Raw genomic sequence first — 1,153,433 nt, 5'->3', positions numbered from 1 at the left:
CTTGAGTTAATGTCCATCCTAAAGGCATTGGTGTCTTCCATATGCATATAATGAGCTACAGCCATGCACTGCATTATTGTAATTACTGTGCACTGCATCACACCGCTGAATGTGAAACAGATTCATTATAATACAACATTACAGGCTGATTCATAAATACAGTGCAGTTTGACTGATGCTTCATTGTTGGCAGTCTTGAAACATGTTGCTTGTGTAAATTCACTGCTGCTGCTCTTGTGTATTCCTAGGAAAATATACAGCATTTGTCTATGGGTGTGGGTCTTGCAAAAGTAACCAAAAATATGATCTGTATATGACTGTCCTTTCTTCTGTGCAATTATCTAAGATGTTCCTATCCTACTGGGTATATCTAAGGGAAGAAAAAAAATACCAAGATGTAACACTCTTCATGAAATATAATTGTGCTCCTATTACAGTTATTTAAGGTATGGTGGAAAGAATTAATATTCTCACTGCATCCTTCAGAAGAACAATGCTGAAGTTATTTTTCATCCAATATGTATGTCACTTAACAGTCTGCTAAAATGAAAATTTGAATTTCTGGCTGGCTTACTCTCTTTTAAATTAGTCCTGCTACTGATTCATATGATTAACAACCTCAGTGAAGACTTTGGTAACACACTGAAACAAGCATGCTTTAACATGCTTAGTTATAAATAATCAACATGTCCACTTCCTTTCTTGTATGGAGCCCCTGTTTGAGGTGAATGGTGATGTGTCACAGAATGAAGTGTCATGGATTTGAACATAAGGGAAGGTGTGGAAAGCACAAAACATGTTTTATCTGGCAAAGATGGGTTAATAAAATGAAGATGCAGAGCTCTGAAATACACAGAGGAATGGATAATGGTTGGGTTAAATATGTGGATGAGTGGGCTGGGAGAAGTGGTCAGAATTTCCACTCTTTCTTGATGAAATAACAGTAAGACTAACATCACTGAAATGGTGAGATGTGAGAAGTTTAAAGCAGCACATACAGATTATGTCAATGGCTTGATTTTGAAGCAAAAGGAAACAAAAAGCCCCTTGTAAATAAGGGAACTCATAATATCCAGGTGAGCTACTTCAGCCAGCTGTTTCCTTCTTTTACATGTTTTGGTAGGCAAAAGTTATATAGAACTATGGGTATGTTGTGGTGAAGGTCTCACAGAAAGTTAAAATGAGAGCTTGAACATCCTGGCATTGTCTTTTACTTGCTGGGGATAATTTTTCTGGTCCTTGCAAAGTGCTGGATGTTACTGTCCGTGTGCCAAAATGGGAAATGGGGATGAGTGTGAATCCAGAGCAGCAGTGCTGCTGAACGAGTGCCCTGTCCTATTACTCCAAAACTGAAAGGCAGCAGGAATGTTCCCTTCCAGGTGGTGTGACCAGTGATCCTACACTAACTCTGCTGCAGTGGAAGAGGCAAGGAAGGGCAATCTGATCTCAGTTCATGTGAGATGTTTTAGGCTACAGGGCACTTGTGGCTGCTTGACCGGCAGAGTGGGCAGGGGGTGCTCGGTGGTGGGGTTGGAAGTCAGTGGAAGTCACCTCTGGGCATCCAGAGCTGCCACAGACATGGAGAGACATCTGTGCCATGCAGCATTTGCACTTGGAGCTTGGGGCCCAGAGGAGCTGCTGGTGAAATGTGGCAAAGCAGTGAGTGGCTGAGGCTGAGATGCTGTTTATAAGCCATTTTAAAATAAATGTCTTCTACTCATAGGAGATTTTAATACTCTGGCTATAAACTATGAGACACTGAGTATAACAATAACAAATAAATTACAATATAGGAGTAAAGAATCCTATCCCCACGGTAAAAACTTGCCTTCTGAATTTGAATGGGTTGCATCTTTGTTTCTATGTTATGATAAAGACACCAGCTGGAGTGCAGAAAAAGAAGTAATGTACAATTCAAACTAACAAAAAAATATGACAGCATCTGTAATTAGCAACCAAATAAGATACAAGGACAGAGGATAAACTGAATGGGGAGTACAAGGTCAATATAGATGTCCTCAGAAGTCTAATGATATCTGTCTGACTGAGCTTTGGTCATTGGAGTACTGCTGACCTAAAGGCAAAACACAGATTTACAAAATACAGTTATGACTAAATAAAATCTAGTATCAAAACAAAATTTAGCTGCAGATTTTTTGGCAGAATTGCACTATGATTGCCTTAGGGAGAAAAAAGCTCTCATGTTTTCTCCTGTTGCTTGTTCATCACATGGAGTGGATGCACAAATACCCCAGTTAAATACATGGAGTAGAGAAAGCCCACAATTCTGAAAACAAGTATGTTTGTTGCAAGGTTTCCTTCAAACTGCACCCTTGTCCTGCAACAGTGCCTGTTAGAATCAGGACTGTAGGTTTATATCATGTATTAAAGCATAGTAGATCTTGTACCAGATGACAATCTTTAACATTTTTACGTCTGTGGTCCTTTTTGTAAAGACTTTATTACAACTATTTTTCCTTATTTGACTTGAAATGTCCTCAGACTGAAAGTCATTGTTCACTGAATGTGACAGTGGTAGTACATTTTTAAAATATACATAATCGTTTACATGTAATTTGGGAAATGAAAAATGCTTACCTGTTTTGATTAGCACTATTTTGAAGAAATCAATGAGAAGAAATAGCATAGGAGGAGCCTTGCTATAATAGATGTTCCTGAAACAGAGTAGGAAGGCATCAAAAATCAATACAGTTATGTGGTACTTGACAATCAGCTTTACAGACAGAAAAAAAAAAATTGATCAGATGTTTGAAATAGCTGCATAAAATCCAAAGAATTTCATACCATCTAATGATAAGGAAAGCACCAGAAACAAGTGCAGCTAAACTAATCTTCTTGGCTTGGAATTTTATGCAAAGAAAAATAAAAAATAAACCAACCTAATATAAAAACTAAGTTGGTTCATAAATGACATTTTAATGTTGCAATCTCACGAAGGTTAATTACTTAGGACAAGTACAAGCATATAATTTTAAATTGTGGTGATTTTAGTTACAGCAAAAGGTATGTAGAACTGAAATTACAAGAATTAAGTTCCTAATGTAGACAGTTGTACTTGAATGCTGTAAAGTTGTTTCAAAGCACTGGACAGCTTCTTTGGTCAAGCAGAAGGAGAAAACAAGGAAATAAGAAAATGCTGAGAAGTGAAATACTTCTTTGATTCAAGGTGCATTGCTGAGGAAGAAATCTTTTTCAATGGAGTGGTTTTCTGATAAAGAGCAAAACCCAAGGTGGTTGTGGTAAATGACTAAGTTGTGAATGAAAAGATTTAAAATGTTTTATTTCAGAGTTTTGATGCAATTTGTAATTAATAGGCTACCATACTAGGGAAAACAGAGTCTCTTGGGAAAAAGTACTGGGAGTAATTTTCTTGTAGAGTTGATCGTAATATTTGGAGCTGAGATGTAAGCAGTAATTTGGTTACAACAATGCTTCATAAAAGCTTATTAAAGTACCTGCATGTTTCTTAAGTCATACCATGGTAATAAAGGTTTATCTATCAGAATTGTCTTCTATGTAGGATAAAAATTGAAAGCACAGGAAAATAGAACAGTATATTTTTAGCTTTATGAGGAGGTTTTACCCTCACAGAAGGATGCAAAACTCCTTCCAACCATAGGCCAGATGTGAGTTCTCCAGACTAAACATCTCTCTAAGAAAATGCTGTAGAATATTCAGATAAATATTCCATTACAATTTGGCTAGAGTGTAGAACTGAATCTAATTGTAAAAGACCTCCAGACAGGTTTTAATGGAAGTAATTCACTTTCAAGAAAATTAAACAACAGCATTGGAAATAAATTATGTAAATAGTAATAATCCTTAGCATATATTGGTTTACATTTTTGGCTCATACTACTTCATTGTTCTCTTTCTAAAAAATATCTCATCTGACAGTCACCTGCTAAATTCAATTTAAAAATTCATCTGAAAATTATCTATTTAACTGAATAATCTTTTGATCAGGTTTTTTACCTCAGTAACAGGTTCTTAGCAATTTAGGCATATTGTAATGTAATCAAAAGTTATTGCCCTATTAACTCCAGTGAATGTAAGATCATGCTCTGCTTCTGCAAGATGAAAAAATATATATTCTGACAATTGTTTTATTAATATGTTATTATTTTTAAGTCTTTCTTTTGTGGGAGAGAATTCTAGTTCTTTTAACAGCAGCTTCTGCTTTCATTCCTGTTTCCATGGAGACAAACATTAGCACAGTGAAAAATTTTTAAAAGTGATTATTTTAAAACATTGAAGACTGGAGATTTCATTTAGCAAATTTGGAACCCACTCATAAAAAGCACAGAACTTAGATATAGAATAGAAATAAAAGGTTTTTATGTGACAGCTTAGCATGTGGGTTTTATTTGCCTTTGTTTCTTAATTCCATGATTGAAAAGAAGGATAATTTTGTTATTCATCAGTTTGTGCTTGATGAGGGGGAGTAGTATTTATTGGACTGCTTTGTACAGTGGTGTGTTGAAAGCCAGTTTGGTTTGCATACTTTGAATATGGAAGAAGAAAACAAATATGTTGTTGCTGTCTTACTGTGACATTGGCCATCTTGGCTGACTTATCAATGAACATGGAAAAAAAAAAAAAAAAGACTGTAGCTGTAAAAGCCAGATACTGTGTCCAGTTTAAACAGAATAGCCCTTCAAAAACTTAGTCTTTCATCTTTGGAATAAATAGTCTGCCAGGGTGAGATTCACTAAATTCAGACATAATCACTTCTTCCTGTCCTGCCTTGAATTCATAGAGTTGATTACACCTTAGTCAAGGAAAAGTAGAGTATGGAAGCCATGAGCTTGAAGAATTGTTTTCTGTTTGTTGTCTCTGCTTTCACTGGCATTTATAGTGTGTAAAAATGAGATGCATTGTTTTTCACTTATTCTGAAATTCAAAAGATGAAAACTGAGGTAATCCATTTAAATTAGGGAGGCTCTTGCAAAATAAATTTTAAACCACTAGGAGATTGTCAAAAGAAAGCATTCTCTGGGCTTCTTGAGCTGCCTCAAGTTCCTGTAATTGAATGTTTCTGAAAATTTTCCCCTCAAAACCTCAATAAAATATAGTTCAGTAGTAAAGATTTATTTTGAGACAATTTCTGTATGAAGCCCTTTAATATGTTGGGGGTTTGTAAACTCTTTGTTCCTGTGAAAGTAACCAGAAATGGTAGTTTCCAACAGATGTAGTTTACACTCTTAAGTTGGGTTTAGTTTTTTCTAATTTTTATTAGTAATCTCTGTGATGACTATATCTTTGGTCAATACAAAATTGAAGAAAGTCTGTAGGATCTCTTTCCCCCCTAGCAACTCAGAGAAAAAAATTAATTAAAATTATTAACAGATCCTTTCTTAACAAGACTGAACTCTATATTTTCCACAAAAATTTATTAAACTTTTTCATGAGCAGGAAATTGATAATTCCATATCTCTAATGCTGGAATTTAAGTTTATCACAAACAGAAGGCAGTGAAGGAAAACCTCAGAAACCCCTTCCAGCCAAGGCTTCTCTGAGTCTGTAATTTGGGAAGCACTTCTGTGGATGAAAGAAGGGAAAAAATGCACAGTCTCTGAAGCTGCATCTTTCTTTCAAGTTTATTTTCTGTTTTCCAATTTATGTGCAGTTAATCTAAGAAACTTTAGCTACTAAACCTGGTAATTTATCTTTTTAAGTGGGTAATGATTGCTTTCAGGTTTTCCAAATGAAATTGACTTTTCCAAGTGGTGATACTTTTTTTAATTCTAAAAATAAGGTTAACGCAGTAAATAATTCTCCAATTAAAGTAATATTTAATTTTAGGCCTAACAAAATATTTCTGATTGATCTGATCACTTTAATTTAGGCATCAAACTGAAGAGTCCCTTATTCACATAACTCGATTTTGCGTAATTAAATTGAATCTCTGATAGATCTCCTTCAGGAGTAAACTCAGAGTTTCATTTATTCTGAATAAATTGCATCTCAAAGTAATCTTATTTCTGATTAGTCAGTTATCTGCAATCTGACAGTGATTTTTTTTTTTCTTCTTCTATTTTTTTTAGAGCTATATCTGAATTGTAGTGACTTGTCAGTGTAGCCATATGTTAATTTAGGCTTTTTCAGTGGAGTGATTTCCCTCATTCAGAGCTTTCCCTTTGCCCACTGTAACATTACTGCTGTTTCTGGACTTTTCCACACAAAAAAGTCCTTCTCTTTCTCCAGTGATCATCTACTGTGCTGTAGTAAGAGTGGTACATACTTTCAGGTTACCTATTGATAAATTTTGCTGTGAAAAACTTGTCCTACTACCAGCTCAGCTGTTTGTTTTTTATAAATATTCTGTTGATCACATAGTTACCAGATGTTTATATAAGAAAATGATCGGGAAAATGAAGAAAAATTGCTTGCTTTATGTCATTGATGGTAATAATAGAATAATAAGGTAGAAGAATGCATAGAAATTCAAATAAGGCTTCCAGTGAAAGAAACTGGTAGAGAAAGGATATCATAGAATTAATGTGAAGAAGAGTGAACATTTCTGCTCAGAAAATATGAAACCTGAGGCTAAAAGACTCTTTCTTAGGACCTTTGAGTGTCAGAGACATCATGTCTTCACATCCCTGTCTTCTCATAGATGTTGGAGCAGACTGGAGCAAAACAGTCTCAGGCAGATCTTAAACTAAGGAATATACTTGCTTTTCTGATTTATGTATGCAATCATGAAAAAAAAAAAAATCCAAGATGAGAGGAGCTACAAAATCATTTTATGATGGCTTACAGCCTAGACACTTGAATTTTAGTTACCTTGGGTGGCATTAAGCACTTAATTATGGAGACTGCATTTGCCTTTTGATTAATGGTTGTAATGGATAGTGCTTTTCTCTCATGTACTTAAGTGAAAAACTGTTGTATTCATTGTTTTGGTCAGTGGTTCTGTCTTCAGAGGATTAATGAAATTTGGGAGTGCTAAAGATGGTTTCTTAAATTACTGGAAGGCTTAATAGGCAAGTCAGTGTTCACAAGTTTCCATTAGCATCCATTAAATGCAGTGAAGAAATTCTGTGGAACTACTCTTCCTGCCACACTGCTGATTGTTGCATATGTGACCAGACATAATCATGAATATGTTTTGCTTGGCATTGATACAGATGTGTATAGGCTGAATAATGAACTATTGCATTTGTTATTCTTCTGATGCAACTAGTGAGCCATTTAACAGTTTTCTGTATTGTATTTAAATTCATTACATAGGTTAAAAAAAGCTGCCTTGAATCAACATGGCATGACTTTTTATCCCAGATTTCCTTTCTGAGATTTTTCAAGTATTATTATTATTATCAGAATCTCTTTTGCATTTTGTCAGTAGGGAAAAAAACAAACTGACAGACATTTTGCTTCAGGTGGTTGAAAAGAGTTAAATGTTGGAGTAAAAATATTCAGCATTTCTCTGTGCCATGCAAGCAGGGATGTGAATGCACCCTTCACTGTTCTCTCCCTCACAGACAAGAGACAGTTTGCATCTTTCTAGAGAGAATTTACACAAATAATCCACTGTTGTTTTCCTATAAGCACCATAGATTTTATATGCTTCATGGACCATTAGTAATTTGCTTTTAATGTGATGAAGGAAGACATTGCTAATGCTTGAATTATCTATGGGTATTTATCAAGTTCATCAGTAGGAACTATAAATACAATTAATGTGGTATGGTTTGCTAAAAATGAATATTTGGCAACATACAGTTTTAAGCAGCATTATATATAATACTTTTTAATATCACCTCAATTTATTCCTTGTCCAGCTATTTTTCTAAGAAATATAGAAAAATAAGAAGATTTTTTTTTCCTTTTCATCCACTCGTATCTGCTGCTTTGCTTTTGTAGAAAAGTCAGTTCATTACTGTCATTTGGTCATACTGCTGAAGTTCAAACATACAGGAAAAGAATGAGAGGCTTTTATATGCTTTGTTAGAGTCATCCATTGTTGGGAAATAAATATCTGCTGAATGTTTTCTGGAAGCTATTTCAAGCATTTGTTATAAGAAAATACAATAAAAGGCATATAGAAAACCCTGGTAACAATAATGTTTAGATCTCTTCTCTTCAAAATGCTAATAATTGCCTCCATTTGGTTGTTAAAATAGCATATTATATGAACTTTGCTTCTTTCAGAACTTTTTTAAAAAATAAGTAATGTTGTTGACATTTCCCTGTGTATCTGATCTTTGGGGTTTTAAAAGACCAAAGAAAAGAGATGAAAAAGTGTACATAATAAAAATGAACTCTACCATAGATAATAAAGATTCTGGAGGCTTTATTACTTACTTCAAAATTACATGTTTTGGCAGTGAATAATCTTATCTTCTGTACTAGCAGTATAGCTGAAGAAACCCACTGGTAAATCCCAAGTGGAAAGAATTGTTCAGTTTCTCTTGTGGGGTCTATTTTACTTATACTTTTATCACAGTGTTCTGTCAGTTCTCTGGGAATGCCTCTAGACCTAGACTAGCACACCAGAAAGTAGAAATGCTCCATGACTTGTGTTCCCTCTTTCCCCTCTCTAGAAAAAAAGATGCAGTATTCCATGTTTTTATAGGTAAAAATGGATAGAAGGGTTAAAAGAGACTATTATTTGTTAGGATAGTGAAGATATGCATAAAGTTGGCCTCATGCTAGCATTTACTATTTTACTCATCATATTATCATCTTTATCCCTGGGTTGCTTATATTTAGTTTTTATGTGTAGGCTCAAACATTGAAATTTAGGGATCAGGCACTTAAGCTAACTGAAGCATGACTCCAAACAAGCAAAATGCCATCCTGCACACAAACAGAGGTGTTTAGGAGACAAGCATAGGTGTGATTCACTGGCTAGACACAGAAACAGTCCAGAGGCACAATTCATGTCCTGGTCTCCCAGGAAGACTGAGGCTGGATCAGCCTGCAGTAGTCATGAGTTTATGTACAGAACAACCCCTGCTGTTCCAGTGTCATCCTGTGTCCCTGCCTCTTCTGGGCTGTCCTTTCAGCACAACCAGTTCTTGCTGACTCTATTTTATCTCCTATGCATCAGAAATAGTTCCTGATGTGAAAAGCTTTATTATTCTATTTATACATAGTGGTTGTTTTCAAGAGGAAATAAAAATCTCTGAAGGTTGAGAAGAGAGGCAATACTACTGTGGTGTCAGCTTGGTCTCTCCTTGTCACTAGCTACAGTTTTGTAATCCTCACTTCCTTACAGTTTGTGTCTGAATTTCCACCCTGAGCTACTGTTTTTATAGATAAAACTTTGACAGAGATCATCAATGTTTTGTGATTTTTCCTCACTGGGGCTTGGAGAAAGCTTTTGAAGTTCAAATTCATTTGGGTTTTGACTATCTTGGCCATGTGCAGTATATCTGATACCTGTCAGTTTTGCCTACTCACTTGAATGAATTATAATCAGTATAATGCAGGGTTAAGGAATCCTCCCATGAAGAACACAGAGGCTGAGGCCAAACAGGCTCAAACAGGCTCTTCTTTATTTATTTATTTATTTATTTATTATTTTTGGCTGGCATCCTGGGCTTCTCTTGATAAGGCAGAGCTCCCAGTTGATGAGCTTGCATAGATATCTCGTCACCTCACCTTTTTTGGCAGCCCTCAGCTATGGCATGTGTAGTGGTGTCTGCACGTGGATGATGATCTTGCCTACCAGTTTATGACTGTAACTTATTTTTGCTTGCAGTCTAATTGCTATTTTAACTTCATTGACTATGTGAACCTTTTCTCACACAATGGCACAGGAGCATATACTGGATTCAGAGATTTCTGTTCTGTTCTTGTTCCATGGCTGGGCAATTTTAAAAAATGACATTTATTTGGACCATACAAAGGATGGTAAAACTGGACTGCTGTCACCTAGCAGTAAAACCCCTGTAGTTTGTCTTTCAGGAGCAGTGATTGTTTGTAAGTCAAAAATTTTATCTAGCCTTATGAGACAAGCTGAGTCACTTCTCTAAGCTGTGTTAATTAAAACAGAGCAACTGCTACTGTAGGTTGGGAGCAGTATGGCTGTCCTTTAGCATCACATGATAGACAGTGCATAAATCTCCCCCTTTCTTCTTTTTGTCTTCTTTCTTCTCATGTGGCAGGAGTTAATGATAGAGGTGCCATAACTGTATAGCAGTCATATGTTTATTTTTTTTCTAGTGGCTTGACCTCAGGCATCCTGTGCGAGTAGGGCACTGAGATGTGGGAGGAGGGATGCTCCCCTGGAGGGCTGTGTATTCCACTTCTCACCTTCTTCATACAAGATTTTTTTTCTTTTTCCCTAACGTGCCTTTCAGCCAGAGATGTGGTTGTACATGCTTAACTTCAGGGATGTGAGTAGGAGAAAGTGAGACTGTTCCTATGTAGGAATAAATGTTTCTGTGTTCTTGAAGCAGGGCTGGACATGTTTCCACCCCATGGCTGATTTTGTGTTCTCTTGCCTCAGCACTATCCCCACAGCAAGAGGATCAGGGCATTTAGGTGGATTTCCTGTGGTGAAGTGAAGGAGTTTTATTAATTTATAAAACATTTACAAAACCTTGGAAGATCTCACATGTAGCTGTGAAACTTGCCAGCAAATTGCAGATCCAAATGTTCTGTAAGGAGCAACAGAGCTGTTGAATACTGAAAGCTTTGAGGATGCAATAATTTCATTTAGTCCAGGTCAAGTATGAGCATGGGTCTCAAGATTTGAAAAATTATTTCCCTACTTGATTTTTTGAAGTAAAATATGACTTTGGATACAAAGACAATATCTTTTATTATTTACTGAATAATATTATGTTTATGGTACTATAAATACTTCAGATATTTTAAATGAATTCTCAAATACAGCCACAGACTAAAATGGGAGTCACATCTGGACATTTTACACTTCACTTTTACTTCAGTGCTAAAATTTAAATGCAATTTGTGCAATAAGTCATCTAGAATAAAACAATAATGTGGAAAATACCCTACAGTATTAATTTGTCTGCAAATTAATTTGAAGGAAAATTACTGAGTCTGAGTACTTCTGTGTGCCAAACGTGTGTTTCATGGCCCTAAGCTCAGGATGCCTCACTCCAGATTCACCATTTACTTTTACACTGAGCCATTAAGTGCAAAAGTAACCACTGCAGGAAGATGTTTTTTTTCATAATGGGTTTATAATGACATGGAACAAACATTCCCTAAAAATAGCTAACTAAATAATTACAGGATGAGATGTTATATTGTTGCAGTTTTTCAGGTGTAGTGTTTGACCAGTTGCCCTGTTTCTGAATTAGGTGGAAAATAAAGCTAGACTAATATGAAGTAGTTCTTCATATTGCTTATTTAGTAACTGTTTGAAGACTGATTTGAAATTTTTTCCCTTTGAAAAACAACAGGCAGAAGGCAATTTAAATACTGTAATTTATCTTTGATGGATGATGTATTTAAAGTAGCTGAAAGCAAATAATTTGAGCATGTAGCAATTAACATTCTGATCCCACTAAGGGAGCTGCATGTGCTGACCCTCACCATCCAAATGTGGCTCTTAGCAGGTATGAGGTCTAGTGCTAATTTCAGCTGCAAAGGGAAGTCATTGTATAATTTGAAATGAGTTGCCAAATGAATCCACAAAGGTGTTTCTAGCCCATCAAGATTGAGGTGGCCAAGTCTTGTGCTGCAAAAAATATCCAAAGCCTTTGGGAAGGCATGAATGGACTCATGACTCAGTGACATGTCAAGCTCTGTCCTTCCTTAGTCTAAATAATCTGAACTGAGTATTATCTAAACCATGATTTTTGGAAATACTTCTCATTGTTGGTGTGAAATCCCACCACAGGTATCTTTTGTTTTCCCTATTCTGTTTTTATTAATGCTTGGTGGAGAAACATCAGTGTCAGCAGAGGTACTCTGCTGATTCCTTAAATGATTTCCTTGAGGACACTGCAGCTGCAGCACAAGTCTGTGGTGCAGAATGGCCTTCTGGCTCTGGAATCAGCCACTGGCAAGGAAACAATGCAGGTCCTCTCAGGTAAAGAGAACACTTCACAATCACTGTGAAGTAAAACACAAAATGCATGATGCAGTTTTACACTCCCAGTTTCCCACTGAAATCACTGATAAGAATGCAAATCTGTAAAACCAGACAGAGTTGTTACAATCCTGTTTCCAACATATACTTCACAAAGGCTTCAGGTTGTTTCACGTGATAAAATTTTGTATGCTGGTTTCACCTTGAGATCCTGACATTAAAAGTATTAAATACTTATTTGTGCTTGAAGCAAACATCAGGAACTTTTTTCAAACTTAGCTTAAATTTTCCTTATTTATTTTTGTCAGGTAGGCTTGGAGATTTTAATTTTGCTTTGAATTTTGTCTGTTAGTTTTAAATTTAATTATAAACTATAAATTTCTCAGTGAGAAAATTTAAGTGCTTGTCTTTGGTGCTTTATCTGGACAGTGGAATGCTGATTCACTGATACCATTAATTTGGTCCATTATCATCCATTTAGTTCTACCAACGTTTTAAGTTTTGTGGGGTGGATTTTTTTTTTTTGCTTTTCTTTGCCCAGTTAAATTTTTTCCTTGGTTGTTTTCGTTTGTGGGAGTAATTTTGAAATGCTTAAGGTTTATAAATACACATTTCACAGGTTTGAAGTTACCTACCTTCTTAAGACCAGAAGCTCATAATAGGCAGTATGATTAGACATTGTTATGTTCTCATAATTTGGGATAGCTTATGATTTTAATTAAATTTTGATGTATAGGATTGCTATTAATATGTATTTTATATAATGACTGGGCAAAGACCCTTCTCTACCCAGATCAGTGAATTACTAAATTGGAGGAGAAATGCAGGTGTTGTTGTCCTTCTGATTTAGTTGAAGAGCTTCACCAAATCCTACTCAAAGTAGGGTTGTAAAGAATTCCTTTGAAGTATGAAGAGTAACACATTTTAAATAATGCAACAGATATAGTTATATTTGATGCTTAACATCTTCAATATATGTTACTAGGTTGTGCCTAGCCCTAGGTCAGGCCAAAATGTGAGACCATTTGTAGGACCTTCCTGGAAAATCTGTTGATATAAAAAATAAATTTACTATTTCCCACTCCCTTTTAAATCACTCTATATAGTCAGATGCCATTAAGCATACATTAACCTGTCATTTTTTAACAAGATGATAAGGCAGAAAAAACATGAAAGACCATCTTTCATATCCTTGGTGCAGATCTGTGTGAGATAAGAGCCCACATGCAATTTTTTGTGTTAGCAGTAGTGGTGTCACATCACATAAAATGAAATGTTACCCTGAGTGTTCCAATTAAACTAATTCTGTAAAGTCAGCTTAAGCCTTTGGTGGAAGAAATATTTCTGTTTGTTAGTGGAGCTTAAATAATTGACCTGAGGACTCAGTGTTTTTAGTTTTCTTGGTAATCCATCATAACTTTCAAGCCAGAGACATCATATTATCATGAAAGTTCTGCTTCTTGCAGTGACTTATTTCAAGACAAACTTTTTGTTGTACACAGCAATGTATTAAAGAATGCAGAATGATAATATACATAAAAATCAATAGATTCGTTTATTGCACTCTAAATTACACTACATAAATATTTTTGAAATATTGATTCACCTATAATTTTTAACCTTTTTAACCCTATCAGTACCTTTATTACCACTATTATTATTGGAAAATGGAGCTTTGCTTGGAGGACTGCATTCTGAAATTGAGACACCAGGCAAATATCAAAACCTTAAGCAATTATTTATGCTCAGCTGCTTCTGTTTGGACTTGTCTGGATGGGTGTTAATTCCTGTGTGCAGATCTATTCTGGCTCATTGAGACCAGCATTAGCTATTTGCCAACTGACTTCAAGTCATCTGGTTAATTCCAACAGTTGCAGGCTGGAAATTATCTGAGTATTCATATCTTTATACCAAACAAAGAACTACTACAAAATACTTTACTTCCTTTCTTAAGTTTTTTTTTATATGTCTGAGTATAAGGCAAATACAGCAAAATCAGAAATAGTTTGTCTGCTGAGTCACCTCCCAACTTCCACTTACCTTCCTCTTTCAGGTCTTATCCTCAGTTTCAGGGATGCACTGTTTCTCACCTAAAAAAACAAAAATCAAGAAAGGGAGTATATGCATATTTATACAAACATAACAGACCTCATAAACACAGTATTACTTTGACCATTCATTTGTTGTCTTCCATTTGCTTTGGTTTGTTGTTTTTAATTTTATTTTATTTATTTGTGATTTAAACCAGAAACTCCTGAAGGTTCAAGTTCTATGAAACACTGTAAAATATCTAGGCTGTACCACTGTGTTAAATCCATAATGGTTTAGGTTCTATCTATTTATGATAAATAACCAAGTATCTCACAGCATTCCCTTTGAATGAAGCACATATAGAGTTGCATTTCTCATGAGGTGGTCCTGGAATAATTTGCTTGTTTAGAAATATATTGTTTGCATTCTTTCTTGTAAGAGCAATAATACGAGAAGAATATAGGCTAAAAGGAGGGGGAAAATGTGCAAGTGGCATATTTTATTGTTTTTTTAAAGCTGCCTCCTAAGAAATAGGAGTGGCACTGTTCCACAGTGTCTGTGGAACATCATTATATGGGATATATGAACTTTAATGCAAGAAAATTGTGGGTTCAAATATAATACAGTCATTAGGTTGTATTCAGATAACATTGCTTAAGTGCTCAAAGGCTTCAAAGTCAATGCCAATCATTGGATCCTGGAGTGAACCTACTTGATAAACTGCTGTGTTCTTCATCTGTACAAAGCAATAGAGATTGCTGGCACTATTGATTTTAATGCTGGAAAACAGAAGGATGATCTCTCAGGGGAGCTTGCCCTTTTAAATAGCAATGTGAGCTTAAAATTACACCTTTATTTAATATTAGTTCTTGAATGGAAGCTTCAGAAGAGAAGTAGCATTTATTCACTGTTTGAATCAAGGTACTGTGTCATGGGTGGCATCATATTCAACAGCAGTTTTGTAAGTTCATGAAAGGCTCTACAGACACAGCATATTTCAAATCAAAACCAACAGCTATGAGTTTTAGACATGCATCCATGTGTTTATGTGAGTGGAACACTGATATTTCTGAGGCAGAGAAGTTCTGGTAGCAAGAGGGTGCAGAAAAAATGGTGTGTAAGGAGAAAAAAAAAGACAAGAAAATAATGTTTCAATCACTATGGAGACAAGAAGCAAATAATTACTTTATAATTGTGTGTTACTATATATAATTGAGATTCTTCTAGGGGAAAATTAAATAAGAATATCTGGGAAATACTTACACCAGTAATTGATTAAAAGAGTCAACAAATCATGCACATAATATTTTACACACAGACAGCAGTCATGATGAAACTATTCCTGAGGCATTGGTTCTCTCTGAAGATATTTTTGATGGTGAGCTTAGTAAGGGTAATGAACTGCTTGAATTATAGAAGATATGTTTCTGGGAAGATTTCTTTGAACACTGATCATTTTCTGGTGCTAGATGTACCTTTTAGTGACTTTTGGTATAGGTGCCACAGTAGGATAGTAAAGTGACATTCAGGATGTACAGCCACCAACATCTGTTGCAGCAAATTCCTGTGTGTTATTCAGGTAGTTCTTTAAAAGTGTGACCTTTTTCACTGTAAGTGAAGGTATCACTTCCAGAAACAGCAGTACTTAAGATTGTGTGTTTATTTGCATAAGAGTACCTAATTTGCAGGTTTTAGATTGAGCTGTAGGGTGGTAAAAAAGTAAATGGCACCTGAAGTTTCGTGTATTTTCACCACCACCAAATTTTATTTAATACACCTGTGGGTTAAATATGGATTTTAATTTCTATTTTCTTGTAGCTTTTATTAGTGCTCAGTGGTGAATGCAGCAAGTGCTCTTAATTGGAAAAGGATATTTTGTTCTAGGCTGATCAGGATAACGTGATTTGTACTTCTCTCCTTTCACAGAGGAATTCCTGTGAAGGATTAAGCATCTCTACTGAGTTGTTAAGCCTGAAGAGTTCAGGATATTCCTTACCCCTCAGTATTAATCCAATTAGTCTATCCATGGAGAGACAGATGAATAGCTGTGTGCCCTGCTCCTGCTGTGCTGTAGGATGCAGTTCTGCAGCTGTATGTAGTCATATGTGTGTGTCTATAAAGCATCCCTAATATTTTTCCTCTGTTTCATGGTTTTCCTAACCTCATTACGAAAATTTGCCATCTTACAGACTAGAATTGAGGAGAGAGTTATTCCCAGACAGCCTGTAGCCTCGTCATTTGATTGCATCTGGTGAATAAAGCCAACCACATGAGGAGGATGAGGGATAAGGTATTGTGGGAGCCAGTGGCTGAGTCAGTTCGTGTGCAGAAATAATACAACTCAACAACTTGTTCAACTGAGAATTAAAGTGTTAAGGTAACATGCACAGTGCCTGAACGTGGAGCAGGAATAGAGGGGGAGCAAATGGCACAGTCAGGGCCCAGAGCTGAGCTGGATCACTTTGAGGCTCTGTCTTTGTGCAGTGCAGGATTGTGTCTGACTCACAAAGGACCCAGTCCAGCCCTGTGCAATTATAAAGCTATGATAATTTTGTAGTCTCTAACTTTCAGAGTGTTGTAGCCTTAAGAAGCTTTTCATTATATTCCAGCAAATTTAGTATAAGTGGTGGTAGTCTTAAGAGGTGAAAAACGTTTGACTATAAAAACAAAATACAAAATTAGGGGATGAGATACTGCATTGTAATGAACAATTAGAAACAAACTTCTCAGCTGTCTTTTAAGTTAATTCCAACTGTAGTACCTTTTCAAAAGAAAGATGCTGCAATATTTTTATAAAAACTTACAGGTCTCTTGACTTTTTTCATTGATTAGAGAGTGCTAGGACCAGGTTTCTCAGAGGCAGCACAAGAAAACAGAAGTTAATGTTTGCTGAGGTCAATCCTGAGAGGCATGAAGACAGAAAAAGGCCAGGGAGGTGAGCTGCCTGATGCTAAGAGAGGAAAATTTTGCCTTCTGTTGTTTGTCATGCAGTTAATTAATCCCTAGGAATAATTTCATGATATTTGGTCCAACTCTCCATAAATCCATTAATTGATTTGTTTAAAATAAGAGCATGGGCATGGAAGTACCTGGTAGTATATTTCCATTAAAAAAAAAGAAACTCCCCATATCAAATTCTGAATATGAATAAGAAATAAATACTAATATGCAGTATGTATTTCAATTTTACAACCTGAATATTCAAGCCTTGCAGAAATATTAGCAGCTTAACTTTTAACTTCCCTGTAACTTGAAAACACTTAATGTAAAGATTCAATTTCAAAACCATGTAATAGCTTCATAATAAATGCAAAAAGTAATGTGATAAAATAATGATTATATTTGCAAACCAATATTTTTCATTGACAGCATTTCTTTGATTTGTTAAAAAATCCATTATTTTCTGGGTGGGTATAATAAATTTCTTATAAAATATTGAAAATAATAATTAATTCCTGTAATAAATTGTCATCAAACTTTCTGATAGAAGTGGTTGTTGTAATGAGTTTTACATCTTGAACTATAAATAATCCTTCCATACAGGATGAAAAAAGCTCACAAAGATAACCTTTTGGATTGAATAGCCTTAAAAGAAGCTTATAGATATATATTCTTATTCAAAGAAGTCAGGAGTGCAAAAGCATTCTGTGCAAGATCTGTGTATTTCTTCATATCTTGGCTGCTTTTTCTGAGGGACTAAGTGACCTTTTTTTATTTGCATCCCTGTAGTTCTATCACACTCCTTTTTATTTATTTATTTTTGTTCCTATTTTTTTTGCAAATAATTATAGGCTTTCTAAAAGCCATCAGCTGATGTAATCTAAGCTGCACCCACAACATCCAAATTATTGAATAGCATTGTGTTTCCACGCTTGCCCGGCGTGCGCATTGGCTGCCAGCACACTGCGCCTCTCTGAGAGGCAGATCACCCAGTCAGCCCCTGCCTGTGGTCAGAAAATGTTACACTATAGATTGCAGATAATCAAACTCATCATTGGTGTCTCTTAATGTCAGCACACTGCAATTCCAGGTCTAGAACAGCACAATGGGAGAGCATAAAGCAGATGTTACTGCACTCGATGCTACATTGGCCAAATTCGAATGAACCCACTGCTGAAAACTTCAACAGATCTGTATTTTGACAGACACACAATGGAGTGTGTTTTCCAAGTATGTGACTGTTCAACAGGGCTCTTAATTTCCCCCCATCACTTTTAAAAACCAGCTGTGGTAACCACAGGACAGAGAAGAGGGCTGGTCATAGTTGTGCTGTTCCCACCCATATTATTAGTGTGTGACCAATTTGTTATGGGTTTACCAAAAAAACCTAACCTGTCTCTGGTGTAGTTCCCTTAGATGCAGAAGTGAGTATTTTTGTTTTCTCATATCTCTGGTGCCACACAGCAATTTGATATTTTGAATACACTTGAGGAAAGGAAAATATTAGTAATTGCATTTCTGAGCTTTTACTATGTAAGTGAAATACAAAGGCAGGTAGAGACAGTAACCCCAGAAGCTTATTATTTGGAGGCTTCTTCTCACACAACTTGTAAAATCTAACAATTATTTCAGATTGCAACACTTCCATCCTTTACTAGCACTGGAAGATACTTGAAAAATTACAGTTTGGACTTTAAATATTAAGACATTTAAATACTGTTCAAGTATGTTTAACATTTAGTTTTGGTTCTAGAAGTTTCCCATTATTTTGCTAATCAAATTTGGCCTTTATAAGTATTTGAGACCTAATGAAAACCTCCTTATGTATAAATAATATTTCCTTAGTACAATTCACTTTTCAGTATTTTGAATAGGAGAGGCAGCAGTATATGTAAGTTTGGATAAAAGAGAAAAAACCGCAAATAGATCAATGGTTTGCTTAAAATGTAAACTACCAGTGCAGAGTGTTTGGGGCAGCTTGCAGAGACACACAAAGTTTACCTGCCAGTTGTCTTGGTGAGTCATTGCTCTTACTGTGCAGGCATTCAGAGTGGCTTGATTTGCTGAAACCTGATTTCATTTCACTGATGCACCAGTGATCAAGTACTCCTTAAGTCCCTTTGATCCACCTGATTGCTTCTTTCTATCCTGCCAGCTCCTTTACAGTATTATGAGGCATTACCACTGAAGAGGAGAAGATTTTTTAGATGTTCTGTAGGTCATAATGTAGTGAAGCCATGACTTTACTCACAAATATTTTGTATATACTACATTTCTGTGTCTCAGAGAGGAAAGGGAAAGCTTATCCACCAAGCTATTGGCTGTCCCATGATGGTCCAGATATTTTCTCAGTCCCTAAGAGAAATTATTTTCTGAGGAGTAAACTATACCCCAAGTATATTTAAAAGGGATGCACTACCACATCAACTCTAAGGTGCTGGGCTGAGCCATGCTCCTTGACCTCCTGCTGAAATGTAAAGTCATGTTGTGGCCACAAAGCATCGAACCAACCCACAGAAATTCATGATGCTTTAGATACATTGTCCATCTTTGTATTCAGTTAATTTTCTGTGCTGCTTCTTATGCCACTTTTTTTAATACAGGGCCAGTGAAGACAATCTCTTTTATCATCAACTTTACAAGACATTCAGAAGAACCATGAGAGAAATATTTTGTTGGCCAGGGTTGCTTTCAGTGTAGTTAGCATTCTACAGAAAAGCACAGATTAAAGCATGTGGCACAGCCTTGTAGTGTGATGTCTGAAATCAGACTCATGGTCTCACCCATTTTTTGTACTGAGCATTGCTTACTTGTATTGCCAGCATTCTCTATGGTTAATGCATGAGCCAATTCACAGATCTTTCTTCTTTTATTACTTTTTCTGTGCTAGGAATAATGTGCCCACACATCCTTAGTGCTTTGCACTGTTATGTTGCTCTTGATCCTAGGCAAGAAAAACAGGCTGAAATCACAATTAAATATTAATAGCTTAGAATACTGAGGGTATGAAAATTGCCCATTACTTTTATCTTGGAAAATAGTGATGTTTATTCATTAGTCACAACTTTATGAATCAGTTGTTTAGTGAAACATTAATCTTTTTTTTTTTTCTTCTATTTGCAAGAGTAATTGTTTGACTTTTGCTTCTGGTGAAATTTTCTTTGTGTGTATTACATGCTAACATGGCTCTAAAACAGCTTCTCACTGAAATTATTCTTGGCCTAATTTGCTGCCTTCTTAGAGGAGAAGTTTTGCAGCAGGGTTGAAATGGTTTTTGTGGCTGTGGATTACAGAACCAAATATCCACACACTGTAAGAAAAGGCTCCAACTACAGCTGCTTTCTTTGGATTTTTCCTTAAATACTGATACTCTTGATAGGTCAGTGGTGCTCATACTTGCACTGGCTCTCAGGTGCCATGAGAGATATTTGTGTCTCTCTGCAAAAGAGGGGCATGAGGAGAAGCATATTTTATCCTTCTACCTACAGAAAACTTTAAATATCTGTCTAGTCCTGCTGTTTCCATAGGAAATTTAGAACTTATTGATCTTATGAGTTCTTATAAGTAAGCAGAAATGCCTGGGGCTATCTGATTTACAATATAACTAACAGTGACAGGCAAAACAAACAAACAAAAAAAAAAGAAACAAACAAACAAAAAAAAAAAAAAAAAAAAAAAAAAAACAAAAAAAAACAAAAAAAATCACCAAAAAAACCTGTAATATAAAAATTACCTCATAACCATGCAATGAGAGTAGATATTTTTTGGCCACAAGTGAAAAGCCGTTTCAAAAGAGAAACTCTGCTTGGGTTAGAAAAACTGGAAAAATGCTCAAAAATAATTATTCCTTCTCATCAAATGTGTATTTGTCATGACAGAATTGTCATTTCAGATGGTTGGAATGCTTCTCATATGGATTTTTGCTTGATATAAATGCATAATTTTATTTTTCTCACCAGGAGATAGAAAGATTATTGTTTGATGTTTAATTGGGTGTATATAAAAAACTTGTTTTAAAGATGGCATGGGTTTAAAAAAAAAAAAAAAGAAAATGTATGTGAAAGATGCTAACTAAAGATCCTACCATAATGTTCTCTCAGTTATAGCAGTTCATCTTTTATTCATTTGTCACCCTTGGCACTCGATTACATCAAATTCTCACTGGAAATACAAAGAGTAGATTCCCACTCACTTTCTTTTTTTGCTGGCTTTATTGTGGATGTGCTTGAAGAGAGAAACGTGTACAAGTTGGTCTGAAGATGGTGAACTCCAGAACTCTCCAGACCTGTTCTGCAATTTAGTCACATTATGCCAAGTGAAGTGATCCATCTTCTGTGTTTGGAGCAGTGTTCCTCTGTGTTTTTGTCTTGTTAGAACACTCAGGAAATTAAAAACAAATCCAGTAATTGTCTTGTTCTCATACAGATCTTACAAGTTTCAGATTGAATTGTAGACTTAGAGCTTGAATACATTAGGAGGAGCTTTAATAGATGGAACAATGTTATGGATTTGGACAGTTGGTTTTCCTGGGTGACACTCTGCCTGCTTGGACAAAGGGATCAGCTGTATGCAGGGTTGCTGTGGCTTCTGTAATGTGAGATCCTGCTGGGGCTGTACATCTGTCATGGTTTTAAAATAACACTGCTGAGCATGTACAGTATATTCTGTGTGTGCCACAGCTCATAAAAATGACAGCGTCATCGAGGATGGAAATGACATTTAGTTTCAACTCTTGGACATTGCCAATTTCTGAAACTTTCATGCTGAAAACTCTTCTGCCTAGCCATGAGGCTGAACAGAAGAATTAGCAAGATGGTATAAATCACAGTATACATATTGCCATAATTCTTGGATGATTTTCAGTAGGAAAACTAGAAGTAAAAACTGAAGTATCTTTCAGAGTGTTTGCACATGCATTTTTGCAAGTATGTGCCACCTCTTATTGAGGAAGTGAGATCCTAATTAGCCTTCAAAAGACTTTGCAAGCCCAGATAACCTTTTTTGAAGCTCAGACATGGAAGATAAAGTCTAAGAATGTGTATATGCATATATCTCAGTAAAATAAAAAAAGATGCCCAATGTGACTTTCTAGGTCAGTGAAATAACTGAGCTAATAGCAGGCCATGCTATTGTACGTAAGACCATGCAGTTTGACATATTTAATTTACTGTCGTTCTGACCTCTGAGGAGGAGAACATGGGGTGTGTGCATGTAAATTGAAATGTCATAGCAATTATGGAATTATTTAAAATATATACGCATGGCACTTTCATCTTGCAATTGAATAATTGTATTTAGTCTTACGCTGTTTTATGATCTTCTAGAAGATATCTGCAAAAATAATTTTTCACCTTTGCCAGTAAATCACTCTAGCTTTTCTTTCTGATATTGTCACTCTTTTTTTAAATACAGTTACAGAACTCTGTAAGTTATGCATAACAATCCTTATTCTAAATTATTAATGCAAGATCAATGACCAATACAATATCAAAAAGTCCTGACAAATTTTCATAACTTACAAGTCATAAGTAGGATTTTAATCTATAGCGGATATGAATGTCTGGGAAGGGGAAAGCTTTCCAGAAGAAATTACATAAATTAAGCTAAATGTTCCAAGCAAGATTGTTTTTATCTTTTTTTTTTTTTTTTTTTTTGTCTGCTTGGTACCCTCAGAGAGAAACATGAGACACATTTTATTTTTAGGCAATATCTTTTTATTTACATCCACTCAACTCATTAGCACTGAAAAATCAAAAAAAAATCAAAACTTGTACTAGAGTTGATGAAATAATTGCTGCAAGCTGCATGTTTAAACACATTGTACAGGTTAAATGTACAAAATTCACCTATTGGGAACCCTCGTGCCCCCAGTTTATCATTCATTCCCAATTAGGATTTTTCTGTAGAGCAAACAAACAAAAAACCCCTGAAGGACCAATTCTTCAAGGTGTTGAGTGTATGGAGAAGATGACTGTCCCTTGCTTGTACTGAAGTCATCTCTCACAAGTTCACACTTTGTTTGTTCAGGCTAATGTGCTGGAGTATCCTGTACCCACTATCATCATTGAGGAGTTTTGATAATTTTCCACTCTCCTCATTCTCACCACCACCATTTTATTTTTTAAAATGTGTTTCCATGACATGAGACCATTTTCCTATGGCACGGAGTTGGTTTATTTTTATATATTTACACATGGTCAGCTAATGGTCTATGAGCTCTGATGAACTTTTGGAGTCTATTAGAAAAGTTCAGGTTTCTCATAAGTAGATCTGCAGTAGGTCCACTCCAGTGTGGAAGCTGGAAGAGCTCTGCTGCCCTCCAGCATCCCCTTTCCCTCCTGAATAACTTAGATAAGACACAAATATATTAAGTTTATTACTGCTGCTGTAGCTTAGGGTATTGGGGGAATACCCATCTTTAAGGATTTTCCAGGTTTTTATTGCTGAAAATTGTAAAGTATTTGCTTTAATTAATACTGATGAATGCTTAGCCACACTAAAATTCTGAGCTTCTGCAGGAAATTGCGTTCAAATCCCTTTCTGTAAGGAGGTTTGGCATATGCTGTGCTCCATACGGAATCATAATGACAATTTTCTTAGCCCTCTTTTCTTCAGTCTTATTTTTGATGGTATAACTTCTTTTTCTTTTCTTCTAAATTATAACAGTAACAGTTTGTGATGGGCCAGTGATAGATATGATTCTACATGCCTGTCCTCTGGGTTGGTGGAACATAAAATATTAGATACCATTTTGCAATTATGCTGCTGTCAAGTTTAGGTTTTATATGGTGAGAAGTGATGCAATATTTCAATTGAAAAGTATGTAGTACTGCTAAGTGGGTGCAGGGGATAATTCTGATGAAATGAAATCCCTATAAAAGTCTGTTTAATTCATCCTCATGAATAGCTGCAGCCACGTACCAATGAATTTGGGGAGCAGCCTTGATGTTTCAAGAGGAAATGAAAGAAGTTTCTTCTTTGCCCAGAAAAACCCCAGAGTGACATTGATAAAGCAGTTAAGCAAACTAAGTTTCAGATATGGTTTTAGCACATCAATGTCAGAATACTCTGTAGGTCCCAACAGGGCCTTTCAGAAGATGTGAGATCCAGGCACTGGCCAAAATAGTGTGTAGAGGACAATATTTGTATTCTTCTCTTGCCATTTATTGACAATGCCTGGCACCCAACTCTTGTTTTGCACGAGAGTTGGTTTGCTGCTGTGTTTTGCCAAGGACAAGACCATGCATAACTGAAGATTATAATGAATATCAACAACCCAAAGTGCTCCTACTTCTATGGAGAGGAAAAAAAAAAAAAAAAAAAAAAAAGAAGAAAAATTTAAAAAAAAGCACAAATTCAAGTAGGAAGTCAGTGAGTTTGGAAAGGAGGAATCTTTTTCTAGTCAGTAGAATGACTGGAAATAAATGTGTTGATTAATTAAAATCAGTATATCTACTTACAGAGTGAGGTACTTGAGCATGATTTATGTGAGGAGTTATTGCTCTGGACTCTTTGATCCTTTGCTTTGAGAATTAAATGTAAAAGTCTCATTCTCAGTTTCAAGGTTGAATACAAATGCTTGTGAGCTGGGCCCTGTTAAATTGTGTCCTGTCACTCTCAAGAATTCAAAACTTCCATCGAGGACAAACTCACAAATCCCTTCCTTAACCTCCAGTTTCTTTGCTGTTGCTACATGTGGAGTTAACCCCCATGAAAATTGTCTAAAGTGAGGTTTTTTCAGTCTTCCTATAAATATCTCTCTCTCTCTCTGTCTCTTACAGTGCTGTATTAAAATTTGTTGATGAAGGATTAAATGTGCAGTACTTGCATGCTGGTTAACCATCACAGGAATAATTAATTGTAACTATTCCCTTTCATGCCAAAATACTTATTAGGCATGCTCCACTGAAGAGATAATATAAAATGTTTTACCAAATGTTAGATATTTACTTAGGGCTGTGTCTTCGTGTTGGAGTTTTGTCATAAAGTGTCAGGAAATCTATTTTAGTATCAAATTTTGTATCAAGGAAGTATTTAAAAACATTCCTTTTACAAAAATTCTTATGGAAAGTTTCCAAGCAGTTATTGAATGTTTCCAGACAGAAAGATTTTTCTTCCCCAGTAAAGAGGCAAAGATAGGACAATTGTGAACCCTTCAAATAAAGACATATCCAGAATTGTAATACTGATGATATTAATGAAGGGAATTGCATGGAAAAATACAGAAAAGAACAAATTTTCTTTCTAAAATAGGAAAAAAAATTTTGAAGAAACCAGATTTTCTGCTTTCTGTTGAGAATAGTTCACAGAGTGAGACAGTAGTAACAAGGATTCTGAATAAAGTCCATAGGAAAACCCATGGGCATCAATACAATGGAAGGGAAAAAAACATTCAGAGGAATAGAGTTTACCCAGAAGAAGTTAATGACATAAATCACCACTTCTTGCACTGAATGAGCTGAAAGGAGGTCACAATAAAACAACAACAACAACAACAACCAATCAAACAACCACAACCTAAAAACCAACCCTCAGAGAAACCAGTCACATACTGTTTATGGTCCCTGTTGGCCAGTTGCATGCTGCAGCTGGAATCGATCCTGCTACTGGATAGCTCTGCCCTGATCCTCTGGGTATTGGGGGCTTTGGTTGTTTTTGGTTTGGTTGGTTGGTTGATTTGGTTTGTTTTTATTATTGTTGTAAGGGGTTTTCTACCTTAGAATTTTGTACCTTTTCATATCAGTGTTTGCTTTTGAATTTTAGAGCTGCTAACTCTGCCCACATCAGCAGTGAAAACAGGTGTCTCAAGACTGTGTAGGACTGTGGGGAAAGAGGAAAAATGCCTTCCAGGTCTTCTTCTGGACTACAACATGTAGTGATAGGTGGCACAACATCCCTTGGAGTGAACTTCAACAGCAGACAAAACCCCCTCTAAAGTACTGATGTATCTATATGGGAAGATGAGATAAATCTCCATGCAAAGGATGGAGGAGTAGGGGAGTTAGTGGGAATTTCTCTATATTATACCCCAGTCTAATATTTTAATTGAATTGAATTAAAATGTAAGGAGGAAACAAAAGCCTAGGAATGGGATGAGTATTTGAATGATGGTGGGTTTGCATGTGGAATTCCAGGAACGAAGCTCAGTGGTTGAGGTAGCTGAGTGAGCTGTGGCAGAGCTTTGGGTGGCTTCATCAGGACCACTTGCATTCAGCATTTTGAATTTGAACCTTGATTATGGTAGTCTTTTGCATTTAGGATTATTTTTATTCAAGGTGTTCAATCGCCTCGGTTATCAGTCCTCAGCAGATTTTTTGACAATAATTTTTAGTTTCAGTTAAAGGCAACTGATTAAACATTTGTTTTGGGTCTTCCTTCAGATCTTAGTGGTATCCAATTAGTAGTAGATGATATTTAACCTCTATCAGTTAACCATGGCTTTGCTGACCTATGATCAAACTTTTAGCAAAGTCTCTATTTGAAACTACTGAAAAGTTTCCCAGTTTTAATGAAAATATTAGGAAGAGGTGTGGATAACACGGTGACTTTGCTGCCTGCATCAGTGGATTCAACTGCTGTTTCATCCTGGTGCCTTGAACTTCGTATGTTATTAAAATGGCTTTCACTGCTTTGATTTATATGTGACTTTAGAACATAACTTTTTGCGTTTTAGTTCTGTGGTTTATTTTTAGATGTATTTTCTCTGTAATTGAAAGCTGTGATGGTGCACTAAGGAGAATGGTAGCATAAAAGAATCAGCCTGCCATGATTTCAACATTTCACTTTCAACCATCAGTTGGCTCCATTATATGCAGCAATTTTGCTTTGAAACATGGGATTTCAGTCTATAATCTAAGTATTGCTGATTTATAAGGTAATTAAAATTAATTTAAGTATAGTATTAATGATTTTCCAGATAAATCAACTGAGTAACAGAAAAAAAATCATGCTATTTTTCATCATTATATAGTTGCTTTAGTTGTATTTGATTTCTGAGTTTTATTCATTTGCCATGGTTTTCAAATTACACTAGTCAAATATATAAACCAAAAACCTTAAGAGCACTTAATCTGAAGTTTCCAAGAAAACAAAAAGAATGCATATGGTGAATGCAAACTCAGTTCTTAGTTAATAGAATTGTTTATAATTAATTAATTAATTGTTCTTTTGCTTGTCATCTTAGAAGACATCTTAGGTTTTGTATTTATTTCCAAATTGTCATGGTTAGGTAGTATTTAGAAAATGTACATGATCTCTGTACACACAAAATGTATAATGTATACAATGTGTTTAGTGTACACATACAATAATGTATATGATCAGAGGACTTACAGGTAGCATTGGTAAAAAAAGAAGTGCCAATTTAATAAATTTTCACTTTTTGTACATCTACTAGCAAATTCTTATTAAATATAGGTACCATTTTCCTGTAATAAATCAATATTGTCAGAATGAGAGATTATTGAAAAGACTGTTTCAGCAATCCAAGTAGTACTAGCATCTTTCATTTCTCATGAACCTGTATCCGAATTGAAAAAAGCCCATAATATTAGCCCAGTTCTTATAGCTGTATTTCTTATTCCCGATGGTGAATCCAGAAATGCAGTCCCTCAGCTCCTTCCATACTGAGCACTGTCTGAAAAGTCTTTAAGTCTGCAACCCTTTCCTTCTCCCACAGGTAGTAATCTGGCTATTTACTGTTACCAAAAGAAAACCCCCAAACAATGCAATGAGCAGCAACAGCACATTCCTCTATAATAATTTCTTTTGTTATCTCTTTCTGTGAATGGCTTTCAGCAGTCATTACATCTTCTAATAGAATCTGTTCCATTAATGGACCAACATATGAGAAAATTTGTAATTCCAATTTTAGTGTAACAAGGTAATTAAAATACTAGATATCAATGACAGGTGAGTCTAAGGTTATCTGTAGTTTTATTTTTCTGGTCATGTATCACTTGAAAGGCTAAATAGAGGAGTTGTGTGCAGTCTTGCTGCTGCCTAATGTTGCCTTGCTTTGCTGCCAGCAGAAGTTAAAGATGTTCCACCCCTTTGCTGCCATCCATCCACACTCCCTCAAACCACAGCACATCCCTTCCCTTGAGTTACATGATGGCCTTGTTCAGGAGGGGGGAGCCTAAGCACATCAGTGAAGAAACAAACAGCAGGAACCTACTGAGTGGTGTTTCAGCACCTAAAAAAATTGTGGGGAACTGAATTCACAAACAGTCAAATAATGCCTGGTCTGGGCTTTCTGAAAGCAGATGGATCACACCATGTTGTTTAGCTCCCCTTGGGTACCCTGTACTTCTGTATTTGTTTCTTCTCGTGGATATATAAAAAACAGAAGATACAGTTACAAGGTGAGGTTTTAGTGGAGGTGGTTGTTATATATTTTATATGTGTATTTTATAACCTTCTTTATGATCATCTAGCCCTCTTTGAAATATATCAAGATAAATTTTAAATGCTTCTTTTGTTAATTTAACCAAATTGTGAAGACGTTTAACCTCACTCCATGTGTTCATAACCTAGTGTAAAATGGAAGGCTAAGGTGCTCAACAAGAAAAACCCAGTTGCACTCTGGTGACAGTGGTGGGACTTGTTTCCAGTCTGTAATACTCAAATAATGGAGAAAATGTTGCACTCAGAGAGGACCAGTCTTTCTTGAGTGCAGCTACAAGCAGAAAGTAAGCAAAAATCAAAGTGATGAGTTTTAGAGATCGGAATTTAGTTGAAGGGGTTACTTCAGTATGTCCATGGAGTTTTCTAGTTAATTCATTTTTATGATGTGTTTGAATATCATTCTCATTCCTGCTCTCTTTTTTTTTCTTTCTTTTACCTTCCCTCCATCCATTGTCACGCATTGCATTCTTGATTACAGTCAGTGTAATCGTTACCACCGTGTGAAGGCAGTTTCCTGCGTCACCAGGTACAGTGTCACACCTCAAAAAACCTTTGTGTGTTCTCAAACCTGTTCAGTGTTGTGCATAGAAAATTTCTCCTATGTTAGCCTCTTTTGTTCCTCTCTTCCTTTCCCACTCTATAGGAAATAACATTGCTGCAGAAAAGTGATTTTTAAAATTAATGTCTTTTGAAAAAAATGTCTTGATTTTTTGGATCAAAGAGGCACTACCTTTTTAAGGGCTAAAAAGCAGTACTCTACAGGATTTTGGTTGTCCACAGCTTATGGCCTGCAACCTGTAATCTTTTGAATGGATTAATATCTTCTGTGAAGCTCCATTTTTGTAAAATCCCTGAGCTGCATTGTTCAGTTTTGTTTTATTCGGGTTGTAACTGGTTTATGTTAAAAACAAAACCTGATACTCAGCTGTAGTTTTCATTTCTGTAATGGTAAACACAGACGGATAAATTAGTGCTTTTGTTAATCCTTATTGTTCTAGTTTTATAGCTAAACTTTCATGCTTCAATGTTTATGTGGCCTTTAGAAACATGTTATTTGCAGAGTGCTACATGGCTAGCTGATTTTTTTTGCGAAAGTAGTAAGATCCTGAAGGTGCTCATTTAAATGCAAATTTTTATAACTTTTAATGATGTTTCTGAACATCACTGGCTTGTAGCTTGATTACTTTAGCTCTTGGCAGAAGAAAATTTCATTAAAAAGCTGTTGCAAGAAACTGTTTTTAGCCATAGTGGAAAACCATGTCTTACGACCTGTTTTTCAGGGATTAAAATTAATGTAATCATTGTGAGTTCATGAGCTTATGCACATTTATTATACCTAGACATGTGGAACATGAATCATGTCTTTCTAAGCATTCTTCTTGCAAGAAATAAAAAGGAATAAGTGTTCTTTCTAAATGCAGATTGCCAAATCCAAAGCTGGTAAAAATGAATGTGAACCAATTGCTTCTGATGGTGGCACATCTCATATACCAGTTCTAATGCCAGGCCTTTCATTTTAATACTTATTTTGGATCAACTTGTAGTCCTTATGGCTCTCTGAACTGGAATGTATCTAGAGGTATTACTTTTTCTGAATGAGGAAAAAAAAATTTTGAAAATTACACAGTATCTTTCTAGGCTTTTTAGTTATATCTCAGCTTTTTCATTCTGATATGCAGTGTCTCTGCAACCACTTCAACAGCATAATCATTTTGTCATGTAAATATATTCAACTTACTGTATCAGTTCCTCTTTTGGCAAGACACTAGTTGTTTCATCTGTCCCTACAACTTCAGACTAAAATGGTCATAAATTAGGTAAATGGTTATAAATTCGGAAAAGGAAAGGGGCAAGTACTTCTTTTTAAAGTAATAATCTGAAATAGCTGGATTTAGGTGTACAACCTTTTATTGAGTGAGAGCAGCACTTAGAGCTGCTAAGATCCATCTCAGTACCTCATTCACAAGCTAGAGGTGTTCAGGATGTTTATTGGCATAAATGGGATGCAGTTCTAAACAGCTGCAAGCTGCAGCTTTGTAGCATGCAAACTGCAGGGTGCATTGCTGCAAGGTCAAATCTAACTGAACTATTGTTGCTCCCTAGTTGTGTTCTAGTATTGCATAATTACATTGCTTTAATGGATTTTCCTTACTTGTTGGTAAGGCAAAATATGTGGGATGTAAAATTATCTATTAATTGGCTCAATTAAGCCAATGGATAAGGATCATGGTTCAGTTGCAATCATGTGAGGTAATGGCTTTGTTATGGTACCTGCTGTAGAATTACTATTTGCAAAAGCACAAATTTAACTTAAAATAATTAAAAATTGATTTTTTTTTTTTTTTTAATAGTGAGCTTCCTAGAGCTGGAAATGTAGAGATAACTAGAGATATATGAGATGGATGGATGAATTGTTGTATAACTGAGTCTAATCCCACTGATGGGCTCAGCAATTTTGCAGCATTTTTGGACTCAGATTAGTAGAGACAATTCCACATTATAAACACTACTTTTGGGTCACAGAGATACACAGTTTGCCTGTCAGGCTTAAAATAATACTTAAATCTGTTTGCATGTTTAAGTATTCCACTTTTACTAAGGTTTTGCTATCTCAAGATCACTTCTGATGTTCAGACACATCTTTTGGCATTTAAGGACCATATAATTCCAGCAGCTCTTTTCTTAAATTTTTTTGAAATAACCTTAATCAGGTGGTCAAAGTTCAGTAAACTGTAGTCATTGAAAACCATTTTTAAAGTGAATGTCTATGATAAGGGAGGAGAAAAAGACCTGAAAAAAATACACAAATCTGTATTTTTCTCTGGGAACAGTCTGAGAACAAACAGGAAAGCCTCATTTGCACTGCTCATACCAGTGCTAATAAAATCTACCAAATAATTCTGCCTATTTTCTGCAGTGTATGTTGCTGGTAAGAAAGTAGGGCAATTCACACAAAAGTGTTATTATAGTGTATGGATCATGAATTTACAGTACATTGAGAAAAAGAAAAGATGTATTTAGCTACTGCTATTTAAATTGCAGTCCTGGTAATCTAAGCCTTCTGTGATTACATTGTTTGTATTATATTATTAATCACAAATATCCCTTAAATGATTGCACAGGTTGGACTAGCACTTTTTAGATATAATCAGTACTAAATGAAGCTAAACAAGGAGTACTACTTGTATCTGGCCTGTGCCATTGAACTTTCTGTTTTTTCTGTATTTTCACTTCTAAATTTTTTTATTTTTTCTTTTTTTTTTGGCTCATCTTGACAGTTTGAACTACCTCGATGGGCTTGTATGTCTATGGCTATTCGGCATTTAAATACTTTATATTTTTTATAATTTTTAATTTAGTTTCTAAGACATATAATAAATGTAATATGGAACAGCCATGTAATTAGTGCTGTGCTTTTACATTAGGCAATGAATAATTGATATTTCAGGTTATATCCAGGTACTGTTCTGATATGAAATTGTGAGATTTCAAAGTATTCTTTCACCCAGATTATTAAAAATCTGCTGGAGGATTTTCTTCTGAGTCTGTTTTGGTTTTATGCAAAACATATTAAATGCTGAAAAAAACTTCAAGCCCCCAAGGACTCAAGTTAAAGGAAATCTCTGTAGTTCCACTGATGAAGCAGCTGAAATTCTACACTGTTATAATTGCGTGGAAAAGCAAGAAATCAAATCTATGTGTAATTTTATTTTATAAAGAAAATACTATTACCGTTTCTCTGAAAATGTGCTTGCGGGTATATTTGAAATGCACTGGGAATATGAATGCTTGATGGAATTAAGTGCAGACAATGAATCATGGTGATCAGATATTCTCTATTAACAAATATTATCTTTTTTTAAAAAAACCTAATTTTTGTAGCTCAAAACATTAGTCGCTTTTGTTTCAGATTTTGATGAAACAATTCACTTTTGGCACACAGCTGTAATGGACAAATGCCAGAGGATGGAAGCAAAGGGCAGCGTGTTTCAGTAAATCTAAATAGATTAATGATATTCAAACTCAATTTAAATGTCATTCTTGTTTTCAAGTCTAGCCAGACTCCTTTAGAGATGTAAGTTGGTGGTTTTTTTCAGCACAGTCTGGGAAGATGAGTGTGTCCCAGTTTACTTCTGTCCTGTGCTGCTGCAGTTAGGTCAGCTGAACTTTAAACAGCTTTTGACTCTCCTGCTGTTTTTCAGTGCTAATTTTGAGCAGTTTATTAAGTGAGGGTAAATTTCTCATGGCTCAATGTATTCCTGTGAGCTTTTGATAATTGGAATAATCACTTTATTTCCACTTCCACTCATCTGAGCTAGTTAAGTAGAGAGTACAGTAGGCTGAGGCAATGAATGATTTCTTCTTTCCAGCCCTATGTCGGTCATGCAATATAACTGCAAATCAGAGCTAGACAGCGTGCCAATTACTACTTCCAAAATGTGTCTCTCCTACAGAAGTTATTTATGCACACTGCTAATTAGCCACTGAGATTTTTGTTCACTGGAGGAGAACGGATCCACATGCATGGCACAGCAGGAAGCCTTAAAGCATGGGCAAGGATATCTGTGTCCAATGCCCCAGGCCTCCTGCTTCTCAGCAGGGCATTCTGACTTGCAGTAATAATTTGCATCTGAAGATAAAATACTGCCACAGGTGTTCGTGATTTGTAATTTCAGACCTTACCTGAAGAAGGGCACGAGGGAGTTTAGGCAGGATCAATATGAATAAAAGTCTATTCCAGGAAAATGTACTGCCTTCTCCCGTTTTCATCACTCAGAATTTTCTCATAGTGCTGAGGAGCCTTTGAAACTGGGGCTTTCCAATGTAGTAATTCACTCTTACTTTTGTGTCTTTTGTTTCATTTCTTAAACATAATTTATTTATTTTTTGTTTCAGATGCTTCAGCCAGGAAAAATATGCTTCTGCTATCTTGTCTAACCAAGCCTTCTCATTTTCACCACTTACACATTAACACCCCATATAGAAATAATGTAATGGAGACAGTGGTATAGCACTTGTTTCAAATAAATAGCAAATTGGTGAGAAATGGATGAGAGATGTAACAGTGCAATGCAGTCAACCATAATTGGGGGAAATTGCAGAAGGCTAACTGAGGAATAAGATAGAGAAAGCATGATGGAGAATTGTAATAAAGCTGAACTCATAGGATGCAAGTAAATTGAAAGCGTGAGGAGCGAAAGGAACATTGTCATTAAATCAGTTATAGGTAATTTAATGAGTATTTTAGGTACAATCAGGATTTCAACATGTTATTGAACTTTCCCCTTCCAGTTCTTCTCTCCTTGTTTACAGGTAGCTCTGATGGTAGCCTCACCTTAGATGTGGTTTCTTGTTCTAGTCAGTTGCTGTTCTTTGTGATGTCAGTTTAAGAGTAATGTCTGCTGAGTGCCCTCACTTCAGAGGTCCTCAATTATGCTCTATACCACTTGTGTTCTTCCTGGGCCCATAAATCTCCCCTTCTGCAGTGGCACAGCATCATTAGGATGAGCAGTGAGTATTCTGCTCTCCATGATCCTCTGACACTGTGGAGGCCTCCTAGAAGGAGCTTAGAGGTAAATGGCTGACCATGGAGCTGAGGAGGGGATGAAAACAGTATTGTTTCAAAAATTGCCCCCTAAGTGCCTTCCTTCCCCTTCTGCTCCTGTTTTGCACCACGAGTGAGAGGCTTCTGCCTTTCTCTCTGATGTCTGATAGGGCCTCTCTGCCAGGGAGGATACCATGCCCTGGGGTGCCCTAAAAGGTGCAAATGTTACAGTCTTGAGTCGGCAGCATAAAAGATAATATGTGTATTTATATACTAATTTAAGAATCTCCAGCTTTATGGAAACTTCATAGCATGTTTAAGGGACAATGATTTATTAGCCACTATCAGGAAAATCTCTATAAGCAGGAAGGAAAAATTGAAGAAGTTGTCAAGTAGATGAGGCAATAGAGGAGTGAAAGAAAACACTCAATCTCACAAGTGCATATTTTATTCCAAATGTAGGAGGCACAAAAATTATAGTCAGGATAAATTAAAGCATTCACATAACAGAGTGAAACTCAGAATGTAATCTAAACTTGTGATAATAGTATCATCTATGATAATACTGTACTTTCAGGTTGTTTTTATATATTTCCAGTGTCGAATGAACAAAACCAATAAATTCACATTTTTTATTCCTAGAATAAGGAGAAGTATGGCATTTGAATAGCTCTACAAGTTAGCTTTGAAAAGCCTACAGTTGAATATCTAATTGTTGGCAGTAATGTTCCTCTGCATTCTCTGACCAATGTGGGAAATTTTAAATATGAGTTATTATCTGTATAAAACCTTTCAGGAGAAGATGTAAGTAAAAGTAAATGATAGCCACTCATGTATCATTGGCCATAGTAGAAAGTGGCAGCCAGAAGCTTATTCATTTTTAACTTAAAAAAATGCTGTCACTCTGTCAAACGTATCAAAGCAATGCTTTCTGGATCATTTTTCATATCTGTTTTACATTTCACAGAAACAGCACAGATTGAATGGGTTAACTTTTAAAAAAATTCAAGTTTATTTTTAATCAATAGCGAATTACAGTTTACTGAGCAGCTGTGCCATAAATTTTAACAGCACAGCTCAGGTAGAGAGAGATTTTGACACTCTTGAAGACAGGAATGAGCAGTCAAGGGACAGACAGATGGGAAACTCGTTTAAGCAGCTTCATTGTCAGTCACAAAACCACTGTGATTTTACATCTTCTGAGGGGAGAAGAAGCAGCATTCCTTTTGTATGTTTATACCAACTAAGAATAAGATGGACAGGACCATGGAGGTATGTGATTTAGGTCTAAATGGGAGTTCAGCCAAGGTGCCAAGATGAAAGTATGCTAAATAAGATGGAAAAAAGAGTGTCATGACAGCACTGCTGGTGCCAGTGCTAGCACCCCATGCATATCTGTCTTGCTGAGCTTGGTGGTGAAGACCAGTTGTGGGTTTGTTTCCTCTTATCACAGTTGTAATGCAGTATTTGGGGAGGAGCAGAAAAGAGGGCCAAACATAATGGTATAAAAGATTAATGGAACTGCATTTTTTTTGGTAAAAGCTGCTGATTTACAGGACTGTCAGCAGTCGAGAATGCAATGGTAATGGCTAGCTGTTTCAAATAGTCAAAAGTTTTTTAGGCTGTTCAGTCAGCCAAGTTCTTAAGAAAATCTAAGCTCTTAAAAGAGCAGTAAAAATACTATTTTTATGTGAAGCGAAATATGCTGAGATACAAGCAAAAATGTAAAGTGCAGTAACTACAACAAGCTATTTATTAGAAAAATGGTTAAGAATCACTTTTGCTGTGAAGGAAATGCATTATACACAGAATGGTGCTGAAGCTGTACTCTTCTCAGATTAGGTTTACACTTTCAGATTAAAAAAAATGAGTTGAAAATGTGTTGGGAAATGTGAAACTTTCCTTGGGAGTTTAATGGCTTATTTGCATAAGCTACAAAATAATCAAACAAACCTGAGGCTGGCTTTTATAGTACACACCAAGGAAATCATATAGTCTATTCTTGTGTTATTTTAACAAAAAATTTAATTGACCTCACAGTGTGGTGGTGTAAAATGTGTGTGATATAGTTAGGTAATGAGATAGGCTGTTTAACAAGACATTAAGAAATAAATAACAGATGTGGCAATAAACAGAATCAGTGTAAAACAGGTGAAGAAGTGCCTTTAATGACTGTTGCACTACAGCATGTCATTTTACACTTAAATTAATGATGCAGTTTATGAAAAATGCTAAGATGCTAGTAGAACCCTTATCAATTGTATTGCTAACTTAAATTTTTATTAAAGCATGTGTGGGTAATAAAATATTTTATTATTAAAGTCTGGTTTTTGTTTTCTTGGTGGCGGTTTAGATTCTCAGAGCTTGATGGCACACTAATCCTCTATGAATTCTGTTCCAAATGAACTTGTGCTTTCCTGTGTTGTTTACATAGCTCATGAAGTCAGAGATAATCTAAAGCTGAAGGCAAAGATTTCATAACATAGTTCCAAAATCAATCCATTGGAAACAACCATCTAGGTTTTTCCCTATTTTTAGTTAAAGAGACATTCCTCATACCTGCTCTCACTTTTGGCTCTTTCTGCTTGCTTCTTTCCTCTTTAAATCACCTGTAGGGAAGAGTCAATTGTGCACAGTTCAAACTTGTTTTTCCCATTTTCTCTATTGTAAAAGGGGTGAAGGTCATGCATGATTGCAAAAGAGCTCAGAAGGGTTTCTCACCCTCACAAGAAAAAGTAGTTTTGTAAATAATTGTATACTCTTTGCTGTGTTTCTGCATGCTTTCAGTATGAAGTGTGCTCTGAGCACACACACTAGATTTTCTACCCCTTCACTACTGAGTTGCAGTGAATTCTTTTTTTCTTGTCTTGAGCTAACATTTATGTGTTCACAAAACTGCCGTACCTCTTGATGCAATTTTCAGCTTAAATAGCAAGTAAGGTCTGGGAGTAAAAATAAATTGATAAATTATTTCCAGAAGCAAGAGACAAAACTACTTGCTACAGAAATACCTGGGGAAGTTTCAACCAGATTTGAAATAATGCTAATGCCAAAATGTCCAACTAAAATCTTACTGTAGAATATAGTGTACAAGTTAAGTACCTGTTCAAAATTAGTCTTGATGGTAACACTGTGAAGACCTAAGAGAATAATTCTGTAGCCATATAAAGTTGTTTATAGGTCTATAATTAAACAGTAATCAGTCAGTGCTTGACATTTTAGCACTTCAGCCGGCTGCAATGCAGAAATACCAACTTCAACTACAAATCCCTCATTAAACTTCCAGTAAAACAGGATTACTGACTGCAATGACTGTCAACATGCATTTTATTTTATATAGTAATCAGAGAAATTATTGTAGTTCATTCTATAAATATGCATATTTTCTCTATCCATTTTTTAAAAGTTTTTAGCTGTGGCAAGTGAAGTAGGATGAGGTCATTGAACGTTTTCCTTAGAAACTGCACAGTTCTGTGCCAGCTTAAATCTTTAGCTTCAATTATAAAGAAAAATTAAGATGTGCTGTGGAGTGAAACTACAATGGTGAAAGATTAATTAGCTAATATTTGTGAAGCTCCAAAGATAAATAGGCTATGCAGTGTGTGTGTGTGTTAAGTACTACTGTAACAGGGCTGCTAAATGCACGGTTGAGAGTTAGTTGGAAGGATGAATTTTTTCCCAATTCTCTCACTTGTTCTCAAATCTTTCATATTGTGAGGACTTGTAGGCGCTCATGGTAATCTCACTGGCACTGGTGGATCGATACTACTCAATTAGTTCAGCCCACACTTCTTTCACAGTCTATTAGTGCCTCTACATGTCTCATCACACTAAATCCTTTGGGAGGAACTGAATGATGAATCATTTCTCATTTGCAGATCCTTTCTATGGAAGACAATTTAGCAAATTGGTTGTTTGGGGGGCAGCAGTGGCCAGTGAAGAAAAAATTCCTTTTGTAAAGTGAATGATGGCTGGACCTAAATGTTCCTGCCAAGCAGAACCCAAACTGTGGACTTCTTGGTAGAAGAGCTGCAACAGTGTGTGCAGACCTCTTGGTATACAAATCAGAAACGTGGCAGTCACATCAAATGAAGTGCCAGTCTCACTCTTTGGCTAAATTATCTTGACAGGTCATTTTAGTCTGGAAGGGTTTACGTGAGTTCAGGCAGAGTCTGGCTTCAAGTGTCATAAAGCAGGCATAAAGACATTTATTTTATTCAGATATAAGTTAAAAGTTGCCTCTTTTGCTACCATTGGATAATCTGTACAAGCAAGGTTTGATTTAATAATAATATTAACAGTGGTAATAGTACTGATAATAATAACTGGGTGTAGGATCTGTCCTCCCACCTAAGGAATAGTAGTCTGAGCCACTACTGAAAGAAGCTGTAAAAGGAACATGCATTTCTCAGTATTAACCCAGTGATAGTTTCTTTTCTTAAAACCACTGACACTGTATTTTCAGTATTTTAATGTAATTTGTCATTAAATTTGACATGTTGTTCACAACTTTTTAATGAGTCTTTCCCATAAATCTGAAGAATATGTTCTCTGAATTTTTCACTTAATTACATCTAAGTAGCAATCTATTTTGACAGTGATAACATCATTTTTTCATACTGACTTCACTAGTGTATCTTGTAGCCATTTACTGAACCATTCAACACTGACCTGGTAGGCACATTTGTAGCCTTAATTTTATTGTCTTCAAGCTTCTATATTTACTTTGTATTTCAGCATCATCTCTTTCCTGCTTAGCAGTATTCTCTTTCTCATCTGTTACACAAGCTGGGAAGGTTGGTTGATTTTCTGCTCCGTGCAGGAGTAGGAAAAAATTGATAGTGCTTCTTGGTTTTGCTTATCCCAATGACAGTGTCACACTACCTGGTGAAACCAGAGGAACTGGAAAACAGCTGGGCAGAGGTGCCTGTGTGGAGAACACCCTGGTTCTGACCCTGCCTTGCTCCTTTCCAGGGAAACCAGCAGAGACTTCTATGAGAAACCAGCAGAGCTTTGCTGCAGTTGTGTTTCCTCACCACAATTGTAGTGAATATTGAAAACTAGGACGCTTGTGAATATTTTAGTTACTTTTCTGTAGACGTCAGAAGGAAGTTCCAGGTTGCTGCATGATAAATAATAGAGACTGTGATTTATTTGCTATTTATACACTCTGCATTTGTCAGAAGTAATAGTGCAAGTGAAAATTCCTGTGTCACCAAAAAATTTTCCTTACCTCATCACAGTTAAGCTGGAGCTGCAGCATGGCTTTTTGCTCAAGAAGGGTTTGCAGAATTTTAGTCTCTAGTTCACTTAACCTCTGTAGAGCTGTGCAGAGCTGTCACACTTAAAAATGCAGGAGATAAGGTATCAAGCTCCTTTTGTGAAACAGCTTGGAAAGTTGTGTTCTAGTTCTGCTGTAAGACCTGGAAGTGCCTTCAAATGCAATGTAAATAAATATTCTTTTTTAAGAACTCTGGTTCTGTTGTACTGTAAAAAAAAAAAAAAAAAAAAAAAAAAAAAAAGGAATAATTTATCTGCTCTTTAATTTTTAGTGAGAGGATATGTTCATCTTTTCTGCTGGCAGAAAGACAATGGAGTAGTTAAAGGATCAATGTTCAGTCAGGAAAATTCTGTGTTTGTCACTACATACAGGGAGTGGACTTCTTTTCTGCTGGAAGAAAGCCTCTGTCTTCCTGGAGCAGTGTCATTTAACTTAAACAAGCTCCTGAAACTCCTACATTTTAAATATGCTCTATACAATCCATCTGTAAGTGGCCATAACAGGCGAATTTGGGTGTGATTACAGATTTTATAATTTTAAAACACAGTGTGTTGATTTACTGCACATCTATTCCTTTTGCTGGAACCCTGAAGAAGTTGTCTTTTTCAAACTCAGAAATACTAAGAGAAGTTACCTGATTTTTTTTTTTTTCTAAATAAGTTAAATTAATTCCAAATCACCATTTCTGTAGATTCCAGTTGCATATTGGTAAATATAGTATTTGCTATTCCTTCTTGAATTTAATAATAATTTCACTGTTCATTAATAAGATTGTTTCTTTTTCCCTTCTTGATATTCCCAAGCTTTTGCAACTACTCTGAGGGAGCAGTGCATGGCCACAGAGTAGACCAGCGAGTTCTCTAATCTACAGGATTCAGTGTTTCATTAATATCTGTAGATTTTTATTGTTGAGAGATGCAATGTTGTAAGAATGTGGTTGGAGTTGGCTTTTTTTAATCTGCTTTTTTTTTTTATTTACTAATTTCTGTAATTTAGAACAAATTTTCTCATTAACAACTTTATTGATCATTGGGTACTTGGATTCTCTAAGAATGAAAATCTTGGCATTTTTTTGCCTAAGTTTGTATCGTGCCACTTAGGTTAGGCAATTTTCTGATAGGAAGTAATGGCCATTACAGCAATCATGCTTCATCTTGGGACTGGATCTGAACTTACCAAAGTTTTTACTTACTTTTCCCTCATTTAAGTTCTTGCTCTAAAGATATTTTGCTGCTGCTTATTGGTCTGCAGTCTGTGATAGAACAGGCAACTTACAATAGCCAGGAACATCTTTGTCACATCTTTGCAACACTCCTCGGGTATACATTTGTTAGTGTTGTCACAGTTACTACATGCTGCTGTTCCTTCTGGATTAAATGAAGTTGTATCTTATATTGATCTAAATCTACAGTGCATGTACTGCCATTCTGCAAAGTGATGACTTTGTAAAGTGTTTTTTTAATGCAGTTACTTAAACTACTCCTTTATTTCCCAGCAGAATTAAAAGTGCATTTAGATTTACCACCTTACCTGTTTGTGCAGCCCAGGGCTCACCACACAGCAATGATGAGGGGCTGGAGTTGAAACAGGGTCCCTGAGAGGTAACAAGGCTTGTGTGACATTCAGGGAGGTGTTTGAGCACACCAGTGGCACCCACTGGGCAGGGATGTGGCAGATGAGAAGGGGCCACCAAAGCCTTGCTCATATCCCTGAGAAGGGTGGCTGGCCTTGTCTTCACCCCTTACCATTAGCCCAAGAGAACATTGTTTTCTCCACATCAAACATTCTCTTTATTTCTAATGTAATTCAGCTGCTGTTGAATTTCCACCTAATTCACACTTGCTGTATTCCCTTTGTCCCTTAGTCTGCATGACATTATACCATAAATGCTTCAGCCTCTGTTAAATCTTAATGAGAAGAAAACTGGCTTGAATTAACCAGGTCTGGCTGTATCAATATTTTAGCAACGTAATTTAAGACTATATGTAAAATGTGGCTTGTAATTCAGAGCATTATCTACTGTTGTATAATGAGGGGAGGGAAAAAAAGATAACATTTTAATGCCTTTTAAGGCTTTTTGAAATTAAGTTCTCCCTTGGTTGTGCTTGCAATCAAAAGGATTTTTGTGTTTTTATTTTATTTCTTTTTCATCTCCAAGCATTATAGAAAAGCCCTCCAGACTAGTGGAATTAAACTAGGATAAAATAGTGGGTTATTGCTGAAATTAAGGACCAAATTGTCATGCTTCCTCTAGAAGGAACTGTCTGTTAAGGCTCCCCTGTTCCCTGAGATTTACATTTAATGGTGGAGCTGCTTCTGTTTCTTTCTTATTGGCAAGTTTTTGTAGCTTAGTAAGAGTGATGTAATCACTTCAGTCTCATTCCTGAGAGGCTTGTGGCTAAGCTGTTTCAAACCATAGTTTTTATCTCCCCTCAACCCTCTGCTCAGGGATTGTGATGAAAAACCCCCAACCCAGCTATCACAAATGAATTTGTGTTTATGTTTGCTGCCAAGTATAATCTATGTTTTAAATAAATTCTGTACCACAAGTATAATACTTGCCTGACAACAAGTGTGACATATTTAAGAGTACCTGTAGATTTTCAAATATTTACTTGCCTAAAGGTAGTTTGGAAAATACTTTTTCACTCTGATGTAACCTCTCCAAAATTTTCCCTAGTGTTATTGAAAAATATTTTTGACAAAAATGCCAAAGGGCACATCTGCACCCAGCCATTGTAATCTGATATCTACCAAGTCTAGGGTTGATTGAGCCATTTTGGCAAAATCTGATGAACTAGCAAAGAGGGAAAACAAAGTCTCTCCATTTTCTTATCAGAAAATGTCAGCTACCCACACTGTCCAGAGCATACTACTTAAGTTTACACATTACCCAGAACAAAAGTAACGAATTCAAATGTTGAAAAAAAAAATTAATTCCTTTCTCTATTGTTTTAATCCAGTTATTTCCCAATATTAAACAAGTTTTTAGAAGACAACTGTTCCACCCCTGTTAACTCTAAGTTGGCTTCTGAAATTACACATAAACCAGTGTGTCCCATTAGTAGCATGCCCGAGTTTCCAAGCCATGGACAAGGAAACTGTTGCTGCTTATGACAATTGTGACATTATGTCACCTTCTCTTGGCTTTCACTCTCCTGACTGAGTTAGGATGCCTTTGACCATTTGAGTCTTTGTCAAAGCAAAGTAGTCCTGGCAAAGCAGAAGTTTTACTCTCAAAAAAATAAAAGTCTCTTTTTCAAACTGGGCCTAGGCAGTTCTGAGGTGTCTACAGCACTGGTTTTTGAGAATCTGTAAGGTTCCCATTTGGCACTTGGCAGGGAACAGGGCCAAGTGTGTGAAAAGCTTTTTGAAAGGCCAATTTCCTCACTGACCTTCACGGGTATAACTGATACAATGGAGTAAGTCAAGTGAAACCTGCTGACAAACTTTGCAGATTTTCACACTCAGGTTTCTATTTCCATGCAACCACAAGCAAAAAAAAAAAAAAAATGTATTTCACAGGTGCAATTATCACAAGCATAATCTACAATCCTATTAAGAATGAGAGTCATCATTCTTTTTGCATGCAGTTCGAAAAAAAAATACAAATCACTACTGCTTTGAAAAACCTCTAAGTATGATTTGCATCAGCTGTTTACAAAGGAGGGGTGTGATCTGAGCTCAGCAAGAAAGACCCAGTTCTGTCTGTGAGCATTTTCCTCCAGAGTAAATAAAAAGAATTTATGTGAATAGATTTTTCAGGAGATCTGTAGAACTTTGTCTCTTTTTGTCTCTTTGGAAGTGCTTTGTTTTCATGCAGTAAGTGTGAGTCAGTAAACAGTCATACACATTGACATAAAAAGTATGAAATTCTGGTTTCTGGTGCCAGAGACTCAGTCATTCATTTGCCATCTTTAGTTCACAATATATTGTTTCTCCTGATTTATTTCATTCTTAAATTCCAACTTAAAACATCACAGAGTTTGTCTGAATACATAAGATCTATGAGCCAGAATCACTACTTTTCCAAAGTACAGTAAGGGCTTGCAAAATCTCTTTTTGGGCCAGTTCTGTTTTCTCACTTCCATGTTCATTAGTAAAGACCAATGTGCACTCTTTCTTAACTAGTAACGTGCCAAGTAAGCAAAACTATAAAAAATGTTATCTTTTAATGAGTTCCAGGACCAAAATGATTCCACATTATCGTGCTGCAGTTGAAATTACTATTTTAGGAGTTAATGTTGTTTTGTGGTCTACCAAATGTAGCTGCAGTATTTTCCTTTATGATTTTAACTCCCTTGAGTTTCTAAACACCCACTGCTTGTTTATTGACCTATTAATTCTGTAGAACCATTGTTACTTTATTAAATTGCCAAAAAGTTCTGTTCCATGAGTATTAACAGTATTACTAATTAATATCTTTTTATTAAATGAAAATCTACTGCTTTGCCAGTTAGTATATTAGAAAAATTTATAATAAAATTGACCATCTGCTAGTTATGTTCTATGATATTGGCTGGCTCTATCAACAGAGGTAAATACTGCCTTGAATTGAAAAGGCTGTTGTTCATAGTATTATTAAATTGTTGTTGTTCATGCTCTCTGTACAGCCCCACAGCTTCTTTTATAACTTCTATTAAGAAAGTAAGATCAATTACTTGCTCTTATTTTTATTAAGAGAATGTGAATCTATGAATCCTATATGCCGATTGCTTTAGTATCTTGGCTCTCCAGTAGTTTAATTAATAAACATACATTTTCTCATTTTGTTGGAGCAAGTTTATTGGTATAATGCAATCATGTTTTACTGGTGAAGGAAACTCTCCAAATCTTCCATTTGATTAATTTCTTATCGTGAAAATGAAGTGTATTTCTTAAAAAGGTTATTCCGACATGAATTGAATATAGCTGCTTTTTCCCTGTTAATACATTTCCACAGAATTGTTTGCCTTCATTTTTTCAATTAGCCCTTTGGAATATTGCCGCTAGGAACTTTTTTACATGTTTAAAATGAGATGATCACATTTTCTATTTCCTATTTTATGTGAATCAATTCCATTCTGTTCACAGACACACTGAAATGTAGCCCAGAATTGTAGATATGTAGTTGAGTTATCTTTACACCAAAATATCTTTTCTGCAAGTAGCTTTTAAGTTGTGATAAAAGAAGCTTTAGAATATTATTTAGAAATACTGCATTTTGTCCTTTGGATGATACATCCTATTTCCCCAGGTTAGATTAACTCCTTCATCACAGAGCTAAAACAAAAGTGGGCCTAAAATGTCTCAGCTTGTATAGGTAAACTATGAACACATTTTCTAGTCTAAATATATATTAAATTACATTAAATCATAATTCATATTATTGTTATTCATCTGTATGTCATTTTCTCTCTCTGATTTCCAATCCATTTGGTGTTTGGGCACCTAAAGAACTCTAATTTTTTTTTCAGACCCCTAAAGGGGTGTTTGCTTTTGTTACTCATTTCTAGGAACACCTGTGCACTGTTGAATTTAATTGGGCTACAGCTGGTGCCACTGATGTGTGGAGGAGCAGAGCTTTGCAGCCCTACTGGAAATCTTGACATTGTGTGTCATTGTCTGGTTCCTAAGCTATTACTGTGCTCAGGAAGTTAGAAGGTGTTCTGATTTTTAGGGAATTGCATTCTCTGTGGCCTGGTGCAGCTGGTTTAGGAAGACCAATGCAGTGAACAGTGAGTGTGTTGCACACTAGGGCAGAACAAGTCTGCTGGACACTCACAGAAGACTTGTGCTGTTTGCATAAGTTGGGTGGTCATCTTACATTTTTAAAGTGCTGAGTTCTGTTTTAAAAACGAGAGAGAAGCTACACATTTTAGGGATTTAAAAGTGTGATGTAAAGCAAGCTACCTATCTCCTGTCCCAAGGAGATTCTAGAATTCTGGTACAGTGAAAGAAAGGAGGAAATAAGATTGAACTATGTGTCAAATACTCTGATCAGAAATAAGAGGAATGTGAAAAACAATTTTTTATGGTCAGTTTTTTTTATCTATGGAATATATTATCTTTAGAAATTGTAATAAAACAAGTAATATTGAACCTAAATACTAAGAATTCCTCTGCTGAAAGGCTGAATAAAATCATGAAGTAAGGAAATCAGGGTTATCATGCCCTGCGTAGGAGAGATGACCTAGTGTTCATTATCTCACACACCTTATTTCCATAGGTCAGGTGGCTGTTTTACACAGGCAGGAGCACATCACTGCTTGAAGAAGTTGCAGACAGAGCTTGACTAATAATCGAGTTCATCAACTTTTGTGGTTATGTTCAAATCAGTTCAAAGCACACAGTACCCCCATGTGCCCCCTCGCAGAGAAGAGACAGAGGGGACATGTGACAGGGCAGTGTCTGGCTACTGGCTCTGGTCTACTGAAGAGCAAAAGCTTGGCTTGTACAGCTGAAACAATTTCAGCATAAAATTCCTGTGGTGGCCTTGAATTGCCACAGACTTAGCCATTGGCACTTTTTGAGGACGTGCTGCCAAAGGACCAGCTGCTTCCTGTAGGAGACCTGCCATCTGGAGCTTAGAGAGTGATCCCTTTGATAGACATCTCTGGCAGTGGCTGGTTTGCCACATGCAATTTTTCCTCTTTTTCTTTTTTTTTTTCTTTCTCCCCTGAAGTTTTGGAGGATTTCATACAGTAAACTTTGTGGAGAGATGTTAAAAGATTTCTCTTCTCTCTGGGTTGACAGTGGGGAAAGTTAACTGAATAATTGGTTTGGATTCAGCCTTAAATAACTGCAGTTGAAAGTTAGAAAATGTGGCAGGGGACTGAGGGTCATGTCAGAGTAGCAGCCAGAAAGTGAGTGGATTTTGGTACAAGGGGGGGTGAAATGATTGTGTTCCTGTCAGGAATCTCTTAAGTAGCATTTTGTTTGGTATGTGGTTAAAGATTTAAGAGAAAGAGCTTGAAACATGATGAAATCCTCTGTTGAGCTGGAACTGCTGAAGAAAGCAATGAAGGAGGGAGTGATTTAGAGAAGTTTTGTGTCAAGTTGAATAGATGGATTTCCAGTTACACGTGGAGAAATATAGAATAACAATAACAAAGGATAAAGGACATAAATGGGAACATGCACTCGCTAGCCAGAAGTTAATAAATATTGTACAGGATGTCAGTCTGGAGACAGGACTAGGTGGAATTGTGAAATCCCTGTGATAGAGAGCAAAAAGTAATGAAGCTGCATTCTCCTTGTGGGGTCTTACTGCTGACTCAAAAGGTGTAAAGGTAAAACATGTAAAAACAAATCTGAAACAGATTTTGGATCCATTTCTTCCTAGCAGAGTAAACCTATGCTTGATAGATTTTAACCTTTGACCTTTTCCTACAGTTTAGTTCCAGTTCAGTTTGTTCTAGAAGTGTTCCTGAGGCAAATCAAGGTCCACATGGTGAGCACGAGCTGTGTGCTGTGGTGGTAGGTCGTTCACACCCTTCTGCAAAAGCAGAAGTGATCCCTGGGAGTTTCTGCTCCAGTTCTCTTAGTTGTTATAATAAACATTCTTAAGACAATACAATCCTGAAGCATCTTCTTGAGCAGCAGGCAAATGTGCAGGGAGAGCTGGTCTTTTTAAAAGCAGCTCTGGGTTTACTAGCAGGAGGGCACCACCATTCCAGTGGGTGCAATGGTAGATCAACTGTTTGTGAATATTTTGCCTCTGATTTGCTTTATGACTTTTCTTTACACCTTTGTACCTCTATCATCTTGGCTGCCAAAGTGGAAGTTATTCAGATACTAATGATCCTTGCCATGACTTACTCAAGTACTACAATAGCAGGACCCTCCACCTTATTGAGATGTCTGTCTACTACTCATATTTACAGAATCATTCAGCTGTTTGTTTTCACAGCACTATCGAGGAGTTCACAGAACTTGTGCCAAAGGCGTAACATAGAATTAAATTAAAAGCTTTGTTTTATTTTTATTTCCTTTCATACATAGCTCTCATTCTTCGTAGTACAGCAAAATAATAAATAGTTGCTGCAGATAATTAAAACTGAAAGTGCAATTTAATTATTCCACTTTCTGGAAACACTATTTGTTTTGTGCGGGCTTCAAGACGAGATAATTTCTTTTACATAAGGTTATATTATTAGGAAATAAGAGAAGAATTCATCACAATCTAGTTTTACTCTTTGAAAGCTTCAAACTCCAAATTCTTTTTTTTTTTTTTTATTGTGGTACGTGGGCCTGGCATCGGTGAAGCACACATAGATGTTTACAAATGATAACTCATTAAGGAAATTATTTCTGTCACATGAGGGAAGCTGTGCCATGCTGGCATGCAGGTGGTGGTTTTGGAAATGTTTTTTATGAAGTTACGCAATAGTTTTACTGCCATGTCAAATGCCACCATTATTCTTTCTGCTGTGATTGCTGCAGCTATGAGGGATTACCAACACGTGCTGCCCACCCTCTGTGGAAGGATTAGTACAGCCACAGCAGGAGCAGTGAATAGAAATGTGTGTCTGGACAGCTGTGCCAGTTCTGTACTCCCAACACTGAGCTGCATTCTCTGGGCCTGGGACATGCTTTTGTTCCTGCTGCAGGTGCATGGGTTTGGACAGCAGCAGCAAGCAGGGCCAGTGTACATGAGCATCAGTGTGGACAACAGGGAAGAAAATTCCCATGACTTTCTGTCCTGCTTTTGTTAACAGCAGCAGTTCTTAACTCATTTATATATGACATCCTTGAAGGATCACAAGGAAAAGCCAAGGTAGAAATCTGTGTGCTCCCTTCTGGGGAGCTGGTGGAGCAAATTTGGGAGCTATGAATGTGTGATTGCCCAGAGTCTTTAACCCTGCCCTGGGCATTATTTCGTGGCTGCAGGCAGAGGTGGGAGGCTGGGTTGCCATAATTTTGCCTATTTCCTTCTTTGTTCTCTGTTTCATAAGCAGCAGGTAGGAGCCTTGGAAACTCTATTATGAAGCAAATGACAATCAAAATTAGAAGAAAAAGGATAAGATTTTATCTCACTGAGGTACAAAATTATAATAAATTTTACAAATCTTTTTTCTCTTTTTTTTTCCCAAATGATACTGCAAATATTCTCCTTTGGAAGATTCAGCAGTGTTCTGTTAGGATTAGGCATGCAGCAGATTAAATTTTAAAAAAAGTCAAAGCATTGGAAGCATGAACCCTGAAAGCTAGTTGAGAATGAGAAATGTTAATGTTACTGGGTTTATCATAAATACCAAATGGTAAAACTGCAACATAAATACCTTTGGTCAAAAGTTAATTCAATCTGAAAACAATATTGTGTCTTTTTGTGCAATATCACCTTTCCTTTTGCATTGTTACAAGGTTTTGCAGCCATCTGTCTTTATCAACAGAGTGTTTCAGATTTATCAATTGATTGAATGGCTCTCCCCATAGAATGGACCTGGCTACAGATGTGAACATACAGAAAAAAATATTATTTTAACATTTAAATACCTGAAAAACAAGAAAACAATAATTTTTTTAGCTCAAAGATTTTTTTGGCTGAAAGTACTTGTTTGGGAATCTTATCAGAGAAGTGGAGTTAGGTATGGAAGCTGGAAGCTAAAAGTAACAATTTGCTTGTGTTATAGTATCTGTTATATATGTAGTTTTTTAGATGTTGTTCACACATTTTCATTTCCTATACTAAGTTTAGACTAATAACAGCTGGCTTATGCCAACACTGTAATTCCTTGATGAGAAAGACTTCCTTCTATCAGTTTTTTTCCCCTGAAGTTGGTACAGTAGGTATAGAGTTGGAGATGTTATTCTAAATAAAAGTACTTTTAAAAAGTAGATCATGCTATGTACCTCCTGCAAATAACTTGATATTCTTATTTCCCCTCCAGATTACTAATAAGAACAAGATTCAGTGGTTGAATTCTGGAAGGACAAGTTTTGTAACATCCATTTTCTTTTATGTGTACAGTTCACACCTACTGTTGCAAAACAGGCATTATTCACTCTAAGTGTTATTTGTTGATGCTTAAAGGTTCAATGAATAATTCAGCCCCCTTACCTTTCTTGCTTTGCTGCACACCTATTGAGCTCCCAGAGCAGAGTTGTATCAATAAATTCTGACTTACTTTACAGCTCCAATTTCATGCCTGGCCTTTCCTAAGATACATACAATCAAAAATGGACAATGAAAGAAAGAAAGGAAATATCTGTACAAATAGTTTTATAGAATCTCATGTGCATGCAATAAGCCATTCCTCCTGAATCGAAATGGATTGTTAAAATGAGTTTTCAATCCTTTGATCAGACAAACATTGTTGTGTTACAACTCTGTCCACTAGTGTGAGGGGAGAGTTTAGAAATACAATGAAGTTTCAGAACACTGTGGGTGCAGACTTTAAAGGCCACAAGCCCATCAGTGTGTATGTGCATAAGTAAAGGATATGATATGGTGGGAAATGGAACCACTGAATCCTGCATTTAGGAAGCTAGGATGAATACTATGTATTTGTTCAGTGAAGTAACATCTGGACTCTTCTGAAAATTAAAATCTGTTGGCATTTAAATTAGAATTTCTGCTTTGCTCAGTCATCAACTTGTGAGACAAATATCTTAGAGTTTGAATTGTTTAGGGGAAGAAGAGAATGTCCCTTTCAAAAGGGCTGAATGTCTGTGAAAAATAAATGGTAACAATAATTGAAGAGAGAAGATGATATAAAGTACTCAAAGTATAATTTAAAGTCATATTTTTCTCTGTGATGAAGCAAAGGGATTTGATTCTCTTAAAGAAACAAAACCTCTGGCTACAGATGAGTTGTCCATAATGTCTGCAGATTTCTGAGAAGTTCTGTTTTTTCTCAGTGGCATTAGAAGATCTTGGCTGCTAAATTACTTGCTAGACCTCAAGGCATATTTAAATATAATTTTGTTTCTCCTCTTTTGTATGAAAAAAGATATTGTTGACAAAAGTTGCTTGGAAAAATCCTTTCTGAAGAACATTTATAATTTAAACACTAGCGGTGCAGCTTCTCCCAGTATGCCCCAAGGGACAAGTCTTTAGGAATTTCCTAAATGGAAAGACTCACGCAGGGTAAGATAAAGTGAGAAGCTCATTTATTTATTGTATTTTTTCACAAAGTTTGCATGTGATCATTTGGGAGTAAAGGGTATTTAATATTTCTGAAAGGATGGAATGCTTTGGTTTGCCAGTTGTTATTTTCAGTAAGATCTTCATTTGACAGCAGTCTCTACTGGCTATTACAATGGATAATTGAATTGTTATTTAGATTTTGAGAAAACAGGGCTGCATGAAAAATAGATGATTCTATCAGGTATCACGTAAACACTTAAAAAAGTTTCAATTGTTGCTCAGATACTTCAGGCTAAAAATGAGAACAGCTGTACTCTCATCTTGTATCTTTTTCCCCAGACTCTTAGTATCATTGTCTAAATATTATCTATTATTAAACTTGCTTGCTACTTGTCTTAGTACTCATTTGTGGATGGCAATGGTGAGATATTAGTCCTCTAGAGCTCTTCAAAGGGGAAAAATATTCCAGATAATGTTCCAACATTTTTTTAAGTCTTCTCATTTTCTGGGTATACCTAGCACATACTGTCAGGTTGGCATATTAGTATTCTTTTTTTCAAAGAGTATTTTAGCAAAAAGTGACCATACATCACTCACATTACCTAATTATATTCTGCTGTTCTTATCTCATCAAGCATGCAAGTTGTTGGGACAGCAGTTCCAAGTTATAGCAGATGGAAGTCACTATTTTTAAAACTATAAATAGTTAATTTCCTGTCATTCTTTATTCCTCCAGAGGCAGAGGGAAAAAAAAAAAAAAAAAGAAAGCCAGTTGATAGAGTAATAAAAAGACATTTGCAGGGTTTTTTTACTACTGGCTTTGTGCGATTGATCTTTTTATGTTTTGTTGTTTAATGACAGCAGTGAAAGCATAATGCAATTTCTGCTACAAGAGTTCTTTAAAATTATTATCTTCCAAATAATACTATCTTTTTGGAGAATGACATTATCACAGTGATCACCTGGCCTCTCACATGTGTCGTGTTACTGACCTTAGTGCCCAGCCTGGGAAACACGTGCCTGCAATGAAAAATGCAAACACATGGATGTGGCAAGTCAAAGTGATTCACTGCAATGAGTGCATGAATTCCATTTGTGCTCAGGCCTGTAACCTTCTCTGAGGTTTTCTTCTCTCTAAAACTTTGTGTACATGTCTTAAGTGTAGCTTTCAGCAGAGTTTCACTCCTGCTGACTGCAAATCACTACTGTGGGGAGATGTGGCATCCCTACAGCAGTGAGCACACATCCACAGATTACCAAATGTATTGTTGCATCCTCTGCACTGGCATTCAAAGATCACACACAGGTGAAGTAGCCAGGAAGCCTGTGGCATGATCACTGTTGAAGCAAGAATTGCTCTTCATATATTTTCAATTGTTTTTCATATGCAAACAAACCTTGATTGTATTACTTTCTTCCTAATTTAAAAAATCTGAAATTGTTTCTCAGCTATAGGAAGAAGGCAGTAACCAGTACATACCATTTTTTTTTGTAACACTTAGAATTATTACAGTTACTTTTCCATAGCTTTTTAGAATTTGTTGGCTATCTTAGTTACAGGAAGGGTTGTCTCTAGCCTGAACAAGTGGTCATTCAGATATTCTGTTTTTCAAATAATTTTCATGCAAAAGTAGTTGAAAGGATTGTGTTTAGACTTAGTCAAAGAGTTCAAGTTTTCATCTTCACTGCCTGCTCTGGGATGCAGGATATCTGACCCTGCTCCTGCTGGACCAGGTTCTTGTACCTGTACCTTGTACAGGATATGAAGGATTTCACTTCACACCAGTCAGGAGTGCAGATTTGATCCCTGATGTGTGTGTGAGTTTCCTGATAACATCTGCCTATAACAAGCTGGGATTTGCACACTCCTACAGATTTTTCTGTGTCTTTCCTTCTAGAAAGACTTGTTTAATATAAAGCAAGGCACAAATAAATGGTCTAATGGCAGAGTCCCACTTGGCTCCTCTACTCTGAGAAAAAGATTTCTTGGTAATTTATCAGACTTACATTCTCCATCCCACTCACAAGCTGCTCGCTTGTTGCAGTAACTCATTGAAGAAGCCCAAAATTTATTGAATCTGTTTCCTGTGTAAACTGTGCAAGTCAAAGACAATGTCCCAAGTTAAAAAAATTCTGATGGGTACTCACAAATTTGTGGCAGATTCAGTAAGAAGAGCTTTGCTATCTCAGTTGATGCCTTAACTTAACTAAGTACAGTAAAATCTGTGGCCAACTACTGCAGAAAGTTGGGGTGAAGAAAACCTATCATGATATGTTGAACTCTACATGTAAGAGAACCTCAGCATATAAAATCAGAAAATAATTTTTTTCTTGGTTTCTCACAACTACCAATTTTAATTTAAGTGATTAAAGCACTTGTGATATTTAGCTCCTTGGGTTAACAATGAATGGAGTAATTTAGGCTGCTCTGAAGGGCAAATTTTAAAGGTTAGCATCTTCTGCATGCTGTTTTGATGAAAGATTTGATGAAGATACAGTATTCAAAGAAATGAATATTTATTAATTAGGAACATTCATTGGCAGGTGTAATGGGATTTTTTAAAAAAATCAGGGAGAATTTTTTTCTTTACAGTTTGTTACAATTAGTACTGAATTTGATGATGAATAATTGAGGTCAGATTTCCAAATTTCAGCATTGACCTAAATCAGCTCCTACTGAGTCTACTAGGAATTCTACCAATGTTTTGAGACAGAGGTGGCTCTTCTCAATTTACACACCCTTCTCAAGGGGGGTGTGTAAATGAATGAACTGAATGATCTTTATTAGTTTTTTTTGTAGTCACTGAAGATCATTTAAGCCATTGAAAAATACTCGGAATATAATTTTAAAGAGATGAAAGACAATTAAATTCCAGTTAGAAAGAAGTGTGCATTCTTAGCAGCATCCTAGGATAAATCCTCCCATGCTAACAGCTTTAAAGCAGTAAGAATTGATTGTTTGCAGCTGCATTAATTGTCAGAGATCATCACTATGATGGAAGCATTTAACTTAAAAATACAGGTAATACTGTAAAAGTAACTGTTGGAGATATTAAAGCCAACTTACCTGAGGCAAATATTCATATGTTTCATTGTCTGCCCTCTGAGTTACACAGTATGACCTAATTTCCTTCTACAAAAATTATACGCATATTCAGAATAATTAATATTCCCTGTTGAGACCTCTACTAGAAGAAATAAAATTGTTTCTTTATTTCCCCCTCATGCCTAGCCTGATCTCTAACTGCAAATAGCAGTTGACTCAACTTTTGTTTTTCCATGTGATAGTGATTTGCAATGCTATCAACTCTTGAGGGTAAGTTGTTCTAACAGGTCACTGAAGTTCATTAGAAAAAATCTTTTGTGTCTTCTGACACTCACTGTTTCAGTTTTCTGGCAGTTTTTGAAGAATACCATGGAAGTTTGGTATAGTTGCTATTCATTTCATTGAGATTAAGATGTGTTGATCACATCTTTGAAAATCTAGCCTTTAGAAAGGATATACAAAAGCAATTAACTGACCTGGAAGCAGTACTTCTCTTATAATTCATGGACAACAGAATACAAGAATATGAAGGGGGAAAAAAAGATAAGCATTTAGACATGTGAGTGACTTTGAAAATCTCTCTATATTTAGGATCAAAGATTACACTGATCTGATAGTTCTTCTGGATTTCTTCTCCTTTCTTTGAATTGCTTTGGACCGTTCAAGCAAATCCTGGGGATTTTTACTGCTTCTTGTTGCTTGTGAATGTACACTAGTTAACATGGAATGGAATGAGTAATTCTTCATGAAGTTGAATACTTTTAATATCTTTATTTACAGTTCAAATTATCTTTCTTGAAAATAATCCTAATAAATTCAGTAGAAATCAATCTGAAAAATAGTCTGTAACTAACTCCAATAAAAATTTCAGATTTGAGTTTGATAAAGGACTATAGCAGCTTTACACATTGTAGAAGCATTCAAAAGCTGTTCAACCCAAGGAGTCAAAATAAGAAATGGCATTTGATTGCCTAGTTCTCCACAGTTCCCCAGATAAGGATGTTATTTTAAAAAATATATATTTATTTTTCTTTCTGTTTTGTATGAAAAGAAGGATGCCTGCCTTCCTTTGATTTCAGATGATGTATGATGATTCTACATTGTGATTTCCAAAAAGATTCCCATTGTGTGTGCATCAAACCTGGCAGTCTCCTCTTGGGTTGAGCAGGCTTTTCCATTCTCATGCCACATTTGCTGACCTCTCAAGCTGCTGGGTTGTTTTTGAAGCACAGAAATAGGTGGAAAATGCAGCAGCAGTCACTATTTAAAAGAAAGGGTATTTGGGTGTTGGGTGTGTTTATGCATTCTTCTGGAGCATCTCTAGTTGAAAGTTTGTGAATGTGAAGCTGCAGCTGGAGTGTTGAACTGCAAATCTAAACATGGCTGAGCAGAAAATATCTCCATGTTTGTGACACAGCAGAAAATTGTTCCACCTCATTTAAAAAAAACCGAGTTGACAATTGAAAGCACATAATGTTTTCAGAAGAAACCCCTTATTTCAATCTTTTAAGAAAAAACTCAAAATACTTTTCTTTTAAAAAGATAAGCCTAAGTTTTCCTTTTAAAAAAGCTTCCAAAATATTCGTCTTCATTTTTATGTATCCATTCCCATTGACAGTGCCTTAAGATACTCACTTAATATTGTCTTTTTTCCCCTTCTTTAAAGGCAGAGTAATGAGATTTAATTGCATCAAGTATTGTGAAGAATCAGAAAACAGCTGAAAGGAAGGATCTTAAAATGTAGTAATAGTATAGCTCAGTTTTAAATGTCTTCTTGAAGTGAAAAGCTCAAGTTTCAAAATGACATTAATTATTTGTTGTTTTTTTTTTCTGAAGGCATAGACTCAGCTAAATCATGTACCAAAAAAAGCAGTGTAGGAATGGTACGGAGATTAAAAAAAATAATTCAAATCATAAGGCACATGAGCAGAGTGAATGCATGGAGGGGGAAATTAATGAATGCCTTCCAGTGGCACAGCCTGAAACTGTGTCATGACATTGGGCTGTATTAATATAAATGGTATGACAAGATGATTCTAGCAGTTGCAGTTCTGCTAATTGTTTGTGTTCATGGCTTAATGATGCTCGAAGGAAATGGTGCATTTCTCAGTGAAATACATCTCACTGACACTTAAGCCAGCATTGTGTTCAGCCCTGAACCCACTGGCTGTGAGCTGTATGCAGCTTCTTTGCAAGTGTCTGCAGCAATGGTAACCTTTGAGATTCCCTGAGGGAAAGAAGGTGTTATTCTCTTGATTTAAAATGTATTATAACTGTTCACATGCTAAGCAACCTGTGCATTAGAGAGATTGCTGTAGGCTTGCAGGAAAGCCTGCATCTCCTACATGGTAATATTTCCAAGTGCCTTTCTGAGTATACCTGTGCATTTTGCCCTCCTTGCAGGACTTCTTGTCTGGCTGAGATTGACTTAATGAGAAGAAAAAAGCCTTAAAAATGAAATTTGCTAATATACATAAGGCAGCAGCACACACATAATTACCTTAGGTGGGAACATAGGACAGAAAAATTGGTATATCTGTAATTGAGCATAGTGCCATGGTAAAAGGCTGGTGATACCCACAAAGTCCTAACCCCAGACACAGGACAGGTGCAGCTGTGTCTGGCAGTCTCAAAACCTGTTGGGAAAGGCTCGAGGCAGAACCTTTAACTTGCCCCTAGGTGACAGAGCAGCAATGCTGCTGATGGCCCAGACCAAGAGATGAACAGCACTTCTTTCCCTCCATTTGTTTCTGGGGTGGGGGTTTTTTTGGTAGATTTTTAAGTTGGAGGTGGCATTTATTGTGGGTGTGTGCTGACAGACTTTTGAAATATTTTCCCATTAATACCCATGAAAAGAGAACTAAGGAACAGTTTCTTAAAATTTGAAATTCTCACTGAGTCACATGAAAAATTTCAGGACAGGGATTGTGGCTGATACTGGCTCACCTTGTCTTGCTTAGAATTTTTATGTGTGGTTTTGACAGTCGTTTTGAAGGGTGAGAAATGGCTCCATATTTGCATTTTTAACATTCATTATGGAGAAGCTAGAAGCCTGTGGTTTTCAATTGCCTTTCTAACAGTGGTCAGATGATGAAGACAATCTGTTTAACAAACTGGCATATAAGATAGCTCTCTCCGTATGTCACACATTTGCCATTCCATCTGCTGGGTAATAAAGCCAGAAAAAATCCAGCCTGACCAGCCCCTTAGGTGATCTTCTTATTGTCTTCCAGAAAACACCAGGAAAAGTGACAAACTCATTTCAACTTAAAGATATTTTGTTTTATTTAGTGCTTCCTGTTGTTCTTGGTACTAAATAATGTAGTAAACACATAGTAAGTATAAATCACGTATTTGAAGTAAGTGGTATTTTTTGACCTTAAGGAAGGAAATATGGAAGTTTGTGAAATTATGGTGCTCCTCACCAATGATTTATTATAGGAGCATTAAGCTAGTGCTTTTTAATTTTTTAGGTCAGTAAGTGCTAGTGAAGAGTCAGAGTCAGTTTTGGAGGAGGATCTCCATGGTAGGTCAAATCATAAGCAGGAATAGGGCCAGACAAGGGGATGGTTGTCTGTGTGACAAAGAGAAATTAAGCAAAACACCAGTTTACCAAACCACATTTTTAATATGCACTTTGAATGTAATGGAAAATAGAAAAAATTATCAAGTTGGAACCAGGTGTTTTAGCTATAGTCCAGCTACAAATCTGGACAAGCACAGCAATTAAGGGAAAGTTCAGTTTATTGCATTATTAGGAAGTAAATCCTGACAGAATGCACTACAAAAACTCTGAGGGAAAGTATTTTAGTTAGGCAGAAGTCTGCCAGAAAACACCTTAATTTTTGAGAATTATTTGGGAAGTTAGAGGTGATAGTAGCAGAAGTTGAAGATTTATTGGATGTTGGACTATAAGGTTTCTCAGGTCAAAGATGTGATCACAAGCTGCAAAATCGTTATTCACATCCTTAATGGTCTTCTCTAACATTTCAGTTTTGTGATTAGAAGGGGATGTACAAACACAACAGATTTGCTTTGAACTTTTTCCATTAGCTCTTGAAGAAGTCTTCAAGTAGTGTGCACAAAGTTGTGCATCATTACAGTCTATGTGATGCAGCCAAAGCTCTTACCTGAAGTGACATGCAGGCAGGTACTGAGAAGTCCTTGGTGGATGCATTGTCCTTTGAAGAGACATCTGTGTGTGGCATTGCTACCATGCCCTGATCTAATGTCAGAAACCCAGGTACATGCTGGGGAAGTTCATTTTTCTGCTTGGTGTAGCTTCTCTTTCTAAAGGCACTGAATGGGACAGCCACTTATTCTCAGTTCATGGCTCCATGAAAGGATGCTGTTTCCATAGCCCAGTTTTTAATTTTGTTTTAATATGATAATACATACATTATTCTTCAGCCAAAATTTATCCTTTGACAGGCACAGTTGTGCAGCATATGTTAGCCACTCAAATCTTAGTGCCATGAAGACCACATAAGAGCTTCAAGAAAAAAAAGGCACTGCCAGAAAGTGGAGGATTGCAATTTCCTTCTGTGGAAGCAAAGGAACTTTCCGTGCCTGCATCCCTACACTGATACCAGGGAGCTGAACTTCAGTTTCTATTTTCACTTTTTATCAGTGCTTGCAGAAATCTTCAAGTAGTAAGAGCTTCTCTTCTGTCTCTGGCTTAACTACCTAAAACCTAACTCTTATGAAGCACTGGAGAGAATAGAGAGATGACTTCTATTTTTTCCAGAAGAGCAGGTGTTGCTGAAACAGATTGTAAATATGGATGGATACTGCTGTGATGAGAGCTTTATGAAAGTACGTATGGCACAATGAAGGGCTACTCCTGCAGGAAAGACTGGAATATGTTGTTTGTACCTGGTAAAAAGAAGAGAGCTCAGCTTGTGATTACCCTTTGTTGTTTTGGGTTTGTGTTTTTTTTGTTTTTTTGTTTTTTTTTTTTGTTAACAGAGCATAAAACTACATGACAGGCTGTTCTGGGAGTGAATATTATCTGTTGATGGTATTATACAAGTATTATGTTATCAGTGATTATATTATCTTGAGTACTACCCCAGAGGAGAGAATTTTCATTCTCTCTCTGCAGATCCCTAAGTGACTGAAGTCTTTTAAAGAAGCATACATTAGCACTTTTAAAGTCCTCATTAAAAATAAATAAATATCAGATACTTTGAAGATCATTTTAAGGTTTTTGGAGTAAGAAACTACGAACTGAAGAGTCTACTGTGTGTCACAATTCAAGTTCCATTTAAGCTGTAGAAACAAGTTTGAAAAATAATATTTTAATTTGAGGTCGAAATTTGTATGAGAGAGATTGGAAAGTTGAAAGTTAAATATGACATTGTTCACTACTTTACAAAATAGATTGTGTTTTTTTTAACTTAGCTGTATTTTTTCTTACTCTCAAGGTTTACTTGAAATCTCATATTTCTGTATATGTTTTTGTGTGTGTAATTGTTGTTTTGTCCAATACCTCTCTGTAGTGATCTGTCTTTTCGTGTTGTAAAAGCATGTCCCTGCAGTTACAGAAATTGTTCCAATGCCTTGTCAGTTGCCTTTGTAGCCTAATGTGAACTCTTTTTGCTTCCTCTGGGAGAAAACCTGGATTGAATTTTTGCCTTGACTGAAGAATTTGAAATCTGGGTTTCCATCTCCTATCCTAGGCATAGAGTTATATATTAAGAGGTGACTTTCAGGCTTTCCTGTTGATTCTTCTCTGTTTCAAACATGTTATGGGCTTTCTTGTAGTGGAGGAATTAAAAGAGGGTATATAGGTGGCTGTGAACATTTGGGAAGGTAATGCCTATATTTTAGTCCCTATTTCAGTACATTTTCAAGCTTTTCATGAAATATGAACAAGAAAAGAGATGGATCTTATCTCAGAATGTTGTGTAGCCCTGTGTTTATGACCTTCTCTCAGATAAGGAACTTCACATTCATTCTTTCTAACATAAAGATTTAAATCTTTTTTTGTCTTGAGCTGGAGATATTTGATACTCTGCACTATTCTCTGAACAAATGCTTTGTGCTGAACAAAAGGAAGTGTGTGAAAGTTACCTTCTCCTAAAGGGATATGCAGAGTTGTTTTATTTGGTTTTTATTTTAAGCCACCTTTTTCCCTTTCTGCAAGATTGAAGGATGAGTATTGTCTCTGATAGGGACCCTCATGACTGCAATTTCTCAGATAAAGAAGGTTACCATAAAAGTACATACTTTATAGAGTGTTCAACGTTTTCTGTGGTGTGTATGTCTCTTTTCACAAGTGTGTGGCTAAATTTGTTGTGTGTTTTGAAATTCTAATGGAGAATGGGAGAAGTTAAAGAGTTCCTAACATAAGTTGAACTAGGTAGAAAAAGTGAAATCAAAGTGAAGGGTGGGTGACAAGGTTTTGACAGATCCTGTGGTACAATCTGTGGTAATAAATATTTGAAGCATTTCCTTTCAGAAGTTCTTTGATTTATTAGAGAATGTTTCATTTTCTGAAACCTTAGTATTTCTTTTGCTTATTAGTTATTTGATATTTGTGCAGTGTTTTTTTCATAGCTAGTGCAAAACAAATTATTCCACTATATTGGATCTTCTACTTCCTGGAAGAAAGGAGCTTGGCTTTGTGCATTGAACCATCCATACATAATGTACTTGTGTATATTTGTAGTGCTCTGCTGCAAGTTCAAATGCCTAAAGCTGCATACAGGAATAGATTATATGTAATATATTGCGTATCATAATATAATAAAATATATGCATAAGTACCTTTATGCCAGAAAATGTATTTTTAGCTATTGGAGAGATTCTTTTGTCATTTCCATCTCTTCACCAGTGGCTCAAAATTGATCCTAGCATTTATGCAAATACCATATTCTGTAGTTTCTCTGCCATCATAACTTGTGACCTTAGGCTTTAATCTTCATTTGCAGTCCTTGCATACTTAGTGTTCACATTATTCATGTCTACCATCATTGCAAAGTCATCCAAATTGTATTTATGGAATTTATATGTGCCATGATTTACTGACAGTTTTATACTGGAAATTAATCAGAGCATCGAGAGATAAGTTTGTTACTTGCCACTTTCTTCTCATCTCTCTGCCCCATTATAATTAATCAGCTTTTTTTTCTTCTTTTTATAGCAGGCTGACATAACTTTAATGATGTTTCTTCTGTGCAAGCTTTAATTATATTTTATAATCTATGCTACATTATACTTTCTCCTTCCTTGTGCTAACAGGGTGATAATCTGTAAAATGATGCTTGTCTTCAGGCTTGTGCAGACAAGGAGTGATGAACAATATAGACACAAGCTGTTTTTCTCTTAAAAGGAATGTCAGCCATCAATGTAGTTTTACTTGCTCTCAAGCTGATGATATTCTTGATGAAATTGAATTCTTCTTTTCAAATAACATGGCCAGAAGTGAAAAGGAAATAGTATAAAAAGGCTTATTATATTTAATTATTGCAACTATGCCAGCTGAAGTAGAAGACACTAGAGTGTTCCTGATTTGCTTGTCATGCTGCATGTTTTCAGTAGTAGGATTTTAGCACTCATGTTGCTCTGAACTTCAAATGTTTTCCAGGATGATGACATGAGAAGACACCTCCTTGATTCAGTGTTAAAATGGATTCACAAAAGCCAGTGATGTAGGTTCACTGCTGAACATAGTAGGTGTAGATTTATAGCTTAATTCTAGACAGCTTGAGTGTACTTAGTCAAAGCTCACAGGTATAAATGACATTTTTATACAACTGTAAGACTAGATTTTGCTAAATCAATGGTCTCACCATCAGTGGAGTCCTCACAAGAATTTGAGGTTAATACCCTTTCTCAATCTCACCTGGTTTTGGAAAGCAAGATTTTGGTGCCAATGTGCAGCAGCACCAATACTTAATAATCTGTGGTGGCTGGAGTAGGTTGGATACTGTGATTTACAAGTCAGTAAAATCTCTGTTATCTAATGCCCAGCTGAACAGTCCAGGTGCAGAATGCCTATTATTTGCTAAATGAGGAGTGGACTGCACTTAAGGAAGGGTCAGCTGCTTTTGACCTTCTAAAGGAATACAGGTCAAACAGAAATCCTACTCAAATGTAGCTTCTTAATGTAAAAGTGCAGCTAGGATTTCATTTCTTTTTAGAAAATAGGCACTTTGTGAGCATTGCATCGAAGTTCTGCAGTGTCTTTTGCCTAGAGGGATATGCAGAAATGTGTCAAATCAGGCCACTTCTACCTATTTATCTATTTAAAATCAGCACGTTTGTGTTCATTGGGGTTATGAGAGCAAAAATGTGTCAAGCTTCACATACAGGTTTTAAAATAAAGGTGGAGCAGTAATCCAGAGAAATGTAGTTTAACTTTTTATTCATAAATGCAGAAGTGTATTTTTACATTTACAATTCTGCACTGAGATTTCAGTAAGGTAATCTCATTACATAGCCTGACATTTAAAATTCTTGTTTTACTTAGGCTGACATAAATGAGGAGAAACAACAGTGGTTGGCTCTGTATCACAAAAAGCAGATACAGTGTTCTGATAAATGTCTAGGCCTCCGTTTTTTAATGAGTGATGAAGATAAGAAGGGGTTTTGTCATTGCTATATCTATTTTTTAACTTGCTTTCTCTCATCTCACATATGAGTGATCTTCAGTTCACCTTTTGTTATTGTTGTCTTTTCTATACTTTTTACCTATATTCCACCCATTTATGTGACCATTTGCATTCTTTGCAAGGAAGAAATGGTGTCTCCTATATGCCTGGAATATCAAATGCAGAAAACTTTACTTTCCATTCCAACCTTGATGAATAAGATTAAATTTTCTGCAGAATAAAACTTTTGCCTATTTTAATATAGAGAAAAAATGTTGAAATTTTATGAGTTTTCATGTTTTTAACAAAAAATATTTAGAAAATGTCTTTTCACATTTGTATTATACTGAAATCAATATAGTGTCCTATGTTAGTACCCTTTTTTGATAGCTGTAAAGATACCTGAATGATAATTTAATTATCAGATGTCAGGGCAACATCACTTCATTTACTATTTTATCTGAGGATTTAGACTGTCCTTAAAGTTAATCTTACTTTCCTACAGCAATCAGCAAGAGTTAGTTGCAAACAGGTTAGTCAGTCTTTTCCTTAAACTCTTCACAGAACATTAAAGAATGATGAGTGAAAATCACAGACCTTATGAAACTGATGTTTTCTTTCGTTTTGTTTTTTTTTTCCTATGATTGCTTTATGTGTTTTTTTTTTCTTCCGTCCATAAGACACTGAAAATTTTCCTGTGCTTGAAATGAAGTTGAATTACAGTGTGATTTAAAACCTGTGGACAAGATTAAAAAGTAGACTGGAGAGTCTCAATAGCCCTTGGCTGTGCATGTCTGTGAGATATGAACACAGCTTTAATTGCTGTGTTTGTAGCAGTGATATGGATCAGTGGGATGGGAGCAGCTCAATTTGGGATTCAGGAAGAGTGGCTGGGCAACCACTGATACTCATTCCAATTAAAGGTACATTGAATGTTTTAAAGCAAGCTACACTTAGCACAGTGTTTCAGTTGACCATTCCATTGGAAGGACCACACTCTGTAATACTTTAGTCAACTGGAAATAATTAGCAGAGTGTGAAAGTTGGAGGGGTGGGGGTGTGTGTGGTTCTTTGCTGGTTAATAACTGGCAGAAATAAGATAATCTCATTTGTGGCACCTTTTAGGTTTTCTTTTGAAGAGGGCTTTGAGGACTTCCATTGTTTCTCCATAACTCACTTTGTCATGGATGCAGTGACACATTTCACTCTTAAGAGAGAAGTAGCAATATTTTTATTGATGTAAAACAGTGTTTAAACATGTTTTGATAGTAAAATGTGGCTGTGGTTTAACAAGATTAGATACCTTCATGGAGGATAGTCACACAAAACGTCCAGGGAGACCTTCCTGTTGAGTCATAGGGTTTAGAAAAGAGCCCCTGGCATTGTTATATCTTTTCTGGGAAGATTCTAGGTGTGTCTGGATCCTCATTTGGTCAGTGATTTATGTCTAAAGGATTATATGTACACAGCCAATCCTTCATCTCACTTAACTGAGATTTCAGTCTCAGCAAATTTATTCCCAATTCACTTACCAAGTACCTGGCACAAATAAGGATTCTTTCAGCCTCAAGGATCATCCTGGAGGGGTGTCTCTGCTCCAAGGGAGATCCTCCTGTGCAGCCCACTGGCATGCAGGAGAGTCCAGCAGGCTGGGGGCTGCCCACTGTTGATGGAGTGAGATTCTTGAATTGTAATTGCATACCAGTTGTACTTTGGCTGGTGCATGGTCAACCAGCTTCAGCTGTTGAGAAAGGTTTAGAGCCCTCAGCTTAAGCCAGGTGTGACCTGACTGCCACAGGCTCTTGCTAAGCAGGGTAGGGGAACACATGGCCACACTCTTCTCTTACAGTAGTTATAATTTTCACTTTAGTGAAAATACTTTATTGTGAGATCTATCACCTGCATATTAGGATAGGTAAGAGACTTTCAGTTCAACTCTTAACCATGTCTTGTTGATGAAGATACTTCACCCCCATCCTGAAAGTATTTCCTGTATTCTGTTGTGCTTGGAAAATATTCATGGCCCTGGATACTCATACAGAAAGAATAAAAACCCAAGCCCAAGACTAAACTTTGTGGTCCAGGTAAGTTACCTTTTATCTTCCTCCATTTTTAATCATTAATTCTTGCTAAGACCTATTCCTTTTTTTGCAAGTGGGCTTTAATTCATTTCAGTACTTCTTTCTCCTGTGGCAGTCTGACACAAGCAATCAAACCTTACTGCAGGCATGAATCTTACACTGCAGGACAGTTTCTCAGACAAATTCATATCCAGACATATTCAGACAAATCATATCCATTACTTCACAATTTTGCTTCCCAGTTCAGTAGAGTGCTTGTAGGATCTCAGGCATGTCTGACAGGTGCAATCCTTGCAATCCTCTTTTCATGGATGTAGGCTGGCTGGCCCTTTGCTGCATATAATTTTTCTCTCCTATTAATGTAAGCTCAGAGCTGAAGGCAGAACCATTTCTTCATCTTGTTGGCTTTTTACCTATGGGGATATCTGCACATACTGGCTATCTCCTGAAGTTTGTTCAGGATGGTGTGTATGACAAATCCACTTGCCAAAGGTTTACCTCTTTCCCTCAATGATTCCTTGGCCTATGACCTAATTGTTTCAGTGCATCTTTCAGGTCTTAGCTACCATCACAATGAACTCTCTAATTGATTCCAGGATATTAAATATTTAGTCCATGCCTAAAGTCATGCCCCATTATCAAGTGTTCTTTTACCTTGTGGTAATCAAAATAGCACTTCTCATCAGAAAGATATCTCTCTCAGGGGATCACCTTCAGCTTTCACTGTTTAAAAAATTGGCAGAGACTTCAATCTCTCTGCAATTTGATGTCATCTGTCACCACAATGTCACTCTTGTCCCTTAATGATCCTACTGCCTCTTCATCATGATGCTCATATCCTGGATTTTTAAAGACTTGCTTGCAATTCATCTTTATTTTCTATGCTATTTTTATTTCATTATGCTTTTATATCTGTTTATCCATGCTGCGATTCTAATTTAATTATTGTTTGTGTGTCTTTCACTCAGTCTCCTTCACTAATAATTGTATATTCCAAGGTATTTTCTCAGTCCTTTTGTCAATCTGCCTTTCCAGGCAAATGTCACAGAGCTCTGGCATTGCAGCAATGTATTATTTACTTTCTAACTGCTATTGTCAGTGTCAATATTATCTTGTATGTTCAGTTAATCTTTCTCAATTCCACTCTTTTCATTTATTCTTACTTGTGTGCCTCAATCTGTTTGCTTCCACATGGTTTTAGCTGTACCCAGCCTTGACAGTATATGTCTTCTTCCTGTCCTAACTACTACTTTAATAAAATTTGTGTTGCTGAGATTCCTCTCTGCCTTATACACACTGTCATTTTCATTCTCTTGCATTGAAATGTGAGGTACATGTTGAATTTAGCCACTTTCCAGCTATTCCAGCTATTCTGCCCACTGGTCTTATTACTTCAAATAGATGCAGTCTAGTCTCTATATCTCTGGTTAATTCAAATTTTACACTGCTGTCATTTCAACCTTTTAAAATGTTTTTTTTTTTCTTTTTTTGTCATTTTACAGGCCAGTTGTTCTTTATTCTTAGAGCAGGGCCAACAACTTATCCCCATAACTAACTCACCATCTGAAGCTTTTGCAGCCACCATTCATACTAGTTATTTCCTGTCCACATTTCTCTCCTCCTTGATAAATTAGACTCTGTCTTTTTCTTTGTTGTCAGCAATGTAGCATATATCCATATTCTCATTTTCTGGAGTATAATACTGAACATCGTCCAGACAGTTTTTGTCATCATAAAGAGAAGACCTTGCAGTTTTTCGTTGGGAAGTCAACAGGGATAGGATTTCAAGTACCAGCTGTTCATAAGAAGACCTAGACTAATGGTGATGAGTGGAATGTGTGGAAACACAGATCACCTTGCACTCTATGGTGTAGTAGAGTAACCCTCAAGCCATTGTCCAACAGCTTATTTTCACATAGAAAATATAATGTAAAGCAGAGTCACCCACTGAGATGTTTCCATCTGTGATACTCATTTAGGACACCTTCTAGGCACCTCAGTGTTGGCATTTCATTGAACCTTCAGCTGTTCCTAGTGTGTCCCCTCCCAGCTCCTTGTGCATCCCCAGGCCACTCACTGTCAGGAGCAGAAAAGTCCTTGATGCTGCTCAACAAGAGTTAAAACATCACTCAGGGTCTTATCAGCATTGCTTGGGTCACAAAGCCAGAGCCCAGCACAATACAAGCCACTGTGAAGAAGTTAAACTCTGTCCTAGCCAAAACCAGTAGAACTGGGGTAAATATTTGCAGTGCTTTAATAAGGTCCTGGCTCCAGAGCTGTGGCCCAACCAGTGTGTGCAAGTTGCATGCTGTAGTCTCCAAAGGGACAATAGAAATAAAAAAGTCAAATTGAGCACATAGATTTCTAAAGCTCAGAGACAAGCATCTTCTGTAGCAAAGCTGTAGCATCTGATGCTTCCATTAAAGAATAAATATAACTATATACTGTCAAGTTGGAAATGAACTTTTGATTGATTTACTTAAAAAGCATAATTTTAAGTAGAATTGACACTTGATATTTACTGCGTATTAACACTTCTAAGTATGGTTGCACCAGCAGGCATAATGTGAAGCCCTATGAGGAAAATTTGTGCTTGACAAGACTCAGAATGGGTTTATTGCTAGTAAGGCTGTACTTCATAAATGTTTCATGCTGACCCAAGGATATGCTTGTGTACAAACAGAATGAGAACACTTCTGTCTAAATAGGTTTCCTTGTGATTTTATAATAGCCTTTTCTTTTGTATAACCCAGACAGGAGGTTTAAAGAACCAAATGTGCCATGTTTTGTGTTTGGTTTTTTTATGTTCTATTTTAATAATTATGTTTACACGTTTGCTACATTCTGTCTATCCCTCTGCAACCACACACAGTACCTTGTGCTGTATTTACCTGTGTTCATTTCCCTGCTGTTAGTGCTTTGGATGATGTTTGTGTTCAGCACCATCAGAGAGCTAATCAGGGTCTGCCCTGAGTTTGGTGGCAGCAAGGCTCTAAGTGGTGTAACTCTTGGAAACAGTGCTTGAATTTATTTCTAGAGTCAGAAATGGTTTATCATGTTTCCAGTTTAGTGTATCTGCAATGCAGTGTCACCCCTACTCTCTTCTTATTTTCACCTCTCTCTTCAAGTTGCAATTGCTATTCTTTTCTGAGAAGCTAAGTGTGATGTTTTAGTATAGTTGTTTGATTTACAGAACTCAGCACATGGATATTCTTAATTCATTTTTAAAAAAAATTGAAAATTAGTCCACTTTCCATCCAGTTGGTGGGACACTAATCTTGGGGATAGGAATGAAAACAGTGACTGGTTTAATTGTAATGATTCTTAATTTTTTGTATCAAAATTATTCTCTGAGTTGCTAAAATGCACCTCTCTAATTGTTTGCCTATTCTGCCCTTCCATGGAAGTGCTATGGAAGTGGTACACAGGCTCCTACAAGTTTTTTTCCATTTTGTTGCAGGGAACATGGACTAAAATAAACTCAGCACTGACGCATGCAACTACTTTTTGCATGAGCAGCATTAAATCTATCCATTGGATAGATTAATCTGAGTCTGAATCAATCTGCCCAACCTCAACATAGCTTTTTTTCCTGAGGATATTAGACTAGTGAGAAAAAGCCAGAAAAGTTGTGCTTTAATGATTTACACTAGCAGTGCATTGAAGACAAACCTTTTTTGAGAGAGAGAGAGAGGCAATTCTAAGCTTTGTGGTGTGGTAGCATGAGAAGTAAATGTCATCTTCTCTCTGTACAGTGAAGGTAGTGCTGAATATGTAAGTAAAATGTTCAGCAAAGAAGCAAAACACATTGAAATTCAATATATGTTTAAGATGAAGTGTTATTGCATGTGGGCCATTGCACAGCATGCCTTTGAGAGATTGCTGAGAGTAAAGAAGGATACTGCCTAAATGACAGGTCAGAAGAATTGTCAGGTTGCAGCAACTCATCATTTAGAATAAATGAATTTGGCATGTATATTTTATATAGCTTTAAAGCAATAGCAGAAGGAAATTATGTTCCATATACAAGATTTCCCAGTCAGCTTAAATAGCCCTGCCTTTGTTATAGGCATAATAAATTTGCTGAATTGCAATTAATTTAACTTTCCACAGAAGGAAATTGTTCATCTGAGCTATTCTCTGTACTTAACACTTACCTGCCTCATTTTTTATAAAAGAAAAACCTGACTTGGTGGGAATTTACTTGCAGCTCAAAGGCAAAATTGAACGTTTCTTTATGTCTCACATCTGTTTTGGTAAAATAAAACCTTAAGGAAGCTCTTATTGAGAAAATAAGTTTTTTTTTTTTAATGCTTTAACCAATATTGGTAGGAATAAACATAAGTAAGTGTGTATGTGTGTCAGATAACATCTGGAATAAAAATGGTTAAGAATCACATTCCAATGCCTCTGATTAAGGGTAGTAGCGGTATCATTAGTTCCACAAATCATACAAGATTAGGTAAATCACCTGAAGTTATTTTTCTATTTTGCTTCATCATACAAATTGCTTAACATTTTATAGATTATTCATTTAGAGAAAGCTACCTGCAAGAAACCTCATTTTTAAGAAAACCTGGCAGCTCAGAGTTAATTTTACACACACTTTGCATCAGCATTATTAAAATAGACTAGCTTTGTGCATGTGAGTCTATTACTATTCTGACTGGATTTAATATGCATTTATTACATTTTTGCAAGTCTCTTGCAAGAAACAAAATTATGATATTCAAGCACTGATTCTTGTTTATCAGCAGCTTCATTTTCTAATTGTCCCTGTGGCAGTATTGGACTGGAGACAATGAATAGGATATTTTTTCTCATTTGACAAGCCTAACACTAAAAAAAGGTATTATATATAATTGTTTCAAAAATTGCTGTGTCTTCATGTGTACAACTTAAACAATTTTTTCCATAATTAATGGCTAAAGCTTACTTGTGACCAATAAGACTGCAGAAAAATAATTTTAAAATAGCTTTTGTTTTCCATGTGTGGGAACAATCTTTGCACATCAAAATATACAAAGCATTCAATTATATTAAAAATAAAGAAAGAAATTATTGCTAATTTGATGAATTACTTAATGGATTGTTGACAGTTCTTTTTCCTCTGCAATCCCTACTGAAAACATGATAAAATATTTCTGAGTCTTAGATTATAAAGAAACTCTTTTCCTTATTATCTCTAATTTTGTAAAATTTTAATTCAAGTTTACCTTTGAAAGCATGTCAGATATACGTCATCAAACCAACATAAAGGCAATTACTATTTACACTTGCAGGTAATTAGAGAAATCACATTTTTTAGCAGCAAGAATCTTTAAAAGTCTTTGGCATGTTATCAGCATTAAGAGAAATTGCATTCAACTGGCATGAATACAGAAGCAAGTACAGAAATAGCTGTATATAGCTAAAAAAAGACTATGGCTTCAGACAGGTGTTGGTGCAAATGTGTTTTTCTCAGCCTTGTAAGTATCTGTGTAGAAAATCTTTCCTTTCTATCCTCTGCAGCACTGCTTATCTTGCAGCAACTTTTCACCTTTCTGGGCACCACTGGAGAGGCTGAGAGCTTTCATGAAAGTTGATTGAGGTCTTTTCCTCAATGTAAAGTGTCTTTAGACAAGATGCAAAATCCTCTTTTCCTGAATCAGCATTGTATAAATCGTTTCTTCTCTACCCCTCCCCAGGGGTAGAAAAGTATTGGTCAACTCCGGTACAGAAGTGTTTGTCTTATGAGCTTTATGAAAAAAAAAATGGCTTGCATGCATAGGAGGACTTTCCTAATGCACTGAAACACAGAATTATGGCAGTTCATCCAACTGGATTCTCCCTTGCTTCCCCAGAGAACAAAAATCTGTAGTCAGTTACTGTAATAATCATTATTCCCATAAGCATTCCCCAAGAAATTACCCATATGCTGACTTTCCACTGGCAGGTAGGTAATATTTTTCCTGAGTGTTTGGGGAAATAAAAGAACAGGCAGAGTTAAATGGTGGGGATGTCTCATAGGGGCTGGCATGCACTATGATGGGATGTGAGGTCACTTACCAAGGATTCTTACATTCTTTTCAAAGGAGAAGAAAGCTCACAAATTTCAAGCACTTTGGTTTAATAGTAGAAATTCTGGGATAGATAGCAGGGTGTTTTTTAATTACATTCTGTCTTTCACAAAACAATGCAGAAGTATTTATTTTTTCTTGGGGGCTTTTCTTTTCCTGGTGTATCTCTTTTTCACTGGTACTAGAGATGCTGTGTTTCTCTTAGTTGGAGTTTAAATGTAAGCAACATGATTGGTTTGGGGTTTTGTATCAAATTTGTATCCCTGAAATACAGTAGGTGTGCTCTGGCTTGGTAAGGAGGAATAATATCTTGTAAGGTTGGAGGGAAGATGAGTGAAAGCTAATCTGCTAGCCACTGACAAAAGTGATGGAAGCAATGTCCTGAATCCACGTGAAGTTAGGTGAAGAAAAGTGGAGGTGCCTGTGAGAAAAGTCTAGGCTTGCATCTTGGTGGAGCAGGCTGATGTGATGGATACATTCAGAGATCTTCTGGCAAGTTTCCTGCCTTGCTCAGGTAATCGCATCAAGCCTAAGAGAGCATCTCCATGTTAGAAAATAACATTTTTTACTAAAGGATAGGAAGCATTTAGATTGATCCTGGGAGTAATTTATTTTTTATCTCTAATTTCATAATGGCTTCCATTCGTGCCCTGTACCAAACTTGGAGAATAATGAACACAGAGGAAAAATGGAACACTTGTCAATCATTGCCATAAATCCAACCCTCAGTCCCTGGGCTGAATCCTGCAAATCTTTATTCCAGACAGGGTTCAGCAGGTGAGGTACTGCAGTGTCAAACACACCACCAAACACTCAGCATGTGTTTGTGGCAGACAGAGCCTCCCCAGTACATCCAGCACAAACCTGCCAAGAGCAGCAGCAGCTCAGGGTGGCAGGAGCCTCCCATGGACCTGCTGCCACTTCTCAGAAAATGGACACTGAGGGAAGCCTCAAAAAGGAGACAACTGAGGGAGTGTTAAAATACACCAGGAACCTCCTACAAGCCTACAAGGTGATATGGATAAAGAGTATTTTAAAAGAGAAGGAACTTTTGTGGAGGGAGTCGTCACTATGGTGGAGATTGAAAGAATACAGAAGCTCCTGGAAAGTTGCTCAGCTCCTTGGTGGAGACAAGGCCAAGATTTGAGAGCATGCACACAAAAGCAACATTTATTTTCACTTCTGAGGAAGGAAATTCTTGGAGATAGGATTATTTTAAACAGTCTGCTTATCATGAAAGCAGTTCAAACAGTCAGCAGTAATGGTAATTATTGTGCCATGGTTTAATACTGAGTAATAAAAGACTGGCATATTTTATAAACATCTTCACACAAATACTTTTTCAGGATTTACAGTAAAGACTATATGTATGCAGGAATTCTGCTTGTTAATTTATTCACTTCGCTAATTTTCATAATATTTTGACAACTTTTGTCTTTAACAAGTTGTATATTTTTAACCTAAGGGTTTCTCACAATCTATCCTGAGGCAGATTGTTAAATTTGACTTATTGTTGGGCTATGTTGTCACAGGTTTTCAAAGATACAGTGAAATATCTGCTAAAGGATTGACTGTGAACAAAAAAATCCTCTCCCCATCTTCCCAGTCCCTTGGAAGTTAAATGCTTATTCCAGACCTGCTGGCAATGTGTTCTGGAGAGAACACTACTAAGTCCATATAAGCATCAAATACTGGCCCTATGAAGAGGTAAATGGATGCCAAATTCTTGATGGAAAGTTTCTCATGTCTGTAGCTGCACAGCTTTTGAGGGTAACCTGATCCACAGGTGTGTGAAGAATGTGAGGCTGGGGTGTCCCAGGATTCTGCAATACAAAAAGACATGGGGATCCAGGTTTATGAAGATGTAAACACACTAATATTCCCAAACATTCTACAGGCCACTACAAAATTACCACTAGAGACGCAAATACAAGTACTAAAACTCGTTACAGAATTCCAACTAGTGAAAAAAGTATTTATAAACCTTTACCTGTGTGCACCTATAAATGTATTATGTGAAGTGTTACTACTGTGATATTCAGCAAACCACTCCCAGCAGTGGGGCAAATCAGTGGCAGAAAAGTCTCACTCAAAAGCTGACCCATGTCATGGAGTCCAGAGTCAGTCTGGTGTCCCTAGCCAGGGTCCCAGGCTGCCCAGGAGATCTTGTGCATAGAAATTCATTTTGGGTGCACAGCAGTTCACTTTCTATCACTTTTGGTGTGACTGCATGTCAGACATCATTTCCCAGGGTTACTGTTGCTGCTTTGTGTTTTCCTGAAAGGTCAGCTCCTTATCACAGTTTCTTTGTCCTGTAGCCTTCAAGGTTTTTTGTCCTACACCCATCAGGTTTTCTTTCTTTGTCCTGCACCCATCAAGATCTCTGCCTTACACCTATCAAGTTTTCTTTGTCCTGCAGCTGCTCCCTATCAGGGTTTCAGCAGAGCTTATCAGGGATGTCTCAGGGCTCCTGCTAAGGAGATGTCCTTTGTCACTTTGTTTACCAGTCTTTGTGGCAGCTCAAGATATTATACTTTGAGATAGGAGTAAAATTTGCAGTTCAAAAATGAAACATAGCTGCTGCTTTTAGGGAAATATTTCATTTAGCTAAAATATTTACTTTTAATGTTAATTGCTGGTCTTTCTGACCTGCAAATTTGCTTGTAGTAAGAAAACCTACCCTAGGCCTTCTGAAGCACCTGCTCCCCCAGAGTCCTGTGTACTTGAGAAAGGTGCTAATTGAATATCCACAAAACATGTCCACATGTACAGGACCATCTCTAAACTAATTAATATTTTGGTTGCAATACTTCATATTTTTCCTTTTTTTTTCCTCTTCTTGGCTTTCTTTTTTTATTTAAATTAATTCATCACCCTTTATTTGGAAGCATAATTATTCAACATTTGAGCTCCCATATAAAGTCTTTTCTGCAAGAGTTCATAGAAGCACTTCAGAATGAATGGTGCTGAGTAATACTGGCTTGAGGTGGGCATGGAAAGGGGACTTGCTCCCTTTAGCACTGATCTCAGTCATCTCAGACTACCAGAACAGTGACTCATTTGCTGTATCATTGGTGAAAAGGCACATCTGTGAAAACGAGATTCAACATCCTTTTGTTCCCCCAACCATTCCCATCTCAACTTCTGGTACTTCAGCTTCAGAAAGTCTTATTGAGTCACCCTGCACTTTGTAGAGCATTCAGCTGGCAAGGTCACACAGCAAGCAGCAATGTGATGAAGAATCTGATTCTCTTTTATGTTCAGCTTCTTTCTCTGCTCTCTAAACAGGAATGACACATCTACCCTTTTCAGGATACTTTAACTTCTTCAAACATTTTTGACTAGCTGGGTATGGGTTATTGTAAAATAATGTCATTGGATGATACTTTACTTATATATATTCTTATACCTTCTTAGTCTCTGTGCTGTGGTGGATTTTATTTTTATTTTATTGAAGTGCTATTAAAATGGGTTGGATTGTCTAGAGATAAATTTTGAGGTCTTAATCTAGTGTCTGATGTTGTCACTGAATGCTGTAAAGAATTAAATTTTAAAAGGCTGCAAATACTTCCAGAACTCCTCTGTTTTGATTCTAGTTGCTTTTCACAAAGTAGTTGCAAGATTGTATCTTTTTTGTCTTTTTGGGTTGTTTTTTTTTTTTTTTTGTTTTGTGGGTTTGTTTTGGTTTTTTGTTGTTTTTTTTTTTTTTTTTTGCCATAAAATAATATGTCTGGCACTGCATCTGTGAATTTTATTTTGCATAGTTATAGACACACCACTTGTCATTTATATGTCTCAATCTATTAGACAGAGGAAGGGAAGGGAAGGGAAGGGAAGGGAAGGGAAGGGAAGGGAAGGGAAGGGAAGGGAAGGGAAGGGAAGGGAAGGGAAGGGAAGGGAAGGGTCTCATTCAGAGTCATTTTGCTTGGTAGGAGGATGTAAAGTAGGTAGAAAACATCAAGTTTACAAGAATTAATGGTGGATCTTCCAATCATTAGAATAGTAGTCCACTTCACTCAAAGAACAGTACAATTCTCAGAAAGCAAAATTCTCTGTATATTGATTATGAAATGTGGAATACTAAAAACTGCTGAAAAATTGTGCAGATGCAGGTGGAGGTGAGAAGGGACTTTAGGGGAAGCAAAGTATAACAAAAATAGGGGAAAGTTTTTTGCATTTTCACAGATGTGTAAAAGCAGAGATAAAAAAGTCATTTAGTGTTTCTCTCATGCTTGTGTGTTTGCATCATCTTTCATGTTTTGTATAAAAAGGGGAGTAGAGCTTAATAGGTTGGGGTTTTGCTGATGTACAGACTGAAGTTTTGAGAAACAGAATATGTTCTATTATTTGTCAAGATAAAAGAGTCTTAGGGGAAAAAAGTTATCAGCGTTCATTTTTTTATTAGATTAAAGGAAACTTGTGTGTTGGAAATCTAAAGTGAGATGACTTCCAAAAGGCTGAAGTGAGGTGGCAGGACACAGTGCACACAGGAATGGAATATTTCCTCCATTTTTTGCAAAACCTGGATTATATGTTGAAAGCTATTTGCAGTTTTGACTATTCAGTGCTCACTCAGATACATCCTAATGGTTCACCTTTGACAGGGGAAGCATGTGTAACTTTACTGGTTTTGTTCTAGCAAGAAAGAACATCTGCTGTCATTTCCTAAGTGCAAAATTGATCAAAATTGCATTATAAAATTTTACAGCATTTTGGAAATGGAGGAGCTGCTAAAGTGGATAGCTACAATGTTTCTGAGAGGTATTAAATATGAAGCAGGTTTAATATCCTGACTTATATTTAGATTTATCTTACTCTGCTGAAGTTAATAGTGATACAGAAACAAGAGTTGATGGTGTCAAAGAGAAAACTACTGTATCTTTTTCTAATGGAGGTCTTGATCTGCCTCCACAGGAGGCAAGACATGGAGTCTTCCATGAATTCATAACTGACATCCCATTGCATATACAGAGATCTCATTCTAGTTAGGATTGTTGCTGTGAGCAGACACAAAATACTTTTTTTTTTCTATTTGAACTCCAGGACTGGATAGAAGCTGACAAAAATTGATGTGTTTTCATTAGCAAGCACAGGTATGCACTGACTGAGAGGACCATGGAGTCAGGCTGCTGGAACTGCTCGTGAGGAACAATGTCTAATGGTGAGGGAGAGGACAAGTAGCAGGAAGGTTCAGTCAGCCAAAGCTTGAGTGCCTTCACCCAGATGGAGCAAGGGGAAGATTTGATTAAATCTCCTCCTGCATATGCACTCATTAATCAAGTGCTTTGAAAGTACAGGTAAGAAGTGCATTATGTAGTAGACTGGAAACAACAGGGAGTTGGGATTAATTTGTTCTGTTTATAGATGATCTAGAGATTTGCAGGCTACTCTGAGCTGGATTCTCCTTCTGTCTGCATTTCTCTAATGATGAGTAACAATATTTACCCAATTATTAAAAACATGGCAAAATTTGCTCTCTGATTCTTTTTGCCAGATTTTGACTTGACTTTAAAACTCAGATTGCAGCCTACTATGCCTTATTGACTATGAAAAAAATGAAACTTAAGGAGACCATTTGCAAATACGAAACTAAACAGTCTTTAGGTAGAAATAATTGTAGTTGGCTTGCATATTTCTTTGTCTGTTTCAAGGGTACTTGTCAAAGATATGAAGATAAGCAGTTGCAAAAATATACAAGAACTTTCAGTTTTCACTGGGTACACAGAAGGATTTTGAAGGAAAGACTAGTTAGTGGAAACTGTTCTGGACACAGGAATAAAAAGGGACTGCAGAAAGGGATGGGGTGTTCAGGTTGACAGCTCAGCTGTGTCCTGGGGTGCATCAAACACCAGCAGGTCAAACGAGGAGATTTCATCCTGCTGCACTCAGTGGCCTCACCCCGAGCAGTGTGTGCAACTCTGGGACCCACAATTTAAGAAGTGAAGGGCTTAAATGTGTCTGGAGGAGGGCAGGTGAGCTGGTGACAGGGCTGGGAGCCCTGTGAGGAGTGGCTGAGCACTCTGGGTTGTGTAGTGTGAGGAGAAGGGGCTGAGGGGAGACCTCATTGTTCTCCCCAGCTTCCTGAGGAGAGTTCCTGGAGAGGGAGATGCTGACCTCTTCCCCCAGAGCCCCATTCCCCTCTGCTCTATTCCATTCCAATGATACTGCAGCATTAGGAGGGTCTCTTCCTTGACAACCAAGATAACCAACATGTGCATGTTAAATAGCAGAATCAGCTACAAATCTCTTGCTCATAAATATAATATTAGCAGCACAATGTTTTCCTTGATACAATGTAGACATGAGTGTACTTTTATAAGGACAAGAAACAACAGTTCACATTAGCATCATTTTCCTTCAGTCTGCAGGTGGCTCAGCTTCACAGGGAAGGCTAAAAGAACCAGTTAATGCAGTTCAGGTAGAGAATTTTTTTTATATATTCCAGTTTTATAGAAATGGGGGAGGAGAATAGGAAATGATAGCAACCCAATAATCGGTTTATCAGCTCTACTTTCCTCACTAAATGTCACTGTCATCAGAAGACATTGTTCCGGAATACTTCAAAGGACAAAAGGATGATTTGACAAGCTCAGAAAAGCTATGGATTGTGGAGGAAATGGGAGAATATTAGAAGGAGTCAATTTACATACCTCAATCATGACAGGTTTATAGTTTAAATATTTCTGCATAGTAAGTAATAAATGTGTCCCTTTTTTGTTTGCTTCTTTGTTACAAAATGGTAGGGAAAAGTGAAACTGTATTTTCAAGAAGTCATGGGCAACTCTAACAAATGAGGAAGGAGAAAATATAATGCACTAAGCAGGATGGTGTACTGTGCTGTGCTGCTCTACAGTGACTCTTTAGCAGTGCAGTAACAAGATGTATCTTTGCCTTTTATTTGGTGTTTTGGAAACAGTTTTATTTGCCACAATGGTTGCCAAGAGTGAAACCATTCAATCCCAATATATATAGAAATTAATACATTAGATCTTATTTCACTGCAAATACACATTCTGCCTTTTCCCAAATGTCATTCACTGAGGAGTATTTATATTCTTCTACTGTTCTAATATTCCTTTATTTATTTATTAATATTTATTTATGTGTCTCCTCTTTAAATAATGATGAGGGTTCTGTTTAAGAAGGAGACAAGGGAGACTGGCAAGAGTTTTGTAGTACATAAATATGTGAACTGTAGTCCAGGTGGTGGTGGGAATACTGAACAAAATGTTAGATATGGCATTTCAGGTGTGATTATGAGGTTTTCAATTGCAGAGAAAAGTTTTCAGTTTCCCTGTCTGTTTTAAACAGGTGGCTTGCCTACCTGCTGGAGCTGAGGCTCCTAGACTGTGGAAAGGTAAAAGCATCACCAGGGAAGTAGCTTTTGCTCCAAAACTCCTGTGTCTCACTGCAAGAGCACTAGAATAATGGAATTTGCTATGTCATTTGGAGCTATTCTGCTCTAAAATGTTGTGGCATAAATGAATGCTAAAGTTGAAACAAGTCACAGCTGTATTCAAAAGAGCACACCAGACAGTTTTTAATTAAACTTCATTAGAAATAACTCTTTGAACAAGAGACCCTATTGTTTTTTGCAGACTTACACTGTCTTTGCGCTGAAAATTATTAGGCTATTAATGGGGCTTGTTTTCTTACAGTTAGTTGTTTTCCTTTGAGATTTCTTTCACTTTGTAGCAGCATTTAAAAAACTCCACCTTGACTTCTCATAGCTCCTTTCCAGTAATGCATTGGAGAGTTTTGCTTGCTAGCAACAGCAGCTTTTAAAAATGCCAGAGGGAGACTGTGGTACCAAGGGCATAATAATGGTACAGCTACTGCAATCATTAGATACCAAAATTGCTACAGGATATTCTTCTCTGGTGAATAGGACAGGAAAATGCTCCTATTAAATGTACATGCAGACCAATAAATATACAGGGAATGGTAAAAGCCATAGGTGCACTGTTCTGGCATGGTAAGTAAGTGGTTTATTATACAAGTAAATGTTAACAAAGAGTGTGAGTCCTTTTGATCCATGCCTGTTTTTCAGCTGACTTGTCTGGTGTGGAATTCAGTTAATTTATACAAGCAACTTGAAGAATTAGCAATACAAAGGACAGGATATTTCAGGGGTTTTTTCCTGTATTACAGAGGAATCAAAGGATTTTGCCTTCTTTATGAGCTGTCACTGACAGAAGTTTAATTTAGGAAGAGCTGAACTGTATTGTAGGGCAATAACAGTGGCTTAGCACAGGGATAACTCCTAGGCAAGCTGTAGGTTTTCTCTATCCATTTCTGCCTTTTATTTCCCTCTGTCAATTAGAAGCAATAACAGGAGTTCCCAATTTCAAAATGAGATTTAGGAAGAAAATACATTTTTATTGTGTTTTCCGTGAAGAAAAAAATCCCCAAAAGTTTGCAGTTCATCCATTCTTATACTACTGTAATACTGAGCACATAAGTAGTCTGGCTGAGGTCAATAGCATTTGCTAAAATGCTTCAGTTTCAGACTGTTGTTTAAGTGCTTTTCTAGATAAGAACAAGTCATTACTAAATTGCATCACATTATATCCATCAAACAAACAGTAAATCTTCATAGTTTTTGTGCCATGGGACCCTTATTGACCAGTAAAAAGCAATAAGAAGTTGATAACTGCCATAGTTTTGTATACCTTTAGGAGCTAAAGATGGGGTGGCATTAATATTCAAACTTCATTTTGATTTGCCTTTACTTGGGAGGTTCCTCCTTTGCAGTACTAAGAACTTGTGGACAAATATGTGTATACATGTTTAATTTAAATAATAAGTCATGTATCAGGAAGGAACTAGTTAAACAAATGTGTTTTTAGAAGAATGGAACCAAAAGAGGCTACAAGAATTATGCTACTTTCTCAGCAAATGGTCCAACTTAATACAAAAGTTCTGTAAGAAGTAGAACTTAACAAAATGTCAATGAGCAAGTTTAGCAAATGTTCAGTTCATGAAGTTAGATCAAATTCAATGAATACAATAAGGCCAAGGAGAAAAGCCATCATGGTATGCAAATAAGATTATTCTACTTGATGTTTTATTTTAAAATTAAGTGGGAGGCAACTTTTTTTTTTTTTTATTTAAACAAAAACAATCCCTAAATTTGCCATTTTTTCCTGTCTCTTACTGCCTTCTGCACATAAGAAATAAATGGCTTAGGACAGATCTAATGAATGTGTTGTAAAGACAGTAATAAATCAGAAATTAAAGGGAAACACAAAGCTTTTTTTTTCAGGGATTCAGAAATATTCTCTGAAGCTGATTATCTTACAGTTAAATCTCAAGTACTGAAAACTGGAATAAAATTATGTCACACTTTTAACTCCATCCTGCTCTGCCTGTCCCCCTTCTCTTTGTAAAAATCTGTCATGCTGCAGTAGGCTGAGCCACAGAACTTGCACAGTGTGTATGTGGTGTGCCTGTGAAACATACCTTGTCCTACTGCTCAGTATTTTGGCCTTTTGTTGCTGCTGTTGTCCTCCTCTTGTTTTTTGGGTTTTTTTTTTTTTTTTTTGGTTGGTTGGTTTGGTTTGGTTTGGTTTTTTTGGGTGGGTTTTGGCTTTTTTCAAGTTTTTTTCCCTTTTTTTAATCCCAGCTAAGGAGGTGGATTCTGTTAATAAGTGTTGTGAGCTTCTTTATTAAGTAGGGTGCAGATGTGTTTTTTTCCTCTGCTTTCTAAATGCTGCTTTGAGTTCCAGAATTGGATAATCATAGAACCATTTATAAAACTACTTAGACAAACTGGTGTCTATATTTAGTTACTTAATGACCTGTTTATTTCTTACAAGAAAATGGATCCCTTTTCCACGTTTTCAGTGTTAATTACCTTTGAGAAGATAATTATTTAGCAGATGCCTAAGATAATTGTAGACATGAACATTTCAGTTACGTATATGGATATCTCCATAAAATCTGTGGAATTCATTAGCTTTATTCTATCTTGTTATAAATTTTGTTTATTTGCACACCTTGCAGATTTAGAGTTGCTGCCAGCAGCTTGCCAGCTCTTTCACCTTGCTTGTAATGTTTTTGTTCCAAATGGTGAAAGACTCCATTTAGTCTTCCCATTAGGCAGATGGTTTATTATGTCATGTTATTTTTCTCCAGAAATAGTCTGTTGATTCTGTAGCATTTTGAGGTTAGCAGATGCTATCACACCTACTGTACGTCCAACTAAGTTGTCTGCTTTTTCTCTCCCTCACCTGTCTGCAGTAATCTTTGTCCAACAACACGTCCCTAGCACAGCATTTTCTACATGGCACTCAGAAGCTGCAGTGACCTGGCATTTTGAAATCATCTGTGTGTTTTCCTTTTTCTGTATCAACTCTGTTTTTGCTAACTTCTAACAGGAAAGGTACACCAGTCAAGGTGGCAAGCAGATAGTGGTTTGACTTGAAATTTTTCCTCTGCACCAAAGGCTCCCATCTTTCTAGGCAATATCAGTCTTCATTTTTCCCAAGCTACTTTTGGGTGTTTCTAGTGCTCCAGAAATGTCTTCCTCCTAATTTGCAGAATAAATCAGATTTGAAAATCAAGCACATTGTTTGACCACCAGCTCAGGGGATGTTTACTTCCAATTGCCAATCTCAAGGTACAGTACTCCTGGTCTTGTTTTTCTAATCATTTTACCTCTGTTATTTGGAAGCAAGTCTGAGCTTGTTGGAAGAACCAGTTAGGAGAATCTGTTAGAGGATACCAATTCTCTGAGAACACTGCTAACAAGAGATTTTCCTTTTTTTTTTTTTTTTTTTTATTTTAAGTCCTTTTTCCTCTAGATTATTCAATCACCTCTTCAGGCATTTGCTTAATTCCCTGGCTGATGCATTTCTGCCCACATATATAAAGCTGCATAGAATGAAAATAGCATGTAAATTTAATCCTCTATTATAACGAAACAAGGTAAAGGAAAGCAGTGGTTTATGCAATTATATTTACATAGACGAAGTAACAGGCAAATTTTCATCCTGTTAGTTTTGAGAGAGGCTGGACCTGGACAGGAGTCACTGCAAGGCAGCAATTGATTATTGCTCTTGATCTCATGGCTAATCAAGCTGCCAAGGCAGCGTGTTAAGCCTTTGTTGCAGTCCACTGCTTTTCTTCTGAAAACCCATTCCCCAGCAGTCATGTCCCTGCAACAAAATACTGCCTTTGAAGTGATGCATCCAGCTGCTGTCTTTTGACACAACCTGTTTGCAGGGCTATACTAGGTTTGAGTTGAAGTTTGGAGCTCAGTTTTTGAGTTCAGATGAGGATTTAATTGTAAAACCTCTAACACAGAATGCAGTTTTCACTAAAAATCTCTTATTAACTCAATCTCATCTCTAATCCCTGTTGCACTGCAAATTTGAAGTTACCACTGAAAAAAAGTATGAGGGGTTTTTTTCCTTGCATTCATTTCCTACATTTTAGCATCTGTTTAATAACTCATTTACCTAATTTTCTTCTGGGGTCTCCTCTGAGTCACAGAGTCCCTTTAAAACAAGCAACATCTGGTAATCATGCAGATTAGCTTTACAGGAGGCTCAGCATCTGTTGATGTGTGCCCCAAGTTTATTAATTTTAAAGGACAGTCCAAGAAAAAGCCTATCTGTGGATTTCTAAGCAGCATTTTGCAACAGCTCTGGACATTTGCCAGAGTATGTTAAGGACAAAATGCAGCTTTTGCTGTGTGAAGAACACAGTATCTGTACTGTACAATTCAATCTACCATGCAGTGTGTCTGGTGATAACTTGATGTCACACTGATCTTCACAGAGAAACTCTCTATTCTAGACTCTGTACAAAGGGCTTGAAGGATAATGGATTGAACTGTGCTCTCTGCATAGTTGCAGCTTCTGGAACACAATGTAGATGCAATCCTTTTCTTATAGTACAAAAGATTTTAATCTAAAATCACATCTAGTTCCTGAACAGCTTATCTGCACCAATGCATTATTCCTAGTACTTGATTCTATCTAGGTAGTTCCAGGGCAATGATGTGATTTTCAGTTTTCCCCCAGAATGAACTTTTATGGTTGTAAAAGCTCAGCTCTGTGTCTTGAAGCTGTGATTGTCTTGTCTCCCTCTTGTTCCTGTTTGCCATTCATGCACTTTTTCCTGATTGGCAACACAAGATCACCTTCTCCTGGCTAAGGTCCATGATGATGTCCCCAAGTGTTTCTTGTGAGTTCTCCTTGTCTTACCCTCCATGAGTGCTGTCTTAGCAGTACTCACACACTTTCCTACATGATACATCCACTATACAAATGCCAATCTAAAACACCTGCTAGTTTTTCACTCTCCTGACCAATCCCTTACTTTCTGCATCTCATCTTAATTATGTTCCTGTTGCTTTTAATTTGCACTAATCACACACAATATATGAAATCACATCCTCACTTGTGTCTTCCTGTTTTTCCACCCTTCTGAAAAGGAGTTCAAATAAAACTATCTTGTCTCCTACTTTGGCTTTTGTGATGTATATATAAGGGGAGATTCTACTATTATAGTTTTTACAAGATGGTTATCCAAATATGCATTATGTATGGAGGAGGTTAAAGTGAAAACACCTTGTTTAAGTTTCAAGGGAAAAAAAAAAAATCCACCAATAGCTTTAGCATCAAACAGCCTGTGAGTGTTGTGCTGGAGCTTGCAGTGAGGCAGAGCCCTGGTCATGGCAGCATCACTGGAGCTGCTTGGTGGTCAGAGGTCATTGATCTCAGTGCCAGAAGCCTCTTGCTGCTGAGTGTTCCTATGAAAATGCCTACGGAAAGGATTTTTACCAAAGGTTTCTAGCACAGGAAGCTGAGATTTATCTGTAGATATGAGGGACTCTTGTGCAGTCTGCCTGGTAGAACTCTAGGATTTTTAAAGTCAAAATGTTCTTTATAAGAATAAACAGGAAGAAGTCTAGCACTTTTCTCAGCAAGTACTGTAAAATCATACAATGATTATTTCCAGATCTTTTCAGTGATATTTCCAGTGATAATTACTGTGAATGCATACACAATGAGGTCCATTCTATGTGTAGATACATATATACATGCACACATGCATACAATATCAAATAACATTTTGAACAGCATTATTTGTGTTCCCATGTGTAGGACTCCTGCAGTTTGTCAGCTTGTTCTCATGCTTGCATCTGAAATGTGGTGTTTCAATGCCACCCTACTGGGATAATTCCCTATTTGCAGTACTTAACATCAAAGATTATATTCCTTTTTCAGTTGGCACTCTTTTTTGGGGTTGTTGAGTAATAATAATAAATAAACAAATGAACACAGAATAGTGGGAGGAGAGAAAGTGCTGGTTCTTGCTGGAACAAAAAACTTGTCTGAGAATTGTTAATGATCTTACTCTCAGGAGTACAGAAATTTTCACAACATTTGAAGAACTGATGTAACTTTAGTAGCTTGACTATGTCATTGTCAATGTTCATCCCCTGAAATGTATCAGATCATAGGTGACATCCCCATCTGCAGAGCCTTTTTGTGTGATGAATCTTCTCCTTTGTGTCTTTGTCAGCTGCTAGTACAGTTGTCTGCCTCCCTGTATATTACAGGAGTGCACACACATTTCTCTGTGAGAAATCCATCTTAGAATATTAAAACAAAACCAAAACAGAAAAGAGAAAAATAAGGAGGAAACCTTCATTTATATAGTGCAGTACAAATCACCGTGTCAGTGACTGACCTGCTTGTCAATAGTATTAGGCAGGATATTAAAGGAAAAACAATTTAATACAAATCAAGAAAAGTACAGCAACATTTAGAGTAATAGATCCAGTGAGTGAAACTAATTCATATGTAGCTTGGTGGTCTGTATGGAGAGTATTAATGGAAGGTATTAATGGCTTCTCTCATCATGTTTCTCATGTGAGTTGTTAAGGTGGCATATTTAGTTGTAGCTGTACAGATGGCTGGGTATGAAACATGAGGTAGCAATTAAAGGGGTTTTCCATAGATATGAAATGAAGAAGTATTGCTAGAGACTTATGTTTCAATTGTCAAACAAGTGTGGCTTTCTATTTTTTTTCACCTCTTTCTGCTGGTTGGTATGTATTTTTGTGGGGTCGCATGTCCTGCATTTTCCCCATGTAACTGAAAGGAAATCCTAGTGCAGAAAACTTTGCTGCAGGGGATTCCTAATTAAAGTCTGCATTACAAGATTAATTACTAAGTTGAGACAAAATTCTATCTGCTTGTAGGGAATCAGTTTTCTTCAGAATTTGCCTTGGATATCACTATCTTTAATTCTTCTTGGAGGCCACTTCCTTATTTCATTAAAGCGAAGGAAAAAATTCTGTGGATGTGAGTCCTAGCATTTGAGCATATGGTGGTCAACAGGTTAATATAGGACAAGACTGATCATAGATTTTTCTTCAAAATACAAGTGTCTATTAGTCCATACATTGGATCCATAGTGCTCATTTCTGGCTAGTAAAAAGGGCCTTGACTGAAGACCCTCAGATGTGACAGGTAGGATACACGGATAAACTCCTTCCTCATAATGTCTACATTGTCAGAAGCCAGGCAGTATCAATACCTATGCTTTTGGAAACCTGATAAAATTTATGAATTTTTAAAAATTTCTGTAAGTTTTTGTCTTCAAATTGTAAGCAATATTGGCAAAAAATTGTGGCTCAGATAGATTCACCTCTGTGCAAATTCAAGGGAGCGTCATGAAATCACTGGAGCTTTATGAGGCTATTTCTTGTGACACTTTCACAAGGATTGGGAAATGAAAATAAAGATTTCATCAGAAAGTACCTCTAGTCCAGCGATTGCTCTTGAAATTGGCATCAAACAGTTAAATGCTCTTTATTTTGAAATATGAAATGTTTTAATTGCTTTGGTCTGTTTTATATCTGATGCCTAAGCATATACAATCTAGTTTGCTTTCTGATGCATTTGTAATTGATCCAAGTTATGAAATAAATCTGTTATTCAGGTTTTATGTTTTAAAGAGAGAAGTAGCTAGTCCTTGTTGATATTCTTAAGCAAACAGTTTTGGGGAAGAAAAGTACAGAAGGATAATGGCTTCCTCTTACATCACTTCCAAAGACAAGAAAGTTTAGTTGTTACTATTACCTGTAGGTTACCAAATGAAAAAGAATTGTTGGTGGTGGGGACATGTAGTGGCAGCATCTTCTTCTTAAGATAAAATGTTTAAAGTGCAAACTTTGTGGCTATTCTGGGAAGTAAGAGAGAAAGTCTTTATCAGACAAGCTTTCAGTCAAAAAATGGCAGTTCAAATGCTGGATACTCCCAGCAACAAAAATACATATTTACTACATTAATTCCTACCATGATATGGGAGGAGTCATTAAAGCTACATGGAGATCCACTGAGAGTTTTCATGAAAAAAATTAGAAGTAATGAGTATGACTTAAGCACCAATGGACTTTCCTAGGGATGTAGGTCAAATGGTTTCTCAAAGTCTTGCCATTTCTCTTTCCTCTGCTGTCTTTTGATCATATTATTAATGTATACTACCCACCATGAAGTGGAATTTATATTATTTACATTGGATCTGTTCCTATATCTAGTCAGAGAACAGTGAATGCAAGGAGAAATTATACTGAAAGTTCAGAACTGATCATTTTGATACAACCTTACTACTAAACAGAGTGCATTTGGAAAGCATGAAGTGCTCCATGTGCATTAATACAAATTTTTCATACAAGTCATTAATGATAAATGATTATTTTCTATAGGCAAAACCCCAGTCTGCCATGTTTATTTCATTTTCCCCTTAAAAGTTAGAATTTGAAAGTGTTCATCCTGCCCAGTCCAACTTGGTACATTCCAGCCTAGTCAAAAATAAACTCAAGGTAATCTCCAAAAATAAACATTACATCTCTCCAATAAAAATTGTGTACTTGTATTCAAGACATTGATTTGAATTTGGGATGTTAAAACTGCAAGTAAAATATATGACATGAGTATTTCTGATTCTACTGGATGTGAAAAATTTCCATCACACTGACCTTACAGGTTATTGTTTTTAGTGCACAAAGCATTTTTTGCTCAGCAGCTTTATGTTATATAGGAAAGAGCTGTTTCTTTCAGATTTTCTTATCTGTATCATTATTGCTGTGTTGTTATGATGTGTTATCACTTGAGCAGCTCTTTCACCAGATTCTGAATTTGTACCTTGCTGTCACCCTGCAGAAAACCCTGTGAGTTTTTTATCTTTGTACTCACAACAAGTGTTTGAGATTTTACAGCTCTCTGCCATTGGAACTTTTTCACGTGGTTGAGAGTCAGAGCAGCATGGAGCAGAAAAAACACATCTGTGCAAGTTGTTGCAATCAGCCTTTGCAGAATACAGGTTTTCAGTTTTCTCTTTTGGGAGGATAATGTGGTGTTTCAGATGAAAAGCTGAAGAATTTTGGATAGGATAGATGCTCCTCTCTTTCACCCTTCTAAAAATTTGAATCAGCAGATTTATCCATAGATCTAAAAATAATTTGTCAACCTGTTTAGTCACTGCTTTCTCTTGTGGTAGTATGAACTCTTGTAATGCACATTCTGCAATGCAAATGTCATCAGCTGTATTTCTAAATAACATATTTCATGGTTTCTTATTAATGAGCTTTTTTTTGTGTATCAATATATAAATGCTGGTACTACATGGTAATGTAATACTATTTTCTCTGCTAGAATTTTGGTTTATAAATGCAGTTGCCACTGTTCTTGATATATTATGCCTTTTCCAGGGTAATTTCTTATATAAGTCTATGATTATATTTTTCTAAAAGGAAGAAAGGAAAAAGAAAAAAAAAAAACAACTTACTTCCCAATGTCCCTGTGACTGTTCTTGAATGCTAGACTTAGGGGTTTTTTTTCTCTAGAAATAGTGAAGAAAAATCTATGTGCAGTTAAATTTTTTTAGGAAATACTGCAGCACACACATTGACAATTGAATGGGATTAGTCAATTCAGTATTAGCAGAAATGGAGAGAAAATTCTGAGAAACACTGAAAAAGCTTTTCCAGGTGCCCCATCTCCCTTTGTGGCATTTAAAAAGCAGAATTCTAACAGTGTTTAAAGCAAGATTAAGTAACACCTCTGGCACTAAGCTGAAGTAACCCCAGGTCTTGTTCCCAGGCATTCCATCCTGCAGTGACAGTCCTGCCCAGGGTGTCTGAGTGTCACCTCGAGCTCTGGTGTGAGTTTGAGCCTTTCTTTGAGCTGACTTTCCTCCTGGTGTGGCTGACCCAGCTTTGCCCACGAGAGCTGTTTGCCATGCAAAGGCAGAGTCCCTCTTGCTCTCTCTGTGTGTGCACAGCTGAGCAGAGCTGGTGTGAAGTTCACTGACATGGACACATGGGTCCCCAGCACAGCACAGCAAAGCAAACCCTGTTGAAAAGAAAGGTGGGGAAACCATAAATGCTTACTAATTGTGGCAAATGAAATGTCATCTGAAATAAAATCAGTCTTGCTGTTCTTAACCCATCAATTTAAAAGCTGTTCCAGTGAGATTACTTACTGCTATAAACATGCACCAGAGTTTTTCTGGTTTAAAAACAGTTTCCCTTGGAGTTCAGGGAACAGGAAAGGAGGAAAGAAAAATAAAACAGATAAAAATCAGATCTTGTTGAACACAGTATATAGAGAGAAATGAGGAAAATCTCAAGCTGGAGCCTAGTGTTCTGTTTGCACAAGATAAAACCTTTCTGAATATGTGGTCTCGTTGAATTAAATAACGCTCATTGAAACAGGAAAGAAGTTAAAAATTCCTATAAAAAGGATTTTTTTTCTTAAGGAAGAACAGTTATAATGAAAGAGTTATTGATCAGTGAATGATGTCAAACCATAAAAGCCCATTCAGATGATGGTGCTGAAAAAAAATAAAATCAGTGAAGACAGCTTTGAATATAATAATTTAGAATTTATTTAGGACCATGAATAATAAGTCACATTAGTAGTAACTCATGTCTGTGTTGTTATGGGTCACTAAAACTGTCTTATCTTTTTATGTATTTATCTTCAGTAAGAAATGTGTGTTAATATGCCACATATGCAAGTGATAAAAATTTCAAATTTGAAAAGGGAAGGTTCGACTTTTCTTGAATAGACATTTATGATAGAACAGATGGATTTGATTCATTATTCCATGAATCTTTAAAAAGGTTTTAGACTTCAGACCAATCATGAGGCATAGCTGGCATCTAGTCATAGTTCTGTGAGGTGAACAAAATGTGAAAATAAATTTCTCAGGTTTTTCCTTATCTTTCTACCATGTGCACTTTTTATTTTTGGTCTTATTGGTGTTCTTGGTTTACAGGAGAAGGGGAGGTATATGAAGTTAGACTTTTATGGCATAGACTGTAGAAAACCACATTTCTTCTAAAAGAGATCTAGAGTGGTTACACAAATCAGCTTAGAGGAATTTTTCAGCTGCAGAAATTCCTGGTATCAGTGAGCTAACCCAGCCAGGACAATGCAGATAGGGGCTGTGCCCTACTGCTTCAATCCACCATGCTGTGCTGCTTTTGTACTGCAGGGGCTGCAAGCACTACAGGTTTGCTTATCAACACTTGCTAAGTCCTTTGTGGCTTTCCTCCACCAACCTCCAGTGGAACAGGTGCCAGAAAAAACTGAGAAAAAAAGTCCATAGTTAAGGAATCATATGTTAAACCAGAAATAAATAAGTAAACAAAAGCAGAAAATGATGGCAAAGCTTTCACTGATGCACTATTCAAGCATACAAGGGGTAGGATTGGTGTTCATCTCCTTCAAGGAAAGGATTGCACGCTATGCAGTTAGAACTGGAGATCTTCAATTATGCAAATCAGGATTCCTCACATGAGGAAAACTCACATTTTCCAGACTGGTGAGAAGACAAAGTCTTACCACTAAAATTAAAACCCAGTGAAACTCAAGTCTCTCCTCCTCTTTCTACCATTTCCTACTTGCTATAACATCCTCCCTTCCCCCTTTGATTCTTTTTTTCTTTCAATGTTCAATATAAATAATACTTCCCCTCTGACTTCCAAAGGAGTATTCTCCATATTATGCAGATCAAGAAAAAGCAAGTGCAGAGCTCTAGATGCACATTAGATAGTTCTTTCTAAAAATAGGTGGTCTCTATGGCAATATTTCACAGTGCCCTTGAAGGTGAAAATTCAGTTTTGCTAAGCAGAAGTCTTTCAGCAAAAATGACAGATCACACTTCTATAAGGAGATTGCTATTGTCAAAGCTGTATATTCAAAAAGTCAGAAGTATTTTTTAAAAAATGAGGAACTAGACAAACTCTTCCTCTAGAAACTGTTGCATGTTACTGTTTCATTACTTTGATATTATTTTTGTCTCCTTTTGTTCAGCTCTACAAAATTTCATAGTTTGATTTTCTCAATTTATGACCAAGATCTTTATGAACTGTCTAATTTATTATAGAAATTAAACACTCAACTCTCCTTATCACTCCAAGAATTGATTGCATTTGTAGAATATGCCTGAATATTGACTATAATTGACTAATACTGCTCTGTAGTACAGCCTTCATTAAAGTTTGGCAGGCTAACTTCATTCCTATAGCTATAAGGTAATTTAAAATAGTGGATGTATATATGGAAAAACAGGACCCCTGCTTTCAGCAAATGACATTGCAAGGATAAGGTAAAACATTTGTTCTGCTCAATTCTTAAATTGTGGTAATTGCTAAGATTAGTATTGTGGAATTTTAGATTACACTTCCGTCCTCCTGGAGTTTTGTAGCCAGTACTTTAGTGTTTGTGTGCATTAAACACCCAAGGAACAGATCCATGGACATAGACAGGTCCATGCACGTGGATTCTGTTGTGGGTCTCATACAGAGATTTCATACCACTTACCAACTTTATCCTCTAGTGTTTGTCATTAGAAGACACTAAGAGCACTGTGAAATAAAAAGGAACTGGAGATGGCAATAAAGAAAACCATCAAGTTTAGTCATGTACTGATTTTCAGTGTGCAGCACATGTCTACATACATGTGTAGAACACACATGTAAAGTTATAATGTTAGTGATTCTTAGGTGCTTTCCTAATAGCAAACATGGAGTTAGAAGCTTTGAGAAAGCCCTGAGAGTCACACAGAGGATTTTCAGTGTCATGTCACATCACTACCCAGTGTTGCAGACCCTCATAATGTCACAAGTCATCTGTATTTGCATATGGTCCTGCTGTACTGAATTAATTTAGCAAAAATGCCTTAAGAATCTGTCTAGTCTAGTAAGAATCTGTCATTATTTAATAAAACTTCTGGGGGATGTGCAGTTGGATTGAATGTGAAGCCCTATAGAATCATATAAAAGGTAATATAAAAACACAAATGTGACAAACTAATGTGAATTACTTTCATTACATTTATGTTAATTTTAGTATTATTTTCCCTGAGCATTAGATGATTTGATGTTGTGATGGGACTTACCATGATAATGTTAGAACCTGCAATGATCATTTGCAGTGCTGGCTCCTGTCATTCTTTATCTTCAAAGCAGAATGGAAAATAACGTATAATATGACTATACTTAGCAAGTTGTTTGGTTGGTTTTTTTTAGAGGATCAGAAAATCCCTCTTGGAATATGAAGCTGCCAGAGCAACATGAGAATTACGTTATCTGTTACTGAGAAAACCATTGCTTGATTTTCCTGGTCTAGGCTAAAAAAGAGAGACTTTCTAATGAATTTTACTTGTGTTCCCTTTCCCATGTCGCATGTTTGAAACATGTTCAGAACATTAGTATTGACAGAATGCATTGTAGATATTTGTTTAAAAAAAACACATCAGAGGGTAGTGAGAGGGAAATTTACTTTTTGTATGTATATTGCATCTCTTCCCTGAAGCATTTCATATCCCAAGAGCATTTTCTTCTCCATTATGAATCATTTTCATATCCACTGAACACTGAAACTGCTTTTCAGATTAATAATAAAAAGTACATTTTTAAGGACACAAATCTGGAAAACAAAAGCTTGTGCAGAGTACTTACATTGCTGCAAGACTTTATTTTTCTGTAACTATGAGAAGAAACCCCACCAAGTCAGGAATAGAAGGCTTATAAAAAGCTTATTTGTTCTTTTGTTGTTCACACTGATAAAGCATCCGAGAGGTTTGAAATGCTGCTATCCTAAAAGATATTCATTTGTTGAGGTGCTAAAATACACTTCAGGTTGTACTGAATGGCTCTGGTAATAAATCTGAAGGTAATACACATCAGTGAAACATAGTTTGAAAATATCTCTAAAGGAATTGCTTCATGCTAATAGTTTGCTACCTTCTTTAATTTCAAGGAGAATATGAGCCAGTTTCTTCTCTGAATGTTTTTATTGTGTCCAAGTAAAAGAAACACAATTTAGAGACACACCAAAAATTACCTCTCATTATTCATTAGTAGTTGATCAGCTTTCATATTTTTGTGTACCATGTAAACAGCAAAGCTATGCTAAACAGATTAATCAATGGCTTCATTAACAGAAATGGAAATAAAAAAGTTCTGTTGAATCTTAATTCTTAATGTACACATTAGGTGCCTCTCTCCCTCCCTCCTTCCCTCCCTTTCTTCCTTTTCCCATTCCTCCCTTCTGCCCTTCCTCTTTTCCCTTCCTCAAGGTTATTGAAGTTTGTGTCATATATATATGTATATATATATATATATATATATATATACACACAAACCACGTATATGTGGTTTCCCCCTCATCCTCCCTCTGCCCAGCATTTTCTGCCCTTTCTCAAACACCCTTTGCCCAAGGCACTGCCATTCTGTCTGAGCTCAGCTGTGCCCTGTGATGTGTTGGTTGGAGCTTCACTGCCTTCTCCTTTGCTTCCCCCCAGGGAAGTTTCACTTTATTATTCATCTGAAAATAAAGTTAGGGCAAGCCCTGCATGCAGGGGTCCAACAAGCCCTTTACACTTAACAGTGGTGTAGTTTTTCTTAGAATGAAATTTGTTGCTGAGTGAAAAGCATAAAACCTGGGTGTTGCTGAGTCATAGACAAATGTTCCCTAATTAAATTCCAGAATGCAGTGTAATCTTTACTACTTCTTTGCCAGTAATGCATTATTATAAGACTGAAGATGGAGAATAGTGTGCATTGTGTAAAGTGACCATTTTATTACACAGCATAAGATAACTGGGGCTTCTGTTTCTTGTGAATTGTTCTGAACAAGGTCATTACAGAATATTTATTAGTCATAAGAATTACAATGTTTTTCCTTACTATTTGACTGTGCAAAATTAAGAAAACAGCCAAATAAATTCCCATAGGTTATAATCTGTCTTGTTTTCTTGAAAATTCAGAGGTTGTGTTTCAATCTTTCTGCTGGCAAATTTGAACCACACTGTTAAAGTGGAAATTTGGATGTTGCTTTTCACAGAGCTCTGTGAGCTCCAAGCTGTCAGTTTTAAGTGAGTTTGGATCCAGATCTGATTTTGGCACCCACAAGATGATAGGTTTGCAGCTTTACTGTTTAAAATAGAGCAAAATTGTATACAAACTCTGTCATTAGAATCCATGTAGTTTCATTTTGAGGACTGTTAACTGTGCTACTCTACAATAGCCTTATCAACAGAATGAGACACTTTGTGTACTTGCTGAGAAAGAAATGGGTTGGAAATATTCTATGGTGGCTTCAGAAAATAATCTTAAATTATTATCTGCAATTCAAGGTATAGTATAGTGCTACCTAAATTAGTATTTCGTAAAGCAGTTTAATGACATTTTAATTTTATTTCAAAAAGTAAGATATCATATGGTTTTGCAGTTTGTCATAGGAGTGCCACCACATTTATTAGTCTGCATTTTTCCTTTGTCCAGTTTTTTTGTTACTATTACCATTATTTTGTAGTCTGAGCAGTTTCAGAGTAAAATTTCTTACATTAAATCACTTGACAGTTTTAATGGTAATAAATTTTGTGTCTTCAAGAGGGAAAAGGGTGAATTTTGATTCTTGTCTGTAAGACAGCGTGTTGAACAGAGAGAACTGGTCATAAATCACAGCAGTCCAAACAACTCCCCATCCCCATGTAATGTGGGTGACAAAGAATGTCAGTGGCTAAGATGGCATTATTCAGATAGTGCATGATTGCAGTCCTAGGACAAGCAGCTCTTTTAGCTTTAAAAGAACCTCTGAGCTGGGCAGGTGTCCCTTCCTTGAGAGCGCAGACAAGAGTTTTAGCATCTGAAATATCTGGACATATCTAATTTTAAAGACATAATGATATCCCAACTCCCCCTTCATTGCATCCTAAAGATTTAATGCTCTTTATGAAACTGTTTGTCCATGGTGAACTGACTGCCATGTGTAGTAAAACCAGAGAAATGTGCCAGTTTTCAGTGAACTGACAATGCCAAATTTATGTTTAGAATACAGTATATGATTTTCTTCTAAGCTATATACAGTCTTTCCCAGTTCATTTTCCTGTGATAAAGAAGGAAAAAACAAAGACCATAGAATTACAGCAACCCACTGATGTTCTCACCCAAAGACCAGTGAAATAAAATTAACTTTTGGCCATTTGTTTCAGTGAGGACTGAATTAGCTTGAATCTGAGGAAGCAGCTTCAGGAATAAAGTTAAGAAAAATTAAATAACTTTCCATTAAAAATAATTAGCTTCCTTTTCTTTTTTCTTTGTCAAAATAACAGGGACAAAATAATATAGAATACCTTCTTTGCTGAAATACTCTATAACATTGTCTTCAGACTGAATTTAAATATTACATCATTTTGTTGTGACTTTTCAGAAAACTAAATGCCATGCTCTATCTTTCAAACAAGGTCAGACTTGACTGAAATTGTAAAAGGTCCTATATGTTTCCTCCAGATGTTTTTTAAGGATTAGTACAAAAATTTAAGGAAGCTTAAACCTCAATCATTAGGCAAATCTTTTGAGGTTTTTCTCCTTTTCTGTAATTATTTTTAGTGGGGATTTTACTGAAATTCAACCTGCATGATAATGGTACATTTTGGCCAAACTACTGGAGTTAATTTGAGAGGAGGAGTGATGTTTTGGTTATTTCCATTTAAGCACTCAGTCTTACTTAGAATATATTACTCAATATCAGAGTAGCATTATGAACTCCTCTTTCAAAATGTATAATATATTAACATAGTATTAGGCAGTTTTCTTTCCAGCAGAGTCCTAATGTGCTACCCCTGCACACTAAAGCATTCAGAAGTAAATTCTAATTATTAGAGCACTAATTTGGAGCTCTCTAAAGGTAGTGGGTTAATTTGTAAATTCTTTGGTAAGAAACCACTGAGTTATATCATTTAAGGGCTGAACTGAAGCCCTTAAGAATTTTATATAAGTGCACCTGGGAATATAAATTAGATTCTTTCTGCATAAAGTTAATATACATGATTTAGTTAGGAATCCTGGGGAGGAAGGTCAGAAGTTACCCTTTTCAGACAGGAAAGCAATCCTGAATGAGTGAGGTGACAGTAAAAGTAGCATTGAAGTTATATGAATCATTAATGGAAAGGCAGCTGGAAGAAATCAAGAAACTTAAAAACAAATAAATGAATAAATAATTTTTAAAAGATGAGTATATAGAAGATCAGAAATTTGAGATAGGATTAAAGATGTTTTCAACAAATATGTTCAGACCACTGAGGAAGGTATACTCTGACTTCAGAGAGCTTTAATTTAAATCTCCACCAAAGTTTTTGGAAAACTCAGCCTAAACTTGGGGCATTAAAATAAAATAAATCTGTTGGATTGTTTTGAAAACACTGTGTGCAATGAATGGAAGGATATATGCATGGAATACATGTACTTTATTCAATTGTTCTTGGCCTCAGGAAACCTTTCAACTAACTTTGTGCAGAGTTCAGAGATTTAATGTAAAAATGAGGAGCAAAGGATTCTTGTATTGCAGCAGTATCTCTATTGCAGTGTCTGAGCTTCCATTATAATGGAAAAAGTGTGAGGTAAAAGTGGATTTCTCATTTGCATCCTTGCTCTAAAATCTCAAAAACTAGGATTGTGTCCTTAATGGTCTTAAAAATATACGTAAAAACATCCTTAAAATATCCTATGATAGCAATATCTGCCTCTAAAATCAGATCATGCACATTTCACATGTACATAACCAAGAAGAAAAGCAATTTCTTCCTTCTCAGTTATCTGGTGTGCTATCTGTAAAGCCAGGGACAATAAGTTATCACTTGATACTCCTGGGGGGATACTAGCTCTCATATTTCCAGTTACTAAGAAGATGTCAGAAGGGGTGAAAAAAACCAAATAACCAGCCTAAAGAGCCTTTAAGTGTATTCCTTAAAGCCCCAAACCTTCAGCAGGAGTCCTGCTAGTGTGTGCTCACATCCACTGAGCGAGTGCTCTTTGTAAGCAGCTGGCACAAATGCATACAAAAGACTTAAATCATAGCAAAGTTCTATTTTCAGCATCAAAATGTTCTAGAGACCTTACAAGGGCTCTGTATAAAACAGTTTCACCTGAAAGTCACAGCTACCATTTGTCTTCTGAACAGCTTTTTATCACCATTTGCAGTCATTTGTCTAAATTCAGGATCTCCTCCCAGAAATCTGTAAAGAAAATAAAGTTTTAATTATGAAAAAGGTTTTTTCTGGGTCATTATATCACTTGGTTATGAGCAGTGTGGATAAGCAAAAACTCTTATTACCTCCACTCTCATTATAGAAATATCACAGTAATTCAAAGTTGCAAAATTTTTGGAAACACCTTCTTCAATATATATAACAGGACATAGAAGTGATGCTGATTTATTTATTCTATATTGAATTCTGTGTCTGAGAATAGCAGTAATGGTGATAAATAATAATCTGATAAGGAGTCTGTCACATTTTAAAAATAAGTGATTGCCTGCCAGACCAGAACAGATGGACTTTGGGTGTTGCAGGATAAGAGTGCATTGAGAATTTCATTATCTCTTCTGTAAGAGCAAACTACAAATCCTTTATTTGCCCTGTGTAAAAGCAGGTGCCTTTTACAAGCAATGAAGGTGTAAGATCCATGTTCTTCTGGACTGGAATCCAGAATGCCTGAGTCAGTCTCAGGGTTGAAAGATACTTGTGTAAAATTAGAAAATCGTCCTCTCTTTGTCATGTGCCCATTAGCAGATATTTCATCCTTTTCTCATTTGATTGTAATCAGAATAATTGTATTAATAGTTGTGATCACATAGTGGAGGACTGTATTTGTATGAGTGGACACATTAAAATGAGGGAAGTATAAATGAAAAAGAATTATTTAAGCTGAACTTCTGAAAGATTAAACACTCAAGTACTTTATACCTGGCATCATCCTTCAGCTGACATTACCCTAATACAAACAGTAATGTTTTGTTCATCCTCCTATGACCAGTAAGCTTTCACAGCACCTTTTACTGTATCATTTTATCTCCCCAATTTAATAACCAATTTTGTCTTTACAGCTTCTTTTTAAAACCTGGAAAATACAAATACATTGCAGTTTTGCAGATAGTTCTTTAAAAAGTCATCCTACAGAACAACATATTATGTTTGGTTTTAAACAAATCTGATCTCAGTGGAAATCAATTGACAGCTAGTGCTTTAGAATGATGTAGAGCACATGCAAATCCCATGTAAATGTGTTTATTCCAATACAATTTTTATTAATACTTTCCATTCTAGAAAGAATAGTGAAGGGCTCTGTGTATATTTTAGGTTTTGATTTGGATTTTGTCATCATTTTCTTGAAGATATGACATTTGCTATGATGATGGCTTTCATTTAATGGCCTAATAGGAACTAAGATAGTTGGACATTTATGACTTTTTCCTACTGAAGCAGTGAATATGAAGTTGCTTAACAGCAAAGTCAAGTTACATGGTACTCTTGGGAAATTCCAGAGTTGGTGACTCCTACTGATGTCACATAGAGAAAAGTTCAGGCATTTTTAGTAGAGTGTGCTGGTAAGAGGTGAATCCTGGTTCTTTCAATTTATCAGGGGTAGACAAGGAAATAAGGTATGAGAATGAAATAATTTAGAGAAAGTTCAACCAATACTTGTATGCCCAGACAAACCAGAAGTAGGAACAAGTCTCAGGGAGAAATGTGGCAGATCCAGTAGCCATGGAGGCTGGATGGAGGTGGCAGTAGCATAGGACTAGGAGTAGGAAGGTTGTAGTTATAAACAGAGAAAACTCTGGCACTGCAGAGGGCTGGATCCTTTATAATGCCCTACAGGAGTCTTGTTCCCTTCAGGGGCAAATGCATCACAATACAAGAGAGGCAGAAGTGCTCTGCATCTGGCAGCAGAGCACAGGCAGGGGAGGAGATGGATCTCCACCAAAATTTCTTGCATAACCTGCTTTCACTTTCCAAATCATTGCCCTCTCATTAAAAAAAAAAAAAAAAAAAAAAAATCTTGGTCTCCCTCTTTCTCTTCAGCTGATTGTTCTGGCAGCTTTTCTTGTGTAACTAAAAAGCATTTGATCAGTGAACTGTTTTGTTTGAAAAATAACTTTCCACATAGAGAGCTGTTTGAAGGATGCAGTTTTCATCTACGCCAGCTTCCCTATTTAATTCACTGCACAACCACTCAAACCCTGAGAGTGGCACAAGGGAATTAGCAGGGATGGCTGCAGAAAGTTAAACAGTGAAGATGGCAATGGTACAAAACTTAATACAGTGGGGTAAGTTTTGCACACAGAGGGTTCTGCCCCATTGGCTAGCATAGCAGTGACTGTTTTAGTTGCTATAATTTTAAAAGGTGTGGCTCCCAAGAGGAATATCCTGTAGAGTACCCAAGTCCCCAGGGTAGAAGTTTAAATAATGCTGTGTTATCACTTTTTATGTTCTTTTTTCTCTTCTGCCAGAGTTGGGATTGAATGCACAAGAGACAGAATTTTGTGTTTGGACTCAGATGTTTATTAATTCTTATGTATGTTACAGTGAGTGCTACAGCACTTCTAGCTAACAAGCTGCAAATGAAGAAATGGCAGTGTATCTCTCTTTACAAGGTCTTTTAAAGCTAAACAGTCCAATGAAAAACTAACACTGAACTTATTTTTACTTTTGTCCTAATGACCAAACACCTGTGACCCACAATGCTGCATTTTCTATCAAATTTTAAAAATACCACTTATACCCATGACGAAGAAGATGAGGAAAGAAAGAAAACTCTGTCCTAAAACCTTCATCTTTCCCTTTATAAATTGCTATATTCTTAAACCCCAAATTCTAAATTCTTCATCTCGTGTTATTACACACTTGCATTCAAACTCCACACCAGTGATTCTAGTTCTAGCATTCAATCTCCAAGGCCTCAAGTCAAAGCTGTGTTATCTGGGGATCAGTGCCTGGCAGCACAAAAAGTTCAAAACTCTCAGTTTCCAGGGTTCCAGCACTGTGTGGATGCTATTCCCTCCTGGAGGTGATTCCCTGCTTGGTAGGGACATCCTGTGACAGCCTTTGAGCACAAAGCAGCAAGGACCATGGTTAAACACAGCAGGTACAGCCTGACAGAGGCACAGCTGCTGAGCAGGGGCATTGCTGAAACAGGCTTTGAATGCACTGCATCTGTCAGAGTTCACATGCTAAGCTTTGCCCAGGTAGGGACAATATGGGCTTTTTTTAATACCACACCCCTATAAATTATTCCATTCTCATACCTTGTTCCCTTGTCTTCCCCTGGTAATTTGTAAGAACCAGGATTCACCTCTGATTAGCATCCTCTACTAAGAATGCCCAGTTAAAGACTTTGCTGACACAGTACAAATGGGAAGCTGTATGTATTTTTCTTTTATGAGTCTTTTTCAGATCAAGCATTTTGCATGCTAAAAAGCTGTTGTTACTTTCTACCAGTAATAGCCATAAATGTTAAGAATAAAGTGAAAATAGCTTAGCAAATTACCATATATTTCTTTCCCAAGAGAATGAAATAACATATAATAGGTATTTCTATGGTATTGTAGACTAGTTAGATTTACTGTGCTTTTTATTTCACATCTACACTGGCTAGATATATATACATAAAATATAATATTTCATATCTGCAATGGTCAAATTCAGCCAGTACATCATTTCAGCATTTCTTGCAACATTATAGAAAATATTACTTGTGGAATGTGACCTGACCTGTTCTTACACTTCTTGTGGGTAAGAAATTCATCATTTTTTTTTCACTAGGGTAAAGGATTTTTTCCTTTTTGCATTTCGATATCTATGCAAGCTTTTTCCTTCTCTACATTTATGAGATTTGTTCTGGGCAACATTGTTTGAACACTATTTAATATTAAAAGCTCCAAGAAGGAAGTAAAATATTTTTATTAAGCAGAAACTTAAATAACAGTCTATAATATTTTTATGTGTAAATATCTACTAAACATGGAGAAATTTGTACTATAGATATAATTTTTATTTTTTTCTTCATGTTAACATGCAGGTCTGCTTGATCTTATTTTAAGATTATATTGTGACATTTAAATTTTATTATTATAAATCTTAGTGACTGTTACCAGGTTAAGGGGGGAAAAAAAGGAAAAAGGAAATATTATATGTCCTTATTAGAGCTTTCAGGAGGGTGTGTTTTAATATTACTGAAAAATTATGGTTAGTCATTTTGGTTATAGGTTCTCATAAGTTTGTTGTTGAACTTACAGCATAAATTTAGATATACCCATTATGATTTCAAAGCAACAGTGCTCTTACCTTGAAATCAAAAATTTGTTGGATGCAGACAATTTTTCAAATAAATAATTTCTGAAGCGAAGGGAGTACCTATTTGGTGTGGAGAAACAGGGAGAACCTGTTTCTGCTATTTAGAAGCAGTTTCATTTTTGCATTGGCGTGGGATGTATTTTTCTTCACCTATAAAGATTTGTATTCACTGCACCTTCATCATTGCTCTTCAGGTACTAACAGGAGAGAGCTTTTCTTTCTCCACAGCAGCTGCTTTGCTTATTTTTCTACACATGCTTTCTGAATTTAAAAGGAAGCAGTCTGAGAAGTTAAGATACCCATTTCAGTTCAAACCCAGCTTGCAAAGGAGGCAGTCTGAGGGTATTTTTGCAACCCAATTTATTCCATATATCACTGCATCTCATGAAAAGATTTCAAGTTTCTGTGTGTTTCCCACATTTCAAGAGAGGGGAATGAAAGGGATTCATGGTGTCATGTCCCTGGTCAAGCTTGCAGAGAGAGCATGACTCCAGCTTTGATAGTCTGCTCCTCTTCTGCCAGGGTTGATCAAATGCTTTGGAGCACAGGGCAGGAGCAGCTCTCTGCACTGCAGCCTGACACTCGGGCACATCCAACATTTTCTGTTGTCATATTGTCACTGTGACTGTTGGACAGATTGATTTTTGGCATGGAAGCAACTGCAAGCTCTAAGTTCTTCTTCCTTGTAGCTGTGCCTCTAGAAAATTGAGGAAATGGAAGAAGATGACAAGGAAGAGAAAGATGAAACAGGGGTGCTATTTGAACCTGAGTTTTCCCAAACAGGAATGTTCTGTACATTATAAGGGATAACTGATAGGGGTGGCTGGGCTGTGTTGCAACTTTGGGATAATCAGGCTTGGTGTAGAGTTTCTGCATTTTGTTTCCTTCCCTGGCACTATGCAGGCAGATGTCAGCATGGGAGTTTGCTGACAAGTGTGTAATTATTCCTACATGGAAAGGCAGGAGTCAGCTGTTGGAGGTGAGCTGTTGAGACTGTAGCAGGTACCAGTTACTGGGTGTTGCTTGCCAAACTTCCTGAGGTTACTTGTGGCTCTCCATACAATTACTCAGCCACTTGGAGGGAAATATAATCTTGGGACTATCCTGACAGCCATAAATTAGATACATGTTAGGACAAATAGGCTGAGTTGGGTTCCAGTGTGCTCCAGTGCCTCAAAACTTGATTCATCATATTTACTTCTGGTTGATAGGAAAAGGTTTGCAAATTGCAATTTTCAAAATTTCTCCTTGAGATTCCTAATAAGACAAGGATGCATTTTCAGCACACCTAAAATAGTATAGTAGCATAGTCATCAGCATATCTGTTTTTGCTCCAGGACACCCTGCTTGATCAACCTCTCTTTCCATAGCTGAGGAAGGATTTTACTTTGGGACCAGAGCAAAGAACTGCCAAACTAGTGCCTAAGAATCTCCCAGATCACAACAGAGATTGTGTTGAAGAGACAAAATGTAGATGACATGCACTAGCTGAATGTCTGGAGGCAGCAGGGTGGGAGTGTGCCCTGAATTAGAGAGTATTCCCTGTTTCCTGCAAGGATTACAAAAGTGGGGGAGTAATTTGCCAGTGGCTGAGAGGCAGAAATCCAGAGGTGAAATAGGCAGCTTATAAGACATCCCCTCCCAAATAATGATCACTATGAGCAGTAAACTCATAGTAAGCTCAACAGAGCCTCCTTCAGGTTGGAATATTCTGAGAGTTGTTTGTGTGTGCTTTATATGATTTTAGGGATTGGTGGATGTCAGTCAAATGTGAGACTATCTTTTATCAATCCTCAAGGTGTGTGTGAGTGTGTACACTCACAATGTCCTCCTCCATGAATTTCAAACATTGCTCATCTTTTACCTCTCAGAGTACAATTAATTGGAGTGTCAGGGATGTTGCCTTGGACAGCTTTGCTGTCTATATATGAAGTTTTCTTATCCAGCTAGCAGCACAGTTTTGGCTATATTGGCTAAATTTTTAGCCAGTTTAAGTGTTGTTGGTACCTCTCAACCAGAAGGCAGGTTCATTGCCTGTGGATTGCATTAAATGGATCCTTTGTAGGTCAGCAGCCTTTTAAAATGTGCTGGATTGTCTGGTGAGGGAAAACACTGAGAATATGTACAACAGTAATAACACTGTGAAATTGAGGAATTCAGCTTCAAAGGGATTTCAGTTTGCAGCAGAAAATCTGATGGTCAGGTCAGAGATCTCTCCTCTAGAGAGTGCCTAGAGAGCTATTTGTTGTTTGAATGGTTTGACTGCAAACCATGCAGGTCGTGCCACTTAAGCTGGTGAAAGGAGTCACCCCTTGGAAAAGTTTGTGTTCCTTACCAGATTTAGCTGTAAACTCTTCTGGTCTTATTTAGGACCAAGCACTTCTTCAGAGCTTCAGCCCTGGTGACAGTGGTGAGCAAATAGTCTGTGGGTTTTTTCAAGTGAGAAACTGACATTATGGGCTGTAAAGAAAAGAAAGTATAAACTTTTAGAGAGGAAGAGTAACAAGCAGTAGGTGTCTTCCTATGTGCTTTAATACGAAAATCTGAAGGTATAATATGAAATATAATCTTGTGAACTTTCCCTAGGCTAGGCATAGAAATAGAGAAGCAGAAACCAATATTCCAGGTTTTTGTCAAATTTTTTGATGTTGGTTCTCCTAGAATGAGAGGCAAAAAAAGAAAATTTCAGTGGATGTTTGGTTTTGTTTTCTTTTGTTCAGTTTTCCTTGCTAAGTCTGTGTTTTACAGTTTTGTGGAAGGAAATAAGGAGTTTTTATGCTGAATATTTTGAAATAACTACCTTTTTTTTTTTTCACCCCTCATATTTCCAGGAAATTAAGATAGAAAGGAAACTTACTTTTCTAAGTAATATGATCTTGATACTGGGTTTTTTTAAGTTTTGGGTTCTTTCTCATTTGAAGTCTGTACTGAGTTCCTCATGGTCATGCATCCTGTATAAGCATTTATGTAAGAGAATAGGGTCTTCAAATCATACTTCTGGCTACTTAAATGACCACAACTTTTTCCAGGCTGGCTTAGCCCCAAATCCAACCAGCACTGTCTCCAAGAATTTCATATTCCTATGTCTTAGACACTAGTTGCCTGTGCTCTGTAGGGACACCATCTCCTAGCAGCAATTTTGTCAGCAGCAATATGCCCACTTTGTCTTGTTCAAATACTGATTTGGATTTGTCACCAGCATATAGCAACATTTCTAGTAAGGACCTGGATAGCACTGTTCCAAAAATATTTTAGTGGATTAAGAAGAAATAAAATGCATTCTCCATAACTTCTAGTCTTCTAAATTATGCTGTAATTCCACCCCCTCTCCTGGATTACCTGATTTCACCAAGAGAAATCTATGGGTCCCACTGCAGAGAAGGGCAAACAAGATGATTATAATGGCATTTTCTGGTCTTAAAATATATGAAATACATTAAATAGTTTTACCTTGTTAGAGTTCATTTTCCTGGACATTGAGTAATGTGTCTCATAATGAATGCTGTCCTGCACTAGCTGGGTTAAAGAGACCTGAACTGAATGGATCCTTGGAGAGGTACAGTAAAAATGCTATGAAGTATTTTTCTTCTTTTGTGTAAGCTGCTAGCATAGGCAGAAAGAGGTTATTTCATGCACTTATCTGATGGGTTATTTTATCTATGTGAAACTTTGTTTGTCTGAAATTACACAGTAAGGGAAATTTTTTATCACCACCAATTATTGACAATTTAGAAATGTTAAGGAGATAAGGTTTTGGATATTTTTAGAACTCAATGGATTGATGACAGCCAGCATGGCTTTGCTAAGGGCAAGTTGTACCTGATAAATCTGCTGACCTTCTATGACAGGGTTGCAGGTGGTTTAGGTAAGAGCAAGTGACATAATCTACCTGGGCTTCTGCAAAGCATCTCACTGTCCCACATGACATCCTTGTCTCTGAACTGGAGAGACATGGATGTGATGGATGGACTCCCCAGTGGATAAGGAGTTGGCTGGGTGGTGACACTCAGAGTTGTGGCCAATGGCTCAGTGTCCAGGTGGAGCTCAGTGACAAGTGGGGACCTCAGGGGTCAGGGCTGGGACCAGCCCTGTTTAACATCACTGTTGGTGACAGGGACAGTGGGATTGGGAGCATCCTCAGCAGTTTGGTGATGACACCAAGCTGTGTGGTGTGGCTGCCATGCTGGAGGGGAGGGGTGGCATCCAGAGGGACCTGGACAGGCTGGAAATGGAGCCCATGGGAGCCTCAGGAAGGGCAATGAGGCCAAGAGCAAATTGCTGCCTGTGGGTCAGGACAATCCCAAGCACAAACACAGGCTGGGCAGAGAATGGACAGAGAGCAGCCCTGCCCAGCAGGACTTGGGGGTGCTGGGGGATGAGGGGCTGGACATGAGCTGGCAATGGACACTCCCAGCCTCGAGAGCCAAAGGTGTCCTGGGCTGCATCCAGAGCAGGGTGGGCAGCAGGGCAGGGAGGGGACTCTGCCCCTCTGCTCTGCTCAGACCCACCTGCAGGGCTGCAGCAGCTCTGGGGGCCCAGCACAGGAAGGATGGGTCTCTCTTGAAGCATGTCCAGAGAAGGGACACAAAGATGATCAGAGGGCTGGAGCACCTCTCCTATGAAGACAGGCTGAGAGAGCTGGGACTGTTCAGCCTGGATTAAGGAGCACTCTGGGGACACCTTACAGCTCATTGCAATACTTAAAGGGGGCTCAGAAAAAAGAGGAAGAGTGACCTTTTACACAGACAGATAGTGATAGGGCAAGAGGGAATGGTTTTAAACTAAAAGAGGAGAGATTTAGACTAGATATTGGGAAGAAATTCATTACTCAGAGGGTAGTGACACACTGGAACAGATGGCCCAGAGAAGCTGTGGCTGTCCCATCCTGGAAGTGTTGAGGACCAGGCTGGATAGGGCTTTGAGCAGCCTGGTCTATTGGAAACTGTCTCTGGCAGTGGCAGGGGGGTTGGAACAGGGTCCCTTCCAACACAAATCATTCTATGGTTCTGTGATTGCATCATTCAACTGCAAACACTGTTTTGTTAAAGCAACTTCTCTTTCATGTAAATCAGTTGTGTGGAATCCTTATGGAGGTCACATTTCCTTTAAACTACTTATACCTCTTGTCTAGGAATCCCTTTCCTCTCTCTGACAAGATTTTCTCTATGTAAATATATTTAATGCTGACAGATGGAGATTAAAGAGCAGAATTTATGTGAACCAATTCCATACCAACAAGGCAAAAACATTCTTGGTTTAACAGGAAAAGAGGGAAAAAAAGAAAAGGCAGAGATATTCCCTATTCCAAGAGAATCCTATTTGTTCTTTTGCTATTTCTAAGATTGCCAATGCCTTAAAAAAACTAGGCATGGAAAGATTCACTTGGCATAAGCTTATAACCATCATAGTTAGTAAGATCTTTGAAGAAAATCTTTTAAGGTAAATTTTTCTATGATGAATGAAGTCTGATTCGCTGTTTATTGTCCTATGGTACAAGGTTCATGCAGGTTTTTTTTTTCCTGACTGAATCCTACAGCAGGATATATTTCTGGAATTGTAATGCTTCATCCTCTTGTAGAAAACTATTTTTTCATCTTGTTCAATACACTAAACCAAACAAGTTAAGGCTGGGATTGATTATAGTTATGTTATAACTTTTTTGGTCCAGCCACAAGAAAAGGCTCAATTACAAAAATTTACTCTGGGGATAAAAAAAAAAAGTCTGGCTACTCTGTGGTAATTCATTCCTAAAACAGGTGCCCTCATATATAGATATTAAAATAAAAAGTGTATTTTCCCCTTTCTATTCAAGACTATCTTGGTCTCAGTAATCTCATCATAAAAATGAAAAGTCAACTCAATTTAAAGACAATTAGGATTCCTTTCCTTTTCATCAGGATAAAATTTGCCCTTTTTATTAGTCTGCTGATTTCTCCTTTGCAGACTGTATACTGACCTGAGGGACAGCGTCACTGATTAATATGACAGTAGCTGATCATCATTTGCCAATGTGTGCAATTTCCCCTGCTGTAGTTATAAGATCAGCCCTTATGGCCTTCAACAGTAAGGATGCTAATTTATGGAACTCATTTATGAAAATTTAATAGAAGGATTTTTTATTGTTGTTAAATAATGTAATGAAAACAGATGAGTGTTGGCTACAATCCGTCTGGGATCTGTTCTTTTATGAAAAATCAAGCAGTGCTCATTTCAGAAGGCAGGCATTCATAAGAAGTCTGATTTGTGGCATTCACTAATTGAAAGCTAGACAGTGAAGTCCTGAATGCAAAGATAAATATATATGATTATTATTTTCACAGAAGCTAAGATACAAAAAATATACAGAGACACAATTTGAGACCCTATAATATTTCCAGCTATTATAGGGCAAAAAAAAAGCAAATGTCTCACATGCCAAAGTATTGAGATTCTTATCCTAAACATAACATCTGTAAATATAGTATCTATAGTTTTACTTTCTTTTCCTAGAAGTATTTTTCAGATATAGAGCAATATAGGATATAAGCAACTATACAATGCTTATTAAAATCTTCCTGAGACTACCTCTTCTAAAGCTTCTGTCTCCTGGCATATTGTCTAAGGGAATACATCATCATATGAATTTCATTTTTTATATGAGATTTCTAATACTCTGGGAAATCATGCTTGGTGATACTAAATTAAGAAAACATGTAAGTATATAAGTGGAAACTTAGCAAAGACTAAGTGTGTATGTATTAGTAATTGTCAAAGGTACTTGCCACCTACAAGTCAGTTTTAATTCAGATCATCTACAGGTACAGGTATCAGGTTTTGGTGACCACATGTCAGGCCTGAGGCTAGAAATGGACTTCACAGCTTTCAGACAGCTGGTCATCAATAAAATAGGAAAGGCACAAGGCAGAGATCCTTGAACAATTTATTATGTCTACATGGCACATCAAGTCCTGTACAGAAATACTGGCTTGGCAAAGCCAGAGCTCCCTGTCAGCATAGCAATAAATGTCAGCTGAGCATCACACACTTTCAGAGGGGCTAATTAGCACCTGTGCAGTTTTCCTGCTTGGAATTCCAGAGTAAACTCCCCTAATGTTTCCTCAGGACCTTTGTGTTACTTTACTGCCCACATTGCACAAACTGTGGTCTTTTGAAGTTACCCTTGTGTTCCCCTGGATCCACTTCTCCTTTCCTATCAGTTCATTTCCAGTCTCCTGGAATGCAGCCTGAGAGTTCCAAGGGCAAGTTTGACTTGGGCATCTTATTATAGACTCTGCTGCCTGTAACCAAAGGTGGAGCCTGTGTGTAAAAAGGGCTTGATTAAGAGATTTTCCTCGTTGTTGGGTGCAAAATAGCTGTGTCTGCCCAAAGAACCTGTGGGGGTACAAGATCAGGAAAGATACTCAAGGCTTCTGTAGAAGGAGAGGTTAGGAGAATGGCTGGAGATAGGGGAGGTAGTATTTGCTGAAGAAAGAATATTTCTGAGATTAGGGATTTAACAGATCTTTTAAACGTGTTTAAAAGTCCATTTCATCTTTCTTACCATTTTTCTACTCCAGCTACAACAAAATAAAAGTTCATTATCTTTTCTGTTTTGACTTTCTGATCTTGGGGAAGATTTAGGTGCAGACTGAGAAACATAAGATTCATTACTTCACCTAGAAAGTCCTATTGTTTGGTAGTTCTGTCATTGAAGAATCCACACTATTTAGTGACTTTCATTTTTGTAATTATTTTTGGAGTTACTTAAAAATTTAAACCATGGTGTATAGCAAGGTGTACTCAGTATCCTCTAAATGAACTTTGTAGTTTTTTTGAAGAATGTGATTAACCGTTCCAATTGTTTTATCTGGAAGGTGTGGCAAACAACTGTAAAATTCAGAATCTTCTCCTTAGCTTCACTAATGAAAAAAATTTTCCACTTAACCCTTGAAATGCAGTATTGAGAATGCAGAGCAGCAATTACTGTTACTAGAAGTTAATGGGAAAATCTTTGCTGTTTTCTTTCTGCTTTAAAACAGCACTACATCTTTTACACCTTGTTGTCTTAACTGTGTATTATTACTCAGATAAATAAAATTTGTCAAGGATAATTCCATGTTGTGAGAAGATGAAGATCTTTTTTAAGGACTCAGTCTGTTAGTTATCAGATTGTATCATCACTACCATAAAATTCTTTTAGGACATTAACTCACCACTACAGTTAGCTTTTATTTAATTTGCCTGTTTGTTGTTGTTTAAATGGCCTTATGGCAAAGAGGCAGCATTTTACTATCTCATAATTTTTGCTTTCAGTAAGGAAATGGAAGTGTCTGAAAGACAGGAAGAAAAATGTGATTTATGTTGACTGCATCCATTTTATGAAGGATGACAGTAGAGCTGAAAACTTGATCAGCAGCTGGGTCTTACCCATAACCTGTTGATACAAGTCCATGCCTTATTTTGCCACACTGGACTTTATTTCTTTCATTTGTCCTGTGTTGCCAGAAGGCAGCATCAGATGTTCAATAGATGCAGGTCTGGATTGTAAAAGCTGCTCTCAGTTCAGGTGCTACTGAAATCAATAAGAGTGAGTGATTTTTAAGAGACTTGAATGAAGAACAATTACCTTCTGCAGCTAAATTATATTTTGTATTGGATCATCTCTAGGCTGAAAGCTGGTAAGCACAAAAGTGAGGAGGTGTAGAAATTAAGAAGCTGACATAGTGACAGATGTGGCACATCAAAGCACTGAGTTAACCTGTGTTTTGGTAAATTAGATCTGCACTTATATAAACTGTCAGAACTGCAAAAGGCATCTAAAGGTGTATAAATTCAAAAGCATCATGAAGGGCTTCATCCTTTCCATCCTTAAAAGAAATACAGAGCTATAGCACCTTGTTTTGTGTCTGGACTCCTTTATGTTGCTTTATATTTTATGAGTTCTGGGCTAGGCTGCAAGTGGAGACAGTTGTGCAGAGGGTGCTGCAATCCAGCTGGGACCTGACAAGGCCCAAGGGAGCCATGCTGGGCCATGTAGTAAATATTACATTGCAGAACACATTTTACATTCCTTGTGTATCAGCAAACACAAAATAATTAAGCAGTAGAAAACACCATGGAAGTCTTCAGGTTCCTGTCAGAATAATTGCTCTCTATAGTGTGCTTCCATTAACACCTCTGAAAGTGTAAAATCCCTTGGGGTGTAAAAAAAATCTTGAACTACACCATTGTTTGTCAGGGTGCAGCAGGTACAGTGATGAGAGTGTGTTTTGTTTGGTTTTATTAGAATTTATTTAGAATGATGTATTTAAGAAAGTTGCTGTACTTGCAAGAATTACATCATAGGCGTCTAAGACTCCCAGACATCTTAGAAATCTGCACCCTTTTTGGGGTGTTTTTGTAATTCACGTATTTTCCTGTCATTTTTTATTAGTACTTTATCACCAGACAGTCTGAAACAATATTTATTTTCAAATGTCCTGCAGCAGTGTTGTCTTGTTGTTAACTCTTGTCATATTTCACTCATTGGCTTTGAAAATGGAAAGTGATGAATGGCTGCAGTGCTTTGTTTATAACATTTTGTTCTGAAGTTTTCTATAAAAGTAATACATTTTCATTACTTAACACTGGGTCATTGAAAGGGTTTTTCCTTAATATAAGAAAAAGTCATTAGACTCACAATCACAAAAATGAACCCTCAAAAATTATGGAAAGAATATTTTAACAATATTAGGTTCCCATTTTGGTTCAATATTAATTTATTTAGTGCTGGTGTGGAATAATGAAATCTAAAGTATTTTGAACTTTCTCACACTTACCTACCTTAAAATAGAAGTGATCATGGTACAAACTGACTAAAATTTTACAGCCAGTCAGATTTTAATAATTTTTTTTTTTCCTTTTAGAGAAATAGACTCAAACATGAAGGCATGCATGTCTTGTGAGTGTGTTTAATATGATCAGGAAATTCAAATCCAGATGTTTGCTTAAAGGTTAAGACATATTTGAAACAACAAAGGAGGACTCTTCTCTCTCCTGCATATATTTAAAATGGGCTACTTTTGAAAGAAATTTCAGAACCCCATTTGCATCCTAATTGCAGCCCATTTCCTGAGTCCACAGTTAGGCAGACTATAGAGTGGCATTGGGGATTTCTGGGGCAGAGAAATTGTTGGTTCTAGCTGAGCTACTGAAAAATAAAAGGGAAAAAGATGAATGGATTTTTTGCTTCAGCAGTCACCAGCTGGCAGATCGGCTCCTTGGAGCTGGGCCAAGCAGCAGTTTACAGCAGCCCTGCAGCTGCTCTGGGCTGGGCTGGAGCACCATGGCACAGGGCCACCTTCAGCTTTGGACAAGGCTCAGCCTTGGAATTGGCCAGCAGATGCACTGGGATTGAGCTCTGCCCGCTCGTGTCTAATGCTCCAAGAATGCCGCTGGTACCTGACAGTCCAGCCCTGGAAAACTGTGCTGATCACTCGCAGGAAGATAAGGAGAAATAGCTTAAAAATAAATGTTTAACTTTGTCCAAAGTCCATATGGTTTGGGAGATTTTTGGTGTGGCAAGTGTGGCTTTTACTTTTATGTATCTCATTCTGGGACGTTTTTCTTCATTTGACCAGTTCGTGAGGATCCTGAATAACTCGAAAATGGACCAGCAAGAAAATTTAGTTGCACTGCATTCTTTTCTTTCAAACTAAATTACCTGAATTCAGCAAAAGAAAAATTAATTAATTTCAATACTGTGTACTGCAATTTTTATAAAAATGCTAGAATCATAAAAAAAAAAAAAAATAACTTGCATGAAAATCAAAGCACCACTGGACTTTTAATTGACAATATTTTGGAGGGAGAATAATGTTATTGAGATGAGGAAAGAGGAGAAGATTTCTTGTTGATTTTGACTCCCATCTAATAACTGTTCTCTCTTTTCCTGATTAGAAGCTGTTCTTCAGTAATTTATCACAGATAACAACAGTGGTATTAGGTTTTGGCAGTGTTTCATTAAATTCTCTGCTCGTTTGATGTGTAACTATGCATCTGATAGAATGAGTCTGTCTTTCCTTGTTAACCATCTTATTGTCTTATTGCCAGGGACAGGGCCAAACTAATCTCTTAAAATTCTGATGGCGTGTTCTGAATTACTAGTGGTGTTTCAATGTAGGTAGATTAGCTCTTGATTTGTCACCACCTGGTGTTTGTTTAATTATTCAGTAGGAGGGAGATTTAAGCAAGTTACAGTTTCACAAAACCCTAACCACATATATATTAAATATTTATTGATATATACACACATGTTTCTCCCCCCATCAGCCAGCAACCAGAAGCCAATATTTCATAGACCTAAAAACCAGAACTTATTTTCTAAGGTGAAAATATTTCATGTGAAATACAACCTTGATAAGGCAGAGGAAAGAAATCCCAGTGCTAGACAATCATAACAGCGTTCCTCAAATTAAAAAGCAATAGGTGACGATAATCAGCTGAATATAGATAAAATTTTGTATTAAAAAATCATGAAACTATTGTGGACAACTAGATGAGCATGAATGAACAATTTCATGCTGTTGCCAAATAAAATTACTAACCTCCTACCAGAGTAATTAATAAGAAGCAGGTAAGGAAGTCCTTAATAGGATTAATGGTATTTGTTCTGCTTCATAATGGTGTGGGATTACCTTCAGTACTGTCCTCCTGAGCCTTCTACCTCAAGAAAAAAATAGTGGAATTACTGAAGGGGATCTGTAGAGAAGCCAAGTGTGAATGACTCAGAGTCTAACAGATGAATATGAGACAAGATCAATGTGGTATTTTTTTATTCTAGAGCAGAGAGGATTAAGGGGTTGCTTGACATCATTCTTTGCAGACATAAACAGGTATTCAAGATCAAACACAAATTCTTTCTTTATTTTAAAGAGACAGAAGAAATAATCTTGAAGCCAGAAAGATACAGTTCATACATTAGGAAGACCTTTTCTAAAAGTAAAAGTAACATAATAAAAATCTTAGAGGAGAAGACTTACAGAAGGTCTTTAACAGAGGGTTAAGGACCATAAATATCCAGAGGGATAAGCTGGAGTTAACCAGAAACTCAGGATAGACTGGAGGTCCCACCATGAAGTTCCTCTAAGTTTCTATCTCAATCCTTAGATTTTCAGTGATATAGGGTGACATATGGTAACTCCAGAAACATTCCCTTACAATAAATGCATGGATTTTGACAGGACATTAAATTTGACTCTAGTCCCAGTAGGAAGATCATATTTACTGGCATAGACAAAAATAATTAATGGATGGATGGATGGATGGATAGATAGATAGATAGATAGATAGATAGATAGATAGATAGATAGATAGATAGATAGATAGATAGATAGATGGATGAAAAGTGTTTGAACTTACAGACAGGTCTTCCCAAGAATGATACCCTAGGAATTAAATGGAATTTCATTTCCACATCTATGTGCTGTAGGTGTAAAAACTGAAGTAATGTTTTCCAGAAGTGTTCTACTCCCATTTATGAATGTGTGTGCAACCAGCAATGAATAAAGTAGGGGAAAATGGTGTTCCAGTTCTAGCAATTTTTTTAAAAGAATCATCTCTGAAGCCTAAAATGCACTGCAATCCTTATACCCAAACCTTCATATGACTCTGCATGGAATCATGACCATTAACCTGCACTAAAAAAAGCATTTGAACTATGAATACTGACAATATCATTCTTCTGTTCTGCTTAAAATAGAAATGCATGTGAAGTGATATAATTCATTCTGAAACAATATATCTCAGTTTTCTGTGGAATCATAGAAACACCCTGAAATATTTTTAGCTGAATATTGTTGTAAGGCTTGGTAGTATTTTTTATGCTCTCAGCTTTGTTCTGCAACATCAGAGCCCATATGTCAATGTAAATGTCAAGAAACTGCTCCAGTGTCCTTTCAGAGTTCTGTTGCAGAAAACCTGTAAGGAGCCAAATTGCACTTTTGTTTCCAAATTGAACAATTGTTTCCAGTTTAAGCACTCCCTGGGAAAGGGTTTCATCTTCTCCTCCCCAGTCAGGTGTTCTAGGGACAGTACGGAGTCTCACACCAGGTACACGCTGAAAGTCTGCAGTGATCTGATGTGCCATGCACAGATAAATTAACATCATTTCAACAAAATCAGATGCATGCATGCATGCTTGCACAGCATCAGAAGTTGGTAACATGCTGAAATCCTTTTTACATTGTATTTTTTTCCAGACAGCTGAAATAAAATCTGTGCTCTATTCTAGCATGTGTTTGACTTGTAAATACACAACAAAACAACTGGATTCAAGGGACAGTGAAAATTGAGCATGTTTTGAGCTTAACCGAGGCATGAAGTTATTTACAAAATATGTTCTTTATATTTTGTAAGGATTTGAGAATATTAAGTGATGAACTCTATGCGATCACAATTTCTCTTTGTTTCATTATGTGAAATACTTTTGAAAATCTGCTTACAATTCATGGGAACATTTTATCCATTTATTATATTCTGAAAAAAAAAATAAAAATCCTCCTTTGATTTAAACTGATTTTTTAAGGAAAATGCCCAAACTGTTTACCTGCGGCAAGCACTTTTCAATTTTAGTGCTTTTCAATCCAAATCCATTTCGATTAAATGTGAATGAAGTTTTGGAAGTTTTGCCATCAACTGGAGTCATCTTTCGGTGCAATTTGCCAGACCCGTGTGCTGCTCATGTGTAGTGAGGAGTGGTTTATGTACTCCACACCGTCTCTCTGCTGCCTTCCGTCACTAACGCGTTTCGCTTTGTCTTGTCTTCTTTCCCCAGACTACATATCCACTCAGAACGGCGAGTCAAAACCTCAGCACAAGGGACAGAAAGTCAGCGCATACTCCCACCGAGGACCCTTTTAGCCCCGCGGCGGGCAGCCAGGCGAGCAGCGTGTGTGCGAGCAGCCCGCTGGCGGAGCCGGGGCCGGCAGCAGCCGCGCAGCCCCGCCGGGCCGCGCCCCCAGCGCTGCTGCCGCCAACGGGCGCCCGCGGCGCGGCGGCTCCGGGCCCCGGCCCTGGCGGCTGCCCCGTGTTCCCAGCAGCCGCCAAGGACCCGGCTCTGCCCCGGGTCAGGCTGGGCCAGCCCCCCAGGGGACCCATCTCCTTACACATGTACAGCAGGAAAAACGTCTTCCTCCACCACAGCTTACACACGGCGGAGCTGCAGACCTTGGGTCAAGACGGCTGACCAGGGGCTTGTTTTCTTGCCGTGGAAGGAGAGTTGATTAAAGAAGGGTGTAAGCTCACCCAGAGCTGTCTTCAGTTCTCAGCTGCTGCTACTTTCGTGCGGAAAAAAAAAAAAAAAATAAAAATCTAACATTGTCTGTAGGTTCCATGTTTTCCCACCTTGGATTGAGATTGTTAAATAACTGGGCTTATTTATCATACAGAAGAATTCACCAGAAGTTTAATAAATGGGATAATTTGGCTGGCACTGCTAGTCCAATATTGGCTAAATATATTTTTTCCCCTCTCTAAGTCACTATTATTTCCTGAAGTTCTAGAAGTTGATCTTAAGTAAAACCTGTATGTTTAATAATATTACTGTCAAGTAGTTGTGAGGAATTAATAGATAAGTAATTAGTAAACCCTCTTGAATTTCATAGCGGTTAGGGAAATAAGGAGTCAGAAATCTTTAAGGACCCTCTTTTTACACTTTTTGTAATACAGTGAAATTTGGTCACTTACAGAGTGCTACCACTTCCTGCTGTATGTGTTTCATGAGTGCCTCATGCCACAAGTGGAGGAAGGAATTGATTTTCCTCTAACAGGCTCATAGAGAGTTGCCAGGTATTTGAGTCAGTAAATTGGGTCCCAAACTGAGAATATCAGCTTGTTTCCACAACCATCCCTTCCCTCTTCACACTTCTATTTAACTACATTTTTTGAGTGTTTCTGTTCTATGAGGGCATGTCAAGTTCTGGTGATCTTTGTGCTTTACAGGCACTGTAGCACTCATCATGCAATGTGACATTCTGCTGTGTAATTCTTCCTATAATTTGATTTCACTTCCCAAACCAAAAATGTGTGAAAGACTAAGAGAAATCATCTTATTACCCAGGCTGAACAACCTGCATCAGTCATAATTTCTATGGGCTGTGTCATCTGCACTTAAGGACTTGTTAGTTTACACCAGCTCAGTGGGTTTGTTAGTCTTGACGTGTTACAGACAAGTGAGATTAATTTATTACCTGGTCTCATGGGAGTATGAAGTCATCTGACCATGCCACAGAACTTGGAGACCTGTCAGTAGTGAAAGATCTGGTTTTCCCCTCTCAGAGGCTTGGAAACCTCTCAGTCCAGTTACTCCAAACATGTGATTTATGTGAAACATGACAGTTTGCAACCTCTCTGATGCTGGGTAATCTGTTTGAGTTCTAATGGCACATGCAGCTAGCAGTTTAAAAATAATTTGGCACATTTAAGATCTGAGACAAGTCAGCTGTCTCTTTAACCAGTGATTAATAAGGAAAGACAAGGGTGCAGCACATTCTCACACACAGAAACAAGGCATTGTGACTTAACAGATAGCATATAATGAGAAATAAAATTTCTGTAGCCACTAAAAATCTGCAACATTTGAAAGTCACATAGAGTATATGAAATGAAGACAAAATTTTACCTAATGTTAAATATATCTGCTTCACTACTTAATATTTGGACTTGATTAGACTAAGAAAAACAACAGACTATGAGTTTTGGCAGCTATTCTGTAAAGTAATTTCAGCAGCCTGAAATTTCAGGCTTCTCTTTATTGAGGATTTTATTTTGATAAGAGCAGATTTTATTACATTGTCTGATGTTGAGGAGAGCAGGTTTTGTCTAAATATTCTGTAGTGATAATTTTGGGTATCCAGAGATGGATACATGAGAACCAAGACAAACACTTGCCAAAATTCTTCATGTTCATGTGTGCATTGCTACTGCCAAAGCAGAATGTGCAAAAACTACAAACACACCTTTACCAAATTAACTATGGGTATTCAAGACTCCCAGTCCTGCATTGAAAATCATAATTTAAAGTCTGCCAAACAAGTTTAAAGTAGTAATAAGATAATTTCACTACTCAGAATCACTTTTTCTTCTTAGCAATATCTTAAAGTTATGGTAGATTGAAAGGACAATTAATTCTTGCTAACAATTAATTTCAGTATTGCTCATCTCAAGAGCTGATGTATGCAGTTCAATTTCAGATCTGTAAATAAATTAAACATACACTGTAATCAAGGAAATTTTTTTCAGGATACAAATGTACTGTACTAAATAAACAAAACAAAAACAAAAAAAAACCCACACTCACAAAAAAACAAAAACAAAAACAAAATAAACAAACCAATACCCTCTTCAGTTTTAGATTATTTACTGTATCTATAGGTTTTTTTTTTCCTGGAAAAATAGACTTTTGGATTACACTTTATTAAAAAAAAAAAAATCCATCTATAAACTTCAAAAATAGCATTTTAAATGCTACTATTTTCTTGGAGAATCTTTTATAGAGCTGAAACTTTAAAAAACTGGACAAAAACAGTTCCTTGAAAGTGAGGGATATTTTTAAAATGTCATCTTGAAGCTGTTTTGTATCCGTATTTTCAGCATTGTTATGTTATTTGTAATACTAAGTGTAAATCTCACCCAGAGAAGGGTATTAGCCACATGTTAATGTACAGTACAGCAGTAACTGTAAAAGAGGTCTTTTCTTTGATCCTCTTGTGTATATAGGAGATCATAAAGCAACAGCATGTGGACATTCTTGCAGTGAATTGATTCCTTTGTACTAAAAATCTCTAGTTTTTTAAGAGTTCCATGTACAAAATGATTTATACATTTCTCCAAGGCTGTACATATCCAAAGACATAACACCAGGGGGAAAAGGAATTTCTTTTTTTTTTTTTTTTTCCTCATGCATGTACCTTTCTTCCCTTCTTATTTTTCCTCTTTCTGTACAACAAAGCATAACTGCAAATTTTCTGCTTAAAATTCCTTGTTAGTTCCATGTCTTTCAGTCTGATAGAGGGCATTTTAAGGAGGAGGAAATCCCTAAAGAAAAGTTGTTTCCATTTGAAGCAGTGTCTGTCCCACATTTTTAAAGCAATCACTTGGCAAAGGAAACCTTAGATCTGTGCCCTAAATACTTTTTTTAATAATTTTACAGAGCCACACCTGAAATGTGCTTATCATCATCTCTAGACTTACCTTGACTAGGACATGTTCAAAAGATACAATATCATGCTAGGGCCAGCCCTGGTCATAAGCTGTTGAGATGGAAGGAGAATATTTGTCCAATACTGTTTTTATGTTTGGCTTTCAGAGCAGTGGAAAGGGGTTTTGTGTACCTTGTGCATGTGGATGAAGCTCAAGCTGTGTGCTTGTGCATATTGGAAAAAGAAACTTTGCTACAAAGCTGTATTTAGGCTATTTAGCAGTATATAAAAGCATCTAGCAACAGAAATGTTTGCCACCTTTCCAGACAGGCCAGCCCTCTGTATGTAAAATGAAACAGCCAGAACAGATTCCTTCACTTCAATCCAGACTCCTACTGAGTTTTATTCCACACATCTCCACATAAATGTTGGACAGCCTTTCCTTTTCTGGAAATTTTGAAAGGGTGTACTCAAATGATGTTTAGATAAGCATTTCAAAGCTTACCAAAATATTCATGTTTGTCCTACAGGTTTATTCCAGTCGTTACAGGTTCATTGCCAATAAAAGTTGGTGTTCTGCTCTTTCCAAAAAGCCAGTTTGAAAGTAATGATTTCTGCCTGTGCTGATTCACTTTATACTGTACAGTAATACACAGTACACTCTTCAGACTAATAAAACCAAGGTGTTTACAAATCAGTACTGTACTTTAAATGCCCTAAGAAATGTGCCATATCTCTGCTGGTTTGATGAGTGTGACATTGATTTTGATTAGGTTATACTGAGTTAAAGCACTTGATGATTGGGATTGTGGCCCTTAATCCAGCTAGTCTCATCTTATTCTCAGGAGATCTGTAAATCTGGAAATCTTTCCTGGTTCACAAAAAAGACAAGAAAATACTTAATCTAACAAAAACATCAGATCATGATCTGTGGTGAATGCACTTTTATTTCCCCCTTCAAAAGCAAAAAAAAAAAAAGCCCCTGCAAACCCCTTTGTACATCTACACAGTTCACAAGTGAAATACAGTAACATCTATCAAAATGCAAAATCTTGAAATAAACATCTGGAGAAAAAATTGCAGGGGAGTCTTCTCACAGATCTTTGTAAAGTTGGTAAGTTTGTAAAGATGTTGGTAACTTCTGTATCTGAGTGCAGTAATGAAATATGTTCCATGGCTTCTACCCCTCTCCCTCTCATGATTTTTTTCAGGGGGAGAATTTGCTGTTTGAAGCTTGTTCTATAGAAAGCAGGCAGTACAGTGTGAGAAAGTACATTGAAATTATCTCTGGAGGTCTTCTCCCAGCTGGGGGAAACACACAGCATCCTTTCCAGGATGTATCTTAGTGTTCTCCAGCCAGCAAGAAGTTAACAGAGGTTCCTCAGGAGAACAGCCTCAAATCATGCAGACCACAACTGTCTTTAAATGTCTTTAACATGTCCCATTAAGGCACTTCTAAAATAATATGGAAACTTCAACAGCTGCAGAATACACCTTGGTGGGTTGTTGGGGTTTGTGGTTTTGTTTGAGATAAAAGTGCCATGAGCTAGTTTTAACCTTATAAACTCTGTAACTTGCTTACTCACTGGTGATCTACCCAGGATGTGAGGGTTTATCCACTGTAATGGATATGGTAGCAACTCCTCTCAGTATAAAGACATTGGATCTTTTCCCTGAGGAGTTAGAGATTTGCAATGTATTTTCAGTCTAGGAGAACTATCTGGATTTAATTATTTTCTTCTTCAAGGAGCTTCAGTTGTTGCAAAGTCAGTGGAAAAGAAATTTACGTATTAAAGAAGTATTTTGGAAAGATTTTGTGGTTAATTTTATTTTAAAATACACTTTAAATTCATCTCCTTGTAAAAACAAGGAAAAAAAAAGGAAAAAAAAAACTTTTATCAGCATATATTTTCCATAAATCTGTGATTCTCACTAGCCACAGCTGTCACTTGTATTCTGTACACCTGTGAAATATTCTTGGATTTGCTGGTTTTGTTGCCTTCATTATCTGGAAATCATTACCTCTAGTTCTGGGAGGGTTTTGCCATCAGTCCAGTACTTGAAGCACACAGGCTGTTGAGGATTTCTGCAGAAGTAATCCTGGTACTCTGAAAGCAGTGTAGCAAGAAACTTACCTGGAGGTCTCTGAGTTTTTCCTGGGGATGGAAAACCTATTCTGAGTGATCTTAACTATGAAGGATTTGTGAAAATCTTTTGGATGTGGCAAATATAAGATCTACATCCATGTAGAGGTTATGAAACAGAAAATACTCCACTGAGAAGATTTTTCTAGTGGGCTAATAGTATCTCCCTATATTCTGTATCATGACCCTTCCTGTCTCTCTGGATTTCAGGAACTTTTCCCTTAGGTATGGAGTTGGGATGACTCTGTAGACAGGTTGCACCACAGAGTTATTTCTGCTATGAGAAGGCTCCACTGGATTTTTTTTTTTTTTTAATTTAAAATATCATTAAAATGTTTTAACATTTTCCCCCAGACCTGTTATGCTGCTGGGGTAGTAGAAAGCAGTGCATTCACAGAAAATGTCCCTTTCCCATCTGTGTAGGCTGCTGCTGAGTTGAGGTCACAGCTGATTTACATCTACCCAAAAACTGTCAAACTTACTTTAGCTCCTACATAGAAAAATACATTGCCAGGTTTGACCCTGCTTTTGTCACATTGAAAAGGCCCTAATAATGTAGTTTAAAAAAACATGTGGTTATCAATAATAGTAGTAGAATTCTAGTTTATTTTGAGTTTTCCATTATGCAATGCACTTTATATAATGGTTTAATATGAATTACACAGGGACTTTTATTATTTTCTAACTTAAGATTGATTTCAACAGGGTTCAGAATTCTCTACTTAAATTTAAGCATGTAAGCAATCCCATAAACAGTCAAATCCCTCTTCTTTAAATGCTAACACACAATTAAATAATATTTTTTCTGACATAAACAATTTCTGTCATGTTTATTGTTTGAAAGGTATAATGTATAAAAGTATTTTTTATTATATCTAAATATAACTACTTTTCAAACACTCCACTAAAGGTAAGAAATGGCCTTCATACTAAAGTCACTTGTCCAGCTATACCACTAGACTTTGTTTGCCAAATCATTAATTTCTTTTTTAAACAAAATGTATTTGTTTTCCACAGTTAAGGGTGTGAAAAAAAGAAAATGTTTTAGTACATGCTCTACAGAGTGTGTGGAGAGATGATCAATATCTCAAGGAGAATATAAGAATCAAAGTCCCTAATCAGTGATGCATCTGATGTTTTTTAAGCAAGAGGATCAACAGGATATAAAAATCTATGTAAGAGGAGAACAGATGTTTTGTTGCTCAGAAAAGTCTAATGGAAGGGTGACAGATAAATAGTAATTTTTCTCTTCCAGGGCTGGTGGTGCAGAGCCATTTGCTGTGAAATAACACTGAAGCAATATATTTATAAAGTAAATCTATTGGAATAACAAGAAATGAGATTAAATGGTCACATAACACCTCAAAGTATGGTTAAGGGTTCTTTCATAATTTGATCAAAACAGCATCTGTGTGAATTTACATCTTTTTATTACCAGGGTATTATCTTTATCTGAAGGATAAGTGTCAGCAGAACAGTGCAATTTGCATTGTAACATAAAAACAATTCAGACAAAAAGAATAAATGAAAATACTCTGTCTCTAAAGCCCTGCACTTTGTACAGCCTTCTCTAACTGCCTGAAGTAGTTTCATGTAATTTTATTTCGTGCAGCTGTGGTAATGCCCTTATGTTGGGCAACGAGGAGAAAACTTGGAAGAGAATCATGACCCTGACCCTACAGCAAGAGCTGCCCTCGGGTAACAGGGTCACAGGATCCTTTCCAATAAAGGATCAGGGATCCTGTGAAAAGGCCTTTATACAACCATCCCCACAAACAGCTTGGCCTGTGTGAATTTCAAACTGGTTAGGGGAAAACTATAATTTTAATTTTTTAAAAAAAGTATTTTTGAAAATATGTTCTTTAGTACTGCTGAGGGCCATTAGAGAGCTTTGGGCATTTTTTTCTATAAACAAAAGTGTTCTGTTTCATTTATTAAAATAGGGCATTTTGTCTGATCATTTCCTCATTGTGAATTTGTCTGTGAGTATCCTGCTGTCCAGGATGATATTTTTAAAAACTACTGGTCACTATAAAAATTTAATAAGACAGTGAATTTTTTATTCTGTGCTGCTAAACACCCATTTACTTTTAATAACAGTACATGGCAAGGCTATTTGTTATATACTATTGAATTTTTTTTTTAAATATAATTGGCAATACTATAGAGATTACTTGAATTAGAGACTATAAAGAGCAACACAGATGAGAAAAGGGGGAAAATATTAACTTGAAGGTAAGGAATGTGTAATGCACCTTTGAAGAATGTGGAAGAGTAAACTTCTGTGGGAGACAAAATAAAACTTTTCCACTGAACACACTTCAATCAGTCCAGGATCACTTTGCTGATTTAGATGGTAACCTAGATTTAAATGGAAAGAAATGAGAATATTTTTGCTAAGAGATAACGCACTTAAAAATCAGCTGGGAGCAAAATTTGCAATAGTGAAGGTGTTTGCTTCATGGTATGGTCTGAAAAGGAAGCTGTAAAATGTATCTGACTTCTGATTACACAAGATTTGTTAGTGATTTTAGTGGTTTTACTCTACAAAGCCATTAATTGGTTAAACTCATTTAACAGGCAATTACTTTGTAATAATTAAGAATTGCCAAGGCATAACTCAAATCTTTGACTTACCAAACTTTGACTACCAAACATCCTCTGTTGGTTTTTTTTCTGTTCTTTTTTAAATTCTTTTGAGTTTTGTAACTTCTGTGCAATAAGAATGTGATTGTTTCAAATTTAGTCATTTTGCACTGACTGAAAACAGATAATGTAGCCTTTAGATGAGAACACTGTTATCTCTGATGAGTATCAAGCAGCATTCTGGGTTTTTTTAAAAAATCAGATTATTGGGTAAATAATTTCTGTGGAATACCCTGAAGAGTTATGTCAGTTTGTAAAACAGTACTGTGGGATTCTGTTGGTATTATTGAATGGTCATTTGTTTGTTTCTGGCATTATTTTTCCTTCTATGTTTTGTGGAAAGAAATATTATTTTTTAATATTTGTACAGACTTTTAACTTTAAATCTATTGTAGAGGTCCACATTCATATATTTCCATATTTGAAATTAACAAAAAGGGCTCTTACAGGTTTTTTTTCTTTTCATGCTACTGAAATTTTATTTGTTAATAAAAATCCTCTGTTCTAAGATGTGCCTGTGTTGGTTTTGTCTTTGAAATAGTTCATATTTCTTTGACATTTCTTCACACTTTTGCTGGTAAATATATATTGCAGTTTAATAAACACTAATTCTTTTATGGCTTAATGCTATTAGCAATCTGTCACAATCAAGAGATGTATCATTTTTTCTTGAAGTTCTTTAATCCCTTAATAAGAACTCTAGATTGAAGATATTTGATACTGTGGTAATAATAAAGTACAAACACCTGTGCAGAACATTTTCTAAAATCTTTAGTTTATATACAAAAAATCTGTTGTAGAAAAAAAACAAAACTCCAAAACATTCTATTTTGGTATTTTGCAAATTCCTTATTACACTATTTCCTGAGTGTCCAAATAATGTTGCTTACAACATTTCTCAATTCCCTACTCCACTTCTCAGTGGTTCTTAGTCTGAAAATAGCAATTTCCATAAATAAAATCAGGCATTACTTTTGTTTTTCTTCTCTTTAGCATCTTGTTCCACTATATTCTTATGCTTTTATAGTGTTGCGCATGTCAGGTTTCAACTAAGGATTTTATACAGCACTTCTCCACTCTGTTTCATTTTCCTTATAGTATATTTAAATTATATGTCTTCACCTTCAAAGGCCAAAATCATTAATATTACTTTGCTTCAAATATAGCAGAAATAAGCAAACTTTCACATTTGTAAGGCTATAAAGTATTTGTCATCACTAACAGTAGTATATAAATAAACTAAGCATGAATACCAAATTGATTGCTCATGGTTTCATAACTGAGTTCCATTTCAGCTTTTCCCTGCATGTAAATAATTCTTATGGAATCAGACCAAGAGTTCTATTTGTTTGGAGGGGTTTTGATTATTGGTTTGGGTTGTGGGTTGTTGTTTTGGTTTTTTCATCACTACCAGTGCACCATTTTCAGTGCCTGCTTTGAAATTCCAATTCCTCATCTAGAAATGGCTGTAGCTCATTTCACAGTACTTAGATGCCTACTACTCTCAGTAATACTATTTCAAATATATGTCCCACTCTAAGCTGTTTCTTCCTGTTGCTATCTACTCTTGAATAGCTGCTCCATTTCAGTTTATAGGAATTCTTTGGAGTGTTTGGCTCCCTGGCAGGAATATGAAGCTAAATAGGTTATTTGACTTCATATATAATCTTCTAAGGAAAAAATAAAGCTGAAATAGAGGAAAAGTTTTTAATCTGATATTTTTCATTGAATTGAAATTACTGTATTATCAGCCTTCTACTAAATGAAGCTAAAGAAACATCAAACTAGTTGCAAGTGCTGGAAAGAAGAAGATCCTTTGAAATGAGCACAGGTTATGCAAAGTGCTTGGGAGCTAAGGAGGCTCTCCCACATAACATCACTTCTATGAAATTTGGGTGTGTCCAAAATAATGGCCAGCTTAGTCTTTGTGTTGTGATGGTCTTTCAAGTACCTGAGAATTTTTTCATAGTTATATTATATGGATTTTTTTACTTCCTGGTAGACCATTTTCTTCTCTTATGAAACAACAGATTATGAATTTATTCCCTCTCACAAAAATACCTTCTGATTACAGAGAGTGAAACAATATTTATCATGCAGCAAAGTAATTCCTCAATTAGCTCACATGTATTATAATTCATGTTTTATGTTGTGATAACCCTAATATGAATATTGTTGCTTTAGAAAAACTGCATATAAGAGAGTGAGCTAAGCCTTAAACATAGTTTCAGACTGAAAAATACCAATATGTAAGTAAAGGAAATTGGTCTGATTTTTCAAGTGTTGGAAGCACACTAATAATCAGCATAGCTCAATTTCTCTTCTTTTGATGACAAACATGAAATACTTTTTCTCAGCATTAAATGTCATTCAGAAAAAAGTATTGCATTTAGTGACTAAGTGCAAGTTAAAGTGTTTGTAAACATAATTACACCTCCATGCAGCACTGATGTTGTGCAGAGCAGTGTCAGAGGAATCAGCATCTACCCTTAGGCTGCTGCATACCAGCCCTGCTTGCAGCACTGGCCAGATGCAAATAGTGCTCCAAATTATATCAGTTATTTTAATCCATTCCTCCTTCCACCCTTCACTTTTTTTTCCTTTTCTCCAATTTCCCTTTATTACAAATTTCTATCTGTGCTCCTAACTGTGGTGATCCCTTTAAGACACTGGGGACATTAGGAACTGAGTTTCACCTGTGCTTGATTTAATTACCAGGCCTCAAAAGGTAAGGGTGGAAAAAGGCAATTATTGCCATCATTAGTAGCAGGTGTTTAGGGTGGGTGGAAAAGGTAGAGGAAGTGTATTTTGGGGTAGGGTGGTGTAAAGGCCTATGAGCATCATTGTTTGATTTATGTGGATTTTTTTATTCTTTGCTTAGCTGGTTTTAAGACTGTACTACTTTAGACTCTACTTGATTCAAGTACAAATTCAGGACTTGTCTATACAAAGGAAGCTGCAAGTAACCAGCTGAAGAAGTGCTTTGGTAAGTCCATGCATTCCAATGTTTCAGTGTTCTGAAGTTTTTAAGTGGAGATGGTTGTGCTGTGGAGTCCAGTATTTTTGCACCATTAAATAATATTGGGTTTTGTTTAACCCCCTAGTTTGTTATGCTTATGGGCCTATTAGTTGTCCTAGTCTATCATTACTATTATGTTTCTTCTTCTATTAAATTGATTTTCATTCTGAAACATGAATGGTGCCTACTGAAGTCAATGTGATATCTCTGTTACTTAATATAGCTCAGTGGAGAGAGCTCTGACTACAAATTAAGATTGTGTGAATCTGTGTTCCTAATTCTGCTAGGTGTGTGTGATAACTTGGTGTGTAATTGTAGGGTAGTTATTTCTTCTGTGTTACTGCTTTTTGGTTTTGGCCTTTTTTCAGACTAATGGCTTAAGGCCCATCAGTTTTGATCTTTAAGACCTGAGTATGAAAAACATGCAGATTTGTGGTCTCTTCTAACCCATGGACATGCACACACACACAAAACCTAATGTAAAATGTTATAGGTGAACCTACTGTTAGCTAACCCTTCTTGAAGCTCTTTTGCTTTCTTGCTGCAGAGGCACAATTCTTCCCATGTCTATTTGATTCTAAATAAAGGTTTGTAAGATAAGAAGATGAGAAGAAAAATACTGTGATAGGATCTTGGAGTAGGAGGAAAGGGAGTGAAAGGTAGCTCTTATGAGCAAATAGGAAAGCATTGACTCCAACAGAGGAACCTCACTGTGGGGTTTTCTGTGCACTCCATTAACAATAAGAGGAGCTAAGGCACCTCAGTGTCTCAGCTGCACCAAGACTTGAAAGAGTATGAACTGGAGAAGCATCAGATAAAGCACATACAAAGTAGGAAATTTTATTAGTTTCTATGGTAACACACCACTACATAAAGCTAAAGAAGTAGTCCACAAATACAGCATTAATTCAGCCATGTGAACAGTGTCACTGTTTGTCTGATGTGTAAAGGCATAAGAAAACTGCAATATGTAGTGGAAGCAATCTAGCTGTTAAATTAAGAGCCTGAGTCTTGGAGCCATAGCACTGCAATATATTACTGTGATAAAGCAATTTGTATGGACTGGGAGGTGGCACTGCTAGATATTGACCCACATCATTTCTCAAAAGGCTTATACCCTGTAACAGGATTAATGAAAGCAGAATGAAAATCTTCTTTTGCTGTGAAAGGAAGGTCTTTAACTTGTAACTGGTGGAAAAGCTGCTAGAATGGAAGAGGCAGTGCATCATGCAGAGTAACTGGGGCCTTTTTAAAGGTTTTCACACTTCCAAATTAAGTTCAATGGCACTTTAGCAGCTCTGATATTGCTCTCAGGTTCCTGAACTGAAAGGCAGACTCCAAGGAAAAAAAAAAATCAGAACTAAAATCTGGAGTATCTGTTTGCAACAATCTAAAAAACCCTAAAACCCTCCCAGGTTATGTCTTGGTAAAGAACTTCTAGTAGTTTCAGAGGACAGTGCTGCCTCAGTGACCAGGTGTCTCTTGACACTGACATTAAGGCTGAGTTCTCTGCTCAGAGAATACTTGCCCTTCTGCTTTCTGCTAGTGATACAGGTATTTTTATATATTAACTTAGTTGCCTTCAATTGCTGATATCCTACCTCTATTTCTTAGCTGTTTAATATAATAGTCATCTCAAAAGCTTGGTATCTTATTTCAGTGACAGTTTTGTTGAATTGCCCCACTATTTCATGGAATCCCAACTCTTTTTTTTTTTTTTTTTTTTTTTTTTCCTGTCCCACTTGGATTGTTTGTTTGCTTGTACCAAGCTAACAGCTCTGCCCATGGATCTATACAGGATAAAGGGGTGAAAAAGTAAAAGTAGAAATCAAGACTCGAGCTCCTTCAGAGCAACAGCTAGAAACTGGATGTGGTATACTAGGACATTTAAATTAACAATGGACAGCTTGAAGCAAATGACTGTTATACTCTATTTCAAAACGGATTATAAGTTAATTAGAAGTTCTTTTATAAATTTAACATTCTTGTCCTACCCTTTCAAATGTAATTAACCTTCTAATTGTACTAGAATGTGGAAATTTAAATCTGATAGTAATAAGAATTTATATAAAGGAAATCTCAGTTCCAGCAACCTGCTGACATTTTTTTTTCCTTTAGAAATTCTGTGGGGGGTATTCTAGTGACTATTATTTCTCTTTTGGTTGGAAGACTAGGAACAACTCAGAGAATGAGTATGTGTGTTGGAGTAATGTTTTCTTAGGTCTCTTCTGTGATATCCTCCCTTGTGAAGTTCTACTGACACCTGATGGGATGCACTTTTGCCAAAGGGAGAAAAAGATTTTGCTACAGAAGCTTGCAGGGTTCTTTAACCTTATTTGAAAGGGGGAAAGAGACACAACCAGGCTTGTCAGTGATAAGCTATGGGATGGCTTATCAAAACTCTGGGAGCTGAGCGCTAGTGAGATCCAAAAATCTGCTGCATGAGGTCTTGGCATAGTTATGTGATTAATAACTGGGGGATCATCTCTCCTGTCAGCAGCCTTTGCTGTGAAGGGTGCTTGGAAAAAACACCTGTGACTCATGTGTGAGACAGGCACTAAAGACTTGAGAAAATGCAGATGTTTGCAGTGTGTGGCTCAGAAGCAGGTAAAAAATAGTGACTTCAGGACACTGATGTGGGAAAGAAAAAAGCACCTTAACAAGTATCCTTTTCCCCCTGAATCCTGCATTTTGGTGTGCTGGTATAGCTTGATATTGGTAGAGCTGGTAAGGTACATGCTGAAAGGAAGCTGTTGGCTCTGGCAGTTCTTAGGGATGTGGAGGGAGTTCTTGGCTTCTCTGTGCCACCCTGGGAGCAGTGGCATTCACTGGTCTGTTCACTTCCCTACTTTTTTACATGCTGGTGTTTGTTGGCAAGAGCTAACACATTTTTGTTGGTTTTTTTTAAGGGATTAATCTATTCCTAACATCGAGTTATAATCTACTGGAAAATATGTGCCACAGTAGTGGCTGATGTCATGGTTCAGCTAATCCAGTGCTCAATAGGAAATCAAAAATTGAAGAACTTCAGATTCTACCCCCATCAGCTTTTGGATGGTTTGTACTAAAATGGCCTTCTTGTGCTGGCTTGGGGATGGATGGCTTCAATTAACTACTAAATGTCTTTCACTTGAGGAGGAGCTCTGTATCTTGGTAGTTCTGAGAAAATTCTCTCCTGTGTTAATTATTTTGTACTTTGCAAATGAAATCCTTTGAGGGACTGTTTGCAGAGCCTGTTCTCCAGAAGTTACATGACTGAGGGTCCTTGTCATGTAATCTTTCTTCCATCTCAGAAAATCCACCCAGGGCTGGACATAAGTTGCCTTCTACAGTAGCTAGCTTAAAAAATCAGCAAAGAACTTGAACAGTGGAGGCTGGCCACCAGGAGACCCAAGAAATGCCTTTTTCTTACCAATGCAAGCTGAATCTTATTTTCTTTATCTGTAATTTGGAGCTGAATTGTGTATGGGGACACAACTAGCTGGCCCTTAATGCTAATTGCCCAGTTTCTAAGAAAAGTAATTGCAGTGTTTTAGCTAGGCTACTTCAGGACAAACCTATTATTTCCTTCACTCATATTTCAACTATGCACTGATGTGGTTCTTAAGCTGTTCTAAGAGGTTGCCTCCATACAAACTGGAGGACTTCTTTAAACTAGACACAAAACTATCTCAGGTTTAAAACTGCCCTCCCTGCTTTATTTAAGGGTCTCTTTTAGATACATGTCACTCTAGTCTAACTTAAGTAGTTGCTGTGGAAGTGCTGCTGAACAAATAGATGTCAAACCCACAGGAACATATAGGGAGCATGTGCCCTGACCCACAAGGAATGCATGCTCTGACTTTGGTGCTGTGGGATCACATAATGTGAAATTCTGCCTTCTGAAAGAGCTGCAAGCTTGTTCCACAGCAGCATGGGCTTGTGGCCTCTGGGTCACATCATATTATTTGGACCTGCCATATGGGACTCTAATTTATCCAGGTGGTTTTAGCCTTCTGTCTTCTGACATAATGAAAGATCATTGCAGACTCTGCAGCTGCCAAACCCCACTTGTAAATGTGTCATAGCTTCACAGACACAAAGCCTTTGGCCCATAAGAGATCACACTCCCTTTATGCTGCATCACAGAAACTGAGATGTGCTCCTCAGGGCAAAACCTGCTGGTGGTGAATAGATCATGGTGTGAGTTTACATATGTATAATCAAACTGTGGCACACAGGAAAGCAGGAGCTGCAGCAGCTTCCTGCTTGGAAAGAATATCATGAAGGGTACCAAGTACTTATTTTGTTTTCTGTTGTCATTACAGTCAGCTAAGAAAGTAAATTATTTAAGGTGTCTTTAATCATAAAAATATACATAGAAATTGTTCTAGGTATTTAAAATATTTATCAACGTAAAAATGGTGCTTATAGTTGTTTGTGATCTGTAATACTTGAAACTCTCTGGCACCCTGATAAGGGCAGGGAGAGATGGCATTTGTTTCTCTCCTATGTAGGTAAAGAAAACTGTACATACAATTCTCTATATACGTAGCAAAGGAACTAGTGTCTTTAACTTGGGAAAGCAAGAGGGTTTTTTGTTGTTTTCCTTTAAAAGGAAAAAAAAAAAGTAAGTCCTTTCTTAAGCTCAGTAAGTCTTTCAAACATATCCCTTGTATTTTCATAGTGTAGAATTAAAATAATCAATATGCAAGATAATGTGAGTGAGTCTATTAATTCCTAATCTTCTGGGGAAGGAATGTGATGTGTGCAGAGAAATCTGAAAGAGTATGTTTGGAAACAATGCTCTGTGGTCACAGAAATGCTTTATCAGCTCCTTTTGTCACTCACTGAGTCAGCTCCCCCATTATCAGTGGTATGGGATGGTGTGGGCAGCCTGAGACTCTCTGAGCAGTTTCTGGTGTATCAGACAAGCAGTGGACCTCAGCAATCCCTGGACAAGCTGCCCTGAGGGTTCCAATTACAGCCATTCTTTCAGGGGCTGTGCTGCTCAGCTCTAAATGTGTCTGCCAGTCCTTCAGGATGCATCTGTGCTTGGATTCATTTTGGCTGTGGAATTGTGCTGCTTTTGGTGCTAATAGCAAATAGTGGGCTCATCCTTCAGAGCAAGTACCTGGTGTTCACTTCTGTAATCTCTGAAGATACCTGGGGCTTTTCACATTTCTGTGGGGCCCCACATTTCTCTTCTTAGAAAAAGTGTAGTTTCCCTGATAAATTAGTATCATTGAAGTGGATTCCATAGTCTTTAGGCTGTGTGTATTGCTCCTCTAGTATGCTGCTCTTGCACTAGGGAAGCTGGTTGCTTTTTCTGGGTAGTCTAGGGACCTTTCTTCAGTGTGACAGCAGACTTAAGAATTTAGCACTGTATTATTGCATTATGTTGAGGACTAACGTGGTGAGGTCCTATTGTTAAGTAAATTATTAGGGTTTTTTTAAAGCAGCTGAGAATTTGACTTTGAAAATCCTGTATGACACCCAGCAACAGTATCCTTTTACAGTACAATATGTTATTTGAGGCACCATAGCCCAGTAAAACTGCTAATACTCACGTCTAAGAATGAAATTTGTTTAATAATATGACCATGCTTTACTAAACTAGGGAGGAAAAAAGAAAGCTTGATTTCAATAAGTAAACAAGTTATTCACATCTTAAAACAAGCACTCATAACACTTTTAGTCAAAATTACTATGGGTTTATGCTTATTTTTGACTAAATACAAACTCCAGCACAAAGATGTTGCAGTGGTGCTTTTTCTCATTTCTTTCTCATCAGCCTCCTTCCCGGGTTTTGGCTAGATTTTTAGGCTCATCCAGAAAAGAGGCTGGATAAGCTAAATTACAGCATGGAATGGGGGAAATGGTGAAGTTTATTTTAAGGACACCAGATTTGGAGCCAGGTATTGATCTGCATGAGTTTTTCTACTCCCATAATTCACATCAACTGGCAGGATAGAGCAAAACACAACTTGTGCTCCAGATGCCTCAACCAGTCATCCCAAAGCCTTGAGGTTGCTCTTAATTGGTCTTATTGTTCTTGTTGGGGGGACCAATCACTCAGTTATCAGTGTTATTGTACAAGATGATCAATATCTAGTGACAGAGTTTGGCTTGTGATTTCCAAATATTAGGCTGGAGCAATTCTTGATCCTGCACTGTCAGTTTTAATCTTTGATGGTGGGAAAAACTTTTGAAAGTTTGTCCCTAATGGAAGTAATGGTCACTGCGTAAAAATAAAAGCAGGTTGCTATATTGGGAGGTGAAAAATACAGAGTTGTACTTGCCCTTGTCTCTTACACTTTGCTGTTTGGAATTGCAAGGATGTTGCTTGCCAATAATCTGGCTGACAGTCACCTTTTGAAGGTTATTGCTTCCCAATAGCCAGCAGAAAGCCCAATCAGGAAGGAGAAATATATAAGCTTTCTTCTTAATTTGCAAGAACATCTGCCAAATTTCCCATTTTAGAAAAGAAAATTTAGGAAAGGAGTGGATGGGAACAAGGACTAAGTAGTAGGCATCAAAATATCAGGCAAGGTTTTGAGGGAGGAAAAGGGATGGATACTTTGAGATGCTGAGAAGATAAGGTATCTTTGACCCTTCATTAGCCTATCAGTGATGTTGACAAGTGCTTTGTCCGTGTCAGGAGCTTTCATTATAATGTTTTTCCTTTCATCTTTCTAGGTACTGATAAATACCATTAAAATACTTTCTGCTCTGTGCCACTGTGTATGTGATTATGGTGACGGCATGTCAGCTTGTGTGACAGGCCAAGGAGTAATAGATTGCTGAAAATGATATGTATTACTGCAGAAAAAGTAACCTTTTCAGTGTGGAAAGCATAGCACAAGACCCTGTTACCTCTTCCAAGCTGCCTGTTTTGGGTTAGGGTAATATGTGTTCTAATGTGTACTAAACATTCTTGGTTACCTACTCCATGCAAGGGCCATGTGGAATGAGCTATTCCTGCTCCAATCACAGTGAGACAGAAGTGCATCCTTCTGTCTCAGGGAACAAAACTGCATTATGCAGGGAAAAGTCTTTTGAATGCATCCAAAGTGATGCATCTGAGCACATCACAGTTTGGATACTGAGCTGTACAGTGCTGCAAGCTTAGTTTGGGCTAACCTCTACAATACTTGGAGACTTCTTTTTTTCCCTAATTTGATATTTGAACCAGTTCATAGAAAATTTTTGTAACTTTCCCACTCAATATAATGTCTGAAACTTTGAAGTATATGTATTGGTGATGTAGGCAAGGTCATTGACTTGATCCTTCTAAAATTATTTTTGTTGTGGGTAAAAAGTACAATTTAGTTCTGCTCAGGTTAATGAGAGCTTGTGTCTGATTTGAGTGACCAAAACTGTGAAAGCCAGTTTTAATACTCAGGCTTGCATTTTGTGCATTTAAGAAAATCTTCACCTGTTATTTAATATGTTTTTTTTTTTATTTCTGACTCGGTTTTGTCCTGTTTTTCTTTGTTGTTAGAAATTGAAGAAGGAAAAGCAATGTGTTTTCAGAAAAAAAATTCTCAGATCAAAAGTTTATTTTTGTCAGTGAGACAACCCCGGAAAAGAGATTTCCATGATGGAGGGCTCAGAAATTTTTGGTGGCACTTTAAATCACAAAAATAGTTGAAAAACACATGGCCATTCAGTTAGCTAAGTGTTAACTTTTCTTGGGAGGAAATAAAGTTATTTGAGCCTATGGAGGCTTTAAATATTATATAGAGCTTCTTCAACAGTGGTCCCAATAATAACTTATGGCCTTTACCCATTAATAAGCATGCCATGGCCAAAGTGCTCTGTAAGAAGGATCTCTATTAAAAAATATATATTTGTTTTTATTTTGCAAGGTTAATTGAGGTACTGATTGTATTTAGGAGTTTATTTTCTTTACTTGGCTCTTCCAAGTACCACTGCTTGATTCTGATACACATTTTGATTAATTAAATAAGGTCTATTGTTTCTGTATCTGGCAAGAAGCAAGAACATCATATCTTTTATCTTCTGCACACATGATAGTTTTGCAAACCAAGAAAATAGTGAAGAACAGTAGCTTATAAATCCTGACTGACTTGTTTTAGGATGAAAGAAAAAATTGCTTTTTAGTTAATTTTCCAAGACCATTCTGGGGATTAAGTTTCTCACAGCTGATTGCGCTTAAGCAGTTCTAGGAGGATAAATTGAAATTCTATTTTCTCCTGTTTGTTCCCAGATCAAATAAACACCCCTATTTTAAGTCAGCAGATCTTGCTTACAGATTTCCCAGCAAGCTCAATGCGTGCAGAGGGTAGGACTGATTTGCAGAAACACAGCTGAATGCTGGACACTTCATTGTTTATACATGACCAGTTGTCTTATTTCACTGGACACATGACATGAGCCTTTCCCCTTGTGCAGACTTGTTGAAAATGAATTCATTTTGATGAAACTTTTGTTTCTAACCTCAGGTGAGAAAGAGAGGAGTTCAGGCAAAATGGAGGAAAACAAACAGTGGAATTGGAGAGGCACATTTTGATGTCTTTGGCAGTTTTTAGTAAAAGTAACTGCCAAAGCTGTTCCATGAGATTGTGATATGTGGGAGAGGGTTGGGCCAATTAAAAGATGCACAAAACCTAGTATGGATTACAAAGAAGCCTGAACTCTGAACATGTAGTTCAGAGATGATGATAGTCTAAAAAAACTACTAATTTGTCAAGGTTGCAATGAGGCAGTAGGGCAGCCACACATATAATAATAATTTAAAATAACTTAATTATTTAGGTCAAACCTACCAAGAGCATAAATGCAGTACCATACCAAGCAGTTTAAATAGATCCCCGTATCTCATATCCAGGAAGAACAGATGTCTGACTTAGAGTAATTCAACTCCAAACAAGCTTAGCACCTCTTGGCAACCAGTTTGTGCATCCCTTATAGCAATTATTTTTGTTTGTGGGGTGGATATTTTTACTGGTACACTCTCTGACAACAAGTCTTAGGAGCTAAAGTATACTTTTAAACATGGTCTAAGAATTTAGTCCTGTCTAAAAAGTATATAAATTGTAATATATATGTGAAGTACTAAACATTGATTCTCCTGTGATGAAGGCAAGCTGTTAATGGAGGCATAGGAAACTTAAAATAGACAAGAAAACTCCTGGAGATCTTAATGGTATGGATGTAAATAACATATTTCCTGAAATGTGCTCAGATCAGCTCAGAAAAAGGTACTCAACTATGCACTCAGATCTCAATAGTGTGGAGTTTTTAAATTAAAGTAATAGGTGTATTTTCAAAGAAAGCTTCATATCGGGAAGGAGTTTGAGAGGTAACAGTATCTTCAGTAGGATAGTTAAAACGAGTGCATGATTGATGAAGGAACTTAAGGTCATTATTAAGTTTTTTTTACTGTGAAAAAGCCCCCACTGTGAGGACCCAAATGGCAACATGCAATCTTGCCATCTGGGAAATAGGAAGTACTCCAGCAGTGCCATGGCACCACAAAGGGATCTGGAGAACAAACTGCTTTCTGATTAACTTCCATGCCTCCAGGGCTTAGCTTATTTTGTCTCTGGTGAGGCCAAGGACTCAGAGACAGCTCCTGGAAGAGGCTGTCCCCGACTTCAGCCACGACTGCACTTCACACACTGCTGAAATGCTTGTCTTTAACAGGCTGCTTCAGGAAGAGCACTGTTTCAGGGACAGCCAGGAGGTATTCCACAGGCACAGTGTTAGCCCCTAAGCAAGGTGATATTTGAAGTGCATCCTGTTATGGGTTTTTGTACGAGTAGAGAGAGAGGATATTGCATTGTTTGTAATGAGATGTTAAATATAAACCAATTTTCAATGCCAGAAGCTACTGTTCACTTAGAGAAGTGTGCTGCATGCAGAAGCCAAGGGTAAAACTCTAATTATGTATGACATGGCTTCAGTTATCCACAATATACTCTAAGGATTAGAATGCCAAGGTTGGGGCTACAAATCTGTGACCCCAAACGTTTAAATATTTTTCCTGACTTTAACCTGCAAAGCAATGACAGAAAACCTCAGCATTAGGGGTCCACCAAAAACATTGGTAGTGCTTTTCTGCTACTGTACTAACAAAAATAATGCTATTTAGTTTGTCATTGTAAACTGTATTTTGCCACCAATTTGAGTCTCGGGGGAAAGAGAGAGGAAGAAACATCTTCACTGCATTAGAAAGTCCTGTAAATTAGTTAAATGAACAATAACTGTAAATTACTCACAAATATTCTATTCATGTTCAGATATGAACAGCTTTTTTTCAGAGGGTCTATAAACATTAAACCTGTTAATGTCTAACTTGTCTTTTGAACAAAAAGATGAATATTTGAAGTACCTAATATTTTTATATTTCAATGAAGGAATTTGCTACTGGTTGCAGGAGATGAATACTCCACTCATCTTCCTATTGCCATTTCAGAAAGTATTTTGTGAGGATTTCATTAGTGCCACTTCCATGGCTCTTTCTTATATTCTGGTGGTAAGACATGGAGAAAGTAGTAACAGCAGTATGTGATATTGTCACCACACCTGAATTCACATTGATGAGCCCATTACTCCCCATATATTAAAGCAGAGCTAATTTAGGAAGAGGATCTTCCAGTCTGAGCTTGGAAGATTTCTTGGTTTACGTAAATTAAAATTCATGGAAATGTCTCTGAGCAAGTTTGACTTCTTATGCAGTGCTGCATCAAGTTTATTCCAAACTTGTGCTCCTGAAGGCCTGTTTGCAATGGGTTTGCTTTTGTGTATGTATTCCATGCAGAGGCCAAAGCAGGGAAGTTTTTGGTGAACCCTGAGTTCACTGAAAGAACTGACACACTTAACTTCTGTGTATGTATTATTACTAAGGGACTAATTATGGTATGAATGCTATTTGAGAAGGACTGGTTTTAGCAAGCTCAGATTTTGCAACGTTAATTCATGCAGATTTCGCATTCTCCTAACATGAAATTAAACTTATGCTTTTCCTCTAAAATAACTTTTGTCTATAAACAGAATGCAGGCAGCTCTATGGGAAAAGAGAACTGGGCAATTTTGTATCACCTCAAGGAGACAAGGATTTTGTCCTTATTTTCCTCTAAAACATCATATTCACCAGTACAATTCAACCACAGGGGAAGCCCTCACCACAAAGTCTCTGGATGGTCTAAGAATACCAACAATAATTTGGTTTCTGCCTTGTCATACAAGAATGAGCCTACATTGAGCAGTGATTGTTGGTGACTGTTGCTTTGCCAAGCACTTGAGCTCCTTTTGCAGATCTCAGGAACTGGGAGGTGCTTACCCTGGTGGAAATGGGTTATAAGGCTGTTAAACTGGGTAACCAAAGCTGGGAGGCTTTAGCAGCATGTTTGTGCTTCATTGGCCATGTAAACCTTACTGGTGTTCTCAGTGTATATTTGAGCAAATGACAAAAGGCAGAATGCATATGTTCTACCAGAATCTCTTGAGTCATTTTGTCCTTGTAGAAAGAAGTTTCACTACAGAGGCAAGGAACTTGATTGGAAAACTTTTTATGAAATGTCTCTACTTGCTATTTTTACTCTATATCATAGTGTGAGTTTTTAATCTCCCATCTTTCCGGCACTCACTTAGGATAATTTATTATTTCAGTGAAGTTTACATAATGAACAGCATAATCCCACTTGCATGTTAGTATCAAGTATGTTTATTAGTGTTTAGATTTACAGTAAGTTCAGTAGATGGAGTTGCTTCACTCTTTATTGAGCTGTTATCTCAGAGTGACTTATCTATCACCTGGGAGGTAGAAGGGGGAAATTGTTGATTAGGCAGCCAAGTATGAGAGCTAGTCTAACACAAACAGAATTGTCTACCTTGGAGTATGAAAACATCAGTTTCAAATTGTCAGGTTTTTAAGGATTCTTGTGAGGTAAAGGTACAAACCATTTTCCGATTAAGAGGAAGGATGATCTTTAAGTCAATTTTTAGCCCCCAGAGATGCTCAGAAGTGTAGAAAAGCAATGAAATAGGTTGTGATAGGTGATGATTTTCTTAATGGAAGCAACCAAACAATAGGCTCCCATTATGAGAAAGATGGACATTGAGATACTTTCTTGGTGTTACCAACAGCAGGCCAGCTGGCTTAAGGTTGAGAATGAATCTTCAGATTTATCCTGAGATATGTTTGAGATCACTGAGCCAAACTCAGCACTGTACAAAGGGATGATATAAGTTCTGGCATATATAAAAATATAACAGAGTGTAGTAGGTCATCCTGATTGGAAAAATATAACACGTGAAGGTACCAGAGGTTCCATAAAGCTTCCAAGAGACAGTCTGAAGTAATTATAAAAAGTGGTAGAATCATATGGATCAAGGTGAAGATGAGTGAAATCTGACAGTTTGAATCAACAACTTTGGATTCAGATTTTAGTCCAGAATCCTTGTTTTGTACATTCATCTCCCTTCAAACCCACTTTGGATCCCCCCCTCAGTATTTATCAGAAATATAAGCTCCAATTCCTATGCCACAGCAAGAAACATATACTTTAGGTTTTCAGTATTTTTCTTTATTATGGTTTATGCTTGAAGGAGAACCAACATTTATCAGTCTAATCATCTTATTATTCATCCTTATTTTCACTGTGTTTTCTTCCATTAGTGGTGGTTTATCCTTGGTAGAGATCAGCCATTGATGCAAAAGGGGGCAATCAGTTCACTCTCTTTTAGTTTGTTGATGGATTATAGGACAAGACTCATTAAAACCAAAGGAGAAGCTATGATCCTGGTTTGTTTTTTTTTTTTTCATGTGGACTGTAGATGCCCTTGTATCTCACTATTTGAGATGATTTTTTATTCATTGTCATGCTTTGACTTGTCATAAAAGGAAGCATTATCTTTTTAAGGAATAATATGCAAGTATTGCTGTCTTATTTTGCTGTTTTTCATTTTCTTGCCCTGTAGAAACACAAATGATGCCTTAAGTTTTAGCTTTCATCTTTTCCAGAGTCTGTACTGCATTAGGATATAACTCTGAATTTCATATAAAGTCTCAGCAAGTTCTATTCAGAGTTTCATTAGACAAAACAGTCCTTTTCCAGCCTGAGAACCAAGGGCATCATTGCAGCTTGGGGTCAAAAACTGTAACCAATGGCAAATGGAAGAGAGGAGTCTAGGAGGATAGGATTTCATAACCTGAGGCTGTAATTGGACAGTTAACCCCAATATGTAAATGGACCAAAATTTAAAAGTTTTGATAGCTTATAAAAGTGTGTAAACTCATGACCTGGGATCCATCTTGGGTCCAGCCTTGGCCAGACTCTTGTACTGCCCAAGGTGTATCCTTTTAAAGCCTTTTAATAAATACCAACTTTATTCCTTTAACACTGTCTAGCCTTTGTTCTAGGCAGACATTTCTATGGGAAATAGAAAAGGTATAAAACTCTCAGAAAGCAGTGTGAAAGCAAATCTCAGGATGGAGAAATGCAAGAATGCTGAAGATGCAAGGACAAGAAACAATAGGGCTGTGAGCTGTCTAGAGACAGACCTCAAGAAAATATGCTAAGCAAGATAGCAGAAATATGTAAGCTTAATAATGAAGCTTTATCCATTGTTTTAAGCTATTGCAAGCAAGCATTGTTCAAAGCAAGATGTATACACATCTTTATTAGTTGGCCTAAGCAAATGCTTGTCAGTTTTTAATATTATGCCATTGACTAAAAAGTTGTTAAAAGACTTTGTAATAGAGAACTTCATCTGCTGCTGTAAGTGGCTGAAGCTGTTTCCATCTCCCTTGCTTGGCTCTGAGAAATGAAATTGATAAGTGGGATGGAATAAAGACTTTGAGACAGCTGCTTCTGCATTCCTGTCCCATTGTTTGTGTACATATATCTATGTAAATATAAGAGGAAAGAAAAATCCCAGGAAAACCCAACAGGTAGCCTTTTTAGGTGTCAATTTTTGGCTGAGACAGACATCTGGAAAACCCCTGGACCAGAGGACTGTCCTTTGCTTATCTGTCCAATTAGTTGTCCTGGTTTTTTGGACAGGCAATGGCAGATGTTGTAAGTTTTTCCTCCGTTTCTTTTCAAACTTAAGAGTTTTTGTTATTGCATGTGGCTCAGCAAGTGTTAACAAAAGAATATAAAAATTCTGAACTCTGACACTGATTCTGTAGTCTTCTTGTGAATTGATTATCTGTCAATGATGGCTTCTTCCCTTCTGGTGTGCTCTCCCTGAGGATGGCTGCTCCTTTTTCCCTCAGGTTGCAGTCACCTGGGGAATGAGCTGCAATACCAAGGTTCCTGTTGCTCAGTCCTTCCACCAATGATAATTACCATGGGACACTGCATCCCCTGCTCCTACACAAAGCTGGCTTAGCTCATCCTTCACCACCAAACTACTGTTTGCGAAATCAGGACTTCTCCAGTCATTCACCACACTAAATACAAAATGTGCCCCTGTTTCTGTGAGCCACCTTCTGACCACCTTCTCTTCTCGGTGTTTTTTATCCCTCCTCTGTCTCTCACATTCTGCCTGTCCTTGCTGTCCTTCCCACTCTGATCAAACTTTGCCAAAATTTATGTTGGTTTTTTTATTTGCTACTCTGTTGTTACTTTGAATGTTTAAGTGTCCGAAGATAAACCTGCAAAGATAATGCAATAAATGAGAGGGGTAGGGGTATAAGTAAAAACTATCTAAAAAACAATGACTAGGCAAGGCTAAGTCCCTTAGAATATGTAATCTGTTAGAAAAACAATGTAGAGAGTTTATACTTTTTCAGATTACTAAATGGAATATGGTACAAAATTAGTAGAAATCTCATTTCTTGGAGCTGAAAATTATCTGTGGACTTCTATTCATTTTCTGCGAAAAACATGCAATTTTCTTTAATATAACATCTAAGCTTCTTCCAGTTCGTTATATTTCACTTTAAAATCCTCAACCCTACATTCACTTTCAATTATCATCTCTTTCTGTGCAATGTTACTCAATTCAACAGACTTTCCAAATTAGTATAAATTTTAAGCTAACAGTGGCAATAACGTATGCATGGTGGTTTTTTTTTCACACTTAGGAAGTGTCGTCTCCATTTGGTACTACACATCAACTCCAGGCACCCCAAGATAGAAAAGGGAATTTCTTTTCCACCCATTAATATCCTTCTGTATGATTTCCCCAGTGCTTAGATTCTATCTCCAAAATATACAGTTGAAAACTAAAATGCATTCCCCAGATTATTTCTTCATCATCATCTGCTTTCTAACCCTATTATGAATGAGTATGTGAAGAATGTTTTGTTTAAACTGATCATTTAATTTCTCTGTAAATTATTTCAAATGTAGTTAAAGTACACTACTTCCTACTAATACAAAGATGACCACTTTGGAAGGACTGATAATTTTGGCAGTTTTTTCTTACCTCTGGAATAGAAAAACTAGATTAATGTGCCCAAGGAAGTAAATGCTCACAGAATTGTGGAAGGAAGAATGACTTCAAGGTACAGGGTGCATCATTGGGGAAAAAAACCACTTTTAGTCAAAATGGGTAAAATTAATTGATTCCTCAGATTAAAAAATACACTTGAAGAAATGGTGAAGTTTTAGAAGAATTTCAAATGGGAAAGGACACTTGAGAAACTTGGAGAGCTAGCTTCAGGAAAGTGAACCAAAATAACACATTAGAGCTGAAACAAAACAAGTAGGAGGAGAATTATTTCTGTAGAAACTTTAGGTGACCAAAATAATCCTCTGTTAAGTTTTCAGGGGACTTTTTTTTTATTTCCCAAACTGAAAATACATTCCGAACTGTATACACACATTTACTATTTTGAATTTTAAAATTTCTGAAGTGGATTAATCTTGAGAAGGACAATAAGGGGCAGTAAGTGAACTATTCTATTTTATCAGTGTTCTTTTTGCTCTTTTAAATTTGTTATTAGAAAAATATTTTCCAAAAGAAAAACTTTCCAAAGTTTCTAATTGGGAAAACATTTGCAGAACCTGACAGTAGTTAAGAGGAAATTTCAGAACAGAGTGGTATCATACACAATAGTGGCTTTGTGAAACTTCATATTCAAGATGTTGGGGGAAATTAGAGCAATTGACTAAAAGTACAGACCCAGTGAGTCGGCTGACATTTATTAGCACAGCCCGTGTGTGACAGAAAAGTAGGTAAATATCTTTTAAGTCCTTTATTTCAGAGAAAGCAAAAGGTTACAAATTTCACTGTAACAGGGGCTTTGTCATTTGAAGTAACTCATCCATTAGTTATGCCACAGTGGATGTGACAGTGGTTATGGTGATGCTTTTAACTCATTCACACCCCAGTTGCTGTGTGGCTCACAAGCTTTGGTCTCTCAAGCTGTTTGAGGATCTGATTCCTACAGAGCAGCAGAATAAAAGTGTGGTATCACACTACGCACTCTCTCAGTGGCTGAAATGTAGTAAAATTTTCCAACATTAAATGCATCATTAAGAATTTTTTGCGCATCTCTCTGTGGTGTTCTGGAAAAGGTTATTTCCAGTAACTTGCAATTTTGGAAGCAATACAAGAAAGTTGATTTGTCATGGTGCACTAGGTGTGTAAAGCATTGGGATTATTTGTTCGTGGGTGTGTCAGCAGTGTGAGCATCCTCACATGGAAAGCTCAGTTCCCCTGTTTGCATCTGCAGCACTGTATGAGGACACATTTTAAATTAGTTCATGAACAATCCTACACTGGCACTTAAAGTGTAAGCACCCAGTTTCTGAGGCTGAGATTTCAGGAAGTATTTGCTTCTTACCTCTGCTGTTCTTGGCTAACAGAACTGTTTAGAATAGAGCAATCTCCTGAAGATGAGTGATCTGGATTTCTTCATTAAGCATCTGAAGCATTCCTCATGTTGTGAGGATAATGGAGGTAATGGATCATTCTAATTTCTTATATCTTGCCTAATTCAGTGTATTCTCTGTATTTAAGCAGTGTTTACAGCATTCCTTGTTCTTGCAGTAGATTAGTTTTGACCATTCAGAACATTGCAAAAACATTGCTGGTTGGTTCTTTTTGTAAAAAACTTATCTTCTTTTAATAACCTTAAAATTTGCATAATGCTAAGGGTTTTTTTGGCATATAAATGTTTTTTGGGGTGACTTTCTCAATATTTGTTTCACATCTTCACTAACAAGACAGAATTCATTACATAAAGGTGTGAATTTCTAAGGGGTAAAAAGAACAGGTGATGTGACATGAAAACTCACTGTGTCTGCTGATTTTTTTTTTTATTTTTTAAATTTATTTGTACCACTACATAGACAAAGACATACTGAAGAAACTATAACATGCAAATAATTGAACTTCATTAAAAAATGACCTGAGTGAAGGGGAAAAGAAAATACATCTCAGTAGACACTTGATAATCAAGTTCAATCACGCAATGTTTTAAATGTAAATATTTGAAAATGAATATTTATTACTGTGTATTTTGCCAACTAGTATGGAACAGTTCAAATTAACAGTACAGTTTGCTTAACTAGAAGTAATTTGAAATAATTATAAACATGCTCAATTACTTCTAGAAATATCAATTATTTGCTAGGAAGCATAAGAGAATGTGTTCAAATAACAACTGAATCTTCACAAATAGGAGACATGGAAATACAAAGAAATAAACTCAGTCATTTTAGTGAGAATAGAGGAATTCCAGGACATGTGTGGTTGTAGATACTTCTGTAATAATGAATTTTTATGTGAATAATGCACAACAACCTCGTCTCAAATATGCACATAATTGAAAATGGCTACACGCCACTTAAATAATGACATCTCCAAATTGTGCATATAAATCCCACTCAAATCCTTCAAAAACTTGTGGATGTTTTAGAAAGCATGCTGACCTGTTTCAAAAGCAAGGAGACTTAATTGAATTGGGTATTTCATTACTTTTTGACACTCGCTCATGAGATTATGGGCCCTTCACCAAAAAGTGAAATATGGAAGTTTGATGTAAGAGGAGTAAGTGCTAAGTGAAAGTGAGCTGTGGGAGAAGGAAACTACATGTTGCAGGTTATATGGACACAACTAGACTAAAATAAAACTGAGTTTTTTCCCATAGTTTGGAAATGAGAAGTTGAGGAATCAAAGAATTTCTCTCTTTTAGGAGTAGAACTCTTTCTGGCCCCTTAAACTAAAAATTTCTTTTCATCTGTTATGCACTTGCACTTTAGTTGCACAGACAACTACTGTAACTAGTGCAGCCAATACTTTTATTTTCTTCTACATCTCTTCTATAAGTCTTGAAAGCTTTTATTTCTCTTTATTTCATTGCATTGGAGATGCAATGGCTTTTCTGTTTCTGCTCTGTGTTCTGGAAAAAGACTTAATGGCTAAAAGGGTGGCTAAAGAGTGTCCTTGAGGATCACCCAGGGGCCTACTGGCACTTTATTGCTGGTGGAGATGCACAAGAAGAAAGCTATGCAGTTTACAGGGCAATGCATTAATGGTACCCATTCCAACTAACAAATCATGACAGAAAACAAAATCTAACACCTACTATAGTATTTCAGAAGCTGTGTCCTAGGAATGAAACCAAGATGATGTAAAAAAATTAAAATTGCTCTTTCCTTGACACAAGGCTACTTTATGTGATGCTTCTGTGGATAAAGCCATCTTGATTCCTATACCTATTCCATAAAAAAAAAAAAAAAATAAAAATAAAAGGCTCATAAACAGTGTTTTTCAATGATCGATTTGACATTTGCAGCCTCATATTGAATGTTAATTGATTCTGCTTTAACATCCTGTTGTTGATTTGAGACAGTTTCATTACAATTATTGGGACTATAACACTCAAGTGTGTGTTGAGATGGATTTACTCTGTCAATTACTTTTCTGTGCAGAATGCAGCACATAAAGTGTCTTACAGTGTTACAAGTGCTTTATTGTATCATGTGATTTGTATAAAAAACAGCAAGTCAATTTAAATGAACTGTAAAAAAAGGTTATTCCAATAAATTCAGTACATATTTCGATGAATAATGCATTGCTGAAGGTGTTTATAGATATAGAACATCAGCTAATTTTACCCACTGTCACTTATTTATATAGTAGTGTTTGCTTTTCACAAAAGAGCAGAAAGCCCACCAGTTGTCTCCTGTGAATGTGTTCAGGCAGAGGAAGATCCAGCTGCTAGATTCAGTCTGAATCAAACAAGTTAAATTCTTGCAGCTGTCATGTGTAAGTCTGCATTTTAAATCAGTATGCTCATATTTTATTTGCATAGTCTTTTCTAATTAGTAAATATTATGCCTTTTCTGAGGTGATTAAATTGGATTATATATCCCTTCACTGACATGGATGTAACATTAATGTTAATCTGCTGATTTCTACTGTTCTAAGCCTTTTTAAAAATCTAAAATAAGGTTTAGAATACAAAAGTTGAGCTCTTTTCCATCTTAACAAAATGACACAAACTATCCAGGTAGACTTTAACTGCAGGGAAACCTAAAAATGAAAAATCCACAGTGCCTTGGGAGGAAGAGGTGGAGCCCTACTGTGCAACTGGTCCATTGTATATTTTACCAGTTAGGAGGACAAGAGACAGGAGCTTAGTGCAAAATGGAGAGAGTTTGAATGAAACAGTCCTGCCTGACAAATAAGGGTCTAATCACCTGAAGTATTCCTTGCAAAAAAATACACTTCACAGGACATACTTCAGTTTTCCAGCTGTGGAGATCTGTGTCCAAGCTGGCAAACAGATTTTGGCTGTATATGAGTAGATAGCTTTTAGCTTCTGTGGTCAAGTACAGCAGGGACAAGCTGTCTGGTCTTTAAAGTAAGATAAGAACAAAAGACAAGGCATTTTCTAATTTTTTAAATGCTAAAAACCAAAACCAGACTGAAAAATCTGTGTGTCTATTGCAGTTTACCCTCACTACTGCTAGAGCCATTGACAGCAGCACTTGTATTCTCCTTCCTAAGGTCACTTTTAGAAAAATGCTGACTGAATTTATCCAGTGCTGCAGTCTGTGTTCTTCTGGCCTTGAATACTTGTAGTCCCAATATGCTTTGCAATTTACTGCTCCTAGACAGCATTTCCCTCCCACTATTCCCAGTACAGAATGCACTCAGGTAGCTCCTTTGTGCCTTCTGCCAGGAGGGATGAAACCACTATTCAGGAAATGTTGTTTTCTCTGAATGTTTTTGCTCTGTTGTGCTGCCTCTGAAAAAAGGATGCCATTTTTGAACACTGAGCATAAAATCAGTATTGTTTTTTTTCTCAGGTTTCACAAACAAAACTAATCCCCAAAGAGTTAATGATTGCTTCCTTTTCTTTAACTCTTGTGGCAGATTACCATGTCAAGTGTTGATTAGTAGCCTGGTGAATGTCAAATCCATGTTTTAGCACAGCAGATGCATGTTGCTGGTTGGAATGTAACTCTGAAAATAATAGCATTTTTATTTACCAAATATTCAATAAATTAGTTTGGTTTTTTAATTGTTTGTTCACTTAACACAGCAAGTAGAGTAGCTGATTGAAATTTGACTTGAAAGATGCTTTGGTGGTGAGTTCTGGGTGACGGGCTTATATAGTTGAACTATAAGACATCAAATTCTATTAAGACTATTAATGCCTAGCACCTTTAATAAAGTGACTTTTCAGTACTTTTATTCAATTGAAATTTTCCATTAAATGCCTCGAGAATGAGATCTGAATTCCATGTATGATGAGCAATTACACAAATATGTAAAATATTTTGGCTGTGTAAGTGCAGTTTTGAACTCGTCAAGAAACATCAACTGTCTATTCAAGGTAATATTTATCAATATTGAGCTAAATATATTTAATACATATTTCCATTGAGAAGAACTTTGTAGAAGTCCTGAGGTTCAAGAGCAAAAAATGTTGCAAAACTTAGAATTTACAGAATAATGTTGTTGGTATACAGTGAGATAAAAACTACAAGGTCATGACTTATCTAAAAGTATATAAATTACTTGCAAAATCATTAAAATATTCCAAATTAGATAAGAAGATATAGGTTCATATATTTCATGGTTTATCTGATTTGATTTCTGTAGTTTCCATTTTCAGTTCTAATAATACCATATTCTGTTCTAAAATTTTTAATTTTTGAGTAAGTCCATTTCATTTTTTGTAATGAGCATATATGTTTCCTGTTTTTTCTCTTAACTTTCATTTACCTATTGTTTACACTATTTTCTTCCATCTTGAATGGAAATATTTCTTATACACTTATTTGCAATCACCATCTTCATTATTAATCCTGGAAATAGCATTCCTAATGGGCTCATTATTTTTTTTGTCACTTGAAATCAAGTTCATTATCTGATGAGATGCAATTCTCTTCATATGCATTTTAAGATCCTTGATTTTCTTTCTTTACAACTTTTGTAGACAATTCTTCCTCATGATCAATAAAGAAGAAAATTTATGACTAGATTAAGGTTCTCTTTATTCCTTGTGTACTCTTTCTCTGTTACTTGTCTATATATGCTTGTGGAAAAAAATTTCTCTAGCACTTTTCAATTTATTTTTAATTTAGAATTTTAATGGCTTATGCTCTTTTTGTTGAGCTGGCTATCTCACTTTAAAGATTTTTGAGATCAACAAGAAAGGTTTTACCAAAAATATTTTACACTGAGCACTCCCTCTTATCTCAAACACACACCCATAGGTAATTCACCCATTTTTAAGGTACATTTAGAAGTGTCTTCTATAAAATCTAAATATTTACCTCTTTTCTATTGGTGTAGTTCTATTGACTTGGAGCAAATTGTGTCAGGTAATCTGATCAGGCTTTTTGAGTCCATGTGCACTTTTAGTACTTATAAACAGATCAATTACAGGTGTTTCAAAAGAATAATAATTTCAAATTTATGATCTGATCCTCGCTCAGTGTGACAATACAACTGTGGATGGAGATGCATATGTGTGCCCTTATACACTAAAGAAAACCACCCAAATATGTCTGTCGTCTTCTGGAGAAAATGTTCTAGTTTCTTCTGGACCAAGTCAGAGAACTGACTTCTTAACGTTTGGATTTTAAATATGCATCATCAAATCAAAGGTTTGGTTTAGTGTAAGTTGACTGCTAAGTTAGATATAAACCCAGACAATTTCACTAATATGGTATTAGCTAAGCTCCCCCCAACCCTTGTGAATTCTTTCCATACAAGCTTGCAAACTTTTAAAGTGTGACATTGTAATGCTGGATAGAAATGTGTTATTTTAAGTATTTCAAATTTTTAGTATGATTTAATCACTAAGGAAATACTCTAGAGTCCATAATGTATTGAATGTAGTCAAATAAAATAACTTTTTATTGCAAAGAATTATTGGCAAAGTGAGCCTCTATGCTAGTAGAACTTGAGATATATAAAGACATTCTGTCAGCCTAACATAAATATAATTTCATTAATTGACTAGCATCATATATTTGTAGAATATCTGTCTGGAAAATAGTTCTAGATGATTTGCATAAAATGAGATTTATCTTAAACCCTCATTAATCAATCATTCTCATAAAAGTATATGCTTGGATTTGAATATTTGCAAGGAGCAGTCAAATGGTGTTCTCTGAAATGCTTTGATTTTACTTAAGACGCAACATTTTGCTTCTAACTTGCTTAATTTAAAAAAAAACAAAACATTTTGCAGAAACCTGTGATGATTTGTCAATCAATCCAAATCCTGAAATGTGACAGAACAGATACTTTTCTGCTCTGATAGCATGTAATAATCATTAAGAGTTCAGGAGAAGACTGGTTTAACTTATTTTAATGTGTTAACATGGCAGTTAAAAGAAGAAATTTGAGAAACAAATGCCATAAAAGGAAAAAATAAATTGTTGGATATAAAGTAGCATCTAAAATCCATGTATTAAGCACCTTTTCAGAGATGATTTTTTTTCAACAATTGTCTCATCCTTTTTTTTTCCTTTCCACTGAAGACTAAGACTGTGCTAAGAGCCTTCAATGGGTCACTATCAGCAACTGGCTCTAAAACACTGGAAATTTTCAATGAGGTTATTGCAAGGAGACCTATAAGGATGCTAAGTTAAATGAGAGGGAATTAAAGGCAGTTTTAAGAATGTAAATTGATTTTTTTTTTTTTTTCCCAACTCCTTCCCCACTTTAACTAAAATAATTACAAATGCTTTGTGAGTTTTAAGGACAGAAGTAAACACAGGACAAGTTACTCCAGTTCCATCTTTCTATTTGCTTATTGGCAACTTCTTCCTCTGTTAGCAGCTAACATTAACAAGGGACATCAGGTCTGGGTTTTTGCCCATTTTATGGACAGAACTTTTCCTTCCTACTAAAGAAAAGATTTCCCTCCCCACCACCCCCCCCCCCCAAACTCTGTTGGAAAGGAATTAGTGGTCCTTGGTAGGTTTTTTTTTTTTTTCTTTTTGGCTTGTTTTGGTTCGGTGTTTTGTGGTGGGTGGGTTTTGTGCATTTTAGTTTTGTGGTTTTGGCTTTTCTTTGCTCAGTAAATGTTGGCAAGGCTGGGTAATCCTCATGAGTTGGTTATCAATCTGTGGTCTTCAAGCAAATGCCAGGCCATGTTAAAGATGTAAAGACCAAACACTTTAACCTGTGTGAGGACTTTAATGTCAGGAACCATAGAACACCAACAATGCAAGAGATCAGCAACAGGAATGAGTAATGAGGCTCTTACCTGTTTTATTTCTAGATTTAGATCTTGTTAAGTCATGGCCTCTCTATTGTCATCACTAATCACAAAATGTCAGCTTTTTTTCCCTCCCATATGTAATTTTTTTTGCATTTTTCTATGTTAACTTTAGTTTGTTGAATTTCATTTACTCTCTGTATATGCAGTCTGGTTCAAATAAGAATTTATCCAGTTACATGGCTTAAGTTCAGATCAAGATGATGTGACATACTCTTGGAAGGTGATTGATTGCTTCCCTTTCACTTCCTGCTGTCTGTGCAATGAAAAAATTTTGCTTACAGAACAAATTCCTCAACAGAGCTCGTTCTGACACCAGGAGTATACCTACAATAAATCTAAACTGACCTATTCTACGTTTAGTAAAAATCACGTACATATAAATTTTTTATGCAGATTTCACCATCACTACCATTGTTGATTCTATAATATAGCTTCTGGTTTATCCCTAATGCCACATTTATCTTAGATTCCAACCAGAGTGTTTTTACTTCTCCTTATTACTTTCTTAAGTTATTCAGGAAATAGTCAAGTATTATCCCTAATCCGGTTGTTTTTATTAGCTCACACTTATTTCTTTCAGCTGAGGTTATAGGATTCAAGGCTTGCCTTATCATAATATTGTGGATATGCATGCTTATACACATGCTTACTCTTAAAACTTGGAGAGGATGACAAATCTTTTGTTACTATCTCCATTCATGCAGAATAAAAAGTAATGTGGACCACTGAAGTCAGTGCCACTTGATAACTTCCTTCCTACTGTTTGTACTTGTTAGAGTTGTTGTTTGAATGGGTTTTGGGGGCTTTTTTCCCCAAGTTGAGGAAGTAGATGTGTGTATATATATATATATAAATCTCATATCATCTGGAGGTGTAAACTATCCACTGACTTCAGTAATACCATCCAAGTTTGTATGCATGTACCATGAGAGATTTAAAAAGTAGGGAAGGGTGTAAAGCAATTCAAGACTTTGTGCTAAATTGCTAAATGGCCTTTTTCAGAATAATCTTAGAGGCACAAAGACTGAGAAGAAAACATAGAAGAAATTTGTATCAGTAAAACTATACAAAAATAGCCTATGCAAAGTATTGCACTCAGTTGATAATATACACACATTTTATGGCCCAGAGTTCCATAACTTTGAATAGCATATAGCTTCATACAGTAAGATGTTTCTGTCTTCAAAAATAACAGTGTTTTAAGTTCACAAATATATCATCTTAACAAGAGAAATTAATTAGAATACAGGTGAAAAATACAGACAAATAACCATCATGGGATCTGGAATTTCCAAAGAAAACTGCAATGATTCCTTATAGATATATTGGAGATTGTGATTGAACAAATAAAGTTTATGTTCTTAATGATTCAAAATATAAATATATTTCAAACCATGACACAGCTCTAATGCATATGAGTAGTTAAAATATAATCTAAAACTAAAGATCACAATGGAGGAAAAAAGTATTCTAATACAAAAATGGTTTTGTAAATCATTGTTAGCACCCCTCTCAAAATCAGATTTTTTCAGTTCAAGGCGAAATTCCTATAACTTAACTGCATGTTTTTCTATTCACATCAGATCCCACATGGCGAATTTTGGAATTGCACTTTCTAGTTTACCTTCATAAGTGGCAAAATAGGACTTTCCAAAAATCACAATAGAAAAGGCAACATGCTGCTTATCCTTGGGTGAGTCAAACAGCTGGATGGCACTTGGGCATTTGAATCCTCCCTGTATTAAAATGTTTGAACAAGGGGATGAGTAATTGATTAGATACCTGTATTTTGCCAAAAGACATGTGCAGAAAAGAACCTTTTTTTTCCCCAGTCTACAAAAGGTATCTCAGAAACATTTAGAAGCCTGATAAATGATATTTTTTTAAAAGCCTTTTATTTATGGCTGAATTCAGATATTACTATTGATAGACTATTGTACTGTGCAACATGAAATATAAGTAATTTTAGGCTATTTATGTCAGTATATAATAGCCCAGTCAGCTCATGTTGCAGTGTAATAAAAAAGCCACCTAGATATTTGCATGGAATTTATTTTAATAAATATATTATTGAGTAACACATATTTTACCTTATTAGTCTCATGGTGAGCTGAAACTATATTGGCAGCACAATTTAGCATTTATAATATGCAGCTTTCTGAAATTAATCGCTTTTATCTGTATATTCTTAAACATCTTTGGTCAGGGTGGGGGTGTGGATACCATTCATAACTCTGAAATACTGTGTTGTGTTCTCCTATTCAATCATGGTGTACATGGCATGCCTTTTAAACAATTACCTCCTGATCTTAGAGACAGAAGGAGACTGTACCATCCAAATAAGGTTCTCTTATAGCTGTTATTCCAGAACACAGAGTTGGAGTTTTGACTGGTGTGAGGGTTTTGAAATCAAAACCAGTGAGAGACTCCAAGTCAGAAGTACAATTTAATAGGAGAAAAAATGGAGAAATAAAATGCATGCAATAGTACAGAAGAAAAAAGGCTGACAGAGTCAGAATGCAACCTGACACCCTGCTGGTGGTAGCAGTCCAGATGAAGTGGTCCTGTTGACATAGTGATCCTGTAGAAAGGTCTGGTAGCTCTTGTCCTCTGGAAACCAGTGGGTAAAGGCAGCTTTGGTGCTCTAAAACTCAGATTTTATCTAGGTAGGAAAGGCTTAGCTCCTCCCCCTAGGTGGAGCATCTCACAGTGGGATGATATAATTTTATCAGTCACACTCAACGGCCCATTAACAGAAGATATGGTCCCTGGAGGGAGGGTGGGTCTTGGGAAAGATAAAGAGCATTGCCCCATCTGGTTTTAACAGATGGCCCGTTAGCAGAGGATATCTCCCACAGAGACAAGAATCACTGCCCCACCTGCTTTCAGCAGATGGTGATATACCTTTGGGCATTTCTTTACATTGTAACCTAGGACAACTGTGCACGTGTATAAATACCTGATGCTGAAATTCCTGTGGCTTAGTGAGCTGTTTGCTGTGCTGTCGCTGCCCAGGCCAGCCCAGCTTCCAAATGGAGCTTTTCTCACAGCAAAAGAGGCCCTGGCAGGGGTGTCCTTGCCATCTAGAGGGGTGTGAAGTTGTTGACCTCAGGTGTCCACCCACAGGACTCCCTCTGGGGTGCTGACAAGGTGTCCACTGGCACTTGGGAGAAAAGTACCAGTCATGTAATTCCTAGGAGGCATGGCAAAGGAAATGACTGCACTTCAATTTTATGATACAGGTTTGATTCACAACAAATTGACAAAGCTCAGGAGAATTCTTTTTGCATGACTGGTACTGGTTTTCCCTCATTTCTCTTCCTCTTATGCAGCACCAGGGAACTATATGGGTTATATAATTACAGCAAGTGGGCTGGTACCTCCTTAGTAGCTTCTGTCTTGTTTCAGAAGCCTACCACAGCAGTGACAGGCAGGATGGCTTTGTTTGCTTTCTGTCTACCAGAAATACTTGCTCCAGCATGTCCAAATGGTCTCTTCATAAAATCCGTGCTCAAGAGCAAAAACAGACCAAGTTATTTGTGACTCTGCAGAAGCTGCTGAGCATGGTCATACTGCTGTAGCAGCACTCCTGGCTTCACAAAACAAAACTGTTGCCAGAAACATTCAAAAGTAAGCACTAATTTACTGCTAACAGGAAATAAATAAATGTTGGCATGCAAGACTGTTGTTGGATTTTAAGATCTTGATTGAAATTTCCAGGCTTAGCACTAGTAAGAGATCTGTGCCCATTAAATACCAACACTTTTTGGTCCTGTCTTCTCTGAATAAAAATGATGCATGAGGTGGCAACAGTGCTCTGTAGCTGAGGTGGGGTGGGGGAAGCAATAATATTCTGGTGCAAAAATCAGAAGTGAACTGAAATTACAAGTGTCTAGTGTGGGGGACTTGACTTTTTTCCTGTTCAACAAGCAGCTGTCTATCCAGAAAACAGTCTGCTTCTCCTTAAGTTACAGTATTACTAGTGAATTTACTGGCATGAAAACAAAGAAAGAAAAGCCAAAGCAAAGTACAGTCACCCTAGTGTAAATTTGAGTTTGTAATGAGGTGGGTGACAGATCTTTGCCACGGTGTTGATCAAATTGTTTACTTTGTAATTAATCTATGTATCAGAATTCAAACTGTCTCCATAAATTTATTATGAAACTTTAACCCACAAATGCAGTTTTTCCTAGTGAAGTGCTTTACTGTTAGATAGTGTGTAACGTGTCTGCAAGCACTTCTCCCTGCTATTCAGATCTTCACATAAGATCAGCTATATTCAATTGTATTGTCAGATTTTGGCATGAAATATAGGGGATTTTTAACAAGTCCCCTAAATTTTTCCCTTGAGACCTAAAAGGACCAAAGTCTTTTGACATAAAAGGAAAACAAAAAAAGTTCCTGGATTTAGCTATCTGGGCATTCCAAATCTGCAATTAAGTTTTGATCACTGGGCTAGAGGCTGAAGTAGTTGTGAGAAGCCTTAGTTCTTTTGAAGTGTCACAGACCTAACAGTTGGCATGGTAGACAGCCTATATTCAAAATCTGGGAGGCATCTGACAGCACGTCACATAAACTATAGCTGCAAAACTGTGAATAAATAATACTCATATATTTTAAAATGCCTTCATGTAAAGCAAGTTGATACTGTTCTGAGGTTGTGAATAAGACGGATATTTGGAAATAATCAATACAATAAAACAGTGTTTAAACACAGTATTGCTGCTTCTGTCAAAAAAAGGCAGATCAAGAAGTGCAGATATGGCCACTATATAGATAACTTGTATCAAACTCTTTCAAGTAGCTTTTTTGACCCATATTTTGCCTTGATATGGCTAGCAATAGATCAAGACCTGTGACTTCAACTCTTTTTTTTTTTTTTTTTTTTCTTCCCTGAACTTTTTTCCCCTCTTAGAAGGTTTGAAGTCAATGCCATCTTTCTAGACTCATTTTATTACTTCTGGTATTAAAAGTTATTCACAATTATCTGTATTGCAGATCTCTGAATGTGCTCCGTATAATTTGCCTATCACTTTCCTTGGAAGTACAACAAAAAAAAAAATAGCTGAAGAAAACTTGTCTTAAAGAGAATCTCTTCAAGGTTGATTATTGGTCAGTCAGTAAAAACAAAAATATAATTTACATTGTATGGATTGGGAGAATTCACCAAATCTCCGGCAGAAGGAGCAAGACCTCGGGGAGGTAGAAGATATGGTGTGGAGTCCAGGATGAGAACAAGTTTGAAAATGATAGTGAAGCTTTGGCATCAGCACCTGCTCTTGTGCTCCTGGTTTATGCAAACCCTTTCAATTTATACATGAATGAAAAGGAGTGGAGTGGCAACACAGAAATGAGGAGCTCACCAGGAGCTCCATTCCCCCTGCCTGCACCTGGATCCAGTTGCAGCAGAAGCACCAGCCCATATTAAATCTATAGCAGTGGCCACCACCAGATTAGGAAGAAGCCACCCCCTAATTTGGGGACACCCTGCAACAGTTCTTGTCCCACATGAGGTGTAAGTGCTGTTGGAACAGTGTGCAGCACAAACATCAGGCAACCTGTGAGAGTCAGACTGAGGGAAGAATTCAGGAGTGTGATGCTATTTGTGACAAAATCAACATTTCAACTGTTGATATCACCACTCAGGAGGGGAAAAAGTTAAGAGGAGACAAAAGTTAGTGTGTTCCCTTTGACATTGTTAAAAAGCCTAAAAGGAATTACATACAGACAACTGCAATACAGCTGCGTTATTGATAATTCTTTGATCAGTGATCAATTTTTATAGCATAGTATTTCTTGTTATCCAATATTTGATGGTGCACAATCTGAAAAAGCCCCACCCTCAGTTATTCCTCTTTCTTTTTTTTTTTTTCCTGTGCTGAACTTGTTCTCTGTTAGGTTTTTCTTCAAATCTTGCTTTCTCCATGGGAGTTCTGTATTGGTGAGTTCTAGTGTTTTAAGTCAGATAATAAATGTATGATTAACACCAGAAGAATATAATTTAGAATTAGAGTAGGACCAGGGAGCTTAGCAGCAGGACTATTATTTTTTTCAGTAGATTGAGGAGGGAATTAAATTCTTAAATGTTGTGTTGCTCTCTTTCATTCTATTTCTATTGTGTTGCATGGGTTTTTTTTCCATTCAGGCTCCCAGTTAGTGAAATGTGCTAGCTTGGGCCTCAAGGGAAAAGGAAATGAGGGAAAAGAACAATTTAAATTCCTCTGTCCCCACCTTAGTATTTCTGACTGCAGAGGAAAAAAAATCTGCCTGTAACCTGTGGTCTAAGGTCACATTTAGGCCCTTCACCCCTTTTAAAAGCAAGGTCTGTTCCATCTTCCTTTGCATCTCTCTCCAAATACACATGAAAGCTCAAAATGGAGAACAAATTATATGCTTCCTAGGAAATACTGCAATAGGAATATATTTGATTCTACAGCCCAAATAACTAAGGAAAAATAGTTGCCTGAATAAGAAATGCAACAATTGTAGAACTGGGAGGTTTGAACAATCATTAGAAAGATTTTTGGATGGATGTAACAAATTCTAAGTGGAAAATTAATTGTCTCTGCTTATTACAGCATCTTTCTATAATTCATGAAAGGTATATGGAGTGTGATATCCAGAAGTAGTCCTGGTTTGTGTGTGTGAATCTGGAGAGAAATGCACACATGACTTGAGCAATTTGAATTATTAGGCTAGCTTTTAGGCTGAGAAATGTAGCAGATGCTTACTCTTCATGGCTCAAACACTGAACTGAGTGGCTGGTACATGGATAAGTGGAGTACACTTGGATAAACTAACAGCAGAACATTAAGGCTCTCTATTTCCCTCTTCAGTGGAAGGAAAGTGCTGCTCTATTTTGTAATGTAAATAGGCTTGAAATATCTTGTCTTGTTTTCATCAGTGCCAATACTCTCAAATGTTGTTTTGCAATATTCAGTACTATCAAGAACACATAATTTTTTAATCACAACAATTAGAGTAGTCCTTTTGATGTCGACATTGTAATTTATTTTCCTGAAATATTATCTAATTCATTTTTTAATTCCAAGATGACATTTTAACATGGATCTCAAAATATGTGGTTTATTCAAAATATTCTCCATGTGCTGTTGCCACATTTGTCATCGGTGTTAAGTGGATTTAAAATAACCTGCAGACACAAATTTCTGTTTTTCTATCTTCACCTGCATTTTGCATGTAGATAGAATAAATCCAGGAACTGCAAATATAATGACATTAGTGGCAGACTGTGATTTGGTCTTCCCTCTCAGGTTGTATTGCTCTTAAATGCTTCCTTTCACATCAGCATGCTCCTTTTTAGAGGAATGCATTCTACCATTCTCAATACTCATTCTGCCACTGAAGGGCAAACAAAGATTTTTGTATCACTCTAGGACAAACATTAAACAAAACTTGGCTTTCTTTACTTCAGTCTACCTTTTTAAAAAGCAGTACTTCTATCAATGTTGAGAGGGCTGAAGGAAACTGAATGCAGGTGCCAGTAGGGAGAGCTCTTTAAAGACCACTGTTTCTAGGGTTGGCTCATTTCAGAACCACAGGGACAACAAAAGGACAAATGCAGGTGTGTGGTCTTTGACTGTAACTATCTTCAGACAGAGATGATAGATGAAAGTGTTGCACAACATTTCAGCACCCGAAGTCCTCAAGTATCCTCAAAAATCTAAATATAAAATCAGATTGTTGATTTCAATTATCTTATTGACTTACCTCAGACTAGGCTTTGAAGTGTGCATTGAGAATTGTAGAAGGTGTATTTTCCACTAGCTCTCAGGAGCAAACCTTAAAGATGAAAATGGGTTCATGTTTACTTACACATATGGTGAAAAGGGAAGCAACAAGCTCACTCTTTATGTGAAAATATCTTTGTTACTTTATTTGCATTTTACCCTTGTAAATGCATATTTCTTGTAATAAAGATATCTCCCTGTGCCTTGAAAATAGTGATCATTCATTAAAGTTGGCTCAATGTTATTCTATCACTTTCTAGAACTGACAAACTGCCGGAATATTTTCCTGCTTTTCTCCATTCCCCCAGCTGGGATTTGTTATATGTTGGTTATAAAGGAAAACAGGAAAGTTTCTAGTATTTCTCCATCTGGATATTTAAATTAACCAGCCTGAGCTGGGAACAATGATACTTTAGCTTTTGAGGGTTAGGAAGAAATGAAATTCCAACTTTACATCTGGTGACAGGAATCTGGGATCCTATTCATCCTATTTGTCCTCAGGAAGAGAGCAGTCCAACATGACAGTTTGCAAGGAGACTAATAAATGGCATGGGAATGCAGCCCCAGGCAGGAATGGATGGGTAGGAGCTCATCTGCCATGCCTTTCCCTTTGCTGCCCTCGTTAGTGAGCAGCTTTGTTTTCCATGGCTCTTCTGGGAAGAGCATGGAATTATCAATAATTCTTTAATGTAATTCCCTAAGAAATCAGGGTGTGGAGGGACAGAGCTGCTCAAGCTGCTCAAATTTTCAAGATTTAATTCCTACCTGCATTTAAACCACAATCCTTTACATTCATCAATTCCTTTATATAATTCTTTAAGCTGTGGATCTTTTGATCTATTTATTCTAAAATTTCTGATAGCTCTCTTTTTAAAAGGAAATGTGCTGTTGCCTGAGGTTTTTGAAAAATAAGTGCTTTCCTGAAAGCTGCACCCCAAACACATTTTTCCTAATTCCTGTAGAAATGAGGACATAATAGATTAAATCCTGTTCTTCATCAAGGTTGACTCGGACTGTGATGTTAGAAGCAAAAGCCACGTTTTTTCCCCAGTTCTCAAGTCACTGTATGTACATGCACATTTGGGTACTTGTATATATAAATATTTATCTTTATGAACACCTCTCTGTGTACTGTATTTCCATGGCCTTTCAGCTGGAAAAGTTTGATTCCTGACAAAATATGTGAAAAGATTAATTACTTGCTTTCCAAAGATTACTGTAGTTTGACCTTGCCCTATCAGTTCTTAGGCAGATTTGACTTCAATGCTCAGAAAATACATGTCCCCTGCCAAGACCATATTCTAAAACATAACTGACAGCTGCTTTCTTTCCAAATCTTGCCTGTGAAAGAACCTTTGAGAAAAAAACAAACAAATTTAAACCTAAAATGCAAGAGAAATTTACTTGTCTTGGCAGAAACTTGGAGATTATTAATAAACTGTAAAGTGAAGAGATTGACTGTACATGACAGGGACAGCAGGAATAGTGATTTCTCTTGAAGAGTATTACTAACAAAGTGGGATGTTAGTTTGAAAAGTTTCTTTTAATTTTTTATGTACAAGATGTTAATGACTATTATCTCAGCTGATGTTGAAGTTCTGGTGCTTCTGCAATGAGCCTTTCTTCTGGGAGAAACAAGCTAGTTTGATTTGTTTGGTGTGTCTAGTTGGCTCTGAATGTCAATATTTCAAAGGGGTTTTGTGGTCATATGGTATAGCTAAAAGCTACTTAATTTTTTTTTCTTTGTTTTTTGTATGTGTGGTTTCAGATTTTTGTTTTAATTTCGTTCAGGGAAGATTTTTTGTTGTTCATTGGCTCAAAGCCCCTATACCATCCTAAAGAAGTCTAAGGGCAAGTCTCCGGACCAACCTCCCAATGTTTGTCTTGTGAAAAAGAGTAAATGGCCTGAAATTGCCTTTTCCACTTCCAACATCCTCACACTTACATAAGAGGAATTAAGTTTTTTACTTATGTGGGCACTTGAATTTCCTCCAATGTGTTCCCCATCCAGAGCCAGGAACTACTATGTAGATAAGGGTGAGAAAAATCCTCAGAGGAGTTGGGGAAAATAACTTTGTGGCATCACTGAGTATAACTACAGAAACATGACCTTGTTTATTCTCACCCTTCTTTCTTTCTCCTGATTTTGAAAGAAATGTGGGGGTTTTTTACCCAATAATTAAATTATTTCTCTTTATCTGATACTTCATAATTAAACTGATCTTAAAAATGATATCAAAGCCATGTCTGTTCTTCTTGGAGGTAGTTTAGCACCAGCTGTGTTGCTTCTAGGTCTGAGAAGCAGTGTGGGTGCAGGGGGAGTGATTCCAGGTCATGAGTTGATATTTTCTCCATAGGCATATGATGGAAATATATCCAGAGTATGATGTGAATATAATAGCTGAATAAGTGGAGTTTAAAAATTAGTGCCTTTTGCAGCACATATGGTTGTGTAGGGCCTATTTTGAAAGCAGGAGTACAGTAACTAAAATGCTCGTCTCTCCCAGTGACTAAGTGTGCATTTGTCAGTAGAATATGCTGTTTGAAAATAGGATTGAATTTACTACTTTTATAGTTGCTTTATGAGAATAGTATCTAGGGCTCAACTAACAAACTTTAGAATCAAAGAAGTTTGATAGAAACACTGTTCTCTCAATGTTTGGATTACCTCTCTACCAGCACTGGGAAGCAAGAGTCTGTGTATTTTAAAATGCATCTTATATTTCAAGCCCATTAAGACTTCAGATAAAAACATCCCAAATTTCAACCCTAAATATTTTCAGTTTCAGCCTGACTCTTTTAATGCTGTCATACTTTTTTTCATCTCAATTTTCCACAAGCACATGGAAGACTGCTTCTCTTCATGCCTAAAAGAGCTTCAGCTTTGATAGGATTGGGTAGTTTGGTTGATGCTTAAAAAGAGTTGCTATCCAGAAAAAGGTTATTTTCTCCCCTTGCCACTTTCTGCCTCATGGATCTTGACACAGTAGTCATTGCTAGAGGATACAGGCCATTTAAGAGGGAAAAAAAGGATATCTGCTTTCTGTGCTCACACAGTGTACGTGACTGTGAGCTGATCAATTTGTCTTTATTCTCTACCTGAGGTAATTCTCATGCCCCTGTTGGGTAAATTGTACTGATTTTTGTCTAAGATGTTTTCCATAATTTCTTTAATATTGAGAGAAAAGGCAAAAACTATGAGTAGATATAAGGGAGATTAAGGTATCATAATCTTCTGAACATCACTGGGCAGGAGAATCCTATCTTTCATTTACTACTCCAAAGTTAATTCAGAAATTTTGCTCAAAATGTCACTTAACTTTAAACTCCTCTTGCATGAATTTGAGTTCATTTCTCTATTTTCCTCTAGTAGTAAGCTCTTAATCACAAAACACATTATGTGAGCTCTTCTTTCACACAGCCAAGATGAAAAAAAGATTCATTATTATCACCACTTCCACCTTTATCTCCCCCCAACCCTGCACTCCTTAATGAACCTTTAGACCCACTATGGAACTTATGGTCTTGCTCTCTTTTATAATTATGACTTATGGATTTTCTCTTGATGCTTTTATCAGTGTTGCTGGCAAATTTGTGATTTGTATCTTTTAGTCCAGCTTGACATTAATGAGTAGCTCCAGAGAAAAAAATCCATTTACCTTGTGCTGAAGCAGCCTACCAATCTCAGGAAGAAATCCTCTGAGCAAGCAGACCTTTTTTCCTCTTCTTTGTCTACACATATTCAAGTAAAGAGTGGTTCTTTCATTTCTTTGCAAGCACCAAATAGTATCACCACCAGAGCAGTGTGTGTAGGACTGTGGGGTTCAGGGTTTGGGTTTTCATTTGGCAGGCTTGTTGATTTTATTTGTTGTGGTTTGTTGTTGGTTGATTTTATAAGACCAAGACCAAGTCAGCAGGACTTGGATGGCTGTTCTAGAGGCTTTTGTAGTCCTACATCTTCCAAAAAGAAGCTGTAGCTGAGTGAGGATCAATCAAAGTCCAGGGGATTAGGGAACACAGTGGGTCTGGCAGCAGGTGAAGCTGGGGCTGGGTGGGCACTCAGTCTTGGCTGCACATCAAATGCCATCCCCAGCCTGAAGTGAGAGTGAGTCATGTCTCCCCAGGCTATGCCTACTGGGAAAGGAAACCCCTTACACTCTTACTTTATGTCTAAGGGGAAAGGGCAGTTTGCATGTTCTGTGTGAAAAGCAGCATTTCTCCAAATACAGGAATTTTACCCGTGCTGGGTTCTGCTAATAGTGAGATCCAACCCAGAGAGACTTGCTTGGGTTGAGAAGAGTCAGCAGTATAACTGTAGGCTGTGACAAGGTAATTAGCTATTTATTTTTTTTATTTTTTTTTTAAGGAGAAGTGGTCCATCTGACAGGAAGTGTAAGAGAGCAGCAGGATTTGAAGGTGATTCAGGTTTAATGGAAGATCTGAGCTGAGGCATTTTGATAGTGAGATAAGCTGTTTTACAGCTTGTGCAGCTTGAGTAGGTGTCTGTGGAAATTTGGAAATCTGTGGAATTGGTTGTAAATTAGCTTCTTTGCTTCTCAGCTGTCCCTAGCACACCAAATTTGATTCCACACATCTTTTAAAAGCTATCATTAGGCAGGAGAGTTCCTTGCATTTCAGCCCCTGGTCCTCTTGTCACAAAGGCAGCCCCTGCAGCCCATGCTTCCCATCCCAAGAAGCAACATTGCCACATGCAGGAAATTCAGTGATTTTTGGTTTTCCTTGGTGCCTGATTACCTGATAATGGCCTTTTCTTGCAGTACCCATCACTAAGGGTGTGAATAAGAAGGGCAGATCAGAAGCAGTGCTTAACTAGCAGATACTGCTAGAAATTCAAGAGATCCTTGGAGAAAGCTTCAGGGTGGTGGTAGGCTGATGACCACAATCCATTTTACTTATAGGAATGTGCTAAAATTTAAGCATTTACATTTTGGAGGAATCTACTTTAGATAGCAGTAATACTGATGTTCCCACAGCAGCAATTGTCATTCTCCTAAAAAGAGGAGCTAAACCAAAGATGAGCTGGAGAGAAAACATATTCAAATATTGTCATCTTTCTGCACATCTATACTAAGATGAGTTAAAGTACTAGAAGGAAAATTAACAATAATAAGTTGAGCCTGGCAAAGCTGAAATGAGAGAGCAGAGCAGTATCAGATGTTTCTTTAGTCCTTGTTTCTTTACTGAGTCTCAGGGAAAGCAGGATATTAGTTATTTTAATGGTGTGCGGATGTGGGGCAGGAAAAGTAACATCTTGGTCCAGTAAATTTTAGGCATCACCTTTCACCTGAAAGGGTGTAAATACAAGATGTTTTTCCCTATGAATAATGAGGCTTGTTCATGCCATTACTTGTTTGTTTCAGTGTTGACAATAGTATTTAACAGTTGCTGTATCTGTTTAATGTTTTTATTCATGTTTGGATGGTAAACAGATTCACAAGCCAATCTTATGGATTAGTTAATTTCTAAACAACCTTGATGAACTCTCTTTAGAATTCCACTTAACAGTACCATAATTACTCCTGTGAGCATATACAACACCTGACAGGCTGCTGAGGCTCTGATATATGCCAAGGACACAGGAAGAACTAAAAGGTTTTATTCTTCTTGAAGTATTCCTATGCAGTTTTCCAATGAGGCAATTTCTGAGCAGGGAAAAAAATTATAATGGCAGCCATGGTTTACTGCTGTAAAGAGGGAATATGGCACATAGCTTAAAGGAGTGCAAGGACTCTGTCTCTTGAATAGAAAAGTGAAGGAGATATAACACTTGCCTTGCTGTCTTACTATTCTGTGGCAAAACTCTCCAGTTTTCTTATCTGGAAGATATAGACAGCAACACTTCCCTTTTTTAGTGATATTTTGAGAGCTGCAGATAAACAACCTGGATACAGACTCTTTGGTTGGTAATATTTCCTATCAGCCTGTTCTTGTTTTGCTTGAGCTCTTGTTCACAACACATGAAAAATAAGATTCCAATTCATCACCACAAACCCATCTGAAAGGACAATTCATAATCACTTGGGACTTCTCTGTGCCAGCTGCTCTCCTTCAGGAGTTTGAGCACTGTTCATAGAGGGTCATCATCCAGAGTGGAAGTCAATGTTTTTGCTGGTGCTAGAACTTGTGATTGTTGTTCCATGTGGTCTTAATGATCTTGAGTCAAGCACTGACTTAAAATATGTTTAAAACATGTTATGTTTTTCAGACAACTGGACACTTTTAAAATCATATTAACCAATTCTACTTGAACCTGTACAGTTGAGATCATCTCAATGTCTTAATAGGGAGGCTGCTTTAACCTTTCATTTTCAATTTTATGCAGACAAACATAAGAAACTACCAAAATAACCCTGTAAAAACTGCATAACAAGTTTTATCTCTTGTAATCAATAGCTATTCACACATCTAGAGGAATAACCATAGAAAAGTTCCAAGGAGCCAGTTATACACCTACCCACCCACCCACCCCATCTCCCTCCATGCCCCAGGTTTAACTCAATCAACTACTAGGTTTTTGGCTTAGGGGATCTAATTTGCTTTTGCACTAATGCTAATTCAGGAAGCAGCAGTTCTGTGAGGAGGTCTTAGTGTAAATGGCAGTCAGATTTGACAAGAGCCAGCACTTGAGTTTAGTCTTGTTTTTGGTAGCAGAAGTGTAAAGCATACCTATGAAACCAAATGTGCTTTATTACCTTGAGTCCACTTTAGGACATTTCATCACTTCCTAAAGCAGTTACATGGGGATTGGCTACTGTCAGTATGGTAAGGTTTTTAAGGAAAAAAGATTTCCTAAATACAAATTTAGGAAAACACAGAATTATTGCGTCTCCTACTACATGTCTTAAAAATATTAATTAAAACCAGCTATATTGTCACAAAATAGATTAAACCAAGACATCCACCTATACTGAGAGCATATTTGCAAAGCAAAAGCAAACAATAAATGATGAAAGTGAAACATCTGCAGTCAGTTTAAAAATGACCAGAAAATTATTAGCAGTTTCTACAACAGTTACAAAAACTTTTCACTTAGAAATTTCTTACTTTGAATATAATTTTTAATGGAATGGATTTGAATACAAAACATAATGCATTTGAATATAAACCATAATGCATTAGGTTTATAATTCTTTTGGCTTTGCATTTTCATTTGCTTATAAAAGTGTCTGGAAAGGGAAAACAAGGATGCAGGGGAATTATTGTCTGGAGAGGAAAGAGAATCACAAAGCAAAGCATCACTTGCAGTCCTCACTGTGAGAAGAAAGGTAGGAGGGAGTTATTGAAATAATTCTGGCTAGCTCATACTCTTATAATGCAACCCATAAACCATGCCCTTATGCACATACTTTGCCATTAAAGAAGTGTTAAGAAAATGTCAATATTCCTTTCCCTAATATGAAAAATAGCTAGAATTGAAAGTGCACCTGTAGCTTGAATTATAACATTTTATCTGGATTCACTTCTACCTTTGCAATTGGAATGCAACCCTATGAAGAATCTTGATTTATACAGAAATTCTTCTTGTCCTCATATTAATGAATAAATTTTTTGTCAACTATGGAAAATTGGGTCTCCATCTTGCAAAAAACATGCAAACACTTGAGTTTCAAATGTTATTCTGACATGCAGATCCAATTCTGTAATATACCCTTAATTGGTAGTATCTCAGTGGACAGTTATGGTCCACTTCAACAGCTTTCCCAAAATGGTAGGAGGTAATTTTTCTTCTAAGTATGAAAAGACCGAGTTACATAAAATACTCCACTATACAATGATGCAGAATAAAAATTAGATTTAGTCTATTTTATCTTTACTTGATCTTTGCTTCTTTAAATTTTAAGTTGGCAACTTCATTATTAATAGACAAGCTCAGAGGTTCACAACTAATTAATGCTAGGTTAAACACCATTTAAAATATGATATTCTCATTGCTGATTTTGAGATTGCTGAGCAGGACAGAAACTCTTAGACAAAGCACTTGAGTGAAAAAAATTCTCCCCCTTGCCATGCTCATGTTTGTGCTATATAGAGATCAGAAGTGGGATATTTTTTGATTCCCACATGCATGTGTCATTCTGCCCTGAGTTCCACATTAAGCAGCTCAATCAGCTGACTGGAAGAGTGGCAGGGTATTATTGAACTGCCACTTTTTAAAAAATATATTTTCCCCTTGGATTTTTTCATAGGGGTTGCAAAAGATGTAGTCTTGACACCCAGACATTGCACATCCTGATTTCAAGCCTGCACTTCAAAGCACAGAAGCTTTCCAGCATAGTGTAAAGCACTGTATTTTTGTCCCATAAAAGTAGGCTGAACTATTTTAAATGAAACTTAAATAAAAAGAAATCAGCCTGAGGTAGACATGCAACATAGGAAATTTCAGTTTGAGCAGCTTAAATTTGTCTGTTGTTTCTTGGCTAATTTAGGCTGCAAAGGATGCAATCTGTGTATGGAAAATTAATTTAGGGGGAAACACAGACTTTTTATAAACTCTCTATGTTTTTACATGTAATGAATTTAGTGTACTGAAATGCAGTTCTTACCATGGGGAGTTTCTGGCAGTATTAGTTAGGGCTAATGTCTTTCTAGGTGCATCAGATACTGATCAGACCAAGTGTAATCCCTGTTCATATTTGAACATAATTTCAGACTTTCATTTTTTTCATGATTGCCTCTGCTTATGTAAGGGCATAATTTTCTTAATTTTTTCCAGTACGAAAAGGTTTTATTCACTATCAATGGTACAGTATTCACAATAACAGCTGAATTATGTGAATTATTAGAAAGATATATTAATTTCTTATGGTATGCTAAAATGAGCAAAACTATTATCAAAACTTCAGCCTGTTTCTTTATACCACAAAATTTATAAAATCTAATTGAAAAAGAACCACGTAAGTGCTTATGCCAAAGTAACAGAAAGAGATTTAGAGTTAAGTATTCTTCATCAGACACCTAAATGAAGTACTGAACATTATCATACTGTACTTGTTTAAACAAGCCTCTAGTTCCTACAACAACTTTAATTAACTTTTTGTTGTATACAGGTAACATTTCTGAACTACTTGTACTTGTCATTGTTGTGTCTTCATATGGTCAGGAAAGGCAATATTGAAGATTACTGATGATCAGTGTGAAATGGAGGACAAAACTGAGGGACCACAACTAATGTTGTCTATGCAATTATCACCATATAAAATCATAAAATCATTAAGGTTGCTATTGGCCCTCTTGGCCACCTGGACACACTGACAGCTCATGTTCAGCTGGCTGTCAACCAACATTGGTAGCTCCTGAACTCACATGAACCAGTGATAATCTCCCTTTTTTCCTCCCATTACTTTTATTTACATGGTATTAGATTTAATCAAAGTATTGTATAGTATGAACTAGACAGTTTTTAGAAATATTAGGGATCTATGGAAATATTGACTAAAATTATCTCAAGGAAACATTAAGCAAAGAAGCAGTTACAATCCTTACCCTAATGTGCTTGTTTTCCCAGAGCTGGTTCTAGTTTCATAAAAGACACTTTGATTTTTCTTGTTTCTTGACAATTTCAGCTTGATACCTAGTTAAAAGTAAAGAAGGTCATTAAATAAATCTCCAGACTTCAGTTCTAAAGAAAGCTTAAAACTTTGAACCTTGAAAACTCTTTAAAGCATAGCTACATGGATACAATTGTACCTGTATGCTGATATAGGAATATATCAAGATATGTTATGAAAATTGTGTGTTAATGCTTCTTATAATATTTGAAAGTTTATGGAACCTCCGACTGATTAACAACCATTGGATTTTGCATAGTGTGTAGAAAAGGAGAAGTTAAAATGGGGACTAATATTCTCTTCAGGTCCTACTTCTCTGGTAATAGGCAATTCTGTTTTCACTGGCTTGCTCATCATTTACTTCCTACACCTTAACTGTTCAATTTGATTTAATTGATGTTCTTTTAAAGACTCTCTTAAATATCATTCTGTGCACCAGGTTTCTGAAAACATCTTAAAAGAAAAGCAATCTTCAGTATGCAAGTCTCTGACTGCCTTTTTCACTTGGTCTTCTGTGCCTTTCCGTGAATCTTGCTGTTGGCCCTTCTTAATAATTGCACCTTTTTAAACATAATTTTAAGACACCTAGAAGGACAAATATTAAAAACATGCCAGTTCCTGACTAGATTTAGGGGAGCTGGGCCTCACTGCAATATGTAATATTCTTAGTAGGCCTTGCTTATAATGTTTTGTTGGGAATCAGAGGAAAATAGTTTTCAAGATCTCTTCTTATCCTCATTAAAAGTTCATTTTGCAGCAATTCTCTGAATTTTCAGTAGTCTAGTTGATGGGATAGGAGTATTACAGAGTTAACCAGTACTCAGGACTTTTGGTTTATTAGTGTCCCTGAGATCACAAAGGGATAATGTGCCCTGCTGAAGTGCTTTTTCTAATGAAAAAGGGAGCAGGAGCACATTGAGGGTGGAAAAATCCACTAGAACCCTTTTCCCCCTGTTTGTTGTCAAAACAAGAGGAAACTCTTTGGGCAGGTGGCTTTTTCCTGTAGGTACTTCTGAGGAAGCAGTACTTTTATCTGATCCTCACAATGAGGCAAGCTGCAGTTATTGCAACGTAAATTGCTTTGGAAAGCTGCTAACTTTAACAGCTTATTTTTAGAGATAACACAAGATGTTTCCTGTTCATTAAACTGTGAAAGAGTTACTAAAGTTAATAGTTGTAGTTACCTCTGCTGAAGTCATTATGTAAATTTGGTGACAGGGATGCAATTTACTGATTATGACAAACTGATATTGTCCTAGGATATGTTAAAAAACTGTTCTTACTGTAAAAAAACTGCACTAAATTTGTAAGAAGCAATTTCCCATTGCCTACTGCAATAACAATACTTGCAAATTGGTTTTATTGTAATGTAACTGTATGTGTTATTTAAAGAGGTAAATAGCTACTGGTAAGGTAAGGAAAATCTAAGGTGCAAAGCCAAGCAAAATGTAATTGGCATGAGGTTTAGAGATTAAGGGTTTCTGTTATAAATAATAGAGCTAATGCAACAATATTAAGTTTTGTTCTCTTGCTATTAGCCTGAAGATAGATAAAGATCAGGGTATTAGTATATTCTTACAATATCTGGCTTTGGGCCTTGAAAGATTATTCTTCAGATGACATCAACTGGAGCAAAAGCTGAGCCCTCATCAGCAGGGGCTGTGCAGGAATGAAATAAATCAGGAGTCCATTCAGCACTGTTGTGAATCTCCTAAATCAGGAGAGGAATTCAGTCCTTAAAGAACTCATGCTTTGGTAACACCTAAATGGTGCTTTGATTCTGTTCATGTCCTTTTCTGTCCTTGTCCACAAACACTTCAAGCCTACCTGGCCACCAGCTGTCCAGCTTTATAATGTGTTTAACATCACTCCATGCACACTCCTGCCTCTTGGCTTGGACAGTGTGGAGTGACTCTAACTCCGTGATAGTGGGATGGGGCTGTGGAAAACTGGGGAGAGAGGCTTCTCAGTGGGACTGCCTGGTGGAAAGTTTATTTGTCAGCAGCTGGGATTTCAGTCTGCACTCAAGATCAGAGCATCTGCCCTGCAGCCAGCCTGTACCCTGACAGTGTGTGCAGCAGGCTCGTTGCTGGCTTTACTGTGGTGATGGGGAGGTGAACCAGATTTATGTCTCAATGTCTTTTTTTAGGTGCCATGCTTATGTCTGAATTTTAGAAGTAGGAACCATGTTCCCTCCCTCCCTCCCTTTGAATTTCCTTGTTTTCCAGCTAAGTCTGAATGTGTGCTACTGTTGCAGGCACCTACTTTTCCTCTTTGATCCTTTTATATTTGCTCCATTAAAGTTATCTTTAGATTTGTTTGTTTGTCTCTGACTCAGACATCAGTCAGCAGTGTTGCCTTTGATGGCTGGATCAGTGTGACATTTGTGAAAATACAGTAATTTTTCCACAGGGAGGCACCAGTCTTCTGGTTTGGTTTCCTAAATTATGTGGCCTCTCTGCAGGGCAATGTTTTAGAGGACCTGCAGCGATCTCTGGCTGCTGCACTGGTTTCTGGGCTTAAGAAAAAACAGAACTCACGTTTTGGAAGCTCTGGACTTGTTGGAAAGAGGCATGAAAATTTCATAAGTGATTTTTTTTTTTCTTCCTCCTCTGATATTCTTCAATGTTGAAGTCCTACTATGTTAGCTGTTAAGATGTAGGTACTTGGGACAAATATTTTTTGGAGATAGCATTCACTTGGAACAGCTATCCACTGACTTCCAGCCAAGGAGTCACTGAAAACTGAACAAATAATTTTAATACTTTTATTCAAAATGGAGAGGAACCTTGACTGCTTCCTATTGTGCATGTATGCCAGCTTGCATAGATAAAACCTGTAGATGTATCAAAGAGATATATTAGGGCTGGAAACAAAATAAGTAAAAAGCATTTCCTAGTTGGTCTTTAAAAATTTAGTTGTATCTCAGCAACAGTCTTTTGTTCATGCTTCACTGAGAGAGCAAGTGCTGTATGTAATAAACTTACCTACTTAAAATCATAATGAGAGCATAAAAATGATTGTTCTATCATGGTGCAACAATATTTAATTGCACTGCTCACTTTTTAAAAAATCATCTGCATTTTTCTGGTATGCAGATAAGTATTTCAAACAGTCAAAAAAGTCTTCAACATATTCTGCTATTTTAGCTTGTTCTTCATAGTCCAGGAAGAAAAAGTGGGGGGTGGGGGGAGTAGATGGAGGGACACAATCAGTTTTGGAGAATAAAATGGTATCTTCTTGCTGGGTTTCAGGAACAGATAATTTCTCATTTACAAATCTACGCTTCAGGCATAATTCAATAAAATATATAAAGCTTTTGTGGCCTTGTGAGACTTAGTAGTGCAGGAACTGGATATATTTTTATTGAACCCATCTTTTAGAAAATTACTGAGTAACAGCCATGAGCTTCTGTTTCCTCTTCAGAGCAGTGTTGCAGTTTTATTATAGTAACATCCAATTGCAATGCTCTGTTTAAGGCTGTTGAGCCTAAATTTGCTCTATTCCCCCTATTCAGATGCTTTGTTACTAAGTCAAACTGAAGTCTGACATTAGTGGTAAAAAGGGATTTTTAAAAGACCTCTGAGCATGAGCAAATGTTGATGTATTATGAAAAGGACAGATTATCCATCTTTCTTCTCTCTTTTCTAATTTTAACATTGTAATTCATCTATCAATTTATATACACCTGGGGTTTGTATCTTTGCACATTCATCTATGTCATTTATTCTATTACCAATCATTAAGGTATTACCTTAAATTTTCTTGATCTTCTTGAGTAAATTTGATGTTTAGGATTGTGGGGTTTTGTTTTGTTGTTTTGCTTTATTGTTTGTTTTTTTTTTTTCTGTTTTTTTTGGTTTGTTTTTTTTTTTTTTTTTTTTTTTGTTCTTGGTGTGGGTTGGTATTTTGGGGGGGTTTTTTTGTTGTTTTGTTTGGGTTTTTGGCTATCCTTGCTCAATTGCCAGTGAATGGGCAGTAAGATGTATTGTGGCACAGGAGATGAATAAGACCAGAAATTTCAAGGTTTCTGAAGACCATTGCTTAGGGATCTGATGGAATTGCAGGCAACAGGACTGCAGTTTCTTCTGCTGTCATTTCTTTTTAGAGATGGAAAATGTTTGCTCCTGGAAATTCCTGGTGCTAATTAAAATCCTTAAAATTATTATTTTTTTTAAATCAGGTATATTCTGAAGAGCATATCTAAAGTGTGCTGTTTGGCAGTTTTGTTTTTTGGGGGTGGTTGGTTTTTTTCCCCTCTGTAAAATACTCTTATTTTTTTCATTATGATACATAGAAAGTTTGCCACATGTTATGAAAAATCTGCAAAGCACTTTTAGAAAAGACCAGTATTCCTTTGGGTATATTTCTATACTGGGGGAAAAAAAGGCATAGTAAGAACATTTGTAACAAGACCATTTATAAGAAAATTATACTCCTGGAATGTATTTGCAAAGAAAAAAAAATCCAAATATATTTTTTTCTAAGTTTAGCATTAGCACACAGGAATTTATGACCAGAAGTTGAGAAAGAACCACAAGACAAGGATGTGCTGTACTATTGTGGTTTTAACACGTTATTTTGTTGTTGTTGTTGTTTTTTGGTTTTTGTTTTTTTTTTAATATTTTCTAATTTAAAAGCATTCTGGTTTTTGAATCATGGCAAATTCTTTTTCTTAAGACACACCCTGTACCAATGTCAGTCCTAGAAATTTATTTTAAAATTACTCATTCTTCAAGTATTACTTTGTTAATTTTTTACACATTTAGTGGACAAGTAAGTAATTTAAAGGCAAGACATTAAACTATTGGTACTTCAAGGTTTATTAAAAGGCAACATTCCTAGTACTATTTCTCAAAATCTCCACACATTGAATGGTGCCTTTGATACCTCAGTGCAAGCTGACATTTTGATGGTACATGTTAAGTCTCCTTCTCAGGTCTCTTTCTGGGAAGAACACTAAGATCCAAGAAATATAGTCTGCCAGTGAAAATTAATGGTTATATAAAGATATCTCACAAAGCTATGAAGAAAACCTGTCATATACTTGGCTAGTCTAATGGCAGAGCTATTAGAAAATAACTGGTCTAAATCACGTACATTGGCCACTTAGGCTGTCCAGAGGCATTCTTGTATACAAAGGAATTCCAAATGAATGGGGCTCTGATCTCTCTGCTGGAAACAAAATCCTTGAACCAGTTCTCTTGTCCAGCTGGAGAGGAATTTGTAATTTGCCCACATAAGTAGGCACACATGTTGATTTTGGAAATCTGCCTCCAATTAGCAGGTGTTTAATATTCCAAGTGTATTTGCTCAGGTATCTACAGGAAAACTTCCACTGTTATTCTCTATGAAAAGAAATTCTTATCCATAGGTTAGTAATGGAAAGTGAACTGAATTATAAACAGATGCTGGAAAGGAAGTCTTGAAAGTATGGCTTGTGAAGATTGTAAAAAACATTTCTTATGTCATGTGACTGAGGAAGATGAGTTTATTTAGACTTGAGGAGGCTCAGGGGGGACTTCATCATTCTCTACAATTCTTTAAAGGGAGCCTTTAATGATGTGGGGATTGGTCTTTTCTGGGCACTGACAGGAGCAGAGGAATTCTCTTGAAGCTGAGATGGGAGATTCAGATTAGGTATTAGAAAACCTTTTCACTGCTAGTGTAGTCAGGCATTGGAATATGGAATATGCTGCCCAGGGAGGTGGTAGAGTCATCATCCCTGCAGGTGTTTCAAAGGCATCTGGCTCTGGCAGATGATTTAGTGGTTTAGGGGTTACAGTGGTAGTGCTGGGTGGATGGTTGAACTGGGTAGTCTTGTAGTTCTCTTCCAACCTTGATGATACTATGACTTTGATTCTATTCCCCACTCTTCCAAACTAAAAAAAAATTGTGCCTCCTCCTAGGACAAAGGAAACCACAGCAAACTATGGAGCTGGTCCCTGGTGACATAATGTGAGAGCTACTCTGATCTAGGCAGACCACTGGTGGAGCAAAAAGAGAGAACAGGGAGGCTGTCTATTACATAGACTGAGCTTTTGCTATCCTGCCTCTCCCCAAGGCAGCATAGTGTGTTATATCAAAGGTATTTTAAATTTACAGTGTTAGATACTAGATTTGTAGTGCCAGGTAATCTAGTGGGGCATTGGTATGTGTGCTCTTCATCCACATTCCAGCAGAGGAATAATGCAAACTGTGTTAAGGAATATAATTTAAGCTCTATGAACCATGCTTCAGTAGCTAAAACAGGCTATACAGTTGCTGAAAATTGGGGAAAAAAAAAAGGATAAATCCAACCAGCAGAAATGCAGCTTAATATTTACTGAATCATAGCATATTACACTATTACATCATAAATCTCCACCACCGTGCAAAATACTTTGGAGAAGAGGAAAGAACATAACCTTAAAGTTACATAATTTAAAGGACCAAATCAGTGATTGCTAATCACTTCATTTGCATTAGTACTTTGGTGGAAAATAGTTATAATCCATCCTTTGCATATACTAATTATTTTAAATAACCTTACTCATGAGAAACAGCTCAGGACTTTCAAATAAATTAGCTATGGATTTGGTGCCCATGACTTGTTTCATGGTGTCATGTTTGAGTCTTCAGTGGCTCATTTAGTTGTTTTTCTAGGTTCTACCTGATAATACAGGTTAAACACCAAGATTAGTTTTAATTATGAGTGTTCCACACCATTTCATACACTTACTAGGCACAAGGTAATTGTGGGCAAAAATTAAGGAAGAGAGGAGATTATTGCAAAACAGCAAAGTTAGCAGTATGCCAGATAAACCTGGGAATAGGTATTTGCTCATATTTCTGTGTTATAAATGAAAGATGCCTTCTGCACCCACAGTTGATCCAATCTCCTTTTGCTGACATAAGAGCCTCCACATCACACCTGAGAATCATTCAATGTTAATTGTGTCAGTTGAGATTTGTTAAAAATTTGATTTTTTTGTGAAAAGTAGGTAAAACATTATAGGTGACTTGCCACCATCAGGCAGAGGTTTCAACAGAAAAAGCTTCATTCATCTGTTTTCATTCCCAAATCTCCTCAAGTAACTATTTGTAAGCTATTCTTTAAGTGAAAGTCAACTGTGTGTGAAATCCTCTATAATATTGACAGCTATGACTTAGAGCTGAATAAGTAAGTGTAGTATTGTGCATCTTCTCCATTTGCTAACGTGGCAGAGATCTTCTGCAACATCCAAAGAGGTCATTATCATGCAAACAGTCTTCTGCTCATCTTGAAGCAGATGGATCCTGTCTCATTTAAATGGCCTCGCTTTCTGCAAATGACAGAACCCTCATGTTTCCACATGTTGGATTGCTCCCGAAGGAGGAAGGCAAACAGATTCTGCTGCTGCTGATGCTGGCACTGCTTCTGTTCCCTTTTGCATGGAACATAATAGCAGATATGCTGTGCTTGGAAGCATCAGGACCCGTCCCCCACACCCCTCTTTAAAAAGGAAGTGGTGTTTAGAAGAGAGTAACAAGTTTCAAATAATAACAATGAACTTAGAAAGTTGAAAATGCTGGTTTTCCTTTATTAATGCAAGGATGTGTTGTTAGGGAAATAGAAAATGTTCTAGCACAATATTGTTATCAGGAATTTGTGTCATTTCTGCACATGGGATAAGACACAATCTGTAGACAGAGGATTTATGTAAGGAGGTAAGCCAGGAGTTTTTAAGAACAGGTCATGCAAACAACTACTTGGAGTGTCCTCAGTATGCACTTCATCTTGCCTCAAAGAAAGAAGATGAACTAGGTAATCCCATTGGATGCCTTTGAACTCAGCACATCTTTGATTTTCACATCGATAGGTACTTCCCAGGAAACAGCTCCTTGTTTGAAAGACTAGTTTAATAAAACACAAAGGAAGGTGTTACCTCCTAAATCATAGATATATCTGAAAGATGGGCTGCCTCACAGGAAAAGAGTTTTGGAAGGTCTCCAGTTCTTGTGCCCATCACACTAGTGCTCTGCTAATTTGGACAAGCTGTTTTTAGTGTTATTTTTTCCTGAGTGCTGTGTGAACAGAAATCCTGTTGCAATCTCAGTCACATGAGTGGTTGCTGCATCAAAAAGAACAGTCTATTTCATTATAGGTATCAGGTGACAATGTCTTTTGGGATAGTCATAAAAATTATCTTCTGAAAATCAGTGACAGTCTTCTTTGGTGTACAAGTATTCTGTTTTGTTTAGGAAAGTTGTATTTTCATGAAAGCCAGTCGGGAATTGATTTTAATAGTGCTGGGAACTTATTTTTTATTTGCTTTCGATCTTCTGAAATGAATGGAGCCCTAACTCAGAGTTTTCTTGTCCCTCATGTTGTAGGTCTGTGATGTACTCATACAAGTTTGAGACAGAACATAGTTTTGAATCTGATACCATTTTTCAAGGCAAGAATGAAAAGAAGTCTCTAGTTTATGAATCTCTAGGAAGATACCACTTTTAAATTATGTCTTTTGGTCATAATTTCATTAACTTTTCAGTAACTCCACAGGCTTAATTAAAGCCAGGATTTCTGGTCTTTATTCCACTATAACCTAATGAAGTCAGAATTATCAGATAGTTAGCTTCAGCCTTTGTTTCAGAAAAGTAGTGCAATTGAGCTGGGAAATTTCCAGACCCTCTATCATCCTTGAGTTTGAGTTGACTCATTTGGTGTGAACCTTGCAGATTTTGGGATGATAATGGATATTCTTTTAATTAACTATATTGAGGAACTGAGATCTTCACCCAAAGCTCCTTTTTGTTTTCTTGATTTTTTTTGTTTGGTTTGGGTTTTTTGTGCTTTTTGGTTTGATCTTGTTTGGGTTGTTTTTGTTTTTGGTTTGTTTTAATTACTTTCCATTCCTGGTGCAGTTTGGTGGATGCTAGGTTCATTACACATAAATTGGTCTTGAAAAGTATTGCTACACTTCTAATTGGAACAGCTGATGTACCCTAATATGAAGAAAATGTCCCAGGAGATTTTGCCTCTGTCCAAGCTCTGCTCAAAAGAAAAACAGCTTAAATATTATTTAAGCCACCTGTATCTTTCCTACATTTCAGGCCTTTTGTAAGCAGCCTGTAAGAAATGATTTCAGCAAACAGGGATTAGAGTCTCCCAGCTGCTTGCATCAGTATGCAAGAGGAATGATAATGCAAGAGAGGATGCAAAGGCCACTGTAATTAGAATATTCAGGTGTAATCTTTGTTAGTCTTCTAAGCCAGGTTTATTGATGTTTACAGAGAGGAAATTAAGGCTATGTAAAGGATGATACAGTCAGCAATGGAAGAGGTCATGTGAGGTGATGAAAATAAGTTGTGGTACCAGGATTTCTCAAAGCTTATCAATGGTCAAGCTTAGCAATGAAACCTGAATTTCTTTATCTGCTTCGTGCTTGCTGTTTTCAGCATCCTTTGTGGCCAATCCTTTGGAAACAAATAAGAATAAGAGAAGAGTCTCTTGCTGCAAAGGCAGTTATATTAATAGTTAAAAGATATCCCAGCAAATAGAATAAAGTAGGTTCCATTTCCACATGCTTTGTAAAGGCAATGCATGTCCTGGTAGATCACATCATCCTATTCTCAAACTAAAATTCTCCATGTTGTGTTATCTTGTCTATGTCTGAAATAATTATATCTTGGAATTATGATTTGTGTTGTGATATCCTATTCTTTCCCCTAATTTTTGTAGTTATAAAATTCTTAAGAAATAGTTTTATCACTGAGCTGAGACCCCCAAAGGCATAATCAGGGCTGTGACAGGAGATAATAAAGCCAAAGGCTCAAGCCTGTATTTATTTTTATTTTCTCAAATACAGTGCTACTCCAGAATATGCAAGATTTAAACTGGTATGACCAAGGTGAGAGGCTGAATGTAATCTGCATGTTGGTTTCTCCTTATGCATCTCACCATCTGCTTGCAGTTGTTCAATTTTCCCCCTCACACTTGGTACTCTGCCTCTGATTGGCACTTAAGGATTTACTCCCATCTTCCTTCATTAGTGTGTTGGGGGCTGCAACTGCAGGGTTAAGCATGGTGTGTGGCTCACTGGGAGCTGTGATCAGTGGGAGGGTGGGCACCCCAGATGTCAGGGCACCCCTGAGGATGTCAGGACACACAGAACAGCCTGTGCACACTGTCACTGCAGTCCCTTCTCCTGGCTGCACGGCTGGTCCTGGCTGTGGGTTTGTCTCGCCTTGGCATGGTAGGTGCCCTTGGAAGGGGATTTTTTTTTTTTTATTCTAACTTGAGTGTTGCCATGAAAACTGTGAATTTTGAAGGGATTGTTACACCTTTTTTTTCCCCATACGTATTTCATACACTGTTTGTACCCAAATGCTACTAGAGCAATTATGATAATGCTTTCTTTTTTTGGGTGTCAATGGCTTGTCAATGCTTTATCTGAGGCAGATGATATCCTCACACTGTACCTTCTTTATAGTGACAGACTGCAACATCAAAAGCTTTCTTCCCTCTCCTTGGCCATTTTCTATATTCCTAGACTTTGTCAGTTGTAGCTTTTTAGAAAGTTTGAACTGATTTTGTTTGAGCTTATTTTTAAAGTGTTTTGCTTATGCTTTAGATTTGCCAGAAGCAAGTTGCCAACTTGGAAACTTTGTGGCAAAATGGTCAGAATTCTACTTTACCTTCCACCTGCTTTGTGACCCACTAAGGATTTTATCCTTGTTGTTATACTCTGTGGCTGGTCTCAGTTTGTATTTCAGTAAGGCTCTGCTGGCACCTTAAGCCTGAGTCATAGGTGGAATCCCTGACTTCCCTGTGTTCTCTGGGGCTCTGTTTGAGTCATACAGCCAAGACTTTGTTCCACTAGTAACACAGCTTTAGCAACAGAGAGCATTGCTGCCCTGGAAATGGCAGCAGCCTTTTCTCCTCAAAGGAATTGGCTTTGCCCTTGGTTGCCTCATAGTAATAGCAAAGTTGTGTAAAAGTATTTGGTTTGGCAGAAGGTGTGTTTGGTTTTTTTTGTTTGTTTTAAGTTAACAAGTCTTTTGTCAGTTTCTGAAATTCATTTTCCAGCAGAAAAAAAAAAATTCAAGCTAACACAGAAGTGTCATCCTTTTCTTCTGAATAAGAAGAAAATAGATCTAAAAATAGATGTATACTAATAGATACAGTTTAAAAGTCTTTTTGGTTTTATAGCATGTAAGCAAACTAACAGGCAGATGAGCTTAGTTTTCTCAAATAAATTGTCATTAATGTTTCAGAGGGATTCATGAATAAATTATTCCTAATTAACATCACATTTGTGTTTATTAAGCATGTTACTTAATATTAAACATCAGAACTAAGTAATTTTAAATAACCATCTGTTTTCATACATTAAATCACAGTATTATTTCTGTAACTAATGCTATTCTGTTAGTCTCCCAGGCAAGATAATAAAGCACAAAAATGAATATTACTAAGCAAAGAAAAACAAAATGCTAAAGATTATCAGGGAAATAGGTAATTAATGAGCATTGCAAGGGATGTCCAGCCTTTCAAAGGGTGAACAAGCAAAAATTTAAGAATATATAATTTAAGAATACACAAATATTGAGGTAAGCATGTCCCTGTTGGTAGATAACCTCCCATGTCTGTTATGCCAAATATTTCCTACATGGGTTTTTAATGATATATAAATAACATTCATTTCCTGGACAGGTTGTAAATTATCCTGAATATAGAATCACAGAATCATTTAAGTTGGAAAAGACTTCTTTGAGATGGAGTCCAACCATTAACCCAGCTCTGCCAAGTCCACTACACCATATCCTGGAGTGCCACATCCACATGTCTTTTAAATATCTCCAAGGATTGTGGTCACTCCTAAGCTTGACTGTTTTAATCATATTTATCTTGTGTGCTTTCTTTCCTGTTGTTATGCAGTTTAATTTGATTCATTTGTAAAGTTTTTGAATGGGCTAGGTTATAGTCAGGATTCTCTTTACTCAAAATATCTATGGACAGTCTCTGGAACCAGACAAGTCCATTGGCACTGGAAGACTACCTTGAGAAGATCTCATTCCCTACATACCCTTTCTTCATTTCACTTCTCAATGTAATCAATATTAAGCAGCATGTCAAGGAAACTCTTAATGTATGTAAGTAATCACTGGAATTTTTTTTGTTTGTGTTTTGTTTTGTTTGTTTGGTTTGGTGGTGGTGTTGTTTTGGGCTTGTTTTAAAGATGAAAAACACCTTTACATCTTAGGTGTAATCTCGTTGATGTTAATGTGGACAAGGAAGTTCAGTAGCATTGCTAGAGCTGTATTGAAGGCACACACCTCACTTGTGAAAATATACATTGCAAAAAGTTCCAAAGTACTTAAGATTTTTGAAAAGGAACACACAACTGCCTTTTGACATCATTGCTGTGAACTCATTCTGTGGGAGGAGAGCAATTTCTCACTGGACTTCAGCAAAGAGAATTTTACCTTTTCTGAGCAAAAGGAGGAGGTACTTTAGCCAGAAAAGAGCAAGTTTAGACTTGGAAACTGGCATATTAATTAGCTCAATGGATTGTAACAGTGAAATCCCAGCTTGTAACACCTTAAAGACTTGTAACTTCTTTTAAAAGAAGTCTGTTATTCAACTACATCCTCAGGCTGGGAAAGTAATTGGATTTCTCTCCATCCCCTATTGATAAACCCATAAGATAACCAGGTAAAGCTGAAAAGACCTGTCAGCTCATATGGTTCATCTCTCTGCACATTCAATGCTCCCCTTTCTGCCTGCATTTTTAGCACTTTGCAAAGGCCAGGATTCACTGTCTCACTGAGCTCTGTTGAATAAATATTGTGGAATCTAAAGCATATAATCAGTTGTGTGGCTACAGTGCATAGTGTCAAGGGCTTGACTCCCATCTATCTCTGGTTTAACAATGAGCCCCCTCTTTGAGCTGTTTTTTTAAAATCAATCTTCATGCAGGGAGAGCCAGATCAATGCAAATGCACCATTTTTTAAAATAAGATCAAACTATATAATTCAATAATGTTGCTATATTTCTTCATTCCAAAAGTTGGTTTGAACATAGGCAAGTACTTCATAGTATGCTTAGGTGCTTAACTCTTCTCTTTACCTCTTGTATTTTGTTTGCTGGGGGTTTTTTAGGGTTTTTTTTAGGTTTTTTTTTTTTGTTTTTGTTTGGTTTTTTTTTTGGTTTTTTTTGGGTTTTTTTGAGGATGATGGATTTAAAGAAAAAATCAGTTGCAACTTTATTGATTATATACTAGAGGGATCCTGTGAGAATTAACAGCTCATTTTTACATTTTAGTCAGGTTTCAGGACACATTTTTCCTCATTATTCTGAGTAGCCAAAGTCAGCAAGCATTGTCATTGTTGCCATCATTATCATTATTATTTCACAGTAAAGATCACATTGAATAGCATAATAAAAGGTCAACTACTTCATTTCCTCTACAGTTATGCTCCAAGTGCTTCCATAATTTTCCTTCAAAACAAAGTGGGTGTTAGTTTGAAACCTCCATGCTCTGCAGGTCATTCTGTATAAACATTAATCTCTGTTTCAGAGAATGCTATTTATGTCTTGATGCTTTTACATTAAGTTTAAATAAATTAACATTGTAAAATGCTTTTGCATTTCCTATATCTGCAATAAAAAGTTCTGGTAGGAGATGATCCACACGAATACACAGATGGTTAGAGAAATTGGCTTCATGAAAACAAAGTCATGGATTCTCCCCTTCTTTGATACTGAGTAGAAAACAAGTTGAAGGTGTGGGATTTGTTTTAAATGTAAATGTACTTTCTGAGTAATCTGAGACTTAAACATGAGGTGAAATGAAATTATTCTAGCAGAGCTCTTTGGAAAAATCAGATTCTCAAAGAGCCAAAAGGGTCCAGCAGGACTAGGAGTGAAAAAAAATTGAATACTGCCAATCTGTCAGTCTCAAAATCAGCTTGAGACAGTTTGAGAGACCCAAGCAGCCTTTCTGCATTTAGATTTGATTTAGCAGGGCAGCCAGCAAGGCAGGGAGCTCTCCTTGCTTTGGCCACTCAGGGCCACTCCAGGATCTTGCTGACAACCAGCACACCTGTGAGACATTTATTGCAGACCAAGACTTGCCTGGGATGTGGCCCTGGAAGTTTGATTGCAGTTGATTGATTTTGCTGTTCTGCACACATTGCTGCTCTTCAGTCTGCTGCAACCTCCCTTTTCCTCCTTGCTTCTTAATGTCAACAACAAAACCACTAAATAAAACTTAATAATATGTGTTTTGATCAAAATCAAGAGAGTCTCTCACACAATCTGAAATGCTGTGAATAGTACAGCCAGTTTGGGGATACTGCTATCCTTGACACTTAAATAGTGCTCTTTCTTTGAAGATGGAGTATTTAAAAGACCAATACAAGAATTAAAATGCAGGAAAACTTTTAATTTCTATTTACCTTTTTCCCCTCCGCAGGCTGTCTCTAGTAGGTTTGTAAAGGTCATATAGCTCATTTCACAGCAGGGTGAAGGAAGGGGAGTCATTATGTTGAAGGCATTTGGACTAGTATAGCACACAAAAGGAAATGAAGATGAATAGGATATTTGTGGTGGGTGGTGGATGTCAAAGATTGCTCTGGTAATACCTTAGTGTTATTTTGCTGAAAGCTTCAGTTAAATTTAGACAACAACAGGCCAAGCTATAAGGAAATATTAAACCAAAGAGGTCCAGAATATGATATTTGTGTTGGTTATGTAAAAGATGATGGGGTTCAATTACAGAGTTGATGCTGTAGCTGACATTATTTTTTTATTTAGTAGTTTATAAATATCTTCATAAACTTCTCAGAGTTTCCAAATGGCAGAAACACCATGTAAGTTTGTGATAAATGCAGAACGGGTTTCAACACAAGCCAAGGTCAGGACATTTCTATTTCACTTTTAGAGAATATTCAGCATAACCATCTTGCAGTGATGAGCCTTGGTGAGAGAACTGAGGCTTTCTCAAATAACATTTGTCCAATTTTTGGAAGCAAAATATTCCAGAAGACTTGCATTGTACTGTGGCTAGACAACAAGTTCTAATTTCAAGCTGTTTTGCTTTTAATAATTCAAATTCAGGGAATTTGGTGTAGTAGGAGTAAGGTATTATGTAATGGAGTTTCTCTCTTCATTTTTCCTTCACCAGTCCAGTTATTTGTTAGAAAAGTGATTTGTGATACATCCCTAAAAAAAAAATTGAAATCTTCAGCTAGAGCAGATTTTTAAACCTTGGAGTCCTTTTATAAGTCCCAGACTCTAAAAAGGTTAAAAACAAACCAAACCAAACAAAAACAAAGCCAGAACTTTATATGTTCTTTTGCTGGTATAGATTGATACACAAAAAACTTCTTTCCCTTTTCTGTAATCCTTAAATTACACTGATATGCACACAGGTTTAAAGCTTAGAATACAGTTTCCAAATGGTACTATTTCTTACACAGGGGCAAGACCCTCAGAGATGTTAAAAAATAGTTTGAGTTACACACAAATGCGTCTAAGGATCTGTGTCAAGGTGCCTTGAAACACTGAGACCAAAACACCATCTGGTTCTATCAAAACCTAATGTGCTAGACAAGTCAAGCAGTTCTGAAAAATCAGGCCACTTAGTGCTCTATATGTAACATGCTGAGCAACTCCTGCCCTTCAGGATCAAGCTGCTTTTAGAAAACTTAAGTTTGAAATGTTGGACATAATTAATTTTCTGCTACAATTAGTTTGAGGCCAAACAATAGAATGCAGCCTCAGATCCTGGTTTTACCTGGATGCTAAGGACATCCCTGCTTTGAAATGTAATATGCCTGAAGAAAGAGAGAGTCCCACACTCTTTGTTCCTTATGAGAATTTAAATATTTAATGTGTGAGAATGTAGAATTACATTTTAAATCTATATACTGAGTGTGGCTATCTAAGCCATTCTTATTACATATTTCTTTGCTAAATTTGTTCTTCAGAAATCCTTTTGATGATTTATTTCCCATGTCAACAGCCATTACAGGGAACATTACTGAAACATTTCATGTTATTGTTAATTTTTCATTAGGCTTTATTATTTAAAATTGGTACACTGTTGCTAAACTTCCCCCCACACTTTTTTAATCAAAGTTCCTAAGGTATTAAAACCACATGGTGTAATTTCTGCTGAGTTGTTTGTCAGTGTTTTGTTTACATTTCTCCTTATCCAAGGTCATAAATAATGAAAGTTTCTCTCAGTAGGCCTTTGCAGCCTAGTCTTGAAATCCCTGAGGTCTGTGGTGAGATCCTAAACCTGATACCACCCAGCCTGTTCCTGTTGAAAGGTTTTATTTTATACCATGAGCATCTTCAGCATCATTGTCTGTGCCTCTCAGTGGGCCACAGGACTTATGTTCGCACACCCTCTAGAACAAAGCCAGAGGGAAATGGAAACACTGCTCTGCTGGCAGTCACCTGTCCTTTCATCACACACATCACTCTTCTGAGTTACCTTAATTCTTGTTCCTCTTTGTCCTGCCTACAAAAAAAGACATTTCTTGATAAGAAACCAAACACAAATATGGTGATTTTCAGCTATGCTTAATGCTTTTTTGTAGAGCTTGCAACACAGCCACTGTGGATACTCATGGCTTTGGCACTTTACCTGCTTGCCAGAAATAGCTGTTTGCCACCTCTTTGCTGGGGCCCCAGAAACTGTTCAAACCATAATTGATTGAAACACTTCTAAAAGCTGGGAAAAGTAGGAGAGAAAAAAGAAGGAACTCTTCAGCCCCCACAGCACTACCTCTGGGGTCTGCCAGGTGTGTACACAGGACATAGATATTTGCTATTAGGAGCATTTCCTTGCTGTTAGTTAAGGGTTCCTAATGCATACAGCTAAAAAGACATGTTCCCTTTTTCTGGAAAAAAAAGTTGTGTGAGCTGCTTAGCACCTGCTACAACTGCACTCATCCCTATCATGTTCAGCCAGGCTTGAATAGCTGCACTGATCAATTATTGTAATTTCCTGCTGTTCAGGAAGAGTGTTAACTCCAGCTAGCCCAGGTTCAGATTCAGGGGAGCTAGCAACGAGGAACATCCATAATGGTCATCAATAGTATTGCCACTAATTTGTGTACTAAACAGTAAAATGTTTCAAGTTCTTTTGGCATCTGAAACTGATATCATCATATTTACCAACAGGATAAAAAAAAAATAATAAAAACTACCACCCTCTTTTATGGCAATTTTTTCCATCACACTGCCATACTTGTTGAAGTACCTCACCTTATGTATTTGTGTCATCCCCTCAAGATGCCCACAAAAATAAAAAAACACAGAAGAAGAAACTCCTCTCAAATTAAAAATCTGTTTCTAAAATGTGTCTTTTGGAGAAACTTAGTTTTCACCAGAAAGTTTACAGTAGCTTAACAGGGTAGGGCTTGTGGTCTATCTTTTCTTCTCAGCCTTAAGAATTTTTTTTCCCTCATGCTTTCACTAATTCAGCTGCAGTCTCATGCCATTGGGGAGCACTACAAAGATGTGAGGACTGTACTGGGGTCCAGCATTCATTATGCTTGGTACAACTGAACTCATCACCATTAATTAATACTACTAGTGCAATAACCCAGTCCAATCTTCACAGGTCAAACAAACAGCACTCAGCAACATCAGGGCAGCTCTGTATCAGGTGGTGGTGGTGATCACTTCTTCTGGGGCCAGGATGCATACTGGACCTGGGGAAAAAAAAAAAAATAAAAGAGCAAAATATGTTATATGTGATAAGAGAATCACCCCTTTTGCTTCAGTACTGGCTGTAAAAATAACTCCTTTGCAAACACTGAGATGCTTGAAAAATGCACTGATTATTAGAGCGTGATTTATAATTACCACATAGCTGAGTGAAACGTGTTTCAGATTCCAGCAGCAGAGAGAAAATCTAACACAGGGGGGGAAAAAATAAGCCAAAAAGAAATAAGGAATGCAGGTTAGGCAGATGGGTGAATAAACTCCCAGCCACCTCTGGCACAGCACAGCTATACAGGAGCACTGTGGCTGTTGCTGTGCACGGATCCCAAGTGGTGTGTTGAAAGTGAAACACAGATGAAAAGGAGTGTGGGGTGGATGGAGAAGAAAAGCAGAGACAAATACCAAAGAACTTAGCTTGGAGGGACAGGAGGGCTTGACTAGAATTTTTTTTCTAGCTGTCTTGTTTACTGAATGTAAATGCCTGAAGTTGTTCAAAGGAACTTCCCTCCTTTTCAAAGGATTTTAATGTATCTCACACGGTGCTTAAAAAAACACCTTTGAATACAGTTTGTTTTCTCTGTGTGTTTTAGGAATGATTGATGCTGCTTACAGGACTTCATTAACCTCCCTGTTTCTGTTTGTGTTTTGTTCAGTTTTATTATAAATGTTTGGACTTTAAGTAACTTGCTCCAGGTTATTTTGAAATGTTGCTCCCTGCCAATGGCACCTTCATTCTATTGCCTCCAAGCAGGTTCATTAAAATCTCTGTGGAGTAGCATGCATTTTATTTGGCATTAACTCTAGCACAGTTCCTGAAACAGCAGTTTCTGATTGATCTTGAAAAGTACTTTGGTTTTGGCTTTCCTGCAAACCCCTCTGGTGCACCTTGTACCTTCTAACAGTGTTCACCACAGACAGCTTTTCAAACAGTTTAAACCCTTGGAAAGCTATTGCCACTTTAAGCTTTAGTAAGATTGCTATTTTTTTCCCCATTTTTTTTTCCCTTTAAAATCTGAGGATAGAATGGTATAAAACTCTAGCAAGCAGTTATTTTTTCCTCTGCTAGTCACATCCTTTTACCACATCTTTCTCATTCTTATAGTTGTAATGCTTCTTTTTCCTGCAAATTAACATGGTTTGCACTTATTTTCCTTTAAGCTATACCAGTTTTCAGAACTTTTTAAAATCTTGTGTTAATGTCCAACATCTGATTTGTTATAAAAATCAATGGAAAAATATCAGTTTACTCTTTTTGGGTGAAGTACATTTGCAATTACTTTCTCACCCACTCCTCCCCAGACACTGGAAATTTGTTAAAACAACTGCAAGTAAAATCTCTAAATCATTAGTATCTTCTTGTATTTTCGGGGAAATGAGTGTTCATATTTCTATCTGGCATAAGTAAGTCTTAAATTATAGCTATTTTCCAGCAATGAGATGCTTCATCTCTTTTATGGCTTTCTCTCAAGTATGTGAAGTACTGCTTGGTTCTGTATTCTTTCTACTGATGAATTCAAAGTTATTCAGAAAACTCAATTACTGCTTTGGTAATGTCTTCTCCAACGGATATGGCATTATTGGAGAACTGCTTCTTTATTTTGGCCAGTCTCATTCTTATAATTAATTGCAGCTATATCTAAAATCTTTATTCCGGGCTAGGACTAAATTGTACCAGATTTGTAGAAGTATTTAGAAAACATGGAATTTCTGCATGAATGACTCCTGATCTAAAATCAAGCAGAGGGCAGCAAAGAAATATTTGCAGAGTCAGGAAAACAAAGACAATATTGACTGGTTTGGAAGAAAGACATCTCAGTACAATGAAGCTTACAGAGCTTCAACCTTTTAGGATCTTAAAGTCTATAAAAGCAGCCTTAAAGTGTTTTTGAAGGAGTGTAAGAGGGTAAAAAAGTTTTTTAAAAGGATCTGTGGTTTAGTCTGATCCTCTTTCTCCTACAGTAGGGTAAGTAGTGACTGAAACCTTCAGAGAGAGAAAAATGTTCATGTAAACACAGAGGTACACTCTACCAGAATGTCAGTCTGAAACTACAAGGACTTTCCACCTGAATGTGTGTTTGCCTCTACATGGAAGGCCACTGAAAGTTAGACTTCATTGCTGGCTGCATATGTTTAATATACTATGGTTTTTATTTGTTAGGGAATCCACCCTGTCTGCCTCTGTTTTCCACCTAGTAGATGTCCACTTCAAAGAACCCAGATGAAAATATTTTTGTTTGGTCTTCTCACAGTGATTTCCACAGACAAATGGAAGTTATTGGGAAATAATTTCTGCTGCCCAGGATTTTTCTATGTTCAGTTACAGTGCAGGACTTTTAATATAAGATAGCCTCAAACCAACCCTTATAATAACATTACCCTCTTTTTTTTTTTTTTTTTTTTTTCCTTTGAAGTCACACTAAAACATTCACCATGTTTTTGAGTAGGAGTATGGTATAATATCAGTTTTAAAAAATGTTTGATGTTGCCTTTGCAGTGCCTCCTGTTCTGCCACTTTGGAATGGCACTCAGCTTTCAGCAACAAGGGAATTAATTCTCATCTCTCAATGCCAATGTCCATGTATAAATTTTTCAGACTGCCATGTGTTAGTGCTCTATTTTGCTTCAGAGTTCTGCATCCTGTAAGTTTTTAGGCTGTGAAACTCAGTACTAATGCTCTCAAATGACCATCTCACTGCTGTGAGATTCTGTGTTTTCTGTTTCCTTTGCATCTTTCCACTTGACTTGGCTATTTCTGAGCCTCTTTCTCTGAGTATGGATGTGGGATTATACAGAGAAGCATTATGAGCCCCAAACACCCTCAATGAGGTCACTAAGGATCCTGCAGATTGCCATGCAGGCTGTTCCAAGACTGGCTCAGCTCAGCCCCTCATCCCTATGGCTATAAAGCAGTTATGTACTTCAATTTCACCAGGGCTCTGATAGCATTAAGGATTATTGATATTCCCTGAAACCATGTCCTCACTTAAGGCCTTTTTCAGCCTCCTGTCCTTCTCCTTCTTGCCTTATAGCCCTTCCCTTTGAGATTTCCCCACATGCTCAGCTTCCCTATCATCTGCACACTGGCTGATGTTCCCTGGGGCTGCACAGCCCCCCAGTGAAGCCACCCCTGTCCCTGCAGAGCACATGTGTGAGCACACTGGCACAGTTTAGGTGTGCTCCTGCACATGGAAGAAAACTTGCTTTATCTGACTTTTCTGATGATGGCTGTTTCAACATTGGATCGCTCTTACTCTGCTTCCACATTTCTTTACTTTTCTGTGATGTTGCTTTTGACTAAAAAGAAGCTTTTGTAAGTTCTGAAAGAGCAGAAATATTCCAACACAAAGGAAGCTAAGATAACATAATGAATCCTTTCAAAAATCTTATTTGTGTGGTTAAACAATGAATGTTCAAAGGCTGTCCATATCAGTGCTATATAATGTCATTTATGTTTGTTATTTTTTACCCTTTTATAACAGAAACTTAGAGCTTTACCTACTGTATATCTACACATAAATGCACACATAAGGCATAATAATGTAAGCACATATTGTAATATTTAAAAAACTCATACATCTATCAAATGCTGAAAATTCAACCAAGATATGCTTGCAGCTCACAGAAAAAGGAGTTTCTATTCCAACTCTCTTTACAGACTGTTTAGAATGTAATAGAATTATAAATGAAGAAACATCTTTTTAAATCAATAACTTGATTTAAAGTAGACTAGCAATTGCAGCAGAAAACATGGAATAAATTCTTATTCCTCCAATTGCTTGAGTTGCTTCTAATGATAAAAAGACAAACAATGCACATTCACAGAATCATCTTATTTAAAGAGAAGAGTTTTACATATTCAGGCACAACATGCAGAATTAGGAAAGTGCAATAAAGGTAAAAAAAAGTTAAGAAATGTATAAATATATTTTTTTTTTTTTTTTTTGGGGTTTTTTTGTTGGGTTTTTTTTTTTTTTTTTTTTTTTTGTTTCGTGGTGCAGAATGTTCTCCTTTCTGAAAAAGAGCCTTATTCAGATGCCTTTACTGTGATACAGTAAAGAACTGTTCTCCATCCCACTTCAGGGACTACAAGTGGTGACAATTCATTTTCTAGATGAGCAGAGCAATGGAAGGAAACTGGAAGAAAGATGAAACCCCTCCAGGTTTGGTCTTGGTTATAACAGTCTCACCTGGAAAAGTATCTGATAAACACAAAAGAAGGCAAAATAACACAATCCTTTCAAATGTATTTCGTGGGTTGTGATATGCACCTAGCTCTATAATATTCACTTTTGAGCAGATGTTCCAAAAAAACCCACTGCTGCTTCTGAATGTCAGCATGTTTATCCATTCTAGCATATATGTGAAGTATGAAAACAGAGCTGAAGATAGTTATGGATTTTTATAGCACACTATGATTTTTTGGCAGCAATAAGACCATTTGCACATACTATTGAAATTAGAAAATCAAATTCTAAATCTCTGATGTCTATTTAAATACAGTTAGCACATAAGTAAACAGCTGTGCTTATAATAAGATCCAGAATTTAATAATAATAATAATAAAATAATCTAATTTGAAGTTCATCCTTCCCAAGTGTTCCTCTGAGATGAATTCTCATGGCTCCCAGCAAAGGAAGTGGGACACAGAGGTTCTCATCTTCACGAATCAGGCCCTATGAGAACAATATGTTTGTTCTTTAGCATTTTTCAGTAATATTTAATACCCAGAAAATGCAGATTCCCAGCTGTTACACATCATCTCACAGCAATAACACACTGGGATAGTTAAACCTCACAGGTTTTTTTTGTGTAAGTGATATTCAATATAGTTGAAAGTTGTCAGTAAATAAATATTTCAGCGTTTGGCTTAACTTGTTTATTGGTATATCTTCTTGGGAACTTAGTAATCAATATTTCAGAAAATTAAGCTAGCAAAAGTGATTGGAAAAGAGTTTCCTATGTTTGTGCAAGTAACTATGCATGGCCTACTCTGCTCTGGTTGAGCTGTAATAGGAAATTAGGAGGCAGCCCCACCTTGGGAACAAGCTGAGGGAGCTGCCTGAAGCTGCTGTGATACAATCCCCCATGGCCTTGCCCGAGCTGAGCAAGGCTGAACTGTGATGAACCCTTGCCTTGCCACCCCTGATTTTCTCCTTTATTTTTCCTGTTTGTGTAATCCGGGATGAGTGCACGTGTGTGTTTAGGGTTTGCTGTTTGTTTTTTTAAATAGTTCCATCCTGAGTGAACATAAAGTGGGTAAAAAGCCTATTCCAGCTGGCACGAACCAGTAGAGTTTCCTTTTTTATTTTTTTCCCCTCTCCACACCTGCCAAAGGGACAAACCCCCCAGAGCAGTTACAGATGCATTGCCTGTCCCCATAAAAGCCAGGAGCTCCTACCAGGACAGCTGCTGGGTGCAGAGAGAGGTGCCTGCCAGCCAGGCTTTCCTCAGGCAGCACTCACGGCTGCAGCCAGGCTGAACCAAGCACTCCACCCTGCAGGCTCAGAGGATGCTCTTTGGGCAGCACCTTTCCAAGTGATGTTATTGTACAGTATTTAGAGAGAGAGTCAGAATCCCATGAAGGTTGGCACTCCATCTGGACCAGGAAAAGTGGATTGCTTAGCAACTAGCACATACTGTTCTTCTCAATTATTTCTTTTTTTTTTTTTTTAAGTGTATCTCCAGACAAGTCTGTCTGGATTTTTTTAACCCATTTAAAATGCAAACAAACAAATGAGAAAGACTCCAAAACTTGGAGAAGCCTTGTAACAGAATGCATTTTAATTCTGATGGGCTGATGCCCAAAATCAAGATTACATTACCCTCATGCACTACCATATAAAAAGATGGACTTTTCTACAAAGTCCCACTACCATGTATATCTGAATACTGGCTCTCCTTGTTGACTGGATGTGATTTTATATCTCCTAAAATAGGTGATATATTTGACTCAGACGCTTCTTTCACTTTCTATATAAAATAAGTATTTTCCTTTTATTTGGATTTCTAATATCTACAGTAGTTGAACTTAGGAAACATAAAGGATGCATGTACACAAAGGTAAATAAACATATATCCATGTATATTTCTGCAAAGCTGTTTATGTGTCCCCATTTATTTGAGAACAGCATATCACTTTGAAAATATTTATTCAGTTCCTTCTCTTGTTGGCTGATCAAGAACCAGCATATATAGCTCATAAGGTGAAGATTCAACTGTTAAAACTGTAAGTTAGATAGGAAAACCTACTTTATGACTCCTGAGCTTGATACAGATCTTTTGCCCCTTGACAACAGTTATTTGGCACAGCTGGCTTGTAGGAATCAGTTGGCTCTTGTACTGTGAATAGAGCTTTATTTTTTTTGTTAGGAAAGCTATTATGGGGAGATAAATTGGTGTAAAATCATAATAGTATAAAAAAATTCCAGAAGCTGTAGGTTATTTTCAAGGAGTTTATAAATCCTGTTTATTATATAGTGGAAATGTTCACACATCATTGGAAGCATTTTTCACTTCCCTTGATGAAGTATAGGGTTAGGATATGTTGTGCATGAGGCATCTGCCTCATACTTTGCAATCTTCTGGAAAAACCCTCATACTTGAGCCTTTACGAACATGTTTATCTTTAACAGACATTTCATCATATCTGATTAATATTTGAACTACACTCACTGGAAGTGAACCTGACTTTTCCCTCAGAGTTTGCAGAGAACCAACAGGAATTAAGGGTCTGACTTGATCAGTTCTGGTATTCATTATAAAGAAGATAAAATCATTATGATGTGAGCCCTTTCCACTTCCCCTTCCTTTTTCCCTTCCCCTCTTGGCATTGTCATCTTTTTTTTTTTTTTTTAACATGCAAGACAGTTACCCCAGCACAGACATAAAATTAGTTTTGCTCAATGGATTTCTTGTCATGCATGTGCAAAAAGCTTAATTTGCCTCCAATTTAAATTTTTGTTTTCCTCTGGTGACTCATTTTGCTGCATCTGTGTTTATTCTATAACCTGTGGATAAGGCATGTTTTCCTAGCTGGGAGCTGGCTGGGCTTTTGCTGATGTCTGCCATGTGTTGGTTTAGTCTTGCATGCAATTCTCTCTTGATTTCTCTAAAGCTCTCACAGTCAGCATTTTCCCAAGGTGCTACACACAGGTCTTCTGGGAAACCCTTCAGCTAAAGTTCATCTTCAGGCTTATGTAAGACATCACAGATTCTTTGTCCTTTGTAACAAAGTTTATTTATCTGCTGTAAATATTCATACTTCACTAGTCTATGATAGATGATTTATTATTCACCTCTTGCTTTATAGATTCTGTTTTGATCTCAGTGATTTGATCTGCTTGGGTTTTCCTGCATTTTGCACTTACTCCTTGGTACCATTTAGTTCTGTATCTTTTCAAAGAGCTGCAGCTTGCTTTATGGATGGCAGGAAGAGACTTACACACCAGAAAGGCTAATGACAAGGAAGAGGTCAAGTAACTGTTTTCCAAGATAATCTTCTAGTCAATAGTGGGAGTTTGGGAGCTGCTTTTTATCTATGAGAGACTAAACTTCATTCTCCAATGAAGTACTTCATCAAGTACTCCTGTGGGTATATGTTTGCCTCCTTCTTACAGTATAAATCTTGTCTATACATTTAATCTGTTCTTATTACTGTAGAAATGGCCACATAGGTGCTTGAGAATATTTTAGGCTTTCTGTGGTATCCTCTCAGGCCCTCCCTAAGTACCCCATTGTCTAAGTGCCTGATCTTTTCTGAGGTGGAGCCCTTTTAGAAACTAATGAGAGCTTTACCCAAGCAAAGACTAAAATACACCCTTTGTCTTGCAGTGACTTATATCAAGTTGCAAATAACTATGTGAGGCTTCATCTTGTTGATGTCTAGATCCGTGGCTTCACTGTTAAGTTGCTTTTGGGTGGTGATCAGCAGGGTGTTAACCTGTGTTATGTTAGGAAGTGTTGTATTTTGGGCATTTAAGATAAAACAGTTCTTGTATAAAGTACCAAATGACTTGTGAGATGTAAAATTCTTTAACTTTTAATATTTGCTTAGGACCAGTTAGTATGTTTCTCTCCTCTAGGAATACTGCAATGGCAGGATTATCCTCAAAATTATTTTGATATAGTTCATTAAAATGAGTAGGATTTAAAAAAGAAAAATTCTACCTTTCTTTTATGCAGCAGTTTGTGTGATTCAGAATTTTTTTCCTACTCAGCAGGACATCACACAATCTTACAAACTTAATGTCATGGTAGACTGCTTTACTTACCTCTTCTTACTTAGCACTTGCTACTTTATTAGAGGCTGCTTGTGGCTCTGTCTCTTCCTTTGTCACTGAGGTGCTTCAGCATGAAGTGTTTGTGTGCGTAAATAGCAACTCACTCCATGCTGTTATAACTCAATGGGATGATAGGGATGATGGATTGCTTGCTGAAATGAAATACCAGCTTTATTTATAACCTCCCCTCAAAAGGTTCTGATTAAGATACTTCAGTACAAATCCATTTCTTCAGAGCCTTTACATTCCTCCATTTAAAACTGCCTTGATAATGCTGTGTGCAATAAGAAGTTGTGTCAGTGCTGATGCAAATCTTTGGTTTAAAGGACTGTGTGTATGCATGGACTCCTTAAGCAGGCACGGATCACATAAGTTTTTGGAACAAGAGGAATACTGTATTCTTCACTGCAGTGTGCATATGAAATGTTATTTGGGGCTCCAAAGCACCTCTGGCTGTCCATGGCTGCAGCAGAGTGACTGTGGCTGCAATGCAGCCAGACAGTCCCTGTGGGTTTATCAATGTATCATCCCTTTCCCATGACAACGTGCACAGATCCCATTTCTGCTCTGCATTTGCTACCTCTAACAACTGAATGAGTTCTTAAATGATAGTGACTACTTTAAAATGCCTGCTGTTTAAAATGCCTCCCACCAAATTGCTTGTCTGTCACTGTAAAAAATAGCAGTTACTTCAGCTACTACCAAACCCTTTCTTTCCACATACAAAGACTGCTTCTCTCCCAGGCTGCACATTCCTCTACAGTGCACAGACCCAGGCAGGCAGGCTAGTTCAAAAAATGAAAGGAAAAAGGCAATTCTGGTTATTCTTTTCTTTCACATTTTCAATTCAGACTTTCTCATAGGCTTTTGGGATGGAAACAAACAAGATTAAGTGGATTCTACTGCACACAGCATCAAGTCTGAGTATTGCTGATAGGGATATATTCTAAAAAAGGAATCAGCTACCACTGGGTAAGAGAGAACATTGTGGCTGAAGTTTACTCTTACCAACTGATTCTACTGGTGAGAAACTTTTGTGTTGAAAGCAGGCATAGGATCTAAAAGAGATTTACCATTAAACTAATTTCATTTGGTAATAAAATCTTGAGGACGTTGTTCAACTTTGCAATGTGGTAGGACATCATTTGTTGGGCAGTCTAAGCAACTGGTATCAAACCTAATTAAATTTTCTGGGTCTTTCTGTAGCTCTTTTTGCTGTCAGTGCTATTAGTGATCAGTTGTTCTCAAAGACCTCACCAAGTGAATGATCAGAAAAGACCACATGTGAACCCTGAGTCTGTTCCTGAAAGTGGTAGAGAGTTGGAGTAAAATGCAAACTATTCATATGCTTGGCATCTAAATCCAGGTTCTGTTTCCTGCCAAAGATATAGCTACAGCTGTTGGCTTAGCTTGGTAAATCTAAAGATAAGGCAGGTCAAGAATAAAGTATCAGTGACAAACAGTTATCACAAGATAATTTGCACTACAAAGGTCTCAATATTTTTGCATTTCTATGGCAAGAGTATGAGAGCTATTCTGATTAATTATATTTTATAATATATTCCTTTAAAGGCACTTTCCAGTAGATGAAAAAGGATTGGGTCAGATTTGGTTTATACACTGTATTCTCCCTATTAAAGTAAGGAGACTTGAGGAGTACAAAAATCCCCAAACCCTAGTGAAGCCCTAGTGAATTCTCATATTTCTATCTACAGGTCATATCCTGGGGTTGTCATAATCTGTAATACAAAGCCTTTCAGATTTGTACAGCTTGGCCACAGCAGGAAGTTCATAGCCTGAAAGGCAAGAATATTCCCAGTGAGAACTGTGCAGCTGTGCAGTGAAACTCTCTAGAGTTTATAGAGATGCACTTGTGTGTTGCCACATTTAAACTCTCATATTTTGCTACTGTTCCTGGAATAAATGAATGATTTTGCAGAGACTGTGCATAAGGAGATTATCCTTTACTTGAGGGGTAAACAAGCTAGGTTTCTATATAACAGAGTCCCCAAAGAATGCCCCAAGAAATGCTGCTGGCATGAAAACTCTTGCCTATACAGAGGTGATAGTCTCTTGCCTATACAGAGATGTGAAGACACTACAAATGTTTGGAAACTGAGAAAATCTGATACCTACAATGTGAGATGGCACCTAGCACAAGAAACTGTGAACTTTTAGATCTGAAGGCAATGAACTATAATTATATGAAAAAGTGCCTTTTTTCCAGCATGAGAAATATTAGGTGCAGTTTTGAAAACACCACAAATTTAGAAAGCAGTTAATTATCAGTAACTATTTTGAGCATAGGTTTGTTCAACACAGTGAAAATTGTTCTGTTTTAAACAGCCTGAGCAACCTATATAAGTTACAAGGCAATAGTGAAAAATTTCTAGTCTTTAAGTTTCACAGAAATCATGAACTGTTGCATCAGGTGGCTCTAAGTAGCTTTGCAGCAGCTGAAATTCACTTAAACCTTGATTTTGGGATCAACACGCCACAACTCCACCCATGCCTCCCCTTAAATTTAAAATATTGCTCTATGGCTGCAAAAGTCCTGGTAATGAAGATAAGATGCAAAACATTGGTAATAAAAAATCTCTATAATTTCTAGGCAGGGAAAATAGCAAGTTTTGGTAAATAAGAATTGACTGAGCACCTTTCTAAGGTTGTGAGCTAAACTCTAGGGTTGTAAATTTGAATCTGCAGATTAATGCCCACACCCTGTTTCAGAATGGGGCAAACTCAGGTGTTGTGTAGCATGTCTTTGAAGCCCTCAGATAGTTATGTGGTGGGAGCTGCTCCAGAAACTGCAGGACTTTTATAGAGCCTTGCTATAAAATAATCAAGGTCAGAGTTGGGTAAAGTTGAGCTGAATGCTGATCAGACTGCTGATAACTGCTCAAAGGAAGCATAAGCAGCAGTGGGAAGGGGATGGAGAATGAGAGGGAATATCAGGCCTCTTTTCACCTCTATTTTCTATGCCTTTTGACTGTAAGCAGCCTTCACATTATTGGATGAATTTCATTCATTTTAACTTTCTTCTTAGGAGGTCAAAACTTTTTTTCCACTCCCAATGAAAAGCCTTTCAAGGATCTCATAACTAGATGCTGAATAATCAGGTCATAGGCATTTGTGTGTATGCCTAGAAAACAAATCATGATGTTGAGGTGACTACTGGAAAGGTTGATATTTGGCAGGATTGGGGTAGTTTTGAGCTGTTTGTCTCTACCTGCTTAACTTCAAAAGGTTAGGCTGAGTTAATTTTGGCTTTTTGCAGTGCTGCTGAGGATACAACCGTGGTCCCCACTGAGGTATTATACTGCTGAAAAGATTAGACTTCATAGTCTGTCTGTACTTGTCAGCAACTGATACCTTTAAAGAATTTCTTTGGAAGATGCTGTTTGTGTTGTTTTGACATAATGTCAATTTTATATAGATATTTATATGTTTTTTGCAATGCATCAACACACCTGAAACCAGCCTCAATAAAGTAGGAAGAAAGCTTTTGACATTCCTTTATAACTCTGAGATAAATTGGGATATCAGGAGTCTATGATAGCTGTAGATGAAACTTTGTTTTTGATGGCCCCAAGTTAGAATTATCTCCATGTACTATCAGTAACACTTGAAATTTAGAGAAATTAGACAGTGTTAGACACAATGCAATTTTTCTATCTCACCTTCAGGAAAAAAAATAGAGTAAAAAGAAAATATTGTAAAACTTGCAGTTGCATTTAGGATTTATAGCAAGCAGGTGACGATATAACAATTTAATGGCAACTGTATGGATTATGGGATAAGTAGGAGCATATGGTCCTGGCTGAAACCTATGGACACATCTCTGTCATCAGGAATTATTAGTATTAATTTTCTGGTTTATTTCTGTCTGTTTTATGAGTAAACAAATATAGTACCTTTGAACAGGACATGCTATTTGCTTTCAGACACAATGTCGCTTTCTTGGTTTTGTTCATTTGATTTAAGAGAAGTTTGCAGAAAAACATTAGTATGCTGGTCCCAAGAGAAGAATTTGGTACTAAATATCTGCTGAGGCATTTTCAGTCAATCTGCAGTAATTTGCGAGCTAGAGACAGAATAGAGGTTTGCAAAGAAACTGAGGACCCAATAGTAACTCAAGGAGCTGCTGGCAGTAGCTTTATTTCCTGATAAGGTACATCTGTCTTCCTTCTCTATCTTTCTACCCTAACTTGGCCTCTCTCTTCTTATGAATAAAATGAAGGCTAATGGTCCCTGATAAAAGAAGCTAAAGGCTTATCAGAAGTAGCTGCATGCATTTAAGATAGTATCCTTACTGTACAGTAACTCTTAGAAACCTTTAGCTGTTGCAGCTTTTTCCAAAGGTGCAGATTTGTTTGTGGTGGCTCTGGCCATTCTGGTTGTGCATGCTTTTACTTTGGAAAGAATGAATTAGCTGAAAATGTGTTATAATTTACTTTTGCTGTAGCAATATCCTGTTCTCAAAATTTTCAAACAGCATTTGAGCAAGAAAAGGGTAATTATTAGCAATAGGGTTGATGTGGTATTTGGATGGTGCAAAATGAGTTGTTTTCTTACCTTTTAACCATTTTTCCATTTTAAAAAGAGCAATTTTAAAAAGCTGGTAAATTTTATTTATTAATTTATCCATATATAGTATGATGGGGAAATTCAAAGGAAAATGGCTTCCAGGTTATGTCCTGTCATGCAGTAGAGATAGGTGATGTAGATTAGCAAGACCAGTACTCTTTTTTTTTAATTTGTCCCCCCCTTTTTTTTTTTTTCAAATTGAAGTAACTAAGTGTATATAGCTAATAACATGAAATAATGCTCTCTTGGTATTTCCTGGTATGATGAACTGATCTATTTTAATTAGCAGTTGCTAATTCAGCTGGGATGAAACTTTAGCTCAGGCAAATCTAAATCAAGCAGTGCCTGTGATGATGATGGCCCCTGGCCTGCCTAAACTACTTCTCTCTCTGCTGCTGCATGTAGACATACTGTGACAATATCAAGTTGAGGGAATTGCTTGCAATGGATGGTTGAGGAGCCATGAATTGTTTTATATCCAGAGCTCTGTATCTTCTAAAATCAGATCGTTTAGTATGTGGTGAAAGAAATACTTGAGTGGGTCTGTATTCCAGAATACCTATTATTATGAATTGAAACTTAAATCAAGGCAATGTGAGGGACTAATACCTTCCAGAAGCCTGAAGGCATAAGACAAAATAAAAAAAAAAAAAGAGCTTTTCTACTCGGTTCATTATAACACCGTGGGAGATCAGTATCAGGGAAGTTTAAAATAGAGTATAATAGAAGCATTACACGAAGTTCCAGAGAAGAAAATAATTTCCACTGCCCTCTGCTGACTGCAGGCAGTGCAGTGCTGCGGCTCAGCTCAGCTGTGTGTGGCTGAGCTTTGCTCAGAGCCCTGCACTGAGCTGTAGGTGCGAGCCAGGGCGTGAATGGAGCCGGGAGTGAGTCACACTTGGAGGACAACGTTGGGCTGCAGGTGCTGCTATAATATCTAAAAGCTTTTCTTTATGCTCACCTGCAATGAGCCATGATATATTGGCAGATGTGAAAAGCTTTTTCAAATCCGTTTTGACTGTCAGGTTACACAGGCTACTTAATTTCAGTGTGCTGTCCTTGCCCCTCCAATGCTTGAAAATGAGTGAATTTTGGGCTCATAGAGAAGGATGAAACCCTGAACTCTGAACTATTTTGGGGCACACAATGTCAGCTTTATCTCAGTTATTGAAGAAAATATGAGAACTAAATAAAAGCAAAAACCCCAAAACTAAGAAAAAAAAATACATAGAGGAAAGGCTTGCCCTGTCTTTCCCAGAAGGGTACAAAAATACTTCAGAGGGCAAAGAGGGTTTTAGTATTGCAGCAACTTCAAGCATTCTTTTAACCCCTGATGCTTTTGAGGTCAAAACAGTCTTTGGAGGTTAGCTTAGGATAAACAGTCTGCAACTTTCCTTTACGGTCAATGTTATCATTAAAAAGGCATAAGACACCATGTGAGAGGAGCACAGCTCCAGCTTGCTTATTGCACTGTGGATTACTTGGGAGTCTCTATTGACCCATCTAAAGGTTAAATCATTTCCCTCTAACTGTTTGTAGACTGGATCTAGCACCAGGTTAGGACAGTGCTAGTGAAGCAGAAGGTTGAGGCTGGCTCAAGTACTACAAATGAGAGCAAGAAAATAGAGTAATTTTGAGAATTATAAGAATTATGCCCCTGTATAATATTTCTAAGAATTGATTATAACCTTTCTAATGTTATTCTAGTATATTTTTCCTTCAACTTCTGCAATATTTCTGTGCTTCAGTATTCCAATATTCTCTCAGTTTCTGTAAGTCTTGATGCTCTGACTTAACCTGGAAATGTCAATGTACTAATTTCCTGTATTAGTTTCTCTGAAGCAATTTCTTTGGATGTTCTATGCAGGCATTGATGTGGCCAAGCATCAGATACCTTCTACATTGTCTAAACATGAAGGAAGGCAGCACTTCAAAGCTAGGCTACTATTACAGGGCAAGAAATTACTCTGGGTCAGTGGATGTATTTCAGTAAATACCACTTGGTTAGATCAGGTCCCAGAGGGAGATTAAAAAGAGCAAGACAATTCCCAGGTAAGTCTTTTATCTCTTCCTGGGCTCTGTGCAATGTGGCTGAATGTTACTTTGTAGGCTTAAGGTAGCTCTAGTGAAACTACTTGTATGAATAATGCGTGGGTATGGTCAGGTCTGAAGATCCTAAGGGTGTGTAAGATATGCTTATGCACCATGAAGAAAGCAAAATGTGAGGCAGATCCTCAATTTTCTAAGTATTTTTGTCAAGCTACTGTAATTTGTGGTTATGCTTCCATTCAGAGTTCTTCCAGGCCAGTTTCCTCTTTCATGTTCAGTATCACAAGTGGTCTTCAGGATTTCTTGGGTGCTGCTGCAGTGCAACCTGTCCTGTTGGCAGCCAGAGCTGCCTCTGAATCCTGTGTCTTCCTCTCCTGTAGATTTGCAGTGCTCTTGGCACTCTAGCATGAACACGTGGGACCTGCTGCAAGAAAGGATGTGCCCCTGATCTGCTGGTTTCAGATGCCTGTGCTTCTGAGAAGGGGTTTGGAAGGCTGTGTGCTGCACAGTGTGAATGCTCCTGAGGCTCAGGACATGGATGGGTAATGCAGGTGCCCTGCTTGTCACACCTGTGGTGTCCAGTATGTTCAGTTTGCTGGCTGAAGGCATAGTTCTGTATGAAATGGTTGTCTGGCCTCTGCATCCTTAAATCAGGTCAGTGATCACAGTTAAATGTAGCTTGGAGGAAGGCAGCATATGAAAGTCTGTCTTTTTCTTTAGTAAGAAACTTGATAGCAAGAGCTGTGCCAACATTAAAACCTGTACAGTTCTGAATGCTTCCATAGATGGAGCACTTGCAAAATCCCAGTTATCACTAGTTACAAAAGTGACCTGGCAAAGGAAGGTAAACCCTAAGGATGCACTTGACCTATCCCAGGAGGTGACAAGGATCACTGTGGTTTTCTTGTGTGTTGAAAAACCTTTCCATCAGTTCCAGCATGTTGCATAATGAGATGAATCAACTGTTGCTCTTTCTTGCAAGAAAAGCCCTTTAGAGGAAGGTGCATGGGATTTTACCAAATTTAACTTTGGCTACTGCTTGTCTCTTGTACTCCTCTGATGCACAATTTTTTCAGAAATCTTATGATTGTAGAATGAGCCCCAAACCATAAGCTGTGATTGCCTATATATTACTGGTTGCTCCTTTGTTTTATTCTGACATCTCTAATTCCTGGAATTTGAACTTTGCAGTACCTTTCAGGATCAATGAGTACAGAGCTGCATTTTCAGGCTGTTGTATCATTTGGCAATTAGACACTTACAGTGATAGTAAGGGGGGAATTTTATCCTGCAAGCAGACTTGGTGATTGCCATTGGCTTCTTTGATAAAAAAGATAGCCCAGATATATCTGTCTATTGACTGAGTTAATTAGCTATAAACTGACTTAGAAGTAGACAGTTGATAGTTATTTATTAAATGAGCACAGTTAATTTAGAAGTTATTCATCTTGCAAACAAACTGCCAGCTCTGTAAACAGCTATGGGTACAATTATGATTACATCTTTCTAGCATTCATTTGATCACTGGAAGTAGAGCTAATTTAAACCTTCTTCACAACACATTTGCAAGGTGTAATTGATTAGTACTTGGTGACAGTTCTGTCAGGCAGGTATAGAAATAGCATGCAGATAATTCAATCTATCCCAACCCTGTAGGACAGGGAGGAGTAAAATATATCATCTTTTATTTGACCTGAAGTCAGATCATGTGAGACTGTCTGCTTCTGAAGAGAGTAGAAAGTTATCATTTTCACATTGTCATTTTTCTGAAGAGGACTGCAAATTAACAGCTCAAAGGAGAATTCCTTTCCTAGTAGATTGCTGTAGAGTTTATAAAGCTGTATTCTTAATCATATTTGAACTATTAGTTTGGATTTGGACTAAGTACATGCTCTTCATTGAGAATTAACATATCTTACTTCTGATATCTGTAGCAGAGCTATCAAGAGAAGGAGGTTCTCAACCAGGTATGCGAAGTAGAAGATAATGTTGACATGGATGATTATGATTAGGGCTATTGCTAATTCAGTACTTCAATACTGCAATGCAGTATCTAAATAACAACACTGTCACTTATTTCAATAGATTTTGCTTTAATTAGGGTGTGGTGACTCCTGTTGAGGAGGTGCTTCCTGTTGAAACATGAGCTTCTGTGAGACCCTCCTGTTTAAATTTCTCAGACAAGTCTAGATGTGATTATGATCACTACGTCTCAGATTTGATCAACAGTCCATGTCTAAAGAGTCAAATAAAAGAAGGCTTGGCTAGAAATGTGCAAATTGACACTTTGGCCTTGCAGAATACACAATTACAAAGCAACATAGCACCTAAGTAGCTTCTTTAGGGTTTTCTCTCCTTATTTGATAGGGCTTGAGTGATTTTACTTGCCCTTCCAAAAGTGAGTTTCCCCCACTTTCAGACAGGTAAGCCCTGTAGGCTTCTTGCTGGGGCAGGGATCCATCCAGAAATTGCTTGCAACCTTTGAAGGCTGTTTTCTTTCTTTCAATTACATTTTTATTCTGACTTGTAAATGTAGGGTGCTTGCATGCCCTGAGTCCCTAGGTATAGTTAGAGGCTCACTTGCTTATTCAGGATAAGGGGAGCTGCAGTTGATAGTAGAAAGAACCAGTTTCTTGCTTTTATAACTTGACAGCTATTTTGGGAGCTTGCTGTCCTTTTCTATATTTACTTAGGTTGCTACTTGCTGCCAAAGCTGTTTGTTTTCTGGTTCGTCTTTATTATCCATGTCTTTACTATACTCTACTTGCAGATATTTGGTATGCAGAAAGGCAGGGGCGTGTATTGAAACAAAAACCTATGGGCAAATTGCTGATTTAGAGCCCTTTCTTGGCAGTCAGAAAAGATATTGAGGGATAATCATGTCACAGATTTGGAAATAATGCTTTAACAGTTATTAAGAAATATATAACAGCATCCTGCTCTTTCTGGCTCTTGAAGATAAATTGAGCTTGCTCTCCAGTTTCCTGAATTGAGAGTACTAGAAACTCACCTTTAACATAAGGAAACCACTCTTGGCATTAGTAGAACCAGCACCTGTTTGAGAAGAAAAAACTGATCAGGTCCTTGTGAGCAGCTGTGTGCCTTGGCTCCTGGGAGGATTTGGGGCTGGCACAGGTCAAATTTAGCCACAGTGTTAGACCAACTCAGGATTTGGTGGCCAGGAGGAAGGAAAGCAGCCCACAGAAATTGTTAGCACAGCATTTTACATGGCCTGGTTTGAAGTCCTTGCCCCATTCTGTAGAGATTTTTGATGTTCCACATACATAATGTGGGAAACATTGGAGTTTGATTTCATCTTGAGAGGTCAAACTGCTAAAAGCTCAGACATTCTGTATCTAATCTCTCCTAATGCAAGGCCCTTTATATGACAGTCTAAATAAACCAGAGCAGCTACTCAGCAGATGCTATTCATTTTGTAAATCAGTTAACAACCCTCAGCACTGTCAGGAAAATTAAAGCCAGATCTGTTGCATCCAACCCTGTTCTGACCTATCATATCATATCACCTGGCTTTTCCTCCCTTGTGGGTAAATAATGATAATCTAGTGCTGTCCCTAGTGCAGGACTATAATGAAGGTCTTCTGTAGGCAAGTTATCTATTGTTTAGAGCCCCACCAATACACTGGGGTGCATCTGGAGTCCCAGTGAGAGGGGTGTGATGTTTATCAGAACACTAATTAGTCAGTACTGTTTGTGTGGGAAGAATGCAGTATTACAAAGAGCAGATATCCTTATTTTTATCCTGGTGTGCTGTTAAAACTATAAGTGATAAATTTGAAGTGTGGTGTCTAATACATGTGTATTTTCTACACAAGGCTTTTGTTTTGATCGACTCCTCCTGCTATAAAATTCAGAAGTGTTTAAACAGAATGATTCCTCCATGGAAATCAGCTCTACTTTGTCATCACATGAAAAGATTAAAGGTTTTTTTTTCCTCTCTATTCAGTAGCAAAGTTATAGAGATGCACAGATATTTCCTAAGGTCTTCAGGAAGTCAGGGATGTCCATGCTGAAAAATAACTGCTTCAATCACGTCTCACAGTCCTCCTTTTGGCTAGGATTTTTGGAGAGACTTTTTGGGTGAAGCTAGCATTGCCTTATATACAGGAGCCTTGGGAATGCAAGGCAAAGAGTTTTGTGTAGGGTAGTTACCTCCATAATTCCCTTAAACAAACAAACAAATCTACGTTTTGGTTTGTTTTTAGTGGAGCCTGCAGGTAAATGTGGATTCCCAGCATTATCTGCAGCTTATTCGTGTCAGACTGCTGTGTACCAGTGCATGAGGTAGATTCTGTCACTCATTTTGGTGTGCGGCAAAATGACACATCTGAATTGTTTGTATGAATTCTTTATATGATGTAATTTAGAATAAAAATGAGCCCTTTTCATTGTATGTAGAAGAAGCATGTTAGCAAAAGCCATTTTCCTGTGTGAAAACTCACACTTGATTCTGTTGCATTAAAAAAAGATCCACAGACTAACTGCTGACTGTGTTTTTCAGACTTATGTGAATTTTTGAGGGCTGTTTGCATTTTTTTCCTGCCATAATGAAGACAGACTTCAATAGGTACATTGCTGTCAGAAAGTATATGCTGTGGCTAGGTAAGTAACTTTTTCAGGCATTGCCTTTAGGGGAAGAAAAAAATCAAAATTTCTTAAAGGTCACTTTGTAAACCAATAGTTTGTGTCAAATAATTCTGCAGTTCTGGACACTCTCTAGTGGTCACCTATAATTGAACATAGCAAGAAAAATGTCATATCTTGTCTTTTTGTCACTTGTTCTTTATCTTTCTGGTGTTAACTTCAGAACTCTCCCAACCACCCACTGGTTTTTGCATTGCAGTAGTTCTGTTTCAGTGTATCTTGTTAAAATATGTTGCAAATGACCCTATAGGTATGTTTTTCTCCACAGCAGAGAAGTTTATAAAAAGTTATATTTTGCCCCAATAAGAATCTTAGAATAGTGTTAAATTTCTATCTTATAACATTTTTTTTAAAAGGAATGATATGTGAAACTTCATTCTGACAAATGTTCTCTCTGCTGTTGGTCCATGGCATAAGTGCAGTGCCAAATTGGCTGTGTATTTGTGGTCATTTCCCTACTTTATATTGTGATTATAATTGTAAAGGAAGTGTTTGGTTTATTTCAATCAGAGTTTGAGGTGCATGATTCTGTATCCCAGCAAAACACAGTTGAACTGCAGAGACATCTTTGCTTGTAGCTGCACTTAGGGTGTGAAATTTTGTTTGAGTATTCATCTTAAATGATGATTACCACAAGTCTGTATTTTTACTGCTAGTGATCATCTAGTCTGTCTGGACTCCCTTTTCCATGGGGCTTTAATATATTAAGTGCTTAGCTTTGGTTTTATTAACAGGCTGTCTTTAGCATATGTATGAGGAAATTCACAAGAAGTGGTTGAAGCAAAAGCTTTCAGTAAAGTTTTGGGGTGATATTAAATTACCTGTAGAAATTAATTTTTTGGGAATTCTGATGAAACACTTGCTAAACAGCACATCCACTCTTGCCTGAAACTTATTAAATTTTACAGGCACAGGATTTTCAATTACTACATTTCTACTACTACAGCATCCTAGGAAATAAAAATATGTATGGACTTATACTCTTGTAGCATGCAGTTATAATATATCCCATGTCAAAACACAAGACAAGATGTCTAAACATCTAAATGCTGTTGTTGGATATGTGCACATATGGTGTCCAGCACTGACCATCTCTCTGCAGCTGGGCTGAAGTTGCTGGCTGCATTACTAGTTGGACACACCAGTAAAGAAAATTAGTGTGCATGGTACCTGCTTTAGGAAAATAATTGCTTTTGGCTATGCTGACAGTAGGTAGCCAGTGAGACTTACTAATAATGTTTTCAGCCCTTATCTCCAAACTGGGAGCTAGTGCCATCTTGCCTTCAGCCTCTCAAGTGCTCATTCAATCACCCTCATCTGACTGCTTAGCATATAACTGTATTTTGTGCTCAGCCTGACTATGTGCAAGTGCAGCTTCATCATCTGCAGCAGCAGCAAATAAGTGGGATCCTTGAAAGAATGATAGGCAAATGAATCTCTCTGACAGTACATCAATTAACTTAGTAATGTATTACAATTGCCATCAGTGAAGAATACAAGCTGGAGCAACCTTGAGCATATCAGAGCTCTGCAGGATCCTGGCCTTGCCAGTGAAGCACAGCTAAAGTGTGAAAACAGCCAAATAATGCTTGCAGAATTAAGAAGCAACATTTTTGAGTTTTACTGGTGGGTTCAGTACAGCACAACTGCACCTTCTCCTTTTGCAAGCAGAGTTGGAGAACACCTTCCACCACAGCTTGCTCCCTATACTGGCAATTAATGGGAAAAGAGTTTGTGGAACACCACTGCAATTGTGTGGCACCAGCAAACTGGTACTGGAGTTGTTGGATCCATGCTGGTTAATTAGGGCTCTGCAGACTTCCAAAGCAGCCTGGTAGAACACCACAGCTTCAGTTTGCTGCTTCTAGCCTTTGCTTTAGCCAGAGAAACTAGGAGCAAGTAGGCTGGGCACAGGTGGGACTCAGTGTTCTCTTCCAGGTAACAAGCGATAGCACAGAGAGGAGAGGGACTCGAGAGGAGATTTAGACTGGATATTTAGGAAAAATTTCTTTACAGAATTGATCATCAGACACTGGAGCAGGCTGCACAAGGAAGGGGTGGAATCACTGTCCCTGAAAGTGTTCTAAATATGTGTAGATGTGGTATGTAGAGACATGGATTGGTGATGGACTTGGCAGTGCTGGGTTAATGGTTGGGCTTGATCCTAAAGGTCTTTTCCAACCTAAATTATTCCATGAAGTGTGTTAAGCCCTGTAGGCATTATTCCAGAGGCATAACTGGTCAGTCAAGGTCTGCAAAGAAAATATTGCAAGCAGAAATATGTTTCTTTTTATCTCTGTTCCCCAGAATGTGCACAGAGCAAGCACCTCAAATTTTTGCCACTGTGCACGTCGTACCTGGCATGGTACTTGCATTTGGAGCACTTAGTTGCAACTTCATAGTGAGAAGAACATCCATGAAGGCCTAGTTTAGTTTACTCCTAGCCCAAGATGATTTGTTAAAGTCTTCTCTGAGAAAGGCCCTCATACCAGGGATATTTCTTTGGATTGCTAGCTGCTCTGGAGGGAAGGTGATCCTTTAAAGCTGATGAAATAAATTCTAAGCTCTTAAAAGAAATCCTTGATGGATTTACTGATTAAAAAGCTTATTGTCCTGTGTCATCTTCAAAAAAATGTATCAAAAGTCTAGTATTTGAATATATGAAGATGCAGGAATACTAATTCTGTGTGTTAACTTTTTCTCCACATTCCTGTGTGTGTCTCAAAGGTAGAACAGCTTTTGCAAGAAGGAGAAAAAGAGGACATGACTGAGTAGTGACTGTCTGGATCATAATACAAACTTAAAGGGGGCAGGATTAAGATGGAACTTATTGTGCTGCTCAATTTTATAATTTAATGTACTTGTGTTACAGCTGCCATGGCTTCAATTTCTTTTGGAAAGATGATAGTAAAGATTATCACTTTCTTCAGCTCCTAAAATAGAAATTGATACATTTTGCATGGTGGCATTTTCAGTTTTTCTCTTTGTCTTCATTTTCTGAATGCAGCGAGAATAAGCAACATGAGAGAATTATTTAATGTTTTTCTTTTTACCTTTTAAAATAATTTTTTTAGAAATGTGGCTTTTCTAGATTTATAAATGTTATAATATTCATTGGTAAAGGGAAAATATACTTTTTTTAGCTCTGTTTCTTCAGAGTGACAAGGCACATCTGGTTTGTAAAAGTTTGTTTATTGTTCAATTACCTGCATAAAACTAGAGGATTTAAAATTTTTCCACCATAATTATCATCTTTGGCTTGCTGATAGTTTCAAATATAAAGAACTTGATATATGGCTATCCTATTTTAAAAACAGTAGTCTGCAGGCACAAATATAATTTCCTAAATAATTATTAAGTCTTGGTTGTTTTCTGTTTTGGCACAGGCAATCAGGCAACAATGGGATATTTCATTATGCCCTTATCAAAGAATGTGCTATGTAATGTGACTGTCAGTGATTTTTTTTCAATTAGGGTGTGCCAGTTTCCAGTTATAACTCTCTTCCTAGCTAATAATATTTCTTCAGTCTCATTAAGGTATGTTATGCAAGTATCAATTGAGAGCTGTCATTTAGTTCTTCTGCAAGTAATAAAAGCAAAGAACTGAGGAAGGAGACCAAGCTCGTTTGACAGTTCAAGCTTTCATAAACACTTCTAGCAGAGCTTGGAAAATGAAGGATACAGTTTAAACTTCATTCAGCCTCCTACACTGCTGTCCTTATTCCTGTTTCGCCTCTGGTGGTAACTTTACATCCAGGCTTACAGGACACAATTTTTCTTTGCTTTTTAAGGATTCATTCTTCTTGTAGGAAACAAGTATCTGTAATTGCTCAGCAATAAACGTTCAAAATATATTTTTACAACTCTGTGGAAATACAACAGTTTTGTGCATGGTGAATTGCTGCTATCTATCTAACAGACCTATAAGGAACGCTACTGCCATTCTATTATATTAATACTCCTAATAATAGTTACACTATATAACATTAATCTCTTTTATTTTTTTTTATTTGGAATTCATTGAAAATCATATTCTGATGTTCTTTCTGCTGTTGGGTAGTAATTTTCTCAGCAAATACCAACTCAGGCTACTGACAAAGTGAAGTGTTGTTCAACATGATTAAAGGATATTGGAATTACCCTAAATTGTTAACCTTCCACAAATACTATCGTATTTGAAGTTCTTGTTTTCTGGAAAAGGGAGGGAATTGATCTCTTAAATTGAGTTAGAAATATAGCATTAATAAATTGAGATTTATACACTGAACCACCTCCAATGCAATTTTTTGGTACAGGTTATAAGGCATAAGAGACTTTTTCTCTCTGTATTTCAACAGAAATTCAGTAGTCTAATAGATGTGCGAGGGATTTAAATTAGTTCAAACTTACACTTCTGTGATTTACATGTTCACATATAGCAATCAAGGCGCAGCCTTTTTCCCTGAGTTACTGCACTAAAATATTTGCAGTAACACCATAGGTTCATGGCTTTATGGTTGAATTGTCAAGTAGAATATGTTTTTGTCTATCCTTATTGGGATGCTTAGCTGGAACATCCACAATGGCAATGATGGTTTGGGCTCCACCCCCTCCACCCCCAATCCTTTATAGTTCAGGCTGTGCCTAATTGAATTCACATTTATATTTAGGTTGAGTAGAAATGAGGGGTTGTATCTGTATGCAAAATATGGGCTGACAGCAATCTCTGCCCTGGGTGCCTCTAGATGTCAGTGATTTGGTGGTGAAGGTGATTACCTGCTATTAGTCACAACAATGGGCTTCTGGGCATAACAGCATCAAACTAGGCAAAAACCTACAATACCATAGAATCAGCAATGGCAGGACCTAGGAGGGAGAAGATTTGCTGCTGAAGTTAAAAGGCAGCTCTTATACCTCTCCTCCTTTAAGCTTAAGGGAATGAAAAAGAAAGCAACAGTGGGTGGAACAGTGAACCACAGACAGTTTCAGACAGTCTGTTCAGACTATGAGGAAAAATATCTTGAGGCAAAATACTAGGCTTTGTGCCACAGGTTAGGCAAAAATTTATGGACATGGTTTAGCTGTGCAGGGCAGTGTGTTGCTTTCACCACCACAACTACAGCAGCTGATAAAGTTGCCTTCTCCAGAAGTGAAGGCACTTTTGAGAAAATTTAGAGTTATTCACTTCCCTGAAATGCCTGTTTGCTCAGGAAAAGTTGCCTGATACTAAATGGACTTTTACTCTCTGGCACATTCATTAAGCCATTGAATGTTCGTTGTGATTGTGGAGCAGGGCCATCCCTTATATCACGTAAACAAGCTGTATCTACTGTAACGAGAAAAGGATGTTGTGGCTGTAGCTAATATTAGGCACAGCATTGCAATCCTACACTAATAGAATGCCTAATGATAATAATGATAATAATATCTTATGTCTTGTTCCATGTGTTGTGTTTAGATTCAGCTGGAGGCAGTGACATGTTGGAGCTGAGGAAAACACCAGAAAAAAATAGATCACAATCTTAAAACTTGCAAATACATTCTGAAAAAAGATTAGGGAGGCAAAAATCTAAAGGAGGATGGCAATCCATAGAAGGTCATGCTCTGAAGGATGAGGCAAGTGAGGCTGTCCAGTCTATCTGGTAAAGGTCAAATGACTGGCTGACCAAGAACATTCTTTTTGCTCTTATGCACATACTGAGTGCTGGTACCTAAAAGCAATGGTTTTCATTCAGCACACTTGTATGAAAAGATCTCAGACAAAATTGGGGTTTTATGGTTGGTCTTTTGGGTGATTTTACAGTATCTGAGTCAATTTACTTCATAAGTGTCACAGAACCTGAGTTGCGCACACACCTATAGGACACAGTTGTTTACAGAAAATCCATTTCAGCTCATACGGTGTGGTAGAAGATGAATAGAGGCTTCCTGACACTCAAATTAAGGGAACAAAATGGAAATTGAGCATGAAAAGTGCTTAACAGTGCAGCAAAATATAGGATTGCTAAAGAAAATAAATCTATTTTGTTACAAAATTCTAGCTTAGAATTGTAAGGTTTAAAAATGGTCACAGCTCTCTAATTATATTGTATTGTCCCTAATGCATGAATGAAAATGGAAAGAATGAGCATAATGCTTTGATCTGAAACAGTTGGTTTAAAGCAGTGTTCAGATGAATGAAAGCAACCACAATACATAGTTACTCTTTGTCATAATTTTAATTCATTATTTATATAGTCCATTATAAATTTATATAATCTACAGAGGATATTAGGGTGACTTCTTTATCAGTTGGCAATAAAAACACAGTGCATAAACAGTACACAGGTTTTTGGAGGAGGAATTAGATGAGTGGGCATTTTTGGATCTTGAATAATTTTGCTCTGTTGAGGGCTATTGAATTTTGATTGTTTCAAGCCAAAACACTGATTTTTTTTTAATGTTTTTTTTTTTTTGTCCCTGAATTTTTGAATCAAAAATTTTGTCCCCAGCTTTCAATGGAATTCATTCATTGATACTTAACCTAGATACATAATAGTAAATCTTAAAGTAAGAATTCTTCACATCTTATTGAAAAAAATTATAAAGTTAAGCGGATCAGAGTAAAATGAAATGAAAATTGGAGATTAGGTATGTAGCACTTGATCTGCAACTATTTGTGTTATCTGTATTTATTTTTCTATTCTATCCTATTGTGCTATTTTTCTGGACACACTCACAGTGATATAAATCTTTGTGGCTATTTCTCAAAAATGACAAACCCTTTCACGTTCAGGTCAAAACATTGATTTTCTTTGCATGTGTGTATAATTGTTTTTATCCAACAGTAGGTTTGGAAATGTTTTCCAAGATGCTATTTTATTATTGAGGGCTGCACATTACCAGCATATGGAGAAATCTTTTTTTACTCTTCCTAAATAGAAGATGCAGACTGAACTCCAGGGGAGGAAAAGCTCAAAATCTCAAGAGATTAGTGGAAAAATATCTTCTTATTCCCATGTGAACAGATAGGGGGAAAAAAATAAAAGATAGAGAAAATAGAATCACAAAGGAAAAGCTAAGATTAATGACTCTAACAGCCAAGTCCACCCCAAAGCCATGTGAGTTACATGCAACATCTACACATCTTATTAATACCTCCAGGGATGGTGACTCCACCATTTCCTTGGGCAGCCTGTGGAAGAGGTTGCTTGCAAACCCCTTTGGTAATGAGATTCTTCCTAATGCCTAATCTAAACCTCATCTGGCATAACTTGAGGCCATTTCTTTCCAAGTATCCCCTGATACTTGGGAGAAGTGACCCCACCTGGCCACAGCCTCCTTTCAGGCAGATGTAGAGAGTGATAAGGTCACCCCTGTGCATCTTCTTCAGACTAAACAAGCCCAGTTCCCTCATATGGAACTCCTGATATGACATGTGCTCAGCCCCTTCACTAGCTCACCTGTCCTTTTTGGGCACTCAAAAACATGGCACTAACCAAAATGAAGAGCAAATTCCCCTCAGATCTCCATTGTTAGAAAACTAATGGAGAGAAGTGCTTAGGTGAGTCCTGCAATGCAGAGAGATTTAAGGATAAGGAGGGGGATAATGATTGCAATAAAAGTTAAGATCCCAGAGCACAATGAAAAGGTTCAGTGTCAGATACGCTGTCTGCTAGTAAATTATTATTCTGTTTCTTTGCTGTGATGTAAAGGAACGATCACAAAGATTGATTAAAATCCAAGCCAGTTTTATCAGTTCTGGGAACACAAGTAAAAAGATTTCTTTTTGAACAGATACTGTTGACTTGCTTGACTTGGACCGATTATGTCAAGTAAAACTGTGTTATACCACGTGTGTTTCATCCCAGTTTTTTCTGTGACCTAGAAATACTTTGCTCACAAGGAACTTTGACTTTGAAGAATAGAACTTATAATATGAGAAGAGGAAGTGCAATGTAGAGCAAGTCACAGATCCATTGAGACTGAAACCTCGCTAACTGTGAGAAGAGAAAAAGTACTTTGATACTCATATGAAGCCTTGTAATTGAAACATTGGCTCACTTGAGTTCCTGCTTCTATAAATTGCAGTGCACAATATGAAGTGACAATTTCCTCACAAGAAATAGGCAAGACCTTGGCCCTTTAACAAGAGGCATTCAAAATAATGAAGTGGTTTTCTATGCATTACCTTCAAAAATATTTGCATTTTAAGATGTACCAGTTAATAAATCCAAAATATCTTAATTTGGTGTTCTAAGTATAAGAAACCAACTTATGTCAGTCTGATGACTTAATTAAAAATTATAAATTATGTATGCCATGTTTGTTTTAATAACTGACCAAAAGAGAATTATCAAGGCTGCAAAAATAATAGCTTGAACAGATTAGTTATTTATTTTTTTCAGAAGAGCTGCACAAGGTTTTAAAAGCTTGATGTGCAAATGCCTTGGCAGGATTTTGCCCATCTCTGAAAATGAGCTTGAATCCTGCACTGTAAATGTTCCATAGCTGTCCTTGCAGGCACATCATCCTTCTCCTTGAGCAACCTTAATCATAACTTGTTATGATAGTATACAACATTCCTCCATGCTATATTATAGGAAATTACCAAATGAAGCCTTCACTAACTGGGACTTGCTACTCCACTTTGTAGTGCTCTTTCTTCAGTAAATGGAGTCCTCTCTCCCCCTTCACCCTGTTCACAAAGGACATTTGTAAACATTACAGAATGGAAAACAATAAGAAACCATAGAAAAATGTATGTGTCAATGGCTGTTCAAATAATTAAATCACTGGAAGAAATACACTTTGCTAATTGATCTAATAGAGGTTTTATCCTAGTGGTTCTCATGCAATAGGAACCTTGCAGCCTAGACAAATTACAAAATTATTAAGCTCATGCAAGTGTTGTGAAAGTAAGGCTGAGGTCTGTGGTAACCTGATCTGCTGTAGCAGAAATAGGAGGGCCTTTCCAATGAAGCAGGCAATTATTTATGAGATGGGTACCCACCATCAGAGATATCTGTTATTTTCATTACTAATTTAAGTAACTTGATTTCTGAACTGTCAGGTTTTTGTTCTTTCAAAGTATTCATTTTTTTTTCATCAATATCATCTCCAGCTACTGAATGCAAAAGAATTTACATTGTTGTAACTTCAGGCAGTGTGGGTTATAAAAACACTCCTTTTGGCCTTCAGTGCTGAACATTGAGCCATATCCTGCAGAACACCCAATACTACTATTTGTACTTCAGCAGCATGTCAACATCTCATTGATGAGCTTGAGACTGCCCCTCTAAGATAATAATTTATAAGGTGGAGGAGGAAGCAGCATTGTCCTTGTTCTCAGACTGCTCTCAGGTATTTAGGTGCTCTTGGACAAAGCTGCAGCTTGAACACCTTGGGTGGAGGCAGCCACAGCAGTGTCACTCCCAGCAGCTGGAGCCAAGCAGTAAGTTCAGGGAAGCTTGTAAAGTCTGGCCAATGTAATTCGAAATAGGAATGAAACTAAGTGTTAGTCCAGCTAGTTAATTTCTGACTTTAGAGGCATGCCCTGGGATCCTAAAACTGATCTTCTCCACCTGACTGCTCTGAAGCATTTAATAATGCTGCAAAGGTAAATGGGATTTTCAATGGTCTGCTTTTTTATCCTCAGGCAACAGACAGAATGTGATAGTTTAAGGATCAGCTGGAATGCCATTGTATCTTCACTGCTCAGTTGGTGAAACTTGAGTTCTTCTGTCTTCTAAATTAAATAATATAAAAATGACTGGAACATATACTTTATTCATGATATCCTAAGGACTCATTCTGTTTCTCATATTTTCTTCTTGCCTTCTGTGTTTTTCTCAATGGTTATGTAAGAGTTGTATTAAAGCTAATTTGCCTCATTGATAGAACAGTTAACAACAAAAAAGTTTTCCATCCCTTATATAAATGAGTTTTCTCTTTTTTAAATCTAATCTTTGTATCTATTATGAGCTGCTTTCACAATATGTACTTTTGTTCAAATCTCAAAACCATGGGCTTCCAAATGACTGCATTAGTAATCTAGTCTAAATTGAATCCATGTGTGTTGTTAAAGCCCCATGATACAGAAAAACTGCCAAGAACCTGCAAATAATTTCATTTTATTAATGTAATATTGCAGAAGTAGTCCAATGACTGAGATGGGAAAAATAATTTCAAACCAGAAAATATTGGATTCAAAAAACTTTTCTGTTTTTCTGCAGTGTTCACTTGGAACTTGTTCTCTCTGCCAAATGTGACTTTGGTAATATGCTATATTAAAATGTTACTTCTACCAGACTCCAAAATACAAGAAGGGAATGGTTAAAAAATTTCTTGCATTTCAAGCACCAATTTCTCACATAGAAGACTTGGCTGCCTTGCTGATGTTGCAAATAAAGAAAGCAAATCATGTCTGTCTAGCACCTATGGTTTTATAAAAATTGAACTGATTTTTTTCTTTAGTGTTAGTTTATGATTTTCACAGACCACTTGATTACCATGCAAAGGGCTACAGAAAAACTGATCATCACTGATTTTACCTGAGTTTGCTGCAATGTGACATTGAGAGACAGCTGCTGCTGCTGGTAGAAATTCTTGCTTTCTAATGCTCTGCCCCCAAATCAGGAACACTTCTTTTTGTTTTGTAAGAAGTATTTGTCTGAATGGAAAAGTATTTATTCTGTACAAACTTGATTATAAATCATCTTCATGGAAAAGGAGGAGGAAAATTGAACTACTTTTGCATTCTGAGGTAGAAAATAGAATATAAATATGTCAGTTCACATGCTTTTTCTATCTGGTTATTCACTTTTTCTCCCATAACAGATATTTAATTCTATTTGAAGTGCCTTTGTTGTACTTTTCCTTCATGATAGCAGGAATGTGAGTCAATAAACAGAGACTAATAAAGACATAGTATTCATTAGAGAGATTACAACATTGGAGCATATTTCTCTGAGCTGAAATCAAGTATGCCAGTAGTATAAATGCATTTCTACCAGGATAAACTGCTATCCAAGGTCACAGTTTCAAAGAAAATTATTAGTTCATAATTAGACAGTTGATATTTGGAGGTTTTAGTTGTTCAGTGGTTAAACCTTTGCCTCCTGTTTGTTAAAATGCTCAGGGTGTGTTTATCAGCAAGAGATAGATTGCTAGAAAGATTGTTTCACTTGAAGTGGTAAATTTCCAAGTGTTCAGCAGAAGAGCTTGTTTTTAAATATCTGGACTTCTGCACCTTAGAATTTGCTGAAAGAATGAACCCCACAATAGCCACTGACCTGCCAGCAGCTGTATGTGAGGCTTTTACTGCATGGTCGTGATCTGAGCACATAATGTGACCTTTCCACAGTGGAGTATATGGGATTTCTAAGTGGATGATATTGTCTCTCTGCTTGCAGCACTTTACAGTGCTTCAGTTTCATTTAGTTTACTGTGTTCAGTATCATGGGAACTGTGGATAGTTACAGCAGCTTCTTAGGCTTATCCAGAAGAGATATCTGAAAAGTGGTGGAATTAGGAGACCCAAGGAGGCAATTAGACCTTTCTGTAGAAAATAATTGTAATTTATGGTGCAAAGTAAAGAAAAATGTTTTTTTTCTTCACTTTAAATTTACAGAGTGTGTTTTTATTAATCTTCCTTCAAAGGTGTTTAAAAAGCATGTGCCTGTGAGCGAAGAAAAAAAAAAAAAGGTCTAGCTGCACTTTGAATGGATTCAGAGAGAAAATTAGTCTTAATTGGAGTTTGGAACTATTAATACAGGACTGTGTCTTTTCCTGTTTGGTGGGGATGTTTTTTGGGGTTTTGTTTTTTTTTTTTTTTTTTTGTTTTGTTTTGTTTTTGTTTTTGTTGCTTTATTTTTCTTCCCCTTCATTTCCTAGGAAACAAGCCCAGAACTCAGGCAGACTTAACTTAAAAGTAAAACATAAAGTGCCTGATATGGTATAGAATGTGACATTTTAGTTAATGCAAACTAAATAAAATCTTTTTTCACTGCTCAGATGTGTCGATTGAATTTAAAGGAGAGATCAAACCTACGGACATCTTAGACTTTGATTTGAATAGTATCTTAGTAACTGTTTGCACACTTTTACTCTCAATTTTAATCACATAAGGACAGGACTAATGGATTCATGTCAAGACCAATTATTAAGTGCTTGGTTTGTATAACTAGATATTCCTAGAAGGTGAAACTTGCTGTGTGAGTTAATACTGAAGGCAAAGCAAAACTATATTCTGGTACCATGCAACAGTGTTCTTTTGCTCCTGGGCAGAACTGAAGGTGAAACTTGCACTTTTTTTGGCATTGATGTAAGTGGCATTTCACTTTGAGGGCCTGATCCAGCTTCAGTAATCGATTGATTGTAGCTGAGTGAAAACTCTTGGTCAGGCACAAGAAGCATGACACTGATTATGTAGATGATTATGATTAGATTTGTTGCTAATACACTGCCTAAACATTGCCAGTGCAGCACATAACATTATCAGGTCTAAAGGGCTATGATATAAGGCAGGTCTGGCTGGAAATATAGAGGTTTACAGCCTTTGGCCTGGCAGAATGCACAACTGCAAAGCAACAAATCACCTATGGAGCCACGTTAGCATTTTATTTCTGTAAGTGACCGGATCTTTGTGCTTTTCCTCACTTATCCAGAAGAGAGTGTTCCCTGTCTTCAGGGTGGACCTAGCCTGAAGGCAGCCCTGCCAGAGGGAGGGATGCACAGAGAAGCTGCCTGCAGCCTCAGGAGAAGAGTTTGCCCCACTGGTCCAGTTTCAACAGCATTTTACATCATTTTGCAGGCTGAAGTGCACCAAAGCCACTTGAAATCCCCCCAGCTCCCCATCTCTGGAGTGCATTAATTATGTGAGCACCCAGACAGTTCTCCTGCAAATCCCACCTATCTTTTGTCTTAGTTGAAGTCACATTGACATGAACTCCACTGAGAGCAGGAGCTGTGCCAGAGTGGTGTTCCTTGACAACTGTGGGAGTTGGATAGATGTACTCTTTCAGCAGCATACTGTGAAAACCTGTCAGACCATCATATTCCCAGATAAATGGCTTCTCAGAAATTTCAGGAATGCAATTAAAATTTACTAAGCATTTGTAAAACTTGGTTCAAGAAAGTGTGTTTCATTTGCAGATCAAAGTTGAGACAAGATTTAGTGTGGAGGGCAAATGCAAAGGTAGGCCAAGACACTTATGAGCAAAATTCAGATTAAAAGACTGGAAGTCACTGGTTTAGCTTAAGGACAATGGAAGGTAACATAATGAAAAGGTTGCACTGGGACAGAGAGGACATTTATCTCTCCTGTCTCGTCTCTGATAGTGTCTGGGGGGAAAATGCAAATACTTGAGAGAGAGTATAAGGCTGTTGAGGCAAGTGCATAGTAATACTTCATTACTTTCTCAGCCTCAAACCATTTATAATTTGGAAAGTTTCTGGGCTAAAAGAGCTTTCTGTGTAGTTTTTTTAACCCTCAATGTATTTCTTTGATGAAGGTACCCAGGCTGTTCTTGAACTTACACTAACTTGCAGCATCCTGGATGGCCAGTGGCCAAGAATTCTGCAGCTTTATTACAAGCTTTGAGATAAACCAACCACTTTCAGGTTTTTCAGAAGTTTTCACATAGTATTTTTAATTTGGAACAACTTAGCTCTTGTACCAGAAGAAGTGGTGATCACTGTAGCCATTTTCTCTCCATATCATTGTTTTAGGAGTTAGTTGCTGCAAATCCTTCTCTTTATCCAGACTAATAAGTCTGTACCTATTCATTAATAGAATTCAGGTTGGAAGAATTTCAGGAGGCCTTCAAGTCTAACATCACTCTTTTGTATAAAATCCATCCAGTTTTGCCAAGGCCTGTGGAATCAGAGGATCCTACTGCACAGTCCTTGAGATACCAATTTGCTATGAGTTTATAATACATTATAATGAAATTTCTTATTTGAATTGTTTTGTTTTTTGAGGGGATTTTGTTTGTTTGTTTTGGGTTTTTTTCTAGACATGTATACCTCTGCATTTTTTTTTAAATAACCTCTTTAAATTGCAGGACGCGTAAGAAGATATTTTATATATGATAAAATTGGGTTTGTGAAAAGAAGTCGTGTGTAAACTTTTTTCAGCTAAAGTACTGCTACTTGTTGAAAATCTGAATGTGGAAAATATGATATATTTCAATTGAGAGCTCAATTATATAAATGGAGTATCACAATAAAAGCTCTGTCTTTCCACTATTAATATTCATAATAATGACATAAGATTAAGAGGCCAGACCTTATTCTTAACATTATATTAAAGATAGAAACTGATGGAGGAAACATATCACAAAAACACTCTTTCTTGGTTGCTAGAAGAAAGGGTAAAACTGCAGTATTTTGTAATGAAGAGCACAGCATTTGTCTGAACTGTGGAATTCATTATTCACCCAAGATTCTTCTTGTATGTATTGTGAACAGCAAACCTTATAATCAGAGTTTATAAAATCTGTAGTTGCATCCTAGGAAGGTGTGACATCCATCTCTAATGCAGACCTGTTGTGGTGGAATAGTGGCAACCCTGCAATTCATTTGTGCATTGATGATGCAATTCATCAGCTTTCACAGGTATGCAACTTTTGATTCAAGTAGTGGCAAAAAGATGGCCCAGGCACAGAGAAGGACCCAATTCTTAATGCTATCAAAGAGAATAAACTAAACAAAGACACATTCTTCATCAAAGAATATGCAGAGCTGAGGCAGTAGATCACACAGACTGTCATATCAGACTAAACATCCCCCTTGCTAAGGGCAAGCAAAGCTTTCATGTCAGGTGAGGTGTGACAGCAGAGAGCACAAAGCCCATTACACTTTCATCCTTTCACACCACTCCTTCAAAAAGAAAAAAATAGCCTTTTCAGAATGTAGAACAGTTTCTGAATAGTCTTCATGTTGGTCATTGCTGGGTATTGCTGAATGCTGTCCAACTTTGTGCATCACATTTGGGTTTATCTTTAATATCATACACGTATCCCTCTGAATACTAATGTGGTAGCATTGGTGGCAGTGCTTAGATGTGACTCCTCAGGTGCTGATCATCAGCAAAATAAGGAAAGGAGACCTGTCTACTGCTTCAGCTGTAATGGTGAAACCTTAGCTTAATTATTGTTTCTAACTTTCCATCATACTTCATGGCATTTTTGGCCAAGGGAATGAAGTCTAAAAAAATTTCACTGACAAAATGTTAGGAAGATTAGGACATTTTAAGATTTGAAGAATTCTTGAAGACAATGGATTCTAGGATGCAAAGAAAGCAGAGGAGGTGAGGTGATAATTTTCAGGCAGATTTGAATTAGCTGAGGTGACAGAATGAATTAAGTATTTTCCATATTCTCCTATGCATCAAGCTGATTGGCATATAACAAAGATGGGCTGTCATATGCTGGGAGAAGTCTTGAAGCAGCTGGAAGGAAGGCTTCATGAATCTATATCACTAGAGGTTTTAAAAGGAGATTGCAGAAACAGTGTAGAAGTATTGCAGAAACAATATAGCTGCTGCTGCCTTTCAGTCATGATGAGATGCAGTCTGCTGCACTGCACAAGCTGATGTTGGTATTTAATGGAAAAACAACCTGAAGATAATGTGAAAATGAGCCATAGAAGAAGATTGACAGTCGAGAAAATGTACTAATGGGCTACTTTAATCTAACAGAAGCATCATAACAAGAACTAATGACTGGAAGCAGAAGATGCATAAACTCAAATTAAAAATAAGACACAGATTTTTATGCTGAGAGTGATTAACCTTTGGGAAAAAAAAAACTGCCAAGGGGAACTGTGAATTGTGTGTTTCCTGAAGATTTGAAATTAATACCAAATGTTCTTTCTGACAGTTAGGCTCCAGTTAGGCTTAGTAACAGTCCACAAATAGCCTAATATTTTTTTTCTTTGGAAGTGGAATTGATAAGTTTTTTTTTGTTTGGGATTTTGGTTTGTTTTCGTTTGTTTTCAACATAGTCAAGTTTTACTTCTTCCAACTTGCTACAACCAGTGCATCACATGCTGACCTTCCTTTTGGATTCCAAACATCAGAGCCTGTTTTAAAAAGAGTGTAACCAATGTGTGGTTCAGAGTTTGAATGTGGGTCGAAATGAGATCATAAATTTATTTGTTATTTTGTTTACTACAGTAAAATCTTTGTTATTTGTATGCTACAGGAAAAAATGGGCAAAAATTTTATTGGTGAGACACTGGAAATTGGGTTAGATGTGGCCTTAAAGACTATGAATATATTAATTCATATACAGCTAGTACTAGCAGATGGTAATGGTGGGCATATTCTGTTTAGGAATTTGTGCCTTGCTTGACTTGATGCTATTATTAATCAATTTCTTAAATAACATATAAGTAATGAAATATGTCTTTTTATTCTTCTATGATATTTTGATTTTTGTATTTAAAATCCACCTGTAAATTGTACTATAAATTTTATGTGCAATGTCATTATCCACTATTTATTCCAACCTTCTGTGCAACATTAAATGCAGTGCTCTAACCCTGACTATAGCATACAGAGCACTGCAATCAGCCTTGATGGGATCATACACTCACATTACTAGGCTCCTGTAAACCATTTGACTATCATTAAGTCTGCAGTCAAAAATAACAAAGGTCTTTCAGTTGCTTCATGTCCTCTTTTATACAAAGGAATACAGCAGTATTTTTCAAATATAAAAGTTTAGCAGAAGAAAGAAACCAAAAAGATTAGGGGGCGAAAAAAAAATCCTTTCCTTATTTGACATTTTGTTATTAGGGGAACTCAGCCACAAATAATTAGCATAGGATTCTTTGCTTTTTTAGACCGTTTATTTACTCCCTACTTAATATTGGTATATACAGTAGTGTTTAACAGCACAACCAAAGCTTGTTTTGAATACAATAAAAGCTACTCCTGGCTCTGGAGTTATATAGTTTAAGTGTCAGCTTGTAATACCCTTGCTCATTTTGTAAAGATATATACTTTGCAAATAGTCATTTTGAATAAAGCAATGTACTACTCAGAAGGAAGAAAGGATGCAAAATGTGGCCCTAAGGATAAGATTCATCTCCCTTAAATTAGCTATTCAAAGTGCAGTTAAACATTTCCTTCTTGATCCCTTTTAATATTGATTCAGCTGTCTGGCCCAGGCAGACACTTCCCCTGTATATATAATGTACTGTACTTTGAGCAGTCAGGAGCTTGACTTGGCAGTGAACTTCCAGGCTCTTAAACTCCTGCTATGTTTCTTAGAGCTCAGTTGTCCACTTTTTGCTTTACCTGTCCCATCTTCCTTTTATAGAGCCATAGAATCATGGAAGTCAGAAAAGGAATTTAAGTCCAACACTTAATCCAGCACTGTCAAGCCCACCACTAAACCATGTCCCTAAGTGTCACATCCATCTGTCTTTTAAATACCTCCAGGGATGGTGACTGTACTATTCCCCTGGGCAGCCTGTTCCTTTCTGGCTCTTTCAGACATTTGAAGTATTCTATTCCCAATAATATCATATGGAATGAGGGCTGGGGAGAAGGAGAGTTGCAGGGAAGATGGGCTGACCAAGCTGAACTCCATGTGCTTCCATTTCCTGGTGTGATGCTTCAGGATCATATGGATGCAACACCTGATTTCTGTCCTTCCTACCCCATCATTTCTGACTTGGTACCTGAAGTAGAGGTAGCTTGCAACCTGGTGCAGAATAGAGGTCTGAGGGAGCAGGACAGATATTTTGGAAAATTACAGAGTTTGAAACTGGGATGCCGTCACTGAGAAATGGTGTGAGCTTAAGTAAAAGCCCTTTGTTATGGGATGGTGTGTGGGGAAGGAGGAAAGGGAAACATGCCAGAGAAAACTGTTCCACTAGGACTCGTGCTTCTCTGTCCTTTATCAGTAAACTTCAGAGGAAGAAGGTGAGCTCTAGAAACCATGTCAGAAACCTTCAGCAGCATTACAAAACAAAAAGCGTGCTTTGTTGTCCCCCCAAAACTGGGAGAAATCCCAGATTTATGTAGTTGTACAAGTATCTAATAGTTCAGATCACTTTCGATCAGATGGGCTAAGCATGAGCATGACCATTGCTTCTGCTTCCACCTCTGTGTGAGCCAATTGTTTTATCTTGAATAAGTGTCTTTGCTTGCTCTCACTGCTGCATAACACAAAGACCACAATATTGAGCTAATTAGCTTCTGAATTTTGCTGCATGGATGTAACAAAATTGCAGGCTGTACTCAGGAACTAAATAATGTAGAGGGTGAGTTAATCAGCACTTCTTACTAACACCCATCTACTTGTGAAGTGCTCAGGCATTACGTCAACTACTGTATGTTTGGATTCATTATGCTGGAGTGGGCCCACATCTCTCTCAAAGATAGATTATACAATGCTTAGGCTACTCTCTGTCTCAGACCTTGGCTAGCAATCTGGGGTTGTTATAAATCTGGGATTGTTATAAATCTCTGCTGTAATTTCTATTATACCAGACTGGGAATTGAGTTTTTCTCCTGCGTGCTTATGGTAATGGATTTCAGGTTACCAAAATTACCACTTATTGTATCCACCAAATGCAAGCCACTAACTGACAAAATTACCAATTACTCTAATGCAGGTAATTGTTTTCCTTCAGGTTTTAAGTCTTTTTTTTTTATGGGATTCTTAATTCCTCTAGATGTTGTTTGTATCCATCTAGCCAGCAAAACAAATAGATCTGTTAGTGTTTCCTCACTTTTAATGACTTTTTAAATAGGTGTTTCTTATTCATCTTGAGCTCTCATGTGTTTTCTGAGAAAGTTTAAATGGAGTTTTCTACCTTGTAATAAATGTACCTGTAGAATAAGTATCTGTTATCTAAAGGGTTTTCTTTCAACTGAGTATTTATGCAGAAGAACTTATGAGGGAAAAAACACAATGGAGGGTAGGGGAATGGAAATAATGTCATTTGTACATATAACAACATTAAGCAATATGCTGATATAATTTAATGCTTTTTGTTTTTTTCTGTTTCTGCAACTGCATTCCTGCAGAAATGCTATTCTATGACTCACAGATAAGTTGTTTTTTTGTTTTTGTTTTTTTTTGGGGGGGGATGGTGCTGGTGAAGAACATAGTCACAAATCTCTCCCTCACAGCTATGTGCTTGTGGACAATTACTTGGAGAACCTAATCCTTGATTTCTTATCCATGGCATAAAATTTTGGGATACATGTGTGCCTTTCCAATGATACTGGTGCTTTTATTTGAACCATTTATTTGGAGAGGAGAACCAGCTCTATTTATCAGTGAAGGAGAGAAGCTACTTCTTCTGTTCTTTGGTTTCCATGCCTGTTGAGACATCTCCAAAGGATAGATGTTCAGGAAGATGGTAGAGAGACCAAACTTTAGTTCTGCAAGCAGTGACAGGAAACTCTCTCACAGTGACTTAAAATTTGCAAAAGGTTTCTTTTAGAACTTGTCATTTGGACAACAATATCGTAGAATCACAAAATTGTTTAGGCTGGAAAACACCTTTAAGGTCATCAGGTCCAACATCAACCTAACAATGCCAAGCCCACCACTAAGCCACATCTACACATCTTTTAAATTTCTCCAGGAATGGTGACTCTACCACTGCTCTAGGCAGCCTGTTCCAATGCCTAACCACCCTCTTGGTGAAGAATTTTTTCCTGATATTCAGTCTAAACTTTATGTGGTGCAACCTAAAGCCATTTCCTGTTGACCTATCAAATCATCTTGTCCTATCCCACTTCTCTGTTTAAACTGGTATTTTAGCAGTACAGGCTTGACATCTGCCCTGTGTAACTTGCAAGATGAAGTTCTCCAAAGAAAACGCCACCAATATTGATATAAAGCTGATGGGGAGAAGCAGTGCTTTCTGGAGATCCACAAGGCAAGCTCTTAAATATGTTTGTCAGGACTGTAATGAAGGCCCATTATGTATTGTTTCTCAAGAGCTAAAAGCAAACCTTTTCTATATCGAATCAAATATTGTTTTCCCCTGAGTGCAATGCTCTGCCTTATCTGTATATGTCAGGTGACAGATTTTATCTGCTTGTGCTATCCTTAAGGAATGTATAGACTAGTTGGTTTTTCTTGCAAAATCTGATAAAAAGCTTGTCTCTTCCTTTTCCATAGAATTTTAATTAAATATACTGTTCCCTGCTTGTGATAGGGTTTACCAGGGGATAGCTGCTTTTGTTCCCTTGTGCAACATGGACAAATAACCTATTGGAGTAAGAGACGCTTAAAGGATTGTAGGACACTTAAATGATCTGCAGGATTCCTTATCCATTTATTAATTTAATGTGACCTTTCTATTTAGGTGCATAGGTAAAAATATTTTTAAATATGAAATGCTGCTGGTGTAGTACACTGGGTATTTTTTCTTAAGTTTAAATCCTACTTAATAAAAAGTTCACTAACATTTAGACATAATATCTATGTTCTGATCATAGCAAGTATAAAGATGAAAACAAATCTCTTCCAATTTCCAATACTTAATGGAAGTAAGCTCTCATCATTTTAAGGTTCCATTCTGTTTCTGATATTTCTTTTAGAAGGAATACTATTTCATATTATACTATATGTTTCCTTCTGTTTCCATCTTTTTCCAGCATACTCTAAACCCACAATTACATGAATCTATGCTTGCATTTTACATTTCATTTCATGGTTACAAACCTTGCCTGGATACAGTTCTTTACTAAGACAAGGTAGCAGAATCTTTAGTCAAATGTCCAGGGTTAAATTTTTGCTGTTGATTTGAATTTCTGTCACCTGCCTTCTTCCTCCTACACTATTTTATATAGTTCCATAAAATGTTTAGCAGTTGCTAGAAAAGTTGTTTCAGGAAAAAAAAGAAAGGTCACTCAAATAAAGACAACAAATTACCAAATGCGGCTAGAAAAGGCTCAACCATCTAAAAGGTCAGATTAAATAAGACACATTGTGGGGTAATTTACCCCCCAGCTGCTGAGCTTTTATGAAAGTTGATGAAAGCACAGAGGTGAAGGAGTTGTGTTTGTGGAAACAGTTTCTGAAGCAAAAATTGATGAAGATTGATGTGTCTTCTGTAAAGTGCCCTTCAAAGATACCTATCCACTTAGAAGGTGAATATCTCTGTGCCACGATCATGGAGCATTTTTTCAGCTCTCACGTCTCATAAAGCAAACACCCTCAAGATAGAATTATAAAGGGACAAAGATGGAAGGAACTCTAAGAACTGGCTCAGACTTTGGTGCATCTGCCCTTGAATTTTGTGTGATGCCTCTGAGTGTTGACAGATTGAACACTGTATTACGTGCTGCACATTGGCAACTGATAATGTGTTTTTATTAACTGCTGCAGCTTTTTTTCAGATTCTCCTTTGAGAAAAGTAACGTAATGCTGTCATTTGTAGTGTATGCCAGTGAATGCTTTAGGAAGGTCATGTTGTCAAAGAGCTGCTGTGTGCCTGCAGCAAATTATCTGTTTTAAGTCCATCTTTTTGCTTTTGAGTGAAAGGTTCAATGTTATGTGTTCACAGCAGCTCAGTTTTAGATATAATACAGATCGGTTTTATAACTTTGGGGCTGCTTCAAAAACCAGTAGGTATTCCACAGGCATTGAAAAGAGATTATATTTATGGGAATACACGTGTAAGATGCAATCTTTGATATGTTGATGACAGAGAATTGAAGGAAGGAAGAGGAGATAACAATGGTGTTTTTGTCTGAGAATCTGGGAAAATTGGGAAAAAGCTTTGTGAAAGTTGCTAGAGTTTTTTAAAGGAATTTTCTATTTCCCCCATTTTTCTTAAAGGTTTTTGTAGAATGACTGGAAGTGTTCACGAGGAATTGCAGGTTACAGTAGGATAGTCACATCCCCTATCTCAGTTGTCAATTAGTTACTACTAAGGAGTGTCTTCTGTTGCCATTGATGCTTTTGTGTCCACAGCAACTGTGGTTCACACTTCGTGGTTCACACACACATTGACAGTTATTCATCACTGTTATTCAACTTCCACCTGGAGAGTTCTGCTTCAGACCAAGTGTAGATCACTGGTAATCCTGAAACTGCACTGAAAAGGCATTGTTCTACAAGCAAAATTTTATATATATTTTTTTTAATTTACAGACCTTTAAAAGATATTGAATTTCCCTCTTTCAGAGGCTGCTTGGATCAATAGCAGAGTTAATAAGGAACTGAGACTGCTGCCCCCTTGGTTTGAAGAGCAGGGAGCCTGGGCACGTGCTCCCTGATGGAGATCTTGCAGCTCTCTCCTTGGTACAAAAAATTAACCTGCAGGATACAAGAAAAAGCCTCTTTTCTCTGATTTTAAGAATTATTTGAAACAGAAAATATTATTCCACGTTGTGAAGCTTGTGTCTCACAAGCATCTAAATTTTGAGGGGTTATTTGTCATATTTTGGGTAGAGTGCTCAATTGCCTTTTATTCTTCACTAGTCTTACTGTATAGCAAGTACAGCAAAAACACTGAGAGTTTAGCTCCACACCTTTTCATGTGTTATGTTAACATTAAATAAGAAATGTAGTTATTTACTTGGATAGCACTGTTATTTTGAGCACTTTTAGCAGTTTTTACCATCTGTATTTTTAAAATAGGCAGTTAATTTGAAATAATCTGGTAAAGGTGTCTGTTTATTCCACTGTTCTGTCCCATATTCTTGGGGGTTCCATTTGCTCTATCAGCTTTGATATTTAATCTTTGTCAAACTTGTTTTTTGGGCATAACAAATGGGAGTTATCTGTTTAGTTGGGTGCAACTACCAACTCAGAGTTAAACCAGGCTTGTTGTTATAAAAGGAAAGAATCTTCCAGCTGAATCACAATATAACTATTATTACAGTATATGCTTTCTTTGACATGGTCAAGCATTCTACTTTTGAAAATAAATTGGTGCAGAATTCTACAGTGCCTAGAAAATTCACCAGTGCTGGGGTCCTGTTCTTAATCATGCTAATTAAAAACCTTAGTGTACATTTTTATGGCGTTGGTACTTCTCATTTAGGTTCTTCCATCCATGCTACTCAGAGTGCTCCTTTTAAAACAGATGAGATGAGAGGGATACCGATATGTTCATAAATATACTGTATACAGCATGCTTTTGAATGTGGGGGAAAAACCCTTATGTTTCAGGGGCACTCTCCTGGATTTTCATCACACTAGTGTGGTACACATACTCATTCTTTTTTTCTCATGAATTTGGACTAAATTTCAAACATTAATAGAATTCTCAGGCTTGATTACTCTTGGATCAACATTTTTGCTTTAGAATTTACGTTTTTAACTATAGAGTATACTTTGTTAAATTGTACTTGGTGGCAATCTTGGAAAAGATTTTCTGTGCTTTTCATCCTTCTTCATAAAGCACAAACAATACCCAATGTATTGTTGGTGACCATGTAGAAGAGACATAGATGTAGGAGACCATGAAGTGCTATGTAAGTATTTGAAGTGACAGCTACAATAGTTTCTTTGGATACAGGATTTCTTTACAATTCCTCAAAAAGATGGTTTTGTTCCTCTAGTGCTACACTAACACTTCACTACAGTAGTATTCCAGTGGTACTTACTTTATTCCTTTATTACAGTGGTACTTAAGTGTATTTCTTGTTCAATCTAGTAGGATATGGATCAGTGAATCATTACAGCAGTTTTAGAAGGTAAGAGACTGCACTCTTGTACAAATCTAAGCTCCTATACTTTGACAAAACTAAGTAAAGCAGAGAGGTTCTTTTTAATGCTTGTATATAAAGAGTAAAAATCACTAAGACAAATCTGCTGCTAAAGATGTGCTTGTGCTAGGGGATAAAACTTTCTAAATAAAGTGCAACTTACTGAGACTGACTGTCTACTGAGGGGTATTCTTGAGCTATTCACCACTTCTAAAAATAGAAGGAAAGAAGCACTTTTCATTTAAATTCTCTAGTCATAGGAGATTTTCAGAGCCACCTTTGGAGTCTAATTGCTTACAACTTATTTTTTCAGTTTGAGTTGGATTCGTTACTCCCTATCACTGCATCTCAATGTAAATGAGCTGTGTGCAATTATACCTTCCTGGTGACAAAAGCCAATTCTGTACCTGGCAGCATGTAAAAATTCAGAATGAAGAATTGTCTAAATGGTAAACAGCATGAGTTTCTGACATTTCTACTGAGCCATGCTAAATGAACTTCTGTGTTTTACATGCAGTAATTAGTTGATTATGCAGATAAGACAAGGTAAAAGATGCAGTAAGTATGTTTTTTTTAGGGTATTTTTAGTCTTTGCTAAAATAATACTTTTATTTGGTATGCTATTTTTTGGTGTTTTGTTTTTAGGGCATTTTTTTCACTGAAACACATGCAGTGCTACACAATGTTTAGAGCATGTTATGCTGTGTTATACTTGGTCCAACCCAAATCCAACTCAGTTTCCAGAACCTATGGCTTCTATTTTAAAGTAAAATCAGACACAAACATGCACAAGCCAGCTATTAGATTCTCTTGACATGACCTACCACGTTTTCAACAAACCCACACTGTTTATTGCTTTTAGCATATTTACTCCCACATGTTCACTTGCTGCTTTCTTCACTCTTATTACTTCTAGTGCTTGTTACTCTTGATAAAACATGGTTGTGTGTCCTGCTTGCATGTTTCAATTAGCAGATCTTCCTTTTGCCAGTACTTCATTATTCCTCCTCTTCCCTGATTTCCTGAAAAACACTTTTATGCCAGTGGGACTTCTTCAGGTTGGTTTTTAAGAGGCAGCAGTGGGCTCCCACCTGAAGACAAAATTCAGGGAGTCTGCATAAAATCACTGAGTTTTATCAGTAAATGACACAGTTGTCATGCAGATTGGTATGAGCATGCTGCAGTGGGCTCTGGATGAAGGGTTAAGATGGAATGAGAGAAGGAAGGAAAGAAAGGTCACGAGCCCTGCTTTCAGTGTTGGTCCAGCCAATGGGATGTCCAGAGTTCCAGAGTATGCATCCAGCCTTGGTTGGGGTACCTTTTTATAGACAAGTTTCTCACTTCTTATGCAAATTAATTCTGTGCAGAATGTTCTATCAGACCTTTCTAGAAGTGGGTCAGAGGGCTTTGGGGGTCTTGGGTGGTCTTGACTTTCCCCTACAGTCCGTGCCCTCTTGTAAGCCTCATTCCTGCTCTTGTGTTGTCCTGTATTGTGCTTATCCCCAGGAATGAGACCAAGGATGCTTGGCCTGGAAAAGTGGTGCCCTGCTCCCACATGGCTCCCTGCTGCAGCCACACCTTGTTCTTTCTTGTGGATTGTTTCTACCAGCAATTCTTGTCTGTTTATTGCCAACAGTCCTTGGTTGGCTGCACAGCCACCTGGCTATCGTGTTTGAGACATGCACACTAGCCCCTTGTCCTCTGGGATTCTACAAGGAGGCAGTGCTCAGAGGTGAAAAATGGAACAGGCTTACTGGAAGCCTGAGCAGGGTGGGAAAAATGAGCTGAAGATATGACAACACAATAGCAATGAAGTGCATTTTGAGTCACAAGATGCAATCAGGCTTTAGTTCTTACATTGCAAGCCACTTGCTCATTTTGCCCTCTTGCAATTGCTTAACACTCATCTAATTATTTATTTATTTTATTTTTAGTTTGAAACATGCCAACTTACAGCAAGGCATCCCAGTTTCTTTCTGAAAACTCAAACATTCCACTTTTCCTTGGTGCTGTACAGGAGTTTTTGCTTTCAAACTAAAACCCCCTGTATCTGATTCACAGCTTCACCCTGCTCAAGTCTGGAAACCACCAGGCACAATAATTCTGGCTCAGCACATTACCTCCAATTCAACCTCTAGTACAGCTAAAATAGTCAATTTGTATGATTTTAAATTTGGAACAGGTATTGAGCTATGAGCAGCACTGGACTCAATTTTTAGCTAGAATATGAGAAATGGCAAAGGCAGAAAAATTATTTTTGAATGCTTGAATCACTTCCAAATATTTTGTTTCCTGGCCCCTTGCTCTTCACTAATTTTAGTGAGAATGTTTCGCCTGTGAGGCTACTTCTAAAAGGTGAAAATTACATCTGTGGGTAGAATACCACCAATGGTTAAGGATAAACTGTCTCTGCTCCTGTGCAGAGGTAAAGAAGTGTAAGGAGTAGGCACTTAGCTTATTCCAGACACCTCTGTGACTCCAGTCAAATTGTAGAAAGCCTCTTCTAATTTTCCAGCTGCCTGACTGAGAGCAAATAGGTTGAAGGGGGAATGGAAAGCAGAAGAAAATATCACTGCAGTCCCTGCTCACAGCAGGAGGTAGGCAGGTCTTTCCATGGATGAGAAGAAATTACTTCAGTTCTGTCCCTCTTGGGCACACATGGAGGTAGAGGAGCTGAGGAGTTGTAATTTTTCTCTGTTCATGGGACAGTTGGCATTAAAGCAGCAGTACCAGCCTCTTTATATGGATTTGGGTAATCTTCTCACAATACAGAACTAGTGTGTGATTAAAATGATACATCTGATAGGTTAGGAAATACTCTTGGAGAGCAAGGAATAAATGAATAAATTACCAGTTCTTGGTGATTAATTGGGTAGAATTTTTGCAGAATTATTTTGTTTGTGTATTTCAAAATAACAAATGACTGCATATTATGGTCTTTTTATAGCCCATTTAGATGCATAATATATATTAACTTCCTCAAATAGAATAAAAAAAATCAAAGCAACAATTAGCTCCAGTGCTTGTAAAATGTTAGTTTCTGTAATTTTAAGACACTTGTTCTCATCAAAATACATTTTGAGAGGGAAAACATCAAATATAGATTAGAGATATGCTTTGTAGTAAAAGATCTGTAGAGATGAATGAACACAATGGATGTATTTGGAAAAAAAACATTGACCATTTGGAAACAATAATAGGAAAAATGGTATTGCTAGATAAGAACAGCATGTGGTACTGCTCTAGCCAAAGTGCAAAAGAATATTTTTTGTGGCCTTTGGTGCAGTGTATAATAAATGCATGCTGTTCTCATGTATCAGAAAGTAAAAGAGAAGATATTTATGCCAAGTCCTAATGTTAAAAAGTTTTAGGATTCATTGCTGCTGACACATGTAATTTTTATTTTTTTGAGGCTCTTCTCCTTTTATTATACCAGTCAAGCTAATACTCCTGTTTCTTGTTTATTCCCTTTGTTTCTCTGTACTAATCATTGAAACAAGAGCCTGCTTGTGATAATGGGCTTGTATGTGGATCGGTGGTGTCACCATGAAAGGGTGACATTGAAGTTAAAAGAAGCCACTAACGAGGGTCTCAAGGGAAGTGGAGCTAATTAGTCAAGTTAAAAAGGGATAATTCATTGCAGCCTTTGTCTTAGAAACACATTTCAAAGTTTCATTTCCATTTCAAAGTTGGAGACTGTAACTTGCAGTTATCGTGATGCATTTAGCTGGAGAAATAACAATCTGCTTCTTTCTGACTGGCAGCTGAACAAGATTCCTAATGGTAGTCCCAGGTCATCACCCTTTAAAAAAACCTAGAAGACCACATTTCTTCTGGGAGGGCTGATCCTTCCCAGTTATTTTGAACATGTTTTCCCTCTTTTCTTATTTTTTTTTTTTTCCTATTTTAGTTAAATTTCTGCACAGGATTGTGTGCAGTAGCTCAGTTGTGTCCATATTCCAAAGAATATAGAAGGTATGGAAGCAATTAAAATCTCACATGGAAGCTCAAAAGTTTCTAGCTGTCTTTGAGATGGTGAGAGTTGTGCAACTGGTATAACTGAGGTTTTGTTTTATGTCCCTCTAATCAGAACTGAAGTTTTTTAATAGTTTCACTTAGGGTAGTTAACTCTGTATCATCTCTTTTGAGAGAAGCCATTCTAGGATATAAGGAAAATAATGAAGTATTGCTTCCCTATTTCTAAACAAAATCAAGTATTTTAAACTTTTCCAGCAGTTATATCTGTGAAACAATGTAACTTTTAATGAGCAGTAGTTTATAATCTGTCAAGTGAATGCTTCAGCGATCATACATTTAATTGGAATGTACCAAAATAATCTTATTTCCAGAAGAAAATAAGGCTAATCTGATGCTGTTGTCTTGAGCTAAAAAATATATGGTTTGGGAAAATATCTAGCTGGCAGGAAATGATCAGGTTAACATTCCATACATCATGTTAACTTTGCCTCTTGCATGTGTATGTCAGGTTGCAAACAATTTCTCAATTCATGTCTATAGATCCACAGAGCAATTTCTGATACAGACACTCATCTTCAAATGTGGCAACACACAGTTTGCATATTGTTTGTGGTATAAAAGCTCTGTGAGGCATTTCTATTCAACAAGCTGGAAGTTAATTATAACAATGTAAAATAAACTTCTGACATATGATACCTGAGTCTGAAGTTGAGCTGGCTTTGTAATTCGAAAGGTATTTGGGAATACATGTATTTCAAGAGATGAAAAGAACAGTTCTACTAATGATTATTGACTAAATTTGAATATATATTCTAGCCAGTAGTTTTCTTACCATATTTTACTGTCCATAAGGATTTCCTGGAGAATTACAAGGAAACATGTAAAGCAGAAAATAATCAAAATAAATGTTGAGATATTATGGAGGAAGCTTAGCCATGTACCTTAAGTAGTACTGACTTAAGTAACTACTTACTTACTGACTGAGAAGAAAAGTAAAAATAAGACTCCTCCATTTGCAAGTATATAGAATAAAATAATTTCTCAAGAAAGGAAGAATTTAAAAATACAGTAAATGAAGTAACTTAATATGGAATATAATTTAATACCTCTAACCGGCACAAAAATAATTTTTTTGCATGAAATTATAATATTAATAAATAATATAATTAAAATATTACTGTATGAGTAGACATGACCCTTGTGTTTAAGGACCTGATTCTAGAAATAGATGAGAAAATCTAGAAACCACAGTTCTCACTGAACTGCACATATTGTAGCCTGAAAAAAACAGTGATTTGAGATTATCTGATGCAATTCTAATTCTATGTAAGGTGATCTGGAAAAAATGCTCTAAAGGAAGCTAATCCTGCAGAAGGAAAAATGTAGTGCACTTTCTCTGACAGACAGGTACTCAGTAAGTTGAAAAGGGCATAGATGGAAAAGCAGATTCTGATTTGGTGGGTAGAATTATTTCCTAAGCAAGGCTGCAACTTCAGTAACAATGCAGGGCTTTCATATACAGAATTTTCTAGAGAACATGAATAATCTTTTAGATGTTCAGAGCTTTGTAATGTCTTCCTAGTCGCTCTGTGACATATGGAAATAAACACAGAACTATTGTTTATTCAGATAGTAGGCCAGTATGCTCAACAACTAACCACCTCCATTTCTTAATACTGTTTCTAAAAATATATTGAGTGAAATAAATAGTTGGGAATGGTTTTGTTTGTGAAACACTTAAATTGATAACATCTGACAACAACCAGGCCACCCAATTCAACATTAACAAATTTCCCTGTGTGACATGAGAGTTGCTGTCCTCCCCTTTTGCACTAATTCCATTTCCTTTGTGTGGAGAAGAATATTATGAAGACACAATGTTAGCATGGGCTTTCTTCAGTTTAAGCTTTTAAGCATTTACATTGATGGGAGACAGGGGATTCTTGACCTTTTGAAGTCATTTTGCTTTGGCCATTACTCATTTGCAAGCTCATTTGAAAAGCACCTCAGAATCATCCTTAAGGCAAGAACTCCACTTATGTAATTATTTTACTATACACAGGGAAAAAAAGAAATCTCTAGTTAGTAGTAGATTCTGATGTGTATTTTCCCCTCGTTCCAGTGGAATCTTAATTATGCAATTATGTCAGTCAGTCTTTTATGTCAGCAGACAGTCTTTTTCTCAAAAGACTATTTATTCTATTATGTAAGTCTGTGAAGTAATCTTTGCTCCATTATGACCAGCAAAACCCTGTGGCATTGTGACTTCATTTTGTTTAATTCCCTTGTGAGAAAATTCCCTCTACAGAAGTCCTGCAGAGAGCTTTTCTCACTATCTATGTAGAATACTGGAGTCACCGGTGCAAGAACAAATCTGTGTGGTGTGTTTTGTCCTAATTTCTCCTTTCTCTGTGGATGTTTGTGTGCGTGGTGTTTATTTCTTGAGTATTTTGGTTTTGCTTTTAAAAGAGTGAAAGGCAGCATATAACATGGTGTATCATTGAGTGGGTAGCTAGTAATCTCTTTTAAATTATGTCAGTTCTGTGTCTAAAATGCTTTTCAAAAAAGGTGTTTGAACAGAAGCTTTCTGTAAGGTTGTGGTCTAGCCCCAGCTGGCAACCAAGTCAGTGTGCAACTGCTCACTCACTCCCACCCTCCTGGTGGGGAGGAAAATACGGAGGCACAAAAAAAAAAAAAAAAAAGTAAAACTCAGGGGTTGAGATAACAACAGTTAATTAGTGGAAACAAAATAAAATATGCTAATAACACTAATGATAATTTTAGTGAGAAGCAGAGACAAGAGAAGCAAGCAATGCCCAATCCAAATCTTGCTCTCTGCTCACTCATACCCAGTCCAACTGTTCCAGCCAACTCACCCTGGTTTATACACTGGTTATGGTGTTCTATGGCATGGAATATCCCTTTGACCAGTTTGGATCAATTGTCCTGGAATGCTCCCTCACAGCTCCCTTGTGTACCTGCTCACTGCCAGAGCATACAAAACAAAAAAAATCGTTATTTAGGGTAAATAGTACTGAGCAATAACTAAAACATCACTGTGTTACCAATAAATATTTTCATGCTAAATCCAAAATCCAGTGCTGTATAAGAAACCTAGGAGGAAAATTAATTCTTAATTATAAAAATAATTTATATATTAAAATTAATTATTAATTAAGGCAGTCAAAACTGCCTGGGAGGGGTGCAGGGGTGTGTTTGTGAAAAGGTGGTCTTTAAGGTTCCTTTCAACCCAAGTCATTCTATGAAAATTAGGGCATGTAGTTACAAGGAAGATTCTTATGTCCTTGCTTGTGAAAGTCAGAGGGCTCAGATTTTCCCAAGAACATGCAGTATTTGATCTGCCAGAATCAACAATGTCATTAGTCCAGTTAACAGGGCAGAAAACAGGAAAAGTAGTTGTTAGTAAACATTATTTTCTAGAAAAAATATTGATAGAAAAATCTCTTAAATCTGAAAGTATTAAAAGTATTTGCACTAAAAATATTACTAAGTTTCTTTCATCACTTAAAAAAAGGATGAGCCACATGGAGACTTGCTAAGGAAATTTCGAAAACTGCAGAGAAATGCCTTCCTTTTCTTTTTTCTGCCCTTTAAGTTCTGGGTCATTCAGACCTATCAGCTTAAGCCAAAACCTGTAATTAACCAGGCCATCATCAGAGTTTGAGTGGACTTGAGTGGAGCTGTTTTAAGACAGGGTTGTATGTCATGCATAATACCCAATTTTCCTACACAGTGAAGATAAATCCAGATATTCCACTGTTTCAAGAAGCATAGCAGATGTTGGTTTCTTCTTTTTGTTAATGGTCTGCAAACTAAAAATGGAATCCCTGTTCCTCATGGGGATGGTTACAGGTAGGGACCACACTCCTTATGTTTAGAGATCACCTTACTTTCACATTGACCTGTATCTCTTCTCATATGTAAAGCAGAGCATAAGATTGCTTTTAACTTCAATGTGAGTAAAGAAAAATGTGTATTTCTTTGAAAGAGAAATGCTGCATCTCTATGGTCTGTTGTTCCAGTTCAGTAGAATGTTTAATCTAATAATACTGATAAAATGAGGGATGTGTTTCTTCAGAAAAGACAGTTTAGAGACTGCCTTCTCCTGTTCACTCATCTAAAACCTAAGTAACTCTTATAATCTAGAGAAACAGTAAGCTATGAGCCTAGTTTTGAGAGCCAGACTGGGGCAAATTATCTTCAGAGGTCCTTTCCAACCTAAACTATTCTAATTAGTCACCAAACAGACAAAGCAAACAACAGTGTAAGTATAGTCTTCATACTGAAGTCCAGCAGCATATTATCAGACATCTTTTTTTGGCTTTTTTTCCCATCTATTCTAAGTTGAACTCTAATAAATGTTTATTGGATTCTCATCTTAAATTTCTTCAGGTTTAGACCTATTTAGACTTGTAGCAGATCACACAAATAACCAGACTCCTCATAAATTGTTTTTTCACAGTAGCTGAAAATTACCTTTTCCAGAAGCATAAAGAATTTTCCTGCAATATTTGTAGCTGCACAAGTCTGGGTGTTGCATCTTGAGAGAGAAACCTTTCCTCTCTTTTGATTGTTGGATGGGAATATGAGTTGCATTTTTGGTTATTCTGTTGGAAGTCATTGTCTTATCCTTTCTCTCCACTTTATTCAAAATTTCAGATTTTTGAGTACTTCGTTTGGGCTTTTTATGGCAAGTGTTGTTAGCTGAGCTGAGTTCAGACCATCCTACACAGGATTTAGGTGGAGCATGTTCAGCAGTAGGAATGGCTGATCCAGTATTTTGGGGTTACCAGAATATAGACATGTTAATTGGATTCAAGTATTGCTATTTGAAATTTATGAAACTTTTCTTCGGGTATAGAGCAAATTTTTGATCGCTTACGTCACCTGTTTGAGCTCCAGTTTGGAAACTCATCTTGTGTGACTATATTCTTCTCCTATTAATTGAAATTTTGTGAAAGCTTTAGACTGGGTCAGTACCTTCCAGCAAAGTATGAGAGAGCTGTGTCTTGACTGAACTTTCTTCCTGGCTATCAAAAGCTGTTGAAGGCAGGGTATGCAGAATGCTGCAGTTCATTCCTCATCCCAAAATTACATGAAAAAATGTAATGGATCAAAATAACAGTGAGAATGTCTTGCTGGAGTCTCACAGTGCTTGCAGCACGGAGGGAACTCAACACATGCAGTGCAGAAGAGGTGTGTGAGAAGCAGGTTGGCTGTGTGCATAGGAATGTCATGCTGAGTGACATTCCTTTGTATGAAGATCTGCTACATCTTTGTATTTGAAGGAGAAAAGGGTTGGAAGATTTTTAAATCTAATAACGATCTTGAATATTAGAAAAATTGTTTACTGCTATTACCTGATTAAGATTATTATGGTGTTAAGGGCGTCAGGAAGGTGTTTGCCTACATTGTTTTTCTCATGGCTGTTCAGTGGTTCTAGGGACATGGATATGGTGCCCCAGCTGAAGTCTGCTGGGCAGGTCTGGAGAGTGCTTACAGAGACACAAGACTTACCTGTTAAAAAAGAAATTTATTTTTTGTGGTTGTCTAGTGCTGTGCAGAAAAACTTAGTGCATGTGAAAACTGGAAGTGCAGTTGTGCCAGGAACATAACTGTAATGTAACCAACATCAGGTTTGTAGCCTGAAGTCCACAAGGGTGGGATATTGTATCTATCATGCAATCTGTGGGAAGGAGACAAGGATGCATATCCTAGACTACATTTTTGCCATTGAGTTACTGCTGGATGCTCCTGAGGATAGAGAAGAGACAGGAGGAAAAACTGAAACAAGAATGGGAGTTCAAAGGGGACACAAGAAGTGTTGTAAACTTTATTCAATTGTTTATGATCACAAAGTTTTGGAGTTAGACTTTTCTGCAAATAATGACTGCTTTCATAGAACCATAGAGTACTTTGGGCCAGAAGGGACCTTCCAAGGTCATGTAGTCCAAGCCCCCTGTAATGACCTGGGACATCAACTCTATCAGGTTGTTCAGAGCCCCCATACTTTGTAGCTTCCAAGGGAAAACTTTGGTGTGCAGACAATCACACAACTTGGCAAATTCCTGCTCACAGAAGTAGCCAAACTGAGTATGTTTCACAGACTCCTCAGAAATTCACCTTAGCAGCTATGCAGCCTCCCTCGTGCTCTGGGAATTGAGGGCTACCAAGGTCATTTTCCCCAAATATTTTTGGTGGCACAGTGCACACCCTGGGACAAAGAGAGCAGTGGAAAGATGAAAGCTCACTGCTGTATGGATTACTTTCAGGATAGTACACTGGTCTCTACTTGCATGTCCATGTACTTTTCATGTTTCTCAAACTGAGTATGTTCATTCCTTCCTCTCCAGAGGAGAGGAAGAAAGATGATATTCAGCCCCCTCCATTCAGTGGTTTATATATGTGGCTGAAAAGTAAAATATTAAAATCTTTCATGAGTTACAAGGTGATGAATACCAAGTAGGATCCTACTCCTTGGATGGCTATGGAGTCATTCATTAGGTGAACAGCTTTTGAATTTAAAGAGTGCTTTTTCTATGGTGCTATCAAATGTTATCATGAAAATGACTAGAATTCCCTGACAGATCCCTTCTTTTGATTTTATAACTCTATAAAAGTTGAACCACCCCAGAGATGTGCTTTTCAGCTTCAGGACAAATGTCATTGCTCTAATTGCAGGGATCCTGTTTTGTATAAACACTAATACATTTATCAAGGCAGGGGTTTTGGTCTCTGGCCTTGACATGTCCATCGAATGCATCAAATGCAAATAATAACTAATAATACTGAAAGAAGCATCTGCTTAAAATTTTTCAGGGTCACAATGTTTTTCTGAGATACATGCACAAGAAAACAAAAGGTCTTGATTTGAGAACACTAAGGAGTCCTTTTAGCAAAGTCTACCCTAAGTGTTAGACAATGTCTCTCTTGATGCAGCTCAGTCCATGGGATTTTTTGGTACAGCTGAAGAAAAACAGAATAATGTCAAGAAGTGATTTAGGATTAGTAGCAGATCTTGTAAGACTGACATAAAATCAATCATGAGAGCCACCAAGAAATTGAAGTCATGTGCTTTCCTGTGGTTTTAAAATTCAGTGTTGATGAATGGTGCATACCTTATGGTAAGAGGCTCCTCCAGCTTTGGAGTAAAGCATTGTATTCACTGTCAGTTGCTAGACCATATTTTGAAGCATGGAACTTACCTGCAAGAATAAAAGGTAGTTTACAGGAGGATTTTTTTAATGGTCCAGTGATTTAGGAGCACAAATCCAGTGGAAATGCTTCTCTCTGTTACTAATGCAAAGTGATATATATGAAAATACCAGTAGCTTTCACAATGAGTAGAACCCAGGCCTTTTTTCTCATATTTTCCCACTATTCTGATATTAAGCAGAATCTGTTACTGAAATGCATGGAGCATTTCTTCACAAACCACAAAAATAAATAAAAGCCTTTGAACCTGGTGACCTATCATTTTGTTGTTGAAAGATAAAACTGCTGGATGAACTGGTGTCATCTTTTGAATACTGTAAATAAAATCCTACAGGCATTTAAATGTTAAATTTATACAGTGAGATCTTCTCAGGAGATGGGAAAGATATCAGAAGTCTTTCTTTTTAAATCATCACTCCAGGTAATATGGGCTAGTTGTAGACTTCTTTTGTAGAATTCTGTGTTCATTATATTCCACCTGTTTTTGTTTTTGTTTTTTTATTCTCCCTGTTTAATGTATACTTGTTTGTAACATAAAATCTGTCTTGCAGCGCTGCAAGCAGATCTAAGATTTAACAGCCAGACTGACTTCTTTCTTTTTCATGTATTGTCTGTAGTCAGAGAAAGCCTGCAGGCTGTCGCTTCCCCCAACTTTTCCTGAGCAACTCAAATCTTTTTGGATTATTCCCCTGAGCTGTGTATCCAAAGCCATTTTAGACTAATAGGTGTGTACCTGTGTAACTGAGTGAATGACCTGAAGCCAGAGAGGGTTTTGCAGATGTACCTGTGGGTCTGCAGTCCCTCTTTGAACTGTGTTAGTATGTTTCATAGGAGAAGCTGATAAAAAGGAGCATCTGATCACAGGAAGTTCACAGTGCCAACATTTTTATAGAGAATAAATATTTTATAGAGAAGTCAGTGGAAAAACCCTGCCCATGGAATTCCCAGTGTTGTTTACACCAAGGTGTTTTCACAAGAACTGCACATAAGATCAGACTCTTTTGCTGTTCCTGTGACAAAGAGATTGTCAAGATCTGAAATTTTCTAATTTCCATGCAAATGTAAATTTTCCATAAATTAAAAGTGGAAGTGAAACCAAGAATATTTAAAGATTATTTTCCTACACCTTTTATGTCCTAGCATTTACAGAAAAGCCTTACTAGATAGTCTGTTGATGGAAGCATTAACCAAATAGTTTAACACAGCACCAATAGATCTAAGTGTTTATGCCTCACAGGAGCGGGGATCTTACTGTCCTCTGTTTGTATAGAGCTAAGTAGTAGGCTGAAATACTACTTTGTAACACAAAGTAAATATACCAGAAATCTGAGGTTCAAGGTACTGAGATCCATCTGTTTACAAATGCAAACTTTAGCCCTTTAATGTGAGTTGCAGAACTGATTGTACTGCCTAAAGCTGGTTGTGCAGCTAATCCTTGTGGCAGGGGCAGTCTTTCAATGGGCTCTTCCTGTATACCCTGCTCTAAACTGGGAAAATTGCAACAAATTTTTGGAACACTCATTTTTACGAATCTGGTGAGGTTAGTTTATGTGCCAGTTTCTTGCCTTTTCCCTGGAGTGTTTTATCGTTTCATAGGAATAGTGGTTTTGCCTGGCGATTTGCCGTTGTTGTTTCTGATGTGAAATAAATGCAGAGTGCTGAAGACACCTTGAAAATATTTGGTCATTTTCTAACTTAGTTTGAATTTGTACTACTAGGTGAATGTTGTGTCATTTCCAAAACCATAAAGCATGGCTGACCATTCCTTAAAAAGTGATATATTCCTGGATATATACCTTTGTAATGGTCACTGTCCACACTGAAAGTTCAACATTATAGAAATATATACAGTGTGAGGAAGAAGAAAAACTATTCATATTTCAGAGAAAAATAATTTGGAGGTGCTGATAGATGAGAGGCTGGATGTGACCCAGCAGAGGAGGGAGGGGATTCTGCCCCTCTGCTCTGCTCTGCTCAGACCCACCTGCAGGGCTGCAGCAGCTCTGGGGCCCAGCACAGGAAGGACACGGACCTGATGGATGGGGTCCAGAGGAAGGACACCAAGATGATTAGGGGGATGGAGAATCTCTCATTTAAAGAAAGACTGGGAGGAATCAGATTGTTTAGATTGGAGAAAAATGGGTTTCAGGATAACCTATTTTGTACAAAGGAAGCCTACAAGAAAGATGGAGAGAGACTTTCTACAGGTCCATGTAGTGACAAGGAAAGGGAGAATGGCTTCAAACTGAGAGTAGTTTTAGAATGGATAATAGGAAAAAAAAATTCCTTACAGCAGTGCTGGTGAGGCACTGTAGCAGGTTGCCCAGAACAGTTGTGGATGACCCATCCCTGGAAGCATTCAAGGCCAGGCTGGATGGGTTTTGAGCAGCCTGGTCTAGTGCAAAGTGTCCCTGCCCATGGCAATGGGGTGGAACTGGATGATCTTTAAGATCCCTTCCAACCCAAACCATTGTATGGTTCTGTGATTCCATGATCAGTGCAAGTGAAATCCAGATTCCTTTGATGTGAGCTCACTGCTGCAATAATAGTACCACGATATATATATTTGTCTTCATTGAGTCAAGCTCATGTTAACTGAGTTCAGAATCAGTAGGTTTAACTGATCTTTCCCAGAATTCTCCAGTGAATTTTAAAATGGCCAAGACAAAATATATTTTTGTAATGCATCTTCAAATAGACTTTTTAAAGCCTTAGATGTAACATAATAATTTGGATGTTGAAATTCAATTTTGCACATTTAGTCCATGAGTACATTTTAGCCTTGGTAATATTCAAACATGCCAAATCTAGCATTGTCCTCCAATTCTCAAAAAAGAAAAGAAGCTTTTTTTTTTTCCACTTGAAGAATACTGGGGGACAATTTAAAAATTAACACAGATACACAAGAAGAAGAACCAATAGGGGACATCTGAGGACTAGAAAAAAATAAACTGAAAGGAATGAAGAAGTACTAAGTTGGTGAAGCTATCTGAGTTCTTGTGAAAGCTGTTTAGCTTCAGACAAAAGCCTAAGATGAGCTTGGGTGCTATGTATAGGAAGGAAAACTGCTTGGGCAGGCTTGGGATATGTTAGACAAGTACTACCTTTTAAAAGCAAAAGTCTGCTCTGCTTCCCTAGCAAGAGACCCACAACCCAGAGGACATCATGAACCTACAATAAATGACTCTATGTTAACACTTTTGGTTATTTAGCTCTGTTAAAAAAATCAGGCATTTTCTAAACTCTGTAGGGGCAGTTAAGGAAGAAATTTCTTTGCTGGTGAATCTGTTTTAAATGTTGACTGACTGTGGCAACTTAAGGTGCATTAATAAGACATGGAAATAATATCTGGAAAGAGCACAAAATTTAGACATACACCTTTCTGAGACTAAGTGAATGCCAGAGGAGGAGGAGTAAGCTTTCAACATGTGTCTGTATTAGAAAATGGAAGGCAAAACCACATGATTCAATTACTAAAGAAATTTTATGCACTCAAGGAACATCACAAATTGACAGCTTTGAGTGAGATGAATACATCAGCTGAAAGAAATTCAGATGTCTGAAAGAGAACAAATGATGTGGAAACAGTCTGATGTATCTAGATGAGTTGTTAAAATATCAGCAGAGTATTACATTAGCAGAATATGAATCCTTATAATTGTCAGTGTTCCAAACCTACTTATCAGTATTCTTGGTAATCAAAGTAGTATTGCTAGTCTAAAGGATGAACCTCAATAATATCTAAAAATTAATCTATTAGACCCTATTGAGCAGATCTAAATTTTGATGAGGGATAATCAATGCATACCTATCATCGTTAAATTTGTAAGGAAATAATAAATTGATGCATAGTTATCTCTTTGTTTTCATCAAATAGTTTGTTCATTTTCTCAGCTATCTCTTTAAAGTGGTTTCAAAGATTTGCACACCTATGATTCATCCATGCTCTTGATGTTAATTTGCTCTTGACTAGAGTATATTTCTGTTTTAGCCAAAATTATAAGCACTGAAGAAAGTAAAAGATCTACTCAGCAAATTTTAGTTCAATGAGAGGAAAAGCCTTCTGGACTAAGAGAGAGAGAGACTAGAAGCAGAAGTCATACTAAATGTTGTTTGATTGATATTATACATTTATTTCAGCATGATAATTAACTTCCATGATATGAAAGAGCAGCTGAGAGAAGATATTTCTTTTAGAGAAATTAAATACTTCAGGGGGTGTCCCATCACCTTTCAGTATAGACAATGCTCTTTTCGAGGACAAAGAGATAAAGTTCTCTTTTTTAACTACTACATTTCTATTTTTGGTTAGTGAAAATAGTTAATAGGTGTTCTAAGGAATAATTTAAGTCTAGTTTTTCTAGGAATTAATGAAAGCTTAAAGTAAAATTTTTAGTCTCGCCTTGCATGGCAGACCACATTAATGTTTCATCCAGCCAAAACAAAGGAGACTTCAAAGCAAATGTGATTGATGAAACATGAATGCACATGTATATTTATATAGAGATGTATTATATGTATCCTTGTGTTGAAATTTTAAAAATTTTATTTTAAGAAGTGTTGAGATTTAAAGTGTTTAAAAGTCAAAATTTGCTTATTGACTCATGACAAATTAAAGCTCCCATGCTAGCTGAGATTTTTCTATGCTTTGTCTTTATTTTTATTGACTTTTTATTTTGGGGAGTATGTAAGATGCAATAAAACTAATATTTGCATGGTTTTTAAAGTAAAGAGAGTTATTAAAATGTTGAGAGGAAGGATTTCATTGTTGGTGCAACAGGCTGTAGCTTTGCCCTCCTGTCTTTTTAGTAACATCTTTAGGGCAAAATGATATGAGCATATATTTGAATTTTTGCAGCTTGCTTTGAGAAGTCCTGATAAAATCTCAAAATGATTGCATCATTCTAGGAACTTGCAGGTTTTCTCCTATAAAGAAAATGGGTTTTGCTAGTCAGTGAAATATTTTGCCATATGAATATTAAAGGCATCAAACATAGAGAATTTTAAGAAGAATTGAAAGCTACATCAGTGTACACAGAACTGACCTGGTAAATTCAAAATCAGGAGCAAATTATGTTTGTATTATATACTGTAGAGGAAAGCAGTGCAGGTAAAGTTACTTTAATATCAGAAGTGTTGTAAGGTTCAGTGCTAGTGCTCTAAACTGAAATAGTTTTGTACTTTGGGAGCAGTTTTTCTCTTTAGGGAAACCTCAAATCCACTCTGAAATATGCAGTACCAATATACATACAAATTTAAGCACCAAGTCCATATAAATAATGACTTTGAGGTAAATACATGTAGATACCTGCTTATCAACTGTAGGCACTTTCTTCCCTCCTTTTTAACTCTGTACCACAAGTGAGTTATGAAACATGACACACTTGGAAAGGAAATAATCTGTACATATGGTAATATATTTGAAGTTTTCTAATTGCACAGGGAACACCCAACCAAGTAACTTACCTTGTCCTTTACATCTCTGTACTGTCTATTTTTTGCTGTTGTGATAAAAAAAAAGATGACACTGTTATAAATTGCAAGGAAACTTATTTTGCAAAGTCTGTTTTCAGATATAGTATGTGAAACTCTGAGACAGGGTGGACTAGAGATATCCATTAGAAATCCTTAAGCAGTGTGTTTGCCAGAAAACTGGTGAGTTGGAGGTCTCCTGTCTGATTGTTTGATATCAAAAATGTTGCTAACCAGATGAGATGTTTTGGAAGCTTGCTTCCCTCCCTTATTTGAGGCCAAGTTGCATATTTTGGAAATGTGTGTGGAGGTTCAGTTGCTTGAGGATGCTTATGCAGAATATTATTTTGGTTAAAACTCAAGCATCCAAAAATTTCTCGAGAGCTGTTATGCATCATTAACACTTAGTTTTTATTAATAGTTTTCAACTTTTTTTTTTTTTTTTTTAATAGCACATTATTAACTCTGCCAATGGCTCCATTTGCAGGTTTTTCTCTCTAAAGATTTTTCAGACTGATTTTGTGAAGAAGTGGAAATTGTACAAACAGCCAAGAGCAGTGGGGAGTGTTACTTGTTGCTAAATACTGACCCTGTTTCTCCGTCTCCCTGGCAATTTCCCACACATAAAGCGTTCTTGTCCCTCCTCTAGATGTACTAAAAGGAGCTGAAACAAAGGTTAGTCACTTTGATATTAGGTTGGAGTTCAGGAAGAAGTCTCTGTGTTATAGACTGGCTTTCCTTTTAATGGTTACAACCTGCTGGGAATGCATCAAGTCAGGGATAGGCTCTTCTACCTGTACTGACTTTTACTGCAAACTCCTATAAAAACCAACTGAAAATACCATTGGTGCTTTCATCTATACTCTTTCATTTTTACTTTTTTAATGTCTTGTTTTGTTTGGGTTTTTTAAACAAAGAATGGTGCACATCTTTGTCTTTTACCTTATGTTTGTCAGCACTTTTAAAACTGAAGTTGAAAACACAGAATAGTTTCAGTGCCCCTGGTGTACTCTGCTGTGGCAACTTCAGTCTAACATCTTAAAAAAAATCATGGGGTTCTTTATAATATACATGGATCAAGAGTGTAATATAAGCAATCTATTTCACAGATGTTTTAAAAATTTTTATATTATCTCTTCCAGTAATTAGTCTTAAATCTTACCAAGTGTATTCTCAAATACCAAAAAAAAAAAAAAAAAAAAAAAAAAAAAAAAAAGAAATCTAAGAAATCTTACTAAAGCTGGTCCTTTTATGGACAGGACCATTCACAACAAAAGTAGAAAATTCAAATTAAATCATATGTGAGAATGGCCTAAGCACAGTCTGTCTCCCTTTAGCTAGAGCATTATTTATAGAAAGTGGGACAGCTCTGTCAGGAGAAGCTCAGGTGCATTGTTTAAATTGCTGCACCAAGGAGTTCTGAGCTCCTGGTGCTGCATTTTCACCCTCACTGTGTTGGGCTCTAGTCCTGAGAGTATGAGAGCCTCTGCCCTGCCAGGGATTGGGTTATCTGGGGAAGGCAAATGTTTCTGTTCTGGCCAGGTCCCCACACAGAGAACCACGGTCTGAGAGCTCTGAGCAACATTCAGCCAAACCTTATTTATAGCACAGTAATTCAGGGGCTCATCTGGTGTACAGAGATTCAGGTTCCAGCCACTGTGCTGCTTACAGCTTATATGTGATGATAACAGCAGCATATCATGAAATGTTTCTGTTTTTGAGGGGTTTTGTTTGTTTGTTTTTTTCAATATAAACTGAATTGATGACAAACCTCCAACCTGCTATTCAAATGTGCACCAGTTTTGGGTGAGCTCCTTTCTGTTTTTTTGTACACCACAGAAAACTAACATGGGATTCAAAATTCCCATCCTTCTATTAGTTTAGGTCTATTCCCCATAGGGTTTATAGAAGTTCCCTCCTGCTTTGGCTTTTATCCATGGCTTTGTGTTGTTTTATACATGGATTTGGATTACAAAAGTAATTCAGAGGAATGACATGTTGTGAAGTGTTCTCCATGTCCCCCTTAATAAAAAATGTTAGAATGTTATCATATTGCTGCATAGGAAACTGGTTTTGCTTTCTCTGGGTGCTTTTATGATAAGTTCTTAGAGACTTCTTTTTCTTTCTTTCTTTAAAGGTGACTTTCCAACAAATAGGAGAGATCATTCCCTTATTTCTGCTCCCCTGAGTAGAACCAGAAATTTAGTTCTCACTTCCTTCTACTGGAAGTCTGATTTTTTTATATAAAAATAATTCTCATTTTATACCTAGCTTGATAGAAGACAGAGCTAATTAGTCTGTGCTTAATTCATTACTTGGTTTGTTTTAACTCAGTTTAGCCTGTCAAAGTTCACCTTTTGTGACACTGGTAACACATTTAATGACTATATTTAAGCTCAAGTCCAAACTTGATACATTCTTGCAAAATAATTTTCACTTACAAAGTTCTGAGTTCTGCTTGTAATGAGACTACTTCTGCTTCGTATAGTGCCTGGTAGTTTCACCCAAATTTGGGGGTAGAAGAATCTCTTTGACAAGGTGTTTATTAAAGTTGCTTATGCTCTGTCATCTACTGAAGTACTTTTTTTTTTTTTTTTTTCCTCCACTTAACTTGGACATTGAAAAAGGAGACATGGCAGTTTCTATGGATTATTGATTTTTCTATTCATTTTTTTTAAAGAACAGAGGTAAAAAATGCCATAGGGAACTGATAGACAAATCATATTCCCTTAAATTCCAGTCCTTTAAACTTGTATTTGTGTGTTCAGCTTTCCGTATAGGGGAAAAGTCTGTGATTTGATTGAAACTCTCTGAAGCAGAGAGTTGAGCAGATGTGTTTAGCCTCAATTTAGTTGAGACTTTAGCTGATTTGAAAGGGAGTTGGGTAACCAAGTTGTGATGCTAACACAAATTTCTGGATACACCCAGAGTTTTAAACCCCTATGGTGATTTACTGCTTTTCACTTTGTGCCAAGATTCACCTGTCAAAAATGTTTTAAATGAGATTTAATGCAATTATTGTTTCCTCCTCACTGGGTTCTTCCTCTCTCAGTGTGGAATTTGCACAAGTGACAGTTTAGAGTCTGAGACTGCAGCCCATCAATTAACTTGGACAGATCAAGGGCCACAATCTTGTTAGCAGGCCACTGTCACCCATCCTTCACTCCTTACACAATCCCACTCCACTTCCCTGCAATTGAGGAGCAATTTATATTAAAGGGCCAGAACTTCATGGATTTGCATAAATGTCTCACCAAGTCTATATATATATGTTAAAGAGAATAAAAGTGGGGAAAAGCACAGAATTTACAGCAGATGTTTAGTGAAGTGGAGCTTTCTGAACCAGAATAACTTTTTGATACCCAAGAGAAATATGCAATCAGGGCAGATATCCAGGCTAAATGGTTTGCAGCTTTCCAAGTACGCAGCTCACGTGTCAGGACAAGTCCATTCAGTCTTGTGCATGTAAGGAGGGCCATAAAACATGCAGTTGCTTATCTACAAGAACAATTTATATGCATTTGCACAGTTACTCTAGTTACTCACAGTTACTGGGAGGATTGTCTAACAAGGCACATAGAAAGGCAAAAGGTGATTTTTATAAGGTGCATAACGTGCTCAGCTTTTTCTTTCAGACCTAGCTTGGCATTTGAATTATTTTTAATTTTTTATGTTACAGTGCAACATAGGCAAGCATTCTGTTAATTGAACACCCCCCCTTTTTCCATAGCCAAATGGCAAATGGATGTTACTGAATGTTACAGAGCCATTCACTACTGGCAATCTATTATTTTCTGTAGAATAAAATGAGGCTTTGTAGAGGAACCTCTGGGGCAGAAGTGTGGTTATACTCTTAGTTCCTGGAAGGAAGAAAGTTTTAATTACAAATAACTCTTAAAAGACCCAAATTATTGTTCCTGGTTAACATTTCAAAATAGACCACAGACTGGAAAGGTAAAGGACAGTGGAATGGAGCACTTTATCATCCCCAGTGGTGAATTTGTTTCCAATCTTTCACCAAACTGGTAGGAGCTCAGAAACATCCTGCAATTCATTAATCACTTAAATGAATATTGGTCATCTGCCTATTTTTTGTGATTTAAGCTGATGAAAAAGAGGCAGAAGAGTAAACATTAAAGAGGAAAAGAGAAAAGACATTAGAGAACATGGAGAACAGTAATAGTTGTAAAGCCTGTTGTATAAATAGAAGTTGTAGAATTTTTGTCTGTGTAATGGGGATGATGCATGAACATTCACTCTCTAGAATCATCCAAAACACATTTTGCATTCATGCTAATAGGAATTGTTTCAATTTATCAGCATGACTTCACTAACATGAACAAAATGTTTAACCTAGTCAAAACAGAATATGCAGTTTTTGCTTTTCAAAATACACTTGTTAGTAATTCTAAGCAAATGAAGTAGGCATCCATGAAAAGTAGGTCGTAATAGGAAGGTAATTTTACTTCATGTTTCCTTTTTTTTCCATATATTGTAGGGTTTTATTGGAATTGTATGTTTTCAAAAGCCTCTTTGAAATTAAGGCTTTCTGACTGCCTTTCACTGAAATAGTAGCACTTCAGAGCTCTACAGCCTTTCCAGTCCTGTTGGGATGGTTATACAGAGTAAATATTATGTGAAAAGTACTTGCAGAAGCCAGCCCAACTGAGAAAAATAGGTTGTTTATTTTAAATTTAGGTACTGTACAGACAAAGTTGAATTATCTTAAAAATCACCACAAATAATTCATCATGTTATTTAGGTACTTGTTCCCTTGCCATGTCATCAGATCTAATGGTTCTTTCTTAATTTATGACAGAAATTCTGTGGAATAAGGTAAATGTCAACTATAATGATGCTGTTTGTTATGATGAAAACACAGAGAGAAGGAAATTATGTTTAATGCATCAAAGAAAGAAATTTCAAATAGGTTATTTCAGTTACCTTGATTTAATATGTCTTTTGGGGAGAAGGGAAGGAAGGAAAAGTGAGGAATTAATACCAAAAGTAACAGTGTGATAACATACATCATAAAGAACAGTTAGAGACTCTTAGATATGGAAACACATTTCTTTCATCTATGAGGGGATAATTCTTTCAGAGACAAATAGACATAATAATATCCAATATGTGATGACACCAATTGGTGTCTTTTGGCCTGGAGAATTTTTTGACTCTTCACATAAGAGCAGTGGTTTATACAGTTCTCAAATTTATCAGCCCTTTTTTTCTACCTGGGTCTTCATTTTGTTCAGTGCTTTGTTTGTTGGAAAAACCCATAATTGTACTGGAGATTACAACTGCACCAATAATTATACTGGAGAGTATATCTTAGGCAAGACATGAGATTTATTTTGTACTAACAATTTTCTTTGTTTAAAAGTCAGCAGACAGGAAACACTGCACACCACAGTCCAGTTCTTACAAGAACTTATCAAATGTTTCTGGAATCCTGGTACTAAAAACATGTCTAAGTTTACAGGTAAAAGTAATTTTTGTTGTGTTGATGATGCTTCTTGAAAGAGACCAGAGAGTGGATAGTTTTGGTGAGGACTTTTCTGTACTACAACATGGGAAATTCAAATCCTGCTTCAGATTTTATTGCACAGGAGCTTGGGAATACATTTACCTTTTTTGGTTCTCTTCCCAGCTCTAGTTTTTCTTGTATAATCAGAATGTACTGTATTGTGGTGAGAAATATTTTGCTATGCTTTTTTTGCTGTATCTGCCACAATGAAATCTTAGACTTGCTAGTATTCTTAATATAACAGTAACAACACTAAAGATTATTACTAAAATAAAGATGCAGTAGAGAAATATGTAGAGCTTTGCAGGTGTCAACCTAACTACAGTCTTAAATAATCAGCAATGTCTGCACCATTTTCCTTTCACAAATAATTGAGTCCTATTCTTGTTAAAACACCAGATTTGACAGGCTTCCTGCTACCTTTTCCAAACAGGTAAAGGAATCTAGTGCACCAGGTTTTCCCCTGCTGCATCCACAGGCTCTCAGAGCAACAGTAATTCTATTTTCCAATGCTTCGCTTTTCTGATTATCTCTTCCACCACTTGCAGTAGGGAAGACTGAGCTGATTCTGGCCTTGCACTATACAAAGCAAACAGCATGAGGCATTTCTGGTTCAGTGATGACTTCCAACTGGCCTTTCTTTTACTGTCACAGCTGAAACTGCCTCCTCTCTTCTCAGCAGCAGTGAAGGCATGGAAAGAGACCAGTTAAAATGGTTTGCTCTTGGTTGGCTCTTTCACTCCACGTAGTGCCCAGAATAGTCTGAGTCCTTCAGCCTGTGTGACACTAAAAGGCTAAATGAAGAGCTACTTGGATCTGAACTGTGACTTCACTGTGCTCTGCCACCGCTCTGCTGTCTGTCAGCAAAGCTTTGCTGAAGATTTCTCTCTGCAGTAATATGCCACGTTCTCAAACACAGTGTCCCAACTTCCCTGACTTCTCCAGGGACTGGTGTATTTTCCTTGGTGCCACTCTACCATGGTGGCTCCTAATCTGTGCCTAGAACGAGCCTGAAGTCATCAATAGCTGTTGGGAGAGGAGCTAGGAGTAAAATGCACAGGCATGGAACAGAAAACACACCCACATCCTTGGACAATTGCTAGGAGTGCTGTCTCTGCACTCTCATTGCTGGGCACACCCTACACAAGTTCTCAGATGTGTCCAAGCACTTGCTGAAAGTCACTCCACTCCTGCTGCCAATAGAGGATCCACAGGTACAAACTGTTCCTCTGTCTGCAGCTGTCAGCATATTCCCTGCTTCTCTTGCTTCCCCTGCAGGCTTTCTCCTCCATTTGTGACTTGCTTTTCACCCAGCATAAATGTGAGGTGTCTTTGCCAGAGAGTGCCTTACATGTCTTTCCCCCTTCCACACCTCTTGAAGGGAAAGAAAAGAAGAGGCAAAGGGATGATAGCAACAAAGGTCATGACTGTAGAGAATAATAGGAGGAGGAATATTAGAAGGACCAGAATGCCAGCAAGAAAGAAAAGTGAAACTGTATATTTACCATGTAGAGGTACAGTAAAGCATCTTTGGGAGGAACCAGGAAAGACCTGGAGAACAACTGTGCCAAGTGCTGAATAACAGGGAGTTTGAGTGAGAGTCTGAGAGGCTGAGGAGGACAGCTAGCTGGGCATTTAAAGACACAGGAAGGATTTTGCTTTAGAAGAATTTGGCTTAACACTCACTGGGCAGAAGCAGCAAGAGAAGGGAGAATTTATTCTCTAGTTTTCTTTTAACATAGGTAAGATTGAAAAGATGTCATATATCCATGTATCTGAGAGCATCACATTTGCTCTGGTACCAATGAAATTAATAACTTGATACCACTTCTGTTTCATTTTCTCAAGTTTGGGCTTTTTTTCTTTTCAGACCATGCCCAATAGCCTTATGACTCCTAGGCCCTGTGTCCCACTCTCTCCAGCAGCCTAATAGCTCCTTAGCACATCACAGGATGGTTCAGGCAACACAAGAGATCTGTAACATGAATTTAAATGGAGACAAAATAAATCTACCTCAACAGCAGTCCTTGCCAAATCATTTGATAACATTGGTTGGTCTAAGGGTTCACTTTACTTCATAACCACTTCCTCACTTATGTAGTGAGGCTAAAGGATAAAACACAAGCTCTCAATTAAATCACATTGTAGTTTTTGAAAAAGCAGGAAACTTTGAAATCCTTGCTATGTATTGCATTGATACTCTTTTTTTCCCCCCTCAACTTCCCAGCCTAGCAGAATAACTCTTGAATCCAGTTTTGTGATGCATTCTTTTGTGATAAGATATTCAAGGCCACATCATGCACTGTCTGTTGAAATGCAGTAAATATTTAATGTTCTATTTATTTCTATAATGGCCAAATGAAATTACTTTCTATCTGTTTACCTATCTGCATGTGCACGTGCACACACACATTCTTGCAGATATACACATGTTCATGTATTTAAACTATGCAGAAACTGAGTGAAGGAAATTGGAAAAAGTTTAGTTTTAGAAAAAGTTTTAGTTTTTAAAAATGGATATATTTAGTCCTCAAACTATTGCATTAAGTAAAGGCAAGATTATCCCTTTTATTCAGGAGGGATGACAGAGGCCCAAGAGTACATGCTTCACTCCAAGTGTGACAGGACAGATGGAGTCAATGTCTGGGCCACTACTTAGAATTGGAATGGTCCTATTAACCTGGACCTCTTTCATAATACACAGAACAACCTAAAAGTTGGCAGTAGGCAAAAGCTTTAATTTAAAGGTTATTTGGCGGTCACTGAAGCAAGTCTATTTCCTAATGGACAGATGTCCACTTAACTAAAGCCCTCCCAGATGACTTCTTGTTTGAAGCTATGCCAGGTAAAGCAAAGACTGAGTGGATGTGTCAACTCCAGTAACCCCTTGGAGTGAGCAGAGCTCCCTGACAGTCTGGGCACCAGCTCAGTGGCACAGCAACATTTGCTTGTGGCACATGGTCTCTTGGTAGGTTTCTCAGACAGCTGCCTTATACCAGCACTTTTAGAATGCAGGTATTTTACAAAAATACAGCACTGCAAGGTGAGGGATATTTGCCAGTTTGCATTTTTTAAATGGGAGGAAACTGTGTTATTTAAGTTGAATTATTATTGTCAAATGGAACATGTTGCCCCACATAAACATGTTGTTTTACAGTCATGAACTATTTATCTGTCCAGCCTTGAGTACAGCAAGTTTTAAATTTAAATTTAGGTAGACCTTCTCAGAGCCTACATCATAATAATTACAAAGAGAGAATTAATAACTTTTGCCTCATGTAAATTTGCATATGATCTGGGAATGGTGTACTTATGGGAAGAACCTGTACCCATTGAAATGGGAGGCTGCTACAGAAAGCTGCTTGTCCTGATCTTGTCCTGATCTTGAGTCTGCTTGTTATCTTTCTTGAGTTGTAGCACTCCAGATGTTACAGGGTTCTGCATTTAATCTATAATGTTGCTATTTGCTGACAAATCTGAATGTCCAATATAATCTGAAGAGAAATAAAAGGCCATCAAAAAACGTGGAGACTGGCAGAATTACTCTTAATTTTCTCATCAGGAGTATTCATTCAAAAAAATGACCCACAAAGACTTCAAGGAAGAAGCAGAAAATACAGTGTAAATGACAACAAATTATATTAAAATTCAACAAACAGAAGCCAATCTTAGCAAAAGTATGTGGGTCTTTTTCAGGCCTTTCTCCCATGCTTAGATGGCATTAATAACAGTTTGGACGTGACTGTTGTGTATTTGTGATTAATGATTGTCCCCTGCCACAGATGTCTGTTCTTTATAATCTCACCTCTTACTGCAATAATATTGGGCTATTTAATGAAAGACAGTGGAATCAATAAGAAGTAAGCAAAATAAATGTTATTTCTCATGGCCAGTTGACACTCCTGGAATTCACAGAAGGTCATGAAGTTTAATGCTGCTGGGTTGGGTTTTTTTCCTCTTTTATTTATTTTATTTTTAGGTTAACTCTGTGCCTGTTAAGATTCATACTATGCAAGCTAAGGTGAAAATGTTAACTGACAGGGGATAATGGCTTAGTAGGGTCAGGAAGGAATTTCTCCTTTTCCCTTTCCTGCTGTGAACAGTGTAGAACAGTCAGATGGGTGCATGCTGGTTGGTTTGTTCTTTTTCCACTGAATTAATAACTTATGGGCCTTAATGGAAAAAGGTGTTGGAGCAAATGGGATGGTGGACTAACCCACGGTATAACTTGATTTCATTTCATTAAACATTTTTTAAAAGTTTAGGCAATACACTTGAACAGAAAATATTCAATTTTAATGCACAAAGAGGTGTTCCATGTTCATGTGTGAGAAAAGTAATACTTCCTATGGAATTTAGGACTGTAACTGTAAGGCTCAGCTGTTCTGTTTATCTCCCAAAACTGAAAGTTGTGTTTGTCTTATCACTATCTGAATTTCTTCAAATACCTGAAGGATCTCCTGGACTTAAAACTCAACAAATGAAAATATGACCTCTACATGGTCAGAACTGCTTGTATGGCCAAAGAGATAGGAAAGGGGCATTATGTTATCAAAATTAAGGCTTTAAATGACTGAAAAGCAGGTGAACCTTTTTGTTTTAGCTCTGTCTCCTCTGTAGACAGCAGCTCAGGTCCCAGGCTGACTTGGATGAGGTAGCAGTGTGTTATATACGGGTGAGAGGCAATAAACTTTAGATAGACACATTTTCCCCCCACTGCCTCTGTTTTACAAGAACATCCTCTCTTTGCTGGTCCTCCAGGGGCTGCATTAATGTGCAGCACTGTAATAGCTGATCAGTGGAAACAAGGTGCATCTACCATTAACCACACTGGAGCCAGGCTCCTGGAAAGAAGAGAACCTCTCCCTGTGGCTAGAAACCATGGCTGGCTGCTGGCACTTCTCCCATGGAGGTCACTGTGGGGCTGGAGGGATGCTGATGGAACTGAGGGTGTTTGGGAGGGAAGCTGTAGTGAAGGAAGAGAGGCATGGCTGAAACCTGTGGAATTTCAGCTTCCACAGTGCTGAGAATGGTGCTTATGGCTTTTTAGGGGCCTAGATGTGCCCATTATTTTTCAGCATATTTTCACAGTACTGGTAACTCCTCAGTTCTGAAATCTTTCTTTCCCCTATCTTTAACTATTGGCAAATGTTTTGTATCTGAATAGAAAAGACAACTGTTCTTTTTCAATATTTTTATGATACCTTGAACTAACCACATAGAATAAAATTATTTTCACTCTGTTGAAATGGGTAACATCAGTTTTTGTTTTTAATGAGTATTAAAGGGAATGAAAGTGAAAATTACTTTATCTCTGTGATGGATGTATATCAAGTCAACAATGTGTTCATTATTTGAAGTAATTTTATCTGAATTTATTTTTTAAATTTACTACAGTCTCTTTCAAATTGTCATGGGGAGTTCTTTACCACTGGAATTATTATTCCAAACTCCACACAAAATTCTTTTTTATTTGTAAGAGGGTATTTGTGAGATACAAACTCTTGTATGCTATCTGTCATATGTGTCTACAGACTTGTGCAAAAAAATTCTCTTTAGTGTGGCCAGTTTAGGGCACTAGATGCTTCAAAGAGTCAGTAAGTCAGTATCTGGTTCCTAGATAAGGCCTCTAAATTCTTAGTAATATCTAAAATGAGAATTAAAAAGTTATAATTTTCCAAAGGGTTCCATTACATTTCCTATTCTGCCTACTGTGCATTGTACATTATTAAAGAGTACTGCTCTGACATGCCCCCCAAAGAAGTGAATTAACATTTCTTGTGAACTCTGTTCTTTTGTGAAGAAGTAATAATGACTCAAGCAGCTCCAAAAGTTTCTCAGATGAATCAGAATTTATTACTTGTAAAATTAATGCCCATTACATTCAATGATACTGTGCATAAATTTTCATTTGTAGAAAAAAAACCCACTCCCTTTTACTGTTTGCCCTTATTGGTAACATATCTGTGACTTGTACAGAAGATTGGGACAAATGCAGCACTGAGTGACATAATTTGTGAGAGTTTAGCTTCACATTGCTCATCTATTGTTCTCTTAGCATACCTTTTCTTTTGTCTCTAAAGCAATTCTACTTGTGATTTGTTTCAGCTCTTAGAAAAAAGAGAGTCTATTCTAGCCTCTGAAAAGATGAGCCCTGACTTGTGCTTTGGATTAGGCTTGAAGCATTTTGAGTGCTACCATTTGTAGAGAAGTTCTCAACTCCCAAGGTGAGAAGAACTTGAAGCAAAGTCAAAATTGCTGCTGGAGCTTTTTTTCTTGGTGGTGTTGATTATTTTTGTTTGATTTGGTTGTTTTTGGGGTTTTTTGTTTTGTTTTTTGGCTTTTTTTTTTTCTTTTTTTTTTTTTGTAGAATGAATTATCTTGCCACTGGTACGAGTAGGGTATGATGAACTTAGAAGTGTTATAACTAAGAAGATGCCTTCAAAAGAGGTTTTTTTTTTTTTTTTTTTCTGAAGGAAATGGGTTGATCAACCTCTCATTTGTTGACTATCTGGATTTATCAATGGCTCATGTGAATTTAGGATATAACTTCCATGCTTTGAGCAATTCTTTGATTTCTGCTTCCTGTCTCTAGCGGGACTAGAAAAGTCAAAGTCAGAAGAAAGTGTATTAAGACATAAAGTGGGGATTTAGACTATTTTATAGGAACATACTTAACCTCTCTGTACAATTCTGTGTCTGTGTAATGGGGATAATGTATTTAACTACAGCAGGAGAAGTCTGAGGATTAATCGGTTAATGAATTCATAGAACCCTGAGCATGAAAAGTGTGCTCTAAATGTTTCCCATAGAAATTTCTCCATTACCTAAAGAGAGAGGAAGAAAAAAGCTAATTCATTGCTTTAAACAGCTGTGCAAATTCCATCAAGAACACAGATAATTAAAGTAATATTAATAGATTTTTAGGTCTTCATTTTCCCCTAGAGACCAGGTGTCCCTGATTTTTTTTTTTCTTTTTCCACTTCGAGTAACGTCCCTGACTCAGTTGTCAAAGACTGAGAAGTAGAAGTGCCCGTCTAGCTTTGAACTTGATGCCCACAGTGGAGTTACAAGGTTAAATAAAATGGGGTGGGTTGGGTTCTTTTTATTTTAAACTGAGCATAACACTTCAAAAGGATTTTCTCTCCCCCCTCCCCCAATGTATTTTTAGGCTGTATGCACTCTTGTCTATGTCTGTTCCTTAGTCCCAGTTGAAGATTTCAGGGGAGACGAGGGCTCTATATTGTTTCTCCCTTGTATTGCAGATAGGGGGAGGAGGTGGTTATTAGAGAGAAGCGCTCTCGCTCGCTCGCTCTCTCTGTTTCTCCCTCTCTGGCTGATAGCACTTATCTCTCGCTCTCTCTCCTTCTCCTAGGTGATCCATTTCTAGGCAACGTGCTGACTGGTGCTGGAGCTGCCAGCTCTCTCTGCATCCCACCAGCAAAGCAAGCTCCAAAAGCAACCTGCAGACCATCATCATCTGCTTTCCTCTGCCTCGCTCCGGGTACTCCTCCTCTCGCTCCTGCCCTGTCCAACCACCACCTTGCGCGACAGAGACAGCACGCTGGGCTCCATTGGCAGATTTTTTTTTTTTTCCCTCCAGTTGTGGGAAGCGATTTTTCTAAGCGAAGGGTGGGGGGAAATCTCTGCATTACTATCTGCATTACCTTGAAGTTCACTTTGTTTTTTGGCCTCCGGGGGGGCTTTTCCTGCAGGAATCTGGCTGCCGGGAGCGGGATCGCCTGCTCCCTCGGTCGCCCGCTCCTCCCACCTCGCTGAAGGCGAGCTATTTGCTGCGGGCTCCTGGGGCTGCTCCGGCCGAGAGGGTTTGTGCGTGTCTGCTGGCGTGTGCGTGTCTGCTCGTGTGTGCGTGTGCGTGTCCGTGTGTGCGAGCGTGCTGTGGCTTGGAAGTTGCCGTGCAGCAGCGGGACCGAGCGGATCCCTGGACCCGGCGGAAGGATGGGGACTGTCTGACCAGCAGAGGCGTCTGCTGCCCGCGGCGGCGCCCGGGCTGGATGGATTTGCTGCCGGCGCTCCCAGCGATTCTGGTGCTGCCCAGGAGCCCCGCGAAGTGACGCGGGCTTTGGCCAAGGAGAGAAGCGCTCGGAGCCCCGCGCTCGCTCCCTGCCCAGCCGCGGCTCTGCGCCAGCCATCGGGATTTGCACGCTCCTCCGGCTGCACCTCAAACTCTTGGGCTTCCTGCGCTGCGCTGTCCGCCGCGGCAGCGCCGTTCGGCGAAGAGCTCTGTTCTTACAAAGCCTGGACCTCCGGAGGAGATGGAAGTTTTCTCCCTCATCCTGGTCGTGTCCGTCTGTTGGACTCGAACCTGGAAAGCGGCGATTGCAGATTCAATCATTCATATCGGTAAGGGGGTGCTGCGCCTGCTGGTGCTGCTGGACACTTTTCTGGCTCTCCTTTGCAACCTTCCCTCTCTTGGAAGGCTTTTCCCCCTCCCCCCGCAGCCCCCACTCTCTTTTATCGCTTGCTCGCTTGCTTTTTTTGGTTGTTTAGTCCGCTCTTATAATTGCTTTCCACCAGGACCTCAGGCGTCCTCTTTTTTCCCCTGCCGCGCTGTGTAAAGGTTTCTTGGCGGCGGGGTTTGTGCGTGCTTTAGACCTTGAGGTTTGGATGAGGCTGAGGATGGGGGGCCCAGGGCTGGGGCACTTCCCCGCTCCCAGAGCTCCAGCCTGCTTTCCGCCTGCCCCGGCTCGCCCTCGGCCGGGGGACACCCCGCGCCTGCCCGCGTTCCTCGCCCCACGGCGACAGCCACGCAGAACCCCCACCCCCCCACACTTTTCCTTCCTTCACACCCGCACCCCTCCTTCCTCTCCCGCCGCGGAACAGGTGGTTTGGCAACGTGAGCGCTTCCCGAGCCGCGGGGGCGGGGGGCTCCGGCCGCGCCGTCCGGCACCCCGCTGCCCTTCCCGGCCGCGGCTCCCGGCAAGGGCAGCGGCCTCACCCCGCCCCGGGGGCAGCTCGGGTGATGCCGGTGCCCGCCGCCCCTGGCTCCCCGTTATCCCGAGCCATCTCCGTTCGGCACGGCAGCCCTGCCTCTCGGCGGCGCATCCCTGGGAATGCCGAGCGGCGCTCGGTTCCCTGCGCCGGCCGGGGATGCGCGGGGAGGGAGGGAGGGGAGCGGAGATGGGCAGAGGAGGAGAGCAGGGCGCTTCCCCCGCGGCCGCTCGCCCATCTGCAGGCACCGCACGCAGGCGGAGCGGGGGCGGGCGGCCGGCGCCGTGCTGCCCCGGGGAAGGTGCATTTCGGGCCACGGTCCCGCCGGGATCTGGGGATGTTCCTGGGGCGGTGCCGGCCCCGGCTGCGGGGCAGCTGCCGCTCTCCCCGGGGTTGGCTTTGTAAATATGTCTGCCGGTGCTTGTCGCGGGGAGCCGTAGCGGGTTTCTGTGGAAGGGGAAGCGGGAAGAGCGTTTGGGAAGCGCGGCCGTCAGGAGCTTTCCTGCGGGACCGATATTGGGGCGGCGGTGCGCCAGCCCTTCGTGAGCTGTGCCCTGAAGCCACCGCTCCCCTTAGGTACCGCAACTTTATAGGGGTCAGTCCTCTAGCTGTGTGCGACTGGAGCAGCAGATATTGTACAGGGGAGGTAGCGCTCTATGCCCTCCTTTTAAAGGGAGAAGGACTTTTAAAATTCTACCCAGTTGCAGAGTGTTAAAGCGACACTAGGAGACAGTTACGTCTTAGGGTTTCTTTCTTAAGAGCTTGTAGCAAACGATTACAGCCTAGGATTTGGGGGGAAATTTTGACTGTAGCATATGAGGAGTTTCTTTGCAATCCGCTGCCGCCCATCCTCCTGGCTCAAGCAGCGCTGCTGGGCAAGCTGTGTGCCTTTGCACTACCATCAGGGGAGATGATAGCTTTTCTGTTTTCTGCCCTCATGTTAATGAAAATCTGTTTGGTTTACTAGTTTTGTATGATAGATGCAACTTATTTTAACTCTTTTTTTATTTTTTTTTTAAATAATACTGTTAGTGATTAGATACGTCAACACAGTAAATCCTCGTTGAAACAAAAAAAACCCCAAAAACCCAACCAAACCCAAACTGGCAGAACCAAAGCAGTTGCTTCTCTTACAATTTGTCTCGAGAGAAAATTAGTACAGTTGACAAGGGGATTAGCTCTTTTTAAAGACTGGTTTATGCTGGCATGAAAATGGCAAACTATATGACTGTTACACACAACTTTAAATCTACTGAAATGAATACTCTGAAAATAAATTACCTGTAGTCACAATTGTTTTAACAGTAAATGACTACACAGCTAAATATTCCAACTTGTACAGCTCACAGATGAAAATTTGGTCCCAAGTAACACCACTGTATGTTGTAAACTGATCTTCTGACCCCCCTTTGCTTTCTTCCACTTGTGTTAAATAAATTTATGTATAAAATATTTAGACATAAGTAATAAACTGTATTTATTTGAGTGAGCAAAACAGTAGCAGGGTACTCTACGAAGAAATTGACTACAGAGGAAGTCAAAAGCCAAAGCCAAAAAGCTGAATTAACTACTCAAGACCTACAAAGCCAAAGAAAAAAACCAAAATGCTCAGTTCAGGGGAAGAGAAATACTATCAGAGGTAGTATTGATGCCTTAGGCAACAGACAGAATAAATGCATCACCTTTTTTTCGTTCTGCTGTGCTAAGATACTTAAGTAGGAAATATTTTCCCATGTCTGAGAGGGGCAGATGGTCGTAAGAAATAACATGTTACCTGTGCATATCCTTTTCCTAATAGTATGTACTTTTTTCAAGATAATGCACAGACTCCCTTGCTTGCCTACATTTCATTTTATGTTTCCTGTAAAAGGATGCTTTCTGTCTCAAAAGCATTTTATCAGTCATCTCTTAGACAATGCCAAAAAAATGTTACATTTTAGTGAGTAGACATTAACGACTTGGTGATGTCAGTGGGAGGGATACAATGACTGGTGTCTATCTGTGATAATGCCTTTTCATATTCCTGTCTTCTGTGTACAGATTCTGCTTTTGATCTCTAGAGAAGGTCTGTGTATATGTAAATGTGCACATTTAAAAAGAAAGGTTTTTCTGTATCATATTTTAAACATCGGTAGAGCTGCTTATAGTCTGTACACTTCTTCTGCCCTGCTATTATAAATAGGAACTGGCAGTTCAGAAAGACTACATTAAGCACTCTTGTGAAAATGGTGAAATGAATCGACTCCACTATAATTTTCCTTACCCTTATACAAAAAAGAAAGGGGCAGGGTTACCATGTCAAAACTGTGCAATCCTGTATTATGCTGCTTCTCTCAGCCCATGCATTGATTGAGTAATTTCATCAGTCCCACATTACTTGATTGCTTAGAAGTTTCCTAATGATCTGTATGCTGTAGGAAGAATCTGAAAGTCATGAGTGGAATGGTAATGATTCTGTGTTTTATGAGGCTATTCAAAAAGTCGCTCTGATTTATGTAGCTCGAAAGCTCCCAAGTCTTTGAGATTAGCCACGCTGCCTGATATTTCCTTCATACATCAGTCGTCCCACACTCCTCACTCCCCAAACAGGAGTTTAGAGAAGTTTTAATTAAGTAGGGATTAGATGGCATTCCTTGTCAGCTGCACAATTTGCGTATGCTTTGTATCTTCTACTGCTGATAGCCTCATGCTTTTATATTTTCTACTTTGTGCTCATTATTTTCCCTTGATACATACATTGTAGTACATCTCTACATGCTTATGAATTTCCTGTTGTGTCTATAGAAACATATAGGCAGATATATGCGTATTAGGTGCTGCAAAATCACCCAGGGCAGCAGGCACAGAGTTTTCTGGTACAAAAGTTTTGCTGAAAATAAAGTTTACAGTATTTTTGAAGGCTGATAAATCTAGTTAAGCCTCCCTGATTACCTCAAGTTGGTTTTTATGTTTATCAGTAACTTCAGTTATACAAAGTCAGCTGTGTACTGCCCTTGGCTTTTTTATTTTTAATGGAAATTTCATAAATATATATGAGATACAGTTATGTATTATATATGCTTCTACATATAATTATATAGCTGTTCTTAATATATTTATAGATATAATTTTTTCTTCCTGAGGGAGAAAATCAGTTCTGCCCTTACCTCAGCTTTTAGACTTTGTAGGCCAGGACTGCAGCATTCCTTGTGTTGGATAAGTTCCCAGCATTGCTGGGTCCTGAGTTTTGGCTCACACTTTTAAGCTCTTCTGTACCATGGTTAATAATATCAAGGCAATTCCAACATGGGGTCTATTGCTTGTTTCTTCTCTTGATATCGGTGGTGACTAAAATGTAACTTTTTTTTCTGTAAAGGAAAGGGATTCTTGTTGCTTGGTGGTATGCCTGTCCACATTTCTTCTTGTAAGTTGATGTGCTACAGTGCAGCTTGGGTTGTGTTGTGAATTTGTAATAGCAATTTAATTTGCTGTGCTATTGGTGAAGCCTCATTAGGAGGTATGTAGTGTATGCCACTAACTGTTCATTACAGTACTCTCACATACATTTTTAAAGTACAGGACAAGCAAGCAAAGCAGATTTATTAAAAACAAATAAACCTGTGTGCCTGTAGTAGGGGAGCACTCAGGTCCCTGTTGTCCCTGCTCTGGGATGTGAGAAGGTTACTTGCTTATTTTAAACACAGCTTCAAGTGTGGAGCTGGACCCCAGTGTGCTGGGCTGAGCAGCCAGGAGGCTTTATTAGTGACTGTGTTCTACTTAAATGCTCAGCCTGTGTGACAAACTCTCTGCTCCTGTGTGTTATTTCTGAAACACTCCCAGGTGCTTAGGTTTGGGGCAGTGCTTCAGTCCCTGTACGTGTAGCTAAAGAGGGACAACTTTGCATGGCATAGATTAGGGCTTGCCATCATCCAAAGGCATGTTTGCCATTAGGTGTCACTGCTTTCTGGAGGGTTTCTTAGTCATCATCAGGGCCTGATCTAGAGTCTGCCATGATCCAGGTGAGTTGCTTAGTTGACTTCAGAAGGTTTTAAACTGAGCCTGTGGATTGCTGACCTCAGCAGGCAGCTCCTTTTCATGTTCCTAAATAACTCTTAGTGTTATGCCAGGTTCTTTGTCCTTGATAAAGGCAGAGTAAAAAAAAAATCAACCATCCGTTTGCAAGTGGTGCCCTAACAAATGTCTGACATGGCAATCACTGCTGCTGCTCTGTGCTTTCATATGACTACTTATGGATGCACTGAGCCTTCATTCTCACAATGCCATCTTTGAAAAAACACACTGGAGAAAAATCTTTCAAGACTGTGACTACATAAACCTACTCACTAAGGTTCATTTAACTTAATGAACAAAGGCATTAAGTATGGTTCTCTTCCACTCCCTGGCCCTGTAAAGCAAGTGGTATTGGCAAGAGATGACTTGTGTAAGCCATTAGGTTACTCCCTAGATATAGACTTGAACTTACATCATTTTCTTCCATTTGATATATAGCTATCTATAATCTGCCATGACAGCCTGGTTTTGGCTGAAATTTATTGGAGGCTTTTGAGTTGACGTTTGTATTTTCACTTTGTTGCTGCTACTCCACTGCTTGATTTTTTTTCAGCACAGTAGAAAAATGGTTTTAAAAACAGTTTATGTGAAAGAGTGGTTCTATTTGGCTATCGGTTTCTGATAAATTTTCTTAATTACCTGGGTTATATAGGAGAACATGGTAACACTTTTTCCATCTGCACACTCTCCAGATATTATTTTGTTTATATCTTCAGTGTTTATAAACTTACTAGGCACAGATAATTACCATTGATGTTTGGACTTGCAAGTGACCAATCAGAAAAGGAAATAGTATTCCAGTATTTTGTCAATTATAAGAAAATTACCAAACTTTGAAAAAGTGTTTTGTACATATGTTATGATTCATGATGGTATGTGCCAAACATTGATTTCAGGTGATACATTAGAAATGAAGAAACTTCAGATACCTTTCTGCATCTGCAAATTCAGTTGTCCCTTTTTTTCCTTTTTTTTCAGTTAGATTTGAATTCCAGAAGAAGTCAGTTATTATCTAAGCTGGTGAAATTTTGAAGAAAACCTTGGTTTTAGATTCAGGCATGGCTTGTGTGTCAGAGCTTGGACAGCTCCACAGCTGTGCACCCTATAGACCTTACAGTCCAGCTCAAGGCTCTGCTCATGCTCACACCCATCTAGGAGAGCCCCAGATGCAGTTTGTGCTACCCTAGAGATGCCAAGAGACAAGTGTGACTGTCACAGCCCAAGAGTAAAGCACAACAGGCAGGTTGCTGGCACCCTGACAGTGGCTGGGAGCTGCTCATGACAGCTCATGTTTTTTTGAGCTGTTTTGTACCCCAGGCTTGTGCTGGCTCCCTACAGGGCTTCCTGCACACTGATGCACTTCCTCTTCCTCTGGGGTGCTATTTTATCTTCCTGCACCATGTATTATGTCCATGAGGAAGTAGGTGCTGTCCTGTCACTTGCAGCAGGTACCAAAATGAGCTATTGTCAGAATTGGCCTTTGTCAGAGCATTGTTGGCCGTGGCGTCCTCGCTCATCTGGGCTAGCAGAGTGATGGAAAAGGTGAATACTGAAGGGGTGCAGGGTGACAGGGGGCATGGAATATGTGCTCAATGAGTTTGGTGGAGTGCTATTTATCCATCCTCAACACCAGCTAGGGAAGGTCTGGGCAAAGCCTTCTGGGCACAGCTTTTAGCTGCTTGTGCATTTGAAAAAGCAGGTGGAGAAGAGGAAGTGGTGCTGTCACCCACTACAGAGGCAGAATATAATTGTGTATTCTTGTCATAGTAATTTAAACATCTAGACTGAAATGGAAGCATTTAGAGGTGGAGTGAGTGAGGAAAAGTTGTCTTTCTTGCTGCATCTTTCTGAATTTCCCAGGAGCACCATTAGGGCAGTTTCCTCTGCTATTCTTCTATACAAGTGTCAGGCTTTGGTTTCTGGTTATTGTTGGCCAAGCAGTTGTGAGAGCTGATGGAGTAAGGGAAAGATTCTCCTGTGTCTGCAACCACTACAATTAATAAAGGCTTGTGTGACTTGGAGAATCATAAGTGATCTCTCTAACAGGCAGGACACAGGCTGAAATTGAAGGTTAGTAAATTAAATGTGCTGGTGGTTGGATGATAGTTCTGAAACCTGGCAAGGGAGCACATCTGATGTTGTGCACTGCTGCAATATTGTAAGATTCAGAATTTATGTCCTAGTTTCAGTGATAATACACTTAATTCAGAAAAGGAGGTATTTTGTGTTCTGTATTGTACTGCAGAGCGCACTTCAGGTGGAGAGACTTCTTCCTGCTTTGGTCTGGAACTCACCACAAAAGCTCAAGGAAAAGGTATTCTGAGAGCTGTAAGTGCTGCATTAAATTAAAAAAAAAAAAAAAAAAAGAGAAGCCCTCATAAAAAGTGATACTTAACGAGAAAGGATAATACAGTAACTACAGCATCTCTGTGTAGCATTAAAGTTATGGTGGAAGAAATGGTACAGAGACAATTACTCTAGTTTTAGTCAACTGTAAACTGTTGTATTCGTAAGAGCAGGGTTAGATTTAAAGTAGATTTCCATTATTCCAACATTAGTTGTGGAATGGTGAGGGGTGGGGTAGAAAAGAAAAGATGAAAGGGAAAAAGTTTCTTGTAAGTTGTGCTGGATTTATCTGACAAGCTCTATACTCAAGAGGAAATTGAAAAAGAAAATGAGTAAAAATACAAGGAGGGGAAGAAAATAAGGTATCAAAGGCAAAAGCCAGTAGTTCGGTCTGTTTCTATTTCTTAGGGAGCTGTATAATTTTTCTGTAAATGCTATGCTCAGTGGAAAAGTCCTGAACCAGAAAGGGGAAAAATCTGAGGATACAGAATTTAAATGAGGAATTATATGTATATTTTAATGTATTAGATAACATTCTGTGCTGAAATGCTAATTATTCCTAATTGTTATGTTTGCTTTACCCATGAATAAAATATCACATGTCTAATAAAATATGCCGTGAAAATAACTATAAAATTCCTCTTGGAGCCTTTCATACAGATTTAAAGGATTTAATACCTTGTTTTTTCATTGCTTTTTAAAACATTAACTTTCTGTAATCAGTTGGTTTGCTAAGGCCAATATCCAGTGAACCTAACAATAATTGCTTGTTTTGCAGAATAATTTTTTGTTAGTCCAACCATATCTTTCTCAGAGGCTTAAATCGAGTTGGTGATTTCATTATAATAATTCACTTGTGATAAATCACAATCAAACAGCACCACTCCAGTGCTGTGGAAAGGAGCTCTGGAGAGAGCAGAGGATGGCAGCACAGCAGACCTGAATGCCAGGCCTGGATGTCCTGTGCCTCATTTTAATGTACACTGATATATAAATTTTGCAAACCTATTTTTAATTAGATAAGTTAAACTTTGCAAAGGGCAGGCTACTATGCCTTGGGATGCCAGCTCCAGACCTGTGTTTGGGACCCAAACCCGATGATAGGCTTGCTTTGGTTTTAAACCATGCAGGAACTCATCTCAGTCAAACTGTGGCTCCTGAGCCTTTGGGATGTTTTTTTCAAGATGCCAGTTGTATTTTTCAGGTGCCAAGACACTTCTGCAGAGTTATCTCACTGATTACAATCACTATTAAACTTGTCTGGCTGGGCTGAAAGTAGACAGTGGGAATATCTCCAGACTAAACATTGTTAAGCAAGGATGTTTCTTTTTGTTTATCCTGTTCCTTCTTACGATCTTTATAGTGTTCAACTTAAACATTTGAGAAACGTTTTAAAATCATTTCATGTACTAGAGGGAAGGAGACAGTAGAAAAGAAACAGTTCTTGCTCAGTGAAGCCACTGTAGAGTAGTGGCAGTGTGTGGCCAGTGTGTGTTGTGTGTTAAATGCAAGAGAAAGTGGCAGCTATTTTAGGTCATACTGAAATACATTAAAATCTCCTTTTCACTGTTTCTATTAGCTTCTTTCTTTCTCAAATTCCAGGTTCATGGCAAGAAGCTGTGGTGGACGCTGTGTTCTGTGCACTTAAATATCTGTTTTAATGTCCAGAAGTAAAAAGTTAAACACACTATGATACAAATATTATTTGGATAAAACTGTTTTTTCTCGGGAAATTTATCTGGAATTCCACTTATCTGGCTTCTTTTGAGACACATTCAAAAAGTTGGTTATGTTTCTTAAAGGTAATCTGCCTTCATCTTTCCTCTCTGTGAATAAAAAGGCTGAAGCAGTATTGAGGTATATCCACTGATGTGTTTGCTATAAATATCTTCACAATTTACAATTCTGGAGCTATTCCAGCTCTATGCAACAGGTTGATAGCAAGCAGGGGGGTATGTATTAATGTATGCATAGACAATGTATAAATACACACTTTTTCAGTAATCAGAAGGACTGCTCTTATTGAAAATGTTTGACTGGATTATTTTTTTAATTTTTTTTTTTTTTTTTTTTTTTTTTTTTTTAAATTTGGGATGGCATTTGTTTCCACCCTAAGTAACAGCATGAAGATTTGGGAGGCTTTTTGCTTGCAGGCAGGAAGCCATAACGTGAAATGGCACCCCACTGTGCTGGAAGCTGTACAAATATGAAACAAAAAGTTGGCTGTCAGGAGATCTGAAGCTGAAAGTGCAGGAGAGGGCTTGGATCTCTGTGACTCAGTTTGTGCACCTGGAGTCTCATGTGTGTTTGGAGAGGCAGATTCTCTCATTCATGTTTGTCAATGATCACCTGGGGTGAAAGCAGGTGGAAATGTCTGCAGGGGTGTCCTGTCAGGGTTGGTGCTGCATGCCTGAAACCAAAAGTTCCTGATCTGGGGCTGTGAGTTGGAAGAACTGACAAGAACTGAAGGGCAGCAATGTGTTTATAATTATTACCTACAGTGTGTTACTGCCAGTAACATTGATTGAATTGGCCAAATAGAAGCAATCATCAGCTGCCACCATGTTACCCTCTGGGTTTACCTAGTACAGGAATTAATGCACAATTATGCACATGCCCACTCTCACTCTCTGTCTCACTTCAGCAAATACTTCATGGTACAGTTTTGAAAGACTAGATAGGAAGAAAACAAACTTTTTTTTTTTTTTTTGGAAAGTGGAACAAATTATGTTTCAAAATTCCCTACTTTGTTTAAAAGAGATATAGTCAGTGATTCTGAAAGTATCTGCAGCCTCCTTTGGTAGTCTTGTGAAGATTCTGTATTGCTGTGAATATATTATTGAAACAATTCAGAGAAATTATTTTCCAGGTCCTCAAGGTAGCTCACCTGTTCTGGAATTGAAATGCGTTCTGGAGATACATGAGAAATGCTCATTTACTTGAAAAAGTTCTCCCATTTTTGACAGCATTGCAAAGAGCATAGGGTGTATGTTAAATAAAAATGGCTGAAGGCAACAGGCAGGGGAAAAATGTGTTCTCTGCCACAGAGCTGCTCTGGGAGCAGGCTGTGGGGAATGCTCTGGTGATGTGGGAGCTTTGGAAAGGGATTGAGGGATGTGTTTAGCAGTGGCTGGGTGATGGAGGGGTGCAGGAAACATCTAGAGGCTTTAGCATGAATGATGGGCAGTGCAAGATAGCTTCAGGGAACAGCAGGAAATATTATGTGGTTTGGAGACTGGGCTTTATATTTGGGACAGGCCTTGTAGGGGAGGTGTATATCTAAGCATATGAGAAAAGTTAGGAAATCCAGAGGAGCAAGGGTCTGTAATGACACAAACTGAAAAGCTCACTAACACAATGCAGATGGTGCTTTGAGTACAATATAGCTTGAAGATAATATTAAATTTTAAAGAAACTAAATTACAGATTAGAAAATGGGATTGTTTCTCCCTGTCTAGCCTCTGTAGTTTACCATAAAGCATTTGATTTGTTGGTAATTTTAGTTTTTTTGTGGGGTTTTTTCAGCCAATAGTTGTACCTGGTTATTTGGCAGAAAAGTGAGATCCATTTTACCTTTGTATTGTTTAATACTGTTGTACACAGATGCAAGCAATGAGTAATGAAGTGTCATGTTCCCTTCCTCTTCTCCCATAACTGTGAGTATATTCTATGTTCCTGTGCCTTGGCACTACCTTAGCATTTTATTTCATAGGCTGGTCTGTACCATGCCTCCTTTTAAACTCAGCTTCTGTGGCTGCTGAGTAGGAGGAAGGGATGCACACAGCCACAGCTTCTGCTCCATTGACTTTTGACCTAATTTAGGAAGGAAGGAAAGGGTAAATAATGCAGCCTGCTTCTGGATGCAAAGCCTGCCATGACTTTCATGGAATGAGGGGGTGAGTGCTAGCTTTCTCCTCATCTCAAAAAACTGCATGGCTTGCTATAAAATTGCACCTTTCTTCAGTGAAGCTCCAGAGTGGTGAGTAGATCTCTTTTCACACTTATCTCGTGGCATATGTCCTCATTTGGTCTGGTTTTCTGTCAGCATCAGCCTTGTCCAACCCCCATTCAAGGCACCAAAGGCACAGCCTGTGGCTTGTGTTTCCTACAAATAATACATTAGGAACTGGGATAATAGTTTTTTAGAATATTTTTCTGTTTGAGGCCAATGATCTCTAATAACAGGGAATGATGTATGGAAAGATGAGGTAAATACTTCCTCTGGGGAAAGTAGATAATGATGGCATTTGGAAACTGCTATTGCTGAAAATCATCTTCTCAGGATTTAGTCATATTAAAAAAAAAAAAAAAAAAAAAAAAAAAAAAAAAAAAAAAAAAAAGCTCAATAAAGTACTGTGAGGTTGGAAGTTTTTTTAGCATTTTTTAAAGGGATGGTTTTTCCCCCATTTTTTGTAAGACTGCCAAATGTCCCTGAGGCTAGAATTAATTGGCTCTTTGTGTTGTGTCAAGTAAGGAGTATGAGTGTTTTCAGAAAATACTAGGTTTACAGAGAGAGCATGAAAGGGAGAGGGGGGCTAACTTTCTATAAACAAGGTCCTTGCATCATTTTGGGCCATTAACTTGGAGTAACAAATAAATATTGAAATTACTGGTGTTGGAGCTTTGGAAGCTGTTGGAAACATCCCTGGTGCCCTCATCCCTTCATTGTGACTAATCCTCTCTTCAGAGCAAGCATGTGCTGACTTCCTTTGCTCTCACCTCCAGGCATCTACAATAAATAAACAAATGTCTGCTCCTCAGAAATAACCAACATTTGGGTTTTTTGAAAAAAGTTGAGGAGTAGAGGCCATGGAGTTGTATTTTGTTGTTGGCATAGCTTTGGTATTACAACAGGAGTTTCTTGTGGTTCATTTCACAAATTCCCCCTGACCATTTTGGATTTGAAAGTATTTTATCATTTTTAATGCTGCTATTTCAAAGGCCACTTCTTAAAAAGGATGGAAACCAGTGGATGGCAGCAGTTGTAGATGTAAGCTTAGAAATGGCTCTTTTATGGAGGAGTTTGAGAAGTGAGTCTTGGAGCCGTTGCATTAAAATTCCAAAGTCTTAACTTAAATGAAATAATGCTCTGACAAAGTGCTACTACCATCTGCTAGTGAGAATTAGTAATATTTTAAAACCTCTATAATTGCCAGGAAGAGCAGAGGACTCATGGTGTGAAGACAAGTCTAACTCTAAATTAGTGTTTTAGTTCAGGAAGTCGCAAACTCTTTGTGGGGACCACTAAGTACTAGAGATTTTGTGTCACACTCTCAGCTCACTTAAGGGAGTAAATATTTGTGGTGTATGAACTAGAATGGTGCCTCTTTCTAACTGTTTCCAGCTTGGTCCCCAGTTTTGAAGCAGAATCCTTTAAATTTACAATGACTTCTAATTCACATCACAGCAAAAATTCAGTAGTAACTACAAATGCAGTTTGCACGGTAAAATAGCGAAGGAGTGTGCTCCCCATGGACATGAAAAAAGCTCAATTCCTTATAATGTAACTTTTATGGACTGGGAGGTAATTCTTTGTTCAATGTTCCTGTGGGGTTGTGAACACCACCTGAACACTCAGCCTGTTTTGCAATGTGAATGTTGGTCTGCACTGGAGAGTGTGAGCTGTGGCTGAAAATGTTCATGTACCACAACATCTCCATCCCTGGACTTCCCTCAGCTGACTATGCAGAAGTAATTCATCTTGTAGTAAGAAGAGGGTCTGACCCTCAGTTTTGAACCTATTCAGCCAGTGTAACTTACTGGTGGTATCTGTTAGGAAGTGCTTTTTGTATCAGTAATAAAGCCACTTTGCTCATGTTAGCAAACAGCAAAATCTTGCACAGTATTTAAAGAAGGGAGAACGAGAAGAATCTAGTCATGACAGACTACACAACTACCTAACTAGCTGTTAGATAGTCTTGTTTAGGGAGGATTTTGGAGATCCATATTAAAAGATGCATTTTATAAACCTTCCATTTGAGAAAATAATGAACAATGTTGACAAGTAGAAGCTTTTTTTCATCTTTCTCTCCCCCCTCCTAAAAATGATTTACTAAGTTTTGTTTATTCAGAGTCTTGTGTGGACTATAACTAATATTCTTAGTTTGCTCTGCACATAAATTGATCATCTCTCATATGCTTGTAGCTGAAATAATCTTCATCAGCATTTCCTGCTGAGGTCTGGGTACTGTGTGTATATCCATAGGCCAGCTGGTACAATGGCCATGTGGTCCATTTGGCTAAGACAGGCTAAGTCAAATTCTCCTCAGTTATAAACCAGTTCTACCTGCATTATAGTTTTGTATTATCTTTTCCCATGCTAGAAGTACAACTGATACTATTTTGTGTTTAAGGAGTCAAGCTTTTCACTCGTTATTTTGCGTGTAAAGATCTTCACCTCTTCCAAAATGCTCCTCAGAAACCCACACTTCTTTCCTTGTTTTTCATGTAGACAGCCTGATTACCCATAAGTCACCTGTTTGAGACAAGTAGCTTTATATCCAGGATGAAGGAAAGATTTCTTGGCTGTCTTTACTCATTTCAAGCAACTGTGTTGTCTTGTACTATCAGTGAGCAGTATTGTGGTTTATCTGATGTGAGAGGGAGTGCAGAGAGGCACCTTCTATTGTGTTAGCAAACATCTGTGTGAGGCTGAGGGAACAGAGACTGTTTGAACTGTGGGAATGAGGTCTGACCATAACAGTATTCTTGTCATGGTTTTTGCTTAGACAGGTTTTTGTTTCCTTTCATATCTCGTGCATACAGAGAAATAAAACCAGATGGATTTTTCACACATTTACAGTGAATAGTGGGCTGATGGAATAGAATTGGCCAATCCAACAGTTGTCTGTCGATAAAGTGGCCCTTGAAGGGATCTCTGGTTTTCATGACTGGGCGCTGAGTAATCTTTGCTGGGTCTGTCCCATGGTGACCTGCATGAGAATGAAGCCAGATGCATTCCCACATCATTTTCACTGCTTGTCTCCTTGTATGTAAATGTTTATCTTGCCTCTTGAAACTGTTTCAATACTGACATTCAAAGCACATATGAGCAGGAACTAAACTTTATTAAGAAGCAGCTCATGATAGGGCTAAGGAGGCCAATCTCTAACTCATAAATCCATTGTTTTGGAAAGGACTCAAAGCAATTTCTAGCAGCTATCTTTTTACTGATCCCTCTCATTCCCAGCATTTGACAAAGAATGAGATTGATTTCACCAGGAGTGAGAGAAGGAAGCACTTATTCTAGCACCAGAGAGTGAGGGGCAAGGTAGAGGTGATTAGTGATTTGTTGCAGGTCTTAATGAATTCTTGCTTCCATGATTGAGTGTAAAAATGGTAGAGTGCTGTGCAAGGCACGTGTTTGTTGTCTTTTTCTTCCTTTAGAATAATTGGAATTTTCTTAAAACTGTGCAGAGAGGTGTTTTGTGAGATATAAAATAAAAATTTAGAAGTGCTCATAGTCCTTACTGTAAATCCTTCTTTGTAATCTAGCTTTATTTATAAATAAACAAGTGCGTTTTAAAAAGTGTGATTGGCAAAAGGCAGCCTAGCCTGGCTAAAAGTGTTGTGGGTCTAAATGACACAAAGCTGAGAGTGAGTTCTCACAGGAATATCCTGATGCAGTTTGCTGGGGAGTAACTCATGGCAGCTAAACCAGCTAATTTCTGGACAGGTGTGTAAGGTTCTCCTCCTTTCCTTACCTTCTCACCAATACAGCTTGGATGGGCTCCTGGCCATCCCTGACTATCCTGTTGTATGTATACAGCATCCCATCCCATCCCATCCAATCCCTCCTTCCACTTGCTTTGCTGCCACAGAAACCATTTCCAGGGGGTGGTTAAGGATTTACCTGCATGCCAGCAGTTTCTTGTGCTTGTGAAATGCCAAGAGGTGAAGCCAAGAAAGGAGAGTTCTCTGCCACTTGGCAGGTACTTCTCTTCACCATATCTTGGGCTGTTCCCTCCAGACTGAATTTGACACCAGCAAGGACATTTATCTTCACAGTACCTACGTTGCAAAAACCTGTATTTATGGAGATCTGTACCTTTGAGATGAGTGTGTTTGTGTACTGTTGTGCAAGCATATTTTTGTTGAAATATGGCATAATGATAGGGAGGAACTGGAGGAGTTCCTGAGGCAGCAGCTTTAAGGCAAGAGTTGTCTGAAATTTGTAGCTAAATGGAAAATTGTGTTCCCTGGTACTGCTCATCCTATAGCATAGCTAAGTACACATGTTGTGGTGAGAGTACCTGAGATAATGGACTAGTTTATTGTGCTGTCTGTAAAAAGTGCATAGTAAAAAGCAGTTCATGGTGAAGGTTTTGTAATCTTGCTGTCTTGTTTCCCATCAGCTTAATTTCCTTGGTCTCATGCCCAAGGACAATGCTCTTGTATCTATGTTACCAGAAAGGCAAAGGAAAGCTTCAAAAATAGTTTTAGCTTGAAACTATATGGGAAATAGTTCTGCTTCTGTTACTTCTTTTTTTCCCATCTGTGCTGACAGATTATATTTATTAGCACAACACAATATTTAGAGCCAAAATACGTACTAAAATCCTATTTAAATTGCTTATTTATGAGTCTGCTCCTCATGAAATAGTAGTTCTTGCTGGTTACATGATATAAATGGCACTGGTTTGAGGGTCCTAGAGCTGACTTGGCTGGTCACAGTACCTGACTTACTTATACTTGATCATGTTCATTGTATAGTCTGTATTGAGTTGTATTTATATGCAATGAAAAGTGAAGAGCAGGTAGAGGAGCTCAGGGATTTTCTCCTAACTAATAATCATAAATTGTGAAGCCAAGAAATTTTTGCAGTGACACAACAAAGAATTTTTGATGCATTTGTTTTTATGTCATGCAAAACAATATTTTTGCAGACTGCTGGTGCTGCTGACTGACTGCAGCCTTGAAATATTCGCATACTTTAGATTTTTCCTATTCTATAAAGATCTGAAAAAAAGTGTCATTGTCCCACTTCACCATCTGAACACAGTGTGCATTTGAACATGTTGCTGGGTTCAAATGGAGCTTTAATGCTGTATTAATTGTTTTCTTGGTAATAACTCCTACTGGAACAGTCATCAAGATAGAGACTGGTGTTGCTGGCCATGTCCCTTTTCTCATCTCTGACTGGAATGTGGTGAAGGGCTAAATTGATTTTCAAATTAGTCTCTTATGCCCCTTTTTTCAAGCAGGGCAGGTAATTCACAGCTGATGTTATTTTCATCATGCCCAAGGGCTGTGATAGTGCAGGCACTAATGCAGTCTGAGAGACCTGAGTGTGTGCAGATAGAAACTTTTTTGGGGATATAAGATGGGAGAAATAAAAGGAAATATTTCCCATATCACACGTTAGGAAAAGCTGCTAGAGCCATTTAAAAGGAAACAAAATGGGCTATAACTATCTTGTTACAGATGATTCTTTGAGATGAAAACATCATGCCCTCTGTTGTAGAACTTTTGGAGAAAAGCCTGTCCACCACTGGGGCTGAAATCTGTTTTCTGCCTTTTCAGACTCTGTCTCTCATGACTTCTGAAATCAGAATGAATCATTCCATGGACTTTATTGCACTTTGGATCACATCTTCTGTATTTATGTAATTCCTTCTTGTTCTTTTATCCTTTCCTTCTCTCTCCCATCAACTATTTCCTTGCCTTTTTATGCAAAGGCATTAGTAGCTGCCAGTACTCATAAGCAGCCTTTCAGTAATGCGTGTGGAGTGTTCATGCATGTGTGAATTGAGGGAGGCTGACTAGGGAAATCTTCACATTCAGATTTAAACATAGGTGGGAATCCCACTGACACATTATTCCTATTACTCTTAGAATCTTTTGGATTGCTTTAAGTGTTTTTGTCTGAAGAGGCAAAGCCTTATTTAGAAGCAAGTTAATTTTTAGTGTTTCTGAAACATCGATTGCTGTCAGTTACTAAAGACAGAATAAGATGAACTACACTGAACATACACTGTATGCCCTCCATTCCATGCTTTATTCTTATTATAGCTAACAGGAAAGGAGACAAAAAGTAGTGTTTTACTTAAAAATTAGAATTTGTGAAAATTTGATTGAGTTTTGGACTCTTTCCTGGTCTGGAGGAGCATGCATAGTGATTGATGCATATGAACTATCAAAGTGGGATCATCAGGGCTCCTCATGAGCTACTGCTGCACTCTGTGCAGTTATTGCCTTGGCTTGTTGAAGCTCTTTTCCACGGGGAGAATGATATCCCCTTGCTGAACACCTTTTGCCTTGTGTGCTGTGTTTGCACTCTTCAGGTAGAGCTGTGCCCTGTGCTGCATTGTATCTGCATGGCCAATGACACTGATACCATTTCAGCTGAGAGCTTTGAAGTTTCCTGTACAACTGTTGGTTGTAAAAACGCATTTTTTGCATCAATGACTAGAACAAGCTATTCTATTTTAGGAAGGCAAAATTTGGATGCAAGCAATGAGCTTGTTCTGTGATATGCTTCCAAGATGATTGTGAGTGATGGAGCTGGAGTGTTTGCTCAGTTTTACTGGAGGGTGGAAAGTGCTGATGTGGATTGCTGCTGTTACAGGCACAAACTAGGGCTTTGGGTGTAAGTTAAAAATATATATGTGCATTTTTGAAAGCAGTGTAGCTCTAGCTGTAAAGGTACTTATGACAGTGTTTCAAATGGCACTGTAAATTCATCTCTCCACGAATAGGAAACAAATGGTTTCTTTTTTTCACATATTCTTATTTGCTGTTGCTGGTAAACATGTTATCTGGAAGAATTGCTCCGTTTTGCATTTGCTGCACTACTTTTGATTAGAATCCAAAATATCCAGTTTGAAACCCTAAACCTGAAAGTTGTACATGATTTCCTGAATTACAAGAGGATTGTGTATTTGTTTGATTTTTCCTCTGACATACAATACTGCAACATTGTAAATCCACCAAAGTGCAGACCAACTAAAACAATGTCGTTTATTCTACAAGGCAAAGCAAGTGTTTGGGCAGAGAAGTACACATCTGTTTTTGAACTAATATCTATTCTTCAAGTGGGCTTTAAAAGCTTCTTTAATTTCACACTTTTTTTTCTTCTTACCAAGGTCTTGGAACCCAAAAGTATTTTTGAGAACAACTTCCCCATTGGAAATATTAATCAAAGATGCTGCAGTAGTTAACAGAATAGCTTGCTACAAGTATTGTGGGGTTTTGAAAGGGGTACTTTGAAATTTAGAACCTTTTGAAAGGTACTAAATTAATGTGCAGTCTGTGAAATGTGTACAGCAGGTGAAATAGTCCTAGTGATCAGCTGGTTTTCTCATCCAATGCTCAAAGTGGACATAGGTATCAAAAAAGGGGGTGAGCCATGTTTCCTGAGCAGAGGTGAAAATATTATGCATTTTTCCGCTGAGCAGTCTGCATCCAAGATGGGTGTTTTCTCAGCTTACTTGTGTACCTTACTTGTGTACCAGCTCTTGGTCAGCCTCACCTTTTCTGTGATTCAGAAAACATCCACTGCTATGTTCTGAAGGATGCCCTGCATTTTGGTGTGAAGTTCCTATAATTTAGGATTCATCCTCCTCATCTGGCTGTCCTACTGTGCATGTGTATTTCCAGTTGTATCTCTCAAGGGCAGCAATCTTCCCTTAACTCTCTTTTCCTATTGGATCTGTATTTGCCTTCTACAGGTGGCTGAGGGGTATAAGCATATCATATATTCCTTTATTTTTTCACTGAAGTTGGCAGGTTTGCAACGTTGAATACTTCAAATATTTAAAGGGATTAAGTCTGAATAAGCTCTGAAAAGTTCATGCATTTCACAGCTTGTTTTAAAGTCATTCAGAGTCTTCATCTGCAAGGCTTTTTAAAATAATGAATATTTTTATGAATTTCATTTCAAGCCAAGCTGAGTAAAAGCAGGATTTTTTTTAAAGTTACCCAGCAATTGTCAGAAGTGTTATGAATTCACATTTTAGGAAATTTTGTATTGTTTATTATGCTGCCTGGATTAGTCAAATCCTATTTAAAATATGAATAGGAAGAAATGCTCACTCACAGTAGAACTTCAGCTTTAGGAATGTTATCTGAGCAAGCAAGGTCAGATTAGTCGTGCACTTTAGCTGTAAGAATAATGCTGTGGTTAAAGCACTTGGGAGACTCCTGTGTTTTTTTGCCATTTCCACTAATTCTGGCATGACAAGTCATTCATCTTGTTTCATTGTGTGAACAACAGTGAGCATTTCTGGCTCTGTCACTGTCTTCAGAATATTATTTTGCAATTATTGGGATTTATAAGGGAACATTGAAAAGCTGGGGCATCCTGAGCAGATAAGCAGAATCCGGAGCTTCAAAACAAACAAACAAAAGCTCATGCCTTAAGCTTTTCCATGTCACTCTGAGGCACACTCAGAATGTTCTGCTCCCTTGAAATGATAAGATCTGTAATATATAACTAAGGTGGTATTGCCAGATCTTGACAAGGCGATGACAGCATATATATAAAATGTTTTAGTGTGGCAGTGGGAATTCTTCCTAGACTGTTCATACACATATTTACTTACACAGCCACATGCAACTACATACTTTTACTATTTTGTTCCCCCAACAATACTCAGAGAGACAAGTTGCTTCCACCATTACTGAAAATGGACTATGGCTTCTATTTCAACACATGATTGAAAATAATTATTTGAAGAATATCATGGTTATAGAGCCATGACTGATCAACAAGATAATATAAAAAATTAGGGAAGTTAAATGTCAAATATAAAAAAACCTCAAATCCCAAAACTTAATATTTCCTTTTAATCCAAGACAAAGAAATTACATTGGTGGAAATTGATTATTTTTATAGCTTAATAAAAACTTACTTTTAAGATTTTAAATTTATTTTTTTTTATGCTATGGTGTTTACTAAGGATGCCTCAAATCAGCCTGACAGTTGAGTACATTGATTATATGGATATCTGCTATCTAAAGTGGTAATATTGAGGCTGCTGTTATTGTAGAAGGTAAGCTAATTCCTTTTGGTTACTAACATTTATTTTTCCTGCATACCAATTATTTTTCCTTCTGTTCCAGTATGCATATATAGCTCTTCTATGAGTAATTCTGTGTGTTTGTATAATCCTACAGTGTTTTCTGAATAGATTAAGGAATTAATTTGCCTTCTAATTTTCCTCTTCCTTATTCATCATTTGTAACTATGCAGAACAGTAATTAAGACAAGAGGGAAGAAGTACAGTGCATTGATTGTTCTTTAAATCCATAACTGCCTATTAAAAGGGACATTCAGCTATTAGCTCTGTTTATTAGTTAAACAGAGTTTATTTTTAGCAGGGGCATGTTGGTACACATATATGATATTAGCAGTTTGGTGGTAATGTCAGTAGGTAATTTGACCTTCTGTGTCAGTATTATTGCTTTTGTGTACCCTACTGACTTTAGAATGCTTTGCTGATATTCTGGAACTAGACCTAAGCAATATCTGTAGGTAGCAAGTAATTTGGTTTCTGAACCACACCAGTTCTCAAAACTTCCCACAAGCCACTGTCAACCTTGCCCATTGGCCTCGCTCTAAATGGGGGAAAGGTGTGTTTTTTGCAATGTAAAAGTACATTCCCTGAGTTTTGAAGAGGAAGCAAAGGAGTTGTCACAGCATATATATTTTAGCATTTCAAGCTACTCTGGGGTTACATTGTGAGTTGTTAGGTGAGCTGGTCAGAGTTGTGCTGGAGGAAGATAAATTTTAGCCATTAGCACATTAGCAATGAGAAAAAGAGAAAGAATCACAATTCTATTAACAGGGCAGATGGGCCAGTCAAAGTAACTGGAAACTCATTAGGTGCTGTATTTCCATCAACATGTACATCTGTAGCAATTGAAAAACACTTAAGGAGTTGGAGACTTCAGATTATGATGCAGACACTTGTCTTCAGTAGGACATTTGTTTTTGTGCTAGCTGTTGTGCTTTGAAACATCTCTTAAAATGCTGCAGAGAACCACTCTGCAGTTTTCCTAATCCCCCACACCACTGTGCAGCTATCTGATGTCTGTGAAAGGCAAAAGAATTTAAGGATATGAAAAACAGAAAAGAGAAATTCAATTTGCAGAATTGTTTTCTTGATCTGTATGTTTTACCATACATGAGATTGATGTGGGAAATGAATGATGATTACAAGTAATATATTTATTCATTGTGTATTGTCAAAATATGAATATAATTGCATTCTAGTACTTATCTGCAGCAGTGTTTGCTGCTTGTGATAGTTTCTGGTTTGCTTGCAGTCAGATGTGAGCAAAATAGACTTTCACAGCATCTAATTCAGACTCCGTGCTCCCTCGACTTCCAACTGCTGGTTTGAAAAACTTCTGCCCTAAGTAATTTGTGCCTTTTTGTTTTCTATCAGGAAAACTTTTTTTACTGTCTGGCGAGTGATGGCCTTCAAAAGATTTTTCTGAAGCAGAAACAAAGAAAAGCCATAAGGGCTCTGGTTGTTCTCTCCCTCCCATGTACAGCCCCCTGCAAAACACCACATTCTTTTTAATCACAGGTGCCAGGGTACTGCTGCCTTTTCACTCTCCTGTGATGTTTTCCAAGGAGAATTCTTGCTGTTACAGTAAATCGTAGCTACGGACAGAAGGAGCAAGTTATCTCAATGTGTTCTTAAGCTAAAGAAAGTCTGTGGTTTCTTCAGAATCATTTCTTGGCTCTGTTAGTTCCTTTGAGGTAACTTGCTAGAAAATCAGTGAAATTTGAACTTTTTGAAAATCAAGTTAAACTCCTCATGCATATTTCATGAATGCTTCTGTAAAGAAGTGTCTTCAGTGTACACAGCAGGTGCCAAATTACAAACTCTTTCTTTTCCTATGTACACATACCAATGCAGTGAGTCATTACCAGATTAGTCACCAAATGGTTACAGCTTTAAGATGAAGACACCTGTCTTGGCTGCTCCTCAGAGCTCACTGTCCCATTAGCCTCCAAGTATCTGATAAACTTGGAGGTGTTTCCTATCATGTTATTTCCAGTTGAAACTCTTAACTGCTCTTAATTTTGTGCCAGAAGTTGTGGTGGTACCACTGGCAGATAGGGAAGGAATATGTGTTCATTCAACTTGGATGACCAGCTAGACGAGTCCCTCAGTGTAGCAGAGACAGAAGTAAAGACACATCTAGTGAATTTAAGTGGCAAGAAGTCACTTGAAACACAAATAATAATATCAACTTTCTTGTTAAAAAATAACAGTAACTTAAGCATTCTCTTTTTTAACCCAAGAAATTCAGGGGAACCACACAGGAAAGGTCTCAGCTGAATTTACTTGGTGGTGATGAACATTCTTTGTTATGTTAGTCTTTTTCCACTGGTGTCTTATTGATTGAGCTGATATTGATCTAATGGCCCAGGAAGTAAGTAAAAAGGTTGGGTCTGATCCTTATGCTAAAAAACCTAAAAAATTATTTCATTATTCACATAAAAATGTGTGTTAATTAAAAGAGAATGAATTTATATTTTCAGTTATCGAAAGTTTTGGAGTTTTTGTTTCTGTTGAGCTGAAATTTTAACTGCAAATACATATTGTACATATATCAGTCTTTGAATGAAAAGTAATACACCTCCATCCTGGGGAAGACAAAAAAATCTAGATTCCACTTCCTCAAGACTCTCCTAACAGTACCTTTGTGCCATTTCTGCTGTTCTTTATAAATATCTCCTACCTACACAAACAGACAAACAAAAGCCACTGCAGCATAAGAAATATGCAGATCATTCTGTATTTGTTTTTAGACACTAAGTTTTATCAGAAGGTCTCAGAAAGACTGTGGATTGTCTCTTCTTAACAGTCCCTTTCTGTGTAATTTTTGTCAGTTTAAGAAATATGATCTCTCTTGTCTCTCAACTTAATGTTCAGCTGTATTGATTTTGAAGGAGACTGGGGCATGCATACCTATGCAGAACACTTCTCAGAGAACTTCAAAGATTTTCAATTTGCTGACATGCAAATTGAATTTAATGTGATTACAAATTTAAACACAAAACCAAATTAAATACCTTTTCTAAAATTATGCATAAGTTTAGATTTTTGAAAGTGCTTTGTATGCATCACATTACTTTTGTCTTTAAACTGCAGACTAGTTTGAGGGGAATTGCAAATGTCATGGATTGATGAACTGGTTGAGAAGAAAGCAAACAGATTCTGCTGAATTAAACAGGAAATTAAATTTACTATGTATAAAAAGCATAGAGTGTATGAGGGCCATTGATTTTTTTCAGTCAGCAAGGCTGTGATTTGCTTTGTTTCTGTACAGTGCTGTTTGTTTCCTGGTGGGAAATACACCCCATCTGAGAGGAGGAAAAGCAGAATGCAGCTGTTTATCATTTTGTGCCACGTTTGCTGGTGTAAAGTGAAAACTAAATAATCCCAGCAAGCTAAAATTCTTGGCAAAGCAAAGCGTTAGGTGTGGGGAAATGGTATGGAACAAGACAGACAACTTTAAATTGCTTTTTGAGAATTTGGCTGGTCAAGGTTTGTGTAAGAACTTCTTGCATGTCAGAAGTGATAAACCAGAGTCTGTGAATTTCAGTAAGAGTAAATGAAGCTTCAGTGGTCACATTTGCTATTGCCACAGTGGTTGCTTAGCCCACAAACATGACCACTTCCCAAAGCATGATCCCACAGTGTGTGTGGAACTATCTCCCAGAGCCTTGGAAGTGCCTGAACTGTACCCTGCCACTTAAAAAGCCTGCTGGACCTCATCAGTGCTGATTAGTGTCAGAAGGACAAGGCTCCAGTGCTTCCAGCTGCTGTACACCACTTGGAAGGATTTGTGACTTGGATTCCTGAGTTCTTCAGTGAAAGAACCACATCTTGTACACACGCTCACTTTGGATTAACAATTATCTGCAATCAGCAAGGAAGAACTGTATAAGTACTGAGGAGTAACAAATACTTGCCCCTCTGGTCTTGATCACAGCCCTGTCAAAGCTGCAGAAAGAAGGAGGAGTTCCCAGCAGCAGGAGGTGACCCTGCCTGTTTGGGTAATGGGAGCCCCTCTGGCACAGCCACCAGCAGCCTCTTCCCAGCCTGAAGGGTTGGCAAACAAGCTCTCATTTATAGCTGGATTCTCAGCAGGCAGCCCAGGTCACACCATGAGCTGGTGTTCTTTGTCTCATGAGTGGCAGTTTCTTACAGGATTCTGTGTTTCAGCTTGTCCTGTCAAGCAGAGGATCTTTCAGGGTTGCTGACTTTGGGCAGTTTTCAAGGCCAGAGGTGCATGCTCAAGCTTTCACGGGATTCAAAACCAGGGATGAATGCAGTGTGGCACTTGTACAATTTTGCAGCGGTTTTTTATTCTATTGCATGTATTTCTCCATGTGACAATTTGCAACAAGTGTGATTAAAGCTTAAATATTTTGCTGAGCATCTTTTCTCTTTATAAAGGACTTTTTTGTTCCTGCTGGAACACCATAGTAAATTGCTACTTAGAATTCTCTGTGTAAACGAAGAGCTGGTGGAGGGCTAATTACAGGTAATCACTTGATAGCTAAGGAAATCAAACACTATTATAAAATTTATTTGATACTGCTTAAAACAAGGCTTTCTATAGATTAGGAAGCATAAAGCATATAACTTTCCTGCATGACATATTGATTTATATCAAACCAGACTAATGCATATTGATTCATATAATCAACTCTGTCGGTGTGTGACAGTCCTTTCACTAGCATCTCCTGGTTTGGTAGGATTTTCTTGTAATAACAAATGGTCCACAATAAATCCACTTTAGCTGGTCTCCAAAGCCTAGCAGCAGTGCCCCAGGACTTTGCTATAGGGCAGCTGGCAAAACACAGGGTAATGATGTTATCCTGAGTCGTGTTTTGTCCTCTGAGTGGGTGAGGGACTCTTGAGACAGGCACACAGCTGCAGATATTTCTAGTACTAGTACCAATATATTTGAACTTCAAAATTGGGAGCCATATGGGCTTGTGCAGAAATGATATCAGTTACACATTATGAGAGTCAGAATCTTATGCTTTCTAGTGAGTACTCCTGCAGCATCTGCTTAAAAACATATCATACAGCTTTATTTTAGAGCTCTAAATTTTGCTTTAATTAGAAGTGACTTGCATGTCAGTGGGCAATAAAATGAATAAAGTTGTCTTTAGTAAAAGTGTTTGTAGGAACAAAGCACAGTCTCTAGCTTCATCTTAATGAGAAATTTCTCTTATAAACCTTATAGGTGCAAAATGTTGTTATATTAAATCTAATTTGTTTATGTGGCTGTCATCCATATGGCAAATTTCCCTCCTTTTGAATGCTGCACCTTTGACCTTTATGTTTGAGTTTTAAAGATGCACAAATTAACAGAAGCCTTAACTTCCAATCCCCTTTTGTTTCTTGCTTGATGATTCATTCTATAATGAAAACAAACTTCTTTTTCCTTCCTCTTCTACAATCACTGAGTTGAGTGAACACTGCACAGATTAAATCAGCATGCCCTGTTTGGATTTGACCCTCTTCTAGACAAACTGCCTGCATGGCTTTTGCAACACATATCAGAGAGCTGGTGTGTCTCTTTTGTTTCATTAACAATTTTACAGAGTAATTTCTTAATGAGATCAGGGACTGGGTAATTCATAATCCTACTCCTGAGGAGGTTACAGTTTTCTGCATTATTAGAGTAAGTATTTGCTGCTAAACCACTAAAATCTGTTTAATAGATGAGCTCATGGGGGAAGAAAGTTTCCCAACCCTATGGAAGAATATATTCAAAACATATTGATTCAAAGGACAGTGATTGTGGGCAGGAACCTGGGCATAGGATACAATCTAAACACCCTTTCTTGAAGGAGGAGACCTAGTTGAGTTCATTGGTCTGAACTGAAACCAGAGAGGCTGCTACCTTGAGAACTGTGTTGTCTAATGCCTCCAAAGCTTTATAACCTTTATAATTTTTCTAATCCTTATTTCCCTTCTTTTTTTAACTGTGAATGGCACACGTACTAGCACTAAATGTGGCACCTCAAGCCATCAGCAGCTGTCAGGGGGGTTTCCCTGGCTGTTTGCACAACTTCAGAGACTGGCATGCACAATTCAGCCTGAGCAGAAATGGTGATACCTGGGGGTATGTTACAAGGCCTCTTTCTCCAGGCTGAACAGCTCCAACTCTCAGCCTTTCTTCATAGGAGAGGTCATAAAGAATTACTCTAGGAAATGAGAGGGCTCACCATTATCTTGAATTTTCTATAAGCACTGGATTTACAGTAGCAATGTACATACAGTACATATGAAGTTGGGTTTGTTCTGGTTTGTAACCCAGACAGATCAGTTCTCCTCATGTGTTTTTGGGATGTTTCAAGGGTTTCCTTTGGCTCTGACTGAAATTAATCATTGAGTATAACGTAGAATGGGAGCAGAACTGGATTATATACATTTCCATATTTGATTCTAAATTCTGTTTAGATAGTTGTTACCACTGGCTTTATCATTCTTAGTTATGCATTCCAAATAAGAATAATATATTCACATTCTATAAAATAGAAATACTAGTTTCTTTCACCACTTGTCTTTGTCGAAGTCTCTTCAAGTTGCTTATATTGTTTAGTGGAAATGGGAGAATTTTTGCATCTCTTTTTGAAAAGTTAATTTCTGCTTGCTTGTTTGAGGTAAATCTAGGTAGAAGTTAATCTATGAATGAAATGTTTTTCTGAATCACAGAGCCGTTTTATAGCACATTGAGGGTAACCCAGACAGGAGGTTTTAGGTATTGTTTTTATATGGAATATATCTGATAAATTACCCTTGTAGTGCTACAAATCTGGACAGTCTACATAGTGCTATCAAACAAGCAAACATTCGTAGGTACTGGAATTAGCAATCTTGTAGCACTGGGACATCTCTTGTGTCACTTGGGGCACACTGTTGCTACCTAACTGATAAAGACAACTTGATAAGGAAGATAACTTGAAATTCTAAAGCCTCTACAGTCTGAGTGCAGGATGATAGCTGGATGTAGGCAGTTGCATCTGGACAGATACTGAGGGACTGGATCAGTCAGCTTTGTGGCAGTCAGTAGAAACATTGCTCTAAGAAGGGAGAGAAGAAGAAGGTCCCTGCTTCTCTCAGCACAAAAAAAAACCCCAAAATCCAAACTGAGATTAGTTGCTTGTCTCACTTGCATTATTGGTAATAAAGAATGAGTAGGAAAGTAGGAAAGATGATATCAAAACACAGTCTTCTAATCTTTCAGAGAAAATGGGACTATGTGTTTGCCTCCAAGACACCTTGTGACCCTTATAATCAGTGGTTGTAAATATCAATTAAGCATCACTGATGTGGACATTGCTTTTTTCCTCTCTTGTCTGGATTGTCAAAGGAATGCAGTGTGCATTGTCAGTGCTGCAATGTGCTCTGAACAGCCACTGGTGTGAACAGAGCTGTTTGCATGTGGAGGACTGGACACTTGAACTTTGAAGGAGGTTGTTTTTCCAACAACTTCTCCATTAAAACTCTCAAAAGTTATTTTAAACCTTACTTTAATGCTGTTTCTCAAATGAAACTGAAGCAGTTTCATAGTGGTGCTGTGCCCCTGACTTAATTGCTGTGGAAGGTTATTGTGCTCTTTGGATCTACTCAGATATGTCCAACCTCCCAAATCCTCTCCCAAGTGTGTGTACACATGTGTGTGTGTGTTTGCTTTTTTTCTCAAGTTAAGTTTTCCTGGATGTCAGCATCAAATAATAAAGAAAGAGATTATTTTGACAGAAGCTCGGGGAGGCTGTGACTGGAAGGGGCACGTCCTTCACAGTCAAATCATGGAAAATGTACCTTCAAACTATGTTCTCCTGCAGGCAGGTCAAGAAGAGTACAGTGCTTTACAAGCCAGTGTGACAAATGAATGAAACAGTGAGAAAGAAGGAATTTAGGAAATAGAGGTTGTATGACTATTCAGATGTGATGTTTTTTAGATCTGATTTTACTATTTTAGTTTCTAAACAATGCCAGTAGAAATCTGGGAAGTAAATACTGTTAAGAGTCTTGAGGGGCTTTTTATTTTAATTTGATAAACTTGTGTTGGATGGAATACCTGATTTTAAGCAATTCTTTAAGCTTCGATGAGTCTGTTAGCTTAATGCATCTTTCTGACAAAAAAAAAAAAAATAGGATGTTAATACTGCAGTCTGTGTCAATAACCCTCCTTTCAGTAATGCTGCTTGAGTTCAAATGAAACACCATCAAGGCAAATGGAGGGCAAATTTAACCTGCCATCCATGATGACTTTGTGTAGAAAGATTGAAGGAGCAAGCATGGGAACTACAAGGAGTGGAGTAGCATATTTTTTTCATGCTTTTTGGTTTGACAGTCCCTGCAGAGTCTGTCAATAAGTAGTACTGAAGCATTCATTTGAATAGTTTGTCCTACTTGACCAAATTTGACTGCAAGTCCAAACAAATCAAAAAGCAGGTACAGTAGGATTTTGGAGCACGATTGCTTCTGTGCAGCAAGCTGAAGCACCTTTTCCTGATTTAATGCCAGTGATGTTTCCACAGGTACCTGGTTCTCTGCAGTGCCAGAATTTCTGGTATTTGTCGAGGCCAAATCTCCCCAGCCTTGGACAGTTCCTTGAGGCTGATGAACATTTCAGACCTTGTCCCATGGAGGGCCTGTAGTCTGTAAAGTTGACTCCCCAAACTGAATTCTCCTTCCCAGTGGCATTGGGTATGATATTGACTTCTCTGTATTATCAGCTGGTAACCTCATGCCAATCTACAAGGCAGGGTGAGAATGTTACTGGCTTTGAAAGAGTTCAGAAGTTTAAAGAGGAACAAAGCTGTACTCATACCTGTTTTAAAAGTTTGGACTGTGTTGCCTACTCAGTTCAGTGGATTTCTCAGGTGGGAATTCATGTTAGTTTAGGCATGCTCCTGCTGATCTATATTATGCATGTTCTGGTGCTATGGAATGAAATTTTTCTTGCCACCAATAAATTTCTGTGCTGTTTGGACTTGTAATCTGCAAGAAAGGTCTGAATTCCTTTTTAATTTTTTCTTTCCTTTTTTTTTTTATTTTTTATTTAAAAGTTCAGACCTTGATGTATTGTGGAACTGATTGACTGTGTAACTTTGAGATACCAGTTTTGTTTCTGTACTTTAGTTTCATCCAGCTGTTATCTATAGCTTTATCCTTCATGTGCCTTTTTGAGTAAAGGTCATTGTTGCATATTTGAACTGAAAGTAGTACAATTGGCTGACAAGGCATTGGCACAAAGATGCTATTCAAGTAACACTTGAGTAACTATGAAAAGAATAAAATTTTAATATTTTGGAAATTTTGATACTTAATTAAAGCATTAAAGTTGAAAAAAAAAACAATGGAGAAGCTATCTCTCATATGAATTCACTGCTTTGTCTCCACTTGGAGGAATAAAAAAGCGTTTTGGTCACATCTCTGAAATATCCAGCAAATTAAATAAAATCAAATCATAAAGATTTGTGTCATCAGTATCTAAATCTAAGTATTAAACAAAACCACTTTCTGTTTTAGAATAAATTAGTGTCTCAGGCTGCCTTTGTGGGCAGTGAAACAAAAATTTAAGTCATCAATCTGTTTCTTCCTCTTAGCTATTAGCTATAGTTTTCTTCCTTCTGGTTGTCTTCCTCCCCACAGGCTGCTGCTGCAGGTGCAATTGGGTGATGATTTCTGTGGGAAATGTTATAGCACTGCTCTGCTTCTTTTCAGAGGAAACAAAAGGCTCTGCTTAGTTTCAAATGTTTAACTCTGATCCTATCATAGCAGTGTCCTCAACTGCTGCAGCGAGTTTGACATCTAAAAGAAAATATTACCAACTTCAAAGCAATCTATAACAAAGTCCTTTCAGTCAGGGCTGATATAAGAGGTAGACTGACACCAGAGGGTTCTGGCTTGAACACTGAAGGAACAGGAATTACCTAATTGAAAGTATTGTATGAGGAAGAGAGAAGGTTCTTTAGCCTTCTTGCTGATTTATTTTATCCAACTAAAACTTTCTGGTAGGTGTCTGGGTAAACTGAACAGGATGACTAGACCTGTGCTGGAGTTGTTTACTTGGGCTTGTCCTGCCACTGACTCTAAAGGAAAATCCTAATGGTTAATTTTTGGCATCTATGCCAATGAAACATGTTCTGTGGAATACTTGGAAGAGGCAGGATCTGCCTTAAAAAGCATCTCTGCTAGGAGAGATGGCCTGCCTGCTAAGGAGGGCTTAATTTAGGACCATGGTCCTGAGCAGCCAGTTCTAAGTGGTCCTGCTCCAGCAGAGGGTTGTCTTCCAGCCTCACAACTTCATGACATTAATTAGCCTTTATATTCAAGTTGCTTCTATAAAAAATGAGCAACTTTTAAAAAACATATTTCCATTCCACAAAAGATGTAGAACAGTCTGAACACCAGGGTTGAAAAGTGGTGGGGGTGGTGTTTCTCTGGACTGCTACAGGCTTTCTAAACTTTCTAAAATTTCTAAATTTTTCAAATTTGGTCTGGCAGGTTTTGAGAGGTGTTGAGTTTTGGGTTGTTTTTTTGTGTATATATTGCTTTTATCTCTCTCTCTCTCTCTCTCTCTCTCTCTCTCCCTCTCTCTCCCTCTTTCCTTTTTTTTCCCCTCTTTTGCATGTACTTCATAATGCTTCAGTACTAGAAAGAAGCTCCAAGGAAATTAAATTAACAACCTTAGGAAACTACTTTTGTTTTAGCAAAGATCTGTCCATGTACATGAGAACCAAGTTTCTCAGGAGGCATTTAAAGAAGTGTGTCAAACCTCTGTATTTTGCTGAAGTCAAAATTTGAGAGAAATGAAAACATGAAAAGATGGTATAGAGACTTGAATAGACTGTTTTAGTGTGGGAGAAAAAAGCAAATAGGAGAAGTGAATAGTGTAGGCAAGCAGGGAAGCATAGTGAATAAATTTAATCTCCACTATACAATGGAGGGGTCAGATCAGAGCCACATCATCAGAAGGAAGGTGGTACCTGTCAGTGCAGGAGTTTGTGTGGAGGCAAATGGTTGCACACAAAATAATTGTGTTTTCTTCTTGATGAGCGAAGTTAACAGGAGCTTTCTAAAGGCATCATGGAAGCATCTGGCTTTTAAAATTTCTTCTAAACCCTGTCTGCATAACCATGAACCTCTGTTCCTTCAAGCAGTAGATCTGCCTTTCCTGAAGGAGCAGGAAGATTTGAACCTCAATCTGTCAAATGCAGATAGGCCCATTAGTCATTTATTTTCTGTGGTGACTCACTAGGTGACCGAGTCTTACCTTTTCATGCTCATCTTGCACAACAAATTAAAACTGAGTCTGCTACCCAGAAGCAAAATGAGACTGAAAGCTACTGACAGGCTTTCTTTTCAATTAAGCCTTGAGGTCTGTCAGCTGACTTCAGTCCTGGCTTTCAGAAGGCAGATTTGAAGATGCAAATCTGGAATGTTTCTTCTTCAATAGCTGTACACCAGAGCTGTAGTAAGCTTTCATGTTGAAAAAATTGAATTTTTTGGCGTACCTGTTGAAACACTCTGTAGCTTTGCCATAGGAATGTGTGAATTACTGTGCACCACACTTCACCCACTGATGACACTCTTAATTAGAATAGCCACAGCACTGGGATTTCTCTAAGGGCAACCTAATGATACAGAGATGCAATGACTGCTGCTTGATCAGGGTAGAATTAGGCTATGTTCTGCTCAGTGGCACAGCAGCTCCCTGGTGCTCTGTTACTGAATGTTGTTTAACCAGGTGATAAATAAGTGTGAAATTCCAAATCCTGATCCCTTTTAATGCAGCAGATTAAAATGGAAAGCAAACACATTGTGGTAAATCCTGTTTTTGAAATTCAGTTTCAGGTTTTATCTTGCTTTTCCATCAGGGTCTCCTTCCTGTACTAGGAGTGAAAAAATATTAATTAATTTATTTATGCTGTTCAGTCATGTTCCTTACATGATTTGAGGGATGACATTAGAACTTTTCAAGCATTCCTTCCTTGCTTGATTGAACTTTGAATTTCTTGTGGCAAGTTAACCAAGTCTTTGGGGATGTGGCTAACCATAGCATAAGAGAATGTATTTTGTGTTTCAGCTGTTCTTTCCAACTCTCAACAGATGAGTTAAAACTGCAGATCAGACACAAATAACTTGATATTGCTGTTTAAATCTAGTAAATATATTTAATACAGTAGTCCTTTTCTCACTCCCGTCCATTCTTATCACTAAACTAAACAAGTAAAAAATCCCAACCATATAGAATGAGGCTTAAGTCTCAAAAATTAGAACATTCATGGTGTATGTGTGTCAGAGCTGACAGGGAACTGGTGTACAGGGGTATTGCTCACAGCTCCCAGGGTTACTGGTCTCTCTGCTTAGCTGTGTGTACATTTAAAACATGCATTGCTAGATGATGATTGTGATAGACACCAAGATTACTGTATATTTTATTAAATGAAATTTGAAGGTTCTGAAGTAATATTGATGTTAATTTGGGTCCTGGTCCTGATCAGGAGCCACTGGACACTGCTGCAATGCAAGCAGGATTGTTGCTGGGGAGAACCAGGAAGCATTGAAAAATGGAATTTTAAAAAGCTTTCATCTGGAGTTTATTACTTGTGTTATTTCAACTTTCTCACACATCCAGAGTGAAAATTGCTGCATAGAACATTTCTGTGATAGTCTTCAGCTTTGTTGTACATTAAGAAAAAACCTCAAATCATTATGTGTGGATGTAATGACTGCTTTGTTAGGGAATAACACACTTTTTAAAGTATTAAAATCTTTTATCCAATAGAATGAAATTTTGCCTCCTAGAAGTAGTAGGAAGACACTGTTGGGTTTTGCCCCAAAGCAGATGCTGCATAAGCCTTAAGGAAAATTGCATTTATTCAGATGATCACAGGAGTTCAAGTTGTTTTCTAAGGTGACTTTGATGTGTAAGAAAAAAATTCCAGTGCTTTACAAACAGCACGTCTTACTGCTTTTACAGGAATATTTGATGTAAGCAGTCCTGTCAAACAGATAAAAAATTATCCAATAATGTAAAAACTAATAGGCCTTGACTGTAACTTGAAAAAATGCTGATCCTGATAAGGATCTAAATCGTTCATGATTCAGTTGAATCAGCAGTGAATGATTTTGTGCATCTTTGTCTCCATGCCAAATCAAAGGGATGAATTTTGAAAGTGAAGAAATTGGATTTACATCTGACTTACATTCCAACTTACTTTGTATTTGAGCAGTCAGATGGAGATTTCTCCTAAGCTGATACATGTTTGGGTTGCTCAACTCAGGACATTCTGCTTTTTGGGAACACTAAACCTCTGCCTTCTTGATTTGGGCAGAATTATTTCCTTCCATCTGGCTTTAAGCTAACTTTAATATTTGACTTAGTTCTTAAGCCAGGTAAGTTTTTATTTACTGACAGACTGTCATGAAATAGTAATTGTACCAATATTTGAGTACTAATACGGTGAGATGACTGTAATACCAAAAGAAAATAAATTTAGCACTGAAGAAGGTAAAAATTTTTCTGCCCTAAGTCCAGAAACTTCAGTGGGCTACCTCAGGAAGAGTGGATATAATACTGGCCTTGACAGTTAGCCAAACTGACAACAGTGGAAAGAGGAAAGAGGAATCAAGTAGTATTAAGCAGAATAAATCCTCTCTAACACTGTTAAAACTATCACTTCATTGTTTCACAGAGCCATAATCTTTATTTACTTCATTCCTTTTAGTGTGTATTAGGTTGTAACAGGCCAATGAACACTAAAGTTTTTCAGGATATTTGCAAATCTGAGGGAAGCATTTTGTATTGCTACTTTAAGTGGAGCTAATGGTGTAACTGAGGCCATGTTGGTGGAAGTCATTCCCAAACCTCCTATGGACTTTAAATGTGATGTGTGTGACCCACACTAGTAAGTCTGCAAGACAGGACCTGCCCTTTAGGTGTAGCTTGTATGTAGAGGTCATACCACTTACTCATCAGTGAGAGTGGAATATGTAGATAACATCCACATGTATAACTCCAACCATGGATACAGCTTCAAAAGTCAGGCATTCTCTGTGCTCAGCAAATTTTCTCCTAGTGTACCTATGTTAATAATCTGTATTATTTTTATTATTTTGCTTTATATGTCTTCTACCTCACAGTGCATTAGACAGACCAAATGGATTTCCTCTGTGAGCAGCTTTGATACTTTGATTTTACCTTGATGTCACATGTGTGTCTCTATATCTTTTTTACTCCACTCCATTTAAAATCTTTTGAAGTCATAGTTACTCTTGAGCTTCACCATGGCATTCACTGCTGTAGTATCTGAGCATTACCCAAATAGTAATGAATGTATTCTCACACAGTGACTTCTGTTGCCTTCTCTCACTGCTGCAAGTGTTTAGCACTTCTGCAAGTCAGACCTCAGGGTCTCCAGGCAGGCGACCAGAAAATGAGAGCATGCAGTTGTTGACTGTGTGTGAAAGCTCACTGTGTTTTTTTCTCAGATGGGATTCATAGGTGATTGCTGACAGCAGAGTGTTGGCAAGACTGGGGATTTTTGGTTGCATTCCAGGCTTTGGTGTAGAATATACTTAATTTACTCCAAATTATCCTTTCCTTGTTCCAGGCTCTTTACTTACTAAGACCTTGTTTTGACTTCTTGAGCTTCTTGCCAGCAAGGTTCTCCCTCCCTCCTACATTGTATGATTTTTGGTCTTTTTCTTCTTTTTTCCCCCCTCCTTTTCTTGTTCTCTTCTTGCTGTTCTCTGTGTCCAAATCTGGACATTGTCTCCCTCCTATTCTTCTGCCTCATTACACCACCACCCCAGTTCCTCAACAGTCCTAGGTTTAGTTCAGAACTTCATTGTTTCTCTTGATATAAATTTTACTTCTTTCTTGTAGCTCCCCCTTCTCAGATTTCATGCAAAGCAAATATAGATTTCTGCTGTCCAGATTTTCTATGTTGCTTTATATTCTAACATTCATATTCCTGTTCATCCCAGCCCCCATATGAATTGTTATATCATTCCTGCTAACTCTGCTTCTATTGAAGGCCAAGTTTCCTTGCAGAGCCATTCTGGATGCCTTTCTCAAGTATCTTTACCATTTCCCTTCAACTTCCTGCTGCCATTTTATTTGTTTAGTCTCTTTTACCCACCTATGAGTGGCACTCATTTTGCCCTTTGCTGTTTCCCCTTATTCTCTCACACCCCTCCTGATGTCTTACTTTCCTCCCTTTTGTCTTCTTGTCATGGAGGCTCCTTTGCTTGTGCTCTTGTCCTCATCCAATAAATCTGGGAAAGATACTGGAGCAATGAGCTGTCTGCCCTCTGCTCCAGTTCATGGGCTGATCTGCCTAAAGCTGACCAGTACTGAATCTTCAGGAATAGTTTTGGTCAATCTTGGACTTGAGCTCAACAGTACAGTCTAGATGGTGAATTCAGATCAGAAGAGACTTTGAGAATCAGAGGTGAGGGTACCTTAGAACTTCTCGTGCCACAGGTCTGTGAAGGTGACTGTGGCACATCATTGAAATGAACCCTGGCATACTGGGACTGGCATACTGGAATGGCAACATGAGGAATGCTGTCTCTTCTTCAACACTAGTTTAATTACCTTTGTTTAAGGAAGACAAATTAGACCTAGACAGATACTAGAGGGGAAAAAAAAGTGTTCAGGTGGTTATAACAGTGATAATAATTTATAATTGTCATATTTGAATACCTTTATATGAGTGAAAAATTGACACTATTACCTACAGATTCCCCTCTGTCCCCTCCCTTTTATTTTTTTTCCCAGCAGCTAAAGGCAAATGAGACATATTTGAAGCAGGTAATCAACTTTTAGATGAATGCTCTTATGTCACAGCACTTCAACTTGGCATGCCATTGTTTTGTGTATAGGCAGCCACCTGGTTTCTGTGTGCACAGGGAGTTTTGCATTTGAGCTTACCCACAAAATTAGGTTCTCAGTATTTCAGTTGATATAAACTAGTATAAAGAAACATGAAAAGTTCTTTATTCCTTTTCTGTTGAATAGTCACAGCAATTTTATACTAGCTACTGGGAGAGGTAGAATTATTTTAAATATACATTCCATACTGAGAGAATTTTAGGGAAATAGTTTTAATTTTTTAATGATGTTAGAGAGTATAAAGAAAAGTGGAAAACTAGGACTGGAATGGGCCTCGAGGAAATATTCTTGCCCCAAGTAATTTTATGTGTATCATTCCAAGCAGATATCTGTCTTGCCTGTTCTAATTACAGGCTTTCCACATCCTCGCCAGGCAATTTGTCACAGTCTGTTACTCTTTTCCCTGTTTGAAAGTTTCCATTATGTTTAATATGCATTGTTCTTGCTGTGAGTGGAACCCATTAATGAACACAGAAAACAGACTATTCCCATCTTCTTTGTTAGCAGCCTTTTATGTACCTGTGCATTACCATCCTGCATCTCCTCTGGCTTATCTTAGCCTGTCTTTAATGCTGCTGCACATTATTTTGCTGATCGCTGAGATCTCAAATGAGAGAATTTTATTCCTAAGCAGTCTTTGTTGGGATGTATCTGAAATTCTGAAGAGGCAGATCTTATCTCCAGGCAGACAGATGGGTAGATTTAAAGGGCTGGAAAAACTCCTCCTCCTTGTTTACCTGGAAGAAATTTTTTTTACTATATTTCTTTGAGATCCCTGTGAACTATTTTCACACCCAACTCGTTGTCCCTAGTAGACTTTTCCACTATGTGGAAACATCTCATCTGTGTAGACATCTCACACTCTTCTAGAGCCTCCACACTGAGGATCACCATAGGCTTGTCAACGTTTATTCCATGAGCTTATTACATTAATCTGATTATATGATCAGGTGTCTTTGGATTTGTTCTTTTGTTGAGGTTTTGGTTTTTTGGTTTTTTTTGGTTTTGTTTTAAGATTCTATACATGACCACCTCTGCTATGGGAGCGAAGCGAATTTGCACAGATTGTTATTTTTTTGATGCAAGGTACATGGAAAAAATGACAATTGAATAGGAACTGAAGTAGATTAGAAAAGTTCTCTGTAGAGAACCAATATTTGCTGAATATGCACAGAGTCACAAACATTTAATCTTTTCTGCTTGATCTTTTCTGGCATCCCCACTTGATATATGTGGTATCTTACTTGAGGAGTGGTTGTAGCATTAATCATATCACTGGAAATTTCAGAGATATAAAGTGGGTTCTAAGATATTGTTTCCTTATTAGCCAGGTAAATTAATTGGCTCCTGGACAGTTTTACCTTTAATTGCTTCCCCTCTTTTCTTTGTGTAATATGGAACCACCTTGTTTTACAGGACAGTTATGAAGCTAGATTAATTACGTTTGTTTAAAAGAGGAGCACAGTAAGATAAAAGAATAAGAGAACTATTGAAGGCCCATGAGGAAAGTGATAATTCTGTATTCAGCACAGAGTTTGGATCGTGTCCAGTAAATACACTGTGGGATTACAGTCTGGGTGGTGAATGTGGAAACAAGAGAGGAATAATGATTAATTGAGTACTCACCATGCCCTGCTTTGAACAGAAGAGTTGTCCTGTGGAAATACAGAATTTGAATGTAAATAGAGAATATGCCATATGCATTCAAGGATGTCAGTGAGCGTTTGTTTAGACAAGCTTATTTCTGGAATCTTCTAACATCTGAGGTATTGAATTTGCAAATACTGTATTCTTTAAGAGTTTTAGGGGTGTGGCTGTAAACTTCATGATACCTGGATTTTATAGGAAGCCTAGCTTTATTTAGTCTATTGCTATAGAAAGCATACTCTGAATTTTCTGTAAGGAGAATAAGTACTGGGATAATAATGAGGTAATGAAAGGATGGTCGTGCATGTGAAGAAATAGTGCTCTGTAATAAATGAAATGCATGTCTATAACAGATAAACAAATTAACTATGTCAGGCAGTAACTAAGAACCCCTATTGAATTTCTAGGCCTAAATTTAGTGTAAGTAATAAGACTGTAAGTGCTTGATCAATGAATGTGGCATACCATGATAGGTCAGAGACACTTGTCAAAATACACAAAAGAAATTTGTTATTTCAGCTCACCACGATTGCACGTCCCATGTCAATTGGGTAATAGCTGTCAAGTCAAACTAAACTTTTATACACCATAAATGACTTTCCAGTGAGGAAGCTAATTGCAGAATCAATGGAGGGGCAGTTTATTGATGCAGTGTTATTCCAAAGTACATTCTGTTACCATGTGCTTAAATTCAGCATGCTGTCAGGAACAACAGAAGGCAGAAGAACCACTACAGAAATACTTAATTCCACAAATGGGGGGTTTCACAAAATGAGGATGCTTGTTAAAATGAAGCTGATAGAGGTGGCTAAAAAAATCTTCTTAAAAGATGACATGGATATTGTTTCAATCCACAGTATTGGAAGCCAAAAAATAATATTGCATTAAAGCAATTGTAGGAAGATCAAGTTTGAAAACCATCACTGTTAGATACTGAGGCTAGGGAAATTATCAAATATACAAATGTTCTTCACAAAATTGAATCCCCATTCAAATCTCGAAAGTAAAATAAAAAAATGAATGTAGAATCTGCTAGGTTAAATGTAAAGAACTGTAAAGCAGAGTGAACACAATAGAGGATGAACTTCTAAAGACTTTTCTCAGTGTGGGATGTCTGCCAGGTAGTCCATAAGGCCTGTGGAATATCACAGTATAAGATGAAGCAGAGCATTCATGTACAAATAAGATTTGTTGCACTAACAATGCAAATTCAAAATAAACTGGGAAGATTCCCACATGGTGATTTTTTTGCCCCCAGAAGTTAATTAGAGGATGTAACTCAATAGAAGAGATAGCAGAGCAAACGGACAAAATAAACAGTAAATATTGGTTAAAAATATCTGAACCCAGTGGCATTTGCACAGGAGGCCTAGAGGACCATCAAGGGTGAACTACTTAAATTGATTTGTATTTATTCTGTTGCCTAACACTTGGTTGAAGAGTTGGAGAAAGATTAACGTAATGCCAAGCTAGAGAATGGCTTCTTGAGAGTGTCTAGGGAGCTACTAACCACTGAGTCTGCATTCACCAAACTGATAGAAACTGTGACAAAGAATAGTTACTGGATAGATAAATCATCTGATATCTTGGGGAGGAAGACTCAACATGACTTATTTAGTTGTTCCTCACAGTTAGGATTCACTTGGGTGGGTAGATAGTCCTGTCAGTAGAGTCTGCTTTCAAAAAATATTTGAAAAGAATTCTTGTCAAAAAAACTATAAGAAAAACTAGCCATGAGATTTTGAGAGGCGCTCAATGTGTAGAAGTATCTGTAAAATAAAATAAATGAAAAAAAAATCCACATCAAAACACAAAGCAATAGGGTCAGCGTTAGAGTTGAGTCATGGGATTTTGCATTGGGATCTGAATTTTCTGGAAGAAGGGATTTATAGTGGTTTGTTTAATAATGAAATTCTTGTGAGATTGCCAAGTTAGGCAAGATGAAGAAGGAACAACTTCGAAGTGCAGCAAAAAAGCAGATGATGAAATTCAGTCTAAGTAAATGTGAAGAAGTACAAATGAAAGTAGAAAGAAAATCCCAACTGCAATCATACAATGATGATGAACTTATTAATGACTACTTTTTAAGAATGAGATGCAAGGGCTGCAATGGGTATTTGTAGGCCATTAGAATTTATTGGGAAAAGAGTGGAAAAACCCTAGAAACATTTTTTATGGCTTTATATGTATTCACAATATGTCCATGTATTGAAGTCTATCTTGGATGGATATATTAATATTTGCAAAGTTAAGAAAAAGAAGAATGATAAAGTTTATTAGAAAATTACTTTTCTTAAGTAGCAATTGAATAATCAAGGAGTCTTCAGATTAGAAAAAAAGATATGACTAAAGGGTATGTTACAGAATCGAGAAATCATCGTTAGTTTGAGGGAGGAGGAACAGAGAATTATTATTTATAGCTTCTTTCTGTACAAGAACAATGGCACATCAGGGGATGTTAGCAGAAAACAGTCTCACAACGAGCAAGAGAAGATGTTCCTCAGAAGACACAGTGACAATAAGCAAAACTGTGCCATTGGGTATTAGGAATGCCGAGTGTTTTTTCTGGATCTAAAAAAAAACAAGTGCAAGAAGGCAGAGAAAGAGATTTCAGAAGACTGTTAAACATAAATATATTACCACTGATTGAGAAGGCTCCTGAGCAGCAAATCCCTGGATGTAAGGAGCTTTAGAATGATGGCAGAAGAATGGAAAAGGAGAGACAACGCATAGCTTCAGGTGTTGAGGAACAGGAAGGTGTGAACACACTATATGAGAAAAAGGGTGAAGACAGAGAGGAAGAGGAGTGAGCAGAGCTGGTAAAAACTGCAGGTGGCTGGAAGATCAAAAAGGGGAATTTGACACCAATGCTGAACAGCACTCATGTCATTCAGGAAAGGAGTGACAAAAAACCCACAAGTGAATGACAAAAGAAGACTGCTGAAAGTTGAGATATTTTGTGTGCACAGGTGTATTTATCTTTTGGATTGAGTGTTAGCCTGTTGATTGGAAATGTTAGATTGAATATTTTTTGAGTACAGGGATTGTATTTGCCATATGTTTGTATGCTATTCCGCTCATAGAAATTAATATAAGAAAGTTTGAGAATCAGAGCTATATTGAGATGTAAATTCAAGGAAAATTAAAGTCTCTTTAGTCCATAAATATTTTCTTACATATATGATAATAAAATAAGAATTATCAGCTAGGATACTAGATTTGCAGAGCCTATACTAAAATTTAATTCCTGGTCTTGTCACAGACCTCTCTAAAGTCAGTAGGGTATATAGTATTTTGGTTTTATGTTGTTTTTTTCTCTTACTCATTTGTTCTTTCTGTTGTCAGACCAAAGTCGGTTTAGCTTGTTAGCATTGTGAGGGTTAACTGAAACATCAAAATTTTCCAGGTATCCAATCAAAAGGAAATAGAAATGTATGTCTATGTTCTTTGCTGCTGCATGCTCAGAAAAAAAACCAACCAAACAAAAAACAACAAAACAAAAAAACAAAAAAAAACCCCAAATCCCCCCCAAAACAAACAACTAACTCCTCAGAGCATGAAATGATATTTTAATCTTTCCAAAGGGTTCATTACAGAGAGGCTCAGGAAGGGCCATCAAGGCAAGTGACTATGTTTTACAGTAGGGTGAGATATAAAATTAAGGCAAATAAACACAGTGCTTTCAAAGGAATGATAAGAATAATCTCAAAGACATGGCTAATAAAAGAAATAGGGAAAAGAGCATTCTGCTTACTAAATAACTTTTCATCCAAAGCACTGGTTAATCCTTAATAGAGTTATTTCCAATGTTTAGTCAATTCACACATGCAAAATACTTCACAATTATGTATTGCATAGTAATCAGCAATTATCCAGTAAAATATCAGTCCCATGAATGCTGCTAATTCACGTTGATTGCTTTCCAACATATGCTTGTGAAAGACAAAGATCTTGTGGGGTAGTTTTTCTAGATTTATTTGTCACTTTTAGATTTAAAAGAGAATTACCTTCCCTTTCAAAGCTGATTCCTTTGATTACCAGTATGCATCGTTTCATTTCCAGCCTAATACTCTATGCAGAATGCATTGCATATAACTCTTGAGTAGTTTTGTTATTTATTTATCCTGCTGCAGTGGGACCTGGTTCAGAATGAAAATCCTGTATTATCTGTTGGACAGGTATTAGAGACAAAGTGTGAAACCACGAAGCCACAAGGTTTGCATGATGATTGGTGGGTTTTTTTCCTTATTGCAATTAGCTTAGTCTAAATCTTACTAATTGGATTACGTGTGAAAATGCAAGTCACCCTGGGATCTCAAAATTTGAATGAGGAATAACCATTTTGCAATAGTTTTTCACACTAAAGGGAGTTCTGTCAGAGGCTCAGGTCTTAGCTGTCATTCAAATGGATTGTGATAGTGATTTCAGGTCAAGTTAACAATGTTGCCTAGTAGTTGGTAGTTATGTCTATGTAAGTGCCTGAAGCTATTCCAGGACATGGGAAAGTTCAGAATTTGCTTTGAGATAGGTAAAAACCATCTCTGTCTTCTTTTTTCACTGGTTGTCAGCTCCTTGTTTCATAGGCATGTGATAAGGAGGTAATCTGCTCATTTTTTAGGAATAAGATCAAGAGAATATTCCTGTTGACTTTAAGGTGTCTTAGAAGTTGTCAATGAAAGCTAGTGCTGTGTCACTTGGTTTGCAGGTAGGTAATTTGTGTCATACAGAACCTTTCACAAGATCATTGGGGGACTCTTACTTCCTCAGATAGACCTTCATAATAGTTCCAGCTTTTAGGTCTGGTTTTGTGCCCAAACAGGATGAGTTATTTGATTAGACTTGGGTGTACTTACAGAGAGCTTATGTCTTGCCTGACTGGGTTTTCTTACATTACATTTTTAAATGCATTCTGATTCAAAGCAGAATGCTGTTTCTCTACAGATGGAGCCTTTTCTGTCTGTCATGTTTATTTGTAGTTTTCCCATTTTCTGTGTAACTCTACCTCTCATTGTGTTTGGGGGTTTTTCAACAGGCTTGCAGTGTTACTTTTGTTATCATTCATTTCTAGAAACCTTTTTATTTATAGTTCTATGAAATGATCAAAGTATTTAACTGCATGAGTTTTATCTGTCTGGCATAGTCTGTCCGTCTAGGAGACTTATCAGTGGTGAAAGAACATTGCCTGTCTGAGAGCAGTTATCAGTGATAATGGAACTTCTGCAGAAAAGAAAGGAAAAGTATATTTTACAATGTGCTGTAGAGATATTCAGGAGGATGTTTGTATTTGTGATTCCGTGGTCTGATGCAATTTTTATTGAAATAGTGACTTCATATGGATAGTGGTTGATTTCAGTCATAAAGGATTTGTCAGGAAATAGCAAACTGAGATGCATTTTAGTTGGAATTGTAAGATTTCTCAGAGACTGATCTGCCATTTCTGGTACGTGCTGAAATGCCATTTAAATCACTCTGAGTCTTGGATGCAGGAAGAATAATTTGGTAGCTTCCTCCAAGTTAGACTTTATCTCTTTTATTTTAAGCAATTTGTTGTAGCGAACTGTCAGTGGGAAAAGGTAGAGGCACGTTTTACATCCCCACACCTGTTTGAAGAATGAGCACCATCTGCCCAGCATTGCTGAGAATTGACTAATCCAGTGTTTTATTGCTCTGAATCATTGAGAGGAAATTCTACCAGACGTGCTCACAGGCTGCCATCTTCATTCCATGAATACTAACAAAATATTAAAAAGTGCTGATACAGGAAAATGGAGTAATTTATAGGCCTCTGGATTAATAGTTTCACTTAAGAAGTAATGAGAAAAAATAGTTATCCACATTTCCTAATGCCTTTTGTATCTAACTATACAGGGTTCCTTCCCCTCACCCCAGGCCCCACTGATCTGAAATGCATTTAGTTTGTCAGGAGGAAGCTCAATGGGCTCAACAAATCACAAATTCTGGGAGGGCAATATAATTTTACAGAATAGTTTGAAGTGATGTTACTGTTGAACAGATCTTACTGTTACCAGGTAAGATGAATATTTAATTTGAGCCCTTTAGGTGTGTGTTGAGTGACCTCAAGGCAGTCTTTGTTACTGCATGCAATGAGAAAAATGCCCTTCAAGACCCATTAAGACAAGTGGTAACCATGTAAATGGTATTGTATGAAATAACAAAAGCACTGGAGGCATTCTTTTATACTGTCCAAAATTCTACTATTAGATAAGGAACTTTTAACCAGGAGGGACATGATGAGAGCCTGGAGTGATATTTATGTAGATCTGTATTTTACAAAGGTATATGTTGGTGAGCCTTTTCCTTCTCTTCAGGTCCTATGATTCTTTTTCTTTCAGCTGTAAGTGACACAGAAGTGTCACATCAATTGATATATCTTTCTTCAAGCACAGCTGATAGGTAGAAGGTTCCACTTTAATTTCAGTCCATTTGATTTCTTTTCCATTTCCTAAACACAAATATGCACACAAACGTACACATTAAAGTGAGGTTTGTGCATGCACATTCTGGGGTCAAGTGACATCTTCATAAAAGCTTCTGTGAAAATGTTCTTAAACAAAATATAAGTTCCTAGACTTACCTGCCTTTTATACATGTCAGACGTTAGACTAATAATAGATTTAGGTATCCTTATTTACATAAGGACAGGCAGAGTTTCAACAGTGAAAAAAGGGTATTTTTATATGAGAATATTAAAGGATGACAAGTAACAAGAAGCACTTCACTGTTACTTCCAGTGGCTGTCTCAAATTATTTGGAGATCGATAGATATCAGGCTAAAAAAAGACTAACAAAACCTAATTGCATTGTCTTCATAGTGAAACTTTCAGCTGTGCATTGAATAATAAAAGCATTTTTGCTGCATTTTATTTATCACCCCTTCTAAAGGAAGTCCCGAAACTGAAAAATTCATTGATGTTTTCTATAATGAGACGTGGTTTCAATAAAAATTTGTTTTTGCTTGATATAATTACCATTTGCATGTAGTAATTGAAATAAATTTGCTTATGTAAATCAGAATACTTCTTAGCATATGAGCTACTTTTAATAGCCATGTAATTTTATGAAGTTCTTTATTCCTTTAAACCAGATCTTATTTTTCAATTTGCATATGCCTAACATGCAAATTACTTGTGTTCTCTATATCTTACTAATGTTTTACTTAGTTTTAATTGCTAAACTTCTTTTCACGCACTTTGAATAGGAGAGTCACACTGCCTTTCACACTGCTGGAAAGCATGATTTTATTTTATGTGCCTCTATATGAGAAAGAGACTCCCATTGAGCCATGATTTGAAAAGCAGATTAAATAGCAAATGCCAGAGTGCTGCTCTTCTTTCCTTCAAGTGGAGTCCATGCTGTAGTCCATGTATCTTCTCACCCTGGTGGCTCTTCAGATTGCACAAAGGAAGATCTCTCAAATAAATGAGTTGCTTCTTCACTTTCAGTGTCTTCCAAGGCCACGTGGCTGTGTGCATGGCAGGGCAGTAAAACTGATGGAGACAGTTTCTTGTTGCTTTGTTTTCTTTTTGCTCATGAGTGTCTAATGTTACCAGGATGGTCACCTAGCACAGTTGTTTGTCCATGGAGTTTGTTGCTTATTGGTGGTGTAAAACAAGAAACTGGGAGAAGACCTTTGCAAAGAGGAACTTTGAATATTTCATCATTACCAGTCCCTTGTTATTATTGCTTTCTTTCTCAATTCCATTTTTTATGGTCTTGTTTGATGTTTTTGGCAGTTCTGTTAATTAAGCAGAAGTTATCCCTGATTAATGTACTGTAAGCTGCTTCTGAAGTGCTATAAATAATGTGGTGATTAATTGCTATATCCCAACGCAGTCATCCCTTCTCATATTTCACAGATGGATTGTTTTGGTGAAATGATGTCCCATTCTCATACATATTAGAGACATTGATTGCAGCAAAGCTTATCACTCAGTTTTTCTGTTTTCTTCCAAGTAATTTATGTCTTTTGATCACTAGGACAATCAGTATGGAGAAGCTATTTTGAAATTACAAATGTAATATGCTTGTGGATTCTGTACAAGACCATGCAATCCAATTGAAAGGAGTAGCAGAATATCTGAGTTCTGGAATGTTCAACTTCTTTCAGCTCTAAAAAGAAAATTTAGTAATCATACACAAAGAAAGTACTCTCCTTGGAGGATAAAGAAAAAATTTTGACATTAGTTGGCAAAATGACTGAGTTTTTTCATGATTTTTTCTTGCAAGTAAGACAAAAAATATACAGACAAAAATGTGATTTTTGTTAAAAAGTTGGTAATATCCAATTTGTGTCAGAGCAAAGGCTGTGTGTAGTGAACCAAAAATCTTATATGAACATTTCTGAATAAATCAACTCATTTGAGATTTTGATTTTAAACTTACTAACTGAAAGGAAACTAGTAGTGCTAAAATCAGCAAAGCTTTTTAGAATATGTTCCTTTCAGAAAATTCCCTGTACTGTAGCAGCAGAACTACTCTTCTTGCTTTTCAGATATACTTAACTATCTGACTTCTATTAACCTTGACAGAGAGCCAAGTGCCTCTTCTCACATCTGTGAATAGAGTATTTTAAATTGTGTGTGCATACATGCATGCATGCAAAAGAAATCTGTGGGAAAGGGGTGACACTTGGCACTATGGGCAAAGCCCTGGCTTGAAATCAAAGATCTAATGGGACAGTTGGATGTTTTCATTCAGGAACCAAATGAGAGTAACAGGGAGGGAGAGTTTGATGGTCACAGCTGTGTAGTGGCCATGGAGACCTGCCTGTCTGCTCCAAAGGCCACTGGATCACACTCTGGCTGTGCTTCAAGCACTACAGCAGTGAAACAATGTGGTCCAGCAACTTTGGACTGTTAGTGTGTGAGAAAAGGGGTTTGACCAGATAGGATCTCAACAAAGGGCAAGTCTATGGGTTACTACAGAGGAGGATGTAGGGGTGACTGCTGTTTGCAGGAAAGTTGTTGTCTCAAATGCTTTGAATATCACCTTGCAATTGATCTTATTTTAAACTTCTCAGATAGGACTGGGTCATGAGCAGCTTGTAGTTACATAATAAAATCAAACTTGCATTCTGATCCCACACAATAAATCTTTGCTTACAAATAATTTAAGATTATTGTATTAGTTTATTGTATAAACATTAGGATTATCCCATCATTTTAGAGAAGACATTTTTGGACACACTTAATCACCTAACCTCAATTTCCTCCTCAGTTTTTCTAGAAACCCAGACAATAAATCTAAGCACCATCACTGTTAAGAGCTTTGCTTATTCAGCAAGAAATAATATCATCCTGGTCCAGACTGGGCTGCTTTGTTTCTGCATGGCCTTAATGAAGACAGTGGGTTTATTTGCAGATATGAAAAAATAGCTGGCAGTCTGGGCCCACTGCCTTTAAGCATCATGTTTAGCAAATATAGTTTATTTTAGCCCATTAATAAAGATGTCTTGATTGCAACATAAAGCCAGTATTGATCTTTTTCTCTTTCTCTCAAAAAAACCCAAACAACAAAAAAATATCAGACCTAACCTCCAACACCCCCCCCCCCCCCCCTTCATGAAATAGAAACATTCTAAAAGATTATGATCTCTCAGTTTGGAGACTGTCTTCACAGTCCAAATTTCTACCATAATTCTCCCTTTCAGTAAGGGAACAAACAGATATTTCTGTGATCTAAGTAATTCAAAGAGTAGAGGAAAATGGACTGCTGGCATGTCCTTTTTTGTAAGTGTTGATGTTTATTTCTTTACCATATTTATTTTGTGTTTGCATTGATGTGAAAAATGCATTGCTTTGAAATTGAGAATTTACATCTTCCTGCATTTGCAAGCATAAAACTCAGGGAAATGAGGGAATTCTCAGTTTAATGACTTGTAGATAATTTTAGGAGCTGTGGTGTTTGAAACACCCACAATTTTTGTTGATACTCCAAACTGATCTATTCTCATCTTAGTCTAATTATGCCAACATGCTTTTTGTTAGACTGAAGGATAGATAAACTGATTCCTATTCAAGTCAGCATGAGCTGGAAAAGATCCCAGCCCTGCAAAGACTCACATGTTATGCTTATGTTGAAATATGTAAGAAGCTCAAGTATTTAGAGATATCTGCACATGTGTAGAAAGTAATGCTCATACATAAGTCTTTATGTGGGAAATGAGGACAAAGATGTTTTGGATGGTGTTTGTGTGCTGAACTCAACTTTTCACTTCTTTTTTGTAGATTTGAGAAAGTGTTAGTACTTTTCCAAACGTTCTTCCTCCCATTTGAACAGACTTTAAAACAGATACAGTAAATGCGTGATTGTATTGAGGAAGAGTGTAAGAATAAAATATTCCATCAAGTATTTCCTGAATTGATACCAGCAATGCACAGCTCTTTGTGCATTTTAAGTTTGCCCTACATTTGAAAGTACTCTCATGCAATATTTATTGTACATGTTTATAGTGGACTAAAGTATTTCTGTTGGTAACATGCAAACAGATAATCCTGATAGTGATGTGAAGAAAATACTTAAGGAAAAACATGCTTATTATAGAATATTTATTTATATGCTTTTGTAAGCCTCAGGAATATCTTCCCATGCTTTTTACGTGCACCATTTAGATAAATAATTTATGAAAACATCTAATAGAGCATACACTCAAACTGCAGACACAGCTGCTAATAAGAAGGGCAGCATATTAGCAAACAGGCATTGTACTCAACCAACAAATCTTCCCATCTTCACAGATGCCCTGCTCTTTCTGATGGGAATTAAAAATCAGCTTAATAGGAGTTAAACATTACTGGTACTTTCATCTGTTGCTGTTGAATATTTCTCTAATTAGTGCTTTCCTTGTGACCACAGGACAAAATGCTGTGGCTTTGACAGCCTATATGTGAGAATATAGAGAAAAATCCTAAGTCTTGAGTGCTTCCCTTCTCCCTGAGAGAGATCTTTTGTCAGATATATAGAAGTGAGCCTTAGAAATTTCAGTCTAAAACTACTTCAGTCATTTTGCAAGCCCTTTGCCTCACAAATAATGTCATATGCTACCAATGGTTTGAGAGAACTGAAATGTGAAAAACTTACTATATCTTTTGGCTGAGGACAAAAGCTGTGAGAGGCATTGCTAAAGTAAGAGTATGAAGTGTCACATTTAGTGGGTAGGGAGATAACTGATTAACTATGAAGAATGTCTCAGTGATTTGTGAGACTGTATCAAGGAGAACAGGGCATGTGAGGACTTGTAGTCCATTATATATAATTTCTGTACTGAAATGTCCAAAAAGAAGTTATGTGAATGCAGCTGATAGCTGCTAACTGAAATAACATAGGCAAGGCTAAATGTCTGAGTAGAGAAAAATATTTCAGAGTGCAATTCCGGTAATCCTTGAAGAAAAAATGTTGGCCCATGATGTGAGTACCATTATGAAATGCACAAAATTGCACTGCTGCAGGAGGCAGGCTGTGCATAGAAACAAATTGTCTTGTGGAGAGTTACACCTTGGCAAGAGGTATTGTTTCACTGCATCTATAGTGGATGTTATGGGGTAATAAAAAATGTGATATTTTGAGGATGTCCTCTTGGAGTTGCCAGTTGAACTCTGTCTCAAGAGATGTCTGTCTACAAGAAATAGAAAAAACATATTGTATTTCAATTTTTTTCTTTGTTGTTTTACTTTTGTTTTTGTTTTGTGGTGTTTTTTTGGGGTTTTTTTGCGGGGGGGATTTTGGTGCGGGGTTATTTTTTTTATTTTTTTTTTTTTGCTGGTAATTCAGCTAGTATTTAGTGGTCTTATCTTTGCTACTCTATGTTGATGTGTAGCTTATAATTTTCCTTGCGAGATCAGGGTTAAATGACTCCTGTTGAAGGGTCTGAGATCCCTTCATGCCCTTACTGGCATAATTATATGGAAAAATTGTCTTCTGCCATCTTGGAAAGCCAGAATGCAAGTCTCTAAATTTTTTTATTAACTGTTAGAAAGATCTAGTGGTTTTAGGGGAACTGGGGTAGGATATTTCAAACCATAACATACTTTCCTAAAAGTTTGGGTGCACCAAATATTTGTTTCCCAAGTGTCCTAATTTTTGGTCTCAAATGCAGTGGATATGCTGTCAAATTTTAATTTATTTTTTCTCTTAAGTAGTCATGTAGGAAGCGTAGTAACATCACCTTTCTGAAATGTAGAATTCAAGGTCAAAATAATTTTAAAGTATAGTGTGGAAGTCAAGTTTTATTGAAACAGCTTTTATAAAGATGACATCTTTTATGGTGTCCTTTTTAAACTGAAAGAATGTAAATTACGTATTTCTGAAGGAATAAAAGTTATGACCAAACTGCATTTCTTGGAATAGGAACAAATGAATTCTCTGTCAGATGGGAATTTATATTTTGCAGTACACTATCAGAGAGTTTTGAAACTTGATAATCAGTTTCAAGTAAAATTAAAACTTACTTTCATACAGTGTTTTTTACCTACCAGGCAGGTTGGTAGAGCCTATAGGAAAACCAAAATCCAGTGACAATTGCTAAGACATGTAGTATCATTTTGTGGTGATGCAAGAAATTTATTTTTCACAGTCCTCAAGGAAAAGACATAAAACTGAAAATGAGTGCTTTTAAATATCTGGTTAAAATACTTAAATTCTGTACATTCTTTTTACTTTTTAGCTCTATTCCCAAACTTTCCCTGCTATCTCTAAGAAGTGAAGAATTGAATCCTAGTCATCTAACTTTAAGTTTTGAATATATAGCTTGAACCATTGATCTGTTCTTTTGAAGTTATGTGGGATCATGTGTTTAAAATTAAAATTTAAAATCTGTTTATGTCCGTTGTAACAAAATGATCTCCATTTGCAAGAACACTAAAGTCTTCTGACTTTTCATGTATGTCTGTTACATAATCAGAGCAAAATTTACCACAGCTGCAGATGGTGGGATAGGCAATATTTTCAAATTTACATAGGAAATCTGTCATATTACATTCATTTTTTGTATATGCAGTCATCACATGGGGCAGAATATGAGGAGAAAAAGTTATCAGCATTTCTCCTGACTTGAGTATTGCAGTCAATGAGAATTTTCCTTTCTGTACCTGCAGCACACAGTGTCCCTGTTCTCTCTGGGGTGGGTTGGATGCTGCTCAGGTGCCCACCCAGGAGTGCCTCACTCCCTTTGCTCACCAGAGTACAGGAAGACAACAAGGTGAGAAAGCTCCTGGGTCAAGAAACTGGGAGGTTGCTTACCTGTCGTGTTATGAGCAGAACAGACATGACCTGGAGAAAAATTACTGCAATGTTCTGCCAGTAAGAAGCAGAGTAGGACAGTAAGAAACAAAATCCAACCCAACTTCTCCTTTCCTCTGCCTCTCCCTGCTTATTCCTTGGCTCAAGTTTACTCCTTCATCCCCAGCTTTTCTTATCAACTCCTTCAGATGGGGCCAGGGATTGGGGAGCAGGAGTTGGAGTCAGTGCAAAATAGCTCCTATCCTCTGCTCCTTCCCCCTCCCACTTTTTCCCTGCTGCACTGTGGGTTCTTAGTGGGCTGCAGTTCTTTAGGATAAACCTCTATTAGCATGGGTATGTGCCCAGGTGCCTGGAGCCCTTCCACCTTCTCCTCCTCCACTGACCGTGGTGTTCACAGGGATGTTTCTCACACATTTCACTTTTCACTGTTCTCTAGCAACTGCTCCACAGGTTGGTTTTTTTTCTGTCTTTATTAAATGCACTTTCCCCAAGGCACCACTACTTTTGCAGAAGAGCCTAGCTGTGTCTGGGTGGGTTGGTTGGTGCCATCTGGAAGTGTGTTGAGTTGTTCATGGGTCTGGGTCTTCAAAGAGACAAGAGCAGTTGTTGGTTGCTATAAAGTTGTTTATTGCAGAAATACATCAGTCTTGAAGGCAAAGAGTTCAGAGTATTAAAGTTCATGTTAAAAGCTTTCTGGCATAGAGTCCCAAGCAGCAGCAGCAACAGCAGGTCCTTGTTATTTTTTCTTCTTTTTCTCTTTCTCTTTTTATTTTTCTTTTTCTTCTTTTTCTTCTTTTTCCTCTTTTTCTTATTTTTCTTCTTTTTTCTTCTTTGTTTTCTTTTCATTTTCTTCTTCTTCCTCTTCTTCCTCCATTTTCTTCCATTTTCTTCTTCTCTTCTCTCTCACCCCAATACAGGGGATTTTATTCATAAATCATCCAGTGAGCTAAAAACACTATTCTAAAATATTCTTTTTACACCTATCAGAACTTAATTCTAAAGTATGAAAGTAGTGCCAGTTCTTACACATAATTTACACTTATGGTTCTATCTATTCATGCAAATGCTTCTGTCTGTTTCATCTAGAAATGCAAGCAATGTTCTGCTATGTTTTCCTTATTATGAACTTTAAACTAGGTTTAGGGCTTTTTACTCTCTTAAGGCACTTAAAATATATTCCTACATATGCAACACTAAAACTCACACTTCTACTTCATATCTGTGTGGCTTAATATATTTTATTTTCTCTAAAGGATTTAATTAAATTCCTGCATTCTTTTCCCTGTCTGAAGGACTCAGAGAGGTTTCTATTTTATACACTCCAACAGAAGTGGCTGTGTCCAAACTGGGAATACCCTCACAGAGCCCACCTGGGCCTTGAACCATGGACAGCTCCTTCTGCCAGGAATTTATTGTCCTTTGAAGGTTCTCTTAGGGACTTCTTTGTGAAATGCTCCTCTTTGCTAAGGATTCATGTACAGTGGAAAACAAAACAAAATCTTTTAGAGCATGATTGCACAGCAGTGAAAGTGCTTCCCTCATTTTTGGAAGGGAAAGAATAGAATTAGATTCTGCCTCTTGGATGTCACTGGCTTATCAGAATAATGAAGCTACAGCACAGAGGAGACATCACCAGTGAATTGATCAAAGCAGTGATAATCATGCATGAAGGTTTGAGGTAACTATTAAGATTTCCATGTTCAATAAATTAGATAATTAATGAAACTCTACTTTTATTTCAGGGTGATTAAAAAAATGGTGAAGTTGTCCTCCAACCCTTCTTGCCTGCTCAGTGCTTTGCCTAGGAGGTCAGATATTATGTTAGTGTTTATTGAAAGAACAAAACCCAACAGGGCCACTATGACAAGAACTGCTTTATGGCCAGCAGATTAACAGCTGTAGGTGGATGTTGTCAATAGAACACAAATTCTGAAACTAAATTTCTAAATGCCAAAGACTATGCTGGTACTGGGAAAAAACCCAAAACAACCAACTTTATATTTTGCCAACTTGATCTAGAATTATTAATGCAACAAAATTGTTATTACTTTAAGCCACCTAACTCCCAAGTAACCAGCAGCAAGTGAATTTTTAATTGTTATCTTTAGAAATTGACCTTTTCCCTTCCACTGAAAGCACTGGTAGTGCTGACTAAAAACCATTAAGATTCAATATTTTACCTTCAATAACTGCAGTTATCAAACTAATATTATTTCTAGTATCCCTGAGTTATGGCCTGCTATTTTCTCTTCAGATAGCTCTTAAGATGGATTTGTTATGAGAGATAGCAGGACTCTCTCCCCAGCTTTGAAAATCTGGACTTGGAATTGACAGAAGTTTCTGTAGGCAGAGCACAACAAGGTACAGGTCAGGATATTGCTTGAAATCCCAGTCTTAGGTGGGAGGGGCTGAAGGGTGACAGAAACCAAGATGATACTTTTGAGCAGATGCACAGGGGACAATGGAAAAGCACCTGCAAAAATGTGTTTGCAATCCAAAATGCATGTAAAGTTGTTAACACTCCTGTCACCATCAGAGGCCTCAAGCACATTTAGTCCTAGAGACAAAATGCTTCTGTTTTTATCCTGAAATTCATGATTCTTTCATTTTGTGTCTGATGGCAAAAAACAGGAACTGAACCTCAACCACATTAATTTGTTTGTGATATTGTGAAGTAAGTTAATACCTCCATTTTTATACTGTGATATTAGAAAAATAAGCAATATTACTCTGGAAAATAGCCCTAATATAGCAAACCAGCCTATTGATCTTTATTCTCTTGAAAGAATATAAAGCAGGATATAAACAACATAAATTTTATATACATAATTTTATGCATATCTTCTATATTAATCTTTATGCTGACCAGAACTCATCTGCATTGCATGTGTAAACTTGCAATACATTAAATGTACTTTTCTACTTCTATTTGCAAACATTAGTAGTGGAGGTAACACTTTTGAGAGAATAGTATCTGAAGAAGTATGGTTGTTGTCACTGGCATTTCTTTTCCTTCATTAACAGAAAATATAGGTTAGTAGAAAAAAAATTCAGAACAATTAAAATAGTTTGTAAAAGTTAAAGGATAAATTACTAAAAGTTTTTTCAGAAATTTCCATGTTGTGAGGCTGTTTTGATAGTTAAGACTATTCAGAATGTTGGAGGCTATGGCTTTCTACCCTCTTTTTTTTTTTTTTTTTTTTTTTTTTTTTTTTTTTTTTTTTTTTTTTTTTTTTTTGTTACTGGATGCTCTTCCCCACAATGTGAAGACAAAAATAGGTGAAACACAACATAGCAGTTTTTGAATTTTTAATGTTTTTGGTCTGGTGAGGAAGGTGTTTAGCCAGGTTTTCTAATACTTGTGACACTGCTGCCAGGTAGAGTAGACTGATAAATACAGGGTTTACTTAAACAATCAAGGCTGTGGGATGTCTTTGGCTACACTATCTTTTGTATCAACAAAACTATCCAAAAAATGAGTATTTCTCAAGGACACTGTTTCTTTATCTGAATTGAGCTGCAGTTTATGATTTCCATCACTTAGACACACCCACTCAATATATTTAATATCCATGATGCTGTGTAGGGTTGCCCAACTTCAATGAAGTGTTGTGTGGTTTTAATAGAGAAATGCTTCTCTGTGCCTTCTCTCACTGAGCTATTTGTAAATGTTTTGTTGATGAACCTTTTTACAAGGTACTGTTAGCATAATGAGGTCAATATTGTACATTAGTGGTAGTACATTCTTTGAAATTAATTATTTTAACCTAGTAGAGGTGAAAAAAGTAGTTTTAGAGAAAGGTTTGGTTTTTTTGCCTGAACCAAGACAACATTGCACTGTAAGTTTAATCATGCTCTACAATATCTAAAAACCAATTTGAGAGGCAAAGTTGCCTCAGATATTATTACAATATAATTCAATTCAGGAAGCTGATCATCTGGTTAGAAAAAAGTGTTATGACTTGAGAAGGACAGAATGTACTTAAGATGTTGAAATAAATAAGCTGTTTCTTGCATTTTCTTGCTAGTTTTATACAGAAAGTAACAGAATGATATCTGTGATGATCATGTATTAATAATGAAGATTAAACAGATGTTCTGCAAAATGGATTTCATGCGAAATGTTAATTTTTTTTAAGGAAAGAAAACAGGGTTAGGTCCTCATAGAAATGATTATAACTCCATGGAGAACAGTAATATAGATGCTGAAAAATAATTTTGTATCCATGAAGGTAGTTTGGGCATACAGCAGAATAGGAATTAGGTGATCGAAATATAACGTTATTAAATACAACTGAATTCATTTTTACATGATGAAATTGTGAAGGATTTAGTAATATGCTTTTATTCTTTCATGTGCAGTTGTCTTTACTTTTAATTAATTTGTTTTGTCATGGGTGGAAAGAAGAACCAGGCAAGGTACATCCAAAGTCAAGGCTATTTGTAATTTCAAAGTAATTGTTGAACACTTAATATCAGCTTGTTTTCTCTTACTTTTTCCCTTTTAGAATTTGCCAGACTCTACAATTCAGATGTCTCCAGTTCACATGGTTTGACCCTTAAATATTGTGCTGACAAATCCTTTTCTTTCTGGTACTAAAGACAGCTTGGAAGTCTTTGGTTTGGCCCTCATTAATGAAAGGATGAATTTGTTAATGGTACATTTAGACTGAAAATTTGTATTTCCACCTCTCTTAAGTGCCTTTTGTTCTTAGATCTGGAAATGGTTTAATCTGCATAGTTTAACATCATTGCCACTGTACTGTCCTGTAGCTGTATCAACTCCCATTTATTAGTTGTTGGAAACAGATGCAATTCCTGTAATAAATGAATAAAGGAAGCCCTACAGCTCCTTCTAGCCTATCTAAGTATAATAATTTTGGCTGAAATACAAGATAAATTAGTGCTGACTGAATTTCATTATGCCTGTAGAAGACCCAGTCTGCAAGGGCAGAATGACTGTGCAGGGGAGCCATAGTATCACCACTGTGCCTGGCTTTATGGGGATATTTTATGAATGGTGTATAAAGCTGCAAGAATACTTATATTAATGGAGTTGGGCATGACCTAAAATAAACTTCAATTAATTGTATTAGATGGGAAAATGCAAATTTTGGTAAAAGTACCCCAGTGAGTCAAAGCACTGCTTAATTGTTTGCATGATGGAATTCTACAGAGGCAGTCTCACTCTGCAACTGTATGATATGCATGTAATATATAACATTTACCTGCTTAGAGTACTAGGAAGATTGCTTCCATTCTATAATGAATGAAAAATACTGCTTTTCATGAGAAAATGTGATAGGTTTTGTGCTCGTGAAGAGAAATGGTATCATTTCTATACCAATTATTTCATACAGTTTATAAACTTACAGCCTTTAAACATAGTCATTTAATCATGCTGTATTACAGCAGAGGATTTTGAATGTAACCTTAAACCTGGGGGCTGGGGAGCACATAATGCATGCACTGGAGTGCATTCCTCTCTGCTCTTTTCACACAGCCTTGAATTTAGGAGTGGGATGACATTATGGCATTATGCTCTGGCTAATTGCAAACATCCTAGGAGCAGTAGCAAAACAGCAGATCACTGTGGTTTTATTATGAAGTGCAGTATGATTTAAAACATCATTTAAGTAAAGATGCTTCAGATTCTGTGTGTTGTTGCTGAAGTCCAGGTACACAGGGAGGTTGCCTTCAGTACAGGCACAGACTTGGAAGTGGAGGAGAGCTGAAGTAGTGGGTGGAGTGTGTCTGACAGAAGGAGAGAGAAGTCAACAGATATAACAATGAAAAAAACAAACAAGAAACCTCTTCAGATATATCAGTGGTTAACAGTTTTAAATATAGGTTTAACTAGATGCACTTGAGACCTTCTGTATGGCTTTGGCAAAATTCTCAGGCTAAACCAGTGGAATCACATGCCCACACTGCCACCCACCAGGTTTATTATTAGCTTGCTTCTCTGTCACCTTCTCTGTACCTTGGCTAGTATGCATTAAATTTTCCCCTGTTACACTGTAGATTTCTTCAAACCTTGCAACTCTATATCACGTTCTAGTGTTGTGTGTTTTTTACATGTGTTTTTGATAAATAGGATTTAACAAATGTTTCAGTTCCTGTCTGTGCAAACCCCTCACTTGTTATGAAACATGCATGGTAAGTTACTCCACTTCCCCTAGGTGCATTCCCTTTAGATTGAGATCCATATATTCATGATTGCTTTTTGTGATCTCGTCACAATTGTTTGGTTCCCCGGTGGTTGCAGGATTAGAGAGTAAATTTAAATGCCACTTCAAATAAGCAGTTGTTTATCATCCCATTAGTTGCCTTTTTTTTTTTTCTTCTTTTGAAGAACAAAAGCCCTTCTGTGTAAACAGAACATTAGAATCTTGGTGGAAGAATGACTTGAATTTTGGTGGACTGAATAATTTGAAGTGTATAGACCAGCAATAAGGCATTTATAGTTTATGCCAGGAGAGTCCTCTCAGAGGAATCTGTCTAGGCAAAGGTGTATTTTAATTTGTAAGTAGCTGCAAACATTTTTACAGCAGCTGTCTCTTTGTAACTTTTATCTGCTGGTAGTATTGTCTCCTTGAAGCACCAGAATAGTACTGATCTTATAGGCTATATAACATGCTGGGGTAAGGAAGATGATTTGTGTGTATCAAATTCTGTGGTCACTCAGACAAGATCATAATTTCAGTTTTCTTATTGTGGTTCTTCTTCCTCAAAATAAACCTACACATTAGCTCAAACGAAAGAGATTTTCATTCATAACCATTCCTCAAGTGCACAGAGGAAATATATTCTAGGTGATGATTCATGTTTCCAAGGCAAGGCTGCTCTCTACCAGCTGTGCATTAAAAGGCAGCTGTGGCCAGTTGTGCTGCTTGTGACCCTTGTGTTACAAATCATGAGCTGCCTCTAGTGAGCTGCACTCTCCTATCTGTAGTGATTTCCCCCTTCCAGGGCTGCCTGAGCCCTGGCTGCCCATCCATAGAGGAGCTGTTGTGAGCATTCTGTCCCACTCTGTACAATTAACAGGCAGTGTTAAACCCTTTGGCTCCTTAACAGAGAATGCCTATGTCTCCACTCCCTTAGCAAAGGCACTGCTAAATAAACCACACAGGCTTCATCTTCAAAATGTTATGAATTGCCCCGTATCACGAGTAACTGCACTGTGCATCCAAACAGGCCTCGAGTTCTTTGGGAGTACTGTAATTGGATTAGCAAAATTCAGGCTTGATTAATTAATCATTGTAATCAGGTTACCGAACAATTCATGATGATTTTGATAACTCAGCTCTGAGGGAATGATTAATGGCTTCTTAGGAAGGATTAAAGAACAGCTGACCCTGCTTTGGGCAGGAGATTGGATCAGGTGACCTGCTGAGATCCCTTTGAACTCAAATTATTCAGTGATTTTATGAAAATTTGTTAGTAGAGCAGATCTTCACATGACATGGTTGAGAAGACTTCCATCATAAACAATAAGCCCAGGTCATTTCACACTTATCCTGAATTTTTTATGCTGGTAATGACTTTTTAAATTTTTTTAAACTAGCAAATTTAAATTGTCATACTGCTAAAAATGCCTTTCACTTGGGATCTTAAATTATGCTATAAATATTAGTTGTTTCTCAGGATTCTTTGGAATATTGTATAGTACCATAGACTACAGTTATGGAATAATCAGTTGCACAGCTCAGAAGATAATTCAGGAGTCCTAAACTTATGGCTCCAGCCCCAATCAGTTAACTGCACTCCCTCAAAACCACCCATCACACTGATTTTCTGTGCATCAGGATATGCATGTTGCTCACCACATTTTGTGCAAATAAACATCTTTATTCAAAATTAGATGTATATTCATGCAACAATAAAAAGAACAAAAAAAACCCCAAGGACTTTACAGAGCAACTACTCCAAATGTGAAAATTACATAACTTTGTCACACACTGTGACATTCAGTATAGTACTTCCTGACATGCAACATTGGCATACATGAAAGCTCTGGGAAAAAATATGCAGAAGAGCAGTGACATACTCCTTACATTCTGCTTATATACCTTATGTTCTGCTTGTGCTAGTTTTGTATTTTCTGTCTCAAAATTGTCATTGCAGGTCTAAAAAATATTTTGATGCTTTGATGACACAATGTGTCACAAGAACAGCATAAGGAAGAAGATTCAAAGGCAAAGGAAGAAGAATTATTCTTTGTTTTCCCTTTGTATTTATCAGCATCTTTGCCTTGTTCTGTCTGCCAGCAAGTTATAGGTAGAACAGAGTCAAGGTGAAATGAAGTTTTTGTGAGGCCAGCTGTCATCCAAAACCAGGATCATCTTCTGTAAATTACTGTGAGATTTAGATGACCTATTGTAATACCTTGTTAGGAGCAGCTGGGTGATCCAGATGGCTTTTATGTTACCTTCTAACAGCTCACAGGTTAACCTTAATTTTTGACCCTTTGAGTCTGAAAATGCTGGTTTACTGTCTGGGAAATGCAGTAGGGATTTCCTAGTCTGGCACTTTCAGCTGTTACTTTCATCTTTGACTGAATCCACACTATGGCTGACTCTCAGACCAGATGCAGTTGCCTTTGTCCTCATCTGCTCTAGAGCACAGTGAAAACTGTGGAGTTTGTCCCCATATCCTCTGCACATCCCTTTATCATAATGTTTATTCTCACATATCTTTGAGTGGGTTTGTTTGGTTTTGTACAAGCAAAGTCTGTGCGGCAGTCCAATAAATTTTCGGTGTTGAAGCAAGAGAGCAAGGGCAGGTGTTACGTGCTGTTAAGGTCTGGTCATTAAAATTATTAGAGAGATGTCTCTGCCCAAATTAAGGTGCAAATATGACCATATGCTGATGTTAAAAGTATGGATTTTTATTTAACATCCGATGTGAGGGAGAGGTAGAAAGAAATAGGAAAAGAGAGGAAAGAGAGTGACAGAGAGATAAAGTAGAACAAATATCACCACTCTGGATCCTGATGGCATTCTGTGGGTTCTCTTCTTCTGATCTTCTCAGTGCTGAGGGCCCCATTCTTATCCCAGTGCTGGTTGCAGTCTGGACCCAGTGGAGGAAGCTGAGAAAACACAGAGCCCAGTGGCTTTCATCTTCACTCAGGTTCAGATGGGAATGCCCAGGTAGCTCCCCGGGGCAGGGAGTTTTACACTGGATGGTGTAAATTTGTCATCTCCTGCTGTGGAAGGGCCCCAGTCTCATCAGGTAAACTCTCTGATGGCAGGAGTGTGGCTGCCAGATTGGCTCCTGGGTGCTCAAGCAGGAAAGTTTCCTTCATACCAGGCATTTGGAAGGGTTCAAATGAGGTGGAATCTTTCTCATCCTGCATGTGGGAAATGAGTGTCTGGAGCAAAACTGCCTGAGAGCAAGGGGGTTGACTTATTTGTAAAAATAGTTTATGAGTGTGAGTAATCAGGCAACCAGGACTCAGGAGAATTCAGGTTTTCAGTCATGATTTAAAATCTGAGCTTCATAATAGACTGAAACCCCAATGAGATTCCCAAGCTCAGCTAAATGTGTCTTGAAAACTTAAATGGGCAAATGTGTAGGAGAGAAATAGATGGTCTTTTCTACTCAGTGTGAAAAAGTCTAAAAAAGTCAGACTCTTTTCTGAAGATGTTAGAGAAGACAAAGTAATAGGACATTTTCTTATTTGCATTTGCCAATACAGCACATTGTAGAGTAGGAGAAAAAATAGGGAATAGGAAGAAGAACTGACAGTACATTTTTCTCCCCATATAAAGCCTGAAGAATACTTTTCTGTCACACCTTATTATATGAAAAGTTAAACATGACCCTTTTTTCCTGATTTGTCCTTAAAAAAACCACACTGCAAACAATGAGATTAGCTTCTATTAAGGGAAACTTAGATTTTAGTACCTTACTTAAAACACTGTTTAAATCTCTTTTTGCTGTGTAAAAGAAAATCCAGTGTCACTAGAAACATTGCCTTGTGTTTTTCTCACTGCATCTCTAAAAATACTGCTGCTTTAATCAATCCTATTTTACTAACTTCTTTATAGCAGATTTCTGGGTCTTGCAGCTTAGAAATATTTGAGGAGAAAAGCCATTTAAAAATAGTGAAAAGAATGCATTTGAATGTCTTCCTCACCTCTTGCTTATTAAAGCTAAAAGCCATGAAAGAATATGTGGCATACTTAAAAGATTTTTTTTCACTATTCTTTTCTATTTTGTCTGGTTTTTAGTAGTTAGTAAAGACTATTTAGTGGTAATAGAAAATGGTCTTATCTTAATGAAATATACTCTATTTCAACAATAGTTACACATATTTTCCTGTAATAACATTTCTCTTAGTCCTGAATATTGTTTCATATATCATATTTGCTGTTATTTAAGTCTTAGAAAGTTAAGTTCTACATTTATTTTATGATGAAAATGCTGATATAAATCTAGATGCTTTTTAGTCTGTGAAGGGATGGGAAAGAAGGAGCAGAAATGTGGAAAATATAATTTATATTGTACATAGAAGCATACATTTTTAAAGTGTTTATTTTCCCTTCCTAGGATATTAATTATGTTCCATTGAGAACACTTGTCAACTTACAGCTCTTTAAGTTTTGCAGTCAAGTAATTAACAAGAGACTTGGGTACTGTCATCTATGTTAACAGTTTTCTGATGGATGTTACTTGGTGTAAAATTACCTTGTGCCATTCCTAGCTGCTTTGCTGCTGCAGGGATTTTCCCACCTTGCAATCAAAGACAGGAGCACTGCTTGCTCCTGGAGCAGCAGAACAGTGTTTGTGACAACGTGGACATTTTTCATAGCTGGTAAAATCTCAGCAGCTGAGATTTCTCTTCCCTGAGGGATGGCAGGTGGAAGAGAGGGCTCTCTGAGGGTACCTGACTTATTTCAGAGCCTCTTCAGACAGCATGAGCTCGTTCACAAAGTGGGTACAGCTGCCTGAAGGGGAGGTGATGGAAACTCCTGGTCTAATGGCTCACAGCAGGTGTGTAGTAAGGAGGAGGAGCCTTTGGGATAAGGTTCAGGGGGTTGTGGTGATTCCTCTATGAGGATTCAGTTTCTGCTGGTGTAGAAGGGAGGAAGGTGAATTGTGGATGCTTCTCTGACTCAGCTCACCTCTGGGAGCATTGTCACAACTTATGGTAAGTGAGTTTTATGCCCTGGTGTTATTTATTTTGTTGTCTGAGGGCTGTTGTTCAGTGAGGGCTGCAGATGGAGGCAAGTCTTGGGGACAAAAAGAAAATGTGTATCTGTAAGCTTTGGATCAGTATGTAACTCCCTTTTTCTCCCAAGTAAAAGACTTTATGCTACCCACATTGGGTATTCATAAGTAAAAATGGAAGCTATCACTACCAAAACTGCTGGCTGTTATGTTAGCATGTATCAAGCAGATGCTTGACACTGTTGTACGGGTTTAGGGGAGTTATTTGGGTTGGAGTCCAAAGTGTTTCTTGAAATGAATTATTGATATGCAGCTTACTGACCTCTTTGCTGTGAACTTAGTTCTTAGATTTAACAGAGTTTCCTCCCTGGTTGTAGTATTATTTATGAAGGCAGAATAAGTCCCATTGGGACAGGGGCTGTTGATTTATGCCAAGGCCATGTAAAGCACTCCAGCCATTGCTCTGTAATCTGTGTGACTAAAATACTGTGTCAATGGAATCTGAATGCTTTAGTAAATGGCACAAGTGATGTTTAAGGAGAAAGGAGGTGCTTTTACAAAAGATATATTTGCTCTTGGCAATTTGAAAGGCTATTTAAGGCAAGCTCTTCTGGTTTTTCCTGCTATTCCTTCCCTTGCCTTCTCTGCCTCTGCCAGAAATATTGTTTAAATGCCAAATTTGCCATTTGTGCCCATCCTCTGACGTATAATTTGCCTCGGAGTATAATTAAACTCAATACCTAGATTACAGCTGAATTAAGTTCTTGCCCAAGGTTCTTTGTGTCAGTCTGGCTTTTTGTCTTTTTCTAAAGGGACCTCTTCTGTTTAGATCTAGGCATTCCGACTGAGCCCACAAACTTTGACTGCGTTTTTGTTTTTCCATACATTTTCTTAAGATGAGAATGATTTTTTTCATTACTCTTTATATAAACTATACTTATCTAAATTAGCTAGTTTGGTACTGTTTTCAATCCCAACTTAGTTGTTTTATCCAGACTTGGTCTTATAACTTGCATAGGCAAGTAGGGCAATGCTAGGAACAATCTCTGGAGTTCCAACTAGTGCCCTTTTGGTTTAGCTTTTCTGGTTTATTATGTGGTGATGAACACCTAGTCTACTAGGTGATACTTTTAAATAATGTGTGAAAATGCTGCCTTTATTTCTACAGGGTATTTGTAAAGGCAAGTACCAAATACCTGTTCCCAGAGCTGTTCAGTCAGAATAATGTCTCAGCTTAATGAGATGTTTTGGTTACAAGAATTGTTGACCTAAAACTCAATTCTGTTTTGCTGCAACCTGTCCTCAGAAAACTCTGCTCAAAACTCCTCCTGCATCTGTAGTTTTATATGTGAAATTTGCAAAATGAAGAAATTTGCCAGCAGAGTTCCAGTTGGATTAAGAGCATAGTTAAACTAAATTAATGTGCAGTGAGGTTGATTTTACTTGATGATACCTTGAATGTAAGATCGCCTATATTCTGAGAATGAAAAACCCTTTTTTAACTGGGACTTTCAAATGCCATTTTCAGAACTAAATTGTAAGTTTTGTCTATATTTGCTTCAGTCCCTTGGGTTTTTTTTTTGTTACCATATTATTGTCTTTTTTCTTTTCACTGCTCTGTACAGAAGAAAGTTACAATTTCATGTCTATCAGGTTTTTATTAGAATGATCTTTCTGTTTAGTCAATGCAATTATGCTTTTGGTAAAGATGCTGAGCTTTTGAATGCCTTTTGATAAAGCTTATGGAAACCAGTTTGCTTCATTATTTACCCAGCAGAAGATGAGGAAATAAATATCATGGTAAGGAAAACAAAATACCCAGCCAAAAAGAGACAATGGCTCTCACAGTCACTGCAAGAGATCTTTGATCTTTGGGGAAGATTTACTCTGAGTAGAGCCCTAACTTAGAAAATAAGTGGTCCTAACTAATATATAACCAAGGTCACTCTTCTAAAGTGAGACTTTTTTTCTCATTTTCACCTCTTTTTGCATCTAATTCAGCAGTGTTTAAGCAACTAGGTAATTGTAACTTCACAAACAGCTCAATTGATTTTTAATCTAAGCCTTAAACTGTAGGGCTCTGAGCTTGGCCTTTTATTCCTTTTGAGGAAAGGAACATTGGTTTGGGGGCAGCAAAAGAATTATATTTCTCTTCTAAGGAATTTAGAGCATTTATGTTTATTCCAGGAGAATATGATAAGAATTACATTTTCTTTGAGGGGAGAGTTGTTACCAGAGATTTATTTTTGGTGTTAGAAATGGTAACATATTATGGAAGTGATAAGAAACAATGATTGTTAATATACATTTACTTTATTCCTTTTCACCAACCAAACTCAATACTATTGTGACATCTTTTAGCTACTGCACTTCAATCTCCTTTTAATGCAGGATTTATGCCAGGTAAATGCCATCTTTTGATTTCTTATGGGAATAGTGTTCAGCAGGTGTCTGAAAGGATGTGTTTGAGTTTTAGGTTTCTTTGGAGGTAGTTTTGTATGTTTATTTTGGTGGGGTTTTTTTTCCCCTTTTCCCCTGTGGGATGATTCCTTGAAAAATCAGACTTCCAGGAGAGCAGGAATAAGGAGTGTATCTGAAGCCAATCAGGATATTACATTATGTAAATCAGTATATTTGTGTACTGGTGAAGGAGTATGTTTTGTGTTTTGCTGCTGGCAAGCCAGTGTCAGGACAAGGCATCCAGTTATACTTGTGTGAACTATACTGTTTTGGTGGTAAATTACTGGCTGCATATAGAATCTTTGTTTATTGTTTTTGGAATTAATGTATTTGTATATAACTAACCTTAAAGCACTGGAAAAAAAAGTCCATGCCACATTATTTGGTGTATTTCAGGCAAATGAGATGTCATGTCAGAGATAACTGAAGTTTGAGAACAACCTTAGTGTTTCTGCACTTAAATAATGAGGGTTGTGTTATCTTCCTGCAGAACATCCACATGTGTGCTCTAGGCAATTCTTGAATATAGTGTTGACTTCTGTAATATAGCAAGCAACTCTAGAAAAAAACTGCTTTAGCAGTTGGAGCTAAATTTTCAGGTGAAAAATGGTTTTAGATAAAATGAACATTTCAAAAATTTCTTCCTGTCTTGTCATTCCTGTGATCCTTCCTGCGCCCCATAAGAAAGAAGTGGCACAGTTTGGGGTGATATAGCTGCATGTAAATGAGTTGTTTTTCTTCAGATTGTGTGTTTTATTGGCCTTTGAAGTAGGACATGTATTGGTCTGTTATACTGTTCATTTCCAACCTATATAGCATGTGAGAGTTAGCAGGTTGTTTAACCTACTGCTTGTATTTGCTGGTGATTCAGACATTTCTGTTCTTCATACAACATTAATGATGCTTTTTGTGAAATTGCCTCTCCAAACTAAATAATGCTAGAGAAATGAACAAGTTTCTTCTCCTGATTTGATGATAGCATAGTCAAATACATTAGTCTTCAAATGAGTTGTTCAGACATTTGAAAGACAGCTTTGTTAGCAGTACAAGGGTTATATAAATTATCACACAGGATTTTCTTGCTGTTCCATTTAAAGAGCTTCTCTAGATCTCTTTGGGTTTATGACTTAGAATTGCAGAATCACTCAGGTTTGGAGAGATCTCAGGAGGAATTTAGTCCAGGGTCCTGCTCAAAGCAGAGCCAGCATTAAGTTAAGACCATTGCTGTCTGGAACTGTAAAATCTCTGAGGATGGAGATTCCACAATTTCTCTGGATTCTGAAGCTTTGTTATCCTCATGGTGAACCCTTCCCTGCCCACTCCCCTTAATCCAGTTGCAACCACCTATTTATGGCAGGGTGGGTGTCTCTCAACCTTCCACTCTGCACCACCATGAATAACCTGGCTCTGTTTTCTCAACATCCTCTCTGGGTGCTCTCTCCCTGGAGCTGCCTTTTCTTCAAGGCTGAACAAATCCTATTTTCTCAAATCCTGTTTTCTCCAGCCCCTGACCATCCTGGCTTCTTTCCAATGGTATCGCTTGAGTTTCCTGCAGTTTTTCTTGTTACAGCCCACTATGTTATCAGCCTTCATTTATTCCAGATTCCTATGCTGGCTCACCTTTAGCCAAACATCCACAAGGACCCTTCTGTCCTTGTCTGCAGAGCTCCTAACCAAGTGCTCTAGGCCTTGTGGTACTGGTGGAAAGAGTCACTCCATGCAGGACCTGATTTGTCCTTGTTGAATGCTGTGAGGTTCTTTGTGCTATATTTGTCTATATTGCAAGAGTGCAGTGCTTAATTGATTTTTGCTTTGTGGTACAGTGCAACCCTTTTTCACAGTAGAAAAACCCCATAGTGAGATGGACTAGGAGAAGTCTTAAGTTGTTAGGCAATTCCTTCTGTCTGCTTGGGACAGGATTACAGTGCTGTTTTATGTTGGTGCTGAGACATACCACATGTATATTTTCTTTAAATTTCCTACAGTATTATGCATCAACTATAGAAGTGTTTATATTGTTTTACAGTATTATCTATGAGGAGAGAAGAAAATGTCTTAGTTAAGACATTCACTTGCAAATTAAACGACTTGTACTTTGTCAGAGTTTCCTTTATCTATCTCTAACAAAGATTCTGCGTATAGTCCTCATTTTTATTTCTTCTTTCTTCCCATCAAGCTGTCAGGGCATGCCATTTGTCCTGCCACCTCTAGTGAACAAATAGTAGAGCTATGGCATCTTCTTGCTTCAAAATTTACCAGAGTATAGAGCCTGGATTCCAGATTTAATGTTTATTAAATTGGCTTGAAAATTGAGGTGTAAGTTAACACAGAAAAATAAGTAATGGTATTGACTGAGATGAAAGAACACACCTTTATGCAAGTCAAGGCTATAATGAGAGAGAGAAAAGCAACAGAAAAATTAGAAAAGTTTCTCTTTCTAGTTGGCACTGTGGGACACCATTAAACATTTGTGATATGCAATAGTTACTGGCAATAAAAGCTTCACTTTTTGTAGAGCCTGCTCTTAGGTCATTCATGGTGAGTGCCATTTTAAATCAGGTTCTACACATTACTGTTTTACTCAAATTTCCCCTTGATCTCAGTAACCATTAGCATAACCAATTTTTGTTCCATTTCAAAGTGGTTTTTAATAACAATTTTGATGACTGTCTCTTGAGGTGCTATATTTTGTTCACACAAACATGTGTCCAGATTCCTTGCACACTTGGAAATCTTATTGCTACTTTGGTTAACCTCTCTTTGCCTTCTGTTCCTTCTGTCTTTGTTAGAGACAGTACAAACATGGAACAAGGTACTTGTGATGGATTCTCTCCTGTTGTTACACTTTGTCACTGATTACCTTGCAAATCATGGCCCGTGAGTCTTGTTTAGTCACTTTTTAGTGGTGGCAGAGGTTATAACAATATCCATTCAGGAATGGGTCAGTTTATGCAGAGCTTGATCCAAGCATTAGGCTCCCTTCAGCTCCAGGGACCTGTTCAGCTTAGGGTTCCTCTGTGGCACAGGAGGAGGATGTTTTGAAAGGAAGATCCATCTGCATGTTTGCTGCCATTCAAAATGACCAGAGGGGAAGGAAAAGGGGGAGTAAGTGAAGAAAACTGAAACGAGTGGATGTTTTTTAGACAGCAGGGTCGAAGTGCTCCATATTAGTGGTCATATCATCTTTCAGGAATCAACACTTGCAGAATTGCTCACTGCTAACATGTAGGGCTCTCTGAAATTGGAAGAGAGTCAGTCAGAAAATGAGCACAGCTCTTTTTGAAAGAGAAAATCCTACATGTAATGGCTGTAGTGTTTGGTTTTCTTACTGTATCCTGATTTCTGATTATTTGTTCCTGCATGATCTCAAGTGATTTGGGTTTTTTATAACTTTATAGGGTATTTTTAAACCCAGTCAGGTGGGGAAGAAGTGCTTTCAAAGGAACTCATAAAGGATTATGGTTTGAATCAATTTTGAGGTCAGGAGTTAATTCAGAAGCCTTAGAAAAATCTCACAATTGCCACTACCTACCTGTGAGCCAGTATCTCTAAACTGACTTTGGTTTACTGGGCAGCCTTTTTCTGAGAGGTATAAAGTGTTGAGGAAGTGAGGAGGCTGTGTGGTTCACTCTCCCAACATTACATTGATTCAGCAGTATTTCCCTATTTACACAGTGGCCAATTTCAGTTCATTATCCATAACAAGCTTGTGTTTATGCTCTTCCTAGTTTAGATATTTTTGTACGTATTGGCATCTATAAATTAAAAGCTCTATTTTTGACAGATTGGAAAATGCATGTGATTTCTCAGCACTTTTGTCCTCTGCTCCTCCTCCTCTGACTCTGCAAAATTATTTTTTTAAATTTTCAAGCAAGTAGTCCTGTTTTTTTTTGGTTTTTTTTTTTTTTGTTGAAGAGAGAAACAAGTAGCAATATGCATTACAGTAATAAACCAAATATAGTCACTCTCATTATGTGGGGACTTGGGAAGGAAGAAGTGTTGTATCTCTCTTCCATTCCAGGTGGGAATTCCAGTTCTGGGAGGATAAATCTAAAAATGCCAATGCTTGATAGACTCTTTTCTACATTGCATGATTCCCCACCCCCTGTATTCCAGGGATGGTCCCTCTTATAGGTTTATAGGACATTTAAATTACTGTGTATACCCTTGTATGCATGTTGTATTTAATTAACCTTATGCTTTGAAGCAATTTCTGGCTCCTAGAAAAATCAGCTGTTTTCTGAGACAAAATGGCTGAACAGTATCACTGTTGAGAGTAAAAAAACCCAAGAGCAGCCAAATGACTCAAAGCCAAATTTGCCTTTTAAAGTCCAACAAAGTACTTTGTGTCAAAGGTAAAACCAGCTGATGCAGTCTTCTGTTAGCACTCACTGCTTCTCTTTAGGTGGAAATAGGAGTGATTGATGAGCATAATGTATTTCCCTACTGAGAAATGGGTAGCATCTTAATTCTGCTAACATCAGGACCTTAAAATGGGATTTAGTATTTTTGGTATGTGTGGAAATATAGGGGAATTTTACAAGGTGTATCCTAAGAAAATGAAGAGTATGCAAAAATGGATAAGTGAAAAATCAAGCAGGGCTTGCAGACTATTTATCCTGTAGACTTTGATTTTGTTAAATAACTTTTCTAAGGTCTAGTCCAGATATATTGAAATATGGGGCTGTTAAGAACAGCATCTCAAGTCCCTAAGTTTTTTTGTTTATTTCAAAATATCACACACAGAGTCATGGTTGGGTTTTGAAGGTGCCTCTGGAGGTGACCCAGTCCAGCCTTCTGCTGAGAGCAGGACCAGCTGGAGCTGATTGATTCATGTCCTGTTGTGCTTTGGGCATCACCAAAGAGACTTCACTACTTCTCTGGGCAACTGTCCCCAGAGATTTCAACCACCCTCACAGTGAGTGTTTTCTCCTGTTGAAATGAGGGGTTTTATATTTCAATTTATGCACATTGCTTGTGGCCCTTTTTTCTGAGCAGAGGGGAAGGCTCTTAACCCTCTTGACCTTGTGGAAATGTTGTCTATAATGCAACCTAGAGCTCTTTGCTTCAAGGACACAATGATGCCTTGTGTTCATCCTCTCACCCACCAGGACTCCCAGGTCTTTCTCCTAGAGTTCTTATGCACTTCATACCCTCTTGCACATCAGTCCTGCACAGCCACATGTCTGTGAGACAGGCAGAGAGCAGCATTGTGGTGGAGGCCCAGATCCAGACAGGAACTGGGGGTACTCATCCTGCAGGATGTGCTTGACAATTAGCATGATTGGGTCCTTAGGGAAGGTCTGGCTTACCAAACAAAAATGTCTCAATGGGCTACTGGGAGCAGTTGCTGCCTGATTTTTGGATATTATATGCTGTTCTAATTTATTTTTGAAAATGTTACTTTATTGCATAATCTCTTTCAATACTGCATGTAACTTGTATACATGTTTCTAAATTCTGCCTACAAAATATCTATAAGTTTCATACTAACAAGAGGCTGTGTATGTACTCGAAGCTGAGCATTTTACAGGAAGTGCAGTACAATCAAGCATCAGTAAGGGTTTGGGGCAGTTACTACTTTATAGAATGCAATTATTTTCCGGATTAGATCTTGGAATGACAAATTAGTCTAAAAATTTGTTCTGCACTTTTTGGATTTCCTCAAATGATTTAGCAGCTCATAGTAAAGTTACCTTTAACTAAATTTAATGTGAAGTTAGAATATTTTTACTCAATCACAGTAAGTTCTTTTTTAAGTCTAGTTGAATTTTGCTCTGGGTTACTGGAGCACTTCATGTTGTAAGGCATCAGGGAGTGACTGTGCAAGGTCTGTGACTGTTCCTGCTCTTGCCCCTCCAGTGTTAGGCTCTGTGAGGAGTGAGGACACACCATTTGCTCAAAGGCTTTGTCTTAAGCTGTACCTTATTTAAAATTTGTATGTATTTTAACTTTGAATCCCAGAGAGAGCACATTCAATGTCTGAGTTAATTTTAGTAAAAGGCAAGGAATCTCCTTTCCTGCAATGCTTATAAATAAGCTTTCCTTCATCTTTGACTGGATTAGTGTTATTTCTGAGACCAGTTTTGGCATTTAGCTGGGGTTTGATATGGAGTTGGGTCATCTCACCTTCATTGCTTTAGGACAGCATCTTAATACATATGTGATTGTGACAGTGATTGTAACTGCTGAAGCTGAAAATTTTGGGGAATTGGGCAATCAGATTAAATATTCTGCACTGAAATTTTGATAAAGCTTCACATGCTATGCTGTTCTCTCATTGTAGCTGGCAGAAGAAAGAAAGGAAAACAATTGTGTTCTTATTCACACAACAATAATTGAAATTCCGGCATATGGTGTAAGAAAGGTGACATCTTGCTGAAAGTTCAGGTTTACTTACCTCTGTAAATGAAAATACTGGCATAAAAATCAATTGTAAAACCAGAACTTCATCAATAGTTCTAGCCAAAAAAAAAAAAAAAAAAACCACAGATAAAAGGTTACTTCTGACATGATATTTTACAAGATTGTATTCTGACTGTGGGTGGTATATTTTGTGTTTTGGTAAATTACATTTCCATTAATATAGTATAGAAAACACTGAAAGAACATAACATTATCTTGATCATAAATCAAGAGAAGAGTATGATTAAATGCAAGTGTTTAAAAATGGCCATGAAGCTATTTATTTTTAGACTATTTAATGGTTTTATATTCGACTTACTATTAGATTGTATTACTGTAATGGTAAATATGAAGTGGTTGGAGGATATTATCTGTTTGCATAAATCTGCAGCTTCATTACAGGAAGAAAATGGGTGTATTTTTAATACAGGGCTATTGCTTTCTAGGAGTAACATTTTTTAAAATTTTTTTTTTCAAAAGCACCTGCTATTCTTTGTGTATTTCCATTTAAGCTTTATTAGTTATATGACTGTATCTGCATATCTCAGGCACTAAGATTGTGCAGCTTGATGAATTTTTCCATTTCCACTTTACTACATGTTTATGGTGCTATTGTCAACCCCCATTATGCTAGTCTGACAAACCACTCTTCCTTCTAAAGAGCCAGTCTATAGCTTTAACTTGGGCCATAAATATATCCACAGCTGTGCAGATTTTAGTTTAAACCTTCATAAAGCACAATCACAGCTGCAGGATGAGGTAAGAGTTGAAACATATACATGGGAGTTAGGGGGATGAAAAGGACCTTGGTGAGACTGAAAAGAACTACTAATGGGTTGAAAATAAGATATTCAATGTTTTAGCTGTTTGTTTCTTTTATTCCTTTAATTGATGTCTTAGAGACATGGTGACAATCTAGTAAATCAAAGCTTTTGTGTGGGAAGCAGTTTTTCTCCTTACATGTAATTTTATGATTTTGTAGCTCTATGTTAAGTGGGTTTAACAGACTGTAAAGTCTGAAGATAAGAAGATATGTGGGTAAATTAGACAAAAGTACAAGATGAAGGTGGTTACAAATGGGCTGATGATCATCATTGTGAAAATAAAGGGAAGTGACCTGTGACTTGGACAGTTAAATGGCAAACATAATGCAACACTATTCTCAATATCACCTGTTCATTTTTTTTTCTTGGGTACATTTTTATGCCTTTTGGCTTGCTGTATTAGCTACAGAATATACTTCAAAGATCTGCTTGTATAGGTCATAACAGATTGAAAGTGACGAATGAGACAGATGGAGAATGAAAGGTTGAGGTGAAAATAAAGCAATAAATGTAGATCTTGATTCAGCATCATGTTGATACAGGGTTTATTTAGAAAGTAAACAAGACCTAAAATTTATTGCAGGTGAATAATTTTTTGTAGTAAATGTTACTTATCAAATGGTCTTTAAATTTTTTCAGTAGCTGTTGGGGGTGTTTTTTGAATAATTCAATAAATCATGAAGTGATGATTTTAAACCTGATGGCCAAAATAAAAGCGAAACCTGTAATAATTTGAGGAGAATCTTTTCCATATTTGTTTGAATTTATTTCATCTAATAATGTGAACAATAAAACCTATGAAGCATCAGTCATGCCTGTATTACTATAGCACAAAGAGATGTGAAGTTCTGCATGTTCAGTTTTAGCAGATTGCTGTAATGTATCATTAGACAGTAATAGTCAGCTTTCAAAATGCTGCTGGTGTGTTCTTGCTGACTAACAGGCTAACAGTGTGTGTAATGATTCATGTGGGAAAGGATAAACCTACATTTTAATATGCAAGAAGTTCTAATTTAAAAGAGCTTGCACAAGTTGTCAAAACCCCCACAATGAAGAGTTAACAGTTCCTACTCATCTGCAATGAAGTCTATTCTAAAGACTTCATTAAAGAAGGAAGCTACAGATGGCAAATTATGGTAACTGTGAAATAAGTTTCCTCAGGGGCACTTGGAAACCTTGTAGTTTTGGGTTTTTTTCTGTGAAAGTGATGGTCAGTGTCAAGAAAATGTAATTTAATTTTTTTCCAATTCTCTGATTTCCTAGGCTTGTTTTTGGAATTTTTTTTGGGGAGTATGGGCTATTGTTGTTTGGTGGGGTTTTTTCATGACTGCTATGTCCAATAAAATTGGATCCTTTCCTTGATAAGATTATTATTTTGTACAGCTGTTAATGTTTCAACAGAAAAAGATTTTCCCAGTGATTTACTGAAGCTTCTCAGATCTAGAGAAAAAGGGTTGTATATTAAAGCCCTATAATTTTATTAGATAAGTTTAGCCACTTATTCCTTCTGGAATTGTAGCATTTTATTTCCCAACTACTTTCTGAGTCTGGAATTTTGCCTGTACAGAATTTGTGGTGTGCTAAATTAGAAGTACTGCTTCCTAATGTAGTACTAAGGCAACAGGAATAGGGTGTTCAGTTAAATCTCTGAGGACTTTATTGAGACCTTAATTTATGAATCACACTCTCTCTGCATCTAGTGCCAAAAGGCTTTTGAGATCATTTGCTGCTGGTTTAACATGAAAGGGATCTCTGGCTGGCAGATCTGCTGCTCTGGAACAGGTTTTGCTGCTGTGGAGTGGCTGTCAGGGTGTACAACAGCCAGCTGGAAGAACTCTTGGGATTTGTGTAGGGCTCCTGCTGTGGATGCCTCTGGGACTTAGGTGCAGCACTCCCTATTCATAGTTTAGAATATTTGACTGATCTGTTATTCATATTGCTTCTCTAATTTACTGGATTCTTTCCTCTTTGAGCCCTTTTGAGGGCATTATGCTGCACACAGAGTATTTGAGAAGGGTGGACAAGAGATCTGACTGGTCCTCCTGTGTGTGTCTAGAGTACCTTTTCTGTTGCAGCACTTGAAGGCAACAGGACCATCTTTTTGTGATCATCCTAAATATTTCTCTTGGAGGAAAAGTAATTTTCAAATGAGATATTATCTCAAAATGTTGTAGTTCATACTGTTGTTTTGTTTTTTTTTTCTCCTTTGTAGTTATCATTTGATCCTGAAGGATTTCCTGATGTAGATTAGAAAAGAGTAACTTTTGGATTGTGTTTGTAACTTGGATGTAGCAGGAGTCTGAACATAAGTGGGCAAGCAAAGATTGAGAATATCAATGCATAGAAATTCTTATATCCTACAGGGCATGAGGATTCAGTGACAAATATAGATAGCCCAAAGTCAACAGGGCTTCATCAAAAACTTCAACAAGTCTTATAAAAGGCTAAACTCAGCATTTCATAAGTGATGAAGAGATGTTTTAAATCTCTTTATCTTGTGTTGAAGTTGTGAGGTATTTACTCTGATATTAGTAGAGACAGGCAACTGGTAGGTATGTGGAGTGTTATAATAAGCTAAAAAAAAACCAAAGAAAAATTACACTCAGATTATATTTATATAGACAATTTTATAATGCTGAAGAAATGAAAAATCTGAAAGGAGTGAAATTATATAATACAAATCCACATAAGTGAAACTGACAATTTAGAAATTGTCTTCAATATGAATTTTCCCTTAATTTAATACTTATTTGAAAGTTTGTTGCCATGGTTTTTGTTGTCACAGTTTTCAACAGAAACAAGCAAAATTTTTGGGAAACTAGAAGCTATTACATACTTGGAATGTTACATGGAGTACTGTAATATTAATTGTAATGGAAAGATTAATCTAGATATTGCTGTGGATTCCTTGCATCTACAATCCATTATTGTCTTCAGAAGTCTTAAATTTTGCAAAATCTCTATATATTTCAGTTATAATTCATTAAGTAGTAGGCATTTCATTTCAGTTTTTCTCTGTAAATATATTAATTTTCTATAGCTTTTTCTTAAATCACTTCAGGTTTCTCACTGCCTGAAAACTTAGTGGATTTTAAAGCCAGCTGGCAAATTATTGAGAGAAGGATCCTTGTAGCTTTTTTAGGTGGCCTGTCAGAAGAAAGGGCCAAACATCATGTGGCACTGGATCTTTGTGCAATTCCTAGAGCAGAGACTAAGATTCAGTTTAGTTCACTAATACTAGTTCATTTTGCACAATTGGGGTTGTGGTATAATCTTGCCAAAGAAAAATTCTGAAATCTGAATGAGACTGAAGTCTGAGTTGTGGCAATGCTTCCCTAAGAGTTGCTTTAGGTAATGTCTTGCATGTGTCAGTATTTCAGAGAAGTTTTATAAAGCCAACAGGGAAAAATTCCTTTTATTTGCATGTAGAGGATAAAATTATACATTATTTTGATATCTTAGAAGCTCTTTGCTTTTCAAACAAAGCACACAATGCTGCTTATTCATGTAGAAAGCTTTCCATGTTTGCTTTATATATCAACACAATGTTCCTGTTTTGAAGAAATGTCTTTATAGATGTTAGTGCAGAATGCACAATGCATGCAGTACATAGGTGTATGTTAAAAGAAAATACCATTCAAGGGGCTGCAGTGAGTTGTGTGTGGTGCAAAGTGTCATTAACAAGACTTCTATTTATTCATTCTCATTATCATTTTGCAGATTTCTATTTGGCAAGTAAGCTATCCTGGTAGTTCTGTCATGAAAGCAACATAGGATAATTTGGGGTTTAATGGCTCAGAGGAATGACCTTGCTGCTTTCCATTGTTGTGTTTTTAATAGGAACTTTGATACAATAACATCAGTGATGGATATGCTTTCCTAGAAGGTGTTCTTTGCTAGAGAATCCCTTAGGCATTGAGTAACCCTGAAGTCCTCCTTACAGTCTCTTCAACCATCTGTCCCTGGAGCTTAAAAACAGCTTGAGATGCTGTTGTTAACCCCATGGTGGGAATTTGTCATTGTTCATTATTTGGATTTTTTTGGAGCGGGGCAAGGTTCTTTTGGCCTTTTCTTTGGTAATATTTTTTGAAAAAAAAACCAAACCAAACTCTCATTAGGAATAGACAATGTTCTGTGATTGATTGTGGTTGATTACTGCTTTCCCTGTTTTGCCTGTAGAAAATTCAAGAAGGATTCACTGTTTAGTCTGTCAGCTCACCAGTTATTTCATAGGGCACACTTCAGTATTACTGATGTTTATTTGGAACTACCCTTTTTTTGGTATGTTAAGTGAGTCTGGGAAGAGTAGCTTGTAATGATTTTCAGGTTATTGTTTAAGTATTGGGGTGGAATGCAGCAAGTGTAAGTTATTTGAAAGTTTTTGTGGATAGTTTTGTAAAGGTGGGCTGAGTTGCAAATGACAATTGAGTCTTAACATTTTCTCTTTTACATTAAGTATTTTTGGTAGTTATTGAATTTAAGAAATCATTTTGGCTATATCTAGCTGTCCTAGTTAAAATATTTTTTTTTCTTCCCTTCAGGCTAAATGGCATTGAATAGAGACCTTGTGAATGTTTTGAATATATCATAAAATTTCTCTCCTGTTTAGCCAACAGTCTAATCTGTCTTGCTTTTAGTGCATCACCTTTGGGTTGGGACATTGGAAGTTTTTTCTGGTGATGACTCATCCCAGAATTCCATTTGAAAACCTCCAAGGAATCTCATTCTTTTGCTCTTGGGATGTTTGAACTCTTAAAACTGTGAAAAAACCCAAATCTATAAAGAAAGCTGATGAAATGAAGCAGAAGGGAGCAATAGAGGGCTCTTTCCACCTGTTCTGTGTGTAGGCTGAGACTGGGGTTCAACATGTCTCCAATTTACTTGTCTTTTCTGCTGCTTCTGTTCTGCCACCTCATTATTTTGTGGTTGGGAGTTACCAATTAGTGCATCCTGTATGGGGTCAAGGATGTTCTCTTCCAGTAGTGCAAAAAGAAAATTGGATTGTTGAGACAAAGTTATGATCCTAGCTAAAATACATGTCCTTTTTACACTATGAAAATCCAGCTTGCAAGTCCATTAGAATAGTTCCTTCCCTCTGTCACAAAACACAAGTGTGTATTAAAATAGTTTAAATGCTTAAGAAACTTAAATGCATCATACTTTAAATAAACACAGTAAGCTTCTGCTGTTCCTATTAGAAGAATCAGCATTCAAGATATTTTCCAAATAATTTAAAGGAATTTGAGATACCTTCAAGTTAGGGCTTTCAGGAATGTATTTACTGTCTCTTTTTTGTGTTTTTTTTAAATAGTCTTTTTTTCCCTCCAGTTAGTCTTGATCTGAACCTGTGCTCTCTTCACCTGCTAGGCTGCTTTTTCTCTCCAGTGCAGGCCCTTGTTTTGTTTTGAAGTCTGCAGGGTGATGCTGCTATTCTGATCTTTGGCACTGTTTGGCTGTGGCAATGGCAGGAGAAACTTTCCATGCTGTTTTCATAGCAGGCACTTGGCACCTAGAACTAAATTACACTTTTAAACAGATTTGTTTCTTTTCGGAGATAATTCAAATATAAAACTGTGGATCTAGTTTTGTCAATTTTTGGTAGAATAAAGAAATAAAATTGAGTTTGGAGGCTGTATTTAGAGAAAAAGAAAAGAATTTCTTCTGATAAAACCCTTCATTTTATAATGCCAGTACATGTAGAATATCCAGTCTAAAATGAAATAAAAGTTTTCTAATAAAAAATTTGATTGTAAGTATACAGGGACAGCAGTTTTACTTAGTGAAATATAACATCAGTAGACAAAACCCTCAAATATTTCAAAGTAGGTTTTAATAGGAAATCTTTTACTCAGAATCAAAACAAAGCACTGAAATGTTGGGATATTTTATGGAAAGCAGTTTTCTATCACAGCTGTTGCTGGATTCTTGCTTCAGCCTTTCCACTGATGGTTAGGAATAAGAGTTCATCCTCTAATAAATAGGAGGGACCAGAGGGTCACTGTGGTTATTGGCCTACCCCAGTTTGAGATGTTTTGCTAGTTATTTTATGATAACACTGATGACTTTTCTGGATGCATACATGACTGCAAAACCAGCACACGCCCTCTCCAGATGTGTGGTCTGAATAGCTCCTTTTTAATTTAGAAGTTCTTATATAACCCATCAGATCTCTCCATTCATGTTTCTCTCAAATAGAAGTTGATGTGTGAATAAAAACCTTGGCTTCCATTAATCTCCATATTAAAAAAAAAAAAAAAAAGCACATAGCACTCAGCTCTGTAGCTTAAAGAAATGAAACACCATCAAAAAAAGTAGAATTGTATTACTGAAAACTGAAAATATGGCAGCACCATCCAACTTCTAGTAGGCTGACACCTGTTCATTCACATATATACTATCACAACTCTTGAAGAATTCTGCTTCTCTTAGAAAATCTGTAGGTACAGAGTGTTTTAACAGCCTAGAATGTGTGGTTATATATATATTCCAATATACTTTTTGGTGACTTTTTATTAGCATGACCTGTTTACTTGCTCTTCTCCTACTTGGCATCCAGTGAAAATGGGATGATTCATTCCTTTAAAAAAAAAAAAAAGAAAAATGCATTTATTTCCATTCTGTGTAGAGCATCAGTGCTATAAAGCTATGTTCATTTCATGTAAGGTGAAGATATCAAAGAAATTCCTGCCCCAGTATATGGAACTTATTCTGCATTAGCAGAGTACTTTTTGGTCCAATGCCAAATCAGATTTTAAGTAACATCTCAAGGGTAACACTTCATTAAAATAGAAGGATTAAACCATCAAAAGTTCTTCCAAATTATGTAAGCCTCTATGGCACTTGAGTTAACTGGATGAAATTCATGTTAGAGGCTAGTTTTCTGTCCTTCATCCTGTAGGTATATTAAAATCAGAGTCATATTATGGAAACAGTAGGGCTGTATCTTATTCCTGTATCTCAGAAAGGATAAATACAACATGAAAATTACTCTTCTTGGCTTTAACCTTCATTTATTCAAGGCTTTGAAGTTGTGTTTGGTCAGTGGGTTGGAACAAATTGGCAGAGCAGTCAAGATTACTGTCAATGTATTTGTAGAAAGAGGAAAAATCAAGGCCTTAAAATTTTGATGTTAGGGTTTGTTTGGTTTGGTTTTTCTTAATAAAAAAATTAACAAGATGTGATTGTTGCTTACTTACTGCTTGCTATTCTGGGCTATGTTGAGACATCAGCATTATGGCATGAAAAATTTAAAAAAAAGTTAAACTAACTGGCATGTCACTGCTGTGGTTATTAGCAACATCATGATGGAGGATTTCTTATTTTACCAATGGGCTTGTCAGTCTCATTAGGGGAAGTATAGGTTTGTATTTTCTTTCTTGTGAAAGTCACATCAATGCTATGTGTGCATGAGGAAGTATTTTTGGGGTTTTGAAATACAGTTCTGAATGTGAAACTAGAAAGGTGTAGAAGTTTTTGCTTCTTCCTTTTTGGTAATAAACTCCTTGATTTACTTATTTATAAAAAGGTTTGATTTTCAACTAGTTCATGCAAAAAAGTACTTAATCACTTTTTTTTTTTTTTTGTCTGTAAAACTTTGGGTTATACAAATGTGGACAAAAACTGATGACCACCCAAGGTATTGTCTATACAAATGCTTTTGAAGGTGCTGCTAAAAAACTCACTTCAAAGCATTGAAAAAGCAGCTGGTGAAAGCCTGTGTGAAAATTTGGTCTACTAGAGGTTTCGAATGGTGATGTTTGCTTCATCACAAAATAAGGTAACATTAAGGGTGATGCTGTGAACAGACAGCATGTCCTTGTGGTCTGCCTGCTGATTTTGGCAAAAATGCCAGGAGAAGTGCAATACCACATTTTCCTGCATTGAGAGGCTACTTCTTACTCTGCTTTATTACTGATGCAGCCACTGGAAGCTGGAGAAGAGACTTCTCCACATTTGAGTTCCTAGTACCTGAGATAGCTTGGAATGCCTACCATGCCTAATGTCATGGTACACACATCACATTATTAGAGTATTTTAGCAGTTTTGTGCATGCATTTTTCCAGGTGTGTACCCAGGGATACTGGCTTGTGTGTGCAGTCTTTCATTTGTGGATATCTCAGATATTTATACTTGCAGCATGAGTGCAAGACTGTTCAAGTGTTGCACATTATCTACATTTGAAAAAGGGCTGAAGTGCCTAGGAGTGATATAATTATCAGTGCTGAAGAAATATTCTAGAAGATATTTATATAAAGAGAGGCAGTAAGGTTCAGTAACATTATTAAATATCTGTCAGACTTTTGGGGTTTATGGCATCTCAATAGAACTGAAAGTGTGTGGGTAAAGAGAAAGCATGTTTTTCTGGGTTATTTCTATCTATATGTACAAAAGAACTGGTATTTATGAACCATCTCTTTTAATATGTGGACTATAATAAAATGTGGTTTTAAAAAGACTAATCTTATAAAAAGCTCTGTCTTTAAGCTGTTGACTGCTTCATTTATATGTGGGCAGAGAGAATTCCTCTTTCTTTAGCTGAAAGTAATTCAGGACCCTTGTGGTGATGAGGGTTTGTTTTGGGAGTATTTTTGGTGTGAAGTTTTTGCTTAGGTCAGAAAAACCTGGATAAATATATTAGTTGGGATGGCTTCTAAAATTATCTTTGTTTAACCTTGCAGGAGAGCATTTTGCTTTTGCATACAAACTGTTTTCTTTTTCTTCTGTCTGCAACTCTTTCCTCTTTTGTAATCCAAAATGGAGCACCACTAAAACTGTGATGACTGACAATGGCTCTTCAATGGAGGATGCAATTGTGTTTTGGTTTAAATTGGAATTTAAATACCAACTTTTAAAGACACTCTGCTATTTCTATATATTATTTTTTTATTTAAAAAGTATCTCAGATTATACATGTAACCAGCAAAATAATGAACTGTCATCTCTGTAAAATTAAGATTGAATAAACCCAGCTGCCTTGCAAAAGAAGGGTTTTTGAGAAAGTGGTGTAGCAAGGGGTCTTTTCCTGCTGAAAAGATGAACAATGTAATAAAGATCCAGGTAGAACATAAAAAGATAAGCTGCCAAGATCTGAAATAAAAAGGTGATAATTTTAATGGCGTTTGGACATAACTTCAAGTTTGAAAAATGTGCTAATAGCTTGCAGATGTGTGGAGATTATAGAGACTTAAAAAGTAGGATGAGCTGGTATAAAATCAAAGGATAAGATCCTTGTAAAATGCAAAGTGAGCTACTATGCTTAAGGAATATGAAATTACCATTGTTGTCTTTGTAAATTAAAAGATGCAGCCCTATAATAAGTGTCATTTGCAAAAGAAATATCTGTGTGTATTAGATTAGAGGTTGATTGGGGAAGCCGTGACTTTACTGTGTTAAGGGAAAAGCAGATTCATGGAGACATTTTTTTTTTTTTTTTTTTTTTTTTTTTCTGCTTAAGGTGACCAGGTCTTGTCAATTGTATTGTCTGTTTTCCTCAAGGAAATAGTAACAGGGCTACTTAGAGAAAAAGAAGTATGTGAAATATTTTAGATAAAAAAACAAAACAAGATGTGTAAAAGGCTAAGATATTGATAACTGCTTTTAAAGATGGATAACAAGAAATGCTGTCTTTGACTAAGGATGAAACCAGGAGATAGGAAATATTTTGGGGCAATATTAGATCTTATATTTTCTTCTGGAATTTTGATTTTTGTTGAATCTCAAGAGATCTGAAAGTGACCTGTGGAATATTTGTATGGAGAGGTCACCTTACACTTCATCCTCACCCTCAAATTTGCTTTCTCCTATGTTATTCTTTTTGTGGAAGATACTTAGTCTAAACTCACCTAGGAAGAATTCACACATGGGTAATTCATGTGTGCATGCACCTGCATGTATTGTCTGGTGAGATATTGATTGTCAGTGCATGGGGGTTGTGTGTGTAGGTGTTTCTTGGGGTTTTGTTGGTTTTTGTTTTTGTTTTGTTTTTGTTTTTTGGTTTTTTTTTTTTTTTTATTTCTTTTTTTAACTCAGTCCAAGGGAGACTTAACACCTCCATTTGAAATATGGAAGCTCCAGTATAAAAATGCAACCACTTTTAAAATCTCTTTATAGCTCTATGGGATCACAGAAAATGATATGCCAAAAAGACTTTCAAATTCATGCAGTGAATTCATGCATGCTACAATACCAGAGCTCTGTTAGGTCATCTCTGTTCAAATATTCTCTTTCCATTTTAGGGTCAGCTGTTGTCACCTTGCTTCTAACACTGCTTGTGATGCCATTAGTTTTTCACTAAAACTGTATCCCACTATATAGGGGCTGGAATTGTGCAAAGGGGTGCCTGGTCATGCATTTGGGATCACTGTGCCTGAGGTTTGCATCAGATGGATTGACAGCAAATCCTCAGACTGCAGTTAGGAAAGTGGACTTGGCAAACAAGCTCATGTGGTGCTTTATGCCAGATGAGTTTCCTGAGGTAACAATGAGCTGCTTATTGAGTAAAAGCTATCCAGCAAAAAAAAATCATTTCATGTTTCTGGTATATTTTTTTTATATTGCACATTAAATCCTAAACCACATTGTCATGCCATCTGTCAGAACTCTTTGTGATATTGGGCTGAAAGAATAAGCTTTTTCAGTAGATAAGGGAAATTCAGTTTTTCCAGGCAGGAAATATAGTTGAATTTAAGTTGTAAAATGACTGGAAACTTTTGCTCCTAGTACTAAAATTCTGGGCTATACACACTGTAGTTTTCACTGTTTCCCTCTGTTATAGTTCTGAGAGAAGGCAACTGAACTTCTGGGGTGTCTGAAACAGACTTAAGAATATAATGATGCTCTTTTATTGCAAAGGATGCCGTTAAGTGTGGTACTTTTTAAATGGTTAAAAATGCTTTCTTCTGGAACATGAGACTTTTCCTATTTCCTCAGATGACTTATTTCCAGTACTGTAACAAGAATGAATGGCCTCAGCATCAGTGCAACCATACAAGGAGAGATTGTGTGGTTGTTTTTGATGTATATTTTAAAGAAAAACCAAAGCCTGGTTGCATTTTCAGAGAATTTTTTGGTGAGGAAAAATTGTTGTTGAAAGCAGATCTCTCTGATAATATTCCAATTAAGAATAGCAGGTGTGTTAAGTCCAATTTCTCCATGCGTTAGTGAAGTCACCTCTGATCATTAATGAAATCATTGGTTAAATCCTCTGCAGTGAGGAAAGGCTGGGAGAATTGGGTGTGTTCTGAGGAAAGGAAAGGCTCTGGGAAGGCATCCCAGCATGAAGGGGGTCTATAAGAAAGATGGGGACAAACATTTCAGCAGGGCCTGTTGTGATGGAACAAATGGTAATGGTTTTAAACAGGGAGTCAGTTTAGGCTGGATATAAGAAAAGTTTATTGTAGTGAGGGTAGTAAAACACTGGAGCAGGTTGCTCAAAGAGGAGGTGGATGCCTTGTGCCTGAGAACAGTCAAGGTCAGGGTGGACAGGACTCTGAGCAGCCTGATCTAGGAGAAGATTTCCCTGTTCTTTGCAGGGTGACTGGATTAGTTGGCCTTTAAAGGTGTCATCCCATCAAAACTCTTCTATGATTTTATGAAATCAAACCAAGGGGAGATTCTTTGCTAATATCAGTCAGCATTTTCCAGGAAGTCTTTATCTTTACATACACAAACAATCTCTTACAGACTTTTGCTCTGCAGAATTGTTAGATTTCTTAGAGTCTGAGTAGCTGTTAGAACTCTACACAGTCTCCTGCATTTCCTCCCATAAGAGGGTATTTCTTCTGTTTTAAGGCAGGTGAAAATTACCCTTCTGTTATGATACATAATATTAGGCTTTTGGTTCTCTGAACTGTTTCAGTCCTTATTTGTGCTGGATATCTTTCCTGGTATTCTGCTTGGGTTATGTGACAGTGCCAGTGTAACATCAGTTAAGGAATTGGAAATATTTACAGTAATAGGGAGCAGCATCTCCCCTGCATGTTCTTTCATTCATTCCCTGTCTTGAATTCTACTCTAGTTGTAAAGGGTGCATGATGTTAACACACAAATGGGTTGCTCCATCTGCACCATGTACACTTGAGTGTGACAAAAAACAATGAGTCACTCACAGAAATGTGTAATTGTCCCACATAGGTGGCAGTGCACAGTTATGCTTGCCTGCTTCCCTCCCGTTAAATGCTGAATTTCCTGGGGAAAAGAAAAAGGTATTTTGTTAATTTGATGGCTATACTTACAAACTGTTGTCAGATTATATGGAGCTGTTTGCAGGGAAGGATTAGGGTATTTTGCTTATGGTTTGTCAGGTACTTAAAAGAATGATGGTCATGTGCAGTCAAGTGTGTAAAGGATTCACACTGGCAACAAAAGCAGCAAAACAGAGAATGAGGAGTTATATGTTTGTTCTTTTTATGTAACATTAATTTTGGCAGTGAACATCTTCTCAGTATTCCCTGCAGCTGTGGTGCTCTGAGGAGTAAATAAAAGCAGCATGAGAAAAAAATTGTCTTCTTCCTTTCCACCTGCCTATTCCTATTCTGCGTGTTTGTTTTGTTGCAGAAATAAAGATTTTTTTTTTTTTTTTTTTTTTTTTTTCAGAAGAGTGTAAAGGAGACTGAAATGGATTGGGATTTTAAACTTTTCAGCTCTCTGCTGCATCCTTGTTTGGTTATCCTGTGTTGTGAATCTGGTTTGTGGCAGGAAGTGTTATAGCTTATGCTAGTAGAGCTCACCCTTGATAATAACTTGGTCTTAAGGACACTGAAAAAGAAATGTTAAGTCAGAATTTTCATTCCCAAACCCCCCCCATCTCCCCCCCCCCTCCCCCCAGCTATTTCTCTGGGAAAGGCCAAGTGAAAGAAAATCAGTGGGATTGGAGTGAGTTGCAGCCTGTTGGGAGAACGTCTAATAACAGATACATCTGTTTTGAGGTGGTTTACACTCCTCACATTCCTCTTCCTTTTTTTTTTTTATTGTTCACCTCTTTATCACATGGACCATATGCATTCAACTCTCTACTGGGGAAATCCCCCCAAAAATAAGAAAAAAATATTCCAAATGCACTTTACATGGTGCTAGTCAAGTGCTGCATTATGACAGTAAAGTTTGTAAAAATGACAAATAATTATAAGAAACCAAATTTTGCATTTAGGAGAAAAGATAACTAAGGATAAGTGAGAGTATTTTTGTTCAGTTTTTTTATTCTAAATTGGTTGCAATTATTTCTTTGAGTTATAGACTATCATTTCTGAGTCCTGCAGACTATAATTTTTAGTGTCCTGCTGCATGAGGTTTCTGATATTTTTAAAAATTATTCTCTATGTACTATGGAACACCTAAAACCACTAAGCTTATATAAAAAGAGATGAATTCCAATACTGTCTTTCTGCTCCTGAATTTGATCTTACTCTACTATTTTGTAGAACTTTTAGGAGGAGTTAAATTGTTTTGCAATTTTTTTTTCCCATTGTGGATGGATCTGGACACATTTATTGCCAAAGTGAAAATGTTGAATGTAGCTATTTAATCTGTGGCTTTGCAACTACTGTCTCCTCTTGGATATCTTTCATCAAAACACAAAGATCTCAAAGCAATTTTCAAGCCAGTGCAATTCCTACAAGACTCTCAACTGTTATCAACAGGCAGGGCCCAAATTGGTTCAAGAGCTTGCTAGAAGTTTATCCCCTGATATTAATAATACAGACAGGCATGTTTCCTAGGCTTATTTTTATGCTGCTGGACTCTAGCAATACAAACCATGAAGCATAAATGGCACATGGAAGTTCTGGGAAGAAGCCTAGGTTTGTTTGGTTTTTTTTGACCTTGTACTTGATGCAAAAGGTAAGGAACTGAAAGGGCAGACCTTTGCCATTTTAGATTAATGTTTCTTTCATTTGATGGAAGTGTTGCTGGTGCCATAATCCCTGTATCATTCATTGATATTGGTATGTTTAGCTACTTGTGAATGCTGGACAGCACTAATGGAAGTGTGTTCCTGTGAAAGCTGAGATCTAGGAAAAGAAAGTATGGAAACCCTTTGTAGGGAAGAACCTAGAAGCAGTTTGGTCTTTGAGAGGTGGCTAACGAACTGTAGAGGTTCAGAAAGGGCTCAGGGGCTGATTTTTCTCCTGTAGGATGAATCCTACAGGATTTCATGTGAGAAATTAGGGTTTTTAAAGCTCTAAATAGATAGACTGTATATTCAGAGTTATCTAGAATCTTAGAATGCTATCAATATACCTTTGGAGTAAAACTGACAGTGTAATAATTGCACCTTATAATGGTAATTCCAAGTAGGAAGCTTGGAATTTCCTTTACATGTTGCCCACGTGGGAGAGGAAGATTGCAGAAAATTAACTCTACCCCAGACCAAAACAGCATAGCTGCAAATGTGGCTCAGCCAGGAGAGTTCTGACAGCCAGCTGAAAGAGCAACTTGTGTATTTTAAGCCTAAGGAAACTTAAATCTCAGTCTTTCTGTGGATGATCTGGAAGAGCAACAGCAGCAAAACAGCTTGGTATCTTGGCAATGGGAGAACTTGACACATGAGATAAAAAGCTCCTACTGTAGGAAGAACAGTTAAATGTTCTTAGACATCAATATTGTACTTGACTCAATGCTTTAAGGTTTGTTTTTTTTTTTTTAGTGGTAATTGATTGTGTCATTTGCATGTGGGAGTCAATAATTCTCTCACAACCGGAGGGAGGAGAAAGCTGGTTTACCTCAAATTGTAAGAGATTTATGACAAGTGTATTCAAAGGTATGGTTTAGTTACATTATTGAAACCATTTCATAGAAGATGTTTTTAAGCCAGCTGTAAATACTCTATTGTGAGCGACCTACTAAAAGTGAGTGAAAATCATTGAGTTTTCAATCCTCAAGCCAGTCCTACAGTTGTGGTGGGATTTCAAATAGTTTTCTGAGTCTGTAGTTATGCCTTGGCTCTCATGCCTTGATTTCTCTACTCAAATTTCTGTGGTGGAATTGAAATATTTATTTCTGATAGCTGTCTTCTAAAGTTGGCATGTCTTTGACCAGAGTTGCCTCTCTGATGTTAAAGTGGCCAGGAGAGGCAAGAAGGCAGTCAAGTGATTTGAGGACTGACTGCCCAGGTGCTTTTTAGTAAGAAGAAATTGTAGCTTTGTGCCACAGCTGAGCAAGCACCAATACTGGAGAAGTGCTAAATCTTATCAAACATTTTAATGGTTTCCAGACCAGAAGCTGTGAAAGCAATCTTCTAAGGTAATGAAGAATGCTTTCTACTAGATACTCGACATAATTTTCTTCTTATCAGCCTTCCATTGTGGGAAGTGTCAGCCTTTCTCAGTGTTGCATTTAGCCTTGTCAAGCCCACACTCGTAAAACTGGAAAAGTTAGGGTGATCAATATTTTTATTAATCTTTTTCAACCATAGAATCTCAAGATTGAGTTAAGTTTAGGTATCCAGCACAATAATGGCTCCCAAAACTTTCTCTGAAGCCTAATCTCAGCAGAGAGAAGTCCAATCAGCCCTGTCATCCTTGGTAGTTTATTTTCAGTAATGGAAGTCCTGTCAGTTTGAGGCAATCCACAGTAGATGAGCTAAAGGCACTTCCTGCCTATAGAAACTGGAAAGAAGTGACCAAGTGGTTTGTGCACATGAAGTGAATATTTGCTAATTCTACCCAGGGGATGTTGAGATGGCTTTGCTGCATTGCACATGCCTAGTTTTTCTTTAGTGGCTTTTAGTGTACTTGCTAACCTAATTCTCCAAATCTCAAGGAAAAAAAAAAAATAACAGGAAGAAAAACAGCCCTCACAAATTTTAAAGTAGATATTTCGGTGCAGTGCTTGTAGCTGTCACCAAAGCTTTTACACTTAGGCTAATTTGGTTTTTTATTATTGCTGTGAGTTTTTCTGTACATTTTTTCATGACATGAAATGTAAGAGTTTCACATTACCTAGATGTCATTAGTTTGCATTGGTGATGTTCAAGTACATTGCCAAGAACAGTTTATTTTCTCCTTATTTTGTAGAAAAGAAAAGTTACATGGTAAATTGGTGGCAGATATTTCCTTGAATAAGCACTGGAGATCTGTTGACATATCAAATGTAACTGAGTCTGCTATTACATATACAACATAGGTACACTTACTTCACAGCCTCTTTGTAGTAGTGTGGTGACAGATAAAAGGACAATACCCTGGAATATATTTATTGCACTTGCTGCAGTGTAGATGTGCAGCTCTTTACATGCTTCAGACTCCTAATTTCAGTGACCTCAGGACTCATTCTAGACATCTGCCTGAATCTAAATCTGGGGGAAGGTGTTTGCTTTGGTTTTCTTGGTGGTTCTGCTCTTGGGGTGACTTTCTTTACTGTGTAAAAACCTTTTATATTATGTGACAGGAACACAATGGGTTAATTGTCAAAGGAATTGGTGTGACTTAATTATTAAAATTTATTCCTAGAAAAATGAGAATAAATCAAAGAGAGGACTTAATACATTACCATATTTAATTTTAATTCTTGTTTTGGTTTCTAAGCACGTTTTCTGCTTTGTGGCTGAAAGACAGTGGTTGTGTATGAACATGTGCACCTTTTTGTATGTGTCTGTATAAATCAGATAAATGTAAATATAAATTGAAATCTTTTTATTGCTTGATACATGCCTTTAGGCAAATCTTGCTACCTAAGGGTAGGTAAAAATGTAATCTGAATAGGTGATTTGTGCTACTCACAAGAGCTCAGAAGTGCTAAGTACAAGTGCTATGTAGGATACTAGTTTAGAAAATAAGTGGTTCCTTTACAGATAATAGATTTGATTCTTATCTTCCACTTAAGTGAGATAAAATTGTGCTTTATTTCTTTTATTGCATACTGGCATCCAGGCTGTAAAGTGCAGGGAAGAACAGTGAGACAGGTAGTATCTATTTCAAATACAGCTATAGATAGTTAGCTCATTCAGTTGATTCAAAGGAGGGTTGAAAGGCATTATTTCCCATTAATATTATAGAAAGTAGCAGTATAGCTAGCATCAAAAATTTAGGCACATTTGATATATGTACGTGGGAGGCTTTTCTGAACAGTCTCATAAAACACCATGTCATTGCTATTCCTCTTGCAATATTTGGATTCTCCTTTGAATGTGCAGATCATTAGTAAACTGTGAAGCAATCAAGTAATCAGAGCCCAATTAAATGGCTCATTCCATTCCTGGGCTCTGAGAGGATAGTGGATGTGTGAAAGTCTGGCTGTTAAATAGAGCCTGAACTGCATAGTGAGTGAAATCTCTATGAAGAATACAAGGTAGTGAAATAGAGAGATATCAGCTGACCATGAAAAAAAACAAGTACAAGTTCATTTAAGTTCATTTTTTTTTTTTTATGCAAATGTAATCACAAAACAAAGTCTGTAGTTTTAATAGTAGATTTAGGACTTTCTATTGTGTGTTAAGAGACCAAAAGAGTAGTTAAATTTAGAAATATAGTCATCCATAGTTGATAAGCCTGTCTTCTGCCTTGTACTTTTATTATTAGAGCTGTGTCCTATATGTCCTCCTGTGACTTCTAGACCTTTCCAGTCTACATCTGAATATGTATTTGAGTATTAATCTGTGTGCCCATTAAAAATCACGTTGAGAATGCTATGCCTCATGGCAAAAAGAAGAGATGCTGAAAGAACTTAGCATTAACTCAGGTCTTTGGGTCAAGACTGAATTTTGTACTGTGATTAGGAAGCAGTTTTTCCAAGAATGACAGGCCTGAGATGGAGATGGATTGCTTTTCATTTAGGAGAGCAGAAGTGTAGTGCAGTTAGGGTTCCTGAGACCAAGAGATAATTCAAGCACAAAAGATGGAAATATATCTGCCTGATAGTTCTGTAGGTAAAAATACGACATCAGGGCTAAAAATGAAGTAATCACCTCAAAGACTTGACTAAAAATATGAATTCTGGAGGTTAGACGTTGTCCGATAGCAGGCAAGAAAGTTATTATTTTATCCATGATCAACTCTCTATTGGAAGGGTTAGGTTGAAATAGATCATCTTTGAAATTTTCCCAGAACAACTTTTCTGGCATGATGGACAGCTCTTTAAAGCTATTTAATTTTTTATTCCAAAAAAGGGACTAACAATGGTAGTCATCAGCTTATTTTCATTGATTGTATTAAATTTTATATTTCTCTCTAAAGGATTAAAAAGAAATCTGTCAAACATTAACAACTCCACCTAATTTTCCAAGAAACCAGCCTAATCTCCCCTACAATTTTAATTATTAAACCCCTACAAAGTTATGTGAAGAGCTAGAAAGTCAGAAGCCAAAAATGACTTTAGCATGTACTTGGCTTAGCAGGAGGGTGTGAAGATGGTCAGAGGTGAGACACGTGCCAGACAGTTTTAGCAGCTTCTCAGTAGTTTTGTCTAACACTGGGCATCCTTTTAGCACCAATCTGCTTTTTGCCTAGGTAATTTTGAACATTTGCCCGAGTACTGAAGAGCTTTAGAATATGATTCATGTCTTGTATCAATGGCTGGGGTTTTTCCCTTTGTTTTTTCAGTCATTTTGTTTTTTCTTGTTTAAAGCACATTTTTTAAAATTCTTTTGAGGATAGTACCAGAAATCATATATAGCTTTTTAATCCCAACTCTTGCATTTATTGAATTTCCTCTAAATTTCTTTAACATCCTAAGTAGCCACTAAGTGCAATTACTTATCCTGAGGACTCTGTGACCTTCCTGATGTGACTCCTTGTGTTTCTAACTAGTGACCTTGGTGTTGTGACTATTCCTGAAGCTGTATCTTTGACATGATAGTGAATTTCTAATCAGATAATTTTTATTCATGCACAAGTGCTGTCTCACAGTATGCATAAAACCCAATAATAGCAGCAGGGGAGAATTATTGTTGCACTGAAGAAGAAAATCCGTGATATGAATTTGGCTCCTAGGTGTTCAGTGGTGCTTGCATGGACATCCTGCTCATTTTAAAGAGGTAGTAAGAGGCAGTAGGATTCAGAATGGAGGTTGCTAATTAAAAAAAACTGTCTGTAGATCAAGCAATGAAACTATGCAACCATGTCTTAGTATTTCTTGTAGTGTGGACCTATGGTCAGATTTTTCCTAAAATGTTGGTCTGTAAAATAGAAATGATGTAACATAGAGCCAAAAGTGGTAATGACTTCTTAGAGTCAAAAACTCCTATTACAGGATCCTACATGGAATTACTGCTCAGCTTTTTAAAATATTTGTCTCTGGAATGTTTGAGATCCATATGATAATAGTGTAGTGCTCATCTGTTTGAGAACCTGGAAAGTAAAATTAGTAGATAGTTTTTTGTTTTTTTTTTTAAGTTAATGACTGATGAAAATAGATGAATCTAAATTAAATGTGAAAAATCTGTTTTGATCTGAGTTTGTTTTCTAAGCATTTCATAAGTTCTTCTAAATCTACCTATTGAGTAATTTCTAACCAAATGGGAGAGTGTTGGGCCACAGTTTTTCACAATCACCTGAAAATAAGTAGGCTTTAGACTGGGATGAAATATGGCTTTGTAGCTGGCTACAATATTTTATGCCTGAGTTGGTTAATCTCTGTACCTCCTCCCTACAAATTTCTGTAGTGTATATTAAAAAAAAAAAACAAAAAACAAACAAATCTCTCCCTTTTTCACTCCTGGGCACAACCAGCCTCACCTGTGGGAAAGCTAATCTGGAACTGGGCAATGGATTCAGTCAGAACTCAGATTAAGAAAAGCTCAGTGGATGGGTAATATGGGGTGTGTAGGTACCAGTGGAAGATCAGAGGGGACATTAAGGCACCCATTTCCTGAGAGGGGTGGCAGGGTAACCTGGGCTGTTGTGTGGCTTTGAAGACAGAAAAGGAGATTATAGGAGAGTCTGGTTGGTAAAGAGATTGCAGCAATTCTTTTGATTAAAAGAGAAGCTGGAGAATACTCTCCCCACAACTTTTTCATATAGTTAAATAGGATTTATATTATTCATCAATGATGGTGTTACAGTTAAGCCACAAGGGTGTTTTCTGTAGTTCTTTTCTCATCATTAGTAATTAGAATGCTATTTGCCTGTCAATATAAATCATCTCCTCACTAATTAGCACTCTGGTGTGATTTGTTAACTGAAGCTAAAGAAATAGAACTGTGTGTGACTCATCCCTGAATGCAGCTCTGCTCAGAAAGCGGGCCTGCATCAGAGTTTAATCTGATGGCAGAAGAAACAGGTTAGTTCAGAGAGAAAATGGCTTTAGTGGCTAAGATTCCAAGTGTTCAGCCTCATCTAATGGAAATCAGAGGCAAAGTTCTATGGATTTTGATTGTGTAATCTTTTGAAATTTAGTGGAGTACTTAGAAATCTTAACTTAGATAATATTAGGAATTTTTTCTTTTACTGATAACTGAGTGTGTAGTAATGAGGTTCCAGTAGGAGTATCTGCTTTGTGTGCATTATGTGAATATACACATTCATGGGATTCCAGAGGCATCAGGAAGAGGACTGGTCTGTTTGTCTTCTGGTTTGAACCTTCCCTGAGGTACAGAAACTTCAGCATATATTTTAAATTCAGTTTACAGCAACCCTATGCTGCTTCTTCTGTTCTTCTTTCCCTGCTTAGAGTTTTTCAGAATAAACTGTCTTCTTCAGAGGTGACTTCTCTGAGAGTTGAGCTGCACATTATTTATCTAGTTGCATATGCTGTGTTGTATGTTACTCTGTTCTCTGGTGGAAGGGCTGAGAGCTCACACTTGGTAATGAACCCTTGAAGACAGCAGGGGGAATAACAGCAGAGATAAACAAATGTCAAAAAATTGTCCTGAAACTATAAATTTTTCAGCTTCTTAATTGTTGAGATCTTAGTCTCTTACCCTTGGGGAGCAAGTGCTTTCACTTGTTATCCAATTGTCACAAAATGTTCTGGCTGCTGGTGTGCCTGAGTGTGCAGCAAAGCCTGTGAGGCTCAGGTGCCAGACTAAAGGAGAGCAAGGGAGGGAGACAGCTCTATCTGATTGTCTGGTTGTGGGGTCTTGTTTTTCTATCTCACATCATGATCTGTGCCTGTGGTGCTACATTCCTGCTTCTGCAGAAGACAAATGTCACTTAAAAATTGGTAAGAAATAGTTATTTCAAACCAAAAAGCTTCTTAGCAGAAACAATTAGCCTTTTTCTGCATAACTAGAGAAGTTCCACCTTGCCCATAGTGTCATAAGGCTACTGGCCAGAAAAGAGATTGGTGATTGATGTTAACTGTGCCATTAAGGAAGGTTCCCAAAATGAGAGATCTAATGGGTTATTGACTTGAACATAGCAGAGTGATGAATTTCACTTATCCTGTAGAAGTTGAACCCTTGTTCCTGTTCGTTCAATGGAAGCAAAATGGGAGGAATTTTTGCAATGCAAATAGAAAAGGTAGTGCAGCATTTTGGGCAAAAAGGACTAGTTTCCTTGAACAGTGGCCAAATCACTCAGAGTGTACTAATGGAACTGGGTAATAAGTGACTACAAAATTACTTGTGCTGCAAAAAATGCCTTTTTTCTTTTTCTTTTTTATTTTTTTTTTCTTAACAAAGCAGGAAAAAAATTCTCATGAAATGAATTCAGTAAATTGTTCATCCTAAATACTTTCTTCCATTTCCAAGTTGTTTATTTATGACACAGAGCTGTGATTTACAAATTTCATAATTTTGTTTAACAATATTTTTGCATTTTCTGAAAGAAAAACAAAACAGTTTAGCATAATAGTTGGTTTTGAGTTGTTAAAGTGGTTGTCGTTATCTGAATGCTACATTTTTATTTAGCTAACTTTTCAAAATGGCAATGAACACTTAAGTTAAAAATGTTTTCCTTAACAGACTAATTGGGTTTGAAATATGGAATTTCAAGATAAGGAAAGTAAAAACCTTTTGAAGCTGTTTAGTGTCCAAGCTGTTTATGGTGCTCATAGGAATTAAGTGTCACTTACTTGTCTTAAGGATTATTGTGGTGATCTCTGCCTTCTCATCAAAATATTTGAGAGAGAAGAAAGAACTGTGTTCTGAGGATGGAACAGGAAATTGGAGGATTTACAATATAAGCTCCCAGTGTGTTTTTTCATGTTAGTATTTTTGCACTTGATGCTAGAAGGATAGTAAAGACTATAATGCAAAAGTTAATATTCATGGAAAGATACCTAAAGGTAAAACAGAGCATTTTCATGCAGTGTGTGAAACAATATATCAGTTGCTAGTAGCAACTGTGGCAAAATACTTTCCGTTGTAACTCCCCCTTTTCACACATCTGCAGTTTTCCTTAACATTCCTTTTCTAATGCAAAATTTTTTGAGGATTTCCTTTTGGTCATGACCCAAACAAAAGAAAATGTGGGAATTTTTTTTTTTTTTTTTGGGCAAGGTGTTTTGTTTTTGTGGATTTCTTTAATAGAAACATGAGAAAATTATCAGTTGGATTATTACTAATTGAAGGTATTTGACTTTTCCAATATAAATCTTGGATATAATTGGAAGTCTTGAATGGTCATATGAATATTAAATGAACTCTTTTCTTTGAAATAGCTTCATGGTACTTAGAACATTGCTGTATGACTTTTGTGGGAGCTTTTTTGTCAGATCAAATTATGAAATGTTAGTCTTGGATGTTTTAAGGGCTCTCTAAAGCTTTTGTAAATATGCTTTAAGTGTTTGGATTGTGTGAATAAATTTATTTCTAATGGTTCTTCCCTGGGAGTGATTTTAGGGTAAAGGAGGCAGGATGTAAATCACTCAGGTTCTGCAGTCCATCGTGGTTATTGTCAGACTTCTGCTCCTGGGCCATTCTGTCAGTGCCCAGCAAATCAATGTTTCAGGATCACTCTGCATCCTGGACCCTAAAAGGACTTTATATTGTAAAGTTATAATTAGTAGGATTGGAAAGGACCTGGGGAGGTCAGGAACTTCTCTCCTGAATTCTAACACAAAATATATTAACAGCTTTGTGTTAGGTAGATAAGGCAAGATGTTAATAAGAAAATAAATACAAATAAAAAAGATACTGTGAGGGGAATTAAATTTGAGTTAATTCTTAAAAGCCATTACAACACCTTAATGTTTTCTTCAGAAATTAGGGAAACCAGAAATGTTTTCCTTCACAGAATCTGTTTTCCCTTCTCCATGACTAATCTTTTTTTTTAAAGAATTTGAACTCAAGTGTGTAACAGTACAAGTGCAATTTAGGACAGATTCTACAGAAGCTTTATTCATGTTGGTCATGGTGAGAGAACAGTGGGACAGCATCTCAGGATCTCCCCCTTGTGTCCCTTGTCCTTTTCCAAGTGGTTGCAGAGACCCAGCCCATAGAGTATTTCAGAAAAAAAGAGGTGAGGAGAAAACACAGATTTCACTCTTCAAGCCATGTGCAAGCCAGCCAAGTCCTCGAGCAGCATGTTCACAGCCATGGTTCCAGGGAGGAACCAGGCAGTAAATGATGGGATGGTGTGGAGGCCATAAGAGGGGCGCACCTTGTAATACTCTGAGTTGGACACCATCTCAGTCTGTTAGCTTTTAGTTAAAAATAATGTTATAGTAAAGTATTTTCTTAGCCATACCTCTCAATTATCAAACATTAATTTTACCACCATAATGTCTTTCCTTTCAGTCTTTCCTCTCACATCAGGTTTCTCAGGTCTTATTGTCCTCATTGGTGTACTGATTTGTCGTGTGTTTGGGTTTGTTTGTTTTCATTTTTTTCTCATTTGTTTTTTCCTGTTTTGAACACACTCCTGCAGCTTCTTCGAGAGCCTCACAGATTAAAAGTATTAACTGATGTCTTTTATGGGCTAAACAGCACTCTGCACATCCCAGTGTGATGTTTATCTTTCCCTGTTAAAACACAAGTGTTTACTTACATCGAGTTTGTGACCATAATAATATGTAAATTGTGTTCTGTGAGAAAATATTACCTAACTTGTAATTTTTCATCTTCTGTTACAGAAAATATGCTGCACCAATGGGACAGTAGTGTCTTAAGGATTCATAAGTTTATAATTATGGTAAACAATTAAGAGCTCATATGGCACTTCTGCTTTCAAGATTAGAGGCTTGCTCTCCTGTGTGCTTTTTCTCTTCTTTTATCATAGGAAATTAAACTGTTTCTGTAATGACTCCCATCCCAGACCTCAACATATTTTACCAACATTAATGAGGAAACCTCAGCACTGAATTTTTACATAGAGATTTTAGGTCCTTAGGGGAAATAGTCTCTATTATGAGTACAAACAGGTTAAACAATTTCCTGTATGTTGTCTGGCATTAGTTGGTGATCTATAAAGTTTAGTATCATTTTTATTCCCGGTAAAGCTAATGAGATTAGTCATGGAAAACAGTCCTTTTTAGCTGAAATTCTTACCTCAGTGAGGGCTTTTCTAGCATGTGTAATCCAACTACAGAGGCTTGTGTGATTATAATCTTGGTACTGTTAATTACATCAGTCATTAGTAATGTCTGGTTTTCAGAAGCCACCTTCTTACTTCCTTGAATTAGTAAAGTAAATAAGGTATTAATAAATTAAAAAAATCAATTTTCTCAAACGTGGTCCTGGAAGGTAATTTTTGGGGGGATTTTTTGAGAACTACAGAAGGAGTTTTGTTTCCATTATGCTTATTCTGGGTTTGATTTGTTGGGGATGTTTTGTTGGCTTTTTTGAGTGGTTTGGAGTTTTTATACTCCTATAGTTCTTTTAGCTTTGAAGTATACATGGCTGCTGTGTCACAGCTAATGTAACAAATAACTTCCATAGGCTGGGCTTCATCTGGGAAAATCAAAATGTTTTCCTGTCAGAGATATAAAATTCCTTCTAATCTTTTTCCACTCTTATGTAATCTCTCTCAACCCCAGAAATGTGGAATAGATAGCAGGAATATTGTGTCCTTATCTGTTACTTGCATCATTAGGTTTCATTCACACAGAAGTTTCTACTGCTTGAGTAGTGCAGAAAGCAGTAGATATTGAATCTGTATTAATTTTTAGGTTTTTTATTGCTTTGTGCATTACTTCTAGCCAAAAAAACCCAAAAGTCTTCATTTGTGTCAGAGGTCTAACTGTAGGCCCTTGTCTAGTCAGTTGAGAGTGATCTCTGACAGAGGGAAATCTCCTAGATGTCATCTTGGGGGTCACTATTGCCTTTCTTCAAATGCATTTTCTTATCAACATAACAGCAATTCCTGAAGTGAAAGGGAACAGTGAATTGAAACAATAGATTACATTTTAATAATGCTTGACCCAAAATGCACCAGAGAGATATTTCTTGCTCAGTGAAGTATGACACTCTCATCGCAGTCTTCTCTTTAATTTAGAGAGCTGTGGCACTGACATAGCAGGACTGTAATTTGAGTACTTGGAATGAAAGTTCTGGTGATGTAAATCCAGCAAAATATAAGCCAAAAGCCTGACAGTTTAGACTGCTTGTAGTTATTTCTAATCAAGTTTTCCCATTAGGTGGATTTTACCTTTCTCACTTTTCTTTATGCAAAGTTTAATTCAGGCCTTAATGCTTGTTCATGTTGAAAACTTTTATTTTACTTTTGTTATTTCATGTCATAAATCCTGTATGTAGTCTGTGTTTTTCTTACACTACATCTGGTTCAAGTAGCTGGGGAGGGTGATGCCCTGTGCTATTCACAGTCTAGGCAAGTTTAGGGAAAAAAACCATTCAAGCCGTGACTGGAAAGAAGATATTGTTCCCTAGTGCTCAGTCCAGGAATGCAGTCATATAATTCTCAAAGTTGCTCATTATTATCCAGTTGCAAGGGGTTGTTGAAACAGTTGAACAGTGAAATGCAACACCTAGAAACATTTGAAAAAGTATTATACTTTTGAAATGTGACTATTCACTTTGAATTACAGCTAACAATGTACAGATTAATTCTGAAAGACTCAACTCTGTCCACAGTGTAGAAGAAAAAAATATGAAAAATTGCTTTTTTCATATGCTGGATGCTATGACAAAATTACTTTAATGAGGACTTAGTGATAAATCTAGAATACTAAATATCATAGATTTTGGATTTAGTCTTTGGAATTATTTGAAAATTTGCCAAGATTTTCTGAATTGCAAAAGATGTTTCATGTTTGGTTTGTTGAAGTGAAGTATAGCAATGTTGAGTTACTTGTGTTCATTTTCAGTTGGGGCCCTAAACCATTTTTTTTTTTTCAGCTAATATCAAAAAACCTGAATAGTAGCAATACCATTTTTGTATGTTAACTGGAGAGTTCCCATTTCCTCTTTGGGCACTTTGCAAATTGTAACGATAAATTATCCTTTCAGCTTTGAATATTGTTTGTTTTCCAGTATTCTGAAGATTAGCTATGTAAAAGAGTTTTTCTTAGTTGAAATATTTCTGTCTGAAGAATGGGTTGAGGTGATGTATTCATTGAAATTTCCACTATTTTGTATGCTGGGAGGTTTCCCAAATTTTACAGTAAGAAGTTGTACAGCTTACATCCCAAATTTTTTCCATTATTTCCTTCCATTTGTGGAATTTAGGTAAATAATGTGAAAGCTGATTTAACTCTAAAGCTGACTCCACATCAAACACTTGTAAGGAACTGTTTCTAAAATAGACATTTTAAGAAATAGAAACTTACCCTAGTAGGTTTGTACAAGGGAGAATAGCTGATGTGTACAGCCAGTATCAAAATTGCTAAAACACCTTGAAACAGATTTCATTGTCTCTGTATTTCCAGCAAACAAAGGTGATCTACTAAGGTGGAGAAAATAACCAAGGGAATAATAATTTTACAGATTCTAACATATAGTGAGAAAAGAGCTCAGTCTGAAAGGAGAAAACTATTAGAATGACACTGTTCTTAAAACACAGTAGAAATATAATATATGAAAGGACGACTTGGTCTAGTGACTATCATATTTCTGACTATAAGTAAGAGAAGGAATGGTGGCAGAAGATTAGAGGCAATGAGAATTAAAAGTAGGTTTCTGTCAAATAATAAAATAATTAGAAGTTATTTAATGAGTAAAGGTCTTGAAAAACGTTTTTGAAAGAGACATATCTAAACCACAACACACTTATTTTGATGTGAAATACAGATATGAAGCACAATAATGACAAATGTAGTTTTGTCAAAGATTCCTAAAATCTGTAGAGCTGTACTGTAAGTGGTAAGGTAATAGCATGTATAAAAGGGTGACAAACATACAGAGACAAAATTTAAAAGATGGATTAAGTTCTAGTGAATAAAAGGCATTAATAGGCCATAAGAATATCCTGTTCATCATATTAGGTGTGAAAAGTAAACAAAGAAAAATTATAATCTCATTTATTGAGAAAGAGAAAATAATTAATAGTTCACATTAAGTTAAAGCTCTATTTTCTTCTGTGTTCCAGGCCTTTTAAAAAGTAAGTTGCTAAAAACAATCTAACGTAATAAAGTCAAGAGCAGCATGAGTACACAGACCAGAACAGGAGAAGAATGAATCAGAATATTTTACCCCATCTTTGGTGTATTGAAGTAATTTGTGTCTGATGAGGTTTACCTACTGTCCCTCAGGAACTAACTGGATTAATGGCTCAGAAACTGGCAGTGTTTATCTTTGAGAGCTCATACAGAATGGACTGGCCCCAGAGGGCTGAAGAAGGGCAAACATAGTAATTAATCTTTCAAAAGAGGAAAAGCAAGCATGACTGATAGTACAGTTCTCTCCTTACTCCAAGAGTTGAAAAGATGGTAAAGTTGGAAACAACCAGTTCTTAAGAACCTAAAGAACAAGGATAAGCCAATATAAGTTTTCAAAGGAAAAAAAGTCAAACCAACACGGCTTCCTTGTGTGTAGGGAAATTTTCCTAGCACATGTGGTATGGGGAGTTCTTTGTCAGCCTTGCAAATTACTATATAGGAAGGAAATTCTAAATAATGTAAATATGATACTTTTGCCTTATTTTTAACTCTGTTTAGGATATTCATCAATAGTTTTCTGTGATTTTGCTAAGAAACAGCAATCACAGTTCTAAAGATGGTAAAATTATATTTTGAAAAATATTCTGAGGCTGTCCAAGATGAAGTCCTTGCATATTTAAAAAAGTCAGTTCTGTGGTTTTTTTAAGGATGTGACTCTAAAATGAGACAATCTATTAGGGAGGCTTTTGGAGAAGTTATGAAGAACAAGGAGGTTATGTTGCTTTTGGTAGCATTTAAATATGATCACATTTCCACTACAGAAATAACATATCCTTTGGTAAATTAATTTTAGTTTCCCAGTCCCATTAATCAGCTCTTGAATGTGTGAGGTGAAACATGGTAAACTTTGTTTTACAACAACCCTCATTCCTGTACCTGGTCATTCCATCAGGCCTTTTCTCCTGTTCTTTCTCAAGGCTTTATATTCTGTTCTGCAGTTAACTACTTCACACTCTGGGTACTCCAATTCTTGCAATAACTTTTATTACAGCTGTGGTAACCTTTTGCAGTAGTTAGCCATGGACCAGTGCTGGCTATCATTCCTATTATGGATGTCTCTTTCTTTTCCAAATTATTTATATTCAGATTGTTGCCGTAAAGATAACTGATTATAATTATATTTTTTCCTACTAACACTTATCAGTGTTGTAAGAAGAATATTATCCATTTGGCAGAACATTTCTCAAGCAGACTTACAGGTTTGACAGTTCCAGAGAAGACTGGTACTGAGATTGGCAGTCACTGTGCAAGAAAGAGTGACCTCAGGAGGCTAAACACCCCATAGCTAGTTTAAAGTTTTCAGAAGCTTCTTTTGTACTAAGGAAAGTCTGTCTGGATGTTTGTTTAAATGGATTTTCCAGCAGGAATAAACCTTTAAAGCTTTCAAATGACAGTGGGGGCTTACTCCTTTGGAAGGCAAAATTCAAGATAGCTTTTGTGAGAGAGACCATTTTGAAGATTAGGAGCGTTCATTTCATAGGTCAAAGTAAGGCTCTTGCAATTTAAGTGATATAGGGAATTTCTTCTTCCTGTGCTTTTGCTCTCAGTAAGGAGAGCACCCAGAAGAACAGTTGTGTAAATGAAAAGAGAATCTGGATTACTAGTCGGTATTTCACATATGATTAGTTCAGTTTTGAAAATTAATTTTCATTGTTACTTTAAACCTTTTGTTATTAACTCAAGCAAAATGATTTCTGAAAAAATTAAACTTAAAAAGTCAGCTGTCTTATGGCTTCTCTCCCACAGCTGGTAATTGCAGCACCTACAACTGGAGGATGAACAGCCAAGATTTCAGGTCCTGATTCCATTGACATTAATAGAAGTCTTGCCATAGATGGTTTGTGAAGAGCAGATAAAAATCATTGCTTGCCTTTAGAAAATAGTAATGCTGGTCTTTGAAAAGTATGAACAATAGCTTTGTGTGACCTAGATCAGGGGAAACAAAAAGCCAAGTAGCATCTGGGCTCTCTTAGGTGTTTGAAGCATTTGAATTTTTTTTTTTTTTTTGACCAGATTATGCATGATTTCTCTTGGTTCTGTATTTGCGTGTAGAAATCTCGCTTGCTCAGGGAAAATTGTAATCATAATTGTTACATGAGGTTTGCATATATTCCAGCAGCCATGTGCTTCCATAAGCCAGTTGCTTCCATATGCAACTTGCATATACTCTTGGTGTGTTTTCCACTTAAAGAAGCTTCACAGACTTCTGCATGGCTGGGAAGTCACACTTCTGGATGACCCTGTCTTGTATTACCAACATGGAATGAGCAAGAATGCTTTGTTTGCCCTCTGTTTTCTTTCCTGCTTGTCTTATAACCCTAAACATTGTAGGATTCCACTACTGAAGAATCTTATTGCATCTTGAGGAACTATATTTCAATTTCTAGTGCCACAGTGACAACTTTGGTTCACTGTATTTTTGGTTTGTATACTCAACCTTGAAAACCTCATAATTAATGACACTTCATCTTGTAGTCTCAAAATGAGGTCATAATCATATAGGTAAATTCTGCCTCATTTTTGACAGTTTGGAACAGTCTTTGACGTCTGGGACTGACACTTTTACATGGTTTTATGTTTTGAATTGCAGATGATGATCTGAGTAGCCTCTACTATCCAGCCAACCAGTTTGAAGTAATTTAAATCTATTTGTAATTATCCCACATTTCCTGTAGAAAGTACAACAATATGCTGCATTTTTCAGGGACTAAGGTGATTTTTTTCCAGCTCTGCTTTGAGAATTGTAATTCTCTCTTCTATTTTATTGATTACAAATTTTTTTAAATCACCTTGAACTTCTAAAACAAAAAGACTGGTGAAAAAGTAGAAAAGGAAATAAAGGGGTATATAATTTATTTGCCAAGTCTGGGACTCTGAGTTACCTGAAAGGATTTAAAGGTGGGCACTTATAAACTGACAGACCAAGAAGTTATTGAGAGCAATAATATGTTTAAAGAACTAACACTGAAGTAAAGTAGCTGACAGCCTGAATTAAAACTATTCCTTCCTTCTTCACAGCCTTTGGTTAGCCTGGCCCTTGAATTTGAAGTGACACTGGCTGCTTGATGCTGCTTGCGTTCTGCCTTGCTCTGTGGAATAAGTGTCTCCTCCTACTGTATTAATTTAGCATGCCTCACTAAGAGACAAGCTACCAAGCTTTACTTAATTTATTTTGGTTTTCCTTCAGGGAGCTCGTATTCTTTGCATTTTAAGTTCCCTTGATAATAGGATGTTTCCGGCTTAAGGTTGCATGGCACCCTTCCATGCTGTTTTGTGCCAGCACAAATTCTGCATTCTGAGTTGCTCAGTCAAGGTTGCAACATCCTGATATTATTGCCACAAAAAAAAAAGGAGATAGAAGTAGAAAATTTAGTTTGTTGATGATGGAAGGGCTTTAGGGATTGACATTACCCAGAGTTATTGAACATAGAGAGAGGCTGGAACTAGGTGATCCTAAAGTTTCCTTCCAACCTAAACCATTCCATGGTCCTATGATCATCTGCTTTTGGAAATCATAGTTTTGGGCACTACAATATATAGAAAAATTAGCTATGAGAAAGCATTAAGGAATTAGTCCAATAGAGGACCATAAGGAGTTTGAAGGAATGTCCAGACAAATATAAAGTATTTCAACCTCAGGATAATGTCATTCGTTTTGGGGGTTTTTTTTGTTGTTTTTTTTTGTTTGTTTTGGTTTGGTTTTTTTTTTTGTTTTTTTGTTTTTTTGTTCTCAAGTCAATATTGCAGCTAATCTATTTCTTTTTGCTTTCTGGTGATTCATTAAGTCACAACTGCATAGAATGCACGTAAAATCAACTGATTTGTAATTTTAATGCATCACGTACAATATACCCAGCTCTCTTCTGTTATGCTTAAGGCTAAGTGCATTTTCAAGACACAAAACTAAACATCAGAGTTAGCATAAAGAAGGAAAAAAATTCCATTTTTTTTGAAAGATCCATAGCCTGTCATCCAAACTGAATAGATATTTTCAGTCTCATGGATATGGTCCTTGTAACTCTTAAATAGTACTAAATCAGTCATGAAGATTATAAATTGAGAAAGTGAAATGCACTAATGCAGTGTTTTAAATTTTCATACCCTTTTGAGTACTTATGTGACCTTTACAAGATAAAATATTCTTATTAGGTTTAGTGTCCACAATTCAACACTCAGATCAACCTCTAGGACTAATGAGAGAAAAAGCAAGTGAAATTTATTGATTTGTTGGATACAGTTACCTTGGCATTTTTGTGCTCACTTATGCATTCAGATATTGCTAGTTGACTTCTACAGAAGCACAGCCATGTCTACTGAGTTTCTAGTCAAGCACCTTATGGCTTTTTTCTGCAGATGAAATGGGTATGGACTGGAGGAGACTTTATCATTAAGAGCTAACCTGGTATTGCCCTGAATTTTCCTGTTCTTGTTTAGTACAAAGAGTGGGAAAAAAAGAACCCCTGTGTTTTTAAATCAATGGAACTCTACCTGTAGTTCCATTGTACTGATGGAAAAGAGGATTTGATTTTAATGTCAATCAGCATCTCAGTAATGACCAATATCTGTGAATCATGCAAGTACTTAATTTCTATGGTTAAATTTATGGCATTGTTGGGATTGTGGAAGCTTCTAGAAACAGCGAGCTGACAGGTTAAAAGTCACTGTAACTTCCTCAAGAACAGCTGACCAATCTGATACTACACTGTCTGCAAAATGAATCATACTACTTAGTCTTACACAATGTCAGATGTTATTGGTTATGTTTATGTACTCTCAATTTTAATTTTTTCCATTATATTCACTATCTGATAATTCAAATTCTGTCAAGCCTTCATGAAGGGCTCACTGAAGTGTCACATGTGTCATTTATTAATTGTTAGTTTCTCTTCTTAGTCAAGATCATAACTAAAAAATAAAATGCCTAGAGTATGTCCATGTTTTCTGGATGTTACAGAGGCAACAGCTATGACCATCTCAGCTTATTTGGGGTGGATGCATTTATACAACTGTGTTTGTTATTCTCTTCACACTTTATGTCCATTGAAATATTAGAACTTGTATGCAATTGAAAATCTAAGTTATGGACCTTGTGTTGTGACAAAACAAGTATGGAGTTTGTGTTTTGTACCATCCAAAGCTACAAAGGACCAGCACAAATAGCAGTGAATGTAGGAAGTTAAAAGTTGGTGGTGGCAAATGTGACCAGCTATACAGTATTACTGAATACCTGAGAGAGTAAAATGCTACTTAACTATCTTGACTGCCAATACTTCTGATTTCTGAGAAGTGCAGTAGGCTCTGAGGAATGGATAGCCTAGTATTTGCCTTCCTGGAGGAAGTTTGGTGGAAAGGGCTCTAGCAATGCTAAATAAGGTAGACCCCATACACTCACCTGTGTGTTTATCTGCTCATTTTTCAGCTTCAGGTTTTCACCACTAGAAGACTTGAAGATATTCAAGGTTTAATTTTATTATTCTAATAGTCAGGTGTAAATATCTTTATTACATTGTGCACAGAATAATATTCTTTTTGCAGTGAGGGTCATTCTAAAAAGAGGAAGCAAGTCAAAATTTTGGCCACAAAAATATCTGGCATAGTTGAGTTATGCAAAGTGTTGTGAACAAGCAGTGTCATTAAACTTAGTTGTAAGTTAAGGGCAGCACAGAAAATATATCTAGAGACTGTAAATAAGCTACAAACACTTTACAGTTTACCATCATGTTTTCTCCATTCTTCTACATACTACAATAATTTCAGAGCAAAGGTGCTTTAGCATGTGGGTGCTTTCAATTTAGTATTTATTGCTCAGAAGATGGTTGGCTTGCTGATACTGTGCTTTGTCTTTTCATTAGCAATGATGAAAAGGTTCTGGTTGCTAGATAACCTAAATGTTTAGTAATGCTGGGGTTTTTTGGTAGTTTATTGGTGAGTTTGGGATGGTTTTTTTGGGTGATGGATTTTAGTAGCTAGTGACATAGCTGGCCTGCAGAGCTCATAGGTTTCAAGTGAGACTTAGAGGTTTCAGTTAAATTTTGTGTGTGTGTGTGTTTTGTTCTGGCTCTGGAGTCAGCCAGTCGCAAAGGGAAGGGAGACTTGTGTAAAGAAAGGAAACAGACTTTTTCAGACTCCTTCTTTGAATAGGCATAATAAAATTTTTAGCTGAATCATCCAATAGAGAAATCTGTCAGAATTAAGGTACAGCTTTATAGGAGAAGAATCTTGGCTTAAACTTGAAAGCTATTTCAATCCCTAGGGAAATGAGTTTATTTTATTTTGTATTTCAGTGGTACCCGTTGGGTTGCATTTCTTAAAAGCACATTCTCTGAAGTTGTTTCTTAATGCAAATGCAATGATGATAAAATAGGATGAGGGTCTTTAAAGCAATAATAATATATAAGATATATTAGGTATTTTGCTGCCTAATATTTTATATAGGCATAGATAAATTTGTTTTTCTCATTTCTGTGTAAGTTTTCTTTTGGTATTGTTTCTGATTGCTTTTTGGGCATTCTGAAATGCCCAGAGGCCTGGAAAATACTGTTTTGTACTCAGGTTGAAAACAAGTCCAAACTGTTACAAATAATCTGCTCATTTCCTCGGAAGTGCAGAAACTGCAATTAAAAGTATCAAGTGAAATAAATTAGTAAATCTGAAGTTTTATAAGAGCATTTTGAGAGAGAAACAAGAAGTTAGTCTCTTTCATGCAGTTGTGCACTAAATCCCAGGAGGTAGTTCTGTTTGAGCAAACCACACTGCAGCAAATGCTCAGTATTTGTGCAATTGGTGTTCTAGTACAGCTCACAGCAAATGATTTAGGATGCTTTTGAAATATGGAATAAAATGTAGATATTTAAAATCTAGAGGAAATCATTATAGCCAAGTTAATGATCAGTGTTTATTGCTATGCTGTTTATTAATGTTGGGCTTATTCAAATTAAATTTTGTTTATGGTCTTCTCAGATAATGATCATGAAGGTCCATATGAAAGTGTTCATAAAATTTTAATACACATTTAAGGAAATAAGTGTGTATAAATGATAGTGTAAATTTGAGGAACTGTTCAGAAACTTAAGGAGAGATGTTGTCACAGGTATTTCTTTTTTTCAGAGACAGTTACATCCATTTCTTCTTTAGGAAGTTTTTGCTCTTCTACCTATCAAAATCTCCTCTCCTTTTGCAACTCATTGACCAAGCTTTAGGAATGGTTGGGTTCTTATTTTTACCAGGAAAAATCTGTTAGTGCTTGAAAAATTTGTGTTGTCTTGTTTCTCTGCCTCCAACCTCATTCTCTGGAGTTGCTTCAGTCCCTTCAGTATTGTATCAGTTTTTCATAGGGTGACCACCAAGATGCTCCAGTCTCAAATTCTGTGCCATTACACAATGTGGTACAAATTGACTGTCAACTTCTTGGTTTAATGTAATTTTCATTTAGAGCTGCTTTGAGCTGAATGTTGAAAGAACAGAGATGTCTGAGCTAATTTAATTGTAGGGAAAAATCCCTTTCATGCTTCAGGGTCTTCCAGCATATGCTGGACAAGGCCTCAACACTTAAAGCAAGTGCTAGGTTTTTTTTATCCTGTGATTGTCTATTGCACTGTGGTCAAAACCTCTCAGCCAAGCCTGCTCCATGGCCCAAAGTCTGTTGGAATAGTTGAACTGATCTGTAGCTTGGTTCCTTGTTTTCCTTCTCACATATCCTGTCTCTGCATTCAGATAAAAATTTTGGTTATTATATCAGCAAGTATATGTGTGTGTCTATATATATATATATATTATGTTGATTACAGTTAACAGGAAGGTCATCTGTAAAATAGAAAAATGGAGAGGTCATAAAAAATGTTGCACATTAGTAATTCAAACAAACAAAACAAACCAGACAAATAATTGAAGCAGTTCCTTTCTACCTCTGCCTGGTACCATTATACTTTCAGAACAGAAAAGCAGACAAGTCAAATATGAACTTTTCAACATGATAAATATGGGCAACACGACATCTGGGATAGAATTCCAAAGCTGCTTATGAAATATGGACTGAGCGGTTTCGGCTAGCTGCAAGTAGTTACTGCTGAGACCTTTCCTTCTAATTCAAATAGAAGAAGGAAGGAAATATGGAAAGCAAATGCATTGAGAAAGCATGGGATGGGGGAAAAAAAACTTGAGAAAGTCCTTCCTGAAGATCATTTGTTCTGTTTTTCTTTCTCAAGTCTGAAAGAATTTGAGTTTCTTGAAGTTATCTTGGTTTCCTTCAAGCAACCAGACTGTAGCACGTTGTTTTAGCTTCATTGTTGCCTACAGCCATCTTGTTTTAATGAGCAGTTTGAAATCTTTGGGATGAGTTAAACTGTTAGCTCCTAGCAGCTGATCAAGTCTAGAACTGAGCTGTCAAATCATTTTCAAGACAGCTCTGGAAGATGAAATACAACTGTGGGAGTGAGCAGTTAAAAGCAGCTTCCTGTTGCTTTCTTGCAGCTATTTGATTTTTATTTTCGTTATTTTTTGTATTTTTAATAGAGGTAACTAAGAATTAAATGGAACAAGGGATCATCATGTGGTTTTGAGAACTGTAATTCAGCTAAGTTGCTGCAGTATCTTTTCTGTGGTCTGAAATGCAGCTGGGTTGAAGAGTTCAGGTTCACATTTACATACAGTGTGTTTGACTGTCGACTCTGAATTTAATTTCTGACAGCACTAAATGCCTTAATGGAATACAGACATGAGAGCACAGACTACTTGCTTTTAACAGCTCATCCTAGGAGGCACACAACCCCAGAGTGATGCATGTAGTAAAACACTTAAAGGCTGGGCCAGTTTTGTTTCCTGCCATGCTTTCAAAGGGAAAGGAAAAGTGTGTTACCATGTACTGCTGTGTCCTCAGAGCTGCACCATCCTGTGATGATCTCAATCCAAAGACCAGTGATAAAAATGGTTTGGGGAAAAAAATAATCGCAAGGTCAGACTGAAAGATGTAGAAATAACTTGAAGCAAAGGAAGGGAATGTAGAACTACTTTGCTGTTTTCTTTTTGGTTTTGATTCTTCTTATTGTGAGCCTAGATGGTGTAGATTATTTCTTAATTTTTTTTTAAACTATTTTTATCAGTTCTTTTGCTGGAGATCTTCCCAGTACTCATATCTCCTTTGGCCCTTAATCACAAGGATTTCCTTCCAACTGCTCTGCCAGATGTCTGAGTTAAATGTGTTCAACGAAACAGAATATTCAAAAAAAAAAAACTGAGCAAAAGTAACTTTCTTGCTTATTAAATCATATATTGCTAATATTCTAAAGACATAATTCTTACAAGGTTTTCAATGCTTAGAATAATTTTCAATATTAAATGGAGAAAAAATATTATAGCTGTTTTTTTGAGATCTGTGTCTTTCCAGAGAAACGAATTATTGACTTTCTGTATAAAAATATAGAAAGATATAAGTAATTTACTGCTTCCTACTTTTATATATCACTAGGACAACCATGGAAAAGAAAAAAAGTGGGCAGATCTTTTCCAAGGAGATTTTTCAGTATGCAAGTACCATCAAGGTTAGACATGCACTAAGCAGACTTGACCCCCAGAATTCTTAAAGATAGATAAGAATCATACTTTCTGGTTTTATTAATTGAAATTTTTCTTCTTTTAGTATTTGTCAGTCTAAATTGGAATAAAATAGTAAATGACAGGGAAAAGCATTTTGAGGTAACCAGTAGAGAATATTGTGTTTTCTTGAGATGTGAAGGATCCAGCTCCATAATCAGGTGTTTAGCTCTGGCTTAACCAGAATTTTCATCCTGGGCTTCAGAAATTTTCTTGACTGATTGTTGTCCAAACGAAGGCATTAAATCTGGAGAACTGGCACTGTTTGGCAAAACATGTTCCTTGAAAGACTTTGAGATGCAGAAGGAGAGTGCTATTGATACAACTAAGCTAATCAGAACAGATGATAATATTTGCGTGTCACTGTTTCTCAAGTCAAGATTTAAATCCAGGGTACTGTTGCTGTCAGGTGCTCTTAACAGATTAAATATGGTTTCAATTTCAAAACATTTGTTGGATTTCCAGGTTGAAGTTCAGCCAGTGTCATTAAAAATCATTGAGCACTTGTATTTTGGCTTGCAGGGAGGCAGAGTGCTTCGCTGTCAGACTCTGGATGTTATGTCAGCTCCCTGCTGGCCCCTCGTCATGAAAGAGCAGCTGGGGAATTGAGGTGGGCACATGGCTACCACAAAACCTTTTGGCAGAAGCCAGGCTCCCCTCTGCAGTGCCTGTGGGACTGCTAGAGAAGGTATTAGTGCTGTATAGATCTGGATCCAGACAAAGTGAAGCTGTGTCCCAGGAGCGGGAGCTGCAGATGTCCTTGTGTGTCCCTCTTGTGTAATGCTGTGTTGAGGAATCCATTCAGTGCAGGTACCTGGGGTGCAGGTGCAGGTCTGGGGCCAGGAGCCAGAGCCCAGGCAAGAGCCATGAAGTGCTGACCCTTTGCAGCACAGAGAGCCCTGGGACCTGTGGGCCAGCCTGGGGACCAGACACTCAGGGCACAGCAGGAGCTGATGATTCCAGACTCTCCTACCCTGTGCCTGTGAGGATATAAAAGCCCAGGGGCTCCTTTGTTCTGACTCTCTCCTCAGAGGCACCAGCTTGAGCTGGAATTTTAGTCACGGTGCAATGACTAAATTATTTCAAGGGTCAGTATCCTGGTTTGGAGGACAGGTATCTGCTAGGAAAAGAAGGAGCTTCTCTTTGAAATGGAGAATGTAAACTCCTCCCTCCAAATAATTATAATTTTGAAATTAAGGGGCTCTCGGGTAAAGATAGGGGAATTAGGAATAACAGTTATTTACTAGGAAAATTAAAATAGAAATGCGGTATTATGAAGAACAATCCCAAAACACTGACAGAGTCAGAATACACCCTGACACTGTCAATCAGGGTGTTGGCAGCAGTCCCATTAAATGGGGGCTGCATCCTCCTGCAGTGGCAGATGTGGTTCAGCTGGAGCAGTGCTCCTGTAGAAGGTGCAGTTTTCCTCTGAAGGTCCAGTGATGATGTGGAAGGGTCTGGCTTTACTCTGGAATTCAGTGGAAAGAAGGAATCTTGCTGTCCAAAATCTCAGTTTTTATCTAGGTAGGAAAGGCTTGGCTCCTCCCCCTGGCTGGAGCATCTCCCAGTGGGATGATGTAATTTTATCAGTCATACAGTGGGACTGAATGGCTCAGCAGCAGATGATATCTTCCTGGAGAGAGGATGGGTTGTGGAAAAGGTCAAGATGATTGCCCCAACTGGTTTCAGCAGATGGTCATGGAATACATACTTTTGGTCACATCCTGCATTGCAACCTAAGGATGTGTGAAACTGTGCTCTGGAAAATCATGGGATCAAGTCAGGAAGGAAGCTTGGTGTAAGTGTGAGATGTGTGGTGGTGAAGGGGCCTCGGTCACATCTCGGATGGTGAGAGTGTGGCTGCAAGAGTGGCTCCAGGATGGTTGAACAGGGAGGTTTCCTTAATACTGCCAGCTGCAGGAGCTTCACATCACCCTGGAATGGTTACAGGCTTTCTAGCTTTTTCAAATGTTTGTTGTGGTCTTCCAGAAAATTCTGTCTTTTTCTGTCCATTTTTATAAGAGAACACCAGATCATCTACCAACTGTTAGCATAAGAAAGAAATGAGCTTCAAGACACAGCTCTATGAAGATATTATTTTCTCTCTTCTGTTAGTATTTTTTGAAAAGTATCAGAAACATTCTTGCAGCTTTTCTCAACCTAAAATTTAGCCTGTCAGTGTGGCCATACTGAAAATGGATACAAAAGAAAATACCCACTGCACAAAAACATTCAAGTCAATACAGAAGAGAAAAAAATCCAAACTCCATAAAATAGAAAAGCAAGATGTATCAGTGTAGAAAACAAAGGAATTTCTTTGTTTCCCACTAGCTCTTTGAACTACTCCTTGAAGAAAGGTTTAACAACTGTTGCTGTCATTTGAGTCAGTTTGCTGACATTTTGCTAAAGGAGCCAAGAAAATAGATCTCAGTAATAACTTTTATTTCCTTCTATGATAGTGCAATGGGTAATCATCACCTGGTGTTTAAGGTTTTTGGTCCTCCCCAACAACACCTTCTTCCCTACTTGGAAGGTGTGAAATTTTAGGTTTTTGTTATTAGAATGCACTGGTGCCCAACCATGCTAATGATTCTTCAGAAATAAACAAGTTGCCTTACCAGCAAAGTTCAGTGCACTACATACTAGGATTTGGTTTTTTTCTACAGTGATCTTCCTTATATCCATGAAAATCGTTGACATCAAGGAGCCAGCTAAATTAGGAGATGTACTTTGAGCTTTATAGTTCTAATTATAATGGGGTAAGCATCATAATTTGGATTGGGAAGCAAGTACAAGGGCTATGACTTATCTCTGAGCTGTAGAAAACAGTATTTCTCTTTTCTTAGTCCCCATGGACGGCTCTGGTCTTTTAGCACTCCAATGCTACAAGGAGTTCGAACAATTCTTTTATTATCCTATTGGGTTTTTTTGTTGGCTTTTTTTTTCTTTTGCACAGTCTCACAGAAAACAGCCACAGGGTGACATTTTAATCATATTCATGCAGAATTAATGCAGATCTATAGCAGAATTTTTATGCAAAGAAAAGCAAAGTTCTGTGTTGTTATTTTTCATTTCGGATCATTTATTTCTGGTTAAGAGGTCACGTTCAGACATCAAGAGCAAGTTTTTCATACTTTTCAGGGAACAGTTGTTTGTCTTGCTGCCTATGACACTCAGCTATAGTTTCAAGCCTTGCAGATGAGAATTCATTATAATAATATTAACTACTAGTTAGACATGCTAATTACAAAACTCAAAAGTTTAGATAGGATACAGGCCTCTTTGCTTTATGATGCATGGCCTCCCAACTCAGGGTCTTTGGTTTATGTTAATACAGTGGCCTTAAATGCATGCAGGCTGTTTGTTAGGATTTCATGACACCATATAATGTCAGGGTCTGATTATTAAAAGATACCTCTACCCCAATTGAGGTACAAATGGCACCATGTGTGGAAGGCCTTGCTTCCTTTCCCAGTTCCATAGTTTGCCATAGTGAGAGTTGCTGTCCAGAGAGGTTATCCAAATTTGTCTCACCAGGCCTGGCACCTTCCTGCTGCTTTCTGTGCTATCCCACAGTGGAATTTTGTCTGGAGTGCTAATTCTTAAACCTTTTACCCCTGTGTGGGCCTGTTTGTTTTTCTTTTTTCAATGTGATAGTACACTAACATTCTGCCATTGGCTTGCCAGAGAAGCATATGTAGGAGTATTTCTACGGAGACCACCATGATCTGGATAACCCAGCCATAGCCCCTCATGCATTGTTTTTATATATTAGGTGAGGATGTACATATTTTTCTGGGCTGTAGAGTGGACAAAACCACATCCTCCTTACATTTTGAACTGAATTCTCTCAACTTTTGTCAATAAGGTTTTACTATAAACTTCCCTTTTATTGATATAGAGATGCTTTTGAAGTGATAATTATATTTTGAGTGAATCCTGCAGTTTTCCCCTTGTAGAATTTACATGCATTCTGCAATGAAGGAAGGCACATTAGCTGAATTTTGGGCTGGTATTTTGTGTTTGGTAGTAATGGGTGTTTGCTTTACTCTTGTCTAAATTATGTTTCAGTGAGGAAAACCCATGATGCACCAGCTCAGTTAACTTCAAAATAAAAGCTTTTAAACTTTGCAAATAAAACCTGTGAGACAAAATGGAATTGCTGCTGTTTTCCCATGCTCTAATCTGTAGTAAAATCTTAGTGGATGAACTGCCTGAAATGCGGTGGTTTGTGAATGCTGGGATGTGAAATGCAGTTTTGGCTGCACTTCTTGGTTTTTCCTTTTGTTTTTTGTCTTTTTTGGTGGTTGTTGTTTTGGTGTTTTTGTTATTTTTCTTGTTTTGCCTTTTTTTTTTTTTTGGTTATTTTATACCTTCAAATGGATGCTGAAATACTATATAGTTAGTGATCGTAAATGAGGTACTCAGTTTATTGTAAGTAGGTGACAGAAACTTGATATTTTTAAATTTTTCTGTAGGAAAAGATAGTCATAATAAGCTTTATGTGGTTGAAGAACAGCAGAATCTGATTGTTTGATTTTCCATTGATTATACGGAACCAGTTTAAGCAACTGAATTCAAACGACACGTCTTTTGCACCTTAATAATGGACCAATTTGTGGTTTTCATTTTTATTTGGATTAAAGTAAAAAATATACTTCAGCTGATTGCACAAGTTATAGTTTACGATCCTGGAATACTTAGCGTAGTAAACTGATTTTTTGACTATATTTTAATTTTTTTCTACTGCTGAAACTGGAGAGTTATATAGTCTGAGAAAATAGCCTCTAAAGTTTGTGAAAAAAACAATGCATTCTTCAATGTGGCAAAGCTTGTTCTGTCTTTGGACATAAATTATGCAGTCTACTGGACTATGGAAATAGCATTATCTAAGTGTTGACTATTTTTTCATTATTGGGGTTGAATGACTGATTACTTGTGCTCAGTTGCTTTTTTTTTTTCACTTTTCAACCTGACTCCCCCTTTAAGTTTACTATGAGATTAATTTGCAGTACATAATTCCTTCTTTGTGCCTTTAAAAAAGTGTTTATAGGTATTGGTGGAAAGTAGTACTGTAAGGGGATGTTGACAAAATCTTATGATTTTCAAAAAGATCAATTTCACAGTGGTTTCAAAAACCACGTCTGATTATGGGTCACCATGTCAGTTTTAGTGTGTTCTTACAAACCAAATTTCATGTGTTTTATCTCTTGCTGTGTTGTTTAAAATAGTAATATAGCAAACAAAATGAAAGTTGTCTTCCTAACTCAAAAGACAGATGTAGTAATTTCTGCATAAGGATCTGTATGCACGATTCAGAAAGTTAATAGAAGGTATAAAACCATAACCATATCTAGAAATAATGACAGAGAAAAAAACAGATGATAGTGTATTGAACATCATCCTGTATTAACTGAAGAAAATCTATTCAATACAGTGTGTTTGTAAGCTAGTGACTGTGACTAAATTTTAATACCTTCAAACTGTAAAAATGTTCCTTGAACTGGACATGTGGAAAGAGAGTCCTTTGAGTTTTGCCCTTAGTCTGGAAACATGAGCCTTTATTTCTTGAGCTAGAAGGCAAGACCAGCAATTTAGACTTTGCAGTCTCTGAATCCCAAAGCCTCTTTAGGATTTATTGAATGGACAATGGTGTGCCATGTCAGTGGAAGTTGTACATGTGTGCCCTAATGCACCTTGCAAGTCTGTCTCATTCTTTTCCATACAAAGGGAAATCGTTTTACAGCAAGAGCAGCAATATATTTTTAACCCAGAGCAATTCACCATCTGATTCATTTGAGGCTTGGTAAACTACAGAGAGCACTGGGTTGGATTTCATTTATAGTAAAGAAAAAAACCCCTAAAATATCAGCATTAGTGTTTTCTACTCAATCCAGCCAACTGCAAGATGTTTCAATTTGTGTAAGAAATTGATGGTGATGAAAATCGCATAGAAACCAGAAAGGATTTCAGCAGAAACCTTCCCCCACTTGAGAAGAAGGTACCATCAGCGACTTGCCAGTTAATTGCTAATATTTGTTCTGTGCACTTGACACCTGGTTTGAATCATTGCAGAGTTTAATATCTATAAAAATCCAAACTGACCTCCTGGCCAATTTCCTTCTCCTATATATCTCTCTAATCTGTGAGCCCTTTTGTGGTGCTGGTGGGTGAATGCATCTGTATTCTTGACCTCTCATTGTTCTGAGCAGAGAATCCTTGCTCTCAGTTCCTTGAAACCATTCTGTGAGCTACTGATGCAGAGAACAGAGCATGCAGTCATATGAGACACTGTTTCTCAGGCAAGAAACTATTTCCCCAAAGATGCCAGCATGCTCTACTCTTGATGTTTAGTGACATTTTTAACCCAGGGTCCTCCCTCTGAAGAGCTACTGATTTGTATCAGATCTTCCATCTTTCCTCTTTCTATGGGACTAAGTAAGTAAGAGATGTGTGAGGTGGTATTCATATTGCCTCATCTACTCTAGACAATGATGTAAAAAGGATGAAAACCAAAGCCTAGAAGACTCTAACACTGTGGAGGTATTCCCCAGAATCTGTCTAGGAAGATCTGGCTTAGAGGAATCAAAGCATCAGTGAGCTTCCACTTCTGTGGAACAGAAATACATCTTTAGGAGCTACTCAGCCAGCCTTGTCTGGAAATGTAGATAAGGTAAATCAAAGCAAGAGGGAAGTGAAAAAAACGAGCCTATATCAAATGAAAGAGATGAAATTTTGTAATTTAGTCCTTACTGGAAGATAGTTGTGTAGAAAAACTAAGTTTCTGAAAAGTATACTGTGCAAGAAATCTTTCAGACTAGAATTACTTATGTTGATCTCAACTCTCTTGAGTGTACCAGCTCCGAGCAGCCTTTGACAAAGGCACTGTTTATCATGCAGTATTGATCTGATGGTTAGAGGTTCTGAGTACCCAGGATCTGACACAGGAGAGGTGAATGGAGCACATCTCAAATGGCTTCTGAAAACTGCTAGTGTGCTAGTGTATACCTCATTTGGGAAATAAGAGTGATACTGATTTTGGTAAGACCATGTAGATGTTATCCTTTCCTATTAAATAAAAATCTTTTCACACCTGTCACACATGGAGCAGAGCAAGGCAAAAGTTTCAGCTTCCAATTATGAGGGATTTTGGAAAACAACTGTAAAAGTGTTTACAGGGAAAGGAAAAATGCTAGAGGTTTCTAGATGGTGCAATGTTTCAGAGGTTATTTGGTATCAAATGAGATCATTTGAGTGCTCCACGTTTTATGCCTTATTTCATTTGGGTTAGTCTGGCTTGGAAGGTTTATATTCTGACTAGGTACCCTGTACTGAGGCTATAGATTGACCTGCTATTTATTCCCACCTGTGTTAGCACACTATCAGAAAACCATAAAACCATAGGATCTTGATTACAAAGGTTAATATTACTCAGCTTTCAATCGGACTAGCAGCTGTTGAGTTAGAGAGGAATCTGGAAGCTTGTCTTTGAAAGCAAGTTGACTTATGTAAGCTTGGTGATGTATCTAGGATTTTTCAATGTAATAAATTGCTCACAAATGAGTGTTCACAACCCAGGTTGTCCAAGCTGATGGCATAAATTTTATTAGTGCAACATGCTCCCAGAAGGATAGAAGGATGTCAATTTTTAATCTCTTCTGTATGCTGGAGAAGTAAGGATTTGGTGAAGATCTATTCTCTGTAGAAAGCAGAGAATGAATCTTCTTAAACTTGGGCTGAAAAAAATCCCACTTGGAATCAATGTTTGTAAAGCAATGCCAGAATTCTGCCTCTTGGTAGGCAGAAATAATTGCAAGCACTAACCTTTAATGGCTTGAGGGAAGTCAAGGAGTATGTTTATGATGACAGCAAGGGAATGTTGAGTCTGCAAGCCTCTCATAAGGTTATGAAATGATGCCTGATGGGCAGGCTTAAGGGGTATGTGAGTGTTTTGGCCAATTTTGTCATCAGCTGTTTGCTGGTCTTTGCCATGTTAGTGTCATTAATGTCTGACACATCAGGGGAATTACACTGACTGATCTGCAGTAACAGCCTGATTCAATGCCCTGTGAAGCTAATGAGGGGGTCTTTACACAGGCAGAAGTTGATTTTTTTTTTTTTTTTTTTTTTATTTTTTTTTAGTTTCCAGATGCTCTTCACTTCATATTGTATTGCTGTCAGGAAAATAACATCTGACATAATGGTGTATCTGTGAAATGATAGAAATTCTTGCTGTTGCACTTGGGACTGTTTGATTTCTGTCTTACTGCAGTACTTCTATTTAAATTAAAGCAGACTGAGTTTAATGATGCAAAATCCTACATTTAAATCCTTCTAGAATAATTAAAAACTTCTACTGCACATTATTAAGTCTTTATATAAAAAAACTTAACTACTAATTTAATTACTAATACCTAATACTGAAATAATTGAACTAACCTCTAACGTCAGATTAGCAGTGCTGCTGGATGTCAAAACAGTAATTATTACAGGTAAGAATCCTCTCCTGATAAAATGGCAAGTTTGCAATCGCTAGAGGTTCATCCATGGAAGAAGTCTAACCTAGTGCATTTCTAAAGATCAAAACTGGTAACTGTGCTGCTAAAGCTTTGCTGATTTCAGGTATTGAATGATAAGAGTAAGCAAATGCACCAGAAATTAATCCTAGGTGAAGTTTCCCCGCTCTCTGAATTGACATTTTGGTAGATTTGTTTGCATTCCCTTGGAGTATAGACATCTACAGGTTTACTGATTTTCTTTGAGTTGCTTGACAAGTCTGAGGTCAAAGCAAATTCTGCCTTAGTGTTGATAGATGGCCCATGCTACTGTAGTATCAAAAGATTGCATATTTCTTCATGTGCCTATCTTCATGCAGTTTAAGTATGACTTGAAATAGACTGTTTTCAGAAGCCTTTGGAAAAAATATTTTTTTCTTTCAAAAAAATAGGGCCAAGATATAAATGATGACCTATTCTGTTCTTATTTCCATCTTGGAAGTAGTCAATCCTAATTTAAAGATATTTATTTAAATGTGATGTAGGTTTTTGAATTGTTGATTTATGAAGATAAAATTTTCTCTTAACACTTGCACTCCTGTCTTGTGGTACCCATTTACTTCTCCACTTTTCTTACTCTGCAAGAAATTGGATGTAGAAGAAGCCCAGCAATTAGGGTTTGGCATGGAAAATAAATAGGCAATTTTATAAATAATTATACAGCTGGAAACCAGGGAAACTGAAGTCCCAATTTCTTTTAAATGTCTTTGTTTTAAAGAAGTAAATTTAAAGATGTATCCGAGAACGATTGCTTTTGGGATGAAAAGTGGAGAACCTATACAGCTGATTAGACTTATTTTGTTACTTTTTTCAATTTTGGTTTTAAGCATTGCATTTAAATTCAAGAAGCTTTATAGGTATGATTGGAAAACATGTTTTTGAGAGAGACTGAAAATGAATGCAAAATCTTAGCAGATTAAGTTAGGAATATATAAGAGATAGTGTGGTAAATGGAGCATAGAAAAAAAAATGGAGCTAAGGCTGAAAGGGAAAGCTGGGAGGAGAGAAGAGAGAATGCAAAAAAGGATCCAGGCATCAGTGAAGAGAACACTGAAAAAAACATGAGAGAAGAAATTAGGGAGACCTTTTAAGGATCCACACTTGATTATGTTGTAGTCTGTCACATGACAAGTTTTTTTCCAAGACATTTCCAACACGATAGAAATTGTCCTGTTTTGTAATCAGTCCTATTATCCAGTCAGAAAGTTCATATTGAAGGATGTGAGTGTGAAAACTTGCCAAGTGGAAGTTGTTGTTTTGTCTCTTAACTCTGCAGATGGTGTGACCCAGAAATTTGTGGGTCTTTTGATCAATAAACGCTTTAAAGTGTATGTGGGTGTTATTTGTTTTGGTTGTTTTGAAATAATTTTCTCTGGGCCATGATCAGTACAGATTACACTCTCAAGTCTTTTAATACTACTCAAGGTACTTGTTGAAAGAACTGAGCCTTAACAAGCCATTTCTTTCTTTCCTTGTTCATAGATTTTTGGAGTTTGAAGTAAAATGGGATTAAATAATCTAGTAAATCTATCATACTCCAGTGGTGTCATCAGAAGAAGCATAAGATTGAGAAGCAGGAATAAAGTTTTAAAATCTCTTTATTCATAATATTCCTTCTGAGCAGGGATAGCCTGTTAAGTCTTGAGACTTAACCTTGAGACCATCACCTTCCCTCCTTCCTCCTTGGAGAAGACACGCTTCTTCAATTTCTGTCTGTCACTTTTAAGAGATCTTGCAACTTAGAACATGTTTTCTGTTTTTGTAGCTGCCCAAGGTTTCCTGAAGCAGATTGATAGGCCTCTGTTTTCATCTCCTTTTCTGTCTTTTGGTCCCATTCTTCCTAACATCATTTACTTCCTGTTTGATTCCCTGTCATTGCAATCACCTAGTGCTCCTTAGAGGCCTGTCTTCTTTTTCCTGAAGCTGCAGGGTTAAAAAGAGTGATGTGATGCAGCATCTGTGATTGATGAAAAATAGACATCACAGTCTTTCCTGTTTTGTCTAGCAGGGTGACTTTCTGCCATCCTTTGCTTTGACAGCCTCTCCCTGTAGGTTGTAGTTTCAGTCTTCCTTTGAATGTGTGTAGGCCAGAACCCTGGCAACTTATCCTTTTATCACAATTTTATTTCATTCATAGTGCCTGTGCACAGACATCTCTCCAGGCAGGTTCTGTTCTTGGCCACAGGGAAGGCAAGAGATGACATTCCCAATCCTGACAAATGTGTTGCTTTCCCTAACAGGAAACCTGAGAGGAGCCACTTGACAGTGTGCCTACATTTTCTTATTGTTCTGTAAACTCAAGGCTGGTTGCCAGGTTAATGTCTTTTTAAAACTGAAAAAACCCAAAGCTTCCTTCTGGCTTGTCATTGGCTTTTAAGGTCTTGCAAGTACTGTCTTTGCTCCCTAAGTTCTAAGACAGAATCTAAATTAGGCCTCATGGCATTTTGAAGAATTTTTCAACCTTTTTTTTCCTTACTGATAAACATTTTCCCTATCTGGAAAAGTACCAGACCATAGTGAAGTCCTGGGCAGTGGGGTTTTTTAAAATAAATGTATTTATTTGTGGCACTGCAGGTAAAATATGATTCTAGAGGATAACACCTTTTTAAGAAAGTTTTTCTCCTCATAATCTGTAAATCTCTTTGCAAGGAGAGGGAAAACAGTTTTCATTAGCTTTTACAAAATTTTAAATAATTTGGATAAAAGAGATGTGTTTATATGTAAAATAAAGTAGACAAAATGTAGTTTTTCATTAGCAAAATAGAAATTGCCTCAAATAGCTGCAGAGCATTGAGACTTTGCCCGTATTTGAATCCCAAATTCTGTTTCTCTTGTTGAGCTCTTTCTGCCCACACAGGGCTGGCTCAGGCTCAGTTATGGATCAAATGCCTGGTCAAGCTGCCAGTCTTTGAGAAAACTGTTCCTCCTTCCCAAGGGGTTATTCTTGGAGGCCTTTTGGGGAAAAAAAAAAAAAATTAAGTAAATGTGCATGTATTTCTTTAAAAGACCAGCTCTGGCAGATGCAGCATGGTTCCCAGCAGAGTCTTCTTGAATTAAATGGGATGAGTGTAAGTTGCCAACAACAACAACAAAAGATGGTGGTGGGGGGAGGCAGAGGGAGAAACAGAAAATGTGTTGACAGTGGGTCTGACCGACACAGCCCAAAACAATAGGATGCATGTTTAGCATGACTGGCTCTATTCATCCCCCTGTCAGTGCTTGACGTGCCAGCCTCTCAAAGGCAGCAAAGCTGCAGGAAGTGTCACTTCCTCACACAAAATATATAGAGAAATTTCCTTGACACTATATTCTTCAGCTGCAAATGCGTGGTTCTTGATGGGTTTTTGATTAGTGGGTAGCTCTAAAAATCTGGTAACTTAATAGCTGTGGTGCTGGAAAATAATATGCATGCATGAGAAAGGCCAGTTATATAAATCCTTGTCTGATGAATGGGCAAGCTTTTCTCTCATGCTACCCAGCATAGTATTTGAGCCTGCTGAAATGCATGCACAGGAAAACAGTCTACATCCTATAAATGTGGTTTTTTTCTGATTCAGATTACCTGATGTACATTGAGTCCTAAGGTGGTGTGGTGATCAGCTGCCATTCAAGAACATGTTTACCTTGCTGCTGAAATGCAGCCTTGTGCCATGTTTTCCTTTAAGTCCGATCTCAGGCCACGATTTGGTGACCTTGCAAGCCCTTTAGTATGGCAAGAGGGATGGCTTGAAAATTGCATCTAAAAAGTGAACCCCCAAATACTCTATATTGCAGTACTTCAGTATTCCAGTGGCACAATAGCATTCTGTTGCAAGATGACTCTGGCCACTTCGGATTGCCTGGATAATGCCTCCAATCCCCCCTGCAAATCCATGCCTGTTTTTCTAAAACCACTCCTGCATTTTATAGAGCTGCTCTTTGTACACTGATTTTTTGTTTGTAGAATTTGCAAGAAAACATATTCACTATACAATCAAATATATACATAACAATATATTCAGGTCATTCATAATGTAACCTAAATTGAAGGACATATGAGAATACCTGAAGGGTGAAGGGTTTTTGTCTGTACCTTCTGATGAGTTGTTGCTCCCTGGAGTAAGAGCTGCTCTTAGCATTGGTTCACCATGGCTGATTGAAACATTTTGTCTGTTTTATTTCCATGTCCTACCAGCACTGGGTTTGCAGTGCTTGGTTAGAATCTCTTTTTGAATTTTTTTTTTTTTTTAGGATGATGATATGAGCTTGAGCTGTGCAGAAATATTGAGCAGTCCTGTATGCATTGAAAATCTATTGAAGAATATGGGGCAAGTGTCAAGCTCTTCCTGAAACCCACAGAGTTTTTGTTTTCTCTGGAAATGTGCCACAAATAATCTTTCTGAAAATTAGTTCTACTTTCTCAAAGAAGCAGTTGATTATATCCCTGCACAGACTTTTTCAGTACATAAACAGTGCAAGTAGGTGAAAGGTAGGTTAGCCTCTCTGCAGTGATTATCATGATTGCTTTTCAGCTTGCAGCTTTAAAAAAAAAAAAAAAAAAAAAAAAAAAAAAAAAACCAAAATGCTTTACAGGCTCTTAATGAAATAGTATTTTTTTTTTTTTAAACACAGATACTATTTTCAGTGTCTAAAGGTAATCTGGTATTTACATGCTTTGCAGTAGAGCCAACATCAAGGCATTCACACTTGGTCCTTCTCCCCTTTTACATCCAGAAGTTGATACCAAAATTTTGATGTGGTTGCTAAAACCTTACCACACTATTTGATAGTGAAAAGCCTTTGGAAGCAGCCAAGGAGATACTTAAAAAAATATTTATTTATTACTTAGAGTACAGTTGCAAATTGCAATTGGTTCTTCAAATATTTTGGAAACACAACTGCAAAATGCTGGTGCTCTTGATGAAAGATGCATGGATAGCAATTTATTGCTGTTTTCTTAGGAAAAAATAATCTGGTGGGAGTTCATTAGAAAATAGTTTCCTTTTTGCATTTAAGCAGTGATTTATGGCTGTTTAATCATTATTTGAAGACCTTACTGTATATAATTTTCCCCAATTCCTAATGTGAATTCAAGGATTTATTTCTCTGGAATTCTAACTCTCCTACATATTTCTGAGAATAAAGTAACTTTTTATAAAATGAATATGTGAAAAAAAAGGCAAGTAATATGCAAATCTATTTTTGTAATATGGTAAACCCTTCTGCAGTCATATGGAAGGGGAAGTTGGAAGATTTTATTTGTGGAAACTTAGGTGTCAATCGTAAGGTTTTATAATGACTCACTAACATAAGTGTTTATTTTAAAAAGCAGAACTGACTCCACAAGGCTTTTTGGGATGTGATGCATTTTTACTTTTGAGTCTTTGTCCTTTGGGTCTATAATCATCTCTGAAAAATGAAACTTGAGACATAGATTCATACATAATGGACTATGTATGCTACCACTGAAGAATTAGAATAGTTAGTCTTCATTAGCCTTGTCATCCTTATGCACTCCAGGATAGAGCTTATAAAGCCCAAATGACTTCTACCTGACCAATTTTTATTACATTTCTAGAAGGCTCTGCCTTGGCTTAAGACATGTGACCTGCCATTTGTCTTTGGGAAACCATATTCTTTTGCCTCTTCACTTTGTTTTAGAGTGTGTATGCATGAGATGATAATTCTATACAGTGTTCCCCTTCTGTGAGTTAGTTATATGAATTTTCATTTTTTAATCCAAGGTTCCATGAATTTCATGTAATACAAGATGGCTTACTGCAGACTTCAAATATAACAATGTGACCTTTTAGAGTGATGTTTTTTTTATATTCCCTATATGGCTAGGGAAGGGGACTTCCACCTTCTATGAGATAGTATTGAGGGATTTTTTTAAAAAGCAACTAGAGAAGTGGAATATGATAAGTCATGTATCTTCAAGCTTGAGTAACAGTCATCTTCCCCTTTATCTGTATATAGGCAGAAACAGAAACTGCAGTGTTCTAAGACAGGTAATTATTCCAAAGGCATTTTATATAAGGTGGAGTAGCTTTATGTAGCAAACAGGTCAAGAAGTTACCCAGGCACCAGACTTGTATGTGCCAGTGGAGCTTAGATCTGAAACACAGAAGTGACTGCATATGTGTGTTTTGTTTGCTTGTTCTGACATAAAGAGAAATCTGTAACTTCAGCCAGAATATATCATCCTTCTGTAAACATAGCTGATGACAAAGATGTCATCAAACCTGGCTCTATCCTGAGTTAAGGGAAGCAGGGAAGTGTAGTCTGGAAGTCCTAAGGGATATACAGCCCTGAATTCTTTACAGGAGGAAGAGGGGTGAATTCCCTTACTTATGAAACACAGTGGAATGTGTTCCATTATGGCATAAGGAATAATAATTAATCAATAAGGAATCCTCCTGATATTACCTCTTGTATTCTAGGACATTGTCAAAGAACTTGTTAAGAGTGCTCAAGATGGCTGCTCATTTTCATTCCTTCTCAGGAGTTTAAACCATGTCCCATGAAAATGTCCCAGCCACCACTGCAGCATCCTGGTATTTGAGTTATTTTCTGGACAGTAAAAGCATCTTTACCAGTGCTATAAATACATCTGCTGCAAAGTTTATTGATCCACAGCTCATGAAAGTGAAGGAGGGATAGGAAGAGAAATGTGGATAGGGTAATGTCTGATGTAAATTTTACCTTCTGCTTCTAGAAATCTTTTTTTGGCATTCTATTCTAAGCCCAAAGAGGAAAATTATGTTATCTGTATGTGGTGAAAAAAAACCCCAAAAACATAGAAAAGTGGAAATGCTTATGTATGAGTGGTAAGATGCTTTTCAAGGCTTATTTTTCTTCAACCTGTAAAGGGAACCATCAGGAGATGTTTCACTGGGATGACTAGAGGCCGAAAGGGTAATACTAAAAGAAAATCCTCTAAAATCCCAGAATCAGGAAAATACCTCTTGGTTCCCCTGTCAAGCTGGATGAATAATACTTTTTCTTTGTAGAATATTTAACTGGTTTTGAGGATTGAAAGTTTTCCCCTCAAGTGGAAAGAAGCTGAATTTTGTTCATGAAAATGTGGATTGCTACCTACAGTTTAATTTTAGAGCTGCATATGTGAACGCAGACTTGAATTGCATTTTGTCTGGAATAGAGGATAGGGAAGAGGACATTTGGATGTGAATATCTGTTGAGGTCCCATTTTTTTAAACTACTTTTACCCTTTATTAAGGGCCAGTTAAGTATACATGCTCTGTTATCGTGCAACGTGTACATAATTCTTAAATCCTGGGCAGTGCAGTTCTCTTTCTAAGAAATTTTATTTTGCATTAGCTCCACCTTGTTATAAAGAGTAAATTATTGCACAGTGATGATCTAGCATGGAAAATCATGACCTCAGTAAAGTTGTACTTGCTTTTAAAAATGCAGGATTAGGAGTCATGCCTGCAGCTGAGATCTAATTCCTAGGAATGCCTTTTCCATTACTATTAAATAGAGAATATTTAGATATCCTCTTCTTGCTTGGAAAGAGGCCAACGAGAGAGATTAAAAAAAAAAAAATCTTTTAAGAAACAAGTTGTGTTTGGCACAGTCTGCTGGGGAATTCCTGTATCAGTGTTTAATTTTACAGGGTTTTTTCCCCTGGTTAGGAATTTGAATATCAGGAGTTATAAGTGCAAAGCATTTATATTAGGTAGAATTCTGGTGTAGTCTTCTGGAGTAATTTGACAAATTAATTACACATTGTCCCAGATAAAACGTGCCACAATATACTCAAAGTATTCTGAACTAATTGGTAATAATACAGTAGTAACTAATTAAAATGATCCTGTGATAATTAAGTGGTACAATAAGAATGAGATTCAAAACCTGTAGACAAATTTTAAAGCTTTATGTCTGGTCATGTGACAGGCCTGTAGGCAAAGTCAATGCTAAGTTTCTTCATCTTTTCTCAAACCATAAAAGGACTTGATTAAGGCTGAAGTGACTGGAAAAACCAAACTGAATGTATCTACTCAAGTATTTAAATGCCAAGGTGGGCAGAATTTAGATTCTAACATGTCCTTCAACTTTGTAAAATAATTTCCTGATTTTCTTTAATATTCATATTGCAGTACTACTAGGGTTGTTTTCTCAAAGTCACAGAAATAGGTCTTAAGAACTATTTTTTGTGAACTAGTGAGCTGGGAGAATTGCTGATAGTGAAATTGTTCCTATGACAGGAATGGAAGGAAGGTTCTTCTTCTTTCTTGGGTTTCCCTATTTATTAATTAGGTGTTTATTACTCATGACAGAAAAAAAGATTGTTTACAGATAACATTCTGCTGACTAGAGGAAAACAAAACCTTGGTCTTGCTTCCCAGAAAGTTAATAGCTGGAGTTATTTCAGATTATGTTAATGTTTTGTTAGAGAGAACATTTTTTATTTTTTATTGGAGTGGAATGTTTCTTGCTTTTTTTACCCCTTTTGTAAAGAAATAAAAAAATGTTCTCAAAATGCTCTGTTGCCTACAACTGGTAGCTGTAAAAATACTCCTGTCACTTTGAGCTCCTCACATACTTGATCAGTAGAAATCCTGCAGCCACAAGAACAAGTATGACATTTCCCCAAGTATCAATTCTGGAGTTTTTTCATTCATGTCCAAGTCTTGGATGTTCAAATTTGAATATGGTTAATAACACAATTTTTTCTTGTTTTTTTTTGTTTGTTTGGTGGTGTGTTGGGTTTTAGCTTTTTTTTTTTCTTTTTAAATTTTTATTTTATTTTCTTACTTTGTTTTTTTTCCCTGATGTCAAATAGGCCTTAAAATTTAAAAGAAAACCTTTGCCTAAGTTACTTGACTTCAAGTTTGTTCAAGTTAGTGATTTAGAAGGCATTAAACATGTTTTTGCCATCTTCAGTTAGAGCTGCTCCAGTTAAAAAAGGCAATAAAATTCCTAATCAAGAACACACACCAAAACCTACAACCTCTCCTCCTAAAAATCTCTAAAAAAGTGCAAACTAAATCTTTTTCCAATTAAATTTTCAGATAAAGTGGGAGCTATAATAATACTAGCATACTTACTGTTATTTTAATATCAGTGTTCCAAGATTATATGTGTTAAATGATAGAAATAAAGATAGGTACTTTGAATAATCAGGTTTTTATTAGATTCTTCTAATTTTGACAGGCAACTAATTACGGAGTGTCTGAACAAGTCACTCCACATCTGTTTAATATTGCTTAATCTCTAAAATGGGAAAGTAATTATTCACTTGCATATGGCTTTTTATAAGTTGTTCTTGACAGGTGATAGCTTAAACCAAACTCATAGTTCTAAGTCTCAATAAAAAATCTAATGCCACTGTTAGTTCCTTAAAAGTATTTGTGATCTTGGGGAGTTTCAAGTTTATTCCAGCTGTAGGCCTGGAGGCTGGCATTGCAGAAGGCAATGGAAGAAACCCCTTTTCTTCATTTTTCACAGTTTCTGTCTTAAAATCAGAAACTCTGTCTTCATTTTTAAAAATGTACACACCTTTATAGCAGTTTGGAAACTACTCTTTAGCATAATTTGGGCTTTTAATTGACTTGCAGTGAGGCTTTGACAAATGCACATTCACAGGCATTTCATATGACAGTGAATTTTCACAGAGCTTTGTATTTCTGAAGAACTTTAGGGTTATTAAAACAAACAGTGAGCATAAACTGCAGCAGAGATTTGAAGAAATTTAAAGCAGGACTTTTGGGTTGGATTCTAATGTGTCTCATACAGGATGACCTTAACCTTTTCTTATTCTCCACTTCTCATTTTGCATGTTCTAAAAAGGAAGCATCATTACAATAATTTATTGGGTGAAATTTTTGAATTTTTTTTTCAGATTGTAGAAAAGATATTTTCTGAGAATCATCATGTATATGATGAGTTGAAAAAGTAGAAAGTATTCTATCAAAGGACAAAGATATGGAAACATCTTTAGAAAGTGACAAAGAATTTAAGGATTCAACATCCTCAATCATGAAGACACTTTGAGCCCATAGTCTTGAATACTTGCAAAGAAATTTTCAGAGCCATGTGGGCTGTCCTTTTGCCAAAATTATAAAATATAATAAAAAGATATAATTAAAGGGATTAACACTAGTTCAGCAAAATCTGTCCTGACAAGTAAATATATAAAGTAAACATGTAAAGTAAAAATCAGTACTGAGAACCATGTTTGTAGAAACAGGGTATTTGTACCATTCTTTGGAAAGTGGCTATTTCTTGGGGCAATTTTGGATGTGGTCTTTGTGTTGAAATTGGAAACAGATTGCTTCCAGATTTGTTACTCTTCGTGAAATAAGAGTGAAAGAAGTTGCATATGTTAATTTTCATATTGAATATAAATTGCCCTCTACAAGACAGTCCTGTCTTACAAGAAAATGGTCTAATTTGTTTGGTTGCTCCCATTTTCACTGAAATACAATGTTTGTGTGTAAATTGTCTGAATGTCTCTCCTACACCAGAATAGAAAAGCTGTTTAAGAAAAGGATTATTTTCAGAGTCTGCATATTCATTAGGGCTCATAAAACCATTTCTCATTACTGCCTTCTTCCCTATGTTATTTAATTCTTAACCATGGCATTCATATCACTGCATATTGTATCAGATTTTTTAAAGCAATATATTCAGCAATATATAACCAGAGATACCCAGAGAAGTTGTGCATGCTCCATCATTAGATATATTCAAGGTTGGCTTGGATGGAGGTTTTAACAACATGGTCAGGTTAGAAGTGTCTGTGCCCATGGTCTTTGAAAGTCCCTTCCAGCCCAAACCATTCTGTGAGTCTGCAGCATGATGACTCAACACTGTTTATTTTTTTAGAGGCAATAGGAGACTGAATTTATATATTGTGTGCTACTCAAGAAATAGTCTCTTATTCCTGTAGTACCCTCCCAATGGCAATCTTTAGTGTCAACACCTGTATCTCAGTGTTGTAAGCCAGGCTTCTGTAATCCATGAAATTATTAAACTGCCTGCAACAAACGGCTTGTGAAATTTCCAAGTGAAATAGCAAGGGAAAAACAGAAAAATGCCCTGCAGGAAAGCCTCATGCTCCAGTCTTTGCACTTTCATATCTGTGTGTGTACACAGGCATATGTCAGTGTTTTAACAACATCTCCAGCATATTGGGAGTCTCATTCTCCACCAAGTTCAGCTGCTACACAAGTGAGGTGCTGCAGCTGCCTCATGTCATAAAGAAGTGGTTTGGCAGCAGTCTTCTCTCCATCTCTACCTAGCAGTCTAATTTTAAAGCATTAATTTCTTTCAAATCTTGGAAACACAGAGCAACAAGCATGGGCGTGGAAGTCAGTGGGCAATGAAAAATGCTTAAGAACTCTTGAAGTCGTCCTTGTTGGCATTTTGTGAGAGATTCTTCCATTAACAAGTAGAAGCTAACAAAAATTATGAAATAGTGCATTGAATCAGTGTTTTCTCTGGTTTGAAACCAGGATTTTAACAAGCTCTGAAAATAGATTATATCGGTTTTTTTCTAATTATTCTTTTTTCAAAAATGTAGATACTCAGTAAATTTATGATCATCACATTAACTTTCTGTATGGGGCATTAATAATATGGCAAGTCTATCTACCAAACCAGATGCTTTTCACAGCTAGACCCTAACTTGATAGTTAGGATATGATAGAAAACATGAAAAGCTTCTCATTATTATCAGCTCATTTGTTGCATAATGAATGTGAAGATATTATCACTGTACTTAATCACCACATCAAGTTTAAGAGTGGAACAGTGCACAGAAGATATCTTAATTCTTATGCTGTGAAAGGTACATTGTGTATAAAATGTATTGTTTATATGATGATGATATTGTGCCCTGCTGCATTTACAAAAGTAGTTAGCAGTCTCCAATGCTCCAACAGGTGCTTGTGCAGCACTTTTCAATCTGCAGGAACAAATTCTTTGTGGCTCTGCAATTTGTGCAATCAATTAGTTAGCTCTTAAAAAGAAAAACAAGGTGTATGTCAATTGTTATTTCTTTGATATAGTAGTTTTTATGCTCCTTTTTGATTTGAGGACCCCTTAAGCTAATGAGAGTGTTGAGCAATTGAGAGGGGACTTTATTACTTACCTGGAGATTTTCTAGGATTGCCTTTCAAGGTGTCATTGATTATATGTTGCATATGAAAAAAAGGTATCAGAATAGATGGCTCATGGTGTGAGTGGGGCTGGTCTGTACCAGGCTGGGAGTTGAACTCTGATCCTTGTGGGTCCCTTCTAATTCATGATATCCTATGAAGTGCATTTCTTGGATCACAAGGTTTTGCCCTCCTCTCCCTCTGTGTTCCTTTTTCTTGTATTTGGTAGCCAACAATAACACATCAGAAAGAGGGATTGGCAAATGACAGCTGTTTTTTAAATGAGATTAACAAGATTCAGCAGATGATTTTGACAAATTGTACCATTTGCTACATTAAATATAAGTGTAAAATGATGGTTTGGAGCTTGAGAACAATTAGAAATATCTGTCAGGATGAGCTTAAAATAATTCAATGGTGATTGGACGGAGTTCATGCTTGTGCATATGTGCCTGACAGACAGTGTAAATAAGGAGAAAAAGATCTTGGAGTCTGTTCTTTCCAAATGTGAACATAACTCCCAATGACACCGATGTGTATACACAATTTTGTTGTAGAATTAAATGGAAAAAAAATATCCAGTGTGCATTCTGGTATTGCAAACTGTCGTAGCTGTAGTTTTCAAAATTTCCTGAGCATCACAAAACTCCAGCACCTTTTGTGTGTAGATGAACTGACCCCAGACTGCCTCCAATCATATTAAAATTAAATTAAGGCAGTGCAAAAACAATTGATTCTATACCTTCAGGCTTGTGTCCCACCTTACCTAGAAATTCAATATCACCTTATAACTTATGGGTTTGACCTACAGTACCTGAAACATTGTCTCTTACTGCCTGTAAAGCTGTTCAGAAATGCTTAAAAAGTGGAGTCTTCATTTAATTTGTCAACCTGTCAAATCACCATTCTTCCAAAGCTGGGTTGGTATACTCTAGAGAGAACAAAAAGGAGAAGTGTAATACAGTGGATATCCTCCTGAAGTCAAAGAATTTAAAACAAATAACAGTTTTCAAAGCCAAGTAGAACAGTATTGGTTGTTTTGCTTGAGATTGGGACATTAAAACACAACCATGTTTTGGCAGAAAAATTGAGAGTCTTTTCTGTATTTAGATGACAACTGCACTTTTCTGACTTTGTGTATTTCAAACAGACTTTGCCTCTAGCTGTTTGCCACACTGAGACACCTGTAAAAGTCTTTGTTTGTCTCTGTTTCAAATATTTCAAGTCAGAAAATGAAAACAGGAAAGGGAAAGAGTTGCTTTATCACTTCTGTGATATTCCAGCCATATAGCTGATCTGAGAATGGGTTAAGTGCTTACAAAAGGAACAGAAATGGACTGTGTGTTTTTATGGTGTAGCTTCCAGAGGGAGCAGAGGTATCTTTTGCTGTGGTTTTGTAAGTGGTGCCACATGAAGTTGGAAGCACTGTATAAAACTCAGCAGTCTGGTTTCCAGATGTAACTTATGAGAGACTATACATATACCTAAACTTAGGTTTGTACATTCAAAAAGCATTAGCTAAACTTTGATGTGAACAGGGAAAACATTCACTCTCCAGTCCACCTCTTTAATTCCAGATTTAATTGTTGTGCTCAACTATGAGGGTTTCTCTTATTAACTCTAGTTCTGCAATCTGGTTTATCTATATAAACTGTACATTACTAGAGAGCAAGATTCAGAGGGAGGGTGGATTCCCTAGAAAATAATGTGGGGAATTTGTTTTGGGGTGTTTTGTTTTCCCTCCTCCCAAGTATTTTGCTTAGGTGTTGACCCTGTATTTAATAATTTTGCTGCTGCCTTTTCCCCCCATTACATTAAAAATGGACATAGTTGTTGTTATTTAAGGAATGCATTCTGGAGATGGCAGCAGTCTATGTGCAGGCATATGTCATGTATGGTCACCCAGTGCCATTGATCTCAGGGATTTCTAATGATCTGGGAAAATATCTTCTCTATCAGAAGCAGACTTTTACCAAAAAAAAACCAAAAAGACAGTGGGCCTGATGTTTCTCTTAGTTGATCAGTCTTGTGTCCGGGGTAATCAAGAAACTGTAGGGAAGTTTTCCTGGTCTCATCTGTGCTGCTAAAAGTAACAAGTAGAATTTCCATACATATATGTAGGTTTAGTGTTGGCAAATGCATTCTCTTAAGCTGATTGATTTAATTTTCTTTCATAAATCTGATGATAAATAGTGGAAAGTATGTGCTAATGTATTGCTTAATGTCTTTACTGTGCTTGTTAAAATAAGAAGTACTTAAAGTAGAAAGACAAATCTTGCCTTTACAGTTTGGTGGGCATGGAGGGATTACATCCTTTGCAGAAGGAGATGGTGCAGGTGCTCCTCAGCCTACCCTGCTGTCTCTTTTAACATCATCATGGGAGCTGTGAAAGCCTTGAAAAATTAAAATGAACAAACAAGTAGTGTTTTCAAAAATTTCAGCTTGACCTAGATGCACTCTGTTGAGATCCCTGTGGTGCAGGGCAGGGATCTCTGGGGAGCAGGCACAGGAGGCTGCTGATTCCAGAACGCAGGACTGGCTGTGCCCTGAGCAAAGCCCCTTGCTGGCCCCAGGTGGGGCAGTGTGCTCCCCCAGGACCTGTGCTGTGCTTGGCAGACACAGCCTGACGTGCCTGGTGGCTCAGGGCACGTCTGCTGGGAGCTCCCTCCTGGTGCAGGAGGTGGAGGAGTTCAGCTGCCTTAATGCTGCAATGATAAAATTAAGCTTGCTGTGCTGGTTCTGAAACTTAGTCAACTTAAAAGGCAAAGGGAAAGTGTGCTGTTCTCCCTTCACTGACAAAATCAAGATGTGATTGCACGTACTCAGCTGCCTATTGGTCAATAGAGAAGCTTAACAGCAGCTCTAAATGTGTCACAATTAAATTTAGGGTTCAATTGTATGAGTGCATGCTGAATACCATGATAATGGGAACTGCATGCACAAGGCAAGGTCTTGTGACTTCCTAAATTCCTACATTGCTGCAAAACTCCTGCAATCCCTCTTGTTGTTGACCATAATACCATTATAATTGGTCTACTAATACTGCATGCATATATTCAGTAAATCAGACATGACAGTCTGCAGTATACCTAGGCATATGCCACTGTAGTTAAAAATGAATAGATTTGATATAGATTCTCCCAGCCAGGCATTCAAATGGCCTAGAAATAACCTGAGATTGGGTTCTGCAATGTATCTGAGGATCTCAAATACCAGTCTTAGACCTTTAGAAATTAATGTTTTCTAACCTAATTTGATATTGGGGAGCTGGACCTGAGGCAGTGAGCTCATAGATCTGAAGGACATTTCAGATTAGATCTGCCATGAAAAGTCAGAGCTCTCAGCTTCCAGTTCTGAGCATTAACAGCATGGCCATCCTTCTCCCAGCAGCAGTGTTAAGTTTCTCATTCAGAATAATAATTCAATAGCAGCAGTTGAGAAAACACAGTGGAATTGAATTCAGACACTGGAAAATAGTTGGCACTATCAGTGGCACAAAAAATTGTCATACAATCAGGAGCTGCTGAGAGCATGAGATAGTAGCTCAAAAAGTTTCTATATAGACTTTACCATTTTCTTCCTTTTTTCTCCAGACATTCCTGGAATGAACTAGTAAATTACTGGGCAAAGCATATATGACTTTTGTTGGTGAGAGTGGCTGTGTGCAATGTTAGAAGGTGAAAATCAAACACGTGCTGAAATTGAACTGTGACCTCAATTCACAATGGCATTTAATCCATGTGCCCTTCGAAATAAGGTACTTAATTTTCTGAGACTAATATGGGGCACTGAAGTCCAGAGATGCCATACTTTCATTTGTAATAAAATTATAGCACTTGAGAATACTTCAAGCAGTGGACTTTGTCCTTTCTTAGTTGATAGAAAGATGAACAATGGTTTAAATCTCTTCTTGTTTCATCATGACACATTTCTCACATTTTTGTTTTCTGGATTGATTGCACACGATTGCTCAAATCACTCTGGAAATAACTGATAATATCTAATTTGGATTATATTTTGTGTGTGGGCCAGTAGGACAAGGGATCTTTTGGAAGCCATTCTAATGATGTTATTGGTATCTGAACTTATTGAGCATTTCTCTGACTTGTTCTATATAAACTTAAAATGACAAATTTCTGGTGGCATGGCTGAGTGCAAATGAGACAGTTAAATGCAAAGAATTCTCTGCTAAGCTACACGACATTATCGATGTGCTGAGGGTTTTTTAAAAGCTAGGAGAGAATTATATTTGTGCTGTCCTCATCCAGATCCTGAAATAATGCTAGAGGTAATGACATGCTAATAAAACAGGAGGGGGAAACTGGTGCAGAGTAGTTGCTGTGTCAGCATGCCAGCTCCTGATGCAATCATGGGGATGCTCCTCGAGCATAGTTAGAAATGACATGTTTAGTGTCAGGCCACTTCCAGCTGAGACGAGCAGCAGGCCTGGAAGAGAAAGGAACAGCATTATTTCTCTATCATTTTGAAGACTTCCTTTCTTTGTAAATAGTATTGTTGAATCATTTTTCTAGAGAGCAAGTGCCCTACAAGATCTATGGAAATAATTTTCTTTTCTTCCTCAACTGTTACTACTTTCTGTAACAACTTTTCTTATGGCCAAAAGGGTTCATTCTAGACATGTACTCCAAGTAAGTTTGTAGTCATCCAGTTCTCTCATTTCCAGCTCTACATGAAGAAATGAGAGAGCATTTAGATCTCACTAGGGAAGTAATTTTCAAGTCTGATACTCTTTATTTGTTCATTTCTGATGTTTGCCTTGGGTGAATGACAATATTTTGAAGAATGCACATAAAACTTCAGGTCTTGGCAAGAAAATGTCGTACCTCATACATAAGGCTTAAGTTAACCTTAAGTTGCATATGGAGCTAGATGTAAGAGTTTTTGATACACCTCTTTCACCTGAGAAAGATCAGTCCTGTAAACTAGAGGATAATTCCTGAAATGAGGAGAAGGAAAATGAGAAAGGAAAACATTCCAGCGATGTTAGCACTATCCAAACAAACTCTTCCATCTTTTCATTTAAGTGGCTTTTCTTTTAGGAAACAAGCAAAAATAATCTCTCTTCCACCTCCATCTGGAATATAGAGAGATATATAGACACATGAAAAACAACTGAATCAGACATACAATTATTTATGTATAAGAGTAGTAACAGTTTTTAAATAATTCAGGGAATTAGTGGCCTGGCTTTCTTTTGTTTTTTACGTTTTCAATTTTATATAGCTACTGAAATTAAATTTTGAGAATCAATTATAGAATAAAATTCCTCTTATCACTGTTTGAAAGTATAATGCATGTGCTGCTATGCACTGCCATCTCCTGAAAGGAACAGAGTAATCTTTATTCTATCTTAAAAGCTTTTTGTGTAGGGAAGTTAGATATTCTAATGAATAAGGCCTGAATTTCTAAAGAAAAACAATCTAATTCCTGCTTGGATGCTCAGACTATGGACATCTGTGAACAAACTGTGTTTAGAACTATGCTATTTAGCATCATACAAACTATATTTAGAACTTTTTTTTTTTTTTTTTTTTTTTTTCCCCACTCCAGTGGGAAAGAGCAACATTTGTGACAACAGCATGGAGTTTGATCTAACCCAGTCCTTTATACATTCAGGTGCTACTGGAGGTAGGGTTTGGCAGGCTGAGAAACTGGAGAAAAAGCATATAGTTTATTAGGAATGCCTGTGTGTGAAAGACAGAAGATTGTCAAGAAGGTTAATCTGTTGAGAACCTGGATGGATTCACCAGTCCAGGGTTATCTTGGCAGCAGCTCTCTGCTGCTCAGTGGAAGGGCAAAGGTGCTGAAGGGTATTTTTATGATGACACATGCAAAAGAAACCTGGTTACCTTGGACTTTGCTGTGCCCTCTACTCAATAAATGACCTGGATTCTTTTGGGCACTATGCCAGCTTTTAGATGGTGTTTCCTATCTGTTGAATAAGAAGCTGTACTCTGCAGTTGTGGCTGGAAGATCTTGGTTTTGCCATGCTGTTCTGCTGCACTGTCAACAGTGCCCTGTGTGTGTGCATGGAAACTGTGTATGTTCACTACTTCACACTATAGCATTTGTGGCAGAATTACTCTACAGGGATAAAATTTGACTAATTGCTATAATTATTTTCCAGGGTTTTTTTACCCCTTAATTTTACTCTTGTTACTTTGTAGCCATGTAGAATCACTCCTTCAAATGTTTGCAGGACTCTGTCATTATTTCCAGTGTAGGTGGAAACCCTGTGTGGGTTTAGTTTGAGTTCCATGAGAATAGAAACATGCTTTAAGACATGTCTTGGACACAGTTTTTTTGTCCCCTTAAATGCTACATGTATACACAAATAGCTATTTTGTGGACAAGACAGGATTTTCAGCATCTTGCATACCAAGAGTGTTCTCGGTCATGTGCAGCTTTGCTTTATGGGGCTAAACAAACCAAAGGGAAATGGAACGGGGGCAAGGGGAAAGAAATGAATGTTTTCAACTGAGATTTGCACAGAGATGACAGGTGAATGAGGTGGAGAGGTAAAGAACAGCTGTTCCAGATGGTAGGAGCTTCAGGAGGGAAAATGCTGGAGTCAAAGCGGTCAGATTGTAGGAAGAGATGATGCTCACGAAGGATGAGTGGTGCTGGCAGGGAGAGGAGTGTCAGAGGTCAGTGGGAAAAACACAGCCAACACTGTGTATGAAGTTTATTTATCTTAAAGTAGCCATTTCTTCTAAATGAATCGTTTTCAGTTCTTTCCAGCACTTGTTGTGGGTGTTTACCTGCAGTCATCAGTGATCAGCGTTTTCTATTGTCTTTGTTTGCCTTGACATTCAATGCCTTAGCTGAGTTCTGTATTGACAGCAGGCACTCAAGAATAAATAAACACAGCTTTCAAAAGTCTGCTTTTGAAGCAGCCCTTCTGTCTCTCTAATTTACTGCCTGGAAATAAAAGTTTTAAAGGTGCTTGAAAATCTAATAACTTTGATTTTAAGGTTTCAAACAATCTAGCATTTGTCATAGGACTATAACACTGTAATTGAAGCTATCTCTTCATACAAAAGCATATGTAAAATGACAAGAAATCAGTGATTTTAAAAGTGATGCTACTAGTTTTTTCAGTGCACCTGAAGAATTGGCCAAATGAGAGTTGGGCACTCTCACTCTTGAGTTTATTGGTTCCCAGTTTAAAATGTTCTGCTTACATGTTTTGAAGAAATAGGCAGAGCATTCCCTTTCTGTGAGATTTAAAAATGCAGAACTTGTTTTAATTAACCATTAAATTTAAATTTAACTTTTTGACTTCAAGAGTCAGACAATTCGTTGGAATTGTTTTGCAAATCCTTAGAGGTATTACACCTAAAATAATTTATATTGGCTGCTGACTTGTCTGTTGATGGTGGGTGTTAATTCGACTTCATTTTCTCAGTGCTGCCACCTTTTTAGGCTTATTCTCACCTTGTTTGAATTTTATATTTTTTAATTGTCAGCAGACATGTTAAATGTAGATCCTAGCCCACTGTAATCATTCAGTATATTAAATGGCACCTTTGGAAGAAATTCAATTCTCATTTCATGGCCATGTTCTTATACAGATAATTTGCTTTATGCCTAACTGGTTTTCTCTGATATTTCTAGCTGGAATCAATGCTGCCCTTTAATATATGTGTTAAATTATGTCAAGATGTAAAAATTCTGTGTATTGTGAAGCAACTTCTGGGCTCTGGATAGAAAAAACTGCTCTTAAGAAGTGAGGAAGGGATAAGTTCTAGAAAAAAAAAGTCTTAAGTGCTTATGATGAATGCTTTGGGATACTGCAGGTGAACGGTACAATGCGATTTTTGTCCTTTTTCTTTCTTTCCTCCACAGGGGCAATTTTTGATGAATCTGCTAAAAAAGATGAGGAAGTTTTTCGAATGGCAGTAGCTGATCTCAACCAGAATGATGAAATCTTACAAACGGAGAAAATCACCTGTTCAGTGACATTTGTGGATGGCAACAATCCTTTCCAGGCAGTTCAAGAAGGTAGGACAACTAAAGAGATTTCCTGTTGTTGGTTTCTGCTGTGAGTTCAAAATATTATCCTGATAGTTTCCTATCGTTATGGGAATTTGTTGTTTTTGTTGGCTTCTTTTTATATGAAATATCAAAGAGTGTATTTAATTTTGGATTTAGCTGTTTGGTTTGTGTTGGTCCTAGTGACTTACAGCTACAAAGTCAGCTTTTATCTCTTTTCTATGTAAGGTCTGTTGAAATGTGGTAAAGAAGTCAGAAATACTTTACCTACATCTTTCCTCTTTCCCAGGCTGTTTTGAAGTTGTCAAAATGATGACTACTTTCTACTACTTTTTGGTTTATTTTTGTGCAACTAATGGCAATTTGTTGGGAAACATAGGATATTGCATGGATAGCCTTTTCAGCCCACACACCTGGGAAAGTTACATATTTTAAAGGAGGGATTAGAGAGAACCTGAATCAAAGTTGTCTGTGCCCAACATGATTTTGTTCTCAGCCTGTCCTTTGTGTCATTCCACAATTACTGGACAAGGGATGACGACATTGCTTTGGGCTCCTGTGATAGTGGCAGGATGATAACAGAAAATAATATTTGAAATCCCTCTGAGCTGGATTAGTAAATCACTGGTGTGACTGAGCAGTTCTCTGGAAAGACAGCTGGGAGAAGTCTTTTGAAATATGGATTCAAATTTGGGGTTTAAGCATTTGTTATTTCTTTGCTCTTCTGGAACAGTAACTTCTGCCTGAGATGCCAAAGTTATTTATTGCAAGTATATTACCAAACTTTTCTGAACAACAGAACTAAATTTTGATGATTTCCTGTATTGCCACTTGAGTTTTAAGGAAAATATGCAATTAGTTGCTTCGATATTCATTAAGTCAAAAGTTTGGCTTCAAGGGATTATTAACAAGGCAATGCTAATAAAACAGTGGTTTTTTTTTTTTTTTTTTTTTTTTTTTTTAACCTATGGTGTTCTTAATTTTTGAAAATTTAGTGATTTGGTAATTTTTTGTTCTGTTAAATTTTACAAGTAGCTAGATCTGTATAATGAGAAGCATTGAAGTCTGTGCTTGATATGGCTGAAGCAGAAAAAGACGTGATTTTGAAAGTATTCCAATTAGAATCAATTTCATCTCTTTCAATCTGAAAAGGCCAACATAGAAACTGGAACTATCTGATACTTTTAGAATTCACAGGGGAAAATGAGTTCAATCTCTTTAGGATGCTTTCTACACTGTTGGTATTTAAGCTTTTATTTTTCCTCTTTTTTTTTTTTTTTTTAAATCCAGGATGGATAATGCTAGCTGATTCTCTGCTCTTAGCATTAATTAACTCTGAAACTTAGCAATTAATTTCCTCTATCATTGTGGTGGAAATAGGTGGAAACTATTTAACAAAATTGTCTTTTAACTACCTTATTTGTAACTTAGAGAAACTAATGCCTAGTAAAGTAGAACATTCCAAGAGAGCTAATGACCCAATATTTCAATATTCAATTATTATTTTATGCAGAAGTTGTGTTTTTCGTTGTTGAAAGTATAGTCAACATTTGAAATGTGAATGTAGCAGATCTGACATAAATTTCATTACTGTCTGTTGGGGGGTGAAAGGTCTGTTATGATATTGATGAGTTCAGTGTTTTCCAGTAAATCTGTTTTTTGTAAATACATGGTCAAATACAGCTACAAGCCTAGGAAATATTGTATTCCCTATCTTTAAGGGCCCTGTGTTTTGTTTGGAATAATCCAAGTAAGGAACAAAGGCTTTAATCTTTTGAATGTATATATTGGTGACATTTTGTTGGCTAAAATATTCTACCACACTTATGTGTTTTATTATAACTGCACACAGCAGTTACAATATTATTACACAGAATAATAGCAGAAGCTCCAGTGTAATAATTTAATTCTTTTGCACCAGTTTCTTGCCTGTTTTCTTTTGTCTGTATCTCTATATCACTCATTCCCTGCTCTTAGTTCTAGTTCTTAAAAATGTTAGTTTCAGGGAAAGGGACCACACTAACTTTTGCCTCATATTGGCAAAAGTGGCATATTGGCATGGTTTATAACTTGGACAAATGCTTAGCAAAAATGCACTGTACTAAACACCAGGAAAAAAGTTTATTTAATCACTCAGGCCATTCTGGTCTTTTATTTGTGAAAGAAATACTAGGACAAGACTAAATATTATATTTTTCCATGAGAGATATTCAGTATTCTCAAACTTGCTTTTTTTTCATGCAAGTGTGAGCCTTTCCTTGGAATCACAACACCACTGAGTTTGTGATCCATGGCCTCTTCTAAGCAGAGCCTAAATGTTCAGAAAATATACTATTCATTAAATTTACTATTTGCTTTTTAAAAATATCTTTATATAAACTGCTTGAAGTTGGCTTTGTTTTAGGCTACAATATCTGGAGTTTTTAGGTTTTGATTTTTTCTTATTATATAAATACAGAAGAATCTTTAAAACCCCCAACTTGTAATGCTTTGTAAAATGCTTATCCAAAACATTTTATCCATAATAGCTTAAAATAGGTCTACGCTTTTCAGTGAATAGAGAAGGATAAAGAATTTGCCTAGGACTGTGAATTTCAAAAACCAAGAAGTCATGAGCAAAGAGCTCATGAAACAAGACATTAGGTACAGTTTTTTTTTATAATAACTCAGTAATGGACTACCTGCATAATTTCTTTTATTTTACTTTATTATTGAAGTTGGCAAGTAGCTCTCAAATAATGTAAACAGAAATACTCAGACACTTCATAATGATCTTGAGATGTAAAGATAAATAATTTGAGAGGATGGTCAGATTTGCAGTACGATGTTCTTCCCTCTGAATCTGTTTTTATAAATTATTATGGTGCCCTTGAATGTCTTCCACTTGTACCTTAAGGCATGTCTTGAACAGCTCTCATTGGGGTGATGATACTATAGCAAAGCTGAGTGGTTTTATCCTACAAGAGCTGTGAATGACATGCCCCATAATATCACTGGAAGTGCCCTCAGGGACCATTTATAGGCATGTTCTAGTGCACAGAAACAGGAGGTGAAAGTTTTTAAGTTAGAAAAATTAGTCTTGCTTTCTGTTTGCCACAGAGAGGGCCAAGAGCAAGTGTGGCTCATCCCACACCCTTGTGGAAGCTGCAGCCAGTTGCTGAGATTTGTCCCAGTGACACTTGTGGAAATGTCCAACATGGCAGGTTCCTTCCTTTCTTTTGTTCTTTCTTTGATACAAAACACTTCACAATATTTACAGTACTCTTCTGTGTGGTGTCTCACAATATTTGTGTGGTTGTGTGATTGAGAGAGGAAGAATATTGTGATTGGCTTTTATGCTGTGACCATGTTGAGTACCACAAAGGAAAAGCAGAAACTTAAGTGTTCTTTGTGTATAGATATTGAAAGAAGTAGGGATAGTCATGTATTACATGGTAGCTAGGCAGTGATTTAGCACTATGAAACAAGGAATTATGGTCCAGATCCATACTGGTGCTAATAATATATATTAGTATAATCTGTACTTCCTTTCCTGTGAGGCTCATATTTTCAGCAGTATTTAAATAGGGGTGGTACAGGCCTTCAAAAGGGTTTGAGTTCTACATATACTTAAATTGTAATTTTTTTTTTTTAATAAAAGACATGCTTCTCTCTTTCTTTTCAATGAACTCTTTTCTTTCACTGGGAAATTTGGTTGAAATGAATACAACACTTATTTTCTTGTTTGTCAGAAAAATCACTGTTCTCTTATCTTTCTCTTAGTTTTATTATGCTGGTGCTTACTTCAATACACTAACAATTAAAGCTTTAATTTTATGGTTCAGAGCCTGCTGTTTCCTCCAGTTCTTAATTTATCATTAATAGCATGACCATACAGTAGCTGAATGGCTGACAGAAAATGTGGGATGTCCTTTACATTTTTGTGGCAAGTGGAGGGAAGGAGTGGCTTTGGTAGCTTGGACCAGAGGTAATACTTGATCTCATGCTGATTCATGTCCTTGAGCAGCAGAGTTTCCTCAGCCCTCATGCTGCCATTTCCACTTGCACACTGGGAGTTATGGAGCAAACTCTGCAGGAGTTTGCAGTGCTTGGGGCATCCACAGCATCTGGAAAGTAGTCAGAGCTTGGCCAAAGATGTGTGTCGTCCTTGGAGATCCATTGGCCATGTTTTAACCTCGGGGCAAAGATATTCTTTTAGTCCTGGTGGTTTGTTTTGTTTTTAATTTTACTCCTTTCTCCTAACTCTCTCTTTTTTTCTTGTTTTAACAGTGACATTTTATTTATCTTGAATAATAATTCTGTAGTAATCCAAGGTTTTCTTCCACATGTTACCTATAACATGTGACAAATAGATTTGACTGATGTTGTTTGAAATTAACTTTCTTGGACACATTTTCCTAATACAATCACATATATGTGAGGCTTATTTTTTTTTTTCTAACCCAACCTTTTTGTCATTCAGGGTAGTCACCAGAGTATGCTTACAGACACCAACTCAAGCCTTCGTAATGGCTTTTGAAAGCTTATTGTGATCAGTGAAGTAAATAAGGCAGTGAGTCATAACTAAATGGGATTCAGCTGTAGAGCAGCAGAGGTTTGTAGGGCAGCAATATGTATGAAGGTCACATGCAGGATTTTATTCAAGCAAAGTTTTATGGTCAGAAATTACAACCTGATGGATACATCTGCTTTGGCCTTTGGGATTAGATGAATGTAATAAGATTGTCCTTTCCCATTTCTCTGATCACTGTAGAAATCTGTTTAAATCCACAGATTTCATGGACTGCTAAACTTCCTTTCACTTTGTGTCACTTATTTCTTGATATTTCTCAGCCTTCCTTGTGCTGTTTATTAACCAGTACATGTTCAGTTTGAGATTCAACCTTTACAGGGTTGAACTTCTTCAATGCTCCTTCTATTTCATTTGTGATTTGCTTTTTTTATTTCCTGATAAAATGGATTTTGATGTGAAAAGATATACTGAGGAGGAAAAGAAGTCAAGTATGATCTGAGCTATAAAAAGACAAGGAAGAAGAGGAGGAGAAGCATTTCAATAATGATATGAAACCCCTTTGTAAAATCAGAAACTGTTGCAAGTGTTTTCCATTGCAAATTGCTTCTATCATGAGCACTTCAGACAGTATGATAGAAGATTTTTTGAACTAACTGTCCTCTGTGCTTTCTCATAATTTACCAGCAGTTGCAGCACTTGGCTCTATTCTCAAGGTGCTGGGTGAGGAAGCTGCTCCCTTACAAAGACTTTGTTCTCATTGAAGTCTTGCTAACCCCACAAAATCAATCAGATCTCCAATCTGCATACCAAGGGGCTCCAAGTGTTGGCAGCTTAAGAAAAAGATCCTGCTGCATTGGTGATAACATCCTGACAGTTGGGAAGGCAGTGGTTGTATGGGGGAAGATCAAGAAGGGAGGAGTGAGCACTGATGGAACTAGAAAATGGACATGTAATAGAAGCTTAGTTTAGGATGAGCAGGATGCACATTTAACACATTTTCAGCAGCAATTTCAAAGCTCTTGTGACCTTTCATTGCCCAGAAGTAGTCTACGCACAACATACTGGAAGATGTAAAAGGAGGTCAGATTTATCCTCAGAAAGGTCTGAGTGGTACAGCTGATGCAGTAATTGCAAGGCTTCCAACACTTTCCAGCCTTTGGATTTTGAGCCCCAATGTTTTCTAGTTGCTACTTCTTTCTGTAGTAGTGTTTTCTTTGATTCTAAGACAGTTTCCATTATCTTTGTTTCTAGTTAGAAAGCAAACTCTGTAAACTGTACTAGACTTTCAGATACTTGAAGAGTAACATCATTTGTATTCAGCTCTGAAAAATTGCCCCAAATCTACATAAAATAAAATAAACAAAATTTAAAAAATCAGCCTATCAGGAGTGACTTTCTTTGGGATACTTTAAACCATGTAAGAAATTAAGCTATAGATATCGTGGTGGTTGAAGAGCCTTCTCTGCAGTAGGCTTTCCAAATTGCTGAGCCAAAGAGGGGAGGAAGGAGCCTCCAGTGCAGGCTAGGGCCAGATCCTGGCATCCTTTAGATGCTCTTGTAGCACCTAAACCCCACTGAATGCACACTTTATAAATGCTGCATGTGTTTGTTGTGGTTTAAGGAAAGAATACTAGTGTTTCTATGGAAACCACTTTTCTTCAGGTGGCCAGGAGACCCGGTAACATCCCCTGCTACTCTTGGCTGCACTGTAGCCAAATTCAAATGCATTGCTGTGGCTCAAGGTGTTTGTGCAGGGCCACACATCAAACCCAGGACTTTGGTGCTTCAGGGTTTGCATTACCTACCCCGTTACCTCTCTGGGGTCCTTCCCCCACCTCTGCTGTCTCATTACTTAAAAACAGCAGGAATTGCTTTCCTAATGCTGAAGCCATTTGCCATTTTTGGTTGCCAAAGTTTGGCTCAATTTTTATGGCAGATTTTGACATTTTTTTATCAGATTTTCCACTTTCAAGTGATAGGCAGGAATTTTAATAGGCTTGAAAGGATTTCTTCTCCAGACTGTTGCTTGAAAAGCATGTGACTGTGAGACTATTACCCTCTAACGCATTTTAAAAAGGTGGATCAAATAAATGAATAAATACATGCTGGACAAGTGTGATGCCTTTTGATGGCGAGGTGCAGAGTGAATTTTATCACATTGTTATAGGAAAAGCTGGACAGACTGCTATTCTGTAGTACTTACACTTCAAGTCTAGATTGGATCATTTCTGATTTTGCAATAGATATGTTTCCACTTGCAGTTCACAAGTGCCCAATATGTGTTTTCATACATTAAGCACAGAGCTTCAGTCTGCTGTGTTAATGCACTCTGACACACTGCTAGGGGTTTACTTTTAAGAAAGCTATGCAGATTGTGGTGTGATTAAATAATATCAGTAGTATGTTCAAGCGTTTAAAGCCACTGTGCCTGGAGGGTTTTTTGGGGGGTATTTTAACAAACAGAAGCGTAGAGACAAAGTAAATGAGAGATACTTCATCTTCCTATATGCCAATAATTTAACTAGCCCCCTGAGCTGTCAGTCCCCTAAAGTAATCTCCTTAAATAAGTAATGGACACCCTATCTGGATTTGCTTCTCCTCTTTTTGTGAAACAGTGTCCACTAAAATCACCAGAGCAATCAATCATCACTGTCCAAGCAGACATGTATATTCCCAGACAGACCTCACAGACTGCAAGCTTGCAGCAGGTTGTGGCTACTACCAAGTAATGAACTGCTGCATTCAGCTGTTTTCTGCTATTCAGAGTCCTCCTGAGTCCTCTCATAAGGTTAATTGGACATTTTGCTTTGGTTTGTCCTGGCTAAATTCTATCAATTAAGTCCAAGTCACCAGGTCCCTTTTTAACCGTACAGTTTGGGTACAAACATGGGTTGACTCCTTACAGATCCATATTTGCTGCATCTATTTCAGTGCTTGTCTAAAAGTTAATAGAGCTAATTAATTTTGATTAATTCATTTCTTAATTTAATTCTCCCCTTTGAGCTTTCCTTGCACTTCTTCATTCTCTTCTCAAAAGCATTTTATTTCATTTGCAAACTGGTTTTTTTGTAACCTGTTAGCTCTTTGGTCACTGTGTTCTTAGTAAGTAAACCAGGCTGTATATGAGGCAATTGGGTATTTGTGTGCTTCAAATAATTTTAGATGTACTCCTCTCACTCTTTCTCTGGATTACCAGAGACAAAGTGTACTTTATGGAGGACAGTAGTGTTTTAAAATCTAATTTTGGTAATGAGGAAATGAGCCATGACAACTTTGGAGGTGAAGCCTGAAGTGAATTATGAAGGTCATTCTCTTAGATGGGTGAATTAATTATATTTTAGCTTAGTTCCTGTTACTTAGACCCTTTGTGTTGTACACTACCAAGTAATTTTAACTAAATATCAATTTATGAAATATTATTTGGGCAAAATAGTGCATTTACAAGAACAGATTTTGAAACTAGCAGGAGTTTTTTTTAAAACACTAATCAAATCAGAAAGCCATAACCTTCCATGTTATCTTTTTGAAAGGATGCCTGCTGTGGGATTTTAATGCTCATTCTTTCTGGCTATCAGTGGGCCTTTAGCTGCTGTGATTACAGGCTCTTCTGAAACTTACTTTTCTCCTTAAAATCCAATTTCTTGAAATTCTTCATTGTGCAGTCTGAGAGAATACTGAAGTGAGCCAAGCCACTCTGAAGGATGCAGCCACTAAGTGCAGCACTTGCAGAGGGCAGATGAAACAGGTATTCTTGGTGGTAGTTAAAAAGCATTTACTCTGAGCCTGGAATAGACATGGGAGTCTTGCAGAGCCTTTCATGTTCTGTTGACACACAAGTGGGAGTTTGGGCTTGGTGTCTTTATGTAAGGGTATAAGGAATTAACACATGGGGCTTAACTTGATGTGGAAATTAAGCACCTGCTTAAAGGCTTTCCTGAGCAGGGATATACTTAAGCAATCCCAAATCAGTGACTTAATTTTCTTTGGCAGCTGGTATTCATTATTTTGTTTACATTAGGGGCTTATTTTCTCCAGAAACTTGTAGATCTTTTCAGCATTTTCACATCTTTTACCTCTAGTTGTCCAAATATGCCAGGTAGCTGTAGCTCCCCTGGTATTGCTGAAAGCAGAAAAGTATGGTTGCAGGTCATGGCTGTGCCTTGTGACATCTGGAAAAAGTTTGAAATGACAATGAAGCTTCCAGATAGGCCACAAAACACAGCTCAATAAGTAAAAGCCTACAGAGGTTTGTTTTTTGACACTATTTCACAACAAGAGGGCTATGATGTACAGAGTTTGGTTGTCAGAGTACCAGAGATCTCAGAAATCACAGTTTCCTGTTACATGTAAACAATTTGTGTCCCTCCTGTCCCTTCCTGACCTGGTGCAGGGAAGGAAGCCAGCAAGAAGCTACTTGGTTTTTCAGAAATATTACGTGTCTTTAGCAGCAAGCTGTGGCTCAGTGGCAAGCCCTGTGATAGCCAGCCCTTGCTAAGGGCACGGGAAGGGAGTGTTGAGCTCCTTGTTCCAGGTGCAGCCAGATGTTGGAGCAGCTTGCTCTAATGCTGGATGCCAGGAGCTGAAAAATGATCATTAGTTGTCAAATACTGAAAAAACCAGCCACCCTAACAGGAGAGCCTTTTGCCCTTCTAATAAAAGGGTATGAAAATTTTGTTTCCTGAACAGTGAAGATGAATGTTTTGAGAAAAGAAAATCCATTCAGACTTACCAGGAGTGTAAAAAAAAAAAAAAGTTTCCTGTGTTGTAACAGTTAATATTCTCTCTAATGGGTGTGATGTGAAGAGTGAGGTGATGTGAAATAGGGATTTGTCAAGACATTTGTAAAAAGCCTCATTAGTTCTACTTAAAACATGAATTTTGAGTTTCTTCCTGAGGTCTTGGCTAATCCTAATTCTCTGATAGTAAGGAAAAGGGGGGAAAATGGTATAGATGAAGAAATTTGGTTAGCTTGCCTTTAAATGTATTTTTCATTCTTAATTTGTCATTGGTGGATCTAATGCTGAGCCAGAATCATATTCTTTTGTGTGCTTAACTGGTTGAGTTCCAGACATGATGGAGTAGAAACTAGAGATGGCTATACAACACAGGAGCAAGCAGCACCTAGCTCAGCTGGGTTAGCAAAACACAGTGAGCTGGACTTGGAATAGAAACAACTGAGTGTGAAAAAACACTCTGAAAACATTAACTTAAGAAAGTGTTTTTAAAAGTCATGTTCTTGGCTAAGTTTACATGACATTAAAAGATGTATTGTTCTGCTTTTATGTTAAAAAACCCTAAAAAACCAATCACAACTCAAGGAAAAAACTATAGAGAAAAATATTTTCCTATATTTGAGAAAGCAAGAATCATCTTTGTACTCTTTGTTAATAATTGATTCTTAATACAAAAAAAATGTACTTTTCAATAGCAGATAACAGCATTATGTTGAGAGTTACTAGAAATTCTGCAGTTGAGAAGTTTTTTCATTGAATTTTGTTATTTGTAGAATTAATATTTCAAAAGGTCAGCATCCAGGGAAACTCCAGGCACAGTTATTGACTGGTTCTGAGTCTCACTCAAGTCACAATTTTTTAAGAATAAAGGATACTTATTTTTCAATATTTCTCTATCTATCATAGAGAATTTCTCTGACATTATTTTTTTCTTTTTCTCTGCATAGTACTCATGCCCTAACTCTATTATTAAAATTTATTGTGAAGATTTGTTGGGTTTTTTGTCAGAAGGAAGAATAATTGGTCATAATTCATGCAAAGTGCCACTTAAACCTTCTGAGCCTTTAGATCAGTAAGACTTGTTTGAATTTATCTCTGAATCTTCACAAAGTTGCATAAAAAACAGTTTGACAGGTTATGATGTGTTCTATAGCATCAAAATTCTCAAGAATTGGCTTCTGCATATAAAAAGCAGTTGTGGTTGTAACAAGTGAGTCTGGCTATGGCTTTTCTCAGTTACTCCTTCTTTCAACAAACTTGAAGAAAGGCAGTGTGTTTTAACAGTTGTTTTTAGTAAGTTCTGTAATCCTAAGATGGCTTGGAATTTGAGCACAACTAGCTTCAAAACTCCAAAATATATTTGGAAAATATATTTGATCCTGCCAAGATCACCTCTCAAGGTTTTCTATGTTCAGCTTTTTTCATGTGCACTCTAACTTGATGGAAGGGAGAGTCGGAAATTTCTGTGTATGAGCAGATGTTCCTTGTGGAAGCTCCAGGGGGTATGGTAGTGAATATACTGGATCACCTTCTATTCCTAGCCAGAACAGACTCTGGAGGAGTGCAGATGGTATCTGGAGCCTCCTTTGGCAACTGCTGATGCTCAAACTCTGACATGAACTATGCCTCAAAGAAGAGTTTTGGACTTGCTTCTTCATGTAATACAGGGCCAGATGTTGCTACATTTGGGAAGACTTTGAAAGACAAGATTCCTTGGTCAAACCTATCAATAAGTTCATGTTCTGTGATGTTTGTGAAAAGTGCACCTTGAAAAACAACCCTTTCCAAGGGGAAATGGACAGGAGGAATCAGCAGCTTCTCAAAGTGTGAGAAAGGTGTAGTCCTTTCTGCCCTCTTAATAGTAAAGACCTTCTTAAAACTAGTTACACATCAGTGTATTAGTTTTTAAGCTTCAAGTTATTTTCTGGAGCTTCTGCCTCAATAACAAAAATATTTTTTTGTTATTTTACAGTATTTTTTACTTTAAAAATTGCCACCTTTGTAAGAGTTGGTCCCATATATCTTCTGTCAGGGATTTTTAAATTCTGAGGTTTTTTTCTTTTTAATTAATTATTGGGCATTTTGAAATCTGTTTTCCTGTGTGTTTGTGCTCCATGCCTTCAGCTTTGTGCCTTTATAGACCATTTTTTGGTATTGTTCTTGAGGAAAAACTTGTTGTGAACAAACTTGGCTCAAAGTTGCACTCACCTCTTGCATTAATGGGAAGGGAATTTAGGGAGAAAGGCTTGGCTTTTCCTATTACCAGCAGTAACAGTGACTTGGAAATTTGTCCCCTTTTATTTTTCATATCCATTAATATTTAATGCAGGGGCCAACTCATGTAGAACCCTCTTCATTGTCTATTCATTGGCTTCAGGACTTGGACTTGATAATCCTTGTGGATCCCTTCCAACTTGGAACATTCTGTGCTTCTTTATCTGAACTGGAGAAGCAATTTATTTTGCAAAAAAAAAAAAGTGATTTCAAAAGTATCTGTGGATGAGTGATTTTCTTTGATAATGAAAAGCAGAATTTTGAGCAGCTTTCCTTCATGGGAATTCTTGTACTGCTCAACTATAGTGTGTTCTTCCACAAACAGCTTCTAGAGAACTTCTTGAGCTTTTCTTTAAGGGATGACCTCTTCCATTCTTCTCCTCTTGCTTAGTTTATTCTTTTTGGTTATTTCTGGATGTTCAGTGCTTATATCTGGAAGTGCTTGTTGTATATGGCCATTTTTGATGGCATGACTATATAAGAATTGAAAACAAAAATGTTTGTCTTTACTCAGCTTAAGGAATATGAAAAAAATCTTCACTCTAAATTACCTCTGAAAATCACTATGGCTACTAATTCTTGGAAAGATCAGGCTCAGCAAATCTTTCTCATAACTTGAATGTGATCAGTTGTGTACAATAGCAAGCTGGAAAATATTACAGGTAAAAAAATCCATGGGCTCAACAGTGTGTCTGTTACAGTGATTTTATTCAAAGTCAAGGCTTTAAAGATAAAAACAAAATAGCATTTATAACACTAGGTTACTGTATTTTTTTCTGTGTTGCAAAATTTCTTTGCTGCTGAGATCTTGGTGAGTGTCACTGACAGAATTTCAAACAGCAACTCAGATTCTTCACAATGCAAAAGGGTGTGCAGTATTACGAAAGGTAGTTGAAATATGCAAAATGTAAGAAAGGTCTGTCAAGAGCCAACAAAAAAAATAAAAGTAGGAAATGAGACAAACTGTTATTGTATATTTTCAGGTAAGATTTCTTTCTCACAAATTGACAAGCTGAAGTATGCCACTGATGTGTTGGAAAAGTAAGGCATGGTAAAAAATGAAGAATGTAGAAGTAACATTTTAAGATTTGCTTGTGCCTTTCCAAAAATGATTGATATGTGTGTTATAATACAGTGGTGTTAAGACTAGAGATTTTGATAAACTATCCAAAGGAAAAATGCAAAAAGTTCATGATGAATTTTTAGATGCTTTTAATGGAAGATGTAGAAGCCAAGTAAACAAAAATGTGAGTATTTATTGTGTGTATCACAGCAAAAATGGCTTGAAGAGCACCTCCTCAGATTTTGAATGGCACTGGTGATATGGAGCCACTCAGGAAGCAGGACAGGTTTCATTGCAAGACTGACATTACTTGTGTAAGAGGACTTGAACATTTTTGAAGAACGAACATCCCAGCTTGAAGCAAAAGCTCTTTTAATGCAACTTTTGGTGAGATGTCTGCATCTCGAGAGATCTCGTCTTTTTACTCAACTGCAGGATTACAGAGTCAATGCAAGTTCTCTTATCTAGGGAAATTATTACTTTCTTCAGCTTTTCAAATTGCTCTGTTTTTTGAGGTGAATTAGGATGGCTATTTTGGTTTCAAAAGATAAGTGTAAGTCCTCAGAATTGTACTGCTGTTCAGACTTGACAGACTTGGAGAACTTTAGAAGTTTTTGGGATGACTGTGTGTGGTAGACTGGAGGGGTTAATCAAAAAGTCTGTTAAGTCAGAAGAGTTTAGTTCTAAATGGTTGTCTCCTGGAGAGCTGTGTTCTATAAAGAATATGGAAATCTGGAGGAAGAAACAGCACAGATGTTTGTGTATGCAAGGATCTTTCTTTTTGGAGTCTGGTGAAGAAAGGATTGCAGCCTCTGAGGGCCTCACTTGAGATGCACTAAAGAACTTAGGCAAAATTAACCATGCTTATTTTAACTGTAAATATTTATCAAGCAAGAGTAAATTATATCATCCTAAAAGTGTATTTATATGGGCCTTTTGTAAAAGGAAATGAAAAAAATCTTTTAGAGAAACATGAAATACACCTGCTTGTCATGAGTTGAAAAATTTCTCGTCTAATGTGCCTGACAGATTCAGGATCTCCCTTTTTTTTTCCTCTGCTCTCTCAATTTCTATTCAGGACTCTCAAATTCTGTTAGAGAGTTGAAAAGCTAACTCCCATGGGGTTGGGTTATACTCCTTCAATTGATGTATAGATCACAGAAAGAGATATGAAGGGTTTAAGCTTAATTCTCTAGGTCCCACTTTCAAAATAGAAATTGAGTAGAAAGCCATGCATGTAACCTCTGTTGGACTTTGCAGAAATCTGAACAATGATACTGCAAGAACAGGTTTGAACTTTTCAGCTAATACAAAGAATCTGAAGACATGTCTTCAAATCAGTTAGTCTATAAATTCTTGGTATTTATAACCAGCAACACATTAATAGAAAAGAATGTTCTGTAATTTGAAAAAAATACTTTTGGGTAGAGATGTGTGTGGATACATATAGTATATTAACTGGTGATAAAATTGTTATTTTTTACCAAGCCTATAAGTGTATGCATGATGTTGTCTTCAAATGCATCTGTAATTTTTTCTGTTAAACATACCATTGTATCAGCAACATGAGCATCTGAAATAGACGTTTCCCAAAGCTTCACCTGGTATAAAAATCACTTGGCAGATGCATCTGCCATGCAGAGTCATTACATCTGGCAGCTGGAATATATATCTGGATAGAATAGATTGCAGTTTTGGAAATATCAAATTTTTGGAAAAGTAAAATGATTCTCTGTTTTTATGTTACACTTGGATGACAATGAACCTTGAAATGTTTGCCTGCTTCTGGTAGTTTGTCTGTTAACTCTTGTTGAGCCCACAGTCTGATTATTTCAGAAATTTTCTTTATCTATGTATTCATATAATCTAATTTTAATAATATAATTTTGTATTTTAAGTCTCACTGTAGAAGTATATGGAGCATAAATATTTAAATGGCCTACTTTCTGAGATTTACCTTTGCTGTTTCCAGGCTGCCTCTTGAAATAGTTGAATCAGTTTTTGTCTTTTTGGTGGCTGTATTCTGGACATCACTAAATTTAGGAGCGCATGATGCTTGGCTGGGTTCCCTATGGCAGATTTCCTCATTACAGATCTGCAGGGCCAGTAACAAGATATTTACAGTGGGCCAAAGGGGGTTGAAGGTTACTTTGTATCCAGAGAAATTTCTTTGTGCAAACTAGGATATGAGTTAAATCAGAAATAACTCTGCTTTATCTAATTTTAAGAATTGCTGTTTTGGAAAAAATTCTAAGCAGATAGAGCCTAGGATGTTCAAATTTTGTGCTACCTGAGATGCAGTTTCACCATAATATTAGGAGAACATGGGAAAGAATGCTTTAATGTTTCGGATATGATGTTTTAATTTTATCCTTGCTTAATATTTTCATGTGTGTAAACATGTAGTTTGGAGATGGGAGAACAGGGTTAGGACGGAAGAGACGAAAATTTCATAGTGCTGCTTGACATGGAATTTTTCTTTCTTTGATTTAGTGTTTTTCTCAGTTCTCTTCCTGTACAATGTGAGGTTTTGATCAGCATTTAGTTTTCTGCAGGATAAGTACCTTAGATTTCATTCCAGACAAACTGTCGTGTGAGCTTACCTGGCAGCTCTTCTATGCAAACTGTCATTTCCAGCAGTCTTGCCTCTCCAGGTAAATAGCAGTTTATACAAAGACTAATTTTGGAGTTTTCCAAAACATATCACAAAATATATCTTTCCCCATGAGTGTACCTGCACTTCAGCTCAGACTTTTACAGTTTTTGGAATCATTGGTACCAATTATAACCTGCTCTGAGTCTATAATTTTTCATTATTCTCTTTGTGTGGTTGAAACTGCTGTGAGAGTCCTGCAGTTACCAGGTCACCCTCCTTCAGTATTGCAGAAATAACACCTTTAGTGTTACAGAAAAATTGCCATTGTTTCAATTTTTATTTTAAAAATTAGTACCAGCATATTGGCAATTATTCCTTTGGACAAATACTTTAGGATTCTTGAATTAAGGGCAATTTGATTTACTGATTGGGAAGCATTTGTCCTTGCTGAAGGAGATAGTTTCCAGAAAATGATGGAAACATATTTTGAAGATATATCCTTTTAGGAATGTTAGTGCTCTTTTTTCCCCACTGTCTCTTTGTGCCAGCCAGAGTCCAGCCCTCTCCTCTGATCACAGCATCAGTGGTGAGGCTGTTCTGAATGGATGTCCCCATGGTGTGATGCCCCTGGGGATCCCTCAGAAAAAGCAAGACTATGACAACAAAACCGACATGTCCAAGTAGAAGAGATGTTTTCCCCAGACTGAGTGAATACCACTTGCCACTGACAAGTTTTGGAAGCTCTGAGTGCTATTTAGATTAATGCATGTTTTTGAAGGATTGGGAAAACCTTCAGGGATAGGGTAGAGGAGAGATTTCAGAATATAATTGCTGTGAATAGAGGGGGTTTGTACCTAAGCAGCAAGAATTAAACATTCCTGAGCATCATTAATCTGTTTCATTGCATTCACCCACTTCCTCTGGCAGCATGTTCTGGTTGTTTTCAATAGCTGTATAAGCAAATTAGATTGTTTATTCCAACTAAAACTCTGAATACAGGGTAGCCAAGCCCAAGTTTATTGCCTGATTCACCTTTTGCTCCTTACTCTGCATTATTATAAGAGGGCAAGAGAGCTTCATGTTTTATTCAGTTAATACAATGTATATTTAATTTGCATTTTTAGTGTTTTCAAAGGTGAAAGATAACTTCAGCAGTGCTAAACGTGGTCATTTAATTGGCTGTAGGGTAATAATAGGATTCTCAGAAATGGCTTCATCAGGAAATCTTTCAAGGCCTTAAAGAAGTGCACCAGTCAGAAGCTCACCTATGCTGAATTGCCACACACCAACGAAGTAGCAGGGAGTTACAGCTCTGCTGCCCCTTCATTTAATTTCAAAAGTTTGCAGGAGGAGAAACAAAGCCTAAAGGGATGAATAGAGGCTACCAAGACATACTAAGTACTGCTGAATTTCCTTAATTTCTCTGCCATTATAATTTTCCTCGTGTACCTTATAAATAGAGGAACAAAAATGGCCTGTATTAAAAGGCCGTGTATAAAGTTTGTGATGGTGAGTCACAGTCTACTCATTATTACTTATCTGGAGTTGATTATCTGTCCTAATTCAATGTATGCAGGATCTGGGCTTCTAAGACAGCAGTTTTTACATGTGTGGCTTGTGTCTTACAAAAGATGAGACAGGAATACTCCAGGATTCTTGGTGGGTAGTGTATGCCTTTTGCAATATTCCCAACTTAGGGAACAATTCTATCAAGTAAAAGGATCTGCATCCTCCAAATTAGATGCTAAGGTGAAAATATTTTCAACCAGCTAATAAATATGCAAAATTTTCTATCTAGGTGCAAACTGAGAAAGAAATAGCTATTTGACCAAATTCAAGTTGGTCCAGAATGGTTATTTATCTATAGTGTGTAATTGTACCATTCATGTTTTAATGAGCTATTATTACCAAAATAGAGTTCACTTAAAAAACAATGCAAAGGTACTGTTTTTACAATGTTGCCTCAATGTGTCTAAGTGTTGGCATTTCTATGCTATTTATAACATTGGTGGTAGATGTAAGACTGTTTTCTTAAAAAGCAGTGTGTCAGCAAAGCTGATGTCCTACTACTGAACTACACACACAGTATTTGCTTTCCTCTTCCAAGCCTATTTCTACATCTTCATTCCAATTCAGTTTGACTAGCACCTAATATACATCTTCTACTGTTTTCCTCTTATCTATAGAGCCTCTAGCTCTAAAAAAATATATATATATTATTGAACTGTTCCTGAAAAATAAGGTTTTCTTGGTGGGAAGTTACAACATGGATATGAAAATAGCCAGTGCCCAAACCATGATTTTTGACCTGAAATAGGTTAATTTTCCTAAGACTCCTCTCCTGCTCATTCCTACAGTGATACATGTTCTTTATTATTTTTGTTCTTCTGATGTACTTTTTACATTTTTGGAAGCCAGAATTGTGGATAAACTCATTGTTACTTATCTGGAGTTGATTAAGATGTTCTGTACAATGTACAGGACCTTGGCATTGTGTTCATTAGCCTTCTCCTTAAACAGATTTCAGTGTCCTTAACTCTGTAATTTTCTTGGCATAAGAATCACAAAAAAAGGTGGTTTTGTTGTGACTCATCAGATCAAATATCCTTGCACCTCCCACCTCCATCTTATAAGCCAAAATACACACATAGAATTGACTAGGGGATGATTTCATTGAAAACACAGATTTAAAACTACATCCTAATGTTTCAACAGCATCAAGCTGTAGTGTTTCTGATCAGTTTAATCCTGTATAAATTACTCTTGAGATGAAGGTTATTGACTATCAGCTGCTGTTCAGTTAATGGCAACATGCCTAGAAAGCACTCAGAGGCCTCCCTGTTCACCTATCTGTTGTAGGGAGTTGAGTATTTGACTTTAGGGCAGAAAACTTCAAAGAAATTTTGTTGCCAGGCTTTTAAATTCTTTCAATTATTCTTTCTATTAATAAAATGCAGAATTTCAGCATAATTTTAAAAGTCTAGATTAAGGTAGACGGGGAGGAGATAAAATTGATTGGGGATTCTATTAGGGCTGCTGTGTCATCCCACTTTCTAGGAATCATTAACATTATTACTGTAGTAATTACTGTTAGTAATAAACTCCAGTAAGAACTGTCTCTAGTTGTGACTATTTTCCTAAGTTGCTGGTCTCTTTTGAAAGTTACTTAATCTTTTATTGCCGATTCAGTTATTATTTCTCCCTGTGATATTTTTTTTCTTTCTTCCAAGAATATTTGTCTTTGCAAGGTGTTACTGCACAGTGTAATTTTTTTTCCTACCAACAAGTTACCAAGGCCTGCTGCAAATTGCATTATTACAGCCTGTGCAGTGCAATTACTTATTTTAAAAAAACAGGAAGAGAAAAATCAAGGGAGAGCAAATTAATTTTCATTACTGTTATGTTATTTGACACTTTTAATTTTTTTATGTGATGAACTAGTGCTTTCAGATGAAGGGCAGTCAGTCTAATTCTTTTGTGTAAATTGTCATGCAGGATTCCAAAGGAATAGCAGGATGCTTCACCAAATAGCTTCAAAACACAAGTGCTAACATCCCCCAGCAGCTCCTGTATAGCAATGGGAGCCCTGGGAAGAGCATCCATGGGATAAATCAGCAAAAAAACCAATTGTGGCAATTTTACTCTGGGGTTTACAGGCACAGTGCTGCTTTAAATGTGCCTTTCTTTTATTTTTAATTTTACTGTACAAGAAGCTTGAAGGATACCATGCAGATATAGTTAAACCCTCAAGCAAAGGTGTTTTTGTATTTATAATTGAAGAATAACTCCAGGTCTAAAGCTTTGGTTTATAAAATGGCATTAGTGGATGTTACAAGCATTTTTAAAATAAGCAGCAGAGTCCTACATGAGGTTTTTTTGGCAGAGGCAGCCACTTGGTAACAGTGCTCTTTGCTCTGTGCCACAGGTTTTTTCTTGTGGGATTACACTGCTCAGTTATAACCAAAGAGCTCTATAATAGATTGTCTAGGTGAAAATATGGTTTTACAGGTGATATTATCATTTGGAAGCATTTTTATAAGTAAATGTTCTAAGATCTCAAGCAAGACCCTTTAAAACAAGAAGCTTTATTTAAGAAAATAAAACTATAGCATTTAGAGAGAACATATCTTTGAAACTATCCAGGTAATCTTGGCACAGAATAATTTCTTGTCTTTTTGTTGCATATGTAATTTGAGTTTTTTTCCAATATATGAGCATGTGTTTACAACTCCATGATGTATATAAATAAAATGTGACATAACAGCCAACAGGAGGCTTAGGGAACATTTTGCAATGTTTGGTATATACATATGAACATTATATAGCTATATATTATACATCAGTAGTGCTTTAAACCATTTTTCCAGCTTTTTACTTTGCCTGTGTTAATAGGCCAAATTGGAAAATGAGCATGTTGGGGTGGAAAGAAGAGGGGCTGGCATTGAGCTTGTTGGCTTTGATGCACTGTGAGCAACAATGGATTGGTTCCAGGAGGAGGGAGTTCATGGTTCTTCCTGTGGTATTTGGTATTGCCCCATTGATGCTTGCAGTTCATGATAGTGTGATTTTTTAATTATTTTTTTTTTAATCTGAAAAATTACAAATATGTCCAGAACTGTTGTTCACTCAGGTACCTTCAAAACTGTTTTGGACTAGTTCAATGAAGACTGCGTGGAATTTATTTCCATAAGGAATTATAGGGTATGAGAGGAGATCTTCCAATCTGAGGATAAGTGCTGCTGTGCTTTAGCTGTTGGTCCATAAAGCAGATAAGCCCCACAGCCCTGGGGAAGAAGGGAACTCAAAGCTTGAGGTGTTTAACAGCTTTCTGTGAGTGAGTGACATTCAGGATATCATTAAATGTAACTACAGGCAACTTTGTGTTACCACACTGTCCCAGTCCAACAGTTTTAGACTACAGGAACATATTTTATGACACCTTCTTGCCTCATGCTACTCCTACGTGGAAGGAACTGCTGTTTCCTTTCATCTCTCACTTCATTCATTGCCCTATCTGGTTGTAGGAAGATTTTACATTCAACTTGGTATACCTGGCAGCACAGGGGAAAGCATCTGAAGGTATGAAGAGTTGCTGGAAAGGGAAAAGGCCCCTGATATTCTCCCTACAAGGAGAGTGAAGGGGAGAAATGAGCTATGAGGCAGGATTTTTGTAGGCAAGTGGAAGGAATGGAGAAAGACACATTGGCATCCAAATGACTTGATTCCAGCAATGGAAATAAAAGGAGATATAAGATTGCAGCCCATAAGGAATTCTTAGTAACACTTGTACCTCCACTTTTAGAGTCTACAAGTAATTCTTTCTTTCCTTCACTAAGGTATAAATGTCCAATGTCCTGGCATAGGTTCATGACATGCTGCTGAAATTGGCATGACTGGGGAGCATGTAAACTTTTTACACCATCAAGCCAGTGTGTTGCTACATAAAGAAATCCTTCCAAAGCTTTTGGAGATAATGTCTCATCTCTACAGACATTCAGAAGAAGATGTACACACAGGAGAATTGCCGGGAAACACTTGTATTTTCTGCACATTGCTTCCTGTGCTTGCTTCCCAAGCTTCACTTTGGGGTTGTTGAGCAGAGCTTTCAGTGCAAAGACCCCATGAGCTACTGTATGGCTCCATGTTTTTTTTCTCTCCAAACTCTGTTTTTTATTGCCTGCCGTTTCTTATTTGTTGACTCAGTGAACACTATTTGCCCACTCTCTACACTCTCCATTTCTCTCTACTTGTCTCTCTCTCTTTGGAATTAAAGAGCAAAAGCCAATTTAATTGAAGGAATAACCTGAGATCACCTTGTCCAACACCATAGAATAGGAATTGTGCCTCCTGAAGCCTCTAAAGGATTACTGTATATTATCAAATGCTTTCTTTGATTTCATCTACAGGTGGATGGATATGGACTTAAAAAAATTAATTCCAGAATAGTTTAGAGGGGGCTTTGTGGTTTTTTTTTTTGGGTTCTTTTGGGGGTTTTTTTGTGGGGGGTTTTTTTTGGTTTTGGTTTTTTTTTTTTTTTTTTTTTTTTTTTTTTTGTTGTCTGGTTTGTTTTACCATATGAGGTTTAGGTTATGTTTGAGTTCCCACTTGATAAGACAAGCTATTTAGAGAGAAGTAGATTGTGTGGGCTCTACTGGTGTATAAAAACCATTTTCTTCCTTTTTTGCTTCCAATATAATAATTCAAGGGGAATTTATTACTGGTTCCAGGACAATGATACTCCTGGGTTAGTAACAGGGGTGTGAAATTGAAAAACATTTTCACCTGAATTAAGTTCTCACATTTTACCCACTAATGTTCTGTTCCATTAATACCATTTTGGGAAACACCACAAAAATTGTATTATTAAAAGGATCACACAATCTAGTCATCATCCTACCTTGACTTGTTTGTGAATGGTGATGTGCATGTGCTTATTCTCATTGTCTGTTTTTTTGTTAAGACAATCATCCTTTTCTCTCATAATCATTATAAATGGAAACAATGAGTCTTTGCATCTGCACTGATAAGTTTTTGTGATGATTTTATAAGTCTGCAACCATCCATTTTGGACTGCAGGGATTTCTTAATTAAACACAGGCTTAGGCTTATGTTTTGTATTTCTTGTCAGAGACAGCATCAAGCACTGTTACAGGCATGTAGAACAATTGAGGTTTAATTGTGGAATGAGATATTGATCTTCTATATATTCCAGTGAGATAATTTATGTTTACATAGAGATGAGTAGGTCAATTGGAGAGCAATTTAAACCTGAGGCATCAGATCTTGCTGGAGGAAGAGACTACAGACATAAACCATTCCACAGTTTAGGATGGTAATAAGAAAACCTTTGTTAATGGACCTACTGGGTTTCTCCTTTATTGACTGTCGTCATCAGTCTGGAAGCTTGAATACAGATAATGCATGATGCCAGACTTCATTTAACCAAGCTTATAGCAGTACTTAAAGTAGAGTGGGAAGACTTATTCACTCCCAGTTTGGCTTGAAACCCTTTTGTGAAATGTCTGTGTTTTTTATATGGGGTTTGTTTTGTTGAGGTTTTTTTGTTGTTGTTGTTGTTTTGGGTTTTTTTTTTTGTTTTGTTTTTTGTTGTTAGTTTGTCTGTTGATGAGTGGCTGTATATCTGAAACATAATGAGCACTCAGCACTGCTAAATAATGTTCTGGCAATGTTATATTTGGAGTGAAATAACGTAGAGCACAGTGCTCTGATAGATATGGATTTCATAGTTACAGGAATTCTGAAGGCAAAAGCTTTTATTTTTATTCTGCTCTTATACTTGGCAGCTTTTAGCATTATGCCTATTAACTTTTATAGATGTCATACATTTTTATGTTAATGGTGCAGCTTTGACTATAGCGAGAAGCTCAACTTCTGCTCATCAAACTAGTATACAAGCAAAATTATGACATTTCAAAATGGTTAAAAAGCTGCTTTTATTGTTTTATGTCAATTTATTGCTTGCATGTTTTTATGGTAAAAAGATTTTTTTTTCCCCCCCTGTGTATCAGGACTTGCAGAGCTTCACACCTGTTTAGTCCAAGGAGTTAGACTTAATTTCATTTTTGTAGGTGTTGGCACTGGCAATTTCAATATTGCTGAGGCTCATGCCAGATTCAACAGTGAGGTAGCACAAAAGCACCTGTTTCTATGGAGCTTCTCTTCATCACTGGGTAATGGGTGCTCTGGCAGTTGAGTGCCTTTGGAAAGTTGCACACCCAAGGGGTATGAAGCCTGGCTTTCTGTCACTCTCTACAGCTAGTGTTGATTTCATACAAAACCTTTTGTGATTCTTGCTGGGGAAACACTATTTGTAATATAGTGATGTATCCCAGAAATAACTGAGAGGCAAATGTGTATTAGAAATCTTCCAACACCATGGAGTAGCCAGTGAAGCATGCAGAGAAAGAATCATTCTTGTGCTGCTCTGCTGGTACAGAGGGTAAGCACTGTGCTTTGGCTTGGGTGAGTGTGGGGGTTTTTGGATTTTACTTGATTTGTTTTGTCCAGAGCAATAGATGATACCCACAAATTTTGTTTATGATCTTAGGACCTATGTGAAAAGTTGTTACCAGAATTTGTTTCCTTTTATTCCTTTATTTGATAAGTTCCATATCCAGCCTCACTGTTATGAAAACATCCTTTATAAGAAACAGATTTTCCTCAGATTCAGAAAACTACACAGTGGCATGCAGAGCATTGAGAAATTTGGCTGTAAAATTATTGTTATAGTATTTTCTTTCAGTTTAATGGTTTGTGAGTACAAAATTGCCCACTCAGAGAGCCAGTGTTTGTTATGGAGTATTTCCTGTTTTACTTTGCCCATTGAACTTCAGATGGAGGTGAAACAGGGAACAAGTAGTCCACCTCTCTTCCTTGTGTGACCTTAGCCCAGCCACTAAAGTGTAATTTCCTTGAGATGGAAAAGTAAAACGCTGTCAGCAGAAATAGTTTCTTAGGTTTTACAAGCTGTTGGTAATTGCTGAATATGGTGAGGCTAATACTCAGAAGCACATTTTCCTCTTGAACTGTACAGTGAACAAATCTGTCAATAGACTGTAGACAAAATTTTTCTTAGCATGTGTGTAACTACAAGTTAAACTTAGGAGAAAATTTACTATATTTTAAATGTTGATTTTTCATTTGATCACATAGTGTTCCTTCCTTGTAACATTCTTCCATTGGAAGAATGGTATGACTTCACTGTGTTGAGGTTTATTAAGTGTTGCACCATGGTCCTTTTCATAAGTTTATCAAAATATTTTTTGATTTAAAAATAATAATTTACCCTCATTTCATACTAATCTTTCATACCATTGTGGGAATATTTAATGTTACTAATTTCAACCAAGTATACAATAAATAGCAGCATTGTCTGCATCCCCCTAAAAGATGGCCTTATTCCAAGATAAGAGATTGTGCTCATTTGAGCAGTATGCAGGTTTAGAAATTCAGATTTGTATGGCTGTGCTGTATAACCCAAATTCCAACCAAAAGTCTTTCAGATGTCATATGTATGTCTGTGATTATACACTGACCTGCATTTTACGTACATGTATCTCCACATAATAAATCAAAGGAACATTGAAATTATTTATATGAGACTGCTGGGGCTGGCCAGATTAAAAACGAATCAGTGACTTTAAGTTAAATTATTTGCAAAAGCTGGCTGGAGAACATTACTAGATTAAAGGAGCAGTATTTTTTTATCAGGTTGGTACAATTTGTTGTGGACCATACACAGGTGATAACTGGGAGAAAATCATCCTCTGTTCAGCCAAGGTGGAAATATCAAAGATGAGAAGAACATCCAGGGGAAAAATATCTGCTGTAACTGCTGAGAAACATTTAATTTTTATATGAAGTCATTTCTGTCTGTGACTTCCAGAAGGAAAACAATGATATTGTTATGAACAGTGATAGGACACGAGAGACACAACGAACACTCTGAGCCCAAAGCCTGAGTCAAAATAACTCAGTAAATTCAGTTTACCTTTGGTAATGCATTCAATAAAATTTTTGAGTGCAGTTAGGCAAAAGCAAAACAGAAATGATATATAAAAATGACAATAGGATGGCACAGAATTTGGCAGAGGTAGATATAACCTCTGTACCATGTGAGAGGCCTGAGACCAAGAGTCTCTCTTTTCAGAGGTTATCTGTACTGTGTGGGGTATATTAGTTGGTGAGTTTCTCATAGTTTTGGACTAAGGCCATGTAATTTATTCCTGGAATTTCTGCAGTAATACTAATCTCAATTAAAACTGATCTCTCCCCTTTGGGATGCAAAAAGTGACATTTTTCAAAAAGGTGCTTTAAAATGTTAAGAATTTTTGTAGTATCTTTGCTAGTCATTATATGTTTCTTACCCATTTTCTTTAAGAAATAATAATGATAAAGAAAAAAAATAATAATTATTTCAAACAGAAAAATCCTTAATCCTTAAGTTTTCAACCACACTAAGAAAAATAAAGCCTGCATCATTATTTGGAAACCTGTGTTGTAATGTAGAATATATCTGATGTACTATAAAAAAAATATATATTTCCTGAGCTTAATAATAAAATCTCAGTCCAGTAAGTAATTTAGGTTCCTAACTTCTGTTAATATTCTAAGAGCATATTGGAATGAGAGTTAGGCCTTTGAAAATCAGTGGCATAACTTCTTATGAGATAGTTGTGCATAAATTATACATACTCTATATTGAAAGGAATATTTTTAATGTGATATACTGACAGATCAAGAAGCTGTAGTTTATGTATCATATAAAAAACTGGAGAATTTCACTTTCTTTTTTTTTCTGTGGTGTCCATATCTGTTTTGTTATGATTTATATTAAATGTGTTTAGGTTTGGAGAATAAGAAAGGTATGGTATTAAAACAATCATGTAGGGCAGCACAAATATTGTGTAGACTGACAGATAACTAAGTTAGCACAGTGAAGGCAATTACTGAATGGGAAAAGCAGAGGCTCATTAAATCCAGTTAAATGGTAATTTTGCTTCCTTCTTTCTCACTCAAAAAAACCAGTTTCTTTGAAAAGGAAAAAAACTGAATCTGTGTGAAAGCCAGCAAGGTAAAAGCACTGTCTTTGTCTGCTCTGTGTCTTGTAGATTCTCATTACCTGTCCTTTTTGCCAGTTTGCACATAGACTTTAGATTAGTTTGCTGTGCAGCCATCAAAGCAACAGAGACCTTTTACTATCCAATAAATTAGTAAAGTGACTTACTGTTCTATCCTATGTAGTAGGATATTATTTGAATGTATTTGCTGCTAAAAAGATGTATGAAGGGATTAGAGGCTGCTGTAATACGTGATGACCAAAGAGAAAGGAAGGCTTGGACCTTTCCTGTCTATGGTCTACCCTATGTACCCTCTGTGTTATCTCTGCAGAGGGGGATCTGCTCAGCTGATGTCAAGGAAAGGTGAGCTGGCTGAAGGATGAGGTCCTGTGGAGATGGGATGGTCTTGCTTTGGCTTTGGTGAACAGTATAGAACAGAACAAAGTCATATGACTGGAACTTTGAAGGCAACCACGGCCAAAAAAGTAACTTTTGCTTCAGTGTCATTTGTATTATAAATACATCCTGTATGTACAAATAAGCTTAATGCAGTACAGGGTGCCACGTATGTAACTGCATTACTCAGCTCTTTGCTTTGGTCTTGCTATACATTACATAAGAGGAGAAGGAGAAGATTGGGCTATATATAAGGGTAGAAATTTTAGCTCATTTGGAGGAAGACACTAAAGACCTCAGAGACAATTGACAAGCTACTCTTCTCTTCCTCCTCCCCCAAACAGGGATGCCTTCTTTGTAAGCTTCTTCACAGATTACTATTACCTGGGTTAATACAATATTGTTGTTATTGTTAGAGCTCTATCACAGCTGGTGCATTTATCAATGGCAATTCCAAAACTCTTTCTCTTGCTTCAATAAATTGCACTATTAGTTTGTGATCTCAAGGTTCTTACTAAACATGAGAGGACCTGTAAGGTTGGACTGGTCAACCTCACTATTTGTGGATCTGTGATCACATAAAATCTTTTTGAATGCAATCAGACTTAGTGTTGAAATGCAAATATGCCCTATATATGAGCCTGTGCCCATGGAAGCTCCTATTGAACATGACCAGACTTACAGAGCTGAAAAGCCCTCTGAACTCTGGAGAACACTTGAAATGCAAGGGTTCTATTTTCTGTGAAATTCCTTAGTCTTAACACATAATAGATATATATCCTGTACATATATATCTGACTAAAACACATTTATATCCCTGTCAAGTATATGATGGATAGAAACCCTGCCTTTAGGTTTTCAGATCAGAAGACAATGAGTACTCATAATTTTTCTTTTTTTAGCTCCTAGCTCCTGCAGCTCTATGTAAAAGAAATCTACTGAAGGGTGAATTTCTGGCTGCTTTCTCCTCCCAGCACCATGCAGCAAAATACCTTTGTTTATAATGCATGTGTTGTTTGTATAATGACCATTTTGGTTCAAATATCCAGGATACTCTGCACATGCATATAACTGTAAAGGACAAAAGGTAGAGCTTGAAGGTGGAGAGGAACTAAGAAATTTTGAATTTGGCTTCTGACAGAAACAATTAATGTTAGTTCAGAGTTCTTTAGGCATTCTTATGCTGAACACTTGATCCTACAATACTATTGATTTTTGTGCAAAAGAAAAACTTGGCAATCATAATCACCTGTGTGGAAAGAATAATTCTTCCTTTCCAGTTGGTGAGATTGGTAACAGGATAGGTGGTTGTATTTTTTTTTTTGTTGTTTGTTTCCTTTCTAAACTTGATTCTAGATTCTACTGGTTAAAACCACTTTTTTAATAACTGGAAATGTTTGTGTTTTAATGCAGTGTTTAATAATCTGTTTATCTCTACATACAGAGACTTAGTATCTTTAACACTGCCTGGCCCAAATGTTCTTCACAACATGAGTTGAGGCCCTGTTAGGCCTAGCTCAAAAACCTGTGTGTTTTCAGGAAATTAGTAAATAATGTTTGTATTTGCTGCCTCTGGCATGAGGAGAAGACAGCCAACCACAAGCTGGTATTTTTGCATTTGTAGGTATTGAGAACTTTACCCAGGTTTTTGCATTTGATTTTTCTGTTCTTTTCACCAAGTGGAAGTCTTTTACTCCCTATGCAAAGAGCATAATCATACTGAAAATTTTGGGGATGAGGATCAACAAAACTTTTGAGAACTGGTACCAGTTAATATTGCTCACTGAAGTCTGTCCCATTACTTTTAAAAATTATTTTAAAGTTAACTGTTCTATTGCAGGCAGATGTCAGGGGTTCAGCTTCCTAGTTCTTAGAGGCCAGCATTAAAGACCTTTAACCAATATGTGATTAAACAGACTTAAAATAACTTCTTTTATCAGATGCATTAAGAATGGAGGGAGAGAAAATGTAACTTTTGAAAAACCTACTGACCTGCAATTCAAGCAGGGGTTGGTGCTAGGATACTTGCAGATAAGCCCTGCAATTATGGTCCAAGATATGGTGCTAAGTAAATTAAGCAAGCTACAGGGAAGAAGAAAAAATATTCCCAGATGCCTTTCTTTAAGTTGTGCTAACATGAAGGATATGTCAGTCACAGATTTAGAAATTGACAGAAACCTCCTATCTCATGTCTGTTAAACAGGATATTTCAAGAAATAATTTTCTGATGGGACCATCTTTCATCACCTCTTCTGTTACAATTTCTACAGCTAGCCAGCTCTGTATCAGGGAAGTAAACTAAGGCAGGAGCAATATTTCTACAAAATAAAATGCATTGCCCCATTCTAGTTTTGCACAACCTGTGTATGGACTATGGTGTCCATGGTGTTGAAAGATGATCTGCTTTTTGGGCAAATGCTGATTGCATCTGTCAGCAATATGAAAGTGATGACACAAGGAGAAATTATACAAAGTGCTGGTCCAGATGCCCATCCCAGCATCCAGGCAAGTGGTGTAAAGGGTCTCTCAGCATACTTTTGTGTGTCAGGTTAGCTTTTGTTCCTAGATAAATTAACTTCTTTCACTGTTTTTGCATTTTTTTCCACACTTGCATTAGCAGGTTGCTTAGGAAAGTGGAGAACAAGAACTGTGGACAAAGCTGTTAGGCCCATATTTATGAAATAATTTGACTACATCTGGGTTATCACTGGCAGGAAAGGGATGGGCTGTTGTTCATCCAATTTTAAGGCAACAATGAAAGCAGCTAATGCTGGATAATAAATCTGAATATTCTTTGATGTTCCAGCTCCCTTAAATATGCTCTTCCTAGGACTGTTGCCCAACACAGTTGGTAGTATTATTTTGCAAGTGTGAGGAATCAAAACTATCTTCTAGAAAAGAAGATCTATTTTTATTAATATTTATTACAAGTATTATTCTTTTTAGGTGACCTCATGGAGAGCTCTTAGTCTAGTACATGAAATGGGGGGATGTAATACTAATATGTTGCCATGAATTTTGTGAGTAATTATGCTTTCAAAATTGGCAGGATTCTGTCAGGAAGACAGGCAAGTCACTTTTTTTAATATAGTCTGGAAATTATAAAAATTTCAGAGCAATTGCATTCTAGATGTGATGTGCCTGAAAATGAGAATGGATTGTCTTTAGGAAAACTTGAAGCAAGCATCTTCTTTTTATTGCTGTGTCTTTTGTTTTTTCTGTGGTCAACTTGTGGCCAATATCTGGCAGTCTGACAACAGGATTTTTATCTTAGAAACCTTATTTTATTTTACTCTGTAGTTCATGGCTTATTTCTGTGAACCATAATTCTTGGAACATTTTGGGTAACAGAATGAACAGGAGCATTTCATTTCAGTATCAATAATTATTTCTGGTGACAGATTTGAAGTGGTCCAAAAGAGAATGGAAGTAGGAATTGAGATTATGGTGAAATAAGGGAGTAAATCTGTGCTCTGTCCCCTTCCCAGATCAAGGCCAGTCGATTAACACAGCAGTGCTGAAACCTTTTTGGACAAATGTCAGCAAATCAGGCTACAGGGCTTGTTCTGCCTGTAGTCTAAATGGGTAATAACTCCCAAGTGCCTTGAAGTCAGACAGCTTTTCAATCCCCAATCTGAATTACTGCTGCAGTTTTAACCTGGTTACGTGAATAAATCATTCTAAAAAAATACAAGTAAGAGGATATTGAACAGCCTAAGTATTTATGGCCTGTGGTTACACCAGTCCTGGACACAGGGCAAGAAAACCAATTTCCAGGGTTGGCCTACTTCATACATCACTAGTCAAGTATGCTAAAGTGCTGATGGCTAGGAACACCTAACTATGCATGATTAGACTGGGGTGGCAGAACATATTATTTCCTTTTATGTACCTTGGCTCAAAATTTAGAGAACACATCACTCTTCAGCTTAAAGGATCAGAGGTCAGAAAGTTTCAATCTCATCCTTCTCACATCATAACCTTAATTTCATTTTTCTGCCCCAAACACTATTTAGATGTATGATTAGATGCCATGGTGAGAGGGAATAAAATGTCTGTCTCTTTGGCTTGTCAATCTGTCTTAACAAACTAAATAGAAACTATGAACTAAAAGTGAGAAATAACTAAGCACGTATGTCCTCCTTTTCTCTGATACATGTCAAGCAGACAGCACTACTGGGAGTGAGTCACTAGACTATCCAGGTGTGTGCATTATCTTGTGGAGGTGTGATGGTGGCACAGACCAGGAAGTCCTTAAAATATGAAAAATTACTTAAAAAGTTGCGAAGATAACATGACAACCATATACCTTAGGCCAGCAGCTGTGAAATTGGATCTGTGTTGCAACTTGGTGGTCTAATGGCACCTTCCCAGGCCTTTTGCTGATGGAAGCTGCATCATTGACCTTAAGCAGATGAGAACTCACAGAAACAGTTTTGCCAAGACTCAACATGGGTTGTTTAATCATGGTGGTTGGTTATTGACCTGTAGCTGAGAATTTTAAACTGTTTTGAACTGAGCACAATGCTTATATATATTGTTGGGGGTTTTATCCTCTTGCAGTATCTAAGAAGGAATAAATTATAGCCAGTCACCTAGGTCAGAATTTGAGTTCCACATCTCTAAATTCAAGCTTTGTAGCTTTGTCATAAAAATCTATCAATTGATTTGTTAAAAAGTTTTATTTAATATTCTTTTCCAGAATTGACCAGAGCAGTATGTTACATGCTTGTACAGCCGTTAAAATTGTGAAGAAGGGATGTAAAATACCCTAAAACTTGGTAGCAGTTGTTTTGTGCAAATATAGCTAAATGCAGAAACTGCCAGGTAACAAATAAGTAAGTCTTGCAGTCTTCATTCCTCAGGTGTATTTCAGGAGGTGGGTATTAATTGAGGAAGTGATTTTCAGTTATCTCAGTCAGACCTGGACGTACTGGGACTGAGATGATGATGTTTAATGTGCAAGAAAGGTTTCAGCTTCCTCCTCTCCTCTGTCCTAACCTGGCCTGTTTTGTCTGCCCCTGAACGATCTCCATTGATCACTACCTCACTTGGCAAGCCAGTTGAGTTCACCAATTTAGGAGAAAACAGACCCAGCCAGAAAGAGGCAAGTCTCCTGCTCAGTGGAAACACAGCTGGGACTAGGAGGCCAGGAGACTGGGCATTGATAACTCTGTTTTTATAAATAGCAGCTCGTGTCAGCTCTCTTGTGAAAAATTGTGTGCAGAGCAGTTTCAGGAATCAGTTTCTGCACTCCCTGGTTAGGGTGCTCAGCAGAGACCTTCCTGCTGGCAGGGAAGTCTAAGCTTATAGAAAAGCCATTTTTATTAGCTCTTTCTTAGTATTAAGAAATTTCTGAAAATCTCCACCTTATGCTTAGAGTTACTAAGCTCTGCATGTGACTGGGATCCTGAGATATTTCTGACACAGGGAATCATGTGTTTAGTCAGTATTGGTTTCCTGCTTCTTGGGATAGAAAGTTGAGGTTTTCCTTGCATGTGCATAGGAATATCTGCAGCCCAAATGGTTCCTAAAATAGCTTTGGACTTTCAGTCTTTATACTTGAAAAAATGGATGGCTTCAACATGTGTGATGACTTTTTCTATAGCAATATGTTGGTGTATAATGGGATGTGCCACAGAGCTTGTGCTTTATTTTCAGTTATCTATTAAAGCTTTGGTGAAGACAGAAATTGCCATCATCCATTTAGTAGACCCTTCCTTGCTCTCCTGTGCTTTGCAATAATGGACATAGGCAAAACAGAACCAGCCTATATTGCAAAGACTTTTTTTTTGTATTCAGTAGCACTTGCAGTTCCACAAACAAAGGAAAAATAAATAAAACCCATCTTTCAGGGTACACAATAAAGACTAGAAGAAAAGAATTGTCCAAAACAACTGGGGAGATGCTTCCTGGTAGAGCTCCCTAAAACCTACTGGTTTGAGCCATTAGCCTTGTCCAGTCTGGCAAAAGATTCTTGTTTAAGATTTTAAAAATGTGGCTTCTGTATGTTTTTGGGACTCACTTAAGGAAAACCTAATTTAAATGAATTTTTGTCTAATTGTAAATGATTCATTTTAACAAATTTGTAATCTTTTCTCTGCGTGACAGTCACCTTTCTTTTCCCTTTTTGCACAAAGCTGAATTCTCCTTTTCTTCTCCCTCATCACTCTTGAGTTATTAATGAAAATGTAGGAGACATTATGATGCTTTGCCACTGCCCTCTGAGACCTAGAGCTGTATAATGGAAAACAAGGTCATGCCACAAATGTATGAATTCCATTTCAATTTGTTAATATATGTGCAAATAATAGGTATTATTTGAAACTAGATCAAGTTCTGTGAAGGGTAGAACACATTTTTTTCCCAAGCAAAAGATGAATCAAAATCCTAAATTTTTTGTTCTTTATTCAGTAATCCCAGACTAAATAGTGATGGGGAAATAGAGAGAAGTGGCCAGTGGTACAGCTGGATAAACATTTTTGTTTTCACTATTCCCACATATGAAGCTAAACAAGCAATTCAGATAGGTCTGGGCATAAATGAACTTTGCTGAACTTTTTCAGAAAAACTCTGTATCCTGTTTTCCTTATTCACCAGTTCTGGCATGTGACTTTGCTAGCATCTAATGGCAGTAATGGTGTGTGAAGAGTGCAACTTTAAATTGCTATGCTTAATTATAGCTCTTTTTCCCTCTTTGCTCTCCTGCAAAATTATTTCCTTTTTTATTTAATAGCCAGTGATCAGATGATTTAATGAAATGATCTGTGGAGAGTTTCTACTGAAAGCAGATTTGACACCTCTGGTACTTCAGGAGGTTTTGGTTCATTTCTTAGGAGAAATGGCTTTGAAGAGTCTCTAGGGCTTTAATATTAAGTTCTGCCTATAATTTACCTGTTGGATACTGTTTTTAAGAATGCAGTATGTTCAAAATTGCATTCATTGCTATTTAAAGCTTAGTATTCAAATGATCAAACGAAATTACCTCTGAAGGTCCAGAGTGGTCTAAAGCAATGTCTCATGATAGACTTGAGCTACCCTTAGATTGAGCTATAAAATGTGACATTGGTTACTAGGCTTCAGGAAACGCTGTCTTCATCCATGAGATCTTATTAAAATCTATGGACCCTTTTAGTGCCTGGATTAGCTGCCACTGTTCTGGGTAATTATATTTGAAAGAAAAAGGAGGGAAATGTCTTGTCTTTAAATATCTCTTGGCTGTCTTCTCAGTAAATTGGATAAAGAAATTTGAGGTAGAAATGTGCTTTTTCTTCTGCAAACAGTTCATTTGCCTGAAGGGCATAAATGCTCTGGGAATGTGTTGCATGGTGACAATACAAGGGGAAGTTACATTTGTGTTCTTTTAAATTCTGTCTTCATAGTGTTTTAAAATATTAAATGCAGACAAGGGTGGGAAGAGGTTTGGGTTGGGAAGGAGAGGAACGTGGGATGGCAGGGAAGCAGGAATTGCCTTGTGTGGGTTAGAATAGAGCAGCTGAAAGGCAAGAACAAAAAAATGACCTGCTGATTTATCCATCTTGTTACCATATTATGATAGAAATGATTTATACAGAAGATAGAAGTTTATGCAGAAATTATTGTAGCAGACAACATGCGAGCTTGTGAACTGGCAGAACCTCTCTGAGGGCAGAGATACTGGCAGAAGATGTGTAAGATGCTCTCTTTATCCTTTCCACTCCATTAGTGCAACAATGTAATGAAGTTTAAGTGAGGTGGTTTGTTATGATGGAAGCTCAGCCCCGCTGCTAACCCACAGCACAGAGGAGGTCGTGCTCTGCAGTGTCAGAGGAAATCGGTGCTAATGGAATAACTTAATTAAAATTAATTGGGTATGGTTCTGTCTCTTAAATGTAAGATTGATGTAGGTTATTTTCAGCTGCTTCTTTGCTTAAGGTTAAACTCAGTTTACTTAGGATATCTCCTGTTGTTTTCTTCTCTTATTCCCATAAAAGTTGGAGTTCAGTGAAATGGTTGAAAAATTTGGAGAAATCAGGGTTGGCAAAGACAGAGCAGAACATCCTAGTCTGTTCATCTGCTAAACTTTGCTAGACTCTAAATTCCCTCATTCCTCAGCATCTATGTTAATTGGTGTCACAATAAGAATTGTCTGTGAGAGCAAGAAAGAATTGCCTGTGACAGGACACGCTGTGTGTTGCATATCTTCTGAACAGAAAATCTGGCCTTTTTACATTCAGTGACATTTTCAGCTCTGCCTCGACTTTGATGTGGTTTATGCCCTATAAAACTGTAGTTTCTATCTTGCTCCATGCAACTGGCAGGTGTATGTCCATGAAAGATCAAAACAGGTATCCAGTCATGTCTCCTGTACATCATTAATTTTGGTGCTTGCCTGTGTTTTGTCCTTGAGTAAAGTCTACAGAATGTGTATTTTCTTATCTGATACACTATTTACTATTTTTGCATATACCAGAAGGTAACATTTGAAAGTGCAAATATTTGTGGATGGAGAAGTAAACAAGAAAGGTAACAAATACAATTTTCTATATTGTCATTGTTGAAAAATGAAATATAATGTTGATTCATGCTATCATTCTATTTTTTCTGTAATGCATTTCAGGGAAGATCAAATCACCTTTATTCATGTCACTGTCACCACTACTCTGGAGCAGTACCTGTACATACCACAGCCTGTTTAATCAGCCACAAAATATCTAGTTTTATTGCATAGCTGACACTTTGTGAAGCAGGAAAGTGAAAACAATGACAAAATCTGCAAGGCATCTCTTGCCTGTTCTTGTGCAAAGAACTTGTGCCTTGAAGGATTATAAATTACATGGCAGAAGATTGAGTGGGTTGCAACTCAGGTTAAATGCCTCCACCACTATTAAAAGCTTTGCCACTGCAGTCAAATGTGTATTGCTTCAGAAAACTAAAGAATTAACATCTCCCCCCATATGCAAAACATATGTTCAATGTTTCTTCCTTCCACTATTTAACTAAACACTGGGAAAGCTGAACTTGCACATATGTTTTCCTACTGCCCCCTTTCTTTCTGCTGATTTCTGGTATGATTATGGCTTTTGTGAGATTTCTGGGAGTATTGAATGAGTTCTTAATTTTTGAGAGAGGTCAATGATTAGATTATTTTTCTGTGTGCTTGTGGCCACTGTGATAGGTGCTATAAACATGGTTAGTTTTCAGTATGGTATTTCCCTTGTATGATAAAACACTTTTTTACCAGTATTTTTTGCCAGAATGAGCAAGACTAATAATTTTTTTTTAGACAACTCCTGTGAGCTGCTAGAGATATCCCTTAGTTTTCTACTGAAAGACCAATGAATCATTAGCACCACGGGAGAGAATTGTAATGAGTTCTGATTAATCTGTAATACACCACCACTCCAACATCCTTTGTTAATGGAATTTTTGATTAGATTAATATTTGAATTATCAGAGGTTTAATCAGTTCCTTCTGTAAAAGCTGTGCATGCAAGTGATGTTACCCATTGGGGAGTATTTAGTTGGCAGAAACTGTAGGGGAGCAGTCCTGTCTCAACATCTCAGTCCAAAGCCTTCAGGAATCTCTCCCTTGTAATGGTTTTCCACAGGTTCTCTTGCAAGCATATCAATACAGTGACCAGTTTCTACTACTTAGTTTTCACAGATTGGTGCTTGCCTGTTTTTTTCTTTCTGGCAGGTACTTTCAGCTGCTTAGCAGGTTGACTGAAAGGGGATTGGATGGGCAGTGGGTATCTGGACTGTGGGAACTCTGCAGCATAATTTCCATTTCCCTTCTGGAAGGCAGGCAGAGGTAAAAGGCCAAAGCTTCCTTCAAAAACTGCCATGGATCTGACTGGAAAATGGATGGATGGATGTGGCCAGCATCTAAGTAATGTACTAATTAATCTTGCAGAGAAATTATAAAATAGATCACATCTAAAGTTGTTCTGCATTTGTTTATACATATCCTCCCCTTTTACTGAAAAACCCTTCTATTTAGCAGAGAAAAATAAGCTGTACTTACCAAAGAACTCTGATATTTTTTTGTGTATTTACCAAATATTTCAGAGTGAATTTCTTGAAACACAGATAAAGTTCCAGAGAATACCCTTCTATAAACACAAATTTCATCCAAGTGCTTGACAAACTAGAACAGTTTTTTAATTATGAAAATAAGCTGCTACTATTGCTGAAATTATGAGAGAGATCAAGCGCTGCCTGCAGGAAAGATCCTGGGAGTTCTACATAATAACAGTAAGTCATCAAGGAGACTAGAACTGAACAGAATAGGGGAAGTGTCCTAGAAATTAAAACTTACAATAGACAAACCCCTTTTTAGGGAACTGGCTCTCCAGTGAGCATACATAATAAATTTTACAAGCTTGACTGCAAATTCTGCATGCAAGGGTTGTGACTTTGGGAGGCTTCCTGGCAGAGCTGTGGTATCTCTGGAAGACAGGGAGCAAGCAGCAGTGCAACTTATGTGGGTAATAAAGCTTCTCAGTCTTCAGATGAGAGCTCATGGGTTCATATTTTGTGATGGAAAAGTCTTACAAATATTTGTCATTCTGTAGGTGTGATGAGACTGAGTCATCTCTATCTTCTGTATGGATTTGCCTAAACACTCCTCTGTAGGAAATGCTCCCAAATGACAAATATAGCTTTAAATCCGAAAGCCAGACTCATCATGAGTATAAATTATAGCAATTAATATTTTGAAGCAGGAAAAAAATCCTTTAAAATTAACCTCATGTAAACAGAAACTGATAGCCAAGATTTGCAAATTTTACTTTGCCTGATTTCTCTCCTCTTGCAGTCTTTCCACTCCTTCTCTGGTACAACCACAGCCTTGCCTCCAGGCTTAGTTTTCTCCCCAGTGGTTCTTGGCTAGAGAACAATGTTTGTGTTCCCCTCCAGAGAAAAGTTTTTATCTACCACCTCCAAGGCCTGTCTGCCTCTCACTTCTCTCAGCCATTTCTGCTGTCCAGATTTGCATTTTCTCTGTAAATTTCCCTTCCCAGTCCTCCTTCCTCCCCTCACTTCACTCTTCTTGCATCTCAGTCCCCAGGAAATCCTTGCTCTCTCCAGAAGCCTCACCATGGCCCAAAGTGCAGAAGCAGGACAAGGCAATATCCAATTTTCCCCTAAGTGCACCTCCACTAACCTGCTCTGTTACAGCATAACCTACTCAATACACAGGTGCATTATACAGTAAAAGAAAATTACAGTAAAGCAGATGGTGGTCATTACAGCAAGACATTGCAGATTTGCAGAAAAGTATAAATATATTAAGAAAACAGCAGAAATACAGAAATGTTTGGCATGCTATGAAGCCTGAATAATATACAGAGAAGAAAAAGGTCCTCAGCTTTTATTTACTAACTGCTGCTTCATGATTATGTTAAGGCTGATGGCAAAGCTTTCCCTCATTTCATTAGAATAGACTTGGCCTTAGTTGCTTTTACTTAAAACACTCCAAGGAATAAAAAGGATAATCAGAGTTGCAGGGAAAAGGATAGCTCACTGGATGCAAAGGAAAAAATATCAATACAGTGGAAATGTATTTACCATTATGAAATATGGTCTTCTGAATCTCAAGCTTGGTGCTATGCATGGGCTTGGCTGTTTTTATAGCCACTTTTTATATAAACAAGTAAAAAAAACAAGACTACACATTAGCAATGATTGAGTCATGGCAGGTAAGAAGAATGGATTTTATGAAAACAAGTGCAAAAATAAAATTTTAGTTGAGGGATAAATGACTGAGAGATAATAACTGATTTTTTTGTTCCTTTACGCATATTATACACACTACAATAATATGAAATAAGACTTGTTCTATTCTGTTTACAGGAAAGATTACAGGAATTGTAATTCATGGTCACTGCTGGAGGCATTAGAGGCTTGAGCTGGGTATATGATGAATTTTCTTTGCTCATAATACTTAAACTGGAGAATAGTTTGTTGTATAATGCTCAGGTACTCATTCACATGTGACTAGCAAACAATTATTTTTAAAGAAGATGGCTTCCCTCTGTTTTCTTGATGAAAGGTGGAAAGAAAAGTATTCTCACTTCCTTTTGCTTACCTTAATCTTCATATCAGAGCTATTGTTTTGTATGGTTCTAGCTTTTCTTGGCAGTTTTATGTGTACTGTGAGGTTTCAGGGCTGACATTGGAGGGCTCAAACATGTTCAAATGTAATTCAGTAATGCTGAAAAAACCAAAGCCAATTTAAAGAATTTATTAAACACAACAACATGACTGTCCCAGGGGATTATTTGCTGGCAACTGTAGTAGTGGCAGGTCATTAGGAAGAGAATAGATGAGTGCTTTGGTTTGTCCTCTCACCTTCCTGCTACAGCTATTTCCAAATGCTTTGAAGGCCTGGGTGGGTTTCCATGTAGTTGAATGATCTGTTTTTGATTGCACTTACGCTTGCACATGTAATCTGAAAAAAAAGGGCATTTTTTTACATATACTTAAATTCTCGTATTTTTGTCATTTCATTTTCTCTGCAAGAAATTTCTAAGACAGCAAATCTTACTGTTAAATAGAAGTACAAACAACTGCTCTCTACTTATCATGTCTTGTGCAAAAAAATATGTGAATGTACCTCATAGTTACATGAAGAGAGAAGGATCAGAAATTCAGCTGTAAATTGGCATCAAGTTGAAAAAAATGATTAATTTGGAAATCCATTTGGATGTACTTGGGAGTTAAAAGTGAGGTCTTAGGACACAGAGGTGTAACAGTTGTGGGCTGAGCAGACCTGATATTATTCCAAAGATAATGGAATATAAAAAACAGATTTTTGGTCTTGCATAGACAGTTCTGGTTTATTTTTTTCTTATTTTGTCTTTCATAAAACACAGTTGTGGAAGTGGAATGTTGGAGATACTGTAGATAGCTGTACTCAGTTAATTAGTGCTATATAGTGCCTGGCTTTAAAAAAACCATAGTTCATGTAAATAATTTTCTTTCATGTATTATGATGCTGCTCTTTTATAAGTCTACATGTTTTAACTTCAGGTTGATTTTCATCTTTAAATCTTCTTCACTAGCTTGGGAAGGGCAGTAAGTCTTCACACCACTTTATTAAAACAACAGAGTAATGAAGCTCCTTACATGGATAGCACTGGCAATCAAATCCATTAAGAAAAGCACAGAGAAGAACTAATGGTCAGGCTAGAAACACAATTGATTAATTCCTCTGGACTTTTAATTAGAAATATATCAATTTTAGATGTTCAGTTTACCTCATAGAAATGAATCATTTCTCTCAAGTTGACTTTCATATGTTTTTCCTCCTCTGATGGGTCATATCTCGGTTATGTTCAGTAATGCAGTCTCATTTTCCAGACTGTTTTTTCACACTGTACTCTATATGCAAGGCTGTTGTCCACATTTGATGTATTTTTGTATGTTTGTTCCCACACCTGGGTATGGAACTTTTTCAGGTAGAAACAGCCTTTGGCTGTATGGACATAACTTTCCACTCACTGCACCAGTGATGGTTTCCACTGTTCCCAAATGCTCAACCAACAGGATGGAATGTTTCCTATTTTTGCCAGTTCAGGAGACTCCTGTTTCCAGGCCTTTGTCTCCTCACCAGTTTGCTCAGGAGAGAAACTGTATTTTGCTGTTTATTGTAGGCCATGAAGAGATATGCAACCATGTCCCAAAAACTGAAGACTGAAATTTGTGATTATGCAAATAGCATCTGGATTTTGTCATTTAGCTGAGATGGGGCACTTGGTGCTTGTCCAAGTGTCACATCCAAGCAATCACAGACCTATGGCTTTGTCTGACATGCAGAGACTGTGCTTTTCTTTGATGTTTGCCTTTAGGATGTGTATTTGGTGTAGGTGTCTTGTAGGTTTCTTTTGTCTTTCCCTCTCACCATTCTGGTCTAGATTTAATAAGTGATAAATTAAATTAATCTTCCCCAAGTCATGCCTTTCTACCTGTGATGCTAGCTGGTAAATCACCTCCCTGTTTATCTTGATCCCCAAGCTTTTCCATCACACTTTCTTCTCCTGCCCTATGGAGTAGAGGGTGTGAGAGAGTGCCTGGGTGGGCACTGCCAGCCAGAGTGAAATCCACCACAGGACTGTCAAGTTGGTCATTTTCCTAGTTAGGAGGTTTACTTTGTGAGTCAGAAGTAAAATGAAAATAAGCAGTGGTCCTGAAGGAATTCCTCTTCTTCTCCAGCTGATCTCAGAACAGATATCTTGCAGATTTCCTTGACATGTTGTAGGCTCTGAATTTGTTTTGTGATATAAGGGAGAGTCAGTGAACTTTCATTATCTAGAGAAGTAGTAGGAAACTACAAGTAGTTTCTCTGAAAATCAGCTGTGAAAACTGTGATTAAAGCCATAAAGTAGCAAAAACTTCAGTAGAAAAGCTCTAGGGTGCTACTTTTAATCTGTAGTTTCTTAAGAAGCAGCTGTAGTTGGGGGAGTTTAAGAACATCTGGATACAAATGAATCTGTTTTGTAATATAGGGAGTTCTTCTATTCACCTGTTCTTGAATTACTCCAAGGATTTTCTTATGTTCCAGACCAACTGGAACAGTGTAGTGCTGAAGAGAGATTAATACCAGTTGCCTTTGCCAGTCATTCTCTTCTAAAGTAAAGAGGGAAGTGGGAGAGAGGAAAAACAGTTCTCTGACAACAATATAGCTGCAGGTTTGTGCTTATTCTAGTTTGTTGTAGCAGTAAACAATTAGAAAACACAGAAGTATTTGCTGTCCAGCACTGCTGATGTCTCACAGCGAAAAAAACCCAAAAGTTGGTGAATGCTTCAGGATTCTGATGCAAACATTGTGCCCTAAACACTAATTTTGTCCTTGTATTTCCTTTCCCTGCTCACCCCAACCCCTAATTTTAATGGTCTGGGTTAAATCTTTTTTTCCAGACTGTGGAAGTACATTTGATATGTCTGTTGTTCTGTATGTTAAGTGCCTTTGAATTTATTTCTGGCTTACTTGAGTGCCTGAACAAGTTAGAAAAATACCCCTCCTCCTTTTTCTGTATTGTGTAAAGTTGTTCTTTCTTTTAGAAGCTGAATTGCTCATGAAGATATGTTTTTCAATTACCTTTCTACATTTTACTTTCTAATTACTTGACAAAGATGGAGTTATTAATGCTGTAATAAACTATCTGACTGAGTTTGCTGGAGGGTACCCCATTTTTGCTTAAGTTCCAACATTCATCAAACCCTAAACTGCTAAAAATTAAATTGGGTCCTTAGAGATAACACTGCCTTACCAGTGTTGTGTTGCATCTGACACCGACATCCAGGGGTTATATTGAGTATTGATTGATTGGCATAAGTAAAAATCAAAATAAAAATTGCATTGCATTTCTTAAACATGAGATTTTTATCTTTGCTTATAGGCATTGCTTTTGCTTCTCATTGCAGATTAAAATTACAGTGAGATGTATCAGTATTCTGTACCAATGTCTAATATTATCAGTGGTGAGTGAGGTCAAACAGATATTAAGGACAATATTTGGCCCATGTTGCCTCGACAACACACGTTGGTTTTGGCCTTCTTTGTCAATTCAAATTTTTGACTTCATAGAATTTAATTAAGCTACCTTTTTTTTTTTCCTTTTTTCCCCAAAAATAAACCATTCAGGGGATGCCACTGAAATTTGAAATACATTCAAATAAAACTATTACGATGTAGATACTATCACAGGTATTTTTGGTTTTTTGGGTTTTTTTTTATATTGCTTGCTGAAAACTGAATTTATCTTACCTTCTTACCATCTGTTCTGCTTTGAGGTTTCAGCATGCAGGACTGTAAATTCATCAAGACCCCTTCACTCCAGTTGTTTTTCCTTCTGTCCCCACCAATCATGTCTCTAGATTCAGTCCTGGAGTTTGTAAGAAGTCATTGTTTCCATCTAACCAGGGACCTTTCTTCAAGAAGTTATTTCTTAACTAAAAATCTGTGCTTTTTGAAAAACATCAGGCTGAACATTAATGTTTCTAGTGCTGCAGAGCTGATGTCAGCCCATGATAAGGTGCTTCAGTGGTTCATTGCCTCCAGTGTTAAAAATAACCTCCTTATTTTCAGACTGTATTAATCTTACTTCAGGTTTTGGCCATTCATTTGTGATTCTTCCATTATCAAATTTTTCTGCTTCATGTATTTCTTAAAGACTGTAATCAAGTCACTCCTTCATGTTCCTTTAGATCATCAAAACAGATTGATTTTCATTTTATGTCATGCTTTTCTGATTTTTTAGGCTCCCATTTGATGTTGCCTTTTGTATCTTCTTCAGTCTTCAATTTTTCTGAAGTATGAAGAGCCAGGACCCACCAGTCCAAAGGCAGTTTCAGTGGCAGATCAAAAACACTTGGACCCCCCTAGGCCTACTGCTTATCTTTGCACATCTAAGTGCTTTTTTTTGACCTACGCCATTGCAGTCAGTTTTCTCTAAGTAGGTGCTGTGACCTGGAGATCCCCATCAGAGACATTGTTCCTTTGGAGATAGTCACCACACAGGAAATCTCATCTTTGCTTTACTCCTAGGAACATGAGTGTCAAAGTCTACATGGAAATTTAAGAAAAATGAGGGGGGGAAAAAAAGCAGATGGTTGAGTTCAGAACTGTCATTACAAAATTTAATTACATCCCAGTTTTGGAGTAGAGGAGAAGAGAAATCAAACCTTGGTGTTTGTTTTGACTCTTAGCTATACAGATTATTTTCCTCTAATTTACTTTAAATTCTGGGTTTATTGTCACTCAAAGTCACTCTTTATTTATTGGTCTGCTGTTCAGTAAAAGGGTAACAAAAGTGACAACTCATCAATCAAGCTGGAGTACAAGTGATCTTTTAATAGGGTTTGTTTTCAAAATAGATAGCTATTGAATGACAAAGCAAATGACTTTCTATGCAGCAACTTTGTTGCTGTTTATTTCTAGTAATTTCCATGCCAAGGGAAATTCAGACTTTCCCCTCTGATGCAACTCAGCCCACTTGCTACTGTTGTAGCACAGAATCGTATTTGTGACTGTATTTGTGCCTCTAAATAACTTATTTTGATAAATACATGATAGACCATGTCCCAGTTTCTGGGGAAACTTTTAATATTTAATTTTGCCATTTTCATGGATATAAGTTTGAGGTGAAGGTTTTTAATCAACAAGGCATTTCTTCAGTTTTGATCAAAGAGCAAAGGGAAGAGTATCATTGTGGTGGCATATTCAATTATTGCCACTCAAAAAGGGAATACATGCTTGTTTTTGGCTTCAAAATCTGATTTTAAAAAGTGGGAAAATATGTTTCTTTGCCTGTCTTCATCTGTGTTTTAAGAAATTAACTAGTTATGCTATTCACATGACTTGAGTAGGTTGTAGAGTTTCTGTAACCATTTTGATCTGAAAGAAGGAAGGTTTTAGTTTTTTTATGGTTTTTTTTTTTTTTTTTGTTAGTTTATTTTGTTTTGGTGGGTTTTTTCTTGGTTCTGTTGAGGAGGGTTGTTTTTCCATTTATTTTGGGGAAAGGGAGGAAGGGAGCTTTTTATACTTGGTTTTGTTTCCCCCCTCCCTTTTGTGTTGGTAGCCAATATATGCATTCATGATAGTACCAAATGTCCCCAGTCAAAAATGAGCTGTCATGATCTATTCTGTTTAACTGCCTTTGCCTATGACTGGGCCATCTGCCTTTTTTTTTAGTACTTTTCAAGAAAAAATGCAGTAGTTGGCACTAAAAACAAGGAGGACAGGAGCAAAATGACCAAGTTGAGCATTACAAAATAAGACCATCATTTAGAATGATTTGACAGTTTCAAAAATTACTTATTGGTGTCAATAAATAAATTATATCAGTTTTCTGCAAGTGCCACTCAGTTTGGCCATAATTTCTTAAGTAATAGTTGTTATGAATCATAGACAAGATTTAATCCTGAAGAGAGATTTATTGGAGAAAAAGACAGAGTGCATAGATTACCAAGGAACATAAATAACAAACCAAACAAACAAGCCAACAATAACTTGTGTGTAACAAAAGTACCTTAGAAAGTTGGTTTAGTTTTTTCCCCTCTCAGACTGCATCCTTTACTCACTATGCCAGATTAATTTGGAAAACAAGGATGAGACATCTGCTGCTGCAAACTCTGTGTCAGCACAGGGAAATCTGCCCTTGGCACTGCAGACCACAGAGATTTTGCAGGACAGGGGACAGCTTGTTGCATTCATGTGCAAAGAACTATTTATATTCAAGTCTTCCTGTTTTAGAACTACACCTTTCCCTTGAAATTTTAAAAAGCAAATAGCAATTAAAAAGTGCACATATCTTAGAAAAGATTTATGCTTATACTTTACAAATGTAAGCTTGATAATCCATCATCTTCCTGACATATGTATGAATTATATTCATGGCTTGGAAAGTATTGTGACAGCTTTGAAGTCATGTTTAAGATACACTTGTGAAGCACAGATCGTGTCTGAACTCTGAAAGATTTGGAGCAGTTTTTGGTTTGCAAGAAATATGATATAAATGCTCTACCAGTGAAATTGGAAAGCAGTACAGTTAACCCAGATTTAGGAATGAGTTTGAACTTTGAAACTTACAGGTAACACACTCTTCTGAACCAGGATTCTGGAGAAGTCTTAATTATTACAGATTTTACTTGAGTTTGTCCCACAGAAAAATTTGGTCCTCAAATTAGCTCAAAAGGCTCAAAAGACCTGGGGTAGATCTGTGGAAAGATTCCTGCCAGATTCAGTCAGCCTGTCTTGAATATCATGGTATCTTAAGAGGTTTTAGGCTAAAATAATTGTAATAAAGTTTTCTCACTTTCTACTTGTCCATTTCTCCAAAGGTATTATTTGACTTTGCTGCAAAGGACTCTGCAAGCCCTGGAGCTCAGCCTGTGTGTGACAGCTTTGTGTTGCTGGTGGCAGAGTGATGACACCCAAGTGGCAAAGGGCTACAAAAACTATTCCAGGGTTAATTAATTGTCCTGGTCCTTCCCTGCCTTCCAGCAGGTGTTGCACTTTTTTTTGAGAGTGCATTAGTGATTTTAAAACAATGGGGAAAAGCAGAAAGGGAAAAAGCAGTGGACCCATGCTTTTCCCTTAAAGTTTGACTGAGCATATTGCGTTATTTATTGGGTTTAATATCTGTTTTTACAGCTGTGAATGTTTTTCTTTGGTACTCAAATACTGAGAAAGCATTCTGTTTGTCAAAAAGGGTAGCCTTCTGTTTGTCTAAAAGGGTGAAGATCTGCCCCTTTCTGCATAATTGGGATTGGGCCAAAAGTAGGCTGAATGTCCTCATGGGAGACAGCAAAACACTGATAGCACCATCAAGGAAGAATCCTGGGAGTAGTCAGAGGTAGAGCCTTTTCATGAGCAGTGAGTATTTTTGAACATGGTTCTGCATATGACTTCTCGCTGTGTGTAGCTCAAGTAATAAATATTCACATTTATGCCACTTCTCAAAACATCATATGAGAACTTTCAGCCAAGAAAATTCATAAACAGAAGCCAAGAGGGAGTCTCGAACTGCCAGAATATAAAAAAGGAGAAGAATGCATTTCAGTGTACATTCGTAAAGAAATGCAGGGAGTGTTATGTGAGAATGTAAAACACCATGACACTGCATTCCATATTCACACATGCTAAAGGCAAACTGTGCCTGGCCACGCAGTTCTTCACCTGAGGGCTCCTAGCTTTGCCATCAACCTCCACAACTGTTCCAGAGTCAAGTTACAGGCTTGTAGCTGCTTGGGGAATCCTCAGGGCCTCAGTTCAGGGTGAGGAAAAACAATACTGTACATTGGCAGTGCTTCCCTTGCCTCTCCACAGTGGTTTTTTCTCTTTCTGTATAAGGCATCAACTCCCTTTTAGGGTAGGCTTAGTGGAGAGACTCATTGTTTATGTTATTTTTTTTTTTAAATAAGATTATTAACTGCATTATGAAAATAAACTTAAGTAAATGGAAACTTGAATGCCTAAATTACCTACAAGTTTGGTAAACATAGCAGGCATTGTTCTTGCAATGAAGCAAAACTTTAGTTTTGATATCCCCACTAAATCCTGGCAAAAAAAAAAAATAGTTATTCTGTGCTGTTTTAATAGGAGGCCTATTTCAGTAATTATTTTGTGCTTATTTTTGTGCTGTAGAACATCTTGTAACAGCAAAAACTCTTTTCATTTTTTCTGAGAACTCAATCTCTCTCCTAGTAATAAGAAAATAACCTTGCTCAGCAACTTTTTGGCATATCAGTAGCAGGTACTTTGTCCTGGTTGGGAAATGCATCAGATTGCCATGCAAAATCTATTTAACTGTTTCCCCCCATAAAAAGTTTGTGCATGCTGTATGTCCTGAAGGTATTTGATTTAGCCACTTTTATTAGCAGGGAAGCAATAACTTACAAAAATCTTGGATTTTTATGAAGCGGAATTTTGAGTTACATAAACAGAGATAGAATAGATCTTTGATATCTTTAATGGGTCCCCTAGGTAACAATAGTAACTGTCCTGTCAGGATGCATTATTTCTTTAAATTGTTCTGTATATTCTATGCTTCTAGTGTGGTATAATTTAGAAAGTTGCCATTTAAATCCACATATCTTACTGTGATATTAAGTGTATTTAAACCCCATAAAATGCCTTCTAATTTATTTTTCATTTAGTCTATTTAATAAAATAGCAATAATGTTCTTTCAAGTGAAGGTTATGGAAGGAAAATTGCTCCTACTTTTAAAATATACTCCTCAATTTGCTGTACCGTTTATTGCACTGCAGAAGTCATTTACCCTCTGGAACATTCACTTAGAATAAAATTATTGCCTAATTTCTTTAAAAAACACTGGAGATTGGTCATGTTCTTCATAACTTTAAATGCAATTTTGTACATTGTTAATGCTTCATGGTTATGCCTAGCAGTAAATCCAAAATTTAATTTATCCTTGGTATTGTTTTCTGAAAGCTTTGTATTTGCTTTATGAAAGCTTTGTCTTCTTCTGAAGTCTTTGGAGAGGTAATAAAGAATGACAAAAACTGTTTTAATGGTGATCCCTTAGTTATCTTACAGTGTTTTATGTTCCACTGCTGTTGCTCTCAGGTTTGTTCTTATTACAGGAGAAACCAGTTTTAATATAGCCTATATTGTTTTTGAAGATGTATGGGGAAGGCAAACTTGGTTCAACAGGGCTGCTGGGAGGTCATTAATTTCTGGTGTTCCCACATATTTTGAAGAAGGAAACATTACAGAAGCTTTAAACATCTTGAATCTGGTCAAAGCCCAAGTATAATTTCTGTGTTGGGAACCTTCTGTTCTCTTTTCTTTCACCTCTGTGTGCAAGCCTTTCCTTCAGTCAGTACTATATTCAGAGAATGAAAGTCCAAGGCTGAGCATTGGACTTCTATCTATGACATCTTAGTGTTCAGTTTCCATATTTCATTGATTTTCATATAAAATATTCTCAGTTGACAGGTAACAATATGTGTTTCCTAAACTACCAGCCCTAAATGTACTTCTGGGAACTCTAAATCCAGTGGTGCTGCGACTTTGATGATGTTGCTGTGGTTAAATGATATTTTTCATTGTATATTTTCCCTCCACTTACACCTGTGCAATCCTGTTATTTTTAGTCAATACAAGTGTCTGCAACAGCTTGGAACTGCTGAATTGATACACAAGAGCAGACCTAGAGTCAGTTTGCCTTTGTTGTCCTGCAAATTATGGCCTTGGTTTATGCATCCTTGTGGAGCAGTTTTGTTGCTGTCTGGTTGAGTGTTACACTTTTCACAGTATTTTATAGATAAAAGCCCAAACAATGCAGCCCTCCCCCTACTCTGGAAAGAGATACTTCCAAAAACAGTTCAGTTCAGGGATGCAAGGGAATATGAAAATTATCCTTTTTGACTTTTACCCTGGGTTTAAGGTTTTAGTCTCAGGCCTCTTGCTATTGTCTTTGGCCAGTTCTTGTCCTGAATTTCTGAGATTTATACCTTAGGTTCTTAGTTTCTTCAGCTATATCTGTTTAGTCCCAAAGACCTGCATCTTGGTGCAGGAAGGTTCAGTGGTATGTAGCCTGAGTGACTTGTGCACTCTCACCTATTTTGGGACTCCTAAAGACTCTGTTTCAACCAAGAAGTGCCTATCTTCTTTTTCATAATAGAGAATCAATCCATTTGTTACACTTTGAAATCTGAAGTAAGGTCTGTTCTTTCACGGGTATTAAATGCCAGGGGTAATAGTAATTTCTATTATTTATTTATGTGAATTTAAAGTACTAAGTGAGTTTCAGTTAGGAAAGTTATTGATCTTCCTTTTAGTTGTCCTATTATCTGTTTATCTTGCATCTAAATTCTCTGCCATTCATTGACTTGGTCCTAAATATCTCTTTTCAACATAATATTCTGCCAGACATTAGAGAAAATAAAACTTGGAAGATACAGGTGACTGGTCTAATACTGGAAATCACAAGGACCTTAACAAATTGATTGTTTTAATTAATAGCATAATTAATAAAAATCTGTAAATATTCACACATGCTGCCTGGCATTAAGATTATGTGAATTTTCTTCTGTACCTAGCCAGGTGTTTTGGTGGAGATTGTGTGGTTTGTATGTGAAGGAGGGTGTAACTGCAAAGATGATTGGTCAGCCTGGATTAACAGAGAAATCACATTATTTTTGTTTCGAAAGGCTTTTGTTAAGAAAATAAAATTTCTTGTAAGAAATGGAGAAATACTGGGCCATGCATGAAGTGAAAAGGAAGAAACAATAACTAGTAGCAAAAATATAAACATACAAAATAAGACTCATTTGCTCCTTGGGATTGACCATAAACCTCTCAGTGTAAGGAATATTGGAAATGCAGAGCCTTTCTTCCTATTCATATTCTGATTAAATATTTTATTCAAGTTTTTTCAGAACCCACTTGTGATTTTCAAATTATTTCCAAATAATTGAGAACATTGTGAAAGTCACTGCTTTAGTTCCTCTCTGTGAAAGTTACCTTTGAAAATATCTTTCAGTAAGAACAATCCTTTCTCTTTGCGTGGGAAGATAACATAAATATTGTAGCAAATATGTCTGATTACCTCTGATGGTAAGACAAATGACTATATTTAAGCCTTTAGAATACCTTCTTGGACTTAGGTACAGACAGAAACACCTACAAATCTGTTTTCAGGACAACAATGTGGCTTCTGCTGCGGTTGGTAAAGAACACACTGGTTTAAATATTTCTTCCAATTTCAAAAATAACATTATTGCACTTTGGTGACACCACTTATTCTGTTGTTCCGAAATTATTTAAGAACTTTCCAAAATACCTTTTACTTTGTTTGTGGTGCCACTGTAAGCTTCACAAATGGACTCAGATTTAATTTAATGAGAATTTCCTGTATGTACAGTACAGCGTGGGCGTGTGTTTAGAGATGCACAAAACTGTGTGGGTTTTAAAGCATGATAATTTGTTCTTTTTGTGTTGGAAAATTAATGCTTAATTCCCAAGCTCCTAACTTTTTTTTTTTTTTTTTTTTTGCTAGGCATTAGGAGCACTTTTGTATATATTGCATGAACATTAGATTTCATATGGCTTGTGGAAAAACGTTTCTTTTAAACTCACATAAAGGAGAATTAGGTATTATCTGGAGTCAGAACTGTAGATAGATAAAAGTAGAATGGCACTTGCTCCCTTCCCCTTGTGAATGTTTTAATCCCACCTGTCTACCATTTTTCCATCATATCCCTCTCCCTTTCCAGTCCATTGTTACATATGGTGTAATCTTCACATATTTCCTGAAAGGCGAGTTGTATTAAGCTAACCTTTGCTTTACTGAACCAAAAGCCATCACAGGGAACCTATGCTATTCTCCTTTCCTTTTCTTTTTCCTTTCTTTTTTTTTTTTTGGGGGGGGGGGGGGGGGGGGGGGGGCGGGGGGTTGTGGGGTGGGGGTTGTTTTTGCTGTTGTTGTTTTGCTTAGTGTGCTGTATAGATGAAGCCCAAAGTGTAAGAAAAACTGTTGTGGGGATGCCATTTGTTTAATTTATTCAACTACTAAAATCTGTTATCTAGCTGCCTCAGGTCTCCTGGATTTTAGGAGGTATTTATGACTGTCTGTTTGACAAATTGCATTTATGGTGTTTTCCTCTAAAGTTTGCTTGAATTCATGGAATTAATGCCATCTTTTCCTGAGGAACAGAGTGGGATGGTGCTCTTGGAGGCAATGATAACAATCCCTGAGTGTAACTTCATATCATGCAGAAGCAGTTGATGCTGTTGAGTGTCTTATCACGAAACCATGATAAGGATGCTGTACCCTGTTTTCTTCAGCTCCAGAAAGAGCTTGAGGATATTGCTGCTTGGAAAACATGAAGGAAGTGTATCTTAGTTAAAGTAGGTGTGGGTAGGAGCTGCTTTGCACATTTCTGGTCCCTGTGAAGTGGATTGCAAGAGGAAGCTTGCCCTCCTTTGTCAGTAACAGTGCAGCTTGTGGTTGAGGTATCAGTAGGCTCTCTAACAGCTTCCCTCTTTGAAAGGTATTTTTGTAAGAAACAATTAACACCTTGATAGCAGTGTTGGTTGTTTCTTCGTATCCTTTTTAACAATGGTGTTATTCTGCAGGAAATGTTTAATTTTCACCTGCCATTGGGTATCATTTCAAAGGGGTTAAAGCAGAGCTCTTCATCTCCTCTCCTTTACTGCCAGGTACAGTATTCCTAGTAGCTGTGGGGAGTAGCATCTCTTTACTGTTTCTTGGCCTATAACCTTGATCTCCTCTCAGTTTTGATTGCCTTTTATATCTCAGCATCATCTTACTTCTAGTATGATTTTTAGATGAGAGCTTTAACATGCACCTCTTGTTAGCCTGGTGCAAATCTGAAAGTCACCAGGTTTGACATCCCAATATTCTATTTTTTGTTCTTGGCAGGTGACATATTTTCTAATCTCCATTTACTCTCATCTCCTGCCCAAATATTTTCCATAACCTGTGGCTTGGAACATTTTGCCTGCTCTCAGCTAACCTCCCTTTCTCTGTCACATCAGAATCAATTGCTCATTTTTTCTGTCAGTAATGCTGGAGCCCTTTCCCAGCCTGTGTTTTGTGTGCTATCACGACCTTGTGTCCTGTTTGAGACAGGCAGTGGCACAAGGATTTAGTCAACACTCACATGTTGGCATGCTATTTTTATTCTATACTTCCTTGTGTACCTGGGGACCACTTGCATCAACACACAAACCTTTTTGGTTGGCACCACCTTTTTTTTTTTAATGGATTCTCAATCCCTTGTTTCTCTAGGAGAAGCCTGACAGCAGTCAGGTGCCTGGTGTGCCTGTCATCCCGACCACCTGGCTTCTCCTTGTCTTGTGCCTTTGCATCTGGGCTGGAAGGTTTTTATGGCAGACTCTGTCCTTTTTGTTCTGTGTTTGCAGTTTGGTGGGCACTCAGGAAAGTCTTTCAAGAAGAAGATAGATAAAAGCTAAAAATGCAGGAATTATGTATATTTGAAATGACCGGTTTACAAGTTGATAGTTACATAACGGCTACTTCAACAGAAGGGTTGGTTACTTGTGAGGAAGGGATAATTTTCTTTGTCTTTTTTCCTTCTCACAATCACTGCTTTGCAATTTTATCTATATCTACAAACTAGTGGTTTATTTACATTATTGAAATATATATCTACAGGCTGAACTTTTTTGTAGAAAAGGAAAGAGAAGAACAAAAAAACAACCAATGTGTTGTATACATTTTTATAATTTGAAGTGAACTCAAGGAAGTGAATTCTGAAAGTGAAAGGGAAAAAGATTGTAAAGCTTAGAAATTGCTATAAAGGAATCTTCACATAATTGTATTGAACTACAGAAATCAGGATCAAACTTAGATTTCTGTAAAATATAACTTAAGAAAGCCATGTGTCTGTTGAAAATTTATTTATACAAAAGAAATATTTTGTGTGAAGCTCACTGTTCAGACTACTTTGATAAAATATTTTGCTTGTACTAATATCCACTCAGAATAGAAGAAAATAGGCTGTAATTCAGGCAAATTAAATTTGTTTTCCAAATGTAAATATCAACCCAATGGAGCTTCTGCAGCTTTTTACTTTCCAGCCTTTTTTCTGTGAGACCTCTCTTTGGCAGCCTGGAGCCTCAGGAGTCAGGCAGTGGTGATCCAGTTCTCTACCTTAGAGCTACTTTTTTACCTTCCTGAGTCTTTCTCTTTTGCAGCACTAGTTTTTTCTTATCCTTCCAGTTTTTTGAGTTCCAATAATTTGCTGCAGCACTGCTGTTTTCCTCTCTTTTTGGGAACAGAACTACAGTGGTATTTACAGCCTATGAAACATAATGTCATTTTTCAGCAGCTGTTTTTTGGTTCATGTTGTGGAGATGGTTTTGGTTTATTAGTTGTGGTTGTTTCGTTGTTTTGTTTTTGGGGGTTTTTTTTGTGGGTTCTGTTTTGTTTTTTGTTTTTGTTTTGTTTTGTTTTTGCCTGTTTTCAGTTCTGTGTCTGTTTTGGTTATTCGTTTTTTTTTTTTTTTAAAAATGCTCTTTTTGCTTTCCTCCTCTGGAGACGTGACTTGCTCTAGAATATAAAGTAACTGGCCTGTTTGCAACAATAGCTGGTACTTGATGTGTGAGAGGTAAACAGGGCAGGAAAACATACAACTTGTCTTGCTGAAGGTCTGAAGCTATTTCTGGAGGAAAAATTCCTTTGTGACCTCTGTGGTGAAACCCAAGAGTGTGACATCGCCTCTTCTCTCCAGCTTTCTTGCTTTAAATGGAAAAAAAAAGTTTTTTTAAAATACATGTTGCCTTGCCAGCAAACTGATAATACAAAATTTCCTGCAGAAAACTAATTGAAAGAGAAGTAAATTTTGCCTTGGTTTACTCATAAAGGAAATTATAGTATTGTATCTTAGTAATTCATCTTTATATTTCCTATACCAGTGACACAGACATCTTCAGCTTATTAAAATGATTGTGCTACTGTGCTTGGAGTAGTATTTTTGGTAGTATGAAGTAGCTGCACTTCTATTTCAGGCCTAGTAGCAGCAGTAGGTAGTATGAGAATCTATCTGTTGTTATGCTTGTAAACAGGTGTGGCTCTGTAATTATACCCCTGTATAGTACTTAAGCTTCTCTTCCACACACAGAGAAAAGAACATTCCAGTATATAATATTTCCACTTAAACTGTGGTTGGAAAAACATGTGGGAGAGCTAGTTACCCCAGTGTGTCTTCTAAATTGTTATGCATTTTCACCCTTATTCATTCCTTCCTTTACAGAGGTAATGATGTTAGCATAAAAATAATTAAATGGGACTTGTTTGTGCTATTTGCTGGCATCTGTTCTTTAAATAAACCTGTCCATAGCCATGTTCCAGGTGATGGGTGAGGAACTGCTGTATATTGAGAGCCAAACTTGACTCAACCTGTGCAATGCAGGGGACCTGCAGTTTTCTCTTTTTCTCCCTTAACATTGGAGCTAGGCAGCAGAACAGACTTGAGAGCTGTTTGTGAGACCTTAGTGCTGCCACATCTCACCCACATCACCTTTTTGCATCTGTCTCCTGTCTTCCTGAAATACTTCATTAAGTTCACATTTTGCTGTTGCAGCAGTAGAGCTTTAATAGGGCAAAAGATATGACTTGCTGAAAATACTCTGAAATAATCTGAGCTCTTCATTAGTTAGTGAAGGCTCAAGTGGATATGTATGAAGCTCACTCTTAGAAATTTACTTTTCTATATGTTGCAGTGTTTAGGAGTTAAGTTTGAAGCAGAGACTGTGGTTCAGACTGTTTTAGAGTCCCTTAGGATGCATTTAAGAAATAGGAGACAAGGAGTAACCAGGTTTTCCAGATGTTTTCAGATTGAAGAAATGAGGATTTGGTCAAAAGCAGTACTGAGAATCAAAGCTTCTGAACTAGAAGCAAATATACACTTATGTATTTACTGATTTTGATGCATCAGTAAAATTTTAGCCCTTTTTACCTGTCAAAATACTATTCCAAGTGTTTCTGGGAAAGTCAATCCCTTTGGCCAAGGAGGACTGGAAGAGACTAATGCACATTTCATTTAGGTGTATGATGTTTGAGAAGGCTGAGATCAATTTTGTGGGCATCTCTTGACACAGTGTCCTTTTAGGAAAAACAATGCAGGAACTGTGCTGTTGCTCTTTGCAATTAAATGCTTCAGTCACAAGCAGCTTCCCCTGTGAGGTGCAATTCTCAGATTGTCAGTTCTGGAGGTGCTCCTAGGGTAATTCACCTTCTCTTTAGTCACTGCTAGTCCCAGACACCACGTGCTGTATTTATAGCACAAAAGCTTTCCTCTGTATTTAGCTGGAACAGAATGGAGGCTCAAGCATGGGAAGCTGTATTTTTTGGAAATGTATAAGAAATCTGGAAGCAGTTTCTTGGAATAATCAATGGGAGTTGTGCTCCCAGGTCATGCAGGTATTTTTTTTTGTAAATACCTGTAAACCACTGAAGGCTTTGTAAAAAGTAAACAGCTGTAGAGTCACTTAATGAATCTTAAGGAAGGAGGAAACAGAGAAATTCTCTTGGAGTATGCAATCTGCTTTTTCTTGCATGCAAACAATTAACTTCAATGTGTGACCAAATTCACCTGTTGCTAATCTCATGCACTGTTGGATTTGTGATGAAGGTTGTTGTAGTTGGTTTTATCAGAATAAAGGAATATAAACATGCAATATTCCAGAGTACTTAAGACTTGCTATGTGTTTTGGTCTTCTGATTATTGATAGCAATCTGTTTGTTGTGAGAATCATTTTGCCTTGCTAACTCTGGAAAGATAATTGCAAAAATCGTAATTTTTCCTGGCATGGAACTTTTTGGGGATGAAATAGCTGTAAGGAGGACAAAAAATAAACCAAAAACCAAACAAACCACTAAACCAGGGAAAAAAATTTAAAACTTCCATAAAATGATGCTGTAAATGCCTTAATATTAATTTTATTTGTATCTGAAAAAAACTGTTCATTGCCTCTGCAAAATAACGTACAGTTTCATAATGCTTTTTCCTGTACTTTTGGGGACTTGGCAAGAGATGGAGAAAGCTGCATGATTTTTAAAAATTGCAATGCAATGCAAAGCTTGACCCAAATTTTTCAGACAGTGGAAGGTTTGAGAAAAATCATGTCGAAGGAGAGACAGCGTGGATTTGAAAGAACAGTATTGATGGAAAGAGCAAGCAGTTCTTGCTTTTGGTAGAGAAAAGACTGTGGACTTCACAGCTTAAAAGAAAAGCATTCCACTGACAACTCCTCAATTTCCACAGCATCCCCTGCTGTCACTGCTTTCCCTGCTCCATTCTTATCCTCACACAAACTAAAACTCAGTTGGAAAGAGAACCCTAAATAAGTTTTCCTCCGTTTATTTCCCTTCACCCCATTCCTGGTTTTTTTCTGATGCCCTTAGATTAAAAGCCAAACAAACAGAGATACAAAACAAAGCGGAGAGGGATAAGAGAAATGAGTCGTGAAATTGGAAATTTATACATTAAATGAAGACCTGGTAAAGAATAGTGTGTTTATGTAAGAGTAAGGAAAAAAAATTTCCTTTTAAATAACAATCAAAATTCTAAAGATTTAATTTTACTTTTTCTCCTGGATTTTACATTGATTAATAATTTCCTTTTAAGACCAGTTCTGCTCATATTTACCCTAGTTATTCTTCTTTTGAGAGGGTCTTGCCATCAGTATTTGCTGTAGCTAGCAGAAAGTAAAATGAGGTAGCATGTATAGCAACATTTCTGCAGTGCACTAGCACCTAATTTGGACATTTTTCTGAAAAAAAAATGTAAAAATAAGTAAGATATACTAGTCCTGCTGTAGAAACCTTGATGACAATTATGGGAAACCAATACCATGGAGTTTACAGGTAGAAGCAGAATTAGATGCCTTATGGAAGAGATTCATTAATTTATTTTCAAGACTAAGTGATGTCTGTTTCCATTTGATTGGAAATAATACTTGCAGTTCAAAGATCACCTCTGAGCTGTGGTTATAATATGTTAATGACATAAAATCATCCAGATCTAAATCATTTTAGAGATTGCATTTTCTGATCTGTACTCTGCTAGTGTCAAGTAATGAAAACATAAATCAGCTGCAGCTTTTCATCCTGCATGCATTTGTGCACAGCACATCCTCTGTTTTGATAGACAGCACCTAATGGATCAGAGAAGACCTCAGAAGACTTTTAAATATCAACATAAATCTGATCTGGTTTGCTTTCATAGTTTGCCATTATTTTAAATGAAATAAAATTAGGTTGTGTCATGAACATCATATCCACAGTAAAGATCAATACAGACGCCTGGTTTGTGACATTTTGATTTGGGGAAAAGGTTTTCTTTAGCTACTGCATGTCAAATCCTAAGGACACGTACGTGGGTTTGGTATGTCACACCAAGCAGCTGCTTATGCTCTCTAGGAAGAGGTGTAAAAGAGAAGCACTGGAGGGTTGTAAAGAGTACCTAGCAATGAAGTCAGACTGTGTGAGTGTTTTATAGGCTGAAATCTGGATATCAGTTGTGTTTGGCACCTTTTCCAAACACAAAGTGAGAAGTTGTTTATTCTCTTTATCAGGGGTTCTGAGCACAATAGCTGCATCTTCTATTTTTATGCATCCAGGCTGGTCTTGCACACATCTCAACTTCATCAGTTGCAGTCTATTCCAAAAAACCAGGCCAGATCCAACAGCTTCAGGAAGAATGTGATTATTCATTGCTTTTTAAAGTTAGGACCTGAGTGTATTTCAAGGCTGGAGCTGATGGCAGCCATCAGCCCCAACCTAAACCCCCTGTCTGTGCACATATAAACAGCAGACATGCTAGGAGGATTATGAGATTAATGTTCCTACCATGTGCTCTCTAATTCTTTAGTATTTATTTAAAACGTGCTAAGCGGTGTTTATTCTATGGTTGAACAGTTCTAGCAGTGCACTGGAAGTTGTGTCTGTTGTTGGCTATTTAACCCCAACCATCATGGGAGGTAGAGAGTGTCATACCTGTCAGAAAAGCACAACAGCAAACATGGGACTGAGCACCAAACCTTTTTTGTTACCAAACTTTTTCTGTTGCCATTATCAGTAATCTGTGTTAAGTCAGTGTTGGAGGCTTTGATTAATGCAGGGAAAGAGCTAAGCTCTTGTGAACTGGGAAATTCAGAATTGTGCCTTCTCTGGCTATTGCTTATTCCACCACAGCACACTGTGCTTGCTTGTCATGTTTTTACATTGCCCATTTCCCACTGAAGGATTTTTAAAGTGACAGAACATATTCCTTTCATATCATAAAGAGCTTAAATGAGTGCTCAGAGATTGTGCAGTGAAAAAAAGGTTCTCCTATGAAAATGGTTGAATGCTGTACATGTGTGGTTTTCCCTGTGATTGTAAATCAGTTCTTGAGGAGCTGGTTATGTGCACTGTACAATTCCAAGGTAGATCCCTTCTCTGCACAGGGATGCTAACATGTATCAGACAGGAGGACAGATAGTGCTTTTTAAGGTGAGATGAGCATTTATCAGCAGAAGCGACAGTTGTGAATTCTTTTCCCTCTGTTACTGACAATCTTGATAGTATAAATTTTAACAAAGAATAGATGGCAAAAGATGTAACTTCAAGTGCAGCCTAAACTGGCTGTTCAGGGCCTTGGATTGGGATTTCCCAGGTGAGCATGGGATGATGGGCAGTTTGTTTAGTGGTATGACTTCTCTTTTCACTTTATTCAGGAAGAAATCTTAGTGCATGCATGGGAACTTCTACACCCTTTCATTCTGAGCAGTGGAGATTCTCACAGTCACACAGTGGGACTTGGCTTGTTGTTCCCAAACTGTTAGACCTCATTCATCAGTGGAGTTTTACACTGAAAAACTGCTTGTGTCACCATACAAATAGTAATGATCACAAAGACCAAGGTTTTTCCATCAAATTATTCCAAGGAACAAAAAGCTTATATGATATATTAGATATATAAGTTCTTTTATGTATCTCTATAACAGATGTCTAAAGAAATAATTCATAACACCTCTGGAGTGGATAAGGGAATAAAATCCTTTGTAGCTTTCGTGAATGTCTCACAGTGCTTAGTAGAAGGGACATAATTTCCTTTCTGACTTTGTCAGAAAATTCAGCTGCATAGCAAAGTGAGGGATTATTTATAAAAAATCTTTAATTATGTGAACAGTTCTTTGTAGCTCTCCTTTATCTCTCTAGTTCTTATATTAGTAGAAACTGTAAAATGTAATTTTCTGCTTTTGAAGGAAATTGTCTTGAAATATTATGGTCAACTGCTTGGAAGACAGCTAGAAGCCCTTTCTTTTATAGATCAAATGTGCTCAAGGATGAGTGTTCCATTTCAACCCTGATCACATATATACACTTGCACTGTGTATATGCCTTGTTAATAATACTATTTTAAAAACCTCAGATAACAGCCATCACTTGGATCTAGCTAAATATTATCAAACTCTGTGAGTACTGGTGGCCACAGACAGAGGTCCTGAATTATACATCACTTCCCTTGAGCCAAACTGCTACTAAAAATACAGGCAATAGTACTTAGCAGCCATTGAAATAATCTCAGCAATTTTTAAAATTTATTTTTTTGTTGTGTAGGCTGAGCTTTCTCCCTCTCATAAATTGTGCAGGAGAACTTGTCACCCATGAAAGTGTCACTGAGGTGTAATGTAAAAAGGCAACTGCTGATTTATATTCTATGGGATGCCAGAAAGCTGCTTGTCACTCATTAGGTAGTTTTGTGATTTACCTTTGTATATGAAACAAAAGATCTTTGAAAGTTTCTGAAATGAGAAATGTTCTTTCTTTCTTCCGTGCCTCACTGAACTACAAGTGTGCAGTCAAAACTGGTTAGGGGAACTGAAGAGAATTAAGTAAATATGTCTCAGTACATATTTGCAGAGAAAACAAACAAAAGGGGCAAATAGGTAATGAAAAAGAAGTGAGTGTGACTTTTATAATTTCATTAGAATATTCATACATGCCAAATTTTGTCCAATATTTTGCTTTTCATAATTGAAATGGGTATGTTGCTTTATTTTTGTTCCACATAAAAAATCCTGAACATTCAGAAAAGGGTCATATTCTTTTCCCATACTGAGAATGGAGATTTTTGAAGTGACCCAGTATCAAATGCTCATGCTGCTGTGAAAGCCTGAAATTAAGCATAGTGTGGCTTGGTTTGGTTTTCCCAAGGTCACAGTGGATCAGTGGAATCCAAGGACAAGTTTTTCATGTTTCAATCTTGCGAGAACAAGTAAATAAGCCACAGCCTGAATCCTTCCATTCATAAAAAGCTAATAGGACTAAAGCAAGTTTGAATATCAGTTAATTAAAATATAAAATGGAAAGGAATTATGAAATGTAAATAGCCTAGTGAAGTGAAAATTGGACCATATGTCCTCGGAATTAATAAAACCAAAAATTTTGAGAATTATTCTTTATGTACCAAGTTAAGCCTTTAAATCATATGCATTTGAGTTTCCTACCTTTGCTCAGAGATGTGCTAATCCCAGTGCAAAACAATCTTCATGTTATTACCATATTTTTATACACTTCTCTATCATTAGCAATCCTTTGCACCCCAGAAGGAAAAAAAATGGCTTTAGTATTTGAATTAAATTAAATGAAAGAGGATAAGCAGAATTTCTCAGAGCAACTTGGATTGAAGGAATACTCTACACTTACAGCATAATGTTAAGTTTTTGTGGTGCTGGAATTTTTGTACTTTAAATAGTATGCAACCTTTTATCATATAAATTATTTTAATTGAAGCAAAGCCTTAATGTTTCATGGGAAAATTTCCATATTAGTTGTTCTTGCTGTTTTTTAAAGTTGAGGTAATTCTGTATATTGTGGCACGCCTGAAAATGAAGCAAATCTTAAGGTCGTCATCTGTTGAAGAGAGAAATTTTGGAAGATCATGGCAGAAGAAGGAGGTACGTAGTGTTTTGCTGAAGGGTCTTAGTGATTGACTCTCTTTCTCTTGGCCTTTCTCCTTTCCTGCTCTGACCTTGTTTCTCTCTGGTTTTGCTGAGCTCTTGCTGCGACCCCTCTTTATCTGTGCCGGTGGCAGCACAGCTGTGCCAGAGAGAGCCAGCTCCCCCAGCCTGTGCTCTGAGCTGCCCCTGGGCTGTGTGGATGTGGGAGCACAGCCCTTAACCCGGGCTGCAGTGCCACTGTCTTGGAGCAGGGAATTTGCTCAGGCACTGCTGGCAGTGCTCTCAGTGCCCTGGCCAGCTGGGAGTGCACACGGGGCAAGCGTGTGCCCGCCTGAGAAATGTTGCTCTTCTGTGTGACTGTGTCACTCCAGATTTGCTGCCTGGGCTGTGCTTTCATGCTGAGTGATTGTAGGTTCACTGGCACAGTCTGCCTGCACACCGTGAACTCTTGCTCATTTACAACTTGCGTTAAGTGTGTGTGGGGTAGATCTTAATAATTGAAAACCTTTGCCATTCCTAACTCTAGTAATCTGCTGGATTTTTAAACTTACTTAACTGTACTGTTGAATAATCATCTTATTTCTTGAGAAATACTTTAAAGTGTTGCTAGAAGGTAAATTTTCGTAGTATCAGAACAGTTTCACAGTATTGAGAGATATTTTAGGTCCATCCTGAAAAATATTGCTAAAAATTTCCAGTTCTAACTGGAGTCAGGGGGTAAAGCTAATTTCTTCTGCAATACATGTCTAGTACTTCAGTTGTGCCTAATTTCAGGCATTTAACAAAATAACATTGACACACATTCCCATACATTCCCTTGATTATGACCTGGTTGCAGATAAGCTCCACAGTCTTTTTTATCATGATTTTTTAAAACCACCATAATAAACATTTTATCTTTCAATCATCCCTAAGAGTTATTGTTTGCATGTTCATCTGCATCTTTCTGTTGGAAAGATTGCTTCAGTTTTCAAATGCCAAGTGAGCTTATCATTGTGGTGATTTGCAACTGTGTCATGATGTAAATATTAAAGATGGAGCACAGTATTAAACTCTTTGTATATAGTATTAGATAATTTGCCTAAGTGATCTACAATGGGTATTTCAGCAATAAAATTTTGAAATAAAATAGCAACCGGGTGCAACACTGTGTGTTAAGTAGTAATTATGTAATATCTTAAAAATCTATAATCATATACTGAAGAGGTTGTGGGAGCTGCAGGTTTCAAGGAATTCTGCAGAGTGACAGTGGGGAGGTTTAAATAGTCAATATTCATCCTGCTATGTAGTTATCCTGGTAGGGAATCAAACTGTTACAGTGAGCCAGTGAAGATTTACTGCCTGAAAACCTGATGACATTGTTAAGGCAGCACTGAATTTGTGAAGTCCCAGATTGCTTCTTGTGACTGCCTGTGCTTTTCCTGTGGGTTTTATAAAAAGAAGACAGAGGGGTATCTTTTATTCCAAATAGTCTATTTCACCTTTTCTTTCTGAGAGATGGTTTAGGATAGGATTTAAAGAATAAAAAGCAACAAAACACATGGTCTTCTGATTTCACAGTAGAGGCCAAAACCAATGTCCTGGGTTTCTAATAGTGGGGAAAGGAGGGGATAGCAAGGTATCTCTAACAGGTGATAAATCCTTTTGAACATATGGACATTTATCCAGATGAATGTTTTGAAATTACTGAGTGTTAGGTCATTAACACTGAGATTAGTTGTATGATCTCTGCCACTCTAGCATGAGCTGTATCCCAAATGTTAATGAATGCATCCATATAGCATAGTAGTTAAAAGAAAAAAAAAATTCCATTTGCAGACAGAGAATAAATATTGAATATAACTACATTCCCAAATCTACCAAAGATATTAGAGAAATTATCTGTGATTCACCTAAAATTAAAGAAATAGAAAATATTTGACAAGCCTGGGAATTTTACCCACAGCATGTGGGTTTTGAGGAAGACCTTACCTCTGTCGTCTTCGATTAATCTTGATAATTATGAAAGCTTCATGTCATCCCACAGAAGACTCAGTGCTTTTCATCTAGAGGTATCAGAGGGTATTTAACATTGCTAATGTGAATTCTAATTCATGCAAATTACTTCAGGAGTGTGGCACATTTCTACCCAAACACTTTTTATTTCACCGAGTACTTGGCATTTAGTTCATCTTTGGAGGATGATGCATGCTAAAACATGCCTGACATAATATGAAAACAGCAGTATTTTGTGGAAATGATACAGGAATAATGCATAGATAATAGTACTCTGCTGACAGTGATACATAACAGCCACTTGCTTTTCTTCTGGTGAAGTCAATACATGCTAAACACCTTTATTTTCTACTGCTAAAAACCACAAAAGACCCCATGATTATTTTAGTCCTTTTTTCTTGTTTGCCATATACTTCTAGCTGGTAAATGGTATGTTAACCTCATTGAGAGGATTCCCCAGTCCCTATCCAAAAGAGGAAGCAAGGATGTAATCAGCCCTGGCCTCATTAAAGTCTTTCTAATGTAATCTGTTGTTCTCAAAAAGCTTAGCCTCAGATCTACCAAATGTATTTTAATTATGTTTTAGATGGATTGTGTCTGGAGCTATGCAGTTGCTGAAGCAAATTAATCCATTACATCAGCCAGTTTGAATTCTTTCTATGAGAATATTTACAAAAGAGTAGCTGAAGAGACTCAACACAGCTTTTTCAACAGTGATTTTTTATATTTCATCTTTTTTGTCCCCAACCTCTGTATAGAGTTTATAAAGGGAAAAAAATAGTGTATGCTTCAGTGTGATGCATAATTCTTGCTCACAAAAAAGAAATGAGGAGTGATACTAGCACAGGTGCACTCAGCAGTGAAGCTATAGTAATTTATCTAATTTTACCTAAAATCTTCATCACCTGTACTGGAATTGCTACAATTAGGAATTTGTTATTGAAGGCATGGAATAAACAGTAGATGCAGTTGATGATGTTAAATAGAATAATAAATTTTCAGTTAAAGTGTGCTATGTTGAAAAATTTAATTTTCCATGACAAATGATCCCATTCTGTTTAATAAACAAACACCAAGCAAGTGAGTAGTTGACCAACTGGGAAGTGGGTATGTTGACCAATACATTAATCATTTTTGAAATCTTGCTAAATACAGTTTATTGTCTTCAAAGTACCACTAATTACTTTAATTAACTTTGAAGTGTATCTTTTCTTTCTCTGACTGTGCCTGTTATTTTGAACCCAAGAGAGCTTTCTAATCTTTAGATGTGTTTATTTCATTTCAAGATAAAATTGCACTCCAAACCTCTTTAACTGCTTGTATCCTTATGGGAAATGTGAGGCCTGGTGGCAACTTTTCCCTTCATGTGGTCTCTTTGGCTGAATGGGAATGTGGAAACCTTGTGAACCTGTTGAAGTCTGGCCAAGAAACAAGTATGGCTGAGGGTTTTATCCTGGGGTTATTTGTGAGTGATGGTAAGCATGTAGACAGATATTTTAAAAGCAAAATTATTTAAGTAAATATGGTGGCATTGAAGAGAGTTGAACATGCTATACTCTGTACTTGAAAGTCAATCCCATTATTCTGGCAGCTAAGAATATGTGTAGAAGATCATCATCTACAGAATATCTTTTTTTTTTTTTTTTTTTTTTTTACTAGAAGTGAGAATATAAGGTTTTTAAGAAGGATGAAATATTCATCTTCATCTCATTATCTCCTCTCAATTATCATTCTCAAATCTTGCAATGTCATCTAAGAAAAATGCAGGGAAGGCGGTCTTGAAAAAGGGAGGGGAAAGAAGTTAAGATGAAGAGAGAATTGGAGAAATGATGAATGGAGGAAACATCTCACAATTTTCTTATCTTTGTTAATATCTTCTTTAAGTCTCTGTCTTTCTGTTTCTTCTTGTAATTTTATGGGAGAAGGATGTTTTCTGACAGTGGGGATGCTGTAGGAATTCCAGAGTGAAGAGCCAGGGCTGCTCAAGATGCATCTCAGAGGAGCAGCCACCTCACTCTGTGTGTGCTTAAATATTTCCTTATTAGTTAGTCAGAGGTCTAAGGGAAGGGCATTTTCCCCAGGTGGAGCTCAGTTAGGAGCCCTGGTGTCCTGGGGCACTGCAAATGGGGTTGAAGGATCAGCAGTTTGGCATTTTAATCACTTTGGCCTGTGCTCAGTGCAGCTCAGCACAGTGGCACTGCACAGGCAGAAAGCTCAGCTGCAGAAACAGCATCATGATGCTTTGCTTTTGTTTTTTTTCCAGTGTTTAAATGCCCCCAAGGAGATCCTCTGTGTGGGCTAAACATTTTGTTTTCCATGGATTTCATCTTCCTGGGGCTTGCACATCTAGACCTTTATGTGCTAGCTCAGACCCTGCTCTTGGAGCTGTGCTCATGAGAGTTTCCAGTAACACCATGTGAGGTGAAAGGTTTCTTTGAAAACTGGCATCCTCAGCTGGTGTTCTTTATACTTAAGCAAACATAGGTCTCAAAAATTCTACATTGTTTGCTCCTTTCTTCCTTGTTCATTCACTTTCTAGTGAAAAAACAAACCAAAGCAAAACCAAAACCAGAAAACCTAGTAGGTACAGGACAAATAACTCCAGGTAATTTTCCACTGATACTATTTTTTTCTTATCTATGAAGGGAGTCAAGAAAGCTGATTGTTTTCCTGGTAACATGTATGTAAGGTTTTTAAAGTGGGCATAAGTTTAGTAGAGAGACAGAGGTAGAACAATCTCACAGTCCCATCCCCAAACATCCCCATGCCTGAAGCTATCTATCAGTTCTAGTTATGACATTTTTTGTTATGTTCAAAGCTTTGCTTGCTGTCATCCTTAACAACAAAAACTGCAGCTATGGCTTGAAGAAGAATGTTTGTGAGTACATCAGTTCCACTGCAAGATCCTTTTTCTGCTCCCAAATACTTGTATGATCATACTGCTCTTACCCTTACTATTGCTTTGCTGTGAAGTGATAAAAAGAGCAAATACATAAATTATAGCATTTAATAAAATTGTGTTTGGTCGAACAAATGTTGCTTAAATTTCATCCTTAAGGTTAATGTTTAAGTTATATTAATTTACTGAATTGATTCTTTGCAACCCACCCAACTTTGCTTTGACATTCACATTTGAAAACTAAACTCCATTTAAAACTTCCAAGTCTTACAAGGTTTGGCATTAAAGGCAAATGTTATTTTCTATCAGTTATGTTGTATACAACCTTTATATTGCTAAATTAGGGAGAAGTTAGTCTGTGACAAAAACATGAAATTGATGGTATTTAATTTCTGGTTCTTTTTAGGTGCACTTTTTTTGGTATATAAATCTAGAAGCTTTTTCTCTCTCCTGTGTAACTTTGCTGGGCTTTATATGTCTTTGCTCTGATTTAAAGGGAATGGGTTTTTCTGATGAGCATTACGTTGTCCTCAGTGCAATTGTATTGCTTTGCAAGACAGCAGTTTATTGCAATAAGTTCAAATTTATTGGAAGTTAGTGAAATTGTTTGAGCATAAATTTCTCTTAGCATTTCTAACATTGTTTCAGCCATTCCTTTCTCTGAAAAAGGCTGGAGAAGGCTCACAGGGGATCATGTACAGTGCTTGTCTTTATATTATCAAGCTTTATTTTTTTTTAAATTCAAAATGTTTTGCCTTCAGGCTGCTGAATATTTTTGCTGACCAGTTTTGTCAGCTGATGGCTGCTCTCTCAATCATAGGAAGATTGGTCTAAAATCTTATCAAAACTGAGAATATGAAACCCAGTGGTTAAGTATTTTGAAATGGAGGGGAAGAAAACATTCAATCAAGGCAACGAATAAGGGTTTATTTATCTGCTATGGAAATGTTTTTTCAGTGAGGTCTTCAAAGTGAACTGACATCTGCAAATTCAATAGGTTATTTTAACTATAATCAAATGTTGAAAAAAATATATTTTTTTTTTTCTGAACACAAATATGTCCTATTTTCATGAATATGTTTGAGAAAGTGAACTCCTCTACTCCCACCTCCAGGATAAGAAACTAACTGGTAACACAACTTCTTAGAATCAAGCTGAATGGCAAGTTCCTTCCTAATGCTGCTGGTATTCAAAATAGTCACTGATTTAATTCTTGGATTGCTATAACAGTTTGCTTGTTCATGTTTTGATTGTGGAGGGGAAAGATTAAATATTTTGCCTTTAAGCCTAAACCAACATAGAGAGCACCACCTTCCTCTTGACTTCAGACACGAGTGCATTGTGTGTGGTATCTTAACATCAGCCAATACAGCTGCTGATGCCCTCTGGCTTCAGTCTCTGACTTGGAAATTTGTTCTCTCAATGTATTCAAGAGCTACAGAAAACTTAAATGATATTGAATGTCAAACACAACTCTTTCTTGGCACAATGAAAGGGGGAACTGTTTTATGATGCTTTTTTTTCTTTTTTGTTTTAATAAATATCTTCTGTAACGGATAGTTTTCAAAAAAAGTATATTGTATTTTTCTTCTCTTGCATTTTTACAAAGTTTCTGCCTGCTTTCCTAAAGGAAAGTTGAGAGTGGTTTGTCAAAGTCTAGAATTGAAAAGGAAAAAGGAGGATGGTAGGCTGATAGGCATTCAAGCCCATAGGACTTGTTGAATAAGGAGCACTGTACAGAATTTCTGGTTTTGAAGTAATGACACAGAAGAGTGATGCATGTTAAAAAGTAAATTAGACTTGCAGACAATTTTGTCTAAATTTGTTTCCAAGATGGTGAAATAATTCTACAACTAAATCTTTTGACATGATTGCTGTGCATAATTTATGCAGCTTTCCCTTAAAATAATGCATTTAGTCTTTTTTTTAGTTCCACAGTAGCCATAGAAGCAGTTCATTTTTTTTTCTTAACTGAGGTCACAAAGTTCATTATCTAAAGTTATGCTATTCCCAGCAACTTTTCCAGCTATACAGTTCCAGCTTCCTCAACTGTGAATGATCCTTACCCTAATAAATATATGTTCATTGGAAAGATTAGTTGGTGTGACCTTGTTCAGAGCACCAATAACTGAGGATAAACTATTTTCAAACATGGAAAAGTGTTCTGTGGAATTCCTCTAGACTGAACAGTGTTCTTGGGTTCTTCAAAATCTCTTATACAAAAAAAAAATTAATATATTAATTGCATCCCAAGTGCTCTGATGTGTGATTAGACTCTCATCTGTGCAGATATGTTTTTTTGTGTTCAAGTTTAATCTAAGATTTATTTAAATTACTGTGAGTGACACTTTTTTTCCTAAGTGTTAGCATGAAAAACTGTATTGGCTGATTTATGTGTGCATGTACGCTCTCCCCTTTGATCTTTCTTGATGTTGAAGGGCTAGTATTGGTTTTTGCAGTATTTGTTTAATTTTTTAAATTAAGTTTACAAAGCCAGATGTAAGCATTGAAGAGTCTCAATGGAATTAAATATTAAAGCACCCTGAAGCTACTTTTAGTGCTGCAAAATGAGAAAATGGAGATAATAAAGAAAAAACATGCTCAGCATGTAAATTTACGTTTCCAAGTAATAGGATTTGGCCAGGAACCACTGTGTTGTTTTTTTTTTTTTTTTTTTTTTTTTCATTTTGCCTCACCTGTAGTATTTAAAGCAGTGAGAATATGCCAAGGACTATTCGATTTTTGCAGTGGTGCTGCATAGGAAACAGGAAAATGTCTAAGTCAGCAGACTACCATTGATGATTGTTTGCTAAATTTCTGGAGATTTCTTGAGCGAGGATCATGATGTTAGCAGTTGGTCAGACTGCATTTGTCATTTATTTGGAGCTGACTGCATCTGCTCTATTGTCACTACTGTCCTCCAGTTACACACATGCAGCCAGATTCAGTGGGAATTCTGGCTTGCTTTTCCCATATAATCTGGGCCAGGCATGCATCATCTTCTTGTCCCTGCTCTGCTGCTGAGTCTGTGGTTTTGTTGAAAAGGCATTTGGTCAAAAGCCCAGCTACCACCAATAACAAATCTGAATAACCATGAGGAAGCATTTCATGCTCCTGACTTCCCCCATGCAACATGAAAGAATTATATTCCTTCTGATTCCATGATTGTATCAGGAGACTTCATAACTGTCCTGTCTACGTCTCTGCTGTCTGTCAAAGTTTTAACATCCTGGAATCACAGGGAAGCTCTGGAGAAGTTTTGACCAACCTCTGCCGTACTTTTTATATTAAGTACCATTATATTGACTTGCTCCAAGCTGTTTCTTGCTTGTGGTTCACATTCTTGCTGGCATTTGGAAAAGAAATTGAAAAATAAAAATTGAGTTTTATTTTTAGACACTAACTCACCATGAAGAGTGCTGTGATACCAAAAATAGGCAGTGAGTGTAATATTGAGAATTGTATGTCAATATTCAGTTCCAGAACTGAAGGTTCCGATTGAATTTTCTGTTGGTTATACACAATTGTGAACTGAATTTTAAGAAAATGATCAACAGAAGGGACAGAAATTAAATGTTGTGTGGAGCTGCTAATTTAGTTCATATCCATGAATTAATTTTCAAAGCAGCTGGATAAATTCTGGTCTGACTTACTCTTTAGTCATTTCAGACATTAAGTTCTGAGAATCATATCTGAGGAAATAACTTTCAGGATAGAGTTTTGTCTGTACACTTCTAGATCTTGCTTGCAGCTCTTTATTGCTTGTGCATTAGTCATTGCCCTTTTTAATAATCTTAGACATTGAAATAAGTGAAATCAAAGACAAATATCCTGGATACAGCAACAAAGAACACTGTTACCAATCTTAATTATTTTTCTTTTATATTTTTCTTCAACAAATCATTCAGACATAAATAGGACCAAACGGTATTGATGCTGGTTTCTGAGAGCGAGTTCATTTTAGCAGTAAAATGAATTTTTCTATACTTGAGAAGACAGCTTAGTGTTTCTTCTTGATATGCATCATTTCTACTGGACAGAATGAGAGACAAAATCCTCAATTTTTCTGTCTCATTCCACTGATAGTAAAAATTGGATGTTTAACTCCTGAGGTGATGAATTTTTTTTCTTTTTTCTTTTTTTTTTTTTTTTTTTTATTAATAAGTCTGCAAATATTTAGTTGAAGTTTTATCTAGAGTATAGTAAGGAGTAGAAAATCAAGAGCCAATTCTGGTTTCAGGCATATTCAGTGCACGTGAACTTCTCTCTGGATGAGTTTCAAACTTCACTGGCTGAGTGCTAATTTGATTCATTCTCTTGTAAGGCTTTCAGGAAAGTAATTTTGTCTTTAACTTCTAGCAGTAACAAAAGGCATATTTTAAGACAGCAGCTTTTATGGCAATACAATGTAATGATACACTCATGAAAGAGCTGATTTGCATTTGTGCTTGGCATTGCAAGCTGCAGTGCATGTTATGCATTCATTTTAACACTGATTAATGAAAAAGGAACTGAACAAAAACCTGACCTTCCTAATTAATCACCCCATGTGATTGTAGATCTGTTTTGATATTACTATCTTTTTAGTAAGGTGCTCTTGAAAACAGTGAAATTCTTATGCATTTCTGAATAAAACTTAGTGTTTAAATACTAACCTAAAATATGTATTCATCCTGTTTTATGCTTTCCTAGTTCTAATCTGTGGCAGCAGACACTGAAGTACCACAAGGAAATTGATGTCTGTCATCATCTGTCTTATCATTTTTCTGGAGAAGTTTAACTTTAGGATCCTCAATGTTTTGTTGCTGACTGCATTTTTCTTATGCCTGCTGTTAAAACCTCTGTAGCTGGTGGGTTGACCAGATGCTCACCCAGCCACTCTCTCACTCCCCTTTCTTGATAGACCTGTAGGAGAAAATAAGATGGAAGAATTTACAGGTTGAGATAAAAACAAGAAGTCTACTTACCAATTGCTGTGACAGAAAAACAGGCTCACCTTTGCCAAAAAAAAAAAAAAAAAGCAACCAAAAAAACCAACAAACCAAAAAAAAACCACAAGAAAAAAATTAAACCACCCAAAGTAAGGCTACCTAGTTTTTCTTCTAATTTTCTTTTTCAATTTAAATACTTGAAATGTTCCACTAGCCTAAAACAATTTCTGACGTAACTTGCAATAGTATTTCTACTAAAAATTTCTGCTTTTTTTCCCCCCCATTTATCCATTGCTAGTATTACATTAGATGAGTGTTTCAAAAAGTAATAATTTGAAAATTAGAGATACCCAGAGCTCTGGATATAAATTCAGATCATCATGATAGTGCAATTTCAGAGAGGTAATTAGATAATCCTTTTCTCATATATCTTTAGTCTAACATATTTTCTACAAGTCAGTGTGTGAAAAGGGCAATTGGTCTTTTTGGCTTTGGTAGAAAGATATGAATGTGTACAATTTTTCATGATCATAGAATTAGTTTGTCAGATGTCATGGTGAGAAGATGCCATGTTCTTCCTCTGAATTCCTTCCATGGGCTTTGGTTCAGGATTTTCACCTTTCCCCTCTCTGTGTTAAGTGGTCAGCCTTATCAAATACATTTTACACTGTCCACTGCAGACACAGAGTCAATGGCTTTGGTTTGCTTTCTGCCCAGTTTACCCAGTGACTTGCTTTTCATGTTGAAATGGGCTTTATCATCTCATGGGCTGTGTAAGCTCTCTTGACTTGAAACCCATCTTTCCAGCTTATTTTGACTGATCTTGTAGAGTCTAGTTTCTACCCCCCCAAGTACCCTCCAGCTTCTTAAACCATTGAAGTTTCAGCATTAATGTTTAATAGCTGTGACCTCAGGATTGATTAAATCCAGTTGACTTAACCTGTCTGAATAGGAGAACAGATTTTCAGCTTGTGTTTTAAAAAAATAAATAAGTTCTAACCAGGACCTGATTTTGCTTTGCTGTAACTCTATTGCCACAAATGGGAATCAGTTCAATTAAAAAGAAAAACCTAGATGTATTAAGAGACACCTACTGATATTTTCACTTAGTATGGCATTATGGATAAAAGTTAATTTTGAAAATAAAGCATGGAGAGGAAATCTGTTCTTTTTGTTTTCCTGTAGAAGTAGTAGATAGCCTGGAAGCTTGCATGCTATACTTTCACTGTCCTGCCTACACAGCCAGTGCAACTTCTCTTTCTCCCCAGGAATGAGCAAGCAAACAAAAGAAAAACCCAACCCTGATCAAACAGACTACTGAATGTGAAAAGTCAGTGTTGAATTATTCTTTGTTTGAAGTAATTGCTTCCAGGTGTCATCTCAGTTCTGTGAGAGTTGTCAGTTGTCTGGTAGTATTTTGAGAGTTTGGCTCTGTCATGTCTATTGATTTTCTTTGTTTCAGCTTGAAAGATCAGAAGTCTTCTGCTGATATGATAAAAAAATATTTTTATTCACTTGTTTTTTTCTTTTTTAACAGTATGCCCATGCAATATATGACACATGCTGCCTTAGGACTGTCAGTATATAAAATAAAATTTACTGAGGTAACATTCATACTTACCATGTGTTGACATGATTTGAACCTGTAATATTTTCCAGTGCAAAAAGTATGTGAAGTTTTAGTTTTTTGAACTATGAGAAGGATAAGAAACTATTTCCAGACACTTTTAGAAATAAATGGGGGTAATAAAGTTGCTAAATTATTTTATCATTGCTCAGGAGAGATCTCTGAAAGGAAAGACAAAGCTTTCTACTAAAATGCTTTCAAATAGCAGCATTCAAATGGTTTTAAAATACATATTGTCATTTTCTAAGCACTTATTGTGTGTGTTGTATATGAAAACCCCTTTCTGATGCCATCTACACTTTTTTTTCCTAAAAAAAAAAAAGGAAAACTTTTGATGTAAATCTCCATGTAATGTTAAAGCCCTGCTAGGCTCACAGTGAATGCTATAAATTAAATATAATGGTAATCAGCCTCAGCATTTAGCATATGATATGGAAATCTGTGATTTCCATTGATTGCAGGGAAATTATACATATGCCACTTACTCAATATGCAAGTTGAGCAAAAGTACTTTTTGCCACCAGCATTGGTGTATTTTGCAATTAAGGTGTATCTTTAATCCCAGGTGGGCACAGGGCAGTTCACAACTCATGAGTCTGGTATAGCAGCAGAAACTAAATGCATGCTTAATTTGAAGCACAGAAATAGTTTTGGTAATTATGACTGAAAGATTGCCCTGGATTTAGTTGTGCTGGAGCAGCTGTGTGCAGCCAGTGCTGGATATCTTGTGTGTGACACTCATCTCATGGACACCCAGCTGCTGTCAGTACTTGTCTGTAAATGATTGAAGTTAAACACTCTCCTTGAAAACCCCTCAGAATGAGGGTGTTTCAGCAATAGTTGTCTTTGATTTTTCATCAGTTGTGTCTCTTCTTGTTAAGCTGCAGAATTGGCTTCATACCATCTTCACCAAGATCTTACTCAACAGTTGGTTAAAGAAACAATTTTACATTTACAAAGTTTGTCTTTTGTTAAATTAATATGAAAGAGTATGGGGAAAAATGTCTTTTGAGCTCTTCTAAAATAAAGAAGTATGTGGACTTTGGGTTGCTACAGTATGGTTCTTTCCTACAGGAATTACATTCCTTTGCAACAAGTTAAGTAATTGTGCTGCATTGATGCTCTCAGAAGTGTAATTTTTAAGAAACAGTTTACTTGCAAATCTGTCCCTTTAATTCTGGTGTTATTTAATTGCATATATAAAAGCTTCTCCACTAACCCATGTTTTCCATTTCTTTCAAAATACATTTTCCTCTTACAGGTAATAATAACTGTTAACTCAGCAGGCAGACCACTCTAAGGTCTAAAACAAGTGCATCTTTAAATAAGACTAACAAAATATGAATCTGTAAGTAAGGCAACAAAGTGAATGGAGCTGAACTTTAGCTGTAGGAAAATGTAAAAGAATGTCACAACAATCAGTGGCTGCAACCACTTAAAAAACCCTCTAGACAGCTGAAGGGCTAAGGAAGCAAGTACAAATTAGGAGAAAGTCAATAAGATACTAAAACCACAAAAAAGCTCTTGTCAAGAATAAACTTGAAAAAATGTGATAAATATGCATAGTGCCTTACAAACCCCCCAAATCCAAACTGCCTTGTTAACTAATGATAACTTTGCTAAAAAGACATCTGCATGTGAAAAGTGGCAGCTAGGATACAGTTAAGTAGAAGAAACAAAATTTTTTGTGCAAACCTGAAAACTGAGCAAAATATGATATTTTGCCATTTCCATATGTGAACTCCACACAGTCCAGACAGTCTGAGTTTGGAATTAAATATACAGCTGAAGGATTTTTCTACTCAAATATTATTTCATCATAAAAGCATAGTGATTAAATATATCCCGTCTGTTTTGTACTATGGAGACAAGTAAGCTTGAAATCAAACTGTAAAAATGAAGTATTGAAATTTAATTGAAAATTTCTCTTCCTTGAATTAGTGTTAATTCATTTGACTTTGATAGAAACTTAATTTCCAGTTTTGAATGCTAATGACATTTAATAAAAAGTTAAATACAGGCATGTACCTTGTAGAAAGAAAAATCAGGAAGAAAAGTCATTTAGCTAATTAAAATACTGTGGAAATTTGGAGCAGGTTTAATCTTCATTTTATGCATTTCTTATAATGTTCTTCTTAGTGACATTATGCTATGAAAAGACCTTTAGAAATCTGTTGGAAGGAGAAGGATGGAGTCACTTGGCTTTTTACTCTTTGCACCTATCTGATATATTATGGACATCAACAGCACAGGGATTTTGCTCTTCTGCAAAGGACTGCTGAGTTTTTTTAGCACTTATGCTGGTGGATCATTATGCTTAAAATCAGGATTAGAAACTGAATTTGGGAATTCAAATACTGGACAGATCTATTAAAGAACATTAGGTTTAAGATGGTGGTTAACATCTGAAGGATGCTTTGGTTCTCTTATCCACCTGCATCATTAGACTTTAATTAAAACAAGGGTTAGGACTGGTTTGAGAACTGCTGTTGAGGACCTCTGGTTATTAGCTTTCTTTAGGCTTACAAAGCTAAAATTATTTTTGATCCCAGGTGAAACAGTACTAATGAAACAGTAGTTTCTGTGTGTGCTTTTGTAAAACTAAGATGCCTTCAGCTATGATGAAAACTAGGACTGGGTTGCAGTTAGGAGTAAGATTCCATAAATCAGCATGTAAGAACTCCCATTTCTTTTTGTCCTGTGCCAGTGCTCCAATTTTTGAACATGTGCTGGTGTGAGGAGGAATAAAAGCTGACTTCTGATTTCATTATGCAAAGCAGGACGCATTGCTCTGTTCCAAGTTCCCAGTTCATGTTAGGGGTTTGGATAGTATGTAAAAAAGGAAGGTGTACAATACTACCTACTTGTATTGATTGGTTAAAGCTAGAAGGCAGGTTAGATTTTGGGAAGAGGACTGAAAAACTCAGTTTATGACAGGTTTTTGAAGTATTGGGGAATAACGTCTCGGTGTTACAAAAATCACAGCTCTTAATTTTGGTGGGTTTTGGTTCACTGCCATTTTCTTCATCTTGAATCAGGGCTTGACACTGATTGTATACCTGTATATAAAATTAGCAAAGGTCGTGGAAACAAAGGTGAAAGTCTAAGCTGATTTTATTTTTTTTTTTTCCTTTTAGGTCAAATAGTTGGGGGAAAACTTCAATGTAAGGATTTGTTCTTTGCAGAGCCTTACTGGCAAATGAGGAAGGACATCTTTCCCCCCCCCCCCACTGGAAAATGAAATATGTCAATATAGTTGCCAAACCTTTGATCACTCTTCACTGTGATAATTTCTGGGCTTGTGGAGCTCCTACACAGATGGTAGAATAGGCTGACGTAGGACATCTGAAATGACAACATTTCTCATGCTAGACAGAAGCACGGCGTGCCTCTGTGAGGGATATCTGCCTTGCTGTCACTAGCTGTGGATGACAGGGATTGCTTTGGATCTCTTTTTTTTTCTTCCCTGGGAGCCAGTGTGCACCTAGGAAGGCAAAACACAGCCCAGCATTAGATGAAGGGGGATGGTTTAAACAGAGACGTGCTGTAAGTTGCAAACATGGCATCTGCCTTTCTTGGCAAGAGAACTGAGAACCTGGAACGAGGATGTTTGGGAACGATGGGGATTCATTTCAGAACAAGGTCAGAAACATAAAAGCAAATTACATGGGCCGGTCTGAACATTATTTTTCATTAAAAATCAGCACTCAGGCTTACTGTTAGATGCATTATTATGACCATATGTTAGGACTAAAGCAAAACAAAATGCATTTGGAAGATGCCATTGATCTTTAATGAGTGTGCTGTCTGTGATTTAATGAAGCATACAGCCTGACCAGTTCATGAAGTGGAAGGGATTTTCATTAGGGACATGTTGGCATGGCAAATGCTTTGGTACATTTTAGCCTTTTACAGTTTGGTTTGCTGCAGCATTGAAGATTTGACCTTCATAATGCAGCAAAAAGACAACTGGAAGTTGAAAAGAATTTACAGTGAATTGACTCACTATGGGAGCATTATTTGTTCTGATAAAAATGTTTTTCTTGTTTGTTTGTTTTTGTTTTTTTTCTTTTTTTGAATGAGGTATCACTGCTCATCTTGTGTGTAGCAAAATACCATCATGTCTCCTTAGTATAAGCTTTTTAAAATTTTCCTCTAGAATGAGGAGTGCCAAAATGCATATGCACTCTGGAAGTCAGTATTTCAGGTTTATCAAGTTTCTGGAGGTTTATCAGGTTTTTTGGATAATGTAATGCCGTTGATTTCAGGAAATTCAATTTTCAGAGTTTCGGGGGGTATCAGAAAACTCATTGAGATAAAGAAATATTCATACATAAATGCTGTGGAATCCGACACTTTGTCTATCATGTGAAGTTTTTAAACTCTCCAAGTGTAGAAGACTATTGTGCATGATGTTTGCCCTTGATACCTCTAAATCTTTGACTTCCAGAGTGCTGGGCTGTACTGAAGGGAGGTATCTATTTGATATCTTTCTGATATCTTTTTACGTCACAGTCACTGCACTGAGTAAATGGACCTTATGTGTCTTTCTAGATTTTTTTTTTTTATCTTATGTGTTTAATCTATAAACAGGGAATCCACATTAAAACTGATGTAGAGAGCTAAGATTGCATTCAAGTGCAGAAGTGTAAAGACTTTTTTGTCTTTCACTGGGTCCAGAAATGCCTGAGACATCCTAAATCTTTGCCACTATGATATTTTTAGGAGCTTAACTTCATATCCACATGCATACACACATGCATTTCTATTTTTCCCTGCATAAGTTAATTACTTCTTGAATATTACATTTTGGGACTTGTGCAGCGTGTTTAATTTAATTGTCTTATTAATTGTGAACTCAGTACACAGACTTATTTGTCAGACGCTGCCAATTTTTTCTTAAGTGAATGCTCAAAGCCTGAAAATTATGAACAGAGATTAAAAAAAAAAAGGCAGAATTCATTTTAAACAAACAACTGCCATTGATTTTTGGTGCTATATATTGCAGCAGAATTCATTCCTTTACATTGGTAGATATGAAAAATGAATTGGAGGTACTGTACAATATATTTTCAGTTCATGTAAAATATAAGCACTGATATGACAACCAAACCTAAGTTGTTTTCAAAACCACAAAGTGTTTTAATAAGTGTGTGAGACAAACTTGAAAATGGAATTTCAACCCCTAAACCATTGAAGGCTGTTCTTAGCCTTACAGTACATTCAAGTAATGGGGCTATTCACGTGTCACATTAGGCATACACAATTCTTTTGCAGAATCAAGACCTAAATTTGTCACTTGAAATAGCACTGGCCTATTTTACATGCACAGATTAAAATGACTCTCCATTTGAACCTCCTCACAGCACGAGCTCTTAGCAGTTCCTCATGGTCCAGGTGCCTAAGTGGCCTCAAAGTGGTCTCCTCTGAAAAGCAGGAACATTGAAGAACTGATGAGAGCAAAGAAAGAGAACTGAAAAAGGGAGCTAAAAATTTAAATATCATGACTGTGCTAATAAACATTTCTAGATTTTAAAACATGATTTAAAAAAATGTCACCAATTTAAAAATTCAAGTTTTGTCTTGGCTGCAGGTCATCTCCATCTCCTGTTGACATTTGCATCTCTTCTCACTCTATTTGAAAACCAGCCAAATCATAATATACTCTTGTAAATTGTACACATAGATATTAATGTGAGTTCTTTAAATGTTTTTATTTTTGAAAGAAAGGTAATATTTTTGTGTCCTATTTTTCTTGTTGCTTTAAACACTTGCACATGTTAATCTTCTGTTTGCTTAGCTGTCACCTAAATAACCAATTTGTGTTACCTGACTTATTAATATCTTCTCCAACAACTTAAGGACCTAATGGCCAATGCATGTGGATATGCCTTATATTGCTTTAACTATTAATCACTGAAAAATAGTCAGAAAAATTACTTGTAACTCAAGTGACCATTCAAGTCAAGTATTACATGTCTGGAGGACATCAAAACTGTAACACTATTCTGTTGGGGAGGAAAACTATGTTGGATTCTAGTGGTAGACCTTGGCAAAACTCCTGTAAGGAGGCCAATTGTTCTTCACTGCCTTCTCATACTTATTTTCATCCATATTCCAGATATAGCTACTGTCTTTATATAAACCAATGCTGACTCTTAATTTTTGCCTGGATGTTGCCCTGCTGCTGACTAAAACAAAAATAATGATGACATTTCAAAACTTACCTTCACTTTTAATATATTTGGAGACTGAGAAAGGAAAGAGCTTGAGAGCCACCTACTAATGCTATGGCTGTAGATTTTCATATCACTAAAGTTATCTCACTGTTTAGAATTAAAAATACCTGAATTCACATAATTTTTAGATGTGTTGAAAGACTGTCAAACAGAATGTTGATAGATTTGAAATGTTCAATGATTCTGTGTAATTAGGGTGATGATGCTGGTTATTAGTAAACACTAAAAGTAACTTAAAGTTGCAGCTACAATTCTTTGCAGCAGTTCATCACGGCTCTGTTCCACCCCCAAGCCTCAGACAAGTTCTCTGACCAGGAATTTGCACACAGTCCATTTTTTTGTTGCATGATGAATAACTGAACTTCGTTTCATCTACTATCAAACACCTACAGTGCTATCTCTTAATACATATTTAACCTTTGGAACACCTGAAGCTTTGAAAATAAAACTCTGCAGAAGACCATAGTTCTGACTGACTCATCTGAACAGACCATGATGAATAGATAATATTGTGTTTTCTCATTGTAGTGCTATTAGTATGCTTAGGTTTTATACAAATAATAAGGTATGTCCTGCTCCAAGGAGTTTGTGATCTTATTTATTAGCTGTACTAAATTTTAGTAATAGAGTGGAGGGTGGTTCATTTGGAAATTAAAAACTAACTTGAGATATACAGCTGTAACTGCCTTGGCCAAACTTTATAGAGGCAGTCATGCAAGGAAAGTGAACTTATAAATAATATAATTAATTACTCCACATAACATTTGCCTTGAAGCTCCTTTTTATTTTAACTGCTTTTTTGAAGTCATCCCATGGTTTAAAAGACCACAGTGTAAACTAGTAAAACTTCCTGCAGAGTAATTTCAGAAACTTAAATTTGTGAATTATGGGGTATTTAAAAACTTTCTCCCCTTGCATTGCATCTGAAACTGCATAATGCAATTCAAAAGGATGTCTTGACTTTATCAGTTTTGTTCCCACAATATAAACTACTTTCATTGTATTGCAGCATTGAAAGAAAACCTTGGTAGTGTATTACATTCCTTAGAGAAAAACTCAAACTAAATACAATAAATTATTGGGTAAATATTATCTGTGTTTGGATCATGCACAAAATCTTGCTATCTCCAGAAAAGAACAAACTGACAATTTTACAGTAAACACAGTAGAAGCTTTGCCAATAAAGCTTATCACTACTTTATAAAATGATGGAGACATTAGATTCCTGTCTCATCTCAACAATATCAGAAAATAGCTATTTTAGTCTGACATATCATTCTGAGAATGAATCAGCATGATTTCTTTTACATTGCATACTGATTGTTTTGCCAAGAGGTAAGACTAACACTTTGTTTGATTTTGGATACAAGATATTTGTTTCCTCCAAGTTCTGAGTTAATCAGAACAAATCATCAGAGTCAACCTGAATGTTAATTACACAATCAGAAGAATCCAAACTTTATATATTTCTCTTTTTGGCCTGTCTTTGACTCACTTTCCATGGTTAGGAAACAAAGCATGAATGATAGACTTTTTGTGGTGCTGTTTGTGTTGTTTTCTCCTTAGATTTTCTCCTTCTGTGGTTCCCCCCCCCCCAATATCTGCTGATCTTGTGATTTTTTGTATCAACACTATTCTTTGGCAGAGATGAAATGTGTAAAACATACTTCAAGTTCTGTAAAAAATGTAATTATAGAAAATATCAAATAACATTTTAAACAAAAGTCAAATTTAGTGATAAAAACCTCTGCTGTTGGTTGGATCAGTGGAGCATGTGTATGTCCAGGAAATCATGTGCTCCATCCCTTCAGGGAAGCATTGGAAAAGGCAGCTGTTTCATACACACTCAAGATTATTGTCCCTTCTTTCCCATGAACTGCTGCCAGCCAAATAGCTCTTTGAAGCTAAGGGATGGCAGCAACTGAAGCTGCTTCATGCTTCTCACCCATGAAATAACAGCAAATTTGGTACGTTTCACATTAGAATTGTATTAAAGCATATACTTGACAGCAGCTCACAGCAGCACAACAAAGCCTCCTCATCAACCAGAATGCCAGTGTAAGATGCAGAAGTAATTTTTTCCTTGGAACCAAAAGGCAATCCCCAATAAATCTACTTAATCTCTGTGGCACTGGAGGCAGGTACTGAGGATTATTGGTGTTGTTTGGGTGTGAAGAGTGTGAGGCAGGGAGGAGCCTGAGTGATTTACCTGTCATCTCACAGCAGGCAGCACCTTGGTCACACAAATTCTGGGAAGTTGGGCTTGCTGATTTCCCATGGAATATACAGCCCCTCTGACTTTGAAGGAAATGGGAGGAGCCTGGTATTGGCAAAAAAAAAAATTGATACTGAGGAGAAGGAGAATGTGAAAATGGGGACAATGTATATTACTGCACATGGCTTACTGAAGTTTAAAAGAAACATGATAGAAATCAAATAAGAAAAACTAGTCAAGCATATGCTGCTTCCCAGCATACATTGTTGGTAAAGTGGGTTGGCAAGGTCAGTGCTAAGGTAATATCCCTTCACAAAATGAAAGGAAGTGACCTCTGTCAGCTTGTATCAAAAGTTCACTATAAGAAACTTGGGCACTTTGATGTCCTTAAGGGATTATAACATAGTCAGTAATGAATGGACTCTTTTCTGATTTTCAGTAGCCAGAGGGCCACATGTGGCTGTTGAATTAGGATGTGGCAAATTTATCTGAGACCCAAGAAAAACAAGCAAAACAAAAATTTGTGTATTTTTGGCAGCATCCCATGAAAGGGGTAGCCATGGACCTTTAGTTATGGATTTTCATATAGAAGTCATGCACTATGTACAGTAGTTCTCTCTAAAGCCAGTGGAAGCATGAAGAGACATTGGTGGAAAAGATTAAATTATATGCTGCAAGGAATGGAACTTTTCAATAAAAAGCAAAATCTGGAGTAGATAATGATAATCTACTTGCTTATGTTAAAGAATGCATTTTAATATTGAAAGATCAGTTTGCAACCTAGAGTCTCATTCTCAATGACCCTTTCAGCCTAATTTTCCTTCATTCTCTGTTCATTTTGAGCTGCTCTTGAATTTCTTTCTTGGTGTTGCTAAACTGGTAGAAAACACTGTTATTTAATATTTTCATTTTAAACAGGGTATTTCTGAATATCTACAAGGACTAAAACATCTCATACCCTGGAAATAAAAACATATTAAGGACTTCATGCTTCTCATTTTGCTTTTTCTCTATCCTTTTATATGGGAAATTACATAGCCCCTTCAAAAGCAGCCTATTCTCAGCACTAGATCAAATTAAAAGTGTCAACACAGTTTGGATGCTTTAAGTTTCTATTTTTACCCAGCCTCACATTGTAGGTTCATTGCTACAGGCTGGCAGATCCATGGTTCCAAATTCCAGCACTTCTGGATGGATTTTTCTTTCCCCCTCCTCCCCCTCCCACTATTCTTTTCTGTGGAGTGAAATTCTTCTCCATAAAATAGGCCAGTAAAAGAGATTTGCTGTCATTTATCCATGTAAAGAGAATTTCAGTGGCCCAGTGAGGTTTTCTGCCTTGCAGGGTTGAAGCCTATGTGCTGCAAACCAGATGTTGACACTTTCTTTGCTCAGACTCATCTTTACCTTAGAATAACATCTTTGTCTTACTGTGACAACAGCTGGGAGGGGACTGTATACCTTCACCAATTCAAATAAAAGTTTTTTTGTTAAATTTAGCATGCAATGTAGTTTTATAAGCCCTTCAAACATAAATGGAAAGATAGATATGTTCCAAAGGTAGTTTTGTCCTGTTTTAAATAATGTGAACTCAAGACCTTCACTGCTTCCTTTTTCATTCCCTTGACCCAAAAATGGCATCTGTGTAAGTGGCTTAGATTGAAACAACCAACTCTTAGGAATCTAACTAAATTGTTTAAATTTCTTTCAAACATATTTACCAAAGTGTTCATTGGGTTCTGCTTCCTCCTCCTTACTGGCTACCTTTGAAAGGATGCCACTCTCCAGAATTCCAGGGCTGGCTGGAGCAGACTTTATCTAGCACCTGCCACCTTAGCTGTTTTGAGGAGACAAATGCTATACAAGGACAATTTTTCTGTGGTTTAATTCTTACCTGACTTTGAACTCTACAGCCTTAACCGCTTTCTTTATTCCCCTCCTCTAAAAAAGTAGACAGCTTCTATGTGTGAAAAACCAAGAATGTTTTTCATGCTTGATAACATACCAAAGGGCTTTTTTAATCTCAAATTTTATCCTTCTGAGACTTTTGAACCTGAAAAAATAATCAGAAATCTCATGGGGAAAAACTTTTTGAACACTCTTTAAAATAACAAATGGAGCAGAAAAATAGCAAATCCTTCAATCATAGTTATAATTTTCTCTCTTCAAATTTTAATTACTTTGGAAAAATCAGACAAGGGGGAAAAAACAGCCTCTAAAGCTAAACTTCCTACATTTCAGAAAAATGGTTACTTTGTGATTTATGTTGTGCCTCGCTAACTGAACCAGTCCCCCCATGTCACATATTTGATCACAACAAATTTTACATTTTCCACTTTTGCTACATTAAAACAATAGAATGAATGCATCTTTACTCTCATTCTTTGTGCATTATTTTAGAGCTAGGAGCTAGTTAGCTCTCTCTTTATTGCCATTGTATCTGGTTTATCAGCTCAAATTTTGGATGTTTACACTGTTTAATTCAAAGTCAGCTCACCATTGTACTTAATGTTACAGACTACAGAGACCAGGTAGGTGTTGTCACCATCATGAGTGGATAACATTCTCCTCTTGTTTCTGAATTAGGAGGTGGTGGTAATACGAGGACATGCTTTCAGTATTGGCTGGTCCAGGTATTTTCAATGTAACAATATATTTGATAAAAAAGAGTCCTAGTTATTTTTCAGATTGAGTGCTCACTGGTTATCTGTTCGTGGCTTATGCTATTTTAGACAATTCATAAACAATAAGCTTATTAACTTGAGGAGTTCCAAAAAGTGTTACCAATATGTGTATTTTATGCTGCAAGTTTAGCAGATGTTTAACCAGCAAAAGTGTGAGAAGGCCAAGAAGGATGAGACTGCTGTTGCTTCTTGGCTCCATGTACTGCTATGCTTTTTACTTTTGAATTCTGCTCTTTTTAAGAGGAAACATTTGACATATAGCAACGTTTAACAAAAATGTGTATTTGGTTTTCTAATTTAACTGGAACTTCAATTCTGCCCATCCAAAATATTATTCCACTGCTGTTTTTTCACCTAGTGTTATTATAGTAAAATAATTCCTTGCACTGAGAGTGGTACTGGTAGCATCTCACAGCTGATGCTTCTTACCCTCTTGTATGTTTATGACATTACTTTTCATGACAGCAATAGTCTAATGCTGGGTGGATTTCCCTGTGAGACAGGATTTATAGACATATAAATAAAATGAAGTTTGCACTGGAAAAACTGTATTCCATTTGGCAGGCAGATTTGTCTTTCCCAAAACTTCAGTCCTTCCTTGATGAAGAATTTGTTAGGGAGATTTATTTTCCTCTTGGAACAGATCAGATTTATGCTCACAAATGTATGGCCATACAGCCTACAGACTAATGTGCACCTTCAGGTGCGATGCAGAATGCTGATAGAGAGTTTTTCCTGTCAGGTTATCTCACTTTCCCAGGTTCAGCATTTTTGTAAACATGTCCAGTGATAAAACACTCCTAGGCTGCAGTCAAGTTCACTGATATCTCTAGTAAATAGTTCAAATCAGATTTATTCATGGAGTTTCTCCATGAGTAATTCTTTGCCTTGCTTCTTAAAGAGCTTTAGGGCCCAGCAAGAAATATGGGATCCTATTCAGAAGAGCATTCAGCCATCAGCAATTTAAATATAGTGGTATGGGGAAAAAGCTTAGGTAAAGATTACCAAGAAGTCTGAGACTGAATGAATGTTTTTTTGCATTAACTGATTATCACAAGGTTTTATGCATTCAGCTCACCTTCATTTTATTAGTGTCATGAAGTTTTTACTGTTTCTACATCACTGCTTGAAGGTCAATAAAAAGATCTGATAAAAGATGACTTTTACTTACCTTTATCTTCAGACAGATTATGTAAATCTGACATTAAGATGTCTTGTCATATAATATCCAAATATTCAACTGTAGCACTTAATTTTCCTTATGTTGGAAGCTTTCTAGTTTCTTCCTTTTGTGATTTCTTTCTTATGGTGGTCAGTCCAACAACAGACTGAAAAAATATTTTTGAGGCAAAAATTATTTCTTTAGCAGCAGCAATGAAAAAGCTCTATTGAAAAGACTGTTAACAAATCATGTTTTAGAAAAAATATTTAGCTGCAAGCTGTGTAGTGTATATATCAGATTTTAGAAAAAGAAATGTTTCAGAAGACAAAGAGCAAAGTGTTGTAATTGAAAATCACTGAAATGAAAAATATACATGTGTATATTACAGACTGAGCAGCAAGGAAAAGAGAAATTTGTAGCTCTTTCACTGTTGCAAACTTACTAGAGTGAAATAAATCGATCCTATTAGAGACAGAAAAGCATTAAATTAACACCACTGGGACCAGAGTTTTCCTTGTGTGTTGTTTCCCTGGACCTGTACTTTCCTCTCTGCCCTTTCATCCTGCCAAGGGTTTTCTCTGTCCCTGGTAGGTGCATTGAGGGGTGTGACACACACAAGAGAAAAGCAGTGTGTTCATGGATTATCTGTGCTCTCTGCAGCTGTTTCCTAGGAGCTACTTTCAGTGGCAAAGCACAGGAGCCCTGCTTTGGCTATTACTGACACGAGGTTAAAGTGTTGCATGCTCTTCAATTGGCTAATACCCAATTAATGTATCTCTGGCAGATGGAATTTGACATGAATTGCACTGTTCTGAAAGACTTTGCTGCCTTTCTTTAGAGTAAGCTGAAATTAAAATCCACTTAGATTTGTAAGTCAGTGTATTTTTAAAATCCTTTAATATAATGAATAGTCTTTGACTTCCACTTTTCCAGATACCCCTGCTGCCCCTGGATGCAGTCCAACGATGCCTGCCACTTATTCAGGCAGTTTAAAAACCACATTAAACTATTTTCCCTTAAAAGAGGGAATTCTAAACTAGACAACTAAATAAAAATTCTTATCTTAGTAAAACTAGTGTAAATGTTGAGAGATTCTGTACAGGTATTTTTTTGTCTTTCATAATTTATTCTGTATCATAAAAAAGCTGTTAGCCAGTGCCTGTAGTGTTACTCAGTTGTTTTTCTAATTTAGAGCATATGTAGCACCTACAGCTATACTTTCAACTCCTTTTAAGAATCACATAGGTTACCAGTTTTATTTTCTTAGACTTGTAAAAGCCTCTGTACCAAACTTGGTGTGCATCCTATACATAAAGTTCTAAAATGAAATGCTACAGGTTCTGCACAAATATCCTGTAGCTACCAGGAGGATGCTTAGCCTGCTACCCCCGATACTATCAGTTATTTCTAGTAACAGTGCACATATGAAACTCATATGAAATTGTCTTAGAGTGTCAATGCCACTTTGACAGAATGCACTGTAATTATTATAAGTTAGTTAATCCATGTTCATTCTCACTTTGGGATCCCTGAAGGAGACTGAATGTTGAGTAGGACCATATTTCTGTGTGCTCCCTCTTGGTTACACTGATTGAAATTTTGTGGGAACACATGAGGAAGCAGACAGAAACATCTGCTCTGCACTGTATTACCTGTGTAATGTGCATGTAGTTCATGCTTGGCACAAATGTAGCATATCCTCTGATGGCAATACAGAAATATGCTCAGAAATCTTGGTGCAAACCAGTAAGGCTGTGGCATTAAATATTTCTAGTCTCTGGATGAGCAAGCAGCTTGTATCAATGGAGAGAAGCAGAGCACCAGAAAACACACATGGACTTGGGTATCTAATTGCAATACATGTCATTTCCCTAAAAATGAGCTGTAGGGAGTTGTAATACAGTGAAAAATCAAAGGGAGACATGCTAGGCTCTACACTTGAACCCTTCAGGTAAAGATGTTGGAATGATATTTAGCTGGAACATCTTTGTCCCTTCAAAACTCAAAGATTGTGTAATTATTCAACTTCTGAGAGATGAAAAATATAAATATCACCATATTTTTCAGAGCCACTTAAAGTTTCCATCTGGAAAAAACTCCTTGAAACAGTCTTTTTCCTTCAGACTGTACATTGAATACTGGTAAATGAAGAGAAATTTGGGGAATTAGCATCTGAAAATTAAGTTGTTTTACTTATTTAATTTGAATAGCTCAAAAAATAATAGTAAAAAAATGGATGCATTTAGAAGGTATAATCAAAGGTAGCTAGTCAAGGGCCTTCTGCATTCTCCATCATTATCAGGAATTCCATAAAAAATACGTGCTTATTGTTCAGGAAGCATTAAAAATAGGCAGAAAGGAATACAGAAAAATGCTGAAAATAATATATTACTATCACATATATTACTGGGGCAATACTTTTTGCAACAGAATGTTCACTTTTTGTCCCAGGCCACACAAAACTATGTCATGTATATTATAGGTGGTAGAAATCCCTTATTTTTCTCTTGGCAAACATAGCAGCTTATTAAATGACATTATTAGGGCTTTCTGCTCTTGACTGCAAAGTTTGGAAAACCGCATTAATATTTAGCATCAAAATACTAATTTTTAAGAAGCAAGCCTTGCAAGGAATTATCAACTGCATCCCAGAAAACATGGACTTACCAAGCTGACAGTTGGTAGCAAAGATGAGCTACATAAACTCTAACTTGGTACCTTTCACTTCAAGTACCATCTCACTTTCAAGTTAACTGAACACTTAAGATGTGGATTTGGACAGCTTCTTTTCTTTCCCTGTTTCCCATAATTTTTATAGTAATGATGCCAATTCTTTATCTGTGCTCCTGTTTATTCTTGTTTCTGTTAAAGAATTTTAAGCATCACAATAAAGACCAATCAACTTCAGATTTTTTTACAGTTGAATGCATTAAATAGTCTTGTTGGAGGCCATAGCAGTGACATTTTTATTGGAGTTAGAAGTACTTTTTTTCTTCTTCCAGAACAGCAAATACCCATTTTCAGAAGTTTCAGAAGTGCAAACCTGCAGCATGTCAGCCATTGGTTTGCAGTTCAGGAAATCACACACACTATGGTAGTGCTGTAGGTTCTGTACTCTACCCTTGGGGCAAATTGCTGTGACTTCCACACAGCTGCCTTAGGAATTAATTGGATCTGTAATGTTCAGAGCATCAAAAAGATTTAATGTCTCCTTGCTCTCTGCTAGCTTTGGGAAATGTCCTGTGTTGTGAGAGCCCACGTTTCATTTAGTTTTACCAGTTCCTGAGGGAACTGACTTTTTAATTACATCTCTGGCTAAGAGGACACGGACAGGATGGAAGGAGATGAATGGTATTTCCTGGAAAATCAATGGGCTAATTAGACAGGAAAAGCAAAGCTCCATTTGGCTTTTGCTTGAAAGTCAAACCTAACTGCCCTTACAAGATATGACTCCTGCTTATAGATGTGGCTCCTTCCTTCAGTTATGAATGACATTAATCAAGATGCTATGAGACGTGGCAAGAGAACACAAAGGTCAGTGAAAGAAGACATACAAGTTCCTATTTTTGACATCACTCATGGGTTCAGTCATGGTTCTATCGTGAATTCTTTGTGCTTCCTGAATGAGTCAAAATTGTCTTCTAATTTTGCAGAATAATATTAGAATATTCGAACACTTAAATAATTGGTTTTTGTCAGAGTGTAGAAAGCTTTAGTTTGTGGTTTTTTTCCTCCTTTTAAATCCATTTTTAGGTAATTTGGATTCTTTCTTTTTTGTCAGCTAATGTCATTTTAGAAAAATGTCTATCTGATTGTAGTCCTTCTTTGGCTAAACTCTCTCATTCCTCTGAGTTTCTCCTGAGCAAGTGTCAATACTGATTGACAATAAAGATCTTTTTGTAAGATCTAGTTCATGTGATTTATGAGGTGAGCATCACTGAGTATTAAATGTATTTTTATTGAAAGTTTCACAGTAAAGTTCATAATGATTTTCCTAACTCTTCACCAGTTTGCATAGATTTATTAACTCTTCACTTTCCTTTGAAAATTTGCCACTCAATTAATTCAAAGGTGCATGCTAAGTTGCTAATGCTGGAGTTTTAAGGACTTGTTTTTAATATAAGAAAATAAACTAGAATAGAATATGGAGTTATTCTCAGATCATATGCTTGGGTCAAAAAAGTTGGAAGCTGTTGAAGCTTATTTCCAGTTTTAATTGTTTCTTTAATGTTAGGTTCTCAGCTTTTGAGAATGTTACATGCCAGCTGAGGTGTTGGGGTCATTGTGACTATGTTGGTAGGACTAAGTGTGAAATAGGGAGCAGAAGTTTCCTTATTGAGTCCTTCCTCCTGTACCCCACCCCTGTAAGGCCCTCTTGCAAACTCCCCTTCTTTGAGAGCAGAATCTTCAACATGTCTTGTGCATCCTCCATAGATGTCAATGTGTTAGTGGATTGGGATCCTCTATCCCAGAATTAGTGAAGGCAGTGTATTGGATCTTGTGTTTGTAGCCTAGAATTCCATAGCCACACTCTCTGTATCACATAACAAGAATTCTGGGGCTCAACAGAGTGTGTAGGAGAGAAGGAAGCAGTGAATTAAAAAAAAAAAAAAAAAAAAAATCAGCCCAAATCAGCACATCAGCTGTGGGGATTTTTTTCTCTGTTTTGGGAGCCATGAACATATTCTTTCTTGTCTAGGTTTCAGTTTTTCCACATTTAAGGCTTGTTACTGTAATCTTTTGTAGCAGGCAGAGGAATGCTGTTAAGTTTAATTGAATTTAGAGAACAGCTTTTTAATCCTCCTATGACATTCACTAAAGGAACATCTTGTATTGTTGCTTATTTTCCAAGTGTTTTTACCTGCTTAATGTGGGAGAAGGTTAACAAATAACACGTACTGAAAGGGAAAATTGCACAGAGAATGGGGAGAGAGAAATTAATAGAATTAAATAAAGGACATTGGGAGAATGGCTATTAAAAAAAAAAGTATAATGGGGGTAAAAATCTGCATTTGAGTGTTCTTTATGTTTCTTTTATGTAGCATTTTGGTCATATCTGTTAATCCTATGCATATGTGCACTAATGTTAACGTGCTCTTATCCTAGTGCATGCATTCTACTATACTAGAACTACAACTAAATTTTGACCACAATTGCCTTATATGTATGTTATCTTTCATGTGCCATATCTGAAGGTCTTTAATAGTAAATGGGAAAATTTCTTTGCTTTTCTCAAACTTTGATTTCCTAATTATTTTGTTTTCACTTGTTCAGAATAATATTCTTAATTTTTCCTTTCAGAAACTCAGTAACATCTTTGTTATCAAGTGTATTTTGTGTTGAAGACTTGCACAATTAATTCCTGACTTTCGTTGAAGATCATATTTTTATTCCTTCTTTCTTTTTTTGTTTGGGTGAGTTTTGTGTGATATACTTGGTCTATAAATTGTCATTTTGAACTTCTTAAGTGCACAGATGTTAGGAGAGAAGATTTGCACTCTTTTTTATATAATTCTGTCAGAAGTCTGTCCTCAAAGATTTCTTCCATCTCTGTTGACTCGAGGCTATTATTTTTAACAATAAGCAGTTTGAAAAGTCAGAAATTGGCCACATACTTGTTTCTAGTCCCATAGAAGGTTAGTCATAGTTCTGTGTCTGAATGCTTTTTGACACTGCATTAATGAGTGTGCAGAGGTGTGAAGATCCACAGCATGTGGTTATCTCAAATGTTAGTGCTGTTTGTTTTCCGGCCAGTGGATGGAATAAGTTTTGAGGTTTTGCCCATGGGAATCAACTTGTTTGACTTTATACTTCTGGAGGAAAATGTTCTGCTGGTTTTGTAGCTGTTTATTTTCAGATGATCTCACATTCTCTGTTCTTGACAGGTCTAAATTACTTTGCTCCTAAATTCTGGTTTGGGCTTGTAGACAGGAGAGTTTATGACAAATAGGATCAGAGTGTGGGTTTTGAGTGAACATCTTGGCTCAAGTTGTGCAATGCTTGGGATTAGTTGGTCATGCAGGAGGTGCTAGTCCAGTCCTTGTATGGCTGAGCATGGAGTGGATCAGTAAGGGTGCTGCAGACCTCAGCACAGGTTCAAAGAGTTCTTTCTGGTCATTAACCTGGTTTAGGTGTTGCTCAACAGGATGCATAGCAGACTGGGAAGGGCACTAGGGACAGGAGACAGCTGTAGAGAAAGCAAAAATTTAGCATTGAAATGAGGGTAGAGTGTCAATACTAACGAGTTTTTTCTCAAGAGTGGGGTCTCAGCACAAATAAACTTGACAGGCTTAAGTTTTTTATTAAATACTAATTGAAATACTGTGTTGTTAAAGGGAAAAAAAATGTTGACAAGAAAAATCAGGGGGAGTCTTAGGAAGCAAAAATTACCTAAGTGAACTGTGAAGTTGCATTTGCAAAGAGGACAGGGCATGCAGTAATAGCAGCTACTCTGAAATCTTGACTCTGACCCTTTTAACAAGCATCAGGGGATGTTTAAAGAGTGTCAGAGGCTTGAAGGTCACACAATCATGACAGGCATGTCAAAATAGTTGAGAAATGGTGTAAAATGTGATAAACACTTTTCTGTGGTGGCTTTTTTCACTGCTCATGGGGGAGAGAACAACTGTGGCATGAAATGTAGTTAACAGGTTCCATACCAACGTGCTAGAGGATGTGTAAATAAATACATCCCATGCCAGTGATTGGCATGTTATCTGTGCTTTTGGCACTCATGTGGAGAAAGGCCCTAGTTCATTAGATGTGCAGGGAGATGTATGGTTGCCATGGGAACTGCTACTCTATGTGTTGTATGTGCTTATTATTAATGTTGCACTTGTATTGGGATTTTAACACAGGCTTTTTGTTCTAATTGGGCTGGTTGTATCTAATCCTTCCCTCTTAAAAAACAGCTCAGAACAAATGAGTGTTTTCATTATTAGATGTTTATCAGACCCAGAAACATGAAGAAAATCGCTTTCTATCAAGGTAAAGTGAGAGAGGGGAGCCACCAAGCCTTTCTGTCACATTAATTTAGAAGAAAGGAAGGGTAGTTTGAAATTAACACATCAAGATAGGGTTTATTTACTTGGGTAAACCTTACTGGATACTCAGTAGATTAAATTTAAATACAATGCATACATAGTCTGTCATGAGAAAACATGGAAGTATGATTTTCTTAGAGAGCTTAGCATTTATTTTTTTGAGCTTATTTTCAGGAGCTTTTGGACAGACCTTAAACAGAAAGATCCATTTCAAGTAAGTGGATTATAATGTTGAATTTTCAGGGAAACCTTAGAGACTTAAGAGAATGGTCAAGAGACTGGCAATTTTATATTAGTGGGATGATAACAACAATTATGAATGAGTTATTCTAAAGGAACAGTAGTCTTTTGTAGAAACTTTTCTGGTAAGTGTCCAAAATGTAATTTATTTGACTTACTGGGAGCACTCTGAAAATTAATCCTTAAATTGATAAGTCAAGTTTTTGACTAAACTTTTATTGTTTATAAATAATTAAAAATTACTCTCTGCTTTTTCAAAGGAACATCTTCCTAATTATTCTATGTGTTTGTGTATTTTAAACTTATTTAGCTGTATACAAGTACTTCAACCTTGTTAGCTGGCATGGAAGTTCTAGAAGAGGAATATAATATAATAACTTTGGATAGACAGACACATTTGTGTAAATTTATAAGTAAGTGAAAAAAAATTTGGAGTTCATTTTGGGTTTTTATAAATGTTTCTCAATAGTTAAGTAAGGAAAATTTTGGGATCTTCTGTAGTATGTTTGCATGACACTTTGTTTGTGTGGTACTTTCTTTTGGATTTCTTTTCTTTATTGGAGTTTTGCACTCAGAAATAAATTCCTATTAGCAGAAATGGAGGCAGCTAATTACTCAGAACATAATGTTTTCCAGTAGAGGGTAGTTTAGCTATAGATCCAAACTTTCCACAGTAACTTGTTTCAGTAGCACAGAGTCTCTTAACCAAGAACAAAGTGATAGAAGTAATGAACTCTTAACAAACCTGTTAAAAGAGCTGAGATGAAGGAGAGTCACACAAACTTTCTTGGAAAGCTGACTTTTGAAAATTTCTTTGAGAGTACAGGGCAGTAACAAGTTCCCATTGTGTTTGGAAATAGCCTGTTAGCCAGCTGTGGCTGAGTGCCTTCTAATGAGTTCAAAAATGGGAGATGAGGTGTCGTTTAATTCCTGATAACTGGAGAGCAAGAGAACTTGCCTCTCTTGAAGTTGATTGGGATACTTTTTGATCCTGTTCAGCTTGAGTTTTCCTCTGCTCAGTGGCTTCCAAGTAAAGATTTCCTTTAGGAGGTCTGGTAGGCATTACTATGAGAAATACTACTTGTATTAGTCCTGAATTGTAGGGCCTGAAGAGGAGAAAAGTAGACCTATAAGAGGGCGTGGTGATTAGATTTTCCAAATAAAGCTGGCTTTTTTTTTTTTTTTCCTTACCTGTTTAAGTTGCTGTCTCAGACTTTAAAAGCCTAAGAAACCTGTTGCCCCTGGAACAGGGCTGGGCAGTGTTTAATGTAAAAACAATACATGGATCACTAACTGAAATGACACAGAAGATGTGAGACTCACAAAATGAGATCATAATTATTTTCTGTGAGAGGTTATCTTATTTAGAAAAATAAGTCTCTCTAATCTGAACCTCAAACACACGAGATGTCAATAGAATTGCACACCTGGCTGAGCTCAGTGCACTCTGCCATTCCAAGGCTTAGTAAATTTTCTTTAAGAAATATCAGTGTGATATTATGAAGTGATAAAAAAATCAATGAGGCAATGATTTCCCAGTCAGATGGAGTGCTTTGTTGTTAAATTATTTCTTTCACCTAGGGCTGCAAGGGCTGAGAAAAGATGGAAGGGATTGCTGAGTGACTTGATGGAGATTTACTCGCTGTGTTATTCCAGTGAAGGCTAAAATGAATCTGCAAATGATGTTTTTGACTATAGGAGAGTACCTGCAATTATTCACTCTGCCACTCATGGAAGACATCATTGATTAAATTCCAAAGCCTATTGATTGTATTGGTGGGGCTGAGCTTCTTCTCATCTTGATATTCTGCATTTACAGTGCACTTACGGTAGTTTGGTTGGGTTTCTTATTTTCAAACAATCAGTAGAAATAAGGAATGTGTTCACTATTGAGAGCTTCTGCCTGAATTGTTGGCATTTTGTTCCTGGCAAGATAAAATATGAGATGCAGGTTTGAGAACTATAGGAAGGTTTGGGTCTGTTCCCAGAGCTTCTAGTGAGATGGTTAAAACTGAGCTGAAAAATAGACAAGAATTCCTGGTTTTCCATGTCATTTGCGTGATTTGCTGCCAACTCTGGCACTCACAAAGTTATGAACATGTCATTAAAATGTCTGTACTAAAAATTTCAGAAATTGAACATTGTCAGCACGATTGGCTTTTACAACATTAGAGAAAATTAACACTTTTAAGGACTTTGTCATGTAAATAATTGTAAGCATATAGAAATGAAACATGTTGGCATTATCATGGAAACAAAGGAAAAGCTGTTTAAGTCTGACTGTAAAATTAAAAAGGACAGTTATTTTGTTTTCAGTTGTTATCAGTAGAAAAAAGAAAAAAAAAATGCTTAAAGTCCTGCTCTCCAGTAAGTAAATGCTGTGAAAGTCTAGTATGTCAACAGTTTAAACTCAGTAGATAATATCTTTGAGAATGAAGTGGTGATTTTGGGCTGCCATAAGGCAGTAGCTGGTTACATTTTGGCTGTTGCTGACTCATTTCAGATTCCCATAAGTCTTCCCCAGAGATAAGGTAGGAGATGAGCACGGGTGATACATTCACAAATTAGAATTCTGTTTATTTCTCTGTCTCTGTGTTCTCATTGTTTGTTGAAGTTTCCAGCTGTGTGTGCCTCAGGAATCTGTAGAAGTGGAGTGGTCAGTGTTGAGATAAGCTTGTTAAGAGGGAAAAGAAAATTTCCTGTTTTCTTACTTTCCCCAAATAGGAAATGGTGACCTTAGGAAAAGTTAGAGGTTAATGGGGGAAAAAATCCAAACAGAACTTTAGAAAGGTTGTACTCAAAGAACAGCCAACCTCCAAATTGTACAATAATAGCTTTTCCTGCTTTTGCCAATGCTTGTGAATTACTGTATTGGATAAAATACAGGAATATATTTTTGGAAATTGACCTGGGTCTTTAAAAGGTATGAGGTACAATATGCAAACTGATTGTTTTAACCCAGCATGGGTTTAAATTTGTAATGAGATACCAGAGTTTGCAGTAATATGGGTGAATTTTTTCTTTCACTTGGATCATGTGCTAGTGACATGTTGGCCTAAGAATTATAACAGTTTGAAAAAAAAAAAAAAGCAATTTTTACTTCTTTCTTAGGGAAATTTTAGCTGCTTTGTTGTGTTAAGTGTGGTATCTATGCAGCATCATAGTCTCAAACTTGAAAGTTATCCACTGAATCTGTAAAATGCATAATTGTGAAGATTTCTCTTGGAGTTGTTTTCATCTGCTTAAAATTCAGAAATCATTATTATCCTTTTCAGCCACTGAATTCTTGCTACAAAAGAGGTTTTTTTTGATTGAAGAACCGCTAAACAATTACTTGTCAATAGTATTTTAGTGCTCTCATCATCATGCAACGAATAATCCAAGTTTTAAATCACTTTATTTTCTATCTTACTGTAAGATGCAAAGCCTGATTTTGTCTTCCCAAAATGGATGGGATAATAGCAAGGAATCTGGTTGGTTTTGCCACTTGGGAGGTTTTAAGTGATAACTCACTAATGTTATTTCAAACTTCAGTGTTTCTAAATTTCCAGAGCAACAAAAAAATGAGACCATATTTCCTCCTATGTTTTCATAAACCATATGGTAATAAGATCCACATAGCCCCTAGTCTCTGAGAAACTTTGACCCCATAATTAATTGGAAGTGTACTTTGAGTGATTTAGAGATGTTTGCTATAGAATGATGGCCAGCAAGGCTTCACATTTCCATCCTTCTGTAGCAAGGGAAATAAATTTGAGTTACAAAAAACCTTTCTAGACTATTTTAAAAATTGAAATACTAATTGTAGGTTTGCAAGTGAAGCTGTGATATATAATTTTAATTCACTCATGCAGCGGTCACAGAGAGAATCAGAGCAAAATTACAGGCATTTTGGGATATAATTACATATATTTTTAAAATGTTTCTTCTGAAAGGGCTGCTAATATGATAAAAAATTGAAATCTCATGTTATTGAACAAGTAATATGACAGAGGCTAAAATAAACAAATTGCTGCTGAGATTTAGGAAAACTCATGAGCATGTGTTGAACATAACAGCAATCTCATCAGTTATGTATTAAAGAACACAGACAGGGTAGCTTTCCAAAAATTATCTTGTTATTCTGAATCTCTGAAGTGTTTCTGTTGTTTTTGTCAATGTAACTTTTTCAGAGGCCAATTAATCTTGCAGAAGAAAAATATTTCCCCTTGCTTTTAAGCTCTGTGTTTCAAGTTAAAAAAAAAAAAAAAAAAGAGGAAGATAATTTCTGTCTGGAAAGCCAAATTTCTGACTTTATTATATTTGCATCCTTTCTTAACTGATTATTGATTCTGAAAGAATCCTGAGATATATCTTGATGTCTTAGATTTTGTAATTTCTTAAGACAGCCAGAAGTAGGTTTGTACTTGGATTTCAGATTGGCTGCTACTGAAGTAATTACACATCTCAAACTGTGTACCTTACAGTGGGTAAACTCATTTAACTTTGCATCAGAGAATCTGTGTGTGCAGTTAAGAGAAATGATGAAAAAGGTTATTCCTGCTTTCTGAAAACATTCCAAGAAGTTGATGAAGAGGTAGGATAAGCTAGTTCAAGAACATGTAATTTATTCTTTTCAAATGGTATGTATTTATTTTCCAGCATTGGATTTTTTTCTGCATTTTAGTCATCAGATCATTCAGATTTTAATTGTAGAAAATAATGGTATTGCATGAGAAACTTCACAGAATCATAGAATATTCCAAGTTGGAAGGGACCCACAAGGATCCTTGAGACCAGCTCTTTAGTGAATGGCCCATATAGAGATCAAACCCACAATCATGGCATTGTCAATACCATGTTCTAACCAACTGAACAAAAACTCCCCAGGTATAAGGATATGTTAAAGCCCAGAATTAGACTTGCTATGTGTAAGTGGAACCAAAGTTTCCTGTCTACATATTAACAATTGGGATTTATCACAGTGTTTAAGGTACCCCAGGAACTTTGATATGGAATGTAAGTGGATTTGTGGGGCAAAAGGGCAGTGGAATGCTAAAGATGAAAGATTAAATCACAAGAGAAGAGAAATACGGTTTTTAACAAATCCAAACAGATGTTCCAAATATGTAACGGATTTTCAGCAAAGGATAGGGTCATAAGGAAGGGCAAAAAATGTTAATCTAAAATCCTTATATTTAACTCTTATGCTAACATATGGGTTTAATAAGTACTAGAAAATGTGTCTGAGATGACTTTTTCAGTGATTACAATCAAGGTAAGGTGATGAATAACACTGTAAGCTCTGATATTGTACTGAAATTATTGAAGGGCAAAAGTCTTCCAGGACTAGTGAGGAGAGTATCAGTCCTGTGTGGCATATTGTTTCATCAAGCAAGTTTCATTACTTGCTGAAATTTGATGCTCAAGTAGATATGTAATCCATATAAGCCTAGACAGTGTTTAGATATTTTAAATGTTGGTGGGATTTTCATTTGTTTTGTAGTGAGTTGCGTTGGTTGATTTGCTTCTGGTTGGTTCATTTTTGTTGTTGGTTTTTTTTTTTTGGTTTTTTTCCTCCAATGCAGCACTTGAGATGTTTTTATTTCTGGCTTGGGCTAGATGCAGACATTTGTTCCAAAGTGGCACTTTTGCTCCTGTGGTATTGATTTCTCTATACACCATAATCCCCTCTGCTATGTCTGCCCTGGAACTTCTGTCTGAACTACCCCATCCAGCTGTGAGTCTTCCAGGGATCCAAGGTCTTGCTCAAACACAACCCAGCTCCATAACTCAGGGTCAGATGTCTGAGAAAATTGTTAAGTTATAAGAAAAAGCTGTGAGAGAGCCTGTAAGAAAAATAGCTTGATCACACAGTGTGTCTGCTCCAGGGAGCTCCAGACACTGACCCATCTCCCCTTGGGTCTGCCTGGCTGGAAAAATCCTTTAATTCTCTAATCAGGGTACTGAATAGCCCAGCAAGTCTTAGACTTGCTGTTTTGTGTGTGTTCCCATGGATAAACAGCAGCTGTATAGCTTTAAGCTGTGCATGTACTGCTTATACAGTCTCTTTGCATGTGCCCAAATAAACTGACAGAAAAGGGGGTTGGAAACACCCACCCACCCACCTGCCCAAAAACGCCATTCCCACAAGGGCTCTCAGAAAAAAAAGAGGGAAAAGGGGCAGGAAAAAAAAACAAACAAAAAAACAAACAAACAAAAAAAAATTAAAAAAAAAAGCGTTAACCCCTCCCCCCCTCCCCAAAACAGAAAAATACCAAAAATCCAAAACACTTTTTCAGCACAGCATATCATGTGCTCAATTTTCCTTTTTTTCTTAATGTCGTACATGTAGGACAACCTAAAAGGGAAAAGAGTGATTCAGGACTATTGAAATCTAGTTGCATTCTTACTTCTTACTCACCTGCTTTTCAATTGATATTAAGGATACAGTCCCAAAGACACAGCATACTGTTACTGGTTATTCCTGAATAATTTTGTTTTGTCTATTATTTCTTTTCCTCTTGTTTCACAAACAGATGTAGATAGAATAAAATTATTTGGTATTTCCCCAACAATTCAACATTGTGTAAGGTATCTGGGAGATGCATGGTTTTTTTTTCAAATTGTATTTCTTCAATAATTTCTCATCTTAAAATTATTTAACATCTGTTAAATTCAACCTGATTTTTTTATCCTGACCTTCACTATGAAAGCTTTAACTCAGGGTTTCAGCAGATGCTCAGAAAAAGCATTGTTTTTCTGTTTGGCTTATTCCCTTGGCTCTCATTTAATTTTGTTTTGCATTTTGATTTTAGTTTCTTTTTTTCTGAAAATTCACCCTAGTAAAAAGATATTTTAAAATATTTATCATTGGAAATTACATTTTCTGCTTTGAAATGTTTAGAGTAGTCTGTATGTATAATCTCCATTACAATGGATATTTGGATAATACAATCTTTCATGTCCTTTTCCCTTCTTTTTCACTCTGTCTCTAGTGCAACGTCCTCATGGAAATTAAACCTTATACAGTAATAAAGGTTTTCAAGAAATCACTGCTGAAACATGTATGACATTTAAAGAAAATTGAATTTATTGAGAAGAATAATGCAGTCAGAAGAGGGAGATAATGACATCGTTTAAAGACCAACATCAATTTATATGGAAACTAATATTTTATTTACAGCACGGCGTATTAAAGTACTCTGTGAGCAACACAGAGTGAATGCTCTGGGACTGATTGTTATTTTAAAAGGCTGAAATTAGTTTACACAATTAATTTTATTAGTGTGAAGAATTGTATTATTTGAAATGAGCAGATGGTTAGGCTGCTTCTTAAGCACTAACAGAAATACTTTGGTCTATAAATTCAACATTTTCTTGAATGTATAACTTACTGGTGCAGCTTAGAGGAAAATCAGGTAGAAACTAATGACACATGATCTTTTTAGAACTGGAAACAAAAGCAGAGAAGAATGAATAAAGTGGGGAAATATCACTAGGCATTCAGGGAAAATACGAAGATACAAGAGGAGAAGTTTTGTTTTTGAAAAAGATTTAACAACATTTTCAAATCCATCTAACAGCTTTGAAACTGAATCATGGTGAAACACTAACATTGTTTGACAAAAAATAATATGAAATCCTTCTCAGAGTAGGATTGAAAAGGCCAAGATGAGGAAAGAAAAACATAGGATAAAGATTTGAAATAGATGTGGTTATAAAGCTGGTGGGTGATTGTGAGAGCTGCAGATGGAGAGAAGGGCACTGATGCTATAAATGCTCTGGGGCATTGCTGCTCCTTCTTTGGAGTTATATGTCAAAGCCTCTTGGACTTTTTGTGATTTTAGTGTAGTGCTGTGTTCATTGCATGTGTAGGACATCTTTAAAGCAGAATTTATGCTTCTGTTAACAGAATTCACTCAGTCACTGAATGCAGATCTATTGTACTCAGGACTTTAAAAATGCAAATTGCCGAAGGTGTTGCATATTAACATAAAAAATGGGAAAGAGCAATGAACCAGAGGAATATGCCACATGGAAAAATGAAGGGCTTTTCCTTGCTTTGAGTTAAATTGGTGATCATGGTGGGAATACAGTGAAGAGGATGTATATTTAGATTGAAGACAAGAAGTAAGCAAAGTGACAGACCTAAGAATAAAAACCAAAAGAAACTCCAACAAAAAATCCAGCTGGACTGTTTGGCTTCTAAGTAACCCTGCCTTGTTTTACACTTAAGACAGAAGCCAGGCTTCATTTATGTGCAGTGCAGAAATTTTAAAGATGAGGTTTTCAATAAAGGCCTGAAGAATTAATGTTTAAGACTTACTTTTCAGGAAGAAATCATTGATCTTGTTTCAGTTTTGTTGGTTATTTTTAATGAAGCACTTCTGCCAGAAGCAATATGTATGTCTCTAAGCTTTCTGCATTTTTTTCCTCTTTTTTTTTTTCAGAACATGAGCATTTAGAAGTGGTTGGGCATACTCTGGGCCATATATTTTCTTCTTGCTTGCTTGCATCTTTCACATAACATTCATCTGGGAACCTTCAAAGAGAGTCATGAGCACAGTGTGCCTACAGAAACAGGAAAATGCTTAGATAATTGAGTCCTCATGCTAGAACTGATAAGCAACTTAAAGTGACTCTAATAACTTAATATAAAGATTTGTGGCTGTTTGTTTGCAGCTTCATCAGTCTGTGAAGTATAACAATGCATGGCTAAAAATGGTCTCTGATTTGATAGTTTGACAAATTGGAGCAACAGAAACCTTTGTGCTGCTAGGATTTAGGAGGACTTTAAAAAAAGGACCTGAAACAATAATGTTCTTTATTATTCTACTTTCAGCTTGTATTGGTCTCTATATTTTTATTCAATTGAGTAAGTGTCAGCTAAGTACTCTGTCGATGGGCTTAGGGCAGTGATTCATGCAGTCTCCTTCACCACAGGAAATTAATTCATTTTAAAAGATGGAGTGGTTAAGGTGATTTTTGCAGTAGTTGATATATGTCTGTTGGTGTGTTTATGTGTATATATATAGATGGTTACAGACTTGGTGGAGTGATAGAGAACCTCCTAGGTAATTAACTTGCTGCAGAATTCCTTTAGGTATGAAAGCAGGTGAAGGGAGATTCCATCAAACATTTCTAAGAAGATTTTTACAAGGCAAAGCTAAGTGCATGCGAGAGGTTGAGATTCTCAATGCTAATTTAAGGAAAACATAGAGAATTCCTGACTGAAATTACTGTGGATTAGCTTAGGCACACAGAGAGGGATGACACAGATGTTAAGGCTGTACCTTTCTTTTTACAATTGATTGACATAACTGTTCTTGAGAATAGGTTGCATTTAGTACCTGGATATAAAGTGACCATCCAAGATATTAAAAAAGCTCCTTTGGGGCAGAGGGTTGTGGGTGTATGATGGGGGAACAAGGAGATACATGCAGATGATTAGAAGTGGCCTCCTCCTTTCCAAGGTCATGTTCTACCTTTTGGGTTCTTTAATGTGTTTTCTTAGTCATGGGTCAAGAACTACCAGGTTGTTTCTGGGTCTGCTGGTTGCAGGGGTTAGTAAGTGAAGCTCACCTGTGAGGCCTTTTGATAGTTGCTAGCATGGTGATGTAGCAAAGGAACCCTTGGTTTTGGGCAGCTTCTTTTTTTCCCTGGTGCTGTGGAGGAGTATGTGCTTAGCTCTTGTCCATCAGGAAAGAACAGTTTTGCTGGTCTCTGCTGTATTACAGGACCATGTGCTTGGACACACATCTCTGCTTCTGTTAAGGCTGAATAAAGGCTCTGCTGTTTACTTTTTGGCAACTTGCTAGCTCAGGTGAGTTCAGACTTATGTATTCTTGTGCACTTAGCATGCAGTCATCTTTCTGATTTAGTCTCTGGTGAGGGTGGCATTAGTGAGTCATCTTCCTGCCTAAAATCTTTCACTAATGGGAAATCTTTTAACAGCAAAAGTTTCCAGACAGAATCTGGGCAAGGCCCTGAGACTGTTATTTTTATATGTTGCTCTTTGAGACCAGACACATAATTGCTGAGAGCATCATGGAAAGCACCGTGGCCTCTGAGCAATCATTAACAGCAGAGTTTGGACTGAATTCAGCACCTTCCCACTGGCCATAGTCAAGAAATGGAATTACTAGAGTAACTTACTTAAGCAAAAATACCAATTTGTCTTTGCTTTTTGTGTATATGTAAAATAGTTGTATGAACACAGTTGGAGCCAGAAATGCAAGTTTTAACTTCACTGTAGATGAGCTTATGTTTCATGTTAAAAGACTAAAAAAGCTTCAGTAAGAAGTCCTGTACACATGATCAACAGTAGATATTTACTGGAAGGTTCAACTGCATTGCCCATGCCAGTATTTGAATTATTTATGTTTCTAGTATAGCATAATATAATTTGACACTGGTAGGTCTGGAGACATTTTAAATACATAAATACATATGCATGAAAACCTGCTCAAGTGATTGTTCTATTCACTGCAATGTGCTTTGGGTGATCAATCATTAATAACTGTAAGTAACAAAAGAAGAGATTATGCCTTTCTTGAATTTCTTGGATTGCAATAGCACCTGTGGGATTTTACCATGCACCTCTGAAATGGGTATCAAAATTGATGTTGACTTTGGAGCCCGTGCTGTTAATATTTACACCATGCTTGCTGCTTCTGGGTCTCGCAGATGATATCTGTGTTGGGCCTGGAAGGATCCTCTTTGATATTTTTTTGGGTTTGGATAATGTCCCATCTTTGAATCTATTAGTTAATCCCATTGTCTGGAGGTCACAAAACCAGGACAGGTTTATTCAGGCAAGTACAAGATGGATTTGGCCTCTAGGCTCATGCCCCTGAAATTGCTTTTGAACAGAACTTGTGAGAGTGTGTTGCAAGCTTGACAGCTGGGCCAGATGTGGAGGACCAGCAAGCCTCCATCTTTATAGCTATCACTTATATTACCTGTGCCTTCTAGTAGGTAAATCTTTGGCAGGTACCATCTATAGTTGTTTAAATACTATTAAGATGTTATGTTCTCTGGTATATGGTTCTTTACCCTCGGACCTTTCAGAGGCACAGGCTCTGTGTGACTCAGAATACAGTGCTGCAGGTAGTCCCAACTATAAAAATTGGTAAAAGTGTTGGATGAAAAGTCAGGCAAAATAAAGTGGAAAGAAAAGGAATCAGTGATAATGAATATGGGAGGAGGAAAATTATATAAACTATGTGTTGTATAAAGATAATTGAGATTAAGTACTCGCAGCTGTATTCATGCATGCGCCTTCTTTCTTGTATGAGAAGATACTCAATTTTAAATATATTGGATGTGAAAATTCATGAGAGGTATGTTTTTTGTACTGCAGAATAATATGATATATTGAGCTGTTTGCAAAAGATGGGATGAAATAATAGGTGATTAATTGTCAGCTCAAATTCAGCCTCAGCTTTTGATGTAATCTCCTGATTTGAATACATGGAAATGATGAAACTTGTCCACTTTCCTAGGTTAAAAAAGCAGCATTGCAACTGGGCCTTTTGTATTTTTTTCCTTTTTCTTTGTTGTAAGAGGAAATTTGACCACTTTCACCTTTGTAAGTTGGAACAGCTTGTTGTGCAGGTATTTTCCTTCCCATCAGGATTTCATCAAAGTCCTTGAAATTGATGCTTTCACTGCAGAGTCAGCTAAACTGTCTGGTCATTCTTGTGCTTGCACACAGGTGCTTGTGATGTGGATGTGTGGTACAGTTCTTTAGCAGAAGTTAGGATGTCATAGAAATAACTGAAGCACTGATGTGGTTGGAGGACCACAATAGATGGCTATAAGCTGTATTGCAAAGATAGGCAGGGAAAAAGAGGAGAAGTTTTTGTTGTGCTCTTTGTTAAAGGCAAATCTTAAGTGTATGGAAGTAAGCTATGAATATTCTAGCCCTATGGGTCAAGATCAGAGGGATTTTATCCAAGATGAATCTTGCCAGATGCTTCTGACTTCCAAACCAACAAGATAAACTCAACAAAGTGATATTTGGCGAGCTTTGTGTCAGCCCAGTCTGGTTCTTAGGGGTGATTTAACCCATAGAGACACTTTTTTGGAAGAGCAGTGCAGCAGCTCACACATCATCCATCAAGTTTCTGGAATGCATAGAAGACTGTTTTCTCACACAAATGTTAGATATGCCAACCAGAAATGAGGCACTGCTGGAGCTGTTACTCACAAACCAAGAAAAACTACTTTGTAATATCTCAGTTAATGATAGCCTTGGCTGCAGTGATCACAATATTGTGGAGTTTGGGGTCCTGCTGAGCATACTGAAGGCTAGTGCTAAGGATAAGGTTTTAGGTTTTTAGATACTCATGTGGGAGGGATTCCATGGGAAGCTTCCATGGAGGATAAAACAGCTAGTGAGTGCTGGGAGATTTTTAAATAATATTCCCCTAGAAGTACAAAAATATTTCATCTCCTTTAAAGGTAGGAAATTAGGAGCAAGAGACCCCCTTGGCTTCACTGTGACCTTCCAAGGGTGCTCGAAACCAAGGAAAGTGCACCAGAGATGGAAAAGCAGGCAAATACTCTGAACTACAAGGGCACTCCCAGGACATGCTGAGATGCAGTTAGAAACCCAAAAGCTCAGTTCAAATTGAAATTGGCCAGGGATGTAAAAAACCACAATGAAGGATACTTTGGGTATTTAAGCACCAAGCAGAAAGAGGAGAGATTAAATAGCAGAAGAGAATTATTCGCCAATGAGACCAAAAAGGCAAAGGTTCTCAGCTCTTGTCTTTACCAGCACTGTTGGGCTCCAGATCTGGGGAACAAAACCCTAGACTGATGCACACATGGATCCACTGTCAGAGAAGGAAGAGTTTGTATGTGATCTGTGACAGCACCTTGGCCTCCAGTGATCAGTAAGCCCTGATGTTGTCCCTCTGAGGGTGTTGGGAGAGCTCCCTAACAGCACTGGGAGGCTGGTCTCCATTAGCTCTGAGTGGTTGTGGATACTGGGAGATGTCCCAGAAGACAGGAGGAAGGCTAAAATCACCTTCTGCAGGAAGGGATTAAAGAAGGATGCAGGAACTTTTAGTCAAGACAGTCTTACTTAAGTCCCTGGGGAAATGATGGAACACATCCTCCTGGGGACCATCACAAACCTGATGAAGCATGTGATTGGGAAGAGTCAGCAGTTTGCTGATGTGGGGAAGTGGACACTTCAGAAGGGAGAGCCACCTTGCAGGAAGACCTGGAAAGGCTGAAAGAGTGGGCTAACAAGAAGTTTGACAAGTACATGTGGTCTTGTACCTGGGAAAGCCTAATTCAGGAAAACAGGAACCTATCCTGCTCTGTGGAAGGGGACCTGGTGGTTCTGGTGGATGATGAGCTCAATATGAGTGGGCAGGGTGCTGGGTGGCATCAACAAGGGCATCACCAGCTGATAAAGAAATCATTATTGTCCTACTCCACTCAGCTTGCCCTGCCTTGAATACTGTGTTCAGTTTTGGTCCTTGCTATGCAAAAAAAGTTGTGGACAGGTTGGAGAGGGTCCAGAGAAGGGACACACAGATGATCAAAGGATTTGGAACATTGCCATATGAAGAAAGACTGAAAGAGTTTGATTAGTTCAGCTTTGAGAAAAGATATGGGGGAGATGCAAGGAGACTACTATGTTCCAGTATTTCAAGGATGGCTACTGAGGTGATGGAGACTCCCTTCTTCCAAGAAGTCAGATGGAAAAGATGAGGTGTAATGCATACAGTTTACTCCTAGGGAGATTACAATTGAGCACAAGAGGAAAATTTTTCACAATTAGAGCATTCAGCCATTGGAATAATCTCCCCAGGGAAATGGGGGATACTCCAATATTGGGCATGTTTGATCCTGGACAGAGTGCTGGCCCATTCTATGATTCTATGTAGCAGGTCTTTACTGCAGCCATGAAAAAACATGTGAAATGTTCCTGCTTTTTTTCTTTTTTCTTTTTTTTTATTTTTCTAAGTGGGTGGCTCTCATTAAGTTGTTCTAACATGGCTTGAAGCATCTATTAGGAAATACAGTTTCACTTCAGGATTTGCTTTATGAGGAACACTACAAGGAGTAATGGTTTGGAAACTTAAGCCTGGAAAGAGCCAGAGGCTGTGAATGGCTCCTACTGCAGTACACAAGCTGCTGCTGCAAAGGGGGAACATCACTGAGGCTGTATTAGTTTAATTTGAAAATGCGTTGAGGAGGAATTGAAATATTGAATATGATTGAGAAAATCAGTGTACAAATGCAAAGAAAAAAAAAATCCTGCAAGTAAAAACAACAGCAAAAAACCTCTAAAACCCTGATGCCTTAGACTGTATATTTAGGAATAGTTTCAGTGTGTGATGCTAATGAAGATGCAATTCCGTATCAGGACTGTACAGATAGATACAACTGAACTTGATAGAAAAGTAGCAAATCTGTCACAGGATGCCTCTCATTTTTACATCAGTACATTTTAATGAAAACCAAACATCTGGACGTAGGATACCTGAGTCCAAGGAGGTGATCCTTGCCCTTATCTTACCTCTGGGAGAGCAGTTCTCTTTTCCCTGGGTGTTTGTCCTTATTCTGAAAATTTTGCACTACTCAGTCTTACTCCCTGTAACTTCTTAGAAAAAGCTCCTCTCTGCTTTTTATTGTGTGTCTTGTCTTTCCTTGACATTGCTTAGATCCTGAAGTATATCTGAAGATCCAGTTTCTGTTCAACTGAGAACTTTTGAAGTAAGCACATGTATATTTAGAATTTAGTGATGCTGCTTTGAAGAACTGTTCTCACTCACTCTGAAAAGCTCTAATGAGTTTCCTTAGTTTGATTTAGAAACATAAAACAGCTCAGTTTTATTGTAAAGACTCCAGTTATGCCTCATAATACATTTTATGGAAATATCTGATGCTGCAAGAGAGGAAAAAAAAAGGGAGTCTGCTTTTGCTTTTGGGTTTTGTTGCTAGTGGACTGGCAGAAAAAGAACAAACTAAGAACAAAAGCTGGAGCTACATGCCACCATTTTTTTTGATGAATCAAACTAATCAGATGCACGCAGATATTAGTCTTGGTATAGGAAATCATTCTAAATTTAACAGGTCTTAACACTTTATTAAAAATGGGATCTATCACTCAATTAATACAGTGAATTAAATGAAATCCTTGTACAAATTGCCTTGGGGAGGGGAAATCTTATTTCTGTGTTTTTTTCTCACACAAAAGTGAAAGGCTTGGAACTGATCACAAAGGTATGGACACAATGAAGAAAACCTAGCTGCCTTTCATCAACAGTTCCTAGGTGTATGTGCTAGAAAGTCTTTTCTGTATTGTCCTTAGTTTCTCATTCCACTGTGCATTAGGTCTCCAGAGAGAGTAAAAAGCACTTCACACATGACAGTGGCAGCAGGGGCAACATGCCAGAATTGGGCACTGTGGTGCAAATCAAAAAGCATTCTATTAATATCACTGTTTTTATTCTTGAAAGCTAACCAAAGTGATGCACTTTTCAGATAGTGCCTTTAGGAACTTGGCATCATTTAGTGAAGTGCCTGTCCTGGTGTTTGCACATGACTGGATGTACTTCAGAAGTGAACTAAGAATCTGGATAAGAAAATAAAACTGATTGAGCTGCTCTTTCGTTCCTCTCTAGGCAATTCTGTTGCAAAATGCTGTACCCAACATATTTTTAGTGAGAGTGTTTGTGTGTTAGTATGGTGTTCTGTTTTCAACAACCTCTCCTCCATCTTCATCTGATAATCACATTGGCAGAAAATATTGAACCTAATAACAGAAATACTTCTGACTGACATTGATCGTGAAAATATTCATCAGTTTATTTCAAAATCACGTGCAATTCCTGAGAAATATCCAGTTTTTAAAAGTATCTTTTCTGAAACTCTCCATAGTAATATTCATCAGTTTATTTCAAAATCACGTGCAATTCCCGAGAAATATCCGCTGTTTTTTAAAAGTATCTTTTCTGAAACTCTCCATAGTCTGAGAATTTGTTGAAAACTATTTTCCATATATTCATTCCTGTCACCTTTTTTTCTTTTGGAAATAGGAGTGTGGTAGCTTTTCTTGTTTTGTTGGTGCTTTTGGACAAGTTGGAGTCCTTTTTTTTTTTTTTTTCTCTTCACTCTAGCTAAGAAGGGTAATGACAACCAGGTAAATTAGAACCACTAGTTAGCCTGTTCAGTGTAGGTACTCTGAGTTTTTAATCTCACTGCAGAGATTTTCCAGTTCCAGTAAGAATGCTTAGAAGAAAAAAAAGAGTTATGAGAGGCTAATGTGATACTCGCTAATGTCCCTGTTACTTACACCTGTTTATATACGAAATTGTCCTTTGTGGAAAAGCCCCAAAAGTATTACCTACATTTTATATTCATTATATATATTCATATATTATATATTACCTACAATATATATTCATTTAAAGCTGAGGAGTAATACATGAGAACATTTGTGTTATAAGTGAATTGTCCAGTTTTGTTTTAGGGTTTTCTACATGTGAATTGTTTCTTTGTTAGAAGAACAAACTAGTTAAACTAGTTTTGCTGCTCTGGAGAAACTAGTAAGGGAAGGCATAAAGTATATTGATGGCATCTCTTCAAAACTGAACTTCTGCCTTTAGAGGTAATATATTTAGAGAACTATAAGCTATTTCAGAATTTTTAAAAATATAGGTTTTATAAATATCTCTTCCTCCAGTGGATTTGGAGGCATTTACCTTCATTACTTACAGGAGGTTTCCTCCCTTTACTTTTCTCTCAGAAGTGCTCAGCATCTCCAGCTCAGAAGTGATGGGTGATTAGTACATTTATATATTGAAGGTGAGTTACCTCATAGTACAAGGATCTGACCCTTTGCAGTTTTTCTCCACTGAAAAAGCATCCACCAGGATTTTGAGATCAGTCTCATAGTGCCTAAATAAGATCTGTAACTCTGCATTGTTACATTAGTGCTTATATGCATTCTCAGACCTATTTGTGAGCAATGGTGATTGCACTGGGGCAAGGGTAAGTGGAGTAAGTTCCAAGATCATTTCCAAACCACAGATATAAAAAATGGAATTGCTCTTTCTCCTGAGGATAGGGTCTTAGAAGTTTTGTTATTGCATTTTTTTCCTTTTTTTTTTTTTTTTCATTTTTAATTTTATCACATTTTTAAGGTGATTTTCCAGTAAAATTCCCCAAAACTTCCTGGTGCTTTTGAGCCACTTGAATGTTCATCACAGTATCTATCTCTCATTTGGGAACAGGGACATTTGTTTTCCATCTTAAAATGTATAAGTTGAGTAATGGTGGAAGAAAAGATGCCAAAAAAAATCCATTAAAGGGCAAACAAGGCAGGATTGCAATAAAACAAATAAACCTGCTTAACTTAAATAATTAACCAAATGCCATAGGGAGTAGCTCACAGTGAACTGTACAATTGGTTCAGTTCTAAATACTTTGAAGGGGGTTTTTTTATTCATCTAGTGAGATATGTTGCAGGGAGAAAAAGAATTTGAAAATTCAGAAACCTGAATTGCTATCTGTGAGTTCACATTGGCATGTAGCTAACTTGGAAGCAAGAACAAAGATACATGCAAGTAAATTGTGTGTTTTATAATGAGGGAGTTAGTGAGGGAAGAGATTTGAACAGTTAGGCATCCACTAACACCCAAGAGAGGCTGAAAGCCTAGATACATCACAGATTCAAAAAATATTATTAATTTGCATACATTTTATCAGTGTAATTGTTGCCAAGTGCTTTGATAAGGATGGTGCAGAGGCAGTTCTGAAGAAGAGCAAGGAGAAAGCAAGAGTGAAAAAGTGGAGCAGATGAAGGATAAGAGAGATGGAAGTCAGAGGGGATGAGAGGAGTATCCAGCCCAAGTAGGAGCAGAAGCATGGGGCCCTGAAAGAAAGTGAAAACTGTCCCTGTAGGGCTCATTATAGAGCAGAGGCTGTGGTGTGTAGAAACACAGGATGACCTTGACAGAGAGTAGGGAAACTGGAAGCCACAGAGCTGAATTTGGGATGTTAGCCTTAAAGTCATTTAGGTTGGAAAATACCCTTTAGATCTCAAATATTAACCCAGCTCTGCCAAGCCCACCACTAAACTGTCCCCAGGTGCCACATCTGCATGTCTTCTAAATACCTCTAGGGGTGATAACCCCAAAACTTCCCTGGGCAGCCTATTCCAGTGCTTGGTAAACTTTTTAATAGAAACCTACCCTGGGGGAACTTGAGGCCATTTCTTGTCATCCTGTCATGGTTAGCTGGAAGAACACCTCACTCCAGCCTCTGTTCAGGTAGTTGCAGAAAGCAGTAAGGCTTCCCCTCAACCTCCCTTGACATAAGACATAGAATGTGTTTCAACTGTCTCCTGAAAGATATTTTGCTCTTTATTTTACTGTTGCTATTGAAACTTCTGAAGTGTGATGGGGAGAGGAGAGAGGTGGCAGGAAAAATCAGGGCATTTAGATCCAGAGCATGCTGGCATGCTCACCTCAGAGTACCACACAGCAGGACACTGTGTAAAAGGGTAAACTATCTTTGTGCTTCTACAAAGAACGTTCAGGGGAAGGAGGAGGCAGGAATTATCTTCATAGAGAGGTCAAACCTGCTCTGTTAGTATAGTGTCTGGATAAGGCTCTAAGCAGGCTTGATCACAGCAGGGGGAGGCACTTCAGCATTTTCTTCTTATTATGGTCAGACAGATTGCCCAGAATTATTCCACTCTGACAATGTACATCTCCAGGCTTGCAACATTCCTGCTGCCATCCTATTTGTATGCAAACCTAGGCTAGCAGCTTTCCAATGCAGATACGTCTTCATCTGTCAAATGTGATCGTGCCCCAGAGGCTCAGGCTTTCTCTTACATGCTAGCACCCACAAAGTAGGAATTCTCTATATGTGGTGTCTGATGGTCTGCTTGGAATAATTCAGGAGTGTGGAACCACCCTGCAGTGTTCCCAGGGTGATAGGCTCACTGCAATTTCAGGTTTATGGAACTCCTTTCCTGACTGTTTGCAGTGAATTGCAATAAAGGATTTTTGGATGCAGTTCCTGGCTGTTAGAAGCTATGGCCAGCTTGACATAAAACCACAGGCCAGCTTTTTCTCCTGGCATTGACACCACTGAAGTTTATAACATGGCTGCAGGTGCCAGGCTTTGTGAAAATGCATGTTATCCCTCTCCATATGGAGTCCCCATGTTACAGACTTCCAGCAAGGTGGGGTCACCCTGCAGATGCTTGGATTGATGCTGCTCTTCTTGGACAAAGAAGTAATGAGATGTGGAAAAGGGAAAGGAATAATCATTAATCATACAGTGATAGTTTGAGCAATGTGCCACCTGTGGGTCTGGCCATCTCTTTTCAACCACAAGCCTTTAAATTGTGAACCAGTTGGTAAATTGATATTTTGGATACTGAAGCATTCACAGACATTTTGAGAAAGTTTCTCTGAAACGGGTAAGACATCTTTACCCTGTCTTAGATGAGTGAACTTCTATCACATTGAAGACCAAGCCTTGTCTATCACAGGTGCTGTATTAGTTCAGTTGCTCTTGACCCTCTGAACAGAATGTGCTGTGATCAGATCTCTTGATTAGTGTTCAGGTCCAAAAATTAACAACATATTGTATAGGAAATCACTTTTCTCAGTTAAACTGCCAGTGGACTAATTTCCCTGCCTTGCCCTGCTGGAATAGATGAGAACAGTCCTAATCAAAGCTTTTATCAGGTTAGCATCAATAAATTGGATTTCCTTCTTCCCCATCAAGAGCAGCAGCATTGCTCTCCTTTCTGCAAAGTCATTAAACAGAAAGAAATTTTCATCCTTCTCTTGACTATGAAAAAGAGAGGTAGGGGAAACCCAGATGCTCTGCAGTAGTAGCAAAAGCTGGACACCAATTATATTTCTCTAAGTAATCAGCAGAGAACTAATTTATCCTTCTTAAATGGATGCCCATATGCTCATTGATTTTAGCCACACTGCAAAATCTGTTTTTAATGCACTGTGTTGGGAAGTAAAAAAGACTGGAGTGAATATATGTGTTTGGCAATATTAAACCTTTTGTTGTATTACCAGGAAAGCATTTATGATTGCTGAAGATTGTCAGGGTTTACTGCAACAAACTGAAACATTGAGGCAGAATAATCTGTGACCTGACAATTGTATAGATCTCTTATCAACTAATACAGATGTTCTTTGCAGTTTTAGGGTCAGCATATTTAGACATTGCTGTATTAGGATGCTGCTGAGTCACATAGAGGCATTATTTCCTCCCTTGTTGTTAAATCATCTTCCAGTTAGTGATGACTTGAAAATATATATGAAAGCTGAAGGACAAGGCTTAGATGAGTATGCTGGAAACAGCATACACTCTTTTCACTAATTTTTTTTCACTAATGTGAAAAAAATTCTTTAGTGTGTGGATTGGTGTACTTATAAGAAAATGTTCTGTATCTCCACTTTGCCAAGCGATGCGTATTATTTGAGATACTGACGTGTCGTTGAGAAAAGTAAGTATTCTAGAAAGCAAGGAGGTAGGAAGGAAAGAGACGCAGGAGAAATACTTCAAGAGGAAGGGAAATATGTGGTGGACTTGTGGTTCTAAGTGCTATGAGAATTGCCTCAAAGGTATTTGCATTTCACTACAGAATGCTGAATAGTAGGAAAATTTCAAATATCTTTTTGCAAGACTGAAGATTTTTAGGACAAAAAAAAAAGTCTTGATGTTTACTTTCTCATCATATTATCTGTCATAACAAATTCACCTGTTACTTGCCTGTATTTGTAGAAGCATGAAGAGAATTTTGCAGTATGTTTCAATCAATTATGTTTCTGTTCCACATGTCAATAATGTCTGCACACTCATAATTTATGCTAATTCAGGTGTCTGAGGACAAAGCTGGTCTTTGTAGTTATAAATATCTTGGAATTTATTAACTGGCATTACTGTCATGAAACACTGTTTGACTGGAATTTATTAAAGCATTAAGAAATGTTTAATATCTCAGAGGGGGACTGTCAAAGGTGAATGCTATTATCTAACCATGTCTAGACTACTTGTCAGGCTAGCAGAGGAATTGGCAAGTCCCCTATTTTTAGTTAGGATTAAAATAAGTGAATGAACTAGAAATTGAAGTTTGTGTTATCTAAAAATACCAGGTAATAAGCATATGTTTTATCTTTGAATATGATCTCTTTTTAGCATACTTGGAATTTATTGGAGTTGTGAGCTTTTGTTACTCAGTCTACCTTTAAGGAGAGATGCTATGAGAGTGACAGTGCATTACCACTGTGAAGTACTGAATGTTTCAACTATTAGGGTATATTTATTGGTAGCTCATTGAAGGTGTTCTTGGTGTCCTTTTCTAAATGACTGTGGTCAAGTCACAAAGTTTGCTGAACTCATAATTAGTGTGTCCTTTGATCCCAGTGGCCTTTGGATCATGTTGTAAGCATTTCATATTTCCCTGTAATTTGATTCTTCTTTCTTGAGTTGATTTGGGATCTTAAAAGTGTCTTTGCTTGAGATGTCCTTGGACTCTCATTCTTTGCTTTGAAAAAGTGTTTGTGCATCAAGGTATTATGTAAGTTCAATGGATATTTACTAATTTAGTTACTGAAGTAGTTGATCTCAGTGAGGGTTTGATGTAAACATCCTTTGTCATATGAAAATGATTTTTTTTTCGTCATATTGACAAAAAAAATATTAAAAATGGCTGATTTCTTGCACTGAAGTAAATCAGAGTCTTCAAAATTCAACTATGAAATTAAAAAGACTTTGTTTGAACAAGCAACAATATTACTCCTAATCAGTGTTCATGTCAGGTTTACTGCTTTGAATATGAGGAAAAGTTGAATACCTGTCTATACCTAGCAAGACTTTGCATTCACTGAAATTCTGTGCTAATTAGCACAAAATCTAGAATAGGTAGATTATGGATTCCCTGCATACTTTTCTACCAGAAAGTATGTTTCTGTCACAGTTCAATACAACTGAATTTCACTCTTGTACAGGACTTCAGGGAATTCAGGATGGAGTTAGATTCATGTTAGGTTTAGACCTTTATTTTGTCTCTGTACATTGGTTCCCAGTGATAATGGCAGAAATCTCTACATCATACTACAGCTTCAGGTGGATTAGGATGTGGATACCCAAGAGGCATGGCTTATGCACAGCCATTTTTCTACAGTTGCTAGCAGCAAACTCAACCAAGATTGCATATGAGAAACAAGAGTCAGGAATGCATCAGCTCCCTGAGGCTTCTGCCTTCCCACTTGGTTTGCAATACCAGCATTTTCCAGTACCTGCCTTCTAAATAATACCTTTGTATTTAATTCATACTTCTTGTGGTGTCCAGATTTGTGATTGCCATCTGGAGTGATTGATCTAGTCTCTAATTAAAACAAGATCACTGCAAATTGCTAAGACAATCCTGCAGCCTATTTCTGCCTTCAGTTCTCAAGAATGCAGTGTGTGTTTTATATTAATATTTCTAAGAGCATGTCTATCACTGTTCTGAGCATCCAAGGCATAAGATCCAAAACTCTGGAGGAAAAGATGGTTATTAAAATGTCAATAAGAAGTTAAGATCAACCAAGCTTTGGTAGCACTAAGTTCTGCTTAGCATTCTTTAATACTTGAGGCACATGTAAATGCTGTATTATCCATTGTCATTGTGCACCTTCCCACTAGAGCAGCAATGAATTTATTCCCATGCACTTGCCTGCTCTGCTGAATTCTACTGGATTCAGACACTGCATTCTGATAAGAGGTGTGCTTAGGAGCTGCAAAACAGACTTTGGCTGCTTGTTTCCAAGCCTGGCATCTGTGTGATTGACTGTGTCGTGGTGTCTGACCCCTGGTCCAGCCCTGCTGCTCAGAGCTGTGGCAGCTGTGCAGCTGTCCAAAGGGGCTAGCAGAGGGTTAGATGGCTGCTGGGTCATTATGCAGATGCAACTGTCAGGAGTTTAGCTCCCTGTTTGATGTCTGGCAACATACAGGAAAACAGCAGATTTTTACTTTTTTTCACAATCTCTCCGCAGACCACACTCTTGTAGTGGTTTTAAAACACTGCCCATAGGTGTTTTCTTGCAACATAAAAATAATCTCTCATAGCCTGGTGCCTGAGCCAGTATGTCCTGGTGGTGCTGTTGCTTACACTTCATACCTGTGGGTCAGTGACATATGAGGCATTATACATCAGTACTGTTGGGTGTTAGCTAAAGACAGAAAAAAGGCTTTCTTTTTCCTCCAGATAAAAGCATTTCATTTATTTCCTTATTCTTGGAGCAAATTAATCCAGGGCAGCAAGATGGTATTTCATCTTACTAACAGAACTGGGTCTGCAGCAAACCTCAGAGCATAGCAGTCCACAGCCAGATGGGACTTTGCTTGTCTCTTTCCCTGGCACTTTTATAGGCATGTTTGCAACCCCTAACCAGCTGTCTCCAGGGTTTGCACATCAAGAATTGATTCCTTTCTGCTCTGGTACCAGTGGGTGTCAAATGCTTGCTCTCTGCTGGGCCCTGCAGTTCATGCTCTTCTTCCATTAAGATCTGGAGTCTTCTGTGGTGGGAGAAGAGGTTTTTGAGAGAGAACTCCTGCAAAATAGCAGAGCAGTGCAGCTCAGGATGAAGTCTCTCAGTGGTATAGTCCCTGCCATCTGGGATTTTAAATTCAAAAATATTGAGGGATGAATTGAGTTGTTCCTTAATGAAATATCTGAGAAGCCTCAGGCAAAATTGCAGTCACATAATGGACCTGAGATCAGGATAGCTTTGATGGTGTGGTGTTTTGTAATGACTGCTCTGTCTTGTGCTGCCAGCCAGCTCTAGCAACCACTCCTCATGCCTCAGTGCCAGTTTACTTTGGCAGGTGATGGTAAATAATGAGTATTACCTGATTAGTGTAGCTGCTTTGTGTTGAGTTTTTTACAAATAACTTAAGCCAGCTATTGATACCCCTTCATTGAGTCACACCTCACTTAGAGTTAGGCTCACTGCTGTTTATTTACACTGCAAATTACAGGGTGATGGATGAGCTATTCAATCTGACACAACACCAGTTAGCTTGCTTCCCAGTAGCACTGCATCTGTATTGGCTCCAGAACCTGCTGCAGCCTGAAATGTTGCTGAGTGTAGGAGTAGAGGGATCAAAAATCCTGCTGTGTGTGGCAGAGCCACTGCAGGAGGGAGCCTGCAGGAGAAGCTGCTCTGTGTTTACTGACATCTATGAATGTTCACAGAAGTGGTGAATGTGTTGCTTCTCATCAAAAAGTTTCTGTTTAAAAGTAAAACAATAAAATTTGGCACACTGTCAGAACTTGATTTCATGATGGCAATATTATAATAATGTTGACTTTTAATTAAATGAAGTTGACATATTTTAAGTCTGCAGATTAACCATCTGTTGCAGCATTAATGAATATCCTTCATGGCATCGGATCAGGACCCATGTTTTGTTATGTTTTGCTATTTTTTTCTTTCCTTTTTTTTTTTTTTTTAAATTTCCCCAGACAGCTCTCTGCAACATATATTTGTTGATTAAAGCATGAAATATTGGCCAGAATCAATTTGGATTAGGCATTTATCTGCTGCTGGGAAATGAACTTTGTGCCTGGGATTGGGATTTCTGCACTTCTTCTAGGTGAAAATGTTTCCAAGCAAGAATTTTTGTTAATTGTCTTTTGTTCTTCTCTGTGCCAAATTGATTCCTTTGAACTGCATCTTCTAAATCATGTCTTGTGAGGAAGCCCTGCTAATATACTCAACTCTTGCAAAGATAATCAAACTTGGAAACTCTTTTGGATTTCTTTATGAAGGCGCAATGTTTCAAATGACTGTGTGAACTTAAGTAACACATTTTCATGTGTATATTGTATTTCTGTCTTCAGCACCAGATACTGTGCATAAAATAAATATTGTTTTGTAAAAAAACTTCTGCAAGTAGGAGCTAAACAATATGCTTAGTTCCATAAAGACAAGGGACGTGCAAAGATGACATTATGCCATAATTTGCAGCTGCATCTCCATTTGCTTTAGGTGTTTATACTGCTTATTACTGATAAGATTTTTCTGTTTGCAAAATGAATTAATTTTACTGTAACTTAATCTTGATGAACATTATTTGTCCTCTATCACCCTTCTGTAGGGAATTGTTTGGATATTGAATGTGCTTCCTGATTTATTTTCAGAATGTCGTTTCTTCTGTAGATTTTTTTTTGTTTTCATTATCACAGAGATCCTTTTGTGAACACCAATTAAGACGTCTGTCTTTCTTTGAATGCTGGAGATGTAACTTTTTATTTTTCATGAGAGGGAGCTTAAAATAATGGCAATGGCCAAACTGTGTTTTGTTGAGCATTTCTCTCTTACTTGTGACTGCAGTGATGGAGAGATGAATCTTTTGTGAGCAGCAGGTGAAGCACAAGTGACTTCTTAGGTCAGACTCCTAATGTTGGTCCTGTGAGGAAAGCAGGCCATGTCAAGCACAGGTGAAACAAACAAGTCTTGCACTTGATTTTGCAGTGTATTTTTTCCAGTCCTGTGTTACAGACCTTGTGTTATCCTCAGAACAAATGGCTGGGCCCATTAGAGTTGTGTTGTTTGGTTTAAGTTTTTAATTTCCTCCTAACTTGAGGCTGTGTGGTACTAGACAGAAGCATGTGGGTGCCCTGATACGTAATATGAATTCTTTTGCTGATAAAAATTCTGCAGGTTCTTTTGGGGTCAGAGTAAGACAATGAGACCTGAGGCTCTTTGAGTTTATTGCATGAAGAATGCAAATATAAAAGGTGATAGCAATCTTATTTCTTTTCTGATATCAGAGACATAGTGGAAAAAGTGAGAGTAAGTTTAAGTCCCTTCTAAAATGCTGGGAACTTTCACTATCCCATCAAAAGAATCTCTTTTAGTTAATCACACTACCCAGATCCTGTCATGATGAGGTTTGTCAGCATTGTGGTATTTGTACATTTTGTACAGCTGCTACTTCTGCTTGCATATGGTTCTCTCTGAGCAAGGTTTGTGGTTATACCCCCCCAGGCTTTGCCTAAAATTGCTGTTCCCTCGTTACCACATTTCCTGCAGCAGCCCATCACAGATTGCTCACTGATTTATGGAATGCTCAGGTACAGCTGTGATGCCCTGGTGCAGCCATTGGTGTGGGATTGTCTTGCAGTGAAAACCTCATGGTGTAGTCCAGGCATTCCCTACAGTGTGGAGAAGCTGAGGGGTGAGCAGCTTTGATAGATGTCCTGTTTTAGCAAAGTCACCTCCTCTGCAGCAAGGGTCACAGTCTGGCTCCTAGGACGAGGGACAGAGAGAGGCAGAGCTCTGTGCTTGAACCCTCTTGGGACTGGCCCTGATGTTCTGATCATTTAAAATCCTGAAAAGTCAGATGCTCTGTCAGTCAAGATAGATATCTGGCAAAATAATGAAGAAGAAAAGGCAACCATGTCTAGGGCTTTTAAAGTCAGCAGTGCCATTCAATGTTAATTTTCCATTTTAAAAAGCAGCCTTTGAAAATATCTTCTGTATATCTGCAGGGATATGGCATGCTATCTTCCATTAATTAGATTAATTAGAACATTTAATAGTGTTCTACTGCAGACAGGACTCACTAGTTAGCTGCTGGTTTTACTGTAACATTTGAAGAAAAAAAAAAGCCCTCTTGAGTGTAGAAAAAAAAATACTAGAGGTTTGAGTTATTTTGAAGAAGAAGAAAAAAACTTTGCACTTTTGTTAGGATAAACATTGTTAGGGTTTGACATACACATTTTTCAAGCCTAATAACTGATTGATATCATTCATCAGTATAATTTGAATCACTGTTATCCTGAAGGGAATTGCCTGATTAAAAATATTTATCTCTCAAGAAGATGAAAGAATGCCAACGTATAAAGGATTAGCAAGTCAAATTTTTTAAATTCAATGCAAAACCAGAAAGTAAAAGGTTTTCTTTCCCTCTTTCAGCAGCAGAGTGTGAGGAGCCAGCCTCCCCCTCACTGTATTTTCCCTTTATTGGAAGGAAGGAGCTTAAGCTACTTGGTGAGCACGTCTAGTTGTTAAGATCTTCTCAGTAAACAAGCTGTCAATACTGATCAATCCAAATGCCAGTTCAGCTGTGAAAGGGCCTGTGTCTCAGCTACTAACAACTTGAGATAGAAATTAAATTCATATTCTCCTTATAGGTTTTCCTTCTCATTGTTGCCACCTGCTCAGACACATTATGGCAATTCCTCTGGAAGCAGAGACTTCACCCTGCGTCTGTCTGTCACTCTCTCAGGTTCCCTCCCTCCAGCTCTTGAACATTGGTTCATTTGAATGGGCTGCCAGCTGTATCAGAGAGCTGGTCTGGAGCTGCTGTCTCTTTGGATGCAGTTTAACCCAGGCTGGTGCTGTGTGGTTTGACAACCTGAAGCTGTGGGAAAGATCTGTGAAAATTAATTGGGCTTCCACCAAGAAGGCAAGGGCAGGTTTCAGAGCCCTGGTGCTTTGGTGCTGGGCTGTGCAGCCTGCTGAAGGTCAGGGCTGAGCCCCACGCTGTCCCAGCTCTTCTGGCTCTGCTCTATCACAGGTGCCAAGGTGAGGGTAGACCACAGCAACCTGTAAAGGTAAAACAATGGAGGTTTCCAGGGAAACCTGGGTTCTTGACACTGAGTGAGCACAGAATATGAAATATCAACATAAACATCGTTATGCTTCATTTCCTAAAGCTGCAAACTCAAAATAAATAAAAAAAGTTGTCAAGCTTTATTGTTTATATCTGCTCTGGAAATTCTGCTAATTCTAGCGTGATGAAGTGTTGTCAACAGAGCTTATATTCAAGTGTCGTGTGCTTTTTGTGTTGCAAACATGGGAGCCCAGAGAGGAGAGTATGGGGTTTATGGTTAAAGTCATGGAATCATATAGGTTGGAAAAGACCTTTAGGGTCATAGAATCCAGCCCAGCACTGAACCATGTCCATAAGCACTAGGTTTATGTGTCTTTTAAATATCTCCAGTATTAGTGGAGATATTTAAAATAGTTCCACCACTTTCATGGGTAGCCTGTTCCAACACTTGATAACCCTTTTGGTGAAGGAAGTTTTTCTTAGCATCCAATCTAAACTCACCCTGGGGCAACTTGAAGCCATTTCCTCTTGTCTTATTCCTTGTTACATGGAGAAGAGACTGACACATCATCACAGCCTCCTCTCAGGCAGTTGTAGAGTGATAAGGCTCCCCTGAGCTTCCTTTTCTCCATCCCCAGCTCCCTCAGCTGCTCCTCTTTAGACTTGTGCCCCAGACCCTTCCCCAGCTCTGCTGCCCTTCTCTGGACACCCTCCAGCCCCTCAATGTCACCTGTCATGACAGATCCCAGCACTTGATGTGTGGCCTTGTCAATGCTGAGGTCAGAGGTCTGATCAGAGCCCAGGTCCTGCTGGCCACACCATTCCTGATCCAGGCCAGGATGACTTTGTTCTTCTTGGCCACCTGGGCACATGCTGGCTCGTGTTCAGCCACTGTCAGGCACCCAGGTCCTTTTCTAGTGGGCCACTTTCCAGACACTGCCCCAGCCTGTGGATGCTTCTGGGGTTGTTGTGACCCAAGTGCAGACCCAGAATTTTGCCCTATTGAAGCTTATATGATTTGCCTTGACTTACCAATCCAGCCTGTCCAGATCCCTCTGCAGAGCTTTCCTACCTTCCAGCACATCAGCATTGCTGTTCAGAAGTGTGTCAGGACTCCAAAATGGAAATGTTAAAACTCCACCTACAGAACATTTTTGTTACTTTCTTTACAGCTTGTGCTGATTAGTGCTGAGTTTGTAATTTATGATCTGGTAGAAAGAGCATATTGGAAGGGGATATTTTGCAGTGAAAATTCACTAGTTGGAAGAAATGTTTTGGTGTATCAACATAATGAAAGTTGATCCAAAAGATTCCATTAAAATTATGTCTAAGTAGTATCCAGCACTATTGAAGACGTGCTGGTTTGGCATCATTGTGCATTTAAAGTATACAACATTGCAGCATCCTTGTGAACCAAAAGTAATTTGTTCTTTTGTGTCACTTTATTTTTTAAATTGTCAGGTTTTGTTTTGCTTTAACAAAGAACTTCAAGGTTGAACTGCACACTACTGATCTGGTAAGAAAGCCAAACACGTTTGGGGGAAATAATATGAAGTACTGCAGAATCCTGTCTATGTAGCTGGGTGCAAACTCTGCTTGTACACTTGTATTCTGTGCTTGTCTGGGCTTGCTTTGCCTAGAAGCTCTTTTTTCTAGAGACTAGAGCAAGAGAAAAAGAGAGGTAGGAGAGTGTTAGCTTGGAGTGAAACCCCAGGAAACTACCCCTGTCCTGAGAAAGTTTGTTTCATCTGGAAAAGAACTGTGACTTAAGGGCTATAGTACATGCAAAGACAATTACAGTTTCATTGTGTGTGTGTCTGGCCTCAATTTCTTGTATGCCCCATTTATCATTTTGGAAGGAAGCTCATCATAAAAGGAAAAAATATCACAGGAAGTTGTTACTGTAATATTTTGATGGCCAGAACGGATTTAAAAAAAGGCTTCATGTAGCCAGGCAGAAATACTTAAAGGTAATGCATAACTACATTTTTTAGTTGAGGTTCTTATTTTAAAATGTGGGATTGGAATAAATTTAAAAGGCTAGGTAAACGAAGACAGACTAGCAGTAGAGGAGGTACAGCTGTACAACACTCTGCTAGACAAAGCTAATGTATGTGGGTGTGCTGGGGTAGTTTTGCCCTGTTCTCATTGGTGAACCATAGACATCCATGGAGTGGATCAAAGTCTGTTGTTGCAAAAGTGAGCATTGAGCTAAAACTAAATGTATTTATAGCTTAAAAAACCTCTCTGGTGCTGTACTGTGATAGATCAAGGAGACCAAGCAGTGTGTCATGGAAATGTATGGCACAGGCTACTAGGATTGGTAGATGAGCACAGCACTTCCATTTCTCTGTCTCTAAGGAGCATATATAATTTGAAATGCTGCAGATGGAATTGTGAAGCTAGGGAGCTGTTGCCACTTTCAGTGTAAGAATATGTAAATCTAGGGAAGTCTTGTTGCCAGTATATCTGTGATTCCCTTTTCCTCCAGAGATATTTGTGGTAACATAACTGATATTACAGCGCTTGATTTTTATTTTTTTAAATTTTATTGTTCACTTTAGGTAGGAAAGGAATCAAAGCTCAGGTCTTGACCTTTAATTTTAAAAAGGCTCTAAAATAGCTTTCATTTACATGGCCTTTGGTCTCTGTAGAATTAGACAGATATCAAATGCAAACTCATAATCTCATGCAGCAGATATTGTTTGCCTCTTGCTGAAGTTCTTCAGGCTGGAATATATCTGTCTGCTTGATGGGGGTTTTTCAGCATTGCCTCTGACAAATATGGACCTCCATGGTCAGAATGGCACTCTATCACATTCCCTCTCACTGTGACTTAAACTGAGCATAAGCTGTTCAAAAGGTAGAAGAGCATAATGAGAAATACTTCAAGCCACAGAAGTGGAAATGAATTTAATTGAAATTTAAATATGCATAAACTATATTTTAATAGCATTATGCAGTGTTTCTTAGCCACATGGGCTTCCCTGCCACAGTGTGTACAAGCCAAAGGATTTCCTTTTCCACATGACTACTATATTCCAAAACTTCCTTTGAATTCTTACTCAGAACTCCAAAAGCAATCACTGTTCCTAACAATGGCAGCTCTTTGATTAGTAGCTGAGCTTAATTGGAGCTGAGTTTGATTGATTTTCTTGTATTAAGTATATCAGAAGCATGCTTTGGTTAATATAACTAAGATTTATGAAATTTTGTTGTAGTTTGCTATAATTTACAGTTTATCATTCCAAATGCATCCTTCTAATGCAAAACATAAATGAAAACTGACAGTTCTTCGCACAGAACATCTTCTGAAGCTGTCACTTGGTGAAAACCATTATCAGTGGAAATGTAAGTTGCTGAGTTCTCCATATAAGTTTCTTGATGCCATTTAAAATAGCCTGCAAATGTAATTATTTCAACATAAGCAGCATAAAAATAACCATGGTTCTCTTTCTGGAAGAAGTTTTTGTGGAAGTGTTCAAAAAATACCTTAGATGAGGGGAGTGTTTATGGTGTTTCTTGCTGCTGATGGCTCATTGACAAATGCTTAACCAACTTGTGTAAATTTGTGTTCATTATTCGTTGGTGTTTGCCCACTGTCCTGTGGCCTCTAAGCCCCTGAACTTTAGCCTGTTGCAGGTAGAGGCAAGGGAACACAAAACTCTATTTTCCTCTGTCTGAGAGCTGTGGTTTTTAAAAGCATTAATCTGAAACACCCTAAAAAGGAATCACAGAATGGGAATCAGTGCTTTCTTCAGAAAGTTATCATGGCCCAGATCTTCTGTCTTCTTCACCTTTCTTTGTGAGATTGGAGCAGCAGGGCAGCTGGCACAGCTTTCTGCCCAGGCAGTGTGCTGAAGGGAAGAAAATCCCTTGGTGGCATCATGCCAGGAGAGCTGTCTTATTTATTTCACTCCTCTTTGCAGCGTGCAATATGAAATATGTGTCAGATGACACCTTGGGGAGCAGGGAGAGGGTGAAAAAAATGTCTAGAGTAAATCCTCGAGTCCAGCAGGGCTTTGTTTACTCTGCTGCATTTGAGAGAGATTTAGAGCAGCCTTGAGGTGGCTTTTATTTGTGATTTGATTATGAAAGGAAAAGGGGAAGGTCAAGGTATAGCCACGAGTGCATCAACAGGATAAGGATAAGCCTTGCTGTGAAACATTCTTCTTGAATTTATTGATCCTTACTGTAGAAAGATGGCATGCACAAACTGTAAAAAATTAAAAAAAAAAACCCTTTGAGTTCAGTCGCAAGTTTAAAAAATAAAATTCCATGCTTGTTCCTTAGCCCAAACTGGAGTTGTGGCTAATTTCAGAAATAATTCTTAAAGAGGATTAGGTGAGAACAGGAAACCACTCTGGCTTTTACTATCACAAAGCCTGATTTATGATGTGTAAAGCAACAATGGACAGAAATTGTCCATAATCTCATAGGAGCCCTGTTGGTTCACTCTTTGGTATATTTTCATTTTCAGAGCAAGAAGATATTGAGGAGTATTGAAAAGCTAGATTTCAAAACAGCTTCAGAAAGAAAGGGTCATGAGAAGAGCCAGAGGATCTGTTTAAATTTAGTTGCCAAGGCAACTGTTACAAACTTATGAAATTTGACAGAAATCTTTCTATAATGTATATGGATTCATGTAAGCACAAACTGTGTCAGAGAATATGAATGTTAGGACTTCAAAACCCCAAGTATTACAAAAATAGCTGATAGAATTAAAATTGCCTTCAGTTTGTAATCCATTGCATTTTTCTACATAGTTGTATGGTAAATTAGTTTTTCCTGTGAAGTCACACATTATTTTCTCAGAGGTCTTACAGAGAGAGGAAATTGTTTGTTGTTCAGTGCATGTATTTGTCCTTTTAATCCTCCCCAATGTATGGCTGAGTGTTGTACTTAGTATACTTCATTGCAACTTCTCAGTAAATACTCTGCATCATCATCATCAGTGTTGTAGTGGGAATTTTGTATTAGAGGGCTATAGTCTTGAAGTGCTGCATAAACTTTAATGAATTTATCACAACCATACCCAAAGGAAAGTTGCTGCTTTATCTCTTTTTTCACAAATACACAATTGACTCTTCAGGAGATTACGGCCAAAACTGTCAAGCAAACATTTGTTTGAAGAGGCACGATCTGAATTTTCAGAGGTATCAAGTTTCTGTGTCAGCCTAGAAAGGCTCTTCAGTCAAACACTGTTTGACTGCTTAGTACTTCTATGAATCTGGCCTCAGGTGTTGCCCACTGAGCATGCAGGAAATGAGAAAGACACACAATTAGTAGCCATCTGTGAAATGTTTGCCCAGCATCAGTGTGGAGCCTGATGGCAGAGATGGTGCTGGAATCCAATTCTCTGGAGTAACATTCAGTTGTCTTGCTGTTCAAACCCTCATTTCTCTTTTGTGTCCAGCTCCATTTATTAACTCCTTGCAGCATTGGCACAAATGAGGCATGGACAGCAACCTTCACTGCTCAGCCCTGATTCATGTGGACCTATATTACACACTGAATGAAGCACTCATCCCACAGGAGGGGAATAAAATATGCCTTTATGAAATTAAAACCTGATAGTGTAGAGAGAGCTGGATAAAGGCTTTTTGCCGAGGATTTGAGTACATGGCATTACATTCTTAATATTCTTTCAGTGCAGGTCTTTTGATGGTGAAGTACTTTGTTTTATATATGGCAGGTTGTTAATACTTATGGTGACTTCAAGTACAATATCAGATTTGTTGCCTGGGTTGGGGTTTGTCTAGATGAGTTGTTTTATTAGATAGCAGATGGTTTGGAAATTGTTTGCAGTGACAGGCCTGAGTAGAATTGGAATTCTCTGTTCCCAGATCAAAAGCAGCAAACGAGGGAAAGAGAGCAAAACTCCCATGTTTCCCATTTGAACTGAAAAATGCATATATATGTCTATTATTGAGGGCAATGAGCTTCAGTGCACTGATCATGGATCCTTAAGCAGCTCTGATCAATCACAGGATGAATTTCTTTAGTACGCCCTCAGTGCCAATATTGGCAATGACCTTCTGTGACCTTCTTTGAAGCTTTTTTAACTTTTCTGAACTTCTCCACCCTTCTGTTCTTTTCTTTGCTCTTCTTTTACTTCTGCAGTCTGCCCATCACAACTCTTCTTACTTTCCTACCTTTCTTCTCTTCCTTTTGTTTTTCACCCTTTGCCCATTTTTCTCTTTGTTTTCTCTGCTATTCTCTCCCCTGCTCTGCTCTGTTCTACTTTTTTTTTTTTCTTTCCCACTCTCTGACCTTTCTGCCCTTCATTGTCCCCTTTCCACCCCTTTTGGCCCCTTGGTTGCTGCCTGCCCATCTCCACACACAGATCTCAGCCTTTTTCTGCCCTTCTGTCATTCTTCACCTCTTCAACCTCTCTATGCTGCTCTCCCCTGTGTGACAAAACCATAACTATAGACACCCAACCCTCTTCCCCTTCTCTTCTGCTTTTTTCTGCCTTTAACTAATCCTTTCCACACCTTTCTTCCCTATCAGGATATCTGGAGTTATCACTGTTAATTTTAGTGCTATTCTTCAGAATGAGTAAAAGCATTTTTTTCTTTATGCTTGAAGCTAACTCTTAGTGATAGCTGCACATCATATTAAGCAATACCTTAACACACCTAGGATCTTTCTGCATTGAAAACAGGGGTTAAAGGTGAAAATTATACCTTCTGCTACCATCTGCAGCAAAGATCAAAGGAAGGAGCAGAAAATTCTGATTCAAGACATACTCATGATCAATAATATTAAATACCTTACAGGGAAGTCCTCCATACCATAAGCTTTGTACTTGGATTGTAAATATTTGATCCTAAAAGCACGGTTTTATCTCACATTTTTCATAGTCTATGGCCTGTGTTTAACTGGAAAGAATGGGGGTGGAAAACCCTAGAGGTAAGAGATTTCGTGTGCACTGGAGTACAAATTGCTGTTCCATGTAATATGAATTGTCTATTGAACTGAAGTGATTTACCTTTTTGTTTCATAATTCCTGAGGGCAGTTGCCATCTCAAGTGGTAGACAAGTAGAGTAATAGCATAAAGCTCTCTTGGGAAAAAAATAGTATCGATTCACTCTTGTTTGCAATTAATATAATGATGGGGGTTTTATCTTATGTTAAAAAGGTCTGCAGTTAATTAAATAATTATTAAATCCTGTGTACAAATGTGGACATTGGGTTGCTGGTGACCTAGGGAGACCCAGGAGCTGGTACTGGAGAACAAAAACAGCAAAAGAACTGCAGCTTGTTTGTTAAATCTTTAATACTGCTTCAAACCTTAGAAACCGTGTCACACCAGCAAAATGACTTGGAGCTTTGATGTTATCGAACCTGAATTAATCTCAGTCAATCAAAGCACTTCTGGGTAGTGTGGTATACAGAATAACTGCATTTACTGCTGCTAATCTGTGTAATGCTTCTATGGGATTTCATGGACTCAACAAGGTTTAGCTGTGACTTTTGGTATTGACATAGGCACTGCTGGAAATAATGTGAGGTGTTCTCTTCCTATTTATTGTATACTGTAATGAGGCTTTAAAGTACTGTGCTATTTGTTGTGTTTATGGTGGAAGGTCAAACTAAAGAACTAAGGAAACCATTAAAAAAAAAAACAAAACTTGTGGCACTTTTCCAAGAAAAGGTAAATTAAATTTAATGTCTTTCACAAGTTCCAGTATGGGAATTTCCTGAAATTTTCATATCGCTTGTGCAGCACACCTATGTTCAGATATTTCTTTTAATTTGGAATGAAGCTAAAAATCTTTATGAGGTCATAAAACTCTTTTGACAAATTTTAAGAAAAACTAACCTGAATTAATGTGTTGCTTTGGAACCAAATAAAAGTAATTTCTTGTTTGTTTTGAGGGATGAGGATATTTTTGAGCTTAGATTAATTAAAACAAATAAATCAGTCTCAATAAATGCATGCAGTGCTTGGGTAGATTGGTTTCTTTTGTCATCCCCGTTACATACCATTTTGTAGGAACACAACTGTTTTGTTACAAAGAGTACTTTCATCATTTATCACAGAAGTGACTAATTCATTGTGTTAGTCAGGAAGTCACTAGAAAATGGTTTGAAGTTCAGTGCTTATGGTACAGAAAAAGTAAGAGCTTTACATTTGCCCGCAGTAGATGAAGAGAGTATTGTAAATTTTCTGTATTTTTTATGAAAGATCTATAGGACAACTGAAATTTTTAGAGGCACACAGGAGCATGAAAAATGCCCATTTTTTATCTTTACTACGCATTGTCATTGTACAACATTTATTGACTAAGTCTTGGGATACTGAAAAGCCATTTAAAATATATATATATGTAGCTGATGAACTCTGTCATTATTGGACATTAGAGCTCATAATCACCCTCTTGGGAAAATGCCCAAGGAAAATCCCTTTGACTCTGCTGTGCAATTATTGTATTATGAAATGCTGCAGCAGCAGTTGTAGAGTCATCTCAGTCATTACCATCCACCAGCCTTGAAAGCTTGTCTACTGTAACTTCAGGTGTCCTTGGGCAGGGCTGATGGGCTTCCCTGGGGATTCTGTCTCCCTGATTCCTGTGCCACATCTGGCATGTGTGGGTTAAATTCCACTCTCCAGAGTATGTGCAGGCAGTTTGGATGGCTCCCACCTCCCAGGGATGTGCTTGGAATGACCCAATTCTGCCAACACCACCCTTTAAAGGACACATGGCATGGCCCACAGCATCCATCTCCCACTGCCCGGGTGGGTCCGTGCGTGGCATGCTGCTCTGGAGGGGTGCTCTGCTCACAGCTCGGGGGATCTGGGCCTTCCTTTCAGTACAGAATGTGCACATGCAAAGCAGTTGTGAACAGAGATATCCACAAAACCACATGGAAGGTCAAGGAGGTCTGTTCTCAACTAATAACAGTTCATGGCAGTAATCCTCTTGCAAAGAGGATCCAGAAGGACTTTGACAAAGCAGCTGCAGTCTGAAATGTGGAATAAACACATTGGGAGGAGAAAAGAGGAAAGAAAGCACATCAGAGTTAAGGACTAGACATAAGCATTGTAACAGAGTGGTAAAATACATTGTGTATCTGCAGAATTCCAAACTTAACTAGGTCCTTAAACAGCCTTAGAAAAGTCATGTGGATGGTGGAAATCCTTTCTCTCAGGAGAGTGTGCCTCAGGCTATCTGTGGGCCAGCAGCTGCCAAAGTATCTTCACCAGCTCTTCCAGAGACGTGCAAAGGAGCAGGAAGGAATTCCCACTGAGCTACAAGGGTAGGACTTTTTTTCCACCTTGAATGTGGAGGGAATGTCTGCATCAGTAGTGTCTGTTATGGAACCCACTCATTTAAGGAGTAGGAGCAGCATGTCAGGGAATCAGTTTCTGGATCACCTTATGTTATGAATGGGTTGAATCTAGGTGAGATGTCCTGATAGAGGCAGGATGGAGTTAAGAGGCAGTGACTTGTGGTCTGCCTCAAATCTCACATTAGTGATTTTGTCTTTCAGACTTGGTATATGGTTTAAAAAAGATTTTAAAAAAACCCATATTGGTGACTTGCTTAAAGGAGTGACAGCCTTTTAATTTTTTTTTTCTTTAAGAAAAAAATTGCATATTGAGAACAAGGATTTATCCTGACCTTGTTATCTTTTTTCACTGTAGTGCAGGATGAGACTGCAGAAAAAATAGTACCTCCTTATTATGTGCTCCTTGCCTGTTGTGACTCAGAGTGGACTTTAATTTGAAAATAGGAAGTGGAGAGCTACATTCCAGACTGGAAATACTTCAGAGGATCTCTCAGACTGTCTAGGGTACTAAAGGAGGCAGTAACATAGGTATAATAAGATTGTCATGCCCTTCTGGAGCAGTAGCTGGAGACTGAGATTTCAGCATCTGGGACACAAGACCATGAGTATCTGGCTTCACCTAGTCAGGACTGGGAGATCAGCTATCATCTTCTGGGGATGAATTGTCTGCCTGAGGATGTGTTTCAAAAAGAATGGATATGGCACTGGGTGTATGGCTCAGTTGAGGTGTTAGGGCATGGGTTGGACTCAATGATCTTGAAGGTTTCTTCCAACCTGGTGATTCTGTGATTCCTCTTCTACCAAAACTTACTGCTCCCAGAGTGTCCTGCACACTCTGAATTGCTGAATCTCAGTTCAACTGTGTGATCATGACTTGTTGTGATGCCATACATATCTGAGCAGAGATGAATAATCAGATAGCAAACGTGTTCCAAGTGCTTGGCTCATATTTTGGAATGGAATGTACAGCCACTCATAATTTGGACGACAGCACTAAAAGAGACAAGGAGGGGAAAAGAAACAATGATTTTTGTTTGGGATCATTAGATGGTATTTCAGACTATCAGTGTTACTGTGGAATGCTTTATTTTTTTCTTCCTTTAAGTGTCATGAGAGACATGGGCTGTACTTATGTTCCTTTCCTGAGTTTTCTGTCCTTCCCTGGTAATAGCCTCTATATAGAACATCTGAAAAGAACTTGAGGGCTCTCTCTCCATGACAGAGTCCTCTCTTTTAGAATAGTACCAATTTGTACCTGTCGCAATAAGAAAAATAATAATTTTGCATAATTTGACAGTGCTCTGAGAAAAATATCCCAGCATCACTGCACAGGGACTAACCTTTTTATAAAAGGGTTTTTGTGTTTGTGTTTGGTTTTTTTGTTTTTTTTTTTTTCATTTGTTCTCTCAATGGCTGGATAAATCCATGAAGTGCTGCTGACTGTAGAACTTCTTTGAAGGTGAAGTAGTGCCCTTGCAAGGCCAGTGCTGCTTGCTTGCACTTAAAAAGACTACTTTTTCTCCTTGACGAGGAAGTGTTTCTATGGTTTATAACAGGTTTTCTGGCTTTACTGCCCTGTGTGAAACTGTGGTGGCTCCCACTGGGACTTTGCAACAGCAGGAGCTTCCAGCATAGCTTGGTGTGGCAGTCAGGGCTATAAAAGGCTGAAGTTCTGGAGCTAACACCAGGATTTGTCTTGGTAAAGCAGAAGCTGTGAAACACCACAGGCTTCAAATACCCCCAACTTTCCAAGTTCTTTTGGCCCAGCAGCTGAACAGCTGATGTTTCACATGTTTTCCCCCAGAATTCTGCACATCTCTGTCTTGGGCAGCACAGAGATAACACTGCACACATCCCTGTGGTGAGTACCTGGGACGCCTCCAGCTGTGCTCCTGTGCTCCCATTCCCCCTCCAGCACCTTCCACCTGGCTCTGGGTTAGCTGTGTGAGGAGCAGGAGTCTGGGGAAGGTGTTTGCACCTCCTGGCAAGTCCAGCAAAGGCAGAGTTTCTTGTGTTAGAAAAGAGTGTTTGCTCTCCCACAGGTGCTCTGGGGCCAAGGCACTGTAAAGTGTGCTGTGATTTTGGGAGAGATTATTTTAGTCAGTGTATTTAGAAGGATACAAGGGGGAAGGGTACAAGCAGGCTTCTCTCCCTTTGTAGGCTGGGTAAAAAAGAAGTGCTCTTGATGTGTTATATTTGTAATGTATGAGAAGGAAGGACCTTTCAGTTGCTCAGGCAGGCAAGTCCAACAAGGGATGAATGGGTTTCTCAGCAGCTGAGGTCCCCCTTCAGCACCCAGCAGTAAAGAGGCTGCTGGGTGAGGTTTTTTGGTTATTCTGGACATCAGGAGAGGCCTGGCAGTAGCAGGAATGCAGGTCCTTGTGTATATCCTGTCCTGTCTAGGGAGGAACACATGAAGTTCTGAGCCATGAGCATGTTGTGTAAATAACTTGCCTGATATTGTGGTGCATGATTCCTCCTGTTAGCTGGGGAGGGTCTGAGGGTCAAAATGGAGTAAAAATGTCTTCTTTTTATGGCCCTAGTCCACAGACCATGTTAATGTTGCATATCTAACAGGAAAGTCTTCCCAGCTGCTCTTTACCACACACCAAAAAGGTCCTTTGGTGAAGCCACCATATTTGTGTAGTCTTGTGTTCCATACCTACATGGGCTAATTCTCAAATCTATTTCTTTTCCAGGAGAGAAAAATGCAAATGAATATGTTTAATATTTACCTAGATTAGAGATACTAAGTTCTAACAGTTTTCAAGTGTGAATAATTTAGAACTTGCATAGGTGATGTACAGTATATTTCTAGGATATTCCAGTTGGGAGAATCTGTACAATCTAACCCATTGTCAGTATAATACCTTCACTATACAGCCAAAGTTGATTAAGTAAGGTTTTCAAGAATTGTTTGACTTCCTATGTCAATAGACTTTTTGAAAATTGAATTTTAAATGCAGAAATGATACAGATTTATTTGGAATACTTTTGGGATACCTTTACACAACATTTGCCAGCCTTGAGTTTTAGGTTGCAGAATCATTAGGCATATAGTCATCTCTATTTCCATTGCTTGCACTTTAGCCTGGATAAGGAAGAAAAAGTAAAATGAAACCTCCAAGCACTGACACATGTTGCAGATTGCCTCTGTCTTCTTATGTAGGATGCTTTGGGATTTCAGAAGGGTTAGGGGAAGTTTTCTGAACAATTGACCTCTCCTGTTGTGCACAGAAAGGCATCACAAATTCAGAAAACTTCTGCTGGCTTTACAGCTTATTCATTGATCCTAGAAGAAGTGATGTTTTATACACATGTATGAATGGACATGTTAAATGTGGGTGTCTCAGTGGCCCTGCTTTGTAGCAATGGTTTGAAAGAAAATATAAGCCCTCCCATAACTGAGTGATAGAAAGGTAAAAGCTATTCAGTAAAGACTGATGTGTTGGAGACAAAATTTATAAATTCTCTTCTCTATATCAGATCTATGCATGATGGCCAAATGTGGCAATCTCCCTGTCGTATTTCTTCTGTGATATGCTTATTATGTCTCTTTCAAAGTCTAATCAAGAAAAACTCTTTCTTCATCCTGATTAACTTGTATTTATATTTAATTAACAATTATTTATAACATAAATTTATGTGCTTATAATTTATGTAAGTTTATGTATTATATTTTTGAAATGTGCTGCACTTTCCACCAGTTAGCAAAGGAAGTATAAAATGAAGCAAAGCTCTCTGGGATGTGTTAAGAGTTGGAATTGTTTGTTTATCAGGCCTTCAAAAATATATAACTGCGCTTTTTGTTATATTATTATACAAGCAGTGTGAGCTATAGCATATGAAGAAAGGCATGTAGAAGCTCTCAGGAAGATTTACTTGAGCATTATTAGTGAACTAGTGAGTGATCTGGAGTTTTGTCATCTTAAGAGTTTTTCCTATTACTGTAAAATTGTTTTATGTGGGGTGTCAGAAGAGAGTGGCCTACCAAGTGCTAGTGCTTTTTTTTTGTAGCTTGTGATATACAAGGGGAAATTGATGGACTGATAATTTGTACCCTCAGACTTGTAATGATGTGATAATGTTTTATTTACAGTTTTTTAATCTTAGCCAATTTGTCCCATGAAATAGGTAGTTAGGACTACTTTTCTGACATTTAGCATATAATGTTATCTTAGAATTGGCTAATAGAACATAAGTTGTCAAATGTTATGTTTATTACCTCTATATTGTTAAGTCGAAGACTTTATCAAATTATTTATTTTTCATAGGGGAAATATAATGTAGATTCTGAGTAGAGGTGTTTTCCACATAAAGAGTTGTAGGACATAGATGCTCTGTATTGGAACACAGGTTTGTGTTTCCAGCTGGAGTACAGACCTGAGTCAGGAAGTCTGTACAATAAAAAATAAGGGCTAAAGTGAAGACTCCAGCACAGATCAAGAACCAAAGCCACATCAAGTAAGTAAATTTGCAGCTAGGAAATGTTAGTTATCCTCATCAGTAAGAGTGTACCTCAGCAACTTCTCAATCTATGTGGGCTCAAAGACTTGCCATGCAGTTGTGTTCCTCCATGCTGCTGGTCTGGACGTCCCTGGCTTTTAAAGATCATTATTTGTTTTCCACTCTTGTTTATGAGAGTGCTTCTGTCAGCTCTTTAAATGCTAAGCAAAGGTATCTTCATATTAACTACATCAGACAGACTGAAATTTTTCTACATGTCCCCTAGCATGCTCTTTTCTCTCTCTCTTATGCATGTGAGGTTGATGTTCCTTACATTAGTTCCTGTGCTGGTTTGGCACTAAAATCAACCCAAGAAAATGGTTTAGTTTTTGGCTAGCTGAGGAAGAGAAGTTCCCTAAACTGTGGGTTTTTTTTTTTCTTTTTGGAATTGTTTGAACCTGGACTGAAAATCCTTGACATAAATTGGTGCATTGGCCAGGAAATTTCAAACTGGTGAACCAAACCATGACATAAAAATTGGTGGTTTTGCCTGGTTGAATTGAAACTGAAATAGCTCCTTATACTTACTGTGATTTTTTTTTTTTTTTTTTTTTTTAAACCTTGATATTTCTTTCTAGTTGCATCTGCTTTTGTGCCTCAGATTTCTGGTTTGTACATCAGCCTCACACTATTATTTTTCACTTTAGTATTTGTAGATTCTGGTTTCTGATCTGCTTTTTTCTCATGGTTAATGCTAGTAGAAAACTCAATAAGACAACATAGCTAAGGTGGCATTCACTGCTCTACTCCATCTGATTTATTCTTTGTCCCTCAGACTCTTGAGAAGATCAGTGTTTTGATCCTGTGTTTAGTTAAAAGCTCTCCCTGCAAGCTGCATGCCTTTCCCACACAGTGGAGTGTAAACCTGGCACTGTGACGTGGCTCACTCACAGCTGGGACCAGTTTCTCTGCATCTGACCCTCCAGCATCCCCTGCAGCAGCATTATTCTGGGTGGGAGGGGGGTTCTGGCCATCCCTACTGGGATGGGATGTGGGCACACACAGTGCTGCAGTGGGGAGGGATGAGAAGGTCCCACGTGTGGAGCTCATAGGAGTTGCTAGATGAGCCCACAGCTGCTGTCCTGGGCAGAGTACATCTAGTTTCCTTCTTCTTGGAGCTGAATACCATCAGCTTGAGCAAAAACAGAATTAGTGCTCATTCAGAAATGTGAAATTCATGATAAATTATCTAATGGAACCTTTTTTCATACTGGAATGGATATTCAGAAAATAATGCGTTTTTGAGTGATAATTGTGCTGTCCAGAATGCAACCTTTACTGAATCCTTGTTTTGTTTTTTTGTTTTGTTGGGTTTTTTTTTTTTTTTTTGTTGTGCTCAGCTCACTGTGTCTTGAGATATTACAGCATCTTCCTGTACCAAAGGTGGTATAAGCCCTTAGAAATTTCCTGTGCTAAAATGAATGACTAATAGAAATCATGACTATTGGGCTAGTTCTTTTCCTATACAGAACTTCAAAAACAAACATTTTCTGAATACAAGCTGTTGTCTATTCTATATTTACTGTTGGTTCTCTCTCTAGTAATTCAACATTTCTTCTTTGCTAGACAGCATGTAATATTTGGATAAAAAAATAGGAGGGAAAAGTTTTAAATTATGAACAGGTGTTCTCTTTTTCATTCCACAGTGAATTCTAGTAGTAATCATTATTTCTATATACCAAACAAAAGTGTCAGCACCACTGTTTGAATAATGCAGTAATGGAAGTCACAGGTCTTGATCTGATTTGGGTTTTTTGTTTGTTTTCTATGTGGCGATTGCTATGATATCAAAATAGAATATTAGTTAGTACACACATTTTAGTAAAGGGGGAAAATTACATTTTAATTTTATTAAAACGTTACAGCAGTGCACTTTAAATTTTAGAATCTGACAGATTAACACCATTAGATTAATACCTGGTTACAGTAATTGGATATTGGTATCAGTGTTGTTAGCACAGAGATCCTATTAACTTGTTTACGGAGCTGCCTTACATGGCTAATCCAATTTGGAGCTTACCATTAATTACAGCAACGCAGAGATGAATGGATATTGGGTGCAGCACCTTGCTGCAGGAAAGGCAGTTCTGGTGGCATAATACTGGCCACATTGCATGGACAGCTGAGAAACATCTGAGTTTGATAAGAGCATCCCCAGAGAAAGCCATCTTGGGTGATCAGGATTGTCTGTACTTCTGGAAAGGGGCAGGCTCCACGTGGGTGCCCTTTTTTCTTGCCATGGGGCAGAAGAAGGGGCGTTTTATATATATTTATATAATTTACACCAATGCAGTGGTTTGTTTGCACTTTTTCATTCTGTGTTTGCATATAGTGTGCTCTGGGTGTTTAGTTATCTATATGGGCAGAAGTGTGTGCTGGCTCACAGCAATGGCTTGCCATTGGCATGTGTGAATATAATAGTTCAGCTCAATTTGAGGATAGCAGGGAGGAAAGAAGCACCTGTCATGTCATACATGATACTTGCATAAAGAATTTGGTTGGCCTAAAATTGCTAAGTTGGTTGACATCAGTGAAATCAGTACTTGTATTTTTTGGCAAAAAAATATGGTTCTTTTTCTTGCTTCGTCATTTTTTTTTTTTGTCAGAGGCATTTTCTAGATGAAAATTTGCAGCAAAATGATGATGCATTGAAATAGTTTGCTCACGTACTATGTGAGCTAAAATTTGAAAATATTGCAATACTGTTTTTCCTGTAATTTTAGATGATCAGAAATGTGGTAGTAATTAAACTGTTTTTCCATGTTCTCTGGTTTTCAGCGAGGAAAAGAATCTAAGCTAAATGCTAAATTTAGGAATTTCTGTAGCACAATTTACCAGCTCATGGAATGGTGGAGCTCTTTATATGCAGTGCACTTACATCATATACATGAAGTTGATAGTCAAGTGAAGTCAGGTGTTACAACCTTTCTATTTTTTTTTTTTTTTTTTTTTTTTTTTTTTTTTTTTTTTTTTTTTGGGTCTACTCCCCAAATTTGGCCTTTCACGCCTTCCACGAAAATATGTTTCTGTCAAAAGCAAGTGCTCCCTTTCTTCTCCTGTACTTGTCCTGCATCATTCCCTTATGTTTAGTATTTCAAAGCTGACAGAATTGGGTATTTATGGAAAACATACACAGGATTCACCAGGCAAGGAATTTAAATTTCAGAAGGTGAAATTATAACACTTTTGAAGTCGGTGACAAAACTCACTCCAACTATAGCAGGACCTAGATTTTATCCTCAATTTTTTAGGCCCAAATAAACACTTCAGTCATGAGACTGCCCACTTTGGATTTCACAGTGAAGAAAAACCTGACAAACAGGAAAATAATGGCTATTCCAGAAAACAAGAGTATGCAGTTAAATAACATTGAATTAAAAGCTGTGTTGTATATTCCTACCTGCTTGTCAAGGTTGCAGTCTGCTTTCAGCTTCTAGACTGGTGCTGATATATTACAGACCTATGCAGAGCTGTGCCACCTACTTTACATTGCAAAATGTAAAAGACAGGGCAAAGATGGTGTCATCATGTCCTCTGTATGTACTGCTAATGTGGAGTGACCAGATTATTGGAATTAAAATCAGCTTCTGTCCTTCTATAATCAGAAAAGTGAGTTTAATGATTTTATGTAAATGTTGAGTAAAGCAGAAATGCAGGGTTTAGTCCAAGTGACTCAGAGGATGTGATTTCCTTCTCCTTTCTTTTTTCCCCTTCTACCTCCAAGACTGTTAAGCAAATGGAACAGACTATCAAGTATGCATGCACATTTCAACCCACCCATGCCAAGCTCTCAAAATGTGGAAACACAGGCAAAGTTTAATAAAATTTATTCAAGAAATCCACAGACTATAAAAAAAAAAAAATACAACGCTAATTAGACTGTTCTTTTTGCCATTAATATCAGTGGAAGTGTGTGTTTATAGACATGGGAAGACACCCCCTGCCACTGTAATAATGATTCCTTTGTATTCAGGACTCACAATGATGTTTCAGCTGATTAATCTCTTCAAGTGTCCTCTTTGGAGGGCTGAAACATTTGTCAGAAGTCTTCAAAGTCTGAATTACTCTGATTTGCAATCCTCATAAAATTTTAGTTTATTAAATTGAACCTGTCAATATTACTTAGTTCATGCTCTCCTGTTCTCCATTTTAGACTTTTCTGTGAGCTGGAGAAATAATGTGATTTAAAATGAGATTGTGATGTATGTTTTAGTGATGTGGGTGAGTTGATCTCTACCCAGGACAGAGGCAGCAAAAAGCAATATTTCCCTGCAGGCTCCCTCTCAGGTAACTGGGGAAGCTGGTTTGATACCAGGTTTTCACAGGATAGCTTGGCAAAGCCAGTTGAAACATTTTGCATGCCCCTTGTTGTGCTCAAGAAAAAATACATGTACTATGTTTAGGTGAAATGAACCACAGGGAAGAAGTAATTTTTGAGGAAGTCAGTGTTGCAGAAGTTTCCTAATAATGATGGGAATTTGTACTACTTGAAACTTTACAAGTTTCCTTGTAATTCAGTTGAATTCCAGTAGGATTTTCCAACCATGTGTTAGCTGCATTCCTATGCTGGAGCTGCTGTGAGGAAAATTAGGGGTTTGACCATAAACTTGTCAATTGGGACTGTTCAGTGCTATGAATAAACTTAGTGGTTTTCCAAAGAAAGGCTTACAGCCTTCTAAAATACAAAATATGATCTCATTGTCCTTTAGCTTGGAAAGGCAGAAGAACAAATCTTTTTTAAGGCCTCCAAAAAATCTTTAAAAAACCCATATAACCCTACCCCCAGCACTCAAATAATAAGAGGAAGAGCCATGTAATGTGCCTTGTATCTGTGAAAATACATCTCCACTGTTTTAATGGGACAATTATTTCAAACCAGAACTTGTTGCAAAAATCCTGGATGCTTTTGAGAAATTAATTTTCCCTGATTTTAGGGAGGCATATAGTTTTCCATTTGGCTAATCTAGAGGTTGGCAGACTTTTTGCCTCTTCTTTTTAGTCTGACTCTGATGCTGGAACTTCTCTTATGTCAATGGGGTTCTCTGTGATCAGTTTCAAATTATGTTGAAGAAGTTGCATTGTCTTTACTACAGTCAATCTTTAGTTTTGGTGATCATCACATAAATAAAATACAAGAGCAAATTTTGCAGTTGCAGTGAATTAAACTTTGTACCTAATGGACATAATGTGCTAAGGTCACATGATGCACTGCAAATGTGTTCAGTAATTATGGTCAGCAGCAGAAATACAGCAAAAGGGCTGATTAGTTTTTGATTTGAAAAATTTAGCTGAGGTTTGTTTAATGAATACTAAGAGATATAGAGAAAGAAATCTGGCATTGGGGTGTCTGCTTTAGGCATTTCAGCTCCTAGGAGAGGGAATGGGTATATTCCCTTGTTGGTCAGTCATTCATTCTTTCAAGATTCAGGTGTTTCTCTAGGAGTTTTGCCGTACAGATGTGATTAATAGGCTACTTCTATGTGGTAGAAGTTGTAGTAAAATCTGTGCTGTTTCAGAAGGCTTCCTATAAAGACCCTCCTCAACTAGAAATGCTTTTCTGTATGCTAGGAATAGACATGAAAAGATGGAAATAATTCTTTAAAAGGAACCAATAAAGAGAGCAGCTATACCATTCTTATTTGTATTTTGCCATTCTTTCTTTAACTGTTTGGGGTTTTATTGTATTTTCTGTCCTTTTGTTTGAATATTTGTGGTTTTTTTGGGAAAGAGATAGCCCTTTTATTTTGCCAACACAAGCTGGTTTAGCACTGCTGTGTTCTTGCTCCAGAGCTGTGGATTCTGGGATGATAGCAGCAACAAATAATAACAATGCTGAGAGTTGGTCCAGATGTTTATCCCGAGGTTAAAATCATATCAACAATGCAACCAGACATGATTTGTTTTGTCTTCTTCCTCCTAAAGCAATGACATATTATGACAAGTCAGGATGGTGAGCAAAGGATGTTCATAGCTACTCTCTTAACCCATTCAGCAGCCTTCTCATCCCTATAGCTTCATCTTACAAACTGGGATCATCCTTTGTTTCATAAAGCATCTCATGAATCTGAGATGAAAGCCTTTTCTAGGGAGTCTTCATATCTGAATTCATAAGATGTAGCAGATTTGGGTTGTTGGTTTTTTTTTTGTTGTTGTTTTTGTTGTTTTTTTTCCCCCTTGAGGTATTGGAAGCATTCATTAGAAAGCTTGTTGCAGAGTTCTATAGCTTATTTGATGTACAAATTTTGGGAGTTTAGACAAAGAAAAAAAAAATCCCCCAAAACTATCATTGCCCATTTACAAAACACAACTGATTTGAATTGTTTGTCCAGAGACAAACATGGCTGGCAGCTAGATGAGCCTTAATTACTTTTCCCACAATTCATTGACTGTTTATTTTTTCCAAAGAAAATGTTATTCCTCCTTGCATAAGCTATCAGGAGGGCAGAATGCAGTCGCAATGTTGCTTTGCTTCTCCACCCCACCACTTCCCTGGGAAGTGGGTGCTACACAGAAAATCATCTTCCTGCTTGCCTGAGGATGCCACTCCTTGGAGGTGCTGGTGCCCTCCTGGATGGTGGTGAGTGGTAACAACATCCAGGTGACAGCATTTGGCTGAGGATTGCTGGCACATGCAGCCCTTGATGCCATCTCCTGCAGGGGAGGTCTGAGATGCACGAGGGATGAAATCCTTCCTCATTAATTTTAGCAGTGGCATAATTTTTTCACGTATTTCTGTTTTGTAGGCTGTAGGTTATGAGAGTGAAAACAAGTGAAGTGTTTAAAGGAGCACCTAGCTGTCAGAACAGTATCTTCCCTACCCAAATATCCTTGGTTTACTCTCATATGTAAATGACAGGTTTAGCAGGCCTCCCACCTGCTAAAAAAAGCAGTTTTAAAACTGAAGTGAATAAAAATGGTACTCTATTGAAATATTTATACAGCCTTTTTTGCTTTTGCCCATTATATCTTGTTGTTAAATACTTAGAATGATTTGAAGTGTATTTAAGCAGACAAGAAACAACCACCCCTGCAGTGTTCTGAGAAATACAGGTACTATAATTTGGTACACAGGAAGTGTATTATACACTATGCATCTTGAAATAGGGACCATTTTAAAACTGCAGACCCACATGTATAATGTTTTTATTGGCGTTTTTTCTGAGGTATACTTTGCCGTGCATTAGTAAAGAAGGTCCTGTAGCAGGAAACACTTAAATGAATGTTTTTTGTTTTCATTAGAGGGATTAAATAAAAAAGGGAAAAAGACTGGCAAAGCACTAATACTATATGATAAAGGCTACAGAACTTCCCAGAATTATTCCTGTGTAAAGCGAAATAATTTAGGTTTAACAAAATCAGTTTCCAGTCTAGGTTTAAAAAAAAGTACAAATACCTAACTCCTAGGAAGTTATTACGATTATTATATGGCTCCAATGAAACTGCAGAGCTTTAGCACTGCTGTAGACTGGTCAATAAATAATTTCTTTCAATTGCTTTGGATCTCAAAGAATAGTCTGGTTTACAAGTGAAAAATAAGAGGGAGATGTTAGATGGGTCATAGCTGAATTCAGCTGTTGTTAAGACAACAATGAAAATAAGAAATTCCTTCAAGCCTTGTGAAACAGGTGGATTCTTTGGGACTGGGGTCTTTGTATACACATGCTACTTTCACTTTTCACTTGTTGAATTTTTCTTTATTGTTTGGTATTTTCTGTGTTAGCTTGAAAATAAACATCTGTAAGGCCTGAACTAAAGCATCTGCCACTGTGAAAAAAGCAGTTTGTCAAAGAACTAAGTCTAGTTCCCACGTGTTCTTATTTCAACTACTGTCAACCATTGCTTGAAGTGTTGTGTTCAGCAGCTGGTTGGTGATCATCAGTTTGGGGTTGAAGCTCCTGTGCCTTCACCTTTCAGATGAATTCATAGGCAGTTGAATTCCCTTAAGAATTCTTGCCCTGGGTTCTCTTTTCAGGTTAACACTTTTGTTGTTTGAACAGGGGAAAAGATTTCAGAATAGAGAAGAGACCAGATAAGAGGTTTCAGGTAGTGTCCACACTTTGCATGTAAGGGTTGTTTGTGGTGCCTTTGCACTGGTGTGTAGAGAGCTCAGACTGGCTGTGCTCCCCTGGGAAATGTGGGATTCCTGCAGCAGCACTGGGTCCTGGCTGGAGGCTGCCCTGTGTTCCTCAAACAACCATGTCCCTCTTTCCCTTATAATACTCTGAATCCCACTGGGACCTGAAGCTTGTGTAGTGCAGGATTGTGTCATCATGTCTGTATCCCATGCAGGAATGCTTTCCCCAAGGCTAAGTTCTGTTGGGTTTTTATTCCTGGCAGGAACAGATACAGGGATAGTGGTGGATGCAGAGCAATACACTGTATTAGAAAGTGCAGTGGAAAACAAGCTCTGCTGCTAGAACTCAGCTTTCATTGTTTCATCTGCCTAGGCTTATAAAGTAAACAAGGATCATTATGGCCTGAGTAAATACCCAGCACAATTGTCATTTCATGATAAACAGTGATGTTATTTTGGATGCATGGAAATCCTTCACTTAAATATATTCTCTCTAAGGTTTTGTTGTTTCAAAATTTCATGATCAGTTTTAAGCATCTCACTTAATCCAGTCTTGTAAATGTATACTTCTTACAATTTCTCCCAAAAGAAATTTGATGTGATAAAGTGGTTATCCCTTTGACTTATTTTCAGTTCCTGTTGGCTATCCATGTATTGGCTATTGTCAGAAGAATTGGAAAGTATCCAGCAGTGTGTGTGTGTGATTTCCAGATTAGCTTTTGCCCTCACCATAACATCTGTAACCCTGGAGCTGCAGGCTGTGTGTCACCAATTCCCCTCTTTTCAAAGCAGCAGGCATGTTTGTCAGCAGGCTTTTCTCTCAGCTGGCTGGCTTCCCTGATGCAGAAAGCAGGGCAGGAAAACATCAAGAGGTCACCAAACAAAACAGGGTCACCTGAGTTGAATACCCATGGCCAGCCTGAAGAAGGGAGTTGTGGAGTAAGCACAGGTGGGGTGGATCTGTGATGGGAAGCTCTTTAATCAGTGACTCTCTTACATCCTTGGTCAGCATAAGTGGGATCTCAAAGCTGGATGGGTTAGTTTAGACAGGCTGCAAACTGGAATGAAGGTGGCAGAAATGTTTTAATATACAGTATTCATTTACAAAGCTGTTTTCAATTTTAAAAATGAAGTCTCATATTAATAGTATTTTTTTATGTTGGGAAAAGTCACATTTATTGGCAGTTCTAGTAACTGAAATGTGATATTCAGTTTCAAGCAGGGACAAATATTTTTTTTTTCTTTTCTTGCCTTTTTTTCCTCACTACAGCAATTGATGAAAAAAAAAGAAAGAACTCCAGACTGATCTAGAATCACACACATAAAATGGTTTAAAGTATTTTTCACTTATGCCATCAAAACAAATAAATATGTTTGTTCATCTCTAGCTAGTTCCATGTTTCACAATGAGTCCTTGGGTACCTTTGTATAAGCTTTGACTTTAGTGCTTCAGTGTTCCCACTGAGAAGAAATAGAACAGTTTGTTGTTTATCACATGGGATGGTTTGGAGTCAGTTATGCTGGAAGAATATTTTAAAGACAAATGAACTGTTCAGCTGGGAAAAGACTGCTAAAAGGAAGACCTTGAGAACATGCTGACTTCTCCCTTTTCTCCTTATGCACTTCCCTTTATTTCATAAGGTTGTTTCTTTCGATGTTAAGAATGACGGTGAATTTCAAATTATTTTTAAAATACAGATATATTTTTAAATTGCTTTGCAAAGCACAGTGTTGAATGTTGAAGAGCAGGCAGAAGAGGAGCTGAGAGGCTTGTGACTTTTGTCTCTACTCCTTAGTCTTTCTTTGTAATCTGCTGTAAATAGCTTAATCTCAACACTTGAAGCTTCTGAATGTTAAATTGGGGATAATCTTCTCACACTTCATGGGAGGTAACAAATATAATTTATTTATTTATATGTCCAGAGTGTTTTGAAATTCCTCTAAATTAGGTGAAATAAAAATGGAGAGTATTCTTCCTTGACAGAAATTTAAATGTGAAAGTAGCATTAAAATTTAGCTCTCTAACTTTTTCCTTTGTAAAGAGAAGCATTCCCTGCAGGAATCATATTCATCCTTCCTATTCACTTCCTTTGCACTGGAGCACTTCCAGGTCTGTAAAACATTTCTCATGGGAATGATATTGGTGAAGCTGTTACCTGCCTTGAGTTGGTTGGCATATGGTTAGGAATTTAGGTGCTGTTTCACTTACAGGCAGCATAAATGCAGTGAGACCTCCTGTAATAGTTCATGTATTTTCCCCATTATATTTTGCATCTCAAAGGTCAGCACACCAATTTGGCAGAGTGTATTTAATTGATGTACCAACAGTTAAGGCTTCTTGTGTTTAATTTTACTTTTATTCTTTCAGCTTAAAGAAGTAGTTTGAGGGAAATAGATGACATTATAATTTTTTTCAGTAAATTCATGGTAATATATTCACTTATAAAGTGATCTTGGTACATGCAGGGGTTATTCCAGTGTAATGCAGAATTTGAAATCAAGTTTCACTCGTTTGTCTGTGATCCTAAGGAATGACACAGCCTTGCTTCAGAGTAGTGTTTGTACTTCATTTTTATCACTTTTTCAGGAGACACAAACAGCATACCTTCCAGTTGGGGCAGTCATGCTGTGAAAGTGCATGACTGCAGCCCACTAGATAAAGCCCTGTCTCCAGGAAGAGGCCAGCTGGTCTCTCATTGCTTTTTCACCCACAGAGATGGGGTGAATGGCATGGACCCTGGGTTCTTTCTTTTCATGTATCAAGTTCTCTTTTTCCTTCTGTCTGTCCCCTTGAACTCTGCAGTGTTTCCAAGGCACTTGTTCCATGTCAAGAGAAAACGCACTGTGGGACTGGTTTAGACTTTTTATTGTCCAACAGTGAATAAACAGATGGTTTGAACTACTTCTGTTAGGGAAAAAGTTTTAGCCTGCAGTCCTTCACCTGCTGCCTACCTGCTATAGGATGTTATGGCAAAGTTGCATCCTTGTTTTTGTCCTACTCTGTTTGTGCTGCTTGACTTTGCACTTAATTATCTTTTGGAAGCTTGTGTCAGGTGTGTGCTGAGCTACTCATGGGAAGTGCATGTAATTTATGAATCCCAACTGGCCTTTTGCAGTAACAGCACCATCCAGTTCAGAGTAGCCAGTGTGCCAGGCAGAAGTGCCTACAGTCCTGTGCAATGACAAAATGCCTTGTAATGCAGTATGATTTTTGTAACTTAGGGCACTTTTAGATGCTTCTGGGCAGAAGTTTTCTTATAATCCTATGTGTGAGACTTAGCAAGACAACTAAAATCTGAGTGGATCTTCTGTATATATATATTTTAGTCATTTCTTATGAGGAAATAGTATGTCTTTGTGCTCAGAGAAGCTGATGCACTCTGAGAAAGCAGCATCACAGGGACCCACCCGAGCATTAGGTTTGTGGCTGATAAAATCAGCTGCTGAATCTCAAACATAGCATAAAAAACTTGGCCCTCATAGGGTCTACCCTACTCACATAAAGTGGCACATGTAAAAAAGTTGGAGCAACAAAGTGAATTTTGATTTAAGGTTGTGGATTGATGCAGGCTTATTTACAGCTCATCAAGAGTTTTGTGTGATCTGTAGTAGTCTTTGATTATGAGTTAAGCACTGAATATGATACAGACAAAAATGCCTTTATCCTAACTTAGCCAGGTGTGCCTCATGCAAAATTGCTGCATTTTAAACCATATGGCAATTCACATTAATCTTAAAACACATAATTATAAAAATGCTGGAAATGAGAAATTTTAAAAAGTAATTGAAAAATATCACAGTAAACCAGATTTTAAAACTAAAGATGAGCTTCCTCCAACTTACAGGCTATGATGAAAAGGAAATACTGTGTACTGTTTGAGATCAACTGTTCCATTAAAAATGCTAAAGCCTACTTCATACCTTGTGATAAAACATCTCAAACTTGTTAGCACTATACCTGCTTCAAGCAAAAACAGTTTTATCTGCTGAAAAAATGTGGCAGATATTGTAAAGTAGGCATAGATTTATATGCCTTCTTATTTTGGGCAACTTGTCAGCCTGGGAGCTCTGTTTTCCAAGTAATAAAATCCTTTCCTAACTAGTATTTTTAATAGTCTTTTAGCACCTTAGGGCCTTTAAATCTTTCTAGCTCACCTTGAGTGAAGCAAGCATGAATGTTTCACAGCTGGATGTGTAAGCATCTGGCCCATCCTCAAGTACTTGGAAAAAAAAATGTTGCGGGACACAGCTTTTTGAGCAGAACACCTGCCTTCACTTGAGTTTGTGCATTTGAAAAGTCAGCAATGGCAAGTTTTCTTTTTTCAGAATCTCAGTCTATCAAAGGAAATAGAAGTAGAAGAGTTTCACTGTGGGAAGGAGATTTCCTGCTGCTTTCCCCTAAAAATTCACTTTCTGACTTGTGTAGCTTCAATGAGAAACAGCTACAAGAATTCTGGCAACTGAGTGAGTAGCAAATATACTTGCTCCTGAACATGAGCTAGTCTGAAGAAAGTTTCAGTAATATCTTAAATATGTTGTAGCTCACTGTTCTCCACAGTTTACTATAGGCCTTCTCCATATCCTAGTCTTTTAGATGTCTTTATCACACCCAGTGGTAATTTTGGCCCTAAACCACTTGCCAATAGGAAGCCTTCATCTCCAAAATTACTAGCAAAGGCTATATAGTAAAAGTAGAGAACCCAACACACAAGTTTCCCTTTTATTTTGTAAAAGCATGTATGTATGTTGACATCGAGTGTCAAAAGGTTAAATTTGATTCTATGCAAATTTAATTATCAGTCCTTTCTGATGTGATACATTAATTTTGGTATAGTTCAAGTTGTTTGTATAGCCTTCTTTGCCAGCACATCATGTTCTTGTCTACATGAACAGGCAGGATGGGCTGTAATGGGATTAATATAGACTATTGTAAAATAGTTGTTAATTCTCTGTATGGGTGCACAAAGCAGAAGGAAACTCAGCCAGGTTAAGCCAATATGCTCGTGTAGCAAACCCTGTGGTCTTCACCTGTCTGACTCTTTCTAGTGTTCATTTACATAATTAAGTCAGAGCAAAATTTGACTTTCACTCACAATCAATTTGAAAATTAATTGTACATGAATGCAGTCTTCTAATTATTTCTTTTCTGACTGGAGAGATTAGCTTGTAAGGCATAAATGAAGGGTGATTAGAAAATTAAACAAAATGGGGCATATGCTGGTGGAAGGAAATTGTAAAATAGGTATTTCTTTTGCCAAGCTTCACTCTTCTTTGGTTCATGAGGTTAATGACTGTATGCTAGAGATTTGCTTCGGGTTACCAAATTACAGGCAAAAGTCTTGAGTGAAAGAAGGGTCAGAAAAGGAATCCTCTTCAAGTAAAAATGCTCTTTTATTTCAATCAATGCCAGAGGAGACATCTTTGCTCAGTGGTTGGAATATATTATCCTTTTCAAAAGGCCAGTTGAAAGAGATTCAATAGGTACGCTAATTTTAAATCAAAAGCTGTGTGATAATACATTAATCTCTCCTTGTCTGACACTATCCACCCAAGAGACAGTAAAATACACAGGCTTGGGCTGACCCAATATAAGGAATGTGATCTAACGGCATGAGTTGAAAGGAGGGAGAACACCAGTATATGCCCAAGGGCAAGATCATCTGGGAGAGCTGTGAAGAAATAGAAGTTTTGAACTTGTATTAAGTCCCATAAAGCAGTTACAGATGCATTTCAAACCAAGATGCAGTTAAAAAGAGCACCATAAGTATGCATGCTTTCATATTTCTAAAATCAGCCTTCCTTCCAGTGCTTTCCTTACTGATTGAAATTAGTTTTTTCCCTCTGACCCTTGATAAGGGAAACGGTGTGTACTATGAGATGTTCATGGCCATCCCCATTGTATTATTGGGAATTGAAGGCAAATTTCATGTTGTTTCTCACTTTTCAGGCAGATCTTACTGACTCGCAAAAATTTCAAGATTTATGGACCACAATATGCCCTGTTTGCCTTCTCTGGACACAACCTGCACTGTATGTCTCAAACACAGCCAGGGCCTGCCAGATAAATAAAGCACACTGTGTAAAAGCATCTTGTCTCTTGAAACTGGTCAATCCAGTTGGCTTTAAACTAAAGAAGCCAAATAAAAACCATGCAGGTCTGCTGAAGTTTCACCTCTGGTACGGTGATGGTTCTCACTGGCTTCTCTTGAATCCACAACTCTCAGAAGCATCTTGAATTAAAAGGGGTTTAGGAGGTAAAAGGGATGTGAAATATGCATTATTTTAAAACATATAATATCCTCTTCTTGTTTCCTGAAAATAAACTAGATTTGTCTCCTGAATTTTAGCTAAATTTTAGATGACTGGCAGGAGGAAAGCACTTGTATTTTTTTGATCTTGCCTTTCTAGCATCCAGATGGAGAGGTGGGAAGGGCAGCTGTGGAGAGGAGGTTAACACACTGCTGTTGCTCTGAAGGGAGGATCAAGGACATGTTTAGGAAGTGGAAGGCAGATGAATTATGGAATTCTACATCTGCTTCATTTTGTTAAACTTCAGTTTGTATCTGGCATTGGACATGTTGTTTCTCATTCCTTGTCAGTTATTCCTAAAGCAGGAATGAATATGTAGGGATCTCTTCCTCGGAGGTGTGTCAGGTAAATAGAAAATCTCTTTCTAGACATTTATTTTTCTATTATTTTTAAAATGGCAGCTGTCTTGTTTTCTACCTGGTTTTGATGATTATCTCTGCAGCTCAAGCTCAGCCACCTTTGAAAAGCAGAATAGTCATCCCAAATTTAATGCTGGCATTGCAAAACACAATGTGTTTGTGACTCAGGAGTGTCATATCTCAAATCTCCAATACAGCTTTTCTTCTAAGGACCTGACTTGCCTTTCTATGAATGATGAAGCAATGAAGCTATTACAGAAATGGATCACCTATGAAACAGTTTCCAGAAAACAACATCTAAGAAAAATTGCTAGCACAAGCCGTGCTTAATGCAATCAACTGGATTGTTTTAACTTTTGGAAACATATTATCTCTTATTAATGCCTTTAGCACACTGGATGTTTCTGAATCTATTTACACAGCATAAAAACAAGGAAACCCTTTATTCCAAAAATCAGTCATTAGACTTGTTGTTCTCTTAGTTTGAGCAATAGTTAGTAGTCATAATCAAATGTTTAATTAAGGCATATACTCTGCTTCTTAATGTTGTCTGGCAAGAACTACGATGAAATCTTTTCCAAGGTGCAATACTGTTCTAAAGATATATAGCATGTAAAATTCAGTGCTATTATATAGCATTAATCAAAATGTCACCAGTTCCTGAAATGGGCTTCTGTCAGGGAGCATATATTGGTGTTCTGGCTGATAATGGCCTCTTGCTAATTTACAGACTACCATGTCTGTAATAATAAAAAATCTTCTCCTTCTGTCCTTTTGATATTTTCCCATTCATGCATGGCATTTTTTGAACAGGAAAAAACAGTTCTGTCAGAACATATAATATCTCTCTTCTGTAAAAGCAGAGTATGTTATTATATAGAAGGTAAATGTTATACTGTGCTGTGTTTGCAAGATAATATAAATAGTTTAGTGTTGTGTTTATTCATGGGTAGTGGAATCATTTATCCAGTCAACTCTTCCCATCCTTTGTTTTGAAAGAGACTTTTTGGAGAAACATTCATAGGGTGTAGTTCATTTAAAACTGAGATTCTGACTTCAGGAGTGCACAATAATTAGTTTCAGGTCAATAAATTGATCTATTGCTAAAATCATGGTTTTGCAAATCACAAGTAACAAATTACAGTAATGGCTGTGAATCTCTCTTGAAAAAATTAGTCATTTGAATCCTTAAGCTACATTGTTCTCAGTTTAGAATTACCCATTTTGTGAGTGGACCCTTTTTTAATTGGTGAAACAATTGCAAAAAAACTCTGAATTGCTTATTTCTGAAACTACAATTCATTATGCATAAGCACAAGATTATTAAATAGGTATTTTTTAGTAGGCTCTACTGCTTGTAATATGAGTGCTAGATTTCTTTGTAGATTTTAAGAAAGTGTAATATATTTGCAAAGTCAATAACTAGGTAGTGCACAATATATGGAAATTCACATTTATATACTCACACTGTATATTTGCAGCATGCAAGTAGAAAAATTTCCATCCCAGTTGAGTCCTGCAGAATGGTTAGAGGAGGTTAAGATATAAACTACTGATGTATTTCATCCATTTTAAAGAGAAGGCAAAGGGTAATCCCTGAGAATTCTTGCCCAAAAAAGCTTGTGTTGCTTTTGAAGGCTGTTTCAGCACTGGGGACAGTGCAGTGGAATGCACTGCTATTGCTTCCTGTGAAAATGTAGACCAGCTCAGAAATTTCAATCTGCTCATAAGCTTTGCTCTCTGCTCTTGGGTTGAAAAAGTCCCTGAAGTACACCAGCCAGTTCTTGCCAACTTCTGGTCTCATTTTAGCAGATAAAAAATACTCTTCTTTATACTGAAAAATGATAGCAAGAAGTATTTTTACACTGAATACTCTTGAACACAGATGTGTTGTGCCTCACTACTTCATACATAATGTTACAATGTGTGAAGATATGGCATGGTGAACTGAAAAGTTTCACAGTAGGTGAAAAATTCAAGAACCCATAACTATTTTGAATAAATAGCTGTCTGAAATATAGGGCAATTTTTCTGTCTGCCTACCTCTCTGTTTTGTTTACTACCAGTTATGAGGCTGTGTGAAAGTCATCAAAAATTTTAGGGTGTCAACTAATAAACTAATCTAAAGAGGTCAGAGTTTCTGCAAGTTTTCCTTCTGTTCAGAGCTCTTTAAAATAATCCTAAGTGCTTTGGGAAATTGTCCCTTTGAAATAGAAAATATCAACATTTTGTGTGTACTGTTGGACATTAGACCCATGTCTTGAATATTGAGCCCTTGCCAAAGGGTTTAAAAAAATATTTTTTTAATCTAATGGTGCCTTCCTTTCTAACTCCAAAATTGGAAAGGGCCTTGTCATAATAGGCCGATAAATCTCATGCTCTGCAGGAAGTTTAGGCTTTCTAGGGCAGGTGGAAGCCAGTAGAGTAGCATGGTGACCTAGCCTGTAATGTCCATTAGTTTATTGATATTAATAATGCATATTTAATCTCAAAAATAACTTGTAAACTCTTCAAATTCTAGTGGAACTGCATTGCTAGTTCTTGTGTGATGGAAGTTCTCTTCTGAGCCTGAAAAAATCTGTGAAAAAAGGTCCAATGAAACTGATATATTCCTGGTGAGGAAGAGGGTGGAGATACTGTTTTATTGAGCCTTTTCTGGTGTAAAATGGCATAGTCAAATATTAAACTTCTCCTGCTGCAATTAGAAGTTCTGGTAGATTACCTATGCTAGAATAAAGCTGGTATTCCTACAATGCTTCTTGCACCTTTTTATTCCAAAAATAATTTACTCCAATCTTAGGTGTTTTAGTGATTGCTTTGGGGGGGTATGTCTATGTATACGTATATATATACATTTAATCCTCTTTTTAATCTTTATATACATATAAATATATATATTTTATCTTGGTATATAAGAGATACACAGTCACAACTACACAGTGTTTCTATGGTATGTTGCCTATGGTCAGCAAGAGATACTGTTTTTGTGAGTCCCTGAAGGTGTCAGCATGAGGAAAAATAATATTTTCTGCAACTGCTGCAGGAAGTAGTTCTTGCTGCCATTTCTAGTAATACACAGAAACATGCATATATTTATGTGTAGTCATAACTTGAGTGAAATTCCACCATAACAGTGCAGGAAAGGTAATGCTGGAAACATTATTCACATCCAGCAGACAAAGACTCTCCCAAAGATGGGTAGTACAAGAGACTATTGAACATTCTCACTGTCCAAACTAAGACCCCCTGATCTCCTGTTATCATTGTGAGAACTATCTTCACCAGCCTTTCTGGTACATAGCAGATTTTAATATGAAAACTTAATGATCTTCTGTAGGAGTACTATGGCCAAAAGGTTCCTGTACATTTGTGGAATATTCTTTAACACAAAAATTCTCATATAATAATGCTATATAAATGGAAGTCTGTTACTGCTCATGGAAGAAAATAGCTTAGAAGGCTTAGCGTAAAAAACAGCAAATTAATTTTAAATTTTTTCTAATTGCAAAGTAGAGAGCATAATGAAAGGAATTTGATGTAAATGCTGTAGATTTCAAAGACAACATTATTTTCCAGTAAGCTGCTTCTAAAATGCATTTAATAATTTCATCAAATTTTACTGGCAAAAGAAAGAGGCATTGAGTAATGTCAGCCTTAAGGAGCTCCTGGAAAGTAAGCATGGAACTGACTTCATTTAGAGCAGTGGAGGAAGAGGCTTGGAGGGCTTTAGCAAGACTGGGGATGGAATGTCACTGCTGGGAAGGGAGCCTGGCACTCTGACCAGTGCTTGGGTTTTAGTGCCTAGGGGGCTTGACTGGTGTTCTGCCCTTGTTTTAGACTTGCCAAGGTACTCAGGTGTTGGTGGTGCATGTGTGCAGTTCAAGGAAAAGGGATCAGGATGATCTTTCATGTGGGTATTCAATCATTAAATTGCATTCCTTTCTTTGCTTTGTAAATGTTGATTTATTTTAAACGTGTTTCACCTTGTACTTTATTCAGTGTGCTGCATGGATCGCTTTTATCCTTGGTAGGTGCACAGTTAACCTCACTTCTAGCAAAAGAGCAAGAATGAACCAAGAGCTTTCCTTTCCTCACTGATTTGCCAACACTTGGCTATTGCCTCTGCAAGAGGAGGATGGAGAGCATCACTGCTGCCTCTCCCAGACTTTGTGTTTCATTATGAAACCATAAAAATGAGCATTGCATAGTCTTGGGCAGACAGGGGATAGGAGGATGCCTCTGCAAGAGGCTGCTGTGCACTCTCCGTCATTTGAGAGTGCCTCACATGGTGGAAGGTGCAGAGGGACAAGGGTCAACACTATATTTTTGTGTCTTTCTGTTGGGGATATTTTGGCAGTTATATGATCGATCTGAAGACTTCATAACAGTTCTTGTGCAGCCTGTAGTGTCAGTCATGAAATCTGCCCATTTCCAGGGTAGGGTACCTTGAATGCTGTTTGTGCTCTGTGATACAGTTTTTGGCAATTTAGATAAAAATGTGCATGTCTTCTACTGGATTTATTCCCTCATTCCTAAAGGAAGCAATGCATAGCCCTGCAGTTAGTTCTGCTTTCTCTTTGCTGGATCCTGCAGCTACTGATGAATGTTCAGCTCATTGCTGGTTGAAAGGACGTGGAAGAAATTGCCTTAGTGCAAAATGCATTGATTCACAGTGCAAGAATAAAATGCACAATAAGCAATCACTGAAACAGTTTTTCCCTCTTCAAGTAAAGATTATGCACAGAGGGAAGGACATAGGTGAATAATTAGAAAAGCGAATTAATGGTAAACACAAATAAGTTATAAGAAGACTCTTCGGAAAGGAATATGCAGAGGTTTCACACCAAGAGTGGGTTTTTGTGTTTCATCTCTAGATGAACAGATGCCCAAAGACAAATGAAGAGATCAAATCCATGGTCACTTTAAAAGGAATGAAAGTTTAATTGCTGACTTGAAGTTCTTGTACTTTAAAATATTCAAACCTATTTTTTGAAAGAACAATGTCAGTGGGAGAAGCCATGAGCGCCTTAGCCAAGCCTGTGAAGTAGCCTGATGGTTGCAGTAGAAGCTACAGCTTCCACTCTGTCCAATCAAAAGGGAAGAACCTGATTTTCTTATTCTGTGCAAGTCCACAAACTATTGGCAGTACGAAATAGCACTGACCAATTTAATCTGTGACAGATTTGATACTAAACCTCAAACATTAAAATGTGAATATGCCTTCAGTGGGTAGCTAATTTGGGAAGTGAAGGGTTTTTTTCACAAATAACCTAAGTAACAAAAAGCACTCGTTCCACAGCCTTCATTGAAGGGGAGAGTGGACACTCTGAGCTAATGCAGTGTCCTCTCTTGTCCAGGGTATGAAGCTAGGTGCTAATTAAACTAATCCTCTGTGGTGTTATCCCTCAACAAGGATGCCTGTGAGAGATCTGCATACTTCACCATTCATTCAATTTGAATTTGAGACTTAGGCACAGAGAGATGCAGCTCAGCCATCTTTTTTTTAAAGAACCAGATCTCCTCTGTCCACCCAGTTTGAACTGCTTTGACATGACTCATATGCTGTGGATAAGTTACTTGGGCCTTGTGACCTTAGAATTTTATGTGATGAAACAAAGTTCTGGAAGAGTCTCTTTTTTTAACTGGCATTTTGAAGGTAGTATTTTTTCCTCTTCCTAGGTCTTAGGTAAGCAGTAGTGATAAAAATCTGGTTATTCTCTAAAAGTTTTGGGGTTTTGTTTTTGTTTTTTTTTTCTGTAAGTGAACAGAAGTATTGTTAAACCTTGGAAGAATAGAAGATTAGTCACTTCTTCCTCAGCTGGGCATGTCTTGTGCTGGGTTGTTTTGAACCTTGTTTTGTTCTTAGATCACTCCAAGACAATGGAGTATCTTCATGCCAATAAAGATCAGCTGGTGGTGTCTTTTCTGCTTAAGGCATATGAAGTTTGACCTCTGTATGGAGGACCTCTGTATGTGAATCAATAGTGGACTATTAAGAAGATTAGAATCTTGTCTAGAAGTGACAGCAACAGGTTGAGAATTGAAAATCTCTTTTCTCCTGGCTCTACCTGTGGCTGGACAATTTACTTACTGTCTCACTGCCTTATTTCCATTACATTCAAAATGACTTTATTAGTGCTGTTGCAACAAGACTCACTATTAAGGTTATTCCTATGCCTGTGCAGTGCATAGAAAAATAGTTTGCTGTTTAATACCCAGTATTAGAGCATCCCAGGCAGTGCAGCTTTTTGCCTACAGTTAAACAAGGTACCACATCCAAAACCAGGGGTTGGCACTCTCTATATAGAAATTGCTGGCCAGCTCAGGATAGGGTTGTATATTTCCCTATGCACTGTATTGAAAGAAAAATGCTGGATGGAATGTACAGGATGTTAATAAGGATATAAACACCTTCCCCTCTCTTCCAGATCAGTGTATATGGCATTTCATTTCCAGAGAAAGGCACTCCTGCTTTTATGGGTGCCAGTAAGTGTAAAGCTTAGTGGAGCTCAGGGGATCTACAAACACTGAGTATTTATTTGACCACATATTTTCTTCTGCCTAATCCTAATTAAATGTAAGGCAGTGGTTTGATTCTTTTTCCTCACTGAATGCTGACTGATGCTGCAGAACCTATCTCTGATTTTATTGCTACTGGCCTTTTCTGCCAGCAACTCTTTTCCAGATAAATGCAGAGAATTTTTATTGACAGCTTATTTTAACAGATCTTATGATGAAGGATGTTTCTGTTGCAGAGGTAGAGAGCAGCTGTGAGATGGGTTTTACTGGCTATGATCCAATTTATCTAAGTTGTCTGTCTTGCTGTAATTCATCAAGTACTATAAAAAGTAGTTGTGAAATGGGCAGGGAAAAAAGCCCAACAAACCTATTTCAGAGGTAAAAGGCACTTAATGTCATGGTGTCATGTATTAAAGCAGGCCAAAAAGAGCAGACTCACCCTGGCAGTATTGGTTCTCTTCTAGGTCAAACTGTATGTGGTGAAGTTCCTTTCAAAAACAGCAGATGGATTGCTGATTTGAGCTCAGGTGTGGGTTTTGGAAAGGCTTGTAGTCTGAAAACCAAAGGAATCTTTCAGAGCACTTGTCACATCGAGGTAGTGGTGGGCTCACATGTGTGCTGTGTCTTCCTGTCCAGAAAATGTCCCAGCACTTTTGGGCCAGGTGCCCCCTGTTTCACAGAGCCTGAGCATTGCCAGAGGGACTCAGACAAACCAGAGTGTCTGACAGCAGGAGCTGTGCTCTGCTTTCCTGCCTTTTACCTTCCCCTCAGCTGCCTGGCAGGAAATGGAGATGTGATTTAAACCCACCTGGAGAAGAATAATGGATTTCCATCATTCACCACAGAGAGGAGGAGAAATAGACTATTTTGAAAGCTCCAGCATTTGTGAGTATGAGTGTTTTGAAGATGGTTGTGGTGTTACAGGCAATAATATTCAGCAGAAGAAAAGTGGGGAAGTAACCAGAGTTTGACAAGTGTATATGTAAAATTTTCTCTAAGTTTTATCTAAAGGTATGATTGTTATACCACACCTATTTAACTTCTCAGAGATGGTTGAATTCTATATGGGTGGATGCTGCCAATGGTTATGAACTGTGTATATTGCCCAATGAGTCATTTCTTAGTTGAAAACCTGTAATTTAATATTTCCAGAGGATACAACCCAAGGCCTATTGGCATCAGAAAGAATATGAACTTATGTGGGCTTCTCTGCAATATCTAAAGAGTTCAATCTGGTCTTTGCTTTCTATCTGGGAAAATTCCAGATTAATGCTTAAATTAAAGGTGTTTGCAATAGCTGTAGGATGGACTACTTAAAATAACTCATTTCTAATATCAGCAGGTTTTTCAATACTTCAAAAGTAAAGCTTCTCTTGTTACTTGACTTAATATTGTTTTGTTCTTCTCAAAGTTTCAGTCCTTCTTTAAATTTCAGTAAAGAAATTACTTTATTCTAGTAATTTTGGGTGCTTTCTTGTCATCCATAATTAGCAATGATTTTGTTTATTAAACAAAAAAAAATAGAGACTCTTCACCCAGAGATGATACACTGTTTAAAGGTGCTTTTCTACATTTGAGTGTTTTCAGTTGTTGTTGGCAAGCTAAAGCAGATAATAGTGAAGGTATTCAAATTATGAAATCATAGTAAGGGATTCTGATTAGTAAGATGTAAGAAATAATATATTGAGGACAGAGAGTGGTAGTAAGAGCTGCTTTTATTTGTTGCTTTAAAATTTTGAAGCTGTTTCCTCTTTGGAGGCAGAAATTCTTCCAAAGTTGGAAGGTGGGACCTGACTTAGTGTCCTTGAAAGATTTGTAAACTGGGGAAAGAAGTAATTGTCCTTTTTAAATATTTGGAGAGACAACCCTGGAATTTGCAAAGTTTGTGAAGAAGTTGCTTAAGCATTGCTGTATGACTGATTAATCCTCCAATTAATAACATTCATTCTGAAATGGCTTCTTATATTAGTAATGGCACCAAATGACCTTGACATATTTATGCATAAACTAACTTACTATATATAGCAGCGATATTAAGAAGTTTTTGCAATTTGCAATTAAATGGCTTAAAGAGGCTTTAACCCTTACTGACTTTAAGCATCAAAGATGTTCTGAAGCATATTTTTCCACTTGCAGCAGTTATCCTTGAATTTACATGTAAAGACAGCTTGTAACATAAAGTGAACTTTAATAAAAATATTTCTATAATTCTCTGAGCTAGACTTAAATAAAAGTTTATTATTGAGCAAGGGGGGAAAGACAGTTCTAATTTCTGTTGGGTCTTGAAAAACCATGTATTATATATTAATTTCTGTAGCTGTCACTGAGAAAAAAGTGTCATCTAAAAGTTTTCTGTATGTACAGAATATGCATAGAAAGGTCTTTTTTTAGTGTATGGAAACAGAACATTTTTAGGCACCCATCCTTCATGGGAGAAAACTGCAATAAAACAGATTTCCTTTAAAGTGTATTTTGAAATTTGGTAAGAATACAGAAAGGTTTTTAAACCTAGTACTGGAAAGCATTTGTTATAAGAACACTTTTGTTTCCTTGTTTCTGTTGGTGCTGATGTTTGCACCCTGTGTTACAAAATGCATAGTGTAGGTATTAGCAGCAGAATCTGGAACTAAGCAAGTGGAGAGCATCAAGAGAAGAAAAAAACCTTGCAAAGCAGCACTTAGTGGAGGGATAAATTGACAGTACTTTTATTCTTTAGTACTTGAATTTTGTTAGAAAAGTGCAGCTAGAGTGTACCTAAGTATATCATAAATGGTAACATGTCAATGTGAAAGCTTTTCTTTTTCCTCTGGAGTGGGGATTTAAGTCACTCACAATATTTCTTCCACTCGCTTGACTATGAAATACTGCAATTCCTCAACATTAGATCCACAGTTCAGCCTGATTCCTGGAAAGAGGACTACACTGCTTATTAAATCAGGCTTCACTTCAAGGAGGTTGTCCACATGGTTACAGGTTCTGTTTAGTTATCCTCAGAGGATTCAATCCATAAACTCAGCTTGCATGCTTGGGATGGCAGAGCTCTGACATTCTGACCAATGAAATCATCTTTTTGGAGAACTCAGATTCTGATCAATGTCAAACTTTCTATTTCAGCATCCATCCCTGAAGCACCTGAGCTGACCTACTTAGTCATCTTCCATTCAGGAAGATTCCATTCCATATATTAGACCCTGTGCTCCATCCAACATGTTCAGAGTTATTCTCACAAATCCAAGATTTCTTCTTAAATGCTACAAGGCATGCAGTCTTCTAGTAAGTGAAATATCAGGGTGTGAACTGATTTTTTTCAAGTTAAGGGATTAGGAATTTAGTCTAGTTGATTTTGTTTGTCTGATTGTTTAGTTAAAGGATCTTGAGACTGTTCAGACAAGCTGCAGTTCCAGTTTTCATGTGTAATCTTCTAATTATTCTTCTATTAAGTAATTTTTTTCTTAATCCCCTTTTTCTGTTCCGTATTTTCATGTATCCTTTCATAGTAGCAGAAAACTTGTGATTTTTTTCCTCTGTATAGTCTGGCTTTTTACCTTAAAATTTCATTATATCTTAATGCATAGTTTGGATTGGTTTCATAAAAGTGCCTGGATCATTGCATCTTTCCCTCTCTTACCATTTTGGGAATGGATTTTGGGGTTTTTGTATTTTTTTTACTAAATTATATGCCTGTTCATTCATGGTAAACGTAGAAGGGTACGTGGACAGAATGGAAAGGTTGAATAACACTGCTGATAAGACATGCAAGAATAAATGACAGGTAATCCTTTAAAAAAGACTGACTGGTAAAAGCAAGCTAATCTTTCCTTCTCTGTGATGTCTCAAAATACAAGATAATAGAATAACTGTGTGGTATTGGTAAATACACACCCAGCTGGGAGATATAAAAAGACATGAGTTGAGATCTTGGGTATCTTTCAAAAGTATTATTCTCTTCCTCCATTTCCCATCAGAAATTGTAAAAAAAAAAAAAAAAAAAAAAAAAAAGTGGTTGCTTATCAAAATGCTTACAGAATTAAGTAGAATTCATGTATTATTTTCACAGTACAAAACCCTATTTTAGGCTCAAATATTATTGTACTTTATATCACCTTGTTATTCTTACTGTTTCCCATACTTTGGTATCTCTGAGAATATGAGAATACAACTCCTGTCACACTGGAATTTCAGTCTGTATATCTGCTCAGAGCATTGCAAGAGGTGAGAATACATTATTTTTAGTACAGGTTGGCATTGTCATGGGAAGAAGTGTTGTTAATATTCACTTGGATAAATAGTTGTGATCTTAAGTTATTTTGCTAGGATTCAAATGCCTGTTTATTGTGTCCCTGTAATGTTTGACCATGACAAACACACTGCTGTGCCAAGGTTTCCTGTGTTACCAGAGTAAAAGGCATAAACATCCCTCACCTGCTCTGGGGCTGCCAGTCTCAGGAGGGTTTGAAGCCACACATTCATACAGAATTCGTACAACCCCTGCACAAGCAGAGAATGAAGGCAAAGGGACTGGAAAAAAATAAAAAAACACCCCAAACAACAAACAAAAAAAACAGTGCTTATTGTTTTGGTAGATTTTCTAATTTTTCTTTTCTGAATTCTTCAGAAAGTCAAACCTCTTCTGGGACTAAGCCCTAGGTTTGGTTTAAAACTTAAGCATGTGGTGAGAGACAATTCAAAGAATTGAAGTATACTGGGTGAATAGCCAAATATGCATGTACCAGTTCCCCATCTTCTCTACTGGTCTTTTTTGAATTATATTCAAGCTTCTTTCACCCAGGTTGTCAGGCCAATGTAACAAGAAACTTTTACTTCTCCCCAGGAAATTGTTTTGTCAAACCAGGAAAACCCATTGCCTGTTTTTTCTTAGATTGCAACTGCTTGCCCACATAATTTTTTTCATTTCTGTTTGGTCACTGACATGATCTTTGCCCACAGAACAAGGAACACAGTGTCTAATCTGTAAAAAAAGCAGTTCACATCCTTCCTTCTCACACTGGGAAGAAAATTCTGGTACCTGATAATGAATCGAGTTCTTCTTAAATACTCACTCTTGTTGGTTCATGGTGGGGGACATGACTGTGTGCTGAATTTTCATCCCCTTTGCTGCTCTAGGAACTAGCTCATAAAAGACTTTGAAGACTAGCAGCGTGGCTCTGGGTTTGGGGAGTTGACTCTCTAGAACTGATTGTGATCAGGCTCAAGCAGGGGAGAGATCAATGTGATTTTTCTCCCAATTTGATTTTCTCCTCTTAAGTCAATGTAGATGCTGCTTAGTTTTGTTTCTTTTTACCCTCAAAAATGAGGTTTTCAATACATAATCATGCATCATCTCTCTTTGAAACCCTGGAGGATAATTTAGGTCCCTGTAACCCCTGTGATTTTAGCAGTTACTGAGAGCATATTGGTTAATAGTAAATGTTTGGAGTGGATTTCCCTCAGTGTGACAAGCTGCTTTACCATGTACTTGTAGGAAAGGGAAATTTTGATAGGAAATGCAACAAAATAGAGATAAAAAGGTGCAAACAGGTTAATTATAACATAATTTTTACCAAATATTGCCCACTATATTATAAGGACAATTGTTTTGCCATTGAGATGCATAAGAATGCAGTTTATAGGCAGCTGGGTAGGTGGGACAATTGGGACTGCAGAAAAGAGAGCTCCTCTTCTGTAAAACATCTTGTTCATTATTATGCAGATATTCTGATCTGAGGGCATCTAAAGGTTGCTTTAGCCATGATGAAATGAGGGGAGAAAAAGATTTCTCAGTGTTGAGAGTTTGATTCTTCTGTTCCCTTTGGCCCTTGTTCTGAAAAATGCAAAATGCTTGGCATATTTTTATTTGCCATTAAAACAGCATGTACCTAAGGTTAAGTATGCAATTAAGTCTCCTCTAATAAATGTGCCCTTTGTCAACACATCCTTTTACTCCCTGGAATCTAATATAAGCATGCATTTTCCAAAAAATTGTACCAAATGGCCTTTAACAGTTCAATAGATGAAATGCTGCTGCCTCCTCTGCTGTATTCAAAGCCATTAAACACAGTGTATTCAGAGAATTGCCAGCTATGCAGCTGTTTAGACCCTGAAAAGAACAACCTGTTACTTGAGATTCTGTGTTGTTCATGCACTTTGTGTGAGACAAATGTACAAAGGTGATAATGGGCTGGATCTCCTGCTTTCAGGAAGGCCAGGAATCAGAATCCCTGCTGGGGTGAAAGACTGAGAAGTATATATTTATTTGCACAAGCAGCTGTGTCAGCTCAGGCTCTTTCTGTTTCAGTTTCTCTCCGTCTCTGACCTGTTTGTAATGCAGCTTTTTCTGTAGTTTACAGGTCTTGCATGAAAATCCACCTTAATTTTACATCACCCCATCTCCGATGTTCTTAAGCTGTCATCTCTAATTTTGACCCCCTGGATATTTCCTGCCTAATTTGCTACTAGGGTTGTGTTTGGTGACTCAGGATCTCGTGTTTTGCTACAATTTGCGGCTGAGTGAGGCACCATATAATGGCACCAGGATTTGTATTCAGTGTGTGCTCTCTGAAGTCCTTGACACCTGATACATGTTGTGGGCAAGGCTTGGTGTTCCTGTCGTTTGCTGATGCTAAAGACCAAGTACCACTTATTTTAGCTCTGGTTTAATATTTTATCTAATGCCTGCATGCTTTAACCACAGCATTTGCAGCTTGTTATTTATTAGGAGTGTTATGTGTGTCATTTAGATAGTGACATGCTCCAAGGTACTGTATGTCAAATCACCTCTTTGATTATACACTCCTAAGTTAATTTTCCTATATCTTTTCAGCTGTTTCCTTGGAAAAACTCTGGAAGAATCTTACTAAAAATTAGTCAGAATTTCTTTCTAAGTTTTGGCTTTTACTTTGCTTTAGTTGGGTACCAGAGAAGGGAAAATGTAAATGGGTATTTCTGGAATCACTGGCAGTGATGTGAATTGGTCTTAGAAGATGCACATAAATATAAGTTCAACTGATTTTAATGCTGATATTAAGGATCATTGTCTAGGTTAGCCACTAGGTAGAACACCACCATGAAATAAATTGTACAAGAGACAAGGGCACCTTAGTTGTTTAATGAAAAGAAGATCTTTGAGCAAAAGCAGGTAAGATTAGTGTAGTTGATACCATTCCTGAACACTAATTATAGATAATTAGACCCTTGGATATTTAGCTTTGAGGTAGTTAATGAAAAGGTCCTATTGTTTTTCAAGGCAGGTAAGGAGTCTGAACCAAATAACCCAAACAGCAATCCTTGCAGGCAGAGGGTCTAGACTCTGACTTGGTTCTTCTGAAAAAATTCATCTTCAGAGCTGATGCCACATGACTGGAGATAGCAAAGCACTAGATCTTAAAGATAGATAAGACCAAGCTGTGCTCTTGCATGAGGTTATGATTCCCTAGCTGCACTCAATTCATTATAGCCTGGAGAAAGAGAAAGCAGTGTGACAGAGCATGGCATCTTTCTAAACAACTACATCAGTAGAAACCCCCTGCAGAATTTTAAGTCATTCATCATCTTCCCACCCTCATCCCTCCTTGCTGTGCTGATAAAATACTTTGCATCCATTATTAAAACACATCTTTCTGTATTAGAATGGCCCTGCAGCCAAAGCTGTTCTCTGCTTTGTTATGTGAGGCCAGAAACTATACAAACTTCTAATTTAATGTGTTTTCTGACAGTCTGACGTTGTTAGACTGCTCTTGGCAACTAACTTTGTTGTTTCCATTGTTCTCATGAATCAAAAATGTGCAATTTAAAATGAGGTGACATATTTGTGTTTGGTTTGCATAAAATTGAATGGAAAGACCTAGTACAAACTTTGTTGAAAGGAAACACAAGCCTGTAGTAATGGATGCCCAAACCACCCAATGTTACTTCTAACCCAATTTGAGTTCCAGACTTGATAAAATGCCCTGCCATGTTGATTCTGGTGTGGAACAGCACCCTAAAATGTCTTATCTTAGTTCAGTTTCTCTTAAGATTGGTGCTATTTAAAGTGAGCACAATGCCAAGATTTATTTAGGTTTTGTATGAATCTAAACAGAGTGGGCTGTAATGTGTGACCATCTGTCTAAAGGAGAAACAAATTACATTAGAAGTGCCATACAATTTTTAAGTCTTATTGGTGACTTCTGATGTGAAACCATGTAGTAGATTAGTATCTGAAGGAATAAATTGTGAGGGAAGGAGTATGAGCAAGGTCTTTGAGAACTAACTCAGAAATTTCTCATGTAGAAGACTTGTTTACATAGCGGGTTTTCTTGTTTCTGAAACAGCAAAGACACAACCAGGAAGTAAATCTTTTAATATTGTTGAATTCTTCCCTGGAATGATATTTGCCTGTGACAAGAGGTTTAGGGGTATGGATGCTTTTCACAGGAGGTTTTGGAGGGCAGGGAGAGGGAAGTTACTTGGTTCAAGTGTTGCAAGATAAATACCAGTGCCTTTTGAGTATGAGTATGAAAGGATTTAAAACAGCTTGCTATTTCAGTCAAAGAAAAGAACCAGTGAAAGAAAACAAGCCTACCTACCAGTAAATGTTCAATGCTCATTCAATAACAAATTTCCAAATCTTTTGTTGCCACACTGTGACAAGGGTCTATCCTGCTGCCATGAGTGTGTGGGGGATTCATGGAGCTAATTCCCATAACACCAAGAGGAATTTTCCATGTATGTCTTTCACAAGGATATTCTGTACATATTTGAATGAGCTGTTTCATTTTATCTTAGCAGCAATCTAGAGACTTGGATTTTCCTTAGTATTGTCTGATAGAGCATGACAAAACACTTAATAGTGACACAATGGCTCCTTCACAGCTGTTATAGTGTATTGTGGTGTGTGGAGTAATTGGGGAATGTTTTAATATGTTGATCTCCTCTCAGAGTTACGTGGATTATTGACAAGCTGCACTTGCTGCAAACTAAATGTTGAGCATCTCCAAATATTCTGCAAGCTGCAACTCTATATTTCACATATGGTATAGAAAATTTAGTATAGCAGATACTGATAGACAGTACGAAAATGTCTTGGTGAGACTTGTCCAGTGGGTGCTCTTACACACCATAATCTCAAAGTATGACCCTTTAAAGCTGTGTTTTGTCATGGAGGTCTCCCAAAGACATGGTCTCTTGAATCTCAGCACTTGGCTAAAACAAATGTCAAACTAAAGATCCTTGATTGTGTTATGCTGTGGAAATATGCCTTTCCCCTTGGTGATAATTTTATCCCTTTCCAAACTAATGTCAGGAGTCTGTGCTTTTGTGTACAGCAAGTCATCTTGAATGAATTAGAGTTATCTTTACATGTGAAGGTAAGTAAAGATTCATTTAGCCAAAAATTTCCTGAGGGTCATCCTTGAGATCTGTCATTCATTCAGGGAAATAGCAAGTTCCACCATCTGTACAATTTGCTCTGGACACAGAACAAAATTTAACTAATGGAAACCACCCATACTTCTATTTATCATTACTAACTTTCAACTTTGCATATTTAAATATAAATCTAAAGTGCATATCTTTATATAGAAACAAAATTATTAAGAACACTATGAAGGAAGAATGATTTGGAGTGTCCCAGAGCCCTAAGTAACAATAGCAAAGGGAGCCTGACACTTCAGGAAGCTTGAGAGTATGGCAGAAGCAGTCCTGGGACACTGTTTTTGTCCTGGTCTGATTCACAAAACTGATGATAAGTTGTTGGAGAAATTTTTAAAAATGACCAGGAACTACTTACCGTGTGTTTGCCACTTTAGTGTGTCACAGCACACTGGAAAATGGTTTCAAAAGTCTCCAGGGAGGATCCAGGCAGTTGAGCTCTTAGAATATTTCAAGATGGTAGAATTAAGACGTAAAAGCACAAGTTGTGTGGCCATCTAGTTGTGGAGTAATTAAGTTCCAGTATCAAATGTCTTTGTTAAATGATTAAACAGCACAGTGAAGAGGCAAGTGTATCTTTCTGGTGTGTATTTTCAGATTTAAATAATTCAATAACGTTGACATGAAAAATGGAAAAACACAGTTTGTATGTCTCACACAGGTTTGCAAATTCTGATGTGCAGCAGCTTTCCAAAGAAGCATGCTAGAAATTGAGAAGCTTATTTCAAAGCTTAGGCTGCCAGCTGAATCTGCAGTAGGCAGAAATTTCACAGGGACAGCTTGTTTTGCAAAGTATCCTGCTGGTGGTTTTCTTTTTCCAGTGATGGAAATAACTGAGACTAGATTTCCCTCTGTGCTGCACCCCACCACAGTCTATCCCCACCCCCATATTTGAGCTTCAGATGGAAACAGAATATGCAAAAGAGGACAGAATTGGGTATTCTCTTAGGATAATAGGACTTACATGCCTAGTAAGAAAGCATATGCACATGGTGCATGTAAAAAAACACTGTTATATATGAGCCTGCAGCATCAGGGCTTTTTCTTAGCACTCAGGGATGAATTGTCAAAAAATCATGTTGAGAGGCAGTTGTGTATAGTGAGATATATGTACTTTATGCTGAACAGTATCTATAGAATTACAAAATCATTTAGGTAGGAAAAGACTTTAATATCCTCTAGTCCAAACATAGATATATGCTCAATACCTAAAATAGAGAAATAGAGAGTGTCCAGCTCCGTGGAGTTCAGTCTGAGCCTTTTCCACCTCTGAGGTCCCTGCTCTGGCACACTGATCCCACTCTCAGCACGTGTTTCCCTTCTCCCTGCCAGGGCTGTGCCCTTCTGAAAACACAATCTTTCCCTGTCACATGAGCCTGGATGTTGGCAATATTCATCAGCCTTGCCTCTCCTCCAGGCTCACAGCTAGCCTGAGTCAGCACAAATATTTGCTAAGTTAATTAGACTTTTTTTCTTTAATTTTAGAGTAATTTGAAGTAAGGTTTGGGTTTATTCTTGTAGTATTTAAGCATTGCACAGGTTCTTGCCTCTTTCTTGCAGCTCCTAGTTTTGCCATTGTGAAATCATCTGGTAAAAACACGATCCTTCATCCAATTGTTTGCTTATTTTATTTGATCCTCTTACAGATTTGTGTATGGACTGTGCTATGCTTTTGGAATGATTAAGTAGCTTTGTCTACCTGAGCCAGTGCAGGTAGAATCCCATGGAGCTACTCTGTAGCAGACTAAGTGTTATTGGAAATTGTGCATAAATCTTTTCTGTTTCATTTTGGTGGCATCTTCACTGAGCTGATCAATAACAGAGCCTGTGATTTCTCTAGTGCTTCTTTACTAAGTTGCAATGTTGTCAAAATCACAAAAGAGCATCATTTTTCAACTTATGTCACTCCCAGTGTAGCAGATTAGAAAATTGAGATCTCTGTCAAAATCATTTCCAGATCATCTCCTGAAGATTACCTCCTCAAGTTTCTCTTGAAGTTTGTTTTCTAACATTTTTATCTGTGTGATTGAAAGAGTAACATGATTTTTACTTGTCTCCTTGGAGACCTTGAAATGGAGATGCTGTATATTTAACCCACAAAATTAAAAGAAAAAAATAAACTATTTCCCTACTCTGCTCATGGCTCATAAGTCCAATCAATTCTGACAAATGCAAGACTTGGGGGATTTTTCACACCTTTTAAAGATTTGTTTTTTGTTTTTTGTTTTTTTTTTAATTATTATAGAATTATTATCAAGTTTACTGGGGGTAGGTTGATTAAGACATAAGCAGAAATTTAACTAAATTTGTGAGAGAATTACATTACCAGAAAAAGTCAGCTTGTCTCTCCTAGATTTCCATTTCCATCTCCATCCCACATTTCCCAATCTCACCCAACTTCTCGGTGGGAGGAAAAAATGCTCTGGATCCAAAGTTCTATCTTGCTCCCAACTGCTTTAGCTCTCAGCCCAGGTAAGGCTTAACTGAATGGCTGACTTGTGTTTTCCATACACAAGGCTTAACACTGAACAATTTTTCCTTATTTAATCAATATCCTAAATTGGTCCAATGTAAAAGTCAATGGTAACAATCCTTCAAGTCCCCTGAGCAGATCACATTAAAAAAAATAAATCTTTATTATTTGATCAAAATTTTGGATCAAGTCTTTTGTCTTTTTGTGTGAATCAAGGCTTTAGTCAAGGCATAGCTATGTTTCAAATAAAGTATTTTATACTCCTGCCATCGTGTGTACTCTTGCCCCCTCTCACCCCTTCATTGTCTGCTTTGAGGTGAACTTCTTTCTTGGAAGGTTAATTAATTTGCTGACACTGTGCAAGAGAGGAGACCCTGCATGAGACAAACAGCAGTCTTTCTGGAGTTATGCAGTACTCCAGTTTGTTATCATATTAATGGAAAGTTCCATGATTGCTTCAATGAAAATGTAAAAAAACCCCCACTAATTTTGCTTTAATAGCTATTTAAAAAGGAGTTTATTAAATGAATTGTAAGTAGTTACCTTTTTTTTTCCTAGTTGGGATTTATCTTAAAATATCCTGTCTGCTTAGCATCCCTATGTTATCATAACTGTTAAGATTTAGTTGTTTCCTTTCTCTTGAGAAGATATGCCAGTATTTTTTAAGGGAACTGAATACCGAAGCTGACGCAAGGCAAACAGGAGCTGTTCTCTCCTAAACAATGCTCAGACTTTGGCAACTTTGCCCATTTCTTTCCTCGGCTATTTTGAACTTTAATGAGGAAAAAGATACAGACTCTTGGGCAAGAATTTCTCCTCTCTTGTTACGTCTAATTTCTAAAATACTGCCAAGATTGAAAAGCACTGTTAAAGAGATAATCTGAGTCAATATTAGCATAATAACCATCTGTAAGGTTGTCATGGAAGGTGTGAAATTTATGACTTACTACTGAAAATATCAGAATATTTCTTAACAGGAACAGCAACAATATGAACAATATTCTGCTTAGTCCAACACTGATATATAGATATACATATATATTTTAATAAAATACTTTGTATATATAAAAATATTTTTCTTGGAAAAAGATATATGCTCTGTTTCTCTCTAGCAGTATATTGAGACCAATGAACATTTGTTATCTCAAGGAAATGCATCAAGAAATTTTAGACATGTAGTCATAACCAAAGGAGAAAGATTGATGGCCATATTGGAAACACTGTAATTTTAACTTCTCATTTTAGAAGTAGAAACACTTGATGTGAGCAATTTTCAAGGTGCTAAGAGGAATGTCATGTCTGAACATTTAGAAGAATTTGTTGACGATCTGTAACTCCCAGTTCTCTTTTGAAAATTCGTCTCCTCATGCTGTACAAGTGGAAATACATGGGCATGTATAAGTGAAAAAGTGATTGATTCCAGTCTGTACTTATTACAGTACATTACCTTTATGAAGATAACCAGAATACACTCTTCTGCAACATTCTCAGCTTGCAACATAAATTAATGTTGTATTTGAATAGTCAGAGAGTTGGGAATCAACTTCCACTGCACCCTTTGGCAGATCAGGTCACCTGGAGCTCTCCAAAATGTGTATGACTGCATGAAACTATTTGAGGAAACTACTTTTTAAAAATGTATTGTTTGCATGATTCTTGCAAAATGGCTATTGGAAAGTAAAGCTTCACTTTTGGATTAAAAGTAAATATTCTTGGTTTCTTTTACATTACTGCAATAGCTAAGATAACGTCATGTTAGAATAAACGTCATTTTGTTTCATAAAAGTTAATAATTTTTTATGCTTTTCATTTTTTCAAACCTTATTATGCTGATTAAAAAAATAGGTTTGAATCAATAGCTAGATGTGTCCGCTGTAAAATACGTGCAAATCTGCTGAAATTAGTAGGTTTACACCAGTTAAGTATAATTATATAATTATTCATGCTGCTTTTAACAGTCATTTGCTACTTATAAAGCAAAATAATATTGCCATGGAAAATATTTATATCTAGTGTTTATCATCATTGTACACTTCTGTTATTAACAGGATTTCTAATGTGGCAGTATGGAAGCCTGAGTTCTTAATTTTGCTTTCCTCTAAATTTTCCTGAGTTCTTAGTTGACAGAGGGTCTTGATTTGGAAAGGAAAATGATTAAAAAGAATCTACAGACTTGTAACTTTATTACTGCCTTCAGAACCAAGTCAATCTTCAAGCTGAAGCTGTGATTTAGAGGTATCTTCTAATGTGAATATGGAGATCATCTAGGATAAAGCAGCATTAATATATCAGTGTTTTTCTACTAAATACAATGTCATTGTTTACCTAAGCATGTCTAGGATCTGCTTGAAACAGCTGAGATTGTGATGAGATTGTGATGTTAGAGTGAAGTTGAGCAAAGGAAATCTGTGAGAATGCGGGAAGGTGATGTAGCTTTGTTTTGGGTTATTTTTATTTTTTGTCTCATCACTAATCTATTTTAACTGGCAGTGCATTAAATTATTTTCTCTATGTTCCTTGTAGTTTGGCAGTGATCATAATTGGTAGGTGATCTTTGTGGCCTTTTATCATCTCATGAGCTTGTGTTAGTCTGTTTTTCTTGCCCTGATATTTTGAGGAGGGGGAGTGCAGCTGGCATCTGTCTCAAGTCAACCCACCACAGCAAAGAAAATGACAACCTAACATCAAATTAGACATAGGTATAATAACATACAAACAGATCTTTCTACAGAGGGCAATGGCATTTGATACTCATCAGCACAGCAGGCACTGTTGACTACCCAAGTTTGTCTTTTTTTAGTTCTTACTGTTCTTTCATTAAATTGATAAGTAGAAATTGTCTTCCAAACTGCAAAATCCATTTAAAACACAGGCTATGTTAAGATAATAATTTTGCTAATTAATTCAACAGTTTAGCTTTAGCTGCTGTTGCAATTTTCTACCTATTTTATAATTTTGGGCTGAAAGGGAAGATACTGGAAATACTGAGTTTTATCTCTAAGCAGTTACACATTTTGAGATATTATTTACCTGTAAATGCATTTGGCATGGGAATTCTATGCCTAATTCTCTACATGTCTTTTTCTTTTCAGATTTTGTATGAATAAACTAATGAAAGTGACCATCTTCAATACATGGCAATTAGAATTTAGCAGTGAGAAATACCACTTCAATGCAGTGGTTAATTGCAATTTTATATCTTAATTGATACAGTTTAAGGTCTTAGGCTGTTCTTGAAAAAGGTTGCTTGATATTAGCTTTCAGGTTTAGGAAATGCTGAAACACAAGTGTGCTATTTTTTGGCATATTAAGGAGAATAAATGGCTTGCTAGAAATGTTCCTTTAAATTGCCAAATTCTGTATAACGTCTGTAGTTTGGGGGTATCTTTGTTTATTTGCTTTGCTTTGCTTTGCTTTGCTTTGTTTGTTTGTTTCGTTTGTTTGGATGCTTTCGTTTGTCTTGGTCATCACTTTGTTTAATCCTAGATGGGTCTGAAACATTTTTTTTAAGTCTATTTGGGTTTACAGGGCTGATTTTCCATACAAATCCATGTAGCCCTGGCATGCCAATGGACCAGATTCCTAAAGTGGAAGTGAATTCAATTTTTCATGCTTTATAAAAGCAGCAGAGTTGTGCACAGACCACTTAGTAGTTTCATGTATTTTGTTAGCCAGAGGAAATTTCTTGCTACAAAGCGTGTAGCTATCCACATTTGTCTTCCCCTGAATTTGACGTCGCTTATTATATTTTAGGCTCCAGCTGGAGTGTTTCAAACAGGGTAAAGATACTATTGGTTATTATCCATCTGCATGGATAGGTCTCGGCAAACAAATAGAAACAACTCTAACAGTGTGGGATCCCTAAAGTTCATGATCTTTCTGGACCTGCTAGCAAATAATGCTTGGTTAGAACTATCATGAGCAGGCAGTAAGTACATACAAAAGCAAGCTATAGCTTGGGTGCCTGAGACCTCTTTCTCCTTTCTGAAGCTGATTAAATAATGCAAATGCCTGCATACATACATAATAAGCATCTGCGTGGTCGGACTGCCAGAAACAAACACATTTATCATCATTGCTGGGGACTTGTTGGGTCGTGCAAACGTGTCATCTAAGTCTGATACAGCAGTAGCCCTGTGACAGATTTAACAAGATTAGATGACCTCCAAAAAAAGCTTTGCAAAACATTACAGATAATGCTATGCAAATTGACAAGTAGCATAGACAAAAAGCTTAATAATTACTCCTTCTCCTTTTAAAACATTTTTCTCTTTTGGAGGTCAAGCTAGGTTAATTTATGAAGTCTGAATGTGTCTGTTACACACGCTGTGGTCGTTTTTCAGAAAATGTAGGAGGAAAACAAAAAAAACAAACAGGCTAAATTTGGAAAAGTGATCAGTGTAGATTATGTTATCAGGTCTTCACTGAGCCTCAAAGGTCAGGGAATTTTAGTTTACAGTTGGACAAGCTCCAGCAGAACTAACACTCAGAGTTAATGTGACCCTGCTGGGTTAGAAAATGATTTAAAAGAACCAAAAATCCTCAACAAACCATTGAAATATAATTGCTCCACCAGTGATACACTCCTACATTGAAGGATTTCTACTGTTTAATGTCAGTAGCATCTAATTTATGGGTCAGAGTTCCCACAGCACTGTCTCATGATTGCTTTCCAACAGCACAACTTTTCTCATCAGAGCACTTCATCCTGTGGAGATGAACCATTAGGTTGAACTTGGATCAAATATTAAAGCTTTTCAGTAAAGTCTAACCCTTTCCCTTGGTGCTACAGACAAGGGAGTGATTAATTTTGTATGTTTTTAGTAGTCCTGCCAGCTTTAAATAATTAGTTGTATATGAGTTTCAGTATTTGAAAGTGAACTACTTTTGGCGATTAGGGTCATTACTACATCAACTACAGCTTGTGTAGATGGACTGGGACTTGTTTGGTACTTGGTAGTCTTTCAAGAAATGTTAATCTACTGCTGAATAGAGAAAACATGAATTTTGGACGTTTTTTTAAACAAAAAGGGGTACTGGCATTATTGCATTGAACAATGGAGGAGAGTGGGAGCTGGACACTCTTGAGTTTTCTATTTGAATAAGGATTTAGCTTTTGAATCCCATATTTTGACCAACACCACCTACCTCTTCTAGAGAAGTAAATCTGAAGCAACTTTACTAGATTTCCTTACAATGAATTTGTGTTCCAACTTGTTGACCGCTGCTGTAGCTAAATTGGGCTGTCTCTGAGATATCTCAAGAGCTGGAAACTGATGTGCAAAAAGGTGTGGCTAAGCTGCTCTTCTTAGCAAGGGCTTAATACTCTTATTGCACTGACCAGCTGTAAGTAAGATGCAGTACTAACTGCTCTGTAAGCACATCAGGTCATGGCTTTCTAGTCTGACTAAGCATGTAGGGCAGATGGATGTGTACATTTATAAATGTCCAAGGCAAAGGATTTTACACCAGCCTGACTCAATAGCCAGCTCAGATGGAAATTTCATAATGGTTTGGGACAAAATTCTGCTCTGATGTTTTAAGAACTTCTTTTGAGCTCTTCTTGGGAAATGAGGCACTGATGGCTTAGTCATTTGGGTAGTTTTGGGAAGTGCTTCCATGAAACTAGAGCAAGCAGTAGAGATATTGGTAAGTGAAAAGACTTCTACCAGTGCCTTGTATGTAGGACTCTCAGTGCAGACTTTTGAAAGTCAAATGTAATATCATGTAGTGAATGACTGGTTTAAATTATTAAATCCTGTTAACATTTGTGTTATATTTGACAAAATTCTGAAATCTATTTTTGCAGGGTTTTCACTAAAGATTAGCAGCCTACGGTCAGAACTGCTTTCTCAATTTCACTGTAGTAATAAAAAGAGGTGGGGAGAAAAAAAAAAAAGCTCAAAGTAGTCATGGTTTGTCTGGGAAAATCCAGAATTTCATAAAAGGACTTCTAAAGAAGTTGCATGTGTTGACATCAGTATGGATCTGACTCTGGGTTCTGGCTGCAGGGCAAAATGAGGACCTAATATTACACAAAAACAAGCTAACTCTGTCAGATTAGTGAAGCTTGGTAAAGAACTTTTTAAATTCAAATCAAAGCTCACTTCCCAGATTGGGTGTTTTCCAATTGGGTATTTTGGTAGCCCAAGCAGATGGTGGGAGAAGGCAAAGGAGAGAGGTTTCTTGTCATCCAAAAAGATAGTGTTAAAGTAAAATAGACACTCCTCATCCTGTCACTCAAAGGCTACCAACCCTAAGCCATTTGGGTTTTTTGATTAGTTGCTGCTGGGTTTTATTTGTGTCTTGTTTTTTACATCAAGATCTGAATGGTGAAGGATGTTAAAGAGTTTCAGTGTTGTACTGTTCAGGGTGCTGCAATATCATCTGATGCATCATTTGGAAATCTAGGGATAAAAACAGTCTACAAGTCACTGCAGAAGTTTAAACATTAATAGTAGCAGTTGGAAATCCAATAATTTAATTTGATGAGTCTCTTCTGTATAGTACCTTGAACTTCTGCCAGCTAAACACATGTAATTCATTGATGAGGTGGCCTCAACCCTGTCTTCAATTTCACCTTTCCTGTTGGCTCACCACAACTGTTCAGAGAATTTTGGCTTCAGTCAGATTGACTCTCAGCAGAGTAAAAAATTAGTTGTAGCCAACAAAGACAAAAATTCCTGCTTGTTAGGAGCATTATAAATGCTGAAAAATTGTTATCCAAGGCAAGTTATGAATTATGGACTAATAGAAGAAAAGCTTGGAAGATGAGAACCATCACAAAACCAATCAGATTAAGAAAACCTTTGAGACTATTACTTTTTTATCTGTGGTGGAATATTTGTGCACTGGTTTGTTGCCTTTTTAATAGACTCTAATTTTAATTTTTCTGTGTTGGGCTGTTCTTGTATTAGAGAGGAATGCATCTTGTAAGTGGGTTCCAGGCCAACAAATCCAAGATATTTCTGTTGTTGTTTCTGTTTCCTCTGAGGTCAATAGAAAGCCAGGACTGCCTTCTATTTCTAAAAAAAATATTTTTTTCATGTTCTGTGACAGAGAACTCATTCAGAAATGTGCATTTTATTCCTGTTAAGGAAACTGAAAATTGAAGAATTGGTCTTTTTCTCACCTGTGTAAATGTAAGATGAACATACCATTTGATGAAAATTAATTTAAGGCTAAAATCCAAATTATCTTCTGATACCTGGAATCTCAGTACTCTCAGAAAATATTCTGTTCATGAACACTAACAAGCTTTGCAACATTTAATTCTTCCCATCCCCTTTTATTCCCTTGATTCTTTATCAATTTATAGGAATTTCAATGAAAAGATACCCAAGGGAAATCAGTCTGTAAAGTCCATTTCAACACTCAGAGTTCAAATACCCTCTCTACTGGGCAAACAAGAAGGAGGGTGATGGATATTGAAGCCTGTCCTCATTACAGCATAGCACCTGAAAGTGTGTAGCTCTAATCCACAAGACATTGGCTTTGTCTAACATCTGTCAGGTCCCCCAGCATGTCAACTATCATTGCTATATACTATTTCTTCAAGATTTATTTTGATGTAGGATAAACATTATGATTTTTCTTTCACATACATTAAGTATAATTTCAAACAAAAGGTCCTCTTAACACTTGGTTTTGAAAAGAAAATTTAAAACAAAATTGTGTTAAAACACAATTCAGGTCCAGGTGTTAACTACAATCTTTCAGTAGTTCAGCATCAAGAGTTTATTGCAATGTTTTCTCCAGAATAAAATTAACCCAAGATTTCTCAGCTATCTCTTATTTGGCCCAGCTGAATGTTCAATGCTGTGAATAAGAGCCAAGAACTTACTTCATGTGTACACAAGTACATTTTACATACAAAACCTAGTTCCTTCTGAGCACAAGAAATATTTGCATTCTGAATTCTCTTGTCAAATTATGCAGAGAGTTGAAGTTTATATACATTTAAAAAGAAATCCCAAGCCATTGAAAAAATTCAAGGACAAAATAATTCCTGAAGGATTATTAACTAGAGGATGTGAATTCTGGTTTTAATTAACAGTTGTTGAAGGCTGGACAAACATACTAGCAGCCTATTTATATTCTAATTATCCAGTCTTGGGCTTCATGTGGATCTCATTCCTGGGTGGTGTATTAGAATATGCACCATAGAAAGTCAGGAAAGGACCATTCCATTTTGTACCAAAAAAAAAAAAAAAAAAAAAAAATCAATTTAAATGAGCTGTTTCAGAATGATATCATGCATTACCTAAAATACCAGACATTTGGATATCTTTCCTGGTTGTCCTTGTGTGCTCATGAAATAATAAGGTTCCATTTGTACTTTGAAAGAAAAAAACATATTTCAGATTCATTTGATGACTTTAATGTAAATTTTGGTAAGTACCCCCTGTGATACAATCACCATTTTTAATAAATAAAGCCCCCAAAATTTCTGTAAAAAAGTTCATTCTTTGATTTCACAGGTAACACTGGGATTTCAAATTTTTAAGTGTTGTATGTATTTTATCAGACATCAAACTGTTGCTTCTTACTGTTTTTAGGAATGTAGTGTTCTGTAGTAAAAGGTGAACAAAGCTCTTGAGCTTAGTGCCAGCATTTCTAAAAAAATAGTACTGATAAATTAATTAAAAGCAGCTTGGAGACATGAAGCATCAACATAAATATTGGATAGCACACCACAAATCTTCATAGGTACATTTTATTCATTGTAACCAGGAGGCAGATCCCTACAGGACAGAGCTTTCCAGGCATTGGTTGGTTTTAATATTTGGGGGTTTTCCCCCTGTCAATAATGAGTAGAGTTACACAAAATTACACAATGAACACTTTCTACATTTTTATGGACTCTAAGGCTCACTGTGATTGACACAAATTTAAGTACACTCTGGCAGTTATTGTCAAAGTGCTTTGTAATTGCTTTGAAAAGTAAGCCTTGCCCACCAACATTGTCCACATGATGAAGACTGTGCAAGAAAAAAATTATCTCAGCCCCAAAGTTTGTTGTATTTTGTAAATCAGTAGTGTATGAATGCAGTGGGGAAAAAAAAAAAACAGGAAAAAAAAACCCAACAAAAAACACTTCCCCAGGCTTATGTAGTTTGATGCACAAACTGATCTATAGTGAAGTTTGAGGCCAGGTGTACAGTTCAGTTGTTAGCATAGGGTCAGCTAGACCCATTGACTTTATTGTGCACATTAAACAATCATTTTCATGACTTAATTTCAAACAGATGTGTTTGTAGCATAAAGTGTACAGGACTTGGAAAATATGGCCATAAAAGTCTGAACTGCCCATTTCCAACACTGCAGTAAAAGGGATTGTATTAGTAAGTGTTGAAAGCAGGCTGGTTTTGACATAAATTTATTGAATTGTCTTGCAGATTTTGAAGTCAGAAAACAATTTTGCATTTACTGGCTTCATTAAACATTATATCCGACAACGGAATCATAAATATTTTCCTACTCTCTTTGCAATGCAGACTCTCTGGTGTTAAGTCTTTACAATTTTGAATAAGGAACTTGCCTTAATGCTGATGATTTTTTTTTTTGGGAAATATTTCGAGTTTGGAATCGGATTAGACTGGTTGATAGAGTTATTAGAATTTTGAGAAATTAAGCCATGTAGGTACCTGGCACGTGATATTTGGATTGTGATCTGGTTTGCTTTTTTTGTGACTGTTTAAGTGCTCATCTTTCTGTTTCCTGGCATCTTCAGCAGTTGGTTGCCTGTGCAAAACCCAGTCCCTCAAGTATTTGCACTCATCTGCTGCATGTCTCCATACACAGAGGGGGGAAAAAAGTGGCATGAGTCAGTTTCCAGCCTGTTGGATCTAAAGCCATGTGTAGATTTTAAACATACAGGTCATACTGCAGTTCTAGCTGTTTGACAGATCACCTTTGCAGTGAACTTTGTACCTCTTTCCCCTTTTTATGCACAGTCTTGCTTCATTTTCTCTTTCTTCTCTTTCCTTTCTTGCTCCCATGTCATTCTTATACATTCTGCATTTTCTAGCTGGAGTTGTACAGACAAGTCAGTATTTGGTATCTGTGTTTCATCTGACGAGTCCATCACTTACCCATGTCTGGAAGTTCCATTTTGTGTAAAACTCTTCTCTTTGCCCAAACTTCACATGCTGCCAGGGAATCAAAGCAAATAGGTTGGCAGCTGATGATTGCATCAGGTGCTGCATCTTGTCCTCAATTTCCTCACAGCATAGAATGCCTTTTGCTGCACCAGAACTTCAGCTGGCAGTACCCCAACAAAATCCCCAGCAAGCCTTTTCACTATGTGGTAATCTTCCACCAGCTGGGACTGGAGAGCCTGAGGAATTGGGTTATTCACAGGATGATATTTCTAAGAATATGCTTTATACTGACTTATTATGATACAATTTCCAGCAGTGGTACATTTTAAAATACCTATGTAATAGCTCTGGGTTCTGGCTGTGCATCTCAGTGTGTGAGTAAAACTTCAATTCTCCTTCTCAGAGTTAAGTGATGAATCTTTCTCTTCGCTGAGAAAAATTTTCATTTCTGTTTTAGTGAGAAACCAAGCACATTGAGTCTAATTCATGGCTGAGTACTCCATGAGCTTATTTAAAATAAAACACCCATAATTGTTAATAATAAGAGCTGAAAAAAATAACACATCACATAAGATGGAAATGGTGATTTATTCAAGCAGTCACATGCTGAATTCAAGTGAGTAATGCAGAAAAGATGAAGCAATACCACTCTTCCCTGATGTGGTGTGCACAACTAACACTGGCAGAACAGATTACTATGGTAATAATAGAGCATATAAATGTTATATACAAAAATGTAATATAAACTAGAAAAGTCCAGAAATTTACTTGCTGTGGCCACTGGAGCTGTGTCCCTGGTGTAACGTGGATATTGTATTAAAAATCTGTTCAAAATTTAGATGAGCAGAGATGACATGCAGCATGGTTGCTCTCTAAGGAGATGGAGGTGAAGCACTATATCTTATTTTCAGTGTTCTTCTAAAATGAAATCTTAGCTACCCTTAACATTTGTGGCTAAAAAAAAGCTTTTGTGGTTTACTGTGGACATTGAAAACAATAGATGCTGTATAGGTAATAATATGTTGTGGTAAAATCTGAAAGTTGAAATTGGTTTTGAGGGAAAATTCAGCTTTTTTTTTTTTTTTTTCTTGCCACCACTGAAAGTCAAATGGAAACTGAAGATATTTTTGTCTTGCTTTTGATGCCTTAGTAATAACACGAGGTCTTTAGTGCCTCAATGGCATAATATAGCCATACTATATCAGTATTCCATCTTGTTGAGCCAGTGCTTAGCTAGTGGGAGTGAAGAAAATAGTGCTGCAGCAATTTATAGGGCAAATACTGCTCCTCCTGTAACTGCAGTAAATCTAGTCCACATAATGTCTAATTTATTTATCCATGGAGGATCTCATAATTCAGCACAAAAAAACTGATGCTTCCTTTAGGAGAATTAATAGTTTCCTTGACTGATTTGACTGCTTAAATGCCTATTGAAATAAGTGAATTTGAAACTTCTAAACCCAATATTATTACCATTGGTATGCCATTTTTATTGGAAGAAGAATGAAAGCAAGAATTTTTCTGTTAGTAAAAGCTGGGATTCTTGTTTTTGTTTTTTTCCCTTTCAACTGCTGACAGCCTCCTCTACATGACAGCTGACACAATCTATGCATGCAATGCTGTATTTCTCAGGAATTTTCTATATCATAGGCAGAACTGTTGGGAGAGATGTGTGTAACTCAGGAGAGATTTTAACTGATCATGACTAGCCCAATAGCCTGATTTCTAGGATTGGTTATTTTTAAGTTGGATGCAGCTAATTACCCATAATTCGATATATATACAAATATGTGTAAAAATGAATGCATCTGGGAGGCTTGCAAAAAAAAAAAAACCAAAACAAACAAACCAAAAACCAACCCTAAACCATCAAACTTCACCTTTTCTGGTATAAAAAGCTATGGTTACATGACTGCCCACGCAAATTAATTTCTTCATTTTCAGAACTCTGTGTTTATATATAATTTTACGAGATGGAATAATGACTGGATAACTACAGCCAATTTGATGAAGTTTTGGTTTTTTACTATTTACCTTCTGGGTTAAAATCTCTTCATATCATAGGGGTTGTGATGTCAGTGAAGATATCCTGAAAATTCTGAAGGCTGGACACACCCAGTATTAGCCAGCAGGGTTTAGACTTGCAAGCATCTTGCAAGTCAGATTTTTGTACAACCTGTGGTGCTACTGAGCATCAGATGCTTCTATATCTAATTTAGTTTTCACCTAAAGTAACAGCTTTGGCTTGATAAACCTTTACCCATCTGTTCAGAGTCCTTTCAGAGAGGTAGAGATTTGGAGGAATTACTCTGATAATTTTCATTCCTGTAGCTTTCTCTTGTTTCTTCTGCATCTTTGTTGTGCTTTTATTCATCTCAAGGAAAAATCCAAGCTCAGAAACTTGCTCAAACATTTCAGCAGGACTGCCAAGGCAGCTTCAACAAATCCTACCCATTCCAAGACAAATTTTTGTATTTCTGTGCATAGTCTTAATATCCAAAATGGCTCTGCAGAGGGGGAAGGATCATTGCTTTGCCAAGAGCTCTTGCCAGGAATTGATGTTTTCTCAGTTGGTTTGTACACTGTATGCCTAGTGGGGACAAAGAATCATGGCAGCATAATTAAGCTGCAAAAATTAACATCAGCAAGATGTAAAATTTGGGCCCAAAGAGGCCTGAAAGTTAGAGAGAAAATTAACCAGGCCATACTTTCAAGTTCAAAAAAGATAAAGTTTGTAGTACTTTACAAGCAAGACTGCATTGTGTTTCTGCATCTAAATGTGGCTTCTAATATAAAGAAAAATCATAATGATTAGACTGTTGTAGGCTGGATTCATTAAAGAGATTAGCTTGTCTTTGGGCATATGTGTTTATATGGCTCTGAGCGTGATATGTGTATATAAATCTATTCCCACACAGAAGACTTTGTTAGCTTTAACTTGAGATTGCTTGACAACATAGCCCACCAACACAACCTGTAAGGAGGGGGGAAAGCAAAGCTGTTCTTTCCTGTATTCCTCACTCTATGTTGTATTCATTAATTATGTCTAATTACTCTTTCTGTGCCTTATGTAAAAACTCTGCATCTCTTTTCATTCCAGATGATACGAAAGCTGTTCAAACATCAACCCAGTTTCCTGAATATGTGGTCATGATTTTTTTCTGATGATGGCTGAAGGTGTTATCAATGACATGATACCTTATTTTTCATAGTTTGCAAACTCACAGGCTTTGTAACATTGCCTACTTTTATGTGAGACAGGACTGCAGATGGAATTTGTCAAAGAAAATCATCTTGAGTTGTCATGTTTTGAAAATGTCAGTGTATCATGTTGGTCTTGTCTTGTTCCTAATTTGCCTGTATTTATATCCAATTCCACTCTGCTTTTAATGTATGAGAGTATATAATAATTATTTGTGATCATGGTTATATATGGATGGTGGGACAGCTGAGCTTAGTGGGCAGTGCCTGTACTTTACCAAGATAAGTGCTGTGGGCAGTTCTGAATGTGACAGCTAAGGAACCATTCTGTCCAAATATAATTCCCCTTTAAGTGTTTTTCCTTCCTATTATTTAATTTCTACTTGCTTTGCAGAACATATCCTAACCTGTGATTGGCATTCTCAGAAGCTAATCTTTGCTAGAACATGGCTGTAGCCATCAATTGAAGGATTGTTCCCTAGTGGCTTATCTAATAAATAGGCCTTTTTTTCTGGAAATGTCACATATATATAAGGGCCAAAGATCATTTGGCATCTCTGCCAGACCCCTTCCATCATGCTACGTTTACTGTCGCAAGACATTTAGTTTTGTAAGAGAGCAGCTGTGCCAAGTATTCCTAACAAAAATTGAGCACCAGTCAAAACTGCTTTGACTGAAAAACATGCTTCAGGATCATAAAAAACTTGCAAATATGCCTTATAAGTCAGCAAATGCTGCTGTTCCCATTCTGTCTGGAGAATGGGTGGGCTTTTCCCCAGGTTCTCTACTAGTCCTCTACTTCATGATTTGCTAGGAATTGTGTACACAGTTTGCTCTACTGGAAATCAGCTGAAGGACTTTGCTATGGCCAAAGACTTCTTTTGTAAAACACAGGCTGTGGGGCTGATGGATCTATAACACATGGTTTTCACTAATGAATGGAAGAGTTTCATTTGAAGATATTGGATTTTTCATGGAATTACGGAATATGGCAATGTTGGCATCTTGTGTTATCATTTTATTTAAACTATGCTGAGGGAATTAATATCAATCTAACCTATTCAGTGTGTTTATATATTCTGTGATGCACTGAAGTGCAAGTTACATCAGCTAGGATAGGTAGATGTGTCATTTCTGGGTCCCTTTTCTTACCTTTCTGCTTATATGCACACTACATGTCAAGATGAAAGATGAATAATGTGTTCCTTAGTCTGTCCATACATTAGCTCTGCCTAATTTCTCTTGCTCTTTCCAGGTCTCAAATTCCTTTCACCCCTTGATTAGTAACCATGGTGCTTGTAATGTGCTGCAATTATAGATTGGAATGTACCAGCACAGAGTAATTTATGCAAAAGTAATTGCTTAAATGACTCTTCATTATATTGCAATCAAATTCTAGATGCTCTGGTATAGATGTTATATATCCGATCTCAGCATGCTACTTAAAGTCTTTTGAGTCGAATTCTGAAACGATGTAAATCAGTGCAGTTCATCTGTACAGCTCTAGTGCTTTGAAAAGGGCTGCACAGACTAGTACAGCTATGAAAGAAAAGAATTTGAACTTATAAACCAACACAGAAAGGTAGATTTGAGTGAGCCTAAAGCATTCTGAGAACAATAGTCTTGACAGTCTAACAATGACAGCGATCAAATTCTTTCTTCTCTCCAATTCCTTTGAGCTAATTTTCTGCATTTTTACTTTAGCCTCTGAGTTAGCCACAAAATGGTGGGTGAAGCATATTTCAATTTAAGCTGTAGTTTTTTTCAATTTAAGCTGGGGTTTTTGTTGCTTGTGGGGAGAAGTGGGGTCGCTGGCTGAGTGAAGGCCTTAGCAGTTTAGTAGTCTCAGCTACTCAGTCCAATCCTTTTTAAGCTTTACAATAGCTAAGTTGACTTTGACTGTTCTCTTGGCAATTTTTGGCAAATCTGGCAGCAGCTCATTTGAAGAACTGCATTGCCAGATGTGTTACTGAGGGTTCAGAATATACTAATGAAATTAGCATGTCTGCATCATGCTGCAGGGTAGTGAGGAACATTTCTAGAGATACAGTGGCTTTAATTCAGAGTATTATAATTGACTGAACTCTGATTAATGTGGAAACTCACGCTCATCTCCTCTGTAATTCAGAGTGAAATCTAAAACCACCCAAAACTTCTGGCAAAGCACAGAAAGACCATGAAAGTCTTTGTGCAAACACTGTTTCTGTATTTTAGACAATGCAGCAATGTTTGTTGTGGTTTGAGTGAGTGCAAGGAAAATCTCCCTTCCTGATTCCATTTTTTATTATGTATATATAGATTTACATAGAGCACATTAGTTCAATCAATCCTTATGTAAAATAATTCCAGGAAAATCTGAAAAAATCTCTCAGCTCTGATACTTAACATGGTCAGCAGGAACTGCCAGTGAGAATCCATCCATCTTTCTGGTTCAGCTACTTTGTCATTAGGTAAACAGCATGGCATCTGTGTTTCACAAAAGTATTTCTTCCAGCAAGACACTGTTTCCTGCTTTGTTAGGAATAATTCCATGCTAAATGTCTTTATTTCTTTATAATTCCACCTCCTACCCTCCTTTCTATCTGTTAGGAGACAATGGCAATCTGATCTCAATTTCTGCATGAAAAGATGATGCCATATATGAAATACTTTTACCTAGGCCCTCGGCTAAGTAAGTTTGTATTAAAACTTGAACAAAACTTGGGCAGCAAGCTTAATGCTGACCAAAGAGGGTAAAGCTGCACTACTGCTACAGCTGGATTATTAATCCCAGACTTTGATAAATCCTTGCATATAACCTTGGTATAACCCATATAAAGGTTTATATGAAGAACAGATATTTGCTCTTTTTCTGCTATTTTAAGTAACTTTAGACTATTTAGTCTGCAGAGATAATTGATGAGACTTTGCTTCAGTTTGGATGCAGAGATGGAAGAGGTGGGTTATCCAGATCTGATGGATTATCATGAATTGTCAAAATCAAAAATTTTAAGTCCTCAAGAAGAAAGGGAAGGATGTCCATTATGTTCATGATTTTGAGAAGTGTTTTCCCTTTTTACAATACACTGTTACAATGTCATCCTTTACAGGTTTTGTTTTGTTTTGTTTTGTTTTAATAATGTCCTTGCATATTTCACTAGTTCTGGGCACACATAGCTCATTTTAGATTTGAAGGATAGCACACATTTGAGGTAAAGATATCAATTTCTCCTGCTAGTGTTTTGATGGGGTTTGTGGTTTTTGTTGGTTTTTTGTTGTTGTTTTTTTTTTTTTTTTTTTTTGTTTGGTTTGTTTTTTTGGGGTTTTTTTTGGTTTTTGTTGGGTTTTTTTTTTTGTTGTTGGTTTGGTTTGATTTGGTTTTTTAATTTTTTGGGGGGGGCTTTTTGTTATTTTTTTCATTTGGAGAATGTGTCTAGCTGCTAAGTGAATGTATGATTACTCTGTATGGGACTACATGATCATTTTTAGCCTGCCAAATGAGCAGGAGCAGTGAACAAGCACAGATTTTGGTACCTGGCAGATTGGTGGATGCAGTTTAAGCCACACTCTGCCTTGGCTGTTGTCCTTGTGCCAGGTGAATGAAAGCTGATATGGGGTTATCCTCCTGGTGAAACCTACCTGCCTGTAGTACATCCATCACTTAGGTCCCTTTCATTTTTCTCTTTTCCTTTAATTTATTACCTCTTTTGCTAGAAGAAACAGATTCATTTTGAAAAAAAAAACCAAAAACAATGTGGAAAGATGGTATATTATTTATTTTGAAACCTGAAACTGAACTAGAAAAATGTAACACATAAAAATTAGTGCTTTGAAATGTGCTCCTGGGGTGAAACCTGTGGGTGTTGATAAAGCATATATTCAAGTTTGAGTCCCAGCTGAGCCCAGTGGTTGAGGGGAAGGATGGAGACAGACAGCAGTGTCATTCTGTTAAACCTGATATAAAAATATAGCAACTTCATGGTCTTAAGTTTGGATATGAGCTCTCTGGTTTTCTGATGTTCTGACACTTCAATTCTATGATGCTCCAGTCTAATAAATAGGTCAGGTTTCTGTAAAATATTACTTAAATCAGGGAAGGATTTAATCATAGTGTTATTTCTATTCCTTTAAGTCTTTTTCCAAATATTCAAGGAGTCTATGGAATGGGTTTTCTGAAATTCTGTCCCCAGTAGACGTGTTTACTTTATGGGCATGATGGATGTATACAAGTCTGCAATAATAATAATCACAGTGATATATTTAGAACTAGTAAATTTATATTGCTGGTAAAATGCACAAGTGGTAAAACCTGCCTTAGGAAGAAAACCTGAGCTGAAGATTTGTTTGTGAAATTTGCAATTTCGGGGATTTGTCTCTGGTTAAGAATTGTTCTGTTTCTGGACTCTTGGATTTTAGTCTTGGCAAGGAGCAAACCATTTCTTCCAGGGCAAGAATACAGTAGTATCTTGTACTGAAGCCTTCAGGAGTCTCTTTTATTTACTTGTGGAAAGTGTTTGCCATTAATTTACTTGAGTTCACTCTTGGCTAACAAAGAGACAGTGGACGTTTCATTTAGAAAAGCCCAAGAATCTGTGTGGAGGACGGATTAATTTGAGCAAAAACAACAGCATGAGCTCCTCTGTGTCATGTCAGTGGCTGCTTTCAGAGGTCACCATATTGAATTTGAAAGAGCAACGAATATCAATTCTTTTTGAGAGGTGAAAAGAAGGGGAAAGAAAATCTTTCATGTTGTTATGAGCTGTCATTAGTAAGAAAAACTTCTGTGCTTAGAAATGAAAGTGTGAGTAATAAGATTTGGGTTTTATTCAAAATTGGTGAGAAAGATGATCTGTTGTTAAAACTGCATCATGTAATGATTGGATTTAATATAGGAAAATTTTATCCTGTCTTGACAACCTGAAAAACTAAGTTCTCCCATATTACTATTTTTGTGTTTCTTTGTTTCAATTCAAAAACCAGCAAATTGACTACAGGCAATGTTTCCACTGATGTAAGGAACCAATCAAATGCTACCAGAAATTCACATTGAATAAAATACATTTGATATACTTTCAAATTGTAACACTCAGGCAAAGATTTACATGGCTCCATTAATTTTGACAGAGAAAGCACCTAAATTACATTTTTTGATCTGTTCCCAAAATTCTTTGCTTTGGAAACTCTTCAGAATTAGCACTAATTTTTATTTCTTACTAATTAAATACTGTGTGTGGAAATGCTGAGGTCTTGAAAAGGTCTCCTGAGATCAAGTTTTGTTTTATATTCCATAAGCACTAAATTAATCTTGAAGCGCTTGGATTTCAGGTATTATCACAGTAATGTACATTTGTCCCAAAGGAACTCCAAAAAGCAACTTTAGGTGTCTTTTGTAATCTTTGTTTTCTACAGATACAGTGTCTGCTGAGCCTTGTGCTATAGCAATGTGAAATCTACAGAGACAGCAAAAATGGGAAAATATTTGAATGTATTTATCAACACTGACAATAATAATGTGAATCACCAAGTTGTTCTCTAGTCCTCAGCTTCACCAGGATTACTAAGATCCACCTTTTTTCCTGCTTTGGAATGCATGAGAAATGCACAAAGCTCCTGAGGATCTGGAGTTACTCCAGGGATAAAAATTATTTCTTGAAACTCTGGTTCTGCTGATTTCACTTTTAAATGCTTCATTTCATGACTGCAGGAAGAATTACTCTAATTTACTCCATGAAGCTGTGCATCCTATCTGCTAAAGTATCAGGAGAAGATCTGATATTTCAGAGCTGTTTTGTTCTTAAATAATACCATGCTGCAAAAAATCTCGTTTTCTGGCAGAGATCTCAGGGAATAATATTTTCTCTTTTGCTGATAGACACAGTTTTGGAGGCTAGGATCAAGACAGGCAGCATGTGGCAAGGCTGGCAGTAGCTCTGAAAGAGCCAAGGAACAGTTGTGTTGGCTGTTCCTTGACATAAGAAAGAAGCTATTGAAGGAAGGGTAAAAAGGCTGGGGCTCCTTGGTTTGAAGAAGCAAACACAGTGCTGAGGTTATGACTGAGATGAACAAAATCAAAAAGGACAGGGCTGCACATGCCATAGGTATAGGAAATACATTTATAATGTAGAAGAGAAATTTTTTTTTTCTTTTCTTTTTTTTTTTTTTAGCAGTGATATTGAGCTATTGGAATTTTCTTGCCACAGCAGAGAATGCAGAGACAAAAGCAGGAGTTTTGTGGGGTATTAGAAAAACACATGGGCAACAGGTTCATAGTAGATGTCATGGGGAAGGGGTAGGGAAACCTTTTGTATTCCATATTTCTGGGAAAGCAACTGGAGTTGCCTGGGAAGGGGAAGTGGGAATGAATGGATTGCAGATATCAGTTACATGGCTTTCCCCAGTGCCACAGTCAGGGAGACAGGGTGGACTGGCACACACAGTCATCCAGAGGGTAAAGTGATCACTGATCAAAAGCAGAGGGGTAGTAGGGTGTTTCTTACACTCTTCAGCAAAGCTGCATTTTAAAAAGTGTCCACAAAGTGTAGTAAGAGTTGCTGAATTTGAAACACACTTTGCTGGGGCTGCTTGCCTGTCTTGTTCCCTTTTTCTCTTACAATTTTTAGCATGTGCTTGTTTCTTATACTTAGAGTAAGAGCAGAATCTCCAGAGGGCTTCATTCCTTCTCTCACTTTGCCTCTGTGGTTCCCTTGTGTATATTCACCCAATTTTAGTCCTGTGACATATACATTGTATATATATGTTTTTGAATCCTGGACAGTTCTGAATCACTTCATAATTTTGCAGTAAAAATCTGTGTACTTTTATTCCAGATAAACAGTACACTCAAGAAGTGCTGGCAGCTGCAGAGCCCTGTACCAGGCTGTATCTTGTCCATCTTGCTATGAAATGTGTCTGGCTTTTGAGGAAAGCAAAACCACATTCATTTATTGATGCCTTTCCTTGTTATTGCTGTTACTGGCTTCCAACATAAAACATAGTCTGAAGTTATAAATTCAAGTGAATGTTGGCTATGGTTCTCTGGTGGTGTGATTTTGGAAATTAAACTAACAAAAGCTACACTATTCCTACCCTACTCCAGTTCAGCATTCATGTCCTGGGAGCAAAGTACAATTAGTGGGCTCTAGGTACCTATAAGTGTCTGTGCAGTTTCTCTTCAAATCTGCAGAAAAGTTCAGATGAACCAACCTTTGTAGATAAGTTAAAAACTTTAGATTCCTTGTAGGTGCTTTTAGATTTGGGGAACTGTGACTCAAGAAGCATTGTGCAGTTTAGTTTGCATTCACCAGTGCTTGTAGAGTATTGATTATCTGTCCTGTGTATATCCAAATTCATTGTTGGTAAAGGGGACAAGCACTTTAGGATGAAAGGATTAAAAAATATCCTGCTTCAAAATTAATTTTGACACATTCATAAAGAAGATAAAATCAATATCAACGCTTGTTGGTAATTCTGAAATCTAGAGACAGATTCCATATATAGCAGAATGACAAAGAATAAGCAAATTGCTAAAAAGCTAAATTAAAAGCAGAAGTTTAAGAAACACAATGTAGGTAGTAAAATCCAGCATTTTACAAATTATTTAGTAGATGTGTCACCAGCTTGCAGCTTTGCATTGGATAATCAAGACTGCTTTTGTTTATGTACATTGGTACTGTCCTTACTCCTGTCTCTGTGCATTTGTCTGGAGAGTATGGAGAGAATTGTTTCATTGTTGGACACTTGCTCATTAAAGTTTCCTAATTCAGAACTGATGTGGTAAACAGGTTTTTGTAGGATATTCTTTGTGGCTGTGGGTGAACACTTGCGTGCTGCTGTTCCCAGGGTGCCATGATAGGCAGCTGCTCTCAAAGGATGCTCAATATCTTCTTTCTATGATTACTCAGGGATAGGACTGTGCTGTGAATATTGCAGGCACACACGAAGATTTACCAGGAACCTGAAAGCATCCCAAAGTTCATAAACGAGCATGGTATTAATATTCCTCTGTCCACTCTAAAATACTTCATGCATATTGATAATCTGTGTAAAAACCAGTTATGCTTGTGATAAAGAGAAAGACAAAGATCAATGAGTAGCTGATACTTTTTCCACATGGGATATTTCTTAATGAGCAGGTCTCCAATTTTCTGTCTCTGAGCTCTAATGCCATCACCCCTGAAATGAAATAGTCTCCCCATTGTTTCTTTATTTTTGTCTTTGTAGCTCAAATCTCTTTTTATTGAATATAAGTACTGTGTGCTGTTAGTGTAACTCAGTGATGTAACTACAACTCACAGAGCTTCTCTGGGGATAAGCACCGCTGACCTGGTGCAGGAATTCTGTAAAGCACTCTAATCCAGTTGAGCCTCTCTAGAGAGATTAAAATATCCCATTACCTTTACATGCTCCCTTTCATTAGGATTACAGTCCTGGTCCTCCAGTGGAGAAGAACAGTGTTGTGTCATTCGTGCTGATATGAGCAACAATGTGCTACCCAAATAAACCAAGCTCCAAATACTCAGTCATCTGTAAATGAGCTCCACAGAGAACTTTCCTTCTAAGCAAATCCTAGTTAAAATGCGTTTAGAGGAAATTAAAATAAGATCTAATCCAGAGCCCACTAAAATTACTGAAGAGTTTGTGTTTGCTGCAGTTCTCTGTGATAATGAATGCATTCAGAAGACTGTGCTCTGTTTACACATATTTTTATGAGAGATGAATACTATTTCCTCTGAGTTATTCACTCTTAACCCAGACTGGGAGGTTTCTATGAAACTGCAGAAAGTGTAGTGGTAGATCCTAAAGGCAGATTTTAGTGCTATCTTTATAGAGATTTTTTTTTTTAATTCATAAACCTTCCAGTAGAGATCAATTCTTGCATCTTCTTCACTGACAAACTAGAAAGCTTTGACAATAGTCAGAACTCATTGAGGGTATCATTGCTGATAAATGGCAAGACATTTCACTTACAAGTCAAAGTGTGCTTCGTATATCAGCCGAATACTTTAACTGTTATATAGAATTTAATGCAGAAGTAAATGCCTCCTGTCAGAATCTAAAGAATTATAAAAAAGAATCTGTAGAAAGTTTATCACAATATAACTATTCTGTTCTGGTATGTGCAAAACCTCTTTTGCCTCTCCACGGGACCCTGCTGTAATAATATAGAATTATTTCATTTAGTATTTGTGTTATTTCTCAGATGAATTTTATGTTTGCTAATATAATACAAAATGGACTACTATCAGTGAAATCAAGCTATATTAATAGGAACATTTCAAGTGCTTTAAAATGTAGAGTTTCAGCTGTTGTTTCTTTTAATAAGGAAATGTCAGTAAATTTTGGTTGTATTTTTAGGCAACATCAGTCATTTTTAAAGATGATTATGTTTGCCTCATGTAATTGACTTTGGAGAAGGATATTACAAAAAGATTGTGCCACTGGCAAAACCAAGCTCTCGCTGATGATGTTAACTCAGATTTTCTGTTGTATCCTTAAATATAGTGTGTCTCTAATCCATTAAAATAATCCAGTACTCCTTTCTAATGGTGTACAAAGCAGTACTAGATTGTTTTAATGCATTAGAGGCATTAAAGTTTACATGTCAAGGAACCTGAGACTCAAAAAGTAATAATACATACCCTGCAATAGGGAAAGGAAGAGAAATGTATATTTTAATTCAAGACTTTTATGTAGTTAATCCAGTCTTTTCTGAATACTACTGATACCGAAATAATGAGAAAAAGGACTAATGTAGATATAGTAGTAGTCATGCTAAGGCTTAGAAAACTGCAGTTTTCGGACAGGCCCTGAGAACCTACCTTGTGAAACAATAGTGAAAAGAATTAGTAGAGCATATAGAACATTTAGAACTGTGAAAACAATAATCAAAGGATTTAGTAGGGCATATAGGACATCTAGAAACTTTCAAGATAAGGCTAAAGTATAATAATAATAATTAAAGGATTCTGGTGATGGGCAAATATACAAGGGGGATTAAGGGGGGTAGCCTATAGTTCTAAGTAGACAAGCATGCAGAATTTATAACTTTTAGGAATGATACCTGCAAGATTTATGTATCTGTATTGTTTTGAAGAATGTGTATTTCTGCACGTAGACCACTTTGTAAAAAAGGTATAAAAACCTGATGGAAAAAGGGAGCTGTGGGATCCTGACTTTGGACGCTAGTCCGCAGGTTCCCCAGGCCCTGAATAAAGCACCGCATAAACTAACTCTGTTAGTTTGTGTTCTGTTTGGGGCATCGGGCAACACTACTTGGAAGCAGAAAAACAAGACAAGTCTTGATAGAGTTTTAAACAGATTCTGCTTACTTTTAATGTTAAATTACTTTGGCAAAAATTGAAGAAAGAATGAAATTGCATTTGAATAATTTGTGTCCTTCCACTAACCTTATAATGAGAAGGATATTACTAAGATTAGGTTGCAAGAGAGACCTCTAATTTTCAGTCTGCAAGATATGAAAGATGAGCCAGATTTGATCTGTGAAGCTTAAGGGTGTATATAGAATGAGGAGGTTATCATCAAGGTGTATAAAACCCTGAGAGAGAGAGAACAGGATTGATGGTAATATTCTTATTGGAGATAAGTAATTAAATTACCAAGATAACTAAGAATTTAGGCAGGAAGAATAAATTATTTCCTAAGTAAGGGAATAACTTTTCCTATGCAGAGAGTAGGTGAAAAAATGACCCAGTATTCTGAGTCAACATTGACTGATCTGATCCAGGAGGTAGATGAGATTCACTCTGAAACTATTAGTTTATGGACAAATTTGGGCTTGTACAGCTGTGTTTGTTACTCAAAACTAGAGCTGTCCCCTTTGCACAACTGACAGGAGCATCAAACTGTCTTTATGAAGGGCCTCACTCACTTTTAAACACCTTTTCTTTCCCAGCTGAGCCAACACTGAATTTTGCCCTTTCACAAATTATGATTTGTGAAATGGAGTGGGAGTGTCTGAACGCTTGATTGGGTTGCAGAGGTCATTAGTCCATTTGCAGTGCCCAGTTATGTCTGTGGAAGATGTATTCCTGTCAGTGGAAAAAGACAGAAAAAAATTATTTTCTTGTATGGGTAAATATGTAAAGTAGGGAGTGACTCTGCCATGTCTTCGTGAAGATCACAGTGGCACAAACAGCACAAGCTCACAGAGTATTCAACATTCCCTTGTGCTATTCCCTGCTGATAAAAACCATAAATGTGTAAAGGCTATGGATTCCCTAGCTGCTGTTAGCAGGTAATAAAACTGGCAGTAATGATGTTACTGGAGGTGTTGCTTTGTCAGAAGGAGCTGTTCTCTCAAAAGGAGCTGCACTAGACTGTTCTGCAGATCCTGTGGGTGAGTCATCTCTAATTTGGTTGGCAAAACAGTGATTGACGTGGTAGAGAATGCATCAAGGGTTCACCTGCTCCCCTAGACAGCTACTGAGAGATAGTAATGAAATGTCATTGGCTTAGGCATTATTATGCTTATCTGTGTGATTCCTTTCAGCTTTTATCAATTTTATGGCAGCTGCAGGCCTTTTTCTGCTTTTTGTCAGGCCTCATTCATTTGTATTATTTTTTTCCTTTGGAGAGCTGTGTAATTTTTCCCAAAGCAAAGCTATGTGTCTTCTAGCACTAATAAAATTCTTGTCTCTTTTCATTGCAACTTGCCTCCAGAGCAGGGCCTTCTGGCATACTCTGCAGCAGAGGAGATAAAATAATCAATAACCCTGGATCTGAAAATGAAATGCAACATTTGTTTTGTTACTGAGCTCGACATGGCCTAAAACAGATGGCTTTGTGATGCAGTTTTTAGTGTGCTCATAAAGATTTTTGAGATGTGTGTGATTTTTATTTTGAAAATATAAATTAAATGAATGGCTACTCGCACAATGACCTGATATCTTTTATCCCCCTTCACAGATCAAGAACTGTAAGTGATGTACAATTACAGCAATGCTTAATAGAACCCTTGAAATTAAGTGGAACTGTAGTATAGTGAGTGCATAAAGTGCTCTCATAATTTTCTGTTGAAAAATATTTTTGTCTGTCTTTGTCATTGCTTGTTTGGCTGATTGCATATGTTGGTCTGTGCTTCTCAGCTCATGTGGTGGCAGATAGTAAATGGATATGCATCAATATGGTTGGTAAGCATTATCAATCTGAGGGTGGCAGGTGTGAGGCAAAATGTGAGTTTTATGTACATTTATTCTTTCTATGTTCTTCTAATTAGTATTTCTTGTCAGAATATATTGGAATTCAGTTTCTGTCAGATATGGAGTGTTAGTTTCAAAATAAGAAGACAGAGCAGCTTCATTTTGCTGCATAGGCAAAGAGGTGGCATTTGGCTACATGAAGAGATATCCCTTATCTGTTATGAGATTTGCTCTACTGTTCCTCTGAATTGAAGGAAAGCAGCACTTCCAGAGGCAGTCTTCCAGATGCTGTCTGTTTTAATGTGGGTAAGAGGGATAGCAGAACACTTTAGCGTGTGCAGTTTGTTATTCTCAGTTGGCAATAAATGGTACCCAGGAAGAGCATCCCTTCCCTAGATCCATGTACTGCTGCAGTCAAGTCCTGATGCCTCTTGGTCAGTGCAGAGCAGTGCTTTGCTTTGATGCAAACACCAAAAAGTGGCCACTCCCCCTTATTGGGACACTGACAGACACAGTGACAGAAATGTAGTTGCCAACAGACATGGCCAAGCATCTCTTTTGCCTGAGAGTTGTCTCAAAAAGTCTTGCAATATCCCCAGTACACCTCAGGAAACAGTAATAGCTTCAGTGGAAGTGAAGAATCCACACTTTTGAAATCACTGTGTTCCTCTCACAGACAATAATTACAGCCACATGGAAAAAAAATCCAACGAGTTTCCGCATTCTTTAAAATTTTTACTATACAGAGGATGCAAAGTATTTCAGCTCATGTAAATGTTCCATTAATTAATTCAAGAAAACCCTTACTGTTCAGGATTTTGATAAACTGGCAGAAGTAGAGAAACTTTTCAGTTTGACATCTGCTTATTGTTAATTCGGAAACTTCATTTTTGTTGAATATAAGTGAAAGAGTTGGTGAAGAAAAGTTCATAAAGCATACAGTCTTCTGAAGATTAAAGATACTCCATAAAGCTGTGGGTCAGCCAGTTACCTTCAGGAAGCCATGGATGTGCTCCATTTCCATCCATTGCCAATGTTAAGAGGAAAGCTCTAATTGCAAGCTATATGAGATAATGAGTATGATATGATTCAGCCAGAAACCAAAAGTTTCTGATTTTCTACTATCTACTGATACATCTATTGATTTGGGATGGAGATTCCTTCCAGAGGCACCCAAAAGAGGAAAATACTCACTCTGAAATGGTTGAATACTCACTTTCTACAAATGCAGTACCCTCAAGACAGTCAGTCAGGTCATGTCAGGACTTGGAAGAAGAAGAAAGGAATTTGCATCTGGCTAATCACATTTCAGTATTTAGAATATCTTTTTGATTTATTTCTTAACTTCATCTCAACCCAGACATCAAATCTTGAGTGTAGGCTGGCAGTGCAGATGCTATGCCTTAAAGGCTTAAATGAAATAAAACACAAATGAGACTGAGACAATTTGTAGTGGAAGATGCAAATGTCTTATTCCCAATTTGTAAAAATGGTCACTTTTTTTGTGTCCTGAAATAAAAGACAGTTCTTAATATTACCTAATATGTCATACAACTGAGGAAAAGCAGAGATTTACAGTGAAATTAATTAATTTATGTTAAGGATGGAAAGTAAACACTGAGAATACAAAGGTGTCTCCTCAGAACATTTTGTATTTGCTTTAAGATTTCATACAAACATTAAGAAGCTTTTATTGTAACTTTTTCATTGTGACATTTAATTTGCATTCTCAGTGTACTAAAATTTCTTTGCTAGTGAGGGATTTTGTTATAACTTTGCTTCCAAAACATTTCCCAAATGTTAAACTTTTTTGTCATGTTGCTCCTTTATTTCACTTACGTAGAGATGTTTTCTAGTGATAACAATTCATCTTTTATGCACTCCATAGGTTACCATTTTTTTACAAATAAAAAATTGCACATAGTCCTGGAAGTAAGATGTGTATCTATGGGGAAATTATTTCCTGTTCAGAACTGTGATTCCTGACTCTACGAATCAATGGACTGTGATCAATTCTCAAACATCATATTCCATAAACCATTGTCAGAGTAGCACTTGCAAACACTCAAATGGTTCTGTTATTTCTGTAACCTCAAAAGACCATGGCTTGGGTTTCATAGAAAAACTGGGAGTTAGGCTGATGGATAGACTCAATGCAATGAAACAACTTGTAGGTTCCACTGACATCCACTGGAGCAATGCTGGAAATGCATATCCTTTCTGGAGGCAGTTTAGCTTTGGGAAGTCACCTGTGCAAGATGATGAATTATATTCGTAGCTGTGTTTACTTTAAATTTTTTTTCAGAAAACAAAAAAATAAAAGTAAGTAGAATTTATGAACAACAGAGATTTCAGCAGTGCTCTGAATGGGCTAACCTCACCATGCTCATTTCTCTGTCCAGCAGAGGCTCTGGAGACTTTCACTGCCTGTATGAATTCAAGATAGAAAGCTTTACTTTATTTGTAGTAAAAATTTAGGAAAGTGTGGCCTTAAATGTGGAATAAGTTAAGGATATTTTGGTTTAAGGTTTAAAAGAAGAGGAATATTTTCTGTTGTTGAAATAACAGCTCTTTGACTATTTAGGGAAACTCTACTTATGAATGCAAGATCTCTGCTGATAAAAATTTTAGTCTTAATTTAAAAGGGTTGTAACTTCCACTGGGTACCTTTAAAGGGTCTCCCAGCCTTTAGAATAGGAGAGCTGTCTTCTTTCATTATCACTTTGAGGTAAACCTGAAAGGAAACCTCCTTGGGACTGGGAGCTGAAAATGATTTCCAAGTCAAATGGCTCTGCTACTGATTGCTAACCAAGTCATTGAGGTTTCCAGGCTGTCAAGCTTCTTACTTTTCATACCACCACAGCTCTGAGTGCTCACCTGACTTCTCTTGTGAAATAGCATTCCGTGGCCAGCATGTTTCCTGACTGCTTTTTTCTTTAGATTTAATCATATGTACTAAACCAATTCAAGAATCAATGTAAGTGATTTATGGTTTTGACTGTGCATGTCATTGCTGATTTGGTGTTGCAACAGAGGATTGAGCCTTCACAGTACCATCCAATCTCTCTGGTGGTCTTTAAGCATTTTAGCTGGTCTTCAGTAGGTCAGGCAATGTAATCTGACTAGGTTCACCACTTCAAGGAATATTTGGTGTGTCTTCAGAAAGGCAAATTGCAATCCTTAGGTGTGCTGATGGCCATTATTCTCTGGCATCTCCATCTCACAGAAATCTTGAGGAGTGGTTGGTAAAGATTAAAAATTTGTTTAGGTGAGTCTACATCTGCTTTGTGTGCTTTGACCATCAGATTAGTAAAGGACACCTGTGAGAGAATGCCTCTGGTGTTGGTAATCTCTAATGCCACTAAGAGAAAAGGAGTGTTTTCAACTATGTAACAATGGGCAGCCAGAGTCTCACCAATGTGGATCCATGTTGTGTGCTTGCTGTTAATTCCAACCCTGGGAATTATGCTATTGATGCCACGTTAGTATGGAGCTCTTTTGTCAATAACACAACTTCTAACAGCTATTAAGTCATTAAGTTAGATCTGAAAAAGTTCCAGAAAAGACAAAAAGAAAAAAAAAAAATCGATGCCTGACAGAAGTCAATTTAGTGTCAGGTTTTTTGGTTTTCCCATCTAATTACCTAAAATCTTAATTATTGACTTTGCTGCATAATCTGTCCTTTGCACCTCTCCTCCTCTACTCTCATCCTTCCTTAAATCCATTACTGGCTTCATACTTGAACAAATGAGGTATTTTTGTAGGATCAGTAACTGTGGATTTAGCTTCTAGTCTAATCATCTAATCAGAGAGGATAATAATCCCCTTCTAGATATTATTTATGACAGAATTGTGGTGGATGATCTGAGAAACTCTCTGCAGCCACAGGAGAACACATTCATTCCTGTGTTTAGCTCATCAAGGCTGATGTTATAAGAAATGCCTGCCACGAGCCTTACTTATGGAATGTCAAAAAGATCTCTGGATAAATGAAGATGAACCTACCATACATTATCTAACTTCCACTTTAGGCAAAGCAAAGGCAGTGAAGAATGTACAACTGAGCACCAATCCAAGTTATCTTTTTTATTTACACTGCTGATGCAGCAAAACGGGGATAATGCCTTGATGCTTCATCTTTTATTGTAGAGGCTGTGCAGTTAAAAGGCAAAAAACTAATCCAAAACCATAACACTAAATAAACTATTCTTTGCAACAGTTTAGTTCAAACTACCGTCTTGATTCTAGTACCAGAATCTGAATTTTCTGACAAAATGACAGACAATTTTTCGATACCAAACCTGCTCAGAGTTTCATTCTGAACAGTTGTATTGTAAGAGATGTTAATTCATATCTAATTACATGCTCTTTTGACTAATTAGTTGTGAAAAGTTGAAGATCATTGTTTCATAAACACTTTCAAACCATAGGCAAAAGAAACTGTATTAAAGCTGTAAAGAAACAGTATATGTTGGTGTAGAACATTATAAATTAATATGAATCTGCAGAGTTTTATGAAAAGAAATTGAAAGGTTCTGCATTGAAGACACAGCCTTACTGCCACAGGTGATGATTTTCTCTGGTTCTGCATCAGGACTCGGGCTTTTGTTGCATGTTATTCAGAGTGGACAACTTCTTTTGTGTTTTTCCAAACTTTCTTAAAATTCAGTTATGGATGAAATTCTGGTGGAATACTATGTTCATTCTACTTGCCATAAGCTAATCACATGCCTAAACATTAAAACTATAAAATAACCAGAAACACTAAGAATTGTAACTACTCCATAATTGTCTGAGAAGCAACAAAAACCATATTTTTCCCCCCCTAAGGCAAGTTACAATCTCAAAAAACAAATATTTGTGTAAGATTAGACTTGTGGCAGTGTGGTGCTGATTTCAAAGTTGCTTCCAAGTTTTATCCAGAATACTGGTTCTGGGGAACAGTGAAGAATGGATAAATACAAAATAAACTGAATATGAGGGGGTTTCCATGCAATATGTGGCTGCTTCTTGGCTGAAGCATTGAAACTTTGTGTTAATAGCATATAGCAACAATGTAAGGTTGGAAATAAAGAATAATACCGTGCCTAATGAAAACTGCCAATGCAATTTGTGCAGGTAGAATGCAATTACCCAAACTGGAATATAGCCAGACATGGAAGCATCGTAGATTCTGTTTCAGACAATACAGTGGATACTTAAGATATAAGAAGCACGAACTTTTCCAAGGCACTTCTATGTCCAAACTCTAGTACTTTTCAGGCAAATGTAAAAGATTTTTGTGTTGTTGCCTCAACTGTTGGTGTATTTTTGTGCCTTTAACGTGCTTAAGCAGAAGACATAGCTAGCTATTCCCCACAGTCTTTACAAAAAAAACCCCAAAAAAACAAAAAAACCCCACCCCTGATTCTTGTGATTTAATGTTCTAGAGGTTTTGTTGCTTAAAGTCGTACAGGATTTTATATAGCTTGGGTGTATTTTAAATACATGGCTTAACAGGTCTGCTTTAGATAAAGCATTGCTGTGGGAGTATGCTCAGATTAAAGAGAGACTGCTTGCTTCATACCTCAGCCTTGTTGCAAATTTTTTTTTTTTTAACCAAAGACTATATAAATAGTGAGTAAATTATTAAAGGATGATGTTTTTCCAAAAGTTGGTGTATTTTACATAGAAGATTCTGATAATACAGTAGTCATTTGAGGCTTTGTTTAGATCTCAGATAGAAAGTGATGCTGTTCAAGCCTTGGACTAAGTATTAGAGTGAGTTCCACTTATTCACCATATCGTTTCTATGCCCTTGAGTCCATAAAAAAAGAAAATCTAAAATTATGATGAAAGGCAATTCTCAACTCATATTTGCTCTATGTGCTTTAGCAATTTCTGCTGGCTGGATTAACTTTGAGTTGGTTTGACTGTAATTGAGAGGTTGATGGTGAAATGGCACTTCAGAGAAATACCATCTAAGAATAAATCATTATGAAATAAGCTTAAATTTTCTCCTAACTGTGGCTCTTTAATCCTATTACAGAAGACTAATTGGTGCTAATGTGTATTTTGGAACTTTTCGAACAGTGGTTTTCCCCTACTCATCATATGCTAAAATGTTCCCATTCAACCAGCGTCATTTTTATGTAACTGAAATACAATACTTACATTTTGATTTTTCTTGTACACCATTCATTATATCATTGGGATGTTGACACTTTCTTTCTGAGACTAATCAAAGTGGTTTCATTAGAAGTACCCATTTCTGGAAGGAAGAAAAAAGAGAAGAAAAAAAATCTGAAGTTGATGTTAGAGCCTTCCTGCATTCCTCAGATTTTTGTTGACATTGTTGTCATTTTTCCTGAGGGACTGGTTCCAAGAGCAGCCAAAATAGCCTGCAGCAGATTGACTGTGTTGCTGAAGCCAAAGGAGACAAGTTTTGTATGTGTCAATTGACCAAACCTGTGTGCTGTCTTCAGCTGACCCTTTGCACTTGCTGATGTGCTGTGCAGCAACCCATAGCAGCTTTTCCAAGGAAACCTTAGTCATCTCTTTGCCAATTTCAGCAGTCAGACACAGACCTTTTCATCTCACCTCTTGCACATTTCGATCCTCCCCTTTCCCCCTTTTTTCCCGATCTACCTGTTGCTGCCTGTCTTAGAACAACAGCCCAAGAGCAGACCTTCACCCCTTCCTTTCTCTTCCCCATGCTAAAAAGACTTGGCTGTGTAAAAGCTGATTATAGGGAGAAATAAGAGGCAGGGCAGGCAGAAATAATGTCAATATAGATAAAGATGTAAAGGATTGTGACACTGTGTCCTCAGGCACTGAGTCGACATGACTGGCCATCATGTAACCCAGTGAGTTTATTTTGTCTCCAAAAATCAGGGCACTGAATAAAAACACCCATTGGAAATGGCCCCTGGGAGCTTCTTAACCCCTGCACAATGCCTGGGAATTGCTGCTAGCTGGTGTGGTGAATTTTACATCACACTGTGGACCTTACCTAGGGGAGGAGGTGTAACACAAAGGTGCTGGGGAGAAAGGGAAAGGAGAAGATGCCTCACATAAAGGCACGTGAGAAGGGAAGAAGACTTTGGCAGTGTGAGAACAGAAATACCTGCAGGCAACCAAGGCAGCCAAAATCCACAGGTGAAGCGCAAACCACTCTGGCAGAACGAAACACACACACATCCACTGCTAAACTTATTCCATTTAAGCCAGGGCAGAAAGCACACGTGCCATTCCCACCTGCCATCAAAGGCCTGGACAGGTGCAGTCCTTTACAAGGCTGTGATTCACAATCTCCAAATTTCTTATCTTTCCCCTCCCCTCCCCTACCATCAGGCCTAGACCTGGTAAGAATATGCTTTAGGTCTTTTACAGCACTGTGTTATCATCTGGAGGAATCCTACTTCTCAAGACAGATAGAAAACAATTTGAAATTTCCCCTACTGAACATTCTGCTGCCATGTCAGCTTGAGAGCAAATAATTTTTTTCCTCTTCTTGACAAAACTTCCAGCTTTGACCATCTTCTTCCAACAGGCATGCAGTGAAGGAAGTAGTGCTGTTTTTTCATTATCCAAACCTTACCTGAACCAGTCTCCAGGTGTTTTAACCCCTGGTGTTGATGATCAATTGAATGAGCCACTAAATTCAGTAAAGAAAATATCTTGACCAGCTGAAAATGTTCTCCTGCATAGTTGTGATAGCCATTTCTTTGCTTGATTGTGGTTATATAAAGTATATTTTAAACTTTTAAGTATTTCCCACTAAAAGATGACATCTTTTTCTTCATACTCAAGCACATTTTATTGCATAACTGCCTACTTTTCGACTAAATCAAAGAGAATTGGGTATCTAAATACCTTTGAAGATCTGAAGTTAGATTTAGAAAGATGATTTAAAATGTGGGGTCTGTGGTACCTCAGTTTAAGATATGGCAGAAATCAGATGTTTCTGAAGGAAAAAAAGGGATGATAAGTTGGTATATGCTTACATAGCTGTAAATAAGGTGGTGAAGTTCTGCATGCTTCAAAATGTAATTTTGTTTCATTGTAAATGTATTTTGCAAATGCTTAAGATGCATAGGCTGGATAATTCATGTGCATTAGATGACCTTCTCAGAAATTAGTGTTTGGCCAACAAAAGTCTACTTTCAAATATATATTTAAAACCATTTCTTTTGCTGAACATGCCACTGAATTTTCTTAGATTAGATAATTATCTTTCATTGTCCTTAGATTAAATTCAGCTCAGCTTCATTCAGCTTTTTGACTTCTAAGATTTTAATTAATTTTTTATAAAATATTAATAGAAGACAGAAAACCTGAGCTTCTCAGCTCCAGAACTTGGAGTGTGACATTAACAGAAAGAGCTGAAGCTCTACACCCATCCTTAGTTTTATTGGAAGTATCATGGGAGAATTGAGGTCATGAGACTGCCAGAGCTCCACATGTATGGCAAGAGTGACAAGTTTAAAAACATTCATCTTCTCTTTCTGATATCTTTATGTTCTTCCAAATAAACTAAGTGTACAATACATTGACATTTTCACCTCAAAAATTAGTATCTAGAATAAATTTCTAATTACTTTACTTTTGTTCTTTTTTGATGATAAGGAGTTTGCCATGTTCCCAAAAATATGTAAGGGTTGGAGGGAATTTGTTGGGGAAAATATTTTTTACAAAAGTAAGGCTAATAACTCTTAAAGGAAAGTTTAAGGAAAAATAGCAGTGAAGAACTATGGGGATTGTGAAAAACCCTTTTGAAATAATAACCTAGTTCTCTGAAGAAAACAATCTAAATAAAAAGTAGAGTTGGATAGAAATAAAAAAAAAGCAGAGAAATAATTTGCCCTGGGGTTCGGGCAAGGCTGTTATTGTCAAACTTAACTTCTTTTTCTTCCAGACAGTTTTATTATTCATGGACCTTTTTATGTATTGTGATTATTTTACTTCTAAAAGGATTCGTGACCAGTGTGTAGAAAACCCAGAGTCTTTCATTTATGAATTAAAACTTGTAAGTAGGCAATTTTATATAGCAGACCTGTGTGAGCCTGGGTCAATATACTGGACTAGAGGAATTCACTTTGCTTCTCATTGTCTAAAATCTCCTGGCCTCTTCCATTCTCTTCTTTATATGTTTGAAACCCATAACTATTAAATTATCTTCAAAATTTTCCTCCAACAAATGGTGCTGTCTTACTGAGTAGTGTTCAATCTTTAGTTTTTAGAAACCTAAAGAAGAGGGATTCACCACTAGAAGGGATTTGAGTCCAGTTTATGCCCTTGCCAACCTGTTGAGACAAATCAGATCCTTTAGGGAAACAGTAATACAGTTTATACATTGTACTTTGGGTTCACAGTGTGGCATGGCACAAGTCTTTATCCTAAAAAAAATAGCAGATCATCTCTACTAGCCTCTAATCCTTCTGTGCAAAGAATTGTTCATCCATTAAGGTAAATCTTTGTAACTACTTACACGGTAGTACGTCAACTTCAAAATATGGTCAATGGGCACTTAGGATGCCAGAGTATTTTATCTTAATGCTCATGCTATAGGTGTATCAAAGATGTTTATTTCAGATGTTTATTTTGAATATTTTAATGCTCCTCTGGAGTGGAAACAAAACAGGATTCACAAGGATTTCTTAACCTGGATTTTCTTCCTCCTCTTTTCTTTCATAAATCAGTAATCAGACATTGAAAGAGCTGGAAAGTGCTCCTTCCAAGGCTGATCGACTCACAGTTTGTGGGCTTCTATTGGGACCAATGAGAATTCCTGAGCTTGTCTAAGAAATCATTGAGATCAAATTTTTCTAATCTTGGTAAAGTATAGAAGGTGTTACATAGTGTCACGTAGTTTCTAAGGACTAATTGCTGAATTGATTCACAAAAACATTTGCACACCTTCTTCAAGTTACTGATGCACACCAAAGTGCTAAGCATGTGCAGAATGGCAAAATTTCCTAGTGTTTCCCTCACTCTTTGTGGCTCTTTCTAACTAATGCATATTTCATGTCAGACTGCCAGTGGTAGTGGCAAAACTGGCAAGTCCTGGTACTTCCATGGTCTGTGAATGTGGGGCAGAAATGGATCATCATTTTTGTGAGCCAGCATTGTAGAGCACAAACTGTGCATTTCCCACAAGCCTGTACCTCAGGCACCTGTGCCATAGACTTTTGAGTATAAACTATATCTATACTGAACAATAAATGGTGTATATGTTCTCACTGAGGATGTTTGGGCAAGCCTGCACACAACCAAAAATACTAATCTTGAGAAAATTCTCCCAGACACAGTTGATTCCAGAAGTTAGTGTGAGCACCAGAGCATACTGAGAAAAATACACAAAGAAAATAGGAAATGTATACAAAATGCAGCCAAGGCTTGGCTATAGTTGGAGGAGATGAGAGTACAATTATGACTGACATGAGCATTTCATTTATCTTCCTCTTTGTCATGGCATTTTCAGTATTTGAAAATACTCTTGCCTCACATGTAATAAATCCTTTTAATGTGGCTGATGATTTCCACTTTATAAAGCAGCAGTGACTGCTTTTTAACTTTTATACTTCTTTTTTATGGTAACTGTCTTTAATGTTAACTTTCTTTTTGCTTGTCCTTCAGAAGACACCTCTTGCTAGGAGAAGTAATCCTGTATATAACCTTCACATTCTCCTTCATTTCTTACACAGATGTTGAGGATTATCTGGCTCAGCTGATCTTTCACATCTCATCACTAATCTCATTTGTCAGCTTGTCCATTCTTTAGATATTATCTACTCTTTTGAAGTTCCTCACTTCTGTCCCTTATATTCACTGAAGGAGCAATGGCAAAAGATCCAGTGAAAATAGCAATATAATTTACATATTTCATCTTTACCTTTTGATTGATGTTAAACATATGGTTATGGCCTTTCTTGTCCCTTCCACTCATTTCTTCATACCTTGGATTTATTAGGGCTGTGTTGATCAATGAGATAAAAAATAAACCTTGTTGAAATTGTCTGTAGTTGAAAATATTAATATTTGACTCAGTCATGATGGAGAGCTTGGTTCCTTTTATATTTTTTCCTCCTTATTAACTCTCCCACACAAGCTGACTTCAATACAAAGGCAGGCAGATGTCTGCTGACAGCTGTATTTAGAAATTAGAGTGCTTTCCAGATTTAAATTCAAGATCTGAAATTTTAAGATCAATGCACAGACACTGTGGAGGTGAGAACTGTTGTTTTCATCTGAGCTTCATCTCCTACATTGATCTATTGTTCCCATCAGTGTTTCATCATCTTCCTATCCTAGGAAAATAGCAGCAGGCAAAATTGAACTGGTTCACAGAAGCTCAACAAGCTGATATTTATTTTTGAGACGATGCCATGTTTTCAAGAAATGCAATACAAATATATCAGACCAATGATGTAGTAATCCTTAGCTCAGAGGAAATCCACTCAGGAGAAATGTTAAACTGACTTCATGGGTTTTCAGCATTAATTAGCATTCCAGATATATTACAGGGTGTCTGAGCCCTTAGGTTGCACCAACACAGTATCATATTTCAGAGCTCTGTAAACCCAGTAAAAATTCTAATCACATGTTTTATTCCTCTACCTCTGGCTCTTGTAGTCAAATATCTGTCAAACAGATCAGTCAGAAAAGTTAAACATAATTATAAAGACAGAAAGTTATTTTTTCTAAGTGGAATCATGCACCTGGAGGTGTATAATTTTGGAATGGGGAAGAGCTTTTCTATTGACATTGTCAACCTCTTGCAATATTTGTGATGCAGCAGCTGGTTGTAACAGAGGTTCTGGTCTCTTTCTCAGTGAGATTTTGGGGGAAGGATGAGTTGTTCCTGATTGGAATTTCAAACTGTATTGTGAGCAATAGCCCCTTGTTCCTCAAGTGGAGGATTTTAGTTCCTCTTTGCTCCCTTCTCCCACTGGACAGGGAATAAATGGAAAGAAGAGGGAAGAGAGAGGGATGGTCTAATAAGTGAAACAATTCTTTAGTGTGAGAAAGCAAAACAAAATAAGGAATGTGTTATTCCCCTCCCATTTGCAGACAGTTGTCCAGCCACTTCCTGGAAAGCAGATCCTGGGAATGAGTTGCTTGGGATGTCATTCATGCAAACATATGGAATTGCTCCACCTATTCTTGAGATTTTATTGCTGACTACATTACACAGAGTGGAACACACCTTTGCTCAATTTTTGTCACCAAAACTCCCTCCCAGTTTCTTGTCTATTCCCAGCCCAGCACCAGGGTGACAAAGTGGGAAAAAAGAGGAAGTCTGAAAGCACTACTCAGCAATAATCAGAACACTGGGGAATTATCAGAGCTGTTTTAGCCAGAAATCCAGAGCACCATTCAGGCTGCTACAAAAAACATTAATTTCGTCCCAGCCAGATGCAGTCCACTTCCTTATCCCATCAGGAAGAACTGTAATCCCTTTTTTTGGAGTCCAGCAGCAGGAGTAGGCAATGTTCCACCTAAACCATCCTGAAAGTGTGCATCATCCTGGCAGCAAAAGGTTAAATTTAATGAGCATCCCTTCAGTTTGGCCACTGCCAGTCCCCAGTGCCTGACCTCCAAGCAGTGCACCATGTCCACTCAGAGCTCTCCTTGATGTGGTGATAAGGCTCTCAGCTGCCCTCAAACCTGGCCTTTGCCTTAAAATTCACTGCTCTACCCTGAGTGTGTTGTTATTGCACCTTTGTCACAGCTCATTGAGCCACATAATCATTCTGCATGCATCACCACTTCCACCCCTAGTAAAAATGCTTGGCAGCCAGAGATGGCATCGTGGTAAAGGTGCAGGGAGAGCTTCAGGAGCAAAGTTCTCTAATGGCTAAGAAATAGATCAGGAAAAGCTACAAAAGTAACTGACACATTATATATCTTATACAATCCTTCTGTGAGGTATTTGAGGTTCTTGTGGGAAAATTAAACCCTAAACTCATCATATGTCCATTTTAAAAACAGTTTTGGTTTTGATAGCTAATATATTTCAAATTTCATTTAAACAGTTTACGAGATGCCTGTAAGATAAAACGGCTTTATTCATTGGAGAGTTTCCTTTTCTCAAACCTATTAAAATTTCAAATATCAAGCATTTCAGGTCCCTGAGCCAAAATTCATAATGCTTTTGATTCATTATTTTACAGAAACAAACAGCCATTGTACCTGATGAATTGATGTTGAATGTGTTATATTAAATTCCTTGATTCCCCAGTTGTTCTATAGGATTCTTCACTTTGCAGGGTTGTCTGATTTTGCTTCTCGTGTGATGCAGTAAATGATTAATTTACTGATTGTTGCTAGAATATTGAATCCTCCATTCTTCAGATTAAAAACTGCTACCACTCTGAAGAGCTGCTCCTCCACTTCTCCTCTATTTGCTGAAAGTAATAAACCCCTGCTTTTCCTTTTCAAAAGTAATTGAACCAATTTAAATGTGAAAGTCTAGATTGTCTCTACACTCTCTTCTTTTCTCCCACGCTACTTCTTCCCCTCTCCTTGTAGTTGCCAGTAGCTTCATTGTCTTTTGTTTTCAGTATAACAGCCTCTATTTTTTCTTAATTTTATCTTGTCTGAATGCCAGCCCTTTTTCTGATTCTTTCTCCTTGATGTTGTTTGTCTGCTAGGTTTTCCAATGCCATGGTTTCACATGATCAACTCCTCTCCCACCTATACCCTGTATATGTTTTCCTTCATTCTTTTGTACTGTAAACATGTTCTCCAAAGGATGTGGGTCTCTCTGTGTCCCAGTTCTTTCCTAAATTCATCTTAAGGTCTCTTTTGACCTCACTTTTATGTATGCTTTTTCATTATTTTCCCACTGCTCGTACTCTCCACTATGTCTATTTTTTCTCTCCACATTTCTTCCTCCATTGTGGCTTCAGCTCATTTTGGTTGGAACTAAAAGATAATGCTTGCCAAGAAGTAGGTTTTCTGCTCCAGCTTTCACTACCTATTTCAAATGAAGGAGCTTGATTTTTTTTTACTTTTGGTCTTGCTCTGTATGAGAGTCTGGTTAACAGCCGTAGAGTTTTAAATACGTTTCTCCATTTTGCAGAAGCTAATGTGCATACTTCCCCTCTTTTTTTTCTTGATGCTACTTTATCACTTTTTTTGCAAATTGTGCAAATTAAAAGCAAAATAAAAACCCATCAGATAAGAATTTTCCTGAGTCTGATTACAGCAAGTAAGCAACTTTCCTCCAGAGATAGTAATGACATCAATAACATGAATATTTAACTACTACTATAGTGTTACTACAATGATACTCCAATGCAGTCTCAGGCTCCATATGTAGTGGGTGTGGTATTGCAATATTAGTTCTGAAGACTACATAGATGATGTGAGGATGCATGCTCTGAAATTCTGCCTAAAAATGGCACTGAAATTCCAGCCACAGCCTGTGACATTTCTACATGAGCAAAACACTGCCTGCATGAAAAAAACACAGAAGGGAAAAATAAGTGTAATAAATTCATAATTCAGATTAATTCCACAAAAATCTTTTTTGCACACTACAAATAATGACAGCAGCTGAATTCCAGTGGCTGAACTTTGTTGTTGCCATTATTCTTTAAAAGTCTGTACATAGAAAACCAGTTTCATCAGCACTTCCCAAAGAGTTACAAGTTTTCCTTGTGGCTGTAAAAACACTTTCACTCTAAGGACAGAAAGATTTAGTCAAATTGTGTGCACTGCTGTTGTGCAGATTTCAGTTTCCCCTTGGCTTGTTTGAAGAAAACAGAAGGCATCATTTACCTTCTCTGTCTGCCATCACTCAGCCAAGTGGCTGTTTAAGCAGCTGGACAAAACCAGAATGTGCTGGCTTTGCTGGAACAGGGGAAGCAATAGCCCAAATAGTAAAGGAGTCCAGGGACATGGAAATGAGGCAGCATTATTAGGCAAGTTTAGGCAATTTCTGATATTAGGAACTAATATCTGTAATGGGCTTTGCAAGTGATGGCCAGATGGATTAAAGGAAATTCGATGAAGGTAGCTGCTCAAATTTGGACTTGTTGAAATTCAGCATTAAATTTCATTTGAATGGGAATAGTAATGCAGATGACAGAGAATGCCCTGGTAGAAGGAGTTACAATAACCTCACTTTACACTGATGAAGGTGTAAACAGAAATTTTATCTATATAGAAAGCAGGAGAAAAGGTAGGCTCGTGGAGGATACTCAATGAAGCTTGCAATACTGGCTCTTTCTTCTTCTTTGCTCCTGCTTTTCTAAAGCTGAAATACCAATCCCCACTGAAAAGACAGCTAAAACAAGAAGGGACTTTGGAAATTAAAAAAAAAATAAAATAAAAAAAATTACAAAAAAGACAGCAAGTATTTTGCTATGTAGTTCCTTCTGATGGCAACTCTTCCAGAAAGAAGCACCAGAGAGATGAACTCAGTATTGTCAATCCTGTACATTAACACAGAGTTGTAGGATGGGCACAAGGAGTCCTTTTTATTTTATCCTGCTCTGTTGACATTTGGACTTTTGGTTTACTCCTAGCATATGTTCTCAAGATCCTATTTGCAGTTATTATTTTGAATACTCTCATCTTTCACTGTAGAAAATGTTATGCTGAGATCTGTATGTGGTCCCAGCCTTAAAGAACTAGACAGTGTTGAAAAGTCTGTGGTAATCATATCTGGGTGTACATTTCCTTACACATTTGATGGCAATAACAAAGTTAAAGTGTAATGATGCAGCTAACTGAGGGCCTGTTTAGAAAACCCACATATCTGTTGAATTGTCCAGTTTGAAGAATAAATCCTGAACTGTAATACGCTTTTTAATATAATCAAATAGCTTTAAATGCAGACTAGTCTATTGAGGCTGATGGTTAATGTGCCTCTGTCATGTTCAACATTTCAAGAATCATATTTCAAAGAGAGTTTCTTTTTAAATTGCATTTCAGTCTTCAGTTTAGAAAAAAAAAAATTAACAAATGGGGCTAAGTAAATGTGATCAATTTTATCCTGTCAGTATTAATTTTCCAAACAATATTTGGAATGATTTCATATTCTGTTTAAATTAAATACTTTTAGTTGTCTCAGTAAAAAGATAGCACAGCTTTTAAATGCAGACATTGCCTCCTTTTCCTCTCTGTACTGCTGGTGCCTGCTTGCTTCACAAAGTCATGTCTGAGCCTAACACTGACCGTGTCTGTGAGCAGATTTTTGCTTTTTGTTCCTCCACAGTGAGGGCTGGAGAGGCAATAATAGCTGTGACTGCTGCAACTCATTCCTACAGGAATTTTAATTTTGAAAACGGAAATGGAAATCATGGATGTCTCTTTGTTACATGCAAGACAGATGAATACAGGAGCTTGTTCAATAAAATAATTGAATCAATTACATAAATTTCAGTGCCTTGAATTCCTTTGAAAAATAAAAGTAATTGGATTATGCATGCTGTAATTTCCATAGGTAAAGCTGACATAATTGTTTTCTCAATTTAGGAGACCATCTTCCTGTTGGGATGTTTATACAGTTTAGTCTGTGCCATAGTGTTGACTGTCATGCTTGGAGATTGTTTTATGTTCCTCTGTTGAAAGAGGAAACCAATGGAGCTTTCTAGGTTTTCTGCCCTTTTTTTTTTTGTGCTACATAAAGTGAAGCTGTTGAAAGAGAAGTCAAACCAGACAAATTTTGTTTCTGTGTTTAATCAATCAGTAAATCTAAGGAAGCTGTTTTAACAGAAAATCACACTTGTAGGGTCGTGCTTCTCGTGTAGTCAGTACTTTATCAAGTAATGCTATGGCACAACTCCCAAAGGTGCAGTCGTGGGGAAACTTCTTGAGTGTTTCTTAGATCTAGCAGCAAGAGCAGCTCTTTCACCCAACATCTCAGGCTTGTCCAAATCCCATTTAGCGTTTTAATTTATGGAGTTCTTGTCTAGCAGGGAAGGAGATCTTGTTGCAGAGTATGATAAATGTCTCTGAGACTCGTTTGCCATATCCGTAGAAAAGAAACAATTCAAACATGGTGTTAGAGCACTGTAAAATGAATGGCATGGCCATTCTCTGCAGGCTGGCTGCAGGGAAGGATGTTGTTTACATGGGAATATTTATGTGTTGTGGTTTCTTTTGCTCCTGGTAGCATTTTCTGATGATGAATTCTTTTGCTTTCTCTTTTTGCTTTTCTATTACTTAGATAGTTTTAAGAGTTGGATTTCTGTTTTTCCACACACTCTATGATCTTTGCAATATTGTGAAACAGACAGGGTGATTTATCTGAATTTTACTAACATGAACATAAACTGAAACATCTGGCTTGTACTAAATGAACCAAAATGTATCTGTGACTAAGATTCACTAAATTAGTGAGCTTAGATGGATTTAGGTTTTTTGAAAGCTCAAAGTATCAAAAAATGGGGCAATCAGTAAACACAGTAGTGTTTAAGGTATAACTATATCCCAAAATATTCTGAGTTATGTCATCAGTGTGTACCAGAAAAATCTTGTGTCCATCAAAATAAATGTTAGATTGAGAATTCCTCATGATGGATGGAGGTGATCTACATGAGATTATGCAAATATTTTTTGGTTGGCTGGTTTCTTGGCTAGTTTTGGAAGGTTTTTAGCATATTGGGAAAAACCTGCAAAGGTGTCACTGAGAATTAATGCTGATCGTACCAATATTTGGGTATTCACTGCAACTTTTTAAACCTTATTGTCAGCCAATAAAATATTTACTCAAAGCACACCCAGAGTATTGTTGCAGACAGCATTTCCAAACTATTTAATAATTATCCCATGAGTTTGAAAATTTTCATATCCAGATCACTGCTGAGCTAGGCAGGACTCTGAATGAAATTGGAGCACAAACTGGACAGCTTGTCATGTGAAGTATTTTGATTGGTTTATTTGCAAGCAGAATTTAAGCAAGAGGGTGTCTTGCTTAAGGAAACTGTTAAGATATTCCTGGGTTCATTTTAACTGTTTTTCAAAGTTTTTTATGTGTTACCTATGGAAGAAACTTGTTTAGAGTATAACCCTACAACAGAGGTCTGCTCTGTATTTCATGTATTATGGCCTCATGTATTTTTAAATCACGTTTCTAGATCAGAAAACCATCACCTTGTTGATAGTAAAAAGTGCCTTTGCTCATATATCAAAACTTACTTGAGATGCTGGTGTAATTTATGCCAATAAGACACATAATATTACTTTACAGATTCATTAAATTTATGTCTTGATAAAGAGATTTTTTTTCAATGGAAATCAAGAGTTAATAAGTCAGAAACTGTTTTTCTACTCTTTAGGTACATAAATATATAATACTTGAAGAACTCATGGGTCATCTTCTATTTGTTCTCTTCCATGTCATTCAGAAAAAGTAACAGAAAGCTGTAGCAAGCACCATGGAATTATAGAAGCTTTAGGCTCTGCTGAGTAAACCCTTCTTTTTTAGCTAATTTCACTGAAAAATATTTACCCAACCTTAATCTTATTACCCAAAGCATTACTGCCACCACAATAAAGATAGGGCAAGCACATCAATTATAAACCAGAAGAAAGAAGAAACTGTACTGACACAGAATTTCTGCATGGAAAGCTGCCTGTATCAGCTCTAGCTCTGTGGGAGCCACTTCCCTAAGGCAAAGGATCACACTCATGTTCATCAAAGTGCATGATCATGTGCTTAATTACTCCTGAATCTGGACACATCAACAACAGCTTTGTACATTGTTTTCTTCCAACAATACTTGGAAAAAACATGTGAAGTGGTATTTAGTAGGAACTTGAGGTGTTTTGTTATCATACAAATGTTGTTGTTGAATAGTTCTTAACTACAATTTTTACAGTTTTCTTAATGAGGAATTATGTATAGAATACTGCATTTAGTACAAAACATGATGTATATTATACACAGTAAGAATTTATTGTCTGCTATGTTCAGTGGACTTTCTGCATTCACAGGAACCAAAACCATACCTGACCTGTTGAAAAACCAAACAGACAAACCAAACCCAACAAAACTAGTGTGATGTTGCTGTGATGTTTATCAAGCTTTATAGTTCTTAGGGAGGTATTACATAACTTTTCCTGGGCTTTGAAAAGCAACAGGACTGATTGCACGTTAGTTAAACATGGAATTTTTCTTACTTTATAGTCAGTGCTGAGCTAAAGGTTTTGATAACTGAAATGGCTCCTAGGCAAGTTTGCTTAAGCCTGATACCTTTGTGTTCTGACTTTTTTTCTCTCTGTACTAGAAAAGGGATTGAAGGAATAGGATCTCTGGCAAAAGACTTTGTCATACCCAGACTTTGAGACTTATACAGTCAGAATGTGTTTACTAGTCCTTTAAGGCTCTTACTAAAAGAAACATTGTGCTTAACTGCATCATTATACACTAAAAGAGTTCTGTGATCCAAAATAGATCGAAAATTGTTTCTTTTCTGGTGCTTCAGCTTCAGATATTAAGATACCAGCATAATGTGCTATAAAGTTTGCTGTGGTCCTGTGAGAGAGAAAGTAGCAGGTTTTTGAGAGATGTTGATGTGCAGTTCTATTTAGGGAGCAAGTCTGCCTCTAGATGTTTATTTGTTAAGCAATACTGAAATGCACATTTTTACAATAAATCATAGTTATACCTTTACTTATTCTTTTAAATAGGTAATTCATTCCTGTTTTTAAAAGGTGCTGTGAAGAGAAATCTTATTTGCACTTTGGATAAGGTTGTTAAGCACATGAAAAGATACCCAATGTTTATTTCCATAAGGAGAGACAGAATACATGAAAAGATTAATGTAAGTGATAGTATATATCTGCTAAAAAATGTCAGCTTGCTGGAAGAATTTAATAGGAAAAGCTTATGCCTGGCTTATTGTTGTTTGAGATCTGTGCATTTCCACACTAACTAATCCAAAATTCTGGTTGTGCAACTTCAGGTAACGGTTGTAGCACTGTAGATGAAGAATACTCAGAAGCTGGAGCCTTCCACTGTGTGATATTCACCAGCTTGCGATTCTGACAACTCCCAGTCCAGGCAAGAGGAACAGACAAGGCAGCATGCTAATAACCTCCTTGAGTTATAATTAGGCTGTCTTAATATTTCATTAATGCAGCCAACATGCTGTTTGATTCTGATGCAGCTCTGCTCTGCTTATGTTTGTGATATCCAAGCAAGCAACAAATACATGCAAAACCCAAGAGTGAATGAGGGAATAATTTAAGTAATGCAAGACTTGCATCGAGTGCCATAGAGTAGCTTTTCATGTTTCTCATTACCAAACCCCACTATTTACATATTTTAACGCCTTTCTGTGATGCTTGTTCTTTCCCCCTGAAATAAATCAAAAAGGATGAATTCTCCAATCCCATTCCCACCAGTACAAAGTGGCATACCTGCTTGTTTTGCTCAGCACCTGCTAATGGCCAGTTGGAGACAAGGTATTGGCTGTGAGTTTTGTTGGTCTGAACCAATGTAACTGATATGATCCTGACAGGTGTTACTTTCCCATATACTGATAAAATATCTTGGTGGATAATACTGACCTCATAAAAGGTGATGATGTTTTTTCTCAGTGTGTGTCTTGATGGTGAAGCAATCACTGTTTTATTCTTTGTTATATTAATGTCTATCACTAGCAAACTCCAAACAACTACAAAAGTTGAACGTGTTTCTGATTTTGTTCTTCTAATTTGCTGGAATGTCTGAGAGTTTATTGTTTGAAAAATAAGTGAATGATTCAAGGTTAAGAGGTGTTTTACTGGAGTACTCCTGCATATTTAGAATTGTTTAGATGGTCAGATTTGCCAAGAGTGATAATTTCATGAGATGTTTTGCTATAGGGAGTAGATGGAACTGCTTGGTCCAAGCTCCCTCTTGAACTTGTTAATAGCATTATATAGAGAACTATTATTCTCAGCATGTACTTAAAATTAGATTTGTTGCTAGTCTTTGTTAGGCTTGAATTAAGAGTTGTTACCTTTTTGTGTTTATTCAGAAATGCTGCTTCACCTTATTTGTAAGACCTGCCTCACTGAATAATTTTCTGCCTGTACCTGCTGGCTGTTTAGGGAGCAAACAGACTCTGATTTTTGTTATTCTCAATAGTTCAAGTAAATTAGGGCATTCTCTCATTGTCTTACTGGGAAACAGCTGTCCAATTTTTCTTTTTGTTTCTTATTAGTTTACATTTTGAATCTTCCCAGATTATCAATGTTTTATATAAAATGTGGGCAGTGTAAAAGAGACAATATTGCAATAATGGCTTTGTTAATATTGTATGCAATATAAAGCCATTTTCCTTCTCAAGAGAGTACTTCTTAATGTTGTCTGGCCTTGCTGCTCTTTGTTTTCTGATTGTTCCCCTCCTGTACACAGGGCTTTTGTTTTAAAGTAAAAATAAAGCAAACAAAAGAAAAATCATCTGACACTAATTGATGGAGAAGCACTGTTCTGATTGCATGTGAACACTTTCTACCCATATAGCCAACACTTTTTAGTAATTATTATTTAGCTGATGCAAGCTAATCTGATTTTCTTTCATTTAAATGGAGTAAGAACATTCCCATTGCCTGTAAGCTAGGAAAGCAATAAGTAAGAACACGAGAATAGTTCTTAACTTTAATGGGGCAGTTGCTTCTTAATTTAAGTATAAAAGTATTAACTTGGGAAATGTTGGCTAGACAAGGCCTGTAATCAAACATTAAGCAATAAGAATAAAATAACAAATTTTAAGATAACTGGGTGTGTTACCATTAGTTTTTCTGTCCATTAAGTGAGACTTGCATCTTTTGTGAACAGGCAGCATGGAATCCTGCAGGTTGGTTGTCTCTTGCATTACATGTGCACAAGGAAGGGATGAGTAGCATATTCACTCATGGATATTCTGTGTGCTTCAACTGGTGATATTTTTAAAGTATTTTTTTTTAGGAAGGAGACATAAATGACATTTCTTGCACATAAATGGACACTGCTACCTCTGTTTAGCTGTCACAGACTTTTGTTAAAGTAAGACTTACATCACAAAATTACTCAAATACTGTAAAATGTTAATAAGGCGATAGACAATTTTTTGGTTAAAAATATTTACTCAAGTTTCAAATAATTAAAAAAATCAAACCAACACACAAACCCACAAAACTTTGAGATGAACTTTCTTCAATGCTATTCAAAGATACAGGTATCAGATCAAAAATTTTTCAATAGATTGAGTTGCTAAAAACTGGGAAGTAAACTATAGGAATGCCTAGAAAATTTTCATCTGAGAGGTATTCTGAGAGTGATTTGTGTTTTCATAAACTCTCAAGAAAAATGGATATATACTGGAATGAGTCAGCAGTGTGGCCAAAAGGCCACCAACACCCTGGCTTGTGTCAATAACAGTGTGGTCAGCAGGATCAGGGATGTTGTCATGCCCTGCACTTGGCACTGCTGAGGCTGCACCTCAGGTGCTGTGTCCAGCTCACTACAGGAAAAACATTGAGGTGCTGGAGCCTGTGCAAAGAAGGGCAGTGGAGCTGGGCAAGGGTCTGGGACACAAATCCTATGAGGAGCAGCTGAGGGAGCTGGGGGTGTTTAGCCTGGAGAAAAGGAGTGTAGGTAAATTAATCTCCTTTAACATATTTGGCAAAGATACTGGTTTTGAAGTCTGCAGTATAGAAGTTATAATCTCTTAAAGTAATCAAAAGCAGCCTATGGAGTTCATTGCAAATAATATCTTAAAATAGACAGGAAGTGTTAATGTATTATGCTTTCTGCAATTACTGAATAGAAAACTTTATTCTTTTGGGGAAAAAGAAGGGTTAATGAAATAGCTTTGGAAGAGTTGTTGGTTTTGATGAGAAATGACAGGAGACACATTAGATAAAAACTGCTTAGATTTTTGTTTCTGAAATGAGAAAATAGTTCTCAATAAATGTTGAGAAAATTAATAAATTATGGTCCATATCTCACCATGACTAGATTTGACCAATTCATTTGGACTGCATAAAGCCATTGTGTATTCTGGAAAGAAGAAAAGTACTGTTTTAGTGAACAAAAAATACAGTGTTGGAGGAGCAAACAAGGTGGTAGTCTTTGTGATGTGTGGAGTTGAACATTTTCTATATTTTCTGAATATTTTCTAAAATGCAATCTAAAAGCTGCAGATCACAGACCTGGGTAAGAGCAGATGAATTTTGTCAGGGAAGGGCACTCCTTTGGCTATTCCTGTCTTCCAGGTCAGGAAACTGAGGAGGTTGGCAGCAAGAGTGCAGGTACCAAAGTATTATATATTGAAATGTTTAAATGACTGAACTAATGTGCAATTGTATTAATATTGTATGTTAATATTTAAATTATGGTAATGCCTGTGCAATGGCAGTGCTTGTCTCTGCGACATGAGGAGCACAAACAGGGATTTTCTTCCTCTTTTTTTGTTGTTTGGTGGTGGTTTCTAGAAGTACTTTTTAAAGTAGTTTCTGCATTGTCTCAGCTGGACTTCCCCCTTTCAGCTGCTGAACTGTTGCAGAGTCTCAGACTGTTGTAGGTACAGCAATGATTCCCTGGTGCTCTCTAACCAGCTGGTGGGGGCTGCTCATTAATTAATGTTGTTGTAAGTAATAGGGAGGCAAAAAAGATCAGAAGGGGACAACAGAGTAAAAAAATTGACTGTTTATCAGTAATTGTGTACTTTGTCTTTTATAAGCTGTGGTATTTTTATACAGTGTAATTATAAGAATTACTCAGTAAAGAGGAAATGTTTTGCTTGCTTTTGCTGAAAAATGTTTGCTGTGTTCAATATTTCTTAGAGTCAGGATCTTGGTTTGAGGATAAAAAGAAGACTCTTTTCATTTATACTGTTTTTTAAATTAAAGACCTGTGGCAGTCCCAGATATTAAGATGCCCTGCTTTAGTGCCAGCAGAGGTGTGAGACACTCTGAATGATGAAGAGGTAAAAGTTAACTACTGTTTTTCATTGCTTCACTTGCAGTAAGGACTGACAGAAATTCCAGACAGCTGTGCTTTCAGAAATGAAGCTCAAGGCACTTACTGAAAACAAAATTTCCTTATGAAATCCCACCTTGTACAAATACAACATTAGGTCTATTTGATGAAAATATTCTAGAGTCGACAATAGGCAAAGAGCAGCTTCACTGTTGAGAAAAAAAAATGTATAATGCCTCACATGTTTAAAGTAGCTCAATTTTTTTGGTTAACAAGCATAAATGCAACTTTAAGAGTGTACATAATTTTTTATATTAGTTTGAGGACCAGGAAAATTGGAACATATAGTCTGACAGTACTTAGAGACTCTTCTTTGCTAAATGAGGATTTGACCCTTCATTCTGTAAGTTTGCTTTACTCATATATATATATATAAATTTGAATGCAGATTTTTAAGTAAGACTGACTCTTCTCAAATGTTCATAATAGTTTAGCTTAAGTACTTGACATTAGTAAAACATTCATTGAATTTTAAAATGTCTGTAGAAAAAAAATCCTATTATATCATCAAATCTGGTTTTCTGCTGTTTCACAGAGAGCATATATTGGTATTAAACTGTTGCTCAGCTTGATCTTATCCAAAGGGTTAGGGTGATCTAAAAATAAGAAGTTAAATTTTGAAGGTTTCACTGGGATATAAACACATCATTCTGACCATCTGTAATAATTCAATTACAGAGAGCTTTCTGAATCATGGGTAAATGTCTTCCAAGAAAATTATGGGTGAATACTATTGTATTGGATGTGAAAAATGAAAAGGCCATTGAGAAGATAAATACTTTTGTTTCAGGCTTGATTTTGTTACCTAATTTACAAACCATGAAAATAACGTTTATTCAAATGAATATTGTGACAAAAGCACAATGACATTGCAGCATTAGGTGGAAAAGGGAAAAGTGTGTTTTATGGAATGATGTGAAATAACATCTCACATCTGCTAACAGTGGAGATGCACGAATTCTAGTCAGTTCCAAATGCTATCTCTTATTCCACTTGGTTAAATTATGCAGCAGACCTATTAACTAATTAATTGCAGTATCAAGGCCCACTGGGGCCTTTTGCTTGTCTTTCTATCCTTTGTGGGGAAGGAGGCTCTGCTATAGCTGTGAAAGTCATGCACACTGTAATGAATTGTAAAATGTAGTGGTGCATATGTAACCTTATATTCCATGGTGAAAAACATGTGCTCGTCTCGCCTTCCTGTTGCTATGTACTGCACTTTTTGGGACATAATTTCAAGTTGGCTGAGATCCAGGCTTACTACAGAGTCAGTCACAGCTGTGAAACTGATGTTAAACCATTGGGATCAGCCACAGGAGGGACTCTGAGGGTTTCTTGACTCTTGGAGGAAGAAAAGGAAAGCAGTACCCGGGTATATTGTCAGTGTTGTAGTACAGGCATTTAGATAAAATGTAACATCTGGCTGATTACCAAGCAGTTCATTGTGCAGGTGCAGGATTATTTCAGCACTGCAATTATGCCAGGTTATATTATTATTTTTATACTCCATTTAATTATAAAACAAGAACGTTTGTGAGAACCTTACTAAATTAACTTAGAGGGAGAACATGGATTTGTAGGATAGTTTGCAGGTTCTGCTCATTTTTACTGCGTGTTGTGTGTAGCATTGCAACATTACTACTGCGTGGCGTTTTTAATTAAAAAAAAAAAAAAGAAACAAGAATAAACCACTCTATTTGTCAGTATGGTTGTAAGTAATCCTTGAAAATAATGTAAATAGAGACTGTGAGCCTTTGAATCTGTGTGTACAGTAATACATATCTCACTGACCTTTCTTAAAAGCAGAGTGCTGCCACAAGCTGTGCCTGAGCTGTTGGATGGCCTCATGGTCTTCTACAGTAAAGGACACAATTATTTCTGATGCAGAGTGGCAGAATCTTGCCACTAGAAATGAAACCAGTATCATCTTTTCTTTGCTTGCTGAGATATTCCCTTTGACATTGATCTCTACACTTTAGCTGCAGCAGAAAAATGGCAAAGGCTACAGCAGGAGAAATGTCCCTCAATGGCTTTGGAGCAAACCTGGACCTATGACATGGGTTTAAGAGCTGAGTTCAGTAGTGAGGGGCTCTGTTCCACACATGCACACACACTCACTCCCTCAAGGCTGTGGTGACTGGGTGTTTTACTGAGCTGCAAATGTTTTCCTAAAACCCATAGGGGAGGGAGAAACAGCAGCAGATCTATCAGTACCAAATCAAAGTGGCCTGGTTTTCTGTGCTCAGTGTAGAAGATAGGGCCAGTTCTGTTAAAATAATGGCTAAAATAATTTGTGGGATTCTCTTGATGTCTTCCAATACCTATTGATGTATTTCCCTTTTTTGATGATTATAGTTAGGATGACAATAAGTAATTCTGCAGGACTTGTTCTTTCCTTCTGTCAAAACCAGACACTTTACCACCAGTCTCACAGACACAAGAGCCAGATATTTTACTAAACCAAGCTAGCAGAATAATGTTTTGGTCTTAAATTTCAGTGAAGTGCATAAAATGGAAGAACTTGAGATTATTTCTGAATGCAAAAAGCAGCAAATATTTACTGTAGCACTATGTATTCCTTGTACTTCTGTTACCTTTACGCCATCCTTTCCAAACTGTGCGTCATTCACTTGGTCACTTGCAAGGTCTGGGGAAAATGATGGATGGGATGTCTGTGGCAGAGAAATTTTTCAGGTAAAAAATGTACAGAGTTTTTCAGGGAGAGCCCATTTTGAGGTCTGACAAGGTTGGGGGAGAAACCTGTACTAAAGGTCAGGCAAGGCTGGATTACTTCAGAACATTTCGGAACATGGATGATGTTGAGGGTTGGAGATTGTTTGGCTTGTTCTGGTTTTTGCTTTTTGTTGTTGTTTGTGTCTGTACTTGTTCTTTTTGGGGGATTTTTAAAGATAATTTAAATATATTTTTAATGAAATATATTATTAAATGGGCAAATCTGCACTTCAGAGTTTAAGGAGTCACATTGCTGTTTAGTAAGAAGTTACTTCAAAACATAACTGGCTGCTAAATAATAATAGAAGATAGAAAAAAACTGAGAGTAGATGAGAAATCAATTTAAGTCGTATTAAAACTCATTTGAAAATTGATGTTGATGGTCTAATCTAAACTGGAGGACACAAAAAGTTCTTGAGCCTTTCTGGTGGCTTTCAGCTCAAATGTCAATCAGTCCATGCAGTGAACCGGTTCTACAACATCTTTGTTACTTTAAATTCTTTCTGATTTCAAATTTTGTTATTTGTGTCTCATAAATCTTCATAACATCCAGAACAGAAGATGTATTTGGAGCCAGGCATTAAAATAAATGCATTTTCTTTGAAAAATGTAGTGGAAATGAGTGTGGTAACTCTTTAAACCTTGCTCTTGAGGAAGTTGTGTTTTCTGACCATTTTGATAAAAGGGTGGTTTTGAGAACTAATTTTCAGTTATTTTTAGCAGCTGTATCTTTAAAAATAAGGAATTACTTGAGTAACTGTGGAAAATGAAAAGGTGAGCTTTGGTCATTGAGACTGCTTCAGTGAGCTATAGATCTTTCTACAGCTCATGCTGGCTGAATGCTGCAGGTAGAGAAATATGGCAACAAGAATCAGCAGTGAGAGTGAGAGAGGAGGTTGGTAAAAACATTTGACTTATCTTTATATCCTGAGTAACATAAACCTTGGCTTACTTGCATTAGTTTTTCTGCCTGCCTTCCAGTGTTTTTACTCAGTATGTGAGCTCATATTTTACTTCCTGTTACTTGACTTATTGACCACTTCCAATTGCCTTAATTCATGCCTATCCTTCACTATTTGACTAAGGTTACCAAAATGTTTTGTTCCCACTACTCTTAGCAGTTTTAATTGGCTCTTCTATCAATTTCAGCATTGCACCTGGTATGTTTATGCTACAGTGTGTTTGTTTTCTGAAACATTGTAGGGACAGGGAGGTGAATATACTGACTTTTTGCTAGCAGACTAAGGTTTACTGTGATTAAATGAGAAAAGCCTTTCTGTAGATATTTTAGTGGAGAGTCAAATCCATGGTGGCAGTATGCATTTGAGTTTATATGAGGCTTTGTGACTTACTTTTCAAACATAACATTATTAAAAAGATGGTCAGCTGAAATTTAGATTGGCTGAACTCAGCAGTTATTAGGCACAGAGAGTTTAAATAGAATGGGATTCTTGAGACAAACACAATTGTTTAACTGAAAACAAGATAAAGAACTATTCAACTCTTTATTCACTGTTTCTCACAGTACTTCAGTGGAGGTTACATAGGGAAAAGTCCATTAAATCACCTCAGGGAGTGTCTAAAGAAACAAAAGAATGATCTGTAGACAGTGGTGCTCTGCTTCAGGAACTTTTTCAAGCAACAAATTAAAATGAGTTCAAAACATGGAGCTTTTTTATACTTACCTTGGTATACTCCCTGCTGTCTGTGAGGGAAAAAACACATGGAAGTAGAAGATAAATCTGCTCATTATAACTATTGTGAAAGGGGGAGAAAGTTAATGCTTTTATCCAGTTTGTTTTCCATAATGAGATCCAAACTTTCCAGTGTCTTTTTTCAGAGTAGTGTCCTAATGTCTCTTTAAAATCCATTTGAGAATCTAGTTGGAGACAAATGAGGCTCAAGAGAAGATGGGAGGTTCTGCACCCAGCCATGGTGCTGAATAGGTGTTTCATGGTTTGTATGCAGGTGAAGGAAGAATGAGAATTGGATGTTTGGAGGGTCCATGTATGTGCTGTGGTACACAGAATCATACAACTGTTTAGGTTGGAAAATATCTCTGGATGGAGTGCTACTGTTAACTCAGCACTGCCAAGTTCTCCTCTGAACCGTGTCCCCAAATGCCACATCAAGACATTTTTTAAAATACCTCCAGGAATGGTGATTCAACCACTTCTCTGGGCAGTCTGACCCAATCCTTGACAACACACTCAGTGAAGAAATTTTTCCTGCTGTCAAAGCTAAACCTCCTCTGGTGCAACTTGAGGCTGCTCCCTCTTATCCTATCACTTTTAATGTGGAGAAGGGAGGGACACTCACAACTGAGATATTTGATGTATGATTAAAAATATGCTGTATATATGCATATAATATGTGAAGACACAGGTGTGGCAGTGTTTTATGGCTGGACTTAATTATTTTAAAGGTCTTTTCTAACCTAATTTTTTCTATTTTATGTGGAGTCAGTTTGTTACCTCTTTTTGGGTTGGATGGTGTTTTGCTTTATGAATAACCTAGTTATGTCCCTTGGGGAATAGAAATGGTATTTGTCAGAGTGGCAAAATCTAGTTCCAGGAATCCAGACTGGTGACATATCTTGTTTACTTTATCACTGCTTCCTTTTGTAATTGATCTGAAAGTTCAGCTGTTGCAGAAAAATGACAAATGGTTGGTGCCCTGTATCTGTGGAAACTATCTGGGAGCTATTGTAAAAGCTGGTAAGGCTTTAGCTGGTAAAGATGTAATCTCATGAATGGCAGAGCAATTGCAATCTGAGAGGTAGAATGGAGGTCTTAAAAAATAAAAGAAACATTACAGAATGCCTGATTAAATCAGATAAAGCTCTGATTTATTTTATATGGAAAAGAATAAGATGATGATGTTTGTGTTTCGCTGCAGGTTTGCTGAAATATTTTCAAACAAACACTGATTTTTTTTTTTTTTTCCCTTGGAGTCTGGTGATTCTTGAGAGCTGTGTCTGAAATTAAATATGTTGGATGGTTCCTCCCTGTGGCAGTCTTACAACATTTGGAGGAAAGGTAAATGAGGGTGCAGTAAAGGTCATGTTTTAATTTTGCCCTCAAGTGTCAGGGCCTCCTGAGAAATACCATTTATACAAGTAGGAAGTGTTCTATACATTTAAAATAATTTCATGAAAAATTTGTTCTTGAATTTTAAAAATTTTAATGAACTCAGATGATCTGAATTCAGCTATTCTCGTCAGGCAGCAGCTGTGAGTGGAAGCACGATCTGAAATTATATTTAAGCAAACTCATTTAAGCACTAAAAGGGTGTAAAAGCAACACCAAACAAAGTTAAAAACGAAAACCAACAATAATAAAAAGCCCTGCAACATCTCAGCACAAAAAAAGCTATATGTTGTTGACAGAAAACACTTCCTTGGCTGAGAAAGGAGCTATGAAGTAGTGTATTTAAATGTTTTTGGTTTTTTTACCCAAACAAAGAAAAAAAAAAAAAAAAAAGGCAGACTTAAGAAATAAACCTAAGACAGAAAGAAATTAAGGCACCAAGTGGATGTTCTTTAAAAAACAGAGCTTTTTTCAAAGCATTCAGACAAAGCACAGGAAAAGGCCCACAGCCTTTTGGAGCTGCTGTTTGGAGTGTTTCTCAGGTTCCTGACTGGATTTTGTTTTCCAGCTGAGTTTGATGGGAGAGGCTGAAAATCTGGGGAAGTTATAGCATTGATCAGTGGCCTTGTACACAAGGTCCTCTCTATGAACAGACATCAGTGAGTGTGGAAGGCCAGGGCCAGTCCCACTGGAATGTGATAGGCATAAATCCAATTTAAGTGTGCTTTAATCACTTAAGAGCCTGTCTCACAGGTCCCCTGTGTATTCCTTACTTCAGCTGAAATTGGATGCTGATTTGCAACTGATGCATTGGGATAAGGGATCATCATTAATATCTCCCTAGACTAATATCTCCCTAATTTAGAATTAGCCACTAAAAGGTTGAAAATTTCCAAAGCATTTTGCATTTACCATTGCTGCAAGAAACACCACATTTCTGCATATAATTCTGAAAGTTACTGAGCATTTGATCATGATGGTAAATGGCATGGAGGTGGGATTTTCAAACATAGTATTGACTGAACATATTTTGAAATCTGCAGCCAACTTTCTCTGTTCAGAGCAAAAAGAGATACTATCCATTCCAAAAAGACTACATGGGCATTTTAGATTCTTAAAATACTTAATTGAAAATAACTTTTCGTTTAAAAAAGAATAGTCTCCTTTAAAAAATAAAGCTCTTTGATGTAAAACTAAATTAAGTAGATAAATCTTTCTACCAGAATGGGGCAAAGAGAAAGCATGTTTTATTCATGGACCAAGCTGCTATTTTACATTGATGCAAATAAAACTACATGTGAACTAGCAGCTGCTCTTCAACAGATTGCTGCATCTCACAATCTGCAAAGGGAACACAGCTGGAGAAATCTGCAGAACATTTTTTATCTGTAAATCAAACATAAACTAGGAAAGCATTAAGCACTGTACTTACAATAGCATCAATGTTTGCAAAGGGTTTCCCTATGCTGCATGTAGGGAAAATTGATTCTGTTTTTAGGCTGTCTTCTGCAAAATCTGTGGTCAGCCATTAATTTCCAAGGTATTCATTCTTACCTCAAACACTTCACTGTCTGTCAATGTCTTACAGATGTTTTACTGGAATTAAGCAGGGTTAAATTTTATCTGACAGAATATGAGCATGCATGCCATTTTTGCTTGAAGGTATGTTGTGTCCTTCCTTTGAGTAAGATGCTGATCTTGGGTAGCCTACTGGTACCCAAAGAAACCTTTATGTCATCTCCAAGAGAAGATATTTCTGGCTCAGCCAAGTCTGTCAAGTAAATTTGCTTCTTTTTTTGTTTTTTGAGAAGGAAAATTTCTAGTACATAGTTCAGACATTTGAGGAAAACCATGGAGGCTGTATGTGTTTCTAACGGGGTGGGGAAGAATTACAGCCTAATCATTTTCTTAATGTTGTAGTTAGAAGCAACATCTTTTGCCTTAATTAAATAAAACCTGAAAATCACTGAGTAATAAAGTGGGAAATACAAACTTGTAGTACCTACATTATTGTTTTTCCACACCTCCCCAATAATCACTTGTCACAAGAGAGGGAGGGGTAAAACTGTCACTCATGAGCCCTGACCCTGGTGTTCTGTCAGTGTCATGGTCATTTTCACAGGCAGCTGCTACTCGGTAAGCTGAGCAAGGAGCCAGCATGGGGAATGATCTTAAGTTGTTGAACACATAAACTTCAGAGGCCATTAGACTTGTAGGTAATAGGGAAATCAGTATATTAGGCTGAATAAATATTTGTGGAGTTGTTGAAGACAGATTGGAGTGTAAAAACATATCAATCCTTTATGGGGAAAAAAAAAAAAAAACCAAACCAGAAACAAACAAACTCAAACCATTCAGCTGTTTTTCTGAGCTGGACTCTTCATCATGTTATACTCTAACTGAAAACATAGGTAAATTTGCATATAAGATACAGCATAAAAGAAATCCGAAGTGTTCTGTTTGAAGGGTTGTAAATCATTGCATTGTTTACAGCAATGAACTCCCTGGCCTGATGTTGATTATGCTTAAATATTTACATAACTCCCAGCAGCAGTTAACAGCTTTCACTGGAAGAAAATCATCTTTCTAGTGATTTGAATGATTTACCTTTCATTTATCTTTCATTGTTTGTTTTCAGCTTTATAGGGTTTGGAGTTGGGGTTTGTTTTTTTGTTCTTTGTTATTGTGTGGAGTTGGTTGGTTGGGGTTTTCACTTGTTTGTCTTTTGCCTTTCTTAATATAACAAGTAATATTTAGTACTTTATGGCTTGGAATGCTTATTTTCATTTTATAGATCAGTGCTCTAAGTGCTTGTAAGTGCTGAGAGGGCCTGATTCAGCAGAGAATCCTAACAGGTATGTACCTATTAGGTACATATAAGCCAAAACTGCAAACTTATTTAGTTCTAACAGTTCAAAATGTGTTATTGAATTCAGTGCCTGATGATCAGGTCCAGTTCTTTCCCTTGAACCAGAAATTATTTCTTTTTACATCACGGTTGTGAAATAATTGCTTTTGTCTTTCCAGTTTGGTTGATGGCTCTGGCACTGTGGCAGTTTGCCCACTTCTATGTCCTTTGATTGTTTTGGTGTGCCTTAATTTCTTATAAATAATATTTATTTTATGTATATGCCTGGTAACTTCTATACTGTATGTTAAGTTATGTAAAATTCCTCTTTTCTATGGAAATAGCCATTAACACGTTTGTGAAGTTACATATTCTGGAATGTAGCTTTTTGGGAAATGGAGATACATCAAGAAATCTTTCAAGCAATATAAAATTTTCTAAAGGGAGGAAAATTAAAATGTCTCTGGTGAAAGAGAATGTGTATTTGCTGGATGTGTTTCATTTGTCATTAGGGATTTGTTCTTCTATAGCTTCTTTAACTTGTAATGAAACTTTTATTGCTTAAATACTGCTTTAATTTCCGGTTAAAACAAAGCAAGTACAGCTGTAATGAAGCTTTATCTGCAAGAAGTGGTTTTGAGGCATAAATTTATTTTATTGGAAGTACTACAACTTATTTTTTATTTTACTGTGCCGCACTTTTATCTACATTAAAGACAATCTGATCTGTAATATTTCATGTTCAGGCATTGCTTCCTGAATAACAGACTAACTTTGTTATTAAAGAGAACAGCTGAAGCATGTAAAAAAGCAACCTAGAAAGGCAACCACTATGGAAAAATACTAGCAGTTTTTATAGGCACATTGAAGTAGATACAGATAAATTTCTTAGGTCTTACCCCACATAGATGAGAGCTTTCAATTCTAAGGGTATCAAAACCCAAGATGAAACATGCTAGCAATAATGGTGGAGTATATAAAAGCCATTTAAATGCTCAAAACTTATCTTAGGATACTGATGTGTTCCCTGACTCTACTTTTATATCAAATAATTCCAACTCTGACTTTAAAAGGTGGCTAAAAAAAAAAATCTTAATTTAAAAGAACTAAACTTGTTAAACTGGAATTACTTAGGCTGATTACATTGCAATTGGCTGTACTTATCGTAGCTCTGAACTCCCAGAAATGGCAATGAAACCCTATACTGCTTTACTAGGCACTCTAACATTGTTATGGCTTCTGTTTATGATGAGCTCTCTTAGTCACAGAGAGTGCAATATATTTTCATCCCATTTAATTCTGAGGAAGGAGAAAAGGGAAATGATGTCTGATGCTGAAGAAGCTTTCAGCCATAGGAGAGAAATGAAAGGTGCAATTTTTTGTGAATCAGTCAGTTAAGTAGTTGCCAAATGCAGATTTGAAGTTGAGTGTTTGGAGTGTGAGATTTTGTTTCTGGCTTGCATGTTTGAGTTCTTGGAGTTTCTCAATTTGACCTTGCAATCAGGTTTATGGTGCCTGAAGCAATATCCCAATTATTTTTTAAGTAAAATATTGCAGTACCTTGCAACCCTATTCTTTTGCAGTCAAAATTGAGTACTGTACCATCCTCCTTTTCACAGTTGGAACAATAGATACATTATTTTTAAAACAATTCATTCAATGCAGATTCCTCCTGGAGGATGAAGATAATTTCATGTTGACATTGTAGAGACATGCTTGATCAGAAATGAAAAATAGAACAAAATAATTTTTCATCAAATTAGTCTTTGCTTTTAAGGTGACATTCTATTTCGAGAGAAAAATTGGAGGCTATTAGAGTAAAAGAATAACTGGCTTATTTTGGTACTGACAGGGAAAGCAAAATTTTTTCAGAAGTTAAAATCGAAGAGGTATAACAATGGTGAGGTAACTGGATATCTTACTCAGCCAAAAGTGTAATTATTACCTTCTGACTTAAATTTTAGCAGTTTATTCTTCACAGCCTGCCTCACATTCTGATACAAGATGGAAGATTTTTCTTTTTGCTCAGATTTTACAAGGCAAAGCAGAGGACTCTCTTAAAAACTAAATGGAAATAAACATTTGAGAGATTTAACTGAGCTGAAGCTACCTTTAAAGGGCACATTGCAGTTACCCTAAAAAGAAATTTAAAAAAGAGAAGGATAGGATATTTTTTTCTTGATTCAACCCATAGCCATCCCAATGCACTGAAAGCAAGTCATTAATTTTGTATTTGTGGCTTACTTTGAGACACCTTAAATGGTTTTGAGATATTTCTGGGAGTAATGTGCCATAACATAGCCCGATAGAAATTAAAAACAGATTTATTCTGAAAGCAGCCCCACACATTCATTTTACATTTTCAGAACACATGAAAGTAGTACAGGGAACAGAGCAATGCATATTTCAAGTGTCATGTGCAAGTAGACAATAAAAAGAGGGTTATTACTCTACACATGGAACTTTACTTTTTAAACTTTAGCTCCATCCAGTAGATAAATGGCATGTGAGTTAGTCTAGTCTTCTGGAGGAGCACCAAAAAAATGCTTCAAATGAAAAAAAATGGTGTTTCTACCTCCGTCTCTCAAACCAAGAAACAATCCAAGAGATTGTCTTTTACTCAGACCAATGAGTAAGTGCTGCAAAGAGTTTAGTTTCTAGGTCTACAAAGAGAATGAGTAAATCATTGTTTTTTGTCATGCAAATGGAGCTGCAGGTGCCTTCCAGAAGGCATTGTGGTGTGCTTCTCATGAGTTTCCTTGTTGTTGTTGTTATTCTTTATTATCTTTTTCCTTGCAATAATGGCGTTTGGAATCCTACATCCCTTAGTTTTCAAAGCTGTTAATGGTATCATTCTTTCTACCTCTGTAGTCAATCACATAGACATTAAAAACATACAACAATCTAATTCTCCCACCAACTACAAATGGTGGACAAGGTCATAATTCGAATCAAAATAAATCTAATATCTTCCCCCACTTATTAAACAGAAAACGGGGAGATATTGTAACTCAATACCAGAGGTATAAGGAATGCTTTAACCCTTCCTCTCTGTCCCTATCCTATTGGCAGAAAACCAAATTCCCCTCCCTGACCTTTTCCTAGAAAAGACCATTATCTGAGATCCTTCTCCTCTTTTGCCCTGGGACCACCATGAAATAAACTACGAACCTTGAAAAAGGCAAGGAGCCTCTTCTGAACCTTTGTTTATCCTATGCAGTGCCTAGCTCCTTCTTAAAGACTAGCACAGTGAATACCTAGGAAGGAGTTACAGCATTCTGCAGTGTGGAGAACTTCAGGGAGCTCCCACAAGGCTGGTTTTGGTTGATGTACAACATCAGGATGGCAAAAGACACGGCGAGAGCAGGGTGTGCACGGGAGCGTGGGACGTACGGCGCTAACAGAGACCCTGACTGGCTGCAAGCAAACCTGATTTAAAATTTCATACCTAGGAGAGAGACAAGAGCATCTGGGCTTGGGTTTGAAATGGTGTAGTAAGCAGGAGTGAGAGTGGGAAAAAAAAATAAGAGGAACAGTAACAGCCGTCAGTTAAAATATATTAGCGTAATTAAAGGACATGAATTATAAATACACAGCGTGGTAAATAGTAATAGGAAAAAAACCTCATAGGCCCTCCAGAGGCAGTGTTGGCATAATTGTAGATACAGACATCATGTTTTATCATGGTTAATGTTCTAGATATAAAAGAATCATGGGCTGTAAGAGAAGGGCAGAGTGACCTCATTTATTTTGTGATTACCAGTTGTCCTGAGATAGGTGGATTTATTGTTTTTTTTGAAAATGTTAATAGAGTTTGGACATTCCAGCTTCACCCTGTCTGAAGAAAACAGATATGTATAGAGAGGTTGATGCATTACTGTTTTAAAATAAAAACTGGAGGATGAAATGTGTTTTCAACCTATTTCACCTTTTTTCCCTTCACCACCACTCTACCAGAAGACAGGAAACCTGACCAAGTCAAGGTGTCCTTTATATCTAATGATATTCTGTGCTTCCTTCTTTGGAGGATCATACCTGATCAGAGAATTTAAGAATGAAGTTGTACACTGTATATAATTCACATTTATCCCTTTTTTTTCCCATGTTGTCTTTTACTGTCATTCCCCTTAATTAACTTTTTTTATTTTTTTTATTACTATGTGTCTTGCTTAATCAAGACAATGGCTGCCCACAAGAGATTGCAATGTTAGATGAATCTGATAGATTATATTAGAGTGCTCATATTTACATGAAGTCTTATACCAATACATGATATTTTTACTTAGAGTAAGCCTCTGGCATAAAGCCAGGAAGACACTGTGCCAAAACAAGTGTCATTTAATAGGGTGTCAGAGCAATTTCTTCACAGATTGACTTTTCTAGCTTTTTATCTTTCATTTATCTCCTATTTTGATTAAGTTCTTCTAGTTACGATTTCCCTGTTGTCTTCTTTGCAGAAAATAGGATAAACCTGCAAAATTACCTTCTGAAGCCTTCTGGCTGTGGTGGAGGTTTCAAAAGACAAACTGAATTTACAATGGCCAGAAAAAATACTGCCTATAACCACAACATAGGTCTATGTTATGCTTCATTGGCTTTATGTAGCCAATGTTTAACAAACACTTTTGTGTGTCTCAAGGTTTGCTTATACAGAAGGGCCGTTCTTAATTCAACACAGTTAATTATATGAAGTGATGAAAAGCACATGGTTCTGTTCAAGGACTTGCCTTTTTTCTTCCTTGCAAAAGTTTGCTGTCTTTTATACTCAGCTTTCAAATGACTGAAAGTGGAATAAAGATATTACAGGAAAGGATTTTGTGTACAATTAATTGTCAGACCTCAATTTAAGAAGAAGGAGCAGGCTGGTTCTCTCTGTGCTTCTCTCTGTTCCCAGGGATATAATTGGGAATGCTCAGAATGAAATTCACTCAGCAGTGGAACGTGGTGTGTTTCAGATTTGCCTTCTCCTAAAGGTATGCATAGGCATCCTGTGTGATTTACTTTTGTTTCATTAGAACAGACTGACTCAAGCTGGGACCTCTCTGATGAGACTGACTTGTCATAATGAGAGTGAATGGAGGTGACTGTGGCCTAATTGGGATATTTTATTATTGCATTTAATGAAGGCACAGTGTGCCTTGGCACAAGTGCCAAGGGATAAAAGTGCAATTAACCAAGTCTTAAGTAAGGAGGAAATTTTAGACTTTGGCCATTTAATGCAGATTCTAGATAAAAGTTAACAAAAGGAAATTATTATTTTTCTATTTAATATTTTTGTTTTTATTTGCTTACTTGAATATATGTATATATAGATATTTGTGTGGCTGTGTTGAAAAAATGTATGTTATATAAATATCCAATTGCTTGAGTCAAGACAAGAGCTGTCCCCTGAGGATTCTCTCTGAGTTCGTGAGATTAAAGGTTTTCCCATTTATTTATTGAAAAGTTTAATTAGTGCTGGACATCTCAAGCATATTTGCAATTTGTTGAGTTCCAGTGTGCTTGCCAAAAAACAATAGAAGAGTCAGACATTTATCAAATGCTGGGCAAAAGCTCCAGCTGTGATGATAAATGTAGAAATAAGACAAAACTGGCCATCATTATCAGATCCTTCCACTTCAGATACTTGCAGTTTATCTAAAGTGGATCTTAACCAGCCCTGTCTGGAGATTTTCAGCAACAACCCAGTGACATTTTTATCCCTCTGTTGGAAACACTGGGCTGACCTATTTACACTGACAAAGTGTCAAAGTATGGCAAGAACCTCAACAAAGCAATGAGCAGCGGGAAGTACAGGATGTTACAGGAGTTATCCTCAAAATCATATAAACAGTAAATATAACATAGGAGGGGTTGGATACATTACTTTTCTTGTAGTGATCCAGCATCACTGAGAGCTCTTTAGTAAGGTCTAGGTGCTGAGGTGTCTTGTAGTTGGAAGCATCTCTCCCAAACTGAGAACATTTGCTGTATAATGTTGCAGTATTGTCAGTCTAGTTTCATCTCATGTTAGTAACTGGACTAAAATCAAGTGCTCTGTTACTTTGGCAGCATCACTAGTTACTTGCTGCACCTAAAATGTGATGGGAGCTGTTGAAGTAATTGATGATGTACTTTGGCAAATCAGCTCAGGGTAGAAAAGGAGTCATGAGCCCTAGGATGATGCTCAGTGTGGGGGACCAGTGCACAAACCAGAGCTGCTGGTTGGTTTTGCACGGAGAATAACTCTGTGCTGGGGATTGTTTGTCATTAGGTCAAAGGAAAACACTTGTTGTCAGATATTGCATGTTCCAGGGAAGTAACTGTGGCTGGAAACCACAAGGGGTGAGGGATGGCACAAGGAATAAGGCAGAAAGGTAGGTGTGATTCCTCTGCTGGTCAAGGACTGACTCGGCTGTTCCCATGGCAACTGAGCTCTGTGCTCTCCTTAGGCAGCTGCTGATTACACTTTGAATTTTATTTGCATTCATGATTAAGGAGGAGTATGAAAGAACTGAGGTAAAGAATTTAAAAAGCAATAAGAGGATAAAAGACCTTTCAATAAGTGTTCCTTAGAAGCTTTAATTAAAAAAGTAGAAGGAGGAGGAGGGGAAGAAACAGATGGAAAATGACAGCAAAATTTTAGAACTTTTTATTAAATAGGTGAATTACTGTTTCAAGAAGTATTGGAAGTATTACTAGCATCCCTGTGAACTTCTTATATTTCATAGCTTTATACCACATAAAAAATAGATTTTTTTTAAATTATAGGGAAGGATACTGATCTTCACTATTAAGAATTTGATCTAGAACTGTATTTAAGGGAAAGCTTTACATTATGTTAAGACATCAGGAGTCACCATTCCTGGCAGTGTTCAAAACACAGCTGGATATGGCTCTCAGTGCCATGGTCTAGCTGAGAAGGGGGTGATCAGTCAAAGCCTGGGCTTGATGATCTTGGAGGTCTTTCCCAGGCTTATTGATTCTTTGATTCTGTCATCTTGGGATTTTCAGATCTGACATTTTGTAAGGCTGTTCTGATCATGGCTGGCATCCTGTGCTTTTTCTGCATCATACTGTTTTTATCAATAGTCACAAACTTCTATATAACACATGTCAAGTGTACACTGTATTTATTACACCCATGTGAAGAGGAAAATGCTACCACTGTGATTCAGAAGCAATGGTAGTTCATGAAAGTCTCCTCTTCCACTCCTAATAATTGATGGGCAACTTAGTCAAATTTCTGATGCCACTGGAACAGAATACAGAATTTTGTATTTTGGATATACTTTGAAATATGTAACCATGATTTTTTTTGCATTCCTTCTACTAAAATAAGACTTTGCAAATACAGTCTGACAATAATCAAACAAAAAAAGAGGGAGGTTGTTTGTAGGAATAGGATTTATAAAAGGAGAGAGCCGTTGCCTTCAGTAGAAATAAATGTTCTCTATGGATCTTCATCTTCTTCTAAGTGCTGCATTTTTCATTTCAATTTTTATGTTTATATATCATTAATAACACCAAGTTACACAATTGCAAAACATTGCAACATAGAATAATACAGCTAGATAATATATTTGTTATTGCTGAAATGCTGCAGGATTTGTCATACCCAAAACCATAAACATGACTCTAAACAGCTGCTTTGTCCAATTTCTATCTGCTTCCATCTATTGAGTCTCACTCTAGCCAAATGCTTTCCAGATTGTAGCTACATGTGCCATGGATCAAACTGAGGTGACACCAGCAAAGTGGGACAGTTCTCCTTCTGAATCAAATACCTGTGGAAAAATAGTTGGTTGTGCAGAAAGGGAGCCTGTGAATATCCACAAAGAAGAAGAGAAATTTGGGACTTTGTACCCATACTTTGCCCCAAGTTGAGCCTTTAAGCTAAGATCGCTTGATTTGTTGTAGACATACCACCTATTTAACATCTCTTTCCCTTCTCGAGTAGTGTTTGGGGGTTTAATCCTGGAAGATTTTGTGGTTTTGGTTTTTTTTTTATTGAAACACTTGGCTGTCTGTTATGTCAAAAAATTATTTAAACTTTAAAAGGATACTCAGCAGGAAATACTGAAGAAAATATATATTGCGAAGATGAGTGAGAAAAACTGTACAGAATATCATTTTTCATTGCTGAAATTCATTACTGGTGTGGAAGAGATCTGTGTTGAGCTGAGCATTTCTAGTAGAAAATGTCAGAATTCTGTTTAAGTGAGATTTGTTACAATACACATGATGAACATGAATGTTTACTGCCACTGAGCTGTGTTAAATAGTGGCTGAGCAGTGGAACAGATTGCCCAGAGAGGTTTTGGATTCTCCCTCCCTGGACATATTCAAGAACTGTCTGGATGCAATCCTGTGCCATGTGCTCTGTGCAGGAGGACATGCTTGAGCAGGGGCTTTGGGCCAGATGACACACTGTGATCCCTTCCAACCTGACCCATTCTGTGTCTGCCAGTTAAGCTGAAGGAAAAACACAGATTGCTTTAAAAATAATGCATTTCAATAAATGTTTCCAATTGCTGGATAAGGAATCTCTTAGTGTACTAATTTCTGGAGTGAACAAAGAGATTTTCTGTGCTTTAAATGAATTGAAATTGATGTGGTCTGAATTATTTGAGATGTACGCTTGCATGCATGAATGTGATAAAAATAACCAAATAGAGCACATAAATGCTTGAGTAATGCATGTTGTAATTGTAATGCCTGGCTCTAGCACTTACAAAATGATTGCAATATACATGAACGGAAGGACATATTTTTAAATTTGTGGCCAAAATGGACTGCAGTCAAATTTGAGCTAGCTAAAGCATTTGGAAAAAGTTCAGGTAGTTGGCAAGCCATAAGCTTGCTGTTAATATGCTGCCATCTTCTTCTGGACATGGGGATGATTCCTACTGCATTTTGATTTTTGTGAAGTTTTTGGATAATATATATGTTTACTTGGTTATATACCTCTCAACTCCCCTCCCCCACCAAAAATTTGGTTTTAAAAGAAAAATATTTGTCTGTCATTCTGGCAGGGAATCTATTGCATTTTGTCACATCTTGGTGGGTGTGGTGTGCTGTTTGAGAATTGCATTTTCATGAGAGTTAGTATGTTTTGGCTTGGCAACTTTTTTTAAAATTTAATTTCTTATAGCCTAGAGCGGATGAGAATATACAATCTAGATATCCCTAGTCCTAGGACATCACTTGTTCTGAGAAGGGAACACTTCTCATGTGCTGTAAAAGTGGGACATTTTGACAAATCATTGAATATGATGAACAAGGTCTCTCTGATATCTGCAAGTCATTGGCAAGCCCCAGTCCTAGCGATCTCTGGTTCCAATAGCCCCCCTGCCCCAAGCTGGCAAATGTGATGTAGTAAGAAACTAATGCCTCTACCAGAGCAGCTTGCACTGAAATTATAATGGATTGATTGGCCTGCACTCAGGCCAGCTACCATTCTCACAAGTTGCTATTTTGTGGGTTTTGCCCAGGTGATCTAATAAGAGCATTTGTAACTAATAGGCATTTACATGAACTTTGTTCCCACTTTGTTTTCTCCCCCCTCTTTCTTTTAAGCTAAAAATCAGTGCAGCTTTCTGATTTTTTTAAGGGATGCAATATTTCTGCTTTTCGTTTTTTCTATGATGAGGCTACTATGGTGCTTGTGGTCAGACATCAGTCACTGTTTCCCACAGAGAAGATTTTGCTCCTGAAGTCAGATCTGGCACATCATGGCCAGCCACCTCATAGCCAGTGTGCAAGAACAGTCACTGCCTCTGTTTGCTCTGCAGGGGGATATCTGGAGAGTTTGCCCTGACACATCATTTCTCTGTGGTACCAAAAATAATTTATAACTAGAAGACCTATTTCTCTATTCACTCCTGGCTAAAACAACACAGTGTCTTGTGTATGTGTTTTGGGTTTGGGGTTGTTTTTTTGACAGCTCTTTAGCACTTTCCAGCTGATGATTCGCACAGTTCCCCTATTCCGGGCTATTTAGTCAATGTGATGGCTCTTGGGTAGCTGCTCATGCAGGCTGTCATCATGATCTGACATTTCCTTAGTGCAGCTAACAGGAAGTCTGCCTCTGTAAAGGCCATGAAATTTGGGGCCCCCTGCTTGCTTTCCTTATAAATCTGGGAATATTGATTTCTCTAAAGCCTCTCAACAAATGCCAAAGGGAGTGCGGGAAAAAAAAAAAAATAAACATTTTCTTCCCTGCTCCAATTTTTTCTTATCTCTGTTTCTCTAACCTGCTGAAGTTGTTTAGATGTGTGAGTTTTTAACAAACATTTCCTTTGTAAGTTCTTGATAGAGATGTTATGAAGCAGTGTGGCAGTACCTTGCAATCATTTAAAGAATCGTTATAAAAAAAAAAAAATCAAGATGGGTTACTGATTCTTTTTAAAAGGTTCTTTTAGTAAATGCATTTAGACTAGGGACATGTCCAAATCACTTAGAAGCATAAATATTCTTTGTGCCAGGATTTGTTTGGGAAGCTGGAAAAAAAGGTGCTTGTTCTGAGGTTCGATGTCTAGGCTTGCTTCTGATGAAAGAACGATGACAAAGAAGTAAGGTGACAAGAAAGTTTTAATTAAATGTGACATTTTAAGAATGATCTGAAGGGTTAGATTTTATTTGATGACTCAGCAACCTGAAATGGCCTGAGTGTAGTAAGTAAGGAGGAAAGCAACCTTGATGTTATTATCCCCTGCTTCCAGAGGGATAACCAGGAGTGATGAAGCCTCTCTGTTAGGATTAGAAGCAGTTTTACCTCCAGCAATGTAATATGATTCTCCTGATGTTACACAGTGCTTTACTTAACCTCAAAGTACTGAGCAGTATATCCCAATTGATACAGAACAGAACTATCAGGTAGGTTTACTAGTTCTCTTATCTTTCTAGTTAGTGTAATTGGATGAGGCAGCTTTCCCCCAGGAAAAATGGTACCAAGGAAAAAGAGGGCAAATGAAAGCATAGTGGATTTTTTGAACAATTCCATAGCAGTGTGCAGTTCCATTTGCTTATGTTAGCTTTGAAATTGCCCCAGTTGATCCACTTAGAAGAAATTAATTGTGGCCAATGGAAATTGCACTGGTTTTACAATATATGTAAAAATATTTTGGAGGCTCCAGCAGAGCTTATTTAAAAATACTTATGCAGGTCCACAATGGATTCATTTTGCCCCAAAGTAGCCCAGCACGCTAACATGTTGAAATTATGTAAAATATGTGGTTTTCTGTTTATATTTTCAGGGTTTTTTTTCATTTCCCTTCATCTTACATGAGTGCCATGAATATTATTTCTAGCTTATTGCAGGATGACCCTGGTTCAGTCTTTCATTATTGCAGCATTTTCAGTCTAGAAAAATAAATGCTTGCTGATCCTTTACCTTTTTTTTTTCCCCCCTCCCCCCCCCCCCCTTCAGTAAATATACAGAAGATTTGAAGCTTTTTGTGGTTTTAATGTTTTTGACAGCAAATCTTTTAGCTATATTGGTGTTGTTCAGGTGCAAAGCAAATTAATGAAATCTCAAAAAATTAGGTAAGGTAAATTGTCTCTCATGCAAGTGGTCTAAGTTTAATATCTGCTATCACTGTCTTATTAATAAAGTGTATACTCATTTGTGGTCTCTGCTTAAAAGCATCTGTCCCATAAAATGCAGAAGCCAAGAAATTTCAGTTCAGCAAAGGATAAAAGCATAGCAAATTTAGAGGAAATATAGAACTGGATTCCTGTAACTACTTAAAATGAGGCTTTTAGTGTGTACATATGTATATATATTTATATATTTGTTATAATTAGTGTGGCATGAAGTATCCCTAGTTTCCATAAGAGGATTTTTGTTGTGGGCAGAAAATCTTTGAAGTATTTTGAGATATAATCCTTAAAGTATTGGTGGGGTGGGTGGTGTTTGTTTTGGTTGTTGTGTGACAATTTTGGTTTGGGTTTGGGTTGCATTTTTTCTTATGTTTAGACATTTTATTATCTTGTTTGCATTTCCTATTTGCCTGGCAGGTTTTTTTGGGGTTGAATTTTGAGGGTTTTGTTGGGGTTGATTTTCATTTGTATCACACAAAGTGAGCTCTCTTAGACAACTCATCAGTGTGCTCTCTCTGGCAATCTAGAAAATGGCAAAATATTGTTTAAACATCAAATCGTGTTGTGTGCTTGTTTTGACTTTATATTGTTACTTACCCTAAATTGAATAAATTAAATAATACATGTCTGTCTTACAAAATCTGTGTAAAGTATCACCATAGGAATCACTATACTGCTGGATTTGAAGATTTTGGATTAAATAGATTTGAATTTGAACAGATTCCTCTATCTGTTGGGTTTTGAGCATGGATTTCAGCGAGCCAAAATTGTCCTTCCTTTCTTTTAAGATGCTTACTGGTTATGTGTTCCATAGATCTTCTCAGCAGTCTACTAAAGACTGCCTGGATATTGTGGAATTTCATGCTTGTGTGCAATTAGACTTCATGGTTTGCTGAACAGAAGATATTAAAAGAATAAAATAAGAAAAAAAATCCAGTAGATATGAGCTATCTGCTGTATCCAAAACATAAGGTTTGTCTGAAGTTTTTGTACGAAGCATCTGGAAAGGTGAGAGTCTAGATATGCAGAATTTCTAAAGAAGGATGTTTTTTTTTCTTTTAGATGATAGCTGAGTGATTTGTGCACACAGGATATAGGAGGCACAAGTTCTTTTCTACCTCAGAGGATTTCAACTTATATCTCTCATAATGATAAGGACAAAGCATCTTTTGGGAGAAGAGCAGGCTGCAGTTACAGTCCGTGTTCCATTAGGTGTTTGAGCAGCCCATGCAAAGTGAAGTGGTCAGACAGGCAGACTGGGGCTTCACTACCCAGAATAATCCTCTCTGAGTATTAGCAGAGTCCCTGGGCCAGGGTCACATCAGGTGGTGTTATTAGGTAAAGAGGAAAATTGGGTTTAAAACCTGAACAATAACTTTAATTGCTATGTGTTGATTATGTGTGTAGGGATTTCAAGTGGTAAGCCTCTCCAAGTAAATAGTGTCACAAAAATTGTTTTAATAATTAAGGAAAAAATTTTCCTAGTACTGCAGGCCCTCATCAAGTATCTGCTTTTGTTGCAAGAGCTTATCACATAAAGGCGCAGCATTACCCTTTGGTCTGCCACTGTGCTGAAGAGAAACTTTTATGGGTCCAGATAGAGGTGAAGCAATTTAATTCAGGAATTTCAAGGTATCAGCAGCCCTCTGGATAAAAAGCTGCTGACCTTTGCTTGCAGAGACAACTACTGGTAAGAGTTATGCAGAAGTCCTGCCATAAGCTTTTTAAAATACTGTCTAACACAATAGTTAAAATCCTACAGCAGCCTGTCTATTCTTATGGTTTTACCCATCCTGCCTGGAACAACTCTAGTGATAATGAGGGACTTCCCCAAAAAAAATGTAATTAAGGCTTTACTTTCAATTCTGTATTCTGTTATATAGCCTTAAACATATCTGTATTGATTTACCAGAATTGCTAAAATTAGTAATACAATAGTTACAAGCTTTAAGTCCTTCTTTTAATATTATATTACAGAAAAAATCATGAAATACTAAAACATCTAACTGCAGTGTGCCTGCATTGGACTGGTTGGATTTTTGTTCCCTGTAATTTAACCAGTTATGGGTATACATGCTTGCTTAGTTCAACTTGTGAGAGCTATCCTTTAGTTTTAATTGCCATAATTTATAGTATATCTCACAGGGACCCATTTCTGTCCACCTTGGAAAACCAAGTGGAACTGAATTTGGAAGTTATGTGGTGAAAACAATAAAAGTCAGAAAGCTGGAGTGCCCCTTGGCTAGTGCTTATAATGAATCTGCAAAGAAACATGGCCTTCTGTTACTAATGGCAAAGTTGAACAAAAGGTGATCTTTACCAGCCAGCAATTCCTCCTTCTCCTTCACAGCTGTCTGCTTCCTCAGGGCCATGCTGTCTGTCTTTGTGAAATTTTCCCTGGTCTAGTTTGTCCAGGCTTACCAAACATCATAGGGACATGCTGTTTGAAAATCCCCTCATTTGAAGAAGTCAGGTTTGCAGATTTGCTAATCCTCTTTACTTCAGCTGAAGGAAAGTGGGCGCAGCCTGTGATCTAAAACAGTTGACCTACTAATTTTATCATTCTTCATGTAACCAGCATTCTATAAAATGTATTGTTTTGTCTAATCTGTTTTTCATAACAAGAGTATTGGTAACAATTCCCTTTGCAGAGGTATCTATTAAAAATGAAACAATGGTATCAGTCCAACAAAACAGCATTATGTGCAATGCTCTTCCTTTGTGAAAGGAAACTGCTAACTCTGCAGCAGGATATGCAAGTGTGAATCCATGAGCCTGTGCCAGCTCCTATTAACAGCAAAAAGACAGTAACCCAAGGCACTGGGCAGTTTATGTATTCTGCAGCCAGAGGAGTTTCTATTTCTGTTTCACTCCCAGGTATAGAGAAAAAATTAGCATCTGAAGAAAACTGTCCTTTAGCTGATGGAGACATGTGAAGCAGCAACATCTCAGTGTGTTATTACAAAGCAATGGCATGTGTTAGATTGGGAATTGTACCTCAGCACTAACTGTGGTCTGCCAGCCATGCTTGTTTGCTGTTTTTGACAAACAACTGGATTGGGCTCTAGAACAGATGACAGAAGAGAATGGCTTGAGGTCTGCAAGCCCTGAAGCTTCCTGACACCTCTAAGACCTTTTATGGTACATTGTCCCTCTCTGAGGAAATCTTCAAATTTGTCTTTTGGTGGTAGACTTGGAGACTTGTGTACCTGGAAATTAAAAGGAATTGATCTGCCAGGCTCTTCCATGGAAGTTGATCTAGAAGATTTTATTTCAAATCACAGTGCAGGAATATGCGTATAGGTAATTGTCTTTATGGGAAACATCAAGAATGAGGTAAACAGGAGTTCCACAGTGAAACTGTGGCTGAAACTTTTTTCCACTGGGGAGGATGGGTGCCCATGGGTAGGAGCTGAAGCATGTCATAAAGGTCTGTTCAAGACTCTGTACCTGCCTCTCCTTTGAAGAAAAGTGATTTCTTTGGGAAGCTAGACCTTTCAAGAAGGGACTGGGATAAGGCAACCCTGGGAGGCATTCCCAAGGCATTTAAAGGAGTTGTAATCACGATTTTAGCACCTCAGATCCTTGGGTGCTTCAAGTGCCAATTAGCAAAAAGCAGTAGAAGAAAAAGTTGAGCCAATAGGAAGAAGTGTTTCTCACTGGAAGAAGCTTTTGAGAAAATCACTTTAAACAGGACTTTTACTGCATTTCTTGGGCTGTCCTTATTTTTCAAATTGATAAAGTTTGAGAATAGGGCTGGGTTGTGTCTTTGTTTTCATTTTGTTTGTTAGTTGTGGGTTTGTTGGGTTTTTTTCATGTTTTTAATATTCTGCTAGTTCCTGGTATTTGCAAACTTAAGAGAGGAATGAACATACAAGGCTCCCTCTTTTCTATTATTTATTTGGCATCTCTGGGTTTTAACAATGATTAGTTTTGGCTCTAGAAATGACCATGATACTGAGAATAAGAGGATTTCCTTTTTCCCTCTTCCTGCTCTGTCTCACCTTTTGTTGCTTACTTTGGGAAGTGTGGTGTTTTGACAACCCTCATGTGTGTGCAAATCCCCTTATTCCATGCTATTTGACATAGTTCATTTGCCTTCTTACAAAATAACAAGGAATGAAAGCTGCATTAATTCAAATGTCAACTTAAAGCTAAAAAAGGCTTTAATTTTCTATTATGGGGATAAAGTCACTGGATTTTTGGTCATCCCTTGCACTAATGCTAAATATTTGCCTAGGTTTCTTGAAGCTTTACAAAGCACTGACCTTAGACTTTTTCTGTGGTTGGATGTCTTAAAGACTTAGAAGTGCAGACAACTTTCATAAATGGTAGAGACTATGTTCTTCAAGTTGAAGGATGTGTTTTTCTCTTGGTTTTGCATTTGGCCCATGCATCTTGTCACAGAATATTTTTGTGCATGAGAAGTTGGAGCCAGTCATGTCATATTTTCTGTGTGTACATATGTATTTGTGTGTATGGGTGCTGCTGACAGAACAAATAAGAAAAGTACGCATCCAACTGCTAGGAAAAAAAAATATTTCTAGTGTATTCACTACATAGCAATTAAAAAATGAGCTGTTAGCAAAAGCAGCAAGGGGGAGAGAAAATGAAATAAAAATACTGGCTAACTAACTGTTCCTTAGTATATAGCAGTCTGAAATTCCCCTGCTCACAAACGAAGATAATTGACTGTATAAAACTTGTGAAATGGAAGAATATGCTTGGCTCTCTCCCCACAAATTCGTAAGTGAAAATCAGGCATAACTCTTGGAAAAGTCAGAAGGCGTCACACCTTTCAAAACTGGTGAAATGAGATCAGGGCTATTCGCTAAGCTTAAGCCTCCTATTTTATCCAAGTTCTGCAGAAATGGACTTACAGACAAAGGAATAATGTATTAGAATTATGCAAACTCATGTGTTAAAATGAATTTTGAAATTATTTACTCTTGACAGCAAGTCGTCTGTAATTAAATTTCTGGACGCTGACCTACTTTATTTTTTCCTGTGGAACAGCTCTTGCAACACACTAATGGGAAGCAGTGGGAAAGGTAGGCAGTGCCCTGACCAGGCCAGGCCAATGGCACAGAGACCATGTAGGCATTGCTACAACATGCTTGGGAGTGCTTATGGGCCCTAAGAAAATCCTGCCCTACTCAGTCCTAAGGAAGCCTTTCTGAAACCTCAGCGTTTTTTCTGCTGCACACACAGGATTCAAGCAGCAAAGAGGCATTTGGGATGCCACTTCCTTTTGTAGGCACCAGCATTTTACTAGGCAGAATAAGAGATTTTTGTAACTCCAGTTCTTCAGATGTGCTGCTCAGTCTGTTATGTCCTTCAGATCTTGTGGTAGAATATAAATAACTGTACTTCCTCGTTTTCATAAAGTATTGGACATGCTTAAATGAAAAGAATGCTTTTATGTCAATTCTTTGGTTTGCCTCTGTGCTTTCCCACAAATGACATCTGTAGTACTGCAGATGAGAAGGTGTTATGTGACACTTTGGTTTATTGCCAGTTTCTGGGCATCCCTGCAAGCTACATAAGCATGGAGAAAGCAAGTCAAAGGGAATGACACAATGTGCAACCCACAGCTAGGAGTTCTTGATATAACACAGTAAGCCTGGTTCCCCTCTCTTTTATATCCAGTAGTGATAGACCAACTCTGGTGCTACTTGAGAGGTAATAACAATGCAAAATGAGCAAAGGAAGACTACTCCCTGTAGTGGAGTCAATACTCTTGTTTTGAAGAGTTATTGTGGCAGCATGAAAGAGCTGGAGAAAGAAAACATGTCAGTAAATACACAAAGTGCTGCACCACAGACTGAAGTCTTCAGTGAAAGTATAGATTTGCTGGTATCTGAAGCTCACAGTGAGCACTGGTGCTTAGATCCAATAACAATTAAAAGATTTTAAGAGATCTAGGAAGAAAATGGTAATTTCCATTTCAGGGAAAAGCAAGAGAGCAGACTCAGCAGTTCTGCTGCTTCCCTCCACATGGTTCTCCTGCCATGGCACTGCAGTCTTATGCTGTATAGCCAGGCAAAACTTCTGCTCCATCTTTGGAAGCTGAGACCACTTTTTTTCATTTTCTACATGGCTTTGTGTTTGTCAGGGAGAGATACAATTTCAAAATGCTGCTTTGAAGGCAAAGGAAATATTTACCTCTGATTCCAAATAGGATTTGTGTCAGTTGTTTTCTAATAGTTCATCAGGCATGTTCTTGTTGGACATGTCTCTCCAGTGTCAGAGGCAGTTTTAAATTTCCTTTCAATCCTATTTTACCATGGTGTGCATGGTTTAGAAAAACTGCTGCTTTCAATTAAGATTAAGTGTTTAGTGTTACTCGAATGCTCCTTGTTGAAAATATATATTTTCTATTTTGGTGTTATGCACATTTCTTTTTCTGTGACATTGGAAAAAGTCAAGGGAAAAGAAAAGCAACATTACCTTCTTTTCCTGGCATCTCTTGCAGCCATTACAGTCAAAGCAATCTCAGTAAAAGGTTGCAACTGGCACTAAAGGAACACTGCACCATTATTATTGCTGGAGTAAGAGAGCAAAAATAGACTCTCAGACTTAGGCACATTTTGTCTTCTCTCTCCTTCTCTTCACATGCTGAAGCTGCTGCCAAGCCCAGCTGCTGCTTTGTCTGTAACATGCACCAAGTTGATTTTTCTCCAGTGCCCTTTTAGCTGACACGTTTGTCAATGCATTGGCTATTTGCACTTCAGCAGATACAGCACAGGATCACTGTCACTGAATTCCTTGCTGTATCTTCTGCTATTCCTTGCTGTATCTTCTGCTGCCTTCCATTACTCCCACATTGCAGCAAACTGCATCCTCCTCCTCCCTGGTATCTAAATGGATTTATTACTCCCCAACTGCAAATCTTAAAGTCTCATCACTTGCTAACATTTAACATCCTTCTCTAATACCTCAAAGCTGATGTCATCCCTCGTTATATTCCTTTATTGTTGTTACTGACAAAGTCCTGTGTTCCCTATTTTTTGCTGTCCCCATGCCTTTCACTGGTACTGTTTTAACCTTTCTGAATTCTTGTCTTCACTGTGTCAGCATTGCACCCTCAGCTCTTTGTCAACGTGTTGTTCTGGGTTTCAAGGTCTTGCGTAGATGTTAGTGAATCTGTGGCTTATCTGGTGTTGTTAGAACCAATCACACTGCACATCAGGTATGAGAAACCATATGGAGAATTTTTTTAAGTAATATGAGCAGAGATGCTGGAATCCTCTGATATGAGTATTTATATATTTTTTCCACATCTCATGATCATGAGCTGAATTTTCCATGCATAGTTCCACCCTGTCTCCCCTTACTTCAATACCTTATAATTTCCCTTCTGTTGAACACTCATCTGTAATTTTCCTTGCAAAATGTTTATTCCTTTATCAAATACTTCTGCATATAATGCACTCTCCATGTCTGCTGCTGGCATTTTGTGTTATCCATCCATAGTTTGTATCTCACCTACAGCTCTGCTTTCCTTTTCCACATTCACTCTCCATCACCTCATCACTCGTGTCTCAAAATTTTCTCATAAGCAACAGTGGTCTTGCTTTGGGGTCACTGTGAATCTGAAAGTCTTTGTCACTTAATCCTGTTTTGCAGGCTGCCTTGCCTGTCTTCAAAATGTTTCGTCTTCATAAAGCATTGTTACATTGGGCTCAGAACATAAAACACTGTCAGTGGCACACTAATGCACAGAACAAACAATAAAAAGCTGCAACAAAGAACTTTATTTTCAGCCTTTGTGCTTGTTTGAGCTTGCCATGGAAAACAATTTTCTTGCCTTGCTTTTTGACCTTGGACAAGAAACTCCTCTTGGGCACATCTGGATTTTTTATTCTGTGAAATAGAGATGAAGATGCTGAGCATTTTTGAAAAGCACTTTCAGAGCTACAAATAAAATAAAAGTTAAAGGTAGTTGATTTTTTTATTCCTATCATGCTTGTTAATCTGTGTGTCAGTCAGTAAAACAAGCACAATGTCTATTCTTAGCAAATAATAATGGTGATAGTTGTTTTGACTCATCTGAGGTTTTCTTGAGTGGCTAAGTTGCTAATGGAACTGATGTTCTGAACTCCTACAGACTTCTCGGTTTTTTCACAGCCATGTATTTTTTTGCAACTGATGTGCCACCTCCCTTGCTTTCTGCTTGTTCTCATACTAAGTTCTTTATCTTGATGTAGAGCCCGTTTCCTTTTATTGTGTCAAATGCAAGATCTGGCCTTCGTATTGTTTGCTCTTAAGTTGCACTGTTAAATTTACTCACCTGGCAGAATTGGCTCTTTTTTTTTTTTTTTTTTTTTTTTTTTTTTTTTTTGGTTTGTTTAATTTTATTTCTGTTGTTTGGGGGGTTTCTTTTAAGAAATAAATATATACCTTTTTTGGCTTAGGAAATACTCTGTCTACAATGCCACATTAAAAGATGAAAAAAATTGCTTATTTGTCCCCATAGCAGAATATTCCCTGAATATTTGCACTGTAGGAAAAAAAAGCTCTTCCAGATTACTGTTCCCAGATTTCTTTTTGTTTGGGGGATGGATTTATTTTGAACAGTGTTGTTCAGTAATATCTTTGCTTGGAAGGATGCCAAGCTCATCCAGGGCAGCACAGGCAGCTCTTCCCATTGTAGGGCTTCCAATTAAACTAATGCTACCAGCTGTGTGTTCTTTTGTCTGCCCTGGACTAGGCTGTGGTATTGTGCTTCCCACTGTATCTCTCCAGCAGAGCCTGGTGTCTCCATATTAATAGTTGGGGCAAGAGAAGGGGGGCTATGAAACAATTCAGAAAAGAGAGGAGATGTAAAGGAACTTCTGGCAATGTGAGTTATGATCAGAAGTGGCTTTCTAACCTTGAAAAAATGGGTGTGGGGAACACAAGTGCAATCTCTTCTATTTAGATCATGCAGGAGTGTTTTACAAAGGTGTCAAAGTATCACAATCACCAAAGCATAAGGGAAATAAGATTAGTAATCCCAAATTAGTCATGCAACAAAGTGAGGGCAGAGCTGGCCCCAGGGTATGATTCTTCAGATTCTCAGTCCAGTGTCAAGTCCTCTACATCTTGTTTCTGGGCATTGGAGGCAACAGGGTGAAGTAGGTTGGGGAAAAATAAAAATTAAAAAAGAAGAGATGGACAAGGTGGCATGAAGAGGAAAAAGAAGTTGTTTTGCCTGGCTGGAGTAGTTTCTAAGGAGAGGAGAGCTGGCAATGGGAGAATGAAAGCCAATGCTCTCTGATGCTGAGGGCAGGAAAAACCTGATAGGGAGGAAAGTTAGATCCAAGATAGAAAGGATGGAAGGGAAAAGTGCAAGAGAGTCTGATTTACATGGGGCAAGGAAAATGTAATTTTTGTCAAATATCATTAAGTTCAGTGTTTTATCCTCTTAACAAGAAAATTGTCCTGGTTTATTTTGAGCGATTTAAAAAAAACTAGAAATGCTGATGCTCAAGGTTTTCAGAGGTTTTGTTGTTGATGCTTTTTTTCCCTCCAGTGTTTCAATGCAGACTTGCAGAGAACACAGAATTAGAGTAAATCCTTGTGATTTTATCAAGATGTTATCTTTTGAAAAATTATATTTAATTTTATATTAAGCTGCTTTAAGACTCAGTCTTTTGTTTTCCATATAATTGCTGCTTTGCAACTATTGTCTGCTCTGCAGCAGCAAGCTTGATATTAAAAGGGTATCAGAGAGTATGTGCTGCCTAGTAACTCCTCAAACAGTGCTGGTAAAGGAAATAAAAGGTCCAGAAACAGTGCAAGGGTCAAGGAACAAGGTAAGGGATGGAAGAAGTTGTTCTGGTATACTAAGGAAATATGTCCTTCATCATTAATTAGGTAATCAAGTGGAATCTACCAATGATTGCACTTGAAATGGAAAGTTTTCCTTTTGCTGAATGGGTGAATGGAAGTTGCTCATGCAGCACTTTGAGCAAGAATGCTGGCAGTAGATGAGCTTTGTGTTATGTCATTGGGAGTTCAGCACAAATAAAAGAGAATATTTTGGAGACATTCTTGGAATCTGTGCCTGGGTTTTCTTTTATTTCTTATTTTGCAATAGGCTACATTACCTTTGCAGACAGACATCCCTGTTGGGATGCAAGGACTCTAGAGGTCAGTTTTGTGATGTGTATCTAGCTTTTTCTCCAGTGTATGCCACTGCCTAACCTTAATTGATTTGAACTTCCTTCTTTCCCTGCCCCTTTTCACCTCTTAGTACACATTTGAAACCTTTCTAGAACAGTGCTGCCTGGCACAGCCTCCTTTTTCCAGATCTATCAGTACTAAAGCCTCTTTTGTCATCTCAGCCACAGGAATCCTGAGAACACCCTGTGCATTTTGCAAGTGTATTCAGGTTTACATCCTAACAGACATGCCAGCTAAAGCCTCTTTCACCTGAAGATTTGTGGCTGTGCAACTTCTTTAAAATGGTGGAGGTTTTTCTAATTTTTCTCTTTTTTTTTTTTTTTTTTTTTTTATAAAGTTCAGGCTTTTTGAAAGTTAGGAACCATAATTTGTCTGAGACAAAGGAATCGTTGAGTGCCAGGTGAAACCAGATTTTAAAAATATAAGAAGTTGTGCTTCTGTTTCTCTGCCTGATGTACTAACCTGGAAAGACATACACCCTCTTTGTGCATCTAGAATTTAATGGAAGAATTGCAGGTTGGTGTGCAGGAAAAAGTAAATACATCAGGATGCTTGTCCAAAAAGAGAATTTGTGGAGCCTTTTTCTGTTTGGTGGTTTTTGTGGTTGTTTCAAGTCCTCTAACTGAATCTTGCAAGCCATGGCATCAAAATATCTCTCATGTATAAATCTTGCTTCCCTCCAAACTTGGGAGAGTTTTAGTTGATTTTTTTCAAGGCTCAGATTAATTATTGCATTTTAATGTGATGGATTTAATGCTACTGTAATTGGCAAAGCTTGTATACAGAAGATATCTGACCCAGAAAAGGCTCTCAAATGCTTTTCAGTATTACAATTTTGAAAAGTGGTTGTGGTGTATTGTGCAACAGAGATACAAATGTGCTTTCTGGTAGTAGTTTTTAGATATCAGAAGTTTGGATTATTTTTCCCAAACAAAGAAATCCCAAGCCTTAGAAAGCACAGCTGCTAAGGCTCAAACACAAGTTTGTTTTGCAGTCAGGACAAACTAAAATCCCTTAAAGGTTAATTACAAGTGAATTTAAAATACTGTTAGTCCAAGTTGTGTATAATGGAGTGGTGGGAGGGAAATTTTTACTAATATTTACAGAGAAGATATAAATGAAGGGAAATTTTATAACCTTATCTAAAAAAGGAACAGGATAGACTCTGTTATCTGCATTGCAGAGGAGAATATTCTTTAAAATCCAGTCAATAATTTCCCCTCCCCCCTACTTTATCCTTACTTCCTTCTGAAGAGTCTTCAGGATATATTAAAAATGTGCTGTCACTCTTCTAGAAATAATTCAGCTCTAAGTCTGGGATGAACCATTGTGTTATGAAGGAAAAATAATTTGCAAGAGCAGAATTGCCATCCAAAAGTGACTAAAAAGATTTATTGGAAATTTGAGACTAATCTCCCTGGATCATGGATCTCATAATCACATTTCATTCTACTTCTTGCACCTGTGATTAAGAACACCAAACAGAAAGACCTGTAGTTTATCTGTGTAAAATTGTTGTCACTTTTCATGGCTGTTTTCCTGTGAAAATATTATCTTTCTACAATGTATTCATGAGTGGTTTGGGAAGCATTTAAAGGTGAAAAAGACAAAAAATAAAAAAAAAAAGGTGTTTTGAGAGGGAGCAGAACATCACAGTGAAAGAAATGCAGATTTTAACCTTATTCATTACCCTTTGCAACAAAGAATTTGCATGCTATGGTCCCTCAGTCTTCATCAGCACCCTGAAGCTCAGAAAGAATTTGAGGAGCAGCCAACAGCATATTCTCAAAATAAACAAGAAATAATAGCTTGTATTTTCAAAGCTACATATAAGCTGCCTAGTATGCATTTATAGGGGCTCAGGTATTTTGACCCTTGAATCAGCTGTACATCTTGATTTGGATGTGGATTAGTACAAATAGGGGCAATGACTTTCTGGGATGCATTAATAAATCCATTAATACTCTCTTCATTGATACTGTACAGGGAAAACCTAAGATTCCTATGGAATAGATTTTTTTCCCTGACCTCTGACCAGGTTGTATATTCCTGGCCATTTGGATGGAATAGGGAATAAATCTGAGTATTCTTCCAGGGAACCTGTGACTCATCTGGTGGTGAATTGTACAGTCTCCAAAAGGCAGTAAGAAGATTAAAAAAATGTTTCTGTGGAAATACCGTATTCACCATCAAGAGAAATCAAAGGAAAACAAATTTGGCCCACATGTGTGGAGCCCTCCTGGTGACAAAGTCCTTGGAGCACTTTCAAAACACTGAGCACATGTGCAGGGTAACAAACTGTAGTCTCCATCCCAAACCAGAGATACCAGTCAAGAGATTCACATTCAGATAAGTAACTTGGAGGCATTACACCACGTGGATAATATGTGGAGAACATCCAGGAGCAGTGAGATTGAAATGATGTCAGTTTAGACTTCCAGGGAAATGATGTTGGGGAGTGCAACTCAGGCCCATGGGACCATGATTCTGCATTTAGATCTAATTTTTGTTCACTCAACATCATCTCAGTCAGACACTGCTACAGTTCTGGAAGGAGCCTGGTAGTTTCTGAATTATGGAAGATGAAAAGGACCACATAATGCATGTCTGATTGTTTAAAGGAACCCTAACCAGTATTTATGCACAGCATTTAGCATTTTCAAAAGCATAGTGTTAAGAGCTGGTCTGACTTCGTTAAACCAGCAATTTAAGTGGGAACAAAATTGGACTGCTGTCCAAGTCTCTAGAGATCCTACACTATGTTTTTTTCACTTTGGCTCATAAGTTCGCAGTAGATGAGGATGATGTGTTGTGATTTACTATCAGAAGAACATGGGAGAAATAAGAAAGAAAATTTTCTCTTTCATAGCAATAGTTAAATCTTAAGTAGTCCCTTTTTTTTGTGCTTCTTATTTATTCCTACATTTGTTTTTAACTTACTCTTATTTGTAGATTTTGTTGTTGTTGTTGTTGTTTTCTTTCTAAATTACAGCAACTAGTAGTATTTAAGGACCTACCATTGTTTCCATTTTAGAGTGAACTCATTTTAGGTATACATTTGTTACCATAGCCATTTAAATTCTGCTTTGTTGGGAATGCTTATACAAATTGATAGCCTAGATGTAAATTATTTATTTCAAATTGAATGGGTTGTGCTCTTTATTTAAAAAAAAAAAAAAAAAAAAAAAAAGCACTTACTAACCACAAAACTATGTTTTTTATTTTCTTTAGATGCCTGCCAAACTAGCAAGAGATTTTACTCAAAAAGATTGCTTTTTTGTTACTGGCAATTGGCCCACCAGCATTGAAAATTCAGAAACTTTGCATTTTGAGAAAAGACCAATATAAGCTGGAGAATTAAATGTAGTGCTGAGTGCATGCCAGCATGTGTGATATATGCTTTAAATATACATATATATATAATGGTGAAGCATTTAAAGTCATCTTACTGATATGCTTCATATTCTCTCTATGCAAAGCTTAAAATAGTGTGAACAGTTTTATTCCTTTAGCTGATGAAGATGCAGTTGTTAATAACATTTGCTACATGTTGATTGTCAGGGTGAACTAATATTTGGACAACTTCTGTTTAAATGTAGCTTATAGTATAAATCAATATTTTAGAAACACTTTTAGTGAACTTCTGCTCTTCCTTTGCTCCATTTGCAATGGAGCTGTGTACAGCTCCATCTGAGTTTGGCATTTCTACAGACATGACTGAGGACTTTACAGACACAGCAATATTTTTATTTCTCTAGTTGATGGCAAACTAATATTCCTTGATCATATTGGCAGTAGGCTAAATACCAGCTTGGAAATACAACCAACCAAGGAGGTTGTAGTAAATTAAATTACAACAGAGTTTTGAATGCCAAGATAGCATTCAAGTGTGTATATACATATGAATTTATGTGGGTTTCTTGACACAGATGGGGCAAAAAAACTTGGATATTACAGGCTCAGGAAAGGAATGCAACCAGGATTTCAAATATGTTTCAGCTATAGCTTTTAGTCCATTGATAAGATACAGTTGAAAGATTTGGAACAGTAGGAAAAGGATTTAACAGAGGATTTAAAAGATTTAATTTAATATTGTTACTGAGGGGCGGAAAAGCCTTAAGAAAGCACATAGACCTTAGTCTTGTGCTTTTTACCAATGAACTCTTCTGCTGAAGACAATGGAAGTTCTTGGCTGAGAAAGAGCTGAATATAGTAGATGATGGTGTTACATATTGCATATGCTTTACTTTGTATGTGCATATACTGCAGAAATTATATTTCTGTTCAAAGAATAATCCAGTCTGTCTGAATCAGAGGTGAATTCTCAACTCAAGACACTGATTTTTTTGCAAAAGTTGCCTCTGAGATATTGTCCCTTCTCCAGCAGCTAACTTTGTGTATTAGCTAGTGTCTGAGTGTGCAGGAGTAAGGTCTGTTTGAACATAATTGAGTGCATATTGTCCCAATCCAGCATGCACAATTCTCATAAGCCTATCTTGGAACAAAGAGATGCCTGGGCAACTTAGGTCCTGAGGCTATTGTAACAAGTGTGATGCACTGTCAGGGGAGAAGATTTTAATCCTTTATTCAGTTTGTTTGCCAGTATTAACATTTGGTCCTGTGGAGCAGAATGTTCCATGCTGTTTTCTTCCTCTTTGTGTTTCAATAACAATTTTCATAAAAAGCATGTCTCCCACTTCATGGCATTACAGGGAGTGGTTATTCAGAGGCTGAAAGTGTGCCTGGAAATTTAGACATTTTCAAGCAATTTCTATAATGGATTTTGACTTGCCTGTATTTTTAAAATTCGGGTTTCAGAGACTGGAGGGTCACACCATATATTTTGAAAAAATTACATCAGAGGCAAAAAACTTAATCTTTTGTTGAATTAAAAACAGGCTTTTGCAAAATCTAACAGTGATTTTACTCATATAAATTCTATCAATATCTAGCAATATGTCAAGAAAAAGTAGTTTTTGTCTCAAGCAGTAGCATTCTCACTGGGATATGGAACCTAGATATTGCTGTCCTTGATACAGGAAAACCATATCAAAGAAGAAATTCAGCGTCTCCCTAAAAATTTAACTTTACAAGCCTTTTATCTTCATTGAAAGTCATGATAAAGGACTGTAACAAGTAGTAGTAAAGATGAATAGCTATTAAGATTGTTTTGAAATATTTCAAATGTTAGAAACTTATGAGATGCCAATAATTTTGTTGTCCCATTACCAATCATATTTGATAATTTCCTGAAGGATATCTGCAATTATTAAAAATGTATTACCTTTAACCTAAAGTCCAGAATCTGAGCTGTGTTCAGAGTGTGTTACAGAGGGAACACTTTATCCTAAGCCAAAATACTTTGAAAGCTCTGTGTAGGAATGCTCTCTCTCCCAAATTTATCTTCATGAAGGAAATCAGAAGGGCTCACAAGGGACAAAGCCTCAGCATGCCCTGGGAAAACACCCTTGAATGTTCCAGATTTCTGTCTCTTAATAAGAATAATGCTCTGGCTTTAGGAAAGTGACCTCTGATACTGTCCTTTGGCATCAAAGTCAATTTTCATGTGGGCCTGAATGTGGTACTCCATTCCTCATACTGTAAATATTCCCACTGAGATCAAGAGGTGTGTTTGCAAAGTAAAATATTACTCACTGTGAGTAAGAGCCACATGATATGAGACAACAGGTCTGGCACTAAAATATGTTTTTATCATTTTTTAGGTGAATACATTCTCACATGTGGGTTTCTTGTTTTGTCCTGCACCTGTTGTGTGTGCAGAGTAGTCCTGCAGAAGAAATAATTGTACAGCTTGGTATTAGATATTAATGTATAAATACATATTGATTTTTACCATTCCATAACTCTTTTGCATGTGCAAATGCAGGTTAACTGCCTGTGTAACTTTATGAATGACAAATTGACTATTTCAAAATTTAGCCTTGGGTGTGTTCTGGGGAATTATATTGTAAGTCCATGTTATTTCTTCATTCAAGCTCTCCAGCTTGTTAGAAACACAGTACAATCACTTGACTCTGATTCACAGGGTAACCCTTCAAAATTACAGACATAATGATTATGAATTTCTTTGATATTTATTGATTTTCATCAACATTATTCATGATAAACAGCATTTTATTAATATGGATGTAACTGGCATTATACTTAAGGCTGTGTGCAGTAAATATTGGGACCATTAGTTAGTTTTAAGGTGTTATATTTTCCACAGTCATCGTGTCTTTCTTAAGGAGGTGAGGAAAATGAATGTATAGAAACTGTTAACTGAATTTTGAAAGCATTTTGCTATTTATAAGACTAGCTTGGTGGGGGGGGGGGGGAAGGTTGTTTGTCTTCTAAATAAAAGGAAAAGTTGATGTGAGATATATATATATATATCACATATACATATACCTCTTATATCCCAGAAGAAACTTAATTTTTCCTTGCACAAGTTAATGTACATAATGCTATTCAGTTCTTCTCTAAGGTTGACAGCAAGCCTGAGCTGTTATTTCAAGTTTTTCCTATAATGCAGAGATACTATTATTCATGGAGCTGTTGTACTAGACTTTAAAGAGTGCTTATCTCCTTGGGTGGTCATGTTAATTCCTTAGCCAAAATCTCTTCTTAGTGTTTTTGAGAAGCTCCAGTGGTGGGTCTCGTTTCTAAGGGAATATTCATTGCTGGATAGGGTGGGCAGGAGAGTCTTCTAGGTTAGACCACAAGACCCCTCAAAGTGAGTGGAGTAGATTTGTGATTTGGATGAATTTTAGATGTGGATTACTCAATATGAAAAATGTACCCATATTTTCCTGGATTGGACCTGCTGTGTTTCAACACCAAAGCGTGCGCGCGCTGAACCGCTCTCACTCGCGGCATCGCTGTGCTTTCTTACAGCCTGTGACCTGATGAACCAAGGCATCCTGGCCCTTGTCAGCTCCATTGGCTGCACGTCGGCAGGGTCCCTGCAGTCTCTGGCCGATGCCATGCACATCCCTCACCTCTTCATCCAGCGCTCGCCGGCAGGGACGCCGAGGAGCGGCTGCGGGCTCACCAGGAGCAGCCGCAACGACGACTACACGCTGTCCGTGCGGCCCCCCGTCTACCTAAATGATGTCATCTTCAGAGTGGTCACGGAATATGCCTGGCAGAAATTCATCATTTTTTATGATAATGACTATGGTAAGTGTTTGTTTATCGGGGCGGTTTTTTGTCAAATCCGTAATCCTGTTGAAAAGTGTCACACTACAGCTTTATAGTCTTCCAATAGATCGTGTTTTGATTTGTGAACATTTATGGTTCTGGCAGCATTTCACAGCACCTGAGAGAAATCTATTTCTGAAATCCATCAACATTTACAAGTTTATTTGATAATGTCTTTGTTAGAGTTAGCTGATAAATGAAGAACTTACATATTTTTCTGTTCTACCCATGTTTATGAAGCATAAAAGTTTTTAGCAAGCTCTCTTATCTTTTTGGACAGTGGAAACATAAAATGACAATTCGAGATGCAACATGTAAGATTTTCTTTCTGTAGATTAGCTTATTGTGTGATGAATCTCTTCTATTTGTTGTCATATACTTTCTGGCCAGAATCTGAAGTGATGGTGAATGTAGGTCAGAGGTTTGGCAAGAATGAGGTGCTAGTCATAAATATAAACCATGTAGAAAGAAGTTCTGGAGAGTGAAGAAGTTGAGGAGGAGGGCTTGGACAAGACAGCAATTCCTCTGCTTTGAGTTCATTCAGTGCTCCTCAGAAGGTGCTGAATTGGTGGTTTTTGTGTGATAGAGTAAGTGTGACACAGATGGCAGTGTCACAAGACTGCACCATCCAGCTCAGTGAATCAGCCAATTTTGGTCCAGATATTTTCTACAGCTGACAGAAGATCTGCAAAGATTTCTCCAGTAGGATGCATTATCTAACGAATTTCACAATCTTTATTTCTGTGAAAAATTGCTTTGCAACAGACCTGTTTTGTTCAGATGCATCCAGTATTCATAAGTAATCATGACTGGCTTGGATGAGCATTTTAAAACTTATGTTCAAAGTTAAATCTTTAAGTTATAGAAAAATGCTCACTTCAGCGATTTACTGTGCATAATATCTGGTTCATTCAGGTCAGGTGTTATTGATTTTTGTTCCCTGCCTACATAATAAATTCTTAAGTTAGAAGAATAGACAGTGACGAGTAGAAGAATTCTTCTTTATAACAAAGCAGTGTCTAAAAGCACCAGACATGGGATAAGGAACACACCAAAAAAAAAACCCCAAAAAAACAAACAAAAAATCTAAAAATTTCACTACAGAATATTTTTGTTTAGAAATGATGAGTTTGTATATTTAATTGCCAGGTACCTATGAAGACAACTACAAACATTTCATTTAAATTGTATCTTTATGCATGCATTTTTGAGTTTAAAAGTCTCAAGTAAATTTTGTAATTAATATCTTTGAATAATTATATCCAAAAATACTGGGTTTAAATTATCCAAGTTTCATTATTTAATTAAAAAATACAGTTCAGACACTATGTTTTTTTGTCCTTGATATCTGGGTAAGAACTTCATAATGGTATGACTTTCATAACACAAATGCCTGCCTGCCTGCCTGCAGGGAATTAGTTTCAGAGCAGTAGCTCATTCAGTGACACATCATCCTCAGATGTGACCTGTGACAAGTATTTGGTCTCTGTACCAGCCTCTCTGGCATTCTTAATTGAGCAGTCAACAAGTAATGCCATACTAACCAGGACAGACTGATAATCTGCCTCTGATTAGTGATCACCATCACAAACATCAGGAAAAGGTGCAAAAAACCTCCCAGCATTCTAGATTTAGTATATACTACAGGATATATCATGACATTTTTTGATTAGTAACCCCTAGAGAGTAATCTTGCCAGATTATTATAAACATTAACAAATAACTTTCTCTCCTTTCCTGCTAATTTATTGATAAACTAAAACATTTCTCATATGTTAGCAGTTTGGATTTTCTCTTCTAGGATTCTTTACTGATGGAAGAGGAACTAGCCCAGAGAGAAGGATAAAGAAATTAATGGCATGAATAGAGGAACTGGAATCACTTTTTAATGGATTATAGAGTGGATAAGTCTGAATTCAGTATTCACCATGCTTTAAACAGCAGGTTGGACAGTGTGATGTCCTGAAATCCCATCCAACTCTAATTATTCCATGACTCTGTGATGTTTGAGGAAGCCATTCCTTTGATGGGTCTCTAGACATGAAATATTTTTACAAAAGAAAACTATTCCTGTGTCAGTTTGGATTTTTAGAAAGGGAGTTGGAACAAAATTCCTGAAGACCCTGAGGAAGGGAATATTTCCATTAACTTCTATTCCTGTTTTAGAAAGAAGTCAAGACTGGGCATATAGATATGAGGTGGAGGTCCAGGAATAATCCATCTCTTTGGTCAGCTAAGGGTGGTTGCAGTTTCCTCTGGAAGATTCCAGTCCCATACAATAGTTTGCCTGAGAGGTTGTGCTGTGTGAGACATTTATTTTCTCAGGTCATACAGACCTAAAATGAAATTCTTGCTAAAAGCTTTCTTCAATGTAACTGCTAGCAGCAGTTAATATTAGACATTTTAATAGAATATTTAGTATTAAGCATTAAAGCATGTAGAAGTTTGATACATGCGTTAGAATTAATTTCATATTAAGAGATTATTGATATGTTGAGTACAGCTGCCTCCAAAACTGACACCTGTGCAAGCAGCAATCTTGTCCTGGTGGTATTTTTTCATGTGCAGTGATCTTTCCTTCTCAAGGTGTGTATCATAGCATGAAGTGATGTCTTTATAGAAGTAAATGACATTTGACAAATAATGGGAATATAGATTCTGGTATGTGTTCATCTTTTTTTTCTCATTGTTGACATATTCTTGTAAGTTAGAAAATGTGAAAGCACTAATAGACTGATTGATTCCAGCAACCAGCACAATTTCAGTACTTTCCTTTCCAATAAACTATTTTGTATAGTCATTTAATTTAATTATTTAAAACCAAATACTGTACTTGTATTACTGAAATTATTTCCAGTAATAATTTTGCTCTGTGGAAGAAAATGGGCCTTTCATATTTAAAATAAATTTTCCTAAAGTAAAATTGGGATCTTTTCCAAAGTGCACACTGCACTAAACCAGTTTCCTTGCATCTTTAATATAAGCTGCAAACCTTTGTGTATCAATTTATCAAAATCAACATTTTTAACTCCTATCAATAGAATTGCTTTTGAATTTTATCTTGCAGTCTATCAAGGATTGTTTTGCATTATCAGAGAATTTTTTATAATGGAAATGTTTTCTGCAGGCCTGAGAATAATTTCCCTTATGTTATCCTCCTTAAACATCTCATTCTTATTTTGAATATAAGTAGATGAGTATATTCAGTTCTGTTTTAACACTACTGTATTGACATCTAAATCTCAGAAACTTCAAGTCTACTTAAAGGTTCTTTACTGACAAGGAAAGTCAAGTCTTTGAAGGAAGCAATTATGAAGTCATAACCAGCCAGATAGTGGAAAAGTGGGGTAAAATGCATTTCTGAAATAATTGATGTCTAAGTTTTCAAATGATGTTTCTTTTCCAAGTAATCTGAAGGTAGGCTGACTATTTTGATGCAAAACAAAGGACACCTTGATAACTGTAAAAAAAAAAAACCAACTTATTTTCCTTCTGTTGACTTAGATATGCTAAGTAAAGACTTTAGAAAAGCCATAGTCTTTACTAAGTGGTAGAGCCTACTCCTACATACAGTAGGAATTAATGAGTGGGGATGTGAGAAAAAAGAGCATTTTAAACTGAGCAGGCTTAGGTGATAGTTGCTATATTTAATTTACTACAGTTGTGTTTAGTGTATAAATTCAGATGAACTTTTGAAAATCAGAACAAGTTGTCTTTTCCCCAATCCTTGCACTCTGCAAGCATGATCTAGACCAAACTCCCAGTGCAGTCAATGTGTTGACTATACAAATCAAACTCCTTGTATTCAGTGTGTTTTGTTCCTTCTGGTAAAACAAGTTAGGGCCTGTCTGGAACATGAAATCTGATTTTGTTTAAGAAAATTTAATATATGTATATGTTAAAAGCATTCAGGAAGAATTTTTCACTTCTTCAAAGGCCATTAAAGAGAATCATCTTGCAGAAATAAAGAGTAGGTGGCATGAAATGCAGCAAAATTATGCAGTAGACTGATGCCTTTCTCAAACTGCTATTAAAATTACTATCCACAGAGTATATAGAAGCCAAATTTACTTCATTTAAGCAGCCAAATCAGCTCCTACTCACTTCATTCTTGACTGCTCAGCTCAATGTGCAGAGGGTTTTGTGCATCTCCTTCTCACAAGCAGATGTGGAGGCTGGGGAGCTTCTCCTCTAGTATGAATTCCTCCTTAGGAGCAGCAGCACCCTTTCAGTGAAGGCATTTTCAGATGGGACACTGTAAATGTATAACTTATACCTTCGGAAATTGCAGAGTTTGGATTTGCAAAAAGAACCACTGCTATCTGTAAACATTTCGAACGAGTTTGCCAAGTTCTTAATCTTTAATGGTTTCAGGTTCAAAGTGAGCAAAATGCAGTTAGAAACAGCAAATCTTTCCTGATCCACAGACTCGGACCTGACAGTGACCAGTCCCCAAAAACCAACATGAAAAAGATGGACACATTTCCCAGAATGAAATAGTAATTTGAGACCAGAATGTGTGAGCCCTGGCTGTATAGGCAGAGTGATTGAGCTGCAATCCCAGCATATTGTTGGGTTTTATCTCAGTGGTGCATCAACAAGGGACAAGCTTTTGCAATTCATGTTTTACTCTCGGGCAGTTTACAGCTTACTGTATTTTCCAGGAAAAAATGTGGATACTTTTCTGTAGTAGTAAATTCTTTATGAAGAAACCAGTCAATCACTGCAAGAACATGGTTGTGAATTTTGTGAAATTTACAGTGTAGGTATCTCTGCATTTCTAAGATGAAAGACAGAAAGTCTAGCTGTTTGAAAACATTTATTTTTAATGTTTTATTGCTGCTAAAGTAGATAGAAAGATTCTGCAGTTTTCCTCTTGGAAAGGCTGATGGAATAAGACTTTTTCTCTGGAAAATTAATTTTATCTTAATCCCAATTGTTTTATAGTTATGATAGTAACATTTTAAAACCCTTCTGAATTTCGTATTAAAAGAGAAAAAAATCTTAATACCATTTCTCTTTCCCAATTTTTGGCCTAACCTTCTGTATTTCATCCCAGCATGCTCTTGATATGCAGTCATCACTGGAGAGCTATAAAATATTTACTGATTCCAGAACTAAGTTATCTTCCCTTACAGTTTTTTGACCTTCCTACTAATACTGCAAATATTTGGCAATGGATATTTGCCATTCTCTATTGCTATTTGCCATAATTTAATTTTAACTTTTGTAAAGAAGAGAATAAAAGCAAGCATTAAGATTACAGAGGGGATTTGATCTATGAGGCTGAAGGAGGCATTACCACAGGAAACAGAGGTTGAAGAAGTAATTGTCAAGGCTTGGCTGGAGCAGAAGGGAGGATGTTTGCAGTAAGAAAGAGTTTAGTGGGCATCTGTCTTAAAAAACTTCCTCATGGATCTCCCTTCTTGCACCTTTATCATCTACAAGGGTTTCAGATTATTTCTGCACAAGGAAAGGATGAAGGCAGTGGTGTGAGGTTCTTGGCCAGTAGATGTCTCAAGCTCAATCTGAGAGTGGATTTTGGAGAAAGAGAAAAAATTAATATAATTTTGATGAGAGAGCAGAGGCATCTGTATTACTGAGTTGAGTTTAAGTAAACAGATCTGTGAAAATGAAAGAGCATCATCCCAATCCCTATCCCAGAAAGGCAGTGGTTTTTGCAAATAAATTAAGCATAGTTCTATGGAATATGAGTGCTGTTCTTTAAAGATCACAGAAAAACAGGGATTATACCTGGAACCTGAGAGGCTGAGCTGCTTGCAGAATGGCTGCCTCCTACATTTTCAGAGAGGTGATATTCTGAGATGATGCCCCTCTGTAGGTATGGGCCCCAAATTTCCAGCAATTCCTTTAAAACCCTTATGGAGTAAGTGATCCCGTGGACACTTTCCTGCACACACATTTTCCAGAAATAAATATAATGACCACTGACATAGATGTGCTTGAAACCATAACATTTTCTAATCATTTTAAGTTTTAATGCAAGTTTAATAAAGACTCATAAAAGAATCATGCTCTCTTTAATCGATTGCAAATGCTTATAATTACCCTGAGGCTGTTTTCAGCTGCTTGATGACTATAATATTCTCAAGTCTGTCTCCAGACAGTCTTAAAACTGTTTATTACTCATCTGGCTCTTTGCCAGCTTCCCATACTCATTTGCTTCACTGTGCCTCAATAAACATATAATTAATTCAAGCTTATTACTGAACTTTTTTTTTTTCATTAGTATTTATTACGTCATTCAGATAAGGAAAGAGGACCATTAATTTTCATCTGAGTAACTTGAGTTTGTCAGGTGAGAATTTCTGTCACAACTTGCATTTCCTGATTGATGTTACCACTGCAAATTGAGTATATAATTTGGGCGAGCCTAGGATGATTCAACTTCTGAATCATTCTATAAAATTTTCTTCTAGTGGAAAAATGGACTTTCTCCTGCTTTTCAGCCACAGAACACTTGGAGGAATGTATTGCAGGAACTGTAAGTGAATGAGTGTAGCAAGATAAGAGAGTGTTTGTCACTCCCTCAAGTTGCAGTCCTTAGGGAGGGCACAGGGGAAAGCATTCAAAGGTTTTGTCTGACAGACCTGTGCTGTGTTAGTAAACTGGGACCAAAATAAAACTTTAAATGTTCTCCCAATATCTGTGCAGTGGGAAAACTCTGTAGAAGAGGTGTTATTTTGAAGTTTTGCAGAGATACAAGATTTCATTTATATATGCAGCCTGCATATGAAGACCAGTGATTTATTTAAAGAATATTTGAATACCTGGAGCATGTAATGATAGCTGCCACAGTTTGCTAAGTATTTTTTAGCACATTATTCTATCTTCTCAGAAGTACTACATTTAAGTTTTAAGTTTATATTTTGGCAGCTAAATAAATGAATGGTAATCAAATGAGGAAACTTTTGAGATTAATTTTTGCATGCTGAATTGAAGAAATTATATCACCACTGGGAAAAAAGTATGAATTTTGCATAACATTGTAAATGTCAATTAATATCATAAATTGAAAAGAAAACTTGTCTCTGAGAGTTTTAACCAGTCAAGAAAAAGAGGAAGCAGAGACAGGAGAAACTAGAAAGCATTTATAGCATTATTCCTAAATCTTAGTTTATCAGCTTCACTTTTGCAGGTTATGTTATTCAGAGCACCAGTTTACTCATAAAATATTCCTGTTTCTATACTGTAAGCTTTTAATCAACTGAGGATGTTCTTTAGGATGTGGAGAATGGTTTGTCTTAAGGAAGTTTATAACACCAATGCAGTCATGTATTGCACCTTTTTTACAGAGTCTCTGTCACTCTTTATCCATCTCCCTGGAAGGGGAAGCACAGTTCCTCATGCTTCTGAGAACCACCAGAGAACTGGTGAATTGTACAGGCAGACTTAGATAATATATACATATATATTTGCTATTTAATAAAGACTTATATCTACACAGATATAGAAAGTTCTGTTGTACGGGGTTTGCATACAATTTTTAAGTTTGGCATGATTTGAAGGCACTAGGCAGGGAAAATTAATTTCTTTCAAGAGGTTTTTTCACTCAAAGACAATCCATAGAAGCCTTTTGGAAATCTCTAATGCAAACTGTGGTCAAAAGGGAATTGAATGAAGAGATAGAAAGCAGGTTATACAGTCAAAAGTACATGGATAGAATATATTGCCATGTCAACCTTCACAAGTGAGGCTGTTGATCACAATCTGACTTCCTTTCTATTTTTTGAGAAGCTACAGTAACAGCAGATACTCTGAAGGATTATTTCTAGCTTCATTCTTATTTATCTTTTTTATTCTTTGCTTTTTTTTTCCTTTTCCTTTCCAGTCAAAAAAAAAAAAAAGAAAAACAGGAAAAAAGAAACTCAAAGGAAGCATCTTGTGATCTTGTGTCAACCCTCAGTAAGATTCAAAACTGATGTCTTGTAGGATTTGAAAATTGCAAATGTTGATATCTTTCCCCTGATACTGATTCAACTGCTCAAGACTATCTGTATTGATTTTGCTTATTTAAAGAATAATTTCTAATAACTGATAATGTGACACAAAAGTAGCCAATGTAAATAACATTTGAATGAACCCTTAAAATAGGGATTGCATAGACATTTCACTAGTGCCAAAATAGTTCATGCCAAACAACAGAAATTGGAATCACCTGCTTATATTTAAATTTGAAATGGAAATATTTTCAAAAAATATGCAAGTGTATTTTTTTTTTCATTTTTCTCTGTTCAGTGTTACTAAAAAATTGGAGACAATTTGTTGGCTTCTCTTTCATGTGTAAAATTTCAGAAAGTTGCAAACAGGGGGGAGAAAAGACCCCAGTCATTTGTACCATTTACAGATGTTCAGTTTCTCCCAAGATAAATCTCCCCTTCTTTGGTTGCAGAAAATCTGATAATATAAATGAGATTTTGTATGTAATTGAGCATTTAGGTTTGAATTTACTTCTCATGAGTTTGAACTACTGCTATATTCTCTGAAGTTAGATCATCCTGCTGAAATTTCTGAGGTAACTGAGCAATTCTTATTTCCCAAATGATAATATAAAAGAATTGAGATGTTTGGATTTTTAAAACTAATTTTAGTTTAGAGATTCAACAGATTACATATAAAATGATTAATGAGAGGGAATCCCACTGCTATGAAACTAAAATGAAGGACAGTTACTGAATCATCCTGCTAAATTTTTTGTTTCCCTCAGTCTGGATCTTAACCATGTTAATAGAGATCAACACAGGAATGCAAACACTTTTCACAAGTCTTTGCACAGAGCATCAGAGTCCAGCTGAAGCTGCACACCTCCCTTGGGCACTGTGCATTTCCACAGTTAATAGTTGGTGTCATGTTAGCCAGCTTCATGGAAAGAAGAATCACTGTGCTAGGCTTGTAAAGCTGTTATTGGTAAGAATTTGAGCAGTGTTGTTTGCTGTACAATGGCTTTTCTCATCATCTGTACAAATAAAGTGGTCTTTTGTGCAAATCAGCCAGTGAATATTTATGACAAGCACATTCACCTTTACCACTGCAGCTGAATCAGTTGGTATTTATCAGCCAGATACTCTGAGGAGAATGTTCTCAGATCTAAAATGCCATCAGAGGGAGGATGAGCTAATGACTGTAAGCCAGGCTTGAGACAACCAAAGTGCACAGTGAGTGCCTTGTAATTTAGGTGGAACATGATACAGGTGGATAGATTAATTTATTACCATTAGTGAATAGTGTCATCTTTCTTATCTCCTGATAATAGTGTGATCTGAATTTTTTTAAGAACTTTGCTTCTACTTGTAGATGCTTGTTGTTAATAAGGGTGGAAGAAGTAGTTAACTTATGAGTTATTTAATATTTGCTGTTCATTTTATTCAGCTTATAAAATCTTCATATGCATCCTGGCATTCCTGTATGAGATGCCTGAAAAACAGCATATTTTATTCTAGGATGCCCTGATTATTAGATTTTCTCCAAGATGGACTGGGAGGACTTCCTCCCTCTGTATAAAAAAAGACATGGCAAAGGAAAGTTATGGGCAGCCAGATAGAATAAAAAATTGAGATGAGATCTGGTCCCATGTTTAAAAAAGCCCTTGTGCAATAACCATAGAATCTTTTGAGCTAGAAGGGATCCACAAGCTCATTGAAGTGCCACTCCTGGCCCTGCTGTGAGCATCATCACAAGTCACACCACGTGCCTGAACTTTTCCATTAAATGGTTCTTATGGTTTATGTTAGGTGAGGTCTGAGTGTTCCTACCAGGCTGAAGATTTAGACCCATAGTCTGTGAAGGGCACTTTTCTCTGAGCATACTCTGTATTTAAGATACCTGTTTCTTGTGCTTTCTTCAGTATCAAAAGTATTTTTCAGTGAGAAGAAGGTGTGTGTTTATGCTTCGTTTCCTAAATTCTTTCTTAGGTCAGAATCTATGGTAGCTGGCACAGTAATGACAAGTTTGGTGAAGCTGTCATCTGAATTGAGATCTCAACTGGAGCAGTGTTACACTGAGTACCTGCAATTGAATATATCAGCCAAGTCTGCAGTTTCAGAGGCTCTAGGCTTTGAGCTGTCCTCTGCAGGATGCTCTGCATGTGTGTCCCAGCTGTGGCTGCAGTGTCAGACCTGCTGTGCACCCCCAGTGCAGACCACAAGCCCTCCCTGGAGACCTCTGCCTTGTGGCATGGTTATGTCTGCCAGGGAAGGACATTCCAACAGAGGCCTTGACAAATTTTGCTTGCTTTGTTTATTAGCATTTCCAAGTCAACTTCTCAGTCTCTTAAATTGAGCAGTTTGGGTTATAAGGAGAATGTTTGGTAATGCTTCTTTTAAATTTCCATCCTGGTTTAACCCTAAAGGGGATGCTGACTACAGAGGGGTTTTCTGTTCTTGTGCACATGTATTTAAACTGGAAGTGATGGCTCCAGTAAAAAACAGGAAATTTAATACTAAATTATAGTGGCATTGAGCTGGGAGAGGAGATAGCAACTTTTGTTTTAGCATTGATCTGTCTCTATGTGCTAACTTTGGCTTTGATCACTAAGGAAGATAATTAATACTGGTGATAATGGAGAAACTGTTCTGAATTTCTGGCAATGACTGTGACTCATCTGATTTAAATATAAAGTAGAAATGTGACTTCTGGCTGGGCAACAGGTTGGTTGGCTAGCAAATTCAGGGCAAGAAACACCTGTGTTCCAGACATGAACAGTCTTGTGTCTCCTTAGCAAAGCCATCTGTGCCACAGGTTGCTTGCCAGATTTTCCTGTAGAAGGAGTTTGTTTATTAGAAAGATGATTCCACAGCTCAGCGTGGATATGTGCCACGTTCAGACAATCCACGCAGGAAAGATAACGCTGCCCATTCAGTGGCAGCATCTGTTCTTTGGCATGTGCTTTGAATATGATCATTGCTACTGACTTGCTGCTGAAATATTGGAAGTACCATCGTGATTTAAATAGCATTTAAATTGCAGGGTGTTTCTATGTGCTTTCTGCTGTTTCACAGCAGCAGGTGAGCTCCACCAATACCTCCATTCTGCTACTGGGTAAGCTGAGATATAACCAGAGTCTGTATTTATTTCCTGCCCATGTCTCTGTGTTGTACCAATGCCAAAACCAGAAGTAATAAAGAAGAAGTAGGAATCTTTGTTTGGTATATTTTCCATTAGAATGGTGGTGTTTTCCTAATAGCATGTCACACAGATGCAATATGGTTGGCACAGTCACCTAATAAATGTAGAAAACAATACTGGATCTCTTTTATGCCATCATTTAGTGAAGATTCAATATGATTATTTCATTCTTTATATGAAGATCTTCATGACAAAGAAAATAATTTGGTCCTATAATCTGGCTTCTGGGTCAACACAGATCATGCAGATTTCAATAACTGCAGTGTGTTTATAAATTCAGGTCAAGTGAAATTATGTTCTTGTTTTGAAGAAGGACCAATGAAACTTTGGTGGTTCCTGCTCACCCTGTTCTGTGTCAGAAAATATATGGATTTATGAGATAGAATTTAAGTCTTTAAAATGGTTTTCATAGCCTAAGTAAATTTTCTTCCTGGTATTTTGATAACATATTTGGATCTCATCTACATGTGTTCCTTGTGCTTCAGTGGTTTTGACTTCAACCAGTCAGTTTTAGCCATTATATGATTTAAGTAGTCTGGATCCTGAGTAATTCTCAGTGTGTGAGCCTCAGGAACTTTAGAATGAAGGGGTTAAAGTAAAAAGAAGTTATTTTATCATTTGCATAAAACTAGACATATTTGTAGCTCTTCAAATAATCTTGTTGGTATTTAAAGTGCCAAAAATTTCTAACATCTCTGATTAGATTGAATCTAATTTTCCTGATTTAGATATTAAATAGAAGCTGTAATTAGTATCTGATTCTCTTATGGAACTTTATTTTTAGGGCATGCATGTATTTTATTCATGTTTAAACTATCCTATAAGTGTTTAGTAATACTGATATTTAGGCAGTGTCTGGAGAGTGAGGTTTTGGTGATGAATGTCTAAAATAGTCTAAATGCCTAAAATACCATTTCTTTCCAGTTCATGGTATTTTGGAGCTCTAGACAGAAGACCCAGCTTGCTGTTTGTGACAGACTTCCAGGACTAGCCCTGCTGAATTATTCTTGTGTACAGTTTGATTATAAGCTATTGCATGGCTATTGCTTCATAATTTGAAGCTTCTCAGTAAAGTGGTGCTTGAGGAGGATGGCTGTCTGTAATATTTTCTAGTTAGCTGATCACTGCTGGTGAGGCAGGCAGAATATTTTTTCTCCTATGCAGACTCAACTTTCTTTTCCTAATACTGCTGTTTGTGGCACCCCTCATAGAAAGATCAGGGTAAGTTGGTAGGTCAGGATGAAAGACATAAGTAGCCAAGCTGTTGCAAGGCTAATTGGAAGCTTTCTCAATTATAAGATGTCTCATGCAGACACGTAATAAGCTGTAGCTTCAGGGCTGACCATTCCCCTGAAAAATGAGTGATTGAGACAAGCAAAGAAGGAACTGTATTCCCTCAGAGACTGGAACTAAGACTATACATCTAGGAGAGACCAGATTGAATATTCTAATGGGAGAGAGAGCAATGACTCAGTGAGGCTGAAGGGATTTTCCTCAGGTCCAGAAGGCCCTGATCTGACTTGTGAAATCATTCAATGATTTTAAATTTTAACCATAGGGTTTGGGATTTTAGTTAAAATCATTTGAAAGAGCAAAGGGAAAGAAAAAGTCAAGCATGCTTGTAGAGTTCAGGACTGGAAAAAGCCCTTCCAAAGGCTTGGCCCAGCTAGAGGCAGCATAACAATGTGAAAAGCACCCAGACATTTCAGTTTGGTAGACTATAAATATACTACAAGCTAGGCAGTTGACATTTCATGGATCAAGTCTTCCTTTCTAAGTTATTCTTAAGAGGGGTTTACCCAGAGTTCCCATAAAGCTCCACAGGAGCAATTTGCTGGGGAGAATTTACTAAACTCAGCCAGTGATATCAGATGAGGGCAAGCAGTATCATTGCAACATCTGTACATCTGGTTTCTGCTGTGTTTCTGAAGGAAATAAATTATTGTGAAGTTTAGAACAATGTTAAGACTTTTTTTGTGAGTGAACAACCCAAGCTTCACTTTGATACAAGAAGCTGCATAGCATGGATAACACAGTTTGGAGTTTCACAAAAGAAAACAATCTGCTCCCTGCCTTTCTCATCCTCAGTTGCCCTCCAACAACTCTTGCTTGAAGGAAGAATTGTGTCTGATGGTCTCAGTGGCCTGTATGGGTTTTAGTATCAAAGTCCTTTAAGAAAGTTTAGGATGAAGTGTGATGGTTGAATGGCCCAATTAGGGAAATTACTAGAAGTGTTTGTAGGTTTGTTTTCTAATGGCTGTTTTGGACAGTAGCTGTTGTGCAGCCATTCTTTCTCCTGTTTTAGTACTTTAAGAAATGCAGTGAACATAGCTCAGGAAGAGGTTTAATGAATATTAAGGGAAAGCCTGTAGGGATCTAACTGAAAAAATGTTTCTGTGGGATAAATTGAACAGTTACTTGTGTCGTTTTGTCCATTTCCCAATTAACATCTTATTTGCCTTCTGTTTTTTCCAGATATCCGTGGAATACAAGAATTTTTAGACAAAGTATCTCAACAGGGAATGGATGTAGCATTGCAGAAAGTAGAAAACAACATCAATAAAATGATCACGGGGCTCTTTGCCAGTCTGAGGATAGAGGAACTGAACCGCTACCGGGATACCCTGAGACGGGCCATTCTCATCATGAACCCTTCCACAGCCAAGTCATTCCTGACAGAGGTATGCATTGCAAGGAGAGGGGATGTTTAACATTCTCTTCTTGTTTCGCTGACCACATCAGTCTCTCAAAAGATTTAGTTTGTTTGACTTTATAATGGTAATCAAAAAAAACCCAGGTAAGCTGTCCCAAGCAAAAGTTTAAATATTCTCAGTTCAAAGATCAGCATGCAAGGGTGTTTATTCACGTTCCTAAATGGGCATGTACATTTAAATAGAAAACAAGTAAAACAAGTAAAAACATCCTGCATGAGCAAAAGCCTTTAGGAAATATGCAGAAAAATTACCCCTCAGGCTTCTGTTTGAAGCTCAAAGGTACTGTATTGCCATTGTGGCCCCCACAAGTGAAACTGTTATTATTATTATTATTATTTAGAGAAATATTTATATAATATGTATTTGTGGGTAAAATGTGTTTACCAAATTGATTTTTTTTTTTCTTTTTTTCTTTTTTTTTTTACATAAAATGATGTTGGTAATGCTCTCTTATGTGCCACTGAGTAGTAGTGAGGTAATGAAATGGGAGATTTGATTTGCATGAAGAATTTGAGATAACAGACTGAAGTCACATTTTCAAGCAATATGGACCAGATTTTCTAAAGGTTCTTAGGGATTTGGAGACAGAAGACCTGCAGACTGCATTCAACTATGAGTTGTACAATCTTTTTAAATAAGTGGCATGGTTCTTTGTACATGGCACTGTGCTGTTTCAAATGTGGTTTTGCATGCATGTATATTCTTCATCAGCAGCCAAAGCTTAAAAAGCTCTTTTTTTTTTTTTTCACAGAAATACACTTCTCAATAATTTCTCTTTGGATCTGTTTCTAACTTGCAATACTTTTCTTCTATACTTTAATATTACCTGGGTCTTGAGAAATTCAAACCTGCTTAAACTCTACTTCTGCATAAAAACTACTGCATATCCAGTCTGTAGTGAATGCCTTTTAGGAACATTAGCTGGAAGTCAGCTTTCTTGATTTCTTTTTCAAAAATTTGTTTGTTCTTTGTTTGTTTTGGCTAGGTGTTTCACTGTCATTGTTACACACTTGAAGCTTGCTAATTCTGAGTAATGAGGGTCTGCTAATCTATCTAAATGTGTGTAGTGCTTCATAAGGTTTAAACAATTTTTGGACATGTTTAGATTGTTCCTCAGTGTTTTCATTACCAAGTCACAAGTGGGTTTTTTTTTTGTAAGAGACATTATGAGGTATTTCCATTCTTGGGGGCTCTAACTACTGTAACAACAAAACTCCTACACTTTTCTTACACAGAAACACTCTTTAAAAAAAAAGATACATTCTATAATTTATTTTACACACTTGGGCATAGTAACAAAGTCATTGTCATTTTGAAGTTATTATGTATGGGTTGCCAAGAAAGTAAACAATTTACTTTAGAGTTCTTTCTTTGGCACTGGCCACTCAAGACTCCAAAATTCAAAAGACCAGTAAAAAAACAACTAAACCAAATCCTCAATCTCCCTCCCTCAAAATATTTTATATAATAAGCACCAAAAAATTCCTGAAAAACAAGGGATTTCCAATCTCCTTTTCTGGAGTCTGTAAGTCTACCAGAGAAGGTCATTATCTTCTCCTGCAACTGTGGTTCAAAGACAGACTCTCACATCAGCTCTGTATTGCAGGTTTTTGCCAGGATAGCAGCATTTATTTGGAGTATGATATGTGAATGGTAAATTGACAGCAGGAGTCTCTTAATAGGAAGAGTTCTTAGGGCTGCCAATGGACAAAGATATTCCTAAACAATTTAATGGTCATGCTGATTCCAAAGCCTGTGCCTTGAGCATGATCAGTTTAGCTGAGAAATTTAGCATAACCTAGTGGATTTAGCATGTAAATCTTACACATATAGTAAGAAAAAACTTCATATGCAGAAAAGCCCTTGGATTTTTTTTTCTGCCCAGTAGAAGCTTTTGGCTGCCTTGCTGGATTCAGCTGTCTGCTCCTCTCCCCATTACTCACATAATCTCTGCTGCTTGGTCCCTTCTTAGATGACTGTTCTGGCTGAACCCTGTCATTGTTTAGCTGAGAAGAGGGTTCTTTCACTCTGCAACAGCTGTAGTAAGTGTGGTCTTGATTACTATGCAAGTAACAACTATTCCAGGGTAAATAGACACTGCCCTGTGTAAATAAGCAGTCTGTAAACTGGAGTTTGCTTGTGTAGAATTTATCTTTGTTCAGAGTCTTTGAAATTCTATGTTTGAAATATTTTTCTTCTTTCTTTTTTTTTTTTTTTTAACAGTATTGCTTTATGTTAGGCACTTCTTTTTCTCTACATCTATCTCTAGAGCATGCAGAGATGAGATCTGTACTTGCACACTTAATAAAATGGAGATTAGGAAGTAAATACACTTCACTGGCTGTGGAAATGAAAGCCTACCTTCTCTTTAAACACTATGTATTAATTTGCCCTCCATACAGCATGGAAAGGCAGGAAGCTTTGGGAGCAATTATCTTGACTGGCTAAAGGATAAATGTAAAGTGAGAGGGAGGAGCCAGACAAATTGCTGAATGTCCTTTGTTACTTTGAGCTAGAGATGGAGGAGAAGAAAAAAATCTTCTGAAAGAGGGAAATTCACTGGGGCTAAGGGGTGCAGAGGTGGGGAGCTAGCAGAGACTGGGACCTCTCCACAGGTGAGTTTGTGGCATCATCTGGAATAGCGATTTGGTCAGGGTTTTTGTGGTTTTTTTCCTCGTGAAATTCTTCTCCAGTCTCAAATAGTTGCCCAGGTCCCACAGGTGAAGCAAAATATTTGCACTGTAGCTTTTGTGATTATTAAATATCCCACTGCCTTGCACAAAATTTGCTGTGCTATCTGATAGCACTTGTGATGGACATGAACTTTGTGTCAATTTTTTGCTTTATATTTTTGGGGTGGGGATTTTTTTTTTTTTTTTTTTCACATGTTCTTCTGATTTGGAATGAATATGACAGATAGGAAAAAACATATGAGGGAATAATAAGATGTCCTTAAAGGAGATGTCCTTGCCAGCTGAGCATGACAACAAAATTCAAGGGCTTCAAAAGTCAAGTGTGAGAAGTCTGGGTAGGAGCAGGATCAGACCACGAAAAACAGGTTGAAACAGAGTTCCTGGGGATAACAAAGCAAGTTTGAGAAGCAAGACTTTGGGAAGAAATATTTTAGGACATAAGCCAGATGTTCTCTACTGGGCCAAAATGCTGTCAGTACATCTCTGCTTTCAGGTTTTTTTTTCTGTTTAGCTAAGGAAGCTACCTTATCACTTGAGTGCAGAAATGTGAATGTGTTCAGCTGTGTTGTGACTCCTGGAGATGATAACAGGACTACAAAGGAGGGACAATGCAGCTATATCATTCATTTACTTATAGAGAAAAGCTTTGAAACACATTGAAAACCCAGTAAACCATGTGTGAAAGAGCCCTGGCATCAGCAGGGAATTTGCTGGAGTTTTGATAGGCAAGTTCTGGAAGGTGTTGGTGTAGGTGCTGAAGAAGACACTGCTGCCTCCAGCCTCCCCTCAAAGGAGGGATTACCAGCCCAGCAACCTCAGCAGATGTTGACTGTGTGTCTTCCTGCCCATTGTAAGGTCCCTTCTCCTGCTTCTGTTGCATGGGTTCTTACAAAGAGGTGAGAACACTTTTTAGCTGTGCCAGCAAGATTCAGCAGTTTATCTAGCAAAATTTTCAGAGCATTGGCATCATGTATACGCCAACAAAGCTCTTTGAGGCTTTAGAACCTCAAGCCATCATGCAGTGAGCATTGGCTCTTTCCAGGTTGGAGAATACTACTCTTCAACTCTACAATGCATAGTTTGTGTAAATGAAAATATGTGCTATTTTTTATTGTTAAGGTTCCACTCTGCAACAAACTCGAAGTCACTGAACCACATCATGTCAGACTTCAAGCTGCTGAGTTATTTGAAATGTTTACTGTTAAACATCTCTTAAAACTTAAACGCATCTGCATGAGAGAACTGGGTTATAATTACTGAAAAGGTGCATTCAACAAAAATAGCTGCTGCCAAAAATCTGAGAATTCCAGCAAATAAGTCCTTTATGTTGGCCTGTGTGTATGTATTTGATTTATTCCACTAGCTTCTATAGGTGCTGTCTTATTTTTCTATATTTTTTTCAAAGAAAATTAAAATCGTGTCACTTTCAGCATTTGTATGATTTACTACTCATGCTTTTGAAAATAAATTTCCTTTTATTCCAGGCTAATGTGGGACAGTACTAAAATGAGATTACCTAGAAAAGAGGCTACACTGCTACTTTCATGAATAAAAGAACTCTATATAAACGAAATGATAAAATATACAGGGAAAATAGAATGAAGTTTATAAATTAAGTGCTGAAGGGTTCTTGCAATGTTGTGGGCAAGTGAAACAAGAAGGAAAGAGTGTTTAAGGAGCAAATGTAATTTAAATTGCCTCAATGTAATTGAACTTTTAACATGCTTTTACTCATCATTACTGTGAATACGAGAAGTAACATTTATTCTGTGAAATGAGATTATTCCCGATAGCAAATTACCTGATTTTTATTTGATTGTTGTCTCTCTGTTGAAAATGACAATTTTAAATGTAAATATTTGAAAAAATGCGGAGTTTTTTATATAATGACATAGTACCAGGTGTTAGATCTGATCATGAAGCAAATTGGGAATCTTTTAGATCTAAAGACAAGGATTTGCTTAAGTGTTATATAGTGATCTAACCAGGCTTGTTTCTTTAAGCAACTTATTTACTGAGTTGGGAAAATTTACTGAATGTTTCCAAAAGGTTGATTCAGCCTTTGTGTGTCCAAAGTTCATGGAAACTTAATTGTTTGCTTTTGGGTCGCCCCCCCCCCCCCCCCCGCCTTTTTTTTTTTTTTTTTTTTTTTTTGTTTGTTTATATCTTATTCTGTGATGCTTTGCACTTTTTAGTTTACATAGATCCTAAAGAAGACTGGGACAAATATTAGCCTTTTTGTTTTTCTATTCCTTTGTATTAATAAGAAAAGTGATTCTTTCTTTAGTCAAAACCATCATATACAGATAGGAGGTGAAGTGAAGGAAGTTGAAATTAGAAGTTAAGAATCTGATGCACCCACCTGCCACTTCCACTGAAACCTGCAGTAAAAATTCAAATGTTTCCAATGGGAGCAGATGGCAATGATTTTTGTTTGAATGTGGACAGAAAAGACACATAGCAGAGAGAGGCAGAAGACTCCAGACAAGTATCAAATCCCTAATTCACATAATCTCTTGAGTCTGAAGGGACCCACAGGGATCATCAAGTCCAACTTCTGGGACACATTGAGTTACACCCTGTGCCCAAGCACATTCTCTGTCAGGACCCTTGTGCCCAACCCATGAGCCAGTTGCTCACCCATCCCATGATGTGTTTATCCAGCTGTGTACTGGATGTTTTGTCTAAAACTGTGAGACAGCATTGAAAGCTTTACTGAAATCCAAAAAGTTGATTTGCCTTGGTGTGTGTGCCATAGGCTGCCAGTCCCAAATATGTTCAGGAATAGGCATCAGGTTTGGATTTAGGAAAGCTGGATTTTCTTCTTCTTCTGCTATGTGTGTGTCTGCATATCTTGCATAGTGTATATGAGCTAAAAAGTGACAGTCCTTTGTGTACATACAAACATTTTCTGCAATGATAAAAGCATATTAATCTGCCACTTGAAACCCACACAGAGTTTTATGTTTTCAAATTAACTCTACTACCCAAACAGTTTCTTCTTGTCAAAGTAAAATAGAGATTGGATGAGCAAGGATTTGCTCAGATGAATCTAGCAATTGAACTGAACCAATGATGAGCTGCAAAAATACCCAGGTATCATGGGAAGCCTGTTGGATTTCCAGTTAGACTGAGGAGTGACTTAATGGTTTTCACATGTATAAGTACATCACAATTTTCTGTGTCCTCCTGAATGTGGTAGCTGGTTGGTATTTTCCCATAAAGTAATGAAAAGAGTAATTCTTTATCACATTTATGCATGATGCTTATGATGCAGCGTAATTTGCTTCAAAGATTGTCAGTATTGTCTTTGTGAAAGTTTATTCACGATCACTGGGGATGTTTAAACAATCCTATATACATAAAACACAAGTCTGAAGTCTCTAAAGGCAAGAGTTGTCCAGGCAGTTCTCTTTTAGAGGACAGTGAAGAAAGTGAAGAATTGGCAGCAGATTTATGAACCTACTGCTATTTTTATCTTCTTTTCCTATCATTTGATCACAAGTGTGTATGTTGATTGGATTTTATCTAGGAGTGATAGTCTTCAGAGGCCAAAATCAGATTTTTCAGTCAGTGACTCTTTGCTCCTTTATTTTGATTATGAGTAAGCTGAATGTTCTCATCTTTGAGGTCATCTTTCTCACCTTAGTTTTAGACCTGCACACTCCTGGAGAGCATATTTGCCTTTTTGAGTCCATTCTCTATAGCATTGTTTGCAGTAGAGCAAATCCTATTCAGTATACTCCACTGTAATTTGTTGTTGCTGTTAATTGCAATCTGAAAAATGTATTTTTTTCCTTCTTTCTCCAGTATTAAGCACATAATTCATAGCTGCAAATTGAAACACAGGCTTAAAGGATTTTTTAAATTTAATATGATCTTCTGAACCTCTTGTAAAGGGATGTTCAGAAAATATGTTCAGAGTCTTGAACCACTTGAACCATCCATTAAAGTGGTCTTCCTGACTTTTTTTAACCTGCAAAAAAGGGTCTTGGAGGATTTTAGATTTTACCTTTCAGTGAAAATCTGAGAAAACTCTTCATTACTCTGTAGTCCAATTCCTTGCCTTTTTATGCTCTTGCATCCTTGAATATGAGCTGTGCAGCTGATGGTTGAATTACTGGATGAGAAAATGGCTGGGTTTTTTTGTAAGAATAAAGTGATGCTGGCTTAGATTTTATATGCACTTGTTTATCATAAGGTGAAAGTTCAAGGATGAAACATTTTAATCAAAAAGAAAAGTGGTAAAATAAGTCAGCTTCAAAGGATATTGTGTCATTTGCATCATTACTGGAACTGCAATCTGAAGCAATCCTTTCTGTTTGTGTGTTTTCAGGCATAGTAAAATTGAGGTTTTGTAATGCAGCATTGGATTCTTGGGACAGAATGCAGTGCTCAGTGTAGCCAAGGTCATTTATTTTGGTATCTAAAATGAAACAAAAAACACTTTGGGAAATCTATCCCAACACAGAGGGTCTACACTTAGAAGAACAGGAGCTGGGGGCTCTCTGTGCCTTTGTAGTACTGAAAGGTAAGGCTCAATATCAGTAGTCTGGAGCTCAGCTGGCACATTTGTTTTGGCTGTGAATGTTGTTTTTTTTATTTTCATTAAGGTTGCTGGTAACAGCAGCTGAGGAGAAGCAGCATACAGATACATTTATCTTTCAATCAGCCATGCCTCACATGAGTAAAGTCAGGCAAAAGCCTGACTGATGCTACAAGTCTGGTGATTCCAACAGACCTTGTGAATTGTACCATGGTTCTCTAGGCTTTTACACCCTCAATGTGATGTTGGTGGCATCAGGAGACATTCACTGAAGTGTGCCTGGTGCTGGCTTCTATCCTGTCACACTTAGCACAATTATGAAATCCTTACCAGGTCTGCCTCTCTAGTGACAGCAACAAAAGTTGTAGTGCATTATTTATTTTTATTAAAAAAAAGCTTATTTTGTTGATAAAACATACATTCAAGACTCTCATTGATGTGTGTCTTGTTGTCAGTACAAATATTTATGCTATCAGAATTTGGGTATTTATATAACAAACTTTTTTTTTCTTGGAATATAATCAAATAGGGAAGAAATCCTATACACTGTGTGTAAGCTATGACCAGTATTTTGCATTGAAAGCAATTGTTAAACTGCCAGTGTATTTGAGAGAAGAGAGGAGCTTTAGTGATTAAGTACTGAGTAGAAGATATATTATGTACTTTATGAGAATCTCATAATATTTGCTGTTGTGCAAACAACTGTTTGGTTATGTTTTCCAATAATTACTTTCTGTTTCTCTACATGGCTTTCAAAACCTCAGTAATTGACATCCTCTTCTTTGGAATCTTGCTGGGTATGCTGTGTCTGGATTAAAACAAATAACTGAGGGGCTGACCTCCCATGATCTTCAAAGATGTAATAATTCTTTTCTTCTTCAATTTGTGTTGGCTATTCTTTGTTCTGCTTTCTTAAATTGCTATCATACTTAATTATATTCTCCTGTTGTCATACCAGCAATTTTAATTGGATGTGATAGTCTTGGTTACTGCTTATCCTTCCTCCCTGCTTTTATAACCCCACTATAAACATCTCTGTTGTGTTCCTCTTGAGAGACAAATGTTTTCCCAAGGAGAGTAAATTGCTTCAATCAGCCAAACAGAGTAAATAAATTTTTTAAAAAATCAAGCAGACAAGCACATTAATGCAACAAAGCTATTACATATACATTGGTAGAGACAGTCAGTGTATTAAAGTGTGTATTTTCTACATAACTAAAGGTGGCTGATTCTTGTAAGTGTTATAAAAAGCCCACTCTGAACATCTGCAAAACTAATATGCAGTTGGCTGCCATGGGATGAGTGTCTCTTTGAAATAAAATGACAACTAGAGAGGATTAGCTTATAGTGGAAATAAGATCTGACAAAACTATTTCCAATCCAATTCTTTCTCCAAAGAGATGTTGCCTGATTGGCAGAATTGCTCTGCCTCCTTCCTTCTCACCAGAAAATAGAGGTGCATTAGCTTACCTTGGCTTCCAGATAATATAACTGATTTCCTAGCTACCATGAAAATTCATTTTTGGATATTTCTAACCCTAAAACACAGTTAATTTACTCACAGTCAATTACTATATAATTCGGTTTGTCCTTTAGTTAAACTGAAATGAAAAGCAATAGCCATCATTTCTTCTATTCTAATAGTGTTCCCTGTGACACCGAAGAAGTTCTCATCAGTTTGTGTGAAGTAAAGGTCAAAGTTTATACACTATCACTCCTTTCACAGAGTTTGCTGGGAGTTTTCTTGTGAAATTTTGCTGAGCAAGGTCTCCCATGTTTCTCTCATTTTTTCAGTTTTGTGTGTGGCAGTTTTATCATGATTGTAATGCTTTTGCCACATATACTTTTAATCCTTGTATCAAAATTAATTCTTTCCTTTAACATTCATTCAACCAGATTTTATAATTATCTGTAGATAGATCAACAGTAGATTAATAAAAAAATTTAGTACACCATTAGAAACAATGGCTACAATGATGGGTACCTGATTCAGGTTACTTTTGTAATCAACAAGAAATATTTTTGAAGACTTTTTAAAGATAATTTATTCTAATTTGGAAGCACTTAGCCAGCCATAACTGATTTTATGGTTTCCACAGAGTTTCAACAGGAGTTGGAGACTGCTGATGTCAAGAGCTAATTTTAGATTTACACATTGTAAATTTCTTACCTCCCCACATAATTTTTCCTAGTTAGGACTTCTGCTATTTATCTTATTTATAATTTTTAAAGATTTGGGGCTTTTTTTGTGCTGGATGTTTCTATTTCAAATGGAATATTAAATAGAGCTGAGCTTCATCTCAGAATTTCTATAAATGAAAGTAACAGCTGTTTCTGCTGATTGTGAGAATAGGTGCAAAAGTATCACTTTAAATCTGTAAAAACCTGTTTTCTACTGGTTTCCTGTGTCATCCACAGCAAGGGTCCTCTCTTTAAATAAGAGCCCTATGCATCCTTGGGGCTTTGCTTATTTTTTTTCTTCTTGCAGTGGTGCTGAGAAGGTCTTGGGGGTGCTGAAGGATGAGAGGTGGGACGTGACCCAGCCATGTGCATTCACAGCCCAGGGTGGGCCACATCCAGCTGTGGATGCCCCATCCTTGGAAGTGTTCAAAGCCAGGCAGGATGGGGCTCTGAGCAGCCTGGTCCAGTGAAAAGTGTCCCTGCCCATGGCAGGGGATTGGAACCAGATGGTCTTTAAGGTCCCTTCCAACCCAAACCATTCTGTGAATGCTGAGAAAGGGAATCAACATTTGGTTCCAGATAGATAAATAATTTGGTCTTACAGAAGGTCCTGCATTTCAGAGCAAATAAAGAATCACAGAATGGACCAGGTTGGAAGGAACCACTAGACTCCCTGTTCAGTCAGAGTCCATTAGACACATTATTCAGGATTGTGTCCAGGTGGCTTTGGCTATCTGTGGAGAGGGAGACTCCACAACTTCTCCAGGCAACCTATTCCAGTGTTCAGCTACCTCACAGTAAAACAATTCTTTGTCATGCTCAACAAGGAGCAGTAGGAGTTTATGCTGTCAGCACAAATTAATTTGAGAAGTAGCTGCTACACATGAACACTAGAGGAGGAAAAGGAAATTAGAAAGATCATAGTACTGACCTGCTATGTTAAAAGATGGAAGTCATCTGTTTTGTTTGGTCTCTTGTTCTTTATCTGGCTTTTGAGCCAGTATTGCTTGGGAGTTAGATGGACAGAAATTCAAAGAAGATTAAATTAAAAAATAGATTTATGTCAACCTACTTTAAGAATTCAGTAAACAAAGTTGCCTTAAAGAGTGCTTTGCAGAAAGTTGTTCATTTACTTATAAAAACACCAAGAGCAAAGTCTCCTTTTAACCCATCCTAGGTAGTTGGAGACAGGCCACAAGAAGGCCTTCAGGCAAGGTCCAAACTTGGGGAAATAGACTGATTCTCATCATAGGGTGGACATTTCTTAATGGGACTTATAGTGGAAAAATTTGCATAGGTTATTACATCTATTATTTGCCATTTTTGTATTGAACAAGAACTGAGTTTGCTAGGGGGAAAGTAGAGGAAGGAAAAGGGGAAGTGGATGATTCAAGTTTTCTCCAGATTCAATTAAGCAATGATGAAAATACCTTCCCATAAACTCTAATTTAAACAGAGACCTGCAAAAATAACATGTTTGGCTTTTGTAGATGCTATGAGAAATTAAAGCTTTTCATGTGCAATATCCTTAAAACATTTTAATTTCCTGGAGATGCATGTTGTATTGAAATTTTCCTCTCTCAGGAGAGTGGCTGTAGGGTCTACAGAATACCTGTTTCATATGCCCTATTAATTCTTTAGTTCAGTCTCACAGTAGTGATGTAAATGTGGGTCTGATTTATGCTTCTTTGATTTTTATTTTTTTTAAACATTTTGCCTTAATTACATTTAGGGGGTGAAATTAATAGTTATATAATAAAACCATGTTTTATTTATATACTATTTCACACACATTTATCTAACACAAAGAAAAATCTAACAAAAATCATGCCTATAGAACAGAAATCACGCCAGTATTCAGAATCATGCTGCTGTTGGAATCAGTATTTAAAGAATAAAGCCTGTGGTTTCTATTCTGTAAATTACTTAAATGTAGGTAAAACTTCATTGACTTTAATATATCAGATCCTGACTGAAGCCAACTAAGAGGTTTTTTTCCATCCAAATTTTTCAATTTTCTTGTGGTCTCTGCTTCTGAGACAGGCAGGCAGGTTACCTGAGGGCCTGGACTCCACAACATATTTCATAGAATTTCCAAGCTCTTACACTTCATTCCAAGTTGGAACAAAACCAGATTTTCAAATGTCTACATTCTCTGCAGAGTTATGTGACCTTTCTTTTCATTCTGCTTTTCTCCTGACTGGCTTTCAAATTTACTTGCAAGCCAAGCTCTTTACATTTCAGCCTGTTGGATTGCGGTCATGGGTCTTCCAGCACGGAGAGAGCATCTCTGTCTTTGCTGGGAAAGTGTTTAGGTATCCATACTGCTAAGTTTGAGCTGAAAGAACTTTTTCACTGTCCATTTAATCAATCTTCATTTTAATCTTGTTTAGAAAGTGGCTTCCAGCCTGTCATCACTGAGGATCCTAATGATGCTTGCAGCAGTGAATCCGAGCAGTCAAACCAGTGTTCAGAGAGAACAGAGAGCTGAGTGCTGTCCTCAAGCTGCCTGACAGACTCCTGCAGGCTGAAGGGCACATTGAACAAGGGAGGAGGCAGAACAGGGTGAGAGAACTCATAATGTACTGCCACTTCCCCACCACAGCTGTCTGATCACACCTGAGGTGTGTGAAAAGACAAAACTGCTCAGACTGTATTCCCTAGCTTTGCCATTGCTTGTGGAGATGAAGATTTGAGGCACACTTGGTATTTCTTTTCAGAAAACAGTATTGTGAAAATATGAAGTTAAGTGATTTCATTTGATTTAAAATTAGAATTGAATCTCGTATTGCCATGTCTGTTCACTATCCTGGTTGTATCAAGAAGCTAAATCAGGGGTTTTACAGTGTATTGTCTGTCAGTGCAGTGACTTTCCCTGAGGTATAGCTGTTACTGTTTGCTCAAGGAATGTTTTGTTGTGTTTGTGCAATACTGAAAAGGTGCACATTCTCAAGGTTTTTGATACTGCTAATGTATGTTATAAAAAGTAGGGAAAAGGGTTATGTCTTAAGGGCATAATGCATTCACTTGGGATAAGAGGAACAGACCTAGAATTCCCCTGGGAGAAAGCACTAGAGCTGCTCTCAGTTCTGACAAATATTTTGTTTAGATTGTGAAATAAATTCGACAGGATTAAATTTGTTGAGTTGAAAGATACCAATATGTAGTGTAGGGTGAGAAATACAATTTTTAGCCTGGTACAAATGTGCATCCCCTCACAGGAATTACAAGTAATATAACTTGATGAGAAATGCTGCTTTTCTGATTGTGCTACTCTGATGCAGAAAGAATTGAGAAAGTGGAAAGAGTCAATGAATACCAAGGAAAATTAATGATTCTTGAGGATCAAATAAAGTGAAAAGATTCAAAATAAATGTATTTCCACAGTTGGCTTGCATTCACTTGATATATTTTATACTTCAATGCAGCTCATGGAGTTTCCACTTAAAAGCATTTTATTGTTTTGTCTTTTCCTCTGTTTATTTTTTCCTCTTTTTTTTTTTTTTTTTTTTTTTCTTTTTTCTTTTTTTTTTTTTTTTTTAAGAGGTAAGTGTAGTATACTGATTTTTCTTTTTATCATGATATGCTATGAAATTCCTTTCATATCTAGTCTGGTAAATATTCCATTAAGCAAGATCCTCAAGATGCCCTGCATATCAATTTTTACTTAAAATTTGAGGCATCATTTCATCCATCTTGCCCTGTTGTCTTTGTAAGCTTGCCATACATATGTTGTGGCTATGGTCCTGCTCCTTTCAAATAAGTTTTTTGTTACCCTCTTAGGACTATAGAGTTTGTAAAGCTCTAGGTGGTTTATTTGTCTTTGTCTCTTAACAGTGGCATCATTTTCAGCCTCTCAGTCTGAAGTGATTTCTGCAGAGTCCCTGATGTTTTGGAGAGATCCCTCTCTGCTCATTGCTGCCTTCTCTCCACATGTTGCTGGTGCTCATGTGGATCCCAGCCAGCAGCTCTCTGTCTGTGGGAGCCATCACACACTGGCAGAGGGAAAATCTGCATGCGACTCCCACTCACTCTGTGTCTGACAAAAACATTCTTCATGGGGACAGAGTGGTTTTCATGGGGTGGCTGAGTCAGATTCTCATCATTTATATGATGATCTGGTGTTCACACAAAGTCCCATTCGTAGTTTGGGGTTTTTAACCTTACCAGGAGTTAATGCTTTGATGACTTAAGATGCCCTTCTTCCTTTACTTTCGCTTAGTTTATTTTTTCTTTAATTTTGTATGCAGTTCAATCAATCTGATGCAAGTCAAAGTGCTTAGGATTTGAAGATTATGAGATTTTTGGCTTCTGTGCACATTTCCTGCTTGTTTGAGGCAGTCACACTTACCGCACTCAGTAATCCTAAACTAGAATTTTCAACTTCTGGTTGCTTGAAAACTTTTGGTTTTCTTTGTTCCCATCTAAAATTTGATGTTTGTTTTCATATTCCCCAAATCAAGTCATAGAACCCCATAACCTCCTCACAATTCATAGTTTATTTCAATTACAGTGTGCTTCTCCTTTTCCATCCATGATGACTTGAGCTCATTCTGCAGTTTACTTAGTCTGGCACCTCTTCTTGCTCAGGGGTTTCACTTCTTGTCCTGATTATTTTTTAAAATTTTTGATTTAACATTATGTGATATACAAAAATACCAGATTTTCAGAAAATGCAGCACTTAGTGGTGATACTTTACTCTGAAGCAGAAGACCCATGATTAATTTAAGACAAATAGAGCATGAGATGTTTTTCACAAGACCATTTTTCACACCAAAGAATATTTGTGAAAATCAACAGCATTTTTCTGCTTTTACCCAATTAGTGGGGGCTTTTTTTCCCACGAAAACACTTCACTCTTTCTTTCTGTATGAGTTTTAACTGTTTCTCCTAATGGTGTTTATTTTTTCAAGGAGCTTTTATCCAGGATCACTATAGGGTGGATTTGCTTGACAAAACCCATTGCTGTTAATATCTTTTGTTGAACATGTAGCATTTAATTTTTCTGTCACATTTGTGCACATTCTATTGGTGATATATATTATATTTTGCCATACTGATAATTCACATGGATTGAAGTTCTCTGTTTATTAATGGTGACAAAGGTATAAATACATAGTCACATCATCTCTTCCTTACAGGATAATATAGGATGGAAAAGGAAGTTCTTCTTAATATTTTGATAGCAATAGTTACCAGTCAACAAAATATATCAATATCAGTGAATTCTTGTCTCTGACAAGAGAGATTGGTTGCAATGGTAAGATCATCAATTGGATAGTTCTTATCCAAGCCTTCATCCTGTGGATGACTCTCACAGTAGCAATGCTGGTGATTTGCAGTTGGGCATAATTATTTCCTGCTGTCTTCTCTAATTCTGGAAAATTATGTTTGGGAACATAAATTCAGAATCTGCTCTGTGCTAATGACTCCTGATTGTTCTTTCTGAATTTTCTTGCAACTTAAATGTGCTCCCTGTCCTTCAGACATCTGTTCGATGTCTAATCACCTAAACTTAGGCAAGTTTTAACCTTTATTTGTATAATTATTCTGGCCAAGCTGCTATATTCTCATCTATCCCTTATTGCTCAATTTTCCCTTTTCTCAGGATCTTCACACCTGCCCAGCATTTTAAAATAGCTGATTCTGTTTAGGAAGTAACTTTCAGGTGCAGACTTTCTCAGTGTAAGGTGCATAGCTACAATGTGTTGCAATTGCAAAATCTCATTCTCTGCTCTTGATAAATACAATCTCACCCAGCTTGAAGCTAGTCAAAATACTGATGAAAAATTGTTTCCTAGCTTGTTGCTCTCTCTGTTCTTGAGTCTGCCTTCTTAGTGGTGTACAACACAAAATTTTTGATTTTTCCCAGACCTTTTTAAAATTATTGAATGTTGCTTTTTCTCAAGTTCTAGATGGTGTTCATATGTCAGCTCTTGTTTGCTTTGCACATTTATTATTTTTCACTGCTTTCTTCTGGGTGATCTCTCTTCTTCCACAGTTTTCCCTTGCACGTGGAAAGAACACATTACTAATTCACACCAAACCAATTCATTATCCTGCTTCTGACCTTTCCTTCAAACTTCTTTGTCACCTCTCCTATGATTAACTTGACAATGTACAGGCAGCTGTTAAGCTGAGACAACTGCCTGCTGTGGTGACTAATATTCCCTTTCATCTTTGTTCCTCTTTCACATGTCTACCTATCACTCTGTCTACCTACTTTAATGATCTGTCTTGTTTTTACACTTCAGATACCAACTTTCAGAAGGGTGGAACACTCTCATCTTTATCCATGTGCCCAGTGGGTTTTCACCTATAGGACTTTCCTGCCTGCTGTGGTTTCCCCCTTCCTCTGTGTTCCTACTTGCCTGTTCTAGCACCTCTATGCCAACTCTTTCACTTGTTCATCTGTTTGCTTAGTTGTGAAATGTTTGCTTTGCTGATATGATTTTATGATTCTAACCCCACATTTCATGTAAGATAGCTACAATGTTTCTTTCCATTAACAGTCTTCCAATAAATGAAATGCCTTTTTTACTGCATCCATATAGCCAATTAAAACTTGAAATATGAAGTGTGTCTCTTAAAGTCATAAAGCCATGAAATAATATTTAATTCAGCTTTAGTATTAATTGGTCAGTACAAGTTATTAAAATGGTTGCAAAACTCATAAACTAAATTATTACTGAAACTCTTACAAATAAACTTGATAATCAAAAAACATATTGGGTGACATAAAATATGACAAATACTATTACAGTTAAAATGCAAGGGAATTCCAATGTAACTCGCAGATGAAATTATTTTACCATTGTGGAGGAAGAATGAGGTTTCAGTTCCCATAGTTAATTCATTCAGGGATTTTGTAACATAAAGTACAATGTCTGGAGGAGCTGAGTAGCTCTGAATGCATAAATAAGTGCAGTTGTGCTGACTGCATCCACAATTTCATGTTTTGTAATGTACTAAAGTTTTATTTCATTCAACTCTCATTTCACTGATGCCTGACCTGCTCATATCTGCTTGTCTTCTAAGAGTATACACTTTCAATTTTGTTCCCTCTGGAATTTCAAATGTAGTGTTTGTGGATTAGCCCTCCTGAGTGCCCACTTGTATCAGATACTGTAAAAACATAGGAGGGATAAAACACCTCTGGTCTATGACTTAGTTCAATGCTCAGTCTAAATCAGGGTTTGTCTTATTTGTACTCATCAGAACCTTATATCTGGATTTAAACTGTTATTCAATGTGTGCATGTCCTAATTTAATTTTTTGTGCTGTTTTACAGCCACAGTCACCCAGGTGAAAAATTATTATCTAGATTTTCTTTATATGCATTGTGATTACTGAAATGAAAAAAATAAAAAGTCCATAAACACTTGTTGGGATTAAATCCTAGGTGTTCTTCATAAACACAGCTATTGCAGAGAGTTTCTTAAGTCTTTGGTAAAAGTAACAACATCCAATTTTCTGCAGTTTGAGCACATTGGCTTTTTTGTATTGTTAGTCTCCTGTTGATAGTTGCATACATTTTGATTTATCTAGTGCAACATTACCTCCACAGTTGGCCTTCTGTTTAATACATTCTCTGGAAAGAAAAATTAGCCTTTTGTGCTCTCCCTTTTAACATTCTCCAAAAATGAGTGTGTCCTTCAATATTTGTTTATTCCTCTAAAGAAGCAGCAGGGTTTCTCTGGCTCTAAGGTTGTGGTTTCTTTCCTCTTTCATCCCAGAGGAATTATATTTGACATTTCCAGTTTTGGTAATGATGGAGCCACAAATCTTTCAGTTTTAAAGATCAAATTATCCATAGCAATTAGTTCCTCATAGAATGTCAGGAACACTGTTTTGTGTGACAGATGGATAAATATTTTCTCTTGGTTAACCAAGAACCAATGTTTCTGGTAGTGTGGAATGCTAGGGCATCATTTAATTACAGTCTTTAAATCAAACACTTCTGAGATATATATTTATTTCACCTTTGTTAAACCTGCTATACTGTTTCCATATAATGAACAGGGTGGAACTGTCATAGGAAGACTGTAGGAAAAAAATCCAGGACTAGTAAGATTTGAAAAGACCTTAGGTGTCACTTGAAATGTGACAGGCATTTGTCCTTGTAAACTTCAGCAATGCTGAAGTAGACTGACCATTTCTAATGCTAAAGTCACTCTGGGGGAGATCAGGGGTAGGTGTCAGGATCACAAACCACTGGACATCACATGCCAAAGCAGGGGACCATTTTCTCTCACACTGCAATTTCAGCTAGTGCAGTAGAATATTTTCCATTTTCAGAAACAAATTATTTTCTTAATGCACATATAATCCCCAAACAGTTAACAGTAATTATGGAATTATTTTCAGGGAATGTGCCTTTGTTTTCAGTAACAATTAAGTGCTTTCAAGTTTCTATCAGTCTTGATAATGTTAAAGGAATTTCTTTTTTTGAGTAGGACAGTAAATTGTGAAATTAACATATCAATTAAAAAAATAGTGATGCCAAGCCATAACAAAAAAAAAAAAGAGAATAATGTAGGCCTGTGAAGTTCAGGTAGCATGTGTGGCTTCAAAATAGGCTGGCTCTTTACCTAAACAATACTTCTCTCAAGGACATGGGAGTGAACTGACTTTGCTAAAGGTGCTCCCACACTGTTCATTGACAAGAGATCACACAGTTCTTTAGCTGCTGCAAACTTGAAGCTGTGTTAGCATATGCCCATTCACACAGAAGATGTGGCTGCTATTTCTGGCACTGCTTTGTGCCAGTTAGTGTCTGACACAGGAGCCCTAAAGCTGAGCAGGTGTTTCAGACAGTGGCCATCTCTAGGGAGAGAGAGAGTTTGGGGTATTGTGTCCTGTGACACTTGAACTCTTTTTGCTGCCCATGCAGGTCTAAGCACAACCTTGACAAAGGTTTTCATTTTACATAGTGATTTCACACTGTCTCTTTTGAAATAACTGGATGTACAATAAGAAAATTTTTTTTTTTACCTAATGGCAATATTCCTTGCCCTTTCATTATTTTTTACTAAAATCACTTTCTATACACTTTCTATATCCTTGGTTTCTTACATTTTCAAAGCACTCCACAAACATTAGTATTTTAACCAAGAAATCCAGTGTTTTGCATTACTGCCACAGCAGCTTTCTTCCTGTATAATGGAAACTGATTTTAGAAAGATGGGGAAAAGAGTAAAAAGAGAGCAAGAACAAGTGACACAGATACTTAGAAAATGAGGAATTCATTTTAAAAGCAGCAAACATGACATTCCTATTGTTTCAAATATGTTAGCTCAGAATTGTGTCAAATTACCTTGTCTTGCTAATTGAACCAGTAAAAAAAGACCCCTAATTGCAACAATGAATTGTGCCCATCATTTTGTATTAAACACATACAATCCCTAGGCTCAAGCTGAGACTTGCCAATTTTGTTTTTTAACTGCCACAGAGTGGATTTAGGGAACAATTAAATGAAAATGTCTTTTCAATTTTTCAGAGTTTTTTTTTTTTGTTGTTGTTGTTGTTTTTTTATGAGTCTGGCATAATATCAAAGAGAGCTTTGCACGTAAATCTGTTTGAAATACTTATGGAGGGTGTTACTCTGGCAGGTCTCAGGCTGTATGTGGTGTTTCATAAAGACATTCCTGCAGTTTTCTTTGCTGAAGCATATTGCTCATTGCTTGTCACTAAGTTCCTGCAACTCTAGTTCCTTGTTTTTTTTTTTTTTTTAGTGTTTAGATACCATTTACAAACTTATACAATCTAAATAGTAAGCAAATGTAAAATGTTGTCTGTTTTGATTAATATAGATTAGGACTAGTTCTAATAATTGTATTTTGTCCTTCATATAACTGTACTGCAACATGATTAAAATTTGCCAAGTGTCAAATATGATATTTAAAGAAGTACTGAAGTGTGTGTCCCTGAGATCAGATCTACTGCTCTGAGAGGTGTCAAATGGGAAAAAGTCAGAAATATTATGATTGGTTCAACTTGTACAGCTAAAATATGGAGACTCAAACCCAAATTTGACATCAAAGCTAATGAACCTGAGAATGAGGCATCAAATTACCACTGAAATTGGGAATTTATAAACCCCAAGCAGTGAGTGCTTGGGGTTCTTAAGCAGAAAAATCTGATCTTCACAGATGTAAATTATGAAGACCTCTGTCACACGTCTCCTTCATATGATTTTATGAACATTATTTGTAATTAGTTTAGAAAAGATTTAGAGCTGTAAGAAAAGACTTATTATGAAATGTCAGACACAATTAATTCAACACGCTTTTACTTGGCAATAGGAAAATCAAGACAGGTCGTGCTTTTAATTTCAGAATCAGAAAAAGGACAAACTGTACTCCTGCATAGATTTGAGTCAATGGGTTTTCCAGTATCAATATTATCAGTCCTTAAGGTAACTGCTAGTCTACAGACAAGGAATTAAGCTTTGAATCTAAATTTAGATACCCCTGGTTGGCTCTTGATATTATGAAATAGAAATAGTCCATTATGCTATTCATACACATCATCTGCTTTCAGAATCTGAAAGCAAAATTACTTGAGATGCATACCAACATTCAGTTTGAATTCTTAAGCATATTGAACATTAAAAGTGTTATTAAATCTATATTGATGCTTGAAAATCTATCACTGACACGTAGGGAGGTTAAACATATAAATTTCCCTTTGGTTTTTTATCCACATTTTATCCTCAGGAGAAATTTATATGATGCAGATCTTTTGGAATCCCAGCAGGTGGGTTAGTGTTCAAGTGTGTGCTTAAATATTGCTATAACTACACTCCTAAAAATGTTAGCTTTATGGTACAATATTCTGGTTTATATTATATTATATTATATTATATTATATTATATTATATTATATTATATTATATTATATTATATTATATTATATTATATTATATTATATTATATTATATTATATTATATTATATTATATTATATTATATTAATATTAGTTATGCCCATAAAATGCCACACATGCCTTAGGTATCTCTTAAATATATTCTTGTGTTTTATTTGCTATATCTAATTATTTTAAATATATCATACATATATGTTATATTAATGACACAATCACCATTGAAAATTCATATAAGGTATGTATGAAATCCAAGGGTTATGAGCTCTCAATTCAGCAGGACAGATGTTCAAACTTCACTGTTTGAACAGTAGAAGAGATGGCAGAGATTGGAGAGAGAAAAAAATGCTCCTCAAATAATAATGGGCAAGTGCAGCTATCTGATTATAAATTGCTCATTCAGAATATCTGAGAGTTCCCTTGAATGTTTAAGTGTATATAAAGAAGCCAAAATTTTCAACTTTTTTGGTAAAAGTACTTGATCAGAAGAGATAATTCCTGAGACCTTTGAATTTTAATAAGCTGCAGTGAAAATCCAGCATTTGAAAGTTTCTTTTGGAATGTAAAGTTTAGAAAAGAAATCCTTCTAAAGCATTCTCAAGATGCCAAAACATGACTATAAATACAATATAATAATAACTATAATAATAATAATGAGAAAAAATAACAGTAATAATATGAAGGCATAAAATCATAAATCCATAACAATAGCAATATCAAGAAATTAGAATGTGACTGAAATGAGAAAGTAAAATTAAATTCTCCTGGTATTTCACTAGAGACAGCATATTGCAGCTAGCACATTCTCATAAACCTGTGAGTTCACACACATGGACCAATGTTTGCAGTGCAGGTGAAAGGTTTGACTTTGTCTTTGGGGGTGGGAAATTGTTAACAGGTGAATTTCCAATACATTTTAGGCAGACATAAACTTTCTTTGTCCACAGTTGGAGTAGGAAACTAGCCATGCTCAGATGTTATAATGCTGAATAACACTTAATGATCTCTGCTACAGGAAGCTTTATATTAATATGGAGTTGTGTTTCTCCTGACTTCCATTCAGGTCTGTGTGTGTGGAACCTGCTCACATTTCTTCATGATATGTTGAGCAGATGCAAAACCTGAAATGAATGAAATTTGGAATTACTGCTAGAGTGCATGTGGCTTTGGGTTACTGGGGTTATGATCAGATTAAATGAATTGTTGAGTTATGTTATTATGTTATTTTTCAAGAGAGGTGACATTTGATCACAGCTGCTCCAGGATTTTAAATCTCTCTTCTGGGTGCAAGAGATATATTTACAATGAAATTTCAGTGGCATTTTTCAGGAGTAGAACATTTTATAAATCTTGATTTTTGTAATACATATTCATCCATATTTGCAGAAAGGATTATAGTCTTGGGAGATAATTTGTTATGAGAATGTACATTTCCTTGTTTGGTTCATTTTTTTTTTATTATTTTTGAATATGTTCTAAATCTGTTCCCAGGAGAATTTTTTTTATCATCTTAAGAGCCATGATCTACTGTCCTCATCTCTTTGTTAGACATGCATGCTTTTCCTTTTTTTTTTTCCTTGACTTCTAAGTATTAATATTTTCGAGAGAGACATATGGAGGAGAGGAGGAAGGTCACAAACTATTCAACAAAGCTTAGGAAAACACCAAATCAGTTTCAAGGCTTCAGAGAGCACAAACCATGCACTATAGTTTAAGCCTTTAAAATTATTAAGTAGGTAAATTGGATTTTCATGGAAATTTCACAGAAAGGCTCATATTTCCAAACACCAATATAATGTCTGAATTGAGGTAAAATCCACATGAGATTTGCAGACTTTAAAATTCAGCACTTTCATTTTATGTCATTGAGGAAAAAAACTAATTTTTTATTCATATTTCATAAACAGCAGAATGAAATTTTACCCTCTGTTGACTGGCATATTTTGCTTTTGCCAGGATGAAGTCATTAGAGATACATTATAGCTTTGCTGCATTTCAGGGTCTGCTGATGTTTTCTTTTACAAGACCAGTCTTTCAGAGTTATGTAAAAACAGAAATTAAATTTTATTTCCAAGGAGAATTGAAAGCTTCTGTTATCATGAAACCAGGGGTTTTTAATAGTGAAATAGAAAAAAAAGAAACCTTGAAGGTATTTGATAACTTCTTGCATTTATTCTAGGGGTCAGTAATCTATACTCCTATGCCCTCTAATTACTTGATCTCTAAAGGTGGCCAAGTCTCTTCACTCCTTGCCACAGCTTCACCTCATGAAATTCAAATATTTGGGAGAGGATCCTTTTGCTATGGATTTTAGCCATTTAGCTTAGTTCAGCCCAGTAAGATGACCTAATAACAAAACTGGTAAGTGTCATGAAATGCAGGAGCAGGCTTCTGTTTTCAAGGGTAATTGAAGGTGTGAAAGGTAGATTGATCTCAAATGACACTTGCTTGAGTCATTTCAAATTGGGCTGTATCCAAACCCATCAAAAACAAGACTCTCAGCTGCCTCTCCTGCTGAATGAGCTATGTTAACACAGGTGACTTACCAATTTTTTTTTCATGCTGAAGAAACCAGACCAAGATTAATGCCAAGCCTGTTTTACATTCCAGCCAAGTGTCCTTGTCTTACATTTCTCTTTCAGGTGTTTGAATAATAGAAACAGGAAATATAATTTATATCATGGTAACTTAAGTGACACCTTTTCTCATGCAGTTTTGAAGATTTGTGCTTCAAATGAGACAATTTATTGATAGGCAATCTTTATCATTTCAGATACCTAAACAGGATTTGGATCAGTCAGGAAAAAAAAACTGTTTAAACTCTATAGACAGAACTTTGTGGTCTAAATTTACCTGTAATTGTTTCTTCTTGCCAGAAGACAGTACAATCATTTTGAAAGTTACTGATTAGCTGCTTTAACACGTTTAAGTCAACACTGTAATTTAGGAACTTTTCTAGCATCTTAACAAACTCCCAGAGGAATGTCTCATTAGCCCAGTGTCTGAAATCGATTTTCTAAAGTGTAAAGAGCATTTGAAATATTTACTTGGTGATTCAGGCTGGAATGCTGCAGAAAGGAAGGTGTTTTGCTTAGTCTCTAATGTGTTTCTAGCAGCCACAGGGTGAGGAAAGAAGTCTAGCATTGCTGTGGAAAGGTCCCTTCCAATTCTTTCTCTACCTCTCCTCTTGATTAGCATGGCTCCTACACTATAGAGCAAGTAGAAAAATAGGAGAAATTGGTCCTTAAGCTCTGGTCCTTAAGTTCTGGAATTTCTGTTATGTTCCCATCTATGGTTTTGTACAGGTAGAACACAGGGCTCATGCTCCTATAAACAAATGAAAGGTTCCCCTCAGAAACAGTGGTAAGAATTTGGAGCACTGCCTTTTTGATAGAGGTGTAGTGTTTTAGTGTGAGCTCAGGCCTGAGTGCCTGGCAGTGACAGTGCCAGCAGCTCTACTGTTTTTCTATATAATGCTGTTTCCATCTTAAGAAAATGCTGATGTGCAGCAGTGGGAAGCCCTGCTGTGCCTTTATCTGATAGGTGGCTGCTAACAATGAAGAGCTAAGCAAGAGGGGTAAGGTCTTCTGGGTCTCCCCTCTCTTTCATCTGATTGTAGTGAGCACAGCTGGCTACAAGAAATGATCATAGCATCTCAGCCACAGGAGATGAGACACCAGCATGAGCCTGGGATGGGTAGAGGAGTCCCTGCTGTCCTTGCCTAAACAATAGGTGAAGACCCTCCCATTATGTTCTCATCACTTTTGAAAGGTTCTCTTTTTTGTTTGTTTTGTTGTAGGGGAGGGGGATAAGTTGGGCTAGGAATTAAAACATTCCTTGTTTCTTACAGATATCAAGTACTGTGGATAAGCTATTAGAATTACCTCCTGTCTTTTATGCTATCAAAGGAAAGGTCATGATATTGTCACTGTGCACATTAAAGGGAGTGTAGAAAGAAGTGCAGAGGTCCTTCTTTCTTCTTGTATCCAGGCTGTGTTCAAGGAGCAGAGGTGTCTGAGCTGAAACAGTTCCTTTAGGATGAGCTCTGTGCATGTCTTCTTTCTTCTGTATCTCTTCCATTTTCCACTCTCTACATTATTGGGTGGTCTAATCTGGCTGTTTGTGGTGGTTAATATCATTAAATATGGTTTTTCTGATGCTTCCAGAAAGTCTAGTTAAGCAAAAGTAAAAAGCTGAGTGGTGCACTTTATTTCTGAGAATAACCAAATTTTGTACCATTATTGATATTGTCTGCATAATAAATACCCTGAACAAATCCTGTAAACTGGAAATGAATGCCATGAAAAGAAGTTCTCATTAATGGTACCTTGGAAAAAACAGAACAGAAATCCAGAGAAAGAAATTAATACCCTTGCCAATACTCACATAAGAAACTTGTGCAAGCTGAAAGATACTAAGCTACTATCAATACACATTTTTAAAATATTCCTGTATTCCTATAGTACGTGATACCTTTTACCCCAGAAGTCATCCTATAATAAGTATTCAAAAGAAAGAGATTATAATATATAGAATCTATACTGTTGAAATAGCAACATACTGCCAGCTGAAGCAATAGCTTTGCATGGAGTACTGATGTATACATTGCCATTTTTTCTCACAAACACAGCAAGAGTATTTAGGAGAAGTCAGACATGCAGTTGTCTTCCTCTCTAAAGAATACAAGTTAGCCATATATTGCAATTTCAAAAAATAATGTATTTATCCTGGAAAAAAAATCTAAAAAAACCCACCAAAAACCCAAAGCAACATATTTCCTGCCCTAGGAAAAGCTTTCAGCTTGACTTTAATATAATTTGCACTTTAGGCTCAGTTATTGGCAAGTTGAACAGTGGAGAGGGAAGAACTGAACCAGCAATCAGACACCCCAAGGACACTGACACTACCTCCTTCTTTTTCATATTTCATTTAAATAATTTTGGGGTCTAAGATATAAAGAGAAAAATGTAGATGCAAATGGCCATTCAAAAAGTTGGAATTTCTCTTTTCTTTGAATTAAACCTTTCCTTTGACATTTTAAAAAAATATTTATCAGCAGAATTGTTCCACATGTCAAGGGGGAAAAGAATCTTTTGCACAGATCTGGACATAATGGGTTTTTACTAGTGTCAGAATGTCAGATTTATTAATTATGTTTTTTAACTGGTAAGTGAACTGGTTGGTAAGCTGGGAATGGTTGTATTATTGTAGAAGTTAGTTAACAGGTTCTCACAAGGTTTTCTTATTTCAAAAAGGGGCAATTCAGCTTTCCAGGTTCACCAAACAGATAAAATTGTTCTCCACCTCTACTAAGCCAAGTGTTTCTAAATGTAATTTGAAAAATATTTGGTTGTCAGATTCTCGAGAGAGAAATGCCAATATTAATTCATCTTCCTCCAAGATCTCTCAAGGCTACACTTGAGACTCCCAAGCTAAGCAATGGCTAAAATTATTACCCAGAAATTGGCAGTGCTTGACATGAAAATATCACCAGAAATTAAAATTGATATAATAAACACCTCATGAGAGAGCAGAAGTGAATCACTTTGAAATACTTGACCAGAGGAATTTGAGTAATGAGAAGTACAAGACTGGAGAATGAGTTGCTGTGTGAAACCATTTGAAATAGCTCCTGCAAAACATTCAGAGCTTATTTAGAAAATGTAGCCACCCCCTTAAATAGTGATGCAAAGGAATATTACTATTAGGAAATGAGCACTCTTGATTTTATCATCATGCTAAGGCTACCATCCTTGAGCTAGTAGCTCAGGCTACCAGATTTCTTTCTGTCCCTTTGTAAATTCTACATTGTGATTACAATGGGGAGAACAGAGCAGGATTTGTTTTTTTGTTTACGGGTATTTTTTGTTTTGGTTGGGAATTTTTGTTTTGGGGATTTTTTTAAATTTTAAGGGGTTGGTTTTTTTTGTTGGGTTTTTTTGTTGTTGGTTTTTGGGGTTTTTTTTGTTTGTTTGTTTGTTTTTCTTTTTCTTTTTTTTTTTTTTTTTTTGCATTTGTTTTTTATTTTTTCTGGGAAAAGTTCAGGATATGGCTTTGGGAAAAAGAATATAAAAGTGCACAAGCAGGAGATGTGCTCTAGATCTAAATAATCAGATGGCTATGAGCTGTAAGGTGGAACTAAGATACTATCCTGGGATATTTTGTTCAGTGTGCCAGCCTCTGTGCTCCCATGTCTCATTCTTTCTCCCTGGACATCAGCTCAGTAAAATAAATGCAACAGCACCTGAAGTGCCCTTTTCACCATCCTGAGTTCGTGTCTCATTGACAAAGGAATGCTTTGGGATTTGTCAAAACCCTATAGAAGTTACAACTCTTTCTTGTCTTCTTTTTTTTCCCCTCATTTTTCTTACCTATTTCTATAGGTATAGTTTAAGCTAAGAAATACTTCTGACAGGCATGTTCTGTATTTTTGCCTCCTGTCATTGATGTCTAATGCCAATCCTGACAGGCATGTTTCTGTATTTTTACCTCCTCTCATTGCTGTCTGATGCCACTCTTCTTAGTTTTACTTTCATATTCCATATTTTTTACTCAGTTGAGAATTTTCTTCTTAGTTTTACTTTCAAATTCCATATTTTTTACTCAGTTGAGAGTGAAAATGTAAGAAAGGAAGGTAGTGTAGTAGTTTATATGAAAAAAAAGATGATTTTTCCATCTATACTATTGTTCCAGAAAAGCTATTCCAGGATGATCGTTCTACAATCTACTTTTCCACTTGGACCAGAAAGTTTTATTCTGTTAAAAAATAATTCTCTCAGAAAGCAAAGGTTTCTGATGAACTAAAGATGAAGACATATCACAGACTTAGCTCTTAGAACTGTGGTGAGATAGATATAGTACCTGTTGTGTTTTTTATAAAAATATAGAACTCATTATTAGTAGAATTTGAGATATAATTTTTATTTTCCTGTAAACTTTCCAATTTTGTTTGTGGTTAAGTATTTCATTACATTGAACTGGGTCAACTCACCTTAAACTGGAAAGAACTTATATTTTAGGTCACTTTAGGACTTCAGCTGAGGAAACAAATTTGAATCTTAGAACATATGAGAAACTAATGCCTGAACATAAACCAACTTTATCAGTGTAAGTGCACATGAAATTATCTCATCCTATATGAAAGTTTAATGTAATTTCCAAACTTTTCTTAGCATTCTCTTAATACTGCTTTATAAATTACTGTCTTCCTCTTCTTATCATTTGTGGCTAGTACTTGTGCTGCTAAACTGCTTCTTTCCTTCTGACACTGGTCTCCTTTCTGAAATCCTGGAGTTTTTTCCACTCAGCTTTCTAAGCGTTTTATAGAAAAGTTCTTCCCAGCTTGCTTGCACTGCAAAAGCTAAGACTTAGTGAAATGGACTTCTTTGGAATATAGGAACAGACTTTGACTATTGCTTTAAATTGGCCAGGGAACAGAGCTTCTGAAGTGTCCTTAAGACAGAGTTTAAACAAGCATCACATGATAAAATAGAATAAACTCTTTGAAAGTTTTTGTTTGCTATTGTTTTCTTCAAAATTCTAATAGCTTATGGCTTGTGATAATAGAAGGTCCTGGAAATCACTCTTAACCACTCTAAATTCCAGCAGTCAGTGGGGGAATTGGTCACATATAGACTTCCAGGCAGTTCATTAACTGGTGTTACAGTAGCTCTGCCATTGTCTATTTTAAATCCTCTCATTTTAGACACCAGTCTGGACAGAGTCTGTGGGTATTTAGAAAAAAAAAAAAAACAGTTAAATATTGAGTCAAAGAAATCTGTTGGTACAGAGGATTCCTCCATGTTTCTTGGAATAATAATTTTTCTTCTTGCTGGTATTTATGATTTGAACAGCATAATGAGAAAGAGGTGGGAAAGAATGGGAATTAAAGTGAATTTTCACAGACATATACCGAAGCAGAAATTTTGCTGGTCTCTTGAAGTTGCATGACCTATTTTTATCCCCAGGTGCAATTCTGTTTGTTTTCCTGGTGTCTTAAGACAACTTAGCTTTAATACTTATTGTATCAACAGCCTCATTAGGAATGTGTCAGCTGAGAGAACGAGGCTACGAGATGTGTAGGTATCTCTAAAGATCATAACAGAAAATTAAAAGAAGCATTTAAAATGAATGTTTCAGGTGTGGGGTTAGTTTGGTTTTTATTGGTTTTGTGTGTTTGGTCTTTTTTAACAGAAGAGGTTACTGTTATGGAGAGGTTTTAGACAACAGGTGGTTTTCAACATCCTCTCCCTGTCCTTGTAATTAATTTACTGCCAACATCAAGTTTTTTCAAAATGCAAAGAATGGCATAGTCTCTGCACTGTGACAGCCTTTTAACTTTAAAAATACAAGTAATGTCTAAAGCAAGAAACCAAAATCAGTCACCAAGCAGGCTGTGCTCTGCAGTGGCTCGTGTGTCTGATGCTATTAACTCAGTGAAGAGAAAGGAGATGCTCAGCTGTCATTTTGCATAAAAAATTTGATGCAATGTTTGATTCTTGGAAAATGCAGACAGTCCTGAGAGCAGGCAGTCGAGTCAGCAGGTCTTGGTCACTTCCTTTCCCCTTGCCCTCTCAAGAGAGGGTCACATTTCCAAGAGAGGGTCACAGCCCACAGAGGGATAGAGCCATGCACCAGGGATTTTGCATTGGAGGACCAGGAATGGTTGCTTTGCTGCAGGTGAAGAAAAAGAAACCATGGGTTTGAAAGGAGAGATGGATTACTGGGGAGTTTTGTTCTTTTTTCTGTATTAAGGCACTGCTGGCTAGACCTTCAAGAGCAGCATTTTTGATACTGATATTTGGAGTTTGGGATGGTGGTGCTTAGAGGACTTGCAGGTAGGTAGTGTAGCACAGAACAGTGTTTCAATCTCACCATGGCAAGCTTGTCTTAAAATAAAAAAATTAATTCTTCAGACTTAATCCTGATTTATTTACTTAGCTGGTTTTTTTTTTGTTGTTGTTGGTGGTGGTTTTTTGTTTTTTTTTTTTAATAAGGAATGACAGATTTGGCACTCTGGCTCTTTTCCCTACTTGGAGAGGTAGTGCTTATTCTGTCATTTTTAAAGTGTGAAGGGACTTGCCCTCTTGTCTACAACATGTAAAGCAAGCCAGAAAAAACAGAATTGCTGCTCCTCATTAACAGTGTGTCTCTGGTTTGGGGATTTTGTCTTTGTTACTGAAGCATCTCTGCTGCCTGGTGAAAAAAGGTGTCTCTGTTTATTTCAAAGCAGAATAGTAAACAAGTTCCTTGTACTTAGTGAGGCAACCTGTTTTGAAGGGAATTTATGAACACATCCATTACTTGAAAAAAATGAAAGGGAGAAAATAATCTGTACCTAAAAGGTTTCATTCCTTTGTGACTAATGATCACAAAAATAGGTTGTATTCTGTTTCTTGTTTCAGCTCTGAAAGCTGTGGTATAGAGAAATGTATGAAGAAACTCTTATTCCAGGTGGACAGAGTTATCTATTGCTGGATTCCTGCTTTTTATTGACTCCACTTTTCATAATTCTATGTATTCATGAAACAGTAGAAGTTGATAGGAATTTGTATATAGTGTAGATCTATACAGAAAAATCTGTATATACTGGGCTTGTCTACTCTTCCATTTATTCCTGACTGCTGCAGCCTCTGCAAGCACCTCTTGAGCAGGGAAATGGTGTAAAAATCCACTGCAACCACAAGGAATGATTGCTTAGAAATTGCACACAAAGACTTCTGTGATAATTTCAAACCTGAATCAGTTTTCCTGCCTGTTCACCAAATTAGGATGGGGAGGCACTGTAGAGCATCTTCCTCACAGGTGAACAGGGTCAGTTCATGGGCAGATGGTGTTACTGTGACAGGAGCCAAGTGGGATCCTCCACATTCCATAATCGTCAATTTGCAGCAGGATGTGTGTGTGTGAGGAATGATCAAGAATTTTCCACTGACCACCAGAAATGCCCATTCTTCAGAGAGGAAAAAAAGAAATAGATTTTAGAGGCAAGTTGCATTGAGTGTCTAAAGCAAAGCACAATTAATCATTTTTCATAATTGTCTAATGCAGCAAACAAACTTATATTTAAGCACTTGGATTGTACGTGCTATTATTTAGATAAGGTTTAGGTTTTTTAAGTAACCTCCTAGTAGCCATTCTATTCTTTCCATATTTCTCCCCTGAATACCAACTATGTTTGATAGAGACCTGGTAATGCAGATTGTACATTAATATGGACTGTGAGCTCTCCAGAATGCACTACAGAATATGAACATAATTGATTCCTACCCTGAACTGGAGCTATTAATTACCTAAAACAATACAGCCATAATAGCATTTTCTGTGTGTATATATTTTGGATGGGGAAAAAAAATGAAGAAGAGAGATAAAGATACAGTTATTGCCTTGACATTTTGGTAATGAGATTTTATGCTGAGTTGGAGTTCAGGAAAAGCACAGCAAGGGAAACTAATAGAAAATAGTAAGGAAAAGAGCAGAGGTTGGAAGGTACCAAGGGCATCTTTGAGGTGCCACACAATTATACTCATCTCGTCTGTTGAGCTTCCCCTGCTTGCCTGTCTGACATCAGCTCTGAGGTGGAGGGAGAGCATCACTGCAGTGATTAAAGGCATCTAGCAGTTTAAAGACATCTCCATAAACAGAAAAGTGTGTGTCACTGTGGGCTACCTAACAATATTGTTGTTTATTAACAAACACTTCATGTCAGTAGATAATAAAAGTGAAAGCTGATCCTCCTCTTTTTTTAGCTAGTCAGTGTCACAGATGTCTCATATCTGCTTTCTGATCAGTTGTTGCTTTGCTTCCTCTTTTCTGTGTCTTCATATTTGATTTTGTTTAGGCTACCTGAGAGGGAAAGGACTACATTTTTCCCCTGTAGCTGAAGAGTTTTCTTCACTATCATGCAGCTATAAAATTAAGACTAAAGAGTTATGATTTATCCTGGGAAAAGGTCAGTTTCTCTGTATTACCTAGAAACATAATACTTTGGTTTGTAAAATGAAACACTTCTTCAAACATAGTTTTGCAGGACCATTGTACATTTTCAATGAGAAGATTCTGAAAACATATTGATGTGCTTGTGTCAGCAAACATAATTATTGTTTATATGTTCAGTGACATTTAGCTGGGCTATCTCAGGTACTTCTCTGTAGCCTGATATTTTTGGTCTAATTCTTTTATTTTTTTCCATGAATAATGAACACTACAGATTTTAAAGGGAATGAGTTGTTGTAAAGAATCATAAATAAACATTTTTTTAGAAGATCTGTTGATTGTCTGTTTATTGGATTCATTAATGTTGTATGAAAGTAGTAACTGAGAAAGAAGTAAATAAAAAAAAAATATCCAAAAAGTTAATGATTTCCTCAACAGGACTATATGCTTAGTCTTGTATGCTTATTTTGTACTTGAAATGTAAAATTTCATCAGTAAGTTATTCATAGCTGAGTTTTAGATCTGGTTGTAGAATTTCATGCTTTGTATGAATTAAAAGGGAAAACTGACTCAATAATAGGAGTGAAATGAGGCTAGCCACTGTGGTTGATGTGCTAATAGGCTGGGGGGAAAAAAAGAGGGGGGATTAATTAATCACTATGATAAATTGTTAATTTGAAAGCAAGACAGATTATACCAGTTCATAATTAACTGTAAATGCTTCACCCCAAGGACTTTGTTTAGCACAGGAACTGATTGAACAGGAAAGATGGAATAACTTCAAGTAAATCAGGTCTTAAAGCATCTTCTGCCCAAACCTCTCCTCTCAGTAATTAACATCCTCAGAAGGAGAAGGTGCAACCTTGATTTATTTTGTAAGATTTGAACTGGTGTATTGATACTGCTCTGGGCTCTGATGTGGGACTTCCCACAATCCCTGAGTCAGAGAGTTTGCTTATTGAATTCACAGTTCACATCCAGGTTCAGCCCTTATTGAGAAAAGGTTCACAGGGAATATCTTATTCCATCAGGGTCTTAACTTCAGGCTAATTGTGGTCACTGTGAGAAAGCTGCCTTTTTTTCACTGTAGCTCTTACAGGTGATCTGATTTACATATAATAATAAGTTTTCAACATTTTCATGATTTTTTAATGGGAAAATGGGGAGGGGTGAAGTTATACCACCACCATTTGTCTCAGTGCATTGGACCACAGGAATTTGATGCCTTCTACATGAAACTGGATATATTGTGAAAAATAAGACAGGATCATGTGGGGATGTGTATACTTGGGACTTTTTATTTATTTATTTATTTAAAATAAGCTCAGTAGAGTCTCACTTTTCTTTATGAGTCAGTATTTGTTACATGCTTTACCTGCCTTAATTACAGAGCTAGAGACACTAAAAAATTAATTCCTTGTACCCCTCTGTCCTTAGTCATCTGCATTAATATTCATCTAGGAAGAAAAGACACACTAACATAAGGAAGGTGTATTTCTCAGAATGGGAAAATATACCTGGCACCAAACCAAGGATAGACCTTCACACTGAAACTATTTTTTGAGATTACTCAAAAAAGTATTTTTATGTATCTCTACATAATTATTTCAGAGACACTCTTCCTTCATTCCCATGAGTAAGTTGTGCTTCTGCCCTGATAAATCCCTAAAATCATCCTGTTTTTCTGGAATTAAGTGAGAGCATTGGCAAATAAGAGCACTTGGCTGAAAATAGCTTTTACTGAAGGGAGTGGGGCCAGAGGTCCTGAGGCTGTACATAAAAGTTTTTCTCTACCTTTAGGATTGAGGAATAGAGCTCTAAGGGAAGCATTTTCTTGTATGCACTTTCAAAAATATTAAATAAATAAATGAAATATTAAATAATTTTAACAGCACATATAAAAATCAAAGACCAATAAGTATAAATTGGGAGAGGGCTGCTAACTTAGCTCTTTTTGGGGGGAGCAGAAGCTCGGATAGGAAAACATCAGTTTATTGGACCTATTTTACAGCATAGTACTGAGGTAATGATTAAATAAACATTACACAGTAGTTTTCCAAATTATTTAAGGACAAAAGCTAAATCAGTTTATATTGGCTTCATTATCTCACTAGCCAACAAAGATACTTCACTTCTAAGTTTTGGACACTGTCATAAATAATGCACATAAGTTCCTTTCACTAGGTTTTTTGTGCTGTCATGGAAACAACATAATTTTTTTAGTGTAAATAAAAGCTTTGTAAAATCATATTTATAAGAGATGTAATCTGGGACCAAATTTACTATGGTCATGTATCCTTTTTCTATTGTATTTGCATCATCATTTTGAGCAAAGAAGAAGGCAAAGGTTTGAAAAAGAAGGTGCAGACTTAAAAGATTTGTGTTGCCTTTGTGTGATTGAAACACAATGCAAAATAAGCCAAGTAGGTATAATCTGCAAATTCTTCTTCTCTGAGTTTTTTGTTGTCTGAGTCTCAGTGCTCTACACTTCAAAATCCACAGAATTTTCCTGTAATTTCCTTCCCTTTAGGAGGTTGTCTTTTTTTTTCTTCATTTTATAAGTCACAATTCTAAAAGCAGGTCATTTTTTTGATGTATTATTTCATATCTGTAGTTAGTGGCACTTGCTACAGATACTGAACAATGGTATTTCAACAGTGCTTACACAGAGCAGCTCTTGGCTTCATTAGTGTGTCCATTTAATCCAGAGTCAGCTTGGTCACTCTGTGGTCATTTTCCTCCTTGTCTTTTTTCTTATGGCTTTCTTTGGGTTTCCTGCATGCTTATACAGCAGAGATGGCAAAATCAGAGATGATTAATGTGCTTGAGATTGTAGAGGAAGCTTTTCAGATTAAAGTGAAGAAAAATGTGTTACAGTCACATCAAATTGGTCACTTTATTACCTTATTTAGTGCTTTTGTGGGTGCATTCTAAGAACAAAACTTTCTCTGACATAAGCAGCCTCAGACAGCCTTCAATCACCATTAATAAGGTTTGAATGCTGCTAAAGTGCTCATAGGCACCAGCTCAGCTGCACAAGTGAGGAAAAAACTTTTTAAAAAGTTATTTTTAAAATTTCCTGTTACATTGTATTCCATGTAACTGTTGTAGCAGGCTTCATAATTGTCCCTTTCAATATTGCCTGCTCCTGGCAAGGAAGGTAGAGCCATACACCCTCCTTCCTATTACCCATTCATGGTATTGACATCTTCCTGTTTTCCACTTCTCCCTAGGACCAGAAGAGCATTAAAAAATGTCATCACAATATTTTTACTTGTTGATACTTCAGCTTATAGGTCTGATTTGCATTTTCAGTTCTTTCATCTGCCTGAATACATATGCAGCTGCCAAAAAACAAGAAGCACGCATCCACAGGCTGAACAAAGCTGAGACCTCCAAAGGAGGCTTTTTTTGGTTTGGTTTTTTTTTTTCCAACTAGGTGATGCCGCAAATATTTATGCTTTAAATGCCCTTTGAACAATGAAACACAGCTGTGGGAAGCCTTGGTGTGTGTCTGAGGGAATACTACAAATGGAACATAATGAAAAGCCTGTTTCCTCCAAAAAGAGGTTTTGTGCTTAGAACATGAACTATTCCAAGATGACAACGCTTATTTTAATTTCATTAGGTGAAGGACTGAGAGTTTTCTTTCTTTTCCATGTATCCATTCTCACACCGAACCAAAGCAGTAGTTCTTGTCATGACACCTCCAATCCTAGCTACTCTCAGATCAAGATTGGTTTTGGGGTTGGGAGATACTGTACTGTGTATTTAGTTCCAAGGTTTTTTGTTGCATTTGTTCCAAGGTGAAGGCCAAATTATAATAATTCCTTCAATGTGTCCAAGTATAACCATAAAAACAGTGATAACTTATAGAGGAGGATAACTGCTAGGAAGGTACCCCATTCAGTTATTGCTCAGTCATGTGCCAAGATGCCATCAGACATCATACAAGTGCAGAAGAATAGTGATAAAAATGTCTTTTATTGCCATAAATGTTAAAAAAAAAAAAAGCACCGTCTATTAGATATTGTAACATACATCCAGGAAGATTCATATTTTGACAGCACCATGGTATTGCTCTGCTTTTATCTGCTTTTGCCCAGGGGAGAGTGAAATAGATACACATTAAGCAATTTTGATGGCATCTCTTCCATTTTGGAGACAGGATATCATGTGCAGAGGGTCATGGATCAAAGTTAGAATCTTCTTCAGTACAATGAATTTTCTATGATGTTTATGAAGGAAATTTTCTCTTTTGCAGGATCCTGTAAAATGCCTGGTTGGGGAAAAAAATTTAAGGGCTGGATTATAACTCACACAGAGGATATTTTCACATGTACAGAGATAGATCCCTGATCTCTCAGGCAAAGCTGACAGTGTATAGAATAAGATATGGTAGATGAAACAAATAGGAATAAATTTGTGGTGCATGCATATATGTATACACAAACTGTGTGTTGTGGGGCAAGAGGAAAATAAGCTCATTTTGTTTAGTTTCCAGATAGCTGTATTTGTAGCCTATGTTGCAAGCACCAGACACTGCAGTAATGAAGGTTTTTAATATATTTGCTGGATGACCATGTGCCAAAAATGATCTGAACATGAATTTCTTACGATTCCTTAGAGCTCTTGTCTCACACTGAGCCTTAATTCATATCTGTCTCTCATGAACATTAACATAAAACTGTCCTTTCCCTTCTCGGAATTTCTGGTTGATTGCTAATGAGATTTTACTTTTTTTTTAAACTTTTCTGCATTTTTAAAATAATTCACTTGACTCCTCTAGACAAAATTCTTAGTGTGCACATGGCAAGAAGTGCCATGAGAAGATGTGATAGTATGGCACTGCCTACCTAAGTGGCAAGAAGTGGGATAAAATGCATCACAACACCCCTAACTACTCTTTCTGTGACAGCCAGTCAGTCTTTTACTTGGGAAGGGACCAGCAACTAGCAAAATTGAAAAAAACTCAGGAGAGGACTACTCAGGAAAAGCAGTTAAATATCCACCAAGGGGTCTGCTGGTGCATTTCTACTCTGCCTCTAAAATGTTTTTTCCTCATCCTGATGGTGCCCAGAGGGAGGGCAGTGTGGCCCTAAATCCAGCTGCAGCAATGCAGTCAGCTGCAGGATTTAGCAGTGTCTGAGCAGTTGTGTTTAATGGCACAGCACTGTGCAGCAATCAGGTTCCCTTCTTGCTCACAGAGGCTCCTGGCTGGGGTAGGTGGGAAAAGCTTTACTCACTCCTGTCCCTGACCTAGCTTTGGAAATGGCTCAGGAAGTCACCTGACATTTGACACAGCTCTACTGAGCTGTGCCAGCCTGTCTCAGGTAAACTGGGATTTAATTGGACTACGGATGGGCCATAATTATGTTCAAGCTAAGTCTTCATAACAGATGTGTATTTCTCCTACTTACTGCATAATAGAACAAAAAAACTACCTTCCTATATTGTTATAACACTTTTTCTATTTGCCTCTCTTCCTTTTTATTTATTTTTATTCTCCTCTCTGGATGAGCTTTGCATTTTCTACACATGGGAGCCCACAGAGGACTTCTGATGTACTTCAGCTTCCAGCTGAAAATACAGCCTTATAGCCAACTTGTTTTTCCTGTCAATCAGTCTGGAGAAATAGTGCTCTACCTTGTTGATCATCCTTGTGTAAAGCTCATGTATCACTTCAAGGATTGTGTGGATATTGGTTCTGTCAGTTTGCTTCTATCACCGTCGAAAAGCAAAGACCATGTGCCCATAATATTAATAGTTGGACTAGGAGAGATATATCACTGTTCTGGTTCAGGTTAGTCAAAAAGATGATTGAAAGAATGCTACAGAAATGCAGTGCTTAAAGGTAAAAAGCTGTTTGACAGTACCTGGGGGAAAAGGAATGTGTTGCTAGAAAATTTATGACACAGTAATGTGTCTTTCATAATTTACATTGAGGTACCTGTGCCAATAATCTCTTACACATATGACTTATTTTCCTCACATGAGTAATTTCATCAGCTGAGTAATCACATAGACTTTAGAGGAATTGTTACCATGAGTCAAGTTACTGCTGTTTATCTATCTAAACTGAAAAAACAAAACAAGGCTATTACAATTATGTGTTTGGCTTGTTGTCTATTAAAAAAAAAAAAAAAAAAAAAAAAAAAAAAGTTGTAATATGTCCCTAAATAAAATGGTCTTCAATACTTCTTTTCATAAAAGTTCAAAAGGCCTTAATTTTTTTACATAGCTCATTTTTCCAAGGCTATAGTTGCTTTCACAAAATTAAAATGCAGAACTAATTGTATTTTTAACAAAGTGAATTTTATTTTTCCTTTTCTGGAATGTGCAAATCCTCTTAAAGTTCTTCCAGTCTTTTTACTTTTCTCCATCAAAGCTTTCCAATTTATTTTTAAAAGATGATAGCAAGGATCTAATTTAAGCCTCTTTGTTCAGAAAGCCAAAAGTAATGGGCAACTGTTCCATAATGAAAATTTGAGAAACAATCCTTAGCAACTTAATCCCTATAAATTATTAAACTGTACAGAATGGCTCAAATTGCACTGTGTGTGTTAAATGCCTCTAGTTTTCTGGTTTTTCTGATTGCAACATTTGCCTCTCCTGCAATTGCTCTGTGGTTTGTTTTTGATAACAAGTCAGAAGTGGTTTAGAACAACCATACTTGATGGCTAGAAAGTTATGTCTTTTTCTATAACAGAACATATATTGGGTTCTTGTGATATTCCTTCACTGATGAAGTTATTTTCAATCCATTAGGATCTGTCCCATTTTAGAGCAGATCCAGTGTCCCAGCTGCAGTGTGTTTCAGGTGTGCTTGAGCTGTAATTTTGGCATGTTTGTACCTCCAGTGTCTGTGAGATAGGTGTTTCTTGGACTTTCTGGATCCAGATGCAATTACTGTGTGGAAACAGCTTTTAAACCAGCATCAAACAATGATGAAAAATATATATATTTTTGCTCTTTATAGAGCTGGAATATATTTTAACCTGTATCAAGTTCTGCTGGGTTGTCATATTTCTGTTAGCTTAACCATTAGCTGCTAGAGAATTGTGGTAATACAGAGAGTACTTTGTATTCACTTTGAAGATTAGTTTTCAATAACCTTCTGTGACATATGTGAAGGATTTCAGATTGAAGGTCTGCAAACAGGTATCTGGCCAAAAGGTATTTTGGGGAAGGTGAATCTGAACTGTTCTGCATAGTTGATGTTAGGACACACATTGCTTATCAAAATCCTTAAATTATGATCTAGGTTCATGTAGTTGACTGGCTGAACTAGTTTCAGAAGCAATAGCTGAATTTCTCAAAATTTAGAGGTACTTTATTAGGAAAATTTAGAGCCACAGTTTTAGGCTGCTCTTTTGCTCCATGGCCTCTGCAAGACTCAGTGAGTCCTTGTGCAGACCTTCTGGGCCTGCAATGCCTTTGGATCTCTTGATCCATTTTATTCATCTCTTGGGAAGCACAGCAGCAAAAATGGCCACTGAGCTTCACAATTTGATGACCAGAATATTTTCAATATGTTTAGAAGAGATTTTTGTCTTTGTACATGTGTTTTTGAGAGGTTGTTTTCCATAGGGAGTTTCAAGCCTGCAGCCTGTTAGAACTCTATTAAACTGCTCCTGATTCTTGAACTCCTAATACCAGATTTTTTTTTTATTTTTTTTTTTCAGCCTGTTTGCTTGGAGAGGAGAGCTGAATGCTAAGTTTATGTGCAAGTCAGAAATGGGGGCTATCTCACTTGAACCTCTGCCACTGTTGTTCTCTACAGATATGTGAAATGACAGGAGAGGCATCACCATGAAGCTGAAGAGCAAAAAGAGCTGATGGCTTTAGCAATATTTTGTCACTTGAATGGTGACCTTTGTTAATAATGCCTGTGATAGGAAAATGAAATACTTTCTGTTTCAGTAATGCCAGACTGATGCTTGGCAAAAATTGCTTTTAAGGCAGGCAGCAAAGAATAAAAAAGAGCAGCACTGTTATATTCTGTAGTGCATAAAGTTTAACATTTTCCCTGATACGAAGTCAGACTAAATCTTGAGTTTACTAGCAGATTGAAAAGGAGTTGAAACCACATTTCTGTATTGCTAATAGAATAAACAACACGCTGCCAGCGTAATCAAGGCTGGATTTTCAAGGCACTCAACTTGTATTTAAAAACCTGAATGGAATGGGCAAGTTTTCAAAGGCACTCAGCATCCTGCAGCCCCTCTTGAGGAAAATCTGAGTAATTTACAGATGCTGAGCAATTCAGAGGGTTTGGCCCTAAATAGTCGCACACTATTCTTGGAAAAAAAAGAGAAAAAGGTAAACTAAGCCTTGTGTTTTCAGTTTGAAGACATAAATTCAATATATATGTTTAATAGTTTTTGAAACTCTTTTAAAACTTAAAAAACCTACACTTAATAGCAAAAACAATCAATAAAAACGGGCCAAACTGAGTGGTTTAATCTGTATTTTATTAATTTGGATTGCTGGTACCTTGGTTGGACAGGAAGCTTTTTTATGGAAAATGGCTGCTATTAAGAAAACACTTGTTATGTCTTTGGTTTTTCTGTTTGCTTGCTTTTAAGCAACAGCAGTCTAAAAGTGTTTGTTCACACTACCAAATAGCCCTCCAAATCAGGCACCCTGTTCTGCTATTGCTGTTCTCTACTTCAAAACTGCAAGTTCTTCCTTGAAGCCCATATTCTTCACCCTCTTTCTGACAGTGATTTCCATCCTGATTGCATATTCTTGCAATTTAAACTGGTGTAAAGAGTAACTGTACTACAATCTATAGAAGTACTGAGGTATAAAGTCAAGTATAGATGAGAAGGGAAAGGTTATTTAAAATGTAACCCTTATATGATTCCTTTGCAAGTTTTATTTCAATCCATTTTCCTTTTGCTGATTGCAGTCAACTCATAGAAATGCACTCTGGGAGGGAATCTTGTGCCTCACAAGTGTGTTTCTCTTCAGTTTAGCTGTTCTCTGCCTCACTAAAGTGGTAATTTTGGTTAATCGTGATTGTCAATTAGAAACACTGGGTATATGTTTAAAGAGGAAGTAAATATGAAGCTCTCTTCACTAGCACACATGATTCTAAGGCAGACATGAAGAAAGATCCATTGTCATTTCATTCCATTTTCCTCTACAAGTTAAAGCATCAAATTAATGACTGTCTGAACTTCACATGTTTGCAAGCTTTTGCAAACTTTCTTCAGATTAATAAGGCTTGGAATAAATCAGATGCTACCTATAAAGTCTGCAACTGGTTAAAATTAGGAACTGAACTTTTTATTCTGCTTAGAAAAATAATTTATATGTGCAGATGGAGTAACTGTAAATCTGTGACAAAGCTTCATTAATCCCTGACTCTCACTGTTGTGGAGAGATTCTGGCCTTGGAGAAAGCAATTGCAAAGGCATCAAAATCAGCAAGGCAATTATTTTCCATCTTTTGGAGGACTTGTCAGCAGCCTTCAGTCTAGAGTGAGTTCACAAAAAAGGGTAACTCCTGCATGTAGGAAATGGTGAGGTGTTTAAAAGAAGCACCACAGCTGGGAGAAGTCTCTGACTCTACCTCTTGATCCATAATGATGGGGAAATTTTGATACTGTAGTGTAGATTCAAGCTTCTTATACTTGGTTCTTCAACTTCAAAGGTGATGACAACCACTTTGATTCAAAGCCCCTGTCCAAGCCAAATATTCAAGTTTTCTGCTTCAATTTCCAAACAGAAATTCAGCTTAAAAAAAAAAAAAAAAAAAAGAAAAGAAAATTAACAGAGAAAGAACAAGATCTTCACGAATAAATTTAGTACTATCACTACAAACAAAATCTAGTTCTTAAAAAGACAGGCAGGTACAGGCAACTAATCAACAGTAATGAATCTGAATTTCTGTCTTTTCATGATAATTGGAATCACTTTTTTACTTTGAAATAAATAGTTACTAGGTGTAATGTACATGATTGTTCATTAAGAATGCCATTATTCTGCTTTCTTGTAACTGTCTTGAAGTAGGAGAATGTGCTAATAGGTCTGAGTCAAAGCCAAGTAGTTTCAGAATTTGTAAAAAAATTCTGTGATGGTTTGCTTTTTTCCCCAGAGTGGATATTGCAAACACTTTTCAGAAGGATAATAGGAATATGAATCAAAGCATACATTGGGAAGTAAGAAAACAAACTGTAAGAGTAAAATAGTCCTTAAAATGAAAGATACATAAATTTACTTATTTTATTTTAAACCTACAGTCTACAGACTGACCTCAGAAAGATGCATGTGTTTAGACATTATAAAATTATTAGTTTCTTTATAATATTAACTTTTCTCAATGATTAAGGAAATGGATAATTTTTAAAGGCCATTTCTACCAGACAGAATTTGTTTTTGTTTTGTGTGCTCAGTAAAAGCCTGTGGTCAAACTCACTGAAGTATTAATGTTCTCTTCATTTACTTTTATTGAATATTTAACTGTTTTCTTTTCTTTGGCATGGGGTTGATTTCCATACTTTAATAGCCTCTATCACTTAAAATCTTAGGACAGAAGATAAAAAGTGTTCCCTGAAGCTTGACTCATTTCAGATGTAGTTATGATGACAAGCCAAGTCAATATGAAACTAATTATTCAGTGGAGTCACCCAACACTTTTATTTTAAAAGTATCATCTTTTGAAATCAATCTGAAAAAAATGGAAAACCAATCAAGTGCTTAAACTGTTTATTTTTGAAAGAAATGCATTTTCATGAGACAAGCAAATGAAGCCATGTCAGCCACATCACTCATCCTTAGGAGGAGATTGAAGACAATTTCCACCTTCCTCCCCCAAATGCTGTAGAAGCTTGCTTTCTTATCCTTGGTAAATGTCTCTGCAGGTTTCATCCAGTGGTTGATGGGGTTTTTTTTGTTTGGCACATTTTTTTTGGAGGGGGGAGGGTTTGGGGGGGGGTTGGTTGTTAGTTTTTTCTTAGAAGGAATGTCAGTGAAAGGAATCCCAGAAAGAGGTGATTGTCCAGAAGAACAAAAATAAGTATTGCCATGTGTGATTTGGTTTTTTCCCTCTCTCAAGAGTAAAAATGAGTAGAGATTAAAATTAGATTACAAAAATATTGCCTTTGGTGAAGAGAGATTTGTATGAGCTTTGGTTTCAGGTGCGTAAGAATGAGCTTTATAAATCAACAGCTGATTTCCCTACTGAAAAGCTCAAAGGCTACGAGTGGAAGCACAGCAAGAACTTTCTGTGGCACCAGTGGGAAGAAATGGTGCAAAAGCCTGATAAGATGGTGGTGGTTGATGAACTAGGAGCTAGAAGGACAAAAAGTAAAAATAAACAAACAAACCCACCTGAGGATCTCTATGAACAAGTCCTATGGTGTTTAATGTGGTACAACATACTAAATAGTAGCTCCACACTTTTACCTTTCTAAACTTCAGATCAGTTAAGATGGTCTTCAGTTTATCACTTTACCTTCTTTGCTATTTAATAGTCTTTACCTTCCATATTTTGCTTTACATATCAGTCCTTTGGGAGACATCTACACTATTGGAGACTGCTCTGAATGCTCACACCACTCCAATGACATCTCTTCAGTTAAATGTCATGTTTAGAAATGGTCTCTGATTCCTTATGTTTGATTGGTGGTTGTTTTTTGTTGGGTTGTCCTTTTCTCAGAGAGGGGGAGGGAGCAGGGTTGAATTGGAGTGGCTTCCTGCCTCATGTCTGTACTGGAAGCCAGGTTTTTTATTATATCTTAGTGACCTGCAAATTGCTATGCCCCTGGGGAAGAAAATTAGGTTAAGGCGTGTTCACCTGTAAAACAGCAGTGGTGACTCCAAGAGACTGGTCTGTGAAAAGACATGGACAGCAAATCCAGAGGTATTGGATGAAAGCAGTTCATCGGTTTTCTGGTTGGCAGAATGCAGTTCAGATTGTAAAATCTCATAAATTGGACATATTGTAGGCAGATACTCTTTGGAAAAGGTTAACTGGAAGTAAGTATCCCAGCTCAACTCTTGGGAAACTTCCTAAATCACTTTCTAAATTATTCCAGTATCAACCATTCCGAGAGCTATGGGCTATGCAGTGCCAGCTGTTGGCTTTTGTAAAAAAAAAAAAAAAAAAAAAAAATCAAATGGAAAGTGTGGTTTACTCTGTGGTGGCCCAGCAGAACAATTCACAGTCAGCATTCAGCTCCTGGTGGAGCAGAAAGTTAACAGGAAGGCAAGCTCCAGTTTGAGACACTTCTCCAAATTTTTGAGAAAGGAGTCATGGCCCCTGGGTGCCTGGTCACAGAGCAGTTCCAGCTGGTGACACAGGAGTCAGGGAGATCTCTGTGTTTCAAACAGGAGAAGCTTGAGATGGCCTGATCCTGTAAGGATCTTTTCTTACATGCAACATTGCTGCTCGCTTGGGTGCTTGCAAACTTGTCTGACTGGGTACATATGTGAGGGGCTAAATTTTGAAAATGGAGAACGGCTTTCCTGTATTTCTTTGTGAAGGTTATGATCTCTATATGGCAGTTTTTGTCCACACTTGTGGGCTCATATCTATTAGAAAGAAGTGATCTAGATAACTTTTAATGTAATTTTCCATTAAATTACTTGGGTTTTTTTTTTTTTGTCAAAACACCTTTTTTCTTTCTTGCTTACTACTGCACATGGACCAAGCTTGCATGCTGGCACTACAGCTGTTTCACTTGCTTTAGATTGTCTTGCATTTAGGCCATTTGAAGGTTTGAGCATGAACAATAGAAATAGTTATGATAAATTGTCAAGCTCTTCCAAAGACCCAGAAGTTCTGGAGTTGCTGCCAATGACAGATGATTTGTCCTTGCTCAACACTTGTCATCTTGGCAGCGTTTTTGTGCTCTCTGCTAAATCTCCCTCAGTGTGCAGTTGAATTCTTTAGAAAAAGAAAATTAGTTTCTGTTTCATCCATGTTCGTGCTCATCAGTTCAATGGCATCCGTGTTTCACTAAGTGGAACACCTTTCTCATGAAGCAGAAGTTTGATTTATTTTAATAGGGTGTTAGGAGAGCTGCTGGAGTTTGACATGATCATATTTCTGAAGTTACAAAGATGTTAGGAATGATCTTTTATATCTATTGCTGTGGATTTCTGTGACTGTACATGAATAGCACTGCATACTTGTCAGGCTGTATCCTTTGCTGCAGGATTTATGCAACTAATGACAATGTTTTCATATACTCAAATGTGAACTCTCTGTGTCTGAGAAAAGGCTGAGTGAGTAGAGAGTGATTTTTCAGCTTTTCCATGATTTCATAAGGGTTTTTTTCAGAACTGACCTGCTAAGTTGCAGCTTTGAATCTTAGTAATGGAGAATTATGTGATGTGGCATTATAAATAATTGAATACCAACAGTCTATAGATGAAAAAATGCTGAATTCAGAATAGTAGTTTTCTAAAGGGTTTGGTTAATAGGCTGTCCTATCAGTGTTCTCTGACACTGATTTAGGTGTCTGAGACAGGAAGGGGTCAGTGACTATGGGCATTAAACTTAAGCACAGCTCCCCGATTCACCCTGGAGTTCTGCTTGCAAATGTTCCTGCACAGTGGAGGTGCTCAATGGCAAAGAGAAATGGCACCTAAAAAGCACAAAATGCCTTTTTGGGTGGGAGATTCTTTCAAATATTTTCCCTTTAAGTAAATAAATACAGTCTAAATTGCAGAACAGTCAATACAGAATTCATAAATTCTGCCTCCTTTAGCTACTGGTAGTCCCATTCATCACAGAAAACAACTTATATAAGAAAATAATGTATATTTAGAAGCTCAAAAGCAGCTGTCTGAGGTTAGACCAAAGACTAGTCCAGTGTCTTACCTCCAAAGGTGGTTTGAATGCCTCAAGGAGCAGTAAGAACAGGGTAGGAATATATGATATTTTCTCATAATGCTCTCCCAGCTAGCAGCTCTGCTTACCTTCAGAGAGCTTTCTGCATTGACCTATAGCTTTGTATGTTTATTAACCCACAGCTTGTACAATTTCCCCTAGAGGACGTGTGAAATGAGAATTTGTCAAATAGGTGCATGGTTTTCTTTGTTTTGGGAAGTGTCAGCTTTCCTCCATTTAATATCTGTGCAGAATTTTGGTGTTTAGCCCTCATTATGAATGCACACTCCAGATTTTCTCAGTTTTAGCTTAGAGGTGATCTTCATAACCAAAAGGTTCACCTGCTTTCTGTGTTATATGGAAATTTCCAATCTGTCCCTTACCTTTTGGGAGGGAACAGTGCTGCTTCCTGGCACAGAGCCAGCAGAACCAGGGATGAATCTGAAACTTGCATTCTATTCAAATGCTTGAGGTCTTGAAGCCTCAACCTCCCACCTGCCCCAATCAAGTTGTTTTATTGCTTCTAAAATACAGGATTCCAGATTTCTTTTTCATTACTGCCCTTATGTGCTTGCAAGCATTATTCTCTACATTCATTTTTCCCTGGCACCGAGCACAAGTTCATGCCAGCTCACTTGATATGCATGCAGATATGAATTTCAACCAGAAAAAGATCATCACTCAGATAAAAAAATACTTGTTTTACAATTCTGAGCATATTTGGCATAGAAACCTTCTGTACAACTCCTTTAATATTTCTGCTGTTTATGCTTTTCAGGTTATGGTGAATTTTAAGCAGACCCAGACATGCTCTTTTTGGTTCCTTTTTTCACTTCACTCTTATTTATTATCATCCCTTCAAAGTGAAAATGCAATGCTTTTTTTAAGTGAAGAGAATGGCAAGAGCAGTAGATAGACAAGGCCATTCTGGAACATTGTGTCATGGCTGTGAAGACCTGCTGTGTGCAAGTAATGACTGCTGTACTGATGAATAATTGGATCTAGGTTGTATTACTGCTGACTTTAGACAATTTGGGATTTTTTAAACTGATTTATTATAGTCTTCTACTTGTAAACTAGCGCTCAATAGCTGCTGATGGAGATAATCTTCTGATGGTAAGATTATGCATACAATTACTCTTAGCAATTGAAGAAAATTTTAGGATTGAGCAACTTTTTCCCTCAAGCTTCAAAACTGAAGGTGTACTTTGTTTTTTTTTTTTTTTTTTTGCTTTTTTTTTTTTTTTTTTTTTTTTTGAAACAGTGGATGTGCCAGTGTGTATATCTGTGCTGAAAAACATAAGCACAATAACTGGAAAGTATGGGGAGGTTGAGAATGATGATAATATTATAGTATCCTGCAATTCCTACAGATATAGAATTGTACAATGCCAGCTCTAAGGTCAATTAAATGGACAATGCTGGCAGAAGAGATGTTCAGAGGAGAGACTGAGATGCAGGATTTTGATGCTGAAATCAACAACTCTCGTGAGAAACAAGGCTGAATGACCAAAAGATGAAAATATGGTCTTCAAAATCCCAGCCTAATGCTGAGTCTCAGTCCCAGTTTTAAAGGTAAATCTACCTTTAATATCTAGCAACTTTCTCAGGGCATTATCAACCATCTTTTTAAGCAACTGTCAATACCAGAACAAGCTTTAAGGAAAATGCCAAAAGCAGCTCCTAGCAGACTGAAAGGTGAAATTAATTTTTAAATCGGGCTATTTGCAGCCCATCTAAACTTAGACTAGTTAATTTGAATGTCTCTGAGTGAACTAAAAGTTCATCTTAATTTGACATATGCTTTTTGAAAATGTTTTTAGTATTAAGTAGATTCATGAATGCATAAACTTTAATGGGTAAAACATGATCTTTCTGCTGAGGAGTCTCAACTGTAACTAAAAAATGGGTTCATTTCATCTTGTTACTTGCAAATTGTGAATAAATCTCTCACAGGTACCCTGAACTGTTTGAAATAATGCAAGTGACTTGTCAGTCAAATCAGCCTCTTCCAGTGACTTCAGTGGTCTGTGAGCTTGACATAATAAAACTAGGGACACTTAGGACCATATTCAATTGAAAAGATGTTCTCTGATTGAAATCTGAGAATCTGTGCAAAGTAGGTACTCCAAACCAAGTATTTATTGAGAAACTAAATGAACTGAAACAAAAATGGGAGATAAAATACATTAAAATCTGATCAGCTGAAGAAGCTATGGAGGCCACTTAACATTAACATTTGCATGTTAATAAAAAGTGAACAGCAAATGTGAATTTTTGTTTCGTGGATTCCTTAAATCTCAGTTTTTGGTTGACTGTCATTTGGAAGCAAAGAAAGAGCTTAGGAGCCCTTTGTGGAATGCAGTTATTGTAATTTTCCTAACACCACTGGGAGACTTGACTCGAGGGTGTCACTGGCAGATTGCCTTGGAGCCACAGGAACCTTATGAGACCTCATCTGGAGCAGGGCAGACGTTCCCAGAAGGACATCCCAGAGCCAAGCTAGGAAGGACAAGGTTGCTAGGAACCTGACAAGAAATCAGAAAATATGCTGACTGTGCTGCCTTTTTTTCTTTTCTTTTTTTTTGTATTTAATTAGGATTGCTTTCAGCAGAACTGTGTGTAGATTGACTAGCAGAATTGTTCCTGCTTTAGTAAGGCTTTGATTTGTTCTGTTTAATGGAAAATTTAAATGACAGCTTATGTTGTAAATGGGATAAACTTTCCATGCTTTGGAAGTTTACGTAAGGAGCAAATGCTTCATTGAGAACTTTGTTCCTACTCTGTCCTCTTTTGACCTTTTTTGGTTCCTGGGTGTGTTTGTATTCCAACTGGTTTGTTATGAGCAATCTGATCAGAACAGCCATGTTCCAGCTCAAGCATCCTGGCTCAGCCTGTTGTGCTGCCTCCTATCACAGTTAGTTTCTATCCTATTCTTTTATATATGCTGTGGGAACGCTCACAGTGGAGAATGCAAGAAAATGTCAAAGCAACACAACAAAACACCATGTTGTTTTTAAGTATTGAACTCCACATAAATTAAGGACCCTGATTCCTGCTAATGCTATTGAAGTTTTCCAGAACTACATTAGCAGCTATGGCTTCCAGTCCCCATCATTTCTGATTGGTGCTGTGAGAGTTTCAAATAAGGAATCAGTCATATACTGCTGCTCTTGCTTTCCCCTCACCTGAGTCTCTCCAGATCAGAATTTCCAATCTTGTCTTATCAGTCTGCTAAACAAGCAATGACCCCAGTTCTAATAGCCTTTGAATTAATAATGAGGGTTATCAGTGCGAGGTTTTTTGATGCTCTTAAGATTTGTGGCCAGTTAAATTGTTCTCCTTTGGACATGGCACAGTATAAATTGCCACCATCCTTTGCAAGTGACGTTTCTGTTGGTTGTCATTAAAAGCCAATAGTCCAAGTAATAAGAGCCCAGTACTAGGCATTTAATTGAATATTTAAATGCTGTCATTTCCAAGATTTGTTTCTGCATTTCTTTGGGTTTTTTCTTTCTGTTTTTTTAGGGGGATATTCAATAGTTTTAAGTGTCCAGTAGTTTTGAGTTGTGAATCAAGATGAGCATTGTACCTGTATAAATAAAATTGAATTAATTTGCATTTAAAATTATTTGCATGTTAATCCTAATTCAAATTCTTGTAAAAAAAAAAAAATTAAACGTGTTCAGCTTTTTCCAGAGTTTGTTGCTGGCCTCGCTTTTGTCAATGATTTCTTTCCTACCTAATGAAAGCAGAACCAAGTGTATTTTTATTCTCTTCATTTGCACTGTGAAGTAGACTCAAAAGTGACTTATTAGACTTACAAAAGTGTAGTGGGCTGAAGGAGGGAAAGGTCTAAGTGAAAGATGAGTTAGGAAGCACATGTTGAATCCAGCAATGAGGGTGGGTCATGGAAAAATTTTCAGCAAAAGAAAGGAAAAGATGCATGAGAGGAGGATGAGACACCTTCTGTGCATGGAACCTGAGACAGGCTATAATTCATCATCCTTTTGACAACCCTCTTTCTCAGGAGAGCCCTTTCCTTCCTGCTCTTTGCACTTCCATGAACTCTAGCATTTGTGATGTGGGTTTTTTCCTTTGAGTATGTTTTGTTTTTCTTTAATCCAGGCTTTCAGGGTGGGTACACTGGAAAGAAGTGGGAAATAAAGAAATCTGACAAAAGTTACTTGATATTCATTTTCTGCCTTCCTCTCTGTTGCTTCCTCTCAACACACAGTGCTAAGGCAAAAATGTTTTCATTTTTATCCTCAGTCAGCTGAAACATATTCTTTCCTGTGATGCCAGCAATGAATTTTCCAAGTTTAATTGGCAAGTCAAACAATAACACAAATGCTTCTGCAGCACGGTGCTAAAGGTTCTCTATCCTCAGTTCAATAGCAAAAGTTCTAGAGAGCATGTGCTTTGGTTTTGTCATTTGCAGAGAGCATCTATTTTTTTTTTTTTTCTGGCTTTCACAAGCAAGCTGACTGATAGCTGGTTTGTTCTCTATTTCAGGTCGTGGAGACTAATTTGGTTGCTTTTGACTGTCACTGGATCATTATAAATGAGGTAACTGTCAAGTGAACATTGTTGTGAACCATGGATCCTGTTTTGAGGCTTACTGACAATATTCATGCTGATTCTCACTTTGCCAACAGGAAGCAGTAGCTATGACAAAGGTCAAGCTCACTGAGGGAGTAGATGTTGCTTAATAAAAGTAGAATGACAGGTTCTTGGACTTTGCTGTTTTTTCTTGCTTGTTTTAAATGGAAGTTCCTCTATGAATAAATAGAAAATAAAGTTTAAAAGCCCCTTTTGTTTCTAAATATCTTGAGAGTTCACCATTGACCTGACTGTTTTCACAGGATTTTTAAGGCCATTTTTTATTATGTAATCTTTTATAGAGTGCTTGTATTTTATTTCTATTTTAATGATTTAAATAGCAACAACAACAACAACAATAATAATAACAAAACCATCATATTTCCCTTTCCTTTATGAATACTCCAAATGTTCTGTCATGGTTGATATCTAAACCTGTTGATATTAGTGGGAGGCTCTTTGGTAGATTTCTGTATTAGGTCATATATAAATGTTCATAAAAGAAAAAAAGAAAGTAAATTGAGATTCTGCTTTTGCACTGTGAAATTAGTTCTCCCATGAAAGCTTGTCAGCTAAAATATGACAAGCCAATATGTGTAGTAGTTTTGTATACAAGATATTGAACACTGCAGTTCAGGTTTGACAGCATTCAGGTTTTTGAAAAATAATTTTGGTCCAAAATAGCTGGATTCCCTGAGTAGATGACTGTCTTCTAAGATGTTAATCATGTAACTCCTGTATATTCTCAGGATAAAAGACTGCATGTAAATTCCATATTGTACTATCTGGATTTACTGTACACTTCTGTTTTCATACTTAATTATTGGATATCCATTAGTATGCTCTGCTAAACCAGTGGATTTTTAGCCAGTTTTCTTTGGAGAAAAATATTTCACTGAAATTGCTGTGTAAACAAACCAGGTCCAGCACAACCATTACTTTGGGCCCTGCCTTGCTCCTGGCCAGTACTGGGTGTATTTTCCAGCCCTGAATGGGGCTTTGCTGGGAGAGAACCCAGCTTTAATCTACAGGTAATCATGTGAATAACACACATATTTTCTTTTTCATGTCTGATTAAACCAGAATTCACTTCAGAGTTAAGACTGAGTATTTTAAGGAGAGCATTAACAGAATCTAAAACCATCCTCTTTAATCAGTAGATCATACAGCACTTCCTTAGCTCAGATTTTGGCTTGCTGTTCAAGCTAAAGACACTGTCATTGATTTTTGGTTTTAAATGATGCATACTTTCCAAATGATCTAAAGAAGTTGTTTGCTTTTAACTGCTTCAGCTCCTTCACCCTCAAAAAAAACAAAACAAGACTGAGGATCCATTCCTAGCATGCTTTCTTTTTGCATTTTATTCAGAAATTAGTGTCTCCATGGGAAAAAGAAATCTACTTTTTGAGCATTGTTATTTGCCCATTGCAGCAGATGAAATGGCACAGCAATCAAAGTGGTTACCACTCAGCTGCCTTTTCCACTCCAAAACTCTTTCTCTGGGCTGCAGTCCCAGAAGCAGGAAAAGCTGGATGATCTGCAATGAGAAATGTACATCTTAGTTTCATAGTCTTGTATATGAAAAGGGTGAAAGCTGTGATTAAGTTCATTCCAATAAACTGCTGTAAACCATCATCATTAAAGTCTCTGCATCTCATTCAGAAATTCCTCTTTTCTCTTTGAGAGAAAATATGTTTAATGCTATCTCAGCTTAATCTGCTTCTGGACCTAAATCCATATTGCCACTTAGGTAGCTTTCCATCTCTATTTGCTTAAAAATGCAAATAATTTCAATACTATGTAGAATAATTTCAATATTATGTGGAATAATTTCAATATTATGTGGATGCAGAAATCATATTAGCAATAAATTAGATGGGTAGGTAATACTACAGCAAGGGTTCTGTTTTGCCCAATTTTTCCTTGTCACAATGTTCAAATTACAGCAGAAATCTACATGTTTCCTGAGTGCTTGATGTTGGGTAATTGCTTATTGCAAGGTTTTGCCAGTTCAGAAACGAGGTTGCAATGACTCTATTTGGCAGTGTAGGATTTGGAAATGCAGAGATTTGTGGGCCCCTTTCTGTGTGATGCATAAAACAGCTATCTTTATGTCCCAGTCTATTTGAGGTGGTCATCCATTACCTGTTGATGGTCCACAGTACCTCCATATAACTTGGAGATGATGTCAGAGCTCTGCTCATTTTGTTGCTTCTTTGAAATTTTTATGACAGGTCAGACATCTATGCCTGAGTGCCTGTATTGGCTAAATGACACTGTCAAATAAGTAACTGTAACACTGCTTCTCTGGCCTCCTAATTTGAAATTCTAAAATTATCTCTGACAGTGGAAATGCATTGTTCTGCAAATTCTGCATCTGATTCAAATAATTCCTTGCCATGAGATACCAAAATAAGTTGGAATTGTCTTTCCTTTTCCATCACTGTGCCAAGGGAATACAACCCCCTTCTGACTGTAGTAATACAGAAGCAAATACCACCTTCAGTTTTGTGATCAGAAATCTGCTTAGGCTCTGTGAGGTAACATCTGCTATTTTAATTGCTCAATCAAATTCTGTAATGCCTGCAAAGAGTTCCTTAATTTTTATTGTCCCATTACTTGCTACTTTATGCAATAGAGCAAATTTTCTTGAAGACTGTGTATCATAATGTAAGTGTGGGAGGAGAGGCTTTGTTCCCATGAAATGAAAGAATTCATAATTTGCTAAAATATAATGCATCATATTAGACCACAGCAAATAATGCAAAACTCTTTTGATCAGTAAAATCAGCTGAGGAAATGCTCTCCTAATAAATGTTCCTGTTTCTTCAGGGCCTTAAAGCAGATGTTACAATTCTTTATTTAAAACTTGCAGGAGTCATTGAGTCAAATGTTGTCATGATCAAATATGCCTTAACAAAATGTGAGAATGGATTTCTGACACTCTCCCTCTGTCCTTGCTTACTTCGTTTCCTCTGCACAATCATAAATACAGCTTCAAAGTTCCAGGATAGAATATTATATTTCTTTCTTTCATGACTCTTAATTCATGTCTGTACAGTAGATTTAGATTTTATTTAGTGGAACTGAAGAGGGGACATTTGTATGATTTTCATCACTTTCACTTGCTCTTTTTAAATGCAGGAAATGTCTTTTTTTTTTTTTTTTTTTTTTTCATTTTAAATCATGTCTCTCTCAAGCATTTTCCTTTGTTAAAACCTTCAGGGTTATATTACTATCTTGCTATACCCAAGGCTGCCACCAGTTCTTTTTTGCTATTGTTTAATCAAGGACAGCCCCAAACACTTTCCTCTGCCTACAGTTGCAAAACAGGAGATGAAAATATGAATGCTGCTTTACAAAGGATTGTTTGGATTTCATCTGCTGTAATATGCTCAATTAAGTCCAGATCTATTAGAATTAGAATGGAATGAGTGCACAGAAAAGCTGATGTGTGTAAGAAGAGACTGGAAAGGTTGGCTTGGTTGGCCTATGAAAGCAGAGACTGAAAGAGGATGTGCTCCCTGTTTATAAACACTTACAGAGTGTGGATAAATGCATCATTGTCAAGAGACAGAGGACAAAGCTGATATAAGAACAAATGAGTTCAATTTGTGCATGAGCAAACTGAGGTCAAAAGTTGTTAAAAGGTTTCTAATTACCAGAGGCACCAGAACCTGGAAAAACTCCTTCTTGATGAAAGAATGAAACAAAACTCGAGACTCTTTTAAAGGCTCATTTACAGGAAAAGGTCCAACAGGTTTGCCCAGCATAGCACAAGAGAGGATTGGGGGATTTACAAGGTTGTTTTCAAAGGTTGTGTTCTTTCTAATGAAGACATTTTTCCTAGGAGAGGGCTTGTCCTTGGCCCATGTATTCATCTTGTTCATGGGGTTTCAAGCCCAATGCACTCCACCATGAATTAGACTAGAGCATAACCATGTTTCAAGCTTGAGCAGCTAGATCTGGATCTATAATCCCAGCTCAGTTCCAGAAGCTCTCTTAATTCAACATTTTTATATGGATAATGATTGATAATAACATTAGGGCTTCACTTGAACCTTACATTTTCCACTGGATTGGTGGGTCTGCATGAAATGACACCCTCTTTGGAAGAGTGAAACCAAGTTGCCAGTTCCTGGCATTAGTGAGAGCTAATACACAAATGGATCTGCTTCCTCCAAGGTCTTGAATTTATTTTCCTTTGTGAGAGCTAAAAATTAATTTCTCTTTGTCCTGTCAGGTTTGATTAATCTTTTTCTTCAAAGCCTGAAAATCCTAAAGGAGATACTAAGAAGCAAGTAATGATGCAGTTCAGAATCTCCTTTTGCTTCTCTTGGAGCTTCACCCAGCCATGCCTTTCCCTCAAATTGGAAAGTGCTGAGAAATTCAGGAAGGGCTCAGCACAGATGTGCTCTGGGTGGGCTGTGGCAGCCAGAGGCCTTAAGCCACCCTTTCTTCCTCTGCTGACTTTTGGAGAAGGAGGAAACGCTCTCCTTTCTGAGTGTCAGGATTTTCTGTGATGAAGTCCTGGCATGCACTGCATGGTCCACTATGTTATAGATACTGGAACCATCTTCTTGGCCCAAGCCAAGGTGTTTTCATAAGAAAACGTATAGTTGCCTTTGTATGGTGCTTAATACAGGAGCATGCTTAATAAATAAATGCTTCCCCTCCATGACTCTCATTGCTGGTACAGTTGCCCTGTGGTGAATAGTAAGTCACTGCCTGGGCTGCTTATCTTAAAATAATGGAATAAATGTTAGATGTCCAGTATGTAGTCTTGATCCCCACTGGAGCTCTTGCCTTATATGTCAAGATGATCCTCTTCAGTGCTTGTTTCCTAATTCATCCTTAGAGTCCTTAATTTAAAACTATATTTTTTCCCTTATTTATTTGCCTGCTTATAAGAAATGTGCATGTAATTTTATTCTTGTTTCATTTGTGACAGGATAGTCTCCCCTTAATTCCAATTTCAGACAGCAAAAGAAAAGCTTGAAACTGAATATTTAATTTCTTGATGTAAAAAAAAAGAAAAAAAAAAAAAAAACCACACCAAAAACAAAACCAAAGAAAACCGAAATACCTCATATAACCTAGCCTAAATTTATTCAGGTGCCAGCTCAGTTCAACTTGGCCAACTTTCTAATTTTTTTGACATTCCAGGCTTGTATAACAGATCATCTGCCACCCTCATATCATTGCACTGTATCCTCCTTTGAAGTGCAAATGAAAATTGTTTCCTCTCATACAATAGTTGCTTTATATAGTTTTCTTAAGTCAGATCCAAAATTCAAGAATGAGAGATGATATTGGAGAGTCATTATATAAAAGGCTTGTCACTCAGTCAATGCCAAGTATTAAAAAAATGACAAAGAAATGCATAACAAATGACTAATGTTGAATTTGGGGTTGCATGGCATTCCTTTGTTGTCACTCTAAAATCTGGGTTTATGGAATAATCAGCATTTAAAATAATAGCTGCCATAATCTATAGATGTATGTACCTCCTTGGGCACCACACAAAAATGACTTTGGTTTTTGAATTCTGTCATTATTTCCCAGGTGATGTATAAAAACATGAGGTAGTAACCTAGAGGTTAAAATGAGAACATTCTATTAAAAATGCACCAAATAGTGCTGAATACAGAAAACATAGATACACTTTTATGGCAGGAAAGATAAATGCTTGAGAATTTGAAAGTCAAAATCACTTCTAAAGTAGTATTTGGCAATATAATGTGTCCATGCAGGTATCTGTTTTTACATTATAGAGTGAGTCTAATAATCTTGGTGTTACACTTTGGACATGCTGTGTAATGAAACCAGGCAAACTCTCTTAAATCCTCTGAGAAAGTATATAATTTAAAATCAGGATAAGAAGTTTCTTGCACTCTCCTTTATGATTATATTGAAAGTATTATAAAATATATATCTATATTTTTTGCTGTAACAGCATTATATATGGCTTTTTTTTTTTTTACCTCACAGCTAGTGAAATGATACAGGCTAAATGAAAAGACAGCATCTTAAGCTGAGATAAGCCATTATCTGTGGTACATTAAGAATTATTTGACCAGAAATGCACAATATTACACTGAACACAGCTGATGCTATGTTATTTCTCTTTGCAGAAAAAAAAAAAAAAAAATCTTTATTTCATAAAGAATATTAATAACAGATGAATTTGGAAACTGTGATAATCGGTGAAGGCACATAAAACACTTTTACTGTAGTCAGGAGAGTAGAAGTTATAATTTACATCTGGCATATATTTCTTTCTTAATGTAAGGAAGATAAACAAATACCCAAATGTATGCCCAAAGTAGTTCTTTCAAAATAATGAAAGGATATTATACTGGAACAGCAAAAAAAGCCAAAATAACTGAGGTGGTTGTAATATTTAAAGAGCTGCTTTTTCAAAAAGCTTGGGTTCATTTCCACAAGAAAGATTCCATAATTTGAGAGCAAGTCTATCCTGGTGTCTCCTAAATTCTTCAGTATGGTCACAGATCAGGAAGCTAAGGCTGAAAAAGATGATGGCATTTCATTACAGGTATTAACAATGCAGATGTGCCATATCCTTTGAAAACTGATGAAGCTATAAATACACAAATGAGAATCAAAAATATTCCATAAACTGTGATTGTATGCAAGGGAATATTAAATGCAGGCTGCCAATATGAGCCTCTTGATCCAACTCCCTTCCTGGGGGCATATCTGCAGATTTAAATGTCTGGAAAGTCTGAGGCATCCACCTCTGTAATTAAGACAGTTCAGCACGGACAGACAGTTCCACATGATGAGAAAGAGATCCTGGTTAAAAAGACTTTAGATTTTAGGTTTTTAAATTTTAGATTATTTCTACTCTTTTACAGGAAAATACAGACACAGAAATATCTCATAAACTACCAGATATTTGGTTCACCAGGAGAAAAAGCATGTTTAGGTCAAGTTCAAGTTCTTATATGAAAGTTGGAGTCAGTTGCTGTTGATTTGGATCACTCATCTTCCCTGAGGGACTCATCATTTAAGAGTGTAAAACACCATATTCCCAACATGCAAAAATTTATGCTATGTAAAAAACTGTTTTTCTGGTTTCCCTAAACTATCTTAATGCTAATATTTCAAGCTTAATATTGGTGGTTTTGCTTAGTTATTTTTTCATTAAAGTATTTGTCTGTAGAGCTAAGTGTTCAGCTGTAAGCCTTAATAGATACCCTATGGAATAAAAATTTGGTTTTAAATTAGGTCTTGCTATAAACAAGCACATTTACACCTAGAATGCTCTTATGCATTTTCTTTGCCCTTTTGGTAAATGATTGCTAATTTGCACATAGTTTATAGGTTCTTGCTATTCTGTTTCTAGGAAATGAACACTTAAGGCTTGAAACATTGAGTTTACCTTCACAGCTCCTAACTAATGCTACACTCAAAAAATACATCATGCTATGGCTTCCTACTGATTTACACATTATCTGTCAAGGATGCTGTGAAACACTTTTAAATAAAAGATCAAAAGAAGTAAAAGGAGAGGCAGAGAAAACCCCAAATGAAACAGCTATGAAAACACAAATATTTGGTGAGGTTTGAGCACAGTACACTTAGAACTTTTGCAGTTAAGGGTGGTACTTTAATACCACCAGTTATTTTAATACCATGCACTGATTGGTTTTGAGTCTGTGGTGGCTGTGTGTCAATCAGAGGCTTCTCAGTTTATTTTTTGTTTATAGTTTGGTGGTCACATTTCTGAATTTTGACTCTCATGCATATCCTCTCCCCTTCCTTCTCTTTCAGGAAATCAGCGATGTGGATGTGCAGGAGCTGGTGAGAAGGTCAATTGGGAGGTTAACAATTATCCGACAGACATTTCCAGTCCCCCAAAACATAAGCCAGCGCTGTTTCCGTGGCAACCACAGAATATCTTCATCACTGTGTGATCCCAAGGACCCCTTCTCCCAAAGCATGGAGGTATTCCCCACCTGGGAACAGTCTTGCAAGATAACTTCTAAGTTTTCCCCCCCAGGGGCTTTCTGTATTTTAAAGTTGTTTTTCATGTCCTCTCAGAAATGGGGTTTAATGGCTCATGGCATGACAAGGAAATACTTGGAGTTGGGGAGGGGGTGAATGTGTCTGATGGAGGACAACAACTTGCCTGCTCCACAGCAATAGAGATAAACATGTAAAGAAAGCCAACTGGTCTCCAGGTAGTAGGGCAGTAATTTTGTTGCTCTGCTAAATTTTAATTTCTGTCATTTCCTTAGTCAATATCTTCTGAGCTGCTTTGCTTCTCTGAGCCTCAGATATGCTGTCAATAAGAAAGTCTTCCTGGGAGCACCCACCTCATCTCTTTCAAATGCCTTGGTGCATACATCTAAACCTATGTCCAAGTTCCAAGGAGGCCTTATTTTCAGGGCTGTTAATCACAAACTACAATTAAATTATAATAGGTTCCTACCACATGAATTCAGCAACAGGATCCCTGTCCTCCTGACTTCCCATAGCTTTTCCAATAACAAGTCCTCTGTCTCTCATTATGTTTTATCATGACAAAGCTTAGAAAAATGAGGAGTGGGAAATTGGCTTAATATTTTGATTTTACTTTTTTTTGTTTTCCTGTGAGCATTTCTGCAGTTGTAGAAAAATGGCTGCATATTATTATTTTTAGCAGTGGGAGGAGGAGGTTATCTGACCCAGCAGCTTAAAGCAGCCACCTCATGATTCTGAAAGAGAAGAGCAGGAGAAAGCAATAGGAGGAAAAGAGGGAGGTTTTGAAGAGTGGCTGTTTAAAATGAAAATATGTTAGGGACAAAGTGTAGATAGTCTTGTCCTGTTTCAGAATAGTTGTAAGAGCCTTTGTGTCACTAATTTTAGTTCACAAAGCAGCCAGCCAGCAATTATTGATGACATGAAAAACTGGCTGTAGCAGAGTGCACAGTGGTCCTATTAGAGTTCTCAAAGCAAGCAGGGCTGTGTGATGCCCATCAATGCATAGACCCAAAGACTGTTTAAGAAGTGCAGAAATCCTTTAGGCTGTGCCATTCTGTCATGGCAGCATGGTCCCAGGGGGAGCTTTGGCACTCTAGGGACAGTGTGTTCAAGCTGAGTGTGATCACATGAAGGAGCCAGAGAGTGCAAAGAGCAGTTCTCTTCAATAAAGTTACTGACTACAGCAAGGCAGAAAACAAGAGTCGTGTGTCAATGGGATACTTTGCATTTCGATTTGTCTTTCTCTTCAACTTCACTTTCATTTTCACTTCAGCAGTTGGCTGAATCCAGCAGAGATAAGTTCTAGACTTCAAATTTTATTCTCTATAAATTGGCAAATTCCATTTAATCTGTTAGATTGGATTTTATATTTTAACCTGTGCGACATGATCTACCAATATCTTGGAGAGCTACAATTTTCCTACTGGGAGCTTTCCTAGTATTTTTGTTCAAAGGAATGATAGAAGCTGGACTGGTTTAATTGTTCTGTGCAACTGAGTTGTTTTTTCATGCTTTCCCTGAGATGGCTGTACTTCATTATTTTAGCTGAGTGAGGAAACATTCTAAACTAAAAGGAAGGAAAACTGACACAATTTCCCCTGTGTCTTCGTATGATGCACAGTCCTTTGAGTAGCAGTGAGGTTTGTTTGCTGCTTCTTTGTTCTACCCAACAATATTATAAATTAGTTTCTAATCCAGTGGGGAGTTGGAACAGTTTAGAAATTGAAATTACTAAAGCTTTTTTTTTTTAATGACATCAAAGTGTGACTAATCAGAAACATTCTCTGGAAATTATAAGGGTGAATTTCTTGATTTATTTTTTTCTGAATTACTCCCCCTAAAGTCTGTGTGAATAATTAATTTTTTTCAGCATCTTTATTAAAACACTGAAAAATATTCGGGTGAAGATATGGCACTGTGTCTTTTCAACTGGCCCAATTAAAACTAATTTTATAAATTTGTATCATTCCAAAGGCAGAAAGTTAAAAACTGGATTCACAGAAGGATTTAGTACTGTAACCCTTTTGTCTAAAAACTGTATAATGTTGTAGGTACACATAAAATAAATACTGATAATCCAGATTAATCATTTATCTTTAATCTGATGCTAAGTACCTTTCTTCCACACTCTGGCTAAAATAATCACATCTGAATTTTGAACTGCATTAATAGAGGGTTATGCAGTTAAATATTTCTTGGTAAAGCAAGTGTCCAGCCCTTAGCCTAACAGACTTAGAATAAATAAGGGATTAGTAATGGACACCAGGCAATGCATTAAATGTCCCAGTAAATTTACGTGGGAAATTAATAAAGGTGTAAAGTGACTTTAAATTACAACCCCCTTCTGTTCATCAGGACAGATATTAACGAAGCATACTTCTAGTAGTGACAGGGAAGGGTGATTTTGAGAAACAGGAATTAATTGTAGGGTCTTTATCATTGCATTATCAGTGATTGATTGCAGTAAATGTTAAGCTCAACTATTAGGGAAGGACTAACAATGCTTAATAACTGCTGAACTCTGTCCTCCTGAGCCCTGTTAATACTTGATGAAGGCCCAGCTATATTACTCTTAAATTAGTGAGTGCATCCTTCCTCATGAACTGTGACAATTGTCTTCTATTTCCATGGTAGTAGGTTACAGAAGTTACCTTGAAAGCAATGTCATTTTGTTGGGAAATGATGACTTGGCATCCACAGCCCTTCATGTACCAATTTAGTCTCATTAGTGACCTTATTCCCTCTGCTCTCCAGAGGTGGTATGGGGTTTTTTTTCCCCTTTAGCAAAGACTTGTTAAAAAAAAAACCTGCCTCACAGCACAATGATAATTCCTCCCCTCAGTGCTCAAAAAAATGTCCCTCTAGTGCTGACTTCATTGGGGAAACACAGTTTTAGCTGATTTTTTTTGAATTCTTTGTAGGTTTACAATATGCAGGCAATTAATCCTAGTTGTTTTAAAAATGCTTGATTAACCTAGGCCCGGATCCTCAATCCATGCTTTTAATCCTGTCATGCACAGTGATGCCTGGCCTGTGAATCTGAAAAAAGTCAATTTTTTTCCTGGGTGAATACCAAAATAGAAATGTTCACAGCCACTGGAGGAGCTCAAGAAAGAATAAAGAAGCACCTCCTTTAGAAGAAAGACACAGTGAAGGATCATATAAAGAAAAGGGGCACTAAGGACCAGAGGTGCATCTGTGCTACTGACAGAGCAGTTGGTAGATGACACAAGTAAAGCCAGCATAAAGATGGGATTTATAAAAGGAAATAAAAAGATAAAAAGATGTTATATGGAAATAGCTAATTAGGCAGGAAGGTGGTGTGTGAACTTGCCAAAGAGTATATCAGATCTTCAGCATTATTGTGCTTCCTTACCATATACTCCCTCCCAATAACTGCAGGGCTTTCCCAGTCCTTGGATATATTAAAAGCAGAATAGGGCCACTAAATTCCCATAGTTTCCTTTTGTATGCTTCTTTCTTCTTTTTAAACTTTAAGCACACCACCTATATCTCTATAAAAAATCCCTTACAGAGAGCAGCCAACATATTCCACAAATCTGAGGAGATGTGTTTTGGCTTGTCTGTGACTGATGGAGAAAAAATCCCAGCAACCTTACCTCAAATTGCCACTGGCTAATTTGTTGTCAGGCACTAGGAATGCTCATACAAAGCCTTTATTATGCAGTTGAAGATACTGTGTTTCCCTCATTAACTTTGGATGACCAATAGGTTATCTAAAAAAAAAATTCCAAAAGTTCATTTTTGAACATAATTTTTCTTCATGAGAACCTCTGTTCAGGGCAGCTGAGGTTTCTTTTTACAATACTGTCAGTAACTTAAATGCTCCTGCTATTTGAGGACAGAAAAGGCTAATGTAGAAATATATGGTAAGTATATTACTTGTTTCAGAAGTGTTCATGAGTTCTGAGCTTTTGTTCTTTTGCATTTAATTGTATCTCTCACATCTGACTTTGCACTATGTGCATTTAAAAGCACGTTCATAAAACTAGAATATGGTTAAGTGGAAGTGGCATACAAGTGATTTCTCTTCTTGAATTCCAGTGTTCTGCCTTTGATCCCAGACTAGAACTTCCTCACAGTGTATGCAGCTGTGATCACAGTGAAACACACACAGATTTCCTCATAAGAGTTTTGTCCTGCAAGGAATTAACAGCTAGTGTCAAACACTCTGACACTATGCACTATAAATTGCAGATTCAACATGCAATTGCACACTGACAAAAATTTAATTGAGTTATTTCATGCCAGAAAGTGCCAATCAGAATTGACTTTACAGAGCAGGAACAAAACACCACTATCAAATCTGTTCTAAATTTTCAGAGTTTCTGCTTTTCCAAAAAACAAAACAGCTTTGAAGATAATTTGGTGGTGTCCAAGTAACTGGTTACTGAAAAATTGAGTCTCACAAGCAACTGGTTAAAATAAAAGGAAGTCTGTTTATGGTCATAAGTAGAGCTGTAAATCTGGCAAGTGGAGCTGTGCCAGTGTTTGGGCTGCCTGTCTTCTTGTGTGTGTGGTTTGTTGCTGCAAATCACTTTTAGCATTACAGCCCCCAGCTGCAGATTTTACCAAAGCCCAAAGGTGTGACATTTTTCCTCTCTCAGATTCTTCTTAATACCAAATAAAGTATTTAATTACCAGAGGATTATGGTCGAGGCAAAACAAATAATAAATTCTGTCTGCTGGCAGGAGACTTCAAATAGTAATGCTAATGCTTCCCTTTTGATGTCTTTACAGATTTCAAACCTGTATATATATGACACTGTACTCCTGCTGGCAAATGCCTTTCACAAGAAGCTGGAGGACAGGAAGTGGCACAGCATGGCCAGCCTGACCTGCATCAGGAAGAACTCTAAACCCTGGCAAGGAGGGCGATCAATGCTGGAAACCATCAAGAAGGTACTTTTCCCCCTGTATTTCCTCATCTTTGATTTCTAAAATACTGACATTAGGCAGTATTTCCTCTTGAGGTGCATATTGCTCTTATCAGTATAGCTTTTACATATCCACAGTTCCTGAATGGAAGTAGTTCTTTATTTATTGTTTGTTGGTTGGTTCGGTTTTCTCCATGTCATAATGATAAAATTGAAATAAAACCAATACCAAAAAGTAGCAAATCAGTTTTCAAGGAAGAAAAAGTATCAAATGTGAATAAGTGCCCAGGTTGAAGAAGTTTCAGAGGTTAGGAAGTAAAGAAAAGAAATTTACTATTTTACTTATAAAAGAAATGAGAAAAAGTTGAAGAATTACACTTGGGTAATGTTATGCAACATTTCCCATTGCACTGCCTTTGACATTAATAAAGTGAAATCATAGAAATGGGCATAAAGAATCCCCTAAATTATCTACTCTATATTCTGTCACCTCAAAACTGTCCCAGTAACAGTCTCAATAGAGCTTTATCCAATGTCACTGCTTCCCTGTGATTTTTATTTCCTATCTTAATCATGCTCATGGCCAAGATGCTTTTTCTCTTCTCAGTCTTTAAAGATAACTTCTCGTAGTTATTTCCTTTCTTCTCTATGTGTATATTTACATTCTCTATGTGTACATTTACATTTACATACAAATATTGCAGCCTTCCAGGTCAGTATTTAGTCAATATGAACAGGTTGAGACTTTCCCCTTCCCTATCTCATTTTCTTTATGTTATTTTTCCCTCATTTTCTTTATGTCATTGATGTATTTCATAAAACTGCCTGCACATTTTTCTGCATACACTTCCTGGTAATATATACTTACATTTAAAGTCCTGGCATTGTAAACACAGAAAAAAATAAATTAATGGTAAAGAAAAAAATTAAATGATATTTTATTTATGACTTTTACTACAGGACGTAAAAATAATTTAAAATATAATGTTGTCTTGAGAAGTTGCCATTCTGCATTAGGTATTTAGCTTTACCAGAAATTATGATGATGCAGGCAAACTGTAAGTCTCCTTTGAGCACTGCTTATATTTTACCCAGTCCCAGGTTAATCTGTGTTACCTCCAAAATGATAGTTCAGAAATTTCTTTGGTATCTGTTTCCACTTTCCAATCTAATAGTTTGAAGTCATGAGACTGCAAGAATAATCCTGGACCCATTTCTTATTTCAAGGGCAGGATAGGTCTTTAAGGGACTCCAAACTGCATTGCTCTTAAACTATCAGAGCAATTTCATATTCACAGTTGGCAGTCTCATGCATTTTGACCTATGTTTCAGGCAAGGCTGGTTCTCTCCTCATCTTGGATTTTGTAAATACTGTGCACACTTTTCCATTTAAATGGCCAGGGGAATCATGACAGCGTTCAAGAAGGCAGAAGCCAGTGGAAATTCCAGAGTTGTTGTTATCTTGCTAAGAAATGAATCAAATGCCAAAGAAATTCCTGATCTGTGCAGCTAACCATGCTTCCATCCTGTCACTTTTGGGTTTCTCTGCTATTTCAATTAGATGGCTTTGATAAGAAACTATTTTGTTGGTGTAAATTGAGTAATCCAAATACTCCTTACACTGCATTGTGCTGACAGAGATGAATTTCTAGAAGTAACGTGCTAAAATTGAAAGTCAAAATTTAATCCAAATGAAATACAGAAATTTTACTGTGTGTGGATGTCAGTAGCATTTCAATCCATAGGCAGACGGAAGCTAAGATTGCAGCTGGGAGCTGGAATTGCACAAGAGGAATTCTGCTTTAGTTTTGTGGCCTACTTTCCCTTTTCCTTCACTAAAGCATTTATGTATAAGAACCTTGGGATCACAGCTGTGTATTTTTGAAATTACAAATTTGGAATTGATGAATGCTTGATGAGGTATCAGGAAAACAATAAAATGTAAGAGTAATGAAGGGAGAAAAGACCCCACCTAATCTCTCTTCCTGAGAATGCTTCTTTTTCCCATCTTGCCTTATTCTTTAAACATATTTTCTCTCATGCTGTCTTGGAGAATCCTGTAAAATCAACTGAAACACTTTTTTTTTAATTCCTCAAAAGCACAAAAGGAAAGTTTCTTTCCCTTAATTTTGAAAGAAAAGAGGAAGAAATTACCACATGGTATTTAAATAGTTTCTGAAATAAAAGTTCCGCATTTTCATTTTGAAATCACCACTGTTTCCAGTGGTGGTGCATAATGGTATATCATAGTAAGATATTGATATAATTTGGGGTGAAAATACATTCTGAGATTTCTTAAATACTTCTGGAAAAAGAACTTCCCTCCTCTGCAACACCTTAATTCTCCCTCCATGATGACCTGTATTGCAGAGCTGAAATCACCACCTGGTCTCAGGTTGTCCCTCCTCTCAGTGTAGCTTCACTAGGAGTCAAATTATACTCAAGTGTGGTTTTGAAAGGAAAAAGAGTTGAGAATTTTTCTGAAAAGATCCAGAAACAGGAACATCTGACAGTGTTTTAGCTGCAGAGGGAAATCTTTGATTTCTGGAGGGGGAAATAAGAAAAGAGGTGGTAAATCTTTATTAAGCTACTCACTGTAGTAGGTAGGAGAAAGGGATGCTGATGTTTTACCTACAGCAGCAATTGTAAAATTTGTTGCCCCAGTGGTAAATAAACTGGTTTCTTTATAGTTAATTAGCTAGTGAAGCAGAATAGACAATGAGAGGAAATTAGTGTTTCCAAATTTCTTAAAAGGGTAAAAAAGCTGTCTAAATCATTCCTTATTGTCATTTGTTACTTTTCACTGCTGAACATTTGACTCATGCATCACTGTTTCTACAAACAGCTACAAAAGTGTTTTTTTCTTTGTGAATTCAGCTGATTGGACAAAGCCTAAAGAAAGCAGTTTAAGCCCACCACAATTATTTAAATCTAATATCTGTTTCTGCCCTTTCTGGAACTGAATAAACAGTTAAATTCATCAGGAAATACAATCCTTCTAATGAATTTGGCAAGCTCCAGCAATTAGTTTAAATTCACGTTCGTAATAGGAGCTATCCCTAAACACATGCTCACTTGTTTATTTCTCAGTAAAGCTATTTCAGAGTTGGAGGAATAAGTATCATTGGAAAATAATTCTACTTTGGGAAAAATTAATCTTCCTGAGTAGCCTGGGAATAAGTGTAAGTAGGATTATAGGGAGGATCAACTCAGCAAGATGGCATCAAGTTTCTGCCCATACCTTCTCTCACATGTCTCAGGGCTCTTCCCAGTCACATTTGTTTAGCACACTAACAGCAAATTTTTAGTGCTGGCAGCCACACAGAGCTTGTCCCTTTTGGGAAAATGAGCCATACCTCTTGCTGTTTCATTAATTATAGGTGGAATTGTCAACCAGTTCTGATCTCAGAAATGTCAGTGACACTCAGTGGTGACACACAAAAAAAGACACCAAACTGATTTTCAGGTTGTAGATTGCATTGCCTCTGCTGGTCAAAAACTCAGCAATTTTCTCAAGATCAGACTTTTTCCAGAATAAAATGTGAAATGTATATTTACTAGTAGTTTATAGCATCTTTTCCTGCCTATAGCCACCTTTTTTTATCCTTAATTGCAAAATAGCTGGTACCTGAAGAAAAAAGAAGAGTAAGTTTGAACAGGAACTGAGAGCAAGTACAGTATTTTACAGCTGATGATTGGCAAGCTGGCATTCCCAAGTGAGGTCCTGACTGCTGTGTAAACAGTGCTTTCTTCAGGGACTTACAGTATAGTAGTGCCTAAGAATATATTCAACTGCAGTTTATCTTGCCAGTCTAAATGGGCTTTAAAGTAGGCTTTAATTATATTGCCAAGCTTTCTAACAGCTCTGCAAAGCCCAGAGCAGTGATCAGAATCATAAGTAAAACGTTTTTGGCCTAGCAACTGACATTTCACTCTTCAGTTTTATGTGTGTCAGGAAATTGCATGGTTGCAGCTGAACCTTAGAAGAATTTGAGAAGGTAGATAACAAATATGTCTTCATTTTTCCCCAAGTAACACTGTTTCTGTAAGTTATATGGAATGAAAAATTTCTTTGGCTCTTGCCCATTATCATGATTAACACTGAAATCACTTGGAAAAAAATCTCCTGAGGAAGTTATTGCATCAGTAGCTGTCATACAGATGGTCATTCCCTCTGTGATCTCCTTGCACTGTGCACTAGCAGAGGGATAAAACATATGCCATAAATCAAATGTTTCAGACAGATCCATTCTGTGGAAGGCTACTCACAAAAACTGGAGCAGCATCCTGAGAATATTCCTAGGCCACATCCTGCAGCACTCTGTGAGCCCTGAGCAGCAGCCAGAGCTGTGTAATCCCTGTGGAAAGGCAGAGTGGGACAATGAGGAGTGGTAGAGAGCAATAAAAGGACTGCATGGCCTGCAGGTCCATCAACACAGGGAGGAGAAACCAAGACTGCCAAGAAATTTCCTATAAATTTAGTATTGTTGGTGTGATATGGGTGGTTCTTTGCTGTTTTGTCTTTGTGTCTCTGCCCTTCCCAGGCTGGCAGCATTGCCATTCTAACTGCTGCTCTTGTTACACTATTTTCACATGTGCACAGTCCAGGAGAGGAAGCTCTGATTAAGACACTCTTTAATGAGAAATTTTCAAGCATTGATAGATTGCCAAAATAGATAAATGAGAAATAATGTTGTTGTGGTAAAGACTGGATTGCAGACAAATAAAGCTGTTGAACTTACAGTTTGTATCTTGCCCTGACAATTGCATTTAAAAATCAAGTTAAACAAATTTATACAAAGTTGATAGAGATCAAATTCTAAAACATATTAAGTAATTTTGTTAACCTGTACTTAAAGGGACATATATTTCCAAAGAATCCTGTGTTTTTTTAAGAGACTGATGGATTACTTCAAGTATAATTGAGGTTAAATGATTCTTTGAATTCTTTTTAATCTTATTTGGTCAAATAAAGACAAAGGTTATAAAAATGAGCTTTAAAGTTTTTTAACATTTTAAATTGCCATCTCAAGTCTCAGAAATTTTATCTTCATGTTCACTAAGGCATTGGGACTGCTCTCAGTCTGGAAAATAAAGTCACTTTAATTTTCTAGATTGAAAATCCTGTATTTTCATTTCTATTTTCTGATGTTCAAAGCACCTGTTTGAAGAGACCATAATGTTCTTTGTTGAATATTTCCTTTCTTTTACCACTTTGTTCCAGAGTTTTCCCTTCCTTTTTCCAGGTCCTGCTTGTGGCTCATTTGAAATCATGGTGCTGCTCAGGTCATCCGTAACAGTTTAATTAATTCTCAGGCATTACCTACCTCAGACCTACAGGTTTAATACCCAGTGCAGGGAACGTTTTAGGAAGCAATATAGGAAATATTGAGTATAATATAACCAATTCAGGGTCTGGTAAGGTGTCCAGATGGAGGCTTTGGGCAACCAGCTGGGCATCCCAACTCTTGCAGGTCTGTGCCACTTCACAAGCATTTCTCCATCTCATGTTCTGTGAAACTGTGCCTTAGGTATTCAAAAAGCCAGATAAGAACCTGTGAGAGAAAAGGTATATGGAGCAGGTTTCTGCTTCTCATCCATGAGTAGGATGAAGTCAAATTTAAGTTAGAGGAAAAGGTTTATATTAGTGAAACTTGGTTATTTACCAAAGGATATGTTCAAGTGATTTTGTGGGTAAACACAAGTTCACTCTGTCTTTACTCTAAACCAACCAGAGGTGTGCTAACCCCAGTCTAAAAGCCACAAGGGTCTGGTTATTGCAGGATGGTAGTCAAGATAAAAAGTAATAATTGTGTCTTGCTAACCACAACATTTGTCCAAATGGTCTGGTCTGCAATTGCCAGAGTCTTCCTGCAAAAGTCTGTTTAGATGTACCCTTAATCAGGCTGTTGGTTTTTTCCTTTCTTTTTCTTTTTGCATTTATTTTTTCTTTTGGTACAGAAGAAAAAAGTAAATATTATAGAAAGAAAATATTATGGAAAATCTTTTTACAGTCATTAATTGCATATATACACACAAAGTATTTTATTGGTTTTCACTGTAAATCACACTCATAAAATATTTGCATTATTATAGTACTTGCATTATTATTTTGTTATATAATTATTTATGTGTTATCCCCTGATAGTACTAGATTCTAGTACTCTAGTAAATTCTAAAGGTATCACCTCAATGAATAATTTTATTACTTTTGTTATAATCACACTAATGTTTTCTAAAAGTAGGAGAACATCCTGTCATTTCACAGCAATCTGCAATGGAAATGCAAATTTTGTATTCCTTCCTGGATTTGACAAACTGAAGATGTAAGAATAGAGCTTTTAATATCATGATTCAGCAAGACTCATGTGCTAGGTAGTTCATATTGCACACTTTTCCAGTTTAAATAAAAAAATTTCTGAGTGAAACAGCAATCCCAACTGAAAAGTTCTTGACATATGATTTGGGGGAAAACTATGCATTTCATGGGGTTTTACACCAGAGGCAGACTTGGGGGTTTTTGTGCATACTTAAAAGATTTTTTGCCCTTTTTTTTTTTTTTTTTTTTGGAGAGGGCTAAACATCAAATTTTCTTTCAATCTGTAAACTGAAGAAATTTTTGAAGGGTAAAGGTTTCCATTATCAGTATTTCAAATGGCTCTGTTGATTTTATAGTTCGGGTCATCACAGTTCTTATACAAAGATAAAATGTATGTCATGTTGAATTAACTCTGAAATATATTTTGAGTATGGCTGTGGTGTGTATAACCCTTTCAACTCTAATTCTTTGTGGGATTATTCACTCCAGTGTTTAATCTCTAGTATTTTAACCCCTTACAGAAAAACTGTAAAAATGTTAAAGCAAGCTTGAAGAGACGCTGCTTTGTTACTTATGTATTCTTAGTAAAGGATAATTGGAAAGAAAAAGAAAAATCACTTCTTTCTGCTAAATTTTGAATGAATGAATGAATGAATGAATGAATGAATGAATGAATGAATGAATGAATGAATGAAAAAACATTTGAGGGGAAAAATAAAAGATCAACAAACATAACTAAGTTTTGTGCAATTTCTTTTATGTATTTCGGTTTAGCTTTGCTTCCACTATACTTCTTTGCAATTTTTTTTTAAATTTTTTGGAGTTAAAGTGTCAATACATATATGCTGATGGATCAAACAACAAAAATTGTAGTCTAAATATGCTAAGAGTAGGGCTATTGCTTATATTGCATCCACTTAGCATTGCTGAGTTTAATTCTTCTGTGAAAAACTTCATTATGAAGCAGGAATAATTTTAGCTTCAGAATTTTTAGGGAAACACGGTCTCTGGAGAACTCTCCTAATTCTGGTAGTTATCTATGTATTCTGCATAGTTAGTGCATGAAAGTCTTCAAAAAACAAAAGGTTGTTACATTTACCCACTTAGAAGTTTTCAGTCCGTTTTCCTTTTTTTGTTTTTCAATAGGGTGGAGTGAATGGCTTGACTGGAGAACTGGAATTTGCAGAAAACGGGGGGAATCCCAATGTGCATTTTGAAATTTTGGGGACAAACTATGGAGAAGATCTTGGCAGAGGCATCCGTAAGGTGAGGCTACCTATACTCAACAAGAAATTGCTTTTCCTGGTCTTTTCAAAACCTTTCTTGTGTTCCATGTTAATAGAAAATCACTGATGGCAGATAACATGGTGTTCTGTATTGTAAAAGGACTAAGAGATGGGAGAAAATCTTGGAACTTTGAGATACTCATCTATTTTATTATTTCAAATAGGTCTTGCAGCAGGTTATGTTCATCAGGATATCGTTTGCAATGAGGAATGTGTTAAACTGCTGATGGACTGTCCAAAAAAACCAGTGAAAGCCGTTGTTTTGTTACAATCCCTCCCCAAAATAGCAAATTTTACATTGAATTATGTTTAGAGCGCCAAGACTGATCCCTGATACTTGGTCAAAGTGAGATGCTCCACCTGCTAGATGGTTAAAATTCATAGCTATGGAAATAGAATAGATAAAATTTCTGTAGCCTCTTCATGAAATAAATACATGGTGTTTTAAGAGGAGTTACCTTTTACAGAGTAAGTTAATGTTATGTATTCAGCTGCCAGATATGGTCCAAAGGCTTGGATTGTTACAGGGAATGGCAGATATGTCCAGCAGAATTACTTTCTTGGTATTTGAGTTTTGCCAGTCTAAAACTAAATTTCAGTGTAACAAATGGTGGAAACATGTCTCAATTTGCAATGAATGTCCTTAACTTTGAAGAACTGCTTATCTGGTATGGCAAAAATCATATGGCACTTCACAGGTAAACAAAATACTAATAGGCTTTTCCAGGAGCAACTTTTCTTCAAAGACAGACTTCCTGAAACAGACCAAGATCTCTTTATTTAAGGTATCACATCATACTGGGTTTTGTATAGGAGGAACATGAAGTGATTGAAAGAAAATTAGAGTTTTCTTAATATATGTAAAACCAGTTTCATGTGTCAGTGTCACTTTATGATGAAGTGCATCATTTGTCTGCATACCTTCTGGAGCAACAGATAAATACACTGAAAGAAGGAAGAGAGAAATAAGAAGTCTAAAGTGTCTAAAAGCTGAACTTCTCCTCCACTATTCAGTGGAACTGTTATTCTGTTCCTGCTGTTTCATCTCCTGTCAATACCCTAAAGTACACACCAGCCTATAGCTATGCAACCTTGGGCAGAGGTCCTGATATGCTTCAGAAGATAGACAGAGCTGGATCTAGTTGATATTTGGAGGTACCTCACAGAGTCTTTGGAGACCAGAATGTTGGATAAGTCCTTATTTCCTTACATTTAAGTTCTGTCTGTTTCAACATATTTTGATTTATTCTCCCTGCTGTGCACTGAGTAGCTATTTATTCTTTAGAGCTATCTTCCTAAGACAAATCTGTATCTCTTCATTTAATTTATTTGGTTGACTTTGACTAGGGTTTTTTTGACTTCAAGCCTGTCTGGGTGAATGCCTGAATGAAGCACTAAATTATATTCTTTCATTCCCAAAAAGATAGAAAAAATATAGACTCACAGAAAAATGTTGAAAATATAGAAGTACTAAAGGACTTCCTGGCTATTCTAACTCTTTTTTGATGGTGTAATTTAGAATTGTACTGTTAATTTAAGCTATGGTTGAGTTTGACTTTAAAACAGATATTAATGGCTGTGGGCAAACCTAACTTGTGTGAAACAGTGGGGTAATACAAACAGGCTTTTTGAACCTTCCTTGTTTACTCTTTGTGATAGTTCAAGAACAAAGAGACATTCACTGTATTTGGAGGGAAATGGATTTGAAGTTGGTCAAAGAGAATAGAGCTTTGCTCAGAATATAATTTGATGATGAAACTCAGCATCATACAGTCTTGTTGAGGAGAAAAGCAAAGTTCAAAATTAAGATACTAAAAGTATGTGGGTTTTCATTACATTTGCCAAGATTAGCATTTAAAATTAAATATAGGTATTATAAGAAATGTTTCCTGTTGAAAAATATAGCCAGTAAATGCCTCTCTGTAGAGTTGTGTGATGTGCTGCATTTGGTTAAAAAGAAGGGGTCCAGAGCTGAACAGATTAAAACAGATTCAATATTTTTCCTAAAAAGCATTAAATAATACCTAGAAATCTTTAGAAAGAGGTGTACAGAAATAAATTTTCTTTAGAAAATTCTGTGTATATTGTGAGTATATGAGAATTGTTCTCAGAAGTTTCTTTTAAAAAATCCAATTAATTATTTTTAATTCTTGTAATTAATTGAAAAAGAAAAGAATTTAAAATTAATATGGTATTTCTAGTCAATGTCACAGAGTTAAAAAGACAAGGTAGGTTTCGTAAAGCAATCACTTCAGAGACAGAAGAAAATTTTTAGGGGATTTTACTATTTGACAAAAATTCACAATTTATCTTGGATTACAATTTACCGTGTATGAGCTACTCATGTTGGAAGCAAATCACAATAATTACAAGAGTCAGATATATTTTTGTTAACTACACTAATTAAAGTACACTTCAGATTTTCATGTATTTAGTGATCTGACTGTAGAACTACCTAAACGTTTTTATTTCTCAACCCTAGTAGAAGCAGCTGCAATTAGCAGACTGACTGAAATTTCCAAGCTAATGCATCTCCTCTAATCAACATATTTTCAAGTACTTTTATAGGAGATAATGAAGGGTAAAATCATTGCAAAAGGCCCATTGAAGTCACTGGGATCAGAGATTCCCATCAAGTGAATTGTGTAAAGAATTGCTATTTTGTTTTCCTCAGAAACAGCTAATTGATAAATAAAGCAAGCAAGATGGATTTAATAACTCAAGCAAGATTTTAAAACACACTTGAGTTTCTAAAGAGTCCAAATTCTGCTTGAAATCTGTTATGCTTGGGTTTTGGAGTAATTTATACTTCTTCAAAGTTCACTTATATTCATAGGTGATTATTCCCAGGGCTCAAAAAAAAACCAATAGTTTAGGACACACCAGGAATTCATGTTTATGTTTGTTTATTTGGACAAATTAGGCCATGCATCTAGGGAAAAACTGTCTTCACATCCCCTTCTTCAGCTTTCACGGGCTGCTGTCATGCCTGGAAAGCAGTGGGACAATCCACGTGAAAGGTCATTGTGTTCAGTTCTGTCATTAATGATGAGTGAGAAAATCCCAGAGTGGGATTTGTCTGAAACAGCAGTTTTGTATCCTTATGACTGTAAATGTTATCCATCACCTTGCAGACCATGGATCACTTAGCCTGCACTTTTTGCCAGAGCTGGGTACTTGGAGTAATACACTCAGATTGCTGCCAGGTACTGGTTTTATTAACACCAGTGGTATTACAGCCCCGAAGGAACTGAAGAAAAACTCTGACTTTTACACATCATAGTGTGGCTTGCACTTGTGCAGATGTAGTTATATTCAGTGGGAGACACGGGTGTATTTCTGACATTTCTCTGTTGGCATTTGTCTGTTGGTATTTGACATTTGAGTATGTATTCTTTGACATTTAAATTTCAGTGCAATACTTTTATCTATACTGCTGAAATAAAAGCCTTTCCTGTGAATAACCATCCAACAAACAGACAAACAAAAGGGAGTTGATAGCTCTAAGTACTGTCTTGCATCTTAGTGGTGTAGGAAACAGCTCCACAGAAATAAAGTGGTTTTCATGTTTCTTACAGTGCTCCTTGTAATTCAGAATGGGCTCACCTTCAAAGGCTCTGTTCTACATTCTTTGAAGTTTACAGGACTTTCTTTCTGTTTCCATGCTGATTTTCTTACCACATGTGGGCATTTAAAGATTGGTGAGTTCTGCTCTACCTCCCTATCCATACACCCACATTGTGTATGTTTCTCTGCTCTTTTGGAGATGCTTTAGGTTATTTCCTCCCAGTAAGGGAGCAAGATGATGTACCAGGCTCTTGCATCAATTCCTGTCTGCACCAAGGTGTCCATATCAAGGTTTCCTTTGCATTCAGGACTGCTAGAGATGCCTTGGAGGAAGGATAGAGCTGTGAACATGCAGAAAGACGGGTAGCCTTGGTGGGGCACCAGGGTAACACAGGATGCTTTGACCCATCTGCATTTGTCCATAAGGATTGTAGGGTTCAGTCCTAAATCATTCTGATTTGACTGTCTTAAGGAGGAAATGTTATCCATTTTGATCCAAGGGAGATCTGTGGTGTCAAGCATCTCAAGTGGAAGGGATTGAAACCTGTCTGAAGATAGCTTGCTCCTGTTCACTTCAGTCAGTGCAAGGGGCAGGACCTTCCCTGCAGAGTCAGTGCAGGCAGGTTTTTATTTCACAGACTATCAAGGGTTAACACACCATAGATATGCTATTTGTTCAGACATGGGAAAGCTGCTTTGCTTTTTTCCATTCTGTTAAAATAATTGCTATTTCCACTTCATCTGGAAACACTTGTTGATCAGAGTAGTGGCTTTTCTTTCTAATTCATTACATTTTTTTCTTACACTTGCATCACAGAACAATGTTCCAAACATTTCTTTTGATCTTCAGGAAGTTGGTATCTATTCTTATAAAGTTAAAACTTATTTTCTGCATCCATCATCTTATACTCCCCTTTGTGCCATTAGGTAAAAGGAGAAGTGATAGAGCTCTGCCAACACTTATTAATTAACCCTATTTAATAACCAAGAGCATATGAAGCATTTCCTTCTTGGTTAGCTTCTTGGTAAGCTACTTGAGGTAAATGATGAGTTCACCTGTTCTCTCTGTGAGCACAATCAAGGTAGAGCTGTGTAATGTGACTTTAAAAGTATATTTGTATCAGCACCTGATACTTTGGGCTGTGACTTGTGCAGATGTTTCTAAAGGCTCACATGCAATTTATGATGTGACTTAAAGATACCCTTGTGATTTAGAGAGACATTATTGATGGTGTATTTTCTAGTTAGTTAAAATACAAGTTGAAATAAAATTTGCTGTGTCTGACTGCTTTGCCTCTAGTATTGATGGAGAAGGTGGACCTGGCACACTACTACCATGATTGTCTTTCTAAAGTGACTTTAAATACTTTATCACCCTTCTAGAAATGGAATAAACTACTTGATACTAAAGATAAAGAGGTAATTTAATACTTTGGTGAACTAAGACATGATGTTCCAGTTCAGCACAGTACTTAAATTTTGCTGTAAGCCTGCTGAAGAGCAGCATTTCCTCCTTTCATTTAGTGCTATGCAGTAAATAGATTAAGGCACAGTGACTGATTTTTTACTTTCTGGTAACTTCTGCAAATCTTTTGTCAAATCTCAGTGAAATTTAATTTGGCTGCAAAGTGTTGGGGATTTCATTGCCATCACAATGAAACTGGAGTTAATAGAGAACTGTGTTTTACTTAGAAGTGTGCTTCTGCTTAGCTTAAAAGCCAAACTAAATGCATATTTCAGTACAACAGAAAAAGAAATTAAAGTATCCATCCATAATTGTACTTTTGAATTAAAAAAAAAATTAAAGGTCTTGGGAAGAAAATTCCTTTCTGCTTTTGAATGGAGCATTTTCTTTTAAAATCTGAGGATGCAGAAAGAGGCAGACTGACTCAAAGTAATCAGTACTGTACCATTTGGAGAATTTATCAGCTTTGGACTCTCTGATTCAGAGGGAGGGGTGTGAAATCTAATTTGTGATACTGGCTTGTGCAGCTCTCTGCCCTGTCTCTGGGCTCTTTGGATGAGTATTTCATTGCTTTTAATAAGTGCAAAGTAAAGAAGCCCGAGATGGATTTGGTGGCTCGGTGAATGCTGCCCCAGGAACACACAAGATGAAGGTTCAAGTCATCCTTCTGATAAATGCAGAGCAGAGTTGCTACAACTCGACCCATTCCACATGAATTATTCACCTCTGGAGCAAAACACCCATCAGGAATCCATAAGAGCCAGGATCAGGTGTATGAGCAAAAAGACCCAGAAGTCAAACTCCAAACTAATACCCACAAACCCAAGGCAAGCACAGTTCACTATAAAGGTGTTATTCCACATATTTTGTTTTAGCAGAACAGTCAGCCATATCTGCTGAGCTCCAGTGTGTTCAGTGTGTTGTAAAAAAGAAATTATTTTAGGCTTTAATAATAATGGGTGTCCAGATTCCCTAGTCTAGAACAATAACTATAAGTGCTCTGTGAAAATTCAGCTCAAATAATTAAGATCCAGGTTTATCCAGTTTCCAGCTCACAGGTTGGATGGCCCTTAACAGTGACTTACAGGGCTAGAGAGGATTTGGAAAAAAAAGAAATTATTTCAAGCCTCTGAATAACTGCAGCACTCTGGAGTGAAGAGGGGCATGCTCCTGCATTGGGAACAGTGTGGGGAGAAAGGGAAAATTCAGGATGGAGGAAGGGGAGAATGCAATGGAACCCTGCAGAGAAGCATCAATGTCAAACAGAAATTCCCCTTGGGACCTTAGTGCTCTGTAGTATTTCTCTTCACAGCTTTGGCAGGGATGAGCTCGTCTCTCTTTAGCTCAGAATATGCAGTCCTGTCAAAACTGATAAGAATGTTCTCACTGAAAAATATTTTCAGTGCATTGGGAACTGCCTATTTTGACTGATTGCTTTCATCAGAGAGAGACAAATCTTTTTTATGCACTTTAAATTATATAGTTTCATGCATTTTATTCATTTCTGTTCATCTGGAAAAGAGGTTATATTTTACCCATCTCCTGCAGAAAATATAGTTGTCTTGACAGCAAAGAACAGGAGAAATATTTTCCGCTTTCAAACTGTGTTTTTAATTTCCTTTCATTTCTTGTTATGACAATAGAAACTTGGGAAATATCAGTCAAAATTTGATAATAATTTAAAAAAATTTGGGAACAGCAACTCCTGTTTTCTGTTGATGCTGCTAGGCAAGTGCCTAACCAGAGGCTCCTGTGTGATTATTCTGTGCTTCAAAATGGGCATAAGAGCAGAGAATGACACAGAATTTCAGTCATTTTTGCAGCAGAGATTCTCTTTTTGCCCTGGAAAATTTTAAATAGCAGAAATAGTGTGGTGGATTTTTAATATCCACATTGGAAAAATAATTTGGATTTCTGTGTTGATCAGTTTTATGTAGCACATAAAACTTGATTTGGGTCCATTAAATATTTTTCCTCCATCTTCTATTCCTCTCTTCCTCTTGAACTGCTCACAGTTGGCTCGGATCAACCAGGCCAAGGGGTTAGATCACTTTGATTTTCTGAACTTGATTTTGGCAGAAACCTTTACAGTTTTCAGTATGATTGGGTGGGCCACTTTTGAAATACCTTTACTATGGTTATATGGCTTTTTCTTCTACTTGAGTAGCTGTGAAAGTCTCCTAGTCAACATGGATCTGCAGAACTGGCTGGCAAATTGTGAATTTTTATCCTCAAATGCTTCAACTGAGCAAATTAGCTTTGTAACTCACTTCAGAGATCTGAAGTGCTTGGAAACTTTGAAGTGCCTCAAAAATGACATTTTGAATAATGTCAGGAGGAACTGTGTATTATTTAAGAATGGACTTAATGCTTCATTGGCCTCTCAAGCAGTAATGCTTCTATGTGATTTTGGAAATCACATTAGGGACTTCTCTTCACCTTTAAGAGACTACTCAGTAGGTGCTGCTTCCAGAATGTAGTTCATCATCCTTGAAATTAATAGGACAAAACACTTAGCTTGACTTGGAATTACTTGTTTTAAGGTGGACAGTGTCAATGAATCATAGGTTCTTTTCAGAATTAAAGTTTTTAATGCTTGTCTTTTGCTCTCTAGAGCTGCTTTGTTTTCAATAGAGGCTATCATCTGATGAAAATTTCTTCTTTTCACAAATGCTTCTACCTGGATCAAACATATTTTCCAGGAGTAGGAAAATGTAATATGTATTTAACCCTCCATTAAACCAAAAGAATGAGGATGTTTTAGGTAATTAGTCATGTGAAGAGGGAGATAATAACCATATCTCTAGTAAGTTATGCATTTCCACTCAAATTTGTATTCAACTTGTATCCTAGTCAAAAAATTCCTAATAACTGGAAAACAGACAGGAGAGAGGAATGTTAAAAAAGGAAACTGCTTCTTTTAACAGGAGGCATGAAGTGATGATAGTATGAAATAGGTGATTAAATTTTGGCTTTTGAAGGTGGTGAAGGGTTCAGTTCCCAGAATTAAGGGCTCAGTACACAGCCTTGGGAGGGCTGATGGTATCTATGGGTTAAAATCCAGATCTTAATCCATAATGTATGAAAGTAGATCTACAGAGATTTAGAATCACAGAATTGCTGAGGTTGGAAAGGACCTTTTAGGTTATTGAGTCCAATGCCAAGCCCATCAATAATCCCTTTCTCCAAGCAGCACATATACATGCTTTACATACACTTCCAGAAATGGTGACTCTATGACTTTTTGGCCATCCCATTCCAGGGCTTTACCATCCTTTCAGTAAAGAACCCTCCATCTCACTACACTCTCCTTTCAGGAAATTTAGAGAGTGGTAAGATTTGCCCTGAGCCTCCTTTTCTCCAGGCTAAACACCCCCAGCTCCCTCAGTCATAGCACTTGTGCTCCAGACCCATCACCAGCTTTGCTGCCCTTCTCTGGACACACTCCAGCACCTCAATGTTTTCCTTGTAGGGAGAGGCCAAAACTGAGCCCAGTACATGAGGTGTGCCCTCACCAGTGCTGAGTAGAGGGGAGGATCCCTGCTCTGGTCCTGCTGGCCACACTGTTGCTGAAAAAGGCCAGGATAACATTGGTCTTTTTGGCCACCTGGGCCATTTCACAGGATTTGAACTTGATAAATTATCTTTTTCTTCAAGAACTGCAAGCCAAGACTGGTAGAATTATATGGCCTGCTGTTTTCTGCCAACCACATCCCATGATAGTACATCACAAAATTGTACTGCAGTCCAGGCTGGGCTTCAAAGATCATCTGGCCCAAATTTTCAATAAATTGTTTTTAACTTGCATGTCTTTTGAAAGACTTTTTCTTGAAATCCTTGTGTGGTCTTGGAGTCTGATAACTTGGATGAGCCCCTGTGGTACATCTGAAAGACCTGGAAGCCTCATATTAATCAGGACTTTGCTGGTACAAGTTTAAAGTAGGCAGAATTGTTTGGGGTTTTTTTCAGTAAAATCTCTTTGTTCCAAGTTAGTCTATTAGCAGGAAAACAGTAAAATGTCTCCTTTTAGACGCTGCCTATTCATGTATATCACAGACAAGTTCATTTGTTTGGGTTTTTTTAATTGTTTTGGGGTTTTTGTGGCGGAGATATCTTTGTGTGTAAGTGGTTGGTTTGGTTTTGGGGGTTTTTGGTTGGTTTTGTTTGTGCGGGTTTTGTTTCCCCTGTGGTTTTTTTTTTTGTTTTTGTTTTTGTTTTTTTTTTTTTTTTTGTGGAAAGACTGTATTCCATTGACCATAGTGCTGAATGATAATTTGTTGATAGCAGTAGGCACTATTTTCCTGCAGTAAGGTAAGCAACCCTGGTAAGGCCAATGACCTTCACCTCTGCGGCCATAAAATACTCAGTGAGCTTTTCCACTGAAGGAGGGAGAATCCAAACACAGATATTTAATTCCTTTAGTCTTCCCCAAGCATACTGTGGGATATAGAGGAGCTAGACAAATCATAAGCTGATTGGGAAATGATGATTGCAGATTTCCACTGAAAACACCCTCTGTATATCTATATAGATAGATAGATATACGTCTATAAATCCATTTGTAAAGTAGAAGTTTTCAGTTAAGTTTTCTTATCTGCTAAAAGAACTTCAGGACCAGAACTGATATGTCATTTTATCTCAATATTGCATTTATGGCAATGCTGAGATCTGTTTTCCCCTAAAGTGGTTATAGCTGTATCCTGCAATTAAACAATTCTTAAATGTGATTTGCAGAGATAAAAAGTTACCTCTGTGTAATTGTTTAGGGACACCTCTTTGTGCCTTTTGAGATCTTTGAAAATAATAAAAAATAGGATGGTGAAGCTTTCAATGACTTCATAATATTTATAGTTCCTTCATAGTGTTGGAAGGTTTTTATGATTCAGCCTTAAAATTACAGTGCTCAGATTTTTGCCTGTTCTAAAGTTATGATATAATGCCTTAATCAAAGGGTAAGTTACAATAGAATATAATAATAAATATTCTTGTCATGGTGTACTCCTGCTTTAAAAGGCACAGCAGGAGTAATAGAAAATGCTCAAATGCTTTACATTTCCATTTTGATAAACAGAATTAATTTTATTTGATAGAACTACTTTTTAAAAAAGAAAATGTTTTTGAGGAAATTGTGTGTACTAACAAGGCTTTGAAACGCTTTAGGCTAGAAGCACATGGGGATAAACATGTTTCAAGGAATTAAGAAAGGTATGTCTGGCACCTGTGGCAGATGTCAGTTAGAAAATAGTCTCATCATTATTCCAACACTACTTCTCTCCATTTCTCAAAACCTATGAAAAATATTACAGACATTTCTTCCTGAAGTGTAGCAGTGGAAAAAATCTCTTTCTTGTGTAAACAGGAAAGGATAAAATGGGATAAATTGCAGAATGGGCTCTGTTGATATTTGAGCTCAAATTAATTTAGATCATATACACATAATTTTTTAATATGTTGCATTAGAAAAATGCAGCATATCAGAAATTATATATTGGGGTAAAAATATATATGTTTAAGTTGATAGCATTTCAATTTAAACTAGAAACTTTAATATTTTCTTGATCAGTGCTCAATCAGTCTGCTTCTGAACCTCATCACAAAGTTCTCAGTCTGAAATGCTGGTTTTGATTTTAGGGTTTTATTTGTTTGTTTTAAACACACTTTCATAATAAATAATGTACTTGGAGCTCATAAAAACCTGATTTAAAGTATGCATTCTAATGGAGTGACTTAATAATGAGCCATAAGTGTTTTATATGAATATTTAAATGCAACATTCAATTTCTCTACACTTCTACTGATTTTGCATTATAACCTGATTGCATTTGAAAATAATGCATTTTATTTTAAAGTCTGATGCTAGTTTTGCATCAATTTGGCTCTAGAAGGTTTCAGTGTTCTAAATGAGTTATAACTCAGGTACTCTTAGCTCTCCAAATTTATTAACTGCTGATAAAATGTATGGTTTCCTCATTGAATGTGCACATCTGAAATCCTATTATTCATTTTATTTTAAGCTGTGTATTATATTACTTGACACAAATATTTGTCTTAAATATAAAGTAAGAAAATAAGTCTTTTAATTAAGATCTACCTAAATAGCATAAATACATTATTAAACCACTCCTACCACTGACTGGAACAAGGCCAATTAATGCAATTAATGTGGTAAGTATATGCCAAATCCCATCTTACTGCAATAAGCTTTTTCTCATTAAAATCATCATGGAGCTTCTCTTCCAGATATTTCCCCACTTCATTTGGGTTTTGAATTTGTTCACATGAAGATTCCCAGGCTGGGGTATCAGAACATTCTTTCAGGGTCCAGCCCATTCTCTCCCATTCTCCTCTCAGGATTTTCCATGCCTAGGTCTACTCGTGGGTCAGGGCTCACATCAGCTTCTCTGGACATCCCAGCCCTGATTCTAGAGAGGCTGTATGGAAATAGCAGGAAGGTGGTATCTTTAATGTTCAAGGGAAACTGAACATTCTCAAAAAATGACTTAACATATTCAAAGGAGAAGAAGGAAAGGAAAGGCTGAAAAGCCTCATCCCCTGCTCCTCCTCTGTCACAGTGTGACTAGAGGGTTTGCCAATTTTAAATATTTCATTTCCTTTAGAGATAGGATTTAGGAGTAAAGACAATGCAGGCTCAAAACACAAAAGTCCCTTTTATGGTTTACAGCTCAGCTTGCTCAGTTTATTATCAGTCCCTCCAGAGCTGGAAAATGCCATGTCCCAGCCCTGGTGGGCCACAGGTGTGAGCTCCTGGTGTTCTGAGATTTTGGTCCAGAGCAGTTTTGAACAGATCCAAGAAAAGGAGAAACCACAATCCAGGGAACTTCTCTCAGCTAGCTAAAAGCTAACTAAAAAGCAGAAGAGAGCTCTGTCCCACTGTCTGTGTTTCAGACAGCACAGTCCAGGAGTAGGAATGCATGGGACCAAGTGCAGTTTCTGAAAACAAACTGAGCCCTTCTTCTGCCCCCTCCTTTGCTCTTGGAGCCAGCTTTAAAAATGTAGAACTTAATATCCAGCATAAACAAAACAGACAGCTGGGGATGCAAACATCCTATAGTCACCCCAGGACACTGAGAGCTGTATGCTTTGCTATGGGGATGTAGGCAATGCCTTAAAAAGGATGAAAAGTTCATTTGCACTCCAGAAAATCTACTCAGAGTATATAGAGGAGGGATTGTCTTAGTTTTGAATTAGAAAGGTTCCAGCCTAGTATCAGAGCAGTTCTGTTCACAGAGAGGTGGTAGCTAGTGCTGGGAGTCACTGGGTATAATCCCACAAAATTTATTTCAGAATGAGGCTACAATCTGGAAAATCAAGCAGAATGGATTTTTTTGTTATCTCTGTGACAGTCTTTTATCAAGGCACGGATAAGGTGAACTTTTTTTTTTTTTTTTTTTTTTTTTTTTTTCTATTGTGGTAACAATATATAGAAATATTTTACCCAAATCTCAGTCTATGGAACTTGCCAACATGTTTCGTTGCTAGCAGAAAGATTTTGAAGTACAGCCTTTTGGTCAGTTTAGACTAAGGTAAATTGTATTTCCACAGTATCCATATGGTCACAAATTACCTTTCCAAATGTTTGAAGGATTGAAATAATTCACAGCTCGTTTAGTCTCCAGTATCAGTGAGTTTCTGGAAACACTTGATTCTGGATAGTTGAATTGATTTCTCTGTTTGTCCTTGGGGCTTGCTGTACACAGAACAGTGTGTGGAAGTTATTGTCCTCTCTAGCTATTAGTGAAGACCTGACACCCTGCTTGCTTTTAGCTTTGCTACTTATTGTGTCTGCAGGAAAGCAAGAATGACAAGACCAACTAAGTGATGGATATCTTCCCACATGAGAATATAATCTTTATGTGCTCTGTGACTGTAGGCCACCAACAGATTGCCTTAAACAAGGACTGGTGCACTGAATACAAATGCTTTTGGCATCTCTGCATGCTGAAGTCTTTCTGTTCAGTCTGAAGGGGAGTGGATTTAACACCAAGCTGATTTTGTGGTGGATATTTTTGCGCTGCTTTTACAATAGGGGTGTCAGGGTGTGGGTGTATGTACATGGTGTGATGACTGACATAATAGGAAGGGTAAATAAGAAATTCTGATGAACTTTTTCTGACAGTAGACCTCCTCCCCCTTTCTCTAATGTGTTTGATATGTAATGTGATACTCCATGTTATTTACAGATAATTCCTCAATTTTTTTTTTTGTTTGGTTCCCATTATATATTCCTTCTAAGCTCTTTTCTAACAGGTTCGTAACATCTAAATTGTCAGTCATTTCATTAGTCATTAGAAGCTGCTTTCTAGTTTGTTGTGACACTCTAGCATATTGAGACAAATTATTTCTGCAAGAGGAAATTAAAACATCAATGAAGAAAATATCAATAAGAGAATGTTATGATACCTGGTTAAAGAAATGTTTGTCCTCATCATTATTTTTTCCATCTTCTTATTCATTCCATTTGAATTGCAAATTGAGAAAATGCCCATATAATGGCATCTGGTCTAGTTAAATCCACTTTCAGAAAGGGATTCCAACTGCTCTAAACCTCCAATGATAATAGATAAGAGGAAGTGGATGTTTCTCTCCCACTTTTTCCACTCTCTCCTCTCCAAACCTTTTGAAAGATGCCTTGAAAATTGCAAAGAAACTCATACTTAACTGTGTGCCACAATGGACAGGTTTTGTGTGTTATCTCTCTTGAATTCTGTTGAACATAAACCCCAAAGTCTTTCTTTAGAGGACAAAACATTTCCTCTAGACTACATCTATCCATTGAAAGGCTGTGAAAAAGAGAAAGGTGCTGGCTTTTTTGCCAGCTTTATTTTTTTGGCTGCGCAAGAGGCCATGAACTTGAAGATGTTGCAGTCCTTTGGAGACAAAAAATAACAGACTAAGGACATATTTTAATTACAGGGTTTGGAATAGGACAATTTAGGCTTCACAATCCAAGAGCCTTGAGAAAACCTTGGGCAAAAAAAAAATGTATATACTAACTTCCTTTAACAAAAAAGGGAAAAAAATCAATCATCCTGAACAGCAGAGTACAGCTGCTTACCTGTAACAAGGTTTTTAAGACTTGGGAAGAAAAAAAAATCCTCTAACTTACCATTTTGGTGTTTGAGAGAATAGAAAGTATGGGACAGAGATAAGTAGTAAAGTCCTCACATTCTGGAGAAGTTAATTAAAACTGAAAAGAAAGCTTACACACTGCTATGAACATGGTTCATAGTAAAAGGCAGGTATTTCTTAATATTCTGCTTTGAAAAACCTGCTTGAAAAAGAAAAAAAATCTTATTTCATAAGGACTCAGTTTTATCCACAATCTCTTTCTATTTTCTCCAAACACTACAGTATACTTACTCGAGGGTGGGAGGATGTTAATTAAAAATAATACAGCATCAGCTGAATGCTCCACAGAATTTAAAATTAAATGTCTGCAGAGATTATTTGCTATCATTCTTGCTATAAAGGTATATGGCTCTTGTATGGGATCTTCTAATATTTTGAGATATGTCACTGCCCTCTCTTGGTGAGAGTTAAAAGTGGCCTCTTTTTCACAAACCTTAACTAAAGAGCAAAAAAGGATTTTTCCTTTCTTATGAGTAGGTTTTTTTGCCAGGAAATCACAGCAAGTTGGGTATTGTGGATTGGTAATTATTCATGAAGTTGTGATGGCTGTACTATTTATTTCAGCTTGCTTGTGAGTTGACTGGATTGTTCTATGATATGTGTTCATATGTGTTTAAGAACATTTATTTAATTCCGCCTTATAAAAACATCATGAAAATATATTCTTTTTCCATAATTGTGTATGAATATTTAAAAATACTTGTCAAAAATATTTCAACAAAGTCTGAGTCTTGTGAGTAGTGGCAAAGCTAATGACATTTTAATGTCTTCCTGGAATTATTACCTAGTTGCTATTTTTTTAAATCCTGTCCATTTTAGGCAGCTAATTCAGGGGCATGTGTTAACAAGTAGTCCTCACCTAACACATGCAGAGAGGAGGCACTGCTCTCAAAGGCGGTTCCAAACTGCAGAAGGTATCTGGGGATATTTGTTAGCTAATTTCAACTGTTTTCTTTCAAAGCTTATAAGAACTTTCCTCCTCCAAAACTCTGGGAAAAGAAGATCTAGGTTTGAAAGCTCCCTGAGTTCCCCCTGAGTTGATCCCCAATATTTGGGAAAATTGAGAAGGTGTACATGGAGCCATAAACCATGACTGATTTTTTTAACCACGAGCTATTATGAACAGTTTTGTGAAATACATCACAAAAACATGAGGTTTGATTTCCATGCCATGATTAAATCTGATTAAGTTAAATCAGGGAGTGTAGTTTAACTTCAGTCAATCCTGTGTTTTACTTCCAAGTAATCAAACAAATTTCTCAATGATAGCATTATTGGTTCAGGAAGGCTGGGAGTTTATACTGCAGGAGGGACTATAATTTAGAAATGACACCTTTTTTTTATGCATACCTTGCAACTCCCAAAGGGATCTTTTTGATGAGTTATGTTTCCCTGTGTATTTCAGAATGTCTATATTATGGCAATATTTACAAAAGAATGAATGGGAAAAAATAAACCAATAAGTCTTGTCTTTTGACAACGTGTTTCTTCAAGCCAAAGAAATGAAAGAAAACAGAACTGTGGTACACATCCAGAGCCACACAAGCAGTTCAGCATCTGTTGTGTTTTCAAAGCACAGAGCTGAGTCTTTGTACTGAGAAATACTTAAAACACAAATGGATGTTATTGGTAGAATTACCAAGTTAATAAGCCACGTTAGATGTTTTTATCCAGAGCAATGACTTTTTCTGTACCAAAAGCAAATTTGGAAAGTGTCCCTAGTTTGGAGCCTGGGAGGATTAGATATGTCAGTAGTTAAAAGTTTGAGCTATGCCAAGAGCACAGCAACTTTCAAGAAAAAGTCTGAAAGGGAGGTAAATTGTGATGGATAGGGAAAGAGAGCCTCCTGATGCTCACAAAGGGAAGGGATCTGCACGTTTGCTGCCTGAAGTCACTATCACCTCCAAGCAGCTCTTTGTTACTATGCAGGATGTCTTCCAAGAAAAGATTGCTTTTTTCCTTTCCTTTCTAGCGCTCAGTAGGCAGCACCATGACCTGAGTTTTTGCTCAAGGGTTCTCAGGAGCTCTGCAGATCATCTTGTTTGCTGTTCTGCTTGTGATCAGCATCCATCAGTGGTCCTCCCTGAGAAACATGTGGGGAATGGTTGGACTTTTCTGGCATGTGGCAACATCAGCAGTGTGACTTTATGATAAACAAAGGTCATTCTTTATACGAATTCTCTCGGCTTCCCAGCAGTTTAGCCAATCAATCTGTAAGGAGTCTCTGCAAATGTCACCTTGCAAACTGACTACATACTTTGGCAGGAAATTAGAAGGAGCAAAAAGAGTTCAAGAACCCGGCTGAGACATAGTTATTAATTTTTTTTTGCCTGTGTCTTTACTGAAAGGGGAAACGATCATATCCCTTTCAACACAGCAAAGAAGAGGAATCATGACACGTTTTAAAAATGCAATGCATTTGATGCAGCAATCTTGGTACACAGTTGTTGTGAAATGCCTCAGGGCTGCCACACAGTTCCCTGCCTTCTTTCTTGTGTAGCTTTTATTTCAAGTCAGTCTTGTGGGATACATCCCATCCCTACTGCATTTTTGAAGGAGACAGGCTCACAAGTAGCTGCAATTCTCTACTGACAATTTCTGTTTTGGTAGAAAGGCCAGGTTTTAACTTAAAAGTACAAACCTGGCTGGCATTTCTCCATGTCTCCATTTCTCTGTCTGGGATTTGACTAGTCACCCCTTGGAAGTGAGTTTTACAGTGACAGCTGGTGCAAACTGGAGACATGAGTGTAGGACAAGAACATAGGAACTCAGGTGAGTGGTAGGAAGAAACTCTTCAATAATGTTGTGGAATGACGACATTACAGATGTGGAATACATTTTCCTCTTCATTCGAAGTTTCTGGTAACACTGGTGATACAACAGTAAGGATGTTCATGTGTTGTCACCAATGTGGGAACAGAAGAGTTTAGAGTAAAACACACTGTTTAGGGAGAAGTGTGGGCCAGGAATGAACATGGCTACTTCCTATGCTGGCTTTCTGTGTTGTCTGCCCTGTTTTTGTTTTCTGAGTGTTCCAAGTTCACATGGTCAGTGGGAAATGCCAAAAGCTGGATACAGATATCAGCTCTGCTCCTCTTTACAGTTAGAAGCTCACTGTCCAGTTCTTCCTACTGACTTCCTAAGAAGTTGGAAAACTAATTGGAAAGTAAAATTTATTTGTAGCTTTTTGCCACTGCCTTCAGATTTCTCCCTATAACTAACAAATGAACAGAATTCCCACTGTAGTGCCTGCTTATAATTTTTAATTATGTGTATATCTTATTTATGTAGAAGTAGCTACAGTGTCTTTGATTTGCCCCCTCTTTTAAAGCAGAGCTCTAGGAAGACGTGGGGCAGCTGAGATGACTTTTTGGCTGAGTTCAGTTTTGAGTTCAGAAAGAAGCTCATAAATGTATTTGTGCATATACATAGATACATAAAGGTGCATGCACACATAGTTGCTGGCTATGTTACAGTTTTTCTATGAAGCCCTAGACTACAGAGCTCTCTGTGGGAGAATAGATTGACTGGCCTCAGACACAGGATGTTCAGATATCCTGGTTTCCCCAAAGGTGAGATGGACTTTTGACTCCAGTTCATTTTATTTCTAAAGCCCTAGAGCTTTTCCCTCTTGGAGATCTTTTGTCTTTTGGAAATCTCTGTTTCATAGGGTGCCTGAGGTCCTAGAAGGGATTGCTTGCTTCAGGCCTGCAAAAGACTCATGGGTTGCTTGTGGACAGTAGCACATATTATTGACTTTTCTTTGTTTTTACTCCTATGCCTGTCATTGAGCCCTCTTTGAATGGAAAGTCACCCCAGCTCCTCTCTTTCCCAAGTGCCCATGGTAAATGCAGAGCATGGCTATCAACAGTATTTATAGCAATAATGAATCCATTATGCTGAGACAGTTGTAGGAAATTGTGCCTGTGGTTTAACTTCTGAGATTAATGGCTTCACAGGGAGCCATTCTACCTCTAGGTTCCTCTTTTCTTCTTAACCTCCAGCACGTTCGTCCTTACATTCTTAACTCTTAATATTCTTGTCATCGTTTTTTCCTTCTTTTCATCCTTTCCTAACATGATGATAGATAGACTTGGGGAAGCTATCAAATTGTATTTTCTTCTTCATCTGATAAATGAATGAATCACTCACTAGACTTTTATCACTCTAATGTAAGTGTTTAATGAACCAAGTGACTTGGATGGGAAATGAGAAGAGGGTCACTTGCCTTTTATTTTTTGTTTTAGGCTTTGATGGAGCAGTTAATTAGAAATACCATGAGTCCTTACAGCAGATTTATGAGGAGGAGACGATACTGTTTTATGCTCTAAAGTCATGGTCTGGTGCCTGGTCATGATATGGTATCACTTATTATGTTCATTTCAATCTTGCTTTGTATTTGGTTTTTTTCAGCCATGTAGTACTTCGTAATCTTTACACTTCAAACTTTATTCCTGATATTTAAGCATTAGTGGATTTGTTAGACTGCATTCTTTATCTGTAGCATATTGCATTGATTTTTATATTGGCTTGAGTTATTATTTGTATAGATTCTTTTCACTGTTAACTGTATCTTCATGTAAGCTGGGAAGAATTCTTCACACACACAAATGCATACATGTGGACAGATATATATACATACAGTGCATATACTTTTTGCTGAAATGCTAAATTTCATATTTTTTTAAATTCCAACATGACTAAATTATCTGCACAAAATTCAGAAAAGCTGCTTAAATCCCTTATATATTCTAGATCCCTTTTAGGAATGTTTTCATAGATGGCTCTTTAGAGTGCTTTAGAAATAGTCTGGTAGATTTGACACTAAATACAGACAAAGTTCCCACTCTTTGTAATGGTAGGATATTTATATAATTACAACATTGTTAATTTATATTTTTTTAAAAAGTATGTTAAACATTGAAATTTAAGACCATAATATAAAGCAGTGGACTAAAAAAGCAAATTTTAAGTGTGTAATGTGAATAAATACATATATGTTAATTTTATTTATATGATTGTTCCTCCAAGAGGGAAAAATAATTCCGAACTAAATTATACTTGATGAAAACTCCAAAAGCATGGAAAGTTGTTTTTCCTTAGTAGGGGTTAGATATCTAAATTTGCAAAGTTATTGGGAGCTAAGAGTCTTAAGCATATCCGAAGATGAAAGTGCTTAGATTTACATGGATAATTAAAGACTTAGGTTTCTAAATTTAGGTGCAGAAGTAATAACATCTAAGTCATTTTCACAACTTTACAGGTATTTGTTCCATTTAACAAAATGTTCAGAAGTGTATGCTCAATTAAGCTCCAAGAATGATTTATTCATGTGAATTTTAAGCACTACATATTAATTTGTGATTTTTGGGGGGTTTTTTGTCTGGTTTTGTTTAGATTTGAAAAAAAGCACCTGCTTTAAAGGTAATATGGTGGTTTTATTGGTAGCAGCACAATTTCCTGTGAAACTGGGTGTCTAACTTACTATCATCTGACATCTTCAGATGAAAGCTGGTGAAGTATGTTGGAAAAACCAAAGGGAAACTGCAGCCCTGAGTCTCAAAGGTCACACAGAGTGAGTTTTAGTCCTTGAGGTAATAATTAACTTTGCTCTCTCCCTGCGTATTTCCTTCAGTGAAGGTCCATGGTGTGCAGAGAGCAGGCTCAGTGCTGTCCTGGAGAGCTTTCAGCTCATTCCAGCTGCTTCAGGCACTGTGCCACCCTTTGCACAACTCTTCACAATGCAAGAGGCTGGGCTCAAAAATTGGTTTGAACCATTCACACTGCACCTGTCTGAAGTGGTCTCAGAGCTGCTCCTCCTGACTCCTGTCCCTCCCCCTTACTACAGGCGAGGGGCAAAGGACAGGTCAGTATATGACCATGAGTGTTCCCTCACAAGGGCTGGTGTCAGCCCTCTCCTCTCCTCTCCTCTCCGCTCCTCTCCTCTCCTCTCCATCTCCTCTCCTCTCCTCTCCTCTCATCATCCTCTCCTCTCCTCCTCCTCTCCTCTCCTCGCACTCTCCTCTCACTCATCCTTCCTCTCCTCTCCTCTCCTCTCCTCTCCTCCTCCTCTTCATCTCTCCTCTCCTCTCCTCTCCTCTCCTTCCTCCCGCCTCTCTCCCTCCTCATCCCTCTCCTCCTTCCTCTCCTCCTCACTCTCCTCTCCCCGTCCATTCCTCTCCTCTCCTCTCCTGCGCTCTGCCGGTCTGCCGCGCCTCTCCTTCCTGTCCTTGCTCTGCAGGAGTCGAGCTGCCCTCCAGCTCTGTGCCTAGACTTGAAATCTCTGTGAAACAGCTTTAAGAAATCATTGTTTTCAGACAGAAGTGTGGTTGTTAGGGGTGCAGTGTGCTTCCTTTTTTCCTTTCAATTTCAAATCCAATAACTCCAGACGCTGTGTTGAAATAAATGACTGAACGTTGCAGAAATTACTGCCCGCCTACTGTTCCTTGGTGAGCAGGGCCTCTGTGATTACAGATGGGCATTAAGATTGAGGGATGGCAGGTAAATACATGCCTTACTTTTGTACCTTCTCTCTCTAAAAAAAGCTACTGCAAAACTTCAGGGCTCTGAAAGTGGGTTTTTGAAGGTCCCAAGACAATCTGGGGGAAACTTTACAACTTCTGTTCAAATTATGCATCATCTGCAGCTCATGAGGCTGGTGTTTGCTAGTAGCTCACCACAATGGTGCCACTGTGCTCTGTCAATGAGTAATTGTGCCATTATAAAGCAAAACCCAGAATACCTTCCTGAATTTCACAGCCTACTTAACAGCAAAAATCGTTTGAACTGCTCTAATTATCAGATGAATTCCTCCCTCCCGTAGACGCTGTGAAGAGAGAGCCCATGAGCTCACTGCTGGACTGGCTCTGTCTTTTGGAGCAGCAGCTTGATTGCACTTCCTTTCTCAAGGGCCATCGTCAGACTGTCATTCCTGATTTGCATTAAAGATGCATTGTGCTTACCAGAGACTCCCAGCATGATCTGTGAACATATCATAGCTGCTAATCAATCCTATTCTTGCCCTTCTACTGTGCTTCAGTTTCTGTGCAGCTTAACACCTCAATAGGAATTGTCCTTTTTTCTTCTTGTCTTTAAGGAACTGAGCTGATTGCCTGAAATTATCTTGCCTGATAATTAGCTGTTGCCTGTTGAGTCTTTTGTACTTATGGTGAAACTTTGGATGACTGGCAATGGCCATCTATACAACTAAGGCATTCATGGGTGTAAAGACAGACGAGACAACTACTTTATATGGAGACAAAACTGGAAAACTTATAAGTCCTACAGTAGTAAGTGTGTCTGTATCTATACAGCAGTATTAGGGGTGAGGAAGCATCAGATGGTGCAAGCAACACCCTCACCTGAACACAAGTTCAGGTAGTACAGCAGCCTGGAAAGGAGATATTTCCTTTTTGTGCTTTGACTCAAAAAATTGGAGCTTGGAAATTTCTTAGGCAGTGTAAATTTCATGCTCCCCATAATTCACAAGATGAACTTTTGTGCACCAGGTCTATGTACATACCATCTTCACTGATATCTGCAACAAATTATATATATATATATATACATATACACACATACACACAAAAATAGATAATCCTATCTCTTCATATTTCTTAGCCTTCATTTTTATAGCAGTTGATGTTTATTTGCCATAAGGATATACTTTTATGTATTTTTATTCTGAGTGGAGAAAGAAATTGCCTCTGTTTTAGCATTATGCATCATTCCTAAACCTGAACGTTGCACTTTTTTAACATTCCTCATTCTAACTTCATTTCTCAGACTGCTACACTATCACTAAACACAGAACTGCTTTTAAATGCATAATTGGTACCTCATTAGCATTGGGGCTCTGATGTGTGATTAGGAAGAAAGCAGGAAATGGGCTGCCAAACTCTCAACAGATGGGCATAACGAGGTAAAGGGAGGAGCTTGACCTGGACCACGGCACTAAATGTTCCCCATGAGCTGTGTAGCTTCCTCAGAAAAGTATCCTCAAGCTCCTTTTGATTTTGTATCTGCACAACGTGAGTAGTTTTATTAAACTGACTTTAAGGTACTTTACTATCTTGTCCCTTCTTGCCATCCAGCTCCTCCACCCTCAACATCAGCAATTGGGGATACCATGGATTAGAGGAACCTCTGGTTTGAAGGTTGCACAGTCTCAGGTGAAAAAAATCTGCACATTTTATGCAGTCAAACATTCTTTATAAGGCATTTTCAGTTTAATTTTCAACATGCATGGTACTTGGATATATTCCTATGCTAAAATTTAAAGTTTCTGCCTGCAAATTTACTACCTTGGACAGCTGCATTAGCAAACAGAGAGGTATAATCTAGAAATTACAAAGTGGATTTAATGCAATTCAAATATTATAGAGTGTGATGCTGCTTTTGGGTAGGAAAGTTTCATTCATATTTTGTAAAATAAGACAAATTACATAAATCTAAACCATTTTATTAGGTTCTAAATTTTCTATTAGTGTTATTCACACTAACATGATAGCTCATATTTTATAAGAGGAACCACTATTTAGCTTCTATTTTGGTTTCTGGGATGGAGATGCTATCATCATGTTTATAGTATAGTCTTGTAGACAAATAATAACTCCTGAACTGTAAAACGTCTGAGTGCAGTGTAATGCCAACTACATAAGCTGCATTCTTAGTGAAAGTCCTGGAGAAGGCAATGAACTAAGCAGGTATTGCACTTTATATATTTAGAGAATTAACCAAATGAAACTACTGAAAATTAAGTGCTCTGCATCTCCATAGGATGACACTTAAGTGTTAGAACATCCTTTAATTTCATTGAGTGTAATGCATACAATGAAAGAGCTCCAGTGGTTTTCTAGCAGCAACAAATAACTGGACACACTCTTTATAAAATTCATGTAATGATAAATGGTAAACCTGCACCATACAAGTGAACCAGGAATATAAATTTAATATGCTTCCTTGCATAATTTGGGTCACCCAGTACAGTCACAATATTGACTGGAGCTCTCAGATTAGGTCTAGATTTCTCATCTAACTATTCATTTTTGTGTTGCTGCTCACAATTCAAAACCTCATAGCCAGAACTTATTAGTAAGTCCTTTTGAGGGAAAAAAAAATATGCAACTTCATGAAAGTCTTGCTGCATTCTACTTATCTTGTAGAAAATGTCTGCTGTGCAGTCTTTTTTCTCTAGTTAAAAGCCTGATCCCAAGTCTTCTCTTTCCTTTGATTCTGAAAAGCCTTTTAGTGTAATTTTAACTATCTGTTTGAATCCACAAGTGAAATTTTGACCTCAATGAAGTTATTCCCACAGGATGCCATTTTTCCAGGTGGTATTTTTCCAAAAGTAATTTTGGACTTTTTGACTTTTTCTTTTTATGTAGAGCTGGACTAATCTAGCAGAACCATTTTTTTCCAAAGAAAAGAAACCTTTCCAATTTCTGAAGTTTCTGTCTGGGTATGCAAGAGTTGTAGGCATGGAAAGGGAATCAATATTTAGGAGAAATAAATGGAGTTGTATTAACGGGGCAAAGGGAAAGCATTAACATTTACACGTACAGTTTTCATATTTTGCAGTGTCATATTATTATCACAGAAAGGTAATGACATGAGTATGTAATAACAAATAAGAAAAGTCTAATTTTAACAAATCTATTTCAGATAGTATAAGAAGGGGTTGAGAGGGTCCTCTTTTCCAATATACTTTGGTGAGGACTGGTAGAGATTACCAAAGTAAGAACAGATAAATGTTTTTAGTCCTTCTATAAACCATCACACCTTCCAGCAGTGCAGGCTTTAAAGGCTTCTTAGAATAAGATGGTTCCTTTGTGTTTAACAAACCTGGATTAATGGATTTTATTTTATGCTTTTTGAAGCACTTTAAGTTTTTGATGTTAATGCAAATCTGGGACACCACCCTGCCCTCCTTTTTTTGTCCTGTTACAGTTAGAGTAGTTTTTCCAATGTACATCACTTCACATTTATCAACATTGAACATCTCCTGCTATTGTAACACAGTTGCTCAGTACTGACAGATCTGTCTGGATTGTTTGTTGTCCATTTTCATGTTTACTCAATTGAATTATTTAGCACAATATACAAAACTTTGCCACTCTGCTCTTCATCAACTTCCCTTGACACTCTATGAATATATCAAAAAGCAGAGCCCAGAAGATTAGTGCAGATACCAGGATATTATTAATATCCTGCTAATATGAAACTGTTTCTTTCTTCTTATCATTTTGTCCTTTAACATTGGTTATCTAGAAAAGAATTGTCCCTTACATGCCGTGACACCTTTGGCTGTTTGTGACTTTCATCTAGAAGAGGCGTGTTGTTTCCCCCTGTAATTAGGCATTTAGCAGCATAGCTGATAATTATGTTTAACCTCACCCAATTTCCTGAAGGTTGTGGATTTTCTACTCACATATTTTTTACTACAACCCTTGGAAGGAAGAATGGAAACTTTAACCATAAATCCTGATCAGTTAATAAGCAGACACTTACAGAGATGGAATTGTCATATCAAATGCAGATTTTTGAGCATGCTGATTGAGATGCCAACAGAGTTTCAATTTTCCACTTTTATATCCAGAAGTCTGCCTGGAACATGAGTTCTGCAATATGGCACTTTCTATGTGTGCATACATATCTTCAGATTCCTAATTTTTTTGTTAAATGGAGTACCTTACAATAAAAATATTGTAAATAGGAAGTAATGTGCATTCCAATTGTGTGAAGGCTCTGAATTCATAGAATATTAATGAAGTTTTTGATTAATATTTCTACATAAAACTAAAGGAGACAAAGTAAAGCCTTTTTTAGTGGCTCCCCCACCCCTGTTTCTGCATTTTAATGATAAGTTTTTTAATATTAAAAGTACATTTAAAGCCTCCAGTGTGTAGGGAAGTTATGTAGTTACAAAAATGATAGGGAATTTTCTAAGGCAGAGCTATTTGAAAAAAAGGATGAATGTCAGCTTAATAATGCCAATGACAAACTCTACAACTTGCAACATAATTGACGACTTAAAAATGTATTTTACAACGGTATCCTGTACCAAAAGGAACAAAGTCAGCAGCCACATTATTTTCTCATAGTTAGACATGCAGACAAATCACTGCTGATTTATCCACAAATACTTTATTTAATAGTATATCTTTTATTAAATATTGCAACATGACATTTGTGGGCTAGTGTTGTGCCATGGGACTATAACAAATGAAGTAATGTGTTCCTGTTAGCTGAATGAAGTGTTTTAATATGGAAGCCTGATTCACATAGACATTTGAGTTCATCTCATTTGAATATCATGCTGTATAAGAGGGAACTGTGCCCAATACAGTTTCGATTGGAAATTTTTGATTGGATTAAATCATAGGAGGAAAACCACACAGCCAGTACAGATTTGACACTTAGTGAGAAAAGTCCCTGGAAACAAACAACCAGGTACAAAAAACATGAAAGAATACTTTTTCTTCCTGCTCAGTGCATTCAATGAATGCTCCAAACTCCCTTGACTTGTATTTAAAGTAGATGTGTCTCCTTTTAACAACCAGAAACCAACTCCTTCATTGAGCAAGGTTGCAGAGGGCTTTAAAATAAAATGCATCATGTTGTAATCTGGTGATGAACTGTAGTTTGCTTAGCAGGGGAATATGATGGTTTGATACATTCATACAAGCCAAAAGTCCATCTTTAAAGTTGGAATAGCTACAATCACGTTATAGAACTGGTCAACTGAGGTGGCCTTCAAATTCCTTCTTCAGTTGCTTCTTCTTTACCCCCATCAATACTTAGGCAGGGAATAATCTTTCTATCTCTTTCTTTTTCTCCTGGTTACTGACAACTTGGCCTCTTCCTTTTCCCTAATTCCTGGATGTGAGTTCCGCCTATTTGACATGGGTAGAAGAAAGGTAGGAGAAATTTGTCTCTGTGGATACCATATTCCCAAGTTCACTTGACCTCTGCTCTGTGTCTTGCTTGTTCTGTGCTTATTCTAGATAAAATTAGAACTACAGATCTGTGGACACAGAGCTTTTCAGGGTTTTTTACAGGTCAGAAAGCTCTATGTTTTGTCCTCTGGTTGTAAAATGATTGACTTGTAAGAACTGATCTAATGAGACATTGATTTCAGTTGCTTTTGTCTCTTCATGGAACTTCTTTAAAAATCAGACCTTGGTTGTGGAAATTTAAGTAAGTGGGAATGCATGTACTTGAAATCTGTGTTTGTAAGCACAGGTCTTTGACTTGCTCATATTTATCAAATGTGTGTTAATATATCTATATGTCTATGTGCATGGACATGTGCATTCATGTGAGGTTCCATTAAAATTCTTTTGATATTGAGGGGAGATTTGTCCCTAGTTCTTAATCATAATACTTTGTTGTAATGTACTACATCAGAAGTGCTCAAGTATGATGACAAGTGAATGTAATTCCTTTTACATATCTGCATTTGTTTATCTTCATCTATTCCAGAAGGTGAAATCAGTGAAACTACTGGCATAAATAATAAGTGGAATATTTGGCTGCAGCATTTAGCACATACTTATGAATGACTGAGGTCAAATGCTTTAAACCACAGCCTTCAAAACTTGACATTGCTGCAAGATGGAATATAGTTATCAACTGTATCACTTTTCTTTCTCAAAGAGCTTCGTGCCTCTGTAATTATATCTGAAATTTGTTGATCCACAAGCCTAATTTCTTTCTATATGCTCTTATCTTTACTTGCTTTCCCTCATTGCTGCATTCATGTTTGTGGTCAGCAATGATTTTCCTACCCACAATAACAACAGAATTTAATTCTGAGCACTGATAATCACTGGTGAACTGTGTGAAAAGAACAGTTTCTACCAGTAAATTATTCAGAAGATAATCTCTGTACTTTACGGATTTCTCCAGTTTGTGTGCAGCTAGGCTGTAATAAAGGTAGGGTGAAAGAGAGCACAAGCTAGCTGGTAGATACTCTTAATCTCTACCATATGCATATTTCACTGCTGCCACCCCCAGAAAAGGATTGCTGGCAGCAGTGTGGCAGTGACTAGTTGAGTTGCAGTAGGTGCAACTATAGCTCTGCTCATTGGTCTTGGACTGACATCTAAACCCAGATAATACAAAGTGAAGGAACCCAGGTGCCTGGGAGCTGTACTACAATAGGATTAAGCAAGATCCTCCTTGGCAAGAGAGGGATGTCACACCTCAGCACCAAGGAAGTGTGGCAATCCAAGCTTTATAATGCTGCAGCCAAGGCTGCCTGCTAGCTATTCAGGTTATTGGGGGCTGACAAGCAGTGGGGTGGTCCCATTCTTTTGTAGCATTTTGGATGGTTCCCATCAGTTTCTGGCATGGTGGAGTGGAGCAGCCTTCCTTGCCTCTTAAAACTTTTGCTGTGATTTCTTCCTTGTCTTAAGGCATCCTGGTGTTTTGCAGGCTAATTCATTGTTTTGTCTTGAGATCAAACTGCTATCTACATTTCCTTTTCTTTTTTTCTTCTAACTGCATATCTGATTCTTTACTTTTACAATGTCTTTTCCTATCTTCACTGTGGTTTGAATTATTTTGGGTTTCATGTTGACTCATCTTTTTTTTTTTTTTTATTTTTGTTTTTGGGAAAGGAAACTCTCCATGCTGCATGGCACTTATGGCAAATCATGAAATTGGAGTGTTTCTGTCTCCATTAAAATTAAAAGTGTTGGGTTTTATAGCCTCTTTTTGGAGTGTTGTTAAATATCTTATGTTGCCTGTTTACTGTAAATGAACTTTTATTTGTCTGACTGTAGATGAAGAATTGTATATATTTTCCTTAAATAGTTTTGGATGAAAATGCTTTGCTGTGAGACAGAACTGCAGTTGTGTAAACTTGTCTTAGTTTTATTGGTACTATAAATTTAAAATTTGTCCTTTCACAGTGCTTAGAGAATTTTCTCCTACAGACTTCACAAAATTCAGGAGGCAGCCTGAGTCCAAGAAATACACTTGAACATTTTCCTTGTGCATGTGATTTTTTATTAGAGACAGAATATCAGCACTGAGCTTTTCTTTGAGCCTACAGTTAAATCCCAGCTCAGGCCCTACTGCAGAAATTACAACCATTTGAAGGAGCTTGTGCAAAAAAGGTTGATACTCTCCACCCACCTGCAACAGGAAAAATAAGTCTTTTTTCTTCCAATATTACTGCCTTATCTTTTTGTGGACAACTGATTCCAGGAAGGGTGTTAGACACAGAAGCTGTCTCCTCATTCAAGTGAGCCTAATGCACAGATGTACTGTGAGACAAGCTTGCACCCACTCTAGCAAAGATCTGGAGATGAGATTTTTCACTCCTACCTGTAACCCCCTTGCTGTATTCAGGTCATTCTTCTACATATTGTTCACAAAATTGTCTACTCCTACTTGCAAAAAAAGAGAAAAAAATTCTTTCTCGTATGCTGAAGCAATCTGTGTTCAAAAGCCAAGTGAAAAATGAGTCAAATAGTATCTCAACAAAGTAAAAGCCAGTGTAATGCACAGTTAGTGGACAGTGCTGTTCCAAGTATGGTAACACAAATGTAGGGCTGGAAGTCATACTTTAACTCTCTCCAGACAGCAGCATTTGAGGGCTGACCCTCTCGTTTTCTGAGGCAGTGTGTGGTTTGTTCATGTATCCCCCACTCGAGCTCAGAACTGCCTGGCATTATTCAGATCAGGAGAGCTCCTGGCCTCTTAAGCTGATTTGAAATCCCTGCCAGAAAAAACACAAGCCAACAGCCAAACTAATAACCAAGTCACCTGTCATCACAGTTGTAGTGTTATAAGCCTGTTTGATTAGGTCATTTAGTGGGAAATGCCAGGTTGTCTGCTTCTGGCTAAATTTTCTGTCTACTTTTCCAAAGACAGGGCTGTGTCACCTCAAGAGAAAGGTTGGGAGTAGAAAGGTCACTGTTTACTTAAGAAAAAAGATAAATCAATGGGGTGAACTGAAAAATCGTGCACCTAAAGAAATTTAAGCAAACTAACTTTGAGAGGAGGGAGAAAAGGAGATTGCAATGCTGAAGTTGAATCTTTTATATATATATATGTATAGTATGAGATATCTACTTCAATCTCTCCTCAGAAATAAAATTAAATATGTAAAAAAACTAGATTTCACTGTCTGCAGTCAAACTGGGTAATATTTGACTTTATACTTTTATTTTGTATAGGGAGACACCCATATAGAAATAATAATGCCTAGAGCCTCTATTAGCCACTTCCATATCCATCTACAAACACAGTCAGTCACTTCCATGTAAAGGTAACAGAAGTATAAACCTCAGCACTTTCAATTAAAATGTATCTGTATTTCTTGTCTTGATTTTTCGTGTCATGATTTTGGGCTCCACTTCCTTACATCATGATCAAATAGCATTGTTGTGAAACGTATAATATAAACCAAGAAATTTTTTCCCTTTTTTATTTTTCTTCCTTTTGCATTATACTTACCAGAGAATGCAATAAGTGAATTGCCTGATAATGTGGCAGAACAGGCAGGTATATAATGTTTTTGCATTCACTGGGAAATTTAGTAAGATAAGAATTTTTCTAAAGTGTATTTTAAACCAACTTTTTTTTTTTTTTAAGTCTTTTTAGAAGCATCAGGTTTTTCATTTTTATTTCTAAATTAGTTGATGCTGAAACATTAGTGTCAAGGGAACATGCATTTTGGAAACATCTAGGGCACCTTTATCTGTGTCTGTGAAACTATTGTGGAAAAAGTGAATGTTGCTTTTGGTATACTTTCTGGCTTTATTCCTTGTGATAAAAAAAAAAAAAAAAAAAAAAGGTGTCTTGGCTCATAAAAATATTCTGAGATGATAAGAGGAATAATGAATGGTACAGAGATCTGAAAGCTTGCAAATTGTGACTATAAAATATATGTTGTGTGTGCCCATGGTCTACATTTACACAGAAGACCACAAATTTTGTATGTGCTACTTGCTAAGACAGAATTATATAAGTTCTATATGAAATAAAAATTCTTTTAATGAACAACAAATTTAGAAGGAAAAAAAATAGGATTAGTGAAAGATCTACAAAGTTCAGGTTTTGCATCCTTATGTTTTTCCATAGTTATGGCTTGTGGAAGTTCTAGCTACATCCTCCTTCATAAAATACCCATGTTCCTGTCTGTTTTAAAAGCTATTAAGGTTTTTCCTGTCAAAGAGAGCAGGGCTCATAAATCCCTATTGCAAGTTCTGCAATCCCATGGATGCATATTTAAAAGCAGTCTACTGGAGAGATGTGCAGCAAACTGGAGGAAATAAGTGTCACTTACTTATTTCTGGAGTGTAGTGAAGGAGTTTTTCCCCTCAGCTTTTTCAGTGAAATGAAGAAATAGTTTGGGGTGCTTTTTTTTATTTATTTAAAACTGTATTTGGGCATCTGAGCTTGATTTAGTAGTCAGTGAGGTAGACAACTAATGTTGGAGTGTATGTTACATGTTCTGTAGTTTCTGAGGTTGTTATGGGGATTTAAGTTTCAAGTATAATTGTTGGAAGTAATCGTACAGGACCCGATTCAGACAAACAGTTAAAGCCAGGTTTAAATTCATCCTTACTGAAAATGAGAGTAGAACAATAGAACATGCTTAGTTGTTTAAAATGTGTTGAAGTTGAAATCAATTAATCAGGCTTGTGTGGTATCTGCTATCCTGCATAAAATAGTTTCCTAAATAAGATTTGGTGAATGAGGCTTGAACATTAGTGATGTTCTGGCAGTGCACTGTGATGTGGCATGTGAGTCTTTTGGTTTTGTAGGATAAGAACTATTGTATGAAGTCAGACTAAAAACCATCCCAGTTCTATAACTTGTGTCTCACCATGTGGTTACTGACCACTGCAATATTTGGTGGAAAGGGAGAATTATTAGGAGAAAGTAGAAATATCTACCTGTGCTCCAGCCTTGTGCTCTGTAGACATTTTGAGCAACAGTATGGGGCTGGCATAGGCTTATTTACTCTACCTGTTTTAGTGTGGGCAAATTACCATGTAAATACTAAAGTGACACTAAGGATATGAAAAAATTTTTCTGGGAAGTACTGGTTGTCCATTTCAATATTGTTGGTGTGGCAGAAGTTGACCCTTTTCCATCCAAAGCCAACTAATGTACTCTTTTGCTTTTAATTATGGCAATTGGCTTTTGAGTTCAGATCAGTGTCGTTACTGCTGTGATTCCTAGGTTACTATCTTCTAATTATTCCAGTCTGAAAAGCACTTGAGTCTTTTGACACTCCCTTATTTTTAAGTGGAGGCTAAAATTCCAATGACATCCATGGCATTTGGGTAGATGGAAGCCAAGCCCAGCTGTGCCCTTTTATTATGTTCTTGAATAATATCCATTGCTTTCTGCAGGGGTGGAGAGATTGTCTAACAGACAGCAGGAAATAAGACAGTAAAGACTAATGGATATGAAAAATTAATAGAATTATAGCCCCAAAGATTGCAAATAAATAATATTGGCAGGATAGAAAAGAATTTGGGATAAACACAGCTAAGCCAAATAGGACTATGTTAAGTTAATTAATTCACTAATTAAATTAATGCCACAAATGCAGATGTTTAGAATCATTGTTAGAACAGATGCATCTAAGCTTTATATTGAGATCAGTTCTAGATAATTTAAATTTATATCACAGGTTGCATGTATAACACAAAAAATGCATTGTTTTTATTAAAGACTTTATTAAAAATTATTTTAAAAATATTAGAAAACATTATCAAGGAATCCCACAACATATATGTTACCCTCCAGATGAATCTGTTCGTTAGTCAACTGAAAAACTGTAAATCAGTGTTAATGAGGTCAGAAGAAAATGAAAACAAAATAAATAGAAAAGTTTCAAGGAGAAGGTGAAGTGAAAATGAATTATTCTCTATTCATTTTCTGCACCTTATTCTCTTGCTAGTTCTTAGGTGAAGTGATTTAATTCAGTGTTGTGTCTGAGAAAACACTTTAAATGTGTCCTTTTTGAAAAATATGTCTGTAGCCTGCACTATGGTCTTATGACACTTTGAAATAGATTGAGCACTCTCAGTTTTAAAGATGCTTTAAGGCTCTTTTCAAATCCTTAAAAGTCAGTTCTCCAGATTGAGGCCAGTGCTATCAAGAGTGGGAATAAATCAGAGAATCTGAATTTATGTCTCAAACTCAGGAGGGGAAATTCTCTCAAGAAACTCTTCTGTGACAGGTTTAAAACTCCATAATGCCATCCTGGCATGAATCCCTTTGTAATGAAGAGAAGAAAAGGCAGAAGCAGTTTTAATATCAGATTTTCACTTTAAAGGAGTATTTTTAATCTACACCTATATCCAGTTGCAAAAAATATTACTCTGTGAAAATCCATGGAAAAGCTGGCTTTTACTAGATATTCTAGAATTTCATTTAGCTCTTAACATCACTCCTTTTGCTGAAAGAGACCAGGAAACATATCAAAGGAATTATATGAAGAAAAGCATCATATGATACGTGCCCAGCTGTTCCTCTAGTCCTACCACCATAATGAGATTACTGCTGCAAGTAAGAGTTGGTGAGATGAAGTCCTATTATTATTATTCTAGAATAGAGATTGCTCAGTCTTTGTGAAATTAGCATGCATATTGACAAATTATACAGAACTGGCAAGCTGAATCTCATTTACATATAAACTCTTTACTTTTTCAAGCAAAATAAATACTTCTAGGGTCAGACAGTTGTGCTAGAAATTGTCACAGCTCCAATTCCATTTTACATCACTGAGGACTTGCTCCCCTGCCAACAATAGAGTTAAGTAAATGAATGAATTTAACTCTTATCTGAGTTCATTTAATAATAGCATGTCTAGAGTTCAGAAACTAATCCTTCACCTCCAGGATAGCCAGGGGCACTGTTGCAGACATTATTTTCAGCTGCTCCACTGCAAGACTTGCTTTAAAATTTTGCAGTTGAAAATACTTTCACTTCTCTTGACAACCTGCCTATTCATTTTATTATTGTCATTGCTTTCCCTCAGGCTCTGCCAAGAAGCTTGCACTTGCAGTTTGATCAAATTACATGCTTTTCCTTGATGTGAACATGTAAAACATCACTGCACTTTGCTCAGGAAATGATAACAGATTACAGAATGTCCCATGTTTACGTCACTGATTTGAATCCAGACCAAGCCACTAGTGACTGACTGTCATCCTTAAATAACCCTTATGAAACTGGAGAGAGTCTTAATCATTTTGATTTTATAAATGAAATATTTCCTGAATACAAATGAGGAAAATCTAAAAATTCACATCATTGAATGTAGTAGTTGAGCTGCAGCTGAGCTTGAGTGGAAAGGAAAATATTTCCAGCAGATGAACTGTAAGGCAGCACTTGATTGACAGTGACATCTCAAAATGATTGAGGAACAGACGTTTCTCCTTCTTGTATTTTAATTCACCAAATGAAAGCCCTAGTTCTTCTCCCAGTCACCATTATGATGATAATATTAGCACTTATTAGGTATCTAAACACAGCATCGATAATCATAATAATGCTACCATGTAATAAATAGCAAAGCTAGTAATTTACATAAAAAGTGCTAATATCAATTTCCTCCAATAATTAAAGTGTCTCAATAAACATGCCAATAATATTCTTCTCCACCCACTTTTAGAAGCTCCAAAGAGAAATAAACCCAGTATCTCCTAGTTGCTTTTACATCAAGCTTTGAAGTTGGACCATCAACTCGAAGCACACAAAGCAGTTATCTGCTAAAAATGTAGTCAAGAAAACATTTGAGGTCTTGTTTGAATTATTTAGTGAGTCCATATTAAAAAAAAAAAAAAACCTAAAAACCAACAGAACAAAAAAAATCAACCTTTTTTAAACTTGTGTTTCATTCCTATGATTCTACATTTCCTTGGTATCTGGTCTCAACATTTTTGCACAACTGCTCATTTGATGCTGGGTCATGATTTTCTTCAACTTTATGAATATTGATCCCTGGTTTTTTTTCTTCATCAATATTATTATTTTTAGGGTATAAAGGATAGAGTTTAGTCAATATCTGTGTTAAAATAGAAGCACTGTTCAAAATTCTTCAGATTTATTTGATTTCACATTCAAATTAATCAACTTGATAAGATTAATAATATTTGATAATCACATAGAATTCTCTCAGGTAATTTGGTATGTAAATTATATTTTTTCATATTAGATCATTATTTCTGAGAGTGCATCTTATTTGAGATTTCATATATATGAAATGATGGATCATGATTCTGCTAAGAAAGGTATCTGACTTCTTGCCAAAATTACCAATGTCCCTGGAAACGTTCAGAACTTTTCATGGTCTCCAGAGTACTTATTTTAAAGTACAGATGTGATAGATATTATCTTGTGTAGATCAGGAATTTATAAGTTAAGCATGTCTACATCACATTTGGGTTTGAGTCACTGAACTGAAATTTCTATCACAACTTTGATTTAGCCTTTTAAAACATTATTGTGTTGTTTAATATGGCACTTAGACTAGTGTCAGATATCAGAGATATCATAGAATCATAGGTTATCCTGACATGGAGGGTGCTCACAAGGATCATTGAGTCCAACTCCTGGCCCAGCACAGGATTATCCCCAAGAGTCACACCCTGTGCCTGAGAGCATTGTCCAAACACTGCTTGAACTCTGCCAGGCTGGTGCTGTGACCACTGCCCTGGGGAGCTGTTCCAGTGCCCAGCCCACCCTCTGGGTGAAGAACCTTTTCCTAATATCCAACCTAAACCTCCCCTGACACAGCTTCAGACCTTTCCCTGGGATTCTGTCACTGATCACCAAAGAGAAGAGATTGTGCCCAACCCTCCTCTTCCCCTCATGAGGAAGCTGTAGACTGTGACAAGGTCTCCCCTCAGTCTCTTGTAATAAATAATATAATTTAAAGAACAAAAAGGTTGAAAGCAACCTAAGAAAGGATGTTTGATGTTGTCATGTGTGCTGTATACAGTTGATGTGAACATTGGTTTTGTGAATGTTTGCTTGAGTCAGGTTGACAGGAGATTTTAGTGGAAAGTAGTGAGGACAGTATTGTATTTGTCAATATATATATGGGAAGGAAAGGAGTGCTCAGACTCTGTAAGAATCATCCCAGGGCAGATTTTGTGATAAAGGAAGTGCTGGAATGTCACAAATGTCTAAAAAGGTGGAAAATTTTGGTACAAAGGTAAGTTCTTGAGAGTCATTCTGAGCTGTTCCACTTCAACTTGGAATTGAAGTTATGTCTCAAATATTTTTTGCTATTTGTAAAAATTTATTTCTTTCAAATGGTGAATAGGTATTTATGAAACTATACTCCTAGCATCCTAATGAGGTAAGGTAGCCAATGAATCCCAATTCAGAGAATGAGAACTCAGGCACTAAGTTCAGTGCTCCCTCAAATTGTGTCATCCCTTGACAAGATGATGTAATAGTTGGGAATGGTGACACTCAGTAAAGATCACTTAGTTCATCTTCAGAAATGAGATCTTTGTGTGTTGGACAGTGTTAAGAGAAGAAATTTTTTTAAGAATTCTTGTCTTATAATTTTTCTTTCCTTTTGAACCTTATCATTACTGATGTGCTCCTACTGAGTTGTGTTTGAAGATCACTTGGAGTGGTTAGAAGCCCTGTGGAATAATTGCTGAAAGGTTGTCTATATTGTACTACAGTTCTCACCAGCATCGACCAGGTCTATTTGAATTGATGTTTCTATATGAACACTGCATCAAGTAAGAAAGTCTTAGAGGTATATATAGCTTGAAAAGCACAACTTTTAGATAAAGGGAAATTCATTCTTCTCATCACAGCTGTCAACATTTTACCTTTGACTATATACGTAAGGGGTAAGGGGTTCGTTATATTCCTATGGTTTCAAAAGTGAGTGTGTGAGGTGGAGAGGGAACAGTGATTCTTTAATGTGATGCTGGTGGTAACCTACACTTTATGGCTTACCATGGGTCGTAAAAGGGCAGGTGGTGATCAAAGGAGATAATGAAGACTTTTGTCAGCATGTGGAATTTTCAAAGAGTTAATTGGATCCACCACTGGTTGGCCAGGACCTTCATCTATTTTTATTGTCTTTTCTTAGGGGATTTTTTGTGTATTTTCAGTTTTTGCAAGAATATATCCTTATGTCTTATTCTGATATTTTGGGCAAGATATTGAAGTTCTGCATCACCTTAAGTTTCTCCTACATATCCCACTTGGGACAATGGGCATTGCAAGTACAGAATCTTCTGTTCTATGAAAGAGGTTTGATATTCATCTTATCTGTGTTTTGCAGAAAGATGACAGTAGCTTCAATACAGGAAAAGTCTAACTCCACTGCTAACTTATGCTTTATGAGCCCAGCTCCCTTGTGCTTATAGGTTTTGCAGTATTCATGTAATCGAAAGAAGGCAAGAAAAAATTTTAAATTGCATTAACTTCATCCCTTATCTATAAATATGAAGTAGGTAACTGATATGACAGCAGTAAACTTTATGAGACATCTGTGAGAACTAGCAAATTTGCATGCTGTGCATCCTGACTCCAAGCCAAAAGAGTTGATTTGGGGATTTTTTTTTTCTTTTTTTTCCTCCACAAATTCCCTACACTTGCAAACAAACTCAGATTATACTGATTTCTGCAGCTGCAATGAATTTTATTATTTTATGACAAACAGTTCCTTTTCTGCCATTTCCCGAGTTTGTTGGGATTTGGGGTTTTCTGGTTTTGTTGTCATTGTGCTGTTTCACTGTTGCAGAGGAAGTGATAGCAAATCTATACCAAATGGGTCTGCTTGGTGTAAGAGCAAAAGTAAATCCAAGACTGATATTTATTAAACTCCACATTTTAGAATTGCAGGTCTTGAGCTTTAATAATTAGAGAGTTTACAGTACTGTTAACACAAAAAATTAAGGAGAAAGCATTTCTGTATTCCAACTAATCCCATCTGTTTTGGTCCCATTGCACACCCATTGTTCCTCATGGGATTCCTCTCTCATTGCTAATAATTCATTTTCTGAATTCTAACAACACGTTAAATGTCTTTCTTATGTATTTTGTCTAGGATTGTTAGGGCGAAGAGGTGCATGGATTAAAACCAGAAAATGACTACAAAGATAATAATTTCAGATGTTAGTTTGATTTCAAGTAGTGCTGTAGCCTACACAGACTGCTAGAAATGCTGCAAATGTTGTTACCAAGCTCATGGCACAGCCCAGAGCTCACCTTTGCTCTTTAGCCAGGAATTCTCTGGCAAATACTTTGCCAAGGATGTGCCACAGAGTAGTTTTTTATCAGAGCATCCAATAAAGAGTTTCTGACATTGTCAAAGCAGAGAAATCCTGAAGTTATGGTCTGAGGTTCTGCCATATTCTGTGTTTTATTAATGCTGTCAACACCTAATAGCTATGAACAAATCACCAGGAACTGGGGCAGCTCATTCCATGAGGTAATTAATTTAAAGAGATTTTTTCAGCCACATTCCTTTAGAATTTGAGAAGAATAAAATCAAAATGGGACTTAGCATCTAAGCCAGAGAACTCTGATCCAAAGATGCCTGAAGTTAGTAGACTTCATCAGTTCCTTGTCTTTAATTTGAGACCTGAGTGCAAGTCAGATGTTTGCAAAATACCTTCTTAATATGATTTCTGCACTAGCTAAAGAATAGAAAACATATTATTTCTACAGCAGCAAAGTTTGCTAAAACTTTTGTTCCTCTGCATTTAAGGAAGAGGCCATTATTGTTTTATAAGATATTGATTCAAATTATTAAGTGTAGCTATGATTGATTTCAAAGAGGAAGAGTTTGAATTAGAATAAAATAGCCTGCCTGAAGCCTCGAGAAATTACAAATCACTGAGCCCAGCCTACTTCAGGAAAGGCAATTTTATCCTATTCAAAGAGACATTTTTCCTTAGGTATTTTACATGAGAACCCTGTGCTCTGTTAAAAAAAAAAAAAAAAAAAAAAAAAAAAGAAGACAAAAAAAAAGAGAGAGACTGAGAAAGAGTTCTTTGCGTTAAAGAACAAACAGCAAACAGCCATTCCTGAAGCTCAAAGATTTGTTTCATCAAAGAAGAAACAGCAAAAACCAAACCCATAAAACAATGTTATGGGTTGTTTTTTTCATGACTGATTAGTAGCAAGCCATTATTGGAGCTGTCAGGAACAGCTTCATGTAGTCCACAGGAAATTTCTGGTTTTTAGTGCTAGTGCTAATTCTCTTTAACGTGCCTTTTGTACTACAATTGAAAACAATCTCTAAAAAACCTGCTAAATTTTGAAGCTCTAATTCTAGTATGTCTATTCACAGCTGAGCTGTGAATTAGGATGTCTGTCCTCTTCTGTCATGAAAAGGCACATTAGTAAGATTTTTTTAAAAAGTCAAAAGCAGATACTACCAAGATCATCTTCCACCTGAGTTGTAGGACAATGAAAAGTGAAAATGGTGAGTGGAGCTGTTTGTCTGTCTCAGAAGTGGTTAAGCTACCACATGCAAACTTTTCACTGTTTGTTTGTTTCCTTGCTGAATTGAACTTCCTGTCATAAACAGCATTAAAAGTGGGTCATGACACCTTTAGATCTTTTTTTAAATTTTAAGAGTAATTTTTTTTCCTGCAGTCTTTCTTTTGCAGAGTTGCAAAAAATTTTGCCCTAGTTTGAAAAAAAAATAAATTAAATGCCAGTCAAAGACAAAAGCTGGAACTTTTCCAGCTAGAAAGTGTGAAACAAGTCGAAAAATAGTAGGAGGGGAACTTGGTAAAAGTTATGCTAAACACTTCCTACTGTATTGCCACTTAAAAAATAAAAAGGATTTTAAAATATTTTCAAAGTTGAATATGACCCAGAAATTAGAAAATTAACAATTTATTTAAACACCATCGTTTGTAATTGAAATGATATGTTTGTATGATTTATGATAGTGTATTTTATCCTGAACTGACATCTGGTATGGAAAACTTCAGCCTATGTAGTTCAAATTGCCAAATCTAGCTAACAAAAAATTGATGCTTCACAGCACAAATGATAGGGTGACCTTAATAATGACCCATTAAAACTCAATCTATTATGTATTTCTAAGAATACGTCAGTTTATGCTATGATTGTGTCTTACATCTGCTGCTAATTCTGTATTTAAATTCAAGGAAATTGGCTTGTTTTCCTTTTAAAGATTTGTATCAATCTTCAAGAATTTAGACAACCATCATTGATAAAACTTGCAGATAACTACAGGAGGAGTTATTTATTATTAAAACAGTCTGGATTATTGATAAAATGGGACTTACGGGAAAATAGGGTGGATAATCGATAACAGAGAGAGACATTGCTTTGATGAAGAAGAGGCTTTAAACTTTCCATCCTTTTTCCTCATTCTGTAGAAGTTTTCTTTCCCCTTTCAAAGGCACCAACTGCCTGTGCAGATCCCCAGAGGGCATCACCTTCTGGCAGAAAGGGCTTCATCATCCCTCAAAGAGCTGAGGTTCAATTGACCAGTCTTTGCTTCACTGGATCCTCTTGTGCTTTTTGAAGATGGGTGTGATGTCTGCCCTTTTCCAGCCACTAAGACTTTCCAGACATCAGAGATCTGTAGATCCCTCAGCCATATCAGCTATATCCTGTGGGGTTCCATGGACTCTTTTTCTTCTTTAAGCACATCCTCATGAATTTCCTCGTGACAAGTGTAGTACTTAATTCCCCAACCCTCTGATACGAGGTGCAGGAGCTGGAAAGCCTGAGGACAGACCCTGACAGTAAATATTCTATCAAAGAAAGCATGTTCCTCATCTGTTCCTGTGCTTGTTGTCTCTGGGTCCTTCACCCATTGAGCAGCAAACCTTTTCCATAGCCTTCCATAGATATATATGGAGAGCTCTTCTTTTAATGCCTTACTCCTCCTAGATGCACAGAACATCACTTGTGCCATATCCAGTTTCCTGTCTGACAGCGTGCCCATCAGCAATTCCCCTGTGAACCCTCTCCAAAAAAAGATCCCTGTGTTTTAGTCTAGAGTAGTCTTGGTGAGAAATCCTGTCATGATATTGAGGTTGAAGAGACCATCCTCAGGACTGTCAGGCAGACTGTTTAATGTAAAAAGTTGTAATTTGTCTGTGCCACAGTTTTACTTTCCCTGTGGTTTTTTTTCTTTTTTGTCTGTTGTTCTACAACTCCTCTTTGACCTATCTCCATCCTAAGTAATCTGTTATAACCAAGGACTGTCAGGCCTACAGGGAAAGGGTTATATCTTTTATAAGACCAAATAATACAGCTGGAAGAAAAACAAGAAAGATTTTTGTCTCAGAGGACTTTCATTAGATTTCTGAGCTCAAAGCTCGTTCTCTCCCCTGACTATATTTCTTGGTCTAATAAAAGATATTACTTCTCTTCACAAGCCTAGCAGGTTCACAGAATTACACCAGCAGAGTTACAATGACACTTCTGTATGAGCAAGGAGACAAAAGCCTGTACAATCCAGAATAATACATGTTATATATGTTAAGGTTATCTATTCAATGTAGTCATTCTGAGCATGGTGATAATTAGCAGAGAAATAGGCTGGCCAGATTAGATAATGTTTTTCAAAAGAGATATGAGCCTAATACAGGTTTCTGGAGATTGGAATAGAAAATTTACAGTGTACTAGGTAGGGATAGACCTGCTGGAGTGACTTATACTTTGTTTTCAACCATGAAATAGAATATAAGAAGTAACAGAAAGAAATATCAAGGTAATTCTCCTAGCTATCAAAGTGAGATAATTATAAATCCCACTAGCAATGGGAGAAAGAAATTAGTTAATATTTTCCAGTTTAGCACATTTTTTTATAGCAGTCTGTGCTTTCAAATCTATCTTGAAATCACAAAACCACAAGACAGTCAGGTTTGTTATCAGGGATTTGGATGCAGAACAGCTGGTTTGTGCAAGGACTTAGTTCTGCTTGTTCAAGAAATTTAAATTTGCTAAACAGTGATGGTTCCTGAGAGCAGGACTGTCATGTGCTGTGTAATGCTTGCACTAAGTTATTGTTAATGCTTTCTTAGATAGTATGTGGTCTGTATTTTCAGAGGTTGTAAAGCTGATAAGGATTGAACTGATAAATGCAGATGTTCATGTCAGAAACCACAGTCCAATCATGAAAAAAAAGATGTCCTGTAAGGACAATATGCCCAGGCAAACAAACCAGCATAGCTTTCTGATTATTGAATTCTTTGGACAAACTGCCTGTAATCTCCATAAAGGAGCTATTACATGATATTATTCCATGAATAAATTTGTATATGAAAAATAGATGAATTATTCACTCAGTTTTAGTGCATCTTGCATAGAGGCAATTTATATTTCCTATAGCAGTAAAAATTCTCATTTTAATTAGTGTTCTAATGCAATGAAAAGTGATCTGAGCATAGCTCCCAGGTGTTGTACTAAAAATGGAGACACATTCAGGATCTATTCTGAGAAGAAATATAGTTGCATTTGCAGGTGTAAGGGTAGGATTGGATTCTCATATAGGCTAGTGAGGCTTATTTTCACTAAAATTCTTTGGCTTACACCAACCCAGACTCCAACCCTCAACTGCCTTATATTCAGGTTCATGTTTGTGAACCTGATTGTGTATTAGGGGTGCAATGCAGTGCAGGTTAAATGAGTAATATATAGCTATGCCAACACAGTTAATGAAAGTGGCTAAATTGTTTAAATTAGAACAAATGCTGACAGATTAATGGCATTCATCTCTGCTTTAAACAGTGGATAATGGATAGATGCCACACCAGGTAATAGGCTCGTTTTTTTTTTTTTGGTCTCTGTAGCCTGACGTGGGTGACTTGAAGCATATTACCTGGGATGGAGGTTAGTTTTGCAGGGAAATTTTAAAACCATGATATTAAAAACAAAAAAATAAGTTAAAAATTACTATAGTGAGTTTGTGTTAAAACCCAAAACTATAGTAATAATAGCTTCTAAATTTATGGATACCAGTAACATTCTCCATCAAAAGTATAATAGAGCTGAACTCTTGGACAAGAGTAGTATCACCAAGATTCAGCTTTCAAGAAAGGATTCTCAGTCCTGCAGGCATTTACACTTTTCCAGCAGCTGTTAACCACAGGGCCTGCTCCATGAAAAATGATCAATGTCCCCATGCAAAAGCTATGAGTGTGCACTGGGAGATAATGCACTTGTACACACAGGTGTGTGGAGAAAAAGACTTGAGGATTCTGGTTTTGGGCTCTGTCTGACATTTAGAAATATGGTATTTTTAAGCCACCCTTCTCAGCTGAAAGAAATTTCTTATATGAGAAGAGGCTGGTAAGGTAATTTGAGCCTAACTATTGATTTTTTAATGTACTCTTAAGACAGATATTTCTTTCTTCTTAAAAGTAGTAGATCTTTTCAAATGAAAATATGATTTTAAAATAGGTATCATCCCTTAAAATTAAATCCCAGAAAGACTGTAGTTATGAGCCCAGTATTACTACTTAGCTGATTAAATTATCACTGCCATATATGCCAATATGTTCTTAAACTAACTAATGAAAATTCTCAATCGTTTAAAGTTCTTGGTTTCCTTACCCAATTTCAGCACTGTGTATTAATTTATTGTCAGGAATATAGTGTTCTAGCAAATATAATTCTCATCGTTTGCAAAACAGATTTATCATGTGTTTCTGTAGTTTTAATTACTACGATGTATTTCTAATTTATTTTTGTGGCAAATTCCTCTGTCATTAGAGCAATGATTTTCATTTGTAACAAAAATTTATTTCAGTGATTCAGCTATTCTAGACAGGGCTTAGTAGATGTGTCATTTAATCTTTTAAACTAATGATTTACTCTTTTCTACAAGGATCTTTTATTTAAGTCTTCAGGTACTCTTCAGAATATCATTTGCCATTTGATGTCTGTGCAAGCATATGAAATTTAATCACACTGATGCCTCTGTTTCTTTAATGCAGAATATCCACTCCTGTTTGTGGCTCCACTGAAGTAGTTACTGATCCTGATAGGATTTAGATATTCTTTAGTGGAGAACTGAGTAGCAGTAAACCCAGTGGACCCCAAATTGGCTCTCAGCCATGCATGTTGTGTAGCATGCACCAGTGTAACACAGATATTTTAAACATGTACAGCTGTGGCAGCTCTACAGCACTGCCCCCAGGAAAATCAGAATTACACTTTTCTTGCTAGTAAGGTAATGATGCCTCTAAAGTGTAATTGGAGGCATCATCAAAAGGCCATAGGAATACAGATCTGGTTTAGGGAGAGCCTTTCTGCTACCTAATTGTGGATACTGGTGAAGACTCAGGGAAAGATGCAGATTGGACTTTCCCAAGCTACTCAAAGGAAAACAAAAGCAAAGGAATTAATGACAGAGATTAACAGCTGATCTGATCACAGAGCAGTGCCTGAGAAACGTGATGTTTGGTAAAGGCAAGTTTCAGGAAGTGCTGCCTTTCTTGGGCCAATGAGCCTTTTCTATCCTGTGTTCCACAATCTAGTCTATAAAAGTGTGGTTGCTTTTTTACTAAATTGCTTTTCTCCTGCCTCTGGAGGAAGTCGTGTGTTGCTATATCATTTTCCCCTTCCTAGCCTTATAGTGACACCTAATGATGAAGCAAATGCCCTCTGGCATATAGAAAGGAATGAGTTGAATGTATTGGCTGTGCTGAAGGTGAGTTTACAGTGTTGGTAGTTATAGAATTGCTTTTGACCATTATCAGTATAATATTTGGTTATCAGCACAGCAGTTTGTGGCCTTTAGGCCAAAGATGATTTCAGTAACAGTCTGTTGATGCTAAAGAGGTTTTGCTTTGCAATTAAGGCTAGACCATCTGCAGGCAAAAATTTCAGAAAGTACTATCTGGACCCCATGAAGGGAGGGACACCAGGTATGAACCAGACCACATTACTCAAAGATTCCCCAGTGCTCAGTGCTCCTGGTACCCGTGCTGATCTTTAGGATGCTGGGTGAGCACACCTGCTCTCTTTGCAGTTGAATGTAGCAGGAAGAAGTTGCTTCTTGTAACCCAGGTTGTTGGCCACAACTATCTCCTGAAATTCACTCTTGACCTTTTTGTTCTCCACTGCCCCAAGTGTCAGGGTTGAAAAAGAGTCTTCAGAAGAAGGTGCTGTTTCTTCTCAGATGGGGCCTGATACTAACTCTGCTTGGTCACTGCTGTGGTAATTTTTTTTTTTTTATTTCTTTATTAATAGTTCTGATTCCAAAGACAGCTTCTCTGTGCTGAAGGAGTGGAAAAAAAAGCACTCTGCAATCTTATTTTCTTCACTTCCAAACTCTCAAAAATATAAGATTCAGTAAATCACTTGTAATATCTGATCCATAATGCACTAAAAGCTGGTGACTCTGTAGCCTTATACTCTGTGAGCATGGGCTATACTGAAGTAATATTTTCTAACCTAGCAGTGGCAAAATGCAGCTTTGATTTACTAGCCAGTATCAAGCTGGTAAGTCTGTGACATATCCAGCTTAGCAGACCACTTTTTTTCTGCCAACGCTAAGAATAAATCCTGAATTTTAGAAACAGTGTATTGATCTATGTGTAAGCAATGACTGTTTCCATTTCTGTGTTCCTCATTTAAGCATCCCAGGAATCTGAAGAATCAATGGAAAGCAGTTTGTCATCTAGTGCTACTCCTGCTGCACTGCCATGCTAGCTCCTCTGTAGTGAGAAACCTGAGGCAAAATATTGGAGTAAAAGCTTGTTTTGGTTTGTCACTTTTTACCTAAGCTCTTCATTCTTTAGGCACTCTCCAGAGTGCCTTCACATATGCACATTTTAAATGGAAATAAGCTAAGCTGCCCTTTCATGCAAATTTCTCATGGTCCATCAGCTTTTTTCTTTCTCTCTCTCTTTTTTTCTTTTTCTTTTTTTAATATTTACTTTTTGCTTGGTGAGCAGCTGTTTCCTAGCCCCTGTGCTTGGGAAGCATGTTGCACTAGTATGTATGAAAAGGAGACATTCTTGTCAGCTCTTTCTTTGTACTACATTTAAGAAAGAGCTGGCAAACTCTGCTGTGCTGAGCAGCAGAAAATGTAAGATACTTTGATGTTGTGTAAGTTTGAACAGCTTCTGGACAGGTACAAATATCCTTGAAGATATAGAAATTGTCTATGCTGAACACTGGTGTATGTTCTTTCCATACCTACATGCTAATTCCTTTGCTTTTCATGTGGGTGATGAGAGGCTGAACGTGTCTGAGGAGACAGGGACCCACAGTCTTTGAGATAAAAATAGTAATCTTATCACAACTGCCTCCCCTTGATTTTGTATTTGGAGGAAGTGTTTTCATGTCAGTACATCAGTGCCTCAACTAAGAAAAGGAGGTGTTTTTCTGTGTCCTTTTCTTATTTGGTGTTCCATAGTCAAGTTAAGAATTGTGTAGCAATGACAAAGATGCTAAGTATAAGTACGATATGAAATGAGGTTGTTCTATTTCCAGGGTTTTCCAGGACATGCATTTCCATGGTATGTGCATCCTAGGAATATCCTCCACCCTTCACCCAAGTCCAGTGGGTTTTTTCATGCATGAGGAAAACAACCACAGCAGTACTGCCCAGGAGCATTCAGTAGCTGAATAAATAAATAAACATACTTTTGAATAAATAGTGCTGAGGTATTGCTTCCTTTAAAATCCTTTAGCCTGCCAAATAAAAATGGAGATTCACATATGCTATACCTGAAAAAAAGAGTATACTTTGTAACATTTTATTTATATGAAAAGATAACTAGATGTAGAGTTCCTTGATGCATTGGTGTGAAAGCAGTGTGTGATAATTCTGCTTACACTTCAAATAAAAATTAAAAAAAAGCTAAAGAGGGGCCACTGAAATTAGTCCAGATGTTTTGTAGCCTCATTGGGCCCCTTGTATATTTAAACATGCATTCCTTGCCAGCTGCCTTTAAAATGACTCCCAATTTCTTTAGTGCAAGCACAGGTCTGTACTTCTGCTCTGCTACTGCAGTTCCTGTGCTGGAATTACATAGGATTCTTTCTTTTTCTTCCAAGTTTGGAGAATGATGAATCCAATGCACAATTCTTCATATGGGTTTACTCCCAGAGCTGACTCCTAGACTACTAATTCAGTAATTCTATGGAAAGGGAGATCTTTATTGCAGAAAAAAAAAGAAAAAAAAAAAAAAAGCCAAGGTGTTTCTCAGCACCCATGCTCCAAGCTGACTGACTGCATTGCAGTGTGGAGGTGCCCACATAGCTCAGCACTGGCAGCACTCTGCTGCAGAAGCAGGGAATTCACCTTAGGCCACTTCAGTCTACAGTGAAGGATCCACTTGCATGGTTTGGTGGACTGGGTTTATTCAGAATGCTGTTCTGTAAACCCACTCCCCTCCAAATGAAGAGTGGTGGACTTGCTCTGCACTATTACTATTTGGATTTCTTACTGGAATGCTGCCCCTAGAATTTTTGAGTCCTGCAACAGCAAACAGATTTTGTTGATATTCCAGTTTGACAAACCACTTCTGAAAATTCAGATCTCAAAAAAGCACCTTACTAAGCTGAGGGTAATGCTGGGGTTCTGCTGAAGAATGTTTGGCTGCTGCCAGGGAACTGATGAGAACCTGAAATGTGCTCTGTGTGTTTTCTTGCTACCTGTAGAGGAGCTTCATGCAACCAAATGGAAAACAGTGCTTTTCATTGTTTTTCACTTAATAGGTTTGATCAAAGGTTTTCTGATGGTATCAAAAGCTTATATAATGTGATTTAATACAAGCTGGAGTAGTAACCTGGAGTATTTTTCTCTGGTTTCATAAAGATCCAGTGGTGAACCAAACAGACCAAGTTCACTTAAAAACCTGATTTTTTAAGAGTTTTGGTTTTCTTCCAGACCTTATATGACTTAGATAAAAGACAACCATTTGAACTCTTAATATGCTTATGAGAAAGCAGACAAGCATTTGCAATTAAAAATCAAAGTGACTATATTTAAACTGTAAACAAACCTGAATTTCCTTGGTATTATCAATTACCCTGTAATAATTCAGACAAAAGTGAGAGCTTCCAGTGTAAAATGAAAGTGATATTCATGGGTTTTACTCTGGCAGTATGAAGAAATTTCTTAGCAAGGGGGAGAAGTTGGTATTGGGTCAAAGAACAGGCTTTTCTGAGTGTTTGACTTTAATTGAAATATGGAGGCAATGGGAAAAGAGATCAACATCTGACTCATTTTTATCCTTGTCTGATTCTTTTCTTCAGAGTTTGCAAGGTTGTCAGGAAATAGTAGTAAAAAAAATACCAGCAGTAAAGATGAAAGCAAAGGAAACAGGGCTACACAGTAATTTATTTTGTTAAGTCCCATCTCCCTCATAACACAAAAGGAGAAGGAGGAGCTGGGGAGAAGTTTGCTGAGGAGAGGACTGCCTGAGAGAAAAGGAGATCCAAGGGCAAAGAGGAAGGGGAATGGACCCAAAGTGATTTGAAAAATGAGTCTAAGCTGAATGTAGTGAAAAGTGATGTCCCTTGACCAACCCAAACCCTAAAAAAACAAACAAACAAGAAAAAAATGAAAAAGACAGGAAAAAGCTGCAGGAAATGGAAAGGAAGATGAAGGGACAGAAAAGCAGAGAGAGCAGTAAGTGCACTGAAAGCACACAGAGAAATTGATGGCAAGAGGTATTGCAGTGTAGGAAAGAGGAAGATAACCACGGGTTAGGGAGCTGCTGGTAGTACTGAATTCACAGTAAAAAAAAAGGACTAAAGAAGGGAAAAAGGGTATTTTCCAAAGAGATGACAGAAGGAGAAAATTATAGATTAAGATCACCAAATTTCAAATGAAAGGGAAAGAAGAGAGAGCGAAAGTAAGCCAGAGATAAAGAGATGTGGGTAGGAGGGGGGGAAGTCAGAGATCATTACAATGGCACCACTAGCTTGGAGAGATGGTTCATTTTCTTTGAGATATGGTGATTTACTATACATTTGAAAAATCATACCATTAGATTCTAGAAGCTTGGCCTAAGCACTAAGCATCAGTTTTGTGAGTAGAGCATGCAGTGGGAAAACCTATTAAGTTTATGTTGTTTCCCCTGTAAATTCAACATTTTTCAGTGGACTAAAATACCCAATTATAACTTCTGGCAGCAATCTGGGTCCTTGAGAAAACACTGAGGCAGGAGCTAGTAGGCAAATGCACAGCAGGTTACCAGCAGGTAACTTTCCATTAGCTTCTTTATTTCAGTTCAGTAAGAAAAGGAAATTTGGGTAGTCCCCAAAGCAAAATATTTTATTAGCTCTGTTCAATGTTATTCTGCCTTGTACATTGGCTTTGAGGAAAGAAATTCCTACTGAGGTCACTTGCACTTGTGTCTATGATCAGTTAAGAAAACAAATAGCCCACCTCGACTGCTGGAATTACAATCCTTAGTGTACTGGATATAAAGCTAAACTTGAGTATTCACATCCTCTTAACAACTTGAAAATAACAAAGCAAGTGTAGGGGCAGGCCATTCCTTCTAGGCCAGAGACAAATTAAAGCAATAAAACACACTGTACAAAACAATTAACGAATGCACAGAACTATATAGATTTCACCACACAGAATGCAGGAGAAACAAGTGCTGCTATACATTACTCAATTGTTGAGCACAGTATTTTCTATTGATTTTAACAACTTTCTATTTGCTGACTATTACCTAAGCTTTGGTGAAGGCAGCAGTTAGACACAGAAAGCTGTCCTGCTAGCTAATCCTATTAGGAAATTGCTGTGAAGAACAAAACTGATCCTTACTTCTTCAATCAAGCCCAGGGGTACTAAAGCCCTCAGTTAACTCCTGACCACCAGATTTTTGCAGATTTGGTTGATCAGTTTTTGGTTGCTGCCTTAAAAGCTGAACTGAAGGGACTCTAACCAGGTAACAGAGCATCTGACTACATTTGACATATTTGACAACCAAAAGATATTTTTTATAGTGTTTCTTTAGTGAGACAGTTTTTAAGCAATAGGATTGAATTGTTGCTGCCGTGCTAGGGGAGCAAAAAGGAGGCAGAGGAGAAGTAAAAAGTCCCTTATTAAAGAATCAAATCACACTTACATAGAGTAGATCGTGGAACTAAGGATAGCAGTAATTTCATTGGTGCGAGGTACACCCCTGGTAAACATGCTTTCATGAAAACATCACATCTCTCACACATCCAGCAGGTGCTTAATCATTGTCATAATTCTTTGTCTTATGTTTTCCTTGAGCAGCCTGAGAAAATCCAAGCTTCTTCTTTCCATGACTTTCACCAGTATCCACATTTAGTGGGCTGATTTCCCAGTTGCTGTTGGACATATTAAACAACAGCTGACAAGAGGCATGAAGAATACTCTGTGCAAAACAATTTCTATGTTGTCCTGCTTGACTTTTGCCTAAACTGGTGTCCTAGAATATTTTGCAAATGCTGAAACCACACATCATCAAAAAACCTCCACCTTTTTCTTAATTATTTTTGTTGTGTGCCTCACTTCTAGTCTCCCAACCCTCTTGGGAGTTGGAACCATCCAGCTGAGTGTCATTTTGTGACAGCTTCATGGGGTCTTTTCCATTTTTGTGAATTTGGTATGCTTTGGAATGGAAAAGGGGATTATTAATGCAGGTTTCTTCTGTTGGTCAGATCTTATAAGAATTCAGTTCCTAAAGCAGGTTGGAACCAGGTGAAAACTGTGGAGGGAGTTTGTGAAGTGCACGTGAGTACTTCAGGCAGGGAGGCTGAGATTTCTGTGGTGCACCAGCTCTCTATGAACTGCTCTGTCATAGGGATTTCCACTGGAAATGTTTTGTCAGGCTGTTCCTACTAAAACCAAGATATTGTTGGGATTTTTTTCTTTAAATGGCAGAGAAATGAATGAAAGAGGAGCCAGTGATCCCAATGTCCTTATAGATTTGGGTTACAGATGCAGTGCTGTTTTCTCTCTCAGATTTCCATTGCACCTCCCCTAGAATATTTTCTGCTCTTGACCCATAATAGTGTTGTGGTAATGCAGTGTGAGTTCAAGGTGGTCACATTGGATAAACTAGTTCCTGTATATTTTCTATGTTAATTGAAGTTTGATATAATGACAAGCACTAAAGTAATTCATCTCTACCAGTATTCTGGTTTTATTCATTTTCTCTGATGGTCCTCAACTGTGATCATACCAGGCCAATGTATTTTTCTTGATTAATTGACACAATCTGCATTTTAGTCGGCCAGAAAAAGAAGTGAAAGGTCTCAGATATTCAGAGAGTTCACTGGTTGCATAGGAAGTAAGGGAGGAAAACTGGCTGTAAACTCTGTCATAAAGACATTATAGACTTTAGTGTTCCAAATTCCTTATAAATAATGAAATTGTAACTCCCCATGAAATGGATTTTGCCTACTTTAATACTGAGATACAAATTAAAGACCTTCCATAATGCATTGCCCATATAGTAAAAATTTTCTAATGAAGAAGGGAAGTAAGTTTTTGGCTTTGCCAGCAAGACATGAGAACAAAGCCCATTTTGACATTGATGATAGTCAGGATAACAAGCTGGGATGTGGGATGAACAGAAAGAGATTGCAAATTGGATATCAAAGGAAGTAGAAGACTGACAACTTTTCCATCTTCATCATATTACATTAAACCTAGAAGAGTAAAAGCTGTCATTAGAATAAATAAAAGAAACTGAAACAGAAGTTCAAAGAACTATAAATGATAAATTTTGTGTGGTATGAAGATGACAAGCACTGTGCTCAGTAAGAGTTCCCATCACCCATCTGCCCAAATCCATCAGAATTAATGTGATATTTTGTTATTGTCTGATCTATTCTCTCATTTCAACAATCAGAGAGAGAACAAAAGAAAAAGGAAGTAACTGCAGAAGCAGCAAATGTTTTGCAGAACCAGTTAAACAAGAAAAAGCTGAAGAGGGAGCTTCATACCACCCCCATCTCAATGTTTCAGCAGTAGTTATATTTGTTCCTTGTTGCAATGACAAGCTCAAATTGTCATCAATAAATGCTGATTTGTTTTCTCCTAATAACAGTAAGCAGCTCCCACTCAAAATCAATTTCAACTTTGTTGGCAAGACACTGCACATTTGTCTTCACCATGACTGAGCTGCATAAAGGAACAATTGAATTGAAAATTAAGTGAACAATAATTGAAAAATAAAAAGTGCCTTTTTAAAGGAAAATTAGTGCTATACTGAATCTCCAGAAATGTTATGTTGGTGGGGGGGGGTTGCCCTAGAAAAGGTAGGGTTGGGCTAAAAACTTAATTATATAAATATGTGCACATTAATGTACATAATTAAAAATGGACTTTAACCTCAAAAGGATAAAAAGACTCTTCAGCAACTTCCTAGGGTTTTAGTTCTGGCAAAAGCAGCAGAGTTTCTGCAGTAATTATACATCCAACACATTTGGATATGCTAATTGGATCTAAGTTCTAATTAGTTTCTTTGTGTGACTAAGAATGACAATCACTGAATTAATTGAATGCAGTTTTGCTGTGAACTTAGTAGTGTTTTCACTGTTTTTCATACAGAAAATGTAGCCCATGGAATGCTTTGCTTTATGGGATGTCAGTGATTTGTCACAAAGTACAGTGTGAGTACATTTGCAGAATTTCACTGTACTGTTATAGGGAATGCACTTCAGCACTCAGGTTATCCAACTCAGGTGTTGCCTGGGACTGGTGAGGACCTGGGCTGTGTCAGGAGTCCATCCATGACTGGAGAGCACCTGGATACCCTGAGCAGGACCAGAAGATGCAGGGAGGGCTGCTGTGATCTCTTGCTGGTTGTTGTGATCTGATGGCAACACAAAGTGGGGAAACCAAACAGGGATAATTTGTGCTTTTATTTAGGTACAGCCATAGGAAAGATGAGCAACTTCAAGAGATTAACAGGATACCTCCTGATTTTGTTTCTCATTGTATCCTGTTGCTGCTTTCAGTTTCTCTGGGGTTCTGGATCTAGTAGATCCTTGATTCAGTCATTACTTGTGATTACAAGTAGGCTCAGCATTACCCTCACTCATTCCCTGAATGTGAAATAACCTTGACTTCAGAAAGGTATGAATTAGCTGTGAGTACTTCTGAAAGCAGCAGAGAGAAGTGACCACACTGCTTTAAGGCCATCTTGCTTTGGGAATTAGAATCATGGGATCATTTAGATTGGAAAAGACCTGTGAGACCATTAAGACAAACCTAACTTCTATATCATTGAACAAAGTTATTTTTTACTATTTGAGAGATGCATTTCTTAAGGAGGCACCTTCAAAGAATTGATATGCATGTATTGAAATTCAAAAATTTAGCAGCTGCTCTAGTCTAATAGGTGCAACAAAGAAAACAAGTATTTCAGATTACCCATTTCTGAAATTGTTAAATATGTTGACTTAAAGTTTGTTCCTTGTTTTCTGTTTCACTTTGTAAGATCTATGAAACACACATACAAAGCCTTTTCACATGAATAACTGAAAATAATGATATCTGTAAATTTATGTTCAAATACAGTCAGCAAAGCCCCCTTCTTTACAAACCCTTTTAGATGCTTTGAGGAAACCTGCCATTTCTGAGACTCTGTTTGAGATTACAGTAATATTTTCAGTGTTTTACAGTTTGTTCCTCTCAGATTATGGAGTTGAATTCTCCAAGAGTAGAGGCCACTGGACCCAACAATAGCCTACAGGTGTTAATCTTGGTTTGTCAGAGGGAATTAAACCTTTTGGTTCTTTTAAGTAGGAGTCAGAAGATGAGCATCCCTGCAAAAGTTCCATTCACAGTCCATGGACAAGGCATTCAGAACAAGAAGTGGTAGCTGCAGGTGCCTGTCTCTTTGGCTGTGGAATGACTTCACATAGACAATTGGTTTACCTGCCTTAATTGAGACTCTTAATTGAGGCTTCAAAGTCCTCTGGAGTCAGTCATTGTCCTTCTGTTGGGTTTTGGATTTAATACTGATAATTGTGCAGGCCAGCTGAGTGTGGCAATGAATTTCCAAAATGAAACTGATTGTCTTGGTGTGTGGTGCCAAGGGATGTGTTTGATTTATTGATGGATATGTTTCTCTATGCTCAAAAAAAGCATCTACCATCATACAAAAAACCAGGCAAATTATATTTTCAGAGAAGCTGAATTACAAGTCGGAACCTACTAAACACAGACTGAAAGGAGATAAATCTAGAGAAATCCCTGAGCAAAAACTTCATCCACAGAAGCTCAATAAATACCATAGCACCAATGAAAAAATGGCATAGATGAACTTTTTCTGCATTATCTATTGCAGTACTCTCTCAATACTGCAATGTGCCTATCCAATGGTCTTTTCCTCAATCATCTTTAAATGTGATTTTTAACCTGGATTAAAATCACTGCTGTTCCATTATCAATTAGTAGTATAAGCTTTAATTAGAGCTGGTGTAATTCCTTTTGTCAGAGTTCCGCTAGGAAGAATGGGCTGGAGCAGAGAGCGTGCCAAAATGGTGGTAGCTATTATTTCTCCAATTAGTGTATTACTGAAAGCAAGGTAGAAATATTTTTACAGCTACAGTACTTTTTAAATGTTTTTCAGTAATATTGTAATCCTCTCTGACCTCTTTTAAAGTAATGCCTATAACCCCAGATCTGGATGCTGTCATCCGTTGCACAATGGTATTTAAAATCAAGAACTGATATTCCTTAATTGCTTCATTTTCAATTCCAAGATGAATCTGTGCACAAACCATTCCCTGAGTTTCCATCCCATTGATTCCAGAAGGTTTTCTGTCTATTTCATATGTTCCTGCCTAAAGCCACATAGGAGGAATGACTAGCAAAGTTTTCTGGGCAGTGAGAAAATTATTTTTGTTTTCTCTTTTAGCTTGGCTGCTGGAATCCTGTAACTGGTCTGAATGGGTCACTGACAGACAGAAAGCTGGAGAACAACATGAGAGGAGTGGTTCTGCGTGTGGTCACTGTGCTGGTAAGCAGATGCTCATCCTTCTGCACTAACAGGAATGTATTTTCTTCTTTTTGCCTCATCTTTTTATTAAGTGCACCATTTTACTAAGAAAGTAGTTGGTGTTAGAAGGATGGATTTAAGCAGGTCAAAAAAACCCAGGAAGATGGATAATTTTCAACAAAATAAAATTGTTTATCAGTACAGCACATTTCAGACTGATTCAAACACATTAGAACCTGTTTCTTGCACAGCACATTCTAAATTAGGTAACACAAGCCTGTGAGCTGATAAAGGGCAACTCCAAGTGCCCTGTTAGCTAAAGTTACCTAGATGAAGCTCTAAGTGATTCAATTCCAATCACCTTGGCAAACTGAGTGCAGCCTAACACACTCAGAAAATATTCAAGGTCAGCTTCAGTCCAGTAAATTTAGTTTGATAAAACATCTACTGTCCCATCTTAGCTTTTCTTCAGCCAGGTTCCTCCCTTGTGTGGGCACCTTACATTAAGGGAAATGCTTGGTTTAAAGCTGAACAGACAATGTCTACCAAAATAGGAATTTGTGTTACGAGACCAGTGTATTCCCTAACATAAACTCATCTTTAGGAGAAGTTTTTAAGAGTGGAAAAAGATAAAGAAAAAGAAAATAATATGAGACATATAGCCCTCTTTGGACTTTACATAAATACAAAGTTGACCCAAGGCTACAGAACTGTCAAGGTTAGATTGAGCTATTTCCCTCTTGCTACTCTCTACTTGTGTTTGAGTTCAGTGTCTGAGGGCCCAGCACTTTTTTATAAAGAACAAGACAAGGAGTTTTCAGGGTTTGCATTGCTGGCAGTGCATGATGAAGGAAGAGGCTCTGTCTGGGGTGGAAGGTGGAATCACCAGAGCATGTCAGTGCCATAGACATAGCACCTTCGTACTTCTCCAGTAATTTTATGAATGTTTAGCACCTTTATCTGTCAGGGTGAACATTCTATTCCAGCTCCTAGTACATTAGAGAATTCCTGTGGTAATATCTACAAGATGAAACAAACCAAACAACAAAACAAACCACCCCAAAACAGCATCTAAAGAAACCCCACAAATCTACAAAGGAACCAAAACCCAAACTAAACAACAGCAAAAGTCAGCCAAAAAGCAATGAATGCACAGAATTAAAAAAAAAAAAAAAAAAAAAAAAAAAAAAAAAGTAATAACAGAGAGGGGGAAGATTATACTTTAATTGCATTTTAGTCAAAATAGCATCATGGTGGCAGTGGCTGGTCTCTATTTTGCCTTATACTCCTAGTAATTGGTTCAGTATAATTATTTGTTGACAAAAATTATCTAAGACTTTGCCTAGAAAAATAAATTTGAATTAGAGTATCAGCATTGTTTTTAGTAGTAGTTCTTCCCTCTCTCCCCACTGTTCCTGCTTTATCTTTGTTACTGTGACAGAGAGCTTCTTCTTTCACGTTAAAGATATACAAAAGTAATTACCTATGCTGGTAGGATTCTACAGTAATTTTAAAAGCAAAGACAGACATTTAAAGTTCAATACAGAGCATTTCAGTCTCCTCACTAGTTTTATATCTTCTGGGTCGGACAAAACTGGAGATTTGTCTTTAATCTGTTTGATGAAAATGTATGATTCATACCTTGAATGTGAGAGCAGGAGGGATTTCATTGATTTATTTTAGTGATGATCTTTATTGTATTTTCTCTTTCATCCTTCTCTCCATTCTTGAATTAAGTCAATACATTTCTGTTAAAAGTAAAGTACCTATACAGACTGATTAGTTATTGTTATTAATTCTGCTATTTTCTAAAAGAATTATCTTGATCCAGAGAAACAAGTGTTAAAATTAAATAGTAATACCTTTCAATATTAATAGGTTTCTTTTTCATTGAGAGTTGAGAAGTTCACATTATTTTGTAAATGTGCTTTGTCAACAGTGCAAATCTCTCATGCCTCTTTAGATAGCACTCCTCCTCCTCCAGTTTCATTTTGTTATGCCTTCAGGTTGAAAAGGACTTTTAAAAAAAAAAATTGCAGTGGAATTTGAGAGGATAGTTCATACTCCATAGTTCATACTGGGTTCATACTGCATTACACTAATGAAATGAAACATTCTGGAGTCTGAAAATCATAAATGATTGTGACTTATTTCCTCAGCATTTCAATAAGCAAATGCTGAACAATTCCCATCATCCACATCCATCTACTAATTCCCTTCCTCAAGTAAATTTAATAATTATGAGCTACATATCTGCAGACCTTAACCAAAATCTCTTTGTGAGGATGGCAGAATACAATATAGCCCCAAACTGGAAATCATGTGGTTTCTCTTGGCAGAGAATCCTGGTTCTTCTGCAGTAAATGTGAATGCTCTCCTTTGCATAAATAGCAATAAGAAATATTTCTTTGTGGTTTATGCTGAGGAGAACTGTGGTCATGTTTGTGTACACATAATTCAATGTTTTAATCTCAGTTGGATTAGTACCACACTTTCTACACTTTCAGAAAAGGTTTATTTTGTCTGACTTAAATATCAGATCTCTCTGTCTTGGATTCCTTCCATACACAAAGCTGAAGTCTGAACTTTGTGCTTGACAAGCTGTTCTTAAGTTCAAGTCATTTGCTGGTGAATTTCTGAAATGTATTCTAAATTTCTGAAATGTAGCTCAATCAAAGTCAGCATAGCTATTCCAAACAAATTCAGAGTGTCTTGAATGAACAGTTGACCAAGAACAAATTTAGCTATACATCCATTTTGGCTGTCTCAGTTTATTCTCTTTTGCAGTGGTTCAGTTTTATTGAAAATGACCTAAAATACAGCAGATATTCTCATAATACCATTTTATTAGCAATGAAAATTACTGGATTATTCGTATTAATATTAAGACATTGGAAATGGAATTAGATTTGCTCCATTTGACAATGAATAGGGCAGCAGGTATTTGTAAAATCATATTTTCTTTAAAAGCCCCCGTTTTTCAAAAAAGGAAAAAAGTTTGCATTCCCTGCTTTAAAGCATTAAAACATTGACTGAAAAGTACAGAGCCTTTCCTGAAAGTGCATAAGGTATAATATCTAATGGTGCAAAAGATACTTGTGACTCTACATGAAAATTCAAGACAGCTCCCAAACAGGAATGTATTTTCATATCTGGAGGATCCTGAGGCAGGCAGGATAAAGGAAAAACAGATAACAGCAAGCCATGCTGAGTTATGCTTTGCCATCCATCCCCATACACAGTATCTAACAGAGAGTTATCACCTGGGTTACTTGCACAGAGCTGCAGGTTGGTCACCCTTGGCTGCAGGTGGGCACTGTGGGATGGGATGTAGTGAAAGCACTGTCATAAGGGTAGATAAGCATAGAAAGAAAAAAAAAAAAAAATTAAGAAACCTCATTTGCACCATGGGAAATGTTATCATATGTGGACTAGTTTAATTCTCAGTGGTTGGTATTAAATTCATGAGCATTTGTTGCCCAGATTAGAAAAGAAAGAAATTTGAAAGCAGACAATGTCTTTAGGGACAGGAGCTGGCAGGAGATCTGCATCTTCAGTCCCTTTTTCTACTGAATTTACCACTCTGAGAGAAGATGAAAAGTAAGATATGAAGCTAAAGCCTGGTTTTAAAAGCTGAAACTGTCTTTGGGATTTGAATTCCAATACTGGCTTAAAGAAAGTTTTGGGAAAAAAAAGTTCTTTCCAAAGCTGGAGTAACTTTCAGAGTAACAGGGGAAAGGACAGGCATAAGAAAGATAAAATAAGACAGTGTTTCAGCATATGCAGCAGAACAAACAGTCAGAAATGATAAAGGATTAAAAATGTCAGGACAAAAACATCAATGAATGACTGTAAAATAAAGATCAGCCTCAGGAAAGATAATGTACAGGGCACCTCATTAAATATTGAATAAATATCTTATAATAGTGTGCAATAATCTCATAGATAATGCTTCCTATTCTTTCTCCCAATATTTTTGGTGATCACTTTTCTCATGCAGTTCTGATCCCATTCCCCATTTTCATAACTCAGCGCTGTGGAACTTCTGTAAAGTCTCTTCATTCCATCAGGCAGCTCTATCTCTGCCCTAGTGCCCACAGTCTTTTATGAAAAATAATTTTATTGAGGTATTTATTATACTGTATATATATATATGTATTATATATATGTATTGGTATATTGGACTACAGTAGCACCCAAAATTGCAACAATTTAAATCATTATTATAAAAGCAGAAACTAATATTTGTTGATAGAGGGAGAACCTATCTTTGTATTCCTCTTCCAACCACCACACCTGTACAAGGGCCAAGTTTAAATTGCTACTGACTGGGCACAGGCCTTTTTTAATAGCTGTTTTATGTCCCTTTGAGCTACCTAGCTTGCATTAAAACAGGTCATAAACTATACAGCTATTCACTACTGTGATCATTCATTTGACAAGCTTTAATCTCACAGCCTGCTGGGAAAGCCAGCACCAGTTTTTTTTACAATTATTGTTATTTTCAACCCATTTTTCTAAAGTAGCAGGTACCATATACCAGATAAGTTGGATGTCAAGCAATTCAAATGTTTTGAGACCTGGCTGGGGCCACAGCTTGACAGCAAGGTAGGTGCAGTGCAAAGCCTGGTAGGACCAACCTAACTCACCTCTGTGTCAAGGGCTGCTCTTATCTCCTCACTGACCCTCACCCATCTGCTCCCTGGGCATATTTGCATTCCAGAGCAATTCACACAGTTCACAGAAATTTGACTTTGAAACAGAAAGAGGCTCTTACTCTGACTGTAATTATCCTTCCATTCTATGCAGGATAGAAAAGAAGGTGAGCTGTGTGACACAGCTCCTTATGAACAGGAGCCCTTGCAAGGCTGCTGGAAGGAGTCCAGTGTAGTTCCCAGCAGGTTAATGCACCCATACCACACTTCTGCTAATTCAGGTACCTGAACTATCTGCATTAAAGCCACCATTGTACTCTTCAGACATACTCTAAAACACTCCAATCAATTCTAATCTCAATCCATATTCCTGTCTTATGGTTCAGAAAGAGCTGTTACCTGCATTAAGTTATTGTGAATTAAAATCAATACACAAAGCTTGGCAGCATCCTAATAGACCATTGCCACAGATAGCTTTGAAAGAAGTTTTAGTCCAATTGCTGAGAAATGGGAGGAAGAGGGGCTAATATTCTTTGTTCATTTCTTGTAAATAGGACTAAACTAAAGATCATAATAAATCCAGAAGCTACCATTTCACTCACGAGTGAAAAAATACTCTTTAAAGTACTGTTACTGAAAGAACAAACTTTATGTCTGATTGAAGACAACAGTGAAAATATCAAACAAGTGACAGGCCCACATGGATAAGAATAGGCCAAGTGTAAAATGCCCTTAATATTGTACTCCATTTTAGGGATGTGAACGAGCTTCTTGCTGTAGAAAAGGTGACTTTTCTGTTAGTACAGCTGATGTTCCAATCAATCTGCTTGAAAAACACAGGATCAGAGAATAGTAGGTTTCAGTGCCAATATGGTTGCACAGCCCATTGATACAATACTTAGTTATCCAAGATCTTTTAGATTTGATTCCTTCATCTATGTTTTAGTTTTATTAAGGGGTGGGAGCTGTGTTAGGTTTTGCAGCCATTCTATAACTGTTGATAGTGGGAGAATTTCTGTAATGAAAGGATGAAATGCTTCAATTAAATTTTGGTCATTGATTCTAGCATGAATTAATGTACATTGTTGTACAATTAAAAATAACAAGCTGCTGTGCTGTTCGCAGCCAAATAAAATCCTCAAAACAGTGGTCAATGAAACACTTGAGAAAATTAAGTATTTGGGGCTGCATATTTCACCAAAATCTTTTGGGGAAGGAAATGCAAAATGACTAACATATAACAGGGGGCCATTAATTATTTTTTGAGTCAAGGAAAAAGTGATTTTGCCTAGCAACAAGACAATAGCATCCTGTGCTTGGAAATGTTTTGGTTATAGTTTATCAGACTTAGTGTTTCTTGGTTATAATGGCTGTGCTTGGTCATCCAACGGACATTGGAAAAGAGTTAAGAGATCTAGTAATAAGTGTGAATTTCAGTTTGGGGAGCAGTTTCTTTACATTTGCAGGGAATGGGAGTTTTTAAAGTGTTGCAGTGAATATTTACTTCATGATATTGCCAAGGCTCAGCCTGGGCTAAGGGAATCCTTTAATGTGCCTGTCCACTGTTTCTAGAGTCAGTGTCAAGCACAGATTGACAGTCTTGCCCAGACCTGAGCTTCATTTCTCACTTTCTTTTTCTCTCACTACTTGCAGCAGAGAAAGAGGGAAAATTTACTGAATGTAGAGTCCTATTGAATGGAGTGCTGCTATGAAAGTATTATATTTCAGTGTGTTCAGAAATTTTTGATGAGTAGACACACAGGTCATTTTCATATGCTTTGTGACTTCTAACCACCCATATAATTACCTACTTTCAAAAGTCTCTTCATAGAATAATTTAGGTTGGAAAAGACCTTTAAGATCATCAAATCCAACCATTAACCCAGCTCTGCCAAGCCCACCATTGACCATGTCCCAAAGTGCCACATCTACATGTCCCTAACACCTACAAATGTCTCCAGGGATGGTGACTTCACCACTCCCCTGGGCAGCCTGCTCCAAAGCTTGACAACCCTTTCAGTGGAGATTTTTCCTAATATCCAGAGTAATTCACCCCTGGCATAACTTGAGACCATTTCCTCTCACAGTTTTTTTCTTGGGAGGGAGCCAATTACCACCTTGCCATAACCTCCCTTCACGTGCTTAGAGAGCAATTATGTCCCCCTGAGCCTCCTTTTCTCCAGGCTAAACCCCTCCAGCTCCCACAGAGCTCCAATTTGTGTTGTAAATCCCAGTAGTGATTAGTTTCTCTAACCTCAAAAGCCATTTTGTTACTCAATATTTTCTGTTTAGTGCCCTGGCTAGGAAGTTTCTGTCCATGCTAAGGGGCAAAGAGAATTTAGCTGACCAGGAAAATAAGCCAAAGCATTCTTTTTTTACTTTTGCTTTTTTGTTTGTAAAATGCATTCTCAATTTTTAGCATCTTTATATATAGAAAGAACAAAATACCTTCACAAATAAGTGCAGCAGAGCAGTGTATCATAATATCATTTCTACCCAGAAATAAGTCTCAAAGCCACAGAATCCACACCTCTAATTGGAGAGAAAATCTATCTTATTACCCAATGATCTCCTAATGAGGTGGTGGGCAGGGGTAAAGTCATGAACAGCTGAGCTAAGACCACTATTCTTTGTAAACAGCCTTCTGAACACAACATTTTTCTTCCTCTCATGTATTTAATTAGAGTGCTGTGTTTAAGATCTGAATGAAACTTTTCTGTTCTTTCAACAAATTTTCTGTAGTTTACCAAAAAAGAGACCTTTCTGTACAAAAATCTTTAAAACTGGATTTTCATTGAGGAACTGAAAGATTACTATCAAAGCTTGGAATTTGAAGTCACTATCCTGCTGGCTAAAAATCATCCCAAAAAGAGACTCTGGGTTTAGGGAACTGAGCTTCTGAAAAGCATTCTCTTGTTCTCCCTGCCTGCCTCCTCTAAGACTGGAATTTATTCCTTGACTTTATCATCCACATCTGTAGCGCAGCTACAAACAGATGTTTCTCTTTGATTGTCTAATTAATTAACACAACCAAGTTAAACTCAGCCTAATTGTTCTTTTCTGCTATTTAGCTTGAGTATTTCTCCTTCTGTTTTCAAGCATGAAGGTCTTCTGTGCCCAACAGCTTTTATCTCTTTTCCTTTTTTTAACTTTATTAGGGAGAATAGTAAAGAATATAAAAAGATTACTTCAAATCAGATATTTTATCCAAATTATTGGTAGGTCTGAGAATTTCATCACAGTAAATAAGAACTGTAATTTGTATTTTTAAGTCTTAGATGCTTGAAGCATTTAGCACATTGTCCTAGTTCTGGCCAGGACACAGTTAATTTTTGCAGTAGCCGGGAGGGGACATGGCTAGGATCCAGAAGTTATGTTATGCCATCTCACACCAGTTTCCAGGGATGCTGGGAATATTAAATTATATCAGTCTTAATCTGTAGCATACTGTTAACCTCTCTCAGTCTTAGTTTGTGAGTTCTGCTTTAAAGTGTGTGACAACAGGGAAATGAATGGAGACAAACATTTACTTGAACAACATCCCCAAAGTACTTGTATTATCATGTCATCTTCCTAATGCTTTCCCTTTTTTATGCCATGTTGCCAATAATCTTGGGTTCACCTTTATCCTAACTATCTGTGCCAGTCTAGCATTTTGCAGCTTCTCTTGTTTGGGGGACATAATCCTCTCTGAAGCCAGACTTTGTCTTCCTACAGCTGTAAAAAGCAATATGCACAGCTTCACCCAATATAACCCTTACCTGCAGGTGGTTTTCGCCATGTGGTGCTTCGCTGTCCACCACAGTTAACCCACAGTCCTGTGTGAAATCCACCAGGTCTTAAACCCTTAAATCCTCCTTTGGGTCAGGGCAGCACAGCTTTGATCCCAAGAAGAGATAGGCACTGATAACTGTGGAGCTATCTTGACAAGGAGCCCTTCTACCAGGCTTCTGCATTCAGCTGACAAAGGGGCATGTTTAAGGTAAAGTTGAATGAAAATAGCCCCTCTCTCAAAGGATCTCATTGAGGTTGGATGAAAAATCATCCCCTAAATATACTGGATATCTATGTGGTTAAATGAGGCAGATCATCAACCTTGCAAAAACGAGAAGTTAAGGATGGGCAAACCATTCATTCTCTTTTTTTTTTTTTTTTTTTTCTCCTCAGCCGTGAGTGTCGTGGCTTGGTTGCTTTTCAGACCTCCTTGGCTTTACAGGCTGTGCAGTCTCCTCTTGCCCCATAGAGGCTCTTAAGTCCCCTAGAGAGGTGTTTCCAAGAGAAAAAAAGGACAAGCAGCAGCAGTGGCCTCCCTTGGATCATCTCATTTATTCTGGAGCAATTTAGGTTTGAAGGGACCCTTGGGTTGCAGCTGTTTGGACCAGGGTAAATGTTAGAGCAGGTTGTTGGAACTCCCCTCTGTCCAGGGGTGTTTTGAGCATCTCCAAGGCTGTCCATTGTATGGATTCTCTGATAAAGACCTTTTTTGTAGTCTGAATTAGCACTTGCTTTGGAGGGAAAGTGTATCAGGATTTTCCTGAATTTATTGAGGTTGAATGGAACCTTCATCCTCCAGGTGAATTTTTCCACTTTCAAAATCAGTAATTAGCTCATTAGATTTGCACACCTACTTTCTACAAGGTCATCATTGTCCTCATTTTTTTGCTGTGTTTATTTTCTTTCTGCAGCTTCAGCTTTCTCAAAGATGGAGACAATCATTTTAACATCCATATTGTAGGGATGCATGCACCTTTCCATAGCTCCCATACCAACCCCTAGTGAAAGAAAAAAAAAAATCAGGCTGCAGTATTTATGTGGGGGAAATATCAAGAAAATTATTTTTGTCCTCTTTTAATGCATTCTCAGAAATGTAAACAATTGCACAAAAACATCATGGCAGTAGATTAGTTTTGTTTTGTTTGGAATGTGATTAAATGGTTTGCTGCTCCAGACCTCAACAAAAATTGCAAAATGTTAGTTGCTTGGCATGAAGTTGATTGACTATTTATATTTCATTACTTATATATAGGACACTGGACATTCAAAACCAAACAATAATACATTGCTTAATAAAGGACTATTAAGTACTAATAAGGACATTAGTTGTGACAAACTGCATTTTAAACAGCATGTTAAATCACTACAATTAGCAACTGGATAGAAAATCAGTTTATTAGCAACTATTTTCTAAATAATTTAGTGATAAAAATTAATCCTTCCTAATATGAATATTCTCAGCTTCTAATATGTCCTTTTTACGCATAAATCTTTAGAATTTTGTGCATAGAGTGCTTAAATTGATAAACTACCATTTTTATTTGCTGTAGAAATATTTCTTTCCAGTAATTTTAAGTTTATATTTATGGAATCTATCATTCAGGTGATCAGCAAAGCTGAATTCACTTGGTGTTCTTATTTAAGAGAAGCTTTCATCAACTTGGTCTCAATTTTTCCAATATTCTTGGAACCTGGGCACTGGAAAACTACTTTAAAAATTCCTTTTACTTTCTTTCCTCCTTTTTTAGGCAATTTCACTGATCTTGGAAAATATGGAAGAAAGAAATTCTGACAACTAGAAAAAATAACTTGAGGCAGTCCACCTTTAACTCTTTTTTTCTTTTTTTTTTCTTTTTTTCTTTTTGGTCGGTAGCGTGATTATTTGGTTCCTTTTCTATTTGTTTTGGGTTTGGGGTTGGGTTTTTTCTTGGATTTCCCAGAGTCAGAAAAGAACATCCTGCCAGTGCAGTCTGGTTGCATCCTTTCTTCTTTGGCAGCATCCTCAGCATGTGGCTGTCCTTGAGAATATTTACTCAAGCCTTTACAAATGATGCTCTCTTATTTCAAGAACATCCTGCCTCCAATTCAGTGACACCTGGTCATATAGAAGGACATTCCAGTAAGCTAAAAATATTAGTGAGGTATAGGTTGAGTGGAAAAATGGTAAAAATACTCTGGCTTCAAAGTAATTTACAGATATTAGCAGTAGAATAATAAATGCCACTGTAGATGCAATTTAAGTTTTGGCCACAAATACCACAAAAAGCAAGTTCTGTTTTTTTCTATCTGCTTGTCAATTTTGCAGATCAGAACAAATTGGGAGTGGTTTCATGGGCTTGCCCTGGCCAAGCCATTACTAGTCAGAACTAACTTTTTTGCACCTCTGAATAAATGTTTCTGTTAACCTTATACAAAATTACAATACTATATAATGAATTAAAAGGAAGACGTATAGCATATTTTTAAAATTATCTATGTGTTACAGCACTTTAATGCTTTTGGGGATGATTCAATATTTTGCTGTACATAGATCAGACAAGTTCTTTCAGAGAAAATAAGGAACAAGCCTAAATGAAATTCACCTATGACAAATATGTATATTTTTTTCCTTCGAAATATAATTTGGTTTTTTGTATTCTTTTTGGAAAAAAGTGAAGAGGAAGGTATAGAAATTAATTGTGCAACAGGAAGAATAAGAGGGCGGGGCAATTTAATAACAAAATAGAGAAAACTATTACAAGTCTTCAGAAAAGTAAGAAAAGCATGTTGTTTGGAAATCTGAGATTTTAGTATTTTGTATTTGGTATACTTTTGGTATTATTTGTATCCTTTATGACAGTCATCATTCAGATGAATATTCACCAATCATTCTTATAGACAGCCTTAAGTCCTATAATTGATTGCCTCTACGGTAATCAAATGGTGTTTCTTTGGACAGAACTATTTGAATTTAACAGGCCTATATTCAGGTTACAGTGGGACAAGAGCAATACATATTTCAGTTTTCCATGTTTTTCTTTCCTTACAACATGAATTAGTGGTTTTTTCAGCTAGTGGAAAGTGGCAGTGCTGTGGAATCCTCCCTATTTATGGAGTACATACATGGAGTGTATGTCTGTCCTGCTGACCACACTTATATAAAAAATATTTCAGCTGAAATGTTACAGCAGAAGATTGACTTCTGAACTACATAATAGAGAATAAATTTTCTCCACTGAAGGAAATCCAAAACAAAATAGCATTTGCAGAATGTAAGGGGCATTGCTAACAATGTATTCTGGGACAGTTTTGTACAAATAATATTTTAATAGTTCCTCCTTTAGTTAAAAAAAAAAAAACAAAAAAAAAACCAGCATCCAAACATGGCATATAATTGCTTTATTAACAGATTCCTCCTTTATTTTATTTTTTTTTTTTTTTTTAGGAAGAGCCTTTTGTCATGGTGTCTGAAAATGTTCTGGGAAAACCAAAGAAGTATCAGGGCTTTTCAATAGATGTGTTGGAAGCCTTGTCCACTTACCTCGGCTTTAAATATGAAATTTATGTAGCACCAGATCACAAGTATGGGAGCCCTCAGGATGATGGGTCATGGAACGGCCTGATAGGAGAACTGGTGTTTAAGGTAAGGCCATTAACAACTTACTGAGTAATCATGTGTGATAAATGTGTGGTAAGGTTAATAAATATGTGTTATGTTCTGTTTGCATCAGCCAGTAACCTTTTTCATGGGTAATTGATAACAATTTGTTTATTGCACTTTCCCAGCACTTGAATAGTGTACATTGGACAGCTCTGAAAAAGCTGAAAATTATACTTGTTAGTAACTGTTTAAGAAGCAGGGCAATCTCCTTTTTTTTCAACCAAAAATCTAAATGTAGTCAAAAAATGGGATGCATGACATCCTAATTAGTTTGGCAAGACCTGACACAGATGAATTGAAGAGGCTGTTCAAAAGAGGAAAAATTGGTGTTGCAGTAATTAGTGAAACATTACATAAATAATGTATAGCACTTAGAAAAATGTTGGTGTGATGAATTCACGAAGTATATAATCAACAGAAAATGTTTTATTGATATACAATAACACATTATGTAGATGTATTAATCAAGAGTAATGTATTATCTGTTCTGTAATTAATAAGCCATTTAGTCTTCTTAATTTGACATTAATTATTCAATATTATATCATAAATAAATTGAACCAAATGCATATGCAATGTTTTCCTTTTTGCCCACTCCTTGCACTTTACCTGTTTGGAGTTTTTCCCATTGAGAGAGAAAATACTAGGCAGACTCTATTCTGCTGGTGCCTCACTTGTCCTGTGAATATATGTATTGTATTTGCTCCTAATTGACATATAGGGGCAGAGTTTACAGCTATAGACTCGTACATTTGTTGTGCTTCCTTAGAGAACTGCAGTAGATATTCATGTAAATAACTTAGACATTGGCTACAGAAGTGTTTTTCCAAATGTGCAGGTGGAATTTAATTCATAAGCACAGATAATAGTAAGGAGCACCATGGTGCAGGTACCAGACCTAAGTCTTTCAATGAAGGAAAAGAAAATTATATAAATAAATAAACAATATCCTTCATGGTTAAAAATTGCTGATAGCTTTAACTTATTCTGCCTTCCTGAGCAGCAGGAAGCCTGTTGGACTGGAAGCTCATTCTATACTCCTATCATCTTTCATACACCTATGCTGTAATTAAAACTTATTTGCCACCTCCCTATGTCCTCATAAAGCTGGTAGGTAGAACTGTGTATTCATAATTGGTAAATTGGACATAACTAGAAAAGTAGATTTTCCATCACCACCTAAACCTCAGCAACTAAAAATCCCTCATCTAGTTTTGAGATCTAACACCACTAAGGCCCATTGAGTTATTTTTAACCAGTCTTTCTGCTTCAAAATCTGATGCTATGCTACACCCTGCTTTCTACAGTACTCATGAGGTCACTGCACAATACAGACTGGAGGGATCTTAATTCTAGATGGTCTGGAAATGGAAGTGGGCCTGGGATGTTTTTTATTTATTTGCAATGGATGATTGGTAAGGCAGAACTCACAGCAACTCAAATGGCTCCAAGGAAAAACATGTATGGCATTCTTGTTCCTTTGGCAGGCAGGAATTCAAACAAATAATAGCTCACTGAAGGTGGTAACCACCCAGATCTGTAAATCCATGTCTCAAGTGCAACAGATTTACCAGCCTGTTGTGATTTTGCTGTAAATGAGTCTGCATGGATATGAAATCTTTCTGAACATCTACAGGGTGTGAAGAGTTAATGGAACTGCATTTGGAAGTCAAAATCCATGTTTTTCCTATACTATGGCAGTGTAATTTTTCATCTTCCTTACCCTTATATAATTAATTAGCAGAAAAGGTTCACTGTGTCCTTCTTTCCCATTCTCTGTCCCTCTTAAGGCAAAAGAACCTCTGGGCAAGCAGCCAGTGTCTATCTACCCCTTACCAAGTGCAAGCTGTTCCTGAAAGGCTGCATTTTTATTTACTGTGAACTGAGTTCTGCTCCCAGAACTCAAATTTCCATCCACTTGGCAACTTCATAAGGGGAAGTAAAGGACCAGAGAATAGTTTCAAATTATAGGCATAACCTGTTTGAAACACAGCATTTCCTTGTTTTCCCAACCAAGTTTTACATGCTAGTCTGGCCAACAAGTGGAGGAATTCCAGAAACAGTGGGAGTACTCTCTGCCTGTTAGTGTGTCAGCCAGGAATGAGTTCTGCAAGAGACAAGTCTCACTCAAGGGTAATGGAAAATAGCTGCCTTCTCTTTTTGAGTGTACAGAATCATACAACCATTTGGCTTGGAAAAGACCTTTAAGATCATCAAGTCCAACTGCTATCCAGCACTGCCAAGTCAATCACTAAACCATGTCCCAGAGTGCCACATCTACTTCCTTTTCAATCCCTCCAGGGAGGGTGACTCAACCCCTTCTCTGGGCTGCCTGTTCCAATGCTTGGCCACCTTTTCAGTGAATGAAGTTATTCTAGCATCTCCTGGCACAACTTGAGGCCAATTCCTCTTGTCCTATTTCTTGTTTATGAGGAGATCAATCCCCACTGTGTTACAGCCTCCTTCCAGGTAGTGATCATCTCATTGGGAAGGGTGTCTTTGGCCACTCCAGAAGAAGTGCCATATGAAATAGCAGTTGCTGTAGCAACCACATGATTTCTGTGCTCAGGATCAATATTCACTGCTTGCATTGACCATCTTCAGCATGCAGCAGTCTCTGGTGCAGGTCCTGGTATCAGGGAGGGCAGTCCCAGGCTGACCTGGTTTGCAGCAGCCCTGCTGCAGTTGGATGGCAGGGCAGGAGCCCAGCTGTGCCAAGTACATCCCCTGGGCCCACAACTGGCTTCACATTGTGCCTGGTTCACTCTGTTTCAGCTTTGAAGACAAGGTTTCTGTTGGCTGCTAAAATAGGAGCTGGGATCAGCAGAACATAATAAGTTGTGTTTAATTTGAAACTTAACTTGGAAACTGATTCAAGCCTCGTCTCCTTTGATTGTCAGTACTTATATTAGATACACACTTGGTCCATGCATCTTTTCTAGTCAAAATAACCAGAATGTAACCATGCTATACAAAGGTTTATGTTTGCTAAACACCAACCCAGGTGATCTTCAGAGAATAAATGCTTTTTGAGAGAAGCACATGGTGCTCTTATCCCTCTCCTGTCAAGTGGCCAGGGCTCTCACTGCATCTTGCAGAGCTTCATCTTGCAAACAGGATTAGTTCAGAGAGCAGCAGCCCTCTGTGGAGAGGCTAAAACCATCTCAAGGGAGCAGTGCTTTAACACAAATCTTTCTCTTACTGTTAATTATCTTTGTCTTCTCACAGAGATTCCTTTAGTTGCCCTCTATCCAGATGGCCTGAGGGATAAGCAGTGTGACAGGCAAGAGAAGTGACTAATGCCACTTCAGGGAGAGCACTTTCCAGCATGACTCTGGGCTTTTTGGTGATATTCACATCCATCAACCATTGCTATTCACATCTTGCCATGCTACCTTGATTGCAAGGATTTTTTTTCCAGCAAGGAGCCATGAGGAAGCAGATAGCATAGGGAAAGTAGCCTGATTCCACTTAGGTCCATCAGAAGAGGAAAAAAACATGCCTAATCATTTCTAAGAGAAACTGCAAATCAAGTACAAGCCTCTTATGAGGCTATTTTTCTATTACACCTTCTTTAGCGGGGTAGTATAAGAAGGGAGAAACCATACAGGAAGGACAAAGTGAGGAGAAAAAATAATAGTGGAGTGAAAGGAGAATTATTTGGGTCTATGTGTGTTAGCTTGAATAAAAATGTCTCTCTGATTGGTTTTTGCATGTCCAAGTTAATGACTGCGTAATGTGAGACTGCATTTTATCACTTCTAGCATTTGTTGAAACTTGATTTACACTGAAAATGGATAAAACTAAGGCCCTCACAGGACCAGTTAAGAATAGATTAATTTATTTTGCCCTGTTCTTGATGATGAACCACAGGAAGATTGATTTTCATGTGTATGAGATGTGCTTGCTGCAGCAGTAGCTTAGGGACATTTCAGGGATTTCTAGGCTTTGCAGATAAGCTGGTTCTGTGACACCAGTAGCAAGGCTATCAGACCCTTTTGGTCATTTCTTTTGGATTTTCTCATTCTGGTTATGTTGCTTTACAATGGCCTCAGGAGAACTGCTGCTAAGGAAGATAAATCTAAATTCCTATGCAGGTCACACAGAGCAAAATAATGCCCTCTGCTGTTTTTTCAGTCTGTTTCAGGAGTCACAGTTTCAGTCATGAGTCACATATAAGACATATGATGGTTGTTTGATTTTGGCACTGTAAAAACTTAGTGAGTGGAGAGCTAGAGATGTTTATAATTCAGATTGGCAGCCTTATATCTAAATATTGACATAATTGCATGCATTTGCCTTTGTATCTCAAAAGCACTAAGTGAACCTTTACTTCTTCAAACTGATGTCTGCACTGATCCAATCTGACATGTTAATGACAAGCATTTAATTTTTTTTCATCTTCCAATTTTTAAACAAGATGACAGAGTCTACATGTAATCAAGTATGCTCACTATCAGTAAATAAAGTATCAAGTGAAGCTTTAGCTTGGTTTTGTTCTAAAAGTGTAGTTTCCTGGGAGCTGGTGTTTATGATCCAAATTCAGTAAGTTAAGAATATGAGTTGCCATATGCCCTTTTTTTTTTTCTTCTTCTTTCAAACAGTTAAATACCAGAGTGCTAGGAGTTTAGGATCTATCTCTCTCCTTTCTATTTTTTCTCTTTAGTACCTCTCAAGAAATAAAGACATATAGAATGACAGAATGGCTTAATATCATCTAGTTCCAGCCCCACTGCTATGGGCAGGACATCTTTCACTGGATCAGGTTGCTCAGAGCCCTTCCTTGAGCACTTCCAGGGATGGGGCATCCACAGCTTCTCTGGACAGCCTGTAACAGTGTCTTACCACCTTCACAGTAAAGACTTTTTTTCTAATATCTAATCCAAACCTATCCCCCTTCAGTTTGAAGACATTTCCCCCCATCCTGTCACTCCAGGCCATTGTAAAAAAGTCTCTCTCCATGTTTCTTGTAGGCTCCCTTCAGGTACTGGAAAGCTGCAATTAGGTCACCTCAAAGCCTTAATTATATATGCAGCACATAAAGTAGCAAGACATAATTGTTGCTGCAGTACAGCAAAGGAAATGCAACATTTCCATTAGCACAGTATTGTTCCACTGTCACAGTTGGTTGATAGCTGAGTGGAACCATAATTCTGGGGAATGTGGAGAGACTGCTCCCCAGAGATGCAAATTAGAATTATTTCCACAGATACCATAGGGTCTTATTTTTATCTTTAATTCTCTTCAATGTATTTAATGGGGGAAAAAAAAGCTTGTTCTTGTAAAAAGGGGGAGAAAACCAGAGAAAAGTCATATAGTCAGCTATTATTTGGTAAAAGTATCTTTCCTGTTGCTTTGTAGTAGAGAATCTTTAGGCATCTTACAGCAATGCAATCTGAGTGAGAAACTCAATGATTTGGTATGGTAGGGAAGTATTTTAGTAACATGCTAATAATTAATAACTCAGCTAATGTAAGCAGAGGTTGAGTCTAGTCTTTTTTTTTTTCACCTGTCCTCCTTTACCCCTAAATTCCTATTTTGCTTTTTGGTATAGTTTAAGGGGGAAAGCCTAGGCTATTTATTACATGCAACCACAATTTCCTGTTTGACAACTCTTGGACTTTTTGATTTGTAAATAGTTTTAAAAACATATTTATGTTCACAATTGAAGAAAACCATTCAAATGCTGGCTGGTTTGCATCTTGCTCATTGGAGCTCAGGCTTGGCTGTCAGCAGGTGCTGTGAATCACTTGAGTCACTCCTTGAGCAGAAGGCTTGTAATGAGAGGAAAGGGAGCCTTAGATAACCAGAATGTTTCCATGGATAATTCTAATTACTGACTGAGTTTGCCCATGAGCAAAGGGCAGTTGAATCATCACTCACAAAAATTTGTTAGGAAGGGACCTGAAGTGAATTCATGAAGCCAAGCTGCACTCATCAACACAACTTCACTTATGACACTGGAGAATTTAACACACAGATTAAAGCTGAAGCCCTAATTCATAGCTTTTAAGAAAATCAATATTTTCAAAGCCTTTTTTGTCCAAATCATCAGGCTTCCAGCTAGGCTCTGCCACTTTCTCAAGCCAGTGAACAATCAATATAAAGTAACATCATTTAAACTGAAGTCTTAAGAGCACCATGATGAGGAGTGTGCTTGTGCCATGGGCTGCAAAGTGCTTTGCACATCATATTAAAAGACCCTGGTTGATTTACAAAATTTTCTAGTCATTTTCAGCTGCCATACCTGCTCACTAGTATTTCGTATCTAAGGAACTAGGAATCTCTGCCTTCCTTGGGCAAGAAGAAAGAAATTCAAGAGAGTTAATAAAATTTGACTCAGTACTTTCAATTCTTTGTGCTCTTCTCACCCCCTTCCAAAGGATCACACACTGCTTTAGGCAGAACAAAAATGGATTAAATCAAGGTAGTAGAAGTTTAAATATTTTAAACTTTTTTGTCATATTAAAGAATCTAGAATTCACAGTCTTATTGCTCAGGATTTGGGCTTTTTTTAATGGTATTCATATGTCTGCTTTAAATAACCTTTCTCGTTTTCAGTGAAGCTCTAATTGTACCTGTAAAAAGTAAAGTAGCACCTGCTATACTTGTGTTAGTGTCCCTGGAGACCTAATACATACTGTGAAATACAATGATTAGATCAAGAAATATTACTTATCCTCTTTTCATGTGAAATGTGTTCTTTACATTATTAAAAAAAAAAAAAAAAAGGAAATGGAAATTGCTCAAAGCAAGTCCAGACCAGCTGAAGGACAGATTGGCATTGCTGGAGGAATTGCTTGTCAGGAGGATACAGAGGAATTAATTGTAAAGGAACTGCATGCAGAATCTGCCCTTCTGCACTTCAGACTTTGTAGATAAAATTGATGTTTTATGGAATTTCAGGTAGCCCTTTGTCATGATCATCAAATCATGCAAATATTTTTTAAATTTGCCTCTATAAGGCAACTAATCTCTTATGATTGGATCTGCTATGCACAAAATCTGACTTTTGCCACATTGGCACCAATGGCTTTAGTAAGCTAGGGTGACAAAAATCACCAAAAGTAGATTTTCCCCAGATATTATCTGCATTTATAGTATTTTTATTTCTTGGAAAATAACAATAGAGAACTGATGTGCCAAAGGTTGATGTACCCTGCTCAAGCCTTACTCACCTTTCTGCGCTCACATAGATGATGCTGACAGCCTTGGTCTTGGCATCTGGTTCTACTTAAACTTAGCTGCTTTAAATCACAGAGCAATAAATACCTTTTTGGTAGCTCCTACTCATGCAGGTTGCTTTTTTTCTCTCTCTCTCCTCAGAGAGCTGACATTGGGATCTCTGCCCTGACCATCACCCCGGACAGGGAGAACGTGGTGGATTTCACCACGCGGTACATGGACTACTCGGTGGGCGTGCTGCTGCGCAAGGCAGAGAAGACTGTGGACATGTTTGCCTGCCTGGCCCCCTTTGACCTCTCCCTGTGGGCCTGCATTGCTGGCACGGTGCTGCTGGTGGGGCTCCTGGTCTACCTCCTGAACTGGCTCAACCCCCCGCGCCTCCAGATGGGATCCATGACGTCCACAACGCTCTACAACTCCATGTGGTTTGTCTACGGATCCTTTGTGCAGCAAGGTGAGGGAAAACCTGTATATCCTCCCCACTGCTGCAGAGACCTTCCTCTCCCTGCTTCCCTCCCACAGCCCACAAGGAGCTGGGAGCACTGGAAAGCCTTGTGCTAAAAGATTTCCTAGATATTTGGCTGACATGCGTGGGAAGCCTGAGAATTTCAGAGTGCTACATGCCAGCTTGTGATTTGTTGTTTTGTTATTACAGAAAGGTGATTTTTCTCTGAGTAAAAGCAAAACAAATTATTGCTCTTTAGTTGCTGCAGAATTATTCAAAATTAGCAAGCTATGTTCTTACCTAGTCAGACAGATAATGCTGGGATTTGGATTTTTTTTGAACTAAGTTTAGACTAGTCAGCAGTGCTAAATGATCATACTGTGTCTGATATTCTTTCCTCCCTCTTCTGGTTTATTTCAATTTTCCTATAAAATGTTTAGATTCAAGCTTCTTTCACCTTCCTGATTGCTTTCTCAATTCCATCTAGCATCTGGTGTAGCCCAGGCTGGTCTCCAATTCTGCTTATATTCCCAAATCCTTCACAATCTAACTCTTCTGGCAGAGCCTTAACCATGCATCCTAAAGACATCAGGGACTGCAGGTCTTGGCTGGGTATAAACTATTTAGAATTCTGGTCTACAAGTTGGGGTTGTAATGCAAAGTGGAATAAGAAAACACAGCTTAATAGAAGAGCAAAGGGGGTTTAGATAATAACACTCAACAAAACAGAATGAACACCTTCTTGCTTATCCATGTAATTGTTCCTCAGTCACTGCTGGCACTGCTGGTACACCTGTTTTAATTTCACAGAGCATCTGCTCTACAAAGAGCCATGGCCACTATAGCCCCAAACTCACAGACAGTTCTTTGTATTTTAACCTGAATTTGGATGGAACACTGTAGGTAAATATGTCATATTTACATAACACTGGGAACATGTGATTTAACATTGCATTATTCATTTTTGAAAACAATCAGGTGACATCTGCAAAAGCTAAAGGGATCCAGAAAAATCAAGTATGAAACTCCTAGAATGGAAAAAAAAAAAAAAGATAAAATAATGTCATTATGCAAAAAAAGAAAAGCTTAAACTGAGACTTTCCACAAGAGGAGTGATTTTAAACACATAAGCATAGAGATACTGCTTTTAAAATTATCATTTCTGTTGAGCAGTGATGGTCAGCTAAAGAAATCATTTCAGGGATTTTGTGATTTTTTTTAATTTTTTTTTATTTTTTTAATAAATAAAACCAAAGACTTCAGAGTAGCCAAGACTTATGGAAGTTTTTTGAATATATATGGGTGGGTTTATAAAGCTCTCTTTCTGTCCAACATATCCCCAGTGTAAGTGTTTGGCAAATCCAGCTGTGAGAGCACAGTTGGTCTGTTACAGAACGAGACTCATTACATGTGTCTTCCTGTTAGGTTAGAACTTGTGAATTAGTTTCTTTACTGCATGAATGTGAGTCATCCCACACAGGTTTATGAGCCTGAGCATCCCTGCTGTACTCCCAACAGGAGTCCCTAAAAGCTGTTTAGGAGACTGCCCAGCTGAGGTTCAGAGAAGGCACAGCTGCTTTAACACACCTCAGTCTGAACAATTGTTGTCTGAATAGTTTGCTTCATGTTTATCCAAGGAAGCCTGTGTGGCCTGATTTCCTGAAATTCCCTAACTCATAGGTCCAGAGTAGCAGCCCTCAAAGGAGCATTGGATAGATGCTCAGTTAACTTAAAAAGAAAAGGATTTTTTGACCAATCAATGAAAATGAGTGCTTAAGGAGGGCTTAGAGGGAAACATTGAATTCAGCATGAAAATGAGGAAGAAGTTAGATGTAAAGAAGGAGGACCAGGTGGCAAAAATGGCAGAATTCAACAGGGAAAATGAATTCATTAATTAAAAAATAAAATAAATTTTAAAAAAAAAGGAATTTATTTCAGCAAATCTGCATCCACTCCCTGTGGTAAGAGCTGTCTCACATGAGGTACAATCAGTAAAACCTGCTGGTGGTACAAAGCATCTGGAGGCACCAAAACTCTTGTGCAACTTCAGAAAAAGAAATTCATAGAACTGGGAAGGTGGGAGGAATCATTTAGAGAGAGACACCTTACCACTTTACCATGTGGATTTTCAATACAACCTTGTAGAATTCACCAGAATAATGTAAAATATTTACTTGGCTCCTACTGAGGGAGGGAAAGCTACAGACATGTATCTATAGCTTTACTCTCCTTCAAACAACAAACAGAACTGTCCTGAATTAATAGAAGGAAAAATGAAACACAGTGAAAAGATTTTATACCAAAATACATGATACTTACTGACTGATATAAACATAAAAGACTCAAGAACTGAGAAATTCAGTGCAAAAGAGTAGGAGATCCATTTATAATGCCAGCCTGTATTTCACATCCAATTTGAATATAACAAAAACTGTATTAGCTGAAGTGTTATTGTTTACTAATCCTTGTGAGTACAGACAAATGAAAATAATTTTCATTGACAGGGTAACTGGCTATTGTGGGGATTTTGGCTCTGTTTTCATTCATCAGCTCTTCATTCAGCAGAAAACCTGCAGCTCCTATTTGTTTTGGAAAAGTAAATCTCTTGCTATTATTTCTGATTGGCAAATCTAAAGTGTAGCAGCATGGGGCATTTCAAATACTGTCATGTTCATTTAAGAAATCTTTCAGGAGCGATTTAAGGCATGACAGGGTACCCATTTCTGATATCAAAACATAGAGCCAAAGATGCTTTTATGCCCTGTGCTGACAGAAACAAAGCAGCATGAACCCAGCATTGCTTGTGCTTTGATGGTTCTGGATTCTTTGTTTGGGGCTACAAGTGATATGTGGCATCATCTCCTCTTCCTTTCCTCTAGACAGAGGAAAAATTTGCAAGAATGCAGAGTGGCTTCAGTCCTGCCATGGCTCTGAAGACACAAGAGCCCTCTGCTGCAAAAATACAAGTCATTTTTTAAGGAAACTCATAGACAATTATGATTGAAACAAAAAGCTCATTTCTTCTGAAATAGGTAAAAACTTGGAAGATTTTAGCAAGTAGCTTTAGCTCACAACCACAGTTTTCCTTCTTTTGAGCCATGAGTTTTGTTGCTACTCCATCAAATTTTGCCTTTACTAGAATTTGCCAGTGTAGGGAACCTGCCATATGAACTCTCAGAGAAGAAATTTGGGGGTTCTAAAAAATTTACTAATTTCTTCATCAACATCAACTGAATCAAGCTGCTGCAATATTCTGATGACTTTTATACTTGCTGAGAACTTAGCTTAATCTCCTGAAGGTTTTCTATTAGCTTCCTATTAGGGGCTCTTGTTACAAAAAACTCTGGGGAGCACTGTGCTCTCACCAGTACTGGAGAAAATCAATGATTTAAGAAACAGGAGTTCAAGATCTAGAGTTACTGTCAACTCTTTTTGTACAATAGATCCATTTTTGAGACAGCTAAAATGCTGCATAATTTTTTACCAAGGACTTGCAGAAGAATGTTTTTGGGAATTTTGTTTTGAAGGCAGCCTCTCATTTCAGAATTCAGTGATGAGCTAACTTAATATAATAGATTTCAACTGAATGTTGACAAAATAATGAAGTCAGAGAAAAGTACAATGTTTTGTATTTGATGTGAAAGACACCATAAAAGACTTTGTCCCTATCTTATCACACTCTGTTCATTTTGCTTTGAATTTTTCTGTAAGAAAAGGTATTTCTGAATTGGCCTAGCAGGATTTTAGATTATGCAGGTAAAGATGCAAGGCTCTGTTTTGTTTGGACTTTTTTGCTATAATGGAAGATATCTTTTAAATGGCTGAATCATTCAGGATTTAATCACTTCTTAGTGATTGCAAGAAAACAAACATTCATTATAGTTTTATAAATAGAATTTGACCATAGATAATGAGCACTTGAAGTATTAGCTGCAAAAATATAATTTTCTTCAGGGATCTTAATACACTTTGTTAACCTAGAAAAGTTATGAAATGGCTGATGTTAAAGCACCACTGGTGAGCCATTTTTTTATCCCCTTCTATTTGTTTAAAATGCTGGTCACTACTGGAGGTTTTGGTTTGTCATCAGTGGTGTCAGTAATGGCCAATTATGCTGATAATACCTGGCAAATGAGCAAATCTCACTGTTTGCCTTGTGTAAATTACATTTCATAAGAGCAGTAAAGCAGCCTCCAAGCTACAGCACTTCAAAGTCATTATAATATTTCTCAGATGGTTAAAGCTGCTCAGAATTCTCAGTCTTCTTCCTCGTATTACCACCCAAGGTGTGATATAATCCTCCTGAAATGCACTGCCTGGAGTCTGCTATTGCTTAATAAATTACTCCATCTTGCTTATCTCACTCTTGGCATATCCCTATCAGCAGGAAACCATTATGCTGTAGCAACATCCTTTCTTAGTGACATTTTCTCTTAATTAACTGTACAACAATCAAATATTTAATAATCAGAGGAAGACTCTAGAATCATTCTGGAAAATTCTGTTTGAAATTCTATCTTGACATATGATATTTAGTGGCGAAACCTGATTTATTTTGGGAGGGGGGTTATGTTTAGAAATACAAAAAAGATCCATTATAAAGACTTTGGAACTGAGACCTAGTTCTTAATTTGGTTTCAGCACCTGATCTGCTGGCAAACCACAGAAACATTATTTGATAGCTTAGATATCAGCCCTTAGTTTTAAAATTGAGATATTACCCATCTTCCTTCATCAAAACATGTTTTATATCCTCTGATAGAAGGCAAAACTTAAATGCCAGTCTCATTAATTAACAATTTTAATTGCTCTTCAAACTAATGCCAGTCTTGACATATTCATGTAGCAAGGGGAACAGACTTGCTGAGCCTAAAATGCACAGCACTGAGCTGGGAAAATGAAAAACCAGATACCAAATATGTTAGGAAAAAAACTACACACACCAGTAGATTTATTTGTGGCCACCCCCCAAATTCTCGTATTATTTTGATTAAATCTAGGCTGGTGTATCAGTAAGTATATTTGCCTTCATAAAGTCATCTCTCTGAAATAGGGACTGCAGCCCTATGGTACCCAAGCTCTATTTGCATGTCTCAGTGGTTTGGCCAGCCCTCTAGAGAGCATCCAAAAATGAGTACATTTTGGCAATTGTGTCCTGTGTCCCAAATGGTCTCTGGAACTGACAGCATACACTGAGAGTTGTTGTGATGTATGCAGTGCACTTTTGTGAGTCTTGGATGCAGCTTTATGTCCTTTCAGAGGCTTGATTGTCTCTCTTTGAAGCTGTAACTCCATGGAATAACCATGCTCCAAGTAAAATGTTCAGTAGTGTGAGCAGTCATTTGCAGCACTGTGATATCACTAGTGTGGAGCTACCAGGGGATCTGCTTGGATTTTCCCCTAATTTGAAGTTAAGATTCAGGCAGTTCTCAGAGGCATCTTCAATAATGCATTTCTACATCTTCTCTGCATGTGGTTGCTTGAGTAATAGCACTGGGTACATGAGGCAGTCTGTTTAGAGATTTTGTGTCTGATATACCCTCTGTGAGGAGGTGCAGAATGAATGGCAGTGTGAAAGCCCAAAAATTGCCTTAATTGCCTAGGACTGGCTCTGATTGACTGTGAGAAGGCAGTGTCTGTCTGGCTGTAGTGTAAACCCTGATCCAGACCAAGTGGGGCAAAAGGAAAGTAAAATTGGGTGACATGTCATCCATCCATAATTCTGTGTTCTTTCAAAAACATCCCAAGGTGAATATTTTACTCAGAACAGTTCCTTTAATTGTTAAAATTTCTACTATGACTGTATGCTGTAATTGGGTAAAGAATGAATAAGTTAGATTCAGACTAGGTGATCAATTTTGACTTTTCAGGGTTCACCTGTGTTTAAGACATATTTAATTGAGGAAAGAGCCATTTAGTCAGGAGCTGAGTGTCTCTTGCATGGAGGAACAACCCCCATTTTTATCTTCAAAGGTGCTCAGAAGCTGAAGAGGCAAGTCCTACTTGTCCTGCTATTTAATACTCCTGCACAGGAGTTTACACTTAAATTGACACCTTCAGCTGCTTAAGATAGGGAGGAAGTGAGAAGTGAGTTTTAGCTTTATTAAAAATACTCCCCCTCTGCTTGGGATGACAGCAGCTTCATCTGCAAACTGATCAGCCTTTTCCAGCTGAGGATATCCAGGGCACCAGATAAACATGGGCTTTAGAGGGAACCCGTGGTATTTTTCTGTTGTTTTTCTGCCCTGTGAGGAGTCCCTCCTCTGCAACAGCTGTGCCATAGCTGCACCCACCCATGCAGATCCACTTCTCAACATCAACTGGTGGGTAGGTGCCAGGAAAATTGCCTGAAAGCTGCAAAGACAGGAGCAGCAGAGGTTTTCAAGCTGCTGGCAGGGGTGTCTCCCTTATTCAGCAGATGAGGGGTTTTCCTCAGACCTCTTGTGACATTAAAGTGTTTGTAAAATGAGTAATTAAAAATTAATATAGAAAGGAAACACAAAATGCTATCAAATGATATTTTAACTGCCCTGCTCCTTTCCCTGATTGTTGAGATGGACCAGTCTCAACATATATGGTGAAATGAGAGCAAAATGGGCTGTTGGGGGGGTTTGTTTGTATTTTTTTTAAATTTAGTCGGCTTCACAGCATGCAAATTAAGGGGATTACCTCCATTACAGCAGCATCCTGTTGTAGGAATCTCCTGCTGCTTAATTTTTATCCTTCCACTGTCAGTAGTAGAGAGAAAGATCTTAAAGTGGGACTTAAATTTTTCAGTGGTTTTGAAGTTATTGAGATGGGGCTGGGTTACAAATGTGTGATACCTCACCTAGCAGGCAGAAGGGAGATGAAGGAACACAGATATTTTTGACTGAAGCCTTGCCTTCCCCCACACTAGGGCAGTGTAAAGGTAGGGATAAGGGGAAAGGAAGTCACCTGCAACAGGCTGTTAAAGAACAGTGATAATCCTGTTGAGTGGGGTGTTCGTTGTTCATGCCCAAATCTACTTGCTAATTGAACACTTTTAGCCATAAGCATGCACTTTATTCCTACAATGGCTTCCTTTATTTTTGTATCCCCAAAGAGGAAAATCCTCACTATCCTGTAAAGTCACCTTTGAAGTTGATTTTCACTCGTGAAAAAACTGAGTTGTGATCTTACGCAGGGTGATAGCTGATTTGCAGTGAAAACCAGGTTATTCAACTTTCAATCATAAGCATTCATATTAGTGATTTTCATCAATAAATGACATCACAGCATTTTTATCTGTGAAATTTTAAAGGATGAGGGTTACATTCTGTCCTCTGTTCACTGTCATAATACTACATTAGGTCATCTGAGTTCTAGAGATTACTTTGATAACAATATTGCAGGACATACCTGAAGTGAAATTGTAGTCTAAATTTTAAAATGTGTTATTTAGAAGCATAATTAGTACTCCTGTACTGGTGATGATTGAATTCTATAAGGTTAGGAGTTCATTGCAGAGAAGCATTCTGAAAATTAAAGGAAAACTAGAATTAGTGACATGAAAAATGATCTCAGGTATCGAGATGTCTGTGATTCACTTGCCTCTGAAGTAGTCAGGGGTCACTGTGTACTGATGGATGCTTGGAAAATTTGGAAGAACAGATTTATAAAAAAGCTCAAGTAAAACCATATCTTTTTTTAAAAACCAAATCCTTTTTTAGATTCCCTTCAGTCCCTAAAATCTTGAGTCACAGAATTATACAGAGGTAAAAAGATGTGGGGGCTTTACTGGAATAAGTTTTTGTCCTTGTGGTCACAGTGCATTACTTTGTGCTTTGCTTGGTTCACAGTTGCTCAGTTTCAGCCAAAGGGGACTCTCTCCCTCATATTCATAATGTCCTCTCTGACAGGCTCTTAGCTAAAGCCACACTTTAATACCAAAGCCACACTTTAATACCTCATTAATGACATTGTTTAGCTGAACGTTAATTTTATGTACAGATGGTCTGTTTTCAGCCCATTGTGCACAGTTTCCTGCTGTCCCTGAAGGTGCTGTACAACCCTGTCAGTAGTGTGTGGAAAGACCACACTGAGCAAACTGTATGTGACAGAAACACACACATTATCTCCTTAGCCACTTATGAATATGTACCAGAGATGATAATTGTGGCTGATTGCTTGAGGCTTCACAGCCTTTGAATCCAGCCATCAGTAATTGAGAGATTTGGTCTCAGCATCTCTTGAAATCTGATCTAAATGTTGCCAGTGTGCAAGGTTATTTGTTAAGATCCAGTGCCAATATCCTCTAAAATAATAGCAAGCATATATCACTTTGATGCCTTCCCAGTGACTGCAAATAGTGTCTTTACACGGGCATGCAATCAAGTGCCATCTCAAAAGCACACATCACATCACAGGGCTCCTGAGGAGCATCCCCAGAGGCTCCCTGTGTTTGTTGAAAATGCACACTGAGCTCTAATCTGTGCTTGTCTCCATGTGTGTGTGCATTAATAATTCTATTCTCTAAAATTATTGTCCTATGTTTTGAAAGTGGCAGCAAAGAATTATCTGATCTGAGTTGTTTCTTTTTTCTTTTCTCTCTCTCCTTTTTTCTTTTTTTTTTAAGAGCTGTTGGTAAAATTGCTAGGCTTATTGTCTAGTTATTTTTGATTATGTTGTTGCATGGTCCTATATTAGGTAACCCCAAAATTGAGTTTGAAACCATGCTAAGCCTTCTAATAAACCAATGCATTTCAGCAGCATTAATACAGTCTATTTTGGCCAATGGGTTCATGAGAGGTGGACAGCAAGCCTCAGTTCCAATGTGGTCATAGTTACAGATATCAAAATATGTACTTTCAAATATCAAGACATACAGCATAAGACTAGTAATTATTAATCTAAAGGCTCCCAGTAACTTCAGCAAATTCTAGTACATGCCTCCATTTTCATTTTAGCTGCAGCCATTGCTCCTATTTTGTAATGGCAGCAGAAGAGAAAAACAAAATATATACTTTGTGATACATTTTCCAGAACTTTTAGAAGTACTATAAAGGCTACTCATCCCCTCTCTCTCTGAATCTGTAGCACAAGTCACTACAATATATTGGCACTATATTCATGCACACTAATGTTTGTAACATTTTATTTTATCTCCTGTGAACTTTGATTTTTAATTGAATATGTATTTTGCTAATTCCCCAGAAAGACAGAATGTGACCAGTGCAAAATTGTTAATATCTGAAATAAGTCATTAAGCTTGTGGGTCTAGCTCTAAAAGCCAGGGACTGATTCCTATAGGTCTTGAAGATTCATTGTGTAAATATTACATAATAATGAAAATTTGATCAATGTGTGTAATTAAAGCATCACAGACACCAGGAGAAGCTAGACCACAGCCATTTGCTAGATGGTGATACAAGTTTCCCTTCCCAACTCTTGCATTATTGCCACCATTTCAGCAAGATGGGTGGAAAGAAATGATTTATTGTTGTGAAGGGAATTGTAAATATAATATAACTAATATGTTATGCTAACATCACTTTAATCAGGTAATTATTAAACGACTGTTTGGCCTTTAAGGACATTGATTTAATGGGAATTAATTTAATGATTGAACACTGTTTGTGTAACATTATCATTGCTAGTGATGCAGAAAATTGGAATCTCAACTCAGCTGAAAAGAGTTTAAACTTTTTATTATAACATTAGATACAATTCTACTGGAATGTAGTTATCAGGCACTTTTTTATACTTTCAGTATATATTTAAATATTTGGGGTTTATCTAAAAATTTCTGAATAGAAAAAGTAACTTAAAATATTGTCATTGTACTGCTCTCCTTTTTGATAGAGGCTTGAATTCCTGCTTAAAATAGCCTTTTAGAAAGTCCATTAGATTTTGGGTTTGACTTGCTATTGCTTCTCCCACAAAACAAATTTTCTCTATTTTCATTCTCTGCTTTCTTCTCAGCAAACCTGATGATTTTTTTTTCTTTAGGAGGAGTAGAGTTTGGTTTATGGAAAAGTTTTGCAACCTCAAAGAAGCAGCAGCTTTTCAAGTAGCAGCAGAGCACAGTTCTACCTAGATTATTCTGAGGCTGAATCCTGCACTGTCTAGTCACAGCTCAGTGGAAATGGTGAACAGTATGAAAGGAGTGTGATCAGTACCTGGGGGTTAGGACAGATTAAAGCTGACCTTTATAGTTACAACTCCCACTTACCTAAAGTTGTGCTGTCTCTGGATGCCCTCCTTGGCTTGCCCTTAGGAGTGCTATTGTCACAATTATTTTTCATCTTGGTAGTGCCTCTAACTACTGTTGTATATAAATTAGACCCAGAGAGAAAAGGGGAGCATGTAGTGAAGTGGTGCATCTGACAGACTGCTGCAAATAGATTAATTTTCAAGCAAAATTTTACTCAGGGATATCTGACAGTTTCTGCTGTATCTTGGCAGAATTTTCCAAGGGAGACTGGTGGCCAAATGATTAGCCCTCTGTCACTAGAATGGAGCTGTTACAGTAGACACAGCAAGTTAGGCAGGCTGGTATTGGAGGACTGGTAGAAAAATAATTTGGTAATAGACATAGCAGAGACTTAAAGCTACAAACACAGTAGGTCACTAATCCACTGTTGAGCAATCCTGTAGTAGGCTGAAATGCTTTGCACTGGGTAGCACTGAACTTTTCCTTGATGCTGGAGGATTTTCTACCTTTGGAGAGGGTATTTTCAAGGAACATGACTGAAGAACCTGTATTTTAAGCAAAATAGCTTGTAAACAGGCATTTACCAATCTTTTGGATATTTCTATTTGTCCATCAGATCATATATCAAGGCCCTCTGACCATATTTATGAGATGGGTTCTCCAGGCTGTAACTTGATGAGGGTTTTTGTGGCACTGCCACTGGTCCTTGATTAGTCTCAGCATTGGAAATCTCAGCATGGGTAATCTTTTTCTATTAATGAGAAAACAGAGCTGAGCAATGAGCCTTAGTATGTGAGTCAAGTGCCAAAGGCACATCCAAACAGATACACAGCAGTGGCAAATGGGGGATTTTCAGAGGGAATTTTCAAGATATGAAATGTAGCTTGGAGGTGATTGCTGGCCAGCAGTAACAGAGGGTGACAAGGTAGCTTGGTAATCTCTCTCTCAGGTTAGACCTGGCTTGTGCCTGGCCTCCTTGGTAGGAGATTGAGGGAAGTCTCCATCTGCCTCCACAAGGTTAGCTGGCTTCCAGAGCTGCTGATAAGAATCTTTAGCATGTATAAGATGCAGCTTCTCAAACTCCTTCACAGATTTCAGATAACTAGGAGTGATTTGAAATAAGCCTGAAGGAAAGGAATGATAGTTTCAGATTTTCTCCCTGTCACCTAAAGGGTAGAAATAAATGAGGGGAGCTTTCTTTAGTGCATCATTGCTTCCCTTCTGGGAGTGCAATGAGGGCAGTGCTTCCCACCCAGCTGAACAAAAACAATCTTCCAGGGAGAAAATGTAATGAGATTAGTCAGGGGATCATTACACTAACAACAACAAATGGCAAGAGTAAGTGATTGTTTAGTTCAGAAATAAGACATTAAGGGGGAAAAAATTAATCAGAGCACCAAAAGACAAAGTGAACACATTCTTTAATTGCCTATAGACCAGCAGGAGAAATCTGAATAGTAAACAAGAACAGTTAGACTCAGAAATATAGAATTGATCTTCATGGTGTTTCTGAAATCTGGTAGGAGCACTTGGAAATACTGAAAGTCAGAAGGACAAGGTGGGGAAAAGGGGCAGAAGGTGTCATTATAACAAAATGTCATTGGGTACTTCAGAGGTTGAGAACCTGTAAAAGAGCTGATCTTGGTTTTGTTTCTGTCTGCTAATTGCTGGAGCACAAAATGAGATGGGAGACTGTGTCTGCTGGAGTGGGGGATGGTTGGATCCTGTAGAGCACCCTGTAATGCATAAGGGAAAATGTGAGGTGTAAGAGGGGCAGGCAGGCTGAGTGGTGTGTGTTTCAAGCCTCCAGCTGCCCATGCTGAAGTGTCTGAAATGCACATGTTGAACATATTGAAAGAAAAAGGAACACTTATTGCACCAAAGTGTTAAATGTTGCAAACTACTGAGAAAAAATGGCATGGGAGAGAGGGTACACAGAGGTGAGCCAGAGCTGAGAACAGGAAGGAGGGTGCTGAAAACTTTATTAGGAGATATAGAAACCCTAATGGTATTGGTGCATTAGGTGAAGGTGGTACTATTCAAAATCATTATGGCAGAAAAGCAACAAATATTTCTCTTCTGTGCTTGTGAAAAAATCAAATTAAATACTTTCTGTGTAGTGGAGGTTAAATGGTAGTGACTACCACAGCACAGTTTCAAATCAGCAAATTCAAACAAATTTCACTCAAGCATTTATGAGAGTTTGCTGTGTAGTTTCCAAGATTTCTGTTTGCTGACTTGAGTCTTAGAACATTGGGCAGGTTTTAGAAAGAAAAAAATTATTGTAAACCTAAAGACCAAACTGAACCTGCAATACAAGTTTTTCTTCCATCTCAATATCTGGATGTAATAAGATGAAAAACTTAACAAATATAAAAGACACTTAACAATTTCAAAAGATATAACCATTAAAAAAATCTACACATGACTTTTACAATTTTATTTAAAAAAAAAAAAAAGAAGAAATCTTTATCTTTTGGATTTGATGGAAACTTTTATAATCACCTTGCTAAATATAAAAAATTTGGGTCCCTTCCAATCCTGCTATTTCCAATGTACTCAAAGTACAGTTCTTAATGTACTCTTTGGAGTATTTTCACAATATAGTAATAATACATAGATGCAGTCCTCTGTCTTTAGGAAGTAAAGACCTGAAGAACTGTTTCATGTGTTAAGCAAAAATTCTGAATGTCTCTTTTCATATATATATATATTTTTTTTTTTTAAATCACTACATTTTAATACAAAGCAAATGCTGCAGGAGGAACAGGTGGTATGGTGAATGTAAACTAAGCTGGCTCTTGAACTTCTCCACATCTTGTAAGATCTGACTGCCAGCCCTGCCTCATGATCAGTTCCTTCTCCACTCCCAAACCCCTGCAATCTGCCAATGTGTGCAAGGAAGGGAATTCAGCCACTGATTTACAAGCTTATTTGGAAAGCATTAGCAATTCAAGCAGTTGTATTCTTCTGCAGAATAATTTGTTGTGCCTGCTGTGGTCAATGGGAGTTAACTTCAGCACAAAATGGAATATTACAAGCTCAGGTTGTGGCATGCCAGCCTAAATGTTATGGAAAAACACATACAAAGTCCAAGGAAGAATAGAGAAGGATAGATAAATAAAATGAAAATAAGGGAAGAAAAATTCATGGTGAGAGATCTCCTGACAACTTCCAAGCTGCATTTACTTCACAGCTGGTAGAAATAGGTACAAGCTTCATTGACTGTAAAATATTTTTTGTCCTATACTGAAATGAACATTTCTATTTGAAAGTGGGAGAGATTTTATATTATCAAGAAAGTTTTTAACAGAACAATAGCAATAGCTAATACTCTGAAAGGTTCTGCCTTTGAAGAGCTCTGCTTTGCAGAGTTTTGTAAAGATCACAGAGCTCAGTCAAACTTTAGGTTTTCTTATGGCAAAAAAAAAAAAAAAAAAAAAAAAGCAGAAATATAAAATGTATTTTTCTCTTTAGTAATACAAACTACTTCCCTTATACACACTCTCTGTTAATGTCCCTTTCATAAAGAAAGCAGAAAATATACATTGATCTAAACTGTTTGCAACAGGCATCTACACTTCTTTATTTATGGAAATTGCAGATTCACAGCATAATTGATGTGACTGTTCTAACAGGCTAAAGGCTAAATTGCAGCCTAAGTCCTTTGTGCTTTTTTACCAAAGGCCAATAATTCACTGAATGTGGACAGAATTTTTCTAAGAAAAAGGAGAATCAAAATCTGTCCCCAGATAACCCACCCTATTATTTCTTCACCTTTCTTTTCCAAGCACAGTTGAGATACTTTGCTTCTAATTTTGATAGCATTACAGTTCCTCAACAAAACAGTCACAATTAACATATTTTTCATGGTTCTTTAAATTATCTGGAAAATTCCTTACACAGAAATTCAGCTCACTGGAGTTTTTCTTCAGGCAAATAATTGTCAAATCCCTGAAAACAAGGTGTTTGGAAGAAGAGCCTATGCATTTTGAATTCTTCAAATTTAGTCCAGAATTTTAAAATACCAACATCTTAGCAGGCTGAGATCTTGAATTTCCCTATTTTGCCTATTTGTCCTGTGTTTTTATTCCTCCTTTTTGCCTGTACTCCTCTCCCGCGGTTTTTGATGTGAAGAAACCTTTAAACTGAATACAAATGAGGGAGAATAATTTTTTTAAAGTAAAAATGTGTGTGGTAATTACATAGTTTCACATTTTATCTTCTGAGTTGGGTTTTATCCTATTTAATTCTGTCATAATTATACATTATATTGTTTGTATTATCAAGACAATGCATTATTTTTCCTGCCGTCTATTTAGCTTGAAGCACTTGGAAAGAAACGGGAATAAACAGAAATTTATAAGATAAGTTGCAGTCTAAGCCTGTCATCTGAAGTAGGCCAGCATTAAAATGGTCTAGGATTGATGAAGGAGAGCTGCATTAGATGAGAGTGGGAGGACTAAAAGTAATTTCTTCCACTGTGACTTCTACAGTAATTCAACTTTTTCAGAAAACTCCCAATAAGATTGATTTTTCTAGTTCAGTTTACTCTGGAAAATATCTTTCCCTTCCTGCACATGCAATCTTAAAATTTTAAAGGCAGATTCAATTTTTCTAAGTGATTTCTAAGCACCCATCACATGTCAGATGAATTCTGCTGGGAGCTGTAGCCACAACATAGGTTATACACAGGTAGTGGAATTTTGTGCATTACACCCTTCTGTGGGTGTATTGGAAAGGCCACAATAAATGATAATAAAGCCTCTGTATTCCTTTGAGATCTGTCTCTTAAGGTAACAAAGCAACTCCAGGGCTGCTGTCTTCTATGATTTCCATTTGTTTCATGAGTGGGGCTCAGTATTTTTAGTGCTGCTCCTACAGCAGTGTTTTTCCTGTAACCACTACCAGTGTGCTGACCTTCCCTGATGGATTTTGCTACAGGAACAAGGTCATAGAACAGATTTTTTCTGGTCATCAACAGGTGTCTGTTTTGCTGATATGGCACAAGAGACAGCAGCAGGCCAAGATCTGTTCCATGTTCTTGGCTCCCTCCAGCTTTGCTTTGTGTGTCCTGTGTGTAACCTCTTGTAACTAGAACAAGGTGTGATCCATAAAGATGTCAATGCTCCTGAAACTCATCCTAGATCTTGGAAAGCAGAGCTCAGGGAGGTTTGCATGTCTGTCCCTCCTGCACACTAGTTTAAAGCCAAGAATAGTATATTTTAGGTCTGCAGCTCTGCCATGGTTATGGTAATTGGAAAGCAGTGATTGTTGCTCTCCTGAGTGGCTTGGCACTCTTCTGCACTGAGAAAATGTGGATTGGGACCGAAAGAAAACCTCAGAAAGTTTTATCCCCAGAAACAAAATTGGGGAGAATGATGAGGTTTCCTAAGGCGAACTGTCACGGAGCAGGAAGTGTTTTAGCAAAGGGCACAATGGAACAAGACTGTATCACATTAAGTCTCCTAATAGATGCCAAAAGAAATCATCCATGGCAGTAAAAGATCTCCTTTGATTTTTGTTTCTTTTCTTCTTTTACTGGGAAAGGTGGAGTACCCTGCCTGTACTGCTTACAAACACCTATGCAGTTGTGGTGTCAGCCCTGCTTTAGAAATGATGGTTTAAGAATCCCCAGTGCAAGAATTGTTGGAGGAGCGAGGAATTATTTTGATATGTTTATAGTACATGTACTTCAATACCAGCTTTGTCCTCAAGCTCCATTTATTGACTGCTGGTATACAAGGAACAAATGTGAATTAGGAGCAAGGCTTCACAAACTCCTGGATGAAATAAAAGCACTTGGGCTAACATCCATGGGGCTTAAAGTCTATTTTTAACATGGGAGGGAAAAGGAAAAAGTAATATTGAATAGTGGGGACAACCTTACTGAAGTATGGGAAAGGTGTATGGAGAGATGGGAATGCTGTGGCTGAGGGATTGACAGTGGCTTTCATGTTCACTTGGTGCACAGCATCCTCACTTGAACCAGAAGGCAGATGTGTGAGTTTCAATGGTCCTCTCTGTTCTGACATTTAATTAAAAAATGTGAGAATTTAAGAGTTTCACTCATTAAGCTGAAAAAATTAAATGTAAGGGTATCCAAAATATCATTGGCTTCTTCTCAATCACACCAGCCATTTCAATTAAGTATGAAGATTATTTGCAGGGATTGGCACCTGAAAATTAAAAGGACAAACGGCCTTTTCTGAAAAATTAATGTGATTGCTCTTTTCATTTAATGAAAAAATAATTTTAAATTAAGTATTTCAAAGACGTTGCAAAAACTGTTGTAAAGTAGAAGTGCTCTATTAAAAGTAATTTAAAATTTATGCATCAGAGAAAATTAGGTCTTCAGATGTTGAAGTTAGTGTTCATATTTGATAATCTTTAGACTGAAATAATATATCCCAATGTGATCAGTACATTCCTTTTTCAGATGATTACATGGCATCTTGGAAATAAAAGAAAACTTGTTTCCAGCTGTGTAGGTCTAACAGATTTTATCTGTCATTTCTGGAATTCTTAAAAGGCAAAGGATTTCAGTGTTTATATACCTAAAGTATAAATTAATGGAGTCAATTTCATATATGGGACAATTCCACATCACTGATGCAGGAAAAGGTTTCAAATTTGTATGGCAATGTGGAGTTTTGTATAGGTAAGAAAAATTCTGAATAAAGCAGTAAGAGAATCTTTAATAGGCAACACTGATCAAATATCCAGTTTCTGTACATAAGTGAAAATTATGTGTTCTTGGAATGGGAATAATTGTAATTTGTATTCCCTTAAACCTACTTGCTGTGGAAACATTAAGGAATTTTTACATAAGTACAAAACAAACTACCTACAGAGGAGTGAATTGGTAACAAATTGCTTTTGCAAATCCCAGGCATTGTACCATCAAAAGACTCTGCATAGGAGAAAGCTACCTCAAAAATAATATCTGCTTCTGAAATTGCTCAGTGTAGAGGGTGAGGAAAAGGGTGAACAGCTTGAGCAGTTGACTGTGGGTGTTTGCTGAGTTCACCTATCCCCCGTTAGTTACTTGTAGTTGTGACAAAACATACTGCAGACAAAAGGGGGATTTAAAATAAAATTAACATTTTCCTTCATCTGAAAATCTGAGATTAATTTTTTTTTTTTTTAAACAGAAAGAGCTCTTGCAAATACTCCAAGCTAGTGTGTTTTGGGGCAGCTATTTGAATAAAAACTGCTGCTTTTCATGGCTTGCATTAGGAGGCTTTTGTCACACAATTGATAGTTTGCAGCTCATCCTGGGAGGTTTAATTGCTGTTCCTGTTCTGTTTACATGGCAGTTGGATTTTGAAGGAAAGCAACTATAGGAATACAAAAAAATGTTTGCTTTCTTTTTTAATACACGTGATTCTTTTTCCTGCATGTCCAAGATCACTTGCAGAAAGTTGTATGCATACGTATGGTTCTCACGAGCATCTGCCTGCCTACAGAACTGTGAAAAGTAATTGTGTTTTGATGGGATTTTTTTTTACTTTATGTTCCCCAGAATGAAAGGAAAACTTAATTAACATTTTTAGATAAGATCTCTGAGGAAAGAACATTGTAAGAATTTACTTTGGCTGCTTTTGTTCTGAGATCTAAAAGTCTATTTCCATTACTGGACAGGACTGGCAGATGAACTACAATTAAATGCACAATAGCAAAAGAGATTAAACACAGGAATGACAACTGACAGTGTGGGCTTCCTTCAGTGCTTTTTGTTGCATAGAAAGTGCAGCTCCAAATCCTGCTCAGTTCACTGAAGCACCAGGTTTTAATGAACTGCTTTATGCTTTTAACCTTGGGGTCTAGTGATCCTGAGCGATGCACGAGCATTCCTCTGCCAAATGAAAACTCTTGCTTTTCTTGCTTTTCTTTCTTCCCCACAGGAGGAGAGGTTCCATACACAACCCTGGCAACCCGGCTGATGATGGGAGCCTGGTGGCTTTTTGCATTGATTGTCATCTCCTCCTACACGGCCAACCTAGCAGCTTTCCTCACCATCACACGCATTGAGAACTCCATCCAGTAAGTTGATAATGAATGATTCAAGGGGAAGGAGGGCGAACATAAATATACATGTAGAGGGGTATAAATGTTCTACTTAAATGTGAGAACAGGAATAAATTTTTATCCTCCTGAGAAGTAGTTGGAAAGTTAGGAAAATAACAATATACCATGGACTGTCGGTCTCCCTGGAGACACTCTGTTTTTAGGGTTGGAATTGTTGCCCTCTGGCAGATGCTTTTCCCTGTGGCAGACATACATATGTATGTTTGCACACATACATATTTTGAAAGAAGCAATTGAGTTTGAGATGACCACACATTATCAGTGTTTGAAATAGGAAAGCATAAATTGCTGCTGTGTTCTCCAGCTCTGCTTTCCATTCAGATGTATTCCACAATACTTGTGTTCTGACACTTCAGTCAGGAAGAACCCAATGCTTCTTCAAAAAATATACGAGGACCCCAAAACTGGATTCACCTGTTCTTGCTAAGGCAGAGATGTGTTAACAGCAACAAAGAGTAACAAACTCACTTGCAGTCATCTTTGCTCCTTCTGCTCCCAGGATCTCTGTTACTGCATAAGCAGATCATGTCATTCTCTTTTTGCCATCTATTTGTTTGCTTCATGCCTCCCAAAAATGAATGTCCCGGTCTTCTCCTGCCCCTTTGATGATGAACTCTTTCTGTCACACCTTCCAGTCTTTTTCTGATCACATCATCTTTGCATACCACAGGAATCTTTCTAGGTGTCCTACCCTCTCTCTCTGCCCTTTTGTGCTCCAGTATCCTCTCCTTCAGTGAGCTGCATGCTGAGTTATCCTAGCTCCCATTTCTCCATCCTTCACCTTCAAATGCTCACTCCTGGGTCAAAGCAAGGACTAGAAAATACAGTGAAGCATTAGCTAGCCAAGCACCACAGCTGGCCATTTTTTCATAGCAGGTTAATCCTGAGTCCACAAGTCTGTGACAGTCTGTGAGAGTGACAAAACTACCCTTTCCTATGTATCCTTCTTTTCAAAAATCACAGAGGGACTTAAAGGAGAGAGACACATTTCACTGTATTTCTTCCTTCAGAAAGGTAAGAACTTGACCTTCAAGTCAGGCTCAATGTTGACCTTAGGGAAAATTCTGTTTTCTCAATCCAGTCATTGATCCATATCCCTGACTTGTGTGTGTCATCACCTAAATTCTTTCTGCCTCTAGTTCAGCTGCTTTCACAATCTCTCTGAAATTCCCCCTGAGGCAGTGAGCCACTATCACAGACTGAACAGGGGGAGCCTTGACCTCCTGTGAATTCACAGGTCAGGATAAAGCATCACTGTGTGCCAGCACAAAGGTGCTTCTCCTCTAGGTGAGGATTTTCTGTGTGCTAAAACCAATCCAGGCTTTCACATTGGCTGGTAAACATCTGCAGCAGCAGACAGGTTTCATTAGCAATTGAAGCTCAAGCTGGACCCAGGAGCAGAAGCAGTACTTAACTTTGAGTGCATGGTTATGTCCTGACTCTTGGGTGATGAAGGTGGAGGGAGAAGTTGGTGTTCCATAGACCAAATTGCCCAGGCTTTACCAGTCCTTACATTCCAAACTGGAAATGTTCTATCCTTCCTTTCTGAGGTAGCAACCTCACCACTTTCATCTGTAAGAAGGCTCCATATTCTAAGACAGAGATATATAAAACAGACTAAAGTCATGAGAAAATTGCTCCCCTGATGCAGTTATATTACCAGTTAAATCAAGTTACCATTTTTGTTTGTGTTTTGAATGACACATTTTGAGATGATGCAATGTTGCTGGGCTATTTTGACACAACCCAACCATTTGACTCTGTAGTCTCAATTATAATCCCTTCAAAAATCCCTTCAAAATTTGTATGGGAGCCAAAATGATATTGTGTGTCAATGTTTGTCAACATTGATCTTGATATTTTAATGAAAGTTTATTTATTTATTTATTTAAGTTTTAAAATATTTAAATTTGAACAAGGACTTTGAAGAAACAACATGGGAATTTATACAGGCAAAATAAATTATAATGATATATTCACTCATTCAGTTTGTCCTCACAAGAATGAAATATGCTTCTGCATCCTGCTTTGAAATCACGTCCCTTCTAGTTTTGAAGTAGTCCAGAAAAATGTTTAAATTACTGTGACAAATGTCTGTGTTTTCTTATGAGGTGTAAAAATGAATAAAATATGCCCAAGGTATGATTTAATGCATCTTCAGGTTTTTCTTTCAGTTTATTATGATGTCACTAGAAAAGCCTCAGTGGAATTTTGAGGCTATTATGTACAGTTGGGACTACATTGGTCTTTGTGCTGTATTATTTATGGGCAGAGTCACTGAAAATGTTTTATTCAGTAGAAAATGCTGCAGATGGAAAGCTCCTGGAATGAAAGAACAGACATTTTTCAACAGCACTTTCAGCTCAAAAATAGAGTAATTAGATGTGTTTAGTATCCATTAGGGAATGAAGTTATCCTAACTATGGTGTGAGTATAAAACTTTAGTTTACAAAACTGCCAAAACTGGAACTTAAACCAGCACATAAGAGAGAATGTTTGTTTATCATGCTGAATTACTGCAAAGTGGAAAACATGAATAAGCAATAAAGAAAAAAGCTGATGCTCCGTTTTTCCTTTTTTTTTTTTTTTTTTTTTTAACAGTTCAAATTGTACCTTGGGGAGCCTTCAAGGCCAGAATGGAAATGAGTATAAGCATTTAAAAAAATAATCCAGATTCTGCTAGTAGTGCTTGTCAGCTTTAGACAAGCCTGAATAAAAGGAAAGAAATTGAAGTCAGTGGGTTTTCACAGATATAAAAAGTAGTTAATAGTTTTTCATTTCTGATTCCCAGCTAGCATCAGATATTACAGAGTGTTGTTGCAGGTATGGTCCTTGCAATATCTTTTACAAAGATAGGAGGATTCAAGCAGCCCACAGCACATTTCATTTCCATTAAGCATTTGGTAGTTACTGCATGTCATCTTTTGGGTATGGAGCTGGTTTGTGTTCAGAGCTCTTGCAGCTTCCCCCTGCTCAGCTGGGGTGAAGGCTGGGCCATTGCTCCTAGTCAGTGCCTCATGGTGTCCAGAGCTCTATTTTGAGTAGCAAAGCATGAAAAATTTTATTAGTCCATCCACTAAGGAGGACCCTTAGAGAAATAAGTGTTCTCTTTCCCTATAGAGTTTCAAAGTAGATCTTTGCTGTATAACCTCACTTGATGGCATTGTGCTCTTCCTCAATTTTCAATTTGAATCAAATTTTTGCTGGTTTTAAGTTAATTTAGAGAAACTAGAAGAAAAATAATGGGTGTTAAATCTGCTTTTCCAGAGAAATGGCTACTCTTAATACCTTTGGGAGCTCAGCTTTCCACCCTCTGCCAACATGCAATATCAAGAGCAGAGGCACTCAAGTTCTGAAGTAGCTCCTGGATGCATCTTTTGCTCACACTTGACCCACATTGCAGATGACATTTAAATCAAGACAGTCAGCATTTCAAATGCCAAAGCACTGTGGTAGCAAAGCATAATTTCTAGGGGTTTTAAATCTTTAGATCACTTTCTCAAATGCAGCATAAATTAATAGTAATTAGGAGTGGCTTTTCTTAGTAAATGCCAAATAAATTCAGAGGTCCTGGGCTATTTCTAGGAGGTGCTCATGTTCTGAATTTCATCACTGGCCCAGTGTTGAATTTATTGTGTTTTATGATTCCTTTAGGACCAAATTAGAGTCCATTGGCAGAGATTTATTTTATTCAAATTACTGCACTGTCTTTCTGGATTAAGAGAGGGTGTCACAACCTTCTCATGGGCACAGACATTTTGCAGGAAGGTTGTGGCAGTGGGGTGTACAGAGAAGAAGTCAAAGGATTTGCCATTTGAAAGCCTGGTGTTAGGTGGTTTCAAGTTTAATCCACTTCTAAAATGTGGAAGTGTAAGGGTTTAGATTGTACCTGTTGTGGGGGAAAATATGCATCTTTTGTCTTCTGTAAAATCAGAACTTCACATTATGTTCTCCATTTTATAACCAGTGTGTCTTGTTTGATAGGTGAGACCTCTGCCTCCAAAAATGGAAAGCAGGTCTTTCTTAGCCATTCTTTTCACAACATTTTGCTGAGCAATGATTCACTTGAAGCTAAGAATTCCTTAAAACTTTATACAGCTCAGTGCAACTGACTACAGGGTTTCTGCAAGGGGGCTGCCCAGAACACAGTCATTAGATATTGCCCAATGCATGAACATTAATCTTTTCTTTAACATGGTTCAGCCTGCAAGCAATATTACAGGTCACAGCTCACCCTGACAACAGTCAAACCCCTTGGCTTAATGTGCCCTGTTCCCTAACCCTAAATCTGCTTGTGAATTAATCATTACTGTCCTAGGGGGAAAAAAAAAACAAAACAACCAAAAACAAAACAACCAACCAGACAAATGAACAAAATACCCACAAAAGCACTGGAAAGCTTTATCTGAATTAGTCATAAATAAAGACTTCAGTGTAGACCATGACACTGGTTATTTTTTGCTGAAAATTTAGTAACTAGTTCTTGCAGACAGCTCCATGCAGCACTCGAGTCTAGCAGAGCTAGCCTGAGTTGATCTATAACTCAGGTTTACAAAGATATGCTGGTGCCCAAGTCTCTGACCTCAGTGGTATTTTATCACCTAAAAAGAAATTCAATTATTTCTTTATGAAGCTTTCTGCTTTTCAACATTTTTCTGTGCACTTTTTAACACTTTTGGCTGACATATGTGAACATGTTACCAATTCTGAGTCTAGGATTTGAATTTATAGAAAAGGATATGCTCTGGAGAAAGAAACATATCCAAATCCTACTATGCTTTTCTTCTAGCTGGAGGAAGAGTTAATTTTTTAAATTACAAAGTGACTGATTTGTACAAAGCTATAAAATGAAAGTGACCTGACAACTGCTGCCTGATTAACATGTAGAATACTAAACAAGATCAACAAACATTGAAAAATACATCTATCTGTTAATAATTCTTCCTCAAATGGCTCAATTCCTCCTCAGAATAGCCCTATTAGCATAGTTAATTTAGGATTATATTGATGCTGGGATAATATTGGTATTATCCCAGTAATTGCAATGAGGAATAAAAAAACACGGTAAAGGACACACATAATATTTTTCCCCACAATGCTGCATGAGTGAAAGACAAAAATAATCTGAAGGACCTGACTGCATGGTCACTTCCCTAGAAGTAGAATTTGTCTGTATAAAAACTCAGTTGAAGAGGTCTTATTTTCTAACATTATTTACATCTGCTTTTTAAATTCTTTAAAACAATTTTTATCATTCATTACCTTATTGCTTCAAAGCTAGAAATTTAAAGAAAAAAGTTTTAAAAGGTGAAATTATCGTTTGCTTAGTCATGCTAATGAGTGCTTTTCTTTGCAGATAGTTAATCTGAGAAGTATTGAAAAATTACATTTCACTGTAGGTAATGGAATCAGGATTTGGGCATCAAAGGATCCTTTGCAGGAATTAATTAGCTTGAGAAATGCTTTTTCCCTATTTTGACATGTGGTGTGGCAGCTGTGTGGTGAATCTGGGAGACAGAGTGAGGCTGAGGATTTATGTCTCCACTGAACACATATGTCTGAAAAGAGCATGAGTTGTTCAATCCAGGAACACAGGTACACCAACAAAGGTGTAACCAGGCTGGGGGACAAAGCAGTTTTAAGAGTTCTTCCTTCTGTAAAGGATCCTCAGTGGTTTAATATTTCCAGTAGTTTAATAATTCTAGTACTTCTCTCAAAGTTTGTGATTTCTCTCTGTTTTGCTGTACTTTGTTTTGTTATAGCTTCCAGGTTGAGTGTCTCAGCAATAGTCTGCAGAGTTGTGGGTTATTAAGCAGTTTCTGAAGAAGATCACATATATTATGATCCCATTTTACATGTTAGTGTGAGGGGAGGGAGCCCCTGACATGGGCCAGATCTTTGCTGCCTCTGCAGCTTGTATATACACATGTACACCCCCAAGGCTCCCAAGATTCTTTCTTGCTCCTCAGCATGTGGTCAGGCGAAGCAGAACTTTGGGTGTACTGCCAACAACAGCATTTAGCACATCCATAGAGTTTACACTTGCATTTGTCTTGCTTGTGTCCTCTTGTCATCATTATCCCAGCATGGAACTTCACCTGTGACTGTGAAAGGATGCAAGCAGGGCAGCTGAGAGGCATTCTGCATTTTAGGATAGCACATCTAACAGTGAGGCACTGCAGACTCCAGTTAATGCCAGACGTGGCAACTACAACATGCCTTCCTGAAGGCAGTGACATAATTCTTCTCCTTGTTATTTCCCTGCTGGTGGTGCTTTTGTGTGTGATGGCACACTTGCTTCCCAAGCCTGACTCTTCAAGACTAATAGCTCATGTGCTGGTTTGCCCTTCTGAAAATAGCAAAATTGCTTTTATAGCCACAAGATATACACAGGAGCTCCTTTTCTTTTGTGCCGTTTTTAACTGATTTGTGGCAGCACCTACACCTGTCAATTGTGTCCTGATTAGCAATAATATATCCAAAAATTGCTTTGTTGCTTGTTGTATTAGAAATTATATGGCTATACAGAGTCTTGTAAAGTAATGATTGCAATTTTACTAAGTGTTGTCACTAGAAATTGGAGACTGGATAAATACTTTTTTACACTTTTCTAGTATGACAAATAACCATTACAGGACATTGCAGTATGCATCTTGTGACAGCTCATTGCACTGCTGAGCACTGCAGCTGATTACAGGAATGTACTGGCAGCAGAAACAGAATGGATGAACACAGTATGCTGTATTTATCTAGTGCCTTTCATCAGGGATGCTTTTGACAGATAGACAGACTGTCAGCACTTTGCACAACACTTTGCCTAATGGTAAAATAAGGAGAAGCTCTCAGCAAGGCCCACTGCTGCCTACCAGGGTGCCTTTCTGCAGAGCTGTGCTCAGCCTGCTTGTTGCTTTTATTCATCCCTAGAGCTTTGTATTTGTCCTTGTGGCTTTCACACCCCATTCCTCCAGCCTCTCTAGGCCCATCTGAACTTCAGCCTGTCCTTGAGCAGGTGGCTGGTCCCTCCGTGTAATGTTATCTGCAAATTTGACAGGAGAGTGCTTGCTTACCTTCTCCAAGTCATTGGTAGAGACATGTCCCAGGTTAGACCTCTGTCAGCAGCCTGCAGGTGAGACATGCCCTGAGCATGACAATCCAGTTGGGAATTCATCAAACCTTCTTTCCTACACAGTTGTACCTAAAGACATCCTTTGGATACAAGGAATATTTTGGGAGGCAGATGGGCAGGGTGCCTTGCTAAAGTTAAGGTAAACTATGTCAGTATCTCTAGTCCTGTCCACAAATGAAGTAATTCAGTGTAGAAGGCAACCAAATTGACCAAGGAGGTTGCACATTTTTCTTACAGCTCAGATATTTTATATTTAATCTTTCAGAACTCATAGGTGTTCATCTGGACTTGATAATTTTTTTTTTTTTTTACTATTCAGTTGCAAGCTAACCACAGTACTTACTGTCCTGATTCCTTAGTCTGCCAGAGTCTCATATTTTTCCTCATACAACTGATCTTGGTCCTCTGGTACAAGATCAATGCACTTGGTTTCAGGAAATATTACATGTAGCATCTCACCTCTGATGATTCCATGTATGTACAGATTCTTTGCAGGTTCCCTGTTTAAAAGGAATGCAGTCTTGTTGGAGAAAGTGAGATGATTTGAAGGGTTTTAATACCATTAGTTACTTACTCCTCACAATTACATTTATTCCTCCCTTATAATTACTATATGTTATCTGACGGATTTAGCTATTGGTCAATGTTTTTCTAAGCCCATATGTCTAAACTTCAAAGGATTTCTTTTTCACTTAGCTAACATCTAAACCCTTGCCATTGATCTCTATTGATTTCTTCTTCTCCTGCTTTCTGTTTTGTTCATGGCATACATATCCTGTGAGGTATCACTACTGTTTTCTTCAGTGCCATCCTCACAACACTGAAGAATTTCATTTTTCCACCCCCTGCCCTATAGGGCCATTTTCATTAGCCTTCATATTTACATTTTTTAGAAATACAGCTTGGAATTGGATGATTTTCCTACGTTGCTGTTTGCATTTTCTGTGCCTGCAAATAACCTTTTACAATTTGCTATTGCTTTCTTTAAGACAGCATTGAGCTCCTTGATTGTCCTTATGTGTCATCCACTAGATTTGTGCAGTTTACACACAGTTAATTTGTGCTGGGAAAGCTGTAATGGGGTTTAAGCAGTAGACATATTGCAGTAGTTACTTTGAAATTTTAATGAGTGCCATTAAAGAATCAAAAGTATGGGAGAGCAATTCTACAGGAAAGGAAAATAAAGACCAAGAGGTAAGGAAACTTTAAATGGTTCTAATACACAGTTTTTAAGTTCAATGTAAGTTTGTTTGACCAAACCCCATTTGGGATGCTTTAGGAACTTCTAAAATGATTTTCTTCTGATTTATAGAGAAGGGTAAGACTAGGCAACAGGTAAAGCAGAACAAATTTATTAGCCTAAATAACATAAACTATGATAAGTGAAAATATGATGAAAAAGCAGTTCATGAAACTACAACAGAAATATTCTAATTGCTGAAAATAATACAGGATGTGACCTTTGAGATGGATGCACAGTTTGGTGCAGGAACACCCCACCAAGCTGCCCTGCACAGTGTAGATGGATACCCAACCTCTGTACGATTCCAACGCTCCCTGCTCAAAAGAGCTTGGCATTTTCCAGCATCTTCTTACACCTCCTGTTCTTTTCTTCATCCATTTTCACTTTTTCCACCCCTTCCTTTCTCTTCATATTCCTCTTTGTGTCTTAAATCAAAAAAACAAATTTTTGGTCTTGCTTTAAAAAAAAAAAAAAAAAAGGGAGGGGAAAAAAACCCAACAGAAGAAAGTGTGGTGACGCCTGCCTTCCTGTGAGTTACCTCTCGTTTGCCTGCACTAAGGTGCGGCTGTCCCTTTTCCCTGCCCCGCTGCAGGTCCCTGCAGGATCTCTCCAGGCAGACGGACATTCCCTACGGCACCGTGCTGGACTCGGCCGTGTACGAGCACGTGCGGGTGAAAGGCCTGAACCCCTTCGAGAGGGACAGCATGTACTCCCAGATGTGGCGCATGATCAACCGCAGCAACGGCTCCGAGAACAACGTCCTCGAGTCCTCCGCGGGCATCCACAAGGTACTGGCACCCTCCCCTGGCCTTCCCACTGAAGATGCCGTGTGTTACTGCACTTTTGTCTGGCTGTGGGTTCTGAGTTTGCACCCGGGCAGTGATCCGGCCTGGAATCAGTTCCTGGAAACTCATTGCACTGGCACAGAGCATTGGGACTTGTCGGGTTTGAGGCATTCAATAGCATTTTAGACTGCTTGCTCCAAAAAGTGTTTACAGGCGTTTTTATAGGAGATGGCTGCATTTGTAAGGGTGTAAAATGGGAATGGGAATACTGGACTCCAAACCCCAGAGCACAAGACATTGATTGTCTTTTTTTGTAGTGTCCTGACACAGAAAATCCTGGTTTTCTGTTGTAGCTCTGGGTCGTGGGTTTTTTGGGAGAGGAAGGCAGGAATAGATGATTTGACTTTAAAAAGAGTCTCACAAACACATCCTGTAGTAGGTTTAGCAGTGGAAAAACACTTTGAGATATCTTTGTAGACATATTTGTGAATGCAGTAGTTCCCTCCCAAATTCTGGCTGACAGCTGAAGCTGTTATACAAACACCAGTCCATGAAAGGCTTCAGTATAAGAGTCAATATAGGTTAATAAGTGACTGTGTACAAGCTTTTCCCATACAATACCATTGTATCTTCATATTCACACCTCTAAATCAAATCAAAGAAATATAATGTCTAGCTGACTTTATTTTAAACTTCAATATGTGAAGGTTTCTTACAGAAGATATCCATGAATTATATGTTCACATTGTTACAATCTGAATTTAGAGACTTCTGAAAATCCAAATGAACTCTGCTTTTCTGTCTCCACCAAAATCTATTGGCCAAGAAAACCTGAAATTTCTGATGTTCTCACTCTAGGTAGTAACAAGAGAAAAGAGTATGTTAAGAAGAATGATGAAATCACTGGTGAGCTCTTGGTAATAAAAGAACTAAAAAATAACAACAAAAAAAAGATTATTTGGAGTTTTAAAAATCCCCAATCCAACCTGTGGATATGATATTTTCTCCTCTGAAAGACTAAACAGCATAAAAGAAGAGGCAGGAGAGGTCCTGGGGAACTGCACTTTTGAAACCCGTTTAGATAAAATCATAAGCTGAAAGAGCAAGGAAAAAAAGGTCTGAAGATTTATTGGCTAAAGGAAATTGCTTTTTTTGAGAGAACATATTTTAGCTCAGTTTGTAAGTGGCTGATAAAGCTGGGATTTGCTTTTTGTATATATAAAAAACCCAAACCCAAGAACCTTCCCTCCTTCTGGTTTCCCTTCCTAAGCTATGAAATGAGTTTCAGAAGGATCAAAAACCAGAGTACATCAAACACAGCTGTGCTCTCTCACAGCTTTTAGCTTGAAAACCCAAACAAACGGTGCATCCTGCTGGCAGGTAATTCCAGATTACAGTCACTGAGTTTGATTCCTGGAAACACGGCAGTTGCTGCCCTAAAACCTACAAAACCAGAAACATCCAAGTTCTTAATTTCCTATCCTTTTTGAATAGGTAAATTATGATGTTGAAAAATTGTGTCAAGTGAGCAAGCCAGCCACCTTCCAGTTTTAAAAATCAGAGGTCTTATGAACATACATATCTACCTGTGGGTGCACAGTTTTTCCCCTTCCTTCAATTTACAGGAAGAAGTGGCACAGAAAAAGATTATTTGCCAGCTGCTGTTCATCAGAAGCTTTTGGGAAGTTGTAGTTGGCCTGCTCAGGAAAAAAGCTGCATGAAGAAAGGGGTGTTAAAAGCTAATCTTAGGCAAGGAAAACGAATATTTTAAAAGGTATCTGATAAAACGCAGAGATTATAATCTCTGTAAAACATTTCAAAAAATGAAAACATTTCAGAAAGAATTAATGAGTCCCCTTGGCCTATTTATATGCTTCATAATGCTCCTGAGGGTCTTTAATGAATTTAACTGGGCATATCACAGCTATTAATCTGATTATAACCCTGGGCAAGATACAACACCAGCTCTGCCTCTGTGCCTCATTTTGTTTCCCCCATTCATCAGCAGTAAAGCATGAATGAAGAGCAGTTTGTCCAGGCTCTGAGAGAGCATCACCTCAGCAGAGCTTCCTGGAGAGCCAGGTGAGACAGCAGGGACTCAAAGAGTGCTCCAAACAGATACAGGGAAAGGGATTTCCACTCAGCTGAGTAATGACCTTAAAGGGATTGGGATAGGAGGGACCACCACGGGAGGTGTGCAGGGATGCAGTGGACACTCCCATCTTTAACAGCACCCCTTGCTGCACCACCTCATCAGGCTTGCAAGGAGCCTTTGCAAAGACACTTCCCAAAATATTTTTGTCAAATCCTAAAAGTTCTCTAGTTTTGTGTTGCTTTTATTCTGATAACTCCAGTGGAGCTGGCACTATTTTATGGTGAGGAGAGTAGCATCCTGATGCTAATGTATATATAAACAGGGGGAAAGGAGAGGGGCCAGCCACAGAGTCACTCAGCACCCCTCCCCTCTCACTCAGCAGGGCTGCCTGCTTGCTGTACCTGTGTCTTTGTGGGCAGTGGCACCTGTGGGAGTGCAAACACAATATAGCCAAATGACAGTGATTGCACAGTCCCACTTTAAATCAGGCATTCTGCTGCTTTGACCTGCTTTTCCTGGCAGGAGGGCAGGGCAGGCAAGAGAAATAAGATGGGAAGATGATGCCATTGTAAGTTTTCAGGTTTTGATATTTATTGGTCCTGTTCCCCTCATATATCAGGTGCATACATATCACTGTGTGTGCTCCTGTTCCATCCATAGTGAACAGCTATAAATACCACAGGTCCAGCTAGAGAGCAGCTGGATAGGTTTACCCTGAAGAGAGAGCAGTTTTAAATACCTCAAACAGGAGACAGCCTGAAAAGCACAGGCACTTTAGATATTTTCTTCCACTTATTGTCTCTTCCTTTCTCAAAAGGCAGCAGAAAGCTGTTGAAGGCCTGAATTTAAGGTGGGGAAGCACTCAGTTGTTTGTCTTTCCATACTGTCAAATCAAAATGGATGGGGAGGTAGCTGTATTTTTGTATAAGCCTGAATTATTCTGGGGAATATTCACTTTTATCTTCCCTTTATTCCTAAGTGTTTCATGTGTCTCAAATTGGTTTTCCTTTTTTTTTTTTTTTTTTTTTTTTTTTTTTTTTTTTTTTTTTTTCATAGGTTATGAAATATGCATCTCATTCTGTCCTAGGAATCTCTATTTTTTGCAGAAGTTATTTATTCAGAGAGGATTTACAGAGGCCCAAGTCATGCCTGCTTAAACATTCATTGAGGACTCCAAGAAAAATCATTTAGGCTTAAAGATATCACATTACATACCTTTTTATGTCTTCTTAAAAAGCACATTACCCTGCTTAATCCTTTACAAGCACCACAGGCTTTCCTATCCTTGGAACTATTCCCATTTAAAATATAATGAAGCACTTCTATTGTGCCCCTGTCTGCTCTTTCTTCCCTGGAGTATAATAGTGCCTAATGCCCTATCCTACCCACCTTGTTCCTCTGAACATGACACCATAGCCTACAGCCTCTTCATTTTTCTCAGTAGTACAGAGTGGAAAATTCCTTTCCCAGGCAGAATCTGAATGCATTTGAAACCTCCTCTGTCTATTTAACTCTATCTGCAAAATATTTAGCTGCTAGGAAACTTGTGAATTATTGTCAGGTGAAATAATGCTTCTGGATGGGGCATCAAGAGAAACTCCTTGTAGGCTCATAGTACTTCCTTGTTGACTTGCTCACAGTATCAAAAGGTATTTGGTCTTGAGATTTAGATTTTCTTTTGATCCTAATTGCAATGCCAGTAGAAGCATAAGAGTCTTTTTTTTTTCTCTCTGGACACTGTGGATGTCACTTTTACCCTCCTGAAAATACTGTAATAGTAAAAATATTTATGAATACACCGTAACAAAGCTCTGCTAAGGTTATTTGTACATGGAAGAAAGGAATAATAACAATTTGGATTTCTGTGCTAGAACAAATTGTTAATAACTGACTATGGGTATGTTTAATTTGTTTACAGCAGTAGCAACATCACGAAGACTTGATGAGCCAAAATCCCTCCTGAATTAATTACTTTTCCTGATACACTCACAAATTTGCCATTGGAATTGCCATTCTTGTGGCAGATTCACTGATTGCACCACAAAAAATCTAGTTAATGTATGGTAGATCCACACATCTTTATTGTGATAATTTCTGGCCATGAAGCCAGAATAAAAAGACATTGGAAACAAAAGAGAACCAAGACAGAACTTTGGGATACTGGATGTGCACTGTGATTCAGCAGTTTGGCAGTGGCCAAGACAGGGATAGGAAGCAGAAGAGGTGAGAGCATATAAAAGTGCTGGGACAGTTCTCCAGTGCATCTCAGTTCATGGCCAGGGGATCAGCTGCACTGTGCAGATGTTGGTTAGAGGGATAATTACCAACCCAGACACCAGTTCCCTGATTTCCCTCTGCTCTGGAGCTGATGCTTCTTGGTCAGATGAGATGTTCTGTGTCTGCTCTATGAGTAAAAAGGTTCACAAGTACCCTTAAGACCTTCAGTCCCACAGCTGAAGGTGCATTTTACCTATTTTACAATTACTGTCTCCTGCAGAGCCCATGATTTGGAGCTGACAGGTGCCTTGCAGTACCAAAGGCACTGACTGCCCTTACTTTGTACTTTCATAGATAGTCTGCCTTTCCTCTCCCCCCCCACCCCCCAATAACTCTGTGTATCTTTACTGTCTTTACTGCTGTATCTGGGTCTTTAAAAAACGTACAGCAGTGATAAAAATTAGAATCCTGACCAGAAAGCACTACAAACACAGTGTGGCATTACTTTCAGGCATTATCAAAAGGCTAAAAGTTATCTGGGTTAGCTCAGGAGCTCAGTGTATTTGGGAAGTACAACAACTGGTCTGTGACAGTTAACAGAGCATGAAGCAGATTCTGTGCATAGCTTTAAAAACTAAATGCAAAACTTTTCCTGCCATCACATTTTCTCAGAATTCAGGGTGTGTTTAACAAAAGGCTTGCTCTCCCTCACCAACACTTCTGAGCATATTATAAAGGCTGATCTAACTTTGACTTTGTAGAGAGTTTTCACAGGTTTTATCTAGAGTAGAACACCTGTAAAAGTTATTTTCTGCTGTTGGGCTTTATTCAAAAGAATAAGTTTCTAACTCAAAATTTGAGTTAGCCTGCATATCAAGAAATGAATCTATATGGACGTGTTCATTCAGCAACTAAGCAAGCCAACTATTGCTGTATTCCTTTGTCTCCAAAGTTTTCTGGAAGGTTTTTCTGAGTTCATCTTCTCCTGTTTCATCTTACATGCTACTGAATGTACCTCACCATTTTTGCCCTCCCTGAAATGCCACCCAGGTTACTCCTGACTTCTGTTCAGGTCAGTCAGTGCACACCCAAGTCACTTTAACAACCTCACAGTCTGACTGCTGTCCTGCTGTGGTGCTCTGCCATTCTGTCTTCCATGCAGAAAGAAGGTAGAATGTTTTTGCTTTCCCTCTCTCTCTCTCTCATCTCTCAGATTTTCTGGACAACTTTCTAGAGCTGTTCTGAAATTTTTGTGGGCCATCCTACATCCAGGACCATAGTCTTTTCTATCTGTAGCTTATCCCTGTCCAAACAAATTGGCTCCACTGAAACAACTTGAAGTTTCACTTCTCTTGAGTTGAAGCTGAAGCTGAGCTTCTTTCATCTAAAACAAAATCTGTGTGCTTTCCTCTGCTGTCTTTTCATGTCTGACCACTAACTTAGTTCAACTTAAAGTCTACAGAAGCTGACTTCTTCATCTTAATTTTTTTTTTTTTTTCGGTTTCTGGTGTGTCTAGTTAACTCTTGCCAATTTACTTTCCATACCATGTCTATGATTTACCCATATGACCTCCAGCCTGTCACTTCAGTAGCTTCCATTGTTATTTTCTGGGGCCTCTATAAAGAATTCCCTTTGCATTTAGTTTCCTTGAAAATGCTCCTGGGTTTAAAAAAAAAAAAAAAAAAAAAAAAAAGTTGCCTTGACTTTCAAGGCCTTTCATGGTGAATTCTGACTCTCCCTGCAGCTTTCTCATTTCTGAATTGGAAATCATTTGTGTGAGTTTCCAGTGCAACTCCTTTTTCAAGCAAAATATCTTTATGCTTTCTCTAAGGACCCTTCTGTAAGGTATGTTTTCCCTCAAGACTGTAGTTGTATCTTTCCTTCAAACTCCTTAATGCTCCCCTTTGTTATTACACCAACAAAAACCTTGACAACCAGGTCTCTGGTGGGCTATGATCACTACCCATCAGCTAAGCAGCTCTGTTTTGTTGTTCTTTATGCTCCTTCCCTCCCTTTGGTTTATTTTATAGCTGCAAAATCAGAGGGGAGAGAGGAACACACATGATAATCATCCAAATACTGGCATAGATGGGATGTGGGGGAAACCAAAGAACTACTGTGCCCCAGAATGAGCTAAATTAATGAACACCACCATTATCAGATGAATAGTATTTCTCAAAAAACAGCCTCTCTGTGCCTGACCTTTCAGCCTTCATCCTCAAAGGAGAGCTACAGCCTGACTTCAAAAGAGGAGCATGGGAACTAAAAGTTCTTAACAGTCTAATACAATATAAAAATACATGGGGAAAATAAGATTTTATTGGGCAATTTCTCCTTGTTATTTCTCAATTTCTCCAGATTCAATGGTGCCACATGCTACATGTTTCTTTTGAATGTTCTCATTGATTAACAACATTGTTGTATTAATCTCAGAGGCAGTTTTCTAGTCTTGAAGATTTCTGCTTGTTTTCAGATGCTTGTTTGCCTGAAAACTTGGTTATTTAGGGCTCTCCCCACAGATACATCCCATCTCCTGTTCAAAGATAATTCTCTCTTGAAACCTTGCTGCACCTTGATCTGTCAATGGATATAAATATACCCTCATCATGGGTAAGGTGTCTAATTTAAGTGTCCAAGTTTCTTTCTTTGCTGTTATAGACAGGCAATTTTGTTCTCTGGAGAGTGGACAGGAGTGCCTAAGATGGAAACCTATTTTTCTTGGTGGCTTATTTTGTACAGTACCTACCAAACCAAGATCATATTGCATGACTAGAAATGGCCATAAAAATAAGAAACAGCAAAATATACTCTGAGGAGCTAATTTTGCTTCAGTCCTGTAGAATTGCATTTTGCAGAGAGCTGAGTCCAGACTTTTTAGCTGGAGAAAGGACAGATGACAGCCCTTTGAGGAGTGAGCATGGGATGGGTCCCATCCTTCATTCTGATGGCCAATGCAAAGATCAGTATTTCACATCTAAGCCTGTGTCTAATCCTGTAGTCACCTGTTTATAGGGAATAACAGACCAGAGAGGAAAACTGATTCCTTTGTGAGTGGAGATTTCAGTGGATGCTTTTCTTATGTAGAACTGGACTAAATAAGATGGACTGATGTGCAAAATGTCCCTGTCCTGATGGCGGGAGCACAGCTCTGTAGGAGTGTAGGGCCAGCTGCCACCATCAGGCCCAGGGTGCACTGCCCCCATTTGCTCTAAAATAATCCTCAGGCACGTGCAAAAAGCAGAACTTTCCATGTGTCAGTAGAACTAATTGTGTGGGAAATAGCCCCCAGTCTCCAGCTTGAGCTTATCTCCAGTTGAGATATCTAATAGGAGTTGGGTTTTTTGTTATTTCTGGAGAACTTTGGGTGTGTCTGATGGTTAGGGAAGGTGGGAACACAACACACTGATGGTAGATGTACCTCGACCACCACTTGTGGAGTAACTTCTTGTGGCTTCCTGTGTGAGGACTTTGTGTCTTTTGGTGCCTTTTTCTCATGCTGAACACTTTGGAAATTGCTGCCAGATTGGTATATATCCCCATTTATTTCCATGACCCTATTACCTCTGAATACCATAATCCCAAGCATTATATATGGCAGACTTTAAATTTCTCAATAACTAAGCAGTATGAATGCTGCTTTGATTTGCACTGACAGGTGATTAATTGTAGAAATTCTGAGTTCTGTCCTGAAGCTGGAATTTTTACAGGATCAAAAAATTCAGAAGGTATCAGGGAGTAAGGAAACTGACAATTAGGAAATAATTTAAGAAAAAGGATACATTTTCAGTCAGTGGTTGCAAAAGCTGAGCATGACCATGTCAGGGTAATGCTCACAGGAATTTCTTTTGCTAATGTGATTTGTTACCTAATTTTTCTGAGCTGGTCACCCTCTGTTAGGGAGGCACCTGTTGGCTGGTATAAACAGAAAAGGATTCTGAACCCACCCCTACAAATGAATAGCTTATTTTGTGCATATTTACATCTAACAGAGCAATACTGTTGTCATATTCTATAAAAGAAAAGGTTTGTGAGTATTTATGAGGTGATGAGTGCATTTATTATGCATTAGCATGGGAGAGGTCTGAAAGAGAAACAGCTCTCCTGGGTGCTGTTACAAACCATCTCCTGAGTAACACATGGATTTATTAAAGAGCACAAGACTGGAAATGTCTTCACAGATATATTTGTAACAAAATGGGAGTTCTGTTGCTTGTTGCACTCTTAATTAAAACCAAAGTTTATCTGCTGCAGGGGCCAGGAAGGGTTTGGGAGATGCAGATTCTTGGGGGCAGAAAGATACAGAGGGGTCATTTTGTAAGGTCTCAGTTGTTTTTTGGGCCCTGCTGCTAGAGTGATGCTGGTTCTGATGTGGCATCTTACAATGCAAGGAAACTTTTGCTAGATAATAAATGTTTGTAACCTTTTCCAACCATAAATATGCCTCTAATACTGTTGCTAAAATTTTATATGCTACCTTCCCAGGTTCCTCAATCTATGGCATTGCCTTGGCAAAATGGGTTATGACCAGCAGCTTTAAATGACCAAAAACTGTATGATGAGGGATGAGCAAGCTGTGCTGAGGTGCCTCAGGAACCTCCTGCTGTGTCAGCAGCTTGTGGAGGGATATTCCCTTCTCTGGATTTTTGAGTAGTATGTACATTGCTTTTTATTAAACCAGAGGGATTCCTGATGGAAGGTACAAACTCCCAGGCATGTTTTCCTAGTCTGGTTACATCAGACATGGGTCGTGTCTGTGCAACCTGTAGGGGAACAAAGCTTGGGATGAGCAAAATGTCCTACTTGAAGTTCTTGTTTTACTTCTTGCAGACATTTCCCTATGGGAGGGTGACAAAAGATTTGAATTTCTGCTGTTTAACAACCACACATTTTCTTTTGTGCCTAAATCTAGTTCCAGATCCCTTTTTAAAAACCATCAGTGGAAAATTTCTGTCAAAAATTGCTAAGTCACATTGCATTCTTATTATCCTAAGAAAGAAAAACTCTACAAAATACCTGACAAAAAAGAATAGTTTGGTATTTGGAGCACTCTTGCTTGGCTACAGGGGACACATAAATTATCAGGCATCTGTTATTCTGGTCCTGTGAGGTCTTATTTCTCCATTTTATCTCCATTAACACCGTGCTTTTCCTGCAGAGGTTCTGTAACATTTCTAGGTTCATGAAGATTAATAACACCACCCTCCCAAGAGTGTCTGGGGACTGCACAGACTCCTACGCAGCTCAGGCAACCTCTGCTTGTTCTTTTCCTTCTGAATTGTCACTTCACTTTGTTTCCTCCCTCTTACTTTTTCATTTGCCTGCTTTTTGACCCTTTGTCCCTTCTGTTTGGATAACAGCTACTCCAGTTCTCTAATTCCTTTCTTCTCCCCACCCTTCACCTCTCAGCAGAGTTACACATCCCCTTTGTTATCTCCATGGGTTTGCAGCGTTCCTCCCTTGATCTGGGCAAAGATTTCCCTTTGCAATCAGCTGAAGCATTCCCAAACTCTGGCTGTCACTTTGAAGCCCAGCTGCAGGCTCCTGGCGTGGTGGGCTGCTCTGGGGATGTATCACTCACAGAGGAGGGAAATGCAGGCTCTGCCCCATGATCAATAGAGGGAGGCAGGAGAGCACACTCTTGCTCCAGGCACAGAACTTGGTACTGTATTCACTTTCTTGCTTAAATGTTTCCAGCTATTTTTGTGTATTAACATATTTTAATAATGCCCAAATACTTTGGTATTGATGCATTAACAAATGCAAATAATGGGATTGAATGTCAGATTGTTTGCAACAGAAAAGAGATATGAATAGAAATAATGGGAAAAAGTGCATTTCAAACATCCCTTATGTTCCAGCCTTAAAGCATGACTTTGTAAGGCTGCAAGTCTAAAATCATGAGAATAACATAAGAGGTAGCAGAGGGATCTTGTCTCATGTTTTTGGAGCTGCTAAACCAATCATTCATAAAACAGTTTTGATAGCTTTAGGTAATTTCTGATCAACAACTTGTTACTAAACAAACAAAATGTCTGTTCTGGAGACCAGCAAATGCAATTGCAGTGAGTACATCTGTAGGAATTCTCCACTGTAAGACACTCAGCAGTTCTTCATTCAATGATTCAGATTTTTTTCCTTCTGATACTCTTGTAGCTGGAAGTCACAGAAAAGTGGATAGATAAGGACACCCTGCATCTGCTCCAACAGCAATTTTTTTCAATATTATCCATGAATAGTCAATACATTAATAAACACATTGGTAGGCAACTACATGGTAGAGGAGTAATAAGAATGGCACAGGAAAATTAAATTGCAAGCTAAAAAGCACTAGCAGAATACTTGGGAATATCTAATGTGTAGAACTATCAAGCCTCTAAGTATCAGAAGGTATAATTAAAACAGATGATTGCCCTTAAAGTCATCCTAGTCTCAAAACAGGAGTTTAAGATACCATGGAGAGAAATAGAACACAAAAAAGTGTAATTTTTCAAATACAAAAGAGGAACCCTATGCATCCCCAAAATGGTGGTTTTTTTACAGACTCTAGGTCTGTGCTTCTAAATACCTGTATGCATTTGATTGCACATACAAGTTTTACAGCCAGAGAGATCCCTAATATCTAATCTGAAAACAGGTCTAGTCTGGGAGACAAGAGACTGAGCAGACTTTTGCTGCTGGCTGCTTTTTGACAGTCATTTTAATATATATAGTGGGAAATATTCTAGTAAAACTGCATTTTGTTGGAATATATCATTTTATTGATTCATTTCAATCAGTTCAACTTATTAATTTATTAATAGTGTTAGAAGGGGAAAAAATTATGTTGTGTTTAAGGAGGGAGAGAGGAGAAAGGGGGCCAGTTTGAAGCAGATCAGGTGGTCCAACTGGACAGCTGTCATACACAAATAATTGCTCAGAGGCATGTCAGAACCTATGATTAACTTCTGTGGGATTAAACCACACTCATGCCAACAGAATCCTGACATTGGGATGTAGGGGGTTATTTCTTTAAAGGATAATTACAGTAAGCAGAAAGTCTCCTCTGCACAAGATGCCAGGCTGCACCATGGTCTGGTGTCACGATGTGAGCAGAAGCTCTTGGGGGTGCTTTGCTTTTCTGTCCTTATTGCCAGCTAGGCAAGGGGGCTTTCCTGAAGTGTGGCAACTAAAAATAAAGCTAAGCCTCTTCTGTTAAACAAGCAGAATGTATCCTTAGGCTGAGAAGTAGTTATAATTGGGTTTTTCCCAGCATTTATTCTCTTTAGTTAAATTGCCATCAAGCAGTTTATGTCTCTTTGCATATGAATTAGGTGGCAGAGTTGTCCAGTTTGAAAATGTGACTGCAATAAATGAGCTTTTTTTCAAGAGCCAAGCTATGGGAGGAGAGGATTAAAGAGCCATGTGGAGTATTTTAAGAAGCATTTTAACCAGGCTGTAATCACATATCATTCTTCTATTATTTTGCATGAAATAACTGCTCTAGATAGACTGCACAACTCCCTTCCTGAATTACAATGGCAGGAGAGAGTTGTTTACTATTCCCAGCTCTAAAGCTTTCCTGCTGCATGGGGGCTGATTGGTGCTTATGGCTGTTTGCAGAAGGGCTATTTAATCAAATAAAACAGAGCCCATTCCCTGCTGAATGCAAGAGAGAGAGAGATATCAATCCCAGGGGCTGTATCAAGATGGGTGGAAAACACAATGCATCTGTAATGAAAAACCCAGTAGATAAGCAGCTGTATTATAAAAGTCTGTAAGGGTTCTGGTCATAGCATCAATCAAAGGCTAGAAGATTGTGTTGTTTTATCTCTCTGACCTCAGAGCAGGATTTCCTTGTAATGCAGCCATGGTTTAACCCTAGCTGGCATTGCAGCCCTGCACAGCCACTCTGTCACTTCCCCTCCCTTCAGGGTGGGGGGAGAACCAACAGAGTAGAAGTGAGAAAACTCATGGCTTGAGATAAAGACAATTTAATAAGCAAAAAGAAAGCCACAAAAGCAATCAAAGCAAAACATGGAATCTGTCCACCACTTCCCACAGGCAGCTTGTGTAGCAGGTACTTGGGAAGGCAAACACCAGCACTCTGAGTGTTCCCCCCTTCTTCCCCTGGCTCTCTATGCCCAGCATGATGTTCCATGGTGTGGGATATCCTCAGGTCAGCTGTGCCCCCTCCCAGGTCCTTGTGCACCCCCAGCCTCCCACTGGTGGGGTGGTGGAAAAGTCCTTGACGCTGTGCAAGCTCTGTTCAGCAATAATGAAAATATCCCTGTGCTACTGACACTGTTTGCAGCACAAATCCAAAACACAGCTCATACTAGATACTATGAAGAAAATTAACCAACCCAGGCAAAACAAAGACAAATACTTTTCTAGCAAGAATTCTCACCCTAAACAAACAAATCTAGGACATGGCACCTTCCCATTAGTGAGTCTTGCCCTGACTCTCTCTAATACAAATTCCCAGGGAACCTCTAAATTTCTCTTCAATCTTCCATTCAGTTCTGAATGCAGTTCTTTAATACTCTGTTTTATAAGATATTGGTGGCTAGGACACATCTTGTTATTGGTCCAAAATAGTCTGAATTTGTTACCTCTGGAAGACACCAAAACCAATATTTTGTGTCCTCCATGCATGAAGAAATGGCATGGCCTGGCTTTCTAAACTGCATGTGGTCAGAAAAGTGTGACAAACCCAAGTCTGAAAACCTTTACATTTGTTTCCACCTGGCAAGAATTCTGAGGTCATGTTTTATGTGACATTCAAGTGTGCACTTGAAAACTGCTGGACTGAGCCTCTCAATGGGCACAAGTACCCTGTCACCTCATTCATGGGCTTTCACTGAGAATTCCTACAAGAGAGGACATCAGGCTGCTCAACCCTCATAGAGGGGAGGCCCACACCTACTGCATGCTCAAAAGCAGAATTTGGCATGAAAAATATTAGGTGGTTATCAGCAGCAGCATCTTCAGGATCAAAATTTTGACCTCAAGTGCTAGAAATTTTTCCCAAGTCACTTGTGTTTTTGTATGAATCTCTTGGAGTCCAAATGTTGTATTTCAAGCATAGTCAGGAGGCAACACACAGCAATGTAGGTGCACATTGAGCAGGTGTAAACAGCAAAAGCAGGAATGTTTCCTCACAAAAGGAAAATGTGAACATTGTTAATGAATGTTTGCAAAGTGCTTCCAATCCTTCAGATAATGCTGTTATCCAACTGAACATCTTTAATTATGCTATGGCTGTGCTGAAAGCTAAATGAAGGAGCTGGTTTTTTTTAAACAGTATCTTATATTTGATTAGAGTGATCATTAAATTGTTTCAGATATAACAAAGTGAGCAGCAGATGGAACACAGCAAAGACAGCAGAAAAATATGAGATTTCAGAGGAGAATCAAACTAGGCAAACTCAGAAGTGATTCAGAAGAGCTCATACCAAAATTCTGGCTAATATAATGGCATATAGTATATGTCTATGAATTACAACAGTTGTGGAAAATACTCAGGGTATTATTTTGTTTTTTGATAGATGCCAATAGCAATCTTGAGTTAGAATTTCTGAGTACACCCTCTCGTGTGGTGTTGAGAGTCTCCCCACCTTTTTAGACACTATAGTGATTTTGGAAAATTTAAATGAAGTTTAGTAGAGTGGAAATACCAGCATGTAGCTAAAGATCACATAAATTTGTTGTATCTGATGGATTTTGCTACGCTTCTTGCTGTACCTCTTCCCAAACTAGCATCCTGCTTTTCAAGATCTTGCATTGCCCAATTCAGCCTCTAATCAGCTGGCTTCTCCACCTTCTTCAAACATCCTATCAAAGATTTTCTCTGTCTTTCTTTCACACCCTTTCTCATATCTCCAAAGTTAATTTCTCCCTACATCCAACATGAAAAATCTTCAGCTCAAATTTGGCATCCACTGAAAACAGTTCAGCTCAATTTGTATTTCCATCCACCAGTTGGAAGCTGGCTTGGCTGTTCACTCTTGTGAACAGAGTTGCAAAGGGAAAATCTCATGACAGCAACAATTACTTGACATAACATTATATCACATCCAGATCCATTCCTGGCTGAAGGAAGATAAATCACAACCAAGTAACAGAGAAGCTTACAGAAGGTTTGTTTTTAATTTTTTTCTAATAGTAGTCTAAGGCCTAGTGGAGTTTCTTCAGTCCCCATAGAGTTTCTCATGGTACACTGATACTGCATCAGATTGTACTGTATCCTTTCAGGACTTGTATTGCACACCTTCTACACAGCTTCCAGTTTATTTTAGTTATTACTACTCCATAAGACTTTTAAGCTATGAGGAATTGCTAACATCCCATGACAAGCCTTGTGTAAATTTTTTAACTGCAGGTTTGATCTCACCTTTATCATGTTATTCACAATTGGTACATTTCTTTATTATTTTATTATGCTGTTGTCATATTTTTACAGTCTGTAATTTGCCTCATTCATTCAGCTCATACATTGCTAGACCTAAGTTCTGGTGTGTGCCCCATGGAGGTACAGTGTAAGCCCATTGAATGACTGCTAGTTATTCACTAGATGCCAAATACAGATGCCTGCACTGAGCCTCAGATTCCCATTGTACTTGCATTGTTCAGCTCCAAATAATTTGAAATATGACAAAAAGAAATAAACGCATCTCAAAAGAATTTTTAAAAGAGACAAGAGAAAATATTACTATGGTTTTATCTTCTTCAGCTGCAACATAATATGCTCTTCATAGATATGTCATCCATAAGATAAAGGGGATATATTTTTCTGGTATTGTATTTACTCTGCTTTCTTATATATATCTTGTGAATTAAATTTTTTCCTAAAATTTAACATGAACGATGTAGCAACAATGATACTGGATTGGACTTGACATAGATGTTGATATGTAGGAATTTTGTTTTTCCTTTGTGTCTGAAGGGATGGCATTTTCAGAAGAAGAGCCCACATGTGTGCAGTGTGATATTTTAATAGAGCTGTATCTGCACCCAGAGCACTGCACAGCTGCAAGGCTGTTTGTACAGATGCAGGCATGCAGCTGCTTTTCCTGAAAATATGGTCAGGCACTTATCACACTTATCAGAGTTGTGTAGCACCCTTTAGTATCCCTTAACAAGTGAAGAAAAAATTTGTGTTCATCATTTTCCATTTAAAAATCCATGCTGAAGGAACAAGGAGCATGCCAGTAATATAGAACTGGGAAGTAAATTATTATTTTTCTGCTTTGGCAGTCAGTTAAGGCAATTCTCCACCCTTGCCACTGTGCTGGCAGCTCAGGTATTCCTGTGCAATGCAGTACCAAATTTTTGAAAGCCAGAGAAAAACTGCAGTTCTTCCCTGTATTTACTATATATGTGTACAACACACTGTCCTTCTCATGGGAGAACTCTGTAAGAGAAGTCATTTTTAAGTTAGGTTGTGGCATAAATGTAACTAGCAAGCAACAGCAGTTTAGATTTTTGTTCTTCACATAGACATAGTCCAATTTGCTTGTCAGTGGAATAAATAAGACAACACTGATGAGAATACATTTCCTGACAAGGTGTTGGCCCTTTTCAAGCCATCCCTGCACAGATGCTGGATGATACCAGCTACACATTGGATGAAGAGCTAAAGTATGGAGTTCATGATTTTATGATTCTATTGCATGTGTTTTTCAATTTCCTTTGCCATAATTTGGTGCTAGCTAATGAAATTATTTCAGTCACTCAAGTAAGACTTTTACACTGTTTTGTGTGAGGGGTTTGACTTCCTTGTTTGTGACTGCAGGCATGGGCTTGTAGACTGGCTGCAGGCAGGACAGCAAAGACAGGAGCTAGCTTCAAAACTTAAAGGCACTTTGTGCCACAAGTTGTTCTGTTGTGTCATCTTCTGCATGGTGACAGCAAGGCAGCCTGATCTGAGTAAAAATGTGACTGCACTGGTCTTCCCCCTGCCACAGCTCCTAATGTCTTCCATGGGTCCTAAACTGCAAAAGAAAGAGAAAACCTTCATACTCAAATCTGTAATGTTCTCATTTCCAGTGGGCTCAGAACACCTTGCAAGAATCAAAATGCATTCATCAGTGGGGTCTCCAGAGACCTGATAAGCCAGTGACAAGGGATGGTGTGGTGGCATTAAGAACCAGACTGTGCTGCAGCCTGGATTTATAGTCTTCCAAAATAAATGCTTAGAGACCCCCTATGGCAGCCTTTATTGAGCTCTCAGAGAAAGGGCATGCCAGATGTTGCTGAAAGGGGACAAATCTCAGTTTCCTTCTTTCCATGGCAACATGACCTGCTGCAATTAGGGGGAAGACTCACTGCCAGAGAAGAGAAGTGGTTTCATTTAGGTTTTCCAGAGGAAGAGGAGGCTTTTGAGGGAACCAAAGTCTGTATGCAAGCAAACTGCTGTGGAAGCACTGAGCTTCATGATGCAAACCTGTTCCTGCTCACTGCAGCCCAAGCTTGGCCAGCAGTCTGTGCTTCCTCTCTGGTTAGCACAATCAGGGGAAACATGCAGAACTGCTGTGCAGTGTAATTGCAGAGCGGGGAAAAGAGGGGCTGGGAAGATTTTCTTTTGAAGCTTCAAGGTACTGTGTCTCAACCAAGCTGGCTCCTTCCATATCTGGGCAGGAGATGCTTATCAAAAAGAGAAGAATACAATGGTTCTAAAGAAGATAGTTAAATTCTTTTGTGTGAGGAGTAGGACATCCTGAATCCTATTACCTCTAGGAAAGTGGTCAGGGCTCATGCACAAGGAATATAAAAAACTGAAAGATAAGTCAGTTTCTTTAAAATAAGTTTCTGAAATGAAAGTATTATTTCAAACGAGCTTTTACTGGAGAATTTTTCAGTATCACTGGTAGTTTTGCAAAGATTTTTCTTGTGGTTAAAGTTCTTTTTCAACTAGTGAATGGTTTTGATGAGTAGTTTTTTGACTTCTAATGATTTTGCTCTCCTTGCAGTTGGTATTCAGTAAGCATATATTTGAAAAAGGAACCTGCCCAAGAATTGCAGTTAGGCTTCTATTCTAAAGAAAGGGGACAAGAATCCTTCAGGTAGCATCATACTGGATTGATTTAATATAAAGAGGGATGCTGTTTTTCTGTATTCACCTCTGTTTAACTCTTTCATGGTACTCTAATCCACAAATTATTTTTTTACCCAGATAAAGAGTATTGACCCATGTACATTTCCTCATTTAATGTTCTTTTATTGGGAATTAATTGCCACAAAAATATTAATTTATCAGAGGAGAGGAATCACTTTAGCAACATTTGGTTTAAATTTGCCTCATTTTTTAAATGCCACTTGGTTACCACAGATCTAGTTTTTATATAATTTCTGTATATGACCTTCACTATTGATTCCCTTAAAATAGTATGCATTGCTATCTGCAGCACTTAATTGTCAAGAAACAAGTGAGAAGCTGGCATAATAAAAAAGATATTGCTTCCTTACCTTTGAAAGACCTGCTTTGCTGAGATTTATTTTTTTTTCTCCTGTGTCTCTCCTGTCTGAAATTAATGTTTGCTGTAGCAAACCTGTGGTTCAGCTGCATGCCAGTGATCAGCATGACCTGCTGGGTTTTTAGTGCTTTGCTGTGAGCACCTGAAGAAGCAGCTGGCTCTGTTCTCCCACCACCCTCAGAAATGTCCCTTTAATTGGCCTCCACTCTTTCCATCCTCTTGTTATTTTCTTTCTTGTAAACTTACAAGATCCTTTAATTACGATGGCAAAATGTGAGGGCACTGAGCAAAACTTCTGACACTGTGCTGCCCCTCTCATTACAGGGCTCTCATACCTGAGTAATTCTTATTCTGGGTGAATTAGGAGTCCTGCCCAGTGGACCAAGTGAACATGTGATCATGAGGCTTTTCTCAAGAAACTGATGGCAGGTTGCATATGAGGAATTAATGCTTTTCCTGATTAAGTGTTATGTGTAACAAATAGACATGTCATTCAAGCTGATATAGCACTGTAATGAAAGATAAACTCCATACTGAAGAGGAGGCCAGGCTGGGATTTCTTTCTTCCCCTTCCAGGTGTTTAATTTTCCTACTGCTGTTTTCTCCTGGGCTCAGTGAAGCTTTTAGAAACTATTCCACACTTTCTGTGAATAAGGACAAAGAATACACATCCATTTTTTTCAAATAGTAACCCTTAAATTTAAATTACTTTGTATAGACAATGCAAAATTACACATTAAAGGTGTTTAGGTGGTGGTAGTAGTAGCAGTAATAGTAGTAGCTGGTTGCCATGATGGCTGAATAGAGTTTTATATATATATATATATGTGTGTGTGTGTGTGTGTATATATATGTGTGTGTGTGTGTGTGCGTGTGTGTGTGTATATATATATATATATTTATGCTTATTCTGTCCTTTAATACAACCATGGGAACCCAGCTCCTGTCTTGTACTGCAGAGAGCTGTCAGTCAGATTCCATATTTAGATTCCCTGATTTCATGACTGCATTTCACTCTTAAGTTATGCAGGTCAGCCACATGTGCTGTCCTGCAAGAGTGTGAGGCAAGAAGTGCAAGAATTGTACTTTGGATGTAGGGAAAGATTTACTTTTGCAAATCAGTGGGGTCTATTCAACAAAGCTGAAATGTAAGGGTTTATTTCACTGGGATCCAAATAGAAGTCAGCTAGATTTGTGCCCTTTGTGAACAAAACCAAGACTTGAAACCTTGGTCCCCTGAGGAAAACAAATTAGAAAATAAGAATTTCTCTGAAAGTAGATCTGACTTCTGCTGCAGTCTGATAAACAGCAACTTCATTGGCCTCTTGCAAGAGGGTTATGGAAAGTGTTTCCATTCCCTTCTGCTGGAAAAAAAACCCTCTCTTGTGAATGCCATCAAGCTGTTTGCCAACATCTGACAACCTGAAAATCTAGATTTAGGCTTCCACCTCAGATTTCATCTTTTCCTTTCCCCATTTTGGAGTACAATATCCACATCACCTATACCAGCTCTCACTCATCTATTTGCAAATATTCATTCAATTTTCTCCCCCCTCCTTCATTCCTGGTGTAATAGCATCTTTGGCAAGGCTGTTTTTTAGAGAGGAGCACAGCCCTCTGCAGGCTGTAGCTGCTGCACACTTGCTGAACATGGCAAGAGCCTACAAAAACTTGATTTATGTATTTGTGTATGCCAAAGTTTCACCTCCACACTGATGGGCATGGGTCTGGCTAGCAGCACTGGATGGTGTTTTTTCCTCTGTGTAGCCAGTGTAGTGAGATGGCCCATTTTGGAGACCAGGACCATCAAAGTGCTGTAGGGAGCAGGTAATTAATCAGTGTCTTTGATTAGGTTTAGGTCAGGGCTGAAGCTGCTGCTGCTGTGCTGCAGAGGAGGCTGCTTGTTTTTGGCTAAAATACAACAAATATTACAGCTGACAACTTCATAGGCAGGGAAAGGTGTTCAGCACCTGACTGAAAAAGGAAAGGAGTAGAAAAAGCACCACCACTGTGCCTTGGGGGTGTAGGCACAGGGTGTTCAGAAAATGGGCTTCATTAACATTATCTAATAATTTTCAGATTTACTTTTAGAAAATTAACATACTTTTAATTAGTTTAAACTTAAGATTCCCTGGATTTATGAGTTCTATTATTTTTTTAACAGTTAACACATTTTTATGTGAAATATTTAAAAGAGGTCTGCAGGAAAAAAAAACCTGCCAGTTCTTTTTAACCTGCAATCTATTGTGTATTTTTTTTTCTTTCATGAGGATTCTTTATATTTCTTTTATAGAGGACTTCAATGTACAGAAAATATATTATCCAAGAATACAAGTATGAAAAATTGCAGCAATTGGCTGTTGTTTACTTACAATTATTTTTTCTGAAATTTAACATTTGCTTAGACCTAGAAATGTGCTTTTAGAATGCCAGAGCTGTACACAAATACATTATTCAACTTACTATGCATGAGCGGGTTAGCTGTAACAAGAAATACTATCCACATCCCTCTTGGCATAAAAAATGTGCACATGAGACAGTGTAATGGCTTTAAATGTTTTCCTCTTATAACTCAATGGGTTTTTGGTGGAGTCATCCAGGATAAATTTTAGCTAATATCTGCAGACAGGGCATCAGCAAAGAAGAGTTTTGTAAGTGTTTAGTGATAGAAAATAGAAATAGAACAACCCTATAGAAATAGTTTTAACATCTATGTGCTGATGACTCCTGTTCTGTGTAACAACCCTTTTTACAGTAACTCCTTTGGAACTGCTCACAGGACCATGAAGTCAGGTCAAGCATTTCTGTCTGGTACCACACCTCCCAGTTTCTGTTAATGACCACTGCAGTGCATGAGTTCAAAATGACCTGATGAACAGCTAGCAGTTCCAATTTTGCCTGGTTTTGTTGGTTTTTTTTCTCCTATAACAACAGATATAAGATACTTAAAAAGTCTTTTAGCCTATGCCATAGTGACAGGCAGGAAGCCACAGGAAGGAGAGTGAAGTGTCAGCTCTGCATGCCCTGGTGGACTGGAGAGCTGGGGTGACTGCAGAGTGATAATGTGCTGCCCTCCTGCAAACACCTCCCTGGTGATCCAGGGCTGCATGGCCACGTGTGAGCAGCATCCAGGTTTGCCACCATCCTGAAATGTTGTTCTCTCTACACAAAAGGCCAATATAATGATGAGATGATTAAGTTCTTCTGTGAGCAGTGAGTTACATGTGTTGCAAGGTTCCATTATTTTTCCCAGGAGATTCTGCTTTCATTTTGCTCCCATAATTGGCTGAATGCAGTTCCTTAATTTTTTCTCATAATACTGGAGCTGGAATTTTGCTGTTGATTTTGAGGACCAAAGTAGAAATTTGTCTGCATAGCTATTGAAGAGCTGCAAAATACGTGCTTCCCATGCTAAGAGGGAGAGACAGAAGGATAAAAGTTTTTAATTGGCAGTTTGTTCTGAAATTCCCTTGGCCTTTTACAGAGAGCATCATCTCCTCTTTCCATATTGTAGGTGCAAAACTGTGAAATATCAGCAGTGTTCCAGGTACTTTGTACTCTAGCAAAATTTTATTCTTAGTCCTTTAAGCTAAAACCAGTCTTGAGCTGTGTCAAAGAACTCTGGACAAGGAGTTTAGACCAATTCTCAGAAGAAGAGTATGCTAAAAGGGAAATCCTATAGCTCCAGAGCTGGCAGATAACTGATTCCCTCTTATTGAAACAGGTGTTTCTCCCATGCATAAAAACTAAGAATTGGAGACATTTCAAAAGTAGTGTCACTGCTAATGGGAAGGCCAAACTGATAGATTTGCAAGGGGAGATTAAAGAAAGTTATATCCAGCTCAGCTAAGTAACAGAAAGATCCATCAATAATTGAAAGGTGTCAGCCCCAAAGTGTATTTAGAACTGCAGAGCAAAAACACCTAGGAATGGCATAAGAAAGTTATATATAAAAATGAGTAGTAAGAATAAGGATTGCAAGCATGACAACTGAAGTATGCTCCATGGTTTTGAATTCCTCAGATTTGTTACTGAATAGGGCAAAAGTGCTAAAAAGATGTATTTTAATGCATGGAGCAATCATGTGTTGAAGACAGGTGATGGGAATGATCCCTTCTGGCTCTTCAATCTCTTTTGTGCCCCATGCACTCTAACTGAGGCTCACTGTGATCTTATCTATGAAAAGTTATATCTTCATGGGAACCTGAACTGTGATATTATCAGCTCTGCTCTGAGGATCTTATACATACCACTTCATCACAGATATTATTGACAGTAAGTGCTTTTACCACTTTTATATATTCTCTTTGTGAGTTGTTTTACAGCAAGGCAGCTAAATCAAGAGAATTTTTCCCAACCAGCTGAGCAGCTAATAAGTCTCCTTACAAGCACTTAGGTGAATTCAATGCACTAGGATGATAAAAAGGCAGGTTAGGACAAAAGCAGGTGTCAAAACATAACCCTCTGCTCTTTCCATCCCCTCAAAGGTTATGTCCCACATGTAAAATTACTTGGGTTTAGAACCCCACTTTTCCTTAATTCTTTTGTTCAGAAAGTCTATCTGATCCTTTTCAGGATTCATTTGCCCACTTCTGATCCTCTGCCTTTATCTCTTATTTCTCTCCCTTGCTCTCTGCACACCATGATCCTTTTTCAGGCTGAGTCATTATCCTGTTAAATTCTCCTAGGAAGGGCTTTTTTCTCAGTCATGCTATTTCTTACTCAAGTGGTGCCTGTCGAAGATCAGAACAACCCATGCTAGGAAGAGCTCTGTGAGCTGCAGTACATATAGGACAAGCATACAAGTTGTATTGTTTGTTAACTGCAAATTCACTTCTATCCTTTATTCTCTGTCTGTTTAGATAGACCTAAAACTCCACTGGGAGGAGAGGAAAAAATATTCTTGACAATTTCCAGAGCCTGAAGATTAAAACTAGCCCAGTCCTGCACTCTGTGTGTGTGTACTTTGAAAAGAATTTTCTTTATCCTGCAAGTCCTGTGGAGTCCACAGATTTTTGCTCCAAAATCTGCACAAATTCTCCCCCTGCCATGCCTACAGATGGAAATAGGAAATATTCCCTTGCCAGGCCTGCAGTAGAAAAGAATGTGTCCCAAATGTAATCGTTCCTTGTGCACTACATCTTGTGAGCAAGCAGACGGTGTGGCTTGCTTCAGTAACTTTTATATGTAAACAGTCTTTAAAAACATAATCTACATTGTCAAAGCCTAATCTAAATGATGTACTGACATTGCTTACTTTGATATGCTGACTTGGTTTTGAATTCTCTCTGGATTGCCTGGCCCCACATGGCCTTTTTGTGTTTTGTTTACTTTTCACTTAGCTGTCACGTATTTATTCCCATTAGATGTACAAAGTCAATGCAGTCAGCCTAGTTTTACAGCTTAGTTGCCTAATACAGCAAAGGGGAAAAGCTAAATGAAGCCAAGCAGAGGGGCAGGAAAAAAAGCAGAGGGATTCTTCAGGTCTGACATAGAGACCAAAGAACCAGCAAAAGATCTGGATCTGCTAGAGCACCTAGTGAATACTGTTTTTTCAGAATAACATGATATGTCTGGAAAGCAGAAATTAATTTGTATAGACTGAGTTTCTGCTATTAAAGGCTTGCTCCTGAATAAAAGCCTAAATTTTGTGTATGTCAAGTATGTTTAATTTTTTAAAAATTTGGATTTGTTTCAAATGTGAATGGATGGGGAAATGTTACTTTTAAAAGCTTTTTCAGTGTAATGATCTAGTTGGATTTATCTTAGTCAAACAGTTAGAATTACTTACATGATCTTGTTCTGTTAAAATCTTTGAAGATATGTGAAAATGCCTCATGCTGAGAGAAGTAACCCCAAAAGATCTATTTGGTGTGACCTTGCTCACAGACCCCATAAGACAAATGGGTCTCTGTGAAGTGTGCCACAACTTGAAGCATGAGTGAAATGTGGACCACCCTGAACAGTGGCCTTCCCTCTGGATAGCCATGTCTGCCCTGCCATGCTTCTCCCAATGGGAATACCTACCCTACCTCCAAATGGTTGTTTTTACAGCTAAAAGGAGGATTCCTGTGGAATTTGGTGTTGGGGGAGGGAGTGTGGTTCCCTTGTTCACTGAGAAGAGATAGCCCACATTTCCTCCATGGCCACATTTCTTCAGTTCCAGCGAGGTGCTCAGCCCAAGCCCTTGATGGCACCAGAGCCTGGGCACCTTTGGTGCTGGCAGCAGCTTGAGCACCAAAACCTTAAACGAGCAAGTGCTGAAACCGCCCCGTTTCCAGCACTGAGCTCCTTCTGGCCTCGGCAGTCCCCAGCTGAGCCTTTCCTCTGCTTGGCACAGGTGAAGCACGGGAACTACGCCTTTGTGTGGGACGCGGCGGTGCTGGAGTACGTGGCCATCAACGACGCCGAGTGCTCCTTCTACACCGTGGGGAACACGGTCGCCGACAGGGGATACGGGATCGCCCTGCAGCACGGCAGCCCCTACCGAGACGTCTTCTCACAGAGGTAAGCCTTTGCACCAGGAGGAGCAGGTACTGAGGAATGGTTTCTCTCAGCTCTGAGCCCTTCTTTTCATTTGATTTTTGGCAAAGGAGAAACGTCTTGTGTTTGCAATCCGCTTCATTCCTCGCGTACGCATTCATTTTTCTCCGAGACATTGAATTATTCACTTCTCTAGAAACTGCGCTAAAAACACTTTGTGTTGATCTTATTTGAATTGTTCTTGTTTCTTCTGAAAAACATTAATGAGATAAACTCAACTTCATTAGCAGGAAGATGAGGAAAGAGTTGCTTCATTTGTAATAGAGAGTCAGCAAAACTCAACCCTTCCTATTACAGAAGCTGAAAAAGAAAGTGAATTTGGACACTGATGGGAAAACCAAAGGGGATGAACAAGAACATTTGATGTTTTTGTATTAGTACCCAAAAGCATTGGGTATTTATCCCCATATTAATCAATCTCTTGGGTTACAAAAGTGACATCTCTAGAGATGCTACTGGTACTGGGTTTCTATTAGGATCAGAAATAGTAAATTAATTGTACGTATTGTGCCTTTGCAGTATTTGTGCTTCACTCCAGTATTGATTCCTAAATCAGGACACGTGTGAAATGTAAAAAAAGACTACTAAACCTTAAATAACTATAATATCTGCAGTTTGGCATTTAGAAGATATGAGCTCGTTTCCTGATTTTTTTTCGTTCTTAATCTGGTCTCTCAGCCTGGTTTCTGTTGGTTTGTGTTATGTGTATTAAGCAAAATTTTACAGTTGCTGCGATGGGATTTCTATTGTGTGGCTGCCAGGTACATACAAAATATGCTTAATTTGGGCTGTTGCCTTTACCTTTGTCCAAAGACTGTGGTGAGGATGAAAGTAGCCAGCAAGTAACTGTGCAAATCCAGAGGAATCACTCTCTGCTCACACCTACTGCATGAACAGAGAAAACTTGGCTTCTTTGAATCTGTTCCACTTTGGAATTGATATTGCTGAATTTTGTGCTAATTTAGCAGCAACATAATAAAAAATTTCACAGGATCAACAAAAAATTCAATTTTAATGAAACATGTATATGCTTTGTATATTATAAAGAGGCAAATATTTATCAAATACTGTTATACTGTCATATTTCAGCTGTGACCAGGCTGGCTGTGCATAAAATCTCTGTCACTCTACTGTTCGGGGTCTCTATGCAAAACAAAGGAGTAGAATTCCTTCCTGTCATCTTTCAAAGAAATTCTTCCACCTGTTAGAGTACTCAGGAACTTGTCAAGGTGTTAAGTCGTCCTCTCCACATGCTTATCTGAGCTTGAGTTCAAAGATTGGAAGACTTCAGGGAATTTTTCAGTCTGTGTCTTTATGACTAAACACAGTGAAACTGCATTCTTCATGCCCAGCCCTGCTGCTCTGCAGATCAAGGTGGATGCATCCCAAGTGCCCTCAGAGACTGCTTGGGACAGGGTTTATGTACTGGCTATAGCTCTTGGCATAAGGGGGAAATGGTTGTGGCTGATTCTGGTGAGAGAGTTTCTTCCTGCTCGTGGTATTCAGCACATGGAGCAGCTGGGTTACAGCTTCTTGTGATACACTGCCTTCAGCAACTCCTGAATCATTGGGCTGTGCAGCCCTGACATTTCCAAGTACAATTTTACTTCATAAGAAAATTTTGGCTTTTCAGTGTATTATTATATCTTGGAGCTATAGGAAAGCAGAAGGAAGTATAAAAATTTGCACATATATAGGTATTTTTATCTGAGGATCTTTGAAGCAATACTTAAATATTAGCATCACTCAGGAAAGCAAATGCTATTTCCACTTTATGCTTAGGGAATCCATAGCATCAGGAGGTATAAACGAAATCCCAAGGTCATATATTGTCCCCTGGTGGAATCAGAGATCATAGGCACTCATTTTTGGTTTCCTGCTCAAGTTGTCAGAGTTCAGGTAGATGGAGAAAGGGATTATTTGTCAGATATTGGGCTACAGGAGGATCTGGATGGATATGCAGAAGCACTGGTGAGAAAATAACTCATTACACTAGTAAGAATAATGAACAGAGAAACTGGAATTTGCTTGGAGTGATACTACCTCCTGCAGCATTTAGAGAGCCTGAGATACATACTCTGAAAATGTGTGTGCTGCTGTGCTTAAATTCTTATTTCTGTATTGTGAGAACATATTATACAGCATTTCTAATTATGTCCATAAATACAAATTTACAGTTTAAAGCAGTGAAAGACTATACAGGAACAAACACAGGAAAGAGAAATCATGATTACAGGGTAGCTAACAAGATTTTGTTCTTAACACCCTTCTGTACTGTTCTTTAAGTTTACATCCATGTGTTTTTCACATATCATCCTTAAAATTTTTTCCTAATGAAAAGGCTCAACAACCTTCAGCAGCTGTAGTCTGCATGCTAAATAGAGAGAGGAATAGATTCATTGTATAGGATTAGCAAATGTTCCCATGAATATTTCACATTTTTAATGCAGTAGGGAACTGGTTTAAAATATATTGGCACTTCTTGATCTTTCCCAAAATAAATATATTTATGTGAAAATACAGGCCCTTCAAGAAATTTAATATAAAGCCATAAGCTGCAGAGTGTTAAATCCCTAGGGTGCAGCTGTGAAAGGTCTGGCAAGCTTACAGGAGATTTTATTCTCAGTGCAGGAAGCACAGGCACGCGTTTAAAGCTTTTCAGTACCTTTTCCAAACATTCAGGTGATTCCCAGGGAAACAGGAAAAGAGACAGGTGTAAAACACTCACCCCTTCTCTCTAAAGCTACACAGTGTCAGCTGCAGTCAAGGTAACACTGTGGTGAAGTTTAACACAGGAAGCAGTGTAGAAAAAAAAGGGTCTTTGAGACCCTTCTTTTTCACACGTGAAAAAAACCCTTCAGTGCCAAAAACAAAGCCATGAGTGGCAGTGAATGGCCTGAGTGCAGCATGAGATTGGCTTTTTGCTGCACAGGGATGGCAAAGCAGCCAGCTGGGGTCACACACAGCATCTGTGACCAGGCCTGCCTAATGGTTTCTCTGAAAACAGATGCTCTGGGTCCATCCTGAAAATAGATATGTGGCTGTAACACAAATAATATAGAAAATAAGCTGGGTGATATTTGAAAAATGGACCATCCTGATGACTTTGTTCATGTCACAAATGTCAACAAACATGACTGGCCTTGCCACTAGGCAGCAAGGTGATGTGCTCAGGTAGATTGCTGAGTCTTTCCTTTGCCACTAAGACTTAACCTCCTGAGCACCAGCAGCATGTCGGTTTTCCCTCTCTATATATTTTTCTTTCAAGGTAATGACAGGGGCTGTAATAATATGAATTCCCTAGGAGAGCTTGAAAAGGATGTGTGTTTTGGTTCATGAGGAGCTGTGTGGTGACACTAAATTTGACACCTGTTAAGAATTCTTTTCAGCCTTAAACTTTAAAACTTCCATTGCACCCCTAGAAGGTATAAATATAATTGTAGATGCTTTTCAGAGTATTTTGTAGGATGTCTGTGCTTCCTGCAGTGCTGCAGCAGTGGCTCAGGCACTGTGCTGGTGCCTGGCTTTTGGTGGGGGTCAAGGAGGGATGGCAACAAAGGGCTGGAATCCTGTTCATGTCCCCACTTTCTCTGCTGTTCCTCTCTCTTCTCCAGGGACTACAGTCCCAGACACACAGCAAGCTGGAGGCAAAGGGATGGGAATCACTAATTCTGTGCCCAGCAGAGGCCAGCAGTCAGCTTTTTGCTTAAGTAACTGGAATCTGTCAACACCCAAAACCACTGAAAAATCAAGCCATAGTTGTTCTGCGCCCCTCATATTCCAAAATGATTCATTTGTGTTCTGCCCCTCTAGGTAAAGGGAAACAGTGACAGTAGGAAAAAGGAAAATGGAAAGGCAAGCTTGCCTTTAGAGCCCACAGACTGGGACTCTTCCTTGTTCATCAGCTCTGCTTCCACAATTGCCCCAGCCAAGCACAAGCTCATGGGCACCTAAAGTTATCTGTGTGCCAAGAGCAGCAGCAACACTTCCATAATTCCTGGTGGTTGTCTGTGGGAAGAGAGGGGTATGTGAGGGCAAAATGTGTGGGAGGTACAACTGCCATATAGCTTCTGCAGAAACTCCAGTTTGAATTTGACATTATCCACAAAAAGTCACAATGAATTTGTGCTGTTGCTAGAGAAGTCAATCACAAGTTTTTGTCCTAAGGGGGGAAAAGAAATGGACACTTATAATAATTTCCTCATGGCAAGCCCAAAGATACCTTCCTAGCAACAAGTGGTGCTTTCAGATATCCAAAACTTTGGAGGGAAAGAAGAGAGCCATCCTATGGCATTTCAGACTGCCCCTTAGCAAATCATTAGCCTGCTGCTTTAAATAAATGGTATGGATATTGTCCTGTCCTTTTTACATCTCATCAGCAAAATCCTGAGTCTTAGAAAGGTCCTGCCCTGAGCCATAAATATGTGTTCTTCCTGTCTCCTCACCATTAATTCTCTCTCCTTAAATTTTCATTCTGTGTCTTGGAGGTCACTTATGTCCAAAGACTCCAGTGCAAGGAAAATCACTTTATTCCTAACTACCTTGATTTCTTTTATTTCTTTTTCTCTGCCCTTGGGACTATGTACCCCTTGCTTTGATTCTCTGACTTATCTTTTACCAGCTATATGGAAAATGAGAGTTTTGGATTATACTCCAAGTCTGCAGAGTACTAGCAATAATGATTCAATTGGATTTTTTCATTATTAAATATGGTGATCATCTGCAGAATAGTGGATCCCTTAGTAAGAGATCAACTTTGCTTTGTCTCAGGAGTTTGCTAAGAATTGAAATTCTATTCTGAGCTGAATACATAACACTCTGAAACATATAGTGGACAAACTAGTAAAATCCACCCAAAGCACTATTTTTATTAATAATTCCAGAAAATTAAGAAACTCTCCAAACTGGGAGAATTAGTTGACTTCAAGCAAACTCCTGAATTTAAACAGAAGAATTTAATTTTGAGAGTCAACTCTTAGATCGTGTCACAAGTTCATAATACTGAAATTACATTAGTGAGAGGAAAAAGAAATCAAAATTAATTCCAGGTTTCTGAGCAATCTGACATGAGAACCCAGTCTTAATTTATTCAGATATAGTCATTGTTAATGAAAGCCTCAACTTCAGAGTAGCATGTAGTAACAACGTCGTTTCTCAGATAACCACACCCTAAATATTATTTCTTGACCATCCAAAATAACCAGTCTATCCTATTTTTTGCTTATAGGAGTAAAACAGGGAACTCCACCAGGTCCTAGGTCTCAAAGCACATCCATCTTCCTTTTTGCTGACCCAGGTCCTCCAAGCCAATCTGCATTGCCCTTCATGCCAGGAAACACCTTGGGGAAGTTCTGCCTGCCCTGCTGGGGCTGCTGGATCTGGGCTGAAGAGCTGTAACCTCAAAGGGAGTATAGGAAAAGATATAACTTCATTAAGATCTTTAAAAATGACATCCATTACTTCATGAGAAAGCCCTACCAGAAATCTTTGGTCTCTCTGCTATTCTCTCTTCTTTTTCCTAACAAGCCTCTGATCCTGGCTTACAGTGCTCAGCAATCCTGTCTGAGCACATTGCTAATAGCTTTGCCCAAGGGGCTGATGATCTGACACTGTCCCTCTGCATCCTCTTCCACTAGCTGCCTAGTGCAGAGCTCCAGGTTCTCAAGATCCCTGCACTGTCATCAGAAGTGTTTCCTGCCTTTATTACCCATCCCCATCTCGCTTGCTCAGGGGGCTGCTGGCTGAAGAACTGCAAACACACATAACACTGGGAGAGCAGGAGAAATGGCTTTATTGATTCCTGGTGGTCTGCACCTGGTGCTTGCAGGTCTCACTGTAAATTCATGACTAGGAGCTCAAAAGAATGGAGATGCCTACAGAAACACAGAGCAACTTCTTAATATTAAATGATAAGTTAAAGGATTCTGCAGCAGATCTGGAGTGTATTACATACACATAGTGAAAAATTACTCAGTCAAACATATAAAGGCAGTGAGCATATTAGGGCTTTCTAATATACCATAACATTAATTGATTGATGGGTTAAGTTAAAGAATCATGAGATAGCAGCACTGAGAAAAAGCATGAGAAAGAAAATCATAAGGAAAGGCATTAAATCTTCTTGCATTCTCACCCAGCATAGAGCTATGAGCAACAGAGAGCTGCCTCTGGAAAGGCACCTCTGCATCCAAGCAGTGCTGTGATTTCAGGACCTTTCCCTAATCACTGCTCACTTTCAGAAAGGGCCCTGCACTCAGTTTCACAAAGGCAAGCCAGGTAAGGGTATGCTTTTGCATATTAATTCCCATCATTACCCATGAACCGTCCCAAAGAAAACAGTCTAATTGAGATGTGTTAAATTACCAGTAGAGAACCCTTTGCTAGTCTTACTACTTGCTATTTCTTACTATTTTCTATCCACTTCTCTAGCCTTAGGCACCTCAGACTTGGTGTGTAAAATGGCCAGATATTACCCAGTGAGCTGTGCAGTACAGTCAGTGGAAACAGTGTTGCTCATCCAACTATATGGAAGCGACATTTATTGTAAGCTGAGTTGTTCATGTGTTTTAAAGTTTTATGGAGTGAGTAAGTGCATGGCTGCAGAATTCAAAACTGCTTGGCTATAAATCTGATGACAGTAAAGCTAAAATAAGTCTCAGTGGGTGGCTTCCCTCCAAGAACTTGCCTTTTGTGAATTCCTGAAGCAGAGATCAGCTTTACCATCAGTGCACACTGTCCTGTAGTACAGTTTTTTCTTTTCTGGCTTTCCTCTCTAACATGTGCATCAGTCTTGAGAGGAACAAGTGTAGCTACTCACTCTGGCTCAGCTGAGCAGCAGCATTGCCTTTAAAGTGGGGTGGAAAAGGAGTGCAAAACTTTCCCTGGAAATAGGAAGGATCCAGTCATGCAGCTGCCTTCATGATAGAACCATATTAAACCACAAGTGAGGGTTTATCCCACCCACCCCACACCAGCACTACCTGATAAAGGTTCCCAGCTCTTAGCCTCAGCTCTCAAAACACTGGTCAACCTATTTCAGTCAAAATTATCAAAAGTAGCAAAAGAGCAAAGAGTAATAGATCTTTGCTAACCCATTTTGTTACCTTAAAAAGTAATTAACCTTTAGCTGGACTATAAAGCTCGTTTTCATCTGGTCTTGTTTTCAAAAAATAAAAGGCCTGAAAATAAAGTTTGTTTTCAAAGCTGAAATGAACTTGATGGAATTACAGCTGGAAGGATTTATCCATATCTGAGCTAAGAATTTTGCTTCCACCAGCAGAACTGCTGCAACAGTGGCTACCTCAGCCTGCAGAGATTTGCCCTGCTGTAAAACTCTAATCTGTTTTTTGTACCCATTCTTGAATCATCAGTAAGTGAAGAAGGTGCTAGCCTTGGTTATGATTTCAGCCAAGTTCAGGGGTACAAAAAGGGGGAAAGGGGATGTGGAAGGTCTCCAGAATGTAGAGCCAAGGAAGAGTGGTAGCAGGATTGCCAGCAGAATTGTTTTCCCTTGCTGAAATAGCATATGAGGAAGAAGAAAGCCTGTTGCAGGAACAGAGGGAATGGCAGGAAAGGCAGTGAGGACAAGGAGGAGCTGAGTGCTCCTCAATGATTTTTGGAGGGTGAATAAAGGAAGCCTTCCTTATTGCTCAACTCCATGCAGGAGGAGATTAGCAATGTGAGAAATTTAAAATTTTCTAAAGATTTCTAAAAAAAAATATCCAGATAAGTCTTCTGTTGTGTCTCAGAGCAATCCCATAGGGTAGGTTGCTCTAGGCTGCTCCTTAAGGAAATAATAAGGAAGTTGGGAAGACAAGCCTGAGAGTTTGCCCAGCAGGGTCACCAGCATGTCAGAAAACAGTGCATAGAGAGGTTTTGAATAGTTTGAAGATGGAGGTGGAGTGGGGTAGCCTTTGCTCTTTGACTCCTCTGTAGCCTTGAGGAAAAAATGTCCTGATGATGAGCTGTCACAGAATTGGAAAGACCTCTGCCCAAATCCCAAAGAAGACTTGGTGATGGCAGAGAGGCTTTGCAGGGTCAAAGCAGACAGAAGCATTTGCTGACATGAACCAGCTGCATAATGCTGGAAATTCTTGCTTGCACAGTGTGCAACAGTGTGGTTTATATTCTGCTTTAGTGCCAGTTGTTAGTTGGTTAGCCCAAAGTAAAACAGAGCCCTGATCCCAGCCATCATAATTTTGATGACTGTCCTAAAAATCAAATGCCTTTCCAGACCCCAGTTTTCCACTTAAACATGGTGTGCAAGCAGACAGAAATGATGATATGGCCAAGGAAAAACTGTGTTTGCCATTTTATTCATAAAACACTTTTGCAAAGTGCATTTAGTAATTTGCCATTGTAACCACCTGCACGGAGAACTTTCAGGGCAGAGCTCTGACACTGTATTTTGTTCATACTTTGACTGCTCAGCTAAAACTTCCATTTCTATGCATTTATTCTGCTTCACATATTATGTTATCAGTCACTTTCAATATTTCAAAGTCACAGCAGTCCTTTTCTGACATGCATTTTTCAGAATGAACCGCCTTGACTGCTGTTATTACAGACTGCAGTTCCTGACTAAGGGAAAAGTCTTACATAGAACCAGAATATTGAAGTTTCTCAGAAAAAAGAAAACAGAATAAAATTAGAGTCAATGAACAGAAAGACATGCTTTAAATGACCAACCTTTTTTTTCTTTTCTTTTTAAAGGAGGAAAGAATCAGAAAGCAGGATTTATTACCCGATATAAAAGAATAAATCAGGAAAAGTTTGCTCTTTCAATTTCATATGCAAAGTATTGATAATGGCACTCTTCAGCTGTCTGGTATTAAATCAGAAAAGTACATCATACTTGGACTTCCTCTCAATCAAATACTTATCATATTCCTCTAGTGATCACCCTCAATAGAGGGAATTTAATAATAAGCCTGTTACAGTCACAGAAAACATCACAAGGGGTTTTGGCCTGTCTGGAACACGTGCTTACACTCCTGATTAAGTCCTAGTGGCAATAATTTGTCATGGTCCATGAGCACATCTCCCTCTTGCATGTGTTAAATAGCATGCACTGGCTTTGCCACTTCACTCTGAGAGCCCTCAGGGTTAAGGGCTGAGCCAGGGGAAGTAAACCCCTGTTTGGAAAGGTTATGATCTTTTCATTCTTACTGCAATTGAAAAATATATTTTTTCCTTCTATTTGCTGCTTTTGACTTCAGCTGAAAGAATAGCCTAACAGCTGAATTTCCAAAGCAGTGAGGAAAAGCTGCCACCTAATTACCTGGCCTTGTAGATAAGTACATGCTCCAGCTGCTCCCACCAAAGTAGAAAGGTTTCAGCTGGTGACAAACATTGAAAGGAAAAAATAACTGTATTGGCTGCAATTTCATAGGGGGATACATCTACAGGACCAAAGAGATCATCAGTATCTGAAAGACATCAGATTCCTACAGAAAACTGATAAGATGGATAAGCTGTGTTAGAATTTGTTTATTTAATTAAAAATTCAATTATTTTTTAATTAAAAAGGAACAAACAAACTCCATTACAGTAATATTTGAAGAGAAAAGCAGCAGAGTCATTAGCACTTTTTTTTCAGCCTTGAGAACAAGGATTAGGAGTTCCTGGCCCAGGATTGATTTTTTTTTCTTTTTTTTTTCTTTTTTTCTTTTTCTGGGGTATTTCTACAGCAACACAGGAGAGAAACTGTGAAGAAGTAAGCTCTGAGGTAACTGAGAAATAGATACTTTATTTTTAATATTGTTTGGTTATATTAATATCCTTGGGTTTGGGGGATTTAGTTAATTAGCAGTGGATCTTCAGATCATGGGATTACCAGATTTACACTGGTTTAGCTGATGGGAGTATTTAATCCTATAATATGCTTTTGGCATAATTTAGATGTAAGGCTCAAGATTAAGGTCCCCATGAAACAGGGAATTTATGTTCATTTCTTTTCTTATGCTGAGAAGTGCTATGCAAAGCTACAGAAACCTGTCAGCTCTGACAGTCACACTTGGGCAGCAGTCAGGGCTTTCAAAAAGCCATTGGGCTTCACCCTCAGCATCAAATTCCCCTGTGTTCTTCCATTTTGTATCAATCTGGAGAAAATTGTAAAATCCATAGAAGAAAAGCAATTGAAAAAGAAGCATGGTTAAGGTCCTGAGGAAGTGAAAGTTTCTCGATATTCTTCATGTCACTCTTAAGTTAAAAACACCTACAACACTCATTTTTAATTTTTTTGAGTATAGCAGTCTTGCACCAGATTAAACATACAATGCCTCTTGAAAATTTGAGGTTTCAGAAAGAGCTACTGACAGGTGTTTAACACAGGAAGAAACACATCCATGGTTGCATGTGTAACTAGCTATATGTAAGCTGTGCTGGCAGCAGTGGCTATGATTTATTCTCAGCCCCAAAATGAAATATGTGTGAGTGTGGCTGGGCTGGTAGCAGAGAGCAGAGCAGTGTGTAGCAATACCCTCTCCTTCTGCTTGCCTTTGAAAGGGAAGGGTCTGTCCCTGAAGCTCCAGCTTGTTCCAGGTCACTCAGCTCAGGGGGGATGAACTACACATCCACGGTGACCCCACAAATCACTTGGATGCCAAGCAAACCCTTGCTTCTCCCATTAGCTCTTTTCTTCTCATTTTCTCAGCTTTCACCAGTGGTTTGCTGCTCACTTGCTCTGAGCCTTCTTGGATAGAAGAAATCCAGGGTGGCTTTGGTGCTGGAGTGTTTTTAAGAGCTGAGTTTAGAAGCAGACTCTGCTTTCGTGGAAGGGAGGCAGCAGGGCTGCAGAGCTGGCACAGACACATCTCCATTCCTCCTGCTCCTGCCAGCTTCATTCCAAATTACCTGGTGCCTTGGCACCACTGCCTGTTTCCTTTCTCCTCCCAAAATGTTTTCCTACTGCTGCCTCACGAGCACAGATCCTTTGGCTGCCTCAGTGCTGTGCAGCAGCCTGCTGTCCCTTGCCCTGCCAAACAGGGGTGGTGGGCTGTGGGGGCACCCTGTGGGTGGGTGCAGGGCAGTGAACCACAGGGGCACACTGGGCACAGTGTGGGCCAGGAGATGCCCCAAGGGCTCTAAGAGCCTGTCCTCCTGGTCTGCAGACCTCCCCAGAAACAAAACTGGTGTTTGGGGTCTCTACTGTTGCTCGTTGTGAAAAAGGGAGGATTTTTTATTTCCTATTTTTTGCCCCCATTTCTCAGAGGTGTAAGTGGTTTGTCCATTTATGAACTGTCATCATCTTTTTGCTTGTGTTGGAAATAAAGTCTGGGTAAAGGCTCTCACCAGGAGACTTCTGTCCTAGGCTGGCAGGGCTAGGAGCAGACCATGCTGTGCTCCTTTCAGCCTATTGCAATTTAAGATGATTCCCACAGTGCTGCATTTCAGGTTCAGCTCTGAAGATTTGCTTGCTCACAGAGAAGCTTTCTCATCCCCCACAGGTTTGCATACCCACTAATATCTTTTTCTGAATTGAGGAAAAAGTGGAGATGCCAGTGCTTCATCTTGCCTAGGCAGTGATAAGCCTCCTTGCTAAAATTTTCAAATGTTACATCCCTTTAGATTGCTAATCTAGCCTGTCCCACACAGCTGGAATTATCACAGGGCTGAATCTTAATAGTAATGGTGCAGGTTATCTCTGTGTAAATAGTGCCAGATCTTTATTCAGCAGGAGAAATGCTGCAGGCCTGCACTGATATATTGATCTGGATAAACAAGATAGTTTGTTCCTATCTGGAGGTACCGTCTTAAAGTTCAGTTTGTGATGCTTGCAGGTAAAACTGATGATTTAATGTTCCTGGATATGGTGAAATACCTGGTGTGCTGCTTACAAACCACATGTTTTTTCTCTTTAGGCCTGATGCTGGACTTGCTGAGCCTCTTGCTGTACTGCCAGCACTAATATAAACATTGCATCTGGGAAGAAAGGGTCCTTATTTCTGTTTGCTGTTCTCTCTGGCAGTCTGCATCACTTCCATTTGGGCTTGGTTAGTGGTGCTTGCCTTGAGTCACTGTGCTCTGACAGCAGGGCTGCAGGAAGCCTTCTTGGCAACATTTGTTTTCCTGCAGAATTGCATCCTAGTTGGGGGTTTATTGCCTTCTCTGAACTTGAGTTTTCTCAAACAAATTTCAGGCTTGGTTTTAACCAAATGGAGTCATTTTATGGTTGAATGGGGGAATTGTATGATATTCATGGATTGAATTTCTTTTTACTCAGAATAGGGAACAAGTTAAAAAGTATGAGGAGATATATTAAAGGCCTTGTCAATCAGAACTCCTTTTAGCACACCACTTCTCCTGAGCTAGCCTGTCTTCTTCATGCTAACAGAGTGGTTAGCTAAATTAGCTGGAGACAGCTGGATACTTGAATGTCATTAGAAACTGAAATCTTTGTTAGAGTTGAAAGTGAAAAACTTATTATTTGATAGAAAGAAATAAGAAAAACTGCTTATAATAACCCCAGAATCAGTCATCGCAAAATGATGAAAGTCTGAATGAAAGTTCCACATCAAAGAAACCTGAAGGTAAGGGATGCAGTTAATTCAGTCATGCAACTCCAAATCAGCCTTATAATGATGCCATGCAGTTAACCTAAGCTTATAATTAAGGCATTTCCTTAGTTATTAGAACTCGAGAGATAAAAACAGGTGTGCTTTTTTTTCTTTTCAGTTCTGTTAGAACTTGTTCGATTTTTGTCTTCAGATGATGGGATGGCCAATGAGCTGAAAACTTAGGAAGTTGAAAATGCATAGGAGGAAGGTGCCTAATCCTGATTTGTGTTCTGAAAATTTTCCTCTGGCTTTTCCTATGTCAGTGTGACATTGTTTGTAGGCCAGGCTAAGTGTTATAATGTCTGCAAATCTCCTTACTTCATTTTAAACCACTCTCCTCTGACATCACCCTGCTGCCTTCCTCCTCCAAGCTTGTAATTTCCTCCTTTGCAGAATCTCTTCATCCCCTGCAGGGCACTAAGGTCACCCTCAGCAGCACATGAGGATACTCCAGGCTGGGACATGGACAGCCCTGGGACACTGGAGGGATGCTCCAGATTGCTCCCTCTCCATACCATGAAACCACAACTAACTCCCTGTGATGTGTTTGAGTTCATTACACTGCTTATCGAATTTTACTGGCAGTATTGTCTTTTGTCCTCTTGGGACCAGCATCAGTTGTCATAGCAATTACTGTCAGATGGCTGCAGCTTGTGTGCTTGGAGGAGCATAGGAAAGCTGATGGCCAAAAGAAGCCACAGTTCAAAGAAGCATAAAGTGTCACTTACTAATACTGCTTAGGGACCAAAATTTTGGGGGCTGCAGCAGTTGGTAGATAGTTTGATTTCAGTCAACATCCTATCTGTCTTTCAGTTTAGCTTCTAGATGAATGTCACTGGTTTGGTTTTTAATAATCACAATGGCATTTGAAATGACTGATGAAAGAAATGTGACATTGTCTGTGAAGTCATCCTTCAGGTTGCTGTAGTATTCAGACATCTGCCCCTCTTGCATGGAGTTTGGCCATTTTATACAAGGAAATAATTTACAAAGGAGACCCAAGACATGCTTTGAACAACAAGGAATCTTTTAGATGTCCTTTGCCTGTGTTCCTAAGCCTGAACTTAGCTGCAGCATCTCTGGTGATCTGGGAAAGAAAGATGGCAGAAGTGGAGGCAACTGGACATCTCCTGTCATCTGTGCTACACTGTGGGCAGTGCCCACAGGCAGGAATTTCCATCTCAGTGCTTTTGGACTTTGGGCTTTCCTATGGACACTTCTAACATGGATTGGTTGAGTTGGTTTATTAACTTAGCCTGAAAACTTCTTTGCATAAGCTTGAAGAAGATCCATGCGTGATAAGTATGGAAATTTTGTCTGTATTGACTGAGGAAGTTGAAGTCCTTGTAAACAGACATAAATTGATAGGCAAAATGCAAGATAAAGGAAATTATGTAAACACACCAGGTGCTCATAAGAGTAATCTATTAATGCTCTTTTCTGTAAAACAATAACAAGGAAATTATTAGAGTGGGGCCTTGGAGCAGTATTACATTATATAGCAATCCAAATATGCTCTCCTGGGACCTTTTCTTAAAATGACTAAAATCCCCTTCCATGCAAAACAAGTCTGGAAAGTAGAGGCGTGTATTAAATTTGCTCAGTTTATAGTTTCATGGATAGGATCAAATTAATTTCTCACAAAAGCTGGAGAAAATGTTTTTCAGCCCTTTCAAGATAGATCTTTCCTTATGGGAAAAAGTGTGTCTCTGGCACATCATGCTATGAATTCATCATCTTGCTGAGCAACTTGACACAAGTAGAGATGTTTTTAAACATCCCAGACTGCTTGATGGTCAGTTTGTGTTTAAACAAAGAGGAGCAGAAGGAGTTTTAGGTCATTGATTGGCAAAAGTCTGGACAAGCATTGGGAGGGAAAAGCAGAGATTTGCACACATGGTTATCAATATGGGTCAGTTTTGTAGCAAGGAGGCTCTGTCACATCCTGCTGAAGTCACAAAGCCACTTTTCCAGCCCCTTTCTCAACCACAGACTTTGAAAAGCCACAGAGGGTTTTGCCATATGTTGGGTAGTGTTTTAAAGCCTCTCAACAGGGGATGTATCAATATTGATCTTGTGCTAGAGACTGCATTTCTTGATGATTCACTCTTTTGTACCAGACCCCTCTAGAGGAGAAAATGGGCTAATAATACTCATTTCACCAGGGTCTCAGGAGAATGGAAGCAGGTTTTTTGTCACACTTGAGCTGACAGTTTTCTGATTGATGGCATTTATGGGAAGTTGAAAGAGGATTAGAGTCTCATGATGCTGGTTTATTTCAAGAACATGACATGTTCAATATGATAATAAAGTGGGAATTTTTCTTCTGTGGCTTTTATGAGCTCGGGGTTGTTTAGGATGAAATTATGGATAAAGCTGTAGCTGAAGTCAGCAGTATGTGTTTCTGAGGCCACAGGGCCAAGGTGACAGGAGCCATTATAAAACCCTCGGCAGTTTTTTGCTACAGAGAACTTGACAGCAAAGCCAAAAGAAAACTTAATACTGTAATGATTCATTCCATGTGGGAGGCCAAAACTTTTAACAGCGTTGGAAGGCATTTTGCTGTAATGTGCTTTAATTTCATAGTTGTGCTGACATGGTGTATCAAGGATTATTATCACCAAAAGGCACTAGAGACCAGTTTGGAATTACAAGTATTTAGAGGGCTGGTGAACTGAGAGTTAATCTTCTACTCCTTTGTGGAAATGTAATGAGTGAAAGAAAAGAAATTGCTTTCCAGTATCACAAATTATCACAATAAGGAGTGTAAAATCTTTACAGAAAGGAGGGGTGAACCATTCATCCATAAAACATTTGAATTCCACCTTCAAGCTCATTAGTATATGTGTTTTACCCACTAATTATATAGCCAGAGTAATAGTGTTATAAGTTCTCTGTACTAAAAGTAGGTTGGTGTAAATAAATCTCTGTTGGATCAATGTATTTTTACTAAGGAAACCTTAAGTTTTGAGTTGAGTCTTCAGGGTCTCACTGGAGTGAAGTTATCATTATTAATATCCCCTGTGGAGGTCTGAAATATCTTTGCATTTACTTGGCTATTTATATGCTCATTTATGGTAATATTTAAGCAAGCTTGGTTGGCATTAATAAAGTTGTGGTTCATTAATAGTACATGCACGTTTTTATTTAGAAAGACCCCTTACTCTAGACCATTAAACTGTTTTCAAAAGCCAGCAGCTTTCCAAAGGCAGCTGTGCACAGCACAAGGGTCTCCAGAGGTTACTTTGCTGCTCCAGATTGCCTTGGATGTGGTCTTTGGGCAGATCCCTTTGGCATCTTGGCTGTACAGGGAGTGAGGCTTGGGGTTTGTCTGCAGCTGGACAAGCCAGGTTTGCAGGTTTCCCAGGCAGATTCAGGGAGGGGGAACACCAAGGGGCACTGGCAGGAGGAGAGCAGAGGTGGGAGAAAAGGAGATGAGAGGTCTGGTGTCCTTCATCCACCACACATCTCCCACAGCACTGGGGAACACCAGTGGGGCATGCCAAAACCTGCTGCTGTTGCACTGGGGTGCATGTTTCAGATCTGCAGTCCAAGATCCTCATTTGTCTGATAGATGGCCCAAGTGACACAGCTACAGGCAATTTGCTTTGTTGCTGTGATGTGACCACAGAATCAGAGGGGTCTGCTGGGTCACCGAATCCATTATCCTGCTATGATAGGCAAGCACACCACATGGGTCCTTTCATAACTTCATCAAGAGCCACATCAACACCAGGCTGAGGGATTTTTGTTCACTTGAGTGTTTTCCCCTGGGAGGTCTGTTGTTTTTCTGATGCTGTTCCTGCTGGGAAGCTTTTCCTTCTCTCTTTTACTCCCTATTCTTCATAGTCAGATTTCTTCAGCCAGTGTGTAACTGTTAGCTTTTGTTAATATTGGCATTTCCCTCACATTGCTCTTCTCTGTTTCTGCCTTCTCTGACTCTCAGTTCTTCTTTTCCATGTGTCTCAGCAAGGCTTTTTACCTCCTGAGATAAAAGCTCTGTTCTCCTGTTCATTGCTGTATTTCTTATCTGCACTGGTTCTGTTTTCATGAAGATGGGTAAAAGCCAGTTGTGCAGAGTGTGTTGGATGAGATTGCAGGTGTAACTTGCCAGAATATGAATCAGAAATGCTGTAGCTGGTGGACTCTGGCACACCACTTGCCCATTTTGCAACTTTATTGTGCTGGTGGCTGTTGGTCACTCACAGCTCAGCCTTTGCTGCCCTCACTCAGGTCCAAGCAATGGATGCCTGGCTGGCATGGTGTGCTGTTCTTCAGCTGTGCTCACCAGCCCTCAAAATGGGGTAAATGGATTTTAATTGAACCTCAGTAAAAATGATATGCATAGAAGGCAGAAATATGGGGGTGTTATAATTTTTTGTTACTTTATTTTTCTCTGAGACTAAAGATGGCCTTACAGAGAAAAATACTCATCATTTACTTAAATAGCCATGTAGTAATTCCAGTTTGTTCATTTATGTAAGGAAAGATCTGATGTAATGTAGTACTGCAGTTCAGGGAAAGAAAGCCTTCATTTGATTATTTTGAGGGGGCACTTTTGAGAGAGTTCTATTCCATTGACTTTTCTCACACCCACACACCTTCAGGATGAAGGGAATGGGGGCACAGAAGAAAACTTCATTGTTGTAAGCTAAAGCTTGCATTCCTTCCAAGAAAGTCTCTATTCTTGGCAAACCTGGAGAATAATAAATGCAGATTGCATCAGAGACATAACTGATAATAATCACACATTTGGTCTCTGATTATTCGTTGTAGTAGGACAATTACAAGAATCTTGAATTTTTCTATGCTGCTGAGATTTACTACACTTCATGGTAAAAAAAAAAATGCAGAACAGCATTTATAAAATTTGTAAAATGTAAAATTCGAGAAAAAGTCTATTTTTCCCTTTTTCTTAGAGGTATTTTTGATTGCCACCAAGACACTGGCTTCATATAAGAGCTGTGAGATGAAATCTAAATTGTCTCAGTCCTCTTCACTTGGATCCTGAAGCTTATAACAAAATCAGGCATGCTTTTGAGTCTCCAACAAAAGCCAAACTCCAGTGCATTTCCCATGGATTGAGATTTTATTGCAAGTATTTTGCACTAGTGCTACTGTTATTTCTGCATGAGAGATACATTTATTGTGCTTTCTGATGGATTTTTACATCCTAAATAACATAAACTACAGTTGTTATTTGACAGGGATAGGCTATTGGAAAGTAATAAATGGAGTCAAACAGGGATATTTTCTTCCCTAAACACTTTCTTTGGATTGACAACTCTGTGTTTTCATTCCAATAACTGGAAGTTTCCAACACAGGTATACTGCTATATCTGTAGGAGAGATTTGATCTGTGCACATTGAGACATAGTTCATTTTTTGGCTAGTACTAGTAAAAATAATTGCAATGTCAGTTCTGTACCTGAATTACTTGTGATAGATAGACTTCTGGATTAGGTAGTCTGCACTTGGAAATAATGAGAAATGTCAGGTTTTGGTTAAAAAATGAGCAGTGAAATATCTCTGCAGGTTATTATCACTTTGAGGGATTGTGGTTCCTCTCCATTATTCCCTCCACTATTGTTGAATTGTCCAATTTAAGTGAATAACAGCACATTCTTTCTAGAAACTGTTGGTGGGAGCCAAGGAAATAAAATGTGTTGGAGGGCTCTATTACATAAAGGATACCTGCATATAATAGCCATTGGCAAAGTTGAGAGACAATAGCCAGGAATCAAATTCACCAAGTGAAGATGGTTTTCTCCTTTGTTTTTCCAAAGTCTGAGCCACATACACTGAGAAACTGAATCCTACTGGAAAATTCCTGCTTTTGTACCATCCCTGCCAATTTTCTTAACAAAGCACTCTCACCTTCTGCTTTCATTAAAACTCATAAAGCTGCTATTTGAATCTTTTCTAATCATGCATGAGCAGCTATAGAAAGCATTTAACATCGTGCACTGTCACATTGCAAAAAGGAGAGTTGTGTTGGAACTTTCCAGAATTCACAATTATCCATATGTCCTGCAAAATCAGCTTTAATTTCTACCCCTTTTCTAAACCAGTGTTTTAAAGAATGTCCTTCCAGACTGACTGGATAAAAGGCAGAGATAAATCAGAATTTTGCAAGTCTTTTCTCATCTGTTCTCATTGACTGGCTCTCTGAGAGAGATATGGATGCAGCATCTTTTTTTTTTTTTTTTTTTTTTTTTTTTTTTTTTTTTTTTTTGGTGCACTTTTTTACTGAAGGAACTAAGTACTTCCTGAAATTTATACTTGTCTTTGACAGCTACTTCTTTAGTATGAAATATGCTCAAATTTCATTTTTAGTTAGCAGTATGCAGGTTCTGGCTGTATTAAAACTAGAGTTTTTGTATTGGTCAGCACAGGGAACGTTTGCAAAAAATCTTTGTTCTGGGTAGCCTGTTCCTTCAGCATTTCTGGCCTTTTGGCATAGATCTGTTTCAGCATGCCAAGAATCTTTTCTGTGAGAAGAAAAAAAACAACTGTTGGGAAAGTAGATCAAACAAGGACTGTCCTACCTGGACAGGAGGAGGGATCTGTGGAGCTCCTATTCTGTCTCAGCTACATCTCAGAGATTCCTCTCCTCACCCCTGTGCAAGCTCTGTTAGGGTTGAACTACCCACATGACCCAGTGGAAATACAAAACTCAGCTTTACAGGCTTCAACAGCTTTAGGCCAGTCCTGACTGCATGTTTGGATGAAGGGTAATAGGCAGATTTAAGATAGCAAACTCTCTTTTTAATGATGCCTATTCTGTATGCCATGGAGCTCGTTTAAATACCTGGAGCAATTAATCACTTGCCAGGTTTTGTTGCTCAGGTTCCAGCTGCCATTGTGACACATGAAGGCAGTATATTTCTAAATGAGGAACAACCTCCTTTTTTTTATGTGTAAGACAGGCCTGACTATCATGCTTAATTCATCTTTAATGAAAATATATTTATTTGTTTGCATTTTGTAAGTGAATTTAGGTCTTGGTCTGTACAGGGAGAAGAAAGCAAAACAATTTTTTTTTTGGGCTAAGATCTTCTTGTGCTGTCTGCCAAGTTGTGCTATGAAGCTTTTTTTTTTCCTTATGGCCACATTTCAAAGCCTTGTGTAGTTGACATTGTATAAAAACATGCCAAGGGGTCTATATGCATAACAGTGCTCAGTGTCCCTATTGTATGGAATTTAATTTTCTCTTATCCAGTTGCATATTGCTGCAGTCTGTTCCGTTTTTCTGATTCACATGTACACATTTCAGAATAGCTGAGTTATGCAGCCATGCTGAGATGAACAGGAAATATCATTCAGCACCTTCCATACTCTGCACTGTCTTTTTGTGCATGTTATGTCCTACAGGTATGGCTGCTGCTCTGTTAAATAGGTTTTCAATCATTCCTAGTGCTTTTTCATTCTACTTTACTTAATGATCCATGTCAGCAAGTAGATCCCTGTTTAGAACAAAGCAAAATAAAATTGATTTTCCCGGTTGTATTAAATTTCTTTCACAACATTCAAGTTACCAATTTGGTGCTTAGCTGGAGCAGTAAAGGCTGTGTGGGAACGTTGCATCTGAGACCCTCCAAGATGAAGCAAGGGTGCAGGTTAGCAGATTGCTGTGCCTTTAACCCTGCAAGAAAGAGGCCAGGAAATTTCCCCCAGTGTATCTTTCCCAGTGCTTCATCCATCCTCTGAATTTCCCTGTGCTTCTGCTGTCTCGGGTGTTTTTTTCCAAACTGGAATGAACCAAGTACTTTATCTAGTCATTAATAAGAGAAACTTCACTCTCCTGTGGCACTCCTGTCTTTCTTTCTGCAGAAAATATTATATTATTGGTTTACCCAAGTTTCAGTGCATTGTACTCCCTAATGGTAGTGTTTTAGGCAGCAATTCCTAATTTATATTAGATGAGCACTATGCATTTGTATGGTGCTCATCACTGTGCTGTCAAGCACCAAAGTGACAGCTTTCTTTTCCCTTTCTGTGTGCACAGTGAGCTGCCATGATTTATGATTGTCAGCTGTATTCTTAATACTTACACTCATGTGTGGAGATGTGTTCAGTTAAACAAGTAGCAGCATTTTATAGAACTTCCTGATTTTAACCTGAACCAGAATTTTGGGGTGTGAGATATACAGGCTTTTTCTATAACTTCCTAGATTCCCAGGAATTTTTTTAAAAAGCAAAGGAGGAACAACCAACCAACCCATGTAAATGCAAGTGGGCATTATGGCTACAGAGAAACCCAGCCTGGTGCTGAGATTGCTCCTTGGTCTGCTCTGCGTGAGATCCCAGCAAGAGCAAAGCACCTGAGAGCTGGATAGTTCCTGTCATGTAATCCCCACAGTCTGGGGTTTGTGGTGGGCTAGTGTGGCTTTGCAGTGGGCTAGTGTGGCTTTGCCTGCATTCCTGCTTGCCCCATCCCAGGTGGAGGCTCCTGAGCCAGGGCAGAGCTGATCACTGCTGCATTTGTTCCTCTCTCGATTCTGCTTAATGGTGGTAAACAGGAACACCTCAGCTTGCTAATTCTCTGCTTACTGCAGTCTAAATGTGTTTTCTTGTTTCAGCTTTAATACCCTCACTGTTGAAAACCATCCCAAATTAGCACAGGAGGTTCTTCCAACCTACAGAGGTTTGTTGGCATAATGTTTACTGTCAATATGCAGACTCCTTTGGCTCACTAAGTACATCACACGCAAAAATGTCATCTCTGATTCCCTGCAAAATGTCTGTTTTCTGTGAGGAGTTAATTACTGATTTCAAACCAGCTGGAATGAGGCCTAATGATGGCCTTCTCTTAATTTTTGACAAGTGATGGCTTGATTGGGACTAAGTTTACATAGCTTCAAATGTGAAATCTGGTTGCAATACCTTTCTATTTCCTCAATTCCTCCAAAGACAGCGCCAGAGACCAGTTTGTTTTCTGGAGCTTTAAGCACACAGAAATCACAAGGCCAGAGAAATGCAAAAAGAGGTATTTTGAAAAGTCTCAGTCTGCATCTGAAGCAGCAGGACTGTATAGCAAAAATCTTCACACCTACCACCCAGGCAAAAGCAGGGCAGGACAAGTGGTGCTGGCCTGGGGCAGAGCTGCAGCAGGCAGGAGTGATGCTGATGGGAAGCTGAGCTTGCATATGTTAGCTAAATCAAGCTTTTGAGGTGTTTTTTTCTGTTGTGGTTGCTGTTAAGATGACTGAGCAGGGGGAAAAGGTCATTTTCCTTGCCCCAGTGGCTGGATAATAGAAGCATGGCTGGCTGCATGAATTTGGGATTGTTTTGCCCCAGTGGGCACACTTACACCTAACCACACTCCCCAGGTCAGCAAAGACAGCAGGGATTTGTTTATTCTGCCTGGTTCAGCACATCCCTGTGGTGCCCTTGCCTCATCTCCCTCTAGCTGCACTTTGCAGGAGCTGCTGAGGGCTGCAGGCTCCATCCTTCCTAAAGTGCAGGCACGTGGGGATGAGCCTGTATTCCTCCTCCTCTCCCTGCTTTTGGGGAGATTAGTGCTGCAGCCTTGGTCTTGCAAGGCTCAGTTCAGCACCACTGCTGTACAGTGAAGCATTTTACAGACTTGTACATTTTCAGCAGCAGGAGCTGTTTTCTGGTTTAAAGGGTGATTTCAGATGTTTCAGTTATTTTCTGGGTATAGCAGATATTTCTAGCCATTCACACATGAAGCCATCAGTTTGACTATTATTTCTTTGTCTTGCCTTCAGCCTCTTGATGGAAGGGTTGCATTTTATTTTATCTTTATCTTCTTTATCTTTCATTTTGCACATGACCTTAATACTTGATTAAATTAAATATCCTTTGTCTTACCAAGTTTTTTCAAACTCAGCAGGATTAGGCCTTTAGTGAGTTATTACAGAAGCAAAGCCTTTGCCTTGGAGTAAGTGATTTCCTACCATTCTGTGTTTTCCTGCCAGAAGCAATGAAAAAAGCCACAAGAGACAGGAATAATGCAGTCATATTTAGTGAGCATCAAATGTAGAGCCTGTGTTATTTACACTCTATCTTATTAAACTGAACTGAATGTTTGCTTGACATCTACCTCTGTGTACCAGGCTTTATTCTGATGGCAGAAAGCAAATAGAAAAACCCTGGAAATTCAGAGAACAGACTTACAAATTGGTTGGATTTAGACACTAGTGCTAGTCCAGATATTGCTTCTCTAAAACTTTGGTGGTGGCTTTGCATTGAGCTCTCTACAACACATATTTTGGTTTGAGTGAGAAGGACTCAAATTAGTTCAAGCTTTGCCATTCCTAGAGTGTCATTCCCCTCTATTCAAATCGTGCTCTTTCTCCTCATCTGATCTCCTTAGCTGGGTTTTCCACCATCTACCCAAATGTCTGCCAGTGGCCCAAAGTGCTATTTCTTCCTGAAATTTCCCAGCAGGTCATTTTTCTCATCTACCTCCAGGAATGTCCCTGCCTCCACTACTTCCCCAGCAAGATTGCTTGTCTGTAAATTAGAGGTGATGAAGTGCATCTTGCCAAGCTAAGATTGGTCCTTCCTCCTCTGCTGTACAATCCCAGCCTGCCACCCAGCTGCCATTCCTCAAGCAGATTTCTGATGGCCACTGTTGCCACTCCTCTCCCAGGCTGCAGGAAAAGCAGACAGAGCCCAAAGGATCAGGGAAGCAGAGCGCATTTCACACCTCATAGCATTATAGGGGCACATTTACAGTCATTTCAAGTCATTTGAATAGGAGCCAGGAAAGAGGAGCATCAAAGAAGGCCCAGACATGCCAAATAAAACTGTAGGTTTACCATCCTAGCTCAAACCATAAGGTGAGGTGTTTGATCATATTAGGTTCTATTTAAATCAGTAGGTTGCTGTAAAATGTTTTAGTGACTGATGCCACTAGGGAAGCATGTGCTTAATGTGGAATTCAGATTTTTAGCAGATTTTTCCAATTTCACTGATTTTCCTTTCATTTCAAAGGCTTGCTGTCTATCATTTCACTGAATGTTTACAGGATGCTTGAAATTCTGACACATCCTTATGCCTTTGATCTATGAAGACACATTCTCTTCCCCATCCACAAACACAGCTGTTGGCTGCCAACTAGGAAAGCTCTGTCATATATAAATTAGCAGATTTCCCTCCCATTTTGTCCTGCATGAAGGTGTCCACTGAGAAAATCACCTCTAAATCAAAACTGACCACTGTTCCTGTTGACTGCAGATGAAGACCACATTGGCTTTCCATCTCCCTGGTCACTCTCAGAGGGAGATTTCCCAACATCTCTGCATGTCCCTGCACTCTGCATCTGCACTGCAGTCCCTTCATTCCTGGAACACTGCAGATGCCTGCAGCCCCTGCTGGATGGGCAGCATTGGGTCACCATCCCACAGGATGGGAGCAGCAGGTCCAAGCAGGATTTCCCACCTGTGAAGGAGCCACCAGAGGGGGCTTTTTAAACCAGACCCTTTTTGGTGCCTTTTCTGCACTGGCAAGGTGTTCCCACCACGATGTGTCACCACCATGGTAAGCCACCATGAGTTCCCACCTGGTCACCTCCTATTTTACATGCTCTTTCCTCCTTCCCTTTTCTGCAACTGGTAGATGTGCCAGAGCCCTCTCACCCTCGAGTCACATTTATGATTTTGGAGATGTGGGACAGGGAGAAAGAAGCAGAACTCCAGACAGATCCTGCATTTCTTGGGCTGTTTCATCAGCCCTGTGGCTGCTCACGTGTTCCTACCCTGCTGCCTCCCCACTCAGAGGGGTTTGATATTTCCTCCTCTGGCCCAAGGGTTTTCTCTTTGTAATTTGCACTTCACTTCAAACCCCGAGAAGGATAGACAGCATGCCTCTGAGCTGGGGCTGATGGTGCACAAGCCTTTGAATCTCTAACAAGCAGCTGGCTGCAGCTCTGAATGTGATCTAATAGGGAGCAACATGCCCAGCAAACTCCTGCCACATTCACTTGGAGCTGGAGAGATTTGTACGTACATGCCTTAGCTGAAAGACTAGATTATGCAGAGCATGCAAAATATCGACTGCTATCCATTTTTGGAGCCATTGTTAAACAGAAAATTAGCATTGCCGAAGAGACAGTGGGAGATTTTTCCTTCTCCCCTCCCCTCCCTCCCCTGGTACAGTGTCTTTATTCTGTTTTCTCTAGTTCCCTTTGTCTTACTGGCATACTGGTCTGCTAACCACCCTTTGTTTCATTTATATTGAAATCAGCTGGCAGAAGACAAAGTTCACAGTGTATATTTAGAGCCTGTGTTTTTGAGACCCCTAATTATTATTTTCCTCCATCTTTCCTGGGAAGCTGCTAGTGATTTGTTTTCAGGTTCATTTCATGAGTGTTTACTGTCATTTACTCTGAACTCTGGTCTTTTCCTTTCTCTGCCTGTCCCTCAAAATGTTGACCACATGCTGGCTCTGCTTTGCATTTCTGTATCTGAGTTTGTATTTTAATATTCATTAGGTATTTGTACTGACAGCCCATCAATACATTAAATTAGTATATATGCAGCTAACAAGTATGGTACATGCTTAACTGACTTATAACAACATTAAAACAGACAGACACAACAGATTGCCTCAGCAGGGTTTAATAAACTGTACTTATCCACAGTCCCTCTGAAAAACAGGCACACAACTCCAATATATAGTGCTCTCTGGAATAATGAGATAAACAGCAAACACGCTAAGCTAAACATGTTTTGTTCCTCTGATGAGAGAATTAAACTTTCTTCCCTCATAGAAAGCTACTTCTGTGGCTTCTATTCTTTTAAACAACTGGGCTTTCAGCTATCAAGTGCCATGCATTTTAATTCCAGAAAATACTTAATGAGCATCAAATAGTACTGGAGCTGATAAAAGGCATGCACAGTTATGCATTACTCTATTCATTCTCATGCAATGCTTTGAAGGTTTTGAGAGCTCTGCAAGCAAGATTCTATCATCATTAGAATATCAAATTTTTCTGCTAATTAATGCTAATGTGATTAAAATGGCAGCTTTTTGGATAAGAGGTATTTTCTCTATACAAGCAAGAAAGCTGCTTTTCTAAAACAGAAGAAAGCAGGCAGAAATTTATGTCAGGTGATAAGAGTTTCTCAGTTTGTCCCTTTGCAAATGTGACTGTCTCCCATCTAGAAAGTTCCAGAATAAATTGCCTGCCTTGCCTCTTGGAGGGAGAACAGACCTCATATTTCATTATGTGCATCAGAGTTATCTTTTTAATCTTTTAAATGTAAAATCAAATCAATATGTAATAGATTTTAGTTAGTTAGTCCTGTCTCTATTCAAAAACTGTGATTACAAACACAACAAAGTACTATAATAGACAACAGCCACTTTAAAAAAAACATGGATGGAAGGGGTTTTCAAATTAGTATTTATCTAATATTTTTCAGCTTTGTCCTGAAGCATGTGCTTGTGTAATTAACTTTTCTGATGTGAATCATTCTTTAAAATTCTTTTAAAATAATAATTTATTTTTATTGTTGTTGTTGCTATTTTCAGTTGATCTCACTGTATCTGTGGTAAAGAGTTGTTGGTTTAAAATATTCAAACTACCTAAACTTTTTGTCTCTGTTAATAAATAACATAAAGCTTGTGGGAAACTGGCACTGGATGCAGCAGCAGTACCTTGGCAATGTCAGGTGACTCCTTAACATCAGCTTCTGCTCATTTTCCTAAGGATGGAAGAATCAGCAGCACTTGAGCTGTTCTTGCATAGGTAATGCCATTGTGATCCATTTGAGGCATCTTCTCTGATAGAGAGAGTGAAAAGCTGCCTCTTAGAAATCACAGGTAATTTCTCATGGCATGACCAGACTTTCTATTCCTTGCATTTACATTTATTTACAATTTTTTGAAAGGAAATGAGAAGAGTGTTAACTTTCTCCTCGGGTTTGTTTCTTTGGGGCCTCCTCCCAGCCCTGCACCATCTCTCCTTTCCAAGCCACATCCAGTCTTGCTGACACCCAAATCCAGAACTATGGAGGTGAGACACTGCCAATGGGATGGAGGTCCTCAGGAGAAAATTACTATCTTATTAGAAATACTTCTGCTTTTTCACTGATAACAGTATTCCCCCCTAAGAACATAAAGGTAACTTGGGTGGTCTACAATTGCTGTTGCTTTTATGAACCTTTAAGAGCATTCCAGTTTTTTCTCCCTGTGGTTTTTATCTCCTGTGAATTGTCTGCAAATTTATAGGCAGGTAGCACCTAAGAGTCCAAGCTCTGGGCCAAGCAGTAATTTTCTTCCTCATAAACTGTCTCTTACACACCAACCTTCATAAAAGATGTACAGGTCTGGGAGTGCTGAGGATTTTAGTTCATTGGAAGATGGATTTCATTCCTGGTGTGGCATTAATAATTACCCCAGAAGATAAGAGTCATTAAGAGATGGCTGTTTAATAATCTTATTATCATTCACCCATGCTAGGATGTAAAGCTCAATGTGAAAACTTGGAACTAGAATATGTAAGGTGGGGAAACTTCCCCAGAACTGGAGAAGTCTGACAGCTGAATAAAGCCAATATTCTTGCAATACAGATTCTGCAGATAACTCTGGTTCAGGCTCTCTCCACAAGTTTTCACTGAAATTCAAACAAAGTGGCCTCAAACTTTTATCATTAAGAGGTGATAGCTCCAAGAATAGTGTTATATCACCAAGCTGCCAAAACATTCCTTACTCCCTTTTATTAAGTACTTCACCAGTAACCCCAAAGTAGTTTGGTACCTGCCCTATCTCTGCTATTGTGAGAGCAAATTCATAGAAAAATGCCTTCAGGACCACCCATTTGTTGCCACACATTGCCAGGGGTCCCTCTGAGCCAGCAGGAGGAACACACTGTGGCTTTTCACATTTCCCCTTCATTTTCCCCATTTTCCTCTGCAGCAATTCAGAACCAGCAAATGAGCTGAGCAGAGCTCCCTTGAGCTGTGCCTGGCTCCACTGCAATTTTTCTGGTCTGGAAAGGTCTAAAACCTTCTCTACAGGTGGGAAATGCCCATTCCTCATTTCCCAACCAGAAGATGATGACAAACAGTAATGAAGTTTGTGTGCTGGAGGAGGCAGTCTGTGCAGACATTTCTCTTTCCAGGGTATGGAAGTTTTCCCCATGGGTATTGTGTCCAGGTTAGCACACTGCTATAGAGGTGTCCTGTTCCAGAGAGGGAGTTTTCACTTGCAGTTTTTTAGCCAGCCCCTAGAACTGTTTTTCTTTTTAATTGTTAACCCCAAACCTATGTTCTTGCTCTCTTTCAATCTGCAGAATCAGAGCTGCTTTTTTTTTTAAGCAAAACCTCTCATTGCTTCTAATATTGGTTTTAAAAACTAAGAGTATCAAAAATCTGGATTTACTATACTCATTAATTTCCTTTCAATAGCTTTGGTGCTGCTCTTTCTCTCATATGCATACAGTGTATTTCACTCATGCTGTTTTTTTGTAGAGCTTTAATACATGATTTGGGAGGAAGAGCTGTATCATGCTCTTTAAGCAAATGTGGCTTTAGGGCTGCTGTGTGTTCCTCCAGTGAGCTATAATCACCCTGACTGTGTCACAAAGCCTGTCTGAGTGGGGCTGGGGGGCTCAGTAATGAATCTTGGATTTTCTTTATCTTTGAATGAGTCCAGATGCTTTGTTAGATACCAGTTCTGTTCTCCCTCCTTTCCCTTTTTTTTTTTTTTTTTTATTTTTTTAATCTTCTTTTTTTTAATGTCAGAATGAATTGATCCCAGGCTGCTCCTCTGTACTCTGACACTCCCGAATATGGAAGTGTCACTGTAAAATGAACCATAGCAAATTGTTAATAAGCTACCTTCAGAGAGAGTTATAGTTTTTGACATTTAGCTATAGATTTATCCCTTGTGCAGGAAGCCTCATTCATTTCATGCATGCTAACCATGGTGGGGAAAAGGCATTATGAAGTATTTTTCATACTTTGGTCTCTTGAACAGCCAGATCACATGCAGTGCCAGGCTCTAGCAGGCACCAAGAGCAGGAAATGGAAGGAAGAACAGAAGAAATGTCAACGCTGTGTGAAACCTATGGGCCAAAATCCTTTCAAAGGATAGTTTTTGGGTGCCTGTCCCACCACACTGGTTTGATATCAGTGCTGCACATTCAGGAAGAGTCTGTCAGTTATCAGGGATCATTGATTCAGCTTAGAACATGGCTCTGCACTGAATTCCATGAACCCAGCCCTGACAGCAGCTATTTCTGCTGATAACAAATAACATTTTTTTTTATGTTTTCATGGCATGTATTTTAATATAATACTGAGATACTAAAATTCTGCTTATAAACTGCTGATACTCTGGTAACTGAGATAAATGCCTGGAAACAATACCACTAGGATCACCCATTCTGTTTTTAAAGTGATACTGGCACAGCATTTTTAATTTTTTTGCTTTGGACCTGATTTTAAAAAAAGAAAACACCTATTTATTAGTTTGTTCCCTTTGATACCTCTAACACTAAATATGTCATTGTAAGTAAAACCCATCTAAAAAAGGGAAAGAGCTGCTCCTTGTCCAAGGAGCATGACTGGAAAAATGTGTGACCATTTTCCCCCAGTAAGAAGCTTAAAAATATGTTCACAAGGTGCACTGCCCAGGGTAATATTAGCTGTGATCACTTTTTGTTCTTAGCAGTGAGCAAATCTCACTTAGAAAATTGCAAAATCTCTCTTCCACCTTATGATTAAAGGAATGGCCTCGACTTCAGATAATGATCCTTTTTTGATATCAACTCTCTCTCTTCTCCAAAGATATTATATTTTACTCTGGATTTTCAAAATCAGCTGTGGAAGGGTATTTGCAGAAGTGGCACCAAGGCTTATATAAAGCAATTTACAGGTAAGATAAAATAACACTGCAAAATAAGGGTGAGATCTAAAACACACCAAAGTCAAATATTTCTTCCCAGGAGTTTAGCTGACATTGACTTAGTCCCCCATCACCTGTAGCTTCTTTGCTGGTATTTTTTTTCTACTTTAGGAGAAAAACAAAAGTGTTCTTGAAAATAAAGGGAGAGCATCATTCTTGCCTGCTGGGGGCTGACCTCCCCTTTCAGCCCTGGTTTTCCAAAGGAAAACTACCACCAGTGCAATTCTAGGTCTTGACCCCCATGTAGGCACAGTGGACAACATCATGTCATGCAGAGAGACTGATTTTGGCATGCAGTCAATCCCTGGGTGTCCATCCAACACCTCCTGTGTTTCCATTAAGGTACCTGCCCTACAGGAGCAAGCCTGGTGCCAAACACCTGCCAGGAATGGCCTCAGCAGCATCAGACTTAGAAAACCTAACCATAAAAGTCAAGTAGAGCTGTTACTCATCTCCCCAGATAAAGATAAGGTGCCAAAATACAAGGCTGAGTTGAATTTTAAAAAAGGAAAAAAACTCCTAATTGTGTAATTAGACTTGCAGGAGATGAAAGGGCAATGCCAAGCCAAGCATAGCTAAGTAAAAAAAAAAAATTGATGAAGTGCTTACCTACCTGAGAAATAAGATTGAATGATCAGTGTGCTGCAGGAAAATACAAGTTTATTAGTATTAATAAAGACATAAACATTTATGTCACTGAGTTAGGAAAAAATAAACTATTGTTACCATCAGACCATATTTTTAATGCTGCTTTCTAGGTTTGTGTTGGTGCCCTGGCATTAATTCCTCATTTTATCCTGTGAGTTAATTTTAGAAATTCTGTGTGACAATTTGGAGTGGTTATAGTAATTTTCAGGTAGATACTTATTTTACTGACCTTTTGGGAACTTCAATCCAATTTCAACTAAAATCAGTTGCTAAGTGTTTATCAATTTCAGCCACACAGCTTCCTACCAGACATGATCCTGATCACTTCTTGTGTGTATTTATTGTGCTCTAAATGAGGTTATTAAATAAATAGAGATGCACTTAAGATAATGCTTGTCCTACATCTCACAGTAGTGTAGGTTAGAGCAAAACTGATTAGTTTAAGGGAAAGAGTTCTGCCAAGCTCCAATGTACATTGCAGATGGATACTGAAGGTGTCTGGGGCCTGGACACATTAGGAAAAATTTCAGCAAAGACAGAGATTTAGGGCTGGATTCTTTGAAGAGGTTAAAAAAACAATTTAAAAATCAATTCATCTGAGTCTTTAGACTTCAGTGCTGCGTTATAATGGGGCTGCACTTCACCTGTGGATGAGGATATGTAAGCATGCATATGCATTTTGGCCCAAGAAAAACACCTATGTTTTGCACAAAATAGGGTGGTTTTAATTTAAGGATTTTAATTAAGGTCTAAAGAGATTGAAAGATCTTCAATCCCTCTTTTACAATGTCAGTTTTTTATCCTACCCTGCCTTTGTTATACAATCTGCTGGTAACCAGATCTGTGTACCCCCAGTGGTGTCCTGAATGATTTCTGAAGAAGTGCTGGTTCTCCACAGGTTTATCCCAGGGTGGTGGGTGGCATTGCAGGGTGTGTCTGTGTGTTCAGGCCCCTTGATATGTATTAGAAAATTGAGAATGCTGTTCCAGGACTCTCAGTCAAAATACAAAGTGGTGATCTAGGGCTCCAAAGGGGAGAAGGGGAAGGAAGAAGAGAGCTCAGGCAGCCCTTCCTTCTGGGACTTCCATTCTTGTTGTCCCATTCTTATTCACCCCTTGTTTAAAAAAAAAAAAAAAAAAAAAAAAAAAAAACCAAACATTTAGGTGTTAAAGTAATCTTTTGCACATTTAAGGCCAGAGAACCCCAAGTCTAGGAACTCCAGTAATGCAAAGAAAACCCAAGCTTTCCAACTCACTGGTAACAGTGGTGTTTTATTTTAAAACTATAACAAAAAAAGCTAAATGTTTTATCTGAGACATTCATTAAAGAGGCTGTGTGTTTCCAGCTATGGAAATTGGGTGCTCACTGAAGTTGCTTTCCTACCAGCCTGTGCAGACTGATGTCTTTCTCTCCCTCCTTAAAAGGCCTAATTATGCCATAGGCAGCCACCTTGTTCTGTTCAGTCTCCTATTCTGCCACATTACCATTAGAAGCAGAAAGAACTAATTAAATAAGTATACTAAATGTCTGTTTTCTCATTTATTTATTCTCTGTCCAACCTCATTGTGCATTCTCTTTTAGTCAGGGGATAGATAGAGGGAGGCAGGCCCTTTCTTTGCATTGGTTCTCAGGGTTTAAGCTGCCATTAGGACTACTGCAGTTACATATAGGTTATTTTCCAATTCCTTCTGCATTCTCAGATTGAAATCCACTCCCTTGGTATATACTGTTTCCTGCATAAGTGCATCAGAGGAAGCCAAAATGTAATCCTGCTTAACTCCTACTTTGTTTCAACACATCAGAATTTCAGGTATAAAAGAACACTGAGACACTTTAATAAAGACATTTTGGGACAACCCAGCCTCAGCAGCCTGGTGCTGATCATGCTTGTAGTTTACCAAGCATATTAAAACACAGTGGCTGATGCTATGTGGGCTTGTACTGCTTTTCTTTGGGAAGAAAGGAGACAACAGCAGACATCCCTTTTCCCTCTGCCTCCTGTTTTTTTCCTTATCCCAGGGAGGGAAATGAACGTCAGGCTGTGAAAGGAAAGACCCTTTGGCAAGGAGAAGCTTCCTGAGCTCTCCCATGGGCATTCCCTTTCTGCCTGAGCAAAGGGCAGCTCATATCATTGTAAGCCTCCCTTGGGATGTCAGGAGCAGAAGGTAGATGATACCCATCAAGACATTAGGACCCAGGACTCCATGCTCTGTGTAAAACACAGTTCTGAAAACTATATAATTTATCAGGCAGATGTAATTCCATCGAGGGGTTCTGGCGATGGTGCAAACCACATCATCCAATTATAGCCTGGAAATTCAGTTACTGTGCCTGCAGAAGCAAAGACTGCCCTTATATCCTTTAGTGTGATTCTGCAAATCTTGTTTGGGGGGAAGTAGTGCTGCCCTCCTCTCCCTTAGTGCTGCTCCAGAAGTATTTGTGGGATGCATTTTGGTGGAATACAGGCTGTATTAAAAATGCTGCTTCTTTATGCCACAAAAGGCTAAGGTGAATGGAGTGCAATTTTTCCCTCGTGAGCTCTTCACTAAAATTTCACTGTCATGGCTTTAGTGCTCAGTTCAGAGCAACGCAGCCAGGAAAGCAGAAGGGTTAATTAGGCACAATATGCTGGCTTTAGTACAAAATACACAGAGCTTGACTAGTTTAAGTAAGCATTTGTGTTTGATTACAGTCTGCATGTCCTAATAGAGAGAGATTGTGTTGTAACAGAAAAGATGATAAAAATTGAATTTATGTCTTTTTTAATAGGAATGAGAAGTGTGGAATTATCCTATCCTCCTGTGGGTGAGACTAGAGTTTGTTTTGCATTCATTTTATAGTGTAGTATGAAGGGTATTGCTGGATTTGCTGTTAATTTCTTATTCCAAAGGAAATATCAATGCTCTAAGGGACAAGTTCTAAACCTCCAATATGCAAAAACAACTCCCAGTGTACTCATTTGGTATTACACAAGAGTCATACTTAATCTCTAGAGCATATGGTATTTTGTTAAGATTGCACATATTGACAAATGCTATCAAACCTATAAAATATGGATTTATTTTTATGCAATATATTTATTTTTATATAATTGAAACAATCAACATCTGTCTACATTGTCTGAGAAAATGCTGTGTCTGGCTTGTTAATAGTAAAACTCCTTTGTTTTGGTCATAAACCTGTCAGTCCTGATAGCTGAACTGAAGGCAGTTTAATTCGTTTTATAATATCTGCATCTTCCTGTGAGCTGTCACCACTCTGCTTGGGCATTGAAGGTCCTTTAGTATTTGCCTTAAGTCCAGGAAACAGTCTAGAGGTCAAAGCCAAGTTTTCCCCTCATCTTGGAAGATGAATGCTCTTCAGAAACTCCTACCATTCTGATTTCTATGGATATCCCAGAGTTCTTCCAGATGTATGCCCTTGCAGGAAAAGAACAGTAACAGCCTGGTTGACATCTGTGGTACTAAACCACAGCACAACACTTGCTCCATCAGGCCCCACACAACTTTCTCACCTTTAGTTACATGAGATAAATAAAATGGATGGGCTTCAGTTATATTGGCTTGTGTGCAGCTTTCTAAATGTCAGACCTTGCACTCCCCTACTGAGCTTTTACAGTTGTGTGTTGAGCTTTTAGGAGAAAAGAGTTAACTTTTTCCTTCTGAACTTCTGCATGCTTCAGTTGTAAATATTTGAGCGAGCAATGAAGGTTTGGTCACAGCTGAGAACGTAGTAAATGTAGAAACCTTCTTGGTTGAAGTAGTTTTAGAACTTTACAGCACTCCAAATGCAGTTTAAGGGCAGAGAGACTGCTGCTTTTGGAAAGCTATCCTGGGTGCTACATGCCCTGTTAATGTACAAAGCTCCTCCCAAACAAAAGATTTAATAAAAGATAATTTTACCTTTGCAGCACTTTTTACAACCACTGCAGTGTATGCACCCTCAATGGTTTTACAGCCTCCTTGTCATTGCCTTGAGTTTACTGGCCATGCTGATATTTATGGACAGTGCAAACTGTGCTCTGAACAGAGTCTGCTCACCAGCATCAAGGATGATTCACAGGAACAATTTTTTATGTGATGGGATTTTATAGTAAAACAGAACTTATATTGTTTATTAGTCACAATTTTTCACACTCTGAACCATTCCCGTCAGCCTTCTTTTTGTCACTAAAACTTTATTCAGAATTATTTTTGTTTGTTGGTGTTTCAGCTGTCCTGGTATTTTGAAACAGAGATTTTTGGCTCATTTTTGACTTTTACAAGGGTGTTTATCCCTTTGTAGCAGATGCAGCTCTCCTACCCCATCCTCCCATGGAAAAGTCTGCTCTGAGGATCTAAGGTCTTCTATTATAGTATAATAGAATAGATGCTATTATAGTATCTATAGTATCTATTATAATATAAATAGCATTTTACTCCTTGGAATTCTGCCCTGGTTAGCTTGGCCACCTCTCTCTTCCTTGGCTTCTCCCTGCCTTTCCCCTCCTCATCAGCCTGCATTAGTGATGAGGTGCAATTTCAGGGACAAAAGTGGAAGCAGCTGGGGAGAACAGATGAGCTCCTTTTTTTCTTCAGTGCTTCTGGTGCAGGAGCACAAAATCTCACTTAGGCCTTGCCACATCCAGGCCTTTGCTCACCTATTAGGTTTAGTTTTAGTCTCTCTGCCCTGTGGATAGTGTAATGAGTTCTCATGTGAGATTGCAGGAAACTCCACTGATCAGGACCAGCTCCACTTCTGCATGTTTCATTTCTGTGTATGGTTATTGCTTCTGGCCTGTATGGAAACCCACTGTGTGCCAGAAACCAGCTCTGGGCTTTCTCCAAAAACACTTCAGATGTCATTTGACTTTACTTTCACACTGATAAAATGGCAGAAACTCTTTGCATCCTTCCTTCCCACATCAAGCCTCCCTATGTCTTTGTCAAAACCCAATCACAGCTGAAGATTGTCCCACAGAAGACCTCTTTATAATGATAACAACTCCATCAGCAGCTCATGGTCACACTGCAGAGCTGCTTGTTGGGAGGGATGGCTTTTCTTGCTCAGAGGGGCACCTGCAGTGTATTTTCTTTCTCTGTAATGAAAGCATGACAAAATCACATTCATGGTTCTTGATTGCTGTTTCTTGGACATATGATGACTTTAAAAAACAGACAGACTGGAAGAATGGTCAGAATAATGTGAATGAGTGGGGAAATGCAATTTCCAAATACAGCAGTTATATTGCAAAAGCAGCTGATGATTCATGAGCATTAGCAAAGAGTTTTGACCATCTTTTCAAATTACATTAATATTGTTATTGCTCTTGCAGTGGCTGAGAACCTTTTATTGCATTCATTACCCTTTTAAGAAGTAATACTAAGGCTGTTTTTTGGAATGGTAATCATGTATATCACAGCTGTGGTTCTGACAATAAAATAGTTCAGTGAGATGTTGGCTTATTCCAGCACTGACTGCTGTGTATTAGCTCTCTGAAAATTAACTATAAAATTACACTCCTGGGTCCAGAGTTCAAAGTTTTTAAAATTTTCAAATCAGTGACACTCACATTTCGAGCAGGTCTATTTCTTTCTTCCCCAGCTGCCAGCTGCTGCAGCTCAGAGCTAGCTTAGCATCAAAGTTAATAAACTTTCTTCAAACTGCACCTTGCCTTGAGTCACCCAGGGCCCTCTCCTTTTCTTTTGGCACTACTGGGCCCCTGATTTCAGGCTGCTACAATCCACCTTCACCTAAGCAACTGTGTGTGTGAAGATTATTTCTCGAAATGTTTCGTGTTCTTACATGGCTTGGTTCACTCTGAAGAGGAGTGAAGTGAACAGAAGAAATGAGACCTTTGTAGTCATTGTGGCTCCATTTTGCACTTTGTCTTAACCCAAATTTGCCCTCATAGAAATTGTTGAGATGATTTCAGGAAGGAAAACAAGACAAAAAAGGCTGGGATAGTGACATCAACTTCGTTTTCTTTCAGAGATTGGGTCAAGAAAGGAATTATAAATATTTGCATAAACATTTGAATAATAATTTTTTTTATTCAAAATTAATTTTAAATATAGCTGGTTTTTATTTCACCTTAAAAACCAAAAGTCCTTTGATGCTTAAATCTGTAAGATGGCATTTTGCTTTAGGCCAGATTAAATATTTTGTTAGAAATTAAATTATCTTAAATTATTCTATTACAAACAGGCCCTCAAATTAATTATTTGTAGAGTCCTGAGGAGAAATAATGGAAATTGAAACACAAGTTTGTTGCTAGTATGCAGGAAAAAAGGGACTTTTTGATTCTGTATGCAACACTGGTGGTATTTTTATTGGTCGTTAATACTAAATTCATTTCTGCTACAGATACATCATAAAAATTCAGAGCTACATAAGCAGTCTGGAATCTGAGAAAAATTATTATCATGAACAATGCTAGAAGCTCAAGCTATTCACCTTATCAAATGAGAGAGAAATGAGTGGGTTTAGATTATTCTAGAACAGAAAGAAAGCAAGTAATTTATGTCAACTTTATCCAGACCTAATTTTCGTTTCCATGGCTGGAAACCAAATTTCTAGAATCGAGTGTCAGGTTTTGCAGTACCCCTTAGACAAAGGTTTCTTGCACTTTCTATAATGATATTTATGGATCAAGACAGGAGAGTAGATATAGCCCATGTGGTAGTTCATTGTATCTGAATGAGGACATAGGAACTCTGGAAGGAAGGAAGTTTTTGTAGAGGAAATACATTTTTTCCTGGCAACCACAATAAAAGATCGATCTGTTACTTTGCATTATTTTGTCTCCATTTCAACAAGGTTGCAAATCAGGCTCTCTATATGAGGGTGGCTGTTCCCTGGCAAAAGAACTGAATCTGTATTGGCTGGTTATTACCTCTTAATCTTTAACAAGGAGACAGGTTTTCTACACATGGTAATGCTCAAAAATATTACAGCTATCCCTAGAAAAGTGTTGCAAAAAGGCCGTGAATGGATGTGCACGAAGAAAAATGGGAATTGCAAGTATTAACAAATCTATTTGAACTAAAAAAGAATTTGCAAATCTGAGCATTCTCATTTAAGTGATGTTCTACAAGTCGCCCTGATGAATAGGGTATTGCATTAAAATTATCAAAAATTCATCCAAACTCCTTTCTTGGAAATGGGCAATTATATAAACTGTTTGCTGAAAATACAATTGTTATGTTTGCACTTTTTTTTTTTTTTATCATTGCAAGACTTAACTTTAAAGTATTTTTTTAAAAGTTCAGCTTGCATAGCTCAAATTTGGAGTCGCAGTGGATTGTAATTTTTCTGCATAAAGTAGATCAGCTACTGGCAGCACTTGAATTAATGGTGGTTTGTGTATTTGGACCATGAGCAGTAAATCCTACCTTCATTGTCACTGTTAACTCTCTGCATTGTGTAGGATCACAATATTTAGAGTGTCTTGATATTTGCATGGAATGTTTAGATTACTTATTTATATTGGCTTTATGGCTATATGACTTTCATCAAAAGGAATCGTGAACAGATGTTAAACAGGTTATTTGATACGGTTTTTTACATAAATGAATTAAGATAATTGCAACTAGTTTCCCACGTGGTGCTTAAGATCAAAAATAAATCCTCTTATGCTTTGTCCATATCAATAATGGGTCCATGGTGGGTGATGCATCCTTGACAGAAAAGGAAATGTCTTTGTCATAAGTTGTTTCGTGAACTTGAAGTGGACCACTGAGAGAAAAACCTAATTAATGAAAATTGACTGGAAGAGTGCCTTTGGGCTTAACTTTTCTTGTTGGGTTCAGGAAGTGCACTTTTCCAGCACTCTTCAATGTCTATGCCTGGTGAAGGTGGAAATCACATTTCTGTTATTCCTGAGGGTCTGCCAGGGATGAGTGACCTGAGATTCTGGTGTGGGATCTCTGCCTATGACAGTGCCTTGCCTCTTCCACAAGTCTGAAAGCTTCCAGGATGTTCCCAAGAGTCCCAGTGTTCTTTCTTGACAACAGCTTCTGGCACCAATGTTGGGTTGATCCATCCAGCATCCTCCCACCAGCACAGACCCAGAACTTCAGATCTGTGCTTCAGCCCTCACTTCATTTTGACAGACAGTTTTCAGGGGAAAAATAAAGAAATACTTCCCAGGTGCAAGGAGGACTGATGTCCTCCAGCTTCCTGGGATAATCCTGGAAAGTTGTGGATCTGTACTTTAGTACTGGTGTTCCTTTCTGTCCTATCTACATCCAAGCAAGTAGATGGAATATGTTCTGTGCCAGCTGAAGTCTGCTGAAAGCTGAGAGCTTTCTGGTGATGTTGATTACCAGACTAAACTGGTGGCAATGGAATAGCTTTTCCAACCTGTGAAGTACTAGGAATCTTCAAGTAGCTTCCTATTTTTATGTTATTTCAGTTTTCTTCAGGAATTTTCATAGGTGTCACATCTCATTCTAATCATGAATGTGAGTTTTCTCACCCTTGACTGAGAAGGATTCCTCAAAGCTGTGGTTGTGCACTCCAGTCTTTATAAAAGAAACTGCCCTTGTACCTTTCAAGAGAAACTGTTTATCAGGAACATCTCCTGTGGAAAGACTTCAGTTTAAGGCATCTTTTGTCCTGTATCTCCTCTGTAAGCTTTATGAGATGCCTGAAGTCTCAAAATTAATCTGATGCTCTCCAAGTCTTGACTCCCACCCAGGAGAAGCCAGTTTCAGGCAAAATCTGAAAACAACAGGTTCTTCTTCTTCTAAAAGGGTAACCCTCATAGAGAATTTGACTATTTGCAACACTGCAGGAAAAAAAAATGTACCAGACAAATGCTTTTAATACTGTTTCTGTTAAGAAATGTGCTGTGTAAAATAGGACTGTATCTTCAGAATCTGCTACAGATCTTCTTGGCCAGAGACACTTCAGCACCCAACACGTTAGGATGCCCTTAATGGATTTCTGAACATGCAAAGCAACAGCTTTGTTCTTAGTTCAGCTGATGTGATTTTTCAGAATTAACACCTTGATTGGTTGCCAACAGGAGGGTGCAGTGCAATACCTGGTATTAGCAAGGGGAAGGTTACCTATAATAAGGGGGATTTTTTCCCTCTTTTGCTGGAGGCAAGAAGACAAAAGCACCATCACAGAAAAAAAAAGGTTATTTGCCAATAACTCCTTTCCAGCAGTCTCTTGTGGAGCAGGCACCCACAGTAATTCAGTGCATTCAGCTTTACCTTAGAGATGGACAGAATAATAGGGAATGGGAGAGAGTAATGAGAGAGAAATAAAACAAAAAAATAACTAACCAAACTACAACCCTACAAATCCACTGGGTAAAATATCACTTCTATTGATTTATTTTGTGGACTATAATAGGATGTTTAGTTTCATAATAGAGGAGAATGGCAAAATGGATCTGCAGTTCCAGGGGGGAAAAAAATGGGGTGGTTTTTATACACTAGTACAATTCTGAAATGCAGTAAATACAAGTTGTGAGGAGTTAGAAGTTCACTGCAGCATGCAAACCATAGTCCTATTTAAAGTGCATCCCCCATTAGAGCAACGCTGTCTTGTGGAAAAACTACCCTCCTTTTGGAGGACAAAGCTGTAGTGTAATTAAGATAATTATTTTTTTTTAATTGCCGTATTTTATCTTATTTTTCTAGCTGGTTGTGGGCTTTTTAGCTTGGGAAATCTTTTACAAGTTGCTAATAAGAAAAAACTGAGCAACTGTTGGCTGTTGAAATGAGTCATCTGAGGGGTGTTTTTGCTTAACTTGGCCCAGCAGGAACAGATAATAATCTAGTGCATAAGAAAGGTTCCATTTTTAACGAAGTGTCTGTGCTGGAGATCTTTTCTGAACCAGGTTTTATCAGATGCAAACCACAAAAGCACCAGCTAGGCAAGGTAGCTCTGGCTTCACTACCTTTTATCTCTGCACAGTGAGTCCTGTGTGTTGGAGGAAAATCTGATGCTGTCAGTACAGCTTCACATGGCTGCTCTTCCCATCTGCCCCTTGTAGCCAGGAGGGAGCAGGGGAGTCATTCTGGAATTTCTGTCAGGATCACTCATGTCCTGGAGCTCATGCTGTATGAGCACCACGAGACAGGGACCTCTCTCAGAGCCTCTCAAAAGCTTCACATGTGTTAAATTCTTCCTCCAAGCCACGGCAGCCTAATTAAGAGCTTTTTGTGCCATGTCATATTTGATGGCTCCTGGGGTGAGGGCTTCACACCTCGCAGCATTTCAGTGGGGTGGGGTGTGGAGGGGGCAGCAATGTGCAGGTTAAGAAGTGCTGTTGTAAGTAATTACAAGGAGGAAAATAGCTTTGCAGCTTGGCTGCCACGTGTGTCACTGCATGCTCCATAAAGATGATGGGATTTGCCTGCTGCTCTGTTCTGACAGGGCTCTGTGCCTGTGTCTGGTGCTCTCAGTGCAGAGATCCCTAATTGTACCAGAGCAAAAAGCTCTCATGCAGGAAACATCCACCTCTCTTTAAACAACACCTCCACGTGAGGAAATGTTCTAACACGTGCTGTTTGTGGTCAAATTGCACTCCCCTTGAGGTGCTTATGATCCCCAAACCTGCTGCTGCTCCACTGGGATATTGCTGCAAAAGGAAAAATTAAATGCACTAAATAGTCAGGGATTCAGTGTCAGGAGCACTTATTCTATAGTAGATAGGGGTGGATTGGGTGCACCTTAGAATGTGTCAAGAAAGGTAAAATTTCCCAAACCCATGGTGTATTGTTACAAAATCTTGAGATGCTCATATCATTTAGCTGCTTTAGAAAACACTGCCTGGAATTCTCACCTTGGGAGATGATGTACTGTTGTTATATACTGTGTGTTATTATGAAAAGAAATTAAACTAATTACATTTTAAGGCCCAGTGACTAGCAAGTTTTGAGCCATTTTTATGTGTCTCTACGGAGCTAATGAGCACCTGTCTCTCCAGTGCCACTTACCAGGTAACTGATTTTTTATCAGACTGTCAGAAAAGCTCTCATCTGGGATTTACTGCAATAGAAGGCAGGGAGACTAAAATTAGTCCATTTACTTCCTTCAGCCACTTACCCATATTGCCACTGCTCCCTCTCCAGTCAAATGAGGTCAATCAGCTTGCCAGCCCCATCCCCTCCACTAAGTCCTTAGTTGAGGAGAGCAGCTCCAGCAAGGCACAGAAGGTCAAAATCTTGACAGAGGATTAGGCACTAAATGTCCATGGGGCCATGTGCCCCAGTTAGGGACAGATTTGCTGTTGATTCTGCCAGCACCATGTCTTAGCACACCCACCAACACAGGGACATCTCCCTCAGCTGATTTTTCTCCCCTGTTCTGGGTTAAACATCCTGTCTCAGCTCAGCCCTCTGTTATCCACCAGCCTGATCACATCAGGATGGCTGCACTGCCTCCTGTCAGGTATTTCCCATCTCACTCAGGTCCCATCTCTGCCTCTTTTTTCTTAGTGCACAATTGCTCATCTTGGCCTCTGTTCATAACCCTTTATCTCCTTTTCTTCCTTGCCTTTGTGTGTGATCTATTTTGCCTCCTCTTAAACTTGTGATCTATAAAGCAGAAGTCAGCTATTATTGTGAGGTAAACAGGAATGTATTACATCCCTATGTCTTCAGGCTGAAAAGAAACAGTGATGGTCTGCAGCACCACACAGCCCAAAGTTGTGAATCAAAGCCCTCAAAACTAGAGATTAGTTTTTCAAAAGGGATACATTTAAAGAAAAGGAAATGCATCTCTCATTTTCCTCTCTGGTTTTCAAGCATCTCAGAGTTACACTCTGGGGTTCTACCCCACAGCAATGCACACTGTAAGAAATTAAGAGAGCAGCTAAAAACGTGAAAACTGAAATTTTCATTGGCCTTCTTCAGCACATACTTTAGGGAAAAGGCTTCATTAGGAGAGTTGAAAATGTTGCCAATGAAAAAGATCAGTGTGTCCAAGGAGCATGGAGTTTTCCCCATGTGTTTTTTGGGCATCAGACCTCAGGTAACTGTGTGACCTTAATCACTGTTTTGAAAGCAGAGCTCTCTTCCTGGCTTAAAAATCTTAGCAGGTAAACAAAGCTTGGGTATCCCAGAAGTATCTCACTGTAATGTGGCCACTTTTCCAGTAAAGTCTCTTCCTAGCCCCAGGAGCATGCACAGGGCTGGGAAGACAGATAACTGAGGTAAATATAAAACAGGTTCATGTCCTCTGAAGGAAAGTTACAAAAGAGGAATCTTAAAGGTGTCCTATTTTTTTTTTTTTTAATTGATGTGAATTTCTATTTCTACTGAACCCCCTCCAGCAGCTCATGGGTCTTCACATGGAATTTTTTCTTCTCTTTGTTACTTAAGAAAAAGATTTTAAAAGAAAGCAGTAATTTTGAACTTCATTATTAACTCTAAAGGGTTTCACTTAAAACCTGGTTAGATTCAATGCTTGCACTAAAAATAAGCTTGGAAAAATCAAGTTTACAATGTCAAATATTAATTCAATTTGCAAATATGTGCACAGTCTTAAGGAGCTTATCTATCATGGACAAGACATAAAACCTGACTTCTTTTGTAGATGTGAAAAGAACCAACAGTTCTGTCAGCATTACTGTCCTCAAGTAAAACAAGTATAGGAAGAAAATCAGCCAGTATAAGTCACCTTTCTGCCTGCAGAACTTTCTGTGCTGGCTGCCTGGCCTGGCTTCCCTCTCTGCCAGCAGTGGCAATAAACAAAGCATGTCTCCAATCCCTGTTACAGGAGTGGCTGCCTTGGTTTCCAGCGAAGGGAAAACTCGTGTCCTGCTCTGCCATTTCCTGTGGTGGCACTCCCCTGTCACTGGCAGCACACAATGAGGAGTCCCAGGCCCTGGTTAGAGGCTGCTTGGCAGCACTGTGGGGTCAGTCCCACGGTGAGCATGGCTGGCTGGGATGTCTCTGCTGGTCTGAAGGGATGCCAATGGAGAGAAGGTGAGTGTCAGAGGGTTTGCTCTGACTTCTGCAGAGCAGGCAGTGCTGCTGCTGGCCCTCCTTCACCTTTCACCTGGTACAAAGAGCTTTTCTTGAGGAGGCAGTGTGCTGAGTTTTAGCTTTTCACATCCACCTTTGCCAGAGAGGGTGGTGAGTGCCTGTGCAGGCTCTGGTCCAACAGCACTACAGCTGAAGGTGCCCCTCTCCAACACAGAAATGCTGTGCTGGGGATTTAGTTCCAGTTTTTCAAAGAGCTGGCTGGAAAACAAACATTCTGTTTCAAAGGAGGGAAAATAAGAAGAAGCCTAAGCTTCAGTATCTGATTTTTTCCAGAGGTTTACAGCTTTCCTTAATGCAGGCAGATTCCCATATCTGATTTTTCTGCCCCCTGCAGTAGCTTCCTAAAGATTTACTTGCAGGGGCAAGAGACTCTTATCTCTGTCTCTGGCATGACTTCTCCACCTGATAACCTCTGTTATAAAGGAAATCTCACTTTCAGTCCTTACTTTGAACCAGGTAAGAAGGGTAGGAGTCCAGTCTGCCTACATCCTGTATGTGTATATTGCTCTCTAAAAAATTTGGTCAGAATATCCAGTTTGATCTGAAACCCCCAGCAAAAAGAGAAGATTGGGAAAAAAAAACAAAAACCACTAACCTTCCTAGTTAATCATTAAATCAGAATTAGAAACTAGTCTTAAAAAAGAAAAAAAGAATGAAGCAAACCTCACTGTAATCTGCCCAACCTTAAATATCCACAGAACAATCTCCATGTAAAGCTCCTTCTACTATCACAGTCTCCACAATCAATCAATCAATCAGCCATATGTTTATATCTGAATGTTCCTAGTGTCTTTTTTATTGTTTTGTTTTTTGTTTTAAACCAATTGTCAGAGTTTGAATACATCTTTTTCAAAAAGAAGGTATTTACAGAACTGGAAAAAGCTGCTGCTCCTACTTTTTTTTTTTTTTTTTTTTTTTTTTTTTTTTTTTTTTTTTTTTGCCAAGCAGGAAAGGAATGAATCTGACATTAGGATTTTATCAAGATTTTATCTATTTAGCCCCATCTGCAGGCTGTGTCCATGAGGTGTGCAATACACACCCTTGATGTCTGTCTTCAGTCAAGAACTCCCAGGGAGAGAGAGATCCCCTGGAGCTTGTCTGACCCAAATTAAGTGGAGAAATTGCAGTTAAGGACAGCTGTGTGATCCAAGGCGTGAATGGTGCAGAGCTCAAGATGCCAAGTGGTGCTGGAAAGGGCTGGGAAATGCTTCAGCTTTGCTGGCAGTGTAGAGAAGGATCTCAGTTCTTTCTTCCACCACCCCCTTGTGTTCCTGGCTGCTGGTGCTGCTCTAATCCTTTGGAGCTGGGGAGGAGCTGTGTCACTGCCCAGGTGCCATGAGGACCACTCCTCTCCATTCCCCTAGGGATCACTGCTTTGGAGCTCCCCTCCAGGCCAGTCCTGCCCAGAGCTTGGCCTTGTGGAACCCCAAGGCTGTGCCTGTGTTTGGGAAATGCCTGTGGCCAGCAAGAGAGAGACTGTGCTGCAGCACAAGCCTTCAAAGCTGTCAGTGATGTAGAGGCTGAGCAATAGAGTCAGCCAGCTGCTTGCTTGGGAAGTCATGGCTAATACACTTGCACCTCCTCAGCCTTTTCCACCTGTCATGTAGTCTGCCAAACTGCTCTTTTCCCTTGCCTTCTCTTTCCTCCACACTTCTCTTAGGAAAACAGACAAATGCAACTGCAAAAAGGAACAGAGAGACCAGGAGCTAGGTTCAGCCACTACTTTCACCACTTATCTGAGGTTTTGATCTTTTGATCTCAGCTTTCTGCTCTGTACAAGCTGAATGATAATACTTGATGTTAATGAGAATACTTTTAAGACTAGATACTTTTAGAGCATTAACATAGGGCATTCCTGAAATTTGTCAAAAGTTATGTCAAGTTCATATAGAAATTCTCCTGTGGAAGAAAAGAGACAAATATTTTGAGAGGCTTACAAGGTAATGTGATGATAAATGCCAAGATCTTATTTTCCAGACTGTTCTGGTTTACCTTCTCTCTGTTCCCTACCTGGGGGCTGCATTACAGCTTTGCTTCCAGCAGTTGCAGGCAGCTGCTGTTTGCAGGGGGGGACCTCCTGTGGCATTATTTATGGCAGCTCTCAGTGAGAGGACAGTGATTTACTGTGTGCCATCTTCTGCAGCTGTGAATTTGCCCCACAGCGACAGGGACATTCAGTTGAATCCTGATTTTTGGTCTGACTCAGAGGTAGAGAAAGGTGAAGTGGCTGGATAAAAATGAAAGCCTGATACTATCCTCCTTTGGCCTCCCACAAATAGGCTTTTACTTTTTAGAGCTGGGAAATTAGGGTTGCAAATACCCAGGCATTCATGCTTCCATCTCTCCTACCAAACAACTTTTTCAAGAGAAGTCAAGATAATCTTGATTCTTCCTCTAAAATTGGGTGACATTTTTTTTATATAGGTCCCCTCTCTTTTGCCTCTCCTCCAAACCCTACATCTGACTGCATCTACTCTACTTCTGAGCCCTCTTACTAAGGAAGCTCTCTGATGAATATGTACCAAACTTGCCCCATGCTCAGAGCTGCACAACATGCAGAGTGGCAGCAAAAGGAGCCCTGGCCCAGGAGCTCTCAGGTCTGTCTCACTTCTCTATGCTACCAAAAAGAGCTGTAGAATTTGACTTCATGCCCTTGATCTTGAAAAAAGTTGCACAGATCAACTGAGCAGGCTCATGGACTTATCCAAATTGAATCTCAGTGCCAAGTCTCTTAGTTTTGACCTATGCTATAAAAGTGTTACATTTCCTACAAAGCCATTGGCATTCCACATAGGGAAAATGATAGAATAACACTTGGGAATGCCTTGCATTTTATTTCCTGGGTTATTTCTTTCAACCACAGTTTATCTGGCACAATGCACAGGAAAATGATGGGATGTGTTTTGTAACATTACACAGGAAATCCTGGCATTGCCTTCTCTCAGTAGCAGTGAACCATGCCAGTCAGCTGTGGCATAGTGTCACAGGACAATGAGCAAACCCAGCTTAGTGGCCCCTGTGGGAAGCTGCATGGGAAGCTGCTTCATGAGCTGTGTCTACTGGAGAGGGAGCAAGGGGAGAAGGAGGGAAAGGTTCATTTATTTGCTGCCAAAATTCTTCCTCCGAGGTTCGCGTGGTAGAAATTGCAAAACTGCAAGTGGGATTATTAATTCCATAAAAGATGTGACTGTAGGTACAATAATGGAGGGCAAGTGAGCCCATTAGCTGGTCTGGCTGCCTATGAAAGATTTTTGCTCCAAGGCATCTGCTGTAATTGAAGATTTGGTTGGTCAAGCTGTAGAATACTTTAAGATACAAGTGATGTGTGCTGTCATTGCTATGCAAGCTTATGTTTCCTTTCTCCTATTATCCTGAGCTGAATAGAATATAACCTTCAGGTCACTAATCAATGTGTGAATAATATGGACCTACATTTCAGGGGGGGAAAAAGGTATGAGGTGAAATGCAAAACTTCAGATCTTCCTACTAGTTCCTTTCTGCTCTGCTTCCTCCAGCAACAAAAGTAATGGTAGGTCTTGACTGCTCTGCCTTGTTCCAAAGCACTAAAATCCAGAACCAAAAAAAAAAAAAAAAAAAAAAAAAAAAAAAAAGGAAATAAAGCATTACACACATGAACAGGTACAATCCTCCCTTATTGAAATGCAGAGGGGACCAGGGGACCTGATTAGGCAAATTTTGTGAGATGAGAATACAGCCAAGCTCCTGAAAAACTGCAACATTACCGGGGAGATGCCTTTATTAACAGAATAAACACTCAGTCCTCCTGCAGATTGTTATCCAGATTGAATGGCACTTGGTTCTTATCAAGACACTTCCTCATAACATGGAAATATCAAGTATTGTGATCCTTCAAGCAAACACCATGCTGCTTAAAGCCTGATTCCTATCATGCAAAGAAGCCTGCAGCCCCCATGGACGCACACCACAGTGGAAGGTGGGCAATAAACCATCAGTTCTTTACTTTCCTAAACACCAGCACTAGCAACATTTCTGTGCCAGGCTTTTTCACCTCACCCCATTGCTGGTAGCCCTGGGAGAGCACAGGAAAGGAGAACTAGGAAGTTCTCCTGTTGGCAGAAAACCTGCAGGCACAGAGGTAGCAGCCTGGCATGCTGCTGCCTTCCTGAAAGTAATCACTCCATCTGGTGAAGAAGAGCTTATCTCCTACCTTATCTCCCCATCCACAAGAGCAGCAGGGTTGCAAAAGGCAGCAGCAGCACAGCCCATGGGTTCTGCTGTGCAAAGATTGAGCAGAGCCCTGCACTCAGGCAGCTCCTTGCTCGCAAAGCTGTACTACTTTATCATTCATTATCTTGTTTTAGGAGAGGTTAAAACCCTCCTTTGGGGGGATTAAAAAGATCTGAATGCTCATGGAGGTAGAGACATTTATGGTCTCATGTCTTTGAGGAAGTCTAACCTGATGCAGGTTGGAAGGGAAAGTAGGCAGAGCAAGCCCAAGCCAGCCAAGGTGCCCTAAGCAATATTTCCAGGGTGTCCATCTCAGGCAGATCTGTCTGTAACCTGGGCCAGCTTGTTTCAATAGTGTGGTTTGATACACGTTTAGCTTAAACAGCAGAAGTCGAATTTCCCACACCCCAAGGTGCAGAATAAGAAATAACATTTTTTAAAGTGTAGTCCAATCCACTCTTCAGTGCCTCGGCAGGGACTCTTACAATTTCTAGGCAGAACTGTGGCTTTTCCTTAGGCTTCCCTGGATAGCTTCTCCACTGCTGTGTGTATTTGAAGAGTATTCATTGGTATGATCTGAGAAAGGCCTTAAAGAAGGAATGCATTTCAGGGTATCTCTAGAAATGGTTTCTCCATGAAATGCTTTTGCTTGGGAGAACAAACCAAAGTTATGAATTAAATTTTGGAGTAATAATATATCCTAAACAGTACTCTTAAACATTTTTACTTTTGTTGTCCAAAGGATTGTCTGGAGAGTCTCTTCAGTATATGTCTAAATGTATAAGGTTGGTTATTGCAGTGTTCATGTACAGAAGTAGTGGTTTAAAACCTCAGTGTGTTTAAAACCCTGTATGGGAACGAATGTGGGAAGCTTTCACTACTGTAACCAAGTACCAAGAAGATAAAAGCATTTGAGGTATTTTTAAATGTCAGATTTCAGACACAAAGCGTATTACTGTGATTTGATCTTCAGACTCTGTATTTATCTGTCTAGCCTCTCCTATTCTATCAGCAACTCTGTTCACCTTGGAGATAGCTATAAGCTGTTGATTTGGGGTCTTTAAAATCCAAATTATTATAATTAAGTCAAGGGATGTAAATCATTCATTTAAACACTATCAAAAAGGAAATTTTGAAGATTTTGTTTTTAATTTTTAAGGGCTTAAAAAAATGCACTGTACAAACAGTTTAAAACATGATAGAATCATCAGCCAAAAATTTTTGTCATATTTGCTTAGGTAAATAGCAGATAAATGTCAAATATGCAAGGGCCACTTAGAGCTCTTACTTTTATAAAGAGCTGTTCTGGACTGTCACTTCAAGGGAGTTAGTGTAGCTGACGTGTCTTCTGTTTCTGAAAATACAGATGCAGGTAGTTTGGATAAGAATGAGGCTTTGCACTGCCCGAAGCATGACTCCAAGCAAACATGATCATTTCCAGGTTCTTACACTGAAATGAAAGATCTTTTCCTGCACCCAATAACCCAAATATCACAGTGTGCTTAAGGATGCTGCTGACATTTTCAAAGACCACCCAAGGTGTTGCCTTTCTGACTGCAGATATGCTCTGGGTCTCCATGGGCTCCCTGTCTTTTCCTTTCCAGCTCTCCTGTTTCTTCTGCTGGCTTTCATTCTGCCTCATCAAGTCTTTGGAACCCAGTTTTGATATTAGCAAATACCATGTTGTCAAAGCTGGAATAAGTGCTTGCCTTTTAAAGGTAGCCTAAACATATACAATATAAAAAACCTGAAGTTTACTAGTTACTACAATTCTTAAGATCTTAAGATGTTAATAATTTGATTTTTAATGTAATTGCCTCTAAGCTGAAGACAAGGCTTGTGTGTTCATCCAGTGCTAGGTCAGGTTCAGTGAATAAGTTTATTTATCCTTCTCACAGCATATCAGCAGAGGGTCTAAACAGATTAGTTAAAGCTATTCCTTATGATCTAATTAAAAAGAATTCCTTAAAAGACAAATATTTATATATTTAATTTTGATGGGTTTTTTAATGCAAACTTTTTGTGTCTGACTTATTGCTTTGTGTCCAAAAAGTCTGAGAATGAACTTTGAAATAGTAACTGATCCTAAAAACTGACTGCATCTCAGTCTTGGAAAAGAAACAATAACAAAGTCAAACTAGAGTGTTTGTTTCAATTGTTTCCCTTCTGCTAAGCAGGAGAACAGTGATTTACATGGCTTGTTAACCACAGGGATTCTCAGGCAGGGATCAGCTGGCAAGTGACACTGGAGGAAATGTTCAGTGAGGTGAGAGTTAAGGGAGGTGACAGCTAAGAAGTATGCAGTGGCTGAGAGGGCATATTCCAAGTTTTCCATTTTTGGTTAATCAAGGTTTCCTATACTGATTCAGAAAGTGCCACTTTTGTTACAGCTTCTCTAGAAAGGCTGGGGCTCCCAGGTGTGCTCTAAGTTAATGATGGAACTCCTTCTGACTTTGGACATTGGGGTTTCCTGATTTTGTGTGAAATTATTGGTTTATTTCAGATAAGAGGAGAGCTCCTCATTTACTTACATACTTCTTGGGACCTGCAGCTCAAGTCCTCGAGTGGTATGCATGTAATCATAAATTCTTCTCATAAAGCCACAATATCACTTCTGAGTGCCTCTAGTGTTGTGGGGGACAGTGTGAAGAAAGTGTAAATTTAGAAAGGAATTCTGTCTCTCCATCCTGTGGCAGTCCTGTGCAACACAACTGTGGATCTCGGAGGCAACTTTGGAAGCATGGGAAGACACCTTTCCCAGGGCAAACTGAGGACAGGGAGTGCAGAGCTGTCCCAGGGGACAGGAGCACATCAAAGCCTGCTCAGTTCTTCTGCATGCTCCACGAGCAGTCCCTGCTCTTGCTTTTGGCTTATGGCAATGAAAGCAAGAGGAAAATTAAGTCCAGGGTGTTCATGTGGTCATGAAGTACTGAATTTTTTATAAAGCTTGGTAGCTGTCATTTTTCAAGTAATTTTCCAAAAGAGGGCTGGGTTGTGGGTAGTGCACAGGAGCCAATGTACCTTGAAAGTAAATTTTTTGTTTTAATAAGGCTGGCAGTGTACCGTGACTCGCCATAATGAATTAATTTGGTGTTTACCATAACAGCACTGAGCTTAATGAACTCATCATATTTATGCAACTGTCTGTAGCTGTTCTCTTGTCATTTGGGATTTATAAATAGGTACTAATACTTTTATTGCTGCTTTCTCCTGAGCAGGAAAGTTCTTCACAGTGAAAGGCCATTAAAGCTCACTTCTATTTTTCTACATAAAAAACAAGCAGAAGATCTTTAATAACTTGATTTTTATCTTTATGTTGGTTTCTGAATTGTTAGTATGCACTCAACAAAGTTGTTCGGCTTGAACAAAACTGTTGTAGAGCTGTCCTTATCAAATTCCACCAGTCATATAATAAATAGCGTTAATATCTCATTTTACTGCAGATGCCATTTCATTTAAGGTTAGCCTTCTGCACTTGAGAGAGAGTATCCATGCAAGTTCAACAGATTCAAGTAAAAAGAAGTTCTCTAAATTGAACAAAGTGATACTAATTTATGGGATTGAAGTGATGAGTGCTGCATCTTTAGAAGGCAATGGTTTGTTGCTGAACCAAACAGAAGGTCAGCTGCTTTATCTCTTTTAATATTGTTTGATATGCAAATCCTTAATGCTGAACAGCAGCTCTGGTTTACTATTGCTCCTTCTGTCATGTCTAGAAGGCGAGATGCTTATCCTGGTTTCAGTGACTGCCTTCCTGCTGTCAGCAGTCTGGTGCAGAGCTCTGCTGAAGGGCACATCAGAAGGCAGCCACCTGCCTGCCCTCGTGGGCCTCCAGTTAGCTGGGCTTCCATCTGCCTGGAGCCCCTGCCACAAAACAGGCTTTGCAGCTGGACCCACGGGCACTCTTTTGCTGGGTTAAGTGGTGGGAATGGGTGCAAAGGGAGCACTGCTTCCTCTAATCTGGCAGCGCTTGGCTGGCACTCAAAATTCCCTCTCATGGAGACCATGATTGACAGCTCATTAAAAAGCTGGCTTTAAAAAAATATCCACACAGAAAAACAGAAAACAGTCTCTTCAGAACCAAAAATTCTCACTGATATCAAGATCTGTAGTCAAAGGAAGGGCTGGTATATATATATAGATATATAGATATCTATAGATAGATATAGATATAGATATAGATATAGATATAGATATAGATATAGATATAGATATAGATATAGATATAGATACAGATATAGATATATAATTATTTATGCTTCCAGGTGCTTTGCTTATTTTGCAAGCTTTCCCAACATCACTTCATCCACTCAGGAGCAGGCACTGGCAGTGCTCCTCTCTTTCTTTCACCTCAGGACAATGACTTCTGCCCTACACCTTCCCACATGTCCTTTTTATGTCTGAAATATGATGTTATAAATCTTACAAATCTGATTTATGGCATCAAAGTCAAGGCTTTGAGCATCAATGTGTGTCTCCTGCCAGGCCTCAAGGATGAGGGCAAAACAAGAAAACTCACCAGGTCTCAGTGAGACAGTGAGATACCACAGGTGAGAGAGGAGATGAAAAGGACTCCAAGAGTGCCCCACTTGCCTCTCTTCATTCTTATTTCCAGCTTCCTTCCCCATGAGGAAGCAAGCCAGGCTAGGCAGCAGCCATCCCTCTCTGGCACCACAGCCCTGAGCCAGCATTCCAGGTGGCACCAGTGAAAGCTGCTCTGCTGCCCAGAGAGGAGCCTGCTTTGCCAAAACCTAAAGCTTGCTCAGGGACATGCAACAGGAACTGGCATCACTCAGTTATTGCAGTGAGTAGGAAAGATTTAGGCTACACTGAAACAAAAAACCTGCAAATGCTCCTTATGGGTCCCACCCTGTCTACTTTGATAACTGAAGGATGCTTACAAATCAGCTTAGTTATGTATCTTGCTTGAGGAGGAGAACCAAATTCTGCAGACTTTGTACCATATTTTTGACAGAAAAGCTCCAGTGAGAAGGTTTTGCCTGAGGAATGATTTTTGATTAGCCACTGCAGAAGGTACCAGAGGCCTTGTCCCCACCTGATCCCATCTGCAAGCACTGAGTGCTCCCAAACACAGCCATGTGAGCCCCCTGGGAGCCAGAACAAGGGCTGGGACCTTGGCTCAGGCTCTCGAGGCAGAGCCACCAAGCTACACAACTACAGCATTTTTATTCTTTTATTATTTACATTTTCCCCCCTTTCAACAGTGGGTATTCATTACATTGGCTCTGCAAATCTGCTCTCTGCAGCAGTCTGATCTGCTGACTAGAGCCAAGCACCTCATCACATGCTCTTCCTTATCAGTGCCAACAGGGAAGTTATCCCTCTGGACAACATGTTCCTGGTGCAGGAAGCTGATATTCAGACACCTTTGACATCCCACAACATGCATTGGCATTTCCAGTATCATTGTAAATGGCCTCTCATATCTCATGCTCACTACTGATAGCTGAGAATAAAATTAGAAAAAAAAAGGTGTTGTCACAGAGGTCTCAATTTCAGAGCATTTGTGACACCTTGCTATCATATTAAGTTGGGGTTTTCTATCTGTGGGTATTTTGGAGGAGTAGTTCCATTTCACTGCCAGCAGTGAAGTAGGTAGTAACCAAGTGGGACCCAGCCCTGTTCCCATTGATTCGTTAGGATTTGTTCACATCCCTGTTAGATTTGGAAACCACAGGCAGCTTTAGTTTTCTGTGTTTATATCCATGAGACATTACTTGGCACTCTGAATTCAGTGCCAAATCAGTTAAAGTGCACACAGACATTTTCTTTTGTGCAGCTCAATAAATGCACGTCATTGCCTTGAAAAATGTAACTCCAGCATTTTTAGCATTGCTAAAGAAAAATATATTCAAGACCTGCACTCTATCCATAAGCAAGTTTTAAAGGTCATGGGTTTTGGACAAATCAGATTATATCAATATATAGGCTTCTTCTGAAAGCTTTTTAAGACTATGGTGTTTCAAAACATCAAGACCTCATGCACCCTGCTTATTAATTTCTACTGGCTTGTGTCTTGCACTAATTCTCTGTACTAATAAGCAGGTTCAAAATAGCCAGGGCCACTGAGAAAAAAAGTTCAGTTGTAAAACTCTGGGGCTAGGAAGGAGAGGGGCTTGCTGGAATTATAGCATGAGAACATCATTATCATTCAGAGCATTTAGTTAGTGCGTTATTACTTTAGTCATTTATTAAATCTGAAAATCAAATAACAAACTGATTGTAGTGTCTGCCACCCAACAGGTACATCTGATTAGCGTGTCGGGGAACCCACCAGGAGCTCGGCAAATCCCTATTTTTATGGAAAGAGTGCCATCGTGTGGGAGCCTCCTTGCAGCACGCAGGGATAGCCGTGCCTGCTTGCAAGGAACCTCCCTTCCTCCTTTGTTTTCCCTGGCATTTCCATAAAAGCACAATTTTCTGAAAATGAGCTACAAAGATAGGAATTTTACTAAATAGGAACAGGTTAGAGGTGTTAAATCTCCTTAATATGGTAACTGTTATTTTGATTCCACAGACAGGTGAATTCTGGAACAAAATGTTTCTGAAGCCTCACAGAAGTAGGACTTCCCTCTTTCTCTGCGTGTCATTAATATATTAGATATTAGTGCTCTTATAATTTCTCTCAATTTATATTTTATCCCTCAGCATCTGTTTGCAGCTGCAATTTTACAAGGCTTCATTATCAGCTTTCCACTTCTTGAGCTCTCCCATGTAATGATACCAATACCCCAATTTCTACTTCCATTTTTTATGTTTTCCTTGAAAGAATTGAACTTATATGTTACATCCATAAAGAAAATTGCCAATAATTACCAGGGGTACAATTAGGAATAAATCTCTGTTAAGGAACAAGCCAAAGCTCTCAGTGTCTTTATGCAAATGCTTTTTGTTAAAAAGATGTCTTGTGTAATCAGGAATTATACTGACAAGTGAAGAATCATTTAATTAATGAGAATAGAGCAATCATTTGGATGGTTCATTCTATTCCTGACTGAATAAAAAAGATAAAATAGCCCTGCTTAGGGCTTAGAGCCTCTGCTGGAAGAAATAAAGCCCATGGATGTTGTTCTGTTACTGCCTTGGGTAGATAGTACAGTAATTCCTAAATATAAAAACACACATGTTTGGATTAAGCATTGAAAATTAATTGACTATTACTCCACAAGAACTTCTACAAAAGGGTTCTGTTTATGCTGGTTGTCTGCTCCTGCTAACCTCTCAGAATGGAATATTTGGGCCAAAATACTCGCCTAAATCCCAGTACAGGATTCCAGTGAGGACCAAAATCATGGTGAGTTCTTTCCATAAGGATGTATGCCACAACTGACGGCAGTGTAAGGACCTTGTTTGCAATTACAGAGGAGTAATCTGGTCTCCACTTCAGCCCTTTGTTTAGAGCAGGTCAGTTTGCTCTGGGCCTTTGAATTTCACCAGGGGTAGTGATGCCATAAATTCTCTGTTCCATTGTTTGACCTCTCCAATTCTCCTCTTATCTGGTTTGATTTTCTTATCTTCCAGTTTATCCCAGTTGCATCTCTTCCTGTTACTGGGTGTAACTCTAGCTTCTCTACACACTCCCAGCAGGCAGCAATGGCAGCAGTCCTGCCTATGGTGCCTTCCCTTCAAAGCTCACCTGAGCATGGGTGGCTCTAACAGCTATTCGGTCCCTTGCCACAAAACAGAGAACCCTGCCATCCTTGAGATGGACCTGCTCCATCAGAAAACTTCAACATGAGGCTTCCCTAAGTTGTCTCTGGGTTTGAGAGAAGTCAAAATGTAGTCCAGGAGACTCTGACCTTGAATACCTTTCTCCAGGGTGGGACCTTGAGCAACGTACTGTCAGCAGGCACTGCACAGAATTTGTCCCACTCCTTACAAACTCAAAGCTACGTGAACAAGGTGATTCTGGCATCTCTAAGGACACATTTATCACCTGTGACCTGTTCCTTCAGGGCACTGCTCCCTCTGGGACAACACAGGGGTGAACAAGCTGCTCCCCTCTGAACAGGTCATGATCCCAGCCACCAGCTAGGTGGGAACTGGGAGCTCCCTCCAGGCCTGTGCTGGGATTTCAACCACTGGTGGCTGTGTCAAGCCTCCCGTTCCTGGCGAGACCACAGCACAAACACGTGGTCATTTGGATGTGCTGTAGCAAATTAAGTGGCTCTTGGACACAACTATTTGTTGAAGCAGCATCAGAGACTGAGTCACCTCTGCACAGAGCAGCTGCCTGTGGCCCCCAGGTGTATTCAAGCTCCCTTTTGAGGCTTCTTATTTATTCATCTTCTTTTTAGGTGTAACCATTGAATTTTTTATCATGGATAACCAGAGGCACCCAGAAGTTACTTTAGTCATTTCTGGATGCTTAAAAAAACAAATAACAAAACACTCTCCTAAGAAATAAATGGAGTAAATATGAAAATATTATTCCAGATATAATTCTCATTTATCAAACATTACATCCTAGGGAAGTCCAGTTAAATATATTGTCCTTGCAAGTTGCCTAGTAAATACTTGGCCACAGACTGGGTATGTAAGTCCATGCACAAGTGAATTCCACAGCAAGGAACCTTCCTGTGCAATCACTTATCTTCAGGTTGCATTCTGAGATTAAACAAGACTGGTTTAGGTCATCAGTGACTGCAATAAGATGGTTTTGCTCTCCCTCCAAAGCAGCAAAGGAAGGTAACCCATAAAAGATCAGTTTACCACAACATGGTGTGTAACATGGTAAATCTGAAATGTATATTCCTTCTGATTTTTTTAATTGAAATGTTTCTTCTCCAATGGCTAGGATGCAAAATATTGTCAGGTACCTAATGGACTATGAAAGTCAGTTGACCTAGACTAGTAAAAGCCGATTGAGAAAATATAGTATATGAAGTAAAGCATTTTCATTGAGACTGTTAAAAGAAGAAAAGAGATCTGTGTGTGCTTTGCTGTATCTGGAGTGAAACATAGATACCCATATGCTCAGTCTGACAGGCAAGCCCATACCCAAGCTTTCTTTTCTGTCTGAACCAGTCTGTGCAGGTTCATCTGCTGCTTGGCTTTCCAAGACACGTGGGAAGGTTGCAGGCAGTCAGATCCTCACTCTCCCTCTCTCAGGTGCCTCTCCCCCAGTGTAAGCCCTGACTCTGTGCTTTCTCCCCAAGGATTTTGGAGCTGCAGCAGAATGGCGACATGGACGTACTGAAGCATAAGTGGTGGCCGAAGAACGGTCAGTGTGATCTTTACTCATCCGTGGATACCAAACAGAAAGGAGGTGCCCTGGACATAAAAAGTTTTGCAGGTGTTTTCTGCATCCTCGCTGCAGGGATTGTCCTATCCTGTTTCATTGCAATGTTGGAAACGTGGTGGAATAAAAGGAAAGGCTCCCGGGTTCCATCAAAAGAGGTATTAGACCCTCCATTTCTCCTGGGGAATTGTCATGCACCCTAAAGATTGCTGCCTTGACTTTATAGCACTAGAGAGGGCGGGGAATCAAGTTCAGAGATACTTCATTAGCTTCCTGATTTTTTAAGGTAAATGATGTTCCTCAAAATCTTTCTAGCTATTCTTTCTAGAAAAGCTTGAATAAAAATAAATGTATATTTATGATGTATAAATATGCAACTATTCTGAGTAAAACATGATTGTTACTTGTAGAATAGTACATTATTAATACATCAGTATTTAGTTCATTGTTCCCATTGGCAACAGTTAATTCTCACTAGATGTCTTGGCTTCTTCTTGAAAAATACATCCCCTAAGCTCAGTGGCTGAGTCTTTTAAAATACATTTGCAAAATCTTTCCCTTTAATCAGTTGTTAGCTTCTTGAATAAGCTTGTCCCCATTTTCAGAAACATTAAGCTCTTGAGACTTCCATGAACTTCAGTTCTTGTTATTTCAACTGAAGTCCAGGGAAGATTTTTCAGGTTCAGGTCAGACTTATTTCTGAAACCTCCTGCTACAGGCTTGTTTCAGAAAATGTTGTACAGATGCCACAGAGAAATATGTTATTGTACACCTGAGATGAGTTTGCTTCTACTCCTGCATGTGTAATGCTTTCCTTCCTGTGGTAATCTACTTTTCCCTCTACCAGCCATCTGAGCCTCATGCAACTTTGCACCAAATTTCTTATATTCCTAATGAAGTTTTTATTTCTACAAAATGCTAAAAAGAAATTAGGGACAAAATGATTTATTAAAATGTTCTAGGAAGCAACACCCAAAGCTAAACCTAAATATGAGCTTTAATGTAGCACTATCAAATACAGCTTTTCTGTCTGTGTAGCTTAGGCACATCTGTGTAGCTTGTGGGGTATTACTGTTAATTTGTGTGTGGTGGTCTTGCCTTCTCTGCAGTTTCTTCATTGTGTTTATTCCTGCTAATCTAATGCTGTCTAATCAGGCAGGATTAATTACACCACCTAATTAGACAACATTGGCACTGATGTTAAAATACATTTAATCTTTTCTTTCCTTTTTTAATTCCCAAGCTTTTTTTTTTTTTTTTTTTTTTTTTTTTTTTTTTTTTTTTTTTTTTTCTTTTTTTTTTTCTTTTTTGTTCAAGATCTGGACCGGACCATTATTAAAAGGAAAAAAAAAAAGGAATCTCTAGTCTTTAAATTGGGTTTCTCAGGAATGGAAACCATGTAGTTTCACATGGTAAATTATTTTAAAACCCTAAAATTTACTTGATCGTTGTTCATCCCAAGTTTCAGAACTTCATACTTTATAAATATCTGGTGCAAAACGTGAAAATCAGTGACAAAGGAAAAGAAAAAACTGCCAACTCGGATATTTTACACAAGTATAAAATTTTCTATTTCCATTTTCAAATGCTGAGAAATTTACGTGTGTACATTCCACAAATGGTATAATTTGGCCTCCATGATCTTTATTATATGGTCATTAGCTTAGCATTTAAACACTCATCTCAACATTAAATTGAAAAGCTTGGCTCAAAACTGAGTTTAACGTGGACGTATGTGCTGAATGTCCCCATTATCCTGGATGTGGGGGTCATTCAGCAAAGAAATACATCTTAACTAACTTTCTTAAAATTCATTTTAGCTTCCATGAAATCCATTGGCTCTTCCAGGCCACTAGTCCAGAATCGGGGGTCAGATTGGGCCAGTTTGTGGTCAGCAAGCCAACCCTTTTTCCTGGTGGCTGCCATCTTGTGCTCCAGAATGCAAGCATTTATACTGAAACAAAATTGTCTAATGGTTGTGAAGATAACATTTCGGTCGCGTGCCAGAAGTAACCCATTCACTGATGTCTGCCTGAGTCTGCAGACAGCCTTAAACACTAGCTCTGAGAGAAGTATGAACCGCCCCAGTAATCTCAATGGGATGTTGACTCTGAAGCCTGATGATAATTTAAATGTGAAAACTGCTGAATATTTCACTACTGATCACACAAGAGAGAAGAGGAAAGATCATATTATGGAGATATGCACAATCTTACTGTGAGTGGGTCTCATTTTGGTGTATCGATTGGGTGGAGATTGGGTTGTGGGCTAAGCATGGGAGATTATCACCGCTTATATATTTTCACTGGTCTGACCCTAGCCCCAAATGCATCTCTGTAAAAGAAAAAGGACTATTTTGAGTTACTCTTAGAGGCTCAGAAACTATGAAATTCCAATCTTTTCCCAATTGGCATTTTAAATTACAAAGTGTTTGTATGTTTGTTTTTTTCAAAATTAAAAACAAACAAACAAAAAAACCCAAATCTAAAAAAAAAAAAAAGGAAAATATTTAGGACTGTCCCTCAGAGACATAGTCATGACTTGCACACACTAATTGAGCCTCTGTATATTTCTTTAGCTTCTGATGTGGCCCCAGTTTTCCTGCATCCATATGCAGCTCCAAATTTTTTTAGGAGATAGCGTTTGGTGAATGCGTTTGGATTTGATGTCACCTGTGTGGTTGTTATGTGCATCCATGTCTATGTCCACCTGTGAATAAACAATAGACAGAAAGCTAAGTCCAAGAAATGAGCACTGCATTTTTTCCTTCCCGTGATGAGCTCAAACCAAAGCCCTTGTGGTCAGTGATCATCCAGTCCCTGGGAGATCCCTGATGCCCTGCTCCCTTCCCCTTTCTCCTGGTTTGTCTCCCTGTCCCTGCCCTTGGAGGGTGCAGTCCTGGAGGGGAGCTCAATCTCCTTCCAGTCGGGCTCTGTGTTCGGCGTGGTGCCAGCGCAAATGTTCAGTGATCCTTTCTGCTAAGTAGATGAACTCCTGCAGTTTGTTCTAGGTGTGGACTTTTTCAGAGTGCTTGGCGTCATTCCTAGAGAAAGGAGGGATCTCAAGCCCATTCGGTATACTAGGAGTTTTGCCATTGATTCAGGGAGCTCTGGATCGAGCCAGTCAATGAATTTCAGTAATCAAGGCTGGAAGTCATCAGTGCACATCTATCGGCTGCCTAATTATCCTCTGTGAGGTCCTAGAGTGTGAGATATTTCTAGTGGCCTGGAAGAGCCAGTAAATTTCACAGAGATTAAGGTAAATTTTAAGGTTAGTTGAAATTGATTTTTGTTCTGAATTAGCTGAACTACTTAGACTGAGGGAATATCCCTGTTCGTGTGTACTTAATGCTGCTTTGAATTAAGCTTTGCAGTTCAGCAGAAATATGTATGTACAACACAGGTGATTTATTGGGTCACCTAGGGCTTTCTCCTCTTTTTTAACTTCTGTGCATTTAAATTCTCAATTATAACAAACAAACCTGATTAATTGTGTTCTCTGGGAAGAGAGATTTAAGAAGGAAAAGGGACAGAGGTAAGAGAAGCGATGATATATTATAATAAATGCATCAGGCTGCCTTCTCTTCTCACCCACAAAAGTATAATTCCATCAGAATAGATGGAATTGCTTCTTTGTAGGTAAGGAGATAATTAATCCCTCTGTTGGCATTGTAATTTTAAATTGCCTGGTGTACTCCTTTCTGTGAGATGTCAATGAGTCACCAGCGCTTGGGTTTTTTTCTCTGTATGTTCAGCTTTTCCATACCACAATTTACATTATAAAGGCAAAAAGAAACCTGAGAAGTTTCTAGCCCTTCCTTAAGCCCTGAGAGGATGACAAAGATGGCAACCTGATCCCTCAGAGCCTCCCATGTTGACATCCAAATTTAGTTCTCATTGCGGAGTTGAAGAACTGGCATCATTCCAGGCATTTGAGATTATGCAGTTTACTTTTATTCAGCTGCTGCTAGTCCAACCCACCTAGCTCCAAGTTTGCCTTTTCCTGAAAATCTACCGCTGGTGCTTTGAGTTCTGTTTATGGATCCAGGGTTTGAAGGTAGCTGTGGTGTAAGAGTCTGCCTCAGTTTGGCTTTGCCCACCTGGCTTCAGGCGGTGGGGGAGTTCGCTGGTGACATTCAGGACACCGTCAGCCAACAGCCAGCTCTAGTTAATTGTGCCTTGTGCTCCCCGGGCAGTGCTGATCACCCTGTGAAACTTCAGCCCAGCACAAATGGCGATGGTGAGTGGTGCCTCTTGTTTTTCTCATTCCCCAGGATGACAAGGAGATCGACCTGGAGCACCTCCACAGGCGCGTGAACAGCCTCTGCACAGACGACGACAGCCCCCATAAACAGTTCTCCACCTCATCGATTGACTTGACCCCGCTGGACATTGACACTTTACCCACACGTCAGGCACTGGAGCAAATCAGTGACTTCAGGAACACTCACATCACCACAACCACCTTCATACCAGAGCAGATCCAGACTCTGAGCCGCACGCTGTCCGCTAAAGCCGCCTCGGGATTCTCCTTCGGCAGCGTGCCCGAGCACCGAACTGGCCCTTTCCGGCACAGGGCGCCCAACGGGGGCTTCTTCAGAAGCCCCATCAAAACAATGTCATCCATCCCTTACCAACCAACTCCTACCCTGGGCCTGAACATCGGCAGTGACCCAGACCGAGGCACCTCCATCTGAGCATCAGAACGAGTTTCTTCACTGTTTCTTATTTAGGACTCCCTTTGCAAGGAGCAGCTGTAATATTGTGGGACTAACATGGATGTAACCTTTCTTCTTTTTCTCATTTTTTGGTTTTGAGGGTTGTGGTTTGGGGTTGGGGTTGTTTTCTTTTTGTTTGTTTGGGGGTTATTTTCTTTTTAGGGGTTGTTTTGGGCTTTTTTTCTTTATTTTATTTAAGAATCAGAATTATTAGTAGCAACTCTTCCTCCTCCTCTTCTCTGCTTTCTCAGTCTGGTCTCTTCTGCCTCCCCTTATTCTCTGTACTACTTGAATCACTTATTCTTCGGTTTATCACCATGTTAGGTTTTGGTTACTTCAGGCTTTTCATATACTTTAAATATAGGAAACGAGCAGCAATTCATGCATAGGAAAACCCTGAGGATTACTTTACAGAAGGGCATTTGCTCCTCCTCCCCCACCACCTTTTTTTACTATAATTGCAATAACTGAAGTATTTTTCATGTACTCTGCTGCATCCAGTCAGCGCTCCACTGCTGTGTGTCCTTTTAACTGTGGACCAAAGGCAAACCCTGCAGTTTAAAAAATTGAAAACAAAACAAAAAAACAAAAAAAAGGCAAAAAGATTAAAAAAACAGGGAAAAAAAAGGAAAACAAATGAAGTTCAAAGATCATTCAGGCCCCATATTATAAGAATGCAATTTTGTAGGATTACAAAAAGCCATTACTATGCCAGTAAAGACTACAGTTAAATCTACTTTTGCACTGCAACAGTGCATATGACCTTTATGTGATTGTACAGTGTTAAAAGTTTTTCTTATGTACAGTAAACTGTATCATATGGCAGAAGCCTCTGTTGTGTTAAATAAATTAGTATCTCATACATATATATATATACATATATACCCAGAGGTATGTGTATATATATATACATGTATATATAGCTATAAACTGGAAGCTGTTGCTATTGCAATTCATTTAATAAAGCTTTAGTAAAAATGTGTTGTATAAGGGAGAGATGTACAGTGCAGGGTGTCTTTTCATTTAGAAAAGACAGGTTGCTTTAACATTATTCTGACTTGCATCGGTTGCCAACAGAGCATATTTTATACTTTTCTATTAGAGCATCCAGGGCAATTTAACATTTGTACCTAGATGTAACTCCTTTGGTTAGGTTTTGCATTGGCTTTTGAGCATTCTATAAGGCTAATCTTGATAATTTTTCTTTTAATTAATTAAGCAAATGGAACTCTCTCTTAGGTATACCATGTTCATGAGCAACTGATATAGCTCTAGAGCAGTTAAACATGGATCAAAGGTCAATAAATCCTTTTCCAAGTCAGCACTGTTGATCAATACAATAATAGTGTTAGTGGAGAAAAAAAAAAAAAAAAGCCCTCAAGATACACAGATGTGGCCTTAATTATAATCACATATTGTTCTAAGGGAAAAAAAACACTCAGTTTAACCCTTTCTATGTTAAGTTAGATTTAGAGGAGCTATGTATTTCTTACATTAGTGCCAACTGTATAAAGCAAGAATAAGAACAGCAGTGAGAGCAAAACCGGTGCCCACTTTGGCACCAGCTTATTCAAGTAACACTGTTACCTGTTAGAAATGTAGGAAGAGCTTTCAATTTGTAATCCTTAAACTAAAAATGCGGTTAAGTAGAAAGCAAGCAGTTTATCCTGTGAGTTTTTTGGTTTGGTTTTCTTTTTAATGCAACCATACACTTGTTTTAATCTAACTCATTCTTTGGCTAAGATTAATAGGAATCAGCCTATGTGATTTGCTTTAGGATAAATTAAAAGGTATATTCTTCAGATCTATTCTATTTTGATGCTAATTCTGTTCTGGGGGAGCATCTTGTACTGTCACTGTTTTTTGTACTAAATCTTCAAATATTGTCTACTGTGTAAGGCAGAACGAATTCTTATCGTGCAAAAGGCCATTTTGTTTCCAGGGTAGCAAGTGTCTAAAAGCATGCACAACTTGCTTCCCCCTTGCAACATTCATGAACTCATTCACACTTCTGAGTAATACAAAAAAAAAAAAAAAAAAAAAAAAAAAAAAAAAAAAAAAAAAAAAAAAGAAAAAAAACAGAAAATTTCTTTCCAACAAGCTACGTAGGGACATACCAGATGTTGCAGTGATTTTAGCTATTAAAAAACCTGTTAACCATGTACGATATTTAAAATAGGCCTATTTTGATGTGTTGCCTATTATACAGATACACAAAACACTTTTTGGAGGCCTCAGTTACAAGTGGCAGAGCTTTCTGTGTATAATTTGTCTAAATAATTTGTCTAATAAAATTGTTTTCTAAACTTGCGTTTCCTCCGGTTCAATTGCTGAGTACTGTGGGATTTTCAGCCTATGGCAAGGTAATGTGCTCATGGATTCGCTGCACTGCTACAGAAGGGTTGTAGCCAATGGAAGTGGGATGAGCTCCTCAGCCAGCTCAGCGAGACCATCTGTGGAAAACACCAAGTTTTACCATGTTTATCAATGTCAGATTTCAGAGAGTATTTACGACCAACATTTTGGAGAGTAAGTTTAGAGTTCCTTAGCACTGACATGTACGGGACATAATTTTTAGAAATACTGCATCTCACCTTCTGTTTTAGTAAAATGCAGAAATTTTCTTGGAGCACGGCCTTTATTTTTATAGAATCACTTTCTGCCACCTTTATTTGCACAGAGGTTAGTTTTCTCTGATACTGGGCATACATTGCCTAAAACAAAAGTAGCCCATATTTCATTCATGATGGCTTTCTCAATCTTTAAGTTTCATTAACATTTTAAACTAATGACCTAACCATTAGCACACTGTGCTGCAATAACATCAGCCATGACAATTTAATCTGCAGCAACCAAAGTTTTCTCCTGGCATTTTACATTCAGTGTATTTTATTCACTTAAATAATACTCCTGACCTGTTACAGTTTTCTGCTAAGCTTAGCAGGCACTCAGGGGATCATCCACCTAATTGTGTCTCTGTCACACTCACACACACACCTCTCTAGAGCCAGGTAGTTTACAGATATGACAGATGTACTCTCTATAATGGGCTACACCATGGTGAACCCTACATGACACTTCCCTTTCTTTACAACAAATTCCAGGGAAGTAATAGTGTTAAAGACTGCCAAGTGTTTCTGCTGAAGTAGCTTCACTGAGATACAAGCCAGCTGTTTATAAAGATGAGTTGTTTGCATGGTATCTGCAGTTATACGACCTTTTTGTGATACCAACTACAAACAAAAAGTGAGCAGTGGAAGAAAACACATTTATCTGATTTCACAGAATCACCTAGAAAGATGTTTCTATTGACCAGCTGTGAACACCTGGAGATAAGTAGTTCTGCTGAGCCAAGTGAATGATTGCAGCCCTGAGGGACACAGCTGCAGCACGACCAGTGCCAAAGTCCCCTGTGTCTCCCTCTTGGCTTCACCCAAAAAAAGTGCTAGGACTGTTTCCCTGAACAAATCAGATTTTTCAGAGTATCTTTTCCTTTCCTACTTACACAGGATGCTATGAAGTTATGACAACATCCTTTCTGTGAATACTCACTGGGTCATTGCAAGTTACTGGAGGTTAATGTCCCCAGAAAGTTTAATTCCTTCACTTTGCTCAAAGCTGGTGACATGAAAAGTAAACCATGTTCCTTTGTGAGTGCTTGTGGCTGTAGCTAACAAAATAGTCTCCAAAACAACAAAGGCATCACACCAACATAACCCTGCTTTAACCATTTTTCTCTCAGTACTAATTAATGTTTCCTTTCCACTCTGTAGAGCAGTTTTGAAATAAATGTCAAAACCAAGTCTCTCCCCCTTAATCTGAGTAACAGACAAAATTTTTAATAAACACATGCCTGAACACATGCATTTATGTGTCACATCCAATAACAGCAGTGGGCAACTGTGAAGACATCATCATAATCTATCAGCTTGTTATGTCTCACCCAAAGCATCACTCATGAGGTCAGAAACAGAATCCTCCAAAAGAAGGTCAGAGCTGGGGAAGTGATTCATAGCTCAACAAATTCCTAAACATAAAAATTTTACCGATTTCACCTCAAAATTCCAGAAACCAAGAGCCTAATTAAGAAAGAAAATACTTTTCAAGAGGTGTAGTTATAAAAATAAATATACTACCTGTCAAGACTGGCAAAATCTGTGTCCTCCCATTCATCACAGTGGTGTAATATTCTGTGTGTACTACAGAATCTATTCCTGCTACATTTGTCAAAAGAAAAAAAATCACAGCTGGAAAACAAAACTGTCAAGTCATTAACTGCTGTACTCTGGGTCATGCAGGAAACATGGGGCAGAAGGAAGAATTCAGCATCTTAGAACCAATTCACTGCTGTAAGGGGAAAACCAATCTTTCTGGGATCAATAACTGCCATACCAGTGGAAAAACAGCTCCCTGCAGCCCAGCAAGCACAGGACACCCCTCTACCATGACATCACAGTTCAGACCTTCTGTAGATAATTATTCCTACCAGCACGAGTAAGACCAATATTTCTTTCAGTGCATGATAATTTTTCCCCTTTCTTAAAAAAAAAAAAAAAAAAAAAAAAGTGAACACTTGTGTCCCATTATTTGTTCTAAGATGATGCATCAACACAAGATGGGATAAGGGAGTGCTGCACTGTGCCAAAACAAAAGTTAACAACAGATTTATTTGCAATTCCAACTATCATCCATTAAAAGACTGACCCTCCAAATCAAAATAAAGAGTTCAAAGGCAAGCCCATTATTTAATGAAAGGTTTTGGGGGTGCATGAGACAGTCATCAAGCTCCTGAAGTTACCACCCATCTGCAGCTACTTCCCCAGGCTGCTCTCCTGGCTCCTGCAGCATCTGATGTGGCAGTCAAGTAAATGAGGGGTTTGTGTGGCCAGATTTTGGCAGTGGCAGTGGGGGGTTCTACAGGGATGGCCTCTGTGAGAAGCTGCCCAAAGCTTCCTCTGTGTCTGAGAAACCCCTTGACAGCCAGCTCCAAGAGGGACCTGCCACTGCACAAGGCAACTAAGGATGTTAGTGCCTCATGGATCACAGAGTTAATAAGGGAAAAGTGCTACTGCCCAGGAGTAATTGCCACTGGGAGAGAGGGTGAGAATGGGTGAGAGAAACAGCCCTGCAGGGCCCCAGTCATACAGAAAAAGGGGGAGGAGGTGCTCCAGCTGCTGGAGCAGAGATTCCCCTGCAGCCAGTGGTGAAGCCCATGCTGAGGCAGTTTTGCCCCCATGGAGGTCCAAGGTGGAGCAGAGATCCACCTGCAGCCCGTGGAGAACATCACAGCAGAGCAGGTGCATGCCCAAAGGAATGCTGTGGGAAGCACATGCTGGAGCAGACTCCTGACAGGTTCTGCCAGGAGAAAGGATCCATGGAGAGAAGAGCCCATGCTGGAGCAGGTTTGCTGGCAGGACTTGTGACATTGTGGGGGACCCACACAGGAGCAGTCTGATCCTGGGGGACTGCATGCTGTGGAAGTGACATATGCTGGAGGAGTTCATGAAGAATTATCACTTGAGGGAGGGACCCTACTCGGAGTATGGGAAGAGTATGAGGAGTTCTCCCCTGAGGAGGAAGGAGCAACAGGGACAATGATGACCCCAGCCCCTATTCTTGGTCCCTCTGGGCTACTGAGGGCCAGGAATGTAGAGAAAATCAGCAGTAAAGTTAGGGTATAAAGGAGGGGGGGAGGGAAAATATTTTCACATCCGGATTTACTTCTCATTACCCTACTTTGATCTGATTGAATATAAATTATATTTATCTTCCCCTAAGTCAAGTCTGTTTCACCAACAATGGTAATAGGTGAGTGATTTTGACTGTCCTTATCCCATCTCCTGAGTCTTTCATCATATTTTCTCTGCCCTGTCCAGCTGAGGAAGAAGAGGGGTGCAGCAGCTTTGGTGGGCACCTGGCAGCCAGCCAGGCACAGCTTCTGCGAGGTGGGGCAGGCAGGTTTACTTTCACAGCCTCACACATACCTCATGTTACAGCCCCCAGGTGAGTGCTCAGTGCCTGGTGGACTATGGAGAACAGCAGGAGAAAGGAAACAAGGGTTTATTTCAGAGCAAAAATCTCCCAAGGCACGCACATGCCTAATTTGCAGGTTTACACTTGGTTCCCAGTAGTTCAGCTGAGCTTTGCCTGACTTTTCCCTCCCTGTGGGGCTGCAGCAGCAGCTTAAATACACAGGGTGCAATATCCCAATCCATCACACTGGTACTACTGGACTGGAAATATCATACTCTCCTACATATAGGAAAATATTCCACATGGCTCTAATTTTTGTTGTCACACAAAGAAAGACTCAGAGATGTCACTTACTCCCCTAGATTGCAGAGGGACCCTCTTTTCCCACTCGGCACAGCCGAAAGCAGCCAGAAGATCCTGACACAAGCATTTTTACCGGGAGTGAGAAGGTGGTAAATATACAAAGCATGGCCGGAAAAAAACAAAAAAAACCAAAAAAAACCCCAAAACCACAACACTTTTTTTTTTTTTTTTTGTGGGTTGTGCGTCACATTTGCTGCATTCTTGCAAGCCAGTCTTGCTCACGCCCCTGTCAAATGGCAGGGGAAAGAAAAGGAGGAGCAAGCAGCTCTGTGAGTGCATTGTAGCCCTGCCACCGCTGGTAATCTTGCCTTTCTCCCCCACTGACCAGGGACATGCTTCTTCACACACACAGTGGGGAGGTCTTGTTTGGTTTTGAATATTCCCTGGGTATGAATATTCACTGTGGGCCACAGTAAGAGTAATAACAGCTGACCCATGTTGTTACTAATTAATTCTTTTGCTTACACACGGGGGAACGGGGGAAAGAAAGCAAATACTGTGAACAAAGCTAATAATGTGGTTGCTTGTTACTCCTTCTATCTGACACATTTTTAAGGATTGGTCTCTGTGGCATGACAGCAAACACAGCAAGAAATTGATGTAGTGTAACAGGAAAGAGTGTTACTTTATGAAATAGTGCTCAGGCAACACTGGAATGGTTTGTCTTGCTTTAACTTTTACAGACCTTTCTGAATCATATTGGTTTTATGTCTCCCCAGGTTTAGGAGACTGCAGATGAAGTTTTCTTACCTCCTCCCTAACAACAAAACAGAATTCCATAAACCCCTTTATATGATTTAAAAATTAACCTGTCAACCCATCTGTACAATACAAAAAGTAGAGCTGATATGGGAGCTTTGTTTTTCTTACACCAAGATAAAAGAGAGGTGGACATAAGAGGAGGCACACCTGAAAATCTGACTTTTGAAAGATACATTTATTGCCTTCGATAAATATTACTGCAGTCCTCACTTTTTAGGACTTCTTTATATCATCTGACAAATGTAGGTCTCTCCATATATGTATTAAGTCTGCTGTGTCTTACATGGGTTGCTTGAAAAGAGAAAAGATATCCATAAATATTCCTAAACATTGATTCTTTAAAGTATTGATACACAGAAGCAGCTTTTCTTTCCAAAACTTGCAGCCAGCGAATGGCATTACACAGAATTTATTATCCACGGCATACAGTAATTCGCCGGAGTGTGTAAATAGAAGTTAACCCGGAGCAGAGACACGAATTTCTAAAGTTTCTATTTCAGGGGGCGAAGCCACTTGAGGATGCAGCAGGTGCGGTGCATTCGAGCGCAGGTCTCCATCCACTGCCACGCACTTCATCTTCTGAGTTAATGGGGGGGCACTTCCAAAAAAGAGAAACAAAATAAACAAACAAAGGAAGGAAAACGCGGGAGGAACAGCGTTGTCACTGATTAGAGGAGCAGCGGTGCCGGGCGGGTTTAGCCGCGGTCCCGGCCCGGCCCTGCCCGGCGCCGTCCGGGCGGTGGCGCTGCGGCACCGCCTCCGGCTCCCTCACGGCGGCGGCGGCGGTCGGGCCGCGCTCGGTGCTGCTGGGGCCTCGACGGGACGGGCGGCTCTTGTCCCCAAAAAGTGTCCCGGGGGGGACGGCAGTGGCCTTGCGGCTCCCCTGGCCAGGCGCTCGCCATCCCCCCTCACGGGGCAGGAGAGGGGCAGGAGAAGGGCAGCGCGGAGCCGTGCGCGGCCGCGGTGGTCCCGCGGCGGCCGGGGAGTGCCATTTCCCGGGAAACGAGGCGGGCCGCGCCGCTATGCCGCCGGGATAATGGCGGGGGCCAGCGCCCTGTCACCTCTTGTGAGCGCTTTCCAAAGAGGAGCCCGGGCGTGGCGAATGGGACACAGACCGCCATTGTGCCGGCGACACTTTAATCGCCCACACCTACAATATTCAACCTGCTGCCGGCAGCGGGGCAGCCCCGGGGCGCACGCCCCAGCCCGGCGGCCCGGGCGGTGGCCTCGCCGCCGTCTGTCTGTCTCACCAGGGCGAGCTTCTGGGGCACCGGCAGTGCCGCGGGGTGGGCTCGGCCACCGAGCACCCCCGGAGCAGGAGCCCCGAGCCCGGGAGACCCATCCCGCTGGGATATGTGGGACAGGAATGCCCGAGTGTCCATCGCGGGCGGCTGTGGCACGGAGCTCCAGGACCCGTGGAGGCAGCAGGGTTCTGTTCAGCAGGGCACCTTTGGCTGGACAGCTTGTGTGCTGCTTTCCCGAGGATATGTACACCCTTATTGGGGTGCAAAGGCACAGAGGGCTACGGCACCGGTAATTCCTCCTAGCGAGGCTGAAACACCTGAGCTGAAGCAAGAGGTGGGGGTCTCTGCTTCGTGAACCGGGCAGGGTGGGATGCTGGTTACTCCTGCCATCCCTCCCTCCGAAACTGTTCACTCGGTTGTCACGGAGCTCCTCCGTGCCCCCTGTGACATGAGAGCCAGACACCCGGGCTACTGCAAACGGCGGGTTCCTGATGAAAGCTGTCACCCACCTGGCCTCAGCTGGCCATCAGCTGTGTCCAGCTTCACCCGCTGCCTCAACACAGCCCTTGCTCACTGCCGATGGACACTAGGCTTCACCCTTCGGGAATTTCTAAAACTACTGTGGAGATCGAATCATCCTGCACACCTGAAAAATAGAAATTCTTGTAAGTCTCCCTCTCTCTCTGGACCAATCAGCTCTGCAGCTCAGGGCTGTGCCAGAGGATTAAATGAGAGGATTTCCCATAAATGGCAATGTAGTATTTTTTTCTTGGCTGACAAAGTTTTCTTGGAGAAATACTCGGCTCTTAGGGATTGATGTGAGATGCTGATCAGCACCAGACTGGGTCCATTCACTTGATTTTCTCCCCTTAGAAGGACCACTGTTCTCCACATTGTTTCAGCTTCTGTGACGGTAAATATTTACTGTTCACATTTTACAGACCTCCCCTCTTCAGAAGACCCACAAAGGTTCAGATTCCAGGCTGGCATTTCCACAGCTAAGAAACCTCCTTCAGGGACTGGGCTGCCTGATTGCCAGGAGCTTTGTGGGTGATGGATGTGAGCAGATTGAAGGCCCAGTACAGTTGAGGCAGCCCCTACACTCCCAGGGTACTGCTCAAGTAATGCTGCTGTTGAGAGGCAAGGCAGACTGTTTCAAATGTCAATTTTTTTCCTCTTGCTGACATGTCAACTGTTATTTTTTCTCTCTCCTCTTCATTTATATATTTCTACTATGCCACAGAGAGCCTGCAAGCTAAATTTTTCATTTATACCTCAAGTTATGACTAGAATCTTTTCCCAGAGCAAACCTTTATAACTGCACTTTGTGGTGGCTAAAGTGACAGTGAAAAAGGGAACACAAAGGCAATCAGTTAAAAAAGAAAAAAGCCCCAACAAAAAAACTAGTACCAGCAAATCTGGAGTACTTACACTGTCTAGGCTCTTGTGCAAGAGACCTTGAGAGCAAGAGGAAGTGACCAAATGTGATTTGAAGGAAATATGTTGTTTCTGTGGATGGTGTTAATTCTCTGATCTTGAACTAAATGAAGTATTGGTCATATACTGTAAAACTGTTGATCACAACAATTTTGCAATCTTGTTGCTTAAGTGATTTAACACTAGTAAAACATATCAACTAGCAGCCTAATGGAAGCATGTTAGAAAGCACTTGTTCATAAAACAAGATAGTCACTAATGTTCTCTTAGTGCTCATTTCAAGAGTCACTAAAATGATGGACCTGTGGGTGGTGCCTGTGAGCATGCACAGGCCCTGCAGAATTGTTCCTGCTGCAAAGGGTGAGCAAGCTACACCTGGAAGAACATCGTTGTTCAAAGTGTCTCACAGCTGAGAAGTGCCTCAGCTGTCCAAGACTTTGGTGGGACTGAAGAAATTTTAGTGGAACCTCCTTGCCAAGGTGAGTGAAAAACAAAAAAGTGCTTAGAATAAAATGAGCAAAGCGAAATATAAGTACTGCTTCCTTGAATATGAAGCTTTTTATTTTTAAAATATGAGCATAACTTAACATCTCAGTAACAGCTGTAGCCATTTAAATACAGGCAAAATGTTTGTACATTTTGGTACAAATTCCATAGATAATATTTCCAGCTGTATCACCAGGCTGTATTCCTTATGCCTGACAATGGGCCCAGGAGCTAGGCAAGTATTGTTATACCAGTGCCTGCATTTCTCTTGGAGGCAGTGGAAGTACTTGCACTGGTCATAGGAGGAGCCTAAGAAACATTTGCTGCTGGACCCTCTTCTGCTTTAAGCAATCTTGCTCTGAATAATGTAAGTATGAATGCTTTATTTGGGTGAATATTCTGATGATGCAGGACATAAGACTGGAAATAATTCATATGTACATTGTCCTTTTGTATTTGTAGTAGCTGCTATGGGATTTGCCATCCAGGGAGCAGGCCAGCCACTGGGAGGACAGAAATCCCCCTTCCCTCCTCCAGCAGGAGGACTGGGCAGGTTGCAGTTGAGATTCAGCAAGGATTACCTGATCTCAGTGAACAAGACTCACACCTTAGTCTCTATCTACTTATGGGTTTTACTGCTTGAAGACAAAGTCAAGCTACAAAGAGGGCTGTGTGTCCCCCCACGTACTTTTCAAGAGGAAAGAAGGAAATGGGAGAACACATGGGGAAAGTGGGGAAAGGGAAGAGAAGGAATAAAATACTTCCTGACAAGTGGTGATGCCTGCAGAGAAGCTGTCTGATTTTGAAATGGGATTGAATGAGCAATTAGACCGTTGAGTACAAACTGAGGACTGACCCACGTGCTTTGTGCTTTCAAAATGTCTCTGGCTGTAATGATAGAGGAGGCTTTTTGCAAATCTTCTGTCTCCCCTTTTGTAGCCCGTTTTTTCTGTAACACTAGTACGTCCCTGACCCCGAGTTGCTGCCTGGGCCCTTAACCAGCCTGGGGGGAGGAGGGAGGAAAGGAGGACTGGGGGGAAAATATGCATAAAGATACGGGGATAAGTTCAGTTTGTTTTCCTCTGAAAGCTTTGACACTTGCTTAGAGCAGATTCATTTTCAAGGCTTCCTACATTCCTGCTATTGTACAGTAAGTGTTTCAGACCGGTGTGCCTGTGTTTCCGACTCCTGTGAAGTCTCCTTTGCAGTAGGGCGTGCCTCGAACCGCTTCAAAAGAACCAACTTCTACAAAAGAAAAAAAGAAACTCAAGTAGGCTTGAACATACAAAGAGAGGGAGAAAGGAAAGTGAAAAGGGCCGGGCAGTGTTGAATACAAAATGAGTTCAGCCAGCCCCAGGAGTTCTTCATCACTTACATTTATCTTATTCCGGGAGAGCAGAGCTAAACCCAGTGCTGACATAAACCACCCTTTGCCTTTGACTTTGACTCCGTGCACACACAGCAGATACAGGCATACAGAGACCACTGGATTTCAATGAAACATTTTTCCCCTCTGAGCAGTGGTGTTGGTGGGGAAAATGGCTTTTTGTGCACGTCATTTCAAAGGCAAACTGTGGAGTGAGTCTCAAATGCCTCCAGTTTCAAAGCGTGCATGCACTCATAAAACAAATGTTTGAAAAATAAGCAGCTTATTATTAGTGTTTCCCAGCCGGGAAGTTTTCCCATCCCAGGAGCATGTTGAGGTGTCTGTCTGGCCTATCGTGCTGCATACTGAGGTACAGCTAAGGAAGTCCCCAGCACCTGACAGCCCCCCTGGGGTATCCAGAGGCCAGGGTCCTTTGGGGCATCAGTCACCGTGCATCCACATGAGAGGCTAATGGGATGCTGCTTCCCTCTGTGCCCACAGTCCACCTGCCTGGAGGAATATGTTTAACACTTCATTGCACCAGCCTGGCTCTCCCCATGCTGGAAGCTTGGGGAAACAGGAGTCAGTGGCTACCGCTTACCAAAGCTCCTGCTCATTTCCAAGGTTGGCCCACAGTCCTTGCATGAAACAGCTCACAGCCACGGCACCCGGTGCCCAAACCGGGAACTCACCCTGGGGAGGAGAGCACAGCAGGGCTGCTGGCAAAGCACACCTGTGCCACGGGCACCCAGGAAGGGCACGTGGTGCTTGTGGACTGAAAGAGAAGCTGGGGGGCTGGGAATTTATCCAGCAAACAGCGCCATGCCGCACAGTGCTGAGTTTTATTCCTGTTAATGATAGAAAGCGGGGAAGGGTTATTAAAGGGGGGAGGGGTTAGACAATAGGAGAGTATATAAGTTTTTACTAGATACAAATAGATGGTCTGGCAACTTTATGGATACTATACAGAAACAGACTTCTGCTCCTTGCCAACTTTCTTACCGAGTAAACAATTTTGGTCAGAAACTGAGAACTTGTTTTGGTGCGGGGGGCGGAATCCAGCACCTTTTGCCTTTGAAGCATAATTGCCTGACCAAAAAAAAAAAAAAAAAAAAAAAAAAAAAAAAAAAAAAAAAAAAAAAAAAGCGAAGGTTTGCCTCAGTTTGTTTCTAGAGAAAGCAAACCATCAGCATCGCGTTTTCTCAGTACCATCCAGTTGTCTGTGGAAGGTGGCCCCAGGCACCTGCCAAGTGTGCCCAGCCAGCTCCCTAAACTAGTGAGGCTGCTCATTCCATGTCACTGCCGCTCGGCTTTGAGCTGCTGGGCTCCCTCGCTCCCTCCTCGTCTTGCGAGTTATTCACTTTTGAAGAAACATATCTACCTCATACTGTGCCCATCACTTTGTTCTCCACACGCCTATTCACACGGGCAAACCTCCACTTCTCCTCTGCAGGCAGGCGGCGGTGGCGGGAGGGGAGGCAGCGCGGAAGGGAAGTTAAGATGCGTGCACGGAGCTATTTCCCTCTCCACCACCTTTGGCCAGCTATTGTTGGCCCAACAAAAGGACTCGCTCGCGGGGGATCGGGACCCTGCCGAAAATGTGGCAGCCCCGGGGGCAGTGTGCTGTCCCGGCTGCAAACGCCACCGCTCCTCACCTACCGGGTCCTGCGTGGGCTTGGCGCGTCTCCCCGGGATTGCCGCTGTGAAACCGAGGGCATTCCCTCGCGGCTTCCCGGCCGAACCTCCGCACGGCAGCGCCGCGCTCCCCGCACCGCCTCCCGCACCGTCCGGGCGGGCAGCGCTCCGCACCGACACCTCGGGGAGGGTCCCTGCGGCCGCGGCGAGAGCCGGGCGGACCGACGGCTGCTCCCGCCAGGCGTGGGGAGGGCATTTGCCGGGCCTCTGAGGTTTAGCCAGCAGCGGCTATGTTTCCCCAGGCGGGCGCGGCGGTGCGTCCTCAGAGAATGCAGCGGCGGGAGGGCCCGGTGCCAAATGGTGTGGGTTCCCTCTGTCCCAGAGCCGCCCGCCGCTGCCGCTGCTCTCGCCCACACCTCCCGTCGGGCAGGGCCGCTACCCGGTGGGGAGCTCTCGGGCTGTGCCCAGTGCGGGGCTCTCGTTGACACCCCGGTGGAGCGGGGCCACTGCCCAGTGCGGGGCTCTCGGGCCGCTGCCCGGCGCGGGTCTCTCGCCCACACCCCGGTGGGGCAGGGCGGACGGACGCGCCGTCGGGGCGCTCCCCGCGCCCCCACCCCGTTCCGCCCCGCCGCGCGCGGGGAGGCCGCCCGGCGCGCGCCTGCCCGGGGCGGGGCGGGGCGGGGCGGGGCAGCGCGTGCCGCCGGCCTCGGGCTCGCGGGGCCCCCCCGCGCCCCGCGCGCCATTGGCTCCCCGCACGCGCCGGCCCCGCGCGCGCGCGCGCCATTGGCCGCGCCGACACGCGACCGGCGCGAGTGGAGGGCGTGCGGCGGGAGGGGTGGGGCGCGAGGCAGGGCGGGGGAGGGGGAGCGGGGGCGGGGGGGACCCCGGCGCGTGCCGCTCCTTAAAGGGGGGCGCGCGCCCGGCCGACACCGGAGCCGTCGGGGCGGCGGGCGCGAGGCGGGGGCTGCGCGCGGCCCCATGGCGGTAGCGCCATGAGCCTGCCCTGGGCCGAGCGCGCCCGGGAGCCGCCGGGGCCGCCCGAGCCGCCGCCGGGCCCCGAGCGCGGCGGCTGCGGCGGCTTCGCGCCCGGCTCCTGGCTCGGCGTGTGCTGCGCCGCCCGCCTGCCCGCCGCCGCCTCGCCGCGCTACCTGCTGCCCGGCGAGGACGAGGAGGCGGCGGCGGAGGGCGGCGCGGCTCGGGGCGGCGGGAGCGGCCCCGGCGGGGCGCGGGGCGGCGGGCGGCCGCGGGGCGGCGGCGGCGGCCCCGGGCTGCGGGCGCAGGTGAGCGGCGTGCAGAAGCAGCGGCGGCTGGCGGCCAACGCGCGGGAGCGGCGGCGGATGCACGGGCTGAACCACGCCTTCGACCAGCTGCGCAATGTCATCCCCTCCTTCAACAACGACAAGAAGCTCTCCAAGTACGAGACGCTGCAGATGGCGCAGATCTACATCAGCGCCCTGGCCGAGCTGCTGCACGGCCCCGCCGCCCCTCCCGACGGCCCCGGCAAGGCCGAGCACCGCGGGGCCCCCTTCGAGCCGCCCTGCGCCGCCGCCGGGGCCGGAGCTCCGCCGGCGCCGCCGCCGGGGCCGCCCCGAGCGTCGCCCCCCGGGCACGGCAGGACTCGCTTCCCCCCGCCGCCGGCCGCGGGCGGCTACTCGGTGCAGCTCGATCCGCTGCACTTCTCCTCCTTTGCGGAGGGCGCCCTGATGGGACAGAGAGCCCCTTCCCCCGCCCTCCTCATGCCGCAGCCCGGGCAGCCGCCGCAGGAGCGCAGCAAGACGTCGCCCCGGTCCCACAGGAGCGACGGGGAGTTCTCGCCCCGCTCCCACTACAGCGATTCGGATGAGGCCAGCTAAGGCGGGGGCGTCGTGCCCGGCACCCCCGCAAGGCCGCCCCTCGAAGCACAGACTCCGCCGTGGGGTGAGCAGCCGGACGCGGTGCCACCACGGACATCACCGGCTCCCCTCGGTCGCTTTGAAATCCGCCCCCTCGTCTCCCACCCCCGGCAGCCCCTGGTGTGTCCGTGGGGGTTGGCTGTTAGCGAGTGACTGTACCCGCCCTGTCTGTCGGGGTCGATTGGTTTGTTTTCGTTGTTAGTTTACACTTGGAAAGTTTCTTTCGCCTAGAAGTCGTTGCCGTTCCCTCCTGCCAACACGCCGCCTGGCAGCGCGGAGCCCGTCTCGCCCCGTCGGCGGGCAGGTGATGCGCCCGGAGAAAGCCTGGCCCCGCTGCCGGGGGTGCCGCCGGCGCCATCCATCCCCACCCGGCCGCCAACCCGCCCTGACACCCCGTCTTCCAGACACCGATCCTGCCGTGGGTCGCATTGCTGTGCAAACACACACACACGCGAAGTCAATAACGCACCATCTTAACCTGTAAATAGTGCAAAAAAATTGGATTTTCCTTAGAGCACCATGTCGGCGTCTTTTGGGGGGAAACTTAGTGCAAGCACTTTATCAGCGGCTGGAGATGCAGTTTCAAGAGGAAAGCTACTGCCAATTGGAGACCAATGTTTAATTAAGCCACTTAATCCTAACGCTCTCTTAAAAACGAAAACGGTTTTGTCGTGTCAAACTTTTATGTCAGTTTTATTTTCCTTTTGTGATAATAGAAAACGTATTTATTATGCAGTGTTTGCAATTATTTCTGCTTCTCTCTTTTTTTTAACAAAAATTCTTTTCTACGACGAAAATCGTTTATTTTGATTCTAGCAACGCCAGCTGCCATTGTCTTATGTATTTTAATTTTGGGGTGGGTTTTTTTGGGGTTTTTTTTTGGTTTTTTTTTTTTTTTTTTGAGATCAAATAAACATTGAAAAAAAAAATCAAAAAAACCAACCAAAACAAAATCAGCCTCAAAGCGTGGTCGGGTTCAACCTCTCCCCTCGCCCTCCCCGAGCTGAGGTGGTGTCAAACTCGGCGGCGGGTGTGAGACGTACAGAGCGATGCTCCGGGGAGCCGATGGGATGCCCCGGCTGCCTGCAGAGGGACGGGCGGGCCCCAGGGCCGGGGTCCGGGACGGGCTCTGCCGGGAGCAGCGCTACCTCCGCTCCCTGCGCCGCCGGGAGCGCGTCCCATTTCCGTCCCGCAGTTCCCAGCCGGGGTAATTGCAACAAGTGCAGGGTAAGGAGCTTGTCGCTGCTCTGTTGTACCTGTCCCAGCACCGCCGCTCGAGTCACATCATTCCCTCCTTCCCCACTCCTCCCCTTCTCGGGGGTACCAGCGCATCTCCCCATGGAGCCTCCTCGGTATAAGCCGAGTGGAAAGGGCTGGGAGCGGGCGGGGTAGCCGGCGGGGTTTAGGGGACACGCGAACAGCCAGGGGATCAGGATGCAGCCCCTGGCTCGGGTTAAACCCAGACGGGAGTGGGGGATTGGCTGATGCGTAGCCCAGCCTGCCCGTGACACTAGACCCGGGGCTAAACCGGAGCCGTGTCGGTGCCGGGGTCCCGCTGAGTTCAGCAGGTGACACTGGGAGGGGGGTGTCGGAGAGGTGATCAGTTAACCAGGCGCGGCCGGGGGAGCGAAGCCCAGGAGGGTGTCACTTTCCCCTGCAGAAACAGGGCACCTGCCCCCCCGGTAACCCCGCGCTGCCGCCCTGCCCTGCCCACCGCCAGCACCGGCCGGTGCCCGAACCTGCCGAAGCGGGGTGCGGTGCCACAGGGTGGAAAGTTTATCGGGAGGGTCATTTCTCTCCCTAATAAAATGCCGGCTTTGTCGGGGTAGGTCAGCTTTGGTTACCGGCACTGATTTCTGTGCTGTGGAAGCCGGTCTCGCATCTTAAGGGGCATGCGAGGGGTGCCATCAGGGGAGTGATGTGGCGGAGCAAAAACCCGCCAACTTTGGGGATGTCGTTTTGTTTATTTGGTTTAGTTTGGGGATGTATCCGCTACTGAGGGGCAACACCCGCTGAGGGCTCCCGGCGGGGTCGGCAGTGGGTTGAAGGGGTGAGTGCAGCCTCTCCCCGCCCCGCCGTCCCGGGCACTGCCTCTGCAGCTGCGAACACGCGAGGTGGTGGAAAAGAGCGCATCAAAATCCTCCCCGCTCCCTCGGTCGGGTCCTTCCCCCGACAGGCGAGCGCACCGCATGGCGCGGCTGGTGCTCGCAGCCGCAGCGCAGCACTCGCCGTCTGAGGGGCTTTTTCTTTTTTTTTTTTTTTTTTTTTTTTTTAACGCTTCTTTGAAAGAGATACTCAGCCGCATTCCCATTTTAAGGTTCAGCTATAGAGTTTGCATAACAACCGCTTGGCAGCCCCCCTCTCTTGCACTCCGTTAACAAGCTGTAACGTATAGCTGCAGGTTGCTATAATCTCATTAATATTTTGGAAACTTGAATATTGAGTATTTCAGACCGCTCATTCCCCATATGCCAGGCCACTCCCGCTATGCTGGCTGGTTCCTTTCTCTCCATTATTAGCAATTAGCTCCTACCTTCCAAAGTCAGATCCAAGTATCCAAGATACTAGCAAAGGAATCAACTATGTGTTGCAAGCTAAGCATGCTTAATATCTCCCAAACAAACAAAGAGACAACATTTCTTTAAGTAATGAAGATGGATAAATCGCTTTATTGAGCCTGCGACAGTGTTTGTTTTGTATAGACTACCGCAAAGTTTTATAACGAGCGGGGACGCGCACTAGCCCCTGGAAGCAGTCTCGCCCGGCTTGCTTCGTGGGGTTTTATCATCCTAAACGGGCTTTTATTTGAAAAGAGAGAGTCAGAAGCGCACTATCCGAGCGTTAAATTTTGGCTGAACGCTGACTGTCCTCCGGGGTGTGCGAAACGACCGCGGGGACTGGGGGGGCTTGGGGAGGCGGTCGCCTTTGTGAGAGGCGCACGGCGACTCGGGTGACTTTTGAGCCAGGGCCGCCGCATGAAGCGCGGCCGCGGGCTGCGGTGCGGGGCTCTGCCCGTCCGTCCCGGCTGCGGGGGTTTCGGGGGGACAGAGCGGAGCCGAGCGGGGCGCATCTCTGCCCCGCGGCTCTCCGGCTGCTGTTTGCTCAACCTCTGGCCTCGGGAAGAGAGCAGAAAGGGAAGGGTGAGAAAGGGTTAAACCCGGCGAGGGGAGACCAGAAAAGAGCAGGGACCACGGGGCGGCAGGGGGGGTTAGAAGGGGAGTTGGCCATGGGGCCAGTGTTTCTTAATTAGAGGGGGGCGGACAATGCTTTGGGGCGGACAATGGGGGGGACAGGGGGGCTGAAGGGCGGAGGGGGGGGTCTGGCCTCGCTCCCGGCCGCGGTGCGCCGTGTCTGGAGCGGAGCACGCGTTGTCAGCTGGTGAGCGCAGCGGCCTTTCAGGCGGCTCCCCAGGGAGCTGCGCGCCCGCGGTGAGCTCCATCGTCACCCCCTCCCCTCCATCATCATCATCATGGGCCTCCTCCTCCTCGGCGGCCCCCCACCCCAGCCGAGCACAACAGCCAGCATTCAAGCCCCCTTCCCTCCCTCCCCTGCACAACAGCAGCGCAGTGGCAGCCACGCCACCTCCCAGCAACCAGCAGCACGCGAGGGCACCGCCGGGGCACCTGAAAGAGTCAAAGCCAAAGAAAGGGAGACAAAGGAGGAGAAAAAGATACGCAGGGGCGGCCCAGCGTGTCTGCTCCGACAGTGCGGAGAGGCAGGCGCCCACAGAGGGACGGGCACGCACGGGCGCGCACACGCGTGGCCGCCTGCACACACGTGCACTCGCTCGCAGGGGTCCGTGGAGACACTCAGAAATCCCCCGCTCCGTGCAGGAGCAGAGGGAAACACCCCGGCGGCTTTGCGCCCCAAAGCCCGTGAGGGGACAAACCTCCCGGTTCTCCGTGTGCCCGACTCCCGCGGCCCCACCTCTGGCACTGCCACCCGCGGGCACCGGTGCCGGTACGCGGCAGGACCTTGTGTCTGGTCACCCGCCGTCGCCTGTGCCTGTCCGGGAGAGAAAAGTGAGGGGACTGTGGCGAGATATCGGCTTGTGCGTGGGTGAGGTGGGGACCCTGCCAGCCCCATCCTCTCTGCGAGCAAGTCAGGCTGGAGCGAGGAGCTGCCAGCTCACAAGGGGACAAGTTTTCCTCCCCTGGCCGCGTCATTGCAATGCGGAAAGGGGCTGTGTGTGCACCGGGGTGGGGGCTGGGACTCACTACTGGCCCTCGGGAAACCGCACGCTTCCGTGCCGCCACTCCGTGTTGACTTCAGGCGTCTCTCTGGGGACGTTGCAGCACCCACAGTGGATGGGAGCGCGGCTCAAGGCTGCGCTGCACCTGTGCCGTGGGTGCGCTGCCACTGCCGCCGCTGGCCATTTCCAGGCTGCCCAGAGCGGGGCAGACAGAATGGCCTGTTCTGAAGTGCTATCGAATGGCTCGGGATGTCTTCGGGAGCCCAGCCAAGGCGTGTCAAAGGCGGTTTGAGCGGTGAAGCATTTAAACGCTACAATGGGTGACTTTCTGGAGTGTGCTTTTCTCCCTCCTGCTCAGGCCCGGGAGGAGGGAGCAGGCCTCTTTACCGAGCTCCTCCGGGGGTGGATGCGACACCCCCAGCCCGGGGCCTGCTCTGCCCCGTCGGGCAGCGGGAAGGGCTCCGGTCTCCTACCGCTCCCGGCAGCTTTTCGCTCCCAACTCGGTTTAACCGAGGCTGCTCGGGGTGCGGAGGTGCCGGCCCGCTGCAGCACGGAGTGCGGCTGGGACTTGGGATGGGAGCTTGTGCAACGCGGGAATGGGCTCTCAGCAGGGAAGGCGAGATTTGAGGGTGGGAAAGCAGATCCCCTCCGTTTCCGAAGAGATTCCTTTTTTTATTTCATCCCGAGTTTTCCTCCTTATTTTTTTGTTTTGTTTTGTTTTGTTTGATTGTTTGTTTGTTTGTTTGTTTGTTCGTTTTTTGTTTTGGGGTTTTTTTCCTTCCCCCTATTCCCCTGCTCTCCCTTCTCTGATCCCATCTTTCTTTCCCGGTGTCTGGCGGCGGCCACCCCTCCTACCCGCTGCACACCGAGGCGCGCTCCCGCCGCCGGGGTGCCCCGGAGAGAGGCGGGCGGCGGCGCGCACCCGCCGCGGGCGAGCGGGGCTGCAGCACTTTTGTGGGGCGGTTAATCAATGGCACATCAGCGAGACAGCGCATCAGCCCATCTGCTTGATATATATTCAGAAGGGCTCCAGCCCTTTTGAAGTCTAATTTCTTCCCCGGGAGAACGCGCCGGATAATTTACCATCATTTCCCAGGCAGGGCGGCCAGCGGGTTAACCCTTTCCCCAAGCGCTCCCGCCGCGGGTTTTCCTCCCGAGCGAGCAGCTCTGAATGCCTCAGCGCCTCGCCACAAACTTGTAAAAGTGCCTCTTTAATGGTACGTGACTGGCTGAAACAGGACACCCGGCCCACCGGCGCGGTAAACCCCTCTCCTGCTTGTCAGATTGGTGTCTAAAAGACCTGCTCGGAATAAGCAAATCCCTCGACCCTCCCGGGTCAGCTCGTATCGTTTCAGCTCCAACCACCCACTGATATTTTTGTGTTTCGACACTTTTGGCCTTGGGGTTCTTTTTTGTTCCCAACCAATGCTCAGAAACTCAGTTTTATCCAGAAGCAGGAGCCAGGGTGAGGAGCGAGCAGCGCATCCCGTGCGGGCTGTGGAGCAGCACTGCGCTGCAAAATCCTCTGGCTCAGAGGGTGGGGGAGCCCGGCAGGTGCGGGGGGACGGGACGAACCCCACGTCACCTCCCGGCCTGCGGGACCCTGGCACGCTTGGGGGACCCGTCCCGCTGCTGGGCGGGACACGCGGGGCGATGGCTGGTCCATCTACTCCGTCCGGGGCCGGTGAGTCAGGGGAGGACGCCGAGCCCGCACCAGCACCCGGCACATCTGGGATCCGCCCCGCAACCAGACAGAGAACTTTCGGAGTTTCGTCCCCGCGTAGGGGAAAGCATTTGGCTCTGCAAGTTTCTGAGCTTTTATTTGTTTTCTCTTCTCCCTTCCTCCCGCAAGGGCTCTGCCAAGACGGGAGATGCCCGATCCACCGACGTGCACTGACTGAACTCTGGTTCAGGGGACAGGTTGAATAAGCCCGAGACGGTTGAGCGGCATCACCTGCTTCCCATAAACCCCAAAAGCAAACCCTGGGGACGGGCCGGAGCCGCCGCAGTGCCCTCAGTTCCCACCTGCACCTCGCTTATCTACAGTCAACATTTTTATCCTGCCCTAGAAAGGTTCCTGCTCGCTCCCGGCTCCCGGGCGGCATCCCCGAGCAGCAGCTACACCCCGGCCCCCGCCACCCCCCCCTTTCCACCCAGCCGGGGCCGCCCCCACTTCTTCTGGGAGCAGTGCGAGGAGACCAGCTTATTTATTTATTTATTCGTTTATTAAATCCACCAGCCCAGCTTCTGAAAGAGCCGTGCATGGCAATGTCTCTTGCAACATCTCTTCTCTGAAGTCTGCTTCAAAAAAAGAGGAGGGTGGAGCATTTATTTGTTTTTGGGGGTTTTTTAACACGGAAAAGATAGTTCTTCTGACAGAAATTTTGTGCTGGAGAGACTGGGAGAAGCCTTGCTGTTGGTTTCCACTGGAGCAGGCATGGTCTGTGCACAGGGTCAGAGCAAAGCAGGGAGGAAGGGGAAGCAGGGATCCCTGTCAGAGTTCCTTGTGTTCCTCCCTGTACTCCATTTTGGAAAGCAATGGAAAGGGGGCTAAGTACTTCCATGCAGCTTATCTGCTTGAGATTTCAGTTGCTGTGGGCAACTTTAGTGTTTGCTTTGTATTAGCCACCAATTATATTATTTTATTTTTTTCATTCCTGTACTAATGCTGAACTTAGGGTCAGTGTTACATGAAGGTCCCCTAAAATGCTGACTATCAACAAGCTGTGATGATTTGTGGTGGCACTGTACAACCATCCTATAGAAATGGTACAGCTGAGAGCTTGGCTAAGGCTCATACTGGGACTACTCCTAGTTCCTAGTCCCTGATCTCCTCAGGCCTAGGGGGAATTATCCTGTCTATGTAGAAGGATGTGTGGGCAGAAATGTTAATTCACTTGCTATGGACAACAGGAGCCCAGGGCCAAACATAGGGCATGAGTGCAGGATGTGTGCCACCACTTTGTCACAAAACACACTTTATTCCAGCCATTTCACAAGTATTTCCAGTTGCATGACTTTGCTCAAAGTAAAGGACATTCAGCCAGGAGCTGGCTTTACAGCTCCAGATATATTTCACAATGGTTTTTGGTAATGTCATCTTTCCCTGATGTCTCGGGAAGCAGACTAGTTTGTGTTGCCCCAGCTGTAGCCTGTTATCTAGAGTGGGTCAAGAGGGAGGGAGAGGTGAAATTTTCTAATATAGGATAAATCTGAGCAACATTTTGGGAAGGACTGTGCTTGGGTGCTGGCTTCTGCAAGAAAAAATAATCTCCTGCTCCCTCATTAAGTTTGAATCTGTGTAATTTGTTCCTGCTGGAGCTGCCCCACTGGGATGGGTGAGAACATGGCTCTGAGGTAGTGTTCCAGAGTATGTGAGACTTTAAAGCACAGTCTGATGTGCAGAACATGCAGTACCTATCAGCCTCAGTCACATCTCAGGTAGGGAGAATATATTTTTTAATATATTAAGTTAGCAGTGCTGCAATGTTTGTAGTGATATGATGAATACAGCTTAAATTGAATTGTTATGTTTCATTGCTTACCAGAATGCTTTGCAAAAATACTCTGAAGCAAATTTTTGTGTGGTTCATCTCTGGTTGTGGAAAGATTTCTGGATTAAATCAATTATGCTCCTATTACTTGGCTATGAAGACATTCAATTAACCCTCTTCCCTGCTCCAATGTTTGGTGGCTTCCTATTTGCATTGCAGAATATCCTGAAATCTTTTTCTTTAAAAAAGGCTTGAAAAGCAGAAAGCTGGTTCTGTGATGATGGCAGCTGGGAAAGAAAGGCTCTGAATTGCTGTTGGATTCCTAGTGTTTTCCTGTTGGGAAAGAGAGTGAAAGCTTGGAAGCATTGCTGGCTGTAATTTTGGGGTTAGAAAGTAATGGCATTACTTCACTTGGATGCTGCTGTTGCCTGTGGTTGCTGACCCCTTCCCTAACACCCTCAGAACTGCAGTGAGCAATATTCAAAGCTGAGGGTGAAGGAGTGAGGCACCTTTTGAGGAAGGGCAGTTTTATTTTATATCATTAGCTAATTCTACAAAGGCTATGAGATGTCTTTGCAATGAAACTCCTTTTCAGCTGGGCTCTTCTGGGGCTGCTGTGGTGCTTAGTGACATCTCCATGACAGGTATTCCCTATGATTCCAACTCCTCTGGAACATGAGCTTGTGGGGGCAGCTCCAGAGCACAACCTGCCTCAGGCACTCCAGTGCTGAAGGGTCCCTGTGCCTGTGTGTGGCTATCCAACTAAAGATGTGTGTGCAAGGAGCATAAACATTTGCATTCTCAGGCTAAATAAGAATTTGCTAACTAATTTATAGCTTTTCCACTGGTATTCTCACCCCTCCCTGAGGAAGTGACATCTGGAAAGGATATTTCTGTATTTGGCTTCCCTTTAGCTTCTCTAAATAACTGAGAAGTGTAAGCAGAAAAGCATCTTCCAACAGAAAACAGTGGGTCTAAACTGACCTTAGAGATGCTGTGGCCATAATTTTTACTACTCTTAAACCAGGAAGTAGAAAAAAAATATTCCCCAAAGTAGAAATAAGAGAAATTAAAGAAAAGCATTCAAAGCCAGAGCCAATACTCAAAAACTGAGTATTCAGAGTTTTTCAGCAGTTTTGGTGGCAGTTGGGTCCTTAGCAGAGAAGGAAAACTCACACTCTTATTGGAATACTGAAATGGTACCTGTGGGTGCATTTGGCAGTTGTGCTTATTATCCTTGCTCACCATGACAATATTTGTGGAGCTGGTGTAGGGAATGACCTGCAGATTGACCCAGAGAGGGTCAGCAGGCCAAACTGAATGAGGCGCTCCAAAACCTGCAGGAAGCATTGGGAACAAATAGCTTGGTGTCTTTTTTTGACAGACCCTTAATTTGTTTATTCAAGTAAAAACCCAACACATTATCAAAGGTAAGGGCTTTTTTCCCCCCTCCCTTCATGAATTGATCTATTTTGATGGATCTTCTCGATTTTGAATACCTCAAATCTGAGAAATGTAAAAACATCAAGTTTCAAGATGTTAACTCTACATTTGCACCTTTTTGGAAAATTATTGGAAGTGCCATGTCAGAAGATTTCAGCTTTTCTATTGCCTGAAAAAAAATTGATAATACAGTCTAATTTTTTTTCCTTTAATTTCTATCAAACAAAATCAAACCACTGCTTGCCAGCCTCTCCTGTTCTTCCTGATATTCAGTCTGTAGATATTGCACTTGCTGTGTTTACTGCTATCACATAAAATTCATACTCTCTGAATGGCTCTAGATCAGTGACTGCTCTGTGCTGGAACCCAGGGCATTTTCTTTAGGAGACTCTGCAATTGTTGGAGGACTGGGCCATCAGCCTTTGGAAAATATGGATTTCATGAGGGAGAAGTTCTCTGCTGGTTTTAGTATTTTTTTTTTTTCTTATGTAAGGTTAATATTTATAATTATGCCTAGAGAAAAAAAAGAAAGCCAACAACACTGGTTTATACAAACAGTTTCTGTGATTCTACTACAGTACCAACATCAATGTATTTCATCAGCTAAAATCAATTAACATAATAGAAAATACAGCATTAGAAGTTTTCCTAATTTCTGCTATTTTCATCTAACTACTCCCTTTGACAATTTTTTGCATTGCAATTTTTGTTTTCCCCTTCAGGTATTTTGAGGTTTGAAAACAAATGGCTGAATTATTCTGAGTTCTAATACCCTCACTGGAAGAGAATATCCTAAAGTTCTCATCAAATATTACTGGAAATTACTGCAGGCCTCTCATTTTTAAAAGGGATATTTAATTTATTATTATTATTATTATTAATACAATGGGTAAGGGTTTTTGAATGGCAGTTTAATGTCAACCTTTCAGAACATAGCACTGGATAGGAGAGGAGTGTAACAGATTTCCATCAGCATAAACCTTCTTTGCATCCAGGAATGTCTCACCTCTTTGGAGGAAAGAATTTCCACCTTCAGTACTGTGATATGAAGTGAAACATGATCTAAGTTGGAAGATGGAGACAGTTTAACTAAAAGAATAGACCATAGGAAAGATGACTAGAAGTTTTACAAATGGAAAATATGGGAAAGAGAGAAACAACAAAGTTAGGAGATAGTTAATTACCATATTGTGTATGTATTTGTGGCTATACATGCACAGAACTGGACAGGTTGTTTGGATGAAACAGCTTCTCTCTTTGCCTTTGGAAAGATCAGGAAATCTGATGAGACATCAAAAGAAATGTGAGAGTATTGCTTAAATCTGTCTATGCTGGCCATTAGACACATTTCATGGGTGTGGAGTAAATGATGAAGAGGAGATGTGCTAACAGCAAATGTCATGACCTGCTTTGCAGGGGCTGCCCCTCTGAATTCATACAGACCCTCTTGTGCAGGAGCTCTTCCTGTCTGAGCTGTAATAGCTGGAATCCATGGAATCGCAGGATGCTCTGGGTGGGAAGGCACCTTAAAGATCATCTAGCTCCCCTCACACAGGCAGGAGCACCAATGCTCGTTTTGTGGGCAGACCCAGATGCTTGTTCCACATTGTCCCTCTGTGCTCAGCACTGCTGGGGCTGCACCTGGGGTCTGTGCTCAGCTCTGAGCCCCTCACTACAAGGACACTGAGGGGCTGGAGCCTGTGCAGAGAAGGGCTCCAGAACTGGGGAAGAGTCTGGAGAGTAAACCTCTGGTTGCTGTTCTAACTTGCATAATAGTGTTTTAGGGTTTTTGAAACTGAGAACACAGCTCTTGTGGGATATTTCTGTGATGCCACAGATTTTACTGGTGAACCCTGTCTTTTAACACATGTTCAATGGAGTTCTGTCAGCTTGCACTTGTGTGGACAAGTATTTGTGCACGTGTAAATCTTATTCTCACTTTCTATTTTTTTTATTTCTTTAGGTAGCTTTTCAGGACCCATGACCATGAATAGTATCCTGGTTATTCCCAGAAGCAATGACACATCTGCCATCCCAGCCCAATATGTATTTTTGTACAACCACAGCACCATATGTACTTTTGCCTGAAGAAACTGTGAACCTTCAGTAATATGTTGCATTCCAGAGCATGGATATGCTTTTTCAAAGAGCATAGCTGTTTTGAAGCCCTCTCAATACTCAGCCAGCCCTGAACATGTCTTGGAGTACCACAAAATTGTGAGTGTAGATATTCAATATTCAATTCAGTACTGTCACCAAGATAATTTGATTTAGAAGAATCTTTTTAAATTTTCCATGGAAAGTTCAGTGTTTCTATAAAACTCTAACTTAGCCACAATATAATATTCAACCAGTTGTATTTTCAGGGAATTTTACAAGTATTAGGAACTCCACACCATGCTGAAGAAAGGAAGTAGCATTCTCAATAGTTCTGACAGCATTAACATTTATTCTTGAAAATGAAACATCAGAAGGTGAATTCACATAATAAATTTGGGAGATTCTCAGGAAACATTAAAAAAGTCTGTTGAAACTCTACCCAAGATAAATAGATATGATAGTAACTTGTTTTCCAGTGAAATACATTCAGAATGTTTTACTCTTTGAAGGATATAAATAGTGTCATGAAATAACATGCTCAGCAATGCACTTGGTGTCAAGTGTGTATACTAAGCACAGGTTTATGATAATTGAATATAACAGTTTTTCTTTTGAAATTTAATTCCTTTTTTAACTGAAATTGGGGGTTTAGATCAAATTAGGGAATTGGGATATTCTCTGCTAGCTCTCTAAGATTTTTTACTAATTTTCTTCTCTCATGCATTTAACTCCTCTCAAACACTTAACGTGGAGTTCCATCCTTCTCCCTGTATGGACTGCAGTGTGTCCAAATCCAGGTTTCCCTTTTGCATCGCATTATCTAGGAAAAACAAGTGTTATTGATAACCATCCTTCAGGAGTAATGGGCTACAAAATCCATCATAGGCAATTCCTGTGCTGAGTACATTGTATACCTGAAAGGAAAAATCCATCAGGATTCATATTTCCCCTTCTGCAGAAGAGCAGTTTGTCTAAAAATAAAATTATTTCGCCACAAAGCTTTTGTGTGGCACGTAGAAGGACGCTGTTATGTTTAAAAAAAAATAACCTTTGAAGTTGCCCATGAGCTGCTGCCTTGATTAATTTAAAATTTTAGGTTTACGCACCCTGCAATAAACCCTTTTATTAACTTTTTATTGCAACCGAAGCTCCCGGCGGGGCGCTGGGAGGCAGGTGTTCCCAGGGATGCCCCGAATCGACACGGGGAAGCGCAGCCTGGGCCATGAACCCGTGTCCGAGCCGCTCCCGGCCCGGGCCCCGCTCGGAGGATGCTGCGCCAGCCGGGAGCGCCGGGCTCTTTCCATGCTAGCTGCGCCCTCCCGGCTCTGCCGCGCACCTCGGGGCTTCTGCTCGCTTTGCCTTCTTTTTTCTTGGTTAGTTTTCTCTCTCCTTTTTTTCTTTTTTTTTGTTTTTTTTTTTTTTTTCCTCCCCCCCCCCCCCCCCGCCTTTTTCCCCCTTTCCCCCTCCTTTTTTATTCCTTTTTCCCCCTTTTTTAATTTCCCCCTCCTTTTTTTTTTCTTTTTTTCCTTTTTCCCCCTTTCCCCCCTTTTTCCTCTTCCCCCCCCCCTTTATTTTCCTTTTTTTCTTCCCCCTCTTTTTTACCTTTTTTCCCTTTTCTCCCACCTTTTCCCCTTTCTCCCCCTTTGTTCCTATTTTTTCCCTTTTTCCCTTTTTTCCCTTTCCCCCCTTTTTTCCTTTTCCCCCTTTCCTTCTCTTTTTCCCCTTTTTCCCCTTTTCCCCCTTTCCCTTCCTTTCCTCCCCTTTTTTCCCTTTTTTTCCTTTTCCCTTTTTTCTCCCTTCCCCCCCCTTTCTCCCCCTTGCCCCCCCTTTCCCCTCCTTTTTTCCCCCCTCTTTCCCCCTCTTTTTCCCCTTTTTTTCACCTTCCCCTCACTCTTTTTTTTCGTTTTTTTTAAATTTGTTTATTTAGATTTTATTTGTAGTTGTCTTCTTTTTTTTCCTTTTTCCACTCTCCTCCTTTCTTTAGCTTAGTCCCTTCCTGCCAACAGTGTCACTTCAAAAAAAAATCCAGAAAACCAAAAACGAAACTAGTCCCAAACACTTCAGTGCAAACCTTTTATGAGTTATGTTTTGACTAGCTCCTCTCCCTACCCCCACCATGGAGCTGCCGGCCCCTCCCCCGGACTGTTTTATCTAGCCGGGTGTTTTTCGGCTTTTGGGGCTTTTTGCCGCTGCTTTCGCTGCTGCTTCTGCTGCTTTCGCTGCTGCTGCTGCTGCTTTCGCTGCTGCTTCTGCTGCTTTGGCTGCTGCTTCGGCTGCCCCCCTGCCCCCCTCTCCTCCTTCAGCTGCTTTTCCCCCCCCCGGCTGCCTAAACTGCCCCTCTCCCTTTCCCCCCCCCATCCCTAAGATTTGCACCGGCTCCAGAAGACACGAATCTAAACTTCGAAGACCACCTCTAGAAGTCTGCCAAAGAAGCTCTGCTGCCCTTCCCGGCGAAAATCTGCCGAGTTCATCTCAATCTGGGTCTGTGCTGGGAAGTGTTTCTTTTGTATTTTGTTAATAAAAAAGTTTTTTCCACTTTCCCCTAAAAAAAATTCTTTCCGAGCTTGGTAAAAAAAGGAATTGTAAGGGGGGGAGGGGACCCTTTGGAAGTCTTTTTTCCTAAAATTTGTCCCAAACTTAGACAAAACCTTAGTTTAGTTCCTTCCTGCCAAGGGTAAAAAACCCAAAAACCAAAAATGAAGCCTGTCCCAAATTCCTCAGTGCAAAGCTTTTTACCCCATCCTGTTTAATGCAACATGTGTTTTTAAAATATATCATCCTTAGCTAAAACTCTTGAGTGGTATACGAAACATAGAAACTTGGCTTGTTACACTCTTGTCACAGTGGTCATTTCATCTGGGGTCCACGGATTTTTGTAATGGTATAAGTTAAAACAGACAATATTGTTCCAGTCTGTATTTCAGTTGATGAGGTTTAATACAAAAAATAAATATTTAAAAAATGCTCAGAATGAATTATAACTAGTTCTTGCAAAAGCTGTGCTGAGAATCAATCTAAAGTCATACAGCCATAGAATTATTGTTTGGAAAAGGCCTCTAAGGTCACCAAGTCCAGCTGTCAATGTATCACCACCACCACATTCACCATCATGCTCTCAAGTGTTATATCCACATATTTTTTAACACTTCCAGAAATGACAACTCCACCATTTCTCCACACACTCTATACTTCACAACTCTTTCTGTATTTTTTTCTTAATATCTGATCTGAACCTCCCCTGATGTACCTTGAGATCATTTCTCCTCATCACTTGTTACTGACCCCAGTCTTGCTGCAAACTCCTTTCTGTAGAGAACAATAAGATCTCCCCCCTCTCTCCTTTTCTCCAGGCTAAAAACTTCCAGCTCCCTCATATGACTTAACTCAGACCCTTCCCCAGCTCTGTTGCCCTTCTCTGGGCACCCTCCAGCACCCCAAAGTCTTTCTTGTGGTGAAAGGTGTCTGACATGAACCAGCAACTCTGCTGTAAGCCAACATACAGACATCTCCAGTGTCTCCCTCTCTGGATCTGGCATGCCAGTGTATCATCCATAATTTTTTCCACAATCTGACCTTTTTTTAAAGCTCTCAACATTAGAGATCCTGGCCTTTAAAAAACTTATTTATTAGCTTAGTTTATCACAAGGAAGCAATCTTTCTCTGGAGCTCAGAGTCTCCAGAATCCTTCTCTGTGTTTACACAGCCCAATTGGATTTACACTGGCAGGAGCCTGTCCCTGAATTGCCTCTGTGTAGGGAGAATCCCAGTAGTATGTGCCTGGCAGGGAAAGATCAGTTTCCTTCTGGGCTGGCTCTACCCCCAGGATGTTCATCTGCCCTCTGCTGCAGCAGGGCTTCCATCCCAGAGACACAAGGAGCAAACACAGTGAAAGTCTTCACAGGCAAGATGTACCTTCTGTAGGGGAAAAAAAGGAAGGATGGAAACATGGAGACTTAGACTGGTGGAAATAGAAAATCCCTGCATCCCTGCATCCCTATAATCCATTAGAATTTGCAATTATATTCCAAAGCAGCATGTTGATAAAGTTAGGTTGTTTTGCATAAGAGTTTAGTTTTGATATAATGAGAGAAAGAAACACTCATAGCGTGGAAAAAAATCCCAACTAACAACACCCAAAACAAACAAAAAACCCAGCAAAAAACCCCAAACAAAACCCAGAAGTCTGGCATTTGAAAGCAGGTGTAAAATTTCTATGCAAGGAAAAATGGCAGAATCCACAGTGAAACAAGAAACTTTCATCCTTCTAAGAACTGCAGTTCAAATTTTCTTCTCCCGCCTCAAACCACTACAGGAAGATGTGGGAGGATCCTTGTTTATTCTTCTCTGCTTTGCTCAGGCATGGCTCAAAACGGAATCTGAGTATATTTTTTTTCATTGTTTGTATTTTGATAAGATCCTCAGTGAGCAGGTGAGTGCTGGAACGATGAGGGTGTAGCTCTTTATTACTCTAAGTCATTTTATGCTCATAAATAACCCTTTAGAATTGGATGGGATTGCTCAACTGTGCAAGAGTGCACAGGATGTGCCCATAAACCAAACTAAAACAGGCCATCCCATGTAATCTAAACAAGGATCCCATGCACGAAGCAAAAGCCCTGGCTGTTGATGTTATAAAACAGTATTAAAACTCTCTTAGAATGTTCTGTGTTGGTGCTTGATGTTTTTCTGTGTAATTCCAGCTTTGGTGGTTCCAAATGGGCATCTTTAGGGCCTGGAAAACCCTTCTCACACAAGCACAACTGTAGATGTGTGTCTCATTTAGGAGTCTGTGATCACTGGGATGAGGGTGGTAAGCCCTGGCTTTCAATGCCTGGCAATCATTTGTGCACTCCAGGTATTAATGCATCCCAAGGCACTCAGAGCAGGTGAAATCAGCAGGATCAGAGCCTCAAGGTTCTCTTTCACACTGCACAAATGCCAGCTTGTGGTGTGTTTTCACAGAACCTTGTAAAAGTTAATTTTTGCCATTTAGGTTTTGAAAACTGGGTGATCTTCTAAGTCATGAAACACATGACAAAATAAATCCCTTGCCAGATACTTACCAAAGTATCAGAGTACTTATTTCCAGGAGCATTTCTGTTGTTTGAGTCTGCTTAAAAAAAAGAGAAAACCAAATAGGAAAAATCACCTCCTTCTCTTAGAAACACATTTAATTCCCATTTTTTGTAGCAGACCCAACTGCTAAATGGCCAGCACAGTAATTTCTTCTTTCAGGGGAACTGCCCACTGAAAGGACTGCTACTCCAATTCTGTGTGAAACTCCTACCAGAGGGCCCAAAAAAATGAATGAATTCCCACTCACTTGGCAGATGGGGATCCAGAGTCTGGCATGTGGTACTGAGCCCAGCCCATTCCTGGGCCTGTTTTGAAAATTCAGGTAGCTGCACATGTGTGTTTGTGCTGTGTTCCAGTCTGAAAAGGTGCAGTAAGTGCTTAGATCCTAAGAAAAGGCTTTAACTTTGGAGAGCAGCTTCATGTGGTATCCAGAGGTTGGAGAGGTTCTGTGCTGCTTGTAACAGGAGTGTATAGTGTGGAAATGCAAAAGTCAATGAAGCAGCTAAATATTTTTCCACTATAGTAGCTTGGCATTCAGATTGTTTTGCAGATTGGCTCTACTTTTATCCAGGTTGGGGTTTTCTTGGAGTGGTTCTGTTCCCTTTCAAAATGACAGAAATGAGACTTTCTGAGTGGGCAATAAAAGCTGAGTACACACGACAGGGTGTGTGCTCCATGCCTTACCAATGTCTCTTGGCCAGGTGGCATAAAGCCATGTGAGCACAGCAGAAATGTGTCTTGTTGCATTTCAGTGCTACTATAAAATGAATTTTATGGCTGGAATAAAACTCACAGGAGGAATTTCCTTTTGAACCTCTGTGCAGAATTTTTGTCACAGAAAGAGAAGATAAAAATTACTTAATTCCTTGATAGGTTCCTTTCATTTCTCTGATACTTTGGCAATAGTGTGACTACAAGAAAAGAAAGCCCAAAACCCTGCATGCAACACACAAGTGGATATAATTTTTTAAAATGTCTTTGCATGTTTCTGGTCTTGTTAGTGGAAATTATTTAACTGCTGAGTATAAGCACCTTTTTATAAAAGCTTCTCTTGAGGATTAGAGTATCAGATTTCTTGGAAGGTCTTTTGGAAGTATTTAGTTTTTTAATGCTAAGACTATAAATGTTTAGCTCTTGGATTTAATTGGAGATTAGAGATTCATGTATTTTCCTAGTACAAGATTTTCCCCCAGAAGTACTTTGACTCTTTGATAGGTTAAGAAATGGTTTATACTATGATTTAAGATAAAGCCATGATGATACCACAACTCCTTTCTTTTTCCCCAGTGCTGACCTCTCTCCTGATTCTTCACATTTTTTTTGAGCATCTGGACTATTCTGGAATAGTGTTGCTTATTCTGAAATCCTTCTAAAAGCTTCCTTCCCTGCCCTTCATTTCATGCAGCAGTTTTGTAGTTACCTCATTCCAACTATCTGTTAGTCCTCACATCCTAAGTTTTCACATGCCTCTTGATGCTTTCCATGCAAAAATGTTCAGACTCTCTTCATCTGTTGGATACCTATGCCATCTTTTGTTGACCCCTTTAGTTTACCTGTGACTGCAGGAAGCTTTCTACCTTCTTTCCACTCTTTCCCTTTCAACAGTCCCACCAAATTGCTTTAAACTTTGCTTGTATTTCATAGCACTTGTCATCCTAAAACTACAAGCCCCACTATGTGCTTGGATGGAGAATGCCTAAGTATCCTGCTGAGCTATGTTTGGAATCAACATCTCTGCTTTAGATGTGGAAGATCTGGTTCAGAGCTGCTTTTCTAAGCTCTGTGATACTGTCAGGAATAAGCCAACATCTGCTGGCTCGTAGCTGAACATCCTACCACTGCATGCTGGTTTCTGAGAGCAGAAATTTTCAGAAGTGGATATTCCCTCCTAATGAGACACCAGCAACAGTATTTTGGCTGGTGATACCCTGAACATAGTGCCCATTGTTCCTGTCCCACTGTCTGCTCTCTTATCTGCCCTAATAACCTCTTCAAGTGCCCCTCTGTCTAATACCTAATTTTAAACAAGTAAACTTTTCAGAATTTTCTAATTAAATAATTTGGTGGGGGAAAAAAGGTTGCTTTGCAAACCACTCTGAAGAAAACCTCTTAAGTAATATTTCTTGAGATGTAGGTAGATTGGCTCTCTGTCAAAGGTTCTGAGGCTTGAAGATCTGCCCTTCAGAATTCAGCTGTGAGAAACAGAGACTTCCAATTTGAATGGCTCTGGGGGATGCCATTAATGCCAGGATCATCATTAACCTGGGGGAGTGAAAGTCCCTGAAATCCCCTAGGTATGGTCTGGGGTTCCTGGATTATCTTGAGGGAACCTGAGAAAAAAGTGGTTTGAAGCAGTGGCAGTGTCAGGACCCAGCATAGTGCCCAGAGCCTGGGACTTTGCAGGCAGCTGCTGTCACAAATTAATTTCTCTCATTGCACAGTCATCCTGCAAAATAGATTTCATTTCAGAAATCTGGAGGTGGCATGCTGAAAACCATGTCCCTCTCTGAATTTCCAGCGAATGGATGCAATGATCTTCCAGTCAGCTTGACTAATTTCCCTCTCTCAAAGGCAGAGGATTTACCACTAGGTCATTGTGTTGGTAGAAGTGCTGCTAATGCCCAGAAATCTGATTCTGCCCTTTGCTAAGACTATCAAAGATGGTCAGGGCCCAAATTAATTGGAATCAAAGGAGCCTTCCATTTTTATTTGTTAGCAGGCATTAATTTGGCTTTCCCATGAAAAACTCTAAACTCTAAATTACTAGATTTAAAATTTCTGTGCATTTCAATGATTCTTAGCTTTCCTTTTAGCATTTAATTTATTTTATCATCATGTTATTTTTGTCAGCTTGTAGTATGTGATGTATTTTATTATATACATGCTGACAATTTTGACAGGCTTTGCAATTGTTTGCAGGAAATTGGGAGAACTGTAAAGGTGTGCTGTCTTGACTTTTTGACCCACCAACAAAATGCATGACACTTGCTTTTCTCTTCTGGTTCATAAACTCCTAGCTGAATGGGTATTGTGTGTGGAAAAAATATGGAGCTCATCAGCACTGCTCTATAAAAAAAGCTTTTTTCAGCAGGTTTAAACTAGACTGGTGTGCAGTCACTGATAGCACAGGTATCTGAATGCTCCTGGTTACAAAAGAAGTGCATGCAACTTCAGCTTGAAAAGGAAAAACAGATGCCAAATATTTGAGTTTCATGGCATGCCTTGTCTGGATTGCATGGGCTCCTTTTTTTTATCATTATTTATTTTAGTTTATTGTTCACCTGCAATTTGGACAGCCTCAGCTTCCTTGTGCAGGTGTTGAGGGACACATCTGGGCCAGCCCAGCACGTGCACCCTGGTGCCCTCGTGTGACTCCAGCAAAATGCTGCTAGGCCAAAATAATGGAAGCAAGAAGACAGTCAGGGCTCAGTTCAGATGCTGAGCTGGAAAATCGAATTAGAAATGAGTCTTCAAAAGTGGGGCCATCCCAGGAAAGGGCAGGGGAGCATCCCCTGGCCCGGCTTTGTGGCTGTGCAGGGAGCAGAAGCTGATCCCACACGGAGGCTGTGAGTGCCCATGGGATGGTGTGCTCCAGAGGCTGGGACTGCCACTCTGCTGGGGCAGAGAGCACCTTCTGGCCCTTGTGCACTGCCTGACAAAACCTGACAGCACCGGTGGGAGGAGGACAATGTGAGCTGGTGAATTCCAGTGGCATTGGTGGGTGCTGGGAAGGTGCACTGGGGGACAGGGGTGATGCAGGCTGGTGCTGGAAAATGGGAGAAGTGCTTCAGAAAGTCACCACGATGTTTCCAGTGATTTTTTTTTTTTCTGCTCTAGAAGGGCTGAGAATTTTTCATTTACTTCACAAAATAAGTCTATATATATTTCATTTTGCTGTATAACAAATGCTACAAAAATTACCTATGTGTATTGCAGCTCAGGTTAACATGAACTTTTACCTTGTTACACTTTTATTTGCTCCCATTTCTCTTCTTCAAACATGCAAGTGATATCAAGTTCTGTAAACCAAGCTGCTGGAATAAACTAGAAAATGGCATAGACCAAGCGGGAGAAAAAGGGTGGGAGGGATTTGGCTGCAGGTTATTAACCATTAATTATTCATTTTGTAAACAATGAGGGTGTGTAAAAGCAGCCAGGGCAGGTAGGGAGGCAATTATGTTGTAAGATAACAGAGATAGGAGAAAATAAGGAAAAAATCCTGAGCAAACAAAACTGAATGTTATTCACAACTGTCGCAAGCCTTCCTATGCCATAAAAGAAAACACCGGTGAATTATTAATCGCTTCTATTAACGTAATTGTGCCAGTGTTTGAAGACAGGGTAGGATCTGATGGATATGACTTCAAAAGACAGGGTTGTACAAAATATCAGTAGAAAAGATGTAACTACATGAAATAGTCAGAAGCGTTTTTTTTTAATATCAAGTTTGAGTAAAAACATGATGCAAATCTCAGAGGAGGTTAAGACAAAAATAAAATGCTTAGTGTTTTACTTTTCTCCTTTTTAATGTCTGAGTTTGGCAAAAGGAGGAAGTAGTGAGTTGAAAGACAGATGTGGTCTTAGGAGTTTCTATTCCTTGTGTTTTCCCTCCAGTGAGACTACTTACACGTTGTCAGCTTGTGTACACAGCAGTCTTTTGTGGCATGCCATCAGTGAGTACTCATGCAGAAATTATTATGTTGGAGTTTGCTCAAAAAGAGGGAATTGGAAAAGCAAGAAACACTAGAAATTACATTATATCTGCAAAATCTACTCTTAACCTAAAACCTCTTATCTAAACTCTCCAAGCAATTACACCTTAATCCAAGTGCTCTTTAATAAAAGCAAAGGTCTGTTTTTGCAGGAGGAATTAATTGCTATAAATACCATGGAGCAGCACTTGTTGCCTGTATGCACTGCAAGTGAGGTGCTTTCCAGGAATCTGCTTTCTAGTGCACGATTTAACCATGAAGGAGATTACATTTGGGGTGCCTTTTAGGGCTGTGTGTTGCATGTGGTTTGGCTGAGGTAGTTCCAAGGGCTGTCCAGCCTGGCAGTGCTGCTGCCTGCCTGGAAGGCAGGGCAGCTCTCAGGCTCCTGCCCCAGCTGGGCACCCACATTTGCTGCCCAAGAAAAAGGCACAGGGCAAGGGAGGCAATTCTGCCTCTCCTGCTGTGAAGTTGGAGTATGCTGCATGCAGCATGCTCAGGTCCTGTGTTGTGTATAGTCACCAAAATCCACTGATTGCTGTGCGCTCAGTCCTCTTTCCTCTGAATTCTGCCAGGCATCATGCAGCTGCAAATGCTTTTTCCTGGGTCCCTCCTGTCTGCTATGTTAGCTTCTATAAGGAACTAATGTGGAAAGTATGGTGGAAGTGTCCCTTCCACCCTGGCTCCCACCATCCCACAGAGAAGGCTCCACTCAGCAGCTGCACTGATGGCAAATCTGAGGTTTTGTCACAGCAGGAGCCAGCACACAAAATGCCTTGAAGACTCATCGAGTTCTCCAGGTTGACTTGGCTTTCTGGGCTGCAAGCACACACTGCTGGGTCATGTCCAGCCTCTCATCCAGCAGCACTCCCAAGTCCTGCTGGGCAGGGCTGCTCTTGAGCTGTTCATCCCTCAGCCTGTGCTGATATTTAGGGTTGCCCTGACCCAAGTCTTGTTGATCTTGGTCTTGTTAAACTTCATTATATTCCCAGAGACCTACTTTTCAAGCTAGAGCAGGTCCCACTGGAAGGTGTGGCAACTGCACCTGGCGTCATCTGGAAATTAGCTGAGTGTGCACTGGACCCCTCTGTCTGCCATTTATGAAGATATTAAATAGCAATGGCCCCAACATGGACTCCTAAGAGACACTACTTGTCCCTGATGTCCATCAGCATCCTGAGCCACCGAGTCCCAGAGATTTATGTATGTTCAGATTCCTCAAGTGCTCATGAACCTGGTCTTTACCTACACAGAGAGAGACTTTGTTCCCCACATCCCCATTCTGCTGTCACACTCAAGTGATGTTAGAAGACAAGTTGTCATTGAGGACAGGCAAAAATTATTTTTTAATATCTCTGCCTTCCCCTCATCCATTGTTGCCAGTTTTCCAGCATTGCACATCATGGGGTTACACCTTCTTTGACTTTCCTTTTCTGGTTAAATCAGGTTACATCCCTACACAGCCACTCTCTGGTTGATTCACATCACTCTTATTTTGCTTTTCCACACAAATCCTCAAGTACAGACTATGGAGGCAAAAGCAAAGGTCTGGTGGGGCAGGGGTGGCACATCAGGCAGTCAGCTGGAAGGGGAAGGCTCCTCCCCACCTACCTGAGCCCAGTCTGTTACTGAACTGAGCCACGTGCTGTGGGTTTTGGGTGTTGGAAAGCAGGGACAAGCCTGCACATTGACCCTCAGTAACTGCTGGCAGTGTGTGTCCTCTCACAAAAGCATATAGAGGAAAATTGGGCCAAATGACAAAACTGATTTCTACCAGGTCATTCTGCTTTGCATCATTTTGCTTGATCTCTTAAAGCAAATAATACCTTTAATAGGCACCAAATATACCTCTGAACTAGTTTTACAAATTAAGTGGCATGCTACCACTCATAAATGACATCTAATGTGAGACAACAGGGATTTGACTACTGAGAAAGGCACAAATTACTTCCATGCCCCAATCTTTTTAACAGCTTAGTGTCCACTTCTCCTTTGTGTGTCTATAAATCAATTTTCTGTGTTCTTTTACTGCTCCTTAATTTTCACACCATATCAATTTTACTGCTAAAATTAAAGGTGGAAAGAGGACGGAGTTCAATGTTTATTTTTGCATCCATATCCCCTCACAAGTTTGTCACAGGCACATTTTCTACCTCTCAGCGGTGGTAGCTCAGTGCTAGCAGAAAGGGAGGGTGGATAATGTGACACGCATTTTACTTTCAGCAAGCTTGTTATACCAGCTCTGAATTTTTCATGAAGGCTTCAGTAACCTGTAGCCGAAGCTCGGGGGGTTTCCACCACAAAGAGGTGGATCGGCTTAGCTCTCACTTCCCATCTGGCACAGGGTGACAGGGACAGTCGGGGGCTGAAGGAAACCTGAAGAAGAAAAAAGTTCATGTGGGACATCCATTGTGATGCATGAAAAGCTAAACATGTGCCTCTTGTAGGGACGCACTTTGAAACACTTACTTATCTCTGGCTTCAGATTATATTTAGTCAGGGTGTTTTACTCTGGTCACCAGCACAGCTGTCCTCTCTGTAAATAATACTGCAGATAGATTCCCTCAAACCTTTATTTTGCCAAGGCTGCATTTTTAGCATCTCTCGGCAGCTTGTGCCACAAATTCTGTGCCTGCTGCCGAGCTAAAGTGAGGTTTGACTCAGTGACACAAAATAATTGTTTGTCCATTTATTGTCTTGGGTTTTTCTTAAATAATAAAAAGTAAAACCTATCCCAAGGGACATGTTTTTGTGGGTTTTTTTAATTTTTTTTTTTTTTTTTTTTTTTTTTTTAGTAAAAGGATCCCCAAAGGGATCTCCTTAGGTATAAACTGCTGCATATAAACACTCAGGAAAAAAAAATACAAACAAAAAACAAATCCTGCAGTTTTGCAGTCTTCTAGCAGTTGGTTCCCAGAAGTAATATAACTCCCATTTGTATGGGAACTGAGCTGATGTACCCTTCTGAAGGATGTTCTGCACTCACTTATGTATAAAAAAACTAACCATCTATGAAGTATTTTATAAACAATGTAAAAAAAAGACAAAAATTTAAGAAGTTGCAAGGTATCAGATTAACTTTTGTGATGAAAACACACTTCCTAAGATTTTACTGCTTTTAAATTCTTGAGGTTTTTTGGTTTGTTTTTTTTTTTTAATTTCATGACCATAGAGTGCAATTCTCCTGCACAAGATGCTATTACTAGTTAAATAGTTCAATTTCTGGGTAACTGCTGTTGTACTGATCTACTGAATGCATGGTACAGTTGGCCCCTTAATGTATGCAGTTTATATTTTACTCTGTACACAAAGCAGTTATTTCATTTGTGGGAGTTTTTCCTACAATGCTGGGGGTTTTTTGTTGTTGCTGGGTTTTTTGTTGTTTTTTTTTCTCTCCACTATCTCAAGTGCTTTCCAGATACCAGTTTAACTCCAAGACTACTCCTTGGTATAAGACAGAGGGGTATGTGTGGAGTTAGTGGTTTTTTGGGAGGTGGAGGCAAGAAGAGAAATAATGAGGTATTCCTAAAGTCTGGACCAATTTGGGGGGTTCAGTCCAAGATGTTTATGCTCCTGTAGCTGGCACATACATGCGAGTACTTCAGCTCCAGCTGTTGCCACTGGGCTTTTCAGAAGCAGGATTTTCCAGGAGAGAAATGGCATCTCAGCTTGTGAAGAATTTGGCCATGTTCCTTGCTCATAATTAACAAGGGATGCATTTTTTACAGCCTAGAAATAAAGTTATATGGTGCATAATACCAAAACAGACACTAGGCAAAGTCCTTGTAATTCTTTCATTTATAACACATGGAGAAAGATCTCCCCAAAGACATTAAATAAATCTGTTTTTATTAGTTTCAGACATGCATTTTATTTAACTGTTGACTGTCATTGCAGATATTCCACTTTCTTAATGAAATTAGTTTGCTTAATGTTGGGTTTACTTTCTGTTTGTGTTTTTGAGAGAGGAACAGTGAGTACATTGACCAGCCCTCTGTCTGTCAGCTTCATGAGGTGATGTGCAGAAACCCCTGGCAGGAATGTGGGTAAGTACTTCTTTGGTCTGAGCCAGAACAGCCTCACCTGTGGGAGGTGGTGAGCAGCCAGACCCTTCCCAGGAAGCATCAATCCAGTGTTTGGGTTTGGTTAAACAGAGAGCTGCTCTCCTGCAGCTCTGATTCTCACTTCATGGCAGGAGAGTGAGCACAGGGATGATATTCATGCAAGGGAAAGACTCCCAGTGCCAGAAGACAGCACAACACACTTATGGTGTGAGTGTGTATGTACACACCAACAACATCAGGGCCAAACAACTCCCTGCCAGATAACAGCCCTTATTAAAATTATCAGTCAATCTTTAGATGTCATGGCACAGGCTTCCCAAGAATCCTTACCTGGCAGGATAAATGTGTTTGTTCTCAGATTGCACCTGTTTAGCTGGCAGGTTTAAGACAGGTGCTTAATATGGGAACTCAAAGCTGCTAGAGGGAAAGGGTCTTTTACCCCCAAATAGATTTTCTACCTGCCTCACACTGTCTTCCCTTTTTCTTCCACTTTCCAAACTGTACTGTCAAAGCCATTACAGGCATTACACTCATTTAATGTGTTTGGAAGCTTTTTTTAGCCCTACATTTGTAATAAAGGAAATGCCTTTTTTTTTCCTCTAGTAAGATGCTTCTGTGTGTATTTGTTCATGGGAAGTAACACAGCAGGCACCACAAAAAAACCCCAAAATCACAATTTTGAAGTCAAACCCAAACCTGACAGCCCAGACTTAAAAATACCCAGAGTTAAAGAAGTTTTTTGTTTTGTTTTTTTTTTTTTGTTTTTTGTTCTGAGCTTCATTTGTCTAAGTGAGATATTAAATAATCAGTGTCAGGTTCAGCTTTTGTCTTCAGGGGTCAGTGGATGTAACCTGCTCCCCGTAAATTCACAGTTTATGAGGCAGTGGTGATCTCTGCACAAGTGGGAGATGACTTTTGAACTCACGCAGCCTCAGATGGGAGGAACATTACACTTTATGAGCATGTTTAGGGGCTGTTAAGGCTGCTCAGGGGCTGAAAAGTCTTCCCTCATAAATAATGGAGCTGGCTTGAGGGAGACAACTCTGTTTATCTTTAGACAAACAAACCTGCCCTGCAAACACACCCCCTGTATCTATTCCTTCTGGAGGAAAATAACAAGGGCCATCGTAAATGTTATTTCCTTTGCCTTTTCATTAGGGAATTCATGCAGCATCGGTGAGGAGAATGAGAGCAATCTATACTAATGTTTTTCCCTTCTTTCTTGCTCTGTAGTCCTAAATGAGAAATAACCCATAAAGGGGAAATACAAAGTGCTGGAGATCAGAGAGTTTGCAGCTCACCAATGCTGACTGTGTGCATTTCTTCCTGTAAGACTTGGGACATTTCCTTTCCCCAAGGGCTGTGAGGAGCTGGTGTGCACAGAGGATACAGTGTGCTAAATTGCTTCTCTTGACCCTTTTCCAATCCAGCACAGGCCCAGGAGCCCAAAAAAGCAGAGGATGGGGTTCTTGTTATCTGGAGGAGAAGACAGCTTGGGTCAGTAAAGCCAGTGCAGTTTTTCCCTTGCCATTCTACCAGAGCAGTTCACCTGTCTTGTCTGCTCTGGTTTTTACCTGCATTCATCTGCTGTTCAAGACTCTCAGAGCAAGGGGAAGGTTATATCAGGTTAGAGGAAAGCAGGAAAAGCAGATTCACAGGTTCTTCATCTCCTTCCAAACGTAGAGAGGAGCAGAAGATTGAAGATTCTGCATTTATTTTGCATTATTTGGGAAGAGGAAGGGGAAGGTTGCAATATGTCCAGTGGCATTTTCTATGTAAGGGTGACTGCGCAGGGAAAGAGAGCCAAAAATCTGAGTTCAATTCTGACTGACTGCAGCATCCTCCCTTACCAATTCCTTTAGTCTGTGCCTGAGCCTGGCTGTCAGGAGCAGGCTCTGAGATAACAAGTGCAACATCATTTAAACCCATGTGTGCTATGTGTTGCCTCTCTGAACAGCTGCTTTTTTCACTTTGACCTTTCTTCCCTAGTTATTTACAGACAGCCATGTTCATACTTAGGGGTATTTTGGACTCTTTATGTTAAAGCAAGCCCAGCTCTGAATCCTGTTGTGTGCATTTGCTGATTGGAAAATGAAATGGCAGGAAAATTAACAGTTCTCCCCTGAGCTCAAAACCAGCAACTGAGTACAGGGTGAAGGAGTTCAAATGGGATTACTACAACTACCACCACCACCACAGCCTGCTGAACAGGCAGCCTTACATAACCATAGTTAAGTTACTCTTTCTCTATGCTGTTGTTAGCAGTCATATACATATTTAATGGGTTTTCATTATATCCTATAAATGCTGGCACTAGAATACTTTCCCCAGGGCATTCTCTGAATAAAAGAAAGGAGAAAATGACGAATGCATTTAGCACATGCGCCCACAACTTCATGATAAAAGCCAGCATTTCCCCATACAACACCTGTTGTTGTAGCTGGGTTAATTACTTTTCATTGTAATCAACTGCCTGAAATATTTATCACGGTGCCTGTAATTTCCCAAATCTGAAAGTGACACCCATAAAAACAACACAACTTTGACTCTAATATTTCAGGTATGACATTCAGTGTGTTCAGCTTTTTTCTTTTTTTTCCTTTGGATTCCCTGCAGTGTATATTCTTAATTCTCATCTTCCATTAATTAAAAGTTTTGCTAAACTTATTGTTTAGTAAAAGTGAATCTTCTCTGATGTTATGTTGAAATACTGCTCCTTATAATAGTGTGTCTACAGCATTATAGTTACTGAATGTAGATTAGCATAATGCTCCCTTCTTTCTCAATTCCATCTTCAGTCCCCTCCCTGTTCACTGCCTTCTCATACATTACAGGATCCATAAACCACACAGACCTGTGGTGTGGTCCTGATGAATAATGTAAACTCTATTTTGTCTGAAATTTTACTGAGACAGGAGACTTGGTTTGTTTGGTTTTTTTTGAAGATGTTTTGCAGAAAGGGAAAAGGTGAGACTGGAGGAGCCCTGTGGCTAAACTCTTGAGAGAGGTATGTAAAAACCTGTCCTGCAAGCCACCTGGCTGTTTCTGATTCTGCTCCTGTTGTAGGTGATGGAACATGGTCTTTGTTGCCTTGCACAGAAGCAGGAATGGGTCTGGTAAGAACAGCCAGTACTTTTCAACTTTTCCTATGTTATACAGCAAAAGCTAAACTAGCATAACAATTATTGTCCCCAAATCCAGTTTCTTAGCAGTTTCAAAAGTCATCTCAAAATGTGTATTGAGTCAAAACTTGAGAGATTACCCAATCATTGTACTCCAGATTTTGACCAAGGGCAATGATGTCCTTGTACTCAGCAACTTTGAGGTGCAGGGAAGTGGATGGTTTATCTTCAGTCTTCCCCTAAACCCAAATCCTTTATTCTTCAGAAAGCCCAAAGACATTCATTCTTCCTATATAAAGCTGAGGAGTTTTTGCCCTGTACATGTACAGGTTACTTTCTGTGTTAATGTGGGAAGTCACATTGATGCAGAAATAACCACTTACCTTTGCAAAGCTGGCAGAAGTGGGAGGAAAGCAAATCAGCAAGCCATGTTCTGCTATCCAAAGCTTTCCCTTTCCATGGCTTTGAAGTACTGGCTGCAGCTAGAACTAAGGGAATGTGTGAGAGAGACAATGCAAGAGCAGAAGGGAAAGCTACACTGTGGCCTCCCAGGAGATAATCCACTTCCTATTCCCAGTGCACCTGAAGGAAATCCTCAGCGCTTCAAAGGAAGCTGTGAGGTCAAATGGCCTTGGCACTCATAAATTATATTGATGTGAGGGTCTGATAGGGCACTTTAATAAATGCTACTGCATCATTCAGCTTCTCACATGTTGGGTCTTTTCATCCATAATGTTTCTTTAGAGAATTATTCTCCTTGGAATCCTGTTGGCCAGGGCCTGAGTTAAACTGAGTGGTGCTGAAAACTTCCCATGGGTGCCAGCAGCAATGTGTTCTGCCACCTCTGATGTTTAGTGCTCTTCTCCAAAGCCCTTTTCAGTGCACTAAATGGCATCAACAGCCTTCTCTCTGCTGTTCCATTTGCCTGTTTCGTGCATGGGAGTGGGCAGGATCTTTTGGCTGGGCAGGAGCAGCCAGGAGGTGGGTGAGTTTTGGGGAACTGTGGTGTGAACAGGTTCTGCTGCACAGACCCTTGTTGTTCTGCACTTCTACAAAGCTTTGCTTTTCTGGAGCTTCTAAAAGAAGGTGATAAGCCTGAATGATTGCTGGCTAGGTATCTCAAGCTTTTCTAGATAGAATGAGCACATGAATGGTATAGACAGAAACAGGTAAGTTTTTCAATGCCCTCCTGGTAGCAGAATAAGCAAAATGGCACAAAATGTACTCTGTTTGAAAGCTAGGATGATTGGCTTGAACAAGCATATCCTCTCTAATTTATCCTGATGAATGAATCTTCTCTTCCTCCCCCCCCCCCCATAGTAATTTCTAGTGTTCCTATTTGATAAAAGGTAGGAGTGGCAGAGTTGTTTGGTAGTCATACTCCATGGAAGTGCTCTAGTAATTGAGATAATTTTCAACCAAAATGAGTAGGTTTTTAATACCTGATTGGATAAATAACCTGGTCTGATCTCCTAGCTAACCCTGATCTAAGTAGGAGATTGGATTAGACAACTTTTGCTCTCCCTTTCAACCCAAATTACCCTGTGACCTGAAGTCAAGGCATTTGTCTGTAACCACACACTCAGCTGTTGGGTGGTAAAAATTCAATGTGAAACAATGGTGTTAGCTCCTTCCTTCTGTTTTTGTGACAGCGTGGTGCAGAGTCACTGCATCAAGTTGGTGCGAGTTGCAGTGGCTCCCAGATGACTCTGATTTTTGTCACTGACTCAATTGGTTCAGAAATCAGCTATTTTTTAATCTGTGTTTTACTGTTTGTTTCACTTCCCTACCCCCACTTCCCCTCCAAACTGGTAGCTGCTAAAAGTCATGTGCTGAAAATCTCCCAATTTAAATATTAGCCCCCTTAGGGAGAGGGAAAAAAAAAAGCTCTACCAAATAATCTGCTGCTTTCTTGCACCTTTTCTGTTTCCCCTACTTTTCAGGTGTAGCCTCAGATGATTACAACTCTCCAACTTGCTTGTTGAAAATTAGTCTGTGTGGCTTTGGGAAAATTAGTCTGTGTGGCTATTAACTGTATTTTTTCAAGTATAGCCCCCAGGTTAGAGGGAAGTGGGGTTGTTTGGCTGTTCAAGGCTTTAAACTCTGGGCAATTTAAAGAGGGAGTCGTGGCAGATGAGCTGTCCATCAATGAGATTGTTATTCGCAGGTCTAATGTCATATCCATGTATAACAAGATAGTGATTGACAGGAAAGTTTGTTTTGGAAGGAGCAAAGGTCAAGGTTTTGCTGACAGCTTAACAATGGAAATATTGCATCACCAGGATATTTTATGGAGTGATACATACATCTACATAAATGTAACATGTGATGGTGAAACACTGGTGCAAGAAACTCTGAGCTAGGATGAAGTTTTAGAACACTTATGAAAATAAGTTACCCATATTTTTGAGGAATAAACTCAAAGTATCTGTGGGCATGGGTCATGCAATGAATTTTACCCACATCACATGGAAGAGCCTTCACTGCAGAGCACTGTGGTTGAGTGGGCAAGATGTTAATTGACTTTGTCAGTGACTTCCTTGGGGGACCTTGGACAAATGATTGCACCTGTGCTTCCCTTTCCCCTCCATTTAAAGGGGAGAAAACATTTTATCTGTCTTTAGTTTTAGGTATGAAAACTCCCAAAGCCCTCTTGGCTATAAAAGAATTTATTTAAAAAACCTGAAAGACAGATAAAGGAGAACAACTGAAAAGACAGATGTTCAGGATATTGGTCCCTCTGGAAGACCTTCCCCAATTCATCTCTTCTGTTTTTTTTCTCCTTTCATTTCTTTTTTTAATTTCTCCTTGTACTTTGTTGGGTGATGTCACTTCCTCTTCTCCCAGCTGATTCTCAAATAATCATCCTATCTTGACTTTATTTATGAAATTTTTTTTTGCATTTAATGTACATTAAACTAAAGACAAAGAGTTTTTTTATTGCAGTCATGGTTGAAATTTAAGCTATTTTTTCCCTGCTTTCTCCTGTTCCATAGTATCCAAGACTTTCCCCAGCCTCTGCTCCAAAAAAGGATTTTTTTTTTTTACTTTCTCTTTCTGCACTGCAACCTGTAAGTAGTGACCTTCAGTAGTGTCCATGCTATAAAGCAAAGAGACCAAACCAAATAAACTGGCAAAACAAAAATCCAAAGCAGCTCCCCAAATACCTTCCTGAAACACAGAGTCTAAATGTTTAGCTAACATTTGAACTAAGCACTGAAGGCCAACAAATTTCCAGTCTGGAAAAAGTGGGTCAATGGGAGCTGTGGCTGAGAGCTCTCCCAGCTGCCCCATCCCTCTGTTCCCACCAGGATCTCACAAAAGGCATCCTCTCCTAGCATCAGGTTTCTTTTCCAGGCTTCTCCACCCATGCTCTACAACCACTCATATCCCTACACTTCCCCAGTGATCAGGGTCTTTTTCCACGCTGGATGGCAATCTTTCTCTTCTCCCATACCTGGAAAACTCCAGACCATGGGCTAACCAAGGGTGCCTCATTTCCTTACACCATAAAACAGCAGGAGAAGGGATGATTATAAAAGAGAAACAATGATAATGCAATGAAGTAGCTTCCAGGCAGTATTACTCATCAAAGTAATTAATTACTTGAATAATGAATGAATTTTAATTTTTAAAACCTTAAACTCAGTACCAATATTTTTTTTTTATTTAAAAAAAAAAAGAGATCATCTAATTCAGTTCAAATTAAAAAAATATTACATTGCTAGAGGAATGATGATTTTTGTATGGATGTAATTCAGCATTGTAAGATATTAATCTTTTACTAGCAGCTCTTTATTTCTCACTGTACTTGCAAGTACTAGCACTTCTATTCTGTGTAAGCAGAAAAGAATAAAAAAGCAGACAAGTTGTTCCATTCATGCTTGATAGATAGTGATGCAAGTAAAGCTGGGCACAACAGTTATCCCCCTCCTCTTGAATGATAATGATAATGAGAAATGATCATGATTTAGGTTTTTTAAGGTCTCATATCTTCATTAATACTTCCCATAATATTTTTATGGCATTCTGTGAAATTCAAATCTAAACCCACAATGCCTGCCTCCAAACCAGAACATCCTGCTCCACTGTAGTGGCTGGGATACTTCAGTTTGGGCTGCTGTTGGAAATTTCCCTGGTGGTGGAGCTGCCCCATCCCAAGCATGCTGACCTGCAAATGCTGCCCAGTGAGGGCAGAAAGCAAGAAATGAACTTGAGGAAGGAGAAGCAACACAGAACCTGCCTCCATGTTAGGTGTGAGGGTTTATATTCTTAGCAAGTCCACCTCCCTGGAGGCTCTGCTTGACCCAGTAAGGCTTCCTTTAGCACCTTGAGCTAACCAACAGCATCTACCACGTACAACTCTTCCATCTCTAAACCGCAAGGTATTTTGTTTGCATTTTGTAAACTATATAAATAAGTAGTGGTGGGAATCTTAGCTTATTCAAACGTTTTGTAGGTGAGCAAGGAGCAAACAATGCCAATAAGGTTTCTTCCCACCTGTTTCACCAAACTGACCTTTGACATGGCTGCATTTACCCACTGTAATTCCATACTCTCCTCTGCCAGGCTTCATTAGGCAGCAGCACTACCTGTCTGAGGGGGGATATGATTTTGGATGCTGCTGTTCAGGGCACACTTGAGGACACAGAGAGATTCTAGTGACCAGCTTGCCCCCAAAGCCTCTCTGGTGCAGAATTGTCACAGGTGCACTCTGTGCCCATTGGGGTGCTGGGCAGTGGTGGCACATTCCAGCCTCCTGCTCAGCCCTCAGTATGGCACACAGCATTTGCCTGTTGGGTTGGCAGGCCAGCAGCAGGCTGCCTTTCCAGCAGTACTCCGCATTTTAGGCAGTATTTGTTGATTAATGTACCCAGCTCTGGCCCTTAATCCAAGAGGGTATGTGCTTAGGGAGTCTATTTTGACAGCAGAGATCCAGCAACTCTCAGGAGTGACAATGGTCAGCAGAGGGATTGCCTTGCAGTTTCCTTCAGGTGTCTCAGAGCGTGCTGGAGCACAAATGCTTCCCTTTGCTTGCTTTTTCCAAGTCCTGACTCTGTTTTTACAACCAGCATTCAGCTGAAGCCCGAGCTGCTGAGGGGGGACTGGGGAGCAGGCAGGTGTGTGATGGGTACAGGGATTGTTAACCAGGTTTTGAGCAACATAACTCTGTTGCTTTAAAGATGTTTTTCTTTAACCTTGTAGAATTTGGTTTGTTTTGTTCTGTTGTTTGGGGTTTTTTTGTTTGTTTGTTTTATGTTGTTCTACTCCGGTGCGGTTTTGCTGTACAGTCCTTTGTACAGGTGCTGATTTATCCCTACAAATATTCTTTATTCCCCTTCCACAGTAAGAGCAGGAAAAGCTGGGCAAGCACAGGGCCAGTGCCGTTGTTAGGCTGCCCCACATCTGTCGTGTGCCAGGGGATGCTGTGCCAGAACCCAGAGCTCAGTCTCTGCCAAGAGGAGCAGGGCCAGCACACTGTGAGCCCAGGCTATTCTGTGAGTCACACAGGCAGAGAAAGCTGACAGGCAGCTCTAATCCTCTCTGCTGGTACCCAGAGATGTCAGAGCATCAGAGCAGGAAGGAAGAAAACCCTAATAACTGAAGTCACACCACGTGGCAGGGTTGGTTCGCAAGAAAACAACAGAAAAGGGCTCAGTTAGGATAACCTGAGCAGGTGCCTGTCAGCTCAGTGGTAGCAAATGTTGCCTGTATTTATATTTGTGTTATTTCCCCTCTGCAGAGGGAGGTGATATTCCCTGAAATGGTGTTTGTTACAGACACACTGTAGGAAGACACAGAATCCACACCAGAGATGTAATATAAACATGTTTGGTGTGGGTTCTGTTTAATTTTGTCATATAGGAGCAGGCATGAGCCTCACATCTTTGTTTCTTAAGTGTTTATATGGGATTCATTTTCAGGAACTCTCTTGGATTAAATTTATAAGGCAATACTACATCAGCATGACACTAGTGTCACTGCAGACATTTTTTGGTGACAAGCGAGGGGATGCTGTGGAAGGAATACAAAGGTCAAATGTAAGTGCTCTGGCTAAGTGACTGCCACTTACTATGTGTCTGCATTATCCCAGGCACTGTGGGCCCTGACCCAGCTGGCTTCAGCTATTAAAGCATAGTATTTAATAAAAATCACTGTAATCTGAGGTTTGCTGCTGCAGTGCCCGCTGTCTGCTGGCACAAGCTTTGAAGGAGAGCAAGGGAAGGCTTTCTATCAAACTCACTCACACCCAAGTTCAAATTTACCATTTTTATCTTCAAAGCCCAACCCAAAGTAGGCAAGGGACTGCCTCACGCCTGGGAGATCATGACCTCCCATGACAGCTACATGCTTCCAAAACAATGGATCTGTCAGCCACAACAGAGAGACTTGGAAGTGTGGGAGACAAAGATCTCTAGGCAACTTGGCCCACGATTATGGAATGCCTGGAGGAGATCAAAACCACCACAAAACTTGCCACCTTCAAATCAAATTTAAAGACCATGGCTTTTTATTTGTGCTTCCCCCCAGTACACCATCCCCTCAGAGAAAAGAAGAAAGTCGGTGTAAAAACACGTGCTTGTAGGGGTGGGGAGGCAGGAGGTAAGATGGAAATGTGGATCTCTTTAGCTGTTTACTTGCACAGGAGATGCTTGGGGTCAGTGAGGAAGAGTCTGATGTAAATATTCAGACACCTGAGCATAGCTGGAAACATTGTTGGGATTTATTACAGTGATTCTTATAGAGAGATCTGCTTTACAATGTTCTTTACAGAGCCCTGCATCCAGATCCTTATGAAACTACCTCAGGGGACAGACACTAGTGTAAGTTGAGACAGAAAATGAAGCCAGTTCTGAAATACATGCCTGGAAAAAGCTGATGACCAAGAGAATACCCTCAATTCAGTCTCAAGTCTCTGCTTCTAAGGGTGCATGTGCTTAAATAGGAATAGGCATGGGCCCTGCATCTACATTTCTGAATGCTTCCCAGGAGGCCCACTCTCATGGACACTTGGCATTTCTCCTACATAAATTAAACTGAAGTGATGTCTATGCAATTTAGGATTAGAGGCACCTCCCAGTGCCTCTCAATAGAAGTGCTGGCATTTTGTTGGTATTAGGAAGTATTTCTAATATGACATAGTGGGAAGAGCAACATTGTGTATACAAGAAATAGCATTATATGTATATGTTCTAGGAAATTAATTGGTTTTTTCCCCTTTGTGATAGAAGAATAAGTAGGGAACTGTTATATACTTAAGCAAGTGAATATCTTATTGGTTCATCGAGTCCTTAATTTCCTATATGATCTTTCTATAGTTAAAATGTGTATTCTTAAATATGTTTTGAATGACTTATCTGTTTCATAGGCCTTATTTATTTGTTTTTCTTTGACATTACCCAGAGACTTTATTTTGTTTGCATATTTAATGTATTCTGAAAATAGGTCCTGAGAGCCATCAGAACTATTTAACCTTACTTTTGTTTACACTTTTTGATTAAATAGTGTATTCACAGAATCATAGAAAGGAATCATAGGATTATTTAGCCTGAAAAAGACCCTTGAGATCATAGATTCCAAATGTAAACACATTAAACAGTAAACAGGCATTCAGAGACAGCTTCTTGTTTATTAAGAGCTACCTATTTACACTCATAGCAATAATTAGTCATGTATATAACATCTGAGAGTAACACCATTTTATCCCAAATATCAACAGCCACCATGTCCATCTTCCTATGGCTGCAGCAGTAGAAAGTTCTTTGGTCCCAGTCCTTTGCTTGACAGTGCATCTGTCATTTTGCTCTGAGCCCCAACCCCTTTAACAACCCCTTTCCCAAAAACTTGGCAGATGTATGACAGTCCCTGGAAGATGCACTGAAGCTTGAGAAAGAAGAGAGCATTTTGTGGGGGTGTAAATGAAAATACTGGCATCTGTTTGAATAAAAGACATTGACTGAAGATGTTCTATATGTGAGATTAGGAGGATGGTGTTGCAGGAATAGGGGAGATTGCAAGTGGCTAAGGTGGAGAGAAAGGAAAAGAAATCACCTTGTCTAGAGACCCCTGAATCTCTCCCCTGGGCCAGTCAATACCCACCTACTGATCCATATGCTCCAGGAGACTTGCTCTGGCCCATTCTCCAGAGCTGCTGAGATGTCTTGAGTCATCCAGTTTCACCTGTACCATCAGCTGCTCACTTCTCCAAGTAAAAACATTTTCTCATGTCAGCACAGTGGTTTGTTCAGTCATAGAAAATGAGGGCTGCTCAAGACAGAGTAAAGACTAAACTAAAATACTAAACTAATACAGACCCACAGATGTATCAAGGGAACAGCTTCATTTACCTACAGATTTTCACCTTCTTGGAGTTCCTGTAACACACTACCAGCTAGCAGTAATTTCATCCAAATAAACTATTCTTCAGGACTATGCCCTTTGGTGACATCCAAAGCAATCTCTTCTACTGCAAACCATAGTAACACCATTGTATACAGTCCAGTTTCAGAGGACTTGGTAGTAAATGTAGGAAATGCACTGCAGAATGGGAGCAGCAGTTTTTCTGGCAAGACAATAATATTTGAAGACACAGGAGGCAGAGGTGACCTGCTACGTATCACTTCTATACTGATACATGGAGATATCCCTTTCTAATATCTTTCTAATAAATTTTTTTATTTGTCTTAGACTGCAGTTTTCACCAGTCACCACACTGCTTACCTCTCTCTCATCAGTAGTCTTCAGGGTTCTTTACTGAACTACAGAAAAATCTCAAGATTTTCAGCCATGTAGAAAGAGCTAGACCACAACAACCTGGTTTTAATCAGTGCTTCACCTGGCAGACCTCTTTAATTAAAAGTTTAACTGTGTGCAGACATCAAGCCTGTGAAACCTTTGCCTATAGAAGGACACCAGATTTTTCCAACCTGCTCCTGATCTTTGTATTCCTATGGGTGATTCTGGATGGAGCTCACCAGCTGGGCTTTAATGGTTCTGTATCTGAATGATGGCATTTCTCTCTGTGGGGGTGGCAGAGACAGGTCTCCCTCTGCATAGGGACAGCAATCCTTCCCTGTTAATCCTCTCCATGTGACTAATCCCACTCCAGGTGTAGGTGGTGGCCAGGCACCAGTGCTGGTGGACCCCTGGCAGATTATTTTTGCTTGTCTGCCTATCCTTGCTGCATAGTGCTTTCTTCTTCCAGAGGAAAATAAATTCCTGTCAGGTCTGGAATGCCTACTTTGTACGATGACATCCTTCTCTCCTTTTTATCTCTGAACAGTCCCAGAGCGAGGGAATTGTTTGGATGTACAAAGCATTTCTTTTACAGAAGAGAAATGCTTTTGCTTGTAGGCTGTGATGCAATTCAGCTTTCTGCAGTATTAGTTTCCACTCCTTTTGTTTTTCACTGTCAGCAAGTGTTACTGTGTATACGACACCACATTTTCCTGTCTGTGACTAAGGATTTCTGTATTGGCCAAGGATGGAAATAATAGTAAAAAAAGGTCTTGGTGGCCGTAGGTCTTGTTCTTTTCAAAAAGCCCAGTCCCATGGCAACAAGGCCTATTAGAAGGTAGCAGTCTTGTCACCACAACTTTAAGTCCTAATAATTCAACCAAAAAGATAAAACGAAATGTGGCAACTTTATCTTGCTCAATCTCTTACATAAAGTCATTTCTCAGAAACTTGATCAGTGGTAGAGACAACAAGCATTTAAAGGGGAGAGGCTTTGAGAGGGGAAAAATCCATTCACATCCGAGTTTTGAAAGATGAGTGAAAGATGGAAGAAAACATGATATTACAGCAATCTTTTTGCTTGTCTTGCACAGTGAACAATTGACCCAAAGTTTAGGATTTTGAGATTTTTATGATTAATAGGCCAGCTGGAGATTTGAAATTCACCTCCTATGTGAAACAGCATTTGCTTTATGAAATAATTATTGATTGCAAACACTTCTGCCAACAAAGAAAGAAAAGAGGAAAAAGCAGTAGAAATACTTTTGATTAAAGCAGTTATATCTTTTGCAGATATCATTTTTAAAAGTGACCTATACTTAAAATGTACATTTGTTCCTATGGACCAGCAACAGGATTTCCTGTGTCTATTGCCTGTCCTGGCTTCAGAATAATTGCATGAATGTAATCAACAATGTGGGTAGGCTTTAGGAGTTGAGGAAAGATTTATCTATTAATTTTAAGTGTCTCTTGCCTAAATATTTGTATGTAGTAAAGAAATGCCAATTTCTGACCCTGTCATGTTGACAAGTCCAGGTGTTACCATGGTTGAAGGTGGCTGGAGCTGAATGAAAGTTGGGATAGGGCACAGCTTCCATACAAGACATATTGTAATTTAATTTTTGATGTGAAATCCATCACAGGCTGCTTTAAGGCTGTTGGGAGTCAAGTGTGTGGGGTTGAACTCAGGGTGTTTTGGGAATGAGGGTGGGACTTGTTTGTCCCAGAGAAACTGTGGCTTATCTTTCAAAATGGCTGAGAGGTGCACACAAAATGAGCTGAGATGTACTTTTTGTTGTCATAAAAAGGGAAAGAAATTGTGACCACTTAGACCAATGTGTGTGCCTGATATGGAAAAGAATGGAGCAGATAATAGAAACAATCATAAAGCCAAAAAGTTTTCCTTTTTTACTCTGAAGATCTCCTTTTTGGTGCTGGGCACATCCTTGCATGAGGCCAGGTTATTCTGGGACTGGATCTCCTTTCAGAGATAAGGGCAGAGTAATTTGTTTCCCTTTGACAGGAACATGGGTTAAAAACATTCTTTGCCAGTACTTAGATCTTTCTTTGTTCTTTTGTTGCTATAATCAGAAAAAGGACTAAAAGACCTTTTAGTCAATAATAAGAAACTGCCAGCTTCTGAAGTTCAGTTTCTTTTCCCTTGTGAGGGTAATATCATGGCAGTATTTTGTGTTTTGATGGGCACAAATATCAGTGCCCTCCTGCAATGTGAGCCTAGGTTCAGTCCTGTCCTAAATGAGCAGATAACTTCAAACTTGGTTGTTCTAGTGATATGGATAAAATTCTTTTTTGACCAGTTATTTCTGATCATTTATTCTGAGTATTAATTACTGTATACCAAACTTCCACAAACCTTTTAATATCTGATATTCAGTAAATTTGTGTCAAGTACCAGATTTGATATCCACAGCTGTTTATTCTAGTGACTCAAGTGAACACCTCATGGTAGCCTTTATGAGAAAAATCAGATTAAGTTTTGCACAGGGAATGGATTGCTTTAAGCCTAAGCAATGTTGATGCCAGCATGACTTTAGAGGCTGTGTTCCTGAGTCAGGCTGACGTGTGTGCCTGCAGAGAAACTTCTAACACTTTTTGATATGTGGCAAAGGTTTGTTTTTTCTCACTTTTCATACTTTGCTACTGTCAGTGGGTACTGAACTGCTCCTTTGAATTAAATGTCTTGTATGGAATGGTTAAAAATGTGTTTGCTAGAGAAAAAGAAAAAAAAAGCAGAAGATAAATAAAGGGTGCATGACTCCTGTTTCCAGTGGATTCTCTTTGAGCTGGATTGGTAAAAATGGAACTACCATACTTGGGCACAAGCGCAAAACAACACCTAGTTTGAGAAGCTGTATATATTTCAGTGAATAAAAATAAAATAAACTAGTTTAGAAAGTATTTGTAGTAGCTTAGAAAATTATTGGAAATCATGAAACTGAATTTGTAAAGATATAAGGCTGTTTTAAGAGATAGCTAAGGGAATGATGGAAAGACACAGAATCTTTGTTTCCTAGTCAGTTCTGACATCAAAAATTCTTATTCCTGGACTACATTTTTCCAGTCATGGAGTTTTCCTTAGAGAGTTTACAATGTTTTTGTAATGTCATTTATTGGAGCAGAGCAGTGGAGGACTTTCAGTGGGTGAAAAGGAAAGCAAGTTTAGCAAATGCCAGGCTTTTATTGTTTTCTTGCTTTGTGTAGCGATATAGAAAACAAAAGGACAATAACTGAGAACTGCTGTGCTTATTACAGTAAGGTAGGGCTGGTACCTGGTGAAATAATGCAGGTGGGAAGAGCATTTTGCCACCTCCTGACCCTGTGTATCCCCCCAACCCCAGGGACAGTGACGCTGTGTGTGCTGACCTTGTGTGACAGTGTCTCACAGCACAATCCATGTGGCACCCCATGGATATCACACCAGATATACACCCACATGTGTCTGCTTGGGAAATCTCAGAAACCAATAGCTCTCAGGACAGGAAAGAAAACCAAGTTGTTATGTGGAGTAACAAGAGCTGCTCCTGGCTTTTGTAAAACGGCATAGAAACCTGCATGTGAACCTTTGTGTGGCAGACATGAACAAGACTCCTTCATCACAGCCCTGCATGTCACCTTCCACCAAGTTCTCTGGCATTTCCTTATGCACTGTTCTTTTGTAGGCTTTGTTGTTGTTTTTCCAAACTCAACAGGAGATCACACAAATACAGACGCCCATGCACAAGGTATGACTTGAGTTTCTGTCACACCCTGGAGAGTAATACTCCTTGCTGGTTTTACATGTCCCTTCTCTGTGAGGATTCCCACGTGATACTGCTCAAACAGAGCAACCAGGAGGCAGGAACAATGTCCCTCTATACGCTGCTGGGCCCGCATTGTTCCGTGCAGAGCCCGCTGATGAACGTGAGATGGCAAAGTCATCGTCATTAGGCGGAATTTAATAGCGAATCAAAGTTCGAGGGGAGAATAGGCTGATCTCAGCTTCAGCCTCCCTTGGGTCCTGCTGAAAGATTAGAGGGAAAGAGTAGGGCCTTGCTAAGTTGAATGTATCAGATTGTTTTTCAGCAATAGTTACGCCTGTTGTAAACCCCTGAGAAACACCCAGTTTAACTCTTTGGAAAAAAGCATCCCACAAAGTCTGGGGAAGAGGGGGTGAGGGCATGTAAAGGGGGGGAAAGGTGATGTTCGGTTTTATCTCTCTGCTCCTCATTGCAGAAAGAATCGTTTCATGGTTCAGAAATTCTGTTTTGTGTAAATTAAGCTACGACCTTCCATGAGAGATGACATCTCTAAACTTCACTGTGCATATGTGAACCGAAAGAGTCAGGCCCCAGGAAGACTGAGAGTAAAATTTTCCTTGTTTTCAATGTGTTTTTTTCATTCCAAATGCTTTACCACTGGGAGATTTTGTTTAAATTATTTGTCAGTTTTCCACATAGCCTCTCAAAGCACTGTAGGTGTGGTGTCTGAGAGCTGTCAGCACAGGGCAGCAGGGAGTTAATGCAGAGTGTGAAGAGGGGGAGTGACCCCAGGCAAACTCCCTTACCAGCACCTGTACCTTGGATCAGACAAAGCTAACAATAAGAAAGCAAAATGAGTTAGGTGATCTTCCTCCTGTAGTGCCTGAAATGTCACTGGGCACTGGCTTCTCTCCTCCTATTTCCAGCTTCCTTTCAGTCAAGGCTCTCAGTTAAAAGACAGATGATGGCACCTCTTCCTATCAGAGCCTGGTGATCAGCTGGGTTGTCCCAGAGGTTTTATTCTTTTGTTAATGCCTTGGGATGTGTTATGTAGCAGAGATAAAATCGCTACAAAGAAAGCTAAACATCAGCCAGAGAGATCTCCACATAGATACAGATATAAAAAAAAGCCCAACAAAACAGGAAAACTGAACTTGGGGCCCCTTTTCTCCTGGTCTGTCGGGAAGCCTGACTTCCCTGGGCTGTGCTGGGGTTTTCTCCAACAGCCCCTTGTAGTTTTGCCCTGCTCCTTGCAGTAATTCAGGCAGTTTCTCATAATCCAAGCAGCATCCCCCTGACGTCTCTCCAGAGCTGTTTCTGAGGTTTCTTTGGCCATATCAGCAGGGACACTGGAACATGCCCTTTCTTCCTTTGCCTTCTTAGGGGAAGCAGAAGTTCTTGAGGATGCAAGGACATTTTGGTTCTGGGCTGTTTTTGGCAAGTGGGTTACTTATGTTCAGGAAATAGATAGGATTGGAACACATGTTGGGTTTTGTGGATGCTTATCTTACTTGGGCCTGTTTAGGCTGTAGGTGCCAATGTTTTGCAGGGCTGCTGTGTGTCTTGCAATGTTGTTGTTGTTTTTGGGTTTTTTTTTATATTTGATAACAGGCATTTCTCTCAGCTCACATTATTGCAAAATTTTTGAGAATAGCCTTGAAACTTCTGCTTCCAGACCTCTTCTGCAAATGTCTAGCAATCTCTCTCTCTCTTAATCCTCCCTCCCAAGACATCTTCAGTTTTACAACCAGAGGGAAGTCACCAAATGAGAAACTATATCCTCAAGATAGTTTTGTTTTAAAATCCCTTGTTCTTGCTGGAATAGAATCCCAATACTTGAAATGAACAAGTTACTGGTCTGGGTGAGGATAATATCCCCCTCTGTAACATCAGTGGCCCATAGTGACAAACCAGACACCCTCTCTGCATTCAACCTGGGAATTTCCTGCTCACTGGCTTCTCCATTTCCTGATGCTTGTCATTCTCCACTCCCCTACATGTTTTCCCAGCAAATCCAAAATCTAATTTTTTTCAGCTCAGCATGTTAAAAAAACAAACAAAAAACCCCAACAGAAAAAACCAACAACTTTTTATTGTGTTCTAAATGTTTTGAGTGTCTCAATGAAATTCAGCTTGGTTCACCCCAAGGTCTTTGGTACATTTGCAGGTACATCTGTCAGCCCAGCCAGCACTCCTGTACTGCATGGGATGTCCTTCTAAATGTTGAGTTTTAGTCCAAAATGTCTTATAAAATGGTGGGAGATTGTGTTCTCTGAGTCAAAGCCACATCTCACAAAGGACCTTTAACTTAGAGAAAGCCAAAGTGCACTCACCTGGGAAAAGGGTTTGAGCCAAACATTTTAGAATAACAGACCCAGGATACAAAGGGCACCACAAATAATTGCAACATTAGTAGGCAGAAAACTGCAGCTAACCATCCTGTCCAGAAAGGCATGACTTTGAATGCTGATCAAGGCTATTTTGTCTTGCTGACCGCTTATAGTTTGGGGAGGTAGACTCATGGGAGTCTTACTAAACCACTAACTCACCATGACTGACCCCACTGTATCAGCCTTTCACACTACATGACTCTGAGCCAGCAAGCTTGAGTTTACTGGTGTGTTTCAGACTAATTAAGATTGGTTTTCTTCAGCATTTCTAATGAAATCCTACCTGCCCAGAAGTATGTGTGCACACAAAAAAGGAGACCCCAAACAAAAACTGAAATGAAACAAGATGAACTGCACAATAGTGATAAACTATTTTCTTTCTTTGCTTTATTAACCAGCATAAATGACAGTCTCTCTCTTAAATAGCCCTAGGCAGTACAGATACTTTTTGCTACTACAATGATGAGAAAAAAGAATGCTCCTTTTTACCTCAGGAGAAACACTTTCTCTGCAGTCTGAGTCCTTTCCAAATTAAACCTGGACAGTTAAAAGCAGTCAAAGCATTTAGGGAAACATGAAAGTCGGGGAACAGTTTATGCTTAAATAAATCCATCTGTAAGTTGAGAATTGTCTTTAATTTTTCCGTCTAGGAGGCTACTTGACAGAATGCAAAATGAAAATATTCTCAGGCAAAAATATGCTTATTCTCTGACAAAATTTAAATCCCCATCCTACGTGCACTGCCATTACCAAATATTCAAAAATTTGTGAGAGGAAATTTGAAGTTGGTTGCCTCCTTTAAGAAATGTGATCTGCCTCCAATGTTTTGCTTGGTTTTATTTAAACCTCTGTAAGGAAATTGGGTGGAAGGGGAGTCTTCCTTTCCCTCAGTGTGTGATGAACAAGAGCAAGCATAGGGATGGTGCCCTTGTAGTGGGATTGTCACACACACCTTCTATAACACAATTGCAAAGACTACCACAAAAGTGGACCTAGGACTCACATGTGGTCTCTTTTGCCTTCTTTGACCCTAAGAATATTGCAAATTGAGATGGGGGAATAACTGCAGTCCCACCGTGGCATTTTTGTTCTCAGTTCATGAAAAGTGCTCTAGACATTGCCTGTAAATATTATCCCTTAGAGTTTCAGGACAGAGAATAGAAATCTAAAAGAGTAAAAATGAAAATTTGTCCCGCTCATTGCAGTAAAACCAGAGAGTTATAAAGGACCTCTGAACAATATTGAGTTTGGGGTAGCACAATCACATCACAAAAGATTTACCTTCACTCTGCAAACTCAATATAGGGCAATAACAATCTATTACAAGCAGAGCACTACAACATCAAAGGAATATTTAAAAGAACTAGACAGAACCTTTAAATCACAAAAATTGAGTTAAGTTGTCCCAGAGGAAACACCCTGGGGACAATTTCTAGCAGGATTTTCAAGAGGTGTTGTTCAATTACCAAAAGTTGCATTCAATGTGTATCTTAAACATAACCAGTAATCTGTCTGGTTCTAAAAACCTAGGGGACAGCAAGCAAAAGGCACTAATCATAAAGGAATGATGAGAGTGGCAAAATGATAACAATTGCCACGAACATGCATGTCCACATGTCCCCTGGTCAAAATAGGGATTCTGTTGTGAAGCCTCCATCTGCACCAGTTGTGGAAGTAAGACATGAGATATCTATCACAGGCACCATTCCCTGAGTGGGCAAATCAGCCTGCACAAGAAAGAACAAACATACTTACATACATACATGCCACATGTCTCTTACATGGAAGTGTAATTACAGCAGTGGCAAAACCAGCAGGTACAGTGAAAAATAGAGACAAGACACATACCAGCTTTCCAGGCACAATTCCAGTTGATGCTCCTTTTCCAGTTGCTGCTTACTCATGCCATAACTAAGGATTTATGAGACAGTTATAACTTAGTAAACTGTTGAAAGTTACTGTCACTGGCGTTGCATCAAATATCCCCTTTTTGTTCTGAAACCAGATTTCTTAGATCTTCCTCTGTTCTGCACAGTGCAGCAGTTCACAGCTTCAGCTAAGGAGGCATTGCTGCAGAGGGATGGAGTCATCTGAGTTGCAAGAGAAGCTGATCCTGGCTGCAGTGGCAGGGTTGGTCTCATGGATGCTGTAGGACACTGCAGGAGTCCTACAGTGCAGTCACAGCTGCCTGTGCCTTCTGTGGGCCAGCACAAGACAGCATGGAATGACCCAGGGTGGGATGATGAGCCTGGCTCACAGCATCCCTGGGGGAGTAATCCTTTCAGAAAAATCCCTCAGATCCTCTCTTCTGGAGTCTAAACCCCAGCTGTTAACTTAACCACTGACCATGCCATTTAGTATGATTTGCTGTTAAGATTGTGTTCCTCTATTACCTGCTAAGTTCATTTCAGCATCAATACAAAATCCTGCTGCAGTTATTGCCTGAGGGTAAGTGTTAGATTTTATTTAGCCTGCAAAACAGTCAAGCCACCAGTCCTTACATGAGTTGCATACCACTTTTTCAATCAGTAATGATGAGAAATGGGACAAAGCTAATGCTTATTACCCACCTTTTCCAGATGCCACAAGATGAGCAAAAATGAATGTGATCATAATATTGGTAAAACAGAAACCAGTAATGAATGAACTGTCCCCTAATGAGAAAGCATTATTATCAAGAAGGCATTAACCTCCATTTAGACAGCTGCCAGATTAACTAGATGCTGATATTCTGCAAACATTCAGCAAATAAAATCAGATTCAAGAAGGTGAGCACAACAAAACAACCTTCTCCACCTGTGTCTCACCAATACCTCTGCTCTAAGGTGTAACAGAGTATCTATAGAGCCATTAAAGAGGTAAAATAGGAATTACTGTGCACCCACATTTCAGGAGAATTTGATTCCAATTAATGGAAGGGGCAGTTGGGTACTTAACGAAACTGCCTTCAAATCAAAGGTAATTCAGAGCAGGTCACGGGATTGGGTTAACTGCAAAAAGCCTCTTGCTTAAATCCCCAGGTGATACCTGACACACCCCAGCATTAACTTTTAGATGGGAATACAGAAGATAACCTCAGAGTCACACAGTAGTCTCTTTGCATTTGGCCCAAGAACCAAGCTTAAAAATACAAACAGGCTGTCCTGCACAGAACGTGAAATACTTGAATGTCAGAATAGCATTGTTAGGGCTCTATCTGTATGCATAGCAACTATCGTGTGTACAGCAGAGAACAGAGCTGCCTTCCTGAAGGCAGGCAGGAATAAAAGCCCCGTATCCTGTTTTAAACATCCCCAGGTGGCTTTGAAAAAAGAAATTCTTTGGAATTAAAATGTTATTGACCTCAGTGACACGTGTATTATGTCTCTCAAGGCCAACAGTAAATATACAAAATGTTTATGTAAATATATGTCTGTTTAGTGAAAGTACTAGCCAACAGAAGAAACATTCCCTTAATAGTTGCTGAAAAGCTTTTCCTTTTCAGGAGGGTATTGAGAGAGTTTTATTAACTTCTGCTTTTTTCCATGTTCTTCAAAGGGACTATTGTAGGACATTGGCCACATAATCCCATGTCTTTACACTGTAATGCATAGGAGAGGGGTGGGCAGTGCAAGAAGTCAGGTTGTTCCCAGATGTCTGTGACAGAGCCAGGTACTGCTGTAATACATATGTTTAGGTACTACAACAAGTGTTTTCTGTCCTGGAAATGGCCTGGGTGCACCAGCAAAGGCTGCCTGTGATGCATATTCATCTCTCCTGACCTGGGTACTTTGGGTAAACAGAGATGTCTCTCCCTTTCATTGGTCTCTGCCTGTGCCCTGTCTCATGGGGCTGCAGGGGTGTGTTGTATACACTAACACAAAGAGTACCCATCATGGAAGTGCAAAATTAACCTGTAATTACCCCCCTGAGCTGGGCAGTCCCATGCACACTGACAGTGCTGGTACACACCTTCAGCCTGGAGTACACGTGGGGTGGATTTGTAGGTTGGTGGTTTAATTCATTATTGCAGCAAAACAATGTCTTTCCCTCTGTGAATTGGCTTCTGGAGCATGCTTCTCCCTAGATGGTCACTTCCATTTGTGGCACCATGAGAATACAAGAGGAATTCCAGGAACAGGCTCTGCAGAAAGCTCAGCATATCTAAGGGAAGGTATTTAAAGGGATATCAAGTGGAAAAGGACACAGCATTGATGGTTGCATTCATTTTGTTGTTATGCATGGAAATTTTCAGAAAAGGAATCTGGAGGAAATAAAAAACGAATTATTTATTCAGAAGTGCAGTTCCCTTAAATTCCTAAAAGGAATGAGTTTGGTGCTTACCTACTTATGGGAATGCATCTGTTGTGAGACAAGGAGCAACAAAAAGAAATGCTTCAGCAGCAACAAGGAATAGTCACAATAAAGTGCTGTTAGAGAAGTCTGGAGGACTGGCAGTACTCCCTCCCTTAGAGGTCTGGAACCCTCTGGAAAGCAATGCAGGAAAGAGATGTACCAGGAAATGTCAGAAAGAACTGTGGTCAGAACTAGGAACTAAACTTCTGAGAGAAATTAATTTAGGTGAACAAGGTCTGCTTCAGGCTCTCTGTTCCTTCTTACCTTCAGCCTTGATTTCTGCAGTGTTTAAAGCCCAGGATGTCTCTCCAGGAGATGTCCTGATAATAGCCACAACTCTCAGGGATCAAATTAAAAAGAAAGTGTTTGATATCTGATTTTGTATATACGTGATTGGTTTGTGTGAAATATCTGGTGGACTTATTCCAATTCTATGGTTTTGGTTTTGCCTATTTGCATTTTAACAATAAGTTATCACGTAGAAGCAAGACAGTGAATCTGGATCTGTGTAAAACTGAAAACAAAAAAACTCCATCTCTTTGTCTTCCAAGAATGAAGTTTGTAAACTATGCTGCTAAAAGATCATGCAATCCATTTGTCTTCTGTTCTTGAAGCACTGTTTCTGTGGACTCAGCTGCAGTTGGTCAGACCAATATAACCAAGACTGAGAGAAAAACTAATGAGCTTTGTTCTCTGTCCTGAATCAAGGATAACAATGAATACAGGGAAATGGTGAGGATTTACCAGTGCCCCAAAAGAAGCTGGCACCCAGTGAATTGATGTAGGACAGTCCTAGGCTGCTGAAAAAGAAAGAAGGGTAAGACTCACTGGCCAGACATGATGGATTGGTCAGATGAGAAACATCACACCTTCCACTTGTTAAATCTGTCTGTAGCTTCTGTCATCAGTAATTTTGAAGCACAAACTTTTTGTACTCTAGAACTAGGCTCCTTTCAACACTATAGAAAGTCAGAGACCCAACTGCAAGTAGATTACTAAAGGAAAAAGTGTTTCTCCACCAATATTAGAGTTCCTTCTTATCATGACTGTTGGCAGGAGCTGCCTTCCCCTGGAAAAGAAAGAATATGTTAATAAAACCCCTCCAGACCTCAGAGAGCAGTAGGTGGGGTAAGTCCTCCCCATCTATAAATTCTCATAGTGCTTTCGTTTTCACTTCTGTGATGCTAATAGTTTCCCTCTCTAATTTCTCAGCTAATTAGCTTATCTCTTCCCTGCAGGTTGGGGGAATAAAAACATAGCTCCTGCTGGAGTTCTCTGATGTTCAGGCAGACATCTTGAGAACACAGATTGAACTGATAGTAGGCTATTTTATAGGGCCTTAAAAGCCACTAAGAAACCAGTGAGGCCCATTAAACTTTCTGTCATGCATATGATGAGACAAATATACCAGCCTAAAATCCACTTTATTGTCCTGCCATGACAGCAGCAGCCATTGTGCTGGGAAGCTTTTTGGACGGTAGCTCTACCTTAGTGTTTCTGCTCTGCTGGCTGGTGAGGTTTCGGGGATGGCATCCAAACAGAGAGGCTTTGTGATAGGCTATCAGTGACCTGTGAGGAGTACAACACACAGCCCACTGGTTTGACATGAAGGAGAAGCTCAATAAAAGCAGGGTGACCTCTTTCAGTTTCCCATTTCAAGCCTTAACACTGACTTCCTTGCACAAAGATTGGCTGGTACCACGTTAAATTCCAGGCTCTTTTTGATGTGAGCAGAGTTTATCTGGCCTTCCTTAGGGGCATTGCTGCTTTGCACTTTCCTCTCTCATGTCTTTAAACAGACAGGAGAAAATATTTTAACAAGGGTTCATATTCACTTTGTACTGCAAATATTTTGCATTGACTGAGCTAGAAATTAATGGCACACTTTTTTTTTGCCTGAACTACTCTTTTGTAGCCTATAAGGAAAACAAGCAATTACTTGTCTTCAACAAATTGCTAAATAATTACTTTCCTTTTAAGAATAACTGCTCTGCAGTTGCAATTTATGTTTTAGAGAACCTGGGACATCTTACAGAGTGCCACAATCTGTGCCTGCAAGACAAACTCTGACAGATATCTTCCAAAGTCCCCTTTAATAGGAGCTGTTGTTACTGTGGTCCAGCTGACACTATGGTGAGCAATTCAGAAGTCAGCATGGAGTTACCAGTACCAGGTTTTGCAAAAAACACCTCCACAGTTAGCCCTTCTCTTACTAGCCTAAATGGAAGGTGTGCCCATGAGCACAAATGCTCAGAATTACCACTCCTGTAATTTTTCCTGGTAACATTTTTCAAAATTCTCTTTCATTTTGGTTTGCAACAGGAAATATCTGGAAAGGTTGGTGAATCTGGATTGGTTGAGGGGTTTCTTTATTATTCAGGATGGATCATGGCTTTTATTTTTGTAGTTGAATTTCTGTCCTTGAAGCTCTCTAACCAAGCAAAACACATATAACACATAGATCTCTAAGGTGTGCTCAGAAAAGACCTGATGGAACAGCCAGTGGGTGACAGCTGCTTCCTATCCTTAATTGCTTATTTTCCCAACAGATTTCCAGATTGTTGTGCCATTTCTCCTGCCCCTTCTCCTGTGTTTACACCACTGTGGCATAGGAGGCTTATATGAAGCTCCTCACAGAGCTATTTTGGTTTATTCCAGATGCTGTCTAAAGATGATAGTTGATATGTGATGTGTTTTTTCCCCTTGCAATCTTGAGATATTATCTTAGTCCTGTTCAGATCTTTCCAGCCTGGTAACCTGGGACTCACTCTGGTTTTCTGCATGTGGCAATGTGAGCCACACTCAAATCTACACTTCCATTATATCTTTGAAACAGGCTTTAATTTTTTACTCAGTATCACTAATAGTGTTTCCCTATGGAGAGTGTTTTCTGCAATTAATGAAGAATTCACCTCTTGATTGTGTATACGAGCAAAGTGTGATATGTGTTTTGGAAGTTCTTCTTCAATTAATTTTCCACAAGTTTGTGTTTTAAAATAATGGTTGTTTTGCTCCATGACAAACTTGGTTTCTTCTGACTGAAATTCATAAGAAAACAAGTCCATATTTCTAGTATGCCCTGACCTTAAAACTTACTGAAAATTTGTGCCACTATTCTTTAAAGATAAATGAGTCCTGTATGCACTTCACTAGTCATCAGAGACCAATTTATAAGAATACTTTTCAAGAGCACCTCAAAAATATTACTGTTTCAAGTGACTGTCAACTCCCCCTATTCTCAGGGCAAACTACCAGCCCTTACTTACTGTTTTATTACTGTAGTTTTTATTTTTAAATGCTAGATGTGCATTGAAATTTTCCCTAAAATCCAAAAACAAACCTAGGAAAAAAAGAACAAAGGAACAGCACTCAGACTTCTCTGTTGAAGGCTGGATGAATAAAGCTAGCTGTTCTTCAGCCAGCAGGTGTCTGTGGGACAAATGTGGGAGTGCATCCTCTGTAGCCACTGCTCCCCAGCCTGCTCTGCCTGTGAGATCAGCCAGAGCAATGCAAAATCCTGGGAATCCCAGCCCTCCTGTCTGAAAGCTGCCACTGCCTTCACATCCACTGCCTGTTTTCCTTCCAGAGTGTGAATGGGCTGGTTAAACTGCTACCTGTGCACCGGCGTTTTTCTCACTTAAGCAGAGATGAATTCTGTAAGCAATGAAGCTGGCTCATAACAGAAGCAAAACTGCTCTGACTTGGGTGATCAATCACACAAGTTAATCCACACATGAAAGCTGAGCTTCAGCTCTTGACTATACACTGGCCACAATCTCTGATTTTCATTTGCATTTATTTGTTATAGAAATGGGGAACTTAACATTAAAAATGTTCATGTTATTCCTTAGACTGCTCTTGAGACTTTAAGAGGCACTCTTGGTTATTTAACACCCATGGTGTTTCTGATCTCTACAACATTGTTTTACTGCAAATTCTTAACAGTCTCCAGCCAGAGTTTCAAACAAATCAATAAAACACATAAACAGTCAAGGCAGAAGGTGAACTTGGTATCAAAAAATCCTGATTTGTGTGTAAACAGCTTGAGGTAAATAGTTTTTGTTTCGATCAGAATTGTGTATTACTCTTAGTCCATTTCAAATGTTGCTTTATTATAATTTGCATTATTTATGGTGGAGATTTTTTTTTTTTTTAACACCCTGTAACTTTCCTTATGATTTAAAAGCAAACTTTTCTTTTTGATTCGAGCTGCTGGTAGAAGGCTGTGTGTAAGGGTGAGAATTAATGCTGACTGCCCCATCCCCTGCCAGGCTGCACTGACTCCCTCCACTGTCCCTGCAACCTCTCCCATGCTGCTAAGGTCCATGTCAGACAGGGCCCCCTGACATGCTCCCCTTTCAGTCACTGCTTTCTTCTGAGAGCTGTCACCACCCCCTGGAAGCACATCCTCAGTGCAGACACAAGGCTCCTACCAGCCCCGGCGGCAGGCTGGAGATGTGAAAGTAAAATTTATGTCTAGAGGGACTTGGGTTGTGTTGGGTGTGTTGGGGTTTGGGGTTACTGCAGAGCAGGCTGGGCTTGCACTGAGTATGGGAATGGATTTTGCCTCAGGCAGCACAGAAACTGCCAGCAGAGAGTCCTTCCTCCCCCCACTCAGACTGGGGAGCACAGGGAAGGGTTTAAAAAGCCTCTGGAAAAGGTTTCCCTGAGTGACAAGAGGCAGGATTGGTACCTGCAGTTATAATTTTTAATTGCTTTACCTCGGTCTGTTATCAATGGCAAATGTGTTAAGATATTCCTTTTAAAGTTAATAGGAGGAATATTGAGTATAAGCAGCCATGCATGGGAAAAGCAGGGGGTGCTGAAGGAAGATCACATAAATGTATATGTATATGTATATGTATATGTATATGTATATGTATATGTATATGTATATGTATATGTATATATATGTGAGTTTCTGTCCTTTGGAATATGATAGTCCTCATTGTTTGTTACATATCACACACACACACATATATATGTGTATATGTATGGGTTTCTGTCTCTTGGCATATACCTTCTTCAACTGTTGTTGTTGGGCCGTTCTGTTGGTTTGTTTTGCTGTTTTGGGGGCAGGTTTAACGTTCTAGTGATGTCCTTATCACTGAAATTTCATGAGTACTGTGCACAGGTGCCCAGGCACTGGCAGTGGGAAGCTGCAGGGGCTCCACCCTCTGTGGGGTGAGGCCAGAGGCTGACCTGTATTGGACACAGGTATTGCCAGCCACCTCCCAGGGCACAGCTGTGCTTCTGGAAAAATGTATTTAAGAAAGGGGAAAATGAGGAAAAGCAGTGTAAGAAGCAGCTCTGATAGCTCTGGTACCTGATTACTAGGTATTAGCCATGACAATAGTGCTTGCAAGTTATAGCAGTGCTGCAAAAAAATTCGACGTACAACAAAGTCCCTACAGAAGCAGAGTGAAAACAATTCCTCAGGTTGAGAAACTGTGTCCTGTGATTTTATTTCTTCCTCACCTTGACCAGCTGGATAGCTTCCTCATCCATTTTTCCCCCCAGGAACTTTCCTCCAGACAGAGTATAATGGCTTTATTTTTGTTATAAGATTGAACAGCCTTTCCCAGTTGCTGTCATTGGAGTCTATTTAATTTCAAGCCTCACCACACGCTGTAAACCCAGGACTGCTGCCAGTCATCATGAAAGAACCTTGAATGAACTGGCTGTTTCTTAACTTTATTAGAGTAATTCGTATTTGGACCCTTTCCCTGCCCACACACCTCTCTGCCCATATTTCCATTTCCTTGCCAAGTCATGTAAAGCCCTGATCTTTTTTCCCAAGTAAATTTTTGGACTCCAGATAGAAAGCAATATAAAATTTTTACCATTAGTCTGCATCATCCCTTCTCACCCCTTGACACTACAACTGAGTTTAGCCAAGTTAGACACAGTGCAGAAGCTCTAATTTCCAGAACAAGGAACCTTGCTTGTTTCCCTGAAATACTCTCTTTGTCAGCATCCACTTTTCCCACTATGCCTTCCAGTGTCAGCTCTCTGGCCATGATTCAAATAAATTCTTGCAAATACTTGTATGTGAGGTGAGCTTTGAGATTCCTGTTGCTGTCTCTGGACTGGAGGTAACTTCATTATTTTGTTGATGCATTTCTATTCTTGAACAAGAGGTGCAACTGTGGTAGTTTCCCCATGTGTCAATAAGATAGGATGCACATGTGATGGATTCATACTTGTCCACTAGAATTTAAGGAAAGTTTTCTTTTATGGCAGATAAATTACAATTTTAATCAACTACATCAAATCATCCTACTGTGATAAGGATGGATAAATTCTAAGACCATCTTATTTATCTTTTTTTTTTTCTTAATTTCAGTTTGGGTCCTATGAGCCTACGGATTTTGGGGTGTTGACAAAATGTATTTTCCTAAGTTACTTTGCTAGCAATAGGATCGGTCCTGAGAAAATAATGTACAAGTTTCAGTGAGCTGAGCTAAAGACTGGTGAAAAATATGAGTGGAGTTTGCCTTCTCTTTCTGACCTATGTGAAAACCACTGTGGTTTTATTGCTGTGCATAGTAAATCCTATTGGATTTTCTTTCTTCTTTCTTGAGGAAACAAAGCTTCAGTTTCCACTTGGTTCTAGACTCCTTCTAAACTGTATTTAATTAGACCTCTAGAAAACTATCTTGTAGATATCCTGTTTTCCCTGCAGCCATTAATCTCAATACAGAAGTGCTCCTACCCACATCTGTGTACTACCTCAGTGCCTCACATCTACTGGCATTCAGTCCAAAGCACCTTTTTGAATCTGATTCCTATCTCTGCACTGGATTATGTGCATACTGAACTCTCTCCTGAGCATATCTCCTTCACCTGTGACTGATGGAGTGTTGCTGTTAGCCAAGGCAGGTCAGTGAGCTCACAATCCTCCTACCTGGGCAGCTTGGCTTTAACAGCCAAGTGTTTGCTGTTTGCTGAATCACGTTCTTGTACTAAGGCAGAAAAATGCCAAGCCTCAGTTTATGTGAAGACCATTTCCTCTGCCACTATACAGTGATGGCAGTGGTCACACAGGTAGCTCAAAGCACCTGAGTAATGCAAATCACACAAATCAGGCAGTGCCCATTAACAGCAGGGAGTGTTAATTTTATTAGCATCTTGCCAAAAGAGTATTGATCATATTCCAGGTTCATGTTCCTTCTGTCTCAAGTACCGGATTTTGCGTAGGCAAAATCCAGAATTTAATTTCATGTACCTTAAAAATGAAAAATAAAAATAAAAAAAAAACAGGTGGTAAATGCTCTCTGTGAAAGCAGTGACAACTGGATGAAAATGACTACTGCTTAAAAGAGTGTTAAGGGTGATAGTCATAAACTATGGCTGTATTTAATGATTATTGCACTAAGCTGATTATGAAGCACACTCTTCTTATTTTGTAATTCTGATGGATCAACTTCCTACATGAAATACATAATTTTAATACAGTATAGAACAAATTTATTCGTGTTTGAGGATACTAATGATAAGGGAGTTAAAAGATTTCTGTTGTCTTTATCACCTGGCTGCTAAATATGACTGACTAAGTGAAACACTGAAAATAGAATTGACTGTAAATTTAAGAATGTAGCATAAGGAATAGCTTTTGAAGACTGTTTAGTGTTAAATAATCATTTTTTGCAGTTCAGAACAAGAGATATGAGGCACTGTCTCTCATTACCAGCTGATGGGATATGTTTGTTTTTGTTTATGTTTTCTGTTTATTTTTTTTTTGTCACTACAAGCAGGATATGAATATGTGCATTGTAAAAACCAGGCATCTTTAGTGATAAACAATATGCTGGCAGGTAGAAATCCATACCAAACATGGAGGAGAATTTCCTTATCTGAGAACGAACTTAGCACTATAAAATCCTCACAAGCAATGTATTTATTGGACAACAAAGACCATCTCTTGACACAAGAACAGCTAATATCTCCATAAAACACTGTCCCAGGATATACCAGCTTTGTGCTTAAGATCTCAGTCTTATTTAGCTTTACAATTGTTGTTGAAATTCTTACAGCAGAGCTGAACCGAGGCAAAGGGATTCCATAGCATGTTACAGCCAGCCTATGATCTGCTTCAGGTTTCCACAACTATTTCTCTAACTTGTGGTGCCCTATGCAGCTGGGGGAGGTGCACCTCACTGTGGTTTCAGAACTAGGACAGAAATGTGGCCCAAGAGTTTAAATCTACTGATGTCTTCTTGGTTTAATATGTAAAAGCTGTTTTTAGACACAAAATAGTCTGGCCACATCAGGAAGTGCCACCAGTTGGTGTCACATGTTGTTATTCAAGACATGTTGTTATTTCAAGAGTCCTTAAGTGTGTCCTGGTGCAGTTAAGTGGCTGCTGTGGAGACAGGTAAATTTTATGATATGAAGCAGGCTCTTATTTCTGTCTCTGCCAGGAAAGTCCCACTGTTGATACTTTTAGTAGTGTTGTCCAAACACACTCTCTAGTGTAAATTTGTACAGAAATGATTCAGTCCTGCCTTGGATTTGCGCATTCCACATTGAGGTCTTTCATAAAGATTTATAGAAAGCAGCTCTCATCAGACTATTCTGAACAGCTTGAGAGGAAAATAATTTTTCCCCCACACAATGACAAAAACCTATCAACTTGAGGAGCAGGAGCTTTTTCCACCTCCCATCTCCCCTACACACAACCTGGTGAGCACCAGCATGGATATCAGATACTGCTCTCTTGGCTTCATTTCTGCTTTTACTAATTACCCAGACTTGTGATTTTAAACTCTTAGTGCAAAATCAACTCTTAGTGCAAAATCTATAATTTTCTTCCCCAAGGATTTTAGCTCTTGGGAAATACCTGCCAGTTGTTATTTTTTCAGGCAGTTTGGAAAGCAATACTCTTTTACTGCCAGGTTCCCCAAAGAAACCGCTTGCTTCATGTTCATTCCTTGAACTGTAGTTAATACACCAAATCAGGAACTTCTAACAACTTCACCTTTTTTTTTTTTTTTTTTTTTTTTTTTTTTTTTTTTTTTTTTTTTTAATAATAGACTTTTTCTTGCTTGGAACAGAAAACTGTGTTGAAAGAGAAAATTAGTTGGGTTTTGAGATAACACTGAATCTTTTTTCTCAATAGAGTTCCTGCCTAGAGTATTTCTTCACTTTCTCACCCTTCCCTCATTCCTCCTTTAAGACCATATTACAAAATTTCAAAATTTTTTCCTCAGCTTTTTGTTTATGTTTAAAAGTAATCTTTAGCACTAGCAACTTTTCCCAATTTATAGATCCACACAATATGCTGGTTTCAATATTTGATATAATGTGGCCTGGGGGAAATTTACATTTGGCTCATTCATTTAGACTACCCTATTCCATGTATTGGAAGTCTCCTATTCAGTAGGATTCCAGCATCATTTCTTAGTGCTTCAAACTTTTGAACTAGTATTGGGAACCACATTTTGGTAGTTTCCTGATAGTGAGCTATTTCCAGGGTAAAGAACTATTAAGGGCATTGCAAATTTTGTTGCACTCAACTTACAAGGAGAGATGGATTAGATGGTCATGACACAACTAAGCTTGTAATTTGATAACTGGAAGTAAAATCCAAAAAAGATACAGGGGGCTGAGGAAATCCTGTTCCTAAAATGTAGGTGGTCAAGAAGTGGTTTCTGTATGAGGAATGACTGATCAGGCTTAGACTTTTCAGCTCACAACGGAGAGGATGTAGTGGGAGGACAGTAGAGATAACAAAGTAAGGAGCAGTGTGGAGAGAATGAACAGGGATGTGCTGTTTGTTGTTTCATCTAACATAAAATCCAGGGTGCACAGATCATGGAAAAACCAGGGTAAAAATGAGTGCAGGGAGATTATTTTTTCACCCCAACTTGAAGCAGGTGTGTGGGTCTCCTTGGTAAAGGGTGCTGTGCGTTTTAAAAAAGTTTGCATGGATTCAAGAGGAGAATGAAGAGATGTTCAAAATCAAAAGGCAGTTCCATGGTGGATTAGCAAGCAATCCAACCCACATCACTCTCAAGAAATCTGAACTGGAAGCAGCCTGAAACAGTAGCTTTGCTTTGCCCTTTTCTCAGTCAGGTGCCTGCTACTGGCCACTATCAGACATGCCTGGAGGGCCCTTGGACTGAATCAGCACAGCCTTTCCTGTGCTCCCCAGTCCAACCTGATATTTCTCGTTGTGAGACTCCACTGATTGCTCATATTTTGCTTTGTACCATGATAGAGGACTTCTCTTTATACTGTGGCTGAGGCAAGATTTCTATTGCACCCACTGAGTCCAGTGAAGGACAGAGGCCACTCTGATCCCCATCAGCAACACAAGCTGTAGGGAAAAGTTTGCTATTTTCATCATCTGTACTTACCCAATATAGCCCATCTATTAGCAAATGATTCAGTATAGATCACTGCAACATAACCTATCAACAAATATTTCACTCATGTGAAATGCCCTAAAAGAGGGAATGATTTCATTTGCCACCCAGATAAATTTCCAAGAGATATGTAATGTTCAGTCTCAGAAAATTGCCTTCTTCATAAAAGGCAAAGCTGACAGATGCAGGTTCTGTGGCTTTAAATTACAAAACCTTGTAAAGATATATATATATATATAAAAGAGAATGCAATGCTCTAAAACAAAAGCAAATAAAAATTCAATGGCCCTTCATATACTGGTTTCTGTACTCAGAAAGCAAGGTTTAATAAAATTCTTTAATTTTATGTCAGAAGACATGTCAAGTGCAGTTTACATTTCTCAGCCAATAATCATATTTTCTTGCAAGGGGCTGATACATTTATTTTTTAGAGACAGACACAACAAATAATAAGGGTTTTTATTTGAGATGAGAAACAAGCATTTTTATCAAGATGAAAGGGGTATAATAAATTTATGAGACCTCACATACAGCTATAATATAATAAATTAGGAGGATTAATGGAATTGTGGGCTACAGTAACCCTCACTAGTAGAATGCCTATTTTATGGAGCTTGATAATATAGTTTATCATTGACTCCATGGGAATTCCCACAATATATTAGCTGTGGTGTAACAATAAAGCACACACAGTAAGAGGCATGTCTCTTTTGACACACATTCTCTTCCCACACTTATTTTACCAGGGAAACAACTCCGGTGCAGTTTAATTAAACTGCACTGCAATGAATTAGTCCAGGTCTTAGCCCCCTGACAGTGAGGAGCCTGGCATTACCACAGGGGGCTGTCCCCCTGTGACACCAGAGACTGCAGAAAACCTGGGAAAAAAAGGGTAGGGTCTCTCAAGTGACACTGTCACTGTGCAAGGCCTTAGCTGTCAATCACAGCATCAGCAAAAAGCATCAGACCCCTTCACGTTCAACTTTATCTGCCTCCATTTGTGCACTTTTATGTGACCTTCAGGAGGAGAGCAGAAAGTGACCTGGAGAGGCACTTAAAGACCTCCCCATTTATGAAAAAGGTGGACTTTTCTGGTAGATAAAAACTCCCTGTCAGTGGATATTTGGCTGATAAGGCTTTGAGTTATTTCCACAATTTTTACAGTTTTCAGGAACAGGAACTAACCAAAATCATGATTCTAGAGAAAAGCATTTTTCAGAGCAGTATCAAAATCTGAATCTAAGTGAGAATGTTTATGTTCCACAAGCAGACAGGACTCACACTGTTTGCAGCCCACAGGATTCCCTGATATTACACAGGCCATTGAATTGCCTGACTTCGGGTGCAATTCTTTGAAAGAGAACACAGTTTCCTGGAAAATAAAAACTCACTCTGTATTTAGACATCAGCAGGAGCACAAAGGTGATGATGGTCTTTGGGAACTGTGTGACTGGTTAGCTGCCATCCCATTTTAAAAAGAGACATCTGATTTTGTGGATGAGTTTACCCAAGTTGCCCTTGTTATATGACACCACAGGATGGTGCAATGGCCTGAGTTAAATCAACTGAAGAGCAATCTGTCACCAAATTTCTGCTCCTCCAAAGATGCTCAAGGGTGCAACCAAATCAGCTTAACTTGAAAACCAGGAGGTCTTCAGTCTCCCAATAAATCATATTTTCCACTCCTTTAATAGATACTTTATATCTTGTATCTCTCACTAGTATATTGAAGCAATAATCAGGCAACATACTCTTCAAAGAAAAGAAGTTGATAACGATTTTTAAACCAAAACAATTGAATTGTATAATTCTCATGATCTTGGAGGGACATTTAATACAGACAGTGGTATTTCCCTAGAGCCAAATGCTGGAATTTATAGAAAGGTAATTCCCAATAAAACAGCAAAATGGTCGTCCATTATTTATAGATATGCTTGAATGGAACCTTTTATTAATTCATGAGACTATTTAGGAGTAGAAAGCCAGAATTTAATCTTTTAAAAATGCATTTTTGGTTGAAAGTACCTTGCTGGACTTAGCTTAACACTTTGAAAATGCACACGACACCACAGAGGAATTCATTAGACAATGGCAATTAGATCTGTAATCATTTGGCACTGCTGGAATTGCTGCACTCTATTTAAATGCCAGACATGGTACCCTAGTGATTGGCTCATCCTGTCGCCACATTTCCACTGGCTACCCAGCCTGAGAAATGACAGTCACATTAGATGTCATGTAAAGCATCTGACCTTGCTCTCCCAGCACTTGATCTTTGCACTTCAGGAGGACATTTATCATTGTCCTGCAGAGACAGGACTCAGGTGGTTCAGATTCAACACTGGTTTTCATGCTGTAAAGGCATTATGACATTCCCTTAACTTTATCCTTTGGTTACAGGAAGAACAGATGTACAATTTTGTTGCCACCTGGCCAGGTAAATTTACTTAGTGGAAGGAGAAAGAAGCAGGTTCCCCTGGGTCAAAAGAGTATAAACTAGAGGTGTTGAGTCTTGGAGGACATACTCTTCTACTCAAACAAATTCCCAGTGCTTGTAACTGCTTTTCTGGTAGAGTCAAAGACTTTTATTAATCAATATTCACTGCTTTGTTCTTTTTATGACACAGGGAATGCAGAGGTCAGAGATTTTCAAGTGGCACAAACATAGCAGATAACAGCAGCCAAAGCTGCCACACAATGGTCCCTCAGCTTCAAAAGGAACAGAAAATGCCATCTGGTAACTGGTAAATTTTGCACTGCAGCTCTTTCCATGTTGAACATAACTGCTGTGATTGCAGTTATCCTCTCAGATTTGCACATGGGGATTCAGGAGGACTTTGGGCCCTGTGAGGAGTTTGATTCCCTGTGTGATTCCCCAAAAGGATCCGATAGAAAGCTCCTTTTTTGTACTTATGAGGAAGCTGGTCAGGGCTCTCTCAGATATTGGTGTTTCAGTTTGCAGGTTTCTCTGTGTAGCAGAGATGGGTTAAGGGTCTGAATGGTGCAGTTAATGCCCATCTCTGTGGATGAGCTGACTGGCTGTCTAAAATGGTGGGGTAAGTTTGCAACTAATTTCAGACTGCAAGTTTGAGGCATTAAGAGTTCTTAACTCTTGAAAGGATAAATCCACAACTGAAATAGCTTCTTAAAATAAGGTCTGCAGGATTGTGTTGATTTCTGTTAGACATGGTATTTTTAGAGAGACTCATTCTGTGATTATCCTTCAATTCTTGCTACTCACAAGTGGTTACTAATGACATTTACAGATATTTTCTTGCCTGATTACCCTCTCCTATTTTAAAGTTGTTCTTATCCCAATTTCTGATCCCATCCATTACCTCATTTTGCCTCAGTAGCCAAGCAAATTTTGCTGTGATTACAAAAAAATGAAGACAGAGAGAAGAGAATGCAAAGTTGCTGGGAACATACTGCATAAACCAGACTATACAGAGTTTGTTTCTAACACCTGTTTGCACCCATCTTTCATTTTTAAAAATTGTTTATGTACCGATTGATAAAGTTACTGTTCAGTCATGGTAGAATTTACTGGGAAATTCTGAGTCATTGTTACATTTTACTTAAATATTTGGGAAGAGATATAAGACTTTTCCAAATGAACTCAGTCTCTCCACCTCTCACACTTGTGACACTTCACCACCACAGTTTTGGTTAAATCCAAGCTGAAGCTCCTTTATTGCTGCTACCAAGTTAAAAGAAGTATGAGACCTTTGTCCTATACTGAGTTGAATAAATGAAGGGAAAAAAAAACAACCCACAACCGAGCTACAAAATGAACAGATTTGGCCTAGGAGTTGTTAGGGAGGCCTATTTGATGTTATACTTCTCTAACCACATTTCTTGCCTCTGTGGATATGTTGATGGGGTGTTTGGCTCTAGCAGGAGTTACACACCCAGTTCCAAGGTGCAGGTGAGAGTCAAGGTTGGTGGTGTGACCAAGGCAAAGGGGACTTGTGTGGCTCACTCTTCTTGTTGATGGAAGCACCATCATGCTCTGTTGAAAGCCCTCCTTCCTCCTTCAATTCTGACTAGAACTCGTTTCTCCTTTAAAAACTCTATTAATACATTTACGTAATTTGAAATTGTACATTAAATACACTGGTAGCTTTCAACTAGAAAATATTATTTTAGCAATGCAACGGTAGAGAATGAGAACACAATGGTAGAGAAATCTAGAATTCTACACGCTGCAGCTTTCATAATAATACAACTTAAAACAGAAAAGCAGTCCATAAATTCCAGTGCAATGAAGGAATATTAGTCTCTCATTATATTTTGTGTGGAAGAAGTCTCACTGTGTCTGAACTACCCTAAAGAATAGCTGAACTTCACAATTTTTTGGTTTGTTTTCTTAATTGCCGGTTTCCTGGATAGCAGGTGTTTTAAGAGGACACAGAAATAAATCTATTTGCAGCAGGTTTATTAGCTGTGCTAATATAATTCTCAATGCCTGAGGACTTGGCATAGCTGCAGCTGAATTGCAGGGCTGTGCTGATTCCCTGTACCTGCGTCTGAGACTAAACCTAGCTGCTGCTCAGTAGCCAGGCCTCCCGCAGAGGACCTTGACATCAAAGAGACAAACTAGCTAAGTCATAATTAGCCCCAAGCTTGTTTGGTGTAAATTGTAAACAATATATCACGTTGACTAATTGCAAGGAGCCCGAGGAGCAGACAGCAGGGCTGGGGATTGGCGCGGCACTGGCTGGGGCAGCGGAGCAGGGCGGTGCCGGCGATCCCGGCACTGGAGCCCGGGCACATCCATCCATCCATCCATCCATCCATCCATCCATCCATCCATCCATCCATCCATCCATATGAATGTACTTGCAAACCAACAAGCTATTAGAAGATAAGAAAAAAAGTCCTTATGGTTTTTGGTGAGTCCTTGGTGAGTTTGTAACAGCCCACCTTTATTAGAAAGATATTTTTCTTTATATATCCTCACTAAGAAAAATTTTCCCTGCTCCTCAGTGGAATTTACATTAGCAATTATATTAGGAATGAAAAAAGAAAATATTTTTGGGAACAAGGAGTGTATGAGCATTTGATACTGAACTGTGGTGTGTGGAAGCAATTTTAGAAAACTGCAAAATATGTTTCAGAATTCAACTGGCATATACCTTGGGGCATAAAATGTACTATCAAAAGAATTGAGGAAGGATTCTGTCATGACTCAGTCACAGCTCTGCCCTCTTACTTAACTGGAAAGTGCAAACACTATTTTTGGTTTCCAGGAGCAATGGGAATTGATTTTTCTGCCATCCATGCAAGAAGCCATCCTGAACAGGTCATCTTAAGATGCAATTCTGAGTAGATTTTCCCCCAAGGCCAGAAAGAAACACCCATGGAATACTTTCTCAGTCTCAAAGAAAACAATAAAGAAGCCGTGTTCACTCTCAAAAGGACCTATCATGAAAAGGAAAGACTTTTTTCCCTTCCCTCTAAAGTACATTTAGTGCAAGGTCGAGGAGGTTGGTGGTTGAAGCCAGCTACATGTGAGAGTCTTAACTTGCCAGTGGTTATCTCCTGAAAGACAGTGGTGTTTGTACTTGGCAAGATGGGTTTTGCAAATTATTTTTTGTGTTTGTGGCATCTGTTCAAACTGCATAAAGCAGAATTTCAATTGTATTAAATTATCATCAGCCTATAATATCCCTTCTAATCACTCTACATTGGAAATGCCTCTCCTGTTTGACTGTTCCTTAACCTGATGGTGTTAACTGCTCATAACTCATTCAGGTGTTCCTGGATTTCTCACAGATTCTTTTAACTCAAACACTTCAGCTAAAAATTCCTCATCTCAAAGTGGCAAGCTTGGGGCTTTGGTACTTGATGAGATGAGGAAGTTGCACCTCCCATAAGCTCTGGAATGACTGGCTTGTGAAGTGAGCAGTTTGCAGGCCAGCTTGCAAATACCAGGAAAACAAAACAGAATCAATGTGTCTCCAGTACTGATACTGTCTGTGTTCCTCAGTCTGTGAAATAAAAAGCCAGTTTCTCCCAAGTGAGACTCACTGTCCCCTGGAATCTGAAACCCAACTGTGCCAACTTGGCTGGTTTATTTTAGCACAATGGGAAGAACAGTGAGTCTTTGTCACAGTGACAAAGGTGTAGAATATTTGTTTGTCACCAAATCCTGCCCAAGAAGAGAGCTCCACAGACGTCACGCTGTACGTTTGTTTGTGACAACAGTGCTGTTAGTTCAGAAGGACACCCCTGCCATCAGATAGGTAGCTCATGCCCCAGGCCTAACATGGTTCTGACAATATATATGTGTATATATATATATATATATTATACTGATTTGCTGGAACATGTTTTAGCACTCTCTACGACTAACTTTGCTGTGCCACAGGATGATAAATAACCTTCTCACCCTGTGCTGGGCTGGTGAGTGATCAGCTAGGCTCTGCTGGGCACACACAAGTTGGTGCACTTTGGAATCAGCGTTTAAGAGCTGCGATACAGAACCTGCTGTTTGCCAACAGGGCGTGCTCCCCTGAGGCCAGCCCGTGCAAGAGATGCGTCAAGCAATTAAGAAGATTGTTATTCCAAAGGGCTGTATCAGCTTACCCTTTTTATTATATTGCTCCCCCCTGGAGAGCTATCACAGGGATCCAGAAAATGGAGCAATAAAAAGCCACACCTTCATAAAGCCCATGTAGCCTCACTTTGTAACAGCATCTTCTTTAGTTAGTATCCTTAGTTACCTCAGAAAGGGAGTCAGGTGGTTTCCCTATGGTCAGTGCAGAAAGTTGAAGGAAAAGCTTTACATTTTGGCTAACTATTACTTTATCATACCCAGACAAAGTTTCATGATAGAGTTTGCATCTAAAATGCAGTAAGATAGCTGGGGCATGGGTATGTGTATATTTTTTGCAACAGGTTTGGAGGAACTAGCATTTGAAGTGAAAAAGTGTTAATTTGTGGCCCATTATCCACATAATCTGAAATCTGTATTATGCATAACATGATTTTATCCTGTAGCACAGCTACAATCCCTTGGCTCTTGTTATCTGTCTTGATTCAAAAGGCTCTTCTTGTTTTGATAAAGTCTTTTTATTGTCCATTGGTAATGTTATTTAGTGACACAGCTCTTCTACCAAATCTTGAGATGATCAGTCTTTCCCCTGGTTTAAATGGCTTTACTGATGATGGGACTACTTTAAATTCTGTTTCAGTCCTTTGAAAGTGGTCACTGTGAGTGCATCTAATTTACTTTTATCTCTTGAGGTCTCACATTCGCCAGTTGCAGTACTTATGGTATTTTATCTAAAACATTTTTTGCCTCTCATGTGAAAATGCAGGGAGTGAAGCTGATACACTGGGACTGAATACTTTATACATAGACATGAACACATTCTAGACCTTAAATGAAAACTGATGTTCATTTCAGTCTTGGACCCATTCAAGACTTTGAAGTTAAAAGGTATGATCATAAAACAATCAAGTGAAGCAATTTTAAGTGTCAACTGAAGATAACGGAACCATATGCATTATTTATTGTAATCACAGGAAATAGGATGTGCATGAAATGTAAGTTTATGTATCATGCTATAGCAGAATTAATCCCTTTCCATACTTACAAAATACATTAAACTTTTCACAGCTGTATTCTTTAAATATCCCTTAAGGTTTGCATTTGCTTGGGACATACATATGTATGGCAGGAGGATCTAACTGTGGAACCAGAAAGAAGATGCAGGATGGCAGCATCATTGTTTCCCTAGATGCACAAAGAAAGCTTACCTCTGTGGTAATTTTTCATTAAAGTTAAGATTCTAACTCTGCTTTCAATAGGAGGGGGAAGAAAAAAAAGTTCCTGACATTTCTCTCGTTCTTATACTAATTTTTAGAAAAAACTGTGTATGCTCCTTCTTGCTTCCTTTCAGTAATTGCTGTAGAATTCTGAGAAAAAAATACAAACGGAAATGGCCAACGTGTGAATTTTTGTGTCTGTGTTGAGCACGTATTCTGTCACAACTTGCTTTTCTACTCTCTTTTGTGGTAATTTTTTCCATTTTGTGGTTGGATGTTTGCCTGGTCTTGGTGGCATATCCTTCAATTTAAAATGACAGCTAAACCCATCAGTACATATTATCTTCAGTAGACATTACTGCAGGGAAAAAAGTTGTATGACAAATTTTTTTCTCATATGTAGTTGTGACAACTGGGTATCAATTAGTGATCATCAGGCAGGTAAGAGTGGTGCTTTGGCCATGAGTGATATGGTCTGTCCAGGCAAGAGAGAGTTGTGTTTTTCTGATAAAATATTCTCAAGATTATGCTATTTTCTTTTAGCACCTCTGTGGTGTGACATGGTTCGCGCACCTTGTCAGCTGTTAGCGAACCCTCCTGCTGTTATCACTTTCTTGGCAGGGCTATTGTTCCTCACAACCTCTGTGATATCTGCTCCCAAAGCATTTCTTGTAGTTTCTGTGGGGAAAAAACTTTTTATCACTTGGGTTCATCTAAGAACATACAGTGTAGGAGGAGTTATCACATCTAGGTGTCCCAGTTTGTAGATTTGCCACATGGCTGGGTAAGAAATGTTTTGTTAATAGCAACGTACTTTGAACCCGCTCTTCACTTATTCCAGGGGAAAATGCTAATTAAAATATTTCTTTAGAGAATAGTGACTAGCCTTCATATTTCCAAGTGTTCATAAAATACATAGATGAAGGAAAACATAATATCCGCTTGGACTGAGATTAAATGTGAAATTACTCTTTTTTCCCCAGGTCTCAATCAGATCAGAAAAATGAGCTGACTCCCCTTACCTCCCCCAAGCTCTCAGTGAAACCCTGGTGCAGAACAGAGGTTGGAAGTTTGTGGGCAGTTTTGGGAGCATAATAATTTTAAACTGACTAAGTCAGCCCTTTTTTTACTGTCCTCTTTAATGTGCTACCTACTAGTCAGGTATTTGCTACTGCTGTGCTTAGCACAAAGATCTGGCACTCTTTAAGGCAGATTTAGTTTGGTTATCACTGTTTTGGAGATGCAAAAGTTATTTTGCCAAAGCAGGTATCATCTCTTCCACTTAACAATACAGTTAACAAGTCTGACACAGCAAGGTGTAAAACTTGTTTTTCATTACTTGCTTCATATTGTTTCGTATCTTAACATGTAGCTCATTATTAGGCCTTAATTAGACCAGACATCACTCTCTTGTGTCTGCAGGCTGGGGGTGATTATTCTCCTAAGCCTTTTTTTCTGGGATTATCATATCAGTGACACAACCCTTAAAACAAAGCTTTCAAAGCAGCAGTAAGAGGGGCAAGTTGGTTTTGGTGAGGGGTAGTTGAAGGAAAATTATAAGTAAAACAGAAAAATAAAATGGGATTGCTAGTCCTATAGATGTTTTAAAACCTACATCAAAGTCTGAGTCAGTGTTCATACAACAGGACCAAACACAGGATTAAAATGTAGATGAATCTCAACTCAAAATCTGTATACAGGGCTGGGCAATAATCACCAAGAGCATCTGGGTAATGAGCAAAGAGCTGAATTCATTCGTGTCTGCACCCTTGAAGGTCCCTTCTTCTTGGGCAGGTTTTCCATTTCTGTGTGGCATCTCCTGGATGGAAGCATGTTCTCTGCAGCACCTGTCCATGGGCAGCCCGAGATGTCCGACCTTCACGTGTGTGTTAAATGGGGGGAGAGCTGGAAGTGCTGCACACACGCTGTGCCATCAGCCTGTGCATGTGTAAGAGCCACTGGTGTGAAATCTGCATTCAGAACAAGAGGCTAAGTGGGGCAGCCTGTAAAGACCTAGACAAAGAGCCAGAGTCTCTGCATCCCACCTGGAGAAAAGCTCCAAGTGGAGAAAGCAAGTGTGTCTGGGAAACATGGGCAGTCCAGCTCTTGCTACTGTTTGGGCAAGAATGTCTGTGATCCTACAGTGATAGACTGCACCTAAAAAGAAACTGTTTTTTCCAGCTATAATTAAATGTCCAGTTCTACTGTTAGACTGTAGCTGGTGTGCTGCAGCTTCAGGGACTGAGGCCGAAGATACTGATGGTCTGGATCAAACTATGGACCTTGATTCTTTAGCTGGGTTTAGCACTGGCTCAAACAAGCTTTCTGGATGTTTTCCCCCCATACAGAATAGATTTTATGATGCAAAAATAACAGTATGTAGTCTTTTCTGCATGCTTAATAGGCATCTAAATCTTTAAAGTTAAATTACCTAAACCAAACAAAATAAAGCTGGGTGCTTGCTTTGTCCTGAACAAAACAAAGAGAGATTATTTTATTTTTCTTTCACATGAACAAATGATAATTATGTATTCAGGCAGCAAGATCATGAGTAGCATATATGACTCTATAATAACCTAGAAAAATAAATAAAGGTGGCTGGCATCCTGTTTCCTTTATGATTTACTGTACTGTAGAAAAGAGTGGCATTATTTTTTTTTTTAGTTTTTATTCCAATAATTTAAAGAGCTATAGTTTGTAGGAATGTGACGTGCAGAGGAAGTCACTTCTTATCAAGTTGGGTTTTTTTTATATTTTTATTTGCATGTGGGAATTGTGAAATGTGTCCACTCACTCAGAAAATATTAGGAGTAGACTTTGGTTTACTTTGTCAGACAGATATAAGCACTATTAAACTAACAAAAAAAAAAAAAAAAAAAAAAAAAAAAAAAAAAAGTAAGAGAAAATAATAAATCATCACAGATCTGGTAATTTTCTGATCACAATGACTCCAAAGAAATATAAATTGAGAGAAAGATTTTTCTCTCAAGTGTCTTTAACTGTAGTTAAGCCTACAGTTAAGGTACCAGCTTTTCTTGTGGCACATTTACCTGCTGTGAAAATTTATCTTCAAATTAACAGTAAAAAATACCTTTTCTCAATTAGAAATAAAAAAAGCAAATTCTTTTCAAGGGCTGCATTTAAAAATATCTGCTTCAAATCAGTACTCAAAAATATTTGTCAGTTTTGACTTTTTACTACTGGTTTTTACTGCAGATTAAGGAAAGTTCCTGCACTAGTAAATATTAATTTATAAAAGTCACATTTTCACAGCTTTGTCAACAAAACACAAAAAGAATTAATGAATTTTACCAAATGAAAATTCAAAGAGTTTGTGCATTTAACTACTCTGGCTTGAGTCTAAGCTCTCTTTCCTAAATATATGTTAGGTCATGTTTCCCAAATGTATTCAGCCATGTGATATGTAGTACCAGCTCATTCATATCAGATGAAGTGTGACTGGAAATAAAGCTGGATCTTTTTAAGAAGACACAGTCCTTTGCTCCATATTTCCAAACCAAAATAGCCAAGTTCATTGTATTTATGCTACATTTCATTACTGCTCTTCTTCCTTCTAAGTGAAGACTAATGTAAAGACAATCACTAAAGAAGCAGCAATCATAATACCCTATACTAACTAAATTCAGACTTAGGGCTATCCACAGGAGAAATACATGACAGATCTATTGTTCTGTATTAGCAGGATATTGTCCCAGTATATGAACACATGCAAACTTTGAAGGCTTTGAATATTTAAGGCAAGACACTAGTGGCTCATCCCAGTGGGAACCACAGAAAAGGGGAACCTGATTAAATTTAATGTCATTGTCACTTTTTTTTCCATTGCTAAGAATTATATAGGTAGCCATAGCTACCACACTGTTCAGACACCATGACCACAATATTCTCCCTCAGAGGTTGGCGTCAAGGGCTGAATTATTCACTCCAAGAATGCGATTCATTACTAGATGTGATTCTCTCCGATTAAAAGATTTGTCAGTACATAAAATACATGTACATATTCTAGCAGCTTACTTTGAAATCACTGTTATGCCCTTGCTAACTGCAAAAGACACCACTTTTTATTAATACAACTTAAGTTCAGAGCACATCTGCCCTATTAAGAAAGCTCTGATATAAATGAGCAGCTTTTTACTGTTTACTGTACAACAAATTAGGAAGTTGAAAACTAAGGCAGGAATATTTTGGAGGTTACTTACAGACAATGCAATTAAATTAAGGATGTTTTTGAACCAGTTTCTTAGAAATGTTTGCCTGCTTGAGCTATCCTCTTATCTTATTGTTTATTCTGTCAGATGAAATCTCAAATAAATATTCTGCTTAACTGTGGAAAGCACATAACTGTTTCTCCACTGCTGAATCCCAACTTCCCCGGACTTGATTCACAGTGCTATTCCTAAGCTGGATAGACTAATTAGACTCATTTCCATCCCAAATAACTTCTGTGAGCATGCCTCATTTACCACTCACTGAGTTACATGAATAAAGAAATGTCTCTATCTGCGAGGATCTGCCCAGTGTAAAATGGCTGGTTCCTCTAACCTGGGTAGGGAATAACAGTTTCTCCTCTATGTGATACTAGCAGCCCATTTCATCACTTTTCCTTTATGCTCACCAGGAAAATCGAGTTCTAAAACAAATCCCCAGCTCATGGTGCTGACAAAGTTTAACACCACAGCAATCCTTTTGCATATATCGACTGCTCTGACTGGAAACCCAAAGTTTTGTGGAGTTTAGGGATGTGACAGTGCTGAGCACCAGACAGGCAGGACCATTAGCATTTATGCAACTTGATCTCAAAGGGGAAGCTGATGACAGGCAAAGTGGCAGAGTACCCTATTCTATTCCCCTAATTGTCTCCAGCAAGTAGTGTAAGGCAGGATTATCAGCGGAGCTGGTAGGTGAGCAGAGAACTGCTTCACTCTGTGGTTTTCTCAAAGCCCTCAGTCTCTGCTCAGACTGCGGAGGAGTTGTACAGGATGCTCACTGCAGATCCTGCCACATAGCTACACAGAGCCCACAGAGACAAAAATCTGAGAGCAGAGAGAATAAACATGGATGCTGAATACTGAATGCTTATAAACCAGTCCATTTACCAAAGTTGATTTTAACGAGTGAATCAAACTTTCTTTCTTTTCTTTTCTTTTTTATTTTTAATATGAAACTCTGCTAGTTGCAAAGAGTTGCATTTATTATAATTTTCCAGTAGTGATTTTTCAAAATTGATTGGTCTGTTAAGGTTTCCAGAAAGATTTAATATCCATTATCGTATTTTGAATCCAAGAAAGGGATTTCTGGATAATATAGTAAGCAATTTTTGAGTAGTTAATATTCTAAGTTAACAACGGGTAATTTAACTAACAGGTAATTACTAATAGCTTGTAACTTGCCAGAGATCTTTACCTAAATCAGGTATTCTCTCCTGCAATCAAGTCTTTAAAACTAAGGTGCCTAGTCACAGCAGACAACTACTGATCTGAACTAAGATATGAACAATTGTGTGGCCAGCAGGAGTAGAGAAGGAATCATCCCTCTGTAGTCAGCACTGCTGAGGCTGCACCTCAAATCCTGTGTTCAGCTCTGGGCCCCTCACCACAAGGAGGATATTGAGGTGCTGCAGTGTGTCCAGAGAAGGGCAGCAGAGCTGGGGAGGGGTCTGAAGCACAAGTCCCGTGAGGAGCAGCTGAGAGAGCTGGGGGTGCTCAGCCTGGAGGAAAAGAGGCTCAGGGGAGGAAACCTCATCACTCTCTACAAGTGCCTGAGAGGAGGCTGGAGCCAGGTGGCAGTTGGTCTCTTGTCCCAAGTAACAAGCAATAGGACTAGAGGAAATGGCCTCAAGTTGTACCAGGGGAGATTTAGATTGGATATTAGGAAAAAAAAAAACGTAACAGAAAGGGCTGTGAAGAATAGGAATAGGCTGTCTATGTAATAGAAAGTGGTGGAGTCACCATCCCTGGAGCTGTTTAAAAGCCATGTAGACGAGGCACCCGTGGGCATGGTTTAGTGGTGGATATGGCTGTGCTGGGTTAATGGTTGGACTCAATGGTCTTGGAAGTCTTTTCCAACCTAAATTACTCTGTGATTCTAAAGATGAATTAAAAAGAATTTACTGAGATGATTCCATTTAGTAAGACCACAAGCACCACACAACTTTGGTGTCTTCAGACTCTGAAACAAGTGGGGCTTCTAATAGCCCTGCTGTTTTCTTAGAGATAACCCAAATCTCAACAGAAAAGCCTGAATCTATGCCAGTGTGTGGGGGCAGCACTGCCAAGAGCTGTTGACCTCCTGGAGGAGTGTGCAGTCCTGCTGCTGCTCTGGCTGGTCCATCATGAGTGATGGAGTGTGCCCTGCCCCAGGAACTGATGGAGAGCTGCTGGCCCACCATCCCCCTCTCTCTCGTACAGAGGGATGCTTGCACTCTGTAAGCCTCCCTCAACTACAAAAGCAAGATAATCAGAAAGCAAATATTACCCCAATGTAGTTTTAAGTCAAGATTTTGAACTGCTGCCTGGCCTATTTGATGACAGCCAGAGGTTGGAGGTCACCTACCTGTTGATGATAGCAGCAGGAGCACAGGAGGCAGCCAGCATTCTTCCTCGCCACTGTTCAGCTAGGTTTGTTTGCAGATTGAGTATGTCAATCACAGAACTCATCCCATTCTCTTCACTGGGAGCTTTCTGCTTATGCCAAAAGGAGGGACTCAGGAAACACCCAATTCTTCTTAATGGCAACTCTTATTTTTTAGTCCTTCTGGAAATCCTTTTTCCACTCTTGAAAATTTGTGAGGGATAACAATGATAAACCCGGAGGCAGCCTGATTGGGATCAGGATTTAGTGCTAAACACTAAAGCTTCTGCCCACAGTGCTGGAGAGAAGGGGGACCGTGGAGGCCATCGGGATAAAGCGTGCAGAAAGCCGGAGCCAGCGCTCTGCTCCGCAAAGGAAGCCTGGCATCTAGTGGACACTAGCTGATGCATCACTTTCTGGTTAGTAGGGATGAAGGCTACCTATACACCACCCAAAAACTCATCCTGACCCTAAGTTCATGTGCCTGGCCACAAGCTATAGTCAGCTTTTGTCCTAACTGTGGTTAAAAATTAAGAGCTATTCAAATCTGGTCAGCCGCCGCTTAAAAAGTAGAGTGCTATTTTAAACAGCTCCTCCATGGAACTTGCTTCGTGACATACATCCTATTTTCTGTGGGTTTTTCTGCCACAATGAATGTAAACGTGTGAAAAAAACAATATTAGAAGATTTTGAGGGAACCATGCTGAATACCTGCTCAGAAGGAGAGATGCAAGATACAATATTCACAAAAGTAGCTGCATGAAGGACTTGCATTGTCATTTAATCTCAAATATATTTTTATTTGTTGTTCCAATAAGATACACCTCCCCTAAACTTCTGTCCTTACATTCTGAGGGTAATTTGAATGCACATTACTCTCCTTGAGTACCAAGTCAACATTTAAATGCATTATCTTCCTTTTTCTTTACTTTTCTGTTCTTATCCAGAGTTCATACTAGGCCAAGGGGTTAGTATGTGTCACCCCGTGCCACCTTGCTTTGAACAAATTTGTTCCTTTCACTAAAGGCAGTATTTTTCTATACTTATGCTGTTGTATCTTACTATGCAATCAGTCCCAATAGAAATAATAGGATTAGCTTTAAAATAAGGTAGTATGCAACATTAACAGAAGGATATAACACAATCCATAAAATAACTATTTTACATTTGTTAATTAAGTAAAATTGCATTACATTATGGTGTTCACACTAGTTTAGAAAGGGACTTAATCATTTTATCATAAGTAATTCAGTAATCCAGTAATTCAGTGATAAATAATTCAGTAATGACAGACCTAAATCTCTAAAAAAGCCTTAGTAAGCAAAAAAGTAGCATCTTTAAGTTTATTTTGAACACTTTAGAAATGTCGGTGGCAGTTTTCTCCCCCTGGTGGCCAGGAGAATGAGCTTGCTTTAGTTCCTAAATCAGCAACATCCCTGTTACTGATTTCCCTCCTTATGAACCTGATGAGATTTCTGCCAAAATGAAAATCGGGGCCCTTATTTAGCACAGAAGTCACTCTTTGCTATTGATAGAAGTAGTGAGAGAATTCTTCAGAGTGGTACTTCAGACACTAGTGGAGCAGTAATTGAACTCGTGAACATTACAGGTGATGGAGCTGCCTTGCTCTGGTAAAAAATTATGTTAAAATTAGATCATTTAACCATATAGTCCCAGAAAAGAGAGAGGCATAATAATATATATTTTATAATTTTTAGTCTCTTTAAAGGAGAGAATGTACTTTTAAATCATTTGTTTGTAAAGCTCAGACAGAAGAGGCAAAAATGTTAATGACTTCATGACTATTTGAAAACTGAGCTATCAGCATACCAGAAAGTTAGAAAATAAGGCACCACAGTACTTGCTAGGAAATACTTAATGACTAGCTTTTGCTATGTAGGAAATATATATTGTGTTTATTTGTGCTTAATGTGCCATGCCAGTTAAGAGGCACATTTGTTTTCATCCCAAAAGGTTTATTCTGTTTTAATTGAAAATGTCAACAAAGCATTAAAATGTGAAGCAAGTCTTCAGAAACCCTTATTAACCATTCCTCTTGCCCTACCATTCAAAACCAAATATAATCAGTTATAAATGGAAAAAACTCAATAGATTAATTTTGTGTGATGCCAAGCTCCTCTTGTGCTGGCTCTCACAGTGAAATAAGGGACCTTTTAAAAACATATTGTATTGAAACACACCAGGGACAATATGGTATTTACATGGGGTCATTTCCATTGGTTGAAAACTGTTTTTTGCTTAATATTTGGAAGGCTCTGCCACCAAGGTCTGAATCTGCAGAACTGTCAGGCATTTCCAAGGGACTCTATAAAGAAATGTGGTCAGGCTGCAGGAGCAAGACCAAATTAATGAGTCAATTAGCAGAAGATCTAAAGTGGCTGGGGCAACCTGCTACTGGTTTCAGGGGCCCCTAAACTGGAAGGTGCCCAGTGCACTGGAAGTGTGGCCCTGGATTAGATATTTATCCTGTCCTTGTGATAGTAGTGTCCAAACAAAGGACATCTGTGGCCTTCCTTCAGAAGTGTGCCCTTGTAAAGAAGTTGTCCCACTCTTTTGAAAGAGGGTCAAAGAGCTAATGAAGAGCAAATGAGAATAAAATCAGCTTGATTTCCCTGCCTCTGAGGCCAGAGATGCATTGGCTGGGTGATCTCTGTGTTCTGCTCTTTGCTTTGCTGGGCTTGCAGGAGAAGGAGGAAAGTTGCCCATTTCCATCCTGACCATGGTTGTCTCTCTGACTTTTTGTTGTTCATCACAAAGTGTGGTTGGCAGCAAGGATAAGAGAACCCCTGCCAGCCCCAGCCCTTGGCAGACCAGTGGATCCCTGTACTCAGAAACAGCTGCAGTCACAGCCAGAGGCTGGGAAGTCTGTCCATGCAGCCATGGCTGGTCTTGCCTTTTGTCCCTGAGCTACAGAGGGGCAGAGACCATGGGGGCAGAAGCAGCACATAGCTAGAGGCAATAGGACCTGTCTCTAGAACCTGTAGGTTGGTTCATCACAGCTTGGGGTCCATTCCTGCATTCAGCATTTGCCTCTTCTCTCTTTCAGTTCTTACCTTAAAAGAAAGAGCTGGGAATTTGGGGGATTATTACATCCCTGACAGTCTCATTACAACCCATATTGCAGATAGACTCAAACACTGTTTTTCTCATTTGACAAAAGTATATATTGACCAAAGAAAAGTGTAGTGTGTTGAAATCAACTGCATGTACTTGTTCATGTGATATTTTTATCTCGTACATTAAAAACTTAGCTAAAAGAGTTAACTAAGGAAAGCTTCCATGAGGTCTGCATGACTTTCTGAGTTGTCCCACATTGTTCTTGTTAAAAGTGGGTGCAAGAAAACAGATTAGGGAGCTGAAAAAAGCAGACTAAGGAAACAGAGAAAGAGAGAGAATTAATAATTTTTTAAATGTAGTTTGAAGAGGCAGCAGGAGATCATCCAGTTCTTTCTGTGCCTGAAGGCAGGATCAACTATAACTATCAGCTTTGACAGATGTTTGCCTAACTGGTTCTTGAAAGTTTCTAATGATGATGAATTCACAATCTCACCAGATGTTATACTCCAGTGTTTAATTATTGCTATGGTTTGAAAGAATTTCTTAAGCCTAATGCAATCTCTACATGTTCTGTTTCTCATGAAAATAGGGGACAGATGTTTGCCTACCTCCTTGCAGTATTTTTATGTGCATTTGCAGACATGTTCTCCAAGGTATTCTCTGCTTTATATTCAGCACGTCCCACTTATTAAACTTTTCTTTAAAGGCCATGATCTCAATAAATGAAAATAAATAGAGGTTGTTTCTGAACTACCTACAATTCAACCACAACAGCACAAGCTGTATGTCCCAGACTGTGTCCCAAACTGGACAAAATGCTCTTGCCTTACTGGGCACTGGGCACAACAGTCCTGCTCAAAGAAAACAGCAGTCTTGGGGATGTAAAGTTTTAGTACAGCCAAACATTGCATTTCCATTTTTCATAGTGTTGTGACCTGTTATCACTTCCAGTTCTGCTTCTCCAGAAGAATGGATATGTTGGCTACTTTTCCCCCATCTATTTTATCTGTATTTATGCCACTCTTTATTTTTTTTCCTTTTTAATCCTGTATGGAACAGCCATTCTTGCTGTGGAGCAACACATATTTCTTTTATTTGCGAGATCACTTTAAATTTTAATCTTAATTTCAGTGCAGGACTTCCAGCATGCTTACAGCTCTGTCTCAGTTTGGTGTCATCTGCAGTTTGCATCCTGTGATCTGGATTGTAAATACAAGGATTGGACAATAGCCACAGGAACATCCCCCCCATACAATAAATTCTTCTATACTGACCACTCACTATTGGGCCATTAATCAGTTCTGCAGTTTGATCTGGATTGTGTTTCTGTGGCTAACAGGAATGCCATAGGATATCCAAGTCATGGATCTGTCATAATAACACACTGCCAAAAGCCTTACTGAAATCAACATAGATAACATTTGCTGTCCTCTCCATATTCATGAACCTTCCTGCTCTGTTTCAAAACAAGCTGAATCAGTTTGACATTGCACATTTTCACAAATCCATGCTGGCTCTTGCTCCCTAGGTGTGTGTGTGGGGTGAGGGTGTGGGAGTGCATTAAGTGATTATAGTTTCTTGGGATTTCAGTGGCATAATAGTTCTTTCTCATTAAAAGTGGTTCAAGCTTGGTTGTGCCACAGCCCTGAAAATTGGCTTTCAGTTTAGAGTAAATATAAAATTTCACTACAGAGATAGGACAGAAAATTGTCATCCTTTCCCCAAATGTGTGAAGCTTTTACTGTGTGCAAATAGTTAAATGCAGCCTAGTAACAGTAATTCTTTCTTGCAAAGTTTATAATAATATGACAGTGTTGAATTAAATAGCACTTTAAAAATGTAATGTAAATCCCAGTTTACCTGCGTGACCTTTCTAAGTCCCAAAACTTTAAAGATATCTTCTTAATGAGATTTTTAAGTTTGGAAACAAGGAGTTAAAAATATTTCTTTAATATCAAGATATATTTTTAGGGATGAGGCTTACTTTCCTTGAATGTAAAATAAAATGAAAGAAAGTATATTTGTTCCAATTACAGAAACATAAATGAAGGAAGGAACTCTGATCCTAGGAGTGGAAGTGTACCTGTACTTAATCTTTATCTGTGTGCATTTACAAAAACCATTGCTCCAGCTTTTAAATATCAAGATTTGAAGTAGCAAATTATAGTAGGTAATAAAAGAACCCAAACAAAGTATAAAAGCAGCTCAAAGGATGATTTGAGTTTTTTCTCTTAAAAAAATAAGTGGTCTATTTTTTTCCCCTATATTTTTTGGATCAGATTTTTTTTTTTAACCAGTGCAGGCATGGACTCTTTTAGCACTATTTACAGTAAAATGAGGGTTTATAATTTAAAAGCATGAATTAAACAGAAAGTGGTATAAAATAACACATAAATGCATGCAATGGAAGATTGCATATGCCTTGCTCCAGTTCTTTTCAGTCTCAGAACAGTACATGACAGAATGCTACTACTGCTTATATACTAATGACATGCTAGTGAACAAATTTTATTTGCTTAAGGCCAAATTCTGTTTTGAAAGACATTCTTTCAGAAGTCCAGTTCAGCCCTTCTCTCTTCCAAAAGTAGCTGGGGAAAAATATCTGAACCAGGTTTTTATAAATGCCATTTGAAAAAACAAATAAACAAACAAACAAAACCCTGTAAAAATGTTTGGTGAAAATATGCATTTTTTCCCGTGCATTTTCTCCTATGCAAGCCCCATGACATTGTTTTGGTAAATTTTGGGGATAGTTATATGGATGCTGGGCCAAAGGACTGGAATTTCCTGTTCATTTTTACTCTGTCAGTTTCTGTACTATGCCATGTCAAAAATGCAGCAGTATAGAAGAGTTACAGCAATGCAGCCTGATAGAAGTGAGTGAAAAAGTAAGTATGGAAGCACACAGTGGAAATACATTTGTTTCGATTGATTCAGGAGAACTAAAATTCCTTTTGGCTTGCACTTTTGAGGTTATACTCCTCTCAAAATGGTTCCTTGAAGCAAAAAAAGTGATTTGTCTATGATTTGCAAACAATATGGGAGGTCTCAGCTGCAGGTGACAAACTAAAATCCCTGATAATTATGTATGTTCATACAGTTCTGACACTTCTCTTTGTTCCAAAGGTCCTATATTAAAGCATTTCAGGCAAAACTAATTCTGACGAAGCTTGTTTTTTAAAGTGTTTTTAACTCCTTATGTATTAAATAAACAGCAGCTACTGCTTTCCTTTCTAGAATAATTTCCAGACTCAATACAGATCCTAAGACCTCAAGATATATAGGATGCCATTAAATCAGGGGTTTTGAGAGATGACAAATTGGGCAGTAGATGATGATCCACATGCTATCATGAATGGATTAAAGGATCTAAAGATAGCCTGCAGTCCTGTGGTGAAAACTGCATGGGTGATGTGCTGTGGGAGCAAAATGAAATGGGAAACTCCATGATTGTCCCAATGAAACTGGTGTTCCAGTCTTAGGCAGATTTATCCACAATTCAGTGGATTCTTGTAAGTAACATTCACCTGAAAGTTAAAACAAAAATCCTAGCAGAAGTATCATGGTGCATGGCTTCTGACAAGTCACAGCCTTTTGAGAGCTAGCCAGACCTTTGATTATGGTTACCTTGATTTCTGAGAGTGCATTTGCCCTAATGAATGAAATGGGTAGCAAGGACCATGTCTGAAATTCTACACTCAAGTTTTTCCCTCTCTTGTTTCTTAATCAAATATATATAAACTCAAAAAAGAGCAACTAACTACTTCAGAGAAATAGAGAAAAATAAACTAAAATGTATTTACATATTAACAAGTATATGTATATGTATATGTATATGTATATGTATATGTATATGTATACATACATACATATATATATATACCATAAGCTCATTATTGAAATAACTGTACTGGAACTAAATTACCTCAAATAACCTCAAGTGACTGAAAAGAAATGGAAATGTTCTAGAATGGTAGTAGAGTAGTAGAATGAACCATTCTACTGAATGGTTCATAGAAAACATGAACCACAACAGATAGTTTTCAAGTATCTTCATACACACAACAAAAAATGTCACCTATATAAAATAATACCAATATAAAACCTGTCATACTACAAAAACAGTTTTATTCTCTTATTCTTTCCCCAAGAGTGTTCTTTTTTATTGTTTGCTGAGTAGAAAAAAACCCACTGTCTATGCAACGAACAGTAAGAAGGAAAAAACCCTTGGGTAAGAGAGAAGAGACAGTTCTGACCTGATGCCTTACTCTGCCATCACTATGCAGCTCACACAACAAAATAATTTGGTTATTCATCTATTTAGTATGGTGAGATTGCTATGGCAACATCATGTGCTACATACAACTCTCACTGCTTTTACAGTAGTTTTAACATTTTAATTGATTTTTAAATTTTTGTTAGATTTTTTTAAATTATTATTTAGACTCAGGTACAAACCCACTGGCATTTGCCAATGCATCTTGTTGCTTGTAATTTGTAACAAAGCAGAAACAGTTTCCACCAATCATATACAATATTTGGGGGCAAACTCCAACTAAAGAGCTGTCAGGCTTTACCTGTCACAGACCCTGTTGATTTTACTACAGTACAACTTCAGTGGGTTCTCATGAGGTAGCTGAGGTAGAAATACAAAAGGAAACAAATCTAAGGAACAATAGTTGAAACAACAGAGACTTGCCAGGAATGTCTGTAGACACATTTTGTCTTGCCTGATTATTTACTAGTGAACAACAATTTTACTGCATTGCCAATTTGTAAAATGAAACATAGAATGTGAGTCTTTGTATCTCACCAGGTTTTAACTCCTATAATCAAACCTCTAAAACCAAATTTCCTTCTACTAAGGACAATGAAAATTTAATTTGCATCAATTTCAAAATGAGTAATTTTTTTTTTTCTTTTCAAATTTTGTTTTCTTTTGCTTGTTTCAGTGTTCAGGCCATTATATATCACTGATCTATAAACCTCCATAAAGTTCTCTGAAGGCCTACATACCATCTGGTACACTCCTCTATCATTGGCACAGAAACAAAACTGTGTCTTCAGTAAAAACAAGTCAAATGTAACAGCTCTAACGTTGCATGTAAAGCAATTCTGTATATAAATAGATCCTTTTCAAATTCATGCTGCCATCCTTAAAAAAAAAAAAAAAAACAAACCAAAAAAATCCCTCACAAATCAGCCTTCAAAACAATAGCAGACAGCAATCTGTCAGTTCTCCGGTAAGCACGAGCTGTCTAATCAGTGTCATTATCACCTCAAAAAAGACATTTTTCCTGCCTTGCTTGCCAGGAATTCACAATAGCTTGTTAATAATACTAATACCTACCAATTACTCAGTCTTTCCAAGTTCAAAGCACTGTGAAAACTGAAGTAATTTGCTGCAGCATTTTCTAGGTTCATGCTAATTCCTGTAAATGAAATACTTTTAAAATCTGGCATGTTCTGGAGTGTTCTATTTAATCCCCTTCATTTTCACTGTTTACTTATCTTGAACTTGCTTTTTCTCCTAAGCTCTGGAATTCATGGGTTTTTTTCTTATTACTTCTTCCCCAAGACTAACGTTCCTGACTGCCTTGTAGAGTCACAAACACAGACTGACCTGAGTGAATCCTTCCCTGTACACTTACTTTCTTTAGTTTTACCTTTCTTTTCTCTACTTTTCAAACATTACTCATTCAGCTTTGCAGCCTCACAGCCCATTTGTCTCTGCACATTTAACAGCATTGTTTGACTGTGTCCTCCATGCCAGTCAAACAATGTGACTTGACATCTATCACATGCACAGTTTGTCATCCTTTCCTCATGGAAAAAGTGTCAAAGTCTTGTCAGAGTCCTTAACCTTTAGATGCTCAGCGTGTTGCAATAAGTCAGTATGAGGCAAGCACATCAGAGGTGCTAACAGCAGTACTAATGTTTGCAGAGAAGCTCATGAGCTTTGCCACGGTTATCAGATCTCAAGAAGGAGCCAAATTCTCTGAGCTAAAGTAAAAGTGTCTTCATGGACTGTACATTTTTTCCCCTCTTACCCACACTCAACTTTATTTCTGCTGTACCTACAAGCTTTTTTATTCCTACTTTTGGGGTAACTTGCCTTTTAAGTGTGTGGAATTTCAAGCTGGTAGGAGTCTGAGCTTGTGCTAACAGGCAAAACTCTCTCCTATTTTCATACTGACCTGCTCTTTGCATGAAAGCCCTTGATCTCTTGCCTTTTTATATGTCAACAGTGAGTCTAACCCAGGCACTCCTTCTCCAGCACAATTTAGTCCTCCTCAGAGGATAACCTCAGGGGATAACCTCAGATGATCTCTGAACTGCACTGTTCAGACACTAGCCAGACTGCAAATCCACCTGTGCCTTGGCATCCACCTCAGGGAGCAAAATCACTCTTCTGTTCCATTTACACTGCCATTTATTTGTATTTGGGATTAGCAGAACGCAGTTTCCAACAAATTTAAACTCATCTATTATCCAAATTGTAGATTAAATTTGATGTGAAGGCAAGACATTGTCAGTGAACTTGATTTCCTCCAAATCCTTTTGCTTCTCAGTTGCTTGGCTACTGCAATTTAAAAGTCAAGTAACTCCCAGGGTGAAGGAACATCTTGTGAGCCCAGAATCACAGAGCTGGCATAGTAGATGTGAAAGTGGCTTCTTTTTCTGTTTTTCTGTTAGCTAGCATAATCTCTCCAGATTGTCTATTATTTGCTGCACCTGGCTCCCCAGTTTAATGCTAATTCATTTCTGCCAGGCCTTTATTTCATGGCTGGCTGGTATGTGAAAGGGCAGACGTGTAAAGGTAGTTTCAGTACCTCTTTGCCACTTCACCATTTCAGCCCTGGCAAGGTTCTCTGTGCAATACCAGGTATCCTCAGGTGTCTTTGCACACCTGGCTGCACGTGCTCTGCAACCACACATCCCCTGAAACCCAGCATGGCAGCAGCAAAAGGAGGTGTTTTCCCACCTATTCTGCCAAAGGAACACAATGATGGAAACATGTCAAGGAACCTAAGCTGAAAGCTGCCCTAAATTCACATGTGAAGGATGGGGTACCATCCAGAGGGACCTGGAAAAGCTTGAGAAGTGGGTCTGTGGGAATCTCATGAAGTTTGCCAAGGCCAAGTGCACGATGCTGCACCTGGATCAGGGCAAACCCTGCTGTCAACACAGGCTGGGGATGAACAGATCCAGAGCAGCCCTGCCCAGCAGGACTTGGGGGTGCTGGGGGATGAGAGGCTGGATGAGCTGGCAATGGACACTCCCAGCCCAGAGAGCCAAAGGTGTCCTGGGCTGCATCCAGAGCAGGGTGGGCAGCAGGGCAGGGAGGGGACTCTGCCCCTCTGCTCTGCTCAGACCCACCTGCAGGGCTGCAGCAACTCCGGGATCCAGCACAGGAAGGACACGGACCTGATGGGTCAGGACAGAGGGGGGACACCAAGATATCAGAGGGATGGAACACCTCTCCCATGACAGAAGGCTGAGAGAATTGGGTCATTTGGTGTGGAAGGCTTTGGGGTGACCGAATTGTGGCTTTCCAGTACCCTAAGGGAGCCTATAGGAAAGATGGAGAGAGACATTTCACAAGAGTGAACAGGGCAAGGGAGAATGGTTCCAAACTTAGAGAGTAGGTTTAAATTAGACAGTTGCAAGAAAGTCTTTACTGTGAGAGCAGTGAGACACTGTAGCAGGTTGCCCAGAGGAGCAGTGAATGCCCCATCCCTGGAAGTGTTGGAGGCCAGGTTGGGTGGGCTTTGAGCAGCCTGGAAGGTGGAAGGTGTCCCCATGGCAGGGGCATTGCAATAGGTGTCTTTAAGGACGCTTCCAACCCCGACTACTCTCCGATTGTATGACCCGTATTTTAGGGTTCCACATCTCACAGTCTTCTCACGCTTCTCCACCCAAACTTTTCAACTTGGAAGTGCGGGGCGGGGTGTGAACACGCGACGATTTGGAATCAAAGGCGTCACTCGTGCGGTGCCTGGAGCTGGAACCCGCCGGGTCACGGCGGCAGCCGGGTGCAGCCAAAGCCCGCAGCCCCACACGGAACGCGCTCCCGCCCGCCGGGGCCGCAGCCGCGCCTCAGGGCAGCGCCGCCCGGGAAAGAGGCGCGAAGGCGCACGCGCTCGCGCGCTCCGGCCGGGCCAGGCGATTGGCGGGCGGGGCCGTGACGTCATCGCCGCGCGCCGGCAGCCCCGAGTCCCGCTCCTGAGGGGAGCGCGTCGCGTGCGCTGTCCGGGCCTCATCCCGCCTCCCTCCCGCCGGCCGCACTCCTGCCCCGGGCCCGGCACGGCCGCTGCCGGCCGCCGCCTCACACCGCCCCGCCGGGGCCCGCGACAGGTGCGTGTGGGACCGGCGCCGTGAGATGAGGAGGGAGGCCAGGGGAGCGCGGGGAAGAGGGAGAGCGGGTGGACGGGCGGGTGGACGAGCAGGCAGGAGCCTTCCAGCTGCCTGACAGCGTCCCTGGCCTCGCGTTTCTTAGGGAGCGCCGGCCCGTCCCTTCGCCAGCGTTTTCTTATGTGTAATAGACGGGCCCTGTCGGCTGTCTCCCCTTCCTGGCGTTTTCCACAGAAAGGTGTAGAATATGAGCCTGTACAATTTGGACCGGTTCCGGTTCGAGAGGAAGGGGAAGGGCGCGGAGCAGGAGCCCCCGTCCCCGCCGGCGGCCCTGGCGGAGGCACCTGGCGCTGCTGCCGCTGCAGGCGAGGAGGAGGGCACGGATGACAGCAACAGGCCAGACACTCCCGCTTCGGACGGCTCAGAGAGAACCGGTGAGTCAGGTGTTGCTTTGCATGCAGCCTAAGGGCTGTGTAAGTACTTAACTTCTAGAAATAAAGTAACTGCCTTTTGTTTTGATGTGTGTCTTTTCGGGTTTTGCCCCCTTTGCTTGCTTTAAAAATGTGTTTTTCTGTGCATTTCACATCGACTTCCACAGAAGTATCCTCGTTTTTAGCTGTGTGTGCTCTAATTGAACCTGTGCGTTTACAGGCAGATCGGTAACCCTCTGAAATAACTTGTGTTTTTCATTTGATTAAATAAGCTTCAGATTAAGTGTTGGAAGTGTCTTATGTTTTCCTATTTATCAACTCTATTTACTGATGCTTATTTTGTGCTAATATTTCCGGGATTTTCAAGAAGAACTGGCTTTTATTTGTCTGACAGATACAACACTGTAGACTTAACTTTTTGAGTAGAGGCCTTGGCTAATGCATTGTGAAGCATCTCAGATGGAATGGGAAAAAAGAGCACCGTTTCTTTTCACTTGGGCCTGGTTTTCTAAAGAGCTGAGAGACCTGGTGATGATTCTCAGAAGCTGACTGTGTTAATGGTTTTGTCACAGTGTTTGTTCTCTTTTGGGGCAGAAGCTTGGGGTTTTCATGAAAATGTCAAAAGCTTGATTGTGTTGTATTGTGTACAGTAGGGATGTGCTGTTCCTGTTAGGGTTTGTTGGTTAATACTGATGACTGAAATTGCTGCTGGCTGTGTAATCTCATTCACCAGTAGGTTTTTCCTGTTGTTGAGGGAGTGTGATATGGAGAACAGACAGTATCTCCTGCTGATTATTTGGTATTTCTCAGACATGCCATATAACTTCTGGTATAGTTGTCGAGTTACAGGTGTTATTGGGGAGATCAGACAGACCTTGACTATGCACTTATTCAGAAGTGAAACAGCAATGTCTGTTGATGTTGGTTAAGTACATTTTTTGCACGTGACTTTCTCTTGGTGCAAGGCAGTTTTTCACAATATCTTATCTATGTGATAGCAAGAGAACAAGGAGGAGTTCCTTTTTTAGAGCATAGCCAATTCAGAATTACAGGAGGTGGATATTTACTCTTCCCTAAATTTTGGTTTAGTGCAGGTTGCCTGTTGTCAGTTGGTTGGAGTGCTCTTGTGTTTACCAAATATTGAGCAGTGTTCTGTGTTAAAAATAAAATATATAAAACACATGAGTTGCCATTCTGGAATTGAGTAACCTGTCCACTTGCAAAGAATGTTTTGGTGACAGGGAGAACCCTAGAGAAGAAGCAACCATCTGTTAATTCTGCTTAATTCTGCACGTGTGTCTTTGTAATGCTTGTATGGAAAAACGGGCACTGAAGAAGTGCACTTTGGAACAGGTGTTCCCTTCCTGCTTGTGGTAAATCATTGTCTTGTGCTATGGAGGGGTTACTGGGTGCAGGGGCCCTTCTTGAACTGTGAATGTAGTTGTGCAGCAGTGGATGGTGCTGCTTGTTTTGTAGCTGATTGTGTTTGGGATATACTTTGGTTCTGCCTTTAATCTGGCTGAATACTTTGTCAGTGTAAGCATGTAGCTGGTCCATAACTGCCAACAAATTTTAGTTCCTGTTTTTCACAATGCTGGTTTCCCTTGACTTAAATTCTGCAGGGCTAGGGCTGTGGAGGAGAAGGGCTGTAATACCCAATTTAGAGCCATGAGTTTAGATACAAGATAATAAAAAGAAAGGTGAAGGCCAGCCTAAAAGAAATGCAAGGCTAAGTAGTTGTGAGGAAAACTAGTGGGAGATGATGGTATCTAGCAGTGAAACAGGGTGGAGTGCAACAGCAGGCAAAACTACAACAGGTGTCCAAGTGAAAAAAGCATCCATGGACACAGATGCTGGTGTAGAACAGGGGCACTGATTAGCATTTAAAATTGAGATGTAATTAGTAGTGCTCTGCGTATACAAAATGCTTCATCTTTCACAGATACTGAGTGTTTGAAGAAGATCAAGTGGTTTCTTTATTTTTTCTCCCACTTATTTGTGCATCAATGTTATATAACCTATAAAAAAATTAATAACTTTTTAAGAAATGAAATCACATTTTCTACATGTACAGAAGTTAACAAAAAATAAACCACTCAGATTTTGTCTGCATGTTATGAGGGACTTAAATGTAATAGGGAAGACTAGATTTGATTTGCTGATGCCTGTCCCCCTTGTTTGCTAATTAGTGTCAGGCAGAATTTTTTTTTTGTTTGGGTCAAATAAAACAATCAGCTTTTTTATTGTTGTTGTTTTTATTGCTGAATGGTCATGGAGAAAGCCCAATGATGAATTTATGGCACTGTGTGCTCTCTGATGTTAACTGCCAACAAATCTGACTATGGAGTTGTTCTATACAGGGAGCAGTTTGCACCAAATTCTCCAAAAATAACTTGCCCTAATGCTCAGCCAACCATGTAAGGACAACAGTTACTCAAATTTCTTTTGAAGACAAACAAAATACCAGTACAAGAAACTGGGGAAAGAAGAGGAGAGTGGTCTTTGTTTCACTTATACAAACAAAAATGCTATTAAACAGATAACAACCAGGGTTTTTGTTCTATTTCCTTTGGTGTTGTGCAACCACAGTATGTATCTAAAAAAGAATTTAAAAATCTGACTTTTTCCTTCAGGAGCGCAAATAGTTCAATATAATTTCCAAGAAATTTCTTCAGATTTCTGTTTCATCAAATGACCTGAAATGCACATGTAACAAAGCATGGCACTATCTAAATGTCATCCATCTTTGAGAAACGTAGTCAGATGTTGTCTGTTGTGACATGAACCACCATTGTCCTTTTAAGTATTTTCTTTAGTTTTGTTTTCCTAGAACAGACCATTATTGGTAGATTGTTCTCTGTTTGTCTATAGGTCATGCTTCTTGTTCCTTTGTGTTGAACATGTGTCCCTTATGCTTTAATAAGCAATTTGTGGTGTGATGGCCACAAGAATTGGTCATCTTTGTGCACTTGTCTGTATTCAAAATTGCACAGACCTGCAGTGACTTTCAGCCAGGTTGGAGGGAATAATTCTGAACTGCATTTACTGAAGGATAGAAACCATCTCTGGGGACAGTAACCAAATTATATATGGTATGTATCTCTTAAAAGAGTTAGAAAAGTACACTGGAGGTGTACTACAGGTTTTCCTGCAAATTAGTATTATTTACTGAATAGTTCTGTATCACTTAATCTGTTAAGGAAAGTGAAGCATCTTAATTTTCATGTAGATGTTTTTAATTATGTAAATAGCTGGGTGTATTAAGATATTGAGATTATTTACACAGTTGTAGAAATGGAGCACAACTGTACCAGAACTGAACAAATTAAAATATTTGCCAACATGAATTTCAAAATGAAGCTTATATTCGGGTCTCAAAAAGCATGCTTACAAAGCTTCCAAAAAGAATTCAAATAAAAGTTGTAAAATAAATAAATGACTACACTTTGAGATTGTAATGCTCAGAGCTCACTTGCATTGGGACTGTTGTTTATTTTGTTTGTTTGTTTTTCTTTTGTTCTGTTGTCATTTTCTTTAGGATCTGATAAAGTCCTATCTTTTTCTTATGTGTCAGTTCATAGAGTGTAATCATGCTTAGAGTATTTCTAGAAAAAAAGTGATGACTGACATACCTAGTGAAGTTTTCTAAAGGTTCAAGGGAAGATATGTTGAAGAAATCATCATTTTAAGAAGCATCTTAGAGTAGTACTGACATTTAGGATTATTTTAGCCAATGGAAAAACCTTTCCTTTGAAAAGGAAATACTTATTACCTTGTAGACTTGAGCAGCATGTGCTTGATACTGCTTTCCAAAACTGGGTGGAAGTTACTTTCTATGTGACAATGCTTGTTGAACAGTGCTAGTAAATGTGGTAAGCTCTTAAGTATTGCCTCAGTTTTTGCTTTGGCCTTTGTTTTCACTTGGGAGAGAAGAAGCTGACTTTCTCAGACTGTGGTGTATGACTTGTGTAGAAGGTTGTGTTTAGAATTACAGGGCAGTGTATTCTCTTTTTATGATAGCAAAAATTGTCCATTGTGAATTTTGGTTCTGATGTTAATGTGTGCATGTAGGGATACTTATGAGTTCCTGTTTCTAGCCTCAGAGTCAAATACTGGTCTTAGAATTGCAGGCATTCCTTAATAGTTCTTTTGAATTGCCTGTAATCAGAAAATTCTGCCTCCAGCAATTACATTTTGTGGCAATAACTTTAATCTGTTGCTATTCTACAATGTTACAGTTTGATCTAAAGATGAGGAGCCCTTATTACATGTGTGATTTCTGCTTCCCCCCACTTAGTAGAGGACTCTGTTCAGTGGGATAGGTAGAGGAGGAGCAGAAGACTGGGCTTTGTTTTGAGATGAATTTATTCTAGCTGCATCTGTGTCTACTGTCTGCTGGCAAATCAGCTTTGCAAAGTGATGTTACACCCTAGTAATTTAACTCAAGTTTCTGCATTAGTGAATGGAGGCAAAAGAAACTACCTTCACTTCAGCCCAGATTGTGATTCAATAATTAATTGGACTTAGCAGCACCACTGGTGCTTGGTTCACAAGCACATGAGTTTTAAAAATGGATGGGTCCGTTAGAAGGGGAGAGGATGTCTGTGATGCTTTCTTTGTGTTATGAGAATTTAAGATGTTTTTATATGATGACTTCTGACAGTAATACCACTAGAACACAACTTTCCCAGAAGTTTGTGACTAACTCTCCTGTGCCTTATCCTGGATTTTTCCTTCATGGGCTAATGTCATCTTGTTGAGGGATCCATTCAATGCAGGTAGCTCAGTGTGTGGCTGCAGGTTGAGCTGCAGTGTGAGTGGATGGGGAGAGCCCAGACAAGCGTCAGGGAACTGCAGCCCCCTTGCACAAAGGTCCCAGGTAGGGGGCGGGACACTCGAGAGCTGATCACTCCAGACTTCCCTGCACTTAGTCTGTGAGGGTGTCAAAGCCCAGGAGTTTTTTGTTTGGGATTGCTCCTCAGAGATACCAGAATGAGCAGTGATTTTGTTATTACACCATGTATAAATGATATTGGGGATCTGGACATCTGAGACTGCTGTGGGAAGCCTGGTGTGACTCTGTGAGTGTGGGATCTGTACCTGCAAAGGGTCTTCATCCCAGCTCAGGTGCTCCCAGAGTGGTTCCTGGATGGTTGGAAAGGGAAGTTTCTTTGACAACCTGAAGGCTTAAGACTTAAATAATTGCTCTTTTGAACTGCCATTGTACCTTTGTTGATGTTTCCTCATAGACACTAAGTTACATTCACTTCCATCCCTTTAATCACTATTAAATTCCATTTTAAAGTTGTTTTCTTCTTTTTCTGTAGTGTACTCTGTAACATTTGGTACCATATTTTTTTACTTTATAGGGTGCCTTTCTGTTTCAAAGCCTGTGCAGTTTCCTGTGTCAGCCAATAGCTTGTACTTTTAGGATTTATCTTTTTTTTTTTTTTTTTTTTTTTGTTCATTCAGTGCTGCCAGAATGAGTTATTTTTAGTTTATTTTCCATAAGATTTCTTTCTTACAGAAAATGCTCTCTGCAGCTGTCATATTTTCTGCTCTGTCCATCAATTTTTCTCTCTTCATAGAGAAGAGAGAAATATGCCTATGCTTCTATCTGTGTTCCAGTCAGCTTGGAAGTAACTTGGAAGACTTTCATCATTATTCAATTATCTAAAAATAAGTACTTATTTATAAGTAGTTATTAACCTAAAATACATCTCAAACTTTCTAGTATAAAAATTGTTCTTTAATGTAAGAGGGCTGAAGATCCTTTGCCAGGTAAGTTCCCGTTTAGAGGAATGCAGCTTACAGGAATTTTCTGTGCATAAGAGTGTGAGTTCTGTTTAACGGGCTGTTGTGTCTCTGAAAGAAATCACAGCTACCTGATGCTCTAAGTACAATTAAGTATTTGAAGTCATAAGTCATTGTCTCCTCCTTTTTCTCCTTTTGAAATGACTTGCACAGAGTATTCCACCATCCCAGAAACTCCTGAAGCTCAGAGGACAATGAAAGAGTCTTATTTCAAGCGCCAGCGAGGGGTGCAGTTCCTCGATGTGTCTGACAGCGAGGAGGAGGAGCCAAGAAATGACGGTGCTGCCAATGCCAAGGAAAGCTGGGCTCCGAGGAGAGAGGTGGCCGCAATGTACGCTTTGAGCAGCTTTCTGTCCTGTCTCTGACCCTCAGGGGTGTTCTCAGTTGGAACACTGAATTGAAAGTCAGAGCCTGGGTTGGGTTCTGCTTTGCTCCTTTGGGATTCAGCTTCCCTGGTCTTCCAGGGAAGAAGTATCCAGCTAAAACATTTTCTCAGAGGAGTTCTGTGATGTTGAAATGTGTGATGTTTGTTCATTTACACATTTTTGCCTTTGCCCTTCTGTGAAATCCTTTTAGTGCAACTTGAAAACTTAACTGTAAAACACTTGCTTTACTAATGTTAAACCATTGAATTTTTTTGTATATGCAACTATATTTGGCAGGGAAGCAGAGTGTAGTATGAGTTGCATGGTATGTTTTCTATGCATAGTGAAAACTATTTCTTTCCTAAGTCATTTGGAAATTTATATTTTTGAATGACCTGGGAGGGAAGTCACTGTGCAGGAGTCAGGCTTGTGTCTGCTAGAAAGGCAGCATTGAGAGAGCAGGTGAGACAAGATGTAGATAAACATCTGCAGCCATTTGGAGCAGTTTAAAGGACCCCCTGCTAGTTATATGTCTGTGTAGTAATTGTGCCCTCTAGATATTCTTGTATTAAGCAAAACAAGGTGGCTTAACCTGCTTTTTTGATAGTCTAGTTGTATTAATGGCCAAAAAACTTTTGTGGGAATTGCAGCCTTAACAGGTGTAGTCTCTTGTTAGGCTTTCAGTACTACACAGAGCATGGAGTTACTGGGGGCTTACAGCAGAAGTGGAATAATGCATTTTCCTGCTGCTGTTACCTGAAATTCTGGTGTTGTGTTGTTTGGGTTTTTTTTTTAGTGTTTGTTTCCCTCAAAAGTTTCAACTTAAGGCAGCTACTTGAAAAGGAGAAAAAAAAAATAGCAGTTACAAGTGAGCTCTTGCTTCTGCCGGTGATTTAAGTTGTAGATTGTGCAAGGAAACAGAGGTGGCCAGCTGGTTGCATGCATCAAATTAACTTGTGTGCAGTGCTGTATAAATGTAGTTACTTCTGCTTCTGGGATCAGTCCCACCTGGAAGCTGTTCAGGTGGTTTTGTGCCACGTGGAGCTGATGCTGATAAGCCACACAGGATGCAGCTTGCAGAGCTGCTGCTTGCTATTCCTCTACTGTGCTGTGATTGCTGGCAGTGAGAGATGGGCAGCAAGGTGACTCCTCGTGGGATTGATGGACATGAGGCTACATCCTCTTGTACTCTTCAGTGTTCCCATGTAGCCACCAGGCACCTCAGTGCCCGATGCTTTGTCCCAGTGTGCTGGCTCACGTGCTGATGAATGCATACAGAACCCATGGAGCTGTCTCACAAACAGCTGTTCTGGTCAAGCTAACAAACATGGAGAGTGTGGCAGGAGTTAGCTGGGATCTGCCCAGGCTTAGGAGCTCTGGCTTTGCATAGAATCAGTCAATTCAGTGTCTGCATTATGGATTTTAATACATGTGTTACCCAGTTTGGGGGATTTGTGGGTGGTTTCTTTTGAGTATTTCTTCTTTTTTTGCAGAGTATCCTAGCTTCTTTTGTTCTGGACAAAGTACAGAACAGGAGAAAGTTTAGAGTAGAAAACAAATCTTTGATAAAGAAAGTGTGCCACAGGTTTTGCTACCAGAGAGTCACTGTCTGCACTCTGTTGGAAAAAAAAGCAGAATCTAACACAAGGCTTTTTGGGTCAGAGTTGCTTAGCAGTTAAATCAGTGTTTCTTTATGCTTGATATGAATATGATTATACACAGAGAACAAGATTTATGCAGTATGCAACTCTGGCTTTGTTGACAAGTGTCTAGATGTTATTCCCTGATAGGAAAGGATAGGATAATTGCAGTTTCATTTTAGATTGATTTTCTTTTTTACGTGCACTCTTTAAAAGAAACCTTCTTTGTTATCAAGGCAGAAAGATCAGAAATATGCTAATGGATTTTAATATATTTCATTGAATTTTTTTTAAAAGTGGAAGTAGGAGTTTTGAGGCTTACAACTCAATGCCTCAGTGGACTGAAGGATAATTTGGGTTTTCTCTTATTTCCTTACTCTTAAGAGGCACAGCCAGAGAGTCCTGGTTGCTGTGTGTACCTTTAGGAAAGGGATAAAAGGATTCTTTGATGAAAAGTTATCTTTGTGTATCTTCTATGTGACACATACATATTTTTCCATAATTCTATTGCAATCTGCCTGTTGCAACTGCTAAAGAAAGCTATAGTGAGGAAAACCAGGCTTATTTTTAGTCTTTTACCTGTATTTGCATAGAGAGAACTGCAGGCAAGCATTTCTGATGGTGAAATCCCTATGAAATGGCAAACTCCATAGAGTTCAATTAATTTTGCATTCCTAAAAGGAGTTTTTTATGTTTCTATGGAAGGAAGGAGGATGGGAGACATGTGCTTAGGTTCAGTCTTATCTGTGCTACTTAATATCTTTAAAGATACATAGGGGGGTTGCTTTTCCTGCAAATTAGCTCTAATAATCAATCCTGGAGTAAATTCAGAGCACTGTCTTTTTTCAGAAAGTCTCTTCTTATATTTATACATTTAAGAAGCTGCACAAGGAGCTTTGAATATTCTTTCTCAGTGAGCTGAGAACTAAGATAGAGAGTTGATACTGCACCTGGAAAGTGTTTGTACAGAACCTAATTCAAATCTGTTCATATGTTGGGCAAATAAACACTAGCAAGGCTGTTTGAGATAAACTTGGGGTAGTCTGATGTAATTCAGGTAGCTGAAATGATGAAGTGTTTTAAGGTGGTTATTATTAAATTCAATAACCTTTGATAGTATAATATGAGGGTAAGTCATGGTGTTTCCCTTGTCCATTCTTCTTTCTTCTTTCCTTTGCTAAGTTGAAATTGCTTGGTGCAAAGAGGTGACTGTAATTGATACATGTCTGACTTTTCCTGAATAGAGGTGTCCCTTTGCATACAAGTTGATCCAGTGTTACTGAACACATCTTAGTGTATTTTGTGCAATCCTGGTAGGTTTAGTTTATAGTAATATTCTGGTAGAGTAAAGCATTCATAAGCAAAAATAAATTTTAATTCATTTTTTTCTTCTCCCTTACATCGTAGCTCTGAACTGTCTAATGATGATGACCAGTCTGAAGAGGAAATGCCCCAGCTGGGGCTTGTAAATGGTGGGGAGCAGCAGCCAGCTGTGAAGGAGGATGTAGAGGAAGATACCAGAGACTCAAAGTTGCAAACAATGAAGGAACATTTTCCCCAAAGAAGTGACCAAGAATTATTAAAAGTAATAATGCTCAGTTCTTTGATTTATTTTGATTATTATTTTATAGGATTTATAGGCAGTTTTTCTAAGCTGACTTCATTACAGGGTACAGTCTTGTGGTGAGTTAATGCTGTCTGGATACTAGATGCCCACTAGAGCTGCTCTGTCACTGCTTCTCAGCTGGTCAGGGAAGAGAGTAGAATAAAAGACTCATGGATCATGATAAAGACACAGAGAGATGCCTCACTAGTTACTGTGATGTGTAAAACAACTCAACTTGTGAAAATGATTTGATTTATTACCAATCAGATCAGAGTAGGGTTTGGAGAAATAAACCCAAATCTTGAAACACCTTCCCCCCACCCCCCCCTTATTTTGGAGCCTAACTTTTTTGTGATTTTCTCTGCCTGCTTCCCCCCACACCAGCAGTGCCTGGGAATGGGATATGAGCACTGCAGTCAGTTCATCAGCCCTCCTTGGAAGGAGGACTCCTCTCACCCTGCCCTGCTCCAGAGTTGGATCTCTTTCCATGATGTGCTGTCCTTCAGGAACAAGCTGCTCCATTGTGGGTCACTTCCACAGGGTCACCAGTCCTGCCAGCAAACCTGCTCCAGTGTGGGCCCTTCTCTCTGTGGATCCTACCAGGAGCCTGCTTTCAGGGAGGGCTTCCCACATGGTCACAGCCTCATTTGGGCACGCACCTGCTCTGCTGTTCTCCACAGGCTGCACGTGGATCTCTGCTCCACCTTGGACCTCCAGGGGCTGAAGGGACACGGCTGTCTCACCATGAGCTTCAGCACTGACTGCAGGGGAATCTCTGCTCCAGCAGCTGGAGCTCCTCCAGCCCCTCCTTCACTGACCTTGGTGTCTGCAGGGCTGTTTTTCTCTCGTGAATTCTCCTTCCTCTCCTGCTGCAGTTGTGTTGTTCTAGTCCATTTTCCTACCCCCTTTCCTTCTTAACTGTTATCTACTGGTGCTACCAGTGCCTCTGATGGACTTGGCCTTGCTCATCATCAGGACTGTCTTGGAGCTGATTGGCACTTACTCTCTTGGATGTGAGGGAAGCTTCTGGTGCTTTCTCACAGAAGCCACCTGTGTAGCCCCTGCCACTGACAAACCTGGCTATGCAAACACAGTGCAGCTCTTAATTGTTAATAGCAAAAGGGTAAAAGTAGCATTTTATGGAAGTAAGCTGTGTAACATTTCCACGTACATGGGAACTTGGATATCTATAAAAATGAATATATAGACACACATTTCATGTAAAAACCTTTAGGTAAGTTCAACAGTGACCTCCAATGTATGGAAAATTTTTTGAGTATTTCTTTGTTCTGACATTTAAGCTTATTTGTGGCTGTTTCAATTTATAACTATTAGTAACTGCTGTTGTTGGAATGAGATGAATTGCAGAATGAGTGAAGTCACTTCCATCTTCCAGTAGATAATAAAACACTGTGCAAGCTGCATTTATGACATTCAACATGCAAAGACTTTAGTACTTCCAGTGAGGCAAAGGGTAGGTTTGAACTTCCTGTAATGTATTCTGATTATGCTGACATGTGAACATGAGAACTCTTGGCCACTGTCCAGTATACAATACAAATCTACAGGTAACTCCTTGCAAGTGAGATATGGTAGTCCATTACAGTAAAATACCCTTTAGTACAGTACATGGTATTTATAGCAAGGTTACTTTTCAATGTTAATATGTAACATTGCATTGAAGAAATACAGACATTTTACTGGTGCTCCCTGCTGGGTGTTTTGTTTCCAAATGGACTGAGCTTTATGCTTAGGCTCCCTTTATTTTAGGAAGAACAAAAGGGTTGCAAGTAGCAATTTTTGCATTTTCCTCCTAAACCTTGTAATTTAAATTTTTTGTGTATGTCCAGAATGTATCTTCAGTTTTTGGCTGCTCAGAATTTATTTGATTTAAAGACTGGTAAAAGTTCATTGTAGCTTAGTAACTTGCTAGAAATGCTATGTAGTGTGTCTAACTGCTGTTTTGTGACTTAGCTACTGAGCAGAATGTGAGGCTGATGGTGTTTGTTTTCAGGAGAATGCAAGATAGCTCCTGTATCAGCAGAACTTTGTAGAAAATGGGGGCTGTGCAGAATTTTTTCTGCAGTTACATAGCTGCAACATTTTTGAAGGAGGGCAGAGGAGTATCAGGTAAATCAGTTGTTCCTTGGACCTGAAGCAGGCAGTCCTGACACACTTGATACAACTGATGAAGGCTATTAAGGAAAAAAATCATGAACCTTTTGAAAAGGAAATTTTGCTGTTACCTCACTTGTAGAAAACCCTCTAAAAGTCTCATAATGCAGTTTGTGAAACAGATCTATGTTGAGATTACATGTGGATGGAGAAGCAATCTAGGGCTGCAAGGATATATTGATAAACCTTGAGGCATATTATACATTTTATGCATTTACTTGCAGGAAATGAACCAGTGCATCACAATAGTATTCAGACACTTTGAGTTAATAAATTAGGGGGTTTTATTATCTTGCTTTATGATAGCAGCATTGAATAGTCTTTGAAAAAAAGCTGCTAAGTAAATCTTCCAGTTTTGTTTGTAAAATAGGAAAGAAAGCAATAATAAATGACATTGGATTCAAAATATTCCAGACTGTGTTTTAAAGGGTTTCCAAATACAGCTTATGTGATCAGTCCAGCTAATACCTCTTGGTTTTGCTTTTGGATTTTATAATAGGTGTATATTTGGGGGGTATTTTAAAAGTATTTTTCAGTCACAGCTGATCCAGCATTGTCTTCCTCTGTTCAACTGGATTCAATTTCTCCACTTAGCAGTTGCCTTTTTTTTTTGTTTTGCAGCTGATAGAATCAGCATGCACAATGGATGAAGCAGTAGCTGCTGGTTTGAAGCTCAATTACAAAGGTATGTTAAAAAAAACCAAAACAAAAACCAAATCCAAATTTCAGAAGCTGTAGCTAATTCAGTGAAATTGGTTAGGGGGTATTTAAAAAGTGGTAAAGCTTTTGCTAAAAGTTACAGTACTCTGTTTGTTGTAATAACACAACACCAAATTTACAGGTTTTGCAGGGAGAAGGATGAGAAGAGGATGTGGATCAAAATCTGGAAATAAAACCAGAAAGGGGAAATTGTTCTGTGAAGCTCAGGATTGCTTCACATGGGGTTTCTTGAGTGATTCTGTTCTTGCTGATTCCTTCTTTGTCCAGAATTTGAGGCAAATAGTAAGGGGTTAGCAAAAGTAATTCTAAATGTTCTAGGTGAGCAGTCTGGTAGTATGGAAAAAATATAATAGGTATGTAGTCATTAATAAGTACATATTGTTTGTATTAAGGCCCATCACAGTTTTTTTTTTTTTTTTTGTTCAGTTTGTTTTCAAGACCTGCTTGTAATTCTGAATAAGAACTGTTAGTATTAAACATCAGACAGATTCCACTGTTTTTCTAGCAAAACATCACCCAAACCATGCTTTTGAACCCTCAGAGCTTATTTAGGGGTGTCTGTTCTGCACCTCAATGTATGCAGTCTCGTACTGTTACCAATACAAAGAAACAAAGCTAAACAAAAATCCCAACACATTTTGTGGGAGTGTGTTGCAAGTGTTAGATGTATAAAAGGGTCATAATTTGTAGGCCTTGGGCTTGTTTTTTGACATCACCCAAGTCCAGGGTTAAGTCTTGTCTTATATTTTCAGTTTGTTGGAGTTGGTCAGGGAAGAGTGGAATGCTGATATTGTAGAAAGCAGATCAACCATCTGTTTACAATTCAGTTGTCCGATGTTTTCCTGAGGGATCTTCATGGAAATGATGGAAAAGGCTACTTATGATCACTCTCGATTATTTAGTTGTTCTAAGTAGTTCATGTGTCTTTTCATGCAGGATCCTATGGATCTGGAGAATATTTATAGGAGGAAGCGTATGCTGAGGGAGAACTGTTTTACTCCTGTTTTTAAAGTACAACGCTTTTTGCTTATTTAGTTCCCCCTCTTACACTTACTGTATTTTCATTTTCTTATTTTCATATAAAAGATGAGATTTTTAACAATTTCCAAGAGGCTTTAAAAACATTCAGGCTATCAAGGGATGTTTTTGTTTTTTTAACCAATCAGACCATTTTGAGTTTGTCATTGTGTGCATGGTCAGATTCTATAGATGGAAATTCTTGGATATTGGCAATAGGAAACAAGAGTGGCATATTTTGAGAAATACACTGAGTGCTGCTGTTCCTGGAAGACTGATTACTTTTCAAGGGTTTTGATAAATATTAATCCAATCTAAGCTACTATATATCCTTAAACTTTGTTGCAGTTCACAGTGTTTGAACTAAATCACTTTGATTTCTGGTATGTAGGCTCTGCCTTTTGGCCATTTCTGTGTTGATTTAAGAATGTTGTTTCACATCCTTTTAATATGAGCCACGGGAAAGTCATCTTGGCAGCAAAATTCTCACTAATCACAGCTGTTGTATAAAATACTTAGTTAGGAGTAAGCATGCCTGACAGTGATGGTATAAATCACCCCACTTTGGACACATTTTTTAAAAATGGAGACATTACTGAACATCTGCTTTAACTGTATCAATTTCAGATATGCTTTACTTGTTGTGAAATGTTGACTGTGTGAGAGGTCAAGGCACGAAACAGTTTTGCAGAGCATGGCTTTGTGAAAAAAGTGTAATCAAGATATCCTTGAATTTTTCTGTCCTTCCAAAATGACAAAAAACTTGTATTTATAGCTTGAATTCAATAGTTGTATAGAACTAAATCAAGAAACAGTACAGATTTTTGAAAGGCATGAAGATTAGATGTGACATGTTGAAAATATGTGTCTAAGATGTGAAGTTGAAGTAATATCTGTTGCATGTGACTTGTTTCTGGTGTTGTTTTCTGTATATCTTGAAAACCACCAAAGTGATGGGTGTGCTTCTGAGCTGAAGCCTCATGTAAATCTGGTATTCACTGCTTTTTGAGGAGTCAGAAATTATTGTTCTATTATTGTGAGGGAAATCACAGTAAAAAAGGGGCTTTTTTGTTATAGGTATCAGCAAGTAACAGGGGAAGTAATTACAGATGTTCCTCTAAGGTCTGAGAAGTTGGTGCAAGCTTTTCTGCTGGCTCATTAGTTATAAAATTTATGGAGGGAACAAAGATGCCTCTGGAAGGCCTGGTGTGCCCTGCCTGCACTCCAAGGATGCTTCCTGTCTAGCAGTAGGAGTTTCTTTGTCCCTTCAGCCTTATACTTTTTTAGCACATGAAAGAAAAATTAAGTGTACTTTGCCAAGTGGATGTCTTCAGAAAGTTGGGATTTTTTTTTTTTGTCATTTGCAAATGTGGTGGGTTTCTAAAGACTACAGGTTGATTTTTAAATAGTTCTGTGTTTATAGGTTTCTGAGACCATAGTTTCCAGATGCTTTGTTTCAGTTCAATTGCTTCTAAAATTGCTCTTGATGGGGCTTCCTTCGAAGGCTGTTGAGTGCTCAGCCCATGGCCTAAAAGCAGGAAAATCTTTGAAATACTCTTCTGTCCAGCCCATGTATTTTTTTAGGGCAAAGAGGTTTGCAGGGTCACTGTTCACATTCAGAATTATCTATCCTGAGCACCATGTTAATTGAGCTTAAGAAATAATAGCACAAGGCCTCCAGTGACTTAGAGTGCTTGACCCAGCAGCAGTCTGACAGCTCCTAGTTTGATTATCAAGACAACCACACATTTCTCAGACTTAAGCTAGTAGCAGGCATTTTCCTGGCAGTATTGTTTAAATTAGGTCTTGGGCAGAAAGGTCAAGGTCTGAATGGTGAGGGAGAGCCTCCAGTGACACATTCTCTGGATGCTTTGAACTGTGCCTCTTGTATTTATTCTGGCATTATTCCAGACATCTCTTCCAGTACAAGAAAGATGGAGAGGGACTATTTACAAGAGCATGTAGTGACAGAAAAAGGGGGAATGGCTTCAAATTGAGGGGTTAGATTTAGATCAGAAATTAGGAAGAAATTCTTTACTGTGCAGATGGGGAGGCACTGGAACAGGCTGCCCAGAGAAGTTGGGGATGCCTCCTCTTTGGCAGTATTTAAGGCCAAGTTGGATGGGGCTCTGAGTAGCGTGATCTAATGGCAAGTGTCCCTGACTTGGAATTAAATGATCATTAATGTCCCTTCCAACCCAAACAATTCTATGATTCTGTGATATTTTTACCTAAATATATATAAATACATAGATTTTGAAAAAAAGCTTGATGTTTTCTCATATCTCTTAATTCCTTAATTTAAGGAAGTGTTGGTTTTGCTTTACTCTTCTTTGGGATGTTTTAATTTTTTTTCAATATATATATGCCACTTCTATGATTTCAGAGCAAATGACTATAGTAGAAAATTTATTTGGAAGTATTTCCACACAAAGTGTCTTCTTGTACAAAGATTTGGCTGCTTAATGTTCCTGTGTTAAAACTGTTTTGATTGTCCAGACAGTCTTCTGGTTTGGAAAGCAAATGTGCTTTTTGTGTGTGGGTGTACTTATTCACTGGACACCCAGGGCAGGCTGGGAGGGTAGGTTGGCCAGAGATACTGGTATCAGATACCAAAGCTCTGCAGGCACTTACTGTTCCAGAGAAAATTTAACTTTCAGTGCTATTTCAGATCATGGACTAGGAATTTTCATAGTAATTTGTTCTGGTATTGGTGCTTCAAGCCAAGCTGGTGTGTAGAAATACTGGTAATGTGTTCTTGCCTTCATGAACTGTGCACAGCAGCAGTCTGGAGGTGCACCTGGCTGGGCAGGCCTTAATGCTGACATGATAATCTCTTGATAATCACCAGGGCCTAAAGATAGTCAGAAAGTTATGGCTCATGGACTGTTTGTAAGTGATAGGTTATCACAGACTTAATATGCATAGTTTTCTCTGAGACATCTGGATTTAATGTTGAAAAGCATTTGGTAACTGTTCTAGTGTGCACCTGAGCCAGAAATCAGTCATCAGCACTTCCAGATTTGCAGTGATGTACATATTCCAGCACACAGATGGGCTTCAGCCTGGAAAAAATAGCAGCTTGAATAAAACCAGACACAGATACACCTTTATGCAACCTGTGTGTAATAACATGTGGCAATTACAAAAAAAAAGTAATAAAATGCTATTTCAGTTGTTATATATGAGAGGTAATTACTTGATTAATTGCCAGATTGCTGAAGATAACTTACAGGTAAATAAACATGTACCTTCAAGCAGCTGCTTTGCTTCAAGTTTCAATAGATCTGGGTCTGTAGTGGGAAACTGTTATGGAGACTGGTAAACATTGTGTAGGTAACAAGTAGCTACTACATTGTCGTAGTAATTAAAATATCCTGCTGTTTGGGGTGAACTTAATGAAAGGAATTAATTTTTCTTTTCCATTTCAATTCTTTTTGAAGCTGCCACTGGTAAAAGGAAACTAAGAGATTCTCCCACAAACTGCAAAACCAAAAATTATCAAGTTGCAAAAAAGTCAAGAGCTAATTATGTAAGTACTGTTTTTTTCTCTTTGTGCATTGTAAAACAAATGGAATTGCCTGACTTGGTTAGTGACAGTGGCATGTTTTATCAGAAAATTAAGCCAAATCAGATCTTGCCATCTGGGTGAGTTTTTTTTACTTTTTTATTGTTGACATTCTCAATGGAATTATTTGCTTTGTTCTTCAGTGCTTTGTATCATACCAGCCAGTTGACTGCTTTGGTGGAAGTAGTTGATGGCAAGTAGTAGTGTGTGAAGCTCTGGGTACCTTTCAGTTTTTGTTAACATCAGGGGGAATTACAGGCTCTGGATCACTTGTCCTCCTCATTTCTTTTGTTTCCTCAAGTGCATGAAGTTGACATCTTTTGCTGTATCTACTGCTATTCTTTGTTATAGGTGTTGCTAAAATATTTGAAACTATGATTTAGGGAAATCTTTAAAAATAATAAAATGTTTAATTTAAAGGAATGGCTACTTCTTCTAAATAATGGGAACTATGTCATGATCCTGGTGCATTCAGGATGGAATTTGGTAGATTTGCACAGTCCTACAGTGCTGCCATGAGGCCATCTCTCAGGCATTCCAGTAGACATCCTTGAAAGTTAGTTATGTAGAGAAAGGGAATTCTACATAAATACTGGAGGTTGGATGAAGGAGGGTGACTTTGTTGAAATTTAGTCTAATATTGTCCTCAGAACCAAATAAAGAAAACACAGTTTTCTATTAAAGGAAAAATTACAACTCATTTGTAATTCCTTTTTCCTGAGAGACAGATGTGAATTGGGTTTGTTCCTCCTCACCAAACCCCTCGGTTTGGTTATGAAAGGAGGCTTTATTTCATTATTAACCAGCCAGCCTGGCAAACAATGTTTCACTGGACCAGGTTTTATACATCAGCTTGTTTTCTCTTATTAACAATTTCAGTACAATTAAAGGGGGAAGGATTGGAAAAAAACAAACATGGAATATGTTTTTTTAGAACTTATTATAGAGAACTATAGTGAGAACTTGCAGGGTTTTTTCTTAGTCTTGCTTTTTCTCGTGGTTCCTAAGACCAGAACATACTTGGGCAGTTCTTTTATGGACTGTAGGTGCTCTCTTGCTGACACTGTAGACTCACTGAGGAAAGGAATAATGTGCTGTTAGTCAGAGTGCCTCTGGGTGATGTGGTTTGTGCTCCTTCAGCGGAAGTAAATGTTGATCCAGCCTGTTGGTATGTGCTGTAGACAAGTAACTCTGTAACCACTTAGCATTCAGAGCTCTAGGAAGAAACTCCTGTAGTTCTTTGTGGTGAATACAGAGCAGCTTGTGGTGTATAGAAGTTTTGGCACTTGTTAGCTTCTATTTTGCAGGCTAGTAGTAGCTGTTAGTGAAGCTATTGTTGATGAAAAGTTTTGCCAGTTTTTGGTGTAACTCCATGATGCTATGACATGATATTTGTGGATTTTTTTACCCATAAATCTTAAACCCACACCATTTGACATGTTTGTAGGCTGTGGTGGGTTAAACACCACATGCTTAGTAAGCTAATCTGGTCACCAACCTTTACATCATCTGCCTTAAATATCATCCAGAATTACTAATAACTTGATTTTAAAGCAAAATAAACTAGACAGTTCTAAATTATTTATATTTTAGTATCTAACTTTGTATTGTGTATTCTTATCAAGTAAAGAGTCCCAGTTTTTCATGGCTCAAGACATTTTCTATGTTTGTAAAAGTTTTGGTCTTTCTTTGATCATTGACTATGTATGAGGAATCACTTCAGTTTGAATTTGTCTTAAGTACTTTTATAATTTAGAGTGGCTTTTTAAAGATTAGCAATACTGTTGAGGTTTTCTTCTGTTTTTATAGTTGTAATTAATATTAAACCAAATGTGTACCTTTTTTTTAACATAGCTGGATGACTCAAAACCCAAAAGACAATGGGAGAGGCAAGAGATGCTTGTGAAGAAGTTGCAGGCTACATTCCCTGGATTGGATAAGGAGGTGAGCTGATGTCTCCCTATGGCACATCAGGTTTTGAGTTCCTAAGAAAACTGCAGCTGTTGATAGTCCATATGAAACAGTTCTTGTACCGACAGCACTTCTGGGAAGAGCCCAGGGCAGGAAGGCTTTTGCTGTTCCAGCTTCTAGAATGTAGCTTATCCTGAATTGAGAGCTGTTGGATGTTTTTGGGACTACATGGAACTGCTCTTCCTACATTTCTGGCCCTATGACATACCTAGCATAGTCCAATTTGTTGACTTATTGTAAAAATGCAAGGGGAAATGATTGCTCCCTCTCTCACTCTTCTCCCCCAGACTGCTCTATATATAATGCACTTTGTATTACTTTAGTAACTGATGGTTGCTCGAGCCCTTTCAGTACTGAGCTTGAAGCTGTTGGAAGCAAAGTTTGTACTTGTGTGTTCTTATACTTTGAAAAGTGGAGTGCAGCTCTGCCTAAGCTGAGTGTACAAAGAAATGGAAAGGTTTTCTCCTTTTTTATATTTCCTTTTGTTTTGAGTCATCTGATTTACAGGGGCTTTCTTTGCCTGATGTTATAAGGCACTGAAATTTAGCTTGTGCTTATCTCACCACAATGTGAAATCTCTTATTTTTTGTTAGGAGCTGAGAGAGGTACTTGAGGAACATAACTGGGTGTTTCATGATGCACTGGAGGCCCTGAAAATATTTGCAGACGACGAGGACGGTAAAGACAGATTTATAATTAATTTTATCCAAAGACAAAACAGACTTGTGATGCAAATATTTTTGAATGTCCAGCAGTGACAGTCCTGAGAGCACCATGCCTAGAAACTTGCACTTATACTTGAAGTTAGTATTACAGGGAGTATAAAAGAAGGAAGCTCACTTTTTCTGTGTTTTGATTTTTGCTCTCTAATTGGGGATAAATGCTTTTGCCCTGCTGATACAGATAGGCATGAAAAGTTGTAATTACCTATGGGTATCTCTTAAAATGTATTTTGGTACATGTTAAAGCTGATATCTGCTCCCTTCCTGCTTGTTTAAAAAAAAAGTTTGTTTTTTAACTGCTCTATTTGTAAGTTAATGGTTTCTAAACAAATAATCACAACTAACTGCATAGGTAACAAGTGATATATGCTATTTTTTCCTTTTAAAATGTGTTCTAGGAGAGAAGCATACTAGAAACTGGTCCTGAATCATGAACCTGTCTGTAAATACCAGTACTTTAAATGTGGCAGGGAGCAAACCCAGTTATTCCAAGTAAATTTTCAAGTTATAACTTAAGTCCTATTTAATGAGTTGATTACTTTTCAGTGTGTTACACAGCTGTCAGATATGTACATGTTTTGCTGTATCAGCTGTTTAAGGGCTCTTGGGATAGGGTAGTATTTAAAAATAAAAATTTAAAAATTGGATTCTTTACAAGTGGAGAGAGCTATCAGTGCTCAGGAATTTGTCCTTGCTGCTTCTGAGAAGGCAGATGTCAGGTTTGGACTCAATCAGCAGTAAGCTGGGATTGGGAAGAAGAGAAACTTCTGCACTGCAACTGCTCTCTTGCAATGAAGGAATAAAACCCTTGCAAGGCACTTCTGAAAATTAATTGCTTGTGTTGTGTTAAATAACTTCTGTCTTATTTTAAGGCACCTGAGTTATTTTGGTTGGAGATGCCTCATTCTTTGAATTTTTTAACAAGTGCGTGTTTTCATTGTCCCACCTGTAATACTGTACTACAATGCATTAAAATGGAAAAAATGTATCATTTTCTTGGTGAAAGGAGGCTTGTTTTCTCAAGTCAGCAGAATTAATATCTCTGCAGTCAGGTGCAGTAGGACCAGTACCTCATCTTAAGGATACATCAGAGTTCTTAACTATTTGGTTTTGCTTCAGAGCTTCTGCAGCTCACAAATATTGCATTGTGTTGATCATATCTATTTTAAGATACTTAAAACCTTCTGCTATTTGAGCATTATACAAATAATCTTTGCTTATCGAATACTCACAGTTGGAGCTATTTATGTATTTTATACAGATTTGCTTTTCTGTTCTCTTAGTATCACCTGCTGTTGAGTCCTTGTGTATTAAATACTAGATTTGTGTTTTACACATCTGTAGGTTTTATTTTGGAAGAACAGCTAGTGTTTTCATCAGCCCCCTACCAATACACGTTGACTTCTTGCTTTCTGTGTTGCACACATAGGTGTGGAATTTCCTCCCAAAAGGCAAGTTGCTGACTGGACCGAAGCCTCCCCCGAGAGCCAGAGTGAGGAGAGTAAAGCTAAGACACAACAGAAAGCTTCTGAAGATGAGCAGAATGGCTTTCAGAAAAAGGACAAAGGCAAAAGGAGCATTTGGAGTGCTGAAAGAGAAACAGGATACATGGAGGACGAGTCTGCTTCCGAAGATGGCGGAAGCTCCCTGGATGAGGACTATGGCAGCGGTGATGAAGTGATGGAGGATGGCTACAAAGCAAAAATCCTCAGCTTCCTGCAGGATGCTTCCCTGAGCGAACTGACTCTGATTCCCCAGTGTTCTCAGAAAAAGGCTCAGAAGATAATAGCACTCCGGCCCTTTAACAGCTGGGAGGCTCTGGTAGGTCTGCATTCTTCCTTTCCTATTCCCAGCCTGCCTAGAGTCAAGGTGGCTTCAGCCTAGGGAGGCTTAGATGGGTGGCCTTATTCTCATTAGGCTGAAATGCTATGTTCCTCCTAAGCCAATAGCATTTCAAATAGTGTCATATGACCTGATTTTGAATGAATTAAGGGGTGATTTTTCTGGAAAACTCAAGCTGATTGGCTGACATTACTGTCACTCACTCTGTAGCACAGAAAGTTGGTTGATTTCACTGCAGAAGGAGAAATTAGAGCTTTCACTTGAGAAGGAGGTGTTTGCTAGCCTGTTCTGAGCTCTTGTGGCTGAAAATCCATGCAGGAGGGAAGAATGTGGCAGGACTTTACTGCAGACACTTGTGTAGCAGCAGCAGCTTCCAGGGTAGCTCCACGATTGAAGAAGCCAGCATGGATATTTTCAGTTTCAGGCAAGAAATGGTCGTTCTCTTTTTTTTCTTCTTTTGTGCCTTTATTCTACTGCAGCTTAGTGTCCAGCATGGTTTTGCTGGCTAAGCAATGCAGCCATTTTTAGTGGAGTGAGCTGCAGTGTTTTTATTAATGAAAGGTAAAGCATCAGAAAGCTAAGCCACAGTGCACCACGGAAGGGGAAACAGTATCTGTTGGTAAGTACATTATCTTCTCTTGCTTCATTGTTACTTTCTGATGTTTACCATGGCTTGTTTGTAGACTTCACATTTCATACAGTTTCAGTTAACTACAAAACCCTCAGACCTGCTATGAGCAAAGTCCTGGTAAGAAATTTGTACAGCAGATTCTCTTGATTTAGTCCATTAGTGCTTTGGTTTTTAAAGCAGTAACACAGGCCTTTTTACAGAGTAATTGGTGTTTTTTAGTCAGCGTGCCTTCTGACCCCCCTCCCCCCCTACTTATATATGCAATAACTTCTTCAGTATGTGTAAAACAATAACCTTTATTATTCAGTGTGTGAAATATATTACCACACAACAGTAAGAGATACTAAACAGAATTTTAAGGAAAACAAAATGATCTTTGTGTGTTTTGTTGTAAGGGGAGCAGGGGGAGACAAGAGGACGATACTTGAAAAAAATGCAAGGTACTGGTATGCAGCAAAAGAAATCCGTTTTGCCCCAAGCCTTTGGCTTCTCACAGAACATCTGTCACACAGCTATTTCTAAACTTGTTGGATTTTGTCTCAGCTTAATTCTTTGCAGAAGTATTTGCTACAGGGCTCCTCTCTCTTTCTCTGTGTATTTTACAGTAAAAGAAAAAGCTGCATGGGCCTGTTTGCATTCGAAATTTGTCTTTCATGAAGATTGCTGCTGTCAGCAGCCACATGTTTATGTAGTATTGTGAATACTTGCCCAGAGTAGAAGTGGTTTGCAGCAGATTTTAGCAGATGTTTTGTGTCTGTATGTGGATTTAATTGTTTGTAAAGATCCAGTAGCTCAGTAACCCAGTGCTCTTCCTACCAATTAATAAGGGTGGTTAGAGTAATGGAGAGAGCTGATTCAGTTAGACCATTAAAGAAATTGGCTTAGTTTTTAGGTCTCTTTTTACTTTAATAGTATCTTGTGTAACACAATCTCAAGTACTACAAGTTGTTACCACTTGTTCATTATTAGGATTGAGGGAGATATTAAGACTCTCAGTCTGAGATTAAAACTAAAGCCTATTTATATGTAAATTGAATGTTTTATTCCAGGAAGACATAAACGAGAATGTCTTTTTTTTTTTTTTTTGTTCCAGACAATTTTTTTTTAAGTTGCACTAAACTATTTTGTTTCCAAGAAGATTTAAATTAATTTCGTAAGCTCATAGGGTTAATAAGGGCACTCATAAATACTTACTCTTTGGAGTAGATATTTCAAGTGTTTTACTTAATCTAGTAATGCTTAAAACACATAGAAAAAATTGAGTAGACACGGTTCTCAAAATAAACAGAGAGAGCTGAAATTGTCCTTGCTCACAAAGATTATTTCATTTGGCAATTTAGAAATGCCTGCTTTGTAGGCCAAGTATATTTTCCAGGAGGACAGTTTTACCCAGTCGTTAGTGCTGGACATGACCAGATGGGAGAGACTCCTCTCAAACACCAGCTTGCATAAAGAGCACTCAGGTATGTCCTTGAGGCTTTAGGTGTCTGTCTCCTTGGAGAAGTGCAAGGACTGGTGGCCCCTCTCCAGAATACATTGTGTGCACAGGGAAAATAGTAGGTAACAAAAGAAATTGGGATATTTTTGGAGAGCACCTCTCTCAGTGCTTGTCATATTTACAAGCAAAAATTGCACACTGCTTTCTGAGGCAGAGGCTTTGTAAAGGAGGACCCAGGTGCTTCTGCAAAGCTCTAGCGTGGAGCTGAGATATGAGAGGAGGTGTGATGGGCAGATAGGAAATAATGAGGACTGCACTGCTGGGATTTATTGATTAGAGTACAAGGTGAGCTGATGAGCGGTAAACAAACTGAAGGATGGTCAGAAGGAAGCATGGCTGTGAGAGCTACAAAGAGAGGCAGGGACAAACTCCAAGAGTGTCATCCTCTGTGGAGGGGAAGGTGAAGCCAAGGATCAGACCAGGCTGCAGGACAGGCTAGAGTGGAAAGTTCATCTCTCTGTGTCTTGGTCTGATGTCATATGTTAGGAGGATCTTGTGCAAGGGGCCAGTGTTCAGTGATGTTTCTCATTGCAGACCTGCTCTGTGCTGGCCTCATGCTCTATACCTCCTCCAGACAGATATGAGGCAGTAGACCAGCAGCTGCTGAGAGAGACCTGCTCTCCTGGTGGGTGTTGTCACAGAGTCAGCAATCCTGAGTTGGAAGGGACGATAACAAAGCCGAACTCCTGGCCCGGCACAGGACAGCCATCAAACCTGTGCCTGAGAGTATTGTCCAAACAATTCCAGAACTCTGTCAGGCTGGTGCTGTGACCACTGCCCTGGGGAGCCTGTGCCAGTGCCCAACCACCCTCTGGGTGAAGACCCTTTTCTTAATACCCAACCTAAACCTCCCCTGACATAGCTTCAGGCCATTCTCTCAGTTCCTGACCCTGGTCACCACAGAGAAAGATCTGTGTCGGCATTCCTGGTTCCCCTTGTGAGGAAGTTGTAATTGCAGGTCTCCCCTCGGTCTCCTGTGTTGGCATCTCACCTCTTCTGTTTGCTTTGAGGTCCTGATGATACCCCACTGACTCCCACTATGGGCCAGCAGACAGCATGGTTTCTATCCTTGATGGAAGCACTGCTGGGCACCAGTTGCCCTTCCTCCCCATGCTAACTTGTCTAAAACCTCATTGGTGCTTAATTATATTTAACATATATTTGTTATATTATATATAACAAATCTGTCATTTCCAAACTGTGGAATTGCCCAGTGTTGGAAACTGCAGCAATCAGCACCATTTCTCACCAGAGAGGCTGTGAGCATAGTCATGTAAGGGCAGTACTCGCCTGGGTTCACTGTGTACCAAGAAACAAAAGCAGAGCCTAGACTGGCACACAGAGGAGCTCAGCTGAGGTTTTGGGGTCTGGGTTGGTGGTCTTGCAATTTTCTGCTTCCTCTAGTAAATGTGAGAGAGGAACTGGAGAGGATTTAATGCTATTCAGTTTCTTATTTTTTAGGTGTATAACTGTTACCTCTCTGGATTTCCTTTTAGTGCAAAAACATATGTATCTGTGTGAGACTTGCTGTATCCTCTCCTTTTTGTCATTCACAGTATTACTCTATCACAAAATAAGATGACTTATTTAGCATTTAAAGACTTTGTGTTTCTACAGAATACACATGAGTTAAGCTGATGAAAGTATTCCATTGAAATGGTGACACAGCACATCACTTTGAGGGGAATGAGAGAACAGAGCTGTCAGAGGTGGATGTACTTGTCCATTGTAATCTGTACTCTGCAGCAGTGTATGAGCTAGGCCATACAGACTCACGGGGGAGTAGCTCCGCCTCTTTTGTCATCTCATTTTGTTCAGCTGCACATGTACAAACTGCCACAAAAACCAAACTCCAGAGCCACTTTGCACCAAAGCCAGCTGAGGGGAAGCAGCAAATGCATCAGGTGAGCAATGAGAAGCTGGTTACAGTGGAACTGGAATTTGTTGATTGAAGCTGAGGTTAACTTTTACCCTTAGGCATTAAAGGGAAAGCCTTCATCATCTGCAAGTGGTGTAAAGTAGTGCAGTGCTGGTGTGGCAATTCCAAGTGTGCTGGGAGAGCTCATAGGTTCCGTTTCCATGATGGTCTTACATTTTTGGACCTCATTTGAAAAAAGCTGAACGTGGGAGGGTGTCAGAACCTCTAGAAAGCAAAGGCCACCTGTGGATCTGCTTTGTGTTCTGAGCAGGGTAACACCCTGCATTTTACATGTAAACCAGTGGCTAAAATATTTCTTGTTGCAACTTGGACTTGGATATTAATGTGCTGACATGAAACAATACAATTTCTGGTAATAACAGATGGCTCAATTCTCCACACCTTTATTTGTGGATTACAGGATTTCTATTCACGCCAACCAGGGCTTTAGTCATCAAAACAAATGTCGAAATTTTGTAGGCACTTATTAAATACTGTGTTCTTTCTTATTTCTAAATAGAGGTGTCTGTTTAGAAAACATCTTTACAGGTGTCAACATGTGCACCTTAGCCTGGTCTAACCTATGACTATCAGTAAATTTTCTGGGATTTGTTTAAAATGGGAAAAACACAGACATACCCCCAAACTGTAATTGCCTCCATTTATTTTTAAAGTATTTTTTTAATGAAAGCTGTTTTTAAAATTCTAATTTAATTTACTCTGGTTATACTCTTCACCTTAACAAGACTTGCTTTTGCTCTGCAATGTGGCAATATTGGTGAGTTGATTAACACATAATAGCTGGATCATACGACTCCTTTTTTATGGAGGGAATTCTTGGAGCACATATACATATTAAGTCTTGTGCTAACTTTTAACAGATCCCTGGACTAAAATTCAGAAAAATCTGTGTGAAAGCTACTTCTGTTTTAATACAAGAATGATGAATCCAAAGAATCTTGTATTCTTCAATTCTTTAAATCTACCAATAAACAAAACAAAAAAAAAAAGCCTGTTCTTTACAGTGAAATATGCATAACTACTCGAGAAAAATACTATAATTATAAATATGACTCCAGTTACTGCAGAAACATTTTTAGTGGTAGGTTTTACATTTTCTGCAGATGGCTCTACATGGAATTTAGGAGAAATCAATGGGCCTGAAGGGCCTGTTTTGATAAAACTTCAGGCTGCTTGTCTGTGGCATGTAAAATATTCATACTGAGATGAAGATCTGAAATTTAGAGGAAGGAAATACACACTAACCCTAACTAGTGAGGACTTGAGGAAGCAAGTGGTGGAAGTAAGGCTTCTTTGTACTGACAGTACTTGGTGACAACAGAAGACCTGGCACAATGCCCAAGTCCAGTTTGACTACCTTTGTGGTAGAGTTAGAACTGGAACCAAGTAATGCTGAGACCCACACAGACCCATAACAAAATGTAGTGATTTTTTAATTACTATTTTTCAGTTTACAAAAATGACGAAGACTTCTGGTTTGTCAGAAGATATAGTGTGGAATTGCAAGATACTGCTGAAGGAGAGGGATGTGGTTCTAAAGCTCATGAATAAATGTGAAGACATTTCCAATAAACTGACAAAACAGGTAACCAGGATTACTAGAGATGGAGGATGTGGATGGAACATAGAGCAACCCTCCATTCTGAATCGCAGGTATCTCTCATTTTTATACTTCAGAAGGGTCTTGGACAATGAGGTGTACTTGAAGACCGGGGTTTTCAGAACTGTAATCTCTGAAAGTAGAGTTGCAGGTTTTTGATACTTAGTAGCTCTTTGTGAGCTAGATGGTGATGTGCAACACTGGAGAGAATCTAACAGATTTTTAAAGTGTATCAGGAAAGCTGATGGGCAGGATAAGAGTATAAAAAGTTATAACAGTGTTTTATTTCCTCCAGTTTCTGGTGAATGTATCAGCCAACCTTAAACAATGGAAGCATGAGTTGTCAAATTATTTCAAATAAGAGCCCAAGCAAACCTTCTTCTGTAATGGGCGACACATTTCAAATAGGATTCAATTTCAAAAATGCTACATTGGAACATATCTGAGCAAACTGGGCAGGTTTATCAGCTAGATGAAAGACTTTAGTCAGGAAGTTCAGATGTACAAAGTAATCTGAAACTCTGTCCAGTCAGACATACCCAGCAGGCATGTGTTGGGGGGAAGGACTTCTTTCAGAGAGGTAAATTGGTAAGGATCTCCAAATGGATATTAGGTGAAATGGAAATGGATATGGTAGAGGTTTAGGAAGTGTAGGGGTGTAGTGTGAATGGCCAAAGTAGCAGCTTGAATTCCATTTACATGGTGTTACAAGTAAATAGCAAAAGGATTCTCAGCTGTGTGAAAATAAAACCTGTGAGGAAGCAGAAAGTCTTTGGAGGAAGGATGTCAGTGATGTTTCTTCTCTGGAAAAAGTGCTGAACAGGGTGACTTACTGTTGAGTGTGTTTTGTGGGTTTTGAGTTTGGGTTTTTCTTTGATGCTGATGCAAAGAGTGGTTGTACAACATAGCAAAATTAGGGATGCAGCTGCAAAATGCCACTTCATTCATTGTGTGTTTTAAAAATGAGTGGTTCTGTAACTGCTTTTATCTGATTGTGTATCACTGATTGTAGAAGAGAAGTATTTCTTTTGTTACTTTGAACATTTTAGATCTATGAAAATACAAATAAGCAACTCTGTGCACAGGTGACTGATTAAGAAAGTTTTTGGTTTTCACTACACAAAGACATGGAGTGCATGAAAATAAACGGAGTGTTAAACCTGCCAGTCTGTGATCACCATAAGTGTAAAGTTGTGTTTTATGGAGAAACAAATAAAAGGTAATAATTAACTTGATTGTTTTTAACAGTTTGAAACTGAAGCCATATCAGAAGATTGGTTTGAATTGGTTAGCACTGCTGTATAAGCATGGGTTGAATGGTATCTTGGCTGATGAAATGGTAAGTGTGAAACTGCTTATTTACGATCCGTTAAAATTTTGCAAAAAAGACTTTGCTATATCCCTGCTTAGAAACCTCAAGCAGATTATAACTGATCATAAATTGCAAAGAGTTCTCCAGGATCTTAGAAGCTGCTGAACTCCTTTCTGTTTGAAAATCAAAGGTAGCCTAGGATTCATGGACACTGACAATTACAAGTCACATGGTGTTTTCTGATGCAATGGAACTGGTTTCTACTACATGGTATTTTCAAACCATTGAGTTTAACAGCTCCTTGTCCAAGAATAATTTATTCTACTTGTCCAGCATTTAGTGTATGAGCCCCTATTTTCTTCATCAGTTTCAAAACAGGCAGGTAACAATGCAGGAAAAACCAAGTGGGTAGAAACCTTTTCTGCTTCTCCAGAAGCAGCATTTCCACCATCTCTTGTCATGACACTCCCCATCGACTTTGAACTAAGAGACATGAGCTTATGGGTTTGAGGTTTTGTTAAATGCTGACACCACCCATACTTGTACAACAGAAAAACCTTACTGATGCAGCTACTGAATTTATGGTCTGTTGTTTTTAATCCTGGCTGCTGTTCATCTTCTGATGAACTATGAATGAAAGCAGTGCTTTTTCTGGCTATGACCTACACAGTGTTTCTCAACTTCTCTATGTCTCATGTTAATTAAAAATGTGTGTGTTTTATGGCAGATACATTAAGTTTTTAAATTCATGATGCAGAAAACTGGAAAAGTGGGTGTTGGTGGAAATGTAGGCTTATCTTAAATCTGATTACCATATTAAATTCCACTTCAGAAATAACTGGAATATCCTTTCAGTACAATTGATTCAAGTGGAAATAAACATTTAGTTTCCAAGTAATCATTTTTCAGTACCATTGGGTCAGGAAGGTAAATTTTTGAAAATTAATTGAGGGATGAAGAACTAAAAAGAAAAACTTCATAAATTGGAAAGAGGAATCTTTGTTCAAATATTGAGCTGAAATGATAATGAAGTTTGACTGAGGTTCTACTTAAGAAGGAATTGTCTTCTGTAAACAAATTTTCTAATCAGATTTCCAGTCTTTGCTGGGCCATCACTGCACTGTAATTGTCTTATGAGTTCAAAACACTTTTACGTCCCACAGATTGTAAATTTTGTTTAAATGGTTTTATTTTCTCTTAGGGCTTAGGAAAAACGATTCAAGCTATTGCATTTCTGGCTTATCTCTACCAAGAGGGCAATAGAGGTCCCCATTTGATAGTTGTGCCAGCTTCAACATTAGGTAAGTTACAAGCTTCAAAAATATTTGTGTTGGAGAAAAAAATCCCCAAACCAGTCATAGACATACAGTAAAGCAAAGATAATTTAATGAAAGAAAATTTGGTTTTATTATGGTGGTACTCAACTTCTTAAGTAATTTGAATTGGAATGCAGACCATACTGCAGGCATGCTTGTTCTGAATTAATTAGATTTAGAATGGAACTTTTTTAGATGATCTGTCTGCCTCAAAAAAATGAAGCTGCTTGTTACAATCTGAACTTGTGAAGCAAAGCAGTCTTTTTACTTTTTGGATATTGGCTGAACTTCCTAGTCTTCAGGCTGTGCTTAAGGTTAGGTTTCATGACACTTAAACATGCACTGTCTTTTTTTGTCTTTACTGCACAGCATCTGTCAAAGCAGATGAAAATCTTAAAATGATGAGACTAATTGTCTTTTACTTGTGTGTTCTGATTGTTTTATGGCCTCAGTTGAAATTGGAAAGAGTGTGGTGGAATGAAATGTCAGCAAAGCTGATGAGATTGAGGAGAAAATGGTTCTTGATGGAGCTAAATTTGAATTTGCTGAATGGCATGGGGAAGTAACAAGTTGAATTTAGAAAGTAAATGCTGCTTTCACTATAAAATACTTGGGCTTCAAAAATTTCTCTTGATGTATCAAAAAATTTCCAGTTGTTCAACTGAAGTCTAAAATCATCATTTTTAGTGTGCTTTCAAACTTCACTGGAACCCACTTTTTATAACAACTCTTAATTAATACATGTATTACTTAAAACCTGAGGTGTGTGTTAGTACGTGAACAAAGGTGCTTTTGTGAAGTCGGTCTGAGTCCAAATTGTAGAGGCAGGTTGGCAATGCCTGGGCAGTGCAATCTGCTGGCAGCTTTCTTGACACTTTTCCAGGGTGTCTCCTCATCCCTGATCTGGGTCCAGCCCCTTCCCAAGTGGCATTTAGCAGAGTCTCCCCCTTCTGCTGTAGTTTGGGGTCAGCACATGTGTTGGCTGTCAAGCAGCTGCCTCATGGGCACAGCAGTGTTGCCTGTGGCCACTGTGCTGCTGCACACCTGGAGCTGCACAGCCAGGATGTCAGCCCTGTCTGCTCCCAGAGGCACTGTCTCTTCTGGTGACATTCTTCTGCAGGCAAGTACTGACAGATTCAGTGATTTCTTCTCTGGGGATTTAACTGTCTAGAGAAGAACAAACCAAGCTGCAGAGTTAGAAATTGTACTTATTTCACACAGTGGTTACAGACCCTGCAGAGCCTGCTCCTGCAGGAGTTGAAAGTACAAGCTGGTTGAGTTGCTAAAAAGCCCAGTTGGGGTTGGTTCAGTTTCTTATGTATCAGTTTTCCAGTTTTAAGACAGAGTTTTTCTTAACCTTCAGGAGAATTTAAAGGGATTTGCATTAAAATCAGATGTTTGGTTTGATGTGAAACAGTAAGGCATAATAAAGTATAAATGACTTGATTGGGTTTTGTTTTAATGTTGTCTTACAGATAACTGGATAAGAGAAGTTCATCTATGGTGTCCTGAACTGAACGTCCTCTTTTACTATGGTGAGGAATCTAGTTAAGAAATTAATCCAGTAATACTGGATAATAATCCAGTAATAATCCAGTTGCTTGCATGGCCAGTGTAAGAAAAGATAAATTGCTCATGGCAGTGTTGTTTTAAGAAAGTTGTTTAAGTACAGTTTTATTGATGATGATTTCTTTGCAATGTCTTTAATTGTTGCATGTATAAAATATATGCAATTGTACTCATTTTATGTCTTGTCCTTCTTTAGGATCCCAAGAAGATAGGAAACACCTCAGGGTGGACATTCATAATAAAGTCGTTGATTTCAATGTGATTGTGACTACGTAAGTACAGTTAAAACTCTACGAACTGAGCTTTAGTGAGGTGCTGCTGACCTCTAGTGGTACAAGAAACCAGACAATTTTAGGAGCTGGGTTTCTGATAATGGTTAACTAGGGTTTTGTGATTGTGTAAGAGGGTGCTTTAGGTATGTGTCTGTCAGTATGTATATTACAGATAGTGTTACATTGTAATAGGCTTCAGCAGATTTTTAGGAAGTTTTACTGGGCTTGTTGGCTCATCAAGTAAACTGAAATCATTTGCCAGTAATAAACTTGGGTTGTGATTGGTTACTTCCAGGTAGTTTTACTGCCCCTCATGTACTTTGTCCATAATTCTTAACAATATTAGAGAGCTTAATTTGATTGTGGTAACAGTACATTTATTTCCAGAGAGAGACTAAGTGCAAGTGATATTTGTCTCTGACAGATACAACTCTGCAATCAGCAGCTCAGAAGATCGAGGACTGTTCCGCAAGCTGAAGCTTCACTATGCAATTTTTGATGAAGGTCACATGCTCAAGAACATGAGCTCTATCCGCTACCAGCACCTCATGACAATTAATGTAAGATGTTTAGTTATTGCTGGGTTAGAGGGGACACACCTCCTGGGTTTTCTGTTTTGCAGTTACAAGCAGGGGGAAAATGGAATATTAACTGTAAAGTTCAGATACACGTAACTTTGGAGAAACTACAGTATGCAAGTGGATTTAAGTGTTGGTGTGGTCTAAGGAGTGGATCTTACACTGTGATCTCTTTCAGGGACCTAAGCTCCCGAAGAAATGTGATAAATTTCCTGTACCATCATTACAATGATGGTAGTGCTTAAGTTTCAGTATTAAGCAAATTCCTAGTTATATCCCATTGTAGTAAAGATTTTAAAAATGCTATTCTGATTACTTGTGCTGCAACCTTGTAGTATTTAAGGACCTGCTCTGATAGGGCTATGTAAGAAGATCGAGCTTGAAAATATTTTTCTTGTGCCTTACAGCCTGAGTAAGTGGAATTTTGAAAAATACTTGAGTACAGCTCTTTCTCTGAATATTATGATCTAGCACTCTAGTATTTGTACAATAATAATAAACTTAAGATTTCTTACTGCAACTTTTTTTTTCAAGATCATGTTTTCATCAGTAGCCTTTTTAAAAAGCTGACCTTTAAGCAATAAAACTGGCTTTTACTTGCAATTCAAAACTTGTGCTTAAGTACTATATGACATTAGAGAGCTTGATATGGGAGCAGCAATTAAGTCATCAGGAGGAAGAAAAAATGCCCCCCAAAAAAACCCCCAACAACCAAAACAAAGCCCAAACAGAACAATCAAGAAGAAGCCTAATAGATCCAGCAATGCTTTTTAAATTGTGTTATATTGGTGCAGTTCCCCACAGATCTGTAAGCAATTTTGTTGACTTAACTCATGGAATAATTCCCTTGTTCCAAATGTATAATAAGTTTAATTAGTTATAATTTAAACCAAGGTCATTGTCTCACTTTTCTGTAGCTGTGGTTTTTTGCCAATAATATTTTTTAGCCTATTTGACCAAGGTTTCTCTTTGCTCTTTCCACTTGGGACAAACAGGCCAAGAATCGCTTGCTGCTAACAGGGACTCCGGTTCAAAATAACCTGTTGGAATTGATGTCCCTCTTGAATTTTGTCATGCCCCATATGTTCAGCAGTAGCACAAGTGAAATCCGAAGGATGTTCTCTTCAAAAACAGTGAGTACTATGAATTCTCTTCTTGAAAATAACTTTTGGCTTTTTGCTAGAAGGCTGCTATTGTCACATAACTTCTGTTTTATTGGTATCTTATTGAAACAGGTAATGTGATTGTGAAAACCTAGAAAATGAAACAATTGAGTAAACCTTTTAAATTAAAATATCCTGTAACAGGATATCTTGGAATACTAATGGTCAGGTCAAGTATATCTGTTTTGACTGGGATTTTGATCAAGTTAAAGAAGTTAAGGTGGTGGTGTTACACCTGAAAGCTTCACACTGTAATTGAATTCTTTCAATGTTTTCCTTAGAAGAGTGCTGAAGAACAAAGTATATATGAGAAGGAGAGAATTGCACATGCCAAGCAGATAATAAAACCATTCATCTTGAGACGAGTAAAAGATGAGGTAACATTTTAGCTTTAAAATGATCAAAAAAAGCCTGATAATCTCTGACACCAACATTATAAGATGAAGCAAAATTACTCAAAAATTATCTTTAAAAATGTTAATGGGCACTTGCAGACTTCAGTGGTCTGAAGGGGGTAATGCTGATTAGCAGGGAAGTAGATCCCAGGTATGCATGTAGCATTATCTCATACAGTTCTGGAGTGTGCAGACCATGTTTCTTGATGGGGAGGGTTGATGTACAATCCAGGTCAAGACCTGAGTTAAATTGCTGCCTGAGTGAAGTTGCAAGCAGTGAAAGGAGCTGGGATGAGGAGAATGAACAGAGTAACATAACAGCATAGGACAGTGCACACACTTACTGGTGGTTCACAGCAGTACAGGTTTTATCTGGTATCATTTTGTTTTCACAGGTCCTTAAACAACTACCTCCCAAAAAAGATCTCATTGAACTGTGTGCCATGTCTGAGAAACAGGAACAGCTCTATGTGGATCTCTTAAACAAACTCAAGAAAACTATTAACAGTAATGGTAAGTAAGGGCCTTGTTTCCTTTTGTGGATTTTTTTTCATGCTGTGACACACATTGAGTGTGACTACAGTCTTTGCTTTGTAGAAATGTCTAATGATCATAAACTGTCTATGTCCCTTCTGTGAAATTTTTTTGAAGTTCAGGTAATAGGTGAATTTTCAAACTGAGTTCTTGCAAACAAAGCTCTGCTGAGAGATAATGTTTCAGATGGTTATTTTCAGTTGTAGTACAAAGATGCCTTCTTTGTTTACAGAGAAAAACTCTGATATGGGAAATGCAATGATGCAACTTAGGAAAATGGCCAATCACCCTCTTCTGCATCGTCAGTACTACACGAATGACAAGCTCAGGACAATGTCCACCCTCATGCTCAAAGTAAGGGGATGAGACTCAGAAGCAATCCTTCATTTCTCAAAATTTCTAATGCAAACTTGTTTCTTTGTTGTTTGTTTTGTTGTCAGACTTCTGGTCAAAAATGTGTCTTTGCCAAACTTTTTGTTGCTGCTTTTTATTTCTCTGCATCTATCCAGAGCTCTGACCAAGCTCTGTAGGTATTGAACACTGCTTTTTTTTTTTTTTTTTTTTGTAGCATTAGGTGTGTTTATGGAAAAAATCTTAGGTGGGCACCTGAGTGTAGTAGCTTTCTGAGTAACAAGAACTGAACAGTACAGAACTAAAGTAGGAAAGGCATAAGTATTGATCCTTTACGGATTTTTTAGAAAAATTTGTATGGGGTTACTACCTGAGAAGCTTGGGGAAAATTAAATAAAACAAAAAAATCTCAATGTGCAGCAAGGACTCTAAAAAAGTTGGAGTTGGTTTTGAATATTCTTCAGCTTTGTTTTAAAGTGAAGCCAGACAAGGCTGGGGGAAGCAAGAAGTGCCCTGTTGTTTTATGAAGGACTTTTGTCCCTTTTTATTCCCATGCCATCATACTCTCCAGATGTGGCTATTTTTTCCTCTTTCTTCCAGGCATGACATCCCTTTACCCACCCTACATCTTGGGATGAGCTTTCCATGTCTTCTACCATCTATCCAATGATTGGACCTCCCTTTTAGGGAATGTGTCTTGGGGGAAGAGGTCTGATAAAGGGGTAAAGGGCCATATGGCTTGATGGGAAGTAGGTAATTGCTATGAAGGTTGAGCATATCCTTCTTAGGTTTTTGGCAGTACAAGTGCTTGTAAGAGCTAAACTGTGAAGTAATTATCATCTCCTATTATAAACCTGAAGTTGAGAGTTCATCTTCCATTGCTCACATGAGCCATGCTCTAGCATTTGTCCATGTCTAGGTGTGTTACTTTTTTCTTTCAGAGATCATGGATGTTACTGTGTGGTGGTTTTGGTTTTAGTTCTCTGGTGAGATTGTGTATTGCATTCTTTCCCTTCATTTTTGCTAATAGGAGCCCACACATCGTGATGCTAACCCTGACCTTATCTTTGAAGATATGACAGTGATGACAGATTTTGAGCTGAATGTGCTTTGTAAGCAATATTCTCACATCAATGACTTCACGTTAGACATGGATCAGATCCTGGATTCTGGAAAGTTTAGAGCACTGGAACGCATTCTCTCCGACCTTAAAGAGAAGGTATTACAGATGGCTGAAGCTTTTTCTTGTCTAAAGAATGGCTCTAGACAACTTGTTAAATTAATATCTGCCAGCTCTGTGCAACCCAGTTGGTTTGATGTGGAGTTTTACAATGTAATTTAGTGCATGTGCAGAATTGCAAAGCAACACTTTCAGCTTTTGATGTGCAGCCCTGAGCATGCACATCACTTTAGAGACAGCTGAAATAAATTTTCCCAGTTTTCCAAGTTTCAGAGTATTCATCCCAAGTTAACTACTCTGTTAATATGCACACCTCACAAACTTGGACCTTCTCTTGGCAATTGAATAAAACTGTATTACATAAGAAAAATCATATGTGTGTTGAGCCAGTGGAAAGGTAAGAAGAGGTCCCTGCTTGAAGTCCTGCTCTGAAATTCAAACAGATTTATTTTGCAAATAAGCATGTGCCATAATATTTCAGAGTATTCTGAATTTGCACAGGTGGGTGCTGTGGATCTATTTCAGACAAAATAGGGTTACTCTCTACATTATATTAAATATTTAAATTTAAATTTTGAATGAAAGTATTTTAATGTTTGTGGATGAAATAATCTGTTATTTATGCATTTGATATGTGATTTGTTTGAGCCACCTAAGTACAAAATAATTAAAATATTACTGCAATGACAGACAGTGAGTTAATACAGCAGAACTACAGGATATGAAATCTTCACTGAAAGTCAGTCCTGACTTGGTGATTTTCAGCTTAGTCTTTTATTTCAGAAAACAGGGTTTCTGTAAAAGTAGAATCATCTATTTATATCAATAAAGAATTTTTGTACTTCATAGTTGACATGTTTCAAAATCTTTGCTTTTCTTTGTCCTTTCCAGGGTGACAGAGTAGTGTTGTTTAGCCAGTTCACTATGATGCTGGACATCTTGGAAGTTTTCCTAAAACACTGGCAACATAAATACATTAGGCTGGATGGAAAAACACAGATTTCTGAGCGGTACGTGACTTGCCAAAAATAAGAGAGAGAAAGTGAATGTGTTAGAGAGGGGGAGGTGACTTCAGACCCTCACCTTAGTTTTCTGTGCTCACTGGACATTGACCATAGGAGGTGTTAAATGTTGAACTTCAGATCACCTTAGTAAGGGTGAGGCTAAAGAACGAGGTTTAGGTGGTGGGGTGCAGTCTTAGCCATGGAAATGAAAAATGTGTGTTTGATTTGTGTGTCAGCATGTCATAACACCTGTAGCTATTCCTTGGAAGTAGAGTGTATCTCTTTTATAATAGACAGATACTCTTTTTTTCTCTAGGACAAACCAGTCTGTCCCTGCAGCTGAAAATGTTTCAATGCTTTTCTTGTGTTTGAGCTGAGCTGGTTTTCTGTCTCAAGAATTTTTGAAGATTTTTTTGGATGCTTTTTCCTTCATTTCAAAAAACTGTCATTCTTGCTGAGGTGTTACTGATGTCTGTTTCTGCCTTTGCATGTGCAGTTAGTACAGAAGATTGTCATGAAGTAAAATTCATCCCCTGCCTCCCCATTCATTTCATGTGTTTCAGTCTTCCATTGTCCTTCAGCTGCTTCTTTGTGTTCTGTAATCACCAAAATCTTTTTCTAAGCCTGTTTTCACTCTCTGCTATCCATCTGCCACTCAGTATATTTCTCTGGTCACTGCAGAGGACTGTTGGTTCCCATTTTCCTGCTGCAGAGCATCTGTAATTTGGAGCTGCTGTGTGCTGTCCTCTCTTCCAAAAGATGATCCTAACTTCTGTGTTCAGCTCTGGAGCCAGTGGGCAGTGTTTTCCTAGGCCTGATGCGTGGTGTCTTGTGTTCTGCAGGATACATCTGATAGATGAGTTCAACACAGATATGGGTATATTTGTATTCCTTCTGTCCACCAAAGCTGGTGGCTTGGGCATTAATCTGACCTCGGCCAATGTTGTTATCCTTCATGACATTGACTGCAACCCCTACAATGATAAGCAGGCTGAAGACCGGTGCCACAGAGTAGGTCAGACACGGTAAGACTTTTTAAAATTGTAATTTCTTGGAGGCAAGCTCTCAAAGGAGGCTAAAATGACAGTATTTATGATTAAAAGTTTTAAGCAGAGGCTTGTGTAGAGCAGCTCTGGGTTGTGTGGTAGCTAGGAACTGTAATTGTTTTAGTCCATGTTGCTGGCAGAACAAACCTCTATTTACACTTTCTTCCTTTTCCTAGTTCACTGTAACTCTCAAACTGTGTGTAATTCTCAAATTTCTGATGCTGAGAACTATTCCAAGGTAGATCTGAAGTCTTTGGGACTATCTAGTCAAGCTGTTTGTTCTCTTCAGAAGACTTGTAAGCTTTTAAGTGCCACCTGATCATAAAAAGTGAAACCGTAAAATTTGTGTAATTTCAACTGTATTCAATAGTAACATGGAATTAGGGGGAATTTGACTTGTTTATATTAATGGAGATTTTTGTGAGATTTTTGTCCAGACATTTGCAGAGGCTGGAAGTGCAGGAGGAAATGTGTTTTCTGGCAATACAGAGCACAGTTGTTCCAGAAAAAAAGCTAGATGCTCTTTGTATTGCCTTCTCATTCATTTCCTAATCCTTGCTTTAAACCCCAGCTAGCTGAGTCACGGCATGGCATCCTTCCTTTTTGCACTAATCAAAACTACAAAAATGGATTTTTTTTTTTTTTTGTGGTTTTCAGGGAAGTACAAGTCATAAAACTCATCAGTAAGGGAACTATTGAAGAAACCATGCTCAAGATCAGCCAACAGAAATTGAAGTTAGAACAAGATATGACTGCAGCAGAATCAGGTAGGTGTCTTGGACATAATGATGTCCACTTGAGTAAATTAAAACTGCAATATGTTACTCTGAAGAAAAGAAGGTTCTTGATGCAGACAAGCCTTTTGTTGTTTGTTTTTGGTTTTTTTTGTTAAACTAGATGAATGTATTTTTTCTGGTTGTTCTTTGATTTGACAGTAAGTGCCCTCTGAGTCTGACCAAGTTGTACAAGCAGAGGATTTTTTAACTGTTTTGGGGACGTAGGCTTTTATCTGTTTATGTGAAATATTTTAAACTGTACTAATGCTTGTCTTTATTCCTCAGGAGAAGAAGGAACCATTCCAGCAGATATAGCCACGCTATTAAAAGCTTCATTGGGTCTCTAAAATGTAAATATGTTGTGAAATTCAAGGAAGAAAGGTGATGATGTGTCCCAAGGACTCCCTACATTACTGTTGACCAGGAGTTTTATGAACGTTTATAACTTTTTGTAGTTTCTTTATTGTATTGCTTATGGTATTGAAGATTTTTAACACCAATAGCATTCTTTTGATGCTTAAAAGCATAAATGGCCCAAATGTGCCAACCTCAGATACTGAATACAGGTTTTACAGATAACTTTTAAAAATGGGGACCTAAGTAGTAATTGTTTTAACAAATCTGCTACTGCTTAAGATTTGTCAGTATTTTTGTAATTATTTCTACCTCCAAATATATATATATATATATAAACTGTCTGTTTCACTGGATTCCACGTGTAGATTTTTTTATATGTGCCTTATTTGACAATGCTCAAGTCTGTTTCTGCTTGTTTTGGTTCATTTGATGTTCTGTACTGGTTTTGTATCAATTTGGGATGTTCCAATAAAATTCCATAGATTGACAAAATGTTTTCATGGTTGCAGTGGTTTGGGGCAGGTGTGAGGATGATAATGTGCATGTTACAAATCAATTAGGCATCTCTCAGACCAGCTGGAATATTCCAATTGAACTGACTTGGCTTTGTCCAGCAGTAGTTAATTACCAGTATGTCATTCTGATTACAGTGGTGTGAGGATATTGATTGTAAAAACAACTCCTGTGAAATGATTTGGTGAAGTCTGTGGGTGTTCTGGTCAACTGTACGTGATCTCTGCAAATTCAGAATGGGTGGGAAATTAAAGCTTTTCCTAAACTTGTTTTCCAAGTGTGGACTAAACTGCTTGGCTTTTCTTGGCAATGTTCTGTGGCTGTGCTCTCTGTTCCAAAATGCACAACTGAAACAAGGTGAAGATGTGCTGTATTGTTTGAGAAGGGATAGGGGCAAGAATCCGTTTTCTATGCTTCTTTAATTCCACTGGTTCTGCTGGACTCAGTAGTGGGATTTAACAGACAACCACAGGTGTTTAATGTACAGCTAATTAGTCTGTGTGTTTCTGTTGGGTGTGATGCTAACCCAGCTCTTATCCCATTGCACCTGCATGTTCTCACCTGCTTGGTTCCAGTGTGTTGAAGCAAGATCTCTGCCCTTCAGGATGGGTTGTGTGGTGTGCTGGATGTGTATGGGATCAGTTAATGCAGTCCAGAGGAGCTGTGGTTACCTCTGGGGTCAGTGGCTGTCTTTAGGTGCTGTGAAGCTCAAGTGTTTCTGCCTTTCTTCCTTGTAACTGTTTCTACTTTTTAGCTGGGGGTCCAAGAGACTGCCGGGCCACTGTCTGTGGAGATAACCATTAAACTAACTGGGTGCAGTCCTGGGCAGCTGGCTCTAGGTGGCCCTCTGTGAGCAGGGCCTTGGACCAGAAGACCTCCAGAGGTCCCTTCAGCTGCTCTATGGTTCTGTTTTTCTGATTGGGAAAGATGTACAGAGGGGGGAAAAACACAAAGCCACTCTCTCTGCAGTCAGTTGCTGAACAAGAGAGGGATCTTGGGAGCTAAAGAAGGAAAAATGTGTCAAGAGCCAGAGCAAAGCACACAGGGAGTTTCAGAGCAGGTGAAGATAGGAATGAGTAAAGGTTGTTTCTTTCTGTTCTGACAGTACCTAACTTGTGTCTCTTAGGAGTTGTTTGGTGTCACTCATGATTCAATGAAATAATACTTGAGGTGGGAGAGGGAAGGAAATGTGAAGGGAAGTACTTTCCCCACAGTGGTGATTTCCAGTGCAGAGTGTTGCCCAAGTTTGTTGTGGTTTAGCTGCTTACACCACACAATGGAGACCTCTCACAAGCACTTGTCTCCCCTTGAGTTTGTGTAAACCACTTTCACCCACGGCTGTCCACATTGCCAGGATTTCCACCTGCCTTTTCTCCAATCCTGGAAGAGCAAACCCTTCATTTGTTCTAAACCTGGTTGCCACCACCAATCCCCAGTTTGTGTCTCCTGCTTACTGGCATACGTACTGAGCTGCTAAATGTTTGTGTAGCTGGTGTGTTTATGGAGAATTGGTGCTAGTGTGGGCACCAGCTCAGCTGTGCAGCTGCTTCTTGGCTTGTTTTAGAGATTTTTTTGTTTTTTCCAGGGGCACAGCATAAGCACAAGCTTCTCAAGCACTTTTTTCAGGCTCTTGAATTTTAAGTGGGTCTTTATTTTTTTTTTTCCTTCATATTCCATGCATTTCCCCTCTCCATTTAACTTACTTTCCTTTAGATTGAAAGACTGCAACAGGCAAAATGTTGAAATTGCACCTCTCTGGGAAGATGTATTCACCTTTTCTCCTTTTGAGAGTGTACAAAACATTAGGTGGTTTGATCAAGCACTGTTAGTGGAGGGGGAATGTGATTGAAACCACACTTCTGTGAATCAATATTTATTGCTCTACTAAATCAGTAATTTAGATTCTCTTGGAAGTGGATACAAGTGGTAGATTTTGATTTGATACAGCATAGCCAACTGAAGTTAATTTAAATGATTCAGAAGTAAATAACTTAGGATGCTTGTCATATTGAAAACTAAAGAAGCATTTGTTTTTCTGAGCAGCTGATCTACATTACAGTCTTTGGCCTTTTCTGGATCCAGGCTGCAATAGCTGGAAGTGCTTGCACTCTCTCCCTGAGAGCCAAAAGCCTGGGGTATTTGTCTGCCAGGTCAGGTTTACAGGACAGAAGTGTCGTGCTGCACACATCCCAGTAGAAATCAGCCCATGTTACCTAGTGGAAATGGGACAAAAAGCAGTAAATTTTAGTTGGTAATCTCAATAGCCAGGACCACTAATATTCTTAAAAAACTGAATTTATCTGTTTTAAGTTATGATTTTGGGGTTGGGGGTTATTTTTGAGCTCATTATTTCAGGGCAAATACTTAGGTTTCAATGCAAAGCTTGACTTCATGAAATACTGGTTAAAATAAAGTCCTGCCTACAAATATCAGTTGTGTTACAATATCAGTCATTCATGCAGCAACTGTGCTGCAGAAAACAGTTTGGGGTAAAAAGGGTACTATGTTTTTATAGAGGTTTTTTTTTAATGGCCTTAAGTCAGTGATGATAAACAGGGTTCTGTGGAGTCATGAATTTGTGTTCACAAGTGCAAAGGCATTTAAAATGTTTTGTGTCAACATACTTAAGAATTGCTTTAGAAAATGGAGATCCTAATCCTGGTTTGCCTCATTTTTCAAATATGGTGGCAAACAATTTTCACTTTGTAATTGTGTGACCAGTTGTGTATTGCTAAGAGCAGAGGGCTCAAAGTGTGGGGAGAGTTGCTTTGTGGACTGCCATGAAACCCAGAAATTCAGTAATAGTCCATTACTAAATTTTCTGGCAATCTGGTGGAAATGAGCAAAACAAAAATTGTACTTACAGAATTCCCTACCAGCCACTTCTTATCCCCTAAGAAAGTATCCAAATCTTTCAGTAGCTCAGGTGCTTTGTTGGTGAGGATATCATCAAATCCTTTTTTCTGGTGGAAGAACAGAACACAGAGATGTACAGCAGTCAGCAAAACTAAATTTTTGAGGATTTACTATTTATTTTTAAAAAAGCTGGAATATGAAAAATATTAGGGTTCAATTAGGGTTCAAAACATGGCATTCATGGCTTGCTGAGCCATGACTGAAAGCCAGTTCCTCCCTTAATGAACACCTGAGTGTTCCCTGACGCTGATGTGGGTCTGTGGTGATGCTGCTCCTCATCTGTGCTAACAGAATAAGCACCTAGCCATGGCAAGACAAACTCAGACACAGATTTGGGAAGAATCCAGCTACAAGATGCATTCCTAATGTCTCATAGCAATTTTTGGAGGATGTCATTTTTGAATGTCATCTTTTCTACCGTGCAGAATCTCTGATTTCCAGAATCCCTTGCGCTCAGTCTTTCCATGCTGTCAGTCAGATGCTGGTCAGTTATCTTTGCTTATCAGCCCTTCTTATGTGAGACATGGAACTTGGGTTTTGAGCTTACCTGGTGGGGTTGATTGATCTTTGAGCTTTAATGTTCATGTTATTTTGCTTTTTTGTCTCCACAGCAATAAAATTTGAGGTGGCTAAAACGTGTATTCAAAGGATGATCCAAAGGCTCAGGCCTTGGTGTTTGTATGTTAATGGCTGAAACATGAGGTGGTGGTTCTCCACTAACTGTTCCCCATAACAGAAAGTCTTAAGGCTGCTTTTAAAAGGGCTAAACCATTTCCTTTGGTAAGAACTTCTGGTTTTCTCCTCTCACTTCCATGGAAACAATTAAAACTGCAGACTGTTGTGATCATCTGGTCAACCCATGAGGTTTGTGCAGTCACTGTACTTGGTCTAATTTTGGAGGAACACACTCAGGCTTGGGTAAACAAGCACCAGTGTACAGAAATGGAATTTTTTCTACAGCTTTAACTGGGGTTAATGTGAAAAAAAAAATAAAAGAGAATTAGAAAAATTAGAAACCTAAATGCAGGCTGAAATCAAATCAGTTGTTTCTACAGACATGATCAAAGATTTGATGTAATTTTATGTTTGTTAAGAGCTTAGTAACTGGATGAGGTGACTGCAAATATCAGCCAGGAGTCTGCAGTCCAGAAGTCTCATATCTGTGCCCTGGGTACTTGTAGTATTTCCTTTCTTGCAGGTGATTCCCTGCCCACTGCATTACCCTGCAACTACCTAACTATTGTGTGATCAGGATGGTAACAATGTTCCCCTAGTACAGGAGTGCACAGCCAACTTGTGAAGCTGCTGGGAACAACCAGGATCCCTCTTCTGGAGTTTCACAACCTGCTCATCTCAACCCTGGAGCCCTGCCAGCTGTGTTTTGGGGAACACGGGGTGAAGGAGGAGTCTGTGCCTGGCACGGAGGGAGCTTCCAGCTCTGTCCCCCTACTCTGCTTTGATTTCTCTTTGCTACTGGCTAGATGGCGTACACGTTCACCATTCCCGGAGTGCGTGTTCCTGTGAGCACTGGTCAGGCCTGGGGAGTGTTTTGGCTTCAGCGTGAGTGGCCCACGTCAATCTGACCTGGCGGGACCGTGAGACGCCTCTTCGACCACAAGGTGGTGGCAGCGCACCCGGCAGGAGAGAGGGAGCGCAATTGGGAGAGTGGGAAAAATTAGATTCCCGACCAAATTGGCCCCGGCACATAACTTAGCCTGCATACGTGCGGATGGGCACGTCGGGGTTGGCTGCCGGCTCTTCCCGTTTAAATTAATCACTGGTGACACCAGCTGGGTCCTTTTTTGGGGAAGTGCTTGGGTACTAGCTGGGGCACACGCAGGAGTTACAGCAGGAGCTTCCCCATGGAGGGGCAGCTGTGCTGCCTCTGTACCAGCACATCAGCAGGAGTGTGGCTCTTTTGAAATCATTGAAACTCATGAGTCAATTTACCCTCCCCAAACTAGGAAACTTCAGGAAATCACTAGGAAATGTAAGTAATTTGCACTTTTAAGTACTAAACCTCCAAATTTCAGATTTTCCCCTGAAAGATTCCTTCATAGCACTTCCATATTGTTTCTTTATTTATTATGGATTAGGAGCACCATTTTTCATTCTGTGGTCTCTGCAGTAAGATACCCTAAATGATCTGAAGTGTTGCCTTTGAATAAGTGGAAGGCACTGGTATTTTGTGGTGAGAGCTGAGGTTACACCTCCACTTCCCTAAGAGTGTCAGGTTATCTGCTCGGATCAGAGCTGTGCACAGCCTTTGTAATGCTGGAGTGATCTCATCATTGCCTTCTTCCCCCCAGATCAGTTCCCCCCCGATCTGTCTGTGTGCTTGCTTTTAGGATTCTGGTGAGAGGCACAGGCCTGATGCCAAAAGAAACCCCAAATGCTGTAGGACAAGCCTGTGACTGTGTGTTACAGCAGCCATGGCAGCATAGCCTGGTGTCAGAAGCACTGCAGGGGACCAAGGTGGGCTGTGACATCTGAAAAGCACCGTGGGGGCTGTGCTGCCTGCCCCAGTTAGCAGTGCCTGCTGTCCTACACTGCTCTGGTGACTGACAAGCAGCCATCCCTGGCAGCTGATGTTACTGAGCACTGGTACTTATGGAACACCCAGAAGAAATCAAAATGCAGATACACTAAAGGATGGGACGGGGCTATTTATCCTATTGAGCTGGCAGAAAGATTTGAGCACAGGCTCCTTGTGACAAGAGAGTGGAATTCTACAGCCTCAGTCCTGTCTTTGCCCTTTTGTGGCAGTTTGGTGTACACACATTGGTTCAAGCTGAACTGGTGAGGGGCAGCTCATGATGGCCTCAGAGTTTCTACCAAGGGTGAAAACAGGTGAAGGAGGAGGTGGGATCAGCCTCAAGGAAGACCCACAGAGCTCCACCACCTCAGCTTTGCTGAGCTTAGCTATATTTGTTTAATTCAGTGATTGGCTTACTCTGACGTCCTGGTTTTTCTCTGCCCAAGGGAACAGTGTCATGAAATCATCGATGGTGTCCACAATGGCATCAGCTAAAGCCTGTTCCACAGGTGTCTGGCCTGCCACACCTGTGGGAAGGAAACATATGAAGGGACATTAGAGATAGGGCCAGCAGAAATTTTTGATACTCCAAAGGTAAACTCTGTGAATATTTTCATTAAAAATTTTCTCCAGGTCTTTTTCAGGCTAGCAATGTGGATTTGGCTCCTTGCATCCAGGTGCAATCTCATCTACCTTTCCTTTTTTTCCTCTTCTTTGTACAGCCATCCAAGATAGGGAGTTTTCCTATTACCTGAGCCCTCAGTCTGAACATTGTTTCTTTTTGCTCTCTGCTTTCCACCACACATTCAGTGAGAGTCAGCACAAATTCCTTTCCTTAAATTTTTGCCCATACCAGTTGTCAATGTTCATCTCATGATCTTTCCATTTTGGTCAACTCCAAAATTGCATCTGTGAAAGTCTGCTTCTCTTTCCCTATATCCTCCCCACTCAGCCCCATTCAGAATATTTTCATAACATTCCACGCACTTTCTAATCTTTCACTGTAATCAGGGACCTCAGCCAAACTTCATCTTGTTTACAAATCTGCTTTTCTCCCCTGTAGTTCTTTGGCTTTCCTGCAGTTCTCTTAATGCCTCTATGTTTTCTCCCTAGCTGTCACTTCACACACCCGTGTTTATGCTTTCACCTTCACTGTGCAGTTCAGATCACAAACTGCACGCCCTACCTCTGTCAGGCCATCTCCTTTGCTGAAATGTTGTGCTGTTGAAGGTGAGGGCTGTGCCCTTCCTCTTGGCCCTCAGGTTCTGTGATTCTTCAGCTGTGAGTTGTTGGTGTTGGCACCTCAAAATGCCATGGCTTAATTTTAAAGGATTAGTGACATGTGTGCAGGCTTAGTGGCAGAACTAGCAAGTTTTCACTATGAATTCTGGGAAGAGCACAGCGTGATCTCAGTATTCTCCAGATCCCAAGCCTTTGTCACTGGTGCAAGTTAATAAAAAAAAAGTCTGAACTTAAAAGAGCATGGCTCCAGATCAGCTTCCCAACAGGAGCCAGGGAGGGCAGAATCCTGGGGGGAAGGCAGGCTTTCCCACTGTTTTTCAACATCAGGTGGGCTCTCCTCATCCTCCTCTCTTGTAAGAAGTAGATTGCATCAAGGCTGGAGAAAATGGGCAGAAACATTGCAGACACACTTGAAAATGTTGTGTTAGTGCCTTCAATAATAATGCCACGAACTTGTGCTTCCTTCCTCAGTTAGAAAATAGGAGATATTTTGAAAGGCAAGCTACATCCATTTGCTAGCAATGTAAAAAAAGTAGGATAGTACTTGTTTCCCAGCCCCCCTCTTCAATTTGCTGATGTCCAGCATGCCATGAGCACATGTGCCCTCAGCCAGACCAATTTGGCAGATGGTGTTGAATGACAGCTCGTTGACCTAAAGCAAAGCCTGGCCACTCTCTTTGATTACTTGCATTACTAAGTCTCATATCATTTCATCTAACTGGTTGTGTACTTCCACAGCATGTAAGTATTTAAAGATGCAAGTGATGTCAGCATCTCCTTTAATCTCTCTGCTAGCCCAGAATTGTTGCCTAAATCTGCTTCAGAGTTCTCTGCCTGCTGTGATAATCTCTAAATCTTCCAAAACCTCCTCTTCCTGGTCATCTCTCTGGTTAGCCTGGCAGCTCAAAGCTGAGCTTTAGGGTGAACTGCCGTGCTGCTTTAGGGAAACCACAGGTATGTGCTTTCTGTCATGCACAGATAGGTGAATAAAGTGCACTGGCTGAAGAAGTCAGCCCCAACCCCAGGCACTGTTTTCATTTCTGCCATGCTGGTGTTGTCTTCTGTGTGGTTAGGCTGGCCAAGTTATTTGGTTTGTTTCTGCTTTTACTGTGGATGTTTTTTTACCTGAGCATTGAATGCAAGTTAAGAAGAGAAAAAGAAAATAGTCGAAGATATATTACCTGCTTCTCTGGCAAGGTATCTTGCAATTGCCAGGCTCTGGTGAATGATAACTCCATCTACTTCCAGGATGGGGATTTTGCCAAATGGGATAGCTTGGAGGAGAAAGTAAAAAACAAAAAGTAAGCAAAAGTTAAATCATAGCCATTAAGAGTGGGAATCTGTGATAGCTGTAGTTTTACCACTCAGAGGATATGCATTGTTATAGCACTTAACAGTTTCACACTGTTTCTGTGGAGAAATGCATTAAGTATGTAATCAAAATTGCACTGCATGAAGGCAACAATGGCACAGAAACCACAAGTTGTGTTTCCTATTTCCTGGTGTTGTGCTGTAGAGGCCGGATGTGCTCTTATATATCCAGAACTCTTTATATAGGAAAAAAATTTTCAGGGGAATCTTAGTTTTTCCTTCTCTCCCCTGCTTTTTCCTCTCCAGAAAAGTGAGTGCCAAGGTTAAGTAAAGTACTACTGAAGATTTCATACTGTAGGATGCAGCTGGGGCATGAAGCAAGGGATTGGGTAAAGATGGCAAAATATTTTTCATTTACGGTTATTTGAAATTCAGAAGCAGTGATTCAGAGAAGCATCTACATTTCAGAACTTACATCATGATAGGCATTTCACTTAGCAGTCATCACTGAGACAAATCTATCTTTCACACTGAACTACAAATCCTAAAAAGATATTAAAATTCACCTGATGTGCCTTGCATTAAAAAAAAATTCAGCCGGTTATGGGGAAGAAGCCTTCAGACTTTAAGCATAGGGAAAAAACAAACTAAGCAAGTGTTGTAGATATCTGTAAGGCAGTTTGAGATAAGAAATCAGTCTTATTTTTCTGTTAATCATTTCATAGTTACATGGAAACTTGGACTGCTGTTTTGCTGTGTTTTGGAGGAGCTGCTGGCATGCTATGAAATGGAACTGGAACCTCGGAGTTTGGTCTGGTGAAAACAATTGTGTTTGGGGCAGTGAGAATCTGCTTGTGGGAACCTGGTGCTGTTCATTGAGGGAATGGTAAATCTCTACATTTCCAAGGATCCTGTTTCCAAGTACATGGCTGCAAGTGCTGATCATAGCTAAATGCTTTGTATCGGATTTTTCACCTGCATTACACTTTATATAATGAAGATTTATATCCATTTTAAGACTGTCTTGTGATGTCAAAAGGTGGTGGAAAAGTGAGAATATTGGCCATTGGAAGCATGCAAAGTGCTTTCAAACCCACAGGGCAGCTGGAATTACACTGCTATTCCATGAGGGTTTTTAGCTCTTAATGAAAAGGGGACATTAATGAAACCTTATGCATTCATAATTGTTTAGCAAGGCAACTTCAAAAGCTATGAACACTGCTCTGTGGTTTAGCATGAAGTATGCAAATCACCATAAAAATCAGGTACCAGGTCCTAGATGTTAAATCTTGATCTGCAGCATGTATCTTGCAGTTGCACAAGTCATCCAGGACTCTTCTGTGCCTTTTTTCTTTTTTTTTTTTTTTCTCTGCACCTGAATACATGGTACCTTTTTTTTTTCCCTCAAGTTGAGCACACTGGGAATTCAGTACGAATTTGGATGCTGATGAATAGCAGAAGCAAGAGAGTTCAATAAGCATTAGTTGCTGTACCCCAGGGGGAAAGCAGGCTCTGCTGGTTATTATTGAAGCAAGTCTTCTTGTTGCACAGAAGACTTTGCATGTTTATTATCCAGAGAGCAGCAAGGTCCTGGCAAGTCCATGTTTTGTTTCATTGAGACTCACAGAGAGGTGACAAGCTGTATCCCCTGAATGTTTGACAAGAAAGCTCTCTGCTATGAAAATGAGAAGAGCCTTGGTTCTGCACTCTAGGTTAGTGGTGCAGAGGGCCCTGAGCATCATTGCTCCAAGGCAGCAGAGATGTGTAACAGTGTTTGCTTATGTAAAACACATCTTTCAGGCCAGCACAAGTAGAGGGAATGAGAGCAGGTGGGGCTGCTGGATGTGTGGTCAGCCTGCAACCTGCTCCACATCCCCCCAGACCACAAGGGATGTACAGCAATGCCTGGCAACAGGAAACTGCAAAAGTGCAGCCAGAGCAGGGGTAATAGCTCCCCCATGAAGGGGTTAAGCAGCCTGGTTTGGAGGCCCCAGCAGGAATGCTGTGGGGTGATGCAGTTCTGGCAGGGTCAGCATGACTAAGCCAGTCTGTAGCAATAGCTGTCAAAACACACTGTCACTCACTGCTGAGGTTGGGAAACTGAGACTGGGATTGCTCCATCTAGAAACCCACAGATATTTTTGCTGCTGTGTTTACATACAGGGGAAGAAGTCTATAAATCTTAGCTTTGACTGATGTTTCATTTTGTGGGTTACTACAAGAAAAATTGAAGCCAGTTTGTTATTATGGGCTTTTTTTCTTTTGTTTTTCTTCTTTTTAAAGAAACATTTGATTACAACTAAAGGATGGAAGCATCTTCCTGAAGAGTTAAAGAACATGGATTGTGCTGTGAAAATCAGCTGACTGGCAGTGGTAGTCAGCTCTCATGTTGTGCTTCTCAGGAATCCAGTGATTTCTGAATTCAAGGGAATTGCTATTCATTCCTTGAGAACATGAGTAATGTCTACAAAGGTCATCCTCCTCAGTGCTGAGCTACTTTCTTGAAGACCTGGTTACTCTTTTCTGAAAGAGAAACTGAGTTTGCAATTGAAAATATACAAAGACAGCTTTGTGCACGTACAATTCTTAAAATATTTATAAAATTAATAAATGAGGCCAGACTTTATTTTGGTATCCTGTAATGTCTAAAAGATTAATGCTTTGTTTCATAATGAGACTTGAGGTTTGTTTGCTAGGAGGTAGCAAATCTATTGCTATCATTACTGAACAAAGGACTCTTTAAAGGATAACATATGGTAAATGGTAGATGTCCCTTCCTTTCTTGTGTATTCAAATCCTATTCAACTTTTTCTTATCAAGAAGAGGGAAAAGTTGGGATTTAATGTAATAGATTTTTTTAATTTAATAGATTTTTTTTCCCAGCTGATAGAGTGCATGTATGCAATTATACCCTGATTTTGTTGATTACTGAGTTAATAAACTATAAATTAGTGCTTATAAATTCTAAGAGGTCTGAATAAAGTGCACATATGCTGTGCAGATAATTTCAAAAATCTGTTTTTTTCTTCTTGGGTGCAGGGCAGGCTATTCTTGAGCACTAGACAGTGCAGCAGATATTCAGGCTGCTTTACACAGAAGAAAATAGCAAAGACTAGTCAAGGGACAGAAAATATTTATGGTACATCTCCTCCATATCTGAGGAGAAGGTATAATGGTTTACAAAGCTGTACTTTCAGTATGGAAAAAAATATATTTGCTTTTGAAATGTTATTGTCTAAAATTCATGTAGTAGCCAAAATCTTTTGGAACCTGCTGTAAAGTACCTTTTCACTTTTGTAATTCAGGATAACAATTTTCCCAGTTGATTTTTTTGTATATCTGAGTTTGTCTGTTATGTGGAGGAACAGTATTTTCTGTGAAGTCTTCCTTCTCCATCGGGGGAAGAAGGGGAGGAATTTTTGTCATATAGCTCATCCTAAGGGAGAATATGAGGAGCCTTCACACTGGATGGACACTGCTGGATTACTGGAGGTAAGGTTGGGATTTGACAAATGATCTCAATGTGGCCTCTAGAAACTTTGGCAGTTGCAGAATCCACACCTAAGCCATATTCTCAGGGGCTCCAAACTGCAACAGAAAACTGCTTGCACATGGATTAGCAGTCTTACCCTTAAACTCATGGATATGGGCTTCTGTGGACTGCTTGGACCTCCTGTGGTGCTTTTGGCCCAATTCAGCTCATTGACATGTTTGAGGAGACGCCCAAATGCCCTGTGTGTATAAGCATGGTACTAAACCTGCTGAAGTTTTCTCACTTTTGGTGAAAGGCATGGTTTATGTGACTGCAGATGAGCAGATCTGGTAGGGTGGCTCCTGCCAGGCTCCTACTTCAGATGAGCAAGTGAAAAGCTGCCATGTGAGAGAGTTGTTTGAGTAGAATCAAGGTCATGGGGGCAAGGCATGAACCACCATGCATTGGGAAGCAATTACAACTGAGCAGTGGAGCCAAAGTAGTGCAGGCTGGAAGGATGTGAGTGTCACTTTGCTGGCTTTTCTCTCACCCTCCTTGTTTTGCTTCCTACTTACGTCAGTTTAAACCCTTGTGTATTCATACCAATGTGCTTTCCATGTTTTTACAAAATAATGTTGTCTTACAATGTTTCCAGCTCCCACTTGAGCAAATGCATTTTGAGAAGGAAAAGCAGAAAAATCTCTTGCTGTTGTCATGTGAACAACGTCATTTCTCAGGCATGCACAAAATGACCTTTCTTGTTTAGTTCCCGCTTGCTTTGCCACTCATCTGAAGTACAAAGGGCTGTGAATGTTTGTGTTCCAAACTTAGATGAAAAGAGGAAAAGGGATTTTTAGAAACCTCCTTTCTGAATAAATAAACCCATAGTCTTCTTTAAATTAAAATTTTTATCATCAGGTTCTTGCTTTTCGTATTACGTTGGTTTTTTATTGACTTTTTGCATCACACACTGGAATGAAATCTGCACAGCCTACACTTCCCATGAAGAAAACCATGACAGAGGACTCAGACTGACCTGCAGTCTCTCTTCATGTTTTAGGAAGATCTTGCTAAAGTATCTGTACAGTGTTTAGGAGTTGGATTAATTCCTTTTAATACTACTTTAATTCTGGTTGGCTTTTGTGATGAGAACTGTGGTATTTATACAAGTCTCTGCTGGATGCTGGGTAGGGGAGATGATATTAAAAGCAAGAAGATCCCTTTAATTAATTCCCACCCCATCAAGCCCCTAAGGGCTGTGATGACTGCTGGCACCTGGCCATGCCTGTGGGCTCTCAGTGGTGTTCAGGCCTTCCCTTTGAACACAAGCTCCTCACTCACTCATGCTCCTGGCCATGACCCAGTGGAGGGTGTTCCTGTGGGACTGTTCCTCTGTCAGGGACAGGCTGGGGAAACACAACAGAGCTGAGCACGGTTTTGTCCTAGGCTGGTCAGCTGCTGTGCTGTGCTTCCACTGCTTTCTCCCCTCTGCAAATACAGTTTTTGAATCTCTCCTTTCCTAATCTCTTTCTGCCATTTTCACTGACCTTAACTGCTCCATTATTCTTCTTCTCATTTCTGTTCTGTCCTCCCAACACATTCCCCCATTTTTTTCCGGAAGCTGACCTGCCCATGACTCATCCTGCCCATGTTGTAATTGTCTATGGCTCTGATGCAATGCAGCCTGTATTTTAACACTTGATTATTTATCAGAAGCTGAATAATTAATAATTTGGTAATCAAGCTTAGATTGGCTCCATAATAAAGCAGCTGGTTTAGTCAAATGTAGGGGCAAATAAATGTCACAGACCTGTTTCTTATTACAATATCTGTGTCAAAATAAGTTCTCCTTTGCCTTGAAAACTGACCATAACCACTTTTCCTATCCATTTATATTTAAATTGGACCATAAGAAACAAATAGATACTTTGCATCTTCCAATAAGAAATATATGAAATATGTAATTTTTTTTTTAATGGTGGCAGAGGAGCAAGGCATTTGGGAAATGGTTGGCCCAGAGCTGGAGATTCCTAGGATCTGAAGCTTCTAGGAAGGGATGATAAGGAGGATGTGCTGATTTAATCTCAGCCCAGGTTTGGTTCTTTTACAACTCATATTCTCTTTGGAAGTTCTTGCCAAGCCCTACTTTTTACCCAGAGATAGCTATGTACACATTAGAGTACAACTACATAGCAGAAAGTCACTCAGGAAGCAGGGCTCCCCTGAGGAATTTTTGTCTGCTGGCACATGCTTCTCAAGATTTATCTGTAATCTTGGGAGTATTTTTAGAGCCATTAGTCCATCAGATTTCCTAAGGACCTTTCAAGTTTGATTCTACACATCCTAAACTGTTCATGGGTGTTTATGGCCATCAGTGCAGGAGAAGTACCCTTTGCTGTGGTGATAAAGTTTGCTATTGCCATTACTTCAAATTGCTTGAAGGAGACACAATTCAAAAGCTGTTGCTGCCTGGCAGCCTAATATCTAAGGTGGTGGTAATTCAGGTCAGCATTACAGTGGATTTTCTGCTCTATCATGACATATGTCAGTGCAATGGTGCTTTTTGTGAGGAGTACAGATCTTACATGAGCCTATTGTAGATCTTGAATTGATTGCTCTTTAAATGGAGGTGTGGTCAAGCCAGAGTGTGTTCAAAAATAAGTATAAAGAATGAGTTAATTTGCTTGTTAAAATAAATATTGACTTACATATAGTGAAGCGTTATGGAAAGCTGCTGCTTGATATTTTTCTGATTTTTAAATTTTTATGCTAAAGAAGGACAATGCTGCTACTTATACACTGGCTTCTTTAAATGTGTTTATATTCTAAAATGCAAGATCATCAACTGGAAAATCGGCCAAAGATGATCAGAAGGGGAAAAAGTAAATGTTGAGTTATAGAAATTTTAATTTCAGAGTGTATAAGCCAAATAACAGAAGTTCTTATAATAGGCCAATCTTTCATACACAACAAAAGCAACATTAGGTGTAAACAAAATCAAGTGGGACAGTATTTCCAGGTGGGAGGACTTATTTATTTGCCTGAAGGTACATTAGAATTGCAGCTTATTGGTGGCAGCCACACGAAAAATGTCAAAACAAACAACAAACCCCACCACACTCTTCAGTTCAGGTCAAAAATTAAACTTGCCACAGCTGCAAGTCTGCATTCTAAATGGGCTTTCTGCACATTGATCTTTATGTATGTATTTTCTATTTTCCCATTTGTTTTACAGAACTATATTCTTCAGAATAATGCCAGTATTTCCTAGTTTATATGGTATGATTTGGCTGGCTTGGTATTTCTTGCAAAACATTATTTCAATTTTGAGAAAGCTGCAGAAGCAAACCTATCCTCTCAGATCTCATTCAGAGACCTGACTCCTCATGCTTTTAAACAAACTTGAATTCTTCAATTTGTCCCTTATTAGCTCAAGAAACATGAAGTGTTCTCTTGCCCAAGCTTCTTCCCTAAGTGTTTTTTGTTTATCTTGCTTGATCATACTTGAAGTTTTTGAAAAGAGGGACATCATGTTGTATTTGCTGACTGCTGTCAAAACTGATTCCAGATCTTTCATAGGCAAGTGGATAAAGGCAAACATGATATATACAAATGTACAGAGCTATTTGTCTGGTATTTCTTAATCACACCTTAATATATAATTATGTAATTAGTTCAATTAATTGGACCAATTTTACTGATTTTTGAGGGCTACAAAATAAGTCACATACTTTATTGTATTACTTTAACTGCTGTTACATGCAGTTATAATTCCCTCTATCATTGTTAAGCATTTACCACCCTTTCGTTTTCACAGGATGAGACTGACTGGAATCTGCTACTTTATTTCTCTTCTTTCTAAGACAGACTCAGTTCAGGAAAAATAGGAGGAGAAAAAAACTTTATATAAGGGATTTGAATACAGATACAAATGAGAGTTGTGCAGAAGAATTCTCAGCAGAGTAAACTATGCCTTTGTACATGCAGTGGGTTGGATGGATGTACTCATTTCACATTTACTTTTGAACACAGCAGTAGTTTAACTTTTTGGGCAAGAATTCTGTTACCTGGTGCTTTTTCCTCTTTAAACTATGTCTCTGTGCAGGGAGCTAGGGCACCATTTGAAAGCTCAGGGTAGCAGAGAATGCAAGGCTTGTTTTCCATAGGGCAAATGCTGTATGCAATACTTAGAGTGTGAAGGCACATAAAGCTTGTACAAACCTACTCCCTCTCCAGGAGACAGCCATTTCTTGTGTTGAGTCACAGCTGCAAAGTCAGGGTTTAGGTGCCCTAGGGCAGACTGGGGCACTGGCTTTTGGTCTTGTTGAGAAGTTAAGGCTGTTTATTCCAAAGCCTTGTTGCTACCTTTGATTCAGTGTTTTTCTGAATGATTTGCCTGTGGGGGAACATTTTGTCTGGAAATGTTATGCGTAACCAGGAGAAATGCCTCACAAAGAAAGGGGAGGTACCCATCAGGAGACCTCCAGACAATTTCCTTAAGCAGCATTACATTTTTATGCATCCAAGAAACCTTTTTTAAATTAGCAAACCCCTAAATTGCTTGTTGTTGGTAATGTGCATGTCAGGGGTGGCAGCTGGCACCATTACTTTGGTGCTAGAGCTAGGGCTCAGGAGGATTTGAAGAGCAATGTTCCCATCGACTGGCTGAGTGACTAACTGGGTGTCTACAGATGCCTGAAATTCAAAGAACTCTTAGACCAGCATAAATTTTGCACAGATGACTTCACAAATCTTAGAGCAGCAGCTCCCACATTTTACTAAACTTCTTATCTGCTGTGGAATTTCATCTAGGACTCAGTTACAAAGGCTGCTCCTATGAAGGCCATTATGCAGAGAAAATGAAAAATGCTAATTAATCCTTGGTAAGCCTGCCAGTAAACTTTTCAGAGCACAGAAAGAGAAACAAAAGTGTCCAAAGGTTAATGACTCAACCAGCATTTGCAAATGCATTAGACAGAGTTACAAACTGTGTAGTTTTGGATTTCTAGGGTGTCTCTGCTCCCAGTGATTTTTTGGTAATGACACTGCAACTGCACTACATTCAATGCAGTGAACAAGTCACGTACACATAAAGCTCCACTGAGAGGTTTGTGGAGTGAGAACAAACTTCCCAGTGAGTGAAGAAAAACATAGGAAGAACTTTCACTTGTGAATCAGTTTTGTCTTTTCCCCGAACTAAAGGCATTATTCTTCATTCTGGATGTGAAAAGTCATAGCTCATGTAGCTAAACACAAGACTAATCCATGAAATTAAGACATGGATTTCATACCCTGAGTCTTCAAACTCAAGATCTGTTTCACTTTAGCTAATTTAAAGAACAGAAATAGCAAATACTTTTAAAAGCTGAAAAGACATATTTAAACTAAACTAAGACATAAAATGAATGGGGTACAATAGCCCGAAGGGTACTTTTGCAAGGGTTGGTAGGGCTTATTCTTAGGAACAATTATTTTCTTGTACCTCTTTTGATCCTTTTGAGTTTTTTTCTTTGCTCTATCAACTGACTTTGTTTTATCATCACTTTTCCTCTCTGAAGGTCTTTCAGGTTGCAAAGGAGGTCCTTCGTGACCCTTCTCTCTAATTTGACTTTCTAAACCCAAGGTTAAAGTTTGAGGTGTGGTCTTTGAGATTAAATTATCCAGAGAAGCTGAGATCCACACTAATTTAGTTACCTTTAGGTACACAAAATCTGTACTGAACTGATAAGGAGTAAAAACCCAGCTGGATGATAGCAGGTAAGGCTATTTTAGATTGTCTGAACATTTGGAACCAGTCTCCTGTGAGAGCATCCGCAGTGACATTTGGCTGTCTCACCGTAAATCTTGGACAGGCTTTATTAAAGACAGAAATTAGTTGTATTTATGCTCACAGAATGTACAGGTACTCTTCACTTGCTTTTCTTTTTGCCAGCATTTCTAGTGGAGCTTTTGCTGTAAGAAGCCATGCTACTCACTCGGTTTGATTTTGGGCCAGTCTGCTGCCTCTATCCTGTGGTCTTCATACTTCTTGCCCGAGTAGGCGAAGAGGTAGCGGCTGATCTCTGCCCGTCCCCGCAGGTTGAAGTAGGTGAGCTTGTACTGAGGCATCCTGGGCCCTGCTGGGAGGGGAGACAGAGCTGCTTTAGAGAGGGTTAACTCAGCTCCTTTTCTACAAAACCCCTCCGTGTGCTTGTCTTTGACAGACATATTGTACAATGCAGAGGAAATATTACACCAAGCCCTGGTGGGTTGCGCTTTGCAATTGCTGCGTTGCTTGCACCTTTTTGTTCTGCATTTGGCAGCCACAGCACACACAGATGTGGACAAACACAGCTGAACCTGCAGTTCCTCCTTGTGTGTCTAAAAGTTGGCTTGATTTCCCCCCCCCACCCCAGATGTAATAGAAACCTGCAGCTTTTATTTATTTCTCTTGTGACACCAAACCCAGGCCATTTTTGATAAAGTGAATTTTGGTTTGTTGGTTTGGTTTTTTTCTAGAGTGCAAATCTAAAATCATATTCTGCACCAGAGGATAGTTGTTATCTTGAGCAGCAGTTTTGTTCAGGCCTGCCCTGTGCAACCCCTACTGTTTATGGAGATCTTCATCCAAGACCATCATGAGAATTACCAAACTCTCGTGATTTTCTTGTATCAATTATTACCCAAGTTGTATAAGTAATCACCCAAAATTATTCTAGAATTAAAAAATATGCTATGGAAACCAGGCTATAGTGTTGTTTTGAGAAAATCACCATTGAATTTTCAGTTTTTTTACAGAAGCCAAAAGAATACTTGAAACTACTTTTTAAAGGTTTTTAAATTTAAGTGATTTATTTTTCCCTTCAGTTCTAGTTAGGAGTCATGTTACAGGAAGGTTCTGCTTGTTTCCCAGAGTAACAGGCAGCAAAATAAAGAATTTGAGAGTTTGATTGTATAGCAAGGATGGTACAGGACAGGTGAGCAGGTAAAGTTGATTTAAACCAAAGATAAACATTTACACAAAGGACTTTATTAAGAGGTTCAGATGAGATTTAAATCTCCTGGTGCAAGGATAGTAAAACAACCATCTGCCTCCTCACCCAAAGCACATCTTCCTCATTTTTGTCTTGAAGTAGACATTGCATTTACCGTTATTTTATATGAATCACATTCCCAGTGTCTGTAAGAAAGGCTGGTACACAGATCATCTGCACTAGGACAGAAAGGGAACTCTTTTCCTTTTTGTTAATGAGTAATGTGCTACCACATAACCTCACAATAGAATAACCCCCTGTTTAGTCATCTTTCCTTGAAAACATGTGCTTTGACTTTAGATGGAGAAACTTTTAGTTCAGAAAGAGAAAAGCTTACACTTAACTCACACTGAAAAGAGCAAACTGCTTTTGTCACTTGCTCCTCTAAAGTAAAAACACCTACCTTGCTACCTTCTGTCTTCAGAGAAGCAAAAGAAAACCTAAGCAAAAAAAACCAGCAAATAAGCACACAAGAGTTTGCTTAATTCATTGTGAAAGTTATCTGCTGCCCTACAGCACACAGCAGGCTCAGAAGTTAATTATTAATGAATGGAGATTCACATTACTAGTGAATGGAGACTTTTCATGGCCCAGAGGAGAGCCAGGGACAGAGCTGGAAAGTTACCAATGGAGATATCTACAAGTGCTTCCAAATGGATACTTCAGTACAATTATTAAGTCAAGTGTTTTCTTTTGCATAGTGTAAAAGAGAGAGGCTCCAGAGGAAATGAGTTGCATCAGGATGTGATCAGCTTTTTCAGATGTGTTAATTACTGGAAAACATGTTTGTCTGCTGCTGGGCAAATGCAGCTCACAGATTACAGGTGCAACCACTTCTTTCTCTAAAGAGAGAAATTTTGACAGTCTCAGCTTTTTCAAGCATATTTTAGGTAAGTGACAGAGCTTGGCTACTCCGTTTTCAAATTTATTACTTGGTACGCTCTACTGCATATATGATGAAACTATATAGTATTATATATTATAAATTTGGATTATATGTCTACAAAGTTAATGTAAGAAGAGAGAATGAGATGGTAAGAGGGTTTTCTTCCCTTTTGTTCCTGTATCTGATTTGGTGTGGCCATTTGTGAGTGAAAAATAGCATTAATAAAGAGCATGTGTTATCTGAGATTCATGACAGTGAAAGAGCCCCAAACCCTGAGTCTTACTTTTCAGTTTTTTAGAGGCAAGCAAATGCCACTGATTTAGTCTGATTTGCTGATTTAGTCTGTTTCCCTCCTTTAGGAGTGTCCATAGAGTTTTTTTCCATAAGCATCCATAGCAGTCCCAGTGCCCTGGACCTGCTACACCACTTACACACAGCTCCTGTTTCCTGGCTGACTCTAGCCCACTCAACCCTGTGTTAGCAAATAGTTACTGGCAGTCCAGAGGCATTTAAGGGCATAAGAATAGTAGATTTTTAAGGTGCACCTGTGAGGGAGTAGACAGCTACATAGAGAGAGGGCTGGAGACAGCTGAGATCTAAATATTCCAGTTGGTGAGTGTGTTGGAAGAGCTAATTCTTACAGTGGGAGCACTGTACACAAAGACATGTCCAGTCTAGAGTAGTGAAGTGATGTAAAGAATTGGGAATTTTGGCTGATGATCAGCAAGCCTCTCTGCCTGTTGTGGTAGACAGTGGAATATTTTGGTCTGTCAAGGAAGCAGCAGAAACTGTTTGAGTTGTCTAAAGCAAAGTTAAACAAATTTCTAATGAATACACCCTAAGGAGTAATCAAGTATTTGTAGTGGTGATGCACTTTAAAGCCTATGATTTTTTTTTTCCATCCATGAACAAAAAAAAACCAAAACCAAAATCAGCTCCACAAGGGGTTTACCAAAAATACTTGATGTTTTAAAAGCCTTTATAGGTTTACTGTAAACATGTTTTTGTAAATATTTGTATGTTTTATTTTTTATTTATATTTACTATGAAATGTCAGGAGCAGTGCTTCCTAAACAATTACAGATAAGTTTCAGAATGAAAGAAATGGTTGTGTTAAGAATAGCTTTTTGCCAAACATGCAAAGTAAGCTGTTAGGGTTTTTTTTTTAGCTTGTCCTCCTTTACCTCATTTTCCCAGTGTGTTTTATAAAGAAGGGGATCATGAGGAATAACTTGAAACCATTTCAATCACCCCGAATTACTGAATTATTGAAAAATGTAATTTATAGAGGAAAAAGATCTATTTGTTCTCTTTGAGTTGGTTTTTGGGGTGAAGATGTTGGGGATTTTTTCAGAGATGGAGAGCAGGAAAATCTTTAAAACTATTTAAAATTATTTCTCTTTTTTTAGGTTAGTCATGGCTTAAAAACACTGACAGGTGGTGGATGGACCTCAGTTCCCAGACTTGCAGGTATTTAGCCACCTCCTTAATGCTATCAGGTCTGTTGAGGTGAGTTCATTGCAAAGCCAGGTGTATACAACACAGAAGGGGGTGATTTACCTTCTATCAATAAACCTGCCATCAAAGCAGTGTTTTTCCAATTCTGAAGAATACGTGGCTGGGATGGTCCTGCACACCTGCCCTGTCCTACACTGACAGGACTGATGAGAGGAAAGGTTTTCCTGACACTTCAGTCCCAGTTTCATTGCATACAGCTTTCAAAGCCATGAACTCAACAGCTTTAAATTCACTATTAAATTAGTTTTAATACTTTAAAGTTGTTGACCGGCTTAGCTGATTTTCCAGCTTTCCTCTGTGACTTTCTGAAAGCCAGCTTAATTGGCTTTAGCATACCTTTAAACAGAAGATTAATAGATCTCATGATTAAATTCAACTTGGAGCCACTCAGTGACAAAATCAAACAGGAAATCTGAGAGAATGTCAAATAATGCGTAAAGTTGGCATCCACCATTATACTCATGAGTCAAAAAATCATGGTGGAGTTACAAATGTCAAAAAATTTTATGACAGATTTCAAATTATTTAAATCTGCTTGTGGCTTTATGGAGATACTGTATTTCCTGATGGACTTGGGATGCCTTTATTCCAGTTGAAGCAGGACTGAGCAATCAATTTGAAAACTTTAAGCAAGATTAGAGTTAAAAAACAGCCCAGGAAGGAACCTTCATTTTCTGGGAACTAAAATACTGAGTTTCAGATGGCAGTAGTACAGAAGAGAAAAAGCTCAGGCAGACTGGACACTGCTCAGGCTGATTTTTGTTTGTGTTTCCAGAGCACGCAGCCTGTGCCAGCCAGGCTTTGGTCCTGCCTGCCCAAACTCAGCAAAATTAAGCACCAAAAGTCTGCTGGGTTCTCCAGTGGAACAGCGTTTCATCATTGTTTTGGAAAATCCAACCCTGAGGTAACACAAGAAAATATTCTTCAGGCTGGTCACAGGTACCAGAACCTGGAAGTGTGTGGGGAACCAATTAAGTTTTAATTATGCTTCAATGAAGACCGCCACCATTTTAGGGTCTCTGTGTGGACAATGCCTTCTGAAAATGGCGGGAAGCGCTGGCTCTGGGGCGACTTCATCTGACAGCATGCCTCAACATTGCCCAGTTTTCATGCTATAAATCCATTTTCTGACATGGGGTAGAAAATTACTAGAGAGTTTTAAGACATGCTGCCACATTCAGGGGGCAGCTGGGACATGAGGGGTGCGGAGACCACCGGCATTTTATGGTCTCTAGGTGGACGACACCTTCAGAAAATGGCGGGAAGTGCTGGCTCTGGGGTGACTTCGCCTGGCAGCATGCCTCAGCATTGTCCAGATTTTATTCCATAAATCTATTTTCTGACATGGGGAGGAAGATAATTAGAGAGCTTTAACACATGCTGACACATTCAGGGCTCAGCTGGGACATGAGGGGTGCGGAGGCCATCGCCATTTTATGGTCTCTATGTGGACAACGCCTTCAGAAAATGGCGGGAAGCGCTGACTCTGGGGTGACTTCACCTGGCAGCTTGCCTCAACATTGTCCAGGTTTTATTCCATAAATCCATTTTCTGACATGGGGTGGAGCTTTAGAGCTTTAGCTATAGAGCTTTAACACATGCCATGAGCAGGGGGCAGCTGGGACGCATGAGGGGTGTGGAGGCCGCCGCCATTTTAGGGTCTCTAGGTGGGCAACACCTTCAGAAAATGGCGGGGAGCTCTGGATGTGGGGAGACTTCACCTGGCAGTCAGTCAGGTGAGATAAAGCTTCCAGCACTGGGCTGCAGGCAGTGAAACTCCTCAGCCCAGGAAAAATTCTGCCTGATTAGTGCTCCATGGGGCTATGGGAGGAGCCTTAGCCCACAGGCGCAGTGAGCTGTGCCATGACCAGGAGCTGTCTCTCTTCTAGGGCCAGGAGCTCCAGGTCTGGCTCCTTCTGCCCCTGCTCACCTTCTCTCTGTCCCCTTTTCTATCCACCTTTGGGAGGGACAAAGCTTTCTTTATCAATAAACTGTTCTCAGATATAATATTCACCGTGCTTGTGCTTTGTTTACAGTGAGGAGTCTGTTAAAAAGATTCCCTCTGCAATTCCTTTGCAGTGGAACTGCAAAGTTGTGGCAGATACTCAGTATGAAAATTAAGAGAAAATGTTTTAAAATAAGGTATCACGTAATTCCATTTTCCTGTATAAGGTTATTAGTATCTGAGATGACAGTCAGCAGTGAGCTTTCCTTGGGCTGGGGGTGAAGAGGGAGAAAAATCAGCAAAGTTGAGCTATGTGTTCACAGGCATCCAAAGTCTGAAAAGGGCATGTGGTGCAAAGTCCCCTTTAACTGTACTTTGTACTGAAATAAATTAAGAGTTTTCTTGCCTTAAGGTTTCATCATTGTTAGAGGATGTAAAAAAAGTCCAGCTGCTCCCTCCAGGAAGCTAAACCAGTAGGGCTGAGGAAAGGTTCATCCAGGTGTTTCTAAAAGTTTGGACTTGAACTGTGTGCTTGGACAAGATGATGTATTGCAGTGTATTTATATTTATTCAGCATGAGGGCTCTTCATTAATTTAGGAGTCTCTTGTGGAAAGCACCACAGTTAGTGCCTGGCACAATGCTGCTGTGGGCTTGGCATAAAAGGGGAAGCTGGAGGTCTTTACCAGGTGTCATTGTCCCCTCTTGAATTGCAACCAGAGCATGACAATGATTCAGGAGTGATGATTCAGTCAATGGATGCATCTTTATTTTATTGTAAGATTAAGCTTCTATATCAATTCAGAGTGCTTGAGTTGCTGGAGCTGATTATATATTCAATTTTAATTATTTTACAGGATGAAAGTATAACAACAAATCAGCTTCCACTAATGCAAGCCTACATCTCTCAGCCCAAAAAAAAAAAATTTATGACGTGTGAATTGAAGTTTTTGTCCTCTCTAAGCACTATTCTATCCTAAGGTGAGAAGCTTCATGGACATTTTTCTTTCAGTTATTTATTTTTTTTTTCCCCTAGTGTTGTTTTCAAAGCATTTGCTGTTTCTTTATGAAATATTTCTGCAAAGTTAACCTGAAAATCAAATAAGTTTTGAAGCAGATGCAAACCCAACAACTTGATATTGGGTGCCCCTGATTTGGGGTGGATGGGGCACTGCAATTTCACACGTCTTATATTTATTCATATATTTCTGCCACGTATGCAGTTTAAAGTCTTAAAATTAGTGTCAGCTGAATGTTTTCAATTAACAGTAACATTGGGATTTCAGAGGGAAGATTCTTCCTTATCTTCCTTACTCCCAGTGACAGGGCCAAGTCATGCCAATATCAGCTAGGATACTCAATTTAGAAAAAGAAAGGAGAGGAGCTGTCTGGGACTCTGTATGTAGAGACAAAAGAGTCTTTGCTCATTAGAGGAGAAATCTTTCTTGGGCTGTCATCTCAGGAATGACCTGACATAGCCAACTATGAAGCATGGATCTTTTGTTCTGTTCCTTAGGGTTTGGGCAGAGTTGTGTTATTCACATACTACAAAGAAAAATCTTTAACCAGGAAAGAGACTTAGTCTGCCTTGTTTCACCTGGGAAACATTAGGAATAATAAGTTCAATTTTGCCCATCTTTACTTATTGTCCTTCTCATCCCTGTGACTGGAGAGCTGAGCATTACAGCAGATTTCTGACTCTTCAGTTTTAAAATTATGTTTTAACTGTCCAAGTGAGTCTTTCTGCCTTTATTTGTTTAAAATTTCGCATTTCAGAGGAAGGAACCAGAGAGACAAGACTCAAATAGTTAGTGTATAATCCAAGTAAAGAAAAACTTCCACAGCTGCAACTTTATAAGTTGCACAAGGCAGGAAAAATAAAAAAAAAAAATGTCCATGTGCAGTATTTCTTCCTTTTTACTTAATCAACATAACAGTCAGAAAGCTTTGGGGAAAGGCATAATTATTTACATTTTCCTGTTTGGGCAGTGCTGAAAAGACAGAAACCATCTGAGAAGCAGCTTTGCCCTGCCTGTGGGTGTGGTGCTGCTCCCCACCTGGCTACTGATCAAATTCGTTGCTGCAGGAATGTCTTCAATTGTTTTACCTTGAATGAAAAAATATTAGAGATTTAAGAGATATTTTGCGCCTTTGAAAACCAAGAATAGTACTGATTTATGGTTTTGTTGTTTTTTCCTGCCAAAAGAAAAGTTCTTATTACTTCTTTTTTTTTAGCAAAGAGAATAAGAAATTTTCTGTCCATCTTTTTGTGGAGAAGGATTAGGAAATATTGGCAGATTGATGGAAGACTTTAAGTCTTCCAATGGAAGATTTCCACAGCAGTCTGTTTTGACAGAAAATACAATTAAAAACTCTAAGTAATACTATTTCCTGTCAGCTCTCAGTCTGACATAAGCTCTCTTTCAGAAAATTGATGGTCTCTTTTCCCACTCTGGTCCAGTTATAGAAAACAAATATTTGAATTTAATCTCTGGTATTTTTAAACCAGATAGTAATCTGGATCTTAGAGAGAAAAGAGAAAAAATCTGTGCACCCTTTTCTGTTTAATATGCAAATTATCTGAAGTAAACATTTATGGAATTTTATGTCAGGTCAAGTTTCTAAATAACAAATTCCAAAAAAAATGAATACTAATGAATGGATCACTTAGAGCATAGTATAGATTTAAAATCTTTTTTTTAGAAGGATTTTGTATGTGCATGCACCTGGTGTGCTGCTCATTTGTTACCTGTGGGGAAAATCAGCATCCTAAAAGGAAGAGAGGTTTTGAGGCATTACTGTGAGAATATTGAGTAGTACTAATAGTTATAAGTATTTTAAGTGACCTGATGAGTAAAACTCTACTGTCTGAACAAAACCTGTTCTGTCAATATGTGAGCTTAAAAAAAAAAAGGAGCTGCAGGAGACCTTAAAGCAATTATCCCTCTGAGGAAGCTTCAGTCTTGTTTTGCTGATATGGAAAATCAGAACTCAAAAATATCATTAAAGAACACAGGAAAAAAAACCCACAATGCATCAGTGAAAAAGGAAGATAAGAAAGATATGAAAAGTCTTCAAAGTGGGAGTCCAGTGTGAATGGGCAGTGAATGGGTGTCCACTGTCAAGACTTGTAGAAGGAGAATGCCAGCACCTGCTGTGTTTCCCTGAGCTGAATTTGTGATTATCCCTTAGACAACTGCTATCAAACTGACCATAATTAAGCCAGATATCTGAAGCACACCCCGTTTGTTTGAATTTCAGTGAATGAGGGATCTCTCACATGTCAGCAGGATTAAGGAGGCAGGGGAGTGGTGATGGACAGGGCATTGCTCAGTCATCTCAGCAGCATCTCCTCAGCCTGCTTGGCTTGCCACACCTTTCCCTTTAGGGCCTGAGCATCTGTGGTAACTTTATTTTCTGTTGGATTCTCAAGATTTGAATTTGCATCTATTTGTTTTATGTAGACAACTTTTGAAATTGTTTTGTGCAGCCTCTTTTAGATTAATAAATTGCATACCCAAGACCATTAAATACTGGTAAATAAAAGTGCAAGAGATCTCAGGAAAGATACAGACAAAGGAGTGGTTAGGATAATTTCTCAGGGAAAACCACTTAAGTCTTTTATTTCCACATCAGATGTTTTAGAATTCCCAATAGCATTTTGTGGTAGAACAAAAGCCTAAATAATTTTAATGCTTGCCAACCCCATGTCATTCCATTAAAATTAATGCCTTGCCTCTCTAGCTGCACTCTTCAGATGAATCAGCATGATCTCATAATATTCTTACAAAGCTCAGAGCTCAGCTGTGACCTGCATTGCTCTGTATTGTTTAGTTGGCTCTCCAAAACCAGCTTCTTTTGCCAGGATGAATCATGTCCATTTTCTGACCTCTCAAGCTTGTCCAGCACAGTAATTTGTATAACAACTGTCTTGGCCACCTAACATCTTTCCTTGGATGTGAAAAACTGGCCTTTTTTTTTCTATCCCAGCTGTGTGTGTGGATTTGAGTATGGGTATATGTGCAAGGAGGAGTACAAGCACCAAATCCTTTCCCCTGCTTGTCTAAATTACTTTGCTCTTCACCTGTTCATATTGTGAATCTACTGTATAATTTGCTAAGAGCCTAGGCCCAAAATTATAGGCATGAAAGAATTAGACAGGCTTTTAAGCATTGTATATGATCCCTGTAGCAGATGCAGGTTGGACTGGGGAAGGTTTTTATTCGCTTTGCTGAGTTCTGCAGTACCACCCAATATGTGTCCTGGTCACAAATCTCTGGTGTCCTCCTGCTCTGCCCTGAGTACTTGGCTCAGACCACCATGTCTGGGAGGTGCCAGTACAGTGGGCTGGGGCACAGATCTCAAGTATTTTCAGATATTTTGAAATTATTTTCTTAGCCAGAGTGATCCTGAGGAGACCCAGAGCCTTGCTAAAATGCTCTTCACGCATTGCCAGACTCCTTGAGAGGACCAGTGGTGCTGAATGTGGACCTACAAGTGAGAAACGTACAGGACTCGAGTGAGTCACAAACTGCTAGGTATGTAAAACCCTAAAACTGTGTGTTCCTACACTTAAGTAGGAAGTAGTTTCTGAGAGGCACTTTGCAGCCAGTTTCTCATGGAAACCCCAGCTAGTCTGGCTCCAGGGTAATCCTGATTGCTGAGTGCCTGACACTGAAAAATGTTCCCTTGGCTGAGACATACAGTTACACATCACAGATTCTTTTTTGTCACACATCAACTAAACTAAACTTGTGAGACAGCTTAAACCATTGTTTGCCTTCCGTCTTTGCATCTGCCACACATACAAAGCCTAGTACACTTTGTCTGGTGTCACTGAACATCCCTGTTTTCTCTCTATTTTTACCTCATGCTTATTCTTTACTAAGTCATTCCAGCAATATTTTTAGTTACTTCTAAAGAGATGCAAAAGTATGGGTTTCAGTTTTTCTCAGTTGCAGCTTGTTTTATGGGAGTTTTAGCAGATTGACCTGAGATTAGACAAGGTTCTTGAAAGTGGTGGCACTTTGAAATGTGTATGTGAGATTTGGCTGATTTTTCCCCTCCTTCTTTCTTTTTCCTGACCCTTTCTTGGGCTAGCTGCCAAAAGGATAAAAAACCCCACCTGTTTGAAATTTGCAGCATATATGATAAGTCTCCAGCAGTGTGAATAAGCACAGCTTTCTGTGGCAGGGCATGCCCCCTGCTAGCCCAACGTCAGCCACGTCAGTGGCTCCTGGGCAGTGTAATTACTTTCTGTGAGATTTCAATTAAAGATGTTTTGAAAATGAGCATCAACTTCAACTGCTTCTGCTTTCCAGCTGCTCAGGAGAAGGTTGTGTGAGACAGACAGCGATGAGAAATATTATGAGCAAACCTTTAGAGCAGCGGAGCAGTGTTGGGCCGTGGCACAGGAGCGTGCTGTGCTGGCTAACATGCTTGCTTGTGCACTCTTTTAAGAATTACTTTGTGTATATTTTCAGCTTAAAATTTGGAAAGCTTCCCTCATTTCTATACAAATAGATTTAACTGTGTGCCTGGGCATATGTGCCTCTGCAGCAGGGAGTAATTTACACAATGTGCACAATTTTAGGGAGAGGTAGTTTCTATTTTGGATTAAAGAAAACAAAAGAATGAATAGAAGTAAACTTTAAAGAGATCTCTGTGTCTTTTTGTCTTTACAAACGTTGCAAGTTTTGAGTATAAAAGTACTAACGTTTACAAACAGTTGTAAGAAGTACAGAAGCCCAGGAAAGATATTTTATAGCTACAGTTGGATAATCTGAAATGAGCAGGGAACAAGAAAGGGCTTTTAACAGAGAAAATGTGTGGGGGAGGATTATGTTTATAGGAAAATGACAGCAGTTAGAAGGAAAGAAGAAAAAGTCCTCAACGGCTATGTAGTGTATAATTTTGAAGTAAAAGACAAATAACAAATAAACCTTTGACTTTTGATAAGGAGAAAAATAGAGTGAGTGGAAGCAGATGCAGGAGGTTTTTTCTCTATAGGATGATGGTGGGAATTAGGACCAGAGTATGTTAATCCATTGGTTTAGAACACAGGAATTTAAAAAATTACCAGTACACAAAAATAACCTAGAATAATTGGTTGATGCTGCTTAAAATTAATCTAATTTCTCTGACATTAGCCTAGATTTAGCTTGGTTATGTAAGTGAAGGCATTTTAGTCAGCCTTTACATCTAATGGCATATTGGTTTGAAATGGGTTCTCACTTACTGAAAACTCCCTGCAGAATGCCCAGAGCCTCCTCACTCCGATTTCTTGGCTGATAAGGTTGCCTTTTCTTTGGCAAGCACCCTGACACGTAGGCTGGTTATCAAAGTAGCTCAACACTGACTGTGCAAGGCACTGATGAGGAACGGGGGCTTGCTTCTACAACAGGCCCGTGATCTGCCTGGAAAAGCAGCTCACGATTTTTGCAAGTCTGGTTTTAGCCATGCCTGTGATTGCACAGATGTCCTAAGTGCAGCAGGCACAGTTTAAGGATGCCTGGAAGCAGCACAGAAGGTGCATGGATGAGATAGCCGAGTTACATTTGCAGCCACCGTGTGGAGCTCCTCTCTGCCGGTAGCACCACTCAGAAAGGCAGAATGAACGGAACAAATGTATAAAAATTAAATAAACTCAGGACTTGCTCTGCACGCAGCACTGTTTTACAGACTAACCTCCCAGACAGCCTCTGTAGCGGTAGCCTAGCGAGGGCAGAGCAGGATCAGAAGCAAGGGGAAAGAGAGGAGCCAGGCTACAGCCCTAGCAAAGGTGAAACAGAACTCACTCCGGCGCGGTGATACGCGGTCCTTTCCTCGCTGCACGGAGTCCCTCCGAGTGCCGACCCCGAAAAGGCTGTCCCGCTCCAGCACGGGCTGTTAATATGCAAACCGCTCCCTCCTCATGACCGCCTGCATGACTCTCCTCCTCCCCCGGCTCACACACACAACGGTATCTGCATCATTCCTGATAACAAGCAAGTTTGCTGACTTGGGCTACCAGAGCATACTGGGTGCTGGAATTTCTTGGCTTGCATTCAAAGCAAATTTAAAGTGATCAAGTGCCGTTTGAATCTATATAATAATTAATAATAATAATAACAATAATAATAATAGTAATAATAATAATAATGACAGGTGCTGAGGAGTTAAGTCAGATAATGGGTGTTTTTTCTAAATGTAAAATGCGTGGAACAAGCCAAGTAATGTCTTTCATAGATTATTTCTAGCTAATGTGAGGCTCACACTATTTGATCTGGTTATAGAGCAATGCTTCAAATAGCTGCAAATGGAAAGTCAGACATAAAACCAACAAAAACACCCCCAAACTCTCCACCACAAGTACCAGAAAACCCATAACTCCTAAGCCTTTCACATAAAGAACGAAGTGTAATTTAAGTTGGTGAGTTTGGGGTTTTGCTTAGTTGTGGTGGGTGGTTACTTGCTATCAGTGAAGGACTTGCGCAAGCTGTGTCTGTGAGTAATGCACATTAGTAGTTATGGCTATCAGGTTGCTACTGCTCATCTATAGTGGATGTTGTGCTTTTCTGTTTGTTTTTTTCTTTCAACTTTTAATTGTACTTTTGTCTTAGCTAAGTCCATTCAGTGTTGCTCTGCTTTGATTTCCTCTGAACATGGGACTAGAATGTAGAGGAATTGGAGCAAAGATTTCTGATGCTGTAGTTCGATGTGCACCACACAAAGCTGCTCTGAGGCTTTCTTCACTTCATATCAAAAAACAGTTGTGTGTGTTTTCCCTGCAGGTGCAGGGAGTGGTGTTAATCTGGCATGAGGAGGTAACAGTTCACACTCAATAATTTGCTGCAGGCCAATTCATTTCCATGTAATACATGTTTTTACCTGATGTCAACATCCGAGTTTTCACAAACCAACAGCCTTTACAACTAAGAAAAAGTTTACAAAAAGAACCCCAAAGTTTCTTCTAATTGTGGGACTGATGTAGACTGAGTGATAAGCTGAATTGCTGAGGCTTACCTTGGTGGTGGCACTTCCATGCTTTTAGATTTATGCTTTAATATTTTTTTTCTCCAGAATGTCATCTTAGATGTGGCGGTTTTGAGTGCATCCCAAAAAGTAAAGTTTCAAGTGCTCTAATACCATATTTCATCAGTTTTTATTTGTTGACTTACAATAAAGCAGCCTGTATGGGGTAAAACTGTTCCTTCAGTTGCAGAGAAACTGAAGACTTTTTCCTCATTTAAGTAGCAGAAAACTGAAGGAATATTTATGGTTCTAAAGCAAATGGAATTTGAAACAAACTTATTTTATAAAAGTTTGCAAATTTTGAGCAACAAGAAACTTTTATTTATTTTATTTTAGAGCAGAAAGTGGACCACAGCAGCATACTGTGGGATCTGGATCTCAACCTTCTCAAAAGGAAACAGAAAGTATTTTTCTCCAGGAACCGTTTTCAACAGAAAGCAGTTTACTCCTACCCTGGCAAGGCTACCAATAAAAATATATGGTAAGCATTAGTAAGCACATGTTAATCTAACCTTTGCCTTCTCTGTGAGAAATTTAATGAGTTAAAACTGTACCTTAGCTCCAGGATTTCCATTCATTGAGTTGGCATGAAACACAAATACTTCTTTGTGCTACAATTTTACCTTTGATGACCGACAAGGTCAAAACTCCCTTTTCCCCTTTGCTGTAGGAAATCTTTAAAGAAGATCAGGGAGAAAAGATTTCCAGCCTGTGTCAGGAGTGTGCTGGGACCAAATTTTTCACTTTGTGTTTTGAACAGGTAACTCAGTCCCTGTCCAGTGGAAGTTGCACTCAGGCCATGCATCATGGGCAGGCATTATTCCCTCCCCTCACTGCTGCTCTGAGTGCCTTAGGGTCTGGCAGGAGTGGGGGAATGCAAACAGTAGGATTTACAGGGACTGTGCTCAGGACCACCTATTACTCAAGCTCTTTACATGATCTCCTAAAGAAAAAGTAATTATTTCTTTCTCCCAATTTTGTCTCAATGCATGCAAATTATCAAATAAATTCCTCTGCTTTATAAAAGGGGAAGTGATCTGTGCATACAGTTTCTAAATAGTGGAGTTAGTAATGCATTGACCTGATATAACCTTGGTTTCATTTGCTGATGATTTCTTACAGATTAAGCTCTCCCTTTCTGTTGCCCTTTTGGCCTGCAACTGCTGATGATGGCATGAAAAATTGGCTGAACTCCTGGATGAAGCAGTCAGGCTGGGACTGTGTATCCATCTGCTACATGAGGCTCTTTCACCTCTGTCCAGCTTGTGGAAACTTTATGGATGGGAGACCAAACCAGTCATGATAATGATGTATTAAATGAGGCATGTACAAAACCTGGATGCAGAGACATCCATCCATGCCCAACACCTTTCCCAGGAATGGCAGCAGGGAACTTAAATGGCAGGAGCTGACTCAGCAGCTGACCTCTTGCCCATTTGTCTTTTGTTTGTGGAACAACATCCAGGTTTCTCATGGTCATCTGACCCCCAAGGACAATTCTGTGGGTGTACAACTGGCAATTGTGTGGAGTCACTAAGTCAGTGAAATAATGTTTTCTGTGTGTTTTATATGGGGAAGAGAGCACATTAGGCCAATGAAACATTTCCTTTCTTGGTCAACATGGGGGCTCTCCTCGTGGTTTGAAAGCCCTAGTTAAATGCAGAGGAACTCACATGGATTAAATTTAAATCCAAGATTTAGTTCAGCAGATGTTCCTTTCAGGGCATTCACAGGCTTTTAGGGGATCAGTACACTCCAGGCAGATCTCCTGCCCCATGACTCCTGCATGTTGAGGGATCACTCAGATTATTGACTTGTGACCAGACCTTCACCACCTCTTCTGTGCCAGCTGCTGCTCTACCTTGTGCCTGTGAATTGATAGTAAAACAGGTTTAGAGCAAAATGTAGCATCTCATGAAGCTGCCCATGTTCTGTTGCAGGTCTCTGACGTGAGGTAGCTTGCTTACTGCATGTGCCAGGAGAAACAGCCACGATTCCTGACATCTTGCTTTGGAAACAGTAAGAGGCCAGCTCCCCAGAGCTGAAATGAGAGTCAGTGCATCACCACAGTGCAGCTTTTTCCCTGCCAGAAGGAAATTCCAACCATTTTGTATGGTGAGTCTATTTTTGCACTTCACAAAACATGGCCATCTTATCAAGACTAGTAACCTGCAGTTAGTGTACCTACTTGTGTGTTCAAGAGAGCAAATCCCCTTAAATTGGAAGTTTCACAGTAAGCTTAGATATAGTCATCATGTTCATTCCTTTAGTAATTTCCTCACTAATCTCTGCCTTTTTTTTTTTTTTTAATTATAGTACTATGCTGCTATGAGAGACTTGAGCAAACGAACATTTACTATAAGATGCAGGAAGTGAATAATTGCAAGTTTCATCATTTTTAAGCCACTTAAGGAGGGATATTAGGTCTGCAAAATGCTAGACCTGCAAATGAAGCAAAGGCACTTGGTCTTTTATCCTTATATAAAATAGAGCTCAGCAATTTGCCTTCTCTTTTAGCAAGCAGTAAGTGCAGCCAGAAAAGCACACCTTCAGAAAGACCTATGTTGGACTTCTGCAGTTTAAATTTACAAACCTTTTGACCAAAGAAATGTTACAGGGAATATAGAAAATACCAGGTATTTCTTTTTTGAAAAGTTGACACATTTAAAGTTTATTGGGAAATGATGTTTCTGTTGCCTTCTTTTTCTAATTTGAAATAGAAAAGATTAGTGTTTTTAAAAAGACCATCTGTGTCAATATAAGCATGTCTCTACATGTGCAGCTTGCTCTGCTCATGCATATTCCAGGATCATTTTTTATGATATTTTGTTAAAAATATAAAGAAGAGTCAAAAATGCATTTAATAGAAATGATCCATTTCTACTCAAATATCCTTCCAGTGTTACTGTAGCTCTAGTAAAAGGCCATGCTTAATGATCAATGAGATCATTACACAATCAATAATGAGATTTGCTTTTGAAGCAGAGCAGCTTAGAGAAGCAATCAACTACAGAAAAGCCTGCAATTTTGGGGGTTTAAGTTTAGATGATAACTTTTTTTCCTCTGCTCCTGGCAGCAGGGAGCTTTTGTGTGTATACTAGAAAACATCAGCTGAAAGATTCATCTTCAGATTATTACATGGGGAGCTATAAGGTGCTGTTTGTTAGACACAGTTCTTCAAGTTCAGAAGTGGTCTCTTGGCTTCATTCATAAGCAGGAAAGTTCACAGCTAGAGCTCTTTTTTATATGAAAGACCCTGATCCAAAGTCCAGGGAAGCTGGCATAAGGACTAGGAGGTTCTCATCTCAAGGGCTGGTTTTGCCAGTTCTCTGGTTTTGCCAGTTTGAGAATTTGGGAAGGATCATAATGGCTCATTTAATTGGTGTGTTTGGAATTACCTTTTCCAGTGTGTTTGCCTCAGCATTTCATGTAAGTAATGCTCAGTCATGAGCTATCTGGTAGACTATTTCCTTTATCTTAGCACTTCTGTTTATGAGAAACAAGGTTTAAAAAGTCAGTTACCCTGAAGAGTGCATTTATCCTTGTAGTTTCTCTGCTTCAGCAGAGGAGCAATGATGCTCTTCCCAGCTCATAGAGAGTTACATGCATATATTACAATTAAGTGAAAATTGTTAATGAATAGCCAGAGGACTCATCTGTTTAGAAGATGCAGTTCAGCACAGAGACACTGAATGGAGATCCTTGGTATGTCAGCTGATGGCTGACCCCCACCCATTTGAGCCCTCTGTACTGAAGCTTTGTTTCCTATTGCATCCTGCAGAAAATTGCCATGGAAATGAAAAACCACATGGCCAAGACAGAGCTGATCAGCTGCTTTTCTAATTTCAATTAATGTTTTGTTATTGCTGTTTGAAAGGGAAGGAAAAGTTAAGAAATAAATAACTGTACAAGTTGCAGAAGATAAGAGAGCTTTGTTTCTCATTTTGTTCATCTGGTCAAAGTATTGATGAAAACCTGGAGATGCTGTCTGCTTACATGGGATGGATAAATCACAAGGTTTCAGCCCCTTGTGGGCCCTTGCAATTGTATCACGTTGCATGAACAACTACGTAAAGGAATCAGATGTGCTTTATGAGTAGGAGAATAATCTGCAATTCACAGAAGTAGGTCAATGCAATTAGTGAAATGTTAAGACTCATAATGTAATGTAACATGTGCTGTCTGCCTGATTCCATCCACATCAGTTTCAGCAGGGATAACATTAGACAAATGTGTTACTTAACAAGCAAATAAAGGCTTTTAAAGAGAAGCCTTCTTAAAACATGAAGCCCCTTCATCTCATGCACAATTACTGGATGGTGCCACTGGGAAGCCCCCAGGGAGCCCTAAGCAGGCATAGAACCTGTCTACAGATATGCACTTGGAGGGATGAAGGAGGAAGAATCATTCACTTCAACATTTTGAAATTTGAGACTTCTTAAAAAAACCCCAATCTCTTCATGCCCTCCTTTGTGATTCCATAAAATGAATCATTAAATATCACAATTGCTTTCAAGGAAACTAAAGTGAATTAAAGAAGAACATGGTTTAAAAGCTTGGTTAAGTTTTGATGGTTTTGGTTGGTTGGTTTGGTTTTGCTTGTGATTTTTTTTCTTTTAGTTCTTTTGGGAGGAATCTTTGGGGGGTTTTGTTATTATTTTGGTTTTGTTGTTGTTGTTGTTGTTTTTCTTTTCTGAATTATTACTATAGGAGAAGTCTTCTGTCTCCAGAAGTGTGTGAGGCTGATCTGTCAAAGTGAGTGGGACAAAAGGATCAATGTCTAAGCCTCAATGTTACTACCCTATGGCTCCAGCAGTGACTTTCCAGCACCAAGTGCTCTAATCACAATGGAAACGAGTACTGGTAAATCCAACATAAATTTACTAAGGGAATGATTGCATTTTTGTCCAGATGACAGACTTAGTTCCACAGCCAGCCCATCTCTGAAATTCTTTGTGTCCCCAGTGTATTGATATGATGAAGGAAGTTAGAGGAAGTATAAGACACATTAAAAAAAAACCTGTTTGAAATACCAAGTGAAAACTTGTCTAGCTAAAACACTGGATTATTTTGATTAAGAAGAAATTTTCAGGAAGAATTAATGCCAATGAACTGAGGTAGTTCTTGGAACTTATTGCAGAGACAAGAGGAAGTAGAGGTAAATCTTTGTGCACCAGAGACAAATTTGAACTCAAAAACCAGGGAAGCTGGAGTGTGGAAGTCATTACAAGAGTAACAGAATAGAAAATTGATTTGAATTTATGAGCAAGAAAATTATTTATTTGTTCTTTTGTGCTAAAGGAGAAAGGGACTCTGCACATTCTGTTTCTCAAAATAAAAATAATCTCACATTTGTATTACTAGCTCTTCTTCCTTCTCCCTGAATTAGCAATAGTCTGAGGTACTTAAGTGGAAGTTAATCAGTTGTTCTTTGTCTGAATTCATACTGGCTATGGAAAAAGTAAAGTAGGTAGGTAAGAGTAGTTTGATGTTCTGTGCTCATTGCTCCTTTTATCTCTGTGGTGGTTTCTGAAACTCTTACACAAGTGCAGCTCCACCCCTGTGCTGCCAGTTAATGTGACTGTGCTGTGCATGAGCCAAATGCAGCATGAGGTGACAATTCTGTCTAGCTGGGGCTCTCAGGAACTTCAGCAGATGTGTGCTGCCCTGACTCATGGTGCAATCCTTGAACTGGCAGCACAATCCTTGGCCTCAGGCTTTCCTTCACACCCCTTTTGGGGGATGCTGTGCTCAGACCTGCAGGCATGTCTTTAAGGGTGCTTGCCTCCGGTAGCTTGAAGCTCAGGGTGCAATCCCCAGGTAATTGTGTGTGGTAGGCAGCTGCAATCCTAGTTTACCCATAAAAAGCAAAGAAGAATAGAGCTAGGGGCAGAGACCTGAAAGCCATTTCTAAAGCTAGTTATAAATATTTAACTTTTTTATCTCTGTCTCGTGCTTCTCTACAGTACATGCAGACCCAGAGAACAAAGCAGTGTCTTTTTTTTAGTGGCTTGAAGAGCAGCAGAAGAAGGAGGGAGCTAATATTTGGCTGATGTTAGACAGATGTAAACTATGATATTAATTAAAAATTAGCAACAACCAGGCATGATTAGAATGAAAATCAATTGGGAGAGAGCAACAGGGATTGCCTTTGGCTTCAGACTCTCCTCTTGCAGCACCAGAGAATGGAGAGGTGTTTGCCCTTTTCTTTTTTTTCAGGTGCCAGAGAGCCTAGAATTGCCATGGCAGCATGTTCTGGAAGGGTGATTTGAATCAAAATTCGGCAGCAGTTGTGCTCCATGTTCCAACTCTGATAACCAGACATGGTGATTGATATGAAAAAACAGAGTGAAAGTGAACTGTCTCTTCACATTGCTTCTGTAGAGACAAAATGGAAAAAAAATAATGTCTTTTACAGTAACATGCTCATTTTAGCTTTGGGGAGATATTTGGAGTTGTTATTAAGTGCCTGATACACTGGGTAGATGAGATGTGTCCATCAGCAGCAAGCAACCACAGGTATTTACTGACAATGGTACAGTTTCCAAAATGGCAGAGATGGCACAGAGCAAAGTGTCACAGCTGGAGGAAGTCTCTTCAGAGTAAAATGAACTAATATAAAACCATAGAATAGAAAACAGAAATTTCTACCAGTGTAAAACTATTCACCAACTTCAATGATTTGAGATTTAATTCACATGAAGACCAGAGCTTACTCTGTTGGGATTCCTAGATTTGCCTTCTTTTCTTCTCAGCATAAGAGAAGGTAATGTGAAATGCCTCCAGTTTTTCAGAGATGGGACTTTCAAGGACTGTGTCAGTACTTTTATTGCCTCATCAAGGGAAGCCTGGAATTATCAAGATTTCTGTGAGTTGTTCCTAAGAGGTTTCTGGTTTTGATTTCTTGGTACTCTGTCAATCATAATATTGTGAAAACATTTATTTCTGCCCACCCTTCTCTTTCCAATGTTCTTTTCAGGAGATACCAATGCCATAACATTCTCTGAGAGATACTGAGACTTTCAAATAGCCACTATCCCTTCAATTATTTGCTCTGGTCCTTTTCTGCATACTTTCAGGACATAAAATTAGTAGAGATTCTGCAACTTTTGACAGATGCTGCCATATAACTGACTTTGTCCACCCAGCAAATACTGACTGTGACACTGTAGAGGGTCTACACATATTTTATCATTGAATTTATAGAAATTTTTTGTTGTTGATGATTTCAAAATACAGAAAGTCTCAGTGACAAACTGCAGTGGTATTTGCAGGACAGTTTCTTCTTCCTGTTTTCTGTAAGCATCACTGAATGATTTAGAGGATGAGAGAAATACAATTGCACTTCAACAGAAAAGTTCCTGGGTTTGGTTGCAAGTTCTTTGCTAGCAGAATGAAAAACAAAACAAACATTGGAAGTACACTGAGTAAAAAGACCAAGCTCTGTCCTACTGTAGGCTTTGATATTTTTGTCATGATCTAATGCAGAAAGGAAAAAGTCTTTGGATGTTGAAATAAAATACTTGTTTTGAACATATTTTGGGCTATTCTATCTATCCTCATAAAATTATAGGAAGACATAAGTTGCTTGAACTAAAAAGTTTTTTGATGTTTATCCAAAATATTTGCTGTAGTCTTGCAACATCATTTTTATCAGTAAGTGTTTTTCTTAGCCAACATAGATTAATGTTTTCCAAGAGTTTTAAGTACCTGTGTAAGTTGTCCTTTGCTCCATGATGTTTTTTATTTTACTGTTTCTATAACTAAGATTATTTCTTACCTGCAAATTGTTGTGATGTTGTGACCTATCTAGCGATTTTTTACTGCAAGCACATCATTTGACGTACTATTTTATGCCAGGCATCAAAATTGTGAGTGTACAGCAGCCCATGAGCAATAGAGAGTTGTCCCAGCCTCTATGTGTTAAATAATCACTGCACTTCTGCAGGGGTGCAATGACAAACTGATGAGAGGTAAGCTGAGACAAGAAAATGGGAAAAGATTAAATATCTGTAGGTTTTCTGTTCCATTGTTGAGGTTTTCTGTGCCATTGTTGAGCTTTTCTGGGAAGCATCATGACAGGATTCACTTGTCCAGACAATGTTCCCTTTTGTTGCCACTGATTCAGAGAGTGCAGGAAGAAGGAGCAGCCTGGAGGAGCTGGCTGGGTTGCTGGGGTGGGGTTGAATGTCAGATGTAGGTCTGCATCAGCCTGGTTTTGTACCTAAAGATAAAGCAGGGGTATTGGTCCAACTCCAAACATTACACTGCCAGTCTGACAGGTTGCCTGCAGGCAGCTGTCTCACCTTTTTACCAATCTCATGACCTGTCTCAGAGACTGTCATGACCTGTCAGGAGACTACTTGAATGAGTGCTCATGGAGTTTTTACTCATCCAGGTAGTCTCCTGTATTTGTTAGATCTTAACCAAGCCAACTTGTTTCACACCCCTCTCACTCTCCCTGCTGGTCTACACATAGCAAGGGCTGCTTCTTTCCCTCATGCAGCAACTCACACAGATCCCTCCTGGAAGGGGGTGGTTGGAGTTACAGAGTCAGTCTCCAGTGGTAGCTAAGTGGAAACTGAGGCACTTGAGAGATGACCCTGGTCTCTGTGAAGGCAGGGATGTGGGTGTATTGCCTGAGAGAGAGACCCAGAGCTCAGGTACTGCTGTCTCTTTTCAGATGACATTTTCCCCTTATCTCATTCTCCACATTGCTGTGTTTCTCAACAGGAGAGGATGCTGTGACTCTTCCTTCTGTGCCTTGTGTGAAAACCTGGAGTCTCCTCAAGTGGTGAACACTTTCTCATCATTGCAAAATAAACAAAGAAAACATTACAGAATGTGTTCACCACACTGGGTATGTCTCCTCCTCCATACTAGAATGCTCCCTGCTTAGTATTGTCTGTTTTGCAATTTCTACTTTTGTTAAGTTTTCACTAAATTTACTAAGTGCCTTCACTTTTTAGACTCTACTTGTATACAGGCTTCCAGTAATACATTGCTGTTTTTTCCTCTAAAGAAATTGCAAAATCATTGGAGATTTCTGACCTTTTTTTACCACAATATTAAAGAAATGAAAGTAGCTTTGTGTTCTTGATATATCATACTTTGTGAATATTTGAAAGATGATGAGTTAGTAGCTGAAGTAGAGGAAGTAGCTGAAATTAAAAATATATACTTATTTTAGAAAGTTGTTATAAAAGCAAGAGGAACTCTGTTGTCTGCCTAGACCTTGCACTGATGATCTCTTACCATAATCAAGGGAGATGAAAAGAATCCACAGATTATAAAATACAGCTAGTGAGGTAAGGATCCCTCTTTTCTGAGTTTCAGAGAAGGCTTCTAACCCCAGTAGAAGCTGAAAAGTGACATTTCTCTTTCCAATCTGAGATAGGTTAGTTGTCTTTTGATAAAAAGGCCTTCAAAAACCCTACCTGAGACACAGCACAGTGCTCTGGAGTAAAAGTACAGTAAGAGTTTACCTGGAAGTAGCTGTGTGTGCATGTTAGTTTTCGAAAGCAAGGTAAAATTTTGCCACCTTCAGAAATTAATTTGTTGATTTAGTTACTCAGTAGCTCAGGAATGCATTTATTTTTATTCTTAGGAGAAAAATTAAGGTAACAAATTTTAGTACACGTTCTCAAAGCGTAGCACAGTTTGTATGTCTCGCAAGATTTATTTTACGTAGATCCTTCTACTCCTAAGCAGAGAACTGTACTGAAAGCAATCACAGGCAATGCAAAGATTTTCTCTTTTAGCTCAGCAAGTTACTGGAAAGAGGATTTGCCCTTTGTATGACTTTGCTTGCAAACACTTTAGCTGACCACTAAAGCAGATGACATGTTTGTTCCATTGCTGAAGCTATTTTTGATCTCATTTTCTCATGTTATCCCCAACTAGAGGATAATCAATTGGAACTATTTGGAATTACTTGTAGTCCAATGAAAACTACAGACCATCCAAAAATGATGTTATTTGTGCAGGAACATAGCAATAATAAAATGACTTTATTGTGTTGCTGCTGCAGATTATGGTGTTGATGGCAGAGTAGTTTAGTTTGGAAGATCTTGAGATCTACCAGTCAAGCCACTCTGCCTAAGCAGGGGCAGCTCAAGGCAATGTCCAGATGAGTTTCTAATAGTTCCAAAACCTGTTTCTGTGTTTTAACACCTTCACAGTTTACGGTATATCCTTGATGGAATGCAGAAGATGGAATTTAATGAGCTTTGCTGTATACCCACGATTTCTTCCTCAGGCTAAACAGTCCCAGGTCTTTCATCCTCTCCGCTTGTGACAGATGTTCCAGTCCTTTAGATGTCTTTGTGACCTTGGTCTAGTCCCACTCCAGTAACTCCATGTCTTTCTAACACCAGGTTGTCCAGAATTGTGACTGAAGCTGGTGAAGGTACACTCACACTCACTGAAAGAAACAATCTTCAACTGTTTGTGGTCTTGTGCTGTTCCCTGGGCAAAGTTGGAATACCTAAGTAAATTATGCAAATGTAGGACTTATAGGTATAGTACAGGATATAGTACAGGAAGGTATAGTACAATCTCCTTTTCTGTAGCACTTGATATGAGCTCTCAGCACTCATTATAAGACTTTTGAATGCTACACAACAGAAAAGTGGAAACAACATGGCCTGTTCATGATTAAGTTAGATTTAAACCCACTTATTCCTCTATTACATCCTTGCAGCGCCAAATGATGATGTTAATTTTTCCTAAATTGGGGAGACAGTTCATTGATGTTAAAATCACTGACATGATGATTCATAGCTTATTTTTTCTCCTCTTCCCTATTGGGGCACAATCCTGAAAATGGCCTTTTCTCTGTCTAAAATTGATGACTCTCTTCCCAGTCACAGGATGGGAGAGTTATTTAATGAGTTCTGAATCATTCTTTGATTCCAAAATAGTGAGGACAGGAGCCTGGAAACAAAGCTTCACATTATTATGAAGATACACATGAGGAAATGTGATTCTCAGCTTGTGAAAATGAGTGCTGTGTATATTCAGCCTGAGGAAAGTTCATGACAGTGGTGTTGCAAATATATTTACCAGAAGAAATATTTTAACTTATTTCTAGAGATAAGTATTGATCAAGCAAAGAGGGTAAAGAGTGCTGAATAAGTAATTCAGCTATTGTAGACCTCTATGTGTCAGAGAAATATTGGAAATTGATAATTAAATAAAAATTTCTTCTAGTAGGACATAGATTTAAAAAATAATAAAAAGAAACTTAACAAGTCCCTCCTAACTCAATGGAAACTATCAGTAATTTGGTGAGTCCAAGTGTTTACTTATCCTCATTCCAGAAGATGGGTTTTCATCTTGCAGAAACTAAGGGCTTGCCAAGTTGGCTTGTCAGGTGTTCAGAGTACGACCAGTTCTTTCAGACCGTGTTTTCCTACGCTTCACATCTGGCATTAACGACACTGTTCCTGCCTCCCACTACTGACATACCACTCCTGCATGGTAGGTAGGGCTCTAGACAACATGCCAAACATACCAGACCCCTTGGGGAGTCAGAATAGAGGCTGATGTGAGATGGTGTCCCTTGAAGGCAGGCTGGCAGCACTCAGGCACTGCAGTGTGCTCCTCACACTGACAGGGACATAGCTGCTGCAAGATGTTTTCCTCCAATGGACCTCAGCTTACACACTTGGGGTTTTCAGTGGTCTGACCCTGGATTAAGGCAATTTCTCTCAGGTAAGCCATGCAGGGAAATGCAGCTTCTGGGGCCTTGTACTGGTACTGGAGAACAGAGTAGAAGTGAAGCAGCTACAAGAAATGTAGCATTTATGTCAGGATCACTTTCCAGGAATGGATAGAAATGAGACCCTGACCAACAGACACAGACTTATCAGGGAGGATGTGAAACACTGTGGACTTTAGCTCCTTCTGTGCAAAAGACAAAGGAACACCTAAAACATAAGACTGTAAGCTGATTTGAGACTAATATTTCTGCCTTGAATGCTTGTGTTCGACTTAAATATCACTTGGCATGTTGAAAGCCAGCCAGTGACTTGTAGTTCCAGCCATTCCTCTGATTGCCAGACTGAAGCCAGGTCTGTGGGGCTGGTCAGATTGACTGGCAGGAGATGTCCTGCCTGCCAAAGATAGTGGGATACCTTTCTGAGTGTCCAAGTGTGTTTGGAAGTGCCCTATACACAGTTAGGGTTTTAGGAGTCCAGAAAACAGTTTATGCATTTAGAAATTAGGCAACCATCAAAACTGCCACCATATCAAGTAAATAAGATAATGATGTGAGAGGAGACCTGAATCTACTCTGAATTAGAACAAGGGGGAAAAGTCATTCTGTAGGCAGCAAACTATTCCACATCTACCTCTTTTAAGTCCTGGTGTATGTTCTTTGAAAGTATTAGTGGTGGTCAGTGTCAAAAGCAGGATACTGTGCTCTGGATTAAGCTCAGTCCTGACTGCAACTTCTGCAGCTTGGATATGAATAAAGAATGGTTTCAAAAGAGCTGCAAGACAGGCTTCTGTCAATTATTGACGCCTCAAAATAGGGCAAGGTAATGTCATTGTGCCACATCCAAGAATATTTGTAAATCACAGAAGAAGAGAAGATGGCAGATTATCAAGGAGTAAGTGTAAGGAATATTGGATAATGCTAAAAATAATAAAATCCAATATAAAAAACCCAAATCTTTTTTATAGGAGCACTTAATCAGGAAGGCTAAGGCAAACTATTCTTTTGAATGTGTCCATAGCATCTAGGACAAAAGTTAATATAAAAACAGAAAAGCAGTTTTCCAGTCCACATCTCTTGCAAATACTCTCTGCAGGGGAAAGATATATGCATACTTTTGTAGGGTTGAATCTTAACAAGCTCTTTCCCTCATTGCTAATGTTGGACTCTCATGTGTCTGAAATGAATGTTTCTCATTATATATTCATGGAGCTACATCTTGAACTTAAATGCATCATGGCTAAGTGCTTTACTGAATTTAGATGTAAATTATAAGATTGATAGAATAACCTTCCTTAAAAATCAACTTCATTAGAAAACTCATGCTTGAGTGAAGTATTCCATTTTCCATAAACATCCACTCACATTTACAAACTGTGTGGAAAATTAAATCACTATTGCACAGCTACAAAAGAGCCTCATCGTGGCTTACCTTTTCCACATGTCCAGCATGTTGTAATGTCTGTACTAATTAATTTGGTGTTTCATGCTCAGCTTCAGTTTCCAGAATACCTCACTGCACTGAAGATGCTTGTGCCTTCAGCTCTGAGGAGACTGAGTTCTTGTGGTGGAAAGTGCTTTTGCACTGGCAAAAGGTGATGCTGAGGATGGATTTGTGGATGACACTTGTCCCCTTGTCACAGGTTGTGAAGGCCCTGTATAAGCAGGGCTTTTAGGCACTCAGGAAAGGCCCCCTGGATGGTACAATTGATCACACTGCTTTGGATGGTCTGGTGAACTCATTTATGGCATTGGTTTACACGTGCTGAGTCTCTTAAAAGCAATGCTGTTTTCCATTCTTACTTTGTGTAGCTAATACAAAATATCCTGAGTGCCTGCTATCTTTTGAATATCAATGCAATATATTCCATAAGAAGCACATAAAATGACTAGGCAATGAAACAATTAATTGATTTTATAATGAAGCATGAAATCAAATAGACTTTGAGATAGAGTTGAAAGAAGCTGGTGTCTGATCTGATTAAGATCAATGTTATTTTCCACTTGTTAGAGCCCAGGGGCCACTGGTGAAGTCATTTGGTCTTAGCTTAGCGGTCATAGAACAGTTTGACAGGTCTGACTTAATGTTATATATGAGTGACATCTCAGTCTTAGGAGGGTCATCATACAACAAGGATGTGGTTGTTTTGATATGGCCAGATTTATGTTGTGGGGAGGGAAATGGGACCACAAAAAATTTAATGGGTTCTGTAGCTTTTGATCACATAAGAAGTTTTTACTGATCCGGAATGGGGAATTCATTGTCCCTTTTGAATGTCCCTTTGTGGTCAAACCAATGAGCATACTTTACTGAAATGTTACACATGAATAATTAATTTCTTGGCTTTAAATCATTACTGTGAACAGTAGGCCCATAGAAATTCAAGATGCTCAGCTTCTTTTGCTCTGTGGCATGGCTTGGTTTTATTTTTTCCATGTGCTCTCCATGCAATCACCAGCCTGGAAAAGATGAATTTAAGAGGGCAGGACCTCTGCCAGGGGGATGTTTTGTATCCACCTTGTTCTCCATGGACTTACATTTGCACAGTCAGGAATTAGGTGATAAATGTCTTTTAAAAACTTCTTTGATTTGAAAACAAATAGGTTCATCTCACTTGCAGAAAAGTGCAGTTGTATCATTGAGTAGTGGCCTGGGTAAGGAAATGTTCTTTATCTTAAAGTATAAGCAGAAAACCTTAATACAATAATTTCTAGGAGGGTAATAATTACATTCACCTGATGCAGGCTGCAGAAATCTCTCAGATTGAAGGGGAATATTATGAGAGCTAAGTAGGATTTAGAATTTACCCCTGTACAAGGAAGTCTGGTATTTGCATACAGAGCTTCGCTGATATAAAATCCTCATGTTTCAAAGCTTTTTCCTGGGGATCAAAGTTCTTAAAAGTCAGGATTTTACCACTGTAGAAGTATTTTCAACATCAACAAGATATTTTTATACTTCAAAGTTTGTAAAATACACATGACTTGAATTACTGAAAGGTACTTTTTAACTTCTCACCCAGATTTTCCCATTTTCATTGCCGTGGCCAAGTGGAAAAGTGTTCTCTCAGAAAAAAAAAATCTTATAGCTATTCTTCCCTTACCAAATAATTTTCTAATGAATCACGTTCTTTTCTGTGACTCCCACACATCAAGCAGTTCAGGCAGAGAAACACTTGTGATGTTATCCCTGGATGAGAATGGAAGTCAGTAAATTCCCTCTGGGTTAGAGGAAAAGGTAGTTTTCTGGTTTTGTTAACTGCCAGAAATTAAGTCATTCCAGACAGCTCAGGAAAATGAATTACACTAATTTATGTACAAGCCAACTTGAAATATAATAGGGGTTTTGATATTTTTAAAGTACTCTAATCTAATACAGTAAATTTCCCATCAAATCTCTGTTTTCCTGGAAAATAAAGAGCTCTTGGTTAGTACTGTGTGGTATACTGAGGCTGTATGCAGTCCTTTACTGAGTTCTTGATTTTAGCAAAACTTTCAATATTGATTATATTAATAAATCTCTGCAATATCACACTGATTTTTTTTTCATTGCATGGCTAACTAAGGTATAACTAAGAAGTTAAGTTCTTAGTTATAAGAAGCAGAATAAAATCTTTTAAATTTTTTAGCCAGGATAGAAAATGTGAAAATGAGCAACAGTTTAAGTAAAGGAACAATCTCTCAGTACATTTTTGAAGACTGCTTGAGAGAGTTCATAAGTGGGCAAGTTAAAGTTGAATAGTTTTCATACAATCAACTATGGCTGCAAAATTTAATTCATTTAAATACTTTCTAGCATGTTAATGCATGTGTAGGTATATTAAACTTATAGTGATCCTATCCTTGATTTACCAGCAGTATTTTAATGTGAGGCTGCATTTTGCAGCTGCATGGCATTTTGGCACTGGGGGACAAGAATGTGGCATTGGCTGAGTCTTGCTGCTCTGTGTTCCTGTTTTGAGCTATGGCTGAGTGCAAAGCAGTAGGTGAGTATAACACAATTTTTTGAATGTAAAACCATTTCATGCTTGACCTTATACACAAACAGCACTAGCTTTGTTAGCAGACTTTTCCTTGTTCTTTATACTAAGAATCCTGAGGGCTTGAAGCATCATGTAAATCTGTAAACTGATATAGACTAGCAGCATATTTTGGGAAATCTGACTTTTACTACAGTAGTAATACCCTAAAATTTGAAGCAATTTTTTTATTTAGTTAACATTAAAATTTTATGCATAGATACTTCTTTGGTTTAATCAAACTTACTTTCATTCTGCAAAAGGTACAAAATAAATCTACATGGTATACTTATAGATTCCGTAAACTTATGGAAACTATTGGTCTCTTTTTGGGAATAATTTGTTTTCTATAAAATGTGAAGGACATGCACTAGCTTGCATGCTCACCCTCAGAAATTCTGCTTTTATACTCCTCTCTCCAATCTATTAAATATCCTTTTCTCCAGATTAGTGAAGGTTTAATAGTATTTTTTTACTTCAGTTAATGATCCAAGACATTTATCTCTCAGTATAAGCATCGAAAACTCCAAAGTTTTGGAAACTAAATTAAATCTCAGGCCAAGTTTCCTCTGTACATATTTTTCATACCTTGGAGTCAAAAGTATTTTTGAAGATAATTTTGGAACCCATTTGTAAAACTAAAATTAGGAATTTGTTGTCACTCTGATTGTTAAGGATGCTGAGTTACCTGTTTTAAACAAAAAATAATTATGAATCATTGGGTTTTCTACATCAAAAAGCAGTTCTATGTATTTGGAGTTTTGACTGTAGTAAATCTTAGAGACAACTATTAAACCAGATCAGTGGCTGCAATAGTTCCACCACAAAGAAAAGAAAGAGATGCCTTCAACTCCTCTTCTTTGACTTTGCTTCTTTTTGATTCTGCCTGAGATGTATCTTCCCTTCATGATGAGATGTATGATATCACTCAGTTACCATATCCAGAAGAATATGGCATCAATTCAACATTCTGTTGCCTGTCTAGAGGTGACCACTTCAATTAGGTGGATGTAGAGAAGCTGTGGGATCAGATAAGAGGTTACAAAATTCTCTGGAGAAAGCAGGAAATGCCACAAAATCAATGGTGATCAGGAAGCAGGGAAACAGTAATGCCAGGAAGTGGGTGTAGAAATCATTACACGTGCCAAATCTGTTAAGACTAATAATTAGTATTAGCAATAAGTTATGCAGTTATCATCAGATCACAAGCAAATAGTGACAGCAAATTTAACAAGATGTTTATGTAATTAATCCTTTGGTTGATGTTTTGTTTATAAAGTGCTACAATACTAATGAATGTGTTGTGCTTCAGTGAGGCCTCTTAAGTACAATAAAAACAAGTTGGTGCATGGCTAAAATTGAGGCTGTAGGGTTTTGCCTGGTGCCTCCCTGTGCATCATGCCATGTTCCCATTACACCAAATCAGGGCGAGAGAGGTCTGAAGCAAGAGGTGCTGAAAGAAACAAGAAAAGAGAGAAGGTACAGCCTCAGGTGCAGAGTTGACTTTGACCTATTCAGGATGCTGATTCGTGTGCCTGGATGACCAGGAAAGCTGATGGCCTGTATCAGGAACTGTGTGGCCAGCAGGACCAGGGAAGTGATTCCTCACCTACTGTCAGCACTGGTGAAGTCTCCAGTCCTGTATCCAGTTCAAGGTGCCTCAGCTCAGGAACGACATTGAGCCTGTCCCAGGAAGGACAACAAAGCTGGTGAGAGGTCTGGAGCACAAGTCCTGTCAGGAGTGGCTGAGGGAGTTGGGGGTGTTTAGCCTGGAGAAGAGGAGGCTCAAAGGTGACCTTATCACTTTCTACAGCTCCCTGGAATGAGGATGTAGCCAGGTGGCAATTGGTCTCTTCTCCCAGTCAACCAGTGACAGGACAAGAGGACACAGTCTTCAGCTGTGCCAGGGGATGTTTAGGTTAGATATAAGGAAGAAATTCTTACCAGAAAGGGTCATCAGATATTGAAATGAACTACCCAAGGAGATGGGGGGAGTCACCATCCTTGGAGGTGTTTAAGGAATGACTGGATGTGGCACTTAGTGCCTTGGTCTAATTGACAAGGTGGTTATTTGTTGGACTTGATATCTCAAAGGCTTTTCCCAATCTAATTGATTCTGTGACTCAAGAGCCATTCTGTGTTGGACAGACTTTTAAAAAGGGACCCAAGCAAAGGATACAGAACAATTGTCTCAAAGTAAAGACCAAATTCTGGTTATAGAAATAGCTCTCCTTAGAAAATACAATGGAGGTTTTTCTAATGCATGTGTGAATATCAGTGTTGTAAACAAGCTTCTGTTTTCACTATCCTAACACAAACAGATAAGCCAAATGGAAGCTTGTGATATAGCAGTAGAAGTTGGTTCCATGACTTAAGAAAAGTGATTTGTTAGTCAGGACCAAAGACTGAAAGAGAAACTGACAGGATGAATAATTAACCTGTATTTGTATCAACACCTTTTGCTGAAAAGCAACCTAATGTTTTTCCTGTGTATTACACCAAAGCTGAATCTGTCAATTTGTCAGATTCAGCTCTGTAAGTTTGAGATGGATGAAGTGAATTTTGGATTTATTTTTTTAATTTAATAATAACAGAACAACTATGGCAAATCTTGCCTTTTGAGCACAGGAATTTTTCTCTCCTTGACTTCTAAAGGTACCCTGTGGCTGTGATACTGAATAAGGGGCCTCATCTGTTTCCTCAGTATTAACTGCTGGTTCCTGGCAGAGCTGCAACACTGAACTTCATGGTGTAGCTGGACAAGTACTGTGATTCTAAACATACCTGAAAGCTCACAAACCTATGCTCTCTGCCTAACAGAATCTGCTATAGGCTGCTTTGATTCCTCTGAAGCAAATTGGACTACTTCTTGTATTCCAGTTATAAAGGTGAATGGTTCCAGTCATTCCTTGAATGGCAATATACCATCCTGACTCATGGAGCTGGCAAAAGAGAATGGACAGTCTAACTAGATTTTTTTTCTCTCTCTGGGTTTTTGGTTTCTCACTGTCCTACTCCTTTGTTTTCACCTGTAAATTAACTTGGATAGAAGTGTGGCTGTTGCTAGTGTTTAGCCTCAAAGTCATGTGCCTTTTTGCCAAAGCATAACTCTGACAAAGAAACATTAGCTCCTATTCTTTGTGTCATTTGGGAAAAGTGTGGGGAGAATACTTAGGGATACTGGGAAAAGCTTAACAAGAATGAGGAAACTCAAGAATTTGTTTAATACTGTTTATCTGTTGCAATATACAGCTATATTTGATGAGTTTAACTGTAACAAAGCTTACTTCACAATCTAACTCTTCTTTATGCTTCTGAAAAAACCAAAAAAGTGGTGTTTTTCTGTAGGCCAGCCTTCTCCTGAGCTGAGCAGTTGGATGAAGAGCTTAAAATTGCAGCTGCCAGAATAAATGTTCAGTTATGGTACTTCAGCAATGAGGATTGTTCCCTATATTAGGAAATACTTTTTAATTGAAATTAATTGATAACAATGGTGTGTATGTGTGCACCTGCATGCAGGCACTCTCAGAAATGGAGAGTGTGTGATCTGGCCTGTCTCTAGTTCTAATGCAAAATTTTGTGTAGCATTTCTGAATAAAATTCTGGTTTAAGAAAAAAAAAAAAAAAAAGAAAAAAAAAACAGACACACAAACCACTCTATTTGAAATGTTTATAAAAAATGCAAAACCTGTTTCAGTCATACATGAAATGGTTCCCTGAATTGTCCTGTGTAAGTCACCACATTCTCTGACAAAAATGTCCTTTTATCTTGTTGTTTTAATATCTTATTCTGACTCTCTCTCTGCCCTGCAGTTTTGAGATTTGGGAGAAATATCCATAGATACATAGATAGTTGTTTTTACATTCTGGCTATCCCTTATTCACTGTATGTTTGGGGAAAAAAAAAGCAAACCTCATTTCAAAGCTTCCTTTGTTAATGATTTCTAGACCAAGTAAAACTCTGTCTCCTTTTCAGGAAACATGAACATCTGTGAGAAATGTGGAAAGAAGTTACTTGTGGGAGTTGCAAAGGGAAGGAGGACACCAGGTGGTTGAAGAAGTCCAGGCTCCTGAGTCCTGCTCCAGCTTCATTTGTGATGCCCATCAAGTCTCCTCATTTGTATGCCCTGCTCTCAGGCAAAGGGGTTTTGTCTGAAATTATTCTTTTTTGTGAAGTGCTGGATTTTTTGAAATAATATTTGTTTTGCTGAGGAATGTAAGTGCATCCTGATGACTTCTGTACCAGATGAGAGAGGGATTGCAGGAATTCATGTGGCATTAGGGTAAGAAAGCTGAGAAATTATCTCAGTCTGAAAGAGATGGAATTTTAGACTGGAAAATATCTGGTGAAGGAAAGAACAGGGTTTTTACTAATGGGCTTTTTTGTTCTTTCTTCTGGAGAAAAACCCAGTGAATGTAAGTATGAAATCTTCTTCTGAGGTATTTCTTCCAAATGGTTTCCTTCTTTTCTTCTGGAACAGAATTGAAATTTTTGAAGATAAAAAGTAAGAGAAAATCCCATTTGAAAGAAAGATTAGGCATTTTGGGTTTATTTTCTCTTACTTTTAGCACCTGCATTTGAAAACCAGTCTCAGATTCACACATCAGATTTTCATCCAGAAGGTATTAGTGATGGCTTCTTTTTCTAGCAGAGATGAAATTTAAGTTTCTTCTCACCTCTGGATGAATGTACTACTATGCATCTAATTCAGTTACTGGAACACTATTGCTTCTGTTTTCCAAGGTAAGAATCAACAACTGTTTTGGCATTTGTCACTGAGTCTTGAGGATACTCAAGTCGAGACTTAAGCCAAATTTTTAAACAAGTTTGTATTTTAAATTTCATTTTTTCTTCTGGTTCAGGCAGTGTTTTAGGGCAATGTTATCTGAAGAACAATTCAAACCATAGAATTATTTGGCCTGAAATGACTGAATAAATTATGGGTTTTTTTTGCATCACACTACCTCCTGAGATCTTCTGAAACACATTGCCATCTCATGCCCATAATTTCAGTGGAATCTATACTTTAATACCCCTAGTTTAGGAGGTAGCTGGTTGGGAATGGTCCACACCTAAGGTTCCTGCAGAGCTGGAACAGATGTTTGGTCACTGAAAGGGTGAGGGCAGGGCTGAGCTCTGCAAGGTCACACCACACGTGCTTCCCTGGCTGTGCTCTGCAAAGTGCCATGGTTGGAACAGGGCAGAGCATCACCTGGAGCACACACAGAGCCCCTGTCACCAGGGGACCATCAGAGCTGTGTTGGGGGCTGTGCTGGAGCCCCTGGAGCCAGCACTTAACAGGGCACAGCACTTTCTGCTAAGTGTTCAGGGCAGTAGCACAGCTATTGACTAATGTGCATTCCTTCTGGATCGTAACAGCTGTCCCTCTGGCTCTTCAAGGACATATAGGTCATAGTTGCTTTACATCCAAGTGTATCCTTCCATTGTTTGTCATATAAAAACTGAAGATCTATAAGGGCTTTGTTTTTTCAGTGTCTCTTTTAAAGAGAATGTCTGAAATAGGGAGCCAACACCAAATTTGGGGTTCTTTTTTTCAACCTCATTACCTGCCTAAGCATTGATAGGACTCTGATTCCCTCAATTGCCAGGATGAAATTCTCCAGGCTGGCTTTTTACACAAAAGGATTTTGTTTTAAGCATCAAAAGTGTGAAAATGTTTCTGTTTTTAGAACTAAGTCACCTTTGACCAGAAATGGAAAACTTCAATATAGAAGATAACAAAACAACAACAACAGAATCAGTGTGACTGTCACTGCCATGACTTTGACAGAAAAAGTTGTGACTTTTAGGGTTTTTCCATAAGCTGTTGGAGAAAATTCTGGGGTAGAATGATGCCAGGGAAAAATCTTGTGAGTTAATTAAAATCATAATGTCTTTCCTGTGGAAAGCACTGGTATCATGAAAAGTGTTTTAAAACTAAGTGTTGAAAACAAAGGATATTGTATTTTGAGTAAATTTACAGTATTGGTCGTGTAGCAAAATCCTGATCTAAGGTCCCTGTTCCAGGACAGGTCCATTTCCATTCCTGTTCAAAAGGCCTTTCCAGAGGGTACATAGCAGTGCTAGGAGTGGTAACCAAGAGCCCAGATTCCTGTCCCCAAGGTGAGTGTCTCCCCAGAGCATTATGAAGTTTAATTCCTCCCTCAGGTCATTTGACAGTTCTTCCCCTGACATTTTATTGTCTCCAGTAAAGATAACATTGCTTGGCTGTGGTTTTATGCTGAGGACTCTGTCCTTGGGAGGAAGGAGTTTCAAAGGCCATTTAAGATTATAAGCCATGGCTAGAAGTCCTTTTCTGTACCTGAGAAAATGGATGTCTCCAACTGATGAATGAGATTGGGTGTGATCTCAACTGGATTGTACTTTCCATGGGAAGGACTCCAAGTAAGGCTACTCCTGGGATGAAAAATTATGTTGAGGCCTGTTAACTTATTGCTGCTCATGGAATAAGGGAATAGGAGGAGTATCAGCCTCTGTGAGGGAAGGGGCTTGAAGAAAGGGATAGGGATTATGCTGAAGCCCCTGTTCATGCAGGGACCACTAGCTCAGGTACCCTCAGCTTCTCACCCTCAGAATGAAAGCAAACAAAATTTCCCTAGGCTTGGCAGAGGTGAAGGAGAAAGAAAAGACAAATGTCCAATTAATCATTGCCATTGGCATATACTCAGTGAGGGGGAAGAAGTAAAGAGTCAGGCTTGTACAGATTTACATTTTTAACTGACATGTGCATAAGATGTGTCCTAGATAAGCATTGTTCGGTCTTCTTTGTTCCTCACCAGAAAACTATAACAGAGAGATTTGTATTCCACTTCTGTGATTAAGTCTAATCCATACTTTGATGTTAACTGACTGCATTCACATCCTAAAGCTTAGATTAAACTACAGAAGTTTGGTAATTGAAAAATTATTGCTTGTCCATGATAATTAACTCTACCTGAGTTAGAAGCACTTGACTAAGGAACTTCTTGAGGGGTTTTACAAGCCCTTAAGTTTCTATGGTTGTTTCATTCACTCTCAGCTGGCTTGACCCATGTTAACACTGCTTTCCTTTGCAATTGAAATATTTCAGCTGCCATGTGAAATGTGTGAGACTTTTTAGACTTGTTAGAAGCTCAGCGGGATGACATTGAGTGTTTGCACGGCAGCTTATAACAGCCCCAAGAATAATTCCTGGATCAACCTTGTGCCTATTTTTAAACCAGGGAAAAATATGGACTGCTGAATAAATCCATTTTGCTCATTGCATATAATTCTTTTCCCAATTTTTATTTCACATTTCCAAACATGCCTCTCTTCTATCCCAAAATGAACATGTGACTGTGGATTACCCATCAGACTTTGACAGTCTTTTGGTCCAACAGCACACACGAAAAGGGATTTCAATGTTATTTCTTTTCTTTTTAAAGCTAGAATGTACCAGTTCAGTGGCCATGTGTTTAACTTTTATGAAATTTTCTTCTTTCTTCCAGTTTTGTTGTTTTGTTTGCAGTTTTTTAATAATCATGTTGTACACACCTTGTATTTTACTCTCATCAGTAGCCATTATTGGGCAGAAAGAGGACTGAGATCCCTGATGTGACTGTGAGACAAGGGGAGTGTAAAACTCACTCCTATCCCACTGAATCTGAAGCCTGGAAGAGCTTTTCAGTGCAATTCTGCTCCCTTTGTCATTATAGATAGTAGTCTGTAACTGAATTTAGCCTGCTTTGCTAACCTCAATGTTCAGAGACTTCCAAGGGGCTGGTTGGGCTGTTGTCAGACCCATGTGGCTTAGGAAGCAGAATATGTGAACAGTCAGTTGAGTGTGAAACACCTTTGACACTTTCTGTGTTGCCAGAAATGCAGATGCAATGAAAGATGAACTTGGTGAAGGCTTAGATCAAAGCTGACTCTTTAAATCAATCAAAAGGTGGTTAGTTTAGATTACATATAAGAAAGAATTCTTTTGCAATGAGGGTTGGTAAAGCACAGGAACAGGTTGCCCGAAGAGGTGATGAATCACCTGGAAACATTCAAGGGTCTCTGATCTAGTTGAAGATGTCCCTGCTGATTGCACAGGAGTTGGACTAAATGATCTCTAAAGGTCCCTTCAAGCTAAACTGTTGTATGATTCTACATTTCTCAGTGTGCAGTGTCTCTTGCTTGACCACTGGGTCTGTTTTTGTCCCTGGATGTTTACAGTCAGTCTCTGCTCTCACTCTGTCTGGTAAATATAGCACTCAAGTGTTGCAAGAAGGGGGACTGTGGCATGTGGATGCACATCATGCTGAGGCAGGTGCCCAGAGCAGCTGGGTCATGGGAAATCCTGCCCTGGGCATGGCAGTTCTGCAAGATTTGTGATAAAGTCATCATCACCAGTGGTAACTGAAGAAATAGTAGCAGACTTCTAACAACTGATTAATCCAGGATTCAGCACTGGTTCCAGCTGTTGACAATTATCCTCTCCCTGTGGCTTTGCTGAGATGTGGTGTTTGTCACAATAGATCTAACCTGTTAAACAGATACTGCTTTTGCTCCAGCAGGGATGCCTTTAGTGACAGACAAAATGATTCCAGTGTACAGAGGACAATGTCCTTCCACTTGTTAAATTTGCTAACTGCTTTGGGAGCCCATGGGATGAAAGGTGTCACAGAAATGTAAAGTGCTATTATTCATCCTAATTCACTCTACTCTGTTTTCCTGTAAAAAACCCCAAATAACTACATATACTTCTTTCCTGCATTTTGTTCAATATTTAGTTGGTTCCTTGAAATCTGCACACAGAGCTGCTACCACTTAGGGCCTGCATTTTGACTATGTCTCAGGCATTTTATCTGGCCCTTTTTTGGCAGTTATTTCCCTTACCACTTTCTCCAATTACTTGAGCAATCTATTTTCTGTGAGTAATTTTGACACAGATTTTCAGTGATTTTATTTAAACACAGTGAGTTTAAGCATGCTAGTGCAGTTCGCAAAGCTCAGAGAGTCCAAACACTTTGGCTGTACTCACTTGATTGGTTTACTGTATTTTCCCATGCCCTAGGATTAATTACACACAGCTGAAATAGAGAGGCCTAATGAAGAACTACTCTTGGTGTGAGAGCAGGACAGAGAGATGTGTGGGACAGGAATTCAGTAATCCTCTGGCTGGAGGGTAGCTGTACCTAAACACTGTCTTTCATGGAGCCAACTTAAATTGTAAGTCAAGAACCTGTCAGTCTAAACAAGTCTGAAGCATGAAGAAGTTTGCTTTAGTTGGCATTTAACTTATCCCTTGGCATCCAATTCTTAATTTCAATCAGAATATCTCACAGAAGATAGGGTTCAATTTGATCCAGCTATGTGAGGTATTACATGTAGTGGCTTGTCCTCAGGGAAGTTTCAGCTCCAGCTTGCAGGCATGGGAGTGAACACCATGAACAAAGAAAGCAGTTCCTCAGAAAGGGCATCTGAGCAGTTTTTCAGGTTGCAGGTTTCAGAGAGCAGCATTTGCAGTATTTCACTTACTTCTGTAAGGAAAGAAAAAAAAGGAACCCTTCTGTGCATGTTAGAGGGCTGATAATTTCTCATGTGATCTCTGTTGCGTTACGGAAATTTTAAATCACACTGGAGATAAGAAAAATTATTAGCCAACAAATTATAAATCAAGAGGTTCTAAAACAATCACTGATGTATACAGTAGCTCCAATATTGTGTATAGATTTTCCTCTGAAAGGCAATATTTATGGAAAAAGTTGTAAGATAACAAAAAAATATAACTCGAACAATATTTAATGTATGTGTCATTAGGTGGATTTGAACTTGGAGCATATAAAGTAATGGAAAGAACTGAAGTTCACTCCCAAACAGATCTACAGCCAGCAGATCACAGAGATCAGGTCAGCAGGTGGAGCTCTGAAAGGTAAAGCATCAAGATGCCAATGTAGAACTGATTGAAAGACAGCAGCTAACAGCTGGGGATCATCAGAGCAAGGAAGCAGAATCTGTCAGGTCAAATGATTGAATGGAAATAAGGTGGTTCAGAAGGGAATGAAACCCAAGGATGAAGTAATAATGACCAACAAACAGTACCAGTGTCTAAATTATGTATTACAGTCATACCATACTTCTATAATACAATGCATTGCACCATACTGTGTTTTCATCAAATAGGTTTGGGGGTTTTTTTGGTTTTTTTTTTCCTGTTCTGGCTGACTGTTCATTATATTCTAACATATTCATCATGTCTTTGGGCTACTAAATGCCAAAGTAAACTTTGTTTTGAAATCTAGGCCTCCAGTCCAGGAATTTCAGCAGTATTCTCCAGCATTTGAAGATTATCCGTGTGATATATGTTCACCATTCTTGTAAGTTTCATACCTGTAGTTCAGTTTCTACTATTGTTAAAATCATAGGTTGAAAGGGTTTCTCTATGGTCAGAAATAGTTTTAAGATTCTCCTGAGGGGCTGTACCACTATCATGCCCTAGATGGAGGGGGCACGTAAGTTCCTTGAACTTTGTTTAAATTGTAATTTTTAATTCTTTTCTCTACAACTTTGAACCTTTTTTTTTCTCCAGACAAAACTTTTTGTCACACATCCTTCCCATTCTCACCTTTTAAAAAGGGAACACTGAAACCAAGTATGTGGAAAATATTAATCCATTGAAAATAAAAATGACATAGGGATACAAATCTAACTACTTTTGTGGTGTCTTTCTGGCCAGAGTGCAAGAGAGAGATTCCCAGAGCATACCTGCCATCAGATCCCTGCTCTTTTTTTCATGTTACAGTGCCTCTGAAATGTTCAGCTTTACAACCATGACACCAACAAGTTCCTGTGAGATATGAAATTCATGTGACTCATTCACTGCTGCTCACTAAACTTTCTTTGGCTGTTCAAACCCCTTTGTGACAGGAAATGCTTGAATCTTAAGGCATGTTCTGCAAAAGAAGTTTTGGTAACTGTGAGTTGAGTTGCTGGGAAGTGGTTCTGTTTTATGCCCTGTTTCTTGACAGCCCTACAAGAAGCCCAGCTATGGCTTAGGCATGCTGCTGCTCACTTGTGCAGCAGGGCAGAACCACCCTAAGCTGGCCAAGGGGGCTCATGGGGCTGTGGTGATGGAGCACAAGGTGTGCAAAGGGAAAGTTGGAGCCAAGTTTGGCCAGCCACTAGAGCCTGGGGGAAGAGGGGTGATGGAGGGTGCCCTGCTACTGTTTCCAGCCATCCAAGGGAGGTTCCAGGGAAGGCAGAGCCAGGTTCCTTCCAGCATGAGAATAAGAGGCCAGGGGCAGGAGTTGCCACAAGAGTGGCAGTGCCCTCCATCCCAGAGCAGCAGATAGGGCAGCAGACACAGCCTGAGGTACTGACTGTCAAAGGGTACCCAACCTCGGTGGTGGCACCCACAGGGGCTCGGGGTGCTGCCAGGATGGGCTGGGCAGGGCAGAGACAGCCAGCTGGCTGCCCTGGAAACAAGATCCTCTGTGTCCATCCTTTTTAGAAATGCATATATATATATACATACATATATACACACACACACATATATATATGTACAAATATATATATGCACACATATACATACATATATATATATATATATATGTATTTTTAAAATTGTAATGTATTTGGGTGTGGCTGAGGTTTGTTTATTTGTTTGTTTCAAGTCATCTGTTTGCACTTGCAGCAGCGGTGGCGTGGCCAGTGAGGGTGACTGACGGGTCGTGTGGCTTGCTGGGGGCTATGCGGAGCTTCGATCGCTGCCGGAGCTGGCAGCCCGGCAGCCCAGGAGGGGCTTGCGAGCGGCTTTTTAAAGCCTGGGATTTCCAGCGCTCCCCAGGATGAGTCGCAGCTCGGCAGCCCTGCACAGAGCAGATGTGCGGAGGGGAGGAAAGTGCTTTCGGCTGAACCCAAAAAGTACGTGCCAGGAGTAAGGCTTCAGGAAGTGGGAGCTGGGCAGGGAGGAGGAGGAAAGGGAGCATTTCTCTTCTGCTTACCTATCTAAGGAATGATTTAAATGAAGTGCTTCTCGTCTAGAAGGAAAATCTCACTGAAGTTGTTTTAATGTGAATTTTGATATTTATTTTCTCTGTGTATATGTGTATGTGTGTGTGTATCTGACCCAGTCTTCCCCAGAGGAAAATCTATTTTCTTTGTGCTGTTTTGTTTAGAATTTTAGGATGGATTTGGAGTTTTGGCTGATGGGAGAACTGGTTGTGCAAGGGGTTAATGTAGCAGGAGGTTGCTTATGTTGGTATTTGTTGCATCATCAAGAGCTGATTGATTAAACCTTATTGTGATCTGATCCATAATAGCAGGAATATTTTTATGAGAAAGGGAATGTAAATGAAGTCCTAAACCAGATTTCAGAGCTGTTACCCTTTTGTGAATCCGATTAATGGAATGTAAAGTGACCTAAATGAAGTGCTGTAAAAAGGCTTGTCAATAGTTTATACATTAAGCTAGGATTATTTGAACTCCTTCATAATGAAAAGAGGATTTTCTTGTGTATTAAAATTAGTTATGATGATTTGAGCCAGAAGACTGAGATAGGTCAGGGAGCTAAATATAAAAAATTTGTGTTCCTCTGTCCTTATGCAGCCCCATCCCTGTATACCCTGACCCTGTACCATTACAATATTTTGTAGAGATTTCAGAACAGAAGATTTACTGCTAAATCTTTGACAACTTGTGTGGACTTAGTTTTATTAGCCAGCCCATCCCTGGCATTCAAAGAAGTCTACCAAGAATATTTGTTTCTAGTCTGAAGAGTGGAAGAGCAAAGGTTATGGGAATGCTGTGGGAGAAATTACAGCCTGGGAGGGAAATTGCAGATGTTGTTCCATTGCAACAGGTTCTGGAATAAGTGAGGCAAAAAATTGGACCAAGCTTTTTATTGAGTCCGTTCAAGTAATAAATAAGTGGCAAGAGAAAAAGAATTTGAGTATGTAACTTGTAACTCCAAATTATTTACCAGTATTGTGCTCTGGCACTGATAAAGGTCTTAATTTTCAGTTTGTCTTTTTAATCTCATCTTTACTGCTGTGACCCTTTTTGCTATTAAATTTTCTCTAAAGAAAAATTTATGAGGAAATCCAAGTTTTGTTCCCTGTCATTATATACTCACCAAATTTTCAATTAGTTCACATCCTGTATTGCTTTCCCTTGCCACAAGCTTAGCTGTGCAAAATCATGTGTATATGCAACTAAGTTAGTTGATCAAGGGATCTGAGGTTGAAATTTAGTTGACTTGGTTTGGCTGCCTTCAGAGGTTACAAATTACCCCCCCCTAGGATGTCCTGTGTTTCCAATGCCCCGAGGTGCCAGCCTGGAGAAAGAGGGTGGCTGCTGAAGATGATCTGCTGAGTCCAGCAGTCCCTGGCTAAGCAATTGGGAAGCAGAATTCAGTGCACAAACAGGACCCACAGCAGAGATGTGTGTCTGCATATTGTTGTAGGTGGTTAAGTGAGGCTGGTCACACTCCTAAACCCCTAGGGTTTGACAAAGCAGTGTTACTGCGTGAGATGATTGAACCTTTGGTATCAATGTACCCAAGAGTTTTTCAAAGTTATGCAAACTTAATGGAAGTGTGAAGTTGCAAGACATTGCAGCTGCAATATGAGTCAAACTCTCTCAATCCTGAAAAGCAGGAAATCTTAGTGCATAGATGCAAGGAAATTTAGGTAGCTAATTATAATGCAGCTGAGAGGAAGCACCAGGCTGACTTGCATAAATTGATTGCATGCTGCTGCACACTCTTTATAAATTCTGTGATGAGGAGAGCCACCCTAGGAAAGTTTTAAATAAAAAGATATTGTTCAGACTTTGCATGCAGCTTTGGTAGGCACTGGGAGTTAAAAGTGTGCTTAGCAGGTAAGTCAGCCAGCAATCAGAAATGCCTGATAGAGATGGTAGTTAGCAGCTGAACATGTGATTTGGCACATGCAGAATGCAGGACTGTGCAGCTGGATCACCCCTGTGTGCCTGGGCCAGCCTGTTGCAGTGTGGTCTGAGCTGGGAGTTACCAGCTGATCCTACTGAGAACAGCCCAGGGAATGGTAGCAGCAGCTTCATTTGACAGCACTTGCAAAGTTCAAACATACCCAAAGCAGAAAGCCCAAGAAATAGGGAGATGGATTGTTGCTGATCCCTCTGAACTGACTGCCATCAGCACAGCTGTGAAATGAAATGACTGACTAGGTGAAACCAAGCCCTCACTGGCTGCATAATAAAATAGGCAACATTGAAACAGCTCTGGCTAATCTAGACCTACTAAAGCAACAGGAAAGAGCTCACTTTGCAAAGCTAGCAATGCCTAAAAATCTCAAGTGAGAAGGAAATTTGTTTGGGTTTGAATTTAAAAAAGGACAATGTACTTCCCCTGAACTTTCTGCAGCCAATAATGTAGTGTTCAATAAATCACTTGCCTTTTGTTGAGAAAGAAAAATACGCATAGTTTCTTATATACGTGATATTTTTTGGTATGATTTCTGTTCTGAAGCTCGTGCAAGTGGTCAAATGATGTAATTGACTTTACTGTGCTAGGGAAAGGGTCAGCAAGGCTTAGAAACAGGTAATGTTGCTGTCATCTTGCAAACTCTGTCCTAAGAGGTCCCTCCCTCCATGGTGCTGCAGAGACCATTGCACCACAGCTGAGGGAGAGCAAATGAAAGTGAGTTCAGGAGCACCAGGGAGACTCTTAGTGGATCAATGTTGGCTCTTTGGAGAACTCCAGTGGCACTGCTGCAGGTAAGTGCCAGCCAGTTACTCCTTAAGCAGCTGGTGAGGGAAGGCAGGGTGGCTCAGATGCTGGAGGGCTGTAAGATCTGCAGTGTTTGCCATCCCTTGTCCACAGCACAGGAGGTAGCAGTTTGATGCTGTCCTGGGTAATTCTTCAAAAAACTTAAACGACCCATCTGTAACAGAATTATTTTGTATTTAGAATCAATGGCATTGCACTCTGTCATTAGCTCAGTGTTTAATACAACAAAACTAATAGCAATAAACTTCTGCTGAGGTTCAACGCAATTTTGCAAAAAATAGTTGAAAATTTTGCAACTAATAAGATTATTTCAGTTACTACTTAGCCCATTTCAGTGGGCTTTTACTGCTGCAGAAAACTCATATATCTCTCTTACCCTCACAGCTGTTGTGAGCAAATTGTTCCTTCAGCCATTTTTCTGTTGAGAGATGCTCTTTAATGAGATGCTTTTCCAGAGCTCGGTGGACAGAGGAAGGTCCAGTGTGAACTCAAATCTAGTATGGACATGCCTTGTGGCAGACACAGTGCTTTATTAGACTTCTGGGTTTTTTTTCGAGATTTTCTGGTGCATATTACTTTGCTGGCTTTATTAACATAAAGGTTCTTTTCTGTAAATGGCATTTTTTCTTCTTAACTCAGAAAAGGGAGCTGCTTTTGCTGATATTTTGTCTTCTGGCAGTTCATCCTGATTCCAAGTTGATGTTGTAGAAGCAATGTAGGAGATACTTCAAATTTACCCCATATCCAGAGATTATCATGACAGTGAGAGGAAGATGATATTTCCTAACACAGATGGTCTAAAATTTTTGTTAGTTTTTGTAGAGTCGTGAAAAGTGGCCTGTAGAATCATAACAAGGGACTACATTAAAATAACTGATCATCCCTATTTTCAGTGGGTCACACAGTGCAGTGGAGAGCAAAAGCATGAAGCTTCCTTCCTATCAAAATTTTCTTGATGCTTCTCTAAACTGAAGTAAAGGCACTTGCTTTTGTGTAAGATGTTGTTTCTTCTCATGGGTCAAGCACTGCCATGAGATATTTTTCTGAGAGATACAGATATTACTTATACTATACACACCTATTTCTACCAAATGTGTCAAATTATGCTTTGTTAGTTTAGAGCTTTAGAAATCTAAAGGTCTTTTGATTGCTGTAATTCCTCTCAAATTATGCTCATATTGCAGTTTTTTATTAGTTTGCAAGTGTTGCTTCCATCTTTGAAATGTCTTCAGTGCTGCAGTAGATTTCCAATTGTAAATGGACCAAACAGACATTGCTTCCTTTAGCAATGCCAAACACACAAGAAAAGTGTAAGTTTTTCAACCTCCATGGGACTAGAAAAGCAATGATCTCCTTGATGAGTTTTACTCTTATTTTGGAGAGTTAGGGGTAGTTGAGCTCCTGCCAAAAGGTTTCATTTGGCAATAAAGACTTGCCTTTTTCTGCAGAGATAGGTGTCCTTGGATGTATTTCACCCAGTAACTCCTTTCTCTTCCCAGTCACCTTGATTATTTCCATTACCTGTGATGTCTAGGTGCTTTATGCTGAGTGTCTAGTGGGAATCTGCCAGACTAAAATGCATTAAGCCATGGGATTTAACATTTTATAAATGGTCTAGTTAGATTCTCTAAGATTAATCATAAAATAATCCAAAGGCAGATTTTCTTGATGCTTAGGCACCTAACAGTGCAAATAAACACCAGGGAGTATTTTCAACACCACAGGAAAACAGTAGGTGTTCACCAACAGGGCAATCAATAGGTGTGAAGTGCCTAAAACCTCTGGAAATAATTCTTTTAATGTGGGATTTAAAGTCACAGTAGGAAAAAGAGTTGCAAATTAAGTGGAGCACTTAACTACAGCCTTCCCATGAAAGAAATATGGCTTCTGCATAGGTTACCAGTTGGAAGTATCTAAAGTCTCTGGGTGTAAAACAGCATTTAGGTTCACTTGGCTTTTTATGTCCCATTTGCTGTGAAAGTAAGTGGGAAGATATTCAATTTACTGAGTCAGAATACATGTCCTCAAATAATTGAAATCATATTTTGTTCACTTATGGGTTTAACCCTTATTTATTAACTGTGTGGTTTTGGAGGTTTTATTGCTAGCATTGTGGAATATTTTATGTTGGAAGGGTGGTTGTCAACTCCTACCACCTGCTCCCAGCAGGGCTCACTTCAACATTTTGACATTATGGCCATCCCCTGTACACTTCTGGGAAGTGTCTGGCTCTGCCTTCTGCACACCCCACCTTCCATGCATAGAGGAATATTAAACAGAAGTAAGCAGATATAATATGGAATAATCCTCATCTTAGAGTGATCAGACAATTCTTTGATCTAAACAGAAACTAAATGCTGCAGCATTTATATTAATATCACAAATGTGCTTGAAGTTATCAGAGTAAGAGTATTCACTTGCTCTATTCCCCATGTTCTTCCTCTTAAAAGCATCTGTTGCCAGACTCTGCCAGGTGTGAGTCACAGGAGGTGCTGGGGCTCTGATTTGACTACTTTTAGCAGTTTTCATGTTCCCAAATGTACATGACATAATGACACAAATGGCATCAAGAAGTTGGGTTGCCCTCCACCCCCACCCATGTCACCCATGACCAAAATCTCTTTTTGAAATATGAAAATTACCTAGATGGTGAAGAAAATCTCTGGTTTCAGGCCTTCAGCTAATAAAATTTCCTGCAGAAGGAAAAGTTGTTCTTTTTTTTTTTTAATAGTGAGAAATAGAGAGGGAAATCTACACTTCTTAAGCCTAGCAAGTAAAAATTGTAAAAAAAGCTTCATTATAATGTGGCTAAAGAAGTAATTCTACTACTGTTATTATTTGTATTTTTTTGTCATTCACCACAGCTCTTCAAAAATGACAGAAGAAGTCTAGAGCAGAGAATCCAGCAGGAACCAAATGACCACATTGGTGAAAATTATTAACTGTTTGTATTTTTAAAAGTAGCATTAGAAACACCATACAGGATTAATTAGTAAAATTTATTAACATCTTGCCTTAGCTGATTTATTGGGATGTGCTTGCATTTTGTAATCAGCTTTTGAGAAGCCAATGTCAGCTGATGGGATTTTTTTCCACAGTCCTTAAAAATAAACACAATATTTCATGGGATCTATTTAAACTGCAGGGCACTTTTCTCAGAGTGGTTTCCATGCACAGATCTTCCAGTAGCAGTTAAGTGGGTCTCCTCAAGAAACTGAACAGTGGAGTGAAAAGACTACTAACATTTAGACAAGGTGAATAAGGCCAGAGGTGGCTGGTGAAGAATGTGCTTTCAGCTATCAATAGTAAGGAAGAATTATATATATTTTTAATTAAACTGTCCAGAAGCTAGAGTATATGTTGAAACCTCAGAGCAGAGCTCAGAAACCACTGGCAGAGATCAGAATTTCATGTGTTACCAACAGCTATGGACAGGCAGACATTTCTCCATGCACTGCTGTTAAATCTAGTAAGGTGAGCCTCACTTGTGAGCTGAGCTCATGCTGCTGGGGCCGGTGGAGTGGGACAGGGCTTGTTCCAGGCAGACCATGGGTGCTGTGCCATTGCCTTGTCAGCAGCCAGCAGAGGCAGCTGGTGAAATGGCTTCTGACATGTGCTGGGAAGGCTGGAGCAGGAGCATCCTGGTATGAGGCATCTGTGGCTGATGAAATAGGAACAGCCATTATCTGGTAGCCTGGGATGAGTGAAACAGAGCAGGATGAGCTACAGGAGCTCAAAGGTGGCAGAGGAGGGAGAGCAGCTCAGGTGAAGAGCCCAAGTTATCCCCAGGGGTTACAGAGGCAAGTGAATTCAAAACATTCTCACCACCAGGTGGCAAACATAGAACAATGAGATTTTTTTTTTAGGTAAATTTTGTGTGATTATTAAAGAACTCCAGTTAACAGCAAGATGCTCAGATGGAGAAATATGATGTATGAAAATATGCTGCATAATAAGATTAAAACAAGTACTTGCTGTAGCTTCTACCTCATGACTGCTTAATTTCTTATATTGAAGGACTTAACCAGCATAACATGTTCTGACCACCCATATTTTTAACTAGCATGCTCCAAGGCTTTAAAATATACATATTCTGAGACTTCTGCATAGTGTTTTGTTGTTGCATTGTGCAACAGCAGCACAGCAGTCATCTGTTCCCTCATGGCCAAAGAAATATGCACTGAACTGTGAGAGTCCAGCTAATTTTGATGCAGTGGCAGCATTGATTAGATTTGTTCAGTGTGCTGCCTGCCCAAGCGTGCATAGCTTGGGTTGTGATTTGAGGTGCATTTGGACACAGCATCAGATAATTTAGACACCATTTTTGGCCAAGGGGACAATGTGGGGAGTGTCTCAGGGGTCACATTAAGGAACTGTCTGCACTGGCATGCAAGCCTGTGAGAAATGATATGGGAAAGATGGACTGAGCCTCCAACTCAATTGAGTGCTAGCAGCTTCTGGTAGTGGTTTTCTGTTTGTTTGTTTTTCAAAAATTTGTAAATCATGGTAGAATTTGGTTCTTTTAGTTTTCTGATGAGAACTGGATACATTTAAATAGAACATAAAATTTCAGTAGAGGAAAATGTTGTGAAGACTTTGTTAATGTTACCTGTCTGGATTGTACAAATACACTAATACTGGAAGAGAAATGTTCTCAGGAAACGTGTCTTGGTACCTTGGTTTAAAATTTTCAGGTCCTGAAATGAAAGTCTATTCCTTTAAAGTTTGATTCTAGTGGCATTAATTCAGGAAAGGGAACCAAATGCTGATTATTGTTTATTCCCCACAAAGCAAGGCTGGACTGTGCAGGCATGCTCCATAGAAAAACTTGCAGATATTGGGTAATCCCCCATGTTTGCTAATTCCTGCCCAAACCATGCAGAGAGGACTCAAGCTGGAACACAAGTTTATTTCTCAGCTGGGCTGATAATTGGAATTTTTTTTCTTTTGTTGTCTGGCAAACAAATGTGTCTTTTATCACTGATTTCAGCAGTGTAGCTGAAGATGTACATAGAAAGCAATGTCTCTGTGCTTTCCAGAAAAGGCTTTACATTTTAAAGTTCTTTTAGTCAGAGAGATGAAAATATGCCCATTTGAGAGCCTTGTAATTAGCAGATAGATATTAAAATTTAAATTCTTTTCAGTTTCATTCTTTGCAACTGATTACTATGTTTTCAGAAGCATCATTTTAATACAGTATCATTAATTTAGAAAATATCTAAATTATTAATATATATTGCTTATACTGACTCATCAGGCTGGATATGTAAAAATCTGAGTATGCCCACTTTAAGTGTCCATCTCATTTATTTTCAAATTGAGAGTTTGATGTGGTTTTGATGGTTTTCTCTTTGGAGTTTTCTGGGGGGTTTGAGGTTTTTTTCTGCCATCCCCAATCATGCTTCATTATATTGTTTGCAAGAAATTTAAGCCCAGATATTAAGGACCTGAAAGAAAGCATCTCATCAAAGCAAAGGATGTACTAAACATGAGATCTTAAGGATACAAATGAGTCCTGAAATCCAGCACTTTTTTCCAACTGGCCAGAAGCCCAGAAACAAATTGCTGGAATGGAATCAACTAGATACATACTTTATTGTAGGAAAAAAACCTTGAGGTTTTCCCAAAGATTTATGATGACAGTCTGAGTGAGCACTTGCCTGGTGTGGGGCAGGTGCCTGACTTTTCTACTTGTCCTGTTACACACAGGTAGTTCCTGCTTTGTCAATTTTGGATGGACTGCATGGATGTCACATGCATCGAAGTCTATTTGCTAAACCAATTTTCATTTTGATTAAATACATGCTGTAAATGTGTGTTTGAGTGCTCCTGGCTTTGATATGTGAACTGACTGGAACAAGTGTGGAAGAGGACTGTGACCCAGAGGCTGATAAGGAAAGCAACTTCTTCACATGTGGATGATTACAGTTTGACTTTACTTTCTGAGGGCCAGATTAATCTGACCTTACTGTGTGGTGTTGGAACACAGTACTGTCAGCCAAAACAAGCAAAGTAGTTGTCAAAGTTGATTTTGTTTGGGACTTTTTTGTAAGCCCTGAGATATTAACAATATTTTTCAAAAATCTTCATTTTAAGTATGTCATCTTTTGTAAAATATCTGAGGATCACTAGCTCTGCTGTAGTCTCTACACAGCAACGACTTTCTGTTTGCTGTTTTAAGAGCTCCTACTTACAAGATATTTCATTATGCCCCAAATTTTGTTGTAATTTCAAACCAGATGGTCCTTCATACTGAAATTACCTGGATTATGTGGACTATCAGTGAAATTATAAGGAATTTGGCAAGTATTATCTGCTAGCTGGCACAATCAGATTTCTCCCATCCCAGCTAACATACCTAAGCACTGTTTAGTATTTCTCTTTAAAATTTTCAGGTGTAACAGTATAGTCAAGATTTTGAACAGCAAATCAAACTTCTATGTTGTGAATCCATGGAGGAGTTCAATATAGGAAGGCTGGTATGCTGTTAATTTATTCCCTTGTTAGTGCACATTAATCCCCTATGTAAGCAAGCCCTTCCTTAAGCTCATTTCAGTGTAAATCATTTCCACAAGATGAGCTTGCACTCATGATCAAAACCAGAGGCTGAATTAAGCTTTTGATAATCTTGTATCCACCTAATGCTAATCATACAACCATTTTTGTCCATTATTTTCTACCCCTATCCATTGAAGGGGACCTGCTCTTGCCCTGCTTTTTGCCAACAATTTTTTTCCTTCTGCATTAATTAATTAATTTTGTCTTCTTTCTTAATCTTAGCATCTGAAAAGCAGAAACCAATTGCTCTAATTATTTAACTGTCATTTTATCACTAAAAATCAAATTACAAATCCTTTCCTAGAATGACTTTCCTCCTCTGTTTCATGTTATCCATCTTTATTTTGGAAGAAATGTGGGAGGAAGTTTATTTTTATATCTGGTGCCTGCTTCCTTTGCCAGATAGTTGATAGACAGCTGTTAATTGTTTACCCTCCATTTTCCTGCAGATCTCTCAGCCACCCTGCTGGGAAAGTCCTCCAAGCAGCCACATAGGTGACAGTGTTTTGATGCTGCAGTCACTTCATATATAAGGGTAAGGCCACATCATAATTTATGTGAGTTGTCAGGTCCTCCAACAGCTCATAGAGTCAAAATGCAAATGATTGTAGCATTAATTCAGAAGAAGTCAAACAGAGCAAGCACAGGGTTGGCAAGTGTGCCAGAAGCTGGCCCTGGTGCAATTACTGGCATCTTCATGGGCTGCTTGTTTACATTTGGATTTTGACCTAAACAATCAGGTCATTCTGCATGGTGCCTTTGAAATGTTCACTCAGCAAATGGATGTGTCTTTAGCAGAGTGCTCAGGATTCTGTCCCAGGACCAAAATATGAAGGGAGGCAAAGTGAGTCTGGGGGAAAAATGGGCCAGTGAACTCCTTTCAAGTAAACACTTGAAAACTTACTTCATCCATTGAATATTCAATATATTCATTGAATAAAATGTAATGCCTTCCTTCATTATCACTGTATTAAATCACATCCTTAAAGAGAAGGAGCAAGACTGAGGCTCATACAGAATAGGCTTTTCAGTCTACATTACAATGCTGTGATGATACTGAGCACCCATTAATACAGTTCAGATAGGTGTGTTAAATCCAGGTCAGATGTACATCACCATAGCAATGTGAAACAGCTGAAGGGGAACTCCTCCCAGCATGTCTTCTAATTTTGTAATGTTTTTTCAGTTGCATTCTCAAGAGGTCTAATTTTGCAGTTAATAAAAGTGATTAGGCTAAAATATAAAGTCAAAGGATTGCACACTGTATCTCAGTGACATGAGATGGATACAAAATCTGTGCTTTACAAAGTCTAAAAAGCTGAACCTTCCCCATAGCACAAACTAACCTTTTGCTGATTCTTGGCACCTGTCATTGACCATTTGATACATAATTTTGGTGCTAAGAGAGGCTAATATAGACATAAAACAGTAAGATTTGTCAATGTCTGTAGTGAATGCAACCTGCTGTATATAGCTGCTGTCCTGTTTACCAAGTTATCTGGAAAGATTTGTAATAGTTACTTGAGTTTTCTTGGTTAAAAACACTCATAGTAACCTGGAATATTCTCCTATCATTCAATTTTATTCTTACTAGCTGTGGAAAACTAAAAGTATTAAAAGGAAATGCATGGCATAGTAGCAGCTTTTGAGAAGATCTGCAAAAACTAGCTTCTTCTTAAAGCTCATCACTAAGCTTGTAATTTTCATATTTCTAGCCCTCATCTTTATATTGTAAAATATTTACATTGGAAAGTATTTAGCTTGTTAATTAAAACTTCTAAAAGGTCAGATTCTCACAATTGACACTACAAGAAAAAGGAAAAAGCCCAAATGTAATAAATATCATAATACATTGATGATAGTGCTACTTGTCTGCAGCTGGATGTTATGCTATATGGAGGATGGGTTTGTATTAGAAAAGCAGCATTTGTTCACCAGAGTAGATTTTAAATTCTCGACCTTAAGAATATTTTAATTTTTAAATTTAAAAGTTTTCTAATGTGAAATATGCCAAATATACTCACATTATATGAGTAAAATGAGGTATATATTCTCCTTGATTAGCCCACAGTTATTTGTACTCATTTAGCCTGTTTTATTTAGAAATTTTCCACCAGTTTAATGAAATTATTTTTTATCTAAGTTGAGATTTTTTGTTGAAATATATCTATACACACATACACATACACACATAGATATGCACATTTTTCTTCTTAGATTCGAACGAGAGTGTTATAAATGGCTTTTGGTCTTTGTCAGCTTGCCACATTTCTTACAGCTTGGATGCCTGCCACATCCTGCTCTCTCAGGGTAACACCAGCAGAGGGAATGAGTGGCTGTCTTTCCATTCAGATCTGAAAGTTATCTAACTGCTATTAACATTGCAGCAGAAGTGTCCGTGGTATTTCATGGACTCCCCTGGAGGCAAGATCCAAAGTTTGTATAATCTAAACATCCCTCACTTTAACTTCTCATTGAGATTGAAGGCTCTGTGTGATCCCTGGTGTTTATTGCCTTCCAGATTCTACTCTGTAAGCATCAATAGTTTAGATTTCATCCAGTATTGCCAGCAAACTGTAAGCTGAATTTACAAATGTGTCATGTGAGATATTTTTCAGCTTTTGACACAGCTCACCACCCACAAATGAGTAAACGAGGCCAAAATGTCCAAGTCAGCTTCTCTTCAGCAGAGAGATAAGGTGAGACACCTCTGGGTGTGAAATTCCTAGTCCATTTCTCAAATGAATTTCTGCAACAGTGAATTCCGATTTGTTGAAGCAAAGCATAAATCATATGACAGGCAAGTACTACTTGCCCTGACTTAGATTTGTATAATAGCCCTCTATACAATAAATCTCTAGGTAGAGGCAAATCCTTGGCATGCTTAACAGGTAAGATGGAAAGGAAGAAAAAATGAACCCTTTTCCATTCTCCCCAGTTTAGCTTCTTTGGTATGCATTGCCAGAAGTGTGTCAGGGTTATAATTCAATGCACACACACTGCTAAGATTATTGGGTTTGAGAGAGGAGGAGAGGCATTGCCATGCTTAACTTGCATGCCCAGTCAGCCCTGCTCTGAGAGCATGGTGCTGGCTCTGCCTGGTGCCACCACACAGTCATAACTGCTGGGCCACCTCACTGTGCTCTGCCTGCCCTTACATGACTTCTCACACCTTTCTCAAGGGTAAATGCTACACATGGTGCCATTTTTAAATTGCTGCCTAAGCACTAGAAATAACAGTCAGGGCCCTCTGGTGCAACCAGCATCAGCAGATGTTCTTTTTCTTTTCTTCCTGTTTTTACAGTGATGTGATCTCTATATGGTTAAGTGCCATCCTGTCCAGGGTAGAGTCTGTCAGATGACTGAGAAGGCTTGAAAGCACCTTGATGTTTTGAAGCCATAACGTTTGCACTTTATACATTTCATTTTTATCATTTCAGTCCAGGGAGCTTTGCTGTCAGCATTTCCTCCCCAGACCCTCTGCTGTGTGGATGCTCAGGGTGTGCAATGCACTTCACCATGCCCTCCCTTTTGCCAAAGGAAGCCTCCCCAGGGCATACCCCAGCGGGGTCACAGAGTTGGAAGGATAATCCCCACAGCTAGGACTGTTGTACACAGAGGGAGCTGTATTGTGTGCACTTCACAGATGAGTGAGGAATATAGGGTAGAAAGGAGAAGCAGCAGTATGGGAGATTAGGAGGTAGCAATGGAAAAGAAAGGGTGTACTTATAATTTTTTAAATGGTTGCTTAAATACTACAAGTGGTTATCATCATATAGTTACCATATTAACCTGTTCTGTCACCCATCTCCTCTCACAGGCCAAAATCAGCCTTGTCACACACTCCACACATTGCTGAAATTTGCAGTGGAGAAAGGGGGTGAAATGAAGCAGGTGCCCAGCTGTGGCAAGGTGTCACACCTTTGACTCAGCTCTCCAGGTCTGATTGTGAGTGTTGAGATATAGCTGCTTGTGACTTGGTAAATAAGAATCTCCACGAGGCAATTTGGACTCTTCTCGTTGCTAATGCTAATGTGAGCTGAGTGGATTAGCTGTAGGCTGCCTTGCTGCTGAATGTAGCCAGTGATAAATCTGAATTTGATTTAAAAAAAAAACCAAACAAAACAGAGGGAGCCTATACATGTGCTGAAGATACATGGCAGTGAAAGAGATGTCAAGAATATTTTATGTATGTTTTCTTACACAAGAAGTGTTAGTGCTGCTGTTATACCTCTCATCTCTCTTTTGCATGGGCAATTCCTAGGTTTTGTAGCACTGGGTTAGTAGATAGAACCTGGGGAGACCCAGAGGATTTAATGTTTGTAAGTGTGGGGTTTTATATCATTGCTCCCAATAAAGCCAAAGAATGACAGGCTATTTTTTGCTGTCAGTCTTTGCTGTCAGCCAGCTCTGTGCCCCAAAGTGCAGCAGTTACCCAGAGCGAGTTTTATGCTCATGCTTCTTTTCCTTTTACACATCACCATCATAACTTCCTTAGCTGTCTTTTCCAGCCTGCTTTCTCTGTTGCTCTTTTCATAAGATAAATGTCTACTGTCAAAATTAAGAAAGTTACCTGAGGGAAACCTGATTACAGGGGATGTGAAAAGAACTCAGAAGTGTGTATTTGATTTGCATGAGCTGTGGAAGTGAATGCCAACAGCCTGAGAATGTGTTCCATGGACTAAAGGTCTTAAATGGGCTAAGTTTTCTTTTTCTTCTGTTTCCCTCTGTTTTCCATTCAGGGTTTGAACATGAGTACCCAGCCTCACACTCTGACCAAGGCAGAGATCCCCAGCCATGTTCTTTATGCTGTAGGAACATGTGTGCTCATTATTGGCTCCATTGGCATCATCGGAAACCTCCTAGTCCTCTATGCTTTTTACAGGTACAAAAACTCCTTTTGTGGTTGATCTCAGTGGCCTTAAGTTTCACCTGTGCCCACGTGCAGATTTCTGCATTGCTTTCCACTTGGAATCTAATGGCAACAAATGTGGGGGGAAAGAGGAGAAAGCAACCCTACACATACAGAAACACATCCATATGCATCATTGATAACATCAGCATAAACTTCTGATGTATTAAAGAATCAAATAAAATGAGAAAGTAATACCTTGTTTTATAAACAATTTCCAGCTGAAATTTTAAAGAATGGTTTAATACTGCTAGTGATAGAAACCACAGTCTTGCAGCTGCAGGCTTCTTCACTTACCCTGTAGTATTTGCAGAAATGCATGACAAACACTGACACTCTTCCCAGGAGCCCAGATGTCCTGAAAGGACCAAGAAGGCAATGTGCTACATGAAATGAGTTCATGCCACCAGTGTATTTCCTGCTGCAGGCAGATCATAGGATTTCTGTCAGTTTGTGTGCTCTCTTGGCAGAGTAAACATAGACAGCCAAAGCTACTGCAGCTAGAGTATGCAAAAATCTCATGGAAAAAAAATAAATATCTGCCCTCTGTCCCACACAGATGCTGATTTTCAAAATCCTCCTCATTCACCACTTGCTGTCATTATGCATAATGACACAATGGGGCCTTACAAAGCTAGAGACACAAAATAGTTATTTTGAATAACAGGCTTTTAATATGATTTAGAGAAATTTAATTCCCTGCAACTCTAGATACCTTCACAATTTTTAAAAATGCAGTACAAGCTCTGTATTTGTCTTGAAATGTGTGTGGTTTAGCTGCTGTAATAAATTGTCAAATTTAATCGCTAAATCACAGGCAGATAAGCACCTGAGAAGGTGTGAACTCTTCACTCTCTCTCACTGTTTTTGTGTTATGAGATCCAAGAAATTGTTAGAATTGCAGCAGCACTGAGACAGCTTCCTGACTATTTTTCAGTATTTGCTTATCAATAAATGATAAAATAAGAGGAGAGAAATTCATGTTAGCTGTGAATATTGATATTGCAAAGCAGATCAGAAAGGTCTCAGTTGTTTTCCTTGGATAAGCTTTGCTTGCAGACCTCTGCTTTCATACTCTTTGCTGTGGTGTTTAATGTTGCCTGTTCGTCTGCAACTGAGAGTTTTCATTATCTCTTATGAGATGTACGTAAGCAAAAGCACTTTATCCAGATCTCTGTGTACTCTGCTCCTGCTGCAGCACTTTGTAAAGGTGTTTAGTTAGTGGTGTGTCAACCACTTCATGCCAACTGTGCCAACACAACACCTCAGGTCAGCAGTTTTTTAAGTATCATCAGAAGCAGATGCTTTGGCTCTGTAACTTTCTTCAGATCTTCCTCGTGCAGTGCAAGGCACAATCAATATTACAGCACTCCTATGGAGCTGCTCTTCTGAACAAATCCATTTTTATCAAGACAGCTGAAACTCCCCTTAGCTTCAAGAGGAAACAATCAATTTTATGGCTCCTGCTCTTTTCAATCATTTTGAAATGACTACAGCTGTAGCTGCAATAATTGACTGATGATTAGCAACTGATTTCACTGTGAGTAACTATCAATTCCAACCTGGACAATATTTGTTTATGGTAGTAAGCAAAGTTACAAAGTTAACTTTCCACTTTGTCTTTTTAAAACTATGTATTTCTCATGTTTTTAAGCAACAAGAAGCTGAGGACTCCCCAAAACTACTTTATAATGAATTTAGCTGTGAGTGACTTCCTGATGTCGGCTTCTCAGGCACCCATGTGCTTTGTCAACAGCTTGCACAGAGAATGGATACTTGGAGACATAGGTACTTTTCAGCACTAATTCACACCTTGCCAGCTTTATGCTGCCTGCAGCCTGTTTCAGCCACAAAGCCTTGGCTTGTGCCATGGATAGAGCAGCACAAATCTCTTGAGTCACAGCCCCAGGCATCATCAGTCAGCATGATGTCACATGTTTTGTATTACAGCTGTTACTTATTTTGCATATTTTGGAAAGGAAGGAGTCAACATCCACATGTAGTCATGTAGTACCCTTTAGCTTAGCTTGTAAGGGAAGTATTATGGCTGAAAATAGGAAGAAAAGTTTTAATAAGTTGTAAATAGTTTTTCTGTCTCATTTTGAGGGCTAGTTACTACTTTTATTTAGAAATGTATGTTGATATCCGTTGGCATGCTTCTAGGAATCTCATACTTAATTAAGAAGCTTAAATAACCATAGTCATTTGAGGACTCAGAAAATTCAAGCTCCTTTCTTTCCAAGAAATAAAAGGTGATCTATGCAGAAATTATAGCTGAAATGTGGGTATAGCAAGAACCTCAGGAGGCACAGTGCTATGTGATGCTCCTCATCATATTATGGATGAAATCTTGCACCCACTGGTGGCTGTACAGTGGTGGAGCAAGGCCAGGAACCATGTACTGTTCAGCAGCACAGAAGGGACTCATCCTCAGTTTGAAGATATTTTTAGTCTTGCTCACCCCTTAGATAAAATCAGTGCAAATTACCCTGTCAAGAATGAAGCATTTGATCTGGGTTGAGTGAGATTTGGTCCTTAGTTGCAAGTTAATTTTATGGACTTTAGAATTCTGTTTTAAGGTTGGATCTGGTGCTTTTGCTGCCTGGCATTCCTGGTGGGTTCTTGTCTGTAACCACATGGGACAATGCAAGATTTCAAAGAATGGATGGTCTTTCCACACAGGTTGCTCCATTTAATTCAGTGGAACTTTTTCCATCTGGTAGTGCAATGCCTGGATGCAGAGGGGGTTAAGAGGTCTGTGTTATGTAAAAAATGTCAGTTCTTTCAAAAAGTGCAGCCATTAAATATAGGAGTTGGAGCTGTGTTTTACAGCTGGTCTGTTAGTCACCAACCACTTCTACATTTTTAAGCCACAGAAACCAAAGTCATTTCTTGAACCACACATCCATCATTAACAGACAGATGTCTGCTGCAGCATGTTAAGATCAATATATTGGGCAACAGTCCAGGAAAATATAACTTTAATTAGATTGGATTTTCTTTGAGGCAGTTTTCCATTGACAAAAGGTTCCCAGTTGCAGCCTGCAGTGAAGTAGAACTCATTTAAATACATATATTTGCATTTTATTTATATTTTTGATTTTCTAATAAACATTTAATGACTATGAAAATGTGAAGCTAAGAATATGCTTCTATTGAGAGAGAAGTCCTGAGCAAGAAAAAAAATAAAGGGGGGAGTTATTACAATGGGCTCTGAGAGAAAACATGCCTCTTTTGAAGAAAACCCCTGAGCTTGCCATTTCCTTCCCCAGGCTGTAACTTGTATGCTTTCTGCGGGGCTCTCTTTGGGATCACCTCGATGATGACCCTGCTGGCTATCTCTGTTGACCGCTACCTGGTGATCACCAAGCCCCTGCAGTCCATCCAGTGGACGTCCAAGAGACGCACCATGCAGGTCATCGCCGCCGTCTGGCTCTACTCGCTGGGATGGAGCGTGGCTCCGCTCCTCGGCTGGAGTATGTTGTCTGCTCTCTCTCTCTCCTAACAGTCCCTGTGTGCTCTTTTTAACCTTGCTTGGGGCACAAAAAAATGAGTTTTCTCATCAGTCCTCACGAGGATGCCCTGCCACCAGCTGATGCTTTGTTGTTGTAGCACACATCTGCACCTACTGCACTGCACTGCACTGCACACTCTGCCCCCCTACACTCAGGATGTATTTAAGCAGCACAGCCTGCAGATGGAGCATTAGGTGTGTACCTGAGAGCTCTGTAGCCAGGATCTGCTCTCCATGTGGGCACTCCTTTCTCAGGCCCCATATATGATGTGTAGTTTGGCTGGCACAGCTCTTAAAGACCATGGATACAGGACAGGGTTTGTTTTAAGTGCTTAATGGTTGGATCAGCACCTGTGCTAACTTTGGGTGCATGTGTGAATAATGTGTTCCATGTACTCCATAGGTTCCTATGTGCCTGAGGGCTTGATGATATCCTGCACATGGGACTATGTAACCTACTCCCCTGCAAACAGAAGCTACACCATGATCTTATGCTGCTGTGTATTTTTTATCCCTCTGATAATAATATTCCTCTGCTATTTATCGATGTTCCTGGCCATAAGGCGTACTGGCAGGTAAGCAATCTAGCTGAAAGAACTACATATCCCTTTTTGTGTGATAGAAGATTTTCTCAGTTTATTTAGCTGCGGAAAAATCTGAATCAAAAATTAGTCTGGATTGAAATAGCTGTAACAGGAGAAATAATTCTTGCTGTTTTAAAACTGGAATGGATGTATGAATTTCAGAGTAGAAGAAGAAGAAGAAGAAGGTTTCTAGTGGTTTTAATGTTATTCCACTGTAGTGATTAATAGTACATCAGATACTTGGGTTGAATTATTTGTATTTCAGATTTGCACTACAAGAAACAATGTCCTTGTGTATTCCAGCAGTTTTCAGCCTCAAGGGATAAAAAAAACATGAAGCGATGGGGGAATCATCTGCCTTTGAGCAACTCTATAAACATAACAGTCCTCATATTTTTTTGACAGTTTTATTTAAGGCAAGCATCCCAAACCCCATCATGCTTCACTCAAGCATCACAACTGCATGCTTGCACAATATCTGGCTATGCTTGCTCAGATGTTTTTCCTCAAAAAATTTTTGGTTTATATTTGATATGAAAAATCAGCAGGGTGTTAGATCTCTAAACTGACATTATTCTATGAGTTATTTTTCTGCTAATGAGCACATGGATTATTTTTGGTCTGATCCAACACCATCTGGTGCTGGGAATCCTTCCTGCTGCTCAGTTGTGTCATCAGTTCTGATGGCTTTTCTCTGCTCCTGTGTGCAGGCACTTGTTGAAATCATTTGGCTTCATACGCCTTAATTCCACTTTTAAAAGTACATTTATATATATGCCTAAAATGAAGTTCTTTCTGAACTCTATTTTTTGGCCTTTTTCTTGGTTTTTATTGTGCTTTGTGACATCAAGTGAAGGAATACATCCTTGAAACAATGGTGTCTTGTACACCCATGGAGCACAGTGGACATAATCATTTTCTATGCCTTTTGCAGGGCCAGGCTGGATGGAGCTTTGAGGAACCTGGTCTGGTTTAAGGTGTCCCTGATCATGGCAGGGTGTTGGAACTAGATGATCTTAAACTCTCTTGCAGCCCAGGCCATTCAATGATTCTATTCTATATTTACAGTACACCAGCAGGAACTTTGTTACCCTGCTGGCTGGTAGTTATTGTCTTCAGCCTGAAATGTATCTCCATTTAATAACACTAATATGTAAAATCATTATTTCTATGCTAAAGTATATAAAATGTCTAACTATAAAAACATTCTAAAATAAAGTATAGGGTGTTTGATGTGAAAAGAGAACTTGATTTTTCATGACAAAAATATTAGGATTGCGTGTTGTACCTCCCGTAAAGAAAATACTCTTTAATAAATAAATCTGCAGGTAAGCAAAAATGTCCTTTCAAGTGTTTGGGACATGTTTCTTAAAGCTGTCAGGGTATTCCAGCATATGTTGCCTCATGAATTGGAATTTCCTCCCTCAAAAAGGAAAAGACATAAGACTTGATTTTCCCATCCAGCTGTGCCTTTTCTTGATCCACCTCTAAAAGCAGTGAAGGGTGAGAGACACCAATTTCTGTGTCTTTGCAACCTGAAACCTTCCTTGCATTAGGGGTGAGGACACAGCAGTCCTGTCCTGTAGCCCCAGGGGTTCTTGCTCTCACAGGCAAACATAACACTTGCAACCACATTAAATACCTTCTAGAGTTTTTAAATATCATAGGAGAAAAGAAGAATTAGAGTGGTGAAATACAAAATTTACTTCATTTTGCATATTGCTGAGAACATATTAGAGATGTTGCTTTTTTTATTGTCCTGCTAAAATATGTGTATTTTTCCCCCCTCACAGAGATGTTCAGAAGTTGGGATCCTGCAGCCGGAAATCCTACCTCTCTCAGTCCATCAAGAATGAGTGGAAGCTGGCAAAAATTGCTTTTGTGGTTATCATTGTGTTTGTCTTGTCCTGGTCTCCATATGCCTGTGTCACCTTGATTGCCTGGGCAGGGTAAGTGGAAGAGGAATCCAAACAGCAAGACTCATGAAAATATGATTAGTATTATCATCCACATGAGGTGAATCTCCTTTTTGAATGGGTCTTAAGTAACTGCTACATTAGAAGTGATATGTCATTCTTCACTATATCCTTGTGAATAAAGCCAGAAAAGGGATTATCTGTCTGTGCATTTTGAAACTATGATGACTTTTTAATCTTAATATTTGGTACATGATGTTTTCTCTCCCACATGATGCATTCTTTGTATGAATTGGAGGAGTTACCTCCTTTATCTTCTAATACCCTCCTTCTTCCAAACACTGCTGTTTCCACCTGTTCTCCTCTTCAAAGGGACCTGGTGTCTTGTTCTACTCTTTAAGGCCATGTTGGTGGGGCTTTGAGCAAGCTCATCTAGTGAAACATGTCCTTGCCCATGGCATCTCTGCTGGTTGGGCTAGATGATTTTTAAAGGTGTCTCCAACCCAAACCATTCTATGATACCATTAACTGTGCTTATGCTGCACTGACATTGGTCACACCTCACTGACTGTGGGAGCTTAAAGTCTAAAGGAAAATGTTCATTTCAAACCACTCCCAGTCCTCTCTTCCCTCTGCAATGTTTGGAACTGAGTCTCTGACACACATTATTGTGCAGCACACATGCTGCTGCTGCTGCAAGACTTTTTTTATTTGATTCTGTTTTGTTTTCTATCACCATTCATTTTTCCCAGATGGCCACAATGGAGGTTTTTTTTTTTTATTTATTTTTTATTAGGGTTTTGGGGCTTTTTTGTCTGTTGTAGAAACAGGGAAGGTGATACTTTGTGTTCCTAATCATCCTAAGATTACTTGCTCATGTCTTTGATCTTCTCTAAATGAATGAAACCAAGTACTCACTCTCAAATTTAAACCTTTAATATTAGCAAAGAAATCACTTGAATGAATCAACTTTACAGGTGTATTTCTTATAAAAAGATAACAGCACAAAACCAATTCAAAAGAGTAATATGTTAAATAAAGTAGTATCCATGTAATCTATGGCATAGCTGTGTGTAATGTTTTTTGCTTTGTTTTAGTCGAAGCAACATCCTAACACCATATTCCAAATCTGTGCCAGCAGTTATTGCCAAAGCTTCTGCAGTCTACAACCCCATCATATATGCAATAATTCACCCAAGATACAGGTACAGTAAATATATAATTTGTGTATCACTGTACATGCAAATGTGGATTTTTTTATTTATGGAACAAATGACCCTAGTTCTTTCAGCCTTACCCCGTGGAAGGGGGTGGAAGGGCACAGTGTGTTCCTGTGCTGACCAGGCCATGATGGCTCTGGGTGCTCAGAGCCAGCTGGTACATGGCAGCTCCAGATATTGCCTTGGGAGTGGCCAAAGAGAACAGTCCCTCCCTTCACCTTTTCTCTCCCTCAGAGCCCGGCTCTGCCCTGTGGAGCTGCACAACACTATGACTGACAGGAGGAGAAAGTGATGCTCAGGTCACCTTTCATTGTATCAGAGACAGCCACTACAGAGCCTTCTCTAGATAAAAGATCCCAACCAGCAAAGCTCAAAAAAATCACATCCTTACTAATTTAAGCAGTTAATATATGCATATGTTCAAAATTTAGTTTACTGAAGCATTCTTTCACAAAAAAATTGACACACTGTCAGCAAAAGTTATTTAATTATATAAAGGGGATATACTTGTAACAGCACTGCTATTCAGCATACCTGTAGAATTTTTTGCAAGTCTTTGAAAGTGTAGCTACCACAAAGATGCAGTGTCCAAAGTTCTGAGAAAACACAGGGATGCCATGTTGGTAAATGTGATAAATGTATAAATACCACTAGATGGCAGGGTTAGTCATTGGTCTGAGGCTTGTTTCACCCAAGAAGTGGGAAAGCTAGTAAATTCCATTGCCTGACAACTAGGACATGAGAGCTGGAAATTGAGTTATTGCTTAGGATGTCTGATGCATGACAGTGTGGTTGTAAGAAAAGTGAAGGTTTCTCAAAAGGCTGGTTGAAACATGCCCAAAAAGGGTGAAAACCTTTCACCCTATGCTTCTGTAGAATCATATAATGGTTTGGGTTGGAAGGGACCTTAAGTATCATCAAGTTCTCACCTCCTCCCATGGGCGGGACACCTTCCACGAGACCAGGTTGTGCTAAACCCCATCTAACCTGGCCTTGAACACTTCCAGGGATAGGGCATCCACAGCTTCTTTGGGCAGGCTGTTCCTGTTCCTCACCAGCATCACAGTAAATTTCTTCCTAATATCCAATCTTGACTCTGTGAGTGTCACCACCCAGCCAACTCCTTATCCAGCGAGTGATTCATCTGCTAAATCCCTGATTCTCCATTTTGGAGATGTATTTTGTTTGAAAATGTCTGCTATAATAAATAACACCTTTTTGCATCCTCCAAAAACCATCTGAGTTTTTTGGAGTCTGCAGACTATTTTAGTGTAGAGAAGGAGAATGCCTAGTTTCTGATGGGCTGCAGAAGTTCAACGGGAAGTTTTGCATGGCTGGCTGATGTGTTTAGGACCCATTATTTGTTTCTAAATCAAAGTTATTTTGTTCAGTTTATTATTTTTACAAGGAGCAGATCATCTAGAGAAGCATGGATGCTTCCCTGGAAGTGTTTAAGGCAAGGCTGGATGGGTTTTAAACAATCTGGTCTAGTGGAAGGTGTCCCTGCCCATGGCATCAGGCTTGAAACTAGGTGGTCTTTAAGGTTCCTTCAAGATCTCTTCCAACCCACACCATCCTATGGCTCTGGGACAGTGAACTACTTCAGTCAGTCTTTTTCCTATCAGCATTGTCTTAAGACTGTTAAGAAAAAGACTGGACTCCACAACAAACTTTCAGTCATTTTCTTAAAAAGTATCTTGTTTTATCTTGTTTTTTTATTTTTTACCCCCTGATTTCTAATCTGCATTTATAGACATATCAACAAGAGAAATTTTTATGGACTTCTTGTGAGGACAGTTCATATGCTTAGGAGTAATCCCATCAGGAAAAGAAGTGATGTTGAGTCCCTTATGATGAATCAAGAATGCAGTTTCAAAACCAAAAAAACCTTATAATACACCAATAAGTCATCTGGTAAAAATATGTTGGCAGGATGAATTTTGCTTTAACAGTGAATAATGAATATATATGTTAAAGTTATTGTTTCTGGATGATTTCCAAATCTTCTAATTATTCACATTATGCCTTGAAAGTAATTCATTCAAGCACAGATAAATGGGCCAGTCTGTTCAGGCCAAAGGGTTAAGGGTTTGAGCAGGGGATAATTTGTCATTTTATATTGGAACTACTGAACCAAATTACATCTAAGTTATTTTCCAAATCTTTCTAGAAAGAGGCATCCAGAAATCAGGATCAAAAGTGTTCAAATCAGGCTCAATCCACTAGCAAAGCTAGATGCTTTTTTACACAGAGAATTCCTGACCCTGCATCTTAACATCCCAAAAAACCCAAGAATTTTTGTGGGATTTCCTTACCTTTTCTCTTTACAGAGGAAAGAAAAAGTACAAATAGATAGTAAATGTAACTGAAAATGTAACACTGACCTTTGTGCTAGCACTTGGCTTTTAAGAACTGGTTTGAGAGTTTGTTATATTCCTCCTCATCTACCCATCCCCCTGCCCACCCGTTCCCCACCAGTAGAAAGGAGAAAACACCTCTCCTTAATAGGACTCACAGGAAGTAATGAATGTAAGTGAGGAATGTGCTCAGTTTTAATTTGTGAAATGTTCTTTTTTGGAGAGGAAAGCTTTCACATCTTTAACAACTTGTGTGTTTTCTCTATGTTCCACAATAACTAACACATTGCTGTGTTAGAGTTATTGCAGAAGCTCCCTTAGATTTTGGAATTTTTAGGTTTTGGAATAATTCTTTCATAGCAAACAGGAAATTCTGCAACTCCATGTTTCCAACTGGCTCCAAAGCAAAGCAGAATTACACAAAAAATGTTGGTTCAAAACTCCTACATCATAAATAATGAATAATCATGAATAAATTTGAGTTGCAGTATTTTTTAAAAAGTTGCTTGCAATTGCTATATATTTCACTTAAGGTGATCCTTTTATTTCAGATTATATAAATATAATTAAATAAGTACCTCCGTTTATGCCTTTTTTTCACACATACAATATTAAACTCCTTTCCAAACCTGTAATTTCATCCCAACCAGCAAAAAGCCCCTCAAAAAAAGCAAAAAGTCCTCCCAAATATTAATGAAATAGAAATTCCTGTCCCTCAAGACATTCAGAAATGTTCATATATTTTCCTTGAAAATTCACCATCAGACATTCATTTCCTGAATTCTCCATCATTAGGAGACCTCTGCACCAAATCCCATTTAATAGAAGGGATGGTGTGTTTTACACTAACTTGAATTTGTCAAGGGAAGTAGTTCAGCTTCTTAGCTGAGGTAAAAAGCTGGCAGTTGCTTTTCAGCACCAGACTGAGGTCTTCAGCCTGAAAGGAAATTTATGACATTTTCTCATGTCCTATAAACCCTTCCTGAGGACTTCTTTTTTTTGTGCACAACATGAACCATCTGTTTTTACCCAGCATCATGTGAGGAGTCTTCTGCCCCAAGCAGCTCAGGGAGCCCTGCCTAGTCACCAAGAGGTATCCTGGCAGGATCAGGAATGATGGTGCAGGCAGCTTTTTTCAGTCCTCATCTCCAGAGTAGACACAGAGCTGATGTTCACTTGCCTTTAAAATTCCAGAGGAAAGAGACACAGAGCTATTCAGAGAGTGGTGATGATGCCAAATGCTGAGGTTTGATGGTGGTGGGTTTCTTTTTTATGATAACAAGTGAGTGACCTCATTTCATGATGCCAGAATTACGTCTCTGAAATTCTAACATCTTATCTTTTGTGAAAATTGAAATGATGATTTAAAATGCACTGGTTATTCAACAAACCTGGTAACTATAGAAGCAAAATATTTTACAATATACATCTGCTTGACTTCCATCTCAGTGTAAAATCAATGTACTGACATTCTAAAGCAATCAGTGGTCCCCTGCATCACTTCCTTGACATACACTTTGTTGCTGCCTCACTTCTTGACTTGTTCATTTAGTTTTTTGCCCCTATTAGCTTCATCTGTTGGGCTGAAATAATGGATTGGGAAGTGCTGGGGAGGTGTTACATCAAATGAAGTGTCCTGACTAGCATTCCCCTGCGAGGAGAAAGGCCAGCTGGTATTGCCCAGGGGAGGCTCTTGGACACTTCTGCTCCATGCAGGGCCACAGTTAGGGTCAGGAGAAATAGACTCTCACAACCATAATTGAGATTATTATTTAATGAATATGGCAGATTTTGGGTCTAGACTCTCCTTCTCCTTCCTTTATGCTTGTACAGTGTTAATTTTCAATAAGAGTTTACAGTAGCTGCTATGATACAAATAAGTAACAACATCTGATTCTTTTTGGCCCTCTTCCTCTTCCCTTGTTTCCACTCATTCTGTCTGTCTTTGCACAGTGAAGACCTTGGTACCAACTATCCTGAAATTTTCTGGGTTAACATTTTAAATAAACTATATGCAATCATACTCTTCAAGGCATTTTAAATTCTTACCACTTACCTATGCAGCTCTTCTGTGTATTTTGACACAAGGGCCAGAAGGACTTGTTATTTTCTTTTCAGCCTGTTGAATTGTTTGCACCAGCTACCATGCTGTTTGCATGCAATCTTTAAGATGCTCCTAATCAAAACAGAAGCTGTGTTGAGGTGATGGAAAGAGACAGCATTTTCACCACATGAATTTCACCACGTAAATTTCAAAGCCATGTCTTCAGTGTGACAGGTTTGGCTTTTTTTTTTTTCTTTCTCACATTTTCCCTCAGAAAAACCATCCACAAAGCTGTTCCCTGCTTGAGGTTCCTGATACGGATATCAAAGAATGACCTCCTGAGGGGATCCATAAATGAGTCATCATTCAGGACTTCTCTCTGCAGTCACCCCTCTCTTGCTGGCAGGACCAAGAACACTTGTGTTCCCTCTGTTTCTACTGGAGAAGCTGTAAGTCTTTTCTTGTTTCCATGAAAGAGAGTATAACATTTCTCAGACTCTAAATATAAGCAACTCTAAAAACACATATTCAAAATTAGAAAACAGAAAAGGGAAAGAGGAGAGTGTAGCTAAATTTTTTGGGTCATGTAAGGTCATTTCTGCAAAGCTGGAAGTACATGCATGATGACTTATGATCAGAAAAAGCATTCAGGCCAGCATATCTTTGTGGAGCTGATACATGCTGGGACTAAGGATGTTCAGATTAGGTCTTTAATGTGAACTAAAAAGAGCCACTGTCAGACACTCCCTGTGTCACCAATTACTGGCTATGTTTGGTATCTCACTGGTCTGGAGGACAAGAAAACAACCTTCCACCCAAAGTTTTATAACTTAACCAAAAGCTGTAGTTTTATTTTAAAAGAAGTCCATTTTAGGTAGGATGGGAAACTTTTTCCTTCTTTACCTGGATTTTAGCCATGAGGAGTGAAAGACTCCTGCCCTAAGGGCATGGTGGGGTGCTTTGTAAGAACATACCCCAAGCATCAGTGACCAAGGCTGGTGACCGAGTGAGATAGAAACAAAAGGATCCCTTGAGGCTCTTCAAAGCCTCTCAATCACAAGAAGCTGGCCTTGCCTCCAGAGCTGCTGGGAAGGTGGCTCCTGGGAGAGGTGGCAGCCACAGCACAGTCTGGGCTGGGGCTGGCCCTCCTAGAGACCTGTGCTGCTCCCCCTCAGTTTGGGCATCAGAAACCTCCCAGAGCAACAGCTGCCACCAGTAACCTCTCACAAAGTTATGAATCCTAGACATACCTTTTATACCTTCAGGTATAAAAACCTACATCTGCTCCCATTACTCCTTCATTTGATGCCAAATGAAGTCATTTCAGCTGCACCATCCTGATCTAAGAAGCTTTCTGTTCTTCACTGTTGGCCACTACCTGGTTTTGGTTAGTTCAAGGCAGCAGATTATTCCTTGTATTTCAGTGCATGTGCTGCTTAAATAGACAGGATAATGAAGATGAGAGGCTTTGCTTTTTGTCCAGCTTTGACTTAGGAGTCTCAGTTAAAACGCCTGCTGCTAGCAGTGCACAGCACTGTGCTGTGCTGTGCTGAGTTGATGCAGCCAAATGCAATTGTCCTTGGGACAACTGACAGTTCAGTGCAGCTGTAGAGGTTTTAGCTGAAACAGCAGCTGTTGAAATAAAAGCTAAGCTCAATGACTTTGACATGACAGCAGGACTGACTGAAATTTTGGAATGCTCCAATGAAACATTGATGGGCAAGAAATGACACCAGGAACACTGTAAAAGATGCAGCTGTTGCCACCAAAATTTTCCTCTGTGTGTTATGAACATGTTAGTGAAGGGAACAGACGTATTTGTGAGTCATGTCAAGGAACGTTTCATTCAAGAGTTTTATTCAACAAGTGAGAGGAAATAAATAGGTGGCTACACATAGATGTATGAGCAAGGTGATGCAGTGGAATTATGCACTATCTTCCCACTTGTTTGGAGCCCTGTCTGCCTGTCTGGCCTCTGTCTATCCATATCTAAAAGCTGGTGTTGGAATGGAATGATCTCATCATTGATACTCAATCAAAAGGCACCACAAAGTAAAGGATAACAGAAGGCCTCAGCCCGAGGCTGTAAATGGAATAGCACTTTTGCAACATCCCATTTGTGCTTCATTTCTGACATGCTCTTAGGAAATTAGAGCAAGGCCCACCTACTGTCTCCCATGCACTAATGATGGTTTGTAGAATCAGCAAGCTCATGCAGATTGAGAAGCCCATGGTTTTCTGGATATTCTGCTGGGATGTATGCAAACATGGTTTTGGATCTATACATGTCCATGGTTTTGTATCAGCTACTGGTCTCACAGAATGCCACAAGACATATTAAACAGATTAATTGTATTAACTTCCATCTTTAGAATTCAGATGCTCTGCAGGTATAAGTATGGCATGAACAATGAGATAAAAAAGAGTGAAAAACATCCTGGTGAAAAGAGTTTAAATAAATTGTCATTATTTCCAAGCTGGTTTTATTATTTGGTCAGCAAGCAAAATAGTCCAGGGTAAATGACAAGACTGAAAATAAAGCTTCCCCCCAGGGGAGTTTTGAGTGTGAGTCTTATGTTGGAACATCTTTAATTTTTTCTGAATGTGCATGAGTTTTACTAGAGTTTGAGGTCTTGCAAGAATTTGAGAAAGGATGCAACTCTCTGAAATCCTTCATCAATTTTGATTAGACCTGGAGCAATGTAGAGCTCGACCCTGTAGAGCCAGCTCAAGAGAAACTGAAGCCTCGCCGAAGTCATTCTTTCTCCACAAGTCCGAGGCAAGAGAAGAGAGACCCTCTCCCAAAGACCTGCAGCTGTGATGCAGCCACTGCTGAAAAGGTACTGAAAATGTCTCTGTTGAGAGCTCTCCCTTTTAGTGCTAATCTTGCTGCAGTACATCATCTCTGCAATGATAATTCAGCCTTTATGCCCATCTATTTCATTTATAGGCTTTATTTATACTGACGCCAACATCTTCTTTCCCCTTGCTGTTATTTCTTTCCTTTTTTTTTATTTCTTGTGTCTGTGTGTGACAAATGAGAGTGTCAGTAATGCCTAATTACCTGTTTTTCACTGGTATTTGCCTGTTTTTGGAAAGCCAGCTCTGCTTATAGCTCTGAAGCTGCATTAAGGCAAAGTCAATAGCATCAGATGTGAGAAGATGAGCTCTATGCCTATTTATCTACCCCAGCTTTGGTTCCTTCCATCATGGCCCTTGTTGTCCTACTGCAGTCTCCAAAACAAGAGTTTGACATGATAGAAGGTACCCTTTTCCTTCTTTTCAGTGCACATTAAAATGTTTTATTTTTGTTGAGGGGGAAGACAAGAAAGAACTCCCATTTCTCCCTAAAGGTGGGAGAGTCTGGCAGCTGCCACCCTTCCCTCACTGAAAGAGGAGACGGTGAGTACTCAGCACATCCTCTGTGGATGCATCACCCTCATTGGCCAAACCACTGAGGTTTGGTGTCCTGCTGTTGAGGAGCACCCCATTCCCTGATGGGAGCAGTAGGTCACCCATCAGTCAGCTTCTGCCAGATTGTAGCACCAGTTTCCAAATGAGTACTTGTATGGGTGGCACAGTGTCAGGCACACACCAGTGCTGCCTTTTCAGGGAAAGACAGAGGTGGTTGACAAAGCCTTGTCTGTGGCTGGACTGCAGTATCTCCTTTTTGATGGAGGCACCCTTGTATGGGGTTCTTCTAGCACATGTGGATGAACACCCACACCTTGGGCAGCTATAGCATCTGCTCCTGTCCCCTGTCCTCCCTTCCAGATCTGATGGTAATTGTCTAGAGACAGCATAGTTTAGAGCAGGAACTACTCTGAAAATTCCCAGCTGCCCAATGACCCAGTTCCTGCATGCCTCTGCTCTGTCTTTTTTCATGTGTGTCATTAAACCAAGTCCTGAGAAACTTTGTTCTTTTCCTGTAACTGTTGTGAACAGTACTGGTGGAAAAACAGAGGCTTCAAATGTGGTGTCAAGCAACGTGAACTCAAATCTACTACTTAGTTCTGCTGCCTTCTCTCTGCAGCCAAATGTATCCAAGGTTGTAGGTAAATGGCAAAGGATATTATTCTCCAGGTTCTGGAGAATCCCTGGCTTGAGGTCTCACAAGGAAGTAAATCTCAGGTGGTCTTCAGAAACAGTTCAGTGACAAAGTAAATACATCTGTATCTGGAATTTAGCAATTGTGTAGTCCACAAGAAGGCTCGTGCTATACTTTGCCTTTGAAAGACATCTCTTGAATTACTTTGATAAATAACCCTTTAGACTTTCAGGGCACTCACTGAACTATGAGGATTGTATTCACATTGAATGTTCAAAGCCTCATTTGCTTTTCTTACTGTTTTCAGCAGAGATTCCTGAGTGTTGTGAAGGTCCTTTGTGTGTTCATTGCAGCTAAATGCAATGTATCACTATTCATAATATCAGAATAAATATTTATTTGTCAAGCTCAGAGTGTTCCCCAATGAGACCACCCATTAATCCTCAAAAAAAACCAAAAACTTCCAGAAAACCCCAACAAACCCTAAAGAAGCACCAATGCAGTTTTTTATATTTATGTTAAGGTTTTAACAGCATTACTGGATTGTCTTTGACTGAATTCCAACTAGAGCACTTCCAAAAACACTCAGTTGTGGACAAGCCAGTCAGTGTCCCAGGCTTGGTGCATTCCAAAGCACAAAAATGCATATAACTGTTTCCTGTGCTGCAACAAAGATATGATCCAGCCCCATGACTTACTTCAGTAATAATAGTAACAAACTTGATGTAGGCTGACACACGGAGATTTAACCTGGCAGTGAAGAGGCTTTTCTAGAAGGATACTTGATTTCAAAGGAGAGTGGTCAAATGTCCTCTCTGCATCCAGGTTTTGTTTCAAGATAATTACCTGATGTGAAAACTATTAAAAAAACTTGTCAGTGGGTGTTGTGCCCACCAAGCCACATCCAAAAGAAACCTATCCTTCTGTTGTGATGAACACAGCACTTGACACAGGGAAGAGTGGTTTTGGAGTTGGATTTTTTCCTTCTATTAATATCTTTGGTATGGAAGAATGTGGAAGGACTTCTCTGTTACACTCATTTAAACCAATTTTTTTAGCACAACGTGCTTCCCTCCACTTAGATAGAGCAGCTGGAGAAATCATTATCAATAGGGATTTGTGAATGATTCCTACTTGTGGAGTAGAATGACACAAAACTATAGGAATTCACATAGTAATAAAGTAAAAACTGCACTTTGCTTTAAATGTTGCTTTTCCCTAGAAAGGAGGGACTTCCAGGTCATCTCTGTATTTGATACCATGATTTTATCGCCTTGATTGTAATTTTTTAAAGGAAGCCAAAACTGTCCACTGATATCTTCCCTTAAAAGTGAATTTAAATATTAACTGACACTTTCAAAGCTTACTTAGTTGACTCTGAATTTGGATATTGTGCACAAGACTTATCGAAAAAACACAGAGGCTTTGCCATCAGAGCCAAGTTAAAAATCAGAATTCTCTCAAAATAGGCAGATAAGAAATTGTTTGCAGAATGAGCATTGTTTGCAAAGTGAGCATTTATTGCATATTTCTTGAAGGAAGCACTTTTCAATGTGTGAATGCAAGGCCACCAACTTCCCTGAGGATGTATCAGGAGCCATTTGGGGAGACAGAGATTGTCACAAGGTTGACAAAACTTTAGGGAAATAAAGAATGAAGTGTACTTGAGTCTTACCTGAGATCTCTTCTATGAGAAGAGAGAGAAGTGCAATAATCTAGTACCCTGTTACCCTGAGATGTGTTAAAAATTCAGTAGTACCATTAAATAAGTCAGATTAAATAAAGCAGATACAGGAAGGAGTTTTTGTTTACTTCTTTTTTTTTTTTTTCTTTTCATTCCTTGCTGATATTTGAGTACATCTTTTGCTCCATTTAACATTCTGCTTTCCAACCAGTACATGTTAGCACATAATGATTTTCCCTCAAATTAATAATTCAAGTGTTTAGAAAATTGGCCTGGTGGCTCAGATATTGACTGGTGGCAATGAATATTTCAAATATTGTTTTCCACAGCCACATGACATCTGACAATGCTAAATCTTGCATCTCCACTCCAGGTTTCGCTCTCCTCCAGCTGTCTGGAGAAGATGTTTGGGCAGCCTGTCCTACCCAGTCCCTCTGCAGCACTCATGACCAGCTCCCAGAGAGCAACTTCTCTGCCTGTCAGATTGAATAGCAGCAGTGTCACCAGAGGAGACTTGAGCACCTCCCATATGGCAACTCAAGGAAGTCAAGCAAATGGAGTTGTGGATTCTGTGATTAGCAATGCAGTCCCTCGCATCATCATCATTCCTACCTCAGAGACCAATCTGTTTCAGGAAGAACTGGAAGAGACTGAATTATTCCACTTTCATGACAAAAAGGGCAATCTGCTGGACTTGGAAGGGCTTAGCTCATCCATGGAGTTCCTTGAAGCTGTTGAGAAATTTCTGTCATAAGTTTGTCCGAAGAAAACTTTCTGGTAATTATTTTCTTGGCATCTTCTCCACTTAATTATACCAAATAACTGAAGCCTTGTAGGTTGGATCATCAGTTTTTTTGGGGTTTTTTTTTGTATGTTTATATGGTAGTCACTAGGCAGCCTTCAGATTTACCTTTGTCCAAAGCAGCTCAGGCGTGGAGACAGGCTTTCTTTCAGATTGTGCTGCAGGAAATGAGCAGTGGAAGATCTGGCAGCACGATCGAGTGGCATTGGTCAAGGAGGCTGCCTGATTTGCTGCCCCTGATGGGGGTGCCAGCAGAAGGGAAAATGACTGACTGAGAGCAGGGTCAGCTGCTGAATGCTTCTGCTATCTGCACACAGAAGAACACTCCTGTTTTGGCAGCTCTGCTCTGGACAGGGATGGGAAGCACTGCAAGAGCACAGCTTCTACCAGCCCCATCAGTAAGGCAAATGACTACATGACCTCAGCTGGAGTTTAATTCTCAGCATTGTTTTTGCTGTGTTTTATTTTTTTAAATAGGCTGCTTGCTAAACATAAAGAAAAAACCTGGCGTTTTTTCACTGGGAAGAGACTGCTTCCCAGCTTCTAATCCTCTGAAGTTTAGTGGTAGAAATCTGGATTTTACCTCAGTATTAGCATGGTCACCTAAATGTCAAAATGCAAGGTGCTATATGCTCAAAGATACACTACTGTAGCAGCATTCAGAGTACCTTCAGAGTTACAGTCCTGATTAAATATATATGTATCCTAATGAGCCTGTGATTTAAAGGGTGAATGCTCACAGCTGGCTTGACAAGTCATTGACAAAAATAAAGCCTTGCCTGCTGTATATCATTTGTCTGTTCAGAGGAGGTTCTTCTCATCTCCTCTAAAACAAACCTGCAGATGTCTTTCACAGATCATTTACCAGAGGCCTTCAGAGTGGGTAAAACATCATCCTGGGGAGAAAACCACAGTGATGTTTTCTACAAGTGCTGTGATGTTTTCTACAAGATTTTCACTTACATCATTGTCTATGGTTACTAAATGTTCTCATTTTATCTGTGATTCACGTTATGGCTCAGGCTCACAGGACTCTCCTAGCATTTTTTTTCTAGGTGTACTCTTCCTGGTTTTTTTACTCATTTTCCCATTTCTCCACATCTTCCCTTTGAAGTCTCTGATTTTCAAACATAGACAACAAGTTGAACTGCATTGTTCTTTGCATAATATCAATATATATTAGTAGAAATCAAGTGCTCCTCTGGATATAATAATAATGCAAATATTTGGTCCAGGGAGACTAATAGCATTCAGACATTCTAAAAAGAGAGTGAAAGTTTATGCTCATAGTCTCAGTTTATTTCCTTGGCTGTATCCTAGATTGTGCAGAGACCAATGAGAGAATTTCCAGGTTTTGTGGATTTCACTGGCTGATCTCGGGAAGTAATTTCTCTTTGCCTGTTTTCCTGATGCAAAAACCAGATGGGAAGCATAGAAGTGTTTTTAATTACTTTTTTTCATGACAAAAGGTGACATAAATCTTGTTTGCAACAAGCTAGACAGGAAGACTTCTAAAGAATAAATTAAAACCCAGAGCGATACAGGAGAGAGAAGAATGTCCCCAAACTTGCACATCTGAGGCTCTGCAAGGTTCCATATCTTTGAGAGGACTGAGTCGCTTTTGATGTAGACTACAATTTTTAAGGAAAAAGGAAAAAGGTACTGGTGGGTTATAGAGGCAATTGCTGTGACAGGCTGCCTAATGCAGTGCTGACTCTTAATGCTGCTATTATTTGAGGTGCTCTGCTGGCTAGAGACCCTCACACCTGCTCACTGTGGAAAGCAGGGAGTAAGCCAGGGGTGGAGCCCTGTCATGCCCATGGCTGCCTGTGTGTAGCCCTGGTGTGTGGTGCTGGGGGACCAAGGCTCAGTTGGGCAGCACCACACCATGGCTCCTGCAGCCAGGCTGCCAAACCCTGTGCCCACCGAGTACCACGTTTTCTGTTGGAGCCAGGAATCGTGCCGAGGTCATCTACAATGAGCTCAGCAATTCCAAGGGGAATTCCTCCATTTGAGGACTGGCACGGTGAGCAGACAGTGCAGGACAGCTGCTGGGGACTGGGACAGGGACGTGCTCACTTGCAGTTCCACAGTGCCAGCTTTTCATCCACTGCATAGTTTTGGCCACAATGAGTAATCAAATGTTAATTATGTATTATGTTCATGGGAAATGGGGCAGGCTTAGTCCTAGGCTTAGCATACTGTCCTTCCATTTTGGATTCTTGCCCTTTTTTTTGCTGAACCTGCCCTCTGATTTTTTTTTCTATGCCAACTGTGCAGTCAGTGGCTTTACTTCTTGCATTTAATATCATCAGTCGCTGAGCCAGATGTTCTTGAGCCAGATGTTAGGAAGCAAGTTTTCTTTCAAGGCTTCCAAGCCTTAGACCTGACTTTTACTGCTGTAATTACTCCAAATAACAATAGAAAATGCATTTTGTGTTCCACATTATAAAAACTATAAAAACTACACTCTGGAGTAGATTTTGCGCTCAGATTATGACAGATTTATACTGGGAAGGCTGTAGGCAGGGTATTAAAATTTGCAGGATGAAGAATGGAAGACCTGAAGTTATAATCAACAGATTCCTCCGTATCTGAAGTTTTGCATTCTACCTGCTAGCCTACAAGAAGGCTCTCCAGTGATCTCTTGTATGTGTTTGGTGCTATTACTGTGCTGGTACTGTGAGTGTGTCTCAGAAAATTAGCAGGCTTGAGGTATGTGCAAACAATGTTTCACTTTTATGCTGTTAGTGTCACACACTGTTAGTACCATGGCTTCAGAAGCTACTGTCAAGATTACTGCTTATTTAAACTGATGCAGGCTAAAATACCAAATTATATAATGGTAGAGAGGTAAAACATAAAGTTGTATGAAATATCAGATAGATTTACTGCAGTCGCTGTGAGACTTTTGCAGAAACATCAGTCACAGAATAAATTAGTCTCAAATTGAACACCACAATCCAGGAGAATTTTGCAAGCTTCTCTGTTGCCACATTAGAATAGATGGCACATAAAAATGTACACTAATTAATGTTGCTTACCGTTTCACAAAGGAATGTATTGGTTCACTCAAATGGAATAAAAAATTCTTAGGAGTTAAACTAAATTATCCATTGTTTGTTTTTCTTATTTAGTCATTATTTTTGGAGCCAGGAGGGGGAATAAAAAAGTTGAGTCAAAGCTTTTGAAACCTGTGCTCTGATTCAGTTAATATTAAGATACATATATATATATGACTTTATTTTCAAGTCATTTAGACTGCTCAGGTGCAAGCACTCCCCTGCTTGAGTGCATAACATCTAAATTTATAGTTCACTGGCTGGTAAAACCTGAAGTTGTGCAGCTACTTTTGAAATACAATGACTTCAGCTGGGATGTCAGGGACAGGGTGAATAAAACTGAAAAAATTAGCCAAAGTCAAATGTCAGAACTCTGATAGCAGACTTTGATCTTTGTCCTAAATCTGAATGAAAGTTAATGAGTAATTGTTTCTGGTAAAACTCTGTATAACACAATTATAGGATGTGTTCCAGTTTTCATAAGCAACAGAAAATCCAGACCACAAGTGTTAGCACTTTCTTTTATCATGGACAATTGTATTTTTTAATAGAAATCAATGGTTAGATAAAGTTTTCAAATAAGAAAATTTACTTACTTGAATCTTAATGAATCTTGCAGCTTTAGGCTGGTATGAAACATGACCTAATACCACATTCTTCCAGAAAGCTCACTCAGTTTCCAGACATCCACCCATTTCCCTCCTTTCAGGAGACACACCTGAACAAGAAACTTTTGGCATCAACATCTAACCTTTTTTGGTTTTTATCACATTTTTTGGGTGTATTTAGAACCTTTCTGGTTCTGATCCACTTTATTCACAGAGACTTAGCTTCCTCTGCTCTTCTGTATTAAAACCAGATCACAACTTTTCTCTCTACTTTAAAAAAAAAAAAAAAACAAAACAAAAAAAAACAGCAGTAGAAAGTGGCACTGCCCCTAAGGATGCCATTTCAGCCCTCATGGCAGCAGCAATCCCAACACCAGGACAACACCAGCACCTTCCCAGGAGGAGCAGACCACACCAGGAAGGTGGGGATGACATGTTGAGGTTGCAGGGTGACAGGCAGGGGCTGGGGGCTGGGGGTTACACACCAGGAGTTCGGGGTTACTGGGCACAGCAGTGGGTCTGGGCACAGGCAGGGCAGAGTAGTTGGGGACCAGATCAGGGTCCAGGGTCAAAAGCCAGACATCAAGGGTAAGGGTCATGGGTCAAAGGTGAGGGGTCATAGGGCAAAGGTTGGGGGTCAGGGTTTGTGATGTGCAAGAGTAGGAAAATACTGCACAGTAAATAATCTCTTTCCCCCCAGCCCTTGTGTTGTTGTTGTTGTGGCTGTTATTACATCTGCTCTTAACTGCTTCTCTGTGCAGGTTATCCTTGATATTATTTGCCTGGCTCTTTCCCAAATACATGAAAGCAAAGCAAGTTAGTGGGGAGATGAAAACTCAGTACATATTACACAGCAGACTCCTTTCTGACACAGGAGTAATCAAAACTGCCCACAGTGCTTGGGTTCAGCAAATGCACGGACCAGGTGTCTACAGGATGAAGCCTGGCAAGGTGGAAGCAGCTGAGATGCATCTCCTGGTTCATTTCAACACAAGCTGATGATCAGTTCTTGCTCTGCACCTCATCCATAGTCTCAGTCTATAATCAGTGTTCTGTCTGCACCTTGAAAGGACAAGTATTTAGGTGAAAAGTTTGGTGCTGTGATGCCTTTCTTGTACCTGTCACTACGGCTTACTAAGAGTTCAAATGTCTGTCCATGTATTTTACTTGCTTTATGGTGTGTCTGCATTGCACTCTGGTTTGACTTGTTAGTGCTACAGGTTGTAGAAGGACATGAAAACCTGACTGTAAAATGTCAAAGTCAAGTGTAAATCAACTGTTATTGATTCTCCTTTGTGCCAGCAGGAGGAGATGACTGCATGCCAGCAATCCTGGTGCCAAAATTTCATGCTAAATATGGTAAATGGTAAACTTCCCCCAAGAGAAAGTTTCTGTAGGGATTAGTGTGTTATACAATATATTGACTTTTTTACTCTGAAATATTTTTCCTCTGTATTCATAGTTATGTATCATGTAGCTATTTTTATTTAAAAGCTCAGGTGCATTCTTCACCTTAAAGCAATGCTTCAGAAGACCCTTGTCATCTTCAGGCCTTTGAATCAGCCAAAGACATAGGCAGTAAAGGTGAGGAGATGGGCTGCTGCTGCTATCAGTGGTGCATGGTCCTTGGGTTGATGCATCCCAGTCCTTTCCCTCCATGCCAAGGAGCCAGTTCTCCTGGAACAGCCAGACGTGTGCTAGTGTCACATGAAATTGATATTTTCCAGACATTTATAGGGAACTCAGTGTGAGTAGATTTTCATGGGGACAGCAGAAGATGCCTCCCTAGAGTTTCTCCTTGCCAAATTTCTGGTTCCTTTCCACTGCAAGCAGGTGGCAAATCTCTTCAAAAGGACAGATGGATGTATTTAACATTAACAACTAATTTTCCACAGGCGTATTCTTAAAAACAAATGATCCCTATTTCCTGAGAAGGCGAAAAAAAATACAGCCTAGAGCAGACTACAAGTGTGGAAAATGGGAAACTGGACACGCTGGAGTTCAGTAAATGCAAAGAAAATGAATACAGCAGCT

General features: G+C 38.2%; 5 protein-coding genes and 2 long non-coding RNA genes across 18 annotated transcripts; 6 read left to right on the top strand and 1 right to left on the bottom strand.

Annotated features, from left to right (window-relative positions):
• Nucleotides 1-256,249: 256,249 nt before the first annotated feature.
• Nucleotides 256,250-920,415, top strand: GRID2 (glutamate ionotropic receptor delta type subunit 2). 2 transcript variants are annotated; one of them, XM_079306473.1, is made up of 17 exons: nucleotides 256,250-257,235; nucleotides 394,438-394,593; nucleotides 646,979-647,263; nucleotides 660,905-661,110; nucleotides 710,744-710,797; nucleotides 718,628-718,801; nucleotides 723,581-723,742; nucleotides 731,183-731,302; nucleotides 785,335-785,436; nucleotides 797,269-797,466; nucleotides 804,811-805,123; nucleotides 823,196-823,334; nucleotides 832,341-832,536; nucleotides 856,641-856,807; nucleotides 889,702-889,737; nucleotides 913,310-913,550; nucleotides 917,666-920,415. In XM_079306473.1, the coding sequence occupies exons 1-17, from the start codon at nucleotides 257,148-257,150 to the stop codon at nucleotides 918,086-918,088; spliced, it is 3,060 nt and encodes a 1,019-aa protein (XP_079162599.1). In that variant the 5' UTR covers nucleotides 256,250-257,147; the 3' UTR covers nucleotides 918,089-920,415. The 2 variants fall into 2 exon arrangements, with proteins under 2 accessions (XP_079162599.1, XP_079162600.1); XM_079306474.1 differs by lacking the exon at nucleotides 889,702-889,737 and having other exon boundaries at nucleotides 256,252-257,235.
• An 11,952-nt stretch (nucleotides 920,416-932,367) lies between these two features.
• Nucleotides 932,368-933,998, top strand: ATOH1 (atonal bHLH transcription factor 1; the record flags this gene model as incomplete). Its single annotated transcript, XM_079306993.1, has 1 exon — nucleotides 932,368-933,998. The coding sequence occupies one exon, from the start codon at nucleotides 932,368-932,370 to the stop codon at nucleotides 933,226-933,228; it is 861 nt and encodes a 286-aa protein (XP_079163119.1). The 3' UTR covers nucleotides 933,229-933,998.
• Nucleotides 933,999-1,016,712: 82,714 nt separating this feature from the next.
• SMARCAD1 (SNF2 related chromatin remodeling ATPase with DExD box 1) lies at nucleotides 1,016,713-1,057,699 on the top strand. 2 transcript variants are annotated; one of them, XM_079306930.1, is made up of 24 exons: nucleotides 1,016,713-1,016,859; nucleotides 1,017,095-1,017,290; nucleotides 1,023,255-1,023,432; nucleotides 1,026,514-1,026,691; nucleotides 1,029,509-1,029,572; nucleotides 1,034,068-1,034,156; nucleotides 1,036,047-1,036,136; nucleotides 1,036,757-1,036,841; nucleotides 1,038,315-1,038,706; nucleotides 1,044,246-1,044,448; nucleotides 1,045,644-1,045,734; nucleotides 1,046,909-1,047,008; nucleotides 1,048,499-1,048,558; nucleotides 1,048,789-1,048,864; nucleotides 1,049,289-1,049,424; nucleotides 1,050,438-1,050,575; nucleotides 1,050,887-1,050,982; nucleotides 1,051,396-1,051,513; nucleotides 1,051,767-1,051,888; nucleotides 1,052,916-1,053,104; nucleotides 1,053,957-1,054,075; nucleotides 1,054,912-1,055,094; nucleotides 1,055,773-1,055,882; nucleotides 1,056,177-1,057,699. In XM_079306930.1, exons 2-24 carry the CDS (start codon nucleotides 1,017,104-1,017,106, stop codon nucleotides 1,056,236-1,056,238), a joined length of 3,066 nt encoding a protein of 1,021 aa, XP_079163056.1. In that variant the 5' UTR covers nucleotides 1,016,713-1,016,859; nucleotides 1,017,095-1,017,103; the 3' UTR covers nucleotides 1,056,239-1,057,699. The 2 variants fall into 2 exon arrangements, with proteins under 2 accessions (XP_079163056.1, XP_079163055.1); XM_079306929.1 differs by having other exon boundaries at nucleotides 1,017,091-1,017,290.
• A 919-nt stretch (nucleotides 1,057,700-1,058,618) lies between these two features.
• Nucleotides 1,058,619-1,086,553, bottom strand: HPGDS (hematopoietic prostaglandin D synthase). Of its 4 annotated transcripts, none has more exons than XM_079306188.1 (6): nucleotides 1,086,396-1,086,553; nucleotides 1,074,214-1,074,357; nucleotides 1,064,637-1,064,729; nucleotides 1,062,631-1,062,740; nucleotides 1,059,626-1,059,724; nucleotides 1,058,619-1,058,974 (listed from the first exon to the last, which is right to left on the bottom strand). In XM_079306188.1, the coding sequence occupies exons 2-6, from the start codon at nucleotides 1,074,344-1,074,346 to the stop codon at nucleotides 1,058,810-1,058,812; spliced, it is 600 nt and encodes a 199-aa protein (XP_079162314.1). In that variant the 5' UTR covers nucleotides 1,074,347-1,074,357; nucleotides 1,086,396-1,086,553; the 3' UTR covers nucleotides 1,058,619-1,058,809. The 4 variants fall into 4 exon arrangements, with proteins under 4 accessions (XP_079162314.1, XP_079162315.1, XP_079162316.1 ...); XM_079306189.1 differs by having other exon boundaries at nucleotides 1,074,214-1,074,354; XM_079306190.1 differs by lacking the exon at nucleotides 1,086,396-1,086,553 and adding an exon at nucleotides 1,085,837-1,085,983.
• Nucleotides 1,075,924-1,084,094, top strand: LOC306802259. The gene is made up of 4 exons (XR_013774328.1): nucleotides 1,075,924-1,076,141; nucleotides 1,077,547-1,077,607; nucleotides 1,080,456-1,080,579; nucleotides 1,083,997-1,084,094. It is a non-coding gene; the product is annotated as an uncharacterized lncRNA (long non-coding RNA).
• A 3,007-nt stretch (nucleotides 1,086,554-1,089,560) lies between the features above and the next one.
• On the top strand, nucleotides 1,089,561-1,094,458 carry LOC306802752. 2 transcript variants are annotated; one of them, XR_013774457.1, is made up of 3 exons: nucleotides 1,089,561-1,089,726; nucleotides 1,092,322-1,092,474; nucleotides 1,094,367-1,094,458. It is a non-coding gene; the product is annotated as an uncharacterized lncRNA (long non-coding RNA). The 2 variants fall into 2 exon arrangements; XR_013774458.1 differs by lacking the exon at nucleotides 1,089,561-1,089,726 and adding an exon at nucleotides 1,090,148-1,090,247.
• Nucleotides 1,094,459-1,113,643: 19,185 nt separating this feature from the next.
• LOC306802795 (melanopsin-like) lies at nucleotides 1,113,644-1,148,635 on the top strand. Of its 6 annotated transcripts, XM_079307355.1 has the most exons (12): nucleotides 1,115,209-1,115,245; nucleotides 1,127,267-1,127,347; nucleotides 1,128,469-1,128,596; nucleotides 1,129,391-1,129,533; nucleotides 1,131,215-1,131,348; nucleotides 1,132,833-1,133,036; nucleotides 1,133,478-1,133,649; nucleotides 1,135,452-1,135,607; nucleotides 1,136,672-1,136,779; nucleotides 1,141,470-1,141,644; nucleotides 1,143,886-1,144,035; nucleotides 1,147,301-1,148,635. In XM_079307355.1, the coding sequence occupies exons 4-12, from the start codon at nucleotides 1,129,400-1,129,402 to the stop codon at nucleotides 1,147,679-1,147,681; spliced, it is 1,614 nt and encodes a 537-aa protein (XP_079163481.1). In that variant the 5' UTR covers nucleotides 1,115,209-1,115,245; nucleotides 1,127,267-1,127,347; nucleotides 1,128,469-1,128,596; nucleotides 1,129,391-1,129,399; the 3' UTR covers nucleotides 1,147,682-1,148,635. The 6 variants fall into 6 exon arrangements, with proteins under 6 accessions (XP_079163479.1, XP_079163483.1, XP_079163480.1 ...); XM_079307353.1 differs by lacking the exons at nucleotides 1,115,209-1,115,245; nucleotides 1,128,469-1,128,596 and adding an exon at nucleotides 1,113,644-1,114,162 and having other exon boundaries at nucleotides 1,127,256-1,127,347; XM_079307354.1 differs by lacking the exons at nucleotides 1,127,267-1,127,347; nucleotides 1,128,469-1,128,596 and adding an exon at nucleotides 1,120,955-1,121,018 and having other exon boundaries at nucleotides 1,115,189-1,115,245.
• The last annotated feature ends 4,798 nt before the right edge of the window (nucleotides 1,148,636-1,153,433 follow it).

Source organism: Erithacus rubecula, assembly GCF_903797595.1.
Source record: "Erithacus rubecula genome assembly, chromosome: 5".
Classification (NCBI taxonomy): Eukaryota; Metazoa; Chordata; class Aves; order Passeriformes; family Muscicapidae; genus Erithacus; species Erithacus rubecula.
This window is presented reverse-complemented; position numbering and strand designations above follow the sequence as displayed.

What these genes read in the sequence shown, in the direction of transcription:
- SMARCAD1 (XM_079306930.1), top strand. Translation starts at nt 1,017,104, where the DNA reads ATGAGCCTGTACAATTTGGACCGGTTCCGGTTCGAGAGGAAGGGGAAG. An exon ending in GAACGTCCTCTTTTACTATG is followed by an intron (nt 1,048,559 to 1,048,788) that starts GTGAGGAATCTA and finishes GTCCTTCTTTAG; the next exon opens with GATCCCAAGAAGATAGGAAA. An exon ending in TGTCCACCCTCATGCTCAAA is followed by an intron (nt 1,051,889 to 1,052,915) that starts GTAAGGGGATGA and finishes TTTTGCTAATAG; the next exon opens with GAGCCCACACATCGTGATGC.
- GRID2 (XM_079306473.1), top strand. Translation starts at nt 257,148, where the DNA reads ATGGAAGTTTTCTCCCTCATCCTGGTCGTGTCCGTCTGTTGGACTCGA. An exon ending in TGCTGGAAACCATCAAGAAG is followed by an intron (nt 723,743 to 731,182) that starts GTACTTTTCCCC and finishes GTTTTTCAATAG; the next exon opens with GGTGGAGTGAATGGCTTGAC. An exon ending in TAGGAGAACTGGTGTTTAAG is followed by an intron (nt 797,467 to 804,810) that starts GTAAGGCCATTA and finishes CTCTCTCCTCAG; the next exon opens with AGAGCTGACATTGGGATCTC.
- LOC306802795 (XM_079307353.1), top strand. Translation starts at nt 1,127,312, where the DNA reads ATGTCCAAGTCAGCTTCTCTTCAGCAGAGAGATAAG. An exon ending in CTGTTTCTACTGGAGAAGCT is followed by an intron (nt 1,141,645 to 1,143,885) that starts GTAAGTCTTTTC and finishes AATTTTGATTAG; the next exon opens with ACCTGGAGCAATGTAGAGCT. An exon ending in ATGCAGCCACTGCTGAAAAG is followed by an intron (nt 1,144,036 to 1,147,300) that starts GTACTGAAAATG and finishes TCTCCACTCCAG; the next exon opens with GTTTCGCTCTCCTCCAGCTG.
- HPGDS (XM_079306188.1), bottom strand. Translation starts at nt 1,074,346, where the DNA reads ATGCCTCAGTACAAGCTCACCTACTTCAACCTGCGGGGACGGGCAGAG. An exon ending in CTGGCCCAAAATCAAACCGA is followed by an intron (nt 1,064,730 to 1,074,213) that starts GTGAGTAGCATG and finishes TTCTCCTCCAAG; the next exon opens with CTATCCCATTTGGCAAAATC. An exon ending in AGTGGCTGGTAGGGAATTCT is followed by an intron (nt 1,058,975 to 1,059,625) that starts GTAAGTACAATT and finishes CATTTCCACTAG; the next exon opens with GTAACATGGGCTGATTTCTA.